At 42.7% G+C, this 1,153,433-nt stretch overlaps 14 protein-coding genes, 6 long non-coding RNA genes, 1 other non-coding gene and 4 pseudogenes across 58 annotated transcripts; 16 read left to right on the top strand and 9 right to left on the bottom strand.

Moving 5' to 3' along the window:
- Positions 1-246: 246 nt before the first annotated feature.
- SERAC1 (serine active site containing 1) lies at positions 247-51,594 on the bottom strand. 2 transcript variants are annotated; one of them, XM_038526433.1, is made up of 18 exons: positions 51,533-51,580; positions 51,037-51,320; positions 50,597-50,688; positions 48,057-48,093; positions 45,400-45,536; positions 44,125-44,214; positions 42,857-42,988; positions 40,634-40,755; positions 39,428-39,556; positions 23,349-23,462; positions 20,790-20,952; positions 9,867-10,017; positions 8,071-8,212; positions 6,550-6,644; positions 5,290-5,387; positions 4,170-4,352; positions 2,906-3,049; positions 247-1,069 (listed from the first exon to the last, which is right to left on the bottom strand). In XM_038526433.1, exons 2-18 carry the CDS (start codon positions 51,087-51,089, stop codon positions 933-935), a joined length of 2,019 nt encoding a protein of 672 aa, XP_038382361.1. In that variant the 5' UTR covers positions 51,090-51,320; positions 51,533-51,580; the 3' UTR covers positions 247-932. The 2 variants fall into 2 exon arrangements, with proteins under 2 accessions (XP_038382361.1, XP_038382362.1); XM_038526434.1 differs by lacking the exon at positions 51,037-51,320 and having other exon boundaries at positions 933-1,069; positions 51,533-51,594.
- Positions 51,595-68,673: 17,079 nt separating this feature from the next.
- On the top strand, positions 68,674-70,676 carry LOC119875963 (adenosine kinase-like). Its single transcript, XM_038526435.1, has 2 exons — positions 68,674-68,948; positions 69,160-70,676. The coding sequence occupies exons 1-2, from the start codon at positions 68,685-68,687 to the stop codon at positions 69,982-69,984; spliced, it is 1,089 nt and encodes a 362-aa protein (XP_038382363.1). The 5' UTR covers positions 68,674-68,684; the 3' UTR covers positions 69,985-70,676.
- A 967-nt stretch (positions 70,677-71,643) lies between these two features.
- On the top strand, positions 71,644-84,044 carry GTF2H5 (general transcription factor IIH subunit 5). 3 transcript variants are annotated; one of them, XM_038526436.1, is made up of 3 exons: positions 71,644-71,727; positions 72,558-72,632; positions 83,569-84,044. In XM_038526436.1, exons 2-3 carry the CDS (start codon positions 72,598-72,600, stop codon positions 83,747-83,749), a joined length of 216 nt encoding a protein of 71 aa, XP_038382364.1. In that variant the 5' UTR covers positions 71,644-71,727; positions 72,558-72,597; the 3' UTR covers positions 83,750-84,044. The 3 variants fall into 3 exon arrangements, with proteins under 3 accessions (XP_038382364.1, XP_038382365.1, XP_038382366.1); XM_038526437.1 differs by lacking the exon at positions 71,644-71,727 and adding an exon at positions 71,808-71,966; XM_038526438.1 differs by lacking the exon at positions 71,644-71,727 and adding an exon at positions 71,810-72,034.
- Positions 84,045-87,139: 3,095 nt separating this feature from the next.
- Positions 87,140-89,791, top strand: LOC102154517 (annotated as a pseudogene).
- A 39,995-nt stretch (positions 89,792-129,786) lies between these two features.
- On the top strand, positions 129,787-352,401 carry TULP4 (TUB like protein 4). Of its 5 annotated transcripts, XM_038526441.1 has the most exons (17): positions 129,816-129,860; positions 130,268-130,813; positions 189,489-191,734; positions 276,114-276,242; positions 287,312-287,473; positions 312,977-313,157; positions 315,659-315,793; positions 321,883-322,049; positions 329,741-329,965; positions 331,003-331,237; positions 335,712-335,856; positions 337,275-337,334; positions 338,493-338,637; positions 339,866-339,959; positions 343,777-343,920; positions 346,371-348,886; positions 350,856-352,401. In XM_038526441.1, exons 3-17 carry the CDS (start codon positions 191,483-191,485, stop codon positions 350,970-350,972), a joined length of 4,707 nt encoding a protein of 1,568 aa, XP_038382369.1. In that variant the 5' UTR covers positions 129,816-129,860; positions 130,268-130,813; positions 189,489-191,482; the 3' UTR covers positions 350,973-352,401. The 5 variants fall into 5 exon arrangements, with proteins under 5 accessions (XP_038382367.1, XP_038382371.1, XP_038382369.1 ...); XM_038526439.1 differs by lacking the exon at positions 130,268-130,813 and having other exon boundaries at positions 129,787-129,860; XM_038526440.1 differs by lacking the exons at positions 129,816-129,860; positions 130,268-130,813 and adding an exon at positions 152,321-152,414.
- On the top strand, positions 292,907-293,020 carry LOC119869898 (annotated as a pseudogene).
- An 815-nt stretch (positions 352,402-353,216) lies between the features above and the next one.
- On the bottom strand, positions 353,217-383,530 carry LOC106558715. 2 transcript variants are annotated; one of them, XR_005353744.1, is made up of 4 exons: positions 383,401-383,530; positions 362,001-362,199; positions 357,065-358,187; positions 353,217-355,952 (listed from the first exon to the last, which is right to left on the bottom strand). It is a non-coding gene; the product is annotated as an uncharacterized LOC106558715 (long non-coding RNA). The 2 variants fall into 2 exon arrangements; XR_005353745.1 differs by lacking the exons at positions 362,001-362,199; positions 383,401-383,530 and adding an exon at positions 358,477-359,382.
- Positions 356,403-363,938, top strand: LOC119875964. 6 transcript variants are annotated; one of them, XR_005353739.1, is made up of 3 exons: positions 356,403-357,417; positions 358,283-360,600; positions 360,796-363,938. It is a non-coding gene; the product is annotated as an uncharacterized LOC119875964 (long non-coding RNA). The 6 variants fall into 6 exon arrangements; XR_005353742.1 differs by having other exon boundaries at positions 356,413-357,417; positions 358,283-361,181; positions 361,894-363,938; XR_005353740.1 differs by having other exon boundaries at positions 356,415-357,417; positions 358,283-362,092; positions 362,277-363,938.
- On the top strand, positions 383,327-457,891 carry TMEM181 (transmembrane protein 181). Of its 4 annotated transcripts, none has more exons than XM_038526444.1 (17): positions 383,327-383,477; positions 417,304-417,407; positions 423,700-423,755; positions 425,747-425,837; positions 427,070-427,191; positions 430,347-430,457; positions 441,717-441,797; positions 444,206-444,305; positions 444,878-445,008; positions 445,235-445,326; positions 446,673-446,730; positions 448,947-449,049; positions 449,643-449,694; positions 452,160-452,242; positions 453,167-453,256; positions 454,125-454,191; positions 454,612-457,891. In XM_038526444.1, the coding sequence occupies exons 1-17, from the start codon at positions 383,347-383,349 to the stop codon at positions 454,688-454,690; spliced, it is 1,551 nt and encodes a 516-aa protein (XP_038382372.1). In that variant the 5' UTR covers positions 383,327-383,346; the 3' UTR covers positions 454,691-457,891. The 4 variants fall into 4 exon arrangements, with proteins under 4 accessions (XP_038382372.1, XP_038382373.1, XP_038382375.1 ...); XM_038526445.1 differs by lacking the exon at positions 383,327-383,477 and adding an exon at positions 405,230-405,345; XM_038526447.1 differs by lacking the exon at positions 383,327-383,477 and adding an exon at positions 405,718-406,341.
- Positions 457,892-458,487: 596 nt separating this feature from the next.
- Positions 458,488-466,127, bottom strand: DYNLT1 (dynein light chain Tctex-type 1). Its single transcript, XM_038526448.1, has 5 exons — positions 466,019-466,127; positions 462,843-462,884; positions 459,648-459,771; positions 459,175-459,252; positions 458,488-458,908 (listed from the first exon to the last, which is right to left on the bottom strand). Exons 1-5 carry the CDS (start codon positions 466,043-466,045, stop codon positions 458,838-458,840), a joined length of 342 nt encoding a protein of 113 aa, XP_038382376.1. The 5' UTR covers positions 466,046-466,127; the 3' UTR covers positions 458,488-458,837.
- Positions 466,128-466,223: 96 nt separating this feature from the next.
- Positions 466,224-559,792, top strand: SYTL3 (synaptotagmin like 3). 7 transcript variants are annotated; one of them, XM_038526454.1, is made up of 19 exons: positions 466,224-466,490; positions 467,354-467,500; positions 472,754-472,874; positions 480,317-480,499; positions 481,924-482,556; positions 484,766-484,984; positions 502,837-502,901; positions 522,321-522,372; positions 523,667-523,736; positions 525,694-525,772; positions 529,444-529,568; positions 536,941-537,072; positions 545,259-545,437; positions 550,329-550,431; positions 554,230-554,400; positions 555,773-555,878; positions 556,894-557,008; positions 557,902-558,107; positions 559,457-559,792. In XM_038526454.1, the coding sequence occupies exons 5-19, from the start codon at positions 482,447-482,449 to the stop codon at positions 559,564-559,566; spliced, it is 1,842 nt and encodes a 613-aa protein (XP_038382382.1). In that variant the 5' UTR covers positions 466,224-466,490; positions 467,354-467,500; positions 472,754-472,874; positions 480,317-480,499; positions 481,924-482,446; the 3' UTR covers positions 559,567-559,792. The 7 variants fall into 7 exon arrangements, with proteins under 7 accessions (XP_038382382.1, XP_038382377.1, XP_038382378.1 ...); XM_038526449.1 differs by having other exon boundaries at positions 466,225-466,490; positions 536,938-537,072; XM_038526450.1 differs by having other exon boundaries at positions 466,225-466,490; positions 467,377-467,500; positions 536,938-537,072.
- Positions 559,793-560,018: 226 nt separating this feature from the next.
- Positions 560,019-609,889, bottom strand: EZR (ezrin). The gene is given in 13 exon segments (NM_001286989.1): positions 560,019-561,339; positions 561,450-561,701; positions 563,268-563,360; positions 563,724-563,884; positions 564,515-564,645; positions 564,978-565,141; positions 570,095-570,191; positions 576,670-576,816; positions 577,723-577,806; positions 578,447-578,721; positions 579,637-579,732; positions 584,820-584,903; positions 609,739-609,889. Coding segments are annotated over 13 exon segments (1,761 nt in total). The 5' UTR covers positions 609,751-609,889; the 3' UTR covers positions 560,019-561,174.
- Positions 609,890-611,563: 1,674 nt separating this feature from the next.
- LOC102155395 lies at positions 611,564-626,028 on the top strand. Of its 2 annotated transcripts, none has more exons than XR_005353747.1 (3): positions 611,564-611,643; positions 617,438-617,541; positions 625,157-626,028. It is a non-coding gene; the product is annotated as an uncharacterized LOC102155395 (long non-coding RNA). The 2 variants fall into 2 exon arrangements; XR_005353748.1 differs by having other exon boundaries at positions 611,575-612,082.
- Positions 626,029-639,013: 12,985 nt separating this feature from the next.
- LOC111090681 lies at positions 639,014-652,029 on the top strand. 2 transcript variants are annotated; one of them, XR_005353749.1, is made up of 3 exons: positions 639,014-639,282; positions 643,590-643,710; positions 651,977-652,029. It is a non-coding gene; the product is annotated as an uncharacterized LOC111090681 (long non-coding RNA). The 2 variants fall into 2 exon arrangements; XR_005353750.1 differs by lacking the exon at positions 651,977-652,029 and adding an exon at positions 644,109-644,855.
- A 2,122-nt stretch (positions 652,030-654,151) lies between these two features.
- On the top strand, positions 654,152-664,557 carry LOC111095873. The gene is made up of 3 exons (XR_005353751.1): positions 654,152-654,202; positions 662,007-662,110; positions 663,200-664,557. It is a non-coding gene; the product is annotated as an uncharacterized LOC111095873 (long non-coding RNA).
- Positions 664,558-720,750: 56,193 nt separating this feature from the next.
- Positions 720,751-721,253, bottom strand: LOC119875942 (annotated as a pseudogene).
- A 5,188-nt stretch (positions 721,254-726,441) lies between these two features.
- On the bottom strand, positions 726,442-746,734 carry RSPH3 (radial spoke head 3; the record flags this gene model as incomplete). The annotated part of the gene is made up of 8 exons (XM_038526458.1): positions 726,442-726,939; positions 727,722-727,808; positions 729,876-730,038; positions 731,623-731,826; positions 732,804-732,949; positions 734,631-734,772; positions 741,533-741,620; positions 746,016-746,734. Coding segments are annotated over 8 exons (1,857 nt in total), but the record flags the coding sequence as incomplete, so codon positions are not given.
- Positions 746,418-806,188, top strand: LOC111095876. Of its 11 annotated transcripts, none has more exons than XM_038526461.1 (10): positions 746,443-746,495; positions 747,152-747,215; positions 753,548-753,628; positions 754,540-754,638; positions 768,870-769,001; positions 776,750-776,888; positions 778,086-778,137; positions 802,314-802,547; positions 803,476-803,562; positions 805,908-806,188. In XM_038526461.1, exons 6-10 carry the CDS (start codon positions 776,769-776,771, stop codon positions 806,024-806,026), a joined length of 612 nt encoding a protein of 203 aa, XP_038382389.1. In that variant the 5' UTR covers positions 746,443-746,495; positions 747,152-747,215; positions 753,548-753,628; positions 754,540-754,638; positions 768,870-769,001; positions 776,750-776,768; the 3' UTR covers positions 806,027-806,188. The 11 variants fall into 11 exon arrangements, with proteins under 11 accessions (XP_038382394.1, XP_038382390.1, XP_038382395.1 ...); XM_038526460.1 differs by lacking the exon at positions 746,443-746,495 and adding an exon at positions 746,502-747,014 and having other exon boundaries at positions 754,537-754,638; XM_038526459.1 differs by lacking the exon at positions 746,443-746,495 and adding an exon at positions 746,502-747,014.
- On the top strand, positions 761,170-767,573 carry LOC119870147 (RNA-binding protein 3-like). Its single transcript, XM_038525486.1, has 2 exons — positions 761,170-761,251; positions 767,197-767,573. The coding sequence occupies exons 1-2, from the start codon at positions 761,170-761,172 to the stop codon at positions 767,571-767,573; spliced, it is 459 nt and encodes a 152-aa protein (XP_038381414.1).
- On the bottom strand, positions 780,357-790,656 carry TAGAP (T cell activation RhoGTPase activating protein). Of its 2 annotated transcripts, XM_038526456.1 has the most exons (11): positions 790,512-790,656; positions 789,795-789,923; positions 789,111-789,194; positions 788,970-789,023; positions 788,598-788,664; positions 786,557-786,723; positions 785,764-785,925; positions 785,211-785,320; positions 783,599-783,794; positions 783,086-783,200; positions 780,357-782,463 (listed from the first exon to the last, which is right to left on the bottom strand). In XM_038526456.1, the coding sequence occupies exons 3-11, from the start codon at positions 789,135-789,137 to the stop codon at positions 781,190-781,192; spliced, it is 2,172 nt and encodes a 723-aa protein (XP_038382384.1). In that variant the 5' UTR covers positions 789,138-789,194; positions 789,795-789,923; positions 790,512-790,656; the 3' UTR covers positions 780,357-781,189. The 2 variants fall into 2 exon arrangements, with proteins under 2 accessions (XP_038382384.1, XP_038382385.1); XM_038526457.1 differs by lacking the exon at positions 790,512-790,656 and having other exon boundaries at positions 789,795-790,465.
- Positions 806,189-890,607: 84,419 nt separating the features above from the next.
- Positions 890,608-893,835, top strand: LOC102155647 (annotated as a pseudogene).
- Positions 893,836-899,633: 5,798 nt separating this feature from the next.
- Positions 899,634-1,000,850, top strand: FNDC1 (fibronectin type III domain containing 1). Its single transcript, XM_038526470.1, has 23 exons — positions 899,634-899,742; positions 925,690-925,884; positions 928,178-928,264; positions 928,696-928,764; positions 944,374-944,580; positions 950,026-950,124; positions 951,680-951,797; positions 953,667-953,854; positions 954,591-954,698; positions 957,479-957,667; positions 959,324-962,014; positions 963,704-963,804; positions 966,183-966,294; positions 967,229-967,645; positions 978,855-978,923; positions 980,725-980,868; positions 982,942-983,172; positions 986,393-986,501; positions 991,066-991,145; positions 994,498-994,527; positions 995,328-995,489; positions 997,052-997,174; positions 1,000,040-1,000,850. The coding sequence occupies exons 1-23, from the start codon at positions 899,634-899,636 to the stop codon at positions 1,000,153-1,000,155; spliced, it is 5,754 nt and encodes a 1,917-aa protein (XP_038382398.1). The 3' UTR covers positions 1,000,156-1,000,850.
- Positions 943,903-946,938, bottom strand: LOC111095882. Its single transcript, XR_005353754.1, has 2 exons — positions 945,223-946,938; positions 943,903-945,053 (listed from the first exon to the last, which is right to left on the bottom strand). It is a non-coding gene; the product is annotated as an uncharacterized LOC111095882 (long non-coding RNA).
- Positions 1,000,851-1,062,694: 61,844 nt separating the features above from the next.
- Positions 1,062,695-1,062,801, top strand: LOC119869955. The gene has a single exon (XR_005354913.1). It is a non-coding gene; the product is annotated as a U6 spliceosomal RNA (small nuclear RNA).
- Positions 1,062,802-1,103,833: 41,032 nt separating this feature from the next.
- On the bottom strand, positions 1,103,834-1,108,539 carry LOC119875943 (probable ATP-dependent RNA helicase vasa-like). Of its 3 annotated transcripts, none has more exons than XR_005353089.1 (2): positions 1,107,908-1,108,241; positions 1,103,834-1,106,108 (listed from the first exon to the last, which is right to left on the bottom strand). XR_005353089.1 is itself a non-coding variant. In XM_038525598.1 (2 exons), exons 1-2 carry the CDS (start codon positions 1,108,340-1,108,342, stop codon positions 1,106,055-1,106,057), a joined length of 384 nt encoding a protein of 127 aa, XP_038381526.1. In that variant the 5' UTR covers positions 1,108,343-1,108,539; the 3' UTR covers positions 1,103,834-1,106,054. The 3 variants fall into 3 exon arrangements, 2 of the variants coding, with proteins under 2 accessions (XP_038381526.1, XP_038381525.1); XM_038525598.1 differs by having other exon boundaries at positions 1,108,013-1,108,539; XM_038525597.1 differs by having other exon boundaries at positions 1,103,834-1,105,247; positions 1,108,013-1,108,469.
- Positions 1,108,540-1,153,433: the final 44,894 nt, after the last annotated feature.

Here is a 1,153,433-nt window from a genome sequence, read left to right on the forward strand (position 1 = left end):
TTTTTTTTTCTTAAAGATTTTATTTTTAAGCAATCTCTACACCCAATGTGGGGCTAGAATTCACGACCCCCAGATCAAGAGTTACACACTCTTATTAACTGAGCCAGCCAGGCATCCCACGACTTCCTATTTCTCACATGCTCAAGGTCAATTGATACAACTTTCAAATGAGCATGAAAGAAAGGTATACATTATTTAACTAAAGAGAATCAGAGAATCTTGATAGTAAGTATTGCTAGTATAATATAATGGCTTAGAATAGTTTTATTTCAGACTCTGATCAATAATGGATTAGCTACTTTATCCTTATCTGGGAAAAATTATAAGTATAGGTAGCTATAGTCTCGAAAGAATTACTATAGGCTACAATTCTTTTAAAAAGAGAAGTATTTGTTCTCAGTAGTATGAAAATAAAAACTTATAAGGAATTGACCCATGGATGACAATAGGTCTGACAAAGGTAACATGTGAGACAAAGGTTTACACAGATATATTTTTTTTAAATTTACAGCACATGGATATCCAGAACAAAAAGCCTTTATATTCTAGTTAAGTCTCCTCTCTAGTCTAGATACCCTCCAAATGGCATTTTTATGGAAGGTGATGATTGTTTTTCCTTTAGAAACCATCAGTGTTCCTCCTGCCATGAGCTGGAGACAGTGACGGATGACAAAGGCATTTTCTATCCATAGCAGTTTGTTCCTTGCACAAGGGACAACACTGCAAAACATAAGCTAGCACACATGGAATTTCTTTTAAATCAAAAGAATCCAGTGTTTGTGCTTTACAGGGCATGAAGTGAGAACAATATTCTGTTGCCTGCAACATGCTCCAGACCACATTGATGCCATAGCGCCTGTGTTTGCATGATTGCTTAGAGCTTAGCAAGAGAAAAAGAACACCAAGTTTCTTGCAAAATGGAAGAAGAGAACTCAGTTTTCAAGGTCTTTGGCTAAAGTTTCACAGATGAATTGTAAGGTACGCTGGTATAAAAAAGCATCCTTTTTCTTTGGCTTACAAATGTTCAAATGGTCAACGTCCACAGGAATTAGATCTCCAATGCCTAAATCTGAAGAAAACAAAAATGTCAATAAAATCTATGTAAAAATATACCCTTCCCCTGTCAATATTGAAAGATAAATAGGTAGTTCCAAATGGTGATTTGGTTGTGATAAGGGATTCAAAAAAGATACAGACCTGGAAGTTTGACCATAGCTAAGCTACATGTGACTACTCTCACAAGAACAGATTCTCAGTAGGTATAAATTTATGCTTTTCATAAATTCTTTATATGTGTTCTGGGCTATTTCTAATTTATTTTTTTTTAAGATTGATTGATTGATTGATTGATTGATTGATTTATTTATTTATTTATTTATTTATTTATTTATTTAATGATAGACACAGAGAGAGAGAGAGAAAGTCAGAGACACAGGAGGAGGGAGAAGCAGGCTCCATGCCAGGAGCCCGACGTGGGACCCAATCCCGGGACTCTAGGATCCTGGGCCAAAGGCAGACGCTAAACCACTGAGCCACCCAGCAATCCCTATTTCTAATTTAATAACAGAATCTGAACAGTATCATCTTCAAAACCTTTATATACATGCATGACATTACTAAATTATTTCAAGCTTCTTTTAACCACCTTTTCTCCTAGTATTTATGTTATTATACTTCATAATGAGCTCCCTTATCCTGATGACAAGAGTGGGAATGTCTCATATAGGATCTATTCTTTACTCTGCCGGGCGGTGGGGGTGGGGGAGATGATTTAGTGCTTGAGGGACTGAGTGGAGGTTCTGCAGTTTCAGCCTAACAAAGTCCACCTGGATGAAAGTGACACGAGGTCCTGGTGAGGACAGCCAGGTAAGGAATACAGGTCATGGTTATGAAGGAAGACAAGCCTCCTCGTGACCCCAAATAAAGGGCAGACAGAATTACAAGGCTCTGTTGCTAGAAACAGCTGGTCCACAATATCTTTACTTTTGCTTCAAGTTTCCAGTCTTTTTTTTTTAAGTTCTTCAACTACTAAATAGTAACTCCTTACCCTACAGCATATTACTTTGTGGTGAAAGCCTATTTAAGTTATACTACAGAGTATTACATCTTTCATTTTATTTAGATAATGCATAATGGAGTTAGGAAAACTTATACAGGTTTTAGAACCAATTGGCAGGCACTCCAGATGCACTCTGTCCCTGAGAGCTCTCAGTATGGCCAAGTGCCACCAGGACAGCACCTAACATTGCCTCAGAGGTAAATGGGTTGGCCAGGTGAGAGAAAAGCATTCCAATGAAGGAAATGTGTGGGTTATCTACTACATATGGAGTAATATAGGAGGCTATAAAGAGAATTAAGATTTGGGCCCTACCTCAAAGAGCCTAATATACTACAGTAACAGGTATTGGTTATTTCCTTCAACCTCAGGTTTATAAAAGAAATTGTTGCTTGACTATTCCCCATCTAAGATTCCAATGGAAAAAAACTAATGTTAAAACAATATGATCTTCCATTTACTAAAGCTTCCAAACCTTTAGCTGCATGTAGAAAGCTTTAACAAATCAATTCTCAGTCTGTTAAATGAAATACTCCTTTCACTCTAGCTGATAGAAAAGTTGTCTATTCTTACCTTAATTCAACAGCACTTACTGTGATGGCTAAGTTAGGGGCAGCCAATTAACCTCTGCTAGCTGGCCAGTTAAATGAAGGAAGGGAGGAGTAGTGCCATGGTTGTATGTTGGCAGGGAAATTTTAATCTATAGCTGAAAAGAATAATAAAGTCTAGATCTTCATATAACTGTCTCCTAAAACTGAGAAGCTGAATATATAAGTGGGTTGTTTATAATTAAACTAGGTACCACCAACTAAGCATCTAATAGCAAACAAATTTCAAAAGAGGGAATACCTGCTGATTCCACGGGTACCACATGCAGTTTAATCATGCTACCAATGTAAGTTGGCAGTGTTTCTACAAAATTCAGCACCTGGAAATTTTTGTCTTTAGCAAACTCCAGAAAGTCATCCTGTAGTGTTTTAAGTGCAGGAGAATCTGTAAAATTAAAATTACAGAAAACAAGATTGTGACAAATTCTGTTTACCCAATTCATAATAAAATGTACTAAAGAGAAAATTAGGGTTCTGATTCAAGATAATAACTTATTTTCTCTCCTTCCTAAGAAGCCATTAAGATGAGAGTAAAAAGCTGTAGCCACATCAGAACTGATTGATAGAGGCCAGCAGGCAGAGGGAGAGGTTCCACATGTTATTGGCTGACCGGATACATGTGGGGCCATGTAGTATGTTGGACTGGGGTCCCTCAGAGTGATGGCTGTCACCATCACCCTAAAGCACAGCTTCCCATCGGCAAGGCCTGTCTATAATCACAGAGTGCCTGTCCCCCCATTCTCAACTGGATAAAGGCAACCAAGACATACTAGACATACTAGAGCCTCTAGACCCATACTAGAGGATAGCTTACAACTGAATGAGACCCAGTGGGTAATCAAAAAACCTGGGCACAGAAGACACAGAACTCAGTGAAGAGACAAAGGAACTTTAAGGAAAAACTAATCAGTATCATTAGAATGATTTCAAAAGAATCAGAGAACAAGAAAGAGTTTCTGGAAAATAAAACTTGACTGCAAAAAATAAGGTTCAAATAGAAGGTTTAGAAGATAAAAGTAACTCTCCATAAAGCAAAAGAAAGAAAATAAATACGAAAAGACAACTGGCATATTAAAGGCTCAGCCAGGGGTTCCAAATCGATTAACAGGGGTTCCAGAAACACAGAAAATGTTTATTAATCAAAATAAGTAAGTACATTATACTTAATACCCTGAAAATCTTGTTTGTTTATATTTTAATAGCTGATTTTCCAAACTCCTGGGAAAAAAGCAGTTCCTTGGTAATTTGGAATAATTCTTAAAGTTTTAAATACTTAAGACAGTATTAAAATTATTAATTTGAGCAAATAATGGCTTAAGGAAGGGTATCAAAGAAAAATCAAGCCCAAACTAAAAATTTTCTGTGATAGTCTAAACACAATTTGTATACAAATAATAAAGTGGGATAATACAGTAAAGTTAGAAACTGTCTTCTTTTTCTCCTTCTCCTGTATAATGGATATTAATATAATCCCAATTCCCTCCATGACAGAAGGTAAATATTACCCTTGCTGAGTTCTTTGACTTCCAAAGAGGGAAACAGAAGATAGCGAATATTAACAGAGTATTCAGCCAGATGGGATCCATGATGAGGGACGCTATAAAAAATAATTCCTCTGGTATTGTTTATAACAGCACTCATTTCTGGCTTCTTGGAGGCTTCCAACAGCATTTTTTTGACAAGAAGACCTAGCCATACAAAGAAAAACAATGCATAAGCTGTTTTTCTTCCATCCATTAATCTAAAACAAGGGGGTTGGGAAATGCATACAAATGCAAACGAGATGCATACAAATAGGTAAGATTCTAGAAACTCAGCTGAAAGACAGATCTCATATCACAGGATATACTGTCCCACAGAATATTAAGTAATGCTATGTTGGGTGTCCACCAATGAAGTAAATCTGCAGCACCCAGGCTCTCCCATCTTGCCCCCACACCATTAGGACAGTACTAATTATTCAAAAAAGAGTACCATGAAGCTTATCCACCATGGAAAACAAAGCTTCTGTAGGAAAATGCATCTAGGAAGACATCAATCTCTTCCATCCCCCCCCACCCTGGGCTTGAAGCTGATAATGCAACACAAAGGTCACTTAGATGGTAACAGTGGATCTCTGTGGACCCAGAGGGCTGCAACTACCTCTCCCTCAGCAAAAAGCCCCAAGGCAGAATCTGCAATCCTGAGCATTTCATCAGATAGAAGAGGCCAGAGGCTGTAGCAAGGCCCTCTCCACGGCAGATGGTGACCACTCTCGCGAGGAGTGGGCTGGGAGAAGCAGATGACACCTAGCAAGTGCATGACAGAACCAAAGAGCAGATATCTGCCATCACACCTCCCCCTTAGCAGGCACCGCTTCTGATGTTTACTGATTATTGCTACATGCAAGTATTACACATTGTCAAACGCATGTTCCTTCGACATGGTTTGTTACTAGTGGTCCCCTTGTGGAAAAATAATTGGCATAGAAGCAAAGTAGTAATCTAAAATCTCTTCACTGTATCCAAAAACATTAATTTAGAGGGAAAGGGGGCCAGAATTAAGTGAACCAGGGAGCTGCGGTAACAGGTTAGCCCCACTAGCTGAATAACCTCACAGTGCTGGCTTCACAAAAATGAGACATACCTCCCATGCTATGTGATACCCAAATGACTGGCCTATCTCCAACACCGGCAGCTCTGAGCTTCCTTAGAAGTTCGTTGCTCCTGAATGCGATGGACTTTCTAAACAAAATGAAAACAGCAGACATGATAGGAAGTTATTGATTCTGCATCCTGCTTCCTGCCCTAATTTTACTATCCAAGTTTTTGAGGCAAGAGCTTTTATTGGGCCAATACCACATATAACATTTTGGGGTCAGGATCATCCCTACTCTGTCTGATTTCTACAGCTGCTCATTCCCCATTTCTAACTTAGTCACACTGGCAAAACGGAATACGTAGGTCCAGGACAAGCCATTCATTTACTATACAAGCAGGGTTTGGGTGGCTCAGCAGTTTAGGGCTGCCTTCAGCCCAGGGCCTGATCCTGCCGCAAGTCTCACATCAGGCCCCCTGCATGGAGCCTGCTTCTCCCTCTGCCTGTGTCTCTGCCTCTCTCTCTTTCTGTGTTTCTCATGAATAAATAAATAAAAATCTTTATAAATTAAAAAGTAATTTTCAAGCTAAAAGGGAACTTCAAAACTATCTAGTCTGATAATTTCAAACTGTTTATCTATAAAATCCTCTCCTTGCAGTAACAGTTTGTCAAAGCTCCTTTTGGCTGCAATAAGGAAAGACCCCGGAGAACACTTCCTCCAGCACCTACATGGGGGCCATTCGCAGACAGCACTCAGCTTCCTAACAGTGATTCAGACCAATGCTCTCAATTTGCAGACCAAGCTTCCCAGACAAGTGAGATGACTTGTCTAAGATGACACAGTGGGTCAAAAGTAGAATCAGTTACTCTAGGTCCCAGAGCTCTTCTTCCTATATATACAATTGACACATAAGATATACAAGTGACACAGGCAGCCTGCATTACACAGCATCTTTTCCTTTGCTTCCTATAGCCAATATATACTTGTGAACACAAAAGCAAAAAGCCTCACATTTACTTCTGGGAGTAAAGGAGATTTTGCTATAGAATCCACAGTCCTTATTACTAGAATAGTTATAAATGAACCACTTTAGGAGGCCAACACTGACACTACATCTAATCTAAACCTTATACTATTTCATTGTTTACATGTTATTAAGTCCTTATAGAAGAGAAAAAAAGGTTAGGCTTTTCATAATAAAATTCTGTTTGTCGTATCAAAAGATAAAGCTCCCCTCCACCCCTGAGGGTCCACTTGTGGCCTGGACCCTGGGCCTTGCTCTGAGTCCACAGCATCCTCTCTGTTACCTTTCCATAGGACACCTCGTTCTCCAGTCGCTAAGGCTGGTATCATACTCCACAGATATAATTCGGAGAGCAGGACAGTCTCTTGCCAACCATGTCTACACAAAATAAAAGGTACAAAACAACACATGTGAATTTCCACTGCTCCTGTTGTTTCCTAGTGATTGACACCTATAACTAAAGGCCACTGTGATACTGATGACTATTAAACATTACATTGGAATAAAGTTAAAAGGTGACTAGAAAATCAGTTCCAGCATTTTATCTTTTTATGTTTCTGGTCATAACGAGGCATCAATATTTATAGCATAAAGCCAATGAGAGGTTCAAGAGAATATTTTCAGTTTTAATGTGCTATAGCCAAAAGCAAGGAGTTTTTGGACTCCAGATCAAATTGGCTTTTAGAAAGCATTTCATAGAAAGTTATGACCTAGGACAGACCGTACAGCCTGATGGTTGGAGATTCGAGCTGAGAACTCAGATACTTAGTCACAGTTCCATCTCTGGACCTTAGGCCAATCATACTTTCCACAATTAAGTGTTGTCAGAGACAAAATGTAAACCATTCTCTCTGTGGGATAAGCCTCCATGAAGGTGAAAAAGCTATGGTGGTACAAAGCCCTGGAAACTACACACATATCCATTTTCACTGAGCTTTAGGTACACTGTATTCAATGTGTTGATCCCAGAGTTAAGGCTCTTAGAAGAAATATCACTAAGGAAATCCAAAGTAGAATTATTTCTTCAAAGTATTCCTATTGTTATAATTATTAAAATCACAGAACGAGCTAACTATTATGAATGTATTATTTGTTACATTTTTAATAGGAGTGAACTAAAAATGGGTCCTTGCCCATTTTTTACTCAATGAAATATTCTTTTAAAGTTATAGTCCAGGGATGCCTGAGTGGCTCAGCGGTTGAGCATCTGCCTTTGGCTCAGGGCATGATCCTGGGGTCTTGGGATCGAGTCCCACATCGGGCTCCCTGCGTGGAGCCTGCTTCTCCCTCTGCCTGTGTCTCTGCCTCTCTCTCCGTGTCTCTCATGAATAAACAAAACCTTTAAAAAAAATAAATAAAAATAAATATAGCCCAGGGACACCTGGGTGGCTCAGTGGTTGGGCGTCTGCCTTCGGCTCAGGTCGTGATCCCAGAGACCTGGGATCATGTCCCACATCGGGCTCCCTGCATTGAGCCTGTTTCTCCCTCTGCCTATGTCTCTGATTCTCTCACTCTCTGTGTCTTTCATGAGTAAATGAATAAAATCTTAAAAAAAAAATGTTCTAAGGTTTAAAAAAAATAAAAATAAAGTTATAGCCCACATCCTAACAAGAAATTACACAACAGAAGGCAGGATGACAAGCCCAGCTGCTCATGAACATACTACAATTGTCCTTAAGGACAGGAAAACTGCATGGAGGAGAAATCCCATAAAAAGAGAAAAATAAGCAAATCAAAATCAACAGCCAGAGATGGTAGAGTGTGTCATGAAGAAGGTGGCCTAGCAAAGTTAGGACTTCCTTACCTTGGGCCAACATGTTGTATACCTGCCTTCATCCTCTAAAATCTTCTCAGTTAAAACCTGTTCAGTGTCCTGCTGGCGCCATGTTTTGAATGCTGCTCCCATAAGGCCATGAATAAAAAGGACATCTGCTTTAATGGGCTGACTGATAGGGGAGAGAGTTTTAAAAAGAAGCAGAATAAATGCATTACTGCTTTGTTAAGAATCTACATGGTATTCTGTGGATGGTACTTAGCAAGTTCACATGACAGAAAAATAAAACCATGAAAGCAAGCCTATAAGCACAGGGTACTTTGGAACCCTGTGAGGAGTTTTGGCAAAGACATATATGAAGTGTGCACTCTCTGTAAAAATGGAGCTAGATCTAGCCCTAGCCAAGCAGACCAACCAAAATCAACTGTAACGAGTTTAATGACCAATGAAGTAACATATGTCATAGACTGCCCTCCAAAGAATTTCATGAGAATATTCCACAAATCAATAAAAGTATTTAAGAAACTAATTAGGAATATCCTAGAGTAGTTTCAAAACTGAGTATACACAGAGATTTTTAAAAACTTATCAGGGAAATGTTTATCAGAAATGAGATTTAGGGGCACCTGGGTAGCTCAGTCAGGTAAGGATCCGACTCTTGATTTTGGCTCCGATCATGTTAGGATTGAGGAATTGAGCCCCATGTACAGCTCCATGCTCAGCAGGAATCCTGCTTGAGATTGTCCCTATCTCTCTCTCCCCCTCCCCCTGCTAGCACACACACACTCTTTCTCAAATAAATCTTAAAAAAAAAAAAAAAAAAGATGTGAGATTTTAAAGTAATTCATAGTCTTTAGATATGACTTTTTGTTTTAGTTGGAGGCAGGGGCAGAGGTTAAGAGAGAGAGAATCTTAAGCAGACTCCATGCCCAACGTAAAATCTGATATAAGGCTCAATCTGATGACCCTTGAGATCATAACCCGAACCAAAATGAAGACTCAAACACTTAAACCACTGAGCCACCCAAATGTTCCTAGATAACAACATTTTTACAAACTGTAGATGCATACGACTTGTAAGCTATTTTAGTACACAATTATGCAACACATATAAAAAACATTTCCATGTCATTTTATCTATAAAATTGGAATTAACCACACAATCCATTTCTCAATTAAATGTTTTTGCTATTTTCTGAAGTATTACTTTAAAGTGCCTGAGAAAAATCCAAGAAATAGGTAATTTTTCATTGTGGTCCTTTCTATATTTATTTATCTCAGCAATGATACAGCTGGAAATGGTGAGCAGAAATAATCTTAAAAAGGAACAGGAGTCAAATTTATTACAACTTACTTCTTCCAGTGAACGATTTTATACTTTGCATAAACTTTGTCCAGTCCTTCTGAGTTCTAGAACCAGGCTAATATAACATGGTTGTCTGCATAGAATGTCCTATCTTCTCCCATGCAGACCAACCTCTACAATCCAAATCAGCTATTAACTCAGATCTACAGGAAACAAGTAGTCAAACAAAGAACTACATGTTACAAAGTTTAAGGGGGGACCACATTACAAGAGGTGAGCGCCATCTTCCTGAAGAATAGCCCTTGGTGTAAAATCACGCCGATTGATTTAGCTAGTTCCATACTTCCACAATAGCCCGAAATTCTTCTGAGGTTGTTATGGACAAACTGTATCAGTAAATAAGGTTATCGGGATTATTTGTAAGGTATTTACAGCTGAATTATGTAGACATAAAGTAAAATGATAAGCCCTGTAGGCTTTATGTCCCCACAGGAGACAAAGTGACTGCGTGCTTTCTTACCTTGTGCGATACTGGGGGTGTAGCACGTACACGCCATCCTGGTATTTTTCTTGCATAGTCTCTCGGTCTAGATTAGCCAGGGTTCTGGCAGCATGTGAGGCCTCCATAATGCGTTGAGACTTCATTGCCTCTGCCAGTATTGAAACCCAACCTGGTAAAGAGAGCAAACCCCCTCAATACCCACACTACTCCATCTGGGACTGTGAGCGGTTTCTGACTAAAAGTGTCAGGAGAAACACAGACTCTGGTGTCTGTCTCACAGAAAATAAAGAATACTCCAACTCCATTCTGCCCTAAAGTCCTCTGGCTTTCACAGCACATGATGTCCCAAGCCAGGTACCTGTAGGTGGAGGGTGGGGGGAGGGGGGGTCTCAAAGAAGGTGTGAGGGGTTTAAGAGCCATTTTCTTTTTTTAGAAAATCTAACAAAAGTTGCAATTACTAGAGATGTCATCAATAATGATATTCTGCTTTTAGTGAGAATTACTAAACTCAGTTTTAATTCTAGTTATTTCATCCTCATTGTCAGACATATTAGCAGCCTTTAATGCACATAAGAAATGATTTCTTAATAATGAGCTTACTTAGAATTAACAAGTGTTGGCGAGGATGTGGGAAAAAAAGGAATGTAAGCTGGTACAATCCACTATGGAAAACAGTATGGAGGTTCTTCAAAAAATAAAAACAGAATTACCATGTGATCTAGTAATTCCTCTACTGGGAGAAAATGAAAGAAAGAAAACAAAAACACTAATTCAAGGGATATATGCACCCCTATGTTTACTGCAGCATTATTTACAATATGGAAGAGTAAGATGTGGAAACAATCCAAGTGTCCATCCACAGATGAATGGGATAAGGTTGTGGTATATATATATATGCAGTTGAATAGTGCCCAGCCTTAAAAAAGAATGCAACTTTGCCATTTCTAACAACACGGATGGATCCAGACAATATTATGCTAAGTGAAATAAGTCAAAGACCAATACCACAGGATTTCACTCATATGTGAAATTTAAGAAATGAAAGAAACAAAGAGACAAACATAAAACAGACTCTTACAGAGAACAAACTGCTGGTTGCCAGAAGGGAGGATGTTATGGGATAGGGGAAATAGGTGATGGGGATTAAGAGGACACTTGTCACAATGAGCACCGAGTAATATAGAATGTATGAATCATTATACACCTGAAACTAAAATAACAGTATATATTGATTAGATTTAAATTTTAAAAAGAATATTACAAAAATAATGAGCTTGCTTGATATATGAAAGTCTGTAAAATACGAGGTTCAGGAAGGAAACATATTTTTTTTCTCACCTCAGAGATTCACAGTATTTGACAGCTATTTGATTTCTCAATGACTTTTTAAGTAAGCTCCACCCCCTCTGTAGGGCTCTAATTTAAGACCCAGAGATCAAGAGTTGCATGCTCCACAGACTCAGCCAGCCAGGTTCCCCTAACATATACATACTGTATACCTTGTATGTACTTTTTCTCTTCAACAGCATGGGATTATACTGTACAGTATGGATTGTTTTTAAAGTTTATTCAAGTAATCTCTACACCCAATGGGGCTTGAACTCACAACCCAGAGATCAAGAGTCACATGCTCTACCTACTAAGCCAGACAAGCACCCTGGAATCATTATTTTTATAAAGACAAAGTCATACCATGTGCAGTATGACTTCATTTATTTTTTATGTTTTTGTTACTTAAAACCACTTAAATATGTATCAAAACACATGCATGCATGTGTGTGTGTGTGTGCGCGCATCTGTAAAGAGGCACCAAATTAATAGTTATAATCTTAGAAAGGAGTTGGATTTGGAGAGGGCTCTGTAAAAACATGGGTTTAACTTTTTTTGCCGTTTCTATGTTCTCTGAAGTACTTACCACTGGATCTATTCCCATATTATATAATTTACAATAACACAACACGGGCCTTGAGGGCAGAGATGTAGACTCAAAATTTCTGTCTCCTACTTACTTATTGTGGAACCTAGTCAAATTACTTGGCTCCGTGGGCTGGAAGAAGGTCCTAATAAATTAATCCATATAAAAACTGCCCTTACCAAAGCCAGTGGCATTCAGTACAAAGCAATTATCCCTATGTCCTCCTCTTATGCTCTGTGGCCAAAGTGCTGAATATCAGTGTGATGATAATCCAAAAGAAATTTCAGGCCCAATCATTCTTTAACAATATTCAAATTTGTAATATCAAAAAATGCCCCTTCCAAATGTGTTAAAGTAAGCTTTATAATAACAATATAAGAAAGTTGTAAAAATCTATCTGTAGAGATTTACAGGCATATCACTGGTATACATACAAAAATATGACTTTATTTTTAATGGAATCCCAAGAAAGGAAACACGAGAGAAATCATGGCATAAGCCATTTCTATGGCTTTTTCTGGTTGACAAAGTATTTTCACAATGCCTGAGATGCTTCACCTTTTACAAAACATCAAAAACACCTTGGAAAACTTGTGTCTTTAAGATTCAGTGTTTTTAAATTCTGTAATATCTGAATCATAATTATAAAAATAATTTTCAAAAACCAGCATTTAGCACTCCCTACTTTGGCACTCCCATCATTTCCCAATTCCATTTATAACCTCAAAAGTAACTAAAGTTTGGTGGTGACCTTTCAAAACCTTTTTAAAAATTCGGTCATATACCTATAACTTCTATATATATACACTATAGCTCTATATACTTTTTTTTTCTTTCTTTTTTTTTTTTTTGCCTAAACAGAATTTTACTATTCCTACTATTCTGTGACTGGATCTGATACTTCAGCATTGTGTCTTGGAATGCTCTTCACATTCCTCGACTTTCCAACTATTGAATTTAACATAATTTGAGTATACCATTGTTTACTTAACCATTATTCCTACTGGCAGACATTTAGGTTGTTTCCATTTTTCCATACCACAAACAAGAGTCCAATAAATATTTTTATCCTCAAATCTTTTTTTTTTTTTCAAGATCTTATTTATTCATGAGAGACACACAGAGACATAGCAGAGGGAGAAGCAGGCTCCCCGGATGGAGCTGATACAGGACTTGATCCCAGTACCCTGGGATCACGACCTGAACCAAAGGCAGACACTCAACCACTAAGCCACCCGGGTGCCCCATACACAAATCTTTAAGAACATCCATGAGTATTTAGGTAGGAGAGACTACTAGTAGTATTATTACTAGGTCAAATGCTATATACATTCTTTTAATAGTGCTAAGTGCCTATCAAAAAACTCAATCAATTTATTTTTTAAAAGATTTTATTTATTCATAGAGACAGAGAGAGAGGAGCAGAGACCCAGGCAGAGGGAGAAGCAGGCTCCACACAGGAAACCCGACGTGGGATTCAATCCTGGGTCTCCAGGTTCACACCCCAGGCTGCAGGCGGTGCCAAACTGCTACGCCACAGGGGCTGCCCAAAACTGAATCAATTTAAAGCCTCACTAACAATATATGAGAGGAACAGTTTTCACACACCCTCACCAGCAGTGAATATTACCAATCTTTTTAACTTTTGTAAATCTGAATGGTAAAAAGTTACGGATCTGATACTATTAAGATCTATATCTTAATAGGTATGTGTGTGTGTGTGTGTGTGTGTGTGTGTGTGTGTATATATATATATATATATATAAAGATGCAAGATCTCTAAAGAAAAAATACAACAAGGTAAGGCAGCAGAATTTGAACAAATGTTCAGAAATAATGAGAACTGAGCAAAAAGAAGTATAGGTTACTCTTTGAAAAGTTTAGACATAAATGGAAAAGCAGAAGAGAGGGTGAAAAACTGGGGTGATACGGTGTCAAGAACTTAGGTTGTTTTTCACATTGTCCCCTAACCTGTATTTTTTTTTTTTTTTTTTTATGATAGTCACAGAGAGAGAGAGAGAGAGGCAGAGACACAGGCAGAGGGAGAAGCAGGCTCCATGCACCGGGAGCCTGACGTGGGATTCAATCCCGGGTCTCCAGGATCGCGCCCTGGGCCAAAGGCAGGCGCTAAACCACTGCGCCACCCAGGGATCCCTCCCCTAACCTGTATTGATCAGAGTCCCATTGAGAGGGAGCTGCTGACTACACAGATTAGAAGACCAGCAATTCCCGAGCCAGTGAAAGGAGCCAGGAGCCAGGCATAGCTGGAGGTCTCACAAGAGATGTCCCTTTTCCTATCATCAGGAGCAGAAAAGGAGAAGACTGGTTTGGTTTTGGTAGTGGGAAACTAGGGAAATTCCTTTCAGGGTTTCAGCTGTCTCATTAAAGGAGGAGAGGTCATCTGCTGAGAGGACAGAATCTGTGGAAGGTCTGAGGAAGGTGGAGGAGGTTTAAATCATCATTGCTAGGACTAAGACATGCTGACTGGAGAAACAGGACTGTTGTGTGACATTGAAGGTGACGACTGACCTGCAATGATCCTGTGCTCAGCCACAGCAGCAGACGGCAGGTTTTCCCTAGTGCTGGGGTCTTGACCAAGGGAATGCTCAAAGGATGGAAGGGAGAGGGAGTACTTGGACACTAAGGGGAACATTAGTGAAATGATGCAGCTTGGACATATAGCTGAAGTGGAGAACAAAAGGGACTGAGAAGTTGGGAGAAAACAAAAGGGTCCACAGATAGATTCCTGGAGAGAATGAAACTGGTTCCCTGGGAGAGCAGATGCAAAGACAAGCTTGAATGAGAGGAGGATGTGCGCTGAGAGATGAAGTACTGACTTTATAGGTGAGGTGGTTTCAGGCAGTGACTAGGTCCAGGTATGGCACGGGAATGGAGTACTAGACAATCAGGAATGGAGAAGGAAGCAAATGAAGATGAGAAGGCCAAGGAACTGAGAGACCAAGACATTCAATGGGCTGGATGGAAGAGAATGGAAGGCTTGGGATAGAGCCAGGATCCAGTTAAGGGAAGTATTTTGTGTGTTGTTGTTGTTGTTTTAAAATAAAATACTGATTTGATCAAGGTGCTATTCCATTAAAGAAACTGAAGATAAGTCAACAGAAATTATCCAAAGTAAAACACAGAAAGAAAAAAAAATTTTTTGAAAAGAAATGAAGAGATTCTCAACAACTTGTGGAACAGAATCAAGAGATCGAATATCCATGACTGAGATCCCAAAAGGAAAAAAAGAGCAGAAAGGAAATAAGAAAAAGTATTTTAAGATGGCTAGAAATTTTCCAAATTTGATCAAAAACATCAACCCACTGATTCAGTCAGCTTGGCTCCCTGAGCGGCATAATACAAAAAAGGAACCAAACACTTCACAAACTGCTAAAAACCAAACATAAAAAACTCAAGCCAGAGAGAAAACGACAAGGTACATAAAGGAGAACCAAAGTGGCAGTAAGAGACTTCTCATCAGACAGCAGTGATTAGGAGAGAATGGAATGAGTTTTAAAGTGCTACCAGAGGGATCCCTGGGTGGCGCAGCGGTTTGGCGCCTGCCTTTGGCCCAGGGCGCGATCCTGGAGACCCGGGATCGAATCCCACATCGGGCTCCCGGTGCATGGAGCCTGCTTCTCCCTCTGCCTATGTCTCTGCCTCTCTCTCTCTCTCTGTGACTATCATAAATAAATAAAAATTTAAAAAAAATAAATAAATAAAAAATAAAGTGCTACCAGAAAAAAATAGCACACTGTCAACACAATTCTTTATCCATGGAAAATCTTTCCTGGGATAATCAAAGGCAAAGTTAAGACTTCCAGAAAATGAAAGGTGAGAGGATTTGTCCAGCAGACCCAGGTCTTTAGGCTGAAGGGAGATGGTATCAGATGTACATGTAGATAAATAGAACAGAAGGAAGAACACTGGATATTATAAATGTGCAAATAAAAAAGACTTTTCGGGGTACCTGGGTGGCTCAGTGGTTGAGTGTCTGCCTTAGCTCAGGTCATGATCCCAGGGTCCTGGGACTGAGTCCCACACTGGGCTCCCCACAGGGAGCCTACTTCTCCCTCCACCTATGTCTCTGCCTCTCTCTGTGTGTCTCTCATAAATAAAATCTTTCAAAAAAATATTTTTCCTTATAGTCTTTAAAAATATCATTTGACTGTTAAAAATAACAACAATGTATCACAAAGTCTATAACATATGTAGGAGTAAAATACATTATGACAATACCACAGAGGATGGCAAGGGGCAGAAAGTGAATTACACTGTTGTAAGAATCTCACACTATATATAAGATAGCATAATAATAATTCAAGATAGACTGTCATAAGGATACCATCAATAAAAAAATACATAAATAATGCTATATAAAAACCCAAAGGAGGAGACAAAGCAATGTAAAAGACACTCAAATAACCAAAAAAAGTCAGTAAAGGAGGGGAAAAAAGGAAACAATATTCATAACTACATTAGAGGTAAAGAAACAAACCATTCCAATTAAAAGGATCAAACTAGATTTTTTAAAAAGATGTACCTATCTGCTGTCTATAAAACATGGCACTTATTTTTAAAGTCATAGAAAAGGGATCCCTGGGTGGCGCAGCAGTTTGGCGCCTGCCTTTGGCCCAGGGCGCGATCCTGGAGACCCGGGATCGAATCCCACATCGGGCTTCCGGTGCATGGAGCCTGCTTCTCCCTCTGCCTATGTCTCTGCCTCTCTCTCTTTCTCTCTCTGTGACTATCATAAATAAATAAAAATTAAAAAAAAAATTAAAAAAAAAAAAGTCATAGAAAAATGAAAGCAAAAGAAAGGGCAAAGATAAAAGACTGGTAATGCAAATAGCAAACAGAAGAAAAAGCCAGTGTGATCATTAGGGAAATGAAAATCAAAACCATGGGACTCCTGGATGGCTTTGCGGTTGGGTGTCTGACTGGCTCAGGGCGGGATCAAGTCCTACATCAGGCTCCCTGAGAGGAACCTGCTTCTCCCTCTATGTCTCTGCCTCTCTCTCTCTCTCTGTCTCTCATGAATAAATAAAATCTTAAAATAAAACAAAACAAAACCACAAGGAGGGGCGCCTAGGTGGCTCAGTTGGTTAAGCCTCTGCCTTCGGCTCAGGTTATGATTTCACCATCTGGGGATCAAGTTCCACATCAGGCTCCCTGATCAGCAGGGAGTCTGCTTCTCCCTCCCCACGCTCTTGTGCTCTTCCTCTCTAATAAATAAAAACTTAAAAAAAAAAAACAAAAATAAAACACCAAACCAAAACAAAAAACCCCAAACCATGATGAGATTATCTCTTCACACCAGTCAGAATGGCTAGAATCAAAAAGACAAGAAATAACAAGTGTTAGTGAGGATGTAGAGAAAAAGGAGCCCCTGCATGCTAGTGGTGGGAATATAAATTGATACAGTCACTGTTGAAAACAGAATAGAGTTCCTCAAAAACTTAAAAATCGAAATACCATACAATCCTGGAATTCCACTACTAGGTATTTATCCAAAGAAAATGAAAAAACAGGATCCCTGGGTGGCTCAGCAGTTTAGCACCTGCCTTTGGCCCAGGGCATGATCCTGGAGTCCTGGGATCGAGTTCCACGTCAGGCTCCCTGCATGGAGCCTGCTTCTCCCTCTGCCTGTGTCTCTCATGAATAAATAAATAAATAAAATCTTAAAAAAAAAAAAAAAAAAAAGAGCAAAGAAAATGAAAAAACTAATTCAAAAAGAAATAAGCACCCCTATGCCTACTGTAGCATTTTCTATAAGAGCCAAGAGATGGAAACAACCTGTATACATCAATGGATAAAGGGGTGTGTGTGTGTGTGTGTAATGGACTATCACTCAGCCATAAAAAAGAATGAGTTCTTTCCATTTATGACAAACAGAAATTTGGATAGACATAATACAGTATTATGAGTGAAATAATAATCAGTGAAATAATCAGAAAGTGAAATAATTGTGAAATAATCAGAAAGAAAACCACAAATACCATATGTTTCACTTCTACCTGGAATCCAAAAAACAAAACAAAACACTCCCATAGAAACAGACTCATACAGGGATCCCTGGGTGGCTCAGCAGTTTAGCACCTGCCTTTGGCCCAGGGCGTGATCCCGGAGTGCCGGGATCAAGTCCCTGCGTCGGGCTCCCAGCATGGAGCCCGCTTCTCCCTCTGCCTGTGTCTCTGCCTCTCTCTCCTCTCTCTATGACTATCATGAATAAATAATAAAAAAAAAAATTAAAAAAAAAAAAGAAATAGACTCCTACAGAGAATAAACTAGTGGTTGCCATATGGGAGGGGAGGGGGGGCTGAATAAAATAGGTAAAGGGGGTTAAGAGGTACAGACTTCTAGGTATAAAATAAATAAGTCAGGATCCCTGAAGGTTTGGCGCCTGCCTTTGGCCCAGGGCGCGATCCTGGAGACCCGGGATCGAATCCCACGTCGGGCTCCCGGTGCATGGAGCCTGCTTCTCCCTCTGCCTGTGTCTCTGCCTCTCTCTCTGTGTGTGTGTGTGACTATCATAAAAAAAATAAAATAAAATAAAAATAAATAAATAAATAAGTCAGTCATAGAGATCAAAAGTACAGCAATGGGAATATGACCAATAATATTATAATAATGTTGTACAGTGATGCATGATAACTACACTTATGGTGAGCATTTCATAATGTATAGAATTGTCAAATCACTATGTTATATACCTGAAACTAACAGCATTTTATGTCAATTATACTTCAATAATTAAAATGTTTTCAAAAGAAAAACAAAAAGGTAGTTGGCTATTTTAACACCAGATGAAGTACACTTACAGAAAAGGAGTGTCCCCAGTGGTAGAGACATCACTTAAAAAACGAATAATTTACCAGGAAGAAAACCTGGCAGAACTAAAGGGAAAAACAGATAAACTCATAATCACAGTTTAAAAATTTAACATATCTCTCAGTAGTTCATAGAACTAGACAAAACTCAATAAAGACCTATAGAAGATTTGAGCAATACCATCAGTCAATGTGGTTTCTTATGTGTAACACTTCACCCAACAACTAGAGAGCACTCATTCTTTTCAAGGGCACACAGAACATTCACCATGACAGACCAACCATACCACAAGCCATCAAGTAAGTCTCAATAAACTTCCAAAGACTAAAATCTTATAAGGTACATTCTCTGAACACATAAAATATTAAATTAGAAATCAGAGACATAGGATATCTAGAAAACCCTTAATATTTATAAACTATGCAGCACACTTTTAAGTAATCGTGAGACAAAGAAAAATTCACAAATAGAAAACATGTCAAACTGAATAACGATGAAAATATAATATTATCCAAAATGTGAGGGATGTATCTAAAGCAGGTTAGAGGAAATTTACCATTTTAAATACTAAATTGTAGTGACCTGAAAACATGTCTTCAAATTCTTTGACACTATTTTCCATCAAGAGGTGATGAGTCAAACCCCTTCCAAAACTCCTCCCTTTGAATATGAGCCAGCCTTAATGACTAGCTTCTAATCAATAGATCATGGCAGAAATGACTTCCAATGCTTGATTATAAAAAGAAAAGAGCTTATATCTGGTGCTCTCTCGGGATGTTTGCCCCGAAACCTAGCCATTACGCTTTAAGGAAAGCCCAAGCTGCATGGAGAGGTGCACGTGGAAAGGAGTCAATGTTCCCAGTCCCAGCTGGTAAACAGTACCAGTTTGCGAGCCAGGTAATTAAGCAAGAAATCTTGAAAGTCTATCTTCCACTACCAAATCCTGCCCGAGTTTCAGATTCATGAGAAAAATATATGACTACTATTTTAACCAATGAATTTTGTCTTTGATACACAGCAACAGATAACTGAAACAAGAAGTTAAAATCAGTGATCTAAGTTTCTACCTTAAGAATCTAAAAAGATGGAACAAATAAAACCCACAGTAAGTAGTACTTTATAGAGAAAGTTTGATCCCTGAATGAGACTTCATTAAAAACTCCTACTGATCAAAATTCTCTTAAATGTAAAAAAAAAAAAAAACAGAGAAACATAAGAAAAATGTAAATTAGTTTCTAATAAATACGAACATATACAAGGTCTATGTGCACGTATGTATGCATATTTGTGTTTCTGTGTATTTGTATATATCATCTTGCTTTCTCTACTGAAAGACACTCCAGAACCAATAAGCACACCAAGCATCCAGATCCTGGTCTCTATTAATCTATCTGCACTAAAATCTATCTGCATTTCTCCTCAGAGATGAGCCTGGAACATCTCATTCGAATTCCTCCCAAAGTGAGGTTGGCATATTGCAAGGACATGGGGAGCCAGTTTGTTGGGCTCCCACTAACCAAAACAGAGACAATCTGGCATCAAATGTTAACTACAGATATAAACCATTAAAAAAAAAAAAAAACAAAGCAGGAATCTCTGTGCTCATACTGATGGGAGAGGGTAGGAGAGAGAGACAGGAAGGAAGAAAGGAAGGAGACAGATGGAAGGAGAGAGAAGGGCTCCTGCTTACAAAAAAAATGCCAGATACTGAAAAAGCACACAGGGAAGGCATGCTGCAGTAAAAAAAAAAAAAAAAAAAAAAAATTATCATTTTGCAACCATCATGCTAAAGACTAGATAAGGCAGGAAATAAATGAGGAACAGGATATATGCATGGTCTTAATGATCTTCCTACCAGCAATTTATAAGGTGCAAGGGGGAAAATCACTAATTATACTCTGAGTATACCTCCTGGTTAACCACGCTATAGCAAAAATGATATAAACAATTAGATGGTCATCATGGCAAAAACTGTTCTCCTGTGACTGATTGTCCATATACCGATTATATTAGGTGTGGATGATGCACATGTCTCAAACAATTCTGTACCCCTATTAAAATGACATGCTCTAAGGATCCTTAAGTAACCCTAAGCAAAGTCTTAAGTCTATAAAAAAATTAACATATCATGAGGGGTGGGGGTGGAAGAAGAATAAAGGACCAGACCCAAAATACTCACTATATAAAGGCATTACCTGAGCGAACTATAGTAGAATGAAGATGTTCATTCAAAGCCATATTTCCAATGATACGCATTATATTTCTTTGTACTTTAGGACAATCCTTGTGCAGCTGGTACAGCCTCTGAAGTAGCTGTAAGCCTCCATTTGCTTCAATTTTATCACAATGTGTAGATATCTAGTACAATAAATTAATGAAAGCTCACTTTATGTTGCACAAATTCACTAGCCAGGTGACACAGCATGCTGACGGCACCGCCTGGGGACTCTTTCCTGCTCAAGGACAGAGGCCCACCTACAACTCCCATCTCAGCTTACTTGAATAAATAAGCAAATCCCCATCTATGTGAGAGGTGCTTAAAAATTACTGAAACTTGGGATGCCTGGGTGGCTCAGCAGTTTAGCGCCTAACTTCAGCCCAGGGCGTGATCCTGGAGTTCCAGGATCGAGTCCCACATCAGGCTCCTTGCATGGAGCCTGCTTCTCCCTCTGTCTGTGTCCCTGCCTCTCTCTGTCTCTCTGTGTCTCTCATGAATAAATAAAAAAAATCTTTTAAAAAAAAATCACTGAAGCAACTAAGGCATATCTCACCAGGACTTCTGAAATTTTTATTCTTAAAGTTACTCTGCTTATCTATTGGTGGGATGTGTAACCTGACAATGTCATTATTATACAAATGTTTCAATTTATAGTGATACTTTGGATAGCTTGAAGCTAACTTAAAAAGGTTCTCTATGCTTGAAAAACTTGCCACGTGTTAACAGGAAGAAAAACCCCATGCAAGTAGCAGATTTTGCTTCTGCATATAAGAACTCCCAGAGATAAGTACCATCTGCAGTCGGCACACCACCCCACACAAGCCCACAGCTATGGGGCTCTCCTAAAACTCAGAGGAGTCAGAAAAATATTTAAAGAGAAAGATCTTTTAAGATGTTTAAAGTGGTAAAACAAAAAAGAAATAAAACGGGATATGGATTTTTAATGGAGAAAAGAAATAAAAGAAAGCCAAAGGAAATATGTAATATTATGGAAAGTCTTCACAGTGTGCCAAGGTCATTGGCACGGCCTTGGCCTCTTCCCATCACTAATTGTACTCACTGACATGATACCATGTCACATATATGTAACAATCCCTATTCTCTAAATTTTTATTGAATTTTATCATATTTTTAGTACATTGAAAAGTATGCCTTTTAGACATATGTCAGTGAAATATGTAATGACTTTAGAAGTTTCTGGAAAGGTATTCTATGCACTTTCCACTGAAGATGCATCTATTGCTTCAGAAACTAGTCTTAAGTTGCAAAAACTCAAGCTTGTTTTCCCACGTGCCCTTTTGAACTACAATGCTAATACCTCTGCTTTGTACTCGATTCCTAACTCCACTGGTGGAAACTGGAAATGACCAAAATGCTGGGCTTTTTAAAAAAAAGATTTTATTTATTTGTTCATGAGAGAGACACAGAGAAGCAGAGACATAGGCAGAGAGAGAAGCAGGCTCCCTGCAGGGAGCCTGATGCGGGACTCGATCCCAGGACCCCAGGATCACAACCTGAGCCAAAGACAGACAACCACTGAGCCAGCCAGGTACCCCAACCAAAAATGCTTCAGCCATGTCTAATGGATTGCAAAATTAAACTGGAGAGTTTAAATTCTCTAGGATGGGGTTTCTCATGATGTGGGATGAACCACTTCCAACAGCCTCACCAAGAATGCCTATTACAAATGCAAATTTCTGGACAAAAGCCCACATCTACTAAATTAAAACTGTTAGAGGTGATCAGGAAATATGTACTTTAAAGTATACTTCCTGAGTGATTTTTATACATTCATGTTTGAGCACCAAAAAGTTTGTTGCTTTTTTCTTTTTAAAATCAAAAAGTCACCAGGGGGCACCTGGATGGCTCAGCTGGTTGGGCATCTGACTCTCGATTTCAGTTCAGGTCAGGATCTCAGGGTCATGAGTTCGAGCCTTGTGTCAAGCTCTGCTCTTACCATGGAGTCTGCTTGAGAGTCTTTCTCTCCCTCTGCCCCATCTCCCCACCTCTCTCTCTCTCAAATAAAATCTTAAACAAATAAATAAAATCAAACTATGATCATGAAAGGAAAGTTGTCATAAGTGCCAAAAAAATTAAAAACCACTAATACTTGTGCTGGTTAAAATTCAAGAGTATGGTCACCGAATTTACTTCTTTTCTATATTGCTACATTTCTGGCAGATGTTTTACTGAAAATTAACTACTTGGTAATATTTGTAAAAATGATCTGAGAAGGGCAGTAAAAGTATAATTCAAAGGTCAATGCCATATTGAGACAATGGATTGCTTTTTTATGTCCAAGTAAGATTAAATACATTTTTAGAAATACTTGGCAAAATTATCAAATATGTATTGTGCTATATCATGACTATCAATTCTAATAATTAAATGGGGGAAAAAGCAGAAATTTTAAAACAAGCAAAAAGCTTTTTTTCTTTTACAAAAAATGAGGATTACTTCCCTTGAATGAACCAACATGTACAATTTTTTCATTATGATCATAAAAACTAAACTACATTCTGAAAACGTAAGTTACCTCAGAATGTTTTACCAAAGCTTCTAAGCAGAACATTTCCACTGTAGCTGAAGGAACTTCTCCAAAACTTTCAGCATAAGGAAGTCCATTTCCTCCAAAACACCATAAGCCACCCTGAAAGATAATTAAAATGTTTACTGAAAAGAGTGACTCTTATTTTTTGTTTGACAAAAAAAAAAAAAAAAATCCTTGAGCTATATACACAACATATTTTGGAAGCTGAAAGAGAACTAGTTATGCAAATTGTTGCTTACTAGAACAGAAAACATAAGGAATCATTTCTAGAAGAGGCTATCTTTATGTCTTTCTTACTTCTTTCCTCTGTATCCTCTTCTCTGAAAGTATGAAGACTAACACACAATTCTTTATCAAGTAAGAAAAGCCCAGTGTTGACCATAATGTTCTACTGTCAGATGATACTAGTGGAGTCTATTTGAAGTCTATTAATCAAAATAATAAAGAGAAAAGGCATTAATGGAAAAATTTTAAATGAAGATAACTGATAACAATGATCAGAGAGCTTTTAATTCTTCCTAACCCTGAAATTCAAGTTCATATGGAAGAATAAACAGAAGAGCTAAGAACAGCATGAGACAGTATGGCAATGTGAACTAGCTATAATAGTAAAATATAAGAATAAACTGGGAAAAGAAAATTTCAACTCTTAATCACAGATCAAATGGTAATGTCACTAAGTATACAAAAATCCCCTACAAATCATTGACAAAAATACCAACGATGCTATGGAAAAAAGAACAACAGTCATAAATAGAAAGTTCCTAGAAAAGGGAATCTATGACACAATGCTCAACAGTATTCCTAATGAGAGGCATGCACAGTAAACTATATGAGAAAACACAGCTCTCATCTATCAGAAGGGTACGGAAGCAGGCACTCCTATTGCTCTGCTACTTCTGTGAAGGACAAATCAGGGACACTGCAAGCCTCCGTGCCCTTCAACAATCCATAGAGACACGCACAGGCAAAGTGATACAGGTTCAGCTTTGTTCATTGCAGCATTGTTGTTAAGCACAAAAGACTGAAACTACCTACTGCCATCAACAGGAGGCTGGTTAAGTAATGATGGGACCACTGTACAATGGAATGCTCTATGAACATAAAATCTTTGAGTCTCCTCATATTTTGATATACATGAATCTCCAAGATGAACCCTTAAGTGAGAAAAAGGGGCAGAAGAATGTATTGTATGCTACCATTTGTGTAAGAATATGAAAAATTACATGAGTGTGTATGTGTGTATGTGTGCCCGCGCGTGCTGGGTGGGGGACATGAAAGGGATGGAGGGAAGACTTATTATTGTATCTACTTTAAAGCACTTCGTATTTAAATGAGGGGCACAACTGTGTGTATACAGGCCACCTGCTGGCAAAACAGCTCAACTACAAAGTAATGTTTTTCAAAAATGTGTCTAGAAAGCCCACTGTTTCCTATAGGAAATACAATCCAAAAGTTTCTGCATTTTGAGTTAACTTACAGGACCCACTGTTCAATGAACCTAGTAAACATTCAAAATGTTTGGCCATTCTGTAATATTTACTCATACTATCCTCTCTGATGTAACATTCTGTTTATCCAAGTTTAAGCATGCTTAGATCTTAAACATTTACGCCCTTTAAATAGAGGGCTGGGAAGGGCCTAACTCATTGAGAGTCACGCTCTCCTCTAGTAGGGAATAAGGGCAAACAGTGAACTGGTGGGCTCTGGGGGATGGGGAACTTTTCTTAAAGATCTCCCACCACAACCTACCTTCCCCAAATCCCTCTTACTTTACACCCTCAAATCATCTGACCTATTTCTAAGCTAAATGCTCCAAGAAAATAAAAGGAAGGAGGAAAAAAATTACCTAGGATTTTGTGTTTTTCTTGATAATTTCCTAAGTAGGATATAAGAATACAGTTCCAAATCCAACCTCATTGGCAAAGCTTCTAAGCTATTTATGAACTGGCAAATTGTGTGGTAGTAAAAAGCACAAGCAAAAAGGAATGAATAAAAGGTATGAACTCATGGTGTAGTCATATAGATCATATTCTAATTTGTAACATGAAAATAAACATACATAGCTTACTGTTTTATCACTAGATTAAGATAGAGCAAGGTTACATAAATTTGTAAAAATTTAAGAAACGCCACGCATCAAATTCCATATGTGCAACTAAAAAACAATTTCTTAAGGCTTAGAGAAATGCAGAGGAAAAGGAAGAAAGAATGATAATGTTAAAAACAGTAATAAAGGTAAGGTATAAAAATTAAAAGGCAATAATAATAATAATGCATAAAATAAAAAATCAACTAATAAAGTTACTGAAGAATTTATATCCATATTATATACTAATCATATGTGTAACAAAGCATTTTATGTAAAAATTTTTTATTATGATACCCAATGAGACATAACATTACTGTGGATTTATGTGATATTTTTCAAATGCATCTCAACAAGTTTATAACAGTCAAATTACTTAGTACCTAATGGATATTTTCCTACCATATAACCTAGACTCCAATTAAATAATATCTGTAGAGTTACTTCCATTTTTGTCTGTGATACAAAAATACTTTAATTCATAATAGAAATATGCCAGTTATTACTTAGTATGTGTAAGTTTGTGCGCAGCTGGTTCTTGTAACAATGTCATAATTCATTCATTCATTATTCCATAAATATTTATTGAGAACATATTGTGTGGGAGGCTGTATTTGGTACTGTGGAGATTATTATAGACTACTGAAGAGAGAAGATTAAGTAATCAAACAAATAAATACATAGCATAATTACACAATGGGATAAATGCCATAAAGGGCAATAAATGCAATAAACATTTGAGATAAAGAGGAAGGTCTCTATGAGGAGTTGACAAACTGAGAGATGAAGGATGAAGAGGCAGCTATATGACAAGTTAGTAGCAGAGAATCCCAGGCAGAGAGAACATGAGTAGATAAATACTTAGCAAGTTCAAGGAATGGAGAACATGAGTAGATAAATACTTAGCAAGTTCACTATGGCTGGAGCATAGTGAGCATGAGGGAGGGGATACTCAGAAAAGCAGCGAAGATACAGATTCAGGTAAGCTGAAGCCAAGGGCTGCTAAGGAATGTGACATCTGAAAATTATTATCTGCTCTTCTAGAAACACTTAGAAATAAGCTGTTTGCTTTCTCTGTTACTTACACTGATGAGCAGATTTATTCACAACCAAAGTTGAGGGGAGGGTAGGTGTGGGGAGTTTGCAGATGACAATAATGGGTTCATTCCAACAAAGAATCAATGCACAGCTGTGCATCATGGAGAACTGCAGGAGCATGGAAACCTGTCCAACCATGTGAAAGCAAGCTTCACAGTTTCCTGTTTTGTGTAAACATCTTTGTAGTTTTCCAAACCCTCTGTCATTAAAAAAATCTCCCATCCTTAAACCAAGTCAGTGTCTTTCTCTCAATCATAATCATTGCTATGCTTATCCAGATCAGTGTTAGAAGTGTCTTGATGCAAGGACTTCAGACCCTAATGGTTAAAGCGATTTCAGAGACTCTGAAACTACAGGGGCAAATGATAATACTAAAATGGCAGAATTTTAGCTGGACTGTCCTTAAGCCAAGACCACAAAAGCTTTGTGATGGGAAATCATTTCAATGCACTATATCAACTGTTTCCTTGACTCCAGGCAGCTTGTCATGTTAGATGAAAAATAAAGCACAATCTAAAATTTTCAAATGTTCTGCAGGGTCACAGACACCTGAGGTCCTCTAAGAAAGGTAGAAACTAGGGACAAGCTGACTGATTGGAAGCATCTAGATGGTAATAGAGACTGAAAGCTGGATCCTGACACCAAAGAAGGAATGATCTTGATGGTAACATCTGGGATGGTGGCAGGCCAAGGGTCACTCACAAAGCTAGAAAGTGATTTTGCTCTTTCTAACCCAGTTATCCCAATGACAGAAGGAACAAGAGGAGGGAAGGCAGATCATGCCAGGGTGGGTGGGGAGCAGGGGGTACAGAGAGTTTTGATACTGCTTTTTTTTTTTTTTTTTAAGATTTTATTTATTTTTTCATGAGACAGAGAGAGAGAGAGAGAGAGGGGCAGAGACACAGGCAGAGGGAGAAGCAGGCTCCATGCAGGGAGCTCGACATGGGACTTGATACCTGGTCTCCTGGATCACATGCCCTGGGCTGAAGGTGGTGCTAAACTGCTGAGCCACCCGGGCTGCCCAATACTGCTTCTAATTGCAGGTCCCTTTGTTTTAAAATTTGTGTAAATCTCTGGTATTTCTATATGAAAAACTTACAACCTCAGAACTCTGCAATTTGTGCAAACCAACTGGGCTCAGAAACAGTGTTCATTCTAAAACAGGAATTGCCAATCCAGGGTCATCTTTAAATGCCTGAAGTAGACAGAATTCAGGTTACAGAGGGCATATACTTGATGAGAAAATGTTACGTCTTTATCTTCCTGACATCTAACAGAAATTCTGCATTGCTTTCAATTATAAACACAGACAATAAACCATAGTAACAGTAGCAATCTATGTAACTCTATCAGTATAGATGTGGGACCCAGGAAATTTAACAAAAATCCCCTACCCCTGGACAAGCAGAGCAGGACTAACTCCATTTTGTGCTACACCTGCCACCTCCTGTATGACCCCCACATGACCTGCTTATTGCTTAAGGCGCTGCCCCACCCTAGTCAAACTGCTGGGCACACCCTAATTGGAAATCGGCTCATAACAACGTAACCCTGCTTTGTGCCCACCAAAACTGCTTGCCAATTCTGACCAAAGTAATAGGCCAGCTCAAATGGATACTATAGAGTAAAATGTAATTCAATTGGCCACCTGCGTGTGGACCGACATGACTGTGCAACTTTCTGTGTATCCCATGGGCCACTGGCCCCTATAAAGCTGCTACGCCTCTTAGTCTCGGGGTCCAAGTCCCTGCTCCACTGTGTCAGGTATACTTGGACCCAAGCTCGAGCTTGTAAATAAACCCTCGTGTGTTTGCATCGGTGTTGGCTCCTTGGTGGTTTCTCGGATTCGCAATCTTGGGCACAACAATAGAAAGTGCAGATATTTTCCTATCACATCTCATTTGCTGCAGCTTTTTGAAAATAACATTAGGATCATTATTCCTTTGAAGACCTACTGCTGGTGGTCCTGGTACTGGTGGCCCAGAATTGACACTGCTATCCAGTGTCCACTCACCAGCAGTTATTTGAGACCCATACATGGACAGACTAGTCATCAGTTTAGCACTCTTATTCAGCCAAGCCACAACAGCATGCACACTGATTTCTTTAAAAAGCCTAATTTACACTTTGAATTGATCCGTACAAAACTGAAAATTTCCCCAACTGTCCACTGAAAAGGTCTAAGAGCAACACCAGTAGCAAAGAGCAAGCTTATACCCAAAAGTTGGTTTCTAACAACCACTGGTCCTAGGAGGAACCAGGGCTTCCTAAAGATTCAGCTGACACCAGAGCTGGAGCAGAGAAAGTTTAAGATGAGCATGGAACATTTTCTAATGCCAGAAAATAAGGAGGTACTCAAAAAATAATGGAGACAACTCCAAAACACATGAGAGGCAACCTGAAGGGGTTCCCACACCAAATCTGAAGACACTATGAATAACAGTAGTACTGGTTATAATCTAGGGAATAAAACAATAATCCATGAGCCCCTAGTCCATGGATCAGGTAGGAAGGAAGGAAGGAAGGAAGAAGGAAAGTTTTTCCTTAACAGTATATAGAAGTAAAGAGGGAGTATCAGAGTTGAGGGTGAGAGATCACCATTTTGCAACCATCCAAGAATAACCATTATCAGGCACAATTCATTTGAAGGATACTGAAACTATTGGCTGACAGTTTGAAGAGGACAGCCTAACAGTCTCAAACATCCCCTCCTCCCTCAGATCCTATAATCATTACAAACAAAACATATTAACGTTAAAGCAGAGAAAAGGGGGCACCTGGGTGGCTTCGTGGGTTAAGCATCTGCCTTCAGCACAGGTCATGATCCTGGGGTCCTGGGATCAAGTCCCACATTGGGCTCCCTGGTCTGAGGGGCCTACTTCTCCCTCTCCCTCTGCCTGCTGCTCCCCCTCCTTGGGCGTGCTCTCTGTCAAATAAATAAATAAAATCTTTAAAAAACAAAACAAAACAGAGAAACCTGGCAAGTTAGCATCAGCAATAAGGGGACCAACTGGCATCATGTGCTTCTGGATGCAGCACACTGGGAAGGACATAAATCACCTACTTTGTGTTCATGTGATAAATGCGAAAGCTGAATCTAATCCTGAGGACACATGAGATAAACTAAACTAAAGACATTCTGCAAACTGCTACTCTGTATTCTTCAAAAATGTTAATGACATGAAGGTTGAGAAAAGCTGAAGCATTGTTCTAGATAAAACCAAATGCAATGACCACCAAATCCAAGGGTTTCTTCCTAGACCTGGATCAGATTTACAAAAAAACAAAAAACCCCACAAAAAAAAACAAGCGGGGCAGCCCAGATGGTTCCGCAGTTTAGCGCTGCCTTCAGCCCAAGGTGTAATCTTGGGGTCCCTGATTGAGTCCTGCATCGGGCTCCCTGCATGGAGTCTGCTTCTCCCTTTGCCTGTGTCTCTTGTGAATAAACAAATAAAATCTTAAAAAAAAAAAAAATAAACAAACAAAAACAAAACAATAAGCTGCCATAAAAGAATTACTGGAATACTTGGCAAAATTCAAACATGGAGTCTATATTAGATAACAGTAGTCTACCAATGTTAATTTTCTGAGTTTGATACCTGTACTGTGGTCATAGCTCAGAATGTCCATGTTGTCAGGAAATACACACTTAAGTCTTTAGAGTTAATAAGATGTCATTTCTACATCCGACTCTGAAATGGTTCATGGAGGAAAATAGTAAATGTGTGTAAGAGACATATAAAATATATCTATAGAGACGGGGAGTAAGTGGGAGATCAGAAAACAATGGGACAAAATTTTAATAACTGGTGAATCTTAGGGAAGTGTATTACTTCTGCAATTCTTGAAGTTTAAAATTATTTCAAAATAAGTTAAAATATTTTAAAAGAAACTCTAACTTTCCTTTTTAAATGTATTATTTAATGCATTAATAAGAACCGTATGTATTATACCACAAAAATTATTTTTGATAACAGTATTTCACTATAATTGGTTTCCTTTGTAATCCTATGTATTGTGTTTTATGCATCTAGAAATGAGTTCACAGACTTTACTAAACATCAAAGGGGGTCCATGGTATACAAAGGTTAAGAAGCCCTGCTCTAAAACCAAACAGCTGTGTAGATTATCTGCTGAGGCTAAGTAACCTCCTGAGCAGGTAGTTTTGTAAAGAAGCAGCATATTGCCTCTTGAATGGTGCCCAGAGACTGTCACAAGGCAGCTTTGGCAGATCTCTAAAAACCAGAAGGACACCCCTCCTATCTCTTCACTCCCAACTTCTTGGTAAGTAAAAAATCTGAGAAGCCTGACTAAATAGCAGGAGAGGGGAAAAGAGGTGAGGGTGGGGAGATGAGAACAAGAACAACTAAGATGGAGTTGCTTATTGTCTGATGAGATGGGGCCTCAGAACTGAAACTAAATGTTTTTTTTCTTTAATGTTAAAGATGTGCTACTTTTTGTTTTATTCTGTTTTTTTTTTTTTTTTTTTTTTAGATTTTATCTATGTATTCATGAAAGACACAGAGAGAGAGGCAGAGACATAGGTAGAAGGAGAAGCAGGCTCTATGCAGGAAGCCCAATGTGGGACTCAATCCTGGGACTCCAGGATCACGCCCTGGGCCAAAGGCAGACACTCAACCACTGAAACACCCAGGCATCCCCTTTTTGTTTGTTTGTTTTTTAAAGCATTCATCTCCTTGGTTAGGTTTATTCCCAGGTATCTTACTGGTTTTAGTATTACTGTAAATGGGATTGACTCTTTAATTTCTCTTTCTTCTACTTCATTATTGTGAATAGAAATGCAACAGATTTTTCTATGCATTGATTTTGCATCCTGCAACTTTAATGAATTCATGTATCAGTTCTAGCAATTTTTTTGGTGGAGAATTTTGGGTTTTCCATATAGAATATCAATGTCATTTGCAAATAGTGAAAGTTCTACTTCTTCCTTGCTGAATAAACCTAACTAAAGAGGTGAAAGACCTATACTCTGAAAACTATAAAACACTAATGAAAGAAACTGTGAAGAGGACATAAAGAAATGAAAAGACATTCCATGCCTAAGGATTAGAAGAACAAATGTTGTTAAAATGTCTATATTACCCAAAGTGATCTACACACTTACTGCAATCCCTATCAAAATACCAACAGCATTTCTCACAGAGCTAGAACAAACAATCCTAAAATTTGTATGGAATGACAAAAGACCTTCAAGTAGCCAAAGCAACCTTGAAAAAAGAAAAGCAAAGCCAAAGGGAATACAATTCTGGATTTCAAGTTATATTATAAAGCTGTACAGTGATCTAGACAGTATGGTACTGGCACAAAAAATAAATACATAGATCAATGGATCAGAATAGAAAACCCAAAAATGAACCCACAACTATATAATCATTAATCTTCAATAAAGCAAAAAAGAATATCCAACGGGAAAGAGTCTCTTCAACAAATGGTGTTGGGGAGAGCAACATGCAAAAGAATGAAACTAGGCTACTTTCTTATACCACAAACAAAAATAAATTCAAAATAGGTTAAAAGAACTAGATGTAAGACATGAAACCATTAAGATTCTAAAGCAGAACACAGGCAGTAACTCTGACACTGGCCATAACAACTTCTTACTATATGTCTGCTGAGGCAAGGCAAACAAAAGCAAAAATAAACTATTGGGACTTCATCAAAATAAAAACCTTCTGCACAGCAAAGGAAACAATCAACAAAACTAAAAGGCAACCTACAAAACAGGAGAAGATATTTGCAAATGATATATCTGATAAAGGGCTACTATCCAAAATATAAAGACTTATGAAACTCAACACCTAAAAAAGAAATAATCCAATTAAAATGGGCAAAAAACATGAATAGACATTTTCCCAAAGAATACATACAAATGGCCAACAGATTCATGAAAACATGCTCAATATCACTCATCAGGGAAATGTAACTCAAAACTACAATGAGGTATCACCTCACACCTGTCAAAGGGGCCAAAATCAACAACACAAGAAACAGGTGTTGGAGAGGATGGAGAGAAAGGGGAACCCTCCTGCACTGTTACTGGGAATGCAAACTGGTGCAGCTACTCTGGAGAACAGTATATAGGCGGCTCCTCAAAAAGTTAAAGCTAGAACTATTCTATGATCTAGCAATTGCACTAGGCATTTACCCAAAGAATACAAAATACTAATTCAAAGGGATATATGTACCTCAATGTTTACAGCAGCCTTAACTACAATAGCCAAACTATGGAACAGCTCACGTGTCCATCAACTGATGAATAAAAAAAATGTGGGCTGTAGACACGAATATTATTCAGCCTTCCAAAAGGATGAGATCTCGGGGCACCTGGGTGGCTCAGTGGTTGAGCATCTGCCTTTAGCTCAGGTTGTGATCACAGGGTCCTGGGATTGAGTCCTGCATCGGGCTCCCCAAAGGCAGCCTGCTTCTGCCTATGTCTCTGCTTCTCTCTGTGTCTTTCGTGAATAAATAAAATCTTTAAAAAAATATGAGATCTTGCCATTTGCAACTATGTAAATGGAGCTAGAGAGTATAATGCTAAGCAAAATAAGTCAGAGAAAGACAAATAGTATATGATCTCACTCATAAATAGAATTTAAGAAACAAAATAAACAAAGGGAAAGAAAAAAAGAGAGGTAAACTAAGAAATAGACTCTTAATTCTAGAGCACACACTGATGGTTACCATAGGGAAGGTGGGAGGTGGGGTTGCAGGAAATAGGTGATGGGGATTAAGGAGTGCACTCATAATGAGCACTGGGTGATGCATGGAAGTGCTGAATCACTATATTTTACACCTGAAACTAATATTATACTGTATAATAACTAACTGGAATTTAAATAAAAACTTTTTTAAAAGTGTTCAGGGGATCCCTGGGTGGCTCAGCAGTTTAGCACCTGCCTTTGGCCCAGGGCATGGTCCTGGAGTTCCAGGATCGAGTCCCACGTCAGGCTCCCTGCATGGAGCCTGCTTCTCCCTCTGCCTGTGTCTCTCTCTCTCTCTCTTTTCTCATGAATAAATAAAATCTTTTTTTTAAAAAGTGTTCATCTAAGAGATTATTTTGAACAGTATGGGAAAATTGAAGTGATTGAGATCATGACTGACCGAGGCAGTGGCAAAAAGAGAGGTTTCGCTTTTGTGACCTTTGATGACCACGACTCTGTAGACAAGATTGTCATTCAAAAATACCATACTGTGAATGGCCACAACTGTGAAGTAAGGAAAGCCCTATCGAAGTAAGAGATGGCTAGTGCTTCGTCCAGCCAAAGAGGCCGAAGTGGTTCTGGAAACTTTGGTGGTGGTCGTGGAGGTGGTTTTGGTGGGAATGACAACTTTGGTCGTGGAGGGAACTTCAGTGGTCGAGGTGGCTTCGGTGGCAGTCGAGGTGGTGGTGGATACGGTGGCAGTGGGGATGGCTATAACGGATTTGGTAATGACGGAAGCAACTTTGGAGGTGGTGGAAGCTATAACGATTTTGGCAATTACAACAATCAATCCTCAAATTTTGGACCCATGAAAGGAGAAAATTTTGGAGGCAGAAGCTCTGGCCCCTATGGTGGTGGAGGCCAATACTTTGCCAAACCATGAAACCAAGGTGATTATGGCGGTTCCAGCAGCAGCAGCAGCTATGGCAGTGGCAGAAGGTTTTAATTACTGCCAGGAAACAAAGCTTAGCAGGAGAGGAGAGCCAGAGAAGTGACAGGGAAGCTACAGGTTACAACAGATTTGTGAACTCAGCCAAGCACAGTGGTGGCAGGGCCTAGCTACTACAAAGAAGACATGTTTTAGACAATACTCATGTGTATGGGCAAAAAACTCGAGGACTGTATTTGTGTCTAATTGTATAACAGGTTATTTTAGTTTCTGTTCTGTGGAAAGTGTAAAGCATTCCAACAAAGGGTTTTAATGTAGATTTTTTTTTGCACCCATGCTGTTGATTGCTAAATGTAATAGTCTGATCATGACGCTGAATAAATGTGTCTTTTTTTAAATGTGCTGTGTAAAGTTAGTCTACTCTGAAGCCATCTTGGTAAACTACCCCAACAGTGTGAAGTTAGAATTCCTTCAGGGTGATGCCAGGTTCCACTCGAAATTTATTTGCAACCTGCTTGGGCACAGAAGCCATTGTCTCCACAAACCTTGGTATGGTTGAACTGACAGTTAATGTGTTGTGACCTGGAGTTCACCATTAAAAGGGTCACCCAAGCAAAGTCCTGGAGTTTATTTGGTTATTATGATTGTTGGTACATCCTATGCAATATATCTAAATTGAACTATGGTATCAGATAAAATTATAGATGGGATTAAAGCTTGTGTATTGTCCATTATCATGTGTAATCAATAAACGATTTACTATTCTCTTGAAAAAATAAAAATAAAAAAATTAAAAAAAGTGTTCAGAGGACAGGGAGTCAAGTCATGGTGAAAAAAGAATCTTCCAACTGAAAAATCAAAAGTACTTCATTAAAGCCAAAGCATTCATTTTTTTTTAAGTACCAGAAACAATTTCCTTCTGAAATTTCTGCTTAAAGGATAGATCTATGTGTGTATGTGGTCTGCCCAGTAGAATGGAGATGTTTTGAGTCAGAATCAGTTTCATCATTTCCACCATGATCTATGATACCTAAATATACTGAATTGGAATAATGTCAAGTCAATGCAATTAAAAGGTCATATGAATTACTTTTTCAGACATCACTATGTTTAGGAGAATAAGCCAACTGAGGGCACCTGGGTGGTCCAAGTCAGTTAAGCATCTGCCTTTGGCTCAGGTCATGCATGATCTCAGGGTCCTGGGATGGAGTTCTGAGCTGAGCTTCCTGCTCAGTGGGGAGTCTGCTTCTTCTCCCTCTGCTCCTCCCCCTGCTCCCTTTCCCTCTCTCTCAAATAAATAAAATCTTAAAAAATAAATAAAAATAAGCCAACTGAGATGTGTGGGACATCTCAGGTGGCAGGAAACCCACAGCCTCTCCAAGGTAGTAAATGTTAAAACATGCACACATAGTATATGTTAATTATGAACACACATACATGTACACACACACACACACAACCCCCAGGGTCCATGCAGACTAAGATATTCTTTAAGCTGCTGAGGCCATGACTTCTCGGCAGAAAAGAGGTAGCATAGTCTATTAAACCACTTTCTCTCGCTTGACTTAGCAAAATGTTTAAAAATGCTGTAGATGATATAACACTATAAAAGTTAGGGGGATGACAACTAAATAGTAATAAGCAAAAGAAAATCGATTGTACTGAAAAAGAAAAACATCAGGCCAGGTGCCAGGAGCTCTGGCATTGGAACAAGGAGAGAAGTAAGTGAGTGACAGCAGGGGGTACAGAAGTCAGTGGGATGCCTATGGCAGAGAACAGGGAGGCATTTCCATCCCACTGTGCCCACTGCTCTGTTGATAAACAATCTGGTCCTGGCCAAGATGAAACTATCAGAAGTTGGACAAGACCTGCTGAAAGTAAGGCTATACTCTCTGGCTCCCAGGTGAAAAGGGAAGGATATAGATAAATTACTCAGAATGACAGGTGCATGGTCTTCAGGACACCAGCAGGACAAGCAACAAAAGAAAAAAATGCATACACTGGACTTCACAATTAAAAATGTTTGTGCTACAAAAGACACTATCCAAAAAGTGAAAAAACTTGCAGAATAGGAGAAATATTTGCAAATAATCTATCTGATAAGGAATTTATATCCAAAATATATAAAAATTTTTACAATAATAATAAGACAAGTAACCCAATTAAAAAATGGGCAAAGGATTTGAAGACACTTCTCAAAGAGGGTAAATAAATAACTAATAAGCACACAGAAGAGTGTTCAACATCATTAGTCATTAGGAAAAATGCAAATCAAAACCAGAATGAAGATGTTACTTCATACATAATGAGGTGGCTCATAATAAAAAAGATGGGTAACAAGTGTTGGCAAGTATGTGGAGAAATTGAAACCCTCATATGTTGCTAGTAGGAATGTGAAATGGTGCAGCTGCTGTGGAAAATATTTTGGAAGCCCTTCAAAAAGTTAAACACAGAGTTACCATATGACCCACTCCTAGGTACATATCCAAAAGAATTAAAACCATATACCCACACAAAAACTTGTACTCAGATATTCACAGCGGTATTATTCATAATAGCCAAGAAGTAGAAACAACCTAAATATCCATCAACTGATGAATGGATAAACAAAATGGCATCTATCCATACACTGGAATATTACTGGCCATAAAAAGGAAAGAAGTACCAATACATGCTACAACATGGATGAACCTTCAAAAGTCAGACACAAAAGGTAACATATTACTAACATATTAGATGGTACCCTTTATGTGAAATATCCAGAACAGGCTAATTCATAGAGAATGGGAATATAATAGTGGCACCAGTACTGGGGCAGGGGGAATAAAGAGCGACTGCTAATGGGTTCAAATTTCTTTTGGGGATGACAAAAATGTTCTGGAATTAATGGTGATGGTTGCACAAGTCTCTGAGTATATAAAAACCCAATAAATTATACATATTTATTTTTTAATTTTTTTAAGATTTTATTTATTTGAAAGAGAGAGTATGAGTGAGGAGATGGGTAGAGGGAGAAGTAGACTCCCTGCTAAACAGGGAACCCAATATGGGACTGAATACCAGGGCCCTAGGATCATGACCTGAGCCGAAGGCAGATGCTTAACCGAATGAGCCACCCAGGTGCCCAAATTATGCATTTTTAAATGGCAAATTTTATAAAATGTGAATTGTAGCTCAATAAAGCTGTTACTCTAAAAAAAGAAAACAGTTTAACTGGAAATATCATGATTTTTAAGAACATTTAAGAAACACAATTGCTCTGCTCTGTTACTTCGGTTGCTAGGGGTCTATCTTCATGTAGAACAATACAGAGTATACCCCTGAGGCCTTGGTCCTGGACTCTAATACTATTCTCCACTAAGAAGTACCAGGTCACCTTTGAGGAGCAACCAATTCATGTTGGAAGGTGGGAAGATTCAAGAAGGGCCAGAGACATCTTACCATCAGAAAACAAGGTATTTTTTGTAGCCACCTTGGGGACTGAATTAAAAGTGACAATAAGGTCAGCTGAAACAAAGAGCTCTAGTGGGCCAGGCAGTGGCATTCTGAGCATCAAAAAGAAAATTATGATGACAAGTCACTGGAGAGATTTCAAGGCATGGACCAAATGGGGAAATTATATAAAGTATAGTAGAGAAGTCATTATCTACTGATACGTTGTTAATTTGTCCCCTCCTGGCTCAAATGAGAAAAAGACAAATCATTAAATTGGCAAGAGAATATATGCTACTATAATTTGTTTTACTGATAAAATACTTTCCTCTGAGTAGATTATATGGTTGTTGTAGTAATAGTGACAGTAATTTGTTTTAATTTCTCTTAGAGACAGATATTTTATGAAGACAAAAAACTTGCTGAGATGATACTGCAAAAATAATGGATTTCAGTAACCGCCCTCGGGCAGGCTGGAGTTGGAGTAAATTTCGGATGCTGCATTCAGGATACTGTGCTCTGATTCACGTAGATGAAGCCTTCTGCTATGTATGCCAGTTATTTACATCTAGTGAATCAGCCTACAGCTAAAGCAGTGGAAGAAGGGGATGTAGGGGGAGAGAACATAAACTCCTCAATCAGGATGGTTCTCATGTGTGAAGAGAGTCTTACTGCAAAGGTGTTAAAGACCCTGAGTAGCACTTTGAGAGCTCTGACAAGATGGCACGTAAGCTGAGCATGCTGAACTGTGCCCTTCTGATCTGTGCTCAGTCTCCTTGTTTGCACACCATTTGCCACTACACAAACTTTACATCTGAATTTATACTCCCTATGTGACATAGAAATCCCAAACTAGGGAATTAATACCAAACTAGTCCAGTAAGAGTGAAACTCCTGATGTATCCAACAGAAGTAAACACAAAAACTGCTCTGCAAGGACCAATTTACAATCCAAGGTGCTCAGGACTCCCACAGAAAACAATCCATTTGGCTAAAGTCAAACTCACAGTAAAAATACTTCACCCATGTTAACCCACAATCTGAGAGTCAATGTCACCCCAAACAGTAATTAAGACCTCAATAAACTGAAATTGAAGACTCTGAAAGAGACTTTAAAATTATTTTTTAAATGACAGCAAGAACAGAGCCGAGATGAAAGAACAGGACAGCATGAGAAAGAGATGACAACAGCTGGGGAAGTGGTTACAGTGCAGATAGTGAGGCAAACAGACTCAAGCTGTATCTGAAGGGACAGCTTGCAGGAACTGTGGATTGGCTGAATGCAGAAGGAAGAAATCAACAGGAATTCCTATCCTTTAGCTTAAGAAAGTAGGTAGATGCCGTGCCATTTACTCAGATGGAAAGACTAAAGGAGAAGAACTTAGCAGAGGGAGAGGTGGGCTCAACATGCTGAGTCTGGGACAACGATTACCGATCTAAGCAGAGACACCACATCGGAGGCTGAATATTCAGATCTAGAGCTTGGGTTAGAATGTAAGATCAGAGACACTGCTTTAGGCATCAGTAGCATATAGTGATATTTAAAACCTTGTAAATTACTATCTATTCATTCTTCAAGATGTAACTTCAGAGTCACCTCCATGGTGCCTAACGTGACTTCTTAAGCAGAGTGAGGGCTCTCTATGACTCTGTTTACTTACCTCTCTCCACATAGTCCGTAACAATGCCTGGAACACAACCAAGAGTCAACATGTTTATTCTGTTCTCAGAAGGAAGACTATTCTAAGGTTCTAAGTGATAGGCCCTGGCACAATATCCTAGAAAGGGTGGGCAGGCACTCCAAAATATTTACTGAAAGAATAAATGAGCTAACCTTCTGAGCAGCTAGACTTTGACTGCTTTCACTCAGAGCCAAAGACGTAAAATACTGGATACACTCATCAAGCTCCGTTTGAGGTAAAGAAGCCAGCAACTGTCTGAGCTCTTCTTCAATGGAAGAATCCTGGAATAAAAGGAAAAGATATTATTCATAATTAAGCTCAACAAATGACTACAACAAAACCACCCAAAGAACCAAAGCCTTTAAAACAAAACAAGACAAAACAGGAGGGCAGAGATAAATTAGTACTTTTGGTCTTGAAAACTGTTGCCCACCCAGGTATATAGAGAATCACTTAATTTTGAGTTCTGTAATTGTTTCACAATTACAACTGCATTTACAATTCTTCTGTGTCTGCTACCTCATTCTGAAAGCCCTACTAAAAGTTTAGCTACTGATTCAAAATGACTACACTCTTTCTAAATAAATCTTGCTTCTAAAATCCAGAACTCATTTCTGATTTTCTCTAATAATTTATACCTAGCATATTCACTTTTCTATTTTTCAATAATTCATTGCAATTTTTCAGATTTTCATTTTCTAGGAAAGGTACCTAAGAAGCATACTCTAATACCTATTAGTGGTTAGTAATTAACATCTATGTGGAGTAATACTTTAATATCTACGTGTAGTGGTTAATAAAAACCTATGCAGAGTGACACATTAATATCTACATGTAATAGCTCTCTCAGGCCTTTCTGCATCCCAGAAAACACTCAGCAATATCTGGAGACAGTTTCGGTTGTTATGACTGAAGGGATGCTACTAGCATCCAGTGAGCAGAAATAGAGATGCTGCTAAGCACCCTATAATGTACAGAACAACCTTCAACAACAAAGAATTATCTGGCTCAACATGTCAGTAGTGTTGAGGTTGAGAAAAACTACATCAATATTAGAACAAGGGAAAAAAATATTAGAACAAGGGAGAAATTCTTCGATGTTGACTGGCTATGAAGTTACCCTCTTGTGTATAGAGACTCCCTATGCCCCAAAGGGGAAAATAACACCAGAGAAACAACATCTCCTGATAAATCAAGAAATCTTTGCATAGAAACTACAATTTCAGGTTAACATGTAGTTTACCAGATTGTGAAAAGTAACCAACAGACTGCTTTTTGAACTAAATTTACTTTACACCCAAAGTGAAGATGATATATTAATCTATTTTTCACTCACTGGATTATTTTTATTTACTTACTTCTTTTAAGGATGGCAAAGGAGGTGGTGGGAGAAAAAAGCGAAGATCACTCTCTTTGCTTCGTGCCAAACCAATAAGAGTTCTCAGATCACAGGCTTGAGCAATTATCCTATACTGGTAATCTATTGTAAAAGTATGTTGTCAGCGCCCAGATTAGCTTACAGATATCTCAAGAATTAAATGAACAATTTAATTTTTAAACCACAAGTTTGTGATTCAAAATTTCCCAAGTCTCTTTCCACAATTACAACTGCATTTACAATCCTCCTCAACATATATGTAGGCATATCTCACTCCAATTAACCTTTTTGGAGAACTGAACTTCAAATGTAAAAATTGATAGGTCAAAACCAATTTAACTTTTCCTTTTCTTTGTAATAATTCTAGTGTTTAAAAACTGTTTTGATCACTACTCAAGAAACCCGATGTCGCACTGAGATCTACTGTCCCTAGTATAGTGTAGTACTTTGCATCCCATGATGTCCATGAATAATCTAAGGTTCCAGATGCTGGTACTTTATTTTAGCCTTCACAATTTAACCATTCCAGCCTTTATGTATTGCTTTGAATGACTGTGTCTCCCTCCCACCACCAGATTCATATGTTGAAACCTAATTCTCAATGTCATGATATGTGGAGGTGGGAACCTTTGGGAGCCCCCATGACTGGGATTACTGCCCAGAGACTCAGAGGATCCCATGGCCCCTCTGCTACATGAGGACACAATGAAAAGCCAGTCATCTATGAGCCAGGAAACAGGTCCTCACAAGACACCAAGTCTGCTAGCACTATGATCTTGGATTCCTAGCCTATAGAACTATACGAAATAAATCTCTATTGTTTATAAGCCACCCAGTCTATGGTATTGTGTTATAGCAGCCCAAATAGACTAAGCTATGTATCAAAAACAAAACTGCAACCACTGAAGCAGACATCATTTTTAATAATGTCAGTTCATAACCTGAGTGAGTTCTTTAAGATAAAATGAGAGGGCAGCCCAGGTGGCTCAGCAGTTCAGCACTGCCTTCAGCCCAGGGAGTGATCCTAGAGACCTGGGATCGAGTCTCACGTCAGGCTACCTGTATGGAGCCTGCTTCTCCCTCTGCCTGTGTCTCTGCCTGTCTCTCATGAATAAACAAAATCTTTAAAAAAAAAAAAAAAAAAAAAAAAGATCAAATGGGGAACTTTGCCCAAATCTACATGCCTGGGCTCTAACTCTGATTTTTCTCATATAGTAACTCCAAAATGGAGTCCTGGAAGGCAGTTTTTTTGTTTGTTTGTTTGTTTGTTTGTTTGTTTTGAGAGAGAGTGAGTGAGCAGGTACATGAACAGGAGGAAAGTGCAGAGGGAGAAGCAGACTCTCCACTGAGCAGAGAGTCTGATGCGGGGCTCAATCCCAGGACCCTGAGATCACGACCTGGGCTGAAAGCAGACGCTTAACTGAGCCACCCAGCACCCAGAAGGTAGTTTTTTAAAATTTTTTTTCAGAAGGTAGATTTTTTTTAAGGATTTTTATTCATCTTCACTCACAGTAAGCAAGCTTAAAGGTTATATAATACATGTATGTTTTTATAATTATAGCCACCAGTCAACTTGTATGGAGACAGATCTTATTCTGATACTTTTCTCTGAAAATATTTCTTATTCACCCCTTTTTATAAGATAGTCATCTTAGTAATAAAGTATACTTTAGTCCCTGTACTATAATCAGAGTAGATCTAAATTCCTGTTCATGTACTTTTAGTGCAGAACTTGCGATTTTTAAATACAATTAAATATTTTAAATCTTCCTTTAAAAACAATATACACACAAATACTAATTATTAGTATTATATCCAAGTAGATTGTCAAAGTAAAAACAAGTCTCACTATACAGTACAGCAAGCAATTACAATATATTTTGTTAAATAGGAACCAAAAGAAAATGAAAATACAATATTAGGCTATAACTATCAGCACCAAGAGTTTATCTAAAGTAAACTCTATTCTGGTAGCAAGTTACACAAATATATCTTCCTCACTTTTGAGCCTGTTCTTACCAAACACATCTGGCTACCAGGCCAGTAGGTTTTCTACTTTCTATATCACTGGAGTTTCTTTTTAAAATTCTAATATTAAGACTTCCTGAATTATTTTCCTTCCATGACACCTCCTTTCCTTCCCTTTACATCAGAAATCAGAAGCGAGCTGGCAGTGCAGCAGATTCTTGGAGGGCCTCATTACCTTGCCAGTGATGGGTCTCTGACATTTCCTGCACAGCCTGCAATCGTGCTGCTCTATCACCCGACTGGCTCTTCCTCAGGAGCAACCACACAGCACATTCATGATCCTCTACATCAACTGTACTAAAGGTGTCTTTGCAAAAAGAAAAAAGAACAAGACATCGTAAACAGTGTGAATAGTTGAAGCAACATATTATCCTCCTACTTATTTAAGATAGTAATTTATCAGTTTCTACAATAAGAGACTGAAATCCATTTCCAGGTATTGATAATGACTGACAGGTTTGTTCTTAGTTCTGTCATATTGCTATATTTTTTATGTATGTTATTATATGCTTTTGTTTTATGTACTATGTTGCTTTCACAACATGGTCCTTTTTTTGTTGTTGCTTTTTCCCTAAAAATTTTTTTACTATGAAAAATATCGAACATATGGAAAAATTAAAAGAATAATACATTTATATGTTTATATTCTATTTAATAAATTTTATTATTTTTCCATATTTACTTAATCTGTATGTACATGTATTTTTCTAAACCACGTGAAAGGAAGTTGCAGACATAAGATTTGACCCTTTCTTAGTCATATCTGCCTCTCCTAAGAATAAGCCTGCATTCTCCTATATACTCACAATGCCATTATAACACCCAAGAATACTAATGAAAATCTCCTAATATCATCTAAAAATCAAGACTAACTTCATATTCAAATTTCTCCAAGTGTTCAAAAAATACCTTCAGAGTAGTTCTTTAAAATCAGGATTTGATTAAGTCTCTTTGGTATCTTTTAATTCTTGAAAATTTTCTCACCTTACTTTTTTATGATGTCAACTTTTTTTTTTTTATGTCAACTTTTTAAAGCGATCAAGTAAGCTCTTTCATAGCTAGCTCTACCTTGTTGATTTGTTTGATTATAAAATCTACATTATTGATGCGATATTCTCATTATGAGAAAGCATGGGAGTGATTTTCTAACAAATTTAAAATCTTAAAGCACTCATCAAGAGAAAAGGGTATACTTAGTCTCAATATTTATTCACAGCTATCTAGCAACAATACATCCATAAAGTGAGGGAAGAAAACTAAAATTGTCCAAGATATCAAAATTAAAATCACCCCAGAATTAAATATAGCCCAAGAGAATATCATTCAATTTTCATAGCTATAATAAATGGCAGTATAAGAAATGGGAAAAAAAGATCTGAAGCTGATCATGAAATGACTTTCAGATTATTGATAAAGATTCTACGTTAAATATTTGACACATACCAGCAAATGGGCCCCGCAGTATCTTGGCTGATGTTGCCAATAGGTTTCTTACTGCTTTGTGAAGCTCTTTTCTTGCCTGGTAGGTGATTCCTAAAATGATTACAAATTTAGATAAAACCAAGTATATACTCTTAATGCTATCCTCCACTACTTTAGAGAAAAAAAATGTAGAAACTCTAATTTTTTCAAAAAATATAAAATCGCATTTTTTTCTTTTAGTGTCACTATCAAAACAATTAAAACCACTATGTGAACACAGAGCTCTAGATCCCAAAGTAAGATTGCTCTCCAAGTCAGGAAAAGAGTAAAAAACTAAACGAAAACAAAAACACTAAGTTAAACTAACAAAATCCTCATATGCAACATACAATTAGCTACATTCAGGAAATTGTCCCTCAACAATAGCCCTTCTCAAACTGAAATTTGGAGATGCCCTACTATGGAGATGAAGCTTTGCCAAATGGATAAATTGTAAACTATAAAAATTATCTGTGTAATTGAAATTGTAACACATCGGGTAAGACAGTAAATATAAATAGGACAGATGGTGATATACACAGCTGTTTTTAGAAAAGGAAGAGTAGAACCTGTCCCACTGAGATAACATAATGTAGTAACAAGGGGAAGGTTATTTTGGCCAACAACGTAGGACCAGGCAGCTGTAAGTCAAAGGTAGTGACTCACCACGCTACCCATACCTTGATGAAAAGATATGCCTCTGCTCTAAAAGTTCATGTTCATCAAGCAACTGTCTGGTTACTAATTAGGTTTCCTTGTGACCTAAACACAGAGAAGAAGAATGTTCCGACTAGTAAAACCAGGTTTTCCAGCCTCTATGACAGACTTTTTCCCCTCTGTTAATAAGTTGGTATCCAGATTTATGAATCCATGTCATGATTTTAGTTGGCATGAATAAATCCCTTGAAGCAAAACTATGTCTAAGCTAAGTGACAAAATCATGTTTTTATACTCGCCAAATTGAGGGCCAGCCTCTAAATTGACCTCCACTAAAGTGTGGAATTCTAAGTTTAGACTAAAATAGTCAGCTAGTCTTCATATCACTAGGTTACAGGAGAGTCGCAAAACTGAATTAAATATGGAAGTCCAAAGTTTGGTCTTCAATGATTCTTTAGGAACTTGGTTCTCACAGGATTTGTTGACTCTTAAAATTAGCTGAACCTACCTTGTTAATATCATGTTTTAAATACTCATTTTAAAATTTAATAATTAGCTTCCATTTTTCACAGAAGTAGGATGACTTTACCATAAACTTACCATAATTCTCTCTTTTATCTAAAGAAACTGTTTGCAGATATATATAGGACTTCATTTTTTCTCTTTCTACTACTTGAGTATCTAATGTCAAAGACTTCTTCAGGGCCAGAATTTCATATGTAAGAAATAAAGAACCACTTAAAAAGAAACAAAAAAATCATCATAAATACATGATCTAACAGTAAGACAAGAGCCACTTTTTTTTTTTTTACATGACATAATAACAGAATTACATTGATTATGGAGCTCCTTAGATTACCAAGTATCACATAAACTGAATGGCTCAATCTGCACAATAGTTGAGGTCTTAAACCTATAGATTGAAATTAACATTTGCTACAAATGGTGAAAAAAGGTTAAAAGGCAGAATTTTCCAAAAAAGGATGGGAAAAATAAGTGCTTAGTAAACACTGAGTGAAATGTTTTTTGAATGGAAGTTTTATATACACTATCAATGTGCACCCCATAACAAACACAAATCTCCTCAGCATATACCCTAATGATTGAGCCAGTCTTTCTTATTAAGCTTTTTGTCATGGAATTTTTCATTCTTCTTATTGGGAAACATAATATACACACCATAATGTACATATAGCATATACCATATTTATATACATATGTATAAATGTATGCACACACTTTCCCTTTAATTAATAATAATAATTAGAATATCTAGACAAACATAGATCAGTACCCCAGAAGCCCACAGGGTGTCCCTTCTGATCCTGACCCAGTCTCTCATCTCTTTAGCTAATTATTACTTTGACTTTTATTACAATAATGTCCTTGTTTCTCTTTAGTTTGTCATCTATACATGCAACAACAGAGTTTAGTTTTGTCTGTCTCTGGACTTCATCAGAATGGAATCACAATGTAAATATTCTTTGCTCAGCCTCTTGTTTGTGAGATTCATTTACAGTGCTACACGTATCAGTGGTTCACACATTTATATTTCTATATGGTATGTGACTCAGCGATTGATGGATATATCACAACCTACCTTCTACCATAGATGGGCATTTAGGGAATTGCTAGTTTAAATCCATCATAAACAATCCTGTTACACATCTTATACAATTACACTGTACACATGTATGTTCCTCTAGGATTCTCAGCTAGAAGGAGAATTAGACTGTTGGGCAGTATACATACTATGCAACTTTATTAGATACTGCCAAACTGTTTTCTATAAAGTTTAGCCAATAGGTACTTCCATCTCCTAAAAGCTATGCCTAAAGTTAATTTTTAGATGTGAAATACAACATTCTTTGTTATGCACTCAAAGTGAAGAGGTTTTTTTCCTTGTCAGACTGACCTACATATTCCCTAAATCCAGACACAAAAGCTGCAGTGTCTGGATTCAGGGCTTAGTAACATCAGTTATACTAAGCATTCTCCTGACCTTTGACTTACACTCTAAAGTTAAAGCACGTAAGACAGAAGAGGCAGACACTGGCCAGCACCACAATAGAAGGCTCTCAAGAATCCTCTCCTTTCTCGAAGAACTAGCTGAGCACCCAAAAAGAGCAAATGCATTCAATATTTTTACTGTGCTTTCCATGAAAGGCAAAATTCTTTACTAGAAATTATGTTATTAACTTTCATTACATTCCTGACTATAATCATGAAACAGACAAAATACATTACTATATCTTTTGCCTGGAGGGCAGCCTGGGTGGCTCGGCAGTTTAGCGCCGCCTTCAGCCCAGGGCGTGATCCTGGAGACCTGGGATGGAGTCCCACGTCGGGCTCCCTGCCTGGAGCCTGCTTCTCCCTCTGCCTGTCTCTCTGCCTCTCTCTCTCTCTCTCTCTCTCTCTGTGTCTCTCATGAATAAATAAATAAAGGTCTTAAAAAAAAATCCTTTAAAAAAAAAAAACTGTATCTTTTGCCTGGAATGATTCAAAGGGAAAAGTCATCTATGTTTTGTCTACATTAGTGTCATGGAGAAGTGTATGCATCTGTATAAAATGCCAAATGCATCTCCTTTATCATTTCAGCATCTAAGAGTTACATATGTATGTGTGTGTGTGTGTATATATATATATATATATATATATATAATCATCTCATACATGTAATAGTGAAAAAGAGTAGTATTAACAAACACAGTAGAATAGTATTAGACACATATTAACATATACACTCCCCTTTAAAAATAAGGGAAGATGGTCACTCCATTCATTAAGCATGCACTTCTGAAGAGCATGAGATGGAAAACATCAATCTGCTGGTTTTCTTGGTCAGCCTCAATTTTCTTTCATGAGAGCTCTATGGTGATTTAAAGGGTTTTCAAAACTAATTTTGGCTACTGTTAATTTTTACCTTTCCGATCCACTTTAGAACCTACAAGATGTGATTTTGGGTATGTGAAAGCTAATTAGTGAGCACCTGCTCTGTATAGGTCAAGTGCTATCCTCAGACCAACAGTGCCCAGTAGATAGAATCCCTATCGCACCCTTGGATCCAAGATAAGACACTTCTCAGGCAGTAAAGTAACTGAATCAAGACAACACTGAAGTGGTAAAACCAGTGATTAACTCACTTGTCTAATTCCAAAATTTATACATATTTGCCTACCCCATGCTCGTAAAATCACTTCCATTGAGATTTCCATTAGTACAAAGAAGCCAATTAATATTTCATAGCTGACACTTACCCTAGAATAAGTGATCCAGTAAACTTTATTATATTTCCTTCAAAAAGAAAGAAAAAAGGTCAGTATGATAAGTTTTCATTTTAAAATGTGACAGGAAATACGCAACAGTGTCTCTACCTGTATTATATAATTAGATAAAAAGTTACTGATATTTTTCCATGAATATGATTAATTACTATCAACACAAGGCTTCCTATCCTTAGACACAGACAAACGAACCAATAAGCACTGGGTACAAAAATATATTCTGTATTTCACACTCATTCTCACTTCCTACTCTTCTACCCTTCTTGTATCTCTTACTCTGTCATCCCCAACAAATCAGTAGAGACTGTAGTGCTACTGCAACGCTGATGTTGACAGGCCTACAGTGCTTCCACTGAATGCAACAGTCATGAAGCTAACTTGTCTTCTGACTCCTTCTAGTTCACAACCAATTAAATAAGGGAATGGGAAGAATTCTATCACTACTAGGATGATACTGTTTGTGAAGAAGGGACACAAAATGACTCTTCCAAAGGAATTATGTTACAGTTGGTAGTTAAGCGCCATATGTATATAGTCCCATTAAAAATACTGGTTACATTCTATGAGTTTACTTATAATTTTTTTTGTTTGGAACTTAGAAAACTTTTTTTTTTTTTTAATATTAATAAAAAAAAAAAAAACCCTCCTAGTGGAAGACACAGCTAGCTGGCTGTTCAATATATGTAAGGCCCTTAATCCTTATTAACACAACCTAATTACTATCTAAAAGTATTCACAAATTCCTGACTCTTGCAGTTAGGGTTGGCTGTGCAACACAGTTGTAGCCCATCAGATATATATGAAAGCCTGTAAGTAGTAGTCCCTCCCCAAATAAAAAGACAAAACTTCGTAAGATGGCTTTTGGCCTTTCTCCCTTCTTAAAGTCTAGAGATTTAGTGACTATCTTGTGACCATGAGGACAATAAAGATAACGTAGCAAGAAGACAGAAGAATTGCTAAACTGTGGTTCCTACTTTAAACTGTCTCTATCTTGACATCCTGTTACATAAGAAAAAATGAAAATTTTACTAATTTAAACCACTGCAGTTAAATTTCTATTACACGCACTGAAGACAACCTTTATGGAATCATTACCCCATAATTGTCAGATACTGCTACCTGCCTGCAAAACCTATATAATCTTTAACTTATTGGATGTGTAGAAGTAGCCCTTTGTCAGAGTTTCGACTTAGACTACTGAGAACACATTTATCCTCCCTACAAAGGGATAAGGAACTCTCCTCGATCAACCTCTCTATATATCAGGCAAGGGAGATGAACATTCCTCCCAAACTCCAAGACCATAGTAATGGTTCCAGAACTGGGAAGGGGACAGTTCTGGGAGGTCTGCAGGGATGAGACCCTGAGAAGTCAGAGCTTCGTGACTGCAACTTCTCTGGGATGTTTTTCCTTCTAACGTGGCTTCCTAGACTTCCCTGCATCCCTGGCCCAACCCTGTGGGCCCTGGGAGCATCTTGTTTCCTTCTCTACTTGTTAGGTTTCTTTTTCACTGGGCCCTGGGAACAGAATATAGTCTCACAGCCTTCTGTCCTATCCTAAATTCACATTTTTGTTCTTTACAAATGATGAGAGAAGAAAAGCTCCTTTCTTTGTTCCAACCCTTCTTTTATATTTAAAATACAAAATCACAGAATTTTCTATATGAAAAGGATCTATCCTAAAAAAAAGATCTTAAAGACAAACAGAAACTCCATGAAAACAGGGACTCTGTCGTAATCCATATTGTATCCTCAGGGCCTAGAATAGTACCTGGCATATAGTAGATAGTGAATAAATAATTTGCCAAATGAATGAAAGATGATTGTCTTCTCTTTTACAAATTAAGGTGAGGAATAAATAAGGCAAATATTTACAAGTAAAGATAGTAGATCAGCACTAGATCCTAACCTCCCACAGGACAAGCACAACATCTTCTTTGCCCATTGGTGAATTCCCAGAACCTAATACACGTGCCTGGCACCTTGTTGCCTGGCACCTTGTTTCACAGAAGCTTAATAATGAATGAGAATGTAATGATATTTGAGTTTGAAAGGATGAGCCTCAGGGCACCTGGGTGGCTCAGTTGGTAAGTGTCGGCCTTCTGCCTTCAGCTCAGGTCCTGATCCCGGGGTCTTGGGATCAAGCCCCACATCTGGCTCCCTGCTCAGTGGGAGCAAGTTGAGCTCCCTCCCCCTCTCCTTCTCCTTCTCCCTGCTGCTCCCCCTGCTTGTGCACACACTCTCTCTATTCTCTCAAATAAATAAAATCTTAAAAAAAAAAAAGAAGAAAAAAAGGATGAGCCTGAATCTGACAGGAAACATATAGAAGACAAGATTCCCAAAAACAGGGGTATGCATGGCTCTGGGCCTACAAATTTGGGGTGCACTATTAGTACAAAAAGACAGAAACAATTCTGAAATTTATCATGGATTAAGTTTTTGTGGGCCATGTGGGAAACTCGGCCATAATTCTATCAATGTTTCTTTAAGAAATACTGTTTAAACTGTACTCACTGATATCTCTCCAGTATGTGATACTTTTGAGTGGAGGAATTGAGGTTCCTATTCTTCTGCAGCAGATGAGACAATAAGCGGCCAGGGACATTCTATGTATTTAGAACAATTGTAACAAATTTAACTTGACAGCTAATTAAAAACATTTGACTATAAGAACATGCCACAATCACAGTAGATTATCTAGAGAGTTAGATTTTTCAAGACCAGGAAAAAACTTTTCCATTAAAAAATTTCATCCTTAAAAAAAACATATTAGAATAGTATCTTGTTAGAATAGTATCTTGTTATTCTTCTCCAAACTAAGTGCAACTGTGAACAATTATTAGGAACCAAGAAGACATCGATTATTAACCAGAATGTCAATATATGAATTTAAAAAAATTTAGTATCTTTAAAAATATATATATACATAGAGATAAATAGATATTTATATTTACCTTTGATGACTGAAGGCCCTACAGAAATGAAAAGCGCTCAAAATGAAAGACATACTTAGAACCCATGGAGGTATTTAGCTCTCCTCTAGCTCCTTCAGGATGATAACCAACAAAGTTTCAAATCTTTGTTAACTGTTGGCATCCTACCAGAGAAGAACTGTCGCTCAACTACTTCATTGACTGAGTAAAGATGATCGAAATATGATGCAATGGTTTCTAGAACAACTCAGTATTCTAGAATCATCAGATTATCTTTGGATAAGACTTATTTTCTTTTGTTTTTGCTACAAAGGAAAAGAAGAAAAGTGTATTGAGGGATTCATGTGAGAAAAGATCTTTTGGTTCAACATATATAAAGTCCTAGCAGCTTTACACAGATAAAGGGGAAATTACTTGGGTGTGTATGTGTGTGTGTGTGTGTGTGTGTATGTATACACAATAAATGAGATATATATATATTAAAAAATATGTTGGAGAAAACACAAAATAGGGGCACCTGGATGGCTCAGTCAGTTAAGCACCCGACTCTTGATCTCAGCTCAGGTCTTGATCTCAGGGTTGAGTTCAAGTTCCACGTTGGGCTCCACATGGGGCGTGGTGCCTACTTAAAAGAAGAGAGGAAAAAAAAAAAAGAGAGAGAGAGATAACACAAAATAAAAAGCTTTTATGTTTTTTCTTGTAATTCCAGCGCATCAATTGGTGACTAAACAAACCGGTTTCAGCAAGAGGTAAACTTATAAAGGTCACTGTTTTAAAGGTCATTGTTTCTTCATTTCTCACTTGTTTAATAGGTATCCATGAGACATAAGAATACTGGTGAGGACTGCAATGAAGTAGATGTTCATGTAACCAGGATAGAATCCAATGTAAACTACTTTGAATTTGTTTATAGATTTGCATTTTACTACAGGACAACTTAAGGAAAACAAAAGTACCTATTGCTTCTTTCAATCCTGACACCACAAAAGCAATTAACTATATAAAACATTATACAAACACTCTTTGCTATTACTTCTCTGGCCTAAAAAGCTTCATATTGTTAACTTAAACATCCCTCACTCGCCACCACCATAGTATGCTTCCTTCCTACTAAATCCTGAAAATAAATCTAAATCTACTGGAAATAGGTCCTCAACTAATTTCCTTCTGGGTTTCCTAGATGACATCACCTTTGCAGCTCTCTCCAGAATAAAAGGCTCCATTTCTTTCTTTTTTTCTTTTTTTTTTTTAAGTATGTCTTGAAGCCAGCTCTTAACTAGCTTCATTCTTACTGGAGTTCAATTTGCCAACATATAGTATAACACCCGGTGCTCATCCTGCCAAGTACCCCGCTCAGTGCCCATCAGCCAGTCACCCCACCCCATCCCCACCCACCTCTCTTTCCACTACCCCTTCTTCGTTTCCCAGAGTTAGGTGTCTTTCATGTTTTGTCACCCTCACTGATATTTTCACTCATTTTCTCTCCTTTCCCCTTTATTCCCATTCACTAAATTTTATATTCCCCAAATGAATGAGACCATATAATGTTTATCCTTCTCCGATTGACCTATTTCACTCAGCATAATACCCTCCAGTTCCATCCACGGTGAAGCAAATGGTGGGTATTTGTCGTTTCTAATGGCTGAGTAATATTCCATTGTATACATAAACCACATCTTCTTTATCCATTCATCTTTCAATGGCTACCGAAGGCTCCTTCCACAGTTTGGCTATCGTGGACATTGCTGCTATAAACATCGGGGTGCAGGTGTTCTGGTGTTTCACTGCATCTGTATCTTTGGGTTAAATCCCCAGCAGTGCAATTGCTGGGTCATAGGGCAGTTCGATTTTTAACTCTTTGAGGAACCTCCACACAGTTTTCCAGAGTGGCTGCACCAGTTCACATTCCCACCAACAGTGCAAGAGGGTTCCTCTTTCTCTACATCCTCTCCAACATTTGTTGTTTGCTGTCTTGTTTATTTTCACCATTCTCACTGGTATGGGGAACCCCGGGTGGCTCAGTGGTTTAGAGCTGCTTTCGGCCCAGGGCATGATCCTGGAGTCCCAGGATCGAGTCCCACATCAGGCTCCCTGCATGGAGCCTGCTTCTTCCTCTGCCTGTGTCTCTGCCACTTTCTCTCTCTCTCTCTCTCTCTCTCATAAATAAGTAAATAAAAATCTTTTAAAAAATTAAAAAATAAATTTTCAAAAAAAAAAAAAAAAGGCTCTATTTCTTACTCTCTATTTCCTCAGAGTTCTTAATGACTTCTCAGCTCTCCAGCCCCAAATAACCTTCCATCCCTCACTTGTCTGGGAGTGAGAATTAAAATAAGTATTTTTTAAGATTTTATTTATTTATTCATGAGAGAGACACACACAGAGAGAAAGAGAGAGAGAGAGGCGCACAGACACAGACAGAGGGAGAAGCAGGCTCCCCACAAGGAGCCTGATTCAGGACCCGATCCCAGATCCCAGGATCACACCCTAAGCCAAAGGCAGATGCCCAACCACCGAGTCACCCAGGCATCCCTAAAATAAGTATCCTTAAAATAAGTCTTAGGCTTCTAGAGTGAGCATTCCCATCCCATTCTATTTAGGATTATCTCGGTTACCGGATTTTGATTGGAACTGAATTGAATTTACTGATTCATTTGGGAAGAACTGATTTTATATGGAGTCCCTCCATTCATGAAAAGTTACATCTTTAATTTTTTTTTAGGTCTTTTGTAATTTTCTTCACAAGGGTCAAACATTTTTCCTTTCTGTTTTTTCCTTTCATGGGAAATACATACACAAATGTATAAAATGTAGAGAGAGAAATCAAGAGAATCCCATCAGCTTCAAAAATCAACACGTGGCCAATTTTGTTTCATCTATACCCGCTCTGTCCAAATAAATTTCTATATGATAGATATTTCCTATATCTGTACTACCAGTGAGAAAATACAGAGTGTGATTAAGGAACTAAAATTTTTATCTTATTTTTTTAAAGATGTTTATTTATTTATTCATGAGAGACACAGAGAGACGCAGAGACATAGGCAGAGGGAGAAGCAGGCTCCATACAGGAGCCCGATGCGGGACGCGATCCTGGAACTTCTGAGCCAAAGGCTCAACCGCTTGAGCTCAACCACTTGAGCCACTCAGGTGTCCTTATCTTATTTATTTTTAATTTAAATAGCTACATGTGGCTACTGGATTGAACAGGGAAAGCTATACCAAAAACCACATTCATTTTCCATCACCACCCCACCCCTTTATCTTGAAGCAAATCCAAAATATCTAATAACTTAACCTTGTATTTCCTTAAAAAATTAACTACCATATGTCAAAACAAATATCATCCAATATCCAATGAGTGTTTCAATTGTTTAATAAACTTTTATTTTACTTAGCATTGGTTTATGACTGTTTTATTTGGATTTTCCTCTTTTTGAATTTGTCTTGATAATATCCATTTTTCAAGAAAATAGGTACTCAAGTTTTTGAAATCATTAGCATAAAATTGTTTATGCTATTTTAGTTTTTCATGCCTAAAATTGCCTACTTTTTGTGTTCTTGGCATTGCTTATTTGTGCTTTTTTTTAACTTTTGAGCAATCTTGTAGAAATTTATTAATTGAAACATGTATTTTTTATTATCTATTGGTTTTGCGAATCATCTCTATTTTATTTTCTATTTCTACTCTTCATTATTTCTTTCTTTCGGTTCATTCTGTCCTTTTCTTAACTTCTTTAAAATAATGCATAACAAATATATTAGGAACATTTCTTAATCTTTCATAAATGAATTTAAGATGATAAATTCACCTTTAAATTTTGCTTTACCTAAATTTCACAAGTCCTGATATTGCCACCATGACTGCCTCCAATCCATGGGTTGTTTAGGGTTGTTTTTAGTTTCCAAACATATGAAATTTCTAAAGATTTATTATTATTATTATTATTATGGTATTAGGTAGCTCATATTCTTTGGAATTGCGGAGACTTGTTTTGCTACCTGGTAATAATCAACAGCTATAAATGTATCACACAAACTTATTCTTACTTATGGCAGAATTTAGTTATATTCATTATAACAAGTTTGTTAATTGTGTTGTTAAGTTTCCATAGTCTTACTAATCTTTGTCTCTATGATCTACACAGCACCTGAGAGAGGTTTTTAACAACCTTCATAGTGGCTTGTGCATTTGTCAACTTCCCCTTGTAGGTATCCATTATTTCTTTAAATTATATATTCATTCAACAACTATTTCTCTAAGTCCCTATGAACCAGGAGTGTTCTAGGCACTAGAGACGTAGCAATAAGCATGAAAACTATGTCCTTGCCTTCATATATCTTACACTCTATTGCAGAACTCCCCAATCGGTGAGTCAAATGAATACTATCATTTGTCATGATGTGAAAAGATGTCATTATGTATGTGCAAATTCATGATTAGGACCATACCACCCAATTCATCATCATATATGCATCCTTGTTATTAATATTTATTGCCTTAAATTCTATTTCATATAATAACAGTATTTCCTTAACAAGTATTTAACTATCATATTTTTCCCGATCATGCTTATAATCTTTTGGTATCATTTATATTGAATTTCAAAACTGTCTTTTAATAGATTAACCCATTTACATTTATTGTGCATTGGATAGATCAAGTTTTACTATCCTTTAACTGGTTTAAAGCTATACTATTTTTTAAGAAAATAACTGCATTTTAAACATGCTATATAAAGTGTAACCTTAAGCAATGCTGTATCCTTCCGAATGAGTTGTTTTTAAAAGCAGTCTAAGTATCTACCAACATTTTTGCCAATTTCTTTCCTTACCATTGGTTTTTACCTCTACAACTTCCTTCTGGGTTCAAATCTCTCATGATGAAGTTATATCTTTTGGTAGTTCTTTCATAAAGACCTACATGTAGTTAGCACTCTCAATCTTAGCATGTCTGAATATATTTCTTTTTTTTAAATAAATTTATTTTTTATTGGTGTTCAATTTACCAACATACAGAATAACACCCAGTGCTTGAATATGTTATATTTCAATCTCTTTCTTAAAACATAGTTAGCTGGGTTTAGAATTCTAGATTAACAGGTGGTTTCCTCCAGCACATTAATAATATTTCCACTGATATTTCATCTCGTATTTCTTGTTGCTCATGAGAAATCCATTGCAAGCCTAATTTTTGTTTCTTCATAGGCAAAAATAATAAAGAGGTTAAGAATGTTCTCCGTAGAACCATACTCCCTAGTGTCAAATTCAGCTCCCCTAACAACCTGTACTGACTGTATGTTTTACAATAACTTTGACATTTTGACGTCCTCAGTACCCAGGTGACTACCTCTTCCAGATTTGGCTAATTTCTAGAAATTTTAAACTTGCTTATAGTACATCTTTCATATGCAAGCCAACCAATCTATTATAGTCTACTCTCAAACACCTCCCTATCACACACCAAGTCAATATTCTCTCTGCCCTGTATCAATGCAGGACCAAGTATCAAATAACTAGGGACCACCTTTATAGCCTAGAACCTATCAAAATTATTCAAACTATCCAATCCTAAACTTGTTCAGTTTGCCTATTATCTCATCCATTCCTTCCCACAAATACCATAACAAAGGCTCTGGCCCATGGTTTCCCCTAAATTTTACCCCTGACCAATCCTGACCCTTCTCCATGTGGTCCTATATAGTGTAGTGTAGCCCCTCCTCTTGGGGACTATAAATAATAATAAGCTCTTCTCTTAATGCAGTCACCTCTGCCATCTTAAAATACATGATTAAAACAAAATCCTGGGTATATTTTAAAATACAACCAGGCATAGGATTATGGGCTAATTAACCTCTGTGTCTCACTTTCGTTTAGGACCAGTTTAAAAGGTTATTATCAATATTATATGAGCTAAAACACGTAAAGCACATAGAACAGTACCTATTTCAAGTTAAGCGCTTAATAAATGTTATTTATTGTGATCATGATTATTATATTCCACCTGGCAAGGGTTTTTAAAATTTTTTAAGAAGATTTTCTTTATTCATTTGAGAGAAAGAGAGCACACACCTAAGTGGAGGAGAGGCAGAAGAGGAGGGAGAGACAAACTCCCCACTAAGCTGGGAGCCTGATGTGGGGCTCAATCCCAGGACCCAGAGATCACGACCTGAGCTGAAAGCAGACACTTAACTGACTGAGCCACCCAGGCACCCCCATCTGGTAGTTTTAAAATCTGTTTTTGATATTCTTAAACTTTTCTACTTTTATGTCTGGGTATGCGTTTGTTTTTATACATCCTGCTCAAGATCTGGTGTGTTCCTTCAATCTTAAGAACTTGTAATTTTCTTCATTTCTGCAATATTCAGGACAATTATCACTTTGTCCTTCATTCAATTTTTTCCTTCTGATCTCCTATTAAATGTATGTTAGACTTTCTTATTCTGTTTTATAAACTTCAATTTCTTCCATACTTTCTTCCTTTTTCTCTCTGACATGGAGTAAGAAAGAGCCCCAAATCTATCTTCCAATTCATGAATTGTGTTTTTTAGCTGTAGTTAGCCTGCCATTCACTCTATTCACTATTTCACTAACTTTTTTAATTTCTAAAATTTCTAGTTGGCTCACCTTCATACTTGTCTGCTCTTTTGACACACTATTCTGTTTTTGTCTTCCAGTATGGCAGAGTTGCTTAAGTGGCCACAAGTTATTCCTTTTCCTATTTCCATGTTTTTTGGTAGTAAACTCCTATACTGACTCTGGACTGGCCTTATACCTGACTTTGGCCATAAGATCGTAGAAAAATGATGCAGGCAGAGACCTGAGATGCACTTGCATTGAGGCTTCCGTTATTGCTGCTCTTGGGAACCCATGACCACCATGTGAAGGTGCCCACATTAGTCTGCTGGATGATAAGAGAAATGTTGCCCAATATCCCGATTAGTCCAACAACCAATTACTAACTGAAAGCACCAACTGCCAGGCATGTGAGGCCATCCCAGACTAATTCACTCCTAGCTGACCCTACAAACCTCATTTCTAACCTTTAGACTGGGAAGCAATAATAAAAAGATTGTTTTAGCTATTTGGCTTTGGGGTAGTTTAAAATGCAACAAATAGCTAACTGATACATATGGTTTCTAAACCTTCCTTTACACTTTAAACATAGTATAAAGTTTGTCTGTTGGAACTACTATTTCTAATAATTAGGGCTGGTTATCCTTTTTGGTAATCTGTTTGCTTAAATTTTTTGTAATCTTTGATTAAGAGGTCATCTTCAAGTGGGAATATTTTCTACAGGAGTCCTATATGCTCTGAGCCATAGCAGACTTCAAATTTTCTCAAAATATAAAAGGTATTACTAATTTACAGATTTCTCAACTTGGATTCCCAGCATTATAAGGACAGTGTCAATTCAAACCCCACAAACATAAGTGGTGTATACTTAGAGTTCCAATTTCCACTCTTTCATGTTCCTGGTAAAGTTTCCAATGCTATTTCTATAGTCTAATGGGAAGAAATCTTCTAATCCCTATCTCCTTGAAGGTATATGCCTTTCGGTATCATCTTTAACTCTACATGTGTGGTAAGTCCAAGTAATTAAGTTCTCCATCAGTTTCTAATAATCCTGTAAATTCTTCAACCTTCCCTCAGTGCTATGACTTTCTTCTGAGTTTCTTTTTCTCCTCCTTCTCACAATTCCAAGTTCTATTACATTTTAACTAAAGTTTTCATGTATGTGAAAGAAGCAGAGGGTTACTGCCTGGAAGTAAAAGTAATTTTTTAAATCTAAGCACATTTTTCCTTGCTTCAAATCTTTCAATAATTCCTCATTGTCTAAATCAGTATCTCTTAAAAATTGTTCTCAGTTTCAGAGGAAAAGTAACAATTTTGTTCATACACATTGTTTTTCATTTTAAGGTGATTTAGATATGATAATACCCTGTTAAATGTTCAGTTCCAAAGCTTTGACAAATGCAATCAAACCAAAATATAAAAACACTCTTACCAATCCAAACATTTTTGTGCCCTTTTGTTATCAAATCTCTTTGATACCAGTTTTGGAAACCACTGATTTGTTTTCCTGACCCTAGTTTTACCTTTGCAAGAATGTCATATAAATGGAAACATACAGAATGTAGCCTATAAGTCTGATTTCCTTTACTTAGCAAAAAGCAATTGAGAATTATCTGTGTTGTTATATCAGTAATTCATTCTTTTTACTGGCTAGTATTATTCCATACATGGATATTACTGGTTTGTTTATACATTCCCCAGCTGAGGGATATTTGGGTTGTTTCAGCTATAAACATTTGCATACAGTTTTTTTTTTGTATGAACATAAAATTTCATTTCACTTGGGTAATAATCTAGATGTGAGTCAAACATAAATCTATTTTAACTTTATAAGAAACTGCCAAACTTTTCCAAACCGGATGTACCATTCTGTATTCCACCAATAAATTATTGGAGTTCCAGATGTTCTGTAACTTCATTCATACTTGATATGGTCAGTTGCTTTTATTTTATTCATTCTAACAGGTGTGTAGTAATAGCTCATTATAGATTTAACTTGCATCTCATCAATGATCAATGATATTGAACACCTTTTCATGTGTTTATCTGTCACCTCTATTTTTTCCCTTTTTACTTTTTTTAAAAAAAATTATTTAAATTGAATTTAGTTAACATTTAGTGTATTATTCAGTTTCAGGGGTAGAATTTAGTGATTCATAGTTGTATATTACATCAAGAGCTCTCCTTAATGCCCATCATCCAATTACCCCATCTTCTCATCCAACTTCCCTCCAGCAACCCTCAGTTTGTTTCCTATAGTTAAGTCTCTTATGGTTTGCCTCCCTTCCTGTTTTTATCTCATTTTACTTTTCCTTCCCTTCGCCTATGTTCATTTGTTTTGTTTCTCAAATTCCACAATTAGTGAAATCATTTGGTATGTCTTTCTCTGACTTATTTCACTGGCATAATACCCTCTAGTTCTATCCACCTCGTTACAAATGGCAAGATTTCATTCTTTTTTGATGGTTGAGTGATATTTCATTGTGTGTGTGTATACATATATATGTATGTATACATACATATACATATATACATACATATGTACATACATATACATACATACGTACATACATATACATACATATACATATATATGTATATACATATACATATATATATACACATATATATGTGTGTACACACACACACGGGCAGCCCCGGTGGCGCAGCGGTTTGGCACCTCCTGCAGCCTGGGGTGTGATCCTGGAGACCAGGATCGAGTCCCACATCAGGCTTCCTGCATGGAGCCTGCTTCTGCCTCTGCCTGTGTCTCTGCCTTTCTCTCTCTCTCTCTGAATAAATAAATCTTAAAAAAAAATTTATATATATATATATATATTATAAAATCACATCATCTTTATCCATCCATCAATGGACACCTGGGCTCTTTCCATATTTTGTATCTGCCATCTCTATTCTTTAGTGAAGAGTATATCAAAATCTTTTGCCCGTTTTTAATAAGATTGTTTGTTGAGGATCCCTGGGTGGCTCAGCGGTTTAGCACATGCCTTTGGTCCGGGGCGCGATCCTGGAGTCCCAGGATCAAGTCCCACGTCAGGCTCCTGGCATGGAGCCTGCTTCTCCCTCCCCCTGTGTCTTTGCCTCTCTCTCCCTCTCTCTATGTCTATCATAAATAAATAAATAAATAAACGAACAAACAAACAAATAAATCTTTTTAAAAAAAGATTAAAAAAAAGATTGTTTTCTTACTGAGTTTTGGGAATACTGTATATATTCTGGATAAAAGATCTTTGTTAAAAAAAAAAAAAAAAAGATCTTTGTTAGATATACAATTTGCAAATATTTTCTTCCAGTCTATGGCTTGTCCTTTCATTCTCTTAACTGTGTTTTTAGAAAGCAAAAATTCTCAATTTTGACAAAGTCAAATTAATCCATCTTTACTTTATGAATGCTTTTGCTGTTGCATAAAAGAAATCCTTGCCTAACTCAAGGTCACCAAGATAGTCCCCTATAGCTTTCCTTACAAGATTTACAGTTTTAGGTTTTTACATTTAGATTTATATAATCCATTCTAAGTGAATTTTTGTATAGGGTGAAAAGTATTGGCCAGAGTTGTTCTTTTTACAAATAAATATGCAATTTTTTTTACAAATAAATATGCAATTTTTTTCAGAATCATTTGTTGAAAAGACTAGCATTTCCTCATTAATTGCCTTTGCATCCTTGCTAAAAAATAATTGTGTCATGGCCATGTGTATACATGTCTACTACTACATATTGTTTCATTAATCTGTATGTTGACCCAATTATTATATTGACTTCCTTTTTGACCCACAGAATATTTAGAAGTGTGCTAATTTCCAAATATTTGGTTACTTCCAGGTATCTCTGATTTTTAGCTTAATTCCACTGTGGCTGGAGAAAAGGCTTTTTATATTTTCAATTTTTTAAAAATTTGGTTTGTTCTATGGCACAGAATATGGTCTCTCTTGGTGAATGTTTCATATGGACTTGAATGTACATTCAGTTGTTTTGGGGCAGAGGGTACAAATGTCTACTAAATCAAGTTGGTTGGTAGTGTTTTTCAGGTCTTCTCCTTTCTGACTTTATGTCAGCTCATTCTGTTGATTACTAACATAGCAGTAAACCATTAAAGTCCCTTATAGCTAAATTAAGGAGTCTGAAGTTTACCTTGAATTATAGGAAGCTGTTGGGGGATTAACCTTAAGAAATGGAGTAACATGGTAAAAAAATTTTTTTAAACTTGACAAGACTGCGAATAGTCTGGAGAAAAGCCAAAGCAGCAGTGGCGAAAACTAATAGAGACGCCTTTAATGATAATCAAGGAGAAACGTGTACTTGATTTAAAGCAGCCGCTCTGGGATCCCTGGGTGGCTCAGCGGTTTAGCGCCTACCTTTGGCCCAGGGCCCGATCCTGGAGTCCTGGGATCGAGTCCCACGTCGGGCTCCCAGCATGGAGCCTGCTTCTCCCTCCTCCTGTGTCTCTGCCTCTCTCTTTCTCTCTCTATCATAAATAAATAAATAAATCTTAAAAAATAATAAAATAAAATAAAATAAAATAAAATAAAATAAAATAAAATAAAATAAAGCAGCCGCTCTGGGATGCCTGGGTGGCTCAGTGGTTGAGCATCTACCTTTGGGCTCAGGTCATGATCCTGGGGTCCTGGGATCAAGTCCCATATCGGGCTCCCCATGAGAAGCCTGCTTTTCCCTCTGCCTATGTCTCTGCCTCTCTCTCTTTCTCATGAATGAATAAAATCTTAAAAAAAAAAAATAAAGCAGCAGCTCTGAGAAAAATGACCTAACAGATTTAGAAACTATTAAGAAAACAGATTCTAATAACCACTTGAAAAAGGTGGAGAATAATGAATAACAGGGAGATGGTTATAGTTCTCAGTTTCTGGTTTGGAATACTGGGGTATACAGGGGTTATACAGGTAACATTTACCAATATAGGGAAATACAGGAACAGAAATTAATTTGGGAAGGATAAATCCCAATTTCATATGCTAAGAGTAAGGTTCCTTTAAAATATTCACAGAAGATGTCCATTACATTATATGGGTTCAGCAGACAGGTCTAAGCTATACAGATTTGAGTCAGTAGCACATATCATTAATTGAAACTATTTGTTGAGGTGAATTTATTGAAGAATAGTGTATAAAAAAGTCCTTCTAAAAATGCATTTTAGGATTATCAGATTATGAAAATGCAGATTCTAAGGCACTATTTTATTTTTATTTTTTGAAAAGCACTTGTTAGCATTTAATGAACTTCCCCCTATGTGGCTTCAAGCTACTAGAACACAGGCGCCCCCCCCCCCCCACACACACACCCTTTATCTTCCCCTCAGCTTTTCTACTGAAGAATTTGGCTTTAGGCACTATTTTAGATTGAATTTCTGTTTTTAGTCTCATAAGGCTGCAACCAAGATGTTAGCAGGGCTGCATTACTTATTGAAAGCTCTGAGTGAGAACTCAATTCCAGGCTCTTTCAGGGTGTTAGCAGAATTCAGTTCCATGCAGCTGTCAGAGTGAGGTCCTGGTTTCCTTGCTAGTTGTTTTCTGGGTGCCACCCTCTGGTCTTTGCAGGTAGCCTTCTACAGCTCAGAACCAGCAACAGTTCATCCTTTTCACATTGCCTTTTATTCTGGCTCTTCTGCTCTCCTATTCTACTTTAAGGATCCATGTGATTATATTAGGCTCTTTCAGATAATCTAAAATAATCTCCCTAGCTTAAGTTCTAAAACTTTAATGCTATCCGCAAAGTCCTTTCTTGCCACATAACATAACATATCCATAGGTCCCAGGGATTTGGGCATGGACAACTTCAGGCAGTGGTCAGTATTCCGCCTACCGTAAGCTACTATGAGAATTCTGATACGACACTTTTTATAGAGGTTTTCGTTTTTCATTTATTTTGGGTAAGTACCTAGGAGTGGAGCTGCTGGGTCATAGGGCAGATATATGTTTAACTTTGTAAGACACTGCCAGATATTTTTCCAACATGATTGTACCATTTCACACTGCAACCAATAAGGAGGGAGTATGAGAGTTCCAGTTGTTCCACATCCTCACCAATACTTGATGATGTCAGCCTTTTTGGTTTTAGCCATTTTAGTGAGTACATGGTAGTATCTCCTTGTGTTTTTAATTTGGAATTCCCGGAAAATGATGTCAAGCACTTTTTCATATTCATGTCAGCCATTTACATTTTTTTTAATGTTTTTTATTTATGATAGTCACAGAGAGAGAGAGAGACATAGGCAGAGGGAGAAGCAGGCTCCATGCACCAGGAGCCTGATGTGGGATTTGATCCCGGGTCTCCAGGATCGCGCCCTGGGCCAAAGGCAGGCGCCAAACCACTGCGCCACCCAGGGATCCCTACATTTATTTTTGTATGAAGTGTCTGTTCAAGTCTTTTCAGCCATTTTTAATTTGGACCGTTGGTGTTTTAAATGAGTTATCGGGGCACCTGGGTGGCTAAGTGGTTGAGCAGATTGCCTTTGACACAGGGCATGATCCTAGGGTCCTGGGATCGAGTCCCACATCAGGCTGCCCACAGCGAGCCTGCTTCTCCCTCTGCCTGTACCTCTGCCTCTCTCATGAATAAATAAAATCTTTTTAAAAAATATAAATGAGCTATCAGCTCTTTATTCACTCTGGAAACAAATTCTTTATCAGATAAATGTACATATACACTACAAATATCTTCTCCTAGTCTGTCACTTGTCTATTCACTTTCTTAAAGATACCTTTTGATGAAAGTTTTATATTCATGTCTCTTTTATCAAACTTTTCTTCTACTTCTACTGCATTCTGTGTCCTGTCTTAGATATTGCTGCCTACCTCAAAGTCACAGAAATTCTCCTAGAAGTTTGTTTTACCTTTTACTTCTAGGTCTTTGATCCATCTCAAATTAATTTTTGTGTACTGGGTTAAAAAGGTTTGGTTCCCCCCCCCCCACCATGATATTCAATAGTTTCAGAATTATTTGTTGAAAACATTTTACTTTCCTCACTCAACTGACTTGTGCCTTGTTTGAAAATCAACTGTCAGGACACCTGGGTGGCTTAGCAGTTGGGTGTCTGCCTTCGGCCCAGAGTGTGATCCTGGGATCCAGGATTGAGTTCCACATCGAGCTTCCTGCATGGAGTCTACTTCTCTCTCTGCCTGTGTCTCTGCTGTGTGTGTGTGTGTGTGTGTGTGTGTGTGTGTTTCTTATGAATAAATAAATAAAATCTTTAAAAAACAAAAAAAATGAAAATCAACTGTCTCTAAGTATGGGCATGTCTCTGGACTCTATTCCATTTCATTCATCTCTGTTTACCCTTATGTAAATACCATACCATCTTGATTAGAGTTCTATAATAAATCTTTACGCTAGATAGTACAAATTCTCTGGTTTTGTTCTTCCTTTTCAAGACTGATTATTCTAGGTCTTTGGTACTTTCATATAATTTTAAAGTCAGCTTGTCAATTTCTAATTTTAAAAAGCCTTTGGGGGATCTCTGGGTGGCTCAGCGGTTTAGCGCCTGCCTTTGGCCCAGGGCACGATCCTGGAGTCCCGGGATCAAGTCCCACATTGGGCTCCCGGCATGGAGCCTGCTTCTCCCTCCTCCTGTGTCTCTGCCTCTCTCTCTAGGTCTATCATAAATAAATAAATAAATAAATAAATAAATAAATAAATAAATAAATAAATCTAAAAAAATTTAAAAATAAAAAATAAAAAGCCTTTGGGATTATGACTGTGATTGCATTAAATGTGAAATACTCATTTTAAGTGGAAAACAGAGGAGAAATTCTGAGGACACAGAAAGTAAGAAAGGGGAGATTATGAATACCAAATGAAACAAATACTCAAAAACTCCATTAAATTTAACAACAGGGAAGTCACCAGAGCTTTCACAATGGTAGCTTCATTGCCCTGGTTGCAGAAAAAAACAAACTATAACAAAACATCCAATTTCCTCTTCATTCTTATTACTAAAACACCTGAATTGTAGCTGGGCATATAGATAGCTGAATAAAGACTATATTAACTATTTTTCTCTCTAGTGAAGTGTGATCACTGATCAAAAACCAGTTAACGGGCTATATGTGGATATGTCACATGCAACTTCTTCGAAGTATCCTTAAAAGAGTACCTTTTCCTTTTCCTTCTTGCTATGTGCAGGAGGCAGTTTGAATTCAAGCAGCCATTTCAACCACGAGGTAGCATTCTACACTGGCAGAACAGCAAGCAAAGAAGAGCCCAAGTCCCTGGTGATCATGGAGCTGCTGCCACACCAGCTATGGCCTGCCTACCTATTAGGGCACCTGGGTAGCTCAGTCGGTTAAGCGCCTGCCTTCAGCTCAGGTCATGATCCCAGGGTCCTGTCCAAACCATGCACAATCCCTGCTCTCTGCCATCTAACTACATCCTCAATCCATCTACCTTTCTTCATCTTTACGGTTACCCCTCTAGTTCAAATCACCATCATCTCTCATTTGAAATAATTCAATAGCACCCTCAGTGTGCTTTTTGTAACTTATGAAATCCTTCCCAGAGAGATGAAAAAGTTCTGGAAATAGACAGTAGTGACAGTTACACAAGAACATAAATGCCACCAAACTATACACCTAAAAGTGGCTAAAATGGTAAATTCTATGTGAAAAAAACCTTTTCTGTAAACTATAGCCTCCCATATATTTTTCTAAATATTATATAGATGTCCTTTGCACTGAAGTCCTTAATCCATCTGGAAATTTCTGTTTGGACAGAAACAGGACTCTAATTTAGTCTTCATTCTATATGGATACCATGTATTTCAACATTTAGTGAACATTTGGTGCGTCCCCCCGTTTTAGAATACCACTTAATGGTATACTAAGCTCCCATATTTATCTGGGTGTGTTTCTAGGCTTTCTATTCTATTCCATCTGACCACTTTTCTATCCCTGAACCAACACTATAGTAATTAATACTTAAGTAGTCTTAATTATTATGGCTTCATATTAAGTTTTGATATCTGGGAAGAAGGGACTTCATTTAATCTTTTTTATAAAATTGATTTAGCCATTCTTAGTCCTTTGGCTTTCCATATATTTTAGGTTCAGCATGTCAAGTTCCATGAAAAATTATGTGCTATTTTAATTGGAATTCCGATGAATTTGTAGAATGGAGGAAAACTGACACCTTTATATATTGAGTCTTTCAACCCATGAATAAGGTGTATCTCTTCATTTACTTGGGTCTTCTGTTATATGTTTCAATAGAACACTGTAATTCCTTCCCTAGAGGACTATACAATTTTAGTTTGATCTATTTCTAGATACCTTTAGTTTTGAATACTATTACAAATACCTTTTTAAATTAAAATTCCTAGTTATTGCTGGTACGGAGATGTTATTTTTTAATTCAGAAATCTTCCTGGGGGCGCGTGAGTGGCTTAGTGGTTGAGGGTCTGCCTTTGGCTTGGGTTGTGATCCCAAGATCCTGGGATCCAGTCCCACATCCGGCTCCCTGAAGGGAGCCTGCTTCTCCCTCTGCCTGTGTCTCTGCCTCTCTGTGTCTCTCATGAATAAATAAAATAAAATTTAAAAAAAGAACAATGAACTCTTCCTTAAGGTCATTTTTCTCACCATTGAGTAATATTTCCCTTTCCTATGATTTGTGCTCTTTCCCCTTACTTTACCAATTCATGTATATGTATGCCTACACATATACACACATATTTTTGTTATGTTTCTGGGATGTTTATTCTATTACATTGTTCTGTCTCATACTACTATCACACTGTTTTGAATGCTGTAGTTTTATATTTTGATACAGTATGTCTAAACTTTTCTTAGCTATTTATGTTAGTTTACTTTTCCAGATAAATACTGCACCTATTTTGCATGTTCCTCCCCAGAGCCTACCTAAGTTATATAATTTGGGGGCTCTGAAGGCCATTCTGACACCCTTTAAACAAAGTAGCCTTTCTAATCACTCTTTATTACATCACCATCTACCTTCTTGTTAACTGATTTTGGGATCTTCCTCCCCCTACTATAATTACTTGTTCATCACTGTATTCCCAGTGTCTAGAACAGTGTCTGGCACATACCAGGTGCACAAAAATGTTTGCTGAATAAATGGATGAGGATTTTAAATCTCGATAATTCAGAGAAACACAGGAAGGCAGGTTCTGAAGTCATGGTGAAAGAACTAGCTCAGTTTAAGAGGAAGTGCTTAGATTACTCACAGGTGATTAATGTGTAGGCCTCAGGACAGCACCGGGGCACAAGAGTGACAAGTTACTGAGACGGTCAAGGAGGAGAGCGCATGAAAGAAAGAAAAGGAAGAAAGAGATACTTGGAAATAACAAGTGCTGACAAGGATGTGGGAAAAAAGAAACCCTTGTGCACTGTTGGTGGGAATGAAAGCTGGTGCAGCCACGGTGGAAACCAGTATAGAAGTTCCTCAAAAAATTAAAGAATTACCACACAATCTAGTAATTCCTCTACTGGGTATTTACCCAAAGTAAATGAAAACATTAATTCAAAAAGATACAAGCACCCCTTATGTTTATTGCAGCGTTATTTACAATAGCCAAGATACAGAAGCAGCCCAAGTGTGTATCCATGGATGAATGGAAAAGCAAGCACGATCTACATATGCAATGGACTATCACTCAGCCTTAAATAGGAATGGAATCTTGCCATTTTAAATACAGACGGATCTAAAGATTGTAATGTTAAGTGAAATAAGTCAGTCAAAGATAAATACTCTAAGATTTCCCTCCTGTGTGGGGATTTAAGAAACAAGGAAAAAGGGCAGGCCGGGTGGCTCAGCGGTTTAGCGCCCGCCTTCAGCCCAGGGCGTGATCCTGGAGACCCGGGATCGAGTCCCACGTCGGGCTCCCTGCATGGAGCCTGCTTCTCCCTCTGCCTGTGTCTCTGCCTCTCTCTCTTTCTGTCTCATAAATAAATAAAATAAAAAAAAGGGTACACTTACAGTGAGGAGCAATAGGTAATGCATGGAATTGCTGAATCTTTATATCACACACCTGAAACTAACATTACATTCTATGTCGATCATACTAGAAAAATTTTAAAAATAAAAAAAATTCTAGGGGTGGGCGCGTGAAGATGGCTGCGGCCGACGAGGAGCCGAAGCCCAAAAAGCTGAAGGTAGAGGCGCCCCGAGCGCTGAGTGAAAATATTCTCTTTGGAATGGGAAATCCTCTTCTTGACATCACTGCTGTAGTGGATAAGGATTTCCTTGATAAGTATTCTCTTAAACCAAATGACCAAATCTTGGCTGAAGACAAACACAAGGAATTGTTTGATGAACTTGTAAAAAAATTCAAAGTCGAATATCATGCTGGTGGCTCTACCCAGAATTCAATTAAAGTGGCACAGTGGGGGATCCCTGGGTGGCGCAGCGGTTTGGCGCCTGCCTTTGGCCCAGGGCGCGATCCTGGAGACCCGGGATCGAATCCCACGTCGGGCTCCCGGTGCATGGAGCCTGCTTCTCCCTCTGCCTGTGTCTCTGCCTCTCTCTCTCTCTGTGACTATCATAAATAAATAAAAATTTAAAAAAATTTAAAAAAAAAAAAAAAAAGTGGCACAGTGGATGATTCAGCAGCCATACAAAGCAGCAACATTTTTTGGATGCCTTGGGACAGATACATTTGGAGAGATCTTGAAGAAAAAAGCTGCTGAAGCCCACATGGATGCTCATTACTATGAGCAAAACGAGCAAACAACGGGAACTTGTGCTGTGTGCATCACTGGTAGCAACAGGTCACTTGTAGCCAATCTCGCTGCTGCCAATTGTTATAAAAAGGAAAAACATCTTGATATGGATAAAAACTGGACACTGGTAGAAAAAGCAAGAGTTTATTATATAGCAGGCTTTTTTCTTACAGTTTCCCCAGAATCGGTATTAAAAGTGGCTAACCATGCTTCTGAAAACAACAGAATTTTCACTTTGAATTTGTCTGCACCATTTATTAGTCAGTTCTACAAGGAATCATTGATGAAAGTTATGCCTTATATTGACATACTTTTTGGAAATGAGACGGAAGCTGCCACTTTTGCTAGAGAGCAAGGCTTTGAGACTGAAGACATTAAAGAGATAGCCAGAAAGACACAAGCTCTGCCAAAGGTGAACCAGAAGAGGCAACGAATCGTGATTTTCACCCAAGGGAGAGAAGATACTATAATGGCTACAGAAAGTGAAGTCACCGCTTTTGCTGTCTTGGATCAAGACCAGAAAGAAATTGTTGATACCAACGGAGCAGGAGATGCATTTGTTGGAGGTTTTCTGTCTCAACTGGTCTCTGACAAGCCCCTGACTGAATGCATCCGTGCTGGTCACTATGCAGCAAGCGTCATAATTAGGCGGACTGGCTGTACTTTTCCTGAGAAGCCAGACTTCCACTGACAGAAAAGCAGGAAACCCAAGCCCAGGAGTACAGATAGTGCTCTGATTGCTTCCTGAGAATTCCCATATTAATAAAGAAGAAAATTATCTGCCATCTTTTCCTACTATAATAATATTCATTCTTAATTTAGGGAGTATAGTAATGCTCAGTAGAATCTTTATTCTCTCAACAACCTAAAAAAATAATGTCTATTTCCGTAGTTTGATAGTGCTACTTAAATGTTGATTAAACAGGAATACAGCATTTCAATGGAAATTTTTATTTCATTTTCAATTACTTTGTAAATTCATGTGTATTTAGCAAATTGATCAGTTTTTTTACATTTCTGCTTTGAATGCAGATGCAATTTAATATAATAGATTTTTAAACAGGAATTAATGCTAACACATCAATCTTTAGCTTTTTATACAAGTATATTTAATTTAGAATTGTGTGTATGTATATATGTATGTGTGTATATGTATACATACATATATGTATACCACATATATAAATAATAAATGGTCAAATAAGGTACGGAAATATATATCTTGCCAAGTTATGCCAAATAATCTCTTTAGCACATACTCAAACATGTAATAAACTTTGGATAATTAAATAGTTTGCCAAATTATGATATTCAAATTATAATCTTATATTTACCTATGATACTCTGTGATTTGATACAAATAAAAAACTTGTCATATGGGAATTTTTTTCTGTCTTTGCCCTGTGCTCAATAAACTAAAGAAATAAGATTAAAAAAAAAATTCTAAAAAAAAAAAAACAAAAAAACACTTTGTATGAATCATACCTAGGGCGAGCGCAGAACCAATAATACGGAAACCAAAGGGGGGGGGGGGGGAATGAGGGCTAGAAAACGGGAAATGAATGTAAGAGCTGGGTTCATAAATCGCAGAAGCACCAGAAGCGCTAATCTGCAGCGTTAGCTTAATTGGGTAAGTACAATTTAACCTAAGGAACCTAAGCAATAACCTCATACCTCCAGTAGCAACAAATAATTAAACAGAGAGCCCTATTAGACTACACATCAAAATCTGAGGAAAGGACTAATTTTGGAACCCTCTGGGGTCTTAACGTGACCGTTCGCGGCTTAAAAACCCGTCAGCACCCGATCTATGCATCCTTTCGGGTCGGAGCTGCACGCCGTGGTCGGGCAGGCTCCCCTCTGAATGAGACTGCTGCCTGCTCCTTATCACCTTTCCGCGACCGGGCAGTCGGGGCTCACGGCCCCGCAGGTGATTTCCGGGCCTCACACAGAAACCAGAGCTGGGCAGCGGCCGAGGAGGAGCCGGGCGGCCGGCGCTCCGAGAGGCCCTCCGCCCGGCGGCAGGTGGCGAGCCGCTCGGGTCAGCGGGGCCGCCGGGGGCCGCGCCCCCGCGCCGCCCTCCTCGCTCCCCGCCGGGCCCGCCTCGCCCACGCCCTCGCCCGCCCCCGCGAGCCCGGACTCCGCTTCCTACCTGCCGGCACGCGGCCTCGGCCAGCCCTCGGCGGCTCACCGCCGCGCCAGTCGGCAGGGAGCCCACCCTCCGCCGCCGCTCCAGCCTGAGCCCCCGGGCCGGCGACCGACGGCACGTGATCCCGCCCCCGTCGCGTCGCGCCCCGCCCCCTCGGCCCGACTGGCGCCCCGCCTCCCGCCGGCGCGCCCCGCCCACAAGCGCGTCGCTGGCCGATGACGTAGCCGGCGCAGGGACTCCTGACGGGGCCGACGTGCTGCAGCTTCGGCGGGGAGAGAGAGCGAGGTATGTGGTGTCGGCTCTCCCCGCGAGCGGGGAAGTGGGGTGCGGGGGAAGCCGAGGGCTCCGGAGGAAAGTGGGGAGGGGAGGAGGAGACCCGGGGGCCTCCTGCGGGTGCTGGGGTGCAGGGCGGCATCCCGCACCGTCTCGGGGCCCTTCCTGCGGAGGCCGCGGGCCGTCCCGCAGTGCTTCGCGCATCTCCTTACTGGAGGCCCGGGCTCGGGCCGGGTGTGGAAGTTCAAGGGGTAAGCTGCGCCCGCTGCGAGGGAGATTTTCCTCCTAGGGCATGCCACTGGGGAGCCTGGTTTACGAGGTAAAAAGCACAAGAGCTGGAGACGTGGATTCTCTCTCTCTCTTTTTTTTTTTTTTTTAATTTCTTGCCCCGAAGCGATGGCTTGGTCTCTTCGCTCTATCGTATCAGTGAGATGACAGTGTTCGGCCTCGCCATACCTTTCACGGCTGCCATTACGTGACTTCTGCCTCCCGGAATCTTATCTTTTATCATTATCCTGGGTGGGAATGGAAATCTCGTGACTCCTGTTCTAAAGCTGGATTGGGTACGCGGGCGTGGAGATATAGGCTGCTTGCTTTTATTATTTTTAGTATTTTTTTTTTTAATGGGTGGCCTTTGGAGGGAAGATTTCTCCATTGACATCCCGATAGTTTCATTTTCATTTTAAAAATCAGAATATCTATGTTTACCTCATGTTAGCCCGATGTTTTTCACAGACTTAAACGTTTAATCTGACATTTAACAACTTTGCCTCCTTTCAGAGGCAAATCTCCAAAGTATAAGGGTGTTTTTTAATTTATTGTCACCTTACCTCTTTTATTAGCCGTTTAAAGGTCAGCTGCACCTTCTAGACTGGGGAAAAGATGGTCAACGTCTTGAAAGGAGTGCTGATAGAATGGTTAGTAGTTTTTGATACTTAATGCAATTTAAATCTCCATATTGAATCTTGATGTATGTGTACCTCATCTAAAATCCATATTTTTGTTTCAAGACCTAAATAAATCCAGTCTTTTAGCTTTCTTAACTTTATTTTTCTTATGTAGTATGTGGGAGAGATTTTGTTGCTACCTTTTTTCCTGGTACCAGATTTCAAGGTCTCAGTCCAGTTAATATAATTGACGCATTTCCAACACGTGTTGGTCCAGAGCAGTGTATTTTTTAGATCAGTGCTCTTTAGGGGAGCAGCCCTGGTATTGTCCTCCAATCAGTGACTTAAAATTTAGAGTCTGCCTATGTCTTCATCATCACAACCTAGTCTTGAAAGAGTAAGCAAATCAAGAGCTAATGGAAGGTTTACACTAGGCACACATTTAATGGAAGCTAGAAACCTTAATGGGCAGCATTGAATTTCTCAAAGCAAGCTATGTAGGACTTTGTGTTAGACAGTCTGAAAACCTGAAGCTATTGGACCAGTCCTTGCTCAGTCTCTACTTCTTGTTGATAGCAGGGCTGCGGGAGGAGCAAAACCAAACTGTAGGATACTTCTGGCATTTAGAGCAGCATTGTCCTGTGGGGTATCTGGGTGGCTCAGTGGTTGAGTGTCTGCCTTCAGCTCACGTCGTGATCCCTGGGTCCTGAGATCGAGTCCCACATCAGGTTCCCCACGGGGAGCCTACTTCTCTCCCTCTACCTCTCTGTGTCTGTCATGAATAAATAAATAAAGTCTTTAAAAAAAAAAATAGAACAGGGACGACTGGGTGGCTCTATGGTTGAGCGTCTGCCTTCAACTCAGAGCATGATCCCAGGATCCTGGATCAAGTCCCACATCAGGCTCCTGCAGGGAGCCTGCTTCTCCCTCTGCCTATGTCCGTCTCTCATGAATAAATAAAATCTTTAAAGAAAAAAATAGAATAGCATTGTCCTATAGAAATATAATGTAAGCCACATATGTAGGCTTAAGTCTTCTAGTAGCCACATTAAGACTTAATTGAAGCACCTGATATTAATGTTTTATTTAACCCAGTGTGTCCAAGATATTTCAACATGTTCTAAATCTTCAAAGTTTGTACTAAGATTTCAAAATTCTGCTAAGTTTTTTTTCATACCACAGCTTCAAAATCCAGTGTGGAGTTCACTTTTACAGCCCATCCCACAGGCCGGCCACATTTCAAGTGCCCAGTAGTGAGCAGTGCAGATTTAATGTTTGGATAGAGACACAACAAAGACAAGAAAAGAGCCAGTGATATAGGAGGGAAGCTAAGAGGGAAGGTTTCGTGAAGGTAAGTGGGCCATGTCCAGTGATGATGAGAAGTGGAATAGGATGAAAAACTGGAAGTCAATGATTTTCCTTCCTTCCTTTGAAGAGCTGTTCAGCTATGAGAGCTGTTTTAGTGGAGAGGCAGGATAAACAGATTGGAGTACTTTGGAAAGGGAAAAGAAGGTGAGGAAGTGGAGACTCTTTGGAGAAGTTTTGTTGTAATAATTGAGCAATGGAGTGGAGAAATTGGTTGATAACTGAGGAAGGATGTAATAAGGGTCTCTGATTCTTGTTATTTTGGTTTTAGTGTGAGAGACTAGAATGTATGTTGATAAGACTAAACTGCTTAGAGGTAAACATTTGGGAAAGTGAGGGGACAGGATCCGGATCCCACCCATTAAGTTCGAAACACATGTGCTGTTTTCTTTTGAAAAACTTGTAGGCTAATTTTTTATTTTATTTTTCCTAAAACTTTGTTGTAACTAATAGAAACGTTTTCCTCACTGGTCTTTGAATGCTTTTTTGGTTTTGTTTTGTTTTTAAGATTTTATTTATTTATGAGAGACAGACAGAAAGGCAGAGACACAGGCAGAGGGAGAAGCAGGCTCCATGCAGGGAGCCCGATACAGGACTCGATCCTGGGACCCTGGAATCACACCCTGGGCCAAAGACAGGCACTAAACCGCTGAGCCACCCAGGCGTCCCCATTTTGTTTTGTTTTGTTTTAAAGATTTTTATTTATTTTGTTCTGTTTTTTAAACACAAAGGATACATAATGTCAGCTATCAGTTTTCCCCCTTTTGTTTCTTCTGACTCTTTGATCTTCACCTCTGGATTTAATAAATCTCTCTTGTAACAAGATTTTTGTATTTTAGTTTTTGTTGACGTTACATTTCATTTATCTAGACTCTATTGGGAGGAGGGGCATATTTGGTAAAGATCTGAATTCGCTTTTATTGGTTGAACAATTGTTTCACACCATTTATTCCCTTCTCTAATGATAGATGATACCTCTTTTATCTTTGCTTCACTCTCCTTCTACTTTGATTAATCCTGTCCCATATGCATTCTTTGTCATTGTTGCCTATTCAAGAATAAACTTAGAATAATTTAGTCTGTCTGAATCCTTTTGGCATGATGATTGGGATTGTGTTAAGTCTGTAATTTGAAAAATTATCGTGGGTGGACTGCATTTTAAAGAGCGGAACTGTAGGAGACTCATTAAAATCTCAGCGGTAGGCTTTCAGTGTAGCCTTGAGGACAGAGTACAGATTTGTAAGAGGAGCTGAGGTGTTAGTTTCTTGATTTGCTGAGCTGCCTGCCTGGTTTGCTATCATGTAATCAAACCTCTGAATTCTACCTGGGTTCTAACGGCCCACTATCACTTTGCTTTTCTATGTAATCCCCAGACTAGCAGCACCAGTATCATCTGGAACTTGTTAGAAATGTAAATTTTCAGACTTCACCCTAAATCTCCTAATTAGAATTGTGTATGCGAAGGAACTTATTAAGAAACATTTTAAGTTTGAGAAGCACTTAATTGGCTTAAGTGTGATCATCAGTTTTCCTCTGGAGAATTGTTTTGCACTAGAACCACTAAAATTTTATTTTGCAGATGTACACTATCCTTGTGAAACTTTAATTTTTTCCTTCAAGGTGAATTCTAAAGTGTAGCCTGCACAATTTTTCAAAAGGATAACTGTCTTCCCAAAGATTATATCTTCCAAAAAGAGTTGAGCCCTAAGAAATAACAGATTCATGAAGGACATGGTCAGGGCTGTTGGGTACTCCACAATCAGATGTACATGTTGGGGTGGTAATTGGAAAAGTCCTTCAGCTTCCTTCATGTCTGTATTTGATGCCAAAGAGAAGATTCCTTAGTAATATAGTATCTGTTTATTCATAATCCCCATAGATTATGTGGAGCGAGCCTTTAGGTGTACTGGAGTATGAATTTGACACGTCTGGAGTTTATAGGCAAAACACTCAATCTCCTAAAACTACTTCCATTATTCCAGTGATTCTTTCCAAATTCCAGCCTTTTTACCATCGAAGGTCATCTATAATAGCATAGATAGTGCTGTTCCACTTACTCTGTTCAGGCAGCCAGCAAAATACTGCTCAGGTGTGTATGGCCTCATTCAAGAGGGGAGTCTTAATTTGACACCTGCCTTAGAATGCCTTCACCTATTGCCATATTTAAATTTCGTGTCTGTCCATTCCTTTTAACTGGTTAGGAGTCTATAAGAAAGAAGCAAATCATATTAATGGCCATTAAGGCCCAACTATTGGTGAATTGGAAAAAAGGTACTGGGATAGGAGAGGATGCTTTCCTCAAAGGCTTATTTTATCAAATACCAAAATCTAAAGCTAAATTGAAGTTCTTTTGTTTATAAATTTGTGTTTTTATATCAAAATGAGATTGGTGAAAACTTCCTCTTTGTTGGGATCCACCACTATCAACTGCCAGCCTCACACTAAGCCTTTTCCCGAATTTAGCCAAGCGCAGCAATATCAAAGCAAGTAGCATATCCCAACAAATCGCAGGTGCTAGAGCAGACCCCAGGTGTGACAGTTATTACACCTGGTTTGGCAAGTGCTTCCATAAGGAAGATTTGTTGCAGAGGTGCAAATTCCAACTAGTTTACAGCATAATAGCAAAGAATCTGGAGAAATAGGTGGTATTAGACCAGCTTACCCTTTTAGGCTTGGCATCTAAACCTGTATTGTATATGAGAAGCAAATAACTAAGGCAAAACCAGTCTTAATCATTATTCTGTTCTTTCACAGCATTTATATTATCTCTTGTGAGCCTCTGCTTCTCAGAAGGGCCATATTCACTGAAGTTTCCTGGCTACTCAGAACAGTGCCTAAAATATATACCGGAGATATTTAGTAAATATTTGTTTACTAGATGAATTTTGTCAACAGAATTGAGTCAAGGAATGTAATCTCAGTCTAAATCCTATGTTACTAATGTTCCTTTTAGAGCTTCTCTTGTTACCACAGTGATAATAGTGGATATAAGAGTAGATTCTGATAACTTGGATTCAAGTTTCAGTATGAAAACGGTTTGTCCACCAAACTTCCTTTTTGGCTAGTTACATCAAAATAGCTTTTAAATGAAGTGACTATTGGCTTCCAGTCTTAGTTGTTGTTTTTAAGATTTTATTTATTTATTTGGCACAGCACAAGCACGGAGAGTGGCAGGCAGAGGGAGAGGGAGATGCAGACTCCCTGCTGAGCAAAGATCCCAATGATGGCCTCGACTCCAGGACCCTGGGATCATAGCCTGAGCCACCCAGGTGCCCAGTCTTAGTTTTTAAAGAGCGGGCTCTCACCGAGCTATCGATATGAATAATAGAAGTACTGTCTTCAGCAGCTGATCTAGAAAGCAATTTGTAATAGGTTTTTTGAACTTTTATATGGTTTGACACAATAATTCCATTTCTAGAAGTTTATCCTAAAGAAATGACCCTAAGGAAATATCAGAACTGTGGATAAAAATGTAGGAGATTGAGGAGCATCTGGGTGGCTCAGTTGGTTAATCATTTGACTCTTGATATCAGCTCAGGTTGTCATCTCAGGGTTGAGAGATCTAGCCCCGCTTTGTTGGGGTTCCCTGCTCAGCATGGAGTCTGCTTGAGATTCTCTGATTCTCTCTCTCTGTCCCTCCCTGCTGCATGTGCTAGCATGCATGTACACTCTCTCAAATCTTAAATAAATGTTGGTAATTGAATGTGTTAATAAAGTATAGAAGCTGGAGCTAGAGGCTATAATGCTAAGCAAAATAATTCAGTCAGAGAAAGATAAATACTGTATGACTTCATTCGTGAAATTTAAGAAATAAGCAAAGTGGAAAAAAGCAAGATGAATCAGGAAAAAGACCCTTAATTATAGAGAACAAACTGATGGTGATGGAGAGTAGGAAGTACACTTGTGATAAGCACCAGCCATTAAATGGAAATGTTGAATCACTATAATGTTCGTCTGAAACTATTATACTATATGTTAACTGGAATTAAAATAACTTTAAAAGCCAAAAAATAAAGCATTGATTGTGATATTTTATAATCAAATAATGTAGCAATTAAAATACTTGAAAACATTTTAAGTATTATAGGGCAATGATACTGTGTAATACAATATTAAATAAAAAAGGCTGAATGCCTTCCTGAAATGACACTGAGCATTTATTGGATACTATACTAAGCACTTGGTAATATTCGGTTCTCACAACAATCCTATGAGATACAGGTATTATTATCCCAATTTTATAGATACAGAAATTAAGGCACAGAAATTAATTGCTCAGGATTACAAAGCTGCTAAGATGGGATTCTAAACCATAGTATTCTGGCTTCAGAGCCCAAGCTACTAAGCCTGATGTAGACTAACACAAAACTAAGCATAATATTGTATTAAGTTTTTTAAAAAGTATGTATGTATATGCTTAGAATATCATATACACAGGTTAGCAATAACAAATATTTTTGTAACAGCAAATCCTTTAATGGGGATAGAAGTAGGTAATATAGGGATCCCTGGGTGGCGCAGCGGTTTAGCGCCTGCCTTTGGCCCAGGGCGCGATCCTGGAGACCCAGGATCGAATCCCACGTCGGGCTCCCGGTGCATGGAGCCTGCTTCTCCCTCTGCCTATGTCTCTGCCTCTCTCTCTCTCTCTCTCTCTCTCTCTCTCTGTGACTATCATAAATAAATAAAAATTTAAAAAAAAAAAAAAAAAGAAGTAGGTAATATACATATTTAAGTTGACTGAGCTGGGGCTTGGGGGTTAGGCTGAGTCTAGTACGTTAGCATCATGTTTTGTTTTGTTTTGTTTTTAACAATAAACCTATGGTAGGTCATATTGGGAACTTGGGACTGTTATTCTGGTTAGCTCAGTGTCCCCTGTGGTGGCCCTTTCTTTCTCTTAAGACCCTACCCATTTCAAATATTTATTGAGCACCTACAGTATGCTGGACCCTATTAAAGGTACCTATATCTCAAGCTGGACAATACCCTTATTCCAAAAACACTTTGGAAAATGCTTATAAGAAGGTAATAAACTTAAAGCCATTTCATGTTCAGTAACAATTTTCTAAAACATTCTGTTCTTAGGACATACAGAATTTGGAGAATTTAAGATTTTTTAGGTAATTGTACCTCTTAGCTAATTATTATCAGGAAGGATATTTACTGTTGACAGAGCCAAGATTATCATTCTGACAGAACGGATAATGCAGGTGACCAGTGAAGTCCATGATCTGTTTTACAGCTAACTACATCATCTTAGTAGAGCCTTTGTGGTATAATAATTTTTTAGAATTATGTTTTACAGGAGTTATACTCAGGTTATGTAGGAAGGAGCTGATTGCTATCTACCCTTCATATCTCCAGGTCAAAGACACGTTTTTCCTACTCATTAGCCCTGATCTCAGAACTTCAAGTATGTCTATGGGTACCTGGTTTTGTTTTTCTTTTCTTGCCAGCAGGTTCTCTTTCCATAGACTCTCTACATGAGGAAGTAGAATAAATAGCCCTGTATTCAGGCAAAATACTCTAGTTCCCTTAATATTTCATAACAAAAGTCTCTTAAATTTTGTCCTTTTGAATCATTACAAATTATATTTCAGATACATGCTAGAGAATTCAGTCTCAAAATGATTTCTGTTTTCTTTCAAAAAATGTCATTGAGGTGATTAATAATGGAAGGAGTAAATTCAGTCTCTCACCGACCACTTACTTTTTAAGTATCTCATTTGTCCATTAGTAGTGTTTCCCCAGATATGGGGAATGCCACTGATGTTCAAGCTGATTTGTAGTAGAACACAAAAGAGAGGGGGAAGACAAAAATTGTTTTTATATGACCAGTTTATTTGAGGAAAAAAAACATGTCTGGATGACTAGTGATTCATACCAGGTTAAGCTTAAAAAGTTGATTTAAAGGCAATTTTTTTTTAAGATTTTATTTATTCATGAGAGACAGAGAGATAGAGAGAGAGAGGCAGAGACACAGGCAGAGGGAGAAGCAGGCTTCATGCGGGGAGCCCAATGCAGGACTTGATCCTGGGACTACAGGACCATGCCCTGGGCTGAAGGCAGGCGCTAAACTGCTGAGCCACCCAGGGATCCCCAAGATTTAAAGGCAATTTAAAGAAAAATAATATGTTGTACAGTTGTTACAAGAGATGGTTAAATTAGCAAGGATAGTAGGCAAATGGCAAAAAATTTAAAAACCCCAACATGCTAATTTAAAGCACATAAGTGAGTCCCCTTGGCACTTAAATCTCAATCCTTATCTTACTATACCTGTTCCCAGTACCTGACACAGTGGATTGCTTCCTCTTCCTGAATGTCCTTTGTTCACTTACCTTCCAGGACTCAGGGTTTTCTTTCTACCTCAGTGGTCACTGCTTTATAATCTACTTTGTTGATTTGTCCTTTTCTTCTTAACCTTTTGATATTGTTGAGACTGGTGCTTGGTCCTTGGTCTCTTCTCTGTAGCTATGTTCACTCCCTTGTCGGGGCTTGAGGACTGATTTTTTCTCTTCAGTCTGGACTTAGCTAATGAAATCCAGAATTGTATATCCACCTTCCTACTCACTTTCTTCACTTGGGTGCCAGTACGCATCTCAACTGTAACATGCCTAAAACCCAACTCTTGATCTTCCCAGCAATCCTGTTCTTACTTCCTTTTCATTTGCTCTGACTGAAAATGTTGGGAGTCTCCTTAATTATTCTCTTTCAAGCTGGAGTCTAGTCTCAGCAAATTATGTTGGCTTTGTATTCTTTGTATATCTAGAATCCATTTCACTCTCATCATTTCACTGTTATACCACATAGGTCCAAACTATTATCGTCTCTTACCTGGGTTACTTTAGTCATCTTCTGATCTGTCTCCCTGTTTTTACCCCTGCCTTCAATACCTACAGTCTTCTCTTAACCCTGCAGGCAGTATGATCTTTATATTTAAAATTGAAGTCAATTTATAAGTTAAATCATGTCATTCAGTAAAAACCAAACTTGCTAAAATCACCTCCGAGGCCCTATGTGATCTGATCTAGCCGTACTAACTTTCTGACCTCATCTCCCACTTCTATGCCCTCTAGTCACCGCCCCCCCCCCCCCCACGGCCTTGCCATTCACTCTGCCTAAAATGTTCTTGCCTGAGTCTACCCGCCTTGCTTACTACCTCCTCCTGTTTGTTCAGATGTCACTCACTGCTCAGTAAGGCTTTCCCTGTTCAGACTTACAAGATCCTATCACTCTCACCACTGCCATTTTTCATCCTACTTCCCTGCTGTGTGTGTGTGTGTGTGTGTGTGTGTGTGTGTGTGTGTGTACACTACCAGTAGAATGCAAGCTCTGTAACAGGATTCTGAGTTACTTTGTTCACTGCTGGATACCTAGGACCAGAGTAAGTGCCTAGCATATGACAGGTGCTCAGTAAATATTTATTGAATGAATGAATAAAGCTTTAAGTATCAAATTTACTTCTGAACCAATCAATTCTGTACATTAGAATAGTCATTCTAATACTGCAAGCCATAGACTATGACTGAATTTTGCCCAACCTAAGTGGACAAGCATAACCTAAGTGTTCTGAACTTAAGTGTAAGATGACAAACTAAATTTTAAAATGTGTCAGTTCTGATGTGGGCAGGCTTATTTATTTATTCACATCATTTTATAGTGTAGTAAATTGTTTAAAAATCATTGTAATGATAAGTTACTGAAAATAATTAAAATCATCTTTTCAGAAAGACTTGACTTTATTAACAGTTAATATGCCATGAACCATACTCATTTACTGATTGAAATAAATCCTTTACCTTTGTTAGCTTCACTTATACCTAGTTTGTACTTGAAAGAAGTAAAACTTGTTTTTATGTTTTTAGGTAATTACACTGACCTCTTTTGAATTCAGTCATCTTTGTAATGGATGTTGTCATTCCTTAAGAAACCATAAGATTTTATGAAGTTACATTTTCTCTAAGATTTAAAAAAAACTGCAACTTGACATTTTTATATTCATCTTTTGCTAAACACATTATTGTACATTAGGTCTAAAGAGTGTTCTTTGTTGTGATTCAGGGTTTTTACAGCAGAGATATGTTTCTGTAAGGTCTATAAATTTGGGGTTTGTTTGGGTTTTTTTTAGGTTTATGTGCTTATTTGAGAGAGCAAGAGCATGTGCACATTCTCTGGGGGGAGGGGCAGAGGAAAAAGAGAGAATCCTTAAGCAGACTCTACACTGAGCACAAAGCCCAACACGGGGCTTGGTTCCAGGACCCTGAGATCATGACCTGACCTGAAATTAAGAGTTGGACACTTAACCAACTGACCCACCCAGGCATCCCATGTAAATCCTAGAATTTGGATCTCTCTTTTCCTTGTGACTTATTCTATTCATTCCAAACTAAAAATCACAAATAAATAGAATTTGTATCTGTTCTTTGAGCTCAGTATCCTGAAGAAGATTTTGGTAGGATTTCCTTTAAAGATTCTGAGTGAGGGGATCCTTGGGTGGCTCAGTGGTTTAGCACCTGCCTTCGGCCCAAGGCATGATCCTGGAGTCCCGGGATTGAGTCCTGCATCAGGCTCTCTGCATGGAGCCTGCTTCTCCCTCTACCTGTGTCTCTGCCTCTCTCTCTCTCTCTCTCTCTCTCTCTCTCATGAATAAATATTTTTTTTAAAAAAAGATTCTAAGTGAGTTCAAATTTAGGAAGTTCAGAATTTTAAGGAAGGAAGAAAAACTGAGAACCTACTGCAAGCCAAACACCGTCTTTGGAATTACTCTCTTTTAATTTAAAGGAGAATAACTTAATTATTCTCTTTTAATTAATAAACTGTTAATAACAGTTCTGTTATGTGGGCTCATTTTGAGGCTTTAGAGATTAAGTACATAGTAAGGTCACACAAGTGATAAAGCTGGGATTGAATTCAGATCTGACTTTTGCAGGATCCCTGGGTGGCGCAGCGGTTTGACGCCTGCCTTTGGCCCAGGGCGTGATCCTGGAGACCTGGGATTGAATCCCACGTCGGGTTCCCGGTGCATGGAGACTGCTTCTACCTCTGCCTGTGTCTCTGCCTCTCTCTCTCTCTCTCTGTGTGTGTGACTATCATAAATTTAAAAAAAAAAAAAAAAAAAAGATCTGACTTTTGCTGTACACCCTACTTTATCACAGTGACTGCTAAACTGGTTTTGTAAATTAAATTTTTCACTGGCAAGATAGTGAAAAATCTATTGTCTTCTTAAGTGTAATGGTCATGGGCAAGTAAGGAAATTCATTTTTTAAATCAGTTAAGGGAGCTGTGGTTTCTAGGCCCTATTAACTACAAACCTCTGAACATTATTTGTTCACTTGTCAGTGACAAATTACTCTTTTAAAATCTTCTCATTGGCCTCTTTCTCTAAAACTTAAAGGAACAGTTCTAAAATGAAGTCATGAAAAAAATAAAAAATAAAATGAAGTTATGTCTACAAATCATTAATGCTTGAGACAGAGGGAATGACGGATTGAGTTAACAGTTTAGAACTTTTTGAGTTATCCTAAAAATTCTGCATGCCCAATTCTAATTGCTTAGGTATAATTTGATAACACAATGTGTCATTATCATGTGTTTGTCTCTGCAGTGACCCTGCCATGAAGCAGTTTCTGCTGTACTTGGATGAATCAAATGCCTTAGGGAAGAAGTTCATCATTCAAGACATTGATGACACTCATGTCTTTGTTATAGCAGAGTTGGTTAATGTCCTCCAGGAGCGAGTAGGTGAATTAATGGACCAAAATGCTTTTTCTCTTACCCAGAAGTGAAAGTACTCAATATTGACCACTTAGGAATTACAAGTAGCAAATGTGAGAGACTGTCACTATTCAGTGTCCTACATGACAGATTAGACTTAGCTGCTTAGTCGCATATTATGGGAAAAACTGTGATGTCATTTGTTCAGAAAAAAGTCCTTGAAATGATTTTCTTGTTGTTTTTTCGGTACATGTACCCTAGAATTTAAAAAAAAAAAAAGAAAAAAAACTTTAATGATTGTCTGTAATTTGACTTTTACTATCCTACATTAAAATATAAATATAAATGGTTTTCCTACCTTTTTAATACCAATTTAATGCATTAAGAATTTAATGGAATATGCATTTTTCAGTTTAATCTAGGTGTTTGTTTGCTTGTTCCTGCTAATAATTATAGAATTTTATAATCTGGGTGGTGTTCTGTTCTAATTAGAAACTTCACATCAATTATTTAGGTAAGTATACCAAGGTGGGACCTTTGGTAATATTTATGTCTTTATAAATAATATCTGGATACTGGCCAGCTTTATTGATGAAGAAGGAAGGTAGGAAAGAGAACCATGGAACATTAATGTAAGCTACACTTTGCATTTCCCTAAAAATACAGTTTTAAAAGTACAGAGGGCTTGGGCTGCCTGGGCAGCTCATTTAAGCGTCCGACTCTTGTCTCAGGATCATGAGTTCAAGCCCCTTATTGGGCTCCACACTGGGCATGGAGCCTACTTAAAAAAAAAAAAAAAAAAAAAGAAGTGTGGAAGAAATAACCAAATGGTAAAGGGACATGGTGCCTTGCAAGCTTTAGCTTTTCCTTGTTCAAACTTTTTTAGTCACATTTTCCTTTCCCATCAGGGCAAGTGTTTTTTTGTTTAAAAAAAAAAAAATCAGTTTTAAAGAAAGGGAAGAAGGAGTAGATAGAAATAAATTGAGTCTTATGGGAAGTGGCATGATTAGGATAAGATCTATTGCATATGGTTTTATGATTGATTGGAGGCAGAAATAATAACTCCAATAGGAGCTTTGCTTCCCTTCCTGAAGATAGTGTTAACTAGGATAGGTTCCCAGGGATGAGATTTTCTTCTAAGAAAGAAGAGGACTTCTGTGATGCTATGTGGAATTCTATCAAACCCAGTTTTTTTCCCCTCCCATGGTGTACTTACTCAAAGCCCCTGTGTACCATTTTCACTCACTCAAGCTGGACATTTCCACTGCTTGGTACAGTAGGTCCTCCCTTATCTGCAATTTTGCTCTCCACAGTCAGCCAAGGTCTAGAAGCAGATGACTCTCCTCACTGTTGTCAGAAGGTCAATAGTAACCTGATACTATCACAATGCCTACATCATTAATATCGCTTCATCGCATCATGTGGGCATTTTATCATCTCATGAGGATCCTATAAGAGGAAAGAGGGTGGGCAGCCCCGGTGGCTCAGCAGTTTAGTGCCACCTTCAGCCCAGGGCATGATCCTGGAGACCTGGGATCGAGTCCCATGTCAGGCTCCCTGCATGGAGTCTGCTTCTCCCTCTGCCTGTGTCTCTCATGAATAAATAAATAAAATATTAAAAAAAAAAAAAAAAGGAAAGAGGGTAATGACAGTACAATAAAATAATTTGAGAGACCATATTCACATAACCTTTATTACAGTTTATTAATACTAATAATAATTGTTCTTAATCTCTTACTGTGTCTAATTTATAAATTAAACTTTGTCATAGGCATGTGCATATAGGAAAAAACACAATGTATACAGGGCTCAATACTTCCTGTGGTTTTAAGCATCCACCAGGGATCTTGGAATATAATATAATTCCCCATCTATCATGATTCCCACCAATATAAATCAATTCGCAGAATTTTGATTCTCATTTAACAATGCAAACAATTTTGTTATATTATTGGTAAATTTGGTATTAAAATTTGTTGAGTAGAAAATACATTTCTTTAGAATTTCCAACTGTATTAAAATGTTATTGCATCTCGTATTTCAGGCATATCTAAATCAATTTCAAATAAATCTCCAGTATCTATCATCTTATACCTTTATTAACATGAAACCTTGGGCAGCCCGGGTAGCTAAGCGGTTTAGTGCCACCTTCAGCCCAGGGCGTGATCCTGGAGATCTAGGATCGAGTCCCGAGTCTGGTTCCCTGCGTGGAGCCTGCTTCTCCCTTTGCCTGTGTCTCTGCTTCTCTCTCTCTCTCTCCCCCCCCCCTTCTCTGTCTCTCATGAATAAATAAAATCTTTAAAAAAAATAACATGAAACCTTAAATTTTTCTTAGAATCCTTGTTTAAAAGGTATGGAGAAAAAAATATTTTACAGTGAATGCGAAGAGTCTTATGTGAAGGAAAATTTTTCATCAACTCTCATTTCTCTCATTTTTTATTTATTTTTTTCCAAAGATTTTATTTATGAGAGAGAGAGAGAGAGCATGCACGCAGAAGTGGGGGGAGAGGCAAAGGAAGAGGGAGAGAAAAACCGATTCCTCACTGAGCCTGAGATGATGACCTGAGCTGAAAGGCTGAAAGCTAAACTGACTGAACCACCCAGGTGGCCCTCTCAGCTCTCATTTTTTAAGAAGTCATACTGAAGCAAATGTAAAATATCTCTCTGGACACCGCATTAAGAAAGATGGGACATTGTGACACTAGGAAGCCCACTTGGAGCTGTTTAGTTAATGTGTCCCAACTACCAGAGAATAGGACATAACCGAGTGACATTTTATCTAGACTCTCCTTGGAATCTGATTGACATTATTTGATTTGGCACACTAAGATGTTGAGAACAAGAACTGCAGGCTGTTTGGTAGTGGAGAAATTGACTGCTGTCTTTTAAAAATAAGGTCCTGAATATTGTGTAAAGGTAGTATTAAATTGTTTTAACTCCAAAAAATCGTTTTAATTAATGGAAATTTGGTGACCAATCACAGACAATCCTTGAACTAAAATCGTGATACTCAGTTATAACAACTTCCAACTTCTTTTTTTTTTTTATTTATTTATTCATGAGATGCACAGAGAGGGGCAGAGACAGAGGGACAAGCAGGCTCCCCAAGGGGAGCCTGATGTGGGACTCAATCCCAGGACCCCAGGATCATAGCCTGAGCCAAAGGCAGACATTCAACCACTGAATCACCCAGGCACCCCCAACTTCCAACTTCTTGATTAAGGTGGTTTTTTTGTTTTCATTTTTCTTAAATAACTGTTTCAGGTGAAAAATTCTTAATTCCTTAAACCTTGATTTTCTTATGAAATTTAATGTGATTATTTTAAAATTCCAGGCAGGCATCCTAAGTATGCATCACAGTTAATGTAAAAATGTGTATTGAGGAGTCAGTTTTGGCGGACAGTAGCTGAACGCTTCTGATAATAGGCAACAAAGGCTACTACTCCCCTTTATTGCTGATAGACATAGGTGGGTAATCAAAATTATTAATTGTATTGTTGAACATTAGCTGTAACAAGTGGCTTGACATAACTTTATTATTTTCTGAAAAGTGGTAGTGTATTTAGTTTGTAGTTATACAGTAGACCTCATTTCTAAAGAAACTAAAAATTCTGACATGATTTAAGTAGAATACTGAGTTCATTCTCTTAACATTCTCCTATCTTAACAGATAGGAAGAGGATATATTTTAAAGATGAAAAAATGATGCCGTTTGCAAATGTAGTCAATAAACATTCTCACATGTATGTAGCTCTTCTTCATTTGCAGAGAAGATAGCACTGCAAGATCTATTGGTAAGGTTACTAAGCTTTTTTAAGGACACAGTTCTCACTTAGGAAAGGATTAAGAGACCACCTGCATCCAGATGTCTGCTCCCTGCTTGCTAGCTCTGGGATCTTGGACAGGTCATTAAATTTCTCTAAAAACAGAAATACCTGTCCTCAAAGATGGTTTGGATGATTGTAAGTTAACGTGTAAAGCAGATGGTTCTGAAGTTTAGTTACTTTGAATCTAGAGAAGCACAGTGAAGTGGTGATAGGGGGTACATTTCAGCACCTGCCCACCCCACACGCACTTTTTTTTTTTTTTTTTACATTTCTGTGTAATCAATGCAGTGAGAATGAGCACATGGTGGAGGTGGTAATTCTTAGAAAATGAGCATTGAGTAGACAACATACTGAGGGCCCACTACCTTTACTGACCTTGTAGCTGTCTCTTGAGCAACTTAAACCTTGTTGGGAAATATCCAAATAGTTGATTTTTCCAAGACTACGCAGGGCCCAAGGGTGCAAGAGTCCCTGGTTCTGGGGGTTCCTAACTAGATACTGGCTGTTGACAAAGTCCAAAGGCAGAGAGACAGTGGTGAAACAAGAAAGGAATTAATTTCAGTGAGGCCAACACTGGGAAAGACGGCAGACTGACATCTCAAGGAGTGTCTGTAAAGTGTTGAAAATACTTCTGGGTTCATAGAAGGAGAATGTGGGACAAAGGTCACTGGGTTTGTGCAGGTGAGCGGCACAGGTCAGGTTGATCATTGCCTTGGGGTCTTGCCTCCTGGCAGTCCCTGTTCTTCAGGGGGGCAGTTTCATTTCCCACCACAGGATGCTCTGCTGGCCAGGTCTTTCACCCAAGCTAAGAGATAAGCTGGAAATAAGAATTTAATTAGAAAGTATAGACTGGCCTATAGGAGCCGCCGGGTTGAGAGGAATGTGGCCCTCTCCTCTCCCTGCGATGGCGTGTACTCATCTGTTAATATCTGTGTACTCCGAAAAGAGGGAATCATCTGGCAAAAATGTTAGTTTGCCTGCTGTGTTTAAGGCTCCCATTCAACCCAATATCATGAACTCTGTTCACACCAACTTGTGCCAAAAACAACAGCCAGCCATATGCTGTCAGTAAATTAGCAGGTCATCAAACCAATGCTGAGTCTTGGGGTACTGGCAGAGCTGTGGGTCGAATTCCCAGAGTTCGAGACGGTGGGACTCACCATTCTGGCCAGGGTGCTTTTGGAAATATGTGTCGTGGAGGCTGCATGTTTGCACCAACCAAAACCTGGTGCCATTGGCACTGCCGAGTAAACACAACACAAAAGCGATATGCCATCTGCTCTGGCCTGGCTGCCTCAGCCTTACCAGCACTGGTCATGTCTAAAGGTCATCATATTAAGGAAGTTCCTGAACTTCTATTTGGTGGTTGAAGATAAAGTTGAAGGCTACAAGAAGACCAAGGAGGCTGTTTTGCTTCTTAACTTAAAGCCTGGAATGATATCAAAAAGATCTATGCCTCTCAGTGAATGAGAGCTGGCAAGGGCAAAATGAGAAACCAGCGTCATATCCAGCCCAGGGGACCCTGCATCATCTACAGTGAAGACAGTGGTATCATCAAGGCCTTCAGAAACATCCCTGGAATTACTTTACTTAACGTAAGCAGACTGAGCGTTCTGAAACTTGCTCCTGGTGGGCTTGTGGGACATTTCTGCATTCAGACTGAAAGTGCTTTCCTCAAGTTAGGTGATCCTTATGGTACTTGGCGTAAGGCTGCCTCCCTCAAGAGTAACTACAACCTTCCGATGCATAAGATGCTTAATACAGACCTTAGCAGAATCTTGAAAAGCCCAGAGATCCAAAAGCCCTCCAAGCACCATGCAAGAAGATTCATCGTAGAGTCCTGAAGAAGAATCCACTGAAAAACCTAAGAATCATGTTGAAGCTAAACCCGTATGCAAAGACCATGCGCCAGAACACCATTCTTCACCAGGCCAAGAATCAAACTCCAGATGGATAAGGTGGCAGCAGCCTTAAAAGCCAAATCAGATGAGAAGGGGGTTCCAGGCAAGAAGCCCATGGTAGGGAAGAAAGGAAAGAAGGCTGTTGGTGTGAAAAAGCCGAAGAAATCTTTGGTAGGAAAAAAGGCTGCAGCTACCAAGAAACCAGCAGCTGACAAGAAACCTGCAGAAAAGAAACCCACCACGGAAGAGAAGAAACCTGCTGCCTAAAAATTTATATTTGTTTATTCCATAAAAATCAAATAATTTTAGACAGCTAATTTTTTTTTAAAAGATTTTGTTTATTCATGAGAGACACAGAGAGAGAGAGAGGCAGAGACACAGGCAGAGGGAGAAGCAGGCTCCATACAGGGAGCCCAACACAGGGCTCAATCCCAGGTCTCCAGGATCAGGCCCTGGGCTGAAGGTGGCGCTAAACCGCTGAGCCACCCGGGCTGCCCTGGACAGCTAATTTTAAATAAAGACCTGATCAAAGAAACAAAAACAAAAAAAGTATAGACTGAGGTCAAAGTGGAGATGGTTGGAGTCCTCTTTCCAGACCATTCTTCTCTTTGCCTTCTTGCTTGAAAGATGTTTAGTCTTGTCTAGAATTCCTGGATCATAATCCATTTTCATCAAAACTGGACCGTTTTTCTCATTGACCTCAGACATTTACTGAATCCAGTTTGGATTTTATTCTTCTGAGTGACTTTTTCTACTTTAAACTTGTGGATTTCTCCCAACTCCTTTCTCTTGCTTTCTTTACCCTGTTCTTTTTCTAACTGGCTCTCAATCACTCCCTTTTTTGTTGTTGTTAGTTTGTTCTTCTGTATCGTTTATTTCTTTACAATTTTAAAACTGGACCATGGTGTCTATCCCTGGTTAATTTTGCCTGGCATATGTGAATCTTCTGATCTCAATCAACATGCTTCGTTTATTTTGCTTTGGGGAGGGTTCTTGAATAAATGAATTTCGGTGACAGTTTTCTTGCTTCTGTTTGTTTTCTTTAGAAACAGCTACTCATTAGCTAATTCTTTGTGATTAACGCTTCTATGTTTTGTCATTTCATTGCTTTTTTAGTTCTCTGTTCCAGGAATGCCTTTCAAATTTGTCACTAAACTTGATTTCACTTTAATGAAAAGCTGCTTCCTACTGCTTCCAACTTGGACTTTATCGTGGCTGCTGTGCTTTTGCTCTCTTTAATCTTGTCACAGCCTTTTGTTTAATTGAGGTTATCTTTTTCCCCCGAGCAATACACACTCATTGCGGGTAGGTTGGAAAGGGAAGCAAAGGAAAGAAAATATAACTCATCCAAAATCCCGCTACTCAGGAATGCCCCAATTAAAATTTGATGACAGGGCAGCCTGGGTAGCTCAGCAGTTTAGCACCGCCTTCGGCCCAGGGCATGATCCTGGAGACCCAGGATCGAGTCTCACATCAGGCTCCCTGCATGGAGCCTGCTTCTCCCTCTGCCTGTGTCTCTGCCTCTCTCTCTCTCTCTCTGTCTCTGTCTCTCATGAATAAATAATATTTTTAAAAAAAAATAAAATTTGATGACAATCTTCAACCATTTTCTAAGAGTGTAAGAACAGTCCCCTATCCCAGTGAGATCACACTGCTTTGACACTTTTTCATTTTCATGATCTTTCATGAAAAATATGAAGTAGCATTGAGGAGGACACATGATGTGATGAACACTGGGTATTATATGCAACTGATGAATTATTGAACATTACATTTAAAATTGATGTACTATATATTGGCTAATTGAATTTAAATAAATAAAAATATGAAGTAGCATTTCTGTTTCAGAGGAGTTTTCTTCGAATTTCTCGAGCACATTAGAATTACATGGGAGCATATTAAAAACTTTGGATACCTGTCCTTAGCCCCCCAGTTTTCAGATTTAATTTTTCTGGGATGGGACCCAAACATCACCATTTTTTAAAGGTTTCCCTGATGTTTCTTTTTTTTTTTTTTTTTAATTTTTATTTATTTTTGATAGTCACAGAGAGAAAGAGAGAGGCAGAGACACAGACAGAGGGAGAAGCAGGCTCCATGCACCGGGAGCCCGATGTGGGACTCGATCCCGGGTCTCCAGGATCGCGCCCCGGGCCAAAGGCAGGCGCCAAACCACTGCGCCACCCAGGGATCCCTTCCCTGATGTTTCTAACGTACAGAGCTGAGAACCCTTAGCGTGTGTGTGCAATGGAGGCTTTGAGTAGGTTTTGTTTTGGGGTCCTGTTTGGTTTTCAGAAGGCTAATCTACCAGCATAGCTGTTCCCTTATACTGCCAAGGAAATGGCTGAACCTATCCAGCAAGGAAGCAGCTTTTGTTAAAATCGAGTAATTAAATAACTGATTCCCTGGGACGCCTGAGTGGCTCAGTAGTTTAGCGCCTGCCTTTGGCCCAGGGCATGATCCTGGAGTCCCTGGATCGAGTCCCACTTCAAGCTCCCTACATGGAACCTGCTTCTCCCTCTGCCTATGTCTCTGCCTCTCTCTCTCTCTCTCTCTAATGAATAAATAAATAAAATCTAAAAAAAAAAAAAAATTCCCCAAATAGTTGGAGTATCTTACTACTGAGAGTGGTTAGCTATGTTTAGATCCTTTGGTTGAGGAAAGTAATGGTAGCAATAAATTCACTGCAAGATACTTTAGTCTTTTGTTTATTTACTATTTACCATGTAGCAGAATTTTTTTAATGAAATATTAAGCTATGTCAATATATCAATTCTTTTTTTTTTTTTTAGATTTTATTTATTTATTCATGAGAAACACAGAGAGAGGCAGAGACATAGGCAGAGAAAGAAGCAGACTCCATGCAGGGAGCCCGATGTGGGATTTGATCCTGGATCCCAGGATCACGCCCTGGGCTGAAGGCAGGCACTTAACCTCTGAGCCACCCAGGTGTCCCAATATATCAGTCCTTAAGCAGAGTCTTTCTGAAAGGATGTCTAATGTTCAGTGTTAACTTGTTTACATAATTATAATAGTCACTGCTCTGTCTTCCCAAAACCATCAGAAACACTTGCTCTCACCCAAGGTCTCTGGACATCTGTGATTTTGTTAAATCAAGAGAAATCTAAAAAAAAAAAAAAAAAAAAAAGAGAGAGAGAAATCTGGGTGCCTGCATGGCTTAGTTGGCTAAGCGTCCAACTCTTGATTTAGGCTCAGGTCGTGATCTTGGAGTGGTGAGATTGAGCCCCATATGAGGCTCTGCATTCTCTGGGGAGTCTGTTTGTCCCTCTGCTCTGTTCCTTGTGCATATGCTCTCTTTCTCTCAAATAATAAAATCTTTTTTAAAAAAGATTTATTTACTTATTTATGATAGAGAGAGGCAGAGACACAGGAGGAGGGAGAAGCAGGCTTCATGCCGGGAGCCTGACGTGGAGGACTCGATCCCGGGACTTCAGGATTGCACCCTGGGCCAAAGGCAGGCACCAAAACGCTGAGACACCCAAGGATCCCCTAATAAAATCTTTTTTTAAAAAAAGTTTAGTTTCTCAGAAAAATAGCAAAGGCAGGACTATGAAAGGTGTAAACAAAATCCATATAGTGTTACAAAGAATTCACAGAAATTTTGATGAACTTCCCATAGGACATGGAATGGAGGAGCTAGTCTTTTGTCTTAAAAACATGAAAGTCATATGATGTTTGCAGCTATAATTTGCAATTAATGCATCTTGCAAATTTTAGTAGAAGTTCTCTTGTCTAAAAAGCAAATGTTCATTATGTGTTTAAAACATTTAACTAAAAAAAAAACAAAAATCTTAACTGTGGGGGATCCCTGGGTGGCTCAGCGGTTTAGAGCCTGCCTTTGGCCCAGGGCGCAATCCTGGAGTCCCGGGATTGAGTCCCGCATCGGGCTCCCTGCATGGACCCTGCTTCTCCCTCTGCCTGTGTCTCTGCCTCACGCTGTCTATCATGAATGAATAAATAAAATCTTTAAAAAAAAAAAAAAAAAAAACTTTAACTGTGGCTATATTGAGTTGATTGGTCTAAAAGCTGCTCTGGAAAATTTCCAGAATAAAATCATTTTTGTCATGATCTGGGCAGATAGGCTAGTGAATGCTGCTTCTGTATTTAGGCTTGTCACACTTCAGGGTGCCATTTCTCCCTCTTGCTAAAATGCAAATTCTCCTTGAGCACATCTGTGCTGGGGCCTGACATTCTGCATTTCTAGCAAGCTCCCAGGTGATGTCAGTGCTGCTGTTCCTGCGGCAGGTCATACTTGAGTACCAAAGTCTTTTACCCAGTCATTGACTGAGAATGGGGGGTACCCTCAGTACTTAGCAAGAGCAAATATGCATTCTTCCTGTTATATTTTGTTTTTTAATCTTGTGGACACTGCTAAGGAATGAATTAGTTTACTGCCCTTAGAAACTGTGTAGGTCCTAAAATACACGCATGTAGTGTGTTATTTTAGCTGTGGTTTTTAATTTCTTATCTTGACTTTTCCTTCCAAATTTCTCATTTCTTTTATCCTTTGTGTGAAAGCATTCAAGCAGACATAAACAGACTAAATCACATAACATCTGTACCACTCAATGTTAAGATCCATATTTAATTGAGTATTTAAAAGAAATAAAAGTCACAGAATTGAAGTCCCATTTGTGTTCTTCCTCGATCACAATCTTTTTTTTTTTTTAAGATTTTATTTATTCATTCATGAGAGAGACAGAGAGATAGGCAGAAATGTAGGCAGAGAAGAGAAGCAGGCTCCCTGGTAGGAAGCTGATGTGGGACCCGATCCCAAATCCCGGGATAATGCCCTGAGCCAAAGGCAGACGCTCAACACTGAGGCACCCAGGCATCCCACAGTCTTCATTTTTTTATAAACATACATCAAATTTTGCCACTATGAAGTAGTCATACTAACATTTTTTTTTCCTCCAGTGTCAGAATTTTGGGGCAACTTTGAGAGTTGTCAGACACAGTTATAATAAAGATGGATGAGGCACCATGGATCAGTTAGAAATGTTTTTTGACTTCAAGTAACAAAACACCAACTAAGAGTGACTTAAGCAATAAAGAAGTTTAATTGTCCTATATAATAAGCCTGGAGGCAGTTCCAGGGGGTTTCAACCTTCTACTCTGCCATCCTAATGTCGGCTTTTCATTCCTGGCTTATTGCCTCATGGTTGCAAGATGGTGGCCGTTGCCCCAAGGGTTATATATGTTCACAGCAGCCCAAACAGAAAGGAAGGCTCCACTTGTCTGCAGACAAAATAAGGAAAAACTTCCTTCTGGTGTAACTGTTTCTTTTTATAAGGGAGAAAGTTCTTTCCTAGAATCTTCCCACATGTTCTTCCCTAGACCACTGACTGGCAAAGAATGGAATAATTATAACTGGCTTAGATCCATGATTCTCAGCTTTTAAAATCATGGGGATGGGGGAAGAATTCCACATAATTAATATAGATGCTTTCCAGTCCATGTGGAGCTTAATCCCCTATCATGAGTGTGGGCTGCACTTAGTGACTTGCTTCCAGAGAACAGATTTGGGCAGAATTAGAAAGTAACTGGACAGAGAAGCAACCTGTAAGTATTCAGGATTAACATTAGCCAAGTAATCAGGATTAACATCGGACACAAGTCAGGTGGAGAGTATGTACCCCTAAAATGATGTGATAAGAAGGGTACTTCACCTCTGTAGTCTTCTTCCTTAAAAAAAAAAAAAATGAGAAGGTAAGAATAAGAAGTTACAGACGGCAAGACACTAAGGAGACATGAGTAAATGTGAAAATGGGATCTGGAATAGGAGAGGGGTATTAGGTAAAAACTAAGAAAATCTGTGTAAAGTACAATTCAGGTAATAATTACCAAAGCTGTTTTTTCAGTTGTGATAAAGTGGACCATAATAACATAAGATTGTATGATTTTAACTATGGTGGGGTGGGGATGGGGCTCGGTGAACCAAGACAGGTGACAACATGTCCAAGCTGAGTGACGGCTCACTAAGGCCATCACGATGTCCTGTCTGCTTTTGTATATCCTTGAAGGTTTTCATTAAAGTTTTAAAATGTGAGTATTTTCTTTTAGTGCATAATATGCCTACATATGTTTCAATAAATTATACAGGGTAATGGTTAATAGCATGGATATTGATATCAAGAATTCTGTATTTGAATCTCAGTTTTGACATTTAATAGTTGGTGAGAAAATGAGAAATGTAGGTAATAATATATAAGCACTAAACAGTTTGAAGGTTTCCTCACCAGCTTGGAAACTTACCTCTCAGTTCTAATTAACTGAAGTTAATCTTCAGTTAGATTAAACCAAAATAAAGAGGAATTTATTATGAGGTGTGTCTGATAACAGGATGCAGTTGAGCTTCATGTGTGAGCTAAAATCAAAGATCTGGCCCCTCTCTAAGCACACCTTCCTTCTTCCAGCTGAGGATCAACTTTCTCTGCTTCTCACTCTTGAATTCAAGAGCGAACATGGTGGCCCATATCTGTTAGGTTCATATCTGTCCATTCAAAATTCCTGCCAGACTGATGCTAAGACTTCTTGGTCCAGCGCCTCATTTCCTAGGAAGGAAGGGCCTGTTGGCCCAGCCAGCTGCGGCCAGGAAAACAGTTGCATTGTATAGGTCTAACAGGTAACTACGTGGATGGAGTGGACAGCGCATGGAGGTGTTCACCAAAACCAGCTAATTTACAATCATGAGGTACAATACCTTCACCAAATTCTCTAAAACCATTAGAATACAATAAAATCCAATTAATAACCATGCTTTGGGACGCGTGGGTGGCTCAGCAGTTGAGCATCTGCTTTCAGCTCAGGATGTGATCCCAGGGTCCGGGATGGAGTCCCATATTGGACTCCCTGCGGGGAACCTGCTTCTCCCTCTGCCTGTGTCTCTGTCTCTCTCTCTGTGTCTCTCGTGAATAAATAAATAAAATCTTTTTTTAAAAAAAAATCCATGCTTTTTTCATTCATTCAACAAATATTTATTGCACACCCACTGAATGCCAGATACCATATAACAAACTCAGGATATATAAAACAAGATAGGTTTAGTCCTCATTTAGCAACATGGAGAGCAGAATTCAGTTATTTGCTTGCATGTGCCTGTAACTAAAATACAAACATTCAAAACTCTTCCAAACTTTTGAGAAAGATTGATGTTCTGAGACAGATGTGGTATGTTTATCCTGTGACATACATGTATTCTCTAGCACCTTACAGTGTACTTCCCAAGAGGGCACATACCCTAATTTCAGAGGCATAAGGGTCTGGTTATGTAGATAAAAATAAAATGAGAGCCATCCTGTTGCTATGTCTCTCTGCAGATCTTCCTTGGGAGCATTCACTACTTTGTTTTAATCCCATCCTGGGGGCACCTGAGTGGCTCAGTGGTTGAGCGTCTCTGCCTTTGGCTCAGGTTGTGATCCCAGGGTCCTGGGATTGAGTCCCACATCAGCCTGCCTGCAGGGAGCCTGCTTCTCCCTCTGCCTATGTCTCTGCCTCTTTCTATGTGTCTCTCATGAATAAATAAATAAAATCTTTAAAAAAAAAATCCCATTCTGATCAGGCCACCCTCTGACCTGACATTTGGTCACCAGAAGACAGTGGTCAAAGCATAGGATTGTCATGGTTGTTCGTGGTTGTCCTCTTGTTCAGCTCTATTCTAGAACCAGAGACAACATGCTTGGTCATTGTGGGTACATAATGAAAAAGAATAATCTTAAATTGTGAAGATTTCTATGTAAATTTATAAATTTCTAATTTCTGGAGAAAGTAGGTAGTACAGCCTCAAACCTTTTTTTTTTAGAAAGGATTTATTTATTTATTTGAGAGAGAGAAAGAGTGAGGGGGAGGGAGAGGGACATGCGGACTCTACACTGAGTGCAGCATCCCATGCGGGGGTGGATCTCACAACACTGAGTTCCTGACTTGAGCTGAAACCAAGATTCAGATGCTCAACAGACTGAGCCACCCAGGCGTCCCTGCCTCAATTTTTTTTTTATTTAAGATTTTATTTATTTATTCATGAGAGACAGAGAGAGAGAGAGACAGGCAGAGGGAGAAGCAGGTTCCATGGAAGGAGCCCGACGTGAGACTCGATCCCGGGTCTCCAGGATCACACCCTGGGCTGAAGGCAGCGCTAAACTGCCGAGCCACCCAGGCTGCCCATGAAAATATATCACAAAGTGAAAAATACCATTCCATTATCATACCCTGTTTCATTCTTCATATCATAGCTGACATTATTCACCTTTCCTTTTGTGACAGAAGCCCATGGAAGCATTTGGTGCGACCAGCATCTGTGGCAGTGTTCTAGTACAGAACATGCTTAAATTTCATTAAAATGTCAAATATTGGGGATCCCTGGGTGGCGCAGCGGTTTAGCGCTTGCCTTTGGCCCAGGGCGCGATCCTGGAGACCCGGGATCGAATCCCACATCGGGCTCCCGGTGCATGGAGCCTGCTTCTCCCTCTGCCTATGTCTCTGCCTCTCTCTCTCTCTCTGTGACTATCATAAATAAATTTTTAAAAAATGTCAAATGTTAAGAGGTATGTAATCCATTAATCTTGAAAAAATGTTGAGACGTTCACTTTTCTTTCTCAAAAGTCTGATTTCCCCTTCAGTGTCAGATTCACCTGACAAAACTACATAATCATAATCAGTTTCCAATTATCAGAGTGTTAACATTTCATTGAGAGAAATACTTTTGACTCAGACCATTTATTTGAGTGTATGTGTTTATGCAAAGAAAGGAGTGTGAAATTATAAACACAGCTCCACCTGGATGAAAGTACAGGTGATTGTTTATCTGTATTTCCTACAATTAGCATAGGTAACAATAAAAGTGAAAGAAAAAATTTTAATGGAGTAAAGACTATGGCCATGTGGATGGGTTACGAACATCATATATGTGTTATATGTATTTGTCTTCCAACATTTAAATGCAACAAAACTTCAGTCTCCCTTTCAAAGATAAGGGTTCATTATTAATATCCCATACTTTATCATTATGAAGTATTTAATTCTCATGTTTCTAGAACTGATTGCTTTATGACATATATACTCCCCTCCCTGCAAAGCTAAACCCAAACTTGTTTTGTTTTGTATTACAGGCTATGCACAAATACACCAATTGACCTATCAATGGATCATTTGATTGGTGTATAGTTAGGAAGAAAAAATATATATATGAAATTCTCTTGGCATCCCTGTTCCTGACATAGGTCTAGTAAGTATTAAATCTTAAAGTCACCGAAACTTCAATATCCAAGTTCAAACCCAAGAATTTGGCAAAGGTAACCATTCTTAAGAACAAATTAAAAAAATTTAAAAGAAGAACAAATATTCATGCAACATATTTTAGGACTTTAATTAATCTAACATTTTACAAGTAGTAAAATGTTATGAGCAATACCCTTCCTCTCTGTTAAGTGGCTGTTTTGATTTATATATCAGTGTTGGAAATTCTAAAATGAAAATAAGGGGATCCCTGGGTGGTGCAGCGGTTTAGCGCCTGCCTTTGGCCCAAGGCGCGATCCTCGAGACTGGGGATCGAATCCCACGACAGGGCTCCCGGTGCATGGAGCCTGCTTCTCCCTCTGCCTGTGCCTCTGCCTCTCTCTCTCTGTGTGACTATCATAAATAAATACAAAAAAATTAAAAATAATAATAATAAATAAATAAATAAATAAATAAATAAATAAATAAATAAAATGAAAATAAAAGCCTTGCAGATGCCAGAAAGGAACAACACTCAGTGATAATTAAGCAGAACCAGCCAAAAATACTAACACAGCAAGGTAAACAGGCTTGGTATTCTAATTCTGATGAAGTTAACCAGTTATGTCTTCTAAATTGTATTCTTAGGAAGGATTAATGTAGAGTGATAATATGAGGAAGGGATAATGTGGAAAAGTATGAGTCCTTTGTAGATCTTAATGATTTTTGTTTTCTTAAAACCCAGATGAAGTCCAATAAAGTATTTAGTAAAGCTCATAAGAAGAAGAGGAGTTTATTCTGTCTCGTGATTCCTACCATCTCATTTACTCCCATGACATTTATCTTTGGGAAGAAAAAAGGCAATTTGGCACATTTGCTCTTCAAGTTTTTTTTAATATTAGTTCTAACAGCTGATCGTGAGATCCACACATGGCCAGGTGGCAAAACCCTATAGAAGAGCTTCCAAATTCCAAATGCATGAGAAGCCAGTTGAGGTCATTTTAAAATAATTATACCTCAGGGACAGGAAGTGCCTGGTTTTTTCTTACCCGATAGTCTCCAGGCAAGCAACCCTTCAGAACCCTCGGCACTCCCACAGCCCCCTGACTCCATGACCTCAACTTAACAAAATGCTTCCTCTCCCTCTTCCCCTGCACCTGCTCTCCTTGCGAAGGGAGAGCCTCAGATTGACCACGCTCGTGGCCTCTTTCCCCCCTGAAAGCCGAATTTGGGTGGCTGCTAAGCTAGTGCTCTAGGATACCCCAATGAGTCCACAATCTGTTCTGAGAAGCAGAGACCCACACTGGAGGAAGTACCCTGAGAGCTCCCAGTTCCTTCTCAGCCTCTGTCTTAGGGATCTGGAAGGCCGTGAACAAGGGCTCCAACCTCACCTTGGAGCCTACTCCAAACTTAATCAGAATCTCATCTTCATAGTTTCCCAGATGATTCTTACACATATCAAAGTTGGAGAACTGGCAGGATGGAGCCACTCTGGGTCAAGGGAGAAGATTTAAAAACTGACTAGGGGAACCACCCAAAGAGCAGATTAGGGGGTCAGTGAGGGTCTTCCCAGCACTCATCATGTGGCTGTTGATCGCTCTAGAGCTGGTCATGCATGTGACCTGAAACTGCCCCTTCTGCTACCACCCCAATCTGGGGAGAAACACCAGGATTAAAGACACGTGATATGGGGATGGTGAAGAAGCTTTATAATGTCACCCAGTCCACAGAGGAGCAAATACACCTTCACCAAAACAAAGCCAGACTCATTACTCCACGAGAAATAGGGCCAAAGGTATGTTAGTAAAAGAAATTCAGGGATCCCTGGCTGGCACAGCGGTTTGGCGCCTGCCTTTGGCCCAGGGCACAATCCTGGAGACCCGGATCGAATCCCGTGTCGGGCTCCCGGTGCATGGAGCCTGCTTCTCCCTCTGCCTGTGTCTCTGCCTCTCTCTCTCTGTGTGACTATCATAAATAAATAAAAAAATTAAAATAAAATTAAAAAAAAAAGAAAGAAATTCAAAAGGAATTCTGAGATGCCTCACTTTGCAGATGAGAAGGACGGAGCTGCCTTGTCCAGTGCCTTTGGGGGACTTGGCAAGAGGTGGTAGGTGCCAGGCTTTGCTACTGGTCAATGCCTTTGGGTGAAGAAAGAGGTGCCCCTTCTTCCCTAGGACTTCACAACTGTAAGTAGTGACCTGGAAACCCTCAGCACAGAAGGAAATGACAATGTGTGACAGGACATTCAGGTGACTGTCTACCAGATCACTCAAGTTCCCTCCAGCCAAGCCAGACAAGTAAAGCACTTAATTTCCTAATCATACACAAATTCTATAGCAGAATTTACCATTATTGCATCTAGATTCATTAGATGTTTGCTTCTTACTTTTAGATGTTCATTTTCCCCTTTTAAAGGCAGTATACCATGGGGCACCTAGATGGCTCAGTCAGTTGAGCGTCTGAGTTGGGCTCCGGTCATGATCTCAGGGTCCTGGGATCGAGCCCCGCATCGAGCCCCAGGTTGGGCTCCAGGCTGAGGGAAGTCTGTCCCTTTATCTCTCCTTTTGCCCCTCCCCCTCCCCCGTTTGTGCATGCATGCACACACTCTCTCAAATAAATTAAATTTTTAAAATTTTATTTAAAAAGCAATAAGTAACATGAAAATAAAAAAATATGTGCCAAAACCTCACCATCCTAATCCAGCCAAAATAAGCACTTTAATGGATTTCCTGGAGATCTGGAGTGTGCTCTACAGCTCTGTGGACATCCTCAGGCCCACTGACACATCCCAGGCCATGCATTTAGGGAAGATGGACCACATTCTAGAAACTAGAGTCCAAACTGGCCTTAAGATAACCTGCACTTTAGTGTGGGCTCTGCCCAACTCATTCACACACTTTCTACATGTGGGTGTCTTCTCACTGTCCCTGCTTTTTAAATTTAGTGATATGTAAACAAACAACTTAGGCCCCTGTCCCAGCTTGTAACACCCCTGCCCCTCACCACACCTCCTGGATGCCACCCCACTTTCTCCCCCAAGTCCATCTGCAGGCTGCTGACTTGGAAACATTTCCCTTTCAGCTCAATCCCAAACCCATCTCACCTAAACTCTACTTTCACCAAATGGTATAATCCAGAACAATTTCCTCTCTGCCTTCACCTGGAGGGTGGAATTTGGGTCCTTTGTCCATTATGCATATGTCACCTTGATTACGGTGTGCCGTCACCCTGTGCTGTAAGTCATCTCAACTTCAAGGCCTCACAAGACCAACAGCGTTCACTGCAAGTGCCTGAACTCTCCTTTCTGATATTACCCATGCTGCCTTCATGACAGCCACTGATCCTCCCTTTGCCCTTTGTTTTTAAGTATTTTATTTTTAAGTAATCTCTGTACCCAACGTGGGGCTCAAATTTATAACCCAGAGATCAAGAGTCACATACTCTACCAACTGAGCCAGCCAGGTGCCCCACTGATCCCACTTTTTAAGATTACATTGACGGGATGCCTGGGTGGCTCAGAGGTTGGACGTCTGCCTTCGGCTCAGGATCCGGAGGTCCTGGAATCTAGTACCACATCAGGCTCCTTGCATGGAGCCTGCTTCTCCCTCTGCCTGTTTCTCTGCCTCTCTGTGTCTCTCATGAATAAATAAATAAAATATTAAAAAAAAATAAGATTGCCTTGTGACTTTCCAAACTAGGCAATTGTACCTTCTGGCTTCTGACTTTGTTTTCCTTAAAGGATATTAGTTTGCACTCAAGTTAAGTTGCTAGCTTTGCCTGTCCCAGACAATTTTAGCAGCAGATCTACTCTTAGGGCAACCCAATTTCTAGTCCTGGAGCAGCCCTTGGGGAACCATTGTAACTGTAGCATGTATACAAATGTGTATCCAGTGGTATTATAAACAATTCTCTATGCCCAATATTCCCTTTAAAAAGAATAGATTTGGGCAGCCCAGGTGGCTCAGAGGTTTAGTGCCGCCTTCAGCCCAGGGTGGAATCCTGGAGACCCAGGATCAAGTCCCACGTTGGGCTCCCTGCATGGAGCCTGGTTTTCCCTCTGCCTGTGTGTCTCTGCCCCTCTCTCTCTATGTCTCTCATGAATAAATAAATAAATCTTTTTTAAAAAGCTTTAAAAAGAATAGATTTTATTGACTGCAGTGTATCTTCATATGCCCTAATTTATTGGCCATTTAGCTATGGTTAGATTTTAGGTGGTTTCCAGTATTTCAAGTGTCTAAATAATACAATGATGAATAAATTATAAAAAAAGTAGTATTATTTCCTTAAGAAATATTCTTAGATGTACAGTCACTGGGTTTAAATATTAATATTTTTGATATGTCTTGATACATGTTTCTAAACTGCTTTCCAAAATGATGTTACCCTCTGATAGTGCCACCAGCAGCTTCTAAGCATACTAGTTTCACAGTACACCAACCAGAATATCTTCATTTCATCATATGACAAACAGCCAGTGTATTAGGGACTGATGAGGGCTTGGAGAGATAAAAACAAAATCCTTGCTGCCACAGAGCTTAGACTCCAGTGCAAGAAAGAGATGACAACACGATAAATACCATAAACTTATATCATGCTGTATGAGAGATGGGAACATCTCATTCTTTTTTCTTTTATAATAAAAGATTTATCCAGGGGCACCTGGGTGGCTCAGTCAGTTGGGCATCTGTCTTCTGCTCAGATCATGGTCTCAGAGTCCTGGGATCAAGCCCCATGTCACTCCCTGCTCAGTGGCAAATCTGCTTTTCCCTCTTCCTCTCCCTCTGTAATCTCTCTTGCTCTCTCTCTCTCAAATAAATAAATAAAATATTTTAAAAAAATTTTAAAGTTTTATCCATTTATTTAAAAGAGAAAGAGCACTCGTGCGAGACCAAGCAAGGGGAGGAGCAGAGATAGAGGGAGAGAATCCTCAAACTGACTGCCCACTAAGCACAGAACCCAATGTGGGTCTCAACCCCAGGACCCTGAAATCATATGTGAGCCAAAATCACAAGTCAGACACTTAACCTACTGAGCCACCCAGGTGCCCTGGGAATGTCTAATTTTGCCTGAAACTTCACAGAAGAGTGGCACTCATGCTGAAACTTTTAAGACGAGTAGTTGGGATCCCTGGGTGGCGCAGCGGTTTGGCGCCTGCCTTTGGCCGGGGGCTGATCCTGGAGACCCGGGATCGAATCCCACATCGGGCTCCCGGTGCATGGAGCCTGCTTCTCCCTCTGCCTGTGTCTCTGCCTCTCTGTCTCTCTCTGTGTGACTATCATGAATAAATAAATAAAATCTTTAAAAAAAAAAAAAGACGAGTAGTTTTATCAGGCAACAGGATGGGAGAGAGGTTTCAAGCATAAAGAACAATATAGGCAAAATGATGAGGTGCTCAGAAGTGTGTCATGTTCAAAGAACTACAGGCTATTTAGTAAGATTAGGGACAGGTAAGCTGTATTTAGGAGAATGAGGGGGAGGGGGAGATCTGGCAGGATGTTGTATTTTTACAACATAGAATGTCTGAATTCCATTCAGTAGGCGATGGAAGCCACAGAAATTTTTAAGTGAAATATTTTCATTTATGCTGTTTGTTTCTGATACCTATTAAAAAGGGCCCAAGGGGCCATTGGTAGGAATATGGAAAATGGACTGGAGTGGTGTAGACTGGAGACAGACGATCTGGTTGAGAAGTTGTCTCAGCAGACCAAGTGGAAAATCTCAGCTACCAAGGTTGCAATGGAGCAAAGGTACCAGGAAGTTGAGTTGACAGTAATTGCATTTGGGGGCGCCTGGGTGGTTCAAATGGTTAAGTATCCAACTCTTGATTTCAGCTAAGGTCATGACCTTAGGGTTGTTAGAATACCTGCTGAGGGCAAGTCTGAGATTCTATCCCCTCGCCCCCGCCAGCTCATGTTCTCTCTCTCAAATAAATAAATCCTTTAAAAAATAAAATGCAAGTGGTCTTTGGTCCTATGTCTTCATTGTCTAAAGCTTCCATATCATTAGAGCCCACTGGAGCAACAAACAAAGACACCACTGGAGGAGGGAAGTAAAAATGAGGCAAATGTCCAAGTAGCATTGCTATGTGAAGACAAGGACACCATGAAAGAAAGATTAGGCTCCAGGGAGCAAGTTGTAGTTTGTTGTGTTACTGTGTACGACTCCGGCTACTCCATAAACTCCTATCTTCATTATATGCTACCTACCCCTTGATTGAGAACACATGATTCAACTTGATGAACAACAGCTATGATTCTATGCCTTGTACTGGTGCCATTCTATGTTGCTTTGTTCTGTGGCTGAGTGTAAGATGTGTACCATAAATCTTCATCTCTCCTGCTTTTTTGGCTAAAATATGTTAGTAGCTATTTCCTATCTCGTTCTCCATATTTGCAGCTCATATAACTTATTGTCTCCATAGACAACACTAATTATTAAGCCTTTGTTTTCCTCAACATGAAAGTATTGAGATAGAAAGTATAGGTTTAAAGGGACATCTGATTTTTGGCTAATATGACAGACAGTAATATAAAGTAAACTCACCCAAGCTTGTAAGAAAAATATTAAGACCACCAGAATTAAATAGGCAAAGTCATATCCAGATAAAACTCAGGAGGAAATAGTCAAAACTATAGCTACCTCCCTTGTACTAAATTCCAAATGCATATAGCTGCCCTCGTTTTTGTTTCTTCTGAAGTGAACCATATGTCCTTGTGCTACTGAGTTTTTTCATCTGTGTGGATTCAGCTTATACATTCCAAAATCAAACCCATCTTCTTCCCTAATTCTTCCCTTGCTTGTCTTAGTGAATAAGTTAATCAATCCTCTTTCCTCCCAAATGCAATTACCACTTTTTTTTTTTTTTTAATTCATGAGAGACACACAGAGAGAGAGGCAGAGACACAGGCAGAGGGAGAAGCAGGCTCCATGCAGGGAGCCCGACGTGGAACTTGATTCCGGGACTCCAGGATCACACCACTGGCCGAAGGGGGCGCTAAACCGCTAAGCCACTGGGACTGCCCCCACTTTTTTTTTTTTTTTTTTTTTTTTTAAGAGAAAGAGACTGAGTGTATAAGTACACATGAGCAGGGGTGAGAGAGGGCAGAGAGAGTTTCTTGAGCAAGCTCCATGCTCAGCAAGCCCAACTCAGGGCTCAATTGCAAGACCGAAGCGCCTGGGTGGCTCAGTCAGTTGAGTGGTAGCCTTGGACTTGGATCAGGATCTTGGAGTCCCGAGATCAAGTGGGATTCGGGTTCCCTGCTCAAGGGAAGTCTGCTTCTCCCTCTCCTTCTGCTTCTCCCCCCTGCTTGTTTGTGCATGAGCTCTATCTCTCTCAAATAAATAAATAAAATCTTACTTTAAAAATAGCAGTCAGAGGAACAAAATACTCATTACATACATCATCAGAAAAAATGGAGGCCAGAAGACAATAGAAATACATCTTTAAATTGTGGAAAGTGGGGATCCCTGAGTGGCTCAGCAGTTTAGCGCCTGCCTTTGGCCTGGGGTGTGATCCTGGAGTCCTGGGATCAAGTCCCACGTTGGGCTCCCTGCACGGACCCTGCTTCTCCCTCTGCCTGTCTCTGCCTCTCTCTCTCTCTCTCTTTCTGTGTGTGTGTGTGTGTGTGTGTGTGTGTGTGTGTCATGAATAAGTAAATAAAATCTTTAAAAAATAAAAAAAAATAAATTGTGGAAAGTGAAAGAACAGTCAAATTGGAATTCTAAAAATATCTTTCAAAATTGAAATCAAGGGGTGCCTGGGTGGCTCAGTCAGTTAAGCCTCTGACTCTTGATTTCAGCTCAGGTCATGATCTCAGGTTTGTGAGACTGAGCCCCACATCAGACTGCACTGGGCGTGGAGCCTGCTTAAGATTCTCTCCCTCTGCTCCTCCTCCTCTTCCCTTTCTCTTAAAAAAAAAAAATCAATTAAGTCAAAATAAAGACATTTTCAGACAGACAAAAGCTGGGAGAATTGTCATCAGCAGACCTGTATTTCAAGAAATCTTAAGATATATTCTTCAGGTTGAGGAAAAATGATACCAAAGGAAAGCCCAGATCTACTGGAAAGAATGAAAAACACTAGAGAAAGTCAATACATGGACAAATATGAAAAACCTTACAATTTTCTTTCTTTTCTTTTTTCCTTTCCCATCCTCTTTTTCCCTTCCCTCCTGGCACAGAAACTTTGGCATTGGAGGAAGTGAGGCAACGAGAGCGAGGGAGCACCACATGGAGCCCAGAGCGCAGAATTCCCCTGAGTTCCAGAGGAAGTGTCATGGTAGAGGAATCAGAAGTCATACAGAGACAGTAACTGATGCCCTGATGGCTGAGGACATGGGGGAACAAGGAAAGAAGGTCATGCAGAGGCTTTGGTGGAAGAGTAAACTGAGCAGTAGAGGGAGGATGCAGAGGTAGTTAGGGGGAGATACTGGAGAGAGTGGTGGGGAGATTGGCTACATTGAGCAAATAAACTAACTGGTTGAGCAAAGAACAGGATAGCATCTGAAACCAACATCTGGTGCTTTGGCTACAGACTGTCATTGCTTCCTGGGCCCTTTCTGGAGACAGAGATAGGAAATTTTGTAAATACATCTACAGCTGGGCAGCCCGGGTGGCTCAGCGGTTTAGCACTGCCTTCAGCCCAGGGTGTGATCCTGGAGACCCGGGATTGAGTCCCATGTCAGGTTCCCTGCATGGAGCCTGCTTCTCCCTCTGCCTGTGTCTCTGCCTCTCTCTCTCTCTCTCTCAGTGTGTGTGTGTCTCTCATGAATAAATAAAATCTTTTAAAAAAATACCTCTACAGCTATTTTTAGGACTATCTGGTTATAAAATTTGTATTATGAAATTTAGAAATAAATATATGTGTGTAGGTTGTATATATATTCATGAATTTTTATCTTATTTTTTATTCATTTATTTGACAGAGAGTGTGTGGACAGAGGGTGCAAGGGGGGCAAGGGAAAGGAGGAGAGAGCGAGAGAATCTCAAGCAGACTTCCCACTGAGCATGGAGCCCAATGCAGGCTTTGATCCTCTGATCCTTAGATCAGGACCTGAGCCGAAACCAAGAGTCTGTCGTTTAACCACCCAGGTACCCTGAATTTATAACATTTCTAATTCCAGTTCAACATTCCTATGTTCTTTCTACTTTCTCCCTTTCTGTGTTTGTAAATCCCTTCTCAGATGGCAAGAAACCTGGGTCCTAATATTTTCTATATATTTACTTCTTTGCTCAACCAGTTAATCTTTTTTTTTTAAGAACTCTGCTTCTTTGGATAAATGGCCGATTGAAGTCAGAGCACAGAAAGTTTAAGATGAATAAGGATATAGAAGATTTGAATGACACTCTTAACCTATTTGGTATTTATAGAATACTTCACCTGACAAATGCAGAGTACAGGTATACCTTAGAGATAGGGCAGCTTCAGTTCCAGACCACCACAGTAAAGCAAATATTGCAAGAAAGTAAGTCAAGTGAACTTCTTGGTTTCACAAGACATACAGAAGCTATGTTTACCCTATATTGTAGTCTATTAAGAAAGCAATACAAAAAAAAAGAATGCAATATCATTTTGTCTTTAAAAAGTCATTAATTTAAAAATAGTATATTGTTAAAAACATGTTAACTATCATCTGAGCTTTTGTGAGTCATGATTTTTTTATTGGTGGAGGGCCTTTCTTCCATATTGATGGTGGCTGACTGATCAGGGTGGTGGTTGCTGAAGGGTGGGGTGGCTGTGGCAATTTCTTAAAATAAGACAACAATGACGCTTGCTGCATTTATTGACTCTTCCTTTCACAAACTATTTCTCTGTGGCATGTGATGCTGTTTGGTAGCATTTTACCCACAGTAGAATATCATTTAAAATTGGAACCCTGCTATTCCTTTATTAACTAAGTTTATATCATACTCCAAATCCTTTGTTGTCATTTCAACAATCGTCAAAGCATCTTTACCAGGCAGATTCCATCTCCAGAAAGCATTTTCTTTGCTCATCCGTCAGAAGCAACTCATCTGTCTAAATGTCATCGTGAGATTGCTGCGATTCAATCACATATTCAGGCTCCACTTCTAATTCTAGTTCTCTTGCTATTTCCACCACATCTGCAGTGAGGTTGTGAACACTTCAAAGTCATCCATGAAGATGGGAATTAACTTCTTCCAAACTCCTATTAATGTTGGTATTTTGAACCTCTTTCCATGAATCACCAATGTTCTGAGTAGCATCTAGGATGATAAAGCCTTTCTAGAAGGTTTTCAATTTGCTTCGCCCAAATCCATCATTACTATCTGTGGCAGCTATAGGTTTATAAAATGGATTTCTTCAATAATAAGGCTTGAAAGTAAAAATTACTCTTCGATGCATGAGCTACAGAGTGAATGTTGTATTAAGAGGCATAAAAGCAACAGTAATCTCATTGTACATCTCCATTGGACCTCTTGGGTGACCAGGTGCATTGTCAATGAACAACAGTATTTTGAAAAGAATCTTTTTTCTGAGCAGAAGGTCTCAGCAGTGAGCTTAAAATATTCAGTAAACCATGTTGTGAGCAGATGTGCAGTCATCTAGGCTTTGTCATTCCATTTATAGAGTATGGGCAAAATGGATTTAGTGTAATTATTAAGGGCCCTTTAGAATTTTTGGAAAAGTTGGTGAGCATTGGCTTCACCAGCTGCATTAGCCCCTAGAATCAGCCTGTTCTTTAAAACGTTGAAGCCAAAAATGGAAGGAGAGATAAAGAGCTTCCAAGACAGGCAGGAACTGAAAGAATATGTGACCTCCAAACCAGCTCTGCAAGAAATTTTAAGGGGGACTCTTAAAATTCCCTTTTAAGAAGAAGTTCAGTGCAACAATCCACAAAAACAAGGACTGAATAGATATTATGATGACACTAAACTCATATCTGTCAATAGTAACTCTGAACGTGAACGGGCTTAATGACCCCATCAAAAGGCACAGGGTTTCAGACTGGATAAAAAAGCAGGACCCATCTATTTGCTGTCTACAAAAGACTCATTTTAGACAGAAGGACACCTACAACCTGAAAACAAAAGGTTGGAGAACCATTTACCATTCAAATGGTCCTCAAAAGAAAGCAGGGGTAGCCATCCTTATACCAGATAAACTAAAATTTACCCCGAAGACTGTAGTGAGAGATGAAGAGGGACACTATCTCATACTTAAAGGATCTATCCAACAAGAGGACTTAACAATCCTCAATATATATGCCCCGAATGTGGGAGCTGCCAAATATTTAAACCAATTAATAACCAAAGTGAAGAAATACTTAGATAATAATACACTTATACTTGGTGACTTCAATCTAGCTCTTTCTACCCTCAATAGGTCTTCTAAGCACAACATCTCCAAAGAAACGAGAGCTTTAAATGATACACTGGACCAGATGGATTTCACAGATATCTACAGAACTTTACATCCAAACTCAACTGAATACACATTCTTCTCAAGTGCACATGGAACTTTCTCCAGAATAGACCACATACTGGGTCACAAATCGGGTCTGAACCAATACCAAAAGATTGGGATCGTCCCCTGCATATTCTCAGACCATAATGCCTTGAAATTAGAACTAAATTGCAACAAGAAGTTTGGAAGGACCTCAAACACGTGGAGGTTAAGGACCCTCCTGCTAAAAGATGAAAGGGTCAACCAGGAAATTAAGGAAGAATTAAAAAGATTCATGGAAACTAATGAGAATGAAGATACAACTGTTCAAAATCTTTGGGATGCAGCAAAAGCAGTCCTAAGGGGGAAATACTTCGCAATACAAGCATCCATTCAAAAACTGGAAAGAACTCAAATACAAAAGCTAACCTTACACATAAAGGAGCTAGAGAAAAAACAGCAAATGGACCCCACGCCCAGCAGAAGAAGAGAGTTAATTAAAATCCGAGCAGAACTCAATGAAAACGAGACCAGAAGAACTGTGGAACAGATCAACAGAACCAGGAGTTGGTTCTTTGAAAGAATTAATAAGATAGATAAACCATTAGCCAACCTTATTAAAAAGAAGAGAGAGGAGACTCAAATTAATAAAATCATGAATGAGAAAGGAGAGATCACTACCAACACCAAGGAAATACAAACGATTTTAAAAACATATTATGAACAGCTATACGCCAATAAATTAGCCAATCTAGAAGAAATGGACGCATTCCTGGAAAGCCACAAACTGGATTTATGTTCCAAAACTGGAACAGGAAAAAATAGAAAACCTGAACAGGCCAATAACCAGGGAGGAAATTGAAGCAGTCATCAAAAACCTCCCAAGACACGAGAGTCCAGGGCCAGATGGCTTCCCAGGGGAATTCTATCAAACGTTTAAAGAAGAAATCATACCTATTCTACTAAAGCTGTTTGGAAAGATAGAAAGAGATGGAGTACTTCCAAATTCATTCTATGAGGCCAGCATCACCTTAATTCCAAAACCAGACAAAGACCCCACCAAAAAGGAGAATTACAGACCAATATCCCTGATGAACATGGATGCAAAAATTCTCAACAAGATACTAGCCAATAGGATCCAACAACACATTAAGAAAATTATTTACCATGACCAAGTAGGATTTATCCCCGGGACACAAGGCTGGTTCAACACTCGTAAAACAATCAATGTGATTCATCATATCAGCAAGAGAAAAACCAAGAACCATATGATCCTCTCATTAGATGCAGAGAAAGCATTTGACAAAATACAGCGTCCATTCCTGATCAAAACTCTTCAGAGTGTAGGGATAGAGGGAACTTTCCTCGACATCTTAAAAGCCATCTACGAAAAGCCCACAGCAAATATCATTCTCAATGGGGAAGCACTGGGAGCCTTTCCCCTAAGATCAGGAACAAGACAGGGATGTCCACTCTCACCACTGCTATTCAACATAGTATTGGAAGTCCTAGCCTCAGCAATCAGACAACAAAAAGACATTAAAGGCATTCGAATTGGCAAAGAAGAAGTCAAACTCTCCCTCTTCGCCGATGACATGATACTCTACATAGAAAACCCAAAAGCCTCCACCCCAAGATTGCTAGAACTCATACAGCAATTTGGTAGCGTGGCAGGATACAAAATCAATGCCCAGAAATCAATGGCATTTCTATACACTAACAATGAGACTGAAGAAAGAGAAATTAAGGAGTCAATCCCATTTACAATTGCACCCAAAAGCATAAGATACCTAGGAATAAACCTAACCAAAGAGGTAAAGGATCTATACCCTAAAAACTATAGAACACTTCTGAAAGAAATTGAGGAAGACACAAAGAGATGGAAAAATACTCCATGCTCATGGATTGGAAGGATTAATATTGTGAAAATGTCAATGTTACCCAGGGCAATTTACACGTTTAATGCAATCCCTATCAAAATACCATGGACTTTCTTCAGAGAGTTAGAACAAATTATTTTAAGATTTGTGTGGAATCTGGGATCCCTGGGTAGCGCAGCGGTTTGGCGCCTGCCTTTGGCCCAGGGTGCGATCCTGGAGACCGGGGATCGAATCCCACGTCGGGCTCCCGGTGCATGGAGCCTGCTTCTCCCTCTGCTTGTGTCTCTGCCTCTGTCTCTCTCTCTGTGTGACTATCATAAATAAATTAAAAAAATTTTTTTTTTAATTTTAAGATTTGTGTGGAATCTGAAAAGACCCCGAATAGCCAGGGGAATTTTAAAAAAGAAAACCATAGTTGGGGGCATCACAATGCCAGATTTCAGGTTGTACTACAAAGCTGTGGTCATCAAGACAGTGTGGTACTGGCACAAAAACAGACACATAGATCAATGGAACAGAATAGAGAACCCAGAAGTGGACCCTGAACTTTATGGTCAACTAATATTCGATAAAGGAGGAAGGACTATCCATTGGAAGAAAGACAGTCTCTTCAATAAATGGTGCTGGGAAAATTGGACATCCACATGCAGAAGAATGAAACTAGACCACTCTCTTTCACCATACACAAAGATAAACTCAAAATGGATGAAAGATCTAAATGTGAGACAAGATTCCATCCAAATCCTAGAGGAGAACACAGGCAACACCCTTTTTGAACTTGGCCACAGTAACTTCTTGCAAGATACATCCAGGAAGGCAAAAGAAACAAAAGCAAAAATGAACTATTGGGACTTCATCAAGATAAGAAGCTTTTGCACAGCAAAGGATACAGTCAACAAAACTAAAAGACAACCTACAGAATGGGAGAAGATATTTGCAAATGACGTATCAGATAAAGGGCTAGTTTCCAAGATCTATAAAGAACTTCTTAAACTCAACACCAAAGAAACAAACAATCCAATCATGAAATGGGCAAAAGACATGAAGAGAAATCTCACAGAGGAAGACATAGACATGGCCAACATGCACATGAGAAAATGCTCTGCATCACTTGCCATCAGGGAAATACAAATCAAAACCACAATGAGATACCACCTCACACCAATGAGAATGGGGAAAATTAACAAGGCAGGAAACCACAAATGTTGGAGAGGATGCGGAGAAAAGGGAACCCTCTTACACTGTTGGTGGGAATGTGAACTGGTGCAGCCAGTCTGGAAAACTGTGTGGAGGTTCCTCAAAGAGTTAAAAATAGACCTGCCCTATGACCCAGCAATTGCACTGCTGGGGATTTACCCCAAAGATTCAGATGCAATGAAATGCTGGGACACCTGCACCCCGATGTTTCTAGCAGCAATGTCCACAATAGCCAAACTGTGGAAGGAGCCTCGGTGTCCATCGAAAGATGAATGGATAAAGAAGATGTGGTCTATGTATACAATGGAATATTACTCAGCCATTAGAAATAACAAATACCCACCATTTGCTTCAACGTGGATGGAACTGGAGGGTATTATGCTGAGTGAAGTAAGTCAATCGGAGAAGGACAAACATTATATGTTCTCATTCATTTGGGGAATATAAATAATAGTGAAAGGGAATATAAGGGAAGGGAGAAGAAATGTGTGAGAAATATCAGAAAGGGAGACAGAACATAAAGACTCCTAACTCTGGAAAACAAACTAGGGGTGGTGGAAGGGGAGGAGGGCGGGGGGTAGGGGTGAGTGGGTGACGGGCACTGAGGGGGACACTTGACAGGATGAGCACTGGGTGTTATTCTGTATGTTGGTAAATTGAACACCAATAAAAAATTATTTTATTAAAAAAAAAAGAAATACTTCCAGGACTACTTTACTAAAGAAAAAAGGTATCAAAAATAAAAATTATTTTCAACATAAAAAAATACTGTTCTTTAATTAAATGATAGGGAATAAATATTTTTTGTCTCTGCAATAAATAAATAAATAAATAAATAAATAAATAAATAAATAAATAAAACGTTGAGGCCAGGCATTGACTTCTCTACCTATGAAAGTCCTGGATGGCTTCTTCTTCCAATAGAAGGCTGTTTTGTCTACACTGAAAATCAGTTGTTTAGTGGAGCCACCTTCATGATCTATCTTAGCTAGATCTTCTGGATAACTTGCTGCAGCTTCTACATTAGCACTTGCTGCTTCAGTCTGCACTATATCATGGACACAGCTTCCTTCCTTAAACCTGGTGAACTCACCTCTGCCAGCTTCAGACTTTTCTTCTGCAGCTTATTCACCCCTCTCAGCCTTCACAGAAGTGAAGAGAGTCAGGTCCTCGCTCTGGATCAACTTTTGGCTTAAGGGAATGTGGCTGGTTTGATCGTCTACCCAGACCATTACACCTTTTTCCATATCAGCAATAAGGCTGTTTCACTTTCTTCTTTTTTTTTTTAAGTTTTTTTATTTTTTATTTATTTATGATAGTCACACAGAGAGAGAGAGGCAGAGACATAGGCAGAGGGAGAAGCAGGCTCCATTCCCCGGGAGCCCGACGTGGGATTCGATCCCGGGTCTCCAGGATCGCGCCCTGGGCCAAAGGCAGGCGCTAAACCGCTGCACCACCCAGGGATCCCTTCACTTTCTTCTTATTCAGAAAAATAGCCCTGAAGCAGGGCTTTTTATTTCCTTCAAGAACTTTTCCTTTGCACTCACTACTTGGCTAAGTGTTCATCACAAGAAGCCTAGCTTTAAGCCCATCTCTGCTTTCCACATGCCTTCATTACTAGCTTTTGATTTATTTTTTTTATTTTTTTTTAAATTTATTTTTTTATTGGTGTTCAATTTACTAACATACAGAATAACACCCAGTGCCCGTCACCCATTCACTCCCACCCCCCGCCCTCCTCCCCTTCCACCACCCCTAGTTTGTTTTCCAGAGTTAGGAGTCTTTACGTTCTGTCTCCCTTTCTGATATTTCCCACACATTTCTTCTCCCTTCCCTTATTTTCCCTTTCACTATTATTTATATTCCCCAAATGAATGAGAACATATAATGTTTGTCCTTCTCCGACTGACTTACTTCACTCAGCATAATACCCTCCAGTTCCATCCACGTTGAAGCAAATGGTGGGTATTTGTCATTTCTAATTAGCTTTTGATTTAAAGTGAGTGCAACTCTTCCTGTCACTTGAACATGTAGAGAACACTGCAAGGTCAGTAAGTGATCTGATTTCAATGATATTGTGTCCCAGAAAATAGAGAGGCCCGAGCAGAGGAAAGAAGATGGGGGACGGGGCAGCCCAGGTGGCTCAGCGGTTTAGCGCCAACTTCAGTCCAGGGTGTGATCCTGGAGACCCGGGATCAAGTCCCACATTGGGCTCCCTGCATGGAGCCAGCTTCTCTCTCTGCCTGTGTCTCTGCCTCTCTCTCTCTCTCTCTGTCTCTCATGAGTAAATAAATAAAATCCTAAAAAAAAAAAAAAAGAAAAAAAAAAGGATCACATTATACCTTCTTTAAAAAAAAAAAAGATGGGGGATGGCCTATCAATGGAGAAATCAGAACACACACATTTATTAATTAAGTTTGCTATCTTATATGTGCATGATTTGTAGTGCCCCAAAGCAATCACAGGAGCAACATCACAGACTACCATAATAGTTATAATAATAATGCAAAAGTTTGAAATATTGCAAGAATTACTGAAATGTGACACAGAGATACACTGTGAGTAAATGCTGTTGTAAAAATGGTGCTGATGCAGGGCTGTCATAAACATTCAGTTTGTAAAAAATGCAACATCTGCAAAGCACAATAAATGAATAAAGCAAAGTGCAATAAAATGAAGGGTGGGCACACACATACTTTTTTAAGTACACATGCAACAGCCACCAAGATAAAGCATACGCAGGCTCATAAAACAAGTCTCACACATTTCAAATGAGAGAAAAAAATGTAAATTAGAAATATCAGGAATAGCAGGGGGTCTGGGTGCTTCTGTTGGTTAAGCATCTACCTTCTGCTCAGGTCATGATCTCAGGGTCCTGGGCTCGAGCCCCCAGCAGGCTCTCTGCTCAGGTGGGGAGCCTGCTTCGCTCTCTCCTGCTCCCCCTGCTTGTGTGCTTGCAGGAGTGCTCTATCAAATAAATAAATAAAATCTTAAAAAAAAAAAAAAGAAATATCAAGAATGAAAGAGCAAATGGATCTTACAGATATTAAAAGCTTAATAAGGAAAATTACAAGAACTTTATGCCAATCAATTTGAAAACTTAGATGCGGGCAGCCTGGGTGGCTCAGTGGTTTAGCGCCACCTTCAGCCCAGGGTCTGATCTTGGAGACCTGGGATCAAGTCCCACGTCAGGCTCCCTGCATGGAGCCTGCTTCTCCCTCTGCCTGTGTCTCTGCCCCTCTCTTTCTGTGTCTCTCATGAATAAATACATAAAAATCTTTTTTAAAAAACTGTTTAAAAAAAATAAAAACTTAGATGCCACCCAGGCATTCCCAATACTCCCTTTACTATTTAAAACAACAACAACAACAAATTCCTTGAAAAAAATACAATTTAAAAAAAAAAAAAAGAAAAGAAAAAAATACAATTTATCAAAACTTACACAAGATAAGATAGGAAAGCTGAACGCCTTATACTATTCCTGCCACTAGAACATTTAAAGGACACTGTAATGAATTGAATGTTTAATCAAAGATCTTCCCACAAATAAAACTCCAGGTCCAACTGAAATTCTATCACACATTTAAAGAAAAAATGATACCTTTGTTAAGCACTTTGAGAAAATAGTATAGGAGAGAATACCTCCCAATTCATTTCATGAGGCCAACATAACCTGGAAGCAAATCTGAACTAATATTATAAGAAAAATTATCAACCAAACTCTCTCATGAAAAGAGATACTTACAAAATTATTATTCAGTGGAATCTAACTATATATAGTAAGGTAAGATAGATATAGATATATATAGATATACAGGTATAAAATCTGGACTATGTAATAAGGATAATACCTCATGACCAATTGACCAAGGTTAGTTTAATATTCAAAAGTCAATCGGTGTAACTCATAACTCACTATATTAACAGAATAGAGGAGAAAAACCATATGATCACCAAATATATGCTGAAAAAGTGACAAAGTTTAACACTCATTCGTGATAAAAACTCTCCACAAATTAGAAAACCATGGGACCTTCCTCAATCTGATAATTGCATCTATCGGAATAACTACAATTAACATACAATGGCGAAAGACTGTGTGTTTCTGCCTTAAAATTGGAAACAAGGTAAGGACATTAGTTTTACTATTTCTATTCAACATTGTGCTGGAAGTCCTAGCTGGTGCTGTAAGTCAAGAAAAAGAACTGACAGGTACACAGATTGCAAAGGAGGAAGTAAAAGTGTTGTATTCACAGACAACATGATTGTGTATGTTGAAAACTTCATGAAATCTTTAAAAAAGGCAACTGACAATTGAATTTAGCAAATTCCTAGGATACTAGATCAATAAACAAAAATCAATTATATATATAAATTAGCAGCATATATTATATAGAAGCAATAAAAATTGAAAATGAAATTTTAGAAATGCCTTTACAATAGCATTAAAAATATCAAATACCTAGAAAATAGACCTATACATGTTCTCCGTTTCCTCAGCCATGACAGCAAGGGGAGAGCAATCCCTCTCTCATATAGTGGTTGTGAGGGTTAAATGAATAAACACTTAGAATTCTCCAAGGCAGGTCTTAAGTTCTATGTAACCAAAATCTCAGTGTACATATCAGTTGTAAGGTAAATGGAAGTTGTGATATGGATTTTTACAAATCACAATGGGAAATGTTTCGCCTGCCATAAAGAAGGAATATGTGATGTGATTTATAGGCTATGTAACACTGTGTTATAGCCGTGAAAACTGTGACTCTTGACCAGGAGTCCGACAGGATGGTACTAAATTATTCCAGTAGGAGGAGCTCTGACCAAGCATTTTAAAAGTGCAGACACCTGTTTCTGTCTCTGCTTTGGGGATCCAGACCTTCCATACCCTAGAATTTGTCTTCCCTTTGCTTCTTGTGTCATGTTAGTGAAATAAAATGCTGGTACAAAATATATTGTTTCTTCTTAGAAGCAGTATATTGGAATAAGTGAACTTGATTTGGATTTCAGACTTAATTTCTACCAGAAAAGTAATGCATTTACCTTGTGTTGCAAAAAAAGTATAATTTTCTACTTCATAAACACCCACATTGGGGGGTTACAAATGGTATCCTTGCATATTTTTTCTTTCTTTGGAAACCACCACATAGAAGGTTTTACAAAGGTTGGCCTGAGACCTCATATTTACTCTTTTGTTTCTATACTTCCTTTACTATTTTTTTGAAAGATTTTAAATTTATTTATTCACAAGAGACACACAGAGAGAGGCAGAGACAGGCAGAGGGAGGAGAAGCAGGCTCCATTAAGTGAGCCCGATGTGGGACTTAATTCCGGGATTCTGGGATCACGCCCTGAGCCAATGGTAGACGCTCAACCACTGAGCCACCCAAGCATCCCAATACTATTTAAAACAACAACAACAACAACAACAACAACAAATAAACCCTACACAGAGACTGGAGAGCCATGTCTTCATCAGCAAGAGTCATTTTTTGTTATTGTGTTTTAATTTTGTTAAATTCAAAACATTTTCCCTAATTTCTTTTGACTTGGTCTTTACCTGTGTAGTCTTTAGAAGGCAGGGTTGTTTTTTTTTTAATTGAAGTATATTTGACAATTAAGAATCATATATAAGGTGTACAATTCAATGGCTATACATGTACAATTTTTAAAAGATTTTATTTATTTTTTTCATGAGAGGTACAGCGGGAAGGCAAGAGATATAGGCAGAGGGAAAAGCAGGCTCCCTGCTACGAGCCCAATGTGGGACTGGATCCTAGGACTCCGGAATCACACCCTGAGCTGAAAGCAACACTCAAATGCTGAGCTACCCAGGCGTCCCATGTACGTACAATTTGATGATTATATATGTATACAGTAATCACCACATTTGAAGCTAATTAATATATCCATTTCTTCAAATAGTTACTACTTTAGAAGCAGCCATTTTATTATTTATTTATTCATTTATTTTTAAATTTTGGCTTTTTTTAGTAACCTCTATACCCAACGTAAGACTCCAACCTATGATTGAGATCAAGAGTTGCACGCTCTTCCAACTGAGCCATTTAGATTCCCCAGTAGGAGCCATTTTAGGTAAGTTTAATCTTCACCAGGAAAAGATAGAATATTCCAAACTAAAATTAATATTTTCCAAACCAACCTCAATATCCTACTATATGGAGTACATATAGAGCTTTGTTCCTAAAATCCATTGCATGGTGCTAGCATTATGAGTTTTATATTTTTGTCATTCATCTCAATAGTTCCCCTTGAAGAGCTTGATTTAAAATCAAGTCAATGAAAGGGGACATGTCTCACTAATTTTGGGTTGCTAGGCAACTAGTCTACTCCATAGCATCTCTTCTATTGCTCAGGAGATTGGGGAAAGTTAGCAGAAAATATTTAACATTTAACCATTTAACACAAATACATATATATATATTTATTTACATGCCACAAATGTGTTTTTGGTTTTTGTTTTTGTTTTGTTTTTTTTTAGTGTGAGAGAGTGCGAGTAGGAAGGGGCAGAGGGAGAAGGAAAGAGAATCTCAAGCAGGCTCCATGCTCCACACAGAGCCTGACACTGGTCTCCATCCTACAACCCTGAGATCGTGACCTGAGGCAAAATCAAGAGTCAGACGCTTAACTGACTGAACCACTCCGGTGCCCCATATTTGTATATTTTAAAAAGAATCACCTCTAGGAAAACTATTTAAAGATGTCTGTGTGGCTCAGCAGTTGAGCGTCTGCCTTCGGCTCAGGGCATTATCCCAGAGTCTCATGATCGAGTCCCAGATCAGGCTCCCTGTGCAGAGCCTGCTTTTCCCTCTGCCTGTGTCTCTGCCTCTCTCTCTCATGAGTAAGTAAATAAAATCTTAAAAAAAAAAAAATCCAAAACATTTAACCTGCAGACTTTGTGTTGTCTTATTTTTCTAGGCCAACTTCCTACTCCATCTTCTGGTTTTATTAACACAAATAAAATTAATATTTAGAGTTCTACTTTAGGGGCGCCTGGGTGACTCAGCTGCTTCAATGTCTGCCTTTAGTTCTGGTCACTATCTCCTGGTCCTGAGATGAAGCCCCATGTCATCAGCAGGGAGCCTGCTTCTCCCTCTCCCTCTCCCTCTGCCTCTGCCTCTCCTTCACTGACACTTTCTTTTTTTTTTTTTTTAAAGATTTATTTATTTATTTATGATAGAGAGAGAAAAAGAGAGAGAGAGGCAGAGACACAGGAGGAGGGAGAAGCAGGCTCCATGCGGGGAGCCCGAGTGGGACTCGATCCCAGGACTCCAGGATCGCGCCCCGGGCCAAAGGCAGGCGCTAAACCGCTGAGCCACCCAGGGTTCCCCCACTCACAGTTTCTACTTCTCTGTCTCAAATGAGTAAATGAAATCTTAGGGGAAAAAAAGAATTCTACTTTAGTGAAATGAATGAATATCAACCATATATTTTCTCTCTCACCCCCTGAAATTTCTCATATAGTATCACAGTTTTTCTTAAAACTAATATCAAAAACAAATATTTTTCTTACTGTCTTACCAACTGATATTCATTATTATCACAATATGTGCTTAGGGTTGTAAGGTCAGAATTCCATAAACTTATAATTTCTTGGAGGATACCTTGCCTATAATTATATGTACTTGATTTAGAATGACTACTTTGGTATGTAATTTGAAAACCATTTAGAGATATGGATTTCTTATGTCATCTATTTTCACTTCTTAAAATAAGAATTCAAAAATCTAAAAATATACTCATTATTAAAATAGCTAAATATAGAACCCTTAATTAGTAGATATAATCACTTTCATAAATCAGAGAATATCAAGACAAAACTAGTCCAATTACCTTTCCAAGCTAAACTTTCTCTATCATATGTTATATTCTCACCAATAATTGACAGAAATAAATACTAGTTAAAATAATGAGCCTTTCCCACAAATATCTGGGAAAAAGATTTCCTCCAAAAATTTAATGTTATTTTATTCTAAACTATAAGTTTTCTGGGACGCCTGGGTGGCTCAGCAGTTGAGCATCTGCCTTAGGTTCAGGGTGTGACCCTGGAGTCCCAGGATTGAGTCCCACATCGGGCTCCTTTCAGGGAGCCTGCTTCTCCCTCTGCCTGTGTCTCTGACTCTGTCTCTCTTTCTCTCTCTCTATCATGAATAAATAAATAAAATCTTTAAAAAAAGTCTTTAAAAGAATAAAAATAAACTATAAGTTTTCACATAAATACCTAATTTGTGTATCTATTACTCATCCATCCATCTATTCAATTATTTATTCATTCATTCAAGTAGTCACTGAAAATTAAGCATTACCTAGCACTATTCTAGGCGCTAGAGATGGAGATACAATAGTAAACACAAGATTGTTCTTTTTTCTCCTAAGGTCAAAAACTTTTCTGATGCCTACTTAGAGCTTCAGTGCTTTAAAATAGCTTAGAATCTATGTTAACATTGGCTGGATTTTTCAGAGGCTTAACAAAATGAAACTTGTTTTGTACTCCTTTAGCAATCTTTTGTAGGCATTTCTTGTTGGCAGTCAGCTCGCCATTAGGACTGATTCAGAAATCCAGGCTGTTTACATCTAGTGGCTTTGTTTCCTGAGGCCTCAAGCTCTTTGCATGTAGCTGGCAGCCAGGGGAAGACACAGGATGGAGAAGTGCACTCATTTAACTGCCTTGACCAGAAGCAACACCCATGATTTCTTCTCATATTCCACTGGCATGCATTAGTCATAGGGCCCCACCTAGGATGGAGCAAGGAGGGCAGGAAGCTAGGAAATGTCATCCTGAGCTGAAGTCCCTAGAGGCTGCCTGCCTAGTTAAAACTGTCCAATGGAAGGGTTTTGGGCAGAGGATTAGCCATCTCTGCTATAACATCCCAAACTCTTGTATTATTTTGCAGCCGTAAGGTAGATAAAGTGCAGGTAAATCATTGCTGGTACTGACCTCTTCTGTAATCCAATTCTTAAATACTTAAGTCTTTCAGAGATGTTCTTCCTCTCTGAGGAACAAACAAAAAGTTTTTTTTTTTTTTTTAATGTAACAAAAGTTACTGAGTTTCTAATAAGTGATTCTCTTTGGAGCCATGTTTAATTATATAGGTATAACTTGGTATTTGTTGCTACTAGTTCTATTGGTAAACATCACTTTTATCATAGTATGAATCTCAGAATTTGCAGTTAAAAAATCTAAGCTTTTGGGGCACCTGGGTGGCTTAGTTGGTTGGGCGACTGCCTTTGCCTTGGGTCCTGGGATCGAGCCCCGCCTCCAGCTCCCTGCTTAGCAGGGAGTCTGCTTCTCTCTCTCCTTCTGCCTGCTGCTCCCCTGATTGTGCTCTCTCTTTCTCTCTCTCTGTCAAATAAATAAAAACTTTTTTAAAAAGATAAAAATTGAAAAATAAAATTTAAGCTTTTTATTGAGTTAGACTGAAAATGGCTAGCATTAACATTAACATAAAATTGACATAAGTACAAAATTGGAATTACAGGGGCACATGGGTGGCTGGGTTGGTGGAGCATTCAACTCTTGATTTCCCTCAGGTCATGATCTCATGGTTGTGAAATCGAGCCACAGCCCTGTGAGGCTCTGTGCTCAGTGAGGAGTCTGCTTGAGTTTCTCTCTCTCCCTCTCCCTCTGCTCCCCACTCTCGTGCTCGCTCTCTCACAATGAAATACAGTGAATAAAATCTTTTTTAAAAATAGGAATTCCAAAGTTTTAAGCATATAGTCTTAATCAAAAGGTCTACTTTCCTAAGTGTGTAAGGGTTCTATTATATCTTCATTGTATTTTGCTTGGTTTTTGCATATGCTTTTAGAGAACTATTGATTTCTGTTAACATCATATGTTTATGGCGTGAATATTGTTTATGACAGCATAAATGAAATGGATATAAAAAGCCATGGAGGTCCTCAGAGCTAAATGTAAATTACAATGGTTAGAAAGAGATTGGTAGGGATTTTTCAGTCTGTAAAAGGAAACTGGACCTAAAGCTGCTTAAGCAATAAAAGGATTTATCATCTCAGAGAATAAGAAGTTTCAAGATAGTGAAGGTGTGTAGGATACACACCAGGGTTGGGTCTTCAGAGGGTCAAGTGGACCTCATGAACCAGTTCTCTGGGCCCCACCCTCCTCGCCTTGTGGGCGGGTGCCTCTCATGGTCACAAGATGGCAGCAACAGCCCCAGCCACCCACAACCTTGTGGGGAGAAGCTGCTCTCAGACTTCCTCAGGTCTTCTTTCCTTTACACTCAAGAATTAAGGACCTCAGACAAATTTTGTTGTTGTTTTTTTAATGTAGGTTATGTCTATTGATGTTTACCATTTTATAAATTAAAATTGAGAAAATGTAAAAATATTTATTAATGTATTTATAATACTAATAAACCTTTATGTGTTAATGTAAATCACACATTTTTATGAAAAAGAAAACCACTGTTTTCCAAAACAAATGTAGTGACTGGCATTGTTTTACATTTTTTACAAGGCTCGGTTATGTCTAGCTTAATAGAGAACAGGTTAATAGAATAGGTTCTCATATCTGCTTCTGCACTGTCTGCGTGAGATCACACATCATGTAACCTCTGGAAAAGACCAGTGTACATTAATGAGACAATGTGAGTATAAATGCAAATGATATCTTGGTAGTATTATGAAAACAGACTCCACAGACCCCCTGAAAAGGGGGGTCCTTATGTTTCTTTTTAAGAGCTAAAAAGCTGTTTCCAAAAGGCTTCCCCTAGCAGACTACCCCTGTGCTTAATTGACCAGAACTGGATCACTTACTGATTTCTAAGGAAAGAAGATTGAATTGGCAGGATTGGCTTATGCCAATGATTTTTTGTATGCATCAGAATCATATACAACAGAATCTATTAAAGTTGCTAAGCCCCCAACTCCAGTGTTTCTGATTCAAGAAGTTTGGGGTGGATCCTGAGAATGTGCATTTGTAACAATTCCCTTGCAATGGTGGCACTGCTGCTTGTCACAGTCCGGGGGACCCACTGTGAGAACCACTGACTTAGACTAGCAAGGGAATGGGGCCAGGGTGAGGGTGGTGGCCAAGCTTCCTTGAACACCCTGGGATGGGGAGCAAGAATAGCTTAATAAATTGCATTTCAGTAACACTCAAGAGGGGAGATGGCTGTTGTTACAGCCAACGGTGTTTGCTATACTTATATTCTCAGAAAATTCATGGAAGGTTCCTCCCAAAATAGAGAAATCCCTGAACATTGGTCCCATTAGTGACTTTTTACTGGTTATCAAGTATGTATTTGATTCATGGTCAAGGGAAGAAAAAGGAAGGCAAAGGAGAAGGGATGGAAAAAGGAAAGGATTGGAACACCTGAGTGGCTCAGCAGTTGAGCATCTGTCTTCGGCTCAGGTCGAGATCCTGGGGGTCTTGGGATCAAGTCCCTCATCAGGCTCCCTGTGGGGAGCCTGCTTCTCCCTCTGCCTATGTCTTGCCTCTCTCTCTGTGTTTCTTATGAATAAATAAAAATCTTTTTAAAAAAGGAAAGGTTTGTGTAGAGATAAAAATGTAATTTTGAAATGCCCTGTCTTTCTTCTTCTACAGTCTTCCTAGCTTGGGAAGTATAAATTGAATGAATCAGAAGTAGAGAAAGTAAATGTAGCTGGGCATGTCTACCAGCTACAGGGAGAAGTGTAGAAAACTCACTTTCCTATTTACATTTTAAGAAGTCTACTGAGGTCTAAAACTGTGTGTGCCCAAGCCCTAGACTGCCTTGCAGGTAACCTCATTCTTCACTTCCACAGGGCTTAGTAAAATGAAATACTCCTCATAAGAGGATTGGTATGAATAATCCAGACTATAGAGAAGCCACAGGATAGGAAAGAGCCCTTTAAATTTCTATTAGTGAATTTCATCCAAAGAGCTAAGAAAACTTTGGAATTGGAAAGGACAATGAGAGACAAGATCCCCTCCACACCCCGCAGCCTGAGGAATGGAGGCCAGAGATGGAGGGATGTGCCCAAGCTCCCCTGGTCACCAAGTCATGATACAAAGATAACCTAGGCCCTGTGAGCACACCTATTTCAGAAGCTGACTGTGTCAGCTGACTGCGTCTTCTATGTGATAGTTAAAACAAACAAATCAAAACCAAAATATAAGGAACAGGTTATGTGTAACAGAATAACAAATAAGACCAACACGTTTCAGGAGTTTGATATTTGAGTGAAGTCAGTTCTACTACATTCTGCTTTAGCTAACTGTCTTTAGTCCCAAACATCACAGCCCTCAGCTGCCAGCTCCGTGGCTCTCACTCCCGGCAGCTTCCCAGAGGGCAGTCAGCCTCCTGAGGTTTAGGTCAAAACTGGTCTGGCGCAGCCATGGATGTCCATGCCAGCTTCCCAGTGGGCAGCCCCAGGAGCAGGCTGGGGGTGCCATCGGCTCTGCTCTCCCTATCAGAGCCTTCATATCAGAGGCCTCCCAGCTTGGGGCCAACTAGTTAGGCCTTACCGTTGAGCCTCATGGAGGAAGGTTATAGGTCACTTTTACAGGTCACTCCTCCTTTCCAGAGACTAATGCTGCACATCCAAAGTTGAGGCACTTTTAGGAGATTGCCAGTTTGCAAGGTCACCACTTCCCCGATGGTTCCAGATCGGAACCAAATCCCACTCCTGGAAACCCACACACACTGGCTCTTGATTCAGAATGTGCTCAGTCCAAAGTAAGGTGCTTAATAAATAATTAAAAAGGAATTTAAGAACATATAAAGTTCACCAGCATCGTCTTCTGGCTTTTTTTTTTCAGGTTAAACATTCCTATTTTCTTCCGCAGCTATATATAAAACCGTACAACATTGAAATATAGCTTCTAGAGTCCTCACCATACTCATCACCCTTCATGAGTTTACTGCAACTTATCAATAAACATCTAGATTTTTAAAAAGTGATTTTATTTATTCATGAAAGGCAGAGACATGGGTAGAGGGAGTAGCAGGCTCCCTGCAGGGAGCCCGATGTGGGACTGTATCCTGGGACTCCAGGATCACACCCTGAGCCAAAGGCAGACACTCAACTGCTGAGCCACCCAGGCGTCCCCAATGTCCTTCTTAAAATGTGACTGTGTTAGTACCCAGAACCATGGGAAGCAGTCTGGAGGTGGCTGGGACCACGGGCATTTCCTTCCTTATTCTGATGCTGAATCTCCACAATGAAGCCTAAGCTGGCACTGGCATTTTTGGTTCTCAGGACACATTAACAGACAGAAGGCTTGATCTTATTCTCCAAAAGCTCTAGCTTCTTTGTCATGGACACCTTCTGGCTCTCTGTATCTAGGATCCAGTTTCCTGATCCTCGTGCCAATGTCTTGGTGGTTGAAGAGCTTGAACGAGCAGAAACTTTGCACTCAGAATGATGTTGTGGCCAGGAGAGAGGGAAGATGTGACCAGAGATGCTGGGTGAGAAGGAGGCAGGAGAGTGGTTGAAGGAGAGGAGTTTTGGATTGTCAGTATTTACATGTCTTTCAGTGGTGTGATGGGCAAGGGGCAAGCCCAGAAATTGGAGAGAGAAGGGCAGAGACCAATTCAGGCACCTGGTTGTGACTTTTAATCCCTTGTGCCTTCAGGCTCAGCCGTAGAGTAGCACAGGGGTGTGCAGCCAAATATTGAATGTAAAATATTTATGTCACAACCAAGTTATTATACTGTTACCAAGATGCTTATCAGATCCAGTTTGAGCTTGGACCTCATAGCGTGACCCAAGGCAGAAGTAAGGATTGCATAACTTTAAAGAAGGTCACATATTTCTCAGAACTTTTGGGAGCTTGGGCAGGGTAGGAAGAAGGTTTTTCCAAACTGGAACCTAGAGCAGAAGGACAGTCAGTCAATAGAGTGAGGTCATGAATGCCATACGAGAGACACTTTCTTTTAATAATTATCATTTAACAATTATTGTGGACTGGTTTAATTCTTCAAAGGTGTTGCGAGATCTTCTAATATTGAAACATGACAGATACAAACAAAATAAAACACACAACACAACAAAATGACCCAACAAGCACCACAAAATGGAAATTGTTGACCTAACAGGACCTCAAAGGGTGCTTATCACCACATCTCCTTCCAAAAGATTCCTTGTTGCCTCAGATTTCTAAACTAGAGGCAATCATTTTCATTTTATAGTTAGAAGCTTTTTTAAAAAGCTCAAAATGCAGATTCACAACAGATTGACAAGGCAGAGAGAGTAATAGACTGCTAATTGCATGATGGTGGGGTTTGGCGGGGGGGGGGGGGTATGGAGGGCTTCCATGAAGAGTAACAGGGAACAGAGACAATAAGTAAAAATAAGACCAACAAGGTACTGTGTTTGTCCTGCGGTGAGCATGTAATAAATCTGAGGATTTTTGATTAACTATTATGCATCAAGCACTATGCTAAGTACTTTGCATAAATTATTTCATTTAATTCTTTCAACAGCCCTGTGAGGTAGATATTGTTTGAATGTATGGTTAAAGAAACAGCGTTAGGCATGCTGTTCTCGTAATCACTTGTTCAAAAGTGGTAGAAGCAGGACTGCGATGAAGACGGTTGCTCCGAAGACCATTCATGTGAGCACAGACGCTGTGGGAATCCACAGAGGCAGAAAATAAACTCGAGGACCTTTATAGTTTTGCAGAGAGTTGGCTGTATGTGTGCCCAGAAGTGCTTGGATAAAAGAGTCTATACACATGGGTCCCTGGGGAAAACTTTGTTATGGGGAGGGTGGTTTCAAGGTTAATGCTTTTTCATTTTGCAGAGGAGAGAATTGCTTCGTCCTGATGGGTATTTGTTAAATCTTTCTCATGCTGTTTTACAGATTGCATTTGTTAGGTCAAGGAAGTTCTTCAAGTGCATGTTTCATCTCTGATCCCTTCTGCTGCTGACGTTTACCAGTCTGACAGTAAGGACCAGACTTTTCCTGATTTGTTCCAGACCCTGCTTGCTGATCCCAGTTTCTGTCTGCGTGTGAAAAAGACAGACGCTTAAAAATATGTCATGTATATATTTTAAAGTAGTTCTATTTAGAGGTTGTACATGTTGTGGTAAGGACCACATACTGAACGACTCCTTTAGTTTCCTCACCTTAGGTGTAATACTGACTCGATAGTTGAAGCATAAGGACTATAATGAATAGTCACTATTATGAATGACTATTACCTTGAATTGAGTGAAGACTATCTTCTATGTTTATAGTACTCTAAGACCTAAATATAGCTTTATTTCTTAAAGGTCTCAAAATTAACTTCAGGGATGCTTATAAAATATTATCAAATAATGCTGATATAAATACTTAATGTATTATATTATGCGCACACATGCAGGAGGCAAATACTGTCATTTAAAAATCACCTTTTATAAAATTAAAAAGAACTCTAGGTAGCACTTTCTAAAATTCGTGAAATCATAGGCATGGAATTTCAGAAATGAAGGACACGTTGTCCAACCTGCCCCCCCCCTTTTTTCCTGACAACCAGAAATTCACAGAAGCAAGAATTCTTAAATCTGAAGCCGATTTAAAAATTTGGCAAATAGGCAAAATAGAAAAAAGTGCAGAATCTACGCCAAGAGTGTCTACTACACTTAACTACATAGGACTTTGATGCCTTATGGAAGAAAGAATGCTGATTTATTATTTTTTTTTAAATTAGTTAATTTTTACAAGTAGGCTCCACGCCCAGCCCAGCCCTGTGCCGAGCCCGACAGGGGGCTTGAACTCGGGACCCTGAGATCAAGACCTGAGCTGAGATCCAGTGTCCCAGATTAACGGACTGAGCCGAGCCCTCCAGGGCATCCCAATCTTGTCTGCTTGGACTTTTAAAAAAAATTTTTTTAAGTACACATATAGGAACAATCACACAATCAGTGATGCTATTTCTTTGTCCACGACGGAAAACGCAGGATGGATGCACAAAGTTTCCGTTCCTAGCACGACATCAATGCGGTGGCGAAGAAGAGCAGTGAATTCTCTCTCTGTTGAAACGACGCCGTCTGGTCTCTTCCCTGTAAGACCAACCGAACAGCAGACACTGAGGTCCAAGATCACCGCCGGAGACACTGGGACGACGGTCGCCTCGGCGCTTCCCGGTGGCTCCAACTTGGGACGCGGTGGGACGCCCGCCCGCTGCGGGCTCAGGGCGGGCCCAGGGCGGGCCCAGGGCGGGCCGGGGCAGGGCGCCCGCCGTCGCGTTGCGGGGTGGGCAGGATTTCTCAGGTCGGGGGGGCGCAGAGCCGACTACTTTGTTTTCCTCGTGGGAGCAGGCTGGGAAGCAGCCCTGCACGGCGAGGACGGCGAGCTGCGCGTGTGCACGCGCGTGAGCGCCGGTGTGTGCACGCGTGAGTGTGCGCTCGGGCGAGCGCAGCGGGGCGGAGGCGAGCGCGAGCAGGTGGCGGCGGGCGGGCGGCGGGCGGCGGGGGGCCGGGCGGGGCCGGGCGGGGCCGGGCGGGGCGGGGCGGGGCGGGCGTCCACCGGCGGGGCGCGGGTCCCCAGCGCGCGAGGGCGCGAGGCCGGCCGGGGAGGCGCCTGCCAGCCGCGCCGGGTCACGTGGCGCGGTCACGTGGCGCGGAGCCGGGCCCAGCGGCGGCGGCGGCGGCCGAGGGAGGCGGAGACTCGGTCGAGACGCGGGGCGGGGGGAGGCGGCGGCGGCGGCGGCGGCGGCGGCGGCGCGGGGCTGCTGGAGGCGGAGGCGGAGAGGCGCGGAGGAGCGCGGGGCCGCCGCCACGGGGCGCTAGGAGGTGAGGCGGGCGCGGGGCCGCTGTCACGGGCGCCGGGCCGCGCGCTGCCGCCCTCCGCGGCGAGGAGGCGGCGGGCCCCGGCGCCGCCGGCAGCGCCCTCCCGAGCCCGGCCGGGCGCCCGCCCCTCGAGGTGGGCTCGCGGCCCCCGGCGCCGGCCAGGCCCGTGTGCGCGCGCGGGCGGGGGGCGCGCGGGCGGCGGCGGCGGCGGCGGCGGCGGCGGCGGCGGGCGGGGAGGGCGGCGGCGGCCCGGCCCGGGGCGGGAGGCCGGTCCTCGGGCGGGGGGCGGGGGGCGGCGGCGGCGGCGGCGGCGGCGGGCGGGCCGCCTCGGGTGGGCTCTCCCGGGGGCGCGGACGGCGGGCTCCGGGCGGCGCTGCCTGCTGTTGAGCCGTGTTCGCCTTTTGTTTCAGCGTACAGGAAAATGGGGCGAAATAGAGCTTGGTGTGCGTGTGTGTGTAAATCAGGAGGCGTTTGGCTCGGAGCCATTTTTTCTTCTTCTTCTTAATTGTGGAGAGAGAAGATCCCTTAAAACGGTTTCCCGGGGAGACGGGGCTGTGCTCCTCCTCTTCCTCCCACCCCCACCCGCAGCGTGCGGACGGAGTGGATTTCCCCCCTGCCCCTGCCCCTGCCCCTGCCCCTGCCCACCTTCCGTCCTCCAGGCTGTGCCCTCCCTTCCCGCCCCACCTCGGCGAAGCCCCGAGCGTGCGGGGCGTCTGCAGAGCGGCCCGGTCACCTGTCGTGGCAGCTGCATGGAAACGCTGGCGCTTCTGCTGTCTGGTCTGTACGGTTTCCTCTGGCAAATCAACGGAGATTCCGCTCAGAATACCAACCCTTCCTCTTTTCCCTGCGCTTAAAAACAAAGTGCATGATGCTGGCTCTGAAGTTGGACCCGCTTGGGCCAGCAGCAGGGAGAGGTGTCTGACTTTTCCTCGCCACATCACTTCAAGGTTGGAAAGGTGAGGGCCACCTGGCTTTGTGGAAGGAAATGAGGGTGACACGGTCCTCCCGGGGATGGATGCGACTTACCTGCTAAATACCTGCTAAATCGCTAATTGCTGATCAGAAAGTCTTCCGACACACTTCTCTTCCTGGGGACAGTCAGCTTCCCTTGCAGGGAACTGTTTCCTGGATTTCTGTATTTAGTTGGGGGCTCTTCTCTTTCTATTTGGCACTCCAGGACTCCCAGTAGACAGGTTTTTGAAAAAGCACAGAGAAAGAACATTCATTTCTAAGGTTTTGAGGAATGCAAAAATCTTATCTTTGCGGGGGTCCCTTTATTTCTGCTTCTTTGTGTCTTGGGTTTCCATTTGTTAGTAACTGGAATTTAGTTTTGGCCCTCGGGGCCCGTGGGAATGGTGCTGTGGTCCCGGAGAGGGCTCATCACCAGGCCCGGCAGCACCAGATAGCTGGGATTTGAGGTCGTGATGGATGTGAAGTGACAGGGCACCTTGCACAGAGCCACACTGCAATCCAGAGAGCAGCTAGCTGCCCAGACTCCTGGCCGTCTGGTGGGGCATATTGGGAGCTGATCCCAACATTTTGCAATGATAGCCACATTAAGACCTGGAGGACCTCAGGCGACCCCCCCCCCCCTTCTTTTCTTGATAGTTTACTATCGTGGAAATGAATATATGAATAAATTGTGAAAAGCCAAATCTAGTGTTTAGTTCCTCAGTTTAAAGAATAGTACTTAATTTGTAGGAAAGAGTTATTTGAAGACGTGAATTTTCTTTAAGAATTTTAAGTGCTCTATTTTAGTAAGGGCTGTGAAAGTAGCAGGATCTTCATGTGATGGGGGAAGGTGGTTGACCTCTAGAGTTAGAAGTATGTAGACCTGAGTTAGAGGAAATCATATGGGGAAAATTTCTAATACAGTGGAGCTCTCAGGATACAAGAGTAGGAAGCCAGCATTGCTTCCTGTGCCTGAGAAATAATAATAATGTATTTTCTACTGTATACTTTAAAATTGACTTCATTTAGAAAAGATGTGTGTGTCATGTTGGACTGACTTTCTGTTTTCATATGGAGCTATAAGAGTGGTAGTTTGGTTATTCACGCGTTTTTCCCACCCAAACTCTTGAGTTAAAAAAAAAAAAAATTCTTTGACCTATATAAGGATACATGGTAATGGAAGTAATGGAAGAAGTAGAGAGACAGTGGCCTTCCTTTGAGTGGAATGTCTGCCTTCTCACTAGCTAGTGTCTGGGACAGAAAGTGAAGCCCAGGTTTTCTCTTGGTTTTACTGAGTATCCGAAATCAGGCATGTTTATTGAGTGCCTACCATGTGCATGGTGAAGCTAAGACATTATTCTTCATCTGTTCCACTGCACTTGCAATATCAATTGCAGTCTCCCTCCTGTTCTTTTCCGTATGTGGAGAAAGATTGAAGATAGATTGAGTGGGCCAGCTATGCATGTGATTCACAAAAACTCATTAAAAATTGAGTTAAACTTCTGTCAGGAAATACTTTGGTTTAGTTATTGCATTGGCTCCTCTTTAGGAATCTGTGAAGTATTTTCAGTATTACCTTCCTGAAATTGTTCATTTGCCCAGGGAGACTGCTGACACAGCAGGGAATATGTAATTAAAATGTAAAATTTCTTTTAATTTGGCTGGGATAATGTTCAGTTACTCAATTTTAACATACCAAACATACTGTTGTTTGTGTGGCAAAATATACATATAACATTTATCATCTTAACAGTTCCATGGCATTAGTACATTCACATTGTTGTGTAGCCATCACCACTGTTCATGGCCAGAACTTTCATCTTCCTGCACTGAAGCGTTGTACCTGTTAAACAATAACTTCTCATTCCCTTCTCCCTGGACCCCTGGCAATCAACCTTCCACTTTCTCTCTCTGAGTTTGACTACTTTGAGCCCCTCACATAAGTGCAGTCATACAGTATTCGTCCTTTTGTGACTGGCTTACTTCACTTAGCATGTCTTCAAGGTTCATCCACGTTGTAGCATGTGTCAGAATTTCTGTCCCTTTTAAGGCTGATTAATAAATGCCCCATTAGTATACAAATGTGTCACATACATACGTGTATGGACCACATTTTGTTCATGAATATTCTAAATTTTATACAGAATGTTAACAATCATGATAATTTCATGATGCTCAGGAACACTTAATCACTGGAGATCGTATATACCTATGTTAAAACAGGGAAATGAGTTATTTAGTGCACAGTACCTTTAAAAAATATAGGGTCCAGAGGGGATAAAGGTAATATATATGTTATATCCTTGCTGGGTCATTTCCCTTGCATGTGGATTGTGATGTAGGGTACACCTTTTTGAAATTTGCGGATGATGCAGATGATGTTTTTATTTCCCAGATAATGTTACAATGGTGGTATATTTTGCTGTATGAAAGAATATATAGGGCTCACTCTGAGGTATAGATTATACAGGAAGGGTGGGGAAGTTGTCTATTTTCCCCTTTGTTTGCCACTTTACAAAATCATGAGTTATTATTTCCCTAGCATCTTGCATTGGTGACAGCTGAGGTTTTTTTCTCTCTCTTTTTGAGTATCTTTATGAACACCTCTATTTTATCATTTATGGTGTATTTCAGTCCATTTCAGTTAGTTTCCTTTTGATGCTCAAATTGTCCTATCTTTGTGACTAAGGCTTAGTCAGGTTGGCTCCAAGTCCTTATGACATGCCTCTAATAACATATAGTAGCTTCTTTGCTTTTTGCTATGACGAAATGTTCCAGGCTCATCTTGTACCCTTCCTATTCCAGATTTGGAATCAGAACAGACCATTTTTAAAAGGAAAAATCAATGACCAATAAACATTAAAATTTGCAATTTCACTAGTAATTAATGAAATGAAATGAAAAACAGTGATAAGATGCCATTTGTTATGAACTGAAGGTGTCTTTCCCAAATTCATGTGTTGAAGCCCTAACCTGCAGTGTAATGGTGTTTGGAGATGGAGACTTTGAGAGGTAATTAGGGTTAGGTGAGATCATGAGGGTGGAGCTCTCAGGATAGGATTAGTGCCCTTGTAAGAAGAGACACCGGAGACCTTGGTGATCCCTGGCCCAGTTATGCCCAAAGAAGAGGTCATATGAGCACATGGCCAGATGGCAACCATCTACAAACTAAAGGAGAGGCCTCAGAATGAAACCTACCTTGCTGGCATTTCAGTCTTGGACTTCCAGCTTTCAGAACTGTGTGAAATAAATTTTTGCTGTTTATGCCAATCAGTCTATGCTATTTTGTTATGACCACCTGAGCCAACTAAGACACCATTTTTAATGTATTGGCAATATTATTCAGACTCAATTTACACCTTATTAGATGTGACTTGATTTGGTAAAGCATAGTATATGTAAAGTATTATATTATTATGATTCTTCTGTAACTTCTCTTGGTAGTCTTAATATTTGGGCATTTCTCGGTTTGAAAGAGGAATAAGGCAGATAGTAATTTCCAGTGCTGGTGAAGATGAAGGGAAATGTGTACTCTCTGTTCTAGTGGAGATGTAAATTGATGCCTCATTCTAAATAGCTGCTATTATGTATCAAAATGTAAAACTTACATAGCATTTAATCTAACAAATTCATATTTAGGAATTTATCCTAAAGAAATACATAATAGGAAAAGTTAGAAAATATATATGTATGTAATAAAAAAGTGGCACCTGAGTGGCTCAGTAGTTGAGTGTCTGCCTTCAGCTCAGGTCATGATCCCCGGGTCCTGGGATCAAGTCCCTCATCAGGTTCCCCACAGGGAGCCTGCTTCTCCCTCTACTTGTATCTCTGCCTCTCTGTCTCATGAATAAATAAATAAGTAAAATATTTAAATAATAATAAAGAACTACTTACTATATATAATTATATAGTAAATAATTTTGAGGAAGGAATTGATTAAATAGATTATGGTACTTCCATTCCATGAAACCACTGAAAATAATGATATGAATCTATACTGTTTCCAGTCTGGAAAGATGCCTACGACATATTATTGATTTAAAAAGGTAGGTTACAGAACTGTAGGTGTAGCACTTCCATAAAATATAGGCATAGAAAACGCTGTACAACTAGGCTTCGGATGCCAAGAACCAGCCCTCTGAGGATCTCTAGGCTTTGGTTGGTCTGTTTTGGTTGCCATGTCTCAAAGACTGCACCAACTGGTTTCATTCTTGTGTAATAAGATTCAGTTTTCCTGGAGAGGGGGAATATAATTGGCCAAATTTGGGTAGTTTGCTGTGAGTGTGTGTGTTTGTGTGTATGTGTCTGATTGCTGTTAGTTTCACAAAAACCTATGGAATGCAGGAGTCAGAAGCAAAGTTGGGGTGCTTTTAGCTAAAGAAAGGGGAATAACTTTCTAAGAAGACAGATAAATGCCACTACATACTTAGCTAACATTAAATAAATTCTTTGCTCAAAAATGTTGAATTAATTACCACGTGTCCATAAATGACTGCAAACTCTGATAAGCTTGGTCTTTCTTTTCCCCTAACCATTCCATTTTGGCATGATAGGACCTATACCAGTGGGTCAGTTCTATCTGGTTTCTTGCTTTCATAGAAAACATTGGGTTGAAATTAATATTTTGGGGTTACTTATGGATTTTAAGAGTTATGCTATTTTCCCTTTAATGTGGTTAATTCAGGATCAAATATATTTCTCTGATTTCAGTGAACAGGAATAGAAAAGTCTTGTGCTTGTGTGGTGTCAATGATACCCACCCTTGAAAGAGAATTTTAAGAATAGAATTGAAAAGTAATGTTTATGGACATCCTCCAGTAGTAATGGTGTAGTAGGTTGCAGTGAGTTGTGAATTAATCTCTAGGTGTGCAGAGGTGCTCTGCAGGTAATATAGACTTATTTGAACAGCTTTCTCCCTGTTGGTTATTTTTAGTCAAAAGCACAATTAGAGTCAGTATGGGTGTGAAAGAATCTGAGAGGGGCACCTGGGTGGCTCACAGGTTGAACATCTGTCTTCGGCTTAGGTCGTGATCCTGGGGTCCTGGGATCAAGTCCTGCATCAGGCCCCCCACAGGGAACCTGCTTCTCCCTCTGCCTATGTCTCTGCCTCTCTCTGTGTGTCTCTCATGAATAAATAAATAAAATCTTAAAAAAAAAAAAAAAGGAAGAGCTCTGAGAAAGATAGCACACACTACAATTTATTTTCTTTGAAATATGAAAGACTCAATTTTAGATCTTAATGGATGTGAAAGGGTTTGGAAAGGCATAGTATAAGGTGTTAGTTATGTTGTTACAGTTATTTCTGGGTTCTTTTTGTAGTCTTGACATGTGGGTATCTCCTCCCAGCTTGGAATGGCCACAGTAGAGCCACAGGGTTAAAGTTTTTGTCGTATTGGCTTTTTTATGTATGACGTGGAGCTCGATCCTGGGACCCTGGGATCATGACCTGAGCTGAAGGCAGATGCTTAACTAACTGACTGAGCACCCAGACGTCCCAGAAGTTGGCCTTTTTAACTTTTTTTTTTTTTTTTTTTTTTAGATTTTTAAGTAACCTCTGCATCCTGGGGCTCGAACTCATAACCCTGAGATCAAGAGTTGCATGCTCTACTGACTGAGCCAGCCAAGTGTCCCGACTTTGACCTTTTGAATGAATAATTTTTATGACAAAAGTCTCAACCTTTTAAGTCTCTGCTGTTGATCCAGCTAGTTAATGGTTGGAACATTGGGTTCTAAAGGCTCTTGTATCTACTTTCAACAACCTTTTCTCAATGTTTTCAAATTCCACTTAAATGTTACAGACAGATGTCACTGAGTTCTTTCATCTTACCGAATGTTTCCTTTACCAGTTTCTTGGAAATGACAAAAGGAAGATTAAACTTCTGAGGCATTTACTCCTGATTTGTGTGTGTATGTAATTTTCAGTGTCTGGCAAGGGAAATCAGGAGTCTTTTGTAGAAAACTCTTTTTCAGTACACATTTGTTGTCTTCTACATTATTTTCCTTTATTTTGGGCTATTAAGAATATATGTCCCTGGGAAACCACATGGCATTGTTATTGAGCATGGTGACTAAATAGTAGTGTCAGAGGTCCAGGCTGAGCAGTCAGTCCTGGGATGACTTTCTTATTCCTGAAAAGTTGATCAGTGGTTGATGTTACCATATGCTGAGAATATGTAGGATTATCTTTGTACATAATCAACTTTTTAAGCTTCAGACAACCCGCTTAGCCGTAAAACCAGATGGACAGATTCAGCCCCAGTGGTTGGAATATCAAAACATGCATCATAAGAAGTTGGGCATATGCTGTGAATGAAAACCCTGGTCAACCAAAGCTGACATTTTAGGCAGCTAGAGTTACTGTGCGAACTGTTAACCAGAAAATTTAACTATTTGTCGACATTTGTCAAATGAGTGGGGAATGTCTTCAAAAAATGATACCTGTGTTTAACTTAGAGAAAGGCATAGCCAGGTAGACGAATGTTGTTTGCGCTCAAGTCACTGAGTTTTTCCAGCCCTTACAAATAGTTTGAACCTTTTTCATTTTTCTTGTCTTTTCCTTGTGAAATGAGAAACCCTGTCTTGTGTTTTCTCTGTAAAAGTGAACTTTTCTGGGCTAATTTTCTGATAACTGAATAATAAATTCTGTAATAATTTGAAATGCTTGGATAAAAACATAGCTCTTAGCAGAAGATAGCTAGCTCTGTTTGCGTATCTTATTCCATTAGTAATAATTTTAAATACTGTGACAGAAATGAGAAGGAGAGTGGCATGCGTATTATTTTGTCTCCTTACCCAGCTTTGATTCTAAGGGACTTGGGAATAAATTAAGTAGTATAGGATTGGGGTGCTGCCCAGAATCTATCCGTTACAGCTTACTAGAGCATCAATTCCCAGCCCTTTTGGATTTATGGCGCCCTTATTGTGTTTGATTTTGCATCTCCCTGCTCCTCACCATTGTAATGACTGTGACAGTCAGGACTGTGTTACCAGTGGAGAGTGAAGTACTGATAGATGGAGTCCACAAACTCATAATTCAGTTTTATCTAATTATGTCAGCTTTTAATTTTAACTAATTAACATTAACAATGTTAATTGTTAACATTAACAAGCCACATAATTTCATTGCTCTATGAAATATTTGTTTTTCATCAATTAAAATTAATGTTTTGAAAAATTTTGTGAAAAAGTGTACTGAATAGTACTTACATCTTATGTGTATTTATGTGCTAGAAATGCTAGAGAAGCATTAAGTACCATTGTAGGTCCCTCCTAGGCTAAAAATGCTTTCCCTTACAGAGGCATATATAGAAGCAGTAGTGTTTATGAGATGTTTTGAAATCAGTTTTCTGTGAATATAATGTAAGTTTATTGTGAATAAATAAAGAAGTCTCAAGGTTGAGCTTATGGTTCAGAAATGGTCTTTTTTAATTCTGAGAGAACAGAGATGTCACACTGTTTTCCTTCTCCTAGTGTTTTGTATGTTGCATGTAACTATGGTCTCCTTGACCTACTAATGATTTTACAAATGCCTTATCTTTGGCTTTCCTTCCCCTCTGTTTAGATGGTAAAGTTCTTTGTTTTTCACGCAACACAGAAAGGTGGCTTGTGCTTGATTTTGGGGAATCAATTTGTTTCCTGGCAGAATAAGACATATATTATATAATAAGACAGCCAGAACTTTTTGTGGGAGATTGAATAAGCACTGCCATGTGAAAGATGCTAATAATCTGTGAGGTTAATTTAAGCCAGTTACTTCAACTTTTTAATTTTATTCTGTTAGTATCAAACCTTTTCCTGCATTGTTAACTAGCAAAATTGGTTTGAAGTTGAACCTTCTTTGATGCTAATGAGTGATAAAGTGGACCCAGGGTGAAATGTCTGGAGAGGGAGGCATGCTGGGGAGTCTGGACTTATTCACAAATTAGATCATGAATGAGCTTCCAGAAGCTAGGATTTGGTTTAAACCGTTTCTCTTCATTTTGTGTCTAACTGGCCTTAAGTATTGTTACCACATCCTATGATTTTGAGAAGTAAACTATCTTATAGTGTGGGAAACTCCATGGAAACAAGGTAATAGAGATCTGCCTGGGGATTTTGGGAGAAGACAATCAACGGGGATGCAAACTTTGAACTACTGAATTTTTAGTCCAGTAGTTTTAATCACGGTCACACTTTTTTCTGTGTGAAAAACATTTTGTTTCTTGGCTTCTATATTTTATATGTGGAACTTCAGTGTTGCATGAGACTTACAGCTTTCTGCTTACTTAATTTTTAATATAATAATATGGCTAATATTAATCCTTAATATTTTAACTCTGACTTAATATGAATGATATGTATATTGGCATATCAAAAGAAGTATAGTAGTTCTGGGGTGCCTGGGTGGCTCAGTCAGTTAAAGCATTTGCCTTTGGCTCAGGTTGTGATCCCAGGGTCCTGGGATTGAGTCCCACATTGGGAACCCTGCTCAGTGGGGAGTCTGCTTAGTTCCTCCTACCGCTCTTGTGTACATAATAAAATCTTTAAAAAAAAAAAAAGACAGTAGTCCTCCCTTATCCACAGTTTTGCTTTCTGTGGTTTCAGTTACCCACTGTCACCTGCAGTGTGGAAATAGATGATCCTTCTGATGTAACACCAGAACATCAGTGGTAGCCTAAGGCTCCATCACAGTGCCTGAGTCATTCACGTCATCATGTAGCATTGTAGCATCTCACATCATCAGAACAAGTAGGGTGAAACTAGTACAAGATCTTTCCAGAGAGAAGGAAAGAGATCACATTTACATAACCTTTGTTTAGAGTATATTGTTATAATTGTTCTATTTCACTATTATTGTTTATTTCTTACTGTGCCAGATTTATTTTTTTAAAGATTTATCTATCTATCTATCTATCTATCTATCTATTTATTTATTTATTTATTTATGATAGACATAGAGAGAGAGAGAGGCAGAGACACAGGTAGAAGGCAAAGCAAGCTCCATGCCGGGAGCCTGATGTGGGACTTGATCCCGGGACTCCAGAATCGCACCCTGGGCCAAAGGCAGGTGCTAAACTGCTGAGCCACCCAGGGATCCCCTGTGCCTGATTTATAAATCAGACTTTATCACAGGTAAGTACATGCAGGAAAGAAAAATACGAATAGGGTTCAGAACCATTTGCAATTTGAGGCATCCATTGGAGTGTTGGAATGTGTCCCTTGAGGATGGATGAGGGAAGACTCCTCTCTTCTCTCTTTGAATTCTCAGTCCATTCTAAATTTAAAAACAGAAAAAAACCCCCATAAATTACTAAGATAGATTGGTTTGAATATAAGCTTCTGAGTTAGATGTAACTGGATTTTGTTTTTTTTTTTTTTTTTTTTTTAAGAGAGGAATGGGAGTGGGTGGGGAAGGGCAGAGGGAGAGAGGGAGAGAATCCTAAATGGGCTCCATGCCCAGCATGGAATCCGATGTGGGGCTCAGTCTCACGACCCTGAGATCATGACCTGAGCTGAAATCAAGAGTCAGACACTCAACCTACTGAGCCATCCACGTGCCCCTAGATGTAACTGCATTTTATTTAAAAAGATGCTTTTTCTTTGTGAGTCTCTAGAAGTTCAATTATAATGGGGCTCTAAGTAGAAGGTGTCTGCTCACCTGTGGCAAAGGCTTTTCTGTTTTCTTTTTTCTGTATACCTGATTGGCTGGTACAGGAGTTTTGAGTCTGGTTTGCCCTGTTGTAAGATCTTTGCACACTTTTTTTTGTTTGTTTTGTTTTGTTTTTTTGCTCAGCAATTTAGTACCTGCCTTTGGCCCAGGACGTGATTCTGGAAGTCCTGGGATCAAGTCCCACATGGGGCTCCCTGCTTGGAGCCTGCTTCTCCCTCTGCCTGTGTCTCTGCCTCTCTCTCTCTCTCTCTCTGTGTCTCTCATGAATAAATAAATAAAATCTTAAAAAAAAAAAGCTTCCCATTCTTCATTGCAGCTCAGGTCATGATCTCCATGTAGGATGGAGCCCTGGGGCTCCATGCTCAGTGTGGAGTCTCCTTGAGATTTTCTCCCTCAGTCCCCCTCTGGTACTCCCCTTCCCCTCCACTCCTCTCCTCCTTGTCCAGGTGTGCATGCACAAGCTCTCTCTCTAAAATAACTCTTTAAAAAAAATTTACTGTGTTATGGATACTAACCCTTTTTCTTTTGTGTGTGTTATATTTTCCCAGTTTGTTGGTTGCCTTTCAGCTCTTAATCTGTTCATGATATATTTTGATGTATAAAAGTTTTAAGTTTTCTATGTATTCAAGTCTACCAATCTTTTTTCCACGTTTTGACTTTGATGGTTTGCTTAGAAAGTTTTCCATGGAGCATTTTTTTTTCCCTCTCATTTTTAAGCAGACAGGTATTGAAAACTTTTTAAAATAAGCTTTTTATTTTGGAATAATTTTGGATTTACAGACAAGGTACAAGAATAGTACAGAGAGTTCCTGTATGCCCTTCACCCAGCTTCCTCTAATGTAAAATGCTATGTAACTACAGAACATTTGTCAAAACTAGTATGCCGGTACATCATTATTAACTAAACTGTCAACTTCTTTTAGATTTCATCAGTGTTTTCACCAATGTCCTTCTTTGGGCCCTTATGTTGTATTACCTGGGGTGGGTTTTAAAGAGGCAGGCTCCAAATGGCAACACGCGTCTTAGCATAGTTGTACTTACAGCACGTTTGTGAGGAACGTTTACAGTCATTTCACACGTATGTGGGATTTGGCTGGAGGATAGTCTTGATTACTGGTCTTGTAAGACACATCTGCCCCTGGGGAGCAGACGGCCTGGCCAGGGCTTGGTGGTGCACATGTGGGCCATGTGCAACTCTGGGCCTGGCTTTGCTTCTCACCGTGTCTACACTGACAGTGCTGCTTCCCTTCTCTCTTCCTGCTAACTCCCTCGTGTGTCTTTGCTCCCACGCTCTTACCTCATTCTTCTTTCCCTGGACCAGAGTGGAAAGTCATGGTATATCGTGGATTTTTAACTCTGGGAGAGAAAGGACCCTTCCTGTGAGGAAGTTTTTTATGTTCTAGACATCAAGGTAAACCCAGAATATCACTACTTTCAGCCTTCAGAATGTTGGTGTGAGGCACGACCGGCCTTCTGACTTTCTGCCCACATGATGTGTGTTGTAGCTAAAGGGGGAAAATGTGGTTGGCACAGAAGATTGTGTGTCTTACTCTATAGAAAGGTCTGAAAATCTCCGTGGTTTCTGTGCCCGTCTCTACCCTGGTCTTAAGTGGAGACAGATGAACAGAGTTAAAAGGTGGAGAGGGACAGGCTGGGGATCATGGCTTCATGCCTCCACTGCTTGACAAAAACAGCATTAGCAGGGAGGCCTTAGATGCCCTTGCACTCATTGTCTGTTAGGCTCAAGTATGTTAGTGCGAGTTAGGCTGAGCTTTCTCATGGCTAATGTGGAGCTTCTGCTTGTGCGTTCAAATCAGTCTTCCTTCTCCTAGCTTAAATTTTCTTAATCTTTTCTGGCTTGGAAAACAACCCTACCCTGCCTTTCCATCTAGAAAGCAGTGAGAACATGAGATCTCGCTTAAGGAGGAGAGATCAGTGAAGGAGCAGAGAGGAGGACATTGCCTTTGGTTTTCTATAGGCCTGGGAGACAGTTTCTGTAGTGTTGCTCTAATCCATCCCAACTGTTAGAATCAGTTGATGGTATTGGAAAGTCTCTAACCAAGCCACGGGTAAATCAGTAGGTATATAATTTTTAAAGCAGAGCGTCCTTTAGTAGATTGTACCCTCTTGTGTTTGGCCAGATAAGAGTCAGCCGCCTTTTTTTTTTTTCCAGAGTTCTTCTCAGTGACTTGTGACTTTCCATTGCAAATAATAATTGCTTACATATGCATAGCACATAGTTTACAAAGTATTTGTCCATATGTCCGTATGCCATTTTATTTGCTCTTTACAACAACCTTGTACATTATATTAAGCACATATTTTCTTATTTTATGAGGAAACTGAGGCCAACGGACTTGCCTGTAATCATATAATTTAAGCAGAAGTCTTGGGGCTTGAGTCTGTACCAGCTGAAAGTCCCCTGTGTCCTTTCTTTTACCCCCTTGCTACTCTGTGGCCTCCCCTCCAAGCCAGTCTTCTCAGTTATATAGATGCACTGCAGGTGAGGCTGGTGGAGGTTTTCTGTTGGCAGTCTTGCATGATGTTGGTGACCAGAGCGTATATCCCAGATTGGTAATTAGCAGACCTGCTGAGTGCTTGTCTGCCATCTTTTCTTCCCTTCTTCCTTAGTAATGGGGTTGGGTTTTGTATAGACCCCTGTCCCCATGTAACTGCAGAGAAAGTGATCCATTCTCAGTGCAGGGGTAAATCCTGATGTGTTCAGCCCCTCATGCTGGTCCCATTTGCTGTAGGTAATTGCTGGAGGGTAAGGAAGAGACCTGCTCCTGGCCAATGAAATGTGAGGGAGGTCTGCCAGGAGATTCTGGAAAACATGTCAACCTTAAAATGGCTACACTAGATAGCCCTTTTCCTCTGAAAACTGTTATTTGGTTGTGATGCCTACAACTGTGACAGTTATTTTACTACAATCTGAACGTGAAGCTAGTGCATGAGAGGAGTCAGAGCCAAGAAAACACAGAAAACTCTTCAGAGCCTACCACCATCATTGCTTTTGACTTGTTATGTAAAATAAGTTTTCTCATTGATTGGGCAATTTGAGTTGGGATGGTTGGTTACTTGTACCTAATGACATGCTAATTTATGCAGTAGTTATCAGATCCATGGATTGCTTGCTCTCTTGATTGATACATTCATACCAGGAAGGAGAAATACAGGATATAAAGGTAGAACTTGATCTAGTCAGAGGGTCAGAGATGGCTTCCCTGAGGAAATGGCAGAGGCCTTGGTGGGAGAGATTCCTGTTCATGCTGGGCCTTGTATCCGATGTTTAAGGATTTTGGTTTATTTGCAAGAGCAGAGCCATTGAAGGATTTAAATACATTGAAAGGTGAGGCAGGAAGGCATTGAGCTGCTCCTGCTGAAGAAAATCTTGGTTTAACATTCCAAAGAGTGAAGTTTGACTTGAGCAGGCAAGGAGTAGTCAGTGGCTAAAGGCCCTGCTGATTAGCAGGTACATCCAGAAAGTACAGAAGAGCATCTCTGCTAGGAATCTCATGAAGTAAATAATCCAGATTCTTTTCTTCCTCCTTGCCAGTACACACACACACACACATACATGCGCACACACACACAGAGGCAAGAACACACACAGGCAGCTTTCATGTGTTTTAATTTAGGCATAATTTGTGAATGAATGTCTGTCATTCTCTTAGGGTTTGAATCATTTAAGTTAAAAAATTGCAGCCAAGAAATCTGTGTTGGGGTTACAAAAGCAGTATAGATGGTTTCATTGTAAATAAAATTTTAGGAATGCATTAATGTATCTGAAATTGAACTTTTAGCATCTCCAAAGGTTTTTCTCCAGGTTCGTTATAATAAGATCTGCTCTGATTCTCATACATATGGATATATTAGCAAAACTGGATTACATCCCAGTGTAAGCAGGCGGGGAACCTGCCTGAACCATAGAGTGGAAGTGCAATGAAAGCTGCAGTGTTCCTGTAATTATATTAGGATGTGATGTAGTCCCTCCCTATGTTTATTAATTAGTGGAGTTGTAATGAGACTTCCCCCCCATGCTTTTAAGGATGCTGATCAGTGGGCATCCGGGCAGGATTTTAGTTGTGTTTGGGAACCTTCTGTGTACAAGTGGGAGGGATCCATGTTTCAGGTAGTGGCAGGTGAGCCTCCCGCCAAGTTGGCATAATGGGAACAGGACTCTTCTGGGTTGCCATCTGTTTGTGGCTGATAGGAAACCAGCAGTGGCTTCTGAGGAGTTTATGTTGAAATACTTAGGAATTAGTAATGTTAAGACCATGCTGTTCATGTGTTAGGAGGTGGGGGGAAATAAGACTGTATGTAGTGATTTTTCATTATTACTTATTTCAGGAGATGGCTGCTTAGGTTCAACAGTCTCCACCCCCACCCTCTGAAAAACCACAGCTCTCTTCTGCCCACCCGGACTGACCATTCAAATCAGTTTCAGTTCTGTACTGAGTTTCCCATGGCAAGGAAATATATTACTCACATGACTCACGTGTGATACTGTGCATAGTGTTTGCCCCTGAAGGGGTTCAGTCTGTCTCTGTAACTCTTTAAATGTGTCATGGTTTTGTTTTGTTTTTTTTTTTCCCAAAAATTTTAAGTTGTAAGATATAATTAATAACATTTATAATTTTAATCATTTTAAAGTGTACAGTTCAGTGGCTTTAAGTACATTGATACTGTTGTATAACCATCATGATGTTTTTTAGCAAGTACTTTGACATATTTAAAAAACAGTGGAAAAAAACAGTGAATGCTTTTTTTCTGTGTATCAAATATATTTATAAAATCATCAGCATGCTCTGCCTAATGTGATGTCCCTTTGGACTTTAAGCTGGACTATACTTCCTTTCTTTCTTTCTTTCTTTCTTTTTTTTTTTTTAATATTTTATTTATTCATGAGAGAGAGACAGAGACAGAGACACAGGGAGAGGGAGAAGCAGGTTTCCTGTAAGGAGCCCAATGTGGGACTCCATCCTGGATCTCGGAATCAGGCCCTGAGCCGAAGGTAGATGCTCAACCACTGCCCTATATTTCCTTTCCAGATGGGAGCTGGGTAGGTGGAATGGAGGTGCTGTGCCCCCATTTCTTTGGGTTTGGTTTGCTCCTCTTGCTCTGGGAGGCTCTTCTGTCTAGGCACAGTGGTTTTCAGTGGTGTCCTAAAAGCAGCTGTCTCCTGATTTATATTTTAAAGCAAAGGTGTGGAATAGAGAACAACTCACTACTCCTTTAACCTAGCATAACTTGCCGTGTTAACTACAGGAACTGAACTGTGGTGGCCTGGTGAGGTGGTGTGAGGTTGGAGTTATCCCTTTTAACCCCTGCCAGAGAAGCAAGGTCCAGGGTGGCACCTGCTGTCTCCTGGCTTTGGACCCTGCTGGGTTCAGTCTGTCACTTGTAAGTTTCTGTCTTGCTTTTTTCAGAACAGTCAACAGAAAGGACTGGAGAGCCCTCTATTAGTTTGAGGTTTGTTGGTTACAAGTCAAAGGGACCTAAGTGAACTTAAAAAAAAGGGAACTTAGTGGAAACTTTCTGAGTTGCATACTGCAATCTTGGCAGGGAAGCAACTGGGTCTCAGATCAGGATCCAGAGATTGGGACACTCCATGAATGGTCCTGTTGATTCTTTCCTTCCCTCTATCCCCCCCCCTCTCTTAGCTTCCCTCCATGGTTCTGAGTTACTCTCTTCTGTCAAAGACCAACATTCTCTATTCCTTCTCTATTCTTTGGTCACTGTGGCAGACATGGCCACCAACACTCATGTTTTCCATATTAATCCAAATATCTAGAGAGAGACTATTTTCTCTATGTTCCAGAATTTCTTAGGAAGAACTGAGAGTGGTCACGGAAAATGGTGACACTCATGATAAGTTGTGGGAGGACATGGGGCAGTTGATGAGGCATTGAGGTTTAGCAGAAAGGACTTCCCTGCTACAGTTTACAAGAAGTATTAATAGTTATGAAATGACCCAGGCTGTGAAACCACCTAAACTATGTGTTAAAATTTAAAGCAAAATGAAACAATAAAGCCCAAAACTAAACCAAAATGATGCTACCATCAAAACGCTGCTACCAGGGTACCTGAGTGGCTCAGTGGTTGAGTGTCTGCCTTTGGCTCAGGTTGTGATCCCGGGGTCCTGGGATCGAGTCCCACATCAGGCTCCCTGCATTGAGCCTACTTTTCCCTCTGCCTATGTCTTTGCCTCTCTCTCTCCATCTCTAATGAATAAATAAAATTAAAAAAAAAAAAAAAGCTGCTTCCATTACCAACAAAAAAACCTGTAAGTTGAGGAGATGAACCTGCTAAATAAATTCCAAAATTACTTTTTCTAAAATTAAATGTCTTTTTAGTAGAATGCATTATAGCTCATTTTCATATCCACATTGGTTGAACTCAGAGAAATTGTGATCAAAGTTTAATCAAGCAGGGTAGCTTGATGCGGGAGACATATTTCTGAAAACTTGAGTATAAATAAAATATTTTAAATGCATAGGGAGAGCTTATTATCAGAAGAAATCCTTCTGTAATTTTTTTCTAAAATTCACTAGTTTAACTTTGTGAATTTGAATCTTCCTGCATCACATTCACTTAAATCAAGATGTATGAGGGTGATCTTTAGAAGTGTCGAATCCCTATATTGTACACCTGAAACTAATATAACACTGTATATTAACTACACTGGAATTAAAAAAAAGTATCAGTGGATTGTTCATCCTTACAGTCATTATATTGTTGGGGTCTCCAGGTCATTGGAAGGTCATGCACTCCACTGATTTCTGAGGTTGTCCTATTTTTAGTTGTTCTGGTTACATAGATTCCATATACGAATTCGAGAACCCTCTGTGAGTTGGAATTGAATTAGGATTCAGTATTCTTCTTCTTCTTTTTTTTTCTAAAGATTTTATTTATTTACTCATGAAAGACACACACACACACACACACACAGGCACAGACACAGGCAGAAGGAGAAACAGGCTCCACACAGAGAGTCTGACGCGGGACTGGATCCATAGATCCTAGGCTGAAGGCAGCGCTAAACCGCTAAGCCACCCAGGCTGCTTGGGATTCAGTATTCTGTGTGAGTTGTGAACCTATGTGTAATAATCCAAAGAGATTTGACAGTATCACTTAGTGATTGCAAAGTAAAGAAGAGTGGCCTGATAGTTTTGGAAATTAGTGTCATTTGAGAATTTGGTAATTTATAAACCTGTTGGTTTATCATCTTCCCAAATGTGCACGATCTACTTTGTTTGCACATCGTTGTAAAAGTGATTTTTTTAACCCATTTGGGTTATAGTATACATCAGATTAAAACTCAGCTTTCTCTCCCCAGAACATGTGGGGTGTGTGTATGCCATGTTACTGAAGTTGAGGGAGGAGGGCATGATTAGCACTGAATAAACATGGCTACAATGGAAGACCACCCTCTGGATGGCTGCTCTTACATGCCTCTTCCTCTGCTGAATTTCCTACCTTCAAAAGGGTAGGAAACATTTATTACTGCTTTAAAGGATTTAAAAGCCAAGTGCTATTCTAAAATAGTCGTGGAAGAGCCCTGCTATTGAATGAAAATTGAGAGTGTTACATATAGGTCGTGGGAAGCCCTTTATCTCACCTGACCTTTCTGCTCTTCTGTGGGCTTCTTTCCACACGCTATGGGGGATGCCCCTGAAATGTCAGATCTTAAATAGAAAGCCTTGAGCTGTACTTCTCTCATCAAAAATGCAGAGCCAGGGAACTCTGAGGGCTAGGGAGACTCGGTGTCTTCAAAATGACAAGTTAGAAGTAATAATGTAAAAACAGAAAAGACTATGAAAAGACTAATTTCATGTAGTACCTGGCAGCACAGAAGATCAAGTTAATATGGTGAATTTGACAAGGCATCACCTTTTAGTTGACAAAGCATGTTACATTCTTCAGAGCATTTTTATGAATGTCACTTTTGATCCGTATTTGTTGATGAAGCGTGGAGCAATAGTCTGCGTGTATACAGATGGGACACTTGAGTTTGGAGAAGTTGTGCACCACTTGAGGCCTCCCAGCCACTAGCCAACGGAGCCGACCAGATCCTCTCTTCTGATTGCTTGATTCCTGGCCTGGTTCTTTTCCATCTCATGTCCTTGCCTGTCCAGCTTACAAGAGATTTTACTTGATGAGAACGTAATTTACTTTTTTAGACTCGACTTCTCCCACAAAAGAGTTGAGATAGCTTAAAAGTAACGACTAAGAAGGAAGTTATGTTGATAGAAAATTTTGGCTCAAGAAAGGCAAATACTGGCTTTTTTCTTAAACTTTAAAATGAAAATAAGAAGGAAACTGACGAAAATTAAATCCTTTCTGTGCACCCAGAGCTACCTACCAGTTCTTAGGTCATTGCCCATCCCCTAGGTATTAAGCACTATATAAAACCTTTTTGTTTTGTCCTGAATTTAGGATTGGGTGAATGGAAAAGGAGTAAACGGATGAGGGAACTTTGTGGTTACAGACACTGTGGCTTTGCTCTCTTGGTATTCTATCTACTATGCTGGTTTTTGATGTTTTTAGAAGTTTAAGCATAAAAAAAACCCCAGTAAAATATTATAGTACAATGGAGGAAAATCCCCTACTCTCCACCAGTATTACAGCTCTTCACCAGAGCTTACTTTTGAATCCTATTCTCATATATATATTTTTTTCATATTTTTAATCAAGACTACAGATACCTTTGGGGTTCCTGGGTGGTGCATTCAGTTGAGCAACTGATGCTTGGTTTCTGTTCAGGTTGTGATCTCAGGGTCTTGAGATCAAGCCCTGTGTTGGGCTCCATGCTCAGCAGGGAGTCTGCTTGAGAGTCTCTCACCTCTCCCTCTATCTTTCCTGCCTTTGTGTGCTCCCTCTCTCAAATAAATCTTTTAAAAAAAAATTGTTTTGTGTGCTTTTTAAAATTTAACATGGCTTAAGTATTTTTCATGTTTCTATGTTCTTCATAATTATACTGTTTTATTGTGATATATATAAAATGAAATGTATCATTTTAACTGTTTTAAAGCATACAGTTCATTGGCTGTAAGGACATTCACATTGTTTTGCAACTGCCATCATCACCATCCATCTCCCAGAACTCTTTTTGTCTTTCAGAGCTGAAGCTCTGTGCCTGTTAAACAATAATTCCCCCTTCCCCTCCCACTCCCGCCCCTGGCAGCCACCATTGTACTTTCTGTGTCTATGAGCTCGATTACTCTAGATGCCTCATATAAATGGAATTGCACACCAAATGTCTTTTTTTTTATGACTGGCTTATTTCACTTAGGTCTTCAAAGTTCATCCATGTTGGAGCATGTGTCAGAGTTTCCTTCCTTTTTAAGGCTGATATTTCATTGCATGTATATGGCACACTTTGTTTATTCATTCATCTGTTGATGGACACTTGGGTAATTATACTTTTTTGAAGACTGATACTCTGTCAAGCATATAAATGATACTTCAGTGTTTGGCTATTACGGAGTGTTTGTATTGTTTCTAATTTGGGACTGGTTTAAAATAAAGATGTGGGGCACCTGGGTGGCTCAGTGGGTTAAGTGTCTGCCTTCGACATGGACCATGATCTCAGGGTTCTGAGACCAAGCCCCGCATTTCCCTCTCCCTCTGACCCCCTTCCCACTTGTGCTCTCTCTCTCCCCCTCTGTCTTAAAAATAAATAAATAAATAAATAAATAAATAAATAAATAAAATCTTTAAAAAATAAAGATGTGATAAATATTGTCTATTTTTTTAATCCTTCCGGGTTTTTTCTTTTGAATGGATTATACTAACACTCATGCTCATGTTCGCTCTTTACTCAGTTCAAATTTAGGCTGAACTTTTAGATGACGAGAATTTAGATGTGTGCTAAATAGAATGCATTATTCTGCATTTTACATAAATATGCCTTAGTTTGTTTAGTGAGGAAGGACCATCTAAAGAATTCTTAACTCAGTGTTGCCTCAGTGGGAGCAGAATGCAGTGGTTTACAGATGCCAGCAACGACTGATGTTTCACTAGTAGAACTGATTTCTAGACAGTATTCACAAAGGGTCTGGGCTGATGAACGATCATACCAGTCTTCAAGAACGATACAGTTACAATGCTGAGAGTATAATTGTTACAAGATCTAGTGGTTCCTCCAGGGAAAAATTGGTATCTCTTCCTGTTTTCATTGTTATCGATCACTGGCATGTCTGTGAACACAGAACTATGATGAGAGGTGGGAGTCTTGCCCTCAAAAATCTTGCGTCCAGGTTGGCATGTCAAACAGAAAACCAAAGCCACGGAGTGATAGGAGAAGCCATCCTAGCTTCACACAGAGGAAAGGGCAGGCTTCTCTGCTTCTTAGCCTGTTGTTAGTTAGACTGAGGGGGAGTGTAGACCCTAAGAGGCCAGAAGAGGGTTCTTCATTTTGAGTTCTTGCTTCTGCAGTGCTAGGCCTTGCAGGCCAGCCCGCTGCTGTAGGGGTCCAGGGTTACCCTAAGTGTTGTGCCCCTGCTGTGGAGGCTGTACAGGCCGGCCTGCCCAGTCAAATTCCCATTTCCCTCACTGGCCTGGGGTGGATGGCTGTTCCCTAAATCCCTTCAGTGGGAAGAGGTGTGTTTGCCTTTGCCCAGCCTGCGTAAGGCCCTTTGGTACTTTTCTAGGAGTCTGACCTTTTAGAAATTCCTCAGTTTACTACAGATGGTTTTTTGTGTCACTTATTCTTGTGTGTGTGTGTGTTTTTTCCCATTGTACTGAATTCTCTTAATAGTACTAATTTCATTCAATTCTGTTGGGTTTTCCAGATGGAAAAATATTTACAAATAAGGATGACTTTGGCTCTTTGCTTTTTTATGTGACTTCTTTCTTTTTTCCTGTCATAATGCACTTCCTGGAATATCTAGAGTTATGTCAAGTAGTACTGTTGGTGAACATCTTTGGCTTACTCCTCTCCTTAGCCAGTGCCTTTAGCACTGTGGGCTTTACTTACTTTTTGCCTATTACCAAACTGCTTTTTGGAAAGATGGGCTAGAATTGGAGTGTGTGCCTTCTCCATATCCTCACCAGTGTTGAGTAACTAGAATATTGGGAAGTCTCTTCCTAATCTATGGTTCTGTCATTTTAACATTAAATCTGGGTTTGGTCATTTATTATTTCCTCTAGAAATTCTAGAGTCCATGAGAACGGGCAGAGTTGGCCTAGCTTCATACATTGTGTAGTTCTCATCAAATAATTATACACAACTTGCCCTCTGTATTGCAAAGCAACACGGCTGTAGAATGGAAATTACTGTTGTTAATCTAGCAGCACAGTTTGGTGGAAAAAGATGGGCTTGGAGTCAGATATCAGATCTTAACTCTGTCATTAACAGCCTGGGGAATTTTGATAAGCTTCACTTAAACTCTTTGAGCCTTGGTTTAGTTATTTGTAAAATGGGCATTTTCCTGTCTCACAGGGAGAAGGTGAATGTGGAGAAAGATGAAAAGTGGGTCCTTAGTAGCGTAGAAGTCACCAGTTAGTTGCCCGACGCGTCCTCCCTCCACAGCGGTTCATCAGCATGTTAAGGCCATTCTGTAGGAATTGTCAAAAAGATTTCGGTAGACTTTAATTTTAATTAGAGATAAATTTACCTCCCCTCCATAATATTTTGTCTCTTAATTTTTAAGTTGAATCAGGGTGAATGATGATTGTTTTAACATATTATTTTAATAGTTTACTTCAGATTTTAAAAGTTGCTTAATGGATAGAATAGAAATAAAATTGTAACAGGAGTGTCTAACATTTATCAGTTATAATTACGTGCCAGATAGGTATTTCAAGTTCTTTCCATATATTTACTTAATCCTCCCAACTATCCTGCTTCATAGGAAACTTGCACGAAAAGTCACCAGCTCAGGAGTTTGACCCAGCCTGCACACCCTGACAGCCTGACCGCTGCCACCAAACTACCATCATGGTCTTGAAGGGTTTGTCTTCTTTATTCTGTATTCCTAAAGCCTATTCTCTTGTTTATATGTGGAAAGACATAGGTTGAAAAAGAAAAATCTGGGATTTTGAAAAGGCTAATAATTATGAAGTTAGATAGCAAGTCTCAAATACAGAGCATTGATATTGATTGAATACTCTAATTCTAATGCACACCATTAAGGCCTTTTCCTTACCTTGGCAGTATAATTTCATTTATTTTCTCTTGAAATTGCCACCCAGATCTGAGCCTTCTATTCTATCTGCAGAATCCTGATTTAACTTTGTTTTAGATTATTATAATGTCTTCATTATTGGAATATTAAAATTTTTTGTAAAATATACATAACATGGAATTTATCATCTTAATCATATTTAAATGTACAGGTCAGTGGCATTAAATACATTCATAAGGTTGTGCAACCATCATATCATCCATCTTCATCACGGTTTTCATTTTGTAAAACTGAAATTCTATACCAATTAAAGAGTTATCACCCTCAACGCCCGCCAAACCTCGGTCAGCCATCACTCTTATGATTTTGACTACACTAAGTATCTCAGTTAAGTGGAATCATACGGTATTTGTCTTTTTGTGACTGGCCTATTTCACTTAGCACAATGCCCTTCCGGGGTGTATCTGTATTGTAACACAGGTCAGAATTTCATTCTTTTTTAAGGCTGAATAATATTCCTGTGTGTGTGTGTGTGTGTGTGTGTGTGTGTGTATAGACACTTGGGTTGCTTCCATGTCATTGTTGGGACATTGTTGTCAGTATAGTTTTTGTCAGTAAATTTGTGTGGGTTTTGCCGAAGTTTGAGCTCTGTTTTTTGCTTTGCTGTTGCACAGTCTTCATAAGATCTTTCACTGGCTTTGTGTTGTCAAGGGCCAGTCATTTAATCAAGATTCTGTTAGCTCTGCCCAAGAGCACTCTGTTGGCCATTGATGAGAGAATTTATCTGATAGTACTGAAGTTTATGTTTCTTCCGTCTTCTCCCACCCTGCAAGGAGCTCCAAAACGCTAGTCTGCAGCCCTGTGCCTGAGCCTGTGCTGGGCACTCAGTGGACATTTCTTGCACGAGTGACCCTTGGCTGTTTTCCTCATTTCACACTTCACTTTGGTCTCCTGCAGCTAAAATTAGCATATATCATCTATTGATTTGATGCTTGCCTTTTTTTTTTTTTTTTTTTTTAATGTCTTCCTAAGCTTTCAGAATTTCTTCCTGAAAATCTGGGTCCTCCACTGATGAAATGTCTCATGAATTAGAGCTAATTTACCCCAGCCTTCATGGTGCTTACATATGGCAGCTTTTGGAGCTACCTTCACTTTTATCTCAGTTTATATACCTTCTGGTAAACACAAAATGTAATAGGTTTATTTAATATAAGCAGTTTTTCGGTAGTCTCTCCTCTGTCCTGTTTTGTTTTGTTATCAATTGTTGCTTATCATGTGGTAATCAAGAAAACATTTGAAATCTAGTCAGATGGGTAGCTATTTTGGTCCTGTTTCCTCAGGATTGTGTCACGAGTCATTTAAGAGGAGGAAAGGCACTGAAATGTTTCATATATGCTTTGTCTTTTGTAGTTCAGAGTTTGTGGGTTTTTTGTTTTGGTTTGGTTTTTTTGCTCTTTAGAAATTTTGAAAGCTTTGATTCAGGTATGATTATCTTCCCAAAGTAAAGTAAAATGTTCTGAAAATTTGGGTTTTATTTATTTATTTTTAAAGATTATTTATTTATTTATTCATTCATTCATTCATTCATTCATTCATTCATTCATGAGAGACAGAGAGAGAGGCAGAGACACAGGCAGAGGGAGAAGCAGGCTCCATACAGGGAGCCCAATGTGGGACTTTGATCCCAGGACTCCAGGATCATGCCCTGGGCCGAAGTCAGGCGCTAAACCGCTGAGCCACCCAGGGATCTCAGAAGTTGGGTTTTAAAGTTAGAAAGCACTGAGAATGAATCTGTGCCAGAGAAACTTTTTAGAAAGCTCCATGTGAAAATCTGTAGAATTTGGCTTGAGGTGAAACAAAGGGTTGGGGGGGGGGGGGAAAGCAGGTGGTGTAGGATCTTAGAAGCACTTGCAGGGCACTCATGCAGGGGAACCTTTTTTTTTTTTTTTTTTTTAAGATTTTATTTATTTATTCATGAGAGACAGAGAGACAGAGAGAGTGAGAGGCAGAGGCACAGGCAGAGGGAGAAGCAGGCTCCATGCAGGGAGCCCAACGTGGGACTCAGTCCCGGGACTCCAGGATCACGCCCTGGGCCGAAGGCAGGCGCTAAACTGCTGAGCCACCCAGGGATCCTGTGCAAGGGAACCTTTAAAAGTGTTTACAAAAAAATTTTAGAATCTTTAATTTCCAAATTAGAAATTCAGGAATGGAATTTAGGAGTTCGGGGGTAAGTGTAAGTACCAAGGGACTTGTTCACCAGTCACTGATCATATGCTGTCAGTAAATCAGATGTGTAATGCTGACCTCATGGAAGTTATATTGTCTAGTAGGGAGTAAAGCCTTACCTGCTAGATTTTAATTGAGGTGCCGAGTTTCCTGCAATAGGATGGCAAATGGGTCTCAGGCATCTATAAGAAGAATTTTTGAGTCTGGAGTTACCAATGATCACCCACATTTTCACCATCATATTCTTTTTATTATTTTTCTTCATTGCCCCCAGAAATGTGATCTTATTAAAAGCTAATATCTTTTGTTTAGTATAGGATAATGGCATTAACAATTCCTGTTTGTTCAGTGCTTAATTGTATGTTTCATGATGAGCCCAGCGAGGGAGAGGATGGAGATGGAGAAGAGGATCTGGTGGTGGTGAGCCCTATGGAGCCCCCACATTCCAGGTTAGGCTAGGGTGGAGGAGCCAGCAGAGGAGATTAACAAAGAACAGTCAAGAGGGAGGAGGGCCAGCAGAGAGTTCCTGCTGAGATGTTTCATGGACTAATGAATTAAAACCTTCCTCTACTCTATGAGATAGGCACTGTTACAATCCCCATTTCACAGAGGGGGAAACTGAGACCTTGTGTTGTTAAACAGCATACAGGCAGTGAGTTGTAAGTGATGGAGCGAGCATTTGAAGTCAGGCATTCAGACTCCAGAGTCTCCCTTCTTAACCATGACTACTTCCCAGCTTTACAAGTGTTACTACACTTAGTTATAATTTCAACCAGGAACAGAAGTGTGCCAGTTTTTTGTTTGTGTGACTTTACCTGAGGTGAATGTGTAGTTCTCAGCACATTTTACACTTGATCTTAGCTAAAAGGTTAAGCAACGATCAGTACATGTTTTAAATATTGAAAAAATAGCTATGGGCATTGATTATTGGGTTTTAGACACATAGGGAGCCCGTGACCTGTGTTTGGGAACCTGGTCGAACCTTGTCATTTTACCTGTGGAGGAATGAATGAATGCCCTTTCTGTTGAGGGACTTACCCACGACCTCACTGGAGCACGGACTTTGGTCTCTTGACTGGCAGGTCAGAGTTTCCCCCACTGCACATCGCTCTTGAAGCACATGTTCTTTCGTAGTGTTGTAAACGAAAGTTAGGTAAAGCTGAAGTGAATATGTAAGACGTTTAAGATGCTCTTGTTAAGATCCATGTGGCTACTTCCAGTGTGATCATCCTTTAGGAAGGTAGTATTCTTAGGAGCCCACTCCCTATTGGCTTTTCTCCTCCTCTGCACTGTTCTTTGTCAGTGTCCTCTGCTGCCTCCTTTACCTTCACCTGACTTGGGATGTTGGGAATGCCATAGGATTCACCGCTAGACTCTGTCTCCTCACCTTAATTTTCTCCCTCACCAAGCTCATCATTTTCTGTAAACTCCTCTTCGTGTGAATCACTCTTGGGTTAGTATCTCTAGTCCAGACTTGCCCTCTGAGGTTAAGATTCAGATGTCCAGCTTGCTTGACCTCGATATTTGGATGCCTCATGGACACTGCAGACTTAAAAGCACACCAAACACAACCTCTTCCATAGGCCCTCTGGACCTTTTCTGAGCAGCCCCCTCCCCGTTCTGTTCTTCGCCTCAATCATTGCCACCACCAATTGGGAATCATTTGTGATGATAGCAATAAGGGCTGACATTTATTGAGAGTATTATGGGCCAGGCACTTCCTTAAAGGCATTACATGAATTGACTCAGTCTATTTAGTTCTAATAACAGTGCTGTGAGGTAGATGATGGTAATGGTAAGAATAGATTATATAGCTCCTAGTGTCTACCAGGCACTGTAGTAAGTATGTTCTAAATACCACCTCATTGAATTCTCACAGCAAATCCTAGGTAGATTCTGTTACTCTCCCTGATTAATAGTGTCAGAAACTGAAGCAGAGACAGAGTTACTGCCCACAGCACTCAGGGTCCCTTGGCCAGGAAGTGGTGGAGCTGGGAATACAATCTCGGTAGAGACTGCATTTTAGCGTCATCACACATGGTGCACACACTGTGCACACACACTGTGCACACATGAGGTGGCCACTCCTCTGTTTCCTCCCCTGCATCTGGTTCCTCAGAAGTTCTGTCGATTTTGACTCCACAACACAGTGCCAGGATGATCTCTTCTCCTCTGATGAGAGGGCAGTTTCGCTCAGGTCCTTCACCTCGGCCCTGGATCACTGCAGCCTCCTGCTTCTCCTTCCACTTCCCCTCTGGCCCCATCCAGCAGTGCCAGTCCTGACATGGAAATCAGAACATTCCAGTCCACTGCTTAGCACTGTTCAGACACTTCCCACTGCAGTCAGAGATGAGATCCCTTCTGGGGCCGACGAGGCCTCCCCAAACTTTATCCTGTCCCCTCGCTTTCTGCTCTGTGGTCACCTGGTCTTTTTTCATGTCCTTGTGTGTGCCAGTCTTCCCTGCCTCTTCACCCTGGCACACCCTGGCTGTGTCACTTCTTTGGTCTGTGTTGCTGTCCCTCCTCAGAGGACCTTCTGTACCACCCCTTGTAAGGCTCTGCTTTCTCCTTTGTGCAGCCCTCACCACCCAGGCGAGAACTTTATGTGTCTCTTCCCTCTTGCTGTTAGACTACAAGTTCCTGGATAACTAGAGCTCAATAAATACTTGTTGAAAGAAGTAAATATGGGTTAAATTTTAGGCCACAATAGAAAGCTAATTTTTCCCTAACTTTTTCAGAAAATGTGTTCTAATTTTCAAAAGGGTAGGGATCCCTGGGTGGTGCAGCGGTTTGGTGCCTGCCTTTGGCCCAGGGCGTGATCCTGGAGACCCAGGATCGAATCCCATGTCAGGCTCCCGGTGCATGGAGCCTGCTTCTCCCTCTGCCTATGTCTCTGCCTCTCTCTCTCTCTCTCTCTCTCTCTCTCTCTCTCTGTGTGTGACTATCATAAATAAATAAAAATTTAAAAAAAATCAAAAGGGTTGAATCCTCTGTAGAATCCTCGTAGAATGCTTGTGCAGTTCTACCTCTTCTGGGGCACCCAATCTGCAAGAGTCCCAGGACATTTACATCTGCAATTTCTGTTACTTCACTCTTACTGTTACCCATCTTCTTCATGCACCGCAGAACTTGGCCCTTGGGAGACCACTGCTGCCAAGCTTGATGGCGCTGGCATTTTTGTGGGCAGGGGTGCTCTCACCCATATTGAAGAGCCTCCCACTGTTTGGCCATGTCCCTACCAATGGACACCATTGGATAAGGTGACCTTTGAGATCCCAATCTGTCACCAGCTCTGTTTCTCCTGATATTGATTTACAAATCGAGCGCCAAGTCAAGACATTTGGATAGTCACAGTCACAATGTTCTGTAGCTCTTTTTTAAAAGAAGGTTTTATTTATTTATTCGAGAGAGAGGCAGAGACACAGGCAGAGAGAGAAGCAGGCTGTGGAGAGCCCGATGTGGGATTTGATCCCGCAGGGAGCCCGAAGTGGGACTCGATCCGGGGTCTCCAGGATCACGCTCTGGGCTGAAGGCAGGTGCCAAACTGCTCTAAGCTGCTGAGCCACCCAGGCGTCCCTCTGTAGCTCTCTGTCTCTCTCTCTCTTTTTTTTTTTTTTTTAGAAGGGATGAACTTTTTTTTTTTAAGATTTCTATTTATTATTTATTCATGAGAGACAGAGAGAATGGCAGAGACACAGGCAGAGAGAGAAGCAGGCTCCATGTAGGGAGCCTGACACGGGACTTGATCCTGGGGCTCCAGGATCATGCCCTAGGCCGAAGGCAGGTGCTCAGTCGCTGAGCCATCCAGGCATCCCTGTATCTTTCTCTTTATGCCCTTCCCCCGTCCTCACCCACCCACCACCGTGCCGCATCCCTCTGTGCTCTGTGTCACTGTCCCTAGTGTTCTTCGGGAACCACCTTAGCTATACAAGTACTTTAATGGCAAGTTTTACTTTTACTTTTCTCAGTACTAATTCTCTCAGAATGAAGTTCAAGGAAATGTGCCTTATGCACATCCCTGGAGTAAGCAAAAAAGATGGGATTTGGGCTAATTTTAATAAACAGGCAATAACTGTTAGGAAATTAACATCTTGTTTGTAGTTCTGTTGTGGAGGACAATAAATTGTCAGCTTATTTAAGACCCTGTGACTTCCAAAGAACTGTCATTCTGTGTCTGTGAAAGTATTGAATGCGGATGGGCCCCTGCTAGGAGATGTAGGAGTGTGGCATTCGCACATACTTTTCCAATTGAAGCACATTATCTCTTACTGAGCAGAAATAATGACTGTAATGAACTAGGGAGACCTTTCTTCTAAAGCAACAGAAACAGTATGTTCTTAGTTGACAATGGAAGGGTAAACATGACCCTAGTTAATGACTGCTTCAACTGTTCTCTGGTCCCAAGCTCATGATTTAGACAGGTAACAGCAAGCCAGCACAGATGGTCCCATCTTGGCAGTACTCCTGCCCTAGGATACCCTTCCCAAGTGTTTACTCTTCTTAAATTTGGAATAACTGGAAAACAATGGGTGTTAAGCAGCACTTTTGTTTGCCTGGCATTTCCTGGTTCCGAATGTCACCTTTAACAACCCCTCAGTCGGGGAGGTCAGAGAAATGAGATTCTTCATAGACTATAAAGAGTATATTATTGGAAAAAAAAAAAGAGTATATTGTTGGAGAAAGTACTGGTGGTGTTATGACTCCAGTACATTGTGGGTTCAAATGCATTTATGGACTAACCTGTGTAGCAGTGATAGTACTTAAGGCATTGCCTCTTTTAGAACTTCTTAAAGTTCTGAACAGTCCACTGACAAACAGATTTTAACCATGTAGTGTATGGATTAATTGGGGAAGTTTGTGCTAGGGCCCCCAGAAGCAAGGACTGGCCTTGGCTACTGTGGCAGGAACAACAGCTGGCCTCCACCTGTCCTCTGTGGGACAGCTCAGTGTGGGTTGCATAGGATCTCACTTCTAGTGTCACACTAGGCCTGGTTACTCTTTCTGGTGGCCTGCAGAGTGGTTTTGGCTTTTTTGTGAAAGCTGTCACTTTGTACCCTGAACATCAGACCTTATGCCAGGATACCTTAGAATGATTCCCAGGCTGTGGAGAGTATATATCAGCAATGCAGAGATCCTGAAAGCACTCGCTTCTTCATGTGGGCACCAGGAATATCCTTTCTTTTCTTTTTCTGGAAGCAGTAATCTTGGCGGTCTTTCTGGGCAATTTCAAGCTTGAGTTCTGCTTTCCTCACTCAGACCATCCTGTCACCTCTGTCACCTGATTCCTGCATCTCTCTCCGCTTCCTTTGAAACGGGGGCCCTTCTTGCTGTTGGGTCTTCTCAGCAAGATGTAGAGGCAGGTTTGGGCTCCCTTCCTTTAGTGCTAAATTTATCATTCCTGGCATGGAGTGACAGAGCTTTAAAGGATCTTAAATCTGTTGATTGTCAGTCAGGTGGGCTGCACTATATTTATTTTAGATGCAGTGTTGGGGAACGGTAGGGTCTGTTTTCACAGTTCCTTTGAGACAGCTCCTTTGAGACTCCTTAAAGTGTCCCATCTTGGTGTATAATACAGTGAGCTATATTGACAGTACCGCTTTGTGAAGAAAGAACCAAGTTCAGCACCTCACCTTTTCTTTTGGTTGTTTTCATATAGTATATTTTGGAGTGTGTAGTGGGGAAATGAAAAGTAAAATAGATTTTTTGGCCCCTTACTTTGAATGTAAATGATCCAGTACTTTCCAAAAGGTGTTTTTATTATTAGAACTAAAAGATGGTTTTTTGCTTTTGTTGATTGAATTGATTGAAGTGCTTAATTTTAAAGATCTATGCTTAGGTCTCTCCTAGGAAAAAGTGAGATGTTACTTTGATAACACTTTTTGCCTGGCCTCATTTGAGAAAATTTTTATATCATAGGTTTAGAAGAACAGTTGTTCTGACAGAGTTTTTTCTTCTTGATCACTTTACCTGTTTTACTACTCTATTTTGTTTGTAATAGATGCAACCAGTATTTATTTGGTCCTGATTTTTTTCCCCTTTTAAACATCTAATTGCACTCTTATGGAAGCCCCACTTTCTGTGGGGGCACTGTTAGAAGATTCAGACATCAATCACAGATCTGTATTAGGGAGTTGTGTGGGTGAGTTCACCCTTCCTTTACACAAGACTCTGGGGTAGTCTGAGGGAAATGGCATACAGAGGACTGGACATGATTTTTGATAATGTAAAATAATTAATGTTAAGAATTTAAATCTTAGATATATTTCTACTGTCATTGAAACTTTTAGAAGATACCATTAAATTTACGTGTAAGTTGCTTTAATATTTTTCCATGATTTAGCTCAGGTCTGATAGAAAGATGCATTCTTTTCCCTTCTCTGGTATATTATGATATTAATGTCATGGGAAGATAATAATACAGAGTTTGGTAGTAATATTCTAAGTGAATGATACCTTTTCTATGTGTGTGAGGAATCTTTGAACACATGTTTTATTTAAACTGTGCAAACAATTAGTCTCAAATGACTTCATCGATGTTTAACTTCAGATAATTGTAATAAAAAAGAAAAGAAAATGGGTAATCTCCCTCTCCCAGCCCAGTCATTTGACACTAGTATAACTGGGGCAGTATCCTTTGCCTGTCTCCTTCCCCTGCCCTTAGAATGATGTGGACCTTCCTGTGTTCTTCCTGAGACATACTGCATTTTCTTCCAAGAGCTTCTCAGGTAGCTGTGAACACTTGATTCTTGGCTTGGCTTGGAATTTAGCATGTGAACTCTCCACCTGAAAAGTCATTCAGGTAAAAAAAAAAAAAAGTAAGAGACTATGGCTGTTATTTTAGAATCATGTTAGGTAATGCCTCTTTATGACCAAGCTAATTGTGTGGTATTAACTACATGGATGGCAGGAGATGCATCATGGTAGGTGTAAGAGTTTGACTTTCTCAGTTAACCAAGGAGTCAAAATGGGCAATTCTGTAAGTAAGAGAATGGCATATTTTTCTTACATATTCTTTTTTCTTTTCCTTCCTTATTTATCAGTTTGGATGTTTGTTGTTGAAAGGCAAGCCTCAGTGTGAATTTTAATTAGAACCGTAGTATAACATTAGTCTCATGGTGGCAAGACTAATATGAATACATTTAAAGGAAGGAAACCTGAGACGTTATGAAATAGACTAATTGAATGAATATGCTTTTTATGCCATTGTATTTTCGGGGGAGGATATTGCTTTTTTTTTTTTTTAAGACATATTTGAGAGAGAGGTGGTGTGTGAGCATGCATATGGGGACGAGGGAGAGGGAGGGAGGGAATCCCAAGCAGACTCCCTGCTGGGCATGGAGCCCCATATGGGGCTCGATCTCACGACCCTGAGATCCTGACCTGAGCTGAAACCAAGAGGTGAATGCTCAACCAGCTGAGCCATCCTGGTGCCCTACTTTTTTATTTTTGTTAAACACTGGTCATTTATTACCTTATCCTCTCTGGTTATTTAAAGTCATCTTTTCTTTGTTTTCTTCACCAGGAGTCCCATTTTCTTAACATTTTGGAATGAGAGACTGCCTGAATGTAAATTTTATTTTTATTATAAAGACTGAGTTCTAATAGAAATTCTTCAGTGGATTAAAAACCACTTCACACCAAAGGAGAAAACCATAGAAGAACCCCCTGGACAATTTGATTTCCCACTTAGGTGGTGGCCCTCACTGCCTCTGTAGCTGTGAAAGCTATTGGCTCAATCTCTGCTGGCTTTGGGACAGAGTTGAAAGCCCAGCTGTCCTTATGAAAGTAGCCAGAGTCAGGTGATTAATTGAAGATATGATTTTGTATTTGAAGCCCTGAGCCATCTTCAGGTTTGCAGAGACATTCTTACATTCTAATGGTATTTGAAAGGTACATTCTTATCGTGCAGTACACATTTTAACTGTTGAAATTGGGAGAAACACTGTCATTTGTCATCTAAATTAGAAAGTCAGGGCTGTGTTATATTCATAGTTTCTCCACTGTTTAGCACAGAGACTAGGATGTAGGGCAGTCAAGTGTTTGTTCAGTGAATGAGTAGATGGACAAATGTATGGGTAAATGGGTTTAACTAATTTTTATTTAAAAAATACTTTATTTGGGATCCCTGGGTGGCGCAGCAGTTTAGCGCCTGCCTTTGGCCCAGGGCGTGATCCTGGAGACCCGGGATCGAATCCCACATCGGACTCCCGGTGCATGGAGCCTGCTTCTCCCTCTGCCTATGTCTCTGCCTCTCTCTCTCTCTCTCTCTACTATCATAAATAAATAAAAATTAAAAAAAACTTTATTTAAAAAGAAGCAGCAACAAATATCTTCTGTTAAATCTGAGAAAAAATAGCCACTTTGAATCCTTCATGCTCCCAATTCTTTGGGTAAAGTAACTGGGAGTGAAGTGGATCATCATATGGGGCCAGGTTGAGCTGCCTCAGCTTGGGAATGTTCTGTGAAGGATATTACAAAAGACAAAAGAGAAAGAAACAATCTTATTTGTTTCCTTGCATTTTACTAGTATCTGAGAGAGGTAATTCAGAATTTGGACTACTAGATTGAAGTCCCTGCCTTAATTTACTTATTTATAGAACCAGTTTAAATGGGTCTTTTTTTTTCCCATCCTGATTTTTATTCTTTCATCAGCCCAAAGGGATGACAGGGACAGGTGGCAACATTTCATAGGTAAACAGTGGGAGGCAGGGAGATGGAGTACATACCTGTACCTCATACATAGAGCCATTAATTTTGTGCATTAACTAGTTTGATTGAGAGTCTTCCTTTTTAGGAACAATGGGAAGGGCATGTTCTCTGTTCTATCTATAGTACATTTTGGACCATATTATCCTAGCCCTCAAACAATTGCTTTTCCAGAATTACCCATTAATGTTAAAATTTTATTCATGCTTGCTCTTGGAAATAATTATAAATCCTGTTCTGCATTTGTGTGAGGTTGTTGTAGACGTTATCTTTTCCATCATCCAGAGGCTCTCCTGTAGTGCTTTAATGTTGACACTTTTTCAGCATTGAGTACTAGGGAAAGTTGTCTTTCCTGGGTAACTAGACAGGTTCTTCATTTCTAATAATAAGATTTATGTAAGCTATCATGAGTGTCCTGTAGCCTTGATTGAAGGCCAAGTTTTTTGTGCTTAGTGTTAACATTTTTACTGTCTCCGATTTCTTAACTGTTTCTCCTTGTAAAATTGTTTTATAAGATGGTAAATAATCTTACTTATTTTGTATGTGCTTTTTATAATGTGCTTTTTTTTCTGGAGAGAGTCATATTTTTAATAGATTCATTAATACAAAGTACATATTCATTAGTCATTAAGTACTTGTTTTGAGTTTATGCCTGTTGGTACTACAAGCTTTTTTTCCTGCTAATTCTGGTCAATTTTTCTTTTCTTTCTTTTTTTAAGTAGGCTTCCCGGGGGCCTGAATGCAGGGCTTGAAATCATAACCCTGAGATCAAGATTTGAGCCCTGAGCTGAGATCAAGAGTTGGATGCCTGACTGACTGAGCTACCTGGGCACCCCAATTTTTCTTTCTTATTTCATCCTGGTCTTGCTGAGTATCTCCAAATTTATGTGGATACATACTACTTTATTTAAGATCTTAAGATTGTGGAGTAAGAACTTGAAGGAAATAGAGCTGATCTCTTTCTTCTAAAAGCCAAGCTTTTGATAAATGATTATGAATCCTTTCTGAGAACCTGGGTGACATAAATCATTGCCTGAACCCAAGACTCATATTCATTATCTCCAGCGATGATTACAGGCCTTAATTGAAATGTAGTTTAAGGGAAGATTTGGATCATTATCCTTTTTCCTGCTACCCAGTATCTGTCTACTCTTTTATTTGAAGTAGTACAGTTTTCTGAGGAAGTGTTACTCTACTGATCAGATACAAGAACAGTGGAGATTTAAATTCCTGATATATTTTCTCATGTTTTATTTGTACACTTATTCAGCAGTACTACAAATTTACTGAATTTTCCCTTCCATTTTTCATTCTTGGTAGTATTATTGCAACCACACCTGTGGGAAGCAAGTATCTAGAACTTTCAGGGACACAGATACCTTTCTTGATGAATCCCATTACATATCAGCCATTTCTCAGAATTCAAAATTGAGAAACTGTTTTGAGAAACTGTTTTTAACTGTTTCATATGTAGAATGTTATATTACATGAAAATCTATGAAGGTATGGATCTATAAGTGCTAAGATGTAGTGGTGTAACTGTGGGTCCTTATTCAGCTTCCTTGAACTTTATTTTACCGACTAGTAACTATTTCCCACTTGTGGTTATTGTTACAATAAAAGGAAATAATAAAAAAATCTTGAAGCAGTTTGCCTGGCTACATTCAATAATCATTGAATCGAAGTAAAAAGAGTTTCCAAGTCTTTGGTGATACTCCACTTATTCCCCAATGTGAATAACCAAATTCCTGTGTAAAATAGCTCCTTGATGTAGAATGTGACAGGATTTGGCCTGTGCTCTGAATCTTCCAGTAGCATAGCACAACTGGTAACTTGTTTCCAATAATGGAACGTCCGCTTCATCTCATTTCCTGTACTTCATTTCCACTGTCATATCTCCTGCTTTTCTCCTATTCTCTGCCATACCTCCTACCTGAATTGGATCTAAGTTTGGATCTGTGGACTTGTCATGAATTTTTTTTGTAAATTCATGAGAGAGTACTATGTTCCTGAACTGTCCTCTTTAATTGGTGGCAGTCTAGTAAATATAACCATTGTATTCTCTGCCGTCCAGTTATCCTTCAGAACTTCTTTCCTAAGTTCAGGTTGGTTTCTTTATTATTATGAAGTCAGCTGCTTTTGTCTACTGTCCCTGCCGGTCTTTCCTTGCCACACCAAAGGTTGGCCTCCGTTCTAGCTAATCCTAGCTCTCCTGTTGGCTTCTGTGTTTCCCTCACCCATGCTGGCCATCTCCTACTTTGACTGCTCACCTGGTTTCAGCCCTTGCTCACCGTGGGGATGATGTCTAAACCTACACCTGAAGGTGGTAGGTGGTAGACTATCCTTGGCCCCCTGTTCCTGGAAATGAGGCTGACCGGGTATTCTGGAAAGCCTTCCTGCTTTGAACTCTTCCAGTAGAAATACTGGAGAAGATAAAATAAACATCCTTTTATCATTTTTTTTTTGCAAGAAAGTGAGAAACTCACAAGTGGGGAAAAAGAGAATGAAGAGTGAGCATTCCTGAGAGAAAGAGGAAGAGTGGGAGGGGACATGGAGGGGAGCTCTGCTGATACCAGGTACCTGGAGTTCAGGGATATGGAGTTTCATTAGAACCTCTTTGAAGAGCGAGGCTAGGGCTGAAGGTGGGGAGAGAACACCCATTAGCAAAGGGAGGAAGCTTTTTTTTTTTTTTTTTAAAGCATTTTATGAACCAGTTTGGTTTAGGATTTGAATTTATGTTACCTACATGGTCTAGACAACTGCAGACTAGAAACTCTTCTCAATACTTCTGGGCTGGAAGCACCCAAGGGCTTAGAAGGACTAAACACAAATCTGCTTTGAAAGAATGACACACTCAGGGATGCCTGGGTGGCTTAGTGGTGGAGTGTCTGCCTTTGGCTCAGCGAGTGAACCCAGGGTCTGGGGATTGAGTCCCACATCAGGTTTCCTGCAGAGAGCCTGCTTCTCCCTCTGCCTGTGTTTCTGCCTCTCTCTCCGTGTATGTCATGAATAAATAAAATTTTAAAAAACAAACTCAAAAAATGATGCAGTCAACCCACTGATTAAGAGCTCCGGAATATGAACAAACAACAGAACATTACTAAACATATAAGGAAATGAGCCACCATGAATGAGAGTCACGTTAGAGTTGATTGTGGGGTGCCATTTGTCCCATCTATTCATCCATTCATTCCTCAAGTTTTTATGTATCACTCAATATATAGTAGGTACTATTCTTAGTGCTGGGGTTATGACAGCAAAATATTTCCCATGGGGAATGGGAGTTGGCTTTTGACCAGAGGATTTGGTACATCTGGCTCAGGGCTATGCCCACTTGAGGGCTCTGAGTCACTGCCAGAAAACTTTGGTGCTTGGTTAGTCCCAGTTTGAAAGCGATTGATTTATGTTCTTTTATTTTACAATGAAAAAACGGAGACCACAGTAGGCAAGTAATCTGCCTAAGATATGAATTTCAGTTTCCTTGTCTGTAGAATGGGGGTAATACCTACCTCATAGGGGAGCTTTGACATCTACCACAAATGGTCCTGTTCTTCCTTCTCCATCCCTCAGATAGTCACAAATAGTACAGAGACTCAGTCCTCCTGATTTTCAGCTCAAATGCTTTTCTTCTGCTGGTTTGACTCCATGAGATCTTTGATTGTCCAAGCCCATACAGGCTCCCACATTTTCACTATTAATTGTTCTATGATCATTTCATGTTTACTAGTTTTGCTTCCATGGCTAGATTGTGAACTGTTTAATAAGTCCAGGGACCAGATTTTGTGGGTTTTTTTTTTTAATTTTTATTTATTTATGATAGTCACACAGAGAGAGAGAGAGAGAGAGAGAGAGGCAGAGACATAGGCAGAGGGAGAAGCAGGCTCCATGCACCGGGAGCCCGACGTGGGATTCGATCCCGGGTCTCCAGGATCGCGCCCTGGGGCAAAGGTAGGCGCTAAACCGCTGCGCCACCAAGGGATCCCAGATTTTGTGTTTTTATATTAACTTTATATTATCTAGTCTTTGGTTGGTTACTTGATAGGTGTTTTATAGTATTCATTTACTGTGGCTTGATTAAATGTGTAATGCCATTGTTATGAGTTTTTTTATTGTTATAAAAATATTTCTGTTCAGAAAAGTCATTATGATCCTTATGAGAGTTTTGACAAAGCAAAAATAAAATACGTTTGCTGGCCATTTATGAAATAGATGTGTGTATTTTGCTCTCTGTGTGCCTGATGGCTGAGATGATTCCTACCTGGTTTTCTGGAGCAGTTTTCTTTACAGTCCAGGACTGCTCATTCATTCGGTGCCAGGCATGTTTATATGTGCTGTTCACTAAGCTGAGGCTCTCTCTCGTGCTGGAAATTACTGACACCCCGCAACGGCTTCTGTAGCCCCAGGCACATGTTTACAACTGCAGATGTGTCCATTTGTAAGGGCAGGCACTGGGTCATCAGTTAGCTCTGGTCCCTGGCCTCTCTGCCCTCTGCCCCGCCCTCTGCCCCACTGCAAAGCCTCCAAGAACAGTCGCGCCCACTTTCTGTGTCTGCGCTGTCCATCTGTTGGCTGAGGGTCAGGCACTCCCGCTTACCATTGGAACCAGGGAGGAATCACTTGGAAGTTATCCCTCCCATAGAACCCATCTGAGGCTGGGCCAGAGCCAGGACTCTTCTCTGTGCAGTTGCTGGCTGCATTTCAGCCATCCATTTGAGCCCTTTCTATATGAAAAACATGAAAGTGCCAGGGGATTATTTTTGCAAGCAAAAAAGATGGCAGCAGATGTGAAAACAGATTTACTCATCATGATGTAAATTGGTGCTTTGTTTTCATTTTTGTTTAACAATAAATAGGTATTCATGAAAATATTTGGCTGTAAAAATTAAGAAAAATAACAAATTGCTATTATCTATTATAATCCAATTCAGTTTCTTTGGAAAGAACTTCAAGTTGCAAGTTAAAAATTTTACTGAAATTTATGTTAGTATTGCAATAAGCTTAGTAAGCTTTAAGAATCCAAAAGACATATTAATATTCAGATTTACTAAAATAATTTGTATCTGTTTTATACACATAAAATAATTTCCAGGAATAAGGAATGTGGTAGTGGAACTAATGTACAGTTGTTTTGCCACATACTTTATTTTTCCCTGGCAGTTATTTTTATTTTTCTTCTTTTTTATGAAGGAAAGTATTTATATTTTGTGTTTCCTCTGTAGCCATGACCAGGAGGGTAATTTCTTCACTGCACCTAAATCTGTTTATTCTTGATAATGTGCTAGACCATAACTGGTTTGAGTGTGCTGCGTTGACATTCATCTGTGAAAAAGATCCTGTATTACTGGTATTCATGGTAAACTTCACTGTGGTGATACCTGCCTGAACACTGCAAGTGGTCACTGATAGGAGCTTGGGGACATTTTTAGCTACTTTGAAGCCCACATTGTAATGGTATTTATTAAGGGTGCCTAAGTGGCCCAGTCAGTTGAGCATCTGACTCTTGATTGCTTTCTTTCTTTTTTTTTTCAAAGATTTTATTCATTCACGAGAGACACAGAGAGAAAGGCAGAGACATAGGCAGAGGGAGAAGCAGGCTCCCTCTAGGGAGACTAATGCAGGATTCCATTCTGGGCCTCTGGGATCACGACCTGAGCGAAAGGCAGACGCTCAACCACTGAGCCACCCAGACTTCCCTAACTCTTGGATTTCTTGATTTCAGCTCAGGTCATGATCTCAGGGTCATGAGTTTGAGCTTTGAGTGGAGTTCCCCGCTCAATGGGGAGTCTGCTTGAGATTCTTTCCCTGTGCCCCTCAGCCCCATATGCATGCATGCCCCCCAAATAAATAAATAAGTAAATAAATAAATAAATAAATAAATAAATAAATAAGTATATTAGTAGGTCAAGACAAATTTTATTTCAAATATAATTATATTTGACATATTTACTATTATGACTATATCAGTGCTGTATCAAGACTAATGTTTAGGTGACTGGAACTTACTAGCCTTTTAAGAGCCTCCAAATTTGCAGTTTTTTAATGGAAAGATTTCCAAAACAAGCAGTTCCCTTTTTAATCAGAGGATAGTGAATATAATAGAACCTGTGATTTACCATTTAGGGTCTTCAGTTTATTTTGTGAGTTTGTGAGTGCACAGACTTACTCTTGGAAGGTTTTGTATGTTGGGCTTCTTCCTACATTTAATTGTCATTCCCTTAGCAAATATTGAGTTGTTATGTAGGTCTGGAGATTCAGTGAGAAGGCATATTTCCCTCTCTCAGAAGATTCACAGCATGATAAGAAAGATAGATCAGGGCAAAAGTTTTAGGAAGGCAGACTGGAGGTATACAGGTTTGGGATCCAGACAGATCTGGATTCAAATTACAGGGTGAATGAAGTGTATTAAACTGTGTAGCATTACTGTGACCAGAGTTGTGTGTGCATGAATCTGTTTATCTCTGCCCATGGCAGTGAAAGACTTCCTGTACTTAACTGGCCTATTTAAAAAAAAAAAAAATTATAATATCATTGAGAAAGCATTTTTATTGCTATACAGGATCATAGCTCCTAAGGGAAAACATTTAACACCATATACAAATAAAAGGACTTTTATTAAATTGAACATACATTTGTTGATGTATACACTGTAAACAAATACCTTGGCATCTAAAAGTCCTTACCCTTAAGTAACGCCCAAGCTAATGAGGAATATAGGGACTCAGATACCTACAGTAGGGTGAACATTTTCTTTAACTTATTTTATTGTAAGGATACAGTATGTAATATATATAACATACAAAATATATGTCCAGTTATAATAATATAATATGTTTATATTATCAATAAATCTTCCAGTTAATAGTAGGCTATTAGTAGTTAAGTTTTTGGGGAGTCAAAAGTTACATGTGGGTTTTTGACTGCATTGGGAGGTTTACTGTATTTTTTCTTTGGGTAATCTGATACTTTTAACTGTGAAGGATAGATTTTTAAATCATTGATATGTTGTGATTACTGATATATTTGCATTTCTATCATCTCTTTTATTTTATTCTGTCTTTTCTTTTTCTTCTTATCAGGGGATTGATTTGAGATGTAGTGTCTTCCCTCAACCTCTTCTCACCTTTGTTCCTGGTCTTTTAGTGATTTCCCTTTAAATTTCACCATGCTCACCTAAACTAATCAAGTGTGGATCTTCCATCAATTCTGGCAAATCTGTGATTATGTTATCAGATCTTTTCCATTTTCTCTTTTCTTACCTTTTCGGAATTCCAATTAAATTGTCCTCCATTTCTCTTATTTTCTCCTTTTTTTTTTTTTTTTTTTTAAGATGTTATTTACTTATTCGAGAGGGAGAGAGCATGAGTGGGAGTAGGGTGAAGAGCAGAGGGAGAAGGAGAAGCAGACTTCCTGCTGAACAGGGAGCCAGATGTGAGACTCTATTACAGGAGACCGGGATCACGACCTGAGCCAAAGTCAGCTGTTTAACCGACTTAGCTATCCAGGTGCCCCTAATTTCTCCTTTATATCTCCATGTCTCTCTCTGCTTCAAAATGTTTCACAGAGTTCTTGAGCTATTAGATCCAGTTCATTTAATGCCCAAGCTGGTGGGAAATACAGGGATTCAGATACCTATAGTATGGCGGAGAATTGAATGAATAACTTAAGAAAGATAGGAAAGTATACTGCCAAGATTAAAGAAGTCCACACCCAGTAGGGAGAGGCTGGCAGGGATGTATGGAGTGGGTGTTTTTGAAGAGGCATCTGGAAAGATGGCCAAAATTGGGGGGATTTGGAATGAGCTTTGTAATCAGCAGGATAAGTTTAGGGCTTGGTGTACAAGCAGAAAGGATACTTTGAAAGGAGCATAAGTTTTAGAGCTCAAAGGTGGAAGATGGGCTGAAAAGATAGGGATGGAGTCATTCTGTGAAGAGCCCTAAGTGACAGGCTGGGGAGGGTGTTCTTAGGCAGAGATGAGTTCAGGTGCTGTGATGCATGCTATTCCTTCAATGAACCCAATTTGATCACAATTTTCTTTATATGTCTTTTGATTTAATGCTCAGTTTAGGAATTTTGTATCTTACTAATGAGTGATAATTGCCTTTAATTTTCCATTCTTCCACTCTCCATATTTGATTTGATATCAAAGTATAGTAGCCTCATAGAATTAGTTGTGGGTATTACAACTTCTGTTCTCTGGAGGAGTTTCTGTCATACTGCTGTGGTCTGTTCCTTGAATGTTGGTAGAACTTATCTGTAGAATATCTGGACCTGCTGTTTTCTTTGTGGGCTGATTTTAAACTGAGTCATTTTCTGCAATGATTATGGAGTAGTTTAAACTTTCTTTCTTCTTGAGTTAGTTTTGTTGAATTATGTTGCCAGGAGTTTGCTTCATATGTTATCAAATTTTTTCACATCAAATTGTTCATGATATTGTTTTATCTTTTTAATCTTCACTATAGGGGATCCCTGGGTGGCTCAGCGGTTTCGCGTCTGCCTTTGGCCCAGGGCGCGATCCTGGAGTCCCGGGATCGAGTCCCGCGTCAGGCTCCTGGCATGGAGCCTGCTTCTCCCTCTGCCTGTGTCTCTGCCTCTCTCTCTCTCTCTCTCTCTCTCTCTCTATGTCTATTATAAATAAATAAAAAATAAATCTTTAAAAAAAATCTTCACTATATCTACAGTTACATCCCTTTTCTGTTTACACTATTATTTGTGCTTCTTCTCTTTTATCTTGCCAAAGGTTTGTGTCTGATTACTTTTTTTTTTGAAGAGTCAACATTTGGCTTGGTTTAGCCCCTCTAATGTTACTTTTTTTCCATTTTATGAGTTTCTGTTTTTATCTTTATCATCTCCTTCCTGCACTATCTTTTGCTTTATGCTGTAGTTTTTTTTTTTTAAGATTTTATTTATTCATTCCTGAGAGACACACGAGAGAGAGAGAGAGAGAGAGAGGCAGAGACACAGGCAGAGGGAGAAGCAGGCTCCATACAGGGAGCCTGACATGGGACTCGATCCTGGGACTCCAGGATCTCATACCCTGGGCCGAAGGCTAAACCCCTGAGCCACTTGGGCTGCCCCTATGCTGTAGTTTTTAATTGAACATTTAGCTCCTTAATTTACAACATTTCTTTTTGTTTTTTTTCTGTCATAAGCACTTAAGGAAATAAATTTCCTACAAAGTATACTTTCTGGTCATGTTTTGGTGTATATTAATTAATATTCAGTATTATAAACTTTCCACTATGATTTTTTCTTTTGTTTCAGAAGTTATTTAAAAATGTGTTTCTTAACTTTGTTAAAAAATTTCTAGCATATGGTTTTATAGTTTATATTTTTGTAATCACTATAACTTAATGGTTTTTTGGGGCACTTAATAGCTTTAAGTCATATAATAAGTCTCTGTGATACTTATTCTTTGAAATACGTTGAGACTGACTTTATGTAGTAAATTTTTGTTAATGTTTTCTGTGCTTGGAAAGAATATGCATCCTCTGAATTGGATAGAAGTTTCTATATATGTTCATTTTGACCAAGTTTGTTTGTTTAAAGATTTTATTTATTTTAGAGAGAGCATGCGTGTGAGCAGGGGGAGGGGCAGAAAGAGTGAGAGGCAGTCTCCCCACTGAGTTCACAAGCCCAAAAGATATGGGGCTTGATCTCACCACTCTGATCATTACCTGAGCTGGAACCAAGAGTCTGACACCCAGCCAACTGGGCCACCCAGGTGCCCTTTGTCTGAGTTTGTTAATTGTGATGTTCACATCTTCTGAATGTTTACCTTTTTTTTTTTTCAGCTTGGAATTGAGAGGGCAGATGAAAATATGGATTTTTTTTTATAAATATAGTATGGTACTGCATGTGGTGTTGTATATAGTACTGTACTGTATATACTGTGCAGTACTATATATATACATTTTTGTATATATGTATATATACATTTATATATATACACACACAGACATACACACACACACACACATTTCTACCATCTCTTTTATTTTATTCTGCCTTTTCTTTTTCTTCTTATTAGGGGACTGATTTGAGATGTAGTATCTTCCACTGACCCCTTCCCACTTTTGTTTCTGGTCTTTTAGTGATTACCCTTTAAATTTCACCATGCTTACCTAAACTAATCAAGTGTGAAGTTAATCAGCATTTTAACCACTCTCTTGAACAGTATAAGGGTCTTGGAGTACTTGATAGCTCTAGATAGAATGAGTTAGGAAGTATTCTCTTTGCTTCTATCACCTGATGAAAGAGGTTACAGAAACTGATATAATGAACCCACCTGGGCCTGGTGCTTTCTCTTTTGCAATGTTCTTAATTACTAATTCCATTTCTTAAATAGGTATAGAACTAGTCAGATTGTTTCTTTTCCTTTTTTTTTTTTTTTAAAGATTTATTTATTTACTTTATGAGAGACACAGAGAGAGAGAGGCAGAGACACAGGCAGAGAGAGAAGCAGGCTCTAAACCACTGAGCCACCCAGGTGTCCCAGATTGTTTCTTTTTTTGTATAAGTTTTCACAGATTGTGTCTTTCAAGGAATTAGTTTATATCATCTAGATTATCAAATTTGTGGGCATGGAGTTGTTCATAGTAATCCTTGATTATCGTTTTAATGTCCGTGGGACCTGTAGTGATGTCCCCTCTTTTACTTCTAATATTAGTAATTTGTGTCTTCTCTCTTTCTCTCTCTCTTTTTTTTATTAGCCAGGCTAGAGGCATCAAATTTTTTTTAAGGATTTTATTTTTTTATTAGAGAGAGAGAGAGCGCACATAAGTGGGTAGGGGCAGAGGGAGAGGGAGAAGTAGACTCCTTGCTGAGCAGGGCGCCTGACTTGGGGCTCAAACTCAGGATCCAGGAGATCATGATCTGAGCTGAAGGCAGATGCTTAACTGACTGAGCCACCCAGGTGCTCCTAGAGGCATTCAATTTTATTGATCTTTTTAAAAAAACAAGTTTTTAGTTTTGTTGAGTTTTCTCCATTGATTTACTATTGTTGGTATTCACTAATTTCTGCTCTAATTCATATTATTTCTTTTCTTGTGTTTCCTGTGGATTTAATTTCCTTTTCTTTTTCTAGTTTCCTAAGGTAGAAGCCTAGATGATTGATTTTAGATCATTAATATATGCATCCGATGCTATAAGTTTCCACGTAAGCACTATTTTCACTGCATTTCATAAATTTTAAGTTGTGTTTTCATTTTCATTTAGTTCAGAATATTTTCAAATTTCTTTTTTTTTTTTTTTCAAATTCTATTGAGATGTCTTCTATGATCCATGTGTCACTAGAAATGTATTGTTTAATTTCCAGGTATTTTGAGACTTTCCAGCTTTCTTTTGTTATTTTCTAGTTTAATTTCATTGTAGATTGAGAGCAGAAATTATATGATTTCTATTCTTTGAAATTTGTTGTGATGTGTTTTATGGCCCAGAAAGTGGTATATATCATTGAGTGTTCCATGTGAACTTGAGAAGAATGTGTATTCTGGTTTGCTGGGTAAAATAGTCTATAGATGTTTATTATATCTATTTGGTTGATGGTAATGTTGAATTCCAACTGTATCCTTGCTGATTCTCTGCCTGCTGGATGTGTCTATTTCTGATAGAGGGTTTTGAAGTCTGCAGTATAATAGTGGATTCATCACTTTATCTTTGCAATGTTACCATTTTTGCCTCATGTAATTTGATGCTCTGTTGTTAGGTACATAACACATGATGTCTTTTGGGGGATTTGATGCTTTATCATTACATTACATAATACCCTTATTTAATGTCCTGGTACCTTCCCTTATTTTGAAGTCTGCTTTGTCTGAGCAGGTACTCTCACTTTCTTTTTATTAGTGTTGGCATGAAATGTTTTTATCCATGTATTTTTAATTTATATGTGTCTAATATATTTAAAATAAGTTTCTTGTTTGCTTGCTCCACTCTGACAACTGTGTCTTTTAATTGGTACATTTAGACCGTTGATGTTCACAGTGATTATTGATAGTTGCATTAATATTTTCCTATTTCAAAAAAAAAATATTTTCCTATTTCTTACTGTTTTGTATTTGTTGCCCTTGTCCTTTGACCTTGTTTTTTTGGTCTTCCAATCTTTTTCTGTCTTTTATGGTTTTGAGCATTTTATATGATTCTTTTTCCTTTTAGCATATCAGTTATACCTGTCTTTACTTTTTTTTTAGTGGTTTCCTTAGAGTTTGCTATGTATGTTTATAAGTAACCTAAGTCCACTTTCAAATAACATTATACTACTTCATGAGTAGTTTTAATACTTTATAATGACAAAGTAATCCTAATTCCTTCCCCATGTCCCTTGTATCACTGCTGTCATTCATTTCCCTTTTAAGTAAGCATATATATTTTTTCACACATACGTAATTGAATGCATTTTTGGTATTAACTATGAACAAACATCTGTTAGATCAGTTAAGAGTATGAAAACTTAAAGTTTTAATTTTACCTTTACTTCTTCTTTCTTTGATTCTCTTTCTTTATGTAGGTTTGAGTTTCTGACCTGTATCACTTTCCTTCTCTGTAAGGAACTTCTTTTAATATTTCTTGTAAGGTATGTCTACTGGTGACAGATTTCCTCAATTTTATTTGTCCGAGAAGTCTTTGTCTTTCACTTTTGGGGGTAAGTTCACAGGGTACAGAATTCTAGGTTAGTGGGTCTTAAGACATTAAATATTTCACTTCACTCTCTTCACTCTCACTTATGTGAGAGAAGTATAGATTTTTCTCTGAGGAGAAGTATAGATTTTATCTTACTTTATGGGTGAGGTGTTTTTTCCCTTCAGGTTTCCTTCAGGATTTTTTTCCTTTATATTTGAATTTATGAAGTTTGAAAGTGATGCCTAGGTATGGCTTTGGGGGCATTTTCCCTCCTTGGTGTTCTCTGAGCTTCCCAAATCTCTGCTTTGGTGTCTGACATTAATTTGGCATATAATCTTGGCTTTATTGTTTCAGATATTCCTTCTGTTCCCTTCTCTCTTTCTTCTTCTAGTATTCCTGTATGTGTATGGTATGCCTTTTGTAGCTGTCCCACTATTTTCGGATATGCTGTTTTCTTTCAGTCTTTTTTGTTTGCTTTTGAGTTTTGGTGGTTTCTATCTACTGAGATAGTCTTAAGTAAAGCGATTCCTTCCTCTGCTGTGTCCAGTTCTACAAATAAGCCCATCAAGGGCTTCATTTCTTCATTTCTGTTACAGTGTTTGTTTCCTCAGTGTTTTTGATTGTGGTGTCTCTTTTTTGTTGCTTTTTCTTTTTTCTTTTTTCTTTAATTTCCAGGTCTTTGCGTATATTGCTTATCTGTTCTTTTATGCTATTTTATCTGTTAGAGCCTTTAGTGTATTAATCATTGTTATTTTAACTTTCTGGTCTGATAATTCCAGTCTCTCTGCCATTTCTGAGTCTGGTTATGATGCTCTGCCTCTTCAATTTTGTTTTTTGTTATTTAATATGTCTTGTAATTTTCTCTTGATAATGGGAATGTGATATACTAGTTAAAAGGGATGATTGTAAATAGGTGGTAAGGTATGGGTGGGGCGAAGCATTCTGTAGTGATATGATTACATCTGAGTCTGTGTGTGGGTGTGTGAACATATACTTTTTTTAATTGTGAAAAATGCATAACAAAATATGCCATCTTAACCATGTCTAAGGTGTATAGTTCAGTAGCGTTAAATATATTCACATTGTTGTGCAGCCAGTCTCTAGAATTATTTCATCTTGTAAAATCGAAACTGTACCCAGTAGACAACAACCTCCCTTTCCTCCCTCCGCCTAGCTCCTGGCAGTCACCATTGTACTTTCTGTTTCTGTGAGTTTGACTACTCTAGGTACCTTATATAAATGGGATAATTTGTCTTTTTGTGAGTAGTTTGTTTTACTTAGCATAATGCCCTCAAGGTTCATCATATGTCAGAATTTCCTTCCTTTTTAAGGCCAAATAGTATGCCTTTATATGTATACGCCTTTATATGTATATGCCATGTTTTATTTATCCATTCATCTGATGGGCCACTGGGGTTCCTTCTTACCTCTTGGCTATTATACATAATGTTTCTGTGAACATGGATGTAGAAATCTCTCTTCAAGGTACTGCTTTCAGTTTTTTGGGGAATATACCTAGAAGTAGAATTGCTGGATCTTATGGTACTCTTCTGAGGAACCTCCATACTATTTTCCATAGCACTTCTACCATTTTGCAGTCCTACCAATAGTACAATTTCTTCACATCCTTGCTGACACTTTTTTTGGGATACTAACCATCCTAATTACTGTGAAGTGATAACTCATTGTAGATATGTGTGTGACCAGATGTCATAATAATGTTCTTTTTGAGTTTTTTCAAAATACTGTTTTCTTTTCTGCCATGGTCTTTGTACATGCTATCTCACTTGCATGGATATCTGCCCTTGCTGCTTCCATCCTTTCTTCACATATTTAACATCTGTTTTTCCATCAGATTACAGTTTCAGAACATTATAGTTCTCTTCCTTATGGCATTTTTCATAGCCATAATTATATGGTTAATGCCTAATCTTTACCATTGGACTGCAGGATCCTTGAAGGTGGGACCAGATCTATACTTATAATTGTCTTTAAGGCACCCATCCTAATGCCTGGTATATAACAGCAGCAATGCTAATAATCACTAGTAATGTGTAGCATTTACAGTGTACCGAATACTATTTTTAAAAATATGCAAAGTACTCAGGGTGCGTGAGTGGCTCAGTCATTTGAGCATGTGACTCTTGATTGCAGCTCAGGTATGATCTCAGGGTCCTGGGATCAAGCCCTGTGTTGGGCTCTGTGCTCAGCATGGAGTTTCCTTGAGTCTCTCTCTCTTCTCCTCTGCCCCTCCCTTTGCTTGTGTGCTCTCTCTCTCAAATCTTTAAAAAAATATGTAAAGTACCCTTTTTAGTGTATAGTTCTATGCTTTCTTTTTTAAAAGTAGGCTGCACACCCAGTGTGGGGCTTGAACTCATGACCCCGAGATCTTCTGCCTGAAGCCAGCTAGGCACTCCCACAGTTATGTCCGTTTTGACAAATGTAAACAGTTGTGTAACCACCCCCATATCAAAACATGGAACAGTTCTATCACTCCCCAAAATTTCTCTGTTTCTTTCTCCCCTTTTCTTCTGAGTTTCTTTTTTTTTCTCAATGTGTTAAGATATGTTTGATATACAACATTGTATAAGTTTAAGGTGCATAACACAATATACACTTATATATCACAAAATGATCACCACAGTGGGGTTAACACCTGCATCACCTCACATAATTAACCATTTATTCTTCATGGCGAAAAGATTTACTTTCAACAGTTGTCAAGTATATAACACAGTGTTAAATACACTTACTGTGCTGTGTATTACATCCCCAGAATTTTGACTCTCAATCTTTTAGTGGGCCTTTGCCTCTGGATTGGCTTCACATATTTTTCTGTTTCCCTTATCCCTCTTAGGTGGGATGGGATGGCTGGAATGGGCTGGAGTTGGGTGTTTCTCTCCCCCTAGATCAGTTGGGTTCTGATAAAATCCTGATTGGTTATACCTTGGTTAAGTAGTTTTTCCTAAAAGCAGACCTTGTTAAGAACAGAATGCTGTAGTATATTTCAAAATGATTCCTTTTTCCTTTCCTTTGCTGGAAACACAGAGGATTTTCCTCTGAAATTTACTGTGAGGTTCTAGTGAGTTCCTGGAGGTAAAACTTGTAAGAGTCTAGGGCCCTGATGGCTGGGTCCTCCTGAAGTTTTTATCTCTCAAACTTGACCACAGTGAACTTCCAGCAGTCTGTCAGTTACAGTTCAGATTTCCCTACCTTGGGGCTGGTTTCCATAGAGGTTGTAGCTTACCCATTTCTGCTCTAATAAATGTAATTCTTCACATTAGCCTTTTGGACTTTACAGTTTTCGGCAATGTGGTTTGCCCCATGAATCACTTTTCTTACAGATCTAAGAAGAGTTGATTTTTCTGTTTGTTTAGCTTTTTACTTGTTATTAGGACAGAGTGATGATTTCTAGGCTTCTTTTATGGCAAACCGGAACCCAGAAATTCAAACCTAAAGTCTAAACTTGAATTATTTTAAATTCTGTTTATGTTCATTTCACTTGCTGAAGTCCAAGAGATCTTAATTTGTTGTTTCTACAGACAACTTATGATGACTTCTTTTCTTTTTTATGTTTGGTAATTTTTGATGGTAACTGATTTTTGGTTGAATCTCATCTGTGGGAATCCTTAGGTCCTAAATTGGGAATGTTTTCGTGCAGGCAGATTTGCATTTGCTCCAGCCCAGAATCATAGAGTACTAGAAGTCTGAGACAGCATTAGCCTCCTTTGTGGGCTCTGCAGAATGTGTGTGATTTGGTTTCTCCACCTTGAGGTTGGACCAAAGTTTGGGTATCTCATAGGATGACGTCTGGTTTGCCCAGGACAGAGGGATTTCCTGGGACATGGGACTTTGAATGTAAAACTAGAACAGTTCTGGGCAAACTGGGATGATGAGAAATCCTAATTCTGATTCCAGTGTTTATATTTGCATTATAATGACATATAATGACATACCAGCATTTAATGATAATTCTGGACATTTATGTGTCTTATATGTACGTTTGCCAGATAACCCTGGCTTTCTTATAGTTTGTATGTATGTGCCTTCCTTGGAGATTTCTCATACTTTCCTACAAGCCCAACAAAAAATTTTGTCTGTTGTAATTTACCCAAGATCTAGTAATATAGTTGTGGGCAGGCCCTTCAGAGGATCCTGGAAGTATAACCTGTAATTTTACTTTTACTTATGTTATTGAGAACGTGTTTCCATGCCATTCCATGGTTCTACAATATGATTACTAGTGGTTGCATAGTATTTTGTTTTATGTCTGTACCAGCACACTTACTGAATCAATATATATGAAAATGCTGTGTTGGAAATCCTTATAGATAAGTCTTTGCACGATTTAACATTATTTTCTTATGAGAAATTTGCAGAAGTAGAATTGCTGAATTAAAAGGCTTGCAACATTTTAAGTCTTTTGTATTATATCGCCAAATTGGTTTCCCATTTCTTTACACCTTATGTGGCACTGGGAATTATCATTTCTTTCAGTCTTTATCATTTTGAGAAATGAAATACTCACCATTTTTAAGTAAGGCATATGACTTTTGATACTAATAAGCACTATATATGGTACCACAATATTTCGACAACAAGGTTTCAGGTATAGATTCACTCTTAGAAGTATCTGGGTCCCATTCTCATTTGAAACTGGTCATCAAGTGGTTTGTCTTACAGCCTTCATATCCTCCTCTATTAGATGTTCATGTTTTTAGAACTGGCTGTTGGGATGCTTGGGTGGCTCAGCTGTTTCAGCGTCTGCCTTTGGCTCGGGGCGTGGTCCCGGAGTCCCAGGATCGAGTCCCACATCGGCCTCCCTGTGTGGAGTCTGTTTCTCGTTTCTCCCTCTGCCTGTGTCTCTGCCTCTCTCTTTCTGTGTCTCTCATGAATAAATAAATAAGATCTTAAAAAAAAAAAAAAAAAGAATTGGCTGTTGAAATCAGGTACAGAAAGTAAATAGGGAGTAGTTTTCCCTGAAAATGTACCTCTTTGCTGTTCTCTGAATACAAACCCCTAGCTTCCTCCCCTGAACTTTTAACTCACATGTGCTTCAGTGCTTGTCAGCCTCAGGCTTTCAAGACACCCAGGTTCTGAGTGACTGGTGTTGACCCAGAGTCAGTACAGAGAACCTCGCCAGGCAGCATTTATTTCCCTGTTTCTTAGAAGACGGGGCTCTGTAGCATGCTTGGTGCCTTGTTGGACACTACTTACTTAAATGCAGTACTGATGGGTACTGTAGGTGAGATAAAAATTGGAGTGTAGGAGTTTGTTTTTTAGTAGGTATGATGAATTAAGTAGAAAGATAGCTCTACCTCAGGCAGAGAAGACCCTTGCCATGTGAGTTTGCACAGTGCTTTGGTGTATTACATCTAGAGGAACCAGTGCCGTTTTGAACAAGACAGAAGTTTTTTGAGGATTGCATCTCTCAAATTTATGGTTCAAGTCAATGGAAAAATGACTGGATATGAATACACTTGTAATAAGCATGCATCTTTTGAATAAGCCTGAGCATAACCAGCACACACGTCTTCATGATCTGACTGGCATGTTTTGAGAAGTCAGGGCTGGAAAATGACAACACGATAAATATATTAGATCATGATTGAACTTCATTATCTTTGCATTGGTGTTGGGAGGTTTTCACGTATGTAGTTGTTCATATGTAGGTAGCCATGTGACAAGTCACTTCTGAGAGTATCCCTGCCTTAGAAGGCAGTCTTAGAAGGCAAATTTGAACTAGCTTCTAGGCAGCTAATGAAACTAATTAGGAACCAGTTAGAACTGCCTTGGGCTAGGTGGATATTTGTGGGTTCTGGAAGATTCCCCAGGGAATGGAGTGACTGTAATTAGAGGTAGGTCATTGTAGTTACTTTAGTTCAGAAGAAATGTAGAGTTCAGGGTCTGCTACCAGCTGTGGAAAGGGGGCAGCCAGGGAAAAGCATGGGGAGAGCCACCCGGGCAGTAGACCTGAGTCTGAGACGTTTGACAAGGAGGACGCCAGAGCTGCTGCCCTTCAAGTAGAAATTGGGATGGGTTTAATTTCATCATTACTTAGGAATACTCATTTTCCTTTCTTTTTCTTCCATCCCCAAACAACTCTGTAATCAAAAACTTAAGCTTTGGAACATTTTATTCAAAAATTTTTACTGGGTTTTTCTCTCTGCTTTGTATTCATCTAACATCTATATATTTTGCCTACTGAAATTGACCTTTGCTTCTCATCTCAATCTTCTGTTTAACCACTCTTTTAAATTTTTATCCTTTAGAATGAAATAGAACGTTGTTCTGAAATTTTATCTCTATTTGTTACTCTTCATATGCGTTTTCTTTGCCAAAGCCCCCTTAGTTTGAGAACTAAATCAGTGTCTTTGGTATTTTATTGGGATTTTCTAGATTGGGAGAGTACTCATTAAGGTGGTATATAATAATTTTTAAAAATTCTTACTGATTTAATTTTTTTCTAAAAATCCCAAAGGATTGGTGCCTAATATAGTTCATAGCTTATTAAACCTTATTGTGAGATATCATCATACATGTAGAATGTGTCTGACATATAGGTCAGAGTAATTACAGAGTGAGCACCCTGTAACCACCACCCCAATCAGAATGTGGACTATTGCCAGCACCCCAGCAACACCCCTGTGTGCGTGCCTCTTCCCATTCACAGTCAGCTCCTGGAGGTCACCACTGTGCTGCTTTATGTTGTATTTTCCTGGCTTTTAAAATTTTAGCTATACTGTCTGTATATGCAGTCTTAGCTGATAAAATTAGTTTCACTTGTTTTGGACTTTATATCAGTGGATTTATATTGTAGGTATTTTTTCATGGGATCTCTTTGCTTAACATTATGTTTGTGAAATTCACCCATTGTTCTATGGTGTGTTCATTGACATTGCTATATATAGGATTCTCTTGTTTGAATCTGACATATTCTGTCCATTCGGGTTGGTTTCATTATTTTGGCTAATGTAAGAGTTGCTGCTACTACAGCTGTGAATGTCTGTGTGTCTTTCTCAGGGAGTACTGGTGAGGAATGTGTCTAGTGCACACATTCAAGAGTGGAATCCCTGTTTGCAGAGTACTCATGTCTTCAGTAGTCCTAATACTCTGGACTGCTTGCATTCTTATAACTTTTAGTGAATACATTTCTTTTTTTAAGATTTATTTATTTATCTATTCACGAGAGACAGAACGAGAGAGAGAGAGAGAGAGAAAAAGAGAGAGAGAGAGGCAGAGGGAAAAGCAGACTCCCCACAAGGAGCCTCATGCGGAACTTGATCCCAGACCCTGGGATCATGCCCTGAGCCAAAGGCAGATGCTAAACGACTGAGCCACCCAGGCATCCCTAGTGAATATATTTCTGTTAAAATTGTGGCAATGGAAAATATCTTTCCTAATTTATTTTATCTCTGATCTCTAACATTAATGCAAATGATCAAGAAATAAAAGATTTGTTTTTCTCCTTACCTCTCCCTCTAGTGAATTTTATCCATGTTGGTAAAAAGTAGAAATCAGAACAAAATAAACTAGAGTGAAAATAACTCTATCTGGAAAATAAAGTATCTAATTACAAACAGGGGAGGCAGAGAATGCAGTACAGGGGACTTTTGCATAAAATATTCAGTTAAGGTTTGTTGATTGATTAATCTGGGAGTGTCTTATTCCTGCAAGATTTCCTTTCCTAGAGAATGTACCATTCTGTCCCTCAATTGTACTTTTCCGAATTCTGGGACTTGTAATTTGTCATTAAGAACTGGATAGTATGGAAAGTTAGAGTGGGAATCTTATTTAAGTTTACAGACTCTGGTGCCACTGTCAGTTAGTAATTCAGTCAGACACACATATTATTTAAAATTGTAATCTCCAAAAAAGCAGGGATGGATTTTTCAGTGATTTATAGGACTAGTCTGAAAATAAGCTGTAATTACCAGAAGCAGGTCTGGGTCTGTATTACAGTGTTTAGGGTAAAAAACATAAAGCCAAATTTAGGAGTATTTACTTTCAATCTGTTATTGAAAGACTTTGAGTATTTGCTTTTCTTAATTTACTTGATTTTAAAATGAAGGTAAAATATACGTAGCAAAACTTACCATTTTAGTCACTTTAAAGTATACAACTCAGTGGCCTTAAGGACAGTCACATTATTTGCAGCCATCGCCACTGGCCATCTCTAAAAATTTTTTCATCATCCCAGACTGGAATGCTGTACCCATGAGATAACAGCTCTCCAGCCCTCTCACCCTCAACCCCTGGTGGCTGCCATTCTACTTTTGATCTCTATAAACTTGACTCTTCTAGGTACTTCATAAAAGTGTATTTAGAAGATTTGTCCTTATGTGACTGCCTTGTTATTTCATTGAGCATAATGTCTTCAGGGTTCATCCATGTTGTGGCGTGTCCAACAGAAAGTTCGTTCTCTTTCTTTCTTTGTTTCTTTCTTTGTTTCTTTCTTTGTTTCTTTCTTTCTTTCTTTCTTTCTTTCTTTCTTTCTTTCTTTCTTTCTTTCTTTCTTGTTTTGAGAGCATGTGCTTATGTGAGGGGTGGGGAGGGTTGGGGAAGGTTGGGGAGGGGTGGAGGGAGAGGGAGAAAGAGAATCTTCTGAGGAGCTCAGTCTCAACGACCATATGAGATCATGACCTGAGCCTAAATAAAAAGTCAGACACTTAACCGACTGAGCCACCCAGGTGCCCAAGAAAGTTCTTCCTTCTTAAGCCTGAGTCATATTCTATTGTAGGTACAGACCACATTTGGTTTATCTGTTCATCTGTCTGTTGACAGTGGGGTGGCTTCCACTTTGGGATCTTGTGAACATGGTGGTAAAATACTGTTGGAGTCCCTGGTTTCAGTTGAATAGTTGCTTTTTATTCTTTCTATTTATCTTTCTGTTAATCTATACCAGACCCCTTTTACTTAGGAGTGTAAAAGTAAGAAGCTGATCCTCTCAGAAGCTGATCAGTTATAGCTTCATTTTCTCACCCTCGTGAGTAAACAAGACTAAAAGAAGGGAAGTGTGCAACACTGTTGATTTCTGTCAGTGTAGTACTATAATTGGTGCTAGCCTTTCAGTAATTAAGACATTACAATTGTGATGCTATTTTGTTAGATTTTTGTATCCATTATTCATTGGGGTCATCATAAAGTAATATGACATTTTTTATATATGTGGCTATGGTTCTTAACTTTTATAATTTTAATGAAACACTTATGTCTGTGCTTTTACTACAGAAATTTATCCTACATACTTAAGTATAATAGTTATTTAAGGCTTACATTTTGGAGAGCTAGCGTATATTGGTGGTTTTCAAACTTTCTAGTCTCAGGGCCTCTTCATAGTCTTAAAAATTGTTGGAGACCCACAAGTGCTTTTGTTTATATGTGTGTTAGCTATTGATATTTACACTAGAAATTAAAACTGAGAAATTTTTAAAAATTACTAATTCATTTAAAAATAAACTACTAAATGTTTTAAATAATATGTTTCAAATGAAAAAACTGTATTTTTTAACTAAAAACATTTACTAAGAAGAGTGGCATTATTTTACATTTTGGCAAAATATCTTTAATGTCTTAGTAAAAGATAGCTGGCTTCTCCTATCTCTTTCTGCATTCAATCTGTTGCAATATGCTGTTTTTGTTAAAATATATGAAGAAAATCTGACCATACAGATATGTAGTTGGAAAAGGAAGAAATATTTTAATAATCTTTTCAGATAATCTTGGATTTTTTTGCTGCTATATTAAAACTTAACAAGTGGTAATTTTTTAAAGGCTAGTAGTAATGTGGAATTTTAAGTGTAATTGGTGAATTTTTTGTACTTGGTTAGATTAAAATCCTTTTGTCTTTCTTGCACCTCAATGGCTTTTTTTGCTCTAGCATAATTTGTGTCATCATGAATTGGTCATTTGGAAAATAGTGGTTCACCAAGTTATGTGAATCTTCCAAATACTGACACACTATGAAATATGAAATACAATATAAAAATACACATTTGTTAATGTTACTTCCAGTCGCATCCAGAATATCTTTAAATCTTGGGGAACTATCAAGCTTATAGTGATAGACAGTGGTTTTCAAACCCAAAATTCTGATTTTAACTTGAGTGCTCAACTTTTCTTTATAGGCAGCAAAAACTGTCAGTTTTCTTAAAGTGACATGCTCCCTTTGTGTTTGAGATAATGTCTGCCAAAAAGACCCACGCCTGAATTACCATAATTTGTCATTCATTCTTTCCAGTAAACATGGTATTCCATGCAAAAAAACATCATTTCAGTTTGTAGTTTAAACTATAGCACAAGTGCTTTTTCCAAGGTCACCCTTGAACTTCAGTAATCAGTAGGGATGCTTTCTGTGTACTTGAGACACAGAATATTAACCAACCATGTACTAATGGTTGAGACTTAATACAATTAATAATTTGTCCTACATCAAGAGTATCCTCTCTTGGGGCATTTGGGTGGCTCACTCGGTTAGACGTCTGCCTTTGGCTCAGGTCATGATCCCAGGGTTCTGGAATCGAGCCCCAGGTCCCTCTTTGGCCAGGAGTCTGCTTTTCCTGCTCCCTCTGCTGCTCCTCCCCCTCCTTGTATTCTCTCTCTTTTAAATAAATAAAATCTTAAGAAAAAAGCATGTTCTTTTCTTAAAAAGATTTACTGGGGCACCTGGGTGGCTCAGTAGTTGAGCATCTGCCTTTGGCTCAATGAGATCCCAGGGTTTAGGGATTGAGTCCTACATTGGGCTCCCCGCAGGGAACCTGCTTCTCCCTCTGCCTGTGTCTCTGCCTCTCTCTCTCTCTGTGTCTCATGAATAAATAAATAATCTTTTAAAAAAAGATTTATTATTTTCTTTATTAGTTAAAGATTTCTTATTTATTTTTAAAAAATTGAAAAAAAAAACAAAAAAAATAAAAAAAAATTTTGAGAGAGAGAGAGAAAAAAAAAAAAAAAAAAAAAACAAGCCAGGGGGAAGGGCAGAGGGGAGAGGGAAAAACAGACTTCCCCTCGAGCAGGAAGCCTGATATAGGGCTTGATCCTGGGACCCTGTGATCATGACCTGAGCTGAAGGCAGATGCTCCCCCTTATTTATTTATTTTAGAGAGAGAGAAAGCACGAATGGGAGGAGCAGAGGGAGTGGGAGAGAGACTGTCAAGCAGACTCCATGCTGAGACCAGAGCCCTAGGGGGTGCTCAGTCTCACCACCCTGAAGTCTCAATTTGAGCTGAAACCAAGAGTTGGATGCTTAACCACCTGTGCCACCGAGGCACCTCATATTTATTATTTAAGGAGAGAAAGAGACGGGGGTGAAGGACAGGGAGAAGGAGAGAATCTCAAGCAGACTCCCCGTTGAGTGCAACAGGGCTTGATTGCATAACCCTGAGATCATGACTAGAGCCAGAATCAAGATTTGGGATGCTCAACTGACTGAGCCACCCAGGCACCCTTGCATCAAGGATATTCTTAATTGAAGCTGGCATTTAAAAAAAAACCCTAATGAGTACTGGTACATTTGGGTACCAGTGCCTTCACTGGTGCTAATGAGCTGAGTTTGACATACTGTTGCTTTGGCACCATTGATACAATTTTCAATATAGTAAATAATGTCTTAGTGTTATTATGAAAACAATTTTGACCTTATAGATCCCCTAGGAGGATTTCAGGGGTTTGACAGCTTACACAGTCATATATAGTGTGGATGCTTTAATAATCATAGATTATGCTGTTAAATAGTTTAAAACCTATGTCTATATAGCTGGGTCTTGAGAAGTTGTGTCTGCTTTTCCCATCTGTGGCTGCCAAGTCAGAACATGGACTAAGGCTATATTATACAATGGTATTAGCATTTTAGGAGGAAGAATGTGGTGTTAATTTGAATTTTATAGCATTTGTTTTTACTTTACCCCCCTCAGGTACAGGTGCTTCCTTGAAAGAATTCCTGAGGGAATTTAGTGGCTTTAATTTATAGGTTCATACAAAATATGTATAATGACTCATCTGAATTAGAATATCTCAAGGAAATTGTGTAGCTGCTGCTCTGCTCCTGCCTGCCTCCTGTAAACTTTTCCTTGAATACCTAGTTTGTACTGAACTCTCTGCCAGGATTGAGAAAGATGGGTTCCCAGCCTCTATGAACATAGAAAAAGAGTGTTTGAATGCAGTGTGATGAGTGCTGTAACAGAAGTTAGTGCAAGGTGCTCTGGGAGGCTTCACAGGACAGGTGCTATTGTAGGTGGGGTTTAAAAGGAGTGTGTTGGGGCTTGGAAAGGAGTGGAGACATGAAGGAGAGGAAGGACACAGTACTTTGGGGGGGCAGGGAGTGGCCAGATTCAACAATGTAACACAGGCAAGGCCAGACTTGGAGGCCAGAAAAGAGAAGGGTCTTTTTGGGTCTGATCTTATAGACCAGATGTTCTCAAAGCAGCATTAATATCTATCTTTGTGGAACTGGTTAGAAATGCAAATACTGGCCCTACTTTTTCAGTGGCAGGTGTTTTGGGTGGAGCTAAGCTGTTGAACTAGCCCTCTAGGGTATTGCCGAGGCCAGGGGAGAGCAGCCTAGGTTCTCCAAGTAGCCTTGAAAATTTAGAAAAGGTCACCGTGAGGGCCCTCTGGAAGGTGGGATGGTGTGGGGAAGTTAGGGACTGCGTCGTCCAGTGTTTTTGTGGATGTGATTCAGGCCTGGACTATTGGCAGTAGGAAGGAAGAGAGGGCAGATTTGCTGGAGTTAGATTCTCTAGGACTGTATCACTAGTAGACAGCTTAAAAACTATGAAAACAGCTATTCTTTGCTCTGGACCTGCCAGCAATCCCGGATAGAGACCATTTTAAAGGCCCTTGCTTCTTTTGTCTTTAGGCAACAGCATTTAGCATAGTGAAAAAAACCAATTCAGGTAACTTGCCTGAGCCTCTGGAGTTTCCTTTTGGAGGTTGCCCACTTAAGTAGGGTGATGGTCCCTGGAAGGATAGAGTTGCACATGCAGAACCCAGAGTCTTAGATAGATAGCACAGTGTGGGAGAATGGAGGGGATGATTTCATTCAGGTATGTCCAGCTACTGGCAGATTGAATAATCACTGCATGGCATTCGAACTCCTTATGTTGTATGTTGTCAATGAGCTGCCTAGGTGTACCCTTTTATTGTTTGAATTTGAGCAATCAGTAGCTCTCTTGGGGGTGTGTGTGTATGTGTGTGTATGCATATGTATGTATGTGTGTGTGTATGTATGTATGTAAGTGAGTGTAAAGATGGGGTCTCCCAGTTTCAGTTATGGCAGTTACTCAGTTAGAACCTCTCTTCTTCAGTGTGTTAGTTTTTTTTTTTTTTTTTTTAATATCCTGTTTTGTTTTACAGATTTGTAAGACTCCAGGGCCTTCAAGCTGTGATTCATCAGATGGTTTCTGAAATGACTGGGAAGACGGACGCTTTGGTGCCCATCGAAGAGCATATGTCTGTGTATATCTAAGACCTTCTTTGTACACATACACGTTTACACGAGAAGACAGGCTCATTCTCGTGCACACTTGAAGAGTTTTACAACTGATGAAAATTAATTTAAGAATCAGATGGAGCAACTTGATACTACTGGGCTCAGGAGCCCGGGGAGAAAAATATGTCACTAATGGTCAGTTTTCCACATGGTCTTCACGGGTAAAGAAAGTTTGCAAAAAGAAGAAAAAAAAAACTTGCACAGTTCAAGCCTCAAAAATACCTCTCCAGTTTAAAGAAGAAACTAAGTGAGAAGGTGGCCAGGGGAGAAGTGTGGTTTCAAGCAGCACAGGCAGGATCATGCAGTGGGTTTTGCACTTTATTTTCCAGTGGTTTTGGTGATTTGGACAGACTTCAAACCCCTAGACTGAAAAGTAACTCTGGCTGTATATATGACTTCAGGAATGCAAGGTCAGGTGTGTTGGGACAAATTTGAACAATGAACTGGTTCCTTTGCCTTTTTCAGTTAACTGTATTAACTGTATTCTTGAAATTTTAATTTATGATTTCCCTTTTCCTTTCCCGTATCTATAGGATAATATTTTAAAGTAGTAGTTGAAACCAATATTTACAAAATAAATATCAAGGAACATCCAAGCAAAGCTTCTTTTCCCTTGGACTGTACATGTGGCATTTGGAAGCAGTCTCTGAATGTGAGCAGGAGAGCGCCCATCAGCAGAACATGCTGACTCTTTAAGGAAACAGTGTGGAAGAACCCGACTCTTGCCTGTATTTTTATTTTAAGGGATTCTCTTCCCTTTTGAGGCCAAGAAGACTTGCATATAGGAGGAAGAGTACTTGTTGGACTTAATTCTGCGATTAGTCTTTTTATTAAAGATGGAAAAAATATGTGATCCTTAGGAGCAGAAAGGGGAGAAGCCAATAGAGGAGGTTAGGAAAGAGACGGGTAAAAGAGACAAAATCCTGTAGTGAGGCTTGGTTTTGTCAGCAAGAGGATTTAGGATTCACCCAAGGCAAACACTTTTGCCACTTAAAGAGCTTTAGAACCTTCTGGTTCTGCAAGTGAAGGGGTTTTCTCTCTCTGCCTCTATGGCACCAAGGAGTGCATCGGTCTGTGGAGGGCCAGTCAGATGGAGCCCCACTCTCCCTCAGGACACAGTAGCCTGCCTGCTGGGAAGCCAGGACAGGCCCTGAGGTGGGAAGTTTCTGGTTCTGAACAGTGGGGAGAGTCTTTTTTTCTTCCTGAACTTGGACTGCTGTCTGCACAAACTCTGGTCTGTTTTGCACGGTTTGTGTGCCTTTTTTTCCCTTTATGCAATCTTTTTCAGCTTCAGCAGCAGAAATTTGTCTAGTTGAGAAAACATGCCAGAGGGTGGTTTCAGAAGGAAGATGATCCCACGTGTTCAGTCTCTGCATCTGAACTTTTGAAGAGGAAATTCCAGCTCGAGGGATTCTTTAAAGCCTTAAGTTACTTGAAATCTATGTATTTGCAACCCTTTGTCTCTGGAATCATATTACACTAAACTGGAATCTCAGGCTGAATGAGAATAACCAAGTTGAGTGAAAAGAAGAAAACCCCGTTTCTTGGTCAGCAAGTGTTAATGACGTTCTTCCTCTAAGGACTTGAAAATAAAAATGGACGCATGTTGTTTTTAAAGCATTCCCTTTTCCTAGCAGACTGCCATCATCTTTTCTAGAGGAATTTTTTCACTATGCATTTGGTGGATCTTTATACAATACTGACCTTGTAATTAGGGGTCAGTCTTAATTAAAAGGGGTCTGGGAAGACGACACAAGCCAACCACAAAAATTAAATCAGTCAAGTTGGTCAGTGAAAAGAATTGGTTTCTCGGCATTCAGCATTACTTTTTAAATAAAACAGTTAACTGAAAAAAAGTATGTATGCAGCGGTGGAACATGGGCCTGTCCTTTGTAGTGACTCCAATATCCTCTGCCTGTCCTGGAAGGGGCGCGTGCCCAAGAGCGAGAAGGAGAAGCCCGTGTGCCGCAGGCGCTACTATGAGGAGGGCTGGCTGGCCACAGGCAATGGCCGGGGCGTTGTTGGGGTGACCTTCACCTCCAGCCACTGCCGCCGGGACCGGAACACTCCACAGCGGATAAACTTCAATCTGCGGGGTCACAATAGCGAGGTGAGCTGGGCTTTTGCCACGCTTCTTGTCTGATCGCTGCTGGGGGTATTCTTGAAGCCTCTCCCTGTGGGTTCAAAATTTGCTTTGCTTCGTTTTCTCAACTTGCTGTCAAGGAGACTTTTCAAACCATGAATTCCGTCTTCTCTGTCCCAGTGGGAACGTGGCTGTGTCCCTCTCTGAGCGTGTCTGTCCTCTTGGACACCCTCACTCTCCTTTCCCAGCAGTGGGCAGCCCACTGGCAGGGAACACCAGCGTGACTTGAGGTTAGATAATCTCCACCAACGTGTCATGCGCTCAGCGTTTTTTGGTCACCCTGTATGCAGAGCAAAGAGTCACTGCCCCTGTGTGAGATTGGGACTGTAAACAATGAAAGTGGTGTTGTCTCCACCTTACATGGTGAATATCCACCTCGCTCTGGGTGGTAATTTAATTCCTACCATGTATTTCTTGTACATGGAGGTGCAGAACAAAGGAATTAAACAGAGGTGACAGAGATGATTAACTGGTGAAGAGCCATGGTTTTTCATATCTGTTGGGTGTGTTGTATTGAGGATATTATGCTGTCTATGCAAATATATGGGTTCCCCTGGGCTTCTAAAACCTAAACAGTATTATTACTACCTGTGAAATTCATTCAACTGGTATTTATTAAGCAGTGTTGAAGAGTTAGGTACTGTGTTTAAAATAAGAGATGTACTTGCATAGCATGTTAATAGTATTCATGTTTCCCTGTCAGCTACCTTATTTGTGTGTTTTCTTAGGAGGAATCCATTATAAAATGTCCATGCATAGTTACTAAGTAGTTGTAAAAGAGGGAGAATATTCTTGAAGTATATATACAATAAATGTATTAATCTTAGGCTTACCTCTCAATGATTATTCACATGTGCATTCACCCATGTAATCTCCAACCAGATGAAGATGTAGAACATTTCCATCACCCCTCACAAGTACCTGCTGCCCCTTCGCAGGCTGTCCACCCTGCTGAGAGGTCACCCACATAAGTTGTGCTTGTGCTTGAACTTAATATAAATTCATCATATACCCTTTGTGTCTGGCTTTTCTCACTCATTGTTGTATTTGTGAGATTTGTCCCTGTTGTGTGTGCTGTTAACTTGTTCTTTTTGATTGATGTTAGTTTTCCATTCAAGGAAGAAACCATAGTTTTTCCATTCCTGTATTGATGGGCATTTGGGTTGCTTCCAGTCTTTGGCTGTTATGGCTAAACCTTTTATAACGTTTGTGTCTTTTTATGGATCTGTGCATGCACAGTGGAATTTCCAAGTCCCAGTACAGGCATAGGGTTAGTAGAAATCACCAATTTCCCAAAGTGATAATGCCATTTTATGCCCCCCCCCCCATAATTAGGAAAGTTATGGCTGTATAAAAAACTTCGTTTGAATTTGATTTTTTCATATGAAAAAAATGGTTTTATTCAAGGAATTATGTTTTATAAATACCTCTATACTTACTGCACACACACAAATGTACACTACACAGCAGTCAATTGGGGAAAGCCCTCTTTAGAATCACCCTGCAGGTGCAAATGGGGACAGAAGCATCTTAGGGCTACCTTATGGAATTTGGGGCCTTGGTGGCATGCACAAGAGATCTGAAAGTTTAATTATATGTATATAATTAAAGATATGAATTGCAAAACTTCAGTCCCTCAGCCTTTCTTACATTGTTTCAGATAAACTTGTACTATAATAATAATGAAACAAACAATGTGTATTTACCTAATTTTATATGCTGGAAGGGAATTTAAAACAATAAAGTTTACCTACTAGTGTTTGGTTATTAATCCATTTTTATCTTCCAGCATTAGTATTAAAGATTTTCTGGAAGGGGGAAAAATGGGATAAGGATCTTCAGTGAGACTGGGAGATGGAGCAATATATGAATGAAGTAAATGTGTATTTAAAAATATAGTAGCTGATTGTAGCCATAGTTAACTTAATTTTCTTGATGAGAAATGTATCTTCTTTTTTTAGAGTAGACTTGGAAACCTGGGTGGTGTATGTGCTGGGGTACAGAGTGTTGCACTAGAGCAGAGGGTGATGCCTTGGGCCACAAGTGACTGGTGAGTGGCTGGTGATGCTTTCTGGGGCGTAAGCTGGATCTCGGAGCCCCTTTGGGCTCTGTACACACTTGAGAGTCCACTGTCAACTGGCTACTGCTGAGGTTTGGCTCCAAAACCACCAAGGAGCAGTTCCTGCCCAGGTGACCCGTGTGTCAGAGGATGGATATGGTTTGCATGGAAATAATGTTGGTGACAGTTGCCATGTGTTCTTTGGCCAAATTTTCTATGTGTTTGCTATCTGTTATTTTGTTTATGCCTTGTAACAAACAGTTCTTTGCAGCTCTGTTTTATTCCTCTACCCAATTGAAGAATCTGAGGCTCAGAGATGTTTTGGAAATTGTCCAAGGTGGAGAGATAGATGATGATGGCATACCTTGTAAAAGATTCCTATCTGTTTTTCCTTCTGTAAGCTACTGCTTCAAAAGAGGTGAACTCTAGTGATCAGAGAAACAGAGTTATATAAATGACTGTGTGTTGGATGGTGAAGGGGTTGGTGAGGTATTAGAGCTGTGTGGGCTGGGAAGACTGGACCCTGAGTAGGCATAATGAAAAAGCAATAGGGATGAATGCTTGTGGGATGAAAGGGGCGCTGCTTTTGGTTTGGGTTACATCCCCAAACCATTAGAAGACTGTTGTATTCAAAAAGAAGTTTTGAGGGACACCTGGGTGGCTCAGCGGTTGAGCGTCTACCTTTGGCTCAGGGGGTAATCCTGGAATCCTGGGATCAAGTCCCACATTGGGCTCCCTGCATGGAGCCTGCTTCTCCCTCTGCCTGTGTCTCTGTCTCTCTCATGAATAAATAAAAAAAAAAAAAAAAAAAAGTTTGAAAAAATCAAATGTGAGTATAAAAATAATCATTCAGTTCAGTGCATTTATCCACCAATGTGGAAAACTGAGTTGACAGCATTGCCTTAATTTATTATGGAATTTATTTGATTATTTTAATGTTTATTAATATATTTATAACATATACTATTGTGTTTATTTATAATTTTAATAAAATTTATTATGGAAATAATAGTCTTCAAGAACTAGTGTCTAATAAACATGTCACTGTGATACCATGATAGTGTGTGAATGGCTCTAGTAACAGTCTTGTGATAAGAATGTAACCAGTTATTATAGATGTAAGGTGTATTTGAGAAACAGCTCTGTTAAATTTGTCTTACGAATTGTTATTTTGAACAGGAACTATTCTAGCAAAGTGGCAGAAATAGGACTATTTTTGTATATTAAGTTTAGAGTTTTGTTTCACCTAAACTGGCTTATCTATTTTTACAGGAGAGCTCAGTAGTGCGAGTTCATCTTTATTGCAGTAACACTTCCAAGTTGGTAAATGCTAATCATGAAAAATAGCTCTGTTCTAACTTCTTTCCCCTTCCCCTGCTTCCTCTCCTGGCTATTCACCAAAGGCTTATATTATTACCTATTGGATTAATCAGTTTTGGGAATTTGTCTGTTGGCTTCTTTCCTATCTTGGCCGGTGGAGATTTAGCTCTCCCTTCCTTGACTACTCAGCCCGACCTTGCCCTGCAAGGTAATCATCACATTTTGCTCTATCATTATTGGTTAACTCATTATTCAGTGTTGAGATTATTTAAACTGTGTCAGTATTGTGCCCAGGCAAATCAGGTAGGATACTATGATTATATTTCCTTTACTGTTCAGCATTTTTTTCCTTTGTGATATAAAAATAGTCTTATTTTTCTTAGTGGTTTGGTTTCTTTACCTACTGTGAATCTTCCAGTGTCGTATGTTTCTATATGTTCAAACCAATAAGACAATTAATCAGTTCATTTTGTTTTTGTTTTTTTTCCTGGAGACCTCCATCTGGGAGTCCTTTGTCCTCCTGCTCCTCTTGGGTTGGTAGCTCTATGGGCCTCCTGCCCAGGTGACTTCCTGAACTTCCCTTTTATCATCACCTTGAGAATTTCCTTTGCCTCTTCTGCTTTATCTCTTGTTTCTTTGACCTTGTATCTTTTCTTTCTTGGTTTAATTCATTCTTTTGTTGGAGCATAATCACCAGTATCTTCCTAAGAAAGAATTTGCAAGTCATGAATTTCAAGACTTGTACATGTAAAAGTGTCTTAATTCTTCATTCACTGTTGACTGATTGTCTAGGTATAGATTTCTAGGTTAGTACCTCCTGAATTTTGAAGGTATTTTTCCATAGTTTTAGAGTTGGAGAGTTATTATTTAGAAACAAAATAGTAGTTAAGGCCCTGAAGCTAGACTCTGAATCCTAGCTTTAAGTATATTATTTAATTTCTCTCTTCTGTTTATCTTCTCATTTGTGAAATGAAACCTACTCCTGTAGGTTTGTTTTAAGGTTTGAATGATTATATGTAAAGCATTTAGAGTAGTGCCTGGTATATCATGAGGGCTTTATAAATTGGCTATTATTATTCTAAGTCCTCTATATGTGATCTGTTAAAAAAAATCTGGAAGTTTTGGCATCTGCTCTTTATCATAGATATTCTGAAATTTCACAATGATGTTTAAAAGTAATGTACTGTAAAGCTGTTTGGCACCTCTGTGTATATGTACATGGGAGGTTCTTTCAGCTGGTGGATTTTACTGTGGAATAATCTGGGGAGAACTGACTGTTTTTTTGCTAACTGCCAGATGTCAACATCCAAGCATACTTCTCTGGGATTACTCAGTTTCTTTAGATAAGGCCCTTCCAGTCACATGCCTGTGAATTTACTTTTGCTGCTGGCATTCCAAAAGCTAAGGATGTGTGTGTATGTGTGTGTATGTATGTATATATGTGTGTGTATGCACACATGTGTGCTGGGGAAGAGGGAGTGATAGGAGGGGGAGTATTTTAGTGCTTGCTGTGTGTGAGACGCCATTCTAAGAGCTTTAGCTCATTTAATCTTGACATCAACTCTCTGATTTTGAAACTGTTATTATCCCATTTTATAACTGAAGGAACTGATATACAGAGTGGTTAAAGACCTTGCCCAGGTGACACATCTAATTGACAGAGTTGAGACTGAACCAGGAGCCCCTCAGATTCCATACTCCTAACCTTTGGGAAAATCACCAGAGGTTTAGTCCCTGTCACCATCTTCACTGTGTCAGGTCCCCAGGGGTACTCTCTGTGGCTAGGAGGACGAGCTCTCACTGTCTGACACTGTGAGGGAGAGGTCTGCCTGTAAACCTCTGGAGTGCTCTGAGGGCAGGAGCATCTCCTGATGGCCTGCCTGTGCTGCAGTGACTTGTGTGTGGCTTTTCTCTCAGCACCTGCGCTCGTGCCTGAATCGTTCTGGGTTTTCTGCTTCTGGACATCTCTCTGCAGACACTCAGTTTGGCCTTGCTCTGTTTTAGAAATTCATTTACCACTCCTTATCCATTTTCTGTCTTCATATGCTGTGATTCGGGCATTGTGGAAGATGGCCTTTGTGTTTGTTTTCATGCTCCTTGTTGTGAAATGATTTCTTTCTTTATTTTCTTTTTTCTTTTTTTTTTTTTTAATTTTTATTTATTTATGATAGTCACACAGAGAGAGAGAGAGAGGCAGAGACACAGGCAGAGGGAGAAGCAGGCTCCATGCACCGGGAGCCCGACGTGGGATTCGATCCCGGGTCTCCAGGATCGCGCCCTGGGCCAAAGGCAGGCGCCAAACCGCTGCGCCACCCAGGGATCCCCTCTTTCTTTATTTTCTTGTGAAGTGATTTCTTTCTTTTTTTTTCTTAAAGATTTATTTATTTATTTATTTATTTATTTATTTATTTATTTGAGAAAGAGAAGAAAATTCAGGGACAGGGGCAGAGGGGAAGCAGACCCCCACTGAGCTGTGCAGATCTCTAGATTAAGAGATCATGACCTGAGCCAAAAACAAGTCTGTCATCACTTAACCCATTTAGCCACCCAGGCACCCCTATAAAGTAATTTCTAAGACAAAGATTAGGATCATCTTTAGTTTGACATCTTAAATTGGAAATCTCCTGTTAAGATATTTTTGAAGGTTCTTAAAAGCATTAAATACAGTTTCTATCCCCCCAAACAAAACCCAGAATATAATGGAGTTATATTTTATTAAGAAAATAGAATTTGTCAGGGCACCTGGGTGGCTCAGTCATTAAGTGTCTGCCTTCAGCTCAGGTCCTGATCCCAGGGTCCTGAGATCAAGCCCTCCATGGGCTCCCTGCTCAGCGGGGAGCCTGCTTCTTCCTCTGCCCCTCCCAACCATCCCCTCGCACCCTGTTTGTGCCCTCTCTTTCTCTCTCTCTCCTCTGTGTCTCAAATAAATAAATAAAATTAAAATAGAATTTGTCAAACTGATGGCATTATTTTTTTCCTTTAGCAATTTGTTTTAATTTTTTTCTCCTAATAGAAATAATCATGTCTGCAAGTAACTTAGACACATGGAAAACACAGTCTTTTGGGTGTATTTTTGCTAGAGAGAGAGAGGGAGGGATGTGGATACAAGGCAATAATTTTTTTGGTAATAGCCTCTTAGGGAAGCAGCTTCGAGCTACATCATGTCACAATGAGAGTGAATGAGATTACTACTGAAATTCTGAACAAATAAATATTTCCCCAACTATAGATTCTGTGTTCATGATTTATGAATAAGTGAACCTATGGATTCTTTAGCCAGACTGTCTCTGTGCTGTGGTTGCATTCTGTCTGGAAGGGAACAGTGACACCTGCTTCCTAAAGTGGTGACCGAAGTTCGAATCCACAGTGTACGTGAAAGAGCTCATTAAGTCTTTATTCTTACTTAATTATAATTAGACTCACTGTCATCCCTGGGTGTTGTACCCATCTGCATTTCCTTCCAAGGCTAAAACAGTGGAGCCGTGGCCTCTCTGCTGAGAAGTGGCCTAGTGATTGCAAAATATGGGAATGGAATGTGAGGTGGGAGGCAGGTGAAGGATTAGGAGCAGGGTGGGACTTCTTGCTAGGAGGGAGGCTGGGCTCATGTCAGTAGTTTTATTATAGGTTTGGGATTCTGGAACATTGGTCACCTCATCTGTATTGTATCCTTATCTGTGAGGCATTCTTGACTTTAAGCAGAGCTCACTCATCCTTGCCTACTTCCATCTGAGTTCACAGAACCTGCCTCATGGCCTCAGGTGTCATGAAGCCACCTATTGGTCCTTCGGCAGGGAGAATGTAGGTGTGATGCAGGAATGGATCCATAGTGCACTGGGCAGTTGGTATCATATTCTAATAGGTTTGTGTCTAAAGTTGAGTAAAGTCATCTCTCTGGGATATGGTCTGGGCTGGGCCTAGAGGGTGTGGGAGGGGAGAGAGAATACGAGAATCTGTGCTGTGCCGCAGTTTGGTATTTGTAATTGGGTCCACCCACATGCTTGACTCTGAACTTCCAAAACAAACATGCCTGTGCGTTTTGCCCAAGATTATACTGCTGGGTGTTTTTGTTGTACCTTCTGGCAACTTACATTTGGTTTCTCTTCCTCATTGTTGCTGTTTTATGGAATCTTTACTGGCATTTGTTGTTTTTTCCACTTGGCCTACTTAGATTTGGTCTACTAAATACAGAGGAAATGGTCTCCATCCCAGGGGCCTTTCTTTGTCCTGGAGTAACCCTCCTGTCGAAGCTCACCTCCAACCCCTTCCTGCTGCATGTGACCCCATAACAGTGCTCAAGACAAGAACCAGTTTTGTCTGTCTTCCTGTTCTCTTTCTTTGCTTAGGTTTTAGAGTTTAAGGGCATGTTCGTTCATCAGAGCCTTAAAATAGAAAAATAAATAACCTTGGAAATAATATGGTTGTCAGTAAGGTCTCTTGAGAACTTCTTGGTAACAGAAATAAATGTTTAATGGCTTTGTTGATAAGATGCTATAAGTTAATGCTTAGGACTCAGGAAGTCGATTTTATTCATTTTACTCAGAGTTTGAAGATGGAAATATAAAAAATCAGCTATTGTCTATTTCCCTTGATATTTTCATGGTTTTAGATTTTATTTTACCCCTCTTCAAGAATTTGCTCTAGATGCATTTGTGACTAATTAGAGAATTACCTAAATAACACAACCAAAGAGCTCTTTCCTGTCTTCTAGGTCTTGAAATTTTCTTTTGCCTTAATTATGCCTTTAAAAAGCCTAATTATCTGCCTTACTTCCAAGATTGAAATTATATTAAGGTAGTTAGGATCTGTCACGTAAATTGACATTTTCCCCTAGTAATGACATACTAAGGGAAAGAGAGGCCGGTACCTCTTTATTTATTTATTTTTTAAAAGTTTTATTTATTTCTTTGAGAAAGAGAGCACATATGCATGAGCAGGAGGGAGGGGCAGAAGGAGAGGAAGAAGCAGGCTCCCCACCAAGCAGGGAGCTCAACATGGGGCTCAATCCCATTACCCTGAGATCATGGTTTGAGCTGAAGGCAGATGCTTAGCTGACAGCTGCGCATGCACCTGAGAATATACCTCTTTAAAAAAGTATATTATTATTAGATCAGCAGTGTGCAATAGAATTATGATATGAGCCATATATGTAATTTTAAATTTTTAGTAGCTACATTAAAATAAAAAACAGATGAAATTAATAATGTTTTATATAAATCAATATATCTAAGGTGTTGTTTCAACCTGTAATCAGTATAAAAACTATTAATGAGATAACTTTACATTCTTTTTTTCACATGAAATCTTTGAAATCTGATACATCTCAGTTTGAATTAGCCACATCTCAAGTGCTCATTTGCCACATGTGGCTGGCTAGTGGCTACTATTTGGATTATGTAGTTTTGGACAACAATGTTTTGAGTATTGTGGCAGTGCTGCATGCTTACTCCAGAGAAGTTTTTAATGTATGTCTTAGAATCTTAGTTAAAAGACATTCTAAAATCTTTTTACAGGGAAATAATTTCGAACTTACATCAAAGTTGCAAGAAAGTAAAAAGAACACTCAGTCTGTACTGAAAATCACCTATTGTTAACCTGTACTCATTTCTCATTTGTGCTCCTTCCTTCCCTTTAGCCCTCCGTTCCGTCCCATGACGTGTGTGTCCCTCCCAAATAATTTGAGAATATATACCTTGATCTTTTATCCTGAAATATTTCAGTGTATATATTTACTAATAATAAGAACATTCTGGCATATAACCGTAGTAGTACAGTTACCAACTTAAGGAAATTTAACATTAGTTCAGTACTTTAACGTACTGTCCATGTTCCACTTGTCATTTTTTCCCCCTAGTACGGTATCCAGTTTAGGATCATATATGGCATTCACTTATTACCTACATGTCTTTAAGCCCCTTTGATCTGGAACAGTTCTTCGGTTTTTGTTTTTGTTTTTGTTTTTTGTCTTTTATGACATTGACATTTTGGAAGAACACTCCTCCTCCTCTTTAATAGAATGTTCTGCATTTGGAGTTTGCCTGATTTTTATTATTATTAAATTCAGGTTAATAATCCCCAACTGAATCCTCCATAAGTGATATTGGATGTTGTGTCCTTCTCAGAGTGTCACAGTGTCTGTCTGCCCTTCATTGCTGATATTAATTTTGACCAGATCTTCTTGCTGTGCAGTTACTGTGTTTTCCCCTTGCATTTACAGGCAGTCAGTAGGAGGATACTTTAAAGCAATACACATATCCTCTTCCTTACTGGAATTTCCTACATGGGTTGATTATCCATTGCTTCTTGCTTGAACCAGTCTTTACTGTGATGGTTGCAAAATGGTGATTTTTAACTCTAGTCCTCCCTGCATATACAGATATCCTGTGTGTAAGTACATCCATCCATCTACCCATCCTGTCTGTTACCAGTGTGAGCTCATGGATTTTTCTTGAACTCCATTTTCTGAACTCAGTTTTTTTCTTCAATGCTTATTAAACTTAATTATACCCAGTTTTGCTCAGATCATTCCAGATTTAGTCTTGGAGGCTCCTTCAGGCTGCTGTGTTGTTTTGATACACTCCAACCACTGGGGATGCCTTTCTACTTTGGTACATAACAAGATATTCCAGCCTTATCTTGTACTTACCCTGCTCCAGGTCTGGAAACAGTCATTTCTCTGAAAAGAAATTCTGCTTTGGTAGAGTCAGGGAGTATGGTATTAGAAGCCAAGATCTGGCCTCTAGATTTGATCATTGCTGCTGGGGTTTTGTTGCCACTGGGCCCTTTTCAGTGGATGCATACCTACAAATATAAGTACTGTAGAGGTCTGAATCAGCCAGGAGACAGAGACCACCCGGTAGATTAAACAGGGAAAGTTTAACATAAACATTACTAACTGATAAAAGAGTTACAGTAGATTCAAAGAAACTCTATGGGACCCTAGGACTGAGAGTGAGGACCCAAGGAAAGACAAGCTTGCTTCAGATCTCACTGGCAAAGGTGTGGTTCATCCCAGCAGATAGCAGAGAAGTTTGTTGCCTTAGCCAGACTGGAGCAGGTCTGAAGGCAAGCAATAAACAACCCTTTGGAGAGTGGTCAGAGGAACAGCTGATGGTGTGTTCTGCAGGAGGAGTCTGGAGGCAGAAGGCTCTCAAAGTGAATAGGCCACATGGGAGCTTGGAGGAAGGGGCTTTCAGAAGGAATAGCCATGAAGTGTGTGACCTTTCAGGCCATGGACAACTCGGAGAACAGGTGGCAGAGGCTCTGGTTTCTGTGTTGAGGGGACTACAGAAATGTTACTAGCCAAAGGCCAGGAGGTCACAAGAGGGACTGTGTTCTGAGCCAGTGGCTGTGGTAGTTTCTATAGATTTCCTTAGCCCCACCCTCAAGGCCCTTGGGAATTTTCTTCCTCCTATGATGGCCCTTAAGTGCCCTCTACTAAAAAAGCTTAACATCACGATGACATTAAAGGAGAAAATGCCTGATGTGAGCAGAGATTGAAGGGTGCATTTGGAACTGAGAGGTGATATACTGACACACACATACATACACATGCATATATGCACACATAAAGGCACATATATATATTTAGAAGTCATGACTTTATACCAATATTTCCAGTTCCAAACCACCCCCAGTGGCTTCCTCCATTTCATATTGGTATTTTTCTTCCATAGTTTGCTCAGTCTCATAATACATCTGAAATAGTTTAAGGATTTCTTCACCTGTACTAATACAAAAACACACCTACTTAAAAGATGTTATGGACTGAATGTGTCTCCCCAAAATTCATATATTGAAGCTTTAACTGCCATGGGATATAGTATTTGGAGATGGAGACTTAGGGAGGTGATTAGGGTTAGGTGAGGCTGTGGAGTGAGGCTCTCATGATGGAATTAGTGCCCTTGTAAGACGAGACACCAGAGAGCTTGTGCTCCCTTTAGCACACAGAGATCAAGTGAACACACAGTGAAATGTTGACTATCTACAAGCCAACAGAAGATGCCTCCTTATGAGACCTACCTTGCTGGGCACTTTGAACTTGGATTTTCAGCCTCTAGAATTGTGAGAGAGAAAATTTTGGTTGTTTAAGCCATTCAGCTCATGGTTTTATGTTATGGCCACCAAGCCGACTAAGAGAAGAGCTCAGAATCTGCTTGCAGGGCTTCCCTGCATGCCACCTACCCCCATACTAGGGGCAAATAGGCAACTATTCATGTTCTTAAATTGTTTGAATTTATTCCTCTCTACTTTTTCTTCAGTTTAGTTAAGTAATTCATCTGAAATACAGTTGGGTTTATTTGTTTCAGTTTTGTTTTCATTTTTGGGTTTTCCCTCTTTCTGTTCTTGTTGACTTTATTTCATTTTGCATATGTAGAACATTAACCTGCATTGAAAAGGAAAAACATGTAAAGAAGTATTATCAGAGAACTGACACTCATTCCCTTATCTCTTCCATTCTCTCTACCCACCTTATAAATACTTTGTTACCTTCTGATTTTTGTTAGCCTTCTATAAAAAGAAGGGTCTCTGTATTTATAATGTTTTCTTCTTTCCTCTTTTTTCTTTGACAAAAGAGCATAATATATATGCATTTTTTACCTGCTTTATTGAGATATAATTGACATCATTAGTTTTAGGGGTATATGTGTATATATATGTGTGTGTGTGTATATATATGTGTATATATACGTGTCTGTGTGTGTATATATATATACATGTGTATATGTGTTGTATATATGTGTGTATATATGTGTGTACAGTTCCAAACCACCCCCAGTGTATACACACACACACATAATATACACATGTGCTTTTTTATATTTTGCTTTTTCATTTAACATCTGGAGGTGACTTCATGTCCACTCATGCAGATAGTCCACAGCCCCTTTTACAGCCCACGGTTCTCCACTGTGTGTATGTGCCAGTTTATTCCAACAGCCTTATATATGCCAACGAATATTTAGGGAATTTCCTGTAGTTTATAATTATAAATAATGCTGCAGTGAATCACTTGTGCATATGTATTTTCATATTATTGGAGATGTATCTTCAGGAGAAGTTCTTAGATGTAGGATTGCTGAGATGAAATGTGAAAACATATGTAGTTTTGTTATATATTGCCAAACTCCCTTCCATAATGGTAGAACTATTTTGCATTCCTACCAGCAATGTATGAAAATACCTTTTCTCCCACAGCTTCACCAACAGAGTGTATTATCTTTTAAACTTTTGCCAATCTGCTAGATAAGAAATGGTACCTCAGTATACTTCTAATTTGAATATCTTTTATTATAATAAGTGTAGTTGAACATGTTTTCAAATATTTAAAGACCATTTTTATATCTTATGAGTTGTGTAGTCACATCTTTTGTCTATTTTTCTATAGGATTTTAAATCATTTTGCCTTCTTCAAATTTTAAAAGTTCTTTGTTGGGGACATTAGTCTTTTATTTGTGATATGCATGTTTTCTCTCTTGTCTTTTGACTTTGCTAATTTTTTTATTTTTAATTTTTTATATTTTTTTGCTGTACAAATTTCTAAAAACTTTATCTTATTAAATTTATCAGTCTTTTATTGCATCTGGATTTTGAGTCATAATTAGAAAGCCTTTTTCTATACCTCAGTTATAGATGAATTTACTCATATTTTCTTTAGGTTCAGGTAAAAACTCATAACAGATTATTACTAGTAAGAAAATCAATACATATTTTGTACTTGTTATGGAATCTCTTCATTCATGGCTTTCTTATGATAGGACAAATGGTAATTAAACACTCTTAGACCTGCCAGGCAGTTTGGTTTTAAACTCCAGCAAATGGGCAAACTAAAGAACAAGATTACCATCCAGGTAAAGTTAGAATTTCAGTCAGTTACAGTGGTGAGAGTATAATTCATTTTTTAAAAACTGTTTGATTTGTCTATTTTGAGTTATCCATAAGAGGAGTCTCCTTTGCCTGAGATTCTTGTCTGTTTATTGGTCATTTTGTTTTTTGGGTGGTTTCTCCATGATTCTATGGTGCATTTTGCCCAGGTTTCTCAGCCTCTCAGAGCTTTCTCTGACCTGAGGGCCTAGGTTACCTTGAGAGAGGTTTTACAGGCCATATTTCTTAGCTTGTTCTCTGATCCTCACTGAGGAGAGACTTGGGATGCTGATTACCTTTGTGTGGGGGACAGGCAGAGGATTTAAGAAATAGGTCCTCATGTCCTTTCTCTGTAGAGAGTTCTGTTCTGTGAAAGGCCCCCCTCTCCTAATGAGCTCACAGCAGTCCAAAGGCTAGGAGGGAGCAGATTCCCTTCTCTTACTGAGTAATTGAAAATAATGTTGTGAATCATTTTCATACAGGGAAAAAAGAAGACAGTGCCAGGGAGCAGTCAGTTGATGCTGAGCCATCATCATTTCTCTAAAACTCCCCATGTGATGATGGACCAGAATAAGCAGGAGGTAGCTGGGGTTCTGGTACAGTTCAAATAGTCTCTGCATGTGTGTCTTCTGGGCCAACTACTTTCTGACCTTTAATTTTCTTCGCCCTTAAAAATCAGGTGATCTTTAAGAACTTTTCCAGCTCCCAGGTTCCAAAAAATTCCAGTTTTCTTTTTTTTCCTACTTTTAATATATTTAATGGTTACATCTACAAACTTGAGTTTACATCTAAGCAATTGAGTCTTTGCTGCCCCCCACCCCCTTTTTAACCAAATATCCACCTTCTTCTGAAAATTTTTGGTCTTAAGAGCACTGTTCAGATAAGTTGATTGGTACTTGACATTTTGTCATTTTGTGAGTAAACTCCACTGGAGCTGGGACTTGCCTTTGGCACCTTAAAATAAATGGGAAATAGTGTGTTTCTTCTTGATATGGCTTAGTTCTAGAAGGGAAAATCAGTTCTAGGGGCTGAGGGACATTGAGGTAGGCCTTAAATTAATTTCAAGTTTATTACCACATAGACCAGTTACTTGACTTTGTTTCATGGCCCTAAATTATATCCATCCATAACTATCACCAGAGGTCATGAAAATGCATTGTTGGGTGCAGAAAGAATTAGGTGAAAGTGTAGCTTGATCCTTACAGACCTATCCAAGCAACTTGAAAAACAATTCAAAATATGGTAATGAATTCATATTGAAACCCCAGCCTCCCCACCCCCAGCTTATGTTTTGCTGTTTCATTTATATCATGGGATTTCCTTCATGTCTGAAGAATGGAGTATTTAATTATTAAAAGAGAATCCATTCTTAGCTGGTATGACATTTATAAGGAACATTTGGCCCTGTTGTTGAGCAGCTATCTTATTTTTCTTACGTGGAAAAAAAGCCAATTAAATTTTCAAAGATGTGACCCAGAGCCAGATGTTCTCTTGAAGTAGCCCACATCTCTTTTTTAATGATCAAAAGTACAAAATAATTTATGTTGCCACATAACAGCCAACGATTGTCATAGATTTAGCTTAATATAGAAGAAAAGGCCAAGACTTTCATGTACTATGAAATTTATTTAAGTTCTGTGGGTTTATAATAACCGTGTAAATGGAAAGCTTCTTTTCTAGAACAGATTTATACCTGGAAAGTCAACTTGTCATATTTGTTTCCTAGAGACAATGAATTGTAGCAATTGATTTACTGTTGACATTTAAAAAAAATACCTATATAAAATACTTTGACTAAGTTTTCATTCAACTCATCTGAAAAACACTAAGCCTCGTCTGTGTGCTACCATGCTAAGTGCTATGATTTTAGGGATAAATAAGACTAACACAAATTTTATTAACTATGATGTATTTGGTTGCAAGTACAGGAAACTCACTGTTAATATTGATTTAAGCAGTTAGTAAAAGGAATGTATTTGGGTTATGGAACTAAAAACACTAAAAGGATATCAGCTTTGAGTCATGGCTTGGTCCCTTGGGATCTGGTGTCTTTCTGTCTCTCCACTCTGTGCTGGCTTCACAGGCAGGCTTATTCCTCAGGCTAATAATCTCCCAGTTCTTATGCCAGTGAGAAAGAGAGACTGCTCTTCCCCAATAAAAGTGCTGGGCTTGACTCTTACTATGTGGACCTGATCATAGGCCTAAACCTGAATGAGACATTGGGGGCAAAGAGAGACAGTGCTCTGATTGACAAGGCCTGAGCCAGGGGTGGATGGAGTCATCCCTTTTCTAGTAAGTAGACTAACAGTAGGACATGGTGGTCCCAGGGGAAGATCAAGCCTTTACCCGAGGAGCAGAGAATGAATGGAGTTAGCAGTAACCACTATCTGCCTCCAGCCTCTGTGGTGGTGGCTGTGGTGGTTGGTGGTGGCAGTGGAAGCAGCGGTGGTGGTGGTTGTGGTGGTGCCGTTATGATAGAGAAAATCCATGCAGTTGTAGGAGCACCTGGCAGGAGATTTCAATACAAATCTTATTATTAAGGGTGATGAACAATAAAAATGGACACTTAAGATTACATGTTTAAAGGAAACATAATTTGGTGAAGAACCATGGTAATTCACCTTATTTTGGACATTTTTGGGCAGCAGACCCATTGACTCTGCCTGTGAGCTCTCTCTGGTCCAGGTCAGGGCCACAAGAGAGCTGCTGAACTATAACTACCCCAAGGCATTGATGCTGAGCTCCAGGTCCCCTGGGGGTGTTGAGTGTTCTGCATCTCCATATAATAGGAGTGCTGTGATACTGTGACATTGAGTTGGCCATTTTCTGTTGTACTTTCTGTGGGGGAGAGAGGAGTCCAGTGGTCTGCAAGGTAAGGTTTGCTTTGGGACTCGAATCACTGCCCTGAGGGAGAGTCAGGACCATGGAAGGACCAGAGATGGAAAAAGAGGGGACTTTGGAGGTGGAGGGATGATCATAGAACATCTCCAACATGACTTTTGAGATAGGCCTTGACTGTGACAGTTTCCTCCTGACTGTGGGAGCATTGCCTTACTTTGTGATCTCCCCTGTGAGGATTATCCTAAGAGGGATCATGGAACTCAGGGAACATTAATCCAGTGGCTAAGTGAGCTCGGTTGAGGTCGATCTGCCCCTGGATGATGAATGACGCTCACTGTGAGGACAGAAGCAGGAGTGTAGTGTGACCTGGACCATGAGGACAACTGCTTACCCTCTGGTGAACCCTCCAACATGCTGTGGAAACTATAGTAGCCACTAGTAGGCATACTCAAGAGATCTTCATTTTATTTGGTGGAGTACACTGCAACCTTGGTAATTTGGTGACTAGTGAAAATGCGTTTTTCTGGGAAAGTTGATCAGAATTGTTTTATATTTACTCAGCCGCTAGATTCAGCAACCTCAAACAGTAGTGTTGACATTCAGTTTATGGCCACTGGGAACCATTGAGTACAGATCATGTTTACTGAGTAGATCCCATTAATTTAGTTTTATTCTCTTAAGTTTGTCCCTGAGTCACTGAGTATCTTCTCCACTACCTTCTTCAGTGCGTGCATTCGTCCTGTGTGTGTGTCTCGGGTGTGGGTAGTGAGGGCAGGGAAGGGCACTCACATGCATGCACACGTGTAAAGATTGGGTGTTGGGCCGCCTGGGTGGCTCAGCAGTTTAGCGCCTGCCTTCGGCCCAGGACGTGATCCTGGAGTCCCAGGATTGAGTTCCACATCGGGCTCCTTGCATGGAGTCTGCTTCTCCCTCTGCCTGTGTCTCTGCCTCTCTCTCTCCATCTCTCATGAATAAATCAATAAAATCTTAAAAAAAAAAAAAAAAAAAGGATTGGGTGCAAATGGCTTCCTCTTGGAGGAAGGAAGAGGGTCCATAGAGTAGCCTGGCCTCATTCCCAGAATCTTTCACCACAAGCATATGGCCCAGTGCTTTCTGTGACTGTGCTGTCTCATTCCCACCTCTGACCTTCCTGTGGTGAGTTCCCTTCTCTCTTCCATCACTGGGAAGGACGGTTCAGGTTTCAGGATTCCACTTGGTCCTACCTTTTCCTAAAGCATCCCACTGTTTGGACCTGTTTTCCCCAAGGGCCCTCTCACTCCAGTACTCGGTGACTCTGCCGCACTCACGGCTCGTGTTTTGTACTGCTTGCCACACAGAGAACCCTTTGCCTGCTGTGAGGTATGGGGATATGCACATCATCTGGTTTATGCTCCCTGAGTTAGAGCCTTTGAAGGACAGCTGAGTTGCTAGAAATGGCACAGATAAAGTAAGACTGAACAATTCATGAATTTTAAAGCTATCCCTATTTTGGAAGTTTGCTGAAGAAACTACTTCACTTAAAAAGATTAATTTACATAAGCATGTATTATTTATCGACGTGAGTCACATCTTAACTTTGTTGTTCATTTACACACACGTTAGACCTAAATCCTGAAAACTAGTGTTTTGTTTATATAGCCCAGGTTGTTTGTGGAGGGAAAATATCTCCATATGGCTGATTCATTTGGGGAAGTAATTATATAGCTAGCTTGGGTCCTAGCATACTGGGTTCCTAGAATAATGACAGAACTAATTATATGTGTTTTATTTTATTTTTTAAAATATCTTTATTTTATTTTATTTTTAAAGATTTTTATTTATTTATTCATGAGAGACACACAGAGAAGCAGAGACACAGGCAGAGGGAGAAGCAGGCTCCACGTAAGGAGTCTGTTACGGGACTCGATCCTGGGACTCCAGGATCACGCCCTGGGCCGAAGGCAGGCGCTAAACCACTGAGCCACCCAGGGATCCCTATAATATGTGTATTAAATTTTATATTTGATACCTTCAAATAAAAGTGTTAAGACCACCTGTGCATTGTCCATATTACTGATTTTCTGAAAGAGTAGATTACAGACACCATGGTATAAAGGATGTAGGATTTGGAGTTAGACTGACCTTGTAGCAAATCTGGGTTTCATTACTTAGTGATTGTATCATCTTCAACATGGTGTTTTAGCTATGAGGCAAGGATTATAAAATCATGTAGGGCTATCATGAGGATTAAATGGGATAATGTATGTTTATTTCCTACAGAAAATATCTAGTATAGTGTTTGACCCTGAGAAGATACTCAGTAAATAACTCCTAGGCTTTCTATAGTGAACAGTGAGATTAAAACTAAACAGTATGCTTGGGCCCAAACCATTAAATTTAGGAATACTCTTTCACAATTATCATCCAATACAATAATCACAACGGTGGTTTACTGTGATTTATCTGTAGAACTGCTGCCAGGCCCACTTCCTCCAGGGCTGCCCCACCAGGACCAGCCCATGGGGGTTGGGGAAAGTGGACCCTCTGGAGCAGCAGAAGCAAAGCGAGATGGGTTCTGAGGTCGTGGTGTGTTAAGGTTGTCCAAAGCTCATAGTTGACTTCAGGAGGGGTGGGAGTTGTGCACAGATTGTGTGCCATAGGTGTGCTTACCTGGGAGCTGCTTGTGAGTGAGTTTGGACTTTGTCTGTGCTCTATGAGTGTTGCTCCAGTTCTTTTCCAAGGGTGAAGTGAGAACAGAGCTCATGCAAACGGGTCCTAAACAGTGTTGTGATTTAGCTTCACCACTTTGGCTGGTTGGATTATTGTTCTTACACTTTTACTTTTTTGTGTTTCTAACCAAGTAAAACATGAGTTAATGCTGGGAGGGGCCATGATGAAAAAAACTAAAGGTTTTTCATTGGCTTTTTGTTTTGTTTTGATCGGTCAGGACAAGTAGTTTCACTTAAAAATAAAAATACTAATGAAATGCATAGAGAAAATACCAATAAAGTGAAGTGTATGAACTATTTTTATCACTCTGTCTAGCTTATCAGAAAGGTAAAGGATCTGTGTGGGCTTCTTTTAGTCCTAAAAGGTCCACTATTTTGGGTTCTAAAGACTTACTTAGGCCCAGCATTTACTTTAGTGATTTAAGACTGGTCCAGACTTTTAGCTTTGGCTGGAGCAAAATCTCTTCAGCTACTCCTTTCCTTTCTTTCTAAAATACAAATAAGCTTACATTTTTGCCCTTTCTTTATGACAGGAATAATTTGATTCCGTAATTCTTTGCTCTTTGCTACCAGCTAATTTGGCATTGGACTTTAAGTTTAATGTATGTCCACATTTTTTGTTCAAAGTTTGGATGTAAAATGTAATCACATTTGTAGCAAACATGCAAGATAAAGTTCAGTTATAAAATCCCAGAATGTAGAAATGTCATGTAGAGTATTTTTTCCTTAGCAAGTAGTTATTTGTTGCACTTTTTCCCTAAAATAAACCATTACAGTAAAATATGGTTAAATAGCTTTAAGCAAATTGAAAATCCTTATTGTCCTGCACTGCAAGGGTAATTGGCATGAATAATATGATCCCTGGCCCTTCCATATTCCAAAGTGCCATCTTAATCATTACAACAGGCTTATTTTGAGTGTAATTTGTTAGTTCATTAGATATTATTGCATATAACTAATTGAAAAGTATAGATCTCCATATTTCATATACATTAGAATTTTATTTATTTGAGAGAGCGTGCATGTGTGGTGTCGGGGGGCAGAGAGAGAATCTCTAGCAGACTCCCTGTTGAGCTCAGTGCCCAATGCAGGGCTTGATCCCCTAACCCTGAGATCATAACCTGAGCTGAAACCAAGACATTGATGCTTAACTGACTGAGCCACCCAGGCGTCCCGAGAACTTTATTTAAAGAGTAATATAGATCCATAAACATGCATAATTATACATATATATGTATATAGGTATATACACATATATAAGACTGTATAATAATAAATATATAAAATATACGCATACATTCTTAATCCAATTACTACTTCTCATTCTATGGCTAACCCTGGTCTGAGCCACTGTGGTCTTTGGTTTGGATTATTGCACTGACCTAACTGGTCATCTGCTTCTACTCTGGACTTTCCTATAGTCCACACAGTGAACAGAATATCGTTTCCAAGCATTAGGAGATTCTTTTACCCTTCTGACTAGAGTAGCTCCTGACCTGCCCTTTCCTCTGACTTCCTCCTGTCCTCCCTGGAGTAGTCTGTGAACTGACCTCGTTCTACGCCTCCTTCTATGTCCTGAGGGCCAGGGCCTGAGTCCCACAGCCCCTCAGTCCAGTGGGTGCCTTTTTTCGAATAGAATGCCCTGTTATTGAAGGTTGATTCCTCCGAGGGGCTTCCCTGACCAAGCCACAAGTTATCTCTTCTCCAGCTTTCTTGCCTACCACAATTAACTTTTTTTCCTTGAAATAACATTTGGATTGTATTACCACTGTGATTAAGAATCTAGAAGGTTTTCTAAATTGATATAAAATGCAAACTCTTCTAGCTGGATTTCTTTCTTGATTTACTCTGTCATGTGAACATTTATGTTTTATACAGTACACTTAAGAGTCCCTCCCCTTGCTGAGATGCTTTTAACAGTTGGGTCACTTAATAATGGCATAATTAACCTAAATAATGTTGTGAATCCCAAAACCTGACTGTATGCATGATCTTATGTTACAGTCTTTTTTCATGTTTGTGTCTGCTTTCACAAAGCTTGGTGGGTGTGCACCTGCCCTTTTGGTACTTTGCACTTGTGTTTTTATGTACATCACATGGTCCTGAGTTGTGTGGTACTGAGCCACACATGCTCACACTTAGGCTCCTTGATGAAAAACCAGAATAGGGGCAAAGATTGGATGCTTGGTCAAGCTGGTTCTCTCAGTCAGGACCTGTTCTGCCTCGCTCAGCCTGTGGACCAGGGTGAGTGGTTCTTGTGGTGGTGTTTGTGTTTTGCTCCTCTAGCTCTACATCAGGTCTGTTCTCCAGTTCTTGAGGCAGAGGCTGTGCAAGATTTAATTTCACTTCCTGAGCGGAGGAGACTCAGCCACCTGCTTACACAAATTAGCAACAGTGAGAGTAGGCCTTGCTATTAACTTCAAATGGTACTGTTTCATTTACAATGTATGGTTACATGGGTTGTGTTCTTAAGAGATGGTGGCATTTCTGGAAGAAGTCTTAGGGGGCAAGCTCCTTTTTATAACTGTGAGCCAGTGTCATATTTTTGAACTCACAGATGAGCTACCTCATGCAAATCAGGATTGTCTGCATTAGTAAAACTTAATTTGTTGTTTGTAATGATTCAGTAGCATCTTTTCATAGAGCTATACCATTCTTTATATAAACATTCATTCACTGAGGGCATTTAAAAAGTATTTCCAAGTTTTTTTTTTAGTGTAAATAGTGTCAAAATAGTGTTACTGTCTTTGTATAAATTCTATCAAGATTGTTTTTTGGAGCTCCAGTCTCAAAAGTGAGATTTAGCAGGATTACCAGTTTGAGTAATCTAAATGTTTGTTGTATATTTCCAGAAGGGTTGGCAAAATGATGAACACCAGATACTTTGAAGACTTGTGGAGTCTAGAAATTCTAGATCATATGGAGTGTTAATTTTGTTGCAGCTAATTAAGGGGTTTAAAGTAGGATATTGTGGCTTCAGTTTTTATTTCTTCATTAATTTGGTTGAAAATTTTTAAGATAATGTTTTGTCATCTGTGTTGACTGATATTGATTGTTTATTATGGGGACATACCAGTATTTATATGTTATATTTAAAATTGTTTTCTCCACCCATTAAAAATATTGAGTACTGAAAAAAAATAACCTGTTCTATCTTTAATTATACCCTCTGTATCTCTAACAATCATATTTAGCTTCAATTTTGCAGGTAAAACAAGTACATAAACCTCTCTGTTCTAAATTTTTATTGCTTAAACAACAAAGGAAAGACAGATAAGATTTTTTCCTTTCAGAATATCCTTTGGTATTTATGTCTACTTATTTTTTCTGATAAATTTTACTATCTTTTTTTTTTTTATTCCTAATAGGGCTGCAGGGAGCAGGTTCTAGCTATGAAAAAAGACATTTTGGCCCCAAATAAGGGTGAGCCAGCTAAGAAATTGATGTTGATCTGTGGTGTGTGGTCCATCTGCCTCCCAGACTGCCTGGCTCCAGTCATGCGTCTGCATCTCCCATCCCCACCTCCTGTGGCTTTGCCAATAGTCTTCCACTGAGAGTTTGATAATGCTTCAGACCTGCATATTAACTGGGCACATGTCTCCATTGCTATATTTAGTATTCCAGATAGAATCCTCATGTATCTCTCCATTTGTCTGTCTTTATCTGTCATTAGGGCTTTATAATTTTCTTTAAATAGATTGCTTATATCCTACTTTAATTTAATTCCCCCAAATTACTCTTACTGTGAATGTGATTGCTTTACAATTTTATTTCCAAATCCTATAGCTCTGGATAATTTCTTAAAATTTTGGAGCCATGGAACAATAAACATATTCAGTATGTATATATATTACAGTCCTCTTTGTAACTTGAAATTAGTGTGCTTAGTAAAATGTGCGATGTGTTCTTTTCTACTCTACCTGAAAATACCTTTTTACCTTGCAGATATAAGTTTACAGCTTCTCTAATTAATTCAGGCATCTCTTTATGGAATGCTGTTGGTGGAGAGACAGATAAGGAGGAGTGTTAAGACATGTTCAAATATAGTGGTATGAGCATTTTCTGTTTTTATTACAGATCCCTGAGAATAGATCATTCTTTCTATTTAAAATATTTATTTGTTTGTTTGCTTTAGAGGGAGAGCTAGAGCAGGGGGAGGGGCAGAGGGGGAAAGAGAATCCTCAAGTAGACTCCCTGCTGAGTGTGAAGCCTGAAGTGGGGCTCGATTTTATTTATTTATTTATTTATTTTTATTGGAGTTCAATTTGCCAACATATAGCATAACACCCAGTGCTTATCCCATCAAGTGCCCCCCTCAGTGCCCATCACCCAGTTACCCCCACCTCCCACCCACCTCCCTTTCCAGGAGTTCAATTTTATGACCCTGAGATCATGACCTGAGCCAAAACCAGGAGTCGGATGTTCAATCAACTGAGCCAACCAGGCACCCTGAGAATAGATCATTCTTAAAGTCCCCAGAAGTGCTAAAAATTTAGGGTTTTTTGGAGATTGAAACAATGTGAATTCTTGAACAATAAACTCTTCTAAATGAAGCCTTTGACTTTGAGATTCTCTGAAGTGGTTTTATGTGGGCACTTGTTAAGAATGTCAGAGAACAACATCCTCTCTGAATTAGCCACAGTAGTTGCTGTTGAAGCTGACTCTAGAATCTTCAGGGGTATCTTCCTGCTGACCCAGGAGATGTTGTGTCCTTGGCCCTGAAGGCCCATTGGGGTTCTTCACCACTGTGTTTTTTTCAGAGCACCTCTGGAATTTTGGAGTTATTTTTTAACCTCTCTACCTTAAGGATTTTACTAGAGGATTATTGTCTTTATTTTCCCCAGTATTTCCACTTCTTCTTAGAGAAAGGTATTTAATAATTGTTAGTTGACAGAATGAGTGGACTAGCGAGGATAGAAGCAAAAGTGTGTGTAGCTTTTCTGTGTTTTAACTTTTTAGTTTGTCTCTAAGGCATTTGGAGAGTATCCAACTGCATGATGTCATTACTAAGCAAGTGAAGTGCACATTCTGGTGTACTAATAGGCCAGCATTTTCCATTCTGTGTTAGCACATTTGCACAATGGTATCACCATGAACAAGTACAAAACTCTGTCTTCTAGGACAGACTTGGAATGTGTGTAATAGGCAAACTTAGCCTTAGAGTGTCAATTTTCTCTTACTTCATCACTGGAAACAAACAAACACCAAAATACTAGTTGGGGTGACTTGGTGACAAATATGAATAAAGGACGCTTGTTGTCAGGTATAAGTATAATCGCCATACGGTGAGATAGTAGTTGGATAGAAGTGTGTGTATGTGGTGTTTTGGCAGCAGTGAAGAGAATGTGACTGAATTCTTCAGGGGATGGTTCAGAGTGGCTGGATTATAAGTGGTTTTGAAGGGTAAATAGAAGTTTGTGAGGAGACTTGTTTGCTCAAGAGTGAGCATATTGTAGAGTGAGTGGGGCCGTGTGTACCAAGGAAGGGATAATGTTATTCCTTTGATGGAATAATATTATCTCATGGGAACAGCTGAAGGCATTTTTGTAAAACACATTTACAGAAGCTCTGTGTGTGTAGTATAGGTTCTGACTTGCAGAAGAAGAGGGACGGAGGGCCAGACTTCAGGCTTTTGCCGACTCTAGGCACAAGTTTGCTCTGGCTGTAGTGATGGGAATAAAGAGGGCAAATTATGGGAATACTGACAGGTTTGATGTGGATGGCAAGCAATGAGGAGCTCAGAATTTATGAACAGATGTGACTAAGATAAATAATGTCAACTTCATTTTGAGACTTGTTGCATTTGAGGATCAGGTAGGATGTCTGTTAAAAGTTCAGGCAAATTTCTATACAAAGCAACATGGATAAATCTCAAGAACATTATCCTGAGTGAAGAAGACACAGATGATTACATATAAATGTATGATTACATATAAGTGCATGATTCCATTTAAATGAAACTCTCGAAGAGACAAATCTAATTTTTAGTGTCTAAAAGCAGATCAGTGGTTGTCTGGAGGGATTGAGTGGGTTGGGGTACATTAGGATATTTGGGGTGATGGAATCTTGATTGTGGCCAAAATTCATTGAAAGATACTTTAATGTGTGTATTTTATTGTATGTAAATAATACCTCAATAAAACTGATTTTTAAAAATTCAGGATCAAGAGGGAGGCCTGGGCCAAAGATAAGTAACCATCGGGGTAAAGTTAGTAGGGTTTAGGTTGTGGTTGAAATTCCAGGGGTGGATAAGATTGTCTATGCCAAGTATGAAGAGTCGCCAGAGAAAGAGATCTGGGGACACCAACTTTGAAGGACAGGGGAAGGAAGAGGAACCTTGGGGGAGAGAGAATACTAGTGGTTAGGGGTGGAGATGAACCAGAGGACAGTGACATGAATCCCAGAAAGAGGATTCCATGGCGCCAAGGTGGCTGAAGTTTTACTTGCTGCAAAGGTGTCAACGATGGGAACATAGGGGTTAGCAGCTTTGAGGATATTGTTTTTCACTGACATCACAGTTGTCTGGGGGTGTTGAAGTGAGATGGCTGACAGGGTGCAGGAGAAAAAGGCAGGATGTCCTTGCCAGGAACTTTGGCTGTGATGGGCCCAGAGAAACGGCAGGAGGTTGGGGGAGTCAGGGTCTAAATCTTAACAACTTCAAGGGCCTTTTATCTTTTTTTTTTTTTTTTTTTTTTTTTTTTTGTAGGTTGAGGGGCTCTGGTGGCAAAGGCCAGGTTTTAGGTAGAGGCAATGGGTGGGCAAGTCCTCTGAGACCGGTGGGTCAGACTTTGACACAAGGAGAAAACCTGTCTCTCATTTCTTTAAAAGCAGAGCATTGAAGTGTCAGGTTGGATGCACAAGTATCTGTGTGGGGATAGAAGGCAGGGGGACAAGTAGACTAGCCGGCGTAGAGAGCATGGTGAAGCCTTGAGATGGCTCCTCGGAAGCAGGAAAGGGACCGGGCCAAAGCTGAATGAAGGGCAGCTGGGTGGAGTTAAGCCTTGAGAGCAGAAAGCCCACGGCAGTGCTGACCGCAGGCTGTGGTCTCTAGCATGCCCAGTGTTTCAGAAAGGCGGGTTTCTATCACTAATGTACACAATAGTTACATAATCAGATTAACATATTCTTTAATCCGGTTACTAAGAGGCATCACTTTGCAAGCTGTGGGATATGGCATCCATCTGTAGTCCTGGTTCCCAGAGAGCACAGAGCATCATCATCTAGTGGGCGTGATGGGCCCTGTGTGCTCTGGGACCCATACACACTGGAGCTCAGATTGGTAGGAGTTGTATTTGTGATTGACTTTGTGACTCCCCGAATCAAGATTTGTTTGGCTAGAAATTAGAGCCTTTTGTTTGAAGAGAATATGTTTTCTTTTTCTTTTCTTTTTTTTATTCCCAGCTTTATTGAGATGTAATTAACAAGTTGTGTAAGTTTAGGGTATAGAATGTATGATTTCATATGTGGATATGTTGCAAAATGATTAGTACCCATAATAAGATTAATGAACATAACTGTCACCTTACAGAGTTAACAGATTTTTTTTTTTTTTGGTGGTGAGAACTTTTAAGATCTACTCTCTTAGAACTTTCAACTGTGTGATGTAGTATTGACTATGCCACCATGCTGCCTTTTACATTCCCAGAACTTACTCATTTGATGACTGAAGTTTGTTCCCTTTGGCCCCTTTTATCCATCTTCTCCTGAGAATATGCTTTCTATAATGAAAATACATGGAAGGATTAGCAGTTGGTGTTGCCCAGCAGAACTGGGCATAGGGTTTATGTCGGACTTAAATCTGAGCCATTAGGCCAGAGTCATTTGTTTGTGGTCTGTCTTTTAACAGGCATTTGAAATGTAAATCTTAGCTTCTGATCTGAGGACCTCCCTGAGAACATCGTCTTTCCCAGGAATCCGTATTGGCATCTAAAGCACATCTGCTGATCTACATTAACTGTGACCACAGGAAGCTCATAGGACCCCAGATACCAGCAATTCTAACAGATTAGTGGATAAAGATGTGGTTTTTGCTGTTGTTTTTACTGGCCAGGAGAGTTGCACCTTTTGCTGTGATCCTGTGCCCAGAAAAAGAAATGTCTCCTGGAACCTAAAATGTTTCTCTGGTTTGAGGCCTGGCCCTGCTCTGCAGTGAGCACTGCATAACCCCGTTGTACCAGGAATTCCTGCATGCCTGGCCTTTTCCAATTGCTGGGTTGTTGGGCTAAGCCAGGCAGAAAGCTTTTATGTCCATCCTTGCTGCTTACTGGACTCTCTGACCTCTTCATTTTTTTCTCTGTAAAACTTAGGACCTCATTTACATGCTGTATTCAGACAGCATGGGTTTCCTGGATCCTTTAAGGTTGAAGTCCCAGTTATACCACTTAGTTAAGTAATGAGGTGAACTTGGTTGTATCACTTACCCTTCTGCCCCTAGTGCTCACTTCTGGGAGCTAGATTATGATTATGCCTGTCCTGCCAACAACATTGGAATGCCCTAGGCATTAAGTAGGAGGACCTAACCAAAACAGTTTAAAATTTTTAAAGCACCACACAAATGTCACTTGTTTTTATGATTGTTATAAGTCTAGCAAATACCTGGATTTTCAACCAGGTATCTAGCAATACAGTCTTTTCAACCTTTCCCATGCCGCCCAGAGAGGTATTTCTCGAGATCTTCTTTGTGAAACCATATCGGGGGTGCGTGTGTGAGGGACGGTGATTGAACCCACGAAACTTTGATAAGTTGTTTTAAACTAGACTTTGTTAAATTAAGATAACAATACAGATGTATGAACTGTACTTAGAGGCAAAAATGATTTTGTGTGTGTGTTTTAAGTGTGTTTTTTATTTATGGTGCTCAGAATGCTCTCCCCTCGCTCTGCTAAGGTATTTTATTTATGTAAACAAACCTGTCAGTCCTTATGGTAGTATGTGTTGTTTATGAGAGAGGGAGGGGCAAAGGAAAACTTTATTTAATTGAATTGGTCCACTTGGGAAAAATTGACTCATGCGGATTTATGCCTTGCCTAGGCAGTTAGCACCTGTTTTACGGAGAACTTCAGGGCGAAGCATTTCTCAGTATCCTTAGGGGTAACGAGAGATAACAAGTGACTTTATTGGTTCTTGCAGTAAAAGAAGTACCTTCTATAGGCTAGTCATATCTCCTTAGCATGGGGTAGAAAAAGATCTATGGAGAAATGGTTCTGTACTCACAGGGCTCTTACTTGAGGGTGGGTGACACATATGTAAACCAGTAATCTACAACTCATGAAAAATTTTAGAGTAATGAAAGACTGAAAGCACTGTGATAACTTCAATATCATCTCTGACTTCGATATCATGTCAGAGAACACTTCAAAAGCAGTATGTTTGAATTGGATCTTGATAGGTGGTAGTTTCCTAACTGAAGAATAGAAACCAAGTCATGCCAACCTAGATACTGGTAGGGGATGTGAGAAGACAAGCAGCTGGTGTTGGATGGGGGCCTGGGGAGAGCTGGGCCAGTTCCAGAAGCAAGTGCTAGTCCAAGCCATAGGATCTTTACACGGTAGGCAAGGGTCATTCATTATATGCACGTTTCTCTTTAGTACAGATTCTTTGGTAAGAGTAAGGAGTAAAATGTGATCTGTTGTAAGATAGCTTTTCATAGGAAGATAGGTAGGTATTGGTTTATTTCTTCCTAGGTGTATATATCAAAGGCAGATGATATGTCTAACTTATAAACTAATTATTTTTTAAACTAAATGTCTTAAACACCCAGAATTTATGCTCTCTTCTTAGTTAAATAGATTTTGGCACAAAAGATTTACATTTTTGTCTAATTATGTGATGAGCTGCTCTGTGGGCTTGGGCCCTACAGATTATCTTTTGGTTTGTTCAACTTTTGCCCTTTTTGCTTGTTCATTTCATCTGGCCTCGGGGACCTGGTGATTGTTAGGCACCATTGGACCTAGGGTCAAAACTAATGTTTTGATTTTGTTAAAAGAATTGAAGTCTTTGTGTATTTCCCCTATCCTTCCCCTTTCACTCTGAAAATGTGAGGCCAGTGTAGCCATACATGACGGGGATTATAGATTTCATGCTGATGCAAGGTGCCTATGGGCTAAGGAGCAGCACTGTTTGTTGCAGTAAAAGAAGTACCTTCTATAGGCTAGTCAAGATGAAAGACAACAAGCACTGTTTGTTGCTTCTGCACAGCTTTGCTCCTGTTACCCTACTCTGCATTCTCGATGTCCTTCTTTCTATCTAGGAGTGAGTGTTTGGTAGGGTTCAGTGGAACCAGAGACCTCCAAGAAATGACAGACCCGCAACTCACCTTCTCAACAGTCTCTCGTGATGGGAGTATCGGTGTCTGCCCAAGAGGATGTAATTATTATGTATCATGTGCCTTCGGAGTCATTTCCAGGTTGATAGCTATCTTTCTGAGTGACGTAGAAGATTAAATTAAAAGAAATATTGTTGGCATGCAACAGCAGCAGCTGGGATGTTGCATTTATGAAGAATTGGGTTGTGTTACAGAATGAGTGGGTAGCAATAACTAGCAAATTGGGTAGAAGGGGAAGAAAGAAATCATTAATATTTATTTGGCAGATTTTGTTGCTCATATGTTTAATGAATGCTGGAAGACATGGAAGATTATAAGAATAATATCTCACAGGCTCTGAGCAGGTAAAATAGACTTTAGTAAGTGAAACCCTATTCAATAAAGAAGTCTAGCAAGAAGTTTAGCTATGTTGTCATCTCCCTCCTTCCCCCCCAACTCCCACAGAAATCAGCCTGTTACCGCATTTATTTTACTGTTGGCAGAATTACACATAATTACTGATGTGGTTGGACTTAGGGCTGCCATTTTGCTGTTTTCTATTTGTCTTACCCCCTTTTTTGGTTCCTTTGAACCTCCTGCTTTTTGTGTTAACCAGAATTTTTATTTCATACATCTGTTTAACCTTTCTGTTGGTTTTCAGTTCTATTTCTTTGATGTATTTTTTTAGTTATTGTTCTCAGGATTATACATTCATCTTGAACTTATCACAATATACTTTAACAGTGAATCACTTCTGGTCAAATACAGGAGCCCTACAACAGTACTGTTCGATTTAGTTCCCCTCCCCCACCTTGTCGCTGTGGCCATGAATTGTGCCTTTTACTCTGAGAATAGAACTGTTGGAGGTTTTGTTTGTTTTTTTTGTTACTGTTGTTTTTGGACTGTTGGAGGTTTTTAAGCAGAGGATCAAGAGTAACTTGCCCATTGCTATTAACAGTATATCTATTAATTATTTGAGTAGCGTTGTATTTAATTATAGTTTTCATAAAACTAAAAAAAAATTTTCACTCTTTGAAAGTGGTGTGTTGCCCTTTAGCATTGAACGAGATGAACCTTAGATCCTTGAAAGAGAATCTCAAAAGCCCATTTTGTCAGTGTGTTCCAGATTATCAGGCATTTCATTAGTTTTTCCATAATTGATGAATTAGTATTAATATTTCATTTAATCAAAAGTGAATCCCTATCTTATAGCTTGTTCCTCAAATCAGTTAGCATTTTAAATGTTTTCCTCTTTTAGAGATGCAAGCTGCTTAGTATCTTTTATTTTTTTATTTTTTATTTTTTTTTTGCGTTAACATGTGTACATTCTCCTCATAAAGACCTGAACTCTAGGGACGCCTGGGTGGCTCAGCATTGGGCACCTGCTTTTGGCTCAGGTCCTGATCCCAGGATCCAGGATCGAGTCCCGCCTTGGGCTCCGTGCGAGAAGCCTGCTTTTCCCTCTATGTCTCTTTCTCTCTCTCCCAGTCTGTGTCTCTCATGAATAAATAAATAAATCTTAAAAAAAAAAAGACCTGAACTCTGTAGAAATGTATGGAATAAAATGTGAGTTCTTGGCACCTGAGGAATCTGCTGTCTGTTGTGACTTTTATGTGTATTGCATTTTTTCTAATAGAGCACGTACTCCTCCAAGTTCTACCAACTTCCTCCTGATTTTTGAGGTTTAACTTAGAGATGAGTCTCTGCCTGTTCCATCTAGTTTTCCTTATGGCTTAGAACATTTTACAGTAATCATAAAAATTTTAGGGGGCTTATTCATTTTGCCTCAAGAATATTCAAGCTCTGCAGCTTTGAAAATTTCTCTGATAGTTGAAAAAGTGGTTTAGATTACTTTTATTGGATTCTACACAGAAGGTCCCATAGCATCATTGAAATAGCTCTGTTGCATAACTGTCCTGTGTCTAAAAATAACAGTTGAGTAGCATCAGCTCTTGCCCAGGGATATGAACCCGCACTCTTGGTAATTTGTACTGACTCTGACCACAGACTGGCTTCCAGTATGTCCTGCCAAGTGATCCTTTATAGAAAACACCAAGCTTGTTCCAGTGAAGTCTGATATTGTTGTAGTTCCTGACAGTACAATAGACAGACTGCGTTTGGTGTCTGTCCAGATCTGGACTGTCAGCATTGGGGGATTTTCAGAATTGTATATATACTTCTCTCAAGTCTTTGGTGCCTGGGGTGGTAGATTGTCTAAATCTGCATTTCACACATACACAAAAAGTGTTGTGTAGTAAATATTTGTCTTGAGGGAAGTCAGCTACAAAGTCACAGTCTCTGCATGAGGGTCAGGGTGTGTTTTCCAGCTATTTGCTGTTTGAAATTAGTATTCCTTTTATTGCCTGTTTTATCATGGAAAACTGTAGCCCTGCTGGCTAAATGTACAAGGTTACAGAGAATTTACCAAGCCCGAAAATAGGAGGATTGCCCTTGGATCCAGATGTGGAGATTCTGAGATAACTTTTTTAGGGAACATGTTAATGTAAATTAGCTTGTGCAAAAGAACCAATATTTGTATATGAGTTGCTGTTACATCTTTGGAGTCACCTGTATTTTTTATTCACTAGAGTGCTAGCTAGATTTTCATCTATTCTTATTTCAGTCTCTATTTCCATTTGAATTAAAGATAAAATAGTCACATGTGTTTTTGTTTTTAAGTCAGTACCCAATTGGTATTTGCAAAATTTTACTTTAATGAAGAATGCATATTAAAATAGTGAAATAACGTCACATTAAAAGAAAATTGCAGCTTTGTTTATTTTTACTTATTTTTTTAAAGATTTTATTTATTTATTCATGAAAGAGAGAGAGAGAGAGAGGCAGAGACATAGGCAGGGGGAGAAGCAGGCTCCATGCAGGATTCCAGGATCACGCCCTGAGCCAAAGGCAGACACTCAACCGCTGAGCCACCCAGGCGTCCTGCAGCTTTGTTTAGAGATACACAGTTTCTCTTCATTTAGGTGCAAATCAAAGACAATTAGGAATTACTTATAACTTCACCTTTTAAAACAGGTGATAAAGGGGCACCTGGATGGCTCAGCAGTTGAGAGTCTACCTGAGACTCAGGGCGTGATCCTGGGGTCCTGGGATCGAGTCCCGTATCACACTCCCCACCAGGAGCCTGCTTCTTCCTCTGCCTATGTCTCTGCCTCTCTTTCCATGTCTCTTTCATGAATAAATAAATAAAATCCTTTTTAAATAATAAATAGGTGGGAAAAAAATCATGAATCTGTGTTAAATATGGAAGAAATGGAACATACTGCTGAGGACCAGGTAATTGACGATGAAATGCACAGTAAGTGAAATGACCAGTAAATAACTTCTCTTGGTGTTCTTCATTGTAATCACATTGCAGGGGAGCTTTTAAATTTAGAAAGGAGAGATAAAGAATCTGAATGTTGTGAAAAATAATAATAGGAGCTGTCAACGTGTGATTTTATATCTGACTGGAAGTTAGAAATAACAATGTAAAATTGAAAAATTCAGAGGCACAGAGTTAGTTTAGAGGAAAGAATACTGAATTGAAGTCTGTTTCAGCCACTACTAACGAAATCCGAGAAAAGTCTTTCATTCTCCCTGTTAGTGTCTTGTACTCCTTTCCTTCTCTTTGGGTTTTTAAAATTACTTTTGTTGAACTCTGCAACCTTTAGCCCTTCTTCTGGTAACTGCCTGTGGAAGGTAGACCCCATTTTTATGTTTCAGGAAATACCGTTTTTCATCTTTATTCATGCTAGATTCACAGAGCTTTTCCCTCAGAACTGGGAGTATATGATTTCATCGCCTTCTGGTATTCCTTGTTGCTGTTGAGAAGTCTGCTGCCAGCTTTATTATCATCCTCTTTTAACTCTTTTTTTTTTTTTTTTTTTTTCACTTTTGCTCCATCTTTTCTTCAACACTTTCTCCTTGCTGTTTCCCAGCCTTACTGCAGCCCACCTAGGAGCAGATTTATTTTTGTCTGGTCTGCATGGCACTTGCCGTGAGCTTTCAGCATCAAGATTCATGTCTTCAGTTCTGGAAATGTTTAGCATTAGTTCTAATATTGTTACCTACCATTCCTTCTAGCATTGTTTCCAGAAATGCTGTTAGAGGGATGTGTATTCTTTATCTACCTGTTTTGTTCCTTCCCTCGTCTGTGGGTGCCTTAGCTCTTTTTTCCTGCTCTGAGTAGGATTTAGTTTACTGGTTTTCTCTTTGTGCCTGGTGTGAAGTTCCTCCTATCTCCTGAATTTTTAATCAGTGACCACATTTTTCATTTCTAGGATTTCAAGTGGACTTTTCTTTTCAAATCTACCTCTTGATTCACTATCAGACTGGTTTTGTTTTAAAAAATGGGGTGCAGGGTATTTTTCTTTAGTACCTCTGAAGGTTTTACCACATTTATATCATAGTCCCCTTCAGCTGGCCACATTTTCATTTGGTCTGGAGTGAGTCCATCTGACTGTCAAGCCTGTACCAATCTTTCTTGAAGTGAGTACCCCCCACTATGTTACGTGGGAGGCGTGGTCCCTCTCTGCCCTTACCTCTCCCTGTGTTGTGGGTCTGCTGTTATCTCCAGCTCACCCAGGCCCTTCACTTAGCACGTCTTAATTGGAGGTTCAGGCTCCTGCCTCTTTTGATGAGGGTGAGGCAAATCTAGGTCCGGCCAGATTTTGGTGGCAAGCTCTCTGCTCCCTGCGGCCATTCCAGATGTTGGCTTTACCTCAGCTGTAGTCTTCAGCATTGGTCACAGAAGCCTTTTCCATTTCTGTCAACAGGGAAAGGGCTCTTCATCCAGCCCCTGGGGTTCATTCGTGCAGTGAGGTGAGTCTTGATCTGAACCATTTACCTCCACCTACACTGTCCGGAACTGTAGGCACCCATGAGCCTTTGGCTGCTGGTTCTGCTCCAGGCTTCTTCCTGTTTCTGAACAGTATAGCTGTGACTTCAGTCTCTGTTGCCAGCTGTTTCTGTTCATGTTTCTTGTTTCTCTTGTTTGTAAACATGAATATCTTCCTTCCTCCACCCACCCCACTTCCTTTCTTCCTAAAGATATTTTATTTATTATTGCTGTCATTTGTAGTAGTGAGTAATATTTAAAGCCTGAATTCACAAGGCATCCTGCCTGGAAATTCTGTGTCTTAGTTTCTTCACTTTTACTAAATCATCCTGAAGGTCCCTCACAGCTCCAAAAATTCGAACTTCCCCATAGGTTCTAGGCAACAAGAGAGGTTACCTGTGGAGTCATGTGTTTGGCGCAGCACAGTCATCCCAATCACTTTCCAGTCCCTACAGATCTGGGCAAGACAAGCTCATGAATTATTGACCTCAAAGAGGGTCCAAAGTGGTGTGGCCTCTGCAGAAGCTTTTCCAATTGTTATTTGCCTTTCCAGTTATTATTTTTTTCACACTGGACTTTTTTTTGAAGGAAAGAAAACTAAAACCTTTCTAAACCATAAGAGAGTTTGGTCTTGGTTCTCATTGGCCCAGAGATCACATAGCTGTAGGAATGGAGCTGGTTGCTATCTCCAGTCTCTCCCCACATACATTTCCTTGCCTCTGGCATGACTTCAGAGATCTGGGTGCTTCCAGAAACAGCTTAAGAACTGGGATTTGTTGGGGCACTTGGGTGACTCAGTTGGAGAGTGTCTGCCTTTGGCTCAGGGAGTGATCCCGGGGTCCTGGGATTGGGTTCTGCATTGGACTACCCATAGGGAGCCTGCTTCTCCTTCTGCCTGTGTCTCTGCCTCTCTGTGTCTCTCATGAATAAATAAATAAAATCTAAAAAAAAAAAAAAAAAAACCAAAACTGTGACATGTTTTCATTTTCAACTAGGAATCAGTAACAGGTTTCTAGCAGTCTGACTATTCTAGCACAGCCTAAAGGGGACTTGAGCAGGAACAGAAGAGAGGTAATTGTTAGAAGGAGGTGGAATTTACTTTTCTACAAGCTTCTGAGGTCTGTTCATGGATGATCACTAAAGCTGTTTGTTTATGTTTTACAAATAATGTTTAATGTAGAGCTGCCAAAATTGCAGTTAACATTTTTTAAAAAATAAACAACTTAGGAAGTAGCCGTGGGGTATCTGTTTAAAACTGGAGGTGCAGAATCTGTTTTAAAAAATAGACCTGTAAGGTTGAACATAAACTGAAGAGCTCCCTCCACTTTAATAAGAATGATATTTAACCATTCCTGACTAAATTTGGTGGGCAGAAATTCTGAGGAAGGGACGCCTGGGTGGCTCAGTGGTTGAGGATCTGCCTTCAGCTCAGGGAGTGATCCCAGATCCAGGGATCAAGTCCCGCATCTGGCTCTCTGTGAGGAGCCTGCTTCTCCCTCTGCCTGTGTCTGTGTCTCTGTCTCTCATGAATAAATAAAATCTTAAGAATTAAATTCTGAAGAAATAGGAATTTGATTCCACTCTGATGGTTCTCAGCGATTCTCTTGTTGTTAAGCTCAGTAGAGAAGGAGTTGTAGATGACTGCAGTTGTAGGGAATGAGATGCTATTAGAGAAAAGGGAGTGAGGGCCTGACATTAGGGGGGAAGGCAAGACGGAGGTGATCATGGCGGAAGAGGACGGGCTCCTTAGTGAACCTGCGCGGAGAAGGTGGTGCTGCTGGGACCAGAGGCCTGTGCCTGCCCTCTCTTACCCCCGAAGTCGCTGGCATACACAGGTTGCTTTCAGATCTTTAGAACATCAGGCCCTCAAAGTGGCCCCCAAAAAGTGATGTATCAAATCTCACAGGGTTTGAGCTGTCCATGGATTTGCTTTTGATGATTCTATTGCCTCTATATTGGTTTGTCTTTAAAATAAAAGACTACTTATGAATGATTAGAATTTTAACATGAAGAATTATGATTGTTAATGATGAAATGATTTGTAACAGGATTGAGTTGTCTCCTTCAATTTGCTTGAATTCAGTGTAATATTTGCCCTTTTGAACAGTGTCTCCTATGCCGTCTGTCTTATGTTTAAAGCATATCAGGAACCCATCTCTAATAGTCTTTGATGGCATTTGTAAATTGGGCTAATTGGCCCAGTTGGTTAAAACACTCTGTTGGAGAGAGGAGAGTATTGCTGTAGCCTCTGGGTTGGCCAATTAATTGCTTTCAGTTTTCTGAACGCAGAGCTTTCGTTCCAGAAGAGGAAGGGATCCTCATATTGCCACTGCAGAAACAGCTTCAGGATGCATGACTTGGGCATGGTGTGTGTCAGTATCTTTGTCATTAAAAGACACACACACATACTCTTTTTCAAAACATATAAAAAGTATTTAGTTGTCTCTGGTGTGGGACAAAGAGTTCAATTTTATTTTTTTTAATTTTATTATTTTTTAAAAATATTTTATTTATTTACTCATGAGATACACACACACACACATAGAGAGAGAGGCAGAGACACAGGCAGAGGGAGAAGCAGGCTCCATGCAGGGAGCCCGACATGGGACTCGATCCCGGGTCCCCAGGATCACGCCCTGGGCCAAAGGCAGGCACCGAACCGCTGAGCCACCCAGGGATCCCCTACAGTTCAATTTTAAATAAGTTTTTGTCTTTGCAGGATTTGTATGGTGTTTAGGAGATTTTTCTTCATTCACTGTAGTACAAAGAATGCTTGTTATGGTGTTGTGTGTCTCTCCATGACTGTAACCTTGCAAGAAAATGTGCTATGATGTAGTTTTATCTCTTTCAAAGGTACTTGTTATTTTATAGTGCCAGAGAACCATGGTAGAAAATATGGTGCTGCATTTCAAGAAGCATCTCCCTTCATATGTTACTTGAATCAATTTTAAAAATTCAAATCGATTTTCATTGAAAGGCCATGATTTTAATCTTAAGATAGTTCTTATTTTTGTGCAGCTTCTTATTTTGTTATAATGGCTTTGTGATGATTGTCATTTTACAAGAGAGGAAAATTGAGTGTTGAGAGGCTGTGAATTAGCCTTGGCCATGGGAGGAGGCCAAGAGGCAAGAATGGGATCCTGAGACTTCGAGTGTCTATCTTGGTGAATAACTTCATTATATCTTATATCAGGACATCTTCACTTGAGACTTTTAAAGGTGGGAGCTGATGGAGTTTCTAGTATGTTTTTAAAAGCAAGGTGCAGAGCAGATGACGCTGTCATCTGGTGTTGGTAAACCATAAATGTATACTTCTGTATGCATAGACTGCCTCCTGGAGGATATACGAGCAGCTGGTAACCATTATTTGCCTCTGATTGTGGTAAATGATGCAGTGGTAACAAGATGTTGGTAGAGTCAGATAGTAGCTCTGGCTTTAGGCAATTTATTTAAAGTCTCTAAGTCTTGTTTTTTTTTCTTTCAGGAAATGAGGAACAGGGGTAGACATTGGATGTGTGGGACATCCAGTATCCTGCCAGGCACACCTTTTCTGCCAGAGTTCCTACTCAGGTTCCAGGGTGGCCACGGGTGGTCTGATGACCTAGGCCTATGCTTTGGAGTTCTCTAGTCAGCAGTGATTGGTTCAGGAATGGGGTGTTCTGACTTCTGGTAGCGTTTCTAAGAACAAAATTCTTTTTCTTTCCCATTGAAAGAACATGTGAGGTTTGGAGCTGGAGATGAAGCCAGCATGGAGGAAGCATGGAACCGGCAACCTCTGAAGCTCCTCTGTCCTGGCCCCTGGCTAGGCTCCTTGCTGTGTGAGCCAAGAAATGTACTTTTTGGCTTTCGTTAGTCTCTTGTCACATATGTCAGATGACAAAATCGCAATTGGTACAGGGTAATAACATTCAAATTTCAGAGTTACTGGATGATTAAATGGCATTTATCTAAAAAATATAGTGCCTGGCACATAGCAAGCACTCAGTAGTAATTTTTAGGTTATTTATTAGTTAGAGGTCCATCTCACATTTTACTAACTTGCTCTAAGGTAGAGGCTATAAGAAAAATGACAACAGAGTGTTTACTTAGTTCCTTAGCCTGGCACAAATATACTCTACCTCTATTTAAGGCTAAATACTTTGTTAAAATAAAAGTCCCTTTGATAAATTATAGCCAGGAGCACTAGCTCTGCTCAGTTTCCAGAGTTGATTTGAATCCCCTATTGTTTTCTAATTTCAAAAATAGAAAGTAAAAAAAAAAAAAAAACCCACACACTCCACAATTCCATTCTATCTGCTAATTAAAAAAAAAAAAAAAGAAAGCTGTGTTGGGTGACTTAAATAAAAAAACAAATTCCACAGTCATAAAACAGGCAGGGACTGATCAAACATTCAGAAGAACCACACTGCCTGAGGATTTTGACTCTCTTCTTCTCTGTCTCCACCAAGGCAGAAGAATTACAACAGGCAACTATAGATATGGAACTTTTTTTTTAAAGCTGTTAACATTGAACCCCAGAACCCATTGGATTACATAATAGCAGAAATACTATTGTTGGTTTTTCTGACATTGCAATACTCTGCTAAAAGTGCAGTGTGGCATACTTTTTAAAGATTCAGTTGAATTAAGCATTTGTTTGTATTTTGAAAATCTTAGTAGTGTGAGATAATTGGGAAGGTCCTGGAGTGCTTCAGTAATGTTTGAGCATTATTGTTCCTAATAATAGAAATGAACTCTCAAAGACGAACATCTTATACACTCTAGCTAACCTTATTTTTAAGATAAAAATGTTTCTAATGCATATGGAACTTGGCCCCCATCTGCAATAATCTTGACATTTCTTTTCCCTTTAGGACTTTGAGTATCTCATCCCAGGCACCATATTTCTACAGTGTCTTTTTTATTACCAATAAATATAATATGTACTGTATGGCTTCATTTTTGTTTTTGCTGCTTCATTACATTCTGAAAAAGGAGCTCACACTGTAGTAAATTAGAAAACATTAGACACAAATATCAAAGAACTAGGAAATCAAGCTGATATTTAGATTATTTTCATATAGTAATAATGGAAACTGGGTAGCATTTGGCATCAGGATGCATTACTGATAATGAACAAGGTCTACCAGCTTGATGCTGCTTAGACAGGAAGAACCTGAAGATTAAAACAGGTAATGAACAGAGTACAGAGCTTACCTGTAAATAAATGCTAAGTCCGTGCTTACAGAGAAAGTTCTTTAATGGAAAATGTAGTCTAATGTGGTAAGAGGAATTGCAACAATAATAATTTACACTTAACATAGCTATAGCATAGTTCTCACTGCCTTCCAGGCACTGTGCTGAGCACTATACCTGTACTACTGAACCCTCTCAGCAGCTCTTGGAGGGATGTACTGTGCCCACTCTGTCCCATGGGGAACTGAGACATGGGCTACTAAGCAGACTTGTTCAGGCATCCAGTGTGGAGTGAGGGAACAAATGCTCTTCATGTCCAGCTGTCCTGGCTCCCAAGTGGAGCTTTTCTTGGGGGAGCCTCGGGATAAGAAGGCCAAGGCTAGCTGCGGCCACAGAGACTGCATCAGTTGCAGGAGTGTAGAGCGCACCATATCTTCATCGTCTCTGATGGCTTTGCACTTGGATCATGCTGGAATGCCATTACTGGGCTTGACAGTTTGGGAAATTCTTGAAAAACAGTTTGTTCAGTTCCACTTAAATTTCACAGTTGATCCCTACATGGTAATACTGTCTGAGTGACTTTAATGCTTTTCAAGGAAAGGATGTTTGGATTAAGCAGGTTGCAACAACCCAGGTGTACCTTACAAAATAAAGGAAATAGGACAGGTTCTGGTCACAGCCCTCTTCCAGGTCACAGACTACTGACTTTTCATTGTCACCTCACATGGCAGAAAGGAAAAACTTTTTTCCTTATTTCTCAGGTTTCTATGGCTTATATCTGAATGCTTTCTAATTGAGATAGTATATGATATTATGTAATATGGGATAGGTGAGATGGTAGGATTTTTTGAAATTATTACTACATGAGAGTAGTTGAAATGTTAATGGGTGGTAGGAAGCCATTTGAGCTTCTTGTGTAAAGCGTGAAATCAGTTTATTAATGAAGTATTTATCACATGTCTACTACATGCCCAGTACTATGTTACTATGTATAAGCAGAGTGGTTCTTCTGGTTTTGTCTAGACCCACTCATCTATCTGTGGTCAGCTGCAGGCGGCAAGGCAGCTCTACTCTGTGGCCTGGTGGGCTATCATTTGGTATGATAGAGGCAGCCAGTCCACATGTCCTTCATCCAGCAGGCTGGTCTGGACTTGTTTTCATGACAACATGCAGGATTCTGAGAGAGGCAGAAGTGTTCAGGATCTCTTGAGGCCAAGGCTTGGGATTGACTCTTCCTCTTTTGCACAGTGTTCTGTTGGCCACAGTTTCAGGGCAAGACCAGATTCAAGGAAGAGGTAAATAGGCTTTCCCTCCTGATGGGAGTGACTGTGCAGAGTTACACTGCAAAGATGAACTGTGGCCATTTTGCATCTGCCTCAAGTAGTACAGTAGAAATATGTGCCAAGTGCACTGGGACTTAAAGGAGTAACTCCAGGGTTTCTATTTGGGAAGTCTGGTGATATCATGTACAAAGCTGGAGGGACTAGGATGGTGGGCCGTTTTAGAGGGAAGGTAATTTCAGTTTGGAAATGCCAAGTTAGAGGTGTCTAGGTTATCCAAGTGGAAGTGAATTTGTATTTAATTGGAAATTTGGACCTGGAGAAATCAGGGCCCGAGAGAGAGTGGTAAGTGGAACCATGAGTAATTTCACTCTCTGAGGGAGGAGATCAGAAACTCTTACCACTCTTGGCAAATAAACTGGCCTCTGGGGGACCAAGGTGGACCACGGAGACCAGTTGGGGGCTCTGGAGTTATCTAGGCGAGAGACCAAGCTGGTGGCATATGTGATGACAGTGGGAGTGGCTACATTTGGGACATATTTTGAAGGTAGGGGGCTCCTGGGTGGCTTACTTGGTTGGGCGTCTGACTCTTGGTTTCGGCTCAGTCATGTTATTAGAGTCAGGAGATTGAGCCCTGTGTCGGGCTCTGTGCTCAACTCCGGGTCTGCTTTGGATTCTCTCTCCCTCTCCCTCCAGTGTGAGTTCCCTTCCCTTCCCTTCCCTTCCCTTCCCTTCCCTTCCCTTCCCTTCCCTTCCCTCCTTCCCTTCCCTCTCTTCTCTACCTCTCTCTCTCTCCCCCCCCCCCCCCCGAATAAAAAGAAATGAAGGCACAAATGACAGAATTTACTGAGATGTGAGAGAGAAAGAGAGAACTTAGAGCTTCTGGGATGACAGCTGCAAGGATGTTTACTGAGGCAGGAAAGATGAGTGCCATGTTTGGGGCATTGACAAAGAAGTCTAGAGTTCAGAGAGGACATTGAGACTGGAGATGAAAATTTGGAGTAATCTGTATATAAGTAATATTTAAAACCACTTGAGAAAAAGCCACTAGATTGGATGAGATCACCTAGGGGTGCTAAAAGGATGGGATCAGGGGCTAGATTGAGGTGGTGGCAATAGGAATAGAGAGTGGGAAATGCAAGTATTATTTAAAAGAAAAATGAACAGGACTTGGTGATGGATATGATTTAAGATCTTAAGGAAAAGGAGGTTTTAAAAAGGTATCTTCTAGATCTTAAGGAGTTTGAAGATAAAAATGGAGAAGCTTCTTGGTTTAATTTACTTTAAGGTCTTATCAGCAGACGTTTTACTACTTTAATCTTTGGTCTGTGTTGCAACTGTGGTCAGTTGAGATTGGAAGATCCCTTGGGGCTCCACCGGAGTTTGTCAGGCTCCCGGCATAGCCCCTTCCCAGCACCCGAAGCGTACCGGTCTGGCAGTGCCACGGAGCTAGGAAGCAGTTATGCTGAACAAATATTTCTCGGCCCTAAGATGGCCTTTCTATGTTTAGCAGCCAGGCCTTAAATAGCTCACTTGGTTCTGTCTTACAACTTCCAAGCAAAACAGAATTCTAGAAGAAATGCTCCTGACCAGGTTTTAGTCAGTATTGCTCTGAAGGAAAAAGCAGTTGGGTAAGGTGGTTTGTATGAGAAGTTGGAATGACTCAGAATTTGGGAGCCACACAAATGATTTTTTTAAAGATTTTATTTATTTATTTGAGATAAATAACAGAGATAGCAAGAGTATGAGCAGGAAGGAGATGGAGAAGCAGACTCCCCGCTGAGCAGGGAGCCTGACATGGGGCTTAATCCCAGTACCCCAGGATCATGACTTAAGCTGAAGGTAGACACTTAACTGACTGAGCCACCCAGGTTCCCCTAATTTTTTATTTGATAAGAACCCAGGCTCCAGACCGAAAAATGGAGGCAACAATGTGCTTGCTCTGAGGCTCTTGTGTGGTGAGGAAATTAGACATGGCTTGGCTAGCAGCAAGTTGGGTAGGCCAGGTGAAGGGCCACTCAGAACCCTGTGATGACACAGGGAATTAGAGTCAGAGATGGCTTCCTGCAGGTACACCCTGGAACTCATTCTTGGTGATTTGGGGCAAGGACTGCAGACAGGAAGGTAGGCACATGTTTTTACTTGACAGTGAGTTTTCTCTTTTAGAGTAGTGTCTCCCTGATTTCTGACTTCCTCCATGCCTCCAGAAAGCAAACACAGCACCATCATTTTATCTGAGACTCTGTTCTTGAATTCTGATGTTTTGGATTTTTGAAGGTGTATGATGAACATACCATTTAGGGTGTGAAAGACTCCTTATGTGACTGGAACATCACCTTGTAATCAAATAGCATTTTGGGAAAGTTCACTAAATGGTATAAATAAAGGCTTCATAGAGCCTTGTGCCAGTTCAAGACGAATTTTGTAGCCAAATAAGTCAGCTCAGGTTTTGTCATTAAATGAGTTAGTGAAAAGCAATAGATTTTCAGAGATGAGTTCAGAATTATGGGTAATTGATGGTGGACTTATATTCCAAATGTAGGACTCTGCTTTTTATTTTCCTCTTCTTTTCTGGGCTTGATGATTGAATGTTGTGGGGCACATTTTAGAACGTGAGGATGAAGTAACTGAATCTTTGGCTTCCTGTGCAGGATGAACTCTGTATCCTGAGCTGCAGGAGCCGCCACTTGTTACCAGGAAGACTCAGGTGTATTTGTTCTTAAAGATAATAGTATAGTTCCATCTATCTTTCTAAAAGCTCAAATTATAAATATTTAAATTCTCTTTGTGAGGTTTCAGGTAGAACGAATTGCAATGCAATTATTTGTTTGCGTGTAGATGTCCCTTACTAGACAGGAAGCTCTTCTGAGGTAGGTAACCCATGCTGTTTGCTTTTCTATCTCTGGCATCTGGCACAGTAGACACGCATGTCTGCGCATGTCTGTAGGAAACGCAGGAATAGAAGGAGGAGGTGGGGACGTGGCTGCAGCTTGAGGCTTAGACACCAAGGTCTCTGGTGTTCATCAGAAGCTTCCAGAGGTGGCATTGTGCTCTCTTGTATTAAACTGCCATGGGAAGACTTTAAGAAACAGATTTCTAGGAATTCATCTGACTGAGTGACTGCTCTGGGGTTGGGAAAATTTATATATACCTATATCTGTTTAGTTTTGGGCTCTGCCCACGGTCTCTTGTACCTGCTAATCCTTGAGAATTGGAGCACAGGAAATTGGTTTCAGTGCCCTGTGAAGTTACGGGGACTTTCCCTTGTGGTTAAATGGGAAGACAAACGTTCCAATACTATAGATCTGCCCATATAAGAGGATAATGGAATGCCCCCCCCCCCCCACTCTTCTCCATTTGCCAAATTCCTCTAGGCAGCCGAGTGGGCAAGAAAGAGCTTTGGAGTCCAGCAGACTAGGGTTTGAATCTTTGTTCTCCCATTCCTTACTAGTTTCTTTTTGGTAAAACTACATTCAATCTCTGAGCTAGGTTCTCATCTCTGAAGTGATGATTAATAGATAAGTTCTACCTCATGGGTCTGCAACAGAGATGAAATGAGATACTTTCAATAATGTGATGTAGGACATGCAGCTCAGTAAGCCTGGAATAATAACAGTCCCCTTTCATCACTCACTATCTCTTTGCATGCCAGGAGACTTGTGGATAGCTAAGTCTGGCATTTATTTGGGAAGTTGAGATGTCAGTACAGCAAGGGTTGACATATTAATTAGAGCAATGTCCTTTTCACGTAAGTGAGTCAAATACCATAATATCATTAATCTTGGGAAGTTGAAAAGGAAGCTCCAAGAGGCAAAGGAAGCAGTGCTGAAAATGGAGTGAGAACTTAGAGTCAAGGATCAAGGTCACAGCCAATTTAGCTACTAGTGGGTCATAAGAAGCATTTGCTGGAGCAGTTTGGCAGATTTTGTTGAATCTGGGACTAAATGCCACCCATCCTGTCTGCTCAGCACCTGCCTCAAAGTTCTATCATCATTAATTTGTAGAAACTAAATTCAAACCCAGTCTTGTAACCTCTGATCTGGAGTGCTTCCTGCCACCTTACTCTAGCATAGAATACAATACCACTACCTACCCAGTGTACATTTGATAAGTGTCAGTGATGTTGAAATTTTATTTTGTGAGTTCTATTACATGGTGTGTCCTGTTTCCCTGCATGTAACATGGGGATATTTGTATCTACTTTTATAGTACTACTGTGAGGATTATAATGGAATGATTCAAGTAAAAGTGGCACACACAACAATTTAGCCATATTTTAGGTCTTATTATCAAGGTGTGGATTTAACATTATTTCGGTTAGAGTAGTGCCTATTTTTAAGGTCATGGAGAACTAACTCAGAGATAAAGCTTTTAGAAAGATGAATAAGGATTATAGGAGGAACAGATAACTAACCCACACCTGAGCTGGGGCTGATAGGGGAGGTCACAGCTCCTGGGAACTATGCTTTGAGCTGTACTTGAAAGGTCTGAGGGATGAGGAGGGCAGAGGCAGGCCTCTCGGAGTGTGTGGGTCCAGCCGGGGTAGAAACCAGAGGATGGCTTCTCAAGGCACATAGTGCAGAGATATAATGCAGGAGTGGTGTGCTTACTACAGACCATCAATGGGAATCGGCGGTATGTGATCTTCGAGATTAAATGATAACTTTGAGCAGGGCTGATTGCACACTTGGTGAACTCCTTGTTAAAGAGTTCCAAAGTGGGTGACTCAGACTTTCTTCTAGGAGTTACTTTTTTTAATAAAGATTTTACTTGAGAGAGAGAGAGTGTACGAGTGGGGGGAGGGGCAGAGGAAGAGGGAGAAGCAGGCTCCCCACTGAGCAGGGAGCCCAACTCGACTTGGGAGCTCAATTCCAGAACCCCAGGATCATGACCTGAGCCAAAGGCAGACACTTAACTAAGCCACCCACGCGCTTCTCTTTTAGGAGTTAAATGTGGCTTGGAAAAGGCTTTGGAAGAAAATGAGAATAAAAGAATAGCTGGATTTGGCAGGGAGTAAGTGGGTGAGGATCCATGCTGCAGAACGAGATACTATCACAAAACTGTAGGGTAGAAGAGGTGGGTCCAGCAGAGGTTGCTTAGACTGTAATATTCTGTTTCTTTAAAACATACCATCTCAGATTCTGAACACAGTGTTTTCTAACTTCTAAAACCAATTCTTTTATTCAGTGAGTGCAGTACACATTATGACAAGGTAATTTAATTTTGAAGTTTGACTTTTAGTATAAGAACTATATGCTTGTTTAACATTAACTTTCCTGTGGAGTGGGAGAGGGGTTAGAGGAAGAGGGGGAGAGAGAATCCTAAGCAGGCTTTACATCCAGCGCTGAGATCATGACCTGAGCCAAAATCAAGAGTCGGATGCTCAGCAACTGAGCACCCAGACACTCCTCCTTTCTTTTTAAAACACTTCCCTATTGGGGATACTTGGGTGGCTCAGCGGTTTAGCGCCTGCCTGTGGCCCAGGGTGTGATCCTGGAGTCCCGGGATCCAGTCCCATATTAGGCTCCCTGCATGGAGTCTGCTTCTCCCTCTGCCTGTGTCTCTGCCTCTCTCCCTCTCTCTCTCTCTCTCTCTCTCTCTCTCTCTCATAAATAAAATCTTAAAAACAAATAAAATAAATAAAAAAATAAAAAACTTTCTTATCTTCTTAATAGTTGGCAGTGGTTGGTCCTTTCTTCAGTCCAAGCATTTTAATTTACTTGACAGGTCATTAGACAGCTGTCTGAATCAGGTCAAGGCAACATTATCGCCCTAACCGGGATGAGCAGTTGGATATGCCTCTGTCTGAGGTGTCAGACCTGAATGTGTCCTTGTTAGTTGTGGCTAATGGATTCTCGCAGCAAGACATTTTGGGGCTTGTGCACTGAGGGGCTTGTTGGTTTAGAACACAGGCCAAGGAAGGGCTCACCTCACAAATGTTTGGAGCATTTAACATGAAGCGACTGCAGAAAAACTATCTGCTTGGTAAACTTCCCACAGGTGGCTTTAGAAATTCTGAAATTAATTCTAGATTGTATCTCTCAGTACCCAGCACCAAAGTCAGGCTTTTATTTGGGTTAAGAGTTGGTTGGCTAAAATAGAGAGATGCTTTGATCTGGAAAGTGGTTGCTCTCATCTGCCTCAGTGGGTTGCTGATGTGAATATAGGTTCTGAGTTTAGCACTCTAATTACCAAGAAAAAAAACCAGAAACAGTGCCTCATCACCTGCTGGCCTCCAGCACCCCCACCCCCACCCCCACCTCTAGTTATCATCTTGGTAAAGATATCAGGGGCTTAGGATGACAGTTCATTACATGCAGAACATTCTAAGACTCTTACTTTCTGTTGCATCTGGCTACCATTATATATCACCTCTCTCCAGTCAGGGCTTCCAGCTCTGTGCCCCCTTTAATTAGGTTTTCGATAGATGATAGCTGACCAGGTGGTTTTGTTCAAAACAAGGAACACATTGGGGCAGAAAGTGCATGGCTTCTAGAGTCAGCAGACTCTGGCTTCAAATCCTGCCTTTTAGTTTAGTAATAATGTGTCACCTTGGGCAGGCTACTCTTGGAACCTTAGATTTTTCCATGAAATGGTAATATCACCTGCCTCAAAGAGCTGTGAGGATTAAATATACATCTATGGAATAAGACATATATACACACATAAAATTATATACACATGGTATGTCAACATACATTATATAATTATGTATTATATATATCATTTCGTATAGTGCTTGGTTACATAAAGTTCCTTATTTAGGGTTAGTTTTTATTCTCCCTTCTTCACCACATAAGTCTTGCCATCAGATATGGTACCATATGGCTTGGCTTATGTCAGTCAGGAGAAGTTCGCAAATATGTTATATAATATCTTGATTATAAGATTGTAGTTATCTAGCTGAAATATTCAACCCATATCATTTTATTTAAGCTTACCCACAACTTTCAGATCACTATCCCTATTAATAGTTACATTAGAAATTACAAACCAGATAAGCTTGGTTTCTGAATTAGAATAATAAATTTGGAATTTCAGAGCTCAAACCTTAATAAAGCAGTGACTTCTTCAAATTTAACAACAACAACAAAAAAACCCTTTTTAATTAGAAATAATTTGGAAGATATCCAATCTTTCATGGTAACAAAATGACATTTACTAGAGTACTAATAGATATGTACTCTGGTCCTGTTTCAGAAGAGTAACCTTTGCATAAAATGTTCATAGGTACTAATAGAAAGAATGTAGTAAATTTTCTTTTTACTACTTTATGTTAAAAATTCATTTTTCAAACAAAACAATGTAATTATAAATGTAATTTATTTCATGTATAAGAAGGAACCCTTAATTCCTTGACTGTAGTTTGATATAGCTACAAAGTTCAGATGGGACATTCCTTATTCAGAAAGTAAATAGTATACTGTAATGGTTAAGTACTAGATGTAAGTCAGACCACCTGGGTTAGAAATCTGGGTTAGCCATTTATTAGCTGAATGATCTTGGGCAAGTTCCTAAACTTCTCTCTTTTCTGTATTCTTGTTCAAAGTAGTTGCTGTCTCATAGAGCTGTTGAGAGGACTAAATGAGTTAATACCTGAAAAGTGCTTAGGATTATATGTAGCACACAATGTTAGTTGTCCTAAAACTTTGACAATTGAGGAAGAATTTGCTTATTTTCTGGTTCTTTCATCTCAAAATGATTACAGAAATATGCAGATTTGGGGGCAAAGTCAAATGGAAAAATGTTAATGCAGAGGATAAAATCTCTGCATGCAGTGCAATTGGCAGAGTGGGCTGAGCATGTAGGGGCTAAAGCAGAGAAGAAATCATGTTACCATTATATTAAATATGGAGATATTTTTATTGTTCTGTCAATTAAAGCTTTTGTGAGAGTTCATTGTATTACACCAAAGAACAATTCAAAATTTGAAGACCATGTTTTGTCTAGAGTATTAGAATTGCTATATGCTTTATGTATAAATGATCACCTGTGTGTCATACATATGTCTTAAGTACTTACTGGATAGATCAAGTACTTGCCCAATAGATGTCCTTATTGAAGGGATTGGACTGGTAGGTAGTTGATTAATCCAAAAAAAAGGAGAAAAGTTGCCTCAAATAGGGAATCATTAAAAAATGATAAAAACCTTAAATATTTTACTTAAAGCATATAATTTCTTAGTAGCATGTTAACCACTGAATAGTTTTCCCATATATTCACTACGTGGATACTGTGATGTTTTTCCATTACACAGAGTATGTGCTACTTACTGTGAAACCCAGCACTGCCAATATTTTACTCAAGAGGTTTTGATGGGATTGCAGCTTGTCTTTCTTACACACATAAGCATACATATGCACAGACATGTTTGTTGTTATTTTCTAGGTTTAACTGAGATATAGTTCACATATCGTAAAATTCACCTACTTGATGTTTTCGTGTACTTAATGGTTACAACCACTTATTATGAGAAGGGCTCTAAAGCCATCAGGAAAGGAAAGCTAACAGTGTGCTTATTCTCTCTAAATAATTTTCTCTGGTTTTTGGTGGTTGTATCACCCTTATTAATTCAACTGAAATCTTTTTTAGTGCCTTGCCTTTTTAAATCTTTGCAACTTTAACTTAGTTTTCATAGTCAAATTCATATTCATGAATGTACATGTGAACACCTCAAACTCACTCCCTCAACTAATGAATTCTATAGTTAATTGCACTGTCTTATTTAGTACTTATTCACAGTTACTTGGGGAGAATTACTGCTTTAAGAGATTCAAGTATCTAAAATGGTTAAATAATGATATCTTTTCTGTTTTCTGCTTCTCATAGCAAATTGCCAAATTCCATCTATTCATACAGTACAGGACTTCGTAATTTCTGGGCTTAACTAGCAAATAATTAGCCTTGAAATTTTATTTGTATAGAAGAGTGGTGATAAAATTGGTCTTATCCATCATATAAGATGCTTAGAGAAAAATAATGACCTCATTTTCTAATGAATCAAACAAAGTCCTCATCACAGGTATGGTTTCTGCACAAGCATAAATGGTTTTTGTTTAATAAATAGTCACCCCAAAAATAAATTTTGTGTTTAAAAAAATAGGTTTCTGAAGTCATCAAAGTAAATCAACTCTAAATTATGGTCAGTATTATAATTGATATCTTACTGTGAACTACACAGCACAGACTTGACTGAGTTTTGTGGTGACAGCGAAAGTGATACTTCCTGCCCTAGGCAGTTCACCATGGTGGACACCAAGACTTCCTATGGAGAACTGAGGCCTGTGGAGAACTGTCCAGTATCTCTAATCCCTTATCTGAGCTTTCAAAAAGAATGTCTCAGCTCAAGATGATGGGCTTACTGATTTATATTTCAGAGATATATGAGCCAAAGTAAGAAATTTTATAATTTTGCCAGCTGTATGTTTTTGTTGAAAATAATTTACTGGGATACCTGGGTGGCTGAGTGGTTTAGCACCTGCCTTCGGCCTAGGGTGTGATCCTGGAATCCTGGGATCGAGTCTCATTTCAGGCTCCCTGTGTGGAGCCTGCTTCTCCCTCTGCCTATGTCTCTGCCTCTCTGTATGTGCATGTGTCTTTCATGAATAAATAAATAAAATCTTAAAAAAAAAGGAAAGCAATTTAATAGGCAAAGGATTTAATTTTCTCATTAAATCCTGCAACTAAAACCAATTAAAAATTTTTTGCCTGAGATAAAAGTGAGACAGCATATTTTTTCCTTGTACTTCTTTATGTATGTATATAATATATATATAATATATATAACACAAGTTTTTATGTGGAGATCAATAAAAGTGGATTTAAGGATTTTATTATACAAATTATCTCTTAGGCTTTAATTAAAATAATTAATTGCAAAATACCGTAAAGGGGTGTATGATTCATATGATATGGTTCTTTCCTTGGAGCTGGCAAACATTGCTTTTGATAAGATTTCTGTTTATCAGTATGGATTTGTAGATTTCTAGAGCCCAATGGTAACCCTCACCCTTCATGTGTGGAAAGACCCTTTGGTTTAAGGTTAGAGTATTTGGGGAGAAGATAGCCTGGCTCAGGTTTGTTGAACAAAAACTGTGCATGTGCACTAGCAATTAGACAAGGTAGTTTTATTTAGTTTTAATAGTGTCAAAGCATGTTTAATCATGTAAGTCATTCCTGTGCATAATAAGAAATAAAGAAATATATGAAGTGAGATGTCCTCTCCAGTATCTGGAGAAGCAACCATTGCTAGCAGTGGGGTATTCATCATGAACTTTTCTGTGCACACAGGAACAGGAAAAAAGACACGTACCATGCATATAAATGAACATGGCTTTTTGTAACACAGAATTGAATCATGTATACCTGATGAGCAGCTTGCTTTTTTTCATGTACATTAACTATATGTGAACTTCTTTTCTTGTCAGTACACTAAAGAGAGAGGAGAAAAAAGAGAAAAAGATTGTTATTCAAATGAATGCATGTACCATCATTTAATTATTTAGCCACATACTGGTGAATGTTTGTTTTATCTGTATTGATTTGTTAGCATCTTCAAAAAAAAGTAACAACCTGAATTCCAATTTGTTTTATCAGAATTTTGTCGGTTCCACAGTATGTCAGTGTACTCCTAGCTAGGCAGCAGTATCTACAAATAGCTGTGTTATTTGCACTGTTGACTTCTTCCAAATGCTGACTTTATGTAGCAAAGTGTTTATGCCTCGTTTAAACAAGGTTGGCCGTAGGGTACATTGGGCCTGTCAGTCTTTATACTTCATTTCATCAAATACATTTGTAAGTGGAAGTGTCTTCAGAGACCATACATAGGACGGGGTTTATATGACAGTTTCCTAGATAAGGAAAAGTCATTACTATGCCCAGCAGATGGAAAATCAGATCACAGCAGGAAAAGGAGCTAACAGCATGCTAAGATCACAGCCTGTATACCAAGTAATTGGAAAGTCAGATGATCGAGAGGAGAAAAGCACACCATTTACGGTTTTGTGGAAATTGAAAACTCAAGACTGTAGAATTTCATTCAGCAAAGTATATTTATTTTATTTTGCATGGGTACTATGTTTAATATAGGAATAAAAGAGAAATATTTATAATAAATAGGGTGGACACAACTTTAATGTTATAAAGATTTCTTTCCTTGTGTAGTATTTGTGTGTATATTGATGATTAGGAGGCAGGTAGGGGATAAGAGTACTGCTTATTTGTTTCTTTCTGTAAAATTTAAAACGAAAACTATAAAGAAGTATTTTATTATGAAATGGGGTACTATGGATATATCTTGAAAAACTTAATTAACAAGTACAGCCTGTGTACAGCAAGGTCATTATATCCATCATTCTGTTTCCTTTTAGTAATTGCACGTATAAAGAACCTCATGCCCCCAGACAAGGATTAAGGAGTTGTGATTTAAGCCAAGTAATCAGTAGCAATTGTTTAGAATCATCTGTAATTTCTGAGGGCTCTGTTAGGAAATTTAAACATACAAAGGCAAATTTGGTGAATACTTTTCAATGTATTTTTCTCTTATCAACACTGTGTTTCTCCTTAAGATAATATTTAAAATAGACTAGAAATACTGGATGGCAGTGGCTTCCAGATGTATTTCCACACATGGTGTAGAGGACCTGGAATTCCTGGGTTAGGGACACTGAGGGGTGGGAATAGACATCGTTGATGCACGCAGCCTGCTCACTTTCCAGTATGAATTGCTGTTTGAGGGTAGCAGTGTCTTTGCCAGGGCTGGATATGGATCTTACAATTACCTTTTGTTGTTATTGTTGCTTGTGAATAAACACTTTGTATTACCTGTCCTGCTTTCCTTTGTGGTGTAGGAAGCTCCACAAGGGCAGGCTTTCTCTGTTGTGTTCACTCTGTACTCCTAGAGCCTAGACTAGTGCCTGGAATGTGGCAGGCACTCAGTAATACCTGTTGGATGAAATAACAGTATCTACCTAACTGTAACTTACATAAATTAGGAATTTGAATCACATTATAGGAAGCCGCAAGGCAAGTGGCTGCTGTCATTTTTCAGAATCCGAGGAAAATCTGTAGTTTTCTTGGCCTTTTCCTCCTGGTCACAAGCTGGCTGCTGCTCACTCCACCACATGAAGGGTAAAGGCAGGAGAAGGCGGGATGAGGTGGTTTCAGCAGATTTCTGATTCCATCTTGTTGGCCAGTCCTGACTAAGGGAACACGATGGGATGGGCAAACCAGTCACTATCCCATACTGCCACCCAACCGATCTGTTTAAATTTGTATTTCTTTGCTTACTAGGAAAATTAGCATTTCCCCTAATTTATTTATGTGCCATTTTCTCTTCTTTGTTATATTTGATAGACACATTTTTTTCTTGTTTAACTTTTAAATTTACTAATTTAGCAGTTTCAGTCAGCATTAGTTATATTTCTTTTGGTTGCGAGTTGGATAAATCTCACCTTAACCAAAAATAGAAGATTATTACCCCTCGTAACTGAAATGCCCTGGGTCTGCACACTTAGGTGGTTTCTTCAGCCCTGCTTTCTCTATGTGTTGATTATATTCTGTTCCACAGTTTCTTCCACAGTATATGGGGTTTTTTTCATTGCAATCCCCCTTTTTTGTTATTTCTTGCTGCTCTTTTAAGTTCTTATTTTAATTTCAGTTAGTTAACATACAGTGTTATATTAGTTTCAGTGTAAAATTCCATACAACAACCTATGCTCATTACAGCAAGTCCCCTCCTGAGTCCCCATCACCTGTTTCCTGCAGCTCCCTAACCTCCTCCCCTCTGGTGACCAGGAGGGTCTTTTCTGTAGTTGAGTCTGTTTCTTGCTTTTTATGTGTGTGTGTGTGTCTCTTAATTTTTGCCCTTGTTTGTTTTATTTCTTAAATTCCACCTATGAGTGAAATCATATAGTATTTGTCTTTTTCTGACTGATTTGTTTCGCTTAGAATAATAATAATGAAAAAAAAAAAAAGGGCAGCCCGGGTGGCTCAGAGGTTTAGTGCCACCTTCAGCCCAGGGCCTGATCCTGGAGACCTGGATCAAGTCCCACGTCGGGCTCCCCGCATGGAGCCTGCTTCTCCCTCTGCCTGTGTCTTTGCCTCTCTCTCTCTCTCTCTCTCTCTCTGTCTCTCATGAATGAATAAATAAAATCTTTTTAAAAAAGAAAAAGTAATAATGTGTCTTTTAGCTATCATATGTCTTCTTTGGAGAAATGTCTGTTCGTGTCTTCTCATTTTTTTTAAAAAGATATATTTATTTATTTATTCATGATAGACATAGAGGGAGAGAGGCAGAGACACAGGAGGAGGGAGAAGCAGGCTCCATGCACCGGGAGCCCGACATGGGACTCGATTCGGGGATTCCAGGATCGCGCCCTGGACCAAAGGCAGGCGCTAAACCGCTGAGCCACCCAGGGATCCCTCTTTTCATTTTTTAATCGGGTTATTTGGTTTTTTGGTGTTGAGTTTTTAAGTTCTTTATATTTTTTGGATACTAGCCCTTTATCAGCTATGTCATTTGCACATATCTTTTATTCCAAGGTTGCCTTTTAGTTTTGTTGATTATTTCCTTTGCTGTGCAGAAGTTTTTAATTTTGATATAGCCCCAGTAGTTTATTTTTGCTTTTGTTTCTCTTGCCTCAGAAGACATATATTGAAGAAGTTGCTATGGCCAATGTCAAAGAAGTTACTGCCAATGTTCTTTTAGGATTTTAATGGTTTCATGTCTTATATTTAGATCTTTAAAACATTTTGAATTTATTTTTGTGTGTGCTGTAAGAAAGTGGTCTAGTTTTATTCTTTTGCATATAGCTGTCCAGTTTTCTCAACACCACTTGTTTTTTGTTGTTTTTATTTATTTATTTATTTAAAGATTTTATTTATTCATGAGAGGCACAGAAAAGGAGAGAGAGAGGCAGACACACAGGCAGAGGGAGAAGCAGGCTCCATGTGGGGAGTCCGATGTGGGACTTGATCCCAGGGCTCCAGGATAAAGCCCTGGGCCGAAGGCAGGCGCCAAACCACTGAGCCACCCAGGGATCCCCTGTTGTTGTTTTTATTTAAAGATTTTATTTATTTATTCGAGAGACAGAGAGAGAGAGAGAGAGAACGCGCGCGCACAAGTTGGGTGGTAGGGGAGGGCAGAGAGAGAGGGAGAAGTAGACTTCCCACTGAGCAGGAAGCCCAATGTGAGTCTCAATCCCAGGACCTGGAGCTCATGATCTGAGCTGAAGGCAGTTGCTTGACCAACTGAGCAGCCAACCAGGTGCCTCCAGCACCACTTGTTGAAGAGACACAGTAAGTACACAGTAAGTGTTTTTTGATAGCCCCGGGCTTCTATGACACCAACAACTCACAGAGCCAGGTGGAAGATAGACACTCTGTCCCCCAGGGCTGCCATGTCACATTCTCCTAGGAGCAGTCACCTTGAGCATTTGTGTGGAAGGCCTGGTTGGGCAGCCTGTGTGAGGATCCTTCCTGTAGCCAGCTGGCAGGGAGGCACAGTGATGTGGCACACTGGCACAAGCTCATGAGTGGGTGAGGAGTCACTCCCTCCCTTGTGGAATACAGGAGAGCTATACACAGAGAAGCTGGGGTGTCCATTGCGAATCTGAACAGGAGCATGCATATGTCTCTATAGTAGGTTTGCTGTTTTTCTTTGATTTTCTACTGTTGCCTCGAAGCTTGGAAAATTGTCAGTGTTTAAAGATGTTATACCTGTACAACTCTGTAGTACAATGGATATGCTGTGGTTTGATATTTCTCTACTTTGCTCAGTCCTCCTGGAGTTGACCCGAAATGTGATATGGGTGAGGTATACAGATTGCTGGTTTCGCATCATGGCTCTGGCCCATGGCAGCTGTGAGGCCTTGGGCAGATTGTGACATCTTCCTCTGCTCCATATTCTCATTGCTAAAAGTAAGGGTAATAATGGTTCTTCTAGTAGAGTGATCCTCCAATGTAAATGAGAAAATGCATGCGATATGGTTAGCCAAGAGCCCAGACAGAGTGCTGACCTGGTGCCCTCAGCTGCTGCCGTTGTTACTACTATTAGTGGCATCTCCTCTCCTTCCTCTAGCCCATCCTGTCACATCTGTCATGGAAAGAGCGGAGCCTGCTTCTCTCTTCCCTTTTGTCTCGTTCTCATGCCGACTTCATCACTTGTATATTCTTGCCAAGAATCATCCTTGCTTTTAGGCAGTTCAGTCAGATGATTAAGAAACATTTGCAGAAAGCTTAATTCTGTGTGCCTCTTTTGAGACAGGTTCATTTTTACAAATCAAATGGGTACTGTGGTAATCAACTTTTGCTTTCTTTATATCAGGTACAACACTTTAAAAAGAGTTGAAGAGGTAACACAGCTAAACCTTGAACAACATGGGTTTGAACTGTGTGGGTCACTTAGATGCAGACTTTTTTCTTTTTTTTATAAATACAGTGCAGTACTGTAAATGTATTTTCACTTACAATTTTCTTAATGTTTTCTTTATTGTAAGAATACAGTATATAATACATATATAAAATATGTGTTAATCAAATATGTTATCAGTAAGTGTTCTGATCAACAATAGGCTATTAGTAGTTAAGCTTTAAGTGACTCAAAAGTTACACGTGGGGGGATCCTTGGTTTAGTGCCTGACTTCGGCCCAGGGCGTGACCCTGGAGTCCTGGGATTGAGTCCCACATCAGGCTTTCTGCATGGAGCCTGCTTCTCCCTCTGCCTGTGTCTCTGCCTATCTCTGTCTCTATCTCTATCTCTATCTCTATCTCTATCTCTATCTCTATCTCTATCTCTGTCAAAAAAATAAATATAATCTTTAAAAAAAAAGTTACACGTGGGTTTTTGACTGCACAGGAGGTTAGTACTCCTAACCCCCATGTTGTTCAAGGGTCAACTCAATATAGAAAAGGAATTCATAATTATGAACTAGATCCTTTGAAACTACACTAAAGGAGCCAAATTTAATAGTTTTTCTAATTTTTATGTAATCATATGTATGAAATTTAAAAATCTTTTTATTTTGTAAAAAATGCATACCAGGAAGAATATGGAGACCTTTTGTAATCCCATCTCCTAGAGATAACCATTGCTTACACTGGGCTATCTCCTTGCAGACTGCCTTTGTGTATAAACATACACATACATGGTGATGTAATTTAAGATAGTTCACTTAAGTATATTTGTCACAAGTAAGAGAGGTTTTTTTTTTCCTTAAAAAAACTTAATTGTTTTAACTTCCCTACAAGAAACGTACACATATTTTTCTTAAGCACAGACATTCAGAATCCTGGAAAAATTGGTTGAGCCTGCTTTGTGTCTGTAATCTGATGGGAGCACAGTTGGAGGTGGTATGGTGTCAGGCTGCTTTGTTTTTACATTACATTGACTAGGTATTGAAGAAAGTGGTTCATGATAGGATTGAATAGCTGATGTAATTAGGAAAAGTGAGAATGTGTTGGCTCAGCAGGGGCAGTATTTTCAACAATAAGATGAATTTTAGGTGGACACTGACAACCAAGTGGAGACCAACCAGAAGGAGTCCATGGGAAATAGTACTTGAAGAATCCTGGAGCAAGGGTGCTGTTCATTTTGACAGACAATGGAGACTGCCCTGAGTGTGGACATATGTGTCTCAGCGTAACCCTGAGAGGCATGGGTCAGCCCAGGCTGGAGTCCAAAGTGCCTTCTGGGATCTGGGCAAGAGCGGTAACTACTGCGCTGGCACATAACACCTCAGTTCTCCGTCCAGGGACACAGCAGGATCGCCCTTCCCCTTTCTCCTCAAGTTAAATGTTTTCAGTTAAGCTCGCCTTGTCCAGTGGAGTATGTGCAGAACCTGAGAAGCTCTGCCTGATTTCCCACTCCCCCTTCCCACTTCCCCTGGAGTTGGTGATGACACAGGTCCTAGAGGCTGTGCCAGCCCAGCTATGTGAAGACAGTGTGGATATGAAGCCTGATCAAGAAATAAACCTGTGCTATTTTAGGCCTGCTTTTAGACAGGGATTTGCAGTGGTGTTACTGCAGTAAACACTGGTGGCCCCTGTTTTTTTCATTTATTGTGAAAATTTGAAAGTCAATATTCTGAAAGTCCAAAATATATAGATGTTATGCAGGGCATTGGTAGGCAGATCTAGCCCCAGAATACAATCAGGTATTTGTGCTGGGCCTTATACCCTCAGGCCCTAGCAGCCCAGTGGATGGTATGGAAGATAAATAGTTGTCTTCTACCCATCTTAAATTCCCAGCTGGATCTCTTAACAAGGACAGATTAATAAGAGAAGAGCATATAGGTTTTATTTAATGTAAGTTTTACATGACAGAAGAGTCTTTCTAAGGAAATAAGCCCTAAAGAAGTGATTAAACCTATGTTTTGAAAGCTAAGTTTGATGAAGAGTGGAAAGCAGTGGGCCTTGAGCTCAGTGTAGTTAACTGGAGGAAATTTAGCCTATGTGTTCAGATTCCTCTCACATTCTTCCATCTTCAGAGATAAGGATGCTTCTGTCCTGTGGGCATAGGGAGGGCACCTCTCCCATGACCGCCTTCATGGGGAGAAGGTCAGAAGGTCTTTTCTGCACCCGCCATTTTTCAGATGCCTTCAATTTAAAATTTTCATATGGGGGCACCTGGGTAAGTCAGTGGTTGAGCAGCTGCCTTCACCTAGAGCTCATGATCCCGGGGTCCTGGGATTGAGTCCCGCATCAGGCTCCCTGCAGGGAGCCTGCTTCTCCCTCTGCCTATGTCTCTGCCTTTCTATGTCTCTCATGAATAAAAGAAATAATATCTTTTAAAAAAATAAATTCAGTATGTTAATGTGCCATATTTGGGAGTAGTATGACCTGAACCCCATCAGAGTTGTGACTTTACAGGTACCTAGTGCCCCCAACACAATAGTCAAAGTCCTTCTACCTTCTTCAGCAGATACTAGGGCTGATGCTTTTGGAACTTGCAGTCTTTAATCAGTCAGTGCAAGATCAACACACAGATTACCTAGAGACCACGTGTAGGAAGGCTTTCACCATTTCTCCAGCCTAAGCTGTAGCACACAGGCTCCTGGTTTGCAAGCTCACTTTCTGCCTCCCAAACACCCATTGTGACCACTGAGTAGTGCCAGACTTCATGTAGCTCCCTCTGGGTCACTGGCTTAGTACCTATCCACTGAGGTTTTTGAGGGCTATCCTTATATGAGGAGGCCAGAGGGCACATTAGTATAAATGCTTCTTCTTCTCCTAGAAAAAGAGTGCCTTTCACAGAGGGGTAACCATAGCAGACAGCAACTTATATGGGTACTCAGCTGATGCTTACCCTCCTGCCAGAGCAAGACAAAACACTTCTCATTTGTGAAACCACCTGAACAGACTCAATGAAAGTTTTCCATTAGGACACTTCTCATATTGAATTTTCTTATTTTAAGTAGCTTAACAAAATTACAAAGCCAGCATGTCCTCTCAGTGAACTGACATTTGTTTTGGTAACAAACAAACAAAAAGATATGTTGACCTGGCTACTCCCTCATTGGCAAGCCAGTGTATTAGTCTGAGGCTCAGGCAATTTCTGCCTTCCCACTGTCAGGCAGAGAGTAGGAAACATCCTAGACAAGTGTGTGCAGGTGCGCATGTGGGTGTGTGAGCCTAGCTATGTCCCTGCTGCCTCCTTCCTCTTATGGGCATTGATGTTTGCTTTGGAAATAGCAGTTTTCCTCTGCCGCGGTTTTGTTGTTGTCTAGAGTGATCCCTAATTTTTTGAGAATCTGAGCAGCTGGCAGTTTGTCCCAGGACTTTTGAAGTAACGAGAAAGGGCTAAAGAGAAGATGGGCTGATACTTGGCAAGGAATGGCCCCATGAGCTTAAATGTGCCCTTAGCAGCCTTCATCTGGGACCTTTTTACTGATGCTGAGTAGGTACTGCGGCGACCTGCAGAAGGATGCACCTGCCTTTGCTCCTCGGTGAACTGCTCTACCGTTTCATGTGACATGACAGCCGCTGATGTGGACTTTGAGTTCTCCTGTAGTACACTGCCTCACACTTACATGCACATGTAGGAAATACCTGTGACATGTGGATTCTAATTCCCTGGGTCAGAGTTCAGCTGGTACTCTGCATTCTACAGGCTCTCAGGCGATGCCCATGGTGCTGGACGAGGACCACATGCAGTCACCTAGGGTTTGCCAGGCAAAGTGTGCGAACTCATGGCGGTGGATGCTGGCCTCAGAGCACACTGCCCGAGAGCGCCTGGCACGTCCTGCCCTGGGGAGGTCTGGCGCTCTGTGGGTGTTCCTGTAAGAGATCATAAACACATTCATTCAGATCATTCTGTGTGTCAGGTACTTAAATTTCTTCCTCATCATCTCTCTCTGTGGATAGGGCTTATTCAAAGCCACAAGTTAGTATATTCTTGCAAATTTGTTTGACTTTAGCATCTGAACTTGAAACCCTTACATTATACTCAGAGCTCTTTAACTTTTATGTGGATTTTGATGAAAGGATAGTCCAAAAGGAGTTGAAAGTGAGAGTTTTTATCTTCTCTCTCTGGCTTGCTTGTCAGCCTTGTCACTGTGGGTAATTCTAACCAGGTTTCTCAGATTCTAGGACTGGAGAAGGATGGCCCTAGCATTTTACAGATGTTGCCGAACAGTCTGGCAGCCTCAGGTGTACACTATGGATTATGTTCAACAGATACAGTAGTTACTAATCAGCATTTAACTGTGTTAATTTATTAAGAAATGCCATTTTGATAAAGTTTACCAGATTAAAGAATTTTATTTATAAGCTTTTCTAAGGTTAGTGAAGTAAATTAATGGGGAGATTTTTTTATTGAGGTATAACTGACATACTAGTTTCATATATACAACATGATGATTCAGTACCTGTATATATCGTGAAATGATCACCACGATAAGCCTAGTTAACATCCATTGCTGTGTATAGTACAAAAAACCCTTTTTGTGTGTCTCGGGACTTTTAATATCTGTTCTCTTACCCACTTTCAAATAGGCAACACAGTATTATTAACTATAGTCACAGGCTGTACATTACATCCCTATGACTTTGTAATTGGAAGTTGGTGTACCTTTTGACCCTCTCCATCTATTTTGCCCACCGAGCAGTCCCATGGCCAACACTCATCTGTTCTCTGTTTCTGTAGTGCTTCTGTATTATTGCTGTTGTTTTAATTCCACATGTAGGTGAGGTCATACGATATTTGTCTTTCTCCAACTGACTTATTTCACATAATACCCTCAAGGTCTATCCCTGTTGTCAAAAATGGCAAGGCTTTATTCTTGGGGGCTAGGGGACTGAATAGTATTCCATTGTATATGTACAGTATCGTCTTTGTTCATTCATCCATCAATGGACACTTAGCCTTATTTCCATATCTTGGCTGCTACAAATAGTGCTACAGTAAAAACATAGAAGTGTAGTTTTTCTTTTTGAATTAGTGTTTTCTTTTTCTTCAAATAACTACTCAGAAGGACAGTTGCTGGATTATATGATAATTCTATTTTTAATTTTTTGAAGAACCACTATACTATTTCCCATCATGTCTGCACCAGTTGGCATTCCCACCAACAGCGCCCAAGGGTTCCCTTTTCTCCACATCCTTGTCAGTACTTGTTATTTCTTGTCATTCTGAGTCTAGCCATTATAACAGGTATAAGGTGACATCTCAGTGTGGTTTTGATTTGCATTTCTCTGATGAGTAGCGATGTGGAGCACCTTTTCATGTGTCCATTGGCCATCTGTGGCTCTTTGGAAAAAATATCTATTCAGATCTTCTGCTTGTTTTTTAATTAGATATCCTTTTTCTAAAATTTTAATTTTAATTTTTTATTATTTTTTTTTTGCTGTTGAGTTGTAGGAGTTTATATATTTTGGATATTAACCCCTTGTTAGGTACATGATTTGCAGATATTTCTCCCATTCAACAGGTTGCCTTTCATTGTATTAATGACCTCCTCTGCTGTGCAAAATCTTTTTAGTTTGATGTCCTATTTACTTGTTCTTACTTTTGTTGCCCTGGTTTTTAAAATCAAATCCAAAAAATCATCACCAAGGCTGCTGTAAAAAAGCTTACTGCCCATGTTCTGTTCTAGGAGTTCTATGGTTTCAGGTCATAAATTCAAGTCTTGAATCCATTTTGAGTTAATTTTTGTATGTAGCATGGGTTTTGGAGTCTGACCGACCGGTGTCCTCCCTGGCTCTGTACCCACTTGCAGAGATTTGGGGCAAATTAATGAGCACTTCTAACCACTGTTCTCTCAGTTTTACAACCGGGGTAGTCCTAATGACCCCCTAGCAGTTTTGCATGAGGATTAAATGAAATGTGCTGTACACCCAGTTCTGGTGAATCCAGAAGGAATGATGATTATTATTCTCTATAGCAGTTTTACTCTTTGCAGCTATCTCTCAGGTGCTGGTCTTCCTGTTTTACAGATGAAGGAATTGAGGCTCAGGGAGGTTAGTCGCATGTCCCTCTTGATTATTAGTACTTGTGATGGAATACAGTTGACTCCCTGTTTTTGGTTTAGAGGTGGCTGAATTCTTTGACCATCCGAGCTGGCTTTGATAATTTCCTTCAAAAAGAATTGATGTTGGACAGCCCAGGTAGCTCAGCGGTTTAGCGCCGCCTTCAGCCCAGGGCCTGATCCTGGAGACCCGGGATCGAGTCCCACGTCTGGCTCCCTGCATGGAGCCTGCTTCTCCCTCTGCCTGTGTCTCTGCTTCTCTCTCTGTCTCTGTGCCTCTCATGAATAAATAAATAAAATCTTTTTAAAAAATTGAAGCAAAAAGAATTGATGTTTGCATCTATCAACAGGCTACAGATATGTATGAAATAATGGGAAAAAAGTGAAGCTTTAATAAATGGTAACATAGGACTAAATGCAATTACATAGTTGCTAAAATGGAATTTAGGTTAAGAAAGAATTCAGGTAACTCAGATTATTGACTGGAAGCCAGTATTAAGTTACACTGTAGAAGCACAGAAACAGAACAGAAAATTAAACACTAAGATATATTTTAAGTGGGGAACCCTGAGTGTTAAATACGTCCGAGAATGTGTAAAAATGTTCTCTTTGCGGCTATTAGCAAGCCCACCCCAATTCTCACTCTAAAAAGGAGCACTGGGCAGGAGGGAAGTCTCTTGCCTGTTGAAGGAAGTCTAGACAATTCGGGTTTTAGCACAGAGTGCTGAAGTCCTCCTGGCTCTCCGTGGTTGGAGACAGCTAAAAATGCCTTTCTTGAAGAGACATGTGACTAAGGAAGCTTCCCACATTTTCTATGTGCTGCTCCCAGAGCTCTCTGTGTATATTTATCCTAGCATCTCGTGCAGAGCTCACTGTTGAGTATTTACCTGCTAGTCTCCCTGTCCAGAGCACTTCTGGGTATGTGAGCCAAGTGCCGTACTTAGCTCTCTCTCTGGCTCCAGCGTGGTGTCTAGCATAGAGTAAATGCTCCATAAATGTAAGAAGTACTTTGGGCTCCTCCAGTACCTCTTATACATTTTTAAAAAGATTTATATATTTATATGAGAGAAAGAGAGAAAATGCAAGGGGAGGGGATGAAGAATCCTCAAGCAGACTCGCTGCTGAGCATGGAACCTGACTTGGGGCTGGATCCCAGGACCTTGAGATCATGACCTGAGCCAAAATCAAGTCAATTGATTAACCGACTGAGTCACCCAGGCATCCCTCTCTTATACATTTTAATTAAGACATAGCCAGTATCACTTGCATATTAATTCTGTGGTCTCACCAACCCAGTACTTGGAAAGAATTGAATTGGAAATGACTTATATCATCCTGATAATAGTTTTGGTAATTCAGAATTTCATTCCTAGCCTTTCGAAGTATGAAAGACTCATACTTGAATTTGATAAGAAGCACAACTGGGGTTTTTTCCCTTAAGACTCATATTTATCTTGTGTACTTCTCTGTATTGTATAACTTAAAAAGAATGATGACATTTCAGTTCTTCGCACAGAAACATGATGGAACAATATGGTGTTCTCAGCTGTGAATTGAAGTAAGCAGAAACTAAGGCCTCTGGATTGAAAAAAGCTATAGGTAGTTGCTGTTTTTCCCTGGAAATGAACAAGTACTGCATAAAACATAGCGAGTGTGTGTGTCTGCACTATTTACTTTTATCTGTTGACCTTGTTCTGGGCTGTAAGTTTGAAGTATCTCACAACCCCCAAAATAAAAAGCAAATGTCAGACAGTGGTGAGTGACAAGAGGCGGAGCTATGGGGGGCCTCTTTCATTGGGAAGTGCCCCTGTGGCCTGAAGCCCTGCTCTAGGGTGCAGGCGAGAATGTAGAGGGGCAGCTCTCATTGCCTTAATGACTCATCCTCTGATCTGTAGGTGGCCTGAGCCAGGCCTTCTCAGGTATTTCATTTCAAGTGCTCATCTTCAAACTTTCACTGTACGTGGAAATGCCCTAGGACATGGGGACTGTACCTCCACACTCTCGTCTTCTATTTGTTTCATTTTTTTCAAATGTACATGACTCCTTTATAATTCTGAGTGACCATCTGATTTTTGTAAAAGTGCCTCAATCTCAATCTGTATCTCATTGTGGTTGAAACTAATCACTCAAAAGCAGTGTCGTGTTCTGGACTGTTACTTAGAAGCCTGAATCTCAGTGCCAGCTCTGCAGAAATCACGGAAAGGCCTTCGATAAAACTTTTGAGTATTTTGTCTTATATGCAAAATGTTCACTGACTTACGAGAAAGTTTTGAAGACCATGGATATCATGAGGACAAGTTAAATAAAATTCTTTTGAGCTACCAGGAGCTTCAGAAGCACAGATATCACTTAAAACCTAGTTCTGAGTTGACCTCCTGTAGATGATTTGTCTTCCTTTTTTTTTTTTTAAGATTTTATTTTTTTATTTGACAGACCACAAGCAGAGGGAACAGCACAGGGAGAAGGAGAAGCACAGGGAGAGGGAGAAGCAGGCTCTCCACTGAGCAGGGAACCTGATGAAGGGCTCGATCCCAGGACCCTGGGACCATGACCTGAGCCAAAAGCAGATGCCTAACTGACTGATCCACCCAGGCGCTCCTGATTCATGTCTAGCATATGGCATTTTCTTCTTAATAACCATGCCTTTAAAAAACTGAAATGCTGTTTTCAAGGCATCAAGGAGATTCCAACAATAATATTTAAAATGGTGAAGTCTTCCCCCACCCCCCACTTTTTAAACTGGGAAGTGAAAGAAATTTCAATTCATTTTGATGACCATGACTTCCTGTACAGAAGGACCCCATCTTAACTCCTGTTTTCTCACACATAACCATTCTTTATTATCCACAATGTTTGTGCTACAGTTTTGTAACAGTAAGCATGGTCAACAATATTTACCGACTGAATAAAAGGAAAACAAAAACAAAAACAAACGACCCGTGACTCTGTCATGCACTATCTTTTCCACTTCAATACTGTTGACATTGCTGAACATTGCCCCTGGGGTAGGGACGGCCTAGCATGGTATACCCCAGGGGAACTTGGCTGGGTTGGAGGGTAGCTGAGAGATGGAGCACCAGGCACGTGGGCAAGGGAAGCTTCCTGTGGGAGGTCAGCTCAGCTACAGCTTACCCATGGAAGTTGGTCCTCTGTGTATGCTGTTACCGATGTGCTCCCAGATGGCAATCAGTAACAGCTGGCTCGTGCCTTCATGCTGCTGCCAGTTGAGAATGCTGGGAAACCCTGCCCTCCCTTACGGGCTCTCATCTAATCAAAAGCCATGCCAGCTCCAGGAGCCCCGAGGAGCTCTCAGTTGGGACAGCCCTTTAGGAAAACTATCCAAGGATCTACTGAAAACTATCCAAGGATCTAGCCGCCCTTAGTGATATCACGCAGTGGTATCACTAAGGGCGGCTCCTGTCAGTTTCCTCCAGGATGCCCGAGTTGGTTAATTAGGAACTTTTACTAAGGAGGCTACCTAGTACTGGGGGTAGGGTGGGGTGGGGGGGCTCTGATGTGGGGAGAGATTGGGGAAGAGTGTGCTTTCTGCCCCTGAGTGTGTGGGTTATCTTAAATACAAAATACAGAAATGGGAAATCATTTGAAAACATATTCATGTGTGCAGAGATGTTGACAGGGAATGCAGTCCCTGGGAGGGGATGTGAGGAACCTAGCCAGCACTTAGGGGAGGATGACTGCACATTTATTTGTATTAAAGTATCATGTACATCTGTCTGTTCAACAAGGAACAGAAAATATGAATCTGGAGGAATGTGCCTAATAGTTAAGACAGTCATTTTGGAAGTACTGAATTTCAAGGCATTTTCTGTTAGTTTTTTCTGTAATGTCTGAATTTTGCTTTGTGTATATTTACTACTTTCATAGTTAGAAAAAAAAGATTAAAGGGGGGAAATTATAATAAATATTTGACAAAAATTTTAAGGTATTTTAACTTAAAGCATAAATATTGAGCCAGATGGGGAGCAGTCAGAAATTTAGAACAAAGTGTGTTTGTGATTCTGACATTAGGCAGTGTATTAGTCATGGTTCTGCCGAGCCAGAACCAATAGGACATCCTCCTCCTCCCCTTCACCCTTCCACTGTGTAGCAGCTCACTTCCCCCTGGTAGTGAGGACCAGTCACCCAGCTGGCACAAGAACTCCCTTCTGTCCCTGTCGATTCCTAGGCATAAGGAGCCCAAGACTGGCTGGGTGGCCATCTTCACTTCCAGTTTAGTGGGATTGTTGTGTTTCCTAGTGGCAGCATTCTTGTCTTTGGAAGCAGCAGAACATGAGGTTGTGGAAATAGAAAGCAGTATTTTGCTGGTGCTTCACTAGAGGTAACAGTGTATGGTGCCACTATCATTTCTACTCCTCGATTCCTGGACTGTGAATCCTGGCTCTGGGGGTGAAACAGCACCATATGTTGGACACTCATTCAGAGCATCCATAACCTCTTAAAGAACCTTGTCCCAGCCCTGTGAGGTATTGCCACCTCTCTGGCACTGTAACTGAGCCCTCAAAAGTCCATTTCACTTTTTGTCGAACTGGTTACTTTAGGATGATGTGGAACATGGTAAGACCAGTGAATTTCATGATTATGGGCCCTCTGTAAAGTGAGTTTCTTCATCAGAATAGTGCAATGTGGAATACCATGGTGGTGGATAAGGCATTCTACAAATCCGTGGTTGGTAGTTTTTACTCAAACACTGTGTTCAGGGAAGGCAAATCCATATCCAGAATGTCTGTTTCAGTAAGACCAAAATACTTCCCCTTCCACGATGGCAGCAGTCCAGTGTAATCAACTTGCCACCAGGTAGCTGGCAGATCTCCCTGGGGTAATGGCACAATATTGGGGCTCAGTGTTAGTCTCTGTTGCTGGCAGATTGGGCACTCAGCAGTGGCCATGGCCAGGTCAGCCTTGGTGAGCGGAGTGTATGTTGCTGAGCCCACGCATAACCTCCATCCCTGCCACCATGGCACTTTGTTCATGAACCCACCGGGATGTGACTGGGGAGGCTGGAGAGAGAGACTGACTGGTCTCCACAGAATGAATCTCCTATCCACTTGATTATTAAAATCCTCTTCTGCCGAGGTCTCCCTTTGGTGGGCATTTATGGGACACAAATATCTTCACTTTTTTGAGGACGGGTCTATCCACATTCCACTTCCCCAGATTTCTCTCTCACTAATAGTCCAGTTGATTTCAGGTATCTGACCATCCAGCCAAACTGTGGCCACAGCCCAAGAATGGATAGATCATCACCCCCGAGGCCATTTCTCTTCCCAAGCGAAGTGAACAGCCTGCACAGTGCACTGCTCGATGTTCTGCCCACTGGGAGGATTTCCCTTCACCATGTCCTTTAGGGATTCCTGGGGAGGGGCTGTGGTGCTGGGGCTGTCTGCTTCAGGTGGTGTCTGAAGACCTTGCAGAATCATCTATAAACCGGGCCCGAGTCTTCTCTCCCTCTGTCAGCTGATCTTTGAGAACTCTCCACGCAGCCACAGGTCAGGCTACGAGAGAGAGAGAAGATGGTGTAGCAGTAGTGGGGACCGTGGGCATTTGGGTAACTTCTTTGTGCCCATAGGGCCTGCTCAGGCCTGATCATATATGTACCACTTCCGTTTGATGGTGGAGTGCTGCCATGTGTGCCCAACTTCATGGCCCGATGGGTCAGATAATACCCAGTTTTACAATGGGCAGCTCGGGTGTCACCACCTAACTTGGGGGCCCACGGGTAAGCATTTAGGCTTCACTAAGGCCAAGAGCTGTTTCTCACAGGAGAGTAGTTATCTGGAGGGGGGGTGGCAAGGCTTTGCTCCAGAATCCTAAGAGCCTGCTTTATTCCTCACCTCTAGGGCCCTGCCAAAGGCTCCAGACGGGATCCCTGTCTGCTGTGACATTTCAGGTGCCATTGAATGTGCTGGAACCTATGGCCCCTGCCTGAGAGCAGAGCAGCTTGCACAGCAGCCTGGACCTGTTGTGTAGTCTCTTGTTCTGGGTCCCACTCCAGACTAGCAGCTTTTTGGGTCACTAGGTAAATAGTCCAGAGTATCACATCCAAATGAAGAATATGTTGCTTCCAGAATCCAGAGGGGCCCCATCAACTTGACACAGAAAGATAACCATCACAGGCAATGTGATATGATGCATAGAAACTTAATTTATATGTAACTCTTGAATTAATTATTAACAAATAGCATACCAACTTTCAGTTGAAATCTTACTCCAATATCCATTGACTTCTCCCCTCTCCCATCATCTCCCCACCCACCTCCTGCCCCACCCATATACATCCCATGATGTATGTGCTAGATTTTTTTCTTAGGTGGCAAATATTTAGGAGTTGGCAGGATATTGCAGTCAGAAACAGGCATGTTATATGTGTTTAGTACTTGACCAGATAGAACCTAACATACTAGATCTTTTCCTAACATACTAGATCTAAAAGATTCCTTAGAAATCACTAGGCCGTCTTGATATTTCAAACAAAATGAAGAAGCAGAATGCTAAAGTTCAGATTAGCACTCAGATTTTCTGTTGTCAGCTGAGAACAGGTTCTCTCTTCTGGCTTTGCTCTGCTCACTTGGAGTTGAGAGGCATGCTTGGGGCTGCGTTGATAGTTGGGCTGTCAGATGATGAGCTAAAGTTCTATCTTCAGCTGCTAGCCAAGCAAATTTGGCTACGGATCAAAGGTGGCAGCAGTGTGTTTGTTTGGAGCAGTGCCATTTCCTGACCAAATGCTAGATGTGCTGGGCTAAAAGGGAGGGATTTTAAAGATCAGGATGTTGAAAATCCTGCTGTCTTAACTGCTCTGAGAATTGAACATCTTGAAAATTAATATAGTAGATTAAATGTAAACGATGACTATAGTACACACCTGGTTGACAAGATTATTATGTTTAAAATATAAATTTTTAATCGAAGTAGCCAAGTTAATTGAATTTAACTTTAATAATTGAATTTCCCAGGGCACCTGAGTGGCTCAGTCAGTTAAGTGTCTGCCTTCGGCTCAGGTCATGATCTCAGAGGTCCTGAAATCAAGCCTGACATTTTTGGGCTCTCTGCTCAGTGAAGAGCCTGCTTTCTCCCTCACGAGCGTGTGTGCACGCATGCACACACTCTCTGTCAGATTAATAAATAATCTTTTTTGAAAAATTGGATTTCCCTTGAGGTGCCTGAGTGGCTCAGTCTGTTACGTGTCTGCCTTCTGCTTAGGTCATGATCCCAGGGTCCTGAGATCAAGCCCCATGTCAGACTTCCTGCAGTGGGAAGCCTGCTTCTCTCTCTCTCAAATAGATAAATAAAAAATATTTTTTAAATAATTGAATATCCCTTTGGCAAATGTAGTAGAAGTTGAGCATGCTTATGAGCTTAAGATTGGCTTTTTTTGTTGTTCTTGAGGCCATATCATCACTGATGTCAGGAGCACAGTTAATGTTGATTTGCAGTCTTGGAGTTGGGTGGTGACATGCGAATCCTTTCATTCTAACCCAGCAAACCTCCCCCAGGTAGGTGCACTACCTACAGGTCACCTTGGCAGTGCTGTCAGGCCTCTGCTTCAGCCCTATTCGGTGTGCCCTGGCTCTTGTTGGAGATAGCCCCTTTCATTAATGGACAGCACTCCTTGTTAGGAGGTTCTCTTTCTTTAGTAAACACCAGGCTGCTTTAATTTGTGCTGATGTCTCCTAGTTCTGCCCTGAGGTTTTTTCTATTTTGTTTGTTTGTTTGTTTGTTTTTTCAGAACATTTTTGTATAGCTCATTTTGGATGATCAAAAGTTCTATACCAGAAATTTCAGTTTTCTAATTCAAACAATTTAAGCATTCCTCACAAATACAGTAGTTTTCCTAGGATGAGTAGTTGTTCCCAAATAACAGAATTGTCAAGTGATTCTGCCTTCCTTTATTTTTAGAGAAGGGAAACAATCCCGGGCCAGAAATGGAAATACCTGGCTCCTAGCCCCTGCTCTGCCCCTTGCTGATTGGGTACTTTAGGCCAATTCATCCCTCTGAATCTGTTTCCTTTTTTGGCAAAGTGAAGATGATAGTGCCTGCTGCAGGTACTATGTTCCATGGGGTCCTTTTGAGAATCAGATCCTTTTGTAATCTATCCACTTCCTTCCAAGCGTAGGACGTTCACTCCCTTGTTTTAGAATGGAACATTTTGAATCCTAAATATGATTTAGCAGGAGCTTAGATAACACAAGGTATGATGAAAAGAACAGATGATGCTTTCTGGCATGTCTTGAAATTCCGTGAATATGGTGGGTTGACAATTTAGTTTATGCTTTTCTGTATTTATTATAGAGACTGAGAAGAGTTTTAAAGAATTCAAGAGTAAATAAAATGTATGAGTTATATTGTGGAAACTAACAGATCTGTCGGTTTAAATTAACACTACCTACGTCTAGTCCAGGTTTGTGTGAAGATCTTCATTTGAGTTGGAATCCCTGCTACAACTTAGAATCAAATCTAAATGTAAGGAGTGGGGAGTATCATTTGCTAGTAGACAATAATGACTTTAAGAAAGCAATGACTTGCTAATTTTTATGGGATTAATGCTTTTTATTCAGAATACTAACTTGAAATCACGTGAGATGCTACACCTGTTAGAATTTATTTTAGCACACTCTTTTCCATTTTCAATTTTTTTCAGATACTGTGTCTGTCTTACCAACTGATATGTGTGTTATTTATTGAGGAATTAATTTGAAGGTATGCAGTGAGATAGTTTCACAATTGTTTTTTGGGGAAGTGATAAATATGAGTACAAGAAAATAGTAGTAAAATGTTTTAATTGAAATTGATGCATGTGACACTAGTTTTGAGCTGTGTATGCATGTAAATTACCATTTTACAAGTAACGTTTAGTTCCATGTGATAGCCAGCGTTTCTTAAAACTCATGTCTTTTTTAAAAGTAAAGCTCTTACGTCTTCCTTTAATATTAATTTGAACTTTAAAAGGAGATGACTTGGGCAGCCCAGGTGGTGCAGCGGTTTAGTGCGGCCTTCGGCCCAGGGCGTGATCCTGGAGACCCGGGATTGAATCCCACGTTGGGCTCCCTGCATGGAGCCCGATTCTCCCTCTGCCTGTGTCTCTGCCTCTCTCTCTGTGTCTCTCATGAATAAATGAATAAGATCTTTAAAAAATAATAAAAGGAAATGACTAAAAATCTATTAAAGCATGTTACTATATTTCTTTTTTTTCTATATTTCAATAATACATTTTTAAAAGCAAATTAAAGCAATTATACTTAATATGTTTTTTCAAATCTCATCTATCCCCTCAGCCCCTAAACCTTATAATTCTGGTATATTCGTCATTCCCTTTCTGAGATGCACTGTCTGGCACATTATTGTAGGATTAAATGGATATTAACTAAAATACAGCCTTAAGCCTCAAAAAGAATACTCTTAGTACTTTGTGTATAATATGTATCACAATTATCTGATATCTATATAAAGTATACGTATTTTAAAAACAATAACAGCCTGAAGTGGCTTTCTGTCACCACCAGGAGAAAGTCAAGACCATTAGTGTTTCTATTGGAAGACACTCTTGGACCTGACTTAATACTGAACGAAATTTACACTGGAGATGGGTGGGGTGGCTCAGTTGGTTGAACATCTAATCTAACTTGGTTTTGGCTCAGGTCATGATCTTGGTCCACGGATGAAGCTCTGCACAGAGTCTGCTTGTCCCTTCCCCGTCCCCCATTCCTCCCCACTTGCCTGCTCTCTCTTACTCTCAAATAAATAAATAAAACCTTAAAAAAAAAAAAAAACTTACACCAGAAGAACAGGTATTATATTTCCTTTATTTATATCAGTAGAGTACAAGGATGAACTTAAAAAAGCTGGGATTTGAACACAGAAGTGCAAAGTATTCTCAGAAGTTAATGTTAGTCATTTTAGTAGGTATCAAGTTGTCTTACTGTGCTTATAGTTAGCATTTCCTAGAGACTAATGATATTGAGCATCTTTTAATGTTCATTTTCCATTTGTATATTTTCTTTGGTAAAAAGTCTGTTCAACTCTTGTACCTTTTTTTCATTTTTTCGTTTAAGGAGGCTCCTCACCTAGTATGGAGCTCAACATGGGGCTTGAACTCATGACCCTGGATTAAGACCTGAACTGAGATCAAGAGTCGCATACTTAACTGACTGAGCCACACAGACATCCCAACTCTTTTACCTTTTAGAAAAGATTGGGTTGTTCTTGTTTTTGACTTGTAAGAGTCAGATCCGGACAATGTCCATTACATGCATTAGGTTAATATGCTTTTTAAAAATCTTTTAATCTATAGATTCCTCATCTCTTTATTGTTTTCCTCGCATCAGGAAAATCCAAAACATGAGAAATTCTATGAGGTAAATAGATTTTCCTAATGACAACCCCTCAGGAGGTTGTTTGATATGTTTTTCTGTGTTTTGTACTTTTTTATACTAGTTGTACAGGTCTAGGAACTTATAGTTTGAGGGGTTTTCTTGTACTAATTTATGGGGAATGTCGTGTATGCCATCAGGAGGTATATATGATTTTCTGCCTTTTTGTGATGTTAAAATTGATCAATTTGTTAAGGGTCTTTATTTGGATATTCATACTATAGTCTCATCAGTCTTCTACCTAATGATTTTAGTGACATTAACAATCATTGCCTAGAGGCATTGTTTCAGTAGTACTTGCAAAATGCTGATATCCTAATTTTGTCATTTCTTCTTTATTAACTAGAATACTCGTACCAAGAAAAATTTGCCTTGTTAACTAGTTGTTATGGGGTATTGTTTGCAAGTAATGGCAGGCTAAGTGTAGGTTTGTTTTTTTTCCCTTTGCTTACCCATTTTCAGAGTAATATGTTCTTATACCATTCTTCAGAGGTTAACAGTGAGGATTATTTTGTTTTGTTTTGTTTTTTGAGATCATGAACTAATGGATTTTAGCATACATGAATTTTAGCATAATTGTCTTGATGCCTTGTATTAATTTTTTTTTTATTCTCAAAATGTCCCATCCTTGGTCAGTAGAAACCCTTCAGAGACGTTTAGCCTTTTAGGGAGTGGGGGAAGGAGCAGGAGAGGGAGAGAGAGAATCTTAAGCAGGCTTCACACCCACCATGGAGCTTGATGCAGGGCTTGATCCCACAACCCTGAGATCAAGACTTGAGCTGAAATGAAGAGTTGGATTCTTACCTGATCAAGCCACCAAGGCACCCCAAGTTCTAGGCCTTTTAATATTTGCCTTGCCTTCTGGAATAACTAGATGTTCTAGGCTTGTAACATGTTGATTTTTTTTATATCAAAAGCTGTTTACCCATTCTAGCAATAATGAGCACATCTAGATCTTGGTTTAGCACTCACATCTTGGTTTCTCATACCATTTTCTAATAAAAGGAACCATACTCCATGAAGAAATATGTAGTTCAAGAACTGGAACAGGAAGTATAAACTATGAATCTAGAGCATTATGCAGTGTAAGAAAGTAAGGTGTGATACTCAAAAAAAAAAGCAAATATATACAATGATGGTAGTATGTCAAAGGGATACAAGAGCCAACTGAAATAGTTCCCAGTGGACAAAGCTGGAAAAATTTGAGCAACAAAATAAATGAATAGTAACAGATTATAACCCAAACTATAAAGTAATTATCCATGTGTCCATACTGATAAAATAACTAAATAAATGGAGAAGAATAGGCAGATCTCCCAGGCAGGGAAGTTATAAATAATTTATGTAGATACCCCTCCCTCAAGGAGGTGGAGCATAATTCACTACTCCTTAAGTGTAGGCTGCCTATGGTCACTTCCTTCCAAAGAGTACAGTGTGGAAAGAGGGAGGAAAGAGTAACTTGACAGTGAAGAAACCTGACAAATGCTACTTCAGCCAGGTGAATAAAGCTAATACCAACATTTGCAAGTCATATTGAGAGTATAAACCAATGATGTGATGGGAATGGCACTTCACCTCCATGGTCATCCTTCCCAAACCCTTAACTGTACCCTAGAATGGGAAAACATCAGAGAAATCTCAATTGAGGGGTATTCAACAAAATACCTCATGAGTCCTCCTTAAAACTGTCACCGTCACCAAAAACAAGGAAAGCCAGAAAAACTGTCATAGTCAAGAGGAGCCTAAGGAGACATGACAATGAAATACAGTATTCTGGATGGGATCCAAGAACAGATAAAGGACACTAGGTTAAAATTAATGAAAGTTGAATAAAGTCTGGATTTTAGTCCATAATTATAGATATTGGTCAGCTGATAGTGACAAATACACTAATGCAAGATTTAGTAATTGGGGCCTAGCTGTGGAGCATGTGGGACCTCTGTTATCTTTGTGATTATTCCATAAATCTAAAACTCATCTAAAATTTAAAGTTTATTTAGAGATCAATCAAATTGTTTACCCTTTGGCAATAACTTTAAGAACTAATATTTATATATTGCATCAGTGTCTTCAAATGCATTTATAATTCCTTCCTTTGAGTTTCTATAGTTTCTAGTTAGGCAAGGGAATTCTTTTTTATGAGTGTTAAAGTCATATCTAAAAAACATATTGTACTACCACTGTTAGAACTGGGGAGGTAAAGATCAAGCTGAGAGTGATCTTACACTGACTGTTTTTCTTCAGTTTACTATTTCGCCACAACAGAGGGGACATGAGCACCATGTGAAGCCTGGCCTTAGCTTGGGGATCAGCACTATGTCTCTGCCCCACACAGTTTATGACCCTGAGGGGCAGGGAAGGGAGTCTGCTTGGCTGTTTATGATTCACGCAGCAGATGGGGTCATTCATGTGAGTGAAGAGCACTAAGGAGAAGCAGCCTTACAGGAAGATCAGTCCAGAGAACCATTAGGGAGATACTAAGTTTGTGTTGTCTGTTAGGCATCCAAGTAGAGATCTTGGATAGGATGCGGAGTAAGGGATTGAAAGTAAGAATTGGAGGTCCTTGATGCTTGGATTTAAAGATGAGACTAGAGGGATCCCTGGGTGGCGCAGCGGTATAGCGCCTGCCTTTGGCCCAGGGCGCGATCCTGGAGACCCAGGATTGAATCCCACGTCGGGCTCCCGGTGCATGGAGCCTGCTTCTCCCTCTGACTATGTCTCTGCCCCTCTCTCTCTCTCTCTCTCTCTGACTATCATAAATAAATAAAAATTAAAAAGAAAAAAAGAATCTATAAAGATGAGACTAGATTACTAGGAAATCATGTAGGGTGAAGAGAGAAGGGTCATGACCCAGCCCTGGCACTCCCCAGCAGAGGATGGAGAGGGAAGAACAGCCAAGGCTGGCACCCATGGGAACACAGAGGCTGCCCCCTGCCTCAAAGTGGGACCACCTATGGTGCAGTTCATGCCTTAGAGCCCTCCTGGGATCAGGACAAGTCAGCGGGTCCCCAACCAACACCCCTTCCTTCAAGCACTCAGGAAACACCCTAGTAAACCATTAAGTGCAGAGAATCCTTTTCTCAGGCTCTGACTCTAAATGCCAAGTTATAGAGGGTTTCTTGAGGAGTGAGAAGAGCACCCTATTTAGTGGTAGCTAGCTATCATTCGTCCTTTTCCCACAACAAAACCTCCCCTTTCCAGACAGTATGGGCCTGCCTCACAGTAGCAGCTGTCCCCACAGCAGGAGTGCTCTTGCTGTCCCCTGCCCCATCTGACGGGCACTGAGTCTGTGTGCTGTGTCAGACAGGAAGTGGCTGCCTCCCCTGCCCAGGCTCAGGGAAGTGATGAGCACACCAGGGGTGGAGGAGGAGACCCACTGGCAGCAGCCCGGGAGAGAGCCCTTAGTTTTGCCGTCCAGCCGCCTCAGGGCTTACCTGCAGGTCCATGTGGGAGAGGCCCCTTTGTGGCCCCATTGGGGTCAGCTGTTTGGATTTTACAGCCTCTTTCCAGATCAGTCCATCTAAAGCCACAGCTGCCCCTTGGCAACCTCAAGGTGGCCTCCGTCTCAGGGCCTCTGCAGGCATGTGAGCCCTGCAGAATTCACTTTTCAAGCCAGAGCACGTTGCAAACAAGGAATGAAGAGGAAGACACAGGAATTACCTGAATTTACCCTCAGTGGCTCACGTCTTTTGGCCAGCCAGAATCAGCCACCTTCCTAGCCTGTCCCAGTCTCCCAGGGGCTTCAGTATATGCTTCTCAAGGGCACTGGCTATGCCTGCCCTGCTCTCAGCCCTCACAGGGCCTTGTGTAGGTGGTGGTGCAGATGCCTCGTAGTAACTACGGGATCCACAAGACCACTTGCTCCTTGGAGGAAATCACAAAGGCAGGTAGAGTTGGTGGGGAAATGGCATGGCATGGAGTAGTTATTTCACCCGAGCCCAGTGGAGGAGACCGGAGAGAAGGAAACAACCATGGTGTGTCTTATCAGAGCAAGAAACTAAGAAGTCCCAAGCTGGAGAGACTAAGTCTGTGGAGATTGATAAAATCCAGAAGCGAGATACATCATTTTACACCTGTTGGATTGGAAAGAATTGAAGGGGCTGGCATTATCAATGGTAGTGAGTATATAAGGTGAAGGTGAAGAGCTGATAGGTCATAAACCATTCTGGGCTCTGTGGAAGTTAACCTGGGAGCTCTGGAAAGGTGGAGGTGCATGTGACCTTTAATCCACTTACCCCAACTGCCCTTGCTCACAGGGGGGCTGGCAGCAGAGTGTCTAGAAGCAGCATCGCTAGCAAAAGCAGGAAGGAAAAAGGAAGACAGCCTAAATGTTTATCAGCTAGAGAATGAATAAATAAATTGTGTATTCACACAGTGAATATAAATGAGTTAGAGCTGTCCTCCAGGGGTGAACCTCACAACATGACACTGAGTTAAAAAACAGTTTTTTTAAAGCTTAAAAACATGCATAAATGTTCATTTTGAAGCTGGATGGTGGCATATGGAAGGTTATCATCCCAGTTGCATTTCTGTGGTATATGCTAAAATTTTTCTGAAATATTTAAAATTTAAAAAGAAAGTATGTGAAGATACATTTATATAATATATAAATATAACAATGCTTGTGAATTAAAAACATGAATTACCCAAGAAAGCAGTTTTTTCTTAGAGGAGGAAGGGCTGAGGTGTGGGAAAAACACACAGGGTTATTCAAATAGTCCTGCTAGTATTTTCCTAAGCTGAATGAGGAGAATACTTTGAGGTGAATTTTAAAAAAAACTTTTATATATATTATAAATACTGCCCAGTAAAAAAAAAAAAAAAAAGAAGAAGAAGTCTGGAGAATTTTCCACCTTCTCTCACTCTTTAATCTGTAAAATGGAGAGGTTATATTAATGGTAATACCTTCTTCTAAGATACTTGCAAAGATAAAATAAGCTAATGTATAGGGAAAGGATGCAAAGTATTGATTATTATTACTGCTAAAAGAAATGGTTCAAATTTCCCATCAAGGGAGAATGAGAAGCTGGAATTTGTTCATTGTGGCAAAATGTGGGGGAAGATGTAATCCCCCAATGCTAACATTTTAGTTTATTGCTTCTTAGTATGGTTTTCGTTTTCTTCTATCAGAACTAGAACTTTTTATAAAAGTTGTTTTTCAGAAATGTATGCATCTCAGAGGTGTGAAAGCAAGAGTACATGCTTATTAAGAAAGAAAAAATGAGATGGCTTCTCTGAGCAGTACCTCATGTGCTCCTTGAGGGCAGGGCATCTCTTCCATCTGTGTGTGTTCCGGTGAGCAGCACTCAGGTGGTCCCGAGTGTTAGATGACTACGGGCCAGTTTGCTTGACCTTGGGAATGGAGACAAGTGCCCAGAATAGGCAAGGAGACTGCAGCTCTGCCTGGACCCTTACCTATCTTGAACATGCTATGTGATCTCAGGGAGGCTGCTTCACCGCATTAACCTCCCTTTCTTCGTTGTGAAACTGAATCATTGTGTTAGCACTAAATTGGCTAAAGCCAATAACTCCCGTCTTCACCAAGATTTACGTGAGGTAAGTGGGACATGATGCTGGAAAAAAACATGCTAGTTCCTCATGGTAAGGGCTTTGAAACCTCAGTCAGTAGTGTTTGTGATTGAACATCCTTTCCAGTAAAATTTCTGCTCAGAAATTGGCAGCTGAGATTGAATGGGAAAGGATGGAAGTTAGAGCCATCCAGAGTATTCTTGCCACTGAATTTTGAGGTATGTACAAATCGGTGCCTGAAAGTGGTCAGGAGATGAAGGGGCTACATGTTGGATTTCCTATAGATTGCTTTAATATATCACTTTTATGGAAGACTGCTACGGCCACTGAGTGGATGAGAAGGCCGAGATGGTGTTTTGCATTTCTATCAGGAGACCTGGTAGAGTCATTTTTCATAATGCAGCCCTGCCTGAAAAATATAAATGCTATCTAATGAAAAGATGTGTTATTTCCTAACAAGAAGATTTGGAAAACATCAGGAAGAAAGGTGTAGCTATGAGTTTCCTGGGGAGTGTCTTAGAGAGGCTGGACCTGAGAAAGTCATCCCCTAACACATTCCCGTTCAGAACCGTGTGGAGGCCCCATGGTCCCTGGATTCCAGGCTCTGACCTCAGCCCTGTGTTCTCTGAATTCCTTTATTGTCTTTGCTACATTTCCTTCTGGAGTTCTTTGTTGACAAACTGAATGAATGCATGAATGAGGACTGGATTGTGGACATTTAAGTGAGAGAGGTAAGATTATGTAGAAATAAAAGTTGAAGTTTTTTAAAAATACTGTCGGTGTTTCAGTGGATTTAATGAGAAAAACTTCCCCTGCTCAATAAGAAAAAAAGACAACTGAATAAAAAAGGGCCAACAATCTGAATAGACGTTTCTTCAGAAAAGATACATAAATGCCCAATAAGCACTTGAAAAGATGCTCAACGTCATTAGCCATCAGAAAAATGCAAATCACAACCACTTCATATTCACTAGGATGGCTATACTAAAAAAGACACGATAGCAGTGTTGAAAAGAATATGGAGAAATTGGAATCTTCACCACCCTAGTGGTGCTGGGAATGTAAGTTAGTGTGGCCACTTTGGAAAACTGTTCCTCAAGAAGGTAAACATAGAATTATCATTTGCCCCAGCAACTCCACTCCCAGGCATATACCCCAAAAGAGGAAAACACGTGTCCATACAAAGACTTGTATAGAAATATTCATAGAAATATTCATAATACCCAAATGATGGGAACAACCCAGATGTTTATCAGCTGAGTGAGTATATGGATACAGTGTGATGTGTCCACACAATGGAATATTATTTGGCCATATAAATGAAGTAAATACTGTTGTATGTTTACAGCATGGATAAACCTTGAAAACATGATGAGTGAAAGAAGCCAGGCACAGAAGGCTGCATATTGTATGATTCCATTTATATGAAATGTCCAGATAGACAAATCAGTAAAGACGGAGGGAAAATTAGTGATTGTCTAGGGCTGGAGGTCCTATTGGGGGTCAGTGAAGATGTTCTAAAACTTATTGTGATCATGGTTGCACAGCTCTATAGATAGAGTAAAACCATGGAATTGTACATTTTAAGTGGATGAATTGTATGAATTTTGTGAATTTTTGTCACAAGCCGTTACCAAAGCAGTCTCATTTGAATTAGCCTTAACTTGATTTTTTTAAAGATCTTATTTATTTATTTGAGAGCAAGAGAGAACATGAGCATAGGGCAGGATGGAGAAGCAGACTCCCTACTGAGCATGGAGCCTGAAGTGGGGCTCAATCCCAGGACCCTGGGATCATGACCTAAGCCCCCCAGTTCCCCTCATTTGAACTAATCTTAACATCTTATTGTTGAGAGAGAATATAATTAAATCTACAGAAATATGGCTGATCACCATTCAGGAATAGTTTAGTTTAGAAAGATTTGTAGAATGCCTACTGTGTGCCTGGCTCAGTGCTGGGCTCCAGGAACATGAAAGCAAAGAAATTCTCAGCCGATGAGGAACTGAGATGTTTGAGGGAGTAAATGCAGAGCGTGAGCAGTGTAGAAGGTACTGCAGTAGTGGCAAGAGGGAGCTGTTGGAGGGACGCCTGAGTGGCTCAGCGGTTGAGTGTCTGCCTTTGGCTCAGGGCGTGATCCTGGGATCCGGGATCGAGTCCCACATCAGGCCCCTTGTGGGGAGCCTGCTTCTCCCCTGCCTGTGTCTCTGCCTCTCTCTGTGTGTGTCTCATGAATAAATAAATAAAATCTTTTTTTTTCTTTTTTTTTTTAAGAGAGAACTGTTGGAATGAAGGCATTCCCATCAGTGTCAAAGGGCAGAGGGTTATTTTACGCCAAAGGTGCCAGAAAGTGTGTGGTGGTAGTTATTTGTTAGGTACAGAATTAGGTGGGGCAAGCCGCAGGAGGTAGGTCTGGGAAGAGGGACTGACTTTCCAACCATTTATCGTCTGTCAAAGAAGAGGAAACTATACACATAAATACTGTGCTGAACTAGTCTCTATATTCTGAAAGTTTTAGCTCACACTTGAATAACCTGGAGCTCTCACTGAGCAGGTGTTTGCCCTGTGTCTGGCACCACGCTAACGTCCTTTCTCAACATACTCCTCACACACATTAGAAGGATGTGCTGCTGTTACCCCATGGGCAGAAGAGGACCCCAAGCCAGTCAGCAGGTTGCCCTGGTGAGCGGCAAGGCCAGAACTCGGATCCAGAGTCTGCGCTCCCACCAGAGCCATTCAAGGATCTTTGTGCTGGTGGACATCAGGCTGGAAAACCACTGTGCCTGTTGAGTTTTTTCCAGCTTCTGTTTTAAGAAGCTTTTGGTTCTTTGTTAGAATGACTAAATGTATCTAAAGTTTATATCGTTTCTAAAACTCGCTTTGTTTTACTAAATGTATTTAAACATAAACTGGCACAATTGAACTTATTTCTGTTTCCCTTAACAAAAATTACGGAATAAGAAGAACTGAATGGTGATAATCACAGGGATTTATTACTTGATCTATTTATATTTAGCTTTCATCAAATTACATTCTGTTTAGGTTGAGGGAAATATTTCCAAACATTGGTGGTACTGGTCATTCATTGAGGTGATTTCCTGTATATTTCTATAAAATATAATTATACATATCTCCCAACATCATTTGAAGGGTTTCTGCCTGAAAAGATGAACATCCTTGAGATGGGTTAACTAACACTTGTGTATTCTCCCTAAAAATAGATGAGGTGTAGGAAATGAAGTGACTTATTTAGAACATTAGATTATATCCCAAATAGACCATCATCAGACCTGCCATATTTTTAATGTAGATTTTTGTACCTTTAATAGTCCTCAAGAAATATTTATTAATAGCAATAGCAATTAATAGCTATGAAATGAGAGAGCAACAGGCTTGCATTTTCTTGAATAATCAAAAACCTGCGTTAATATTTAGCTTATCTTCTGACTTTTTAGTAGAACACACCCTTCAGCTAGTGCCCTTAACACCCTACCTCTTTTGTGCCCAGAGTAAACTGGAGCCCCATTTCCTTTAAAAGAGAAGGGGAGCTCTGCCTCAGAATGCCTGGGCAGAGGCTGAGCACCCCGCCACATAATGTGGGTGACTGGACCCCTGGTTGGTAGTTTCTCAGTGCTCTGGTATGTCCTGACATTGCCAACCAGACTGGAAGGATTTGGAGAACAGGAAATAAGCTGCTGGGAGATAAGGCGAGCTGCTATGAATTGTAGACGAGAAAGGAAATGAGAATTCTAATCCAGGCAAACAACATTAGTGGTTTGACTTTATTTTTAAACCAAGAATCACTGGAAAGATTTCTATTCTCTAATTTAGGGGCGCTACTCACCTATTTAGCTACACTGGTTAGAATTCACAGCAAAGGTGTGTGAGTGGGGACTACGTTTTCGTCTCCTGCTGCATCTGCACTGATCAAGAATTACAAAAAGATGAAATTGAATCTGTAAACCCTTTCTTTTATTCAACAACTACTACTGTGTTGTCATAAGACCAAGGAATCTGTAAAGTAAAAAATAACTAAAATATTTTTTTGCTTTTGCTCTTTTGTGTCTGTGTCATGCTATGACTCCGCAGGCTGTTTTCATGAAGAAGAAGGGTTTTGTTATTGATGCTAACTTAATATTAAATCATATCTGGCAATGGATGTTAAAGGCAGAAAGGCAGAAGTATAGAAAATGTGGCCAATATTTATTTTGTACAATAAGATATCTTGTCATCAAATGTTATCTCTAGGGAGGTCATAGCAGATGAATGGGCTCTGTGTTAACCTAAGGAAATAATTTAAAAACTGCACTTATTTGTCATATTCCCTCCTGTGGTGGCCATTCTGAAGTACATTAGTGATTGTGGGCTTAAACAATGAATGTATGTCTTTAAGAACCAAATTGTAGCCACACACATGTTTGTGGATTGCTGTGCTTGGGACAAATCATCATTGGATCTGAAAGAAGTGTATGAAGTTGGCCTTTACTGACTGTTTGGAAATTATAAATTTTATGACACATTCAGTGTCATCTAGAGACTCTTATTGTTGATGATATTACTGGGCTTTTTTTAAAACTTCTATCAGTAATTTGGATAAAGAATTTATTTTTATTTATTTTTTAAATAGAGAATATAAGAAACTGGACTTTAAAAAATCAATCTGGATTTGTCCCCCTTCCCTAATCCACCTGTATTAAGACCCCCTCCTTTGTATGTTCACAACTCTGTAACTGCATTTAGAGCGCTATATTATGTCTGTTTAGTGAACTGAACTCCCTGAGTGCAGAAAAGTCTTAATCTCCTCAGCACCTACACTTCATAATAGGGAGGGAGGCAGGCAGTGCTGGCTGTTGGACCTTGAAAATAACCTTCTGGACATAGTTTTTAATAATCTTTTATAATTCAAAGATATAAAAAAAATTCAAAGATATAATTGAGTAAGGATCATAACTTCTAATTATATATCACTCTTTGACATAATACATTCAGAATGACTGTGTGTCAGGATTCAAAGATGGGCTCACCTCTGTCCCTTTCCAGGGGCATAGCTCAGTGGGGAGGCGTGCGTGTAAGCCAGTAGTTCTGGAGGAGATGGAGGACATGCTGTGCTTGTGGAGTTGTGAGCAGAGTGAGGCAGCAGGGCCAGCAAAGAGAAAATGGGATTGGGGCCGCTGAGGGTGTGGTTGGCACCCGCACCCATGAAAGCTGACTCTGGCAGGGGAAGCCATCAACTAGGTGAGATTTGTCTGGTGATCACCGGGTCTCAAAGGATTGCAACCTTACAACCATCTTTGATTTTTTGCAGAGGTTTCAAAAAGAGCTACAATATCCTTTCAGGGGGGTAATAATTTCCTCTTGAATTTTATTACACATCTTGCAACAAGTGCTGATGCCACCAAGTGTGGCCAACCAAAGCTGGAGGCCTCTCCAGCTCTCTGGTACCTGAAAATCAACTGAAAGACTTAAAATCTGGTGTGCCCATGACACACATTTGAGAGGCAAAAGCACTTTTGTGTTAGCCTGTAGTTTGGACACAGGACACATGGAGACCATTTATACAGGTGCTGCATGTTCACCAGGGTTGTTTTACTGGACGTGAAGTCTTGGAGGGAGATGGGAGATTCAGATCTTTTTTACAAATAGCAGCTGTGCTCTTGCTGGTTAATGACAGTGCTCATTTGGCTGACACTCATTAGTATATGTCTGTGCATCAGTGGATATTCTGACTCCCAGATGGACTTTAAACTTCCCCAGCATGGGGTCTAGTGTTCCCCGCCTGGGCATTGGTCATAGAGTGTCACACAGTGTGAACCTAGGAATTACAAACTGAATGTCTGACTGAATGAATTCCTCATGATCACCAGCATAGGCCGGTGAACACTTGGGGAATGTTTACCACAGTGAAGGCAGGGTGTTGGTTTTGTGGTTCATGGGCTTCCAGGACCACTTCACAGTCAGTCCTGTGTATGTACTTACAGGTTTTACTGGGCTCTGTGAGCCCTGCCTTCAGGCTCCTTGGGCATTTACCTAATCCCACAAACCACCTACAGAAGGTCCACCTTTTGAATGAGGGAGTGATAGTTGAGAAAGATGAAAGTGATTTATCCAGGATCATTTTTCAAATTAAAAAATTAAGTTGTTATACTCACAAATTTTGAAGCTTATAATTTCTTTGTATTTCCTCTGTGATAAGTAGTAAATAGCTTAGACATTTCAACTGTATTTTTTCTGAATTGTTTAAATGCTGAACTATTATTCTTGGACTTGTGAGAGGCAGGACTGGGTCTGGATGGGCTCTGGGTCTTTTCTGTTTTTTGGGCAATGGGCATTTTTGTGCCACAGTTTATTGTTTGCTCAGGTGTCTGCCATATGTCAGGAAGCTTTGTCATGGGAGGGTCTGGTTCCCTGTAATTCCACCACCTGTGGACTGTGTCCTCTCCCCTCTGCTAATCCCCACACCTGCCTTCAGCCATTCATTCCCCTTGACAATGACTTCCCTTTAGTTCTGAAGTCTGTCTCCTTAGAGACATAGTCCTGGCCCACTGCTTCATTCCCTGTGGTAAATATCTTCTTGGTTATTTTCTAGGTTGTGCTGGTGAGGTGGAATGAGCCATACCAGAAGCTGGCCACGTGTGATGCAGATGGAGGGATATTTGTGTGGATTCAGTACGAAGGGAGGTGGTCTGTGGAATTGGTCAACGACCGAGGGGCTCAGGTGAGTGGGCAGGAGCCTCTTCCAGTGAGACATTGCTGGAGAGAGAATGCCGAGCACGTATTCCTGGGCAAGTGGAAGCTTTTTCTAGAAATAGGTGGAGTGGAAATAAATAAAACTAGAATCGTGCTTTTCATTCCTCTTGAGTATATCACTTTATAAAAAGAGAAAGATCATACTTCTCTATTCAACTATTCTGCTGTTATGAGAACTCTCCCAAGTTTTAAGCTTTAATTAAATCTGTGAAATCATTTTTTACCATTCATTGTTGTGATGACATGTTAAATTTGGATCTTCTGAAGTGCTTATGGCATATCACTTTTTTGCTCCCTTTGAAAGGTATCTTCCCTGTGTTGTAATCTTCATAGTTCTCTAGCAGGGAGCTCCACAAGAACTGTTCTCACAACCTACTCGTCAAGCTGAGTTTTTAACACTCTCTTCTGTCAGGTTTCAATTAGCGTGGCCACCTGTTGTCATCCCTCAGCTCTTCCTTTCTGATACAAATTTGTTTCTGCTCTGAGGAGAACAGGCGCTCCAGGGACTCCCTGCTGAGCTGTGCTATTTTTAAAGCTGCTCCAGAGATTCTTCTGGTTTATGGTACAGATCTGGCTCTTCTCTCTTCCCCCTGTGATGATGGGCCACATGGAGCTCCTCGTCTCGTCTCGTGAAATTAAGGACACATGTCGCATCCTGAGGATTTAACAGAACTGTGGCTTCAGAACAAAGTCCTCAGGGGACCTTTCTCCATGAGGGCTTTCTTAGACTGTTTTACCACTCCAGGAATGGTTTCTCTGTGACTGCCTTTCTTATACATTTCTCAGGAAGTGGATTCTCACTCTCTTTGCTCCCATCTGTTGTTTAAATAAGCTATGAGCTTCCCAGTTTTAAAGATATGCCTAGTGAACTGACACAGAATTACAAGGAACAAAGATACTATTAGCAGTTACTGTTACGCGAAGGGTCTTTGTAAGTTATCCTCACAGAAGACAAATCTACCTCTGGGTAAAATAGAACATTCTCTTTTGTGTGAGTCTATTTGGTAGAGGAAATGTAATAATTTTGACTGACTATGAAAAGGCCTTACCTGTTCCCTGTATACCTCCATGGAGTGAAAGGAAGTAGATCCTACCCTGTTACTCTAACAGGCCATCTTGAAATAGAGCCACAGAGGTGGAAATCCCTATGACCATGAGAAGTTCATGCTTCGCGGAGGGTAGACATTGTGGGTCAAGAGCAAGAGCTCCAGAGTCAGACCACACAGACCAAGAGTCTCACTCTGTGACTTCTTAGTAGGAGATACTTAGGTTCTGTGTCTCAGTCTTTTCATTTGTAGCATAGGGACTCTAATGCTGCCTGTCTTAGAGGATCACTGGAGGGATTAAATAAGATTAAATATAGTAAATACTTCTGACACTGTCTGTACTTGGTATTTGTCATCACATATTGCTGTAGTGCCTATAGTGTAATGAGGGACTACGACCTCGTAGCCCCTGACCACAGAATGTACCTGCCCTTAAATAGCAGCCATAATGTTGGGGCACCTGGGTGGCTCACTTGGTTGAGCATCTGACTCTTGGTTTTGGCTCAGGTCGTGATGTGAGGTTGAGAGGTCGGGGCCCTGTGTTGGGCTCTCAGTAGGGAGTCTGCTTGAGATTCTCTCCCTCTGCCCCTCCTCCTCTGCTCCTCCCCCAACTTAAGTGTGCCCTCTCTCTTAAATAAATGAATAAATAAACAAATAAACTCTTTAAAAAAAATAGTCACTGGGTATTTATCCCAAAGATACAGATGTAGTGAAATGAAGGGACACCTGCACTCCAGTTTTCAATTCATAGCAGCATTGTCTACAGTAGCCAAGCTGTGGAAGCAGCCATAATGTCCTTTGACAGATGAATGGATAAAGATGTGGTATATATACACAATGGAATATTACTCAGCCATCAGAAAGGGTGAATACTTATCATTTACATTGACATGGATGGAACTGGAGAGTATTATGCTGAGTGAAATAAGTTAGTTGGAGAAAGACAATTATATGGTTTCACTCATATGTGGAATATAAGAAATAGTGAAAGGGACCATAAGGGAAGGGGGGAACTGAGTGGGGAATATTCGAGAGGAAGACAAACCATGAAAGACTCCTAACTCTAGGAAACAAAGGGTTGCAGAAGAGAGGGTGGGTGGGGGAATGGGGCAACTGGGTGATGGATATTAAGGAGGACACACAATGAGATGAACACTAGATGTTAATACTATATGTTGGCAAATTGAACTTAAAACAAAAAAATTTTTTTTAATTACTGATATAGCTCTTAAAAATTAAATATATAAATAGATAGTTGTCATGATGTCTTCACCAAGACTGCTTTCGGCCTTGAGGCAGCAGCACTTTGTGGTTTTCTGCAAAGTGGGGACTTCTCTGAATTCTCCTGTAAGGGTCTCTAAAATGCTCTAATTCTCCTGTCACCAGAGTGGGAACTCTTTTTCCTCAGTGATCGAGTCAGACTTGCCTTCAGACTTTGGACGACTGAAAGTCTCTAAAGCATTGCACTGAGAAAGACTATGAAGAAGAGCTAGGACAAACTCTAAGTTCCTGTCGTTTTCATATGTTGTCACTCAGTCTCCACAGGAACCCTACTGGGCAGATGCCAGTCTCAGGTCAGGGAAGTTGAGTAAGTTGCCCAATGAAGTTCATGGGTAGTAAAGCAGAATTTGAGCCTAGGTTTGAGTTCAGATAATCTCTGTCACACTGTCTCCTTCCCAGACATGAAGCTTTTTTCTCTGTAGCAGAAATGCGTATATTCATAGTATATCCAAAAGAACTCAGACTTCATTACCATTAAAGAGTCCAGCCCCACCAGCCAAGCATCGCTACCACCACACTGTTTTCTCCTGACGGCAATCTCTGAGGACGGAACCTTCTGTCATTTCCATATAGCAGCTGTGTGATTTCCACTACCACCATATTCCTCAGCTTTTCCTTTCATTGAGAACTTGGGACAAAACATTTTAGAAATAAGAAAGGAAGGACGAATTTGGACCTGCAGGTGAATGAACTTACAGGAACCATAGAACACTTGGAAGCTCCTAGAATTTTACAAATGCCTGTCTCTGCCATGTTTGAAAAGTAATCACTATATGTAATCTGATGTGGATTTTTATTTAATTGTGCCGCTTGGAACTCTGATTCTGCAAACCTTGAAACCCACTGAGCAGTTATCAGCAGTAAATGCTTCTATCTGAGGAAGGTTTGGTTGCTTTGAATTGTGTTGCATCAGAACTTACCTGAGTGAAGAAACATCGTGCCTTGGTGACAATGAATCACTGGTTAAAGTAGTGGCTGTCTGTGTACCTGAAACAGTACCTGGCAGGAGGAAGGACAGTTATGTGGCTTGGGAGAGGAGGATCCTTGAAATCTACTCAGAGAAAAATAATACTTTGAGAGGAACTGACACCATGTTGCACAGTTTGACTTGCACTGTCACAAAGGAATCAAACATTTGGCAAAAGCTAAGTGATGCTTTAACAATTTCCTTTTCGGGAAATGATTATGAATCCTTTATTTCAAAAGTGAGTCTGGAACAGTGCATGCGTTATTGTATAGGATTAGTCACCAAGGATGGCTGTGCCCCACACAGCCATTGGCCGTTGTGATGAAAACTGCCTCGGGCTGAGATCTGACCAGGCTGGTGCTCAGACGCAGTTAATCCATGTCTGATGACGTGCTTAGTGAGGCAAGAGCACATAGCCCTCTGCCATCCAAAGGCAACCAGAAGGAGGAGGGCTTCCTGCTTATTTTCTTTACAGCACTAGGTATCAGTTCCCTTGTCTCTCTTTTTCCAATTGTGGCATATTCTTATCACTCTATGTTGACCTAATTTAATAAACCCAATGAGTTCATGGTAACATCCTTTGTTATCATTTTCTCTGACAGCATGACTGGTGATGTCTTGGGGAAGCTTCTTTTCACTGGCCATACCCTTCCACCCTCTAGTAAGATAATTTCTAAAAAGAAATCTTTTTAAAAAGAGTATAAATCTCTCCCAAGATAAATTAGTGAGAGTACATATAAATAAATGGCATTACTTTTGCAAAATGCAAAGACTTTAAATTTTATAGCAGAATTAGTGTGTTATCTCTAAAAAATGTGTTTAAGTTTCTTAAGAAAAACTAGTGTAGTTAATTGAAACACAGGGTCAGTGAAACCAAGGTTTTGAGTTTACCCTAAGCAAACAACTTTTTTCAGTAACCTCAGACCAGCTGTTCAAGAACTGTCTCACAAATCCATGCCATTGTCATGGTGGAGACATGCTAACCACTGAACACAAACTATAACACCTGCTGGGAAAACAGTAGATGTTCATGTCCTTTTGTCTTTTAGTGTTTGTCCATTTATTTTTATCTGAAATATCATATATCCAGTAATGTCAACAATTTTAAAGAAAGTTAAACATTTCCAAGTAAAAGCAACTTAAAACAGTTTTATGAATGGAAAGGTAGGCATAACTATAGATATTACCAGGTAATCAAAGGTACTTAAAAGATAATTCAGTGGGGGCAACAATAGTCATATTTTTTTTAATTGAAATGTAACTGACATATAACAATTTTTGTTTCAGGTATACAGAATAACAATTTGATATTTATACATGTAGTTGACCCTTAAACAACTGCAGTTTGAACTGCACAGGGCCAGTTATACATGGGGTTTTTTTCAATAAATACAGTAGTGATGGGGTGGAGCTAAGATAGTAGTGTAGTAGGAGGACCCTAGGCTTGCCTCATCCCTCGAACACAGCTAAATCACTATCAATCAAATCATTTTGAATACCCAAGAAATCAGCCTGAGGACTGACAGAATAAACTACACAATTAGAAGAGGCCACATCAAGAAAGATAGGAAGTGTGGAGACATGGTTTGGAGTAGAAACAGATTGCTGGTGCTGCAGAGGTGAGAGAGACTGGTTGTAGTGAAAAATGGGAAAGAGGAGAGTGGACCATACAAAGAGAACACTTCTCCTAAGCCATTGGCTGGGAAAATGGGAGGGGCTGGTTTTCATGATTTTCTGCAACCAGGGGGCTCAAAGACTGAAGTTTTAGAGGTTGTGGCATGGCTGGATAGAGCCCTGAGGGTGCTGCCCTCCTCCTGCAGAGCAGGCAGGCAGGTAGCCCAGGACAGATGGCAGGATCTGAGGCTCACCTAAGAGGCACAGAGAGAGACTATCCCTTCTTCTTGCAGCGTATTGGTGAGAGCTGGCATTGCCTCTCCAGGGACAAAAAAGCTGACAGGTCCCATTTCCCTCCCCACCCCTCAGCATAAGCTCAGAGACACCTGCTGAGGGTGGCTAACCCGGACACTGGCTCTGTAGCCTGCTTTGCTCCAAATCCCATACCCTTGTGCTCTGGCATGACTGCCCTTCTGGGTCAAACCTGCATCATCCCAGCACAGTCAGGCCCTCCCCCAGGAGACCCATGCAGGTTTCCCTCACCAGGTCCCTAAAGTTTAGAGTTTGAAAAGTCAGCTGGTTTGGCTGGGATAGAGCCCAAAGTGCACTGCACTGCTCCAGGCAGTCAAGCAATCTGGAGACAGACCATGTGAAAACAGAGATATGAAAAATGCCTAGGACACATGATAGGAAATGATGTGCTCTTCTGGCAGGGCTTCCCTGAGAGCAGCAAGCACAGACTCCCCCTCCCAGGACAAAGATGCTGGCTGATGCCCATTCCCCCTCCCCTGCTTCTCTGTATAAACCAACCTCAGTAAATAGCATAGTGCCAACACTGCTTGACTAACCTCTTTACACCAAGTCCTGCCCCCTGTGCTGTGTTGGTACTGGTTTTTTTGGGCAAATGTCCCTAATGGCCAGCAAACTGGGCCCTTTCCCCAGAAGATCAGCAGAAACCCACACACACACCGTGTCTACCCACCATAGAGTTCTACAAGGCCTCTTTTCTAGTGGAAGTAGCATCTGGTCTCATTAACAAGCACGTTAGAGTACACCTACTTAAAACTCACCACACTCTGGCCAAGATCCAAACACTGTCCATTGTAAGCAAGGCGAGCCTCTGTAGAAGGACCTGAGGGATAGAGCAGCCAAATCACAGCAGCCGAGTGCATACAGCATACAGTGAGACAAAAGAAGTCCCTAACTGAAAAGGAAAAGACCCATAAGGTTAGTAGCAGATCTCTCCACAGAAACTTTGCAAGCCAGAAGAAAGTGACATGATATGTTCAACATGCTGAATGAGAAAAATCTGCTGTCAAGAATACTCAATCCAACAAGACTATCATTCAGAATAGAAGGCAGATAGAGCTTCCCAGACAAACAAAAACTAGAAGAGTTTGTAACCACTAAACCAGTCTTGTAAGAAATATGAAAGGAGATTCTCTAAATGGGGAGGAAGCATCAAAAGTGACAGAGACTAGAAAAGACAAGAGAAAATCTTCAGAAACAACAAAACAAGTAATAGAATGGCACTAAGTACCTATCTATCAATAATTACACTGAATGTGAGTGGATTAAATGCTCCAATCAGGGACACCTGGATGCCTCAGCGGTTGAGTGTCTGCCTTTGGCTCAGGGGGTGATCCCAGGATCCAGGATCGAGTCCCACATTGGGCTCCTTGCAAGGAGCCTGCTTCTCCCTCTGCCTGTGTCTGCACCTCTCTCTCTCTCTCTCTGTGTCTCTCATGAATAAATGAATAAAATCTTTTTTAAAAATGCTCCAGGGCAGCCCCGGTGGCCCAGCAGTTTGGTGCCGCCATCAACCCAGGGTGTGATCCTGGAGACCGAGGATCGAGTCCTGCATCGGGCTCCCTGCATAGAGCCTGCTTCTCCCTCTGCCTGTGTCTCTGCCTCTCTCTCTCTCTGTCATAAGTAAATAAATAAAATACTTAAAAAGAAAATGCTCCAATCAGAAAACCTAGGGTATCAAAATGCATGAAAAATAAGACCCATCTATATGTTGCCTACAAGAGATTAATTTTAGACCTAAAGATACTTGCAGGTTGAAAGTGAGGGAACAGAGAAGATTTATGATGCGAATGATGTCAAAGCCAGAGTAGCAATGCTTATATCAAACAAACTAGATTTTAAACCAAAGACCATAACAAGAGTTGAAGTAGGGCACTATATCATAATAAAAAGAGGCTATCCAACAAGACGATGTAACAATTGTAAATATTTATGCACCCAACTTGGAAGCATCCAAATATATAAAACAATAGCAAACATAAAGGAACTCATTGATAATAATACAGTAATAGTAGGGGACTTTAACAACCACTTACATCAATGAACAGATCATTTAAGCAGAAAATCAACAAGGAAACAATGGCTTGGAATGACACACTGGACCAGATGGGATTAACAGATATATTCAGAACATTTCATCCTAAAGCAGCAGAATACACATTCTTTTCAAGTGCACATGGGACATTCTCCAGAGTAGATCACATACTAGATGACAAATCAGGCCTCGATAGGTACAAAAAAATTGAGATCATGCAACACATATATTTTGACCATAACACTATGAAACTTGAAGTCAGGTATAAGAAAAAATTTGGAAAGACCACAAATACATGGAGGTTGAATAACATGCTACTAAAGAATGAATGTGTCAACCAGGAAATTAAAGAAGAAATTAAAAAATACATAGAAATAAATGAAAATGAAAACATGATGATCCAGAACCTTTGAGTTTGCAGCCAAAGAAGTCCTAAGAGGGCACTATATAGCAATACAGGCCAAGTAAGAAAAATCTCAAACAACCGTACACCTGAAGGACCTGGAAAAAGAACAGCTATTGAAGCCTAAAGCGAGCAGAAGGGAAATAATAAAGATTAGAGCAGAAATAAATGATACCATTTGAAAAGCAAGTGTCATGCATTGCTAAGTGCTTCACACATGTGAACTTCACACATGTGAAAACAAAAAACAATGGAACAAAGCAAGGAAACCAGGAGCTTGTTCTTTGAAAAAATATTGTTAAACACCTAGCCAGACTTCCCAAAAAGAAAAGAGAAAGGGCTTGGTAGAGTAAATAAAATTACAATGAGAGAAGACAAAAACTAACACCATAGAAATATAAACAATTAGAAGATTATGAAAAACTTGGACAATCTGGAAGAAACGGACAAATTTCTAGAAACATAAACTACCAAAACTGAAACAGGAAGAAATAGAAAATTTAAAGTCTGATAACCAGCAAAGAAATTGAATCCATAATAAAAAATACTCCAACAAACAAAAACCCAGGGCCGGTTGGCTTCACAGAGGAATTCTATCAAGCATTTAAAGACGAGTTTTAATACTCTTCTTTAAATATTTTTATCAGGGATCCCTGGGTGGCGCAGCGGTTTGGCGCCTACCTTTGGCCCAGGGCGCGATCCTGGAGACCTGGGATTGAATCCCACATCGGGCTCCCGGTGCATGGAGCCTGCTTCTCCCTCTGCCTATGTCTCTCTCTCTCTCTCTCTCTCTCTCTCTCTCATAAATAAATAAATTTAAAAAAAATAAATATTTTTATCAAACTATCCCAGAAAATAGAAATGAAGGAAAACTTCCAAACTCAGACTTTTACTTTTTGAAAGCTGCTGTTAAGAAAAAGAAAAGCAGGGGCAGCCCCGGTGGCACAGCGGTTTAGCGCCGCCTGCAGCCTGGGGTGTGATCCTGGAGACCCAGGATCGAGTCCCACGTCGGGCTTGTTGCATGGAGCCTGCTTCTCCCTCTGCCTGTGTCTCTGCCTCTCTCTCTCTCTCTCTCTCTCTGTGTCTCTATGAATAAATAAATAAAATCTTTAAAAAAAAAAAAAAAAGAAAAAGAAAAGAGAAAGAAAAGCAGGTGGCATCTGGGTGGTGGAGTGTCTGCTTTTGGCCCAGGTCGTGATCCTGGGGTCCTGGGATCGAGTCCCACATCAGGCTCCCCTGCAGAGAATCTGCTTCTCCCTCTGCCTATGTCTCTGCCTCTCTCTCCTGTGTCTCTCATGAATAAATAAATAAAAATCTTTAAAAAAGAAAAGAAGAGCCCCAGAGTAAGAGAAATTATTTGCAGCATACATATCTGATAAAGGATTATATCAATAATAAGGTTGAAAACTTACATTCATATGTATGTAGACCTAGTATATACATCTATATATTTATACACACACATAAAACACATATATATGAGTGAATAAGGGAATAGATACACATAGCAAGGGATTTGAAGAGACATGTCCCAAGTGATGATATGCAAATGATCAATAAGCATGTGAAATGATGCTCAACCTGACTACATTGAAGAAATGCAAATTAAGAGCACAGTGTTCTATCGCTACATACAACTAGAATAGCTAAAATAAAAGACCGACAACACCAAGGGTTAGTGAGGAGTGGACCTGCTGGTATTCTCATACACTGCTGGGAGTTTAAAAAGGCATTACCACTTTGGAAAACAGTTTGATAATTTCTTATGCAGTTAAACACACACTTACCAAATGATCCAGCGGTTAATTCCACTCTTGCATATTTACCTACTCAAGAGAAATGAAACCATGTTTCTACAAAAAGTCTTGAACATGAATGCTCATAGCAATTTTATAATAGCCAAATACTGGAAACAACCTAAATGCCTGGCAATTTGGGTAGCTAAATAAGTTGTAATATATTTATACAATGAAATACTACTCATGTGAAAAGGAGTGAGCTGCTGATGCACACAAGAATTTAGAATACTCTCAAACCATTGTGCTGAGTAAAAGCAGCCATACGCAAAAGTGAACATAGTATATATAGTTCCATTCATGTAAAATTCAAGAATAAGCAGCTAGTGAGAGAAATTAAATCACTGGTTGCCTTGGACCAAGGGTGAGGGTAGGGGATTGACTTCTCAGGGGAACTTTGTTTATTATATGTAAATTATACCTCAGTAAAGTTGATTTTTAAAAAGATAATACGATCAGCAACTACTTGCGAACAGTTTGGAAAACTTACATAAACTGGAAAAAAATTTTAAATAATTTAATAGAACTGACTCAAGAAGAAATAAAAAGCTTAAATGCTTGACTAGTACTAAAACTATTAAGTAAACTGAAGCAGTAGTTAAAAATCTTCCCACAAAAAAATTGAGACAGATGGTTTTATAGCCATGTTATACCAAACTTTCAAGCAACAGGCAGTCCCAGTTTATACAAATTCCTTCAGGCAGTGGAACAAGAGGAAGTACTCTCCAGCTCATTCTGAGAAATCAACATAACCTTGATAAATCCAGACAAAGACATTACAAAAAAAGCCAATCATAATTTTATTTCACTCATGAATACAATTGTAGAAATTCTAAACTCATTAGTAAACCAACTTCCACTGTGTCTATAAAAGACAGTATTTCACCTCCAAGTTGAGCTGCTTCTAGGCATGCAAGAGTAGTATAATTTAAGGAAATCCATAGAAGTAATTCACTACAATAGTAGATTAAAAGATTTTTAAAATGTGGTTACTTGCATAAATGCAATAAAAACGCATTTGGTAAGTATGTGTAATTTTTCCAGTTAGGTTTTTTTTTTTTTTTTTCATTTTGATTAAGGGAATATTGTTAGGAAGATTGAGAAAGTTAGATAATCAGAAACTGAGAACTTTACCATTTTGATAAGTGACCCAGAGACACTAATGGAGACTCTGTTACTGTAGGTGGGAGGCCATAGAACAATGGCAAAAAGCAAGGACATTGGATCCATAAAACCCTGGGTCATTCTTGATGCAGCCTTTCACCAGCTGTGTGTAATCAAGGAGAAGTTATTTATCCTCTCTGTGTCTGTTTTCTCCATAAAATGGACATGATAACACCTCCCACGAACAAGGCTTAAAGAACTAACATGTGTGAAGCACTTACCACTGCATTGACACTTGCTTTTCAAATGGTATCTTTTATATTATATATTTGTGTTAAAATATAAAATGTATTTTATATATTGTTCTCTTTGAAGCCGGCTGACTCATAGCCAAAGGCTAAGTTAATGACTATAGTCTTTAATAAAAGTGCTTTCCCTTTCAGATTACAAATTGACACCTTTTGTCTCTGTGTGTCTCAAAGGTGAGTGATTTCACGTGGAGCCATGATGGGACTCAAGCACTTATTTCATATCGAGATGGGTTTGTCCTGGTTGGTTCTGTCAGCGGACAAAGACACTGGTCATCTGAAATCAACTTGGAAAGTCAAATCACATGTGGCATATGGACTCCTGATGACCAACAGGTAAAGCCTCTTGAATACAGGTGTATAATTTTAAAACTGTGTGAGCAGAGGATGAAATGAATTGCATATAGATCCACAGGGAAGGGTTGGGGCTAGGGGAAGCTGGCTCAGAAGCCTCTTAAAGAATCACAAAGGTGAAGAACAAAGAACATGTCCAGGTCAAAATTAAAATAACAACTATAATTGAACCATAGGTTGGAGAAATCATATTTCCTGTCGATATGGTAAACATTGAGTTAACGTTTTAATTATAGAAAATATTCATACAAATATGCTTTTAAATCTACATAAATCACCAGTTGGTAAAGGCATAGTAGACATAATGATTCACCAAAGTAATTCAACTAGTCAGTATTCATATGGTAGAAAAGTGTGCATTTTCAGGAGAAAAATGCAAAATAATATGGTGAGGGTATAGTTTCACTTATTTGCAAAAAATAATAAAATTATACAGATGATACACTGGTTAATGATAAGAGTTCAATCCAAGGATTCTTATTCATTACTGGTAATAATGTGTATTAGACCTTTGGGTAAGCAATTTGGGAGAATATTTCAAAAGTCCTAAAAATTGCCCACCTTGGTCTAGTGATAGACTTTAGGAACTTATTTAAAAGAAACAAAAGGGAAGAAAATAGAAGTTATAGTTCTTAGAGCATTATTTATGATAGTAAAAATTTGGCAACAGCCTATTTGTCTAAAAATAAAATGGTTGAGTAAATTGTGGTATTACCACCAAAAGGATTATAGAGAAAGTTGTAGGTTGTAGTTATGAAGACAGTGGTATAATCTGGAAGAGCTCTTATGATATAATGTTGAGGAAAAAAAATCAGGATATGAAATAGGGTATGTGATATGATTACTATGTAATAAAACAACCAAAAGAAACCCATCCACATGCTAGAAAGACCTGGAAGGAGACAAAATGCCATGAGTAGGTTGTTTTACAGTGATGAACTTTTGGTTCATTTTCTAAACCCAGTTTTAAATTTTTCTTTAATGTATCTGTTCTACTTTCATGATAAAATAATATATAATAACCTAATAAAGTTATGTGTTGGTAATTCATTTTTTAAATTAAAAAGTTGGGGCAGCCCGGGTGGCTTAGCGGTTTAGCTCCGCCTTCACCCCAGGGCCTGATCCTGGAGACCTGGGATCTAGTCCTGTGTAGGGCTCCCTGCATGGAGCCTGCTTCTCCCTCTGCCTGTGTCTGTGCCTCTCTCTCTCCCTGTCTGTGTCTCTCATGAATAAATAAAATCTTTAAAAAATAAAATAAAATAAAAAGTTGACCAGGTAAAACTTTTGTAAGTATAAAGCTTGTGTTTTCCAGGGACAACAAAATCCATAAAATGCCAGGACGTTTCATAGCAGAGATTTTAGCTTAATATTGGTAAAAGTAAGTGGTATAATAAGGAACCATAACTTTTTTCCATTTTTTGAATTTCCTTCTTTCTTTTTTGAATTGCTTTCCACCAATCATAAACATTCCATGTTTCCATTTTTTTTTTTCCCAATGGTCAATACTTTCTCTTCTCAAAATTTCTGTTATGAGAGCTACAAAGAAACAGTCACAACTCGAAGTTTCTTCAATGGCTCTGAGGCTCCTAAGTATCTAGGAGCATATATGTGTAACTATACGAAGCATTTGCATTCATTGTGACGTTGTGGTTTTGTAGATGTTTACTGTCCCTAGAGTCTGCTCTGAGAAGTCTGCTGCAGCCTTGCACAGACACCTCTCCCTGCAGGTTTCCTCCTCTGTGATGAGAGGTGTGAATGATTTCCTGCCTGTTTCCTGGGGTTTTTGTAATAATCAAATGAGGGAACACTTGTGAAAGCACTTAAAAATGTCTAAGTGGAAGTTTTGGCTTCCCATTCTTCCCTTGCATTGAGGGATGGAATCTGGGAGGCTTATGTCACAAGCCCCTGATGAGCCATGCCTGCCAATGTTCCCAAGAGATAGCATACCTGGAGTAACATGCTGGGGCCACAGTAGGGAGGACTTGGCACCTGTCCTTGAGATGCTGGGGGCCAGATGAGGAGACAGACGCACAAATATCCTGTGCTGTGTCCCAGGAGAGCTGCTGGGTGTCATGGGCGTGACGGAGTGCAGATGGGCTGCAGCTCCTTGTCTCTGTAGACCTGTCTGCAGGACCAGAATGTAGCTTTAGCTGATGATTGGTCTCCCAGCCCACAACCTCTTTCTGAAGGTCTGCTTTTACTGGTCCTGTATTTGGGGCTAATGGGTAGCTCTCATTCAAGGAAAGTGCTTCATTCACTGCCTTTGAGAAAGGTTACAGACCCCTGAAGCAATGAGGGTCCTTCTAAGAATTTAAAGTACAGAAAAGATGTATGGGATACTCATCATATTTGAGCTGAGACATGAAAAATAAAATTCCTTCCTCTATGTCACTCTTTCATATCTCTTGCTTGGTTTGAAAATTATTAATGAGGAAAGAGTATGAAGACAATTTGAAATGTAGTGTCTTGAGCTCTTACATTGGGAGCTGGTGTTTAAAGCTATGCCTCCTCCATCTCAGTCTGTCTCTTCCCTTCTCCTGGAGAACCTCCTGCGCTTGACCTGGAGTAAAACCATCATCCAGGACAAAGCCTCTGCCTCATATCTTGAGAGAGTCCTGAGCATATAGGATTTTAGATTGCTTCCTAACTTTTAAAAATATAAGCAGTATTATTTTACAAGTGAGTTTGAGAGTCTAGCTATTTTCCTACCTGTATATTTTCTTCGGTTTAGAGTGGCATTTCTATACCCTTTCGGGGATTGTAGACTACTTCAAATATCAGATGGAAATTGGGAACCCTTTTCCTGGAAAAATGTGTGTATGTACATGTGTGATTGTATTTATCACTTTGCATAGAATGTTGGGAGCTCATAGGATTCCATGCATGAACTCTTCCTTCGTCCTTCAGATTCTTCATCTAGACAGTCTAGAAGTGACATTTGGTATAATCATCCCCAACATTACAGAAAAGAAACCTGCCTTATATACATACCTGCCTTAAATTCAGCGCCTAGTGTTTTGCTATATGTGCGCACTCTCCTCCTCTTCCCCACCTCCCCCCCTTCCTCCTCTTTCTCTCCCTACATCCATACAGTTTTTGCAGTACTATTTTTGAAAATAAGTTGTAGACATTGTGCACGTCACTGAAATATTTTCAACATGCTTGTTGTAAGAATAAAATCATTCTCCTACATTATCACCCCCAACAAAGTAGCAGGTATCCAGGCTACTTCACACCTCCCCAATTGTTACAAGAATGTGTTTTGTAGGTCTTGTCTTTTTTCTTTTCTTTTCTTTTCTTTTCTTTTCTTTTCTTTTCTTTTCTTTTCTTTTCTTTCTTCTCTTCTTTTCTTTTCTTTTCTTTCTTTCTTTCTTTCTTTCTTTCTTTCTTTCTTTCTTTCTCTTCCTTCCTTCCTTCCTTCCTTCCTTCCTTCCTTCCTTCCTTCCTTCCTTCCTTCCTTCCCTTTCTCTCTCTCTCTCTCTCTTTCTTTTTCTTTTTTTTTTCTTTTTTCTTTTTTTTTTTGTATTTGGAACTGGGATCCAGGTTATGTACAGCAATTGTTTATGTCTTCAGTCTAGAAAAAAAAAATTTTTTTTAAATGATGTTGCCTTTCTAACCAGTTTAGCGTGGATACTTTGTAGAATATTCACACTCTAGACTTGTAGCATTGTTTACCCATACCCATAGTATTATTTAACTTCTATTAGCCTCTGTTATTTTCTGTCACCTGGAAGTGAGGTTGAGATTAGATTTGGATTAAACAGTTTGGGTAACAATAGTTAATAGGTGATACCCTGTCATTCACACTGAGCCACGTTAAAAGACATATAATGTCTCATTATCCCAATAGGAGGGGAGCTGAGTCTGATGGAACCTTTGTAAAAACAACTTTTTCATAGCATGCTTTTAATTTCTTCTATACTTCTGGTGAATTTTTTCAGGTGATATGTTTCATTTCAGATGAGGAAACTTATCTTCCAGTAAATTGCAAGAAGGGAATGTGGTCCTACCTGGAGTTTATATAGTAGGTGAAGACTGTCTTAGTCTCCTCAGGCTGCCATACAGAATTCTACAGGCTGGAGATCTTAAACATCAGGCATTTATCTCTCACAGTTCTAGTAGATGGAAGTCAAGATCAGGTGTTGGCAGGCTTGGTTGCTCTTTTTTTTTTTAGGCTTGGTTGCTCTTGAAGACTCTCTCCTTGGCTTGCAGGTGGCTACCATCTTCCTGTGTCCTCACATGGCCTTTCCTCTGTGTGCTCATCCCCAGTAACTCTTCCTCTTTATATAAGAACACCAGTTCTCTTAGTTTAGGGCCCTATCTTTATGACCTCATTTAACTTTACCTCTTTACAGGCTCTATCTCCAAATACTGTCACATTAGGGGTTAGGGCTACTGCACATGAATTTCAAGTGGGATACAAACATTCAGTCTATAACAGCCTCATAAAAAATAAAGAGTCTTCAAAAAGTATTTTGAAGAATAGGAAATTCACAGAAAGACACTTCTATAAATTCAGCTTGATAAACTTGAGATGTATTTATAAATAGAACAGTCTTTGTGGGGCTTGGAAGAAAAAGCAAATGATATAAATAGAAAATGTCAGAGAAATAAATATAAATATGACTGGGGAAAAAATTTCTATGGGTCCTAAGATGATTAAGAGTAATGCAGAAATGAAGCTCTTGCCATTACTAGGAAACACCCAGCATCACAGCAGTGTGTAGGAGGAGAATGCTTAGTTCCCTCTGCGCTCTCCAGGAGTCTGGGAGAACGCTATGCCTCTTGGTATAGGAAAGTGCTTTGAGACATTCACATTTCCACATGTCCATCCAGCATTCTCTGAGTCTTAGGTGAACATCAGTTCACTTGGAGAGCCTTTGAACCAGAGAAGGTTGTTGAGAAGTTGAGGTGCATTTCCATCAGGAAAGGTAGAGATGCCAGCACATGACCCAGTGTGTTTAGACATGTTCTCCTGGAACAGTGAAGAGTAGTGGATCTGTGTCCATGGAAGATGGGACAGAGGAACAAGCCTCAGACTCACATCTGAGGAATTTAGGTTAGAAAAGGAAGAGCACACCTAAACCAGTACAGGAAGAAAACTCTAGTTCCCACCCTTCTTGAGGGAACATCTTGCAAGAAGAAAGCTCCCAGGAACACCCTCCTGCTGAAGACTCAAGGAGGTCTGCAGAGAATGGCTTCTCAGGGTGGCAGTTTGTCTTTTCCTCTTCCTGGTTACCCCTTATCCACTACAGCCCCTGGACTGCGGCACATGCATAGCTTGGGTGTCTAAACCACCTGGATTTATTTTAAGGGGATCCCAAGGCATCAAGCTGTGTATACTTGAGGGAAGTCAGCAACACCCATTGTCACTCATAGCGCTGACCCCAGATCAGATGATGTGCGGTTCACCCAGTGCTCACTTTGGCAGCACAGCGTATACTAATAACATTGGAATGATGCAGAGAGGATTAGCATGGCGTATGCGCAAGGATGATGTGCAAATGCCATGTGGTTCATCCAGGCCTTGCAGCTTCCTCCCTGACTCAGTGGGTCTTTTCAGGGATCTCAGTCCTCACTGTTGGCTTTTCTTTGCAGCTGCTCCTGCTTTCTACTCTGGCAGACCTGTTCTCTCCCCAGGCCCCCAGAGCTGCAGAGCTCTTTCCTTGAGTGAAGCCTCTTTTCCAAGCAGCATAGGGTTTCACATTGCCTTACCCGCTGCTCCCCACAACTCCAGCTGAGGTGTCTGTGACCCCAGTCCGCAGATCTAGGCCTCATGGTTTCTGCACAGTGCTCTCCCCCCAGCTGGCAGCGAGGCCTTAGGTTGCCAGATCCAGTCCCTGTTCCAGCCTTGTCTTGCCTCTTCCCAGTATGGTCCTTCATACCCTGCTCTTGGAAGCCTTCTCAGCCACTGCCTTTGCCGACACATCCACCTTGGGCTCCTGTGTTCATTCCTTCTTCTCACCTGGTTCACTTGTCTAGGGCTCCAATGTTGGCTGTTTCCCCTTTTTCCTCTCCTTGGGGCGATTTCTCCCACTGCCACAGCCTATCAGCTTCCACCTGAGTACGTAGGCTTCCCCAGTTGTGAGCGACATGCACCATCCGCCCTCCTGTCCCTCATGCTAAGCACTGGCTTCCTGGACCCTACTCAAATCCACATGATTCCAACCTAGCCTGTCAGTGTTCCTCCCTGCCCCATCCTCTGTTGCTGACCATGTACAACCAACCCGGGAATTATCCTGGACTTGGCGTCTTCCTTACCTTCACCCTCCACTTAGTCACCAAGGCCTTGTGATTCCACTTCTTTTTTTCTTTTTTGTGTAAGATTTTATTTATTTGTTCATGAGAGACACAGAGAAGCAGAGACATAAGCAGAGGGAGAAGCAGGTTCCCGCAGGCAGCCCAATGTAGGTCTCAATCCCACGACCCAGGGATCACGACGTGAGCCAAAGGCAGATGCTTAACCACTGAGTCACCCAGGTGTCCTTATTCCATTTTTTTTTTCTTATTCCACTTTTTAAATCCTTGGTGTCAGGAATTATTTATTTATATTTAGATGCTAACGGTGGTTCATTCAGCTTACATGAAAGTATTTAAACTCAGACACCTTGCATTCTGTAATATGTAATAGGGCTGCTGGATTTAGTGACTTGCAGGCTCTTGCCATCACTACTCTTCCTCAGCTTAGTTCTCTGGCTGATTTCTTCCATCTGTCAGTGGCTGCTTCTGCCACACTGGGCTGCCTCTTTCCTGGCTTCTCAGGAGCAAAAGAATGAGTGACTTCAAATCTTTGAAGTTACTTAGAGATCTCCTTTGGGACGCCTGGGTGGCTCAGTGGTTGAGCATCTGCCTTTGACTCAGGGCATGATCCCGGAGTCTTGGGATCAAGTCCTGCATCAGGCTCCCTGCAAGGAGCCTGCATCTCCCTCTGCCTGTGTCTCTGCCTCTCTCTCTCTCTGTGACTATCATAAATAAATAAAAATTTTTTAAAAAATCCCTTTGCCTGCAGCACTGGCTTGTAGACTGTGTTCCTCACAGACTTCTGTGGAGCTGCCTCCCTGGGGCAGGAGATGGAGAGAGCTTCAGGGAGGAGGGGTCCAGGAACACCCAGACCATATCCCAGGGCAAGTCTGCCTCTGTCTGTTTTAGATATGAAACTGGGATGATGTTTTACATTTCGTTTTTTAGGGAAAATCTGTCATATAAATGTAGGAGTCTGGTCCCTCTCTAACATTCTATTTATTTTTACTAAGGTTTATTAAATTAAAAAGCTGCAGTTCTTAAAAGTCAAATAGTACTACTTGGTTTATCATGAAAAATTTAAAAAACAAACAAAACACCAGCACCTTTTAGTTCCTGGTGCTGTCCCTCCTGCTCCCTGATTCCCAGCCCCTGTGGCAGCCACTTGTAACTCTCTGTGTTTGTCTCCCTATTTCTGAATTATGGGCTTGTTCAGTCAGATCTTGATGTCTTGGACTCAGGTGTTCTTTACTGACTTCCCCCCTGGGAAGCGAGAAGCTGGCTCTTTTGGTGTGCCCCTTGCCTCCTCAGCGTCCCCTGCCCGCACCCCACCTCCCAGTGAGCCCCTGCCGCCCCAGGCCATCCGTCTTCTGCGCTTATGGTGTGATTCACAGGTGACTGGTGCACAGAACCAGGGTTGCATTTCCTGCCTCATGTGCTGTTAGATTGGCCCATGGTTAGTAACGTCGCCTTACTTATTGCTTAGTTGTCTGTGTACCAGTCACAGATTAGTTCCTACACACCCTTCCCCTCCCCCTACAAAAATACTAGAAATCTTCTCTGAACGTATTCCACCCCTCGGGAGGTGGTTTTCTGGCACTGTCCCTCCTGGGGTGCTCGGCCCTCTGCCCCAGCAGCACAGCTGGCACCCTGTGTGTAGGTTCCCTTCTCTCCTCTGGTAAGGGAGCCCCTATTTCTGGGGTCACACGCCTTTATTTGTATCTTAATGGAGCATATCTTCCAGTTGAAAATTTCCAGACGATTATATAGCTGGGACACAGCAACCCTTTTGCAGCCTGTCCTTTCAGCTCTTTGCTATTTTCTTTTCTACCCTTCTGGAAATCTTATTACTCAGATGTTGTCCTCCTAGACTGATGATTTGGTTTTAATTTCTTTGCCTGCTTATCCTTTGCCTTTCCAGAGGCTATCCTCAGCTGTATCTTCCAAGTTTTCTTTGACTATTAAAAAATTAATGTTATTTTCAATTTTTAGGAGCTCTTTTTTTCTTTTCTGATCTTTTTTATAACAGCATCACTGTATTTTGGCTAACTGAATTTAAATTAAAAAATAAAATTTAAAATTTAAAAAACTAGCATCATATTATTTCATGGAGGATGAAACAACACAAAGATATTAATTGGAGGTTTTGAAGTATCTTTCTGTATTCTTCATTGTCTTTTTCCTTCAGGTTCTTTTTGGCATTGTTTTGGCTTCTCGTTTTCATATCAGATGCTTTTCTCAAATGTCTAGTTGTCATTGCTCATCTACTCATATTTAAAAAGGTGGAGACTAAAACATGATCTGGATACTAGTTGTGGGGGGTCTGCTCTTAACTAACGGGCTTTGCTGTGGGGCTGTGACTGGATCTGTCCTTCTATGTGTTCCTCACCTGGTGACCCGGGTGGGCTCATTTCTGGCCCTGAGTTGCTGAGCTTTTACTGTGGGCCTCAGCGCTGTGTCTGTGTCACCCCCACCCTGGACTTCTGTTCAGCCCCTCCAGAGGGCCAGACAGGCGCGCCACTTCTGTCTTTGCATAAGAGAGGATGTGTGGGGGGTTGCCTGTTCTTCAGGACTTCCACCCAATCCTCCTGTCTTCTCCCCACCCTCACCTCCACTCTCAGAAAGGCCTTTGGCTTCTCTGGCACAAACCAGCTTACTCCTTGTCTTCTTCTTTGCTGTACATTTGGGCTTCAGCTTGCCCGGGTCTGTTTGGTCACTTACCATCCATCTGCTCTCCAGTGGCTAGAAGTTGGCTTCTCTATCCACTGACCTCCTGTCTCCAGTTCTCTGTTAAAGTTTCACACACATTACTGGTATTCGAGGGTTTGGGAAGGTGTCCAGGTCATCAGGTGACCCCACATAACTTAGTAGCCACCTCTCTGGCCCCTGTTCCCCTACACACTAGCCACAGGGGACTATTATGATTTCCTAAATTCAGATGCTTTCCTGACTTTGCTTATGCTGTTCCTCCTTCTCTTGCCCCTTGTCTGTCCAGGGAAGTTCCACCTGTCCTTGAAGACCTAACACAGACGTCACCTCTGTATAGGTCGCTGCCTTCCTCTCTTCCCCAGCCAGGCAGAGGTTCAGTCATTTCTGGCTCCCTGGCTCTGGTGTTGCAGGAGCTCCTTCTCTGTACTGAGAGGGCATTTTGTAACATTTTCCACATCTTGTAACTGTTGGTGTTTTTTCCTTACAGTGTGTGAGGGCAGGGACCACGCCTCATTCTTCCCTGTAGCCAGGACTCCTTAGGGCAGTAATGTAGGCATGCAGTGAGTAAGGGAAGAATGTTTTCCCTGAAGTTGCAGCTTCCCTCCTCTTTCTGCCTGGAGATGATTAAGTCCATGGCCTTGCCTAAGGAGTTGCCATATTCGCTACCCATCCATCCCCAAGTACCACACACACAGGAGGAATTCCTGGTTTAGCCCGCATACCCTGCCCTGGGAGGACTCAGCACTAGGTTTTCTTTTATTCACTTTTTTTTTCTTTTCTTTTATTCACTTTTATACAGAAAATAAACTATTTTATACAGAAAAGTCTTAAATTTGAGGGGGTTTTCACATCTACCAGTGGATGGTAGATGGAAGATGGAAGATTTCCATTTGGTGTGGAGATTTCATTAGTTATGACTGATTAGATTCAGGTATCTTTTGTTTGTTTTTTATTTTTCAGGCTATACGGTTATCCTTCCTTTAGAAAGCAGTTTGAATGGGGATCCTAATGTCTGAATTCTCCTTCCTACTCAAATCCAAAAGCAGTTTCTGAATGTGAATCATTGTCAGTTTAATCCCAACCCATGGTGTAGAAAACCCAGCTCAGAATTATTAGATATTAGGATACCCTGCCAAGAAAATACACGTGATGTCTTTGGATGAAAGCCTTTGCAAGATGACATGTTCCTGTTTCCTGGCATGCTGCCCGTGCCGTGCTACCTAAGGACAGCAGGATAGAATCGATGACATCTTCACAGACCACCTGACCTCAGACTTGTTTTCACCTTTTCTTCCTGTGTCATATCTGTCCCCTCTTTACCTCTCTCCATCTTTTCTTTACTCTGTAGTAATGACAATTTTTTAATTTATCCTGAGCCAATAGACTTTTTCTGTGTTACAATTCTGAAATTCTCTCCTTATCCAGTGTGCCTCTGACACATATTCATGATGAACATCCTAGAATTACATTAGGAAGTTTACAGCCCAAGAAGGAAACTTTAAGCCTCATTGCCTTTAATGAGGACACAAGTCAGTATTTTTTTAAATCATAAAAACAAATGCTTATTGTTTATCAATTTTAGAAATACCTATAATTACTTCATAAAGTTTATACAGGTGATGAAAGATGCAAACCATGATTAAATTATACAGCAGAGGGCAGCCCAGGTGACTCAGCGGTTTAGCGCCACCTTCAGCCCAGGGCCTGATCCTGAAGACCTGGGATCAAGTCCCACCTCCCACCTCCCACCTCGGGCTTCCTGCATGGAGCCTGCTTCTCCCTCTGCTGCTCTCTCGCGTGCGCTCTCTCTGTCTCTCTCTCTCTTTTTCTCTATGTCTCTCATGAATAAATAAATAAAATCTTTTTTTTTCAATTTTTTTAATGTATTTATGATAGTCACAGAGAGAGAGAGAGAGGCAGAGACACAGGCAGAGGGAGAAGCAGGCTCCATGCACCGGGAGCCCGATGTGGGATTCGATCCCGGGTCTCCAGAATCGCGCCCTGGGCCAAAGGCAGGCGCCAAACCGCTGTGCCACCCAGGGATCCCAATAAAATCTTTTAAAAATAAATAATACAGCAGAGATATATGTGATTATCATGAACTTAGAAAATACATCAAGAGCACAATTTCCCATATGATAAAGGAAAGAGAACTAGAGCTTTAAAAATACACTTTCTTCTCCAGAGTATGTATAGATGGTCCCCAACTTACGATGGTTTGACTTGATACTTTGACATTATAATGGTGCAAAGGCAATATACATTTAGTAGAAACCATACTTCAAATTTTGAATTTTAAATTTTAATTTGGTGTGAAATGAGAATTTTTTACTCAATATATCTTTTTGCTAAATGTCTAGACATAATTCTCCATGATTAGAGGGTAATGTTTGTTTATAAACACTAAAACTTTTATTTAAAAGTAGGAGGTCTTGGGACACCTGGGTGGCTCAGTGGTTGAGCGTATGCCTTCAGCTCAGGGCATGATCCCGGTTCAGGGATTAAGTCCTGCATCAGGCTCCCTGCGAGGAGCCTCCTTCTCCCTCTGTCTCTGCCTCTCTCTCTACAGAATAAATAAATTAAATCTTTAAAGTAAATAAATAAATCAAAGAAGGAGGTCCTGGGGCACCTGGGTGACATAGTCATTTAAGCATCGGACTCTTGGTTTCAGCTCAGGTCATCATCTCGGGTTTGTGAGATAGAGCACTCCACACTTGGCGGGGAGTCTGCTGGAGATTCTTTCCCTCTGTCCCTGCCCTGGCTCAGGTTTGCACACCTGCTCTCTCTCAATTAAGTAAATAAATATTTTAAAAAACAAAAAAGGTCTTAAGTAATAAAATAGACCTAATACTTAGGCAGTTTCAACCATGATTTAAAATAAAGTAGAAGTCTGGATCAGTCCTAACCCCACGGTAAGAGCTTCTTTTTTTTTTTTTTTTTTTTTCAGATTTAGCACCTGCAGGTATAAGTGGGGTGACATCATCTCCTCTAGCCTCTGTTCTGATGTTACTGTTTTGGTTTTGTGTTCTTTGACCTAAGAAGAGAGAAAGTATATTCTTTTTGCTTTTGGATTCAAAGTCTAGATCCCAAGTCTCTTCTCAGCAGCTGAAAGGAGTTTTTTCACAAAATGTAGTCCCTCCACATCTGCTAATGTGATTGGTGATCCCAAATCCAGCAGTGTTTTTCCACCACCTTTAAATCCTGCTGGTGCCATGATGGGGACAACAATGAGAAAAATCACTAAAAGTACCCGTCAGAACTCGGTAGTATCTATCAAATGAAAGCTGTTTTTATGACCTACATTGAAAAAATATTAACACATTAATCAATTGAAAACAGTAATTATTCATTTACTTTTTATGTATAAGGTTATGATTGAAGTACCAACATAGGACTCAAGATTTGCTAACTCTCCAGAAGTGTTCTAAGTGATAAATAATTCTGGAGGGTTTTTAAGCTAGGTAATCTTTAAATTTTGATTATTAAAAAATCAGTAGCACATCAAAAATAAATAGAACAAAGAACCCACATATTTTGCCACATTTGCCTTTTATCCTTTTATTCTTTTTTTGAATTTGCTGTCCTTAAGGTAAATCCCCAATAGCTTGACTTACTTCATTATAAACCCTTTTAGAACATGGCATTTCCTTCGGTAACCACAGAGCCGTGCTCACACGGCCTGTTTACTTTGAAGAAGGCTCTTGTCAGATTGAAGTAAATCACTTGTCTGGTACTTAGATTAGCCTGTGGCTTTAAAGAAGGACATGTGTTGCACAGAGGAGAGGGGTATTCATTGTGAAGTTTTTCTGTGTCTTGCACTATAACATAGGAAACAATTTCTAAAGGAAGCTTTAAAAAGTCATGTAGGTCTTTGTTTCTCAGCTAAAAAAGTGGTGTTATCACAGTTTTATAAGTGAAAAGTAAATGGCTGATATCTGACATACAAGTAATGACTACCTCATAGTTGAGGACAGCTCTTTGACAGAATAAAAGTCAAACTTAACAAAACCAAATTAAAAAGAACCACAATATATTATCTGCAAGGAGTTTTTTATTCACCCTGAGGAAATATTTCCCTTTCCTGGGCCCGTTAAGTGCTGGTGTTTGAAGTGACTCCATTGACTGCCCCTGGTCCTCCTCCTGGTCTTTTAAGGTAGTCATTATAGGTACTATATCAGTTTTAGCTTCACTGGGAAGACTTGAAAGCTCAACACAATAAGAAAGAAACATGGAGCTCTCTCTGACATAAGCTCTTGTACTCAAATTATTTATCATTTTTAATATCCACCAACTCACTAGAATAATGCCTTAGTGATTCATTCCTATGCTGAAGACCCTTAATCATGAGTGAACTGTAAGTAAGTAAAGGACCTATGCAGTAGAGCTCCTACCTAGCAGTTTCTGGAAACAGCTTTGAAATTAGATTTAATCTAAAGGGTGATTGGAAAGGGTGGAAAAGGTGATTTTTTTTTCCTCGCCTCCCCATTAGATTTTCCCATGACTTTTCAGTAGTGTGTGTACTGCAAAAGGGAAGCCCATTTTATTTTAAGCCCTAAAGGGGACATATATAGGAATGATTTTTGCCAAACTAGACAGGGAGGATATGAATAACAAAGAAAATAATAGAAACATACTTAGGAAGGGAAGTCAGGAGATGCCTCTTACCCTTCATGGCTATCTTTATGCAACTGTTGATACTGTTTAGTTTTTTAGATTTTTCCATTTTGTTATTCTGGAAGTTCTGTTGAACTCTTCATAAGAGAAAATAGATTTCTTTAGCAAACAGGTGCAGCTACTATGTTTATACTTTTTTGTCAATGCTATTTTGGTTAACTGACAATGGTAATTAAGATGTGTAAAAAAAAAGATGTGTAAAAATTAAATTGCTCTTTGTTATATCTGGATTCAGATAATTGATGAATCACTGTATAGAACACTCAGTATAAATAAATTATAAAATACATTAAATGAAAAAAACCTTTCTTGAAATTTGCATTGAACAACTTAATTTAAGAATGAAATGGGGGATGCCTCAGGAAGGAAAGGAAAGGAAAGAACTGAACCATATGTTCAGCATTCTGATTTTTTCTGGCTTCTGTCTCACTGATCTCAAAGGGCTAGCAGGATGCCTGGGTGCCACTGAGAACTAACATAGTGGTTTGAATTAGGGTGGCAGTACTCACAACAGTCCCTTCCCCTGGCCCAATGCAGAGTGAGCAAGAGAGGAAAAGAAGGAAAAAAGGACTGTAAGACTGGCATAAAACAATTAACAAGATGGCAATAGTAAGTTCTAGCCTTTCAATTATTACTTTAAATGTAAACGAATTAAACTACCCAGTAAAAAGACGTGGAATAGTTGAATGGATTAAAAAACAAAAATCAAAAAAACGAAGCCCAACTGTATGTTTCCTACAAGATACTCTCTTTAGATTTAAGATATGTATCCCCAAAATAAATGAATGGGAAAAGATAGCTCCCTGCATCCCTTAGCCAAAAGAGAGCAGGGATGACTGTATTTATGTCAGACAAAATAGACTTTAAGTCAGAAACTGTCACAAGAGACAAAGACAGACATTATATAATGGAAAAAGGGTTAATTCGCCTGGAAGATCGAACAATTATAAATATATATGCATGTAACATCAAAGAACCTAAATATATAAAACACTAAATATATAAAGTAAACATTGGTAGAACTGAAAAGAGAAACAAGCAGCAATATATATAGTAATGGTAGGAGACTTCACTACTCCACTTTCAATACAGGATAGTATATCCAGACAGAAAATCGGTAAAGAAGCAGTGGATTTTAACAACACTATAAACCAAGTGGACCTAACAGATATATACAGAATATTTCACCCAAAGGAAGCAGAATATACAGTCTTTTGAAGCACACAAGAAACATTCTCTAAGGTAGATCATGTGTTGGGTCACAAAATGAATCTTAACTAATTTAAGAAAATTGAAATTACATCAGGTATCCTTTTCAATCACAATGGAAGGAAACTAGAAATGAATATTAGAAGTAATGCTGGAAAATTAAAAAATATGTATAAATTTAAGAACGCACCCTTGATTAACCAAATGGGCCAATGAAGAAATAAAGGAAAATTAGAAAATACCTAAAACTAATGAAAATGAAAACACAACATGCCAAAACTTATGGGATGTAGCAAAAGTTATACTAAAAGGGAAATATATATAAGTAATAAATACTGACCATGCAAAAAGAAGAAAGATTTCAAACAATCTAACTTTATATCTCAAGGAACTAGAAAAAGAAGAAACTTAGCCTAAGTTAGCAGAAGGAAAGAAATACTAAGACTTAGAGCAAAAATAAAATGAAATGGAAAATAAAAAAACAATAGAAAAAAAAACCTAAGAGTTGATTTTTTTTAAAAAAGATCAACAAAATTGTTAAAACCCTAAGTAAAGGAGATGATTCAAGTAAAATCAGATATGAAAGAGGAAGGGTTGCCTGGCTGTCTCAGTCAGTAGAACATGCAACTCTTGATCTCTGGGTTATAAGTTCGAGTTCCACATTGGGTGCAGAGATTGCTTAAAAATCTTAAATAAATAAAAAAAAATGAAAGAGGAGATATTGTAACTAATGTCACATAATTAGTGATAGAAAGTAATAGAAAGGATCATTAGAGATTATTATAAACAATTCCATGCCAACAAATTGGATAACCTAGAAGAAACGTATAAATTCCTAGAAACATATAACTTACCAAGATTGAATCATGAAGAAAAAGAAAATCTGAGCAGACCTATAACTAGCAACTAGATTGAATCAGTAATCAAAAATCTCACAAGAAAGAACATGCCAGGGCCAGATGGCTTAATTGGTAAATTCTGCCAAACATTTAAAGAATTAACACCATTCTTTCTCTCTCTCTTCCAAAAACTTGAAGAGCAGGGAACACTTCCAAACTTATTTTAAGAGGCTAGCATTACCCTGATACCAAAGCTTGACAAAGGCACTGTAAGAAAAGAAAATTATAGACCAATATCCCTGATGAATATAAATGCAAAAATCCTCAACAGAATACTAGTAAACTGAATTAAGCAGCAAGTAAAAAGGATCATATACAGTAATCAAGTGGGATTTATTTCTGGTAGGCAAGGATGTTCAACATATGAAAATCAACTAATGTGATACCCCACATTAACAATATAGGATAAGAACCGCATGATCCCTCTCAAAGACATAGAAAAAAACATTTGACAAAATTAAAAAAAAAATCTAAACTAATATTAGAAAGGAATTACTTCAACATAAAAAAGGCCACATATGAAGATCCCATGGCTAATATCATGCTTAATGGTGAAAAACTGAAAGTTTTGCTCTGGGATCAGGAACAAGACAAAGACGAACACTCTATCCATTTCTATTCAATATAGTACTGCAAATTTTAGAGCAACTAGGCAAGAAAAGGAAAAGACATTCAAATAGGAAAGGAAAATGTAAAAATATCTGTTAACAAATGATACGATCTTAAAGGTAGAAAACCCTAAAGGGTACACACACACACACACACACACATACACATACACATACACATACAAACACAAACCTGTTAGAATAAACAAATTCAGTAAAGTTGCAAGATACAAAATCAGTATACAAAAATCAGTTGCATTTTTATATACTAGCAATGAACTATCTGAAAAGGAAATGAAGAAAACAATCCATATGTGCAATAGCATCAAAAATATGAATAAATTTAACCAAGGAGGTGGAAGACTTACAGGGAAAACTACTAAACAGTAATGAAAGAAATTAAAGACCACACAAATAAATGGGAAATATATCATGTTCATGGACTTAAAGAAGACTTAATATTGTTAAAATATCCATACTACACAAAGCAATCTACAGATTTAGCACAATCCATATCAAAATCCCAGTGGCATTTTTTACAGAGATGAAAAAAACAATCCTAAAATTCAAATGGAACCACAAAGGACCTGAAATAGCCAAAACTGTTTTGAGAAGAACAAAGCTGTACGAATCACACTTCCTGATTTCAAAATACATTACAGAGTTACATTAAATAAAACAGTGTGGTACTGGGATAAATACAAGCATAGAAACCAGTGAAACAGAATAGAGAGCCCAGAAATTAACCAATGCATATGTGGTCAACTGTCTTCCAACAAGGCTGGCAAGAATATACAGTGAGGAAAGGATAATCTCATCAACATATGGCTCTAAGATAAATACATTCATATACAAAAGAATGAAATTGGACTCTTGTCTTACAGCGTATACAAAACTCAGACTGGATTCAAGATTTAAACTCAAGACCTGAAACTGTAAAACTCCAAGAGGAAAACATTGGGAAACTTCATGTTATTGGTGTTGGCAATGATTTTTTTGGTTATGACACCAAAAGCATAGGCAGCAAAAGTAAAATTAGTCAAGTGGGATACATGAAACTAAAAAGTTTCTGCACGGCATAGAAAACAACAGAATGAAAAGGCAACCTTGAGAATGGGAGAAAATATTTGCAAACTGTATGTGATAAGCAGTTAATATCCAAAATATAAAAGGCGCCCCTTCAATTAAATAACAACAACAAAAAAAATTTAAATAGCCAGATTAAGAATACACAAAGGACTTGAATACACATTTCTCCAACAAGTAAATGAAAGATGCTTAACATTCCTAATCATCAGAGAAATGGAAATCAAAACCACAATTAGATACCACCTGTTAAGAGTACTATTGTAAAAAAAAAAAAAAAAAAAGACAAATGTTGGCTAGGATGTGGAGAAATTGGAACTCTTTATGCTTTTAATGGGATTGTAAAATGTTGTAGCTATGGAAAACAGCATGGAGGTTCCTCAAAAAAATAAAAAATTGAACTACCCATGCAATGCAGTTATCCCAAAGTTCTTTCAGGTATTTATCTAAAAGAGTTGAAACCAGGGTCTTGAAGAGATATTTGCACAACTATGTTCACTGCAGCATTATTCACAGTAGCCAAGATGGGGAAACAACATAAATGTCCATCAGTGAGTGAAAGGGTAAACAAAATGTGTTTTGTTCATATACACAGTGGAATATTATCCTTAAAAAGGAGGACTGGATAAAACATGGATAATCCTTAAGAATATTATCCTAAGTGAAATATTCTGGTCACTGAAGGCCAAATACCACATGATCTCACTTAAGTGAGGTATCTAAAATAGTCAAACTCATAGAAGGAGATAATGGAATGATGGTTGTCCAGGGCTGGAGGGAGGGGAAAACAAGAAGTTGCTGTTCAATGAGTATTAAAGTTTGTTATGCGAGATGATTAAACTCTAGAAATCTGCTGGATAACATTGAGCCTGTACTTAACAAGACTGTATTGTACACTTAAAAACTTGATGGTGTAGAACTCACTTGATGGTGTTAAGTTTTTTTTACCACCTTAATGTATTGAAGGTCTAAATTTATTTGGAAATCTGTTTCTTGTTCAATGTTCTGTTTTCTTCATAGGCCTTTATCAATACCACAGCACAGTGGTGGCTGTGGTTTGATGCAGAATCCTTGTATGAATGCCAATGTTTGTTCATATGGCTGAACTATAAAATTAAGCTTCTCAGCTTTCCCTGTAGCATTCCTGAATCCCAAATGCATTGCTGCTCTTGACAGCCCTGCCCTTGGCATTAAATATATCCTTGTGTCATATTGAGGAGAGGTGACATATATGCTGCTACCAATGACACTCTCTTGATTAACTTCTGAGCCCTCTTCTTGACTAGGCCTCAATCTTGGCCTGTAAAACTGAGTTCTCATCACAAATGATTTCATACACATGTGTGCACACACACACACAGTCTAAGAGACTTGAACAAACACTAGCATAGTTTCTGTCAACTCAAGGCTGTGTTGCTAGAGATGACAACTCCAGCCCCCTTAACTTCTTGCCTGGGAGAGGTCAAGGTTTCCAAAAGAATCTATTGTTTGTTCCTGACAGTAGTGCCCCTATAACCTAGTCTCTGGGTATGTAGGACCCCAACTTCAGTAAGCATCAGTTAGCAAGTCCAGGTAGCCCAGTCACACTGAGAAACCTCGCCTTCCACTTTTGTATATTTCTACTTCTTACTCTGCTCAACAGCACCCCCTGCCCACCCCCATTGAAATGCTCAGTCACCTCTGAACAGATGGAAGTTGAGTTCAGTTCATGCTGAAACTGGTTAAAGTCTGTTCTTACCTCCTTAAATAGTTTCTAGTTTTGTTTATTTTTGACATCAGTCACAGGTGCCATTAGGTCAGCCCCCATTACTGTGTATCCCAACAGCTACTGCCAAGTCAGAGACTTTTACTCTCCTCAGTGTCATTTCAGAAGTCATTTTGTCTTAGGCCTTTCTTTTTTTTTTAAGATTTTTTAAAAATGTATTTATTCATGAGAGACACAGGGAGAGAGAGGCAAGAGACACAGGCAGAGGGAGAAGCAGGCTCCATGCAGGGAGCCCGATGCGGGACTCGATTCCAGGTCTCCAGGATCACAACCCAGGCTGAAGACAGTGCTAAACCGCTGAGCCACCTGGGCTGTCTTAGTCCTTTTGTTGGAGAAGTTTGTTAGTAGCCACAGGAAGAAATTACTATTTTCAAATATTAAGAAATATATTTGGATATATTTTTAAAACTTAGAGCATTTTAAAACAGAAAAGGATCTGAGAGCTCATTTAATAAACTTTTTCAGCTGACAGAGGAGACCAACATTCAGGAAAGTAAATGATGAATTTAAAATTACATAAGTAGTTAAGAACTAAAATAGAGCCAGATAACCTGGCCAAAGGAAAAGGTGTCCTTTGCAAAGGAAAAGGCGTTTCCCCCAACAGATTCAGGCAGTCTTACCAAACAGGCTAAGCAGATTCCAGTGTCACTTAGCATCCCCTTCCCAAATTAAAATTACATATTTACCCCCAAGGACCATGTGGTGGTGAGTGGTTGCACTAGGCATTTTCACCCTATTCCAAAGATCTGCTACAAAGCTGTATTTTTCTCTACCTCATTCAGAACATACTTAAATATATTTTAAATAGTATATTCACATAGTTTGAAATTTTTAATGTTAAAAGTGGTATATGATGAAAAATCCCCTTTCCTCTGCTATGCCTAGGCTACCCACTTCTGTTCCCCAGAGGTAATTGGTATTTCCAGTTACTATATATCCTTCTGGAGATAGCCAAGTTAAATGTGTGTTTTAATTAATCTTACACTCAGACCATTCCCCTCCTTGCCCCGAAACCATGTGTGTTCATCTTATAAGGGTGAGTAAACTTAAAAATGGAGCCTGAAAGGCTTAGGGAAGAATGTTCTAGTAACAAGAACTCTTTAACATTAAAAATGATGCCTGAGGCAGATAGAATATTTCCTTCTCTGAAACTCTTTAAACAGGATAGTGTGTCATCTTTATGAGTTAGTTTATAAGTGGTTATTCTGCAGTAAAGCAATGAAATGATCAAAATTACATGTTTAGCCAAAAGATAGTTTTTTATTGTATATATTTTTGGTGAGATTTCTTTCCCATATTTATCAGAATAAGTCTCAAATGTCTGTTCTAGAAATGATTGTTGGGGCACCTGGGTGGCTCAGTCAGTTTAGCATCTGATTCTTGATTTCGGCCCAGATGATGATTTCAGGGTTGTGAGATCGAGCCCAGCATTGGGCTCTACACTGGGCGTGGAGCCTGCTTAAGATTCTCTCTCCCTCTCCATCTGCCCTTCTCCCTCTAAAAAAAGAGAGAGAGAGAGAGAAATGATTGTTATAGTCAACTGTGAAATTACATTTCATCCTTTTTTCAAAGAACCAGGAAATAATCTGTTAATCAGTTGAGGAATTGTCATTTACAATGGTCTGATTTCAGTGACTCTCTTTAGTTGTAAAATATTCAAATCTGGCCTTGAAGCATTTGAAAACTAGTGCTCTGAACCTCCAACTGAGAGGTCCTTCAAAAATAAAATTTTACTTCAGTGACGTCTCTGAACAGAAGATTCCTTCTAAATGCAAAGGGACATCATATTTTTTCCCTTCCTTCCTCTCTCTGCAGTGGCACATTTAGACATTTGCCACCAGTAGGGCTGACGTTACTAGGAGGAGCATGTAATCACTTTGTTATCTGCTCCCTTAGCTTAAATCACAAAGGAAAAATAAATGGACAAAAAGGTCAGCTTCTTCTGGAACTAGTTAAATTGGTTGCTAGTTAAACTCTACTACAAAAGAGGTGAACATTTATAGAAGCTTGTATTTTTATAGTTGAAATTTCCTAATATGGTTTTTATTCAAAAATGTAGATGAATACCAGTTTCCAAAAATAAAAGTACTTACGAGATATTATCGCTGGCTCCAAATGTAAATCTTCTGACTGATTTTACATCTTCGAACCACCTTTGGCTCGTGGCTTGGTTCGTTTTAAATTGCTGGTCATAATTGTGTAATATTTTTAAATAATTACATCTAAAAATAATTTAGAATGGAGAACACTGATATTAAACACTGCCTGCAATGAGGGGGAGCCATTGAATGGGTATGACCTGAGGGCCCCAGGTTTCTACCAGCTTGTCTCATTCTTGGTACATATGACAAAGGGAGTATCGTCCAGGCCCCTACATGAAGCCTGCAATGCAACAGAGAAAACAAAAAAAATATGAGACAGAAATTTATTTCATCCATTACTGAAAGTATTTTATAGGCCAGTTTTATGGAAGATTTGAGTATTGGTTTATAGTTTAAAAAAGAAAGGAAAAAGGTTTTTGTTTCATTTATTTTTTTTTAAAGATTTTAATTTATTTATGATAGTCACACAGAGAGAGAGAGACAGAGACATAGGCAGAGGGAGAAGCAGGCTCCATACACCGGGAGCCCGACGTGGGATTTGATCCCAGGTCTCCAGGATCGCGCCCTGGGCCAAAGGCAGGCGCCAAACCACTGCGCCACCCAGGGATCCCAGTTTTTGTTTCATTTATAGGTAGACTGGGCAAATACCAAACAAAGCTTTGGGCAGAAATACATTTGCTAATAGTCTCTGAGTGTCTGCTCATGACAGGCAGCGTTTGAGAACCTGGGGTGCAGACCTGTCCTGCAGAAACTCATGGTTCAATTCGAAAGACAGGCATGCGAAAACAGCCAAATTGAGGGATACTGGGGGGGCCATGGTTAGAATTAGATTAATTCCATTCCATGTAGTGGGTCCCCAGAGCCTTCACACGTGATATCTCAATGCCTGTTCCATACCAGACACTATACTAGATATGGGAGATAAAAAGCCATAGTCTTTGCTGTAAGACAATCTGACTCTGTGTGTGTGTGTGTGTGTGTGTGTGTGTGTGTGTGTATGTGTGTGTGTAGGTTGGGGAAAGGATGAAGTTATGCTTTTCATCTGGGACATGTTGGTTCTGAAGGGCCTTTGGCACATCCAGGGGTAGGGGTCAGGTAGGAAATATCCGATGCAGGAGTCTGGAACATAGGGGAGAGGCCTGAGCAGAGAGACAGCCCTGAATAGGGCCTTTGAGGCCATGGACACAACTGTGATCTCCTAGAGAGGGAAGATAGCCTGAAGCCATGCTTAGAAGAGGAGACAGATCTGGGAAGAAGGAGCCAGCACCAGCCTATCTTGAGCACCAGCATGAAGGAGTGGAAACAGAGATGGGTGCATGTACCTACTGTGTATTCATTATTATTAGACTTTTCTGCCTTGTTCTCTTAAAGTCCTTCACTCACATAAGCTTTGTCTCATTGGAAGTGATTAGGCATGAAAAGAACTTGAAATAGAGATTTTTAAAAATCTGATTTCATGTTGTATCAGTGTTCTCCAGTTATCTGTGACAGGCTTGTTCCCAAACAGAGTAACTTCCTCCATCACTGCTTGACAACTAGGCTGTTAGCACTGCTTTTCCCCTTCCCTCTGATCTTAATAGTGTGTTATCTTCCCAGGAGAGCTGTAGTTGGGAGTGATTCATGGTGGAGAATTTGGGGGCTGGCATTAGTGTAATGTTGCACACTGATGCCTCACTAAATCACCCATCCTCTTCTATTCAGAAATTAGATGTCTGTTCTATTGTCTGATATCTGTTCTTCTCCAAAATGGAAAAATGTGAACATTACTCAAAAGATACTTCAAAGCAGAGGCCTTTCCTCCCTTCCTTCATAAGCACTTCCTGTCATGTGTCATCTACTCTGACAGGCCCTGGGGAGATAGGAGTGAGCAGAGCGCACATCGGCCATGCCCTGAAAAGCTTATAAGCATGCAAGCCAGACAGAAATCAAACAATGGTGCAATAAGTGAAAGTAGTGATGAGTGTGCGCCAGTGGAAGATGATAGGGTAATGTGAACCTATAATGGGGGATGGAGGGTGGGAACTGGTTTGGGATTGATGCATAGTACTTGTGAGTACTTGTGAGGAAGAACGGTTGGCTGTGGCCTGCTAACAAGCTATCTTTATTAGAAACAAAAGTCATTAGTGATAAATTAACTCCTTCATGCAGCACCAAGATTCATAGCCGTTCTTCAAAACATACATGAGCAAATGAAGGAGGATATGGGAACCCTAGTCCTGCATCTCCGAGCCTGTATCACTGAGGTCTTGGCAGACAGGCCAGCCGATACTCCTTTCTCCATTGGCAGCCAAAAATTCAACTTATACAATGTTTCATCGTATTCCTAGTAGTTTGTTTTTTCTTTAAGCCAAGTGCAGTAATAGATTCCTCACTGCCCCGATTTAGCCCCTTTTTTCCCCAGTCATTAAAATGTAGACATGTTTAAAGGAGTATTTGATGGACAGTCAGTTCATTCAAAAACAGATCTATAAATTCTGTGAGCTTTTTACTACTTAAATGAAATATATCATCCCTTTGCAATTCACCTGTCTTAATCATCAGGATTTATGTCCTAAAAATGCCTTTTGATGGTCTCTGACTTTCCTTCATTTAACAGTAAATACTATTAAGTGCCCTCTGTACCCAAAGCTGTTAGGTACAAGAGGAACAGCTGTGGATAGTCTTTGCTCCCAAGGAGTTTAATGTCCAAATCTTAGCAAAAAGAGGCAAGGACCTAATAAGCTCTAAATAACTTTACCTTTGTGTAAATCCTAGTCTTTCCAGTAAGATAGCCCAGTGGCCTGATCACTTAATGGGCTTATCAACTGACCTGACTTCTCAAGTTGTTTTTACATCTATAAAATGGAAAGAATCTGCATGCTTGTTACAATCATTGCTGATGGATGCACAGATCTCAGTAAACATAAAAGAAAAAGTTTTAAATGTCAACAGATGTGGGATGCCTGGGTGGTTGAGCATCTACCTTCGGCTCAGGGCATGATCCCAGGGTCCAGGATCAAGTCCCACATCGGGTTCCCCACAGCGAGCCTGCTTCTCCCTCTGCCTGTGTCCCTGACTCTATCTCTCATGAATGAATAAATAAATAAAAATCCTTTAAAAATTAAAAAATATGCCAACAGATGGAGAAAGTACAGAGCCACACACACAGAGCAGAAGAGAACATGTTATATTCTTGGGGAGCTCCTCCTTTCCATGGCCCCAAGGTTCCCCTTGGTTCACCCCCTTGGTGTCATTCATGAATGAACCAGCTAGAATGCACAACTCATGCCAGGGACTTCTAGCGGCTGTGAGATGCTTCTCTGTTGCACTGATGGATGGGGGTTAACCCTTTCTTTGCCCTCTCCATGCTTTAACTCTGACCGTGTGTTTGCCCACACCCGCAGCATGTTCCTGCGTGTGTGCTCCAGGGCCAGGTGAAGTGAGGGGGACTCCTTGGGGCAGCCCTTCCTCCACACACCAAGGTGTCAGGCCCATCTGAGCTCCATTATCGACAATGCTGGTACTTACCTCCCAGGATTATTTTGGCAACACATGAGGTAAAGCTCTTAGTATAGTGCTTAGCACAAAGTAAACGCTCAATGAATGTGTTAATACTGTTAATACATTAGAACCTTAATGATTAATTAATACATTAATACCAGTATTATTCTTAGTTAAATAAAACATTAGACAAACTATTTCAAGAGCCTCTTCTTTCCAAACGTGGTTAGATAACCTGCTTATATAACCAAATATATTTTCTCTTTTGTCAGACACACAGCTGAAGTTTTTCTTCTAAATTTGAGCAATTCTTACTGAACCTTTGCTACTGTTGCTTTTTTTTTTTTCAAGAAAAATACATATCATCTTCTTAACCCTCCTTCTCCAACCAAAAAACCCAAACATACAAACAAAACCCACAAAAAGTAAGGCAGTGATTTTGCTGATATCATTTGTAAATATCCATACAACCTAACAAATATGTTTATTTTACCATTAGTCACATTTTGATATTAGAGGACTAAAATTCTTGCAATAATAGCCAGCTAAGTTTCTGGTGCTTAATGCTTTGTGTATCGCCTCAGTTACTTAACTGCTCTGTTTTTTTAGTCCTAAATACGTTTTATCCTTCTAAGCAAGTTGAGATGACAGGGTTTGCCAGAAACTGCAGCCCTTTCTCCTCGTCCATCAAGGGTCCCGATCCTTGCTTGCAGGTGCTGTTTGGCACGGCTGATGGGCAGGTGATCGTCATGGACTGTCATGGCAGGATGCTGGCCCACGTCCTCCTGCACGAGTCTGATGGCATCCTCAGCATGTCCTGGAACTACCCTGCCTTCCTGGTGGAGGACAGCAGTGAGAGCGACACCGACTCGGACGACTACTCCCCGCCCCAAGGTAGCCAGCAGGAGGAGGAGGGAGGGCGAAGGTGCACCATACTGCATGGCACCCTGACATACCAGGAGGGCCTTGGAGATGCGCAAGGCAGGATGGCGGAACGTCTGGGTCTTGATTCGGCTATCTTCCCTCTGCCTTCCCTTTTCTCAGAATCACCGCGCAGGTTGATGAAGCTCCATTGGCTTAGGTTTCACTAGACATGAAATGACCCTTTCTGTGTCCCTGGGGTGTTGTGGGTCTTAGCTGCTTAATGAGAATAAAGAGAGCTGGAGATGAGAAATGCTGTGCTATTACTATAACTTAATCTGTGGTGTTCGAAATCCCTAATGTCATTAAAGCCTGTAGCTTTAGTTATGTGAGAAAAGGATTAGTTCTGCCCGTAATGCAGGCCAGTATGCTGGGCTGCCATCCGTGCTCCGTCGTCTTTATTTCAGACGAAAACTTTCTTTTCTCAGTTCAGGAGAACCTGTCTCCTGCCCCCATAAGCCTCAAATGGTTAGATTAGATCCATTGCCAAACAATTCTTTAAGATCTGGAGCAGCAAGGAAAAGTTTCAGGCTCTCAATGGGGGTAATTTCAGATTCCAGCCTCCTTCACCTTCGCAGTATGTTTTATCCCTCAACTGTATGAGAGACCTCCCCCATACACACACACACACACACACTCATCCTCATCCACACACTGGCAGAAGCCTTTGATGGTCACGCTGCCCATCACCAACAGCAGCATTCAGCGCTGGTCTGCTCAGGGTTTGGGCTCGTCCCCAATACTCCATACCTCTTTTTTTAAAGGAAAATGTGTTATGAAATCGTGGCAGATTAGACGTGGTTATACAGCTGCAGTATTTCTGTTCTCAGCATGCACAGCTGTGTTCGCGCTGCTCACTGAGCGCCCTCGACAGGCTAGACGGTTTCTCCCTTCCTTGTGCCTGTGAGCATGTTCATCCTATGAAGGGCTGGTCTAAAGAATATTCTTTAATTTTGTCCCCCCCCGCCCAACAGCATCTATCTCCATTGGTGCTTGGAGTGCTCTCATTTTGTCGTCTTCTGTCCCAGACATGATATAATACATGATGCTTCCCAGAGACAGCACATATTCATTTAGTCATTTGTTGGAGGAGAAGACAGTGTTTGCACATGAAGGAAACTTCAGATGCTTGGTACTGTTTCAGGATGGGTGGAGCTTGGGGGAAGAGAGAGTACTTCCATTTGAGAAATAACTGTACCTTTTCCTAGTAGGACCCTAGCCCTGAGTGAGGTGTTGATCATTTCTCCAGCCTCGTAGTAATAAAGTCAGTGTCTTACAACATTGGGTACTTTTCAGCATACTTTTAAAACAGAGCTTTATTGAATGCAAGTTTACTTAGCCCCATGTATATATAATAGGAAGAAACAAATAGGAAGATCCAGAGACCCAAGTTTATAAAGCGGGTTCAGAATAAGTCCAAGAATAGAATTTAGTTCCTGGCTGCCTCTCTAACCTATTTCCCTTCTTAGAGCCATGGGGCAATTTGGAGGAAGATTGGGATTTGCCTTTCACATAACAGGGTTTTTCTTGATGGCCTAGGGAATTTGCACATAGAGGTAGGTACCTACAGCATCTTAAAGTGAAGCAAAGGAAAGTCACAACTGGGAATGCTCCACAAGTGAGGCTGAGTGGGGGCTGAGTGTGTGGATGTCAGGCCGGCCCAATCTGCATGACTGCCAGAGATGAACTCAGCATGGGTGTGAGGCCTCTGGGATTCTTCAGAAAGAACCCTGATTTATCCTGGCCTGTGGAAAGGACTGACTTTTACTTTTGAAACATGTGGAGAATTCCAGAACATGACCCATCACAGCATCCTTAGCATCCACAAGTACTCCTTGAACTTACAAAGCAGAATTTTCTTCATACTGGCTGTGTATGGTAGGTATAGCAGAATTCTTTATGAGACACATCCCACCTTGGCCTTCTCTCCAGATTTGGGGGTGTCTCATGATAAACACTTAACAAAGAACTCATGGTGGCTGCTGTGGCTCCTCATTTCCTATAATGTTCAATGAAAGAGAAATAGCATTGAAAAGCAACTTTTCTCTGTACATTGGACCAGGATTAAGATACCATTTTCATCCCTCTTACCATCCTTACACGTTATGACATTAAAATTATTTATGGTTACACATTAGTAGAAACATGACACATTAATACACAAGTTAATAATCTTTTCACATATATTCTCACCACCATACAACAGAGCCCAAGGGACCCCAGTTGGTACCTCCAGGGCTCACTGTCCCCACCCTGCTTCTCATTCCAGAGTTCTCTGGGAAGCATCCCTCTGATGGCCTTGTGTCGTTCCTGAGTCATAGCAAATGTTGCCTTACTCAGTGACATCCCAGTCCAGAGTCTGATCTGCAATATCAGGCAGTTTCTCAGACTGGCTACAAGACTGCAGTAGCATGCTCTGGATGTGGGTCACGTGTGCATCGCCTTCTCTTCACTCAGCCCTTTTGTCCCGGCAGATGGTCCAGCAGCATATCCCATCCCGGTGCAGAACATCAAGCCTCTGCTCACTGTCAGCTTCACCTCGGGGGACATCAGCTTGATGAACAACTATGATGACTTGTCTCCTACTGTCATCCGCTCGGGGCTGAAAGGTACAGAAGGCCGCATGTGACCCCAGGCCCACACATCTGCCCTGTGTGCATTTGCCTTCCAGTGGGCATCCTACACCCATTACTTATCCGTGCCCGTCCCTCTGCAGTGACCTCTTCCAGGCTTAATGGAGTCTGTGAATGAAAGCCATTTCCTTTCGCTTCTCTGCTTATCTGACAAGCCGATACCCAGGGACTCCTGATGGTCTTCGTCTTTCTGTTCTTTTCCTACCACGACAAGAATTATCCTTTTTCAGGTGTGTGGTGTTTGCCTCTGGCTGACATTATACCTGTACAGTATCTGCAGCAGCAGATCACACACAGCACAGCCTCACAAGGGCCCCGGTTATTTTGAGACTCATTAAGGAACTGATCGTTGTGTGGTAAAGTTACCTCAGCAAACTACGGAGGTTCTACAGTTGCCAGACTGAGACACTGATGCAAACATCAGCCTCCAAGTGCTGACACTTTCCTGACAGATGTTAAGACATCTGTTATCTCAAGAAAATCGCTGTCTGTAGGCATTTGGTGCGTTCTGAATTTTGCAGTTTGAGGATATTTACTTATGTTGTGACCCTGATGAGTTCTTTGGAAAAACGGTTCTGTCTCTTCAGGATTAAATGGTGCGATGTAGGAATTTCTGGACTGCCTCTGGTCTCAAAGTTAAAGGGACCCACTGGGCAGCACGGGTGGCTCAGCGGTTTAGTGCCGCCTTCAGCCCAGGGCCTGATCCTGGAGACCCGGGATCGAGTCCCATGTTGGGCTCCCTGCATGGAGCCTGCCTCTCCCTCTGCCTGTGTCTCTGCCTTTCTCTCTCTCTCCCTCTCTGTGTCTCTCATGAGTAAATAAATAAAATCTTTGGGAAAAAAAAAGGAAAAGAAAATATTTTTTTAAATAAATAAATAAAAATAAAGGGACCCACTATACTCTAAATGGAAGGTCAAGGGCAAACCCAAAACTGCAGTTCAGCTTGCCCCTGTCATTCAGAACTGACCCTCAAACCAGAGAGTTGGAGCAGGTGCTTCTTGCCTGAATGATTCAAGACTCACAGGCCTGTAGAGACCACAAGTCCATATACTTAACTGTTGATTGCCTGTAATGTGTTATACCTGTCTGCACACCCCCAAGTATGTATTCTATTTTAAAATTGTATATTTTTAGAAGTTCTGCTCCCTTTTATGAATGTCCCATTTTGTCTCAAAACTATAATTGTAAGGAATTACTTCGTCTTTAAATTCCTGAGGGACATGGACTTTGCAGAAGTCTGTGTTTATACACATACACAAATGGGCTCCTTTAAAAGCTGAGTATTATGTGTGTGTGTGTGTGTGTGTGCGTATGTGTGTAGTGATGGTGAACTTAAATTCCTTGGGCTTCTCTGTGTTCTTTTCTGAAGGTTTTGACCTTTGTGGAGCCAAACTGCAGGATAGTCATCATAAATTCTCACATATAGTTAGTAATCCAAGCTCTTCTTTAGAAATTCTATTTTTAGGGACTCCTGGGTGGCTCAGTCAGTTAAACATCTACCTTTGGCTGCGGTCATGATCTCAGAGTCCTGGATCCAGCCCCGCATTGGACTCCTCGCCCAGCGGGGAGTCCTTTGCCCCTCCCTATCACTTGTGCACACGCGCTCGCTCTCTCTCTCTCTCTCTCCCTCTCTCTCAAATAAAATCTTAAAAGAGAAAACTTTTTTTAAACCTTTAACCAAGTTGATTAATTTCATCAGAACTTGCCTCTAGTCCTGGAGTCCTGAACTTTGTTCCCTACTGTGTATCTGAGCAGGACTGAAAATAGCATGCTTATACTCCTTCCATTGTATTCTTTATATAGCAAATTTTTCAAATTCTTTGCTATCTTGCTTACCTGTGGAAACTGAGGAAATTCTACCTTAAAGAAAAAATCTACATAGTATCCCAACTTTGAGGACTTCTATTTATCACACAGTGAACCATAAATTAGCTCACCTTATCTGGGGATTTTATCCTTTGTTGTTACTATCTCTTCCTTGATAATGTAGGGGAGGAAAGACTTTTCCCTCTAGAAATCTTTGGTTCTCTGACTGTGACCCTGTAAATTAGACTGACAAAAGACAGATTAACAGGTGAAAAAGAAACAAGTTTAAAAAAAAAACAACAAGTTTATTAGCACGTGCATTGTACTTACCTGTGAAAATGTTCAGAGATGAGTAACTCAAAGGGGTGGGTAGAACTTGGGCTTATAAAGCATGTTAACAAAAGAATAATCTGTTTATGGAGAAGTGACAAAACAAAGGGAAAGGACTTAAAGTTTCTAGGACAGCAAACTGTAGGAAGGTAAACATATAGAGGTCTAGTGGAAGATAGGGCTCCTTCCTGAAATTTGTCATATAGATTCTCCTGGTCCTATCTGTGGGCTGATAAGGATCTAGAGATATCTCCAGTATTAACTTCTGTCCTTCCTGGTCAGAGGGCGAGGTGGGGGGAGGGGGGGAGGGGGGGCCTTCCCAAATTTACATCCTGCTTTTTAGCAGAGGGGAGGAGAGAGCTTTTTTTGTATCTGCTGCTGCTTAGCTCAAAATAGTTTTTATGCCAGTATGGCATATTTCAAAGTGGCATATTCTGCTACCCTTCAAGGAAAAACAGTAGAATGATAAGCTCAGAAATTCTCTGACCTAGCCAGTTCCTCTCTTGTATATAGTAAAGTAAAGCTCTCAAAGGCACTGGTCGTTTCACCACACATTTGTTTTAAAATCAAAGAATTTAAACTCCTAGGTTTTATTTCCTTTGCTATACAGAATTTCCTCCTTTTGTCACTGCGTAGAATATACTAAGAAAGTCAAGAGGGGATTTTGATTTTGAAGTAGAATGGTTTTGGTCAGTGGTCCTGTCTCCTCTGGTAGTTCTGACTGATAGAGGTTGTACCCATCATCCTCATTGAGTATGTGCCAATGTTGTTCTGTCCTTAGTACACTCACCAGAAGCACTGTTATTAAAGAAAAAAAAAAGTACGTGTTATTTTACCATCACACACTTTCCTACTTTGTTCATGTGCTCATCACTTTCGCCTTCTCAGTGCACAATCCATGTACACAAATGCAAGTACACATATATCTAGTGACTAATAAAAAGGTGACTCATCAACATAGATATCCAAGGAACAAAGGCCCCTGTGAACCCCAGACTTCTAGCTAGCAGGTCAAATACATGTGGTGTTTAATAAGAGCACTGTTCTTTCTCCAGGAATACTTGGCTGCCTCTTTTTGACCCAGCACTAATCCCACACAAGGGACTCTTGTTAACACAAAAGCACCAAATTTTCTCATTGCTTACTGTATGTAAAATTTTGACCCTCCAGGCATAAAAGATCTGTAAGACAGTCTGACTAAAGTAAAATAGTGTGCCTATGTTAATTTTTGTGTGTGTAAAATGTTTAAGAGACTAAAAATCGACAAACACCTCAAAATCATCAGTAAAGGGATGCTTGGCTGGTTCAGCCAGTAGAGCATATGACATAATTTTGGGGTTGTGAGTTTGAGCCCTGAGCATAGAGTGGGCATAGAGATTACCTTAAAAAAAAGTCACCAAGAAAAATTGGTACTTTACGAAGATGAGCCTCTTTTGTGCCTTGTAACTTCACACACATGCCCAGAGACCCACTGCTAAGAGCCTTAGGAAAAGTGAAAAGAGGATTACTAAATAAAGCATTAGTTTGTTCTTTCTGGCTTGTATTTTAAAGTGAATTTTTAGAGGTTTAAAAATTGTAAAATCATTACTGAAAGATTGGGCAACGGTATTGGGGATTATTTTATATTCTAACATAAGATGGACATAGCTTCAAAAACTTTCTGGGACAGAAAAGATTCTGACCACATCTAGGCTTCTGTATCCTTCTTTATCATAATGAAATCTAGAAAGTGAATATTTCTTTCATTCTGTAGTAATTTATGAGAATTTTAAACTCCTGCCCTAGGAATTCAGTCCCTCTGGAAGTACTCACACACCCCTGGCTGACACTGAACAAATCCAGTTTTTCTTTCTTAATTTCACTCCTGAATTCTTTGTGTCAGGGTTTTCTGGAAAGATTATTTCCCCTGGTGACTGTGTGCCCATTGTATATACATCAGGAGTGGCTTATGCTGCATGTCACAGGGCTATACATGTTGCTGCAGCACTTGATGCTATTGGTTGTGTAATGAACAGAACAAGAAATGGAGTTATTCCCATGGAACTTGTTCTTTTTTTTTAAAGAACAGCTTCCCCACAGCGACCATAGCTGCCTCACTATAACTTGGTAACTGCGCTAAAGAAATCCCCAGTCATCTGCATGGGGATATGTGGACTCAGGCTTACCTGGGACCAAGGGCGCCAGCATTGGGGGCAGAGCCTTTAGTCTTTGAGCAGTGTCTGAATGGACTATGTGTCCGGGCCAGCCCTGCAGGGGCAGCAGCCCACTTTTCTGTTGGGAAAAACTACTGAGTAGCAGGATTCAAAGAATCTTATTAAAATAAGTAAATAGCACAAAGAGTGGTACAGGTATGTCACTCATTCATTCCCTGACTGAAGCAGGCTGGTGGAGGAGCCTTGGGAGTTGGGTGCTGGCCTCTTCACCTGTGCAGAGCCACAGTGCTGCTTGTGTCCTGAACGACGACAGGCTCTGTGCTTTTGTCTTCTGTATGTGTCAGTGTTAGCTGCTCCTCTTTTTGACATCTTTGTGCTGCCAAAAACTATAACCTGGAGAAGGTCATTTCAGTTTCATGATCACAGCCGACTTCTTAGTGGAACCCCTGAGCCTTTTCGGTTTCTATTGCATACTGAAGTATGTGCACACATCCTCAAGCTTCCCCCTCTTGTCTCGTTTTAGATCTTACACACCAGGATATTTAATTGATTCTTTTAAGTTATTTTTCATTTCCTGGTTTGTATGTAACCTTCTTCATATCCTTTTAAAAGGAAAAGAAAAAAACTCCTTTTACCAATGTTTTCACTATCTCAGATTGTAGAGTGTTTTTCAGTTTGTGGTTATCTGTAACTGCCTTCACTCAGTCCTCTGCTGCCTCCGTCTCCAGCTTTCAGTGGCTCACTTGATACACAAGCTCTCACTTCCAGGGATGTGGGAGCCATCCTGTCCCCCGACTGCTGTCTGGTTTTCAGAGGAGGTCAGGAACACTGGAGACCTCGGAATGTGCTGTTATTAGTGTCAAAATTGGCATTGCATGTGACTAAGAGAACGCTGTGGGGGTCGCATGTGACCTAATGAGGCGCAGGCACTGCTGGCTTCTAAACCTGGCTCTGAAGTTCGTCCTTTCGTGACAGAGCACCTTTAGGCTCCGGCCAGCCTTTCTCAGAGAGACCTCTGACTTCTGGATTTCAGCAGACTCTGTAAGAGCCAGATAGGGTTCTCAAGTCTTGATGGGGAAGAACTATGCTATAATCCTATTAGTACGAATAGCTTGTTTTACCAGCCAGAATAAGTAAATTGCTTATGTTGGGATTAGACTATTTCATAGACATTTTTTATAGGTACTGAAATGGCTTATAGGTTCTCCAGAGTGAACATTTCTGACAACACTCCCATCCAACAGAAGTGTTTATCTTCTTTTCTAAGCCCCCACAACATCCCAATGTGGAATAAAAGTCAAGGCCTTCATATGCAGTTATGTCCTTTATCTGAACCTTATCTGCCCAAGAGTGCACAGAAATCAAATGAATAGAATCTTAGACTTTACTCTTGACTTTTTGCATCTGTAAACCCCGGAGTCTGCTCTAGGGATGGAGGCACAAGCAGGAGAGAGAGAGCCATAGATTTAGTCATCTTACCTGTGCTCTCACACTCTAAAGGTCTAAAGGAGTTAGACCTTTAACATGCTGGCTTCATCATATGTGGTCTTACCTGGTAGAGTTGTGTTTCAGAGGAGCTGCGCTCGCCATCCCGTAACAGACACCTGTTTAAGCAGAGTCTGTATTATCTTCAGAGAAATGAGTAGCTGTTGTCTTCATGAGAAAAAGCAGAAGAACCACCTCGTATTTGCTAAGCAGCTCTGTTTTCTAAACCACTTATATGACAGTTCAGGGAGGGTCATGTCATCGTGCTGACCATTTTCTTTGTGATTTCAGAGGTGGTGACCCAGTGGTGCACACAGGGAGACCTCTTGGCCGTCGCTGGTATGGAACGGCAAACTCAGCTTGGTGACCTCCCCAATGGCCCACTTCTGAAGAATGCTATGGTCAAGTTCTACAATGTCCGGGGGGAACACATCTTCACTCTGGACACGCTTGTGCAAGTAAGGATGTGTGTCAAGACATTCATTGTGATGCTGAACTCCATTAAATACTGAAAGTTGGTTTTCCTTACTGTAATTATCTTCAACAGATTTTAGTCTTTCTTTGACCTTAATTAAATTATGGAGTATAAACCAGAAAAAATAAGGGAGAAAGAAGTTTTTGCCTTTAACCAGAATACTTTCTTAACATTCTCCACTCAAAAGAGTGGACAGTGAGTAAACAGTGAGCTGCTGTTTATTATCAGTCCAAAGTAGAAATTAGAAACTTAAAGAAGTGTGTGCTGAATCTTCATTTATTCTTTCTGACTTTGGTTTTTATGCCAGTAATGACTTTTACATTTGAACTAAGTTATTATTAAACAGTAGGTAAAAAGGCTTAAAGATCTGGGATGCCTGGGTGGCTCAGCAATTGAGTGTCTGCCTTTGGCTCAGGTGTGGTCCTGGAGTCCTGGGATCGAGTCCCACATCAGGCTTTCTGCATGGAGCCTGCTTCTCCCTCTGCCTGTGTCTCTGCCTCTTTCTCTCTCTGTGTCTCATGAATAAATAAATGAAAATCTTAAAAAAAAAAAAAAAAAGGCTTAAAGATCTTTAGGAAAGTATGCACAGGTAGCCGTTTCTTATTTTTATTTTCCAGAGATCTTTAGATCAGTTCACTTCTTATCTGGATCAGCTTTCATGGAGGATGAAATTCTTTTTTTTTTTTTTTTAAAGATTTTATTTATTTACTCATGAGAGACACTGAGAGAGAGAGAGAGGCAGAGACACAGGCAAAGGGAGAAGCAGGCTCCACACAAGGTGCCTGACATGGGATTCAATCCCAGGTCTCCAGGATCACACCCCGGGCTGAAGGTGGCACTAAACCGCTGAGCCACCTGGGCTGCCCCGGAGGATGAAATTCTTAGTGGGGTATAATGGAGATGGGCCTGACAGTGAGTTGAAGATTGACAGGGGTGATAACAAACTCTAGAGTCTTACATCCTAACCTTACCCAGCTCAAAGAGGCAGATATACCTGATTTGGGGAAATTTGTAATTAGTTGTAGACATTCATTATTTAAATATATTTTTTTTTATTTGTGAAAAATACACTTGACTTACAATTTACCATTTTAAATAATTTTTAAGTGTACATTTCAGTACATTAGCCAATCTCCAGAACTTTTTCATCTTACAAAACTGAAACTGCCAGTTCATTGCCTATAAGTGCTCAGTAAATATTTGCTTGGTGGATTGATTTATGAACAGTTGTGAACATATGCTTTCTTTAATTCTTTCTGTTGATAGTTTGAACCAGTAGGCTAGGTGCCTTCTCAGTCAGATATCATGCTGCCTTTTCTGACCCTAGCCTAACTAAAAATATAAGTGTAAGAGAGGGTGGGACTTTCCAGCTCTTTCTCAGTTAATAAGGCTTTTACATTTACTAGAATATTTGTGAATTGAAGTGCTGAAACAAACTCCAGGTACATTCAGAATTGTCCTCTATTCTGTCTGACTCAGGATACCCCTCCTGCTAATATTCTGTTCCTTCTCCAAGGAATGTAGAAGGAATCTCAGCATGGGGAAATCCATCATCCTTAATGCTAACCCAGTTACTTCCTTTTGTAAAGTGCCAATGACTGCTTCTCTGTGAAGCATCCCGTTGGGATGTTTGATATTTCTGATACTTAATACACTTTTTGTCTACTTATATTCTTGAAGTCAAAGACCACATTGTCTTCCATTTCTCTGATCGTCACTGTGCCTAAAATATGGTAGAGGTTGAGCGGCCTCAGCCATTGCAGACGTTCTCATCAACTGTAATGTGAAACTAGCAATAGGTGTTGAATTTTAACTGATTGGAGCTCAGAGATAAGAGGGGAGCTTAGCTTATCTTCCTTTGAGGAAAAATACCCATATAGTGTCTCAGCATTTTAGTACATTATTCTTTTTTTCATTTGGGGATCTGTTTCAACCATTGAAAAAATTGCCTCAATATTATAAAGCTAAATAATGAAGCTATTTAAAAATCAACATTAATTATATAGATAGCACCAACCTAATTTTTTTCTGTAATGATTCTAAAATCACATGTTTTCTGTGCTATGCTATTCAAGTTGTCCAAAGGCAGGGACATTTAGGAAGGAAGTTAGGAAATTTATTGGGCTGTTTATAGAAAGAACTAAATGCAATTTAGATTGGATAATTTATTTCCAAGTTAATTAGATTGTAGGTTATTGCGTACAAAGCTGTTGCTGGGCACAAACTTGCGGTAACCTCAGCTTTAAAATTGATTCTCCTGATTTACTCATAACAGCAATGCCAGTGGCTGAAGCTCTTATAAGGAAATATACTGCAATTTATTTTCCTTTCCTTTCTACCTGTTGTAATTGAAAATTCTGTAATTTACCTCATTAGCTATTTCTGTGACCAACTATATGTAATTGCGTATCTGTAAATCTGACAACGGATTTTTTAGAGTTAGCATTACTGATTGAAGTTTGCAAAACGTAGTAATTTGGGTTTGGGGTTTTGGTTGTTTGATTGGTTTTGCTTCAGCTTTATGAATTTTTTTTTGCATGAAAGGTCTGTTAGCAGAGTCAGCTTATATTTTGTAAGGTTTAGTTGTTGATATAAGATATCTGGATTAAAAACCAAGAAGGGAGAGGAAAAGGTGGTATGGAAACGAAAAATGAAATGAGAGATTGCCTTTATGGTGATCGAATCGACTCTACTCCAGGAGAGTCCATTAGCAAAGGTGTACATTGCCCCCTTTGGTTGGGGACTCACTGTGCCTATTCTTACGAAGCTGCCCCAGGAGTGCTTTCTCCTTGGTTTGCTATAAATAGATGAGAAGGCCCTTCCTGGGTTTGTCTGCTTTCAGGATACAAGAATGGTATGCTCTTTTAAAACTGAAATGTGGGTGCCTGAATGCTGAGCTAGCTTTTACTACTATACCTTAGTCAGTGGCCAACTCATTATAGCTTAACATTCACAACTGTCCATGGCTCCAGCCAACATAGTTTGATGGTAACTGGTCTCAACTTGGTCTATTTAAAAGTGAACTGTTCTAGAAAACTTTCCTTCCTTGTATACACATCAGACATTCCCTTTGTACACACCTGTACAAACATTAGACATCCCCTTCAAATATTAGATATTAGACATTTGAAGTACATTTCCTCTAAGACTGAGACCATCCCACTGTCTAGGGGAGCTGCAGAAAGAAGGGGCAGAGCTGCAGCAACTGTGGGAGACCAGGAGGGTGCTCTGACACCCATAGGACCGGATGCCTCAGTGGGCCCTATCCCTGGTTCTCAGCCCAAGGTCCTCGTCAGCCAGAAACTGTGGGTTCAGACAGCCTTGTGGTTCCTCCTTATGACAGCCAGATGCCTCCTGGCTTTGACCCTTTTGGTTTTCTGTTGTCTTTTCACTTGCTTGAGCAGCTTATCTTTAATATGGAAAGAAGATCCTGTTTTTTATTCCTCTTAAATTCTTAGAGGACTCCATGCAGCTCACTGCAGATACAAAAATAGCAGTGCAGTGAGGAAGCTTTCAATGTTTCCAAATAAATAAACTCCCACCTCAGTCAGGCCTCTGCTGAAACTACCTTGTTGGAGCGGTCTTCTGTCCTCCACACTGTCTGAAACGACCCCCTTGCTCTCTCACAAGCCCCTTCTGCCCTGCCTCACTACCTGACGTGATCAGATAGTCCATATCAGAGGATCAGATGTGCATCTTGCTCCCTGTCCCACCTCAGAGTGGCAGCTCCATGAGAGCAGGAAGCTTACTTTGTTCAGAGTTGGTCCCCAACACTTAAGAGTGTGTCTGACCCATTGTGTACATCTAACAAATCATTAACTGAATAACTGATGGCTCCACAGATGAAGAAGTGACTGGATGAGTGTGTGGTGGCTGTTGTATAGCAGCAGGAAATAAGGCTTCATGTGTCAGGGGAGCTGAAGCTGACCACTTACTAGTACAATCCTCACTCTGTAGCCAAGGAGCAGACTGACCTGCTCCCTCATGGGCTCAGTATCAGATGGTGAGACAGGGAAAGACACAACTCGACTGTGTGTTAACCACTCACCAAAGCTCCATACAAATAGCATCTCTCTCCAGCTGAGTAATGCCTCCCCTTGTTCCCTCAAACGCACTAAAGCACTAGATTCCTGCCACACCGATGCTCCCTGAAATGTAGATCATCTTCTTGTCCTTTTGCCTTGGATTTAGACATGCAAAGTATGTGAACTTCCCACACAAATTAAGATTTGAATGTTACCAACTTCACAGTTCTAGCCATCGGTTCTAAAAATTGTCATTTTGTGTGATTTGAGAGAAAGATTAAGTCCACAGATTTATGGCTGAGTTTTTCCCTAGCAGACAGCAGCTGTTCAAACAAAAGCATTCAGCTGTGGGAGTTGTGTTAGTGTGCACTCTTATCTATTCCCAGGTTTACTGGAATTAAACATTTGGTACGTTTCTCTTCTGTAGCTAATCCTGGTTGGTGGGCAGTTCTTAGGGAGGATGGTGCTCTGTGGGTGAGGGCTGTGGGCAGGCAGACAGTGGATTCATGCTCTGCTGGCGCCGCAGATCCTAGGTGTCAGAGGGCAGAAATCACTGATTGGGTGGCAGCTGAATTGAGACACCACACACCCCACCCTGTATGTCTGCAGGCATGTGCACTTGCCTTACAACAGTCCATTTGTAGGCTGGAGTCCCTGTAAGCAGTACTGAAAAGTCAGCATCAAAAGGAAAGGAGACTTTAATAATGTAAAGTGACATATAAAAACGGTGTAAAAATATTTAAAAAGATATAAGAGGATTTCATGAGTGGTTTCTCATTTGTTTATTTCCAACTCTGTTGAGTTGACACGAAGGTTGTGTAAATTTCAAGTATACAAGTGTGGATCTGATACACTTATGTATGGCAATAGGATTGCCATCATAAGGTTCACTAACACCTCTATCACAAAATGTAATTGCCGTTTCTTTTTCATGGGAAGAACATTTAAGATGCAGTCTCTTAGCAGCTTTCAAATAAATAGTTATCTAGTCTTTCTACAGGCTTACAGGACTTAAAGGTATCCTGAGGTCATGGCCCACTGTCACTCTTCTCTCCTCAGTGGGAATTACAGTAATCAATTTCCCCACATCAGGGAGACCTCAGACCTTCAGACAAGAGAATCAGCTCCCACTGTCTGTAAATTCTTCTTTATTTCTCTAATAATATCCTTAAAATTTAGTATAGAAAGGCACCAGTATTTATTTTGCTATTTTATCATCTTACAGAGAGTATATGCTATAAAAATAACTTACATGAGCATAAATCTCCCCTTTACTGAGACAGACAATTACTGATGTGGGCAAGTAAGTGAATGCTCATCCCAGATTACTGTGCTGTAAATCCCTGTTGGCATTCTCAGTACTTCCCAGTAATCTGCTCTGGATGACAGCTCCCCCGTGGAGCCCCCGAAGGGGTCGCTTCCACAGGCCGCATACCTCCTGCTCTGTGCTCTGAGTTCTGGTTTTCACCCTTTCCAGCCTTTCAGTCCTCCTTGTGGAGAAGTGTGTTTCCTCATGGATGCCATGCGCAGAGTGGTAGCACAGTCTCCTTCCCCACCTTCCAGACGGGCCGTCCTCTTGCTGTCTCATGCACCTAACAGCACCTCTGGCTAATTTATCTCCACTTGGGGTCCATGTGATCTTCGGATTCTTTTCTGCCATAATGAATCATCCTGGTCATTGTCCATTTGCTAATGATGTAGCCTGTTTCTCCTTCTATTTGCCTCTTCTACAGACATATTATCCAGCTGGTTTCTGAGTAAAATAGCCTTGACTGGATGGATTAAGGGACAATTTGGGTCTCTTACTTTATTTGTGACCAACAGTTTAATTTGTTCATGGGGCATTATACACTCTATAGGTGGTGGTGTGCTATATGGACCAGAGAAGGGAGCACCTTGTAGAGTGAGCACAAGTGGTGGGGTTGAAGGGAAGTGGGTAAGAATGATGGCTTCCCTGGATATTCACTGTAGCAAGGCACTTATCCTCTCTGAGTGTCAAGTTCCTGGTGTGGTAAATGGGAGTAGTGACCTACATGGCAGGAGTGAAAGGATGAAATGAGATGCTGTATGTGCTCATGAAGCTGTAAGAGAGAATTTTCATACACTTTGAAAGTCTGCGTAAGTGGTTTAAATTTCTTTGTACAAAGATACAAGAGACAAATACTTATCATAAAGATGATTTTATGTAAGATCCTCCCAAAACATGTATTAACTGCTAATATGAAATGCAGAAGGCGGGACAGAGGGGACAGGAAGATAAATATATAACCTGCACTTACGGAGGGTTGTGCATTATCTACTTTGTCTCTGATAGTAATTACGGCTTACTCTAAATTAACCAGCCTTCTGTGGGGTCTGCCCCACATGTGGGATCCTCTTGTATGGAGGCCCAAGTGGAAGTACTCTGGACACCCGCACACTTGAGTTCCCAGCTCCATGGTCCTCCTCCAGGGGCCATGGCTCTGGTCCCAACCCACCCTGCCCGGGCTCACAGAGTTGTAAAGAGAAGATGGAGTTATCTTCAGCCTGTGTTTTGTTTTGAAGTTGAAACCAGGATTAGCTGACCCTGGAGGCTATTTTAAGCAAGTGTCTTCATTGTCACTAAAGTGTTGTGAAAATTCTGCTCCCATCACTCCTGTAATAGACCTGACACCCCACTTCTGATCTTTGCAGTCCCTCAAGACTTCCCTAAATTAGAGCCCCATCCAGTTGGACAGGAATGAACCAATTCTCCCTTGGCTTCCTGGTCACAGCCCTCCACCTCCTCCTTTCTTCCGTGGTGGATATTACTTAGCTCATACCCCTGAGCCTTGGAGTTTGTTTAATACAACTAGTTTCTGACTTCCATATTTGGATTTCAGCTTATCCTTTCAAAGCAGTGGTAGCCACAACTCCCAGAAATGGCCACTGCTAGAACTGCATGTCCCCCCGCCACTGTCTTCTTCCCCAATAGCTTTCTGCTTTCTTCCTCTGGCCCTTAGCTCGAGGGCAGCTGAGGGTGCCTGTGATTCAGGGTCTGTGGGTGATAGCCTATGACAGGTCTCAGAAACACCTTTGACATCTCTCTCCTTTAGTCCTCACAGCTCCCATTTCACTCCTGAGAACATGGGAGATATCCTAGGGCTGTATAGCATTCCCCAGGTCACACAGCATGTGAGTCTAGCTGCAGGGTCGATTTCACTTAGAAATGCTCCTTGTTGAGACAGAAGGGAAGGGCTTCTGGTCTACCTCCTCACCACCTCCCCAAGCCACAGGAGTGACCACTGGTTTCTCAGGGATCCAGATAACCAGAGTTTCAGTAAGGAATGTGAGTTACTGTACCCCAAGGTAAGTGCATCTTCTAATAGAGACATCATTACACAGAGATAAGTTGGGTTTTATGGCACTAAATCAAATGAGACAATACGCATAAAAGAACTTTGCAAAACAATTCCAGTGTTTTGCATTCTGTCCTGGGGACCCGACTGTTTTCCAATGAGAATGCTGAATTTCTGTGATGTAGTATTTCATTGTCTATCATTTTTAAAACCAATATTCTCTGAAACTATTTGGTCAGTTTATTTTGTTTGACATATGCGTGCAAGGTCTTATGTACTTTACCACAAGAACAAAGCAAAGCCTAAGTGTAGCCTCCTTCACTTCCTGGCAGCGCCCCATCGTCTCCATCTGCTGGGGACACCGGGACTCGCGGCTGCTGATGGCTTCGGGACCAGCCCTATATGTGGTGCGCGTGGAGCACCGTGTGTCCAGCCTGCAGCTGCTGTGCCAGCAGGCCATCGCCAGCGCCCTTCGAGAAGACAAGGACGTCAGCAAGCTGACGTTGCCCCCCCGCCTTTGCTCTTACCTCTCCACCGCCTTCATCCCTACCATCAAGGTAAAGTCTGTCCACCCTCCTTCTTCACTTCCTCTTCCCCTTGGCTCCCTTCTCCCAGAGGGCTGTCCAGAAAGGCAGAGTCAGAGAAGGTGAGCAAGAATCCGAGAGCCAGCTTGCAAAAGTCATGTCTGCTTCTCCTTGGCTAAGAGTATCTGGGTGATAAATGCTCCAAGCGTGGTCTGTCCCTGGCACCACTAGTATCCACCAGAGACTCACCTTGTATGAGGGGCATAAGCTTTCTCGCAGCAAAGGCCATATTCAGAGGTTGATTGCCATGCCATTCTGATGATCAGCCTGCCTTGTTTAATCCTGCCTTCCTGGCAGATGCTTCAGAAAGATGGGAAACCCATTCCTAGAAGTTTGAGTAGCTTGTTCCATTGCTAGCTACAGAAATGGTCAGATTGAGCCCTGTCCTGAAGATTGAGCCATATGCTGACGAGGGGTGACCGCCCCCCCCCCCCCCGCCACCGCCCTCAGCACACGCTGTCACTCGTCCTTTACATGGACAGTAACTTGAGAATTAATGTGTTCATTGGTGGTGTGTGCCATAGGTCTGCCAGCTGTGGTTCAAGTGCGGGTCTTCCCACTAACCTTAGGGCCTCTGCACCTTACATTCTTTCTTGCATTCTCTTGTCTGTATTCTGTCTCTGCTTCTAAGTATCAGATTGACTTGTTCAAGGTGACTTTTTCCCCAAAGAATCAGTTGTAGACTCTGTTGTGATGTTTTTTCAAATTGCTTTACAATCTCGGTCATGTACCAATTGATTCTCAACTCCAGCTGCACATTAAAATCACACAGGGAGTTTTTGAAAAACATACCTGCCCAGCCCCCTGCCCTCAAGATTCCAGTTTCATTGTTTGAGGTGGGATCCTAGCTTAAGGACTTTTTTCAAGCTCCTAGGAGATTCTTATGTGCACCCACAGTTAAGAATTGCTGTTCCACAACACATGGTTAACCCTCCCGAAGCTACCAGCCAGTACTCTGTTGTAGTAACCACTGATGTCCATGCTCTTTCCTTTCCTTGTCCTGCCTCCAGCCCCCAATTCCAGATCCCAACAACATGAGAGACTTTGTCAGCTACCCCTCCGCGGGCAATGAGCGTCTGCACTGTACCATGAAGCGCACGGAGGATGACCCAGAGGTGGGCGGTCCGTGCTACACCCTCTACCTGGAGTACCTGGGTGGGCTCGTGCCCATCCTCAAGGGGCGGCGCATCAGCAAGCTGCGGCCAGAGTTCGTCATCATGGATCCCCGGACAGATAGCAAATCAGGTGGGCCTCCACACCAGAGAGCCTAAGACCTTGTTTTTAGGTGTGGGTGAGGAATAGTATTCCTGACAGCCAGTCAAAGACAGTGCCTACTTACGAAATGTAAGCTGCGTGGTTTCCAAAACTGTATTGAAGCTATTCTCTGTTATTCTCTACATGTACTTTCTGATGGGTTTTTACCAGCATTCTGTAAGACTTCATGTGATTGTGGCCACAGGATAGGGGAGACCTCAGCTATCCGCCAGGGGGAAGCTGGCACAGGCTTTCTGGGATCTATAGATTCCTCTTTTAGTTTCTTATCAGGTGTTACCAAGGGCCTTCATTACTGTTGAGACAAGCTCCAAATTAATAGTGAGGTACATCTCTGCCCTCCCAGAGCAAGTGATAGAATTAAAAGCTCCAGATCTTCAGCCCATTCCTCAGCCTCCTGCTAGAATCTTACTTCTGCTCCTTACTAATCCACTGTGAGCTGCTTTTTAGCTGATTACCAAGGAAGATTCCTTGCGCATCCATAAAGATTTTGACCTGATAAATCACTCTTCCCTTCTAAGAACCCTCTCCTGTACTGATCTTGGTTATTCGCTAGGTGTATTCTGGCCACTTGCTGCATGCTTGTCTCTGCCGTCCTAGACTGTGAGCCTCTGGAGAAAAGGGGCTTTGCTGTTTCCCTTTGTACCATGGATGCTTGCCCAGTGTCCTAAGCCAGTGACGGAGTGACGGCTGAGGCCATGTGCCCCCACCAGCAGTATTTGCCAGCTCAGACGTTCTGCTGCCCCCTGTGAAACCCTGCTCCTCACAGCAAGAAACACTGCCTCCTGTGTCAGTCGCCCATCACTCGGGCTGCTGCTGGTCATTGTGCCAGGCTCTGTCTGCCCCTCTGCATCCTGAGGGCCTGGACAGAGAGAACTGAGTCCTCTCTGTACCCTGGTGCCTGGCAAGCACCTGACCTTGACACAACCTGAGTTGAAAGGGATTTGTTTCCTGGATGCACACTCCTCTCCACTTCTCACTCCTCTTTCTCCCACTGGTCACACTGGTCTCTGCCCCTCATATCCCTGAAGCCATGGTGATATGCTGGTGTCACAGTGTGGTGGGTTCTTTCAACCTGGTGTGCTTGCTCACTCACATATTTCATACCGTTGCCCCACCTCTATCTGTTCTTCATTATTCCTTCAACATCTCTGGCTGCATTCTGCTGTCTGTGTTACTGTATAAAATTGAGAGCAGTAAATCTGTACTTGAACATATTGGATATTAGTCCATTTGTTTGTCTTTTGGTTCACACACTGAACTAGTACCAAGAGTGAGTAGAACTGAAGGCTAGTAAGGAGTTGGGTAGAAAGGAGGGGAGACAAGATTCAGAAGGAAGCAGGGCAAGAGAGGAGAATAGGAGAGCAGTGGGTGCCGCCCTTGAAGGGGAAGGGAGGAGGGCAGTCGGTAAGGAGCAGTGCCTGGAGAGGGTGGGGTAGGTGTACATGGGGTCGCCTTCTCCAGGAAGGAGATCGTGGTCTCTAAGGCTCCCCACCATGTGCACAAGTTTATAAAACCTGTACTCAGACTGAATGTTGAAGGGAACGGACATGAAGAGCTTGCTTCTGTCCTGGGTGCCTAAATTCCCCACTAAAAATAGGACAGAAGAAGCAGGCCAGGAGTGCTGTAGGGCGCAGAGGCTGCAGCCTCCCAGACTCCGTGCCAGCCAGGAGCCTGGCCCCGTCCCAGTGCCAGCGTCTCCTTACCGTTCACGTCCAGCTCATATAAAACGCAGACAGACTTAAGTGCTTGCAGTCCTCTGGGAAATAGGACGTTTTATTTTATTTTTTTTTTTTTTGGACGTTTTATTTTTGTAGTGAAGAGAATCAAAAAGTTATAAAGCCCAGCAGCAGATCACCAGTGTGTATTCCATGCTCCCTTGGTCTGTGGTCTCTGAGTCCCCAGTGCTTATGAGGCCACACCAGGGTGTCTCCGCTTTCCCTGCTTTCAGGGAGTTTATAAACCCTTTTGGGTGACAAGGCAACTTAACACTTGAAAAGTTCAGTAAAAATGTCAAGATTTTAATACCTCAAGACAAAAATAGAAGCCATGTCACAAGGCAAATATGAGTAATTGCCAACCAAATGGTACGTGTAAACGGGCTCAGAGGAGGACGAGTCCTGACTTCGGGTAGTCGGGAATTTCTCGTGAGCTCATTAACTGTTTCAAGCCTGCACGTCATTACTTCTCAGAATGCAGCCCAAGGGCCACCTGCCCACCGATCACCTGAGGTTTTTATCTAAATACAGGTTGCCAGGCCTGCCCTTTATCCCCATCCAGCGAGGCCTCCAAGTCTACAGCTGCCGACACCCAGCTGCCATTTGGGCTCCCAGAGCCTGTGACCTGCTGTTGTAGGTGTTCTCCAGGCAACTGAAAAGACACCCTCCTCAAAATTACCAGTCTGTATTTCTGTAACTGAGAGTGGTTTTTTTGTTTTTGTTTTTAGCAAATATCTACGATTTTCTAAAAGGAATCCTTAGAGCTTTTGTCCTCCTAGAAATTCATATGCTGGGGATGCCTGGGTGGCTCAGCAGTTGAGCACTGCCTTCCGCCCAGGGTGTGATCCTGGAGTCCCAAGATCAAGTCCTACATCAGGTTCCCTACATGGAGCCTGCTTCTCTCTCTGCCAATGTTTCTGCCTCTCTCTGTGTGTCTCTCATGAATAAATAAATAAAATCTTTAAAACAAAATTTATATGTTGAAGCCCTTTCCTGCAATGCTACTGTATTTGGAGACAGGGCTTTCAGGGAGTGATGAAGGTGCAATGAGGCTGTCAGGGTAGAGTCTTACTCCAGGGGGATTGGTGGCCTTGTAGGAAAAGAGGTAGAGATCTTTGTCTCTACAGACACACTCTTAAGGAGAGGCCATGTGAGCACACTGCGACAGGGTGGCTGACTGCAGGTCAGGACCTGATCATGCTGGCACCCTCATCTCCGACCTTAGCCTCCAGAACAGACACCTAAGTTTCTGTGGTTGGAAGTAACCCAGTCTGTAGCATTTGGTTTCAGCAGCCCAAAAGGAGTAGGACATGAGTAAAGGAAATAAGCAAATGGCCTGCCATATAGCAGCTGTGAAATTGTGGATTAGCCAGTAGGTCAGGAGCCGAGTGAACAGCACATAACTGAATTTCCTCAGGCCGGTGAATGGGCTCTGTGCTTATGAGCACACACGAGTTTTCTGTGGATTTACATGCTTTCTGGAACCATGTCCAGGAATCTTTTGACTAAGTGATTCCTCAGGTTTACATAAAGCGCTACTCAGGGCATGTGAATTAAGCCTTTTTATCTGACCAAACTCAGGTGACACCACCCTAGCTTGCTGTATTTGCAGGTCATGCCTTCTGATAGGGAAGTAGTTGAAGAAGAGGGTGATGTGGGCCTATACCAGCCTGCTTCCAGGTAGCATACCAAGCCATTCTCCTCTGCCTCCAGGGGCCTCCGATCGGTCCCTGTCACAGATGTCCACTCCATATGTTCAGAAACATATTAGCAAACTCATCCTTTCAAATGTAAACAGCTCTTTTGAATGATAAACTCAAAGTCCATGAGTTATTTCATTGCAGTTGGACAATTCAGCTTTTTTATGACCTGGCAAGATTCTTGGAGCCTTGAGGGAATGAGGGTTTTGTCAGCAAAACAAAGTGATTCTGAAGCTGAGGTACCTACAGTGAAGGCAGAACAGGGTTTGGGGAGTGAAGGGACGTGAGGAGTGGGAGGGAGGCAGCAAAGGAGAAGGTTCTCAAGGAAGTGTCAGACATGACCTTCATCTATTCTGCAGTTTCATCGTGGCCCAACCTCTGTGCACACCATCTTCAGCCTTCTGCCTGGTGGCCGATGGTGAAAATTGTCTCAAGCGACTTATGTTCAGGCACCCCCAGTAGAGCCCAGGGCTGCCACAGACAGGCCTCCTGCACAGCACTACCTTCCAGCTACTGCTCGAAGGAGGCCAGCATAAACTTCTGGGAGTCCCCACAGTGGACCCAACCTGTCAGGTCTCTAGTCCAGAGCAGGCCCAAAACCAGCAGAGGCCTTGGGAGGCCTCAGGTCAGAAACAGGTTCTTGAGGAGCCCATGAGTCAGCAAGCCCCTTGCTGGGCCTGGGTCCCCCGGCTGCCTGCAAACCCACGTGAACCCAGATGGATGCCTGGTGTGCTGGGAAGTTCCCGCTTTTGGCGCAGTAAACACTGCCAGACTATTCTGTACGTTCCAGAGGCACTGAAATTCCGTGCCTGCTTTGATAACAGTAGAAGTTATTGCCTCCTTTTGCTTAGAAAATGTTACAGCATAAAAACTTTAAAGGGAAACCATACTCTGGTGCTTTCTCTTTCAACCTCTGAACTTAACATGCTGGCCTGTAGAGTCGATCCGTCCTGGAGTTTCCAGTGATAATGATCCTCATTACTGTCTAACTGATAGCACTTTCAGACTCTGCTGGTTGTGTCTCACCAGATGAAATCTACGGAAACAGCTTGATCTCCGCCATGCTGGACAGCTGCAACTGCTCGGACTCCAGTGACGTAGAACTGAGTGACGACTGGGCTGCCAAGAAATCCCCCAAAATCTCCCGAGCTAGCAAGTCACCCAAACTCCCAAGGTAATCTCACCACCCCCATCCCCTTCCCCAGGGCTGTTCTTCTTCATCTGTGCTGCTGCAGCTGTCTGCGTCATATCTGCAGCAGAATCCCATTGACGCCGACACCAGAAGAGCCCTGCAAGAGGGCATCCCTGTGCCTTTCATCTGGAAGGTTTGCCGGTGACAATGACAACTTTCCTTTCTTCTCTCCTCTGGATAGAAAAATGCACCCCTAGGAAGTTTGCTAAGCCCTCAGAACTCCTCAGGGTCTGTACTAACAGTGGGCGGCATGGGGTGGCCATAGCCCTGGCTTGCTCGTTTGCTCTCCCAGTTTGAGAAAAGCAAGAAGGTTTTACAGTGAGTGTGATGTATGTAGGGCATTGGAAAGAATGCCAAATTAAATACCCTACAATGCTATAATTGGAAATAAATCATAAACTAAAAAAAATTCATATGCCAAAGGGTTGTCCTCAAAAATGGCAGAAAATTAAGAGCGGATAGTTAAGAGCCCCCTCCACTCCTGGCTCCACTTTCGAAGGCTCTATGACCTCAGGTATAACCTGGACGGGATCCATGACCCCGGTGCCAGTTTCTGTATCTATAGAAGGTAAAGGCTGGGCCAGATCTTCACTAAGTTCTCTTTAGCTCCAGAATTCTGTGATGCTCTGCAAAATTGAGATTTAAGTCATGTGCAGACACTACCTGCCCAGACCTCAAAGACGTGATTTACTGTGCAGTTGATAAAGCAGAGTATCTACCATCCAGTTGAAGATAACATTTCCATCACCCTGAAAAGTTCCGCGTGCCCCTTCCCATTCTATCCCCACGCCCCAGAGCAATCACTGTGGAAACTTCTGTCACCACAGGCTAGTTTTACTTTTCTTGAACTTCACATAAATGGCACCAAACAATACACACCCCTTTTTTATTTGACTTTTTTTGCTCAAGATAATGACTGAGATTCATTTGTGTTGTGTGTGTCGGTAGTTTTTCTTTCTTTGCTCGGTGATTTCCAATTTGTTTATGCTTTTTACCAATGGTTGCTCTTTGGTAGTTTCCAGTTTGGGGCTATTATAAATAAAACCATTGTAGACGTTCTTATACAAGACTTTTTGTGGACACGTGTGCCCATTTATCCATGGTATAGACCTAGGAGGGGAGATGCTGGGCCATAGCACACGTTAACTTTATTGGAAACTGCCAAACAGTATTCCCAGGTGCTTGCACTGTTTGGAGTTCCTGCCAGCAGCGCCCAGTTGTACTGTCATTGTTAGAAAATAATTTTATCCATTCTGGTGGACATGTTGGGGTATCAGCATCTCTAGTGATTGCTGATGCTAACCAATTTTTCATATGCTTATTGGCCATTTGGATCTCCTCTTTTGTGAAGTGTCTGTGAAATGTTTTGCCCATTTCTTATTGAGTTTTTCTCTCTTCAGGTTGCAAGATTCTTTATGTATTCTATCTGTGAATCTTTTGGCAGAGATACCAACTGCCACGTATGTGATCTAATACAATATGAATTTCTTCTTTTATGATTAGTGCTTTTTCTGTCCTATTTAGGAAATCTTTGTCTACCCTTAGGTCATAAAGACTTTCTTTTGTTCTTTTCCAGAAACTTTGTAGTGTTAGCTTTCATACTTCAGTCTCTGATTAATTTTTGTGTATGGTGTATTTCCCATATAGATATCCAGCCGCTCAAGCAGTTTGATTGATTTTTTCACCTTTATTCTAAGCTTATTAAAATTGCAAATAAAATTATGAACTTTCCTACACTTCTACAGTGTTTCAGCTCTCCCGTTTATTAAAGGAGAACATTTAACCTGGAAGCAATCAAATCTTTTGCCCGTAAATGTCCCTTCAAAGTTCCTGGATGTGGCGTCTCTGGGGCTGTCCTCCTTCCTTCTGTTTTTCCCTGTGTTGAATCCTCCTACACACAGCAACCAGACTGATTGTCCCTGTACAGGGCTTTAACCAGCTCGGTCCCAATGTCCACCCAGACTTTGGGAGTCTCGGTATCAAACTCTCAAGCAGTATATGTGAGGCTCCATGCTTTTCTCTCACTGACTTCCATCAACCTTAACATATGCATTTTTCTAGCATTTTTCGTGAGGTAGACCAGCATTAACACGTGTCCCTGTGTTACAGAGGAACTAAAGACCAGAGATAGAATGTAGGATCAAGAGGCAGCAGAAAAAATGTAGATACACAGATTTTATTTAAATATTGTATCTGGTAAAAGGCTAGATAAGTCTGTTGAAATCCTAACATTGTGGTAGCAATTGTAAATCGTCATAAAGTATAAAGTGAGAAATGGCTCTTCCTACCTGCTGTTTTCCCACATGCAGAAGGCATGTGGACATTACTAAATTTATCTACTAGCCAGTAGAAAGCGAACCACAGTTAATTCTCTGAGGTTCCTTATAAATGACTCACTTGGTCTAATCTCTCTGTATTTTTAATATATATTACTCAATATGCAATTCTGTTCTTTCTTCATATTCACAAGGCAAGAGCAGGCAGGAGAGGCTCGGATAAAGGGGCCTGGCCCCTGGGGACGTGGCACCCATGGTGGCTGCCAGAGCGCGGAGGAGAGGGCTGAGGCAGTGGGTGCCTCTGCCCCTGTGGGCCTGACCCTCCCGGCCTTGTGTCCACAGGATCAACATTGAGGCCCGCAAGTCTCCCAAGCTATCCCGGGCTGCTCAGGAGATGTCCCGGTCTCCCCGGTTGCCAATGCGCAAGCCCTCCATTGGCTCGCCCAGCCTGACTCGAAGAGAGTTTCCCTTTGAAGACATCACTCAGGTAGCACCTGGGGCCCGTGCCAGTTCCATGTGTCTGATGCTCCCTTGCCCTTTGTCCCCTCCTCAGTGTATGCCTGTATGGGGGCTGAGCCCTCGGTACGTCACACCTATACTCACCACCCCAGGCTCCCTGCCTGTCACTGCCATTCCAGGTCCAGAGCATAGAGAACCAGAGCTTGACTTCCTTGCCCCCACAGCCCTTTGGTCCCCCAGGACCACCCTATCACCCAGGACCTCCTTCCCACCTCAGACACCCCTCTCTTGCCACGTGAGTCTTTTCACAGGCAGCTCTGGTTGAGACATATCCACACTTCTCTCCTCTGTTCCCTCAAGCCATTTCTGACCCTTTGGTGACTCTGCCTGTCTCTCCATCCTGGTCCCCCTCGATGCCCTATAGGCACCACAGCCTTACTGTTGACTGGCCTCTTTCTGCTTTTGTGCATTTGCTGTGCCTGGGTCACCAGGGTCACCTGGCTCACCCTCTCTGTCTCCTTGTTTCTACCAGCATGCTTCCAGGTAGAACTTGGCCTCTGTTGCACAGGTTTCCTTCCCTGGCTCAGCCACAGCAATCCCAAAGCATCTTGTTTGTAATCTCCCTTATAATATTTCTCAGTGACTTCCTTATCTGCAAATAATTGTAAGCCTATATCCTCCATTGGGTTCTAAGCTCTTTGAGGAACTGTATTTTATTCATCTTTGCTATTGCTCTTATACACAAATATTCACATATGGTTTAAACATACTGATAAACTTTTAAAAAATTTTTTTAATTGATCTGAATGAGGAAACATAATTGGGTAGTTTGTGTTCAAACTGATACCAGCACAACTGGTATTTCCAGGAGAAATACCAAGGGTAAGAATGGATTCAGAGCTAGGTATACCCTCTCTAGTTCAGTGATTGCGGGGGAAAGAAGAGGTGAAGAAAAATGTGCCCAGATTCACCTTTGTGACTTCTTTCACCTATACACACGAGTACACTGGGACACATCATCCTTGCTCCCAACCTGTGAATCTCAGCTCAGTGAACCCCCATTGAGAAACACATGCCTGACATGTTCTAGTTAGCTTCTGGTCTTAAAGAGGCTAGAATGATACAGAGAAAGTATTTCTAGCAGTTCCCACCTGTGACTTTTTACAGCAAAAATGTTAGCTTTCTTAGTTCCTAAGTGATAACAGAAAATATGAAAATAGATTGTGATTTTTTTTTCCTTTTTTTTTTCCCCACAGCACAACTATCTTGCTCAGGTCACGTCTAATATCTGGGGAACCAAGTTTAAGATTGTGGGGTTGGCTGCTTTCCTGCCAACCAACCTCGGTGCAGGTAAAAACCATGTCCTCTTCTCTGCCTGTTCTCCAAACTGGAACTGAGACTAAAAAAGACCATTCAGATGAGCTGTTATGGCACCAGAAGATTAACATGTACTTTATTTACCTCTAAACTTTGACTCTACCCACTGTAATTTCACGAAAGTTAGAATTATTACTCAAATTGGTTTTTTGCCAGCAGGGCTTTCAATTTTTTTATATAAGCCCTGACTTAGGAAAAGACTGAAACCAGCTGCAATCTCTAACAAAGATTTGATAGGTTTCTGTTATTTTTATTTCTGGCCTTTCACTGCAGGCAGGTTTTGGTACCAGTATCTTTAGGTTCTGGCATCAGAAGGTTGAGGAGAAAGCATTAAAGATTGTAAGAAGCTGGCTGTTAATATGGCTCTTTGTGGTAAATCCTTATAGATTTCACCTAGAAGTCCTGGATAAATATTGTTTCCTTGAGAAGTTTGAGACACTGAAGGAAAAAAAAAATCAAGGGAGTAAAAGCTAGGCTAGAACCTGACATTCCATTCTTTTCTGTACTCCTGCTCAAATGAGTAGAACTAATGTGTCCTGTCTACTTGGGGATGGTGAAGGAATGAAATGACAGAAGGTCCTTTTCAAAGCAGCTTCATGCCAATAGGCACATCCTGGGTGGGCTGAGGTCATGTGCTGCCCACCCTTCTCCCCCAGCCTTGCTAGATGGCCTCATCATTTGGCATACACATATCCCTGTGGAAGGCTAGGCTTGACTGTGGGTGGTGGTCCCATATTGAATGGCTCTGCATAACCTGCTAAAATGGCTTTTGACAAAATCAGAATCTGCCTATTAGAGTTGTTCCAGACACGGTTAGATCCTTTCAATTAAATAATTCTTGGGGCGCCTGGGTGGCTCAGCGGTTTAGTACCTGCCTTTGGTCTGGAACATGATCCTGGAGTCCCGGGATCGAGTCCCACGTTGGGCTCCCTGCAGGGAGCCTGCTTCTCCCTCTGCCTGTGTCTCTGCCTCTCTGTGTCTCTCATGAATAAATAAATAAAATCTTTAAAATTAAATAATTAATTAATTAATTAATTCTTGCAAACCAGATGTTACGAAGACCTATGCCCTATGTGTATCTTAAGAGACTTATTAAATTGTGCTGCATTCAAGTTTTTCATTTTGAGGTTTCTCAGATCAAAGAAAAAGAGTAAAAGTAAAACATAAAACTGCCTTTAGAAGGGCAGCCCAAGTGGCCCAGCAGTTTAGCGCCACCTTCAGCCCAAGGCCTGATCCTGGAGACCTAGGATCCAGTCCCATCTCAGGCTCCCTGCATGGAGCCTGCTTGTCCTTCTGCCTGTGTCTCCGCCTCTCTCTCTCTCTCTCTCTCTCTCTCTCTCTCTCTCTCTCTCTCTGTCTCAAACGAATAAATAAATAAAATCTTAAAAAAAAAACTGGCTTAGGAAATTAACAATAGGCTGTTCCTACACATAATGCAAAGAAATCTCTTGTAATATTTTCAACAACCTGGAATGGCTCTGATGACCACAAAAGCATATTCTTCAGTAAGGCAGCCATGCCCTGCTGATGCACAAGGGGATTCTTTTTTTTTTTTTTTTTTAAGGTAAATACTTAGGTTGATTTTATGAAGCTTTCAGACATTAAGTTTGAGAAAGTTAGTGGTTTTCAGAATTTGTGTACATGATGACAATGAAAACAGTAAAATGAATCAAATAGTAAGACTTTTTTTTAACACCCTTAATAACATAGTAAGCTATGCAAACATTTATTCCTAGGTTACATTCATTTTGATCTCTTATTTTACATCTTAAACTCTGATATTTTCTTCTGAATATAGGTTACAAATAATCTTATGTATTAACTCACAGTTTTAATACCACAAAGTTACCTGTTTTACCTTGACTGTATTTTTATCATTTAGTGTAGGATATGTTTTTTAAACTAGTTACACACTTCAGTAATGTGCACCAGGGGATTCTAATCACCATGGGATGAGTATTTTCTTACTCCCATCCATATGCTGAGAACTGTAGTATACACTGAAAAGAGGAATGGAGTCTTCATACATCTTTCCCTTCTGGATGTTGAATAGATCCACATGTTAAGTCCACAAGCACCTTGAGACAGGAGAGCCTATATGTGCCTTCAAGGTACATAGTGCTCCAGTACGAGGAATTCAAATGCCCAGGATAAAATCTTTCTGTAGGACTACAGTGAAACCATTGTCCTAATCACTGACCATTTTTTAAAAAGAGCATTTTAGCTATTACTATTCATTTGTCAAGCTAAGAGAATTTTCCACTTGATCCCTATCTCTTGGATTCTAGAAGATATGTTACATGTGGCACCCTATTAAATAATCTCTGACACTCTAATGGATTCAAAAGTGAGTACTGTTGGATATATTTTATATTGGATAGTTTGTTTCCTTCAATTAGAATTATCTGGCCCATGAAATTTTGTTTTTGATTTTTTGCTCTCCCCATTTAAAAAATATAGAATAAATTCAAAATTGAAAAGATTTGAAATGCAGTATACAGTAAAACTCTCCTCTTCACCTCTGGCCACCTAATTTTCTTCCCCCTGGAGGCAACTGATGTTATTTTTTTAATCCCTCCTGAGATTTTTTTTTTAAGATTTTATTTATTTATTCATGAGAGACACAGAGAGAAAGAGAAAGAGAGGCAGAGACATAGGCAAAGAGAGAAGCAGGCTCCACGCAGGAAGCCTGACATGGGACTCAATCCCGGGTCTCCAGGATCACACCCGGGGCTGAAGGTGGTGCTAAACCGCTGAGCCACCCAGGCTGCCCCCTCCTGAGATTTTAAATTTGACTTTTTTTTTAAATCAGGCTGAACACCAAAGAATAGCATTTTAATGCATTAATTCCTTAGCTGTAGAGAACCACCCAGAATTTTAAGCCACAATTCATATTCTTTTTTGTGGGCAAGAGAGGTGAACACATAAATAAGGCCCGTGTCTTATTGGAAAAGTTGTCTGAGCCCACAGCAACCCAAGCCAGGCCTTATAGAGAGCATTGCACCAGGGAAGGCTTGCTGGGCCATGGAGTGCCAGCCAGCAGACCACTGGGCACCAGCAGAGTTTCACAAAACAGGAGAATGACAATAATTCAAGAATTTCTACTTACCACACAGGGAGTTGTATTAAACATAAAAGTCGATGGCACAGTTTCATCCTGACTCTAACCTACCACGAAACCTAAATTCAGATTCATGGTTTTTAACCGATTTTGTCTCCTCTAAATATTTGAGTTGCCATCCAGGCATTGTCTTAAATGTCCATGCTGATGAAATAAAATCTTAGCATGTAAAGAAACAGTGTGGAAGTTCCCTAAATCTCTATCCCAATCATGAAACTGAAGTTGAAAGTCAGGAAGACAAGAAACCCAGTCCCAAGTAAAGGGACTTATTCTGTCCTGACCCGTGTCACCCATCTCTTGGGTTGCTGCAGATCCCCCTGAGCTTGGCACTCTGCTCATCTCAACTGTTTTTACTAAATTACAATTCTGACTGTAAATGAGGCTTTTAAAAAATAGATATATCCTCTCCCAGCTCATTCCAGAAAAGCATGTAAGTCTAGGACAGGTTTTTGGCATTTGAAATGTGTGGTTCTGTAGATAGACCACTTGGCAAAGTGACTGGAAATCTAAAGCACGGCTGGGGTGGCCGGCAGTTTATGGGAGGGAGATGACTATCCCCTGCCTGTGCACATCTGTCTTCTGCGGGCAGGGACCCGCACCCCCACTTCTCTTCTTGTGACTCTCCCCTCATGCATGTCCCTGTTAATGTGCTTTCCTCCTTCCCACCAGTAATCTATAAAACCAGCCTCCTGCATCTCCAGCCGCGGCAGATGACCATCTATCTCCCAGAGGTCCGGAAGATTTCCATGGACTATGTTAATTTACCTGTCTTCAACCCAAATGTTTTCAGTGAAGACGAAGATGATTTACCAGGTGTGTTCTTAGGGGGTCGTGACGGGAACAGAGTGGTAAGTAGTGGAGATTACCATGTGTCAGTCTGTGCCTGCCGCCTTGGTTTAGAAAAAAAATATAGAACTTCCTCAGTTGGTGGGTGTGGTGGCACATCACGGGAAAAAGGTCATGCTGTCTCCAAGCTTTGAGGGGAGCTACCGGAGCAAGGATGACGCTGGTGGCCATGATAGCTCATGTCCACAGAACACTCTACCATCTTGTTTTATCTTCACAGTAATCCTGAGTTATGTGCCCCGTTAGAGAAGTTACCAGGACTGATGAGAATTCCACAAAATCAGAACTAACACCGGCTCTCGTTGGCCCTAGGCTAGCCCCCATCCTTTCAGCCCCTGCCTAGAGAGCAGCATCACTCAGTGGTCCTGCAGCACCCACAGAACCCAGTGTCTCAACCCTGCCCCATCTCCGGGACAGAAAGCCTTTAACGTTCACCCATCTCTCTCCCGGTGTGCAATGCACAACTCAGTGTACAGAAGCCTGATCTGAGTTAAAGGTTGAAATCCAGTACAAGCTTTTAAAGTCCCAGTATCCAAATTTTCAAATATCTGTAGCATATTAATTTAAGTGTTTTCTAGGAGGAGGGGATCCTGTTTTGATCAACAGTACAATGATTTCTAAGTAGTCTGCCAGTTATTTCTATGTAACTGTTCTCAAAAAATACCTACCTGTAATTTTATAGATAGGAAGACTTCTCTACTTAGAACCAAACAGGGTTCTGAAAGTCTCTGGTTTCTGAGCCAGAGGAATCCTACATGAGCCACTGACTTCTTTATTTGGTGGTCCTAGAACAGGACTATGGTCCTCCCCAGGAAAGGGAAGGACACACATACCAGCTCAGGCTCTGAACTTGGGGGAGCTGTTTACCTTCTCTTAGCCCAGTTGTTTACCTTCTTCACCTGTAAAATTATTTGTATAGGACTTTCTGACAATTAGCCATCTTGGTTCTCCAGTGGTATAGCCCTCATAGGTGTAGCAGGTGTTCTAGATTATCCAAGTCCTAATCAGCAAGGTTTTGCAACCATATAAACCTGCAGTTTGGTGAAGACCTTTATAGCACGTTTCCTACAATTTCAGAATCTTGGATTCAGAAGTATCTTTTATACTTTCTCTATCACGCCCTCCCTGTGCTTCCAGATGGTGACTAACACAGCTCCCCCTAATGATCAGCCCTTGTGCTGCTCCTCCTGTCTGGGCTTCCCAGGCAGAGTGGGGAGCATTTTGTCTCAGGGCTTGCACATAATGCTGGTGACAGATTCTTCTCTTTAGCAGGGAAGACACCTGCCCTCAGAACTCCTTGCAGATGAGTGAACATCTGGAGGAGGGATCTGAACAGGAATAATAAAAAACTTGAGACAGGACCTAGATTCATGTAACCAGGAGATAGTTAGATCTCACTAGAAGGCCCCAAGGAGGGGAGAATCTGTGACAGGCACCAAGGGTGGGCTTAGCTTTTGATGAACTAGCAGCCTTCATTCTGTAGTTCTGGTAAAAGATCAGACAGCCTTTGCAATTAGCTAGTTAAATCCTGCTTCCTGCTCATGTACTAGTTGCCACGGCACTTAAAAGGCCCAAATGAGCAATTCTCATTGCCAATGCCCAGTGGTACTCTGAGCACCTGCATGTGGTCTGTAGATCATTGCTCACATTCATACTTCATTAAATCCCCTCTGTATACAAATAGGATATATTTACAGTGTTTTACAGAGGGTGGCTGTACCTTACATACTGTTTGAAATGCTAAAACAGAAAAATTAGGAAATGATCCTTCCCTAATAATGCTTATTTGCCAGAAGATTTTTTCATTGGTATCTCTACTGCATTTTACATGATTCTCTTTACAAAAACTTAATTTACATATGTACTTCAGATACACATCTGCTGTGTGACATTTCCCATATTGACCAATCCATAATTGTGGATAAACCTACCCAGGACCCTAGGCATTCTGAATGCTCAATGAAGTATCATACCATACAGTAGCTCTCTTCCTGCATGAAAGAGTGGGCTATTTTATGAATTCAAGAGTAAAAATCATCTTTAAACAGTTAAGTATTTAAAAATAAAAAAATTTTAAATTAAAAAAAAAGTGGTATTTGCCAGGGTACCATTTAGGTACCAAATTCAGAAAGTTCAAAAGTTTATTCATTGAAAAGCTTTGACAGTGCCCTTAACCAATGGACAACCAAGCTGTCCTGCAGAACTCACAAATTACCTGTGTACACCTTCCAGAAACCTTAGAGAAACTTTATATATAACTTGTGTGAAAGGTCTGGCTTTCCCCAAGCAAACACATCTCTGTCTATAACAATTGCATTTTGTATGCAAAAAGGACTGGATGAGTTGAGATGTATTACTTATTATGACCCAGTTTCATGGCACTGTTTTGTAAGCAGTCCATTTTTCTTTCCTTCCAGTGACGGGAACATCTGGTGTACCTGAGAACAATCCACCCTGCACCGTGAACATCCCTATAGCACCCATCCACAGCTCAGCGCAAGCCATGTCCCCCACTCAGAGCATAGGCTTGGTACAGTCCCTGCTGGCCAATCAGAATGTGCAGCTGGATGTCCTGACCAATCAGACCACTGCAGTAGGGACATCTGAGCACGGAAGTGACAGCACTACCCAGTACCCAATCTCCAACCGCTACTCCAACCCTGGCCAGGTGATCTTCGGAGGTGTGGAGATGGGCCGCATCATCCCGAACCCTGCTCAGTTGTCCCTGCCGCCGCCGGCACAGGGGGCGATCCAGCTGTCGGTGGTGGACCATGGAGACCGAGACCATGACCACCTGCAGAAGGCTGCCAAGGCCCTGCGGCCAGTGGCTCAGCTGGCTGCCGAAGGGGACGCAGTGGTGTTCAGTGCCCCACAGGAGGTCCAGGTGGCGAAGATGAACCCTCCACCTCCCTACCCGGGAACCATCCCCGCTGCCCCAACCACAGCAGCACCCCCACCCCCGCTGCCGCCCCCGCAGCCCCCAGTGGACACGTGCCTGAAGAAGGGTGACTTTTCACTGTACCCCACAGCGGCACACTACCAGACGCCCCTGGGCTATGAGAGGATCACCACCTTTGACAGCAGCGGCAACGTGGAAGAGGTGTGCCGGCCTCGGACGCGGATGCTCTGCTCCCAGAACACCTACACTCTCCCCGGCCCTGGCAGTTCAGCCACCCTGAGGCTCACTGCCACTGAGAAGAAGGTCCCCCAACCCTGCACCAGTGCAACCCTGAACCGCTTGACAGTCCCACGCTACTCCATCCCGACAGGAGACCCACCCCCGTACCCCGAAATCGCTGGCCCGCTCATGTCCGGCCGGGGCGCTGCCCAGAGGCCTGACAGTCTCATCCACGCCACGCTGCGCAGGAACAACCGTGAGGTGGCGCTCAAGGCAGCGCAGCTGGCCGAGCCTCCGCGGGCCCCGCCGCAGCACCCGCCCAAGCCCAAGGGCGCGGCGCAGTTCCCGGCGCGGCCCCCGCCCGCCCTGTATACCTGCAGCCAGTGCAGCAGCGGTGGCAGCGCGGGGCGGCCCGAGCCGGGCGCGGGTACGGGGGGCGTGCAGCCGGGATCAGGCCTGGCACACGCCGCCAGCACCTCACCCCTGACCTCGCAGTCATCCTACAGCCTTCTGAGCCCGCCGGATGGAGGCCGCGACCGCGCCGACTACGTTAACTCGGCCTTCACTGAGGATGAGGCACTGGCCCAGCACTGTCCGGTAGAGAAGCCCTTGAGGCACCCCACGCTGAGCGAAGCTGCTGTGGCCGTGAAACGGCCACCCCCTTACCAGTGGGACCCTGTGCTGGGGGAGGACATTTGGGTCCCTCAGGAAAGGACAGCCCAGACTGCAGTGCCCCACCCCCTGAAACTGTCCCCTCTTATAGTAGGTCAGAGCCAGCACCTGGACGTGTCCCGAGTGCCCTTTGTCTCGCCGAAGTCTCCCGCCAGTCCTACTGCCACGTTCCAAACAGGCTATGGGATGGGAATGCCGTATCCAGGAAGCTATAACGCACCCCCTATGCCAGGAGTGCAGACTCCCTGCTCCCCAAAAGATGCCCTGTCCCCAACGCAGTTTGCACCACAGGAGTCCACAGTGGTCCTACAGCCAGCCTACCCACCCAGCCTCTCCTACTGCACCTTGCCCCCCATGTATCCAGGAAGCAGCACCTGCTCAAGTTTACAGCTGCCACCTATCGCCTTGCACCCCTGGAATTCCTACAGCCCTTGCCCGCCTGTGCAGAACCCCCAGGGCACTCTGCCCCCCAAGGCACACTTGGTGGTGGAGAAGCCCCTCGTGTCCCCACCGCCCACCGACCTCCAAAGCCACTTGGGTACAGAGGTGATGGTAGAGACCACAGACAACTTCCAAGAAGTCCTCTCCCTGACAGAAAGTCCAGTCCCCCAGCGGACAGAGAAGTTCGGAAAGAAGAACCGGAAACGCCTGGACAGCCGTGCCGAGGAAGGAAATGTTCAGGCCATCACTGAGGGCAAAGTGAAGAAGGAGGCAAGGACTTTGAGTGACTTTAATTCCCTGATCTCCAGCCCCCGCCTGGGGAGGGAGAAGAAGAAAGTGAAGAGTCAGAAAGACCAACTGAAGTCAAAGAAATTGAATAAGACGAATGAGTTCCAGGACAGCTCCGAGAGCGAGCCTGAGCTGTTCATCAGCGGGGATGAGCTGATGAACCAGAGCCAGGGCAGCAAGAAAGGCTGGAAGAGCAAGAGGAGCCTGAGGACGGCCAGTGAGCTAGAAGAGTTCAAGTGCCGGAAAGCCAGTGAGAAGGAAGATGGGCGGCTGGGCAGCCAGGGCTTCGTGTACGTCATGGCCAACAAGCAGCCTCTCTGGAATGAGGCCACCCAGGTGTACCAGCTGGACTTCGGGGGGCGGGTGACCCAGGAGTCGGCAAAGAACTTCCAGATTGAGCTGGAGGGGCGGCAGGTAAGAAAGCATGTCTCAGGGCCTGCCCAGAATGCCTGCTTTCTGGTCTTGACTGGTCTCTGGGGGTTTTTAAAAACCTGGTGAAGGCGGGGGGCGGGGGGAGGGGGATCCCTGGGTGGCTCAGTGGTTTGGCGCCTGCCTTTGGCCCAGGGCGTGATCCTGGGGACCCTGGGATCGGGTCCCACATCGGGCTCCCTGCATGGAGCCTGCTTCTCCCTCTGCCTGTGTCTCTGCCTCTCTCTCTCTCTCTCTTTCTCTCTCTCTCTCTCTCTCTCGTAAATAAATAAAACCTTTAAAAAATAAAAATAAAAACCTGGTGAAGGGTATCAGTGCTTTGGCCTTCTAGGAGCCAATGAGAAATACAGAAAACAACTGATACCTCTTAAGTGGGGCCAGTCATGGTTATAACTTACGGTGTGCTTATTGCTAGCTTTTATTTACTTTTCATCAAAGCCACTCACGTACTGATTTTTTAAAAGTTAAATGATTCTGCGAGATCCAGGAGGAGAACCAGTAGGCTCCTGCCCAGCCCCTGGCCCACCCCCAAACCATGCTCTCCCTGTCGTGTGCTCCCCAGCTGTTTTTTCTGGCATTTGACACTCCCTTTCTAAAGGACATGTTCTCACTTCTGTTTATTGATTTTTTGGTTTTTTACATCACATATCGACTTCTTCCTGAGGAATGTGAGGGTTTGTTTTCTTCACCCCCACCACCACACATACTCACGTGAACTTCCCCTTTTTCTTCGTTTGTGTAGAGTCATTGGTTATCTCATTATGCTAATGATTTATGATTTATAGCTGAGCCATGTATTATGGCTTAATTATATTTCCTTTTTTATTGTATAGTTTTCTTTTCCCTAGACATAATAATTAGCCAGTGTTTGCTCATTTCTTTGTCTTTATTACTAAGTCATTCCCTTGATTCTCTGGCATAATGTAAATCCCCTTGTGTTACATTACACACTGGGTGACTTGTCAGTTTTTCCTGCTGCAACCAGAAATGGTAACTTTAACCCTGCTGCATAACTGTTGTTCTGGCACTACACCTCTTCCCCACCCTGGGAATTCCCTTCACCTCTCGTATTTAAATCTCATTTTCATTAGTTCACTCAACAAATACCTATTGAGCACCTGCTACTTGTTGGCAGTCTTCTAAACCAGAAGTTGGTAAATGGTGACCCACAGACCAATCCGAACTGCTGCCTCTTTTTATAAATAAAGTTTTATTAGAACACAGTCATGCCCACTCACTTAAATATTGTCTAAGGCTGCTTTTGTCCTACAAGAGAGAGTTGTGGCAAAGACCCTGTAACCTATAAAGCCTAAAATGTTTGTCATCAGCCCTTCAGAGAGTTTGCCGGCCTTGCTCCAAATGCTGAAATAGAGCAATGAGGAAAATAGAGAAAATCACTGTCCTCGTGGAGTTTACCAAAAATGAAGAAAGACCATAAACAAACAAATATATGTATATAATATAGTGTTAGATGGTAACATGTGGTCACACTAAGTACTGAAATGACCAAGGAAGGCAGGCTCAGGAGATGGAGTGCCAGGGGAAGGTGGTGGACTGTGTTGTATTATCTCTGAGCAGTGACATTTGACCATAATGATTGATGTGTCTCTTAGCCATCTATTAGCCTATGGAGTCTTTCTTATACTTTTTCTCTTCTCTGTTTCCTTGGTAAGGAAACCATTTTATTTGACCTCGGGAGCTTTCCATGCTCTGAATTTTTGCTCAGTATTTTTCCACTGCAGGTTGAATATGTTTCCCCCCACACACACACCCTTTATTTCTGACAAACTCATAGTTAGATGAATAAGCTTGATCCAGAGTCACTTTGGTTGGCAAACTTGCCTCCTGGACTGTGCCGACTCCCTCCCTCGGGAGCCACCCTGATGTGGTTGTGTTTCCCACTTTGTTTTCTTTTCATGTCTTTGCTTCTCTGCCCGCCCCAACCCCACCCCAGGTGATGCAGTTTGGGAGGATTGATGGCAACGCGTACATTTTAGACTTCCAGTACCCCTTCTCAGCTGTGCAGGCCTTCGCAGTTGCCCTGGCCAACGTGACCCAGCGCCTGAAGTGAAAAGACTGGTGTCGGGTGAAGAGAGAAGCCTAGTCAGCGATGATGCTTGAGGAGTCACCCGGGGCCCCAGGTGATTGGGGCCAGAAGACACGGACAAAACTGGAAAAATCTGTCAGGCCCGGGAGACAGACTGACCTTTAGTTGTTGTTGTTTGTTTGGGCTTTTATAATCCTTTGTTTCTCTTCTTCTTTTTTTTTAAAAAAAAAAACAAAACAAAAAAAAAAACGAAAGAATACAGAAGTGTGGTATGTGGAAGCAAAGGGTGCAAGGCACCTGGTGTTCTTTAGGAAACGTAGTTGCTGTGGTAATGTCCCACTGTGTGTGCTTCTGTCAGATGCCAGGACAAGGGGCCCTTTGGAAGGAAGGTGGACCACCTTCCCGCCTGCTGTTCTTTGAGACTAGGGAGTGTGCATTATTTTCATTCTCCACACATCTAGCTTTATGACTCGTTCTTACCATAACCACTAGTGTGGAAAAAAAAAAAAAAAAAAACTCTTTAAAAAAAAAAAAGACAACCAAAAGTCCCAAAGGTACAGGTTCTCATAGGGGGCCATTTCATTCACGTTTGTAATGTTACTTCCCCAAAGGTGACTTGACCAATGATGGGTATTGTGGCAAATGCCCTGTGTTTAACTAGTAGGAGTAGGCTTTGTACAGGGGTGCTCTGACCAGGTATAAACAGAATTTGCTCGTGCCGATGGGGCGGGGTGGCAGATAAGGAAGGAGCTCCTGCACATGGACACGTGGGTGGTTTACACAGTGTGACTTAAAATAGTACAAGGGCTGTGCTTCCCTTTGGAGGATGTTTACATTGAAGACTCCACCCTGACAATCCTATGTCAGGATTCCATAGATTCAGTGGTGATTGCCTTCGGGAGAAGGCAAGAGACAAAATGGAAAGATCCTGGCATGTGGTGAGGTAGCGACCTTGTCACCTAGTGCCCTGGTGAGTCACTAGGTGCTCACTCTCTGAAAAGCAGCCTTGTCCCCTTCCCCTTTTATTGTTTAATCTGGAAAGTGTGGCAGAAGACCTGGTCTCTCACAGTGGGTAAGGGTATCGCCACACTTTCTCTCTCTAAAAATGCTGAGGATACTGATTTGAAAGCACGCCTTTCTTCTCAGCCAAATTAAAATTCAGTTGACCAGAAATGTTTTCTTATAGTTTAGAAATGTAACAAAATTGTAAGCATTTGCCAGGGTATTAAAACACAGAGGTATAGTCATCTCTTTGAAAAAAAGTCCCTCAATTATATCTAGGAGGAAAAAGTGTTCTTTATTAACTGTACAGACTGTTCACTGAGGAGATAAGCCACTGGGAACACATTATTAAAATTATAGTACTTTAGATAGCTGGTTGATTTAAAAAAAAAAAAAAAAAAAAACAGAAAATCCCCTGAGGTGATCTTTTCCCTCCTCCTCCTCCTCCTCCTCCTCCTCCTCCTCCTCCCTAGGGAACACCTTGGGCAGCATCCAGCCCTGATAACAAAGCCCAGCTCACTGTTGCCAGCTACCCACACCTGTGATGTTTTTAGGGCAGGAGCCCAGGAGCTGTCTACTGGCAGAGGGTCCTCAATTGGGATTGTGTTTGGAGCAGACAAATGAAAGACACTATAGAAAAGTCTTTTGAAAATATGTATTTTTACATTCCTTGTTTTGGTTTAAAAACTAGAGAAGAAACTGGCCCGTTCCTTACCCCATAGCAAGACGATATCACTCACCATTCTCTCCAAACCCTGAAGAAACACAGATGAGGACATCTCCCAGCTAACATCAGAGTTTTCCATCTTATATTTTAAAATATTGAACCTGATTCTTTGTGGGTAAATTCTTCAAGAAAGAATTTAGCAGTGTATTCAGAATTATATAATTCTTTTATAGGAGTTTCTGTAGCTTGGTAAGATGTTTCAATGCTTATTATTAGTTGTGCAATAATGGTTATGGCCTATTTCTAAAATAATTTAAATGCAGTTCCCCTGTTTTGTTGTCCAAGAGATAATTATTTATCTTGCTTTAATAGTGTTCTTAGGAATTATTTTGTTACTCTGTACTGGTGAGTTATGCCCATTTTATTTATTTAGAAAAATAGTGTGTTTGTAATGAGTTATTTGGTAGCAGCATATTTTGCTGTGAGAAATAAAGAGGATATGATAGAAGGTGTTTTTTCTGCTGGACAATTTGTAACTTTTCTAATTGGGAAAAAATTCCTATTAATCCTTTAAAAGTAGGTTTTGTTTTGGTTGGGGCTTTTTTTTTTTTTTTTTTTTTTTTTTTTGCATCCTTTGGTATTGATTATATACAGAGCAGATTTCTTTGAGATGACATATCCTAAAATAATATTGCCCCTTCTTTTGAACATTTTATTTTTAACTAAAAATAGAAGGTGCTATGAATGAAATGAAGAGGAAGGATGGCAGCAAAGGAAGGCATTATTGTCAGTAAGTGTCCGCTTTCCAAATTAAGGTTGGTTCTTAAGATACAGAGACCATGCAAAATTACATTTTAGAACTTTTCTTCCTAAGAACAAATAGAGGGTAAATCCTTGGAACAAAAACTGCACAAATATATGTGTGAAGAGAAGGTCAGTGTTTGTAGCAAATAACTGAACTCTCTAAATTCTGGGCTCACTCTCCAGAAGGCCTGTTGGGCACGTGGAGACAGAAGCCTGGTCTGAGGAGGTGTGCATACCTGAGGAGCAGCAGCCGCCCACTCTGTACTCTGGCCCGAAGGAAGAAGCTGTCTCATGCAACTCATTCTTACGTGTCTGCAGCGCCTGTGATGTGGTATCTCTTAAGGTGACAGTGATGGTTTCACTTATTTTAAAGATCGTTTTCATTCCGTCTCAATTTATTAAATACTACTAAAATCAGTACTTTTAAACAGCAGAATTCTACACACTTCATGCTTATTAATAGCAACTTACAAATATTGAGATACCTCATCGAACCGCTAAAGGCATTAGCCTAGTCAACTACATAAAGAATCCATGCCTTTTTGAGGGAAGTAGTGCATAAAAAAACATAAAACCAATATTAAATTTGTTTAAACTCTAACCTCATCAAACCAAAGGCATAGATTTGTGTACAGTATATGGACTGAATGTACCTTTCTAAGAAAAATCAGTGCCGGGGAAGCAGGAAAATGTCAAGGCCTAATGGCAGTATGAATCTGGGTTTTGCAGGTTAGCCTTTTGCCCCCATGTCCATTGCCCCCTGGTTGCATGTCCCACGAAGATATGCAAAAACACATATATGCATCCTGTAATCCTCCTGACTCTGGGGTCAGACCTGCTCCGCCAGCCTCTATTTGTCTGTGAAATGAGGGGGACGACGTAGCCTGACCAAAATTCTAAACTCCCATCCAGCTTTAATAGCCTGAGGGCTCAAAATGTGACCATTTCCTCATTCCACAAACTTGGAAGGTATGTTTCAAAATAATTGCCTTTTATAGAGAAATCTTTCTTTTCCAGCATTAATGAGCTATCTCATGAGTGTATACCCATGCATAAAATAATCTTTAGCAGGTTCACCTCTAGAAACAACTGCTTTTGGAACCCTGTTTGCATAAAATCACACAAAAGCACCTATTCCAGGTAAGACACAGGAACCTCCCCATGTGTGTGTCCTGCTCCATGGACACCCTAGAGAACAGCCTGAAAGTAAGTCACCATTTGCCCCCAAAAACTATAGAGTGGGTTGAGAAAAGAACAAAGGAGTACATGCCCAGGCTGGTTTGAATTCTTAAGTGTGTTCAACAGTGTGACACTATCTTCAAGTTGAAAAGATTGTTTTGAAAGGAACCCATCGTGTCCCTGTGTGGGCGGTCTATCCACTGGCCAAGTCAATAGTTGTGAACAAGTTCGTTAAGACAAAATGTATCAAAAATGTTTGAGTTCCTGGGATTTTGTAATAGCACACAACTCGGATCTCGTCACCATCTGTATTTCCTTCGCTCCGGCTGATGAAAATCTGAAGGGTCGTGGCTTACTTTTTTTTTCATTTCTATGGCTTTGTGCAATTTTCTTGTAACTTATACCAATATTTTCTGTTTACAAGTTCTTTTAAAGGGGAGGGGTAGGGTTCTAAGATCCTGTTGTTTGTTGTAGATAAATTTTTTTTCATATTGTAGAAAAGCATGGGTTATGCGTTTGACTGAAAAAGGCACTGTATCATTTACCAAAGGGGTATTGTTTTTGCATTTGTTTATAAATGCATTATTTTGGTACTGTAAATTTGGACATAATTTCTGAGTTTGTTACTACTGGCATTTCCTTTTTTTCCTTTTTTTTTTTTTTTTTTTAAATGTAAGTGCACGATGCAGGTGCACAGGTCCCAGACCAAACCAGACCACCAGCATGTTCTTATCCAAACCTTGGGAATAGCGCCGCTGCTTTGTGCACCTCAGTCCCTCCAGTGTTGCTTTGTTTGTTTTTCAATTTCAGCATCCTGCTTTGTTTTACTTTCCAAACAAGATCTGTTGAGATCCCCACTTGCATTCTAACAAGCTCGCCCTTATTTGCCTCTCTTCTGATGTATTTTGTGTATTAGATGGGGAGGTATTCTAGAAGGCATTAATGGTTTGCATTCAAAATGACGTGGTTTGTCCAAATTATTTTCTGTCTTTATTACTGAGATGGATTATCTCCTTATTTTTTTCTTGATGATTTGAAGTTGTAAAAGTTGTCCAGCTATTGCTTAATAAAATTTTGCAGATCAAAAAAAAAAAAAATCACTTGTGTTCGGAATTCAGGGATGAGTCTTGAGTCCCCTGAGAAGGTATCACTGCTCTCTATTGGCATGAGCCACCATCCTCCCATCCTCTCATTGATCCCTGGGGTTACTGCCAGCGTTACCTGCACACCCTGGGATCCTTACCATTGTTGCTGTTTTTTGAGAGTTCAAAGGTCATGCTGTCTTCTTGATGAGTTAGTTTTGTTTTTCTTGTGTTCTAAAGACAAAATTCAGGATGCATCTGTCATAGCACCTACAAGGTCAGAGATGTTAGATACATTGACACCTTCTCTGTTACTTTGTAGGAAATGATAAAAGCAGGTTTCGAGTGACTCTACTATCAGTGCTAATATACCTGTTCTTATTCTGGTGAGTTGTAGCGCACCTCCTTGCTCTGCTCTAGCTTTCCCTCTGACTTCCCTTTGAGCAAGACAGAGACTCGGAGGCCATCAGATGCTCATCTGAAACACTGTAGTTCATATGCCCATTCACAGAGCTACCCTTTGCATTTTTTCAGAATAAAAATAAATGTGATCACTCAGGCTTTAGGAGATAACCAAAACCACTGTCAACTCTTACGCATTGAAGTTTTAAAATAATCACAGAACTATAAATCTGCGCTTTAAATAGTAGTAGTTATACAATGCTAAAAGACCTTAATTATGTCTAAAAATCAAAATATATTGTATTATGAAAATTTGTGAACTTCAAGTTAATATTCATTCTATCTTCATTAGTTAATCCAGGTAGCAAGGACACCTGGTCAAAAACAAACTCCCTTTTTCCCTCCCCTCAAAAAACCACAAGGGACCTAAACCCCGATGGCCAGGCTGTATCTGTACCTGTGCTAAGGACCCACATGTAGGATTGTCTTCTCCACCAGCCCCATGTTAACTTTGGGACCATTTATTGTAAGTCAGTGTTTCCAGAGGTGATTTTTAAAGTTCTGGTAAGAAAATTTAGTAAATCCCTTCCATTTATTTATAAATAGGATGCTTTCTGTTTATCCTTCCACTCAGTGTTCTTTTCTGAAAGAATAAGGGATCAGTTTAGCTCTCATACTCTAGTCCCCCAAAAACTCACTGCAGAGAAATGATTGCTTCATGGAGATTACATCCCACTGTTCCGAGAATGCACAGCTAAGTCTCTACATTCCATTATAAAGTGGATGTCTTGTGCCTTCCTTTCAGAAGAAAATTGAAGCATTAAAAGGTTAAAATGACTTCTGGATTCCATAGACAAAAACCAATTATGAAATAGAATCCAAGATTTCTAGGTCACATTAATGAACAGACCTACTTTATTCCCAGCTTCTACTCTGGCGTTTCATGATGATTTGCCTGTAATGAGCTATGAGCTACTTACACTTTGTCTTCTGCAAAAACAGGCAACATAGGTGGGCTGCCCTCACCCATCAGGCGACAGATGAGCTCATCCAACAGCCGAGAGGGAATGCCCATTTCTGAGCCGGCAGTAAGTTGCACATGCAGCCCAGCCCATAGGCTCTGTCACTCACCGGGTGTCACAAAGGAGCGGGTTTGTGTGCTTTTCTCTCTCAGCATATCTTAGAAACATTTCGCTCGGTGCACTAAATATGAAACTGCCATCCACGTGGAGAATGGGGTTGCTTATTAAACCTGCCTAACATTCCTGTTACATCAGTAGCTTCGAATCATAGAGGGGTAGGAGCAGGACTCCAGCAGGAAACTAGAGGTCAGGTGAGAAAAATACTTTTCCATCCCCTCTTCTGTTTCTTCTTTCTGGATCTCCTGCTTTCACCTCACCTTGCTCTACAACGAGTGGGTTCTCTGGCGTTCAGTGATGTCAGAGCCACCCCTCCCAACACATCTCTCGAATGGGAATGGGAGCCTTCAGTGCAGTTTCAAGACTTGTTCCTAATTTAATGAATTTATTAAACATCAGCCACCTCTCAGGACACTGTCCAAGTACTTTGCAAAGCACTTTTTGCCATATGAACTCTATTATTTTCCCCAAAGTGAGGTAATTGGCAATTCAATACCCCATTTGCCATTTAGCTTCTGCCCTATTCCAGACACTCTGAGTGCAGTGGTTATGCAGCATTTTCAGTGCATGCATGATGGTAGCTCATCGCCCCCAGACAAGATGGGGGCAGTTTGGATGATAAAGTCTGGCCCCATAGCAGTATCTCAAACTAATGAGGTTGCTTTCTCAAGCGTGCCAGCCACTTTACCCACTAGGATGTGGAGAGAACTCCGTACTTTCTCTTTCCGCTTTTCTCTAAAATAGAGGATGGCCAGTCCTGCCACCATTTCCCATCATGTGCAGGGAATTGAGAGTCACTGTGTCTCCTCTAGATTTGGCCTCAAACTCATTCAAGTGGCCTGTGGTTTCTTCTTTCTCACGAATTAATTCACTATTTCCTACCTCCACAGGTGTCATCTTGAGGGTCTTCTGTGAACCAGCTATCAAACTCTTGCACTTCACCCGGGGGTGGGGGGTGCAGTCCCTGTCATTAAAAAGAGAAATGCTTTAATCTCTATTCTTTTCCTGTCCCGTATTATGGAACCAGGTCTCTACCAGTATTACATTTTCTTTCTCCAGCAAAAAAGCAAGCAGCCCAGACATCACAGCACTTGAGATGGAAACATGTCATGGACTCCTGTAAGGAGAAGGATTGTCTTTGATAACTCATTTCTTTGTGTACTTGAACCCTATGGGGTCCTCTGAGTCCTGCTTTCCTCAGTACCTGCATTAACTACAATAGTCTCTGAAGTCCTAGGATTGTGGTTGCTTACCAGTATGAAGTTGAGCTTCCTTAAGTCTTGAGAGAAAACATTCCTCTGACAGGAAGAGACTGTCTCCACTCATTCCATTGGAATGACCAACCCCAACCAAGTCTTCATGTCCAGCGGCTTGGAAGAAACAAGCACCACTTGGTTCATCTGATGACCCTGGATCCCAAGCCAGTTGGGAAGGGAATATGCCCTAAAAGCTGCATAGCATTCAATTTGCTGAACTCTCGGGGGATCTCTGCCCCATCTTAGGCATTCTTTTCCAACACCCACTCCCACAGGTGAACTCCTGAGAGACTGAGGGATAGTGGGTACGACACACTTCTGAGGGGATCAGACAAATTTCTCCACAAACCGTTCCCAGATGGCAACGTCCCTAGGAAACCATCAACCAGACCACAGCCACCTCTTGACCACACCACATTCCAACAACCCGCTCAGTTCCTGAGCTGTGTGTGGTGCACTGGGTGGGTTTTGTCCGTCAGTGGCCAGAAGCAGTGAAGGTGAAACTCCTCATCCTGCCGAGACCCCACAGCCACACTGCCGCCCTCGCAGGTTGAGATGACAGCACAGGGTACCAGCTCTGCTAACCCATCCATCTCAGCTCTTAGAGTTGTATTTTTCATGGTGTGGGTCTCTTGAGATTGTGCTTGAAAAATGTGAATAATCATTCTGGAATAAAGAACTAATAAGCTTGTATTCAAAAACATAACTTGTAAACAACAGCCAGATTGGTACAGCCAAGAGACTTTTTTCTTTTCTCAGAACACTGTAGAGATACGGCTCAAAATAATTTAATTAGCTAGAGTCCTCTATCGACATGGCACAACACAAGAGAGCATGGCTATACAGTGTTGTACCCCAAAATAAAGGTAAAAATTATACCAACAACCCAACTCCATAACAACAGTGAATTCTGCAAGCCACAGAGATAAAGTACACTCTTGTGACATCATAATTCCCTCTTCTTCAACCCTTTGTGGGAAGAAGGTTTGGTCCCAGTTAAGAGGTAGGGAAAATCCAGGTAGATGATCATAAGTGACTTTGCTCAAATCCAGGCAGGGTTGAAAGAGCAACCAGGAGCAAATCTCAGAGCAGCCAAACCACAGCTCCTCATGGAAAGGCCTCCTGTGAGCTTCATAAGTGACAGAACAAGTACTGACTCCTGGTGAGTGGAAGCCAGTACCTGGCATGGAAACCTGCCCTTCCAGGAAAACAGAGACTGCACCAAAACCCAGGGCAGGGCTGCGCACTGTCCAAGACAGCTGCTTTCAGCTCCCTTTATCCTTGTGGTCAGTCTCCCATGAGGGATACGATGCTCCAAACATCGTGTTTGTCTTGTCCAGACCCCTGCCCTTGCATATCAGGTCATCTGAAAGGCAAACTCTCCAGTTCAGCTGACTTTTCATCATGGAACGTGAGCTGTCAGCAAGAAAGACCTGCCTGGACTTGGGGGGAATGACACAGAGGACAGAAGGGCCAGCAACAGAGTGCTTGGAAAGGGGTCCAGTCAAAGAGGAGAACTAGAAAGGACAGTATCCTCAGAATTTCCCACACCAGCCATCCTCTTAAAAGAAGGAGAGAGTTGATCTCTGACCTTCCCACATGAGCAGAGCAGATGGCTTGCATGAGAGAGGGGCCCGACCCAAACCATCCTGCGCAGAGGTCTCCCGTCAGGTCTCCTTATGCTGTGAAGTGTTCCAGGCTCCCTCCTCCCCACAGAAGTGGTAAAAGTGCTCTGCGATGGGCCTGGCCGCCCAAATGCCCCAGCCTCCCTCAGCGCTGGTGCATGCCTGGCCACCTCCACCGGGAGGTCCTCCATGTTGTTTGGACCGAGTTAGCCCTATGGATAGGGGCAAACCAGCAGGATTTGGGCATCAACCCATTTTTCTTGTAATAGATTTCAATTTTATTAAAAAACTTCTAAAGTATTTATCTCCTTAACAAACAGTGCTACACACACAATCTGCCTGTGTGTGGGTGCCTTTGGAGGAGAGTTCTCGCTGAAACCAAGCTTGAGTGGAAAGCCCTCGGGAAAGGCCGGGTCACCAGTACTTGCGTCAAGTAGTGATCATACTCCACGAACCATGTGGAAAGGATTTCAGATCAATGGGAATAGCAGAATGGGTGAGTCACCGGCCGTGCGATCGTGGAGAGGCAGGATAGGGGTACTATGAAAGCCAGATCAGGGAGCATGTCCTGGGTCTGTCACCAAGAGTGTGTGACTTTGGCAGGCCACACTCAACTCTGGGTTTCATGTTGCTTAACTAAAAAATGAGTTTGGACTAAATCTTTCCCAAGACCCATGCCATATTTCCACAGTAACCTCGCACACCGATGAAGGGAAACAGGCTTCCTTAACTTCAGTATGCTAACATGCTGTGTGCCTAGTGACCACCGAGGGGAAGGAATGCAGCGCCGTGTTTTCCAAACTTCTCTGCCCTTGGAATCCTATGCTAACGGAGCAGCGTATCAGACCAATGGCCCAGGGAATAAATAGGCTTTGTGAAACTGGACTGTTGCTCTCCAAACTCTTCCCAACTTCAGAATTCTGTGCATCTGTGAACTTCATGGAAAACCTAAGGCAGATTTCTTTCCTCCCTCTTCTGCTAGAATAAAAGATCGACTTTGCTTCTGCTCAAGTAGATAAGAGAGACCAGACCCTGGCTTGAGTCTGAAGCATGTTCGCTGAACTGTAAAGGTGTCAGGTTGTGTGATTTTGTTTTTACAGTGTACTTTCTCCCAAAGCCAAACTGATTGAAACAGAAATGAACTCTTGTCCACCACAGCCAACCAAAATGCAAACGTTTGGCTAGTTCAATATGTATTTCTAATTTATGTGAATATAATCTTCTTTAAACAGCAGACTGGGGACGCCAGACTCATTCCGACCTAGCTCATTTTCTGTTCCTAATTAATACTTTGAGGTTTTGCCTCCCATTTAATTCGGGATCCTAGACATCTTTCCCTCAATTTAGAGAGGAGAACCATTGAAAGTCAAGCAGGCATTCATCTGAGTTGAAGCCTAAGGATTGCGCTGAGCACCATGCTGAGGTCTGTGCCCTCCAGGGGTTAGGAGTTCATATACAGGAATGTGGTCATATATGAAGCTCCACGTGGCCGGGTAGCTCTCTTCTGAGCTCTTGAAAAAAAAAATTGTCATTTCAGTTGCCAAAAATAGAGATCCAAGGTTTGAGAATATTCATCTGATTTAAAAGTCAGATAGCAAATAACGTCCCCTGGGAGCCCCTCAAAGCTGGCAGCCACCAAGGGACTCCTGAATGTAAGGGGGACCCGGCTTCACTGTGTTTTCCTGGGAGGCTCCCAAGGCCCTGGTGAGGGCCTCCCTGGGGATACCTGGTGGTGAGGGCCCCAAAAAGTGCCACTGGAGAGATGCTGACATCTGTACATTGGTTCCAGGGAGACAGCCCAGGGACCAGGGTTACCTGAAGATGATCCGGAGGTTCTTTCTTCACCTGTGTGGAAATAAAGACCCAACCCTACAAGGACAAGCGAAGGCTACTTACTCAGTGCTTGCTATAGCATCACATGCGTTTGAGTAGAGACTCGGAAGCAGGCAAGGTGGGAAGGCTTCTCAGGGAAAGAAGGAATGGCTCAGGTGGGTGTTGACGGAGGCTGTTGGTCAGGAAGCTAGAGCAAGCTGCCCAGGAGCAGGGCTTCCATGTGGTTGCTTAGCAGTGCGTAGCTGACTCTGCTGGGCTGCTCCTAAATTAGAAGCAGGGACAAAAATTAGAAGTGGTGTTATTAATCAAGTCCTGACGATTTGGGGCCAATTTTTACAGAGTTGTTTGTGTGACTTCCTGAGTCGTTGCTGGAGAGAGCAACCTGACTTCGACCAAGCTGGCTTTCTACAATGATTCCTGTAGATTGTACATCAGTTTTTAGCGATGGTCTGGCCATTGTCCATTTATATATTCAGTCCCTCAGTTTAAAGAAGCAAATTTCTAATTTTCTTGAATTTTATCCTCATCAGAACCTACCCCTACTGAACAACACATTAATCGACATTAGTAACATTGTCTCACCACTGCATAATTCTACTTTTAAATACACCAGGAGTAACAAATGCTGCCCAGAGTCATGCATCTTGCCCCTGTTTCTAATTTGAATTCACAAACATGGAAAAGGCGCAGTGAACTATGTGCCTTTCAGAAACAATAGTAATGGGGAAAACACGGGAGCCACTAGAGGTGATGTAAGAAAGATGATGAAGAAATAGAAACGCTATTCTAGCTACATTACCATTTTATTGCAAACCCCATTTTAGTTTTGCCGCCTGAGTTCACTCCCAAGGAACACAAAAACTGCCTACAATGCTCACAGTGAACTCTTGAAAGCTTCCAAAATTTCTGTGGCAGAAATGGAACAATGAATCTCTTTACTGATAGAGATTAGTCCAGGGAAATCCTGTTCACCCCATAACAAGGCTGTGCTGTTACCAAGCCACTTGCTTTTGAAATCTTTAAATAAGAATTTTCCCACCTCTATAGAGTAGTAGCATCTTGAGGAAGAAAACGGATTCTGAATCCCACTGGAGGAGGGAGAGATGGAGGCAACTCTGAGAGAGCGTGGCAGCACGTTACTATTAAAGGTGCCCTGTTTCCAGAAATTCATAGAGCATCTAATCCTCTACTGATCCAGTCACTGGACCTGCAAGCATCTCAGTAGAAGCTGTGTAAAACGTAAATGGCAGCTTTTTCAGAACTCTTGACTTCCGTGGGCTCCCATTTAAGTAATCCAGCCTGCCCATGTACTTGCTGCTGGGTAAACATAATTATCTCTACCTCTGCCTAAGCAGTGAGCCTGTTGTTGGGCTATTGTCTCCTGAACCCTACTGTTTTGATGAGAATGGTACTTTCAGCTAAGGGTTGAATGCAATGGCATCCTGGCAAAATGTTTAGCAACCAGCTCTCCAGAAACAAAACTCTGAATGCATGAATATACATGTTAAGCATATAAATTGTAATAAATTTTAAATGGTAAATGGCATAAAAGGTGTGTGACACAATTACAAATAATAAAATAAGCAATACTCTTCATTATGATTCCATGTAGCCAGTTGATTCTCACAGAATGCTTTTGTTGATTTTTGCCAAATGCTTGCATCCATAGCCGAATCTACAGGTGCAGTTGGCAAACAGGCGTAGTTCTGACATAAACGTTGGGTGATACTTTCATTTACATTTATGAGCAAGACAGAAGTGAAACAACAAAAGATGCATGTCCAGTGAAGTGTCAGAACCTTGACTTATCATTGGAGACATGAGCAATTCCTTTGCTAAATTGAATAATAGTTTTCAAATATTTGAAGAAAATTTCCTCAATTTTTTATGCTATTCACAATGTAATGCCAATGGACACAACACACTTTTCAATTTAAACTGAGTTATTAACATTGTCTCCATCACTTTCTAAGTCTAGAGCTTGAAACAATAAAACAAAATCAACCCTTGATTTATGGCTTTTACTGATTTCCACGGTCTAAGTATTCCCACCAGCGCCAATTTGATGCAACCAACATGTGTCACTGAATGAAGAGCTGGAAAGAGACACACAGTAAGTAGTGATCTAATATTTAATGATGACCGTTTGGCAGTTGACTCTCAAGACTTTTGAAAGTGTAACCATCTAGCAGACTCCATGTCCTCCCTGGTTGCCCATGTTGTGTTTCAGAAAGCAGAACTAGCCCAAGGTGTGGGGATTGTTACTCAGCTGACGGGTTCAGGACGTAGATGTTTCTGTTGTCTTTCCATTAATTCGGCAAATATTTAAGGGCTGCCTACTACATACCAACCACTATGACACTTGTTGAGACAGGTCGTCCCGCGGTGAATGAATGAAGTGGACACAGCCCCGCCCCACAGAGCATATGGTCCCAGCCAGTTCTCTGTCTACTGGACTCTGCGGAATCCCCTTCTCTCCCAGACCAACTCATCCTGGGGTTCTGGAGCCCCATGCAGGGCTCACGGCTGCGCCAGTGAGAAGCCAGCCTTGACGGCTCCCTTCCTTTTCCATAGCTGTATGCCACCACGTCCCACCCATTTCTCCCCTACTCTCTGCTGCTTCGCCACTGTAGTACAAGCCAGCCCCATGGCCTCTCACCTAGCCCTCTTCACGAACCTCCAAGCTGGTCTTCCTGCTCCCTAGTACCCCCAGACAACTCTCCATTCAGCAGCTAGGGTGTGCTTCATTTTTTCCCCTTTTCTTTCTTTTTTTGAAGATTTTGTTTTTTAAAGTAATCACCCCCAACTTGGGGCTCAAACCACAACCCCGAGATCAAGAGTCACATGCTCAACTGACTGAGCTAGCCAGGCACCCCTAAGGTGGTTTTCTTAATTTAAAAACAAAACAACTTGTTTTTGCATCATTCCTCAGCTTAACACCCCTTGATGGCAGTCAAGCATGGTGATGACAGGCATCTCCTCCAGCCTGCATGGCTGTGTTGCACGCTAGCTGGGTGACTTGAGGCAAGATTATGTGGCAGTTCTGCATGTGTTTCCCCAGCTGCAGAATGAGAACAATATGGCACCCATTGAATAGGACGGTTTTGAGGATGAGATGGGCATCTGTGAAGTGCTGAGAACAGTGCATCATTACCCCTCTCATCATTATCATTAGGATAAAGACCAAACCCTTTACCTGCACCTGACTGCTCTTCCAACCTCAGCTGTCCTCACTTTCCCCACGGTTTTGTGGTCTAGAACTCTACCCTTCTCTGCAAGGTCCTCATCACACTGGCCCTGTCCAAGCTTCTCTTACTGCCTGCCCTAGTTGAGCTTTAACAACTCATCCTTCAGAGCTCCTCTAGACCATGCATGGTTGCAGAAGAGCCTTCTCTAGCCCTAGTCTAGATCAAGTTTTTTGTTACATTCCTTCAGACCACATCTCCTGTTATACTCAGGCATTCATTAGGATGAATACGAATAGCAATACATGTCCTGACTGCTTTTGGACTGCATGAGAGTGCCCAGTGCCTGGAACATGGTAGGTCTCATTATATACAAAGGACACGAAATAGGGCCTATCTACGACCCATCTGACAGACCACTTGTCATGGCAATGTCTCATTCCGCAGAATTCCAGTATGAATTAGAAAGTATAGCTGTATGCCTGGATTTGATGCCAAATATTATTTGGCAAATATTATTATTTGGCTATATTATTTATCAACTCTTTCACCCTGTTACCCTCTTTCCCAAAACTGCCAAAGGCTCTGTTTAGTTCTGCCAGGTACTCAGAATGGCAGGGAAAGAACAAGGATAATATTAAGATTTTGGGGCCTTGCCAAAATATTTTATCCTACAGGGTTGCCAGCTGTTGTGAACAAGCATGACTTCCCAAGGCCACTTCTAACGATTCCAGTGGTTAAGTAGTTATCACAGACACTTACTGAGCACCCAGTAATATATAGGAAATAATAGCAAATGCTTCATACACCATGACTGTTTCTACCAGAAAAGAGTGAGCTGGGTCAGCTTCCCAAAGGAGAACCTGAAAACCATGGAGATTGAACTCACTAAGACGGTGATTCTTCACTTACAGGTGCTTAACACAGTGGCCTCAGCATATTTTGCTTTTATGTGTTAAGTCTTTGTCTAAAGAAACAAAGTATCAGAATGAAATGTTACATCTGGGATTTGCTTTAAAATATCCCAGAAACCGGCAGCCCAGGTGACTCAGCGGTTTAGCGCTGCCTTCAGCCCAGGGTGTGATCCTGGAGACCCGGGATCGAGTCCCATGTCAGGCTCCCTGCATGGAGCCTGTGTCTCCCTCTGCCTGTGTTTCTGCCTTGAATAAATAAATAAAATATTATATAATTTAGAAAAATATCCCAGAAACAAAATTGTGAACAGATGAAGCAAAAATAACAGAATGTTGATAACTGAAGCTGAGTGAGGGGTGGTGGATACTTGGACAAGGAGTGAGTAAAAATGGGTGAAAACTTCTATAATGAAGGTTTTAAACAGCCTCAAAATATATAAAGCAAAAATTAATAGAACTATAGGAATTCATTGGCAAATCCACGATTGTGGTGGGAGCTTTGAACATAACTTCTTTCAATTATAGATTGGCATAACAACCAAAAGCTAAATTCCATGGACATAAATAAAACTTGGCACTCAACAACTAGAGAATACAAAATCTTTGAAACACACATGAAACATTTATAAAAATCAATCATACATTAGGCCATAAAGCAAGTTCCAGCAAAGTTAAAAAACAATCTGTACCATGTAGACTATGTTCTTAGAACACAATGCAAGGTGCTTGGGTGGCTCAGTTGGTTGAGCAGCCGACTCTTAATCTCAGCTCAGGCCTTGGTCTCAGTGTTCTGAGTTTGGGCCCTGCATGCCCATCCTGCTGGGGATGGAGCCTACTTAAAAAAAAAAAAGAAAAAAAAGAATACAATGCAATTAAGATATAAATCAATAAATAGACAAAACTATGTAAATGTGTGAAATTTTGAAATGCATTTAAAATGATAATGAATGATAATGAATCAAAACTTGTGAAATGCCATGAAAATTGGAGATAAATTTATAGTCTTAAATGCTTATTTTTATATAAGAATAAAAACTGAAAATTAGTGGGCAAATACACATCTTCAGACATTGAGGGAAAAAGCAACAGAAAACTTTTATTAAAAGAAGGATAAGGAAGCAAAAATAATAGAATTTAATAAACATAAAAACCAAAAATATATTCAATAAGGTCCATGATTTCAAATGTTAGTTCTTAGAAAATATGGATAAGTTAGACAAATACCCAGCATGATGTATGAAGAAAAAAGAGGAAGCACAGTATAGACAGTATCAGGAATGGAAATGAGACGTGACTTCAGATAGAGATTTTCAAAAGCTAAGAGAGTACGAATACTATGAACAGTTGTATGCCATTAGATGTGAAAATTTAGAAATGTAATCATTAGTAGGAAAGCTTCCTACAAAGAAAATGTCAAGCCAAATAGTTCTACTGAGAAGTACCATCAAATTTCAAGCAACTTCTCCCTCCTCTCTCATATAAATGCTTCAAGAAATAATTTTTCTTTTGGGGGAGGATGGGCAGAGGAAGAGAGAGAATCTCAAGCACACTCCTTGATGAGCATGGAGCCCAACGTGGGGTTTGATCTCACCACCCAAGATCATGAGCTGAGTCGAAATCAGGAGTTGGATGGGTAACCGACTGAGACGCTCAGACACTGCTTGAAATATATTTTTAAGAGGAAACACTCTCCCCAAGCCCGGTAAAGCTAGTGTCCAAATAAGACAAGGACAAGATCCAAAAGGAAACTCCTAGGCCACCTGACTTAAGAAATTCCTGGCTCATTTCATTTCCTTTCCCTTCTCCTTCCCTCTAGTAAATTGGTATTTCAACCGACAAATCACATGTAACCAGCATTTAATTACTGAAGTGTGAATTTCCTTTTTTGGGGTTAACTCGGGAAAATAGGCAGGCCAGCCCAATGCTTAAGATTACTCTCAGAGTCCCATTTATTTCACCTACTTTGACAAATTATTGTTGATTTGGAATTGTTCACACTTAGTTTCAAGCAAGAGGAGAAACAAGGTAAATTACCCTAAGTTTTTCTACAGCTAGAAACAAGTTACCAATTTGGGTGTAGTCCTGCCCGAGGCTGTCAGGATGGGAGGGAGGCTCTTCCAGGAGCCCAAGTGGCTCTGAGGAGCCCTGGCTCAATTCAAGTTGGGTATCTCTTAATTAGGTAAGAAGGGCATCACTGCTTCAGAAGCCCAGTACCAACTCCCAGAACACTTTCCTGCAATTAGTGCCAGGCCCATAAGCTTCAATAAATATTTGTTGAATAAATGTAATTCAGGCAGATTTATTTCTTATGCATTCTCTCTCCTCTGGGAGAAATTGATTCAGAGGTAAAGTTTATATTTTTGTAAAATAATTAGATAATACACATCTGGGGAGAAAAAAATGCTAAGCTACATTCTCTAATAAGATACTTTGATAAATTCATAACTTAATAAAAGCCAAAGAGAGAAAGGGAAGGGAAATTTAAAACTGTTATATAAATATGCTTCTTTTTGTGTTTTAGTGATCATTTAGAAATGCATTTCCATTATATCAGAAACAAAAACTACAGGATAATAAGTATTTTGTTTCTCAGAATACTAGTGTTTAAATAACGTCAAATTAAACACCTGTACATTGATTAGTCTAAATTAAATGGTGGCCACTGTTCAATCGCTTGGGTAGAACTTTATGGATAAGATAATGAAGTGTTAAGAAGGCAGGTAAGTCTATGCTTACAAGTACAAATGCTATGGTTGGCATTTACCTACCATGGCTCCTAGTGATGAACTGACCATCTATAATATCGAGATAAAGCAAGTATGAATGAGCAGCTAAAGGAAAATGCATTTCTGGAATTAAATTTTGACGTGTCCATGTCAGCAAAGATATAGCACAAATTAATCAGTGAGCTAAGATATGCATGACTGGGAGAAAGGAAAGAGTATTTTCTACTGAATCTTAATTTCTGTGATGAAATAATTGTGAATAAGTATGCAATATAATCTGGGTATAGAGTTAATTATTAAAAATGAACCAATTCTGCTAGATTGATGTGAACCAGAGTCTTTTTTGAGGGTCAGATGATTGACTATTGGCAATTCTGTCTGGTTCAACATACAACATCCCCAGGCTATTGGCCTAAGCGTGATCCATCTGGCATTGTGAGGCTTATCCGAAAGTGGCATTTAGCTATCCCCACAGCTAGAAGAGCACTGAGCTGTGGTTGGGGAGGCACTAGGAGAAAAAAAGCTGAAGAACCAGACAACACTTAGCACAATGTGACCTGATGACCACAAAGACCTAGTTCGTGATGGCTGTAAGAACCAAACACACTGGTACAAAAGCCAAGATGTGTAACATAATTAGGAGAGAAAAAAGTGAAAAGATCTAGGGGGAAAAATTATTTTTTAATGAAGGGCAGACTAAGGCATCCCCAGCAGGAGCTGGAGAACAGCAGACGCTCTGCAGTGATAAGAAGCCTTAGCTCAGACGAAAGCAAAAGGCCAACTCCCAACAGCTCTGGGGGCTGCAGCAAGCTGTCCGCACACCCCGTGTGGGTCTTGATATCACATTAATTGCCCAACTGCTTGTAGGTTTGGGAACATGTGAGGAATAGACAAACTAAGCAAGCCTGCACCTTGAGGGGCCTCTGGAGCAGGATGTGTTTCACAAATGCCCCATAGTGACAAGTGGGGGCTAAAATGAAGCTGAGAAGAACCAGACCAAGCAGAGGACAGATCTCTAGTTGGTGATGCATTGATTCCTCTCCACCTCCAGGGAAGGCAAAGGGCAGAAGCAGAGGAATGCTGTCAATCCTACAAGAGAAAATGGACCTCCCTCCAAACCTTGAAAGTGACAACAGGAATACATCTCTCAATACAGTGTCTACTCAATCATATTATGTGTCATAAGAAAAACAGTCAAGTTGTCTTTAGACGGAGTCAACTGAAGGTGTATATTATCATGCCTTACCGTGATGAGATAATGGGACTAGAGCATCAGGCCACACTGCCTGCATTTGATCAAAGTAAGAGGACTAGAAACACAATTTCACCTCTGGTACAGCCCATGAGTTCTGCTCATCTGGGGTGCCCAAAGCCAAATTGGGCACCATCATTCCAATGACTGGCACTGCACCACCACACCCAAGCCAAATAAATGGATCTCCCCAGATATCTCCTCCTTTCCTACTCAGATTCCAGTCTTGTGAATTCCACCTTCTAAATGTCTTGACAGTGATTATCCTCTGTGTTTCACCCCCACTGGTTCTGGCCAACATCACTTTTTACCTGGGCAACTGTAAGTCTCCTACCTCATCCCCTTAACTCTCTTCTGTTCTCCTGCTCCCCAGGGACCTTCTTTCTGAAACTCACTTAATCCAGTCACTCTCAAACCCAAAGTCCTTAAGTGACTCCCACTGCATTCAGGACAATGCTCAAACTCTGTACCATAATCTAGATGTGCCCTATGGTCTGTCCTCTGCCTTCATGACCAGACTCCTCTCTTGCCACTCCAAAGCAAGCCCTCTAATCCACCCATCTCAGTTATTACTGGTTCCTTAACACATCACTCTCACATGTGCTCTGCTGTATGTACTGTCCCCCTGCTTGGAATTCCTCCTCTCCTTTTCCACTCCGCCCTTCATTCCTCATTTTTAAACACAGGCATTACCTCCTCGGTGAAGTCTTTCTCAGTTCACGTACCCTGGACTTACTCTGCTGTAGACGTCATCACATTGTTTGGATCCCTTTACGTGTGTGTTCCACACTAGTAGGCATGAACTGATTCTTACTCAACTTTTGCCTTCCAGTATCTCTTAATGTCTGGGACAAATGGGTATATAACGTTTGCTAAGATTAAAATAAAAGCAAAGTGCCCCCATTCTGCCCCTATGCTCAACAGAAAGATCAAGATCTATCTATTGTCCAATGTTACTTGTGTAGCCAGCAGTGGATTCTGATGAGTGACCTGAGCATTTCATGTGAGATGTGGAATTAGAGGGCTGGTGATGGTTGATGAGAAATGATCAGCAAACCACAAAGCCAGGGAATTTCATGTGTATTATGTGACTTATCTCTGAGCCCAGAATCTCACTTGACAAAAGTGGTGAAATCAGAGTTTGTGATCCTGCCAGTGGACATCTCAGCTGATGACACCCATGAGTCCATTTCTGAGTCTCGGCTGTGTAAGGACAGATGGGTCAATGGCACTTATATTAAACTTTGGTGGAAGTAAATTTTTACTGCTCTAGATATTTCAAAATTGTTACTTACAAGTGACCAGCCAAAACATAGCTAGACCAATGCTATTTCTTTCCTCTTTATATGCTTTCTATGAAAGCTTATCTTGGCACTACACACTGACTTCAAAATGCTGCCCTCTCCTACAAGGTAATCATGGGGCTACCCTGACAGCTGCATGGGTGGTGGCAATTCCTATATCACCTCCTTGCCCACCAGTGTCTCTCAGTGATTCCAGAGAGCTAGCCCTTCTATAAAACACAATTACGTAAAATTTCCCTGACGTAGTTCATTCACCACAAAGGACCACTACTAATTTTGGTATAAGACATGGTTCATTTTTACATGGCTTGTGGCTGAAATTATGTTAAAATAAATGTAAAAAAAATTGTGGCTTTGTGTGAGGTTTCCAGAAGCGTCTGGTGATGGCCATAGTCTCATGGGACTAGACGTGCTTCAAGATCTTTTTAGAAAAAGATAGGCAGATGACCTGCATCAGGACACAAGATGACAGTGTCTCAACTGGTCTATCCAACGGTGCTATCTTGTATTAGCTGCTTAATCATGTTGGGCCTCAACTTCCTTATCCTCCACAGTGTTGGTCTAGTATTATATTCAGTGGATCATAAGCCGTATCTTTATTTTATTTTTTGAATTTTATTATTTTTTTACATTTTTTAAATTTAAATTCAATTTGCCAACATATAGTATAACACACAGTGTTTATCCCCTCAAGTGTCCTCGTCCAATGCTCTAGCACAAACCTGTGAAAGGGGACAGTAATTCTCCCTGTTGGCTCCCAGTGCTGCCCTGGGTCAACTACCACGCTTCCCTCTCAGCTGAAGCCACTCTTGGGGCTGGGTTTTATTCTCTCATATCAACTTTCTATCCTCAAGCAGCAAACTTCATAGATTTATTGACACCAGAGGAAAATTCTGTGAGCACAGTGTGCTGGCTGTTCTCTCTTTGCCTCCCTCCCCAGATCCATGCTCTTCCCATCTCTGCTGTCTACTTTTGAGTCCCAGAAGGCTGCCATCTATTGACTGCATCACCTGGGCTCCCTTGTTCTCTGGCTTCCTGTCAGATTCAGTCAATTGGAGGCACTGGCATGAGACTGGCAGGCTGGAGGATATGAATACTACTATTTGTGAATACATATGTATGAATATTACTATCTATCAGAACTGTGACAAGACTCTAGAAGTTTTAGGTTCACTTGTCTTTAAATATAAGGAATATCTTCAATGGGTTGTCTGATGCTACATGAAATCAGGGAAACAGACTTTTTTTTTTTAATAGAGCTTTTAATTTTTTAATACCTCATTCTTCAAACACAATTGGTCTTTAAATTGGGTGCCTCAGTAGAGGCTGTACCATATTTTTTTTAGATTTTATTCATTTATTCATGAGAGACACAGGGAGAGAGGCAGAGACATAAGCAGAGGGAGAAGCAGGCTCCTCGCAGGGAGCCTGATGTGGGACTCGATCCCAAAACCCCGGAATCACGTCCTGGGCCAAAGGCAGACGCTCAACTGCTGAGCCACCCAGGCATCCCCAGGCTGTACCATATACTGAGTAAAAGTGAGTTTTCTGAATTCAGAGATCTGGGATCAAATACCATTACTATTACTTACGGTGGAATTATGAGCATATATGTAACTCCTATAAAGGAGTTGCATCAAATATTTCAAAATTCTGATGATAGTAGTAGCTATCTGTGATGGTTAATTGTTTGTGTCACATTGACTGGCCATGGGGGCACCCAAATTAAACATTATTTCTGGATGAGATTAGCATTTGAATCAGTAGGCTTAGTAAAGTACAATGCCCTTCCCAGTGTGGGTAAGCATCATCCAATCTGTTCAGAGCCTGAATAGAACAGAAGTCAGAGAAGGGAGAATTTTCCCCATTTTTCTGCCTTACTGTTTGAGCTGGGCATCTTATCTTCTCTGGCCCTCAAACTTAGACTTATACCATTGGTTTTCATGCTGCTTAAGCCTTTGGACACAGACTGGAACCACACCATCAGCTTTCCTGGGTCTCCAGCTTACAGAAGGCAAATTGTGGGACTTCTCAGCCTCCATAATTATGTGAGCCAATTCCTCATTGTCTATCTATCATCTATCATCTATCTATCTATCTATCTATCTATCTATCTATCTATCTATCATCTATCACCTATCTACCTATCAGCTCCAGTTGGTACTGATTCTCTGGAGAACATGACTAAAATACCAGCTCTTAAAACTGTTGAGATTATTGTGTATGACAATGCCATCAAGTGCTTTTTACAGTGTCTAGCCCACAGTACATGCTCAATAAAATGGGCCTGTTATTATAGCTGTTGGTAATAAAACTACCATTAGTAGCGTATCCAGGAAATATCTCAGTTAAGAACCAGAAAAAGAAGAAACATTGCATGCTTTCTTGAAGAGCAGAGAAAGAACTGCATGACTTTGATTTAGCAATAATTACTCATACCAACCACAGTCATTGCCCTCCCCACCTAATCTTCTAGTAAGATTTTCTGATGGCTTTCCTTTATTTAATCCCTCTCAAAAGATGAAAATTATCTGAAGAGTATTTTTGATTTATTCTTTGCAAAGTCCCTATGTCCTCTAAAGAAACAATGCCCTTTAAAAACTAATCAATAAATAAGCCAGTAACTACAGGAAAATCTGTACAAAATGTAAATGTGTATAACTCTGAGGTCTCTTATAATTTCATATTTCAAACAGTCAGGGATGCAAAGGATTAATTTTAAGTGGCATTTCTTCTTTTTTGCTACCAACACATTTTAAAGATGCATCAAAACCATGAAAATTTACAAGCTATCTATTCACTTAATTTTTATTTAGTTGGACAATGTATTTCACTTAGACAATGTATAAAAGTTGCTGGCCTCAAATATTATTCAAAACCTCCTTAGCATGATCTTGATTTTTAATTGAACATTGGGGCAGACAATAACAGAATAATAGTAGGTGGCTTTAACACTCCACTTATATCAATGAATAGATCATTCAGATAGAAAACCAATAAGAAAACAGTGGCTTTGAATGACATATTAGACCAGATGGACTTAACAGATGTATACAGAACAGTAGTCTATCCCAAACCAGCAGAATAGATATTCTTTTCCAGCATACATGGAACATTCTCCAAGATAGATCACATGTTAGGCCTCAAAATAAATCTCAATAACGTAAGAAGATTGAAATCAATCACATCAAGCATCTTTCCTGACCACAATGGTATAAAAACAGAAATCAATTATGAAAAAAAAAAAACCCTGTAAAAAAAATAAACATTTTGAGGCTAAGCCTCATTCTACTAAACAACCAATGAGTCAAGGAAGAAATCAAAGAAGAAATTAAAAAAATAACTGAAGACAAGTGAAAATGGAAACACAAATGTTCAAAATTTTTGGAACGCAGCAAAAGCAATTTTAAGAGGGACATTTATAGTGATACAGGCCTCCATCAAGAACAAACAAAAACTGAAGTTAGTAGAAGGAAGGAAATAATAAAGATCAGAGCAGAAATAAATGGAATAGAGACTAAAAAAAAAAAAAAAAAAAAAAAAAAAAAAGATCAATGAGGGATGCCTGGGTAGCTTAGTGGTTGAGTGTCTGCCTTTGGCTCAGAGCATGGTCCTGGAGTCCTGGGATCAAGTCCCATATAGGGCTCCCTGGGAGGAGCCTGTCTCTCCCTCTCCCTCTGCCTATGTCTCTGCCTCTTTCTCTGTGTCTCTCATGAATAAATAAATAAAATATTTTTTTAAAAAAGATAAATGAAATGTTTATCTTTGAAAAGATAAACAACATTGGTAAACCTTTAGCCAGACTTCTCAAAAAATGAAAGCATTTATATCAGAAATGAAAGAAGAAAAGTAACAACTGACACCATAGGAATATAAAGGATTGTAAGAGACTACTATGAAAAGCTATATGCCTATAATTGGACAATCTAATAGAAATGGATAAATTCCTGGATACATACGCTCTTCTAAGACTAAAACAGGAATAAATAGAAAACCGAAAAAGACTTATTACCATTAACAAAATTGAATTGGTAATCAACTCTGAACAAACAAAAATCTAGGACCAAATGGATTCTCAGAGGAATTCTATCAAACATTAAAAAAATTTTTTAAAGATTTTATTTATTTGAGAGAGAGAGAGAGAGAGAGAGATGGTGCACATGGAAGTGGGGTGGGGAGGAGGAGCAGAGGGAGGAGAAGAAAATCTCAAGCAGACTCCCCACTGAGTGCTGAGCCCACCATGGGGCTAGATCCCAAGACCCTGAGATCATGACCTGAGCTGAAATCAAGAGTCAAAGCTCAAATGACTGAGTCACTCAGGTGCCCGTCTACCAAACATTTAAAGAGAGTTAATGTCTATTCTTTTCAAACAATTCCAAAAAATAGCAAAGGAAGGATGACTTCCAAATTTATTCTATGAGGCCAGCATGACCCTGATACTAACATCAGACAAGGACACACAACAACAAAAGAAAACTACAGGCCAATATCCCTTAAGAACATAGATGCAAAAGTCCTCAACAAAATATTAGCAAACCTAATTTAACAATTAATATCAAGTGGGACTTAAACCAGGGATGCAAGTATGGTTCAATATTCATGAATAAATCAGTGTGATATGCCACATTAACAAAATAAATGATAAAAGGTAAATGATCATCTCAATACATGCAGGAAAAAGTATTTGACAAATACTTTGTAATTTGTAACATATGTTTATGATAAAAACTGTCAACAAAGTGGGTTTAGAGGGAATATACCTCAACATAATAAAGGCCATATATGACAAACATACAGCTGGCATCATACTCAAGAAGAACTGAAAGCTTTCTTTCTAAGATCAGGAACAAGACAAGGATATCTACTCTTACTACTTTTATTGAACATAGTACTGGAAGTCCTAAATACAACAATCAGGCCAAATATATATATATGTATATTTATATATAGGCATCCAAATTGGTAAGGCAGGAGTAAAACTGTCACTATTTGCAGATGACATGATACTATATATAGAAAACCCTGAAGACTCCACCAAAAAACTATTAGAACTAATAAAGGAGTTCAGTAAAGGTGCAGATACAAAATTATTATACAGAAATCTACATTTTTATGGACTAAATAATCAAGTAACAGAAAGAGAAATTGAGAAAACAATCCCACTTGCAATTACATCAAAATAATAAAATACCTGGGAATAAATTTTACCAAGCAGGTGAAAGACCTATACTCTGAACACTATAAGACACTAATGAAAGGAATGGAAGATGGAACAAACAGATGGAAACATATTCTGTGCTCATGAACTGGAAGAATTAATATTGGTAATATGTCCATACTATCCAAAGCAATCTACAGACTCAATGTAATCCATATCAAACTACCAATAAAAAAAAAACTACCAATAATATTCTTCACAGAACCAGAACAAACAATCCTAAAACTTATGTGGAATCACAAAAGACCCCTAATAACCAAAGCTATCTTGAGAAAGAAGAACAAAGCTGGAGGTATTACACTCCCAGATCTCAAGATCTACTACAAAATCTAGTAATAAAAACAGTATGGTACTGGCACAAAAATAGACACAGAAATCAGTGAAACAGAATAAGGAGCCCAGAAATAAACCCACACTTGTATGCCTAATCAATCTATGATAAAGGAGGCAAGAATATGCAATGAGGAAATAAAGAGAGTCTCTTCAATAAATGGTGCTGGGACCATTAGTCTCTCAGCTACATGCAAAAGAGTGAAAGTGGACCACTTTCTTACACCATACACAAAAATAAACTCAAATGTATTAAAGACCTAAATGTAATACCTGAAACCATATATCTCAAAAAAAAAAAAAAAAAAAAAGCAGTAATCTCCTGGACATCAGCCTTAGCAACTTTTTTTCTGGATATGTCTTCTCAGGCAAGGGAAACAAAAGCAAAGTAAACTCTTGTGATACATCAAACTAAAGAGCTTTTCCACAGTAAAGGAAACTGTCAACAAAATTTTTAAATTAAGTAAATACTAGTTCCAGCCTTCTAGGAGTTGATATTCTAGTAGAAAAGACACATGTAAATAGACCCCAAAGATGTAAGTCTTAGAGGTCTACCCTGTAAGGGTAGTGGATATTTTCATCAGATTTAACCAAATAATAAAAGAAGCCTGGTAACTTATTAAGAGTCTTCAAGACAACATTTGTAGTTGATGGTTTTATGATAACTTGTCAGCCTGCATCAGTGAGTGAGACCTACTGTTTGATTTCCCATCCTGAACATGAGGCTTGAGTGTTGTCTAGTGGAAAGAAAGCTTATGGTTTTGTACATACTCTTACATGACTTTATCTTGACTCAACTTCCTAAAGTGTATTTGAGTTCACTGTGATTTTATTAAAAATTAGATATTAATAAAATGATCGCCATCTGACTTTCCCTATGCCTCCTAGCTAATTTTCACTGCTGTTTGCATAACTCCATTTAGTCTCTCTTATTCCTGGCTGGATGTCCATCTCTAGGTAAAGTTCAAGGAGTGTTATGTTATTCAATCAATCAGCAGTATTTATTGAACACCTGCCTTGTGGCCAACACTATTTTCAAGGAAAAAGAGGCAAGCGTAGATAGAGCAAGTGGTTACCTGCTTTGTGTGATTTGAAAGACATTAACAGAAGGTCTCTGCTAGAAAAGAGTGCCTTCTTTCAAACACAGATTATACCAATAGTTGCTGCCCTAAATTTCACCATTAGACATTTATTATTTTGATTTAGCAAGCATCTTCTTTAAAATGCCAATTCCCATCTTGGAGCTGATTGATAAGTACATAGGTTTATTAACTCTTCTCCCTATATGTTTGAAATTTTGAGTGGTCAAGATGTTTTTTCTTTAACATTTATATTCTTTTTGACTCAGTAATTTCATTTCTGATTAAAAGATAGAACTTGAAATGAAAAGATTTGTGTATAAAGATGTTCATTGCAGCATTACTTACAATAGCAAAAGAACCAAAGGAACAAAATGGCCAAGAATAGGGGAATGGTTAAGTACGTCCCTGAGCTAGAACACTTCCAAAATTTTAAATGATATTTAAGAAGAGTTTGGAAAATGATGGGTCACTGTATTCATTACTGAATAAGCAGGATTCCAAATGATTTATATGATATTGTTCCAGTTTTGTAAAATGTTAAAGAATGAGGGGAAAACAGAGTTATAGGGAATAATAGAAAGCCATAGGTATGGCATTTGGAAAGTAATTTGTATCTTGCAGATGTGCTAGATTGTAAGGAAAGATGCTCCAGGACTGGGAAACAAAAGGAGTGAGGCCATTCATACACACACTGCCTTGGCTTGAAGGTGAGTTTTTGTTCTGTCTTATTCTTTTTTTTTCTTTTTGAATTGATGCTTTTATTTTCTTTTGGTAAATACCCAGTAGTGGAATTATTGGGTCATATGGTATTTCTATTTTTAATCTTTTGGGGGAATCTCCATACTGTTTCCCATAATGGCTGCACAAATTTACATTTCCACCATTAGTGCATGAAGATTCCTTTTTTTCCACATCCTTACCAACACTTCTTATTTCTTGTGTTTTTGATTTTAGCTATCCTAATGGATAGTACCTCACTGTAGTTTTGATTTGTATTTCCCTGATGATGAGTGATGTTGAGCATCTTTTCATGTGTCTGTTGGCCATCTGTATGTCCTCTTTGGAGAAATATCGGGTGTTTTTTTTTTTTGTATATTTTTTATTGGAGTTCGATTTGCCAACATATAGCATAACACCCAGTGTTCATCCTGTCAAGTGCCCCCTCAGTGCCCGTCATCCAGTGTTCTTATTCCTAAGTAAGAAGTTGAATAAGCAGAGGGGCAAGTGAGAGTTGGTGACATCTGCATAAATTAAAGGGAGATTGGATAGGAGTGGGATTAATGGATTATTTGAATAGAATTGACCAACGTCCTGGACATTTCAAAATGTCAACAATAGGGGCACCAGGGTGGCTCACTCAGTTAAGTATATGCCTTCACTTCAGGTCATGATCTCAGGGTCCTGGGATTGAACCCTTGTCAAGCTCCCTGCTCAGCTGGGAATCAGCTTCACCCTCTTCCCTGCTTCTCCCTCCCCACCTGCTCATGCTCTTATTCTCTCTCTCTCAAAGACATAAAATCTGTTTTAAAAAATGTTAACAGTGATTATTTCTCAGTAATATATATCATTCTCTTGCCTAAGCTTCTCTATGCTCTATACGTTTTTAAAATGAGAAAGTGGGGGTTGGGAGTGGCACCTGGGTGGCTCAGTGGATAAAGCATCCAACTATTGGTTTCAGCTCAGGTCATGATCTCATGGTTCTTAGATTGAACCCTGCATCATTGCCTGGCTCCTCCGCACTCAGCATTGGAGTCTGCTTGAGATTCTCATTGATCCCGCCTCTGCCTTTCCTGTTTGTGCACTCTCTCTCTTTTGAATTAACAAATAAATTTAAAAAAAGAGAGAGAGAGAGAAAGCATGGATATCAGCGGTGATGGGAGAGGAAATATGTAAATACCCCTGAAGGAGTTAACCATTAATTAGCACTTACTATAGATCAGTTGCTGTATTAAGTGCTCTACATAATCCTTCCCACAAATTCCAGGCAGCCGCTATTATCATCCTTGTTTTATGCATGAAAGGGATCAAAATTTAGAGATATTAAGTATTCAACACAAGTTCATATTGCTAAGAAAGTGTCACTTGTCTAATTTGAGCCTCTGCTCTTTGCCACAACTGAACGAACATGCTTTTTTTTCCCTCTGTTATGTAACAGCATCACAAGATAATGATCCTTTTGATGAGTTGAAAAAGTAGAAGGAATAACTTGATGGCATTCAACAAACACTTTTTAAGTGCCTATCTGAGGTGAACACCAGAATAATATTGTTAATAAGACATGGCCAAAATGAAGGTGGGGGATTGAACACATATTACTTTTATTGAAACCTCATGAAAACCCCAGAAAAGTCAGTAAAAAAGGGGGGGGGGAGATTAAAAAAACCTCATAAGCCCATAAAGACAAGGAGAATGGAAGAGGAAATAATAGCAACAAAATTTTGCAAATCATAAGGAAAAAAGGAATAGATATCAAAACCTAGATCCTTCAATGGCAGTGAGGAAAGCCCAACCCACACCATAGATGTCTCAAATGCTTCAGGAACCAGCAGCACAAGCATCTTTGGAAGTGAATGAAAAGATGGGGCAAAAATCAGGAGGATGGACCACCACAGACCATAAGGAAAAGACAGATGAAATGAAGATTAGCAAGGACATGAGCAACTGGAACTCTTGAACATTGCTGGTAGAAACATAAAATGGCACAACCATTTTGGAAAACAGTATGGCCATATATACTAAAGCCAACTCTATACCTAATCTATCACCCAGTGATTCCATTACTAAGTATAAACCCAAGTAAAATAGTGCATATACTCCCCCAAAAAACATGTACAAGAATGTTCATATTCATAATAACTAAAAACTGGCAGCAGTAGAATCAATAAATTGTTCTATATCCAAACACTGACATGCTGCATAGCAACAAAAACAAAAACAAGACCAAAAAACTACTGCTATAGGAAACAACACAAGAAATTTCACAGACATAATATTCAGCAAACAAAGCCAAACACAGAAGAATGTAAACTGTATGATTCTATCCATATAATATTTAAAAAAAAACAAGCAGAATAGTGATAGAAGCCAGAACAGCAGTTACCACTGGGAGAGAGGTGGCTGTAAAAGGACAGACGGAGCCTTCTGAGGTATCCTATATCTTCATGTTGGTGGTGGTTACATGGATGAATGCATACATAAAAATTGGGTAACCTATACACTTCAAGTTGCACGTTTTATGTATGTTGTACCATAATTTAAAGAAAAAACAAAAACAGAAGGATAGATCACAAGTCTGAGAAGCAGCTAAATCTCCCCATTTTTCTGCTCTGTGCAACTAAATTTTCATTCTCTAACACTGACAGGAAACTAGAAGTTGATTCCCTAGGACTATAAAATAGAGGGTATCTGGACTGGGACCCATTGGCCATAAACATGGGCAGGGCAGCAGGAAATAAAAGACAATCTTCAAAGAGAGCCCCGAACAAGTCCCCTCCTCTCCTTTGGGCATAATGCTGCTGCTGTAAGGGTGAATGGGCATTTTAACCCCACTGAATCTGGGCTGAACCTCTACTGCTTTGACCTATAGGATGCAGAGGAAGTGATGTCAATGGGCCTTCCAAGGACCTCCAAGACATGCACCATCAATAAAGAGAAAGACATTGGATCCAAACAGATGTGGGAAGAGGATCCCCAGGATGGTGGTGCAGTGATTGCTTAGATAGGAGCCATGTACCGAGCATAGGGCAGCCAGTCCAGAGCTGGTCAGAAGGCCAAGGAGAGATTTCACAAAGATGAAACTGATGGAATGAATGCGCCATGTGCCTGAATATCTCAAGAGGGGAGTTAGGCGATTTTGGGGGATCTGAAGTTGAATTAATGATTAGTACATAGACAACTAAGTAATAAAAAAGACCTTGCTGGGCAGCCCAGGTGGCTCAGTGGTTTAGCACCGCCTTCAGCCCAGATCAAGTCCCACATTGGGCTCCCTGCAGGGAGCCTGCTTCTCCCTCTGCCTGTGTCTCTGCCTCTCTCTCTCTCTCTCTCTCTCATGAATAAATAAATAAATAAATTTTTAAAAATAAATAAAAATGAGGATAAAAAGGTGCAAGGAAGAGTAGGTGAAATTAGAGTATAGCATGGGAATTCTAGGAATATGTAAACGTGAGTGATGATTAGATTCACCTGGGGTGCTTTGAAAAATACAGATTCCTGAGACCATTTTCTATAATTTATACTTAATAGTGTAAGGGAGGCCCCCCCAAATGTACCTTTGTAAAACATTTCTCCAATGCATGCAAGATCGACCCCGCAGGCAAACCCGTCCTGCATTCAGGTGGAAACACACTGATCTCATGAGGAACAATTGTTTCCTCATTTATTATTGTAAAAATCCACAAGAGGGATCCCTGGGTGGCGCAGCGATTTAGCGCCTGCCTTTGGCCCAGGGCGCGATCCTGGAGACCCGGGATCGAATCCCACGTCGGGCTCCCTGCGTGGAGCCTGCTTCTCCCTCTGCCTATGTCTCTGTCTCTCTCTCTCTCTCTGTGTGACTATCATGAATAAATAAATAAAAATCTTTAAAAAAAAAAAAAAATCCACAAGAGATGACACCATCACCATCTTTAGATAGATAGTCCCATGGAAGACGTGTTGATTTGTGAGTTTTAATTTCATACTCAAGTGTTGAGCTTGTAGAGGATGAGAAACTCCCTTGCCCATCCACCCTCCCCTCCTCCCCCACAGTGGTTACAGAATGTGTGGGAAGAGTTCTCTCATTTGGACCATTTGGACACATTCTTTTATCGTTAAAAACGTTTCGTATGACATAACCATGATTGGCTTAGTTTTAAATGTTTTTGCGTTAGGCCAAGTGGAACCCAAGGTGGAAGGGGGGCTGGGGCTGTCCATGGTGCTGAACGTGGGAGCCGGCTCCGGCCTTGGGCCAGTTCAGTCCTCCTCCGAGCCCCATTATTCTCTTTTCCTGTCATCTCCAGTTGCTTCCTTTTCCCAAAACGAGCAGTAGCGAGGACGGCCCTTCATATTTTTGTCCGGGCGGCAGATGACCTTGCGCTGGGTGCCCCCCGCCCCCTCCCGGCTCCTTCTTGGGCGGCGGCCGATGGGCGCGGCACGGCCCCCTCCCTAGGCCCCGCGGCTCGGGGGCGGGCCCCGTCCGCACCCCCGCAGGCCCGGCTCCCCGCGTCTCGCCGCGGCGCCCTGAGCGCGCCCGCCCCACCTTCCTCCGCGCCCCCTCCCCACTTCCCCCGCCACCTGCTCCTCCTCCTCCTCCTCCTCGGTCCCGCCCAGTGCGCTGGGGGCCCCGGTCTCGGGAGCTGGGGAGAGAGGGGCGAGGGGAGCAGTACCGAGGGCGGAGCGGCGGGAGCGCGGGCGCGGCGCGGGCATGGACGCGGAGTACCCGGCCTTCGAGCCCCCGCTCTGCAGCGAGCTCAAGCACCTGTGCAAGCGGCTCCAGGAGGCGTACCGCGAGCTCAGAGAGGACCTCACGCCGTTCAGAGATGACCGCTACTACAGGTAGGCGCGGGCGGGCGCCGGCGGGCCGGGCCGCGGGGAGGGGGCCACACCCGGGGCCTCGGGCTCCCCCCCCCACCCCGGGACCTGGGCGCGCTCCGGGCCTGGCCGGGCCCCGCCCCTGGGCCGCCCCCTCCCCGCGGCGGGTGTCGAGCCCAGGGCGGGCAGGTTGCGGGTTCCAGTCGGGGAGCTGGGCTGAAGAGCTGTTTTCATTCTCTGGAACCCTGAGCCGAGATGCTCAAAGCCGGGGCTGGGGACCCACGGGCGTTAGGCGCTGCTTTGCTCCTCCCTCTCTTCCTTCTTTCCAGTCACTCCCCCGCCCCCACCCCCACGGTCGTGTTCAGGCGTAGAGTCCTGGTTTGGGGAGAGGATCACTCCTCCTCCAGCGTCAGGCAGGGAGGGCCTTGGCCTCTCTTTTGAGGTACTCAGGCCTTGGCTTTGGGTGAAAAATCTCTGAGGCTGGGGTGCTCCTGAGCGTTGGGGGCTGATGGCCTCGGGGCTGCGCCGCACCTCGGTGAAGATGCTGTGGGAGGTCATGTTTCCGCACGCACCCCAAGGGCTTGTTGGTCTGGGCTTGTCTGTGTTCATCTCTGGCACCCTCTCCGGTGTGGCCAAGGTGAGAGCTGGGGGGGGGGGGGGGGGCGGGGGGCGCAGGCTCTTGCAGCAGGGCACCCGCCCCTACTGGTCTTGGCTGTTCTGTTGGGAGCCCGGCTCCTCTGGTCGTTGTTGGGCTTAGCTGATGTGTTGTGTCCTGAAAGGACCCTATCTGGAGTGTGGAGTCTGGGGCTGAGGTTGGTCTTGCTCCTCAGTAGCTCGTGACCCTGAGAAAGTTAGCTACTAACTCTACTTTGCAAGCTTCCTCATCTGTGAAATGGGGAGCTTGAACCGGAAGGTTTGTGGAAGGTGAGAATTCTAGTCATGATGTTCTCACTCTGCTTCAGGATGGGCAGTGATTGCACAGCTATCTCTGAAGTGGTGATACTCGTTTTTGTACAGTGTACCCTAGTAGTCATATATTCTAATACACGTCAGAAAAACGTGAATCACACTTATTGGATCTTTTCAAAAGTCCAGTGGCTTCTCAGGGACTGACCAATATATTGTTCACAAAAAATGGAAAAGCCCATTTAAAAAATACGTCATTCCAAGATCCTATGGTGTGGCTATGGATGAGCTCAATCTGCCTCATGTAGCCCCCCAGGACACCTGACAGCATGGTAAAAACAAACAAACAAAACACAGATAGTTTTAAATCTTATTTCTAATGTATAATCCAGTCTCCTTTCCCATTGATTTCTCCCCACTCTTTTTTTCTCTGTATTTTATTGTCTTGGGAACATTTATTTGGCAAAGGATCCCTTGGATAGCTAAATGGTCTTAATTCAGGTAGCAAAGAGAACAAAGCCACAGCACTGGTTAATTCACAACTGGATCATCCTTTATTCATTCACTCATTTATCCAACCAATAGTCATTGAGTACCTCCTATGTTGGAGGTACTGCTGCCATTCCAAGTGTTGGAATGCAGGAGATACAGGGCTCTTGTTGTCATGGAGCTTATAGGTAATAAACAAGTGATTACATGTCACAATGAGTGCTAGGAAGCTCATAAACCAGGTGCCGTGATAAAGACTGATAGGGGTGCTACTTCAGAGAAAGTGGTGGAAGAAGGCTCTTGGAGAAGTTGACATTTGACTAAGAATGAAAAATGACTCGCTCACTAGACAGTGACCTAGGGAAGAAAGTTCTAGAAGAGGAAGTAAGTGCAAAGGCCCCGAGGCCATAAAAACATGGTACTGTAGTCCCCCTTCATTGCAAGGGTTATGTTCTAAGACCCCCAGTGGATGCCTGAAACCACAGATAATATTGAATCTTAGGTATACTATGATTTTTCCTATCCATACCATGTCCATATGACAAAGTTTAATTTATAAATTAATCACAGTAAGAGATTAACAACTAATAATAAAATATAACAATTATAATAATATAATCAAGATTGTGTGAATGTGGTCTCTCTCAAAATATCTTACTCTACTGAACTCTTCTTTTAAAAAAAAGATATATTTATTTATTTGAGAGAGAGAGAATGTGCGCAAGTGGGGGCAGGGGCAGAGGGAGAAAATCTTCAAGCAGACTCCCTGCTGAGCATGGAGGCTGACACTGTAGGACTCGCTCTCGTGACCCATGAGATCATGACCTGAGCTGAAACCAAGAGTCAGATACTTTGACTGAGCCACCCAGGCAACCCTGTCCTCACCCTTCTTCTTGTGATAATGTGAGACAATAAAATGCCTGTGTGGTGAGATGAAGTGAGGGGAACGACATAGGCATTGTGATGTAGCATTAGGCTATTATTGACCTGCTGACCATATTTCAGAAGGAGGAGTATCTGCTTCTGGCCTGCAGGTGACTGAAGTGGCCATGTAAGGCAAACCCATGGATAAGAGGGGACTACTACATGTTCAAGGAATAGACAGAAGACCAACATGGTCAGAGAAAAGGGCAGGCCAGGTCATATAGAGCCTTGAATGCTAGACTAAGAAGTATGAATTTCATTAGAATTCCACTATGAACCCATGAGTAGTTTGGCTGCCTATACTACCTGACAGCATGGTAAAAACAAACAAAACACAGATAGTTTTAAATCTTATTTTTAATGTATAATCCAGTCTCCTTTCCCAGCAAACATCTGAACCGATGCTCTAGGAGCTACTCTGCTAGTTGATTTGGATCTTGAAGACCATGAACTTAACATTTTTGGAAGGGGAAAGTGATGAATTCTGGCACCCCCACCACCACCCACCACTCAACCCCCCACCACGAGAACAAGTCAGCTGCAGAATGCCTTATAATATTGTGTGTTGACAGAGTGGTTGGGCTGAATCACAAAAACTAGTTTATAGTGAGGAGATGTTTTAGGTCATTGAACTATTTTCCATTGCTCCATTGAATTTTTATATCAGTGGTTTGCACGTTTACAAAACTAGGTGAAATATTCTTGGGTTTCCAAGTTGGGAAGCTGATAGTTACAGCTCTTGTACCTGCTTAGCTGGAAGATGAACTTGCTACTATAATTTTTGCTCCTGCTTTTCTCACTGTCTTCGTGTCCTCATTAGTGATTTATGACTAAAAGGCACCAGTGCTTTTTCCCCTGGAGGACCAGGGCCTTGCCTCATGTGGCTGACAGTTTCCTCGGAGGAGGTGCAGCTGCTAATGCCCATTTGCAAAATGTGGTTGGTCCCTCCATTAGCTGGCATGGCTATTGGCATATTGGCTGTGTAATTTGGCATCATTGGCAAATGGCAGCTATGTGATCAAAAGACTCACAGTCACTTGCACAAACTGAGAGATGACAGTGGTACTTCCTGCTAGGAAGGGGCAGTAGGTGGAAGAGCAATAGGCTGGGTCTGAAATCCTGGCTCTAAGTCTCAGCTCTACCCTTTGCCAACTCTGTGGCCTTGGGGTAATCATTATATTTCACTGATGATCAGTTTCCACATCAGAAAAATAAAGCAAGGATGTGATAGACTCAAGTGCTTTTGAAAAAACACTGAAGATGCTTTCCAGTACAGACCACAGAATAACCAAAGCAGCTGAGAGGTAACGGATTGAGTTGTTTGGTGACCCAGCACCTCAATGATGTCATCAAGTCCTTTCTTTTTAACTTGGTGGCAATTGGCCCCAATTGACCTAATAATCATTTTGGCTATTGCTTCTCATTCACATTCATGGGGAGAATGGGCTGGCTTCCTCTAAAGGGATAATTTGAAGACTACAGCAAAACTCCCTGAATCTCATCTCTATCCCCACCCAAAATGGTAACAAGAAGAAGACAGACATGTGTTGATAAATGACATGGAACTTTCATATACTGCAGATGGGAGGGTAAATTGGTCCAGTCCCATCTGGGTCCAAATGGAAGACCATTTGACTGTATCTCTCAAAGTTGAACCTATATATTCCCTTTGACCCAGTAATCCTTCTTAGGTATTTACCCTACAGAAATGCATCTCCGTGTCCTCAACAGACAAGGACTGAAATGTTTATAGCAGCATAATTTGTAAAACTCCTAAATTGGAAACCAGCCAAATACTCATCAACAGTAGAATGGATAAATTTGGCTTATTCCACCATCAAATATACAGCAATGAAAGTAAGCAACTTACAACTATACACAATAAAAATGAGTCTCACACACACATAATGTGAGCAAAAGAAGCCAGACACAGTATATACTATTTGATTCTACTTACATAAAAAAAAGTATATAACAAGCAGAATGACCCTATTCTGTTGGAAGTCCGGTTAGTGGTTATCCTTGAAGGAACAGTGAGTGGAAGAGGGCAGAAAAGGTTTTTCTGGCTGCTGGTCATATTTTGCTTCTTGATCTGGGTGCTGGTTACACAGGTATATGCAGTTTGTGAACCTCTATCAAACTAACGTGTATAGTTTCATCACCTTTTCCATATGTGTACCACGCTTCAGTAGAAAGTTTAAAAGAAAACCAATTCCTTTGTCTCACTGATGGCATTGAGCTCCTTTTCTTGAACTCCTAGGATGGAAATAGACAGACAAATCAGAGCACCCCAGGAGCTGAGAGTGGAGCCAATTTCTCCAAGGCCTATGTCCTCAAGGGAGGAGAGGTAGAGTGTGGAGCCCAGTTGGAGTTCTGTTAGGAAGCAGACGTGGGGAATGGAAGCCAAGCATGCAGTCAACCCTGCCCATGAAATAAACTGTAAGGAGCTAAAGAAAAGTGAAGGACAAGAGATATGGTCCTTTATTGCTCCGCTCTTGGCGAATTTGTGATTGGCCATTTTGCTGACCCATACTTTGTTTCTCATGTTATTTCATTAACTAAGCCCTAGACTAATGTACAGAATCAGAATGCCAGTTTATGTAATTGGCTGATGCAGATCCATGAGAACACAGATAACGGTGGGCATGGCATCACAGCCCAGGGAATTAGTTAGATCAAGGGATTCTCAATACTAGCTGCACATCAGAATCACTTGGGAGAGCTTTTAAAAAGACAAATGCCCAGGCCCTACCCTGGAGAACTCTGATTTAATTGGCCTGGGCTGGATCTCAGCCAGGATGGAGAACCCAAGAGGGGTGAGTGGAATGTTTAAGAGCATTAAGCTGACAGAGCCTGGTGCATCCATCTCAACAGAACGGGCTTGCCATCAGGGCAGGAATACTGGATATCACCAGTTAAGGCTCCTCTCCTACACAGAGCTCGGTGGCTCTGCTCTGCTCCAATCACCTTGGCTTTTTCCACCTTTGTAGGCTGACCAACCTCCCTTTTTAGGTTAATGCATCTCTTCAGGTTAAAGGCAATTTCAAGGTCTAGGAACCAATTTTTCCATTAAAAAAAAAAACATTTTATTTATTCATGAGAGATATAAAGAGAGAGAGAGAGGGGGAGAGAGGTAGAGACAGAGGGAGAAGCAGTCTCCCCACGGAGCAGGGAGCCGGATGCAGAACTCGATCCCAGGACCCCAGAATCACGACCTCAGCCAAAGGAAGATGCTTAATTGACTGAACCACTCAGGCACCCCCATTTTTTCCATTTAAGGCAAACCTGCTTATATGTACTGGCTTTAATGTTAATAACCCATCTGCACTGATTTTAATGTTAATGTTTCAGCCGGCTAACATTTCTCCTTGTTTTCAAGTTATTGGTGACAACTCATTGTAATTAGCATACTGATCTCTGTCTTTTGTATCTTTGTTGGTGGGAGGAAATGGTAAGTATCTCTGATGAGACTGTAGTTTTATTTATTTTTTATTTTTTAATTTTTTAAAGATTTTTAATTTATTTATTCAGAGAGAGAGAGAGAGGCAGAGACACAAGCAAAGGGAGAAGCAGGCTCCATGCAGGGAGCCCGACGCGGGACTCGATCCCAGGTCTCCAGGATCACACCCCAGGTTGCAGGTGGCGCTAAACCGCTGCGTCACTGGGGCTGCCCGAAACTGTAGTTTTAGAACTAGCTTCTTTATTTTCATCACTTCAAAGGTATAAAAATAATTTCATTAAACTTGCATGCTTGAGAACTTAGAGTCATGTACAAAACTGGTTCCATGAGAAAGGCTGGTTTTCTGTTTGGGACTAGATGCAGGCCCCAGAAGGGCCCTGGTCCAAGGACTCGACAAGACAAACACATGGATGAGGGGTCAGGGGTGGGCACCAGGACAGGTCAGCTGCCCTCAGACCTACCCAGGCCTTCGTGCAGCCCTCCCAGGGCAGCACCCCTCCCCCCCACGACTCCTGACTGCTTTCCCTTCCCTTGCTCTGGGACCTTGTTCCATCAGTTATCCTCTCTGGTCATGTCTCAGCTCTCAACTCTGACACCTTCTTAAATGCTTACGGCTCTTGGACCAAATTTCCTTCAGCCCAGCCTCCTTGGGTACAACCGCACTGTCTTTGGAACACTTGGGTGGCTCAGTGGTTGAGTGTCTGCCTTAGGCTCAGGGCATGATCCCAGGGTCCCGGGATCGAGTCCCACATTGGGCTCCCCAGAGGGAGCCTGCTTCTCTCTGCCTGTGTCTCTTCCTCTCTCTGTGTGTCTCTCAAAATTAAATAAGTAAAATCTTAAAAACAACAACAGCAGCAACAAAACACAACCACACTGTCTTCTTCAACATATGTTGGTCTGCCTTCTTCCCCCTACCATATTGTCATATAAATGAATTAAGGATGGCCCCTGTATGTTGGCTCCCACGGTGTTTGTTTCTTCACTTATTTCATAGCAGGTGCCTAAACTCACTCCTATTGGTGCCTAACTCAAATTTCTAGTTGCTTTACATATAGCCTCAATATGCATATTTTGTGTATGCATATATACCCAATATGCATATTTTTGCATATACATAATGGTAAACCCAGTTGCTTTACAAATAGCCCCAATATGCATATTTTTAGCCGTTTGGAGTCTGTCTGTTTTGTATACCTGTGAAATAGCACTCAACGTCTGCTAGCCATAGATTTGCAAACCCTGTGGCTATAAAAGACCCCAAACTGTTGCTGCTCTTCAGAGTCCTCTGACCTCGAGACTCCCTCCTCCTGCTGCTGAGCAACATCATCTGTACATATAAATCCCCTCTTTGATTCTGTTCTGCCCCAAGGGCCCCCTAGCCCTCTTCTTTATGGTAAAGTCATGTCTTACCTGTCTCTATGTTATGAGCACCTGTTACAAAGTATATCACGCAATAGGTGCTCACCTAACATGCACTACATGAAAAGCATGAATGAATGAATGAGAACAGGAGAGATTTCACTAAATTACAGGCAGGCATGTTTTGTCCCAGTTTTTAATAGGTCGAAGCTATGAACTGAAGAGTTTCATGTGAGTTCCAGTAAAATTGGGAATTGCTTGCTCTGGAGCAACCCCCAGGAAAATGACTAATAGTATATAGTGGAAAAATTTTAAAGATATTAAAATTTACAATAGAAAATATTCATTTAATGCAAAAGAAAACAGTAAAGGAGGACTAGAGGAACATGAGACATATAGACATATATGGACATGAGACATATAGACGATAAAAAGTAAGATGGTAGGCATGACTCCAGCTGTATCAATGACAAAACAAAATCCATCAAGAGGGCAGAGGTTGTCAGATGAGATAATAAGCAAGATCCCATCATATCCCATCTACAGAAAATACATTTTAGATTCTAAGATACAAGTTGAAAGTAAAAGGATAGAAAAATATATGTCATGCAAACAGCAAACTTAGAAAAGCTGGTGTGACTAAACCACTATCAGGTAAAATAGCTTTTAAAACAAAACATGTTACTAGAGATAAAGAGGAATATTCTATAATGATAAAAGGATCAATCCATTAGGAAGATTAACAACTGTAAACTTATATGCAACAAACAATAGAACCCAAAATACATGAAGCAAAAGCTAACAGTTGAAGGAAGAAGTAGAAGATTAAAAAATAATAGTTGGAGTATTCAATACCTGCTTTCAATGATGGATGGAAAAACTAGCTAGGAGTTTGACAAAGAAATAGAAGGCTTGAACAACAATATTAACCAACTAGACCTAGTATAAATCCATAGACTACTGTGCCCAAGAACAGCAGAATAGGAATTCTTCTCAGGTGTACATGGAGCGCGTTCTCCAGGATAGATCATATACTCATCTGTGAGACAGGATGTAATAAATTTAAAAGGACTGAAATAAAAGGAAGTTCTCTAACTACCATGGAGTGAAATCAGACATCAATTACAGGAAGAAATTTGGGAAATCCCCCAACATGTGGAAATTAAGCAACATGCTCCGAAATAATCAATTGGTGAAAGATGAATCATAAAAGAAATTAGGATTTTGAGATGAATGAAATAAAAACACCATATATCAGAACACCTGGGATGGATCTAAAGCAGTGCTCAGAGGGAAATTTATAGCTGTAAATGTCCCCATTAAATAAGAAGAAAGAGCTCAAATCAATAGTTAACCTTCCACCTTAAAACATTGGGGAAGAAAAAAGAAAACTAAAAAAGCAAAGCAAGCAGAAGGAAAATAATAAAGATTATGGTAAAGATTAATTAAAGAAAAATATGGAAGCAATAGGGAAATGAATAAAACTAAAAGTTGGTTCTTTTTTTTTTTTTTTTTTTAAAGATTTTATTTATTCATGAGCGACACAGAGAGACAGAGACATAGAGGGAGAAGCAGGCTCCCCAAGGGGAGCCCAATACAGGATTCAATCCCAGGAACCTGGAATCATGACCTGAGTCAAAGGCAGAAGTTCAACTGAGCCACCCAAGCATCCCTAAAAGTTGGTTCTATGAAAAGATAGGCTGTTTTGACAAGCCTTTAGCTTAGCTAGACCAAGCAAGAAAAAAAGGAAGAAGATGCAAGTTACTGAAATCAGGAATAAAAGAGGGAACATGGCTATCCAACTTGCAGGAAAATGAAGGACTATAAGAGAATGCCATGAGATAAGTGTATGTACTGATGAATTTGAAGAGACACTGTTTCCCTGACACCAAGCCAAAGACATCAATAAGAACCCCACAGACCAGTATCTCTTGTGGACAGAACAGTTCTCAGACAAGACAAAACACCAGCAAACTGAAGCCAGCAACAGGATTAGAGAAGAAGGGGTTATACACCAGGCACCATCACCAAGTGGGATTTAAGCCACGAAGGAAAGATCAGTTAATATATAGTATCCGCAGGCCCATCTCGTGGTGTTTTGTTTCATTTATCATTCGCTGTTTCCAGATTGTACAAGTCTGTGCTTCAGGGACATCCCAAAGGCCTTGAATTTACCACTGGCCCACGTATGGCACCCGTGGTTTAGACAGCAGACGTGCGTATGCTTGTCCGAACTCTTACTGGTGGCTCATCGAAGCTTAGTTATTTTTACATGTGCCTTCGGGTAAGCTGAACTTTGGCCCATGCAGCAGAGTTGTTTCGTTCTTTTTTTCTTTAAAGCAAGCTACATCTTGCTCTGAATCGGGAGGAAATGATAAAGATCTTCTTTTCCTGGAGAGCAGAGCACGTCGTAACAGCCGATTGTTCTCTGGGGTCAGTCATCAGTCAGCTGCAGCAATGACTCAGCTCTTGCAGTAGAGGAGTGTCATTTGCCAGATGAGAACAGGCCTCTGAGCCGGGGCGGGACATCCGAAGCCGGATCCAGGCCTCTCTTGCAGCTTCTGGGGGCCTCAGCTATTCCTTGGCTCATATGCGGCCGCTCATCGTTTCTCAGTGTCTTCCCTCTGGGCCCGTCTGTCTCTGCATCCAAACTTCCCCTTGTCATAAGGACACCAGACGTAATGGATCAGGGCCCATCCTTGACCTCATCTTAACTTGATCATCTGCAAAGACCCTATTTCCAAATAAGGCCACAGTCACGCATGGGGTGGGGGGTGTCAAGACTTCAGCATCTCTGTGGAACACAATTGGACCCGTAACAGGCTCTCCTTGAAGAGGCCTGCCTGTGTGTTGACACAGGGCTGTGGATTTAGATCCCCCTCTGAGTATGCTCTAAACTAACAGCTGACTGTTTGATGAAGAAGAGACAGGAGGACCAAGTCTTGGCTTGTCTCTGCTGCTACCATCTTGGAAATCAGGTCTGCACATCTCAGAAAACGACCGCAGATTCCTGCTGGCTCTAAAACCAAGACCAGGCAGCCCGGGGGGCTCAGCGGTTTAGCACCACCTTCAACCCAGGGTGTGATCCTGGGGACCCTGGATCGAGTCCCATGTCAGGCTCCCTGCATGGGGCCTGCTTCTCCCTCTGCCTGTGTGTCTCTGCCTCAATCTCTCTCTCTCTCTCTGTGTCTGTCATGAATAAATAAATAAAATCTTTTAAAAAATAAATAAAATAAAACCAAGATTGCAGAGCAGGAGTGGGGCTGTGGGGCTGAAGGGGGCGCCCAGCGATGGCCTCCCCAGCAGAGGCGACTACAGTCTTCTCAGCATCACCTGAGCTGCCTGAACTTTATGAAGTTCAAGTTGGGAAAGGTGGCATGTGTGGTATATGTGTGTGTATGGTATACATACAGTGTGCATGGTATGGTGTGTGGGGTGTATGTGGAATGTGTATGGTCTGTGTGTGTATACGGTGTGCATATGAGGGAGTATGTGTATGGTGTGCATGTGTGCTGTGTGCTGTGTGTGATGTGTATGTGTATGGGATGTGTGGTGCGCGTGTGTGGTGTGTGCATGGGGTGTGATATACATGCGTGTGGATGTGTGTGCCATGGGGTGAAGGAGGGCATGGAGTGTGAGCATAGGACCTAGGCCCCGCCCAGCCCTCCGTTGTGGGAAACCAGTTTGTGAGGAGCTGTTGGGTCCGAGGGAGGGTGACCAAATTGCCCTGGCTTTAGCACTGAAAGTCCAGTGTCCTGGGAGACCTTCAGTCTCAGAAATATCAAAGTTGGTGTCCCCAGAAGTGTGACTCCCGCTGAAGCTGGCTGGGGAGGCTGAGTCTGAGGCTCTGCAGCTGCACTGTCCTTGGGAACAGGGTGTGTGCATCTAGGGGTCACCACCAGCGTCCTGGGGTCACCATCAGCATCCTGGGGAGAGGTGACGGAAGACACGCCCTTGACCTTCTCCACTCTGGAAGGCGGTTTTCCCTCCTTTGTCCAGCATTCTCCTTCCCCTGTTGTCCTTGCCTTCCCCCTAGTCCACCCTCTTCCCTGAAGAGAGCAGCCTTGTTGCCACAGGGCCCTGGTTGTCAGAGGGGAGCCCCCCAGGACAGGAGAACCTCAAGGTACTTCTACAAATTACCACTATTTTGTGGTACTTCCTTTCCTAATCTGAAATGGAGTTCCTTGGTCATACCTTACATGCTTTTATAACTTAAAACCCAAAAATACGGGGGTGCCTCAGTGGCTCTGTCGGTTAAGCAACCGCCTTCAGCTCAGATCGTGATCCTAGGGTCCTGGAATCCAGCCCCATGTCAGGCTCCCTGCTCAGTGAGGAGCCTGCTTCTCCCTCTGCCTCTCTGCCTCTCTTCCCAGTCATGCTCACACACACTCTCAATCTATCTCAAATAGAGAAATAAAACCCTTAACAAAAAACAAAACAAAACAAAACAAACTATAATCAGAAGGAAATGCACAAAGAGTATGCATTTTCTACCTGAAAATGCTCCAGCAAGTCACTAGAAGGAAGTGTGCAGGAGATGGGTTTATCTGTCTAGCATCTCTGATGGATGACCCCATGCTCTTGGGTGAAAAGAGCCCTCAGTTTTGATTCAGGGCAACAAAGATTCCCTAAGAGTCCATTTGGAAAGGGCGAGCAATTTGGAATGATCCAGAAGCTCCAGACCTGGTGTTCTTATGGCAGACCATCCTCAGCTTCCTGTAGGGTGAAATGCAAAATCAAACACCATTCCTTCAGGCTTCAGGTCGCCATAGGAATGATGACTTCACTGTATGTAGTTCTTATTGTCAAGGGCCATGCCAGGGACACCCGGAGGCATTAGTTGTCACTTTATAGAGAGATGGTACCACAGTGTTTATGACTGTTGATAGCGGGGCGCCTGGGTGGCCCAGTTGGTTAAGTGTCCATCGGTTTTGCTCAGGTCATGATCTCAAGGTTGTGGGATGGAGTCCCTGCATCAGGCTCTGTGCTCAGCATGGAGTCTGCTTGTCCCTCTCCTTCTGCCCCCCACCCCCAGTCCCCATCCACCATGCTTGCTCTATTTCTGAAAAAAATAAGTAAATCTTTTTTTTTTTAAAAAAGACTATTGCTTGCAAGTATTAATTTCAGCCCAAAAGAAGGAATTTATTACAAAGATACAGAGATAATTTACAGAATCAAAGGGCACAGACGCTACTGGATCTCAGGAAGGAGCTGGAACCGATTCAGCTTGGATTTCCAATCTCTCCCCAATGCCCCCAAACCACTGGTTGCCAAGTCTGCTGTGCACTGGAATCCTTCTGAGAGCTTTAACAACACGGAAGCCCAAGCCCTACTCCGGATTCTGATTTAATTGGTTTGGGGTTCAGCCTGGATACTGTGTTTTTTTAAAGCTCTCCCACTGATTCTGACCTCAACACACCTTGGGAGCCATTGTCCCTAAACTAATTTGTGCCTCTGCCCTTTGTCCTCGCTGCCACCGGGCCCCCGGTCTCTGCTCAGTACCAAGACTGCCTTCTCTGTGCTTGTGCTGCTCGTTTGTGGGAGGAGGTCACCCAGGCAGGCCTCAGGAGAAGTCATCATTAATGTGAGATTCGAGACGTCAGCTGGGGCTCCCACGAAGCCCCCGAGTCCTGCTAGGTTTTCCCAGGACGCTCACCTTCCCCAGCCTTTGCAACAATGATTTCAAACTCTCTACCTCTTTGTAGTGGGTCAAGCTGACAAGTCCTCAGAGCCCCTGGGCCCTGGCCATGTCTTCCCATCCTCCCCTCGGTGGCCCATGGCCCTGCTTCCCCACCTGAGCTGTCCTGAGAAAGGTTCACGGAGTTCCCATCTCCGCCACCTCTGCACCACCGCCGATGGATGGATGGACAGGGGGGCTGGTTCACCCCACATCGGCTGGACTGGTGCCCGCAGGCCCTGGCTCCCCAGCAGCTGCCTGCAGGGGCCTGGAGTATAGCCTAGATGTGTAGGTCAGATTCTGACCCACGGATAGAACCAACAGATCTTTCCAGATATGGAAGTTTCTGGCAATCTCTCCCGAGCTCTCCTGCAAGGCGGAGCAACTCGATGTGTGGATAATGAAGCCAGGGACAGCTTGCACTCCCTCGAAGCTGCTCTCCTGAGCCCATGCCTCCATTCTCTCTCCAAGCTTCTCCTAAAATTTACATGGAAATTTGTGCCTCAGATTCCAACTAAGGGAAGCCAACTAAGGTGTTCTTGAGCATGAAGACAGTTTTGCCCAGTAACTCACAGAAGAGATGCAGGCCAGGAGTAGCATGCATTCTGGCTGTCCAAGTTCACTTGGGGCTGCAGGACCCGGGGGATTGGGGCTTCCACTACTCGAACTTGCAAAGTCTCAGGAAAACCAGGATCCGTTGATCCCCTATAGAAGGAGGCGCACACTCAGCCTCCCGCCTCTGAACGACACACTCACTGCCCTGGCAACTCCTGCCCTTTCCTTCCGTGGGGACATGTCCCCCTATCCTGGAAACTCAGACAAAACACACCGGTCCACTGCCAGTCATCTAACAGCCCCACCTCTCTTTCATTCAGGACACGTGTTGGGTATCTGTCTGTCTTGGGCTTAGTGCCAGTCCCTGGAAAGGTGAGGACGAATGGAGGCCAGCAGCAGGGAAGTCCCAGGGGACAGTAGTGGAATGGTACTTGTTTCCTGAAAGGGAAGCATGTGCAAAGTGACCTCCAAAGGCTGAGGAGAAAGAAGTGGTTTGTTTAGGGCATGGACAGAAGCATACCCTGAGATCCTAAGACTGCTACCCCACCTCCCTGAAGATCTGCTGCTTCTGTAGCCCGGGAGATCAGGAGCACAGAGCTTGAGAGCAGGTGTGTGTCATGGCCAATAGCTCCAGGGCAAGTCAAGAACATTTTGCCTCAGGGTGTACTTTGGGGTGTGGTTAAGCAAAAGGAAAGCATTGGCGGTGGGGGGGTGCTATGCTCAAGGTCTCAGGTCACAGACCGGTCATCAGGTTGGATTTGTTCAAAATGGTGTTAGCCTGGTTCATGCAGTGCCGCTCAAATGCTAAGAATAAGATGAGAGACATGTTTCAGCCAAGTAAATGGAGACCAGTACTTTAAAAAATCCTAAATTCCCAAAGGCAGAGAAGGTGAAGGGTATTGGTATGCTGGCCACACTCCTGGTGAGTGGAAGCAGTGGGGCCCATGAGCAAGGACTGTGCCCTGCGAGAGTGTGTGAGGGCCAGGGGCAGGCACAGGCAAGGTGTTCCTGCTTCTACTCACTGTGCTTCATTATTGCAAGTACTAGAAACCCATGGGTACCAAGGGAAAAGAGGGCATTTGTTTCAGAGGTGCTAACCGGATAGAATGAGATCATGTGTGTAAACTCCTTAGCATAATAGTAAACTTTATGGTGACTCTGAGAGTTGCATGCAGTTATCTTACCTTTGGGGATGAAGAATAGGGAGGAAGCAAGAATTATGTCACAAGATTATGGAAACTAGTCTTCAAAGATGGTACCCCAGGGAACCACCCCTCCCAGGGTTCATGCTCATTGGTTGTCTCTTGCCCTTGGATCTGGGCTGGCTCTGGCTGTCCTTTGACCAACAGAATGTGGTGGTAGTGATGCTGAGTAATGCCTGAGGCTAGGTCACAGGAAACTCTGCAGCTTCTGCTTTGATGCCTCAGAGCCACCATTCTAGGAGAAACTAGCCACATGTTCGAGGTCTGACTTTCTGGAGACCTGTGAGGAAGCCCAAGCTAACCATGGGAGAAGCCACATGGGAAAGACTGCTTGGCTGGCCCTCTGCTTTCCAGCCTCCCCAGCTCAGGCACAAGACATACAAAAGGATGCATTTTGGATGTCCAGCACAGTGAAGCCTTCCGATGACTGCAGCCCCAGTTGCCATCTGCCTGCATTCAGGGAGGCCCCCAGCAAGAACCATTCATCTGAGCTTATCAACACCCAGGACCATGAGAGATAGTAAACTGTTTTGTTTCAAGTCACCATGGTAGGTGCCATCTAAAATGGTTCCAGGGATCCCCACCTCCTGTTATTTACATCCTTGCATGATCCCCACCTCTTGAGTGTTGGGTCGACCTGTGATTTGCTTCTAAAGAAAAGAGTAGAGTAAAAGCAATGGAATGTCACTTATGAGATTAAATGACTTCCGTCTTGCCCTCACTGTCTGGTTCTTACCACTCACTCACTCGGATGAGGCAAAGCTGCCATGTCAGAAGCTGCCCGGTGGAAAGCCCCAAATGGCAAGGAACTGAGAGTGGCCTCCACCCAATAGTCCATGAGGCACTAGATCCTGCCAACAACCACGAGCATGGGTATGGAGGTGGATCCTTCCCCAGGCTAATCTTGAGGATAACTTCAGCCCCAGATGACACAGTGCCTACAGCTTGAACGAGAGCCTGAGCCAAAGGAACCAGTTAATGGCACCTGGATTCCTGACCCGCTGTTCTGAACAAAAGATTCATTCAGAACAGCTGTGTTTCAGTTTCAAAAAGGAAAGAAAACTTTATTATTATTATAGAAACCTAATAGAAACAGAAAAAGGAAATAATCTGCATATAGATGAAGGTAATAATAGGCAATAAATGAGAATAAGGCAAAGTTACATCAAATCGGGTACTTACAACATCCAACCTCATCAGCAGGGGAAGTCCCATGGAAACAGCCAAACTGGAGTCTGAGTTGAGGGGCCTGGGTGGAGCACCCTCCCCTCAGGTGATACTTCCAACTGACCATCCCCATAAGGGACACATTTATAGGGCAAATAACTGGGTTTGAAAACAAACATTTGTGTGGTTTGGAGCGAGCTGCATTTCTGTTTCCGTGTTTCTATATTTTCAAGGAACCTGGGCTATGTGTGTCTGCCTCCCCTCTGGGATTCCATTCAAGGAGGCCAGCCCAGCCCAGAACAGGAGGGGATGTGAGGCAAGATGTATAGCTCTTGACATCCAGAACAGAAGGGCCAGTTCTGACCTGGAGGCCAGATGATATATTTCAAACAACCAGGCTCCTAAGGTTATTCACACAGCACGGGTCTCACAAATAACATTTCTTAGCCTGCCTGTGTGCATGCAGGTCCAGGTGGTCAGTTAAGACAAGTCACAAAACATCTATCCATATAGACCGCACACAGTAAACACAAGATAATACATGTTCTTGTTTCGGGGCACAAAGTTCTGAGGTAATTTGTTATGCAGCAGGACACCTGGGTGGCTCAGCGTTTGGGCGTCAGCCTTTGGCTCAGGGCGTGATCCTGGATTCCTGGGTTCGAATCCCACATCGGGCTCCCTACATGAAGCTTGCTTCTCCCTCTGCCCATGTCTCTGCCTCTCTCTCTCTCTCTCTGTTTCTCTCATGAATAAATAAAATTTAAAAAATTTGTTATGCAGCAACAGATAACTAATACAGCTGTTATGTGTTGGGGGTAGTTTGTTACACAGCAGTAAACCATGGGAACAAGTACAATGATAAGAAAGCAAAACCTACAGTCTTATATTGTCAGTAACCACCGAGCTGAATGTCTGTGTTCTGGCATTACTAAACTTGATAAGAAGATAAAGCTTTGGAACCAATAAGAGGTAGACCGTTGCTTCTACTGATCAGTTCTCAGGAGTCAAGAAGACAGTGAAAAGTCAGCTCCCACGTTTGGTGCCAACAAGTGGGCCAGAAAGGCATGAGCCCTCCTGCAAATGACAGGAGGAGGTTGTGGGGAAGGCAGTGTGGTGAGACAACCAAGCCCTGACAGAAATACCTTAGTTCTGCTCTGCTTACTGCAGAGAGGATGAGTCAGCTGGAAGTCGGTGTCCAGGAGCTGTTGAAACCCAGGCCAAGACATGTCACTAACGTCAACTGTCATCAACTACAATCAAGCTCAAGGGAGAGTCCAGACTGAGAATTTCCTGCCTTGGAACAAAGAATAGGCAATCAGAGTCCTTGGTCCTAAATTCCATATTCTCTGCACTGAGTATGTAGGTAGATTTCCTTTTTAAGAAATCTTCCATTTGGTCGTGTCAGGGATGGAATGTTTGTGACCCTACCCCCTACCCCCTCAGCTACTTTCATATTTTTCAGCTCTGACCCTCCCACTGTGGCTGAATTTGGAGTAAGGAAGTAATTAGGTTTAATGAGGTCATAAGGGTTGGGCCCTGATCCGAAGGGATTGCAATACATTCTTTTTAGAAGAGATGCCAGAGGGGTGCCTGGGTGGGTCAGTCAGTTGAGGGTCTGCCATTGGGCTCCCCACTCAGCAGGGAGCCTGCTTCTCTCTCTCTCTCTCTCTCTCTCTCTCTCTCTCTCTTTGAGCTTCACCCCCCTGCTGGTGCTCTTTTTCTCTGTCAAATAAATAAATACATTCATTAAAAAAACTAAAATTAAAGGTGTTTTTAAAGAAAAAAAAAAAGACGCCAAAGAGCTCCTGCTGTCTCTTCTTTCACACATGCATCAAGGAAAAGTCATGTGAGGACACAGCCAGAAGGTGGCTGTCTGCAAGTCAGGAAGAGAGTCCTCACCAGATGCGAAATCAACCAGAACCTTGATCTCGGACTAGTAGCCTCTAGAACTGTGAGAAAAAACTTACTGTGGAAGCGATTTAGTCTATGGTATTTTGTTACTACAGCCTGAGCAACTCACACGATGCATTAGAGAGAATCGCAGTAAGCCATTTGTTTCCTTCCTATTTAACTCCAGGCCCAACTAGAGCATGAGTATTCGATGTTAGCCACTGTTGATTATTATAAAAAGGCATAAGGGGATCACTACAGTATATCTACAATATGCTAGACAAATGTTCATTGTTAAATTAGGAAGTGAGTTTGAGTGTCCTGGAGTAGACAACTAATTTCCTAGGGTATCAAGAACATTTGCAGATAAGCCGCTTGAGCTGTTGCGTTGGCCTTGAAAAACAGCAGTGAGTGGGAGTCAGCAAAGTACAGACTGGTGGACTTGACTTTGGTCCAATTTTGGAGAAAATGATTTAAATGGATGGTTTGCAGGCCCTTAGAAAATGAAATGAACGTTAGGCATAAGTGGGTTTTTTTCTAAGAATACGTGCTATCAGACTAATCTAATTTCTGACTTTTTGATCTTTCTTGAAACAAGGCTAGGTTTCAGGTACGTATATACTCACTGACATACTGGTCCAAGTCTCCCAATTAAATGGGATTACTGGGGAATCCTGCAAAACATTGTAAAGATGGATTTTAGAAGGCTTTAAAAATAAGAACAAATAAGTTGATAAATGTGGGCTGCGTGCCTCTGAGGTTAGAGAGACTATATATACCTAATGGCTTGTTTGCTCCTGGTCTTTGGTGGTCACTCTGACCCTGTCACATTCTTCAACACTTGGGACCCCAACACTGGAAGAGCATGGACTTGGGGCCAGGTCAACCTAGGTTCTTACCAGTACCCCTGAGAAAATCACAAACTCTCTTTAAGGCCTCAGTTTCTTATTTGGAGAATGAGGATAATGACTATGGATAACTCCTCAGGTTCCTAAGAGAATTTATTTGTTCAGGCCTTCGGCTTCACAGGTGATCAGTAATTGCTGGTTCTTCTCACTGGAAGGCACGACCCCGAGCCCAGGAGGCGTCAGGAGAATGGAATAACGAGCTGAATGGGCGGAAACTGCCATAATATCAACTCATTCTCAGGCTGGTACAGACCTCATCTGAAATGTGTTCCATTCTGAGCTTAGAGGGGAAGCTTGTTGAACAGAAGGATCTCAGAGGAGGGGGCCTGGAGGTGAACTGGAGGAACTTCCTGTGAGGGACGGCTGACAGGTTAGACACACTTTCTCCAAGAAAGGGCCTGGGATGTGCTGGGTGCCTCTCCCCTCGTCATATACACTATCATTGTGCCTTTCTGTTCCTTTTCTTTCTTTCTTTCTTTCTTTCTTTCTTTCTTTCTTTCTTTCTTTCTTTCTTTCTTCTTTCTTTCAAGATTTTATTTATTTATTCATGAGAGAAAGAGAGAGAGAGGAGAGAGAGAGAGAGAGAGAGAGGCAGAGACACAGGCAGAGGGAGAAGCAGGCTCCATGCAGGGAGCCTGATGTGGGACTCGATCCTGGGTCTCCAGGATCACGCCCTGGGCCAAAGGCAGACGCTAAACCGCTGAGCCACCCAGGGATCCTTCTGTTCCTTTTCCATCACAGTTTTAACTGTGTCATTATTTGGTTATTATCTGGGGGCTGTGTCCTCCACCAGAAGATAAATTCCAGGTGGACGGGGATTGTCTCAAGTATTCGCCTTGTGTTTCCAGAGCTGAGGGGAGTGCCTAGCACACACCGGGCACTCAGTGTTGGAAGAGCACATAAATGAAAACGAGAAGGATCTAAGTGATGCTGGGCAGCAGATCAAGGGAGGACTGATGTCAAGTAGTTACCAGGAGGGGGTTTGGGTCTCAAAGATGTCAACTCTTTTTCAAACCTGGAGCCATAATGAAAACAGCAAGGGGTCTGTGGGGCGTCTCAGCAGAGGCCAGGCAGCTGGCACAGTCTCTGGAGTAGGCGTTTCTACACCAGAAAAGACTGCCCCAGATTGGAGGTGAAAACTGGCTGCCTCCGGGGAAGTGCAGACACAAATGTGTTTGGTTTAGTCCTCTTGGAGTTCAAAATATTTTTTAAAATTAGTTTCCAATACTTTAGACTTGGAAGGAGTCACATGAAAGTTGTATCTGAAGTCAGAGTCTTTCAAAGGGCTGAGTGCAGCCCCTTTAGACGATGCACGCTCTGCTGCACAGCGCCCACCTGGCCTCTGCCCTGTTACCTGCCTGACCTGCAAGCACTGATGTTTAGGTTCCCTGGCCTTGCTGCCGTGAAGACCCCTTTTCCTCCAACTGTCTACGAAAAGGATCAGAGGAATAATCTTTTGTTGTCATTTTTAAAAAGATTTTTTTTTTATTCATGAGAGACACAGAGGCAGAGACACAGCAGAGGGAGAAGCAGGCTTCCTGCAGGGAGCCCGATGTGGGATTCGATCCCAAGACCCAGGGATCACACCCTGAGCCAAAGTGGTTGACACTCAACCACTGAGCCACCCAGGCTCGCTGTTGTCATTCTTTTAAGAGTTGTTGTTTAGAATTCAGAGTGGTCATGGACTTTGTCATTATTACTCAGTATTCAGTCTGTTGTTTTGCCTGGTGTCCCCCGCTTCCCCCCAGTTTTTCCCCAATTTCTCGAGCCCCTCCCATCTCCAGATCAGCCCAGACATTGAGCATTCGCTCTCCTGTCCAGTCCAATCCCATCCCAGGTGCGTTGGGTGCTCTTCCTCCCTGCCACCGTAGCGATCTGTGCTTGTTACTTTTGGTAACTGACCTTGCCTGTAAGTTTGCTGAGGGCAGGAACCGAATCCTGTTCCTGTTGGTGTCCTCCTGCCAACACCAACAAGCTCGTTGGCAGCTTAGCACATGAACAAGGAAACATTAGGAAGAAAGCTTGAGTCGTTTATTTTCCTCATTCAGTTCGACTTTAAACCCATAGCAATAAGGGGACAGGGGACATTTTGACAAATGCTCCGGGGAATCTTGGAAATATCCAAAACCGTGGCTACCCTCTATTCTTGATTACAGAAATTTAGGACCGTGAGCGAAGATCTTAGATGGAGAAAGTGCTTTTGGTCAGCTGATCTCTTCACACTGTAGAGAAAACTTGAACAGGATTGGCCCCTGACACTTGCTCCTATTCAGCACCTTAGCAGGACCCAGGTTTGCACCATCGGCGATGTTTTCAGCTCTGTGGGATGTGGGGTGTGGGATCCACACCTGCATGCTTCCTGGGGGTCCTGTGCTTGCACCAGCGATGGAAAATCTGCATGCTCTAGTAGAGGGTTGCAGAAACGACCACAAAGAGCCTGGAAAGGTCTCCTGGCATCACTTGGGCGGTGTCAGAGGTTTGCTCTGGCTTTTAAGCTCTTTGGGTCACAAACTTAACTTTGAGAATTTGGAAAGTTATAGATCTTCTCCCCAGAAAAAGGCTGACACCTATAGTGCCTTTCACACAACTGTAGGGCGCTCCTGGACTCATGTCCTGATTAGGACCCCGGAAGCCACAGGGTGAAGGTTTTAATGTGCCGTCTCCTCGGCCAGTAAGAGTCAAGTCGTTCGTTCGTTCGTTCATTCATTCATTCATTCAACTAGTAAACCCTAGACTGAGCCCACCCACAGCTCGAGGCCCACCTCGGTGCTCTTGGGGCGCAGCCCAGGTAGAGGCGCCTCCTATGGAGCCAGTGAGCGGGAGAGTGCGCCCCCCTCCCGTACCCTGCCCCGCGCCTGGCTGCACCCCACCTGCTCCCGCCCCCACTGTCACCCTGGCCCCTGCCGCGGCCCCGCCCTCGCCCCGTGGCCCGGCCTCGGTCCTCACCCCGCCCCCACGCCCCAGCCCCGCCCCCGCCCGGGGCCCGCCCTCGCCCCGCCCCCGGGTCCCCCCGCGCCCCCCGCCGCGCCCCCGGCCGCACCCCGCCTTCGCCCCGGCCCCTGCCGCCTGCGCCCCCGTGCCCCCGGCCGCCCTCGCTCTCGCCCTCGCCCTCGCCCCGCGCCCCGGTCCCGGGTCCTCCCGCGGCCGCCCGCGCCCCAGCCCCCCTCCCCCTCCCCCCCGCCCCGCCCCGCCCCGCCCCGCCCGCAGCCGCGCGGTCGCTTCCGCGCACGTGACCGGGCGGCGCGTCGCGCTCTGACGAGATCCACGGGGCCGGGGCTCCCGGCCGCTGTCGCTCGGGCTGCGGCTGCCGCGGCTCCTGTGCGGCGCGGGGGGCTCGGGGCGCGGCGATGGAACCGTGAGTGCCGGGCGGGCTTCTCCTGGCCGCGGGGCGGGGGCGGGGGCGGGGGCGGGGGCGGGGGCGGGGGCGGGCTCGCGGCAGCCGCGGGAGTCCCGACGCCGGGCCCTCCCCGCACGTGGCGCTCGGACCCGGGGGGAGCGGCGCGGGGGCCTCGCGGGGCGGCGGGGGGCGGGGGGGGGGCGGCGGGGGCGGCCGGAGCGCACCGCGGGCGGGCCCCCGAGGCCGGCTTTGGCCCGGCTCCCCCGCAGCCCGCGCCCCGCGCGCCCGGGGTTGCTGCTGCCGGAGCGGCCTCCCGAGCCCCCCACCGCCCGCCCTGCGCACCCCGCGCGCGGCCGCTGACCTGTCCGCAGCCGTTAGGAGCCCGAGCACCCCGCTCGGCCTTTGCGCCCTAGCCCAGCTCTGGGGGAGAGACGCGCTCTCCATGGCCTTGGGATGATGCCGGCACGTCGGGAGCCCGCGCCGGCCGCGCAGATCTCCGGGACACGGAGTTTTAGGACTTTTAATTTGCTGACTTTGGGCCTTATTTCCTCTGTGAAGTTCAGGGACTTTATGTGGAAAAACCTGTCCAGGGCCCCGTAGACGCCATCCCTAAAGCCGGCCTTTGACGCAGCCGAGTCACCTGGGTGCCTCCCAGGGGACATCCGGGAAAAGAGAGAGAGAAGATCAGAAGTTGAGCGCCTGAGTTGCAAAAACGTCAGAAGTCCCAGAGGAGGATGCCTGGAGCCTGTGCGCCTGCAGGGGCGTCGTGGCAGGAGTGGCCAGCGCAGGCTCCCCCGCCGGGGGGAAGGCCTGGGGAAGGCCTGGGGGCTCTCCTGTGTGCTGGCAGCTGTAGAGGCGCCGCAGAGAAGAGCAGAGAAGAGGGGACGGGGATGCCAGGACGCAAACACATGTGACGGAGGGAAGGCCTTTTGCCTCCTGCTTCCTCAGAAGGCTTGGACTTTGGTTGATCCCTTCAGCACGGCAAGCCAGGGTGGCGCTACATGTCAGTCCTAGGTGGATGTTTTAAGGGTCTTTCTTTTCGTTAACCCCCAGGCAGCAGGGTGTTGGCTGTACCCACCCCGCGCGGCTCCAGAGGCACCATTCATTCGTGGTGGACGTCAGTAGTATGCTTGGAATGCGCGTGAGGTTGCCTTCTGGAGTTGTGCCTTGTGACCCTGGGTCACAGTGGCAACTCGCATGTTTCAGTTTCCCTCACGTAGCCGGTCTCCTTGGGTCCACGCAGCACAGCAGCCCTGGGTGGTGTAGGGTGGTGGATCTCTTACGGAGACAAGAGAGGCTGAGGGCTTGAAGGGGCGTGGGTCTCCTGGGGAAATCCGGTGCTGCTACGTGATGGGGGACTAGCCCAAGTGGGAGCTCTTAACCAAAGGAGGACTTGTAAAGCCACAGTTTGAATGAAGGATCTTAGTGGGGCATTCAGGTTTCTCCTGCTGTGGCACAGTAGGCTGCATGATGTTCTTCTAGAAGCCATGCGGGGTTCTGTTGAGCCAGGGGCCAGGGTGGTGGGATGTGGGTCTCTGTGAGGCCAGGCAGCCACCATCGTGTAGCGTTCAAGATGACATGAAAGAAGTGGAAGTCAGAAAAAGCCTTTGGCACACATAAAAATCTTAGGAGAAAACAAGCCTGAGGATCTGAGGCATGTACTGGATTCAGGCGCCTGGTGGGGCCACAGTGCTCTCATTACCAGATGTGACAGAGACCCCCATGGTGAGAAAGCTGAGAAGTAACAGGAGCGGGAAGAGAAGCCAGAGAACGAATGAGGTGGGGGAGCACAGAGGAGCAAAGAGCCCCTGGGGGAGGGCGGCTTAGGGGGTGGGGGCTGAGAGCAGGGCCTGCTTGACCTCCCTGCCCTCCCTGCGCACATGCAGCCCGGCCTATTCTTTTCAAAAGAGCAGGAGAGATTGCTATCAAAACCAGTCAGGATAAAGAGTTCCTGGTTCTTAAAGTTCTAAGCTGAGGTTTCCTGCAAACTCTGCTCCTCTTCTGATAATGCCAAGGAAGTGACAGGTGCTGGGGGTTCAGGAGGAGAGGCCGGTCTAGAGCCGAGCAGAGCAGAGCGTGTCTCAGACCTTTGCTACCGTGACTTCCTGTTTGAGCCGCAGCCCCGCACGTATTTGAGATTCCTCAGGTTCAACTGTTGCTTTGCTCTTGCATTACTCTGCAGACTCAAATATGGTGGGTGTTTTGTGTGTGTTCCTTGATATTTACAACCAGTTTTTATTTATTTTTTTAAGAATAGATTTTATTTATTTATTCATGACACACACACACACACACACACACACACACACACAGAGGCAGAGGGAGAAGCAGGCTCCATGCAGGGAGCCTGACGTGGGACTCGATCCCAGGTCTCCAGGATCACGCCCTGGGCTGAAGGCGGCGCTAAACTGCTGAGCCACCCGGGCTGCCCTACAACCAGTTTTTAAAGAGCATGTTTTATGTATGTCTCTTTCATCCTGGGTGCTTTTAAGTGTAGAAGTGTATTAAGTAGACTCCTCTTCTGTCAGCAATGAAGGGATGGCACAAATAAATCAGCACCAACCTTGTTGTGGTTCTGTGTCCCGGGCCTTCCGAGTGGCACAGTGCTTGAGGGGACACCAGGCCTGGTCAGTATCCTATTCTTGTAACTACAGAGTTTTTTATGATTGCGTCTCTTAGGGACCTTTTTTTTTTTTTTCTGAACCAAAATGATCTGTAGAGCTAATAAAAAAATAAGTACTTACCCTGTACCAGATACTCCTGTGAGTACCTTCTGTGCCCCACTTCATGTGATCCTCACAGCTATTCTCCCCATGAAGACGTTTCTCTTAGCATTCCCATTGTTACAGATGACAACACTGAGGTGCGGAGGAGTCACATGAGTCTTCCAAGGTCACAGTACACATCAGAGGGCTGAGACTGAAGCCTGAGTAGTTGGCTCCAGAGCCCATGTTCGTGACATAAACGCTGCCACCTCTCAGTAACAGGTGGCAGTGACCAAGCACTTAACAAGGGCTTTTAAGTAATAGCCCATTTAATGATCACAGCAACTTGGGCGGCGGGGCAGCTCAGTGTTCTGAATTCTATAGCTCAGAGAGCAGCAGTCCTGAGAAGAGAGTGGCCCACCCCGGGTCATCCTGCTGGTCATGGTGGAAGGCCTTCCAGCCTGGCGATCTGCCTTCGGATCCCAGCCGCTTCACCACCGGATGCGCTGCCTGGAGCTGGGCCAGGGTGCTGCTGTTGGCTGGCACCTTGCCTGAGCTGGCCAGTGTGTGGCCGGCTTCCTTGCTCTCTTTGCCCTGGGAGGGGTAATCAGTGGCCTAACTACCGTGCTCCTGGGTGCCAGTCATGGGCTTGCAGCCTGGCGAGGATACATATGAATTCATGGTTCCTTGAGGAGCGTGGAGGAGCATCTTGTTCATTAAAATCTGTATTGAGGTCGTCGGGCCTTGAGTGTTTGCCTAGTGGCTTTTTTGATTAGGGTAATGATCAATTATTTGTGATCTATTCAAGTTTGAAATTGGAATATATTCAGATATATTCAACATATTTCACCGATCGAAATGTCAGCGTTTCTTCTTCTGTTCTTCCCCTTCGAGTTCTTCTTTTCAAAACCCATTCAGTGGTAGGTTTCAAAAGGAAGGATTTTGGTGAGGGAGCCAAAGAGTGAGAGTGAGAGCATGGCGGGCCTCCTTCCTGCCTCTGACCTCGGGGGTTCAGATCCCACCTCCACCTCCTGCTGACTGGGCCTCAGCAGCGAAGACTACCCCTCCCCACCCCGGGCCTCTCTTTTCCAGTGTGTAGAAGGGCTGATAATACCCGTGCTTATGGGGATCCCTGGGTGGCGCAGCGGTTTGGCGCCTGCCTTTGGCCCAGGGCGCGATCCTGGAGACCCGGGATCGAATCCCACGTCGGGCTCCCTGCATGGAGCCTGCTTCTCTCTCTGCCTGTGTCTCTGCCCCTCTCTCTCTCTCTGTGACTATCATGAATAAATAAATAAAATCTTAAAAAAAAAAAAAATACCCGTGCTTATGGGAGGATGTCGGCCCCTTTCTTCAGTTGGTTGAGTTCTGGAGCTAGAGGAGGGAGGCACTACATTGTGGATCCTCAGGGATTGGTAGGATGAAAACAGGGTTTTTTTTGTTTTTGTTTTTAAAGAAAAAGAAGAAGGGGAAAAAAGAACTATTACTTCTGTAACGAGCCTGAGTTCTTCCTGGGTGTGTGCTGCACTGTCCTGGGCTCTTCATGCTTTTGTTTATGCCCCCCAACGGCCCTTGGGGGGTACTCTGTCTCCGATCTACAGGCGAGCGCGCTGGGGCCCTGAGAGTGCTCTAGCCTAAGTATCATTGTCGGCCTCGAAAGTCCAGGGAGGCGGGATTTGAAGCCAGGCTGACAGGCCGCAGGCCAGCGCGTTGGGCCACGGGAGAAGAGATTATTTTTATACAGATGATGAAAGAAAAACAAAATCTTTGCTTGAAACATGCGAATGCATTGAGAGATTGAAAGTCCCTTCCCACCCCCCAGATGCTAATTTTTAAATTCTAGAGTGCGAAATCTGGGAATGCATTGAACACGCAGCAAAATCTGTGATTCAGAAATATTCTCAGTTTTACCTACCTGCTGTATCGTGACTTGATGAGACCAGATAAAATCCGTATTTATAGAAGTGCTTGAGCCTCCTGGCTGCTGTTTTCTCCTGCCTTCCCCGCGGTGCTGGCCTTCACTGGGTTCTGTGACAGGCTGAGATCTTCCATCCCATCTTCATCCGCATCCCTGAAAGGGCCCTGAGGTGTTTTCTCGAATTTTCTGCTCTGCCGCTTCTGTCCATGTCCGGGTTGTTCTGCCCCAGGCCCATAAAGGGGCTCATTGAGTGTGTGCCTCCCCCATGGTTTGTCTCTAGTGCTGTTTTATCAGCTCTTATGGGGCCTGTGTGGGAGGGGAAGTGTCTAGCGGGAAAGTAATGTTGGCTGCAGCAGTTCTGGAGCGCTCGCAGCCCTAATGGGGACACTGGCTTTCCAGCCGGCCGAGCAGGGCCCTGACTGAGGGTGTGGGCCGAGGGGAAGGCACTTGCCTGGAGCTGCTCTGGCCAGTTCCCAGACCCAGAGGGCAAAGGTAAGGGCCATACAAAGCATTAAAAAAACAACAGTGGGAGAAAAAGTTGGAAGTGTGCCTGCCATTTAGTGGTCTCTACTTGATCATAGCAGGGTGAATATTAGAACATGGAAAAACCAGAGTAAAGCCAGGGACAAATGGATACAAATGGAAGGAATCAGTAGTGATTGGGCTCAGGCATCTCTAGTTCATGACCTGCCCTTTGTAAGGCTCAGCGCTGGGCATCGAGAGGCCAGAGGTGGCACTCCGGGTTGGGGGCTTGGGGGGAGCCTGTGAATAGTTGTCACCCGCAGTGAAATCTGGGAATGAGGTTAGCCCGGGTGGCTCAGCGATTTAGTGCCCTCTTCTGCCCGGGGCGTGACCCTGGAGACCCGGGATCGAGTCCCACGTTGGGCTCCCTACGGGGAGTCTGCTTCTCCCTCTGCCTGTGTCTCTGTGTCTCTCATGAATTTAAAAAAATAAATAAATAAAATCTGGAAACGGGCATGAGCCTCCTGTCCTGCACCTGAGGAGACAATGGCCTTCTCAGAGAGGTTGGGGGAAGCCTCATGGGAGGCAGGCCCCTGGCTGGGCCGGATGGGTGCCTGGGGCTGGAGGGAGGGGAGGGACTCAGTGACTGTCCATAGAAGTAGGAAGGCCAGCGTCTCTGTGACGAGGATGGGTGGTGCCCGTCTCACATTCTTTTTTTTTTTTTTTTAAGATTTTGTTTATTTATTCATGAGAGGCACAGAGAGAGAGAGAGAGAGGTGGGGTGGGGCAGAGACACTGGCAGAGGGAGAAGCAGGCTCCATGCAGGGAGCCTGACGTGGGACTTGATCCCGGGGGCCCCAGGATCAGGCCCTGAGCCGAAGGCGGCGCTAAACCGCTGAGCCACCCAGGGATCCCCACCCCCCCCACGGTCTCACATTCTGACAGGACAGTCCCAGGTGCTTTGAACTGAGAAGTTTCTATATAGCTCTGTGACTTAGGGACCTGAGTTTCATTTTTAATTGTGGTTTTTGTTTTCTTTTTTTCGGTAGGTGTATCAAAGGGGAAGCTTTTAGTTTCAGTAGAATAGTCATGAAAAGTGGCTTAAACACAGGGGTGTCCAGGGTTAATTTTGCGGCTCCGTGGCCCCGGTGGCCTGAGCAGTTTCCGTCTTTGGCTCTTGGCCCTGGCCTGCTGCAGTGTCCACCTTCTTCCGTGGGGTGTGGCCGCAGCCCCTTGGACAGCACTTACCTGCACAGCCCTGCCCATCGGAGACATGGCCAGTGGGGGAGGAGGGGGGGGCTCTTCCCTCCCAGTCTTCCCTGCATTAGGCCCGGAAACCTCTCAAAGGGCCTGGCTGGTTTCCCTCAGGCTCTGCTGTTCACTGGGGGGGGGGGCAGGGAGGGCGGCCTGGGAGAGTGAGGCTAGTCCCCCTGGTAGGGGAGCGGGGGAGGAGGGGACAGACAGCCAGGGACTTATGCCCTGCCCCAGAGAAAACCCCTTCATCTCCTTTTTTTTTTTTTTAAGATTTTATTCATTTATTCATGAGAGACACACAGAGAGAGAAGCAGAGACACAGGCAGAGAGAGAAGCAGGCTCCATGCAAGGAGCTCGATGTGGGACTTGATCTCGGGACCCCAGGATCACGCCCTGGGCTGAAGGTAGATGCCAAACCACTGAGCCACCCAGGGATTCCCCAGCTCCTGCTCCATCTTTAGAAAAGTGGGGAATTACGGTGGGAGAGTTGTCTCCAGAGAAACACACGTAAACATGTCACAGGCGTGCCAGTGACAATCGGTTGCGAAGTGTCTGGCTATCACTCGCAGTGGTAGAGAAGCCACTGGAGAGTTCTGGATTAAGAGTAAACACACCTGGCTTCCAGGGCAGCTGGGTGGAGGGAGGGGTGCAGTGCCAAGGCCAGAAGCAGGAAGGCCAGGGAAGGCTGCTGCAGTCCAGTGACACATGGCAGGCCTGACTGGAGAGCTGAGGAGGACCGAAACTCTACACTTTGAGTATCATAGACGTGGGGAGTGAGGGGAAGACACAGGTCCCAGAGGACTGCTGAGTCCTGGGCCTGAGCCGCTGGAAGGTTGGAGAGGCCACTTCCCGGGGAGGGGAACACTGCAGACAGGGTCAGCAGAAGATCCAGAGTCTGGCTTTGGACGCGTCACACTCGAGCTGCCTACTGGATATCCCAGGGTGGTGTCAAGTAGCCTTTCCTGGCAGTCTGGGGCTCAGCTGTGAGCGTGGAATTGTTCGCACATGCAGCGTCTCTAAAGCCTGACATAGGAGGAGGTCACAGGGAGCAGAGCTGAAGAGGGAAGAGAGTAAAGGGCAGTACCGTGCAGCTGTGTCCCAGCAAGACCGTGATGACGTCGGTCCGGCTGCAGAGAGCCTGTGTGTAAAAAGAGACATGGGCCTGGAGGGAAGACTGGCGTGTGGGTCCCCTTGAGAGGAGAAAGGAGGGACAGCTGTCCTGAGCTGGCAGGGTTTTGCTCGAGGCCTTCCTGCTCTGGTTATCCAGGGAGAAGGTTCCACCAGCTGCTGTGTGTGACTCAGCTGGGCTGTTTGGGGAAAGGGGGAGTCCTCTCCCTGCTCCCTAGTAGCTGACACCAGTTTGAGGGAAGGACATGAACACTTCCGAGGTAACAAATGAGAGTTGATAGGTGTTTCCGTGGGTCTGGCATCCATGCAGATAGGCCGTCGGTCTCCAGGCGCTCGGCCACGCGGGCCCTGTGTGCTGGGGAGGTCTTTAACGGGGGAGACCACGAGAGGAGGAAGGGCTTCCTGGAGGAGGTGGGACTTACAGGTGATTTCGATTTCAGTGATTTGGCGGGGAAGAGAGAGAGGTCTCCCGTCGGGAGGGCGGTGTACGCAGGGGCTGGTCTGGAGTCCAGCTCGACCATGGTGGGAAACAATGTAGGCATCGGATTCGGATGCTTGGTTTGAGTGCCCCTCAGCCTGAGCCCTCATCTGGGGGTTCTGGAAGGGGTCGGACCTTCCTCGGAAGGCAGCATGATGACCACCGCAGGTCGTGCTTCGCCAGGCTTACGTGCCGCATGGTAGGAGTCATGGGTACGGGTTTGGGGGGACCTGGGAAGCCATGAGGGGGAGTTGAGCCTTGACGGAGTGGCTGTGAGGAGCCAGAGGCCTCCTGTGTGGGGCAGCAGGGCAGCAGGTCCAGCGCCGCGGAGGACGCGTCGGGGAGGCTGGTGCGGTGACCGTTCCAGGAGTGGTGGGGGGCCCAGGCCGCTGGACTCGGCCCGGCGCCCCCTTCCTGGCCAGCTGCAGCAGCGGGGTGAGGGAGGGACCGGCATCCGCAGAGGTGACTCCAAGGTTTCAGGATGTGGAGAAAGTGTAGAGGCAGGAAATGGGGAGTGGAAACAGCTTTTTCATTTGCTGTTTTGTGCTTTAATGGGTTCAGTTTTAAACTTATTGACCGTAGAGTGGTGTGGAGTCCTAAGTGAAAGCGTCCTGGGGGACACTGCCTCAGAATGGCATCAGGGGCCAGGCAAAGGCTTGGGGACGGTTCCTGGAGGTGGGGAGGAGGAAGCGGGGGATCCCCCTGGGGCTGGAGAGTCTACCAGAAGGGGCGGGGGACAGAGGCTGCTGGGTCAGAGGCCTCCTGGTACCGGCCTGCGTGCCTTTTCTGCATCACATATCTTGCCTCTGAGCGTTTACAGAACATTCCTTCTGTTGGTGGCCTGATCCTAGGGCGTCAGGGCTGTCACGGAGACTTGCTTGGGCTGCCGGTTAATTTAGGTCAGCTGGGTTGTTAGAAACACATTGGTGTTTCAGGTGGGAGGTGAAGTGGGAAGTGGGCAGAGAAATGACTGATTTGGGCAGGAAGTGGTTGTGGGACAGCTGGGACCAGGAGATGTGAAGCTAGACCAGCTGGGGTGGTGGTGGGAGGGGGGCTCTACCCTCCGCTGCTACTGCCACTGCTCCTGTCTTCGTGTTGGCATCTTAACGGTTTTGCTACTTTGACTGAACAATACTGTAGACCTGTGATTTGTCTCGACTAGGAAGATATTCCCGAGGTTTTAGAAGTCTCTAGATTTTTGGCGAAGCGCTTCAAAGTTTTTAGATGCGAAGTTGAGAGCAGAAGGAGCCCTGGGGAGGTGGCGCAGTCATGCGGAACCGAGCTGTCTTGGCATTGGCCCTGGCCCACTGTCCCTCGTGACTGGAAGGGGTCTCTGGACCCCAGACCCCCCGGCGTGAGGACACCTGGAAAGGTCTCCTGCTCAGCAGGAACCTGCAGGCAGCAGAAAGGCGGCGCGATGCCCCGCCGATGCCCCGCAGCCTGGGGCGGGGACGGGGTTGGGGACGGGGTTGTGCCCGGGGACGTTTCCGCGGGCAGGGCACTTGCTTTGCTATCTCGGTGTCTCTCTTCCACTGAGTTGGATGAGGCCTGATTTCTAAACCAGGAAAATCTGTAATACATTGGATGTTAAGTGGCCGTTTTAAGGAAGGGGGGAACACTGGGCTTGTACTGAGCCCAGAGGGGGGTTTGCACAGCGCCCCCGGGTGGGCACGGCCGCAGGCACTCGGCCTTGCGCTTTCCGCCGCGCTGCTTCTCTGACAAGTCAGCGAGGATGTGTTTTAATTAATAGTGCGTCTTAGATATCAAGATTTAAATATAATTATTCTGTTTTTCTCTGCTTCTGAGTAACCTCTCCTGGGCTCTCACCTGTGCCGGGAGCCCTCGGCGCCCCTCAGAGCCTCAGCACGGGGTGGGGGGGCACGTCGCCCCGAGAGCGGCAGAGTGGGGTACCGTACGTGACTAGGTGTTTAATGTTTAAATGACGAGATTGACAGAAGAGTGGTAAAGATAGTAGAGTGCCTGCGTGGCCCTCCGCCAGCCTCCCCCCATGCCGGCGTCTCCGCACCGAGGCTCTGTCACACCCGAGAGAGCCATGTTGGCGTGGTCCCGTGAACCACAGACTTTCTCGGCCTTTTCCCCACAGCTAGTCCATTTAGCTTTGTGTAATGTGTTTTCAAAGTGAAAACGCCCGCGCAGCTGCACAGAAGTCTCCCTTCTGCAGGCTGTGCGGAGGGACTGCGTTATTAGCCTCCACACCTGGGGACAGCAGAGCCACGACAAAGAGGACCTTGTTCTGGTGCCGGCCCCGCTCCCACAGGGCTTTCCCCAGAAGCACAGTCGTGGAGGCGGGTCCCCTCAGCTCTTCCTGCTTGCTGAGCCTCCTTCCTGGGGACCGGCAGTTCCTGCCAAGGGACAGAGCTCTGATGTTGTCCCTGTGTGTAAGTTGAACGGGTTGGGCTTCCTCCCTGAGGTCCTTTCTGGCTCTAATATTTTAAAGCTTTCAGGCCTCTTAGAATCTTTAGGGTCCAGGGGCACCCGGGTGGCTCAGTTAAGTGTTCAACTCTGGGTTTTGCCTCAGATCCTGATCTGAGTGATGAGTTCGAGCCCTGTATCAGGCTCTACACTCAGCTGGGAGTCGGCTAGAGATTCTCTCTCTGCTGCCCCCCCTCTCCCCTCGTACTTTCTCTCACTCATTCACTCTCTAAAATAAATAAATCTTAAAAAGCCCACACAAAACTTTAGGTTCTGAAATCAGAGTTGGGGTTAGCCTTCTTAATCCACTGGCTCTAATTTCTCTTGCAGAGCAGGGTCATTTGTGGGTTGGCCTTTGGACCTGTGTCCCCAGGACAAAGACAGAGGCACTCATTCCTTCATCTCTTCACTGATGCCGTCATTCTGTGAACCACGGTGACACGGAGCCCGGGGTTCATTGGCCCAAGGCCTGATGGGTCCTGCTGGGGAGAGCCGGCTGGGGAATCAGCAAAGCCACGTCTGAGCAAAGGTGGCTTATGGGCCCCAACCTTTGCTCCCAGATATTGTCCAGCTGATTTCCTGCTCAGGAGCTGGAATCTGCAGCCGTGGAAGGAGAGATTGCGTGCACACAACACCTTAAAGCAGATAACCTTTCCTTCCGTTTCAGTTCTAAGCCCGGTTTTCCCTGTCCCTGGGTGTGTGTGTGCTGTTCCTGAGGCAGGAGAAATTCCTCCTCCTTCTCAGCTCCCAGGACCAGGGAATGCCAGAGGAATAAAAAAAAATGTAAAAAGCAAAACCAAACCTCCCCTCCCATTCTCGTCTCTTTGGATTTATGGGCCTCCTCTTTAGGTTATAAGGCGGGATCGGCTGCTTGCAGGCCAAGCCTGGCCCGCCGCCTCTCTGTGGGAGCGTTGAATCCGAGCGCAGCCACGCACACGTGTGTACATCATGTCTTGCTCTCCACACTGGTGTAAGTCATAGAAGAGTGCGGGCAGCCTGCTCAGTTGCATCCACAGCAAACCCCACAGCGAAGGTCAGGCTGAGCTGACGCAGGTGAGGGGTTGAAGGAACCCTGGACAGGAGGAACAAAGTTGTGGGCTACTGGAGAACCGGGTAGGAAAATGCGTGCTGGTGGCCCTACAGTTCCCAGTCTGGGCTTGATTGTGCCAGCTAACAGTTCAGGCTGCATGTTTGTGTGAGGGGGCCAGGGTCCTCTGCGCATTTGGTCTCCCCTCTGGCCGCTGAAGGTGGGGGCATGTAGAGGGGGCTCAGCCACCGTGTGTGTGGTGTGGTGAAACGTGCCCTTGGTGGGCCCTGAAGCCATAGCATGCTGTTGTGCCGTGAGGAGTGGGGTCTGGCTGGTCCCATACGGAAAGGGTGGCAGTCCACCCCTGATGCCCTGGAGAGTCACCCGCCCTGTAGTAGTCACCCAGGTTACTTGGGCAGTTTTGTCAGGCGGGTCACCTGGGTTTAGAGTAGGTCCGCTTCTGAGGTGGGGAGGGGGTAGCCAGACGCAGCCTGGGGATGTTGCTGGTTTGGGAAGGGGCCTCCTGTGGACTCCACCACCGCTGCCTGACCCTCACCCACTGTCTTCTCTGCAGGTTGGCACCCATGCGGCTGTACACGCTCTCCAAGCGCCACTTTGTCCTCGTGTTTGTTGTCTTCTTCGTCTGTTTTGGCCTGACTGTCTTCGTTGGGATCAGAGGTAAGTTGCAGTTCTTGGCCATTTTATCATTTATAGTTACCCTGGTGCATGTTTTTAGAGACCGGGCAAACTCTACCCACTTTCTGTCTCCTGCTAAGGGCCCTATGGTGGAGGGTGAAGCGCCGCTTCATTCTGAACCCACTGGGCAAGGGGTGACCCTAGTCTTGCCCCTCATAGCAGCCAGGGCTTGAGGTTAACTTGGCAGCACCAGGTGGCCCTGACTGCATACCTTTTATTGGACAGTCAAATGTTTCTATAGAGGCTCCTGTGCTCAGGACCCAGCCTGGGCTCTAGGGAGTCCAGGACACACTGGCTGATGTGGGCCACAGGCCATGTAAACTATCCAGGGCAGCACATTCTTGGGTTGTGGTGGGGCATGAGACAAGCCTGGGCTGACCAAGTGGGAGCCGGGAGGCTGCTCTGATGATGCCCTGAACTCTCGGTGGGAGGGAGCCTGCAGATTGGCTTTGGCCTTGTGTTCAGGGCCCCAGGTGCCTTGGGGTTTCATAGCATGTAATATGAGTGGGAGAGACACCATAATGATTTTAGCTTCAAAAATGCCTCTGCAATCATCCGGTCCAACCCTATTTCACATAGATGGAAAACCAGAACCAAAGAAGTTGGCCCGTTTTCATAAGGTTCCCAACAACCCAGTCTCTTCAGCCCTATCCGGGGGTAGGAAACCAGAACCTGTGTAGGTTGTTTCTTCTTTCCCTTTTAAATATCATATTTAGTGAGCATGGTTTCTGGCAGGTGTTTATTTAATTACAGCATTTCATATTAAAGTATGGATGACATTTTAGGCTTAGCCTGTCCCAGAGGCACTTGTGCCTCCAATGGCTAGTGTCTTAACCTCAACTGGTCCTGAGCTGACGACTGGCCCCATGAAGCTGGGGGTGAGGGTGGTAGTTTAGGTGCTGTTTGCCTGCTGATGATGAACGTCATGGTGACAATAGCAGCTGTAGCCAGCCTCCTCTTTGCCTTCCTGTGATGTCACCAAGGAATAAGTTACATTAATTCTGGCACAGGATATATCAGTCATCTTACTCGATTTTCATAACTGTCCTTTGAAGATTGGTAGGAAAAGCATTGACAGCCTCATGATTGGACTCCCATGGGACCTCAGCCAACTCTTGTTTCCCTAATCCACTGTCTGTTGCAAATGTCCGTGATTATAGTCAGCCTTTTCCATTCTTGCAAAAATGAGGTGATGCGCTCAGGTTGAGATAAAAAAAGTCAGGATTCCCACATCCCTTTCCTTCTTCCCAGCAGGTACTGGTATTAGGATTCTCCAGAGAAACACACCAATAAGAAATAAGATATGTGTAGATTCCAATAGAGAGAGATTTTTTTGTGCCCATAGGGTCTTCTCGGGCCTGACCACATATATACTGCTTCCATTTGATGATGGAATGCTGCCATGCATGCCCAACTTCATGGCCCATGGGTCAGATAACACCCAGTTCATGATGGGCGGCTCAGTTCTCACGGTAACTTGGGCTTGTGGGTAAGCGTTTAGTCTCTACTAAGGCTCAATAACAAGCCAAGAGCTGTGTCTTCTAAGAAGAATATTTATCTATGGAGAAGGGCAAGGCTGTGCTCCAAAGTCCCAAGAGCCTACATGAAGATTCATCTATAGAGCCCTGCCAAAGGCTCCAAATGACATCCCTATCTTCTGCTGACATTTTAGACACCTTATATGTGCCAGATCATATGGCCCCCACAGTAGGCAGCTTGGATGGCAGCCTGGACCTGTTGGAGAGCCTTCTCTTATTCTGGGCCCCACTCAAAGCTTGCACCTTTTTGGGTTACTAGATAAATAGGCCGGAGTATCATACAAAAAAGAACATGTTACCTCCAAAATGCAAAGAGGTGAGGCCCACTAGGCATTGTGCCTCTGTTTTGGTTGTAGTGTCAGCCAAATACAACAGTTTATCTTTCATCTTAGAAGGGATAGCTCTACATGGTGCACACCATGGGACCCCTGGAAATTTCACTGGGGTAGAAGGCCCCTGAATTTTAACCAGATTTATTTCCTATCCTCTGACATGCAGGTGTCTTAACAATGAGTTTAGAGTAGTTGCTTCTTCTTGCTCACTAAGTCCAGTCAGCATAACACCATCAATGTGATGGACCAGGATGATAGGTTGTGGAAGGGAAAGATAACCAAGGTCTGTGCAAACTAAATTATGATATAGGGCTGGAGAGTTGACATGCTGTTGAGGTAGGATAGTGTAGGTGTATTGCTGGCCCGGCTTCTAGTGGGCCTTATTCTCAAGGATGAAGAAAATAGTATTTTCCAGATCAGTAGCTGAATATCAGGTACCAGAGGATGTGTGAATTTGCTCAAGCTGATATAGTAGCTATAGTTGTAATCACCACCTGATGAAGCTTATGGTGGTCCACTGTCCTCTCCAAGATCTACCTTCCCTCCCCCCAGGCCAGGTAGGCGAGCTGAATGGAGATGTGGTGGGAATCTTTCAAGTTCTCAATAGGAACATGGATGTCTGTGGTCTAGGAATGTGCTACTGGTTTTGATTGTATTTTTGTAGGTAGAGGCTGTCCTGGTGACTTCCATTTGGCCTTTCCCACCATAATCGCCCTCACCCCATAAGTCAGGGAATCAGTGTGGAGGTTTTGCCAGCTACTGCCCATATCTATTGCAATATGCATTCTGGAACTGGGGATTGAGCCATAGGATGGGTTCAGGGACCTACTGGGGCCATTGTGACATGTACTTGAGCTAAAACCCCATTGATTACTCTGATGAGTGGACTACAGTGATGTTTTGGGTCTCTGAAAATTGGGATCAATTCAGAGCCAGTGTCTAGGGGATCCCAACATGTATTTCCTTTTCCCCAGAATGAAGTTATCTTGGTAAAAAAAAAAGGGGGGGGGCTGTAGGTTCCTTTGGGAGAATGATGAGCAATCTACATTTTTGCAGTGTATTGGGGTGCTTTCTTAAGGGGACCCAGTCTTCCTTTATTCATAGGGTTTGGATCTGTAAAGTGGCTTAAATCTGGAAACTTGATTGGCTGTGACTCTCTTTTTATGATTCAGGTTAGACTTTAATTCACTTGATTTATACTTTTCTGCTTACACAGGTCAAGTCAGACTTTAGTAGGCTTCCTGTGTATTTCACTTCTAGGAATGTCATAGCGAACCAGCACCACAGGTCTGTGCAAATCAGACTCTTCTGATTGTTGCTTTGACTGTCTTGTCCATTACAGTAACCAAACCCACCTTGCTTTTGCCGGGTGAGTGCCACTGCTAGGCCCCACCGCTCCTGGGATCCAGTTACTTCCACTGCACTTTGTTTCCCAGGTTGAGTGACTGTGGTTCCTACTGCAAGGTCTGGTCTACAGAGTGAGGCAGTTACAGAGCTCTTTAAGGATGCTGGGCCCCCTCAGAAATTTATTCCTCATAGTAGTGGTAAAAGCTCTGTGTCCTGGAATCTCCTACCCAACCTTAAATGACAAATCTGCCTCAATGTTCCGGTCTCCCTAAGCCTCTGAATTTCCATTAAATCAAGGCAGGTGTGGCATTTCTGATTTGCTTGCTGGGGACCAACTTTGGGTCCATGTTTTAACCAGCCAATCCACTGTTAGAGCCCTTCCTAACTCCTTGAGCTCCAGCATGCAATGCAGAGTCTCTGCTTAGTGAGGCCACATCCACAAACTCAGCCCAATCCAGCTTTATGTTACTTCCACGTTTTCCCACACCCTTAGTATTCATTCCCACACGTGTCTCCTGGATTTCTCTCTGTATAAATCAGAAAAATTCAAGTAGTTCCTTTGGAGTGTAGTGCATCTCCTCATGGGTCATACTTTGTACTTCACCTTTGGGGGCCTGCTGGGACTTGAGCCTAGTTATTGTTCTAGAAGCAGAGAGGGCAGGTTGCTGAGCACAATCTGCATCGTTCTTCATAGCCCTCAGACCGTCTCCTTAGGTAAAGCAGGCTTTCCACCTCAAAAGGAGTTGGAAAGGCTACTTCTGGGAATGGGGAGAACTCTTCCAGTGACCAAGAAAATGCATCAAAATTTAGTAGCTCTGTGCCCCCAACTCCGTCAGGATCTTCCCGCACGTTCGCAGGCCAGGATCATGCCACTCCCCAGCCAGTGCCGTCACTTGAATATTGAAGCAGCCTGCGAGGCTGGTGTTCAGCTTGTGTTGTCATTCAGCCAGCTGCAGGATAAGATTCTGGGCTTGACTTTCAGCACTCATCTCTGTGGCTGCAGGAGATAAGGGTCTCTGTCAGGGTGCGCAGAAGCTGTCAGGTCTTTTATACAGCATTGGATCTGAGAATTCAAACCCCTGAGCTTGCCTTTTTTTTTTTTTTAAACCACTTTGTCCAGGGACATTAGGAACAACCGGCCAACCTCATTCTTTGTTTTCTAAAAATATTCTAAAATGCCATAGTCACTTAGCTCTTCCTTAGAAGTGGTTGATTAGAAATATCCAGTGGGGATATTTTGCATGTTTTCATGAACTACCAGTGTTGTCTTTACTACTGGACATAGAGTTGTTATTATCTTTATACCTAATCAGATTAGAGAACCAATTCCAGAAACCCCAGAACCAATATTAAAGAACTCTTCCTCTGTAACCACTCTTCGTACCGAATTCTGTGTTAGTCAGAAACTGAACCAACAGGAGGTATGAATATGGAGATGGAGAGAGGGAGGGAGGAAAAGAGAGGGGCAGAGGTGGAGGGGAGAGAGAGATTTATTATTATTTTTTAAATATTTTATTTATTCATTCATGAGAGACGGAGAGAGAGAGAGAGAGAGAGAGAGAGGGGCAGAGACACAGGCAGAGGGAGAAGCAGGCTCCATGCAGGGAGCCTGACATGGGACTCAATCCTGGGTCTCCAGGATCACACCCCAGGCCGAAGGTGGAGCTAAACCGCTGAGCCACCGGGGCTGCCCTGAGAGAGAGATTTATTATAAGGAACTGGCCCACATGATTATGGAGGCTGAGAAGTTCCAAGATCTGTAGTTGGCAATCTAGAGGCACAGGAGAGCTGAATGAGGTCCAGTCTGTGTCTGGAAACATGAATAGCAGCTTGAAGACAGAGAGCAGATAATCCCCTTACTCAGCCTTTTGCTCTGTTTAGGCCTTCAACCATTTGGATGAGGCCCACCCACATTGGCCAGGGCAGTCTGCTTTCCTCTGTCTACTGCTTCAAATGTGAATCTCATCCAGAAACACCCTCACAGAAACAGAATCACCTTTAGCCAGATATCTGGGCAACCCACAGCCCAGTCAAATTGACACAAAATTACCATCCTAAGTCCTCTGGTAACCTTATGAGGATTTCGGAATGGGAGTGGACCCTTAGCAACCACTGGGTCAGTCATCCTCATTTGCAAATGTGAAAACACATTTGGAAAGCCAAGTTAGCTAAGACTACAGTCTAGACTTTTCTGACTCCTAGTTCTTGGTTCTTTCTGAGAAAGCAGACTGCCTTATTTTTGGAACAGGGGTTTGCTCATATTGTGGATCTGTTTAAAATAAGCCTCGCTGTGGGTGCAGACCTCCTTCCCACTCAGGGACAGCTTCCTCAGCATTCATGAATGCGTTCTGAACACATGTCGCTGCATTGGTTATGAACTTGTTACATACTCATGTGCATGCTCATGTATTTCCTCTAAATGGAGGCTCCTTGGTCACTGAGGCGGCCCAGCAAACTAGCATCACAGCTGAGAGTGATTTTAGAACAGATTATGTTAAATTAAAATCTGCTTCACACTGCTTTCCTTTGAAGCAGAAGCTCTGAAAAGTTACATTGTATGATTCCATGAAGCTTATATATCTATTATTTCAGGAAAAAGCTTTGGGTATACATTCATACATTTTATGCTTTTTTATATCTTGAGCTTAATAAATATTTTTGGAAGACTGGATTAACCAGATGAACAGATAAATGTGACTTCATTTTTTAGCAGAAATCTTTATACTTTACAAAATATGTAGATGACATCTGTATCATGGATAGTTTCTTGGATCTGAGTACTAGAAAGTGAACACTCATTGGAGGTGAAGGAGAGGTTTTGGCATATAGATCCCGTGTGAACCACAAACAGGGTGTGATGGTCACACTGTGTTCACCTGTGTTGGGAATGCAGCAGAGTGGGTGTGGTGTGTGTTTTGTGTGTTTCTGTCCCCTAAGGACAGACCAGGAAAATAACATCTGTACATGAGGCGTGAATCTTTCTTGACATTTGAAAAAACAATCAACAAATTAATTATAGATATAACCTGCTTTTCTCCTTCTCTGTTACACTTTTAGGGCCCAAAGTGATCCAGACTTCTGCAGCTAATTTTTCACTAAATAATAGTAAAAAGGTAAGACTGGGTCGAAGGGGTGGCTAGCAGGGCCCTATAACCTTCCGGGTCATTCAGAAATGGTCCTGCTCAGAGGGTCCCTGGGGTGCACCACCCTTGCTAAGCTTGCTGCTTGGGCAACACACGTGTCTCCTAGCACTGTCACTGCTGGCCTCTGGGCTCTTGTTTTTTTTTTTTTTTTTCCCTCCCCTCTGGGCTCTTGTTTGCCAGAAGGACCTTCTCTGCCACTGTAATAGCACAGCACTGGAGAGGATGGTGCTGTCAACCTGGGGAACAGCAGTTCTTTTCCAGATGCCCATTGACTCACCCTGATGCATCACACCCACAACTCTTACTAGACATGAAGTTCCAACACTGCTCCCGGAGGCATCTGATGATTTCTTACTATATTTACTCAAGTTAATGTGGTCTCCACTTTGGGTTTCTAACAGGAACAGGGTTTTTTAATTTTATTTTTTAATTTGAGGAAGAAAGAGCAGGCACACAAGTGGGGGGAGAGGCAGAGGCAGAGGGAGAAGTAGGCTGCCCACTGAGCAGGGAGCCTGATGTGGGGCTCCATCCCAGGACCCTGGGATTATGACCTGAGCCGAAGGCAGATGATTAACCGACTAAGCCACCCAGGTGCCTCCAGGATTGGTATGAACTCAGTTTAAATGAAAAAACCCTTTTTCTTTCTTTCTTTTTTTTCTTTTATAATGTGGTTGATTTTTCAACATCTTTAGAGAAAAACAAAGGTCCATCCAATTGGAGAATTTCAGTAATCTTTAATAAATGCTAACTTGTGAGAGCCCAAACAACTAAACCCTTTTCCTGTTCTGCATTTCAGACATCATATCTTTATTTATAAACTGAATGCAATTGTCCTATGTTCTCATGGCACCATAACATGTTTAAACCAGATTATTTGACCCCAAACATCCCTGTCTTCCTTCTCCTAGCTCTCTGGAAGATTTTTACCTTTACGATTTTCAAAAAAGCAAAAGGAGGAAAATGTCCTAAAACTTAACCTTTTAATTCTTCTTACTCTTGTTAGTTTAAAAGGGCCCTCTGGTTAGTCTGCTGACATTTACATTTCTTTATTTTCTTTACCTCTTGCCCTGAGGATATCTGATTTGAAGAGGTGCCCCATGGGGTTTCCTGACCACAGTTGGGTCTTTTAAAATTTCTTTGTCTCCAGATGTAAGTCCTTTTTCTTTTGACACTGAAAATAGCAGCTGTCCCACCAAACGGACTTGCTCCCAAAAGATCAGACTCCCTTCTGAAAGATGATAGACCATCCTCTGGTAGGTTTCAATGCTCGCGGCTTTGGGCAAGCCTTCAGTCATGGAGTTTCCACCAGCACTAAAACACAGATACTACATACTTACGTTCAAAGACTGTGCATTCAAATACTGCATTTCTTTGGCCATGGATGGGCTCTTAAACAATGTTCTCTCTCTATCCCATGGCTGCTAGAAGCCAGTAGTATAGTTCTCAGCACACATTTCAGAAGTATCATTGGCAATATGTCCCTTCTAATTTTTTTTCTCCAGAGCATTAAGACTTTCCAAAAGCTGAAAACAATACACCTCAAATAGCAACAGACCAGGCATACTAGTACTGAGGAAATGATTCTTGTGAACATGAAAATATAGGCTTGGTGTCCTTTATTATCTTATAATATGTCTCATCATGGTACTTTTAATTTTTTTCTCCAGGATGGCTTTTTTTTGCTATTAAGTAGGCCTATGGTCCCAGGGCTGTGGGTAGTGGACATTGCCTGTTTAGAGGTCTTCAAGAGACAGAGGAGATTGCAATAGAAAATTGATCTTTAATTTTTCTGGAAAGCAGAATTCTACTTATATTGTCTAAAGGAAAACTACCTGTTTCTGTTTCAAAGCTAACACAGACCTTTTTTACTAAATGTAAATTTTGTACATTAAGAGGAGGTATTTGGTAGACTTAATGAAAAGGTCAAATGGATTACTTAACTTTTTTTCTTTTTGCCTTAGCTGAAGCCAATTCAAATACTTTCAAATCCACTGTCTACATATAATCAGCAACTATGGCTGACATGTGTTGTGGAGCTGGATCAATCAAAAGGTATGAAGCCTGACATTTCAGAACCATTTTTCTTTGTACAAAGCACCATATCTTAAAGACTGAGAGAGCTTTAAAATCTTTGAACGAGTGCTCAAAGATGGATCCCAAGGATGCTCATTTTTCTTTATGATAGCAACAAATTGGAAACCCTCTAAATGTCTGCCATTGTCTTCCAGAGAAAGTTAGGATTCAATGTTCAGGGAGCGCCGGTCAGCTTAGCTCAGTGGGTGTATGGTGTAGGTGCTGCTGGGGCAGCCTTCTTCCATGGGGTTCAGGAGAGGATTAAGTTCTGATGCCCCTGTGGCAATGATTCTGTCCCCTAGGGACAGATACTTGGGCCGTTGTCACCATTGGGGTGGAGGAGTGCTACTAGTATCTAGAGGATGAAGGACCAGGGCTGCTGCTGAACATCCTGCAGTGCTTGCAACAGCCCCACAGCCAAGGATTATCTGGCTTCAAAATATCAGTGCTGCTGAGGCTGAGAAACCTGCTCTGAAGCATCCCAGTCTGTAAAGCCTCAGTTCTGCTCTTCTGGAGCAGTACTAGTTATGTGCTGTCTGGAGAGACCTGAGGAAATGGTCACCCACTTTATTTTCTGTATCATGTGATTCAGATGAGGTGCTTTGGTTTAGAAAGAATTTGGAAAGATAACCCCATGACCACAGTAAATTAAGTGAAGAAAAAATGTATTACCAAAAACTTAACCCCTTTTTGTAACATTTTTAAAAACATAAATAAATTTGGCATCATTGTATGTTTGTATGCCTAGAAAATGGTCTGGGAAGATGGACACAACATGTTAATCATATGGTTATCTCTGGGTGGTGGGATTATAAGTGTTTAATATTTAATATATCTTTGTATTTTTTTGTTCTGATTTTTTTTAAAAACAATGAACATAAAAACAAAATAATAAATTATATAATCAGAAAAATAAGAAATCTAAATTTATTTTAGTATAAAGTTAAAATCTTATGTGGGAAATTAAAAAATAAACTTTCATTAGCCATGAAATACTTACCCTTTGGTGAACCAAAACTGATGAACCTGTAAAGTCAGTTTTTACATGGGCCCCTGGGTAACACGTTGGAAGTAGAGCATATGGAATGGCTTTACTTTGCTGACAAGTGTGAGGTTTTCAAATATGCTGAGGCTGAGGCAGTTGGAGGACCCTTCTGGGTACTTAGTTTTGCAAGTGTGATGTGGTCTCTGACCCTGAATTTCTTTTGTAGAAACATCCATTCAGACGAGCTTCCTCATGACTGTTAAAGTTGACGGTGTAGCTCAAGATGGGACCACCATGTTCATTCATAACAAAGTTCACAATCGGACAAGGACCCTCACCTGTGCTGGGGTGAGTGTCTTGGAACAGTTGCCGATTATCATGCTGCCCTGTTACATATCTGCTTTCTTAAGTAAAATAATTGAATCATACTAGTGATGGCACGGAACCCTCACCTAACTTTATACAGTGATACCCTTATAAATTCTTACAGCCTTACACACGTGCACACGTTCTCACACACACATATAAGGTCTGTTTTTACTATTTGTGTACAGCCTAGTGTGTCTACACATGGCTGTTCACGGGCTGCTTGTCGCCTGTGAAGGTCTGTGGCTGCTCTGTGGTCGTTCTGAATTGCCAGGGCTTCGGGTTTCCAGCCCTGTGATTGATGCCTTGGTCTACCTCTGGAGGCCCAGGCCTCGTAGAAAGAGTGGCCTACTTGTGTGAGTGTCTCCTTCAGAGAGCAGTATGTGGTTATGGGATAGAGAAACCTGGTGATCAGAAGTGAGAAAGGAGCCCTTGCTCTTGGTTTTTTTGGCACCATATTCTGTCAGAATCCTGAGTCACTGGAACTGGGACTGTTCTGTGTACAACAGGGAGGCCCCCAAGGACTAAGCCGGTCGTGGGTGGCATAGAGGACGTGGGGAACACCAGAAAAGAGAACACGTGGATTGTAGGGTTAGGAAAGTGGTTTCCCTGACAGGCCTCTTGCCAGGCTTTCTGGACATTCAGGTGTCCTTCCATCCCTGGGGCAGGCCCACAGAGCAGGCCTTGTTATCAGACCCCCCCTTGTACACGAGAGGAAACTGAGGCCCAGAGAGATCAGAGCCCTTGCTCGAGGTGACTCACATGGTGAGATGGGGGCCAGGATTTCAGCCCATGCTATTTGATTCTTAGAGCTTGTACCCTTAGCAGCCATGCACCGCCTGGTCCAGAACAGTGAAATAGCAGGCCCGTTTGTCCTGGCAGGAAAGGATTCAGGTGGGGAAGGGTTCCTGTTGGAGGGTAACCCCTGTCTGGGGTCTCCTTCTGTCATCTGCTTGAAGATCCCGAGGCAGCAGCTCCCAGACCCAATCAGCTGCTCCACCCACTGGGTCTGCGTCGTGGGCCTGGGCAGGTGTTGCTCGGGAAGCCCCGCAAGTGACCAGACTCTCTCTGCCTCTATTGGTCACCCACAGGAAGAGGGCCGGGCCAGCCTCTGAAATGTGTTTTCCTCGTCTGCAATGTGGGGTCACGCCCTCCCTGACCATCCTTGTAAGTGGCTTAGAATCAAGTCAAATACAGTGTGTGAGAGCCTTAGGTGTTTGTGCACCGGCGGTGGCCTCCACTCCCAGGCAGACTGGAGTCCAGATTCGGCTGGTACTTCGGCCCCTGGCTTTCCTCTTTCTCTCACCGAGTGGGTGATGATGAAGGGCAGTCAGTGATGTTATTGTAAGGCTACTGCGACTGGTCCTTCTGGTTTGCGAGGACCAAAGAGTTTCCCAGGATGGGGGATTTGTGTTAAACCGGGGCAAGTCTCAGGCCAGCTAGGACAACTCAGTCACCCTGTCTGAAGCCTTTACCTCGAATAGCGCCAGGCTGCCCACAAGGCTGCCTGTCTGCAGCATAGCTCCTTGGCAGCGCCCGAACACTGCACCTTGATGGTGGCACTTTTGTGCCTTGTCTCCCCTCCCATTGGTGGCCCTACTTCCATCTCTACAGTGTCATCCTTGGAGACTTCTCTCTTCTGTTCTCTCTCTGTGCAGGCCCCTTCCCAGCCCTCCCAGGAGCACTGCCCTGACCTAAAAAAAGATGGGACTTTTATGTTATAGAGATATTGACCACCCTTAATACAACCTCTGTTTTGATCTAAAGAGAAAGTGCTGTTTGCCTCGGGTAGCAAGTGGTCCACACCAGGCAGGTGAGAATGCTGTGCTCTCACCGAGCGATTTGTAGGGGCATGTAGTGATCCATGTGCAAACCGTGGCTTGAACTGAGAACCATCCCACACACACAAACACATCGGCAGGTGGTCTCACTGTAGTTTTTTAAATTTGAAGATATATGTAGGCTGAGATATAACTGTGTTGTTATTCGAACATCCCCCGAAGAGTCCACACTTCTAAGAAGTAGTCCTCTGTACAGCATGAATACATTCACTAATGCGATCCCCTTCGTTCCTGATCATGCTCAGTACTTAGCTGCTCCTGTCTCCATGTGTCCTCCTGTGACCCGACTGTCAGGAACGGTGGTGGACTTGGTTTTGCTGAGACCAGGGGCAACACGCACACTCACCTCTTCTGACTTCTTACCTGTCCTCTAGGTCAGCACCCCTGCCTGCCAGTTGTCCTCTTATCTTTTTAAGGCTTCCTATGTATACCCAGATCTGTTTTCCTACTCTGACCTCAGACATTCCTGACTTGGGGAGCCTTTGGTCAACAGTAGGGGTGACTGGCCTGTTCACAGCCATAGCTCTCACAAGTGCCACCCAGAGACTGTTCTGTCGGACTGTGAGAGAACTTCCCAGTGGAGTGCTAGGTGGTGTCGCTGCACCTAGGTCACTGCCTGCCCAGCCGCTGAGGACACATCTGCATCCAGGTTGAGGGCTCACCGCCCTGGCCACGCTGAAGTAGAGGGGACGCAGTTCCTAACTGCACAAGACAGGAGACAGGGGCTCTTGGCAGGCAGTGAGCACACACACCTGGGTAATCATACTAGCCGTTGTTCCTGTAGTCTCTGCCTTGGGGTGGACCTGACCTCCTCACAGAGGCTGCAGGGGCTCTGCGTAGGGAAGGACAGGCACTGGGAATGACGGGGCACAGTCACTCTAGGTATCATGCAGCAGCTGTGCAAGTGAGCAGGGAGGAGAGTGAGCTCAGGTCTGATTTGTTGTGTCTTAACTCGCACTCCCCTTGCCCCCCTAGTGTATTTGTGCAAATGTCAGGTTTGTGTTGTACTGTTAACATTTTTTATGCAAGTGACATTCATTATTTTGAATCATCCAAAGTAGAAAGATTCTAATGATTGCAAATCATTTATTATTTGTTTCCAAAAATATCCATTTGGTTCTTTCTTTCTAAGAATTGTTTTTGGCTGCCATCTGAATTTTTCTGGGCTCTGGCAAGTTCCCTGGAGATGGTTAGTTCTGTTCATCTGTTGTTGAAATGTGTTACTTCATGGGTCAGTTGGTGGGGGAGCCAGTCATGCTTGCTTTAAAGACACAGCTCTTCCTTGCATCTTTGCAGAAGTGTGCAGAAATTATTGTGGCTCATCTTGGCTACTTAAATTACACTCAGTATACCGTGATTGTGGGATTTGAACACCTGAAGGTACCCATCAAGGAAATGAACTTCACGGTGAGTATACCAGCTGGCTTCGGTGTTTACAGTGCTTGTTTGTTTAGAACCCATCCTTCTATAAAATGACTGAAATTAATCTCAGCATTGAAATCATGTTGTTTTGAACAATGGAAGATGTACAGTTTTTAAAAACTATAAGGAAACCATAATTTCTTAAATATATGGAACCAAGTATAACTTCAAGAAACAGTATGAAATTGGAAACCCTTTGTGGTGTCCTGAGATTTAGAACAGAGAGGACAGAGAATTGCCTTCCAGTTGGAAGGTCAGTAAGAGTATCTGGTGAACGACCGTCCTGGTAGAAGAAGAACACAGTGGGACCCCCTTTGCCAGCCCTGGGAGCTGCTCTCAGGCCCCAGTAGGACCTCTGGTGAGGGGTGGGTGCTGCTGTCACTGTGAGATTCCACTGTTCTGCTGTCCTGCATCCTGCTGAAACCAGCCTCTTTGTTTCTTCCACTCGCTCATTCCACAGAATAACCAGCGTAGTGACCAGGAGTGCGGGTCTGCGCTGGTGTGGATCCTGGCACATCCTCTGCAACTGAGTGTTGTTGAGCCTATTTCCATATCTGTAAACAGCTGCTTCATAAAGCTGTGCCAATTGTATGAAGGTGGTCATGGGTTCCTTTTGAAAAGTTGGTGCTCTCCTGAGCTACAACTCCCATCCCCTAGGAGAAGCCTGGTAGCAGTGGCTCCCCCACCCTCCCCACTACCCCCAGGTGCTGAGAAGTCCCTCACCTTGTCTCTGTCTCTTGGATTTGCCTGTTCTGGACATTTTGTGTGAATGGATTCATCTGTATGTGGTCTTTTGTGGCAGACTTCTTTCATTACATGTAGTATTTTCAGAGTTCGTCTGTGCTTTTGAGGGTGTCAGCACCTCATGCTTTGCTGAGTATTTCACGTGTGGGTAGACTCCATTTTGTGTGTCTGCTCATCGGTTGATGGGCATTTGGGTTCTTTTCCATTTTATGCCACTGAGCATTCACCTGCAGGTTTTTATTTGGACTGATGGGTGCCCTCTACTGAGAGGTTTTGATGTGTAGGCCCTCTTCCATGTGCTTGACATGGACTGTCTCGTATGGCCTACCTCTGTGGTGGCACTGGTGGTCCCCATTTTCCGGGGGGGAGGGCTGGAGTTTGGCTGGGTTTGGGGATCATGCACCATGCCTGCTCATTGTAGGCAGGCGCTCAGCAAATGGCACCTGTTGTTAATATTCATATTACTTTTTTTTTTCCATGTTCTGTCTCCAGACTACCTAAGATGAGTTTTATTCTTTATCTACATGATAGTTCTGCAGACATTTAAAAATGTTGTCTCAGCCCCATTGAGGTTCCTCCTTTCCTTCACATGGCCCTGGGGGTGGCTTCTGGACCCCTCGGGCTCCAGATCTCCCTCTCGGGACTGCCCCAGGCAGCCTGACTGAGGAGTGGCTGCTTGTGAAGTAGAAGGAGCAGAAGGAGCAGGTGGCTTTCCAGGTGTGGCTGGAGCCAGACAGCCGGCTCCTCTGGCAGCGGCGTCACCTGTCGGCTTGTGTTCTGCCAATTGCTAAATGCCCCTCAGACTTTTTCCTCCATAACTGCTGTTAAGTCTGGTCTTTCTGATTCTCTGCTTCTGTGGTTGGTTTGTAACAATTCTCAGACACCACTCAGATGTTACACTTCACTCTTGAATTTCTTTTCACCGGTTTTGGCCTCTGGGTCCAGCCTCTTCTGAACTTTTGAATTTGAATCTGGATTGTATTCTTTGTGGTATTGAAGATTTCCTAGAGCTTTGTCCTCAGAACATCTGGCCAGCATCGTGCCTGCGTCCTCAAGTTCATGATGCAGAGGTTGAACCCTGCTAGGGTCTGAGACAGATGCTCTGAGCCCAGGCATGCTGATTCCATCCTGTGCTAACCATCTGTGTTTGAGACTTTGCTATTTTAGAATTACCCTGAATCAAGAATGCAGAGAGCAAAGAGCACCATGTTTCTCAGACAGGAGACCTCTCCTTTCCATCTTTATGGGAGCTTTGTCCCCTAAAAGCCTTTCTCAGAGTTCTCAGTAACTTTCCTCGCAGGCTCAGTCCACTGCGACCCTATTACATGGCTCTTTTTTTTTTTAAAAAGATTTTATTTATTTATTCATGAGAATACACAGAGAGGAGAGAGAGAAGCAGAGACACAGGCAGAGGGAGAAGCAGGCTCCATGCAGGGAGCCCAACGTGGGACTCGATCCCGGGTCTCCAGGATCACACCCTGGGTTGCAGGCAGTGCTAAACCGCTGAGCCACCGGGGCTGCCCAACATGGCTCGTTTTGATTGAGGTTCCCTCTTTCCTTCTTTTCTGTTTATTTCCTCTTAGAGTTATTCCTAGGTAATTTGGTCCATATTTTAGATAAACTTGGTACACGTCATTCCACTGTTGCTCAAGAAAGCAGGTGATGTGGTTTCACTGGAGGGCGCAGCAAGGAAGTTGCCATCGGAACAGCTCACCTGGAATGATGCCATCGGTCAGGGCATCATTCTTGGTAGTGCTCTTCAGCATCTAGAATGCTGATACAGGGGACCCCTGGGATCTACAGGGTTGTTACCTAAGATTTTTCTCCACTTTTGCACATTTCTCTATTCCCAGTACCCAATAGTGTGCCTGGCAACAGCGAGGCTTGTAATAAATATATATGGGTCGAATTGAAGGGTAACACCATAGCACTTCACAGATGGAGACATTCAAATGGCCAACAGGCTTGTAAAATGATGTGTATCCTTGCTATAAACCGATGAGTCAGAGAATTCAAAAAAGAATGCTTTTTTTTTTTTTTAACCTGGCAAATGGTAAAACACCTGCAAGAAAAATGACATCTAGGATTAGTAAGATGCAAGGACACAAACTCTTCCATACAGGTTAATGGGGTATAAATTGATTTCAGTGTTGGGAGCAGTTTGTTAGTGTATCAGAGCCTCTACGTGCATATTCTTTTTGACCTAGTAACTCTACTTTGAATTTATTCTAACAAAACAATTAGAAAAGTATACGAAGATTTGTATTTTTCATAGCAGGAAGTTGGGAGCAATCTATAATTCACTAGAATTCTGGTTAAATTTTTCTGCAGCTATTAAAATAATAAACTGGTCACAAAATAGAACAGATAGCACAGACTGCTATTGTTTAAAAAAAAAAAAAAGGAAAAGAAGGGGCACCTTGGTGGCTCAGTGGTTGAGTGTCTGCCTTTGGTTCACATCAGGATCCTGGGGTCCTGTGAGTCCTGCATCGGGCTCCCTGCAGGGAGCCCGCTCCTCCCTCTGCCTTGTCTCTGCCTTTCTCTCTGTGTCTCTCATGAATAAATGAAATCTTTAAATAAAGGAAAAAAACTACCTGAATTCAAAGTGCTGCTGATTAACGTTTTTTATTATAGAAAATGCTAGAAGACGCTATCTCTGGGTGGTGGGATTAATGGTTAATTTCTTCTTTGCTTCTGTTTCTTTATAGTGAGCTTTTTATTACCTTTATAATCAGAAGAGAAAATTATTTTTTCTTTTTTTTTTTAATTTTTATTTTATGATAGTCACAGAGAGAGAGAGAGAGAGAGAGAGGGGCAGAGACACAAGCAGAGGGAGAAACAGGCTTCATGCACCGGGAGCCCGACGTGGGATTCGATCCCGGATCTCCAGGATCGCACCCTGGGCCAAAGGCAGGCGCCAAACCGATGCGCTACCCTGGGATCCCTATTTTTTTTTTTTCAAAAAGGCTCCGAAGACAACTGCTATTTGAAAGGGGAAGCCTAAGATACCGTCTGGCAGTTCACTCTGAGAAGCTTAGTTATGGAAAAGCTCCCTCAGAAAATCACGGTTTAGTATTATGTCTGAAACGTGTATAGAGATGCATTAAGAAAGCAGAGAACCTTATGGAAAGTGTGTCTATATCTTTTATGAAATTGCTGTTGGAAAGTATCCATTATGTTGTGAACTCCGATTTAAACCTCCGAACAGAATTCCTTTTGACCATTTGTTATTGACTCCTTTTATGAGACCTAGATCAAGCTATTTAGCTCATCACATTTCACTTTTGGTATTAGCTGCTAGCAATTTCAGAAATAAGTTTTATGCTGAACCGTGGCAGTCACTAACATCCTGGTACAGGTTTAATTGTTTTCCCTCTTCCATTACAATTTTACCTCTTGAAAAACTTAAAAAATTGTTCCTTTCTCATTTGTCTTTTTATTACAAGCTGACTTCATTTCCGTTTTGGAAGTAAACAAAGTAGAACAAATAAAATACATTTTAAAAGTATATCACTGATAGTATTATACATCCATCAGAATGGCTGTGCTGAAAAAGCCAAGAAGATGGCAATGCTGGCAAGGCTGGGAGCAGCCGGAGCTCTTATACTCTGCTAGTGGAGGTGTGACTTCTACCGCAGAGAGGCGCATACCTCAGCCAGAAGACGTTCACTGCAATGTGCGTGTCCTGGCACCATGGTACCTGTAGCTGCAAACTGCACCATCAGTAGGAGGCACGTTCCTGCCTGTCGTGGAGTATTGCATGGTAGTGAGGAGGAGTGGTGACAGCTAGTTTCACAAGCATGATGTTGAAGGCAATAAGCCAAATATAAAATAGCACACGGTGTGTGCTTCCATTTATGTAAATTAGAAGAACAGGCAAAATGAATCTGAGCCATTAAATCAGGATTAGTGTCACTCGGGTAGTTAGTGACTCGAAGGGGCATATGGGGGGCTTTTGGGATGCAGTGATGGCATTTCTTGATCCAAACACTGTTCGCATTGGTGTGTTCCATCTGTGACGGTGTGTGGAGTCATACGCTGAGGGTACACACACAGGTTTTCGTAGGTTCGTTTCCTTTCAGTAAAAACTTCAGTGAATATGTGGCGCACTTTAAAAATCCAAACTCGTCAGGTTGCTGATCTATCCATCAGGATGTGCTGATCCACACCCATTTCTTTAGACAGTTCTTGCCTTTTTTTTTTTTTTAATTAATTTATTTATTTATGATAGTCACACACACAGAGAGAGAGGCAGAGACACAGGCAGAGGGAGAAGCAGGCTCCATGCACCGGGAGCCCGATGTGGGATTCGATCCCGGGTCTCCAGGATCGCGCCCTGGGCCAAAGGCAGGCACCAAACCGCTGCGCCACCCAGGGATGCCCCAGTTCTTGCCTCTTTAACAGAATTTGATATGTGAGGGTTTCTTTTGCTGTTGTTGGAAATCTTTGGTGTTTGCAGGCTTGCGTTTGCTGTTCTCCTCATGTGTGCTGGTGGCTGTGGCTCTTCCCTAAGGGCTGTCAGAACCACGCAGGCACCTGCCTGTGGGTGTCCCCATCGGTTTCTTTAGCCAGTTTTCTTCCTCGTTGATAGAAATCGAGTTCAGGATGAAAATTACCCTGATAGCCTCTCCAACCTAGCAGGGGAGAGCATCATCACGAGGGCATCCCTTAAGGGTTCGTCACCCTGTTTTTGGCAGACTACATCTGCCCTTAAGCAGATCCTTAGATGGTTGATGGTCCTTTTCTTTCAATTTTTTTTTTCTTGATGGTCCTTTTCTTGTCTTGCCTGCTGTGTGGACTTTATCTTCTGTCTGGCATTGTTGTTAATGCCATGTACCCTTAGTTGAGAAGTTTTCTTTTCTCATTCTCGTATTCTGAACTTCTAGTTCATTGATTTCTCCTTACATACATATCTGTCTGAAGTGGAGCGGCACTCCTTCTGTCTCTGCCTCTTCTATCAGCTCTTGTTCCTCTGAGGACATCTTGCACATATCCTCTGATGCCATGTTCAAGTCCAGGCCACCCTCCAGGTCTTGCAGGCACAGAGATACTCTTATCTCCTGTGTTTTTTAAGTTTGTTTCATTGGCCGTGCTCTGCATATGCAGTGGAATGTAGACTTTAAACATGGTGCAGGTGGCTTTTACCCATTTCCTTGTCATTTTCTCCTGTGCCTTTCAAACACCTCTACACACATCCCATCAGCTTCCGGTGTCCCCAGAGCTAAGCAGGGCATTTCCCCCCACTAAATGCCCTTTAGTTGAGTTCTTGAGTGACACTGCCATCACCTGATCACATTTCATTTCCTCCTTTTTCTTCCTAAGCCACAACCTTTCCCTGGGTGATGAGATGAAAACAACAGCACATGCTTTCTTGAGTCCTTCAGTTTTCAGTCCAGTAGATACCCTCTGGTTTCCATGTGAATTGAGAGGACTAGTAGCCAGCAGCACTTTGAGAAGGACTAACTGGATTCTTGAGTCATACTTGCTCTCTCTTGTTCTCATATGACAAATTACAGAAGCAAATGTTAAGCTTTTCCCCTCCAAATATATTTTTTAATGTTTTATTTATCCATGAGAGAGAGAGTGAGGCAGAGACCTAGGCAGAGGGAGAAGCAGGCCTCCTGCAGGGAGCCCGATGCGGAACTCGATCCCAGTACCCTGGGATCACGACCTGAGTGGAAGGCAGACACTCAATGACCGAGCCCCCCAGGCATCCCCTCTCCAAATATTTCTGTATAATGTCTTTTATATGAGTTTTCAAGTGTTGTAAACCCAGGCTGTGACTTGGAACCTGGGAACCAGTTACAGGGGGTTGCTTAGTGTGGCACAAGGTTGCTGGGAGCACCATTACCTGGAGCAGCCTGCACCCTGACATGCCCCCACCCCTGTGTGTTCCTGTGCCTTTCCTAGTCACAGGGCTGGGGGCAGGCAGAGGGTAGGGGGAATGTCACAAGGCATTTGTCTTCTGCCAAAATAGCAGTTCTGGAGGCATTGTTATGGAATTTATTTACGTTCATGGTTTCACATTTGCACAGTATTTGATATCGTATTTGCTTGCATATAGTCAAAGTAGGTGCCCAACAAATGTTGAATGGATGAATGGAGAACCAGACCGAAACTCTGTCGACTTGGATTAGGGAGCAGTGGCCTAAGCTCTAAAGCGGAGGTTTGTTCCAGAGTCAGTTTGTGGTATCGCAGGGTGTGCCCAGTCTCTGGAAGAACAAAGGTGGCTTTGTGAAGGCCAGGGGATCTTGACGCACATGCCAGAGAAGGGATTCATGACTCTTTAAGATTTCGAAGTAAATGTCTAAAGCTTGAATGTTTCCTGGGATTTAACTCTATTTCCTTTCACTTATTTTACTTTTTAATTTCAAATGTACACATTCGCACTTAAATAAAAGTAAATGCTAAAACAGCCCCCTCCCCCTGAATTCCATACAGTGAGGTCCATATGGTGGCCTCGGTCCTAATCGTGGCTCTAGCGTGTGCACTGGACACCTGTCCCATAGAATCCCCGGGGGCCCTTCTGCTAGCCCTGGCACCACCGGGGCCATTGTCTGTCGTGGAGGGGCCAGGGCCCTGTTCTCTGAGCTCCCCACAGTCTTCTTGGGCTCACTGGTGGGGAAAGAACGACTTTTCAAGCCATTGGCACAAGTGAATACCAGACCGAGCTGGGAGTCTGGTCTGGTCACAGAGGAAGCCAGAGGTGATTCCTCTTAGTTGCTGCTAGTGTAGGCAGTCTCCCGGAGAGAAACCATGTGTGGAGGTGGTTTCCTGGATCAAGACAGACAGGGGGAAGGTGCTGCAGGAACATAGGAACAGTGGATTGGGTGCAGTATGGTTTCGAGCATCTGTGGTGCACCTGCCACCAGCGCAGGGCTTGGACACAGCCGTGAAGGCCAGGATTGAGTTCCACCTCATCATCTTCCTCCTCCCTCCTGTGAAATCCTAGTTCAGAACTAAAGACATGTTTTGCGTTTAGCTATATTTATTGGAGAAAGCATTGTTTTCTTGTGTTATTTTTTTTTATTCATGAGAGAGACACACACAGAGGCAGAGACACAGGCAGAGGGAGAAGTAGGCTCCATTCAAGAAGCCCCACGCGGGACTCAATCCCAGGACTCCAGGATCACGCCCTGGGCCCAAGGCAGGTGCCAAACCACTGAGCCACCCAGGGATCCCCTTTTCTTGTGTTATTTTTTTAAAGTGAGTGAGTTGTTTTATACTGTTCTGTCAGAAGTTTTAAGACAACATCTCTCTCCTTTATAAAGGGAGTCCTTAGTTATTTTCCTTCTTAAGAATTAGACTCTCCTAAAGGTCAAATACTTTCATCACTGTCACTTTAAACATATTTTATGAAGTTTTCCTGATACTTAACACTTTTTCTTTGTCTTCTTGATTGTGCCTTGCAATCTGTTTTTTCAACTAAGATACATATTATACTTTTTTCTGTTTGATATCACATTCACACTGCTACTCCCCCATCACTGCTCATAATTGCCACCATGATTGTTTTGTAAATGATACCTTTTAAAATTTAAACAGGATAGCAATGTCGTAATAGTTACATTATGTTTCAGATTTATGACAGTGGCTGTTATCTATTGAACTTGTGCTTTATGCCAGGCACTGTGCTAACCTTTTTTTTTTACCTCATCTTACTTAAATGTTCTGATAATTCTGCAAAGTAGGTAATAGTATCCCCATTTTATGGAAGAGAAATCTTAGGGTTAGTGATATTAAGCTAGTTCCCCAACTAGAAAACAGAAGAGCTAAGATTTGATCCTGAGTCTCTGACTTCAAAATTCATGTGCCCTTAGTCACCATGATCTCTGCTTTCTCATTAACATTGATTGTTAGGGATCCCTGGGTGGCGCAGCAGTTTGGCGCCTGCCTTTGGCCCAGGGCGCGATCCTGGAGACCCAGGGATCAAATCCCACATCGGGCTCCCGGTGCATGGAGCCTGCTTCTCCCTCTGCCTGTGCCTCTGCCTCTCTCTCTCTCACTGTGTGCCTATCATAAATAAATAAAAAAAAATTAAAAAAAAAAAAAAAAAAACATTGATTGTTAATTGTTGGTTTTTGTTTGATGGCTTTATCCAAGTACAGTTGACCTACAGTGAAGTGCACTGTATTTAAGTGCACTATATTTAAAATATAAAATTTGATCCATTTTGACATATGTACACACCTGGGAAACAATCACCATAATAAGGACACTATGCATACCCCTCAGTGCCTAAAGGTTTCCTCCTGCCTCTTCCCCCTGTTACCTTCTCATCCTCCAACCACCACTGATCTACAGATTAATTTGTATTTATTTAAAATTTTATGTAAACACGGGATGCCTTGGTGGCTCGCCCAGTTAAGCATCTAACTTGTGATTGCAACTCAGTTTGTGATCCCAGGGTCATGATGTCGAGCCCCACATTGGGCTCCATGCTCAGTGCAGAGTCTGCTTGTGATTCTCTCTCCCTCTGACCCCCACCCACCTCTCATTCTCTCTCTCATAAATAAATAAATCTCTAAAAAAAATTTAGATAAACACAGTCATACAATTCTTCATACAATTCTTCACAGTCGAATTCTTTCACTCAGCATAATTATTTTGAGATTAACTGGTGCTGTTGGGTGTATTAGTTCATTCCTTTTTGTTGAGTAATATTCTGCTGTGTTGATATAGCATAAACTGTTTATCCTTTCACCTGTTGAGGGACATTTAGATGGTGACCAGTTTTGGGCTGTTTTAAAGCTATTGTGAATACCTGTGAGTAAATCTTCATGTGGACATGTGCTTTCATGTCTCTTGGGTAAATACCTAGCCTTGGAGTGGCTGGGTCATATGGTAGAGGTGTGTTTGACGGTTTAAGAAACTGACAAGACTGTCTTCCAAAGTGGTTGTAATGCTTTACATCCCCTCAGCAGTGTGTGAGAGAGCCCCAGTTGCCTCACATCCTCATCAGCACCCAGTATGGTCATGTTTTTAATCTTGGCCATCCTAGTGGGCGTATAGTGGTATTTCATGGTGACTTTTATCTACAGTACTTTGAAAATGCCTTCTGGCTGGCATTTTTCTGGCAAGAAATCTGTTGTCCTTCCTTACCATTGGCCTCTGAATAGATGCTTTTTCCCTCCCACCCCCTCTATGCCTATTTTTAAGACTTATCTTTTACTTATTTAAACAATTTGATTTACCTTCCAAAATCCTCAGTGTACTTTTTGTTTCTCTTACTTAGGACCCTTGAGTTCTTGAATTTGTGAGTTCATAGTTCTCATTAAATTTAGAAAAGTTTTGGTCATTATTTCTTCAAGTTTTTTTTTTTTTTTTTTTTTTTTTTTTAATCCTTTTGTCCATCCCCCACCACTAGAGGTCAAAGACACAACTCTTAGGCCACCTGCTGTTGTCTCACAGCTTACTGATTCTCTGTTCACTCTTGATCTGGTTCATTTAAAATCATATTTATTGTCACTTCCCCATGTTCGCTCATCTCTGTAAGGTCTGTTCCACTGTTATTCCTCTTCCAGGTCCCGACTGCATATGTTCGGACTTTCCTTGAGCTTCTTGCTGTCCTTGTCTGCTAATTCTGTGTAATCTAGGATTACTTGTTATGGTTCAGATTTTCTCGTTTTTTTTTTTTTTTTTTTTATTGTACTATGTATTTTTTTTCTTTCTTTCCTGTTCTTTCTTGAATGTAGTTGACATGCACAATGTCACTTGTCTGTATTTTTATTTTTTTTAATAAATTTTTTAAAAAATTTTTATTTATTTATGGCAGAGAGAGAGGTGGGGGGGGGGGGGGGCAGAGACACAGGCAGAGGGAGAAGCAGGCTCCATGCAGGGAGCCTGACGTGGGACTCCATCCCCGGTGTCCAGGATCACGCCCCGGACTGCAGGCGGCGCTAAACCGCTGAGCCACCCGGGCTGCCCAAATCTGTTTCCTTTCATGGAAAGCATGGCTTTTTCTAATAGGGGATTGACAGTGTTGATTTTTCTTTTTTAGAGACAGATTCTATGAGTGGAGTGGGGGTGCAGAGGAGGACGGGGAGAGAGAATCTTCGGCTCCATGTTCAGCACAGAGCCCGATACAGGGCTCGATCTCATGACCCTGAGATTATGACCCGAGCTGAAATCAAGTTAATTTAACACACTTAACTGACAGGGGCCACGCAGGCACCCCAACAGCATTGTTTTTTGATATGAGATTTAAGAGCCAAATGCTCTTGTTGTAATTACAGAATAAATTTGTCTACCAGATTTATCATTAGTATGAACCATTTAAAACTATTTTCAACTCTTGGTGATTAAAATTTTCAAAGTCTGCATTCTTTAATATAAAAATAAAATGCACTAAGTGTTAAAATTTTAGAACATGTGAGAAGGCATAAGGAAAGAACATTTAAAATTACTTACTGTATCTAGAGATCACTATTATTAATAATCTGGTGTACTTCCTTTTAGATGCATATTTTTTTCAAATTATTTTCCTACTTTACATTTTAGTGGAAGACTTATGACCCAGCATTTTCCCAGTTGGAAATTTGGTTCCGATTTTTCTTTGTGGTGCTTACCTTCATTGTCACGGTAAGTTCTGTTTGCTGAATGATCACATCAGCACCCTACCAAAGGCAGAGTTAATTTATGAATTATGATTATCAAAGTGTGAACCAGGGAAGCAAACCATAAGAGATTCTTAACTATAGAGAACAACCAGGAAGGGAGGTGGGCAGGGGGATAGGCTGAGTGGGGGACGAGGTTGAGGATGGCACTTGTTGGGATGAGCACCGGGTATTGTCTGTAAGTGATGAATCACTGAATTCTCCTGAAACCAATATTATGCTCTATGTGAACTAACCTGAATTTAAATTTTAAAAAAGTGTGAACCACATGAGAGATTTATCTGAATGCTGAAATGTTCCATCCAGTGGGCTGACCTGATATTACCAAATATGCTGTATTTCTGCTAGGATGCTGTCATGCAAAAAGAGCGGCATGGCATCTGTTAGTAAGGACCTCTGTGTAGTACTACAGTGATGACAGATCCCCAACTTTTAGATTTTATTTTATTTATTTAAAGATTTTATTTATTTTATTCATGAGAGACACAGAGGCAGAGACACAGGCAGAGGGAGAAGCAGGCTCCATGCAGGGAGCCTGACATGGGACTCAATCCCGGGTCTCCAGGATCAGGCCCTGGGCTGAAGGCGGCGCTAAACTGCTGAGCCACCCGGGCTGCCCAATCCCCAGCTTTTAAGTAAATGCTCATCAGAGTGCAATGACAATGCCATATCACCTGCCTTGTTGAAATGACCTTCTTTTTATCCAGGCAGATATAGCACATTCTTGCAGTTTTACCTTTGGAAAATTGTAACAGATCTCAGTCTTTGGGCTTTTCAGGAGGAAGGACTCAGATGAGTGGGTTTGGAAGTACAAGCTTTTGGCTCATTTGGGGTCTGAGTTCAGTGTCCACAAGCACCCTGTAACTTTGGCGGGGAATGCTTACCCTTAAAGCAAAGCAATCACACAGGGGCCCAGTCTGGTCCGTGAAGTGGGGAATTTAAAACTAGAAGAAGAAAATAAATACACACACACCTACACACCTACATACATACATCCTGGAGGAAGAGGGTGTGTGCCTTGGTACTCAGCGCCACATTCTGCCTATCAGCTGCTTGCTCCTTGCTGACATGGAGGGTGTAACATTCGGATATATCCACCCTTTGTGGTGGGGGCCACTCGAGTTGTCACCCAAGGCTCACGTTGTGCTTCACAGTCTAACTGTACACAGAAGGACGTAGGCTTGTCAGGGATAGACCTGTGAGAGAGGTGCCAGTTGGTGGTGACATGGGACCTGGGTGTGGGTGGGCTGGGAGGACACAGCATTGGGATGTGGTGCATGCATCCTTAGCTCTGGGATACAGTGGAGTCTGCGGAGAGCTGGGATGGTGGTCCCAGCCTCACCCAGGGAGTCCCTTAAAGAATTTACTAAAGATGAGTGGAGGGATCCCTGGGTGGCGCAGCGGTTTGGCGCCTGCCTTTGGCCCAGGGCGTGATCCTGAAGACCCGGGATCGAATCCTACATCGGGCTTCTGGTGCATGGAGCCTGCTTCTCCCTCTGCCTATGTCTCTGCCTCTCTCTCTTTCTCTCTCTGTGACTATCATATATAAATAAAAATTAAAAAAAAAAAAAAAAAGATGAGTGGAGAACTACAGGCAGCAGAAATCCTTGCTGTTTCTTGACGTATCTCTGTTGTCCAAAGGTCTGCTGCCACACTCTGGGGCCCAAAGAGCTGGCACCCAGGGCATGATGTTCTTAAAGAAATGAGCCTAAGCCTCACAGACTGGGAGAAATGGCCCACCAGCCTGGGAAGTCCAAATTGCTTAGAAAATCATTGACTTATGTTAGAGTACAGAAAAAAACAAAATAAATATCAAAACAAAACAACCTCCTGGTCTTTTATACAAATTGTATAGTGTTTTAAAGTACTTTAAAGAAACTCCCATGGCTCAACACAGCTTCTTCAGGCACGTGTTTGAAAACACACACATTCTCTGACCATGGTTACCAGCCTCATTCCCTCAGCTTTTGTTCGGGGAGCCCTGGTGCCATCTGCAGATGTTGCATGGCTGGGAGCATGTGGCCTGTCCCCAGGGAGGTGCCTGGGTGGCCCTGCGGGGCCGACCTGTTAGAAGTAGTCTGTCCAGGAGGAGGTGGGAGGGGTGGGTACTCTGCCCTTTGGCAGAGGAGTTATGGCCACTATATTCCCCACCCCCTCCTGCCCCTCTGAGAGCAGCTTGTGATCATCTTACCTGCAGCTCCTTGCCAGTGATTCACCATCTTATCTCCGTTGGCACTAATGCTCTCAGCTGTCGGTGCAACAAGGGGTAACTTAGAGGGAGGTTTGGCTGACCATCACTCTGGGAAGGCTTAATGTGGTACTAAGCAAGGTGTCAGCAAAAACAGTGACTTGGGTTCCTGATTTGGTTTGCAGTGCCTGTTTGCACATTCCCTCCGGAAGTTTTCCATGCGAGACTGGGGGATGGAGCAGAAGTGGATGTCCATTCTTCTGCCTCTGCTGCTGCTTTACAATGGTAGGTGCCCATTTTTATTTTGGAGCTTTCCCCTTTAAAGCTTAAAGCTGCAAGGTGTCCTAGAGCCGGTCTGGCCCCAGAGTCTCCAGAAGAGCCTGGGAGCCCCTGAAGGAACAGGTGGCCGCATCCCCCAGAGCGCGTGCGTGGTGGTGTACCGGGACGAGGCAGATGCCTGGCAGCTTGCACGAATAAGTGATTGCTTTGGTAGTTAAAACCTGGAAGGGCTACAGACACAGCCGTCTTGGAACTTGGCTGAAGGCGGCAAACACTGCCGTCTGTTCCTCCTCCCCTGCTTCAGAAGGCGTTTGCTTCCAGAGCCGCAGCCCTGGGATTCCCAGGCCTGCGGGGAGGAGCGGATGGCGGAAGCAGACGGCACTCTGTAATGATCACTGGAGCAATCTGTTCATTGGCTTTTAGGTTTTTTGGAAAACAAAACCGCCTTTAGTTCGCTACCTCCCTTTGGCTCCGACTGAGGAGAGGGTGACTGAGCTCTGCCCTCGCAGAGGACGGAGGCCCCAGGCTGGGTGGGGTGAGCCTGCCTCCACCAGGCCTTTCTGCCGGTTGCATTCCAGATCCGTTCTTCCCCCTCTCCTTCCTGGTGAACAGCTGGTTTCCAGGCATGCTGGACGATCTCTTCCAGTCTGTGTTCCTTTGTGCCTTGCTGCTCTTCTGGCTGTGTGTGTACCATGGGATACGAGTTCAGGTGAGCATCAGCCCTCAGCCCTGCCCGAGGGTGCCGGGGACCTGGTCCTTCTGGTCCACGCTCTGGTGCTGCTCCTGCAGATAAACTGCTCCTGGAGAATCTGTGTTCAGCCCCAGTCAGCAGAAGGATGTAGAAATGACTTGAGTGCCTCTGATCTAGTGTGTACTTCTAGGACTTAATGGTTTGCAGAATTACTAACTCATTTCTTACCATTTTTTATTTTAAGGGAGAAAGGAAGTGTTTGACTTTCTATTTGCCCAAATTCTTCATTGTCGGACTGTTGTGGTTGGCTTCTGTCACACTGGGAATATGGCAGACGTGAGTAATTCTATTATGTGTGGAACTTTAGGCATGGGAAGCATTTGACAAAGGAGGACAGATCTGGAGTCTTACTGTATTTTGTGAACCCAGCTGGAATCTGTCACCAGGGTTTCAGGACATGACAGTGTGACTTGAATCGAGGATTTGTTTTAGCCTGACTGGCATGTAAGGGTAGCACAGTTCTAGTCTCAAACGGACAATAAAAAAGACTATGTCATTTTAGATTTCTCCTTCAAAGTGGCAGAGACATCGTCTTCTGTAGAAATGATGCTCATGGGTCCTGGCTCGCCCCTGCCCACAGAAACGTTAGTTTCTCCTTGGGCTTGTGTCTGTGAACTCCCCATCCCTGTACCAGCTCCTGACGCTTAGCGGGATTAGTAGTTTTGTCCTTCTGTAAAATGGGACCACCGCTGAAGCCTCATGTAGTCATAGCCCCAGGCACCCAAGTAGGATTTTCTGCAGAAATGAGTTCTGTTCCAGGAGTATGGTTTTGACACTTGGCACGTCGCACTCCACGGCCCAGTGATGCAACAAGCACTCAGCCCGCCTCATCTCCCTGCCCTGTCTCTGCTTCTTCAGCTACTCAGTTACCCAGTTTCACTTTAAAATGAGTTGCATGGAAACTGGCATTTACTTCTGTATAGCTTTCTTTGTGTGCTCGTCTATTCCCAATGCCCATGCGTTCCATTGAAAAGGTGCTGGAAAATAGTTGGTAACATTGCAGGAGAGATAGTAGAGGGATTTTTTTTTTTTTTGTAACAAAATTACTGTAGCTTCACAGTAATGACAACTGCAGGCAAATAGTTTAGTAGCACTGGAGGCATTTTCAATGTGAAATTTAGGGTTTCTCAGAAATTTAGGATTACTTCTTAAAAAGTCTTTTACTGTGGGTTGGTAAGTAGTTTATGTTAATAAAGTTTTAAAAAATTTATTTTTTTAAATAAAGCCCCTATTTTTTTAAATAATAAAAGCCCCTTTGGGGCTTGAACTCACGACGCTGAGATGAAGGGTCGCATGCTCTACCCACTGAGCCAGCTAGGCACCGCTGTTAATAAGTTTCTTTAAAAGCCAAAGGAAGGGCACCTGGGTGGCTCAGTCGTTTTGGCATCTGCCTTCGGCTCAGGTCATGATCCCAGAGTCCTGGGATCAAGCCCTACAATGGGGTTCCCTGCTCAGTTGGGAGTCTGCTTTTCCCTTTCCCTCTGCCCCCATTCCTACTCTCTCTGTCTGTCAAATAAATAAAATCTTAGAAAAAATAAAAGCCAGATGAAAGCAAAAAATGCAAAGTAAGCTAGTTATTAATCTGTGTGTTTTTTTTTAATAATACAATACTATATTTTTAGAGTTAATGAATTACACGATCCAATGTACCAGTATCGAGTTGACACAGGAAATTTTCAGGTAAGGATTATTAGTGATGGCTGTGGGTTTTCCTAAATTGCTATTTTTAAAAATTACTGAATTTTGTAACTTAAATAGTACTGCTGAAATGACTTTGCTAACTGGCTAGTTAGGGGAGACTATAGAAGGTTCATGGGTACAAAATGTGGAATGTGTTTGAGTAGTATGAAAAATAAGCTTTTTAAAATGAAGTTGTCGCTTCATTCCTCGGTTTATGGTTGAAGCACAGAAAGTGTATCAGATTTTAGGAGGATTGTAGAGCAATTAAGAAATCTGTTTTGTTCATTTTGTTGGTTTAATTCTCTAAAGTAGAGAAATGTTTCCAAGAGAATAAATGGTGTGGCCAGGTTGGCTGGTGTGGGCCTGTAGGCACAGCAGCAACAGGACACAGCACCCTGGGTAATGCTCTGCTCTCACCAAAACCTAGAATTCTTTGTACTTTCAAATAGGGGGTCCAGTGTTTATTTTACACAGGGGTCAGCAAATGGTACTCAGGCCCTATATGTGGCTTTCCCTCAAATCTCTGGGTTTATTGCCATCCCAAGGCCTCTCACGGGGCAGCCCCTCCTGGGCATGGCTGGCTGCCTAGCCAGGGCATGGATGTGCGAGGGGCCCCGGGGCCAGAGGGAGCCTGTGAGGTATCTAGAAGGCATGGTCCCAGCAGGGCAATCCCAGAGGCATGACGGAGTTGAATCCTGAGCTTGGGTGATCGCCACCATTTCTCTGGATGCTTTGCAGAGCTTCCTGTAAAGTGATAAAAACTGTGGTTCTTCATGGGAATGGCCTCTGAGAAAGAGGGAGGTTTAGTGAATGATGATGATCTTGAAAGATGTGTGGCTCGTGTTGAGACCACACATGTCATAGCGAGTAGTCTGAGCACATGATTCTTAGCCAGATTTTTGCAGGGGAGCACTGGTAGTCTTTCATTCCATTATTTAGAAGTTTGAGGAGTTTTGAAGGTTGCTCAGTGTATGCCTTATGAGCCATGTGCTATGATCTTTGCCCTCAAAGAATATAGGACCTTGTGAGGGAGAAAAAACTTAGTAGTAAGTACAGACCCGTGCGCAGCGTCCCTGTGTCCTTAGGGACAGTGGGCCCAAGTTTCTAGGGGAGGAGGTGTCTATTTGTGTTTTGTCCTTTGTCTTTTAGTCTTCTAATGCTGTAATAGGTTTTTTGGGGGAAGGGGCTGAACCTGGAACTGGAGAGGAGGGGAGGCATTCTGGGCCAGGGAAGGGCGGTGCTGTTGCAGAGCTGCCTGGAGCCGTGCGCCAAGTTGGCAGGGGCCTTGGGCAGGGCTGTGGGCGGTGCTGGGTGGGGAGGAAGGCCTGCAGGAGACCCGAGGCGGGGCACCTACACCCCGGGAAGGCTTGGGGCCATGTGTGGGAGGGGGTAAGCCTCAGAGAAGCCTTCTCTAGGGGCATGACATGAAAGGAGAGGACAGGGAAGAGCTGTATTGACACATTCTCAGGGAAGATTCTGCAGACCCCAGTGACAGATCTACAGGGCTGTTGGTTGAGTGTCACTACCCAGATTGAGATAAATAGGTTCCTGCTAATCTGTCACTGGAGCTTTTGTCTGGTTCTCACGTGAAAACTGAGGAGTGGTCAGGGGTCTTAGGTCACCAGGGTGGGTACCTGGGCCAGTGCGCCAGCTTCCCAAGTGGCCTGCAGGTCAAGCCTCCCACCTCCCCAGCCCCTGCTGTCCCCGTGCTCTCCCTCTGTAGAAGGGGATGGTGGCACCGTCCCTGCTGAAGAGTTGCCGTGCAGGTTGAATGGAGCAGGAACCCAAAGCCCTTGGCCAGCACTCGGAAGGACTTGAGCGAGGCAGCTGTCACCGTGGCTGTGGTCACCTTTGTGTCCCCTTCTCAATCAGTGGCCTGTGTCTGTTACTAGAGGGAATGCTGGAAGCCTGAGGCTTGCAGAGCCAGCACTGGTGTGCTGAGCTCCCGCTGCATCCTGGGTCCCGCAGAGGGAGCTTGGACTCTGGCTCATGGGGCCAAGCAGGCCCGGGGCTGTCCCCGGGTGAGCCACGTGGCTCACAGAAGGCTGAGCAGCGAGTCTGATTGAGGAACACGCTCTTGTTCTCTGTCATGGAGAGACCCTCAGGACTGTAGGCCCCTTGTAAAGATGCTCGGTTTTCCTGCTTGCCGTGGTGTTGGAAGGAGGAGCAGGGCCGAGCGCCTGTTCTTACTCAGCTGCCATCGTGTGTCATTCTAGGGAATGAAGATTTTCTTCATGGTGGTGGCAGCCGTGTATATTTTATACCTTCTGTTCTTGATCGTGCGGGCCTGTTCTGAGCTGCGTCACATGCCTTATGTAGGTAAGTGCCCCATCACGAACTGCCCAAGGCCAGGCAAGCTGGGAGCTGGCCGCACAGCTGGCCTCTTGTTGGAGCCCACCCAGGAAGGGCCTGACCTGGATGGGACCTGGCCCACTCCCTCTTGCTGGGGAGGAGCGCCTTCGGTCCCTGAGGAGCCACAGCAGGGCTGAATGGGCGACTCTGGGCCTTTTAGACAGTGCCTTGGGGCCAGCACTGGGAGGCCTGTGAGGTGGAAGCCACCTGGGGCCCTGGGTGGATCCTCCCAGAATTGTACCTTGCAGAGGAGGTGGCCAGGGTGGTTTTCCTAGTCCCGAGTTAGGGCAAGTCATCTGCTCACATGGATCCCTTCTCTCAATCTGGAACAACCAAGTAACAATGGCCGTCGTCTCCCTGGGGCACCTCCTCGACTCTGGGCAGGTGGGACCGCGCATGTCTTCTGGGCTTCAGGTGCACACAGGCTTAAAGTTCAGACGGAGGAGGGGTTTTGTTCAGGAGGCTCGGTTCATTATTTGTCTTTTTTTTCTTAAGCTCCCTGTGGTAAGAATGGAATTTACTTCCAAAGTGGTTTAATGAGGTATTTCTTTCTTTTTCAGATCTCAGGTTAAAATTTTTGACTGCATTGACTTTTGTAGTGCTTGTTATTAGGTAAGAAGACTTTATTCCTTGAAAGAAGCAAAACAGCGTATTTGTATTTTCCTGTCATGAATATCTTTTCTCCCCTTTCACAGAATTAATTTCAGTGCTGCATTTCTAGCCAGATCTGTTCATTGGGTCAGAGGGCCTCTTGCTCAGGGCAGGCACTAAGTATCCCCAGTGGCCAAGAGAGCTCACATTGTGTTATAAATGCCCCGGGGAATGACAAGCGTAGATGAGGCCTGCGGGCCCTGGACCATGCGGGTGGAGTGGCCACAGCCCAGTGTGGGGTTGAGAACTAGAATACCTCATACTTGGTGCCTGGCGACCTTTTGATGCTCCAAGGAGAGGACTGTGTATTTGAATTCGGTACCATGGGTGTCTTTGAACCACCACGTGATGGCCCCAGGGGAAGGACACTGGGTGGGGGAAGGCTGTGGTGGGAGGCTGCAGAGGCTGAGTGAGGCCCAGGTGACCAGGTCGTTTCTGTGAATGCCTGCCAAATCATTGTTTGGCTGTTTGTGTTTGCTTCTTTCTGCTAAAATCCGAGTCCAGAGGGAAAGATTATAGTCCCTTGCCTTTCTTTTTGGCAGTTTGGGTGGCAAATAAATGGCTGCCGGCTGTTTTCCTTGGGAGCCACATGGGGCTCTGAAAGGCCAGTTTTGTAGGGCAGCTGTAGGGTGCCCCGCTGCCTGAGTTTTGGCCTCCCGTGGGCACCCATGTCCCTTCCCATCCAAGTCGCTCATTGCCCATCATACCACACGATCTCAGCGCTCTCCATTCGGCATCTGCTTTCACCTGGAAACAGCAGTGCGGGTGTCCTGTAGGCAGCCCTTCCTCAGCACATGTGCACAGGTGATCTCTGCTTCTCACACAGGCTCCCTCACACGCCCTCATGTTCTTTTACACATACACTCCTCACACACCTTCTCTCTCTCACACCCCCTCACACATTCCCTCACACTCACTCACTCTCCCACCCCCCACACACTCACACTTTCTTACATACTCCCTCTCACATTCACACCCTACCTCACAATGCTCACACCCCCTCATACACACACTTACTCTCAAACCTCTCACATACTCTCATATCCCCTCACGCATTTTCTCATATCCCTTCACACACACACACACACAAACATCCCTTCCACACTCACACTCTTATCCTCACACCCCCTCATACACTTTCTCACACTTTCCCTTTCACACACCATACACACTCTCACACACTACCTCACAATACTCTCACGTATTCACAGCCTCTCATAAACACACTTATACTTTCAAACCTCTCACACACTCTCACGTCCCCTCACGCATTTTCTCCTATCCCGTCACACCCCCCCACACACACACACCCCACATACCCCTCACATCCCCTCACATGTCTTCACCCTCATGCCAAGTCCACAGGTTTGGGAGTGAGATGCCTGTACTGACCTCTGTAGAGTCTGACTTAGAAGTCATTCTGCCTTTATGGTCTTTCTTCATAAAAGTTTCAAGGGGACTCATTTATTTGTCCAAGAAGCGTGTATGGAGTGTGTGCTCTGGTCAGCAGGCCGACAGGTTCCTCCCTATCACCGGGTTGCTATTCTAATGGAGGAAGATGGTGATAAACAAGTAGATAAATAGCATAAGCCCCCTAATAAAAACTATGTGATGATGGCAGGAGAGATTCTGCTTTAGATGGGGAGGGGACGTCTCTGCAGAAGAGACACTTGGCCTGAGGCCTGAGGGAGGAGTCATGGGGACAGCAGGTGGCTGGGTGAGTGTAAGAGGAGCAGCAGTGCCAGGGGAGGTGAGGGAGGGCGGCCCCCCGGAGAGGTGAGGTCCGGCCCTGCACGCCAGCAGGAGGAGCCCCAGTTTATTTTCGGTGATGGGAACCCTTGGGAGGGATCGAAGCCAGGAGGTGGGAGGCTCCAATTTACAGTTGGTTAGGGGTCCCTCTGGCTCTGTGTGAATGGACCACGGGGAGGGGAGATGAGCGCAGGGTGCTGGTTCAGACACTGGAGTCGCTCAGGGGAGCGCCGCTTGGCTGCGGAGCTCCGTGTCATCATTATGTCTGGACAGAGGTGCCATGCTCCCTCACCGTGGGAATCGCCGAGCCTGAGGAGGGGAATGTGACTGGGGGAAGCCGACTTTCCTCAGGGCCTTGTCATGTGGGAGGAGCTGGTCTGGGAAAGGAGACCTAAGGCAGCGCGAGAAGGGCAGGAGCCAAGCCGAGCAGGTGCTTCAGGGCACCGGTGCGGGCGGCCACCTGCTTCTGTCCCAGCAGCGGCCCTCCTGGATCTGAGACCAAACACCTGTGGCAGGGGTGGGGTGGGGTGTGTGTGTGTGTGTGTGTGTGTGTGTGTGTGCGCCCAGGTTCGGGCAGAAATTGTAGTGAATGGACCGGGGTGAATGGAATGAGTGCTGTGGAGCTGAGGCCATTTCTTCGCCTGTGTTTACTCACTGTCCTTCCTCCTCCTTTTCAGCATCGTCATCCTTTATTTAAGGTTTGGAGCACAAGTATTACAAGACAATTTTGTAGCTGAACTGTCAACTCACTACCAGAATTATATCCTTTTCACTGGAAGCTGACAGGTCTCAGGCCCACGCTGTGCCGGGAGTGGTTAGTGTGTCAGGGCCGTGCAGAAGCGGCAGGTCACTGGGGCGCCTGTGTGCCATGGGCCCCACCACGGCCCACCCCGGGCAGCGACTCCAGAGGGAGTCACTTCCCAGCTGCTCTCCCACCCCCCTGCTCCCCTGTCCCTGGATTCTTCAGGAATCCAGGCTCCATTCAGGACTCGGCATCAGTCTGTGGTGCCCACTTCTCCCCGCAGAGCACCAAGGAGAGGCTGAGCCCGTTTTGAGTGTCTCTCCCCATCACCCAGATGTGAGTGTGCCGGAGGCCAGCAGGCAGGCTCCTTGCCTCCCACTAAGCTCTTCGGCTGCTTGGCAGCTTCCAGAGCTTGCCGCTCCCCTGGCGTTGCTGGCGTCCATCAGGGGGCGCTTTAGAGTTAATCCCTTTCATGTAGGTTCTTGGGCTTCTTCCTGTCCTTAGAATTAATGCAGGATTTTTCAAATTTTACTGGCTGGATTTCACACAAACCTTTTATCGGCTTCTCAGAGGGGGGTCTGTAATGCAAGAAAGATTAAGAACGACTGGTTTGATAGACCGTTCTAGTTTTTCATTTCATTCTCGATTTACCCATATGCGTGCATTGGGCTCTGTTCTTTGTGTGTATCTTGATTACATCAGGCCCCACCACCTCCAGAGGTTTCCATGGGTAGAAAAGAACAATGTGCACCTGTTATCAACAAGTGACCTTGAAAGGTTATCGTAACCTCTGGCTGTGGGCTTGCCCTGTGGTGTCCTGCTGTCTGGGCTGTGGCACCGTGGGGTCCTCGCTGGCGGTCAGCAGTAGAAAGGACTGCTGGTGCTTAGAGGGGGCAGCCAGACACCAGTTCCGGGGCTGGTGATTTCCCTTGACGGTGTCACCAGCTGAATTCTTATCTTTCTACGGCTTGTTGAACTTTTACCTCTACACTTTGGCCTTTGTGTACTCTCCGTCGAAGAACGCCCTGTATGGTAAGCCACCCTGGGGCCGGCTGGCTGGTCAGATGGCCTCACTGCAATCCGGGACCCACCCCCCGGGTTCCCTGTCAGGGCTGGGCCCCAAAACTCAGTAGCAGAAAAAGACGAAGTAAGTCTTGGTGTAAGCCCTGAGTTGTAGTTAGAACACAGCATGTGCTGTGTCATCAGAGCCCAGCACGGAAACAGGTGTTTTGTTAGCGGATCCGAGCCCAAGCGTGTCCCTCAGCCATGCGAAGCCACATCTGTTGAACACTCATGCCATGGCTGCTCAGAAAGCCAGAGTGTACCACTCCCCCCTCCAAAGAAGAACCAGACTGTCACAGGCCGAAAGGGCAGGAACTTCCTGGAACTTGGGCAGGGGCGTAGCATTTCAGGCCCACCACCCGACTTCTGTGTTGTGTGAGTTCCCAGAGTGCCAAAATGCCTCACAGCCACTCTAACGAAGGCGCAATTACTTCCTTCTGAGATAAAGAAACTAGACAAAGTGGCTTCCTTCCCAGGGTGGCAGGGAGCAGGGCTGGCGTCTCCTGGTCTCCTGGGTATTTTCCGCCCCTGCTCCCAGGTGGACTTGGGACTTGGGAGAACATAATAGCCGATCGCAGCTCCCGATGGAGGGCCCCTCCTGGAGTCTGTCTCCTCCTGGAGCTTCCACCGCGCGCTCTGCCCACCAGCCTGCCAAGTAGTGATGCGGCCCCACCCTGTATGTGAGAAAATGCTCGAGAGGCAAGATTTGTCCAGGTCCCACAAATGATAAACGGTGGAAGCTGGGACTTGAATCCTGCCCTCTCTGACTCCTGTCCTTTTTCTGTAGCATCCTGGCTCCCCAGGCTAATAACATAAAAATGTTTTTGTGGTTTCTCAGAGTCGCAGCTGAAAGACAACCCTGCATTCTCCATGCTGAATGACTCTGACGATGATGTGATCTATGGGTAAGTCCCTGCCTCTCGGAAAGCTGTCCGATAGTGAGCATTTGGCCTGGTTTTATGCGTCTGCTGAACAGGTTGTAATCATTCTAAAATGATTTTCAAGGCATTGTGACGTTTCTTTTACCTGGGAATGCCCTGTGATCCCACAGTGTTCTATTTTTCACATTGTTCTGACTAGATTGAATGGTGTTCCGCTTTTTGAACACTTCCCATGGGTAGTGACCACAGGAGGAACAGTTCTTCCTGGTGGCGGGCCCTGGTGCCTGAGGGGGGTGAGGAGCCGGCAGGAGCAGCAGGCTATGGAAATGGGGAACGCAGAGCTGTGATGTGCGGCGTTCTTGCTAGAATGGCACATCAGTGTGCAAGAGAATAGATGAGGAGCTGTCAAAAGCCACATGGCATCCAGGGTCTCTTTCATGACAGGAGCGACTATGAAGAAATGCCCCTGCAGAACGGCCAGGCCATCCGGGCACAGTACAAAGAAGGATCTGAGAGTGACTGAGTCCCGGGCCGACGCGTTGCTGCCGCACCGCTTCCTGACCGCCTCTGCCACTGCTGGTGTTCGGCCTGGTCTCAGAAGCAGAGGATTCCTGGTCCTTCTGTGTTTACGTATTTTTGAAAGGAATACCAAAACCAAGGACAAATTTAACCATTGGGCCAAATTAATTGTTAGAGCGGCTGCCTTCATTTGAGAAGAGAGGTGCTGATAACAAGCATGAACAGCCAATTCCCTTTTCAAAGATTTCAGATGAGAAAGAGTTCATTTTTAGTAGCAGGAGGTAATTACTTCTGTTTTTAGTGAATTTTTTTTTTTTAATTGCTCATTCTGAGTCCATGGAAAACCCTTATGAATGAGGTCATAAGCATGGTGAAGGTCTCCTCTTTCCTCCTTTCTTCCTGCCCTGTACCAGTTTCCACCATTGAAACTCAAAGGAAGCCTGTTTCTGTGCCTGTCTCCTGGGGGCAGACCTTCCCCCTGGAGTGGCCGGCGCTCTGGCTAACCGAGCATCCTAAGTGACTAGGAACTCCTGTCCAAAATGCCTGTGCAATGGCTCATTAGGGAAATGGTGGGCAGGTGGGTGCTAGCCCCTCACGGCCACTGGGCAGAACTAGTGTTGTGGGGTCTGAGGAGGACTGGCTGAGGTTCATAAGGAAAGGGTAAGATGACAAGAGCCAGCTCCAGGGGAGAGGTCTTGCTGCCATAGTTTCCAAGGGCCTGTGTCCACACGCATGTGCATGTGAGCAATACATACATGAATGTGAACGGATGTGGTGCGGGGTGGGGAAGAGGGTATCCACTACAGTTCCTATAAGCTGTCATTTCTACAACTCCATTAAGAGAGAACACCCCGTGAAACTTATTTTTTAATGAAAGCTAAACAAAGGATTGATATATTATTATAAATTTTTTATCTTGAAAAATTTTTTCAGTTCCACATTTGAAACAGATGAAAGAAGTAAAACATTTTGGATGACTTGTGGAAAGCATATCTTTGGGTAGAAGGTCACTTGTTGGGAATCATGCCCGCTCCCCAGTGGCCAGGGAAGAGAAAAGTTGTCTGGAGCTGCTGAATCTGTGGCATCAGAGAAGGCCCTGGAGAGTTGCCAGTTCCTTTTTGTCAAAGACAAAGTGTAGACGGCTGGTATAGAGCTCTCCTTTCCTTTTCCTTTGACAATGCACAATAACGTCTCTCTTGAACCGTTACCGTACGGTCATGGCTAACATCCTGATTGATGGCGTCTTGGCAGATGCAGCAGCATAGGGTAGGGTTGTTCCGCTCCGCAAGCAGTACCTACGTTTCCTTCATCTATGCATTAACTCTCAAATAGCTAAAAATTGTATTCACTTTAGGTAGTGCTGGGCCCTTAGAGAGGTTCATGAGAGACTTCTCATTATGGCTTCACATCTTTCTGTTTAAACCTTAGTGATAATGTACCTTTAATATGGATTCCATTTGTTTTTAAAACCTTGTAAATATAAAAGTTTGGATTAAAACAACTGTATTACTGCAAGGGTAATTCAAGTCTACGTGGTTTTTACATTTTCAGTGGTGTGATTACTTTTTTTTTTTTTTTTGATTCCGTGTACTCCAAGGTATTGGAAGAACTTTTCTGTTACCACATTTTTCAACTTCTAACTAGAAATAATTTATGTAAATTGATGAAAAGTTACTTGTGCTGATTAATGTATTCTAGTATGTGATATAGTTTACAAGTTTTAATCATTATTAAATGTCCATAATTTGGAATGCTTTTATTTATCAGCAAATGTAAACTACTTGAGGCATTTAGCCATATACATTAGAACTTTTTAAAACTTGTCTTTGTCCTATAGTGTAATTATAAACTGATGACTGATCTCTTCATACTTGATTCTTCATGGCACCAAGTCACTGAAATGAAAATATGGGACTATTTATTTACTTTTTGTAACTAAGTTGGAAACAAAATTATAAAAGAAAGTACTTAAGGGGAAAATGGCTCTCTGTTAAATCGTGCATTCTCAGTCTTGTCTCTGGTGTATCATATATAGATCAACATATTATGCACTCCATGTAAAGATTTGCTTAACGTATATATAGCACTTAGCATGTAGTATATATGCCGTAGGTATTAGATTAAAACACTAAAGTCTGCCAGAAATTGTAGACAGTAGCAAGAAAATTGTTTTTTTCTTGGAGAGTATCAAAGTTTTGCAAACTTCAATTGTAAATTCAAAGGGCTGACTTTAGTTCTTCCATGGTAATGGCTTGAATAACATCATCTTTGGGTAATTTTTTACACTGGTCCAGTCTAGGGGAACCTGGAAGATGACCGTACGTATTTCAGCTTCCCTAGGGAGAGCATCATTATCCGTGTGGGTAATAGGTCTGCTTGATTTATTATTAAATCATTACAGCAGTGAAGTGATGCAGTTTTCTCTCTCTTCAGCCCCATTTGAAAGGCTAGAGAAGGGAATATATAAAATATATTCAAGGTTTGTAAGATTGTTCCTGTACATAATTACAGATTGCAATAAAAGTTTAGATACATTATGTAAACCCAGCCCACTAAATGGGCAGGTTACAAGACAAATGTCACCAGCCTCAAGCATTCCGTGAACTATTTACTGAAGGTACAGTTGTGTTGAATTGGTCACGGTATGGTCAGTGACTTACTTCCTGGAATCCTCCTCACAGAGGAAACCATGGAAGCTCATCGACAGGATGGTAAAAAGGGACATCTAGTGATTTCTAGTTAAGTCACTAAAGAATATTTATGTATTTTGAAGATTTTAGAAACCAGTTGCCTTAGAGGTTAGACTTTTGGGAAGAAAGCTACAAATCTTTTCCCCAGGCCCAAGGGAAGTCGCTTTAGTCTGTGACATCTTGTTACCCTGCTGTTGACTTGACATGTTTGATATACTGGTAACTATAATCCCACACAGTGAAACACAGAATTTTCTGCTACTGAAAACTGCCTTTTTACAAAATGACTGTAAATATTTGTAAAATAAAAACAACTTTAAACTTTAAGTTCAAAAGGAAAGCTAGAACTATGTAGGAGATCTTGGAACTGTGTCGAGCACAGTAACTGATCACAGAATGATCATTGTATCAGTCAAAAGTGAATAAATGTTTATTTATGGCAAACTTACACTTTGCGAATGGCTTCATTCTGAAACTTCCTTTCTGGTAAATGTTAATAAATTTTAAATATTCGATCCTTATGTGATTTATTTGTTCTTGTGGAGTTAATTTGGTCATTCAGGCATAAGTGCTTCAAGGACAAAGCACATTCTTCATTTTGGCAGGTGGACACGAGAGTGTGTCTTAATCCCTGTGTGAATGTGGCCCGTGGATGAGCAAAGGGTGAGGTCCCAGACTGGGGCAGGGGCCCATCTCCCTCCTTAGATAAAAAATATCAGTCCAATAACCTCCAAACGTGTTTGCGGATTTATAAATAGGGGCCTAATTGTGGCTGAAAAATGATCATGAGAGCATTTTGGAAGCCCCAAAGTACTAAAACATTTTTCGGAGGCTTGCCACTGACAAGTGGAGAACACTGAGGCAGGAGCCCACCCCATGGCAGCATGTGGGGCTGAGAGCTCTGGCCGGAGCAGGGACCAGCGGGCACGCTCCCAGAAGCCAGCAGGATCCGGGGCCCTCACATCAAAGCAGCAAATCCTTATATTGGAGGGGACCGACGCCAAGTTGTAACTTCCTTTTTGGTTTTGCAGTTCTATAGATTCTAAAGTCACTACTGAAAACTGAAGAATTCATTTGTGGTATTATTTAGACTATGAAGAAAAACACAAACTTTAAAGTGGAATAATTTATTATTCTAACCAAAGTACAAAGTATGGAAAATTAGTGTATCTGAGTCATTCAGAGAGAGAGAAAGCTTCAAACTAGCAGATTTCAGTTTTTAGCACCTTTGGGAAGAAATGTTCAGAGTTAAGACAAGTGGCAGCACAGGCCTGGCTGCTGGGATGACTAGCCTCTGACGGGATGCGCCGTTCACAGAACAGGGCAGTCACCTGCCTTTTCTCCACGTTGTGAGAGCGCCACAAGACACTCTGAAAGAGCACAAGAACAGCGTTCACCGGATCCGTGGCCGTCAGGAGAGGCGGTGAGCGCAGCAGAGGGGGAAGGCAGGGCCGCCGACGGTCAGATGGACAGCCCGAAGGCGCTGACAATGCAGTACATGGTCTTGTTCTCCCAGCGCACCGTGCAGCTGCCTGCGGGGAGAAGGCACAGAGCACTCAACTCAGGGAGACGGGCGCGCTAGCCTCACTTCTTGGGCTTCTGTGTGGCACAGAGATGAGGCTGCTCAGACTCTTCCCTATACAGAGTGTTAAAGGGGACTCTAATAAACATGCTTTCAAAGACCTGTAACATCCGAGCACATGTTCAGAAAATTCTAGATTTCAGCAGGGTCAAGGAGCACGTGGAGCCTGCAGGGAGGGCCCACGACAGGCCTGCAGAGGACAGTGGAGAACCGTACCGTCAGTCGAGCTGTCCCAGAAGCAGGAACTCGCTGTGTGTAACCCCGCTCCGTTCTTCTGCATAATCACACAGGTCACTTCAATTAAAACAAACTTTTATTAGATCTGCTTGGCAACACACATTTCTTTTAGCCTACTTTCAGCATATGTATGAAGAACCCGTGGCTGGTGTTTGGGCTAACAGCTATCGGGGTAGACTGGCCCTGTGACAGTGACAAGTCACACCCGTCCCTGTCCCGCACCACATGCCTGTTGTAAAAGCATCTGATCTGAAGTGCTGGGAAATGCTGTGATGTGCGCCCTGCGACTGTCTGAGCTGCTGAACAGGCCAGGAGGGTGGCAACGCACACAATACAGTGACCTGCCCCTACCGGGTGCTTTCTTTGAGGTCAGACATCACACCGCCACACTCGCCTCTCACCAGCATGTCAACAACCACCAGCAATATATACAAGAAGCAAAAATGCATTACCGATGTATTTAAATGGCTTTCCCAGCTTGGTGAGTTGGCTTAAAGTTTGTTCTACGACATTTGTGGTCCACTGATTCACTTTGCTGTGCTGATAGGCATTGCCACCAATGGCACTCTCGATAGCCTGGAACAGAAGCACAGGGTCACTGTTGGTAGAACTCAGCCAGAACCCTCCACTTAGTGCCGAGGCTCCCACCATGAGAACTGCCACAATACAGTCTGCATGAAATAGCACATCTGTAACCACGAGGACTCATCTGCAAACACACCTTTTAAGAGTGTCCTATTTCATTAAGTTACATATTCTTAAAAATCCACACTTCCATAGAGTCTGTCAAATTTTAAAAACATGTTGACTGAATTTACTGTTGACTATTGCAGTTCGTAGTTGGAGATGATAATTTTTTTTTTCCTACTGAGGCTAGAAAACATTTTCCTTTGCCCATTCCTTTCTTAAAATATAGCAGACACAGGAATCTTTATTGCTTGATTGTACAACTGACAACATACAAACCTATGCAAATAACCATGTATTCAAAAATACCTCACTTATCCAATATTTTCTGGGAACATAAAACCTAAGTGCACTTTTCAGATAATAAAAAAGGAGCCCTATATATTAGAAAAATTATTGTAAGGTTATGATGTATTTTTCTCTTTATCTGAAATTCCTAGTCTTTTTTCTGTGCTGCATCCTGGTGAAGGTTCATGCTGTGTGTCTCAGAGATTATTCGGGAACAGGTGCAGCTGCCTGCCCCTTGCTCGTCTCAAGTGTGTAGTTAGGCTGTTAGCATTTTATGATTTTTGTGGGCCATTTATTGCTGATGCCAATGCGCCTGCCTCTAAGCAGCTTCCTTCTCTACCCCTTTCTAGCTGGAAACCAGAGACCTGGGTTTTGATGACAGCAATGACCTAAAATAATTTGGTGAGGGCCCAGTTCTGTCCTCAGACATGCAGAGACACAACCCTGGGATTGGAGCTGTGCACACTGGAGATGGATTAGGGTCTACTGTCTGGGGCATAAGCCCAGTGACCTTGCTTTTGGGGAACAAAATACTATTTGTAGTCGCACCTATTTACCCTGGGACTCTGAGCAGTCACATTAAACACACCTCGTGTAGCTGCCAGCCTTCCTTCCCCTTCATCCCTCCTGTCATAGCTCCTTCTCATCCTCTGACATGTTCTGCTCTTCCCAGCTCAGCATAAAATAAGGTTGTAGGGACACAGGCACTCCTGGTTGTTAAGACATCTGGATACTGGTCAAGCTAAGCCCCTACCTTGGGCTGCTCTCTCCACGTGCACTGTGACAGGAGCTGTTTTTCGGGGAGGGAGGAAAACTGCCCTCCAATTCTGGACCCACCCAAACACATTACTACCCAATCCTTGAAACAGCTCAAGTGAATTAACCTATTCCAGAGGGAGGGAACAAAGGTTGTAGAGGCCAGTGCCCGTGGAGGGGACCACCGCAATACTATCTCCTGCTGTCACAGGGCCTGGGAGGGTCTACGTTCAACTGCACTTGCTGCCTGGCAACTGAGTCAGTGACGCCAAAAACACGGAGATCACGGGGGCCTTCACGATAAGCCAACCCCACTTTCTCAGTTCCACTCCGGCTCTGCCACCGGCCTGCCCCACCCCCACGTTCCCTAAGAAACACCGTGTGCAGGGAAACCAAAGCAAACTATTACAGATCTTGCACAACAACCAGAAAATCATGTGTGATGGTGAATGATGTATATGGTACAATATCATCTTGCTTTTTGGTGTTGATCACAAAAATGGATTGTGGTTCTTGATCACTGGCATTAGTCAAGAATTTCCATTAGAGGCCATTCCAAATTACACACATAATCTCAGCTGGTACTTTAAACTTAGGTCATCTAGGGGCACCTGGGTGGCTCAGTGGTTGAGCCTTTGGCTCAGGGCGTGATCCTGGGGTGCTGGGATTGAGTCCCCCACTGGGCTCCCCGCAGGAGGCCTGCTTCTCCCTCTGCCTATGTCTCTGCCTCTGTGTCTCTCTCATGATTAAATAAATAAAATCTTTAAAAAATAATAAAAAATAAACTTAGGTCATCTAATGGCTTTCTTCTGGCCAATGGCTTCACACCCTGTGCTCAATTTACACAGGAAGGGAAGGGGACTAAGGAAAATCTTTCTGGCCTCATTCCTGCCCCAGGCTTCCCCAGCACTCTGCACTACTCCAGGACCATCTGCATCATGTCAGTCCCTCAAACACACCATGCACAGTCCCACCACAGGGCCTTTGCACATGTGCCCTGCCTGGAATGTCTGCCCCCTCTTTTTGCTGAGTTAACACCACTGCTACTCATTCTCCAGCTTCTAGCTTTTTAAAAAAGATTTTATTTATTTATTCATGAGGGGGGGGGGGCAGAGACACAGGCAGAGGGAGTGCAGGCTCCATGCAGGAAGCCCGACTCAGGACTCGATCCTGGGTCTCCAGGATCAGGTTCTGGGCTAAAGGCGGCGCTAAACTGCTGAGCCACCAGGGCTGCCCTCCAGCTTCTAGCTCTAAACTCAGCAGGTGGGTCAGATGTCTCCTAGCACATGTGGTGGTAGTTACCACACAAAAATGCAAGTTTACATTTCCCAGTGTGATTATTTGGTAAGTGCCTGGCTGGCCCTGCCCCACACTGTAAAATCCTTGAAGGTCAGTCCCTAATGTCCCCTTGATATGTATTCTTCAAATCAATGAAGAACAAATATCCTGTTTTGCCCTCTACTGTCATCATCTATGGGATGTACCATGGTCAATAATGATTATATATGTAGTTTAAGAAAAATAAGCAGGTAAGCCCCAAATGGATCACCAGGTCTTAAATAACTGAAAGTTTTTCAATTTTTTTATATTCACTCTTTATCTGACACCAGAAACATTTACTTGGACACCATGACCATGAGTCTTTTATGTTAAAAGATCATTGAACCAAGTCTTAGTAATATTCAATAATAATGCTAGTATATAAAATTTCTTGTCTGGTTTAAAATATATAATTTACATAATATGGAAGTAATTCTTATCTACATTCTTATCTATTCACTGCAGTAAAAACTGTTATTTAAAATGCCAAAACACACAGGCTCAGCTGAAACAATTCCAAGACAGTATTTAAAACACTTATTTTCACTCATAAGGCCATTAATCAACATTTTAAAAATAAGTATTCTTCCTCTTACCTCTTTTACAATGTTGCTTACTTCATCAACAACAAAAGCAGTCTGTAAGCAAGAAAATTAGTTAGATTTGATGGCTTTAAAAGATGCATTGATTAATGCCAATTTAAGTAATGAACATAATTTATAAATGAAGACTCAGAAATAACCGAACTAAACTTCCTTTTACCAAGGAAGACACTACAGAGACTCAGAAATGCTGAGTGGCTCTTGGAGGATCACAGAGCTGGTGAGAGGCAATCAGGAATCTGAATATGTATATAATTTAAAGGTTTTTGGTTTGTTTTTACTCATGCCATGGTCACTTTAGATTCAATCTTTCTCCATTTCAGTTGGCTACTAGGATCATTAACAAATACACAAGTTTAAGGAGTTACTTTTGTGTAAATTAGCTGACACTTTTCCTAAGGTAAACTGATTAGGAGGTTTGAAACTCAAGACGTTTCTGTTTTTAATCACCATTAGTGATTAAGTATGCAATGGTTACACTATTTCCTGATAGCTGTTTCCTTCTTCATGCTGTCCTACTTCAGGACTACAAAACCAGAATAGCTGCTAGCACAGCCTCAGGATGAGCTGGGAGGGGGGCTGCCACCTGTAATCGAATGACAGGGCTTAAAAATGGTTTTCTCTTTACATAAGGTACACTCGAATGGGTACCAGTTCTGTCTGAGTCCTGTGAACAGTCCTTAGTTCTGGACATTCCTTCTAGAGCGGCCCAGGTCCTCAGTCACTGTGAATCGTGGTGGAATAAAGGCAGAGCGCCCAGCTTTTGCAGTGTTTTAGTCCCTGCTGGATGCCGACTGTGGCCTTGTCCGAGGGATGCCCCGTTCTTTCCAGGAGGATCAAGAGCAGACTGCCTGAAGCCCTCTCACTTGCTGTACTCAGAAGGCATACTTGTGGAGACAAAGCCAATCCACCGAACGAATGAAAATTTGCAGTATCTTACAGAGTAAATGATTTCTTGAGGTTTATTGGATCCTTCCAAGGGACTCCAATGATCCTTAACCAGTTGGAAAAATCCCTGTGTAATAAGCCCCGGGCTAAAATACAAAAAAAGGCTGAGGGGGGATTTCAGTAGACTTTTAGTAGAAAAGTAGAGCAGGTGTACAGAATCCACTAGGCAGTTTCAACTTCTAAAGGGAATATGACCAGTGAGTTGAGAGTGGTCTTACAAAGGTCCAGGTTTTACAGGAAGTTAGAGGATATGCAGAAAAGGCTTAGTTCAGAAGGGACTAGCGTGGGCTGGTAATTACCTAAGGCACGCCTGCTAGAAAGAAGTCTGAGTCTCCTCTTCCCAGGGGCTTAGGGCTTTATCTTGTGTAAAACAGATGCTGCTCAGCCCCTTCAATTCACAGATCTCCAAGTGAGAACTGCAATAACGAAGTCCCTTGGCCCCTCATTGCTGGGAGCCTGAATTAGAATGCCGCTACTAAGAGATTTCTCTTACAGTGTCAATTTTTTTTAAAAATTTTATGGACATTCCTATAATACAAGCCATTCTCCTACATTAGTTTATAGGGAAAACCTTTCTCCTTTGGTAGGTGCTCCTGAACCATGTCTTCTCATAATCATCCACTTGGTTGTACCAGCATTCAAACACTGCCATTTGTGTGGTACTTAGGAAATCGGATCAAAACTGAAACTCTAGTGTCAGTCCTTTAGTCTTAGATTTTTTTTTTTTGTTCCCCTCCAAACACTCCTGCTCAAACTAAGTTTCAAAAATGGTAAAATGGGACGCCTGGGTGGCTGAACGGTTGAGTCCCTGCCTTCCGCCCAGGGCGTGATCCTGGAGACCTGGGATCGAGTCCCACATCGGGCTCCCTGCATGGAGCCTGCCTCTCTCTCTCTCTCTCTCTCTCTCTCTCACTGTGTCTCTCATGAATGAATAAATGAAATCTTAAAAAAAAAAAAGACAAAAATGGTAAAATATCAAACCTTACCAAATTCATCTATAGTTTATTTTTGACAAGACTCAACTTACTTCAATTTCAACAGGAATTATTAGCAAGAAGAAAATGGGCAACTACCTTTCTATTATAGCAGCATCCATCAGCTCTAATCCCTGAGTGCACGTTAAATTGAAGGAAAGCCATTTTAACAGCACACCGTTAGACCGAATGTCTTCTGCTTGGCAAATTATGTGCTTTACCCTGCTTCCACATTGAGGCAATGGCAGATTATTTCCCCCACACACAGGGGTTCTCACACTGACATCTCAAACTCAAACTGAAAATGAAACAAGTGATGGTGGCGGCGGTGGACGGAAGCCAGGCTGAGAACGAGGTGTGGAAGGCCGGACAAAGGCAGGCTCCCCTGCGCACTCGTGCATTGTGCAGACGGCCTGCGCCTCGAATCTGCGACTGCAGCGACCTCAAAGATGTGACTGTATGTGCGCGTCCCGCGTGCAAGTCACTCTGGAGTCTTGCCTTAAAAGTCAGCAGGCGCCCTAATGACCTTCGGTTTCCCCAGCCGTGGTCGCGGAGCACCTGGTCCAGGATGGGGGTCTGCGCCGCCGCCGCCGAATACAGGGAGCCAGTGACCGCACCCTCCCAAAGCCCCGCCTGCCTGGAGCAGGGTCCGGGGGGGGGGCGGAGGGCGGGCGGGTGTGGACCGGGTCGGGGGTGGCGGGCCGGCGGGAGCCAGGTTCGGGACCCGGCGGGTGTGGACCGGGTCGGGGGCGTGGCGGGCCCGCGGGAGCCAGGTTCGGGACCCGGCGGGTGTGGACCGGGTCGGGGGCGTGGCGGGCCCGCGGGAGCCAGGTTCGGGACCCGGCGGATGTGGACCGGGTCGGAGGCGTGGCGGGCCCGCGGGAGCCAGGTTCGCGACCCAGCGGGTGTGGACCGGCCGGGGGCGCTGCGAGGCGGGGCGCGGGGGGGCAGACGGGGAGCTCCCGGCCCCGCCCAGGAAGTCCCCGGAAGCCCGCGGAGCGCCCGCCGTCGCGCGGGGAGCCCCCGCCCCGAGCCCCGCCCCCCCGGGTGGGCGCCGACGCCCCGAGGCCAGGCCAGGGGTCACCGCGAAGCGCTGGGGAGGGCGCCGGTGCCGTCAGTGTGCGCCGGGGACTGCGGCCGCCCACGCCCGGACGCGCTCCGGGAGCCCACACACGCCCTTGGCTGCCGCCGCGCGCCCGCGCCAGGGGCTCTCGGCTTCCACCCTGCCCGTCCCCGCCCGGCGGTTACCTCCTCGGCGGCCTGGTAGTCTTCCATCTTCCCTCCTGCGCGTCGCCTCCGCCCCCCGGAGTAGCGCGCACTGCGCAGGCGCGCCCAGGCCCCGCCCCTCGTGCTCGCGCCGGCCCCGCCCCTCGGGCTCGGGCCCCGCCCCCGCCCGGCCTGCCGGGCTGGGGACTCCGGCTGCGCCCCTCCTCCGCGCTCCCCGCCTTGGTTGCCGTGGGAACCCGCGCAGTCGCTGGCAGCTCCCTGGGCCGCAGCAACTAAAACAAAACCGATGTACAAAAGCCATTCTCCTGTCCGGCCCTTCCCTCCAGTTGGTGCCGTGTGGATCAATTTGAACATTAAAATGGGTTCGGAAGTGTAGTAACAAATTGTAAAGGGATTTCTGAATATGATGAGCCGTGTGAGAAATTGCTTACAGTCTTCCTGGAGATCCGGGATTAGGAAACTTTAGTTCTGAACGAAACCTTCCCTTGGGAAGGTAAATTTTCCATATAAATGAGATTTTTTTTTTCTTTGATGACCATTAAAAAAACCAACATTCTGGGTGAAAACTTTGTAAAATGCTGCACGCTTCCTGGCTGCTTTAACCAGACTGACCTAAACAGACACTTGTATACAGGGGTCATCCTGAAAATTAGTAATCGTACAGCACTTTCCAAGAAGGTCTGCACTGTAGGCACCTGTTTGCATGTATTCTGAGACTAAGGTCTTTGACTTTGAGGGCTGCTTTTTCTGGTTTTACTAATGTCCTTGAAATAACTCACTTCTTACCTCTCCAAAGCCCAGTTGCTAAAAAAAAAAATCTACTTCCCATCCCCCCCCCCAGGAAGAGCTGACCTCAAGCCCTTGAAATGAGGTAGAATTAAGCTACAAGTCTCACTTTCAATCAATCAGAAACCCTTGTTTCTACCCTGTGAATCTAAGTCCCACGCAGGCTGAAGCCACTTTACTCACTGATGTGTCCCCTACCCCATCACTTACACCTGGCACAAGTAGGTGTATCATTAAAATTGATTGAATGAATGAATGAATGGTTTCCCCACAGGCATCACTTCTGCCTCATGCCCAACTGCACAGAGCTGTGAGTGGAGAAAGATGCAATCCTCGGCCTCCTTGTGGGAAGCAGAGGGTGGGCGAGCAGAAGGCCCAGCAGTGAAGGACATAAGGCTGCTCTGCCCTGGGCACCTGATCTAAGTGACCGTTCTGAACTGCATTTTCCTTTTCAGTTTTGTTCCCTTCCTAAATGTGGCCTTGACCCACCTGTCCCAGTGTTTCAGCCTTGTGCCTCACATATGATTCTAATTCTGACATTTCTTTGTCTTGGCTTCCTGACATTCCCAGCTTCACCTGAAATCCTATTGTAGGTGTCCTTCTCCTGCCTGCCTGGTTCCAGGCCCCCCTTGACACAGCACTCCTGAGCCAAGAGGGTCTTCTCACTGTCTTCCAACTTTCTCTTGCTGCTCTGCCGTGGACCTGGAGGCCCACTAGGTAAGTGTCAGAATTATGTGCAAAGCAAGAACAAATAGGTTCTGAGTGATGATCTGCATTTGAATGTTGTGAAGTTTGAGACATCTTTTAGAAATTGTTTCACAGGGACACCTGTTTGGCTCAGATGGTTAAGCGTCTGCCTTTGGTTCAGGTCATGATCTCTGGGTCCTGGGATTGAGCCCTACATAGAGCCAGGCATCAGGCTCCTGGCTCAGCAGGGAGTCTGCTTCTCCCCTTGCTCATGTTCTCTCTCTCTCTGTATTCCTCTGTCTCAAATGAATAAAATCTTTAAAAAGAAAGAAATTGCTTTTTTAGGAATTTCCTAATTCAAGTGAGTGTCCTGAATGGCTGCTGGGATAGTGCATTAGTAACACATAGACTTTGTGTTGTAACCGAAACTCACCAGCATGTACATAAACCAATAGAAAACATGTACATGTGAATTTTCAAAAAAAACTTTATATGACTTTGGCTTCGATACATTGGGTACTGCTCTCCAATTTTAACTATCAAAGAACATTCATTAAATGGTCTTGGCATATGGCCTATTGAGTCTGCCTTAGAAATGGATACATGGTCTGTTTACCTTCAGAACTGTTTGTCCACTCTTTGAACACACACATGGAACACTCACTTTGTGTAAGCCTCTGAGCTGGAGTTGAGACTACCAAGTTTACTAAGCTACGATCTCTATGGCAAATTTTTAAAAATAAATTTTCTGTAAATGGGAGGCCTTGAAATCTCTAGGCTCAGAGACGCTGTCATGCTTGGAAAAATGCAGCGATGTGGTGTGACATTCTGGCTAATTGATGTACACTCTGCAGGGCTAAGGAATTTAAAATCACTAGGGCATTTGGCAGTCCGCTAGCTGCCATTTCCAGTACCCTCAATCCACCAAGAATGAACGTCCATCATAAGTACTGAGGTATAAACACACTGACCCACAGGTGCTCATAAGACTCTGGCCTTCAGCCGTATTTTAGAATAATGTTTAGGTTCTGTGCAGTAAGTCAGTGCAGTGAATCCCCGGATTGTTTGTCAACCTGGGGGTTAGCCGTGGGTTGGCAGATGTTGTGAGCTTTCTTCCTTCACATCAAGTCTCTGAAATACAAACCCTTTAAAATGGGGACTGGCATTGCCAGTGCCTTTATTTAACAAGTGTGGCCCTAATAATCATAGCCATGCCACCCGAGGAAAGAGTATTACCAGGCACAGCTGGGTCTCACAGTGTTGTCTATGAGCTGCAGCCCCTCACATCCAAATCCAATCTTGTGAATGTTCCAGTTTTCTTGCCTTTCTCCATGCCCATGAGCATGCTACTCAGATGTAGCACGGAGTCATGCTTAGTCAGTAATAATTTGATGGCAAAGGTGGCAGTGCCAAACCATCAGGCCTGAGGAATCTAGTGCTATAGTGGAGAAGAAAATAAACTTGTGGCTGATGCATATGTAAAGTGAGAGTCCTCTGCTAAGAAACTACATGGTAACAAGATTAGCTAAGCAATGCCAATACTTAGGTCTGCTGTCAGCTGAGAAGCACCAGCAAGTAGGACTGCAGTCCCTCTGTATCACCTGGAAATGGCTGTCACTCTGAGCTCCTTGGGTCCCTCTTCCTCTTGATCCTGGATACCTCTGCCCCATCCTTGAGACCCCTTAGCCAAGATCCAACAACTAAAGGATAACTTGTGGCATAGCAGGGGCCTCCAGCTGACAATTCTTTGGACTGGTTGATTTTCTTTTTTAAGATTTTCTTCTTTCTTTCTTTCTTTCTTTCTTTCTTTCTTTCTTTCTTTCTTTCTTTCTTTCTTTCTTTCTTTCTTTCTTTCTATTTATTTATTTTTTTTTTCCGACAGTGAGAGAGAGAAAGAGCACACATGAGCACAGAAGAGGGGGTAGGGGGTAGAGAGAGAAGCAGGGTTCCCTCTGAGCAGGGAGCCTGATGTGGGACTCCATCCCAGGACTCTGGGATCATAACCTGAGCTGAAGACAGACACTTAACCAACTGAGCCTCCTAGGTGCCCCTATTTTTAGGCTATAGTAGTTATTAAATAGTTGTTCAGTTCTATGTATATGAAAAAGTACACGTACTATATTAGTCAGCATAGGCTAGGTTAGCTGCAGAAACAAATGGTCCTCGACTCTTGGTGGGTGACAGCAACAAAGTTCTTTTTGTCACTCATATGACATGACCATCGACCTGTGCCATATCTTCTCCATACCAGAATCCTTGAGAGAGGAGGAAGGGACAGGAAACTGTGGCCTGTGTACTGGCTAGAAGGCACTGCTCATAAGAGGCAGGGATCACCTCTGCTCACATTTTGTCACCCAGAACAAGTCCCTTGACAAGCTTGAGTTTACAGGTGGGGACACTTAAGGAAGAAGAGGGCCACAGACTGCCACGCAGAGCATTCAGAAGGTTTCCCTTGGGCAATTTATCATGTTCATTCTTTTTGCCTGACTCCTTCCCACTCACCAGTTCTGGTGCTCTCCTCTTCCACTGCTAATCCCAGGTCAGCCCTAGGTCACCTCACTTTAGTTTCAGATAAGGTCTAATGGATACTTGCTCAATTTCAACACTCATCTTTTTTTTTATAAAGATTTTATTTTTAACTTATCTCTACATTAGTGTGGGGCTCGAACTCATAACCCTGAGTTCAAGAGTTGCCTACTATTAAATAAATAAGTTATTTTGTATCAGAGATGTTCTTAGACCAGGAGTCCTCAACCATGGTCACCACAACAGTGCCTGATGTACACAATAAATATCTGTGAATGAATAAAATGAACTTGAAAACTAGGAGGGAAGCCTTGTGACCCTCACCGGAAAATGGCTCTGCAAGGCCAAATGGTTTGCTCAAGGTCCCTCTGCTCTGTCTCACCCAAAAGCTTGCCCTCTTAATTCACCCTTGCGTCTTGTTACAGCCCACTAACCCCCTCCCGCCCACCCCTGTTCCTCTCTTGGTGGAATGTACCATCTCAGGTCAACATTCCCAGGCCGCAGGAGGATGAGATTTCAGAACTGAAGAGCCAGAGGGATGATCAAAGTGAACCTCATTTACAGTTGAGGAAACTCAGGCCCAGTACTATTCAGAGAGATCCGTTGACTCCCAAGGCCACACAGTGCAGCTTATTCTTGGTCATCTTCTGACTTGCCTGAATCATTCTCTCCATTAGAGTTCATGCTCGTTCATCCTCAAAAGTGATCCCAGTAAGAAAATGGAAAAACAAGTCCACAGAGTGGGAGAAGATCTATGTAATATAGATATCTGAAGAGGACTCCGATCCTGCATACCTAAAGAACTCCTATAAGTCAATGATAACCCAATAGTAAAGTAGGAAAAGACTTGAACAGGCCCTGCATCAAAGCAGATATCCAAATGAACAATACACGTGTAAAATAATGCTCAGATTGCTCAGCTACCCTAAATATCAAGGGAATGAAAATCAAACCATAATGGGATACCAACACACACCGACCAGAATGGATACAATTAGGCAAATAATAGCGAGCGTCCTGGGGAGGTGAACAACTGGAACTTGTTTCTAGGAGTGTAAGTTAGCGCGTCCACTTTGGAAGACCATTCTGCAGCATCTACTTATGTTGCAGATAGGCTAACAATTCCATTTCTAGGCGCACAGCCAACAGGGACGTGGGCGGCTATTCACCCAGACACCATATGAGATTGTCTGTAAGAGCACCACTCACGCTAGCCCAGATGATGAAGAGCACAAGTGCCCATCAATAGGAGAATAAACTTTTTAAAATCCATGCAATCTGGGACATGTGGGTGGCTCAGTGGTTGAGGGCCTGCCATCAGCTCAGGCTGCGATCCCAGGATTCTGGGATAAAGTCCCTCCTTGGGCTCCCCACAGGGAGCCTGCTTCTCCTTCTGCCTATGTCTCTACTTCTCTTTGTGTCTTTCATGAATGAATAAATAAAATATTTTAAAAATAAATAAAATCCATACAACCTAATGCCACAACAAAGATGAACAAACTATAACTACATGTGAAACTGCTTAAAAACTTCAAGTTGAACAGAAATCAAAATGGCCACACTAATGCTCGATTTTAGAGTAACCTCTTTCCTCCCTTCTGCATACCTCTCTTCCTCCCTTCTTAGCCTTTTATTTCAGGAACCCAGTGCCAGGCCAATGATAGGACAAAGGAGGCTGGCAGCAAGTCCACAACTGTTGACAAAATCAGTTAGATTCCCTGTTTCCCTATAAAACTCCCCAGGCCCTTCCTCCCAACAGGCTTGCAGGGTTTTTATGAAGGTCCTAGCCTGCTGCAGCCTCCTTTGTCTGACAAAGCAATACAACTTTTTGTACCTCTTTATCCCAACTCTGTCTTGCTGTTCTATTTTGGCTCCGAAGCACAGAGGTTGGTTTTCGACAACACACGCAATAGTGTGAGTCTCAGAAGCGTGCTGAACAAAAGAAGCCAGGTATCAAAGATATATAATATTATATATATTCATTTACACAAAGTGCCAAAACAGAACAATGGATCACCAGCATCAGAAGTCAGGGTAGCAGGTGTCTTTGCAGGGATTGTAGTCCCTGGAGGGGTGGCTGAAGTTTCATTTCTTTTTTTTTTTTTTTTTTTTTTAAGATTTCATTTATTTATTCATGAGAGACACAGAGGCAGAGGCAGAGACACAGGCAGAGGGAGAAGCAGGCTCCCTGCGGGGAGCCCCATGCGGGACTCGATTCCAGGACCCGGGGATCACGCCCTGAGCCAAAGGCAGATAGATGCTCAACCACTGAGCACTCAACCACCTGGCACCCAGGTGCCCCATATAGGTCCCTTTCTTGATAGGGGTATGTTCACCTTGGGAAAACTTATCCAGCTGGTGCTTACAATTTGCCTCCTGGTCTATGTGCCTGCTATACCTTGGCGAAATTTACCCCCTACCCCCCAAAGTTGAGGCCAGCCTGTTATTCTCAACTTCACAGCTGTTCTTCAAAATGGAGTTAGTCATTCACACCTGAGGTCGATGTGAAACCCCTTGCAAATGTGAAAACACCTGAATAGTTGATGTGTCTAGCGTCTCTTGAGGTTTCCTTGGTAGGAGCAAAACGGTTTGGGGTTTCAGGAGCGTCAGCAGGGTCAGTCCTCCAGCGAAAGACGTGAACCGTGAGGTTGCAGGAGCCCCTGTGTGTGGCTCCGGGTGGCTCTGCTCCCGGGGTCCTTGGTGATGTGGGGGCAGCTGCAGAAGCCCTGGGGCGGGTCCTGACCCTGCCTGCTTCAGCTCTAGCCCCACAGGAAGGAAGGAGAAACGCGTCAGCTGTTCCAATGTGAAGACAAATTGACTTCCTTCTCTCCAGGACAGGCGGGCGCCCCTGTTCTCTCCTCTTGCAGCCGATGCAAAGGTAGGCGAGTGTCCCAGACCAGCCATCGGGGAGGTTGATCCGAGGGCGAGGTGGGTAGAGATGACAGTGATTGTCATTTTTCCTAAATGAATGACCTTGAGAAGGCAGGGGGGAACAAAAACAGTGATAAATTAGAGGATGACTTCTCATCTATTGAGTAGCCTACATTTAAGATGTAGGGTACGAATCTAAATGGGATGGAGGAAGTCTTTGAGACTTAGGTAAAAACCAAACCAAACAAAAAAAAGAAAAAAAAAAAAGAAAAGTCACTATCTAAAAGTTATATGATGTGAATTTTTTTAAAGGTGTTTGTTTTGATTGTGCTTATATTTATGTTGGGTTTACTGCTTTTGTTTGCTTTCTTCTGTGGCTTGTAAAGTTGTGTACGTACCATTTGTTACTGTTTTGCTCTGAATCTATTCCACACAGATTCAGGTTGTTTCAATCACCCATAATTTCTAGTTTGGACATGAAACATAAATATACTTTTAAAACTAAAAGAAAGGTAGTTAGGGTCTAATCTAAATTTCTTTTAGTTAAGCTTCTTTAACCTCCAAATGTATTTCTTGGCAAGAAGAGAGATTTTGAGAGGAAAATGCGCCCTTGATGTTAAGGATCTCCTACGAAGTTAGAGTGGCTGTAAGAAAGAGATTATTCAGCCAAGACACTGGGAGATTCTAACTTCTTAGCTTTTCTGCCTAAATAAAGCATAAGGCCTTGAAGCTAAACAGCCCCGAATTCGAGTGTTGCTTTTAGGTAAATGACTTAATTGCTCCAAGCCTCGCTCTCCTCATCTGTAAAATGGACATACTGCTTCACAGTGTCGTAAGGAAGACTGAACTAATGTAGGCAGAGTCCTTGTCAGACTGGCCCAGAGTAAGTGCTAAATAAATCATTGCTTTTGGTCCAACAAAAAGTTTAACAATTATTATGAGTGGGATCTCTAACAAGGTAATAATCTTAATTCTCATTTCTTTATGTTTCCATAAGAGGAGGTCAAGTTTAAGCTGTAGAACAAGCGGAAATCTATTTCAGTGTTTAACCTGGATTCTAAGACAGCACTTCTGGGGGGTTTTGATGGCACCATGTCTACCTGATTGAAGAAGAATAAGTAGAGTCAGCAGCAAACAGCAGCGACCTCTCAGGCTCCAGTGCTCATTCCCCTTCCTCCCGTGTTGGGTAGGCTTCGGGTCTTCTAGATTTCTAGACTTCCACATACGTGCAACCTCGTGTATTAAGGACTTGAAGTTTAGACAACTCGTGGAGACTTTTTTAAGGGAGTGAAAGGACACCAGGTAGGGGGCCTAGCACAGGACTGTGCCATCGAGGGAGGCCAAAGCTTGAGCTTCACCGGCTTCCTGGAAAACCCACCTCTGGTGAAGTGACAAGAGATACAAAGAGTTGATTGACACCCCACTCCATTCGGATGTCAGATTTTCTGCTGGACACACGTGCCTGTGGCCTCACCTTGGCAGAAATGCCCCCCCCACCCGGTTTGGGTTGGAGTCACAGAGGCAAGAGCTGTTCTTTATTCAGCCCCTGTCTGATGCCCGTGGACTGGCTGTCTCTGTGGCTGCGACAGTGGAAAACACACAGGAGCAAGAGGGGACCACATTGTCACATGCAGCGTCAGGGACAGTGTCGCACCGCCCCGATCTCCCTGCCGGCGTCCGAGGCAGAGTCCCCTGGCTGTGTTCTCAAGCTGTCGCCTCTCAAGGAAACGGCTGTGGTAAAGCGCAGAGTGGTGTGGCTTGGGCCCCCCCTCAAAATGACGTGCGCCAGCAGTAGTAGCAGGGCTGTGGCTTTCGGGCTTTGAGAACATTCTGCAGTTTCCCTTGAACATCCTGGCAGTGCAGACAGTCCTGGTGACCTGTGCACACGCCCCGGCAATTTGCCACATTTCCGCTGTCCCTGTCCCTGCGTCACCAGCAGGTGGGGGGCGGGGGGCTCTCTGGCCTGTGATCTGATGACCACCTGCTCAGTGATGACAGGTGACGGGGTGAGAGGAGAGGGGATCCCTGTCTGCCAGCAAAAAACAACCCTTTTCTGTCCTCCTTGCTCTCCCTGAGTGTCACGGCTCTTGTGCTGCCCCCTGGGCAGGTCTGAGAGCCCGTCGAGCTTTGCTGTTAGGCTGGGGAAGGCAGGCAGGAGTGGCTTCAAGCCACAATTGACTGTTCTGTCCTCCTGGCAAAGTTGTCCCTGGGAAGAACCACCCCCCACCCCGCCGAGACATTTCTGCTCCTGCCGTATGGAGCATCCTGCATCCCTCCCAGCATTCTTGCGTTTTTATGTTCATCCCACCACAGTGTGGCTTACTTGTCCACATGTCATCACCTGGCTGGAGCGCGGAATGCAGGGATTGGGTCTTACTCATTGTACGAACTCAACACCTAGCATGTGCTCGGCACACAGAGGGCCTATGAACCCACATTGCTGAACCCACACCCTAAGCACCATAACCCAGTTGTGCTTGTCCAGACGCCAGCGATGCACTGGGATGGGATGCAGCAGGACCGGATACAGACAAAATGGGAATACATGGATCCCGGTACCGTGCTGCATCTAGGAGGGACCCCCACCCCTGCTGCTTTGTCCCTATCAATCCCCCCAAAATCCCCTGTTCCCCTGCTTTGGGGGCTTCCTGTGGTGGAGACAAACCGAGTCCCACTTGCTTCATTCTAGCCATTGCTCTCTGTGTCTGCCTAGGTGATTCATTTAATTTCCAAGTCAACCCTGTGAGGCAGGGACAGCTTTCTCCAGGCCATGAAGGAGGCAGAGAAGGGAAGTGAGTCTCACAGAGGTGAAGCAACTGGCCCAAGAACGCATGGCTATGCCCTGAGTTGGATCCCAGGCTGCCCGGTACCCTGACCTGTGCGGAGATGGGACGGTTTGTAGAGTGCTTCTGTAGTGGCTGCGGGAAGATTTTTCCTTCAAAATGGTGCTGTGGTATTGGTTTCCTTTTTTCATCGTTAAATGTAATTAGACCGGTGGGTGGAATGCTGCAAAGCAAAGGCAGACACCATTGCAAAAATACAAATGTGCAATGGAAAAAGGAGGTTGGGGCTCCCCGTGGGTAAGAACAGAGCCCGACTTCTTTGCTTGGGACAAAATAAATGAAATGGAAGAACCTGTCAGGTGGATGGGACAGTGAATAAGCGCATCTCAGAAAAATGGATCTGGAAGGCTTCATCCCTCCAGCTAGGAGGCTGTGACTTCCTGCATGAGATCATTAAAACAAAAACAATTTTTGGAATGCTTCTCAAATTCCAAAACAACTCATTTTCCTGCGCTTTTCAGTTTCCTGGAGGCTGAAGCTTTCAGAACTGGGTGCTTTCTTGTTCACCTTACTATCCTGACTTCCTAACTCTGCTTAAATTCATGCTTCCTGCTTTGTAAGCAAATCCGCATGTCACAACAGTCACTGCATTTCTCAACACATGCCAAACACTAAGGACCTACTTGCCGGGGGGTGAAGGATCCCTAAAACCCAATGTCACCGCTAGAAAGGACTCTGGACTACAAGCCAGAATGAAATCAGGGTCCCCATAGAGCAATATACCAAGTAGAGGGGTGTTATAAGAAAGGAGTGACTAATTTTGATTGTAAATAAGAACAAAGTTCCTGAATTAGGTAGCAATTGATCTGACCTTGAAAGATTAATATTGATGATAATGATACTATTACTGCTAACAATAATCATGGCAGCTAACATTTATCAACTGCTTATTATATGCTTGCCACCATGATCTGAGTAGTGGATATGATTCAACACAGTGCAATGCACAGGAACAAATGCACGGAGAAGGAAAAGTGCATGATGTGCTTGGGGGAATAGTCTCAAAGGAATCTACCATGAGAACACTGGAATATTCCCTGGGAAGTGAGGATGCAGAAGTAGGAAGACACTGGATCAGGGGTGTCAGGAAGGCCATGTTTGTGCTTCGGAGTTTTTGAGCAGTGGGGAAGCCGGGCTCCCGTGCTGGGGAAGGAATCCCACATCCCCACCTAGAGAGATGCCCTCTGCATTCCTCAGGCCAGCTCCTCATCCTCTCCCAGGCTCGGCAGGCCTCACCTTTGCCATGAAGACTAGCCTGTCCCCAGTGTTGTCATCTCCCTCTTCCTCGCCATCCATTTGGTCCTGTCACTACCATTCTCCTGGGTGCTCACAGCCATTGGTGGGCAAGCCAGGGGGCACCTCGGCAGTTCTCTGTTAGCCACTTTGTGAGGGTTTCAGATGTTATTATCTCATCTTACTCTTACTATCATCCTACACAATAATATGTAACAGTGCAAGGAACATGCAAACTGATTTTCATAGATTTCATGTAATTCTTTGTTTCCGTGTTCTACTTCAAAACATCAACAATCAAAACATCCATGGCAGAGGTATATTTGTTTCATCCATGTTTCAAAGAATATGAAACCTATTCCAACATGATTTCTACTAGGTGACTAGAAATGGAATCTGTAAAGGTATACCTCACCCTGCTAATGCCAGGAGGTGGTTGAAATTCTGATTTTCTTGGTGTTTACCATGGGCCTGTGCTGCTTACTGACTCCATCTGCCACCCTATTGACTAGGAAGTTCACTAAACAACAACAATAAAACCTTAAAAAATTAAAAATAAGTAAATTGTTGCGAGGAGTCTGGGGGCACTTTGTCTTGGATAACCAGACGAGGAGCTAAGAACAGTTTCAGTGAAGCATTTTTGAGTGATTTGCAAGATGGATCACACAGTGGACTCTCCCAAGTTGGCAGTTGATACAAAATGCCTAAGAATTCAAATGCCAGCCTAACTGGGATAAAGTACAAAAAGAGCCCCAGAACTTTCGTTGAAGAGGATTGAAAAAATGCAGCTGAAATAATTCAAATATTTTGCATTGGAAGGAGAACCTTGACCTCTCAATTGCAGCCTGGAAATCAGACGTGAAATTACTTATGCAGATTTGTAAACTGGAGCCCCCAAACCAAAAACACAAAAAAACAACCACCAACCCCTCTCTATTTCCCAAATCCCATTCTCCTACAAACCCAATAATGTGTTGAAACATGAACAAGAGACTTACATAGCTTAATTTGTAAGTGGTCTTACAAATTATTGGATCTTCCCTTCTAATGAAGATCTTCTATGAAAACTTTTTTTAAGTAGGCTCCATGCCCAGCAGAGTCCAACGTGGGGCTTGAACTCACAACCCTGAGATCAAGGGTTAGAAGCCTAACCGACTGAGCCACCTGGGCTCCCCTTAAAGCTATGAAACTCAGTGGTCCTTCATTATAAGCAATATATTGTATTTCACCTTTTCCTATCCAGAAACAGAATTCATGTATACTATAACTTACCTACACGCTATTACTAGTACAATACAATTACCACAATAAAAGGAAAAATAGAGGACTTTATAAATTATATACTTATAATTACCATGTAATGGGTACTTGGATATGTAAACTACATTAGAAGACCCAGTGAAGTTGTCAGATGTGTGTGTAAATAGAGTCACATCCAATATGACATTTATAAATCCAGATTGTTACCGGTATGTGGAAGGAGTCATTCAGATACTACAAACAATGGTGCTTTTGGTAATGCAACTTTCTGAAATGATAAACAGCTCTTGTTAAAGCTCTAAAAGAAACAAAGTACAGTTTTCCTTCAATCTACACAAGAGTTGCATTCTGGAAAAATCAGAGTATATTAAAATCCTGCAAAATATACCTTGTGTTGTTATAAGAGTTACATTTTATCAGGTAATTATAATTTTTTCATAATTGAATTATCTGGTAAGATAGTCAACATTTGCATGGGGATGCAAGACAGTTCTTTGTCACTGTGACAACCAAAAGCACCCCACAAATTGCTAAAGATGTAAGTGTGGTACTGCCCTCATGACAATCCTGGGCAAGTCCCAAGGAGATGAAGCAGCTGTGGCTTAAGCATGGTAAATGGAATATCCAAACCTCCAAGCCAGGTGGGATACTAGGAGAATGCTAGAAACCAAAGAGAAAACATCTGTCTGGGTTTCTGTTAAATCTTGCTGTGAAAGATCCTAAAGTGATGCCCTATGAACAGTCTCAATTTATGACCATGATGTGATGCTCTCTGCAGTACTGATGGCATCATTTCCAAAAGTCACCCCTTGTTTACAGAGGATCTGGAGACAGATCCTGCAGGTTAAAGGAAAAAGTACATTTCCATCTAACAATAGAAGGCTTTACTTGTAAATATTAACCAAGTGCTTGGATGACTGAAGGTTTACAGAAGCTAGAATCAAATTTCTGAAAGTCAAGAATAAAAAACACAGGGGAATGGATACTAAACAACTATCCTCTTGTTTTCAGTGCTTTGTGCCAGTGTTGCCTTGTAATACTAGAAAGCACCATGTTTTGATCTCTGTTTGAAATGCTTTTAATGAATTATGATTTGATGCTAGCTTCTTAGCTTTAATTTAAGATCAATTTAATAATGATACCTCAAGCACAATTTTGCTTCTTCTGCTGAACCACAGCTTGACTAATTGTTTTCTTGGTCTATACCCCTTACATCTCGAGGAGGTCCTTCTCATCTTCCTTTGATTTATCAGAATGATATACATCACCTTGATTTTTTGTTTTGTTTTGTTTCATTTTGTTTGATTTTGCCTTGGCTACTAGGACAGTCAGAAATACATCCAATGCTCAAGTACAGTGACTGTTTCGCTGCAGGTTCCTGGTAGAATGATTTCCCATTTCCACACTGACTGCTGACTTTAATTGTCCTTCATGTGCTTTTATTGTAAGCAACATTATAGTCTTGTTATACATGGGATAGAGTGTAAATCACCAATCAAGTCATGTACTCTAAGCACTTGAATAGCGCTTAGAAGGTGCTCAAAAAATGTTTACTGGATGGATGGATGGATGGATCTGAGAAACAAACTGAATTTTACTTTTCTGTAAGTAGGAGCGAATGGCCACCGAGGGGAGGATGAACTCCCTCTCATCCTTGAAAATGGCCCTTTCTACTGGAAGCCCACAGCCATGGATTTGATTTTACGTAATAATTGAATCCTGTATTTCTGTAAAACCCAGCTACCTGAATGAGTGAACATTTGCCTGTGCTGGGATTCCCCCAATGAGTCCGCTTATTAACGTCATTTCCATCATTTCCAACCTCATACTGCATGACCAGAACCAGAGGGCAGAGTGCAAAAACCACATCAAAAGAAAGCTCAGTGCATACAAATCTTGTGTTTTGAGCCAAGTGCAAAAATCTTCATTTCAAATATTTGAGAATCAGACCAACTGGATCGTTCTCGGTCCAGTAATAAATAAGAAGAAAGAAGATCCAAGGGGCAGGTTTAGAAGAAATAAGCTCATAAAGTTGATGACATGTTGGCCAATTTGCACCTTACCACTTATTACTTGATTATACGTTATTCTGTATTGCTATCCTCTTTTCCAGAGACTCAGAGCCTTGGGAACTAAGATCTGTGAGTTCCATCTGTTCATCCAGAAACTGGGGACCAAGACAAGTCAAGGCTTTGCACAAGTCATATAGTGATTATCAGCCAGCCTGGGCCAAAGGCCGGCATCCTGTTGCTTTGTGCCACCTTCTAGATAGGAAGCCTTTTGAGGGCAGGCACAGGTGAGTACTTCCCTGAAGCCTACAGGCCAAGAGTGCCCCTTTCAGAGCTCTGTGTCTTTATGTTCTTCTATTCATGCAACCTGTGCAGTTGGGTGAGCCATGCATTTTAACTTTGTCCCACAGTAGAGGAACTGACAAATCTAGAATCCCTTAAGCCTTGAATCCTTAGTTGATAGGGCTGTGAACTTGGATGGGGAAAAAGATTAGATCTTTGTCTACCTCTAACTAAAATTTAGCATTTCTTTCCATTATGAATATAGGCATCAAACCACAGTAGAACTAGCAGGACTGGTTAACTAATAGAAATCACTAATGGAAATCACACATATTTTCATACCACAATGCATGTTACAGCTATCTCAAGATGTTATTTATAATAACTACTTTGAAACTATAGTAGTTGTTAGATCACTGCTAGATCATGCTTCAGTGAACATATATATATATTACTATATTAAAACGTTTTGGTATATGATTTCCTTTGTAATTAAATGTATTTTATTTTATGCATTTAAATACACAGGCTTCACCAGACTACCAAAGATTAAGAAAAAAAAAGTTTAAGAATCTCTGCTTAATGAAAATGATCGCTTAGGGCTCTATTAACCTCTTATTTAATGATTTGTTATGGATCATAAATGAATATAATGTGGATTTCTGTTGAAGCCCAACAAAAGTTTAGCTTCTAAAGCATTGAAAGGAAAAAAAAAATAAAGCATTGAAAGGAAATCTTATTACTAAAGAATTCATGTCCATTTGATAACAAAATGGCATTACAGAAAGTATATTGCTTTGATCTACACTTTCTGTATTTCATTGATATGCATCTAGCCAGTGTTTTATAAATTCAACACCATCTTCTTGGTTGGGGGGAGGAGCAAATTGAAGGTTATGTGAGCCCAATGTCACCAATGGGGGGGGGAGGGAGGACAAAAGCAGGGAGAATGGATGAAGAACCTTTCAACCAGCATTAAACAGAAACAAGACCCCATGCAGAAGACATCCTTGAAAACCATTAAAAACCATAAATAATTGATAGATAGAGCTTGTAAGATGATCCTTCAGACATCCCCAACTGATTAAATTTCTTTTGAGTTTTGAAATGAATTGTAAAACTGATAGCTAAGCATTGAGCACATTGAGTTCTCTTAATGTGTTTTCAATTAGGACGATGGGCGTTAAACATGGAACTTTGTGCCTCTAATCACTGGAGATACTGGATTCATTTTAGAAGAGTTCAAGTTTAGAAGTTTGTGGCTTTTAGAAACATGAGAAGGCCAATTTAATAAAATTTAAAATCGTACATTATCACGATGGCAGAAGGTGCAAAGGTCCATGTGGAACATTTTGTGTGTTCTGAAGTAATGCTGCCAACATACACAAGTCAGGAAAATGATGCCATTTCATTGTTGTCTTTCCTACAGGCATTGAACTGGCTGGGCTTTTAATTACCACTGCTGCTGACCCGAAAGCACTGGAGGGGAAAGTTAGCTTCTAAATATCCTCAATACTCTTCTAACTGCCATTTGTAAATTCCCTCAGATTGGGGCCCACTTCTGCTTTGCAGAAATTATCTGCTTGGAGCCATGCCTGATTTATAACCCTCTCTGGCAAAAACCTCAGAAAAAAGATATGCTTTTGTCTTAGACAGCCATCAGAGGCAGCAGTAGGGCCCAGTGGAAAGGATCCCCTGGGTGGCATGAGACTCTGGGAGCCACAAGTCCAGCTGACGGACAGCCTCTTGGGACTTTCTTCTCCTGGGGAGTGTGACGCAGTTAAAAAGGAAAAAAAGAGCCACGAGCCAAACAGTTGCCAATGAAATAGGAGAAGGAGCGCTTTCAAGCACACAGGGCTGCTCCTGGACACTCTGAGCTCACCCATAGCACAGGGGTGCGTGGTCCAGGTCATGGAGTGACCCTCAACTCGGGTCTACACACGAGAGAAGGAATGGCTCGGGAAGTCAGTCTGAATTCCCTCCAGGAATTGGAACGTGAGGTCATCCTCCAGGTCCTGTACCGAGACCAGGCGGTTCAAAACATCGAGGAGGAAAGGATCCGGTAAGTTGTCATCCACACGGGTGCCTGGCTCTGGGGTTGGGCTTTGCCTCCTTGCAGCCCGCTGCCACCTGGCTTGCTGCCACCTGCTTGCTCACTGCTGCTTGCTGACCACTGGGTGTCCTGGCGTCCCCTCTGCAAGTGGCCCTGTGAGGGGTGGGGGCCAGGTAGCCCTGCCCTATAACTCAGCTCCCCACATTAGGGAAAAGGGAGGCTGCTTTGTCGTTCACTTAAAATAATGCCTTTTGGTGCTAAGTTTGTTGTCTGCTGCTTGTCCCTTTGCTACTTTGTGGGACTAATTCAAAGGAAGATTTTCAGGGGCACCTGGGTGGCTCAGGCTGTGATCCTGGGGTCCCGGGTTGAAGTCCCACATTGGGCTCCCTCCCAGGGAGCCTGCTTCTCCCTCTGCCTCTGTCTCTGCTTCTCTCTCTGTGTGTCTCTCATGAATAAATAAATAAAAATACTTAAAAAAAAAAAAAAGAAAGAAAAGGAAGATTTTTAGGCTTCTACTATACTTCACAAGGGAAAGACCTCCAGTGATAGGTTGCCTCAATTGTTTTTTTTTTTTTTTTTTTTTGTGGGGGGGGAGGGTCACCAAAGACCCACAGAAAAGCCAAGAAAGCAATGTAGAAATAGCAGGTCCACTGCAATCCGTTCCTGTCTTTTCCTTTGTGTGCTTTTGCTTCCAAGTTGGCTTTGAGGGCAGGGGGAGCATAAAATATGAACCTGCTCAGCCTGTTCTCTGACCGATCTGTCAATAGGAAGTTTCTTTCCTTGTCTGTCTGGAAGCCACATGCCATGCGCTATTTGATAATAGTTTACACTTAATAAAGCAGGGCTAGACCGGATCAAAACTGCTGATGTTAGCGGTCAAGTTTCACCTTTATAAATGGCGATGCCTCGTTTATAGATGTTTGAAAAATAAGTACATGGAATAGGCTTTCTGATTTTGTTTTAATGACAAAACTCTTTCAGAGTCTGTCGAGAAAAAATACATATAAAATAAAATTTGGGGCAACCAAATGCTTGAGGAATGAGAGAAATTTGTGGGTTATCTGAAAGATACAGTGATTTCTTTTCCTTTTTTTTGAGATTTTATTTATTTACTTGAGAAGAGAGTAAGCGAGCAGGAGAGAGGAGCACAAGCAGGGGAAGGAGCAGAGGGAGAGGGAGAGGAAGGCTCCCCACTGAGCAGGGCCCACAACGGGTCTCGATCTCAGGACCCCGGGATCACGACCTGAGCTGAAGGCAGATGCTTAACCAACTGAGCCCCCCCAGGCGCCCCTACAGTGTTTTTTCTGTCTTCTCCTGTCATTCCAAAGCTCTCTAAATGCACTTATACTTTCTTCCACTAAAAAAAATAATACACTGAACAAAATGGATTGTCTTTGATGATTGGAGGCCTTTCAGTGATTTAGAAGCATGATTTTGAATAGAAACAAAGTAATATGGACACTGTGGTAAGGAAATTTTTTTCCAGAGGGAACTGACTAGAACAAATCCTGTAAGTTGAATGAACATAAACTTGCATCTCAAGACTGGCTTCTCTCTTATAAAGTAGCTAGCAGAGATGTTTCAAAAAAGAGTATTCTGGTTAATAACACCTCTTTGGGGTCCAGTGTAAGGTCCCCTGGCACTTGGGGTATTGTCTCAGGGAAATAGGGACTGGAAGTGAACTGACCACCCATTAAAAAAAAAAATCCAGTAGCAAAAACGTAGCATTAGTTAAATAATTTTACTGAGACTTAACGACAGCAGCAGGTGTGCATATCATTATAGATATTTCCATGCCTTCTATATTAAAACTGATGGCATTTTCTGCATGTGTTTTGTCCTCTCTCTGTTCTTGCTAACCCTTATGATGCTCTTTGGGCATGGAGGGATGAGCCTAGAACAAAACTGGTGGCTAACTTCTCAATGCCAGACACTTTTTAGGCTTTGCCATTTAATCCTCCCAGCATCCCTGGGAGGTAGGCTTTTTTCCATCTCTGTTTCACAGTGGAGAAAAATCTCGGAGCCCCCTTCTGGAGAGATTGCATGAGATCCATAGTCACACAGCCATCCATGTTTTACCCAGGAGTGTTGGATGCCAAAGCCCCTTCTTTATTCTTATGCTATGGTGTTGGTGTTGGGGCCTTTGCCATGTAGGAGCATGTCTGGGGTCTGCCCTTCCATGTAGTCATATCTTATTATCTGACTCTTTGGGCCACAGGAAACTGAAAACACACCTGCAGCATCTCCGGTGGAAAGGAGCAAAGAGCGTGAGCCAGGAGTACAGAGAGAACTCCTGTGCACGCTGCCACCAGGAGCTGGGGCTCCTGCTGAACCGCGGGGCCGTGTGCCAGGGCTGCAGCCACCGTGTGTGTTCTGAGTGCCGAGTGTTCCTGAGGAAGACCCGTGCCTGGAAGTGTACTGTGTGCTTTGAGGACAGGTAAGATTCCTCCCATGGACTCGAGCCTCAGAGATGGTCCCCCACAAACTGCTGACAAAGAGAGCTGTCACTTCTCAAATTCGAGTGATGATTGTTGGCAGAGGGCTTAATATGAAGCTCCCTTTCTAGACTTGGAAGCTATAGTGATTTAGAAATAAATGTTAGGGCACCTGGGTGGCTCAGTTGATTAAGCATCTGCCTTCGGCTCAGGTAATGATCCCAGGGTCCTGGGATAGTGTCCCCTGTCAGGCTCTCTGCTTAGTGGGGACCCTGCTTCTCCATCTTCCTCTGCTGCTTCCCCTGCTCATGCTCTCTCTCTCTCTCTCTCTCTGTCAAGTGAATAAGTAAATATAGAACTTTTTTTTTTTTAAGATAGAACTTTAAAAAAAATAATACGTTTTGGACAGCCTGGGCAGCTCAGCAGTTTAGTACCACCTTTGGCCCAGGGTGTAATCCTGGGAACCCGAGACTGAGTCCCATGTTGGGCTCCCTGCATGGAGCCTGCTTCTCCCTCTGCCTGTGCCTCTGCCTCTCTTTCTCTCTGTGTCTCTCATGATTAAATAAATAAAATCTTTTTTAAAAAAATAATACATTTTATCACATAAAAAGTTTTTTTTAATTTAAAAAATATTTGTTTGTAATGGCTAAGGACAGGCTAACCCAGAAGTTAAGATTCATTTGGATTTCGTAACTGGTGCCTAAGTTCTCTTAGAGCTTAATTTATCTCATTCAGAGAATGTCAACATAAGGAATATTAGAGTGATCCTGTGTAGAGCTATTTACTTATTTTTAAAGATTATTTATTTATTGAGCATGAGTAGGGGGAGAGGCAGTGGAAGAGGGAGAGAGAAAGAGAGAGAGAATCCCAAGCATAGTGGAGAGTCCCATGTGGAGCTCGATCCCAGGACCCTGAGATCATGATCAGAACTGAAATTAGAAGTCAGACACTTAACTGACTCAGCCACTCAGGTGCCCTGCATTATTTATTTAAAAAATATTTCATTGAAGTATAATCGACATATGTCATTATATTGGCCTCAGGGGTACAGTATAATGACTTGATATTTGTATATATTGCAAAGTGATCAGCACATAGATCTTGTTACCATCCTCCTGATTTGTACTTCAGTTCTGAATGATAACCTTGTTGGGTAGAGTATTCTTGGTTGGCAGCTTTTTTCTGTTCAGCACTTTGGATTCATCATCCCACTCCCCTTTGGCTGCAAATTTCTGATGAAAAATCTGCTGATTATCTTATGGGGTTCCCTTGTATGTAGCAAGTTGTTTTTCTCTTGTTGCTTTTAAAATTCTCTTTTTATCTTTAGCTTTTGACATTTAATTAGAATGTGCTTGGTGTGATCTCTTTGGGTTCATCTTACTTGGAATTCTCTGGGCTTCCTGGACCTGGCTGTCTGTTTCTCTTCCTAGGTGAGGGCACTTTTCAGCCATTATTTTATTTTGTCAAATAACTTTCTGCTCCTTTCTCTCTCTCTTCTCCTCCTGGCCCTTGTAAGGTGAATGTCATTCCACTTGATGTTGTCCCATTGGCCTGTGAGGCTGTCGCCGCCGCCGTCGTCGTCGTCGTCGTCATCGTCTTCTTCTTCTTCTTCTTTCTTCTTCTTCTTCTTTTCTTCTTCTTCTTCTTCTTCTTCTTCTTCTTCTTCTTCTTCTTCTTCTTCTTCTCCTCCTCCTCCTCCTCCTCCTCCTCCTCCTCCTCCTTCTTCTTCTTCTCCTTCTCCTCCTCCTAGTCCTCCTACTCCTCCTACTCTTCCTACTCTTCCTTCTCCTCCTCTTCCTCCTTCTTCTCTTTTTTTGACTTCTTTTTTTCCTTTATGCTGCTCTGTTTGGGTGAGCTCCACTGCCCTGCCTTCCAGATGGCTGATCTGCTTTTCTTCATCTGGTCTGCTGGGGATCCCCTCCATTGTGTGCTTCAGCTCTATGACTAATGCTTGGCACTTGCTGACGTGTTCCATTTCTTTGTTGAAGTTCTCACTGTGCATTCATCTGAGCTTCTCCTGAGTCTGGTCAGCATCTTTATGACCATTACTTTGATTTCTTTATCAGCTAGATTACTTACCCTGTTAAATTAAGGTATTTTTCTGAGATTTTACCTTGTTTTTTTCATTTGGAACATACTTCTCTGTGTCTTCATTTTTGCTTGACTCTCTCTGTTTCTACATGTTAGGCCAAAAAGCGACGTCTCCCCATCTTGAAGGAGTGGCCTCGTGTGGGTGATGAACCTTGTCATTCAACCTCACCCTAGCTCTTTCCAACCTTTGCGATTGCCCAGGGAGCCTGATTTAATCTCTCTCTCTCTCTTTTAAAGATTTTATTTATTTATTCATGAAAGACACACAGAGAGAGGCAGAGACATGGGCAGAGAGAGAAGCAGGCTCCCCATAGGGAGCCTGAAGTGAGACTTGATTCCAGAACCCCAGGATCATGCCCTGAGCCAAAGGCAGATGCTCAACCACTGAGCCACCCAGGGATCCCTAGCCTGATTTATTCTTGACAGGGCTCTGCTGGGGTGCCAAGACCTGTGGATATTCCAAAGGGAAGGATCTGTTAGAATGTAGTTTAAGGCCGATAGGAAGCTAGACCCATAGGCAGCAGCTTTTAAAGTATGCAAATAAACACAGTCCTGTGGGACCACAGTCATAAACTCTGTTGGCCTCCAGACTAGGAGGTCCAGAGGTGTCCTTTGGGTGAAGGTTGCAAAATAAAGGGCTCTAGACAAATGGATAAGCTCCTTCCTGGGAGATTGAGGAGAGTTGAGGCAAGGCCAGGGCTGAGTGCGAGGATGCTGTCTCTCTGCCTGTGTTCCCTGGGAAACAGCTTCATAATCTCTGGTTTTGTGGCAAGCAGGAAGTCCGTCCCTCAGGCAAAAGCTCCAGGACAAGTAAATAAGACTTCTTCATGGTGAGATTGGGGGTGTGCTTCTGTCTACTGTCTGTGCAGCACCCTGGGGGTTGTACCCTGCCAGGAACTGTCTTTGCAATTATTATAGTCCTGTGGGGCCCAGGAACACAAGCCCCCTGGCCACCAGGGCTAGGTGATCAATGGGTGTCCACTGTTTGGGCTGCAGGCACCTGCTGGCTTTGCAATGCAGCTGGAGAGTACAGGGATGGGGCATGCCCACCAGCTTTAGAAAGGCAGTGGGTGAATGCCTTGGCTGTGCACGGCCCCTGGCTTCAGTGATGCTGCAGGAGAGTGCTGTCTCTGCATCCCGTCAGCAGCAACAAGGCGGTGGGAGAATGCTGTGACCACTTGTACCCTCCAGCCTTCCTGGGAAGGCACATGCCCACCAGCTTCAGCAAGGCAGTGGGAAAATATCATGGACCACTCACCCCACTGGCCCTAGCAAGGCAGCAGGAGGGTTCCATGTCTCTGTGTGCCTGCCCATGCCAGTAGGATAGAGGGAGACTGCAGAAATGGTGCTCATCTCTGGAGAGAGTCCCACCTGTCCCCCACCCCTCTGGCAGATGCCTTAAGATTAGCAAATGAATGTCCTTCGTGCAGAGTCTAGATGCTTTTCATCTAGGCTCAAGAGTCTAGATTGCTTTTGTCCCGGGTCTCCACGTGAGTGAGACCACATGCTCCTTGGACATAAGTCCCGTTGTTCTAAGCCAGACTTTTGGGGGGCACATCTCTCTGGTGCAGGTCCCAAGGGTTGGGGTGCCTGGCATGGGGCATAAACCCTTCACTCCTCTGGGAGAAACTGTACTTGTGAAATCCCTTCCTGTTCTGGGTCTCCATGCTGGGGGGCCAGGGGGCTTCTGGCAAGACCATGTCTCTGCCTCTCCTGCCCATCTGGGTGTGGTCTTCCATCATTCCTTGTGGAAGGGCAGTTCAGTGGTTTTCAGTTCTTCAGAGGGAGTTTCTCCATATGAGGCTGCAGATTTGGTGTCGGTGGGAGGAGGTACATTCAGGGTCCTCCTATGCCACATCATCCCATGCAGCTTTACGTAAGGCTGCTTGGAAAGAGGTAAGCTGACTTGCACTGAATACTTGGATAAAGAAATGAGTGTGCTCTCTATCAGTGCTGGACTGAATCTTCACATATTTCAATCATTTGGTGTTGTGATGTTTTTTAAAACAATTTATAACATGGAATTGATATATTGAACTACCCATTTCAAAAATGATAAACAGCATGTTTGGCTTGGGCTCCCACTTTCCAACGCAAGGATGTGCTGGTCATGGATTTCTTGAAAACACAAGAGCAGGTGTTTCTGTTTGTTGGGGACAGCGTGCACAAGGGCACTGCAGAACTTAGGGGAAGGGAGGAATGTTCGTCTGGTGTGAGTCTAGGAGAATAGTCAGAGACTTTGGGATTTGAAAACAGCTTCTTTTTTTTTTTTTTTTTTTAAATTTTTATTTATTTATGATAGTCACAGAGAGAGAGAGAGAGAGAGAGAGGCAGAGACACAGGCAGAGGGAGAAGCAGGCTCCATGCACCGGGAGCCCGATGTGGGATTCGATCCCGGGTCTCCAGGATCGCGCCCTGGGCCAAAGGCAGGCACCAAACCGCTGCGCCACCCAGGGATCCCTGAAAACAGCTTCTAAGTGTTGCTGCAGATGTCTGAGTGCCCTTGGACAGAGATCCCGAGAGCCACTCACGTGGTGCGGGTCCACTGGCTGGGCTTCCTCTCCCCCTGAATTGGGAGAGTTGTGTTTTTTGGGCTCCTGACATTAAAGTCCTCAGATTTCCTGCTCCTTTGCAAGGCCTAATTTCAATCCTTCATCCAAGGAGAAGTGAAGTTGTTCAACCAGATTTCTTTGCTCCTGAACAGCACACCTTCTATTTCCACGGCAGCATGCCAAGTCACGCTGACTTCAGAGCTAACTCACGTCCCTTTGGTTGGTTGAGGCTTTGTCCTTCAGGCTTTGCTTTTTTCTTTTTCTTTCTTTTTTTCTTTTTCTTTTTCTTTTTCTTTTTCTTTTTCTTTTTCTTTTCTTTTTCTTTTTCTTTTTCTTCTTCTTCTTCTTCTTCTTCTTCTTCTTCTTCTTCTTCTTCTTCTTCTTCTTCTTCTCTTCTCTTCTCTTCTCTTCTCTTCTCTTCTCTTCTCTTCTCTTCTCTTCTCTTCTCTTCTCTTTTCTTTTCTTTTTTCTTTTTTTTCTTCTTTAAGAGCTCCATGCTCAATCCCTTGGGAAGGAAAGACAGGGAGCTGCTAAGAGCTGCACCACGACCAGGGCTCTTGAGAGAGGAGATAACAATTCCAAATAATGTCTAGAAAGGTCTTCAGCTTTTCTTCCTTCCTTTCAATCAACTGTATTCGAACTCTAATAGTAAACATTGCCTGGTAAGGGGTTAAATGCTTGGCATTTTTTTTTTCTTCTAATAGTTTATTGTAAGCTAAAAATCACAACAGGAGGACGGGTGAGGCTGAGGCAGTCTCCCAGGAAGGCAACGCAAGAGGGCATCGTGCCCTGGCTATTGTAACTCTACCCTCCAAGTACACACAGTGTGATTTCTAAAATCCCAACTTCCTTGTTTTGAAATAAGGATGCTTTTCAAAATACCAAAGATAATTGCATTAAGGAGTAAATTGCTTCAGGAAATTGTATGGGGACAGAAGGCAATAATTTATAACAACACATATTCCCTCTCCCCTTTCTTTGCAGCCTCTGTTCCCTGTCTGGTTTGGTCCACCCTGGCCTCCCCCATCCTAGAGAAAAGGCTGGTTAAACTTTAGAATATTTGACAATCATAACTGAGTGAGTCCTGGATGAGGGGTGGGCCTCTCTGGCTTTCCTCTCTCTGTAGCTTTGTCAGCCTCAGATCCAGTCCTTGGGAAGAAGTGGATCCATCGTGGGACCAGGAAGAGGGAAGGAGGTTTTCTAAGTCAGGAAAGGGGAAGCTGTAAGATAGCAATTTTAAAAAAGCAAAACCCATTGACAGAGCAATCAGAGCAAAAGGCCTGTGGAACGTCCTGGCCTCGGGGTTGTGTCAAGGTTCCAGGAGACCTATGAGGTTTCTGCTTCAAGGCACATTTCCTCTTGGAGCTGCTAAGAGTCCTTGGGAACTCAGAGGAGGGAGGGCTGACCTGGTTCTAGGTGACTTTCAAGCATGTGTGTTTGGAGTATTTCTCGAAGAGTCAGGAAGAGAGGGAGACAGGCATCAGTTGGGGAAGGAGGATACAGCTTGGGGATCTAAACCTTAACGAAACAGTCTTATGCGGGGGGGGGGGGGGGGGGCATCTGGGTGGCTCAGTGGTTGAGCATCAGTCTTTGGCTCAGGTGGTGATCCTGGGGTCCTGGGATCGGGGCCCACATCGGGCTCTCTGTCTGTGTCTCTCATAAATAAATAAAAATCTAAAAAAATAAATAAAATAAAGTCTTATGGGGCAGCTACAATTATCATCCTAATTTTACAGGTGAGAAACAAGAGGCTAAGGCATAAAGTAGTTAGCCTGAGGCCAGCGAGTCAGTTAGACTAGAGCCCTGGTCTTCTGAATCCCACCCCTTCTAGATCTCTGCCCTCTCCCACCTGTGGGGAGAAAAGCCACTCAGAAGACCTTGGATCTCGAACTCATAGGAAACGGGGTGTGAGCATAGGTGCTTCCCCAAAAGAAAGCAGTACCAGAGTATGCCAGTGTTCCACAGGGAGGACCCAGGGGCAGGGAAGGTGAAGGCCACCTATCCCCAGGAAACTCTTTACAGTGAAGGGGGCAAGAAGTGATAAGGCTGGAGGCAAAAAGAAATTGAGAGCAAAAGAGAAGCAGCAGAAAGACCTCAGAAAACAAAGACATAAAAAAATATAAAAAAATAAAGAGTCTTTATGTTCTGTCTCCCTTTCTGATATTTCCTACCCATTTCTTCTCTCCTAACTCTGGGAAACGAACTAGGGGTGGTAGAAGGGGAGGAGGGAGGGGGGGTGGGGGTGAATGGGTGACGGGCACTGAGGGGGGCACTTGACGGGATGAGCACTGGGTGTTATTCTGTATGTTGGCAAATTGAACACCAATAAAAAATAATTATTAAAAAAAATAAAAATAAATTAAAAATTAAAAATAAATTAAAAATAAAATTAAATGAAATTAAAAATATTTTTTTAAGAAAAGGGCAACCCCGGTGGCCCAGCGGTTTAGCGCCACCTTCAGTGCCGGTGTGGTCCTAGAGACCTGGGATAGAGTCCCACGTCGGGCTCCCTGCATGGAGCCTGCTTCTCCCTCGGCCTGTGTCTCTGCCTCTCTCTCTCTCTCTCTCTCTCTCTCTCTCTCTCACTCTGTCATGAATAAATAAATAAAATTTTAAAAAGAAAAAAACTGAAAAGGACTTGGAAGAACAAAGTTGGTTGAAAGTTGCTTCCAGTCATGGGGGGCCCTATGTCGTCCTTAGCGGGAGCCATCAAAAGAGGGTGATTTGGGTGAAGGAAAGAAGACAAAGAGGTATAAATGCGTCCTTGCTTCTTTGCTTAATGCCCCCCGTCCCCCTGCAGCGTACTGACAATTTCCACGATGAAATGGCACGAGGTAACAACCATGATGAAATGTCAAAGAGACTAAACTTTATACTTGCATCTCTAGAACAGAGATTTTAGAGTTAGGGTTTCATATAGTGGGAGGCAGTACTGTTGATTTCAGGGCTGCTCACATGTCTCGGATGTACTAGGCCTGAGGCTAATGGAGAGAAACTTGAGTGGTTGCAGATTGATATACAGACCTCGGCATTTATTATCACATTCTTAGTTCTCTGGTTGGGATTTGAATTATTGCACAGAGCAGTAAAGGTTAAAATAAAATTTTGGAATTTATTAAAGGGGATTTTTTGTTATTGTTGCCCAAATAGATTTTAGATTAGGATTTAGATGCAAAGCTATTGTTACAGGAGGGTGTATCTTTCGCCTTGTGTGAAATAACTTTTGTTGAAAATCAAGTGACAGGGATCCCTGGGTGGCGCAGCGGTTTGGCGCCTGCCTTTGGCCCAGGGTGCGATCCTGGAGACGCGGGATCAAGTCCCACATTGGGATCCCGGTGCATGGAGCCTGCTTCTCCCTCTGCCTGTGTCTCTGCCTCTCTCTCTCTCTCTGACTATCATAAATAAATAAAAATTAAAAAAAAAATCAAGTGACATTATGAGACAAGTTTTATAGCAATTTTGTTTTCTCCTTAAAGTAAAACTTCCCAGAGCTTGGAAAATATAATCTTTGAAATTTCAGACTGATAGTCCCAGCATTTTCCTAATCCCATGTTTTGGTAAAATACTGAATCCCCATTTCATATCCACCAAGGCAAATAGTTAATGTATGAGAATGGAATAATTTGCAGTCATTGTTGTAAATACTTCTGCTCTTTAAATGACTAAAAGTTCTAACTCCGCGAAATGTTGAAACCCAAGTGAATGCTGGGTATGGTATAGGAGAGCTGGCGAGGAAGGATTTTAGCTTGGTGCCAAGGTCAAAGTGACGTGTCTTTGCTGCCTATCTTCTATTTCAAAACCTGACTTTTTTTCTAATCTGATTTTTTAACATTATTGATAGTGACTGTGTTCATGTGCTTCACATGAAAAAGTATACATGAGTTGACTATATTGAGTCAAATATTTCACATAGTTATGCATCTGCATGTTTTCAAGAGATTAGCCACTAAAAACCAATTTTACAAGGGAAAAGCCTTTTGGTCTTTGAAATAAAGTTTTTCTCTTCTTAGTTGTCACCTAGCGATGGCATCTGTTTTGGTCCTCACGGTATAGCTTGGCTATTTCATGAGGTATATGTACCTTGCTTTCTGTAGGAATATGAAAGATAATAATTGTATGTAGGATCATGATATTCTTTTTTAATCCATTGGCCAAATGGGAATAATGAACATTTAATATTCTTTGAAGCCTTGTGCTACTAAAACATATAGTAAAAAACTGGAGATGTATAGAACATTTTGGGAAAAAGTTTATTTTTGAAAAGGTTATTTTGTACTTACTAAAGGGAATGCTTTCACAATAATTTGAATATCATTCCTTTTGTTGAAGCTGAAATTTCTTCTGTGATGAGTACTTGATTAGTTACACAGGCCTTGGCTGTTAAAACCTTTCTCGGAGATAAATAAGCCTTCTGTAGCATTAATTCTCTTGTTCATACTTGACACTGTCACTGCACTCAGCTCAGCTGAAACTTTTGCCCTGTAGGGAAGGTCAGCACGAGGAGGCTGCTTTCCTGGGCTGGCGCCTTGTGTGAGGTGGTGAGGTCCTGCTTTGGTTAACTGTGAGCTAGAGTTAAGGGTTCTGGAAGATATAGGGATCCCAGACAGGCATGTAGTTCCTTTGAAGTCATGTTTTCATAGGAATTTCCACAATAGCATACCCATGTCCATAGAGCAGACCAAAATGCATTCTGATGACAAAGAGAAGTCATGTGTGAATTTAGGGGTTTTAGGTGATTCAACTCTGTACTGTTCCCTCACTGCAGATAGTTTAGAATCGATATTTTCATTCAAAGAAAGTTGCCCATGGATTTCTAGCTAATGTTAAAGCTGGCCTCAGTATGTTACACTCTTCTGAAATCCTGTTTTTGAGATGCTTTGGTGATGATGGAATTAGGTGTTGTGATATCTTTGTCAGATTCAAACTTAATTTCTTTAAAAAAAATCATTAAGTTTACCAAAGCTGCGACACCTGGGTGGCTCAGTGGTTGAGCATCTGTCTTCAGCTCAGGATGTGATCCCATGGTCCGGGGATCGAGTCCCACATCGGGCATGGAGCCTGCTTCTCCCTCTGCCTCTGTCCCTGCCTCTTTTTCTCTGTGTTTCTCGTGAATAAATAAATAAAATCTAAAAAAAAAAAAAAAAAAAAGAAAGAAAATAAATTAGCAAAACTGCTTCTTTAGAAGGAAAGAGATGTCTGCCTAATTTTATGTGCTTTGCTATCCGTATGAACAGTACTTTTATAACTACAGAAATGAAGTCATTGGATAAGAAATCAGTTATTCCTTCCACTTTTATAATTATAAAAACTTGCCAACAAGGCAGTGAAGCTGTTACCTTGAACAGAATCCTCAAAGACTAACCTAGATTTTGCCACCTCTGAAATGGTTACTTTGTGTGTAAACCTCCATAATCTAGGGGCATAAATTTATGTTGCCTTATGCTTGGAAAAGGAGGTATGATGCACATAACCTCCTATGTAACATATAATCTTACATGTTAAATGCATCTGGGTTAATTTTCAGTTTGCGGAAATGTGAGTATTTAAAATATGAATCTTCTTATAAATGCTGATAGAGGGACACCTGGGTGGCTCAGCAGTTGGGTGTCTGCCTTTGGTTCAGGGCATGATCCCGGAATGCCTGGATCGAGTCCTGTATTGGGCTCCCAGGGTGGAGCCTGCTTCTCCCTCTGCATATGTCTCTGCCTCTCTCTTTCTGTGTCTCGTGAATAAATAAGATCTTAAAAAAATAAATAAATAAAATAAATAATATAAAATAAAAAAATAATATAAAATAAAAATAAATGCTGATAGATCCTGGGGCCAATCAGTAGAGCATGTGACTCTCAATCTCAGGATCATGAGCTCAAGCTCCACACTGGGCCTGAAGCCTACTCAAAATTTAAAAATAGGATCTGTCAGCATTTTAAAATTTTCTTAAGAGCTAGTATATTGTAAAACCTTCTGCTACCTGAAATAACAAAATGAAAATATTAATGCTGGGTTTTTTTAAAAAAAAAAAGACTTGTTTATTTATTTTAGAGAAAGCATGAGTAGGAGAGGGAGAGAGAATCCCAAGCAGATTCCATGCTGAGCATGGAGCTAGATGTGGGACTCAGTCCCAGGACCCTGAGACTGTGGCCTGAACCAAAATCAAGAGTTGGATACTTAATTAACTGAACCACCCAGCCACCCCTTAATGTTGGTTTTGACAACAACCCTGTAGCTTTCAAATATTAAATAATAAGCCAGTGATCATAGCAGCATTATTATTCATAATAGTCACAAGGTGGAAGTAACCAGTGTCCATCAATGGATGAATGGATAAACAATGTCGTATATACGTGTTATGGAATATTATTCAACTACAAAAAAAGAATGAAATTTTAATACATGCTAAAACACAGATAAACTTTACAAATATTATGATAAGTGAAGCCAGAAGGAAAAATGTATGATTCTATTTACAGGAGGTACCCAGAGTAGAGACAGAAATTCATAGAGACAAATGTTTTATAAATGCTATTCATGTCATTTTGAAATATTTACATTATTATAAATTATTACATTTATGTCCTGTGATATCTCTCTCAATAATTATTTTTGTCACCTGCATGGTTTTATAATTATATTTACAATTATTAAGCCAACTCTAAGTTTTAACACATTCAAGCACTCATTGCTAATCTTTTGAGACCAGGATTTCCCAATTTGCAAGTTCTTTATTTTGATTCATTTTTCAATCAACTGAAGTGCCTCTTGAAGGATTTTTTGCCCTAGAAGAGCATGTGGGTGGCATATGATCTGAGTCATTGCAGATTTGAGGTTGCCCTCTGTAGCCTTCCATCATGAGCTATGACTTCACTGGGTTTTAAAATCTTAGGTCCCATCCTTTTTATCTCAAAGCTCCAGAAATGTGTTCTTATTGTCTTTTGGAATTTAATATGACAGAGACATCCGAAGCTATTTTTATTTTTATTTCTTTATTGATCATCTGGTTTTTATGTGTTACAAACATTGTGTGTTTTTTTTTCTGTGTACTTATAATTAAAACCAGTTTCTCATCCATGTCTGGGTATGAGCTCCTCTATGTTATTTTTATGGAATAAAGTTCCTTTGAGCTGCCTATCCCTTGGATTTGGTTGTTTAAAAAAACTATATATAGTTTTATAGTTTTATATTTATATATATAGTGTGTGTGTGTGTATATATATAATACACACACATATATATATAGTTAAAATATATATATATATATGTATTTTTTTAAGGGCACCTGGGTGGTACAGTTGGTTAAGTATCCAGCTTCTTCTCAGGTCATGATCTCATGGTCATGGGATTGGCCCTGTATGGGGCTCTGTGCTCAGTGTGGAGTCTGCTTGAGACTTTCTTTCTCTTTCCCTCTGCCCCTCCCCACTGAGCACCCCACGTCTCTCAAATAATAAATAAATCTTTTAAAAGATTAAAATATTTTTAATTGTGGTAAAATATATATAACATGAAACTTAATATCTTAGCTATTTTTCAATCTACAGTTTAGTGGTACTAAGTCTGTTCACATCTTTGTGCAACCATCACCACCATCCATCTCCAGAACTTTTCCATCTCACAAAACTGAAACTTTGTAACTGGGTGATGGGCATTAAGGAGGACATGGATGGAATGATCATTAGGTATTATGTAAGGACTGATGAATCACTGAACTCTACCTCTGAAACTAATAATATACTATATGTTAACTAGTTGAATTTAAATTTTTAAAAGTCCTATCAACTCTTAAAAGCAAAAAGCCGTAATCGGGTCCAGCATTGGGCTCCCTTCATGGAGCCTGCTTCTCCCTCTGCCTGTGTTTCTGCCTCTCTCTCTCTCTCTCTCTGTCTCTCATGAATAAATAAATAAAATCTTAAAAAAAAAGCAAAAAGCCCTAAAACTTTATAGCCATTAAACAAAGACTCCCTATTTCTTTCTCCTACTGGAAACCAGCATTCTATTTTCTTTCTCTATGAATTTGCAGGTTCTAGGTGCACATATAAGTAGAATCATACAGTGTTTGTCTTTTTATGACTGGCTCATTTCACTCATCGAATATCCTCAAGCTTCATCCGTGTTGTAGCTTATTGCAAGTTTCCATCCTATATAAGACTTTATATTCCAAGGATGCATATTCCATAGTGTGTATATGTCACATTTTGTTCATTTGTTGATGGACACTTGGGTTTGCTTTTACCTTTTAGCTTTTATGAATGGTGCTGCTGTGAACGCAGGTGTACAAGCATCTCTAGGAGTCTCTACTTTCATTTCTTTTGGAGATACACCCAGGAGTGGAATTACTGGTTCGTAGGGTACTTACATGTTTAATTTTTTTAATACTATTTCCCATAATAGCTGTACCATTTTATAATCCTACCAACAGTGCATAAGGGTCCTGTTTCTTCACATCTTCATCAACACTTACTATTTTTAGGTTGCTTTGTTTGGTTTTGTTTTTCATAGTAGCCACTCTAATGGGTGTGAGGTGAAGGTTTGCTTGGTTTTTGCCTCAGTAACATTTTTTTCAGTCGGGTATGATTACTCTGATCATCTCTTATGCCACTTGCCCTTGCTTCTTGGGAAGTAACTTTTATTTATTTATTTTTTTTGGGGGGGAAGTAACTTTTAATATGTAGGTTGGCTTTGTTCTCTGTTCCTCCAACATCTAATGTCTTTTTCTTTTCATGTTCTGGAAAAGCACGTCTACTGAGTCAGCATCACCAGTTCAGCTTTCCAGGCTCTCAATTCTGCTCCTGCTTGTTGGTAAACAGTTTGCTCTGCTTTTGTGTTCTTAGTTTCCTAGATTTGTCTTTGTTCTAGTCTGATGTTAAGGTACCTGGGTGGCTCAGTGGTTGAGCATCTACCTTCAGCTCAGGTTGTGATCTGGGGGTCCTGGGATCAAGTCCAGTATCGGGCTCCCTACAGGGAGCCTGCTTCTCCCTCTGCCTATGTCTCTGCTTCTCTGTGTCTCTCATGTATAAATAAATAAAATCTTTTTTTTTTTTTTTTTAAGAGAGATTGTTCTAGTCTGATGTCTCTTGGCATCAGCCTGGTTTCTCCTTCTATCTTCTGGTCTCCTTCTCCTAGAAGCAGGTCTTAAATGTTTTTGAAGCCTAAGTGCTTTCTGGAATGTGCCCTGGTTTTCCCACTGTTGTGTGCTCTGAGAAGTTGTTGGGACTCTTTCTCCTGCCGGGTGGCATTGTGTTGTCAGAAGTTCTCGGTTGTGTCTTCAGGTTGAACAATTACCAATGAGTATGTCTTCTTTGTTTCTCCCCTTCCTGTGGCTCTGTTGGTGGTGGTGGGCCCTTCTTAGATCTCTGGGGAAGATAGGGTGATACACAACATCTAACCCGATTTTTCTTGTCAAGGCCTCAAGTGCAGCTCTGTCCAGCTACAGTGGGATTTTTCTCACTCTTGTCGACTAAGTTAACTGATGTCACAAACCAAGAATCACAAACTTGTGACCAACAGGCTGCAGATAGCCCACGGGCCTTTTGTGTTTGGCCTGCATGAAGTCTAACATTGATCATTTTAATGCCTTAAAATGAGCCACAGGTTCTCCAGCTCATGACAGTCCCCACCTGACCTTATTGTCTCACACCCAGCTTGCTTCCATCATTTACGCCTGGTGCCTGAGTCTGTGGCCCCTGCCGCATGTGCTTAGAGAGGCCGACACACATTAGACCATGCACACTGCCCGCAGGATCCCAGCTTATCTCTTCGGATCTCAGGGTGTTCCCACAGAGCTGAGACTTTTTCTTCATTCACCAATCCACATGTCTTCGCTGGCCCCTACCATGTGCCCTAGGCATACTTGGGGGATGTGAATACAGGACTGAGTATGACAGGGGGCTCCTGTCTTCTCTCTGAGGTCAAGTGAGAGGGAGGGTTACTAATGTTTTGCAAGAAGTGGTGGTAGCAGCTTGATACAATCATTTCCTTATCTTCATCTTGATTCTCTGAGTCCTCCCCAAGTTACCTAGGATTTAATCACTGTAATCAGTCTTTTTTTTTTTTTCCTGTAAAAAGCAGATCAACAGAGCTAGCAGAAAAAAAACTCACTGTTTTGCTTTGTAACTAAAAACTATCTTAGACGTGAGATTACTTGAAATAAAGAAAAAAAAATTCAACTGTATGGTTGCACAAGACTACTTCAGCTGGGAATTACCAAACAGGTGGACAAGCTAGCACAAAGCAGTGAGGTTGCTCAGTTTTACAGTATTTGGCTTCTTCATATGGACTTTTTGCAGCTTATTCGTCTGATGAGCCACCAGGGCCCTCCTGAGGTGTCCTGGCCATCAGGACATTGGGTGGAGAGCAGATCTGCCCAGGGAAATGTGCTTCTGTAGACATTCCCAAAATCCTGACTCTGCAGACCAATTTTCACCTCTTCTTGTCCATTGCGTGGTGGAAAATACATTAAGCAACTCTTGGGACATCGTGCTGACTTTTTGAAGAATATTAAGCGTGGATGGGACAGTTAACCATCTGCAGATGCAAGTAATTTAGATGCAAAATAAAACTGCTTTCCAACAGGCCTGTTTGGCTCACTACTTGCTGATAGTAACAGGTCAAACGATCTTTCTGTTCGGGTCATCCATTCATTGTATCATAGAACGTTTGTATACTGGAATTTGCCAAGTGCTTTTCAACAGTTATTTCTTGTTTGCTGATGAAATGACGGTGTTAGCAGAGTTCAAGGCTATGGAAATGGACGCTGGAATCTCCAGAAGGGTAGTTAGAGCTGGCTCTGCACCATGTGCTTGGCATTTATGCCAGTGGTCCTCATGCAGAGTCAGGGGCAAGGTCAGACGCCAGGTTCAGCTCTCTTAGTACTGTGGCTTCTGTTGTCTCCACCAACCCTAGGCTTTTGCCTTTGAGATGTATTTGTCAATTGATTGAGCAAGTTTTAAAGAAGTCTTGATTCTGAGGAATGTAAAAGCATTAGCCTATTGCTGAGCTCAGAAAAATGTTCCAGGAAGCTTTCATAGCCAGATTTTGATCAAACATCTGGGAGAAATAATACACACTTCCTCTGGTTGCTGTGAGTCAGTCTACCCTGCGTTGGCCCTGACAAGGACAGAGATGTATGGGTTCGCTGTTGCAAGGTCTGCTCGCCTCTTAGACGATAAGAGCAACAAATGGTCCCCTTTTTGCATCTTGGGATTGGTGTGGACAGGGAGCATCATGAAGGGTATTTGCGAATCATTGCTTAGGCTGGCCTTGGCTGGCCATAGGGGATTGTGGTTTGACTCACTGCTGGATTCTCAGCTCTGACCTCCTTCAAGTCCGAGCCCTGCCCCATCCCCAGCCCTGTCTGATACGTGGATGCTTTTAGTCCCAAGAGTAACAGGCTGCAGAGTGTGACCGGGTAGATTGGCCGAAAAGGTCACTTACCACCAGCAGAAAAGTCCAGAAGTGGAGTTCATTTATTAGATGGAGGTCTCCTGGGGGGTGGGGGTGAATGGGTGACGGGCACTGAGGGGGACACTTGACGGGATGAGCACTGGGTGTTATTCTGTATGTTGGTAAATTGAACACCAATAAAAAATTAATTTATTAAAAAAAAAAAAGATGGAGGTCTCCTGCTTCCACTTCTGATTTGGCTCCTCAACTCTCCTCGTCTCACGGTTAGCTCTTGTCCTGCAGGTAAAGATGGAAGAGTTGCCCACAGGCAGGTGTGCAGGTGTGCTCCCTTCCAAGGAGTGTGAATTCACCGCCCGCCCCATTCATCTCTCCACGCTTGGCCTGAGCTTTCATCCCGTTTGCCTTCACATGCCAGAGGGAAGCTTCCTAGGAGCTGAGTTCCCAAAGTGTTTTGTGTTGATTTAGTAGATTAGATTTTCGATTTTATGGTGCAAAATTTCCCTGTCTCTCTACAGACATATCACAGTTGAATATTTTATATATTTTGGCTCTGAATGGCAGCGACTGGTTATCAAAATTCTGTTATCACAATATATAAATGCCCTGTGTATTTTTCCCTTGTTCTAGTCACTAAGCATTGGGAATCACAATTTATTTACTCATTGTCGAACACAGCAGTTTCTCATCAGTTGAAGGGGAGAAGCTGGTTGATGTCTTCTAACAGTTACTAGAGCTGCATAGATAAAGAGGATATTTCTCTTAAAAACGGGTAGTTGAACATATATTTGTGAATTGACTTACATTTACAGCAGTTGTAAGCATTAATTAAGAAAACTGCATTTAAGTTTATATATAGCCTAAAATAACCTCATGGAGAACTTATTTTGATGAATACTTTATAGACAAGAATTAATAAAGTTTTAGTTTTTCTTAAAGTCTCAACATCCGGGAATTGGCAAGTTTTGTGGCACATTATTTTAAGGGTGTGAATAACTTGTAACACCTGCGTGTTTATTTTTTTTTTTTTTTACGTCCTGATGGATGTCAACAATTCTACATTTCCAAGGTTTTTGAAATTGAGGGTGGTTTCTCCAGAAATTTGGGAATTGTCAAGAGCACAAGGTATTTTGGGATTTGGCTTCCAGCAATGAGCAAAGGGCCCTGTTCCTCACATGACCAAGCCTGGAGGAGATGCAGGGATGCAGATGAGCCCTAGTAGCTGCTGCATGAAGAGGTCATTTCTCAGGTGGTCCACTTTGGACCCAGGTCCCTGGATCTCCATGAAGCACACTTCAGGTCCTTTCAGGAAACTTCTCAGCTAGTCTGTTAGCTCTTAGTAAACCTTGTGGTTAACACAAACTAACCTTAACATATCCTAGGGATGATCTCCCCCTAGCTAAATAGACAGCATCAGGTTTTTTGTTGACTATCCTTCCTGCCATTATTTACTGCCATAAACATAATTAATTGATCATTTTGATGGTAATTCTGTCTATCCTTATAAATTTATTCAGAAAACACTTATGTACATACTATATGTTGGTCACACACCTATGTTAGTATGTATACATTGCATGTACCTGTTACATATAGGGTAAAATGGACCCAAGCAGAGACTCTCAGCTTTGCTGCTAACTGGTTGGATCACTTAACCTGTATAGGAGGTCTGTAAAGTAGGGGATGGGGCCAGAAATTTGAACACTGAGAACCCTTGCAAGACTAATCTTATGGGATACTATGTACCTACCTCTTATGAGCTAAATACAGCACCAACCACGTCTCTATCTGAGGCTCCCTTTCTGCTTGTTTTACAGAAATGTGAAAATAAAAACTGGAGAATGGTTCTTTGAGGAACGAGCCAAGAAATTTCCAACAGAAGGTAAATGCTCTGAAAATTTTTTCTAAAGTAAAGTGATATATTCCTAGTTGTAAAATATTTGGTGTTAAGACTTTGTATATAAAAAAACTTTACAGGTTGGGGCAGCTGGGTGGCTTGGTCAGTTAAGCGTTGGACTCTTGGTCTCAGTTCAGTTCTTAATCTCAGGGTCATGGGTTCAAGCCCCACATTGGGCTCCACACTGGGCATGGAGTTTGTTTAAACAGACCAACAAAAACTTTACAAGTCATGGTAGACAGGCCTTTCCCTTCGACCTTCTGCTCTGTTTGGTTGTTTTCCTGCACCTGCCCCCTGGCCCACACTGCTCAGCATCTTTGTTGGTGGTATTCCCCTCTATACCCCAGTTCTAACCTCTCCATGGAGTCTCCCAGACTTCCTGATTGTGGGAGTGGGGTTTTCCTCCTCTGAAACACCAGCAGCTCTGGTTTGTTCATCTTTTCCATAATTGTGCAAAGTGCCATATGTTATATTATTTGGATACTTCTCTTTCTTTCCATTAGCAGAAACTGTGCTTTTTAAATTGTGTTAGCCCCTTATAGCACGAAGCACGAAACCTTGCTCATGATATTTGATTAAAATGATTGAATAACTGAAGGTTACAGGCAGTGAATGGTATTAGGATTTAGCAGATATTGATGATTAGGAAGTGAGGTCCTGTCATGATTCAACAAGTGCAAGCACGCACATGGTCTGGGCACCTCGATTATCTTATAAAGTGTTTGCAAAGCTGATGTAACTGTGTAATTGGTAGCTAGGACTGGAAACCATGAGGGAAACTAGTTGTGCTTTGGTAACAGCAGTGCCACATCAGGATGTGAGCTGCACAGACAAGAGAGTAATGTATCTGACAAAGGTGCACACATGTGTCCTCAAGATAAAGTGGAGTCCACATGCTCTGTGAATCACATTCGTTCACAGTGGTAACACACATCCTCTGCGATGTGGGACAGCAGGGACCGCACACAAGAGGCCAAGACTGACCTAGAGGGAACAGGGTGACTTGAAACCCTCTTTTTTTTTTTTTTCTGGAAAAAGTGATCATTTGAGATAAAGGAAGAAGCTATTTAGCCACAACCCAAAATGTGTTGGCAAGGAAAGGAAGCCATTTGTCTGAGCGTTGACGTTCAGCTCTTATAAAAGGCACTGTTAACTAAGGTTGATATTCAGTCGGCATTAAATTCTCTCTGGATTATAGTCCTGATTCTTCTTACTCAAGAAAGGATGATGTCTCTGCAGAGCTTATTACAAATCTGGAAGAAAGTAAGGTGCTAATGGGCATGCTCAAGCAAAAGAGTGAGCAAGTGTGTATGGTCTCACCTAGGACAGTGCTTCTCAATGCTTTTCCTTACTTCCCTCTCTCCTGTCCCTAGCCTTGTTAACACTTTTTCCTAAATGCTACCTGTCCATGAAAGTGGACTATCCCAGGTATTTTTCTGTTCATGTACTGAGGCCTTTTGGAGCACGCTAGGATTTGTTTCCTCCACTAATCACCTTTTTTCCCTCCCTGGGGCTGTCGTCCCCATTTAGGGCATAATCTAGGCAAGCATGGCAGCATGAGGTCTAAGTTTTATTGCTTTGCTTTGGGTTTTTAAAATACTTTTTTGTTGGGGTGCCTGACTGGCTCAGTCTGTAGACATGTGGCTCTAGATCATGGGGTTGTGAGTTCGAGCCCCATGTTGGGGAGTAGATTGTACTTAAAACTTTTTTTGTCGGGGGCTGAGGTTTTCTTCAGGTGGTAGTGTCTCCTTTTTCACCTGGTTCAGGTAAGACTGTAGGGAGTGAAATTTCTAGAATTCCTCAATAACAACTCCACTCCCAGGGACCTGTCCTGGAAACTTTTTAATACACTGTTGAAAGTTTTAGTATCACTGTTTTGATTAGGGAAATTAATTTGCAGGCCAGAACATGGCTGTGTGTGCATGCATGTGCACACGTGTGCGTGCATGTATCTGCATGCTCCTTACCTTCTCATCATCTTTCTGGCACTCTTCCTTTTTTTTTTTTAATAAGATTTTTATTTATTTACTCATGAGACACACAGAGAGAGAGAGGCAGAGGGAGAAGCAGGATCCCTGCTCAGTCCCAGGGCCCTGGGATCACCACCTGAGCCAAAGGCAGATGCTCAACCACTGAGCCACCCAGGTGCCCCTGGTTGCTCTTCTGGTGAGTAGAAGTGAGTGGAAGCAGTAGGCTGGCATGGTGGCCACCTGACATAAGAGGAATAGGCTAGGAATGAACCTGAACTCCCAGGTTTTTCTTATTTTGTCCAGTGACTTTCCACCAGAATGAAAATATCAAGAAAAAAAAAAAAGCAGACAATGAAAGTCAACCTGAGAATAAATTATCCTTTTATTGTTTCTCCCAAGGTATAAAAGAAACAACCAGCACAAAAGAAAACACCAAATTCTTGACCCTTCTACAATTGCTTCCTCAAATGCTGAGGTGTCTCATTTTCTTACTGTCTGATTGTAGGCGAGGTGGGCTCAGAAGGCATGGGGAAACCAAGAAAAGTACTGTGCTGGGCCCAGTACTCAAGCAGTCTCGTGAGCACAGGTGGGTGGAGGTTGGGAGGCGACAAGTAGGGAAAGGCCATGAGGGTGAGATGATGGCTCATGCGGACAGGTGGCTCTGCACCTTACTGACATCTGTGCTCTACAGACAAGGTGGCACAGAACTGAGTTGACTCGAGTCCATGCGCTATATCTGCCGAGGGCCAGTTAGGAAAATAGAAACCACGTGGGGATTTGAGCAGGGAGGATCTAATTTAGGGAATCGGTGAAGCAGGTGTTACTGGAGGAAAGAAGGCAAAAAAGGAAGCCTGTGGGCCCCCAGCGGTGGTTTAACTGCAGGAAGCTGACCCTGGTCACGGGGCGATGCACTGGGTCACTGCCGCCCTCCCGCTCTCTGGCACCTCTGGTGGGGAGCCCACTGCAACCCCTGCTCTCCCATGTGTTTGAGACCGAGATTCTGCGTATTACCTAGTGTTTGCTCTAACAGTGTGAACGCCGCTCTTTCCACCTTCAATATCCTGATTGGAAGTTGGAAAACGAGATGGTCGTTCGAGACACAAAAGGGTGCAAGGCGGCCCAAATCTGTGCCTCTTTCCATTGCTGGACCACAAATTTGCCCAAAATGTGGTGGGTTAAAATAATCAGTATTATTCTATAGGGTCTTTATATGGCCTTCAGCTGAAGACAGAAACTGGAGCTGGAGGATCTGCTTTCTCCAGGGTTCATGCACATACCAGGTGTGCTGGTGCTGCTGATGGCAGGAGGCCTGGGGTCCTCCACCCCTGGGGCCTCTGGGCAGGGCTGCTTGGGTGTGTTCACCGTGGTGGCCGGCTTCCCCCAGGGCAGGAGGGCCAGAGAGACAAAGACAGAGCCCGACCTTTTTATATTGAATTATTTTTAATTATGGTCAAATATATACAACATAAAATTTACCATCTTAACCATTTTTAACCATACAGTTCAATGGCATCTGCTGCATTTACTTTGTTGTATAACCATCAGCACCATTCATCCTCGGGACTTCTTCCTCCTCCCATATCTCCCCTTTCCTTACCTCTGCAGAACTCCTAGGAACTTCTGTTTTTTTTTGGATTAAAATACTTTACTTGGGAGAGAGAGCACAAGCAGATGGATGGGCAGAGGGAGGGAGAGAAGCAAACTCCCCACTGAGAGGGAGCCCTCCACGGGACTTGATCCCAGGACCCCGGATCATGACCTGAGCCAAACATCGACACTTAACAGACTGAGCCACCCAGGTGCCCCTCTATTCTACTTTCTACTTTCTGTCCCTGTCAATCTCTTTTATGGCCTTGCTTCAGAAAGCACATGCTGTCATTTCTGCTGTGTCCTGTGGTGACATAGGTCTGCTCTGTTCAGGGTGGGAGGGATGGCATAGGATACATCAGGAGACCAGGGGCCCTGCAGCCCACCAGGAAGCTGGCCACCCTAGCCTGTATGCCGTATCCTAATCCACACACCTAAGACTCATACCCGATTCCCTCCCCCAACCAGTCAGCAGATCCTGACATTTCTGCCTCCCCAGTTTCTTGAATCTTTGCCCCACTCTTCATCCCCACTTCTAACGCAGTAGCTCCTACCTGGTCCCCAAGACTCCACCTGCCCTGTCCGCATTCCAGCCTCCACTTTGTAAAGAGGGAGCTTTCTTTTCCCTTTTAAAATAAATTGTTCATTATCCAATTATAGAAGTAATGTACTTCAGAATATTTCAGAAATTCAGAACGGTATACAGAAGTCAATAAAAATCCACTACTCAACAAACTACTGTTAATTACACACACACTCTCTCTCTCTCTGTCTTCCTGACTTCTTTCTAGGTGATGTTGTGCATGTGTGTGTGCACATACAGACTTAAATTTTTTTTAATTATTTATTTATTCATGAGAGAGAGAGAGAGAGAAGAGAGAGGCAGAGACACAGGCAGAGGGAGAAGCAGGCTCCATGCAGGGTGCCCAATGTGGGACTCGATCCTGGGTCTCCAGGATCACGCCCTGGGCTGAAGGCAGGTGCTAAACCGCTGAGCCACTCGGGGTTCCCCCAGACTTAAATTTTTTAAATGAAGATTTTCTTTTTAAATAATCTCTACTCCCAAAACATGGGGCTCAAAGTCATAACCCTAAGATCAAGGGTTGCATGCTCCACCGACTGAGCCAACCAAGCACCCTTAGACTTACAAATCTTTTAAACAGATTTATGATCAGGCCATATGTAGATTTTAATCTTCCTTTTAACATTCAATATAGCACAAACATTTTCTTATGCTACTAAGAGCTGTCCCAATGCATATTTAAAATATATCAGATGGATGCACTATCTTGTCAGTGAGTTTATCATTGTATTCAAAATTTTGTATCACAGATAACTCTGTGATGAACATCCTGTACAGGTATCTTGGTATCTCTGTTTATTTCGTTTGGGTAGATTCTAAGAAAAAGAATGACTGGTCAAATGTGTGAACACTTGAAAGGCTTAACTATGTTCTGCCAAATTGCCTTCCGGGAAGTGTGTGCTCATTTACACCACCCTGGGAGGGTACATGAGCTGTCCTGCCACGCTCTGGCCACCACAAACTCCTATCCCTTGAAACAGGAATTCCAAATTACATTGACTCTGAATGTAAAAGTAACATATATTCATTTAAAAAATTTGAGAAGTAAAGAAAAGCATAACAAATAATGTTAAAAATACAATGACTTCACCCTGAAAACGTTTGTTAACATTTTGGTGTACATCATTTCTGTTCTTTGGTGAACATCTATGAATATCTATGTCTGTGAGGGTTTATGCATGTGTGTGAATATATATACAAATATACACATATATACACATGCACACACATTTTTAAAAGTATTGAGATTAAACTATTAAAAATTGATGTTTTTAGGTAAAAATGATTGAATAAAGGCAATTTTATATGAACCAAGCTAATAGATTTATATAATTGGGACCCAATTGTATATATAGTTTTATACTATTTCTTTACATAATTTATGAAGAACATTATTCCATATCCTATCCATCATCAACAATATAATTTCAGATGACTACATCTTACCCCAATGTTGGAATATGACTTTATTATTCATTCATTCATTCATTCATTCATTCATTCATGAGAGACAGAGAGAAAGGCAGAGACACAGGCAGAGGGAGAAGCAGGCTCCACGCAAGGAGCCGCATGCAGGACTGGATCCTGGGACTCCAGGACCATGCCCTGGGCCGAAGGCAGGTGCTAAACCGCTGAGCCACCCAGGGATCCCCATGACTTCATTTATTGAACCAAATCACTATTGTTGTACAGTGAGGAATCTTCCAGTTTTGAATTATGTTTTTGGGAGTTTATAATATCAAAATAATAAATAAAAGTGCAATGGACATCTTTGTAGGTAAATCTTTGGTACATCTCTGAACATTTCTAGAAAAAGAAGGATAAAATGAGAGGTTAGGAACATTGCCTCTGAGAAGGGTGTACCCTCCTTACCTGTAGGGATTATTCTTAAAACAATCCAAACCTTATCAGTTTGATTTAAAAAAAAAAAACAACAACATTAGGGTAGTCTGAAACAATTAACTGTTGTTTTCATTTGGATTAATCTAATTACTAGTGGAGTTGAATATTTCCTACTTGTTTGAACTTCTGGCATTCTTTATATGTTAAGGCTCTTAGCTCTCTATCCTGTTAGCTGCACCTAATCATTACGTTTTTTGACATAAGTTTTTTCTTAGATGTATTCAGTCAACTCTAACTTTTCTGCTATAATCATTTGAGGGTTGGAGCTATGAGTAAATAAGTGAGTGAGTGAATGAATGAAGTAAGGATGGAGCTACTTGCAGACCCCAGGCGATGTTCTCTGTAATAGTACCCAATACTAGAACTTAGCCGGGAGAAGATACCTATGGCTACAGAGAGCTCTGTTCCTCTTTAGCATCCAGAAACTTAGAGCCAAATTTCATGTCCCATCAAAGGAATTCTAGGAATCATTATGCCCTCTGTCACCCCGCTTCCTTTTTATATGCCTATTTTAAGGGTTCTATTGGATATGTGCCTTTTAAGGTAAATGCTCCCCAAATTTCCTTGAAAGTAGACAAAGGATAAGTAATAATCCAACAAAGAATAACTGATATTAATTGTAGCAGTTTGTTGTGTTACTTTTCCAATCCTTAAAAAGATTTAAAAGCAAGAAAAGATGAACTCCAATTTTTCATTTTGCAGCTAGATGGTACAAAAAATATTTTAAATATTTAAAAATATTTTAAAAATATAGATGCTTTTCTTAATTTTTTTTTCTGATTATAGACTGGCTTTTTCCCTCCTCTAAGATTTTAGAATTTGATATTTGGTTTCATTGTCTTAAAATAATTCCTTGTATACCGTATTTGCAGTTCATCTGGGGTGCATCAGAATGATCAGAACATAGAGACCTTTGTAGGGTCTGAGTGTTGCGTAGGCAGCTAGCTACCCAGCCATCTGGTATCATCACCTCCTGCCTCTCCACCCTCAGGCAGTTGGCCATCTCTGCACTGAGGGTTTTTACTGTGGCTTCTGGGAACCCTGCTTCAGGATCAGCAGCAAGCTGTTTCAAATTCAAAGTTCCTGATCCCATGGGACCAGGTGTGACTCAAGAATGTGTATTTAACAAGTCCCCAAATAAGTTTTTATGCATGTTAAGTTTGAGAGCCACTGGTAAAGTAGCAAATATAGTAAACAATTATGATGACACTTTTCTAGATCACTAATAACAGAACCGAAACTGAAAACTGATCTTATTTTGGGGGGCATCTGCTAAACTTATAAAGACAGCGCCCTCTTCTGGCTCCTTGCTGTGAATGTGTGTTTTACTTTCTTTGGGTTTCTTTGGTTTTGTTTTTTAACAACCGTGACATTTTATTACTTGATCTTTGAGTTTAAGGGCAGAAAGATGACAATACTATTTTTTTTTCAAGTTTCTATATTTTTTCGAGTTACTATATTTTTCAAGTTTCAGAATGGTTAAATATTATATATAAACAATTTGTTGTGACTTACACTTCATTGTTAGTATTTGGGAAATAAAATAGTTTGGGAAGGCCGTACCTTGATATAGCCTCTCATAATGGTCTCAATGATCCATTATCTAGCTAACCAGGGACATATTGTGTCTCATAACCATGAAGAAGAAGAAGTTTTATCACCCCCTCCCAGTAGTAAATGTGATTTAATTCTTCATGTAACTTTTTAGAGTATTATACTTCTAGTGGGCAGCTTGGATATGGCCCATCTGATTGTAGGACTATGAGAACAGCTAGCAGGACTGGCTGTGTGGGGGCTGGAGCACTCGGGCTCACGAATTAAAAGAAGTAGGTATGAGTAAATAGGGGTGACCATACCATAAGGCCCTGCCTTCATTGCCTCTCTGCTTGCTGGCTCAGTAAAGACCTCCCACCCATGCAATTCAACAGGTGGATTTTGCCAAGATGATTAAGTAAAGCTTTCTGGAGGTTACAGATCAAGTGCCTAGTTGTGTACTTACATTCATGAGAGGGTGTCTTTATGAAATCATGTTTATTTCCTGTATACATAATTTTGAATATACCTTTGTCTTATTTTAAAGAAACTGGCATCTTATCTCCTGAATATTTCCTTCTCACTACTCTCCTTCAGGGGAAAGACAAAATGAACACATACTCACAGGAAGGGAGTGTGGGCCCTAGAAGTGATTTTTCTCAACTGATTGGATTGCTGCTCATATTCCTGACAGATTTGCAGAGTGGTCCATTTAAATCAGTTAGAACAGAGACTGTCAAGTCAGATTTTATGATTACCGTGTGAAGTAAGACCTTGACCTTCAAACCATTCGTTCTCATCCAGTGTTTCTAGGTAAGAATATTCTGAAAGCAAGTTCTTGAGTTTAGCCATCTTTGATTTCATGATGTCTTTGGCTTTGTTCATAGTAGCAACTCAAAACTTGAATTGCTTAGATTGTCCAAGGTGCTTTGAATACATCAACTCAACCCAGATTTTTGCCCCCTGTATTCAAATATCTCAAATACCTCCCCAAGCCTTTAGAATATCCTTGCTGCTTTCTGAGCACCAGCATTCCCTACCAGGACCATTTCTGTGTCTCTGCCTCCACCACTGTCCCCCACCTCTTGATGATGAGGCCACCCTCAGCAGTTTACATTTTTGGTCTTGACTTGTCATGACTACCTCCCTATCTGCTGTTGGATTTTGATCCGTTGCTTCTAACATGGAGGGAAAGCATGATTACATGGGCTAGTTATTGGGCTAGTCAGTATTTTATTTTACTTACTACTACTTGCTCTGTTGGGGGTTAGCAAGCTAACACACACAAGCCACATGTGGCCCATTGGCTGTTTATGTAAAGTTTTATTGGAACACAACCATGCTCGATCCTTTCTATTTGTGGCTGGCTTTGCAATACAATGTGGTTGAGTGGTTGCAGCAGAGATTGTATGCTGGCAAAGCCTACACTTTTTTAAACCTGACTCTGTGCAGAAAGTGTGCTGCCCTCAGCTCTATGTGATAGGCTGGTAATGGAACCACATTTTAGTGACCATCATTATTTCCCTGTTTATGAACAGAATGGGCAACCAAGATGAAATCATCTCTAGTTAAGAATTCATGTGTTCATAGGTTGAGATCAGATTATTGATTAGGGTAGTTTCTAGAGAATATCTTGACCTATTGGACATTAGGTTATCTCCTTATGTGAATATGTTTTTTTGGAAGACCAGACACATACATACTTAAATGAGAAATCATTTTGTGTTTAAGAACTCCATGCTTATTGTTTTATTGCAGTAGAATAGACATAACATAAAATTTCCCATTTTAACTGTTTTTAAGTGTAGAGTTCAGTGGCATCAAGCACATTCACAACATTGTGCAACCATCACCACCATCCATCTCCAGGACTTTGTCATCTTGCAAAACCAACACTCTCTTTCCCATTAAACACATACTATCTGGGCTTCCTCCTAGCCAGCCCCTGGTGACCACATTCTGCTCTCTGACTCTATGAGTTTGACTACAGCAGGTCCTCATGTAAGTAGAAGCATAGTATATTTGTCCTTTGTGTCTTTCTTATTTCACTTATGATGTCTTCAAGGTCAATCTGTGTTGTAGCATGTGCCAGAATTTTCTTCCTTTTAAGACTAAATGAAATTCCATTGTGTGTATATACTGCATTTTGTTTATCCATTCATCTGAAGCGTACTGGGGTAGCTCCCACATTTTGGCTATCGTGAACAGTGTTGCTATGAACATGGGTGTGCAAATGCCTGTTCAACTTCTTGCTTTCAGTTCTTTTGTGTTTATACCCAGAAGTGGCATTGCTGGATCAAATGGCAATTCTACATTTAATTTTTTGAGTGACCACCATACTATTCCCTACAGTGGCTGCCCATTTTATGTTCCCACTAGCAATGCATAGGGTTCCAGTTTCTCTGTATCCATGTGGATACTTGTTATTTTCTGTTTTTTTTTTTAATAGCCATTACAATGGGTATGAAGTAGTATTTCATTGTGTTTGTGGGTTTTAAAAAATATTTTATTTATTTATTCATGAGAGACACACAGAGAGAGGCAGAGACACAGGCAGAGGGAGAAGCAGGCTCCATGAAGGGAGCCTGATGTGGGACTTGGTCCTGGGACTCCAGGATCACACCCTGAGCCAAAGGCAGATGCTCAACTGCTGAGCCACCCAGGCATCCTGATGTGTTTGTGTTTTTGTAACTCATTCCCTCAGTATTTATTAGGTATCTACTAACCTGACACTTATTTTATTCTCTGTATGAATTTTGTTTTGATGATTTGATACATATAGATATTTCAAAAAATTTACCACATAAGGTTTGTTAACACATCCTTCACATCACACAATTATAATTTTGCCATCATTATGGTGAGAACACTCTGCTCTCATAGCAACTTACAGTATTGTTAACTGTGATCACCATGGTGACTATATATTAGATTCCCAGAACTTATTCATATTAGAGAAGAGAGAGTGCAATGGGGGAGGGGCAGAGGGAGAGAGAGAGGGAGAGAAGCCCAAGCAGACTCCACACCAAGCGTGGAGCCCCACACAAGGCTCGATCTCACGACCCTGAGATCATGACCTGAGATGAAACCAAGAGTTAGACACTCGACCGACTGTGCCACCCAGGTGCCCCAGTATTCCATTTTAATATATACCACATTTTTTTTAACCATTCATCAGTTAAAGGACACTTAATTTGTTTCCATATCTTGGCTAGTGTGAACAGAGTTGTAATGAACATGGGAGTACAACTATCTCTTTGAGATAGTGATTGCACCTTCAGATATATGCCCTGTGTGGGATTGCTAGATCATATAATAGTTCCATTCTTAATTTTTTTGAAGGAATCTCCACACTGTTTTTTTTTTTTCAGATTTATTCATTTATTCATGAGACACACACAGAAAGAGGCAGATACATAGACAGAGGGAGAAGCGGGTTCCCCGCAGGGAGCCTGATGTGGGGACTCGATCCAGCATCCTGGGATCACACTCTGAGCAGAAGGCAGACGCTCAACCACTGAGCACCTAAATGTCCCTCCACACTGTTTTCCATATGGTTGTATCATTAGTGTTTTGATTTGCATTTCCCTAATGATTAGTGTTGTCGAACATCTTTTCATGTGCTGATTGGCCACTTCTATATTGTCTATTGAACGAAGTCCCATGCCCTTGTATAAAATTGGGTTATTTGGTCTGTTTCTTGAAAAAGAAAAAGTGTGCTGTAGGGATCCATACCAACCACACTTCCCAATTTCAAAACTTACTATGAAGGTACAGTAATCCAAATAGTGTGGCCCTGGCATAAGGGCAGGCAAAGAGACCAATGGAAATATCTAGAGCACCCCTAAGAAACTCTTGAATATGTAACCAAATGACTCTAAACGTATCATTCAAGATGGAAAGATCAGCCTTGTTAGTAAATGGTGCTGGGAAAACTGGAGATTCACATGTGAAAGAATGAAGTTGGACCCCTACCTAACACCCTACAAAAATTAACTCAAGATGGACAACAGACCTAAAACTATAAAGCTCTTAGAAGAAAAACTCAGAGGGAAGGAAGACATTGGCTTTGGCGGTGATTTCAAGATGTGATGCCAAAGCCACAGGCAACAGAAAGTAAATGGACAAATGAGGCTACAGCAAAATGAAAAGCTTGTATATCAAAGGATGCTGTCAATAGAGTATAAAGGTGACCCATGGAATGGAAGGAAATAATTGCAAATCACATATCTGATAAGGGATTAAGATCTAAATTCTTTAGCTTAGAGGACTCCTAAAATCTACATTCAATTTTCGGAGAAAATCAAAGAACACCAGAAAGCAATCTGTTGTCCCCAGGTCCTCAACAAACCTGCGCCAGTTGCTATAACTAGCAGCCTTAAGCTTGTCTTCGTGGAAGAGTTACTGCTCAGCTCCTGGTGATTGTTATTAACATGGAAGCCATCCAGAATTTCTGTTGATAGAATATAGGAAGCTTAATTAAGAGAAAAAATTATTTTTTCTCTCTTGTGACTAAGCAGAAGAGTAATGTCTAATAGCAAAAGGACACCGGATGAGAGATGTTTTCTGCCAGCAGGATTATAAATCTACTATTATTAATTTTTGTTCTCCTGGAAGGCATTAGTTGCTGATTCATGGTTGTGCACTTTGTCTTCTTTCATCCTGGGGTAGTGGCTTGGCTCCAGTGCTGTTTCAGCTCAAAGCTTCTCTAAGGACTAAAATATATTTAAAAATGGCTCTGGAGTCCAGCTCCAAAACCATCTATGATGGGATATCATGATTCTTCATATATTGAGGGATTTCTAGGTCAAAATTTTTTAAGACATTTTCCATTTTGCACATGTGAGCCAAAAATTAGTTTGAAACTTTGTTGTTTTAGGGACTTTTTGTTTCCTATTAAGGAAAATGTCCTAAAACACACTGTAATTGTCTAACACCACTCTGAAACCCTGCTTTTATTTGCCTCTCCTAGAATTTAAAATACTCAAGCTCTAGTGTGGACCAACTATCAGAACTGCCATATACAGTTGTACATAATCACATTGTGTTAAGGAGCCACATCTAAGTGGGAGTACAGTTCACATCATAGACATCTGAGATTTGTGTGCTTAATGTGATGATTTTTCTGGAAGAATCAGCAAAATAAGTTGTTTTAACAAAATCCATAGGTTGCAACCAACTCCTAGGGGTCAGACAAAAGTATTTTGAGGGAGGGGCACATTTGCATTGTTTCCAGGGAGGCTCCATGTAGAGTAGCCCCACCTGTCTTTTGCTTTGGGTCACACCTGGAATTCCAGGGTGTGGTTTCCTACCTAGGATGCTATTGCCCCTGCATAGGCAGCAGCAAAGAGGTGGTTATGGGCCAGGCCACCCTTCTGTGTGATGGTCTGTTAGCTCCACAGCTGGATCCCACACGACTGTATGGTCATGTATGATTTTTCTAACAAAGGGTTGCTGTGGGGGTCCTTCGGTGTAGCAGGGGAAGTTCATGGTAATGTCTTGGAAGAAGAAGAACCCACACAGATCCCACAGTTCAGAACATGAGGCCACTTGGCCACTGGACATGATTTGCTGGGTTGGCTGAGTTTCCCTGGATCGTTCCACAAAGTCTATTCTGTGCCTTCTTCCCCATGAACCATGTCACCTAAGTGCCAAATATTAGGGTAGCAGGGCATGGCAGCTGCTGCAGGGCCAGTGGTCCAGGGCACCAGCAGCTTGGCAGTTAGTGTGCTTGACCAGCATGACAATGAAGTCCAGCTGAGATGGGCATCCATTCTATAAGAGTTTTCATGAGCAATTGATATAAGGTGCCTTATCTCTATTTTTTTTTTTTTAGATCAAGAAGTAGTGCATAGGTAGATAATGACTTGTCACAGACATGCTTGTGCCAGCTGCAGGACTGGCATTAGATCTAGAAACCACAGGTGCTCTGTGGTTGGTATGGATCCCTACAGCACTGTGAGCTCCTGTGTGTGAGCAGAGCTTGTGTCTTCCTTACCTCTGTAAAGTGCTCCTGTGTTTTCTACTCAGTGAATGTGAGTGAATGGGTGAGGCACATGTAAGCCAAGTTGTGAAAAAAAAAATGATGGCTGCCTCTTTTTTAAAAAAAGATTTATTTATTTATTGGAGAGAGAGCACATGCAAACTCAAGTTGGGGGGAGGGGCAGATGGAGAGAGAGAGAGAGAGAGAGAGAGAACATCTCAAGCAGACTCCATGCTGAGCTCAGAACCAACCTGGGACTTTGTCTCACAGCCCTGAGATCATGACCTGAGCTGAAATCAATCAAGAGTCGGATGCTTAATCAACTGAACCACCCACCAAGCGCCCCGGTGACCTTCTTTTCATACGTGTTTGGTCATATGGCTCAAATGAGGAGCTGACGCTTATTGTTAAGATAGTTCTGGTTGCTGCTGTTGTATTTGTAACCACCACCCCACACAACAAACCCTCTGCTGGTGCTGGCGACACCAAGATATGTAAGACGAGACCTGTATCCTCAAAGTGTTCACTGTCCAGTCGGGGAGACCAACACAGATGCTCATAATCACAGTACAGTCAGAGGAATGTTAGTGAAGTGTGCGTGGCAACCGTGAAGGGGCCAGCCGGGTAAGGACAGGCTCAGGATCCCGGAGAGGAAAAGCACCAGCTGAGGTGGGAAGGCACGTGAGCGAGGAGCATGGAAGAACAGTCTAGTGGACACCAGGCATCTTCTCCATGACCTACGGATGGGACAGGTGATACATACTCTAAATAGTGGAGGGTGACCCTGGAGAGGCAGGGAGGGACTCAATCACAAAGGACCTCTATAGGTCTTTTCCTCTGGCTATTAGAACAAGCATTGGTGGCTTCAAACAGCAGAAATGTGTTGTCTCACTATTCTGGGGGCTGGAAGGCCAAAACTCAGATGTCAAGGGGCCACTCCCTTGGCCAGCTCCAGGGTAGGGTCTCTCCCTGCCTCTCATAGCTCCAGCTGCCTCCTGCCTGTCCTTGACAACCATTGGCTGGTAGACACATGACTCCAGTCTCTGCTTCTGTTGTCACATGGCTGTTTTCACATTGTCTTCCCTGTGTGCCCATCCACCTCTGTGTCCATGTTTTCCCTTTTTATAAGAGCATTAGTCATATTGGATTAGGGCCTATCCTAATGACCTCCCCTTAGCTTGCTCTGCAAAGACTATCTCCAAATAAGGTCATGGTCACAGGTACTAAAGATTAAGACTTTGGGGAGCCTGGGTGGCTCCGTCTGTTAAGCATCCAGCTCTTGATTCCAACTCAGATCATGATCTCAGGGTTGTGGAATGGAGCCCTGTGTCTGGGTCCCCACTGAGCGGGGAGTCTGATCGAGATTCTCTCTCTCTCCTTCTCCCTCTGCCCCTCTCCCACCTCAAAAATAAATCAATAAACCTTAAAAAAAAAAAAAAAAAAGGTGAGGACTTCAACATGTCTTTTCAAGTGATACAACTCAACCCATAGCAGCCTTGGCTGCTGGTCGAGGATGTTCATTCATTATCTGTTGTATTCACCTAGACAGTGAGCTGTAAGCAAAGGACAGCACTTCCTGTGCTCTGGAGTGGGGTTGGAGGGGGAAGGGGGCAGGGCTAGGAGAGACGTGGGAGCCTGAGGGGGAGCGGGTAGGCACTGCTGGCACCCTCCCAGCCTGGCCCCTCTGTCCCCGAGGGCCCTCACACCCCAGGCTGGATGCCCCAACCCAGGGACACAGGCTTCATTTCTTGGTTTAAGCAGGGTGAGATACCTGTGACAAATAGAAAGCATTTCTCAATTAAGAAATCTCAGAAAAAAAAAAAAAAAAAAAGAAATCTCAGAGTTTCCAAGGAGTTGGCCATTGGTTTATAAGTGGTTGTTTCCCCCCTCGCTTTTTTTTAAAGATGTTATTTATTCATGAGAGACACACACAGAGAGGCAGAGACACAGGCAGAGGGAGAAGCAGGCTCCCTGCAGGGAGCCCGACGTGGGACTCAATCCCTGGTCTCCAGGATCGCGCCCCAGGCTGAAGGAGGCACTAAACTGCTGAGCCGGGATCCCTGGGTGGCTCGGCGGTTTGGTGCCTACCTTTGGCCCAGGGCACAATCCTGGAGTCCTGGGATCGAGTCCCGCGTTCGGCTCCCGGCATGGAGCCTGCTTCTCCCTCTGCCTGTGTCTCTGCCTCTCTCTCTCTCTCTCTATGTCTAATAAATAAAAAAATCTAATTCTTTAAAAACAAAAACAAAACAAAAAAAAAAAACTGCTGAGCCACCTGGGCTGCCCTCCTCTTTGCTTTTTATCATGAAAATCTTCACACTTGAGAAAAGTGGAGAGAATGGTAACCGCACCCCCACCCCCACCCCATGTACCAGTCACTGGTCTGCTCTTCCCTAACTTGTTTGTATCCCCCTCAGTAGGCAAGTTATGGTGCAAAAGGCAGTTTTGTCATTTGTAGACGGTGACTTTGGGCCTGTTGCAGAATGTCCCTAAGGCTTAGTTTTCACTGATGACATTGAAATGACACCCAGTGACCACTCAAGAAGCACATGCATGTGGAGCGTGGCACACAGCACAGGGCACACATCAGCTGCTAGAGGATGGCAGCTGTGCCTTCGAGAATGTGCCCTGGAAGCCTAGGCTCCCCACCCTGACCCACAGCTGCTCCTTTGCAAAGCCTCTGGCCTAATGAGGCAGCCTGAGCAGCACAGCAGGGCCGCTGCTTCCAGGCACCTCACCTCTCAGGACACCTTAGAGGGCACCCTTTTATCAGCATTTTCTCCCTGAAGTTATGTGTGTTGTTATTTTATTACTTTTTTTTTTTTGAGAGAGAGAAATCCTGTGCAAGAGAGAGAGCAGGGGGAGGAGGGACAGAGGGAGAGAGAGAATCTCAAGCAGACTCCTTGCTGAGTGTGGAGCCCAGTGTGGGACTCAGTCCCTCAACCCTGAGATCATGACCTGAGCTGAAACCAAGAGTTGGACACCAATGGGCTGAGCCACCCAGGCGCCTCTGTTAGGTGCATTTTTATATTAACAGAAAGTAAATAGTGCTTTTTAAGGAAGCCTCTGGTAAGAAACAACTGAGGGAATAGAGGAGAAAATTACCATGGAAATAAACAGGGAACCAGACCCAGCCACAGAGCAGCGCTTCCCAAACTTCAGTGAACAGACTGTGGTTGTGCACAGTGCACCTGGGCCTCTGCATCACTGACGGGCACCACGGGTGTGCGGTGGGACCTAAGGGCCAAACCTGTCCCTCTGCCTGTCTTTGTATGTCCTGTGAGTTAAGAATGGGTCTTACATTTTTGAATGGCCAAAAGAATAATGTTTGTAACCCATTAAAAAGCCATGAAATTCAAATTTCAATGTCCACCAAGTTTAACTGGGGCACAGACGCTCTGTATTTTTAAAAATTTATTTTTAAATTTTATTTAAATTCAAGTAATTAACGTGTAGTGTCTTATATTAGCGTCAGGGGTAGACTTCAGTGATTCATCAGTTGCACATCACACCGTGTGCTCATCACATCGTGTGCCCTTCTTCATGCCCATCCCCCAGTTACCCCATCCCCCCCGGCCTCGTCCCCTCCAACAACCCTAATATTGTGTACGCCTGCTGTCCCAGGGGCAGAGGACAGAGACTGCAGAGAGCCTAGAATACTTACTTGGTCTTTACAGAGAGAGGTCGCAGAGCCCAGTGTGGCCGGCCAGGCCCGATGCAGCCAGCAGGGGACAGCAGAGAGCCGTCTGTGGCCAGGCCTGCCCTGGGCCCTGGGGTGAGGGGTATTTGGCAATGGGGTGTAGGGGACTAGGCTTAAGTCCAGGACGGAGACAGGGGTCTCAGGTAGAAATGCCCAGGCAATGGGCACCAGGAGATGAAAGGGGGGTAAGTGGGAGTAAGTAGACAATGTCTGGGGAGGGGCTGTGGGAAGAGGTGCTGCTGGAGCCTGCAGGGAGGGAAGCCAGCAGGAGAGCTGGGCCCACAGGGGGTGTGGAGGCCCAGGGACACTGTGTGGGGCTTGGACTTTGGGCAGTGACAGGGGGAGTCACTGAAGGGCTTTAGGCAGTAGATCCATAGCATCGATGGGGGTGGGAGGGGTTGTGGCTGGTGGCTGTGCCTTGGGGACACTGGCACCACAACCCAGGGACAGATGATGAGGGTCTGCAGAAGGCAGGCAGTGGGAAGGGAGCCAGCCGCCACAGTGAGCGAGCCGGCCAACCCACAACAGGGCTCGGAACTCCCCATCCCTTGGGTGTTCTGTGTTTTCACCCGGGACACGGTGGATAAACAGTGTCACTAATTTTTCTTTTTCTTTGCCTTGTTTTGCTCTGCTTTCATGACAACCACCCGGCCGCGATGCAGTTAGGGTGGTTCTCTTTTTCTTCTGGCCTGGATGTTTTCTTCCCAGTGGCTCCTGCGGATGTGGGCTCTCATCCACTACCAGCTGATTCTACTGGGGCAGCTCTCGGCCTTTGGGGCGACCTCTCTGATCTGCCTTAGAGAAAGCATTTCTTCACGGGGGAGGGCTCACAGGCTCCTTTGAGAATCTGGTGAACACCATCATGAACCCCCTCCCCACCGCAAGGCACACAGACAGGTAGACTCAGACTTTGACTTATGAGTTCAGAGCTCACGCACTCCCCGAGGCCAGTTCCAGTTAAGAACCCCCGCCCTGGGGCCTGCACCACTTAGGGATCAGCTGGGGGTCAGCTCCTCCTGGTTTTAAGATTTGGCCTTGATGTCAAAGACCCTTGCCTTCCCCCTTCCAAAGCCCTCCCCTGCTCTTCTTCATGACTTATGGAGATACGAATGTATATGTAAGTTTTTCTTTGGAATGGATTAAAACCTTCAAACACACAATACAGGAGCTAGAGGGACCTCTTAGGATGGCAGGTCTGGTGGTTCTCAGCTCTGTGTTGGGCAGTGTGGGGCCCGGTGGGAAACTCCCCTGGGCAAGGCAGTCTGCCTTCCAGCTTCCCAGCTTGGCTGAAGAACCTCTTCCTAAGCGCTGGGCCAGGAAACATTGTGTTCACAGGACTATGGACATGTAGAGTTCTATTTTGGGGCTCTTAGTACATCATAAAATCCCCTTTCCTTGAAACAAAAAGAGTACTATATGAGACATAGTCTTCTTTAGGAAATTATTAGCCTCTATAACTAGAAATAAGTAGATTACATTCTTTAACAGATTAATTTAATCTCCATAACAAGGACTGTTCAAAGGAATATAGTCATTCAATTACTAAATGTTTCCAAAGGACAGATGGAAGCTTGGAAGCTTCGACTACTTTTCAAATTTTCCAGATTTAGAAAATCTAGCCCAACGTCAACTTCTAATAAAAGGAGTCATTCCCAGAATTTATGGTCTCTCCGCCTGTGTGTATGCAGGCGTTTTTAACAGCCGCTTTCGTGGGATGTAGTTTAGAACATAAACTTCATCCATTCTTTAAGTATATAATTTAATTATTTTTAGCAAATTTACAGAGTTGTGCGACCACCATCACAATCGAACCTCAGAGCATTTCGATCACCTCAAAATGGTCTTTTACTTTTTAACTGCAAGAAGTGATGTTAGACGCTGAATCGCTGAGCCACTCAGGTGGGCGCAATCCTGGAGTCCTGGGGTCGAGTCCCACATGGGGCTCCCTGCATGGATCCTGCTTCTCCCTCTGCCTGTGCCTCAGCTGCTCTGTGTCTCTCATGAATAAATAAATAAATAAAATCTTAAAAGAAGAAGAAGAAGTAGTGACGTTAGAAAAAGCTGCTAATTTTAATTGATTGCTTCCTGTGTTTGCACCACCAAGGTTGTCTTCTTACTAATGAATGACCTTTACTGGTATCTCTTCCAGGCAAACATGGGACAGCCGGAGCAAAGCTCTTGCAATCTTATCAGGAGCTGAGGTGAGTGCTGTACTAGGGCAGACTGTCCTGGTCCCTCCAGGGCTGAAGAACAAAAGACCCTGAAAGAACTTCTAGATCTCTTGACTTTCAGACGTGGCTGCTTTGGAATGTGACTTTTTTTTTTCTTTTTTTTTTTTTTTTTTAATGATAAAGTGCCTGGAAAAGATTGAAACAGAAATATTTCCAGATTCTTAGGAAGAGCCTTCTTGGGAGCTAGCAGAGCATTTTCTCACTAAAGGTTTTATTTCTTAAATTCTCCTGAAATATGGTTAAGAAAATGAGATATTATTTTTGATGGCATTTTAAGTGAAATTCTAAACCAATCATTTGCTTTTAAGAGTCATTCATATCTCCAACATCATGCCCGGTGCCTGACATCTCAGACATCCATGGAATAAAATTGGCAGCAGTGAGGAATGGTCTGCAAGATGCTAACTTCTTGATACAAAATCCTAAACACCTAGCGCTCTGGAAGCTGGCAACAATGCACACACCTGATTGCACCAAGTATATTAAAGTATTACTGAAAGCTCCCCATCCAGTTCTTTTTTCTTGGCCCAGAATGAGACTTTGCAGTCTTGGGACTTCTCCTCCTCCTCCTCCTCCTCCTCCTCCTCCTCCTCCTCCTCCTCCTTCTCCTCCTCCTCCTTCTCCTCCTCCTCCTCCTCCTCCTCCTCTCCTCCTTCTTCTCCTCCTTCTCCTCCTCCTCCTCCTCCTCCTCCTCCTCCTCCTCCTTCTCCTCCTCCTTCCCCTCCTTTTCCTCCTCCTTCTCCTCCATCACCAACTGCCACAGGGGACGACGCAGGGAATCTCGGCTCCAGAGCAGCCAGGCTGCCTTAGACAACACAGGTGGAGCACCAGGGCTGGAGCAGGGGCAGCTCAGTGCTCATTTGCCACATTCTGATACCAGGAATGCCCTGCCCAGAGGAGCAGATCCAGGCAGGGCTGCCAGGATCCTCTTCTAAAATGTGAAGAAGTAAAAAAACAAAACAAAACAAAAAGACAGGGATCCCTGGGTGGCGCAGCGGTTTAGCGCCTGCATTTGGCCCAGGGTGCGATCCTGGAGACCCGGGATCAAATCCCACATCGGGCTCCCTGTGTGGAGCCTGCTTCTGCCTCTGACTGTGTCTCTGCCTCTCTCTCTCTCTCTCTGTGACTATCATAAAAAAAAAAAAAAAGAAAAAGAAAAAGACAGAACTTGAACTATGGGATAATGGCGAGTCCTGTGTGTTTGCAAGACTAATGGTTGGATCATTCATAACCCATTTCTTATTCCTGTATTTTTCCTTGGCAGCAAAATTTCTGTGGTTCCTCCCACCCCACCTCCTCTGAGCGAGAGCCAGTGCAGTGGCAGCTCTCACAGGGTAATGTGTCTGTTCTGTGTGCTTCCCTGGGGAAGGGGAAGTGGGAGAGAAGTGGAAGAAGAAGGGGGTCTGAAGGTTGGACAGAGACCTTCAGAGCAAAGGGATCCACCTGTGCCTGAAGCAGGCCATGGAGGGAGCAGAGAATGGAGGCCGGAAGTGCTGGGTCCTGCCTGGTATCTGTGCTTCTGGCATACTTTGGGGGTCATGTGATCATCTGCATTAACAATGACTCACCTCTGCACCCCACTTCCTCTCCTGCACCCCAACATCCCTACTTGCATCCCACATCCTGACCCTACCCCACATTACGCACCTGTACCCCACATCTCCACCTGTACCCCATGTCCCCACCTGTATCCCACACCACCTGTACCCCACTTCCCCACTTATACCCCACACCCTCACCTGCACCCCACTTCCCCACCTGCACCCCACATCCTCACCTATGCCCCACATCCCCACCTGCATCCCATATCCTTACCTGTATCCACATCTTCACCTGTATCCCATGTCCTCATCTGTGCCTGCATCCCTACCTGTACCCCATATCTTCACCTGCATCCCACATCCTTGCCATACCCCACATTCCTACCATTTTATTTTTGTCATTTTGTTGGCTGTCTTCCCTATCTGTGCCCTTTGCCCTTGAGTGTGGGGTTCTGAATAAGCTGCAGTGTGTCAGGGGTCTCTGGGGATATAAGAGAAGTAAATACAGGTTGATCCACAGGTGTATGATTCATAGGTGTGGGAGTGCCTGGGGAGTGTGTTTGTGTATATCTTTTGAGTATTTATAGATTCTAACATAAAATAGACCAGGACCATTTCTGTCCACAGAAATTAGCGATGTCGTCTTAGGGGAGTTATCTGGGTTCCCACTTGGGAGGTAGAAATAATTATACTCCTCTGGCTTGCTTCCCATGGCTGGTGTGAGAAATTAATGAAATAATGTCTGTGCTGGTACTTGGAAACTATAAAGTGCCATGAAAATACATGGTCTTGATTATTTTCATTATCGTTAGTCTGTGAATTAAAGAGAGTAACTATATCTGTACATAGAAGAGCATATTCATATGCTAGTGAGGGAGAGGGTATATTTATTCTTTTTCCAGTTTCAAACTGAGACCCTGGAATGATCTTCAAAATTCTGTTCCACTTTCTCCTTGAGATTCTGAATCCTCCAAAGTTCCAGCATGGATGTGCTCAAGACATATTTCCTGGATGGATGGGTGGAGGGATGGAGGGAAGGAGGCATTGAAGGTGGGAGGAGTGGGAAGAGGGAGGGAGGGATGGAGGGAAGGATGAATAGATGGATGGAGGGATGGATAGAGAGGTGGTTGGAGGAAGGATGGATGGATGGACAGGTAAATGGAGGGATGGATGGATGAATGGATGGTTGGAAGGATGGAGGAATGGGACTTGAAGGGGAAAGTGACCCCCTTGCTGTCATTTTAGCTTCGTTTCTCTTCTTTCTCCTGCTTAGAGGGGTGGAACGAACTCCTTGGCTCCAGGCTGGTGCCCTGAGCCTGGTACCACCCATGGCCACCATGTCATGTGCCTTCTGCTGTGGTGGATCCTCTCTGTGTGGAGTTGGGGTGGGGTCATGCAAGAGCAGGTTAAAGGAGCAGGAGTCTAGCTGAGTACAGTGTGAGCCAGTGAAATGTTGCTCATTATTCCCGAGGTGATAGTTGTCATGTCAACACCCCCTGCTGACGCCCCTTCCTTAAACCCAGGTGTCAGACCTCAGAGGAAAGCAGCTGAGTAAGACAGTCCCTACCTCTTGAGAGGACAGTGCCCTCTCCTCTGCAGACATGCATGCACACACACCTGTGCACACCCTGAGCCCCCGCACTCCGCCTCACACCTGCCCGTGGTTGGGGGTTGGCAGCCTGAAGGCTGCTGGGGCAGACACGCATCTTCAAATATAACTCTCATCCTCTCTCCTCTGTCTCTGTTTTAGTTACAGGAACTTGGTCAGTTTAAAGGATTTAATAAGTCCGTGGAAAATTTGTTTCTGTCTGTTACCACGCACATGAAAAGTAAGTGGATGCCTTTCCATGTGTTCTTCCCACCGCCAGCCGGGCCAGCCAAGCCCACGGGCGGGGCCTGGCCCCGGACCTCGGTCTCCAGCTCCTGGGGGGACCACAGCCCCGGCCCTTCACCCCTCCTCCCGCAGAGCAGACCTCTGGTTTCCTGGGGGAAGAGGAGACCCTCAGCCCCCCGTTTAGCCCAACGGTGGCCCGAACCTGCCAGAGCTCAGTGCTACTGGGGAGGAGCTGGCACGGACCTGGCGGCCCATCCGGGCACCCCCACAGCCTCTCCCCAGGACTGAGGAAAACAGTGGGGTGGGATGGCTCCAGGGAATGAAGTCCGGGGGCTTTCCTGGCCAGGCAGGGCCCAGAGCCTGTCATTCGCATGGAACCACCTGTCCGTTCTTTTGGCCTTGGTCAATTTATCTTCTTCAATGAGCCGCAATCATGTGATTTGCAGATGCCCCGAACCCAAACCTGTCACTGCTTAGAATCTTGCCTCTTTCAATGTTCTTTCTGCTCGGATATTCTTTCCTGTTTATCTTAAGCTGCAAACCCCAGAGAAGAGCCCCCCCACTCAGGCCTGCGAAGGTGCCTGGAGCAGGCTGGGCACTAGGAGGGATTGGGGGTTATCAGGCATCCACTCCCTTTCTCGGTGCTTCTGATTGGCTTCTACCCATGCTGGTGCATTTGGATGGGCTCAGCGTTGTCGCTTGGCCTTGAGACGGTCTCATTATTGGATTTGAATTAGTCCTCTGTGTTCCACTCGAGCCCTTCCGAGCTGCGTCATGACAACTGAAATCAAAGCACCACTTTTCAGACAAGCAAAAGGTGACCATCCCACCAGACAGTCTGTCTCGAATTTCGTGCCACTTGCTTGCTAATAGAGCTGGGAGGGTCCAAGTCACCCCGCTAGGCTGCCGGGCGTTCGGACGACGCCTGCCCTCTGTGTGCACCAGCCCAGGACGCAGGTTTCCAACTGTTAACAGCTGCCCGAACTCTGAGCAGCTGGCTCTGTTCCTGTTGCCACTCTTCTTGTCGAAACTTCTCAGCGTCTCTTTCTAGAAGCACAGCCTTCCCCAAATCCACGCGGCTTATGTGAATTCCCTCCCACCACTGTATTCCGGAATCCTGCCTCAGCATTAACTCTGACCTGGTAATCCCTCTGCCAGACACCCAGCGAGGCAGGACACAGGTTTCATCTTGTCCCATGTCACGCTCGCCCTCTTGCACATGCTGGGACCCACACGTGGGAACGCTTGGGTGTGCTTACGTACCCAGAGCCTCACCTGGACACAGGCTCACATGTTTGAGACTCGCCAGTTTAATACTTTGAGTGGTATGATGATGCCATCAGTATAAATCAGCAGACCCAGGTGGACAGCCGGGCTAGTCCCCGGGGGGTGGGAGATTCAAAAGATTCAAAAGAGCAGAGCAGTCTCTGCCATAGGGTATGGATTGAACCCCTTAACCTGCATCCCCTTCCCGCTTGCTCAGGCTCTGGTGTTTCATGGGATGCCGAGACCTCAGCCCAGAGGCAGGGATGAAAAGACACAGCTTTCTGGGCCCCCGGGTGGGGGGAGTGGTCTGCCCACCACCTCTTCCAGGTGCTCCCGCCGCTTCCACGGGGAAGGGCACAGGCTGCATGCGCTGCACCCCGCCTCTGCCTCTGGGCACGTAGCGGGGCTGGGGCTGATTCCTGTTTCTTCAGGTCCCGAGCTATTGTGCACCTGTCCCTCTTGATCCCTTCTGCTGCCTGTTTCTTACAGAAGTGGTACAGCAGACAGCCTCTTTCTGGTGTCACCTGGGATCTGTGGGGGACGGCTGGAGGGGACCTTGCCCTAAAGAGTTTGGGAAGCTGCCCCAGAGCTACGACCTCTGGTAGCTGATGTTGCCCGGTGGAGCCAATCCGATTGGAATAAATGAACAATTCCAGCCCTTTTTATCATGGCTGCATTTCTAGAAGATTCCAGCACTCTAGCCCCCCTTAGAAGGGGAAGAGGAAATAAGAATGTTGATTTTCACTTCAGGATCATTCTGGGCTGTTACCTTTCCTTTTCACCTGATTCCAGGCCTACTTGTTAGAAGCAGAATTGCTTAGGAGGCACCCCCACCTGCCTTGTCTGTGAACATAAATGGACCAGATAAAGGCATAGGCTTTGGGGTGAGTGCCCAACAGAGGGCAGGGGGATGACCCCGTCCCCCAAGGTGGGGGGTCTTCACCTCCTGGGGGCTCTCACACCCTTCATAGCTGGGCTGGAATTTGGCCATTCGAGTTCAGGTCCACTGTCAACATTGAGGGCCTGGTGTGTGCTGGGACCCTGCTAGCTTCTGGGCACAGAAAGATGCCCCACGGTTCCCAGATGCTAGACTTGAGGACAGTGTGGACAGCAGTGCTCTCAGAGAGGAGAGGTTGCACACATCCTGGTGGGAAAGAAGATGCCCCAGGGCTTTGGGGGGCAGGTGAGGTTCTCCTCTAGAGAAGAGAGATGCTCTGCAGACATATGCCCGGGAGCACATGTGGGGGATGCCTAATAAATAGCATCTCGAGGAGCGGATCAGAGGACAGGATGCTCTGGGGCCAGGCTGTCCAATATGCTAACTGCAGATGGCTCTGGAAATGTGGCCTGCCTGAATAAAGGGTAAAATACACACCAGATTCCAGAAATTTACTGCTTAAAAAAAGAATTTAAAAATCAGTTGTACTGCACAGTAATGTTGAAACAGTCTTACATGGTGGTGGGTGGTAACTAGATGTAGGGTGGTGATCATCTCGTAAGGTACCCCAGAAACTAGTATTATGTGTCAGTTGCCGATTAAACATTTTGTTAATTTTGATATTGATTATATATTTTAACAGTATTTTGGATATATTGTGTTAAGTGAAAGATAGTGTTAAAATTAATTTTTACCTCTTTTTAAAATGTGGCTACTGGAAAATTTGAAATGGCATATATAAGCCACATTATATCCATCAGCGGGCTCTGCTCTAAAGATAGTTTCAGGGTCATCTTTGAGAGAGACAAGGACCCCATGGAAGAGGAAAGACATTTTTGGAGGACAAAATCATTTTTGAGGTGATTGTTTGCTTCTGTGTGTGGATTCCTTCCTTCTCACTTTATTCACCTTTATTCTCAACCGGTATTACATTACAAGAAAAGTTGTATTTTCAGGGTTTGCTTATTAAAATAATTATAAGGGTACCCTGAATTTGCCTCCACCTCTCCTCAAAAGGTCCCAAGCAATGGTATTTATTTGTAAATCTTTATAAGAAACCCCTAAGACGTTGGCTGATTTGTTAGGCTGCCTTTTTGGTGCTTGGACAACTGGGTACTCACGGCATGTGCCCAGGATACAGAGTAACCCGGCTGGATGACCTCCCCTGCACTCCCACCCTGATGGTGGCTGTCTGCTCACAGAGGCAAGTGGCCACACCATCACCCCTGAGAATCCAGCTCATCTGTGCTGTGCATGGCAGTGTGCTCCGTGTCCAGCACACGGTGTCTGGGGACACATCCCTGGACCCCAGAGCTCAGGGTCCTCCTCCCCATGCTGTAAGCCTAGCCTACAGAGACCTTGGGGTTTCTCAGAGTGTGGTTGCAGGGAGTCCCAGAGGAGGGCCCTAGGAGTCTGTCAAAGCTGTGTGCTCCCACCTGTTATCCCTTGTATTTGTTTTCTAGAGCTTTCCAAGTCCCAGAATGACATGACCTCTGACAAGCAACTCCTAGCCACGGGTCCCAGGCAATGTGCTAGCCGGACGGAGAGAAGGAGCCAGTCTGACACTGCCATCAACGTCACCACCAGGGTATTCCCCAAGGCCACCAGGCCACCACGAGAGCTACTTCTAGCCCATTTCTCTATAGATTTAGTTTGCCTTTTATCTTAAGCAGTCCGAAAAATGTAATTATGAACCCCTCTCTCTTGGGAAGGCCTGGCCAAATGATGGTCAAATTTCAGGGTCTATTTGGAAAATGGTTGAGAGCAGGGAAAAGCTTCTGCCTAATGGCCAAGCCCCCAGGGCTTCCAGGTGTCCACTGGGACTCCTTGCCGGCTTCAAGTCTGCGCCAAAGGCAAAGGGCCCACCTGCAGGGCCAAAATGTGCCAGGTGGTTCCTGAGGTTGAAGACCCTCATGGAGAGTCAAGAGGCTTTCCTACTCCCAACACCCTCCAGTTAGAATCTCTCCTGGTCTCTGCTAGAAACCACTAAAAACGCAACTGCTGCATGACCACGGGCAATCACGAGGGAGGCTCTCTCCAGGTATCTAAACCACAAGAGAGCGCACCTAATAAAGGCTTTTAAGTAAATAATTAGTCTGGCTTTCCACCAGGATTAACCAAGTCTGAAGCAGATGCTCTGGCCCAGGACAGCGCCTTTAGAATCATAACACCTGGGTTGTAGTCCAGCTGAGGTGACCTGGCTAGAGCAGGTGTCCTATATGGGTCAATATGGGGTCAATATGACTGCTCTGGTGGGCTGAACAGGACAGGTGCCCCTTCCCTGCAGCTGCGGGCTCTACTCAGGATGTCCCCAGACTACTTGAGCCAAGTGGATTAGATTAGCCCCACCTCCTGCTGGAACTTCCACACACAAGCTCAAGGTTTCAAATTCTGCCTCCGTTGGGGACCCCTCTACCTTGGGTGTGTCACATGAACTCCCTGAGCATCAATATGCTCTTGGTGAAATGAGAATGATAATACTCGTTCTGCCCAAGGCCACAGGCCGCTTGTAAAGATCCCCAGAGATAATACAGCATCTAAATTGCTACCTAAGCCATCTAAATATACTATCTAAATTGCCAGTCTTTCTTACTGTGTGCCAGACTCCACTCAAGGCTTTCCTCGGATCATCTCGTTTTATCCTCACACTACCCCACACTATTGCGTTTACCCTTGTTTTACATTTAGGGAAACTGAGGCTTACGGAGATCAAGTCACATGGCCTTGGTTACACAACCAGAAAGTGGTGGGCGGTCTTGGTTTGGAGGCTGAACTCTGGAGCAGCTATTCACAAGTTGAATGCCTGTGTGAGTCACTCGGAAATGTTGAAATGCGGAGTCTGAATCAGTAGATCTGGGGCAGGTGTGAGATGCAGAGTCTCCGATGAGTCTCTGAGGAGCTGCTGGGTGAGCAGGTGAGGCTGCTGCTGCCCTTGGGACCTAGATTTAGGAGAAGGCATCTAGAGTGTGTGAGATGTATTTGGAAGGCCTTTGAAATGCCGAAGTGCAAACAAGTGTTCACTCCTCTCGGCTCCCATGGTCTGCACAGACACCATCGCGGCCACCGTCTCTGGGTCAACAGGTCGAGGAGATGTCAGCACACATTTAGGAGACACTATGTTCTGGGCATGATGGCAGTGTTACATACTAGTCACACTTAATTCTTACAAAAGTACTGGGATAGATATTGTTAGTCCCGTGATAAAGATCTAGAACCTGAGGGACACCTGGGTGGCTCAGTGGTTGAGTGTCTGCCTACCACTCAAGGTGTGATCCCGGGATCCAGGATCGAGTCCCACGTCAGGCTCCCTGCAAGGAGCCTGCTTCTCCCTCTGCCTGTGTCTCTGCCTCTCTCTCTCTCTCTCTGTCTCTCATGAATAAATAAATAAATCTTTTAAAAAATAAAAGATCTAGAACCTGAGCTTTAGCGAAAGGGTAACCGTATTGTCTAATATATATACAGCTAATAAAATGTAGAGCCAGGAGTAGAGTCCAGGTTTTTTTTTTTTTTTAAGATTTTATTTATTTATTCATGAGACACACACACAGAGAGAGAGAGAGAGAGAGAGAGAGAGGTAGAGACGCAGGCAGAGGGAGAAGCAGGCTCCACACAGGGATCCCGATGTGGGACTTGATCCCAGGATACGGATCACACCCTGGGCCGAAGGCAGGAGCTCAGCCACTGAGCCACCCAGGCGTCCCTAGAGTCCAGGCTTGTATGGTTCTAAATTCTATCCTCATAACCTCCTCTTTATATGCCACATCAGGAGGACAAATGAGGGCCCAAAGAATTGGGATGAAGCCCCTCTGATGCTAACACTCATAAGGTTACCAGGCACTGTTTTTGATGTAAACCCCTTTAGATATTTGACTTTTTAAATCCTTAAAACAACCCTGTGCGGCCTGTGCCATTGCTTTTGCTATGAAAGATGAGGGCATAGGAGCAAAGAGATGACCAAGGGGGGTGGTCAGCCAGAGCCTGCTCCAGATACCACTCCTGTGATGCCTGCAGGAAGAGGTGCCCACAAAATTTGTGGACAGCACGTTTCCTGTTTCTGATGTCATGTGCCATGTGATGTGGCTTAGCTTTTGGCATTTAGAAGCTGACCTGTAACATGACATCCGCAGCATTCGGCCTCCCCCACTGTATGTCCACGTGGAACCAGCCTGCTGGGCAATTGCCAGCTTGTCTGATGAAACAAGGGAGCTCCAGGGTAGAGGTGAGGAAGACTATGAGGGCCAAGACTAAGGACCCCCATCATGTAGACACTCTGTCATGTGTATCCAGTTCACTGCCAGGCTCTTGGCAGGACGTGCTTCCTCCCTTTTACAGGCCTTCTCTCTCCCCACCTTTCTTTAGGATATGGCTGTTTTAAAGGAGCAATTTAGCCAAATGTTTATAAAGTACTCAGCAATCATGGCATGCTCTATAAATGCTAAATAATTACGGGGTTGAAATATAAAGAGTACATCTTTAAATAGGACATTTGTCAGACTGCAATTACACATGCCCTAGCTGGTGAGCTCATAAAAGTCACACTCACATTTCCATTGGGGCACTTTGGAACGTTTTGCCAACATCAAGCACCCAATGCGGTGCCCTTCGGGAGTAGGGGTTGTCAGTGCCCACTTTGCAGGTGGCTACACTGAGGCACAGAAATAGTAGATAGCTTTCTTGAGACCACATGGTGACTCTGGGATGGTCATTGAAAAAGGAGCTCAGGATCGCTTCCCACGCTGCTGCTTTGCCCATTAAGTGTGAGCAGTGTGTTCTGAAAATGCTCCCTCGCTGCAGCATCTGGGCCAGGACTCTTTTAAAACAAAACAAAACAAAACAAAACAAAAAAAAAAAACTGATTTATTCATGAGAGACACACAGAGAGAGGCAGAGACATAGGCAGAGGGAGAAGCAGGCTCCTTGCAGGGAGCCCAATGTGGGACTCGATCCCAGGACCTGAGCGGAAGGCAGATGCTGGACCACTGAGCGATCCAGGTGCCCTGGGCCAGGACTCTTTGAGAGGTGTCGTCTCTCCCCTGTCCTCTGAGAGCTCTGCGCATCCCGGTGGGGTTTTAGTGTGCATCTCATTAACGTGCGTGGCTCTCTATTGGCCGTAAGGACATGCACCTGTTAACCAGGAAGGAAACACAAGAAGGTGTTGGGAGGAGCTACCTCTGAGGAGAGGGAACAGGATGCAGGTGGGGAAGAAACCTCTCTTTCATTCTGCGCCCCTTATGTGAAGTTTTCCCACGTAGGTCTGAAATCTGAAGAAAGCACCTGCCCCGGGGCGTGGCGCTCCCCGCATACTTCTCTCTCCCTCCCTGCTGCCCACACCAAGGCTGAGCAGCCAGAGGGGAAGGGAGGCAGAGGCCTTGGGTTCAACTGTGAAAACCCTGGATCCTCAGACTGGAGGGCCCTTGACCCCCCAGAGTGGTCCCAGGAGAGGGGGCCTGACTTTCAGCTGGGATTTTTCCTGGCTCGGAGCGTGTCCTGTTGGCTGAGCACAACCCCGGTGATTTTCTGATACCTCAGATGCTGTCTCAGCATGGCCATGGCTCTTCCCCCTTCTCTTATTTAAGATCAGGAAGAAAAAAGAAAGGGAGAAAAAGATGAAAGAAAGAATCCCAAATGCACAGACTGTGTGGTTTCAAGGAGTCCATAATTTGATCCAATCAAGCCTAATGTGTGTTGATCTTTCAGGATAGAATATTAAGATTACTAATTCTGTCTGGAGTAGAATTTGGGGCGATCTCATTTGGGGCGATCATTTTTCTCTGTAACCTGGCCCAAACTAGATGGTTATTGAAGTACATTAAAAATTACAGGGGCGGGGGGCGGAAACATGCCTGGACAAGGTCGATAAGTTGCTCTTTGAATCTTGATGCCCTTTAACGGGGCACAGAACATGACAAAGTCATCCAGGTCCTTCCCAATTTACCAGGGAGGAGTTGAACACAATATTTCAGGTTAATTCCTTAGTCAAAACAGGCATGCTCTTCAGAAGAGTGCTGACTTTTCTAATAATTTCAAAATATTTATATTTGCACTTAAGCTTCACTAAAGGTTTTCCAGAATCCTAACATATTTAGAAGCACAGTCTTCTCTGGCTATGAATTTGACATGCCATGTGATCGCTAACATAAAGATAATTCTCTTCATTCCTTTTCAGAACTTTCTGTCATCAATTTTTTTTAACAATTTGAGAACTATGTTGCTACAGAATATGGAATTAAGTGGTGATGTATTAAGCACCTAAGTGTCCCAAAGATTTATATTAATATTTAGCCTCTATTATTCTTTGTATCCTGCTCTGATGGCTGCCTTGTGTGCTATTTCAGATGGGATTCTCCACATCCACCAAGGCCATTGCCTGATGCGCTCAGAGGGTGGAGGCCTTGTGGAGGGAGAGCCCTCTGACCACTTCCTCCCACTCAGAGTTTCTCCGGATCATTAGCCATCCTGTCCTTCTGCCTCAGAGATGGACATTCCTTCCTAAGGCGGAGCCCTCCCAGGCACTGGGCCCATCCTCCTCGCTTACTTCTGGGACCTTGCTTGCTCAGCTCGATGCTTTTCCTATCTTTGTTTCTCTTCAACCTGCAAATATGGCCCGATCTTCCCCACCTTAAAAAAAGTAAAAGGAGCATCTTTTGAAGGATTCCCTTCAAGCTGTTCTTCCATTTCTTCATCATGGCCAAAACCCATGAACACATCCTCCACTCTTGCTATATCCCTGCCCTTGCCCTGCTTTGGCCTCCTTCCTGTTCACTCTTAGCTTCCGTGCAGTGCATTCCCCCTGCCAATATGACACTGTTCCCCAGGGTGCCCTTGGGCACCCCTGATTGAAGAGTGAGATGGCCAATTTGAACATCATCTCATCAATGACTTTGTCCCCTTTGACACAGTTGACCAGAATTCCATTCTTTAATTATAAGAATGACTTTATTCCTTTTATCTATATTAAACCCATGCCTACACACTAATGAGAGTTTAGAAAACAGACGAAGGAGAGGAGGAGGAGGAGGGAAGAAAAAGCAAACACAGCGTTGATCCAGGATGATCCCTTGGAGTACATATGTACACTCGTTTACAAAAATGGCATCATGGGGCATCTGGGTGGCTCAGATGGTTAAGCAGCTGACTCTTGGTTTCAGCCCAGGTCATGATCTCAAGGTTGTCAGATGGAGCCCTGTGTCAGTCTCCACGCTCAGCAGGGAGTTGCTTGGGATCCTCTCCCTCTGCCCCTCCCCCTGCTCACAGGGGGGATCTTTAAATCTTTAAATCTTTTTTTAAAAAATGGCATCGTGCCACACATCCTTTTTCGTAATTTGCTTTAAAAATGTCTAACATTCTAATTCCTTCCATATCAATACATATCATTTTTCACAGCTACTTTTTTTAGGGCTTATAATTCATTCTGCCAAACTGCCCTTCTGGGTTTATTCAGTTTACCCGACCACTAAAAGTGGAGTAGCCCGCTTTTTAGCTCCCCTGTTGGCACTAAGTGTTATGCCTTCTATTTTAATATTTGTTAATCTGATAGGCAATTTTTAAAAATCTGCATTTAATTTTAGGTGAGTCTTTTCTCGTATTCTTTTCTCTTTGAACATCTTTCATCCCTGAAATCTTCCCCTTGGTTCTACGACTCTCCTGGCCGTCTGTCTCCTCTCTTGGGCCTGCTCTTTCGTGTCCCCAAGATGTCTGTTCTCTGGACAACCTGACATGTCAGGAATCTGGCCTCTTGAGTCACTGTGGTTGCATGGGTCGCTGGCAGGTATAGGAACATGCTGCATATTTAACCGTCATGATGGGGCTTCCACTCATGATGCCCCATCTTTGAGTCTCTCCCCAGCCTTCCACTCAGGTCATACTTCCCCTGAAGATCATCCTGACGCTCCCTCTGCATAAACTCTCCCCCTCCTCTTTCCTGTTGACTTGGCCTGTGCCTCCATTTCAATGGAGTATCTATTTCTGACCATCTAGGTGAGCCCCTGGAGGCTGGACAATGTGTCTTCTCCTCCTTCCCCTTCTCCTTTGTCCATCTTTCCACCCCAGGACTTAGAACAGTGGGTCAAGAGATAGCATTGCTAAACAAATGTCTGATGGAACCGAGCTGGCGTTCTGGGGATCAAGAGCATAATGAGTATGAGTAATCTGGAACTAATCACTTCTTTCACTTGTTTACTAATATTCTCTGTCTTTCCTTCCTGAAAATTGCAACTATTTTGCAAATGTTATATTTCCAAGTTCCACTTCCAACCTGGCATCAAAACCTAAAGTCTGGATTCACAAACTTCCTATTTTCAACCAGGAAGAGGTTTCCGACCTGGTGCATTATGTTTATGGCTCTCTGCTAACACCGTGCAAGAGAAGTTTCTAACCACTGCCATGTGTTACTGAGCACTTGAAATGTGTCGAGTACAATGGAGGAGCTAAATTTATTAATTGTATTTGCTTTTAATTAATGGGAACTTAAATAGCCACATGTAGCTGGTGACTGCCACATTGGAAAGCACAGCTGTATACATTATAGAAGAGGTACTGACTATTAAAGTATTTTGATAAAATTGAGAAGCATTAATTTCCCCCTTTTTTATAAGTGCATTAGAGCTACAATTGATAGGCTAAATATTGTGTTTCATGTGATTTAATGCAGGGATCATTATTAAGGTCAAAATGTGGACTTCCTTAAGACTTATTACTTCATAAGTGATCCGCCCACCGCTGTTCATGAATATCCCAGTGCTTGCTGGGGCCTGCTGGGGCCCCATGGGTGTGTGTGTGTGTGTGTGTGTATGCATTTATCCAAACAGAAGTGTGTGCTCTCTTACTCAGCACCCAGAAGTTTGCATATGAGTTCCATCAGGTCATAGATGCAGGCTCTGCTTAGTGTAGTTACCACACTTGAACAAAATCACACTGGGATGCAAACTCCATCATTAATTCTGTGTTTCCTTTTCCAGAAGGCAAGTGCACCAGATATTCTAAAATCCCTCAATCAAGAGAGTCCCAAACGCCATACTAACCCTGTTTTGAAGCAAGAGGATCTCTCATCCCGGCCAACGCCCAGCGCTGTATTCTCAGGAGGCTTGAGACACGTGAGTGTCATCTAATTCCCTGAACACGTGATGCATGGCTGTCACCATGATGCCGCATTGGGTTGGCAGGAACAGGTAGATGGGGACTGTTGTCTTGTGAGATGAACTGCAACTGGACAATAGAACTTAGAGGTAATATTTTACTTACACTGGGAGCTGGGGAAACCTGGCTATACTTCGATGGTTTTTCTTTTATACACACAGATAGTAATTAATAATAAATAATGGTATCTTCAGATGAGAAGTTTTTACTTTTAATGACGTCTAATTTATCAAATATTTCTCTTACGATTATTTCTGGGTCGTGTCTACACACAAGTCATGAAGACCTCCTCCTGTTTTCTTCTAGAAGCTTTCTGAAAGTTTACTTTTTATGAGTAGGTCTGTGCTTTAACTCATTAATGTTGTGAATGGTGTAGGTTGAGGCTCCTTTTCTGGCACGAATACCCATTTGCCTAAAAAAAAGACTGTCGTTTCCCCATGGACTTTGGTATCTTTGTTGAAAATCAAGTAACCGTGTGACTGTGGGTCTTTTTCTGGGCTCTCTGTTCTGCTCTGCTGATCTTTCCACTGTGTCGTGGCAAGACCACTCCGGCTTGATTACTGAAGGAAGTCAGAAGTCAAGTAGCATAGGTCCTCCAACTGTGCTCTTCTTTTTCAAGATATTTCAAAGGTTGGGCCTGTTGAGAGGCGGGCCTTTTAGTCATTCATTTGTTTATTCAAAAACATTGAAGGAAGGCTGACTTTATGCCCAAGACTGTGATACATGCTATGACAGAGCCTTGGATGATGGGTCAAGTCACTGTCATAGCTCTTTAACATATTAAATAATCTTAGACAATCACAAAGACTCTCTAAACTTCAGAATCCTCATCAAGGAAAGGACATCAGGCTTGTTCTTTTTATTTCACTGGGTTGTTTGGAGAATCAAAATGTACTAATTTTGTGGTGTATTAGAGTGGTTAAGAACTCAGCTTCTAGGGGCACCTGGATGGCTCAGTGGTTGAGCATCTGCCTTTGGCTCAGGGCATGATCCAGGGGTACTGGGATTGAATCCTGCCTCAAGCTCCCTGCAGGGAGCCTGCTTCTCCCTCTGCCTATGTCTCTGCCTCTCTCTCTGCCTCTCTCTGTGTGTCTCTCATGAATTAAAAAAACAAAATACAAAAAACTTGTGGGACCGTGACATGACTCCTTACCAGAGCTGCTGTTGATTGAAAGCCTACTGTGTGTGAACCACTGAGCCAGATGCTCCCCCATCAGTCATTTGCACAACGATCTTGCCGGGTGGAGATTATTACCCATTTCACAAATGGGAAGACAGGTTCACAGAGGTCGACGTAGCTTGCAGAGCCCTTACAGTAACGTGGAGCTCTGAATCAACACCCGGGAGCCCCGTGAGTCAAAGCCCGGGCCTTCTGTGCTGTCCCACAGATTTGGTGACTCTCCAAGGGAGTGGGTTCCCTGACCACACCCATGGTTCGGCCACCCCCTGGTTCTGCAAAACTTGCCTGGGGCGGACCCACACCTAGACAACCTTTAGGACTGCTGGGAAATGATTCTGGGGTGAGGAGAAGCGGGTGAGTGTGTTCCTCTTGCCCTGTTATTTCTTCAAACTACACTGCAAATCAACAAGGCTCCCTCCTCCTCCTAGGGTGCTCTGACTTGTGCCCTTCAGGTTAGCCTCACGAGGTAGACTTTTTATGTGATTAATCCTCACCTGTTCCCTTTAGCTGAAGCAGTGTTTGTTTGGGGAAACCAAACTCCCACAAAGCAAACACTGATTATTGCTTCTAGCCCAGAGATGGTGCCTGTTCTGACAGACATTGACATCCTCTAGAAACAGGAAGTCGGAGCCGGAAGCAGCTTTCTAAATCTCTACTTATTACAAAAGAAGCAATACAAAGGGACAATAAATTGGGGAAAAGCTTCAACCTCCCAGGTAGTTGAATCAGTGCAAAAGTGAAAGCAAGTGGTGTTTGGAGGTCATTTTAGCAAATTTTATATTTTAAAAATCTTTTAAAGATTTTATTTATTTATTCATGAGAGACACACAGAGAGAGGCATAGACACAGGCAGAGGGAGAAGTAGGCTCCATGCAGGGAGCCCAATGTGGGACTCGATTCTGGGACTCCAGGACCATGCCCTGAGCCAAAGGCAGGTGCTAAACCATTGTGCCACCCAGGTGTCCCCATTTTAGCAAATTTTAGAAGTGATACAGGACAGAATTGGCAAGGCTGTGGGGCTGCAGGCGTTCTTATAAACTGCTGGGGGGTCTGCTGGAGGGCAATTCACTATACCTATCAAAAATCTTTAAAATGCATGTTCATGGCATCTGGGTGGCTCAGTGGTTGAACCTCTGCATGGAGCCTCCTTCTCCTTCTGCCTATGTCTCTGCCTCTTTCTGTCTCTCATGAATAAATAGATAAAATCTTTTTAAAAAAATGTTTCCTTCAATTATGCAATTTCAGTTATAGGAAATATCCTTTTAAAAAAAAAAGTATTATTATTTTTTAAGTAGGCTCCATGACCAACGTGGGGCCTGAACCCATGTCCCTGAGATCAAGAGCCACATGCTCCACCGACTGAGCCAGCCAGGTGCCCTGGAAATGTTCTTAAATTATCATAAATGTTGCCCCAAAAATGTGTACCTGGATGTCCAGGGAACATTGCTTATAACTGTTTCCATTTTGAAAAATTAGAAGCAAGTAAAATGTTCAAAATAGGGCAATAGTTAAATAAGTTATGGTGCATTTATCCAGAGGAATATCTTGTAGCTATTAAAAATGTTGAAGAATATTAATGTAGAAAATACACATTGGTAAATGAAGATATAAGGTTATAAGATAGTATTACAGTAGCATATGTTTATAAAAACAAAATGGTTATACTATAGACATTGCAAAACAAATGAAAGGAATACACCAAAATTTGACTCTTGATGATGGGATTTTTTTTTCTTAATTTTTTTTTCTGGGGTCTCATCTGTATTTTCTGTATTTTTTCCCATAAAAATGTAATGTTTGGGAAGGGAAAAAACAATTTTCTTTAAAAATAAAAAGTAAAAGTCCAATCATCAGAAGGAGTGGAACTTAGTGAAGACATACATTCATTTTTTAGACTTCCTCCAGGAGAAAACTTCCTATCAGAGTTCCTGTCTGGTTTTTAATTTTGTTTATACTTCTGTTTTAAAAAAATCTAAAAAGGAATGTATTCATATCAGTGTTTTCATGAAGTTTACATTTTTCCTGCCAGAAGGTGTTGTGATGCCGGAGTGAGCACATGAAGTAGACATTGGAACTCCTCAGATATGGAGGTTGGCATAAGTTTGAGGGAGAGCAGATTTTTAATCAAAGAAGTAAAAACTCCAACCTCCCATACATTTTCTTTAAACATAAATTTGAGACGTGGGATATCACCATGGCATTTGGGTTACTCCTAAGTAGAGACTGGCTCAAAATGCTCACTCTGCCCATCACACAGAGGTGCATGTGGGAATCCTTCATTTTCTGTCAATATTTCTGAACTTGTCTGGCTCCACTGATTTTTTTTTTTTTTTTTTACTTGAGAGAGAGAGAGGGAGAGAGAGTAAGAACAAGAGATAAGGAGCACAAACGAGGTGAGGGACAGAGGAGAGCTCTGTCCTGGGATCATGACTTGAGCCAAAGGCAGATGAGAGATGCTTAACCAACTGAGTCACACAGGCGCCCCTGGCTCCGTTGATTTTTTTTTTTTAAAGAGTATTATGTTTAGCTACCTACCCATATTAATGTATTTTTATTTAAAAAAAAAACCAAAAAGGATGAATATGACCTATTCATCCAATGGCATAGTGTTTGGGAGTGACAACAAATGAACTCAAACCACATCTGATGACATGGATGAATTTAAAATATAGAACATCAGAGAGCCTGGGTGGCTCAGTGGTTGAGCATCTCCCTTTGGCTTAGGTCATGATCCCAGGGTCCTGGGATCAAGTCCCACATCAGGCTCCCTGGAGGGAGCCTGCTTCTCTCTCTATGTCTCTGCCTCTCTCTGTGTGTCCCTCATGAATAAATAAATTAAAATCTTAAAAAACAATATCAAGAGAAAGTCAATTGTAGAGGAATATATATACAGTAGGAATTCTAATTATATAAATTCCAAGACCAGGTGAAGCTAACCAATATACTGTTTAGGGGATATATATGTATGTACTAAAACCACAAAACTGAGCCTCATCCCAATCTTATGATGTAGAACCCCATTTTACAGGTAAGGAAACTGAGTCTACAGTGGGTAAGAATATTGCTCAAGATCACACAACCACTAGGTGTCGGGACCTAGAGCTGAATGAAAGCCTCTGGCTCCATTGCCACCATCTTGACCACTCTACAACCGTGCTCTCAGTGTGCTTCTGGATCAGGATTTTTTTTTTCTTTTTAAAGAATGCAGTTAACCCTTGAACAACGTGATGGGCAGGGGCACTGACCCGCTGTGCCATCAAAAATTTGTGTATAACTTTCAACTCCCCCAAAACTTAACTCATAGCCTACTGTTGGCTGGAAGCCTTGCCAATACCGTATATAGTTAATTAACACATATGTTCAATGTTATATGTATAATGTACTGTATTCTTACAATAAAGTAAGCTAGAGAAAAGAAAATGTTAAGAAAATCATAAGGAAGGGGAAACACATCTGCAGAACTGGACTGTGCTTCCTGGGAAAATCTGCATGGTTCAAACCCATGTTGTTCAAGGGTGAACTGTGGCTGTGGTTTCGGTTGACCCCTCCTTCCTGCCTTTGTGAAAGAAAAGGGCATCGAGCCTTGCTTGCAGCTACAGAAGCCAACTTGTGCCCTTTGGAGAAAGTCACTGAATGCTCTCTGCCTGCCTTCACTTTTGTGAAGGTCAATCTCCTTCACTTTTGCTCAGATTTATTTCTCCTTCAAACCCCACCAACACCAATGGTTCAAATCAAAGTCAGACTGAGTTCTTAATTGCTCTTCTGGACCAGGACCTTTTGGTTGACTCCATGGGCTGCTGCTCAATGTTTCAACTTGTTCCAAGATCCTGTTCTGGCTACAAGGAAAATAGAACTAGAAAACCCTCCCAAGGCAACAGTGGTAGAGACATAAATGATCTCAGGAATGCGGTTGACCAAAGGATGTGCTCTGCTGTCCTTTCATTATCTGAGGCTATACTTTCCCTGGCTCAGCGGGCACAGTAGCTGCATGACTCAGAGATGCTAGTGTAAGCTGATAGCCCAAGGACTTAGGCACCTTGGTTCCCTTCCAGTTCCGCTTCTGATTTACTGTGCAACTTTTGGGTGGATCCCAACCTACTTTGACGTCCGCTAATGTACTTATGAAATGAGAGATGAGTAATTCTAATGCTTTCTGGATGCATTATAATTCTTGCAGCAAGCTGGCTGCGCCAGGGGCAACCTTCTCCACCCCAGAACAGCTGTACACTCAGTAGGGAGGACCTCACCCCCCAGTGTGAGTGTGTGGGGATCAGATCTGCCCCGTTTTGTCACCTATAGGCCAGCCGTCCCAGGCCTGATGCGTTTCTCTGGGCAGCTCAGTTTCCTGCTCTCAGATCATTTCACACCTTTTCCAGTTCTTTCAAAACTCACTCAGATCTTTTACCCCGCTCCTCTTGCTCATTTTCAACAAATATCCCTTTTCACTCCCCCCTCCCCCAAAAAAGGAATCAGGTCAGAATTGTCTAATCTTCCTAATACCAAAATTAACCTCACTGTGCCTGTACCTCACCTACTCCACCTTCCCTCCCGCATGCAGCCAGTGGCCCCGGTGATACACCCCAGTGCTGGGGACACATCCTCTCCTACCCTTTCTGTTTCCCCCATGAAAGATAGCATAGCTTTTCTTTCTGTGCCTTTACGGTTTTTTGTCTTTGATTTTCAGCAATTTTATTTTATTGTTATTGTAGTTCATTAAACTACTGCCTGCCTGTAGTTTTATTGAAAAATAGTTTCCATCTGGATTCCACAGTTAAATGACTTAGGAAGTTGTCTAAGATGAGGACGACCACCCGAGTGAGTCTTCTTACTTCATTCTGTAGCTCCTTGAGACCCAAGACCGCGTACCCCATCAGGCCATGATATTTACACAGAGCCCTGCTAAATCAGAGTACTTCAAGTGCTTTCTCTACTCCCTTCATAAATATTTACCGGGGATCTACCATGAGCCAGGCACGGAGCTGGGTGCTGGAGATACAGAGGACGGCAAGACCCAACAGAGCCCTGTGCTCTTTCAGCTTCCAGTGGCACGGGGAGGTGGGTGTGACCCTCTTTCAGAGAGAATGTTCTTTTGCTTTGAGCAGACAGCTAGAGTGAAGGTGAACAGTCTTCTCCCACCTGGTGTTGATTGAGCTCACTCCAAGCTCAAAGATGGGTGTGATGGGTGTCCATCTTTGTGAGGACCCCATTTGCAGTTGACTCTGACTCCTGGGAAGTAAGCTGGGGGGTGAGGGTAAGGGTCCCCAGTGAAAGTCTGGAAGTCACTAAGCCCCTCCTCTGTAGTGGGCTTTCCCAGGAAGATGAACCTTGAAAGCATTTTTCAGCTGCTCAGTGAGAGCTTCCGAATCAGCAAATCCCTTGAATGGAAAAGAAGCACCTAGTGTGTCTCCCACTGGTGCGTTTCTACTTTCTCTGTGAACTTAGCTCCTGAAGCTCAGCATGCCTTCAGGACCCTGGGACACTGGTTTTTGAGTCCCAGCTCTTGGCTTCTGAGCCCCATGGCCTGACTTCTCCATCCTCCAGGCCTGTCTGCTTGCCCAGGGACAGATGCCTCAGAGGAAGACACAACTCAGAGCATCAGGCTCATGGCACTTCTCTCACTTGGGCCCTGTGTCCTGCCTGTCTTGGTAGCTCTATAATGCCTTGAAACTGCCTGTGATTTAATTCAGTTTTCTGTTCGTTCTAGGCAGAAACATTGCTGTAATACAACTTAGTCTGACATGGCCCAAAGGGCGGGGGTGTCCTGGGACAAATGCCATGTTAATGATTGGAACTGTTTGTTTCACCCCTGCATTCATCACCCCTGTTATGCTTGCAAAAAGTGCACACACCTTTTGCAAGCATCTCTTGCCATCCCCTCTTCCCTGCATGTCAGGGATTCCTGCTGTCTTACCACTCCTTGCCCTCTTGAGTGGAAAATGTAAAGTAAAGATTGTTTTCCATTCTAACAGTTGCATGGGTGTTGGCAGATGACATTTATCAGAGCCCGTGACTGGATGCGGTGGAATTGGTTGTGTTCTTGGTGTTAGTTAATTCAGGTTCAGGTCCTCTGATGAGTTGTTAGTTTGGTTTGGTTTGGCTCTCTCTCTAATGAGAGAGAAAGCCTGAGACTTTCTTCTTAGTTTCTTCCCACAATGTTTTGCAGCGTGGAGGAACTCACTGGAAATTAGAAGTGGAAATCATTCTGGCTTCCCTATTTTTATAGAATCAGCCCTGAGATTTTTGCCTGGGAATGGGACAAATATTTAAGCAAATTTAATAGTGTTATAGGGGTTTGGTTGTGTTTTAGGCACGGGCATTCCACGCTACTTATCTACATCACCGAAGCTCACAGCATCCTAACTTATGGTGGCAGTTTTATTTTTTGTTTAAGCACCCATGAAAATTTAAACAGAATTTATTGTTGTCTTTGACTACATACTTTACACATTTTATTCATTTACTTCTTACCATAACCCTATGAGGCTGGTATTAATTTTTCCATTTAGACCTTGACACAGCTAATGAGTAGCAGAACAAAAATGGAATCCAACTGTATCTGATTCCCAATCATGGTACTTAGCACCCCTGCTCTGCTGCTTTCCACACGGCTGTTCCTGCCACGAGTATTATCTGCCCTCCTGAGACTTATCTTTGCAGAATTGCACAGGAGATAATCCACTTCATCCCAACTGATTTATGTTAAAGAATGAGATTGTGTAACCTTTATTGCTAGGCAAACACCGTATCTGGGCAAGACCAGACTTTCTGAGGAATTCCCATCTCCTTAGGACAGAATATGTGGCAACTTATTTTGGCAAATACAAGCTGATGTATTATTAACTTACTATGAGTCAGGATGTATGGTTTGTGTGAATTTTGATTAATTTGATATCTTGAAACCAGAACTGCAACAAATAAATTAACTGTGAAGTAATTTATTATATCTCTTATTCTTGATTTCAGGCAAGTCTAATTAGCATTAACAGCACTTGTACAGAGATGGGCAATTTTGACAATGCTAATGTTAGCGGAGAAATAGAGTTTGCCATTCGCTATTGCTTCAAAACCTGTTCTTTAGAAATATGCATCAAGGCCTGTAAGAATCTTGCCTATGGAGAGGAAAAGAAGAAAAAGTGCAATCCGTAAGTTTCTTTTTCTAAGTTTTGACATTAGATGAAAAGCATACTGGGTCTAAAGTTTATACGGAAAGTTAGAGTCCCAAAATAACCAAGACAATTGTTTAAAAGAACAGAACTAAAAAGACCTATTGAGAATTATTTTGAAGCTGTTGTAATTCAAACAATGGGTTATTGATGCAAGGATAGATAAGGAGGTCAGTCGAGCAGAATCAGGAGTCCAGATGCAGACCATAGCCTACTTGGGCACTTCTAGGATCAAGGGACTATTAGAAATCAGTGCAGAAAAAGATGAACTTCAATGAATGGTGTTGGGAAATTTGACTTCTCATAGAGGAAAAATCAAGCCAAAAATCTATCTCACATAATCCTGAACAGATTAAAAATTTTTTCCAATTGATATGAACTGATACCTCCTCATTTTAGCTTGCATTTCCCTGATTACTAACAGAGATAAGCAACATCTTATAGATGCATTAGACACATAGGGTTCTCCTTCTGTGAACTTCCCATTTGTTTCTTTTGGCATTTTTCTATTGGGTTGTTTGTTGTTTTTGTGTTTATTTACAAGAATGTGGGGGTTTTTAAAAACCCATTTTGAATATGACTCTTCATTGATTATATGTATTATATATATATTCTAGTTTTTACTTGTTTTCTAACATTGTTTATGATGGCTTTTCTTGAAGAGAATCTGATGTCAAATTTATCCGTCTTTTCCTTTAAAATGTCTATATTTTGAGTCTATAGAAAAATCCTACCTGAAGGTTATAAAGACATCCTTCTTTATTTTTGTCTATTAGAGTTTTTTTCATACTTAGATCCTTTCACATTAGAACTGGAATTGGTTTTCTGTGTATGGTTTCAAGTGAGGATCACATCTTTGCCTTTCTTTTTTCCTACACAGAAAACTTTGAGCGCACTGTTTTTAATTACTAGCTAGGGAAAGGAAATGGATTGTTGGTCTCACCAAACTCTCCTCTGCTCTGAAACCTTCAGTAGCTCCTCAATGCAGTATGGATGACATGTATTGCTGTAGCACTATGGTTCTCCGTAACAGGGTCCTTCTAGTCCTAGAAGTTTCTTAACTTCTTTTATTCCCCCAACTTATACCTTTTGCTCCAGAAAAATTGGAATAGTCATTATTCCAAAGCTATCCCCTGACTTTTTCCAAAGAGAGGCTTTCCTCATTTTTGTGTTGTGATTACTTTCCCTACACGACTCCCACAAGTAGCAACCATAATTCTGTCCATTCTTCAGACTCCTGACCAGTCCTATCAGAGACACTTATTCTGACTGTCACTGTTCACACATGCTGAGCCTTTCTTATAATTCTCTTTTAAAAAAATTATTTATTCATTCAGTAAGACAAATGGAAAGAGGCAGAGACGTAGGCAGAGGGAGAAGCAGGCTCTCTGTGGGGACCCTGATGCGGTACTCAATCCCAGGACCCCTGGGTCAAGCCCTGAGCCCAAGGCAGATACTCAACCACTGAGCCACCCAGGTGCCCCTCTTGTAATTCTCAAAAGGACTATAGTGAGGAAGTTGAGAGTATGGACATTGAACCCTGGTCCACCATTTATGTGGTTTGACTTTGTTAGGCAGGTCATTCAATCTCCTAATACCTCACAGTAACACGGGATGATAATAGAACCTACTTCAAAGGATTGCTGTGGTGTTTCCTTGAATTTGCCCATGGTGAGCCTTCAGAACAGTGTCTAGAACATGATAAACATTCAACAAATATTAAGCAGATGAGTCACGAAGTAGACCTGTAAATCCACATGGGGACCCTCCTGGAGCTTTGGCCAAATACTCAGAGCTCATATGCAGGACAAGATGTCATGAAGTCTATCACAGCCTGGTTACTGGGGGTGGTGAGCCACTGGGTGTGGCACAGTGCTGAGGGAGATGGGAGCTCTAACCAGCCAGAGTGGGGACTGCTGGACCGCCAGGCATTCAGTGGGCTGCAGTGGTACGGCTGCTTGACCCCAGAGTGGGGGCTACTTCAACTCACCCTACCTAAGCAACACCAAGCCTTGACAGGGTCAGATTGAGTTTCCTGTCAGTGAAATGCCTCCTAGAACAAAACTCAATACTTTTTAAAGGAAAAACAGCCCAGAGAGGATTCTGGGAAGGTGGCAGGTGGGAAGTGCCAGGAAGCTGTCTCCCCTTGTAAGACATCAACTGCACTGGTAGAAGGTGTCTGATGGCACTGTTTTGGAACTGCAGTCTATTGAAGGCTTGTAACTTCCAGTGGAAGGCTTGGATGGCACATTGGGTTAATTTCAGTTAATTTCAGCTCTTAGCATAATAGCAGCTCTCCATCTCCCCGCTCCCAGCCACATGGCAGGCAACCATGCCAGTGTTCCCAGAGCAGCTTACACACAGCTTACAGGAGTCAGCATGGGCAAAAAGAGGCTTTTGTCCTCCAAATATCAGAGATGTGTGCTCTGACAGCAGACTGCTGCTTCTAATCCCAGACATGCAGACCCAGAGGCAGGTGGCCATTGTGGCATCTCCGGTTGTTGGGATCCCTTCCCATCCAGGGATCCCTGCTGCTTCTAATCCCAGACATGCAGACCCAGAGGCAGGTGGCCATTGTGGCATCTCCGGTTGTTGGGATCCCTTCCCATCCAGGGATCCCTGCTGCTTCTAATCCCAGACATGCAGACCCAGAGGCAGGTGGCCATTGTGGCATCTCTGGTTGTTGGGATCCCTTCCCATCCAAGCCCTCAGGAGGACTTGCAGCAGATTTCTCATCAGATACTTTGCAGCCAGAGGGCAGTCAGTAGATATATTTAAAGTGCTAAAGGGGAAAAAAAACCCCATGTCAACCAAGAATCCTATATCCAGCAAAACTATGCTTCAAAAGCAAGGGAGAAACTAAGACATTCTCAGATAATCAAAAGGTGAAGGACTTTGTTGTGTGAGAAATAAATGCTTGAGGGAGCCCTGCAGGGTGAATGAAGTTAGTATAGGTGAAGCTAGTATTATTTAACAGTGCTATGTACTTCCACCTTTGTTTTCCATGTGACTTAAGAGATTAATATATTTTTTAAAACTATTTGTCTCTTATTATTGCTGTTACTTTGGTTTGTAATGCCACACTCTGTTTATTTTTTAAGATTTTATTTATTTATTCATGACAGACACACAGAGAGGGAGAGAGAGGCAGAGACACAGGCAGAGGGAGAAGCAGGCTCCATGCAGGGAGCCAGACATGGGACTTGATCCCGGGTCTCCAGGATCAGGCCCTGGGCTGAAGACAGCACCAAACCGCTGAGCCACCCGGGCTGCCCACCACACTCTGTTTTTGACCTAATTTTAAAAGACTATTGCATTTAAAAGAATGACTAGTTTGTGATTTTGGTCACACCAGTGTAGAAAGGTGTAATTCTGCAAACTTGGCATTGCAAAGAGGTGAGGCTGGCACTATGAAGGAGCAGAAGTTTTGTTTGCTGTTGAAGTTAAGATGATATAAATTCAAATTAGAGTGCTATACCTCTAGGATATGAAATTTAATCCCCCTGGTAAGCACAAAGAAAACAGCAGAATATATACAAAAAGAAATGAGAATCAAAATTTAACATTTCATCACAAAATTCAGCTAAATACAAAAGAATTGGACACCTGGGTGACTCAGTTGGTTTAACAGCTGACTCTTGATTTTGGCTCAGATCATGATCTCAAGGTGTGGGATCAAGCCCTGCCTAGGGCTCTGTGCTCAGTGGGGAGTCTGCTTGAAATTCTCTCCCTCTCCTTCTGCTCCTTCCCCCTATTCATGAGAATGCTCAAGGTCAGTGTCTCTCTCAAATAAATAAATAAATCTTTCAAAAGTGAATAAATACAGAAGAATGAATACAGTACTGAAGTAAATGAGAGACACCAAACCTAGAAGGTGTACAGAAACAAATAACAAATGACGGAAGCAAATCCTTCTTTATCAATAATTACTTCCAATGTAAATGATCTAGACTCTCCAGTTAAGAGGCAGACATTGTCAGAATGGATAAAAACACAGGATACAACGGTTACCAGAATCAGTAATCACTGCCATCACTAAAGCTGCCGGAGGAGGGGTGCTTGGGTGGCTCAGTGGTTGAGCCTCTGCCTTCGGCTCAGGGTGTGATCCTGGAGTCCCAGGATTGAGTCCCACATTGGACTCCCTGCATGGAGCCTGCTTCTCCCTGTGCCTGTGTCTCTGCCTCTCTCTCTGTGTGTCTCTCATGAATGAATGAATGAATTAATGAATGAATGAATAAATAAATATTTATTTATTTATTTATTTATTTATTTATTTATTTATTTATTTATTTTATTTAATTTATTTTTTTTTAAAGCTGCCAGAGGTGCCAGAAAGGGCAGTGTCAGGACCTCACTGGAGGGCTCAGTCTAGAACAGGATTTCAGGGGATAAGCAGAATGCATGTAGAGAGTCCCCACAAGGGAACAGTAAAAGGTGAAGCATATACTTTCTAGTTCCACTTTTTTTTTTTTTTTTGGTGGGTTGGAGGAGGTGATAAGTGTAGGGAAGACAAGCTGGCCCAGGACCTCCGCATCCAGGCAGATTAGAGAATCTGCCACCTGTGGAACCTCAACAACGCAGCCTCTGGTTCACCAAATGGCAGGTCATGAGCGATGTGGATGCTAGGCGTAGGGCATGAAGAAAGCAAGGGAGCTTCACACCCCCAGCAACATTCCAGAGACCATGTAAACCAGAAGCTGGCATTGTTCTCTGTCAGGGGAGGCCACCAAGCCCTTTCTGTCAACCCCAAATCTAGTGGGAAGCAGGGTAAAGAAAATGCTGATATATGATCCTCCTCCTGAGCCCCTGTCTCCTTCCCCTCACCCCCTTCCTGAGCTATCACTTTGTTCCGTCTGTGTTTGGCCACTAGGTACGTAAAGACCTATCTGCTGCCTGACAGATCCTCCCAGGGAAAACGCAAGACTGGAATCCAAAAGAACACAGTGGACCCAACCTTTCAGGAGACCTTGAAGGTACTTGCTGGACAAATACCCATGTGCTAAGTCTCTCCATCCCAGGCTGGGCACGTGGGGCCAGAGTTCAGCACAATGTTCTTCCAAAGTCTTGAGTCAGTTAAATATAAGTACAGACACTTATACGTTTCTGTAAGGCTCTGTCAATCAGTGGCAAGTTGGTGGAAAATAAATGTCAGCCTTTGTACAGGAAAAGTGCAGAGTCTGCCAGACTTGAGAATGGTTTTTGGTTAATGATTTCTGAGAAAATGGTGAAAAAGGACCTGGCTGCCTCTCAATCTCTAAAATTGGTTTGTCCTGTTCAATTTTTACGACCCTCAGAGAGGTACTCTCAAGCAGACCACCCTGAACTACTGAGTTACTACTTTCATGAAAGTGCTGCTTTATTGTAATCATCTGGCACACCTAGGTTTCTTCTTATTTTATGAGAAAAGTAGTCCTCTTTATTTTGTAAAGATTTTATTTGTTTGAGATGAGAGGGCACGAGCGTGCGCATGAACAGGGGGAGGGGCAGAGGCAGAGGGAGAAGCAAGCTCCCTGCTGAGCAGGGGACCCCATGCTGGTCTTGGGATCACAGGACCCTGGGATCACAACCTGAGCTAAAGGCAGATGCCTAACTGACTGAGCCACCCTGGCACCCCTGAAAGAAAAGTAGTCATCTTATGAAAAACATTTTGTAGAGGAATTGTTTGGTTTTTCACTTTCTTTGGTGCTAAGACATATGATTTGTGATATAGGGAGCGACTATGGCAATTTAGGGTGGACAGTTGGAGACAATGTCTGGCAGAGATGTAGGAGGCTGTAAGCTGGAAGAACAGTCCAGATGCACAGGGACGTACCCAGTCAAGGCTGGTTAGCCCAGGGATTCCATGTATCAAGTCTGTACAAGGAGAGGGCTTGGTTTGCCTTCCTTGGCAAGTAGGGGTATTTCTGAACTCCCAGCCAGGGACTGTCTGGCCATCTGGCAGGAGTCCCATTGGTTAATAATAAAAGCCATTGTTTTCTGTGTCTCTGCTGTGGCCAAGTGCTTTAAATACCCCTGAGCTAGGTATTAGAATCTTTGCTTACCAACGAGAAAACTGAGGCTTATGGTGCAATCAGAATTACAGGTCTAACTCACGGTGGACTAGCGGTCCTTCACCAGATTTATGGTCATAGGACTTCCCTCAAAGGATTTTTCAAAAAAAAAATATGCTATGATTCAGCAGGTATGGGTGGGGCCCAGGGCATCGCTGTCAGAGACCCCTCTGGTAGCAAGTCAGTAGACCCTGGTCTTGGTGTGGTTTTGCTCACGTACCTGCTGAAAGAGCTTTAAAAAGCTATGTGTCCCCTCTCACATTTTAAGTTATATCTAAAATCACCCGTTGTAAGTTGAATGAAGGTGTTGTGTACTAAACAGGTAAACAAATAGTTCACATTTTATGAAATGAGATGAAGGAGAGGATTGAGTTTGTTTTAGATATTATTTGGTTTGATTTTTAAACTTTTAACCACTTTATTTAAAATACATGCAGAATCTCAAGGAAATCTCCTAAACTTTTAATTCATTGATTTTACCCAATATCTTGTGGATTTTTAGGTTGTCCTGGGAAACTCTCCAGGTACATTGAAGAGAATCCATGTCTGTCATTTATTCTAAAGTCTAGAAACCAATCCTCAAGATTTTCTAAGCAGAGCACTCCATGGGCAGCCTTCCTGCACTCCAAGGGGTGCTGGTACCCCCCTCGAAGGCCCCTTAGGAGGCCTTGGAAGGAGGAAACGCAACACTTGACCTGGAGACTTTGGGTGCTTCCATATAGCTGTTGTCTGTGTTCCTGGGGCTGGGTAGTGAGCCCACCGCCTGCACGGACTGCCTTGTGGGCGTAACAGGGTGATGGGGGAAAGGTCTGCTTAAAAGGCAGTTCACTCAATCAAAAGGAATAGCCCTGTTTGTCAGAGGAGGGCCACTTGTGTGTGAGGACCCCTGAGAAGCAGGGCTGCCCCGTGCATGGGGTGCATGGAGATCACGCAACTGCCCCAGGAGGGCGGGCGTGGGGGCCAGGCAGCTGCCCTCCCAGGGACAGCTCTTTCTCCGAGGGAGCAGGTGCAGTGCCAGGAGCTGTCAGCCTGGGCAACAGGGTGGAGGGAACAACCGGGTGAGTTTTGAGTTTAAAGACAGACTAAGGAATGCAGGGCAGAGTCAGAAAGGGCCACGGATGCCTGGCTGGCTCAGGGGGTAGAGCGCAGAAATTTGATCTCAGGGTTGTGAGTTTGAGCTCCATGTTGGGTATAGAGATTACTTAAAAAAAATCTTTTTAAGAAAAAGATTAGGGATACCTGGGTGGCTCAGTGGTTGAGCATCTGCCTTTGGTTCAGGAAGTGATCCCAGGGTCCTGGGATCGAGTCCCGCATCGGGCCCTCTGCAGGGAGCCTGCTTCTCCCTCTGCCTATGTCTCTGCCTCTCTCTCTGTGTCTCTTATGAATAAATAAATAAAAATTTTTAAAAAAAGAAAAAGACTGAAAAAAAAAAAAGAAATGGGCAATGGACTTCAGGGAAACCCACTAAAAATCAGCCCAAGGTGATAGAGGGATGTGGTTTCTGAGCACAATGGGTACAGATAATCCCAGAGGGAAGAAGAGGAGGGGCAGGTGGGGAAGGCAGCCTGGCCACCCAGGGTTTGCTGGCCTGGGTGGGGGGGGGGGATGTAGCAGGGCAGACAGGGCTATTTGGGAGGCCGAGGGAGACAGGTTACAGCTTCTCCACACACCTGTCTCTTCCCTGTCGTTCATCAGCTGGAAGGGCACTAACCTAACAGTGCTCAGTGAGGCTCACGGAAACCAATGCAGCCGCTCTGAGTGGGTGCGAAGGTCTCGGCCTGCAGTGTGACAGGCAGGTACCTGGAGGAGCCAGGATGCGGTGCCCCAGGAGAGCTACAAGCTCTGAGCCTGGTGTTTCCCCTGCAAACTGGTGATTGCTCGCACTGCCCTCTGGAGATGCTTCTGGAAGCTAAGGAGCAATGTAACTAAAAGCCTGGTACAAAGGCTCAGTAAACTGTAACTTCTGTTCATTGTTGAGAAAATCCAAGGAACAACTTGGAACAGGCTCTTGGGAAGCCTGGCTGAGACGCTGGCCTTTGGGGTGGGGAGCACTCTCACTTGGGGCCTTTGGCCTCTAGTCCTCCTTACCTGGAGGGAGAAGGGGACCAGCTTTCTTGTTCTCTGGCTATGCTGAGGCTCCTGGGGCGGGGGGGGGGGGGGGGGGGGGGGGGGGGGTGTCCTGCGGGGATGGTGAAGAAACAGCTCCCTGTGACCCTGAGCGCAGGCCCAGGCCCCGCATGCCCTCCAAGGGCCTTGTCCTTCTAGGCAAATAAATGCCCACACTAATAACTCATGTTTTACATTAAACAAAACAAAAAAAATCCTAGCTTTCAGTATTTTTGAACAACCCTGGCCAGGCAAGTTCAGATCCTGAGCAGGAACAGATCTTGACCTCAGCTGGTTGAGGACTTTCATCCTTGCCTTGGGGACAGATCTTGACTGTGGGAGGGGACTTTGCCCCTGCCCAGCCTTTCCCCCTAGCCAGGCTGGTGGAGAGGTTGTTCTGAGTTGGAGAAAGCAGGGACCGCCCACCCACCCCTCCAATTGGCTCAGCTCACCCTGACCACACCAAGACTGTCACCAGCCTACAGGAGGAAGGCTCTAGTGGGCCCGGCGGGGAGGGGGCTGTGGGTTCCCAGAGGCTGTGGGTGCAGGGGGCTGTGGGTGCAGGGTGCCGTGGGCCAGGGACCCAGACTCACTGGCGCTGCTCTGACTTTGCAGTACGAGGTGGAGCCTGCCCAGCTGGCGACACGGTGGCTGCAGGTCTCTGTATGGCACCTGGGCACTCTCACCCGGAGGGTGTTTCTTGGAGAGGTGACCATCCCTCTGGCCACATGGGACTTTGAAGATAGCACGACACAGTGTTTCTGCTGGTATCCGCTGAGGGCCAAGGTGACTGCGCTACCCCACCCCCACCGTGAAAACAAAACTCACTTTTCAAAGGGATTGGAGCCAAGACAACCTACCAGGGGAGCCTTGGCCCCGGGACACAGCGTGCTTGCCTGGCTGGGACTCCCCAGTGGGCAGGCTGGGCCAGGGGCTAGGGGGGGGCAGGCGCTGGGAGGCCAGGAGCGAGGAGCTGATTGAGGGCCTGCTCACAGGCGCAGGGGAGGGGAGAGCCTGGGGGGAAAGTTCGCATTTCTTGGGGCAAAGTGCTTTGTGCTTTCTGTGCCAAGATCCAAGATTGGGAGAGAGGACATGTGCGGTAGTGGGGGAGGAGGAAGCGTGGGCTCCGTCATCCCCTAGAAATGACAAATGTCTCTGATCTCCCGCTACTGTCTCCTCCTGGAAGCCCTCCTGGCCCCCCTCTCCTGCCACCTTCCCTCTAGGTTCCTCTGCACGGCCTCCGCATCCATACCCCGCACCCTGTGCTCCCCCTTCTCAGAGCCTAGTCTGTCCTCACTCGTCACTTGGGATGTCGGCTGCGAACACTTTCTTCTATCCAAGGTCCCCCCCAAGACTTAGTGGAGACCCCGCCTCCTCCATGAGGGCTTTTCTGATTTTCCTTCTTCATGATTTTCCCTGACAGATGTACTTTCCCCCAGGATCCTGTACTTGGGTGCCCTGCCCGTCTTCTCCCTGTAGGACCCCCTGCAGTTCAAGACTAGCTGCCGACGAGGCTGGTGGCAAGAGGAAGAGCAGAGGTGCCAGGCTATAAGATGTCTTCCTAACACCAGCTAGTAGACAGTGACCACCCCTCCCACCAACACCCGGATGGGAGCCTCCTGCTTACAGGCCTGCCCTTTTGGTGACAGGAGGGGCCCAGGGGGTTAGCACAGGTTTTCCAGAAGCTGAGGGTAGAGGCAGCTTTATCTCCTCTGAGTGCCAGCTTCCTTCCTGGGAGGCAGCAGGGAGACCAAGAAGAGACACGATGGTGTAGACAGGGGCCAGCCGCACCCTCTTCTGGGACTTCTTGCTGAGTCCACTGACCTGGAGGGGCTCAATTTTATTTTATTTTCTTCAGACTCGGGCTGTGTGCAGGTTTTCTTAGGACCATCCTATGGGAATGTGCCAGGGCCTTTGAGCCCCCACACTGGCCCAAGCAGCCAAGTGGGCGGCTGGGGTGGGAATGGAGTCACCACAAATGGAAGACAAGCCAGTCCTACCATGGGCATGTCCACTCTACCCCAGGCTACTCCCCAGCCTGCAGAGGCTTTGTAGGGGTGAATGGGTGGGTTGGGTTGGGAAATGGGGCAATCAGAGGAGCCCAGAAGGTTCTGGAGGCGGAGGAATCTTGCCTCTGAGTTCTGTCTCTTGCCCCCAGGCAGAGAAAGTTGATGACAGCATTCTTCCGAATAATGGAGAACTAGCAGTCCGGGCCAAACTGGTCTTCCCTGCAGGGCCCAGAAAGTTCCAGGAGGCCCTAGAAGGTAGGTGGCCTCCAGTCCTGAGAATGTGCATCTGTTATTATGTCACTGTCTCCAAAGCCTGGAGCAGCAGGTGGGCTGAGCATTCCCTTTCTGCAACCCACTAATGCTGCAACACTCCAGCAACTTTCCAAGATGTGTTGACACTCAGCCTGGACAGTGGGTTCGTAGAACAGATGGTCTATAAGGGATATGAGGGACCCAAGCAGGCCAGGCCTTTGGTGCCCACTTTGCAGGGCTCTTAGGACACCAGTTCTGGGGCTTTCCTCCTGGGTGGGTGGGGGGAGGGGGCGCAGCTTGGACTGCCTCTCTGGAGCAAACCCTTCCGCTGCCACCCCTCTGGAAGAGGGTGCTCCCATGGCCACCAGTGTTAGTTGGGAGTGTGGCTCAAGAGTGCACCTCATAGCCCTGGGGCCTGCAGGGCTCTGAGTGAGTGCATCTTTGATCCCAGGTTACATGAGCTGTTGCCCAGCAAGAGAAGGGATCAAGGACAGGCTCTCAGCGACTTTATAGAACATTTCATAAGGTTAAATACAGTGGAGTGTATGGAGGAGATGAAGGTGAAGAAAGCACACACAATTCCATGATGTAAACACATCACTAAACAGTGATCTCGTTTGCTTGGAAAAGGAAAAGTTTGCTGCCAGAGCTCACGGGGCCACCAGCGGGCCAGCAGCCTCTGTGGTCACTGCCACCCCCTAATAGAGGTCTTTGGGCCCCTACTTTGCCAAAAAACCATCCCTGCACTAGACTAGAACCTCTATCCTTCCTCTTCTTGGATCCCTTATTATCTCTGCAGCTTCCCAGAATTCTAGTGACCCCTCCATTCTGTCACCACACTGGCCTTGTTGGACAGCACGTGAGCAGGGCCAGCAGAGCCTCCCCACAGCAGATACATTCCTCTTCCTCTCTGTCCTACAGCTCAGAGCTGTACCACACCCTCTCTGAGCTCTCACTTTTAGGGTGGTGGCATTGCATGCATGCCATGTGCAGATGTAGAGCTCACAGCAAATGCCAGCTTTCCTTCCAGGGACTGATTGGCCATCCCCCAACGGTCAGCTTTGTTTGGTCGTGCTGGGAGCCAAGAATTTGCCTGTGCGGTCAGATGGTACCCTCAACTCCTTTGTTAAGGGGTAAGTATTCTATTCAATCAACTATTTACTGATAAACTGTATATATATGCAGCATTCCACTTTCTATATAAAGTATAGCGAGCATAAGCCATTTTAAACTTGTATTTTAGCTTTCCTATGAAAATCCCACATAATGGGTTAAAGACTCCAATTTTCAAGAATTCATGGGAGTTGGACCTGCCAAGGCTAGATTTGGAACACTGCATTTTAACCCGAAACCCAGATCTTATCGGTCCTTGTTATTACATCAGCATTTTCTGACTCAGAGCTCAGACAGAGCAGCGTGGTTGGTACATATGCCCTTGCCTTAGCATCTCCTCCTGGATTAACAGGAAGACGGACTCCACTTATTCCATTCTTATTGGCTACATGTGTGTTCACCTCTAGACGTAAAGCAAGTATCATTAATTATTACACAGAATTGCCGCGTCCTCCGTCAGTGACATGATGGGAAATGATGGCTTACTATGCCAAGCTCTGAGTTCCTGTCCTCATGCCGCCACTTATCAGAGGGCCTTGGGCAAGTCCTGTGGCCCTTCTGAACTTATTTCCTGAGAACAGAGTTAAAATGAGAGATGTGTGTTCAGAGTCCTGGTCCCCGGGTAGCAGGTGTAAGCTATGCGTTGCCTGGTGGTCGGCATCCCAAGGAGGGATTAAGACAAGAACATTGTCCCGACCACCATGATCTAGAATCCCAAATGACCCTTAACATCTGGGGCAGAATCCGAAACATCCTTGCAAGAGGTCACATGGCCAATATGGCAATTTGCATTCTCCCTCCTGGCTCGGGATTTTTCTTTTGAATGTAGCCTTGGGTCTCACGATGGCAAGCGCTGCCAGGGGAGGGTGCTGGGCTGGGCACTCGAAGACTGTGGTCTGTCTCCCTCCTGCAGCTGTCTCACTCTGCCAGACCAACACAAACTGAAGCTAAAGTCCCCCGTGGCGAAGAAGCAGGCTTGTCCCCGGTGGCAGCACTCCTTCGTGTTCAATGGCGTGAGCCCTTCCCAGCTGAGACAGTCAAGCCTGGAATTAACCGTCTGGGACCAGGCCATCTTTGGTGTGAGCGACCGCCTGCTGGGGGAAGCCAGGCTGGGTTCTAGTAAGTCTGAGATACTTCGTGGGCCCAAGTAGCATGGTTTATACTCCACGAGTATCTTTCGTGGTGGTGGACACAGAAAGGACTTAATAAGGCTTCCGCGACGGCTGGTGATTTAACTGGCGTGGAAATGGCCTAACTTGCTGTAAATGGAGATTGCCACATCTAGCTCTTGCTCTACAATTGAGCAGTAATACGGCCAAGTATTTAAACAATTTAGATCAGATTTAGATCTGCTAAAGAAACAAAAACTACAGGCCTCAGAATGGGCCAGGTACAGTATTTGCTTTTGTTTCTGGTGTCAATCATAAAAGGATTAATTTCTTAAAGGAAAATAGCTTCTTAATCCAAACACATGGCAATTCAGAAAGTATTTCAGTAAGAGTGGGACAGAGGGACACTGCCTTTTCAGCACTGCTCAACTGGGTGCTGCAGGCCTTGTGTGGGGGACAGCCTTCTGTGGGGAGGGCCTGCCCACTAGGGGTGCCCCTCAAACACTGTGCTAACCAGAAAGACCCACACACATCTCCAGGACCTCCAACTGTGAGAACCTCTGAACAGTGTCCAGGGGCACCTGGGAGGGCTCATGTGCTTGAGCATCCAACTCGTGATTTCAGCTCAGGTCATGATGTCAGGCTCTCTGCTCAGCAGGGAGTCTGCTTGTTGCCCTCTCCCTCTGCCCTCCCTTCATTCTCAAATAGAAGAAATACTGTCCAAGGCACAACACAACCCCCCTTTCTATAACGGATGTCTGCAAACCTGGCCCCAGGTCTCAGACCACCCCACCAATCCGTAGCCATTGTAATGTGTTAAGATCGTCCAGTCCCCTTGAAGAGCCAACCCACAGGATAGGTCTTCTCCTTTCAAACTATATGAAAGGCAGCAGCTTTGGACTCTTGAGGCTACACAGTATTTAGGAATGAATGCCTGCTGTGTACTGTTCTGAGCATGGCGTTGGGGTGGAAGGTCTTGCTCATCCTCATCAGTGGTTGGCATTTTCGAATGGTCCTAAGTCGAGGTTAAAAACACTTTTAAACAGTTGGTCATTTTAAAAAGAAGAGGTAAATAAAAATTAAAAAAAAAAAAAAAAAGGGATCCCTGGGTGGCGCAGCGGTTTGGCGCCTGCCTTTGGCCCAGGGCGCGATCCTGGAGACCTGGGATCGAATCCCACGTCGGGCTCCCGGTGCATGGAGCCTGCTTCTCCCTCTGCCTGTGTCTCTGCGCCTCTCTCTCTCTGTGTAACTATCATAAATAAATAAAAATTAAAAAAAAAAAAAAAAAAAAAAAGAGGGTGGGTAAGGTGGCCCGCACATCACCCATCACACTAATTTGTCACTTCACTCCCATCACAGAGGAAAACGTAGCTGGTGGCAGGGACATGTGCTCACAGTCCGAGCTCCAGTGGCAGAAAGTTCTTTCTAGCCCCAATCTGTGGACAGACATGACACTCGTCCTGCACTGAAGCCAGAGTTCCAGTCTGCAGCAGGAAGGTTGGCTGGAGGCATGGGTGTGGACACATGGCTGGCACAGTCCCTGTGGAGCATGGACACTGTCTGCAGCTCTGGCACGGGGCACGGACCCTCTTCCATAGCCCTGTCTGTATTTATGTTCAACACAGCACTTGCTGATATTACATAAATAAGACTGTCTGGTTTCTGTGCTTTGAATAAAGGTTTGTTACCTCTGTCCTCCTGTTCTTAATCAAATAGTGGAAATTATGGCCTTGTTCTATGCATTTGAAGGAGAACTACTGGTAGGTATTCGGTCCCTCTTGTTCTGCTTGCTGGAGGGACTCCCATTTTGGGTTGGTCAGCACCCAGGATCCCACGGAGCACTGCCTCCCCCACCCCCCGGCTGTATAGAGAGGAGGGGCCCTCCTGCCCCAATACGCAAGGACACACCCACTGCCACCTCTTGCCTTGCACATCTTTTATTTCTCAAATCTGTGGTGTGGGGTTCATCTGAACACAGCTCTTACCCAAAAAGGAAGAGGACACAGCCGAGCATGAAAAGTGAGCGAGAGCTGATGTTTCAGCAGGTTCGCAGGGATGAGGGAGACAACTGGCTAGGTCAGAATGGGTTCTTCTTGTGGAGACAACACCAGGTTGGAAGAGTCCCTTCATAGCTGGAGTCTGAATTATCCACACAGCATGTGTATATTTTGCAAATAAGCTCAGATAGGAAACTGAAATGTGCACAATTACATGCACACAGAACACTCAAAGACAAGTCATTTTTACAGATGTGATTACAGCAGTTAATCCCCCTCATTACCACTTCAGGTCACATCAGATCAAGTGCCATGGTTACATGGTTTTTAATATGTAATTCTTTTATTCTGTAAAAGGTAACAAAATATACAGAATGAAACTTTCCCTTTTTTAAACTAATGTTACAAACCCATATTGTCACATATATAAATACTATCCTCTACAGCTGATCATTAATTAGGTGTGAGTCCAACAATGTAGCCCTCTAACTGTTAAGCAAATGAACAAAAAACCCAAAAAGCCAACAAGTTTGTCCAAGGCTGAAGTGTCCTCTGTGTACAAAGGAACACAAGAAAAATCACCGCGTGTGCATGTGTGTGAGTGCTTTAGTCTGTTTTCAAAATTTTCACCTCTCAAAAAACAAATATACAAAGGAATTCTTCCTAGAAATCAAAAAAATCAATTTGAGCCAATTCCAAACAAAGTAATATGGCACGGAGTCTAAGCCATGGTGTGGTTTAAACACACTGCATATCTCGCGTCGCACATGTCAGCATGGGGTTTGTTAACTCAGACTTGACAGCATCTTCCCTACTTCAGTCCATCCTGCTGCAAGCACAGAACAGGAAGTGATTGACAAGTGATAATAAAATCAGGCCTGTTTGGCACTATGATACAATTGGGAAAAAGAAACCATGGAAGCGCCCATCGATCCCAGCGCCAGAACATTCCCACTGAAACAACTACTGTCTTGTTAAAGGACCTGGAACACGACGGGGGAGGAGGGGGGGGGTTCCCTAGATTTACAAAACTACCCACACCGGCTCCAGAGCCTGACAGCGAGCCCCTGCACCCTGGCCTTACAGGGCCTCGAACTCATCAATCCGCTGCTTGGTGTTGCCCTGACGGATCTGCCGCAGCGTCTTGTACTTGTCCCGACCTTGCCTCATATTCTCATTGTGGATGATGTCATTGTGGGTCCTCTTGTTCTCATCTCTGGCCTGGGACAGCTCACTGGTCAGGGTCTGCAAGCGGAGGTGGCACAGTTCAGGGGGACCCAGGAGCAGCGGGAACTGGGGGAAATGGTTTCCCCCCACCCCACCCCACCCTGTCTACACCCCCACCGCCCCCTCACCATCAGCTGCCGTTGCACCCGCTCATTCTTCTCAGCCTCGGTGATCCGCTTCTCCTCGTTGCGGTCATCCATGATGCCCTCGCTGGACAGCTCAGCGCTGTAGCCCGTGTACTCCGTGCCCTCCTCCTGCAGGTTATCCTGCACGTGGTAGCTCACTGGCTCATAGACGGGGGGCGGTGGGGGTGGAGGGGCAGTCATCACCAGGTGCAGCTCCTCCTTGGTCTTTACCAGGTCATCCTGGGCTTCCTTGGCCTTGGAAAGCAACCAGTACAGAGGTGACAACTTGTCACACAGAGCAAAGCACATAAACCATTTTTGGAAGAATCCCCTTTTCTGTAAATGAAGGCTTCTGCACCTTCTCTCACCACTCCTCTCACCTCCCCTGGTGGGCTGGGTACTAGGGTCTTAACAGCCCAGAGCGGAGGCCAGTGGTGGGGACGGAAGATGGGGGAGGGCATGGTTGGGGACAAGCATTCCAGTGCAGGGCCTGCCCAGCCTCTTCCAAGTCTGGGGCTCTGGATCCTGGGAGTGGTTCTCAATCGTGCCCATGGCACCAAGAGAAAAACTCATGCCAGGCTTGACTTTTTTTTTTTTTTTTTAAGAACCAGAATTAATTTCTTTCGGTCTCAAATTCTAATATATATTCATTGTATTAATTTTGAAACAAACCAAAATCCTCCAGCCACTAGAAAATGCCACCATCACATTGCAGAGTGCAGTTTTATCCTCTTCCCTTGTGTGGCCACTATTTATGACGCTCCTCACTGCCTGTGGGCACTGTGCTCAAGCACCCTCCTACCTGCTGTTACCCCTAAATCTTCCAGTAACCTCTCCTAGGTACACATCCCCAATCATGCCCACCTCATTACCACTCCGTCCCTGGAGGTGAGCTTAGTTTGAACCTCTTCTGCAACCAGCTTTTTCTCACTCCGTACTTTATAATGAACACTTTCTCCAAAAACCTAAGGATCCAACTTGCATGGGGGTGGGGTGGGGGGATGGAGCTTAAGAGGAGATGTGAGGGAGGAACCAGGTGTCCCCAGAAGGAGCCACTACAGATGGGGAAGCACAGGTAAGGACAGTGGGGTGGGGCAGGCGGCTGCCACAGCTTGGTAGATGTCTACACTGAATATATCCAAAGCTCCCCTGGGGACCATTTTTCCCAGCAGGCATGGGGGGCTCAGCTGGAGAGGCAGGCTCTCTGGACACTGCAGTGGAATGTGGTTCTTCCTATTACAGCTGCAATTTATTAAACCTCTCTGCAGCATGGTCCTCGGAGCAACCTTACAGGCTGGCTATTACTCCCTACCTGCAGTAAGGAAACGGAGGCATGGAGAGGTCAGGCCACGTGCCCCATCACGCTGCATAAGAGCAGAGCTGCGACCCTCGCCCTGTTTTGGGACCTCCAAGTCCAAATCTTTCCATGGTGACATGGTGTATGCACCAGCGGTCAGAAGAGGCAGGAGGTCTAGTTTCAGGCCCTGTGGCCTGTTGCTAGGGGCACCCACATGACCAGATTTAGAGCTAGTCCTGATGGAGCTCTGGGGTTTGTTAACTCTGCTCCAGAGCAGAGGGGTGGAGACGGCCAGAGCAGAGGGGTAGAAGTGAACAAGAGGCTCCTTGTTCCCTGCTAATCCAACAGCGGCCTCCCCAGCGCACAGGGCAAGCCCATTCCTACAGGGATTCTGGCCTAAGAAGCCCAACTGGGACTGGTAAAGCATCGCAAAACATCCCGAGGCTCGCTACGCCACCCAACAGCCTGGCCCTGGCCGCCTTCTGGCCGTGTGCCCCCACAAGGTCTCTGGCCTGCAGACTCACCCGGTGCTGCCACTCCTCGACCTCGTCCTCCTTGCGCCGCCGCGCCTCCTCCAAGAGGGCGATCTTCGCTGTGTACTCTGCTAGTTCTGCGGCCTAGTAAAGCACACGAAGCTCAAATTATTTCTGGGGCTTTTTGGGAGAGCCCTTTTGCAAATGGACAGCCACACAGTTTGGTGACTGGCCTCATTCCCCTGCTCCTCCCCAGCCGGCAGTGCCCCCTGCTGCCCACCGTGTCCTCAAGGCCATGCCTCACCCAGACCACCACGTCCAGCTCCCGGGATGCCTGCAGCAGGGCCACCGAGGCCCAAACAGCAGCACAGCCCCTCCCACCAGGCTTTACTCTCTCAAGCAGATCGTTTTACAGCCCCAGACACAATCATAAGGCAGGCGTCACTTCTGCATCCCCAGAGGCAGCCTCTCCATAATTCAGCATCATGAAACTCAGGGAGCTCCTACCAGCTGCTCCTGGCTCTTTATCTGATCTGCTGCCTGCCTCTCCAGCTCCTCCTTGGCCCTCAGGGCGGCCACGCGGTCAGCCTCCAGACGCTCTGCCTCCTCCTGGGCACGCTTCCTCTCCTCCTCTAGCTGCAGGGCTCTCTGAATCTGGTCTGACAGTTCTGGAGAGAACACAAGGAGAAAAAGAAACCATGGAAGCGCCCATTGATCCCAGTGCCAGAACATTCCCAGTGAAACAACTACGGTCTTGTTAAAGGACCTGGAACACGATGGGGAGGAGGGGGGGGTTCCCTAGATTTACACAACTACCCACACTGGCTCCAGAGCCTGACAGCAATGCCCCAGCCTTGCAGGGCCTAGAACTCGTCGATCCCTTGCTTGGTGTTGGCGGACACGCAGAAACTGCACCACTCGCCAAGTTTTTGGTTTGTAAGACGGGGCAATGTACCATGGTTTGGGCACTCACTAGCCACGTGACCTGGGGCAAATTACTTTACCTGCTAGCCCTTAATATTGTCATCAGGAAAATGGGGAGGACTCAGTATTAGCCTCAAAGGAGTAAGGGAAAATAAAAAAAAAAAGATAATGTGCATAAAAGCAGTTAGCAGAGCATCTAAAGTACAGGAATATCTTTAACACAAAGACCCATCATCGTGTTCTCTCAGCCACGAGTCTCTGCTGTGGGTCTTGTTTTAACCTGCGAAGTTCCTGGCTGTGGGCAAGCTGACGGTCCATCTGCCCCTTGCTGTGGAATGCACCCCTGCGAACACAACCACTGGGCACAAACCCACCTTTCTCTGCTTTCTTGGTTTTCTCCTCATAGTCCTGCAGCCTGAGCATCAGCTCCTCCTTCTCCCGCATCATCTGCTCCTTCTCTCTCTCCACGGTTTCTCGCCTCTTCTTCTCAGTTTCCAGCTGCTGCCTGTTACAGGGTGAGGGACAACACAGCAATGTCTAGATGCTGGCAGGCACTTGCCATGTCAACACACATCACCAGTGCCCAGTCCAGGCCCCAGGCCCATCCTCTGGATGGTACCGACTTAGGAGGTGGCAGAGTCAACACTGAGCACACCCCTCCCGGGCTGATCCTTGGGACCCACACGGTAACTTCCAAAGGCCATCACCCCCCGAAGCTCCGTTTTGTTTGCTAGGTGATGTCACCCTGGCTCCTCCCCTGGGGAATGGTGCGGGCCCTACGAGGCTGCCCATTCTGGGAGAACACCACCCCGTCCTGCTGGCCTCCACCCTGCTTACCGCTCCAGCTGCTTCTGGTGCTTCTCCTCCCGGGCCTGGGCCTTCATCTGCTGTACCTCAATGGTGTCGGGCTTCCTGCGGCGCATGTACAGCTCGTGATTCCCCATGCAGAGCTGCAGGATCCGCTTGTTAATTCGAAGGCGGGGGGCATAGAACACGAAGTCCTACAGAATAGAACAGGATGGACTATAAGGAGGAGGAACTCCTTCCTTTGGCTTTCTTCTTCCAAACCAACTTCACAAAGCTCTAGACAAACTTCTCCAAAAGAACGAATAAAAAAAAAAAAAAGAATAAACGAAACAGAGTATGGGGTCAGAAAGAGACCTCGAGGAGAAGTCATGGACTCCAGGTGACCAGTCAGAAAGTTCCTGCTGCCATGGGATTTGGATTCCCTGGGACAGAGCAACTGCATGTCTTTGTGGGTGTGCATGCACACGGGCACAGGAACCTCCTCTGGCTGGACTGCAAAGCCTCTCCTGGTCAAGAGGTCTTGCGGCCTTGAGAAACCCCCAGCCCTAGAACCACTGCCCCCTGGTCTTGCCTGGGGTGCAGCAACTTCTATTTGAGCTTCTGGTCTCCTGTACCTCAAACTTTGCCTCCCACACGGCTACTAGTGCATCTACTGAGTCACTACTGGACGCCTGACACCAGCCTGTTTAGCTCCAGGACCAGGTACAAACACCGTGGCCAGGCACGTGTACATCCAGAGCTTCTGGCCCAGCAGCCCCAGCCTACCCCTTGTTCACCTAAATTGCACTTTATGCCCACAAACCTATTTGCTCAAATAGGTTTTGAGCCCCCTGCTACTTGGGATGTCATGTCCAACCTCACAGACCCAAGGACCGCAGCACTTCAGAAGGCAGCATTAAGGCATCGTCTCCTGTCTTCATGACCTCTCCTTCTCCCGTGGGTAACTGGCACACCTCCTATGCCCCCTGCACTCGATGGGGGTGCCAGCACTTTCCTTGACTTGTTTTGGTCTCTATCTTCCACTGAATGGGCAGCAATCTTGACAGCAAGGCTGCGTTTGTTAGTCTGTATCCCTGGGACCCAACTAATACCCTATATTTACTGTGTGCTAGAGATTACACAGCACTGCCATGTCTGAGCCTGTGACCTTGAGTGAGTCACTTCCTCTCTGAGTCTGAACACCGTAAGCTGCACAGTGGGGAGAACAGTAATCTAACAGGACTGTTGAGAGGATTAACTCAGATACTGTCTGTCAGGACTTAAAATGGTGTCTGTCAGGACAGGAGTTGCCTGGAACACGGATACTCACTCACGGATTGCTGGCTGTTTTATGAAACTGCTAGTTTAAGAGCTTTCTGGAACAGAAGAGATGAAGGCACCCAAAAACATTATGACTAGGAGTGCAGAAGTCTGTAGTGTGGGGCAAGGACGACACACAACCTTGCCTCCTAGCTCTTGCTACTGCTGCCATTAATGTAGGGAATGGGTGGGGAGAGAGGGCTTAGAAACCTTTTGTTATTTTAAAACACCAGTCTGCGGGTAGCGCTGCCTTCAGCCCAGGGCCTGATCCTGGAGATCCTGGGATCAAGTCCCACATAGGGCTGCTGGCATGGGGCCTGCTTCTCCCCTCTCCCTCTCTCTCTCTGTCGGGCTCCCTGTATGGGGCCCTTCTCTCTCTCTCTCTCTCTTGAATAAATAAATAAAATCTTAAAAAAAAAAAAAAAAACCCATACCAGTCTGCTTCCTCTTCTTTTTCCCCTTTCCCTTCCCAACTTGAGACTTCTAGCATTTAGATTCTGACCTCTGTCACAGGGGGAGGATGGCTCAAACAAAGAAACAGTGTGATGTGTTCCACAGTGACTTCTGAAACCAGAAGGACATGCCAGTGAGCTAATCGACACGCCCCAGAAAGCCCTATGTAGCTTCTCAGTATTTTCATCAGTTCCAGAAATGCTGGAAAGACAGCACTGTCGAACCCAAAGCCCACGGAATTCCTGGGTGGAGCTTTCGCACACTTATTATTAAGTCATCGGGTTTCCCAGGGAGTGTCTGCGGAGCTGGGAGAAACACCATCTCTATTACACAAGAGAAAAAACAATAGTTATGGCCACACAGGCATGCTACCCAAGTAGGTGTTGACTGTGGTTCCTAAGCATTGCAAAGGAACTCTGTTGAGCACCAACTTCTCCTTAGAACAAGGTCAGTTTAAGAAACATCAAAGGGCTGAAACTGCAAGTGACACCACTGCAGCCAGTGGCCCCAAGACAAGCCCTGTCCCGAGCTGGGGACAGAAGAGGAAGAGGCAGGAGCAGAGGAAATTTCCTGTGCTGCCTTTGAATGAGGCTTTCTGACTGCAACTTAAAAAGAAAAACTGAAACCAATATTTATTCAAGGATTTCCAAATCCAAGGACCTAGCCCATGCTTCCTAATGCAAAACCCCAACAGCAATGAGATCTGGGGAGGCTTTCTAAACTCTGGCAGAGAACAGACTTCCTAAAAACTGAAACTCTAAAGCTCAAGGAAATGAACCCAAGTCCCTAATACAAGAGAAAAGGAGATCTAAAAGCAGCCATGAAGTTGTCAAACAAGGGGCCTCAAGAGACTCTAGGACGGCCCCCACTAGGCCCCACCCCGGGGCTCCCCACAGCTGAGGGCAAAGCTGCTCCCAGGCAAATAATAGTTTTCATAAGCCGTTCAACAGGTAGCTAGTTGCCCAAGGGCCTTTTCTCTCTTCCATGAGGCCATAGGAACAAAAGGCTCTTTTCTGAAGGAGCTGGTTTTAACCCCACATAGGACTGTGGGGCAGCCTTTGAGCATTCCCGGTGTTACAGATCCCATCCCCACAGTATCCAAGCTGGCAGGAGGAGAAGCTGGCCTTTACACGGGAAATGCCTGGTCATGGAGAACATGACAGGACAATGGTTCATTTGTGAGCTTGCCATGGAAACTGCCCAGGGTCAGGGGTGCCCTCCCCAAGCCTGCCTCACTAGTGAGCCAACTTGGACCTTTGGAGTTTCCTTGTCTATCTTCTGAGGAAAGTTTAAACTTGGAAATGTGATTTTCTGTTGCCCCAAGAGCAAAGCCTGAAGCTAGGCAATGCCGTAGAGGAAGGAAGGAGCAGAGCAAGGCTGGCGAGGCACACAGGAACTCCCTCCCTCCAACCAGCTCCTCCTGTGAAACCCCCACAGCCATCACAGGAGTCTGACAACCTCTGCCTCCTTGGTTAGGCCTTCCCGTTCCAACCATCTGAACTGGCCACAGTGGCCCCACTTCTCATCTCTTCATGAGATGACCTGTTACTAACAACAGCTGCACCGAGTGTTCACACATATCTTCCACTATCATGTGGACTCTGTGAGAGCGGGAACCTCGCTCTGTTCACTCTGTGTACATAGTCCTAGGAAAGAGCCTGACTCGCAGTATGTAACAAATGCTTCTCTCTTCTCTGATTTTCTCTTTAATCTGTGGTTCCATGTAAAACTAGTATATAATAAATGTATGCTCAACTAATTCACCCAGAAGCACTACAATTGCTTTTGCTTAGAATTTTAAGATTAAGAAATATTCTGCAGCTTTTCAAAAGCTAAATTTATGCCAACACACGCAACCTAATCCTTCAATAGTCCAGTCCAATCCAGTCTTGCTGCTTATGACAGTCACACATCTAAAGCCAGTTCTGAAAACTCAGCACCACCCTATAAGGAGATGACAGCCTAGCCAAGCCTTCAGAATCTTCTTGCTCTCCTGACTGCCCTCATCTCACAGCCCACGTTAACATGGGCACACTGTGACCCCCGGGCTGTGGGGCTGACTGTTAATGTGGTCTGTTTCCATGGAGCTTGAGAGTCTGTACTAAAGGCTGCTTTAATTGTAAATAACTGGGCAACTACCCACGGAGTAGGAGTCAAGAATTTACAAACAGCAGGAAGCGATTTCAATAAAGGAGAAAATAATCTTGAGAAGAGTGTTAAGACCTCTGATTTCACTTATCCTGAACTAACCAATCTGTGGGGAGGAGCCGCTGGATAATAGTGCCACTTGCTCTTCCACGTGGGTTACCCACCGCCCTGTGGGGGCCCCAGTCCCAGAAGGCCCCGGGCTGGACCACAGCCTATGCTGGCCTAAGCCCTACACCGTAACCAAGACACAAAGTTCCTTCCAATCTATAATTCTGGTGAAAACCAGAGCAGGCTCTAAGGAAAAAGAATTTTTTTTTTAAAATCAGATTTCTGATTAGAAAACAAAATCCTCACCCATTTCATCACACTACAGTATGTTTGTACATATGTCTCAAATTTTCTAAGCAAACAGTTGAAAACTTAAATGTTAGAATCAGCAATAGAACAGAAATGAATTTCTGTAACATATCAGTCTTTGCAGTTCCTAGTTCACAGTCAATATTCTTCAAACTCCAGAAATTGAAGTCCCTTTCCTAGCGAAGTCCTCCCTAGAGGACTGCCCCATCAGCCTCATCTTTATGAGAAGTCACATTCCTCATTAGTACCAACGAGAAAGCATCAGCAGAAAGAGTGCCAGAGGTCCCAGAAGGGGGTCAGAAAAAAGCAGAGATGCCCATTCACATAGGAAAAGGTGAGGCAGTGAGGGACCCTGGGGACCGGTGATGTCTGGACACAGGTCTGACTTTTCCTAACTCAGGTAAGCTGCAGAGACCATTCTGAAAGTCCATGCTGGCCCGAGGCTTGTAGCAATCCTGTCTGTGCCACAGCTGGTGTTCAGGGAGGTACAGGGTGGGTACCCCGGGAACACCCTCTGAGGTAGGATGGTTTTCCACAAGAACAGGAACATTTCACAAGCCCAGAAATGCAACATTTTGTGAGATGCTCATCATTTGGCAAAGGTCAGTGACTCAGAACTGCCCCTCTCTTCCCAAGGAAGGGAGACCACTTGAAAGCCAAGGGACACAGCGAGCTGTTGAGGACACCTCGGTCCCCGTGTACCTCTACTTCAAGGCTTAATCACACAGCCCAAGGGGTCCTTGACCTTCAACATAACCTGCTAGCAGGTTCCCAACCCCAACCCCTCCCATGGAAGTGCTTATCTTAGAGAGAAATTTGTTATCCTGAAGACATGTTTGGCTGTAAGAATGAAAAACTGCAATTCTTTCCTGGAATCCACAGAAACTTACGGGTGCCTTCTTGTCGATGGGCTTAATGACAAACTTTTTGTCATTGAAAGAGATGTTCCTGATTTCACTCCATGGAAAGCCAATCTTTGGGGTCAACCTGAGGGTTAAAAAAAAGGGGGGGGAAGAGTTAGATGTATGCTTGCATCACAAATCTATTCTTAATTTTTTTTTTAAACCTCCAGTTGAGACAATATAAAGCTAACCCAGGAAGCATAGTACATGATATACTGTGACATATGATATAACTGTCTGAGTGTGGTCAGGTCCAAGCTCTAGGAAACCTCAACAAGCTCCGGGTTAAATTAGTCTTCTCGACTGTGGGCATCTCCCTGGGCCTGGTCCACCCCAACCAGTAATCTCAAAGTCTCCAATGCCTGACACAGCACACTCCTGCACCCTGTGACAGCTCACATGCCATCTCCCATAGGCTCACCGGGTTCTTATCCCTAGAACCCGAACCCTACTTCTAGTCATTGGTTTCTCTGCCTTGTAGGCAATCCATTCTCCTTTTCCCAACTGCTAACACCAGGTTCCATAGGCTGGAACACAGGGGCCGACTTAGCATCTAAGACCTTCTAGTCCAGCCTTAGCATCCTGAGGGACACCTAGGCTCCCCCAAGCCCACCTTGCCTGAGGTGCTCATTCTCCTCCCTCCCCACCACGAGCCTGCAGCCTTCGGAACAGCTCAACCTCCTCTAACACCCTTGCCCCTCACCTGAGGGCTCTTGTGACTATGTGAACTGGTCTTTGAAGACCAGGCAGGTAAGCTTTTTGATGGCAAAGATCATGTCTTAGATTTTCTATGCTACGGTCAGAGCAGCTGCTCACTGATGGGGATAGAAACTCCCCTGGTGTGGTTCCAGTCCAGCACTGCCATGCTCATTTTCTGTTGGGATGTCTGCCCACTGCTGGAAGAGGGGTAAATGAAGTCCCCTCCTCTTATCTCTCCTGGTCTATTTCCCTTTCACATCTGTTAGATCTGCTTATGATACTTAGGTGCTCTGATGTTGGGTGGCATATATTTTACAACTGTTCGATGTCCTTGATGAGCTACCAACATATTTAGTTAAAAAGTGGTGGGCAACATAAGTCTTGCTATGACAACCTAAGCCAGGTCAAGTTGGTGGGGTGGCTTTGGAAGGCTAAGAAAGGACACCCAAGACCCACAGATGGCTCTTCTGGGACATAGTGGTTAGGCACACCTGGAGGAATGATGTCAGGGCACTGGTCAGGCTGTGGTTTTAAATCTCAATCCTTTTTGGCACACACCTTTTATAGCTCTGTCCTACAGGATCACCAATGACTGCCGAGACACATCCGGCCAACATGCTTCACAGCCAAACATGCAAGGAGCTTGCTTTGCTACTTATCAAAGAGGTCATTATGTTTGCAGGCCTCTGAGCACTGGAAACTCAGGATACCACCTAGTCCCATTATCGACTTTAACTTGCATCCTTATGTGGGATGGCTATCAGAGTGACAGCAGGTAGGCATCTATCTGCTGCTTCAGGGCACCTGTCTCCCTAACACAGGAGCACTTTGCTGCTCATTTCTCAGCTGTGTGGTCACCATTGCAGCCAGATTCCCAACTCTCAAAATGCCCAAGAGACAAATATCTAGTCTTGGGCTCCTTGCTTTATATGGGGTTCTCAAAATACTGCTGATCCTAGAAAACCTGGACCTTCAGGCTAGACAGGCATCTTTCTTTCAAGGGTTGGGCATCCTATCGCCATAGCCTCCAGCCCTCTGCTTCATGGAGTGCCTGTAAAGTTTGCCTTTTTTAAGACTCTGGAAACTCATAGCAATTTACAGCCATTCAGAAGCATGAATGCAGGATCAGAGATGAGGCCACGCATTTTTTTTTAAGTCCAGAACTCTTTGGAGAAATTGCAGATTCCAGAGCTGGAGCAAGGAAAGTGCAAGATGATCCTCAAACATCTTCAGGTACCAGAAAGTAAAGAAGCACTCAAAAACTAATTAATGGGGTCATAGGAAAAGGGCACAGGAGCCAACCTGAAAGGGATCCACAAGGTAAATCTCAACAATTTGAACAACAGAATAATAATAGTAATAGATTATAACCCATAGAATAAAATATCCATGAGTCCATATTAATATAAATAACTGAATAAATGAAGAGAAACTGGCTGTGTTTAGTAGACGGGTATGTGTGAAATAAAGTTAAAAAAAAAACAGGTTTTTAAAAACCATAGTAGCAACTGTTTCATGCAAAGCTCCTGAATGGATACTAGAATAGATGAAGTAGAAGAAACAGAACTATTTCCATAGCTTCAAAGCGTCTCCTTGAAATAGATTTATTGACTACAGGGGAAGGATAGTTAACTCCAGAGCAGTCTGGCATAGATCGTGCCTTGACCAGTAACCAAAGTCACCACCAGCAGTAGTAGATATTCTGACAGAACATGCTGCCTCACGAGAGGCCCCAGGAGCCTGTGGCAGACTGCTGTGGGATTCGTGCCCCGAGCGCACAACTCCTATCTAACCATGAGAAAACATGACACAGATCCAACCAAGTTCAAGGACCGCCTAGAGAGTTAATGGCCGGTATGTCCTTCTAAAGGGTCAAGGTACATGACAGACAGACTGGGGAGGAGGTGTCTAAGTCCAGGTATGAGTCTGGGCGGGATCCTGGGGCAGGAAAAGGTCATCAGCGACAAATAGTTAAAATGGAAACTGGGTCTGGATATTTTTTTTAGGATTATTTATTCATGAGGGACACACATAGAGAGGCAGAGACATAAGTAGAGGGAGGAGCAGGCCCACTTTGGAGAGCCCGACTCAGAACTTGATCCCAGGACTCCAGGATCACCACCTGAGCCAAAGACAGACGCTCAACCACTGAACCACCAAGGTGCCCCAGGTCTGTATATTGTTAAGAGGGTTGTATTAACGTTACCTTCCCAACTGATACATGGACTGTGGTTCTCTAAGATGCTATCACATGGGGAAGCTGGGCAAAGGACATCTAGGCATTCTAGAACATTTTTAAAGTCTGAAATGGTTTCAAAATGAAAGGATAAATGGCTAAAAAAATTTAAATTCAAAGTATGATGCTGGGGTTGATGATAATGTTCTTCAATCTCGACAGGATTCTAGATTTTACAGGCACGTGTCTGTCACTTAAGAACTGTCCATTTCACTGTACTTAAATTTTATATCAAAAGATATATTGAGCTCTAGTAAATAATATGCATTTTGGGGACAGTACACAGATGTCTGTGATATACTTTGAAACAGGCCTGAAAAAGAGAGGGCCAGAGGGTAGTGGCATGCAGCTGGGCAGAGACAAAAAAAAAAGTAGTGAAATGCCAAGGATAGAATCTTTGTAGGCATGCGGGCAGTGATGATAAAAATCCTCTCCATTTTGTAGTCTGAAATTTTTCATTTAAAAAGTTTAGAAAAGGTCTGGGGTGGTGGGATGGGCTGAAGCACACTGCAGGCTAGCCTCCATTTTTATAATGAAAGCAAAGTGACGACTCAGTCTTGGCAGGGGGCAATCCAAGGCCTGCCCCCCACCCCTCTGCAGGGCAGGCACGTCAAGGGACTCTGCCCGCGCACCCCCAGGAGGCGCCTGCTGCCGGCCATGCATAACCACACCACACCTCTCCCCACCCTTGCACACATCCAAGCACATGGAAGCCAAACTCTCCTCTGCCAGTCTGGAGGGAACTTTTAAATTGCTACTTTCAATGAAATAACCGCAGTCCTTGTAACAGTCTCTGTAAGAGACTAGGCTTTTTTGAAAATTCTGGGTACCAAAGACCAGAAAGGAGAGGAGGAGCTGACAACCGTGATCTTGGTATAGTTGATAAAAGAAAATTCACACAAATTAAAAGAACTACATTTTGCTCTCCTCTCTTAGATAGGTAACCAACCCACTGCCACTATGGCAGAGATGTCACATGAGTACGAGAAGAGGGTGAAATTAACATTCTGCCTAGGAGCATAACTTGAGAAAGTGGAAACTATTTCACATGATTAGATTATATTAAAACATAGAATATATCTAATAACTATACATCATATAGTTTACTATGTTGTACTATATATTACAGTACGCACATGCTACATACATACTATGCTAATATGTACACCATACTATAATAACCACTGTAACAACTGCCTTATTACATACGTAGTAAGGCTAATAAGACAACTATAAATCAAAAGTAGGTGATTTACAACTCTGCATGAGAAATTTAAGGGAAAGAGACACTGGTCCTTGTTTCGGCTCCAGCTTGTCTGTAGTCTCTCCAGCATTCTTTCCCTTACCGGGCCTACTGATGTGCCGGCTCTGGGAGGACCAGGAAGACTGTGGAAGGGGTGGGCCCGAGGAGGGCAGGAGTGTTCTCGCAGGACTGCAGAACTTGACGGCAGGGGCGCATGCTTCTGTTTTGTCTTTGTAGGTTTGGGTTTTGGACTGACGATGCCACCTAACACAGCTGATCTGAACTTTTTGTTTCTAAGCTGACTACGTCTTTCAGGGAAGGGGTCTGCCTATTACTTCCTCCTCTCATCTATGGGTTTATAGAAAGAAAAAGACAAATGCTTTCAGGCCCACATACTCTCAAACTTAGTTATTATGTATACAGTAAAAAGGGACCTCAGGAGATATTTCCCAACCAGGATATATTTAATTGTAAGATAGAATAATAAAGGTATATTTGTTTATTTGCAGGTGCACTAAGTCTTTTATCGCCCAACTGACATACGCAACGGATCTGATTTCTCACTTGAGCAATGCTCCACGAACACCAAATCGTCCATTGTTAGCTCTACTGCTGAGGGTAGTGATCCAATACTTAACACAGCTAAGAGTCATCTCAGCATTCCTCAGGCTTGAGTCAGCCTCCTGTTCACACTGGTAACCAAGCTGTCAATATTTGCTTAAAAGGAGAACAACTTAGGCCTGCTGATTGATTAAATGTCTGGTTAGGTCTTTCTTCCTAACTGAAAAGGAGGCTGCCTTCACGGGCAGGGAGAAGGCAGGAAGTGAGGATTGCCCAACACCCCACTGTTTTCTTGGGGAGAAGACCCCTTTGAGAGGACTACCAGTTTCAGTGGTAAACGGGGGGAATGGGAGAAGAACAGGAAGAGACTGAATGACACTGCTCAAATTTGCACTTGGAAAAAATTAGCAATTTACGTGGGCTGGAGAGGTAGTTATAAGCTGACATCATCAAGTTCCTGCCTATGGCTATTTCCTGCAGCTAGAAAAACCTGTTGGGACAGCCCTGGCTATGGCTGTTACAAAATCTGGTCATTCAAGAAATGAGTTCAGAGACAAAGGTGGTTTCCCACATCTCTTCCAACGAGGGTACTGCATTCTCACTATGGGTACCGCCTGCTGACCAGCCACCATCCTCCAACTGCGGGGCCATCAGAAGGACCAGACACTGGTTTCTTGAGTCTCCCAAGACTACTCATGTTTGTCTACAACTGGGTCCAGCACACATGGGGAGGCAGCAAACCAAGCAAGAGTCCTCCATAACTCACTCCTAGGTTCTCGGAGGAGTTCCCATGATTCTCTGTACTGTAACCAGTCTTTCCCAACTGGAACCATGACTTCCAGCAGAGAGTGATTCTCCTCCATCCGATTCTGGAACTAGGTGAAGGGTCTAGGAAGGCCTGACACAGGGCCCCGTCCCACCCAACTGAAAGATATCTGTACCCTGGATTCTGGCAAGAAGACACACGGCTAAGACTGAAGGCAGAGTCTTCATGTGACATCATCTGTCACCAAGGAGTGGCCCACCCTTCAGGAAGTCCAGAGCAAGGGTTCTGGGGGTGGTCTGAGAGCATTACCATCTGAGGGGAGGTTCAATGAGAGGAAATGTGGGAGAGGCATTACTCAAAGGCACAGGGAACCACCATGGAAAAAGCCTGCCCTCACTGAAGGAGAACAATCCTTTCTCTGTATCTAGCTGCCTGGCAGAAAATAGGCACATTTGCAGTGTTTGTAACCACAGGGACTGGCAAGAGAAGCCAGCAAGGCCTGGCTTGCTCTCCACTGCTCTTGCTCTTGCAGACCTTACTCAACCCACACATACAAACATGTGGCAATTAAATACTTCTCGCAGGTTCAGAGGATTTAGCTAAATTGTCTGTACATAAGCCACTGTTTACAGAATCTTAAGGTCCTCTGATAGCAATGTAACTATCCTTGGTTGGATGAGCAGAACCTCTAAGCCACCAGCACCGTGAGGGCTGCCTGGGTGGTCCCTGCAGGTGTGCTGGGCCCTCAGGCAGTGGGTGGCAGGGCCTCGGTGGAAGGGCAGGGCAGGCCTCCAGCTCCAGGCTGAGGGGTCATGGGTCAACAAAAGGCCCCATGCTGGCGGACAGGTTGTGGTGACAGGAGAGAAGCAGTGCACACCTCAGGCCAACCTCTGACACAATGTGGCCACATCACAGTTGCAAAGCCCTTGGATATTCACATGCTGGGCCAGTAAGCCACTAGATAAATACTTCAAAATAAACCACATGCATGGTGGACATTTTTCTGTTTCCAACCCCAGCACCCCACCAACTGAGGAGAATTACAAAGTTCAACTCACTTATCGTCTTTCTCATAAATGTTTAGTCCAAGGGCATCAACCCCGAGCCAGAGGTCTGTTCCTTTCTTATTTTTTATCTCAAAATAGTTGATTCCGTACATTTCCAGGTCCTGAGCAATCTTCAGATACTCCAACATGGCGCTGTCTCTAGCAGGGAGAACAAGAGCATGGTCATTAGTGCGCGTTGAGTCCTGAACTGAGTATTGTTAATCTCAGGCACATCCGGCAGGACAGGCTGATGGCTGTGGCTTTGCTGCTGTCCCTCTGCTGGCCATTCACGCCTGTGCCCTAGCTGTCCTGCACGCTGACCACTGATGTCCTTCAGACATTCTGGAAGAACTGAACTGACTCATGCTGGTTTCTCCAGACACAGAAGATTTTCCTTCTAATTATTATTAGTAGGCACCATCTTTGTCTTGCCCACATGCTGCTGCAAGGGACTCCCACTGTCTGCTTTACCAGGAGCCACCATTTAGGCTCTGGGTGATTTCCCTCCACAAAAGATGCTCAGGACAGACGAAGCTGCAGGACACAATGTCTGTGAGGCCCAATCTGTAAATGAACTTTGAGGCTGGGGGATCATAGAGAATTGTTGCTAATGCTGCACATGAGAATTTAGGGCAATAGAGAATCTGGCCATTTCTTACGTCTAACAGCCTCATGTCACATCATGTTCCTCCTTCATGACTCCTTTGTGCTTAATATTAATAGCAAGGGTTTCTCACTTGGGATCAGTTTTCCTCATACTGAACGATGCTTCTGCCCCCTTGACTAAAAAACAAAGTGTTTTAGACACAAGACCTTCTCTCCTCTAAAACAAACGAGGGAGAAGGCTTTGGGGCCTGAGGCTTAAACTAAACTGCTTCTTACCTCCAGGCATGAACACCTGCCTTTATGTAAGAAAAACCTCCCGTGCATGTTACCTTTCACTGCTCTGCCCCACTGGGGCTGAAGGCCCATGAGGCAGCTCCTGAAACTAATCACCTCAAGGGCCCTATCTGGAGTCAATGAGAAGGAGACAAGTTTGAGAGGCAGGAGCTGCCCAGCACTCACTTGAGCATCCCGCGATGCTCCGCATGCCACACCTGGATCCGGTCCTCCCACTGGTCCCTGGTGAGCTTGTGCTGGTCCATGACTCTGGATTGCAAAGGAAGAAGACAGAGGACTGTCACCACAAAGAGCCATGAGAGGAAGCAGCGGGCCATTGCCCATCTGCAGACCTTAAGTTTTCTTTCAAATAAAACCACCACAAAAAGTGTTACTACTTCCTAATATGTAGCATTTCAGACAGTTAACAACCCAAAAGGTTTAGAATCTAGAAAGAGACAAATCCAGTCTTGAGGGAAAAATTTTAAAAAGGTATTTTATATCTTTAAAGGGACCCTTCTTCCAAAAGGGGTAAATTATTTAACCATTAATGAATAAAGATTTATTTAACGGAGCCAAATCATTATACCCTAGGGAAAGCTAAGAAGTGTGATTATGTATATAACACAGCTGCTTTTCCATTCCATGAAGAATGGTCCCCTCCTCCTGCTACATTTGTCACAGAGCCTGCAGAAGTGGATCAGCACCTAGGGGAAGGTGATGGTGGGTCAGTCTCCACTGCAGTCCAGAGCAGTGCTGCAACACACACACAGATTAGGAAGTGCTGAATCCCAGCCTCACAAAGGGCTTAACCCTTGTGTTCACTGACTGCTTCTGCTAACATACATCACTCACACCCTTTATGGACGCAACCACTGCTCTCATCCGGGGCCGGCCACCCCTTGCTCACCTTTGTGGGATCAGCCGCTCAGAGCTGAGGTACCCAGACTTATGCGTTTCCTTATTATAGTCTCCAAACTTGGCCTGCACTGCATACGAGCCCAGGAGCACTGCCGTCTCAGGAGGGCAGTAAATCTCATCGCTGAGAATTCCCTCCTTCACTTGGAGGAAGAAAAGCTTCTGCGTGATGTCCTGGATGAGCTCCTCAGACACATCTTCAGGGTAGAACTTGGCCCGGAACTTAAACTGGAGAGGATTCTCCTTTCTGACCTCCTGTGCTGACACCTGGACAATAGAAACCAAATGCCCTTCGCAAGCCTGACGGACAAGACCTACCGCCCAAACATGGTGCCTAATCATTGGCTCAAGAGGGTCGTGCAGGCCAGTTTTCAGAAGATAACATTTACTCTGAAAGTTATCTTTTAGACGTAAGACCAAAAAAGGCCACTTAAAGTCCTATTACCCTGACACGTAGCCGGAAGCCTAGCAGCAGCCAGTTAGAGCCCCACCAAGCCACTAGCGCTGGCTGCTACCCTCTGGGGAGATGCTGCCCATTCCAGAGAACTCAAATCTAGAAGCAGGCAGCCTAGAGACCTACCTGCGAACCTGGTGTCTGTCCTTGTGGCCGGTCAAGCCGTGGGCCATGGCCCTTCCGTTTAAAAACTACTTCTGTGCCCTCCCTTCCCATCGCTAATTAACCCTCAGACTTGCTACTGTAACATGGGAGGAGGGCTCAGGGTCGGGAAAGGGAACATTTTCAAATTGTGTGGAGAAAACACATTTAAAGTTTTTGCTTTGCTTTTACAGTTGTTAATAGCATTATTCAGTCTTTGGGGCTGGAAGATAATCTACCACAGGTTCAAACAAAACAATAACAGGTTCTTACAAAACAGTGAATGATTCATGGTTTAGAAGATTAACAATCTCATCAGGGGGAAAAAAACACTAAGGTCAACTAAAAGCTAAGCAATTAACCATCATATGCCTCAATGAGTGAGCAGTAAGGAGAAATGCCAGGATCTAATTTCCCACCAATATCCCCCATTTACTGGAAACCTGCAACCTTTTTTTGTCTATAAAAACTTTTACACAAATAACAAGAACAAAAAACAAAAGACAGAGTGAGGTACTCTGGTTTCAAAGTTAACAGAGCAGACCAACAACCAAGCAACAGCCTGTAAATAGTTAACTCTGACTTACCTTTTTATCAAGTTTCAGCCAGGTAGGAAATCCTTTATTATCCACATACTGGAGGCCAAAGTACCACACTTCCCTAAGGCCGATGGTCTTCACCACCTGTGTGAGACAGACGGGGAGGGGCTGAAGCAGCCGGGAGAGCATGCCTCTCCTACGCTGCCCCAACAGGAGCCTGCTCCTAACAGATGCTACTCTCCCCAGAGCCACGGACAATTTATTGTTAACAGACAATTTGAGCAGATTCAGAATTAACCTTAAATCTCACAAAATCTTAAGATCTTAAAAATTCTCATCCCTCCTCCTCTGTGCTCCGTCACGCTTTCCCAAGTAAAGATAACCAGCTGAGTAAGCACACTACCAGCCACCATCACCCAGGTGTGAAGGTCTCCTGTCAGGTGTGCCTATGGGAAAAAGGGGGTGAAAGTCACCAAAGTGAAGCATGGCAACGCTGGGGTCTCCTCTGGTTGCCTACCCCTGCTTTCCAGTGAGACCATTCTCAAATGAATAAATCTTTAAAATAAATAATAAAATTCTAAAGCAGCCCAGGTGGCTTAGCAGTTTGGCGCTGCCTTCGGCCCAGGGCCTGATCCTGGAGAGCCGGGATTGAGTCCCACCATCAGGCTCCATGCAGGAGCCTGTGCCTGTGTGTCTGCGCCTCTCTCTCTCATAAATTAAAAAAGAAAAATCTTCCAAAAAAAAAAAAAAAGAAAGAAATAAAATAAATAATAAAATTCTCCATAGTACCAAATAAAGTCTCCTGTGGTCCGTTATACACAGAATCCCACACTGATTATTCTTGTGTCTTAGAAACAGAAAAGCAACTTGCTGGGGACACTTATTAGACATCATCACAACTGAATCCCAGAGCTTTGCTGCATTGCTTAAATCCCATGACATGCAATGCTATGCCTTTATAAAAAGGTTGTCATTCTTCAAATATATAGTTTCTATCACATTTAAAGGGCAAGAGGTCTGAACACATGAGAAATGACAAATCTGGGGCACCTGGGTGGCTCAGTGGTTGAGCATCTGCCTTTGGCTCAGGGCATGATCCCAGAGTTCTGGGATCAAGTCCCACATCGGGCTCCTGCATGGAGCCTGCTTCACCCTCTGCCTGAGTCTCTGCCTGTGTATCTCTCATAAATAAATAAATAGATAGATGATAGATAGATAGATAGATAGATAGATAGATAGATAAAACCTTTTAAAAAATGACAAATCAGGTATCGAACACTTGCTTAAAATAAAATCTGAAATTCCAAATAAACTCCTGCTCTGAACCTATGTTCTCATCTGCTTGGGGAGCAATGCTTGTTGGAACTTCAGGAGTCTGTTCACCATACACCAGGGAAGGACCACCCTCCCCATTTACTGCCCCACCCCACCCCAAAGAGGGGAGACAGGGCTCCATCATGCAACAATATGAAGAACTTGGACTGTGTGGTGCAAGCTCCCAAGTCTCCTGTGAACTCTGCCTAGGTCTTGTTAGGGTAGCTGATGGCAAGACCAGGTTTTCTAGAACCAATCCTAATTTCTCACTCCCTGGAAACCTCCATTTCAACATTTGGATATAAAACCCTGCCTTGCCTTCCTCCTTGGGGTGTTTCACAATTGTACAGGCAAGCCCCCCGTGCATAAGCAATCTAGTCTTTGTACTCCATCCACCAACCTTAGCCTAAGCCTGGCTCCTAACCAGTTTGAAACGACTTCCCGTCTGTTTGATTCCTTCCCATCCCAGTCGGACCTTCGCTGATTTCCATGGCCACAGCTCAGATTCCTCCTTTCCCTCTGCTATGATGTGGCCAGCCCCCTTCAAGCAGCGGATCACAGACTCTGGAACTATGCCATGGACATAATCCAGGACCTTCACTCACTCAGTGAAAAGCCTGTCCCTGCATGCCCCAATCTGCCAAATGTCTCCGTGGAATCTTCCACCTAATTATTCCAGGGTAACTGTCTCCAGCATGTTTCAAAGCCTTACTTCTCTTCCTATGTCTTCCTCAAAATGACACAATCGAATTAACCTAATCTGCTTTCCTTCAGTCCGTTCTAAAAATCAAACTGTAAGTCCTTACAAGGGAAATCCAATATTCCTGGGAAAACACACCTCTAACGTCCTTAGCTTACCCAAAAGCTGATAAACATCATGGAAGCAGAATGTGAACAGGTGTACAGTCTGTTCCTTTATCTCTGCCTCAGCGGTGTTTTAAATGGTAGTTTTAGAAAAAAATGCAGGGACAGGTCCACTTAACTCAATCTCAAGTGACAGGTGGAACGTATGCTTTGATGATGGAAAACAATGGGCACGCCAAGTCATACTTTTCTCATCACCTCAGGAACTTTGGTAGCAGAATTGCATTGTTCGGCTGTCAGGAAGGCTGCCTATGTGGCAGCTGGCCTGTGAGGCCCTCTGTCAGGTCAGATCCCTGGACTAGAATCTAGGCATAGATAAAGCAAGCGTACTGGGGTGGGGTCGGGCCACTTTGTGCAGAAGAGACTGAAGGAACTCATAGGGTAGGAGATTCGAACTAACCTCTAAAGTCTCTTTCAACCTATTCCATTCAAGGACCATATTCTAGCGACTGGTAGTTTGGCCGAAGAACCACCTTTGCAGACCTCAAAGGTCATCAAGTGAGCAAAAGAGAAAGGACATACTCTAAAGACGTTAAGAAGAAAACATGCTCAACCTGGTTGGGGTGTGGGGAAGGAGCCCCAGGAAACACCTAGGGCTCCTCTGAGGAACCATCCTGACCACCTACCCACAGGAAGGTAGGATGTTCTGTGTTACATGCTACCTTGGAAGGCTATGGAAGGATCGACAAATGATCTTCAAAAAGACAAGAAGGGTTAAGACACCATGGAGCCAACCTCTGCCCCAGCAACCAAGCATGCTATAGGACCTTGGGCAATTCTCTTCTCTCTGGGCCTTCATGTCCTCACTTATACAGCCTTAGCGCTCTCAGGTTATGTGGTATTTTTCATGACAGATACACCAAAGTGTATCTTTGTATACACCAAGTGTATTTTTCATGACAGATACACCAAAGTGTAAAGAAATTAAATGTGAACTCTGTCAGAGAACTTTGTGTTCCAGTTGTTGTTGCTGAAGACGAAGTTCAGGATCCATCTCCCATTACTTCTCTTTCTGGTAATTGATCGGTAGTGGAATCTCATTACCTGTCATAGGGGTTGGTGGAGATTCAGGCAGGAAACATGGCTTGGGAACAGAGGTCAAAATGGGAAGTGGCCTTGCTTTTTGTTTAGCACATGGATTCAGGGGCTTGACTTTCTGGGATAGGAAATAGCAACAGGTGCTTGAACAGGATGGTTGATGGGCTAATGAGCTTTGGAATAATTTAGATACAGAGCTTATCAAAACTTGGCATGTTGACTGGATTTATGTGGTTAGCACTTTTTAAATAACCCATATCTACTGATTGAGTTCAGGGTCCATTTCTTGTATGCGTGCCTGTTAATCCACAGCTCCATGCTACTGGTAAGCAGATCATCTAATATTAGAAAAATGCCTGGCTTAAAACCAATCTGAAGGCCAAACTAGATGTAATTATTCAGCATTTAGGCACATGCAGAGTTCTGTCAACATGGCACCCTGGATCAAGAAGTGGAAATAATCCTATGCAGTATGAAGCTCCGTGCCCAGCACATGAGTGTGCAATTAAAACTGAATCACTGAATGAAGTATTTGAAGGAACAGGGCAGGCCTCTCCTACTCTCTCCACTCCCTCCCCTTCCAAAGGACTGCAAGGAGACAAGGATCTTCTAATAAACAGCAGTAGTTCTATCTTGCAGAAGGACCAGACTCTTTTAATGGCCTCTTCACAAAGTTTCTGAGAAGCAACACGTGAATGGAAGCAAGTGCAGCTAAATGGCTGAGACACACCCAATCCAACCTAGAGTTTCTATCTCTGCTCTAAAAATTGCTTGAGGACAACCCAGCACTCATTTACAGACAAGGACTCTGGGGTGACTGAGGGCCTCCTACCCATTTCTGTTCTAACCACTGACCCATATGGCACTCAGCTGGCTCTATTTAACTTACTTCTGGTTATCTTTCAGGAGAAACCTTTAGATTTTTGCCCCAAGTCCAGCCTCACCCAGAACAGTAAATGCCTTTATCCTTATCGGGTAAGGCGGGGCCAGGGATGACCTCATCAGAGCAGCACAGGGCGAGTCGAGGTGTCTCTGTCCACCCGGGGGAAGCCTGGCGTGCACACCCCAGCACTGCTGCTGGCTCCTGCGGCTGCTCTAGAGCTGGCTCACACATGAGGGGCCGAGGCGGCAGGGAATATATTAACCTACTGGGTGCTCACTTTTGGGGGTAAGAAGGTACAATGAAGCATGGGAAGGAGTCACTGATACCTTCTAAATGTGCTAGAATTCTATCTCCCATATTTCCCAATCAGCACCCAATCCAATTTCCAGGTTTGGTGCTAGGGTATAGAACATCACTTCTATCAGTGGGGCCTCTCAGGGAGGCAGGCTATCGCTCAAGGGAATGCAAACTCATGTCTGCTCCTGTTGCCCTCTTGGATCCTTGGCCCCAGAGCAGAATTTACTCAGCTCAGAGAAGCAGATTGTGTTCTCAAACTTGGAACTGTTCCATGGAAGAGTTGTCACAGCTTTCTAGCTCGCTCACGATTATCAAAACTCTGCATTCACCTCAGGTCTCAAGAAGAAATACACAAGTATATACATGTGATCTATTGCCCTAGCTCAAGCTAGGGAGGATCATCTGCTGACTCCCGAGTGTGCTCACAGATGCCACACTTGGAGACGAACCTGTGGCCTCCTTGATTCCAGGCAGTGTCTGGCCCTCACTGCACCCTGACCTGCTGACCAGATGGCAGGACATCAACATCGCTCGGTGACCGTGAACGCCCCTGGGGGTGGGTGGATGGGAGCTAGAGCTTTTGAATGTGGCACTGTGCTGGAGAAGACTTCAGAGCATTCCGTATGTTTCTTTTCACAAGGGTGTGAACAGGAACTCCTGCAGAGTGTTTAGGATGGGTGAACCCCCTGGATGGAGGGGAAATGTCCTCCTCCACAAAAAGAAGCAAGCTAACCAATACATTCTGCAAATGTACAGATTAGCAAAAAAAACAAAAAAAAAAAACAAAAAAACATTTTTTCCTAAATGGGAATTCTCTAAGCTCATAGAGACCAACCTGATCAAAAAGCTGTTTTCCTGTTGTATTTGGCTGGATGGCGAACTCCAGCTCCGCATCCATGGTGGTAACTCGGACGTTGATCTAAAAACAAAAAACAGAACAAAATGAATTACACTTAACTAAGTGTTCCTTCCTCCTAATAAGTCTTCTGGACCTTCCACAAAAACTCAAAGCTTCTTAGCAACACAGCAAGAGTAAATTCCCCCTGCTGACATCCATTTTCATGCTGTCACGACATGCACACACTTACACACATTCATGCACACACACTGTAGTCGGCGATAGATGGGTGAGGAGTCTCCGCACATTCACAGCTTGGACTCAAGGGTATACCCAATTTACTTTAATAAAAACACACTCACACTTTGGTCTAAGCTGTTTTTCTACAAAAATACATTGATAACCATTAATGTAGTTTTCTGTGTACCAGCTCGTATTTTTTTTTTTTAACCAGCTCGTATTGACCCTCATGACAGCCAAGGAAGGCACCGTGGGGTGGTATGCCGCCTTGAGGATTCAGAGAAGGAGCGATATATACCAGCATGTTCAGAAACACCGGCAACTAAATAGTGAAAAAGGAAATGGTCAGACGACTAAAGACCCATCAGAGAGAACGTCCCGCCACAATTTAAAATGCCAGTTATGAAGATGGTAAAAACATGGAAAATTGCTTCAGAAATGAAAGACATGACAAGCAAAATGGTACACACCCCCTCGCTGCAAACCTACAAGCCTCTAGGCAGAGGACAGAAGTAAAATGTGGGGATGGATGTATCATGGGATGGACAGGTCACAAGGTGACCACACTGAGACGTGGGTGAGGAGGGAGCAGCCTTAAAGAAGTCTCTAACTCGCAGTGAGTTTAAAAAATTCACTTCAAGGTAATTTTCAAATTATCACTTGAGAAAACTCAAAACTGACAAATCTTTGTATCACTGTCCCAAAGGAAAACACCACAGCCACACAGCAACGGTAATGCTCAAGATTAAGAAACGTTTTTCAAGAGAAATATGTAAGTAGCTGGATACACATATACCCTAAATTCTTCCTGACTTGGAGGTAAACATCATGAGGACATCATGATTACATAGTAACAGGGCCAAGACTTTGCTGACAGAGGTCCACAGGTCCAGCTGGTGTGCGACACACATTCAGCACACACTGCTCCTATGCTAGGAACAAAATCCATCTTCAAAAAAAAAAAAATCCATCTTCATGGATTGTTTCTTCTAACCCTCAAGACTGATAAGAAATATTCTGACACAAATCCACTGTATTTTAAAGGTTCTCTGACAGCAAAGACAAATGAGGCATAATTTTCCAGGATTTCAAGAAAAGTCTCCCCTCCAATATCAAGTCTACAAATTAAAGAATTCAAGCTTACACAGAAGATGAGCCATATTTTAAATTCTCCGATTAAGATATAAAAACTTAAGTTTCTTTCTTTTCCTGCTGGCAATAATTTTTTTTAAAATCACAAAATGGCTGTTATGAAGTATAAAAGGTATTTCTTAATTATGGTCCTATGGTCATATTAGAGATGAAAAAACAGCCCCAAAGTCAAATATTCCAGGAGACAAATGCAGCTCCAATTACACATTCATAAGCCTACAAAAATATATCACACCCAAAACCGGGTTGGTTGGGTGGGGGTTGCTCACAAATACAGACCTTAGATTCACTTTGCTGATTAACTGACTGCAAACTAATTAACAGGAATATAGAAAAAGACTATTTCTAAGGTTTGGATCAGGTTCACATTTGACTCAAAGTTGATACAACTCCTTAAAAAACCAAAGAGGATGGATGTAACAAGCCAGTAGTAAGTAAACCTCTTGAAAATTAAGCATGATGAGACGGTTTCCCTAACCTCTATAAACCACACCTGCCACCACGAAGACCCCATCTGCCATCTGCTGCTCCAACATGGCAATGCTGCCAAGTTCTGGTTGGTCTGGCCTTCCCAGAGAATCCTTTCTGTGAGCTCCAACACCCACAGGCTACCATGAAGCCTGGTACATAGCTTCAAATGGAGATGGGAAGCCTGACGATCAGGTTAAATTTTTCTGGCATTGCAATAATAAACACAATTCAGACAAATAGGAAATAGGTTTTTCTCCATTGTTTGGTCCCTTGGCCTTGTCAAAAGGAGTAATTCCCAGATCTGATCTGGGGACACATCAGGACTTTCCTTATTTGCAAAAATGCCCCTAAAATTAAAAGTCTAGTCAATTTTATTGATGTATATGTATACTCACATAGAGTGCATGCTCTACCACTCCGAGCTAAAAGGCTGAGAGGACTCATGAACCTACACAACACGTGAGGAACAATGTGTTGGCAGCCTGTGGCGCAGCTGCTCCGCATCATGGGTACACATGTACCTGCACTAGTCCCGATGTCCTAGTCTCAAGTGAGACTAGACCCTGCACAGAGGGTGTGACTGGCACGCTGGGCGCAGGCGTTCCTTCTACAAGACTATCGAGGGCATCCATGACCCCGCCTCCTCCTAAACACAGGTGTCCCCAGTCGCTGGGGGAATCTAAAAGTGCCCCCCCCACACACACCATTTCCACATGCTGAGGAGAGGGGAGGATGCTACCCAGACTAAGGACCACAACAGGGCACTGCCTTCATCAGGTCAAGGAGTTCTGAGTTTACAAAGCCTGCTAAGATTATTTTCAACTTTAAAGATCTTTAAAAATGAAATACTGAAATACAGCATAAACCTCTATCAGTGTTTAAAATGAAGCATTCACAAGGGGCACCTAGGTGGTTCCACCAGTTAAGCATCTGCCTTCAGCTCAGGTCATGATCCCAGGGTCCTAGGATCAAGCCCCAGGTCAGGATCCTCACTCAATGGAGAGAGTGCTTCTCCCCCTGCTCGTGCTCACTCTCTCACAAATAAATACATAAAATCTTTAAAAAAAATAAAATCAAATGAAGCATTTACTCAGATGGACCATTTATATACATTTTGATCCACTTATCCAGGAGCTTTCAAAGAAATCAGACCTTTAGCAACTAAGAAAATGTATCTAAAACCCAACTCTCCTTTTCTGAGAGAGAGAGGGATCACACACACAAACATACAAGCTCTCACACGAGCAAACAGGTGGCAGGGGCAGGAGAGGGAAGGGAGATCACAAACAGGCTCCATGCCCAGCAGAGGTTGACAGGACACTGGGCTTGATCTCAGGACCCAAATCATGACCTGAGCCAAAATGAAGAGTCGGGTATTTAACTGACTGAGCCACCCAGGCGCCCCCCAACTCTCCTTTTTAATTATCTTTGTCTTAAATTTCCATAGTAAGTGGGACGCCTGGGTGGCTCAGGGGTTGAGCTGTCTGCCTTCGGTCCAGGGCATGATCCTGGGGTCCTAGGATTGAGTCCCGCATTGGGCTCCCAGTGGGGAGCCTGCTTCTCCCTCTGCCTGCCTCTTATGAATAAATAAAATCTCTCTTAAAATAAAGTTAAATTTCCATAGTAAGCAATCTTTTTAGAACTTGGATGGAAGCTGACGCCCATTATCTGCAATGCTGCCACAGAAATCAAGTGGGTTTGTAGGGTCCTGCATGATGAATCTGAGGATGGTCCCACAAAAACCCCAGAGGTCCACAGGCTTAAAATATACCACACCACACACATCCAAACCACATGCAAAGGTGGGGGAAAGAATGTGTGGTTTGCAATTTTTATCGTCTTGGTAATTACCCCACTTCTTATCAAAGGCAACATCTGCTGAAGACAACAAAATCCCGTAGTAAAATGTAATATGAGTGTGTGTATATAGAGTACGCAGTTAGTCACTGAAAATGTAACCCCAAAAGGCAGTGTTTCTCTCAGGCCCAACAAAATATTGAAAACCAGTTAAACACTCTGCTTTGTTTGGGGATGATGATGGTTAAAGTTTAGTTTTGTTCACATACCTCCACTGAATACACAGGCATTCACATACACAAGCGTGCATGCATGCATACACACACACACACACACACACATCATGCAGATGACAGTGTAGTTTAATAATTCAGGTTTCTTCCACATGCTGAGACAAAGCCATGCTGAAAGTTCTACTAAAAGTTCTAAAATGTTAGAACACAGAAGGAACCAGACTTAACTGCATCATGCTGTGTGTAATGGGAATTCATCAATAAGTTTAGATAATGGTGTTAACGATAGGTTTTTAAACTCCACAGATTAAAAATAATGAGGTCTTCCTCTGGCTATATACTGTGTCAGAATTTTAGAGTAAGAGGACTTGTCTTAGACCCAAGTCAAGAAAACACACTAATGAAGATACCTGAACCATCCAGGGCAATGAGGTTCTAATGAATCTAATGCCTATTTTCCACACTGGCCATATTTCGCAAAAAAAAAAAAAAAAAAAAATCTTTCTTCTTTTTGCCCCAGTAGCCTCACTTAGTAGGGAAATTGTGTTTTCATTTCAGTAAGACAGGTGAGTTTTTGATTATCAGAATGTCAGTAAATCTGCTAGGATCTGAAAGAAATGTTTTAGAAACAAAAATCGAAATGAACTTAAGCTCATTTCTAAAATATAAATAAAACTACCAGCAAAAACTCTTAGAACTAAGCAAAATGCCATGTGTGCTTTCTTTGCATGACTGTAACTACTGTCCCCCAGGTATATGCACTGCACCTCTAGAGAATGCACAGGATATGCAATGCAGGAATTTAACACATAAACCTACCTTTGCCTTAGTTAATGAAGTTAATGCAAATCTAATTGTAGTGTTGTCTCTGTCCTCCCTCTGCTTAATAATCTACTCTAAAAAATTCTATTTGCTGTTCTTAAGGGTTATTAGCTCAAGACTGTGACACCATACGCCGACGAATTTCACTGTTCCCAGCCAGCCCTAGCTAGCAGGCACCTGGCATGCCCTTGGAGCTCACTCACTCCACAAGGACCAAATACCTACTGGGTGCCCCGGGCACCTTGATGGCCCTGGGACAGAGGGAGTCAGACTTCCTCTGACCTTCAGTCACTTACAACACAAGAGAGAGAGACATGCTTTGAATAGCTCTCATTCACCATAGTTTTTTTCCAAATGGGCCCAAGTACTAGAATCCCCAGAGCAGCCTTTCAAACACCCAAAAGTTTCTGGGCCTTAGCCCAAGAACCTATATTTTTTAAAGCCAAACAAAAGATTCTGAGGACCCACTGCACTCAGGGATCACTGCAACAGTGAAGAGAATGCAGCCAAAGGGACCTGGGTTTGAGAGCTGGTGCTGCAGCCTGAGGACTTCCTCCCACTGGGCCTCACCCCCTGAACTACAAGCCAAGGGTCTGGACTAGAAGTCCTGAGGTCCTTCTGCCTCTGAAATGCTTGGTCTAAAGTCCAACAGCACAAGGGGACATGTCGGGGTGCAACCAAATGTAGCACTGTGAGAATAGGTGGGTCGACTCCTTCTTAAGGAAGGTGTGTGGATGGACTGGGAAGATTCATAAGAAAAATAGCTGTGTGATACTACTAAAAGCTGGCTAGGAGAGTGTTTTCATAGGTAAAAAGAAAAGCTCACACCTATTTTCACATTTCCAGGAGGCAAAATGCAGGACACAGGGTAGTACAGGTTTTATTGCTCCAATGCAACTGACATCTTTTTTTCCAATAAGAGAATGTAAAGGTGTTAAACTACAATCCGGTTTTTAAAAACTCAGTAACAATTTACACTTTTATTCATTTATTTTTTTTTAAATATCTTTTTTTTTTTTTAATTTATTTATGATAGTCACAGAGAGAGAGAGAGAGAGGCAGAGACACAGGCAGAGGGAGAAGCAGGCTCCATGCACCGGGAGCCTGATGTGGGATTCGATCCCGGGTCTCCAGGATCGCGCCCTGGGCCAAAGGCAGGCGCCAAACCGCTGCGCCACCCAGGGATCCCCAACAATTTACACTTTTAAAACAAATCAACTGTCCCCTCTGCTAACTCCCCCCCATAACTGAGCTATCATGAGCACAGGCCTGAGCACAGGTAGGCGGCCAGGACCTACCTCCCTAGGCAATCCCTGCCCAGTGGGCCACATCTGGAAGAAAGCACTTCCCCTCATTTGTAAAATGAAGTACTGTAACTAAAAATGTTTTATCTGTAAGGATTCTCCCAACTGTAACATTCTGGAACTTAAAAATCATCTGAGTGGCTTCTCACACCATCCAAGTTCATGGCTGTGCTGGTCTCTGGAATGTCATCTGACCTTCAGAGAAGAGAGGGGGCAAAGAGGTAACACAAAGGGGGCTATTTTGAGGTCACACAAGTTAAGGCTGGTTCTGTTTCCTTAACAGAAAGAATTTTGAGTGTCTTTGCTATGTTAATATCTTTGTCACAAAATCCCTGGATGGCGGCCTCTTCAGGATCCTCCAAACTAGTCTACCCACAGAATATCCCAAAGGACCAGGAGGGTTTAGAATACAGTTTGGAAAACATGATTTCTGAATCTTCCCAGTTTATCAAAATAGTACCTAAATTGCATTCTAAGAGTCTGAGAGATGTAAAAAAGAGCTGACGATGAAATACTGTTTCACTTTCTAACCTATGTATGACTGCTGGATTTGGTGCTGCCAAAGGACCTCCTGGTTCTTTCCCTTGTTTGAGTAAATAGATCCAGTCTTAGGAAGTGCCCATTTCCTTCTGAAATACTTTAAAGAAAGTTGATTTAAAATTACCTCTCTAATCACACTTTTTGCAGAATAAACTCATACCATACTAAAGACCAAGACAAGAAGGAAACATTCAAAAGACCAATTCCTCCACAAACTTTATAGGCCAACAAGCAAGTATGTCTGCTTGGACAAGGCAATCAGATCTCATTTTAGGAGCCAGAATGCTACAGGGGGAAAAGAAAGTTTACAGAGATTTTCCTATATACTTAAGAATCAGGAAAACCATTTAAAATAGAAAGGGAAATACAAATGATTGCATTCTAATGTTTGAATTTCAGGCAGTGGATTCAGTGATAACAGATTAGTCTCAATACTATCGCACCTGCATTTACTAAAAAATTAGTCTGAGTAGAACTATCCAAGCACCACCAAGATTACACTGAGAGCTTGACCTTTCATAATCACTTCAAAATGTCAACACTGTTTTCCAACATTCCAGCCCTCTCCCAAAGGTGCCCCTTCAGCAATTTCCAACAGCTTTCAAATATTTGGATAAGAGCTTTCAAATACTTAGAAATGCTCTGATAGGAAGTAGATAGAGTAAACATTCTCCTACAAATGGGGGAAGCAGGGGAGTGGGTCAAGGAGAAATTCTCACAACAGATAATGAGTTATAACAGTTTTCTGAGATACTATTTTGGTTCACGTAACTGAATAGAGACTATTGTATTTTGATTTTCATGTTGAGTCATTATGTGCTTTTTTTTAATAACAGCTTTGTTGAAATATACCTTACACATAATTCACCCATTTAAAACGTGCAATTCAGTGGTTTTCAGTAGAGTTATGCAACCAGCACCACTATCTAATTTTAGAGCATTTCATTTCCCTCAAAGAAACCTGGTGCCCATTAGCAGTCACCCCTCCCAATACTCTTCCTCCCTCGCCCTGAGAACCACCCATCTACGGTTTGTCTCCATGGATTACCCTGTTCTTGACACTACTCATAAACATGTGGCCTTTTGCCACTGCCTTCCATCACTTATCCTGTTTTCCAGATTCATTCATACTATTTAGGCTGTACTAGTGCTCCATTCCTTTTTTATTGCCAAATAATATTCCACTGCACAGATACATCACTTTTATTTATCCATTCATCAGCTGATGGACATTCAGGTTGAGTAGCTTAGTAACTAGCTCATGTTGCTTCAGTGATGTAAAATATGAAACAGCTGGAAAACAAGGTGTTTGACATAATGTGGTATTCAAATTGATATGAATAAAAATTCTTTGGTGGGAAACAAAGATAAAAGAAAATGAATTTATTTAAAAAGTTTTATTTTTATTTTTTGGTAAAGATTTTATTTATTCATGAGAGACCCACACTGAGAGAGAGACAGAGACACAGGCAGAGGAAGAAGCAGGCTCCATGCAGGTAGCCTGATGTGGGACTCGATCCCAGGTCACCAGGATCATCAGGCCCTGGGCTGAAGGCAGCACTGAACTGCTGAGCCACCTGGGCTGCCCTAAAAGGTTTTATTTTTAAGTAATTTCCACAGACCCAATGTGAGGCTTGAACCCACAACCAAGATCAAGAGTCCCATGCTCCAGTGACTGAGTCAGGCAACTCAGGAAAACTAATTTTAAAAAATATTTAAATTTAAATTTACTGTTTTTAGTTGTAAATGAAACTACTGTCTTCAGGAAGAAGATCCCAGTTGCCAAACAAACTAATGTGAACACAGTAGAAAACACTCTGAATCCTTTCCCAGGCTTATTTTCCTGAAGCCAGCAGTCTTTCTAGCCATCACGAATTCTAGGTGATTACTTCACCCCACAAATGAGGAAAGGGCACTGAGAGCTGTCCCACCGAGGAGCAGAGGTAAGAACCCAGGCTCTTGCTCAGGGTTCTCCCAAGTAAATCATGTTCTTTTCCTAATTTTAAGCAGGGGCTGAGTCTTCCGTTCCACACTGAACTTCAATGGTGCCAAGCATGCTACAGGTAGCTACTCAATTTAGGTACCAATATATATGATATTAAATGATTTTATGACTTTAAATGAACATTACTTTTATATTTTAGACTTTCCTGGATTAACAAATGCCTCCAGAGCCCTGTCCATTGCTACACCGAGAGACGTGGCAATAGCAGACATGTTTTACAAAGTCTTGTGTCTCTTAGTAATGGTTTGGGGAAATACAGCCAGCTGCCCCTTATAAACTATTCCCTGGGCCCTCAGTGCTCCTTGGAGGCAGTGGTTCTCAAACCTGAACATGCAGAAGAATCACCTGAAGAGCTTGTTGACTCAGTTTTCTGGGCCCCAGGCCCAGAGAGTCTCTGACTCAGTAAGTTGGGATGGAGCCCGTAAGTCTACAGCTCTACCAAGCTCACAGGTGAGGCCACCCCGGGAGAGCCACTGCTCTCATCAGGGAAAGAGATTACTATCCCAAACATACAAAAAGCCACAGCACCTTTTGGCAAAATTAATGCATTTACGGTTACTATTTATATATAATCATATGAAAATCTGTTAAATTTTCATTCACTAAAACTGGAGTACAGTTACAGACCTGTGCCTGCATATCCCACAGACTCCATATCCCAGAAGTACCCTATTTGGTGGTCTCTCTGGATCTTAATCTTATCTTTAAGATAAAAATCAGGTCATTATGAACAATACTCCAACTCAATAAATCCTAATATCAGCTATGACACGCGGCGGTTCTCTCTCACATTTGCTGGCTAACAAATAGCTTCTGTAAAACATTACCATTAAGCTTAGCAAACCTGCATCAGCTTAGTGCAGAAATGCAGACACATGAATTCAGCCAAAGAAAGCAAAGTCGGAAAGCCATTAGGGCAAGTGGATTTTATTTTTTAGTTTTTCTCTCTCCATATCACCAGCCCTTTTTAGGAGGTCAAAGTAAAGGCTACTATTTGAAAAGGTAACTTTGTTTCCTCCTATGATGTAAAATGTTTCTCTTAGTTAAAATGGGCATTGCTGCTCCCAGTAACAATGTTTATATGAACAACAAAACTATACAGAACTAGCTGCCCCTGAAAATTCATTGACCATATTTTACATTGTTATAGTTTCTAATAAGCATAATTAGACCCCAACTTTTATTCAAGAAAGGCAGTCCAGAAACAACCCTGTTGTACACCATTCTTTTTTTTTTTTTTTTTTTTTTTTTTTTGTACACCATTCCTTTAAGAATAGAGAGGCCAAAGGAAAACCAACAGGTTGCTATGGGGAGGTATTTACCAAAATAGCAAAACACTGCAGTACAGAGAGAGGACAAGTAAAATAGAAGTGAGGTCTTTAAAATATGATTTTGCATTAAATGAAGTAAAGGCCATAGTGACCTGACACTGCATTGGCAAAAGCACCACCACCATCATCCTGGGTTCCCTCCTCTCCTTCAACATTCCCACTACCAGAGGGAGCCACAGGTCACCACATGCCCAGAGCAGGCTGGACTCAAAGTTTAAAATTCCAGAGATAGATGTTTAAGTGCTAGCTCCTAATACCAGACTTCTTGAGGTTTACTGACCTTTAGATAATGTGAAAATAACAGTAAAAATACACCTCACTAATAAATACTGCTAATGGCAAATCTGTAAATCAATGGATAATAACTTACAATATTGCTGTTTTCTTTCAAGCGCCTCTGTTTCTTACACCTAAACTGTACCAAACTGCATCATTTTATAATCTCTTTCAAGATGAAAGAGACAGAGTAGCAGTGAACAAACTGGCTTGATTGTTAGGCGTTGGAAAATTTTCAGATGCCAAAGAAAACTGGTCACCTAGCTTTGCAAATGCAAAAAGTCTGGAACTAATGAGAACAAAAATGGTCAGGCAGTTCAGTAAAAATTCTATGCATCGTAGTTTTATCTGTAGCACAGCAACCATTGAAGACAGATGGGTAGAACAGATCTAAAGCTCACCTTTTTTTTTTTTAAAGCTCACCTTTCGATAAAAGTTTTCAAATAGTTATACAAAACTAGGACAATATACTAGCCTTTTATTGCCTAGTAATAATAAAATCATCAAATGTTAGGGCTGACAAGAGTACACTTGTGACAACTCTAATAACCACTATCTAGTACTTCCACAGAGGTCAAAGTGCTGGCCCACAGTTCACAGTAATTCCTATAACCTTCCTAGGAATCACGGATGGGTGGTCCCACTATTCCTGGAAATATGAACCACTAAGTCACAGAGAAAGACTGGGTGACATGGCTGGTGCCCAGCACAGGACTCCAGATACTCTATCCTGCTGATGGTGGTCACCTCCCCAGCAGGACAATTCAAAATTGGCTGATGCTAACAGTTAATGGAAGACTGAGAAATGGGGGGGGGGGGGGGGGGGGGGGGTGGAGAGTGAGGGAATCTATCAAGAAACCAAATTAACTGCCACAATCTAGTGCCTCAGGCTGGGTCATTACACTCTGGATTAAAGCAAACCACTGCCCTCCTCTCCTATTCCTTCCAGATAGGGTGTAAAAAAGCAGTAACTGGTCAGCATTTGCCTGGGTGCTAATTACTAATGAAAAGTATGGTCATAATCACAGAGTTAAATGACAAAAGAGTAAGCTCAACTCCATTACAAACCAAGTGGCTGTAAGTCGACTTTCTCAGTTCAGTTAACCAGTCCTTAGTTTTAGGAAATTTAAGCTTAAATTTTAACATGAAAATATGGGGGAGGCCCCTGTCTCCCACCCCAAGAGCGTCGTAACACCATGAGGTGGGCACCTACCTCATTTTAACAAAGAACTCAGTACCACTTTAAGGAATTTTGCGGGTAACTTAATCATAAAAGTGCCACATATCTATCCCTCACCTCCTTTCTTAACTTTCCTAAAAGTTACATTCATCTACATGTTATATTTGATATATTTTTGTTTTATAAACGTACATGTTGTTAAGGACAACTAAACTAGTGACAAGGTCCAACTATTTTGTGGGCTGATTCTAAGTGGCTACTTGGTGAGGGGAAAAATTATCCTCGTCCAACCTCTTTTCTCCCCTCTTTTAAAAATTTAAATTCAATTGGCCAACATAAAGTACATGGTTTCTGATGTAGCGTGCAATGATTTATCAGTTGCATATAAAACCCAGTGCTCATCACATCACTTTCTTTTAAAGGCTGAGGAAACAGGCCCAGAAAGGTGTATGCAACTGCCTCAACTTCTGATAATCAGCTACTAAAAACATTTGTTTATATGTATATGGCTTTTTTTTTTTTTTAATTTTATTTATTTATGATAGTCATACAGAGAGAGAGAGAGAGGCAGAGACACAGGCAGAGGGAGAAGCAGGCTCCATGCACCGGGAGCCGGACGTGGGATTCGATCCCGGGTATCCAGGATCGCGCCCTGGGCCAAAGGCAGGCGCCAAACCGCTGCGCCACCCAGGGATCCCTGTATATGGCTCTTAAATGTTATCCCTGAAACGTTGCGTCTTTCAATACAAGTCAATGGTTTTTAATTCTGAAAAGTTTGTTCCAAATTCCAGGATGAAAATTATATAAAAGTATAGATACACAGGGAAGAGCCCAGATCAACTGATATCCATCACATAATTTTAGGAGCAGGTAATGAAACCCCAGGTCTTTCTAAATGGCTCCTTCTGCCTTGGAAAGTGAGCCACTTCCTGCCCCCAGACCCACTTCCTGTCTCACAGTGCAGCAGACAAAAAGCAGACAAACCAGTCCTGTTTGTACTCATTATAACTAGAGAAAAATCACAACCTCAGTTAGAAAGGAACTCTCTGAGCAGCCCCATTAAAAAGGTCAGTTCCCTCTAACTTGAAAACTGGGCTGGGAACATTTCGTGCTGAGTCCTCGCCACCGTCCGTGGACTCAGGCTTTGACAAGTTGAAGGGTCCTCACTATCACCCAAGCTCCACTCACCTGTGGTGCAGATGACTACTGGGGCTTCCTCCTATGGGCTAAGGGCTTTTAAATCCTATTCCTCGAAACTACTAGCTCTCTAGTGAGAGTCTAAAAGCAGGAACCACCCTGACACCAGGAAAGACATGCACTCTCTGTGCAGATTCAATATGGGCACTGGACTGGCCGTCAGGCTTCGACACCTAGCCTAGGAAAGGGGAAGAAACAATTTCTTTCCAAGACACAGATTACATCCTTCTTTTCTCCCTACTCCAAGGTCACTTTCTCTTGAGCTAATAGGCGTGTGAAGTCTTGATTCTGTAACATGTGATTTCAGTTTTGCCTGATGTGTCATACATACTTCACCAGTTTAGTTCACTGAAAACGGAGGTTAATTATATCCACCAATTTAGGATCCCATAAAAGACAAAAGGGACAGGACCAACATGGCTATCACCTACTGCAATGATGTTTCATTCTAGGCTCATAAAATACAGGAAATTAAAGGCCTATAGATTAGACTTCACTACCCACTTGGAATGTACTGTTTTCTTTGTAAAGTTAGAAGTCTCTCAAGGGTTTTACCTTTCTAACCTGGATGGGAGTAACTATCAAAAAATGGTAATGTCCGAGCAGTGGAATTCCTTCACTAACCTGTTGTTTTAGTGAAGGACACGTAAGCTAAATCATACTTAAATCTTGTGCCATTTCCTTTATAAATCTTTGCCCCTGGTTAAGATTACATATGCAATAGGAGCACCTGACTGGCTCAGTCTGTAAAGCATGCAACTCAATCTCGGGGTTGTGAGTTCAAGCCCATGCTGGGTATAGAGATTATTTTAAAATACAAAATCTTTTTAAAAAAATCCCATGTGCAGTAATATTTTGTTACAGAACATTTGTCCTGTAAGAAGCTTAGGCAAAATATATTTAAACCTGACCAAGAAGGCTTTACTTTGGCCATCTTTGAAAATACAGAGCAAGACTCCAATAGCTTTTTAAAAAAAATCCTACTAAATCAGTAAGTTTACAAAATTCACACAGAAACAAATTTCAACAAAACTTATTTAAACCGCCCAGTGTTGCTGAAATTATACTAAAACAAAAACAAAAACAAAATTCTCAGTTTATACTTGGTTGAGATCCAGTACGTCAGGTCCAAGACAGATCACAACTACACACAATTAATTAATGGGAGTAAGGGCCAGAGGCCCACTCAAGAGCTCCCCCCCCCACACACACAAAAGCTCAGGTCTGCTGTGCTTGTGGCCATATCCCTCCCACCTGCCTGAGGCCCCGTGGGGATGGCAAGCCAGCCTCTAAAGCCAGCCTTCAAATTGGCTGCACAAAACCCTGTTCCAGAATGCCCCAAACTTTGCTATGCTCACTTCCAATTTTCATCTCTGCAAAAGCTGCCATTGAGGCGATGACCTATTTCCAGTCGGGGCATGAAGGGCACTGCACAACCTCCTCCCGCCAAGATCGTGGGAAACAGTGGAACTAGCTAGGAATAAACAGCTCTGTGTTTTCAAATGAACTGCAATTGTGACTGGAGGTTCCCTCGAGTAAAATATGTATGTGGGAGGTGAGACAGTCCAGATGGGGTAAAATCAGGCACTCATCTAATCAGAACACCAAAGCTCTCCCAAGAAAAGGGGCGTCAAGAAAAAAAAAGGGGGGAGTCTACTCAAGGATCCTCCTAGAGCAGCTCAGCAGGAGCTCGAAGGGTTCTCAGGCTCCCTCCAGGGGACTCCAGATCCCAAAGCAGAGATGTCCCTTCCCACTTGCCCTCCCACCACACTCAAACGTTTGTCCTTTTGGAAAAGTGACATCTTTTCACCCCTATAATGTGCCTTTATAAAACAAACTTTACTTTGTAAAATTTGGAACATTCACAAAAGTAGAGAGAATGGACACCATCCCCTCTTCACGTACTTTCACGCAGCTGGACACCATTAACTTCCTAACATTCTTGATTCATCAATTCTTCCCACCAGTTTAAAATAATTTTTGCTGGCTTATTTTAGGCTGCCACAGGACCATTTCAATTGCAAAAACTTCAATACATAGCCCTAAAGAACTGAGTACGTAAGTTACACACTCACCGTACTTCTATCATTTTAATATTTAAAAATCAATCAATATTTAATTATCCCCCATTGTCTCAAAAAATCTTTTTAGGAACACCTGGGTGGCTCCAGTGGTTGAGCGTCTGCCTTTGGTTCTGGGGACCCAATCCCACATCGGGCCCCCTTCAAGGAGCCTGCTTCTCCCTCTGCCTATGTCTCTGCCTCTCATGAATAAATAAAATCTTTAAAAAAATATATTTTTACAGTTGAATTGTTCAAATTGTCTTATGCCCTCTGCAGCCTTGTCATCACACTGTATTTCCAAACTGCCCTGTTTGGCCAGTTTCTTAACAAACATCAAGTTTTCCCCACCCTATCTCCCCATCTAAGTCCCACTTAAAAGTCTCACCCAAATAGCAATGTATTATGTAAGCAGATACTTGAACAACAAGAAGCAATATCCATAATTATTTAACCAAGACAATGAGACACCTCAACAAGAATACTTTACTATTATACATGATGCCTTTCATAAATAAGAGGTGGTTCCAATATAATATTTACGTTCTAAGTTTTTACCCAGTGGTTTGTGGTTCAATTTTCTCTTTAAAAACATAATAAACATGGCTGGATCTCCTTCTAAGAAGTATTTTTCATGAAATCTATACATGCAGTAATGATCCAAGACCCATAATATCATTCAAAAAATTAATTTCCTTGAATCTCTATCTGAGAAATGATGACAGAATCTATGTGGGTATGACAAAGGATGACATGCTTATCATCAAACCTACTTGAAAACAAGTTCTTAGAGAAGTATCCTGGCTCACTGTCCAGTGCATGAGTGATTTACCAAACAACAACAAACAGACAAAAGTAAACCACACTCTGTCCAGTCACAAGGTCAGTCTGTCCAGTGGTTTTAACTCTTCACTCAACAAAGAGTGAGAATTAAAAGCCTCTCTACCTTTTGGCAAAGCCTGGATGAAAAAAACCAACAACAGTGTTGCTATCACTCCCTGACTTTATGTTAAGGATTTGGAAGCAGAGGTTTCCCCCTTTTTGTCAACAAGTGTACCTCCGGGAACTAAGAACCTGGCACACAGCAGGTACTCTAATTGTTAATGAACAAGTGAACATTAGGGATGGGGCTGATGCTCATTGAGGGAGTAAAGGGACAAAAATGCAAGGTAAATTCTATTGCAATACCAGGCTACGTGAGAAAAAAGAATCCCCATCATGAAATACAAAGTTTTTAATTAGATAAGAATTTAGTAGTGACAAGTTGAGTTCCTCTCCATATACTGTCCTCGGCACTAGGCACAGGGCCAGGAGCTTCCAGTGCCGGGATGTCCTGCCTGGCCTCAGCATAACCTCTGTGCTAGATCCCCTGGACAGTGTTTCACAGGTAAGGGGGACGGGCACAGGGACATGAGAAGCTCACCCAGAATAGCTTCTAAGAGGCAGGCATGTTTACATACCAATAAGCAATAATTTAATAAGGCCAATAAAGCAAGAACTCAAAGTTTGTTCCTGAAGCCGGTAATGATGGTTTTCTTTTTTAACCACTTTGCATCTTGCTTTGTGGCCAGCAAAGAAAATCACAAAAAACAAAACATAAACAACCCACACAAACACACACACCCAACAAAACCAAACCCAAGTATCTAACACTGTTATAGATAGAACTAAGTTCTAGTAAGTAAAATAAAACTTACTAAAGGGTGGACAGTTGAAAGGGGTTCTATTTTAGATAGAGCTAACGAATGAATTATAAAACTATGTACAGTCAGAAATTCATACATAGACTATAGTGCGTCAAAAGTTAATTTCAAATTGTCAGTAATTAAAAAAACAACTCATTTATATAATCTTCTCCTTTCAACTCAGATATCAGATACAAATTGCTTCCTTTTGCTGTCCGCCAGAAGTCTGTCATCATACAACGGCTTAGCCAGTGTGACACAAGATACTACCACTTTGTCTATACAACAAAGATCTGCTGGAGCACCAGCCTTGTTTAAAATATTCCCTCAACACCACCCGTGCCTGCTCCTAGGTGACAGCAGCCTTCTCAATACCTGCCAGGCTCACAGCCTGTGATGCACCTAATATTGGCTAACAGATTATTTGCTCTTTGATTAGAAATTTTTAAAAATTGGAACAGCTGGTGTCGATCTGCTTGGAAATATTATTAGCTTTGTCATAAAATATATACAAGAATATATTTAAGTAATTATTTTTATCCTAAAGCAGAGGTTACCAAATTTTTCTGTGAAGGGCCAGATAAGTATTTTAGGCTTTGGGGGGCCATTGCAGTGTCTGTCACATGTTACTGTACTTTTGTTCTAAACAACTCTTTAAAAGTGTAAAAACCACGGGATCCCTGGGTGGCACAGCGGTTTAGCGCCTGCCTTTGGCCCAGGGCGCGATCCTGGAGACCCGGGATCGAATCCCACGTCGGGCTCCCGGTGCATGGAGCCTGCTTCTCCCTCTGCCTGTGTCTCTGCCTCTCTCTCTCTATCATAAATAAATAAAAATTAAAATAAATAAATAAATAAAAGTGTAAAAACCACGGGATCCCTGGGTGGCTCAGTGGTTGGGCGTCTGCCTTCAGCTCAGGTCGTGATCCCGGAATCCGGGATCCAGTCCCACATCAGGCTCCCTGCATGGAGCCTGCTTCTCCCTCTACCTGTGTCTCAGCCTCTCTCTCTCTGTGTGCCTCTCATGAATAAATAAATATTTTTTTAAAATGTGAAAACCGTTCCTAGTGTGTGGCCCCTATAAAAACCAGTCACAGTCATATTTAGTCTTGACCTATACTATCCTAAAGTAAAAACAATTATTTATGATAATATCTGATTACAATTTTTTGACATAGGAACTGACTTTCAGGCAAATATAGAAAAAAATAGGATGTGGAAAGTATCTTTAAAGTTAACAAAAAGGTAAGCATAATCTGCTATACTTGCTATTACAGTTTGATCCTCACGTCCAATTGATCCCCACGATCCAATAAAAGTTGGGTCAAGGTCATTTTGCTTTTAAGGTTTGATTTTATCAAATATATTACACATTAAAAATATAATTAATGCAGTCTTCCATGTTCTTTGAACCAGTATTACCATTTATCTATAGGTATTAAGAAGAGCCTAGAGGGAAGCCTGGGTGGCTCAGTGGTTGAATGTCTGCCTTTGGCTCTGGTTGTGATCCCAGGGTCCTGGGATTGAGTCCCACACTGGGTTCCCTGCAGGGAGCCTGCGTCTTTCTCTGCCTCTCCTCTCTGTGTCATTCATGAATAAATGAAATCTTAAAAAAAAAAAAAAAGAGAGAGAGAGAGAGAAAGAAGAGCCTAGAGAATGGACTGTGACTCACAACACAAGATAGAACCACCACTGACTGTTGCTGCCTTAAATGCCCTTCTGCTCTGATGCACTGGTGAGCTCCTATGCACCCCTCAACACCCACCTAAGCATCTCACTGGCTGGGAAGCTTTCCCTAGCTCTCCAAGGCACACTTCATCTTCTTCCCTATGTAGCTCCATTATCATACTTATTATACTGCATTTTAATTCTTTGCTTACATATCTGACTCCCCTATTAGACTAAAAATCCCTTAATGGTAACAATCTACCTTAATTTTATACGACCACCTAGGATGTAATGGCATAAAACAGGACTTCAATGAATAAGGAAGGAGCCCATATGACCTCCCAGGGAATTCTGACAACTAGAAGACATAGAGGATGAGAAAGAGAGGTAAGAGTGTTCCCTTTCACTAAATAACCCATACATTTCACATTGCTGTTTTTCTTAGAAAGGCCTACTGACAAACTTTACCTGGCTAATAGCAACTAGGAAACTAAAACCCTTAGTTTTGGCTATGCCTTCCATTAAAAAATTTGTGACGTTTTCAGAAAAAAACGTACACAAGACATACACAGAGCAGATGGCATCTGGAGACATATTATTTGGATTTCATAGACACGAGCTTTGTATATTTTATGTAGAATTCTTTTCATTTAAAAATGTTACTCCCCAAAAAAATAAAAAAATAAAAAAAAAAATAAAAATGTTACTCCCATTTTACAGATGATAAAATGGAGGTTCCTAGAAGCTAGATAGCTTGCCAAAGTACAGGTTAAATACTAAATTATGAAACTATTCTTTATATGGCTTTGCATTTTTATTTGGAAAAATTATGTTCATTAACTATATATTAAGCTTTTTTAAAAAAAGATTTTATTTATTTATGAAAGACAGAGAAAGAGACAGAGACACACGCAGAGGGAGAAGCAGGCTCCATGCAGGGAGCCCAACGTGGGACCCGATCCCGGGTCTCCAGGATCACACCCCCGGCTGAAGGTGGCGCTAAACTGCTGGGCCATGGGGGCTGCTGGGCCACGGGGGCTAAGCATTTTTAGCCAAAAGTTTCTAAGTCGGACACACCGGTGGCTTAGGATCACCCTCGTCAGGCTCCCTGCATGGGGCCTGCTTCTCCCTCTGCCTCTCTCTGTTGTCGTCTCTAATAAATAAATAAAAATCTTAAAAAAAAAAAAAAAGTCTCTAAGTCATATTATAGCATCATTTCTTTTCTAAAAGAGAACAAAACAACTAGGAGTGCCTGGCTGGCTTAGTTGAAGAGTACATGACTCCTGATCTCAGGGTCCTCAGTTTGAGCCCCTCATCAGATGTAGAGATTACTAAATAAACTACTGAAGTCTACAATAAGATCTTCATTCTTTATGCCACAGACATGAATGGTAAGACTCTTAGAAGGAAAATAATGCAATCTTTTAGTCTCTTCAGTAAATATTCTCTAATTAGTAGTGGCAACCATACATTTAGTGCTTAACTTAAAAACTAATTGGAGCTGGGGTGCCTGGCTGGCTCTTGGTTTTGGCTCAAGTTGTGATCTTAGGGTCGTGAGACAGAGTCCCAGGTTGGGCTCCACCCTGGGCATGGAGCCTACTTAAAACACAACAACAAAAAAAGCAAAGCAAAACAAAACAAAACCAACTGGAGTAACTGGGGATTCCCCTAAGTGTAGCTACCACTGAAATGAAATAAAATATTAGGAATAACTCAAAATGCATTCACCGATTTTAAAAGCAGGCTGTGAATTTTATTGCTTCAGATCAGAGGTGAAGCAGGCATATACTGAATCAGCCTAAGAATCTTCAAAATGTCAAAGAAGCCCAGAAGTTTAAGTAAAATAGAGTAATCATAATTCAGTAAGAATAGCAATATTGTTTTCCTTTCCCAAACTGTAAGTATTCATAAACTGATTAAAGTTTTCGTTAGAAATCACATTACTACTTAGGACAGTGACTAACCAGAGAAGCCAGTGTGGAAGACCAGAAGAGAAAAAGAGGAATGAGGAATGGGATCTCTCTTCCCTGCTATTTAATGAACAATGGCTGCCTCTATTTCCCCTTTAAAAACAAGAAAACCAAAATTTGAGAGAGCCCACTGGTCACTGCCAAATTAAGCTCTGCAACTGGACTCCTGCAGAGATAAGTTTGAATCAGAGAGATCCAATTAGACATCTTAGCTCCTGTCTTTCTGGAGTTTGAGATCCATCCAGTTATCTTCTTCATCCCCACCCCAGCCACATTCCAAATACCAGTGATGGCACCCATGGCATTTAAGTTGCAACTAACTTCAAGAAGGCGACTCAATATCCACTCCCAAGCCTGCATGAACATTTGCCTGAATGGATGCTTTGGAATCACACTGGGTTTTGCTGTCCCCCTAAACATACCATGGGTTCTGGTCTCTGCTCACACACAACCATCGGCATCAACCCCACCCATCAAGAGGGCCTCCCTGCATCGCAGAGATTCCGAGGGAATGAATATATAAACTACCTTTTCCTTATGAAATCAGCAGTTCCCAAAGTCCATCAGATCCATCTGGGGAGAGCTTACTGAAAGCACCTGGCCCTAAAGATGGGGATTCAGTAGTACTGTGAGGGACCCGGGAATCTTCAGGTGTCCAGAGAATTACATATGCCAAAGTTTGAGAATAAAGCATGAAAACCTAACTTTTAACTTTATGTGTGTGCAGTATACACGTGTGATGAAGCTGGATTACTTTTAGTCTATGTGAATTTAAAACACACTGTAGTTTAAGAAAAATACTGACATTTGTATGTATTTTAGGAGGTTGCAATTATAAACATGGAAGAAGGCAAGGACTCCTTTCATTGATCACAGTCACAAATTTGTCAGCAAGTACAAACCAAACTCTCAACCCTCCCTTCCACACCTGGTCTTCTTCCAGGTTCCTTATCTCGGTGAATGGCACTACCATCCAACCAGTTATGCAAGCCAGACTCCAGAAGTCAGCTACACTCTGCCCTCTGCACCCAATTTACCCACCAAGTCCTATCAAAGAGCTCCCAAACACATCCACTTCTCTCCATTTGCATCACACTCCCATGGTCCACGCTATTCCAAGAGTCTACCCTTGCACCTTCACCTCCTCCCTCCTACTGATTCTCTTAGTGCAGCTGAAATGACCTTTCAAAAGCCAAATTCCTTCCAATCAAAACCCTTCAGTGTTTCCCCCTGAATTAAGTCCTGAAAATGCCCTCTTATGGCCTGCTAGGCTCTGCACAGCTGGCCTGATATTCCTCTCTAGCCATACACATTCTCATCTAGAACCCTGAACTCATCCTACTCCCCTCCCACCACAGGACCTTTGTACAAGTTGTTCCCTCTAGCTGTTTTGCTCTGGCTTCCCTCCTTCACCTAGTAAAGACCCCTCCATTCCTCACATTGCTTGAACAGTCATCACCTCCTGGGGTGCCTTCCTGTCTTCCCTAACACTTCTGCCAATAACCACCACAGAAACGCCATTATATGCACTCAAGTTATTCTAGGATTACTGTCTGTTCCAATCACCAGACTGTAAATCCACGACGCCAGGGAATATTTCTGTGTCTGCTCATCTTGGTAGCCTCAACTTCTAGCAGAATAATGCATAAATGCCTGCTGAACTAATGGATGAATGTACAAATAGACTCACTGTGCCTTACAAACAGTGTGATGATAAATGACTAATCCTAGCCAGCACTTCTCACCACATGGGAAAATCTTAGCTATCTAATTCACCATCTGCCCGCGGTGAAGGAGGGATACACAGAAAACACATCCCATGTGTCCTCCTCAATTGATTGGGGCGGGGGGGGGGGGGGGGGGGGGGGGGGGTTTGCTGGAAAATGAACCAGTAGATTCAGTAAATCCTGTCTGTTAAAATATTTAATGGACATTAACTGTCTCATGTACCATTATGAATTAGGTACTGCCAGCAGCCCCATTTTATAGACCAGGAACCTGCAACATGAAGCTAAGAAACAAGGACTTATTCCACAGTGGGTACAGAAAAAAAATTTAGTGGAAAAGGCTATATATTCCCAGAGAGGCAAAGTAATCTCAGAAATTATCTTAACATTTTGGCACAGGGTGGAATTTTGAACATGCTTTCAGTTTTCCTACGGAAAGGAAAAATCTTTTATATTAAAAACTTTCACATCAAAACTTTAGAAATGAAGTTACAGCATCTGCCAGTACCCCTTAAGCTCAGAAAAGATTTAAGAGAGCTTGGCTTGCATCATTCCTAAACTTGACTGCTGTGGTTTTCCTTTCTACCGCCCTATGCCTCCTTCCTATCACAATGAAGAAAGCAAGTGTGGTAGTTAAGAAGTAAAGAGGAAGGAGGACCCCAGGTCACCCTTGGCTGAACCACTGGCACAAGGCCTGCTTCCTGAGCCAGATCCTTGGACACAAACCCCCCGCGCCTCTCCCCAGATGAGAGGGGCCCACAAGGTCAAACAATCAGCTGAGCAGAGGGTGTGGTGTCTTCTGGACCTCAAACCCTCCTCCTTGGAAGTCTACATGAGTAGAGCCCCAAAACAGTTGTGGGAAAAGCAAAACCAGATAATAGTGCCTCCCGTGGAGTACCCACGCTGATCAAATCCTACCCACAGCCCTCGAGCAAGACTTAGCTGAAGGGTAACTTCTCAGCTGAAGGATAACTTCAATAAAGTCTACGCATTTCCCCATGGGATGGTTTTCCTCCCAACGGTGTTGCACTTGACCTAAGCCTCTCCCCCTCTTTGGTGGTACTCAGTATTCCAGCTTCTACTTCAGCATTCGTGCGTGTTCTGGCTTGGGTCCTAGACTATAAGCTCCCCGGAGACAAGCTTGGTCTCACCTATCCACGCCTTGTGCACACAGCTTGCAGGACAGATGCTTGCTAAATGAGTGAACACCCAATCTAACAAGTGGTGATTCGAGAAGTAATACTGAGAAAAAACAGCAAATAAATATTTCATTCACACTGTTTTAGTTGTCTACTGACAGTTTAGATATCAATCAAAATTACTGTGCCTGCTGAATTCAAGGATTCAGGTAGAAGCCCAAAACCCCAACCATTCAAATGTATCTATCTTTATACAATTAAAATATACCTGCCGTAAGTAGTAAAAAAAAAAAAAAAAAAGAGCCTTAAAAAAGTGAGGAAATTCTAACACATGCTACGACATGGATGAACCTTGAAGACAGTATACTAGTGATGTGAGTCAGTCTCAAAAGGACCATATTGTGTGATTCCACTTATATGAGGACCTTAAGAGTAGTCAAAGTGGTAGAGACAGGAAGTATAAGGGTGGGTACCAAGGGCTGGGGGAGAGGATGGGGAGTTAGTATTTAATGGTTAGAGTTTCAGTTTCAAAAGATAAAAAATTGTAGAGATGGATGGTGGTGGTGAATATACCTATGCCACTGAACTATACACTTAAGAATGATTAAGATGGGGATCCCTGGGTGGCGCAGCGGTTTGGCGCCTGCCTTTGGCCCAGGGCGCGATCCTGGAGACCCGGGATCGAATCCCACATGTCGGGCTCCCTGGTGCATGGAGCCTGCTTCTCCCTCTTCCTATGTCTCTGCCTCTCTCTCTCTCTCTGTGACTATCATAAATAAATAAAATAAAATAAAAAAAAGAATGATTAAGATAACAAATTGTATTTTTACGTATATTTACTGCAATAAAAAGAATAAAAGAAATCACAGATCATTTTGAGAAATGAGAAAGAAAAGCAGTGACAGGAAACTGGTTTACTGCCTTTTTTCAGAGTGATATCTTAAAAGCTAAACTCTGCCTGTTTTCAGTGAAATAAAGAAAACCAATACCTACGGTAACGTCTTGACGGCTGCTCAGCAAAAGGCTGCATGGGGCTGTGCCCTGAGTAACTGGTTGAGTTTACATCAGTTTTACATCACAGGCATTGTAAAGCCTGGGTGCCATGTGCCAAGTGTGAAACAAAAAGAAGAGTTTTGCGTAGGAAAAAACATTTTCTGCAGCACGAATCAATCATCTTAATTATGTAATCTAGACAAAAACTATATTGGTTTCTGAAGCTGATAGCATATTAACATAGTAATTTATTTAATCTAACAGTAAACCCTTGATTAATAAAGAACTCCTTTTAGAGACTCTACGACTTGCTGCTGGAAAATGCATTAGCATGGACTACAGAACGAACTCGTTTGAAAAACTAGAATTCTATATCTTTAAGTGCAATTTGTAATGAATGCACGTATCTTCTTCCATCCTGAGTCAAAACCTTTAAAAAAATGTCAAATCCTCTCCCCAACATCTAGCCACAGTTCCCCTGTGTTAAAGCAGGTAGATACAGACAGCTTTCCAAGAAATGCTGGTCACAAAGAACCTGCGTTGCTCCCCCCACTAAATGAACGTCCCCCCTCCCCCCCCAGCCTGGGCGGGGATCTAACCCTGGGAGCAACACAATCAGATTCAGGGGACCAGGGTGCGGACGTTTACGAGGCGGCCCCGGGGCGCACGACCGGAGAGCAGGGCCGCCCTCCTTCATCGGCGACTCAGGTCACTACCCAACCTCTGTCAGGGACAGGGATCCTGCAGCCACCAGCACCCCCGGGGGCGCGGAGCGCGGCTGGCAGGCAGCTGCAGCCAGAAAGACGGAGCCCGAGCCCGGCCGCTCAGGCCCCAGAGCAGGGCGTGGGCGGGTCCGGTCCCGACCCACCCAAGGACTCGAGCCGACGGGCGTCGTCGGAAGCCAGCGGCCCCTCCGTCACCTGGACAACTTCTTATTGAGAAACTTCCGAGCGACGTTAGAATAGAGTTTTCAAGCAGGCCGAACTTTCTTTTACAAAAGAGCATAAACTCCTGGGGCGGGGGGGGGGGGGGGGGCTCCCGAACAGAAGGACCGCAGGGCGCGCGGCCCCCGCGAGCTCCCTCCCCGACCCACGAAGCCCGCCCCCGCCCCGGGGTCCCGGCCGCTTACTGGCTTCGGCATCTTGGGTTCCTCGCGGGCTTTCCTCACTCCGCTGGAAACTCGACTCGGCCGCAGCAGCTGAGACCGCTCCCGGGACCTGCAGCAGACGGACGCCCTTCAGCGCGCGCAGCCGCCGCCTCGCCCGACTCTCCGCGCCCGCCCCGCGCTGCCGCTTAAGAACCGGCCGGGCGGGCGCCCGCCTGAGTCACCGCCCAACCTGCAATTACGGCGGGCCGGGCGGGCCCCGCGGGGGAGGGGACCGGGGGAAGGGGGAGGGGGCCCGGCGCGGGTGGGGACTTGGTGGGGAGGAGGCCCGCGCAGGGGGCGTGGGTGGGGTGGGGACCTAGAGGGGAGGGGGCCCGGGGGGGTGGGGACCCAGAGGGGAGGGGGCCCGGGTGGAGGGGACCTAGTGGGGAGGGGGCCCCGGGGCAGGGGACCTAGTGGGGAGGGGACCTCGGGGGGTGGGGGCCCGGGGGGGTGGGGACCTAGTGGGGAGGGGGCCCGGGTGGAGGGGACCTAGTGGGGAAGGGGCCCGGGTGGAGGGGACCTAGTGGGGAGGGGGCCCGGGGGGTGAGGACCTAGTGGGGAGGGGGCCCGGGGGTGGGGACCTAGTGGGGAGGGGGCCCGGAGGAGGGGACCTAGTGGGGAGGAGGCCCCGGCGGAGGGGCCCCGGGGCAGGGGACCTAGTGGGGAGGGGACCTCGGGGGGTGGGGGCCCGGGGGGGTGGGGACCTACTGGGGAGGGAGCCCGGGGGTGGGGACTTAGTGGGGAGGAGACCCCGAGGGAGGTGGCCCGGGTGGAGGGGACCTAGTGGGGAGGGGGCCCGGCGGAGGGGGCCCCACTCGGGGACGCGCAAGCGGGCGGGGCGTCCTCCGAGGTGCTCCCCGGACTTCCAGGAAGCCAGCCCCGAGCCCAGCAGACACCAAGTTTCACTTTGTGAAGCAACCGTTTGCCCCACGGCTGAAACCGCAACCGTCAAGCCTTTGAGAAACACTTTTTAAAAATGGTCCCCGCCCCGGAGGGGCCGGAGGGCCGCGGGCCGGGCGCGGCGGGAGGGGCCGGGCAGGACGCGCGCCCACGCGGCCCGGGCTCGGCGGGCACTTGGGGGACGGAGCCGACGGCGGACGGGCCGGAGCGGCGGGGGCGGCCACACCTGCAGGCTCAGCTCCACCTGCCGCTTGCTTGCGCCCGGAGACAGAGCCGAGGGGACCCCGAGCCCGGCAGGCGGCGGGGCGAGCGCGGCTCTTCCCAGGACCACCGGCTCCGGGCCCGCGCACCCCCCCGGCCGGCCGCGCCACACCTGCCCCCCTCGGGGCGCGAACCCCGCCGCCCGCCGCCCGCCGCCCCCCGCCCGGGCCACGCGCCCGCTCACCCGCGGCGCCTGCAGAGGACCGCGCGCTCCCCGCTGCCGGTGTGTCCGCGCTGTGCGCCCGCCGCGCGAGCTCCCGAGAGTCCTCGGCGGGGCGGGGTCCCGGGGCCGCGCCCCTAACCGCCCCGCCCGCCCCGCCAGGCGCTCCCGGCGCGCAACATGGCTGCGGCCCGGCCCCGGGGCGCCCCTCGCCGCCGGCTTCCCCCAGGGCGGCGGGGACCCGGGTGGGCGCGCCCGCTCGCCGAGAGCGTGGCCGAGTCTGACCCCACTGCGGTGTCTCTGGCTGCAGACGCCTAAGGCGTGAGACCGTTCGCTCCACGGAGGGCCAAGGGACACCAAAATAACGTCAAAAAAGCTGGGCGCGCGGGCGGCCGCGGTGGGGTGCCCGGGCAGGCCGCTGGGGGCGCGGGCGGGGCCGCTGCGTCGGGGCGCACGTGGGCCGCGCCCCTGCCTTCGGGTTCGGCGGGAGAAGGCGCCCCGCGGCCGAGCGCTCGGCGTCGGGGACACGGTGCGGTCTCGTCTGACTTGACTCACCGCGGACTATGGTAAAATCTCCGCGGGCAGAGATTCTGGGAATCATTTTCAATAATTTTTGCACACGCTCCCCAAGAGGAACTTTTAAAAACACGTGTACTTCGGTGGCCCCTGGGATTTGTTGCACAGTGACTAAGGCAGCGGACTCTAGGGCTGTGTCCTCAGACCAGCAGCTCCGACCTCACCTGTGAACCTGCAGAAGCGGAAATTCACAGGGGCCGCCCCCGGAGTCCGAAACTGGGGCTGGGGCCCAGCAGTCTGCGCCTTCCTGCGTCCAGGTGGTTGTGATGCCGGCTCAGGCTTGAGACCAGAGCCTCTCCTGGATTCCCTTCCTGGGCTCACCACTAACTTCTTGGGCTGAGAGAGTTATTTAAATAAGTTAGTGCTTTCGCATCTGCAAAATGGCATAATTATGGCACCCTTTTCATGGAGTCCTTATGGGGATTAGAGGTAATATATGTAAGATGCCTAGAACAGGGCTTAAATCTGCCCTGGTACAAAGAGTAGCCGGTCACTTTGGCAAAGCACCAAATAAGACTCCGTTTCCTGCTGTGTAGAATGGAGATACTCTGTGGGCTTTAGGGATTAAATGAGATCATGCATGCTAAGTACCTAACACAGTGAGGGCTTCCTCCTAATGCCTAACCTGCCACAGGGACAGACCACTGATGGGGTAACCCTTGTCAGTAGGCACCTGTGACCCTCTCTCAGCTGCAGGTCCACAGCAGGGCAGAGGCCCCGGTGAGGCCCGAGGCCTTTGTCCTGTATTCTGACAAGTGCGTTTATTCTGAGAGACTTTAATATTAAAATGGAGATGGAAGGGTAAGTGCAGTAGGAAAAAACTATGAAAAGATATTAAATAACCTACCGTGACAATGGTTCCGATTGGACATGTCCTCCTCGCACACCCTCTCTCCCTCCTTATCACTGCCTGGAGCCTTGGGAGCCATTTTTGGTTCCAACTCTCCTGACACTGTGCTTCTGATCTATTGTTTTTTGTGTTTTGTTTTTTTTTACCCAGTTTATAGCACATAGGTTTTTTTTCATTTATTCTTTTAAAGATTTTATTTTTTTATTTATGAGAGACACAGAGAGATAAGCAGAGACATAGGCAGAGACAGGCTTCCCGCGGGGAGCCTGATATGGGACTCCATCCCAGGACCCCGGGATCATGCCCAGAGCCAAAGGCAGATGCTCAACCACTGAGCCACCCAGCTGCCCCTAGCATATTGTCTTTTAAATTAGATGTTTAAAAGAGCAGTGGCCCAAGACCTTCTGAAGCATTTCTGAACTTTACCCTTCAGGGGAATGCTTAAAAATGAACTGGCCCTTGGGGCATCTGGGTGGTTTAGTGGGTTAAGAGTCTGCTCAGTTCATAATCCCGGGGTCCTGAGATTGAGTCCCACATTGAGCTCCCTGCTCAGTGGAGAGCCTGCTTCTCCCTCTGCCCCTTCCCCACCTCCGACTTGTGCACTCTCACTCTCTATCTCAAAGTCTTTAAAAAAAAAAAAAAAAAGAACTGGCCTCTGGCAGTGTGATCAAAATGAAAAGATTGCATTCTTACAACATGTGAATCTACAGTTATCTCAAAAAGTTTAATGAAAAGAGCAAACAGAACTAAGTCTGAATCTTGGTTCCATTACTGACATGCCAATCATTTCGGGCAAATCTCTTTAAAGTGACTGAGCTCCCACTTCTTCATCCGTAAAATGGACTTTATAATATATATTTCATGGTGTTTTTGTGTCACTAAGTCATAAAATGGAGCATTTAATTTTGCTTTTTTTTTTTTTTTGAGCATTTTGACTTCTAGGCATACTTTTCTCCTGTAAGTTAGAATAGTATAAAGATATAGTTTGCATACGCATTCCTCATGTGTCTTACTGTAAGCATTATCCTTACGTGCTGCTCTACAGGGTTTTCTTCCTCTGCAAAAACATTCCTGCTGTATCTTATGAGTGTTTTAAGAGGATTTACCAGGGGTAATTTATTTTCATCTGACATTGGGACCTAAACTCCTTCCCTGCCCCCGCCCTCCCCAACACACACAGAAGAACCAATTCCAAGGCATCTATGAGAATTGCTTAGGACAGGGGCACCTGGGTGGCTCAGTGATTGAGCATCTGCCTTTGGCTCAGGTTATGATCCCCAGGTGGCTGGGATGAGTCCCACTTCGGGCTCCCCGCAGGGAGCTTGCTTCTCCCTCTACCAATGTCTCTGCTTCTCTCTGTCTCTCATGAATAAATAAATAATATTAAAAAGAGAGAGAGAGAGAGAGAGAATTGCTTAGGACAGTGGCCCTGAAGCTTCAGTTGCCTTGGAATCATTCAAGGAGCCCCCTCCAGGAATCACAAGCCAGTAAGGCTCAGGTAAACCCTGGGCTCTATGGTTTTAGCAAGCCCCCAGGTGAATCTGATGCATACCAAAATTTCAGAACAGCTGACTTAAGATGTATCAGGATCCTGACAATATTATTTATTGTCTCTCTCTTCACAATTCTTCTGTGAAATTATACCTCTGTCTTTTCTAAGCCATGGTTTTTGTTCACGTTTATTAATCAATATCATGGGAGGAAGTAAGAAAACCCGGAGCCAACAGTCTTAGATACCATTCCCTGATCTAGCCGAGGGCAGCTTTCCTATGAGATCACCCCCGAGCCAGTCTCCACACTGGTGCCAGGTTATCTCAACCAAAAAAAAAAAAAAAGTTCACAAATAGTATGACCATCTCTAGCTCCTTTCACTTCAACAGAGCGGTCAATAGGCAATAGGGAAATACGTAGGGTACCCTTGGCCAAACAACGATTGAGGTTATTTTTCAGGACTCAGTAACCTTGTGTGAAAATTCAGGAGCAAAGTTTGAGTAAGAACCCTGACGGTCTGACAGGTGGCTGCTGCCTTGTGTCTAGAAATAATGTTTAAGGGTCTTCACAGGGCAATATACTAGGAGTCTCTTGGTACTATCTTGATGGCACAGCTTCCATCATTTGGGTCCACTGAGAAATCTGGCCACTCGGTGTTCTATTTGAAAGTTTCCTTGGCTTATTTAAAAATTTACATAAATAACCCTACAAGTTTTATGTAGGAGAGTATTAGTGACCACACAACTTTTTGACTAATAAACTCTCTAAAAGCATAGCTTCTTTTATAATTTTTCTTATCTCTGACCATTTTGAGATTTTTAAAAAAGATTTTACTTATTTGTCGGAGAGAGAGAGCATGAGGGGGGACAGAGAGGGAGAAGCAGACTCTCCGCTGAGCAGGGAGCCTGCAATTTGGAGCTTAATCCCAGGACCTTGGCTGAGATTATGACCTAAACTGAAGGCAGATGCTCTTTTTTTGTTTTTGTTTTTGTTTTTTTAAAGATCTTATTTATTTGAGAAAGAGAAAGCACAAGCAGGAGGAGGGGCAGAGGGAGAGGTAGACTCCCTGCTGAGAAGGGAGCCCAATGTGGGGGCTCAATCCCAGGCCCCTGGGATCATGACCTGAGCCCAAGGCAGATGCTTAGCCAACTGAGGCACCAAGACGCCCCATTTTATGAGGATCTAAAAAAAAAAAATCCGGTTTAAAAATTGTACAGTATGTAACGGACAAGACCTCAAATATCATCTCTTCCATCATCCACATTTCACAGAGGAAGCAGCTCCACAGAAATTAAATTAATTGTCTGCACTCCTGCACCCAGACTTTTCTTGTCAGGATGCCAGTGACTTTCAACTTGCTAAATCCTGGAGCCAAACTTCTATGCCTCATCTTCTCCTCCTAAGCAGCCTTCCACGCGTGAATCAGTCCCTGGGAGCATTCTGTTGTTAGGGTTTGTTTTTCCCCTCTGTCCTCTCCAGTGCCCTCTCCCCAACCTCCTACCTCAGGCTTAGCCCAGAGCCCATTCTTGGGCGCTTACCTGTGCGCAGTCACTTCCTAGGTCGTGTCAGCTGATCCCAAGGCTTACATAACATTTCCAGCCCTGACCTCTCCCCTGAGCAACAATTTTATACTTGGATATCTCCAGGACTCTTGATTTGTCGAAAACTGCCCTTCTCCCAACCTTCCCCTTCTCAGCAAACAGCAGGAGCAGCCAAACTCTGTTGCTTGGTCCCAAACCTAGAAGCCAGCCGGAATTCCTCTTTGTCCCTTGACCCCGCTTCATCCCTATCCCTCTGCGTCCAGTGTAGCAGAGGTACCAGACCCTTTGCAGAATATATCAAATCGTGTCATACCCTAGCCAGTGGATTTTAGCATGACATTCACACCGTTTCCTTGGCCTTGTGAGATCCCCTCCTGCCTGCTTCTCCACCTGCATCTGAGGTCCATCTCCCTGGTGCTGTGCTCACCTTGTTCCAGCTGCCTGGCATTTCTGTTCTGTGAGTGCATCAACCCCATTCCTGCTTTAGGGACCTCACATGTGATACTCTCTCTGCCTGGGATGCCACTCTCTCATCTCTGCCAGCCTGGCCTTTATCCAAATACTGCCTTCCTTGAGGGCACATCTCAACTTTCTCACGTGAAGTGCCATCCCCAGGTCCCTTCTTGCTGCTTCACCTGGTTTGCTGTGTTCAGAGCACTTCACACTCTCTGCTCTGTCTTGCTTGTTTAGGCCTTTGTTTTCTGTCGCCCTCCCCTACAAGGACTGAAGCTCCTGTCTGTTCATCACTATGCCCTCAGTAGCTAGAACAGTGCCTGGCACCTAGTAGATGTTCAGTGCATATTTGTTGAATAAACAAATGAATGAACACAGCTGATTGGTACCAAAGCCGGTGTAGTCAGGTTAGTTTTCTTTCCAAGAAATAACCTTACTGCTATGCCCTGGATGGATAACCATGGAAACACATTACTTACCTAGATCCCAGGTGCCCAAAACACCATCAGAAAACAGATGATGGTAGGGGAAAGAAATGTTTAAAAACTTCATCTATTTAGAGGCACCTGGGTGGCTCAGTGGTTGAGCCTCTGTCTTTGGCTCAGGTCATGATCCCAGGTCCTGGGATTGAATCCCACATCAGGTTCTCTGCAGAGAGCCTGCTTCTCCCTCTGTGTATCTCTCTGATGTCTCTGCTCTCTCTGTATATCTCTCATAAATAAATAAAATCTTTTAAAAAAAATTTCATCTATTTAGAATCTGTGTTTCCTTTAATTCCATTTTACTGGGGATTCTAACAAGTTTGATTAGCTCTTGCCCCAGGACACAGCAGATTAGAAGGCAGGGTGCAAGGTACAAGCAGATATTCTGACAGCGGTACAGCCCAGCCGTAAGACACAGTGCTTGATGGCAAAGAGGCAGAAATAATACACAGAACAGACAATGACACAAGTATAGCCAACTGGGGTCACGTAGCTCAGAGACAGACCCATCTACACTCCTCAGGGGCCCTGAGGCCTTGGGTTCATAATGATAGTTTTCTCAGGAAAGGGGCTTATTATGTCTGTTCTGCGTGTCATTTTATAATTTGTAAAAATTATAAAATAGTGTAATCTTCAGAAAACAATTCAGTATACAACTACGTACCCACTGTCCAGATTTAACATGATAATATTTTATCACATTGTCTTCAGATTTAAAAAAAAAAAAAGAAAGCAGGAAAGCCCACTGAGCCCTCCCCTGGAGAAGCCCGTGCTCTGAAGTTGATCTGTCTCCTCTCTGCATGGTTTAATGTTTTATATGGAAAAAAAATCCACATAATATGAAAACTGACTAGCTCCCAAATAAATTAGTTATTAGTAATCAGGTGTTTGGTTGCAGAATATATAAACCATAAATATTTTTACATCATCATGAAATTCTTTTTCTTTCTTTTCAATTTTTCAAAAGCTAGCTTAACAAAGCGGTTAATGTGCTATAAATACCCAGCATGATGGAGGTGATTTTAGCATCTTCTTGGAATGTTGTCTACTCAAACTGTGAGCTCCTTGAAGGTAAGGCCAATGTCTGCTGTTTTACTACCTCAAGTACTTGGAATGGAACTTTGCACATAATAGGAGCTCAGTTAATACTTACTGGGCTGAATCAAACACAGAGCTCTGTGTGTTTGTAGTGACTACATTCTCTCATTGAGCATTGAAATGTCTGGATCCTAGAGAGTTGACATGTACACTGAAGATTTGGCACTTAAAATGAAAGTTAAAAAAAAGCTGGGGCACCTGGGGGGCTCAGTCGGCTGAGAGCCTGCCTTTGTCTCTGTGCTCTCTCTCGCTATCTCTGTTTCCCTCTCTCTTAAATAAATAAAATCTGGGGATCCCTGGGTGGCGCAGCGGTTTGGCGCCTGCCTTTGGCCCGGGGCGTGATCCTGGAGACCCGGGATCGAATCCCACATCGGGCTCCCTGCATGGAGCCTGCTTCTCCCTCTGTCTGTGTCTCTGCCTCTCTGTCTCTCTCTCTGTGTGACTATCATGAATAAATAAATAAAATCTTTAAAAAAAATAAAAAATAAAAAATTAAAAAAAAAATAAATAAATAAATAAAATCTGGGAAAAAAAAAAAAAAAAGACCATTCGCTAACAGGGCAAATTTTTGTGGCAAGTGATGAATGTTACCTGAACTGGCTGGATCTTACTGAATATCTAAAGGACTGAGTCCAGAATGAACTCATCTTTACAACATCTTGAACAATGCTTTAGGATGAAACATGGATCACGTATGTCATTCGAGAAATATTTATCGAGATCCTGCTTCTTGTCGTGCAGTGGGTTACAGTGGAGAGCAAGACAGATGAAACCCCTAAAGTTCACACTTAATAAAACTTGGCCTTTGGCTGTTCAGGGCTTACCAGACTTCCCATGAATTTCCATGAACTTGGCATTGTCACTTGGCCAATCTGCAATTCCAAGCTGCCTCCGGGACTAGGTCCTCAACTGACCCCAACGATTTGATTCAGGAATGCGTGGATGGCTGGGTAGTAGAGTCCAAAGACAACTGTAAGACCTGGAGCTGGTCCCAACTCTGCCATGATCTGGGATTGTCAGCACACCATTTCAGACCATGCCATGGGCAAAAATGCTAGCAGGGCAGGCATCCCAGCTAAAGGGGAAGCAGCCAGACTCACAGGAGGAGCAGGAGGGTCTGAAGGACCTAGCCACCACCCCTCAGTTTCTGCCTGTGGCTGTTGGCAAGCTGGAATGTGGGCCTATCCCACGTCTAACTTTCAAGAAAAGCTTGAAATCCTGATTTTAACACAAGTTTTCCCAATTTTTAAATGTTGGCAGTTAGTTAAAAAATTTTTTTCCAAACACTCTGCAAGCCAAACAACACACGTCTGTAGGCTGGGTGGGTATGTCCACTGCCTTGGGCTCCATAGACTGGCTTTATTATCTGTGGAACATATGGGTTCAACCCGGTGCCGTGTAAGATCCCACTCAGCTCCAGAGTGCTGTCACTGCAGACATGCTCTTGCCCTGCAGGCGACGTTGCTGGCAGGGGCTGGTCTCTGTGTGTCTGGATGTGGTAGGAAACAAGCTGTCCCCAGGCCTTGCCACCCAATCTTTCCATTCCGCACATTCATAAAGACAGTTCTTGTGGTTATGCTTTCTGTTTTGGGGATTGTCTGTCACAGCTAATAACTTAAGGGATGTTCAGGGAAGGGGTCCCCTCCTTTGTGTGCACGTTGTCCCTGGCAGGCCCTCCCTGTGTAGATGGCTGTGGCGCCGACTGAGCTGTCTGCCCAGCCCCAGCTCTGTCCTTTCTTCTTATATATACCCACTTAACAAAAAGGAGGAGCTTCTGGTTTTCTGCGTATTTCCTTGCCACAACAGTCTGTCTTGCATCTGGACTGGCACTGTCCCACCACTTTGTCATTGGCCAGCTCCTCTGATCTGTCATCGCTGTCGCCACAAAACCTGCTCCGAGAGGCCACAGAATCAACCTAGCACACCATGTGGGTATTGGGTGCAGATCTGCCACCATTCCAAGCAGCTTTCTTCTTCTAAAGATGTCTGACCATCCTAGAACATGTTTCTCCTCCTGGACCCACCTATCACAAAGCTGGTATGTCAGAGAGGCCTCTCCTGAGACTTGCATTTATTTTGAAATTGTTTTTACAAAAGAAAGCAAAACAGCCCAACCACAATCAAAAAGATATGTTAAGTCTTAGAGCAGAGTTCATTGAGGTTGTCAACCTGTCATCCCGTGTTTTGTAGACTTTAGGGTGGGCACTATCTAGCAGATAGGGATCAAACAGATTGTAATGCTGACAAACTAGGTATTGTGACTGTCCCAAAGCTCAGAATTCTGGTCTTATCTGTCCTCTTCCCTTTATCCCAAGGGTTGGCCGTAACCTTCTAGAACTTGCAACTGAGAGGATCTCATAACTGAGGAAGACCTCACTTTCAAATGGGAGGTAGACTACTTCTTCCCCTCTGAGGGAACTCCATGAGGGTAATGCATCTGCCTCCCTGGTTGCCTCAGTAGAGGAGGCCTGATGCATTCTGACTGGTGCACTTGGAAGAGGAATTTGGTCATGTGCTGGCTGTCCCTTAGTCTCTCTATCTCTTGGGAGATAGCCTGCCTGCAAAGAGGACTGCTCTGCCCCTTCAGGCCACACTTGTGGTAGATGTGGTGGTACAGAGCCACCTCCAGCAGGGCAGACACTCATCTGATTCTGTGGTTCAGTTTTAAGATGTCTGCCTGCCCTTGGATCTAGGCTGCATTCCCAATAGTGGCTTTATTACAATAACGCTCTCCATTGTTTCAAAACCAGGGTGGGAAAGAAGAGCACCTTCAAACTAATGGGTACCACCTGCCCCCCCCAAACCAGGCTGCTCCACACAAGCTGAAAACCATAGTCAACCCTCAAGTGCTGTTTCAGCACCGTGAACTTCCTGCTTGGATTCTCCCAAGATTTCCTGAAACAATGAAACCTCTTTTCATTAAAGATTTCAAGATGCTCAGCTAGTAGGGCTCCTTATCTGTCTCTTTCTGATCCCTGCAATATCAGAGTCTGGCCTCTTCCATCCCACCACTCCTCCAATATCGTCTCCAATGTCTCCCACGGCCCTCAAGACACCTGTTCCCTCCTCTTCTGGCTCCTCTCTCTTCTCCATCGAGAATACCCATTTCCAGCCACTATATCTCTCCCGTTTTATTGTTTTTCTCCCCTGTTTTAAAACACTACTCAGGGGGGGATCCCTGGGTGGCGCAGCGGTTTGGCGCCTGCCTTTGGCCCAGGGCGCGATCCTGGAGACCCGGGATCGAATCCCACATCGGGCTCCCGGTGCATGGAGCCTGCTTCTCCCTCTGCCTGTGTCTCTCTCTCTCTCTCACTGTGTGCCTATCATAAATAAATAAAAAAAAAATTAAAAAAAAAAATAAAACACTACTGAGGAATCAAGTCTCCCCTAAATAGTGAATCGGACTCCATTCTAAGTACTATGCGAACTCTCAAAGCATTTAAGACTAGACTTACTTGGTCCAAATATTTATGTTTATGGTTAATTACATCAAAAGGAATTTTTTATTAGTCAAAATATTTTTTTAAAGATTTTATTTATTTACTGGCGAGAGAGAAAGAAAGAGAGAGAAGCAACCACGTGCACAGCAGGGGATAGGGGCAGAGGGAGAAGCAGACTCCCTGCTGAGCAGAGAGCCTGATGCAGAGCTGGATCCCAGGACCCCGGGGTCACGACCTGAGCTGAAGGCAGATGCTTAACCAACTCAGCCACCTAGGTGCCACTAGTGGAAATGTTTTAATTTAAGTTAGGAACTTGGTTATGGCTCCTTGAAGACATTTTGTCCTTATTTCCTGGTATCCACTTCAGTGACTGACACAGGGCAGAACTCAATCAATGTTTTTATTCTATCAATGTGTTTGGATGAATCGAAATGTTTTCCTTTCAACTCCAGGTAGCACTAAGAGTTCTTAGCAAACAGTAGCAACTAAGATGTATCTATGGGTGACTCACTGAATATTTAACCTCAGAGATCTTTCACAGAAGATTCTACCTATTGGAATTGAATCCAGCTCTTAATGTTATAATTACCCCCTTTTTATTCCTATTTTCTGTTCCCTTATCATCCTAATGTGTTTAGTGCATATCTTTGTTTATATATATATTCTGCGAAATGTATATTGTTTTGTGTACACATACTTTTAGTTTATATAAATGATATGAGTTTGGGGCACCTGGCTGGCTCAGTCAGTAGAGCATGCAACTCTTGACTCCATGTTGGGTATGGAGATTACTTAAAAATAAAATCTTCTTTAAAAATGATATAGATTTTATATCTCCTTCTGATGTGTTTTTGTTATTATTATTATTATTATTATTATTATTATTGTCCACCTGTGCTGCTATGGGTTTCCTCACACTTACATCATCCTTCTGGTGAGTATCCACCATGTTACCTGCCCGGTCTCCCGGATTAGACATTCAAGTTACGCCCACACCATAAATATTGCATCCAGATTTCTATGAACTGGAGTGTTTCACTGGTATGTACAATCACCGGTGAAATTGTTGGGTCCTAGGAAAGTGGTCATGTCATTTATGATTTGAACAAGGACAATTTATTTTTTATTTTTTAAAGATTTTATTTATTTATTCATGAGAGACACAGAGAGAGAGAGAGAGAGAGAAAGTGAGAGACAGAGACACAGGCAGAGGGAGAAGCAGGCTCTATGCAGGGAGCCCGACGTGGGACTTGATTCCAGGTCTCCAGGATCATGCCCTGGGCTGAAGGTGGTGCCAAACCGCTGAGCCACCCAGGCTGCCCGAACAAGGACAATGTAGAGAATGAAAGGGGGCACTATTGATAATTATACCAGGACAAGAGGCATAAACCAAGATTGTCCAAAGTTAAGCAAGATGAGTGGTCCCCCCAGTCAAATGTCTAAGTATGTAGGGACACCTGGGTGGCTCAGTTGGTTAAATGTTCCACTCTAGGTTTCAGCCCAGGTCGTGAGATGGAGCCCGGAGAGGGCAAATCTGCACTCATTGGGGAATCTGCTTGAGATCGTCTCTCTCCCTTTGCCCCTCCCACTCGTGTCGGCTTGCTTTCTCCAAATAAATAAATAAATTAATTAATAAATCTTTAGAAAAAAAGTCTGAATATGTATAAATTGACTAGGGAATGACAGAATGGCTCTCACACATGCACTCCCCAACAGGGCATGGGTGGGAGGGTCTCACATCTTCATCCGACCACACTTACTTGGTGCCATGATGATAACTTCAAAATACCTTATTATTGCTTTAATCTGCATTCCTCTGATTACTAACATATTTGAGTGGTTCCACTATGCCTTGGCCTTTTGGATTTCCTTATTCGGAAATTATTCCTTTCTTTTGCCTGTTTTTTTAGGGGTTTCCTTGTCATTTGCAAGAGTTTCCTACGTTTTCCGGCTATTAATCCCCTGCCAGTTTTAGACCGTGCAAATACATTCGCCATCAGCTAAACTAATTTTGCTCATGGTGTTCTTTGTTTTTGAATTCATTAATGTCTTGCCTGATAGTTTTATGTCCTTAACATTTGATTTTAGAAGTATTTTCTTTCCTTATTTTGGAAAAACATTGTCTTCATTTTCTTTCATTAACTTTTTTAGTTTCACCCTTCCACATGTAGGTCTCTACCCGCCTCGGAAACATGGTCCATCCCTACGGACAGTTAAGTAGGGACATGGTCTTATTTTTTTGCACACAGAGGGGCAGTTTCCCCAGCTTATTCACTTTAAGGCCCATCCTTTCCCCATTGAATGGTGGCATCACCTCTATCCTGCCTGAAGTTCCCATGTGTACTGGGTCTGACTGCCAGGTGGTCTGTGTGTTCTGGCATCTCTGGGGATTTGTGATCAGCATAACTTCACATCTGATAGGGCAGATTTCTCTCCGGTAGTCCTCTTTGTTAATGTGGATCTTTATGAGGTCTCATTATAAATAAATGGATCTCATAAAGATCTCTGCTGGGATATGTCCAGAACAGGCTGAGCTACTCCATTTGGATTTTTAAAAAATATTTATTTATTTGAGAGAGAAAAAAAGAGAGCAAGCAGGGAGAGGGGCAGATGGAGAGTGAGAATCTTAAGCCGACTCCAGCTGGGCATAGAGCCCGACTCAGGGCTCCGTCTCATAACTCTGAGATCAGGACCTGAGCCAAAATCAAGAGTTGGACACTTAACTGAGCCACTGGGGCATCCCGGATATATATTTTCTTAATTTTGTTTTATTCTTTAAGTAATCTCTACACCCAATGTGGGGTTCAAACTCACAACCCCGAGATCAAGGGGTACGGGCTGAGTCAGCGAGGCACCCCTCCACCTGGGTATTTTATCCTAACTTTTGTCTCTAGCATGCACATTGATCACTAAATGTGATGGGTTCTTTACAAATTCAAAAGTTCCGTTGTAGAATTCAGAGTGGTGGTTCACTTCTACTCAATTATAGTTGTGGCGAACCTTTGCAGCACAGACCTCTGAACAACGGAAAACAGCGCGCTGTGTCATCTGAGAAGGTCCCTTTGCTGCTAAGAGACGTAGGCATGTGGCTGGGGCGGTGCGTGTCTGTTGTGCGGATAACTGGGAGAACATCCTGGCCCCCTCCACCCCAGGGGACTCTGGGAGTGAACAGGAAAAGAAGCCTTGCTTCCACTCCAAGGCTCTGCCAGCCAGGCCCCAGCTCAGATTACCCCTGAAGGCACTCCGGGCGGCTTGACAGTCAGACTGCTTGTAAACATCTTCATCATCCACAGCTCCTTTTCTCCTTCCCATCCACACCCTCTGGATTTATCCTGGACAGTTCCACTCAGATCTGCCTCTTCTTTTCTGGCCTGACTCCCCCTGCTGTTTTCCAGCCTGGTTTCCAGCCCATTTCTCCCCCAGCTAGAGCCACTCGGACCACACTAGCCCTCTGCCAGCCCCAAGGGTCCGTGCTGACCCTGGGTCTTGGCACTACAACATGTGTCAGGGCAGCCCTGCTGGCTTTGGGCTTGTACTTTTCGTTTTCATGTCACACCCAGATCTGGTCATTTGTGTAATTGGTCTGTGTTTTCCCAACTATCTTAGTAAGTGCCAATCCTCTGCAAGGCACTAGACTGGCCCTCATTTTATTTTCTGAGTCTGCATGCCTGCCAGGTAACCCCCTCTCCAGGTGTCCCAGACCTTTAAGAACCTGAGTGATGCCTCAATTCTTTGATTTTTCCTTCAAGTAATTAGAGTCTGGCTGAGAGGGTCCACCACCCACTGACCCATTTCCCCATGTGCAGGCCACTGTGAACTTTAACTGTCCTGCACCCACATTCAGTCTCCCTAGTCGCTCTGAGAGGTGGGTGTGCACAGGTGAGTGCCATGGGGAGGAAGCTGAGGCATGGAGGTGAAGTCACTTCTCCAAAGCAGGTGGCCAGAAGGCACAGGAGCTCCAGGACTGAAGCCAGACTATTGAACGGGAAAGCCTTCCCTCTCCCCTCTGCATCACACAGCCCATGACCTGCTGTCCTGCTGTCATCTGCACCTAAAACAGGGCAAGACCACTTTGAGGTGCTCTGTACCTCTGTCCTGGATAATCATAATAATCTTCATATTGTTGCCTTTTTTATCTGTTCATTTAGCCTACAGATACTCATCAAGCACCCCGTTCCTGCCAGACACAGCTTCCACGTGGTCTGTTTTTCAGTTCAGCACTGACACAGCAGCTAGAGCTATGGCTTGGATCATGTCACACTCCTGCTCCCAGACCTTCAGGGCTCCAGCTCAAGGCAGGAAGAACTGGGACCTGGAATGAAGCCAGCTGTGGGGCCAGAGAGGCTGGCTCAGCTGGGCAGAGGACACAGCCAGGCAGCTCCGTGGGACTGATCATAGGTGGAAGGTCTTGGAAGGAGTCACCACACTCAGGGAAGATTCAAGACCTAGAGGTCAGAGGGAGGACTCAGTCCCCAGGGAGGGGCCCGCAAATGAATGGAGGGCCCTGCCCAGAAGACCTGACTCCTAGCCTGAGCAGGGCAAGTTGACCGGGAGCAGGGCAGGGCGGGGTCCTTATGTAAGCAAGCAGAAAAGGGGGTGCACCAGGGCTGGCTTGCTGTCGTGTCCAGCAGAGTAAATGTGCTTAGGGGCAAGAGGGGTCCTGAGCCCAGAAGAGACACCTTGGACCTCTTCTGAAGGGGGCCCCCGGGCAAGGCTGGGGGCAGACGGCCTGACAATCTCTGCAGCCCTTGCCGCACCTACACAGGGCCTTTACCCCGCCCAAGGCTGGCCGGAGGCTCCTCTGTGCCCCGGGCTGCTGCCTTTCCAGGGCCTGGGCGTGCTCCTCAGCCCGTCTGCCCCACCTCTTCACTGCCTGAAGCCTACTTAACCTTCAAGACTAAGTGCAAAGGCAGCATGCTTTTTTCTCTTCCCCTTTCTAGGCCTTCCCAGTCTGCTTTTCTATACAGCAGACTAAGTCTTGTGATACTTGCTGCATGCCTCTATTAAAACACTTCGTTTTACCTGGTGTATTAGTTTCCTGGAACTGCCATAACAAAGCATCACATGCTTGGTGGCTTCAAACAACAGAAATTTATTATCTCACAGTTCTGGAGGCCGGAAGGCTGAAATCAAGGCTCCCTTGGAAATCCTCTGGAGAAGATCCTTCCTCACCTTCTCTGGCTTCTGGCAAGCCCGGGCACTCCTTGGCCTGTGGCCACATCATCCAGGCCCTTCCTGCTCATCACATGGCTGCTTTCTCTCTGTGTCTCTTTTCTTCTTATAGGAACACCAGTTATGTTGGATTAAGGGTTCACCCTACTTCGAACTGACCTTATTTTACCTTAATTATATCTGTAATTACCCTATTTCCAAATAAGCTCAAATTCTGAGGTACTGGGGATTAGGACTTCATTTTTTTTTTTTTTTTAAGATTTTATCCTTTTATTTGAGAGAGAGAAAGAAATCACACATGAGCAGGGGGAGGCAGAGGGAGAGGGAGAAGTAGACTCCTTGCTGAGCAAGGAGCCTGGTGCGGGGCTCGGTCCTGGGACCCTGGGATCATAACCTGAGCTGAAGTCAGACATTCAACCAACTTAGCCACCCAGGGAGCAAGAGATTAGGACTTCAACATGTCTTTTTGGGGGACACAATTCAACCCATCACACCTGGAATGAGAGCTATATACAGGCCACCATCCTTCACAATATCCCCAGCTCCTTGCCTACAGCTTGGCAATTCTGGAATGAAACAGACCTGGGTTTGTCACTCACCCTCTCATAAAACCTGAGCAAGGTCCTTAAGCCATATGTCTTTTCTCGTCCGTAAAATAACCACTACCCCTAGAGCTACTGTGATGTTTATTAGAGTCCGTTCACAGACCTAGTGAGTGCCCAGGAAATTGTAATTATTATTAGTAGTATTGCACATTGAATAGAGTAGATGCTCAGTAAATACATGTTAGTCACTTCCTCTAACAAATATTTACTAAATTGGCAGGCCTGCAGAACCCCTGAACTGATGAGCTTTTCCAGAGGGAGGGAGAAGCGGTGGCCACTAAGCCCCGAGACTCTATCCTGTCCCCTGGCACCGTGGGAATTGCTGAGGTGATGATGGCAGCTGCCCATCCCTGCTTGGATGGCAGGGGATTCTGGCCTCCATCCTCACAGCACGGAATCCTGACTGGCTCTGTGGGAATGTGAAGGTGGGGCAGGCAGGGACACCACACCCTGTTCTTTGTTCTCTAGACGGGGTGTGTGTACACGTGGGTGTGTGCTGAGGGACAGTGGTCTGGAAGCCAGAAGCCAGGGTGCCCAAGCCTCTTCCCGAGAGATTGTATTCAGGCTGGAATGAAAAACAGTAACCAGAGCCTGACCTCCAGCTCTCGGCTTCTTCCCGATTTCTGTGAGGAACCAGATTCTTCTCCTGAGCGAGAGTGGGTAGTGGGCATCACGCAAGAGATGGAATCAGAGACTTGGGTCTGAAATAGAACTCTACCTTGGAGTAGCTGGGATGACCTCGATGACTGCAGTTTTCTCTGGTATCCAGTGGAACTGATAAAATCTGCCCTATCAAATAAGAACATGATTCAAATGCCAGCTGTTAATATTTATGTCCCATTGTTGCCAACCCTTGAAGATACATTTCCAGAGCACATCAAAATTTACAGAGTAAAGCTTTGCTTTGTTTTGATTTTCATTTTTACAACAAGAAGTGAAAAATCTATTACGTACTATTAGAAATAGGAAAATATGTCTAAGGCTCAGTGTCCATCTGCCATAGGATGAAATTTGGCATCCCTTATCTTCTCTAATTTCATTAACAACCAAAGTTGTATGCTTCTGTTTCAAGGAATTTCCTTTTCTCTTTCTCTTTCTTTCTTTCTTTCTTTCTTTCTTTCTTTCTTTCTTTCTTTCTTTCTTTCTTTCTTCCTTTCTTTCTTTCTTTCTTTCTTCTCTTTCTTTCTTTCTTTTTCTTTTTTTTTTTTTAAAGATCTTATTTATTTCTCTGAAGGGGGTGGGGGGAGCGAGTGAGCAAGTAAAAGCAGGGGGAGGAGCAGAGGGAAAAGGAGCAGCAAAGGGAGAGGAAATAGCAGAGGGAGAAGGAGAAGCAGGCTCTCCACTGAACAGAGAGCCTTATGTAGGGCTCGATCCCAGGACTCTGGGATCATGACCTGAGCTGAAGGCAGATGCTTAACCAACTAAGCCACCCAGGTGTCCCAGGGATTTTCTTAAGAAAAAACGCTGACCTGGCATATGGCCTCCTTAGATATTTTTTTAAAAAATATTTTATTTATTTATGATAGACATAGAGAGAGAGGCAGAGACACAGGCAGAGGGAGAGACAGGCTCCATGCCGGGAGCCCGATGTGGTACTCGATCCCAGGGCTCTAGGATCCCGCCCTGGGCCAAAGACAGGCGCTAAACTCCTGAGCCACCCAGGGATCCCCGGCCTCCTTAGATATTAAACAAGACGAATATTTCCACTGTGGAAACAAATCACCAGCTCCTTGAAATTTATACAAAACTTTCTTCAAGAAGATATATACCAAAGTGGGATGCACATTTTCAAGAAAGAAGATAATGATGGAATTTTATCCAGGAACCAGACATTGAAGAGTCAGACGTCATTGCATCAGACAACACGTGTGCTGCACAACACTGAGACACACTGCAAACATAAGAAGTTTTATGATGACATGTACAGCTCTCAGCCTAGCCAGTGAGGGCAAGGATAGGATGTGCATAGATAACCAGAACACCACACAGATCTAGGGAACCACCGTGAGAGTTACAAAGTGTGATGAGGTCAAAGAATAAAGAGGTCACATTCTTTGGGGGCAATAAGAAAGGTACCCAATGTCTTTTTTTTTTTTTCTTATGTGAGAGAGATCAGGGCCAGATAAAGGGAAGGGAGAAAATCTGTAGGAAGCAGGTGAGCCAGGGATAGAAAAGCCAGCTCTAAAAAGTGTGGCCTGGATCCCAAATCATGTCGATTGCCACATTCAGTTTCCATTCCAGTTCTGTATTTATTTATTGCATTTGCATTTACCCAGGTAAGGCAACTGTACAATACACAGAATGTGGTTGTCTTGTCTTGTGAAATCTGCTGTCTTAACAGAATGTTGTAAAAGTGCTGGATTCTAAGCTGAGAAGCCTAGACAATTATTAGCGAAAGCTGCTTGATAATTTCACCAATAAACCATATGACAAATGCAGAGGTTATTGGGAGAGCATTTAATTTGCAGTAAAAAGTACCTAAATGTTCACTGGGTGGTATCCAGGAAACTGATATTGCTTTTGGCACATGCCCATACCTATACACTTCACAACACCATAATGAAACAATAAACATGGCAACTCCTTTCAGAAAAATACTCCAGTGTCCATAAGATATTTTCAGCATCAAGCCTCTATATTTGTTATTTATAACTCTGTGGTGTGCAATAAACTAAAAAAAAAAAAAAAAAAAAAAAACAAACAAAAACAAAAATACCACAGCTCAAATTGTGTAAATCCATAATTGTTTGAATAACATAACTGCCTGAGACTTAGAGAAAGTTGGGTTTCCCATTTGAGTTCCACATGGTGCATTAATGAGAGACTGTCCTGCCAGGAATCTTTTGAGGAAGTGATGTTGTAAAGCTTCTTTGCAGAAAATTTCCAGGGCTCGAGGAGCTCTGCTTTCCAAAATAGGACGTGCCACCGCAAGGTACCCCACTGGGCATAGTCCTGCCAAATGCTCACCATGAACGTGTCTTGGAGGATGTTATATTTTGATGGGGTTCTGTGCCATGCAATCAACAAGAGACATGCACTGAGGAGAAAACAATTTATTTGAGACCCTTTGCTGTTAGGTCTTTCTAAGACATAAAGATTGGGATTTACCTCTGCTAAATTCTTCCAGAAAAAAAATCCAAGAGACTAAAAGCACCCTGAAATGATTCAAGCTAAAAAGAAAAGATAGCAATTATTTAAAAAAAAAAAAAAAAAAAAAAAGCCATGGGGTACCTGAGTGGCTCAGTCAGTTAAGTGCCTGACTCTTGACTTCAGCTGAGGTCTTAATCTCAGGGTTATGAGTTTGAGCTCCACGTTGAGTTCCATGCTGAAACTTACTTTAAAAAAAAAAATTTGTTTACAGCCATGAGAAAGAACAAAAACAAACCCAGAGGTTCTGAAATACCAGGACTCGGCCAGATTGAAATATATATATTATATATTTATATACATATACACATTTTCCTCTTAAAATGAATGATTTGTACAGCAACACAAAGTCATATGAAAGTATAATGTTCTCTGATTAGGGTAAATACATAGACAAATATAGAATCCCATAATATTTAAAGGTGGTGCATAAATCATTTTTAATTCTGGTGTGGGATTTAAAGGCTGAAAGCCTGAACTATAAACAACACAATCATGTTAATGGATTAAAAATATAACAAGATGTCATTTGAGACATCAATAATGAAATTAGTGTGTGTGGGGAGGTGTAAAAGAGTAGAGTTTCTGTATGTGATCTTGGACATTTCCTGATTTTATTTCCCCAACATCCTTTCCACCTTATTCTAGTAACAGAACCAGTGCTTGCCTTAGAGACCTGTTCACTCCCCATCCTCGGTCCATGTGGTTTGGTGGCTGCCTCAAGACCCCACCCTGAGCCTGGGCCTGTGCCTCAGAATGGCCAATGAAGAGATAGGGTCTCCCTGTCTGCACTCATTGGTTTCAGCAAACATCTTCAATTCCTCCAGTGGGACTCAATCCTGGGTTTGGTTTGGTTTGGTTTTAACTCTTGAGAGACCTCCAGAGGGACTTCCAGCTATTTGGATATCTGCTTGGCTCAGCTGAAAATGAAGGAAAAAATGGGAGAAAGCGTTACCAAGAGAAGAAAGAGAAGTTGTGGTCCAGATGATGTTATTTGAACTCCTAGGTCAATAAACATGGCAACTCCTTTCAGAAAAATACTCCAGTGTCCATAAGATATTTTCAGCATCAAGCCTCTATATTTGTTATTTATAACTCTGTGGTGTGCAATAAACTAAAAAAAACCCTTGACCAACCCCTTGAAGTTTTCACTTAGGCAAAGTAGGAGATTCCTTTTTTTTCCTACACCTGTTTGGGTTGGGTTTTTTGTCCCTCACAACCAAGAACTCTGAGTAGTATGGCTTTAAAATGCAGCTAATTGCAGATCATTGTGACTGGTCTTAACCTGGATGTGCATTTGGATTATCACATAGTCACTGAAACGTCAGGACATACAGAACATTTCTACAGCCCTCATTTTAAATTCTAAACATTGGGGGCACCTGAGTGGCTCAGTGGTTGAGCATCTGCGTTCAGCTCCGGTCATGATCCTGAGGTCCTAGGATCGAGTCCTGCATCGGGCTCCCCAGAGGGAGCCTGCTTCTCTCTCTGCCTGTATCTCTGCCTCTCTCATGAAGAAATAAATAAAATCTTAAAAAGATAAAAAAATAAATTCCAAACTGTGACATGTCAGTAACAGGTCCCTTATATCAGCTCTCATCAGCTCTGACCCCTTCCTCTATGTTAATTTCTTCATACCAACTCATGCTACCAGACATTAGAATATATAGTTGCTTGTTTACATATTTATGGTCTGTTTCACTTGCTAGAACATAAACTCCTGCTGTGTTCTCTGCTGTTTCCCCATGGGCCTAGAACAGTGCCTGGCTGCCAGAGGGCAGTCAATAGATATTGGCTGAATAAATGAATGACTATTTGGCTTATCAAATCACTCTCCCTGTATGACTGGCTGAGGAATCATTCCTGGGGTCCAAGGAAACAGTGACCCAGAGAGCAAAAGAGGCTACTGTCCACCTTTATACCACCCACATAGCCACCCCTCCTCTCAGGACATGGTGTCTCTTGTTGATTAATTACATAACAAGAAACTCTACTTTCTATAAATTATGACTGCCGATACTGTATAATAGCTTTACTTGCTAATATTATCAGAACTTAATCGGACCTGACAGGTTAAAAATATGTATCAGTGGAAGATATTTGGACTAACCTGAGCCATTTCACCCAATGGTGTCAGAAGAGAAGCAGTTAGTAATAAATTATGTTGACAGCTAAAAGAAAGTTTAACAGTTCTAATTTGTATCCCAATTTCCATGCTGTTTAGATAGCTGCGTCATATAGCCTCCAAACTAATTGACAGATTGAACTTGTATTTTAGGATTCGGACTTCCCCATCTATTCTGAGTTCTTAAATATTTAGATAGGGAATTGGTTTATTTGTATTTTTAAGAAAACCAGGAATCAAGAAGGATATACTGCAAAGTCGGGTGATTTAGGGACTAGGAGTTCCTGTCCTTAGGGAACTCAGTGCCAAAAGACCAACTACAAAGTAAAAACAAAATTATACCCTGGGGGAAAGGCACTAGCTGCGGGGAGGAAGCTAGGGGGGAATACAAGAAATGACAGGAGCGGAAGGGGCATTCACAGGAAAGTGACAAAGCAAGGAAGCAGTTAGCTTACTTTTTCTAAAAGGTGAGGAAGGATGAATGCCAACTATTTGTTCTGCTTACAGGCAAGCTGTAATCAAGTCTTATTTTATTCAGCATGTTTCCTTTTCCAATCATAATTCTTATTAAAATGTAAAGAGTTCGGGAACCTGCATGGTTCAGTGGGTTAAACAACCAACTCTTGATTTCAGCACAGGTCCTGATCTTGGGGTCCTGAGATAGAGCCCCTAATCAGCGCTGAGCAGGGAGTCTGTTTAAGGATTTTCTCCTTCTACCCCTTCCTTCTCTGCCTTGCCTCCCCTCCTACCCCCTTGCTCTCTCTCTCTCAAAATAAATAAATCTTTAACAAAAAAAATTTTTTTTTAAATGTAGAGAGCTTAGGTGATTATGTCAAGTCCTACATTTTCCATCTGCCTCATGGGGTTGATAGCATTTTGAACTCCCTCTGGTAGCCCTTATCTTGCTGCACTGTAATATTTGTTTAAATCCACATGCTCACAGTAGATCACCAACTCCTCCAGGGCTGGGCTGCCGGGCTCAGCGTAATGCTTTTACACCAGCACAAGCCAACGAACATTTGGTAGATCAGCGCTGGAGCAGATGCACCTTTGCCTTACAGTCCTTCAAACTCATTCTGTATTCAATTAATTTAAATTTATTCAGAAGGCCTGGGAAAATCTTACGTCTGGCAGTGAAATCGATTAACTTGTCACCAGTCAACTGCTATCTGACTGTTTCAAAAAGAGGGGATTAGAATTACTTAAAATTTCTCTGACACATAGGAGAAATTTGGTAGTGAATATAGAATATAGGTAGTGAATATAGAATATAGAATAAGTAAATGTTCAGAAAATGTATTCAAAATGGAATAGGAAAAAATTGATTTTCAGAGCAAAGGACCTTCTTGACAATAAATAACTTGACAAAAAGTTTGTTTCTACAATAATGCTCATATGTGTACTGACTTTGTTCATATTCACTAATTCTTGACTATTTTTCAAATACTATATCTTGCTTCCCGTATTGGAAATTCTAGGCATCAGTACTCACTCATTGATACATTCAAACGATATTTATTGAGCCCCAACTATGTGTCCAAGCACTGAAGATATTATGGTGAGTGGATATAGATATGCCTTCATAGAGCTTAGAATTGCACAAATAAATAAAAAATATCAACTATGATGAGGAGGTAGATGTAGATGGTGCTAGCGAGGACCATAGGAGATTTGCCCTAAGTTGGGTGTTCAAGGAAAGCTGTCTAAGAGAAATGATGAATAAGCAAGATCTGGAAGGAGGTAGATTGACCAGGTCAAGAGAGGAGGGAAGGGGGATTCAGGCAGGAACAGCAAGTCCAGATTCTTGTGGGGGAGGAAGGTCAGCATGGCTGGCCCAGGATGCCACGTCAGGGTGTGGGCGTGTGCCATTTTAGGGAGTTACACTTATGACTAGAAAATGGGAAATCACTGAAATGCTTTAAGCCAGAGAGGAGTGGGATGGTTTGAGCTGTGGCAAGACCTGATTTGCCTTTCCAAAGACTGATTCTGTGTTGGGGGAGGATTAGGGGGTGGCTGGGTCAGAGGCGGAGTTAGATGTGTAGGGCAGCAGGCAGGATACTGAAGGAGGCCTATGTTCCCTCCCCCCCACCACACACACACACACACACACACACACAGAGAATGACTCCTCCTTTGCAAAAATGAGTGTTTTGACACCAAATTAGAATAAAAACTGCAAACCTATTTCCTGGCCAACAAGGAAATGGAACACTAGCCACATTAAACCCAAATGATTAAAGTTTGTGTTTGTTTTTTTTTTTAAGCAAATTCTACCCCTGACAGGGGGCTCAAAGTCACAACCCCTCACAACCCCGACTCATGAAGAGTCACATGCTCTACCCAGTAAGCCAGCACCAGCCAAACACCCCTGATTTTTTTATTTTTTATTTTTAAAGTAGACTCCACACTCAATGTGGGGTTTGACTCACAACCCCTGATGACCCCGAGATCAAGAGTCAAACGCTCTACAGACTGAGCCAGCCAGGTGCCCCAACCAAAATGATTTTTTAATGTGATTGTTTCCCCCTCCAAAGCCTGCAAGTTTCTTAATGGTGGGAAATGTACATTATTCATCATGTATCTGAAGCCCTGGCACACCATAGAAACTGATTAGATAGCTGTCAGGCAAATGAAGGAAGTATGGTATGTTGAGTTGCTGGGGCTGCCATCACCAAGTATCTGCTTAACCACCTATTTTCCCACGATTCTGGAGGCTAGAAATCTTAGCTCGAGGTGTCAGTGGGATTGGTTTCTTCAGAGGACTGCAGGAGGGACCTGTTCTAGGCCTTCCTCACAGCTTGTAAATGTGCCTTTATACCATCCTCGTGTGTGTCTTTGGGCCCAAATCTCCCCCTTTTACAACATAGTGGTATCGGGTTAGAGCCCACCCTAAACACCTCATTTTAAACCTGATTACTTCTGTAAGGACCATATCAACTAAGGTAACATTTGGGAAAACATAATTCAACTGCTAACATGTGGGGCTGTGGATTTTGGTAGCTGGTTGGTGTTAGAGGACTCCATTTATCAAGGCGGGTTTCGCTTCTTCCTTTTATAGCTCTGACTCCTTCACCCGCTAGGCTTGGGAAAGCAGACCTCAGAGCAGGTAGAGCAGAGCAGAAAGATTTCCTTTTCCTGATCTCTTCAAAGCTTATGTCATTTCCCTGAAAAAGCTCAACCAAACTAGATAGACTTTCCAAAGTGTTATTTTTTAAAAATTTTTATTTATTTATGATAGTCACACAGAGAGAGAGAGAGAGAGAGGCAGAGACATAGGCAGAGGGAGAAGCAGGCTCCATGCACCGGGAGGCCGTCGTGGGATTCGATCCCGGATCTCCAGGATCGCGCCCTGGGCCAAAGGCAGGCGCTAATCCGCTGCACCACCCAGGGATCCCCCAAAGTGTTATCAATTTACTTGTGCCCCCACCACCTCAAATTCATATATTAAAGTCCTAACCTCCAGGACCTCAGAATATAACTGTATTTGGAGATAGGGTCTTTGGAGAGGTAAGTTATAATGAGGTCATTAGGGTGGGCTCTTATCCAATGTGACCTGTGTCCTTACAAGAAGAGGAAATTTGGATGCAAATACATACAGGACAACCATGTAAGACACAGGGAGAAGGTGGCCATCTGCAAGCCAGGAAGAGAAGCATCAGAAGAAACCAGCACTGCTGGCACTTTTATTTGGGGTTTCCATCCTCCAGAATGGTGAGAAAATACATTTCTGTTATTTAAGCCAGCTAGTTTGTGGTATTTTGTTACGGCAGCCCTAGCAACTAGCGCACACACACCACCAAATTGGTCAACACTCCTATTCTCAAAACCCAGTTTCACTTGATAATGGCTTACCATGGTTCACTTCTTATTAAGAACAAGTACTGTTTCCTGAGCACTTACCTGATGTGTCAGGCACTAGGCTACAACACTATCAATGTTATCTTATTTAATCTCTACAAACCCTTATATTATGATCTTAATTTGTATGGAAAAGAAACCTGAGCATAAAAGAAGTGAAGTAACTTGCCTGAGGTTTATCCAGCAGGAAGGGTACAGATCAGAGGTCCTCAAGACTGTGCCCTCAGCCTCTGAGCTCCCTGTGCCAGCCTCAGGATCATTCTGGAAGGTGGAGCTTCATGATACCTTCATGGAGTTTACAGACACAGCTGACACATCTGGGTGTTTAGCTGATGAAGATCGTGAATTATCCTTTACAACTATTTTCCCTCATCCATAATAAATAAACAACCTTATTTAAAAATCGGCCAAAACCTTTATAAGACATTTCACCAGAGAGGATATTAATATGTGAAAAGATACCCTACATTATATGGCATCAGGAAAATGCAGATTAAAATAGCAATGAGAACCACTACACACCTATTAGAATGGCCCAAATCCAAAACAGTGACCACACCAGTGAAGGTGTGGGGCAACAGGAACTCTCATTCATTGCTGGTGGGCATGAAATATAGTACAAACCACTTTGGAAGACAGTTTGGCGGTTTCTTACCAAACTAAACATACCTTTACCATATGGTTCAGCAATTATACTTCATGGTATTTATCCAAATGAGTTGAAAACTTATGTCTATGCAAAGCCCTATACATGAACATTTCTAGCAGCTTTACTTAGAGTTGCCAACATTTGGAAGCAACCAAGATGTCCTTCAGTAGGTAAATGGATAAGGTGTGGTACAACCAGACAGTGGAATATTATTCAGCACTAAAAAGAAACGGGCCATCAAACCATGAAAAGATGAGGAAAAGTGTTAAAGCAGATCACTAAGTGAAAGTAGATAATCTGAAAGGGCTCTACTTTGTAATTCCAACCCTATGACATTCTGAAAAAGGCAAAACTATGGAGGCAGTAAAAAGATTAGTGGTTCCCTCGGGTGGGAGGGAGGGAGTGAGGGAGGGAGGGATGAATAAGTAGAGCATAGAGGATTTTTAGGGAGTGAACCTACTCTATATGATTCTATAATGGTGGATACATATCATTGTACACTTGTCCAAACCCATAAAATGTACACCACCAAGAATGAACCCGAATATAAACTATGGACTTTGGATGATGATGATGTGTCCATGTAGGTTTGTCTGTTACAACAAATGTTCTACTCTGGTAGGGGGTGCTGATAATCAGGAAGGCTGTGCATGTGTGTGGGCAAAGGGTATATGGGAAATCTCTGCATGTTCATCTCAATCTTTCTGTGAGCCTAAAATGCTCTAATGTCTTTAAAAAAAAAGATTTTATTTATTTGAGAGAGAGAGACAGAGATAGTGAGAAAAAGCAATCTCATGGAGGGAAGGGAGAAGCAAGCTCATGAGTGGGAGAAGCACACTCCCCACTGAGCAGGGAACCCAATGCGGGGCTTGATCCCAGGACCCTGAGATCATGGCCTGAGCTGAACGCAAACACTTAACCAACTGAGCCTAGTGGCTCAGCCTACTGTCATAAAAGATGATTGTCATAAAAGAGACATAAAAGTATTTCTCCAGTCTCTTGGGTCATCTCGGGACTCTAGATTCTTCTTCATTCTTGCAGAAATTATCAACCCTCCATCAACAGTATTAAGACTCTATCAACACTTCAAAACCTGGATTGAATATTTTGCCTTTGCGATTATCACAAGACGTTGAACTCCTGTTATGGATCTTAAGCACAGAAAAGAAGATTGGAAGAAAATGACAAGTCAGTTAATCACAAACAAATTGGGAGAATATGTCCTTAATGACTGAGGCTGCATGCATTCATACTGATGCCACAATAGTGTCACTGTTTGTTTACACTAGAGAACACTTACAATTAGGTGGGAGCATAAACAGAGTAAGGAATGCAGACCTCTCCCTTCTAGTCAGGCCTTCAGCTGGCATTAGAAATTTAAGACCTTGGATGCTGAGGAGAAAAATACATGTTAAATGTCTTTCAGAAAAGGTAATAAGTGGGATGGGGGTGGCAAGTCAAAGAATATCGAACTTTTCTTGATTGTAAAATTGCCAATGTCGCTAGATATGAGTTACTCCTGTTTTTGCATCTAATTGCTGAACTGCTGGAATTTGCATTTTCCCATAACCAGTGCCCCTGCTGATAGCGGAAACAGATATTGAGAGACAAGTCATCATGCTCTGAGATGAGGTAGCTCTTGTGAACCCATCATGGCTTCCCAACAGTGTCTGCCACCATTTATAGGCATTAGACGTCATGGGGGGAAGAAGGCAAGTGGGATTTCTCCATACCTGGAAGGGTTAAGCCCTGAGTCAATCTGCAGCAAATGGCACACCCAGTTTGAGGTTCATGAGGGTGAAGTAATTTATCTATGAGTCATATCACTGAATACACTCTGTTCTATAGAATGTTGGTTAGCAACTGGCTCCCAAACATCGTGTCCAATGGTTCTGTTATACATGGCATTTGAAAAGAGGAGAGTTGCTCATTTGACTTAGCATTTGGCAATGAAATGAAGCTGGTATTGCAAAGGACATGGATTTTCACTGACGGATTTAGGGTCTGAAGTGAAGTGCTGTGTTGCATGACTCCATTTTCATACTAAGCCTAAAGGCTGGAGGAGGACCACCCTGGTGCCCCTGGCTCAGGCCTGAGAAACTGTCATTATTGGAAACAAAACAGAAAAGAAAAAGAACCCAGCAGAATGGGCCTCTTGTTTTATTGTATGTGGCTTTTGCAAATGCTCTGACTCTATGATTAAATTCTTAGCAATTTTCAAAACTTCCATACTGATTGGTGCTTTTAAACTAGAACCTTAAAACCCAGTCCTCCCAACTCCAGATCCTATCAAAAGAGCCCTGTACTCGTTAGTCAGGAGGAATGAGCAGGCAAGAGGGTGAGGCTGTGTGTGTCCATGGCTGGAAGGAAGGTGTGATGAGTTGCTGTTTTGTTGCTAGGCAACAGGTTTTATGTGACAACAATTCCTTTTCTCTGAAGAATCAGAGAGCTCTTTTTTGTTTCATGAAAGCAGTGTATTTTCTTGATACAAGTACATGTGGAGTTTACACTAATTTGTCATATGATAGTAGAAGTGTTTATAGAAGGGAATGCTAATCTATTTTTTAATTCTTTGATTTGCTTTCCATTGCCACCTGAGAAATTATTTGCTTAAGGGAGACATGGTTTCTTCCTTTTCTCAGCAGATGACCCTGGTTTGGTTTGTCTGGCTGTGGTTTTTGTGACTGCCACTCTCTCCAAGCCTCTAAACTCCCCCAGGTAAGTAGTGAATGTGCCTTTGAGCTTCTCAAAAGAGAACATGTTTACATTTGGAAATGTTATTCGATTTGATGTTATAATTCCCAACTAGTTAGCTAATCCTGATGTAAACATGTCATGGTGTCTTCAATATTTCTTCTTCTTTTATTGATTCTGTCCTAATATAGTACATATATGTTGGGTGCTAGTTAGTCTTCCCTAAATAGGACCCTAGATCTCTTGCATCCTTATAACCTTCAGAGCATCTAACATAGAAGTTGGCATGTAGTAGATGCTTAATAAATGCCCATTGACTAGAAAGATAAATAGACACACAAAGATTAATATGGAGCTGTGCTTTCTAATTACATGGATTTTATTTATTTATTATTTTTTTAAAAAAAGCTTTTATTTATTTATTCATGAGAGACACAGAGAAAGAGGCAGAGACATAGGCAGAGGGAGAAGCAGGCTTCCTGTGAGGAGCCCGATGCTGAGACCCCGGGAGCATGACCTGAGCCAAAGGCAGACACTCAACCATGGAGCCACCCAGGTGCCCCTAATTACATGGATTTTAAAGAGATTGAAGCGGGCTCTGAAAATGAGGTGAGGATTGGCTTCACAGGTATCATAAAAAGAGACAAACATCTAAATGCACTTAATTTTTTTTAAAGATTTTATTTATTTATTCATAGACATACACACAGAGAGGCAGAGACACAGGGAGAGGAAGAAGCAGGCTCCATGCAGGGAGCCTGACGTGGGACTCGATCCTGGGTCTCCAGGATCACACCCCAGGCTGCAGGCAGTGCCAAACCGCTGCTCCACCAGGGCTGCCCTAAATGCACTTAATTTAGAGATCTGTCCTTCCTTTAAACGTAAAAATCATATATTTAATGTGGAAAAAGCAATCAGAAACTCCTGGGTATAGATTCAGAATGCTGATACTCTCTTAATCTTAGGAACCCATCAAGTTACTTCGAAAAATGGAAAGTATGTAGGCTTGAGAACCAGCCTACAGATTTACTGTTTTTTCCTAAGATAATGTATTCTAGAGTGGAGTTAGGATTTTTGCTACCACACTACAACATCTTCTGAAAATGCTTCCCTGCTGATGGGAGGCAATGTGTCCCGGTCATTCTTTTCTTTTTGATTGTGTAGAAAAATCGTTGGATGAACTTTGTCTCCTAGGTTGAGAAGATTAAAATGTTTGCCCTACTCCATCCCTGCCACCCTCTGGGACATTGATTTTTGTTCCCAAAGAATAATGGTTAATATTCATCGGGTACTTATTATGCGCTGGCCACTGCTCTAAGCTCTTTACGTGAATTAATCCCTTAATCCTCACAACAATCCTATGAAGTGGATGCTGTTATTGTCTCTTTTCTAGAGGAAGAAACTGAGATACAGAGAGGTTAAGTAGCTTGCCTGAGGACTCTGCATCCAGCATGTGACAGAACTAAGTTTGGAACCAGACAGGCTAGCTCCAGTCTCTACTCTCCTGACCCTTCCATGGCACCACCTCTGAAACAGAGAAGGGGAAAAGCAAGTCCTAACACTCGAATTGTCACCACGCCAGGTGTACACTCCCCAGCCAACTGCTGCCTCCCACACTGTACTCTCCTTAGCCTTGTTCTGGGCTGGGCTGGGGCTGATGGTTCACTCACACCGAGGCTCTCAAGGATCTTTGCAAATGCGGGTGAATGCAGGTGCGGCTTACCCCCAGAGCTCCCTTGTCCTTACCCTAGGCCTAGGCCTATCTATGCTGCGGTTGAGCCCAGCCTCCCTGGGCTTGCCTTAGAGCTTCCCCTGCCTGATCTGCACCCTGAAAACCTAGGACTGGCCTTCGTGGGGAGCCAGGAAGGCACTCAGACTACAAATGTATCTTCCAAGAGGAGGTTCATTTCCCACAAGGGCAAGCCTGGGGCTGCACCCAAGGAGAGGCATTGGCTCTCATGATGGAGAGAACATTCTGGTGCTCTGGCCTTGCCAAAGGCTGTCAGGACACAGGCTGCCATACACACACACACACACACACACACACACACTCTCTAGTGCTTTTATATAACAAGTTTGCCTTCCACATCGCTCCTTCATCAGCAAACACTTCAGAAAGTACAGCCCTACCTGCATTCCAAAGACTACACAAATCACTTCCCTCCCTGCTGAAAGGCCCTCACTCCCAGAGTGAATCATAGCAACTGCTGAAGAGCAGCGGTAGGGCCCCACCCTTCCCACAGGAAGTGAGAAAGAGTAAATATATAGTTTTTCTCTAAGGGCTAGGACACATTAAATAGGTGATTTTAAAAAGCGAGAGCTGTTTAAGAGGTAGTGACAGCTCTGGAGAAGAACAATGAGTCAGGGGACATGGCTGTAGCCAGGCAGAGACCACAGGATTCCTGTAAACTCTTTTATAAACAGGGCTCTGAAATTCCAGAGCCCGCAGGAGGTGGCTCCTTCTTTGACTAAGCGCTGCTATGCCACCAAGAATGCATCCAGGATTGGGGCACTTGGGACACCTGAGATGTGGGGTCTGAGCCCTAGGGCAGAATATTCTTTTAGCATTAAAAGAAAAACCAAAGTGTCGATTCTTTCATGAAGCGCCTGGCAGGGCCCTATAAGCCCCTCTGTACATGAGTGCTTGTTTTTGCACCCCTAGGACCCCAACAAAGGTCAGGGGCAGGTGGGGTTTGAGAGGCCACTGGAGTCCTTGGGATAATACTGATGTCAGGCTGCCATTCAGCAGGGCTTATAAGGCGATCACTCTGGGGGCAAGGACCCCAGGTTACCAGTTGTATTCCCAGTATGCAGTTTGGACAGTCTGCAGTGATTGGGGCAAACCAACATTCCACTTCTAGTTTCTCCAAAATGACAAAGGGGCCACCAACAAAGAAAACCAGAACCACTCAAAGCTATTGCTAATTGAGGAAGACCTAAATTGCAAAGAGCCTGGGAGCACGGAGTCACCCGGAGCCTTGTTTAAATGTGAATTTGGGGGAAGATCTGAGAGTCTACATTTTTCTTGGTCGGATCACACTTCAAGCATTGGGGTGCTAGAGAACAAGCGGGAAGGGTGGTCAGTAGAGATCAGCCCTGCCGGAGTTGGAGAGAGGCTTCCTGGGGTCTGGGGGTTTGAGACAGCTCTTAGTGTTGAGACTGGATGGGCAGGAGAGTAAAGACACCCCAGATCCACCTTGTAAGGCGGTGGGTGACCTGACGGATTCCACGGTGAATGGCAACTACCCCTTGTACAAGGACCAGGATCAGCTGGCCGGGTACCCTTGGGGAAAAGTTGAGGGTTGGAGCAGTTAGGAGCTTGGAAACTGGACTCTGCCATTCAGTAGCTGGGACACTGGGGGGCAGGTCTTAGAAATGGGGAGAGTAGTACCAGTCTGTTAGGATTGGTGTGAAGATGAAATAAGATGATACATGAAGTGCTTAGTTCAGGACCGGGCATGGCATAAGCAACCACAAATAGAATACTTGTTGATATTTATTATTATTATTATTATTATTATTATTATTATTATCAGTCAACAGCTGAAGTGAAGCAGTGGTGTGTCTCCTATTTATCTCTGAGCCTTGGGCCAACATATCCCTGAACAGATGGCTCCTGGTTGAGGCAGGCACTCCCTTCTCTCCATTTGTATCCCAAGGTGCAGGTTGGCTCATGATGGATGGGCATGGCTCCCAATGGATGGGGGAAGTGAACAGCTTGACTGGAGGCAGAAAGACCTCATGCCCAGGGCCTAGGAAGGATGGAGACTCTCCCTGCTCCCAGGAGAAAGGATTCAGGGCACCTAAGACTAATTGATTGGTGGAAAGAAGTTTCTTGAAAGCTTGCCATGACATTGAAATGTCGCTACAGGGAAGATTCTATTTTAGCCACGGTCCAGCGGGACATGTTCTAATCTGAGGTGCACTAGATTCAGGCTGGGGATTCATTAGCTTCAAGTTTCCTGACACTGGGTACCCCAAAGGCCCACTATGCCACCTTCCCTGGCCGTCTATGACCAGCCAAGAGCTGTGCTGGAGACAGTCATTAAGGTTCTTTTCACAGAGGGTGGAGTTCCAAATATTTGTCCCAAATATTTCCCTTTGAGAGCTAATCCAAGAGATAAAGGAGAGGTACCAGCAATGCCACACCCAAGCTAGGCCAGACCTCTGGAAGAGCAACTGGGAACAGCGATGAAAATGGGCAGAGTCTAAACAGCAATGATTTATCTTCCAAAGTCTGGCAGTTTTTTTATTCTAATTTTTCTTCTCCTCCCCTTTAACAGGGAAGGACAATCTTAAGGCCAATTGACCATGCTCTGTGTTTTCCTCAGATGATTTGCATGTGAACCCATGAAGTTTTTGCATGGCCATTGGTGCCTCCTGCTACTCCAGCTCTTCCTCTGCTCTTTCGAGGACTGAGCCGACATGCAAAGATGTTGCCCAGTTTTAGAGGTAAAGAGATACAAGGCCTCCCGTCCTCACTAACCTGTATGTCCCCTCTCCTGCCTGGTACTAGGGCTGGCTCTCCTTGCCCCACCCTCCTGTGGTTCCCCACCCCCACCCCGCCTCATCACGCCCCCATCCCCACCCCTACTCAGCCCCCAGCCCATCCCCACTCCCACTCCCACTCCCACCCAGAGAGGCTCCCACGTTGGAGCCTTTGGTTGACCAAAGTTTACCAGCTGGGAGCCCCTCCCGCCCCTGGACTTCCTCTTGCCAGGTCTTGGTCCAAGATGACAATTTAATTATCTCACATTTACTGGAGGGAGGAAGTCTCCCAGAAGCCACCCCCCCCACCCCCCCTTGGATCATCTATGCATTTTAGCAGCTGCTTTTATTGGTTCATTTAGGAAAGAACCTGGGAGAGCATCCACAGTCAGTAAGTAGACCTTGTCAGAGTTTTGTTATTGTTAATAGCTGAGGCTTATTGAAACAATTTAGTGCCAACCCTGTGCTGGGCACAGTGTAAGGGCCCATAGAGAATGTGGCCCCTGCCTCTGGCTGTTTCCAGGCCACTGAAGATGATTGACAAACTGAAGGCCATGGGCACTTGACAAACTGAAGGCCATGAAGGTAGAAGAGAGAACACAGTGCTCAGTGCCCCACACCATGTGAGGGACTGGCTGAGTCTACCTCTGAGAGGTGAGAAAACCTCACAGAGGAGGTGGCATTCGGGCTGTGCTGTGGTCTGAATGGGGCCCCCAATTCCTATGCTAAAATCTCAAACCCCAAAGATAATGGTACTAGGAGGTGGGGCCTGTGAGCTGTGATTAATTAGGTCTCGAGGGCAGAGCCTGATGAAGGCGACTAGTGGCCTTATAAAAGAGGCCCCAGAAAACTCTGTCACTCCTTCCACCACGTGAGGACACAGCGAGAAGGCACCAGCTGTGAACCCGGAAGTGCGCTCTCACCAGAACATGACGGCACGGGTGCTGGCGCCCTGACCTTGGACCTCCAGCCTCCAGAACTGTGAGAAATAGATGTTTGCTGTTGGCAAGCCACCCAATCTGTGGTATATTTTTGTTACAGCAGCCCGAATGGACGAAGGCAGGCGGTTTCTTCAGGGCTGAGTGGAAGTTTACCAGAGGGAGAGGAGGGAAGAGGACATGCCAGGCAGTGATAGAAGAGTATGGAGGCAAACAGGTGGCCGTGAAGAAGGCCTGTGTCTTCTTCCAGGACAGCAGTCCAGTTTGGCTAGAGTGGAGGAGGGAACAGGGCTGAGGGGAGGAGAGGCTGGAGTGGATCTAAATGGAGAGTGACCTTTTGAGGACCATGGTGGTTCCACTGATGGGAGCCAGAGACTTGATGGGAGGTGGGTGGTGCTGTGGAGGATCCCGTGGAGAGGAGGCTTAGGGGTCCCCTATTGGGAAGATCTGCAGTATCTAGTGAAGTACTTGCATATACGCCAACACTCAGTAGACTATATGTTGGTGGTGCTTCTTTCAGGGTATAGGTGAGGAAACGATTGTGGTGAGTGGATACTAGGCTTAGCAAGCTTGTACCATCTTCCAGAGGGCCTAAACAAATCGCACTGTGGAGTCCCCATTGTTGTTCGGTAGGCCTCACTGTATGATCTTCGTATATGAAGCGTGGCCACAAATAAATGGGGATGCTTGGCTAATCTAACCACTGGCATTCTGGCATCCTACAGAGCACATTCTCCTTCAAAAATAGAGGTACAGTCATTCTGTCGATACCAAGGGGGTGCCTAAAGGGATAGCCAAAATACAGCTTCAATTTATCTTGAGAGAAATCCTTCGATGGGAAGAATGAGTGGATTGCATTCACTGTGCTGTAGATTTTGACTTTGATAGACTCTTGATCTCAAAAGTAAATTTTTGCTGCCAGGCCCAACTCTGCAGAATCCTTTTCTTCAGGGGAGCAGAGACCAGATGAGTAAGAGTGACTGGATATATGGTGTATCGCTCCTAGTGCCTAGTAGGTGCCTACTATAGGCTTAATGAATGAATGGTAGAATTTGCAGTAAAAACTTAATACACGCTTAAAGTCCTTGGGTTTTCATATATTTTAAATAATTTCAAAAATACAAATATGTTGCAAGACTAATTCAAAGAACTTTTTGGTTCTTGAACAAGTTTAGAGTAAGTTGCAGGCCTGATTTCCCCTTACTCCAAAAAATTATAGTACATATTGCCTACACATAAGAATGGTTTTCTATGCAACCACAACCTAACCATCAACACCAGGAGATCAGCTCTGGGACATCACAACATCCACCAACACCACTCAGGCTTCACCAACTGAATAATGTTCTTTACAGCCAAATGGTCAATGCCAGGAGTAGACGTTTCTCTTAGCTATCAAGTTTCTTTCATCTCCTTCAATCTGGAATGGTTGCTCAGTCTTTCCTTATCTCTCAAAACACTGACATTTTGAAGATTGCAGGCCAATTAATTTGTAGAATGTTCCTCAATTTGGGTGTGTCTAATGTTTTCTCAGATTTAGGTTAGGCTATTTTGATAGGGATTTTACAAAAATGATTCATATTCTCAGTGCATCCTATCAGGTGGGCACATAGTTTTATCTGCCCCATTATCAATGATATTAATTATCTTTTGACAGCTCCTGCTTCAGGTTATTTGTACAAATAGCACAGGAGGATAGCAGCCCAGGATGACACCAGGTCTTCTTTCTTCACACTGGTGCATGGAAGCATCTACTGCAGGGCCTTTTTTGGATGGGGGAGGTGGAAGTGGGAGGGTAGACACCTTTAGAGAGCCAGAGCTAGAGCCAGAGGTGGAGCTGTAAGCCTGGTTTGAACCTTGGCCTTGGCCTTGGCCTTGGCCTTGGTCTCTCTTCAGCAGAGGTTGAGATCCTAGGTGCTATGGGCACCAGCATGCTTCCTGAGCTTAGGGTGGGCAGTATAGACAAGTTAGCTGAACTTTCAGCTGATGCCTTTTGGGATCTTGGGCTTGACCTCCTTGGGCTTTACAAAGACCTCAATAGCCTTGGCATGAACACTCATGGCCTTGGCATTGTTGGCCTGCATTTTCCTCAAGCCTTTTTCGTGCTTCTTGGCAAAGAATTTGGGGTCCACCCCACTAACAGATTCATTAGCTTTCTAGACTCTTTATGCCATCTCTGTGCTATTTTGGAGACTACCTGTGTGTGATGAGGTTCTTGGACTTAGCTAGTCTGCACTATAGCCCATCACATGAGGTTAACTTTGATGACTTGATTCTGGTATCTGTCAGATATTTCTACTATTAATGGAACTTGTTTTTAATAAGAATTTATTTGAGACTATGCAAATATCTCATTTCTCATCAAACTCTCTTTCACTTGGTTTAGCAACATTGAAGTTTCTTGCTAAAATTATTATATGATGGTTACCAGAATCATACCAGAATTTTATCATTCCATCTACATTTGTTTGTTGGCATGCTACTATAATTTTGAACTGTCTCTTTCTTCCTATCTGTTTATCTATCTCAGAATAGAATCATGGCTTCCTATTTTATTCAGTGGATTTATAATTCTCTTACTACCATTACATATTTTGATACTTGAATTGTTCCAGATTCAGTAGTGGGGCTAGTGGGGCCCTATTCAAGTTAGCTTCTGTGTCTTTTTTTTTTTTTTTTTTTTTTACTTATATCCATCCTACTCTGAGTGCTTCTTTACTTTCTAGGTCAACAAAATGTTCCAGGTTCATCTTATACTTTTCCCTGACTCAACACTGGAATTAGGGAAACCTGATTGCTTTTAGTGGTGAGTGGGCTTTAGAAATCAAGCTTTTTGGTGTTAGGGATGCTCATTGCTATTGGGGTCTCACTGCTTTAAGCTTTCTCCATCATCAGAGGTAGGAAATATCTGTATAATCTCTCTCTCTCTCTCTCTCTCTCTCTCTCACACACACACACACACACAAACACACACACTATATATTGAAAACCACCAGTACATATTAATACTTCCAGTTCCAATGAAATACTATGTGGTTCATTCTAGCTTCTCCTCTTTCCACATCTGTAACTCCTCAACAGTGAGAAACTTGACTCCCTTTATCCTTAATACATTTGCAGCCAATCTCCTGACTCTGCCAGGCCACTGCTCTTCTTGACACACCTTTTGTGTGGGAAACCAATCCCATGGGCTTTGGCACTGAGTTATTAAGGAAGGAGTGCTTTGCTTTGCTTTTATAATGGGAATATGATGTATTGTATATATTTTACATTTGAGAATAAGCAACATCAACAACAGGGATCAGCTTAAGAAGGTAACTTCAGAAATTCTGATTTTATGTCTTTCTTTCACTCTTTACAGATAAACTTCATAACAAACTATCTATAGGGATGAAGTAGGACTTCCTAAAATTCCCACGCCCTACGTTAACTGAGATGATTATGTCCTGTTAGTTTAGCTATGTACCTAAACAGAAGTTTGTTTTATCTTATTCAGTATTTTTAGGTATTTTGTGGTGAAAGTATTTTCAAATTAGTTGTCCAATTTACTACCAGAAACTTCAGTCCTGAATAGCTAACTCGAAATTACTTTGAGTCATTACTCTGAAGGGTACCCTTCTACTGGCAAGTAAGTTGTCATGTGACCAGGTCTAGAATGTCTGTTACTGGCTCCCTCCTTGGAAACCTCCAGTTCTTGGAGAATGCCTAGGAAAACTCTAGACAACAGCCAGACATCAAGCTTTTTCAAAGTCTGCCCATCTCAAAAACCTGTTTCTAGTGGTGTGAACTAGTTCCTTTTTTTTTTTTTTTTGTGAACTAGTTCCTTAAAAGGCCTTTCATGTACCTGATGAAGCTGTCCTGTTTTTCATCTGTCTATCCTCTATCTATCTATCATCTATCTATCAATCTATCTTCTTTTAGCCAAGAGTCCCATGGCAATCACCACAGTGTCTCAGCCATTGAAGTGAGCTTTGGAGAAGGAACTTGCAACCAAAGATTATGTGAATATATCTAATGATTGCCAACTTTAGCCAGAGAAGGGATTATCTTGCTAGGTTCTAGGTATTTTTAGGATTCCTGCTATAAAATGCTATTGTCATGAACCATCTTGCCCAGCTCTGCTCAGTGTAGTATAATTCCTTAGTTTTGCCATCAAGAGAATAATCAATACTCCCCAATGCAAAGCTCAGCAAATGACCAGGAATATTTCTATACTTCATTCTGCTGGATTTTGAGTTACATGGTCTTTGGACACAGCCATTCTTGTAGATCAGTAACCAGCACCTTTCCTAGCTCACACGTGCCTCTGAGCTGATGTCAGCTGTTCATTCCATGGTGTGCATTTCTTGTGCTCTACTGATTCTTTTGGCAGGAACACTTGGCCTTCATCTTACCAATGGTGTTTACATTAGAATGTGTCCTCTTAGTGACTGTTGCATTTTGTAGTACAGCCTTGCTGCCTAAGGCCTTGAATGAGGCCATTTTAAACTCCCAAGTATGTGCCAGCGGAAAGCATCACCATGTAATTCACAGTAAAGTGAGCAACGTCACTGAGAAAGCCTCAAACTTGTAGTTTTTAAACAAAAGGCCACATCTAAATATATTATAATACTGCATGTAGGAAATGTGATAATTATCTCCCAGGCTACCGGAACCACTTTTTCACTATCAGAGGACAATAACTGAAGTCTGGCAAAACAATTTCCTTAATGACCTCAAAAGTTGCCCTGAAGTTGTAATCCTAGGTAAAACAGAGATAGTAAAATACCTTATGACAGCAGATATTAGGGGGAAGAGAACCATACATCAGATCTGAGTCCTCCATTTTTCTATCTTTAGTACAGCATGGAAAGCCAGTCAGCAGACTCTACGAGCCAGCTTTTCTGATATCTTAACTTCCTTTAGGTCACACTACCTGCAAAATGGTAGTCAGATGCTTTTGTGTGGCTCTCAGGCTGTTGTATTTTGACTTCCTTCATCTCTCAACGCCCCCACATCCTGAGCCCTTGTGCTTGGTGTTACTTACAATCTCCATCTCTACGCCCTTGCACACATACTTAAATTCCTCCATTGTAATTAGTTCTCAGCTGTTTATTCATCTCTCATCCCTTCTAGACTGCAAGCCAGTCAGAACGGGTACTATGACCTATTCAGATTTATTTGTATGCTTGGGATACATACAGAGATCAAGAATTATTTGTTGAATGAATAAATGAATGAATGACTGAATGCACACATGCTTCAAACGTGCCACTTGAAATGTAGATTCTCATGAGCTCAGGTTCCAGGGTGGAGGTTGTAATCACTTGTTTCACAATAGTAGAGAGCACTTTCATTGCCTGCCACTCTTTGGTTCCTTGGTTTTGTCAACAGAAGATGTTGTATTGGGGCAACAGTAAGAGTCAAGGGATAGACAGTTTTTCAAACACAGCCCTTTATTGAACCAAAAAACAATCTGAGTGAATCACACCTTAAATCACTCTTGTTGGCAATGAAAGGAGTTAAAATAAAGAAGCAGAACTATTATATTGAGGTACATTAGCATCCAGCATTTATCACATCACATGCTCAGTTCATATGACTATTTTTGTAACTAATAACATCAGTTTTTTGCCATAACCAACTTTGTATATTACATGTTATATATTAATTTCTCATATATTACATATAATTGTACATCAATTTCTCATCATCAGAAAATACAAGCTCTATTAAAGACCTTCTTAGGGATCCCTGGGTGGCGCAGCGGTTTGGCGCCTGCCTTTGGCCCAGGGCGCGATCCTGGAGACCCGGGATCGAATCCCACGTCAGGCTCCCGGTGCATGGAGCCTGCTTCTCCCTCTGCCTATGTCTCTGCCTCTCTCTCTCTCTCTCTCTCTGTGTGTGTGACTATCATAAATAAACAAAAATTTAAAAAAAAATAAATAAAGACCTTCTTAAAGTATAAAATAATGTAGTCTAACAAAGTGGGTTTGTCTAATTAGTTTTCTATTAAATTGGTTGTTCATTTGATCGAATCAAATAATCCAATGTCAAGTACATGCTGCTTACTTAAGTCACATACTTTTTGAGTTAGATGAAAATAGCTCCACTTAAACTCAAATCATGTAGTTAGATTTAATGCTTTGCAAGGCTCTAGGAACTCAGTTCACTTAAAACACCTAGGATGTGTAGTGGTTTGCAAAGTTTGCATTTTTGAGATAATACCCACTGCTTTCTCATTGTGTAGCACACAATATGCACACACACACTCAGTACATTTTATAACCTTATACTTGAGAAGAGGATGTAAAAGTATTTCTTTCACTGGCAGTGATGAAAGTGATTATGCAAGATCAATTAACAAAATGAATGACTTTAAAAGGGAACAATATCCTTTCTATATTTTAAAAACTCTAATTTTTGTTAATGCCTATTTCTGTTCTTAGTTTTTTTGTGTTTGTTTTCCTTTTCTCTTTGGTGTTGCCAGACCAAATCATTTTCATTAAAAATTATAGTCAGAATTGGAGCTTGGGACCAGTTAGAAAGAACAGGTCTTACCATAAAAGTATGTATGCCTAATGCCTATTTGTGAACCAGGCTATTTTGCTGAAATGTTTCAGAAGCTCTACTAAATAATAATTGATGTCTTTTACTTAACAGATTTCAGTAACTGTTAAATGAATGTCAAGCACAACTAAAGTTGAAGCTGATATTTGTTTTTTGTTTTTGAGAGAGTGTGTGCATGTGTGCACATGGTCACGAGGCGGGAGAGGTAGAGGGAGAGAAAGAGGGAATCCTAAGCAGAGTCCCTACTGATCGTGGAGCCTGACACGGGGTCAGTCTCATGACCTGAGCCGAAATCAAGAGACCGATGCTTAACTGACCAAGCCACCCACGTACTCCTGAAGCTAATATTTGGAAATGATGTTACTGAAGTTTCAATAAGGGTGTTTAAAGTTATAAATGGTAAGATTGGTCTTAATGTAAATTACTACCTGACTATAAAATTCAGTGTGGTAAATGTAGCTCTCTAAAAGGAACAATAAAGACATAATCATCACAGCTATGTGCTTTCCTTCTTAAACATTCAGAGAAAGGGCCAGAAAGAACTAATATTTTTGAATATCTATATCCACCACAAAAGGATCTCAGGGTTGTCAGGTTCTGTGGTTAGTACTTTTGGCTTGGATTCTCTCTCTCCCTCTGGCCCTCCTGCTCATGCTCTCTCTCATAAATAAACTCTTTTTAAACAGTTCATATACACCACAAAATAATACAGGAACTTCACATATCTAACTTAATCCTTGCAGCAAAGTCAGCTACAGATAAGGAAAATGTGGTTCAGAGAAATCTGGGGGACGCCTGGGTGGCTCAGCAGTTGAGCGTCTGCCTTCGGCTAAGAGTGTGATCGAGTGCCACATCGAGCTTCCTGCATGGAGGAACCTGCTTCTCCCTCTCCCTGCCTCTCTGCCTCACTCTCTCTGTCTCTCATGAATTAATAAATAAAACCTTAAAAAAAAAAAAAAAAGAAATTTGGAAACTCACATAGCATTAGGCATAGAGGGAGAGTGGTAGGCTGGGGATTACTCCTAGCAGTCAGCTGTCCTTAGGACTTCCATCAGGTAGTTCTGGTAGCTTTGGGTAAAGTGTAGAAAAATATCTGAAAGTCATTATTTAAAGATTTTTTAAAAAAATATTTTATTTATTTGAGTGAGAGAGAGCAAAGAGGGAGAGAGAGAAGCAGGCTCCCCACTGAGCAGGGAGACCGATGTGGGTCTCCCTCCCAGGACTCTGAGATCATGACCTGAGCTGAAGGCAGATACTTAACTGACTGAGCCACCCAGGTGTCCCTGAAAGTCATTCTTCTAACCAGTTTGTTTCTTGGTTCCTAACCAAGTGGATCTAAGTGAGCCACTTTGTGAATAGTCCAGTCTCCATATTGACAAGCACAGTAGAATCCAGAACCTTTTCAAAAACTTTGTACTGCATGTTTCATACAATCTGAGGAAGTGGAGATTTTTAAGACATCTGGCACCATTATTTTCCCTCAGTATTAATCCTTTTCTGAAGCCAGCAACAGGACAAACATCTCACTGAGGATTTGTAACAATTACTCACTGATCTCAATTCAATTTTGTGTCAGCCTAAGACTGAATTTCCAATTAGGTAAGACAAAGTGAAAAGAACCGCAGAACTTAGTAATGAAGGGCACCAACACTGGAGTGGGACAACCTTGTGTAAAAATCCCGGCACTGCCATCCTACTGCCATGTGACTTAGGTCAAGCTAGTCTAGCACTCTGGGCCTTAAGTTTCCTTTTCTGTAAAATGGGTACAAGAATGGTATCTAAGTCATAGGTGAGGATTTCATGAGGATTAAAGGAAAACACCTCTTGGGGGGCTTGGATGGCTCAGGGTATGATCCCTGGGGTCCTGGGATCGAGTCCCACATCAGGATCCCCCCCAGGGAGCCTGCTTTTTCCTCTGCCTATGTCTCTGCCTCTCTGTATCTCATGAATAAATCAATAAAATCTTTTCTTTTAAAGCAAACATCTGTTAAGCACTTGCAATGCCCAGCACACTGAAATTAATGATAGTTATTAGTGATGTTCGTGTTCAATCCTATGTTAGGTTCTTTCTACACCAACTACAAATGATAATGCAGGCTGTGAGCTACGGAAATCACAGAGGCCTTTATGGCCTTTGCAGCCAGAGGCGACAGGACGGGACTGGAAGGAGGCCCAGAACTCAGGAGCAGAACCCCTTTCAAGCTCAGTCACCGTCCGACGGGAGCAATAGCTCCCCCAAGGTCCTCTTTGCTCTGGGAGGATTAAAAGGGTTTTCCGTGAACCGCCCTTGGCGTTTATTCAGTAACTTTCACCCACGACGCAGCGAACCAGTCACCAAAAAGAAAACTGAAAAACCCCGAGACTCAGAAAAGTAATGCAGCGCGACAGGGCGGGCAGCCAGACAGCAGGACAGGACAGGACAGACGTGGCTGCGTGCTCAGCATGTGGGACGAGGGCACGGGAGCTCTGGCTTGGAGCCGGGCAGGACGCACCGCGGGGGCTCGGAGGTCGGCGGTGCAGAGCCGGACGCAGGGGCGCCGACAGGCGGGGCCGGGCACCAGACCGCACCCGAGCAGCGCGGCCGCTCGCAGCACGTGCTTCGTAAGACGCCGAACGCCGCCCGGCAGCTCCGTCCCCGAAGCACGAGTCAGTTCGGCTCTCAGGCTCCTTCCCTGAGCCCTACCGTAACCGACAGACCACGGAGCGGGCTTGGAGGTCCGGGGGGAGCGCCCCCGAGTCCCCCCGCAGCCTCGGCGCCGCGGAGCCCGCTCACACGCAGCCCCCTCCGCGCTCCCCAGTCCCGCCGGAAACGCCCCTCCCCCCGTCTCGGCTCCGCCCCGCGGCGCGCGAGCGTGTCGTCACCCGCAACCCGCCAATCAGGCCGCGAGACCAAAATAGCGCCGTATAAAAGCGTGCGGGCCGGCGCCGCGGTCTCCGGGCCGCGCGCTGGGGCGGGGCTGCGCGCGCAGGTGAGCGGGGCGGGGCGGGGCCGGGGGCGCGGTCGGGGGCGCGGTCGGGGGCGCGGTCGGGGGCGCGGTCGGGGGCGCGGTCGGGGGCGCGGTCGGGGGCCGGGGGCTGTGTCCCAGCGAGCGGCTGGGCTCTAGGTCGTGGAAGTGGCCGCTCCTCTCCTAACTGGTTCCCAACTCGAAAGGAGCGCCGGCCGCCACGCGCGGCGTGCGCAGTCACGGGGCGTGCGTGAGGAGCGGACCGCGACCGCGTGTGCGGCCGGCGCGCCTCGTCCCGCCTGGTCCCGCCTGGTCCCGCCTCGTCCCGCCTCGTCCCGCCCGGGAAAGTGCCCGTGGGGGAGGGGCGCGGCCCTGCCCTGGGGCCGGCTCCCGGCCTAGGCGGGGGTGGGAGGTCGACCTCCTTCCCGGACGGGGAGAAGGTTTCTCGAGGTCATCTTTCCGGGAGGAGGTGACTCTGAGCTGTTAGGTGGTTTGGAAAAAAGACTCTGACGTCGTACCCTCCGGGATCCAAGCCTCTGCCCGGTCCCGGCTGCTCTGGGAACCTGAGAGCGTCCCCATCTTTAAGACGCAACGCAGGTGGCAGTAGAGCTGTGGTCTCGTTCTTTGAGGCGCCCCTGGGTGATGGTGTTCCTTTCTGCCTTTGTCCCTTCCCTCCCTTCTTTTCCCAATCTCTTCCTTTCATTCTCTCCATTCTCTTTCTTCTCTCCTTCATCCTTTCGTCTTTCTTCCCTTTTTGCCAATTGAGGTGTAACCTGCATACCACCAGGTATAACCAGCTGCGCACCTGAACAGTTAAGAGGACAGGGAGGTGAACGCTCATGTGTGTATGTGCACACCTTAACCAGCTCCCAGGGCAAGATGTAGGACCTTTCAGTTACCCCAGATGCCCAACTGACTGAGCCCTTGAGGTACCCCCTCATCATGGTTTTATTTTGTTTTTTATTTTATTCTTTTTTTAAAGATTCTATTTATTTACCCATGAGGGAGGTAGAGACACAGGCAGAGGGAGAAGCAGGCTCCCTGCAGGGAGCCGGATGTGGGACTCGATCCTGGACCCTGGGATCAGGCCCTGGGCAAAGGCAGTCTCGTAACCACTGAGCCACCCAGGCGACCCTCATCATGGTTTTAGTGTGCAATTTTATAAAGGCTTAATGATGTTGAACATCATTTTATGGGCTTCTTTGTGATAAATATTGACAAAAGATCTGGTCAAGCCTTTTTTCCCCATTAAAAGAAAAAACAGGCTGGGGGCACCTGGGTGGCTTAGTTGGTTAAGCAGCTGACCCTTGATTTTGGTTTGGGTTGTGATCTCAGGGTTGTGGAATCGCTCCGGCCTTCAGGCCCCACTCTCCGCAGGGAGTCTTCTTGGGATTCTCTCCCGCTTCCTACTCAAATAAAGAAATAAAATATTTTTCAAAAAAAGTTTATTATCTTACTGTTGAATTTTGAGAGTTCTTTATATATTCTGAAAGACTTTCTTCCACGGAATTAACTTTGCATCTTTGTGAAAGATGATTGGCCATATGGTGTGCTTATTGCTATTGTTCTTACATGTCTACTTTTTCCTTATAGACTTTAAAAATTCCCTGTGTGATAGTTCCAAACTCTGTGTCATTTCTGAGTCAGGTTCTGATGCTTTGTCTTTTCATACTGTAATTTTTCTTGTCTTTTAACATGCCTAGTAATTTTTTTTTGTTAAAAGCCAGACATAATGTATCAGGTAAGAGGAACTGGGGTAATCAGGCTTTTAGGGTAAAATTATGTTCATCGGGCCAGGAGTTGCCAGTGTTTAATCTTTCCTATAGCTGCAAGTACCAGAAATTTCCTCTAGTTTCCTCAATTTTTAATGCTTTCCTGTTGTCTTTAGGCTTTCCTAAGAATTTCTTAGAGTCTTGTGTTTTGCAGCCAGCACTCTCCATTGTAATCCCTGTTACTGTATACCAGAGCCCTGTCGATATGGTGGTAAGGTGTGAGGGGAGGGAGATATTCTGTAATCATATCATTAAATTTGTTTTTAGTGGGCTTGAGTCCTGGGGCAGTGACCTTCAGAAGCAGTGTTTGGATTTTTTTTCCCCTCTCCTTACCCGAGACAAGGCTTGAGGGGGGGTTGAATTGGCTAATTGCCATTCCTTCAAATCAGATAAGACTCCCTTAGAGGGAAGCCCTTTGTTATGGAGATCTCTTTGGGTGTTTTTCAAAATGGTTAATTTTCCTCTTCCCCTGCCTGAAAGCATGGTGGGGCTTCCAGAGCTAAAGCCCATGAAAATGTGGGTCTCTCCAAGCCTGGAGAGTTGAAACTAGAAGTATTGTTGAGTAATTTTTAAGTTTGGAGATTTTCCAGCTCTCTTTCTCTTATTGATTTCTGATTTATTTCCATTGTGGTCACAGATCAAATTTTGTATTCTTTCAGTTCTTTTAACTTTATCAAGGCTTGTTTTATGACCTTGGATATGGTCTACTTTGGTGAGTGTTTCTCAGGATGAACGTTATTAAGTGATCTATTCACAAGTATCAATTATATTAATTGGTTGATAGTGTTTTTCAGTTTTGTGTCCTTGCTAATTTTCTACTTGTTCCATCGATCACAGAGAGGAGTAATGAACTCCCCACCTGTCATTTTGGATTTGTCCATTTCCCCTTCGTTTTATCATTTTTTGCTACAGGTATTTTGAAGCTCTGTTGTCACATTTAGAATGGCTGTGCCATCTTGGCAACCCTTTTATCCTTTGCAAGCACAGTAAAGGGTATGAGGTTTTACCCCACTTGCAAGCTTGTTAGCCTGCCACGGTTTCATAGATGCTGGCAGAAGACACAGGATGTTAGTAGCCACAAAAGCAGTAGCCACACTGTCAGCCTCTTCACCACTTCCTTGAACCCCATTGCTCAGTGGCTGATGCAACCAGGGCCAGATGGCACCTGCCTGTGCAGTGGGCTGTAGCACAGCAGATGATCCCTGGGATTAGGGAACCCCAAATCTTTGATCATGGGCGGGAAATCTTCCTGACCTTTGCAGTTATTATACTGGACTGAAAGCAAACCAGCCGCTGTCTTACGCGGGAGGGGAGTGGTTTCTGTGTCCAGTGCTGTTACTGCACAAACATCTTTGAAAAAATACTCAAGATCCAAGATAGTCATTTGCCTCTGCTCACAAGATGTTCAGAGACGTGAGGGCTTTTAGAGAATTGTCTTTCAGCCATTATGTCCCTCTTTATCCTGGGTCATTTTTTTGCTCTGAAGTCTCCTTTGGTATTAACCTAACCACCCAGCTTTCCCTTGGTTAGTGTTTGCGTGGCACATTGGTTTCCATCTTTTTGTTTGTAAGCTACTTCTATCGTTATACTTAAGATGAGTGTGTGTGTGTGTGTGAATGTGTGTGTGTATTTTGCAGACAGCATATAGTCTGGTTTTGTATTTTCATCTATTCTGAAACTCGTCTCTTAATTTGCATGTTGAGATCATGGCCTGCGACTATGCCTGTGGGTTAGATCTGGTTAGTGGCCTGTTTTGGTTACTGAAGTTTTATTAAAACGTAGCCATGCTCATTCATTAATCTCTTTTCTTTGGCAGCTTTTCCCTTACAAAAGCAGACTTGAGTAGTTGCAACACAGATCATATGACTGAGAAATCTCCAAATGTTTACTATCTGGTACTTTATAGAAAAAATTTGCAGACACTGGTTTAGATTATTTATATTTGGGCAGCCCCGGGGGCTCAGCGGTTTAGCGCTGCCTTGAGCCCAGGGTGTGATCCTGGAGACCTGGGATCAAGTCCCATGTCAGGCTCCCTGCATAGAGCCTGCTTCTCCCTCTGCCTGTGTCTCTGCCTCTCTCTCTCTCTCTCTCTCTCTCTGTCTCTCATGAATAAATAAATAAAATCTTAAAAAAAAAAGATTATTTGTATTTAATGCAGTTATTGACATGTCTGGATTTAGGTTAGTTAAAAAAATTATTTCTTTTTTGCTTCTTCCGTTTTTCACCATTTACTTTTTCTGTCCTATCTTATTTTGGATTATCTGAATTTTTTTAATGTTTTTATTTATTTATTTTTAAAGATTTTATTTATTTATTCATGAGAGACACAAAGAGAGAGGCAGAGACACAGGCAGAGAGAGAAGCAGGTTCCATGCAGGGAGCATGACATGGGACTTGACCCTGGGTTGCCAGCATCAGGCCCTGGGCTGAAGGTGACGCTAAACCACTGAGCCACCTGGGCTGCCCCTGTTTTTCTTTTTTTTAAAAAAGATTTATTTATTTATGAGAGAGAGAGAAAGCAGGGGGAGGGGAAGAGGGAAAGAATCCAAAGCAGACTACCTGCAGAGCTTAGAGCCAGTGTGGGGCTCTATCCCACCACCCTGAGATCATGACTTGAAATCAAGAGTTGGACACTCAACCAACTGAGCCACTCAGGCAACCACTTCATTTTTATTATCTATTGAATTTTTCATTGTATCTCTTTGTATGTTTTTAATGGTTGTTCTAGGGATTATAATGTACAGACTTAACATTTCATAGTCTAATTAAAACTAATATATATATATATATTTTATTCGTGAGCAACAGAGAGAGAGAGAGGCAGAGACACAGTCAGAGGGAGAAGCAGGCTCCATCCAGGGAGCCCGACGTGGGACTCGACGTGGGACTCGATCTGGGTCTCCAGGATCAGGCCCTGGGCCAAAGGTGAAGGTGGCGCTAAACCACTGAGCCACCCAGGCTGCCCAACTAATATATTTTTAAAAGATTTTATTTATTCATGAGAGACAGAGAGAGAGACAGAAACATAGGCAGAGGGAGAAGCAGGCTCCACACAAGGAGCCCGATGCGAGACTCAATCCCAGAACCCAGGATCACGCCCTGAGCGGAAGGCAGAGGCTTACCCACAGAGCCACCCAGGTGTCCCTAGAACTAATACTTTATCACTTCAAGTCAAATGTAGATACATTACCACTACATGGATCTCTTCCTTCTTCATATTAGAATATCTATTTGGGTTTTCTTTAATTTCTTTTAGAAATGTTTTGCAGTTATCAGCATAGAGATCTGGCACTTGTTATTAGATTTAGCCCTAGGTATTTATGTTTTTGATGCTATTATAAATGATATTCAATTTTTTTAATTTCCAAATTTTGGGTTGTAAATATATGGAAATATGACTGATTTTTGAGTATTGCCTTATAGACAGTGACTTTGATAAATTTATTTCTTCTATGCTTATAATCATGTTATCTACAAATAAATATGATTTTACTTCTCCCTGTTCACTTTTTATGCTTTTTATTTCTTTTTCTTGCCTTATTGCATTATCTGAGATGAATAGAAGTGGTGGCAATGGACAATTTTCAAGACACTTGGAGGCATGAGGGAAATTACTCTCCAATGTGTTCTTTTAAATTCAGTACTGTGTTTTGTTTGGCATGGTCTTGACATCGGCCCTGAGAGGGACTGAAGTTACCTTACTTATTTACAAAGACATCAGTTTAGTCTTCTGTAGTCTCCAGGGAGGCAAGAGATAGATAGATAGATAGATAGTTATGCCTTTGTTCAAATTAGAAACAGACACTTCTTTAGTTAGATCACTAAAAAAAAAGGTACTCTTTACTCTGGACTGGTGTAGACCTGGTCATGACGTAGGGCTTGGTGAGCTGAGCCTGAGCTGAATTTCAGCCTTTCTGTCCCCTTGGCTGGTCCTTGGTGCAGCAGAAACATTGTACTGTTTGGAGAGGAAATCAGGCCAGAGGCCTGGAGAACACAGTAAATCTGCCCTAGGAGGTGGGTCCTAGCTCATCAGTGTCAGCACTGGGAAGATAGGGCCCATCTTTTGATGCTTCCTGGGGTTTCTGACCCTACATCATTGATCTAAATCTCTGATATGCAACTGACATTACATACCTTACTTTGCTTATGAAATTATTTCAAATCCCAATATTAGGGAAGAGGAATAGAGGATTATATCATTCCCGTCTTGTTTCTATGGTGTCCTCTTACCTTCATGACTGTTATCTCCCACCTGCCCTTGCTCCTGATTAGATCATACATCCATCGGCTTGGTCCATGTGAGAAGAATTTGAATGTATTAGGTTAGCTGCATTCATAGAAAGCCAAGGAGGCAGCAAACTGGGTTTGGAAGGTGAAATTGGGGAAGCTCTCTCTCTCTCTTTTGCAGATAGCCCCCTTACCCTCTTATGCTCCTATCTTATGCTCCTCCTATCCTTATGATTCTATCCATCTAGGGGCATACGTTTTTTACTTGGCTTCATTGTTGTTAAGAGTATTGGAGAACTTTGTTATAAAATATATATGACCCTAGAAGGAAAAACACATTAAGTCATTACCAGCTCATAACACCACTCTATGATTTATTAACACATTATTGTGTATTCATCACTTATCTTGCTAATGACCCAGAATAGTTAAGTTTGGTTGGTGAAAGCAAGGAGAGAGAGGTATGAAGAACACGGAACATTGCCAGGGGAGTTTCTTCATCTACAAAATAAGGTTGTGTATATTAATTTTTTTTTTCCAACTCCAACATCCAGAATTCTCAGCAGTATCTTTAGGATAGTGGGAGAAACGTACGTGAGAAGCTAAGCAGGGATCTAACCAAATGTGTAGCGACCTGGTATGGTTGGGATCAGGAAAAGAAGGCAGGTTTCTCGACCTCCTTCCTCTTTACAGTGCTCTCCTTCACACAAGACCCCACCTCCAGCCCCTTGGGAATTTTCACCTTTTGCTTCCATCTAAAGCCATGGGTGGCTCAGCGGTTCAGCACCACCTTCAGCCTGGGATGTGATCCTGGAGTCGCGGGATCGAGTCCCACATCAGGATCCCTGCATGACGCCTGCTAATCCCTCTGCCTGTGTCTCTGCCTCTCTCTCTCTGAGTCTGTCATGAGTAATTAAATAAAATCTTAATAAAAGAAAATTAAACAAATAAATAAATAAAATCTTAAAAAAAAAAAAAAAAAGCCATGGCAAAGTGAGCCAATGTGGGAGGGAGGTGTTAATGTTGATGGTCCCCTATGTGTCATGAGGGATTAAAGACCCTCCTGCCTGGGCCAACCGCCCATCCTGCATCTCCACATCATTTTTATAACTGCAGATTCTATCTTTTCTTGCACTAGGCTATGAACTTCATGGCATGGTCTCTCTTATCCATCTTTTTCATCTTTAGCTCTTGCATAGGGCCTGCCACACAGTAAATGTTCAATTGATGAGCAGTGAATGAATTAATGGGAAAGGCGCAGGGAAGTGAATCAAATTTCCCCAGGTTTATATGTCAGCACTGACTTTGGTCCTTTCCTACTGTGGACCCTTCACATCTAATTAGGCACTAAAATCCAGTGATTCTTATTTTGTAAGGTCTGTTTTTGTGGCTGCCTCCCTAAGGCTTCTCTCTGCTGGGGAGTAGCCTACAGCCCAGCTTCCTCATCACCAGCTCTCCCTTCCTTATCTGTCCTGCACAGATCCATCTCCCTAAAGTACGTTTTCAGCTTATCACTGGGCTGCTCAGAGTATTTATTTGGCTCATTATCACTTACAACATAAAATCCACATTAATCAGCCGCTCTTCCATATCCTACCATCCCATCCATCCTATCAGGAAATGCATCTTGAGCTTCTATCTAGCCTCTGGGCAGAAGGAACTCCACCTAAATTCTCTGCTCCAGCCAGATGGGTTTCATCATAGTCCTGCCTCCAAGCCCTTGCATCTCCTTGCCTCCCAACTACATGCAACTTTCCAGCGCTCAGTAGGCCCACTTCCTGCAGAGAAGCCCCTTGGGCATCCCAGGTCACCTCAGACTTTCTTTTCAGAAGCATGTGATCACCAAACTGAGTATAGAATGGGGCGGAATCAACAATGATACGATTTTACATTGTGGCAACAACTACGAGCCGTCCAGGTCAGGAACAGTGAGGTAAGAACAGTAAGTGGGAAATAGGTCAGGGTTATAGTGGCTGAGTGGGTGGGAGAGGCTGCTTGTCCCATCATTAAAACACCCATGTGGCAGCTGACTTTTTTGCAGAAATCTACAACCAGAGAATCTCTCCTTGGATTCTGAGCCTCTTGAGGGCTCTGTTCTCTAAGTTCCCCCACTCAAGATTTTATTTACTTATTGAGAGAGAAAAAGTGTGAGCACAAGTCTGGGAAGGTACAGAGGGAGAGAGAGAACCAGACTCCCCAGTGAGCAGGGAGCCCAACTCAGGGCTTGATCCCTGGACCCTGTGATCATGACCTGAGCCGAAGGCAGACACCCAACCAACTGAGCCATCCAGGTGCCCCTCTAAGTGCTTTTAAGTTCAGTAGGAAAGTGTCTATAGAGCCCTTCCTAGGAACAAGTGTTTAAAGGGAGGAAGAGCATGGAAAGTGAAGGCCTGGGGGTGTGAGGTAACCACTCCCTCCTTCACAGCTCTGTGCTCAGGACCCACCTTGTGTGTAATGCTGGAGAGAATCCAGCACATCTGCTCATGAATGCCAGAGCACCTTTTTTTTCTTGGCTCCATCTTCAGTAATTTGTTATCAAGAAAAAGACTCCCAGTAAAATCACATTTCTTGCACAATCCTAAAGGTTATACATTCCCCAAGATTATCACAGACCAGATTGGGTTGACCTGAGATAATCTACGACCAGGGCAGATGGACAGAAGATCAAAATTGAAAAGGACCTGTTGGGAACTGATACATGTTGTGCACTTCTTACTGTAACATGTTAAGTACCATAAAGCACAAACACCCTCTTTTTCTTATTCCAGGAATAATACACATTTGTTGAAAAAAAGAAAAAAGAAAAAGAAAAGAAAGAAAGAAAATGCATCCATAACTCTATTATATTTTATTGCACATCTTTGAAGTCTTTTATGCTCCTGCTCGCCTGCCTGCCTGCTTCTTCCTTCCTTTCTTTCTTTCTTTACAATGGGAGATATTTGACCACTGTCCCTGCTTAGTAATTCCTTGAAATAGATCCTTTCAATGTCTTTTTTTTTTCTCTTTTATTTATTTATGATAGTCACAGAGAGAGAGAGAGGCAGAGACACAGGCAGAGGGAGAAGCAGGCTCCATGCACCGGGAGCCCGACGTGGGACTCGATCCGGTGTCTCCAGGATCGCGCCCTGGGCCAAAGGCAGGCGCCAAACCGCTACGCCACCCAGGGATCCCCCTTTCAATGTCTTGCTCCCCATTTCTCACCTCCATCCTCCTCCTCTCCTGGGGCACACCCTCCTTCTCTTTGCCTTTTTCTTGCCCTAGGATGGTTTCAGATGGGGCCATCCATAGAGGTAGGGGCAGAGACCAAGGCAAACCTCAGTGTGAAGGTGGACATATCCAATGGCTAAGGAATTTCCTTCCTGAACTCTGCAGGCAGGGCAGCTGGTACAGCCCTAGGATGGATCAGCCCAGAGGAGAACGTGGGCTGAAAGAAGCTGCTGCCACATAGGCTAGCTCTTTGTCACACCTCTCTCCAGACAACCAGCATGTGACTAACCATCTGCTCCAGTATGAGGGCAGGGCACAGGACACACCGGCAGAATGATTTACTTTTTCGTTCAATTTTAACACACAGACAATAAGGTGCTTGAAGAATACTCATCTTCAGTGCATAGCTCAATAAAGTTGTATATTTGTGGATACCTGTATGACCACATTTGAGCTCAAGATATAAAATGTTTCCAGTAACCAGAAGTTTTCCTATGCTCCTTCCCAATCAATATCCATTTTCCCTGAATCCTCTCCACCCCACACACATCAAGGCAAACATGATTTTGGCTTCTTTTAAAGTGAGGTGTTTTATCTCTGGCTTCTTTGCTCAAAATAATGTTTGTCAGATGCTTATTATTTGCTAATATTTTGAAAATATTGTTTCATTAGCTTCTTATTTTACTAAAAACGAGATCATCTTGTGCATGCTGTTTGCCACTGGTTTTTCCATTTAACATTAGCAACAGTTTCCCTTGTCTTTAGCATTCTTGTACTACAGATTTTTCAAAGTTTGGATTATGTTCTCTATTATGTATGTGCTGTAATTTATTTGACCAGCCCTCAATTGTTCAACATGAGATAATTTCCTTTTTAAAAAACTACCAAAAAAAGAAAACTACAGACAATGATTCATTGAATATTCTTGCAATTAAATCTTTGTGCACATACTTGATTATTCCTCTAGGTTAAACTATAAGAAGTAGAATCACCAGGTCAAAGGTTGTATACACTTTTAAAGCTTTGTTATCCAGAAAAGTTGTATTAATCTTCTTATGAGAGTGTCTCTGTTTCCTCAAATCTTGACCATCACTGGACATCATATTTTGAATATTTGCCAATGTAATAGGTAAAATGTATCTTTTTGAAAAAAAATTAAAAAAATTAAAAACATATCCTTTTAATTTGCATTTCTCCAATTACAAATATGGCCAAACCCTTTTATGTTTATTAATCACTTCTGTCTTGAGACTCTTGCTGTCTGTGCTAGGCAGGGTTCAGTCATAGATAAAAGAAACCACTCTTTCTATTTTAAGGAGAAAGAGCTATGACAAAGGGAATTAGATTCTTACAAAATCACTGGGAGATCTGGAGGAGCAAGATCTGTGCTGGGCTTCCAGGAATGACTCTGAGAACACTACCCCAACCTCATGCCTCCGGAGAGCTGCTGCTTTTGCCCTAATCAGCTTCACTCTACATGCTGGGCAACCGCCACCAGAACTGCTGGCCCTTGAGCTGTGCCAGGTTTGTTAGAGCTTCACCAGCAAAAATAGTGCCCTGTGCTCAGCTTCCAAGACACACTGTGTTGTTAACTAGGCTGGAACCTCTGCTAACTCATCAGAACAAACAACAACAAAGTGAAAACAGGGTAACCCAAATACAAAATACCTAGAAATGCTAAGTTAAATGTAACGAATATCCTTTTCAGTGTGTTTGAGGTCAGAAGAAGGCCAAGGAAACTCCCAGGAGCCACACATGGAATGGGAGCTTGAAACTGCAGTTGTAAGCAATGCTGGGGGTACTTAGTCTGGTGACCTAGATGCTTCCATGGTCATGTAGGCCTGGTAGACAATGCCTTAGTAGAGGGGGGACTCATGCACATTAGGGAGATGAACCTGAGCATTCTAAGACCCCTCCCCACCAAGGGCTATGGCTTCCAGGAAAGAATGGACTGAATAATATATTAAAAAAAAAAAAAATCAGACTTTTACCAAAGAGAAGTATAAGGTAATTTGTCTTTGCCCATGCTCTGGGTGGGGAAGAAAAGTAGCTTCCAGGAATTTGTGACCATATATCAGGTTTGCAGTTTGAGGTTTGAATCTACACTGAGTGGTTTGAGAAGTTAATTTTATGAGCCTGAATTGGTAACAGTTCTGGGCATCTGACAAAAGCAGTGCAGATCCTTCTGGGGAGACATAGTCTCAATCTAGGCCTTATAGGATTCCTACAGATAAATGCCAGAATATAAGCTCCCACTCCAAAATTAAAAAACATGAAGAAAGAAGCCACCATAAATTAGAATTAACAAAAACTCCTAAGAACTTATGATACTGGATTTATCAAATACAGCATAAAAAAATGCCTCAAATGTTTGGTTAAATTTAAAAATATACACAAGAAAGGAACAAGAGTACAAGGAACAAGAATATAATCATATTAATATACATACCCAAAAGTACACAAATTATAAGTGGATAGCTTGATGAAATTTTGAAATCTGAACACAACTGTGTAATTAGCACCATAATAAGAAACAGAACATTACCGGCACCCCAAACCCACTGTCCCTCATATTTCCTTCCAGTCATTACCCATATCTCTCCTAAGGGTAACTACTATCCTAACTTCTAATAGCACTGATCAGCTTTAGGCTGATTTGGAAAAGCACTAAATAGAACATCTAAGAGCTTAAAAGTATATTCAATAAAATTGAAAAAAAAAAACAACCACCAAATAGGTTAAATAGATTTGACATATCTAAAGAAAGAATCAAATTAGAGCTGAAGAATTTCCCAGAACACAGCACAGAGAGACAAAATGATGGAGAAAAAGCAGAGGTGAAGAGACAGGGAGAATAAACCAGGAGGATCTAATATGCTTCTCCTAAAACTTCCATGAGTGATGGAGAGAACAGGTAAAAAGTGCTTTTCAACAAGAGAATGTCTAACAATTTTTTATAATTGCTCAAAGTGATGAATCCTTAGAATCTGGAATAATGGTGAGTCCTAAACAGAATAAATAAAACAAAGGCCTTCACTCAGCATAGAGGTACTGAGATCACTGAAGAAAAACAACTACATGCAGCTACAGAAAGACAGGTGCCTTAAGAAGGTGTGACAGTGAGATCAACAGCGGATTTCTCAAAGATAAGAGTGCAAGTGGAGGCAGGTAAGAGGTGGTACCTTCAAAATGCTGAGACACAGTGAGTGGTAAAATAGAAAAATTATATGTCTAGCTAACCTATCCTTCAAGAGTGTGAGTACAAAAAAGATGTTTTCATACCCTTTCCCCCAAATACTCCCACAAACAAAATGGACAAATTCAAAAATAACAAACAGTAACAGCAAAAAAATTTGAGCATTTACTGCCAGCAGACCCTCAGTGAGAGAACTAAAGCGTGCAATTCACAAGAAGAAAATAATTCCAGGAGGAAGTTCTGAAATCTCAAGAATGAGATCTGAGCAAACAAAACTGGTCAGCATATGTGAAGGTCTTCATAACCTCAACCTGAAAACAATAATGGGATCTGATTTGGGAGTTAAAAGACAAGGTCAAATTAAAATCCTGGAGCACAGGATCCCTAGGTGGCACAGTGGTTTAGCACCTGCATTTGGCCCAGGGTGCAGTCCTGGTAGACCCGGGATCGAGTCCCACGTCAGGCTCCTGGTGCATGGAGCCTGCTTCTCCCTCTGCCTGTGTCTCTGCCTCTCTTTCTCTCTCTGTGTGACTATCATAAATAAATAAAAATTAAAAAAAAATCCTGGTTCACAGAAACGTGTGACACAAGAGAGGAAAATTAGAGTTCAAATATTTAAAGTCCTCATATTTTTAGGAAGAATAGCAAAGATACTTATTAATTTTATGCTTTGTTAACTATGGATGTTAAAAAGCAAAGGCTGAGTATTAAGAGAATAGAATTTAAACAGTGTTTCTCAAAGTGGGCTCCTGGACCACCATTATCAGCACCACCTGGAAATTTTTAAGAAATGCAAGTTATTGGGCTCTGTACCAGAAATCTAAATCAGGACGCTGGTCTGGAGACAAGCAATCTGTGTTTTAACAAGCTCTCCAGGTGATTCTGATGCCAGTAGCAATTGAGGACCATGGAATGAAGTATGTACATTTGAATCCAGTGGAGGGGGTGGGCAACTAAGTCAAACTTCTTAAAATGAAATAAGGCAGAGAAGCAGAAAAAAGGTAGTAGCATAAAATGAGCACGGAAAAGAAAGAGCAAAATAGAAATAATTCTAAATTTAGCAATACTAATACTGCTAGCAAAAAGTATTGATAGATCAAATGCCTCTTAAGACAGATTTTTAGGTTGATGGGGTCCAGACAACTGGTTAATCAGATGGGAAAAAGTAAGAATAAATCTTCAGGGGCACCTGGCTGGCTCATTCAGAACGTGGGATTCTAGACCTCAGGGTTGTGAGTTCGAACCCCATGTTGGGTGTAGAAATTACTTAAAAATAAAATCTTAGGGGTGCCTGGGTGGCTCGGTCAATTAAGCATTCAGTTCTTGATTTTGGCTCAGGTCATGATCTCAGGGTTGTAAGACTGAGTCTGAGTGAGGCTCCATGCTCAGCGCAGTGTCTGCTCAAGATTCTCTCTTCCTCTACCTATCCCCTCCCCCGCTCTCTAAAATAAATAAATAAAATCTTTAAAAAATATGTGAAGTTTACATATATTTAAAAAGATTGAATCTTCATATTATAAACAAAAATCAGTTCCAGGATAGATTAAAGATCTAAATAGAAAAGATTAAAATTTTCACGTTTTTCCACCAAAGACATGGTTAGGATCCCATGTTAAGAAAAGACTTCTTACAAATCACAAAAAAAAGCATAAATAACAAGACTAAAATATTAAATTTTAAAACACCATCAGAAGACAAAATTAAGGTATAATTTGACTCCAAGTCATTGACTGGGAGAAGGTATGTGCCCTCTATTTTACCCACAAATACTAGCAGCAGAAGATTGCTATATAAAATACAGGAAGAAAGAATGTTACTCACAAAGATGAACAACCCAATGGAAGAGACAGGCAATTTCTCAAGACAGAAACAGGTGGAAAATTAATGGGAAAAGTTCCCAACAATCAGGCAAAAGAATATTAAAACCACAAAAAAGGGGTACCTGTGTGGTTGAGTGTCAGCCTTCAGCTCAGGTCATGATCCTGGGGTCCTGGGATCGAGTGCGGCATCAGGCTCCCCACAGGGAATCTGCTTCTCCCTCTGCCTGTGTCTCTGCCTCTCTGTGTGTCTCTCATGAATAAATCAATAAAATATTTTTAAAAAACCCAAATATTTTATACTCTTAAGATTGATGAAAATTCAAACTCATGATAGCGACTACTGGCATGGATAAGGAGCAAACCTTCAGAGTATACTTGAGTAACTGCTTGGTAGAATAATTTGGAAATATCTACCACATTGAAAAATACGGATATGATAAGATCCAGTAAGACAAGCCCTTGCTCAGGACCAGGAAACACGTATAGGAATATCTCAAGTATCATTCTTTGATACTGGAAAATTGGAAACAAATGAAATTGCCATCACCAGAAGAATGGATAAGTAAATTGTTGTATTTTCCTATAAAGGAATACCAAATAGCAATGAAAATGAATGAGCTAGAGTGATGCTAGTCAACATGGATAAATCTCAGGATACTGAGTGGAAGATGTGAACTGCAGAAGCATAGATACTGTACACCAGTACCGGGCTGAGACTGGAGCAAGTGGGGCCCCTGTCCCAGGTCCCCGTGTGTGAGAGTCCCTGCACTTTGGATCACCGTCCTTGAAATTGTTTACCTCCCCAACCAGTGCCTGGGACCAGCTGGGTGGGGCTGCTGGTCTCTGGGCAGGGTGCTCAGTGCTTGGACAGAGACTTGCAGGGCCTCCCTCTTCACAAACCCCAGCACAGCGCACCCAGGTGATCAGAAGTCCAGGGGAGCTCTGGCCTGTGCCTCTCTGCACCCAGCCAGGTTCCAGGAAGGACTATCAGCAGATTGCTTCAGCTGGCCTGCACAGAGCAAGACTTGGGCAGCCAGCGTGGTGCTGACACACCATTTGGGGCAACTCAGGTTGATTATGTAGACAGGGACCCTGCAAAATTCAGTTCAAGATAGGAGCTGCTTCTGGAAGGGAGGGAGAATCAGATTAAGGTTAGAGTTATGCTGGAAACTGGTTTTGAAATGTTTTAGGGACGCCTGGGTGACGGCTGCCTTCAGCTCAGGGCATGGTCCTGGGGTCACAGGATCAAGTCCCACATCAGGCTCCCCGCAGGGAGCCTGCATCTCCCTCTCCCTATGTCTCTGCCTCTCTGTGTGTGTCTCTTATGAATACATGAATAAAATCTTTTAAAAAATTAAATGTTTTATTCCTTATTCTGTGGGGTGGGGGAGAGTAAAAGGGGTTGGTTGCATTATTTTTTATGTCATTGTGTATGTTTGAAATAGTTCATTAAAAACAACAACAAAGAAAAAAAAAAAGGAAGAGAGAAGCCACTTAAGCCCCCCTCTGCCTTTATAGGCTCTGGCGGGTGGGACGGTGGGCTGTGGTGGTGACTGGGGTGGGACACAGCTGAGCCTTTCTGCTGCACTCCGAGCAGATGCACCCCGCTACACTTCCTTCCTTCTGCGCTGTTAGGTGTGCCTGGCCACCTTGTGTGGCTCTTCGGTGGGCTGTCAGCCTCTTCGCCTGCAAATACTCGCTAAACACTTAAATCTTGCAAATGGAAAGAAAGTTCCACCATGAGGTGAAAAGTAAGTCATCCAAAATTCTGAGTGTTAGACAAGACTGGGGAAAAATAGTTTCTCTTTCTCCCTAAATGTTATTTATTTACTGTTGAGAGACACACAGAGAGAGGCAGAGACAGGGGCTGAGGGAGAAGCAGGCTCCCTGCGGGGAGCCTGCTGCGGTACTCGATCCCAGGACCCCGGGATCATGACCTGAGCCAAAGGCAGATGCTCGACGGCTGGGCCACCCAGGCGTCTGGAAAAATAGTTTTTAGTTGAAACGTTAATAGATTAAATTCAGTCATAGGAACTTCTACTGTGTCACTATGAATCATAATGATTCAAATATAGACATTTTTATATGGTGATTCTTTCCAGTCTCCCAGGCCAGGGAAGAAGTCTCTTGGGAGGAAGCAGCCACACTGGGAGAGGGCCCCTCGCTCCGTTCCCTTCTGGAAGCGAGGCCTCCCCGTGTGGCACACATTCTCTCCTAAGTGTGGTTTCGCCTCCAAGCCAGACCAGTTCTGCAGCATGCTTCTGTACCTTTCCAGAGACCGATCTGAATCAGCTTGCCAAGGCCCTAAAACCCATTTGATTCCCTCGTTACTTAAAAGCCTCTTTCTTCTGAAGGCCTTTGAGCGAATCATAAAATTAACATCTAAAAAGACTCAGCAGCCACTGACCCCCGGGAGGAAGGCTGGGGGGCTTTGGCCCAACCTCGCCAGAGCTGACCTTCCTAAGCGCCCTTGGCTGGGGAAGGCGCCCTGCAGGGGGAAAGCCCGGCGGGCGGCCGGGAGAGGTGGAGGTGCCGCTGGCCTGAGCCCCAAACTCCTGCCCCCCCAAGTTCTCACGTGCGGCCGGTTAGCGGCCGCCTGCCCCGCTCACGTCCACCCTTTCTCGGCTCGGTTCTAGGCAGCCCTCCACCAATGTTTAAACAAAGAAGCAGAGAGGCCGATTTTAGCAACTTTCACTTCTCTACAGGTTTTATGGCTTCGGTGAGGCGTGACACAGTTTCGGATTTACATTTTCAATTCTATTTTATACCTGCTCTGTAAAATGTTAGAGGGTAGATGGTTCCTTTTTAATGAAGAAGAGAGAGTTGATTTGGGGATTCGCACTCAAAGTGATTAATCAGGGCTTGGTTTTAGCATTCAAGGACGTTGTGGTGACGCTCTCCACTTCTTTGTTTCTGCCCTAGATTTTCTCTCTCTTTTGTCTCCTGTATCTTTCCAGCTCTGTGGACTTCTTTGAGGGTTAGAGGGCTCTGAAGATGGAAGAGAGGAAAACTCTTCTTCGGTCATTTTATTAGTATCAGGACTTCTGAGTTTTGAGTTTCTTGCCTATTTAGCTCCTCAAGAAAAATCTGAACAGATTTTTACCTTTAGAACAGTTTCTACCCTTAGAAACTCATGTAACTTGGGTAGGGGGTAAAGGGGTGGGGAAAAAATAAATCCTCTATTTCCTTTCCCTGACTTTGTGATGGATCGTGGTCTCCATAATGCTCTAGCCCCAAACCTGCAGCTTGCAGTTTAGAAGTGAAGGAGGTGGAGAGGGCCTCAGGCTGGCCAACGGGGTGTGGTGGGGTGGGGTTCTAGAAGGTGGACAGCTGTCAATCTTTGTGCCTTTTGTCAGGAATGGCTGCTTTCTAAAGACTTCACGATTCAGCTCAAGGGTCTGGGAGGTGAGATTTGTACATTTGAAAGATGTTTCAAAGGCAAAAATAAAAGCATTGCTCACTTAGTATGTCTACAAAGAATGTCTTCCCTGGATAGATGGGAGTCCAGGCAACGCAGAGCGCTCGTGGCCGCACCTAGTGGCACGCTTCTGTCATCCTGTCCTATAAAAGGAACAGGACAAGTCTAGTTATGGTCTAGCTCTTTGCTCACTGTATCAAGGCACTGGGGTGAGCTCCATGCTGGGTTACCTCTGGTGGCTGGATGCCCAGGGGGATCGGAGACCGGTTCCTCTTTCAAGTCTTCCTCGAGATTCAGGGATGTTGGAAAACTCACTCCCAAGAACATCTAGGACTGTGTCATTCGGGTTAAGGGAAGAGATGGATATTGGGAGACTACCCAACAACCTTTTCATTATATGCATTCTAATATTTTTAAAAATTCTTTTGATTAAAAAAGATTTATTTATTTATTTGAGAGAGAGAAAGCGCAAGCAGGAGGAGTGGCAGACAAAGGGAGAGGGAGAAACGGGCTCCCATCATCCAGTGGATGATGCAGGGTTCAATCCCAGGACCCCGGGATCCTGACCTGAGCCAAAAGCAGACACTTCACCGACTGGGCCACCCAGGAGCCCCACACTCTAATATTTTTCTGTAACGTGTGATGCAATCTCCTGCCTTCAATTGTTGTGTTGTGATATTACACTTGTACGGGTTGCATATCCTCAGTAGATCGTGGCAGTGCCCAGTCCTTGTCCCCTGTCACTTTGAGGCTAGCTCTTCCCTTCCTGCTATGGGACAAACTATTAATGTTGGCCACTTAAAAATATATTTTTTTTTCTTTTAAGTAAACTCTACCCCAAGTTGAGGCTTAAACTCATGACTCCAAGGTCAAGAGTCACATGCTCTACTGACTGAGCCAGCCAGGCGCCCCAATGTTGGTCACTTCTAGTGCTGCCTTTCACGAACCCCACCCTGCTACTTTGGCAGTTTGCCCTGCTCTTCCCTTCCATCATGGCTCCTTGAGCTGTGGAAGAAAAAGGCTGGCATTTTAGAGACATTGCCAGCCGTTGACAGTCCTTCCCGTCTTCCAGGGAGAGGACTATCTGTGAGAGGGTGTGTGTGACGAGGACCAGACTTTAGTCTGGCTCCTCTGACTGTTTTTCAAGTAGGCCAGGTGCTTGGGCCTGCCAGCCCTACCTTAGCTTAGCCAGAACTCCCTCTCCCAGGGAGGCCACATGGTGTCCTCCACGTGTGACCACAGGCCCCGCCCACCAGCCCCCAGACAGTGGAGGGGGGGCTCACCCGGCCTGCCCTCAGCAACGGTCCTGTCCTGTTGGCTGTTTCAACCAAATCCCCCTCTTTTCTGAGGTTTGCACTTAGTTAACTTTCCATCCACTGACCCACACCGACTCCTTGGCTGCAAATCCCCACTTGTACCTACTGCCAAAGCCCATTGCAGTGATCTCTGCACCTATTGAGACAGTCCTCAAGAGAGTCCGCCTTACCATTTACACAAGTATCAGAATGATTTGTTTCTTTTTTTTTTTTTTTTAAGATTTCATTTATTTATTCATGAGAGAGACACACACACACACAGAGGCAGAGACACAGGCAGAGGGAGAAGCAGGCTCCCAGCAGGGAGCCCAATGTGGGACTGGATCCTGAGACCCAGGGATCACACCCTGGGCCTAAGGCAGGCACTAAACCACTGAGCCACCCAGGGATCCCCCGGGTTGTTGTTGTTGTGTTTTTTTTTTTTTTTTTAAGATTTTATTTATTCATGAGAGACACAGAGAGAGAGAGGCAGAGACATGGGCAGAGGGAGGAGCAGGCTCCATGCAGGAAACCCCATATGGGACTCGATCCCAGGACTCTGGGATCACACCTCGAACCAAAGGCAGACGCTCAACCACTGAGCCACCCAGGTGTCCCTGATTTTTTTCTTTAACATGTGGCTAAATTAGTTGCTGCGTGCTAAGCGTGATTGGGAAGTTTGTGGTTGCTGGCATTACGCTTCTGCTGTGCTTTGCCATGGGTCGAGTTAGATCTGAGTATGTAAATAACAGGAAAAGCTATTGAAACATTGTGTTCTCTCTTGTCTTTTTGGAAAATTTGAAAGAACTCCTTTTCTTATTCCCAAATAGGAATATGTAGTTGTTGCTTTTCCTGTTTTCAGAAAGTCAGCCAAACATTTATGTCCTAAGGCCTCCATCAAGAAGTGTAAAATCCAATTCTCACAGGTAGGTGGTGTAAGCTCGTGAAGTAGCCCCGTGCAGCACTAGGGACTGGTGGAGATTGTGGCAAAGCAGAGAACACTTGTCCCATAGAAAGCCGTTGGTCAGCTCCAACCTGGCATTTCCAGAGTGCCGGATTTTTAAATAGAATATAGGGAGCTAGATTTCTACATGAAAATTCCAGATTTTTTTAAAGTGTTGGCAAGTAACAAAAGCAAATAAACTCAGTGGGGACAAAACAACTCAAAGTTTTACCTTTGGGCATCTGGTTTGTGATATCTCCTTACCCCCTCTAGTTGAGGGAGGCCAGTCAAGAGGTGCAATTGCTCTCACACGTCCTCCACCGCAAGTACAGAGGAAGGAGGGGGCTTCTTGGACAAGAAGAGGGGCGTGACAGGGGGAGGGGGCTAGGGAGGGCTTGAGTTTAGGCCCATAGGAGTTTCTAGAACTATGCCCGGCACACCCGTAATGTCTGGGGTGGGTCCCCTGAGTCATGTGCCCTCGGACAATAGCCAGCCTGACCCGGAATGCTTGCCTTGGATTTTCACACTGGTGCTCAGCCGGGATGGGGTGTGTGCACCTGGCCCACCTGAGGCCCACGGGGCCCTTCCTCCAGTACTCGGGATCTCTTGGGGCCGGGGTGGGGCCCACACGCACCCCGGGGTCCGTAGAGAGGAGAATCCCCAAAGCACAGATCGGGCGGGATTTTATGCCAGGTTGGTGGCTCAAGACCAAGACATATTTAATTGATTTAGAAAACAGAGATGGAAATACACACCAGGGCTGTTTGCCTGCCAGTGTGTGCGCCCTTCCTGCCTCGTGTTGGTGTTCGGGACCCAGGGGGGGAGCCTGAGAGGCAGGGCTTTACTCCGCACAGATTTTCTCCTCCTTTTAAAGGACCTGCAGGGGGACCCCTGGGTGGCTCAGCGGTTTAGCGCCTGTCTTTGGCCCAGGGCGTGATCCTGGAGTCCCAGGATCGAGTCCCACATCGGGCTCCTTGCAGGGAGCCTGCTTCTCTCTCTGCCTCTCTCTCTTTCTCTCTCTGTGTTCATGAGTAAAATATTAAAAAAAAAAAAAAAAAAGGGCCTGCAGTTGGTAGAAATTCTAGGGATTGGAGTTCCACATCACTTTCTCCACGGGGGCAGCATTTAGGAAGCCGTGCAGGGTCTCTTTTCTCTGTGCAGACAGGCTGCTGGCTTCCTTGTGCCCTCTGCTATCTGAGCCCCTCCACTTCTTTTTTTTTTTTTTAAGATTTACTTATTTATTATAGACATAGAGAGAGGCAGAGACACAGGAGGAGGGAGAAGCAGGCTCCATGCAGGGAGCCCGATGTGGGACTCGATCCTGGGACCCCAGGATCACGCCCTGGGCCAAAGGCAGGCGCTAAACTGCTGAGCCACCCAGGGATCCCCAGCCCCTCCACTTCTATGGCTCTGTCATTTATCTTAATAACTTCTTCCTCCTGCACTGAGCCTCTTCTGAATTTCGCACGTCTAAAATGGCATTTGGTGATATTTTCCCACCGCTGGTCGCGTTATTTGTAAGCGGAGACTGTCTGGTGCCGAGACTTCCACCCTTCGCCTTCTCTGCGGCTCAGAACCTTTCCCGACGGAAATGTCCCCGCTGTCCCCAGTGTCAGTGGTGAGTGCGAAACACTCGATTCTCCAAAACGGCTGTTCATGCGGAGCAGAACCAAGGTCTGGAACACCGTGTCCCGTCCCCGTGTCCTGTCCATGACACAAAATGCACATTTCCTAGGAGCCCGCGGAGCTCTGATTTCCAAAGCCCGAGCGGATGGCCATTCCAGCTGTTCTGAGTTTAGGGCCCTGGAAAGTCTGCTGGAAGGGAAATCGAGGGTGTTGCCTCTTGGTGGTTGGGTTTGTTCCCTTCCGATGTAGCAATTACACAAAGGCCAAGAGTGGCCGACTGTTCTTAAGTTCTGAAGTTGCAGAGTTTTCCTCTGTGCCCTTAGGGGTGTGACTGCCTCTTAGGAACCAGGATATGCGCTTAAGGAACTGAATATGCCAGGGGTGTAATATTGTGTTAGACCTGGCCTCTGACCCTTCCCTGGGGGTCTTCCTTACACTGATCATCGCATCACAGCCTTGACCTTTCAGCTCAATTCATAACTTACTTGACACAAAACATTGTCAGTGAGTCTGATGAGACATTCCACTCCAGAAGGAAAACGCATCTGTAACAGGGAGGGGCAGCTGTTAACCAAAGTGGCATGTGCCCTCCAGCTCCCTTCTGTAAAGCCTGTAACAGGTGAATGGTGAGCACCCCGTGCTTGGTGGAGGCTACTTTTTCAGGTTTGCTGGCTTGCCCTTTGGGAACAACCTGGCCTCTCACTCGACATCTATGTTGAGTGTCATCCAAGTGAATTACTTCTTTCTTCTTTGTGTTCTTTTTTAGGGGGTGTTACCTCCTAGCAGTCCAGACGTCAGGCTGGCCGCTGAAGACAGAGGTGATGGAGTAACGTCCCAGCTCCTTTGCATGGACCCCAGGGATGACACCATTACAGGCTGGGACATAGGAGTCACATCTCGCTAAGATGCCACCTGTGGCACTGACCATGGGAGTGGGAGCTCCCACATTCTTCTTTCACCTGGTAATTGCCTACGATTTCAGCAAATTCAAGGGAGCCAGAAAAACACTAAAACACAGGGCACAGAGTATTTGTGGGATGCTCCAGGCTCTTTACTAACTGCTTTGTTACCAATTGACTTCCTTCATGCTTGTGGGGAACCGGGGCTCCTAAGGAGCAAAGGTCGGCCTGGCACCCAGGCAGCTGGTCCCATCACTGAACCTCTTTTCTTTGTAGAGCCTGTTTGCTGTCATTAGTTCACTTAAGTCACACTAAAGCTTTGTGTTTTCAAAATTGGCAATGCTCTGCACCACAAAAAATACTGGGTTGGATGGTCAGTACGTAATGGCTTTTAACCACAAACTTAGAGTGACTTTCTCATTCTGATGTTACTCATTTATTCGATAAACGTGCAATGAGTATCTCTTATGTGCCAGGCACTGTGCTAGACACTTGAAATACGGTGTATTCATAATAAACGAATACATATGGGCAAAACGTAGAAGCTAGTCCAAACTGGACGTCCTGGAGGGTGTAATTCACTGGAGTGCTGAAAGATGGAGACACGCGATCTCTCAGACTAGCAGAGAATGGGTCTTTGTGTCAGAAACCATGAGCTTTAGAGAGGCCTTCCCCAGGCCAGACCCCCGGGGAATTGCAGTGGGGCAGTTGCACTCAGTCCTTCTCCTTAATTTTTCATTGGATTCTAGTAGTTCTCTTTTTCTACCTCCTAAAGGACCAGGCTGTTTTCCCAAGTCATCATACCTCCAGATGAGACTGTCCATCCGTCCATCCATCCATCCATCCATCCACCTATCCATCCAGTGAATTTCCTTTTTTTTTTTTTTAAGTTTTATTTATTTAAGTAATCTCTACACCCAACATGGGGCGTGGACTTATGACCTCCAGACCAAGTCACATGCTCCTCTGACTGAGCCAGCCAGGCGCCCCATCCCATGCATTTCAGTCATTCAGTAACCTTTTACTAGGTTCCTCCTGGGTGCCAGGTGCTGCACTGGGCTCCAGGGACACACAGGTGAACAAGTCAGCACCAGCTTTCAGTTGAATAGGCCACATGATGTTCAAATGGCCACGCTGTGCATGTATGAAGCAGTGAAGAAAGTGGGATGACATATTCTGTATGTGGATTTAAAGGTAGACATGGAACAAATGTTGAGAATAACCTTTAAAAACAATGTCTTTGGACAGCCCGGGTGGCTCAGCGGTTTAGCGCTGCCTTCAGCCCGGGGTGTGATCCTAGAGACCTGGGATCAAGTCCCACATCGGGCTCCCTGCATGGAGCCTGCTTCTCCCTCTGCCTGTGTCTCTACCTCTCTCTCTCTCTCTGTGTCTGTCATGAATAAATAAATAAATCTTCAAAAAATAAATAACAAAAATAAAAAGAATGTCTTTGCAGAATTGTTTCCAGTACCCCCGAGTCTCTTGCCGACATCGCAGAAGGTTAGCACAGGAAGGGGATTTGGGAGGACCCTCCAGTCCACTCTGGGGCAGGGATGAGGGGTGGTGTTGTTTTATAGAAACTTGAAGATAATCTCAAACTGAGAACCTGAGAACTTCTCCTTAGATGTTTCAGACACACAATTTGCGCACACAAGGAAAAGGCTGTTGTGGTTCAGATGGGTGTTTAAAATGGGTAGGTGGGCAGCCCAGGTGGCTCAGTGGTTTAGCAGTGCCTTCAGCCCAGGGTGTGATCCTGGAGACCTGAGATCGAGTCCCACATGGGGCTCCCTGCATGGCGTCTGCTTCTTTTTCTGCCTGTGTCTCTGCCTCTCTCTCTCTCTCATTCTCTCTCTCATTCTCTGTCTCTGTCTCTCATGAATAAATAAATAAAATCTTTAAATTTTTTTTTAATTTATAAAATGGGTGGGCTATGCCATCATCCCTGACCAGTTGTTCTGTGTTCCCATCCCAATCACTTCAGTGTAGGCACAATGGTAGGAGCTCTGAAATATATACTTAGTTGGCCTTAGAATTCTTTTTCAATTAAATTCTTGGTCTAAAGAAAGAAATAGGGCTGGAACACAATGGGACGCACAGTGCAGTTCATTTGAAGCCTTTCCACCTTCCTCCCCATTCTCCCTTCTTTTCTTCCCCCTACCCCAGGACAGATCATGGCCAGGAAGTCTGGGTTGTGAGAGTGCAGGTTACTTAGCCGCTGTGTCATTGCCTGGGGCAAGGAGAATTTCCGTGGCTTGCCCACCAAACTTCTGGTAAGGAGATATATCTTACGTCAGAGGTGTTACAACAAACAGAGAGACTGCCCTCTTCCAATTGTGCTTTTTTCCTAGGAAACATGTAGGTATAGTTGATTGTGCCATCTAGGGTAAGGATCAGTGCTAGAAATAGCTTTAGAGCTCTTAGGATTACTCTTTTATTGTGGTAGACCATGAAACAGCTGCATCAAATTACTCATTTGAATTATGAATTGATTCTGGGTCCATTCCATGGGGCCCAGGAGTTATTCCATGATAGGTCATTTGAAATCAAGTATGGTCATTTTCATGTGAACTTTGCCAGCCAGACATTTCTTGATAAGAATCTCATAAAGCAAGACCTCACATTTTTGTCACATACACATACTTTTTTTTTTTTATTCGTGATATAAAGATGTTTTAGAAGACATAAAAGCTCAACTTCACAGAAGAACAGAGAAATTTGTACCTGAGCTTGGGTATCAGTGACAAATTCAAAGATAGCTCCTCTCTTCCCAGAGAATGCTCTCCTCCATGTGGGAAACCTCAGGCTGCTTGGTTCCATTTTGCTGAAGTGGGGAATCTGTAGATCTATTATGCCACACTTGACATCAGCTCTACATATTGGCATGTCTCCCACGCCACTTTCTAGATGTCGGCATTCCCCCAATACCTAAGAGGAAGTAAGTTATCATTCTCATCTTGAGTGACTCATTTAACAGAAATCAAAAGCTCACATCTCAAGTACAGGTTGGACCAGGAGGTCATAGTCCATCTGCAGGTGAACAGATAGATGAATTGAGAGGTAGCTATGTAATACACCAGTGCTCACCAAGAGAAAAATCAACTCCCACACATACAACAACATGGATGAACCCCAGCATGAATACAATGAGTAAGAGAAGCCAAACAAAGAAAAGTATATACTGTGTGGCTCACTGTCTATAAAGCTTTATTGAGACAATGCAAATACATCTACAGAGACAGAAAGCAGATCAGTGGTTGCCTTAGGATGGGGGATGTGTATGGATTAGAAGTGGTGGGAGAAACCTTTTGAGGGTGAAGGATGTGTTATCTTGATTGTGGTAATGATTCCATGGACATAGACATATGTCCAAACTCATCAAATTGTATACCTTAACTAGATACTGTTTATTGCATGTCAATTATGCTTCAATAAGGATGAATAAGCAAAAAAGGAAATCTAAACTAGGGTAATCTGCAGTAAGTTTTGATGACCTAGGAAATGACTATGAAAATCTGTTGTACCATATAGACACTTGCTAGCTCTCATAAAAGAGTTATGGAAATTCAAGATGAGTTACACAATGTTCTTAGGTAAAGAGACAGTATTCCAAATTTGCTAATGTTTACTGACATGGTGGATGTTCTCAGAGATACAATTTTTGGAGGCCATTTTTGAAAATCAAAACAAAAAATGTTTAATCTGATCCCTTATGGTTAAAGGAGATATTTTAACATTGAGTATGTCAGTAATTATGTTTTTTAATTTAATTTAAAATTTTTAAAAAAGATTTTTATTTACTTATTCATGAGAGACAGAGAGAGAGAGAAAGGCAGAGGCACAGAGCAGAGAGAGAAGCAGGCTTCATGCAGGGAGCCCGATGTGGGACTCGATCCCGGGACTCCAGGATCACACCTCGGGCCCAAGGCAGGCGCTAAACCACTGAGCCATCCAGGGATCCCCAGTAATTATGTTTTAAAAGAAAGTTAAGAGAGAGCATTTTAAAAACACATGTTCGGAACGACTTCTGTCATTATGTGATTTTGTTATTGAAAATGATGTGTGTCACTTTTTTAAATTTTCGTATTTTCCCATTTTACAAGTTGGAAACAGAAATTTCTAACCTGCTTAAAATGTTCTGAATAGGGGCAGCTCCAGTGGCTCTGTGGTTTAGCGCCGCCTTCAGCCCAGGGCGTGATCCTGGAGACCTGGGATCGAGTCCCACATCATGCTCCTTGCATGGAGCTTGCCTCTCTTCTCTCTCTAATAAATAAATAAAATCTTAAAAATAAAATGTCCTGAATGAAATTTTCAGGCTTTCAAACCATTTGCTAAAATTATTAAAGTGCAACACCAACTTATTAGTTTGCAAAAACAATTGAGGAGTATCAGAGAGGATTTACATTTAACAGCAGAATTTCAACAAAAAACCTTTATGTAATTGGTGAATGGGATTGATACATGAATATTGTAAATTGAACATTGTTAATGATATCTTCCATTTGGTTCTATTCATCTTTTTGAGATGCTTTTTAAGCTGAAGGCAACCATCCAATGCAAGTAATGAAATAAAATGAACTTAAAACCAGACCCTCAGGGACCCTGGGTGGCTCAGCGGTTTAAAGCATCCCTTCGCCCCAGGGCATGATACTGGAAACCCAGGATCGAGTCCCACGTGGGGCTCCCTGCATGGAGCCTGCTTCTCCCTCTGCCTGTGTCTCTGCCTCTCTCTCTGTGTCTCTCATGAATAAATAAATAAAATCTTAAAAAAATAAAAAAAAACCCAGACCCTTGAAGTGCTGTACCATAAAGTATTAAACCAATATTTGTGAAAATTATGAAACATTTAAAATCACAATGGTCTCTCTATAATATTATTAGTAGTATTACATATACTATTAATATTATTAATGAGGATAAAACATTTTGGTACCATTAACAAATAAAAACATTATTTTAGAAAACCCCTAATAAGGATATGAGAGAAAAAATGTGATATGATGACTTCTACCCTAGGTATGTTTCTAAAGTTGCTCTCAATCTCCTACCCCCTAGGTGCCACCCTCCTCCCACAGCTAATGACTAGGATTCATGGGAATTGGCCTGGATGACAAGTTGAACAAACCCAGTTTGTTCTATAGATAGTTACAAGCTTTCTAATATACAAATTCAACATGCTGTCTTGGTTCCACTGGAGCAGTCTTGAGTCTAAAGAATTTCCAAAGCAATTAGTAATTATATGCTGATGTTGTGTTAAAACATGTAGCTATGGTATAGTCTATTTTTCTTTTTTTTTTTAAGATTATTTATTTATTTATTCATGAGAGACACAGAGATCAGCAGAGACACAGGCAAGGGAGAAGAAGCAGGCTCCCTGTGGGGAGCCTGTTGTGGGACTTGAACCCAGGACCCTGGGATCATGACCTGAGCTGAAGGCATGCGCTCAACACACTCATCCAGGTGTCCCTCTATGGTATAGTTTAAACAAGTGACCTTCCAAAACAGAGTAACAGTCTTAATGATTGTCAATTATTAATCAGGTCAACATGGACTGGGAAGCATAGTTCCCAGAAGCTGCTGACCAAGCAAGTCTTATTATAAAGCATAGTCCCTAGTTGTCCTTGTCCCATAGAAAGGAGCTGTCAAAAAACTCTCTGTGGGCTTATTCAAGGAAACCAGAGTGTTTGAGGGGATTACTTGCATTAAGTAAGGACAAGAAGTCCACCACTTATGAAAGTGAGAAGCCAAAGTAAAAACACTGTGATGTGCTTTAGACTGCTTCTTAACCTTGTCTACATCCTCAGGTCATCTAGAGAGCTTGTAAAAAGTCCTCTGGGGCCCTAGGATTAAAAAACAAAAATCAGGATGCCTGGCTGATTTAATTGGTAGAGCATGCAACTCTTAATCTTGAGGTGATAAGCCCCACATTGGTTATAGAGATTATTTTTTACAACAGAAAAATCATTAGGATATTCTGGTATGTAGCCATGGTTGAGAACCACTGTTTTTGAATCATAATCTTCATATCTGCTGAATTTCTACCTCTGGCCATTGAAGAGAAACTCTCAATAGGCTTGTTCTTCTGCCGAAAACAACTATAAATAATAAACAGAATACATGAGTCAACTGTTTCGAGGCATTGAAAAACAGACTGTGCAGGACTGCAATATTGAGATAAGGGAAATACACAACATGAATTTCACAGTGAACCTGGTTTTCTGCCTGCAGCTATATAGGGAGGTGGAACCCAAGCTGAGCAGTGACCTTACTGAGATGAGGAGGCAGAGATTGGTGTTCTGGGCTGCTGAAGCAACTAAAGTTTACAGAACAGGGTAGTAGAGAAGAGGAAGCTATGTAAGATACTTGGGACAGAAGTTTGTGTGGGGATTTGTTGTGTGAATCCTTAAACAAGAATTAGGCTGTGGCTATCCAAGGCAAGACTCCACAGGGCTTTAGAGAGATTGCCTGTTATGGAGCTGAGAGCAGAATAGTAATACTTGGATTGTACATTATAGGAGATGTTGGAGGTCTAGCCTGGCCTGAATGGAGGAAACTTACCAAACCAAACCCCTTGGCCATTCAAATGAGGCCTAGAAAGTCTATGCCTAGGGAGTGAGAACTATGTCATAGAGTAAGAGTGATACCTCAGGACTAAGTTCAAATACAAATTAGATTCTTCTCTAACAGACAATAATACTAGCCTATGCTGATAAAAGATACAGTAGTAATTTAAATTCCTATCAGAATAAAACTCAAACATCTTATAAAAGAAGATGATATAACTCAAACTCCCTATGACAAATCATTTACAATGTCTACCATACAATAAAAATATTAGTTGACATACAAAGAAGCAGAAAAATGTGACCCATGTTTAAGAAAGAAAAAAAAAACAGTCTATAAAAACAGACGCCAAATTGATGTAGATGTTGATATTGGATGCTGATATTAGATGCTGCAGATAAGGACTTTGAGTAGCTGATACAAAACTAGCTTGACTCAGAGGTAAAAGTGATTCTGGGTGAGCATACATGGAAACTCTGCAGAAAAAATGGGACTATTCTAAAGCACCAAATGGTAATCCTAGCACTAAAAGATATAATATATAAAATGAAACATTGACTACTCAACAGAAGACTGCAGAAGAGTTAGTGAATCTGAAAATAGATCAATAGAAATGATAAAATACAAAGGATAAATAGAAAACAGATTAAAGAAAAATAAGCAGAGCCTTAGTGACATGTAGGGCAATTTCAAGTGGCCTAAAATACAAGTAGTCAGAATGCCAGTGGAAAAGAAAAAGCAAAATGGCAGAAAAATTATACAAAGATATAATGGCCTCAGTCCTCTACATTTGGAGATAAACATGTATCTATAGATCCAGGTAGCTCAGGAAACCCCAAATAGGATTTCAATAAAAACAGAACTACACCTAGGCCTATCAGAGTCAAACTGTTGGAAACTAGAGATAAAGAGAAACCTTTATAAGCAGCCCCAGTGAAAAGATGTATGGCATGTGGAGAAATAACAATGTAGATGATAGTCATCTTCTCCCGTGAAATAGTAGAGGTCGAAAATAATGAACTGACATGATGGAAAAAAAAACTTATTATCCCAGAATTCCATATCTAGTAAAAACACTCTTCAGAAATGAAAGTGAGATAGAAAAAGGCATTTTCAGAAGGATGAAAGATGAAAGATGTCACCAGCAGCCCTACAGTATGAGAAATGCTAAAGGATGTTCTTTAGGTTAAAGGGAAAGACAGCAGATGGAAATGGTATAGTATAGTATATTTATTGTAATCTCAGAATAATGACTAAATAAAGAGGTATAGCTAAAGAGACAAGAAAGGAATTAAAAGGGAATATTAAAAAAGATTTGATTTTTCCCAAAAGAAGGCTTGAAAGGAGTAACCCAAACAAACCAAACCAAACCAACAAACCAAACAAAGCAGATGGTACAACTAGATAACAAATAGGAAGATGGTGGACTTTAATCCAATTATAGCAACAAATAGGCATACCCAACTGCACGATATTTACATTAGATATAAGTGGATAAAAACTTCCATTAAAATCTGTAGATTGTCAGGTTGGAAAAAAGGAAAAAGACTCAACTATATGCTATGTGTAAGAGACATACTTTCTTTTTTTTTTATTTAAAACTTTTTTTGAAAGATTTTATTTATTTATTTGAGAGAGAGAGAGAGAGAGCAGCAGAGGGAGAGGGAGAAGCAGACAGGGAGTCTGATGTGGGGCTCAATCCGAGAACCCTGGGATCATGACTTGCACTGAAGGCAGATGCTTAACCAACTGAGCCACCCAGGTGCCCAAGGGACACACTTTAAATACAAAGAGACTGGTCAAGGGACCCCTGGGTGGCTCAGAGGTTTAGCACCTGCCTTTGGCCCAGGGCGTGATCCTGGAGTCCCGGGATCGAGTCCCACATCGGGCTCCCTGCATGGAGCCTGCTTCTCCCTCTGCCTGTGTCTCTGCTTCTCTCTTCTCTCTCTCTCTCTCTCTCTGTCTCTCATGAATATATAAATAAATAAAATCTTAAAAAAAAAACAAAGAGACTAGTCAAAAGTTGAAGGATGGAAAAGCTGTACTATATAATCAGTAAGTGTAAGAAAGCGGATATGATTACATTAGTATCACACAAAGAAGACTTCAAGATGAGGACTATTACCAAAGAAAAAGTTGGAAATTTTATAATGATGAAGGATCAATTAAACAAAGGGGTCCTACAAACCTAAATGTGCATATCCCTGATGAAAAAGTTTCAAAATGAATGAAGCAAAAATTGACAAGTCAAGAGAGAAATAGAAAAATCTGCAGTTATAACTGGAGATTTCTAAGACTCCCTCTCAGTAATTGATAGAACTTATAAACAGTATATTATAGAAATTTTAAGGGACACCTGGGTGGCTCAGCGGTTGAGCATCTGCCTTTGGCTCGGGGCATGATCCTGGTGTTCAGGATCAAGTCCCACATCAGGTTCCCTGCATGGAACAAAAAAAAAAAAAAAAAAGAAAAAGAAATTTTGATCAACAGTATCAACCAGCTTGATCTGATACTTGTAGAACACATCACCCAATTGCTGCAAAATCAAAGATGTGGACAGCAATGACAACAGAGAAGGAATAGAGCCATGGTCATGTCCCACTTTCCTGAGGAGAACAATCACTCTGATAGTTGTTAAAGTCTGGGCTCCACCCCAAACCCATAAAAGTCAGAATCACCTGGGGAGCTGTGTGGTTCACAAGATAAATCTCTCTATGGGGAAGTTTGGAAAGTGCTGGATTTCTCTTTACTGAAGACTAGCCCACTTGTGCTTGTCCTAGAACATAAGAAAGGTAGTATTTTCTCAATGTGACAAATTTAAACATGTCATGTTAAATGGCACTTATGCCATACATGGCATTTACTTTATTTTTTTAATGTTTCAGAACTTGATGTGGCTGAATTAGGCAGAAGATGGATATAGCATGAACTTTATTTAGTAGGTGGGGACACATAAAGTAAAAATCACTTAGCTATGGTTTGTGAAAATCGGATGTACTAAAATTAGTATATTTTGGATGACATGTTCTAGTTCATACTCCTTATCCGGTCAATACAACTAAGCCTTTTAATAGTGTGTAAACTCTAATTTTGTCAGAAGTGGAGAGAGGCACATAGCATGATGTTGTGACCAACTGAACAATACAACAAGGGCTATATCTTCCTGTTATGTATGTGAAACTGTAGGAGCCAGACTATTGTTACTAAAAAACAATTTCTTTAAGAAATATAATCAGGGCACCTGGGTGGCTCGGTCAGTTAAACATCAGATTCTTGATTTCTACTTGGACCATGATCTCAGGGTCATGACATGGAGCCCCACATTGGGCTCCATGCTCGCACAGGGTCTGCTTAAGATCCTCTCTCTCTCCCTCCCTCTCTGCCCCTCCCCCTTTGCACACACTCTAAAAATAATATAAAATAAATAAAATAAAAAATATGGGGTCCCTGGGTGGCTCAGTCATTTGAGTGTCTGACTTCTGTGCAGATCATGATCTCAGGGTCCTGGGATTGAGCCCCACATCAGGCTCCCCACTTGGTGGGGAGTCTGCTTTCCCCTCTGCCTTTGCCCCTCCCCCTGCTCCTGTTTTCTCTCAAATGAAGAAATAAAATCTTAAAAAAAAAAAATCAGATTGTGTTAGCACACAAACAGTGAAAGGATGACCAGTGTTGGAGAATACATGTGAGCCAACTTTGGGGTACTCCTTCAACCCTCCAAAGGGGGTTAGAAAAATCATTTATGTTTGAGAAGATAATGTCAGAAGGTAGAGAGTTGATCATTAAATGACTTCTTTTTTTATTAAATGACTTTTTAAACGATTATTCCAACCATCCAAGATGTCACTCACCCCCAGTAATTTCTGCATTCACCGCATTTCACGTTTTTAAGCTTTGGAGTAATCTACTTGTAATTGCTGAGCTTGTTTGGGTTTCCAGTGTCAGAAACCGACTCTGTAATTACTTTGAATGAAAGGGAATTCACTAGAAGGAGGCCAGGAGATTTTAGGGAATTTGAACAATTATACTTTGAAAAGGGCAGGACCAGAGGAGGCTCTGGAGACCTGGATAAGCGGAGGCCTCTCTTAGTGCACTGCCTTTAATGTCACTGATACTAGCAATCACCAGGCTCTGCTTCTTTCTATCTCTTCTTCAAATTTCAGCTTGCTATGTGACAGTGTGTGATTAGTCTACTTTGGGTCATCTGTCTTCTTATGGACCAGTCAACAAAGTGGGGATAATGGAGGGGACACAGGAGCACATAGTGGCAACATGGCTGATGGAGATGCCTCATCTCTGTCCCCTGCACTTGCATCCCATTGTAGGCTCATACGACAGGAAAAGGGGCTTGTTGAAGGAAACTCTCAACTCTTACAGATTGTTCTTACCCTTTTCTGCCTGGACACCTGGGAGGAATTGTGTCCTCTGGGCAATCTTCTTTCTTAAGGAGTTGGCAATGCTGAAACGCCATTGAAATAAATTAATAATTCTTATTCTCAAAATATTGCCATAACTCTGCATTTCACTCAGAGGAAAGCCAATGGAATCCTGCAAACAACCCTCCAGGCTGAACCAGATTCGGTCCTCTTATGGCTTCAAACCCCTCTCTTCCTATTTTTCTGGCTCACTCCCATTTTGGTCTCACTGCCTTGCTATTTCTGGAATGCCTGATTCTTTACTTGATAGAGGTCTATTCAGATCTTAAAATTTCTTCTTGTGTTTGGTAAGGTGTATCTTTCCAGGAATTTTTTCATTCCATCTAGTTTCTTAAATTAGTTGACATAAACTTTTCATAATATTTCCTTATTATACTTTTAAGTTGTTCATTAATATTCTTCTTTGATGATCTGTTTAGTGGTGGCCTTCCCCTTCATTTCTTGTTGTGTCTTGTTTTATTCTTGATCTATCAGTTTTGGGGCACTTGGGGGGCTCAGTCAGTGGCTGACTAAGCATCTGCCTGTGGCTCACATCATAATCTCAGGGTTCTGGGATGGAGCCTCCAATCTAACGGGGCTCCCTGCTCAGTGGGGAGTCTGCATCTCCTGCCGCCCCTCCCCCCACTCATGTGTGTACATTTTCTCTCTCTTAAATAAATAATTACAAAATTTTTTAAAAAGATCTATCAATTTTCTTTTTTTTCAAAGAACCAATTTTTGTTTTCATCGACCTTTCCCTTTTTTCTCTTCTGTTGTTTTTCTATTTTCTTTTTCATTAATCGCAGCCCAGATCTTTATTATTTCCTTTCTGTTGCTTTGAGTTAAATTTGCTCCTCTTTTTCTATTATCTTAAGGTCAAAGCTTAGATCATTGATTTTAGGCATTTATTTTTCTATTCTAAGCCTTTAAAGCTGTAAATGTTTCCATAACCTTTAGTGGAATGTCCAACTTTTGATGTGTTGTATGTTCATTTTAGCTCAGTTTGAGAGATTTTCTAATATCCCCTATGATTTATTCTTTGATCCATGAGTTATTTTAAAGTGTTATTTAATTTGCACTGGTTGGGACAGCCCGGGTGGCTCAGCCGTTTATCACCACCTTCCGCCCAGGACGTGATCTTGGAGACTCGGGATCGAGTCCCACGTCGGGTTCCCTGAATGGAGCCTGCTTCTCCCTCTGCCTGTGTCTCTGCCTCTCTCTCTCTCATTCTCTCTCTCTCTGTGTCTCTCATAAATAAATGAAATCTTAAAAAAGTAATTTGCACTGTTTGTTATATACTTTAAAATTTTTATGTTGAAAAATTCTAAGTCTGCTGGGAACTTGCAAGAAGAATACAGAGAATAAAACCTTCACCTAATTTTGCTGTTAACATTTTACCACTTGTCTTGTTGTTGGTACTGGTTGTATTACACCCATAGTTTTCGTATGTTTGAGAATATTTTGCAGGCATCGTAACCTTCCCCCAGTCACTACTTCAGCACATGTGTCTTAAGACCAAAGCCATTCTTACATAACTACAACACAAAACTCAAGCTGGAGAACTCTAGTATTGATATTATACTTTTATCTTTTTTTAATTTAAATTCAATTTGCCAACATATAGTATAACATCCAGTGCTCATCCCATCAAGTGCCCTCCTTTATGTCCATCATCCAGTTACCCCATCCTCTGACCTACCTCTCCTTCTGCAACCCTTTGTTTCCGAGAGTTAGGAGGCTCTCATAGTTTTATCTAAAATACAATCTAGGGGCACCTAGGTGGCTTAGTCGGTTGGGCATCTGCCTTTGGCTAAGGTCATGATCCTTGAGTCCCAGGTAGGCCTCCCTGCTCAGCAGGGAGTCTGCTTATCCCTCTCCCTCTCCCTCTGTGACATCTCTCACTCTCACACTCTCTCTCAAATAAATAAAAATAAAATCTTAAAAAATAGAATACAATCTATATTTGAATTTCACCCATTTTCCCATTATGTACTTTGTTGCAGTCTTTTCTAATTTTTCCTCATCCCAGACCCATCCAAGTTTGCCTTTTGCATTTAGCTGTCGTGTTTCTTTAATTTTTGTGTGTGTGTTTCTTTAATTTTTTTAAAAGATTTTATTTATTCATGAGAGACACAGAGAGAGAGACACACAGAGACACAGGCAGAGGGAGATGCAGGCTCCATGCAGGGAGCCCGACGTGGGACTCAATCCTGGGTCTCCAGGATCAGGCCCTGGGCTAAAGGTGGCGCTAAACCGCTGAGCCACCAGGACTGTCCGTCTCTTTAATTTTTTTTAATGTGAAATATTCCCTCAGCCATTCTTTGTTTTTGTAACATTGACAGTTTTGGTGAGGCCGGGTCAGTTGTTCCAATGGAAGGTTTCTCTATCTGGGTTTGATTGTTTGACTAGAACCAGGTTCTGCTCATTTGGCAGAGATACTAAGGGACTGTTGTTGTGTCCCTTTCAGTGCATCATTAAGGCCACCCAGGAGCGCAGACAGGCTCATTTTTAGTGATGTCCGTTTTGATCACGTGGTTCAGGAATTTGCCCAATTTCTCCTCTGCCCTGGTAGTTTTGAATGACTGCCAGGTGTCACGTATAAAGTTTTTAGTGACCATCTGAGAGGCTGCATGAAGTTCTCTCCCCTCAGAGAAGATTTGCTCTTGCTGCTGGTCTAGAAAGACCCTGACTTTGTCAGAGATTTGCAATTGGGCCTTTGCAATCTCTGAGGTGATTTGCAATTGGGCTCTAGTCTTTTTAGGACTTGTCTATTTTTGGTTTATCCTTCCTCTAAGCATCTGGCCATTGGGGTTCCCTATGGAAAACCAAGAGGGCTGACAGAGGCCCTTCCCCGGGGCTAGACTCAGAAGTGCAAGTTATATTCCGTAAGCCCCTGAAGTGGTCAAAAGCTCTGCCCGGCTTCTTCACCTGTCAGCCACTGCTTTTGCTTTCTGAATTGACTATTGCCTGATGGTGAGTGGCTCCAGAGGTTGGGCTTCTCTTGGCTCCCCACTGCTTCTGAGCTCAGCTCAGAAGACACTCAGTGCTGGGGAGAGCTCTGATACCTTCCAACCCGTTTTTGTTATATTCTGTCTGGGTCTCTTAATCCTTCCTGGTAGGAGTGTTGCAAAAACAACTCAGTTTTGCCAGAAGTGGTAATCTGATTACCATTTTTATTTTATCTTATTATTTTATTTATTTTTATTTTTTTAAAGATTTTATTTATTTATTCATGAGAATACACAGAGAGGAGAGAGAGAGAGCCAGAGGCACAGGCAGAGGGAGAAGCAGGCCCCATGCAGGGAGCCCGACGTGGGACTCCATCCAGGGTCTTCAAGATCACACCCTGGGCTGCAGGCGGCGCTAAACCACTGAGCCACCAAGGCTGCCCCCATTTTTATTTATTTTTTAAAGATTTTGTTTATGAGAGAGAACGGGTGCACAAGCAGGAGGAGAAGCAGACTCCCCACTGAGTCAGGAGCCTGACTCAGGGCTCGATCCCAGAACCCTGGGATCAGGACCTGAGCCAAGGCAGGCACTTAACTGACTGAGCCACCCGGTGTCCCTTGACCACCATTTTAAAAATAACTATTGATCTCACCTCAGTTGCTTTGGCTGCATGGGAAATCCAAGCTAAGTTCACCTTGTATAACAAGGGCAGTGAGAAAAGTAACAGTCCATACAAAACAATGAAAACTGTATATATATGAAAACCGAGCTGTCGAAACTTAAAATTCAAGTGAAATCTTTTTCAGGGGTAGCAAGCTCATGTTACTCGACTACTGCCACCTACGTGATGAAATGTATTGAAATCAGTGGTTTTGTCTGCATGCTAGAATTATATTTCACAAGTGTGGGCTGTTCTTTTACTTTTCTCAAAAGCAGAAAAGCCACAATGACTTTGTTATCAGATAAGAGTGTTTTCTTCTTCTACAGCTTTGGTAGCATTAAATGAATTGTGAGTAGGGAGAGACAAAAAATACAGTTTGGTGTGTTCTTTTAGAAGTACAGTGCCTCTACGGTGCAAAATGCATACATGCCTAATTCATATGTATAGTAAAGCTGTTGGATTTTCCAGGAAAATCCTTGTTTAAAATAGTTGCCTGTATTGTCTGGTCACACAATGGAGAATGTGATCATGGAACGTACATAATCCTTTTGTTAGTTTTCCTTCTTATGTGATAGCGGATTATAGTCAATAGCATTTTGCACTAACAATTCAGGATGACCAAATGAGATTTCCAATTAAGCATTCAGAGTCCTCTGGCATTGCCCTTACAGCATCCACGAAGAATGTGTGTTGCCACTAATCGCAGAGGAGGGACAGAAGGCGGGCAGTGTTCAGCCTCAAGCCCTAAGAAGAGACTGAAAGGCTCATTTGTATTTTTGCAAGTTACTTTGGTTTCAGTTAAGAATGCTAGACCAAGAACCTTCTTTATCAAAATATACTATTTTTATTCAGTACCAGAAACAGTAAGAACTCAAAAATATTTTTTAAATGATACATTTTCAAAATTGCTGTAAAAGTATAGATTACACTGTCTTGTGGGTAAGTCAATAAAATTGATTCTATTATTTTTAAATCGGTAGGGACTCATGTATTTATCAGAGCATTATTGCATAGTTGCAGAATCTTTGGTCCCAAGGGATTAGATGGCAGCAGAAAGCTCAGTTATCTGTGTTCCCCACATGTCAGGGCCCTGGAACCCTTTGGCTCACATCCTGGGTCCTCTGTCCGTGTTCTCTGTGATGAAGCAGGTAACTTATACTGATCTTTTGTTAAACTTGCACTATCGATGAAACTGAATTCAACTGAATGAATTGTGTGAAGCTTTTTCCCAGAATCTCAGGGGCCCCGAAAAATGGTTTAGGGTTGAGTGGCTTCCAGCGGCGGCCTAATCGCTCTGCTTCCAGATCCTGTGGGGCGGACCTGATGCAGCTTCGTTGGTCCAAAACAGCCAAAGTGCTGACCAAGTGTTCTGTTCCTGGGGGGTGTCTGGTGCAGTCTGAAGTTAGGATCAGAATAGTTTAAGGGGTGGGGTATTGTGTCTTGTGACATCAATTCTTCAGTCAGAGAATTAACTGAAGCCAAAGGAATATGGGTGAAACGCAACACTCCCTCACCCTGGGCTCTGGGGAGGATCAGGTTTGGGGGTTATGCAGTCAACATCCACGATAGTTCTAAACACCGTAAAGAATGTCTTCCTAGACCTGCTTAGATACTAAACAGCATTGTGCTTCAAAGAATTAATTCTCCTTCTTAAGTGCTGTTGTTAATGCTAGTTTTAGATATTTAAACAGTATAATGTGAATTTTACACAAGTCTTTCCACTTTTTACCTCCAGATGGTCAGACTTTAGGATTACTAGGAAATCTAAATTCTCCACCATTGCTAATTCAGTTCTCGATGCCTGATAGTGGCTAATCCTCTTCGTGTTTATGGTGTTTGGATACACCCCAGTTTGTTTTGCAGGAAAGCAAACTGAATTCTGAGGGACCATGTTCCACTGCAGTAGTGTGAGCTCTGCAGAGGCAGGGACCCTGTTTGTCTTGTTCCTCCTTGTGTCTTGAAGTCCCAGGAGCCAGATAAATGTTTGCAGAAGGAACGAAGGAATGAATGCATGGAGAAAAGGAATTTATTAGTGGTCTCTGACAAATTCCAAACAGATTATAGGGGCATAAATGATTTTTATCAAGACTTATACCCTTTCCTTTGTTCTCCTAGACAGCAATCGAAAATACTTAGTTTTGCTTAATTCAGAAGCTCTTGAAGTATAGGGAGGGATTCTGTCTCTAAAAGTCCTATATTCTGGGTACCTGAGTGGTTCAGTTGGCAAAGTGTCTGCCTTTGGCTCAGGTTGTGATCCCGGGGTCCTGGGACTGAGCCCCATGTCTTGCTTGCTGCTCAGAGGGGAGTCTGCTTTTCCCTCTGCCTCTCCCCCTGTTCACGCTCTCTCTCTCTCAAATAAGTAAACATAATCTTAAAAAAAAATAAAAGTGCTATATTCTGCATTGAGTATTTATGAAATAGTTTTAAAATGACATGATACGAGGTTACTAATCAATAAGGTAAATGTCAGGATTGTTCAGGCCATACTTACTATACATGCTGTGAGGCTTTTCTATGCTGTCAGATTCATCACAATTTATGGTATATTATCAACTTAGAAGCTCATAAACTACCTCTGGTTAAAATTACATTTTCAAACAAAGCAAGTATGAGACATAAAAAGCATTGTAGGAATAATATATATGTATGTGTGTGTGTATATATATATTTATCACTCTAAAAACTAATCAATTAAAACAGATAACATTTAAACTCAAAGCTTTCATACTTCATTTTTATTATATAACACTATTTTACCATTGTGATATTGCTTAAAGCAATAAATCCACGACTGAAAATAAATCCGTGGCTGTCTTCTTAAAATCTAGATGTCCTAAATTTCTGAATAAAAATTGACATATTTTTTAAAGATTTTATTTATTTATTCATGAGAGACACAGAGACACAGGCAGAGGGAGAAGCAGGCTCCCTGCAGGGAGCCTGACCATGACCTGAGCAGAAGGCAGACACTCAACCCCTGAACCACCCAGATGCCTCCCCCAAATGGATATTTTTATATAACTTTATAAAATTGTTTTTACCATTACCAAAGTGAGTAAGATACAAATTGGTTTTAGTCATTTTAATTATAAAGAAGACACATTTTTGGCATTTCCCCCCAACAGGCGCAAATTCTCATTCATGCATATTCTAACCACTTTCTGTAGCAGATGGCTAGAGAAGGCAGGTGGGGTTTGCTGTAATCGTATTCTCCCCAGGATTGTACGTATGGGTATGAACCCCCTCCAGCTTCTGTCCTGGAGGGGTTGAGAGATTGGCAAGGATTGCTAAGGTCTACTGGTCTACTCTCATTCACTGGGTCCAATTCCATTGTAGGAATTTTAATTTCTACATTGGGAGGTATATTCTCACTCAGAAGAGAGTAAAGAAACCACCATTCAGGAAAGAGCTCAGAGAAGAAACAACACTCAGAGGTTTTCAGCTTTCCAACTGTGTGCATATCTGTGCATTTTCAGTACCTTGAGGAGCTTTTAAAAATATGATCCCCCACCCCACTCCAGACTAGCTGAAACACAGTACGTATTCACTGAAGAAAGTGTTGTTTCAAAAAGTACTTTCAGGTGTATCTCATAATGATCATACTGCAGCTGACGGTGTTTGCTCATTGAGAAGGGCTGGATTTTATTTATTTGTTTCCAGGAAATGCAAAAGTCAGGGCAGCAACTTTATGTGTTTTGTTCACCATCGTGTTCCTAGCCACAAAAACAGAGCCTGATACATGATAGGTACTAAATAAATATTCATGGAAGAAATAAATGAGCAAAATATAAAGACCAGATACTGTTTTCTCCCCACAACATAGATGTGATGTATGCTCTGGGCTCTTCCTTCAAATGCAGAAGCCACCCCATCTGCCTTTACAAGATGCACTGAGTATGATCAGCAAGATCTTAAGCCTTTTCTTATTGAACGCCATCTTTTTATTTTTTAAAGATGCTATTTATTTGAGAGAGACAGAGAGACAGAGATAGTGACAGCGAGTACAAGCAGGGAGGAGAGGGAGAAGTGGGCTCCCCTTCAGTAGGGAGCCGGATGTGGGGCTTGATCCCAGGACCCCGGGATCATGACCTGAGCTGAAGGCAGATGCCCAACCCACCGAGCCACCAGGGCGCCACAGATACTATCTTCTTATAATGTGTTTTCTTTTTGTTTTTTAAATTTTTTATGGGAGTTCAATTTGCCAACATATAGCATAACACCCAGTGCTGGTCCCACCAAGTGCCCCCCTCAGTGCCTATCACCCAGTCACCCCAACCCCCCGACCACCTCCCCTTCCACTACCCCTTGTTCATTTCTTTATTTTAAAAAGAGTGGATGGTGGTTTATGTTTTTTCTGACTCACAAATGAAAACAATAGTATTAAGAAGAGGGTTTTGTGAATAATCTATAGATTGACTAGAAAATTCAGCCACAAAACACATTTTCATGTTTTTGTTTGACTCTTCTTCTCTCATCCAAAAAGAAACAGATCATTCAGACTGTTGTGGTCAAAATCCTCTTGATGCAAAGGATAAAGAATGATCTTGAATAAAGTAGGTCTCCTGTGAAGATATATACCATAGGTAAAAAATCATATTTAACATGAGACAGTGATCTCATTGAAAAAATCTAGAATGCAGACCAAACAGAAAATCCAAGGAGATACGCTGCTGAGCACAGAGCTGGATCCCAGGCCCCTGAGATCATGACCTGAGTTGAAACCAAGAGTCGGACACCTAACTGAGCCACTCAGGTGCCCTGGGAATCTGAAATTTAAGAATATTTTAAATTATAAGTTTTTCTTGGAATTAGGGGTATATTTGTTTATAAATATCTGTAGGAAAGACCCAAGCAAAGCAACTTATTGGATACTAATGTGAAAAAAGAGAGAGAGAAAGAAAAGGAACTTGTGCATTGCATACATGTAAACCAAACTGTTCTTTTGACATTCTGGGAAGACTATATATAATATTTCAGTATCCTGTGAACTATTTTCCCACTTTATTTATATTGAACTAGCTCTATAATTAATGAAATCCTGTCTGAAGTATGTGAATGCAGTCACTATTTTAAAGTGATACAAACTTTCTGAGATTCTGTACAGTCTAAATATGACCGGAAAAGTAGCACCAGCGAGTGACAGCGAGTGACCCCTGAACCACCCAGATGCCTCCCCCAAATGGATATTTTCCATTTGACAAATTAATCTTGAGAACCCAACTTTTTTCTCAGTGCAGTGTCAAGTCTCTTGGAAATTAGCTTGTAAACATAATTTCTGGAGGTAAGCTTCCTATTCCCTAATTCGCTTAGCCTTGTCACTGCCCAATAGCTTAATAGGAGGCAGCCTCTGGAGCCGCCTGCTGGGTGTGAATCCTGTGTCCCTAACTTTGGGACCCATTACTTAACCTCAGCAGTCTGAGTTCCCCATGTACCAAGCGGAATGAAGATGGTGCTCACTAAATCTGGGGCATTTGGGAGGCTGCATCCCATGTGTAGAGAGCTTAGCTATCACTTTCCACACTTGACAAAGCCTCACACACTCTTGGCTTTATGTTTCTTTGGGCACTTGGCACTGTTAAGTGTCTGTTACAGATGTCTGTCATGGCAGCAGCAAAATCCCATCTCATTTGCTGCTGTGGCTGGAGCCCCATGGCATTGCCTGTTTGAGCCCTGCAAGTAAGGCTCCTTGCAGGGCATTCAGGAGGCGAGGCAAATGACATTTATATTGACTTAAAAAGTAGGCATTTGGGGTACCTGGGTGGCTCAGTGGTTGAGCGTCTACTTTTGGCTCAGGTCATGATCCCGGAGTCCTGCAGGGAGCCTGCTTCTTCCTCTGCCTATGTCTCTGCCTCTCTCTTATAAATAAATAAAATATTTTTAAAAAGTGGGCATTTGTGAGAGGATCACAGATGACAGTGGTGGAGGATTTTTGACACCATCTTTTACGTCCATCTCTGACTGTGAGAAGTAGACCAGAGACAGCATGATACTGTCAGCCACAGTACTCAGACACTGGGGGAGACTTCAAGCAGATGCTCTTGTTAAGACCCTCAGTGGACAAATTGCAGACAGGGGAGTGAGAGAACTGATGGACCTTCCCCTTCTGTAGCCACACTGCCACGAGCGGCTGCACCTCACACTGCTCATTTATTGAACAGAGAGTTACTGAGCACCCACTGCTTGCAAGGCTGTGCTGATGGCTTGGGGTGGTGCAGAGAGCAATCATTGACCTGATGTGCACAGCCAGTGTTTTCTATTTATAATGGGTCAGGTTCTTGCATAATACTTGAACTTGGAAGAAGAAAAGGTATCGTATGAATCTGAACAAATGCCAACACCCAGGAGTTTCTAAGGCCACACGTGCACAAAATTCTCCTGGAGTCAACTTGGTGGTGGCAATCACCCTGCCATCAATAGCAACGTGACAGTAGGCGTGTCAATTATTAGTGTACTCCAGAGAACAGGTTTGCTTCTTGTTATTTGTTTTTGTTTCTGATGGTCTGTGCAAATAATCCCTGAGATTTTAGAAATATTGACAATTTACTCATCTGATTTTAAAGGTATCTTGGGCAGCCCGGGTGGCTCAGCGGTTTAGCGCCGCCTTCAGCCCGGGCGATGATCCTGGAGACCCGGGATCGAGTTCCGCATTGGGCTCCCTGCATGGGGCCTGCTTCTCCCTCTGCCTCTCTCTGTGTCTCTCATGAATAAATAAAAATTAAAAAAATCTTAAATAATAAAAAATAAAGGTATCTCTTCCTCTAAATTTTTTTTTTAAGATTTTATTTATTTGAGAGCAAGAGTGCAAGAGAGAGCATGAGCAGGGGGAGGGGCGGAGGGAGAAGCAGGCTCTCCACTGAGCAGGGAGCCCCACACTGGGCTCGATCCTGGGACTCTGGGATCATGACCTGAGCTGAAGGCAAATGGCTAACTGACTGAGCCACCCAGGCACCATTCTAAAAATGTTTCTTGAGTGTATTAGTTTCCTACTGCTGCTCTTATGAATGACCACACACTTTGTGACTCTGGAGCAACATGTAGTCATTATCTTACTATTCTGGAGGTCAGACGCCAAAAATTAGTTTCCACTGGCTAATATTAAGGTGTCATCAGGGTTGGTTCCTTCTGGAGGCTCTTGAGGAGACTATATTTCCCTGCCTTTTCAGCTTTCAGAGGCTGCCTGCATTCCTTGGCTTGTGGCCACATATCACTATGACCTCTGCTTCCACTGTCGCATGGCCTTCTCGTACTCTAGCCCTCCTGTTTCTCTCTTATAAGGGCCCTTGTGATGACATTGCTCCCACCTGGATAACCTAGGATACTCTCCTTAACTCAAGATCCTTCCTTTAATCACAGCTACAAAGTCCCTTTTCCTGTGAAAGCAAACATCTTTACAAGCTCTGGGGATTAGAGTGTGGACGTGTTTGGGGAACCACTGTGCAGCTGACCGCTGGGCAGTCTTTCCTGTGTGGGAGGTGTGGTAGTCAGATTCTCCTAGAGGACTATGCCCTGAATTGGGAAATGTAGCACCATGTTAATTAACTAAATCATAGAACTGCTGACAACTTTTTTCAGAAACCAATTAGTTAGGTTTTGATATTCATTTTAGAGAGTGATATTCCTTGACTATTCTATTATGGATGAATATTATATTTTGATCTAAAAATGTGAAAAATTCAGGTTTTTTTTAAAAAAGATTTTATATATTTATTTGAGAGCGAGAGAGAGAGTGTGACAGGGGGAGAACACAGAGAGAGGGAGCAGCAGCCTCTCCACTGAGCAGGGAACTCAACATGAGGCTCGATCCCAGGATTTGGGGATCATGACCTGAGCTGAAGGCAGATGCTCAACCATCTGAGCCACCCAGGCACCCCTCAGATGAAGTTTATGTGTATCTAGAGTCTGTATAAAGTTCGATTTTTGTAAGTTTAATTAATTTTAAAGTAAGATGAAAGGCTGGCTGCCTAACAGAATCTTACAATGATCTCTAAAAAAATAAGTCCAAGCCTCCATTCTTCCTTCTTATTTCTTCCTCCGGTTTTTCCCCATATCCCTTCACTGACTCCTCCCTCCCTCCTGTGCATTCACTGCACTCTGCAGCTCCTGTCCTGTGGATTTCTCTACTTCAATCCCCAATGCCCCATTCAGTTTTTCATTTTCAGTTCTTACCTTTATGACATGATGCCTCCAAACCAGTCCAGTTTCTCTGGCCCATGCTCTTCTCTGTCCCACCATAGCTTATCACATGCATCCACAGGAATGTTTCCCCACAGCCCCACTGGATGGGCTCCACACCCACAGTGGCCGTGTGCCCCCAGCAAACCAGCAGCTCCTATTCCTGCCCTGTTTCTGTCCCAGGCACCACCTTCCAAGCCTCCCACTGTCAGAAGCAGGGTTTGCTCCCCAAAGGCTGTTCCTATGACTCTTGATAGAAGAGCAGGAGCTTTGTGAGGTCAGGGCTCTTCCATACAGCTATAATGTCAGGTCTAGAACAGCAGTGCCTGGCAGGTAGCAAACACATGGCACCCGCATATTTACTGCACAAATGACCATCAACTCCATCTGTTGGTGACATACTTTTGCTTTGGCACATGGATTTAAAAAAAAATCAATTAAGAAAATAATAACCACTCTTTGTAGGTTACTTCTGAAACTACAAAGCCTTTGAGACCTATTTTGTTTCTTTTTTTTTTTTTTTAAGTTTTATTTATTTTAGAGAGGGAGAGAAGGAGCGAGGGAGGGAGGAGCGAATCCTCAAGACCTATTCTATTTCTTACCAAATCCTTGTGATGAGCCTATGGGAAGATATTGTTACATTCCCATTTTAGAAATGTAAAAACGGAAATGTAGAGAACAATTAATTAGTCCAATTTCTTCACCTGAATTTGAGTTCATCTTCTTTCAACTTCTTAACCTGCAGACTTTGCCTTGTCTATAATCTCTCAGCGCTGTCTCTCCCGACCGTTTCTTATTTTCAACCCTCACCCTCTCATGCCTTCCCATCTCTTATCTAGGCAACTGAAATTATAACCCCCTCTTTTCAATCTTACTGCTAATTTGTTTTAAAGCTCTGCTAGAATTATCTTCAAAAAATACAAATCTTAGATCATTCTTTTCTTAAAAATTACTTCTTTCTCCTCCCTCCCAGATTTCATCCTTGCTCAGACATGAATACAGAAGTCAGAATAAAAGCATTTCTACAATCCAGACAAAAGAGCAAAGAAACAATAAATTAATACACACAATTTTTCTATTAGCCAACGTGGAACAAGTAGTATGATTTCAATATCTTTTGAAAGTACTGTGTTATTTCTCAGCATAATTATTTGGGAGAGGCTGACTTCAAATGGCATTCCCTTATATGTGTATAGAGGTGGTAATGCAGCAACAGCAAATACATCTAGCCATAAGTTATAGTTAACTCAGTTCTGGTGTCTAGTCAAAGGCAGGAGGTTTTTGGTTTTATGTTTTTAAGATTTCTTTATTTTAAAGAAGTGAGGGAGAGGCAGAGGAAGAAGGAGAGAGAGAATCCAAGGAGACTCCCTGCTGAGTGTGTTGCTGGGAGCAAGAGGCAGGCTTGATCCCATGACTCCTAGATCACAATGAGATCTGAAACCAAAAGTCAGACACTTAACTGCTTAACAAACGTGCCCCAAGGCAGTAGTTCTTATTCAGTATTATTCTCACATTAAAAATTGACATTTATCAGACACACACTATGTGCTACCATGGTCTTGGATGACCCATCAGGCTGAGCTAGTCTACTCAACTACTCAATAATACTGCCGAATTTGCAGACCTCGTGGAAATAAAGCCCCATTTTTTTTTTTTTTACTTTGGTGCATGGAATTAAACAAATTCAAGAGTAGCAGGTGATGATAGACCAGAGCCATTAACATTGCCTGATGAACTGTCAGCACACTGATTGATGCTTTTTCGTGGTGTTACCACCGAAGCAGGCGCCGTGCTGGCCTGCCCTGCATCTCCTCTGAACTCGTCTGCCTTTAATGTGATTCTTTTAGGTCCAGCTGTCAAAGGGCTTGAGCTTTATATGGGAAAGCCTTTTTAGTTTTACTAGTTTATATTTCAAAACTCCCTTCTCATTTTCTGATAGATTTTTATTTACTTAAATTTTTAAATTTTTAATTTTTTAAAAAAGATTTTATTTATTTGAGAGAGAGAGAAAGCATGGGCAGGGGCAAGGGCAGAGGGAGAAGCAGACTCCTCACCGAGCAGGGAGCTGGACCCCAGGACCCCAGGACCCCAGGACCCCAGGATCCTGACCTGAGCCAAAGGTAGCCACTTAATCAACTGAGCCACCCAGGCACCCCTCTGATAGATTTTTAAAAACAAAATAACTAGATAGAGCTCTTTGAAGATAAATAGTGAGAATTCTCTCAATTAAATTGATTTATTTTAGCATTGTGCAAAATGTGGTGGATTCCTGTCATTGGGGAAAACTTTTAAACCTCAAAGGACCTACAAAGAATCAGGATGAAAGATGTGAAGTCAATATCTTATATTTTCTATTGATTAATAGTAGTTTTTTTACTCATAATTCAGAGACCCTGCTGGCTGGTGAAGCACTAAGATTTATCCTGGCGAGATGGCAACTGGGTGGTATGTCTGTTTAGAAACTCAATGCTCTATAAACATGTTATGTTTGCATTTTCTTCAGATTATGTTGAGAGAAAGATAAACAGTTGTGAAATGAAACAAAAGAAGCTAGAAGGTGTGGCAATGTCTGAGAAGCACCCCACCTTCCTAGCATCTAATGAACGCATTTCCCTCTCCTCTGGGTCACCGGAGCGGGGAGGTAGATGACAGGTGTATGCTTCCCCCACTGGCTTGTTAAGCCCACTCTCTGGAACTGTTTCTCCTTGCTTCTTTTTTTTTTTTTTTTTTTTTAATGATAGTCACACAGAGAGAGAGAGAGAGGCAGAGACACAGGCAGAGGGAGAAGCAGGCTCCATGCACCGGGAGCCCGACATGGGACTCGATCCTGGGTCTCCAGGATCGCGCCCCGGGCCAAAGGCAGGCGCCAAACCGCTGCGCCACCCAGGGATCCCTCTCCTTGCTTCTTTGGATGAAATCTTGGGCAGATTCTATGGCTTTTCTGGTTACTTTTTTTTTTTTTTTTAATTTATTTATTTGAGAGAGCCGAGCAAGCATGAACTGAAGTGCAGGGCCGGGGCAGGGGACAGAGGGGCAGAGAGAGAGTCTCAAGCAAACTCCCTACTGAGCATGGAGCCCCACAAGGAGCTCGATCTCTCGACCCTGAGATTATGACTTGAACTGAAATCGAGTCAGATGCTTAACTGACTGAGCCACCCAGGTGCCCTTTTGGGGTCACTCTTAGGTACTTAGACCTCTTATCTAATATCAAGTGAGTCTAATGCAGTGCCATAGTCAAAACTCCAGACTCTCATCCAGCTAGAAGCTTCTGCCCTTCTGTGGCGCCTCCAGCTTCAGGTTTAGTGGTCTGCAGCGGGGTGTCTGAGGGCCAGAGGTGGTGCGACTGGCTCTTCCTCTTTTCTCTCAATCTCCTCAACTTGCTGCCAACACCTATTTCTGACTCCTTGGAGGCTTGAGGGGTGGGAAAGGGAACCTGCCAGGGCACGTGGCTGTGGTCTGCTGTCAGGGCGCCTGGGATGTGGGTGTATGATCTGGGCTTTTCCTCTCCAGAACTTTTGGGAGTTCCTCAAAGATCCCATGAGGTAGCTGGCTATGGTTCTTTTGAAGACACTCATTAAAAGAAGTGTGCTCTGAATGGCGCTCAGGGCTGGTGAGAGAAGGACAGCTGACCCTTGAACAACGTGTTTCAACTGTGCAGGTCCATTAATACATGGATTGTTTTCCAGCACAATACAATAAAATGTATTTTCCTTATGATTTTAATATTTTTTCTTCTTTCACTTACTTTATTGCAAGAATACAGTATTTAATACATAACACAAACGAAGTACATGTTAACTATTTCTGTTTTCAGGAAGGCTATGGGTTAACAGTAGACTATTAGTAATTAAGTTTTTAGTCAAAGTTATACATAGATTTTTGACTGGGAGGGGGTTGGCATCTCTAAAATCCCCACATTGCTCAAGGGTCAACTGTACTGGGTGCTTGCTGCTGCAGGTTGCCTGGTGTACCAACCAGCTGAGCCATGGCTGGCACTTTGGCCCATGAGATGTCCCCAGTCAGCAGGCTGTTGGTCAGTGGGGCTGATGGGAACATGGGAAGCGGTGGGTCCTGCCCTAGAACGTTCCAAGGTCTCTGCATGCTCTCATTACAGGGGCTTGTCACTTGTAACATGGTGTATAAACCCATTCTTATTGTTTGGTGATATTTTTTTTCAAGTTTGCAATAAACCCTTCAGGAGCAATAACTCCAGCTCCAAGGAACACAGGTCAACTCCTGAGTGGCCTGCAGGAAGCCCCTTTCCTGTCTCAACCCTGCACAGCACGCCAGGAACTCCCAAACAAGCCTCCCCTAGGAGACTTGACTCTGACAGCCTCAGAGGCCAAAGGCTGGCAGCCTCTCCTTGGGCCTTCATGTGGGTGTCTTTCCACCCAAGGAAGCAGTCTCCACCTACTGAGTTCTTCTGGGCCTTTAGGTCTGTGCCTAACCTCTGAGAACAGAGTCCTGTTTGCCCTCCTGCTGCATGACTGTATTATGCAGGGAACACAGACTAAACCAAGTGGCATTTTATGTTTGCCTGTAAAGCTTGGAATGACTTACTTTTATTTAACTGAAAAAAAGAAAGCATTGGTTAACTGCACTGATAAAATTATTTTTGGAAGAAATTTTTTTAGGTGATGTTAGTAACAGCATCTGACATAATATATCTTTTCGATTCATCTTATAAGAACACATGGCTGAACATTAGAAACTAGGGAAAACGAAAGCCATGGGAAAGGCATGAAAAACAGGTTGACACAAAAATATCCCCAGTTGGTAAGACAAAAATGAACAAGGTGTGGTCATTCGGGCAACCACTATTCACTAAAAATGTGACGTACGAGTCGAGGTGAATTATAAGCATGGATATCTGCAAATTAAGGCTCCACGGAAAACAATGAAATGAAGTGAGCTTGATGTAGTAGCTTGGTTAATCTTTAAGCAGTTCTGGCACTATCTGGCCAAGCCAGCCTCCATTTATTTATGCAGTGGACATTTGCTAGTGCCTGCTGTGTGGATACTGGGCATTCGAATGCAAAGCACATCTTGGTCTTCACGGTCCAAGACTAGTGGTAGAAACAGGCTAATTAACAGCATTAACACCATGTGATAGGGGCTAAAACTGGGGTAAGACCAACGGCCAGCAATGGACTTTCGGCCCTGGAGCCAAGCAGGCCATCCTCATCCTGCCAGGATGACGAGAAATGCCATCTGAGGATGTTGAGAGCAATGCTGCAGACCCCAGTCAGCCTGTTCTTAGGGGATCACGGTGCCTGTGGCTGTCGAGTCCTTGTGGTAATACATGGCACTCTCCAGGCAGCCGTTCTCTGACCCCAGTGTGAGTGAGCAACGTTCCTGCAGTGGTGGATTATTCTGGTGGAATTTAGGAGGTACTACAGTTTCTTAAGTGGCTTTATTCTTGGATGGGGGTCATGATGCTGACAGTAATATCAATCTGTTAGCCATGCTGGGCAAAAGAGCAGGTGAGACTTCCCATGCCCTGGAGATCCGGCAGACTGTCCTGCCTCCCTGGCTAGAGTGGTTCTAGATAACAGGATCACTCCAGACTTTCTATGGACAGCTAAGGGTATGGCTGCCTGCTGGCCAACACATCATGTTGAATATGGATCAACACCAGTGGTGAGGTAGAAAAATCAGTCTTCTACATATAGAATGAGAAGGATGGTTGTTTATGATACCTCAGTGGACACCCTGGACAGGCCTGGCTACATTAATTTGTGGGCCTATGCAAAATGAAAATGTGGAGCCTTGTTAAAAACTTACTAAAAATTTCAAGACAGTGACTGCAGAGCATTGCATCAAGTTCGGAGCCCCTCTAAAGCAGTGGGTTCTGTGCTGCTGCTCCCAGTTAGCCAGATCTGACCCTGGGACCTCTTTTCTTAGCTGGATCTAGATCTGATGGCCTCTGGTCTGTTCTGCAAACCTCTTTAGAGTGGAGTCAAGACTGGACTCTCAGTCCTTGTGGTAGAAATGGTGTGAAATACGGATGAGATGAGGTGCCCTTTGAATTTAGGAAGGTAAGAGGCACCTGGTTGGCTCAGGTGGTTAAGCATCTGCCTTTGGCTCCCATCATGATCTCAGGGTGCTGGGATTGAGCCCCACATGGGGCTTCCTGATCAGCGGGGACCCTGTTTTTCCCTCTCCCTCTCCCTTCCTGCTCCCCCTGCATGTGCTTTCTCTCTTTCTGTCAAATAAATAAATAAAATCTTTTGGTGCCTGGGTGGCTCAGAGGTTGAGCATTTGCCTTTGGCTCAGGTCATGATCCTAGGGTCCTGGGATCGAGTTCCACATCAGGCTCCGTGCAGGGAGTCTGCTTCTCCCTCTGTCTATGTCTCTGCCTCTCTCATGAATAAATAAAATCTTAAAAAAAAGAACCACAATTCAAGAAAATAAGATTAAAAAAAAAAAAAAGAATTTAAGAAGGTGAACTGAGAGGGTAAGGGTCAACATGTCCAGGACTTATCCTCAAAGACTGGCCTTCCAGAGATGGAGTTGGCCTTGTGTGGAACAGGACCACTGGAATCTGGACTCTACTCCATAGCATTTGGCTACAGCTGAATGCTTAAGGAGGTATCGTCAGCCCTGATAGAATGCTGAGGGGCAGATCAGGGCTCCAGCCACTGATCCACCTGTCACATAGCTGCAACTGCAAGGTGTGGGCCCCAGATTCAGATCTTGCCAGGGGAGGACGTGGCACTTACCTTACTATGTAGCTGCTCATATGCATGAAATAATGCAGGGCTGAGCTTCTCCTTTTAGTGGTTGATGCCAACTCTGCTTGGTTCCTGTAAGCCCTCCAGATCGTGATGAAGAATGGGGAAGCTCTGCCCTGTTGCTGCTCCTGTCTCTAAGTTTTCCTATCCAGGTCTTCTTTTATTATTATTATTTAAAAAAGATTTTATTTATTCATGAGAAACAGAGACAGAGAGGTAGAGACACAGGCAGAGGGAAAAGCAGGCTCCATGCAGGGAGCCTGATGTGGGACTTGATCCTGGGTCTCCAGGATCACACCCTGGGCTGAAGGCGGTGCTAAACCTCTGAGCCACCTGGGCTGCCCCCCAGGTGTTCTTTAGGTGTGGTCTTCATACTACCAGAATGCTGGAGCCCCAAGGAAGGGACATTCAAACTGAGCATTTAAGGATCAGAAGTCTGCTAAGTAGGTAAATGGCACACTTGTGAAGAGGTGGTGGTGGAGGGGATGACTATGAGCAAGAGAAATGACAGGTGCAAAAGTAGGGAAGTAAAGCAGAGCAACAAAGACTCAGGAAACTGTTAGTCATTGTTTGGTAAGAACAGAGGGTTTATGTGGTCTAGTCATGGGCAACGAGGCTGGAAAGACAGGAAGGGGCCAGATCAAAGAGCCTCTATGTTCTATTAAGGAGTTTGAACTTTATACTTTGTACATAATGAATGGTAAGACAATGAAGGATTTTAAGGGGTAAAGTGACACAATCAGATATGAGTTTTGATAGATTGCTGTAGTAGAAATGACAGGATGAAAGACTGGCAGCAGGTAGTTACAACATTCCAGAGAAAGATGGTAAGACAGGGGACCTTGTTGGGTTGAATGACTGCTCATGGGATTAGGCCAAAGAGTCTCTGAAGCCACAAAATGGTAAAAGTCACAAGACAGAAGGAACCTGGATACTTCATTGATTTTTTGGCAAGGAGCTGCTCAGGAGAGTCACTTTCCAAGAAACATCTGAACTGGGTCTTACATAAGGGTAATATGAAGTTTTATTGTGTTTAAGCCATTGAGACATTTGGATTTATTTTCTAAGTACTTTTTTTTTTTTTTGGCTTTTAGCTTATACTGATGTATAGAAGTAAGGAAATCATTGGTAATACCATTAATCCAATATGGTGAAGTCTGAAAGACACAGATTCAGAAGATGATGATGAATTTGGTTTAACTCTGTGTTGAATTTAAGAGACCAGTGGGGTAGCAAAATGGAACTTGTTGACAATCCATTTTCCCTAGGTCTCTTGAGTTTCTGTACATCTTGAGAGCAAGGAAGGCATTGACTGCTCTTTGTTTCAGACTGTCTTTTCAGGGATGTTTTTATAGCAAACAACCTGAAAAATCTTGAACAACTTTTGAAGAAAAAGATAGTGTCTTGCTCTGCGGTGAAGAGGCTTGCTGCCCATGGGAAAAATGTGCATTCTCCAAACTCAGAGCTCTTCTCCTATAAGGCAATCCATCGCTTGTGTGAGTCTCACCTGGCCTTCATTTGCTGGTGGGAACCGGGGCTTTATGCTGGTGTTCTGGGTACTGCTATTGCTGTGAGTAATGTGCTGCCCTTTAACTTTATGTCTTTTACCAGCATCCACGTAACTGGTAGGAAGCAGATAAAAATCTCAGCTTCTTCACAGTTCTGGAAAGATCCGTCCAGAGGTGGTTAGATATCCAGATTGGGAACTCAGAACTGGGTCTCATCAGAGTCTGGGTGGGTTGAAGTCCTGGGTGCTGATGGTGGAGGTAGGGCTGGCAGGGCAGGAATGCTACGTGAGAGATAAGAAAGATGAGAACCTCCAAGGACAGCAACTAGTAAGAGAAAGGAAGTAGAGCGCATGAAGCAGGCCACACAGATCTGAGAAGCAGGAACTTCCACTTCAGACAGGAGTGGTTAGGAACTTTCATTACTGTGGAAGTCAGTGAGATGATTGTTCTGGATTTGAAACTTGAGAGACCACTGGAAACTATAGTATGGCTAGTTTTAGGGGGTGACAAAGACAAAATCCAGATTTCCATGGATTGAGGAACCAGCAGGTGGAGGGAGTAGGAGGGCCTGTGCAGCCTGTGCATCAGAAGGGGATGTGAAGGAAAGGGGAGGAGGTTACAAGGAATGAGGTGTCTGGGGTTTCGCAAAGGGCTTCTGTTGTGAGATACACATGCATGCACTGAGCACACATGTCACATATATGTGGCTGTACCTTACCTTTTATCCCGAGTTTCCTAGACTGGCTTCAGTTGACTTTTCTAAACCAATTTCACACCTGTTTCCAGCATGAAATATAGTGGAAGCCATACTCCCTCCCCAGAACGATCTGTGTATTCCTACTTTAATACCAACAGGGACCCTAACCACTGTTCAAGGCCTATTAAAAATCTCCCTTTCTTCACGAGGGGTTTCCCTCCTTCTCTGCAATGTCTCCTCCCACTAACATTGCGGGCTCTTCTTTGTATCTCTTTCCTGGCACTTCATAAGGCATTTCCAGGTGTGTCTCAAATCTTCTAGACCAGATAGGTTGGTTTTTCCAGAGGCAGGAGAGTGTAAGTAGTTGAGAGCCAGAGCTTGAGGATTGGATAGAACTGGAATCAGGTACCGGCTCTGCTATGCAAGAGCAGGGCAGCCATCGGCAAGTCACCTGTGTCCTCACACACTCCATTTCCTCTCCCGTAAAAAGGGGATTTTTATTTTTTAGGACTCTGGTGGCAAATGAAACTAGTGCATGCAAAAGGCTTGATATGGTGCCTGGCTTATAGTAGGTATGTACCTGTGTCCACATAGAGTTGAGAAAGTTTATTTTAGTTTCAGTTTATTTACTCAGGTTTGCTGAGTAAATAAACTAACTTTTTATTTTATTTATTTATTCATCAGAGAGAGAGAGAGAGAGAGAGAGAGAGAGGCAGAGACACAGGCAGAGGGAGAAGCAGGCTCCATGCAGGGATCCGGATGTGGGACTTGATCCCGGATCCCCGGGATCAGGCCCAGGGCTGAAGGCAGTGCTAAACCGCTGAGCCACCTGGGCTGCCCTATAAACTAACTTTTTAAAAAGGTTTTTTACTTATTTATTTGAGAGGGAGAGAGAGAGCACAAATGGGGAGGTGAAGCAGAGGGAGAGGGAGAAGCCTGAGCAAGGAGCCTGATGTGGGACTTGATCCCATGACCCTGAGATCATGACCTGAGCCCAAGGCAGACGCTTAACCAACTGAGCCACCCAGGCGCCCTAACCATTTAACTTTTGATTATCAAGGACAAAATTATTTTGATAATTTTTGCTTAAAACAATTCTATGACTTCTAAGAATTTAAAAGGGGAAAAAGTGTAGAGAAGAAAGCCATCTTTTGCCTGTCTCCAGATCTTTATCCTTTCTCATCCTCCTTATTTTTTTGAGGACCCAACTTTCTACCTGGTATCATTTCCTTTCAGCCTAAAACATTAGCATTTCCGGTAATGTAGGTTTCTGGCTGATGAATTCTTCATTGTCTTTCATCTGAAACTGTCTTTGTTTCATTTTCATTCTTGGAGCATATAGCATCTAGGTTGATTGCTATCTTCACACTTTAAAAATGTTGGTCCATACTCTTCTGGCCTGGATAGTTTCTGAGCTGAATTCATTTGTTAATTAGACCGTTGCTCCCCAGGATGTAATGTGGTTTTTTTCTTTTAACAGCTTTCAAGACTTGTTATTTATTTTTGGCCTTCAAAAGCTGGACTATTGATGCATCCTCTAAACATATTTTTCCTGTTTATGCTGCTCGGTGTTTATTTATCATCTTATATTTTTCTTTCTTTTCCTCTATTCTTCACACTGACCACTTTTTATTGATCTCTTTTCAAGGATGCTTACTTTTTCTTCTGTCATCTCCATTTATCTAATAAGTCAATCCAATAATTTTAAAATTTCAGATATTATTTCTCAGTTCTAGAATTTCATCTGGTTCTTTCTTTAATCACCTTTCTCTGCTGAGATTTCTTATTTTTTACTCACTGAAAGCATGTTTTACTTGACTTCACTGAGGAGAGGTCTCATAGCTGTTTAGAATCATTGTCCGTTACTCCCAGCGTCTGGAACATCCTGGCATTGCTTTTCTTCTCTTTTTGAGAATGTGTTCCATATTCTCGGTTGTTCATATGATTGGGTAGTTTTTTATTGTAGCCTGGACATTATAGATGTTACACTGGAAATTCTGGATTCTGTTATTTTTCTCTCACAATCATTGCTTTTTTGTTTGTTTGTTTTTGTTTGTTTCAGCAGGCAATGATCTTGTCTGCTTGAATTGCAAAATCAATTGTTTTGTCTGACAGCTCCAGTCTCAGTTCAGATTATTTTGTCTTTATATGCTGCTGAGTTTGATTCACACATACATGGTTCAGTGGTCACTCAGACACATGGGGGAGGCACTTTGGTGAAACCCTCTTGTGCTTTGTCCCACCCAAGATTCCTCCATTCTCTTCGGTGGCCATGATTTTATAGTTTCAGGCTTTTCTGGGTAAAGAGACTGCTGTTTTCAATTAGTGGCCCCTCCAAGACTATGTACTCTGCATAGACTACACTGAACCCCGGAAGAGAAGCCATGAGCACAGGGAACTTACTTGGTGCAGCTCCCCTCATCTCCTCCTCTGAGCTTTGCTGCATCAGCTTCTGTCTGCTTTGCTCACTCACCAATTCACTGAGGCATTTGCTTTTTATATCATGTCCAGGGCTTATACTTGTTTTCTGTGGGAAGTCCTCCAGTCAACTAGATTTTCTCATGTTATAAGAAAGTTTTCTAATTTTGCATCTTACATTTGAGTCTGGATCCATATTAAGTTGAAGAGTATAACATTTGTGTCTAGATTCATTTTTGGTAGTTGGCCAGTTGTTCCAGCACCATTTGCTAAAAAGGCTTTCTTTTCTCCATTATATTGCTCTTGCTCTTTGTCAGGGTCAGTTGGCTATACTTATGTGGGTTTATTCTGGGTTCTCTATTCTGCTCCATTGACCTATTAATTATTCTGTTGACAATACCACATTATTTTGATTACTATAGCAAATTTTGAAGGTGGGTAGTACCAGCTTCGTTCTCATCCTTTAATATCATGTTGGCCCTATGGGTCTTTTCCCTTTCCATATAAACTTGAGAACATTTCGTTGATATCCACAGAATAATTTGCTGAGATTTTGATTGGGATTGCGTTAAATCTGTAGATCAAGTTGGGAAGAATGGACATCTTAACAATATTGAGCCTTCCTATCCATCAACATAGAATGTCTCTCCATTTATTTAGTTCTTCTTTGATTTTATTTGTCAGACTTTTATGGTTTTCCTCATATAGAACTTATATTTTGTTAAATTTTTACCCAAGTATTTCATTTTTGAGGTCTTCACTTCACTTCTTCTTTATCCTTTTATCTATTGATAGACACATGGGCTGTTCCATAATTTGGGTATTATAAATAATGGTTCAATAAACATAAGGGTTTGTATTTTTGTATTCTTTAAGTAAAAACCTAGCAGTGGAATTACTGGGTCATATCACTTTTTTCCATAGTGGATGCATCATTTTGCATTCCCAGAAACAGTGTGTGAGGGTCTTTTTTTCTCCAATCTTTGCTAACACTTGGTTCTTGTGTCTTTGGTTTTAGCCATTCTGACAGGTGTAAGGTGATATCTCATTGTAGTTTTCATTTGCATTTCCCTGATGATGAGTGAAGTTGAGCATCTTTTCATGTGTTTGTGGGCCACCTGTATGTCTTTTTTTGGAAAAATGTCTATTCATGTCTTTTGCCCATTTTTAAATTGGATTATTTGTTTTTGGGGTGTTGAGTTGTAGAAGTTCTTTATATATTTTGGATACTAAGCCTTTATTAGATATGTCATTTGCACATATCTTCTCCCATTCAGTAGGTTCCCTTTTAGTTTTGTTGATTGTTTTTTTTTTTTTTTAATTTTTATTTATTTATGATAGTCACACACACACACACACACACACACAGAGAGAGAGAGAGAGAGAGAGGCAGAGGGAGAAGCAGGCTCCATGCACCGGGAGCCCGATGTGGGATTCGATCCCAGGTCTCCAGGCAGGCGCTAAACCGCTGCACCACCCGGGGATCCCTGTTGATTGTTTTCTTCACCATGCAGAAACTTTTTTATTTTGATGTAGTCCCAATAGTTTGTTTTTATTTTTCTTGCCTCAGGAAACATACCTGGAAAAATGTTGCTATAGCTGATGCAGAGATTACTGCCTGTGCTCTCATCTAGGATCCTTATGGTTTCAGGTCTCTTATCTAGCTATTCAATCTATTTTTTAGTTTATCTTTATGTATGGTGTAAGAAAATGGTCCAGTTTCATGCTTTTGCATGGGACTGTCCAGTTTTGTCAAAACTATCTTATTCCCATTGTATATTCTTGCCTCTTTTGTCAAAGATTAATTGGCTATATAATCACAGGTTTGTTTCTGGGCTTTCTATACTGTTCCAGTGATCTATGAATCTATTTTTGTGCCAGTACCACACTGTTTGGTTATTCCAGCTTTGTAGTATAATCTGAAATCTGGAATTGTGATACCAAGCTTTGTTTTTTCTTATTCAATATTGTTTTGGCTATTCAGGGACTTTTGTGGTTCCATACAAATTTTAGGATTATTGGTTCTAGTTCTGTGAAAAATGCTGTTGGTGTTTAGATAGGGATTGCATTAAATTTTTTTTAAAAGATTTTTTAAAAATTTATTCATGAGACCCACAGATTGAGGGAGAAAGGGAGGCAGAAACACAGGCAGAGGGAGAAGCAGGCCCCAAGCAGGGATCCTGACGTGGGACTCGATCCCGGGTCTCCAGGATCAGGCTCTGGGCTGAAGGCAGCGCTAAACCTGCCTGAGCAGCCCGGGCTGCCCGGGATTGCATCTAATTTATAGATTACTTTGAGCAGTATGAACATTTTAATAATATTTATTCTTCCAATCCATGAGCATGGAATATCTTTTCATTTGTTTATGTCATCTTTAATTTCTTTCATCAGTGTTTTATAGTTTTCTGATTACAGTTTTTTCACCTCCTTGGTTAAGATTATTCCAAGGTATTTTATTATTTTTTGTGCAATTTTAAATGGGATTACTTTCCTAATTTCTCTTTCTGTTGCTTTATTAGTGGTATATAGAAAGGCATGGATTTATATACATTGATTTTGTACCCTGTGAATTGTTCTGAATTTGTTTATCAGTTCTAGTTTTTTGGTGGCATCTTTATAGAGTTTTGTATATATAGTATTGGGTCATCTGCAAATAGTGAAAGTTTTACTTCTTCCTTACCAATTTGGATGCCTTTCATTCCTTTTTCTTAGTGCCTAGGACTTTCAGTCATATGTTAAATAAAAGTGGTGAGAGTGGATATCTTTGTCTTATTCCTGATCTTAAGGGGAAATGTTCAGTTTTTTTAGCATTGAGTATGATGTTACCTGTAGGGTTTTAACATATGGCCTTTATTATGTTGAAGTATGTTTCCTCTAAACCTATTTTGTTGAGGGTTTTAACCATGAATGGATGTACTTTGTCAAATGTTTTTGCATTTACTGAAATGATCATATGGTTTTTATCCTTTTTCTTATCAATGTGATGTATCACATTGATTCATTTGCAAGTATTGAAACATCCTTGCATTCCAGTGATAAATCCCACTTAATCATGGTGAGTGATTTTTAAAAATGTATTGTTGGATTTAGTCTGCTAGTGTTTTGTTGAGAATTTTTGCATCTGTGTTTATCAGATATTGACCTGTAGTTCTTGTAGTTCTCTCTCTCTCTCTCTTTTTTAAATAGGCCCCATGCCCACCGTGGAGTCCAATGAGGAGCTTGAATTCACAAGACCTGAGCTGAGATGAAGAGATAAACCACTCAGGCACCCCTGCAGCATCTTTATACGGTTTTGGTATCAGGGTGATACAGGCCTCAAAGAATGAACTTGGAAATTTTCCTTTCTTTTTTGTTGGAATGGTTTGAGAATAGGTATTAACTCTTCTTTAAATGTTTGGTACAATTTGCCTATGAAGTCATCTTGTCCTGGACTTTTGTTTGTTGGGAGTTTTTTAAAAAAATTATTATTTTAATTTCATTGCTGGTAATTGTTCAAATTTTATTTCTTCCTGATTTAATTTTGGAAAGTTATATGTTGCTAGAAATTAATCCATTTATTTTAAGTTGTCCAATTTGTGGCATATAATTTTTCATCTCTATTCTTTTTTGTATTTCTGTGACGTTGGTTATTTCTCCTCTTTCTGATTTTCTTTCTTTTTTTTTTTTTTTTTTGTTCATTTTATTTATTTTTATTTATTTATGACAGTCACACACAGAGAGAGAGAGAAAGAGAGAGAGAGAGGCAGAGACACAGGCAGAGGGAGAAGCAGGCCCCATGCACCGGGAGCCCGACGTGGGATTCGATCCCGGGTCTCCAGGATCGCGCCCTGGGCCAAAGGCAGGCGCCAAACCACTGCGCCACCCAGGGATCCCCCTGATTTTCTTATTTGAGTCATCTCTCTCTCTCTCTTTTTGACAAGTTTGGTTAAATATCAATTTTGTTGATCTTTTCAAATAACCAGCTTCTGGTTTCATTGATCTATTTGTTTTCCATTTCTATTTTACTTTTGCTTTAATCTTTATTATTTTCTTTCTTCTGCTGGTTTATGAGTTTTGTTTGTTCTTCTTTTTCTAGCTCCTTTAGGTGTAAAGTTAGGTTGTTTGAGATTTTCCTTGCTTTTTTTTTTTTATGATAGTCACAGAGAGAGAGAGAGAGAGGCAGAGACACAGGCAGAGGGAGAAGCAGGCTCCATGCACTGGGAGCCCGATGCGGGATTCGATCCCGGGTCTCCAGGATCGCGCCCTGGGCCAAAGGCAGGCGCCAGACTGCTGCGCCACCCATCCCCTTTCCTTGCTTTTTGAAGTAGGCCTGTATTGTTATAAAGTTTTCTCTTAGATCAGCTTTTGCTGTTTCCCAAAGTTTTTGGACTATTGTGTTTTCACTTTAATTTGTCTCCATGGGCTGCCTGGGTGGCTCAGCGGTTAAGCGTCTGCCTTCAGTGCAAGGTGTGATCCTTGAGACCCGGGATCGAGTCCTGCATCAGCCTCCCTGCATGGAGCCTGCTTCTTTGCCTGCCTCTGCCTGTGTCTCTGCCTCTCTCTGTGTGTCTCTCTTGAATAAATAAATAAAATCTTTAAAAAAATAATTTGTCTCTGTGTATTTTTTTATTTCTTTGTTGATTTCTTGGTTGACCCATTCGTTGTTAAGTAGCATATTACTTACCCTCCATGTATTTGTGTTCTTTCTAGATATTTTTCTTGTGATTGACTTCTAATTTCATAATGTTGTGGTCAGAAGAGATGCATATAATGACTTTGATTCTTTGATCTTCAACCCTGAGATCATGACCTGAGCCAGAATCAAGAGTCAGATGCTCAACTGACTGAACCTCCAGGTGCCCCCTATTTACTGGTTTTTGATTTAGAGTTACCATTTGGTTTATATATCACATCTTCTGTGTATAGCAGTTTATATTAAGTTGATGGTCACTTATGTTTGAACCCATTCTTTACTCCTCTCCTTCCCATGTTTTAGGCATATAGTGTTATACTTTATATCCTTTTGTGAGTTCCTTGACTGATTTTTACAGATATAAGATTATTTTTTATTGATTTTGTGCTTCCTACTTGCCTTACTCTTACTTATGGTCTTTCCTTTCCACTCAAAAAAATCGCTTTGAATATTTCTTATAGGATTGGTTTAGTGATCATGAACTCCTTTAACTCTTTGTCTAGGAAATTATTTCTCCTTCTATTCTGAATGATGGTCTTGCTAGTTAGAGTATTCTTGCCTGCTTTTTTTTTTTTTTTTTTTTTTTCCTTTCAGTACTTTGAATATATCATGCCACTTCTTTCTGGCCTGTAAAGTTTTTGCTGAAAAGTCAGGCGATAGCCTTATGAGGTTTCCCTTATATGTAATCTTTTTCTTTCTTCTTCTTTCTTTTTCTTTCTTCTTTCTTTCTTTCTTTCTTTCTTTCTTTCTTTCTTTCTTTCTTTCTTTCTTTTTCTTTCTTTCTTTCTTCTGCTTTTAAGATTCTCTATCACTACTTTTTGCCATTTTTAATTACTATGTGTCTGGGTGTGGACCTTCTTGGGTCAATTTTGTTGGTGAATCTCTTTGCCTCCTGGATCTAGATTTCTGTTTCCTTCCCTAGATTTGGGAATTTTTCAGCTATTATTTTTTCAAATAAATTTTCTGTCCTCCTTTCTTTCTCTTCTCTTTCTGAGATCCCTATAATGTGAATGTTATTATGCTTGATGGTATCACTAAGTTTCCTAAGTCTTTTCTCATCTTGCATAGTTATTTCTCTTTCACCTGCTCAGCTTGGTTACTTTCCATTGTTCTATTCCCCAGGCCACTGATTTATTCTGCTTTGTCTACTGTACTATTTATTTCATGTAGTGTATTTTAAATTTCATTTATTGTGTTCTTCATCCCTGATTGGTTCTTTTTTATTTTATTGTTAAGGGCCTCGCTGATGCCCTCCCCTCTTTTTTATCGTGCAATGAGTATCTTTATGACCATTACTTTAAATTCTCTAACAGGCATATTACTTATCTCCATTTTGCTTAGGTCTTTTATTGTGATTTTTGCCCTCTTCTTTCATTTGGAACACATTCCTCTGTCTCCTCATTTTGTCTGTTTCTCTGTGTTAGGAAATACAGCTATGTTCAGGGCTGTGTTTAGTCCCTGTGGTGTTAATTGGCCAGTCTGGGCCCCTTGGGCTTGAGTGGAGTCAGATTGGGCATTTGCCAGAGATGCAGTATCACCAAACTCCAGAGTTATTTTCCCTCTGTTGTCACCCAAGAAGCTTTTCTTGGCAGGCAGGGCCTTCAGTCAGACCAGTGGTCTGCATCCCGCCCACTACTGGGGGCTCCATCTGACTGGTGGGCATGGTTATCCTTCCTTCACCCCAGGGCAGGAGTCACTTCAGAGTGGTGCTGGCCACTGTGGGGGCTGCTTGTGTACTGCCAGTCCTGTGGCACTGCCCTGTATGGGCTCTGGCTAAGAGTGCTTTGGAGAGGGCAGATCTGAGAAAGCATAGTTGGGGAGGTATGGTGGGGTTCTTGTGCTAGCAAGCTTTGCTTGCCACTATTCTTCTGTGGGCAGGGCTATGCCATGCAGGGACTGAGATTGGTCATCTGGAGGGATGGATTGGTGGAAGAACTGCATGGGGAGAATAGGCAGCAGTGCTAGCCAGTTAGGTAGCAGTTCCTGCAAGTGGTTGTGCGTTTACACTGGGAGACAGGGTTGGGAAATGGTGACTGCCAGTTCCTTCATTCCTGGAGTTCCCCAGAGATTTCTGTCCTTCTGGGACACACTCTGACATTAGTAAATAGCTCTCCTTCCTGTATGGCTTTTCAAACTGCTGCTTCTATGCTGTATCTCCATGGGCTGCTTGTAGTGTTGTCTCTTTGAGGGCAGGGACTCACTCAGTTTCCTCTGCCTATTGGCTCTTGCAGAGCCAAGCCTGCTGATTTTTTTTTTTTTAATTCCTGGTTTTAAGTCCCACTGGTTATAAGAACTAATGAAATTCAGTCCCTCTGGTTTTCAAATCCAAATGTTATAGAGATTCATCTTCCCCATTTAGGCTTCCCAGTGGAGGGATCTATTTCTCTCCCCTTTCCATGCCCATGGCATCCCTCCCTCCCATGGACAGTCCCGTGAGTCCATTTAGTTTCTGACCACTTCTTTGCCTTTCCAGGCATTTTTTTCCAGGCATTTTCAATGTGTCCTCTTCTCTACATTTAGGTATAGAGTTATTCCACCTGTCTTCAGGTCATTTGGGGGGTTATTTATACTTATGTGAGTGTTATCTAGTTGTATGCATAGGACGAGGTGAGCCTAGAGTCCTCCTACTGTGCCATCTTCCCCAGAAGTCCAGACCCAGATTTTCTACATAGACAATCCTCACCATGAAGAAAGACAGTTTTATTTCTTCCTCCCCAATCTGTATCTTTCCTTTTCTTGTCTTATTGCATTAGTTAGAGGACTCTCAGTATGATGTTGAAAAAGAATGGTGATAGGGGATGTCATTGCTTTGTGACTGATCTCACTGAGAAAGGTTACAGTTTCTCACTTTGATGTTAACTTATGGTTTTTTATTCCTCAAGTTGAGGGTTTCTTCTCTGCTCCTAGTTTACTGAGAGTTGTATGTAGTTTTTTTTTTTTTTTAAATCATGACTGGGTTTAAATTTTATCAAAACCTTTTCCTGCATCTATTGATATATTCATGTGACTTCTTTTTGACTGCTGATGTGATAGATTAGTTGATATTAAAATGTTAAACTAACTTTGCATTCTTGGGTAAATCTCACTAAGTCATAGTAAATAATTCTTTTTACACATTGTTGGACTCAATTTGCTAATATTTGTTGTGGATTTTGGCAACTAGGTTTATAAGAGATACTGGTCTATAGTTTTCTTGTAAGGTCTGGGTGGTTTTGCTGTTAAGAATAATGTTGGTCCCATAGAATGAGTTAGGAAGTATGCCCCTTCCACTGGTATCTGAAGAAATCATAGAGAATGGATATAATTTCTTTGTTACATATTTAGTAGAATTCACCAGTGATCCTATGTGGACCTATGTGGATCCATTTCTTTGATATAGGCCTATACAGACTATTTCCTCCTTTATTTTTAATAATAGTTTTGTAAGCCTTCTTGAATGGCAACCTCTTTCTTTTAATTCTTTGAATATACCCATTGTCTTCTGCTCTCCATTGTGTCTGGTAAGAAGTGATCTGTTAATCTTGAGGAGTACTTGCACCATACGTTATTTTTGCCTTATTGCTCTCAAGATTCTCTCTGCTTCTGTCTCCTGACATTTCGACTATGATGTGTATAATTATGGATCTCTTGAGTTTATCCCATATGGAATTCATTGAATTTCTTGGACATAAATATTGTAAATATTAACACTTTTCATCAAATTGAGGACATTCTCAGCCATGGTTTCATTGAACGTTCTTTCTACACTTTTTCTTCTCCTGGGATTCCCATGATGTGTCTGCTAGTATATTTATTGTGTCCCACATTTCTCTGAGGCTCTGCTCATTTCTCTTCATTCTTTTGTTTGTTTGTTCCTCAGAGTAGGTTTTTCTAGTTGATTTAACTTCAATTTCACTGACTCTTTCTTCTGCCAGCTCAATTCTGTTGAAGCTGTAGTGAATTTTTCATTTCTGTTATTGAACTTTTCAACACCAGAATTTCTATTTGGCTATCTCTCTCTCTCTCTCTCTCTCTCTCTGTCTCTCTCTTAAATGATTTCTAACCTGTGGATATTCACTATCTGGTGAGACATCATTCTCATACTTTAATTCTTTAGAGATGATTTCCTTTGCTTCTTTGAACATATTTTTGCTAGCCAGTTAATGTCTTTGTCCAGTAAGTTCAAAATAAGCACTTTCTCAAGAATAGTTTCTATTGAGTGTTTTTTAAAATTTTGCAGGGGCCATACTTTCCTGTTTTTTTTTTATATGTCTTCTTTTTTCTGATTGAAATTTGGACAATTTAAAGGATGAAAATATGGTAATTCTGGATATCAGATTCTTGTTCCACCTCTCCAACCTGTTTTTATTGTTGTTGCTGTTTGTTGTAGTTGCTGTTTGCCTGTTTAATGGCCTTCCTGAATAAATTCTGTGAAGTCTGGATTTTTTTTGCTGTGTGCTACCTCTGAAGTCTCAGCTCAGTTAGCTTACTTGGTCAGCTAATGATTAGACAGAGATTTCCTTAAATGCCCTGGACTGGTAAGTCTTTTTTGCCCTTTGCTAAGGGACTTCTATGTAGGTTGAGACATGCCTTCAATATTTCGTCAGTTTATACCCTTGATTTAGCTTTTAACTCCTTTTTGTGCAGATCCTCAAGATCAGCCAAAGATGAGAAATTAGAGCCTTCTCAGGTCTCTCCTGGGCAGACACACAGCCCTACAATGCACCCTACACACATATATTATACTCAGTAATACATTGAACCTTTTCAAATCTCCCTATGGTCATTTCATTCCCCGGGGTTTCCAAGAGTGCTGTTTGCTCCAATAGGTACTTCCGCCTCAGGCAGCTGCAATGATAAACAATTACTGATTTTTTTTTTTTTAACACAATGTCCTGGTGTTAGGACTTCCCTCACTGAGCAAGCTCTCTCAAATAAAGATAAGCCCTATTAATGGACTTTTCTAGGTAGCTGCCAGACTGACAATTTTCTGGGGATGTGGCTTTTTGGGGGAGCTCTAAGCCTGTATTGCTTCTTTTTAATGGCTGATGGGCTGCTAGTTTTCTCTGTAACTGGTTCTGAGTCTGTTGGTTTTTGTGGTTATCATGGAGCTGGGAAGAAGGAGATGGGAATAGGGCAAGTTAAATGTCACAAGGCTTACTGTTCTTATTGAGATCCAGCCATTTTCTTGAATACATGTTCTTCATTAAGTTTTTGGTTAATTTCCAGGGTTCTGAAAATGTTGATTTTTGACAATTTTTGCCTATGTTCTCATTGATCCTACAGAGGAGCAGATTTTCAGAGGTCCTTCCTCCACCATTCCAGAATTGTTTCCTCCATAAACAGTAATCTCTGTACTGTGTTGTAATATAATGATGCATTCAGGGCATGCTGAGGAACATTCAATTTTTTTTAACGTTCTTAGTTTTTTAATCCTCTCATGAAAAATCTGCACAATCACCACAGATAAAGCCACTGCAGAATCTTTACTCCTTCTGTTGTCCAGTCTCCAGCTCACTTCTTTTTGCCAGCACCAACATTGGCTTTTGCAGTCCCCCTGACTTTCTTCATTCTGTTTTTGTGTTCTTTGCACTTTTTCTTGGTGTCTTTTTCTTCTCATACAGGCCATGTCTTGCAAGTCTATGTTTGGGTTCATTTTTCTTTGCGTATTCCAAGGAATCATAAATCATGCCACAGCCAGTTGTCTTGCCACCACCAAAATGGGTTCTGAATCCCAATACAAATATGACATCTGGTGTGGTCTTGTACATTTTGGCTAGTTTTTCCCGAATTTCTGTCTTATGTACTGTTGCCTTCCTGGGGTGGAGAACATCAATGACTATCTGTTTCCGCTGAAATTGTCAGTTGGTCATGAACTTCCTGGTCCAGATAGTTACTGTGTCGTTCATGATGGTGGCCGAGCTTAAAGCAGCCGGGGAGGAAAAGACGGAACATTCAATTTTGGCTGCAGACTGCTGTGCTTTTGGAGTTATCTCTTCTTTTCCTGCCTTTTTCTTAAAATGTTAACCTCTGGGTCCCCCACAGCAGACCCTTTCTCCTTGTTAATATATTACTCCCAATATGCTGTGGAGTTAATAATCAAATAGCCAAATAGGTTAGCATTATGTTAAAATAGCTTTGGATGGTCCATTGCGAAGTGTGTGGACTTTGTGACACATAGTGACTGCTTACAAATCATTTTGGATTTTTCTCTCCTATGTTTTAAAAATGAGGTTTCTAGATATATGAATTTGGAAGCAAATTGGTGATGTCTAAAATATGGGAGAGACTAGTCCCACAGTACTCCCTGCTGAGGATTATAATCAATTATATATGATTACATCTATAATAGTATACCTAATTGGAAACGTGTTTAAGATAACGTTGAACAAACAGAGGGGTTTTGAGGTAACAGTAACCAGGATGGAAAGTGAGGAAGCTCTGAAACTATGCCATATGAGGAATAATTGGGAAGACAGGTGACATTGCATTCAGAGAAAGAAAAACTTGGATGAAAGGAAAAACTTACTGGAGAGTAGGATAGGGCTGATACAGCAATAAAATTATTCTGTTTCCATGCATCATACTCATACCAAATGACATGATTATGACCAAAAAGCACAAGCTCTAATGGGACAGATTCTGACTCAGTGGAAGAGAAATTTCAAATAATGAGAAATACTCAATAATGTAATTGACTAAGCCTGAGGCTGGGAAACAAAAGTAAATAAGATAGAATCACTATTCTAGAGCCATTCATAAAGTGGAAGCTCCATTCTTAGTGATTAAATCAGGACTAAATGATCCTCTATTAAAACATACTGTATTGGGGCAGCCCGGGTAGCTCAGCGGTTTAGCGCCTGCCTGCAGCCCAGGGCCTGGTCCTGGAGACCCGAGATTGAGTCCCATGTCGGGCTCCCTGCGTGGAGCCTGCTTCTCCCTCTGCCTGTGTCTCTGCCTCTCTCTCTCTCTCTCTCTCTGTGTGTCTCATGAATAAATAAACAAAATCTTAAAAAAAAAAATACTGTATTGGATAGAAGACTAGGGTATATGACAGATAAGGCCAGTTCTACCATTTTCAGGGTCTGAGATACAGCTTGGAGTCCACTGGCATGCCTACAGAACTGGAAGATGAGCTTAGGCCAAGATAAAATATTCAGTGTGAGTCTAGAGTCTCCAAGGAATACATTATATTTTTGAACTCTTTGTCTACCAGATGGTCATCATGTATGAAGCTAGAGGCAAGTTAACTTTAGAGTTTTACTGGCACCTAGTGGTAAAGATGGATATCGATATAATCAAAAGACCATCTCTAAGTACCATAAACATACTTAATATTTACAAAAATTATAAATGCATATAGTGATAAAAACTTATTCATTCTTTGAACTCTCCTCAAAAAAGATTTAAAATTATTTAAATGTTATCTTCAAGATATTTTTATCCTGAAGCTTCTTTTTTTTTCCTCTTTTGAAGATTTTATTTATTTGTTCATGAGAGACAGAGAGAGAGAGAGGCAGAGACACAGGCAGAGAGAGAAGCAGGTTCCACACAAGGAAAGGAGCCTGATGTGGGATTTGATCCCAGGACTTGGAATCATGCCCTGAGCTGAAGGCAGATGCTCAACTGCAGAGCCACCTAGGCATCCCTATCCTGAAGTTTCAAACTCTTTAGTATCTTCATAGATTTTATTTATGAGCAAACTTGTAGTGTTATTACAGTCTCTTCTAATTCACATATTCCAGGTACATTATTTTCATGGTTTATGAAAAACACACAAACATCATCTAAACTATCAATGTATTAAATTTTAATTACAAATTAAAGTTGGTATCACTAGACCACAAAGGTAAATATCCTCCAATTCAAAGAGAGAATTACAGGTACCAATCTAATATCATTAACAGTATTTTTCACTATAGTGACAACTGATTTATAACATATTTGACAGGCCAGGAGGTTGGTTCTGGTTATATTTGGGAACTAATGCTGAGAAACAATATGTGCTAATTGGTCTGTGGGGAAATTAAACCCATTTGGGCCTCTCCAGAATGTCTTTATGCTAAATAAATTGAGATAAATGGCTATGGCTATTGAACTATAGAATATATATATAAACTTTCTGTAACTCACCTATACACAAAATAGAAAAGCAGAATGTGCCAAATTTTTCATAGTAAGTGAAGCATAAGAGTATTAAGCTTACAGATAAAAATAAATATAGCTGTTGTGGTTGATATGCTTTAACAACATGATAAGAAAATGACACTCTTGGGGCACCGAGTGACTCAGTAATTGAGCGTCTGCCTTTGGTTCAGGTCGTGATCCCCGGGGTCCTGGGATGAGTCCTGCATTAGGCTCCCCACAGGGAACCTGCTTCTCCCTCTGCCTGTGTCTCTGCTTCTTTCTGTCTCTCATGAATAAATAAATAAAATCTTAAAAAGAAAAGAAAAGAAAAGGACAGTCTTCTGGAAAAGAAGAAGTGGGTATTGTTAACATTTTGATGGTTATGGTACCATTACATTTTGATATGATATGAAAATGCCACTTGTCTCATCCCCATTATAACTTTCAAAGGAATTATAATCTCCAAATACCTTTTCTTTCTGTAGGTCTTCCACCCTCCTATATTTCAAAAATAAAACAGGACTGATAAGGCAGTTCTTTTTCTTAATTACAAAGGCAAGCCTCTCTGTGTGGGGTGAAAACTATATCCTTGCAGGTGAGAAAGCAAGCCCAGGTGTCCATGCTTCCAGGCACCCCCTGAGCTGTTCTGAGTGACTTTCCAGGTTGTGCCAATATCCCTCAGCTCAACAGAAGTCAGAATGGCTTGGAAGTGATGATGGAGAAAATTACTTTGACCTCCCTGACCTATTTTAGTGATATGGGAATTCATCACTACGAGGGATGACAGTCTCTATACATTTATTATATAACATGCATTTTATTACTATTTAGCTTCTGTTAGCCTAGTGTTAGTAGAAGCAATGGAAAGGAATAGAACTTACAGGAACAGTATTAGCAAATGTCAAAGCCAGTTTGAAGTTTCCATTCAATATTTTTTCTCCAGATAATATATAACCTGTTTCTCTACGTTTTCTCACAGGGACAGTGACCTAATCTCTATTTTTTTTTAAAAAAAGATTTATTTATTTGAGAAAGAGAGAGAGAGAGAGAGAACATAAGTGGGAGAGAGGCTGTGGGAGGAAGAGAATCTGAAGCAGATTCCTTGCTGAGTGGGGAGTGGGAAGGACTTGGGGCTTGAGAAGGACTTGGGGCAGGACCCTGAGATTGTGACCTCAGCCAAAACCATGACTCGGATGCTTAACTGACTGTGCCACCCAGGCGCCCCAGACCTAATCTTTTAATCATTTTTATTTCTCTCTAGCATTGAATAGGATGGCAGTTAAGCTTAACCAATTTCAGTGTGGAGTCTACAGATTTTCACGTATTACTAAATTGAATTAATTCATGGAATTATAGACCACAGGTCTGGATGTTTAGTGGAACATCTGCAAAGTGTTTAATGGGTTAGGGTACTGTAGAAGAGGATTAGAATTGTAGAAGATAATCAACCTCTAATCCATTTTGAAAGCATTCTTCAAATTGTAGGTATTTTAAAATCAATAACAATAATGATTCACAGTGACCTCAATTAAAAAAATGTCTTGCTCTTCCTGCCAAAATTAAAATCTTATATATTTCAGGTTGCTCATAAAGACTTTAACAACATGGAATAACCTAGCAATAGTAACAGGTGGGATTCCAATTTTTAAAGTGCTACTAATGCAATAATTTATTTAAAGTTATTCTTTGTACCTCACAAGGGCTCAAGGTTGTTTACAAGAAAGTACAGTAGATTAGAAGGAAGAAGATTTGGGTCAGCTTCCATATCATTACTTAACTAGATTCTTGACTTATAGTAAATCACTTAATATCCTTGAGCTGCTGTTTCCTTGTGTAGACCCCTACCTCATTTAGCTCATCTGTTAGGCTGGCTTCCTGCAACAGTGCCCAACACACTGCAAGCATGCAGCTAATATTTGCCGGCTGACCTAACAACATTGGTTGGACACAAAAATAAAATATTGTCATGCATACCTCAGATGTGTTGCCAGGAGGTTAAAATGATAAACTGGTATAATATGTGGAAAAATGGTTTGAGAACCATATAAGGCTATATAGACACACAGTGCGTTTCTTTTTACAAATGGAGGAAGATGTTCTTTTTCCATTTTTCAAGTGTGGATACATTTTTGGTACCTCACTTGAAATTAAGATAAATGTGTTAATAACTGCAAGTTATTTCAAATCATAAAGCTTATAAATCTACACATATGCTGAGAAAAATAAGCCATATATACCTAAAGCTTCAGAGAACTTCAATGATTGCTTAAGATTAATGGGACTTTAGAGATAAAATACCTGTGATTTTCAATAGTGCGGTAAACTCTTCAGACAAGTTCAGATTAAAAAGTCAAAGGTGAACTCCCTATAACAGTCATAATCTATAATAGCTTTACTGTATTTTAAAGAGAGATTTACAGGTACTAACACTTAAGGTCTAAGATACAGTTAGGTGAAAAATGCAAACTAGACATTTATATTTTCATAAAGAGAAACGAACCTGTATTATCTTCCGATGTTCAAATATATGTGTATGAATATCTTGAAAAAGGCTGAGAAGGTACATACCTAATTATAATAATGATAACAGTGAGGATGGGAGTGGAACTGCAGAAGGGCGGGAAGGGACTTTGGCTTTATTGGTATTGTCTGGAATGTGATAATATCAGGAATGTGAAAAAACAGACAAGAGCATATGACCAAGTCACAGAATCTCTGGAGCCTTATTTAAATATTGAAGATGGAAGGTGTTCTTTCATGGAGTAGGTGAAATAGTTTTCCTACAGAGCAGAAAGGCTCAGTGGCTGACTGCAAACCGATACCTAACATTAAATATGATACAAAAAACAAAAAACAAAAAACCCTAACCCACAAAATTTAAGGGAAAATACATTGGTTAATTATATTCGTGGTAAGGGACAGCTTGTCATTAGACACGTACAACATAGCTTCTAGATATTCTGCCATTAAATAAATGAATTTTAATTTTAATTAGTTTTATTATTTCAACATATTTGATTTGCCCAGTCCATTAGACAAAAAAACATGTTGGGTAAATACAACATAATTTCCATGGGCTGAGGGGACCTACACATCGTTACCTGATTGCTGGCACTGCTGCCTGGCCGCTGAGTGGTCGTGGCTCGAGAGTTCCCCTTAGTTATAATAGTTCTCTCCCTGAGATATTCCTTTCTGTTTGTTCATCATCTTCTTCTTCCGTAAGCTTCCTTTCTTGGGATGACACATTCTCCATATACCTTCTGTTGCTTGGTGTTCTTTGCAGGGAGTCTCTGGCCTGAAGTACCCTCTGTGACTGTGATGCACTTTGTTCATGGAATTCATCACCCATCAGGGATTCTCTCATTGCTCTGGGGCCACTGAACCCATCCTCAGACTGCACAAATGGAGGCTGGTCCTCCTTATGCTCATACATAGCCAGTCTCTTCTCGACCACCTCACGAATCAACACTGAAAAATTAGACGTGCAAAATCACTGTGATTGTTCATATTTGACTAGTTATAATGCTGACTTACATATGCATATAAAGCACTCCCTAGGCCTCAGCCCTTCCCTGTATCATTTTTATGCAAAGTCAGCACATTTAACTTCTCTGCCACTTAATGCATTTAGTATGTATTATAGTCAATGCCTGTTTTAACAGAATATTATTTATAAAGTAATAACAAAAGGTATTAATTCTGAGCAAATTATATAAGAATCAAAAGTATTCTTGAGGGTAAAAATTTGTGCCTTTGTTAATATAATTGACAAAGAAATTTTAAAAATGAAACTGTAAAACTTAACATCTTTCTTCTATTTATTCTTCCTGCTGAAAAATTTCAGAAATGGCTTTTTTTAAAGAATTTATTTTAAAAAAAGGATTTTATTTTTTTAAGTAGCCTCTACATGCAGTGTGGAGCTTGAACTTACAACCCCAAGATCAAGAGTCCAATGCTCTACTGACTGAGCCAGCCAGGAACTCTAGAAGTGATTTTTCTTCTTTTTCTTTTTGAGAGAGAGGGAGTGAGAATGAGACAGACAGAGAGCAAGCACACTTGTGAGCACAAGTACAGGGGTAGGCAGAGGGAGAGGGAGAGAGAGAGAATATTAAGCAGGCTCTACACCCAGCATGGAGGCCGACATGGGCTCAATCTCATGATCAGAGCCGAAATCAAGAGTCAGATGCTTAACCAAATGAGCCACCCAGGGACCCCCAGAAGTGACTTTTAATTAGAATAAAAGAGCTTACTGTCAAGCACTGTTCTTCCCACCATATTGTATTCCATGGTTTTGTCAACTTCATTCATTAGCCATGGAAGGAATCCTATCTCAATATCTGTAATAAAAAAAGTTAATTTCATTATAATCATTATAATGATTTTTATGGATCATTATAGATAGGAAGAATCTGTGCTTTCTCCCTAAATGTTGAAGATTCCTCAACACTGTTTTCTCTCTCTCTTTTTTTTTTTTAAGGTTTTATTTATTTATTCACAAGAGACACACAGAGAGAGGCAGAGATGTAGGAAGAGGGGGAAGCAGGCTCCATGCAGGGAACCTGATGCAGGAATTGATTCCGGGACGCCAGGATCATACCCTGAGCCAAAGGCAGATGCTCAACCACTGAGCCACCCAGGCGTCCCAACACTGTTTTCTTAATACAAAATGTCACATAGACTTATATAGCATTACTTTTGCTACATTCTCTAGGTATATTCTGGTCCACTTTCTTTCTATTGCAATAGAAATAGTATTTTCCAAACTATGAGGTTTTCCTTGAAGTCCAGGCCTTTGGCGCCAACTACACAATCTGAGGTGTGTGAAGAAGGTAGGTAGGTAGGTAGGCTGGGGAGTGGGGAGGAAGATGTGGGTCTGGGAGCAGGACTCCAATCCAAATCTGGAATTGAACCAGGCTGATAGAAGAAATGCCCCCCAACTGAAGCCCAGGGCCTAGGATAAGCTGACCAAGTGTCAGGGACAAGGGTCAGAGTATCTGAGAAGGCTAGAAATGAGTCAAAAACTAGGTGCTCCCATTAGTGGTAAGTTTGTTCAAACTGAAATGGAAATCTACTCCATTACAGGAGCGTTTAAAAATTATGGTCCATTATAATATACATTTTAATGTTTCAAAACAGCTTTTTTTTTGGGGGGGGGTGGCATCTGTTACTTTTCAGTGGAGTGTCAGTAGAGAGTGTAATAGAATATTATACTCACGACTAGAAATAATTTCTTCTGAGGCATGAATCTCATTTCCAAGCTTCTAAATGATCTGTAGTTGACTTTTTCAGCATTTCATGCGAGAAGAAAACAGCCTCTGTGTCTAACAACAGCCTCTGTGTCTAACAACAGAGGTCTAGCTAGACCCCGGTGGGGTGGCAGGGCAACACGGAAAGAATACTGGATCTGGGCTCAGGGTCTGAGGCCTAATGGCTTCCCTGGCTGTTTGGGAGAAGGCATTTTACTTTTCTGAGTTTCAGTTTCTACTTCTGCAAAATGGGAATTAATCTTCCCTATCTACTCCCAAGGGTTACTGGGAGGATCAAATGCTATCATGCATGGAAAATACTACATAAATGGTAAAGTACAATATAAATGTGAACTAATAATATTTGTGTGTAATCTGACCTCTATGTATGTGTACTGAACTGAATATGTAGTCAGGGAAAATTAACATCCCTAAACTCTGCCCCATAATACTATTAGCCATTTGAAATAGGACCTGTATACAAAAGCAATGTGGATTTAAGTGCTTTTGAACTTGAGGAAGGAGGGTGAGGAACAGCAAGACTTACCCTTCATATGGTGGGACTAGCTGAGGGGGGTTCTGGGCAGGTGCTCTGATAGGGCTGACCGGTATGAGTTCTCTAAAGGCAGAGACCAGGTCTCCTTATTTTTATCTCCACACCTAATACAGTGCCTGAGACAGTAGGAACACCTAATTAAATGAATACATGACTTTCATTGCTGCCCCCAAAGGGTTTTTGAGTGGAAAAGGAAGTCAGCTGAGAAAAAAATTAACAACCACTTACGCACATCTTATACATATCATGTTCCATACGTATTACGACATTTAGCTCCTAAATAATCCTCATTTCAGCCTGAGGAAATTGAAGGTGATATGGCTGGTTGATGATGAAACTGGGACCCAAATTCAAATTTTTGACATCAAGTCTATATTTCTTCCTACTATCCGTCCAATAGTAAAGACAAACTGACATCTAAAATCAAGATCTTTACAGTATGCCTACCTCTCATTAGTAATAGTTCTTACTTAAAACAACTTAATTGACTTTAAATATTTAAGGATAGTTTCCAACTCAGAATAAAAATGGGCATGGGATTACTTGGAAGAATTCAGAGGATGCTTATTGTACACAGGGATCTAACAAACACCTCCACGAACCTCGTTCGATGGGATCAAAGAAGTAGCCACCGTCCCTGAGACTGCCAAACACGGACGGGAGGAGGTCTGCCAGGTAACGCTGTGCGAACACCCGAGCCGCAACCTTCTGCGAGGTCTCGTTGTGCTTGTACACCACCTCCCACTGCTGTTGCTTCCGACGCTCCTGCACACAGAAAACACCACCGCATACGGTTACATAGCTGTGAAGTCCTCCCCAAACTCTGAATCTAGTGAGTGGGAGACTCTGGACACATATTTGTATCAAAAAATGGACAGCAAGGAATCTATTAATGGTTCATATTCTTTATCAGGATTTTAATGAATTTCAGCAGCTCCTGGGTATCGAATTCAAAAAAAGAGGTGGAGCTTAGGTAAGATTCATCTTCTGGTCCATTTTTAAGTAAAATAATTTCAAGATATATATATTTGTATGGGTAATAGCAAAGAATAATAACACTTATGTGTATTTGTAATTAGTATTATCATAAATTATAATTAATATGAAAATTACAGTTGCTCAGACATCTTCAGTTAAAGAACTTGGGTGAGTTGTTTCATTTGTAATGCTTCTTTGAATTCATTGAGCTCTGAAACTTAAAAACCTCTCTTTTGTTGTTGTTGCTTCTTGTAGACCACAGTACATCTATAAAGCTAATGAACCATCTTCTCTTCTCCCATGTGGAAGTGGGAGCATTAATATAGTTTCATATGAAGTCTGTTTTCAGAGTTTAAGCAAATATAAATTTAGATGATTTGCATTCATTATTTTCATAGTATATTTCCTAATAGTAAATAAACAAGTTTGCTTTGATAAAGATTTCCCTGATTTTTTCAACAAAGCTAATTTTTCCACTTTTCACATTTGTAAACAAATAGTCTTGCATTTACATTATCTCTACCATAAGCCCTATACCCTATATCCTTTACACAATTAATTATTCATTTTGGAGAAAAATTGAAAATTTCATTAGGTATTGAGTAGAACATCCCAACAACTAACCTATTCTGTGCTCGAGTCTAGTAAGTTAGACTCTGTGGGACATTATTTGAACTCTTTTACATATTTAGGCACTCCTACATAATTTATCCATTCGGTGTCCAATATAGGGCAACAATTATTTCCAGACCCAGAAAGACCTTTAAAAAACCTTTAGAGATTACTGAGCCTCGTATTTCCTAACTGAAGGTTACTGGCATATTTTAAAAACTAGATTCTAAAACTTTTCTTATTAAAAGTTCTAAAAACCTGGAATATAAGATTATATTCTATAATGAAGTTCTGGAGGATCCGTAGGGTATAGAGAGGGGCCTGGCCACTGAGAAAAAGATCCAGAATTCAGAATTCTATCCAGATCCTTTGCTTTCTCATGCCACCTATTCCCAATATACTCCTCCCCTTTTCCCTTACACTGTTTTTTTTTTTTTTTCCACCAATTTATGGCAAACCAATAGATTTCCTTCACTAGAAATCTTGGTATTGAAGAATGTCTTTCAGTTGGGACATATGTAATTTATTACATTTAGAAACTTTTGGAAACTCTATTTAGGTTCATTTATGTAAGCTGGTATTTAAAGAATGTGATTCTGTGCATGAAAGATCTGTGATCTACAGAAGAGGAGATAACTGAGCTATAAGCTTGTTTCTAATGTATCTGCAAAGATTAGCTCTATGACATACCACATGTAATTCAGAAAATAATCTGTTAAAAATAGTCAAAGACTAAGAAAGAAAACTCAAATTCTATACTTTTTCTTCTCTGTGTCGTCTCTCTTGCTCTTCAAGTCGCTGAACTTCAGCTAGTTCAACATTGCGTAACTCTTCATATGCATACTGAGTGGCCCTCAGGTTAGCCAACTCTTCTTCTTCCATTACTTCCAGAAGAGACTGCTCAATGGTCTTCCCCACCAGAACTTCTAACATTGGTTTTACTTCCAGATCAAAGTCAAAGAGCTTAAACACACAAAACAAAGCAAATGTAAAGTTTTAATCATGAACCAAAAGCTCAAAGAAAAAATATCCAGAAAAGCAGTAATGACAGGGTACTATTTATTGAGGAACTTCTGTGTGCTAGACACCATGATGGTGCTTTACTTATAGTTTCCAAAACTCAAAATAGCCCTGCAGGGCACACAGAATAGCAGTCAAAATTATAAAAAGACCTATGTAGTCATCAAAATGAACCTGATACTCAATTTTAAGATCAAACTCTGAAACCCAAAGGAAATATTCTTATATTTCTTATTTTTTTGCCCTTTCTACTCAATTTTTTACTGGTTGTTTTTGCTAACAGTTTGAAGAATAAGGAATAAGAATGAATAATGGGAATTTTGGTGATTTCTCTTTAGGATTTGGAGGCAAATATACCCTTCTATGTAGTCTGTGAAGACTTATTTTATTTCCCAATTTCAATAGCAGTTCTTTCAAGTTCCTTCAGATAAGTCTTAAATCTCAATTACATCATTATGCACATAAGCATTGCCTTCTCTTCAGTTTCATAGACTGGCCTATTTATGTATTCTATATTGACATGAAAAATGTAGTTATTTTAGGATTTTTTTTCTAATACAGAGAAATTATCTACATGAAAACTATATAATTTAAAAGCAACTAATAGTGGAATTTCTACCAGAGATACTATTTTTCTTTATTTGATACAAATTTACCTTGTATTGATATATTAATCAATATATCAATAAAAAAAATCAAAGTACAGATATTCTAAAAATATTTCTAATGATTTTTATCTCTGATCAGCAAAGGGGAAATCAGAACATGGTATTTCAGTATAAAACTATGATAGGTATATTTGGAAAGAAATCCAGTAAGTAGAATCTTTCTGATTATGAAATGGTTTGTAAGCTTTTAGCTAAACCTAACTTTACCTATTTATAAAGAAGATAGAAGGAAGTCCAAATAATGTACTATACCTCTCCTTCTAGTATTTGGGTGGCCACATCTTTGCCAGTTTTGGCAGGAATAAAGAGTGGTGTTGGTGGTCTATCCAAAAATGCATCTGTTTGGCATTCCATATCAACTTCTATTATGCGGTCAGCAATTTCTTCAAGGTATATTTCTAAGAGAATACCATATACATTGAGTTTGAAATTCTGGTCTATTTCAGGCATATATGTGCATTGAAACTTTAGCTCCTTCAAAACAAAACTAAATGGATCAGAAAAGGAAGTGCTGAAGTGTGGGATTAAATTCATTCTTAGTACCTGTTGTACTAAGCATTTTTATATATTTGGAAGACTAGAGTCAGTCGGACTAGGACATTGAAGGAAGGTTGAGAAAGCACTGAGCTTTGTACTTGAACATGGAACTAAAGAAGAATATGAAGCCTAGATGTGTGTAAGATGCAAAGTATAATTGGGGATGGAAAGTTAATAATCCATCTATATAACTGACTCCTAAGATAGTGAATGTATAAAGATTTGAAAATTTCTGGATGTTTAAAAATTAGGCATCATATCACTGTGCTACTTGATTATATCTAGGCTATAGATTATAAACAGATACATGACAACAAATTTCACCTTAGGAATAATTTATGTGAGGCAAGGGCAGTGTGGTATCATGCAAAGAACATCAGAACTGGAGTCAGATGTTGAACATAGGACCTAGTCAAGTTACATCTTCTTAGAGCCTTAGTTTCTTTATCTGTAAAAGGAATCATAATTATCTGTCACAAGGGTCTTTAATAATAAAGGAGATACCCAGGTAGAGGACTAGAATAGTCTCTGAGATATAGGAAAACTCAATACAAGGTGGCTGTTACTTTATCACTTACTATTCTGATGGTATAAAGAAACAGTAAAATTTAGCTCTTGCAGAATTATGGCTACATTGGCTAATTACAGACAGATGCATTCTAGACATGGCCTCAAGGTAGGGGTGGGTGGGAAAGGCATGGAATGGTTCGCTTCCTTTTGCCCTAACCACCCAGAAATAACTGTTGCAGCCACTCACCATCTTGGCAAAGTGCAAGGTGATTCCTGAATAGTTACATCAGCCTAAGGAAAACACTAAGTGTTATCTGATTATCAAGATTCGGACAACACAGGTAGACCCTGTAGGTCCAGGAAAGCCTCCCTAGCTGAGAACAGCCAGATAAGTAGGAAAGTCTGTGGGGCCTTGGGAGTATGTGCAGTGGAAGAAGAATAAAAAGAAGAAGAAAAGAGACTCTGGGGAAAGAGGTAGAGGACTCAGATCTGGATGAGTTCATGCCTCTTAAAAGAGAAATAAAATGCCAAAAGAGAACTTGCTCTCTTCTACTCTAGGTCCAGCAGTGATTGATGTTGGTGTATAAAAGAAAAAGTGAGAAATAATCCCAATTTGAGAAAAAAGTATGTGAAAAGGGCTAAGAGAGAATTAATGTGGCCAATCATTTAAATAAATAAATAAATAAATAACAAAAATTTATTTATTTATTTATTTATTTATTTATTTATTTATTTATTTATTTATTTATAAATAATTAGAGAGAGAGAGAGAGAGAGAAGGAGAGAGGCAGAGACACAGGCAGAGGGAGAAGCAGGCTCCATGCAGGGAGCCTGACTTGGGACTCAATCCCAGGTCTCCAGGATCACACCCTGGGCCGAAGGTGGTGCTAAACCGCTGAGCCACCTGGGCTGCCCCATAAAATTCATGGCATAACAGATACATAAGTAATAAAAAAGCCAAATGAAAAATGAACAGACTTAGAAAACTGAGCAAACCCAGGAGCCATGATGCCAGTGGCATGGTCACATTACCTGTTTGCACATCCACATGCTTTCTGCCTTCCACAGGTTCGGGGGTTCGTGGTCTGAGCTGTTCTTGGGCTCGTTTTCTTGCAAGAGCCCTCCTCTTAGCCTGCTGCTGTCTCTGAATCTCTATAGGATCAGGCTGCCCAGGCTGAGTGAGAGAAAAGGCTTCTAAAATTTAGAAAATATTTTCAAAACTTTTGGAGCTGCCATTCCAGAAGTGATTCTTCGATAGCATAAAGGCATCTGTCATAAAATGCTTCCTGATTATCAGTGATTTCATGATTAAAATTCTATTTGAACTTTGTCAGGTAATTATAAATTTATCTGATGAAGCACATACATAACTTGAAAGTATGACTATTAGCTGGAATAAACAGCTGCAGAATCCTAATAAATTGTTTTTTTCTCAGTCAAGCATTTTTACCATGAATTCCTTGGATGCCTACTAACCTAGTATACTATATAATTACTCAGTTACATTACATATTAATGTGTTGTTTAATGAATTGAAAAGCACTAGGATTTTTTAAAAATTTGAATTTCATTTAAACAAAATTCCTGAAAAAATATATTAGCTCACAAAAAATATTGTCAGTCCAAATAAAGACCTGTCCCAGTGCACAAAACAATAGCTGATTAAGGACTAAAAATATAATTATTTATAGTAGTTCTGCAAAGTTTGGATGTCCTTAATGTCATATCTTTATTTCATCCTGTGGTCACTCTCTGCAGCTAACCTGTCTTATCTCAAGGTAAATATGAAAAGAGGGGAAATATGAAAGTATTTTGCATGAAAAAAATTTAATATTTAAAATTAGAATTGTAAAAACATTTTGATTGAAATGACAATGTAATAACATTAAATCTTACTTTAATCCCATTTCCCTAATACAATGGCTATTGTCATTTAAATGCATACAGTTTTTCTGAAGTTGTGATATCATACATTTATTTTATTTATTTTTTTGAGAGAGAGAAGCACATGAGTGGAGTGTGGAGGGGTAGAGGGAGAGAGATTCTTAAGCAGACTTCCCACTGAGTGTGGAATCTGTGCTGGATTCTATTTGCTAATATTTTATTGAGGATTTTTGCATCTACATTCATGATAGCTATTGGTCTATAGTTTTTAGTATCTTTGTCTGGTTTGGATATCAGGTTAATACTGATTACCTGAAGTGTTCCTCTTTTGTTTTCTGGAAGGGATTTTGTAAAATTGTGTAAATTGTATAAAATCAATGAGAATTTTTAAAAAATGGTAGAATTTTCCAGTGAAACTATCTGGCCTGGATATTTATTTTAAATTAGAAATCCAATTTCTTTAGTATTATAGGATAATTCAGAATATCTTTTTCATGTTAGGTGAATTTTGGTAGTTTATAGTTTAAAGAATTAGTCCATTTCATTTAGTTTGTTGAATTTATATGTATGTTTGTAGTGTTCCATTATGATCCTTTTATTCTTTTAATAGATGCATAATCCCTGGCATTTGCTTATTTATTTCTTCTCTTTTACTTTCTTTGTTAGTCTTGGTAGAGGTTTATCAATTTTATTGATCTTTTCAAAGATAAAAAAAATGGCCTTTAAACTTTCATGGTGGCAGGATTTATGGTTATATCCCTTGACAGTCATTCTAGTATTTGCCATTTGTGTCTTCTTTCTCTCTCTCTTTTTTTTTTTTTGATAGTCTTGCTAGAGGTTTATCAATTTTATTTATTTATTCTGAGAACCAGCTTTTGGTTTCATTGATTTTCTCTATTGTTTTTGTATACATCTTTAAAAAATATTTATTTGAGAGAGAGTGTGCATGTGTGGGGTGGGAGGGGGCAAGGGGAGAGAATCTTCAACCAGACTCCCCACTAAGTGTGCAGGCTGAAGCAAGGCTCAAGTCTCAGGACCCATGAGATCATGACCTGAGCCAAAACTAAGAGTCTGACACTTAACCAACTGAGCCATTCAGGTGCCCCTATTTTTTTATTTTTTTTATTTTTATTTTTTGAGAGAGATAGGGAGAGAAAGAGAGCAAGTGGGGATAGGGAGGAGGAGCAGTGGGAGGAGGGGGAGAGAATCTTAATCATGGAGCCAGTTGCTAGGCTTGATCTCATAACCCTGAGATGATGTGAGCTGAAATCAAGAATCCAACACTGAGCTGATTGAGACACCCAGGTGCCCCTCTTTTTGTTTTCAATGTAAGTGATTTCTGCTTTTATCTTTATTATTTTCTTCCTTCTGCTTGCTTTGGGTTTATTTTTCTCATCTTTTCCCTGTTCATTGAGGTAGGAGCTTAGATGATTGATTTGAGGTCTTTTATTCCATCTCAGCACTGTTTTGGCATGAAACACAAATTTTGATTCGTTGTATCTTCATTCAGTCCTAGGTAGTCTTTCAAAATTCCCTTTAATACTTCCTCTCTGGATTATTTGGAAGCATGCTGCTTAATATTCAAGTGTTTGAAGATTTTCCAGTTATCATCTATTATTGATTTCTATTTGAAATTTTGAGAGACATTATTCCATTATGGTCAGAGAGCCATACTCTGTATAATTTCAAATATCTTAAATATATTGAGATGTTTTGTAACCCAGGATTTTTTTCTCTTGGTCAATATTCCATAGGTGCTTCAAAACCGTATGTATTCTGGGGTGCCTGGGGTGGTGCAGTCAGTTAAGCATCTGACTTTGGTTTTGGCTCAGGTTGTGATCTCAGAGTCATGAAATGAAACCCTCCACTGGGCTCTGCACTCAGTGGGGAGTCTGCTTGAGGTTGTCTCTCCCTCTGTACCCCTACCCCTACTCACGCTCTCTAAAATAAATAAATAAATCTCTCTTTTTAAAAGATTTATGTATTCTGTTGTCAGGTGAAGTGTTGTATAGATATTAATTACAACCTATTGGTTGATGGTATTGTGTAGTTCTTCTATACCCTTGCTGATTTTCTAAGAGAAGGATGTTGAAGTTCCCAACTAAAATTGTGGACTTGTCTATTTCTCCTTTCAGTTTTAGCTTCATGTATTTTGAACTCTGTTGTTTGGTGCATATACACTAAAGACTGCCATATCTTCTTGGTATATTGTGACCTTTTTACCATTATGTAATGTCCTTCTTTGTCCCTGATAATACTGTTTTCCTTGGGTCTACTTTAACTGTTATTTATATATCTACAACTACTTCTTAAAAGTTTGTATATTTTTTCCCATCCTTTTACTTTTGCCCTGCCTACATCACTGTAATTGAAATGAATTTCTTGTAGACAGAATACAGTTGGGTTATGTTTTTTATCTACTCTGCTTATCTGTCTTCTAACTGGCTTATTTTAGACCATTTACTTTTAAAGCAACTATTGTTATGTTAGGGCTGTCTGCCAATTTACTTTTGCTTTGTTTTTCATTTTTTTTTCTTTCCTTCTGTGAATTAGTTGTAACATTTTTTAGAATTCATTTTTGATTTATCTGTAATACCTTGACTATATCTCTTTGCATAGGTTTAAAAATATAAAAAGGTTTACAGTATACTATGTACCTGGATCACAGTTAACATTTAATATCAACATTTTACCACTTCATGTGAAAGGCAGAAATTTTACTTCCATTTAGATACTCTCATTTTCCTTAAAAATATAATCATCTTAAATATTAATGTATATTAATATACATACATTAAGCACTACATCAGGTGATGATATAATTTTACTTCAACCATCAAACACAATTCCTTCAACTGAGAATGACTTGATTTCCCCTTTATTCATGAACAATATGTTTACTGGATTAGAATTAGGGCTTGATAGTCCTTTTCTTTCAGGACTTGAAAAATACTGTGCCACTTTTTTCTGGCCTCCATTGTTTCAAATGAGGAACCCACTGTTATTCAAATGATTGTTCCTCTTCCGGTAATGTGTCGTGTCTTTGGCTGCTTTCAAGATTTTTTTTATCTTAGTTTCATTTTTTTTTAAGCTTTTTATTTCACAGAGAGAATGAGAAAGACAGAGAGAGAGAGAGAGAGAGCGCGCAAAAGCGGGGGGAGGGGGGAGCAGCTGAGGGAGAGGGAGAAGCAGACTCCCTACTGAGCAGGGAGCCCGACTTGGGGCTATATCCCAGGACCCTGGGATCATGATCTGAGCCAATGGCAGACACCAGTTGAGCCATTCAGGTGCCCCTTGATTTTAGTTTTGAAGTTTGATCTTGATGTGTCTTTGTGTGAATTTCTTTAGATTTTTCCTGCTTGGGGTTCAATTGACTTTTCAAATCTGTAGGTTTTTACCTTTTGCCTAATTTATGGAATTTTCGAGCACTATTTCTTCCAATATTTTTTCAGTCCTATGCCTTTTCTCCAGAGACTTAGATAACATGAATGTTAGATATTTTGTTATTGCTCCTTAGCTATGAGGCTTGTGTGTGTGGTCTATTTTCTGTTGTTCCAACTGGGTAATTTCCATTCATTTAACTTTGAATTCACTGATTGTTCCCTATGTTACTTTTGATGAGTCTGTCCTGTGACTTTTTAATTTTGGTTATTGTATATTTTGGTTCTATATTTTCCATTTGATTCGTTTGTATATCTTCTATTTCTTTGCTAATATTGTTTTTCCATTTTAGAATGTTCATAACTATTCACTTTTGATTGAAACATTTTTTTATGATTACTGCTTTAAAATCCTTGTCAGGTAATTCCTACATCTGAGTCATCTTGGTGTGGTCATCTCTTGATTGATTTTTCTCATTGAAGTTGTGACTGCCTTGATTCTTGGAATGATGAGTGATTTCTTTTTTTTTGTTGTATCCTGGAAATTTGGGGTATTATGATGTGAAACTCTGGATCTTATTTAATCTTTTTAGCAGGAGTCACCCCTTTTTGTTTTAGCATGCAGGTATGGGTGGAAATGGAAGTTCAGCATCCTGCTAGGCCCCATGTGAAAGCAGAGGATCAACTGGTAACACCTTATTGGTGCCTAGTGGGGATAGTATTTCAGCTCCTTGCTGTGATCTACTGATACCAGTGTTGGGTATAGAAGAGTGGAACTCTGACTAGCACTGCCTTATCCCACCTGTTTCTCTTTGTTGCTGCTAGATACAAATAAAAATTCAGCTCCCTCCTGACTCTGCTGCCATCACCCTAGGAAAACTCAGTGAGTGACTCAATGTTGTTGCTGCCACTTGAGAATAGAAGTCCAGTTCCCCGGCTCAGTCTTGCTGACTCCACTGGGAGGGGCAGGATAGTTTTTCCACTGGGGTTTGGATGAAGAGGGGTCATTAAAAAGTTTTCTGTTCTGCTAGGTTACCCTTTTGCAGTCTTTTTTTTTTTTTTTTTTTTAAGGATTTTATTTATGGATTTGAGAGAGATAGAGATAGTGAGAGAGAGCATGAGCAGGAGGACAGGGAGAAACAGACTCCCCACTGAACAGGGAGCTCTATGTAGGGCTCGATCTCAGGACCTTGAGGATTATGACCTTAGCTGAAGGCAGATGCTCAACCTTCTGAGCCACCCACCCAGGCATCCCTGCAGTCTTTTGGATAGAGAGAGCAGGCTTGTGCCTGTTGGTTATTCTGGGTTGCAGGCTTCTCCAGTGCTCTGAATGGGATATGTGAGAGATAAAAAGAAGACTTAGGGAACTCATCACTATGTCACTTAAATCCTGAGGTCCCTAGCCAGTCCACATCCTTTTTTACACCTCCAGAATCTTCCAGTCTTTGCTTGGGCTATTGGCAAATTCCTGCTTGTCTGGAACTGGAAGTCTCAGCAAAGAGTTTTTAGATAAGTTGTTGAATAATTGACTAGAGAACTAAAAAAGAAAAAAAATCAAATCGTCACAATATTAATTTAAAAAAACAAAATATGGTGATTTTCATTTTTCCTTTAGTTTTAGGTGTGCCAGAACTCACTGCTACTGCCAGAAGATGATGCTTAAAAATATATTTCTATTGCATGTTTCAGCTGTTGTTTTCAAATGTTGGTCCCTGAACTGGCTGTACCAGAGCTGCCTGGAGAAGTTTCTAACGATGAACATTCCTGTATCCAACCCTTGAAGGTTCTAATGCAGTAGTTCCAGGTTTGGGCTGAAACATACATATTTTCAGTGAGTTTTCTAGATAGCTTTGATGTACATGTTTCAGAATATCTAATATTCCATATATCACCGTGTGGTGTTAGGCATGAATATATCATACAGTATTTATAGATGAACTGAACTATATTTCTATTTCTGTGCCAAGAATTCATCACTCTTAATGTCATGTCACATCTTAATCATCTCTGTTTCCCAGGTTCTCAACACAGGACCTAAAACTCAATAAATATGTTTAGTGGATTAAATAATTTTTGATTAAACAATGAAAATAGTATTATAGTATGAAATAATTTAAAGAATCCTAAATATGTTATACCAGTGCTACTTAGAGTATTGTCTGTGAACTGTTTGAACTGGTCTGTAAAAATCTGATTATAGAAATTGAGAGTAAAAGTTTACAAACATTTAGAGCAGTTTTACAAAGCTCTGTTAATCTAATAAAATATTGGGGCTTCTGTATTTTTTAATTATTTTTAAAAATTGTGGTAAAGTCACATAAAATTTATCATCTTAGCCATTTTTAAGTGTAGAATTCAGTGGCATTAAGCACGTTCACAGTGTTGTACAACTATTACCACCAGCTATCTCCAGACTCTTCATTTTGCAAAGCTGAACCTCTGTACTCATTAAACACTAATTCTCTATTCCCCCACTGCCCATGCCCCAGCACCCACCATCAGCCTTGTATTTGGCATGTCTTTTTTTTTTAATTTCATTTTTCTAGTAATTTGTATTTTATTTTGTAACTGTTTTAGTCTGCAGCAAATTGGAAATTTAAACAAACAAACTGGTCCTTTAGCACAAATAGTTTGAAAAACTCTGTGTTAGAATATTCAAATTATACTTACCAATGGTCCTGTCTGTACAGCATAAGTATTGCCTCGGATCACCCTTCTGTCATACATTATGTTTCCATAATGTATAGGTTCTTCAGCTCTGTAAAATAGCAAATTCTAAATAACTATTGTTACAGTGTTGGCTGTGCAGTCAACTCATTTTGAATTGGATTTAGACTAAGACACAAATATTAAGAAAACAGATTTTTGTTTCTGCACCGTCCATGACAAAGGATGATCATTTATGGAATGCTTGTATGCCAGGCCCTCTATGTATTTTATTTATTGCTCACAATGAGCTGCAAGTTGGGAACCATGATTCCCATCTGACAGAAGAAGAAAGAAATTCAGAAAGGAATGTGCCCTAGGTTACCTGGCTAGTAAGTGGCAGAGCTGGATTTAGGGCTGTAAATCTGTTAGACTACTTGATAAGTGTGAAAATAGACAGTTGGAAAGGGGCCTGCCTAAAAGTACTGACAGTAATTGTATTCAAGGAATGAAAGGATTCACAGAATCAGGCTTAAAAAGTAAGTCAAATTTCTCATTGCTCTTTAACCTCAAAGATATATTTTAAAAATGATATTTTTACATTTTAATAGAATTTTTATTGTGGGGGATCAGAATATCAATAGTGAAAACCATATAGTTGATGTTTTCATTTGAGGTTCTTTACATGACACCTGTGTATGGCTATAAACCAAATAGTGACCTATACCAATAACAGTACTCTACCAGAAATGACTTTGAGAGGGGTAGTAAGTTACCTTTTTTTTTTTTTTTAAGATTTTATTTATTTCTTTGACAGAGAGAGCAAGAGAGCACAAGCAGGGGGAGCAGCAGCAGAGGGAGAGGGAAAAGCAGGCTCCAGCAGGGAGCCCAATGTGGGGGCTTGATTCTGGGACCCTGGGATCATGACCTGAGCTGAAGGCAGAGGTTTAACCAATTGAGGCACCCAGGTGCCCAGTAAGTTGTTGTGTTTTTTTTTTTTTTTCTAGTAAGTTGTTTTTTTTTTTTTTTTTATCATATATTAAAACCACTGTTGGATAGCCTGTCTTTGTATTACTTAAAAACCAGGTATGTAACACTGCCCATCTTACTGGACTGCTGGGCAGTGTTCGGCTCAGCTGGCCACTCCTTCACTGAAGCATTCTCTTTCCTAGCTGCCATGATGCCATCATAGTCTTCTGTTTTTTTAGGACTTCTGACTGTTCTTTCTCAGCGTGTTTTTACTGACTCCTCCAGTACCAGAGGATTTCCTCAGGGCCAGGCCGTCTCTTGCCCTTCATTGAACTCATTCATTCTCAAGGCTTTACTCATAATCCATATAACTAAAACTCCCAATTTTATTTTACCTTTAGCTCAGAACTCTTCTTTGAGCTCCAGGAATGTAAATCCAATTGATATACTCAATGACATCTCACTGAGATGTCTAAAAAGCAACCTCAAAATTGAACTAATTATCACTCCAACTTGTTGTTACTTCTTTAGTGCTCCCTATTTCATTAAATGGTACCATTAAACCAGCTGGCTTAATCTAGAAGCCTGGGAGTCATCTATGATCCTTCTCTCTTCCTCACTGCCCGTGTCCAGCAAGTCTTATTGATTCTCCTCCCCAAATCTTTTTCATATCTATCTGTTGTTCATTGCTACCACTATATTTTAACTGGACTAGGAAAAGTAATAGTCTCTTAACTGTCTGAAACAACATTTTTCTCTTAATCTGCTCTATACATTGTACTCAGTGATTTTTTAAAATAGAAAAAATCTAAAGGATGCTTACTTGATTAAAACCTCCTAGTGCTATTTTTTTTAAAGATTTTATTTATTCATGAGAGACACAGAGAGAGGCAGAGACACAGGCAGAGGGAGAAGCAGGCTCCCTGTAGAGAGCCCAATGCGGGACTCGATCCCAGGATCCCAGGATCAGGATCTGAGCCAAACGCAGATGCTCAAATGCTGAGCCACCCTGGTGCCCCTTCCTAGTGCTAATTAACATAATAAGGAGGAAAAAATTTGGTTTTGATTTCACAGTATCAAAAGCCAAAAAGAAAAAAAAATCCGTAACACATATTGCTGATGAGGATGGAGGAAAAAAAAGTTCCATCTGTGCATGTTAAAAATATACCTAACAATCCCATCCCGGGAAGCTACTTCATAGAAATAAAAAAGTGAGCACATAAAGTTGTTTATTGAAACCTTCCTCTTTGTGGTTAAGCACTTGAAGCAAACTGAATTTCTATCAATAGTGGAAAATTCTAATAATGCATAGTACATTCATACCAGGGGATATCATGCTATTAAAAATAATTGGAGTTCTACAAAGAATTAAGTGAGAAAAGGAAGATGTTGTGAATTGTGTATAGTATGTTAGCATTGCTATGAAGTAGACAAAAATCTCTGTGTGTACCTGTATGTATAGATTTGTACATAAACATGTGAGTGTGGAGAAAAGTCCAGAGACATTCATTCAAGGGCATTAACATGGTTTACCTTGGGGGCAGGAGGGAAAAAGCAAATTTACAAGGGAAGGGGTTGAGTATTAAGAATGTACCCAAGCATGAGCCACAGGAGTCTATGTATATAGATTTAAATATATATGTGTATGTATATGTAAAAAAATTAGAAAAAAAGAATTAGAGGTTATAAAAAAGGGGGCAAACCTAATTGCAGATTAAAATGTGTAGTATGATTCAATTTTGGAAATAAACTTCCTCTATAAATATACATATGCTCAATAATGGAGGTGTAAAAGAATAATAGAAGATTGTTAAGGCAGCTGGGAATAAAGGTGGGAGGGAGATAATTTGCCTTTTTCATCTTTTTTTTTTTTTTTTTTTTGTACTTTTCATTTGCTCTGGCAGGCATATATTACTTTTATAAACAGAAAATCACCACTACATATAATTTACAGATAATTTTAAACTGAAAAGTCAAATACACACATACTCCTTCCAATGACCTTACAATAGATGGCTTCAATATAAGCAAGGTCCTGCAACTTATCAACCAGCTATGTATATATATATATAAAAAAAATCATTCCTAATGAACCACCATTGATATTTTATTTCATTTGTTGGTGTAATTTAATAGTAATGATTTGTAAGCAGCCACTTAAAGCCACCAGAAAGTGTTTCTGGAAGTGGTTTTTAAATTCTTTCTTAAAAATTTAGATTCAATTAGCCAAAGTATAGTACATAATTAGTTTCAGATGCAGAATTCAATAATTTATCAGTTGCATATAGCATCCGTTACCCCCCCACCTCCCCTCCAGCAACCCTCAATTTATTTCCTATAGTTAAGAGTTTCTCATGGTTTGTCTACCTCTGATAATTTCCCATTGAGCCACCAGAAAGTGTTTTTGAAGGTAAGATGTTTAATGGCCTTAAAAGGATTAAAAAGGATTTTAATGCTTTTTTTTAAAAATTTTTTTCTTTTTAAATTTATTTATTCATGATAGTCACACGGAGAGAGAGAGAGAGGCAGAGAGAGACACAGGCAGAGGGAGAAGCAGGCTCCATGCACCGGGAGCCCGATGTGGGACTCGATCCCGGGTCTCCAGGATCGCGCCCTGGGCCAAAGGCAGGCGCCAAACCGCTGCGCCACCCAGGGATCCCGATTTTAATGCTTTTATAATATAAATAATCCCTGTATACATTAAAATTTTCCGTTTTGGTTTTCTTAAAGTGATGGGCATTTATTTTAAAAAAATTGTTATAATGAGATAATTATGAACTTGGACTCAATGTTTGACAGGAGCATCAAGAGTTACTTGGCTGATGTGTTCAATCATTAATTCAACAATTTGCGTTGAGTGCTTCCTATGTGCCAGGCACAATCCCAGGTGGACAAAAGACACGAAGATTCCAGCTTCCATGGAGCCTGCATTCTTGGGAAGTTCTGCTGGTTCCAAAATTTGAGTCTTATAGAAAGAACTATAAGCTTTAGAGAGGCCCATAAACATTACTTCGAATAGTGAAATGTGGATATTTGAATATTTGCAAATACATACTCATTAATGTAAAGCTACAATTTGGGGTCCAGCATGGAAGGATAACCTGATTCCTGGCCAAAGACGGGATGTGGAGAGAGCTTTGCTTGGCTCTCTCATCCCGGACATGCCATCGTGTTCTGACACCTTTGTAGCCTGTGTCTTCATTTGCATAATGGGAGTTATTAAACCCACTTCGCAGTCCCGTGGGCGCAGGGAGGAGATGTGCATGGATGCCCCTAGTAAGGAGCTTACAGTTGGACAAGGGACTCAACCGTGGTGAAAGCAGGGGGTTTCTCGTACACGTTAATCGATCACGCCCGCAGCTCACTACCACTGAGCTATCCGCCGGAGGCCACCCGCGCCCCCTTGGCTTCGCGCCTCCACGCCACGGGGCAGTTCTTTAGGGAAGATCTTTCATTTCTGCAGGGTGGTGGGGAGGGCCCGGGCAGCAGCGCAGGCCCGCACCCCGCGGCGCCGCGATGGGGGCAGGTGCTCACTCACGGCTGCGTCAGGCTGTCCCTGTAGCGGCGGCGCTGGCAGGGCAGGGCCCGGGGCCGGCTGGTGTAGGTGTAGGTGCCCATGGCGGGGGAGGTGCGGCCCGAGAGCCTGGACGCCACGCGGGGGGCCGGGTCGCTCCGCTTCGGCTGGAAACTGGCTTTCAAGCAGGTGGGCGCGACGTGGTGGTGGGAGCCGGAGACGTGTCCGTGGTGCCAAGGGCAAGGATTCCGCGACGCTAGAAGAGGCGGCAAGAAGGACGGCGGGCGGGGCGGGAGGTTGCCGGGACAAGAGGTGGGAGCTAGGCTCGGCTTGCTCCAGGGAGCCCTGAGCCAGCCGAAGGCGCCCACTTCGGTTGCCCGGCAACCCACACTTCCGCCGGTGGGCGGGACCTCGTGGCAGTTCCGGCCGGCGGTTTTCGCGGGAAGGCCCGCCCTCCGGGGCACTTCCGGCTCCTGTTTCCGGCGGCCGGCGTTTCCGCGGCAGGTGTGCGTGCGGGTTAGGGGCTGTCTCCGGAGCGCGTCGGGCCTGGCGGCTTCGGGGACCTCGACGAGCTCCGCGGCGGCCCACGTTCCCGCTGCAGAGTCTGGCTTTGCGGGGCTGGTGTCAGCGCCATTCTCCCGGGCACACGTGCTCCTGTGGTTCAGGGGCGCGCTCCGCCGCGCCGCTCCCCGGGGCTGCTCCCCAGTGTTGGCGCGGACGCGGCAGCCGGGCTCGCCGCTCTGTTACGTGCCAGGGCGGGGCGAGGGCCGCCTGGCGTCTCCCAGCGCAGAGCTGGAGCCGGGCTCGCCGCGCCCCGCGGCCCTCCCCCGCCTACGGCTCTGTGGTGGCGCCCGGGAGGACCTTTGGGCTTGCGGAGCCACAGGGGCCGCCCCGCAGACCTCTGAGTTCGCAAAGGGTTGGGTGTTTTGCAGAGCCCTTCGGGGCTCCTGTACCTTGATCTGTCAGGCCCCCAGACTCTGTAGAGCGAAGCATCATGAGGCTGGTCTGTGCCTAGAATTGCAGGTGCTTTAGTTTTAGTATTAGCGATGTTTAAAAGAAATACAGTTTGTGTCTGCGAAGTGTATGTATCCCCGAATGATCGGTTACTTGCACTCGCATTCTCTCCAGTTCGGCTAACTTCTGTCTGAATTTGAATCCAGGTTCTGCCGGTGTGTCAGCCCCACCACCTCTGGCAAGTTAATGCTTCCGTGCTTCATTTTCCTGGTGTGTAAAATGGGGGGGGGGGGGGGGTAGTAGAATTTATCTGTTAAGGCTTGTGATGAGGATTAAAAGTATTAATAAGCATAGAATGGAACTGTGTCTGGTAAATGATGAGCCATTATATTAAGATCTAGATTCCTCCTGCCCTTTGAGGATTAAGATTTAAAGCCGGCGTGCAGGTAATTGTATAAATAATCCTGACTTAAAGGTGTGTAGTAAGTGCTAGGGGTAAACGCTGCATGAAAATTTTAGGCCTGATCACTTAATTTTGAAAGGACTGCAGGAGAAAGTGACATCATAATTGTGTTTGGTGGGTGATAGAGTTTTTTTGCTCGGCGAGAGTCCCGGGGATGCATATTCAGAAGTGGCTTGTTCAAAGGCTCAAAAGCCCCAGGTCCTTGGAGAACTCTGAGTAGAGTCTATATGTTAGATAATTCTAAGAGCTAAGTATAAAATGCAGGCTAGGAAGTGTCAGAGGTGTGGCGGCCTAGAGATTTTAGATTGGTCAGGGAAGCCTTCACTGAGAAGGTGGCACTTGAGTAAAGATGTGAAGGAGGTGGAGCAGAGAAACTTGAGACTAAGATTCCAAGAAGGAGTTAGTGCAAAGTTCTAAGGCAGGTACAAACCGGGTGTGTTCAAGGTAAGAAAGGAGGAGGCTAGGGTGGACGGGGCAGAGGAGAGCATTAGAAGATTAAGTTAGAGTTCATGAATTCAGATCCTTGTGACTTGTAGGTCAGCATAAAGATGAACTTTTACTCTGAGGTTAAAAACCCCAGAGGAGGCGACCCAGGTGGCTCAGTGGTTTAGCACTGCCTTCAGCCCAGGGCACAATCTTGGAGTCCCGGGACCGAGTTCCGTGTCAGGCTGCTGCATGGAGCCTGCTTCTCCCTCTGCCTGTGTCTCTGCCTCTCTCTCTCTCTCTCTTTTTTTTTTTCTCTCTCTCTCTCCCTCTGTCTCTCATGAATAAATAAAAAAAATCTTAAAAAAAAAAAAACCCAGAGGGTTTTGAATAGGACCTTGACATAAATATAATTTTTTAAAGAAGCATTTATATTCTAGTTGCTGGGTTGAGAATAGACTGAAGCAGGGGCAAGGGCAGAAGCAGACCGAATTGAACAGTTAGCCTGGCTAAGAAAGTGGTTTGGATTGGGGACCAGGCAGTGGAGGGTTGAGATGCAGTCAGAGAGATCCCCAAACCTATTTTGAAGGTAGAAACAGATGAATTAGAAATGGGACACTTGAGAAAGAAAGGAGCTAAAGATCACTCTAAAGTTCTTGAGTACATGTTGAATACTGTGTAGAAAAAATTGCAGAGAGGCTCTGGCTGATGTTCTGTCTTCCTGGAGGATTTAATTTTATCCTGGCTGGCAATTAGAGTGGGAGCAGAGGAACTAATCAAGGATTCAAGTTTTGGGAGGGCTGATTGCTTTCTGGTTTGTTCTGATCCCAGAACATAGGCCTTTAGGAACCTGGGGTGTTCAGCAGGTTCTCATCTTTAGGGGACCTTGAGCTCCCATTTTTGTATTCCCAAGCCTGTGAGGTTAATGAAAGCGCTGCCTACCTTCTTAGCCACTTTGCAATGTGTCGGTTTCTTGATTTCTAGTGTCCTTGGAGCTTAAAATTCAACAAATGCCTTAAGGATAAAGGCCAAACGAAGTTGTCCGGCTTACTTCCCTGTGATCCCCCTTTGTCTGAGATCTTGTCCCTTCGACTTCTGTCTTCTGTTCTCAACTATAATTTTTATTTCCCCAGATCCAAAAGACTCCTGACAACTCTAGACCATTGCTTTCTGCTTGCCCCGAAATGCCCTGTTCTGAAACTCAACAAATACCCCAGGAGAAAAGCAATGGAGGAGTTCTGTATTCCCATGTATTTTCTTTCTCACTGGGATCCCAGTCCCTCATGTCCTGACTGCCTTGGTATTCTCCAGTGCCTTCAAACAGTCTATGTGGTTTTTATTTTAGTTTTCGCTTCAGTTTTTACAGTTATTCCTGTAAGAGGGTTGTCTGATTCAAGCTACCACTCAGTCCTGGCTAGAAGCTATGCCAAGAATGGAGTTTCCATTTACTTCTATAGGGAACACTGGAGAGTAGCAGGTTTTGGAGAGAGCATTAGAAGTTCATAGGTACATTGAGCTTGAAAGGCATGTTAGTCATCCTAGTGAAGATGTTGAGGAGACAGTTTGACATGGGAATCTGGGGCTTTGGGGGATGGGTCCAGAGAAGAGATACGAGTTTTTGGGCTAATGATGTAAAGAGGCAATTTAAAGCCATGAGATTTGATGAGATTGCTAAGGAGTGTAGAGAGAAGACATGAGCCCTTGAGCATGGAGGCTGGAAAGATGAAAAATAACCAACAAAGTGGTTATTTTTTGATGATGAAGATGGCCAGAGAAACAGAAGAAATTGCAGACAGTCTGGTCACTGGAAATCGAGTGATGAAAGTGTTTCATCATATTTTTTGAAGATGAAGAGTGGCCAGAGAAACAGAAGAAATTGCAGACAGTCTGGTCACTGGAAATCGAGTGATGAAAGTGTTTCAAGGAGAAGGGAGTAAGGATGGCTAATGCAATTCATGGGTCAAGCAAGCTGTGAACATTGAATCTAGCAACGTAGAGATCGTTGGTGATGGAGCAAAGGGTGCTTGCAGTGGAGTGGAGAGGACAAAGTTCAGTTATAGATTTAGAAGAGAATGGGAAGAAAGAACTTTGTGACTCAGGGAGGTTTGGTGCAAAGGAATAGAAAGAAACAGGATGGCAGCCAGAGGGAAATGGGGCCAAGAGAAAGTTATATTTTTTAAGGAGAGATTTCATTGTAAATGGGTATGCTCATAGGAATGAGTAGAGAGAGAGAGCAGAATGGACATTATATTGGGGAGAGCCAGGATTGATGGTATAATGTAAGCAAGAAGGCATGGGTCCTCATGCACAATTGCTTGTCTGGAAGCGTGCATGGTGATAGAAAAGGTAGACGATGCCAGTCCAGGTGGGTAGATAATAATTTTCAAATTTCTTAGTAATTAATGGGTGTTTCTGATACAGCAGACATTATATGCCAAGCACTTTATACACATGATTTCCCTTAGTTTTTACAATGACACTGTGAGGTAGGTTCTTATAAGGGAACTGCAGCTTTAAAGAAGTTAAAGTCACTTACCAAGGTTGTACAGCAAGTGAGTGACAACACTGAGATATAAAGCCATATCTGCCTGAGTCTAGAACCGATGCACTGAAGTATCAGCTTATGCTCTTTATCTTCCCATCCCTAAACGTCTCTTGCTATGTTTCTCCCTCTCTCTCTCTCTCTCTCTCTCTCATTCTCATTCTCTGTATCCCCAGTAATCACCAAGTTACACCCATTTTATCTCCTAAATTTGTTTTGATTTCTGAGACCTCTTTTTTGGATCCCTACCTACTATTCTTACCCGCCTCTAACCAGATCCAGACAGCCTGAGTGTCTTTTCTGCGCAACCACAGAATGGTCTAAATGCATTGCTGCTCTGATCATGCTAGGTCCCTCCTCAGACGTTTCTGTAACCTCTTTGCTCTGTAGTTCAAGCTCCTTGCGTGTGCTATATGTAAGCCCTTTACTACCTGGTGCTGCCTATTTTTCCGATCTCATTGTGCTAATTTCTCCTTGTCCTCTCCCTGCCCCCCAAGAGTAGCTGAACCTTAGCAGTCCCACTGTGCAGATTACTGTGCTTTCTGCCTCTGATTTATTTCCTTTTATTCCTTCTAGCCAATTTTCTGCTCATTCTTTAAGCCACAGCCCCTGTTTTCTCCAGAAGCACATTTCTGATGCCTTCAACTGGGGCTCAATAGTCCTTGATCATATTTCCATCTTTTATTTACCACATGGCATTTATAATAACTTGCTGATGTGTTTGCCTCCACAACTAGGCCAGGAGTTTCTTGAGCATAAGAATTGGATCCTATTCATGTTTTTGGCCCTCCGACATGGCTTAGTGTTTGTCTTTCATAGTTTATTGAATGAATGATTGAATGACACAGGTATACAGTTTATCCAAGAAAAGAAGGAGGAGCTTCTTTTCGAGTATGAAAATGACTGAATGGCTCTAGTTTCTGAAATATTTCTTTTTTTTTTAAAGATTTTATTATTTTTTAAGTAATCTGTGAGGCTTGAACTCACAACCCTGAGATCAAGAGTCGCACACTCTTCTGACTGAGCCAGCCAGGTGCCCATGAAATATTTCTAAGCATGGTAAGAGAAAGTAAGAAAGAACCTATGACAGTTATTATCCAATAAACATCAAGCACCTTCCTTGTTCCAGGCACTTAGTAAGAACTAGGAATAGATGGGACTCTCATTTTAGTGAAGGGAGACAGATGATAGGCAAATGAATTGAAAAAAGCAAGAAAACAATTTCATGGAATCATAAAAACTGATGAACATACAACAGGGTGTTAGGATAGGAAGTGCTGCCTTAGCCACTGCTTTAGAAAAGGCTGCGAAGGGAGTATTTAACATGAGACCTGTATGCCCTAGGAAGGAGCCAGTCACATCAAATTGTTGGGGAGCAGCACAGGCAGAGGAGAGTAGCTGGTGCACTGTCCTGAAGGCAGCAGCAAAGTTGTCATGTTTAAGTAACAGAAGTGTTAACTTCTGTTGGTCAGAAAATGGAGAGCAAGGGGGAGAATGGTTGGAAGTTTTTAGAGGTGGCTAGGAGTCCAGTCAGGTGAGGCCTTGTAGAATGGGGATGATGGGATTATTGGGAGCCATTCAAGGGTTCTAAGGTGGGAAGATGATCCTCTCTGAGTTCTCTTACAAAGATCACCGATTATCACATGAAGAACAGATTGTAGGAGGTGGAGAGTAAAACTAGTTTAGGAAGGTGGTGTGGCTAAGAGAGGGGATATGGCTTGAGTTAGGGTGAACATAGGGGAAATGGAGAGGAGTGCCTTGGGGACATTTTGGAGAAGGAATCCAGATAACTTACTGATTGATTAGATAGAGGGGAGGAGTAGAGGAAGAAAAGATGACCTCTAAGGTTTTGACTAGAGCAAATAAACATGAAAATCCTATTGTTTACTGAGATTGAAGAAGCAGGAAGTCAAGAGGCCCAAGATTTTGAGATGCTATTAGATATCAAATGGAGGTGTAAAGTTGGAAGGTTGGAGATGTTTCTGGAGTTCAGTGGAAAGGTTGGGGCCGGGGATATAAGTTTGGTACTCATGAGCACTGGAAGGGCTTGGAGGGCTTTAGAGGTAGGAGGGAAGCAGTGTAGCATCGCTGAAACCCAGGGTTTCAGGAGCAGTGGGCTCAACCTGGTCTATTTGTACAAGGGCTTAAGTAAGATCAAAACGGAGAAGTAACCATTGATTCTACTCACATGGATGGTGTCTGTGAACTTGACCATAACAGCGGTTTTGGGGAAGTGGGGCCTAAAGCCCAAGTAGAGTAATTCAAAGAGAGATCTAGTTATGAGGAGAATCTGTAACCTTAGATTCTTTCCATAATTTTTGCTGTTGGCTTAACGACTTAATAAGGCCTTTGGACAAGTCTGTCAGGTGAAAATGGGTGATAGTAGCACAGGAATGAATTGATATGTTTTTGCCACAAGGTGTCACTAATTCTTTATTAGTTTTGAGTAAGTAAACTAGTAGCTGCACAAATGTACCTTGCAATAAAGAGATGCTGTTTTACAAAATCATGTTTATAAAATAGACCAGTTAGAAAGTAGATATTTACATCGTGGAGAGGTTTCCTTCCTAGAGCCAGTCTCTGTAGCATATTTGCTGTGTGTGCGTGTTTAGGTGTGGGGGTGAGGAGCAGCAGGCTAGGATTCAGCAGACCAGGGGAGTGGGTGTAGAGCCCTGGGTGTAGTGTTGGAAGACTTGAGCTCATTTCCAGTTTTGCACCTGCTGTATGGCCTCAGGCAAAATTTAAATGATTCTTTGTCTTAATGAAAGACAACATTTTTTGTGTGTGTGTGGTTGCTGTTTAAAATAGTATCTCTATCTCTATGGTAGATGCTGCCTTACCCATTTCACCCAATGATTTTTACATATCAGAAGAGAATGTGTATAGCAGTGTTTAGATGCTTTTGAAGAGCTGTGTAAATATAAGATTAAAAATTACAAAAATTGTTTATGCCCAACTTTATAGCAATATAGATGTTACATAAAGCAGTTGTATTAGTGAAGACTCTTGGTTGCATATGGTAGAAAGCCAGTTGGGACTTGCCTGCCAAGAAGGGAGTGTTTTAAGTGGCTTCAGGAATGGTGGTGCTATGGGGGAGGAGGGCTTTGAATGTGTGCACCCCTACTCTTCTCTTTGCTTCTATCTGATGTCTTTCTTCTCTTTGGCCCCAACTAGCTTCCTCTGCCTAATAAAGAACATTTTGATGCTATGAAGGTTGTAGGATATGCACATGACAACATCCTGTAGGTTGAGAAGGTAAGAAGGCAGAGCTGGAGAAGTAGATGCCATAGAATTACCTTGATTTTGGTGAAGGGAATATGAATTTCAAATTTATGAAAGCCAATATCAGTTAATACTAACCTTCAAAGTTAAAAAAATAAAATCCAAATGTTCTGAAGCAGTCTGATACCCTAGGGTCTGCATGTCTTTCATTTTTAAAATTAGTTCTGAAGCAGTCTGATACCCTAGGGTCTGCATGTCTTTCATTTTTAAAATTAGACCCTATGACATTATTATCTTTTTTTTTTTGATAAATTGACACTATAAAGAGTTAACGTAAAGGGATAGATGCACCTAATTTAAAGAAATGAAAGATTAAAAAAAAATTACCAAAAATTAAAATACAGTTATAATTTTTCTTTTTTTTTTTTTTAATTCTATTTATTTATTCGTGAGAGACCAGAGAGAGAGGCAGAGACACAGGCAGAGGGAGAAGCAGGCTCCACACAGGCAGCCTGACGTGGGACTCGATCCCAGGTCTCTGGGATCACGCCCTGGGCCAAAGGCAGGCGCTAAACTGCTGAGCCACCCAGGGATCCCCCAGTTATAATTTTTCAAAAGAAATCTTCACTTATAAAATTTCATGATGTAATTTTTCTAAAAGGAAATGTCCCTTGAAATATATGTTAACCTAAAAACCTCTTTTTACATAAATTTTCAGGAACATACATACCAATGTTAAGAGGCATACTTGCTAGATATGATATATATATTAACTTCTTCTCAATCCAAGCAAATATGCTAGTTGCTTTTAACAAAAAAAATGTAACTAGAACCATTAGTATATGTTTTTGCTACATCATATGCATTAATGAATCACAAGTCACTTAGTTATCTGTGAGATTTTACTGGAAAATAAATTCTCATGACCTGAATTCCCTCAGCAGGAAGCAGAAGCAAGTTTTCATACAAGTTCGTATATTGAACGATTGGAATCTCTCAGCCCTGAGATTCTGTTGAAATCCAGGAGATGGAGACACTAGAAGGTAAGTCCCACACCTGCCAAAAGGAAGACATCTCGAAAGTGGAGACCATTCTCTTTCCTGGGAGGCTAGTGTCTCCCTCCTCACCATACAGTTTACCTAATGTCTGAAAATACTGAAAATACATTACCTAATGTCTGATAACATTGGTGGAATTGTGCTTTATTGTACATGTGCCTCAGCTGTCTGTGCATATTCTTATGTATTTAGGTCCCTTCAGTAAGAATCTCTAATGTAATAATATATGGATACAACGAAGGCTTCTAACGTATGTTCAAGGATAAACTTCTTGAAATTAGTAGTTCCTAAGATTTGTTTAAAAAGACAGAGTCAGGGACTCCTAGTTTAAAACGGCATTAACTGAAGGGGGAACGTCTTCCAACTTTGAACTACAACACCCAAGGCAGCAGGGATAGGGTATGTCCCATTTCTGTCTGGCAGTGGATGTGGATGAGGAGGGTGGGGGATGAGAGTTGTGTATAGCGGCTGGGTTGTAGCTTGAGAGGGAGATCAGATGCACTCTGGTAGGTAGAGGGAGGCCAAGGGCAATGATGATGCTGTGTCTGCTGACAAACACCAAGTGTGGATTTATTTCCCTTCTTGGAAGGTGAGGGCAGGGAGGAAGCAGAAGAGGAAGAAGAGAAATGTGAAGTTTGCCAAGTGCAAGGACAGGGAAGTGTTCTGGGGGAAAGAGTATGATACGTGAAGCCCTCGAGGTGAGAGAATGCCTAGAATTTTGGGGAATTGCAAACCCAGCATGTCTGAATCAGAGCACTAGGCAGAGTCTCAAAAAATATGGGATTAAAGGAAGATTAAAGACGCAGTAACAGTTCAAATCTAAATACTAGAGGATGTTGTCAAATGTGGAATCAGTGATTTAAAGAACCATACTGAGGAAGGTTCTCAGAATCTAGAGGAAAAGACTAAAAAAATTGACCCAGCATGGGAGGTGATATTTGGAGAAGGGAAAACAAGTCAACCTATGATTCCTGTTGCTACAGAAAACAGAAGCAACAACTAAAAACTTAATTTAACACGTGTTTTCTAAATACATAGACAGAGAGGATTCAGTATATTCCAACAAAAACAAATGGCAACATTTTTATATTACAAGGATATAAGAAATAGATCTTATGAGCACTTAGGCAAAAAGAAGCAAGTTAGCTATGCAAAAATCAAAATCCCATTTGCCTTAGGGTTTTCTGCAGTACTCCTGATCAGAAGACAATGGAAAGCCATCTAATAGTCTTCAGGGGAAAGTGCTGGGAACACCTCATTTCTAGCTAAGTCTTTTGTCTTTCAAGGCAATAGCATTTGCTTTCAGATTTTCAAGGCACCATGGATCATCCTGTCCCTTCCTTAAAAAATGCTTGAACACTTCTGCTATCCAAAAGAGCAGTCAAGCTCAGTAATGAACAACTCAGTAGTGAGGAAATTATGATCCACAGGATTTATAAGACCAGTCTTACTCACTTTGGACCAAAACACAGATATTCGATTGGTATGCACGTGGTTTGATTGGTCATGCATCTAGAGGATGAAGCTGATCTTCGGAGCCTCCCTGTACTGTTCCCCCTGAGGCTCCCCCAATTTCCAGGAAGTGTCTTTCTTGCACCTCATGGTTTACCCCATTTTTCAGGAGAATTATCATTTGATGACCACTTAAACTGATGTGGTTCTGGTGTGTGTTAATGTTGGCATACCTGTTTATCTTGTTGAGATACTAACACTCTCCCTTTCTTAAAACGAGGGCTGAGTAATGTGGCACATTTTTGTTTCCAAGAGCCTCACATGTTTTCTGCATCTGTAAGACTCTGATGTTTATCTGACTTGTACTTTTAATTGGTACAAGTACTGGTAAACCCCACGTTAGCATCTGTTGAATTAGTAGGCTTCACTTGGTCTCTTCCTCCACCTGAGACTTGAGGATGTCCCTTTGTTCCTTATGGATGGAGTCGTTTTATTTATTATATACAATGCTAATGTTTAGAAATGTAGTTTAGGTGTTTTTCTATTTCTTAAAGAAAATCTAAGAATCAGATAAATAATTTATCATTTCCTTTTGATCTATGAAGTCAATGACTCACTCTAGGGAGATATATTTTTAAAGGCACATTAAAAAAAAAAAAAAAAAAACCTAAGAACCATAACATTTCTAGGTACTATTTTTGTGTAACTAGCTTCCCCCAGAAATGGATGGCTTAAGCAACCGTTTTCTTGTGCTCCCAGGTTCTGTTGGTTGGGAATTGGGACAGGATGAGTAGGGGTAGTTTGTTTTTACTCAGTGAGGTCTGGGACCTCAGGTGGTAAGACTCCCAGCTGTGGATTACTTGACAGTTGGGGCTGGAAACATCTAGAAACTCTTTCACTCCCTGTCTAGTACCTGGGCTCCGATGATTTGAATATGAACTGGCATCACTGAGTAGAGCTGTCATCGCCTTGCCCAGACTCTTAGGAAAGGGGACACGGATCCCACTTGCCATGGTAAAATAATCTGTGGCCATACTTTAAAAAATTATCCAATGATAAATTGCCAACACAGGTTTTCCTTCTCTTTTAGGTTTTGGGATGATGTGATGGGTTGAATTGTGTCCCCTTAAAATTTGCACATCAAATCTCTAGCCCTCGGCTGATATGACATTTTTTTTGGAAACAAGATATTTGCAGATATAATGAGTTAAATCAGAATGAGGTCATATTGAAGTAGGGTGGGACCCTAATAAAATATGCCTGGTGCTCTTTGATGCTTCTAAAGCCATGGGATGCCACAGATTGCCAGTGACCCACCAGAAGCTTAAAGAGAGGTATGGAACTGATTCTCTCTGACAGCCCTCAGAGGGAAGCAGCCTCACTAACAGTTTGTTGCTGGACTTCTAGCATTCACAAGGATGAGACCATTACATTTCTGTTGCTTAAGCCACCCATTTTGCTGGATTTTGGGATAGCAGCCCCAGAAAACTAATACAGATGGTTTTTAGTGTCTTCAAGATTTTTCATATTTTTGACAAGGAACTTGTGTTTCTTTAAAAATGAGGAAAAATGGGTTTATTTAATGTAATAATTTCAATTTCTGTTTTCCATAAAATGTAGAAATGCCAAAATCTTACTAAGGTTGTATCTAGGTAATAGGACTCTAAGTCACTTTTTTTTTTTTATTCCTTCTTCATATCTATACTTAAAATGTTTTCTGTTCTGGGGAAAAAAAGACTGTAGGAAGCAGCTATTGAATGTAGTAAGGGCTTCTGGGAGTTTGCTCTGGGTTCTGCTCTGCTCCCTGGTGACTTCGAGCCTGTTTCCTGTCTGCACGTGGGGGTAGCACTCCTCAGTGTTGCTGTAAGAAATAAATGAACAAGTATATGCAATTATGGAGGGGCTGGTGGAAGATGAGTTCTTGAGCTCATGCATGTTTTTTCAGTTGATTACTAGTGGCAGATGGAGGGCCTGAAAAGCCAGGGAACCCAGAGAGGTGGCTTTTACTGTGTGTAAAGGCAGCTTGAGCCACATAGGGCCTATCACTTCCCGAGGTCCCTCCTAAGGCTTTGGAAAGGGTCAGGATAAAAAATGGTCATGTGATGGTGTAGTTTATAAAATTTGCAAAACATATTTTAACTACAATCAGTTGAGACTCCTCTTTCCACTCTGACCCACCTCCTTTGGAGAGGCCATGGGGATTTTGGGATTGGGCCCAGGGAAAGTTGACTTATGGATACTTTTAATTTGAGATTTACTTATGTGGTTTGCAGTCACTTCCCTGAAGAGGTAAGCTATGGGTAGTTGTCCTTGGGTAGGAACGGCTTCCAGAGATATTCTTGCTGGCTACAGTGCCTACTCACTCAGCTTTTAACACATACAAGAACACATAACGAGAATGCTTTTTACAGAACCTAGTACAGAAAGCATGTGGGTGGTGAAAGAGAAACAAGATCTAAAATCTATGGAGCCAGTAGGTAGTCTGTGAGAAAATTTCCCAGATTTTACTGTTCCTGTATGAAACTTGATAAAGGTTTCTCCAAATCTGACAGTCTTAAAAATTTATATTAAAAAACAAATAAATAATAAATAATAAATAAATAAATAAATAAAATAAAAAAATAAAAAAATTTATATTAACATGACTTGAGAAGCTAACATTTATTCTTGAGCTATTAATGTTGAAAAGAATCCCAAATTTTAATCAAGCTAAAAAAAAAAAAAACTCTCCAGGATTAACTTTTATTCTCTCTACAAAAATAATACAAAATATTTACAGGAAGAAGTGATTAAAAAGGGTATGCAGCCAAAAAAAAAAAAAAAAAAAAAGGGTATGCAGCTAAAAAATTGTAGAAAAAGAAGCACTACTGAAATGTATCAGGGGGTGGTTAATAAAAATATCATAATTTTGGGGGGGTAGGTTTTGCCTGTTGTTAGATAAACCACAGCTTTGTTTATAATTTATAATTTATTCAATGTCACTTTTTCTCATGGGGAGGGCCCTCCAAAATTGTGTGAGTGGCAGGACCCTTGAAACCTGGGTCTGACTTGAAAGAGCCCATTTCCAGATCAGTTCTTGTTCTTCTGTGGAGATGTTATTTGAACCTGATGCTAACATTCAGGATTACTGCTTCTCTGTATTTTCCATTTGCCACAGAAGAACCCAGACTCAAAGTGTTTACCAGTCATTTCCTTTTTTTTTTTTTTTTTAAATCATTTCCTTTTGATCTAAAAGGTTTCAGTGGTTCTCTCTAGTAAGAGTTTTCAGGATGCATGCTGTTTACCTCATCAGAGCAAAACCCTGACTCAGAGTGTGAGAAATGGCTCTCTGCTTCCTAGGAAGTTTTCAATATAGAAATATGCTGTGCTTTTGAATGAAAAGTAAAATGAAAAGGCAACGGATGGAAATTTCTTGTAAGGAGATATAAAAAACCCCCCAACTCTTCCTGTTCTCAAAAAACCTTTGTTTTTGTCAAAGGGTCTGAGACCTGAATGACACTTTTTGAAGCACCTTTGGCAGATTGTGAAAGGCCCATGAGTCTATGATCCTTCCTTGGGGAAGCCCCTCCACTGCCTTCCTTCTGCACCCACTATGCTTGGGTGTCTTACAGCCAAAGACAGAGTAAAAATGGTCTTGAGTAACACAATAACCTTTGCATACATGTGGTTTTAACTCAAAGCCAGGAGCTTCTTTGCTTTTATCTCTTGTCAAAGATAAGCTTTACCCATTTTGATGGGAAATACTCTGTGGCTTTAAAAATGTTTCAAGTCTTTGAAATACAATAGACGTATTATAGGAAGGACATAAAACCAGTAACCAGCCTAGAATATTTGTCCCTTGTCCCCCATGCTGGAATGGAGAAAAAGAATGTGTCTTCAGAATATGGGCAGTTGGAGTTCCTGGGTGGCTCAGTGGTTGAGCATATGCCTTTGGCTCAGGTCGTGGTCCTGGGGTCCTGGGATTGGATCCTGCATCAGGCTCCCCACGGGGAGCCTGCTTCTCCTATTGCCTGTGTCTCTGCCTCTCTCTCTGTGTCATAAATAAATAAATAAATAAATAAATAAATAAATAAATAAATCTTAAAAAAAAAAACACCAGAAAATGGTTAATCTATGTGCAAATGATACCTTTATCTCTTATTACCTATGTGACCTTGGGAAAGTTACTTAATTTTCTCATCCGTAAAAACATGTGTATTAATATTCACCTCACAGAGTTGTTGTGAGAATTAAATGAGGTAATCTCCCTGCCCCCCAAACTCCCCATCTAGTTATAGGACCTGGTACAAAGAAGGAGCGCAGTAAATGTTTGCATTACAGAAAGGTAATGCCTTCAATATCCTCCCAAGGAGTTTGGGATCTAGAATATAGTAGGGAATAAGAATCAAAGTGAAAAGTTGATTCCCAGAGCCTTTGAAGTTGATGAATATGGAAGTGGAGAAAGATGAGTGGTTGTGGTTTGGAGAAATTCTACTTCAGAGGAAGTTTTGTGTAAAGCTGAGACATAAGCAGGTGAATTATGTATAGGGAACCATTGTCATATCTCCCTGGTTGCAATGAAGAGTACATGTTTATGTATCTGTTCTTTCATCAGCTACATTTAACATATGGAACAGTGATGTGAGATGTAACATTTAACATGTATGAGGATGATTTTTATGGCTGAGGAATACAAAGAGAAATGTGATCCATTTCTGCCCTCAAACAAGTTATATTCTACTAGAGGGAGAGAAACATGAAAACATAAGGACATTAAAATGTGGAGTACAGAAGAGGAAGGGTCAGTTTTACATGGGGAAGGAAGAAATGAGATCTGCATGGCAGCAGAGGTAGGGTGGGGTGTGGACTGTGCAGATTGTCCAGGTAGAGGAATTTGGAATGGACAAAGGTGCAGGTGTGGCTTTGCGTGCTTTGCACATGTGTGGGAGCTGCATGCAGGGCAGGGGTAGGTGGTGCAAGGGACACCTGGAGCTGTGGGCTGGGAAGATAGGCAGTCAGATGTTGGGAGGGCCTAGCCTGCCATGCTTCTGGCAAGGCTACATGGGACCCCATCCAGGAGTAATGATGGTGACCATAGAAGGGGACTCCAAGTGCAAACAGACATCTTCTTATAGGGCAGGCAAGAGGGTGGAATTTGAAGGTTTTGGTAAACAGCGAAGTGGAATTTGGAAGATGAGGCTTCCAATCATTGGATGCTGTATATGTTGGATGAGGAAGACACCTGAGGCAAGGGTGTGAAGTAAGAAGACATCTTTTAAGCCTGAGAATTATATATGAGCTGGGACTAGTAGATTGGAATTAAAATTTTGCTCTTCTGTTTTCTAACTCTGTAATCCCTAGGAATGGCTGGAAATGTAGAACAATTACTATCTCTGCTATGGGAATGGGTAGTCAGACACCAGTGTTCACAAATTAGATTTGAAATCCGACTCAACTTGTTGAAAAACTTACATAACCAAGAGGAATCCTACACATGCAAATGAACACCTGTGAAAATTCTTAGGCAAGAACTGCTAGATTTAGCAACTCCAGTTTATAAACGCAGTTTGAGAGGGGACCAATTTTACAGATTGTTTTGCTGCTTGGATCTGCCATGTTTGTTGAATAGACAATTCCTGTGTTTAATGGAGTTATTGAACTTTCTTTATAAATTAAAGATCCTGAACAGAATGAATCTCTGTGTACTCTGAGGCATGTGGATGTTTGTTGTCTTTTCAAACTTTAGATTTAGACATCAAAGTCTTGCTGTATACAGTTTTTTTTAGGAACTAAGTGTATGCAATTTAAGTGTCATACCACCTACAGATTTGCCAGGAACCGAGCCACACTTTTTCTCATTTCCAATCGCGGTGAAAACCTTATCACTTTCTGCTATAGAGTCATGGATAAAAATGATTGAGGTCATGAGTAAAATGACCAGATGGCCTCCCCATCACCCTACAGTGAGCATCTCCCCTCACCTATGTTTCTGGCTCCTTAAGACTTCAGTATATTTTTCTTAACATTTGTTTGGGCCATATTTACATCTTTGGGAACTGGTCAATTTCTACATATGACTAAATGCTTCCTTTTACTTGACAGTACATTTAACATGCCAAAAGAATTTCCCAAGATATGATCACATTTTATCTCTTAATAAGTTTATTGGGTATCAGGGACACCAGTCATGTTATGTTGAGAGCTTCTCACTGGGTAATGCATACGCAGTATTAAAAAAGAAACATACCCAGTGTTACAGTGGAGCAGGCTCCTAACAGACTGTTTCAGAAACTGCAATTATAAACTCTAGACAAACTATAATCAATAGCTACCGGGGGCTCTGGAGAGTCAACAAAAGCAGACAGGGAGGAATTGAAACTTGGGGGAGGAGAGTTTCCTGGTGTTTAGCTTTGGCCAGAGAATGGGTCATGGTTGCAAAGATCGTGTGGGTGACTAAAATTCTGGTAGAAAGCCTGTCATGTTTCTGGCCTGAAGAATCAAAGAGTGGAACACAACCAGGAGAGAGTGAGGGATCACCCAGAGAAGGAGTGACCTAGAATCTGTGTTTGAACTCTGTCCAAGTCTCTAGCTGACCCTCACACTACTCATGCACAAGGCAGCTCAAAGCAGCTTGCAGCTAAGGTGTAGAGTAGTGAACTGAGATTTAATTGCTACGTAGCCATCATAGGTGAGGCAAGCTTTGCAGTTTGAGTCTAACCAAGTCAATTGCCTATTAAAAAATAACAATGATGGGATCAGTATCACAGAAGTCAGTTTTGATGATAATAACATTCACAGTGTCCAGGATATAATCCAAAACTATTCAAAATATGAAGAAGCAGGAAAATGTGACCTGTTTTATTGTTTTGATTTGCATTTCTCTTAAAATTTGCATTTCTCTTTTTTCATTTTTTTAATTTAAATTCAGTTTGCCAGCATATAACATCCAGTACTCATCACATCACATGCCCTCCTTAATGCCTGTCACCCAGTTACTCCATTCCTCCACCCACTTCCCCCCAGTAACCTTCAATTTGTTTCCCAGAGTTCACAGTCTCTCATGGTTTGTCTTCCTCTCTAATTTTTCCCTATTTGGTTTCCTTTCCTTCCCTTAGGGTCCCTTTCACTGTTTCTTGTATTCCACATATGAGTGAAACCATATGATAATAGTCTTTCTCTGATTGACTTATTTCACTTAGCAAAATAATGTGACCTATTTTCAAGAGAGAAGAAAATCAAGAATTTTAAAGCAGCTGTTATAATTCTGTTCAGTGGGGTTAAAAAAAAAAAACGCTCCTAATAAATGAGAAGGTAGGAAATCTCATAAGAGAAACTGAAAGTGTATAAAGTAAAAGTTTTAGAAGTAAAAATATAACATTAAATGAAAAACACATAAAGACGGGGTTTTGGGGTGGCTCAGTCGATTAAGCATCTAACTCTTGATCTCGGATCCCTGGGTGGCGCAGCAGTTTGGCGCCTGCCTTTGGCCCAGGGCGCGATCCTGGAGACCCGGGATCGAATCCCACGTCGGACTCCCGGTGCATGGAGCCTGCTTCTCTCTCTGCCTGTGTCTCTGCCTCTCTCTCTCTGTGACTATCATAAATAAATAAAAATTTAAAAAAAAAAAAAACAAAACAAACAAACAAAAAAACTCTTGATCTCAGCTCAGATCTTAAGCTCAGGGGCATGAGTTCAACATGGAGCCAACTTAAAAAACAAATGAAAGAACACACATAAAGACTCAAAAAGGCTGAAAATAAAACGGATGGAAGAAACCTATCCTGCAAAAAAAATATAAGAAGATTGAAGTGGCTATATTAATATCAGACAAAATAGACTTCCAAAGAGAAATAAATAGAAATAAATAGGAACATTACATAATGAAAGAAAACCTCTATTAGGATGATACAACAATCATAAACATGTATGCTTCTAAAACAGACTCTAAATAAAAAAAAACAAAAATTGATGAAAAAATATTGTAATCATAGTGGGAAACTTTAACATCTTTTACAGAGCAATTGATACAATAACTAGACAAAAGTATCAAAGATCTAGATATGTAGATCAATCATCTTTACCTGATTTTTAAAATTAATTATTTTTATTGAGACATTATTTTTTTAGAGCAGTTTAGGGTTTACAGAAAAATTGAGAGACCCAGAGATTTCCACATATCTTCTGCCTCCATACATACACAGCCTCTCCATCATCAATATCCCTAAGCAGAGTGGTACATTTGTTACAATTGATGAACCTACACATCACTAAAAGTCCATAGTTTACATTATGGTTCACTCTTGCTGTTGTACATTCTGTGAATTTGGATAAATGTATAATAATATGTATCCATCGTTAGGTATCAAACAGAGTATTCTCACTGTCTTAGAAATTCTCTGTGTTTTGTGTATTCATTTTCCCCTAGCTCCAACCTTCCACCCTCTGGCAATCACTGATCCTTTCAGTTTCCATAGTTTTGTCTTTTCCAGGTCACATAGTTGGAGTTGTATAGTATGTAGTCTTTTTAGATTGGCTTCTTTCACTTAGCAATGTACATGTGAAGTTCTCTATGTCATTTCAGCTTTTCATAGGTCGTTTCTTTTTAGTACTAATAATATTCCACAGTTTATTCACTCAAGGACATCTTGGTGTTTCCACATTTTAGCTTCAAGATTCTCTCCCTCTGCCCCTCCCCCCTCAAATAAATGAATAAATCTTAAAAAAAAAAAAAGCTCAGGAAGGAAGAACAAAGCAAACTAAACAAATTAGAAGGAAAGAAAGATCAGAACAAAAATCAATTAAATAAAACATGTTAACCAATAGAGGAAATTAACAGAACTGGAAGCTTATTTGTTGAAAAGTTCAACATAACTGATAAACTGAGTTAGGTTGATTAAAAAAAAAGAACACCAGTTACTAATATCATGATTGAAAGAAGGGTTATCACTATAATTCCTAAATATAATAGAAAGACCATAAGAGCAACTTGATTATGAAAAATTTGATTCCAACAAAAAGTAATTTTGATGAATTGAGCAATTTTGAAAAATACAACTTAACCAAATTGACCCAACATGGAACAGAAAACCTGAATAGCTCTATAACCACCAAAAATCTCATAGAGAAAACTTCAGGCCCGATGATGGCACATTTTTTTTTTTTTTTTAAAGAAGATAGAAGACAAGTGAACACTTTACAACTCTCTTTTGTCTTCAAGCTGGGCTGCTGGGTCTTGCTGGGAATGGTGACAGGAGTAATGTGAAGATACACTTCAGTGTATCTTTTCTTTGTAAAGATATTTTTATGCAAGGAGAGTTGTGCTAAGTAATATTTCTGTGAGGGTATGAGTGCTGAAAACTATTCCACCATCTTGTTGATGTCACTCTTAAAGTTGTCTTAACATAGAAAATCAATATTTTGCCATATTAATAGAATAAAGGAGAAAACCATATGATCATTTTAATACATGGAGGAAAAATATGACAAAATTCAACATCCATTCACAAGAACAATTATCACCAAACAAAGAATATAAGGTACTTTTTCAACTTATAAAGAACACCTATGAAAAACCTCCAGTTAACATACATTCATGTTGAAATATTAAATTATTTTCTACCAGAATAAAGAATAAGGCTTTTGTCACGTTTACTCAACATTGAATTGGAGGTCCTAGCCACTGCAATAGAGGAAGAAAAAGAAATGAAATGATAAAGATTGGAAAAGAGGAAGCAAAATTGTCCTCATTTTCAGTGTGAAATAATAGGAAAAAATATATATTGGTTTCTGTCCCCAATTCTTGGCACAGAGCTTCTAAAACCCTTGCAATTTCCTGAGTGGTATTAGAACTAAGAGCATCTTTGGTCTTTGAATCTGGTTCCTGACATAGGGCTTTTAAAACCCTCATAATTTCCTGAGTGATAGGAATGTTTTTTGTTTTAATGAGGTGACTCTGGCTGGGCTCCATGATAAGGACTGACCACAGGAAATAGTCAAGCCATGTTTGGAAACTTAAAATTTTCAGCCATTCCCAACCCCATGCCCATTCACTTGAGAAAGAAGGAGGCCTAAAAATAGAATTAATGATTGATTAAACAAACCTAGATGAGGAATTCTCCATAAAAATTCCCAAAATACGGGATTCAGAGACCTTCCAGGTTGGTGAATATATCTGCATACCAGGATAGTAATCCAGCCCAACTACATGGGCACAAAAGTTCTGTACTTGGCACCTTCCCATACCTCACCTTAAGTACCTCTTTACCAGGCTGTTCATCTATATCCCTTATCACATCCTTCAATAAACTGGTTAACCTAAGTAAGTGTTTCCCTGAGTTCTGTGAGCCACTCCAGCAAATTACTAGAATCCAAAGGGGGAAGAGGTCATGGAAACCATGATCTGTAGCAAGGTAGGCAGAACTGCAGGCAACCTGGGGACCTACTAGGGTTTGCAATTGGCATCTTGAAGTAGGGGGCAGTTTTGTGGGACTGAGCCCTAAACCTGCAGGATCTGATGCTGTCTCCAGGTAGACAGTGTCAGAATCGAGTTAAAATGTAGGAAACCCTGCTGGTATCACAGAATTGCTTGTTGTGGGGAAAACCATCATGTGGTGTTGAAAGCTTTGTGAGGGTGGTAGTGTGAGAGCAAAGGAGACACACAAGAGGAGGACTGGGTTTTTCTTAAACAGCAACTAATATAATTGTTTACACAGAAAACCCTGCAGATCTGTAAAACAATTAGAAGTAATAAGTGAATATGCAAAGTCATAGTATATAAAGCTAAAATTTACAAAATCAATTCTATTATTATGCTCTAACAGGAAAAAAAATTGTGAAATGAAATGGAAAAGCAATTCTGTTTATAATAGGTCCCCAAATCAGATTATTTAGAAATAAATGTAAACAGGTGTACACTGAAAACCACAGGACGTGGCAGAGAGAAATTTTAAAAGATTTAAATGAGTGGAAAGATACCTTATCTTCATGGATTGGAACACTCAATTTTAAGATATCAATTCTTCTGAAATTAATCTATACATTTAATTCAATTTTACGCAGTCTCTCTGCTTCTCGGCGGTTGCTGTTGTTCTGGGCTTTTTGCTTAATTTGCAGTACTCAAATTCATTGCCATGTCTTCTGAAGAAGGGAAGCTTTTCGTGGGAGGGCTGAACTTCATCACCAATGAGCAGGCTCTGGAAGACCACTTCAGCAGCTTTGGTCCTATCTCTGAGGTGGTTGTTGTCAAGGACCGGGAGACTCAGCGATCCCGGGGTTTTGGTTTCATCACCTTCAGCAATCCAGAGTATGCCTCAGATACCATGAGAGCCATGAATGGAGAGTCTCTGGATGGTCGCCAGATCTGTGTGGATCACGTGGGCAAGTCAGCCAGGGGAACTAGAGGAGGTGCCTTTGGGGCCCATGGGCGTGGTCGCAGCTACTCTATAGGTGGAGGGGACCAGGGCTATGGGAGTGGTAGATATGACAGTTGATCTGGAGGATATGGATATGGATATGGAAGGTCCAGAGACTATGGTGGCAGAAGCCAGGGTGGTTATGACCGCTACTCAGGAGGAAATTACAGAGACAATTATGACAACTGAAATGAGGCATGTGCACCTAAAGTAGGTACACAAGGAATAAAACTTTGATCCAGGATCATCCTTCCAAATAGCTGTATTTATAAAGATTTTTGGAGCTGCACTGACACATCTGTTCTAGTACATCAAGTTCTATTTTTTAACTGAGCTCCCAAGGTAGCTTGTTACAGAGACCTTTTAGAAAGCTCCATGTGATTTCTAAAATTTTCTCCCATTTAAATACTAATCCTGGGACATTGCAAATGTGGGTATTTTTCCTCTTACCAGTTTTTTAGTTTGGGCTCTCAGGATTACAGATTGTGACCAAAAAATGTTGGCTTAGACTGCTTTAAAAACAAGTAATGTGTGTTTAGGGACATTTAAAAGTCTATCTACAATGTTTATCACGATTAGGAAGCAATTTCCAAATGCAAATACAAGAAACCATTGACACGATTAGAGGTTTAGAGGTGGTTTTTCTTTTTTTAATTCAAGGTTACCACCCTGAGTATAGAGAAGTTTCTTAAAAATATTTGTGAATGTATTTTTTAGTACTGGAAGAAAAAATATTCTGTTGTGTCTCATTTAGCATTTTAAGATGTCCTTCACGGAGCTGATTAAAAAGTGGAAACATGAAAAAAAAATTCAATCTCAATAAAAATCCCTAGAAGTTTACATACTGATTTTAAAATTTATGTGGATACAAAGGACTTTGAATTGCCCAAATAATTTTTAAAAAGAAGAACAAAGTTGCAGGACTTACTATGAAGTTCCAATAATCAAGACTATAGTATAAACAAAAGGATAGATATATTAATAAATCAGCAAAACATCAGAGAATACAAAAGTATCTCTATACCTGTATAGTGATTTTTTTTTATAAAGGCACAAGGCAATTCAATGGGGAAAGGAAGTATTTGAAAGTTCCTAAGAGTGTAGATCTTAAAAGTTCTCATAACAAAAAAATTTTGTGATTATATGTGGTGATGGATGTTAATATAATGGTGGAAATCATTTCACAATATATGCAAATAATGACTCATTATGTTATGTACCTGAAACTAATATAATGTTATATGCCAATAAAAAAGTGGTCTTTCCATATGGGAAAAAAATGCATTGACTCTTACCTCATGTCACACATAGTAATTAATGTGTAAACGGTCATTAACCTAAATGTTAAATCTCAAACTACAAAACTTCTCACAGAAAAAAGGAACAAAATTTTGTGACACTGGATACGGAAAAGATTTGTGAAACAGAAGATGAAAAGCACAAAGGAAAGATGAATTAGAATGGACTTCATTAAAATGAAAAGCATTTGCTCCCCAAAAGACATAGGTAAGAAAACAAAACCAAAAGAAAGGCCGTGGATTGGGAGAAAATATTTGCAAAACATGTATCTGTCAAAGGGTTTATATCTAGATTATGTAAAATACTCTTAGAACTCAATTCCTAAAAGAAAGACAACACAAAAAAAAAGAAAAAGAAAAAAGAAAGACAACAGTTTTTTTTTTTTTTTTTTTTTTTTTTAATGGGCATGGGGTACCTGGGTGGTTCAGTCATTTAAGCGTCTGCCTTTAGCTCATGTCATGATCTCAGGGTCCTGGGATCCAGCCCCATGTCATGCTCCCCGCTCAGTGTGGAGCCTGCTTCTCCCTCTCCTTCTGCCTGCTACTCCCCCTGCCTGTGCTCTCTTTCTGTGTCAAATAAGTAAAAATCTTTTTAAAAAATGGGCATAGGATTGGATATTTCACAAATGACCAGTGGATACATGAAAAGATGCTCAACATCACCAGCCAGTGGAAGATGCAAATTAAAACCACAGTGAGATACTACTATAACTACTACTACTACTACCCTACTACCCACTGGGATGAATTAAACCAAAAAAAATCTGACAATACCAAGTAGTATCAACAATGTGTTCCATATTTTGACAGTGGTGATGTTTTCATGAATTTATATATAAGCAAAATTAATCAAAGTGTTCATTTTTAATGGATATAGCTTATTGTAAAGTTGTATTTTAATGAAGTTGACTTAAAAAATATAAGTCTATAAGAATAACAATTTATTATCCCAGTGGACCAAGATACAAAGATGCTTGTGCACTTGCTAAAGTAGCAAGTGTAGCTGGGGTCAGACTTTAGTTCTCAACCCAACTCTTTTCCCTTCCAATTAGTTCATGCTCCTGAACATAGAATACAGGATTGAAGGAAGGAAGAAGCAAGAAGGGAAGCAAGTGTCCTAAGAATGGATCGGCTGTAATCCAGATCCTTAGTCTTGTCTTAATCAGTGATGTCAAAACACTTCCCCTACTGAAGACATGCCTTGTTTTTAACTTAAAATTTTTTCATTTTTAAAAATAGCTTCCTCATTTTTTCTTTCTCTTCCCTAATCATAACGGTCAATTTGAATTGTATAGACATATGGAAACAGAATCCAAGTGACTTACGCTATATACCATGAATAAAGAACTTTGGACACAGCTCTTCCTGCCGGTTTATGAGTGAGTGCTCTTCGGAACCTGTTTCAACTATGTAGATGGGTTAGAAGAAGTACATAAACAATTTAGAGATTGGGGTGCCTGGGTGGCTCAGTGGTTGAGCATCTGCCTTTGGCTCAGGGCATGATCTTGGGGCCCTGGGATTGAGTCCTGCATCAGACTTCCTGTGGGGAGCCTGCTTCTCCCTCTGCCTATGTCCCTGCCTCTGTCTCTCTGTCTCTAATGAATAAATAAATAAAATCTTTTTTTAAAAAAAGAAAATGCAGAGAATGTGTTGAGTTAATGCCTTTAAGAATTAACATTGTAAATTTGTCAAATTTCTTTACAGCTTGTTATTTTTTTAACATTTTAATATCCTATTATTTTACATGTACTTTTCTCTGTTTTTCTTGGGCTTAAAAACAGGTTCAATGAAATTTGATATTTTTTTCTCTAAGACATTTTATCATCTTGAAATTACTGATATACTAAGCTGTGTCACATTGTATTTGATGTTAGTGTGCAGATTCCACTGTGAGAAAAAAATGGAAGATAATTCAGTGGAGGACCACTTACTTAAATAGGAGTTCACTAGCCTTTGTTATCTAACAAGTGAAATCATGTCCTCTTGCAGGATTTCCCATACAGAACTCTGTACATTAAGGGCTTGAACTGCCTAGGTTGCACTTCTGAAAAGCTCCTGTGTTCAAAGAGCAAAAATATCACATTGAGAAATTCAAAAAATTTTCTTTGTGAATCTGAATTTATACAGCATACTTTACTTGAATTTATGGGAAACAATGTAACAAACGAGTTCCTGGAAAATAACCACAATTTTATGTTCCAGAGAAAGCTGGCATTTTTTGAACACCAGCAGTGCTTGGGGTCCTATAAAATATTTTGTGCATACTGTAATCACTACTTTGCAGATGGGAAAATGCAGGCACAAAGAGATGGTAAGTTTCAAGATTTTAACCTGGCCGCCAGTCTGTGGAGCCTGCACCCTCTCACCCTTGGTCATACTTGCAGGAGCAGGTCTCCACTTTTTCCTGCGCATACCCTGTTCCTTCCCACCTTCATTCATCTTGTTTGTCCTCCCAGAGAGCCCAGCCTCCCCTCCACTGGTCACATCCTGTCCACCCTTCATTGTCTGGGCACTTAGACCTTCTGTATTCTAGCAGCAGCTACTCTGCCTAATTTCCTATTGACCAAACATAATTGCTCCCTTAACGCTCGGGGAATAACCTCAGAAGTGGCTGTCCTGCCTCACATCGCTCTTCCTCCAAACCATCCTATGTAATACCCCCCCCTCTTTTTTTAAAGTTTTGATTTATTTATTCATGAGAGACACACAGAAAGAGGCAGAGACCTAGGCAGAGGGAGAAACAGGCTCCCTGTGGGGAGCCTGGATGCAGGACTCAATCCCAGGACCCTGGATCACAATCATCACAATGTGAGTCAAAGGCAGATGCTCAACCACTGAGCCACCCAGGTGCCCCTTCTGTAATCTTCTTAAATACACATTCTTAAAGCCTTGGGCAGCCCCCACTGTTCTACTTTGAATCCTGGTTTGGAGAATGTTCAAGGCCCTCCAAAATCTTTGACCCACTTTCCAGCTCTATCCAGATATGGAGACGTCAACCCCAGACAGGTATTTCTCAGGTCATTTTCAATGTGGTTGGCATATGATAAATACTTAATGTGAGTTATCATTGTTTTATATTTAATATTTAAATATAATAGTCATATAATTCAAACACAAAAATATAGAAATGTATAGTTGAAATATTTTCTACTGATTCTTGGTCCCATTTTCCCACTTCCCATTCCCCATCCCCACACATTAAACTAGAATTAATTTCTTTTTTTAAGATAAATGGTAGCATACTATACACATTGACCTACATGTTGTTTTTTTCTACTTAATATATCTTGGACACTTTTTGTATCAGTGAGCTTGCCCATTTCTTTTTACAGCTGCATAGACAATTTTATGGCTACATGAACATGTCATAATTTAATTAACCATAGTTTATTCCCTGATGATACGCATTTATATCATTTTCAGTCTTTTACTGCAAATATCCTCATACACACTGTATGCATGAAAACTTATTTGTAAAGTACATTCCTAGAGGGAGAAGTAGAAGAATGATTTAGGCATTTGTAATTTTAAAGATACTGGTAGAATATATATTTTGGCATAGGGGACATATTGATTTCTACTTTCAACAGAAATCAATAGTTTCCCCACAGCCTTGCCAACACACTGTGGTATTAAATTTTTCATTTTTGCCTATCGATGGGAGAAATGGTGTTTTAGTGGAGTTTTAGTTTGCCTTTTAAAAAATGAGTGGGTTTGAGCATTTTTCAAATGTGTAAGAGCCGTTTGTTTTTCACTTTCTGTTTATAACCTTTACACATTTTAGAATTGTTCTGCGTTTTCCCTTATCAATTTATAGATATTGTATATGTTACAGAAATTAGCCCTTTTTTTGTTATATGAGATGCAGACGTTTTCCCCAAGTTTGTCATTTGTCTCTTGTTTGTGGTGTTTTTATTCTTGCAGGTGTTTTTTTTTTTTTTTTTTTTTTTTTTATTGGTGTTCAATTTACTAACATACAGAATAACACCCAGTGCCCGTCACCCATTCACTCCCACCCCCCGCCCTCCTCCCCTTCTACCACCCCTAGTTCGTTTCCCAGAGTTAGCAGTCTTTATGTTCTGTCTCCCTTTCTGATATTTCCCACACATTTCTTCTCCCTTCCCTTATTTTCCCTTTCACTATTATTTATATTCCCCAAATGAATGAGAACATATAATGTTTGTCCTTCTCCGACTGACTTACTTCACTCAGCATAATACCCTCCAGTTCCAACCACGTTGAAGCAAATGGTGGGTATTTGTCATTTCTAATAGCTGAGTAATATTCCATTGTATACATAAACCACATCTTCTTTATCCATTCATCTTTCGTTGGACACCGAGGCTCCTTCCACAGTTTGGCTATCGTGGCCATTGCTGCTAGAAACATCGGGGTGCAGGTGTCCCAGCGTTTCATTCTTGCAGGTGTTTTTGATGTTAACCTTGTTAACTTGTCATTTTCTTTCATGCTGTCAGGACTTTAAGTCATGTTATAAATGCCTTTCCCTGTCTGAGATGATAGAAATTTTCCCTTATTTCTCCTAGAAGTTTGGTTCTTTCACTTCCTATATTTAAATCTTTGAGCCATCTAGAATTTATTCTGGCGTGTATTATGAGATGACATTCCCCTTTTTCCCAGATGGCTGCTGATTTATACTGACACCATTTATTAAATTATCCTTATATTCCCCACTGCTTTGAAATTATGTGCTAAAGTCCTGTATGCACCTGCCTCTATCCTTGGGCTTTCTATTCTGTCTGGTTGGTTGGCTGTCTGTTCATGTGCCAGGACCACATACTGAGCATAGCTGAAATCAAACAGGGCTGGCTGCACAGATCCTTCTTTCCAGAGTTCTCTTTCCTATCAGCATTAATGATTCATTAGAGGTGGTTTTCAGTGACAACAACAAGAACCAATGACAAACATCCTTTCTCTTGGATTTTTTTTTTCTTGTGATCATAGTAAGTTTATAAATTAACTTAGGAAAACTTGATTTTGAATCTTACTCTCTAAGAATGTAGTCCATCCTTCTATTTTTGTTCCATTCTATTTCGTTGCCCTGCAAGAACATTTAAAATTTGTTTTCAAATTGTTTTTGTGCTGTTTTCTTCCTAGATATTTTATCCAGTTGTTGCTCATAGGCTTGGAGCCTTTTCTTTCATTATATTTTCTGTTAGTATGTATGGAGACTTTTGGTTTCTGTATATTAATTTCATAGCTTGCTAGCTTAATGTGTTTTCTTATTTCTAGTGATTTTTGTTTTTAATTGATTCTCTTGATTTTCCAAATAATCATATAATCTACAAATAGGAAAGCCTTGCCTCCTCTTTTACAATATTCCTCTGGTTTCTTTCTTGCCTGGTTGCTTTATTTTTAAATATTTATTTATTTTTGAGGGAGAGAGCAAGAGAGAGCATGAGCGCAGTGGGGAGGGGCAGAGGGAGAGAGAATCTTCACTCAGACTTCCTACTGAGCCGAGGACTCTGTATCAGGCTTGATCTCAATACTCTGAAGACAGGACCTGAGCGGAAACCAGGAGTCAGCCACTTAACCAAGTGTGCCACCCAAACACTCCATATCTGGTTGCTTTAGATAGTACCTTCAGAACAGTGTTAGTTAATGGAAATAGTACCAACTTGACTTTTTTCTGGTTTCAGTGGGAGTTTCTAGTGTTTCCTCATTAAGCCCATGCAGCCTTTTGGTTTAAGACTGACATCTTAAGAAAACATCTTAAGTTCATCAATTTGTATTTCATTAAGAATCTTTTAAAAATTCAGTGCTGGTGATCAATTTTTGACGGGTGATTTTTCATTATGGAGCTGGTTATATTTTACCCCTAAGTGTCCAAAAGGATGAATTATGTTAATAACTTTCACATTGAATTACACTTGCATTCCCGTTCTAACTCCACTTGGTCTTCATACATTCCATCTACTATATTTTATTTAGGATTTTTTGCAATGATATTCATAAGATTGATCTATAATTTTCTCTGTTTCATGTATAAATACATCTGTTTAGATCCTCTCTTCTGGAGTTAGATTGGTAAATTATATTTTTCTTTTCTCTTCTAAAGATTTATTTATTTGAGAGATTGAAAGAGCACAAGTGGGAGGGAAAGAAGGAGAGGGAGAGAGGGAATCTCAAGCAGACTCCCCGCTGAGCATGGAGCCCGAGGTGGGACTTGATCCGAAGGCCCTGAGATAATGACCTGAGCCGAAATCAAGAGTCGGCACTTAACCGACTAAGCCACCTAGGAGCCTTGGTAAATTATGTTTTTCTAGACTTGGATAGTCTCATTCACATTTTCAAATGCACTGGCATGGAGCTCAGTAAAGGAGTCCTTTGATTCTTTTAATTTTCAGTCTCTGTTGTTATGTCCCATCATCATTTCTCTTGTTTTGTACTTTTAATGTATCTTTTGCTGCCTAGATTTGGCAGGAGTGTGTTTTCAGAGAGCCAGCTTTGTTTTTATTTATCAGTTCTCTGAAATTTTATTTATCAGCTTTGGTTTTACTTATCAGGTTTTATCTATCAATTTTGCTCTGAAATGACCAGTTTCAACTTTATAGAAATTCATTGGATGGTTAAGGAAAGAACTAAGTTTGGGCCCCCAGGATGGGGCTAGGTAAAGGTCGGCCTTGAGTGGTAGGTAGGCGGCAGACTTTAGACTTGTGGAAATGTTATTAAGAAGCCATTGGAGGGATGCCTGGGTGGCTCAGTTGGTTAGGCATCTGACTCTTGGTTTCGGCTCAGGTCATCATCTCATGGGTCGTGGGATCAAGCCCTGAGTCGGGCTCCGTGATCAGTGAGCAGTCTCCCTGAAGATTCTCTTCCTCTACCCCTTTCCCCACTCGCATATGCGCGCTCTCTCTCTCTAAAATAAATAAATCTTTAAAAAAAAAAAAAAAAGGAAGCCGTTGGAGAGCTCTGGTTAGGAAGGTAACAAGATTGGAAGTGTTGTTTTGAAAAGATGAACATTCACATATCAGCAGTTATCTTACATAGTACTTTGTCTTTTCCAAAACCATTTTGGATAAGAAATGCCTTTTTCAACAACAATAGAAAAAAATAAATCATCTATTTCCTTCTAAACAGTGAATGATTTGCTCCAATCACATAAATGAACACCTTCCAGGAACTTCTCATGATTTATTTTTTAAAAGATTTTATTTATTTGAGAGAGAAAGCACAAGCCAGGGGGGGTACAAAGGGAGAGAGAGAAGCAGACTTTCCACTGAGCCCAACTTGGGGCTTGATCCTAGGGCTCCAAGATCACGACTTGAGCTGAAATCAGATGCTTAACTGACTGAACTCCTCATGATTATTTTAAATGTTGTACAGTTGGCTGAAATCTTCTGTTAGTTGTTCTGGAATTTCACACTGAAAGCACCTTTAAATTTGAAGTATATCTTAAAATTAATTGGATTGTGAAGCAATCATTCATTTCTACTATAGCACTTTATGTTATTCCTCATTTGGAATGTAGCTTTGCCTTCAAGGCTGTATTATTTCTCTACTAGATTGTGAATTCCTTACATAAAAATAGTACATGTTAAGTTTTATGAAGGTCAATTCATGTTTGTTAGTAATTTGTTTTACTTAAAACTACTCATATAATAGAATTCTCACAGTGTGCATATAAATGATTGAAATACTCCAAAATTACTATCTGCCTTGTTTGTGTATTATCCCTAATCATATAAAACATTTTCAGTTGTCTCATTATACTAAATAATCTGTGTTTTATCCTGCTTTCTATTATTAGAGAAACTAAATTAGTATGTGTTATACCATATCCATGATCTCTTTTACTTGATTTTTGTGTCAAGGGCTAATAGTTCCCACTCCTACTGATTTTGTTGAGGAAGGCGATGTGCCTACAAGAAACTATTTCCTAGACTCCTCGGTGGGTAAGAGTAGCCATGGGAATAACTTCTGGCTGCTGGGATGTAGGTTGACGATACTGAGCAGAATGTTCCTGCCTGGAATTTGGAGGTCAAGGCTGGAAGAGGAGGTTCTTGCCAAAAGAAATGATGGAAGACCACAAAGTGTGATGAGCTACTCAATTTGCAGGAGGCAGCACAAAATGGAAGTAAGGGGCCTTTGTTCAATAGTTACTAATAACAAGAAATGCCAATGGCAGAGCATTAACCTCAGTGCTGGGCCCTTCTCAGCATGGGGCTCAATGAGAGCACAGGTTCCATGCCCGTGAAACTGGCTCTTGTGAATGAGTTGAGGGCCCTGGGATGTCCTGGAGCTGCCATGCCAGCCCTGGACTGCCTGTCTTCCCCTACCCCGCTCCTCCTCCTCCTCCTTCTTCTTTCTTCTTTTCTTCTTCAAGATTTCATTTATTTATTTGAGAGACAGAGTGAGCAAGCATAAGCAGGGGGGAGGAGCAGAGGGAGAGGGAGAAAGAGACTCCCTGCTGAACAGGGATCCCAATGTGGGACTTGGTCCCAGGACCCTGAGATCATGACTTGAGCCAAAAGCAGATGTTTAGCCAACTGAACCACCCAGTTGCCCTGCTCTTTGGTAATGGAGAGCACAACCCTCTTCTTGTTTAAGACTCTGTTATCTTGATTTTCTATTACATGCATCCCATAACTGATGTGTTGTGATTACTCTCATTTTACAGATGAAGAAACTGAGGCTCAGACAAGTTTAGTACCTGATCTTGGTAGGCCATTTGGGGTGTGGACTCAGGCCCTGTGAACTGGGTCATGTACCCTTGTGCCAACACAGTGTCTTTCCTTTCCTACAGAGATGGTATCATTCTGCATTTCCTTTTTCTGGCAAGACTTTGCACTCTGCAGGTTTGCTGTCTCCCAGGGGCTCCTTTTTGTAGTCTACAGTAGAGGAGGGCAGCACTTCATCCCACCAATTTTTCCGCCTTCACATTTACTTTGTACTCTGGAGTAGATGATATGTAGAATCTCAGTCTAGATTTAAAATATGGCCCAAAAAAGTGATTCACTTCTATCTCTAGCAAAATGTTTATAGTTTATTCCCCAGTGCTTCTCCCTTTGCAGATAAAGAGTTAAGATCTTACATAATTCAATTAAAAAAGAAACTCAAAATATGTGAGATCCCATCTGATGTGGGTTTCTGTCTACTTGACCCTTCAAGAGGAAGGGCATGGCAGTCCTTCCAGTGAGATCACAATCAGGAAAATGCAGCTAGAATTTATTGCTTAATAGTGCATTAGGATAAATAGTGTTTATTGCTCTCGGCATTCTCATCTATGGTCATGGGAAGCACTGTGGCCACTAACTATTATTTCTTTTATTAGCACACAGGCCGTGGCTGCCACTTCACCTGCTTGGGGGCCCCGTGTAACACAGGTATTGTATTTGCTAGATTCTGAAAGTGATTGCAATTTGGCTGAACTCTAGCATAAGCACCCAACCTTGGTTAATATCCACAAGACAACATTCTGGACCACATCCTGAGTGGTGTTGGGGTGGGGGTGGACACAGCACATCTTCACAGGTAATCACAGGGTATCATGTGGGAGGTGGCAGTGGCCATTTCTCTCCCTCTTTATAGGAGAGAAAATTCCCTATCTTTCCTAAGAGGAAGAAATTCTAGTCTGTTCAGTCAGATTCCAGGGCAGTGAATGCTGGGTTTTTACCAGTGGGCACATTGACTGAATGTGCTTTCTCATCTTTCATTCGGGAAGAGGGCCAGGGTCCCTTTTAAACTTGGCTCAGGAAGTAATGCATGGATGCTGGGGAGTCCTAGTGGCTCAGAGGCTAGAGATTGGACATGGATTTAGGTTGAAGACCCTACTTAGCCTTTGACTTCCAAACTGATGTTACCATACACCTTGCATTGGGGTGTCAGGCATATTTGTGATATGTGGTCCTTAGGAAGTCCATGGAGGATAAGAACTCTGGTGTTCCTGGGTCCTTCACTAGAGCATCATTTTAATATCCAAATCTTACCATAAGCTTTGGCCCTCTGGTTATGGTGAAGTATTAAAAATTGTTGGCATTATGAAGGTCTCATGAAGTACTATTCTGTGAAACTTGGTATAAGGGTTGAATTGTGTCCTTCCCCAGCCCCCATTCACTTGTTGTAGTCCTAACTCATAGTATCTCAGAATGTGACTATAGGGAGGTAAAATGGATCATTAGAGCCCTCATCCAATATAACTGGTGGTGTCCCTCAAGAAAGGGAATTTTAGGGATGGATATACATAGAGGGAAGACAATGTAGAGACCCAGAGTGATGCCTGTGTATGAGCAAGGACAGAAGCCTGGAACAGATGCTTCCCTTGCAGCCCTCATAAAGAACCAACTTGCTGATAGCTTGATTTCAGTTCTAGCCTCCAGAACTGTGAGACAATACATTTCTATAGATTAAGTTACTTGTTTGTGATATTTTGTTATGGTAGTCCTAGCCAACTGATGGGCTTGGCAACCAGGGCAATCCTAAAAGCCAATGTACTCCATGGAGAGATGTGGGAAGACCACTCAGCAATATTTGAAATAGTCACCATAACTTTTCTTCCGCTATTCAAATACAGCAACATTAATGACATTTGCTTGACTGCAAGAAGCTCATAAATGTTTGCCAGCAACTACTTATATGCAATAGGTCGAAGACTTTCAGACTTCCTTAAAATAAGGAAATCTAGGACAGGTTATCATGATCTGAGTTGGGTCCCACAGAGGTCAGGTCAGTGGTAAAGTAGAATAGATTGGAGGCTTCTAAGTCTTAGTTATTTATTGATGAGAATTCTGACTCTCAATAGGAAGTCGCTATGCTTATTTTAGTCCTGAAATACTTAGAACAGTGGTTGGCACGCGGTAGATGCTAAAAATTGTAACAATTACTATTTTGTGTCCAACTCTGGAAAAGGATTTCTTTTTTTGAAGTTAGTGGTCAGAGGGGAGTGTCTACCCCTTGAAATCTTCACACTTTTGGTGTGCTTAATAAACTATTTCTAATGACATGAGGTCTGAGCATGCTGCCTTGAAGAATCTGGGTTATATTTTAACTTTGTACCACATTACCAATAAATCTCTTTTGAAAAGAACAATAGGCCTTTGCCATCCAGTGGTTGGCCAATGCAAAAATATTTCTTGAACAAATAAAAAACAGAGTGTTTTATGAAAGAAGTTGATAAAATAAGGAAAATAGAAGTCTAGTATCTCTAAGGTCCTAGTTAAATATCTTAGTCATTAAACATTAAAGTTCAAATATATGACAAATATTTTACCATTGTGTTTATGAATAAGCAACCTGAACATCATAAAAATTAGGTTTGTAAAGGTACTGAAGTTTAATTCATAAAGAAACAAGAAATATTGCCTATATTACCCTGTCTTTGCATACTATTTTTTAACCATTTTTAAAGGTTTTATTTGTTTGAGAGAGAGAGAGAGAGCATGCACGCGTGCATGAGTGGGGGGGGATGGGCAGAGGGAGCGGGAGAAGTCCCACTGAGCAGGAAGCTTGATGTGGGACTCAGTCCCAGGACCCTGGGATCATGAATGAAGCAATGTGTGAGTGCTTTTCTTGGGTTTCTATTAATCAAGGGAGAAAAGGCAACATATCAGTAAAGAATGAACATTTTTTACTTTGAAACAAGGAAGGCAATTTATTGTAGTGAGATTACATTGAAATTCTATATATGATCCCCAATGCATATAAAGTAATTTACACTGTTGGAGAAGACATACTGAGCCACGAAGAAACTCAAAGTGCTATAAATCAGTTAATATTGATGTAATGCATTTTTGCTAATCTATCCAAATTGAAAATGAGATGGTTGAAAGGACATATTTGTTTAAGTATTTTTCATAAATTTTAACGGTGGCCTTTTCAATTACTGGAGTCTGTAATGCCTTTGATAACTCCAAACACTGAAGTCTGTTCCTTGCAGTCTGCTCCTTTTTCTTACCATGGTAAGTAGTTATCACAAAGCTGCTTATGAACATAAAGTTCTAACAGAGATTTAAACATTTTCCTCTAAATGGGGTTTGTGGAAAATATGAAAAATGGCATGAGATTTGAGGCAACATAAAAGTAGAAGAAAAATTATTTTTGAACACTAACCATAGAAAAGTGCCCAGGAGGCAGAGAACAGCAATGCTGTTGACCACAAGTTCACAAACAAATATACACATACTCATGTAGACATCTTTGCACCTGATACCTTGCCTCTAGTACATTTTATACACTTGCTACATGTTGCACAAATTTAGGCAGGCACAGACACTGCCTGGGTGCCCTTGTGCGGCTAGCCCCCTGGAGGAGGGCTCTACACAACCTCTTGAAAGGAGCTTATTCATGACTTTTTAGAAAACAAATTCTAAAGCAGTTCTTTATACAGTCCTACATTTACAGAGATACCACAAGCCATGTCATGGTGTCTAGTCTGCTTTCCTAAATGTAGGATTCTTTAGCATACTGGAGTTGGTCAGCCTCAAAGACCGGCTGACTACATTGCTGCACTAGGTGGTCCAGCCTACTCTTCTGTTTTGATTCAGATAGAGTTCTTAGGCGGTACAGCTCTGGTCTCCTTGTAACAGTCACTTGTCCTATTGTTTCTGCAGAAGCATGGACAGTCCTGCTCTGTTCCCAACTCTCAGTCCTGGGAGATAGTCTGTGCCCATCAAGTGGCTCTTCACTGCCTATATTTCTTGAATTCCCTCCATGACGAAAAGGTAGGAGAGGTGGTAGTTCAGTGTCCTGGCTGAGCATTCTAGCTCTCATGCTGCCAACTGTTTGGCCCCCATAGGCCGAGAGGTCCAATGCCTGGCACCTAATGGCCTCTTCATAAGATGGCGGACTTCCAGGGCTTCTCTGATCCACTTGCTGGAACACATCCTCGACTGAGAGGGCATAGGATCTGGAGCTAAAGTCTAGAGCAGTTTGGCCCTGGATTTCAGACAAGTTTTCCTGAATGATTCGCCCAGCAAGCTGGCTTTCTTTTTTAAAACCTTTCTTTACTTGGTCTCTGGTAAAGCCTTTGGATTTCACAGACACGCAACTAGGGGTTTTGGTAAGCACTCTTTTGTGAGAGGCAAAGGAGAATGACATGGAGTGTTTTTTGATTTCTCTGTTGGGCTTACTTTTCTCTGTCTTTGTGAAAGACTGATGTCTTGTGAAGAAATTTCTTTTAGGACTGGAAGGAGAAGCCATGGGTGAGCTGTCAGAGGAAGCATCCAGAGAGCCACTGGAGATGGCTTTGGGCATTAGTCCCCATAGTGACACCAAACCCTGAGTTGAGTTCTTCACCTTCAGGTCCTGTGGACTTTGGATTTTGCCTTCAACTGCAGGAAACACCTCCTCTGGAAATGGGTCTTCAGCCTCCTCACTTTCCAAATGAGCCCCTGCCTGAGCCATGGTGAAGTCATCCTCACTCCGTGTTAGTTTTTGGTGTGTTTTCTGGCTCTCCAGGCTCTCTTGTGAGGAAGACATGCTGGGCTCTGAGTAGCTCCTGTCTGGTTCACTGAGGGAGTTTTTCAGCCCGGCTATGGTGCTGACAATGGGCTCCGGGCTCAACTCCCAAGCAAGCTGTGGGCCTCTGGACTCCCAGCTGGCAGCCGTCTCCAAGGGCACCTGGGGCCTCCTGTTTGGGGAGCTGGTGGCACCGCTGGATTCCACGTCAGGATCATTGCTGTCATAGGCTGAGTCATTCTGCAGCATTGACAGGTCTAGAGGAAGTGAAGGGATAGTTGAGTTTCTGATTCAGTTTCTTTGAAAAATAAACTATATATAGTACAATTCACCCCACTTGTATCAAGTATAGTGCTAGGGAATCTGGTGAAGCTACTCTGGGACTTGATGTGAAAGAAATTTGTCACATTAAAATTTTGTTTCTTTCTTAGTTTGAGAGAAGGTGTGGAAGAGAAGTAGGAAAAGGAAACATGAGCGAGAGAATGAGAACGAGAAAAGAGAACAATGTTTCACTGAACATTTATTGATCTTAAATTTAAAAATTCATCTTTCGGATGGCTCTTTTGTTGGATCCATTCCATTATAATGGACCCATATCCCACTGTGTGGAAACAACCCTCTAACTAAAGCTAACTTAGTAAAATTGGCAGTTCTTCCTGATTCAGAAGGAAGCTGAATGAGTGTCAGCAGAATGAGGAGACTGTGGGAAAATTTGAGAGCAAGTTTCCATGTTAATGGTGTCCTGTGGATTTGGTTTGGTGACTTGTGCAGGTGACTTCTGCTTCAAATACCAGAGATACTTTATGTTACTGGCATGGACTGGCAGACTGGCATGAACTTCCCCCCATGATCATAATCAGTCGAGAGCACATTTTGTACCTGAACTGTCGGTGTGTTCCAGAGAGTCATCAGAAGCAGTACTGGGGTGTGTGGGAATGTTCTCCCCAAATATTTCCAAGCAGTTATCAATGAGGAACTCCACCAGTGACTTAACCTGTGAGGAAGAATAAGCAAGTCATCAGCCTAAAGGCATTTTGAGTTTTCTTTAAAGGAAGAGGGAAGAGAATGGGGATATAATGAGGATCTGCTGTTAGGGATGTGCCAAACGAGAGATCTTTATGTGTTTGGAAAGGGCATACAGAAAATGGGTAAAAGTCATATATATTAAAGTTATTTTTGAGACATACATTTTTAGAGAACTAAAAAAAAAAAAAAAAAAGACCTCTAAAGTAACTAAAATTTTCATGTAAATAAGCAGTTTCCCAAACTACTGACACAGTGCAATGCATAAATGAAAAAAAAAAAAAAAAAAACAAACACACAACAAAACCCAACCAAACCAAAGGGCTTTTCTATACATTCGGAGTTTCTCAGAAGTAGACTGGAACAAACCTTGTTGTTCAAGTCTTTCTGGGCTTCGAAAGACAGGTGTTGGTCATTCTCTCGGGTCAGCATGTTGGGTCCGATGCAGATAGCTAAATTGCTGGCATCCATCTTATTGATCTCCGAGTTTTTGCTGATCAGATAGAGCACGGAGATCAAGTGCTTGAGCAGCAGGAGGTTGGGCCGCGGGAGCTTCTCTGCAACCCTGGAATGAGGTTCAGGGAAGCTGATTTTAGAGGAGGCTAATGGTTTTAGTGGAGCAAGTTGAAAATTTTTGCCTAACGCAGACTGCCTTCAAAATGAGGAAGGTACATTCTTATTGGTAAGATGGTGAAATGTTCATTCAGACACTTCCAGTGGCAATTGATGTGGAATGAAACTGGTTAACCATGAGATCTTAAAGACCTAAGACACTGGTCTTTATAATTAGGACAACAATACAGGGCCTGTTGTTTGTATAGATCTTAAATTAGGAATCCTTAACTTCTGTAACAAACTCCATTGTGGAATACATTTTGAAAACTGTTTTGTAGAGTAACTCGTGTAGCCACACAGAATGTCTTTCTAAAATTGCAAGACTGATATCTTGGGAGCACAATCATTTGCCTTTCTTGATCTGTGATCATCCCACAAAAATGACCCATTTTTATACCATTCTGTGAAATCTTTATGGAGAAGAAATCAGTTTCTAAGGGCATATTCGTAAATATGGTCAAGTCAGCACTTGATCGGGAGCATTGGTACTAATGATAAAAAAAAGATGTGTGAAGCCTCACTTTTTCAAAATATGCAATGGTGATCTAATGTAGCGGCCATTTTCACTTCTCATAAGAAGTTGGTATTATGAAAGAACTTTATGTCTTTAAGAAGAAACTTGCAGTAATCTTAGGATTTTCAATTTGGGACAGACACTCTAATGCCTTAATTCAATAACCTGTTCATTGTAAGTATTTAGCCATGTAGAACAATCCTAATAGACTTTCATTGTATCCAGCAAAAATGCTGATATGTTGAAGTCAGGTGTTTGAGATTGTCTAGTTGCTGAAAGGTTGCAGGTCATTTACAAATGTAATTGGTTTTTGTTGTCTTTGGAATTTGTTTTTATATAGTTTTCATTTTGATTAATTTTTTTTCATTTTGATTAATTTTAAGACATGAAATATGCTGTGGAATTTTATGATGAAAACAATCCTTTCCAGATTGTTCCACGATGCTTTAAGGGATGTTTTATGAGGGAGTTTTTGCCTTGCAGAACACACATCTATTAGGTTAACCTCAAATTCCTACACTTGGCAATTTAGCCTGTTTTGAGGCTTTCATCTATGGTTTTTGTCTCATATCTTCTTGAACTACTTATGTTTTTAGACTCCTTTACCTCTTGGAATTTGTGACTATTGAAATTTACTTTCTACTCTGAAAAAGTGTTTCCTTTCATTTGGCTAAAACTACTTTAAAAGGAATGTCCAGGGTACCTCATGATTTTTATTCTGGGAGTAGATAAATAATTCCACTCTGATTCTCTAAACACTTCAATTTTCCTGAAACACTCAGGGAATTGTGTGAAGATCAAAAGATGGAAACCACGGGGGCCTGGGCCCTGGCAATGACTCTGGCCACTTACTGTTTCAGGGCCTCAATTCTATCCTCTTCATTCTGCCTCTCCAGGGCGTCCATCCATTCTTCAAACAGGTCACATGAAAGTAGCTTCAGTGGGATACTTCTGAGGAAGTCCTGGAGGATGAAAAGTGAATGGTTTGGCCTGGTTACATTATATAATGTGCTGGCATCTTTGTCTTCCCCTTGTCTGGTCCAGCTCAGGGGCCCTCTGATCATCCTACCATAGGCTGCACCCCCTTCCTTCCTGCATTTGACTGCTCTAGGGAAATCTCTCTCAGCAACTTGCTAACAACGGACAGAGTAAGGCCATCATCTGAGATGCTACCAGCTTAATAGGCATGGACTTGGCATTTCCTCATCAGAATTTAATGTATCATTTTCTGTTGGAATCTGAGATCAGAGACACAGAAGTGTTTATATAAGAAGATAAAAGGCTTAACTAAAAAAACTTAAACTCCAAGATCAGTTTACTTTGATTTGTTGGGAGAAGAGCCATTTCTTATTTTCTGAGACTTAACATCACTGGAGATTATTTGGTAGCAATACTATCAACTCACCTTAAAGATTGCAGCCAGGAGGTGCACGGGGAGACTTTTCAGATCTACCATGCCTCCCGAGTTGAGATCTTCCTTTAGCTCTTTGCGGGCTTTCTCATTGGCTGCTTTCCTGAATATCCCTTCGGTGGAAGGTCCTTTAAGGCACAAAATAGTGAGAATATCCTGTTGGAAAGAGAGGTAGGAATAGGAAAAGGTTACCCTTACATTGAATATGAAACCATGTGCTGCTACTACTACATGAAAAATCTATGCTTAGGTATTAAAACGGTGCATAAGAATAGTGGCAAACTTCATCCATCATAGAGCATCCTCTCCATAAAAGTTCTCCATGATACCAACATGGTCTTAACAAGACATCATGAATGCCATTTTTTATAGCTCCATTTCTATCAACTGTGTCCCTCAACTCTGCTGTTTTTCTAAGAGGAGGTAACTTGGGAAAGTTCTAATTTTGTACATTCTAAAATTATTTCAGGCCTCTCTCCTTTCAAGTCATTCCATATAAACACTGGATTTCTGATCGTGACTTTTCAGAAGCTACACATTTTTAGCACTCTTAGCTCCATGAAATCAGGAGGATGGAGGAATGGAGGGAAAGCATAATTAATTTCTAGACTGTCAGCAGCCAAGTAGTCTCCTGACTGCACTCATATGTGGAAACACCATTTCCAAAAGTGGAAAAAAACTGGATTGGCCCCAGCGAGTTTAGCATGAGAATGATATTTAGAGCTCCCAGGGATTTTTCACATCTGACAAAAACCTGAAGCAGGTTTTGGAGTACACGCACACCTACCTGAATGGGTCTGGGGAGTGTGTCGTCCTCACCACAGATGATTGACAAGGGCTGATCAAATAGTGGCACTTTCAATTCTGGTTCTGAAGCCCCGGGAAAATCTGACACAGTAGAAAGCCTTCTCATGAGAAATGGCCAAGACAGCACCTTCTTTCTCTTCTTAATTTCTACAGCCAAGAAAATAAGGCAAGAGAAAAATTAGATTAACTTATTAATAAAGATCCATATATGACAATGGATGCATCACCCACATAATGTCACCCATGGTATGCCATGGGGGTGGGGAGACAGATGATTTTAAAAAACTGAAAAACTGAGAAAGCAAAGGGTGTGAATTTTAATCTACAAAAATGAACCCAAAAAGCAACCACATGGTTACCAGAGCAACAACCAGCCCCTAAATATCAACACCAAGGTTCCTCAAAGTCTCCACCTTTCCTGTTTTTACTCTTTAGTGGCTGTTTGCAGAAAATCAGCAAAACCTAGCTGAGCCGATCACAAACAACCATCTCAATATACTGACCTTAATAACTGTGGTAGGTATTTCTGATGCAAAATAGATTATTTTAATTTTCTCCTTTGACTGATGGAGAAAACAAAACTTAAAAGGAGAGGAAGTAACTTGCTCAAGATCTTTTTTTTTTAAACTGAAGTATAGTTGACATAGAATGTTACATTAGTTTCAGTGACGATAGGAAACAGTATGGGGTTTCCTCAAAAAATAAAAATAGAAATATTATATGATCCAGTAATTTTACTGCTAGGTTTTAGCCAAAGAAAAAGGAAACAATTCAAAAATTTATATGCACCACTATGATTATTGCAGCATTATTTACAATAGCCAAGATTTGGAAGCAATCGAAGAGTCCATTGGTAGATGAATGAATAAAGAAGATGTCTATAAACACAGCAGAATATTATTGAGCCACAGAAGAGAATAGAATCTTGCTCAGGATCATCCTGGAGGTCCTTAGCCGGGCCAACCAGTACGCCTTTGCAGCCGCACTAGCACCAAGCAGCCACTAGAGGGAGCTACACCGGTCAGTCTGCAGCCCCCTTCAGGATTTCCCCGGTGGCTGCTGGAGGACAAGGCTGACACAAATTCCTGCGTGAAGGCTTGCAGCGAGACCAGGCAGTTGGGAATTATCAGTAAAACATGAGCAAGAGGTTCTATCTTTGCAAAACCCTGAACAAGTGTGTGCAAGGGGCATCGCATCTCACATGTGTCCTTATTTTTTTAATTCTCCCTTTATTTGCCTTATTTCCCCCTAAATATCAAAGCTGCATTTTCTTTTTTCTTTTTTTTTTTTAAGAATTTATTTATTCACGAGAGACACAGAGAGAGAGAGAGAGAGAGAGAGAGAGAGAGGCAGAGACACAGGCAGAGGGAGAAGCAAGTTCCACGTAGGGAGCCTGATGTGGGACTTGATCCCGGGACTCTAGGATCACACCCTGGGCCAGAGGCAGGCGCTAAACCGCTGAGCCACCCAGGGATCCCCCAAAGCTGTATTATCTAAGTGCATTGCTGTGTGTTTCTACCCTAGCAAGTGGAAGAGGATGCAGAGAGACCTGGCTTGTCCTTAAAGTTTGGGAGAACTGGGTCGCGGTTATGTAATAAGACATACATTATGGAAACAGTGAAGAGCGAACAGTAGGATTCTTGGGAATTTGGGATCAGGAACAATTGCCTCATGGGTTCCTACATTCATTCTTCATGAGAGAGAAGGAAGAAAGGGAGAAGGAACTCTTTCATATGTATGCCTGCTTTAATGGACAAAACAGAAGTGGCTCAGACATCTGACCCCACCAAAAACTCCTCAGAGAACTGGAGGGTTGGCTGTAGAGAGGATCTGTTCTGTCAGAGAGACCTGGTGCCCACAGAGCTAGAGTCTGCCTGCCATTTAAGTGTTAATGTTCTGCGGTCTTTAAAAGAACACTTAAAAAAAAGAATTCCTAGTAAAGTAAAGTACTGTGGTTTTGTAAACCAAGAACATTTGCTGTTATCATTTACATAAAAGACCAGTATGTTTTCAAAACTCACCAATTAGCTGGCAAATGTTATCTTCACTCTCACATGATGCCAACAGAGGATGTTCCTTGATATCACCCTAAAAAAATATTTATTTTAGTTAAAAACGATTGAAGAGATCTACCCAGTCTTTCCTCACAAAATACACTTAGAACATTTTACTCATATTAAAAATTAGTCAAATCCAATGATTTTTTCTAGCTTCTAGAATCAATAATAAAGTCTTGATTATCATCATATAAGGTCCCAATTAATGTTTTTAATGAGCTACACTTAGGATGTTAATTTTCTACTCTGATAATTACATAATTGAAAATATTCCATGAAAACAAAGTTTTCCATGTTCTTATAGTGCAGATGAAAAGTTTTTAAAATCGCTCTCACCTCTGACTGACATTCAATCAATGTCTCCATATTATTGGCATTTAGTGTTTTTGACTGAAAGAGAAAAAATTAAATTAGGTAAAGATCGTTTGACTCTTACCCTGGAAACTATGAATTATGTTATATAAGAGGGGTACGTACAACATTGCAGCTGCTTATCAACTTCATTAGAGTTGAGCTGACTGTCCAGGGATGAATTTTGCTCCCGTGGGGCCTTGGCTCTGCCTGCGAGAAGTCGTATGGGAGAGAGGGAGGAGGGAGACACATGATAAATTGGCCAATTTCAGTACCAAAACACAAAGTCTGAAACTATTAGAAAAATTTTCACTTAAAGTCTGTGATATGTTACCAGATGTCTTCGGCTATTAAGAACAGCACCTGAACACACTTATTTCTAAATTATTTAAACCTGATATCTTCACCATGCCGAACTTTGTTATTCATCTAGTGCCGTCCGATCAAGAGATAATCTAACAATCACACAATAACTAATATTTTCGGGGTTGGGCGGGGGGGAAGCTTACTATGTGTCAGGTACTGTATTATGTGTTCTGCAGGATTAGCTCCTCTTACCCCCAGAGGAAAAAAAAACTTATACTCAGGATGCTACTTGCAGTAAACATAAAACAAAGTTAACATTGACAGAATTCCTTTACCGAAAGAGTGCAGGCTTCACACTGAAGGAGAGCTTTCGGGGCTCAGAGTCTTTATAACCTTATTTGCTGCATGTTTAGGGGTACAGCTGTTTTCTCTTGGAGGTGCTCTCAAAGACCAGTGATTTGCTAGCTAGCTAATTTCCCAGTTGTGTTATTTTATGGTACTTACCCTCGGGGAGCCTCCAGCCAGCGTTCTCTTATCTCCAGGGAACCGTGCAAAATGGGAGAAACAGTGAAACACTCTGCTCCTACTAATCCACCGGTAGAGGAAGACTGAACTGCTCTAACTTCACGTGTTCTGCATTATAAGCGAGAGGGGGCGGGCAGGTGGAAATTCAGAATATTACTGAGACCGGAAAGAACATCATGGGTTGTCACCCAGACATAGCCAGCCAGACACTGGGGAGCTCTCACTTCCTCATTCCTTTTAGGGCAGCTCTGGTTCTTTTTCTTTTTCTAACACTTCAAAGTAAAAAAAAAAAAAAATCTATAAACTACTAAGGGTGGAAAAGATGACATATGGCCCATAGGTGAAGGCTCTGATTAATGTCACAGGTGGGATGTATGAATAAGAAATTGTGTTATTCTGTAATAAACATAATTTTATTTTGTAAAGTGGTGATTTCAGGTGTGCTTGTTTTGTATCCTGTTTGGGTGCTGTCTCCCTTTCCACCCACCATCTACTCTGTTCATCAGTCACCAGACATTGACTGGCACCCTTTGGGTGTGGGATGCTGTTCCTATAAGAAGCCCAGACATGCTGTCTTATTTGAGAAATGTCCCCATCTCTTTCCTTTGAAATTAGGAAGAATCCACTAAAGCCAACTGCCAACATATTAACCACCCCCTTCTCCTTTCCCTAACTCTTAGTCAAAATTGTTAATACTTAATTTGTGGTTAGACCATCTCTAATCCTGACACGGAAGGAAGACCAAAAATTCCTTTGATCAGACCAATTTCAGGTAGAAAGGAGATGGTGAATTTCGTATGTGGATCCTTCTGGATATGAGAAAATCTTTGGTCTTTTCTGTATCTAAAAGGCTATATATAAAATGACTCAAAAACCTCAGGAGCAGAATGTGACACCCATTGTGACATGTTCACACAGTGGAGTGTTCCATAGCCCTGAGAATGCATAGTCTTTAGCTACATCCAACAGTGTGGTTGGGTCTCACAATGTAATGTGCTGAAGAAGCCAGACACAAGAGAGTATATCTTGTATTTGTTTTTTTTTTATTTTTATTTATTTATGATAGTCACAGAGAGAGAGAGAGAGAGAGACAGAGACACAGGCAGAGGGAGAAGCAGGCTCCATGCCCCAGGAGCCCGACGTGGGATTCGATCCCGAGTCTCCAGGATCGCGCCCTGGGCCAAAGGCAGGCGCCAAACCACTGCGCCACCCAGGGATCCCAAGAGAGTATATCTTGCATGCAAAGTCATCTAAGCTGATAGGAGCCAATCTGTGCCATGATAGATAGCAGCATCCCCTGGGGTGGGTAGTAACCACTGGGGGCCAGAGAAGGTTTTGTAGTGATCTAACTCTTGATCTGGACACTGATAATCTTATGTTCACATTTCTGTATGTATGTTTTCTTCAACAAAAAAATTAAAACTACATTGTCTTAATTCATCATCAGAAGGCTTTAATTCCAAGACTTTTTCCATATTGATAGCTGTATTGTTCTTTATACCAAAAGAGAGTCATAATTAGGCATTCATCGGGAAACTGAAGCACAGAACAGTTAAAATTTGTCCCCTCAGTTTCGGTGAGTGGCATTCAGGCTTCCAGCTGGAGGCTCCCTCTCTGAAAACTGCCACAGAACCGAGTTTACAACAGTGCTCCTGCAGAGTCTGTGCACATTACTACCTTTCATCCTCCCTCCTGCCTTTACAAACCTTCAAAATGACTCATTGACTTTTTTTTATTATCAAAAAGGGCATATATGCTGTACCTAGCCTAGAGAAGGCATGTAGTAGATACTCAGTAAATAGTTTCTGAATAAATACATTTACATATAGTCATTCTTTGTGCTAATACATATTTCATGAACTTTTTTTCATTTGGCATACTTTTTGGGTTTTTCTAAGAAACTTAATGTATGTACTGCTCTGACAACTAATGCATTGATCCTTAATCTCAATATTTCAAATGAAGACCATATTTTTTTCTTCTATTATGCACTATACCCCACAATGTATGTTCTACTAGTGGTTTAAAAACTGTTTTTGTTTTGCCATACAATTATATATTCAAAAGAAGCTGAACCTAGAATCCTCATATATAAAATGTAAAAAAAATTTTTTTAAGGTTGTCTGGGTGACTCGGTTAAGTGTCCGACTCTTGATTTTGGTTCTGGTCATGATCTTAGGGTCTTGGAACAAGCTCTCCTTGGGCTCTGTGCTCAGTGAGGGGTCTGCTTGGGATTCTTTCTCTCTCTCTGCTCCAACACCTTCCCTAAATAAATAAATAAATAAATAAATAAATCTTAATTTCTTTTTTTTTTTTTTTTAACTATTTGCATCTAGTGGGAGAAAGAGGAGGAAGGCATAGGCATAGGCCATTTTACCTCTTTTCCTGATGAGCCCGAGCTGGGGAGCCTTTAGGAGACTTGAAAGCTCACAGGTTTGGTCTGTATCAAGCAATTCTCAAAGTATATGCAGGGAGCCCAGGGGGTGCTTGAGACCCTTTCAAGAGGGTCCATGAAATTAGAACTATTTTATAATAATATTTGCCTTTTTGACTCTATTCTCTCAAGAGTATACAGTGGGGTTTTCCAGAAGCTACATGATGAGAGATATCCTGATACAACAGGAATGCAAGCTTGCATTTCTTTTGTTTTAAATTTTTCTCAGCTTTAATTTCTCCCAAGGTGCATATTGGTAAATATAGCTGGCATAAATTAAATCTCTTTAAACTTGTCAATGATTATGAGAAGGGTTCCTGAGACCAAAGAGTTTGAGAACTGCTGATCTACATCACATCTGTGCACATGAGAAAGTTTCTCTTTTTTTTTTGTATATTTTTTATTGGAGTTTGATTTGCCAATATATAGTATAACACCCAGTATTCATCCCGTCAAGTGCCCCCCTCAGTGCCCGTCTCCCAGTCACCCATCCCCCCACTCACCTCCCCTTCCACTACCCCTTATTCGTTTCCCAGAGTTAGGAGTCTCTCCATGAGAAAGTTTCTGATACTTGTGGTGCATCATTACCTCTCCTCATGGATGCAGCCATTTTTGAGGAACCTGAAATTACTCTATTTTCCATTTTAACCAACTGAGCCACTCAGGTGTTCCAGTATGGAAGAGCATTTCTAAAGCCCCAAGCGTTGGTACCTTTTTCTTTGATTCTGTATACTTTTTTTTTTTAGATTTATTTATTTAAGAGAGAGAGGAGAGAGTGCACAAACAGGTGGAGGGGCAAAGGAAGAGAGAGAGAGAGAGAGAGAATGAATCTCAGGCCAACTCCCCACTGTGTGCAAAGGCTGGTGGGGCTTGATACCATGACCCTGAGATCATGACCAGAACCAAAATTAAGAGTCAGATGCTCAACTGACTGAGCCACACAAGCGCTCCTCTGAGTCCTTCTAATGATACCAATGTCCCTCACTATAAACTCAGCCATCAAAATATGACAGTGGAAAAAAATGAAGTTAGTTGGATATAAGAAAAGTACTATTTCCCCTTGGATATGTAATCCCAAAATTTTTTGTATTAAAAAAAATCTTTATTCAGCTTTTAACCATCAATGGGCCCTAACAAACATTTTTAAAACATTTTTAAAACTCATGATCCCAAAATCAAAAGTTGAGTTCTCCACCAACTGAGCCAGCCAAGTACCCCCACCAAAGCTTTTTGAATTTTTAAGATTTGATTGTTGTTGGCATACTGGTTTTTTATTATGTAGAGAATCATATATTTAAATTTATTATGAAATAGACTAAGAATTAGACCTAAATAAACATGCTTATTTCAGTAACAACTCTTGAAAAAAGGTAGTAACAGTTTATATTATCTGTTAATGATATTGTGATGACTCTGGACATTTTATAAAGAAGAAATGTTTAAAATGCAAATGCTATAAATTATATTGGTTGTAACATTTTCTGTAATCTAGTTTAATTTTTCTCTTCCTCTCTCCTCCTCCTCTTCGATTTTATTTATTTATTCATAGAGACAGACAGAGAGAGAGAGGCAGAGACACAGGCAGAGGGAGAAGCAGGCTCCATGCAGGGAGCCTGACGTGGGACTCGATTCCGGGTCTCCAGGATCACACCCCGGGCTGCAAGCGGTGCTAAACCACTAAGCCACCAGGGTTGCCTTCCTCCTCCTCTTCTTTTTCCTTTTCTTATCCTGGGACTGTATTATGGGACTAGGTGTGGACATTTGTTGACGTTGAATTTCAGGGCTGAATAGGTTTTAAGTGAGCAACTAGTTTAATGTCCTGTCCCTCTTCTGTTGATGCAGCATCCCTGCCAAGTTGTCTCTTTATGATTGTTCTCAAAGTCATCCCAGGCTAAGGGCGTGGTCCTTCCTGAGTAAGCCCTTCTCTATCCAGCAGAAGGCTCTGGTTATGTCAAAGGGGAACCCACCTACCAAAAACTCTCATGTCTTAAGTGCCATCCCATTCTGGGGGATAGAGTTTTCAGCTTCCTTTACTCAGGCCGTGTGGCCCCCAAACCCCTGCCCCAAGCAAACAAACAAGCATCTCTTTTTGAAATGAAAAGACCTCTGAGCCTTCATCATCCCAGTAGGAAATGTTCTTTTAAACGTCACCTTGGGTTTTGGCATCCATCCATTAGCTCTGTATTCTAGGGTGTGAGACCTATTTACTTAACACCTACTATGTGCCATATACTGTAGGGCATTAAATTTATTTTATTTTCAAATACCTTATCTCACATAATTGCTAAAACAATGTTCTGAGTATGTCATTCTTTGAGGCTTGTAGATGTGACAGCTGGGCCTCCATGGGTCAGGTAGCTCTCCCAAGGTCACACCACTGGGTTTGAACTTTGCTCTTTCCAGTTTCTCAAGGATAATCCTTCAAGGGATATTCATTTATAAATGGAAACAAGATGTCTAGACCTATTCTATCCATTCAATGCCAGATGAGTCCTGGTGAATCCTTCTAGGGAACTCTTACCTAGCAGAGAGAGTCAGATTTAGGGCATTGTCCTGAAACTTCAAATCTCCTCTGTCACTTTCTTTAATAATCATAGAGAGAATACAATTTACATCATCTTTAAAAATATATAGCACCGAAGGTTCAGTGATGTGCAGAAACCATTACATTGACAAATTAGAATTTTCCATTTGTTTCTAGTTCTTGCATCAACATACCATATCCTACTTTGGTGGGGAAGGGAAGTGCTGAGCTCTCTGGCATGGAGATTTTTCTTAGAATTTTCTTAGAAAAGAATTTTCTTAGAAAAGCAAGCTCTTGTCTGATGTGACAAGAGTTTTCAGAACAGGGAAAGGGACCTAAGTGGCTTTTACTAGCAAGCAGAAATAGACAAGACGGATGCTTCTTATGCCAGGACTCTTATTAGCTCCTGATCACAGTCAAGATGTTTTGTATGCCAGGACTTTTATTAGCTCCTGATCACAAATGGATTTTTCTCCTAGAACTGGCTTTGTTTTTACTGTGGTTACTGTCTAGACGAGGAACCCTGTTGTCAGTCCCTGTGATTTCTCTGTTGAGTGAGCTCAGTTACTACTCCAGTCCTGACTGCTGTGTGTGTAGTGTTACCCATCTTGCCTGTAGGACATCAACTCCAGAACCAGTCTCTTCATTCCAAGCCTGCTCTTCCCTTCTCCGTCTTGACTGCCCAGTGCCCCACCTTCTATAACTAGAGTGAGAGCAACTATTTCGGGCAAAGAGGATGGTTTTTCCAAAGAGGTCACAGTTTCCTAGAGGACTTCTACATCAGCCACTGCCTGGATACCTAATGATTAATACAAGTTACTACAAAATAAGAAAAAATTCAAGTTACCGCACACAAAAAAATTAAGAAGATCTCCAGCCTTTTCTTTGATTATGCCTCCTCTCTCCATGACTTGTCATGTGTCAGTCACAGAGTCTCTCATCATTCCCTAAAAGTGCACTCTTACATCTCCAGGCCTAGGAGGAAGCTGTTGCCTGCTTAGGATGCTGTTCACCACATATTTGTCTATCAGAGCAGCTACCTTTTCCTCCTACAGAGTCCTCTTCATGTCCCATCTTCTCTAAGAGAACCCCACAGACTCTTCCCGAAGGAATTAAACTCCCTTTTCCGGTTCTGCAACAGCAGCTCACCCAGTGCCTCCAGAAAGCAGGGGCCGGTTTTCACCTTTGTCCTTACGAGTGCCTTCACAGTACTCTGCACAGGGCTGGTATGCATTATCTACTATCCTTTGATTCTTTTCCACATTAAAATTGTGTTATTCAGTGAAGTGTTAAAATCTCACTGCACATTTACTGGTATTGCAGTGAGACTTGGCCTCTGTGACTACTTGCCTCTCTGAGAGAGACCTTTTCTCTTTGTCAGAATGGCACAGTGACCGTCCACGAGGGCTGTGATTAATGAGGACCTGTTCCATGCAAGCCTTGCCCTGGTGACTGGTAGTCTAATGTGATGCAGCACTTTGGAATGGGCCCATGGACTTCTTACACAAGAGAGGTCTGAGATAAGAGGTCTCAGCGCCGGGCCCCCAGGATGGTGACTTATGTTGATGACCTTGGAAGGCAGTCACAACTGTCTGTCTCTCTGTCCCTGCAAGCACCAAAGCCTCATCCTCACAGAGGAGGAATGCCCCATGCCCCAGGTGGGCCCATCCGAGATCTTTTAGCTCCATCTGCTGCAAATGCGTGGACTTGTGACCATCCCAGGGCTGTGCTCCATACCGCATGCAGCCTGTGGGGGCCTGGGAACCGGGACTTAGAATAAAGAACTGAGGGACAGTGGCTCTCACCATCGAATGAGGGCATGGGATTCAGTAATTTGCAAAGTCCCCAGCTCTGCTAAGTTCCATCAATACAGTGACTGGTTACAGTCGATTAGCAGTAAAACTCCTTGCTTGCATCTCCTCTAAGAAACTCGGAGAAAGGTTTATGGGTGTGGGATAGGGCTGGAAGAGACATTCTGACCCTTCCCAGGCTGGGACAAAGGGCAGGTGAGGCCTCAAGGTGGCCTAGACTAAATCCAGTCTATGTCCTCAAAGAGCTGGAAAAGAGCTGTCCTCCAGTCAAATTTTAACTCATGCTGTTGCACAAGGGTTATCTGAATGTCTCTGAGGTTTGCTGGGACCCCAGCATCCCTGAAATATCGCAGAATGTCATTGTGTCTTGCAGAATTTTTTGCTGTACCTGCAGATGCCAGAATTTCTGCAGTGGATGCACATGTTTTAAATTTGCCTCTGAGGTCTTTATGATAGCTAATTTATCTCTGTATTGGAAGACAAAATATAGCCTCAGCATAAAATAATGTTTGAAGAACTCTGTGTTTTCAGAAAGCTGGCTTGAAAAAATAAGAGAGGCTAGAGCAAAATGTTCTTCTTAAACTGCCTTCCTCACTTATTGAGATAAAGATGAAGAATTATAAATAAAATATTCTGAGATTAGGAGATTATAATCTGTGAATTGCTGATGATACAAATGCCACAGTGCCGTGGGCAAAGCTCCAACTTGCTTGCATATATTACTTTGAGAACTAAAGAGTCCTCCCTTTCTGATGACATTTTGGCTCAAAAAATTACAGAGAGAAAACACATTGTCAAAAAGGATATGTCAGCAACCCTGAGCACCACCAAACTACATCATAATCCAGCAGATTAGCTATTGAAGAGAAAAAGAGAAACTTAAGAAAAGTGAGGTTTCTTTGTTAGCAGTCCACAAAATTCACATGCAGCCTTTGTAAAAAATCTGAACAAGAAAAGTAGAAATGATGGGAAATGTTTAGTTAGCCTCATGCTTTCAAATACATTTTTTTTTAAAGATTTTATTTATTCATGAGAGACACACAGAGAGAGAGAGAGGCAGAGACACAGGCAGAGGGAGAAGCAGGCTCCATGCAGGGAGCCTGACATGGGACTCGATCCCGGGTCTCCAGGATCACACCCTGGGCTGAAGGCAGCGCTAAACTGCTGAGCCACCCAGGCTGCCCTCAAATACCTTTTAAAGAGATGCTTTCTTTCTTTCTTTCTTTTTTTTTTTTAAACTTAGTTCCTTTTTCATTTGTCATAGAAAAAAAAATTACCCAGGGCTTTTACCTCCCAGTTTAAATTTTAAAAAAGACGATTATTTGTCACTTTGAGTATGTGTGGCCCTTTTCTTAGATACTGTGCCTTATTTGGCATCTCCTGAGAAAATCTCCCAATAATGGCCTCCGAAGGCGGCTCTGGCTCCTGGGCCTGGGGTTCAGGGTGGGGTGGCCAGCATCCATGCAGCTCCTGCCTGGGGAGATGGGGTAAGGAGACTCCACTGAAGCCACAACCTGGCCTGATTGGAATTGTACAGATTGGTTCTGAATTCCAGTCTAGGACCGGTCCCAGGGTGTCGTGTAAAACACGTGTGATCCAGGTGAAAAGACTTTGCACAGAGGAGGCAAGGTGAAGCCCGATGATTCTGGTGATCCTGGTACAGCCTCCCTTAGAGAAAGGCAGATGAGTGAAAATGAACAGTCTTATAGAGCGAAGACACATTTATTCTAGGCCATGGAAGGCAGTCTTGTCATCTATGTACATAGGTGATGTTCATAACTGCATGGCCCTCTTCTTCAGGGGTTGGATAGAAAGGACCAGGATCCTGCAGTGTTCTTTCTAATGACTTCTGGGCTCTTGCAACAGAAAGAAGAATCACAAGACTTTTCCTTCTGTCTTTGGGTCATAAAACATTATACAAAATGCTAGGAAATTGCAAGACATATTTTCAAACATTCTTGTATCTTTCTTAAATGTTATCCATGTAGACTGCGAAACTGAACCCCAGTGCCCTTTCTGAGACATGGCTTTTGTGAAATCTTTAGCAGATCTTTAAGGGTGATCCTTTTTCATATGTGCCATACGGGGGTGCTCAAACTTGAGCACACTTCAGCGTCACCTGAGGGCTCATGGAAACACAGGCCGTGGGCCTCATCCCAGAGATTGGATTCAGCAGGCCTGAGAGAGGCCTGCGGGTTACGTTCCTGATGAGGTCCAGGGCCATGCTGCTGCAGCTGGTCTGGCCAAGGCTTCTGCTGAAGCCTCATGATGGAGTAAACAGTGAACAGATTGGAGTCTTGCTGTACTGGTGTACATGACTGCATGGCGTTTTTGTAATCACTGAGTTATTCTAATATTCTGGCACTTTGCTGGCTTTCACTCACTCCTACGTCTTGGCCTTGACATTAGCCTGTAGGCCCTTACAATGGAGAAATTCACGCTGACACCCTCAGACAAGCTCCGGAGCACAGTAGGAAGTGCACAAATGTTCATTTTTAAGAATGAATAAAATGGCGGGTTCCCCAGAAGAAGTTATACTTCTGCTTTTATCAGATATTTCAACACATTTCTACTCCAATTGCTATACTCAAGGCTGGTTTTTATTTTATTTTTTTAAGATTTTGTTTGTAAGTAATCTCTACACTGAACATAGGCCTCCAATTCACAAGCTGAGACTGGATTACATGCTCTAGGGAGTGAGCCAACGAGGTACCCCTCAATGCTGTTTTTTATCAGATAAGAAGTTGGGGACTGTTCCAAAGGAATGGTGCAAACTTTTGCATTCAGATAATTCCAAGCACCTTTACTAGGTAGCCAAAGACAGATAAGGCATCCACAGCTTGACTCAGTTAGAGTCCCAAGACCTGACTATATAGAGGCTTTGTTAGTTTTATTTTATTTTTTCAGATAATTGTGGTATTCCCCTGTTGGTGACTCACTTCCAGTGGCCCTGGGTTAAGGAAACCAAATGGACCACAAGACACTCTAGCTTGTTCTCAAACTTAGATTCGGCTGTTTGCCCACAGGGTGTCTTATTCCTCATTAAGAGCTCAGTTCTCCACAGAATACCCATTGCAAATCCTTAAACACTTGAAAGCAAGCTTCCTATATCACTGTCTACCAGAACGTGCTGTGCTGTGTGTATGTGTGTATATAACATCATTTTTCCACTTCCACATCACAAATGACCAGGTAGATAGAATCAATAAGTTGAATCTTTCTTGCCAATTGAGAAAAGGCAGTTTCAAGTTTAAACACTGGTCCTTCACACATTTTGCTGCACATTAGAACCCCCTAGGGAGCTTTTAAAAATACCCAATACCCAGGCCACATTCTATACCAGTGAAATTGTAATTTCTGGAGATGGAACCCAGACAGACATCAGTATTTTTAAAAACTCTCTGGAGAATTCCAATGTGCAGCCAGTTGTGAGAACCAGTGATGTCAACTACTTTCAGACTTTCTGGGTAAATAAATGATCTATTGATTCTATAATGGGATCTGTTTCTGCAACTGTGGGCACCAAGGCCATCTTGGAAGCAGCAGGTTCATTCTTGGCTAGGAAGGAAGGCTGGGCCTCAGTTTCCCTCCACAGACGAGCATCAGCTCAGGAGAACTGTTTCCCTGACTCACCCCTTTTGGCTCATCAAGTGAGAAAGTGGAGTGACTTTGAATCTGCTGCAGTCTTGTGGTTGATTAAATGTGGCTATAAATTCTCTGCAGCTGCTCCCACGAAGAGATGGAGTCTACTTCCCCACTCCTCGAAACTGGGCTGGTGTCATGACTTGCTTTGACTAGTCAATTGTAGCAAAAGTTCTGGAGCCTGGACCCCTCCTGAACTGGAAGCTTCCACCTTGCTTCATGGGAAACCAGTGTAGTCTCCTAGAGGAGGAGAGGCCAGGCCTCTCAGCCCACAGCTGACGCCCACCCATAGACCTGAGTGACACTCCAGCAGAATGCTGTCATCTGAGTGAGCCCCGTGAAACCAGTAGAGGAGCGGCCTAGCTATCCACAGGATCAGGGGAAATTGGAAATTGCTGTTGTTTTGAGAGACTGAGTTTTGGCGTGGTGTATATCCAGGAATAGAGGCCTGAAACAAATCATGACTCCGTCAGTTGTTCTCATGGTTTTTGTACTCATGTCATGAGGACAACTTTGCATTGCGCTGAAAGTACTGATTTTAAAAAGCACTGATTTAATCTCTTGCTTGTGCGAGTTTTTATTTTAAAGCAGCTCCGTGATGATATGGTATTTCTCACCAAGAGCCCCTGATGCATTTTTCAGTGTGTTCATGATGATACAATTTAAAATAGATGGTAGAGGGGCACCTAGGTGGCTCAGTGGTTGGGCGTTCTGCCTTCGGCTCAGGTTATGATCCCAGAGTCCTGGGATTGACTGCTGCATCAGGCTCCATGTGGGGAACCTGCTTCTCCCTCTGCCTATGTCTCTGCCTCTCTCTCTGTGTCTCTCATGAATAAATAAATAAAATCTTAAAAAAAAAATAGACTGTAGAGATGTAAAATAAAAATCATTTGGTTGTAGGTGTTAAAAAAAAAGTCAGTACTTAGGGTTACACATTATATACAAGGGAATTTTCAGGATGCAAAGTTGAAGGGTGGAATGTATAAAACTTTGAGTAGGATGTTTACTAATTCCAGAAAAGAATGACTTTCTCTGTGGACTAGAGGGGTGGAACTGGGTACTGCTGTAAATTTAGTCCTGATATTATTTGTATTCACTCCGTCTGTCTGTGTGTCTGTCTGTCTCTGTCTGTCTCTCTTTACATATACATATCAAAAAAAGATGCTGTTCTCAAACTCAGGAAGTGTGTATCACAATCCTATCCCATCATTTTGGTTTCCCCAGTTATTAGCTACTGACAGTATGTATATCTTGGTTCTAACAGTTGGAATTCAAATCTAACTCTTCCAGAAACTGTCTCTGGTTCTTCAGTGTTAATGAGGGGAGCTAATGTTCCTGTCAGAACTCCATGGATTGACAAATGGATCAGGAAAGATGGGACTTTTCACTCAACATCCTTGTCAGAGGGCTTCCCCTGAGCGACATAATCACTGACTCAGTCGTCTAGAATTAACTCAATGAGAAGGCTTTGCCTTGCAACTAACCACTCATTTTTATCACCTCCTCACATTGTGCTGGTACATACATGCACACATGCACACGCACACACACTCACACACACTCTCCTAGGGCTATCACAGCAAAATACCACCAACTGGTGGGGGGAGGGAGGGCTTAAGCAACACAAATGTATTTTTCATAGTTTTGGAGGCTGAAAGTCCATGATCAAGGTGTCTGCAGGGTTGGTTTGTCCTGAGGGCTTCTCCCCTTAGCTTTCGGATGGCTGCCTTCTCCCTGTGTCCTCACTTGGTCTTTTCTCTGTGTGGGAGCATTCCTGGTGTCTCTTTATGCATCTAACCTCTTATAAGGACATCACTCATATTGGCTCAGAGCCCATCCGAATGGCTGCGTTTTTCAGTTAATCACTTTATAAAAGTCGTGTATGGTTACATTCTATGGTACTGTGAGTTAGGGTTTCATCAGATGAATTTGGTGGGGGACATAATTCAGCCCAGAACGATAGATATATGGAGATATATGTTACATCTCTCTCTCTCTCTCTCTCTGCATTGACAGAAAGTATGCTTGCATTTGTTTCTTTGTCAAGGGATTACTATCAGCTCTCCCCCTTATGTTAAAATCTACAGATAAAGACGAAGGGAAGAGAATGGCAGGTTTTTTGAAGCAGCAGATTCTCAAGACTGAATCACTGGAGGTGAATACCAGGAAAGCTGCAGGAAGCCTGGTGGGCTTGGGGTGGGCAGCAAAGCACTCTATACACAACAGTGGACTGCCCTGCGCCCACCTACGCACCATCAGGGTGGGCATCTGTTTATGCACCCCTGAGCAAGTTCACTGGGACAAAACTCTGAATTTCTTGGGTAAGATTGCTCAAGTTCCTATTCAGAAATAATTGTCAAGGAGGAAATTACTTTTTTTTGGCGGTTCTTTTCTTCCTTCTCATTTTTAAACTCTCCTTAATATGATAGGCAGATGGAACTTCCTTAAATGAAAGTCACTTAGTTCCCATTTTCTCTAATTGGAGACACTTCAAATAAAAAGCCAGGTCTTCAGATAGGCACACATACACTGATGCGTTAAGATGTTTCTTAACTCAAGGGGATTTCTGCAGATAACTAGGAAATCTGAGAGCAGGGTGGAGGGTGTTTGCTTAAGCCTGACAACACATAACAGACTGTGTTATAGAATCCATCCCATACTCAAGCCTGAGGAACCTCTTCCCAAACGAGTGTAACAGACCTTTGTTCAATGTCCATGAAGCTATCCAGAAAGAGGCCAGACTTCCCACAGCCTTCCCCAAAAATGGCTGGAGCCATCTGGGCAGGAGGTTCTGACCTTTTGCTGGCCATGGGAGGAGACAAGACATGGTTTCAAAAAGGAAATATGAACAGCCTGTACAGGGACAGTGAGACAATGTTACATTGCAATCCTAAAATTGGAATTGTCAACAAAATGGCCCGAGGAAATCATCAGCTCTTGCAGACATCAGATTCTTGCAGAATCCCACAGCCAGACCTCAACAAGAGGACCTTGGGGAGATGCTGGCCATGTCCCACAGGAGTCCCAGACAGGACATCTTCTCCCCTTTTAGTTTTGTAGTTTGTTTGCCTTCCTGCATACTTCGTTCTGTGTTAATCATGGTCAGGTTGAAAATATAAAGAAGGCCGACTCTGAGAGTTCACATGGCATTTCAGCAGTGAGCCCTATAATACAGATTATCGACTTTACTCAGAGCTCATTAAATGAGTAAAATATGTACACATTTTCTGTACTGCTTTTTTTCAATAGAGAAACTACTTTCCCCCAGAAAAGGAGACATCTGTGGGACATACATCACACAGGAGCCCTGTCTGGGGCTGTCCTGCGACAGTGAAGGTAACTGTGTAGTGTGGATGTGACCATCAAAGAGCTGAGAGGCTCCTAATGTCTTCCCAGGGAGCCTCCTGGTGTTCCTCAACTGCTCTCCAGTGTTCTGTGGCTAAACAGAAGAAAGGCAGGGCATCAGGGTGGCTCAGTGGCATGACCCTCAGTCCTGGGATTGAGTCCCACATGGGGCTTCCCTGCAGGGAGCCTGCTTCTCCTTCTGCCTGTGTCTCTGCCTCTCTCTGTGTCTCTCATGAATAAATAAAACCTTTAAAAAAAATAAACAGGGATCCCTGGGTGGCGCAGCGGTTTGGCGCCTGCCTTTGGCCCAGGGCGCGATCCTGGAGACCCCGGATCGAATCCCACGTCGGGCTCCCGGTGCATGGAGCCTGCTTCTCCCTCTGCCTGTGTCTCTGCCTCTCTCTCTCTCTCTCTCTGTGTGACTATCATAAATAAATAAAATTTAAAAAAAAAAAGAAAAAAAAATAAACAGAAGAAAGGTGGTCTTTTCTTGATTCACGGACAAATTTAAGTTGAGAGATAGAACTTTCTTCATTTTAAGCCCCACCCTTCATATTTATTATTAATTTGTCACTGACATAGGGGCACCTGGTGGCTCAGTGGTTGAGCGTCTGCCTTAGGCTCAGGTCGTGACCCGGGGTCCTGGGATTGAGTCCTGCATCAGGCTCCCCACAGGGAGCCTGCTTCTCCCTCTGCCTCTGCCTTTGCCTCTCTCTCACTCTCTCTGTGCCTCTCATGAATAAGTAAATAAGATCTTTAAAAGAAAAAAATTTGTCACTGGCATTTGTCTCTGTTGAAATCTACTCTGTGATGCCATTTGATTTGGTACAAAATCATGCAGCTGTTTTACAGTCAACATATTAACATTTCCTAGAGATCAAGACACTTTCTTAGGACTTTCAGGTGCCCTGATGCTCAAACAAGGCTGATAACCAGGCCCCGGGGATGTCTCCTGCAGTGGTTTGCTTCTCTCTCTATGAGGGCAGTGGCTGTGGCTTATTAAAATTGGTATTCTCGGGCATTTGGTTGAGCATCTACCTTTGGCTCAGGTCGTGATCCTCGGGTCCTGGGATTGAGTCCCACATTGGGCTTCCCACAGGGAGCTGGCTTCTCCCTCTGCCTGTCTCTGCCTCTCTCTGTGTGTGTCTCTTATTAATCAATCAATAAAAAATCTTGTAAAGAAAATAAATAAAGTCAGTATTCCCTCCACATTGGCCAGCTTGTCGGGGACAGCCAGTCAAGGCTGGTTGAATCCATGAATTTCCATCTGTGATCATGAAGCAGGCATGGTTTGCTGGTGGTTTGACTTTGCAGCTAATGGCAACAGGGTGTCATCAGATGGCAGCAGCTTCACTAGTTGGGCCCATCCAGGTGTTAGCCCAGAATCAGGAGGGAGGAGAAGGCAGAGTCATGTTCCAGTTTGGGGACTTCACCAGAAGGGAGAAGACATTTCTGACGTGGCACTGGGTCTGGTCTTCTCTGTGGTGTATCTTGGCATTCACCTTCTTAGTGTGACCAGAGAAAAGACTATCCCAGGGACCCCCATAGAGGAGCCATTTAGAAGACTTTTACAAGAGTTCAGGAAAAGACTTGATGATGAGAGAAGGTGGCCACAGAGCAGGGAAAACAGCTGGTCCTCTAGAGTCTCTCAATCTTTGATGCCCACACACATGAATGTCTGAGGCTGGGGGGTGGGGGGGATGGCAGTGGGATGGAGGAAGATTCCTCTTAAATGTTAGTGAGGAGAATGAGTCTCTACCAGAGCAACAGGAGTGATGTGTCCTGATACTAGTGATCCTTGACCAGTTGTGTGTGTGGAGGGGAGAGGGCGGGGGAGGATTTGAAGGGTTTCTGGTTACATTTCCTTCAAGTCTTTCTCAGAGTTGTATGGTTTACTCAGTAGTAAGTATAACTATTTTTCTTTCAACCGGAAGAACTACTCCCAGTAAGAGTTGATTTTTCCCTTCTGAAATCTCCAAACCACTGTATCCTTTTCCAAGTTTGGAGATTGGGGTGGTAGTGTCCTAGGACAGTAGTGCTCAGAGCTACTGGCAGCTTTTGATGATTCCAGAGCCTTACTTGGACCCAGACCAATTTCTCTGGAGTCTTTGGACTCAGACATCTGTATTTTTTTTTCTAAAAGACTATTAAAAATTTTTTTAAAGTAATCCCTACATCTAACCCTTATTAAAAAAAAGATTTTATTTTTAAGTAGTCTCTATACCCAACTTTATTTTTAAAAAAAGATTTTATGTTTAAGTAATTGCTACAGCCAATTTTAAGTAATTTCTACACCCAAATAAAGACTTTATTTTTTAAAAAATTGTTATTTTTAGGTAATCTCTACACCAATCTCTTGTGGGGCTTGAACCCACAAGAGTCATACGCTCCAGTGACTGAGCCAGCCAGACACCTCGGGCATCAACATTTTTTAAAGCCCCTCGAGGAGTTTTAACATGGAGCCAATGCTGAGAACAACTGCTAAGAGTCTACTCCAGTCCTCAAATGCAAAAGTTTTTATTAAAAAGAAAAATAAGGCCAAAGATTTCTTTTAATTGGAAAAAGTATATTTTTTTCATATTCTCGTATCTCAAAAGCTACCAAAGGGATTTTTCCCCCCCTGAACTTTCCATGAATAAAAAACAAAACAAATTTATACTGAAAACAATGATGAGAAAATTCTGTCAAAAGTAGAATTTTCCAGAAAGCTATGGGCAAGTGAAAAAAAAAAAAAAAAAAAACAAAGACTATGATTGAAAAAATGCTTTTACAGGAATTTCCTTTTAAGTCTGCTTGCAATCAATGTCTCATTTCAAAGATGGATAAACAGTATTTGCCAAAAAGTCCCACCTCTGGCTATTGCTAAGAAGCTCAGTGTCAAGTGATGGAAATGCCCACGGCAGAGTTCACTCAGTCTGACTCAAATGTGGGTTTTAAAGAAGAAATTAACAAATTTTTAACAGTAAGAGCACAAGTAGGTAACAAAATGACTGGCAGCTATATGACTAGTTGAAAAGAATTATCTTAGCCACTAGGAGTGATGGCTCATCTTGCAAACACAACTTTCTAAAGACTGTATCAACCCTATCTTTTGGTGGTAAAAGAAATGTGTGTCTCCAATTGGTAGACACAACTGCTTTCTCTATGGCTTTGAAATGCTCTGAAGGAGGAGAAAAAGGAGCATACAACATGAGGTATGGACCCTGCCCAAGTGTGTCAAGTACTTGTTCATCTTTTGCATTACGTTAATCTGGAACAAATTGACCTTCCTGATTTTTAAGGCAAGAGCTTCTCACTCGCTCTAGGATAAAGTAGAAATCCGTCAGGCTGACATGCAAGTCACACTGTGCCTTCCCATCACGGCCAGTGGACCAGTGCTCCTAGAACCTTTCTAATGAAGATACTCAGTGACACATGAGAGCCCAAGACGGTCTCCCCAACTCCTCTAGGTTTTGCTTGTCTACTGTGGCCAGCCTTATCCTGTAGGCTGAGCTCTCTAAGCATTGTCTAGGCTTTATCAAATAAGCTCCTTACCACAAACCCAAGAGGCAGGAATGAGTACCACCACCCCCAATGCCCAGCCTCACCTTACCTTAAAATTTCAAGGTAGTCTCCCCCTTCAAATGCCAGGGTTTGTTTTCTTAATTAAAATAGTACTTTTTCACTCTTAAAGCACCTGGTCAAGCTGAGGTGTAGGGAGGTGCTTTGGATACATTTCACTGAGCACGTTTGTAAGGGAGTCAGAGCAGAGCAACTCAAGACTTGGGCAAGCTGGAATTGCACTGAAGGAATGGGGGGGCTGCCTTGTTCTAGATCTCTGTCACATGGCTGAACTCAGGGCTGGGTCATGTCAGGGGCAACTTAAAGGATCGCAAGGAAGGGACGGTCAGATACAAAGTCTCCTTCAGTCCTCTTGTGACACAGCTGGTGTCCTCTGGATGTGAAGGGTGCTCTCTTGCCTCTAAAACTTTGCTCCTCCTGCCCCTGTGCTGGAATGTTCTTTCCGCACCTCTCCAAAGGCCCAATCCTGCATCTTCCTGCTAGGCCAGCTCCGATGCTACCCACTTCCCACCCCCAAATCCCCCCTTATTTCTTCCAGCTTGAGGTAAACTGCTGCTCATGAGTTGAATTGTGTCCCCTCAAAAAGATATGTCTAGGTTCTAACTCCCAGTACCTGTGAACGTGTCCTCATCTGGAAGTGGTCTTTGCAAATGTAATGAAGGGGAGGATTTTGGGATGAGCTCACCCTGGATTAGGGTAGACCCTCAGTCCAGTGAAGGGGTTCCTTATAAGAGATAGAAGACACATGGAGACACAGAGGGGAGGCCATGTGAAGATGAGGCAGGGATTGAATTGATGCATCTGCAGAGCTAGGAATGCTAAGGATTGCCTGTTCCACCAGAAGGTTCTCGCTTAGAGCCTCCAGAGGGAGTCAACCTGCCGACACTTTGGTCTTGCCCTTCTGGCCTCTAGAATGGTGACAGAATAAATATCTGTTGTTTCAAGCCTCTAGGATTGTGGTGATTTGTTACCTCAGCCTCAGGGAACTAATACACCACCTCTTTCAGAACTCTCCTATCATCCCATCTGATCTTCTTGTGAGACCATCAATTTTGACACCATGTTTTGTCTTCTCAGATATACATTGCCTTCTCCTACCAGATCTAGCTGGATTCCCCTTTGGGTCTCCTGTGATGCTTTCTGCAGGCTTAGTGCCCTGACAATATTTGCAAGGTACTCCGGGGGGTTTAGGGCACAGACCAGTTCATGTTCCTATAGTGACTGGATCAGTTCAGGGGAAGGCTTGGACTCAGGCTGCTCTTCCCTCCAGGTGGGGGCTAACCCAATTCTGGCCCAGCCCTGAGGCATCTCTGGCATTTCAGGACTTTGGGGTACCCCCCCACCACTACAACCTTACTAGTACACTCCAGGCAGCACTGGGTGAGGGGCTCCTGCCTCTGTGTTTCCCATTAAAATTATTATTGTTATTATTATTATTATTATTTCCATTATTCAAGTGCACGCCTGGCCCGCTATTTGAATGACCTCTTCAAGACCTGTCTTCACCAGACTGGCAGCCCATTAAGATCAGAGGTCATACCTTATTGCCCTTCGAATTTCCTCAGTCCAGTATTGATGATACATTGATGTGCAGTGAATATCACTTAAAGGATTTGGTCTCCAGCTAGCTTTTCAGGATCATTTTGTCTTACCTGTTCATTCTGACTGCCCCTCCACCTGCCCCCAACCCTCCCAGTACAATCCAGTGAAACCAATTCCTTGGTTAAGCATTGAATTGCTCCCCCACACCTGCCGCCTCTAATTCATATGTTGGGGCACTCCTAACCCCCGGGACCTCAGATTGTGTCCGTTTTTGGAGATAATACATTTACAGGGGTAATCAAGTCAAAGTGATATCGTTAGGATGGGCCCTAATCCAATACGACTGGTGTCCTTTAAAAGGGGGGAATTCAGGCAAAGAGATATATGTAGAGGGAAGACAGCCATCCACAAATCAAGGTCCGCTGCCTTCTGAAGGAACCAACTCTGCTGACACTTTGATTATAGACTTGGAGCCTCCAGAACTGTGAGGCATCACTGTCTCTGTGGTTTGAGCCATGGAGTCTGTGGTCCTTTGTTAAGGCAGCCCCAGCAAACTAGTGTACCCTTGTTCTCAGGTCACCCAGCCTGTCCCTTTGCCTTTGCACGTGCTGCTCCTTTTGACAGGAATGTCCTGGTGCAGAGCTCTCAGTTTCCATTCTCTGTGGCAGGCTCTGCGCTAGCAGGCTTACACGTATTACTTCATTTCATTCCCAGAGCAACACAGTGACACAGTGTTTGGAAGTTCCTTTTTTTTTTTTTTTGACTTTATTCATTTATTCATGAGAGACACACAGAGAGGCAGAGACATAGGCAGAAGGAGAAGCAGGCTCCATGCGGGGAACCTGATCTGGGACTGGATCCTAGGACCCTAGGATAATGCCCCGAGCCAAAGGCAGATGCTCAACCACTGAGCCACCCAGGTGCCCCTCCTTCTTTTTTTAAAGATTTTATTCATTTATTTATGGGAGACACAGAGAGTGAGGCAGAGACATAGGCAGAGGGAGAAGCAGGCTCCCTGTGGGGAGCCTGATGTGGACTTGATCCCAGGATCCCGGGATCATGACCTGAGCCAAAGGCAGATGCTCAACTGCTGAGCTACCCAGGTGCCCCTGCAAGTTCCTTTTTATAAAAAGAAGCGCTGCATATGCTGGTTGGCTGGTAGTGACATGATAGCTGGAATTCATCCCAGTGAACCAACCAGCAGCTGGTTACATGATCTCACAGGATCCCAGTGCCATGCTGAAGGAACTGGTCCAGGGTGCAGCCATCCTTGGGCGCAGTACCTTGGGCCCCACATGACACTGGGGCATCTCTTGGTCACCTGATACTGGATGTGGTGGGACTTCTGACATTACTCAGACGAATCATTTTTTTTTGTGACTTAGAGGAAGCCTTTCTGGAAAAAGAAAATCTGTGACGCCTCGTTTGAAAGACTCTTACCTCACGTGAGACGAGGGCAGGTATCTGTGTCAGAAGGGAAGTGGATGATGTGTTGTGTGTCAAGTGCTCAGTGTAGTGTTGGGCATATAGCAAGCGCTGTGGACCTACACTGCTGCCTGTTAGTAATAGTCTACAACTTCTCTGCCAGAGGAGTAGGATGCAAATGTTAACTTTGGCTCCTACCTTGTGGGTGTGAGCTGATCCTACCAAGTTTATGGGATCACCATTACCTACCACAAGGATAAAATAGAAACTGTTTATCTAGAATATTGCAGCAAGTGAAGGGAGGTGATGCAATACCAGCCCTTTCCTGCCAAGCCCCAAATCTGTGGCTACCAGCCTCATAGGACCTACTTCTCATGTAACGGTGCTCATTGAATGTCTCAGTCGTGCTGCCCAGCTCCATGCCTTTCAGGTATAAATTGAACCTCTGTGTGGCTGCAAAGGGAGCCCTCTTCGCAGATGTGTGCATCTGCTCTACAGCACAAAACTCTCCTCCACACTTTGCTACTAAGTGGTTTGCCAGAACAATTTAGAGCAAGTAGGGAGGTTGTTGGAAAATTTCCAGTCACCCCTAAGAGACTGAGATTAGAGACTGTGAGGAATGGTTCTAATCTGACCCATCATCTTGGCAGGGAAGCCCATCTTTACTGACCTGGCTTTTCCCTCCATGAAAAAAAAAATTAGCAGCCAGCATTTGTATCACGCACCTGCTAAGTGCTCGGAATTTTACTTAAGCTGCTTTTTTCCCCCTCAATCCTCAAAACTGTCTGTGGTAGCAACTCATTTATTTCTTCTCAAAATCCTTTACTTTGTATAATATTACTTCCTTAACAGTTGAGAAAATTAAAGCTCAGAAATGTGGGGGAATTTGCCCCTGGAAAATAAGCAAGTACATGCTAGAATTCTAATGTAGGTCTTCTTGGCTTCATATTCTAGACCATTTCCAAATCCCTATAGAGCTTCTCAGCCTGGGAGAACCGGAGTCAGGGTGCACTGTCTAGACAGGGAAAGACGGGGCTGATGAAATGCACGGAGAGGACCCCCCTCTACCAGGGCTCTCCAGAGATTCCTTAGAGTCTCTGTTGCCAGCTAAGGCATGTTTACAGAGGGTGACTGTCTGCCTTTAAGTACCTGATGTGGGGGGCAGCCCAGGAGCACTGCCCCTGTGGGTCTCTCACTCATGTGGCTCCTAGCGGTCAGCTGAGAGCACAGGTGAGTATGGATGGTAGGGGGAGGTGAAGAAGGCTTCACAGAAATCACCAAAAAGATTCAATTAGACTCAACATGTATTTTATGAGTGTTACTATGTGCCAGTCTCTGGGCCAGTAGGGAGTTGCGGGTTGGAGCTACGAGTTTCTGTGGGGGATGGAGATGGAAGGAGACCTGGCACTGTGTGTGAATTGTGAGGTCACTGGCACAAAGAATGATGATGTTGAGGACAAAATGGACCTATATTTACGTTACCTTCTGTTCCATGTTGAAGGAAGAAAACTGCCCCTTCTGAGGTTATTGTCCCTTTGATGTAGCTGACATGGACAACCATTCCCAAAGCAAAGAGGGAATAATTATAGTAATGCCTATGGGCATATGTGCATATAACAGTGCAGACCCTTCCTTATTGATTCTCAGGAGGACGCTTTCACATTTTAACGTCTTGTAGCATTCATGAGTTACTTAAAGGACCAGATCCTTCCTGAGGATCTTTGTGTTGTACACCTGCCATGGAACTTGGCGGCACTCACGGAAACTCGATGATACAAGGGTTAGAGGCCAGGATGAAGAAGAGAGCATTTCTTCCACTGATAAGGAGGTCACCAACTTTGTTCTCATCCTGCTCTTCCTCTTTGTCCCAGGAGACCACACCCAAGGCAGAGAGATGCAGCTTCTGTTTGAATCTGCAGCTCCTGGAAAACCTGGATAAGAGACAATGAGAGTTTGGTTTGTATTCTCTGTTCAACTCTGAAGTACAGCAGAAATGCTCCAAGTGGAGCCAGCCACCTCATGAGACCCCTGAGCAGACCCAATTTAGAAGCTTAGTCCTTTTGTCTTCTTTTATATCCATAGCTGTCATTTGATTAACCATCTATTCAGACTGTTTGGAAAGAAAGCATAAGTGCTAGCAAACATTTCTGGATCTGCAGATGGGAGGCATGTGAGGAAGGAGCCATCACTGGGTTTGATCTTACATGACACCCACTGACACAATGACTTGAGATTTCCACCAGATCCCCAGTTCCAAGTGGAGAATGGACTTGTATTTTAGATTTGGCATAGCACCAGGGCTATGGCATCCTTAATAGAGCTGAGTGAGGACTGTCCCCACCCAGCTCCCCTCTTATGCAGTGACCTACTCAGTGGCCAAGGGTTTTGATAATAAAAGCAATAATAATAGATGAAGGTTATTGTCTTCTCCATTACTTTTTTTTGAAAGCACCAAGAGTCAGCAGAAGGACATTTCCTCTCAGATCATACTTGGGCGATTCCCAGCTTTGTTGTATATACAAATAAAAAGCATAGTATGATAGATCGAAAGAAAAGCATAAGGCCAGGCAGACAGTAGGCACGTAATAATGAAAAGCAAAACTTATGAAAAAATCGGAACTTCCCAGGCACTTTAAAGAATGAAAAAAGACTCATAAGTACACAGGATGATTGAAACATTCCTTCCTGACAAGGACAAACTTGAAAGCTTCCCCTTCAATCTTAGTGGCCGACAAAATGTACCATAACATAATTTTTGTGAAGCAAGGAAGAAACAAATTCTGTGCAGGACCCTAGAAGCAAAATATTTCTTGGCTTCTGGACTCTTCTCAAGCTCTTTTCCTATGAAGATCCTAACCTGGATTCAGCAGAACTGTGGGAAGGAGACAATGGTGGCTTTGGTGGGGAGTGAAAGAGTGCAGTGCCAAGAGTGGCGGTGGTCCTCCCTGCCTCTGATTTAGGAGAAGAGGATCGTTCTATCTAGACAAGAAGATCTGAGCAGAATAAGGAGAATGGAATAAATAGTGAGGGCAAAACAAGGGACCCATAAATATCATTTAGCCTCTGCATGTTTTCAAAATATTTCAAACATCCCAGAAGCATATGGCAGCTCTCATACATAACAACGAACTTTGATGATGCCAGGGCATTGGGAGGACTGCTGATTGGCGGAGAGGGAGGGGCCGAGGGCAAAAGAGAGGGTAGGGGCAGGTCATCGTAGCAATTCTTTCATGTTTCTGAAGATTAACAAAAGAGATTCTACTGACCATCTGCAGAAAGTCTGGTTACTTTGCAGGGCAGGCTGACCTGCCATCTGAAATATATAGATCTGCAACAACACTTTTCTGCTTGAAATAATAAATAAGAACTAAGATTGCATTTGTTTTTCCCCTCTTACGTTGCCACCAGGGCACCTCAGGTTATTGGGACAGCAGAGATCCAGGGCAAATGGCCAGTGGTATCCCCATTTTGGCAACAAGGATAAAGTTGCCCTACACTTATCTATGGTTCTTACCGTTTGGAAATTTGTTTTCTTTAAAGAATGGCACTCATGCCATAGGATCACATACTGTTTCTTTGGAAGTAAACAGACATCTAAGTCTTCCTCCACAACTTATACTTATTTTTGTGAGAGCTGGAGTGCATCAAGGACCCAGACTTTGCTAGAACTTGGTCTTTGGTGCCTAACCTCCAGCACATTTATGGTTTTTTTTTCTTAATTTATTTATTAATGAGAGAGAGAGAGAGAGAGGCAGAGACGCAGGCAGAGGGAGAAGCAGGCTCTATGCAGGGATCCCGACGTGGGACTCGATCCCAGATCTCCAGGATCAGGCCCTGGGCTGAAGTTGGCGCTAAACCACTGAGCCATCCGGGCTGCCCACATTTATGTTTTCCAAGAAGTTATGTTTTGTCACATGTGACCTGTCAAGAGCAGTAAGAGATGCTGAGTGTTTTGTTTTATTTTTTATAACTCAAACTCTTGAGACAATGCCATCCTTCTACAATTTGAAATTTAAAAAATATGCTCGTGGTTTTCAACAGTTGCCCTCCCCTCTCCTATATCCTCTTGCCCCCACCTGGCACCACATACCAGCCTACTGTGTTTTGTAATCTTTGGGACAAGTTTTTACCCACCACTTCTCCAGGGAGCAGCAGCCTGGGGGTACTTTTGTTTGTGTTATTTTGGTTTGTCTCTAGGTGGCTGTGCAGACTTCAAGCCAAATACATGGTTCTCCCTTTTTTTACAAACTCAGTCAATGGCAAGATGAAAGGTCACTTCCCTCAGCACGATGTCATGCTTTTTTGTTCTTATGAAGGAAAAAGGAAATTGAGAAATGGTTAATGCTTTCTCTCCTGGGAGATGAGCTGGGGTGTTTATCCCCCCAGATCAGCTCTTGGCTTTTTTGAGAAGTCTGTTTTTATATTTGTTAAGATACAAGATGAAACCTTTAGCTGTGAAATATGGTTATAAAGTAGTGATGTGGTGCCAGAAACAACACAACAGACTGTCTTCTTGTTCTCTAGCTACACTTCACATGTGGTCGTTAAAGCATGGATTCCAGTGAAAGGAACTTGATGTGCTGGGCAGGGGAAGGCACAGAATCGGGCTTTTCCTGGGAACAGGGTTCCATGTGATGGGTGGTTGGTGAAGCTGTCTGGAGTGCCTGACATCTTGCCTCACTCAGGGGTTATGAAACAGAGTTGACTCAATATGATGTGTTGTTTTCAACTGATACACAGCTCAGGGGACCAGGAAGGATGCTTTCACATGCTCATGGAAAGTACTACATTGCTATTCTGGGGAGACATTCCTTTGTGCAAAGGAGATGTCCTTTCGCTGCTGAGAGAAGATGGCAATTGGATGGCTGTGCTGTCGGGGAATAGGTTAAGAAATCCAAGAGGCCAAGACTGGCAGTCCCTCAGGCTGGGGAGGTATAATTAAAAAGTTGGATTATCTGCAAGCTTTCCCTAGGTGGGTTGATTAAACAACTGTGGGATGCCTATGCAGCTGGGGAGAAAAATAGGTCAAAGGGAATTGGATTCACTTTCCCTAGTTAATGAATGTGATCTTGCTAGTTCATTGAGTGACATCAAACAGTGATGAAAAAATAGAATTCTGCCTTAGACAGTATTCATGGGTCAGGAATCCCACAATTATACCTCATAACACACTTCTAGAATTTTTGCTTTCTGTTGCCCCAAATTTAAGCTCTTGTAGGTTTTATTTTTTAAGGGAAAGATGCTTTCCTAGGGGACCCAACAGTGGTTCCTTTGAATTAGCAGTTGAGACTGCCGTCTGACCTGCCGGGGCTCCTCATGCCACTGAATCAAAATGAAAAGAAGGGGATTACCTGTGAAATAAGAGAAACCAGGTGTTTTGGTCTTTGTCCCCAGTTCCCAGCACAGAGCTCCTAAAATGTTTATATAATTTCCTAAGTGATAAGAGCATTTAGGAGCATCTTTTGTTCTAACATTTGGTTTTTGAACCTAGTTCCTGGCACAGAGCTCCTAAATCCCTTGGGATTTCTTGGGTGATTGGGAGTGTCTTTTATCTTTATAAAGTGATTTTTGGTGGGCTCCCTTCTCAAGATGGAGGCTGGTCACCAGAAGGACCAAGTCATGATTAGAAACATGCAACTTTCAACCCCACCTCTCATCCTATGGAAAGAGGAAAGGGACTAGGAATGAAGTGAATGATTGATCATGCTCATGTGATGGAGCCTCCATAAAAGCAGGGGGTTTGGAGAGTTCACAGGTTGGTGAACACATCCACATGCTGGGAGGTGGTGCACCCCAATGCCACAGAGATAGGAGCTCCTGTGCTCTGTACCTTTCCGGACTTTGCCCTATATATTTCTCTATCTGGCTATTCACTTGTGTCCTTTATCATATCCTTTATCATCTAATAAACCAGTAAACACAAGTAAATGTTTCCCTGAGTCCTATGAGCCGTTCTAGCAAATGATTGAACCTGAGGAGATGGACGTGTAGCTGGAACCTTGATTCCAGGTGACAATCTGATCTTGCAATTTGCATATGAAGTAAGGGCAGCCTTATATGACTGAGCCCCTGACCTGTGGGGTCTTCCCTAACTCTAATTAGTGTCCAAATTGAATTGAATTGTAGGATACCCAGGTGGTGTTACAGAGAATTGCTGCATGTGTAGGAAAAATCTGGTGTCAGAAGTGTTGTGTGGTAGCAGGGTGAGAGTTAAGGAGAAACACTGAGTTTTCCTTGCCATGATCCCACAGGCTGTGATGGGTCATCAAGCCACCAAGAGGAAATTTGCTTTTTTGGGTGCTATGAGGGCAGGGGTGACAATTTCTGGAAACCAGAGGATTTTCTGGCTTGTCCCTTAGTACTTTCATGCCTGGGGGAAAAACTATAGCAGGAGAGGTTGAGTCACTGGGTCAGAGAAGTTCATAAAGCTGAAGTCTTGGTTGAAGACAAAGGAAGGACAGAATGGATCACAGAGGAAAGGAGTTGCACATATTAACCAGTTAGAGAGGAAGACTATAAAAACCAGACATATTTCCCCTCATGCTCTGTGTGTGTGTATGAGTGTACACACATATATTCATATATCTCTTCCTCTCTTTCTTCCTTCTCTTTATGTCTTTGAACACATCTTGTTGGAGGCTAACTTACAATTTCATCTTTTGATAATGCAACATTTGGCTGGGAATGTGAATTTGAGGAGTGGTTACCCATCTCTTGCCTCCATCTTTAAGCTTTGCTTCTTTTTTCCCCTCCCTTCCTGCCTTGTGTTGAATTCATTGACTTTTCTTTTACCTCCTCATTTCCCCCTCCAAGTATTTGGAAAGCATACATTCTATTTTTATTATTATTGAGGCTGTCCACTGATTTTTTAAAAAAGATTTTGTTTATTTATTCATGAGACCAGATACAGACACACACACACACACACACACACAGAGGCAGAGACATAAGCAGAGGGAGAAGCAGGCTCCCTCTGGGGAGCCTGAAGTGGGACTTGATCCCAGGACCCCGGGATCATGACCTGAGCCAAAGGCAGACGCTCAACCACTGAGCCACCCAGGGGCCCCCATTCACTGATTTTTAACATGCGTACTTGACCTGATATTTTCCAGAGGTGTTTTCTGTTTCTGTCTTCTTAAACAAGAATGGTTTAGCTTCTTTCTGAATTCTTCCATCTTTTGTGATGTTGGCAGCTATTATATGAGCTCCCCCTCCAGATTTTAAGCAACACACAATTAGGTATTATCGATATCTGTACCAGTCAGTAAAGACTCAGATTCTGCAGGGCATTTTACCAATTTTTTCGGCTGTCATTGTTTTGGGGGTCTTCATCTTTCTTTTTGGATTCAATTTCCTTCCTGCCGAAGTATAACTCCTAGTAATTTTTTTCAGCAAGATTCTATGGGCACTCAACGCTCTTCATCTATGTATGTCTAAAATTGTCTTCATTTAGCTTTTAAATTTTAACTTTGAATGATAATTTAGCTAGAATTTAGATTTCTGTAATGACAATGTTTCCCCCTGAGTATCCAAAATATATTATTCATGGTCTCCAGCATCTACTTTGGCTTCTCAGAATTTCACTGGTAGTTTAATTATTATTCCTTTGTAGCTCATCTGTTTTGTTTTCCTTCACATAACATTAAGATTTTCCTCTTTATCATGGCTATTCTGCAAGTTTATTACCATGTGCCTACAGGCTTTTATTTCTACTGGTCTAGATGCAGCCTACTTACACAATTTGAAGACATGTCTTTCCTCCTTTTGTAAGAAACTCAACTGTTATCTCTTGAATATTACCTCCCCATCTTTCTCTTTTATCTTCTTGTTCTAGAACTCTCATTAGACATAGGCCCTTTGATTCTACCCTGTGCCTTTTATACCTCACACTTTATATCTTTCTGAACTACATTTTAGGTGATTTCCTTAGTGCTATATTCTAATTTGCTACTCTTCTCTTCAACTGTATATAGCTTACTATTAAATCCACCTATTGAGTCTTAATTTCCATGCTTTTTGTTTAATTTGTATACTTTCTGTTTGAGTTTTTGGGGAGAGATTAATGTATCTTTTTTTTTCCCCTGCACTATTTTGGTACAGTATATATTTCTCTTTTTTTTTCCCTAAATGTTTTAAATATATTTAGAATCTCTTTGGGTTGTTGTATTGTCACCAGTTTCGATGTGCAAACATTCCCATTTACTGTGTTTGCCAGTTGCCCCTTTTCGTAATTTCCTAATGTGATTTGGATTGCTAACTCACTTTTAGAAAGGGTTGTTTTCCGTGGGATGCTATTGCTTATGGGGATGTTCCTATGGAGCAATTCGGTATTTCACAGAAGCCTTTAGTAAAGCATCTACAGGCATCTTTAACCAGATGTCTCATCTGGCTTCTCATTAACCAGAATGGAGTCATGTGTTGTATGTCTATCCCTGAGCCAGTCAATTACAAGGAGGGGAGACCAATCAAGTTCACCTCAAATCCAGATGAGGGTTGTTGAGCTTCATCTTAGGACACAAGCTGCTGAGGAGGAGAGGATACCTAAGCAAAATCAGGGTTCTATTAGAAACCCAGAAATAGGATATATACATTCAAACTGTAACACTCCCAGAGATTTCAAATTTGGCAGAATCACTTAACAGTTAATTCAGTAGAGAAATCTTCAATGGTTACAGAGGGAGAGAGGAGAAAAAGAATTAAAAACAAAAACAAATATTGGTAGGACATATTTTGGTGGAGTATCATTTACTATCTTCTCCAGAAACGCCTCACATTTTTGTGAAAGGCAACCTTGGTTTTCGTTGCCAGGCATGGAGAAGCACTATAAATTCCCCTGTGTGCCTTTCTTTTGTCTTTTTCCCTCCATTTACAGGAGAAGAGTATACAAAGAAAATGTAAATAAAATGATCTATAAATCTCAGATCTGACAAACCAAAAATTTAGTATTAACAATATTTGGAATTAATCTGTGAGTACACTGTGTTCCTTTGAAGGGTTCAAAGTTATTTGAAGAAAGGAAACACCATATTCACAATTTGATGCAGAGCTCTGCTTGGCCCTTGGTCACACACATAGTAGTTAAGTAACATAATAGGAAACAGAGTGTCTGGCTCCTGATTCTAGCACTCTGATGACTTTGGCACTAGTTCTTCTGTGACTTGGCAGCCAAAGTCAGAATAGCAGTAATGGAAGCAACCAAAAGGTGAGACCAAAAGGTGAAGTTTTGTCAAGACTGGTCCATTTTCCTCTGTTCAGTTGATATTTGATGAGTGCCTACCATGTGTCAGGAATTATGCTAGGTGTTGATATGTTAAGGAATAAACAAAATCTCTGCCTTCATTGGAGCTGACTAGAGGTAAAAACATTATGTCAGACTTTATGTATTTTTAAATCTATGGATATTTGAAGTCTTCATAACTTATGGAGTATGTACCACCTTATTAAAAAGTAAATCAGTACTCATCATCACAGTAGGGGCTTAAATACCCAAATTCAACATTGTAAATACCCAGATTCTCCATTTGCTTGTGCAACTTCTTCCTGCCATTCCACTTATTCTTTTATTCAACAGATATTAGATACAGTGGCAGAGAAGACCTCTCTGGAAAGAGGGATCTGAAACTAAGTGGAAGAATGGTGGTATTGGTAGGAGTAGGGGTGGGGTTGGCTGAGGCAAGGAGAATGTCCCAGAGGAGGGAAGTAGCATATGCAATGAACCTGAGATGAAAAAGTATATTCCTCTCTTTTTTTTTTTTCTTTCTTCCCGGAGTAGCTCGCTTATGTATGTATGTATGTATGTATGTATGTATGTATGTATTTATTTATTTATTTATTTATTTATTTATTTATTTATTATTTTTAAAGATTTATTTATTATTTATTTGAGAGAGAGAGCATGAACAGGAGGGGCAGAGGGAGAAGGAGAGAGAATCCCAAGCAGACTTTTTGCTGAGCATGGAGCCTGATATTGGGCTTGATCCCACAACTCTGAGATCACAACCTGAGCAGAAACCAAGAGTTGGATGCTTAACCAACTGTGCCACCCAGATACCCATTTTTATTTATTTATTTATTTACTTGTATTTTTCTTCAAATTTTAAGTTAAATTCCAGTTAGTTAACATACAGTGCAATTCTAACATAGAGTAGATTTTGTGGTTCACCAGTTACATACAACACCCAGTGCTCATAACAGCAAGTGCCCTCCTTCATCCCCATCACCCCTCTAGCCCATCCCCCTACCCTGCTCCCTCCATCAACCCTCAATTTTTTCTCTGTTGTGAAGAGTCTCTTATGGTTTGTTTCCCTCTCTTCTCCCTCCATCCCCTATATGTTCATCTGTTTTGTTTCTCAAATTCCACATATGGGTGAAATCATGGTATTTGTTTTTCTCTGACTTATTTCACTTAGTATAATACCCTCTAGCTCTATCAATGTCCTTGCAAATGGCAAGATTTCTTTTTTTTTTCATGGCTGAGGAATATTCCATTATATATTTATACACATCTTCCTTATCCATTCATCACTCGATGGACATTTTAGCTCTCTCCATAGTTTAGCTATTGTTGATGCATATTCCCTTCTTGTATGAAAGCCACTAGAAAGCCCAGCCCCCATGCCCCCCAGCCTCCTCTAGTGTTCCCATCTTCCTCTTGAGCAGGTGGGTTTTCTTTTAGTCTTCCTCTTCTCTGTGCCCTCTTTTTATTACTTTCTCCTCTCATCCTTTCTTGTGTTCCCTCACTTCATATCTTTCCTATCTTCTTATCATTTCATCCTTGAACTTTAAATCTGTCTGGAATCTAGTTATTTTCTGGCCATAATGTAATTGTTTTTCTTTTTTTCATAATGTAATTGTTTGAACCAAAATCTATTGAGTTTGTGAACTTGCTTGGAATGGTTGCTGGTTTTCCTGTAAAGCCACGTTTAGATGCCATTAAATATAAACTTGTAACAATCTCACAGATGAACTTGTGAAGGAATCAGTATTTGTTCATCATGTTGGAGTTTGCATGGTGACTTTGCACATGTTACCTCATTTAATCCCAGCCCTAACTTGCCAAGGAGGTGTCCTCACGGGAGATCAAGGCTGCAAGGACTTTGCTGAAATCTAAAAGCTAATAAGTAGTGGAGGTGGATCTGAAACCCAGGCTTTCTGACTCCAAATCACCTCTGCCTTTTCCATAGACAATACCATTGCCCTGCATAAAGATTGCAGATTTAATTTTAGTAACTACAAGGCCCCTTGCACAAGGCTTACACTGAATAGGATTTAGGGTCTCAATTGATTTTTAAGATTGAGACTCTAATTTAGATCAACTACCCTTCAAGATGACATGGATAGAATGAATTAAACAACTCATTTTTATCTCCTTCCTCCCCATAAAACTTGGGTTGTATCTATTTGTTCAAGTGGCTTTTTATTCACTTGATTTTCTGAATTTTCTAAATCAGGAGCTGATAAACTTTTTCTGTAAAGGGCCAGATAGTAAATGTTTTTGGCTTTGTGCAACTGCTCAACTCCTCCAGTGTAGTGTAAAAGCAGCCATAGACAGTGTGTGAATAAATGAATGGGGCTGTGTTTCAATAAAAGTTTATTTATAAAAACAAGCAGCTGACTGAATTTGGCACCGAGGCAGTCATCTGCTGACCCTTGTTTAAGATAAATGATCTAGATATTTATTTCTCATAGTACTTAGGATTTTCTTCAACTATGAGTAACAGAGACCCTCAAATAGCAGTGACCTAAACAAGAGGGATGTTTATTTCTTTCTAATAAAATGCCCAGGGATGGGTAGTCCTGTGTTGGTATGGTAGCTCTGTTCTGGGAAATCCTCATGGATCCAGTGGCCTTCCAGCTCACTATCCCTCAGTCTTAGATCTGAGATGACAACATCCAGTTCCAGGTAGTAGGATGGGAGAAAGACGTGAGAGAAGGCTACATCTGAACTGACTCTTAAGGGAAGTTCCCAGAAGCTATTGCATGACACTTCCTCTCTCATTCTATTGGCTAGAGCTAATGGCCACTGGTTTCATTGCAAGAAAGTCTGGGAAATAGATTTTATTCTGGGTGGTCATGTGCCTGACTTAAAATCTGTTATGTGAAAGTAAGTGGAACTAGGTATTGGGAGAATCTGTTCCGCCACATGCCTCTTACTTTGTTCTGTAGCTGAATTTCATTTGTGCTATTGCTAATATAATATTGAATAGTGAGCCCCATTTCCTGTTTGTCTCTAATAGGAATGCTGCTAATGTTTCACTTTTAAGTATGATTGTAGCAGATTTCTGGTAGAGACCCTATATCAATTTAAATAAATTTTATTTTTGGTTTGTTGATTATTTTTTTCAGGACTGAATAAGCCTGGTGATCTTCTGATGAGACAGACCTGGCTATCCCCCTCTTTATGTGGTTCATAAGAATGACTTTAAGATCATCTGAACTGAAAAGTATAGGATTCCTCATGTGGATGAGCCAGGCTTTCTCAGTTCTCCAAGGATGTCTGGCTATGCTGCCAGTGCTTCAATCTCTGATCCCACCCTGAGGAAAATCAAAGATGCCCACATATGAAATCACCTTTCTGGTTCTCTGCAGAGAACCAGAGCCCCTGCTCTGTCAGACTTGTTCGTGGCTGGTATATTATGATGATTTTCTATCCTTCTGTGGTATAAACTGTAAAATAGTTCAGTGAGCATTTGCATTGGGCATCTCTTCCCTGTTTGTATAGGCTTGTCTCAGCAGATGTTGGGAGAATTTATTGCTTGCTATCAGGATAAAGGCTAATCCTGTATTCCTTATTGAAATCACAGTCCCCAGCCTCTATGTTTAAATTCCCTATAGACAGTCTACTGGAGACACCCACTGAAAAAACTTCTTCCTCTCTACTTAGTCATCCTTTTGGGTGTCCATATTTGGCTTGCCCCTATTTCACCTGCCTTCTCCTCATTGCTTTGGAGAGATCTTGACTTGTTTTTTTCTGGACTGATGGTACCTACTTGCCCCTTCCTAAAGAAACTACTACTATGGTCTGTTTTCATACCAGGTCCTCCCTGTGGGAAGGAGTCCTATGTCTGGCATGCCCAACCAGCTCTATCACATCCCTTTGTCCCTAGGCTGCCACAGAGCACCGTATCACCATTAGTTCAAGTCATGCGAGCCACACCATAGGTGTGCTCACCATATCTCTTCTCCCTTAACATGGAGGCCAGCCATGTTTGCAATCAAGCATGTTCCATGAGCCTGTGTCCAATAGCTGAGTCACAGTGGGCATGTCCCATGAGTAAGAAATACCCTTTGCTGGTCCACAGAGGTATTTGAGCTGTTTGTTTCCTGCAGCATAACCTAGCCCATCCTGACTGATACATAGTGAAACAGATTCTTTATGGTGGGATTTCTCAGGTCCTCTAAAACCCTGCTGTGCTGTGCTCCCAGATGGAGATGAGGCATACTGCCTTCTCAGTCTTTATGCCCAGCACATTCTTAAGTGAAGCATCTATTGAGGCTTGGACTGTTGTTCCAAAGAAGACAAATGATGCATAGTTGTTCATGTTTCTCCAATTAGGTTGAAAGCCCCACAGTGTGTGCCCAGGGACTAGGACATGTCTGGCACAGGGTTATCAACAAAAACATATTGATAATATAAAAAATTGACAACCATTCCTGTCACCACTCTATGGCCACTCACGTGAACAATTTATTTATTTATTTGTTTTGGGAAATTGAGTTAAGTATTTTGTGCCTCCTGCTTGAGTCAAATGAGGTCCTGTCTAGCGGATGGAAGGACCACTGACCTCTACAGGTGCTTCTTGGGGGGGGGGGGGAGCGCTTGGGGGAGCAGAGAGCTGTGTGAGAAGCTGATTTCCAGAAGAGATGAGGAAGGTAAATGAGTAGGATTCTAATGCTAGAAACTGGGCAGGAATCACTGTGCAGCAGAGATGTGGTTTTAAGGCCTGTACTAAACTGTCTATAGCTATTAGAACACTTTTTGAAGCTCTTCCCAATAGGATAATAGCAATTGCTTCTTAACAGATGTGGTTGTTAGGGGAAGAGGATGCTGCCCTTTTTTTCACAAAACAAAACAAAACCCAAACAAACCAAAAATGGGCCATCTTTTCTTAAAAGAAATTATGAGAAAGATTCCTGCATCCAGGAGTGAAGGGAGCAGTGTTAGCAGAAGACATTTTGGCCTCCAGTTAAGGCCAAGGCCAGGAGCTCCAGGGAGCAGTGAGAGGCTGCGGGGGCCTGTGATTTCCGCCCCTTCTGAGCTCTGACAGCAGCGGCACCTGAGTAATAGCAGCGCGGCCCACTCTGCGGCAAGTGGGAGGACAGGAAAAGTCAAACCACAGAGTGGGCTTCTTAGCTGCTGGAGCAGTGGCCTCTGTCCTTACCTTTGAGGGGGCTTGGGAGGCCCCCGGGGGAGGAAGGAAGGTTGGGTGTTAATTTGAAGGTCCTGTCATGGTTTCTGTGGTAAACCATGGTTTTTCCAGGCCCTCAGATTTTGGGGCCCACCACACGGTGGCCGCCCACCCTCCAGCCCTGCTGACCCAGCACAGCTTTCTCTCCCCCAGGCCTTGTCTCACCGAGGAAGTGGGCATTTGGCCCTTCTCACTGAAAAGAGAAAGCACTTCTCAAGTTGGATTGTGATTTGTGAGAGATGAAGGAAAAATAAAATAAAACTAGGGACAGTTTGGGTGGCTCAGTGGTTGAGCGTCTGCCTTTGGCTAAGGGCGTGATCCTGGGGTCCTAGGATCAAGTCTCACGTTGGGCTTCCCACAGGGCGTCTGCTTCTCCCTTTTCCTATATCTCTGCCTCTCTCTGTGTGTCTCTCATAAATAAATAAATAAATAAACAAATAAATAAATAAACTAAAAAAAAAAAAAAAGAAAACTAGAACTTCATGGATCCAGGCATTTTTTTTCTAGGTTGGTATTTATTGGGCACTTTTATTGTGCCTGGCATGGTGATAAACATTTTCCAGTCATTACCCCTGCAAGCCTTCCCACCAGGGCCACGTGGCGCTTCTGCTGTGGTTCACATTCTGCGCAGGACAAGACTGGCATCCTCTGAGGCAGGGATGGGGCTCGATTCAGGGCCAGCTGAGCCCTCAGCTTCAGGTCTTTACCACGCTGCTGCCCTGTGTGGTGTGGCCATTCTGAAATGTCCCAGCTGAAGCAGTAACTTGATGGGAACTCCATCCCCTAACCAGGTCAGCAACTCTCTAATGATCCATAGAAAGTTTATCAAGTGCCTGCTCTGTGGGAGTCCAAGGTGAATGAGGTCTGCCCCATTCAGGAGATGCCTGGGTCTCGTGCAATTGTAGGGGGACGAGGGAATTCATGGTGGAGGAGTGGGTCAGGGTGAGGCCCAGAAATGGGAGCACACAGGGTGTTTCGGAAGCTGTAAGTGTTCCTGTGCATGTGTTAGGGGTAGGAAGGAGGCAGGAGATGTGTGTCAGGCTGGAGAGGAAGGGGTTCTCTGTGCCGTACAGCCCTGGGGGGCCTCACGCAGAAGCTGGGGTTTGACACTGAGAACTGGAAGTGATGAGAGAAAGGTGAGGTGGGCTGTTTGGCAGAATCATAGTCTTAGAGCAAAGTAGGGTCTAGAAGGTGAAATGGGCAGGGAGAGCAGGACAACTGCCAGACAGGAGAGGAGGGCCTGGCAGGAGGTGCAGGGCAGGGGTGGGGTGCATAGCCTTAGGCATTGCATGGATTTGGGGGAAAGAAAGGATGGAAGATGTTATGGCTTTTGTTTGGGCCACACTGTTCAGGCCCTCCCTGGAGAGGGCCATCTGTCTTGACCTTGTCCACACCCCCTGAGTGAGCTTTCAGGGCAGGTTACCTAAGTGGAGGGTGGTGGGCTGTAGGCTTCTATATTTCATTTGCTCACTTCTATTCTCTGTCTCCCTGGCATCATTTGCGAGAAGACTGCCCCCCCACCTTCCCCCTGCCTTAAAAACACCTGGAGAAAGTCAGAAGTCATTGAAGACACAGTGGGATTTGGCCAGTAAAGGGGCATCACCCTTCCCTTTGGTCTTCCCTAGCTTTGCTCTGGGTCTCCCTGGGTTCCAGAGAACAGCATTCTGGGACTCAGAGTTTGCAGAAAATGAAAACACTTGACAATTAGTAAAACTGAACAGAGACGTGCTGTGAGGAAATATTAACACCAGACCATTTAAGGATAAAGTCTCTTGTAGGACATCTGAATCGCCGAGACATAAATGATACTTTCAGAGAACACATGGCTCTACAAGGGGAGGAGGAGGGGAAGGCAAATTCATATGAATCTGTTAGTTGGTGTCTTTAGTAAAACTGGGTTATGGCATCTTGGGACCCATTGTTTATCATTTTTACTTAAGTTTTGTTTTGCAGTCTTCATTAGCTATATCAAAAGAGTCTAGCCCAAACTAACTACTGACACTTGGGCCCAGACCCATGAGGCCCTGTGTAGAGTCCAAAACTTAGGCTGTCCTTTTGGGGGACAGAGATGGGCAGCCAGTGTTCATTGTGTTAACAGAACAAGAGACTGGACCAAGTTCTATGCAGCATGGAACCAATACCCAGTGGGTCCATTTCTGGTCAGGCTTTAACAGTACATGACAGGAGACACGGAGCCTCCAAGAAATTTAAGAATAGCCCACAACCCTCACCCATGTCCCACTCCATCTAAACTCTGGGCCTGTCCCACCTTGGGCACCGCAGCAAGAGGTGGTCCCTTTGTTGATGCTGGGCTCGTTGTTGCCTACATCACAGAGTGACCCGGAGTGCCTGGCCGAGGGGGGGGGGTGGGTCGTGGGCTTCTCTTCTGTAGAAAGGGCCACATGCTGAGCTTCTGGGAAAGGAGAAGTCCCTTATTCCCTCCGACCTTGCTCTAAGTTAGTGTAATGGTGTTCACTGGATGGAAGAAATCATCTCAATAATTCTTTTTGTTTGTTTTTTAAACCTAACCCTCATCCCTGGCAGTGCTTCCTAAGGCAGTCCTCCCTAAGAGCGGAGAGGAAGGGAAAGAGGAAGAGGGGCTGCCCTCAGTGCTGCCTGGTCCCTAGCCCCTCTCCTGGCCCACACTTTGTGACCAGAACGTACGCCCTCTAATCAACTTTCCCTCCTCCTTACATTTAGGAGTCCCTCTAAAAAGCAGACATGGAACAAGAGAATCTGTGACTGAAAGAATAAAAAAGAAAAAAAGACCTTATGGGAATTTTGAATTACTTACAGTCCCCCCCACCCCATACTATTCTGAAAATTTATTCACTTTTAGTTTTTAAGCACCAAGAGCTTGACACACTGACCTTTACTCACACCTCCGAGGGAGCTCAATGACTTCAACTTGTGGGTATGTGCACAAAATCCAGAAGCAACAGGAGAGGGACTTAGACCATCTATCTGTTGTCTGTCTCCAAAGCTCACATTCACTTCAAAACTCTGCTTGCACACCACAAACTCTGATAGCCTCAATGACGGGAGACAATCTAGGAACTAGATTGGTCTAGATTGACCTAGAAAGGTCAGCACCAATCTCCCGAGAAAAGCAGAGAAAGTAAATTGCTTTTGATAAAGAACTGGTTGTCTTGAGCTGGGCAGGAAAATGATGGTGCCTGGGCAGGAGCTAGCAGCCAGGGAGGCGGGGGCAAAGTGGCAGAAAAGAAAATATCCTGTTTTTATGGCACTAGTTCTATGCTTTACAAAAAGGACTCTGACATTCGAATTAACATCCAAAAACAACATTTGAGAAGGATTGACTTCTTAGTCAAGGGGATTGCATTTGCATTTATGATAACCAACAAGATTTAGCAACATTTTGTTTGTGTGAAAATGTAAAGTTGGGATCTCCTGATAGGAAAAGTCTGCATCTATCTCCACATCTGGCAATGTAGTGTGTGATGGTGCAAACATTACTAGGTAACTTGCAGAAGTGTGACCTTGGGCTTAGATAGAGAATCACATCTTCAGCTTGCTGAATCATATCCTAGCTCGGCCACCTGTCAGCTGTGCCAATGTTTCTAAGTGTGTTTGAAAATCACCTCAGTTGTCCCCCAGGTCCTCTCCTACCTCTGCTTGTCCCTGCAGGACCTAGATATGTTTATTTTATACAGCTGACCCAAGAACAATGCAGGGGTTAGGGGCAGTGACCCGCCCAAAGCCAAAAAATCCATGTATCTAACTTCTGATTCCCTCAGAACTTAACTACCAATAGCGTACTGCTGACCAGAAGCTCTACCAATAATATAAACAGCCGACTAACGCATATTATTGAATATGTACTATATACTGTATTCTTGCAATAAAGTAAGCTGAGAAAAGAAAACGTTAAGAAAATCATAAGAAAGAGAAAGCACATTTACAGTACTGTACTGTGAGAGACCCCTGTCTAAGTAGACCCACATAGTCAAAACCAGTGTTAGTCGAAGATCAGCTGTACATTTTCTTTTCAGAAGAGGGTGACTTTTAAAATACAAGAACAACACAGCAATCATTTACAACCCTGCCATCCGAAGACATCCATTCTATTTTCTGTGGGTTCATGGTTTGTTTTGGTAGACAGTAGATGGTAGAGCCTGTCTTCCCTCTTTGCTTTTCTTCACAAACTTGTCTTAAATTCTTAAGAATTTAAGGAGTTCTAGTTAAGAAACCCCCTGGGGATTTCGATCAGCCTAACAATTAACAGTGACTTGGGGTGGAAAGGAAAGCTTCAAGATTGAGTCTTCCCATCCATGAATAAGATAGAACTCCCCAGAACTGAAGTCTTCCTTTATTTCCTATCGAATCAAAAACATTCTCTATAAAGGTCTTGAGCATTTTTCTCAGGCATAGTCCTGTATTCTAATGATGCTGTTTGCTATCCAAACTAGATCTTTTCTTGTTGCTGTTTTCACATTCTAAAACTTTTACTTCCAGTTTTAAATTTTCTTTTTCTTTTTTCTACTCAGCAGGGTGCATTTTAATTTTGCTTTTCTAAATTTCTGAGTTAAATGGTATGCAACTCTCTCTTACTTTCTAATAATTGCATATAAGATATAAAGTATATAACAGGCTAGTTTTAAAGTTCTATACCCAATAGTCAAACAAGAGATCCCATTTTTAGACAATAAATTTATTTTAACAATAGGGTCGGAAGTTTGACCACAGTTCTATTTCAAGATTTTGGAAATCAAAGATAAAAATTGGTGTATACAGTTATCTGCAGTTGAAAAGAAATGAGTTTCACAGGCAACCAGGGTGGAGAGATCAATTGTGCAATGACATCAGTCATAAGAATTCTTTTTGTTTCTATGAAAGTACCAATGTTGCATCACCTATGTATTAAGTAATTACAAATGGATCTATTCTGGGATTAAAACAAGATTGTCATTTCTCCTTTGATGGTATTTTCTTTGAATTGTTCTTTCATAATCCATTAGCCTATTATGATTTGGTTTGGTCAGCAGTAAGAAACTGGCTGATAGAAGAAGACTGATTGTATTTCACTGAAATTTTAAGAAATATTGCCTAAATTGGAACCGTTTGGTGTAATAGAAAAATCAAAATATTAACATTTTAAAAGTAAAAACCTCTCCTCATCAGTCTGAACGCTTCCTACCTTATTTTTTATTATAAACATTTATTTAATGTAGTCATTAGCTAAAAAATAACATATCAGTTTTATTACATTTTTATCTATTGTACACAAAATTGGTTACCCAATATGTAGCAAATAGTTTTTGAAGCACTTGAAATGTATTCTTGTCTTAGACGTGCAAATGGAGTGGATTTTTAGGTCCTAATAAAACTCCCAAAGCAATATTTGTGGAGGGAAAAACCTTTGGAATTTTGTGAACTACAAATATATTTAAACATGTTCTAATCATAACAGAAAAACTTCCCATGAATCAATTCTCAAATAGTGGGAAAAAACTACACTTATATTCTAAAACTTTATATATTTCTTTATTTAAAGTTGTACTTTTGTTTTACTCATTGCAGACAACTTGAAACAACAAAAAAATATGAAAAGAATAAACTTTTGGGTAACTGATGGAATTTTGAAAAGATTGTAGGACTGATTCCCTGTTTGGGGGTGTAAATTTGCCAATTTATAGGCAAGAGCAGGAACACTCTATAAACCTGTGGATAAATGATCTGAGGAGATGTGGGATCAGCATGGGCAGGGTTCCTTTTGGCTGATTCTGGCCTGCTCCTTCCCCTGGCCTTTTTTCCACGCTGTGTCTGATCTTTCATGTGTCTTTCCTGGCCTGTAGGAGCTTTTGCTTGGTTCCTGTTGAGATACCCTGCATAAGAACTTGGGGTCTGGAGCTCATCTGCTTGGGTTTAAAGGTTAGAGTCTCCACTAAGTGGGACTCTGGGCAAGTCTTCTAAACCCTCCTGGTGTCCTCATCTTTAAGATGAAGATAATGATAGCACCTGTGCTGGATTTAGTTCTTAGTCCCAGGTTTCACGCCCCTGTAGTAGTAGTATCACACATGCACACTTCTGACATGGTCTCCTGATGCGCAGAATGTACATCCTTGACTCTTGACTTTGGGCTTGGCCATTGGACTTGTTTGGACAAGAGGATGTTAGTGTATGTGAGACAAGCAAAGATCCTAAACGTGCTCATGAGGCTGAATGTGCTGTCTCACACTTCTGCCATCACCGTTAGAAGCACGTGCTGTGAGTGTTTTGCAGGTCCCAGAAGAATAAGAGACACTGGGTAACACCTGAATTTACCGTGTTATAGGCGTCCAAACCCAGCTGAGCCCAGCTGTATCAGCCAAATGCTCGATGACCTCCCCATGCATGAGCAAGTAAATGCTTGTTTTTGTAAGCTACTGTGTCTTGAGATGATCTGTTCCATGTTACTTTTGTGACATTAGCAGACTAATACAGTACCAGATATACAGGGTGTTGTAAAGATAAAATTAGGTACTGGTCTAGGTAAACTGCTTCAGAGTTTACAGCAACCACTTAGTAAGTGTTGGATTTCTGGTCTGTTTCCAACCCTCTGTGTCATGCCCTGGCTCCCTAGCTGTCTTTTCCCAGTGGGCTGATTTTCCAGCATGGCACTCTCTTATGAACAGTACCCAACTGCACCTATAGTGTTCATGTGGTCATGACCCCTAGCTGACTCTTCAGATAGAGTCCCACAATCAGAGGACTGATACCTATAAGGCAGGATCCTCCATGGATACAATCATTTCATAGCTTCTGAAGTTAAAATGAGAACACTACTCAGATAAAAAAAATACTTAGATTTTATAAAAAATCTTGGGATGTCTGTTTCTATTTTATCTACTTAGATCACATTGAAGATGGTTCTTTGCCAGATTGTCAAATTATTTTGTTTCTACAAGAAAGTCTATCTGTTCTGTAGTTTTGCAATAGTCATAACTTTTTCAAGATTGCTAATTCATAAAGTGAGTTTGCAGTAAAGCTGTACTCAGACTTCAGTGTCATCTGTGATTATATCAAGTAGTGATTGAGAAGAGTTAAAATTTAGTGAACTAATTGCCTTTGTGATTTATCAAATCTTATTTCAATTTGGTGTGTTATTGCATGCTATATTTAGCTAATATTAGCTAATATTTTACATAACTTTAATAACTTTTAATAGGAAAAGTATTTTGGATGAAAAGGATGCTGATACATGTATCACAGTAAATCACTAATTAGATGATCCCCTTCTGGTTACATTGCCTCATCCAATTCCCAAATCTTGGTGCTCATGCTACTTTACTTGAGTATGGGATGTCCATATGGGACATACTCCCATACTCAATAATTCATTGTCAGACTGGGCTGCATTTCAAGGTGAAAAGGGGCCTTCTTAGCAACAATACTAGGACAAAACCAGAGTGAGCTGGGATGGCCCTGGGCAAGCCAAGATACATGGTGACCCTGCTTAATGGCAACATCTGACAGAGTAGACTACTCTCTCTTCTCTGATGCACCTTTTCCCCTCAGTTTTAAAACATCACACTCTCTTGGTTTTCTTCCTACTTGACAAACCTCTCATTCTGAATCTTCTTTGATAGCTCTTCATCTTCTCCCCAACCTTTTAAGGTTGAAAGCTCCTGGGACTCTATCCTTGGTCCTCTTCTCTCTCTCTCTCTCTCTCTCTTTTTTTTTTTTTTTTTTTTCATACTCACTCTTCTGGTAAGCTTATCTGGTCTCATGGCTTTAAATATAATCTGTATTCAGATGTGATGGCTTTAAAAATATGCCCAGGAATCCTTTAGTATATCTGTCCTTAAGAGGTGAAGCTTAATTTCACCAGCCTTGAGTGTGAACTGGACTTGTTGATTGGCTTCTACTGAAGAGATTATGGCAGAAGTAATTGAAGGTCATTACCAAGGTTGGGTTATAAAAAGACTTTGGCTTCCATTTTAAGTAATTCTTCACTGTCTCTTGGATCACTCATCTTGAGGTAAGCCAGATGCCATGTTGTGAGAAGCCCATGTGGCAAGGATCCAAAGCTACCAACATATATATATGTTATACCAATAGCCACATGGGCAAACATGGAAGTGGATCTTCTGAGGTCTGCCAACAGCTATGCAAATGAACTTAGAAGCTGATCTTTCTCCCAACTAGCCTTCAAATGAGACTGCAGCCTCATCAACACCTTGATTGCAGTCTTTAAGCCAGAACTATCCAGCTAAGTGGCTCCCAGTCTTCTGAACCACAGACACCTTAGGGTATAAATGATTGTTGTTGGAAACTGCTACATTTTGAGTAATTTGTTACCTGGCAGTAGATAATGCAGTCAACTCCCATATCTGTTTCCCTACGTCTAACAAGCATGTCAAACTCAACAGGTACACAACAGGACTGCTGGTCTCACATGTCCAGAATGCATTACATCTCAGTCTTTCCCATTGCAGTGGAAGACCACTCCATCCTTCTGGTTACCCTGACCAAGAAATTTTAGTCCTTTTAAATTTCTCTTTCTCTGTTTCCTGAGAGAGAGAGAGAAAGAGAGAGAGAGAGAGAGAGAGAGAGAGAGAGGAACAAACCATAAGACACTCTTGGTGATAGAGAAAAAACTGAGGGGTAATGGAGGGGGAGTAAGTGGGGGATGAACTAGATGGGTGATGAGAATTAAGGAGGGCATTTGTTGTGATGAGTACTGGGTGTTGTATGTAAGTGATGAGTCACTGAATTCTACTTCTGAAACCAATATTGCACTGTATGTTAACTAACTAAAATTTAAATAAAAATTTAAAAAAATCTCTCTTTCTCTAACACTCTACCTCAAATTTGGCAGATTGGCCTAACTTCCAAGGTTTGTTCAGAGTCCAGGCACCTCTGACCATATTGACTGCACCTTCTCTGAGCTGAGCCACCATTGTCTCTTGCCTAGATTACTACAGTATTCTGCTAACAGGTCTCCTTTCTGCCTTTGGCATCTCCCCTGACGTAGGCTATTTGCAGCAAACCAGCCAGTGTGCTTCCTTTCAAACATAAGTTACATCAGAGGTGCCTGGGTGGCTCAGTCAGTTGGGCGTCTGACTCTTGGTTTCAACTCAGGTCATGATCTTGGGGTCATGGGATCAAGCCCCGCATGGGGCTCCATGCTCAGTGGAGAGTCTGCTTTGAGATTCTCTTTCCTTGTCTCTTTCTGCTCCTCTCCCTGCTCCTCTTCCCTCAACCCCATGCATGTGCTCTCTTGCTCTCTCTCTCAAATGAATAAATCTTTTTAAAAAAAAAAAAAAAAACAAAAGAAAAGAAAACAAAACAAAATAAGTGAGATCATATTACTGCTCTGCTACAATCTTTTCAATGGCTTCCCATTTCCCTCAGTCAGAAAAGATGAGCCGGAGTCCTCCTAAGGGCCCACAAGGCCCTGCTTGACCTGGCACCTGTTACCTGCTGACTGTATCTCAGCCCCCACTCTCACTCCCTCCCCTCCTGCCCCACTGCCCACCATGCTGCTCCTTTACCATGCAAGACACACTCTAGCCTTCGGGGCTTTACTCTTGCTGTTTTCTCTGCCAGGAATGCTCTTCCCCTTGATATCTTGGCTAAGTTTTTCATTTCCTTCATATGTTTGCTCAGAACTGCCTTTTGCAATGAGACCTATACTGTCCATTCCATTCACTATTGCAACTGACCCCCCTCTTGCTATGAATTGCCAATTCTTTTTACCCAATTCTATGTTTCCCCTATTGCACTTTCGAACATAACTAGATCATTTATTAGGTTTCTTATCTATATTATATTGCCCCTTGCCAGACTATAAGCCCCATAAGAGCAGGATTCTTTGTCTATTTTATCCCAAGTTCACAGAATTGTGCCTGACATACAGAGATGCTCAACCAAAATTTGTTGAATAAATGAACAAATGGTTATATACCTACCTTGCACCATCATCCAGGGGGAGAAACATTGAGGCCAAGAACCCAAAAAGAAATAGTTTTCATGGATCTTACACACCAGACCAGATGGCAACTATCAGTTTATATACTCCCATTAGTCTGCTTATTCACTGAATGTGGGCCTTAGTGGTTTCCGTCAGAGCAGCAGAGCAATGAAGCACATAGGCTCTGAAACCTGACTGTCTAGGTCTTGGGTCCAGGTTCACCCCTTGCTGACTTGGTGACCTTGGGAAATTGCATAACTCCCATGCCACATTTGCCTATCTAGAAAACAGAAAATTAACCTTTTAACGTTGAAGTTGAAGCCTCCGAAGGCTCACTTTTTGGTCTTCCTTGCTTTTTGATTTCACTCTTTTGGTGATCTTATCTGGCCTCCTTTGGTTTTATTTTATTTTATTTTTTTAATATTTTTTTCTTTATTTATTTATGATAGTCACACACAGAGAGAGAGAGAGAGGCAGAGAGAGAGGCAGAGACACAGGCAGAGGGAAAAGCAGGCTCCATGCAGGGAGCCCGACATGGGATTCGATCCCGGGTCTCCAGGATCGCGCCCTGGGCCAAAGGCAGGCGCCAAACCACTGCGCCACCCAGGGATCCCCAGGCCTCCTTTGGTTTTAAATATAATCTGTATGTCAATGAGATGCTTCTAAAAGTATGTTGATGATTCCCTTGGTATATTGCCCTCAGAATGTGAAGCTTAATTTTCCTCCTTTTGAGTATGGCTGGATTTGTTGATTTGTTTTGAAGACTCGATTATGGCACAAGTAATGGGATGTCATTTCTTAACCGAAGGGAATTTTTTTGAGAACTAAATAAGTTACTATCAGTGAAGGGCTTCAAACAGTGCCTGGTACAAAGTCAGCATACACTGTTGTGTTTGCAATATTCAGCAGCTTTGCTCTTGGGGTGGCCCTAAAATTTCTTTCCAAATGTGCTGCTTTGGGTAAGTCTTGATGAGTAAGTTTTGGCAAAGTGTGGGACATAAATAGGTATCTGTTATTTCAGTCAATAGGAACAAGCAATCTAAATTCTTCCCAGTCCTGTTGTTTGATAGTGTAGCCTTTGTAAAAGAGAGCCAGGATGGGCCGTGTCAACATGTGAATGAGGGCCCATAGTGAAATCCACACTGAAGTCACATTTGCAGCCTAAAGCAATTACCTTTATTTAAGTTTAGAGAAAACATGAGAAATGCATTTATATAGTTGTTTTTTTAAAAAAAAAAGTAGATGTATCTATTTTATTCTAAAATATTTTTTTTTGAAAAGAAATAAATCTTTTGTGAAGCTAAGGGAATGTTGTTAAATGTTGGTAAATATGTGAAGCAAAAGTGTTAAACTTTAAAGTTCTTTGGGACACCTGGGTGGCTCAGTGGTTGAGCATCTGCCTTCGGCTCAGGTCGTGATCCTGGGGTCTTGGGATTGAGTGCTGCATCAGGCTCTCCACAAGGAGCTTGTTTCTCCCTCGGCCTAGGTCTTTGTGTCTCTCATGAATAAATAAATAAATAAAATATATATTTTTAAAAAGTTCCTTAAATGTGTCATTACATTAGTGTTAATATTAAAATACATTAAAGCAGTAAGAGGGGGCAACTGAGCCAGCCTCATGGACACATGACCCATGCAGTCACAGGGGTCCCCATGCTCAGAGGCATTTATACTTCGTTTTACATTCTGTTCTTTGAACAAGGCACCCCATATTCTCATTTCACCCTGGATTCTGCGAATTATATAAGCCAGTCTTGGGAAGGGTAGTAATTATCACTTGTGAACTTCTCTTGCCTCTGGGGTAAAAGGAGATTTCAAAACCATCGGGTCATGTTATGAAATACACTTAACTTCTTTGTGTCTCATACTATTTATAGTAAAACGCAACCAAAAGCATTTTTCCTTTGGAGGCAAAGGGCATGTTCTTGTCAATAAATTTCTGTGGCAAACAAACAAACAAACATACAAATTTCTGTGGCTGTTGGAGATCTTCACTCACTGATGCTAATAATACACATCTAGGTGGCGCATAGTTCCATAATACTTTAAAAATCAGATATCAAGTCCTATAAAAATTGAATAAAACTTCTTTAAAATAGCTCCTCATTATACATATTTGAATATGGTACTAAGTACATACTAAAAACATATAGAACATTCTACTCTAAACTAATTTAGATAAGTTGGATACATTTCCCAAACACATAGGAGTTTCACTCTTCAAATTAAAAAAAAAAAAACAACAAAAGGGGGTGCCTGGGGGGTTCAGTGGTTGAGCATCTGCCTTTGGCTCAGGTCAAGATCCCAGGGTCCTAGGATCAGGTCCCGTATTGGGCTCCCCATGGGGAGCCTACTTCTCCCTCTGCTGAAGTCTCTGCCTCTCTCTGTCTCTCATGAATAAATAAATAAAATATTTTAAAAATTAATTAAAAAATGAACAAAAATTAAAGAGTTACTCATCATCCCTTCCCTTTTTGTCCATCAGGGCTGGTGAAACACAAACTTTCCTGCTACATTATAAGCTCCTTGAGAGCGTGGGCTCTCTGCGTTACCCTGCCAGGACGCAGCAGAATGCCTTCTTGGGGAGCCTAGACCCTCAACTCATGCTAGTACTGATTAGCTAATCAATTATTAACAATTAACGTTTAAACCGGTTAGTGGAGGAGATTGAGATCTCATCTCTTTTTGGGCGGAGGCTGTGGCCCCAGAACCCTTCCTGGGAAGCTCTTGAAAAAGGACACAGCCAGCACAGAACCTGTGTGCCAGCCCTGTTCTAACCTCCTCCATGTCATTCTTCTCATCCTCATCCCAAGCCACCCTATGAGGTAGGTACCATTTTTATCCCCATTTGACGGACAAGGAAACCAAGGCACACAGCACTTTGGTCACGGTTAGTCAACGGCAGAGCTGGGATTCAGTCCCAGCAGCGCGGTTCTGGAGTGTGTGCTCTGGGCATCCAGCTACAGCCCCAAGCAACGGCGAGCGCGAGCCATGGGGGGGTGGGGGGGTGGGGGGCAGCCCCCGAGGAGGCCAGGGCAGCGGGGCAGGGGCCGGAGGAGCAGGATCCAGTGGAGAGGGTGCAGGCGGGTCACAGGGCCAGGCCGTGGAGCCACGGAGAACGCGTGGGCATCTATCTAGTGTGTCTCCTTCCCAAGCGCGGTCGCCCCGATTCTCCTCCGGGAAGTGCACGAGCAGGATTCCTGTCTTCCCACCCTCTTAAAGCCCGCGGGTGCAGGCTCGGGCCCGGCGCTGAGGGGGGCGGCGGCGGCCCGCGGCCAGGAGGGGGCACGGGGCGGGGCCCTGCGAGGCCTCGGGGCAGCGCACCGCGTGCCTCCGGGGGGCCCACAGCGCCCCTGGGTGCGCGGCGGGGTGCTCGCAGCCGGGACCACGAACACCCCGCGCTCCTTCCCGCGCTCTCGCTCTCGCTCTCGGGACGGGACCGCGGGCCGGCCGCAGCCCGAAGGGGAGGCGGGGGCGGCGGGGCGGGGCGGGGCGGGGCGGGGCTCGGCGCGCGCCTGCGCAGCAGCTCCGCGGCCCGGGGCGGGGAGAGGCCGCTTCCCTTTCTCGGGAAGCGCCGCGCTGAGACCGAGAGAGGGTTAGGATTTCCCCGACGCTGTTTGTGCCCCCGGGGGATTTCTCGGGGCTCCGAAAAACATTTTTATCCCAGGCCGGGAGGGACACGGGGTAGGAGGGGAAGTGGGGGAGAGGGAGGATGCCAGATGTTTTGAATTCTTTGAAATCTCTAAGCATCTAGAAAAAATAATCCTGGTGGGTAGAGGTGAGCAGCTCTTTACAAGGTGGCAGTTCCCCCCCCCAAGCTAAAAATAGAACTTTTCAAGGAAATCAAATGAAAGTATCAAAAGATGCTCTTCTTGCTATAAACCAGAAGCACAGTGCTACAGCCTCCTCCAGCCCCCAGCGTGGCTCCAGTCATCGTCATCCTTGCAAAATAGGTCCTTTCCTCCATTGATACAGCAGCCACCCAGGTCTGTCCCATGGCTCTGGGCCATGCTTTGTGTGAAGACCATGCTGCTGACCCTGGGCATCAGAGCTTTCTTCGCTCAGGGGTCCCCACTGCTTCCCTGAGGAATCCCACAACCCTAAAGTCCGTATCCCCCTTCCGTCCCGATGGCTCTGTGCCAGTGTGGTTTCTGGAAGGCTGTCAGACATTCCCTGTGCCTGTTTCTAAAAACCACACAGAATCCCCTGTGATGTGCACATGCCACTGGGGAGCATGGCTCACGTCAGAGGGATCTGACATGGGTGCGGGGAGAGGGGCCTTTGGCAGAGTGGTGCACTTGGAAGGAAGTGGTGCAATTGAAGGCCTGTTTCTGCCATTTCCACCTGGGGAACTTGGGCAAGCAGCACTCAGCCTCTATGAGCCTCACTGCCCTCATCTGTGAAATGGGCGTGATGATTAAGCAAGCTGATGTGTGTGAGGTTCTGGGCAGGTGCTCATTCCTGAAAGTGCGCAGGGAGGGTGGGTGTTCCCCAGCACCCGTGCTCTGTGATATGCTGTAGTGTAGTGCTGTCTGGATTGTGGTGTGATAAGGACTCAGAAGCTGGCAGGCAGATTCATTTCCAGAGGTCGAACCCTGACCAGCTCCCAAGGTGACCTTCTTCCATATAGTCATTGCTCCGAGATTCTAATTGCAGCTTGGGTTTGTTTGTGGTCAGGGAGGTCACACCCCCTGGCTCCTCATGTGTGTTCTTAGGGCCACTGTATCCCTCACTCAGGCTCAAAACATTCTTTCACCCCCAAAGCCTGCTGGTGGTCTACCAGGTGGCTCCTGCCACCACTCCTTTGAGCTGCTGCCTTGGAAACTGCCTGAGGCCAGGGGCTCTCCTCCTGAGGAGAGGATGCTTTTCATTGCTTTTAAGCTTCCTGGTCTTCTGGAAGAGGAGAGGAATCCCCCAAGCCAAGGGGAGAGGAGTGCCAGTCAGAGAGAGATGAGGGGTGGGGTACTGCCCACTGGGTTGGCCCCATGGTCATCTTTCTCACTTTGCTGCTTCCACAGTGAGTATTCTTTACATGCCATCAGTGTCTTTGGCCCTCTCCCTCCCCACTTCCCAGAGGAAATGTAGGAGTTACCTAGTTGGTGGGTGACTCTTGTTTCCATTTTGAGTTTGGGTAGAGGGAACATATCATATTTTAAGAGGGGAGTGGAGGAGGGAGAAGGTGCAAAGTGGGGAGTGGAGTTGAGGCCACTAGGTCTTTCTCCTTCCCTCTCTCCCAGAGCAGTTCAAGGCAGCTACCTGGGGAAGGGTGTTTGCTTTACAGGCTCAATCTTCTCTGGGGGTGGGTTAATAACTTGGATTCCTGGGAATAAGGCCTTGTTGGGGCCCCATCAATGAGGTTAACTAGTAAACCTGTCAGGACGGTTGTAAAGATCTGTTGGGGGACTCCTGTTTCAGAGATCCACTATGAGCTCGATTGGTTAAGTATCCTGAACACCCATACATTTTACACAGATACATACATGCACATCTATGTTTTGGGGAGTGGGAGAGAAATCAAGGAGGAGACCCGGCAAGGATACAGTTGTCCTCCAGGCAAGAAAATTAATATTGCACCTCTGGTGACATAGCCTCCCCTAAGCTAATGCAAATATTGAAAAAGTATAATTGCATATTTTCCCAAAGAGAAAAATGATTATCGTGGTAATTAATGTTAACTCAGTTAATGAATTTCTAAATTTCTGAGTTCAAATTTGTTGCTGAGAAAACACTATACTCCTATAAGTCAACCCAAAGGTCAAGTTCATGTAGGATTTCATTGTAGATGACGGATTTCCTATGCACCTCTTGTGTAGTCTTCTCCCCACTAGGTATGTGATGTCCCTGGAGGGATGCGGCCTCTCAACCTCACTTGCCAGGTGAGGGGCATCTCCATGCAGTGCTGTGAGGCAGTGCACACCTGGAAGGAATGAACTTTGAACCCAGAGGAATAGAGTGATGGTCTTTCAACCTACCTCCCTTTGGCGATGACCAGCCAGTCCCGGAAAGGGAGGAGGTGCCTCTCATGGGTCTCAGGGCTCCAGGTCAGCATCTCAGGGCTGTGGAAGGTGGGCTGACATGCTGGTGGGACAGCTCCAGCTGTTGGAGCGTCGCTGGGGACACCAGGCTTTTCCTGGGAGGAATCAATGTGAGGAAAGCCTGGCGGATTGATTGGCAGGGAGTAAGTGAGGAGCCTGCTCTCAAAGCAAGTCACCCCTAGTTTGGCTTCATTGGAGGTGGAAATTAGCAGGGAAAACAGTGAAGAGGCGAATGACAGATTGTTCTTTTAAAACCTGAACTTTAGGGGATCCCTGGGTGGCGCAGCGGTTTGGCGCCTGCCTTTGGCCCAGGGCGCGATCCTGGAGACCCGGGATCGAATCCCACATCGGGCTCCCGGTGCATGGAGCCTGCTTCTTCCTCTGCCTGTGTCTCTGCCTCTCTCTCTCTCTCTCTCTCTCTCTGTGACTATCATAAATAAATAAAAAATTAAAAAAAAATAAATAAAACCTGAACTTTAGGGGGATCCCTGGGTGGCTCAGAAGTTTGGCGCCTGCCTTTGGCCCGGGGCATGACCCTGGAGCCCCGGGATCGAGTCCCGCGTCGGGCTCCCGGCATGGAGCCTGCTTCTCCTTCCGCCTGTGTCTCTGCCCCTCTCTCTCTTTCTATGTCTATCATAAATGAATAAATAAAATCTTAAAAAAAAGAGAGAGAGAAAAAATAAAACCTGAACTTTAAAATAGGGATTTACAACAAAGCACAGTAAATCGGGTTGAACTGTAGTTTGGCCCTGCTTCAGTGAATAAACTAGCAACCACGTGTAATGAAAATGTGAAGGATTTCTGTGACAGTTTAAACGTCAAGCAATAGTTCCCAAACTTTTTCATGCCACAGCACCCCAACACACAGTAACTTTACGTCCCAATAGTAGGTGAGCGGAGGCAGGGGAGTGGAGGCAGGGGAGGCTGGCCCACCCAGACCGCGTGTGGCCTCCCCCAGGGCAGAGGCGAGCAGTGTAGTGGCATAACTCATTTGTGGCACATGGGTGGGAAGCTCTGACTTATTTGTTTACTTAGGAAAAGTTTTCTCTGAAGGTTGAAAAGGTCAGGTTTAGTGTGCTGCCAAATCGAGACAAATGAATCTAAATGAATGGCTTCCTTCCATATAGTGATTTAGCAGCAGAGCAGAACAAACCTGATCAGGGAGGCTCAGGTAGTTGTAATTCATGACTTGACTCCAATATATTCTCCTTGCGATGCTCAGTTCCTGCTGCTTGTTCATAATTTGTTCACGTCCTGGTCATTTACCCTGGGTGACCTCAGGTGGCATGTGTGCAAGTCTGTGTGTGTATACGTGTATATACGTGTGTGTGTGTGTATGTAAGGAGGGAAGAAAAGGTAGGTGACCCTTCTCAGCAGCTCTGAAATTATGCCATACAGATGGTCACCTGCTACTTAGCCTTCTTGTCTTGTTAATTTAACTCCTGCTCCCATTCACCTTCTTCATTCAGCAGACAGCAGTAGTAACTCTGGAAAGTAAATATTTTATTCATGGGAACTTCTCTTTAATTCAAACGTGATGGTTTTTTAAAATATTTATTTACTCATCAGAGACACAGAGACACAGAGAGAGAGAGAGGCAGAAACACAGGCAGAGGGAAAAGCAGGCTCTATGCAGGGAGCTGGATGTGGGACTCGATCAAGGAACTCCGGGACCACGCCCTGAGCCGAAGGCAGATGTTCAACTGCTGAGCCACCCAGGCATCCCTCAAACGTGATGTTTGAATAAAGCTGTGCTGGGGCTTAAGGACCCATTTCTGTAATTTATTTATTTAAAGATTTTATTTATTTATTCATGAGAGACACAGGGAGAGAGAGAGAGAGAGAGAAAGAGAGAGAGAGAGAGAGAGGCAGAGGGAGAAGCAGGCTCTCTCCAGATTGCTGATGTGGGACTGGATTCTGGGACTCTGGGATCAGGCCCCCTGAGCTGAAGGTAGATGCTCCATCACTGAGCCACCCAGGCGTCCCCCATTTCTGTAATTTAAAGCAAATACAAAAAAATGTCATTATTCAATATTTTCTGGAAATCTGTGATGTGGCATGAGTCTCAGGTTGAGCTCCGATGAAAAGGTGTGACTTGTTAGAATCACTCTGTTCTCTGACCTTCCCACCCACCACACACCTCCCACTGCCCCTGCCCACTTTCAACATGAGCTGGTGTCCAGAAATGATACACGCCCAGCGCAGTGGTTGGTGGGGGGCGTGGATCACGAAGCAGGAGGTTTTCAACCCTTGGTGATGGCTAAGAATCTATGTAGGTAGGAGAGGTCAGGATAGCGGAACTGAGACTCAAACCATAGGAGCTGGGAACTAGAACCCCCTGCTCTGTTTATAAACGTCTTTGGTTTCCTCTGAGCTCATTGGGAAAGATGCCTGATTATTTCTATATATTTGAGGGATAATAACTCACTAGTATGGAGCACAACTTCGTCTGTCTGGTTACAGCCATCAGAGCCTGCCTCACTGCCTAACTCAGAGGTTGTGTTTTCAAATGCCTGGGAGGCCAGTCAGGGAAAACAGAGGGGTGAGCTGGGTGATCGGAGCAGTGGGGAATGACAGAAATCATGCTGTGTCCAAAAAGACACCCACTGATGCCATGTAGGAAGTGTGCCTGTGTTCCTGCCAATTATTTAAAGGGCCAGCAAGCCAAAATTCTGTTAACTATTTCTAAACCATTTATTTAAAGCATTATTTAAATTTATTTATTTAAGCACCATGCTCTGACCTCTGACCCACTTCCTCCTAGTTACCTGCAGATTTAGAGCACAGGAAAACATTCAAATGATACTTACTAAGAACCTCTGGCAATTTGGGGGGAGTATTTGACATTTTTAATATGATGTTATAAACCATATTGAGAGCAACAGACCTAAATCTGTCAGATAATCATTTGAGCTCGAAAAAAACAAGGGAGATAACATGACAAGTAAAAGGAAGTAGGTAAAGTTCCTTTAGAGGTCTGCTCAGCTGGGTGCTCTTTCACATATAATCTCCATGGAGATTTTTTTTTTCTCCTTCTCCTTTCAATCCTGTTCCTCTAACTGCTCCCCATTTTTTTTTTTTTTTTTTTTTTTTTTGCATTTCTTTGAGATCCCAGTAAAACGGGCCTTCACTGGGGCTTTAGTTTCCCTACACACACACACACACACACTCAAACTGACGTCATGAAAAATAAAAGCAGCTCGAGCTAACCATATTTCACAACACGGGTGCCTCCACACTCACACCCTAGGGGAAATTTTTAAAATGCACTGAAATAGGAAACGAGTGATGTAGCAAATACCTGGTGAAGGGAAATAACCTTGCCCTTTATCTTTCCACTGGTGGTGAATTTCCGGCTAGTGGCTCCCCATGGTGACACAGTGAAAGTGCTGGCCTGGCGGCCTCTCTGTGCTCCCCCAGCACCTGACCTGGGTAAGGAGCCGGGGTACCCAGCACCCCGCAGACTCCCCAGCCAGCTCCTGGCATCAACACTTTTCCCAGGAAGGGAAGAACATCATCGGGGTGTCCTGAGAGTGTGGTCAACAGGCTCGCACGTGTGATCGTGCGATTCACCGGAAGGGAGCCAGGAAACACTTAACTCTAGTCCTCCTTCCTTAGTGAGAACTCTTTCCTTCGTCTGTGGGTTTGGCAGAAGGGGAAGGAGGACGGTGAAGTGTGGCTCGGCAGGGAGGTAGTCTCTGAGTTACTGGTGGCTTTGCAAAAGGGAAGGAGTACTGTTGAATTGACCTGAGTGGTAGCAAACCCAAGCTCTCCTAGGGGCTGGGGTTTGGAGGCAGTGGAGAAGCAGATCCTCTGGACCCCATGACCTGGGGTCACCTGCATTTGAAGTCACTCTGAGAGGAGTCACGGGGCACACAGCTCTGTCTCCAGGCACACGTTTTAATGTGGATTCCCCCTGAAGTCCATGGGCCAGCCTCATTGCCCAACAGGATGGTTCCATCGTGGCTCTACCCTGGGCATTCCCCTTTCCTTGCTATTTATGTTCAAGCTTGACCCCAAATTTGGCATGAGCTACCATGTCCTTCAGAGGGGCTGACATTTCTTGAGTGCCTACCCTGTGCCAGGTTCATCTCTTTACTCATTCTTTTTACTCCTCATTCCACTCCTGTACCATTAAGCCCATAATATAATCTGCAGATCACATAGCTACCAAGTGGCAGAGCTGTGAGCTGGGGTCGGGACTTTCTGTCTCCAAATGTCCGACTTCTCCCCACTAAGTATTTCTCATTTACCCTTTTCCTTGTCAGCTGAAGTTTAGACTCATGTGGCACGTTGCCTGCATTATGTCAATAGTATCTGATCATTTCCCTGCCCTAGAGCCCTGCCCTCAATTCTCTGTTCCCCTCCATCCTCTGCATAACTAGCTGGGGGATGTTTAAAAATGCATGAACTTAAATCACTCTCAGGCTTAAAATCCTGTAGTGTTCCCAGAGCCTTTGAGATTCTCAGGGCTCTCTGTGGCCACCCTGGCGCCTCTCCTGCTGTTTGCTGGGATGCCCTTTCCTCAACCAGGGACTGCTTGCTGAGTGGACTGGTGGTCTCTCTGCAAACCTCTGTCACCTTATTGCCTGTTTGTCAGTCTGTATTTGCTACTGCATTGCAGACTCGTTTCTACACCCCTGGTAGTGTGTGCGTGGAAAATGCATGAGGAACAGCAAATGAATGAAGCATTCAAAAATGTGCTGAACCACTTTTGAATTTTTTTTAAAAAAATATTTTATTTATTTATTCATGAGAGACACAGAGAGAGAGGCAGAGACAAACGCAGAGGGAGAAGCAGGCTCCCCGCAGGGAGCCCGATGTGGGACTCGATCCCAGGACCCTGGGATCACACCCTGAGCAGAAGGCAGAAGCTCAACCACTGAGCCACCCAGGCGCCCCACATTTGAACTTTTATGTGCCTTGCTTAATTTGCTTTCGACTGAGGTCCTTTGGATTTGTCTTGTTCTTTACTGGCTTATCCCCCACAGCCAGTTTGAAGCCAGGGGGCAGAGTTGTGATGGGAAAAAGCAGCAGCTGGTGGAACCCCGGGGGAGCTGGAACCACCCCAGACCCTGCTCTAGAGCAGACACAGTGGGGTGAAGAGGGAAGTGTGCCAGCCAGTGTTCTGGGGGTACCCGATCCAACCTGGAATTAGACTGAGAGTCGTTCTCCATCCTTGTCCTTTCTAAAATTGTGTACTGAATAAATAAAAGCATGTATGATACCTTAAAACAAATGACAGACACTATTCTCTCTCTACTGGATATCTCGCTTTTTTTTTTTTCAGTTCAAATTTTGTTTTGGGGTTCTAGTAAAAGGCCAGTTGTTTTTTCTGTGATGTTATCAGTTCTCCAGTAATTTCTACAGTAGTAATGCATGGCCTTTCAGAAGGTTTTGAGTTCAGAGTACTTTCACCTACATTACCTCACTTGGTTTTAATTCTCGTCTACCTTGTGAATCAGGCAGCCCTACTTACAGATGGGAACCCAAGGCCCGGGAGTTGGGGAACAGCAGGGGTGAATGGCTCCGGTAGAGGCCCTAAGTCTTACTTGTGAACCTGGGCTTTGTTGGTTGTGTTTGTTTATTTTGTCGCTCTTTTCATAGATCATCATCTAGAGAGCCTCCCACTTGCATAAAGGCCGTGGATGGAATGTTCTGTTGGTAGACACTTAGCTGAAGGGCTGACTGTGGACTCAGGGGAAACACCCAGCCAGAGCAGAGCCGGAGAGCCGCCCACAGGCGGGTGAGCAGCAGGAAGCAGGACTGTGCCACCCCCGGCCTGGCTGAGCTCCTGAGCTCCTGGGTCCTGGCCGGGCTGCTCTGGGCCGGGCTGGCTTTGCTGGTGGTTTCACCACGCAGCGCTTCTCCTGGTGTTGGGTCCGAGAGACTTGGGTGATCCCAAACAGGCAGAGGCCGGGAGATCAGGCCAGGTGCACCTGTGCCTGTGGTGGCAGGTCCCAGTAGGTTCAGCTGGCTTGGAAAGCACTTCAGTTTCCAGGAGCTAGCCATGACAGAAGGAAAGAAGGGAAAGAAAAGAAAAGAACCCAGGAAAAGAACAAGAAAGGAACGGAAACGGGGAGGGGGAGGGGGGGAGGGGGAGGGGCGGGAGGGAGTGCGGGAGGTGGGGAGGGGAGGGGAGGGAGGGGGTGCGGGAGGGTGAAGGGGAAGGGAAGGGCAGGAGTGAGGGGAGGGAGGGGGGGAGGGGAGGGGGGGGAGTAGGGATGGGGGTAGTCGGGGCCGGAGGGAAGTGAAGGACGGCAGGCAGAAAGCATGCCTTCGTCCCCTCCTTCCTCCTGTCTTTCTTTCCTATTTCTTTTAGTTTTCGTGTGTGTAGTTTGCTTTCTTTCGTTCTTTTCTTTCTTTCTTTCTTTCTTTCTTTCTTTCTTTCTTTCTTTCTTTCTTTCTTTCTTTCAGATTTTATTTATTTGTTTGAGAAAGCGAGAGATCACACAAGCAGAGGGAGGGGCAGAGGCAGAGGAAGAGGGAGAAGCAGACTCCCCACTGAGCAGGTAGCCTGATGTGGAACTCAATCCCAGTACCCTGGGATCATGACCTGAGCCAAAGGCAGACACTTAAGGACTGAGCTGCTCAGGTGCCCCTCCAGAAGTGTTTCTTAAGGAGGGGCTCCAGAATGGCTGCATGGGGGGAAGACGGCATAGTTTTATTTTGTTTTAAATCAGATTCTCAAGGGGCTCCATGTCTGCCCCCAAATGTTTAAGATCCACTCTTCTATAGGAATTGCACGAATATACAAATAACATCCTACCTCGAAAGTGGAGGTGTTCTATATCATCCCCAGTTTGTGGTGATAGGAAATCTTGCTCTGTGATGTCAGACAGTGTGTCCTGCTGCCCCTCAGACGTGCCGTGGTGGTCAGTGCACTGCCCACTGGGAAGTCTGTTCGCTGCTTGCAGTGGCCCCCACTCTGTCTGGCAAACGCCCACTGGTTTGTCTGCTGGAAGCTGGTGAAGATTTCATCTCCACACTCAAGGCTTCTTTGACTTCCTGGAGCACACTTGGGCAGCTTGCTCGGGCCCTCTCAGCACCTCTCTCTCTCTCTAACACCCATCTTGCTGTCCTGTGGTCAGTTGTCCAGCACCACTGCATTGGGAACGCTTGGAGAGCAGGGCCACTGTTGCATCATCTTTGCCTCTTGGGGCCTAGCTTTGTGCCAGGTACCCAGAAGGTGCTCAGTAAATCTGATTGATAGCCGGAAGCCAGGCTATTGAGGGCTGACGTGAAACCAATTCTGAGCCAAATCGGGTCAGGCTTTCAAAATGTGGTTAGCCTGAGTCACACAGGACTCTTTAAATGTCATATGAAAACTGTCATTTGCATTTTGATGGTGTGGTCACCATGACAAACAGAACAGAAAATGTAGCCACTAATTGAGCACCCTTTGTATGCAGAGCACTCAGTGGAATCCCTTCCTAAGAGAATGTGTAAATTCTGGATGATTTGGACTCATCCAGAATTTAAGGTCTTGAGCCTTGGTCCCATGACCAGACCAACCAGTATGGGTCTGATATGTTTCGTGCTTCCATGCTCTTACAGATACACTGCATATCCTAACACTAAACATCTGAGAACAAAACCATTGGCAAGGTAACCATGTTTCTTTTATCTGTCTTTGGAAGGAGAACAATTTGGTCACATAAATCACATCATTTGTTGATTACAGATAGTAGCATTTGAAAATACTGGGTGCTCATATGGAGCAAGGGTATGAAATCCATCTATGTTACTGAAAGTCAGACTCATCTTTAATTTCACTTACCTTCTTGAATATTGCTAACCACGCAGCAGTCTTACTCCAGATCAACCATCATGTGGCTCTTCTCTAAACCAGGCTCCCATTCACAATTTTTCTCATCCTTCCTTCCTGTGAAGATAACTTATACTAGATCATTAGTGTCCATAGAAACAATGAAACATTTATTTGAAGTTTTAACCATTAAAGTTGATTGTAAAAATCATGGTATGTGGATATTTGGTTCCCAGACAGTAAATTTACACCATCTCCAGCCACACCTCTCGAAGGGCTTCTGCTGACACCTCACTCTCCTGTGATGTATGGGTGTCTTTTCCCGAGTGGCCTGCACAGGTAACAAATACTGTGTGGGGATGCCGCAGTCCCTGCCAAGCATGCTGGCTCTTCTGTAGGGCCAGATGCATTCCTTAGGCTTTCCATCAAGTTTCCCTTATATTTGGAGAGCTAGGGAAAGTGGTCTTCATCTGCCTATCAAAGAGAATAAGCTCCCATCACTTTCCCATCACTTTCTGCCACCTTTTAACTCCCCACAACTTGTGCCCAGACTCCTGTGACTGAGGGTCACTGACCACAGTTAAGGTCCCAGTTCAGTGTTGCTCCAGCAAGCCCCTTGGATATAGTACAATGCTCTGCTCTGCTCCTGGCCCTGTCGGCCCTCTCTTCCTCCCTCTTCTCCTTGGCTCCTGAGCACCCCATATACCCAGCTCAGTGACCAGCACAGCCTGCTGAGTACTAGCACTACTTCTGGGTGATGATGCCTTGGGGGAGCCTGAGGCTTTGTCTGTGATGGTGCCCCGGAGCCTTTCCTGCTCTGCCATTTCTCATCCATCCTCTAACAAAAGTCATGACGTCAAACCTGTGACTCTAAGGCACCCATCAGGGTAATGGCTGTATTATGTTTATTTTCAAATATATTCCCAAATAGTGAGGGAAAAACCTATCTGCCATCAACAGCTGTGACTTCCTCTGAAATGTTCTCAGCAGATGTGCAAAAGCAGAAATGGCTTGTCTAAACAACCGCCAGGCTTTTTCACATTCAGGAAGCAGGAGAGAGAACACTCTGCGGGGAGCCTGTGGGCTCTGCAAGCAGCAGCTGGGCCTTCTGCAAGAGTTGGTGATACTCTTATACTTGTGCCTGAGAGGATATGAGTTCTATGTGTCCCTGGCAGCCTGGTATGCGGGCTTTGTGCCCGAGCGTGGGACCTGGGGTTAGAAGACAAACCACAATATAATCACAGAGATGGCTTTGCCAGATGCCACCCATGGCTGGAGTGGCCTCTGTTTGGTCATTCTCCCAGGATGCTTGGCCATGCTGTCTTGGGTTCCTCTAATCCCACTCCATGCCAAGAGTTTTAGGGAAGACCTGAGACTGGCATCACCCAGATCTGAGCTGGGATCCCAGTTCTTGTGATAGGTGTGGCAAGTTACCCCACCTCCCAGAATCTCACTGGGATAATAATAGTACCCACTTCCACAAGTGAGTTTGAGGGTAAATGATGCGATGTGGTGAGGACAGGCAGCATCTGGCCCCTGGGAAATGCCAATAACTGGTAGCTCTTCAGAGCTCTTGTTCTGACCCAGTTCCTCCAGGGGAGTGAGAGTGTTAAGGGACAGGAATATATTTTTTTAATATTTTATTTATTTATTCATGAGACACACACACACACACACACACACACACACACACACACAGAGGCAGAGACACAGGCAGAGGGAGAAGCAGGCTCCATCCAGGGAGCCCAGCATGGGACTCAATCCCGGGTCTCCAGGATCAGGCCCTGGGCTGAAGGCGGTGCTAAACCGCTGAGCCACCAGGGCTGTCCCAAGGGACAGGAATATTGATGCTCATCCACTTGGGGCCAATTCAGTAAAGAAAAGATTTACTTTAAACAACATTTTAGATAGACTACATTTTCCCTGTGAACTGGTTTTTTTTCCTCTCCTCTTCAGTTCTTTTTGGAGTATACCCACATCACGCGGACAACACCTGGGTGATTCGGGCAGCAACCTGACGCTTTGGCCCACTGCTTTCGAATAGCAGGGAATAAGCTGGATGGTGCATCCTTGTGGCACAATCACAATGGGAAGTGCCCTAGAGGGAAAGACCGTGGAGCAGGTGTGAAATGAGAAGAGAAGCAGGCAGTGCCTCTGCTTAGAGAGCTCACTGTTCTTACAGGGTCCCTGGCGGCAGTTGGCTTGGAGGGTTTCACCTAGCTGGTGGGTGGCCATGCCTTCCCTAAAGTCTTCTGCAGTCTGACAGCTGGTGCCAAGGAGCAATGCTGAGCCACAGACTCCTGAGCTGTCAGAACAAAGCAGAGTGGGCTGCGTTTGGTTCTTGGCAGGGACTAACATGCTCATGAAATACAAGCTCCCTTTTGAGTCAGGTAGGCATCAAGGAGGCATGCATCTCCATGCATGGACCATTGGGTCGAGCTAGCCAAGTGCCCTGTCATTTGGCAGAGCAGAGACAGTAATGCTCCCCTCACCCTGACCCCAATGCAGCCCGTCAGATCCCTGAATCCCTGACTAGGGCTCATTCAGTGATGCTACAATTCATGGGCCTCTCGATGTGAGGCTAGGGAACCACTACTATTTGAAAATTATCAGTTCTCCTTCCACTCACCCCAAAGGCCCCTACATGGATCTGGTCAGCTTTTCCATGAGGGACAGTGGGGAAGAGTAGAGGAGTGAGGCTTTAAGCAAGCCACTGGCTTCTCCACCATCTGCAGGCTGACAGCTGTCCAAGGTGACAGCTAGACCCTTCTCAGCATGAAGGTAACATGCCTGGAGCTTGCATGGGCGTTTCCTTTCTCGTAGTCCAGAAGGAATTTTGATAGCAAATTCACTGATGTTTTGTAACATGGCATATCCGATTCTCTCATTTAATAATTCAACAGATATTTGTATAACTATGTACCCTGGGACTGAATACAAGGAGTGGTGATCACAGAGATGAGCAAGACACCATCTTGCCTTGTAAAGCTTATATTCTACTGAGGGGCACAGATAAAAACAACTGACTGCACCATGATCTCATCACAACTAAGTTAAGTGCTGCAGAGGAGAAGTGAGAGGCTGGGAAACATGAGGTGCAGGGACCTGCCCCTATCTTGGTGGTCAGGGAGGGATTTTGTGAGGAAGTGACACTTGAGCTGAACTCTGAAGAAGGAGTTGAAGTGAAGGTGAGTAGAAAAGCAGGGGTAGAGGGAATAGCATATGCAAAGGCCCTGGGGTGGGAGCTAGGGAATAGGACAGAGGAACCAAGAGAAGGCCAATTTGGCTGGGGCACAAGGGAGGCAGAGGAGACATAGTATAAAATGAGGAGATCTAGTGAAGTATCAAGGTCACATTAATTGTCTGGTTTTTATCCTATGAGCCATGGGAAGAAACAATGGAAGGTTTTAAATAGAATAGTGGCATGACCAGATTGAACTCAGCTGAGCAGCAGAGTAGAGGGTATGTTGGGAATCCCAAGAGGGGGTGCCCTAAGACCATTATGAGCTACTGCACTTGTTCAGGGGAGACAGTTGTTGAGGTTCCAACAGGTGAGCCAAGTGCTCTGTCATCTAGTAGGGCAAGTCATTAACGTGAAGTCTGTTTCTCAATAAAACCTATAAAACCAAACTAGATTCTTGTCTTCTTCTACGCTGCACCATTGCCTAGAAGGAGTTACATGTAAATTCAAAGTAAATGCACCACCAGCGAGGTCCTAACCCTCATACCAATAGTCAGTGGCCAGGGTGACTGGCTAGGTGGTATGTCCCACCATCGCAGTCAAATGGGGTAGGGCTGGACGCTCTGCAGATCCCAGTGGTTGAACTGTAGTTAGCCTAGAAAGTGAGCCATTTTGCACCAAATGAAAGCAGGGGTTGTGAATCAGTTCCTTACACTGGCTGAGGAGCCAGGGGACCAGAGGGGCCTAAGCAGGAAAGCTTGTTCTCCAGGCCTCTCTGAGTCTGTCCCCCATAATCAGGAGCCTTGGTTTCTAGGCCACCAGCGGAGAGCTGCCCTTTCCATGACTGCGGGCACCTGGGTGCAGGAGCAGAGACACTGAGTGTCTTCTCAAGTGAGGTGATTTCCATATTCATCATCTAGTTCTGAAAAGGGCCCAGTTCTTGCAGGGGTAGGATTAGATCTCACTGCTAGGAGAAATCCCTGCATATCAAACTCCCTGATGGTCCAATGCAAAAACTCATTCCAAGGTCAAGCAGAAATGAAGTCCGTTGCCCACAGTCTTGTTGCCACTGCAGGTTATAAAGGACGATGGGACCTCAGCTGAACTTAGAGGGGAATCGAGGAGTCAGGATGTATATGAACACTGGGAGGTGAATGGCCAGACTGGGCTGCAAATGAACAAACCTTTTAGAATCTCTGGAAGTAAGACAGGAAACTTATTCGAGCCAAGTCAGGACAGCTGCCCCAGAAACGTGCACTTCCCAGGGAAAAAGTGCTCCAGAGAATGAATAGTTTTTAAGGGGTTATATACTCTCTACGTCTTGTTAAAGCCAAGAGATTACAGATGAGCATATAGGCAGGAATCACGAGTTTGACTGTTAAGGAATGCAGGGAGTGGGAGCACTGATCCCTATGTCAAGGACAAGATGATTTTCCTTTAGACTGCTCATTTGCAAAGCAGTCAGACAGTGCAGGCGTGGCAGGCTGCATATCGGGCTTTAGGTTTGAACAAAGTTTAGACAACGGTCATGCTGACTTAGAGAGAAACCTAAACTGGCCTCCCTCGCCTATCAGGCCTTCAGAGAGGTTTTCTCTCATCAGAGCTGCTGGTGGTGAAGGGGGGCTGAGAGTCCAGGTCCCCCAGGGGATGTGCTGGGAGGCTGAGCCAGCTCTCCCTCTAGCACCACCGACCCTGTACATGAAGAACTCATGTGACTGAGCCAGGAAAAAAAGACAAAGGAAGGGGCTTCTAACCAGCCTGGTTATTAGGAGTGAGGAAGGAGCCTCTTTTTCCTGAGGCCCCCATCTATGTCCTGGTGACACCTTCACATGGTCTTGCTCAACAGAGTCTTTGCTTTCTTTCTTTTTTTTTTTTTTTAAGATTTTTTTTAAAAAATCTATTCATGAGAGACACAGAGAGAGAGAGAAAGAGAAAAAGAGAGAGGCAGAGACACAGGCAGAGGGAGAAGCAGGCTCCATGCAGGGAACCTGATGCGGGACTCGATCCTGGGACTCCAGGATCATGCCCTGGGATGAAGGCAGGCCCTAAACCACTGAGCCACCCAGGCTGCCCGAGTCTTTGCTTTCCAAGTCTCTCGCCCCCTGATAAGAGCCAGACAGTAGAGTGTGGCATGCTTACTTATTTGGACCTCCAGGCTAATGATCTGATTTATCCCCTTCCTGAAACCAAGTTTCTATTTGAGGGGAAAGGGGAGAGTCTGTCGATGCCACAACAGTGCTCTGATGGCTGAGAAGGTCTGGCTTCCCCTCCTTGTGTCGCCCAGCTCTGGGTTCCTCCTTTTCCTGCCACCCTTTCCAAAAGCACCAGGCAGTAGCTGAGGGAAGTGTGGCTCCTTGGGCCTGGGAAACAGCTCACGGGGGCCCCCAGGGTCTAGAGGCGGCCAGCAGCTCCCGTGCTGCCCAGACATGTTCCCGCGCCCTCTGCGGTGGGCCAGTCCTCTGAGTCATCTGAGTCACTGGCCAGATATAGATCGTGTCTTCTTCTCCACTCACACAGCTCCCCTGAAGCATGGACTGAGCTTCCGGGCTGTGGACAGTTTAATCACGCTGGTTTGGTTTCCAGCAGACCGTGTTTGTGGGAGAGCAGGTTGGTGCCGTGAATCAATCCCGGGCTGGCTGGGTCCTGGTTACAGGCAGTCCAGTCATTCACCTCATCTCTTCATCCCACAACTTCTTGCACTTAAAAAAATCCCTGGCCCTGTGCTGGCAGGTTCTGGACAGAATAATAGGGCATGGTCCCTACCTTGGGATGTATTATCTGAACGTACAGCTAAGACACGTTCAATTCAGGTCAACAGCTTAGCAGGTGTTAGAGATATAGATTCATTCAAATGTTTTTTTAAAAAAATATTTTATTTATTTGAGAGAGAGAAAGAAAGAGAGCACAAAGTGGTGGGAGAGGCAGAGGGAAAGGGAGAAGCAGACCGAGGAGCGGGGAGCCCGATGTGGGGCTTGATCCCAGGACCCCAGGATCATGACCTGAGCTGAAGGCAGACGCTTAACCAACCGAGCCGCCCGGGTCTCAAATGCTATTTTTGAGACAATAATACTTTACCTTCTAAAGAGAAGTAATCAGAATGTTTTGAGAGGGAAGAAAGGAACAGTAACCCTTCATCCCACCCCACCTTGAAATCTCCCAGTTGGTTTTGGTGTGTTCATTGCCTTTTATGAGAGAACAAAGTATTTCATTTCATAAGAGATAAGGTTTAGGAAACTGACTTAAACTAAAGTCAGATTCCCGATGCGGGCGAGAGAAAGCAGGAGAACACACAGGGCACACCCATTTTACAGATAAGGAGACTGAAACTCCATGCAAAGCTTCAGCAATTTGGCTTAGGCTCACCTGCAAATTCCCCAAGGGCAGGGGCACCTCTGTTTTCCCATATGCAGAGCCGGCAGCCAACAATCTCATGGAATACTAAATAAGTCAGGTCAACCACAATGGAAAAATGTAATGCATGCCGTTGGGAGAGTGGAAGGGACCCAAGGCTCAGACCGCACACTTCCTACCTAAGACATGACTGTATGAGCCTGTACTTGTCATATTTTGACTACAGCATTGGAGAGAATGGCTCATCAGTCAAACCCATGGGCAAGGTCAGATTTGGAGTGGGAATTTTTGTGTATGGGGTGGAGATTAAAGAACATCCATTCATTCTTGCACGCCCACCAAACTCCTGGCCCTTCTCTGGTCATTCCATGGTCAGTATCTACTGAGCTCCATGCAGGACCCTGCACTGACTCCTATATGGGGGACAAATGAGGTGTGTCCCTGTCCTTGGGAGTCACATGAAAAGTAAGTATCTGACAGGCAACATTGGAGACAGTGCCTGATTGTGGAAAGGCACTCATCCTCTGAGATGCTCAGCAGAGGAGTTTGTTGGACTAGGGAGATCAGGGAAGGCTTCCTGGAAGAGGTGGATTGTGAGCTCAACCTAGAAATATCAGCAGGACTGGGGCAGGTGGTCCATCGCATGCTCAAGTCCAGGGAATAGATTAACGATCTGGCTGGTGGAGGAAGGTGAAAGGAAAGTGATTTCATGTGGACCATATCCCCTGTTCAGGAGGTGACTACACCAGCTAGGCTAGGTGGATGCTTTTCAGCTAATCCTGGAAGAAACCATGGAATTAAAATCAACATATGCACCACCAGCTACAAACCCAGCTTCTCTTCCCATGCTCCTGGGCCTGCCCTTCTGCTCTTCCATCTGCACCGCGGCACCTTTGCCTTTTCCAAACAGGTGGTGGGGAGAGAAGGAAGCACAGTGGAACTTGCCACATGGTCTATTCCCAGCTGCGTCTGGACGGGACGTCGCCTCAGCTGTGTAGGTTGGGTGGCCCCTACTGGCGAGAGTCGGTAACGACAGCATATCAATGGTCATTTTCCAGACTTTTCCAAGGTAGGAGCAAGGTGGAAATTGGCCTTCAGGTGAGTAACTGCTGACATTTCAGGAGCACCTCCTGTGCTCCGGGCACTTTCCCAGGGGTTTATATTTCCCAGGGGCTTAAATTCCCATTTTCTCGTCTTACCAGCCCTATGAGGTTGGTACTGCTACTGCCCCATGGTACCACCCATGGTAGTGGTGAGGAGACTGAAGCCCAGCCAAGTTAAGAATGTATGCAAGTTGACAGAGCCGGCCATCGGCCAAGGTGTGCCTGCTGACATGGAGCTGACTCCTAACGTTAGGATGCAGGGCATACAAGAGTTCTTAATGATAGAAGTGAGGCTGAACATGGCTCGGAGCCTGATCCCGGATTTACAGGATCGAGTTCCACATTGGGCTCCTTGCATGGAGCCTGCTTCTCCTCCCTCTGCCTATGTCTCTGCCTCTCTTTCTGTGTCTCTCATGAATAAATAAATAAAATCTTAAAAAAAAATCAAGTTGGCAGGGACACATTTTTTGGCCCTTCTAAAGGACTTATTGTATTAGTTCAGTTAAATGGATACACAGATCTGTATGTAAACGTATTGGGGGGTAAATTAGCTAGCGTTTACGTCAGTAGGAACACTACCATAGCCTCATCCCCACATTAATGAGTGGCTCTCAGGGGGCATTTCCACCAGGAGAAGTGTTTTCTTGGGCAAGAATATGTATCAGATGCATTCTGGGCACAGCCGGGGTGGCCAGCCACCTAAATAGTGTAATATATAAGGGGCTTTCAGAAAGGCCCTGGGGGAAAATATCACTCACTCTGGCTTACAACTGTGCTTGAAAGATTTATTTCTTCTCCTAGTTACCTCAGAAGCTAACTCTTTAAGGCATGATCCCAGCTAGAGCCTTTCATGAGATCATTTTTAGTCGGGCTTCTGGCTGGGAAGGAAAAGGATTCTCTGGGGCTGCAGGGTGGCAGGGGTGCTGTTCCCAGCATGTCCCTGTCAATGGCCACCCTCCCTGACATAGGGTATAGTGATGATCTCTCAAGAACCGCACACCAAGCATAGACACTTACACAGACTCAAACAGTTGATCCACACAACGAAGAGGCAAATGGTTCTCATTGAAGAAATTTAGCATACAAAATAACAAAAACAGCAGGAAATTCAGAGAAGTCACTTGGTTTGCTTGAAGTCACACAGCTGTAAGTAGTGGGACAGCTGTAGGCAGTCATCTAGGTCTATAACTTACTGGGTTCTTCTAAATTTCCCATTTTAAATACTACATCCTATTTCCATATGCAATTCTACTCTTAAGTAATTAGTAGCCACCCTTGTCTTCGAGGGATCCTTCTAAGACCCCCATGGATGCCTGAAACCACAGAAAACCACAGACAATGTGGAACCCTGTGTATGCTATATTTTCCCTGTAGTACATACCTGTGATAATGTTAGCTTTATAAATCAGGCACATTAAGAGATAAACAACAAAGATTCATAATAAAATAGAACAATTATAACACTATACTATAATAAAGATTATGTGGAACGTGGTCTCTCCCTCACAATGTCTTATTGTACTGTGTACTCTTCTTCTTGTGCTGATGTGACATGAGAAAATACCCACATGATGAGATGAATGAGGTGGGTGACAGGCATCATGACAAAACGTTAGGCTAGTATTGACCTTCTGACAATAGGTCAGGAGGGTCAGCTGGGACTGGTAACTGGCACTGCTGATAAAGGCAAAGGAGCCAAGAGAAATGACAATATATGTCCACACAAAAATTTGCCTATGACTGTCCTCAGCAGCTTTATTCATAATAGACAAAAAATGCAACGGTCCTAATGTCCATCAACAGATGAATATATACACAAAGGGTGGTCTATCCCCACAATGGAATATTATTCAACCATAAAAGGAATGAAATACTGACACAGGCTGAACATGGATGAATCTTGAAAATAGTCTTCTAGAGGCACCTGGGTGGCTCAGCGGTTAAGCATCTGCCTTTGGCTCAGGTCGTGATTCCTGGGGTCCTGGGATGAAGTCCCACAGCAGGCTCCCCACAGGGAGCCTGCTCCTCCCTCTGCCTATATCTCTGCCTCTCTCTGTGTGTCTCTCATGAATAAATGAATAAAATCTTTAAAAATCAAAAAAGAAGATGTGCTAAATGAAAGAAACCGATCATAAAAGACCACATAGTGTATGATTCTGTTTACATGAAATGCCCAGAATAGGCCAATCTATGTCAGAAAGCAGATTTGTGGGTTGTCAGCGGGTGGGAGAAATGAGGAATTACTACTAATGGGTAAGAGGATTTTTTGGGGGGTGATAAAGTGTTCTGAGATTGGGTAGTAGTGATGATTGTACAACTTCTTGGTATGTGGATTCTATCTCATTAAAAAAAATGTGCATTTATAAATTATGTTCCTGGGACACCTGGATGACTCAGTGGTTGAGCATCTGCCTTTGGCTCAGGTCGTGATCCCAGGGTCCTGGGATTGAGTCCCACATCGGGCTCTCCACAGGGAGCCTGCTTCTCCCTCTGCCTGTGTCCCTCTCTCTCTAAGTCTCTCATGAATAAATAAACAAAATCTTTTTTAAAAAAAACAATAAAAACTATGTCCCTTGCACGACACTGAATTCTTTTTTCTCTTTAGACACATTATCTACATCGCTACCCATCAGAGAAGCATTTGATTTGAGAAACGCCTCTTTAAAAAGCCACTGGTCAGTTATGCCTTAGGTTCATTTTGATAAGATTCTGTTCCTCCCAATCTGTCCAAGACATGGTCAACACTGACAGGATGGCTGCTGGAAAAAGGAGTCAATGTGCTAGAAAGTTAGCTTTGAGGAGGTAAGCGTGGCTTTGGCTAATCTGGCAGTTTTGAGGCAGCCCCAGGTCTGTGGGCCAAGGTCTGGGCTTCGAGGTGGAATGATTGGTCCATGGAGTGGGGTCAGGTGGTCCAGTCACTCTACAGGGCATTGCCAAGCTGTTTTAAGCCAGGTTTGTTTTGCTTTACCAAGTCACAGAGTAATTCATACTAGCCAGTTCTTATTTACCAAGAAAAGAAGACCAGGAGAGCATAGCATAGCCTCTGCCTTGAGAGGGTTGTAGCCAGCTCTGCCAAAGACCAGCCATGACTTGGGAAAATTCCTTAACCTCGGTGCCCTCATTTCTTATCTGTAAGATGACAGTAGAGGCTGTACTTGCCCCACAGAGTTGTTATGGAATCAGAGTGGTTTTTTTTTTTTTTTAGATTTATTTATTTATTTATTTATGAGACAGACTGAGAGAGAGAGAGAGAGAGAGAGAGAGGCAGAGACATAGGCAGAGGGAGAAGCAGGCTCCTCACAGGGAGCCCGATGTGGGACTCGACCCCGGATCCCAGATCATGATCTGTGCCAAAGGTAGGCACTCAACTGCTGAGCCACCCAGGTGTCCCAGAATCAGGGTGTTTAGAACACTGCTGATACTATGTGCCATACACCACCCTTGCTTTTATAAACTGATTTACAAAGTTGAATTCTAAAAATAATTTTTTTAATGTGCAGTTCAGTTAATTTTTAGTTACTAACCAATTTGTCTACCATTATTCCCAAAAGGTGTGAGCATGTCCGGTGGCCCATCTCTTGCCCGCTCTGGGTAACCCATGAGCAAGCTGTGTTCATTCGTCCTATAAAACATCTCACAAAGCTCTCCCTCCCGTGGCTCCCATCTCCACCTGTCTTTCCTGCACTTCTCGTTGCATAGAATCAGGACCAGCAGGTATTCTTGTCTTTGCTCTCTACTCCTTCCAACGCACACTCTGTTGTTGCCGGACTGCCTATGAAAAACAAATCCCATGGTGTCACTTTCCTGAGGGAGAGTGGTGTGTCATCACCTGGGAGCATGGGCCCTTCATCTAGCAGCGGGCTGTTCCTGGGCACACCCTCCTCCTGTGCCCCACATCTGTGGCAGCCAGGTTCCCTGCCTGTCAGGCTCTTCTCTGCTTGTGAGACCTGGCCCAGTGTCATCTCTTCTAGGAGCTTCCCCAGTTTCCCAGGTGGGAAGCCTCCTTTTCCATGCTCCCCTTACACCTATCATCCCTCCATACTGGTGCTGCTGATTGCACTGGGATGGGTTGTGCACTGGGCTCCTCCACCAGCCGCAGGCTCCTTCATCCAGTCAGCCCAGGGTCCCGCATGCAGCATATATTTGATCCACGCATGCCTCAGGAACAAGTGTCTGAGTGGCTAGAGCAGCTGCTAAATGTAATTACAAAGAATAAAGAACCCATACAGTTCCTGTTTCTAAGAACATAAGATGGCTGAGATAGAAGGATCCCAATGTGTCCGCTTCACTTTTGGGATTGGGCTTTTGCTCTCCCTGGTGGTTATACAAACCCATTGCCTCATTGCCTCCTTAGCTCTTGCTGAGCAGCTGAGTTCTCTAAAACTGTCTGCCTTGAATCCGGGGCAAGGTCAAACGCTCCTCGGCCCCTTTAAATCTGGCTGAGGTGATCTAAATTTAACCCTGTCCTTCCTTTTCTTTCCCTTCTGCTCCAAGATATATCCATTCACAGAAAACACTACAGGCAAAACAAAAACAAAGACAAATAAATTAAAACCACTACAGGCGGGATCTCTTTATAAAGAGTTCCACTCCTTAAATGAATTGAAGTTTTTTTTTTCATTTAAGGAAGGTTAAGTTCCTGCAACATCAACGAGTATCATGGACTTGGATTGAACATTATTTGTAAATGAATTAACAAATTACAAATCATTTCACATCAACAAACACTGAGCTGTTGCTCCATATGCAGAACTGTGATTATTCTTGATCTTAAACAAAATTTGGAGACTTATCTTCTTGGAAATCTGGACTTGTTACTTCTCTTCGGTGTTGACATTTCTCTTTAGTTAAACTTTAAAAATCACTCTGAGAGCACTTAATCACAACATACTGTATGATCTACTCCCAGAGCTCAAAGGAAGATGTAAGAATAATAAACTAGAAAGGGCTCCAGGACACACTGCTTTGAAGAACGTGCACAGGTGGTTATACTCCAAGCCCCCCTCACAAAGGCAGACGGTTCTGTCCTCCCTTGCCCTAGCTAAGAGAACCTTTTTTTTTTTTTTGAAGATTTTATTTATTTATTCACAAGAGACACACAGAGAGAGGCAGAGACACAGGCAGAGGGAGAAGCAGACGCCCTGTAGAGAGCCCAATGCGGGACTTGATCCCAGGACCCTGGGATCATGACCTGAGCCAAAGGCAGATGCTCAACCGCTGAGCCACCCAGATGCCCTGCTAAGAGAACCCTCTCAGAAAGAAGAGAAGCTCTCATAAATGGCTTGCTTTTTCCCTGGAACTCGAGTGCCTTGACATTTTCAGAGTTTTTCTTAGTATCAGCTTTTTGACAGAATTGGTTTTAATTGGCAATAAACAGAAAACATGTTTCTCAAGGATTTTCTATCAGCAACTGTCACAATCACCCAGAATATCCTCCAGAATTTTAGATGTAGCTGCAACTTGGGAGATAATCTGGCCCCCAAATTTGCCATTTTCTAAATAAACTAAGATTCAAAATCAGTACTTTCTTCAAGCTCTCTAAGCAGTCTCATTTTGCATTGGCTTTCATCATTTGCCAGCAAATTACAACACAGTCTCTGCTAATGCATTTAGCATTTGCATTTCGTATAAAGATAGCAGTCTATACCAAGGCGGATGTGCTAGTTGCCTTCAGTTTGTCTATGTGCCACACACACGAGCAACACACATGTAAGCGAGAGTAGGATGGCTTTCTCTTTCGATATTTGTATAGACAACTTATTATAGTAGTTTCCAAATACAGAGAGTCTATTAAAAATGAAGCTCTTGTCCTAAGGCTGCTTGTTGAGAAAATCATGCCTTATTAATCTCTCATGTTCTTTAAATAATGTAGAAGGACAAGAATGATTTCAGTGCAGGAAAAAAGAGACTGAAGTGAACCAGGGACAAATACTTAGTTCTGAGATAAATAGTCTCTATTCCAGACCTTTTCTGCTGAAGAATATATCAATTTATCAACTTAAAGGCAAATAAATCTGAAATAAATGCAGCCTCATGCCTGTTAAGAGTCTATTCTGCTATGTTACCTGTATACTTTTCTTTGGGGTCTGTCCTTATGGTTGTGGGGAACAGCTATGTTACAACCTGGCTGCCACCACTGGCCATGGCTGGTTGGGTCTGGATGGGCCAATACTTTTTCACACCGCTGCTGGCCATAGTCAGTCCTGGCTGCAAGAATAATCACCAGACCCAAATTAGGACAGAGTTGTTTCTTGTTAATTTTGCAAGTGGAATGAGGAGAAGAAATTATTTCTTGGACATTGGGATTATGAGATGAAATGTTGAGGATCCCTCAGAAAACCACTTACCCCCCTCCATGTGTCTTGGGGAAGAGGAAGGAGCCAGTCTGCAAAGAGAGGAGCCCACATGTGAGGCTGACATGCAGAGCACTGGGACAGGAAAATTGGGGGTAACCTCATGGCAGTGCTGGGGTCCTGAAGTCTAGGTGTGTTCTGATTTTGAGTTCTGTGAGTCTCTCCAGAATCTTCATGGCAAATTTATATCTTTAATTCCTAAAAGTCAATTCATTACAGTGAAGTAAGCTTTTCTTCATATAAACAGAAAGTGGTGTGACCTACAGGTGTCATTTACTCAGAGGGTGGTTAATCATGTTTTATAACTATTTTTGTAAATGTATAGAATTTGGTAGCAAATAACAATGAAATCTTATTTTGTCTTTTCAGCCTATTTTTCAATATGTAGGACATTCACAATTAAGTTAAAATTATGTTTTTTTTTAAATAAAGATTTTATTCATTTATTCATGAGAGACACAGAAAAAAAGAGTCAAAGACACAGGCAGAGGGAGAAGCAGGCTTCCTGCAAGGAGCCCTATGTGGGACTTGATCCTGGATCCAGGGATCATGCCCTGAGCTGAAGGCAGACGCTCAACTGCTGAGCCACCCAGGTATCCCAAAATTATTATTAATTTTTTAAGATTTTATTTATTTATTTATTTATTTGAGAGAGAGAGAGAGAGAGCAAGAGAAAGAGAGGATGAACACAGGGAGGGGCAGAGGCAGAGCAGGGAGGGAGACTTAGGGCTTGATCCTAGGATCCTGAGGTCATGACCGAGCCAAAGGCAGATACTTAACTGACTGAGCTACACGGGTGCCCCCAATTTAAAACTATGTTGTGGGAAGTGACATCAGCAAGATGGCCAGATAAGAGGATCCATATCAACAATAGCCATTTGGCATTCATCTATAGACAGTAGTGGGATGTAGGACTTTGCATCATATACAAGGGAACCTGGAGAAGTCTTGCCTACAATGCCTACCCGCATTGAGTACTGGGCATACAGACCTTGGTGTTGACTGTGGACTCTGCAGTGGCCTGTGACCTGGCTTCAGCCCCTCTGGGTTATGGTCCAGAGGTCCCTGGAGAATACTGAATTAGACAATCTCACAGGCAGCCTTTGTAGAAGTCCAGGAGTCCAGCAGAGAGGTTCCAGTACAGCATTAGAGCAAAAATATCCATTGGACGCATTTGAGAAGGTAAGAGGAACAGTTTGGCTATACTTGCATCACCCGTCTCCCAAGGGGGCACACCCAAAGCCAAAAGAGTCCTTGGCCCATCATTTCTCCGGTGGGGGAAGTGAGAGGTGACCTGCCTTCTCTGGCTGTGCTGGATGCTACCAAGGAGGCTATTTTCTCTCTCACCCCATCCAGAGTACTGAGTCCTGAGCTGCATGATTGGGCAGTGGGGAGAATCTGGAATAGCAGCCAGGTCTTAGAATAGATCAAAGCAAAGGGACATGGATGCCACTAACCATGTCATGGACTCCATCAGGAAGCCTGCCCATGAGCCACTGGGAATGTCTCACTGGTAGATACCCCCGACTGTCCCACAGGCACTCCTCAACTCTATGCACCCCACCCTGTGGCCAACAACCTGTGTGCATTCCTGGTGGCAATGAGAGTGAGTTTTGGCAAATGCCTAGTGAGCATGAGCAGAAGTTAGTTCAAATCTGAGGACTAAGGGAGAGCACAAACTTGAGCTTTTGTACCACCTTTGGGAAGGCAAAGGTAGGCTCTCAGCACTTGGCTTGGTGCACTGAGGGAAAGCATACAAGCTTAAGAATTCTGCTACAGAAGGAAATGGGTGTAACCATAGAAAGCCTAGTAGGGTTGGTGGAAACTATCTCTCTTGATGTCAGTTAGTAAGATTGGAGAAGAGCACTTCTACTTCAGATATGAAGACAGCAACATGAGACTTTGAGGAATATGAAAAATCAAGGAAACATGGCACCAGTAAAGGATCACGATCATTTTCCAGGAACCCACCCCAAAGACATGGAAACCTACACTTTACCTGATGAAGAATTCCAAATTCCTGTATTAAGGAAAGTCAGAGACCTACAAGAAAACACAGAAAGACAATTCAACAAAGTAAGGCAAACATTACAAAAACAAAATGAGAAGATTGACAGATAGAAATCATAAAAAGAACCAAACAGAAATTCTGGAGCTGAAGAATATAATGAAGGAAGTGAAAATGCAAAGAGAGCATCCACATGAGAGTGGATCATGCCAAAGAAAGAATCTGTGTAGAAGAAGATAGAACATAGAAGTTATATAGTCAGAGGACAAAGAAAAATAATGAAAAAGGGTGAAGAAACCTACATGACTATGAAATATCATCAAGAGAAGAAATCTGCAAATTATTGGAGTCCTAGAAGGAGAAGGGGTTGGGACAGGAAGCTTATTTAAGAAATAATAGCTGAGAACTTCCCAAATCTGGGGAGAGATTTAGCCATCCAGGGTCATGGAAGTCATAAATCTAGAAATACAATTCAAAAAGATCTTCTCCAAGCATATTATAAAACTAAAAAATCAGAGATAAAGAGATAATTTTAAAAACAGCATGAGGAAAGAGGTTTATTACTCAGAAGGGCACCTCATAAGTCTATCAGTCTATCTGTTCAAAATGCTAAAAGAAAAAAATGTTGCCATCCAAGATATGATTTGGAAATACAATGTACCAAAACTTATGGGATGCAACCAAAGGAGTGCTGAGGGACAATGTTAGTGATAAATGCCTATGTTAAGAAAAAGGAGAGATTCAAATAAACCTGACTTCATACCTCAAGGAACTAAAAAGATGAACAAATGAAGGCCAAAGTTAGAAGAACGAGGGAAATTAAGTAGATCAGATAAAAAAATCAATAAAACAGAGGACAGAAAAACAATAGAAAACATCAATGAAGCTAAGAGCTACATTTTTTTGAAAAGATAAACAAAAGTGACAACTATTTACCTAGAGTTAGCAAGAACAAATAGAGTAAGGACTCAAATAAATAAAATTATAGGGGCACCTGGGTGGCTCAGTCGGTTAAGCATCTGCGTTTGGCTCAGGCCATGATCTTGGGATCTTGGGATTGAGCCCTACATTGGGCTCCCTGTTAGTGGGGAGTCTGCTTCTCCCTCTGCCCCTCTCCTTGATCATGCTTGTGTTCTCTTTCCATTCTGAAATAAACAATTTTTAAAAATCTTAAAAAAATAAAATTATAAATGAAAGAAGGGATATTGCAACTATAATACTACAAAACTACAAATGATCTGAAGAGATTACTATGAACAATTTTATACCAGTAAATTGGACAACCTAGAAGAAATGGAAGAGAATTCCTAGAAACATAGAACCCCACCCCCACCCCCCACCCCATGGCTGACCTCAAGATGGAGCCAGAGAGAGGCCAAAGGGCCAACCAGCCTCCAAAGCAGCAGCCAGAGTGGAGACACCTCTTGCCCTACCTAGGGGCAGTGTTGTTCCCAGCACTTTTTTTGAAGAACTGGCTGGCAGAATGGGAAAAGATATGGCCAGGCCGTTGGAACCAATAGGACAGTGCTTCTCCAGGTGAGGTTACTGGATCCACAGCATCACCTGGAGACTTACTAGGACTGCACATTCTGACACCACCCAGACCAACTGATTCAGACACTGTAAACAGACTCTCCAGATGTCTGAGAGCCACCGAACCAATCCCCCACTTTGTCACAGGAATCCTGGAAGATGGCATCTCTGCAGATGGCCCCATCCACACCTGACTGCTGGTCCCATTGGGCCCTCAACAGCATGGGAAGCCAGACCTCCCTTCCCAATGCTCAGTGGCCCAACAAGAAGTGGAAGCTGGCAATTCATTATGGATTGTTCTTTCTGTAGTTGGATTGCCTGCAATTGGCTGCAGGAAGTTCCTTTGGAAAATCTTCTTGGGTAGGATTTTCCCCCAGAATCAGAAGTCAAGCTAAGTGTGTTGATACCAGGTAAAAGAGATGAACTTCCCATTCAGGTAGGTGCATTCAATTTACCTTTATCTTTTCTGTTCTTTCTCCTCTGCATTACCTCTGCAAAAGGAAGGTCAAGAATCAGACTCTGTCCCCAGCTCTTAGGATATTCTTTGCTTCTGAGATGGGAATTTTGCTTGTGCATAATATTGCCGAGGTCAGTCATGGAGATTCAGACACCCTTTAAAAATAAATTAGTTTCATTCATTTGGGGAATATAAAAAATAGTGAAAGGGATTAAAGGGGAAAGGAGAGAAAATGAGTGGGAAATATCAGAGAGGGTGACACAACATGAGAGACTCCTAACTCTGGGAAACAAACAAGGGGTGGTGGAAGGGGAGGTGGGTGGGGAGTTGGGGTGACTGGGTGACGGGCACTGAGGGGGGCACTTGACGGGATGAGCACTGGGTGATCTGCTATATGTTGGCAAATTGAACTCCAATAAAAAATATACAAAAAACAGAAAAAATAAATTAGTTTTTAATCCTTTGGGTAAATATCTAGTAGTGCAATTGCTGCATCTTAGGGTAGCTCTATTTTTAACTTTTGAGAAACCTCCATACAGTTATAGCTTACATTCCCACTGGGTGAGCATAAGGAGGGCACGTGATGTAATGAACACTGGGTGTTATATGCAACTGATGAACCACTGAACTCTACCTCTGAAACTAATGATACATGATATGTTAACTAATTGAATTGAAATAAAATAAGATTAAAAAATTAGTTTTTAAGTCTCCCTAATAAAACAACTAGTGAGTCTTTAAATATCATAAACATGATTCACTTTTAACACAAGATAAAAAATTTTTATTATGTACCCAAAGTCATAAATCAGAAATGATATAATTCAAATACATTAGTTGTTTGTGTTAAGAAAAACCCTTAACAACAAAAACTAGTATAGATCAAAATAACCTTTACACTTCGTATTTTCTTAATTATGAATTAAGTATCTACATTCATTCAATATGTAGAAGAAGGGGATCATTTATTCAGTCTGGACAATAAGTCTGGAAGTCCCTGCCATAAACTGTGCTTTGTTGGAAGCCAAGGTCCACAGGTCAGATTGCTGCTCTATCCAGTCTTTTCCAGTTATCCATTAAATCATCTCCTGGGTGGCATCTCACTCTCCCAAGGAAAAGCACTATTTATTGGAAAAAGGGGCTTCTCATGGTTGCCATCTGCTAGGGGCTGAATCATGCCCCCCTGACCCAATCTGCACATTGAAGCCCTAACCCCAGTACCTCAGAATGTGAGTATATTTGGAGAGAGGGTCTTTGAAAAGGTGATTAAGTTAAAATGAGGTCATGGAAGGGGCCCTAAACCAATTGGACTGTGTCCTTCTAAGAAGAGGTCAGGACACAGACACATAGAGGGAAGGCCATGTGCAGACACAGGAAGGAGAAGGTGGCCATCTAGAAGCCAGGGAGAGAGGCCTCAGAAGAAACTAAGCCTGTTGACACCTTGATCTTGGACTTTCCAGACTCTGGAATCATGAGAACATAAATATCTGCTGTTTAAGCACCCATCCTGGGGTACTTTGTCATGACAGCCCAAACAGACTTATATCCAATCTGATCCTCCTCCCCAGCCATCTGTCTCCTGGAGAACCGGGGCTGTCGGCTTCTTGGTTTCCCTTCATGCTTGCTTATCCCCAGCTCTGATTTATGAGCCCTGTCTTCTTTGGTATTTATAGCAGTTACTCTTTGGCATCCTTTGCTCTTTGAATAAACATGACCTGCCCCTTCCCCTACGTGTGGAATAAAGATGCAGCAGGTTTGACCGGTAGCTCCTGGCATCCCCTTTCTCTCAATCCCTGCTAGAGCCTTCCTTGGGCACCATATGTTGTTAGTTATGACTTATTTTGTGTGTGGTCCTTCAGTCTCCTGTCTTTGAATGTTTCTTATCTGAGCCCACAGGGTGGTATCTCCATCTCTAGTGGTCTCCCAGCTGTCTTTAATCTTGCAGTATGAAATAAGAACATCCAGGACCATGAAAATGGAATGCTGAGGGTCTCTAATTGTGGTTTGTCGTATCCATACGCACATCAGCACACATGTGCAAAGCCTTTTGGTTGAATTATAATTTGTGGATGTACCTGCCTCCATTCCATGACATTCTAAGTCTTTCTTGGATCGAGACTGAACTGAATTTCTCCCTGTAGCTCCAGGCCTACCAGGAAGCCTGGTATTTTTAGGTGCATAACCATTTCTTTTTTTTTTTTTTTTTTTTTTTTTTTTTAATTTTTATTTATTTAGGATAGTCACAGAGAGAGAGAGAGAGAGAGGCAGAGACACAGGCAGAGGGAGAAGCAGGCTCCATGCACCGGGAGCCCGACGTGGGATTCGATCCAGGGTCTCCAGGATCGCGCCCTGGGCCAAAGGCAGGCGCCAAACCGCTGCGCCACCCAGGGATCCCACCATTTCTTTTTTTGAAAGGGTGGATGGGTGTATGCTCATGAGGGAATGCAAGCTTACAGAAGGGAAACTATAATTTCTGAGAATTGAAACATTACCAAACTTTTCTACCCACAGGGCAGGACTTATCTCTTTACACAAAACTTCATAAGTAAACTAGATCATTTAAAGTCATTATTTTAAAAAAGATTTTATTTATTTACTTGAGAGAGAGAAAGAGTGTGTGTGAGTAGGGAGTGGAGTGGAGAGGGAGGAAGAGGGAGGGAGAAAGAATCTCAAGCAGACTCTGGACTGTGGAGATGGATGAGGGGCTTGATCTGATGACCCTGAGATCATGACCTGAGCGGAAGCCAAAAGTCAAACCCATAACCAGTTGAGCGCCCAGGCGCCCCATAAAGTCATTCTTGGAGCAGGTTGACTCTATACACTTTGATTTTGAATGAAACACTGGTTTTGATTCTTTACCCCCGTCCCCTTTCACGGAGCCCAAACACCTGTAAAAATCAGGATCAAACCCTGGGGTCACACAGAAGAACAAGATAATGTGTGACTTCTTTCCTGCTACATGGAGCTGAGGTTTATTCTGTGGCTAGAGGAGAGGAGAAGAAGTCTGGGCATAGCACCCTGGGTGGAGGGGATGCAAGCAGCAGGAGGAGGGCTCTGCAGGCTGTTCTAGAGAGAGACGTTGCAACTACAGCTGGAGGTTCATGAGGAGCTGCTGGGGTCCTGGTGATGCTGTGTTGGGGGCCCAGATAAAAAAATACCCCAGAGACCTAGGGAGGCCACTCTCTTCCCTTCCAGGGAACCCAGAGCACATGATATGGAAGCATGAGGTGGCAGGTGGCCACGGTGAAGATGCCATCCTGTGCTTTACTAGGCAAGACGAACAGGAGGGAGTTCATCCACGGTCCACACAGCTCGAGACATGTAGGGCAAGGCTGCAAGGCAGGGCAGAGGCATGATGGCTTCTGAAGTGCAGGTCCTGATGCTCAGCAGCCTTGGTTCTTCACCCCAGCCCAGGAGGCCTCAGGGACCCTTCCCTTCCACTGAAGATTCGGTTTTGCTTTTCAAGAAAGTCAAGTAGTCATAGAGATTTGTCTGATGAGGCCGCATTACATCATTACGAGGTGTGTGCATTTCCGATATCATCTCCCCCATTCCCCTTCCCTCCCGTGCCATCCCTAGGTGTCCCCTCACTCAAGATTCACAAGGGGGTCTTCCCTTCATCTCAACCCCTATTTCATTTATTTTCCCCACCACTCAGTTTAGTACTTCTTTCTCCCATCCTCACATATTAGTTTTGCTTACTCGCCTAGGTCAGGGTGAGTTCTTTGAGGATGGGGACCTGGTCTTACATTTTTTTTTTTTTTTTCAAATTCCAGACACGTCTACCACATGCTGAGTACACAGCTGGTATTCTGGAAGTGTTTGTTAGCTGAATGAATGATTTTCGACAGAGAGGGCCTGTGAAGACGGTACATTTCCTAACAGCCTCGCACAGCTGCCCATGGTGCAGATACCTCTCCCCATGGGTCAAAGAGGGCCTGTGAAGACGGTACATTTCCTAACAGCTCCGCACAGCTGCCCATGGTGCAGATACCTCTCCCCATGGGTCCTTTGTCCTCTGACTGCAGAGTCCACATGCTCTGTGAAGATCCCAACTGGTTAATTTTGGAGACAGAACCTCTGAGCACCATCAAGTCGGCTCCAGTTAGAAGTCCTTTCAGAATTCTGTGCCCAACCAGCATCCTGGGAGCATATCTTTTTCTTGTACTGTGAGAGGGCACTCAAAGTTTGTTCAACACATACATATAAATGAAGAGAAAATAATATAAAAACTCTCTTATCTGAGTAAAAGAATGGATTTGTATTATTTGCACACTTGCCACGTGCACAGCTGGGTTGCACTGTTTTATGGGTGGGACCCACCGGGAGGGAACAAGCTCTGTTGCCACCAAGCCCAGGGCTCTGGCTGGAGAGGGAGGGGGTCTCCGTGCGCCATGGATCTCCATTTCCCTCTGGTGGCAGGTCTGTGCACTGCACCGGGTATCCCCGAGGCTCACATGCGGTTAGGTTTGAACAGAACGGGCTGCAAAACCTTAAAGGACCGACCCTAGGGGCTTTTGATCCCCCGCATTTCTCCAGTGGAAGTGTCGTGACCTGATTCTGAAAAGCCTCGGAATTCCCTCCACGACTAGAACTTTGTTGGAGTTTCGGAGATGCTCTAAAACATCAGCATACTCTGGGCCCCGGCGATGACTACTTTCTGATCATCCAGTGTCCTGCAGTTTTGTTTTCTCACTTGCATTTGTGTTTATGGTCAGGCTGGTGCCAGGTGCTACCACTTGACCTGGCAGGGGAAGCACAGAGAGGCTCGGGCTCCCGACTCCCTAGGGCCACACAGGTGCTGCAGCTGGAGGACTGCCCGCAGCACTCCGCAGGGTAAGCCAGCCTGGCACTGAGCCTGCGCGGCAGGCGGCTCGCTTGGAGGTGAGGGCCAGTGGGCTTTCAGAAACGTGACTTTTTTTTCTTTGGTTTTGCCAGCCGAGCTCTATGACTTGTGGTGTTGTTATGGCTTACTAAAAAAAAAAAAAAATTATTTTTGGAATGTGCTTTGGTGATACTTAAGAGCTGGCTGCAAGCCTGAATGGTTGACAGCTTATTTTATACTTGTGCATATTCATGTTATTACAGCAAAAAAAGAAGTAATCCAACCATGGAGGTCAAACTGTCCCTTTAAATGTGATCCAAGTGCTGCACATTTTGAGCTGATGGAATCGAGGCCAAGGTGAGTCTTCCGCAGAGTCCCAGGGGGGAAGGTGGTGGCTGAATCAGAAATGCCCTGCACGCAAGAGATCAGGCTTTCAGATGCTCGGTCCTTGTTCTCTCCCCTGTGCCTCCTGAATCATCTGGATTTAAAAACATCTGTTTTGGGCAGCCCGGGCTGCCCAGTGGTTTAGCGCCCCTTCAGCCCGGGGCGTGATCCTGGAGACCCGGGATCCAGTCCCACATCGGGCTCCCTGCATGGAGCCTGCTTCTCCCTCTGCTGTGTCTCTGCCTCTCTCTCTGTATCTTTCATAAATAAATAAATAAATAAATAAATAAATAAATAAATAAATAAAGTCTTTTAAAAACATCTATTGTGATATGGATACACTCTGTGGTTTGTTTCTGTCAGTGGCGAGCTGATCTATAATCTTTGGGGTATGGTACTCCTTTCCCTGGCGATTCAAGTCAAAATGTATTTAGCACTATTCATAGCATTTTGCCTGGCACCACAGAACACACAACATGCGATTCTTGCCCAAGAACAGTTTATAATTAAATTTGGAGGAAAGACACAGTGCATTCTTTTTTGTTGTTGTTGTTAAAGATTTTATTTATTCATGAGACAGAGAGAGAGAGAGGTTGAGAGAGGCAGAGACACAGGCAGAGGGAGAAGCAGGCTCCCTGCAGGGAGCCCGATGTGGGACTTGATCCCGGGACTCCAGGGTCATGCCCTGAACCAAAGGCAAACGTCCAACCACTGAGTCACCCAGGCATTCCTCATTCTTTAAATAATTGGAATACTACACATCACCTTTTGTCCCAATTGCCGTGTGTCTCTTAAGACCCTTTGTGTCTTTGCACCCAGCAGTAACCCTTCTGTAAAATCTCCCAGGAAGTGGAGAATGAAACCCAGTCCCCTTGGTGCTTCAAGGGCATCTGTCCACGTCCTGAGGCCTCCACTCCTATCTTCCAGAAGGGGCCCAGAGTATTCCTCAGGTCCACCCTCGGGCTGGCCTCCAGGAGGAGCTCTGCCTCTGATAAACATACTGCTTGTGCATTCTTAGCATGTGCAAGGCTCCTCAGGGAGAGCCCAGGTCCCTACGGTGGAGGCCCCCTTCCACGAGCAGCTGCTCTGCCATCGCAAGGTCCACTTTGCCCTCCTAGGAAGGCAGTGGCCTCTTTCTGGGGTTGGCCACTGACCCTGGTCACCAACAGGGCTGCATGTGCCAAGAGCGCTATTGCCACAGACGTGTGTGTTGCGTGTGACTGCAGGTGTGCACGCACATGTGGAAATGTTTGTTCATGGGAGATGTGGCCAGCTTCCGGAAGATTTGGGGTTTTTCATGCATTGAGTGGTGCATTATCTGGGGACCCCCAGAGTCATGAAGGAGCTGTTCCTGACTCAGTGTAGACTCTCAAAGGTTATGTGACTCCAGTCAAAATCCCCAAACACCAGCATGTGGTATTTCCTAATTTTGGGCTCATCAGCTACAAATCCAGTGAGTGTCTTTTAAAAGTGTGGCCTTATATCTCTAGGGCCTACAGATATAGGGCCTGTGTCTATAACATAAGGAAGCGTGTAAGCAAGGAAACAGAGTTTGTGAAAACTTAGACAATCCTCATCCCTTTCACGTGTAAATTATCCATTTTATCCTAAACAAGTTTATTTTTTCATTTCTCACCAATCTCTGGGTGGGTTAGGCCAGCTGGGCCTGGGTTGACAGTTGGATGACGTCATCCTTTGTTCTCCAGCCGCCCTGGGCTCTTTCAAGAAGCCCTGTCACCTTTGCTGGTGTCCCATTGGTCAAGACATGTCACATGACCCCTCTGCTCTGGCAGGATTTAGAGTCTGGATGGGCTGCAGAGGGAAGGACTATGTGGTCCCCATGACCCAATGGCAGAGTTGCACAAGCCCAACAGAGGCCCACAGTGGCCCCGCGTGGTGTGGGTGGGCAGGTGAAGCTGCAAGTCCAACGATCAGAGAGGCAAGGGACGGTCTGCAGCCCAGAGCAAGTGGCACAGAGCACAGGTGGTCTGGGATGGGACAGTGAGCTGGAGTGGGGCTTGGGGGGCCAGACGAGGCCACCAGCTACAGGAATTTGACATTTTTGCAGAAAGGGTGGTTCCACATGATTATTACTTTTAGCCAGGCTCACATTATTGCTCAGGTGACTAGCCATTTTACTTCTAAAATTTCAAGTTGACTGGAAAGTCATACAATTCTGTTTTTGGCATTTATTGGTGCGAGTGACAGGGCGGAATGGAAAATATGTGGGTGAGTTTATATGACTAGTCTAAGGATGATTTGTTTCATCTTTTTTCAGTTGCAGATGCGTGTTGACATTTCTGTGGGCGTTATCTTTCTCATCCCAATTATATGGTCAAAGGAAAAACACATTTAAACACTTGTAGCTCAGGCGGTTGTAACTTCTTTTTGGATGAATTTGGCACCAGGATTCTGGCAACGTCGTGAGCCGAAGTTGCTGGAGATATATTTATTATGGCCTGCAGCCACTGCAGCAGAAGTGGAATTTTGTTTGAGGTTGTAAAGAAAAATGGCTTGAGGATTTATGGAAGGACAAATTGCTTGGGTATTAAGTGTAATCAGTGCTCCAGGTGATGAGGGGTGCGAGGTGGCAGCTTTATTTTGCTCCCTGCTCCTCTGTGAAAGGTTTCTGCCCTCCTTCCCACCCCTTCTTTCTCTGCTCCTTCCACCGTCTTCAGCTCCTCTCTCTGTTCCTCTTTCTTTCTTCTGCCTTGCTTTACCCTTGAAGACAAAGTGGCCATTCTTGTGTCCTTGTAAGTCCCTAACTGCATGAGATACTGACAGGAGCCACCTTGAGGTTCAGTTGGGATGGGAAACCATGTGGGCCAGTTTTCCAGAAGGGCAGGCAGGAGTTTCCTTGGGAGATGAAGAGAAAATACAAGGAATGTTTAACCAGAGTTCCTAATACAATCTTTTTCTTGGGTGCATTCCCCTCCCACTGGAGTCTAGCATCTATTCTAGGGTTGGCACAGAGGTAGGCAGAGCCTAGATAGTTTCCTCCTCCTTGAGGAGAGGCTGAGAGAGGAGAGGAGGGTAGAGAGAGCTCGAGGGAGAGTTCAGAGGGAGAGATTGGGGGGAGGGAAGGAGGGAAGCGTCTGTTAGAAGATGCAAGAGAGGGGTAAGGAGGTGATGGCATTGTGTGCTCCAGCATGGTGGCTTACACGTGGAAGTAGGGTTATATAATTTGAGAGGGAGATCTGCAGGACATCTCCTCAGCCAAGCACACAAAGGAGTTACTACAGGGATGCTCATCACAATATTGTTTATAATAGTAAAATGTTGGAAATAATTGGCATGTTCAATGATAAGGCAGTAGTTAAAAATTGTGGTTTTCCTTCCAATGAAATACTATGCAGACATTAACATAGCATAGTAGACCTCTACTTATTGACATTAAAGAGATCTATGATCTATGATATATTTTTATTTTATTTTATTTTATTTTATTTTGAAAAAGAGAGAGCAAGCATGAGTGCAGGAGGGGAGGGGCAGAGAGAGAGAGAGGAGAGAGAGAATCTTAAGCAGGCTCTACACTCAGCATGGAGCTGGATGAGGGGCTTGATCTCAGGACCCTGAGATCATGACCTAAGCCAAAATCAAGAATCGGATGCCTAATGGACTGAGCCACCCAGATGTCCCTCTACGATCTAAATTTGAAAAGTACTTTGGAAAAATTTTTACTACTGCCTTAAAATTTACAGAACATGTCTAGTTGATCCATTTTTTTGATCATATATATATGATCCATATATATGGATATATATATAAAACTCTATGTATCTATGTATGGAATATGTATATCTATGTATATATGCATGATCCATATATATGGATATAAATCCATATCATATATATAATATATTATATGGCATATAATATGATAATATATCATATCATATATATATGATATATATACATCATATATATATATATATATATATAAAACTCTATGTATCTATGCATGGAAAAAATATGGAATAACAGACACCAAAATTTTTAACTGATTTTTTTCCCTAAGTAGTAGGATTTAAGGGCACATTCCATTCTTCAGATATATGTATGTATATATATGAAGAAATACATAATTTCTTTCTGTATTGTCTGACATTTAAAATAATAAGCATGAAAATTTTTGGAATCAGAAAATCATTAAAGGGATTGTCATTTTAAAGATAAAATCTATCCTGGGGCACCTGGATGACTCAGTCGGTTAAGTATCTGCCTTTGGTCAGTTCTGGTTCCCAGAATCGAGCCCCACATCAGGCTCCCTACTCAGCAGGGAGTCTGCTTCTCCCTCTTGCTCTGCCCCTGCCCCTGCTCATGCTCTCTCTTTCTCTCAAATAAATTTTAAAAATATTTTAAAAATTAAAATCTATCTTGTGTATTGCTTCAATGAGGTAAAGCTTTCTGAGAAACTTAATTCTAAGTAGATAATTAGAACTCTTTCCTATGTACTTTCCCCCCTTTCTCTGTCATAAGCTTAAATTCATGTAGGTGGTTTTCTTTTTTTAAGAAAAAGATTTTATTTTTATTTGCTCATGAGAGACACTGAGAGGCAGAAACACAGGCAGAGGGAGAAGCAGGCTCCCTGTGGGAAGCTCGATGCGGGACTCAATCCCAGGACCCTGGGATCACGACCTGAGCCGAAGGCAGAGGCTCAAACACTGAGCCACCCAGGTGCCCCCCAAACTTTTTAAAGGACTGACCTTGGGAGTCCTGGGGCCAGGATTTAGACTCAGTACCCAGGGCTCCCTTGGGGACAATTCTGAAGTAGTTTATTAGGATCAGGCTGCAATTGCCCTCCTTGGGGCTTTGGCCTGAGACTGAGCCTGTGCTGCCCATCCCTCGCCCCTTCATCTTGCTTTCCTTGCTTCCCAGTTGGCCTTAGGAGCACTGCTGCCAGAATCAATACATCACTTGCACAGTAATCATCGTAGGGTCCACTTTGGGGGATTTTGACTTGAGACATGAGTCCTATGTACGGTGAAAGCCACCTGACGTAGCTAATTGTATGTGGTGCACACAGGGTTATTGTCAACAGTGCACGTGTATCTTTGGGCCCGCTGCTGACCCGTGAGCACATATAGAGATGTAAGGCCCAGCTGACGTCCTGGTAGGATACACTTCTTCCTCGAGAGATGGAAACGAGTAGAACAAAGGTTAATAATATGCAGGTGCAGGATGTTATTTGAGACCTATTGGCCCACGTTTTCATCTTCAGGGCATTCTTTGCCAGCCTCTCCCTCCTACCGTGGCGTGCTGGAGCAGCCAGATGGTCCTTTTGTCCTAAGTGTGACACAGGCCACAGGGAGACCCACCATTCCGAAGGTTGGTGTGGTCAAGGACAGGAGCTGTCTCAGTGGGGAACTTGTGTGAACAGATGAACCAAGGGTCTGATGACACCTCCCCAAAGGCTCTTCACCCTCTAAACTTCCTGCACTTACATGCAACTCCAGGGAAAAGGGAGGGAGACCCTGACTGACATTGCATGAGGTTGCATGAGTTTCTCCTCACCGTGGTAGGATGAGGCATGAAATGAGAAATCCAGCTGTGATACAGAAAACAAGAGCTGAGATCCTCCAAGCACAGATGGGTGGTGCAGATGGTAGCTCCGTGACAGGGAGCATGTGCAGCTTTCCTGGATCCAGGGAGGCTCTGCCACACAGGTGTTTTCTTGCATAAAGTCTTTTAGTATCTCAGACCTTCAGGGAAGTGAAAGAGTTGCTTAAATCAATAAATGAGGAAAACCGTAGGCAAAATCACACCCTCATATGCTTTGCTTTGACTTGCTCTACTTTTAAGCTTGCCTGAGGCGAAATGATCCCCAATTCAAGGCTGGTTAGAACTAATCAGAAGAATTTTGTTTAACAAAGCAGAGGGAGGTCAACCCTTTAAAAACAAAACATTCAAAAGATTGCATTTTTATGCAGACAAATGCATTAGATTTACTGAATCCCTCATATGTTCCCCCCCACCCCTCCACCTAAGGTGGTCCCTTGACTTCTTCCAGATAAACAAAGGTGGGAGACCTGTTTGCCTGGCTAGTTACTCCTCCCTCTTTCCTCCCTCTTTCCTTCGTGGTAACTTTTGGAATGAAAAATGGGTACATCAGACACTTGTTCCTTAAGGGACTTCTGTTAATCAATTTATTTTCTTATTTGTAATATAGGGAGAATGAGATTTGCCTTTCTAGTTATTAAGTCAATAGAAAGTAAATGAATCCTTTTAAAGTCTTTGGCTCGCATAGAGTATTACCTGAGAAAACCAATGCTTTTATGATTGATAATATTGAGGATGACATTGACGATGACAATGTTGATAAGCCCCTTGTAGCAATCAGGGTTTGCTCAGAGAAGCAGGACCTCTAGGGAAGAGAACAGAATTCCCTGTCTAGCTATCCAGTTATTCATAGCAACATTCCAATGCTCCTGGGCAATTTGTATTTGGTGAATAAAGTATTTCAACATTTAGTCAAACCTTCTTTTAAAGTTCTAATTAGGGATCCCTGGGTGGCGCAGCGGTTTGGCGCCTGCCTTTGGCCCAGGGCGCGATCCTGGAGACCCGGGATCGAATCCCATGTCAGGCTCCCGGTGAATGGAGCCTGCTTCTCCCTCTGCCTGTGTCTCTGCCCCCCCCCTCCTGTGACTATCATAAATAAATAAAAAATTAAAAAAAAATAAAGTTCTAATTAAAGGTTTACAATGTTCCATATGTAGGCCTCATTAAAGTTATTCTAAGATAATTTATGACTTGATTGCTTTATAAATGGAATCCTTTATATTTTGATCGTTATTAGATTATTGCTGGTATGAATGGGAAAACCATAAATTTTTATTTACCATATATTCTTCTATTCATCACTTCACTTACTTTTTTTGGATTGTTAGGTTGCTGTTCATTTGCTTTTTTCCCTTTGATTTTTCATTTTCAACATGAAAGGAGAGAAGGCTTTGGCTTGATCAGTACAGATTTGATGGAGCTTCATAAATTTTGAGATTTTGGTTATATCAAAAAAATTCTATCAAATACCCACAAATTGTGGGAGAACTATGTTACAGACTATAGATTCAAAGATGAAAATGCTCTTCTCATCTTCAGGAATTCATACCAGTAGTCTTTCAGAGGCCCAAAGATACACATGCACTGTTGACAGTAACCCTGTGTGCACCACATACACTTAGGTATGTCAGGTGGCTTTTACCATACATAGGATTATTTGCCTTTAACTGAAATGACGTGTGTCCTGTGTGTATTTGGGACAACATGTCTCTGGGAACCTTTGAAACTGGACTCAGCAGCTCTGGCTGCTTTAATGGTGACATTGGAAGTAGGTAAAAGCAGCTTTTAGAGCACCTGACCATTCTGCTCATTATCGCACTTCCACTTTGCATTTGGAATATTTTCTTTCCTTCCTTCTTTTTTCTTTTTTTTTTTTTAAGATTTTATTTATTTATTCATGAGAGACAGAGAGAGGGGGTGGGGGGCAGAGGGAGAAGCAGGCCCCATGCAGGGAGCCCAATGTGGAACTCAATCCCGGGACTCCAGGATCATGCCCTGGACCCAAGGCAGTCACTAAACCCCTGAGTCACCCAGGGATCCCCCTGGAATATTTTCTTAAATTACATTTCTCTCTCTATCAACGGTCAATGAGTGAGTCACCGAGATTCATGGTAATTGGCATTCCTGATTATCAGATGTCTCAGAAGTGCTTCTGCATCTTTGGTGAAGTCTGGACTAATCCTGACTATACATTTTAGCCAAATTTAATCTGACCGCAATATTTCCTCTACTTTGGCTCCAAGTATCTAATTTCTTCCAGAAACCAAAGCAGATTTAAAAAATTCTCTGTCTTTATTTGTGTCCCCTGACTCTGCAAGTGCTGGTATTACCTGCTGTTTGAAGAAGCCAAAAACTGTCACACTAAGCATGAGCACCTGGGCTTCAGGCTCTGGCTCTGACCGAACCTCGGTCCTTGATTTCTTATGCACATTCGTGATTATAATTTCAGAAGCATCAGATCGGTTCCTTGCCTTTTCAGCTTCTAGAGGCTGCCTGTTCCTTGGCTTGTGGTCACGTCACTCTGATCTCTACTTCCGTGGTCACACCTTGTTCTCTGACTTTCCTGTTGCTTCCCTCCTTCACCCTTTGTTTATTTATTTTTAAGATTTTATTTATTTATTCATGAGAGACACACAGAGAGAGGCAGAGACACAGGCAGAGGGAGAAGCAAGCTCCCCATGGGGAGCCTGATGCAGGACTCGATCCCAGGACCCTAGGATCACGCCCTGAGCCAAAGGCAGATGCTCAACCACTGAGCCATCTAGGCATCCCCTCTTCCACCCTTTAAAGACCTTGGGATTTCACTGAGCCCAACCAGAAGATCCAGAATAATTTCCCCATCTCAGATTCTTTATTCATATCTGTGAGGCCTCTTTCATGCTAAGGTAACATATTCATGGGTCACAGAGATTAGGAGGCAGACAAGACATTCTTGGAGGCAGTTACTCTGCTCTTGCAAAGGGTGATTTCTAACTACTTCTTCTTTTTTTTTTTTTTTCTAACTACTTCTGTCACACTCCCGTGTGAGAACTCCGCAATTCCCTGTGCTTGACTCTGGGGATCGCTGGAGTGTACTCAGCTCAAAGCGCTAGTAAGCCTCGACTAAGTGACACAAGCTAGAGGGCATGAGTCATGAGCTAGATCTGAGCTCATTAGCTGGAAACTAATAAACTCACAGAGTAGCATCACCGATACTACACACAGCGCCATCTATGATCTAAAATCATAGAGTTGTGACTATAACTACTCCACGTATTTTTTACTTAAAAAAAAATTACAAAAAGAATACATCAAGATATGGTTGTTACAAAAAATTCAAATGCAGAATACGGAACTAGAAAGACTACAAGGTGAAAGTCAATTTTCACTTCTCTCTCCAGAGAGATAAATACTATTAGCATTCTGGAATGTGTTTCTACACAGCTTCCATTTGCCCTTCTGATCTGCACCCTACCCTTCTCTACCTGGCTTCTGGGTGGCTGACCTCTGCAGACTGCATGAATGATCCTTCGCTCTCTGGCCTCTCGCTGGACTTGGCCAAAGGGAGGCACTTGTAGGAGATGGGAATGTGGAAGGTGAAAGACATCGGGGTGTTTATTCCCTCTTGTTCCTTTCCTGTTGGTTTACCATGAGTTGGTTGCATCTCTGCCAAAAGCCAAAGTGATCTTGTCCGTAAAGCCACCTTCTCCAGGTTATGCCAGGCTTGGGAATTATAATAGTTCCTTGCTCTTAGTAGTCTTGGGCATTGTGCTAAATCTTATTCTTTCCCCAAATTCCACCTGTACTTTTATCAAATTTTTTTCAAAGTATCCAGTTTTGATGCCAGGATCCTGATAGAGACTGAGTATGTCCTTCCACATTTTGCTATTACTTTATACACACACACCTGCTCACATGCATGAGTAGTAAGATGGTAAACTGGATCAAGGGGTGTGTGGTGAAAAAGAAAGACAAAGAGAGACAGAGAAAGACAAGGCAAAGGAGTGGTATTTGATATAAATTACTATGCAGGTATTTTTAAATCAGTGGTCAAGAACTGGTTGAACTGCTCACATGAAGAGCTAGGTCACTGCGGGTGGTAGAGCTAGGTCATTGCAGATTAGAGAGTACTTGTCAGGAGGATTAGTTTGAAAAGATGTAACTCAAGTTGCTCTGAGTATCTATCCTGTCTCCTAAGGGTGGGAGCTTGGAGATGATTCTCCTTTATCTCAAGCCAATGGGGGAGCTTTAATGGGGCCCTTCTGAGTGAGGGGACCAGCCTCTGACACACAGCTAAAAATGAAGAGGTTCTCTCAGCCAGAGGCAGTGGAGTAGGGTGAACCTGGGTGCACTGTACGCATCTAGAGATGGCAGGTGGGGAGGGTGGGAGGCGGGTATATGAGTGCTTCTCAAGGACCAGATGTGGACCATATGGGAGAGAGAATGGGTCATTTTCAATAGTGTCCATGAGGGCCACCTAGAGGGGCAATAGATACCAACCACATGAATCCCTATGGCTCCAAGTCCCAAAGAAACAAGCATGAGGGAATAGCCATCTGGAGAAAAAAAAAAAAACAAACCAAAATGCAGCCAACATTTGTTGCATGTGCTTTACAGGAGGCCTGTGAGGTATTCCCAAAAGCACCCAGGAGAGAATGATGCCAGCCTACAAGATCTCCAGTTAGGCAAGAATTCTCTACTTCTGAACCTGGAGGGGTCAGAATCCTTTAGAAAGCTGAGGGTTGGAAAACCATACAGAAGGAGAACAGAAGAAGGAGCTTCAAGGTCTGCAGGCTTCCAAGTTCACCAGGCTTCAGCATGAACAGGTTGTGAGAAAATCTAATTTAAGTCAAGGTTGGGATTTTTTTAAATATATAGGACCAGACATCTCCAGTTGCTGAGTTGATGCTGTGTTTATGACTTAAAGCAATCACAGGATTTGTTTATTACCTACGAGTTTACAGAGGCCATGACACCACCTGAATTTCTCCCCTACGTAGAGAATGAACTTTTCCCATTGTATCTTTTATATATTTTTATTTTTATTTTTATTTTTTTCCATTGTATCTATTTTAAAGGACTGGTGGAAGACAAAAATAGGGATGTTTTCTCATTAGATCTTATGAGTCTTTCCTGTTCCATATACATCTTTTAAAATTTTTACATGATCATTATTATGCTTTACATCCTCTTCTGGAACTCCCTTGTTTCACTGAGGGATGTATGTTAGAGATCTTCCTGTGTCCTATAATTTCACTGACCAGTGACAACCCAGATTTCCCATCTGGACGTATGATACTTAATTTAACTACTCCCTTATTGATGAGCATTCCTATTATTTTAATTTTCTTTTTTACCATTAGTCAACATTTTTCACCACCTATGTGATGTAGACAAATAGATTTTCTGATGTGCAGGGGCTCTTGCAAAGACAATGACCTCATGTTGCCTTTATCTACCTGTTATTCTGTTTTTTGACAACAGCACTTCATTTTCCTTTGTGGAAAGGGAGATATAATAAGAAAGCATCTCAAATCGTTGTCTTCCACTGTGCTTTTTTTTTTCTTAAGGATTTTATTTATTTATTTATGAGAGACAGAGAGAGGCACAGAGACATAAGCAGAGGGAAGAAAGCAGGTTCCCTGTGGGGAGCCCAATGAGGGACTCAATCCCAGCACCCTGGGATCACGACCTGAGCTGAAAGCAGATGCTCAACCACTGAGCCACTGGTTCAACCACCCAGGTACCCCCCACTGTGCTTTTTTTAAAAGCAAATACAAAGAGGGGCCAATGCTTGCCCTTCCTGGAGAGGAAACTGCATCCTGCCTATTTGTCCTGCAATCTAAGCCAATCAGATACTCCCTCCTGGGAACTTGATTCTTGAACAGAGTGACACAAATTGGAAAAGGGTTAGGGATGATTTGTCCTAAAAGGGATGTCCTATAGAAGTTGGTCAAATGTTTCTGCCCTTAGATCTCCTGAGTCCTATTTTTCTCGAGACTTTGTTATTCAACCTTTTGTTCAATCCAGTGAATTTTGAACACTGGTTTAAATTATTACCTAATTTAGCCCGAGTGTGTCTCTATTATTTGTAGATGATATAAAGAATATAAGCCATAATATTTTGGCAAATGTCTCTAGTTGCCCTCCAATCCGAGGTAGCAGCTTAAATCTCCACAAATAGTTGGAACTCCTGGACTTCATTTTATTTCGATTTGCTTTTAGCAGTTCTGTGGTGGTATAGAAGAGGGTTTCTTTTATTCCATTTTCCTGATAAAATATGACTTAGGTTTCCTGGTGGAGTGATTTTTATCTGTTTCTAAATGAGCTAAATGATATTTGCTACAAAGGCTTGGCCAACAAATAACTCATTTATTATTGCTAGAATGCAACTGGCTTGTATTTAACTTGCCAGAGGTAAAGTTGATGAAATGGCCCAGTGTCAAATTAATTTTATTTATAAGTGGAGTGATTCACAAGGCTATGAGCCACAAACTTGGACTCCAAGTGTTCTAAAACTGAGTATTCTCGCATGATCACCTTAGCAACTGTAAATAGTGACATAATCGTCAAATACCAGCAAAAAGAACAGTCAAGCATGCTACAAAAAGTTCCTTTAATTAATATCATGTTTGCCAATTACTTTATTCTTACTGAAATATATATTAGAAAAACCAGCTGTAGAAGTAGAATAATTTGTGATTTGAAGGTACATGAAAAAAAATCAGATTCTCCAACTGGGCAATGCCACTATTAAAAGCAATACAGGTAGAGTTCATTGCTCTGTGTGAAGAGAAATGTCCAGGTTATTGAAAGACAATGGGATCCATACATAAGAATGAATGATAGTGAACAATCACCAAGAACTGTAGGTACCAGAAAGAGTATGGAGAAAAGGAATCATGCTGACCACCAACTTCTTGAAATATTTCCCACATCATGAATAAATGGGCAAAATGTACACATTTGACTTTTGTCCCCTCTTCTCACTGTAACTACCTTTGTTGAAATTTAAAGAATAGAAAATGTCCAGAGGAGAGAGAATTATAATGTGGGAACAGGGGCTTTGCAAGATTATGTATAGGAGCTGGAGATAATTAAATCAATTACCACCATGTGTCTTATAGGATCTTAGAAAGGAAGATTGCTTAAGCAAATAAAGTTGTGTTGTTTTGTTACTAAGATACATGGAAAAGATTGCCTTTCATGTGCCAAGCAGTGCAACTGACAGGCAGAGAAATTGCCAAGTGCTTGAAATAAAGGCTAGTTGCCAAGGCCTCCAGTGTAGTGGGCTGATGAGAGTGGACATTCCATGCTTCTCGTATTTCACAATTAAGAAAGGTGTTGCTGTATGCAGATTCATGGAATCTCCCTTGTGTTTTGAGTTTCTTAAGATTTTTTTTAAACCTAAAGCCATGTATCTAATACTTTTTCTGAGTCAAATGAGAAAGCCATATGGTTTTTCTCCTCTAATTTATTAATGTGGTTAGTTACATATATTCTAATGTTAAACCTCGCCTCAATTCCTGGGATTGAGCAAATCTGGAAAAGAGATATTTTCATTCTTATACTTGGCTGGATTTGATTTGTTCTGCTATTTAGATTTTTGTATTGGTGTTTACAAGTTAGATCATCTGCAATTTTCTTTCATCATACCATTGTTGTCTAGTTTTGGCATTGAGGCTCTGTTAACCTCACAGAATGTTACTGAGGCAGTACTCCCTCATTTCCATCTTCTAGAAGACTGGAATGATCTTTCTTTGGATTGACTCTTAAAATTGGCTAAACTGCTATTTTGTTTTTGGGGAGATATTTAACTACATATTAAACTTCTTTAAAAATTGTAGGACCATTTAGGCCTTCTCTTTCTTCTTGAGTCAAGTTTAGTAAGTTATAATTTTCCAGGAATTTATTTCATAGAAGTTTTCAAATATATTAACATTGTATTTATGAACAGATCAAATAATGATGAGCAAACAATTATGATAATCCATAATATTCTCTTTTCCCTTTAATATCTGCTCTTTGTATAGTTGTAGTTTCTTTTTTATTCCCATTACTCTTTATTGTGACTTCTTTCCCTTTATCTTGATAAATCTCACTAAAGATTTGGTTACAATAATATAATATAAACCCAAATGTTTTTTGATTATACTCTCTGTTGTACCTTTGTTCTTTTTCCTTAATGTCTGCTCATTTCTTTACTTTCTCCTTTACATAATTTATTCTTGGGGATACTTGGGTGGCTCAGCAGTTTAGCGCCTGCCTTTGGCGCTAAAGGTGTGCCTGGTGTGATGCTGGAGTCTCGGGATTGAGTCCCACATCAGGCTCCCTGCATGGTGCCTGCTTCTCCCTCTGTCTGTGTCTCTGCCTCTCTCTCTCTCTCTGTGTCTCTCATTAATAAATAAATTAAATCTTAAAAAAATAATTTATCCTTTTGTTCTCCTAACTTCTTAATTGGACATTCAGCTTAAGTTCAATCTTATAACTTTTTCTCTTTTTCTTTCTTTCTTTCTTTCTTTCTTTCTTTCTTTCTTTCTTTCTTTCTTTTTTTCTTTCTTTCCTTTCTTTCAAGAGCAGGGGGAGGGGCAGAGGGAGAGCAAGAGTGAGGATCTCAAGCAGACTCCATGCTCAGTGAAGAGCCCAACATAGGACTCAATCCCATGAACCTGAGATCATGACCTGAACCAAAACCAAGAGTCAGATGCTTAACTGACTGAGCCACCCAGCTGTCCCTTGTTATAATTTTAAATATAGGTGTTTAAAGCTATATATTTTTCAGTTTTGCAACATTCTACAAATTACAGTATGTGTAACATTATTGTGCAAATTCTGAACACTTAAAAATTTCTATTATTCAAATTTTCTACAGATTTACTACTTTATCAGATTTATACACCCATAATTGAAAAATCAATGTTGCAATCATTCCTATTGGTTTAGAAGTTACAAACAGAAGAAAAAGGCTACACACTTTAAGTTTTGCTTGTTACTCTTAAAACTTTGCCATACTTAATTGAAAAACTCAAAATTAATTTCCCAAATCTTTCTCTGAACAATACAAGTTTATTTTAACCCTCTGAACACAATTACCCCAACTTCATTTCATTTTTTTGTGATCCAGTATTTTAGTTGTCTTTTTTAACTCCATGATTAGACATTGTTTTGATTATATTATACAATGGGTGTCTAGTTTCCCTACATATTTCCAAATGTTTCCTTTGCTCATTATTCCTTCTTGATTCCCAGACCTTCATTCTTTCTTGCTTCCCAGACCTTCATTCTGAGGTCATGCCTTTCTTCCTGATATACTTTTGGAAGTTTCTATAGTGAGGCACCTGGTTTGATTTCGGCTAAGGTCATGATCTTGGGGTTGTGAGATCTGGCCCTGCTTTGGGCTCCATGCTTAGAGCAAAGTGTGCTTGGAACACACTTTCCTTTTCCCTCTGCAACCCCCACCCCCCTTGCTCTCTCTCTCTAAAATAAATAATTAAATAAATCTTTTTTTTTTTTTTTAAAGAAGTTTCTGTAGTAAAAGTCTGTAGGTAGTACGTATTCTCAAGTTCTATTTATCTGAAAATGGCTTTATTTTACAAATTCTTGAAAGATAATTTCTTTGGGTATGCAATTCTAAATTTATAGTTATTTTTTCTCAAAGTCTGAAGATATTATTCTACCATTTTCAACCTCCTGTTGTTGAGAAATCTGTTGTTAACTTAGCCTTTCATAGGGTCTGTGATCTCCTGTCTGATTAACCTTAGACTGTGGAAATTGTGAGAGCCTAAAATGGGGATGCTTTCATTTGAAGAGGGTTTGTGTTTGGTTCTGCAAGGGGCAGAAAATGTCTCTGACTTAGGACACTCAGTACTCCAGGCTGATATTGGGCTTGGGAGTGCTCAGATTCAGTCTCTGGCTTGTGGTAAGCCCAAAGATTAATCATGGGGCCCCTTAAAAGCCTCTTTCCATCACACATATACCATGTTCTGTTAATTCTACCTCCCAAGATCCTGTCTGTGAATGCATTTCACACATCCTTTGGTCCAGCCAACCTGAACTTCTCAAAGCTCTCTTTCTCTTTCCTCACTTCAGTATCTCTGGTTAGGTCCTGTGATCACCATTTCCACTTGCAATACCTCTATTTCAAGGTCTGGCTCAAATTTTCACTCTTTTAAGACACCTTTTATTATCTCTTCAGCTTAGCAAGCTTGTGTCTCCTGTGCATTAAGCATCACACACACACACACGTGCACACATGCACAGATGCACACACACATCTATGTGTATACACATAGATGTATACATACAAACACACAGATGCACACATACAAACACACAGGGATGCACACATACAGATGCACACACACACAGGCAGGCACACACATAGTCATATCCTTCCCTCTGGAACTAATTGATTTGGAGCTGTGTCTCAGAGTTTCTTTTCTTCTCTTTCGTACTACTCTGAACTGGCTTTTTAGGTCAGGTAATATTTCTTTCTTATCATTTTTGTAAAGATTTTATTTACTTATTCATAAGAGACACACACAGAGAGAGAGAGAGAGGCAGAGACATAGGCAGAGGGAGAAGCAGGCTCCCTATGGGGAGCCTGATGCAGAACTCAATCCCAAGACCCCGGGATCACGCCCAGAACTGAAGGCAGACACTCAACCACTGAGCAACTTGGCGCCCCTATATTTCATTTGTATCCAATCTGCTGGCTTTTCCACTCCAATCCCATCTGTAATAATTCTTCCACATAAAGGTGAAATGTGTTTATAGGCTCCCATGTGTTTTAAAGGGAGCATGGTGGAAACATCCCTGAGAAGACAGTGGTGGCTGTAACTGTATAATCATGCCCAATGGCTCCCTGAAGGCTCTCTAGGTGGAGGGTTGGACTGGAAGTGGGGTGTATTCAGTGGATGCTTTCAGGGAACTTAATTCTGAAAAGCTAAAAGGCTAAGGACTCTCTGCTGATGTGTATTTTATATGGAAAATGGAGGGGGGGGGAACCCCAGAGATACAATCTTGAATGAATGATTCAATCTTAAATAAGTGAGTGGAACTCAGGGCTAGTAGCAGAAGGACATCAGAGCAAAGCAGGAGAGTGAGGGCAGTGGGCAGAGGATCATGCTTGCCAGAGAGATTCTCCATCCTCCCTTGAGGAACTCTGGCAGTCTCTCTTCTCAAAGAAGCTCTAATTTGGTGGCTCAGCAGTTTCAAGTTTTCCTTGTGATATTTGAAACTTTACATATTTTCTTTCTTGCCGACAGTTATAATAAGACATCTTGCTTTTAAAAAATACATTCCAGTGACATTTTCATGTTAGGCTCTGCAAACCATGCAAACAAGTGCCTGAAGAGACTATCCAGCTTGATTAATTAGCCTTATTTAGGAGTTTACTAACTATTGCAATATGCAAAGTGACCACATTTGAACTGCTACATTTGAACTTCTATTTGATATAAAGTTTACTAAACCATGTAGATGAGTCACACGTTACAGTGGATGATACATGATTAAGCCTTGTGCAATTTGCCACCAAAATATCATTCTTCTGAAAGATCATTCCAGACACTGAGTCTTACTCACGCTTGTGCCTCCTATATTTGTTTGTTGAAGGTCAATTAAGATATTTAAAAATGATTTCTAAGGCCCGGTGTGTTCTCTACATCCTTCATGGTTCCATGGGATACCAAAGAGGAATAGGAGTTTGCCATCAAGCCAGGAGCAATAACACATGATTATGAATGGTGTGATGCAGGTATAGATGTTAAAGGAATTTTCAGGAAAAAATTCTTTGAGGATCTAGTCAGAGAAGACTTCCAGGAGGAGGTGGCATAAGATTGGAATACACGCTGCAAGAAAACATTTGTTGAAGCAAACTAATTAGGTGAAAAATGAAACAAAAACAAGTGGGAGCCTTCTAGATTAAGGGAGGTGTACAGAGGAGGGGTGGCCAGGCCAACAGGAGCAGTGAGGAGGGAAATTGCATCATTTCCATTCACAGGGTGCTGTCATGGGGGGCCCTGCTAAATGCAATGAGGCTGCAAGTGGAATCTGTCCTTGATGGGCCTCTGCACAGCATTTATAAGCTACAATATATGTCATATTTTATGAGCACACAAGAAGGATCCTTGCCAGAAAAGCAAACAAGGAAGTCATAACCTAGCAAAAAAACATGTTCAGCACACAGGTTAGTGGGACACACAGACAGCAGACAGCAGAGACAACAGTATAAATAAGAGAAGGCAATGGAGGGTAGGCTGTCAAGTTCTGTGACCCTGTGGAGGAGGCATTCTGGGGCCTGGGCAGGTGGTGTGCCTTTTCCAGCAGCATGGCCTCAGCTGGAAGAAAGGGCAGTGAGCTTAGAGTTAAGATTCAAAGAGAAATAAACCATTGGTCACTGAACCTGGGATTTGGCAGGAAAACGGGGACATGGCAACCATATCAACCTGTGGTGGCTGGCCCCCAGGTCAGCCCTCTATGGTCTGTGCCTCCTGGTTTTCACACCTTATGTAGTCGCCTCCTGTGCAGAATCACGGTTGGTCTGGGTTACCCATAACATGTGATGTAAGAGGAGGTAGGTGACTTCCAGGGCTCATCATAAAAGGCTGTGCTGCTTCTTCTTGGGTCTTCTGCTTTGTTTTGTGCAGGGAATGCCAACTGCCATGCTCTGAGGACACTCAGCCCAGCTGGAGAGGAACCGAGGCCATCAGCCAACAGGCAACACCAACTTCCAGCCGTGCAAGTGAATCCTCTTGAAAGTGGGTGCTCCCGCCCCAGCCAACCATCAGATGACAGCGCCCCCGAGCTGACCTTCTGACTGCATCTCAGGAGAGATCTCCAACTAGAAGTGCCTAACCTAACTGCTTGGAATTCCTGACCCACAGGAGCTGTGAGGGACAACACATGAGCACTGCTTTGAGTCGCCAGTATTTGGAATTAACTGGAATACAAACTTTCTGGAAAAAGAACAAACAAATGAAAAATCCCACACCTGACATATACTTGGGTAATTGTTGAGTCATGGACTAGAAGAGAAGGAGACCATGTGGAGAGTGTCCCTAAATCTGCCTTTCTGACAGGACAGGTTGGTCAAGATGATGATTAAATTATGTGAGTGCATGGACTCCTCCCTGGTAGCAGAGGCTAATATTGTTTATACCAAATCAGCTACATGATCTGATTGGAGAAATTATGGTGTATGCAAACCCCAAAGCCCTCAACACCCACCTGCTGAATGAATTAAAGAAACAACAAACAGGATGTGTGTCATCAATAAAGAAAACTGAATTGGTCACACAATTAATTGTTACCCATTCCTTCATCACCTTGGAAATAATAAATGAGTATCCTCTTGCAATTAATAAACTCATGGCACTGATTGTCCAAGATGGGAAATCTAGATTTTTTTTTTGAGAGAGACATAAGGTAGAGAAGGGCAGAGAGAAAGGAGAGAGAAAATCTTTTTTTTTTTTTTAAAGATTTTATTTATTCATGAGAAACACACACAGAGAGCAGCCAGAGACAGAAGCAGACTCCCCCCCCCCCCCCCAAGGAGCCTGATGCAAGACTTGATCCCCATCCTGGGATCAGGACCCGAGCCCAGGGCAGACGCTCAACCCGCGGAGCCATCCAGGCGTCCCAGGAGACAGAAAATCTTAAGCAGGTTCTACACGCAGTGCAGAGCCGGATGCAGGGCTCAGTCTCATGCCCACAACCCTGAGATCATGACGTGAGCTGAGATCAAGAGTCGGATGCTCCTCACTCGCTGCTTGCTCTCCTTGACCATGACCCCACCTCTGCCCATCGCCGTGAAGAGGAGATCGCCGCTCTCGACAGTGGCTCTGCATGTGCAGGGCGGGCTTCGCCGGGGATGGCGCCCCCGAGCTGTGTTCCCATCCATCATCGGGCGACCCCAGCCCTAGGGCATGATGGTGAGCATGGGCCAGAAGGACTCTTACGTGGGTGATGAGGCCCTGACCAAGCAGGGCATCCTGACCCTCAGGTACCCCATCGAGCATGACATCGTCACCAACTGGGATGACGTGGAAAAGACCTGGCACCACACCTTCTACAATGAGCTGCACGTGGCCTCTGAGGAGCACCCCGTGCTGCTGACCGAAGCCCCCCCGAACCCCAAGGCCAACCATGAGAAGATGACTCAGATCATGTTCGAGACGTTCAACACCTCAGCCATGTACGTGGCCATCTAGGCTGTGCTCTCCCTGTACGCCTCTGGCCGCACCACTGGTATCGTCATGGACTCTGGGGATGGCATCACCCACACTGCCCATCGACGAGGGGTACGCCTCGCCCCACGCCGTCCTGCGTCTGGACCTGGCTGGCCGCGGCCTGGCCCACCACCTCATGACAATCCTCACCGAGCGTGGCTACAGCTTCACCACCGCTGCCGAGCAGGAGATCGTGCGTGACATTAAGGAGAAGCTCTGCTGCGTTGCCCTGGACTTCGAGCAGGAGGTGGCCACGGCTGCGTCCTCGTCCTCCCTGGAGAAGAGCTAGGAGCTGCCCGAGGGGCAGGTGATCACCGTCCAGCGGTTCTGCTTCCCAGAGGTGCTCTTCCAGCTTCCTTCCCGGGTGTGGAGTCCTGCGGCATTCACGAGACCACCTTCAACTCCATCGTGAAGTGTGATGTGGCAATCTGGGAGGACCTTTATGCCAACACGGTGCTGTCTGGTGGAACCACCATGTACCCCGGCATCGCCGATGGGATGCAGAAGGGGATCACAGCCCTGGCCCCCAGCACGATGAAGATCAAGATTATTGCTCCTCCCAAACGCAAGTACTCCGCGTGGATCGGAGGCTCCAGGCTGGCCTCGCTGTCCACCTTCCAGCAGGTGTGGCTCAGAAGCAGGAGTATGATGAGTCGGGCCCCTCCATCGTCCACTGCAAATGCTTCTAAATGGACTGGGCGCAGATGTGTAGCATTTGCTGCGTGAGTGAATTCCGAAGTATAAGTTTGCCCTGGCAAGTGTATACACCTCATGCTAGCCTCGTGAAACTGGAAGAAGCCTTTGAAAAGAAATTTGTCCTTGAAGCTTGTATCTGATATCAGCACTGGATTGTAGAACTTGTTGCTGATCTTGACCTTGTATCCAACTTAACTGTTCCCTTGGTATATGTTTAATACCCTGTACATATCTTTGATTTAAACCCTTTAGCCTTAGCACATGCGGCTCAGTCACTTCATGGCTGAGGTTGAGAATGTGTTTATGGGAGAGAAATCTACTGATTTGGAGAATGTGCAAGACCATCGGGTTCTTGATCTGTGCAGGGTATTCACATGTAAGAGCCCCCTATTCCAGGATTTCTCTAGAGCCTGACAAGAGTCTGAGCCAGTTGTCATTTCTGTCTTGCCGGTCTAACAGGGTTGGGAAGGTCTGAGCCTTAGGACCCACTTTCCTGTCCGATCTGATGTTTTCCTGCCAGAACACCGTGGGTGGTTAATTGCCTTGAGTTGGAAAACGGTTTGCATTTACTACTGTAAATTTATCCATCCTTTTAATTTATGTAAGGTTTTTGTACACAATTCTCAATTCTTTAAGAGATGACAACAAATTTTGGTTTTCTACTGTCATGTGAGAACATTAGGTCCCAGCAACGCGTCATTGTGTGAGGAAAATAAAGTGCTGCAGGGAAAAAAAAAAAAAAGAGTCGATGCTTAACTGACTGAGCCACCCAGGCACCCCAGGAAACCTAGTTTTTCTAAGTTGTGCTTGCAGGAGTGTCTCTCAGACAGTGAGGACATCTGTCTGCTGATACAATGACTCTCTAGTTAGGCATGGAAGGTGTCCAGTACAGTCAGGATTTGAGCAGGAGTGGAGTGGCAGGGACAGAGGTCCAAGCTTCCACTTCCTTCCTGCAGATGCCCATTCTACCAACCTGGTGCTACTGAATTCAGGACGTCCCCCAGCTAATGTGCACTCAACTGGTGTTTACTGTGCCCTGTGTGAGTCAGGTCACATGCCAGTGCTGGGCTACAGGGGAGCGAAACCAGGCATGGCCTCTGGCCTACTGGGGCTTCCAGTCAAGCACTATGGATAAACACCCAGAGAAGTGCAAACATGCAGCTGTGAGAAGGGCTCATAAAGGAAAGTCATATGGTGCTTCGAGTGGGTAGGCAGGAGGCACTTTGCCAGCCTGCAGGGGTCTGGGGGACCTTGATAGGACCTGAAGGATAAGAAGGAAGGCAGAAAGGAGTGGGGGAAAAGGATCAGCTGGTGCAAAAGCCCTGTGGTGGGCAGCATCACAGTGACTTGGTAACTCGGGGACCAAGGGAGGGTTGGTGGCCTGGGGGCATGGTTATTGCAGCAGGAGCCCCCGGGGATGGGGGGGGGGTTCTTCCACTGAGAGAAGAGATGGAGAGCCGGAAAGGCCCTGAAAGCAAAGAAGATGGAGACTTTGTATAGGAGAGGCAGAGAAGCCAGGACAATCCTGAGTGTCGGGGGCCAAGGAAAGGATGCTTCTAGAAGGAGGAAGAGGTTGTGGGGCTGCTGCTGCTTGAAGCCAGAGCAGAGGATGGAGGTTCCTTCCTGGGATGGATATAACCCATGAAATAGCTCAACTGCACCTTTTCTTTTCAAGAACATCGTATACATAATTACTGAGTATAGCTCATGAATTATATTAGAGAAGCATGTTGATTTGAATGGTACAAAATCATGGAAAATTTCTTTTTGGGTGCCACTTCTGTGCAGATCCTCAAGGATGTAGGAAGAAATGGGCTTCCTTTGCTTCTCAAATGTGGCTGAAAGAGTTGGTGATAAAGCTGATGCAAATGGCTAATATTCCATTGTATACATAGACCACAGCTTTATCCATTCATCTTTCGATGGACACCGAGGCTCCTTCCACAGTTTGGCTATTGTGGACATTGCTGCTATAAACATCGGGGTGCAGGTGTCCCGACGTTTCATTGCATCTGTATCTTTGGGGTAAATCCCCAGAAGTGCAATTGCTGGGTCATAGGGCAGGTCTATTTTTAACTCTTTGAGGAACCTCCACACAGTTTTCTAGAGTGGCTGCACCAGTTCACATTCCCACCAACAGTGCAAGAGGGTTCCCTTTTCTCCGCATCCTCTCCAACATTTGTGGTTTCCTGCCTTGTTAATTTTCCCCATTCTCACTGGTGTGAGGTGGTATCTCATTGTGGTTTTGATTTGTATTTCCCTGATGGCAAGTGATGCGGAGCATTTTCTCATGTGCGTGTTGGCCATGTCTGTGTCTTCCTCTGTGAGATTTCTCTTCATGTCTTTTGCCCATTTCATGATTGGATTATTTGTTTCTTTGCTGTTGAGTTTCATAAGTTCTTTATAGATCTTGGATACTAGCCCTTTATCTGATATGTCATTTGCAAATACCTTCTCCCATTCTGTAGGTCGTCTTTTAGTTTTGTTGACTGTATCCTTTGCTGTGCAAAAGCTTCTTATCTTGATGAAGTCCCAATAATTCATGTTTGCTTTTGTTTCTCTTGCCTTCATGGATGTATCTTGCGAGAAGTTGCTGTGGCCAAGATCAAAAAGGGTGTTGCCTGTGTTGTCCTCTAGGATTTTGATGGAATCTTGTCTCACATTTAGATCTTTCATCCATTTTGAGTTTATCTTTGTGTATGGTATAAGAGAAGGGTCTAGTTTCATTCTTCTGCATGTGTATGTCCATTTTTCCCAGCACCATTTATTGAAGAGACTTTTTTCCAGTGGATAGTCTTTCCTGCTTTGTCGAATATTAGTTGATCATAAAGTTAAGGGTCCACTTCTGGATTCTCTATTCTGTTCCATCGGAAAAGGACAAACATTATATGGTCTCATTAATTTGGGGTATATAAAAATTAGTGAAAGGGAATAAAGGGAAAGGAGAGAAAATGAGTGAAAATATCAGCGAGGGTGACAAAACATGAGAGACACCTAACTCTGGGAAATGAACAAAGGGTAGTGGAAGGGGAGGTGGGCGGGGGGTTGGGGTGACTGGGTGATGGGCACTGAGGGGGGCACTTGGCAGGATGAGCACTGGGTGTTATGCTCTATGTTGGCAAATTGAACTCCAATAAAAAAAATAATAAGCTCCAAAAAAAATAAATAAAAATAAAAACACAAAATAATAAAAAATAAAATAAAAAAAAATAAAGCTGATGCAAAAAAAATGGTGCCTTTTCTAAAGTGTAAATAAAAGAGGCTCGGTCTGAAATGCCCCCCTTGATGTTTATTGCTGGTAACTCACAGAAGTGTTCTTTGGACTGGCCTAAAACGCAGAGAGCGCTGAGTTTACAAAGGGAGTATCACGATTTGCCCTTTGGCTCTGCCGCTTACTAACAGTATATACATGGGCTGGGGGGATAGCCTCAGTTTATACCTCTGTAAAATGGGCATAATAGTGTGTCTTCTTCCTTCATCGTTTGTGAAGGTGAACGAGATCATGCCTTGTGAGTTGAAAAGCACCACATGCTTATAGTTAAGAGTATCTGAAGCCATCTCAGTCACTTACACTTCAGCTAGAAGGAGGTACAAGAACGTCCTTGAAGACAGGTTTGGTGGTGCAGGTGTGGGGGGAGTTGGCACAGTGCCCATGGGTACTGTGTGCCGGGGTCAGCAGTATGACAGAGGGTGCCACCCAGGAGGAAAGAGGGTGGGGGTCTGTTCTTCATCACCTTCTCCAGGCCTGTCATGCAGGGTAGTATAATACTACAAGCTAGAGGTGTGTGTTCCTGGGGACAGAAGGGTCTTGCTGGGCATCTGGATCATCCTGGGCCTTTCTGTGCCTCACCCAGGGGTAGCCCGCTGGGCTGCTGATGGCAAAACCCCTGTCAGCTGTCAGCTGGTCCGTGACATTTCAGAGGTGACCTCAGGTCTGTGCCCCTGAATATAGTCCGGGTATGCAGTAGGAGCTCAGTAAAGGCTTACTGCAGAAATAGTTTTGAGCACGAGTACCTACCTACACACATGGGATCTGAGGCATGTGTGGCTGGTGTGACATGCTCTGTGCATGGCAGCTCTGCGGCCTGTGCCTCTGTAGTACCCACGGAACTGCAGCCCTGTTCTGCTCTCGACAGGAGGCCGGGCCAGGCCAGGAGTGTTTTGCTGGCCTAGTGCCTGAGCCAGCTTCTCAAACTGCCACCTGTGACTTGAAGACTGGTGCTTGAAGCTCAAGATTTTGAGCTTCTGTTGTACTCTGGCTTACTAAAGCCTTCTCCCCAAACTAGACTTATTAGTTCTGCTGGATTAGAGTGAGTGTATCCTGAGTGATGTCTGCCTACAGAAGACACAAGGAAGGTAAAAGACCTGCTTGGGAAAAGAAAGAGAATAAAGTCAGAGAAGAGATAGGCGGCATTTAGAACGATGCCTGTAGCCTTACGGCCTAAATAGCACGATGCTCCGGATTGTAATTTTTGTGTGTGTGTTTCGATCTCACTTTGACTGTAAGCTCTTTGAGGCCAGGGGCGGCCTGAGCCTCAGTCACCTTTCATCCCTAGATTCTAACACACTGCTTGATGCAAAAACAGCTGTTCAACGAAGGTCATATAAAAGAATAGATTAATGGATGATTTCTCTTGATCTAGCCCGAGTCCTCTGCCCATTGACAAGTGGTAGGTGATCAACTGGAATATCTAGCTGCTTCCATTTACAGTATCTTTGTCTAATGGCCGGGACCCTAGACAGAAACTTACGGTGAGGTCTGTGGGCTTTCCTATTCCAGCAATCAAAACATTCTCAGAATCTTCACAATTCATAGGCTAGGTCATGTATCGGACATCTTAATCCTTTTTGTTCTACTAATTCTTAGTATATTTGCACAAAAGAGAACTTGCTTTGGCACCGCTTCGCAGTGGAAACTAATCAGAACTTCTGCCCAGAGGAAGCATGTTTCAGGCAATGATGGATTTATGGACATGTAACCACCCCTCTCTCTTGCATCTTCCAAACCTCAAGAAGGTGAATGTGACATCATTGTGCAATTGTTTGCTAACAAGAATTACTCACCATTTGGATGATAAAGAGGTTGTCTCTGATAAATCTGTACTGGACCTGGGGCGTGTAAAACATACTTTTACTTGTACTGTCTGCTTCGATCCTGATGCTTTTGCTGAAAATCTCATGGGAGACATCTGGAGGTGCCATGGTGTCGTGGAAAAGATGTGCATCTAGAGTCAGATGGAGGGTGGGACTGTCGCCCTTACCTGTCACTAGCATGGGTTGGACAAGCCACACAAGCTAAGCTCTCAGAGGCTTGATTTTCTCTTTGTCAGAGCAGAGTACTGCCTCTAAGATTGTTGTGGGAATCAGAACAAAATAGATACTCCTCCAGAAAAGTTTGGTAGAGCATTATTTTATTTTATTGCTGGTTAGAAGCAATCTCCATCTTCCCTCCTCATGTCAAACTGAAGTCTAGTCGCCTACCCACCCCCCTTTTTTTTCTTTGTCCCTTCTCCTCTGTTTATGGCATCCATTCTCCAGCTGTGTTGTGCCTGGATCAGCAAAAAACCCAGTCATTGCAAGGGCTGTGGGTACTCCCTCCCTTTCATTCTGTACCATGGAGAGTCTTTTAAAAGCTATGTGCCTGGGGCACATGGGTGGCTCAGGTGTTGAGCATCTGCCTTTGGCTGAGGTCGTGATCCCGGAGTCCTGGGATTGAGTCTCACATTAGGCACCCCGCAGGGAGCCTGCTTCTTCCTCTGCCTATGTCTCTTACTCTCTCTGTGTCTCTCATGAATAAATAAATAAAATATTTTTAAAAAAGCTGTGTACCCATCACCATTGTGGAATGGGGATTGTATCATGTCCTACTCCTGTCACACCATATAGGTATATTCAAGTGTGCTGCTTAAAAAAGGAAATTAAAGAGCCATATGAGTCAAACTGAAGCTGGAACCAGATTTGATGTCAAATGGTGGTATGAGACACGCACTTTCAGAACTATACTGGGGTGTAGACTGGATGGGGATTGGAACTTGGTTTCCCCTTACCCACATGAGAAGAGCATTGTAATCTACCCGCCAGCCACATTGGAATGCCATGACAATGTGTATGGAGAGTGTTGAACTCTTTGAATGTATGGTTATTTTTAAAATAACTAGGACCAGACATAGTGATGTGGAAATGGACAGATTCATACAGCTAGAAATAAGCCAGAGAAATAACTAGGAGGCTGGCTGGGAAAGGGTCACAACCAAATAGCTGATGATCTGTTTGGCCTGAGAGTGATATCCATTCTGTTTTGTTTTGATAAACAACATAGAAGCAACAACCAGGAGTTTAAGAAATTGTGTGGAGAAAGTAGGAAAGTCTATCAGGACAATAGAAAAATAGAGGAGAAGAATACTTCAGAGAGCTTGTATTTTTGAGGTGGTCACACTGAGGATAGAGATTTATGACTTTGGGTCAGATTTTTTTTTAGGTCTTTTTTCCCCCCATTTTTTGTATTTGTGTTTTTTTTTTTCTTTTTCTTTTTTCCTTTTTCTTTTCTTTTCTTTCTTTCTTTCTTTTTCTTTTTTTTTAGATATTTTAAACCTCAAGTATGAAGTTTCCTTTTAGGACTTTAAAGTGAAACGCACTCTCAAATTTGCAATCAAATCAGCATCTGGGCTTATAAATGTCAGGGAGTTCATTTAACATCTCAGCCCCTGGCGGAGTGGAGAGGCGGGGGCATGCACGTGCATTTCACGAGGAAGGATGTACTTGCCGGTCAGGACTCAGTGGTTATATGGGATGGAAATCCCACTCCGACTGAGCACAAGGGAATTAATCTGGTCAAGTTTTGGGGTGTCCCGATGGAGACCTGAGCCAGGGGTAGGCGCTGAGCCTGAGCGGATCAGGTTTGCGCTGGCGCCCAGCGTGGGCCCCGCGGCGCAGGTGTCCTGGCGGCCTCTGGGGGCGCTCCCGGCCCGCCTGGAGGGCGGCGAGGCTTCCGAGGGCAGGGGCGGACCCGCAGGTGAGCGGCGTTAGCACCGCGGATACTGGAGGAAGCAAGGCCAGTCCAGTCCCGGGCTGGAGGCTTCCCGTTCTTCAACACGATTCCTCTGAGACGAGCTGCTGCGCTCCCTCCGCAGCCAGGGCCCGCGGTGTCCACGGCCCGCAGCGCCCCTTCCCGGGCGCGGGGGTGGGAGGCCGGGGCGAGCCGCGGGAGAGGCCGCAGCGCGCAGAGGGACGGACCCGGCTCCGGTCCCCAGCGTTGGGACCAGGGGTATCTATTGAAGGGACCCCCGGGCACTCGGGCTCCGCAGCGATCCGACGCGAGGAGCCAATTCCCGGAGGCAGCAAGTGAGACAGGTTAGACGATGCGAGGAACTTCCCAAGCCGCTTCGCCCCCGCTCCGCGATCCCCGAAGGTTCGGATCCCCCAGGCGGGGTTCCGGAGAGCTCGGGCCCCCGGAGCCGGGACGCGCCCCCGGTGCCCCGCCCGCCCGGGCCCGCCGCCTCCCGGTGCCGCCGCCGGCAGGGGGCGCCCGCTCGCGGCTAAAAGGCGCGGCGGGCGGCCCGGGGTCTCAGTCCGCAGCGCGGCGGCCGGAGCGCGGGCGGAGAGCTCCGCGCGGGGGCCAGGGCGCCGCGGGCAGGGCGCAGAGCGCGCACCCGCACTCGGACGGCGGGGCCGACGGCGGCGCCTCGCGCTCCCCACGCCCGCCCCGCGCCCACCCGCCAGCCCGCCCGCCGCGCACCCCGGGCTCCCGATGGCGCCCGAGGCCGGGGCGGCTCCGCGCGCGCGGTGCCCGCTGCCCTGGGCGGCGCTGCTGCTCCTGGCGGCGCTGCTGCCCGTCGTGTCCCCGGCGGGGGCTCCAGGTACGCGCAGCCCCGGGCGCCGCTGCCCGGCTCTCCGCGCCTCCCCGCCGCTTCCCTGCGCGCCCTCCGTGCACCCTCACCCTGCCTGTCGCTCCGGGGACCGCCGTCCCGCGCTGTGCTGTGCGCGTCGTGTCGCCAACCTGTGCGTCCTCCTCCCTCGCGGGTCGGGGCGGGGGCGGCGGGCGGCGGGCGGCGGGGGCGGGGGCCGCGGGTCTGGGAGCCCGGGAGCTCAGCGCCCTGGTTTCAACCTTGCCGTCCAACGCCCCGGAATCCGGAATCCGGACACTCGAGTCCAGCTTCCCGGAGAGATTCGGACAAAGGAACAAACATAAAGAAAAGAAAAGAAAAGAAAAGAAATAGAAAGAAATAGAGAGAAAGAAAAGAAAAGAAAAGAAAAGCCAAGCCGCCCTTGGGCGTTGCGGTGGAGGTGGGGGTGATGTATTCCTTTGCCGTCTGCATCCTTCTCCAGCTCACCTGCCCCGAGGCAGGGATGCCTGATGGAAAGTGGCAGTCGGGGGACCCGAAGGGAGGCGGGGAGGCAGGGAAGCAGGACTCTTCTAGAAGCCCTCGGGGATGGAAGGCTGCGAGCGGCCCCGGGGAGGGGGGGCGGGTACCCCGGCGCCCGAGCATCAGCGGCCAGTACCTCCCGGTGGCAACTTGGCGGCTCGGAGAGGACGTGGGTCTTGGGGGGGGGAGGTGCGTTGTGGGAGAACCCACCTGGGGTTCTCTCCCTTTCCCGAGAGACTGACTGGAGGTGGGATGGACGCTTGCTTTCGGGGCTGAAATGTGAGCAGCGCTTTTCAGAAAATGCCAGCGTGCTGGTGTCCGATTTGGTGAACGTTTCCCGCAGAGAGTTAAGTTTGCGGTGGGGTTTTTCATCCCTAAGCCTTTGGTGGCGCGGCCCCCTTGCTCCCGCCTCCTGTGCGGGCATTTTTTCACACTTGAAACGGTGTGGCTTTTATTTATGCCATCAGTTTGTAGGAATCCAAGAAGTCCACATTTTTGTTGATAGTATTCACTCCCAGCTGGGTTATAAAAATTCAGATGTGATTCCAAGGGAGGCTACTTGCTCTCTGATGCTATTTCGTGTCCTGATTGCCCTTGTATAGGAGGGAAATGAGGGCAAGTTGGAGGGAGGCCACGTTGTCTTGCAGTTCTTTTTGGTGGGTGCATCCTGCATTAACACTCGGGGCGGGTTTGTGCCCATGCTGGGGTGCCAAGGTGGTGCCACTGGTAGGTTTTGTGTTCCTCTGTTAGCAATCTCTAGGAAAGCATTCGCTGAATACTTGGGTGCAGCAGTTAACAAGAATAAAGCTTTTTAAAAGCCTTTCAACTTCCCCATCTACAATCCATGCCTTCCTCCTCCCCCCCCCCCCCGAAATTAAAATTTCTGAATGTTGAAAGAGTTTTTGTTTCAGAAAGTGGGCTGGAACTGGAAGTAATGCTAAACTGGCTTCAGGATGATTCCAGCTTCATTCCTGCTAGATTCCACTGCCACCTGCCCAATGGGTTACATCTGAGTGTGCCTGGAGTCAGGGTTCTTTGAGGTAGCTCCCGAAATGTTGCCATGTTCCCTGCTATTCCTTCTCTTGCCTTCTGCTCTGTAAATCCACTGAGCTGTGGAATGTGGGAGCTGGAATGCTTGCTGGCACTTCTCTCTACTGTGTTGACGTGGGATTTGCAGTAAAATGATGATCAGACTAGAAATGGACAAGCACATTTCGAAATGAATATCTACTGCCTTTAAATGAAATAATAGAAGGAAAGAAACAGAATCTGCAGATAGCTCCCCGGTGCTGTGAAAGAAATCATGGGGCACATAATTTATTTCATCTGTTCCCCTGGAAGGCGTCCTGCCTGTCCTGCCGTATATAGCTACAGTCACTGCTCCAGACTGTACTCTGGGTCTGACAGCAAGGCCATGGGCACAGCGCTCCTTCTCTGGCTGAATGAATGCATGGGCCCAGAAAATTGCTCAAGTCAAGCCCTCCCCTACCCTTCACCCCCAGACCTTTGGGGGCCAGAATCCCTATAATGAAAGCACCCAGAGCCACTTTAAATGGCAGGCCACCACAGCTCAGAGGGACTTGCCTTAAAACAGAGGAGATTTGCAGGGCATATTAAAGATCTAAGTAAACCCTTTACCTTGGTGGTCAATTAAAACAAAACAAAATAAGCAAGTGATGCCATCCCTACAAAAAACTACTAGGCGACCATTGAAATTATGGTGGCACTTGCCAGTCCGATAGGATACATGTCTCTAAAAATGGAAGGACACGCACACTCACATACATTTCTAGCAGTTATCTTTGGGTGGTTATGGTGGCCTTAATTTTTTTCTTTGAAACTTAAATATCCTTTCAGGGAATTTGCAAGGCCAAAACTATTTTAAAAGTAATACTAAGATGCCATTTGCCTTTTTTTTTTTTTTTTTTTTTTTTTTTTTTACAGTATTGATGTTTGCAGCAAGGGAGAAAAGTTTGGTGGGTGAAACTACTGGTGCTTAGGGTGAATTGAGGCATTGGCACCATAATGATCTAGTAGTCATTGAAGTGAAGAAAAGATATGCCAGTTTCAATTAAGAATGTCCTGATGCAACAGTAAAAGTTATTAATTGTACCAAATCTCTACCCTTGAATACACGTTGTTTTAATATTCTGTGTGAAGGAATAGGAAAGAGACATAAAATACATCTATGGGCTGCCCAAGTTCTGTGGCAATCCTAAAGAAAAATCCTGAGGGAAATCCTGATAATCCTGAGGAAAAGCTCTTGTGTGATAATTTCAGTTGTGAACCGAAGTAGCTTCTTTTCTCATGATGCACCGTATTTATCAGAAAGAATGACCATAGACAAACTTGGGTATTTGGCAGACATCTTTTCAAAAATGAACAAGGGGCCTGCCACTTTTAGTAAAACAACTGATGGTATGTCTTGCCAGTGATACAATTTGAGCCTTCAGATGAAAATTAGAATTTTGCCAAATCATCTCCAACATCATTTGAAAGCTGCCCAGTGCTTAAAAACTTTTCTAACAAATATCGGTGGTGAGACAAATGAATGTGATGTTTTAAATATTGTCATGTAAAAGTGTGTCAGCATTTAGATGACCTGCATAACCAAGTGAGCCAGTCAATTCCTTCCAAGTGACCAAGGCATAATGTTATCAAGTCTTGCCTGGCTAAAAGATCCAGCCAAAGTGCAAGATGACCCAGTGGGTTTTTCATGTAACAAGTGTGAAAAATTCTTTATGTGGTTGCAGATTCTACATCACAACTAACCTTTCAGAAGCTGCTACTTGATGAGTTTTGGTGTAGTAGCAAAGCTTTTCCAAAATTATTCCTAAGGCTGTCAAAACACTTTTCCAACTACAGACCTGTGTGAGGCTGCATTTTCTTCAGTTATTTCATTAAATCTCAGGCCGAATTCATAGATTTTCAGGATGATTTGAAGGTTATCTAGGTAATTTTGTGGGGACAGGTGATCTGGGGACCCTACTCTTCCGCCATCTTGCCGGCCAACATCCTCTTCAGTTATTTCAATCACAGCAACATATAGCAATAGACTGAAGGCATAAGCGAGAGGAGATCCTGCTGTCTCCTATTGAAGAGATGTGCCAAACACTGCCACTTTTCAATTTCTTCTTGTTTTAGGAAATGCTGATTTTTCATGTCAATGTGAAGTGACTTACTGCTGCTATTTTAAAATGGCATAACATACACATAGGAACTTGTGCCTAGTTTACATTTCTGGTCGGTAGATAACAGCAGATAAAACCCACCTAAATGTAACCTCTGTGAGCTCCTCATTCATTTAAGAGTAGGAAGGAATCCAGAGAGCAGGAAGGTTGATAACCACTGGCATAGAGGGGAAGTAGGGCCACCCTCAGGATGCCTGGCTCTGAGTCTCAGGACTGTCATTCACAAGCTGTGGGGCCAGCCTTGGGCCAGCTGGTCAGTCTCCACTAGTCTGAGTGAATGGAAAGATTCCTTCCATCTCTAGAAGTCCTCAGGGGCTTTCCTGTGGCCCAGCCTGCACCCAGCTCTGTAGGGTTTCCCTCCTACTTCTGTCCTCTTTGAGAAGAGAGGGTGACTATACCCTTACCTTTTATCTTGTGCACTGGAGCCCACCCAGATGGGAGAACTGTTTAATTCACCAACTGAGCATATAATTTGTAACCGTGGAATCAGAGGCTGTAATAGAATTACAGAGTGACAATTCCTGTCCTTGGCAAGTTATCACCAGACGGTTCCAGAGCATTATCAGTACGTCTTACCAGGGCCATTCATATCTCTAGTTAAGTCATAGAGGCCCATTCCCTGGAAAACAGGCAGGGGAGGAGGCGAGGAGTGTGGTGTGGGGCATATTAGTTTCCTATTTACTGTTGTGACAGATTACCACAAAGTTAGTGGCTTAAGACAACACAGATGTATTATCATGTAGTTCTGAAGTCAGAAGTCTGAAATGGGTCTCACTGGGCTACTATGAAGGACTGTGATTCTTGCAGGGTCTTGGGGAGAATCTGATCCTTACCTTTACCAGCTTCTAGAGGTGCCCATATTCTTCTAGCAGCCCCTGCCAGCAGTCCTTCACTCTGCTCCTACCCACACATTGCCTTCTCTGACTCTGACCTTCCTGTCTCCCTCGTTCACTGACGAGGACCCTTGTGATTATGTTGGACCCATTGGGATAATGCAGGATAATCTCCGCATCTCCAGATCCTTCACTCAATCACATCTGCAAACTCCATTTTGCCATGTGAGGTCACACATTCACAGGTCCGGGGGTTGGGGTGTGCACCTCATTGAGGGCTGTTATTCTATTACTCCGATGGGTGAGGGTGGTAGTGGGGGAGAGTCTAGAAGCAAACATTTCAGGAAGGACCCCAGCACCCTTTGCTGATTAAGGAGCAATGCTCTCTTCATTGTTCCCTAGGGGACTTGGGGGAATTTCTTAAATTATCATTAAATCTCTTATCAGGAGATCTTCTTTCAGTTTGAAAATAGAGAGGAGAGTATTTAAAGGTATAAAAATAAAAGAGAGGAGGGATCCTCCATCCTCCACCTGGGTGGCTCAGTGGTTTAGCGCCTGCCTTTGGCCCAGGGTGCGATCCTGGATTCCCGGGTTCGAGTCCCACGTCGGGCTCCCGGCATGGAGCCTGCTTCTCCCTCCTCCTATGTCTCTGCCTCTCTCTCTCTCTGTCTATCATAAATTAATAAATAAATCTTTAAAAAAATAAAAGAGAGGAAAAAATACATATATTTACTTGTTAATCCAAAGAATATTTGTCTTAAAATACATCCAAAACTGAAACTTCAGGTGCCTTTGACGAGAGCTGGGTAGCTGGGGGCAGGGACAAGTATTGCTTATTTCTTGTGCCAGTTTTAGGGAGCACATATGGGGCATTTGGATGAGGGTACTGGTTAAACATAGAAGCCCACGTCTTTTCCTACCTTCTAGAATTTAGCCTTGTCTTGTTGCAAAGAATAGGAATTTAATCCTATCTTTGGGAATTGTGTTATCATTGATTATTCATTAAGGAAATTTCTCCAGTTGGGCCAGATGGTTAGAATTTAGGAATTTTGAATAGGTGTCTTCCTTCGTGCCACTGAGCTAAGTTAGGTGACCTCATGAGGAAGACATCCGTCCCCCTTCCTTTGCCTCCGGGCCCCGCGGGCGGCCGCGCTTGCGCTCCGCGGCCCTTAGAGGGCGCTGCTGGCCTGCTGGCGACGGTTCCACCGCCCGCTGACCTCCTTGCAGGGCGCCGAGCAGCTGCGGCTTCCCGGGAGATAAGAAAATTAGGACAAATGTGCAGTTAGTAATCTGCTTTGGGTTCCCTTAGTGCCTGCCTCTTGTCAGCTTTGCTCCTCATTGAAGCTGCCTTCGGACAGTAAGTCGGGGACAGATCGTGCATTCAGGGTGGAACTGAGGCTTGTTAGTAATTTTCAGCTGATCCTTGGTGAGGAGGAGCTTGGAGCCTAAAGCTGAAGCGGGGGCGCTGGGGGACCCCCTGGCATCTCTGCCGGTCCCCCAGAGCTGCAGCAGCTGGAAGACGGGGAAGGACAAGGGAACCTGTGCGTGGGGAAAATGATTAAATTCTAACAGCATCACAATCTCTATGGTCTAACCTACACAATTCTTTTTTCATTTTTCCATGGAGTTCTCCCGGCGTGCACTTTAATTTCTTTTTAATACTAACCGGCAGTTAAAAGTGTCACGGAGTTTACCATGTCTCTGTATGTCGTGTCATCTGATTTCCGTCGCCACCTGTGCAGTTGGTAGCATCCTCCCCTCACCAGGAGGGAAGCAGGTTCACAGGACTTGGCTGGTCTTCCCCAAGTCAACCGTGTAGGCCGCGGTATCTCAGGATTCGCCCCCCAGTCTTCTGAATCCGCATCCTCTGTGCTTCCTGCAGCCTCTCCCAGCTCCTGTGTGGGTGCTCGCTTCATTCCCCCGTTTTCTTCTTTGGGCTGGCGGTGGGAGCTGGCACCAACCTTTCTGATTTGCTCAGAAGGCCCTTCCAGGGTCTATGCTCCGGTAACACTGCCGTTGGCTGTTGAGAAATGATCCCGTCACGCATGGAAGCGTGTTGAACTCCAGTAGGGGCTTAACTTCAGATGAAATTGCAGTGAACCCATTCCCTGTTACAAAATATATTTGGCAGTTGGGTATAAGCAGGATCCTCACTGGAGGCAACGTCCGTTCCTTAGTGGCTCCTGTTAGAACTTGCCCTTGAGACCGGTGCTCTGTGCTCCTGTTAATTACAGGAGCCCCTCAGTGTTCGGGGCAGTGGTTCTCTGAGGACGTCCGATCCTTGTGACGGAGCCTGTCAGCCTTGTGTTGGAACCAGAGGTTCCCAGAATTCAAGTTTGTTTAGAGGAGACCATTTAAATCCAGGAACAGTGGTGACAGCCATCAGTTGTTGATCTGTGCGGTTGGCAGATCCTCACCTCTCCTACAGGTGGCAAGACTGTAATAGCATTAGTTAAGGTGTTTGGAACGTCTCAGAAAAAAGTGTTCTCTAAAGGCTGGGATTTGGGACGCCTGGGTGGCTCAGCGGTTGAGCGTCTGCCTTCAGCTGAGGTCGTGATCCCGCGATCTGGGATCGAGTCCCACATCGGGCTCCCTGCATGGAGCCTGCTTCTCCCTCTGCCTCTGTCTCTGCCTCTCTCTGTCTTTCATGAACACATAAATAAAGTCTTTTTAAAAAGTAAAGGCTGGGATTGGCTTTTGAGAGATTATTTTATAGTGTCACGTCTCTCCGCCCATGTTCACTTTGCCTGAGCCAGCTGCTAATTTGCAGTGTGTGAACTTGGGCGGGTCATAATTCGGCTGGCCTGTTTCTCATCTGCAAAGTGAGAGGATGGGACGGGACTGTGGACGCGGCTAAGGGCCCCTCTGGCTCGAACTCTGTGTGAGTCTCCATTTAAAGGCCATCCATCCGTTCATTCATTCAATCGGCAACATCAGTGTATGTCCGGTGCAGCGACCAAGTCCAATACGTAGTCCCTCTGTCCAGATGCATAGGTGGAGGCAGGTGGAGGGGAGGTGCACACAGGATGGTGCACGTTAGGACAGTCCCTGGGTGGGGATGGGACTGGAAATCCAGGACAGCCATGTTGGAGCTGGGCTTTGAGGAGGGGACTGGGCATTAGTTAGAGAAGGAGAGCAAGAAAGGACATTTCAGGGGGAGGAACACCGTGTCGTGTGTGAGGGCACAGAGGGGCGAGGAGCCTTGTGACACATTTGAAGAAACATGAGTTCTCTGGTGGCTCTTGTAAAGTGACATCCTGGGAGAATGGTGACATTCAGGACTGGAAGGGTCAGCAGTAGGCAGCTCAGCACGGTCCTGGAGTTGGACCATAGTCCAAAGTAGCCATGGCCATTGAACGTGTGTTCATGGTGGGAGGTCGCACAGCCACTGAGTAGAGGCAGGAGTGGGGAGAGGGTTCTTTGACATCTGCTTACTTACTTGAGGCTTTGGGGGTTTCTTCATTACATTATAGGCCAAGCTGATAGCTCCTAACTACTGTCTTTACCTTCAGTCCTATCTGAAATGTTCTAGAACAGTGCCATTTTGGAATGGGTTCCAAGTTACTGGGAGACTCATGCCTTCACATGTGGGCAGAGTGGTAGACTTTCTAGTTAAGATGGGAGTACTGAACAGCTGAATACAATGGCTTGGGGGTCGAGGGTGGTTCTGTGGACAGAATTCAGTGCGGTTTCCAAGGGAAAAAAACCACGTGAGTAATTTTAGGAGTTCATGCAGGCGGTGGGTGACTTGGAAATGAGGAAATCAATGTGTATAATTTATGCAGGCTTTTAGTGTCTAAATAGTGACATTCCACTCTGAGGGCCACCTAAGCATCCACTGGTTCCAGGGTCTGACAGCTGTTATGTTGTGGACAGGTAGTAGGTTTAAGCCAGTGGACGTGGAGGAGGATGAGCCTGTAGGGTCCTTGGCAGAAGGCTGTGGCTAGACTAGGTTTCATTGCAGTGAGCCAGCCGGGTGGGGAGCCCAGTGATGGCTAATATGGGGTGACGCCACATTTATCTGCGAGTGAAATCCCACTGCCAGTCACCGCAACCAGAACCCACAGTGTGGGGCAGGTGGAGAGGCCAGGGACCCCTAGTGTCAGGGGGAGCAGCAAGCTCAGCCAGGACAGGTGAGGGTGGCCTTCTAAAGACCCCGGCCAGGGGCTGCTGCTGGGGGGCACACTGCCTTCTTAGTGGCACCATCTCAGTGGGGCAGCATTTTATAGAATAAAATCCCCTACACAGAAGGCTCAGTCTCTCCCGACCGTGATGGTGCCACGCAGGTGCTTCCACCTAGAAAGCAGAACACTTTGAGCAGGACACAGAGACCCAGGTGGTCTGTTGTGTTTGTCGTGGCTCAGTTTCTGAGCATACTTTCCGTGATCATTTATCAGGAGTCTACCTTGGTGTGCTTGTTTCCCCAAGCATACGGTCAGGGTTTTGGACTCCACTGTAGGCATAAAAGACTATTTCCTAAAAACAGCATTTTAAAATGTGTTTTCTGAGGTAGTTGGAGTCACATGCAATTGTAAGAAATGACTCAGAGATCTCACATGCCTGTCACCTGGTGTCTCCCAATGGTGACACCTTGTGTAACTATAGTGCAGTGTCCATCAGGAAGCTGACATCGATACTGACTATTCCCATCTTACCAGTTTTGTGTGCTTGTGTGGGCTTCTATGTATTTTGTCATTTCAAGAATGTCATATAAATGGAACTGTATGATATGTCACCTTCTGAGATTGGTAAAAGCATATTTTAAAAAAATATTTTTGCCCATTCTGCTTGAGATCACCACAATTAGCTTGCCAGTGTTTTTGTATGTAGTGAGATGTCATGGTAAATAATTTGGCATAGGAGGAGAGTACTGCTGCCACCCTGGTCCAGGCCACCTTACCTGCATTATTGCAAGAACCTCATCCTTGGTCTCACTGCCTCTGCCTTTTCTCCCTACCCCCTATTCTCAAAACTGCAGCCACAGTGATTCTCATCATGCATGATGTCACACAGAAGTCACAGTCACTTCCCATCTCTCTTAGATAAAAACCAAAATCCTAAAACATTTTCAAGGCCACACATGACCATCTTCTATCCCATGCCCTCCCTCACTGTCAGCTCCAATTCCTTGGCTTCCTTGCTGGTTCTCTAATGTGCTAGGGACCTTCCAGCTCCGGTGTCTTTGCACTTACTGGGGTGTTTTTTTTTTTTTTTTTTGCCTGAACAACATTGCATAAGCATCTATAGGTACCTTCCTCACTGTCTTCAGATTCTTTATGCAACATCTCAGAAGGCCTTACATGACCACTTCCTCCCCAATTTAACAGTATAATCCTACCCCTACTCCCCAGCACTTCTTATCCTGGTTTTATTTTCTCCACAACCGTTAGCCCCGTCTGATAGTTCATTTATTTTACTTTCGTATTTGAGAATTGCTTGTTCTCCATTGGACCATAAATCAGCTCCATAAGAGCAGGACATTTTGTTGGTTTTATTCACTGAAGTCTCATTGCCTAGAATGCTGCCTTTGGAACTTAGTAGATGCTTAGTAAATATTTGCTGAATGATTAAATGTGCTTTCTTTGGTGTTGATCACATGTGATATACACTAAATATATTTATGTACATGACCTGACAGCAGCCTGCTGTTGCGCCCTGCCTCTTACCATAACCCTGTGAGGCCAGCCAGTGAGTTTTGAAGAGTGTTGTATTGAAAGTCCATAAGCAGCTGGAGTGAAGAATTATATTTACATGGGATACTAGTTTCCTAGTACTGCCATATAAAGGGCTGCAAACTGGGTGGGTTTAAACAATATAAATTTATTCTCTCATAGTTTTTGAGGCTGGAAGTCTGAAATCTGCAGGGCAGGGTCATACTCTGTCTGAAGGCTCTAGAGAAGAATCCATCCTTGCCTCCTCTTAGCGACTGTTGGTTTCCAGCAATCCTTGATGTTCCCTGGCTTATAGACGTGTCACTCGATTCTCTTGTCTCCCTTGTCATATGGTTTTATCCCTGTGTGTCTTCTTATAAGGATATTGGTCAGACTGGATCATAGCCAACCCTAATCAAGCATAATGTCATCTTAACTTGATTACAACTGCAAAAACCCTACTTCCAAATCACATTCACAGGTATTGGGCATTAGCACTCCACATAGCTTTTGGGGAGACACAGTTCAACCCACAACATATGGTATGCCTACCAACACAATTCCTTTTCAGTAGGTGAAAGAATTCTAGCAGCTTCCAACAGTGGGCCATAGTTGAGCCGTAGGAAGACATGAGTCACTGCATTGTACTCTGTGCTGAACTGTCAACCTGCCAACCCAGATTTCCAAAGACCTATGCACAATCAGTAGGCCTAATTCATAGATCAAGCCTGGCTCTATCCTTCATTCATAAAGTAGATAATTAAGTAATTAACTCAGATCTTCTATGGCCAGTGACTATGCTAAGCTCTGAGGCATAGAATACAAAGACTTAATAATAAAGTGGGGATTGATGTAGCAATAAATTATGGCATTGAATGTTATGTGAGCAATACAGGATCATCTAGTACTTTCTAATCAACTTCTACTTGTCAGGTATAGAGTTAAGTCCTGAATGTTTTTACACTGACATACATAAAATTGTAAGATTAGCAAGAGAAATCAGCAAATTAGTGTGAGGACTTTGCCTGGTGGCCGCACTTTAATATTCACTCAATCTATATTTTCCCTCACACTTTAATGTTCACTCCATCTACATTTGAGACGCACCACTGTCTTTCTCTTATCTAAATGTAGTCTCTAGTCGAGACCTCTAGGTGGTGAGGTAAGGCAGCCTTCCCCTTCATAGAATATCTAATTTTTTGACATTCTTTATATTATAAAAAATGTCATGTCCTTTTCTGTTGTAACATGCACTGGCCTTGCTCTATTTTCTTTCTTTCTTTCTTTCTTTCTTTCTTTCTTTCTTTCTTTCTTTCTTTCTTTCTTTCTTTCTTTTCTTTCTTTCTTTTTCTTTCTTTTTAACATTTTTCACCTTACCTAGTGATTTCCTTCTATTATTTTCTGATAGATGGGGAGAATTGAAACCTTCTTATGATTAATAACTCTCAGAATCCACATAGGTACCTACAGATAGCTGAGCAAACCACAGTCAAGGGGAAGAGAAAAGAAGGGCAGAGAACACTATGCTCCCCAACTTCCCTGAGACCCAGGCTGATTTTATTTTATAGTCACGTAATCACCACATTTTGACCCTAATACCTAGGAAGAAAGAAATCTTGGAGGTGAGACATGGGCTATTGTCTGAGCAGATTAATCACATGTATCTCTTGGAGAACACGAGGATTTTGACTTAGGGGTCTTTGGGATGAATTCTGTGGGATCCGCTGATGCTCTGAAGTTGTAATGAGTTATCATTATAGGAAGCAATTCAGAACATTCTCAGGTGTAAAGGGTAAGCTGGGTTAAAGTTACAGAAAGGACTCAATTAAATGTCCTCTTAGAATTCAAGCTGTGGAAAGCACTGGCCTGGTCTCCCATACATGGGGGAAGGTCTCCCACAAATGAGGGAAGGTCTCCCACACATGGGTGAAGTCTCCGGCAAAGGCCCTCCCTGAATCCCACCAATGTCATACTTTGTTCTCTGCTCATCCTAACTCGAGAAAGACTTCCTTTCCTTACCCCTCTGAGCCCTGATCACGTTCATTGTTAGAGCACTAAGTTGGTATTAAATGTCGGATATGCTTCCCCTTCTTTTCATGTGCCCATACAGTGCTTCCCTCAGAAGATTGAAGACCACTGCCTTTCTTATTTATACACCCGTGAATTTATTCACTTGTATTTCCAGGGCAGCATCTGGCATGCTAACTCTGTGTCACCCAGCTGAGGAACACAGTCACAGAAATTTACCTTTGAAGATGGGGGAATGTGTGGGAAGTGAACTAGGTAGACCTGTCTGATCACTGAAACTACTGCAGACCATTGTAGGCACAGAATTGATAGGTAGATTGAAAACGGGATGTTGATTAGATTATCTAGATTTCCTTTCAACTCTTAAGATTTTAAAATTTAACTCAGAGACTATTTCCTAAGGTTGAGGAAAATGAAGACCTCAAGCCCAGTCTTGCCACATGAGGACAGAGAATTGACCAAGAGCCCCCATGCTAGGAGTCATGCTGGGTCATTTTCTATTGGGTTTGAATTGGTGACATCAGCCCCTCTATGGCTCTTCCTTCTCCCACATTAGTTGAGTGCCTTACAATTTTCTTTCACATTTTATTCTCCTATCAGTCCTTTGAGATTAGTTGTAGAAAAGGAAGTAATTACGTTTGATATTTTCTGAGAGAAACTTTGGTGGCATATTTGCTTTGAGGACTTGAGTGGGGGTGGACCTGTCCTAATTACACGTGGTGAAAAATGGACTCTTCTCAGACTTTATTGGACTTGGCACTAACAGACATTCCCTTCTTCCTATAAATCTCTCCACTTCTGTTCTCCATGATGGAACTTTTTTCCTGGTTCTCTTCTTTATAACTAGTAGTTCAAATTAGATATCATCCTTCCGACATCTATGTTCTTTGGGTCCCACTGGAGATGTCACATACACTGTTGGACACACTGGAGCTTGAAGGAAAAGCCAGGGGAACCTAGGTGGCTCAGTTGGATAAGCATCTGCCTTAGGTTCAAGTCATGATCTTGGGGTCCTGGAATTGAGGACCCCGCGATGGGCTCCCTGCTTAGTGGGGAGTCTGCTTCTCTCTCTCCCTCTGCCCTTCCCCCTGCTTATGCTGTCTTTGTCTCATTATCTCAAATAAATAAAATCTTAAAAAAAATGAAAGGCCAGGGATAGAGTTGTGAATTTGGGGGCCATCATTGCATGGATGGAATTTTCAATCAAAGAACTCGATGTGGTAAGGAGGGAGAAAAGACAGAGGGAGGGTAGTGCATGCAGAGAAGAGGAAGGGCCAGAAGCTGGACTCTGAAGCACTCTAACATTTGAATTCTGGTGGAGGAGATGTGGAAGAGAAACCAGGGAGGATGATATCCTGGAAGGCAGGTAACTGTGGGGACAGGAAAGATAGGAGAACTTCTAGGAGAAAGGCTCAGCTGCTGTTGGACATAGAATAAGTCAAGGACCAATAGATGAAGGTTTGGCAACCTGGACTCTTCGTAATATTTATAGGTGCTCACTCAGCACATGACCTCATGTATCTCCATGAATTTTGGTGCCACTGATAACTTTCAGTTGTTTTTTTTTTTTTAAACTAGGCTCCATGCCCAGCACAGAGTCCAATGCAGGCTCCAACTCACAACTGTGAGATCAAGATCTGAGCTGAGATCAAGAGTTGGACACTCAACCGACTGAGCCACCCAGGCACCTCAATAACTTTCAGTTTTATACCTTTGGTTCTGATTTTTCTTCAGGCCCACATTTATCCCTTTTAGTTATAACTGCAACTGAGAGGCAACAAAGATTAGTACAAAGAGCATGGTATTTGGTTTTGGATTGGTCTGGGTTTGACCACTGTAACTTAGTAGCTGTGTGCCCCTGGGGAGTCACTTAACTCCATGAGGCTCAGTTTCGTCATTTATAAAAATTTATAAAAATGAGGATACCAAAGTAGAGTCGATACAATTTTTATGGAGATTCAAGATTACCTTATGATAATATAGAATTCTTTTTAATCACCTCTAAGTCCCCAATGCCTAGCTCAGAATCTGACACATAGTAGATATTCGATATATGCCTTGCAGAAATAAATGAGATGTCAGGCTCTTACTAAATGGGTATATAACAAATTTTCACTTCCTTTCTTCTTTACTTCCCTCTCTGTTTTTTCTTGATCACAAATGGCCTCATTCCAAAACTTAAACTCCTTGCTCATGAGGTGTGTTGAGCATTTTTTTCTCTTCATTGATAGATTATTTGCCTATGCCCATTCATAACCATTAATGGATTATCTGAAATATTTATTTTTAAAATATTAAAGCATATCTTAAAAGATGACTATTAGCAGTCTTAGCTGTCATTGGGTCCATGTGGTCATTGGCTTCTGGTCTTGTCTGTTTCATTTTCTCTGTTTCATACCTGCCTCTCCACAACATTTGCTTGGCTTGTCTTCTAAGGGTATTTTTCAGGGAGCTTTCTGAGTAAGATGAGTGGTGATTTCAGTGACAGTAATGCCCGAGTGTTTAACATAGTTAGACAATGACTTTCACATTTTGGGAAAAGGAATGAATTTTCAGGGAGTTTTTTTTGGCTGGCATGTCAAGCAGTTTATAGTAGGCTGAGTTTAAGCTGGACCAGCAAACAATGGTAATTCTTTGAGAAACTATTTCTCAGTTGCGAACTGAATTTGAAGAATGTGCAAAAGATCCCACAAAAACCTGGAAAGTACTGGTGTCTAGTGGGATCTCCGATGCCAGTCAACAGCAGGCATGAGTCCTGTATTCCTTTCCAATCCATAGGCATTTGCCCTTTAGGGTCTCTTGCTTTCTTATTGTTATTATAAATAAATATATCTATGGAATCCCTCCAATTCCATTTTCCTAAGTCATTTTGGAAAGCTGATGGCTTAGATGGGGAAGAATTCTTGTTTTTTCTCTGAAACAGTAGCTTTTGCTTATATTAGTTCCTGAACAAAATGGCCAAGAGCCTTCAAACCCTAAATCCTAATGATCAAATTCTGCCCACACTGTGGGTTAAGTTTACTCTAATTTTTGGCTGCATCATTTTCTGGACAGATGTACTGACTCAAGTCTGTGGCAGACTGACAAATAAAGCATTGACATTGTCAAAATTAAATTCCCAGAGTGAATCCCTTAACAACAAAACAGAAATAAAGTTAAAGCAAAGCAGCTCTCATTTAGAAAATCAAGGGGAAAAGTGACTTGATTGTATGGGTCCAGAAATGATGATACCAGGTAGCAGTGTACTGGGTTACTGGAAGCACAGTATCTGATGAACAGTGGCTAAACAGGTAGGAGAATTGTTTATCTCACTGCTCAATAAACTCAGGAGCAGAGAGGCTAACCAGGAACTTTCCGTTTGTCCAGTCTGCCATCCCAGGCCAGGTCATCATACTCAGGCTTGTCACTTCAGGTTCCCAGATGGCTGCACATCAATCAGTAGGTGTCATGTTGACATCCCAGAGGGGGGAAAGGCAGGAAGGTGCAAAAGGTCAAAAGCGCACCACAGCAGATCCTGACCCCTTTCTAATGCTTCCCCAAAAGTGGTAGTAGTAACTTTCTCATCTGTGTCATTGGCTAGAATTGGTCACATGACCACCCTTAGCTACCTGGAAGGCTGAAGGGTCATGAATATTTAGCATCCCAGTTTCTATTGTGGAAGAAAACAAGGGAGGAAGAAGAAGTCAGGAATGGATCTTGTGTACCCAACCCACAGAGTCTACCATGAACACTTTCTGAATTCAGGGCAAGTTCTAAACTGTTACAAATTAGTTAGGAAACTGGACATTCTTGAAAGAGACAATAAAAATTCAACCTATAGCATCTCAGAAGACATCTTGAGAGAGAAGGTGGATTCACTTTAAGAGTATTCTTTGGGCTGGAGAATTTGACTATAGTTTTGCCACTTCCTGCTTGTCTTGAAAATATGACTTGCTCCTTCATTTTGTTGTCTCCATTTTTGTGTTTTTTCACTTTATAGATCTTTCCCAAGGTGATTGACAGAGAGGAAGGAAGATAATGAAAGGGAATACTGTGAGGTAAACTATATTAATAGACATTCTGCTGGTCTCTCTTCACTTTCTTCCCAATAAAAACAAGCTACCTAGAATCTAGAATCTTCTAGGCAGAAATTTCCAATAGGAAGCCATTAACCCTTGAGGGTAATGAGATAGCATTTGAATGGCAGCCTTTGTTGGGTGTAAGTGGCCTTGGGTGGGGGCTTGGAGGCCAACTCCTAAGGAGAAGGGGACACAGGAAAGAATTATAGTATAGCCCATGCAGCATTGCAGCTCATTCCTTGGGAAGTTCCCATACCCTGACAGGAGTGCTGGCAGCCTAGGGCATGGCCAGCTTATGTGCAGCTCGGACACTGTCCCCTCCTACCCCCCAGTGACCCAGCAGAGCAATTTTGTGAGAATGCCTCTTTCTTGACCTGTGACCACCTGAAACTCACCCCAGGTGGAGAATGCTTGCACAGAGGCAGAGGCGGGTGATGGCGGGGCTAACTGTCTGGAGAGGATAGAAACAGACCCAGACAAACTCTACTTAAGTTTAGCCAGTGGCTTGAATTTTGAGATTTGGATGGCTTCACCATTTGGCTTCTTTGAGCTGATGGAGAAAAAATGTGATTCACAATTGTATTCAGTGACCATCTAGTGCCCTTATAAGCTCATTGGCATGTACGCATGTGAATTTGACCATTTAGTCTGAATGAAATGATGCTTTGTTGTGATCAAAATACTGGAATATGCCTGAGGGTCTGGGGACAACTGTAGGGAACTCAGGTTTAGCTGAGGCTGGGGAGAGGTGAGCAGAGCACACACTGAGCCGAGTGGCCTCGCTTGTCCCTCTGATCCTTAGGAGACTGCGGGCAGTGAGGGCCAGGATGCTCCAGTCATGAACCAGAGCTGCCCCAGGCAATCTGAGTCTCTACTTGTGTACATCCTCAGCGCGAGTACGTGACAGGACACGTTGGGCATGGGGGTGTAACCCTGTAACGTGGGGAATGCGTCATGACAGGGGAAGATGGATTGGGTTTTGAGGAATGTGAGCCAGGGATAGAGTCTGGAGAGCCCTGGCTGCTCTCAATCCCCCAAAGGACCCGGGACATCTGCTTGCCTTGGTGTTTCTCTCTGACGTGAGGACAGTGCTGTGTGGCTTCCCTGTGGTGGGGTCAGAGGTTCTGTTTGCTCCATCAGAGTTCTTTCAGCTCTGTGGAGTGTTTTTTAAGTTTAAAGACTCCAAAGAGGGGCACCTGGGAGGCTCAGTGGTTGATCATCTGCCTTTGGCTCAGGTCGTGATCCTGGGGTCCCGGGACTGAGGCCCACATCGGGCTCCCCATGGGGGGCCTGCTTCTCCCTCTGCCTATGTCTCTACCTCTCTCTCTAGGTCTCTCATGAATAAATAAATAAAATCTTAAAAAAAAAAAAAAGACTCCAAAGACCTAGACTCCCAGACCTAGGTTTTATTTTTTTAAGCAGTTATCCACAGAGAGCCATGCCAACTGTGGAAAACACTTTTATTGAACCCCACTCATATTGTGAAATGTCAGAAGAGGAGCCAGGCCATTATTTTAAGACTCAGACTGTGTCAACCCAGCCCCAATCTTCCAGGTGGAAAATGCAGTCAACCAGCCATATGTAGGTTTTACTTGTATCAGTTTTACCTTACACCATTGCAAAACAACCTGTACTTGCCCTATTTTTGTTGTTGTTGTTGTTATTGTTTGTTTTTGAAGGGAGCGTCATGATTATTTGGCAAATATAATTCCATCCATTTGACAAATTATTAAAAGTTGGCTGGGCGTTCCAGTGTTTTGCCCATGTGTTGCCAACCATCTGGATATTTCTACATTTGTGATTATTCCTCTGCTGTCTGGTATCTTATAGACAATAGCTGGATTTTTCCACCTTTCCTTGGAATTACAGTCTCCACGACGTAGATCACGTTGATTCCTACCCTCTCATTTACATCCTTACCTTTTCTGGTTTATCGATTGGATTTTTGGTCAAACACTCATGGTTGCAGTGAGATCTGTGTTTTCTTCATTTCAGAGTCTGGGAAGTATTTGGCGGTTTCCAGTGGAAAGTAAAACTTGAATTTCAAACAAAGACAAAGTAGGGAGACTTACATAAACATGAAGGTTTTGTTGCATTAAAGAGCAATCCTGAGTATACTTAAGAAATAATTTTAGAATTTTGGGGATTTTAAGGGACTAGTTTATTTCAAAAGCTCTTAACATTCCTTTGGGGGGTTTCCTTCTTAACCAAGGTTGTCCGCTCTTGCTCCTCAGCATTGACTGCCAGACTGGGTGGGCTGCATGGAGCACTCAGCTAGGAATGGCAGTCATCCCTGGCTGGTATTTGCCTTAGTTTCTTTGGGTGTGTCTGCACACTGGCAGCCTGTTGTAACTTAAATGTACTGATTACTGGGGTAGCTTCAAAAAGTTATTTTTGACTTTCAGAGAAGATCTTAATTAATCAATCAAGGTTTGATGGCAATGGGCAGAAACCCAACTTTAGCTCATTTAAATCCCAGAATTCATTGCTTTGTGGAGCTGTACATTGGGCAGTGCAGGGGTTAAGCTGGCCTTAAGGGTTAAGCCCTAGAACCAGGGCTCTAACTGCCTGTGGACTTTCTCTCTGTCTCTGGTTTCTTCTCCATGTGACATGAGAGCTGTCACCAGCAATTCTAGGATGCTCCCTTCACAGCCTCATGACTGGAAAGCAGAGGCGGTGCCCAAGGTCTAGCTCCAGTTAGAATGATTCCAGTGAAGTCTCCAAGCCATCCAAGCTCACATGAACAGAAGTCTGTTGCCAAAATTGGAGGAGGCTTCATTGGATAGACAAAAATAATGTGTCCTTTATACTGCACATTTTGGATTTGCTGCTTCACAGAGACTTTAAGGTCTTGGGGCTCTTTGAGAATATAGGCAAGTGGAAGACTTTGGATTTTATTATTTTGACTTCAGGGAATTCCAAAGAATTCACACCCATTCCAGTGAAGGATGGTGGGGGCTGCAGTTGCCGAGGGAGTCCTGACTCCATCTGGGCACTTGATGAATCTCCTCTGGCCGGTGCTAGACAAAACAGGAAGCTAGAGTGGAAGGAAACTTAGACTTTAATTTCTTTAGATTGTAAGCTGTAAGACCAGGAAAGCTTCACTCTTGGACTCTGAATTTTCCTTGGGAATTTCAAAATGAGGACTTCAAATTGGAACATTTTTATAGTGCTGGTGTTGTATTATCAGAATATGTGTATGAAATCATTTCATCTCATTGCTTAAACTCTGGTGGGCTATTTTGGAGAGCATGGACCAGACAAAATATGGGATTGGGAAAGGACATGTAGGGGTGAATTTTCAGCCTAAAGGGCAGTGTGGCTTTGGAGTTGGCTAAAGAATGAGACTTCCTCATTTCAGAGCCTTTTGGGGGCTGGAGGGGTCCCCCCATCTGTAACCCCAGGAGGATAATAGTGGGACAGTGTTTAGTACTGGGGAGACCCATGAAGGTGGGCAAGTGGTCATGATCCTCACTCTGAAGAGGCAGCCACAACTTGACCTCAGGTTAATGGTCATGCCCACTGGGGCCAGGGAATAGCCTTCCAGAGATGTTCAGGGGATTTCCATTTTCTTCTTCTCATGTTTGGCTTCTGGTATCTGTCCTTATCCTGTCCTCCTTGAGGCTTGCTATATCTGAGGAGTGAGTGGTTAGAGCCCAGTCCCCATTGGTCTACTTTCCCTACTCCATGGCATTAATGGGTTAGGAGACATAGACATGTGAGTCTCCTCTTCGGGTCTGCCTTCCTGCAGGAAGGCTGCACTAGGCTCCATTCCTGCTTCCACGTGGGAAGGCACTGGGTTGTGGCTCAGGCCTGTTGCTCTCTCCCCACCTGTGAGGCAGCGACCCTGAGGGGATCTGCTCCATAGGCTCAGCTCTCCCCTCTGGGTTCACCCGAGGGCCTGGAAGTGAAGAGGACAGGGAGATAGGAAGCATGGGGATGGTCACACATTAGATCCATCCTCTCTAATGTAACCTTACCAATAATAAACCCGATACTTTGATTTTTCACCTATAGGGGGAGTAAACAGAAGTCACTATGTTATGTTTTAAAAGTAAAATGAAACAAAGAAACAAACAAAAACAACGCTATGGATCCAGATAGATCCAGTTAGTGTTTTGAGTCGTCTTCAAAGCATGATTTCTCTATATGTCCATTTTGAATTACTTTTACCATTGATTCATTTTATCAGCTGATTCTGAATCTTCCTTCCCTTTATTCTGAGAAATAGCCCTTCATGGAATTCCCTTTCTAGGAAAATATGTATTTTTAATTGTCATGGATATGCCTATACACTTAAGGATGGGCAGTGATGTCTGAACCAAGGTAGTGAGAAGTGAGACTCTGAGTTTCACCTTAAACATGTTCCATTTGGAACTCACATGAGACTATCTAATAGGCAGTAGGGACTGTTGGTCTGGGATGGTGAAGCCAGTGCTGGACATGTGGCAGTCATTGGTTTTCCTAGTAGCCAAGGGCTATGTAGCATCCCACATTCCCCTCCCCAAGGCCATCCTGGGATGGAGCTTCTTTTTTTCCTTGGAACCCAGGCCAGTTTTTTTTTTTTTTTTTCAGAGCATTTACACCTCTCAGGGGACTGAGGGAGGTTTGGCAGTGAGATATGAGTCCTTGAACTGATCTGTACCTAAAGTGAGACTAAATTGTACCTTTAGACACAGTGGACACTACTCCTTTTGCTTGATCTTCCTAGTCTTTAGAGACATTTGGATTGGAAATCCTGGTTGACCTTATGAGTCTGAAATCTAACATCTTTTTCTTCAGTCCATCAGCCATTTAAGTGAGCACCAGGTGTGTGGTCAATATCTGGTGTCAAGAAAGATGCCAGAGTGGGAAGGTGAGCAAGGGGCAGATGAGATATTATGCCTCTGTCCACTGGGAGAAATGGGCCCTGCAGATGGTGGGCAGGCCAGCCTGGTCCTGGGAACCTAGTTGTGGCATCCTGAGGGCATTTGTCAGTCCTGGAGAATCCCTTGAGGTCACTCTGCAGAAGCTGAAGACCTTCCAAGGGCAGACATCCTAGAGCCATTGGAATTTTGGTATCCATCTTTGAGCAGAAATGGATCCATACTTTGACCTTTGAACCAAACTGGCCTCCAAGAGCCCATTTGGATAAAACCTAAAGTTTGGAGCTGGACCAGAATAACAGCTCTAGGTGAGGACTCTGTCCTTGATGTCTGTTCCCACACAAGCCAGTAGAGGTCTCATAGGAGCTGTGGCTCAGAAATGTCTGGCTGGGCAGTTGCCGGGTATCTGAAAGATCACCAAAATACTACTGTCACTTGAAACCTGTCAAAATATTCTTGAATCTAGATAATCTTTACTGGCATGAACTATGGAAGTGACTTTGTCATGGTATGAAATTGCTGGAGTCATAGCATACTCTTCTAGCTTCCATCTGCTCCATTCAAAGACGCCTTGAATGGTGAGAAATGGGAAAAGACATGGACAGGAAATTCTTTTTACCTAACCTAAAATTACTTAGGCTGCAGCTTAAGCTCATTTCCTCATTTTGCATCCTGGGGAGAAGGAAAAAAACAGTTTATCAAGTCCCTAACATGTCGTGTAGGCTCCGTGAGGCTACCTCCCAGCATTCCCCCTCTTGGGCCATAGAATTCCTATTGTATTGACTTATGGGTTTGTCCTTTTTCTTTTTTAGAGAAGCAGTTCATGGGATATATAGCTTTTTTTTTTTTTAAAGATTTTATTTATTTATTTATGAGAACACACAGAGAGGAGAGAGAGAGAGAGGCAGAGACACAGGCAGAGGGAGAAGCAGTCTCCATGCAGGGAGCCCGACATGGGACTCGATCCTGGGTCTCCAGGATCACGCCCTGAGCTGTAGGCGGCACTAAACCGCTGAGCCACCGGGGCTGCCCCATGGGATATATAGCTTTAAAGGATGTACCTGGTATCATCTTTATCAGACAAGAATATGAAAAACTATTACACAAGGTTGTGTGCTGCATTTCTCTAGCAGAGAGGGCGGTCTGTTCTAAGTTTCTAAGAACAGTTAGACTAAATCAGGAATCACTCGGTCATATTTCACCCTTATGCTCCCAGAATACTGATTCCACAACACAGAACCAGAAGGCCATCTGCAGACCCAGAGACCAATTTCACAGCTTTTCTGCCTTTACTTTACATTTAAGGAATGAAATCAGGAGAACTAGAAAACAATCATCAGGAGTAGAACGTGCTGTCACATTTCTAGTCCCAAGAAGAAGCTTTCTGTCAAGTAATCCAAGTGCATGCACATTGATTTGTGCTTGCCCAGATAGATGCTGGTTTGATGAGTTTGCTCAGAGCTCAGGCATGAGGGGCTCTGGGTGGGGCCGGCAAGGCAGCAGACTGCTTTCTATCCAGGCCCCCTCTTCTTCTCTGCCTCTAGTTCTTTCTGAGTGGGACGCAGATGATATTCACTAGAAAGCATCAAAAATGACATCACTGTGAAATAGCAAAGCTGATGACAATCCAGGGAGTGGAAATATCTGCTAATCAAGCCAACATATGACCCAGTTTGCCTGTGCTGGGGAAAGGGTAGGAGGAAGCGTCCTGGTAGATTGGCCTAAGGCCTTAGGAAAACCTTAAATTCAGGACAGATCTTAAGGAGAGTAACCCTAAGGCTGCTTTGTAAGTGATTTCCGGGTCTCCCAAAGGCCTTTGTGCTAAAGAATCACCTTAGTTAGGAGACTCTCTAAGGCTTCAAATGTCACTACTAGAAAAGTCATTTGGTCATAGGTTTTGTCATAGGAATGCAAATGCCCCTGAAAGAGCACCTCGTCCACTTCTTCCATTCTTTCTGGAGAGAGGGGAGGATGAGAGAACCTAACACAAGCTGCCCTGAGTGTGTGTGGGGTGGGGGGGGCAGGAGTGCTCCCCAGGGAGGAAAGTGGTGTGGTGGAGAAGATGGTAAACACAACTATGGAGGCTTCACAGTTTGTTTCAGAAGGGTGGTGGCTTTCTAATTAATTTTCTTTTTTTTTTCTTTTTTTATTTTTTTTCCTAATTAATTTTCAATGGCAATGATCACAGGTCATGTCTGAGCAGGGGTGGGTTCTGAGGGTCCGTAAGCTGGGTTGTGGGGAGCGGCAGGGAAAGCCGGGCTTTGGAACTGGACAAAGCAGGGTTTGCATTTGGCTCCTGCCCGGGTGCAGCTGTGTGACTCTGGGTGAACCCTAACCTCCTTGCTCCCAGCCTTCTTTCCTCTTCTGTAGTATGGAGTTCGAAAATGACCCCTCCCAGGTTGTGTGTATTCTGAGCACCTCATGTCATGTAGGGTTTGGTGCTTGGATCAGTGGGCAGTGGATGGTGGGCACTCCAAAGCCCCCTCTGCCTGCCCACTGTCCTCTCCCATTTAAAGTAGTTGCACACCATATGGCCTTTCTCTCAGCAGACAAATGTTGGCTCAGGCAATTATCAAGTGAAGACACAGTGATGGTGCTTGATCATTGGCAGTGGGAGAACAAACAAATTTGTGCATGGACCCAGTTGGAAGCTCTGATCGTGTCAGCACAGTGAAATGAGAATCATTGGGTTTTGGCAACCTGGAGGTCCTTCCCTCTTGCACTTTATTTTGTGCATCTTAACTGGAGCTCCTTGGAGGTTTTGAGTGTCTCCCCATATGCGGGGCTTGTATTCAGATACAACCGTCTGAATGTGGACTCTCATGCGAGTTGGAAGTTCTTCTATGCTGCGTCCAAGGATAGATGCAAAGCAGAGCTGGGAAGAGCAATGAAGATATTTATCAACTGTTCTTCTTCTCAGATGATCAGTAATGAAAGTCCGTTGTTTTCAGGCCCAGGCAGTTGTGTACTGATGGAATCTCGAGCACCCAAGAAAAAAACATAACGGTGCGGGGGTGTCACAGGCCTCTTGTTTTAGCTGTCCATCTGGGAACTAACTTTTCTTAAGGAAGATTTGGAATCGAACTGTAAAGAAAAACGTTGTTCACGTAGTCATTCATTTATTTTCTTCCTTGGGAGCATCCCCCCAACCAGGAGCATCCCTTTGTAGTTTGAGGGGACCCTACTTTGCTCTTGCACACCTTGTCAGTGTGAAATATTGGGTTCCTGGGATTGAGTGCTGCTACTGGGGAAAGAGGGATCACAGCTAGAAAAAGCTAGTCAGATGGAAGGGAAGGAGGAGAGGTTTTTGTAGTGAAGCCTTGAGAGAAATAAAGGGAACCAAGAGAAGCGACCGACCCCCAGTCCTCTGTCTAAGTAAGTCCTGGCAGGTTTCTTGTGGGTGAGGAGGGGGTACATGAGAATTATTGTAGAGAGTAGCCACGATTGCTAGTAAGTGCCCAGAAAATCACCAACATGCTGCACGTACAGTCTCCTCAGCTCCACATTTCACATAAAGTGCTAGGTTTCTGGTCTATGATTTCTCCCATTGTGGGTTTATGGGACCCTCATTCCTGGAATTGGGGAGGGGAAGCTTTGGAGGTTTTGGTTCGTGCCCATAGTCTGACAACATGCTTTTATCTCCAAAACAGGCACCCCTTTCTTTACTGCTTTGAAATGATCAGGTTCATTCTCTTCTTTTTCATTTCTTAGATTTCTTTGAGTGGAGTTGCACGTGTTCTCTCCTCTTCTCATCCGTTTACTCCTGAGGTAGTGGGACAGTCTGGGGAGGAATGAGTGATGCATGCTAGCATCATCTGTGGTCAGAATTTTCACCTGGTATTAAGGTCACATACTAACCAATCCACGTGTTGTCACAAAACCCTCCTTCCTCTTCTTCCATGAGGTTCCAAATTCATTTTTCTTCATGCTACTCAGTTTAAAGGTTTCTGGGTTTTTAAGATTACTTTTCTCTTTCCTGAGAGTGTCTTGCATCATTGAATAAACAGTTTCAGATCCAGATTTGCCTAAAATTTGACTGTTATGTGAACGTTTAGCGTATATTTATACTATGTAATGTTGTGGGATCCATTACAATGTGAGCTGAGAGATGTTGTTTGACAAATGTTATGTTTTTTTGGGTCATTTTTGAAAGTCATGAATACTTTTATGGAACCTCATAACTGAAGATTAAAATATAATTGTGTTTCTTAATAACTTGTTTTTCTTCTTCTGGGACCAAATATGGAAACATTTAAATTAGCTATGTGCAGATAAACCAGAGGCTTATCTTCCTTTTAAGGTGTTGGTGATCTTGGCTTGTTTTCTTTGTGGAAATGAATGCTTCTGTTATCTCACCTTGGATGCAGTGGATAGTTGTCCTCATCATGACAATTTTACATTGTTCTTCTTGGAGCTATTTTAAATATTGTCTAACTGTACCATATAGAACACTAAGAGCTTATTTGATATATGAATGCCTCTGGAGAATATGTCACATTCTGAATTCGTTATTCCTGCACTAGCAAGGCAGCATAATCAAGCCAGAGAATGCCTAGAGTTTGTTTTGATTTGTTTCACTTTTGTTTTAAATTTACCACCCACAGTTATCCAAAATACATAAAAGCTTGTGGGTTTGGTATGTTTGTTTTGCTCTTATACTGTAACGATGTTCAAACATGACTGTACTTAAAGTCTTTTGGACCAGACAAAAGTCATTTGCTCTTTTGATAATAATATCAGAGAACATTGGAAAAAAAAAATTCCTTTTCTCAGTCTGCCATTCCCATAAGTTGATAGTTGCGCTGTTTGCATAGCTGACCACCCACTGAAGCCAAGGCACGTGAAACTGCTGTCCACTAAAATGGGCCTGAAAGTCACGTGGGACCCACCCAAAGATGCTACCAGTAGACCTGTGGAGCATTACAACATTGCCTATGGGAAGTCACTGAAAAGTCTTAAATACATCAAGGTGAATGCCGAGACGCACTCCTTCCTTATTGAGGATGTGGGTAAGTGACACTCTGGTCTTGTTCCCAGTCAGAACTAACTGTACACCAACATTCTCAGTCCCTTTCGTAGGTAGGATGGCTGTTTGTGAAACACAGTGTGGCCAGGCTCCAGGGACCTCATGTTTTTTTGGGGGAACAGGTAACCAAGGTCATGAGGCTGTTGCTTAACCTTTATCTTGCCTCTGGGCTTCCTCATTCTGCACTTGAACTCAGGTATTTCTGGATAGCTCTTCAAATGGATGGAGGAGGCCCTTTTTTGGTTTCTGAATGTGCTTTTGGAAGACATGTTGGTCCTTTGTTGTATAGAAACTTGACTACTTTGCAGCCTAATCTTGAGAGTTCTAATTTATAAACCAATCAGAGATTACTCAAATAATATGTCCCCTTGAGGGTGTGTGTGATATGTCATGCTTAGCCACATCTGGTTCAAAGATGTGATGTTCTCCCCATTAAATTTGATCCCGGGAGTCTGTAATACTTAAAATTTTACCTAAATATATTATAAGTGCAGGTGTAGGTGGTTTTGAATTTAGCCTTGAGCTTCCCCTATCTTTTGCTTTTTTGATCCTATGAGCCTGAAATTCCATTTATTCTACAGTCCAACCTCATAATGGATCATAAGGAAGTAACAGGTCAGCATTATGACAACGAGGTCTCCATGTGCCAGGTTAGCATTTTGCTGCCTCCCTTTAGTGGATCAAAATCAACTCACGGCTCCTCAGATTCTTGGCCATGGTCTACACACATTTCTTCTCCACCTCCTGCATTGTAACGTTAGGCTTTCTGAGGAACGGAGCAGAAAGTATATGGAAGGGACATAAAGGAAGCCAGATTTCCTTTTTCATAGTTCCAGCTAAACATACATTCCTCTGAATCTTTTCTACATTAGTATGACCCTACAAAGTCTGACAGTGAGGTTAAATGGAGATTCTGTTGGATCAAAGGCATGAGCAGGGTCATCTTTGCTAGTTCAAACCTGAGGTTGTTCCCATTGCTGCAGAGAAGAAAAACAGGCAAAAAGAGAGCCCTAGAACTCACTGAAAATCAAATAGTGTATTCCAAGTAACTCACTGATGAGTTAACGGGAATCAGAGACATGTGGATTAAATTTCTTTGAAATACGAATAGCCTCAGAATGAAGAGAGAAAGCGCCTGGCGAAGCATGATTTTGCATTCTGTCTGACTCTAGAGAGGGTTTCCCAGTTAGTCTGGCAGGCTGTGCCAAACCCTAAATGCCACCAGGCCCTGCCGCAGTAGACAGAAGTCCTACTGGCCTCGAGCACAGCAGGGTTGGTAGCTGGCATTACTATGTCCCTGTTGCTGGGCCTCTGGCCGGAGAACCGAAGTTCCATTACAGGAACACTCCTCACCTTGAGAAATGTACATGACCCGTCTTGCCTCTTATCTCTCCAACATCCATCCCATCTAATTCCTGCAAATGCTCACCTTCACTCCAAGCAATTGGCACCTTCACTCACCTTTCACAGTGATTCATTTTGAGGAAAATCAGCACTATTGGATTTTCACTTTCTGTAGCTACAAACTCAGGATGCATTCACCTGATAATGTGGCCTCTTGGCTTCCCTTCCTGTCCCACTGACTTCAGGAGCTCAGCCAAAGAGACCATGGCTGTTTGACCTTGACCCCTAGATGCAAATAAAAAAGTGAAGCCCAGTTATTTCAGAATTAGCATGTCCAAGGTTCCAACAGTTGTTTCTCTAGATTTTTGTTGAAATGGTCAAAGACAACATGGAGACCTAGTAAAGGGAGTAGTTTACTGCCAGAAGGGGAAAATTTCATGAAGCTTTATGTGTTGTGATGAGATGTCCCATGTGCTAAATTTTATAAGTTACACTGACATTTTCATACTGTTTTTTTTTTTTTTTTTTTTTGAGGTTTCTGTGTGGAACTTCCAGGGGAAGATATTATTTGCAGTTACCAATGCTATCGGCTAAAACACCTAGTTAGTGGACAGTGTGTTCCTATTTCCTACATTAATTTCACATTAAGAAGCTCAAAAGCCTTTTCTGTTGACTATGAATTCAGGTTTATTAGATATGCCATGTACTTTGTACTTTGCTAAATAAATTCCGTGTTCTCTGGGTCAGGTGTATTTTCGTTGCATGAGAGGCATGTTAGTGATATTGATTAAACAAAGCGAGAGAGCTGTAGTTACACTTGTCACTTAATTCAGAATTTTATTTTTGGTTATACATAGGGAAGACAGTTAGTGAGTCAAACTGTCATTCTTGGAGATTTGAAATGGTGGCTTGATATAAACCATATGTTTCAGAGCCGGGGGTAGTGTACTTTGTGCTGGTTACTGCAGAAAACCACAATGGAGTGAGCCGTCCAGTTTACAGAGCTGAAAGCCCTCCCGGTAAGTCTTACCTAGAATCCGAGGCTGTATTTTTGTTACTTGGATGGGGAGAAACATCCCTCCTTTCTCAGATCTGTATAAATATAGAATCTTTAAAGAGTTCCTGAGCAAGCATTTCTTTTAGACTTGTATAGCAAGCTGAAAGATTGAAAAGTAGGAGAGACTTAGCCCTTCTTTTAAAGTAATTTTAATGTAGGTTGTTGTTAGTGTTTTGTTCTAAATTTTTGAGTACTCATTCGAGTAAACCATGTGCAAAAGACCAAAAAGACGTGTTGTCCAGAAAGCTTAGGTGCCTCATTACTGATGTGGCCCAAGAGGAGCCTTTTGAGGACTGTTGAAAAGACCATTAAACGTACGTCAGAGCTGCACTGAAATGTGGAAAATCCAGTCGTCCTCGTTTCTAACTATGAAGTTGCATTTTCCTCATTTAGGAGGTGAATGGATCCAGATTGATGGTTTTCCCATTAAGGGTCCAGGACCATTTAATGAAACCGTCACAGGTACTATTTGCTCATTCGGTTCATGTCTTCACTGAAGCACCATCTTGCAAGAGGGTTGTGCTTCTGTCACACACATGTGCTCACCCACCTTCATTTAGTTCCCATCGCTAAACTAACACACATGCCACATGGTTTTTGGTCAATCTGCTCTGCACCTGATGGCCCAGACTGCAGCCAGCCGGTGTTGCTCATTTCACACTGTTCTTTCATGTTCTGGTGTGGGGTCGTGTCTGCGTCTACATCTGGGGATACTGTTGCACTGTTAACAGGCAAATATGGTGGTTGAGATGGCAGTCCTGGCCTGATGAGGATATTTACAGTTCTTATCTGTGGATGCATAAATGAATGGAATCCACCAAGAAGTGGCTTTTATTGGCTAATATGTTACATCGAGTTCTTCTCTCTTTTCTTATAAGCATGGGATATTTTGTGATATGTTAGAGCACTTGCCTTCCATCTCTGCTCCATATTTGTATACGTGTCTGTTTTACCATTGGGATGTTAATGTTGTCTAGTCATATTGTTTCACTTGTTGAGAGAAGTGTTTATATTTCTTGTATGTTTTTTTGAATATATTTAATTAATGGTGAAAAAAGAATGCAAAATGAATGCAGTTGTTTTGGAATATGGTTGGATAATATCTCTAAGGCAATATGGTGAGGACCTATATACTGTTTTCATGAACGGTGTTTTTAAGTACTTCAATCTGGTGTTGTTGTTGAGAGGAAGGTGAGTACTTTGACATCAATGACTGTCATCTGCATCTCCGGTCAGATTTGATGGGTGTAGGCAGTTTCAAAGTCCCTTTTCTGAAAAAAAGGGGTGGAAAAAATGAAACAATCAGAAAAAGAGGCTGACTTTCAAGGAAAGGTGATGTGCTTCCCTTCCAATATATTGCGCTTGTGGCAACCACGGGGTGTTGGAAGGGAGTCATCTTGGAGACTATTAGAGGTGAGGAGATGAAAGTTGGAAGAGAGAAGTAAGGGGCAGGCATGGATTCTGGGGTCAAGCTCCAGAGTGAGAGTGGAAGCAGAGAGTGTATGAGGGTGACAAGAGGGTCAAGAGCAAAAGGCCAAGGTCAAATCTGAGAGGATGATGACAATTGAGCAACCAAGATGGTAGCACAGCTAGGAAATGTGCAAAATAGGCATGGGTGTTTATTTCAAGATTGTCCACCCCTGAAGAGGCACAGGTAAATTTTTTACTGACAGATGTTCAATGCCTTATCTTGTATTTTAAATTACCATTTTATTTTTTATAATTTTTCTGATAAAGTTTTCTGAATGACAGTAGTTTTAGAACAAGTGATTTTCTTTTGCTTTTTCTTAAGTAATTTCTTATGCCTTCTTTAATAAAAACACGTGTGTGTGTATCTGTATTTGTATGTATGTCTGTAACTTTTCTGAATGAGCACAAATTACAGAAATGCTGGGACTTGGGACTCACAGACAATCCTGCTCCAACTCATTATTGGTTTTATGTACTGTGAAATCATTTGACCTCTCTTTGTAGGAGACTTTGTATGTCCTAGGTGCCAAAGAGCACTCTTCTATAATATGGAATACTGTATTTATTATACATTATGATTAAAAGACACTGGAAAAAATTGCTAGCTGTAACCATTTGCAACATATGATATAAAGCAGAATTTTTTAAAAAAAAGAATATCCGGGGATGCCTAGGTAGCTCAGTGGTTGAGCATCTGCCTTCAGCCCAGGGTGTGATCCCGGAGTTCCGGGATCGAGTCAGTCCCAAATTGGGCTCTCTGCATGGAGTCTGCTTCTCCCTCTGCCTATGTCTCTCTCTCTCTCTCTTTCTCTCAGTGTGTCTCTCATGAATAAATAAATAAATCTTTAAAAAAAGAATATCCAGAATGCACAGACTTGGTTACAGTGCTCCAGAAAAAAATTCTATTTCATTGTTAATAAAAATAATAAGAGTAATTTATGAGAAGTTATCAATAACTGATCAGCATGCACATCTATGCCTTTTCTTTTTTTTTTCTTTTTTACATCTATGCCTCTTCTGTAAGGCTTGGAAAATATGCTCTGCTGCTGTTCTGAGAAATGGTTTAATAATTGACAATCCTGTTAAACAAAATAAGTATTCTGAATCCCAGGTATCTTCATTCAAAGGGAGGGTTTGGCATTGGCTCCTGGTGGAAGGCCCCAAGGGTTTCCTTTAGTGCTTTGACTGGTAACATCTCACTTTCTTTGAGTATTTTATTTGAAACCAGAGGAAAATCCATCCTTTTGCTTTGCTGGAAATAGTTTCAGTTCAAATTCTGGAAGACCTCCTTTTGTGGCTAGGACCTAGCTTGACCTCATTGTCTTTCCTTAATCATTAGATTCATTCATTCAGTGCCATTGGCTTTCCAGGCGCAGGTCTGTATGCTACAGATCCAATAGTGGGTAAGACAGACAAGGGCTTGCCTTAACGAAGACTGGATTCTAGTGAGGAAGAAAGACAATAAACATGTAAGCAAAAAATAATGCATATAATCTGTATTAGTTTATGAGGGCCGCCATAAAAAATACCACAGAGGGTAATTATATATAATACATAATATATATATATTATATTTATATAACAAAATACCACAGTTCTAGAGCCCAGAAGTCCAAGATCAAGGTATCAGCTGGCTTGATTTCCTCTGGGGCCTCTCTTCGGCTTGTCTCCCTCCTGTGAGCGCACATTTTTGGTGTCTCTAGGTGTCTGAATGTCCTCTCCTTAAAAGGACACCAGCCAGATGGGAGTAGGGCCCATTCCAATGGCCTCATTGTAACTTAATCACCTCTTAAAAGGCCCAGTCTCCAAAGACAGTCACATCCTGGGGTAATTGAGGGTCAGGACTTCAACATATGAGTTTGAGGGGGAACATAATTCAGCCTGTCGCAGAATCATAGATTCTTTGAAAAATGAACAACACTGAGGTATAGACAAAGCCAAGTGGGGGAGCCCAGGAGGCGCTAAGATGGTGGTACCAGGCAGAGATGGAATGAGGACTGCTGGCTGGGGGGAGCGTGAGGAGGAGGAAAAACATGCCAGGCAGGCTTGAGTGATCCTCAGACGGCCACTCGTCCAAATCTGAAAGCCCTTAGGGCTCAGAAAGTAGGAGGACTAAGCAGAACTGCCAAGTTCTTGGCAGAAGTTTTGGCTTTGGCTTTGGGCAGCTCGTCTTATATCTTTTAGTTTGAAAGGTTTCTTTGTATTTCTATGTGAAATCCCTCCCGTTGAGATGCAAACCCATATCTCTTTGTTTTGTCCCCAGGGAAGAGAGGTCCCAAGTCTATTCAGATATTGGAATCTTATTATCTACCTTCCCGGCAGACTTCTTTTCTGAAGTGGTTTTAGCTCTTTTTCCTCTGTGACCGGATGTGGGGTCATCTGGTCTGTGTTGAGTCAGACACGAGGGTCAGGACAAGACCACGGCCCAGCTCTGCTTCCACCAACCCAGGGACTCAGTGTGCAGGGCATTCTGCTTTCACCAGGCTCTTCATCTGAAAAGTTTTAGTTCTCAATAGGATCATGTGTATTTTTAATAAGATGATGATTTTCTTTCCTTTTTTTAAAAAAATATTTTATTTATTCATGAGAGACACACAGGGAGAGGCAGACACCCAGGCAGAGGGAGAAGCAGGCTCCATGCAGGGAGCCCAATGTAGAACTCAATCCCGGGACCCCAGGATCACTCCCTGGGTCAAAGGCAAATGCTCAACCGCTGAGCCACCCAGGCGTCCGAAGTGATGGTTTTCTAAAAATCTAATCATCCATGCTGTCCTGAAGCAATGGTGCTCAAAATAGAGTACTGAGATAAAAGTCCAATTTATACCTTGTATTTTCTTACATTATATTTTAGTCCAGGAAATTTGCTCATTTTTTAGACAAATTATAGCTTAGACTTGAGTTCACAGTTCTCCTTGGCCATTCTCAACCAACACTGGTGTATCAGTGGCCCAACCATTCCCTGACCTCTGGTTGTTCTCAAAATACAAATAGCATGTTGGTGCTTGGCTCATGATGGCCTGTCCACACGGATGTCCTCCATGATGGTGGCCCATGCAACATCCTCTCCTCATGGTTTCCAGCTGCCTCCACCTGCTGCCTGTGGTAGAATGGCTCCTGTCCACAGTCATCCCACTTTCTCAACTCCCTAACTGTCCTGAGCTCCCTTTTGGACTTACTCAGGCTTTGAGTCCATAGACTCTTCCCATTTCCACTGTCCAGAATCATCTCCTGGCTCATTTCTTGTCTTATCCTGGTCCCACTCATGTCTGCTCAGCCAGCTCCCCTGACCATGGGACAGCCTCAGCAGCCTGCTAGTCCCCATACCAGGGCCCCTACCTCCCCGATTTTCCTCCTGCATGTGAATTGCTGAGCTTTGTGGGAAAAGCAAAGAGCTAAGCTGATCTGTACCATTGTGACTCCTTACAGCTGGTCTGTGAACTCCAACTGGGTCCTCAGTGCTGCTTGGCAATTGTTCTATGTGGCCTGACTCAGGTTATTCCCTTCTTCCATAGGTTGGCTGGTCCAGAATGTTGCCACTTGACTCAAGCTCCTTCCTCCCGTCCTCTTCTTGCTTCTAGCCTTGCTTTCTGCCTCCCTGGGAAATAAAGTTCATCAGCATGACACTGCTTCTCTTACTTCCCATGATTTCCAAACCCTCCTCCCCCTTCCTTCCTCTTGGCTCTGAGGGGAACTGCTGTCTCCATGACTTTTTAAGGATGGCTTCATCCATGTGAAGCTACTTTGCATGCATGGCCAGACCCGAAAGCAGGGCTGGGTTTGTGTTCATCATGGGAGTCTCACTATTCCCCTTAGTGCCTGCCTCAAAAGCTGATACCTGCTGTTGAAAAGTGTCCAATTATTTGACATAGAAACAATGAAATTAAGAAACCATTCAAACCAGTTTGGCACCTTTAATTCCTTCCAGGGCATTCCTTTCATAGGAAATAGCTATGGGCATATGAGAAATGGATATTTCATAATCTAGAATTACAAATTCTGCTCTTTTCTATCAATAGTTCATCAAAATGAGCACTGACCTTTAGGTATATCTTCTTGCCAACTTACTTATTTATTTATTTATTTTAAATTTTTATTTATTCATGATAGTCACGCAGAGAGAGAGAGAGAGGGGCAGAGACACAGGCAGAGGGAGAAGCGGGCTCCATGCACCGGGAGCCCGATGTGGGATTCGATCCCGGGTCTCCAGGATCACGCCCTGGGCCAAAGGCAGGCGCCAAACCGCTGCGCCACCCAGGGATCCCCTTGCCAACTTATTTAAATGTGAATGATGTGTAAGGTGGAGATTCTAACCCTAGGTGTCCTGCGATGGGCCCTTTCCTGACTTTCCATAATCACCATCTATACTCCCCACCCAGTCCACTCCTGCATGGCTGGCCCTGGGTGCAGATCCAGCACATTCTTGGATCTGTAGCTATAAAATTCAGCAGCTTTAAAATGCTGGGACTTAATGAGAAGTTTCTAGGCTCCTTTCTAAGAACTGTCTCAGGTTCTAAGTTTTATGCCATGGCTCTAGGTTCCTTTCAGCTTGGGAGATTTGGTGAATTTAAGACACTAAACAGATTGATTCTGCCACTTTTATTGGGTGATTTTAAGCTTTGTAAGCAATTGGGAACCATTTGTAGTCCTGAGAAATGGCTCCGTGCCTTTTTTTTTTCCCAACCTACTCTGACTGTTTTAGATCAGCAAACTAAAATATCATATTAGTAAAGGGAGAAACACTGAATTGCAGTTTCTGGGGGTTGGATTTGTGCCTGAGCACACAGAGGTACACAGAAGGAAGAATTGTCTCTAGTGATCCACTGGATTTACCTCTCCCAACGGCCCCCTTCTCTGTGCCACCCTCCCCTTCTCTGTGTATGACGGCAGGAGTACCACCACGTGAGCCAGGAAGAAGGCCCCATTAACTTATTTAAACTGACATATGTCGTTGTCACTCTGGGTAAAAGCTGCTAGTGTAGCCCACCAGTGGGCAAATCACACACGGAGCTGCTGCCTCTGGGGCTCTGTCAGATAATGCTGGAGCCAGGCCATGGAGCTGCTGTGTGCCAGACTTGTGCTTAAAGTGTACCCCAATTCAGAGTTTTTAAATTAATTATAATCAGATGGTCCTCTTTTCACACGCTAGTTTCAATTAACATTCTGGCCAACAGGGAATTAATAATGTCTGTGGCATGATTTTCTCAGTAGCTCTCTCATGCAATCATGAGTTTTATTAAGTGCAGTTTACAGGGCAAAAATCAGTTTCGGGTTTACAGCCCGGATGGTGAGTGCCTCAAGGGCAGGGTGCTTTGATTTTCTCATCTGTGTCTCCATGGCCTGGGGCAAGCACACAGTAGGTGCTCCATAAATGTTTGTTACACAGAAATGCATTGGGGATGCCTGGGTGGCTCAGTGGTTGAGCATCTGCCTTTGGCTCAGGGTGTGATCCCACGGTCCTGGGATCGAGTCCCACGCTGGGCTCCCTGCAGGGAGCCTGCTTCTCCCTCTGCCTGTGTCTCTGCCTCTCTCTGTGTTTCTCATGAATAAATGAAAGAAAGAAAGAAAGAAAGAAAGAAAGAAAGAAAGAAAGAAAGAAAGAAAGAAAGAGAAAGAAAGAAAGAAAGAAAGAAAGAAAGAAAGAAAGAAAGAAAGAGGAAAGGAAAGGAAAGGAAAGGAAAGGAAAGGAAAGGAAAGGAAAGGAAAGGAAAAGCATTGAAGACTGCTTCCACTCTGTGTCTGTGCCCTGGCAGAGGAGGTGAGCAGTGACCAGAGCTAGGATGCTGCGAGGTACAGACCTGTGTGACAAAAGGTCACGGTCACCCTTGTCTAGCCGAGCTGTTGCTGCTGGGGGTGGTCCTGGGCCGGCCAACGTGTTGGCCACAAAACAGTGCTGCCATTAATCAAGATCCTAACTCTTGCCTTCTGATTCTTAGAATAACACCAGGTACATTTGTGGACTGGAATGCCTCCAGGCGGCTGTCTGTGGGGGCGAGATGTGTACACAGCATGATCTGTCCGCTGTGAGGTTGCACCTTCTTCCTCAGGGACTCCCATATCCTTATCAGGGTGCCTGCTTCAAAGTCACCTCTCACATTAGAGTGTAGACTTTCCCAACCTTCGAGCCCATTCTTTTTTTTTTTATTTTTTTTATTTTTTTATTTTTTTTTCTTTTTTTTTTAAATATTTTATTTATTTATTCATGAGAGACACACACAAATAAAGATTTCATTCATTCATTCATTCATTCATTCATGAGAGACACAGAGAGAGAGAGAGTCAGAGACACAGGCAGAGGGAGGGCTCCCCTGTGGGGAGCCTGATGCAGGACTCGATCCCAGGACCCTGGGGATCATGCTCTGGCTCAACCACTGAGCCACCCAGGAGCCCCGAGCCCATTCTTCAATAAGGAAAAAGTAGGCTGTGGAGGCTGTTGGAGCTGTGTGACTTCTCCTGAAGCTGAATGTTCTTGGGTGGGAGCAAAGCCCTCAGTGGCTCCAGTCCCCACAGAAATGCCCTGGCAGGAAACCAGGAGCTGTTGCTGACTGGAGGGGCTCCCAGCGGCGTTCTGGGGTGCTTCCCCCCAGATGAATGTGAGTACGTGCTCACAGATTTTCCCGTCACCAGTGAGCTGCTTGGAAGCTGGTGACAGGAGTGAGGCCTTTTCCTCAGGTGTGGGGCAGGTGCCCACTTCAGAGCCCCGAGTGACTGCTCCACACCAGGGAGGGTGGCGAACGCTGGAGAGATGAGCCGCCCCCACATGTGTGGCCCTGAGTGAAGGCGACTCTGCCTTCACGTCCAGCGCTTGTTGATAAACCCAATGCTTCTGACGAGGTCACCATCTTGGGACCAGTGGCCACTGTCTGACTGCATCCCCATCATGAGCTTTTCTTTTCATGTCTGAGTGAAAAAGAGGGCAGGCATGGGCCTTGTGAGCTTGTGGAAGAGGGATACGGTCCTTATATGGGATCACGAATGCAGATGTTGGTCCTGAAAGCAAGCTTTCTCCCTTTTAACCCATCAGCCATTCATGTATAATAATTGGGTCTTCCATTTGCAAAGGGCATGTTGGATCATAGTAAGAAGCTGAATTACTCAGTAGCCACTCACCAGAAACAAGTCCTTCATTTCCAGAAAACCTAGTGTGTTACTTACTGTCCTGCTCTGGAATGAAAACAATGCAGAAGAGCTTTAGACTAGAACAAACAAACCAAACCAAATGAACCTTGGAACTGAGACATAATTTTCCTCAGAATATTTCCCATTCCTTCGTGTTGGCTTCCATAGTCTGCGAGGCTGTCCCTATGTTATGCTGTGAGGTGAAGAAGTGCCGGATGGCTGCATTTCAGCCGCTAAGGACATCAGGAAAGGGCTGTTGCTCCCTTTGCTTTCTGTGACTCTCATGGGTCCTCAGGAAGTGCTTCTGGAGATGACGACACCACCCCCAGAGGATGCTTCCAGTGATTGCACCTGCCCACCTCCAATGGAGGAGACCACAGCTGGAGAAGCTCCCTGATTCCCTCATGTTATGTCAGTGGGGCTGGGCCAGGGCTGGGCTCCTCCCAGGCTCCCGTCGCAGGTGGCCGAGGATATCGGTTGCTGGTACTATTCTTCTAGCTTCTAGACGAGCCACTGTCATGAAAAGGTAGCAGACCCTCCCTGTCTACACAGTAAGATTACCGGCTTAGTGCAGGGAGAAACCCCTCAAGAGGCTTAGGATCGATAAGAACTGAGGGACATGTCCCTCTGCAAGTGGTTGCTGTACCTCTTCATTCTCGTGCCTGTGGCAGGGCTTCATGGCCAACTTGTTCAGAGTCCTGTCCTGGGCGACCTGGCATTTTGCAGCCCTGGTCCTGTGTGGGTGGAATCCATTGCATGAAGTAGTTTTCACTGATGTTCACAGCACTGCTGGGGTCAGAGTCACCCCTGATTGACACTTTGGATGCCAGACTGAAGATGGTGATGTGCCAGGGCTTTAAGAGCTGGGCTTCTTAGAACCTGGGAGGACACCGTCCCTTTGATGAAGAGTTTGAGGAGCTCTGCTAAGTGATAAGGGGATTCCACAATTTTGTGAAACAGCCAGCCAAACAAAATCAAATGGCCTCCGTGGAGTGGTCCTAGGATGGCTTAAAGTATTTGCTTTGTTTCTGAGACAGTCCTCCTGGATTTTGAGTGTCACGCGTGAGGGCGAAAGTGCTGGCAGCCTTGCACCAGCCTGTGGGATTGGCCTGTGATTACTCCATCCTTTCTTGACTCCATGCAGAGTAGGATGCCCTGTGGTTCCTCATCTGGTGACACCTAGACATCACTGCGTGATCCCAGAGAGCAGGAGAGAAGAGCTATGAAGAACTGGACATGTCCGGGGGCTGGGGGCAGGAAGAAGCTTGACCAAAGGCACTCAGGTTGGCTTCTTTGTTTTAAGAGTTAGTGTTAGATATTTTAGAAAAGGGGCTCTTTGGGCTTCCACAATCCGTAACATTAGTAGTAATTGCATTGGTGAGCTTGGGGGAGATCAAGATTATTTTTCTTTCTTTTCTTTTTTTTCCTTTAAGACCATCTGTCTTCTCCCAAGCCTGAAAAGGAGAGAAGTGGGGAGAATCAGGGCTACAGATCCACCAGACCGCAGTTCTGGGCTGGCTTGTCACCCCTGCCGTCTGGCTTCAGAATTCCCCCTTAGCCATCCTGAGCCTCACTTTCTTTGTCTGTAAATGGGAAGTTACTGGGTGATGCTGAAGATGTTTGTCAAATGCCTTCTGCCTGGTAGGGACCCAATAACTTATGAAGATTGGTGATGTGGCAACAGACACTGTTCTAAAATCAAGAAATGAGATAGCCTTTCTCCTTATTGTTAAATAGCGGGGCCTCTCCAAATATCACACAAAAGCCAAGTGGTCAGAGTATTAAGGATATTCCCTGGAAAAGAAAAAACCTTCAGAGCAGCAAGTGTTACAAATGTTAGTGTGTGGAAGGAGGGTTTTGTGAAGTGTTCAGAGGTGTCTCAGGAGATTATGTGTCAGAACCCACTCAGGAAGGAGCCCGTAGTAGATGTCATCCAATGCCCAATGTCATTCATTGGGCCTATGTCACTGGCCAGGAATCCATGCTTTGAGTAGGGCTGGCAAAGCCTATGTCCTGTTCTGGCTGTCCACAGTTCATCTTCACCCCTCTAATGCTTGCTTGCTCCCTCTCCTCTTCCTGCCCTCCGTCCTCTTCCTTATCATGCTTCTTCATCAAAAGTGCACATCAGCTGTGGACTCCCATCTGCCCTGATGGAGGTGGGCACTGGGACATGTTTTCACAAGCCTTCCAGGTGACCCTGTTGGATACTGCAGTGTGAGGGCCACCTGTCTAGCCTCGAGGGCTGGACTGTTCCCTGCTGTACAAACCAGTGTCCCTGCCTGCTTTGGGGTCTGATGTGTGGGCATTGTTGCGAAGCTGCTAGAGGCAGAGGATGGGTGAATGGAAGGCCAGCAAGCACACAGGCCTGCCCTTTCAGGCCACGGGGATGGGGATAAGGGTTGTCTGTCCCTGTGAAGGTGGGAGGGTGGTAAAGTTGGGTGTCAGATTGGTCAGTGGAGCCGTGCATCAAGCGATAGCTGCTGGAAAATGAGAATGTCCTATTAGGTGAAACCAGGTGGAGGAAAATAGTCACAGGACAGCAGTGGCTATGGACTCTCTTATGCCAACAAAGAATAGGGACTTGCTCAGAGCAATTGATGATTGTTAGATGTTGATGAAGAACAGTGCTTTCAGTTTATGGTGTAGAAAAAGAGGTCTGGATGAGACCGCCTCATATTTGAGACAGTTATCAACATAAAGAGTTTTTGACAATAGTGCATCTCTTCTGCTTATGTCTGGTTCTTTGAGACACCTTTTTTTTTTTTTTTAGCATCCCTTGTGTGAAAGGCATCGAGGTAAGCTTTGTGGTGTGACCATGGCTCACGTTCTGGAGAGGGCGGCCCACCCATCCAGTGAGTCTAATACATAAGGGGTTTCATTATTATCACAACCACAAACACATCTAGCAATTAATTTGTGCTTAATGGATGCCGATACAGTTTTAAATGCTTTATGTGGATTATATTATAAAACTCAATATGCTAGAGATATTTCATAGAGGAGGAAATGGAGCTTCAGCGAAAGTTCTCAAAGTCACACAGCCAGGGAGTCCTAGACTCAGATTTGGACTTCAGTGCCTATGGAAGCCCAATGCAGAAGCAACCACGTTCAGTTAGCATTGGATTGCAGATGGGCACAGCATCATGTTGATTTTTTTTATTTCTTTTTTTTTTTTTGCGAAAAGAACCAATTTTGATTCCATTTAATTTCAGAATATTTGCCAATTTGCATAGCTGGCAGTACAGACCGGGAGAGATGTTCTAATCCTAGCTTTCTGAGGGCTGCTGTAATCCAGGTGGTGATTGTTGCACCCAGCTGACGGGCCAAGTAGGCAACGTGTAATTAACCGCTGTAGGTCTTCTGTGATCGGCCAGTTCTGAGTAAGAGCTACCTGATTATGTTGTAAAACACAGCAACGGAGGGAATGTGTCCTGCCAAGTCTAAAATACACCCTGCACTGGTCGGTGTGAATGTGATTACACATGGCAATTGTGACTTCCTGTTTTCAAGATGAAAGACTTACAGAGCTTTATCAGAAAGATTTCACAGGCCTTCCGTGAAGCTATCGCATATGACTCAGAGAAAACACTGAAATCATTTCATGGCAAGTGAATCTGCGCCATATGGATAGTTTTTCTAAAATGTGTACATCAGCTTAAAAGAAGAATACCAGATGATCCATAAAAGATCCATAAAAGGTGTTTGATGGTACGTAGTTCAGAATATTAAAGAAAGGAAATTTTCAAAATACTTGGAAAAGGTTTACGGTTGGCTTTTCTAAAACCAAGATTTGAAAGACAAGAGGGCTTTGTTGAGGGGGGCATTTTCACCTTACTCTGGTTTTCAGAGTCGGTGACCTCTGTGTAGTGTGGGAACAGTCTGGCGAGAAGCCTTCTTTTACTCATTTGCTACCTGCTATGTGTACTGTCTGGTCCATTTAAACACACATACAAACACACACACAGACACACACTTAATGCCTACTGTGCCAGGCATTATGCTCACACCCTGTAAGGGGCTCATCCAGTTCAGCACCTGCTTCACCTTCATTGGCAGAGGTGGTTGGTGGGATGGCACACGGGGTGGGGCAAGAGCAGAACTGGAAGGCATCTAGTCAGACGAAGACGGAACTCGGCCCTCAGAGCTTGAAGTCAGGTCCCCACTTAGCACCTAGTAGCTTTGTGGCCTTGGGTCAGTGACTTCATCTCTTTGAACCTCAATTTTCTGTTGGGGATTATGACATGTATCCTACTTAACCTGGAAGTTCTTGGAAGGACGATTTAACTATGTGAGGACTTGTGGCAAACTGTGAAGCTCTGTAAGGCAGGCAGTGTGGTTGGTGGCCGGGGGCTAGCCTCGGCCCTGTTCCCCCCTGAGTTTCTTGCTCAGTAGGCTTAGCTTCATTCTCCAGCCCTGGCATGTGAGTGGCAACACAGCAGCTTGGAGCCTGGGGTGAAAGCCTGGAGAGTTTGAGGGGGCAGCTACTGTCCCTGCCATTGGGGGGGCGGGCCTGGCGTGGGTCAAGACAGAGCCATGGGCTGGGGACTTCAGGCAATAAACTTGCGCCGTCTGAGACTGAACTCCTTGTCTTTGGAATCTTACTCCTTCCTGCTTCCTCAGGGACCCTGTCACTTTTCCAGTGATCTTTTCCCTTATTATGGTTTTGTCAGGACTTTACTGTTGAGTGTCAGGGGTTATTTGTGTGGAGCAGAGACCTGCCGCGTTCCCAAGGCCCAGCAGTGACGGTGCGCCCTCCAGGAACACTTTGCACTGTGGCGTGTGTGGCTGGAAGTGTCCCAGGACTGAAGCAGAGCCACAGGGCAGAGAATACCCTCTCTGTTCAAAAATTTATTTTTGATCTGACCCCTTTAAGACCTGCGTGTGTGTGTGTGTGTGTGTGTGTGTGTGTTCGGTACATTTGCCCATCTTGCTGAAGATCGTCCCAGAACTTCCATGTTGGTGTGTTGCTTTCTGCAGTGGTGAGAGTGTTGCCGTAGGCCACTCTCATCTTTAGGACAAGAGATGGGGCGAGGCGTAACACTGAGGGCAGTCAAGTTGGTAACAGCACCATAGACATGTGTCCTGTTTGTTGCTGTGCCTCAGGAAATAGACTGTGGCAGCCATGGTTGGGTGGTAACCCTGCCATTTCTGCCCAAAAAACAAGCAGTGCAAATGGCCTGTGGCAGCCTGAGCAGGCATCATTTATCAGCGAGAGGTTCCTTCAAGGAGGTATGAGCTTTTTATAGAAGAAAAAGAACATCCTATGTTGTTGGCAGAGATCATTTTCACTTTGTAAACTTTTTAAAAACATAGTACTGACCTTTGCCCAAAGCTGGGCACCCCGTGAAATCAAACCCCAACCTCAGGTGGTTCACCCTCAGAGACTCTGTGTAATGACTCATGAGAGTGTCTTCTTTTAAAACTACATTTTGTGTGTGTGGTGACAGTTTGTGTTGGAGGCACACAGAGGGAAACATGACTTGGAAGCTGTGAAGACAGAATGAAGAGAGGTTTTTGCTTCCTGTGAAATTTTCTCTTGACTTCTATGCCCTCACTCATGGCTCATGTCAAGTCTGTTTCATGACTTTCGCACAAATCTGAAAATGACACAAACACTATTCCTGAGAAAGTAAACTTGGTTATGTGTTTTGCTTTGATGAATGTCCTCTGGAAATCTGCTAACTTTAAAAACAAACTAAAATGTCATTGTTGATAAATGAGACTAAGCATGCTGCTCATTATTCAGATTTTGCTTTTCATACGTGGCTTTTATAAGACATTTTCCCCAGTATTTAAAAAAATTCTTCTCCCTCAGGCCCCACACAAGGTCTGTTCATCAGTGACCCATGCTGATGAAGGAAATTTCGTGTCCACCTGTGTGGCACAGTCACCTGTGGATAGTCCAAACACTTAATAAGTTTTGGCAGCCTGGATCTTTCTAGAACCATGGGGCATGGTATGAAGGGTATGAAGTATGAAGGGAACTCATACGGATAACCAGGTTGTAGGATTAATATAGGACCTCATACAGTTCATCGATGCTGTGCCATTAATGAGTTGGGCTAACAATACTGAACACATTTGGCAAATTATTTTCCTTTGGACTATATAAATGAGCATATTTATCATTTCTATAATCACTTGGTGGTCCCTAATTTTTATAGAGGCTAGTCCTTGAAATTGAGAGCCTACCTCTTAACCTGGAACAAAACCAAGATCAGTTTAGTAAAACCCCAGGGCAAGTGGTTACACTCACACCACCAGGTGCAAGGGCAAGTTTCATGTACTTCATCCTTTGACTGCACTATTGGATCAAAAAACCAAAAAATCTTAATAATAACTACTTTTTGTATTGGAGAAGATTCTATTGAATACCATAACATGGTATTCCTTTAGGAATAGGAGTGCCCTATAATTGAGTAGGTAACTCCAGCTGATGTACAAAAGGATATTCTTTTTGATGTGTCTGACTTTTCAGAATAACCATCTCTAATGGCGATTGATTTATTGTGTTATTGAAGCTTGTACTAACTCATGACAATAGATTTTGTTTTTATGTCTTTGCTTAGCTGGGAAGTTTCCGGTCTAAAACATTAGGTTGGAATTGATGATGGGGCCAATGTAGATGGTTGAAGAACAACACCTGGGAAGAACTTGGCTTCTGGAACTGGAGAGATGCTTATTAGCCTCCCTGTATCCCTCTTGTAGGGCTGAAGTGTGGTCCAGGCAGTGTGGTCATCATGGGGCCCTCCTGCCCTTGTTCCCAAACTTATCAGCTCTTTAACTGATATAAAAGCAAGACTTTAACCACTAAGCGTTGGCCACCAGAATGCATTGCTTTGGAAAAGTTAGCGATCGGGGCATTTCTTGAGATTATCATTTAGCAAGAAAATTTCTAGACGTTGATTTCACGAGAAGGAAAGAGCAGAGACTGGGGATGACAGCATCATTTGTCTGGAGGGGCAAAACAGCCATGTAAGAGAAATTGAGATAAAAAGCAAAAACCAGTTAGTATTTAGCTCTTAGCGATTTACTGTAAAGACAAGGAAAGCCTGTCTTTTTTGAACCTTAGAGTGGAAAGCTTCCTGGAGGACCGTTATAAAGAGCCCAGAAGTGTATTTGCTCTATTTTTACACTGACCTTTCGCTCTCACCAGAGAATATATAATTTTGGCCTTAAGAAGGCAAAATGGATGAGAAAGAATGTTATAAAACATCCAAGATTTCTGGCTGGCAGCCTCACAATGGCATGTTTTTGCTTTAAGTTCTTGAGACCCCTTGGTCTGAAATGTGGGGAGGGACACGTGCGTGGAGTGTCGATACCCTTGGGGGAGAAGTGTTCCTATTAGAATTGATTGTCAAAACCCGGCTGCTTGGGCCCAACTGCTAATTGCTGTAGCTCAGTCTTCGGACAGACTGTATATACTCAGTGGCTCACTCTGAGGGGTATACTGTTTAATAATGTCTGTGTCATGTCCTCTTTAAGAAAAGGAAGTGCCCAACAAGCCCTTGCGTGTCCGTGTCCGATCCTCAGACGACCGGCTGTCCGTTGCGTGGAAGGCACCGCGCCTGTCGGGAGCCAAGAGTCCACGCAGATCGCGGGGTTTCCTTCTGGGCTACGGGGAAAGTGGCCGCAAGATGAATTATGTCCCACTGACAAGGGATGAGCGGACACACGAAATTAAAAAGCTGGGTGAGTTTCACGTTAATTGGTATCCGATGTTTTGCTGACCTTTGCCATCATGCCAATACTTAGAAGCCCGTTCGTGACAGACAGGTGTATTTGAGGTGCTGTGTTCGTTTTCCAGGTCTGACGATTACTCACGACTGTACTCTTTGCTGTGTCCTCCATCTGTGCCTCCATCCTTTCAACCTTCGGTGGCAGGACCAGGCCTCCCTCCCAGTGCCCAGCAACTGCTGCCTGACCCGTTAGAACAGTTCCTTGAGCTGGGCCGTTTCTCTGGATGTGGGAGGGAAGCTAATGCTTTTCTCATCTTGCCTCTGCTTTCACCGTCTTGTTCTTTCAAGCTTTGTCTTAGATCCCAGGACACTGGACCTTGGGTCCTTTCAAGATGAGATGTGATGGCAGCTGCTGGAGCCTGCACATCAGGCCTGCCCTCCTCCTTTTTTGCAAACCCTTTGTGGTGAAGGAAGCATTGGCCATGTCTGCTGGGACGTGAAGAGATGATGCATATGGTTCTAGCTCAGGGCAAGGCCTGACCTTTGCTGCTCGTACTCACTGATAAGCCCGGAGAGTGGCGCAGGCCATGGTCTGAGTGAGGCGATGCTGCAAACTCCTGGTTTTCTCCCCCTCTCCTCACATCCCCTTACTTACCTGATTAGTTTGGCGGGAGGTGCTAGGTTGTCCCTCTATGGGTCCTCTTCCTGGGGGAAGCCAAGCTGCAGAGAGCACACGATCTGCTCAGCTCCTCTGGGCCTAAGTCATGTAGGGCCCAGGGCTGCTGGGCAGCAGAGTCTGCATAGTTCTGGGGCTCATACTAGAAAGCACACTTGCTGCATGTTCTCCAACATAGATCATACCAGCAATAAATATGTTGGCCACACTGCTTAGTCTTCAGTCGCTTCCAAAGTGGATCAGTATGTGGCAAGGAAGGAGGGGTGATTTATTGGGTCCTCCCAGAAGACTCAAGTAGGATCTGGTGGTCTCTTCACTTGTGTTAGCCAGGCCTCGCTCAGTTTCCAGCATCAGTGAAGTGGGCTGGAGGTGGGAAGGAGGACCGGCTCTGGGCAAAGGAGCCCAGAAGGGCACAGAGCTGAAGGTTTGTGCTGTGAACAGAGTCACCCATGACAAGACATGTGTCTTGCCTGTGGCACCTACCTAAGTCTTCTGTCAGACATGACGAGGGACAGGCAAGTGGTGGGAAATGAGACTGGGGAGACAAGATAGAGAAATGTGAGAAGTGAGGGAGAGGAGAACCCAGAGTGAGGGTTCCTGGCTCGCAGCACCAATGAACGGCAGTTCGGGGCTCAGGAGACAGCCTGGTGAGAAAGGTGGTGGTGGAAATGGGGCTGCCTGTGGGAAGAAGGCCTGCTGCCCTAGGTGCCCCAGGTGCTCCAAGAACACAATCCATTCTCTCAAGGCAGGACTACAGATTCTGGAATTTGGACAAGCAGCTCTCAGTTTCTCAGGACTCCCAAGGCTGGCCCCTTGGGCTGCATGGCAGGTGCTGATCAGGGCCGATTTGATCTGGTTGGAGACACTAGTGGAAGGCCAGGCTGGATTCCCTTTCTGGTCTAGAAGTCATCATCCTATTCTGCTGTCTGTTCAGCCAGCTGCTGAAGACCCTTGGACAAGTCTGCTGGGTGTTCTGCTGGGCATAGCATCCAAGCCATCTCAAAATTCACACTCCAGACTTCCCAAAGAAGACTAGCCACCTCTGCTCCAGTGCACTGGAAGCCACATGGGATTGCAGAAGAAAGTGGAGACATCAGAGCTGCACATGCTTTGTGAGGCTTCAGTATTAGCAGCGAGACCTAGAGCCAGAGGCCCAGTCATCTGGAGATTCCTCGGTCATTCACTCCCAAGCTTACCTCTTGCCCTGAATGTGTGTTGGAGGCTCTGTTTTGGTGACTTGGGCCAAATTCTATCCAGAATATCAGCAGAAGAGGAGAGTCACTCTTTCTGCATTCCTGATACTATAAGGGAGCATGTTTTCAGGGGGAGGTTTTCATTGTTCTGAGCGTTTCATTAGATGCCATGTGGCAAAACCTTGTTCAGAGCAGACAAGTTCCTCATCTGACTGGTTCTGCTGTCTCTTCACTGGCTCAGTAGTGACCCCTGGCTCACCTGAAGGAAGCAGGAGGATTTGTTTGCTCCTTGAAGTTGAGCCCATGTGGAAACTGAGGTCAGGGCTGGGCTCCAGTCCCAGCCTGATGGACACAGCTTCTTGTGTCTCCATGACAACATGTTGGCTTTTGAATTTTCACCAAACAAGAAAATGTTGGACTTGCCATAATGAATGATCTCCGAGCCATGAGGAGGAAAAAATATCCCTGATTCTGGCTCCATCATAGTGGGGAGGATGCAGGGAATTCTGGGGATGACATCACAGTGGGCCTGCTGTGTCATAGGAGGCCAGGGTCTTCATTTTATCCTATGTAGGATTTTAATTCCACTTCTGAGATGCCATTGAAAGCATGGTGCCCACAGAAAATGGCCAGGGAAGCTTGGAGAAAGGTGGACCCAAGGTCCTGTCAGCAAAAATCCTACTCTCTCGGTCATTCATGAAGCACATGTGATTGAACATCTTCTGTGTCAGGCCCCTTGGGGGAAACTGGAGTCCCAGCAGTCCCCCATGGAGACAAACCACAGAGTGTGTCTTGAGAGCAGAGGCAATAGAACAGGCCTGGGAGGCAGGAAGTGCTGTGGTGGGTGCCCAGGGCCGAGTCCCATCCAGGCAAGCATGGGTGGCCATAGGACCCAGAGGCCAGAGGACATGGCAAGCACTGGAGCTCGTGTGGGAGCTGAAGAGTAATAAAGAAAGAGCGCATGAGTTGGGGGACCTTCCAGAAGTTACACCAGTCTGAAGTCCAGAGTTTCTGCTGAGTCATACACTTGAATTTGGGGAAGTGAGCCAATACACTGGCAGCAAAGAGTGGCCGTGGTACCTGGGGTCTCAGGGAGCGCTGAGCTGGTGATGCCGGGCTCATTTTGGAAATATTATTTCCAGACTACCAATAATAATCAGGGGCCCAGAATGCAGTGTGTTGTTATTCCAGTGAGTCTTCATTATTTCTGTGAAAAAGAGATGGTTGCTCCACAGCCAACACTTGGCTCTGGGCCCTCCTCCCCTTTCACCCACTGTAGCAAAACCTGGGGGGTCAGACTGGCCCTGCCACCTAGTCCATGACCATGGGTAGGTCATCTCATCGCCCTGAGCCTGGTTTCTCTTCTCTGAAAAGGAGACCATAAGAGTAGCTTCCTCATGGGGCTTTTGTAGGAACTAAATGAGGAGCTGATGGGACATACTCAACATAGCCAAGAGACCAGACCCAGATATGTGAACTGTTGTGGTTTACTCTTCCTTCATGATAATCTTGGGCCAAGTTTACAGTGGAGAGCTCACAAATCAAGAATTTGGGTGTTAAAAACAATCTAGGAACTTTAAGAAATACATCAGAAATATGTAAACACCTCAATTGTGGGAAATTAGTCCTTTATTGGTGGCTCTTGATAAATGATGGGCCATTGCTTTTTAAGTTTCTTTATACATGTTCCTGGATCACAAGTTTAGAAGCAGAGTTCTTTGCTGAACTTTGGCTGCTTCCTTTGTTAATGGCACCAAGAAATTGACCTGAAGGGACTCCCTTTTTTGGAAGTTTAGTTCGATGCTCTCTGAATCCAAGTGTTACAAACTTGATTTTTCCCCTTTATAAAACATACATTTTAAAATTTGATAGTAGAATAAGACATCAGAGCCTTAGCCTAAATATTAAGTTACTCATTCACAGCATGAGTTTCACCTGGTGTGTGTGAGTGTGTGTGTGTGTGTGTGTGTGTAGAGATAGAGGATGTTCAAAGGTTGTCAGATATTATCCCCTTGCCCTGAAATGTGACTGGTCACAGCAGTTTACATAAATAAGTTTCTCCATGTGAGGTTTTTGAACACTGGTCTCCTTTTATGTTTAGTTGACATGTTGTTTGTAAAAACAAAAGGTTTATTTTCCCATTACTGTGAAGGTTTGCAATGCCTAAAGGAAGACCTCCAGTGTTGCAAGCTCTCATTACCATCTCAGTGTTACCTCTGCTCATTTGCTTAGGTATTACCTGATGGTGTTGTCATCTGCATTAGAAGTATATCATATTGGGGCACCTGGGTGGCTCAGTCAGACCCTGACTCTTGACTGAGCCCACTCAGGTCATGATCTCAGGGTAGTGAGATCGAGCCCCCTGTTGGGCTCCCTGCTGAGTGTGGACCCTGCTTAAGATTCTTTCTCTCTCCCCCTAACCCTCCCTCCTCCCTGTGCTCACTCTATCTCAAAAAAATTAATTAATTAAATAAAAATAAAGAAATATGTCATATCGCCTCATTTTTATTCTTGAACTGATTAAGGCTGCTGCAGAAAGCTCAGTCAATAGAGCCTGGAGTTAAGCATTAGCTACTCTGGATTCAGAGAAGATTATGGGTCCTTCTTAGGGCATGCCCGTGTGCAAATCAGTCAAGTTTCTCATGTCTTAATGTCCTTACCTACAAAACAAGAAGGTCAAATTGGAATTTAATCAAAGTCTTATCTGGATCCCAGATTTTAAGATTCTGTGGTAACTTGAAAGTTTCAAGTTCTATTTCATCACTGTAATTTTTTTTTCAAAATATAGTTTTCAAGTTTAGATTCATTTGGATACTAGTGGGCCCAGTGTATGATTTGGGGAGCAGAGTGGAGGGAATTAACTGAAAGAACAATCCAGAAATAAAGGACATGCTTAAACTCTTACATTTGCTCTTAGCAAATCTTTGGAGGCTCAGTTCTGAGGATTTCAGTTTCTAAGGGCCTAGGATCCTCTCTGGACTGCTAACCTATATACTCACTGTTCTTGTCTCGCTCTCTTCTTTTTGATGACAGATAAAAAACTGAGTGACCTCTCTTCTCTATTTTGGAGGTAAAAAGAAATTGGGGGAATTCTGTGGGCAAATACATTATTATTTTATTTTTTAAACATGGTTCATCTTTCTTTGATGTTGAGATAGGACCCCTTTCCTAAGAATTACAGGTAATAAGGGTGCCTGGGTGGTACAGTTAGTTGAACGGCTGACTCTTGGTTTCAGCTCAGGTCGTGATCTCAGGGTCCTGGTATCGAGCCCTGTGTCGGGCTTCACACTCAGCACAGAGTCTGCTTGAGACTCTTTCCCTCTTGCTTTGTCCCTCCCTTCCTGCTCTCTCTCTCTCTCTCTAAAATAAATAAAATCTTAAAAAAAATTATAAGTAATAATTACTTCTGCATTTTCTTACATAACAGTGAGCCTACTTTCTAATTTTCTTGGTCTCATCTTTAATTGTCCTGAAGAAGTTGGAATACCCCAGAAGGACGAGATGGGAAGGGAGGGGGTATGCAGAGAGTGAGGGTGTGCGTTCTGGAAAGCCAAGTGCAGAGCCTCATCCCTTGCCGGTTGGTCCACAGCCTCGGAGTCGGTGTATGTGGTCTCCCTGCAGTCCATGAACTCACAGGGCCAGAGTCAGCCTGTCTACAGGGCTGCCCTAACGAAACGGAAGATTTCAGGTATGTTTTCAAGGATGCATCTGCTCATGTCATGGTCTGTGTGGATGCATTGTTGTTTCCAAATGATGCTGCCTGAGTGAGAATTACATGGATTTCATTGAGTATGAAGGAAACCCCAAGGCTTGGCCACATCTTGGATACGAGTGCGTTTCTTTTTTACTCGGAGATGAGAGTGTGCTCCCGAAGAAGTATATTTCTCTTTATAATCTTGAATGGCTTTCCTTTGCAGCAGATTTGCTGCAATAGGTGCAGCCAAGCCTTGGCTCCATTTAAAATCACAGCGTAACCCACACATCAGTTGCCCTGGTGGCAGACCCTGAGCAGAGAGAAATAAGAGAAGTGTGGAGGAAGCAGTGTGCAAGTTCTACACTCATACTTCATTTTAGCTAAAATCTCCCAAACATAACCTTGAGAAGAGTGAGAAAAATGTAGTGAGGTTTGCTCATAGCCTAATCATTGGTCATTTACTAAGAGATGTTTTTTTCCTCCATCCATTCACAGATTTTTTTTTTTTATATCACTCACACCTTAATAAATTACACATACCTATTCTGGATCTTATGCCTCAATTTAAAGAGACAACCTGCAGTGTGGCTATTTTCATGAATTCACAATGTATTTGTGATTACAGTTTTATAGGACAGAGCAGGCATTAAATTATTATGTATATTTCTATATTATCATTTTACTTTTATAATGATTATAGTTGCTTACGTTGTGTGACAAAAGTCTCAAATGCATGATGCTGCATTTTCATTTTTCATTGTTCACTGCTATAGTAGAAGTGACTGTATTGCTTTTCTAACAGGCTATTTCTACACCTCGCCCCCACTTGTAGCAAAAGTCATATCCTTTTGAAACATGGTCCCTGAGGCAGGAAAAGAAAAAACACAACAAACGATATCCCCAAGAGACTAAAATGCAAAACCAAAGCCTGTAAGTCTTCATTTATGGTAGAGATTGGACAGAAACTATAGGCTTTGTGAGTACGAGGTATTCTCTTGGAAATTGGCAAACTGAGTTCTATTTTATGCCTCAATGTAACTTGCAATCTGTCTTGGAGCCACATTTTCTAAAATGTAAGGATATTGAACCCAATGTGATTTATGCATTTGTTTGAACCAGAACCTCATTTCATGCCATGATCGCTAAGGAAATGCCATGACTTGACCTTTTCTCCCCTCAAAACTTTTGCTTCCTGTAAAGATTGTATTATTTCCCAGAAACTTACAGTATGTGTTAAGAAAACACTGAGTCACTTGGAGTATCTTGGACCAAGGCAAAGCATCCCTTCTGCACTGTTCTTTATGTCCACTGAATTGGTCAGCTGTTCAAGTAAACTGCCCATTTCTTAGACTATGGGTAAGAAAAACAAGAATGGAGATTTTGGTTTTTCTGCATTGACCAATCAAACAATTGCTTAGCTTTCTATGCATTTCATTTTATCTACCTTAAGTATAAGCAATTTAAAAATTATACAGCATGAATAATGAGCTCTGGAGGCCAGAGGAACTCAGGGCAGAGTAGTCTTTAATGTGTCCCATTGTTATTTCAGAAGAGGATGAGCTAGACGTGCCTGAAGACATCAATGTCCGGGTCATGTCATCCCAATCTGTGCTTGTAGCCTGGGTGGATCCTGTTTTGGAAAAACAGAAGAAAGTTGTCGCATCAAGGTACTTTCCCTTATTTCTTTGTCTTTAAGTATGAGAGATGTGGTTTTTCTGACCCTGAAGAGACATGAGTTTATTTGAATGACTGTATCTCTTGACATATCTGAATGTTGGCCTCTTCTGTAGCTGAAGGGCAGACTATTCTATGACAAACTGGCTAATCTCAGGTGTGGTCACACATTTTCTGCAGATCAGATACTACCAGGGCCTCGTGTGTAACACACACAGCAGAACCTTGCCTCTCACTTGCTCAGAGTTTTATCTTGTGTCTGGAAATTCCCTAGATTCTGTTTCTTCAATTTGTGTTTTGTTTTGCCTCAAAACAATCTATTTGTGTGCACAAGATATGGCCTCATCTTAGAAGGAATCTTATCTTTCCTCCTGTTATCCAGGAAGGATGGCAGTAGGAAGGATTTTTATGTAGAGAGGTGGACATTTGTCGAATGCCTTCCACACCATAGTTCTTCAGACATCCTTCAAAGCCTGAATTGCTTTATATCCAGCTCAGTTGTGCACAGCAAAAGACACTATTTTGTCCTCAAGCCATGAGTTTATGCCATTCAGATTTTTATACTGATTTGCAATAACAGTAGAAGAAAAACTAATCATAAGGTTAAGATAATTTTTGCGTTTAAAAAAGCCACTGGAAAACACCATTCCTTGTTAGCAGTAGATTATTATAGCCATCAAAATTTTATGTGTTAAATGATTGAATAGTTTATATTACCAAGAGAAAGCCAAAGATTTGGTGGCCACCAGGGCACTATGTATTAACTTTTGAACCTATCTACAACCAGGAAAAGTGAATGTCCCTTAAAAAGATGAATGGAATGGAATGTTGATATTATATATGTATTTTACATATATTCCATTATTTGTATTAGATATAGTTTCTGTCACTGTCTGTTAGTAACAACAACAACAACAAAAAGACATCTCCTTCTTTTGAAAGACCTCCGGAAGCTCATAGTGATTCTCCTCCTAGCTGTTTTTTCCTGATTACCACTGGACTTTGATTCCCAACATCTTGATGAAAACAAAAGAGGGCTTGAATTTTTTTAGCAGGACTCTTGTATTAACTGGTGGGCTGGGCTGTGTCTGCAACTAAAGTCTTATCTTGACTTATTAAATATCACCTTGTTAATGCTTCAAATACTTTCTACTGCCAAGTGGCTGCAAAGAAAATTTCTAGGGAAAGGAATACAATAAATGTCATTTGCAACTCTTAGAGTGTGGTAGATGTCTTATGTCTGGGATTGTTATTACCAAGTTTGTTCCCACTGTTTCTCTCCCTGACAATCACACAGTATAGTTTCTTTGGTAAACTCCTCTATCCTGCTCTGTTTGTTACACATTTTTGCTTCTTCCAACGCTAATAAGTTTACTCAAAACCATATGTTGCCTTTCCTTCTGAACCTATAGAAAACATGCCTGCTTTGGCATGAAATTTATCTTCTTATCTTTTTTTTTCCTGAGAGCCAAGATACCTTGGGTCAACTTCAGTTATTGCTATTGCTTTTTCACACCACATACATGCACACACATACACACACATCCCTCAGAAGGCACTTGCCTGGTCAAAGCTGTCCCCCTTCTGTCCCTTCCCTTCTCAATCTCCTCTTGATCTCATGTGCAGTAAGACACAGTAAGTTCCATCTCTCCTAGCCTACTTTAAACATCTTTCCTGGAACTTGAGAATAAATTCTTTAACTTAATAACATAGTCAAAAACTTAGATTTTTCTTCTCTTTAATTTCTCTACTTACCTCCAGAATTCATTATTCATGGGAAAGAAAAAAATAGCAAGGAGCCTAGTGTTCAGTTCCAGAAAAGTGATCAACTGGGTACATTGTTGCCTTGCATTTTCTTGTAGACAGTACACTGTGCGCTATCGAGAAAAGGGGGAATTGGCAAGGTGGGATCACAAGCAGACCTCCAACAGACGTGTGCTGGTGGAGAACCTGATTCCAGACACTATGTACGAATTCGCAGTCCGTATTTCACAGGGTGAAAGAGATGGCAAATGGAGTACGTCTGTCTTCCAGAGAACACCAGAATCTGGTCTGTATTTAAAATGGCCTTTGGATTTTCAAACTGAGAATTACTCTGAAAATAAGATTTAAAGATAGTTTAAGAAGCCAATGGTGATAAAAGCCAGCAGAGAGGTTTTTTAAAGTAATGTTGACCCTAATTCTGGGACTTATTTCTACGTACTAATACAAAGAAGTTCAGGAACTATTACCTTGGGTCCATGTTTTATCCTTTGCTGGCCATATTCATTAGCATGTTATTCTGATATGTGGAGCACATTACATCCCAGGATAGCATAATCATAAATCACTGCTATATGCATGCGTGTCCCTGGGTAATGCATGGTTCTGGAGGGTAGGGGGTACTCTTCTTTCCTAAGGCTGAGCTTCTGTTTGATTCTGGGGGAGAATTTTGCTCTGTATCAATTATTTTATCTTAAACAATGTCTTTAAAAGCTTTATTAAAAAGAAGTTTGAACTAGATTTTAATCTTCTTTATGTATTTCATTATTCAACAATGAAAGAAATTTTGAATTTCTAAAAGCATTGCCCTAGATGTGTCTAAACTTGCTACGTGAGTCAGTAGCACTGACATAAATCACTATCTTGCATAAGGAGTAATGAGAGTGTAGAGCTTTCTGTCATGTGTAATAAAAATGAACACAGTAGTGCTTCAGTGGAAAATATATATGTAGGAACCATCTGTCACTTACTTTCAGAATATCCATAAAGGCATGTTTAAACCTTGGGTCCTTGTCCTTTTGCAGCTCCGACAACAGCTCCTGAAAACTTAAATGTCTGGCCAGTCAATGGCAAACCTACAGCTGTCACTGTAGCTTGGGATGCACTGCCCGAGACCGAGGGAAAAGTGAAAGGTAGGAACTTCATTATTTAAGGTGTCAGGTGCACACAAGAGTGACATACCCCAAATAGAGATGTGTATGTTGACTCTGATAAACAACGTTCTAATAGCAAGCTTGGTGACTGGAAGATCAATAGGGAAGCAACATACGTATATGGGACGCTAACCCAATGGACAAGGGTACTTCATGATGGGTTCTCATTGTCAGTAAGATCCAGGTGGTCATGAAGATGAAAAGCCATCTTTCGATGAAAGATGAAAAGTCTATCCCAGTGATTTCAGTACTGCTCTCAGGAGGGGTGTTTTTAATTGTATGGGTGTGACATCATAACCTTTACACATACAAGGAACAACGTTGTGTTGCATGCTATGGGTCTTTTCATTGTACCAATATGATCGTGGAACATGGGAATAAGCAGGAACCCTGTGGAATGACAAATGTCTTGAATGATATAATAAAAATGGGTTTGAAAAACCAAGTAATGAAATTAAAAAATTGATTTTTTTCTTGTCAGCCTTTTTAATTAATATTTTTTGGTTAGGAAAAATAATGACTTTAAAATTAAAAAAGATCAAAGATGAAAAAGAATTAGAATAAAATACAGCTATTCTTAAATTTAAAAATTGTTGAGAATATGAAATAAAAACACAGATTACTTCTTTTTAGTGTAAAAACATTCAAGAACCTTCCAGAAGTCTTTTCAGAGACATTTTAGAAGGCTATCTGGAGGATTTCACCTGACATTGACTATACAGATGTACTTTAAGGATATGTTAAAGATTTTATTTATTTATTTGAGAGAGAGAGAGAGAGAGAGAGCACCAGTAGGGGGAGAGGGAGAAACAGACTTCCTGCTGAGCAGGGAGCCCGATGTGGGGCTCGATCCCAGGACCCTGCTATCATGACCTGAGCCGAAGGCAGATGCTTAAAGGGGCTGAACCACTCAGGTGCCCTGAGAATTTCTTAACTGAAAAAACTAACAGGTTCTCTTGTATTCGACTGTAAATTATCTTTGAGGACCTGTAAGGATGTCTTTCCATAGGACAATGGAAGTTAAAGAAGGCAGTTGTAGAGTAGTAGTTTCTAAACTTAATGCTTTCTCACTTTGCAGTTTTTAAAGAATATATTGTACTGTTCTTACTCATTTTTTTTCCAGTGGAATAAATCAGAAGCAAATGAAGACAAGACATATTTAGTTGGCCCCTTTAATCATCCTTTTTTATGACAGTTTGTCGTGATGCTGGCAAGGATTCTGAAAATTGCATAAAGACATTTTTGGCTGACGACTTTTGTTAGTTATAAAAAAGTCAATTGTTCCTCCTTTTATGACTTTATTATCATGCTACTTATTTGCTTTCTTTCCCTCTCCCACATCTTAGTTTATATTTATAACTCCTTGGCGAATGAACCTCCCTGGTAGTCAATGAAATATTTTTAGAAATAATAATAGCTACTGAGTTTTTGTGTCCAAAAGAACTCATGTATCATAACCCTGCTCAGGCAGTTTTCATAAAGGGATGGTAGTGGGATTGCAAATTCATAATTGAATTCCCCACTGGGGAATTTATATATATGACAAATATAAAACATAATAGAAGAATATAGTTTGACATGGTTACATTTTTTCCAGATGAATTGAATTCATAAAAAAGTTTGTATTGCAAAATTTTATAGACAGTGGGTTCTTTTAATTCTTAGTTTTGACCATCATAAATGACTAGTTTGTTCATTTTCAAAGAGAAAAGAATGTGTTTTTTTTTTTTTTAAAGACAAATGCTGCAAAAGCATTTTTGGTTGAAGTTTTTTAATTAATGTGCTTATTAAAGATTAGATCTCAGGGAAGAGAAAAGGTCTTCTGTGCTCCTCTCCATACAACATAGACAATATGACAGTTGCTTGGCTTTTCTGTGATTCAAATTCTTTTTCATGGTTAGTTCCTACCCACATTAATTTGATAAGTTTTGTAAGTCTTGAGTTCATTGAGAGGAAAACAGACATGACGGTTTTTAGTTGAGGGTGGAAATGCTGTTTTAAAATATGGCTTCCTTAAGTTGCAGTATTTCCATAGAAACCTGGAGCTATATTAGTTCTTTGGGCTGAATTTGCTCTGATTTTCAAAGTTCAAGGGCATTACATGTTTGTAATGTAACATCACTGATTCAAGATGGAAATGTTAGACATCCCATCAATCTATGAACCAGCAACTTTTCCTCACAGTTTTAAATACTGTGAAATATCCTGACCTACGTATATTAAGCCACGATTGTAATTCCTGTGGAAGTGAAATTACACCCCAAATATGAGATCTATCTGGCTTAACGTGCAAAGAAAAATAGCCCAGATCAATACACTGAGAGTCCTAAAGGCGTTGGCAGCTCTCCAGATTCAGTTCCAACCATCATCAGTTAAATCTGCTGCAGCTTCTTCTACTTGGGCTATAGTAATGCTGACATAGTAAATTAGTAAATAAGCACAATGAAGAAAAACTCCCGACGCAGTGTAAATAGTCTTGGTATGTTGTATGAAGACTGGCCTCCTGGGCTCCATATGTTTAATTTGCTGAAAATGGAAAGTTGCCAGCAGGTTCCCTCCGTGGCCCTGTCTGGTAGCCTGAACGAATGTTAGTTCACCTTCCACCGTGTCTCTATGCTCCAGCTGCTGACTTGGCGTGCATTGCTAGAGTATTAATTTTAGTAATGCACGTTCTAATTCATCCTGCCCATACAGTCTGTCTGCTGGACACAGGACTGTGTTCACTTTCCTCCTTCCAACCGTCTGCCAAATCATTTCAGAATACATTCTTTCATACGCCCCGGCTCTCAAACCATTTGGAGCAAAGTCCCTCACCTATCCTGGAGAGACTACTTCTGCCCTAGTGGATGGTCTGCAGCCTGGGGAACGCTATCTTTTCAAAATCCGGGCGGCAAACAGGAGAGGACTGGGGCCTCACTCCAAAGCCTTCATTGTCACTATACCAACAAGTAAGCATCATGTGTTTGTGGCTCTTTCTCTGTCTCTCTTCATTACCGCTAATTGTGGTGTGTTACTTTGATCATACTCTGTTGATGATTTTTTGGGCTAAAGTTGTCTGTTGAGTTCTAAAATATTTTTGTTGTCCCATTAGAAATTAGTCTTCCTGGAGACTAAAATATTATTGATTGCTTATCACATGAATTACTATTACAGTATTACAGTAACATGAATGTATCAATTATGTGATTAATCTTATATCACTGAGTAATTTGGGGCTTATGCTGACAGGGAAAGGACATTTTTACAGGTGTAATAATACACATGACATTTTTAATTGTTAGCTCTTTTTTTAAATTTTTTAAAGATTTTATTTATTTATTCATAGACACACAGAGAGAGAGAGAGGCAGAGACACAGGCAGAGAGAGAGGGAGAAGCAGGCTCCATGCAGGGAGCCTGATGCGGGACTCGATCTCGGGCCTCCAGGATCACACCCCAGGCTGCAGGCGGCGCCAAACCGCTGTGCCACCGGGGCTGCCCTAATTGTTAGCTCTTTTCAATTTCTAGAAAGCACTTAAGATTTTTCATTTATATTCCATTATTTTGGAGTGCAGCTTTAGTCAGAACTCCAGTTACCTCATTTATAACTGGAGTTTTATATATATATATATATATATATATATAAATTATCAAGATAACTATCAAGATTGAGCAGGTTAATAAGTTCCCAAATTGGAGCATGGTATTTTTGGACTGTATTTTCTTTTCTGCTTCCCCATATTTACATCAGATATTGGTAGCTGTCTCCCTAACCGTGTGCTGTGAGGATCCACAGTATACCACAACATTATACAGTTCTGTGCTGGAAAAACTGGAATAGATGAGGTTTGCTCCTCTGGGTCCTCCACTGCCATATAAACTCCCCTCTTCTTACAGCATCCCTGGTTCAATCTTGCTCTCAGGAAAGGATAAATTATAGAGCACATGTAATATAATGCTCTGCCTACCCCAGGAGTCTTTTTAATCTTAAGCTTTATTTTGGGATTACAAATGTATACTTTATTAAAGGAATTTTAAGTAAGAAGGAGGAAACAAGTACAGACATGTTAGGGGCAAGAGAGAACTCTTTGTAATGCCCCCCAAATTATGTATTTGTTGCTCCCCTATCACTTGCAAATCACACACAACACATCCCCATTTATTTTTAAGTATAGATCATTTAACATTCATCATTTTATAGCAAACTTATGTGTATTTCTTCCCTACATGGCTAAGAGTGGCTTAAGACATCTGTAGTATCCTGACAGTTACATTAAGAAAATCCTACATAAGATTTTTGCATTTACAAAATCAATGGGTCACTTTAAAGTACTCCTTTGAAAAATTCCTGCAAATAATAAGCTGTGACATAACTTGATTACATTAATAGAAATCTAATACACATCTCCTGGGACTGTATCATTACTTAAAGCAAAAAAGATCTTTAAAAGATTGCCATAATTTGGAAAATGTATTCAATGTCTAAAGAATGAGAAGTTATTAATTATAATGACTAATTACAAATGCCTCCACACTGCCCTCTTAAATACTCACCTGATGTTGCACAGCTTTCTTTTTTTTTTTTTTTTTTTTTTTGACGGCTAAAATCTTTAAAATTTATTATAGCCAGTTCTGGTGAGTCCGATGTGCAGCAGAAGACCCATCCAGAGGATAACTGGAAATCTAAAAAGCCGGAGACTTCTCCCAAAGCTCCCACTTCCTCGAAACACACTCATTTGCCTGTTTCTCCCCGAGGCAGAAATGTCAAGAACCCTCTTCTTGACTTGAAGAACAAAATACTGGCCAACGGCGGGGTGCCCAGAAAACCCCAGCTTCACCCTAAGAAGACTGAAGGTTTGGATCTGCAGTCAACAGAAATCACTGATGAGGAGGAGCCGGATTCCCGGGGGGACCCACCAACATTGCCCTCAGAGACCCAAGACCAGAAGCCACAGCAGAGGCTGCCAAGTAGATCTGTACCCTCGGTCCTTGCTCCTGGGAGGACCCCAGTGAGGGTGCAGACACCCGGGCTGCCCCGAAAGGAGGGCATCGACAGGGGCAGCTCGTCTCTGGCTTCTTACCCTCGGCCAGGAGTGTCCCCTTCAGCCCCAGCCTCGTCTGCACCCCACATACGCATGGAAGGCAGCCCTCGCCGCCCTTCAGCGGGGCCCTCCACCAACCCGCCCCCCAGCTCCACTGACAATGACTCGGTGGGCCAAGAGGAGGAGGAGCCAGCCGCGGGCTCCCGGGACCCCAAGGACGCCGCCTCCCAGAGGCTGCCTCCCAAGAGCACCTCCCACGCCCGGCCGGCCCTGTGGCCCAGCCGCCAGGCCACCTCCAGCGCCCTGCGGGACAGAAGCCCCGTGCACCACGGCACAAAACCAGCCTTGCCCGCGCGGAGAGCACCCCATTTGGGGGACAGGGAGGACAATTCGGGTGCTTCAGTCCCACCCTCGAGACTTTCTCCGCCCCAGGGAGGGTCATCTCGGCTGCCACCCACCGAACCACACCGCGGGGCTCCACTGTCCAGGGGCTGGAAGGATGGTTACGGCGCCGCAGCCGCCAAGTCCAACGTGCCATCACAGTCCAGGTCTTCCTCGTCTTCTGGTCTCTCCTCTAGGACACAGGGCTCTGAGGGAGAGGATGCCTCTGATGGCGATGGTGACAATGATACGGAAGATAGAGGCAGGCAGGCTGAGGCCACCGCCCCCACCTCTCGGGCGCGGCTGCCGGCAGGGTCGCCTGTCTCTGGACATTTCAATTTGTTCAGAAACAAGCCCTTTGCTGCCCACACGAGATATCCAAGCCGGTTTGGCAGCGGCCGAGGACCCCGGTTGCATCCCTCTAGCTCCCCGCCATCCACTGTGTCCCCCCGAGTTCACTCGAGGGTGAATTCTCACGGGGTCGCTGCAGAGAGCGAAGCAGAAGACGAGAAGCCACTCCCTGCCACCGTGGTAAACGACCACGTGTCTTCCTCCTCCAGGCAGCCTGCCTCCCTGGCCGTGGACCACCTAAGGAAAGGCCCACAGAGAGGGGCGAGCCTTCAGCAGAAGGAGCCCTTGGCGGAGAACCCCAAATCCGCGGGGCCTGTGGCAGGTGCGCATCCTCAGGGCAAGCCCCTGCCCGCCAAGGCGCTGGACGTCCAGCAGAGCACAGAAGTGGGTGCGGAGGGCGGCTACCCTAAGGCGCACCTGGCCCCCGCTAGGCGGCCGGCGACGCGGTCCCAGCACCACCCCGGGCCCGGCGTGCCCAAGAGGATGGCCCCCGGCCAGGGCCTGGGTGCCGGGGCCGCCGCTCCCGAAGGGCAGCCTTCCCCCGCCGTCTCCGCGTCGCAGCCGCAGCCCCGCGGCCCCCAGAGCAAGGACGTGGGGCGCCCGCTGTCCAAACCCAAGCCCGAGCTGCCCCAGGCTGCGCGTCCCCACCCCCGGGCGCAGGACAGCGCCTCCTTCTCGGACCCCTACGCAGCCAGGGGCAGTGAGTCCCCCCACGCGGCGAGCTCCCGAGGGGTGCTCCCCACGTCTCCCCACAGTCGGGACGAGGACCCAGAGGCCAGATCTGTCGGAAAGCACCACGACAGCGTCGAAGCAGAGGCCCGAGGCGCCCGGGAGCCCGCACACCCGGCCCGGGCCAGGGATCCCACCCTGTCCCTTCCCAAGCACCGGCAGCCAGAGGCTCCCGCGGGGGGCGCGGGCGACAGTCACCTCCGCAGACCCCCGGGCTCCCTGCTGAGGCCCGGCGGCCCCCGCCCGCACCCCGTTGCCCGCCCCCGGGTCCCGGGCCGAGCCGGGCCCCAGGCTGCGGGCAAGAGCGAGCGCGCCTCCCAGGGCGCACCGTCCAAAAAGGAGCCCCTGACCGCCAAATCTCAGCAGTCGGTCTCGGCAGAGGAGGAGGGTGAAGGCACGATGTTTTTTAAAGGAGGAAAGGATGGGGACCCCCTGTCTTCCTCTGCTCCAAAGTGGCCCTCCTCCAGCCCCAGGGGCAGCAAATATGTGGATGGGAACATCGCTAAGGACAAGACCGACCCTGCCCTTGTGCTCGCGCCTCCCAGGGTGAGCCCCCCCCAGGAGGAGAAGCGCGCCCCTCCGCCCGCTCCTGGCAGCTCCCCGAGAGCCCCACTCGCCCCGCCCAGACACCCCCACCGCAGCCCTGCCACGCCAAGCCCCACCGTGGGCACCCCGGCCCGGGTGCGGTACACCACCCGCGCCCCTCCCGTCCATGCCTCCACCACCCCTATGCTGTCCTTGCGCCAGCGCATGATGAACTCGAGATTCCGGAACCCTCTCTCGCGCCAGCCTGCCAGATCCCCCACCAGACAAGGTAATTTCGTTTTGAACTCTCTCTGCGGTTCTCAGTAGTAGTGTTCATGGCAATTCTAGGGAGGCTTTTATTTTATGTTATGGAGTGTCTGCTGTGTCCAAGCACTGCGTGAAGAGCTTTACAGATGTAAGGGGATTTCGGCCTCTTAACCACCTCTTGCATTGTTTGTCCTGGTTTTCAGTGGAGGAGACTAGGACTCAGGGATCTGAGCGGTTCCAGAAGTCAGACAAGCTATGTGGCGGGGCTGCAGCCCTCCCGTCCTCTGCCATTCCTCCACCGCATACTGCCTCTTTAAATTCACGAACATATGCTCTTAATCTGTGAAAAGGAGTCACAGATGCCATACTAGGGTTCCTGTGTTTTAGGTTATTTTTAGTTGCTTACCTGCCAGGCTATATTCAAAGAATCCACAGTAAGGAAGTGGGTACCTGTGTAGGCTGGATTTTGTTCTTGTTGATTCTGCATGTAAAAACTCTCAACATACCCTGCGATTAAACTCACGTCTTGGGTGTGAATTACTTAGACATTGCAATCAGCGAATGTTATTTAAAGCCTCCAGAAAATGCATGTTAAAGATGATTGTCACACGGAGGAGTAAGAGGCAGATGTGTGACTTACATTGAGGACACAATGAATTAGAGACCCCAGGGATCTACAGTATCTACTCCAAGTCAGCGTTTGGTTTAGGGACACCTTGCACTCTCTTTGCATGCTATTGGTACTTAATGGAAGATTGTTGAATGAATGCATTAGTGTTTATTACTCTGTACTTTGTTATTAGTTTAGCCCAATGTAAAGACATAGAACAATGTCCTGTATAGAGGTCAGTTCTCTATTTAAAATGGACTATTTTAAGCAAACCTAAGACCCTGATAACAGATATAAAATCCACATTCCCTTGTAGATAGCAGGAATTCAATAAATATTTATTTTTTGTTAACGATTTGAGCAAGAAAAATAAGTCTCTGACCTACAAATAGTTGTCAGAAAGCCCAAATACTTTGTGCCATGGGTGGGGCTGGATCACAGTGCTTCCAGAACAGACCTCTACTAACTGAAACAGATAAGAAATGCAGAGATAAAGAGGAAGGGCAGGTGCTAGGAACAGAAAGAGCAGCAAATGAAGGCACAGCTAACTGGACCTTCTACTTTGCTCTGAGCAAACGTTTCTCAAGCAGGCCCACAGAAGTCAGCACTGAGCATTTACACTTGGTGATTGATGATTGGACCTGATTCAGCTAGAAATAGATGTTGGGTTTAGTATAAGCTGCTGGGAAGACCAGGACAGCATCTAGTCTATTTTAGAGATAGTTTTCTTGATCCTTCTAACCTTCCTTCCCTCTATCTTCCAACTGGCTAAAATAATGCTATAGCCACTACCGTCTTAAGCTTTATTGAGAAAATTTACTTATGCTGGACTCCTCTCCTCAATATTGTCAGAAAACTGTGACTTTATTGTACTTTTAATAGATGTCCGTATTTGGTATTTAGAAGTCCTGATTTAAGACTGTCATCTAATATATACCAGTTATTGGTTTAAAATTCTGTTTAGTATTTCTGTTCAAAATGACATGTTACTAGTTAGAGTGTGGTATGAAGCCAACTTTACAGGAGTGTTGAACTTACCAGATTCTGTTGGTTTTTTTTTGTTGTTGTTGTTGCTATTGTTTTGTTTTGTGTGCCATGTAGGTTATAATGGCAGTCCAAATGTAGAAGGGAAAGTGCTTCCTGGTAGTAACGGAAAACCAAGTGGACAAAGAATTATCAATGGCCCACAAGGAACAAAGTGGGTAGGGTAAACTTCTTTACACATACCAGTTGTTTTCATGCTGCTGGGAAGAGAAAAATGGTGGGCATTGTGTAGAAATAAATGAAATGGTCTTTCGTTTCTCTTCTCCAGTTTTAACCACTCATACATTAATATACTTGTATATTGTTTCTTCCAGTACTCAGAAAGATCTTTTATTTTATTCTCCTGAGGGATCCCTGGGTGGCGCAGCGGTTTGGCGCCTGCCTTTGGCCCAGGGCGCGATCCTGGAGACCCGGGATCGAATCCCACATCGGGCTCCCGGTGCATGGAGCCTGCTTCTCCCTCTGCCTGTGTCTCTGCCTCTCTCTCTCTCTCTGTGACTATCATAAATAAATAAAAATTAAAAAAAAAAAAAAAAAAAGAAAAAAAAATATTTTATTCTCCTGAGTAATTGGTTTGCTTTCTTCTCATAGCTAATAAGATAAGTGGGCCTTTATTTCTTGTTTGCTTTGACTGGTTAGGAAGATCACACAAATGTATGTTCCAACCCCACAGCAATTACATGGGCCCCAATGCTTAGCCTCTCAAATGGACTTCTTTTCCTCCACCTTTGATAGCTTTCATTTTATTTTATTTTTTTATTATTTGATTAACTAATATACACATTTTTTAAAATATTTTTTTAAAGATTTTATTTATTTATTCATAGAGACACAGCTAGAGAGAGAGAGGCAGAGACACAGGCAGAGGGAGAAGCAGGCACCATGCAGGGAGCCCGATGTGGGACTCGATCCCGGGCCCCCAGAATCACGCCCTGGCTGCAGGCGGTGCCAAATGTGTATACACATTTTTCTGTAAATTGTCCCAAATCCTTTGTAAAAGAAAGCAGGGTAAAAGCAAATGAACAAACCAGAAAACCCTGGATCAAATGGGCAGTTTTTATCAGATCACCTTTTGAATATTTCCAACAATTGTTGTTTGGCTGAAAAAAAGCTGCTAGTGTTCTATATAGTTTAAGCTAAATGACTTTCACTTCCTGGGGCTGTTTAGGGTTTGTTTGTTTGTTTGTTTTAGCAGGTTAGAGGGTAATGGGCAGAACAACTAAAATGTTCACCAGATTTAAAATATTTCTTCAGAGAATCACGACTAGGGATTCCCAGTCAAAACTTCCCGTTTATGGCAGTAAGTTTTAGGAAGACATACTGAGAGACTTCAGGAAATTTTTAGTCACTGATAAAAAGATACATTTTTGTCATTTCTCAAAGGAACAGGAATTTACAAAGGAAGAATGTATATTAAAGCAAAATGTCATTGTAAGCAATTTTCATTACACCACCAGTGTAGAGCATGAGCTTATCCCTAACAGGGATAATAATAGCTTCTCTCCCCCACCCCAAAAGTTTTATAATTCCTTAGAATATGGAATTTTTGCCTGCATTCTGTATTGGGCAATTTAATGACAAATTAAATTGTCTTTGTTATAGCAACTTCAGTTTTCAACATGAACAGCCAGACAGAAACATTTCATGTTTTTAATACACTAGCAATACATGTTCATGTCAAGAAGTTGAAACAATTCAGAAATATAGGGAAAATATTATTTCTAAGCTAATAAACACCCCAAACCACTCCCCAGAGAGAACCACTGCTAACAGTTTGGGATATGTCCATCTAGATTATTTTTCTTTGCAGTTTTAAGCTTACGTACACAAATGAATATATGTTATATACACAAATGAAAAAATATTTTTAAAGATTTTATTTATTTATTTATTTGAGAGAGAGAGTTCAGAGAGAGAGAGAACCCTAAGTAGACTCCGTGCTGAGTGCAGAGCCCAAATGGGGCTCGATCTCATGATGCCGAGATCATGACCTGAGCTAAAACCAAGAGTCATAGGCTTAATTGATTGAGCCACCCAAGCAACCCTGATTATATTTTTATTCTGCAAAATGGTCAGTCCGTAATATGAGTCCATAGCAGTGGATGTCAATATATGCAGAATTTCCAAATCCTTCTCATTGGCCCCTAGTATTCCACTGTATGGATGAGCCATATTTTATTTAATCCGTTCCCTCCACTGATGACCACTTAGTTATTTGCTGCTTTTCAGCATTACACACAGCATACTAAATGAGAGCAGTATTTTCAACATCTTTTGCATTATTTGAGAAACTTAAGACAATTTATATATTCTCAATTTATATATTCAATTTATATATTCTTTATATATTCTCTAAGCAATTATCATATGAAAGGGGACCCTTTTGCACTTTGTTCTTATTAAACCTTGTGAATGATGTGGGCAAAAATAATGTTTCTTACTCCTGTTATGGTTTCCTTCTGTGGAAGCTTCGTGCCTATGTTTGTGTAGGTGGATTCACGCTCAGAATATTCTGTAATCTGTGTCATGGGTTTAGGTCGTGGATCTCGATCGTGGGTTAGTATTGAATGCAGAAGGAAGGTACCTCCAGGATTCACAAGGAAATCCTCTTCGGATTAAACTAGGAGGAGACGGTCGCACTATTGTGGGTAAGTGAGGATGGTTTTAGGGCAACAAAAGTGTTCTGAATTAGCTGTGGAATAACAACCCCCTGCTCACTTTTAATGGGGGCCCTTGATCCAGTTACTTTTAGCCAGATGGAAAGGAGTACCCCAAAGGGGATGAGCTTAGCATTTTCCCTGATACAGCTATAGTTCTACTCTTTCTACAGACCTCACCCTACAGACTCCACCCTCCAGAAAAGGTGATGCTTGACTTCCTTCTTGAGATAGGACAGGGTAGAGCAGTAGGAGTCAGCAAATGACAGCATGAAGGCCAAACCCTGTCTGCTGCCTGTTTTTGTACTGTCTGTGAGCTCAAAATAGTTTTTGCACTTTCAAATGATTGCAAAAAAAAAAAAAAAATCAAAGAATAATAATATTTGTAACATGAAAATTCTATGAAATTCACATTTCTGTATCCATATTCCAAGTTGTATTGGAACACAGAAACACTCATTTGTTTGTATATTCTCTATGCTTTTTTTCCCCTATAATGGCAGAATTGAGAGGCTGAGACATGAAATTTAAAATATCTGGCCCTCTATCTTCTCTGGCCCTTGACAGATTAAGTTTGCCACCCTGAGTACAATGTAACACTCTTCCTCCTTAGTTGTAGGAGTCAAGAGGAGGAAAGAATTACTTTCCGGACTAGAGACTAAGAGCTGTTTCAGGGTAATGGGCATATTGATGAAATATTCACACAGTATCTAAGGTAATACAGAGTAAGGGACAATATACTAAGGCCAGAAATTTCTGGATCGCAGCAGATACTGCTACCCTTGCTGGATATGCTTTTAGTATTTCCTTTGCTTTTTACTGATTCAAATCTAAGAAGCCATAAACTTTGAGAAGATGCTTTGCAGTTGGTTTTTACTTTCTCTGGATGATTTCCAAAGATAGCTTTTGTCTGATTTTGTTTCAGATCTGGGAGGGACCCCTGTGGTGAGCCCTGATGGCCTGCCCCTCTTTGGGCAGGGGCGGCACGGCAAACCCCTGGCCAGTGCCCAGGATAAGCCTATTCTGAGTCTTGGAGGGAAGCCTCTAGTGGGCTTGGAGGTTGTCAAAACAACCAACCGTGCCCCCATCACAACCACACGACCTACCACGACGACCCCGAGGCCAACGACTGCTACCACCCGCCGCACGACCACCACTACGCGCCCAACAACCACCATTCGAACCACTACACAGACAACCACCACCACCACCACCACCACCACCACCCCTGAACCCACCACCCCCACTCCCACTTGTCCCCCTGGGACCCTAGAACGGCATGATGAAGATGGCAACCTCATAACGGGCTCCAGTGGGCTCCCAGAGTGCTACCCTGAAGAAGGTAACAGCCTTCATTGTCATGGTGGCCTGAGCAACTAGCATATAGCATTTCAGAGTAAGGTCCCAAAAGCTCCAGGAGGGGTAAGGAGGGGGCACAGTAGGATGGCAACTAGGGGCGTTTCTAGTCACCCAAGCTTCGTTCAGGGGTCCTGTGTCACAACCAGGGTGGTCAGATTTAGCAAATAAAAGTATGACAGGGGACATACTTAATATGAAAAATTATCTGCTGTTCATTTAAAATTCAGATGTAAGTGGTCATCCTGTGTTTTATCTGGCAACCCTTATCATAACCCACGTCAAAAATTTAGCTAAAATGTGAAACATTACGAGTATACACTAGCGTTTCCCCAAGTGTGCATTACTAGACATTTGTAGATTTCAACATGTCATTTTATTTTAAAAGAAGATTCTGTGATTAGTTTTAAACAAGGTTAATGATTTCTTACTGTTGGATTGTTCAGATCATTTTTTAAAATTTATTTATTCATGAGAGACACAGAGAGAGAGGCAGAGGCATAGGCAGAGGGAAAAGCAGGCTCCCTGCGGGGAGCCCAAAGTGGGACTTGATCCCGGGACCCTGGGATCATGACCTGAGCCAAAGGCAGATGGTCAGCCACTGAGCCAACCACCCAGGTGTCCCTGTTCAGATCATTGAATAAGCTCCTTGTGAGTTCCAAGAAAAGTAGAATGTTCTAAGTGCATTTGCCAGCTGAACACTTTCTCCATCAGTTCTCCCTTTGCAAAATGCTAATCCTTGCATAGGTGGCCTCTGGGGGCAGCAGGGTAGGACTGTGCTATTTCCTTTGCTGTGGGGCACCCAGTCAGGACTGTCCTCTGCCCCCGCCGGGTCTTCCTGCTGAAAATGGCCAGTACCCCCTGAAGAATGGAAGCAAGGACACTGGCCGGGTCATCGTGGAGCTGCAAAGTCATCATCTTTTAGGCTTAGTCTCTGTTCAGGCTGCTTTGGAAGAGGTCATCTTGCATCTATGTCAGGCTCGGAGGAGACAAATTCACCTTCTTTCCCTTAGGTTGAAATGAATCACAATGTAGGCTGTGAAACTTACGTCTTTTTAAGCTGATACAGAGTGAAGGTGCTTCGTTTCAGGAATCATTTTGCACGCCCAGAATTCTTTACGCAGCCCTGTTGACTGTAATAAGCTTGAACTTGAATGCTGTATTCAAAATGGGAATTCTGTTTGAAGTCAGTCTTCTCACAGAAAAGCCCCAAATAAACAGGAACATTGGACACATCTAAAAATTGACACCAAAGGACAAGGAAACATGCTGATAGGAGGGCCATCGTGAAGAAGATTCGCACACTATCATTTTCTCCAGTGAGCACGAATTGGAATTTACCTTTGGATTTCTGGTATGAAAATATTATGTGCTTCCCTTGACGTTTTACTTCTACATACATTGATGTGTTGTTTTTTTTTTTTTTTAAATCTAAGTATAATTGGAACAATTATTTATTTAATAATTGCAAACAGAAGAGTAACTATATTGGATTTGGATTGAATTATAACCATTATGAATATTTTGCATTTTCTTTGGTCTATATTTATGGAGGGCTTATGGCATCTTCTTTTCATTTACTTCGGATTTTTGGACTTTTATTTGGCATGAAAGTCCATGTTTTTATCGGTATTTTTGTTTCTTCTTTTTTTTTGAGGGGGAAATCATGATATATGGTTATGTTTTTCACTTCACTTATGTCATCCTTTCACTTCCCGAGCCCAGGCCCAATTAGTAGCCAAATGTTAATTATTAATTTGCCTCTAGGCAGCATTTTCAAAATGAGTACAAATCAATACAAAGTCTTGGGAAAAAAGTAAATTCACGGAGAGGAACATATAATCTTTATATAATGTTATGATGTACGATAATTATTATTTTAAAAAATATTCCATATGGCTGATCTCCCTTTTTTATTTATGCTGCTCCATTAACAAATTTATTTTCTTTCTTGTATTAATTCTAATCATAGTTATTTTAAAATTTTTAAATTATAGTTTTGAGATTTAATTCACATACCATAAAGTTCGCCCTTCTGAAGTGTACAGTTTAGTGGTTTTTAGTATTTTCACTGAGTTGTGCAGCCATCACCACCATCAAATTCTTGAACAATTTCATCACCCTAAAAGAAGCCCCATATCCATCAGCTGCCGTTCCTCATTCCCTCCTCCTCCTAATGCCTGGGAAACCACGAATCCACTTTCTGTCTCTATGGGTTTGTCTATTCTGGACATTTCATATAAATGGAATCCTACAAGATATCTGGCTTCTTTCACTTAGCCTGATTTGTATTCAAGTTTCATCCATGTTGTAAAACAGATCTGTACATTTTTCTTTTTACTGCTGATTAATATTCTGTTGTGTGGGTAAAGTACATTTTATCCATTTATTGGTTATCCATTTATTGATTGGACATTTGGGTTGTTTTCCCCTTTTGGCTGTAATAATAATGCTGCTATGAGAAGTGTGTACAATTTTTTAAAACACCATTTTCAATTATCTGGGGGCATATACTTGGTAAGAGAGTTTCTGTGTCCAATGGTAACTCTGTGTTTAACTTTGGGAGGAACAGCTAACCTGTTTTCCTTAGTGGCTGCACCATTATACATTCCCACCAGCAGGGTACCAGGCTATTGTAAATAATGCTGCTGTAAACATAATGGTGCATGCATCCCTTTGAATTAGTTTTGTATTCTTTGGGTAGATACCCAGTATTGCAATTGCAGGATTGTACCCAGCATTGCAATTGCAGGATTGTAGAGTCCTTCTATTTTTAACCAGCTTGCATTCCCACCAACAGTACACGAGGGTTCCTTTTTCTCCACATCCTGGCCACATCCTGTGTTTCTTGTGTTTTTTATTTTAGCCATTCTGACAGGTGTGGGGTGATATCTCATTGTGGTTTTGATTTGCATTTCCTTGATGATAAGTGATCATGAGCATCTTTTCATGGGTCTGCTAGCCATCTGGATGTCTTCTTTGGAGAAATGTCTGTTCATGTCTTCTGCCCATCTCTTGATTGGATTTCTTTTGGTGTTGAGTTGTAGAAGTTCTTTATATATCTTAGGTACTAACCCTTTATCAGATATGTCATTTGCTAATATCTTCTCCCATTCCATAGGTTGCCTTTTAGTTTTGTTGATTGTTTCCTTTGCTGTGCAGAAGCTTTTTATTTTGATGTAGTCCCAGTAGTTTATGTTTGCTTTGGTTTCCCTTACCTCAGGGGACGTTTCTAGAAAAAAAGTTACTATGACCAATGTCAGAGAAATTATTATCTATGTTCTTTCCTAGGATATTTATGCTTTCAGATCTCAAATTTAGGTCATTTATCCATTTGAATTTACTTTTTGTGTGTGGTGTAAGAAAGTGGTCCAGTTTTATTCTTTTGCATGTTGCTGTCCAGTTTTCTTAACACCATTTGTTGAAGAAACTGTCTTTTTCTCATTGGATAGTTTTTCCTGCTTTGTCAAAGATTAATTGACCATATGATTGTGGGCTTATTTCTGGATTTCCTATTCTGTTCTATTGATCTATGTATCTATTTTGTGCCAGTACCATACTGTTTTGATTAAGACAACTCTGAAGTCCAGAATACTGTTGTCTCCAGCCTTGCTTTTCTTTTTCAAGATTGCTTTAGCTATTCAGGGTATTTTGTAGTTCCATACACATTTTATTTTTATTTTATTTTTTAAAAGATTTTATTTATTTATTCATGAGAGACACACAGAGAGAGAGAGAGAGAGAGAGAGAGAGAGAGAGAGAGGCAGAGACACAGGCAGAGGGAGAAGCAGGCTCCATACAGGGAGCCTGAAGTGGGACTTCATCCAGGGTCTCCAGGATCACACGGGCTGAAGGTGGCGCTAAACCGCTGAGCCACCGGGGCTGCCCATATCCTTTCTTTTGCTGATGTGATATATCATGTTGATGGATTTACAAATATTGAACCACCCTTGCAGCCCAGGCATAAATTCCACTTGATCATGGTGAGTGATTTTTTAAAAGATGTATCATTGGATTCAGTTTACTAATATCTTGTTGAGGATTTTTGCATCTATATTCATCAGAGATATTGGCCTGTAGTTCTTTTTGTTTTTGTGCTGTCTTTATCTGGTTTTGATATCAGAATAATGCTGGCCTCATAGAATGCATTTAGAAGTTTTCCTTCCTCTTTCATTTTTTGGAATAGTTTGAGAGAATAGGTGTTAAGTATTTTGTAAATGTTTGGTAGAATTTGCCTGTGAAGCCATCTGGTTCTGGACTTTTGTTTGTTGGGAATTTTCTGATTACTTATTTAATGTCCTTGCTGGTAATTGTCTGTTCAAATTTTCTATTTCTTTCTGATTCAGTTTTGGGAAGTTATATGTTTCCAGGAATTTACTCATTTCTTCTAGGTTGTCCAATTTGTTAGCATAAAGTTTTTTATAATATTCCCTTATAATCCTTTGTATTTTTGTACCATTTGTTATTATTCCTCCTCTTTTGTGTCTGATTTTATTTATTTGAGTCCTCTTTCTCCCTTTTTTTTATGAATCTGGGTAAAAGTTTATCGATTTTGTTGATCTTTTGAAAGAACCAGTTCCTGGTTTCATTGATCTGTTTTATTATTTTTGTTTCTGTTTAATCTTTATTATTTCCTTTATCCTAATAGTTTTATGTCTTGTTTGTTCTTCTTTTTTTCTAGCTCACTTAGGTATAAGTTTATTTGAAACTTTTTTTTTTTTATGCTTCTTGAGGTAGGCCTGTATTGCTATAAACTTCCCTCTCTGAACAGCTTTGGGTGCATCCCAAAAATTTTGAACTGTTGTGTTTTCTTTTTGTGTGTATATATGCTTCATTTTCATTTGTTTCTATGTACTTTCTAAATTTCTTCTTTTATTTCCTGGTTGGTCCATTCATTGTTTAGTAGCATGTTATTTAACCTCCATGTATTTGTGGTCTTTCTAGTGGACTTCTAGTTTCATATATTGTGGTCAGAAAAAAATGTGTGGTATGATTTCAATTTTTTTTAATTTGTTGAGGCTGATTTTATGGCCTAATATATGATCTGTTTTGGAGAATATTCCATGTGCACTTGAAAATAATATGTATTCTGTTGTCTTAAGGTGGGATGTTCTAAATATGTATTTGTTAAACGCATCTGGTCTAGTGTCATTCCAAGCCATTGTTTCCTTATTGATTTTCTGTTAAGAGGATCTGGCCATTGATGTAAGTGGGATGTTAAAGTCCTTTACTTAAAAAAAAAAAAAGTCCTTTACTATTATTTTATTATTATTGAGTAGTTCCTTTGTGTTTGTTACTAACTGTTTTATGCATTTAGGTGCTCCTATGTTGAGTGCATAAATATTTACAATTATCGTATCCTCTTATTGGATTGTGCCTTTTATTATTTGTAGTGCCCTTCTTTGTCTCTTATCATAGTCTTTGTTTTAAAGTCTATATTATCTGATTTAAATTTTGCTATTCTGGCTTTCTTTTGATATCCATTTGCATGATAAATGTTTCTCCATCCCTTAACTTTCAATCTGCGGGTGTCTTTAGGTCTAAAATAAGCCTCTTGTAGGCAGCATTTAGATGGATCTTGTTTTTATCCATTCTGTCATCATTTGTCTTTTGATTGAAGCATTTGGTCCCTTTCCATTCAAAGTAATTATTGATAGCTATATGTTTATTGCCATTTTATTACTTGTTTTGTGATTGTTTCTGAAGATTTTCTCTGATCCTTTCTTGTCTTTCTTCGATGTTTACTGGGTTTCTTTAGTAATATATTTGGATTTCTTTCTCTTTATTCTTTGCATATTTATTAGGGGTTTTTGATTTGTGGTTACCATTAGGTTTATATATAACATCATCTGCATGTAGCAGTCTATGTTAAGTTGCTGGTCATTTAAGTTTGAACCCATTCTGTACTCCTCTCCCCTCCATGTTTTAGATATATGGCGTCATATTTTACATATTTTATTTTGTGAGTTCCCTGGCTTATTTTTTACAGAATTATTCCTTTTTACTGCTTTTGTGTTTCCTACCTTCATACTGTCATTCCTTTCCACTCAAAGAGGTCCCTTTAATATTTCTTGCAGTGCTGGTTTAGTGGTTATGAACTCTTTTCGTTTTTGTTTGTCTAGGAAACTCTTTATCTCTTCTATTCTGAATGATAGCCTCACTGGATACAGTATTCTTGGCTGCAGGTTTTTCCCACTCAACACTTTGAGTATATCATGCCACTCTTTTCTGGCTTGGAAAGTTTCTGCTGAAAAATCTGCTGATAGCCTTATCAGATTTCCTTTCCATGTAACTGTCTTCTTTTCCCTGCTGCTTTTAATAGTTTTTCTTTATCACTAAATTTTGCCACTTTAATTACAATATGTTTAAGTGTAGATCTGCTTTTGTTGGTTTTTGGCAGAGGAAGGGTCTCTGTGCCTCTTGGATCTGGATTTCTGTTTCCTTCCTCAGATTAGGGAAGTTTTTAGCTATTATTTCTTCAAATAAATTCTCTGCCCCCTTTTACCTCTTTTCTTCTGGGACCCCTGTAATACAAATATTATTACATTTGATGGAGCCACTGAGTTCCCTGTTTATTCTCACTTTGCATAATTCTTTTTTCCCCTCTTTTGTTCAGCTTGATTACTTTCCATTATTCTGTCTTCTAGGTTATTAACTCATCCCAATGCTTCCTCCAGCCTGCCACTCCTTCCATCAGGCATGTTTCTCATTTCATTTATTGAGCCTTTTATCTCTGCTATGTTATTTCTTATCTCCCTGTTAATGGTATCACTGATGTCTTCCACTCTTTTCTCAAGTCTGATGAGTATCCTTATGATCACTGCCTTAAATACTCCATCAAGCATGTTACTTATATCTGTTTTGTTTAGATCTCTGGCTGTGGCCTTGTTCTATTCTTTCATTTGGGACACATTCTTCTGTCTTCTCATTTTGTCTAAGTCTCTCTGCCTATTTCTGTGTATTAGGAAAGTCAGCTATGTCTCCTGCTCTCGAAGATAATGGCTTTATGAAGAAGAGGTCCTTTAGTGCCCTGCAGAGCAGTATCCCCTATTCATCAGGGCCTGGTACTTCTAAGAGTATCTCCAATATGGGCTGTATGTGCTCTACTGCTATTGTGTCCTGGCCACTTTGTCCTTCAGGCCAGCCATCTACATAAGCTCTCTTTGTCTGTTGTAGGTAATGTTTGGTCCCTAGTCTGAATTTGGCAAGTTTCGACCAGGTATGTCCTGGTCTGCTTGTGAAATGAGACCTGTCACCACCACTGCCAGAACTGAGGCGCTGCAAAACTCCTGGGTCAGAAGATGAGGTGCTGGCGGCAGTTTGGGCTGGTCTTCTAGTGGAGGGGGCCTGTCATGCTGGGAATGAGGCATCTGTGACTCAGAAGGGCAGTTCTTCCAGAGTTTGGGGGGTGGGGCTTGGTGTAAGCAAGTCTGGTAGCTAGTGTCTGTGAGCTGCTTCCTGTAGGTGGCCTTGTGCTTATGTGGATAGGCAGGGGAGGGAAATAATGCCTGACAGTTCCTTTGTTCCTGGAGTGGTCTCTCTGTGAGTGCTGACTCTCTGGGACTCACTCCGAGATGAGTAAATAACCTCTTCATTATGTGCTCCAGGTGTTCTCCAGATCATTATTTCCACGCTGTATATCCATGGCTGTTTGCTCATTCTTTTCTTCAAGGGCAGCTTCAATGTCCTCTGGGCTCTCCCAGAGCCAAACCCACTGACCTTTAAAACTCTAGGCTTTAAGCTCCACTGGTTGCTAGAAGTCACGAAATTTGGCCCTTCTCAGTTTCTAAGCCAGTTGCTATGGGGGTTCATTTTTCCCATGCATGCTAGTATGTCTCTTGCCCTTCTCTGTGACGGTGGCTCCCTCTCCACCACAGTAGCCATGATCTGTTTCTCTTCCAAGCTGAATCTATACACTTCTTACCTTCTTCAGTGTGGCCTCTTCTCTCCCTTTAGTTGTGAAGTTTTTTTCTGTCAGTCTTCAGGTTGATTTCTGGGGTATTTAGAATGATTTGATAGTTATCTAGTTGTATTCATGGGACAAGGGGAGCTTAGGGGTCCCTCCTACTCTGCCATCATCTGCTCCCCTTCATCATACTTCTTACATTTGCATTATTCTCTCCATCTCTAGGCTGGCCCTTTTGGCCCAATACTCAAATTGTTATTCTTTCTTGGGCTTCCTTCCACCAGCCTCCACTTGCCTGGGGCTACCACACAGAGTCCCTGCTTCATTCATCATTGGGATGAAACTTGTCAGGGCCAATGTTGGATAGAAGCAAAGGAGCAGGCATCTTCAGTGGGAATTAGCTTCTAAAGATGGCTTATAATATGAAAAGCAGTCACAATTACTCTGGAAAATCCTGTGCATTATCTATGAAATACGGTGGAGTTTGTCATTTCTTGGTCAAACACCTCGTAGTGGCCTTGATATTTATTTTGTAATTCCTGTAATGATACCAAAAGCAAAGAGATTAAGAGGCTCTGATGTCAGCTGAGGGACAGTCCCAAGACTCCCCCTCACACATGAACTGCAGAACTACCTGTATCCTGTCTCCATGCCTCTTAACTGTGCTTTCAAGTTTGTGTTTTCCTTATGCACTTTCTCTTTTGTTGTATTAGTGCAGTCCATTAGTGCTGGAGCTCCAGGCATACATAGCCAGCATTTAGTGAGCAACATTTTGGCCATGGCACTTTGCAGGCTAGTAGCCTGAAATGTTCATTGTCATAGTGCTTATGTTCTAGCACCTGCATTAGTGATCACTGAATGAATACCTGCCGTTTAAGACCCCCTACTCCACACCCCCCACCTAGTCACCCATTTGTTATTACATTCCCCTGGCAAAGTCCAAAATTTTTGTTTCTAGCCCTCCAATTTTAAAATAATCTTTTCAAATATCAAAGTCTTGACTCCTCTGGTTAAATCATGCACCCCTTTTCCTTTAAAGCACTACTTTAAAATAACATTCTAGGAATAACCTGGTGTCATTCAGTCATTCCAGGAATTCAAGCAGTATTTATGTACTTCCTCATTTGTTATGGATGCCATATGTTTATGTATATTCCTGGAAGCACAGATGTAAATTATATGCTTGTTTTCAGTTGTTGATTTTACACTTCCCTCTCTTCATACATACACACACACACACCTCCTTTTTGCTTGATCTGACTTCCCCATTAGATAATAAACTTCTTGCAGTAGAGACAGTGTTTTCTACTTCATCTCATATTCTTCATGATACCTAATTACTTATCTTCAGGTATCTAAGCAATATCTGAAGCTATAGGCATTCTCCATTTTTCTAATTGAGAAGTAAAAGTCAGTGATTTTTTTTTTCAGGTTCCATTTCTACAGTGGATTATCATGCATGCTTGAGCCAGCTGAACATCTTCAATAATTTGTAACATGATCTTGGAACATGTGTCAGAAAAATATCAGTCATTATGGAAAACCATTCTACCCATCTACAGCTCACTCTCAAGACAGAAAATACAAGGGGAATAATTGAAAATTCAGTGGAACTGGACCAACTGTACAGTTTACAGATAGCCTTGGTTTTCAAATGGCTTTTACCTTTTCTCTAAACTTCTACTCAGAATTTTTTAAATAGTTTTGTTAAATATCTCTTGAGCTAAGCCCTAAATATTTGGTGACATCTTACACTCATTCTTTTTCATGACCATTTGGATACACTGCTCAAGAGAATGAACCATACTACCATGTTGGTGGCTGCCATCTGTGGCTCTTTTATGTGAAGAAGTGGAAGCTTTTGACATTGACGCTGAGTTGATGTAGAAAGCATCTAGTTTTATGTAGTTCCAAATGCTTCGAAATGGCAATCAGGTGGGACAAATTCTTATGGCCAATTTTTAAAAAAATACACTTTCTTACATCTGGAAGTTACTTTTACTTGGAGCTAAGATGGTGCTATTTTAGGAAAATTATGCCTGACTTTGAGCTTAAGGGAAAAAAAGAGCACTAAATCTCTCAGTAGGATGTTTACTTTTGCCAGAAGACCTAACCGACACTCTCTGAAGAGGCAATCCCAGTTTGCAGGTAAAAGGCATCATTTCTGTGGCCTGCTGTGCATACTCCAGTATTCCAGCACCTCAGGAATTACACTCAACAGAGAGAATCCAGCAAGGAAATGTTATCATTTTCCCTTTTCTTTTTCACTCTGGGATGTAAAAAGTATTCATTTATTCAATTATTCCTTTTTGATTTGGCTAAAAATAATAATGAAAAGAAACAAATGTGAACCAAGAATGAAGAAAAACAAGATTATGTTCTTAAAAGTTAAATTGACAAGGAAAAGAAAATGGCATCCAAGGAAACAAAGGCAAGATAGCCCCAAACTGGGTGGTGTGAACTTGAAAACTGTCTGATTTGAAACAACCCAGAAGTAATTCCTCTTGGATCCAAGAATATTGACATTGGAATGACCTAAGGAAAGATTATGTCTTAATAGTTCTTGAAATGACAGGTCTGAGCCCTGAAGGGTAGATGGTAATTTACAATCTCTGTCCTGCTGACATCCTTTGGCCCCATCAGAACACACCGAGGGTCACCATCTCAATAGTGAAGCAGGTGTCAGGGCATCTCATAGGCCCTGGGCTGTGGGCTTCCTACCAGAAAGGGTGGGGGGTTAGAAGGCAAGCAGTGAATCATAGGGAACTTACATTGGTGTGATTTGCCCGAAGGTAGAATGTAGGAGAGGCAGAAAATCATCTTGCTTCCAGAACATGTGATTGTGGCAAGATTGAGTGCATAGAGAGGATGAAGGGGTGATGAACGAGGGAGCTCACAGGTTGAAGGATTTTTATCCCCACCCTGGGCAGCAGTTCCCACTCTCCTGCTTTCTGAGAATGCCTATTCTCAGGTCTGTGACCTGCTGAGCCAGCCTCCTGAGAGCTGCCTGGGCAGGTGGGTAGGTGGACACGGTGTGTGGAGGGGAGGTCAGAAGGCACTTTATACTGGGGAGTGGGCTGCTGAGAGAGGTGGCTTTCCTCTGATGCCCAGGTGGTGTTCTGAGCACCTTCTCTGAGAGTACAGGAGAGGAAGTCTTCCTTCTGAGAAAGCTGGGTGGCCCTGGCCTGGCAGCTGACCCCTGTGGAAGGATGGTAGGGGTTGAACACTGTGCCCCAGGCACAATTCCCAGCCACTGAGAAGAAGCCTTTCACCCCTCTTTGTTCACTAGATGATTTCTCCGGATTGGAGACTGACACTGCAATGCCCACAGAAGAGGCGTACGTTATCTATGACGAAGGTATGAACTGATTTTACACAGTTTCTCTCATTTTGATTACTAAGTGGATGATCTCAATTTTTGGAGTTTCCTTCAGAACTTGGGCTGCATGGCAATACTCAGGGAAGGTAGCTATAACCCAGCTTATAAGTTACCATCCCCGTTCATATTTGATCCAAAGAAAAACAGTGGGCTTCATATGTGAATGTGGCCCCCATATTGCAGCTCTCATTCTCTCCCTACCCTGGAATTCCCGGGTTGCTTGTCTGGACCTCCACTTCCACCGCCATTTGTGAACTTCTACTGTCACTGGTTGAACCCATCACTCTGCTTTCTCTCTTGGCTCCTTTCATTGTTCTCTTTTTTCTCCTTTTCTAATTAGATTTTTTCTTTTTAAAAATGCAGTGCTCTGAGGGTGCTGGGGTGCCTTAGTTGATTATGCATTTGACTCTTGATTTGGGTAAGGTCATGATCTCAGGGTCATGAGATGGAGCCCTCCGCTGGGCTCTGTGCTGGGTGTGGAGCCTGCTTGAGATTCTCTCTTTCCCTTTGCCTCTTCCTCTCCCCCCTTCCCCTGGCTTGTGAGCATGCCCATGCTCTGTCACTTTCTCTCTCTCTCTCTCTCTCAAAAAAAAAAAAAAAAAAAAAAAAAGTAATGCTATGGAAATGTTGATTTTTTTTTATCACAGAATTTTTTCAAGTAGGGGTAAGCTTATAAGATTAAGAATGCAAATTGCCTTGGGTAGAATCTGGAGCAGCCATTCAGTAAATGTAACCAGTGCAGTTATTCTATTCATGACTCTGTGGCGGTTCTGTGTGTTTTATAAGTTGTGTCTGCAGTTTTTGCTTGGGCATCTTGTCCCCACTGTAAGGCTGGCCTTTGACACTCAGGATATTCTCACTTTGGTTCTTCCTTGTCTGCTGATATATGTGGCTCCAGTGCCATCAAACCACCAATGTGAGAATAATGTCACCTTTGATGCAGTCATAGTGAAGTTTGAATTAGTGGTTTCATCTCACAGTTGTTTTTTTTAAAGATTTTATTTATTCATTCATGAAAGACACACAGAGAGAAGCAGAGACTTAGGTGGAGGGAGAAGCAGGCTCCCTGCAGGGAGCCTGATGCAGGACTCAATCCCAGGACCCCAGGATCAAGATCTGAGCCAAAGACAGATGCTCAACCACTGAGCCACCCAGGTGCCCCTCATCTCACAGTTTAAGAAAAAAACTAACTTAAAAACAACAGATGTCAGAAGAAAAAAGTTTCTTAGCACCTTTGAAAATACTGTGCTTGTTTCTTACTTTCTTATTATCTTGAGCAGTTGAAAGGGAGCAGAGTTTTCTTTTTTAAACATTAAAGGATTAGTTTTTAAAATAGAATTCATCTCACCCCCTCCCCAGCAAAGAGGCCCATAGGCAGAAGGTAAATTTTTTAAAAATCAAGTTTATTTTCTGATGTGAATCTTTTATGGCTCTGAAAGAGAAAATTATGTAGGCGGAGAATGGCCAGGGGCCAGGAACAGGAGCATGCTACACCGGTTGAATGCTAAGGTTCCAGCTCTAACTGTAAAACCTCATTTTTCTGCTCATACGTGTTTCCTTTTCCTCTTCCTTTCTTTTATCTACAGCTGCTTTTCTGAGGGGACTGAGTGGGAAGAATATTGTTTCATTAGGAACAGATTATGTTCAGGCACAGCATTTATTTTGGGGTGTATGTGTGTGCGCTTTAGTTTTGAGTTGAATGTTGAGATGGTATCTCTTGGCTGTTCATGGTGCTCCTTTTCTGGAAGGGCCCAAATGCAAAGCCTTCATATCATTTCAGATTATGAGTTTGAGACCTCCAGGCCACCGACCACCACGAGACCCTCCACCACGGCTGCGGTGCCCGAGGTCATCCCGGTGGAAGGCTCCATCAGCTCCTTTCCTGGAGAAGAGTTCGATCTGGCTGGAAAGAAACGATTTGTTGGTAAATAGAACTTCCTTAATCAGAGAAACATGGATTTTTAACTTTTTTTCTTTGAGGAAGAGCATAACTAATTTCTTGGCCTGGCTGAGGCAGCGCATTTGGAGCAGAAGCTTTCCCAGAGTGAAGTTTCCATTTGGGGTGACTCAGTGAGTCAGTCCTGCTTGAAGGCACATAAGCTTGCTTTCTGCAGGAGTCAAGGGAGGGGATTATACAGGAAAATGTTTGGTATCCAACAGAGTTGAGCTTTGAGAGGCTGCCTCGTATAGACCAAGGGGAAGGAACACTCGTAAACATCCTCAGGACCAGAACACATGACTATTTTTGTTCCAGTAACTTTCCCCAAGCTGGGGTGTCCAAGCCTTGCCTATACATTGTTAAGTTCTTCCTAAAAGATGAGCAGCTTACTGAATTGAGCTACTGATACTTCTTACGGTGCCACAGAGCCAAAGCTGGTTTTCTTCTGTTTCTGTAATTTTCATTAGCCTCGGGGACTTGGGATCTAGAAGTTTACTCTTCTTTCTCAGTTATTAAACAATTTTGAGAGAAAACTCTATTTCACTAAACTGTGCTTCACTCCCTTCGGGAGTCTTCTTTTCCCATGCCCTTAATGAACTTCACTAACGAGACAGTTAGATTAATACACTACTAAGTGGAAAAAAATATTACCAAGTGGAGACAGGCAACAGCTTAAACCAATATCACACTTTTCTGTTTCCAAAACAAATGTTCTGCCATAAGCAGAGAACTGCTCTTGCCAGCCAAGATGTAGTATTGAGTGTCTAAATTTCATGTGCTTGAAGAACAAGAATATTAATGTGAGGTAGCATTCCTGAGGCAAGCGCTAATGCTGGCCCATGGCATTAAGCAGCCTGGCTGAATTCACTGGATGTTCTGGTCTTCCTCTCTGTGGCTCCAGGACAGAAATGAAAATGCTTTCAGCGCTATCATTTGCTGTTCCACAGAACTCTACCGAAGACCAGAAGGCTTACTTTTGTCTGGCTGGTCCTATGTCTGTAGCACAGAAGATTTTAGTGGTTTCATCTAAACCCCAGAACCTCCTGATTAGATCCATTGACAGGCTCTCAAGACCTGATTGCATGCAAATTATTGGAAAATAGAAGATCTAAAAATTGCTTTTAGCCCCAGTGGCCACCAAGAATGAGAATCTGTACCAAAAGATGCAATGGAACATTTAGAAAGTACTAGAAATTGTTACTTAAAAGCACTTGAGAGTCTTGCATGTATGAAGCCCCAGCTCCCATTCCTTGACATTTCTTATATGTAAGAGGGTATATAATAAGGAGATGTGGGCTGGATGTAGTCTCCTTTTTGACCCTAACTTCGTGGGCCCTCTCAGCATCAGTAGGCTCAGCTGAAACATGGGATATCAGTCCATGTCCTGCTTTATTTCCAGGGATAGAGTGTAGAAATTGTATCCAATGAGATAATGTGTGTAGAAAACCTTGAACCTGTCCATAAATATGAATAACTTTATTGTATTTAGCAGTAATGTTATAAAGGCTGATCAGACCTGGCCTTGTGCAAATATTCCAGATGGTTATGGGTATCCCTGAAGCTCTAGGGAAGGCCACCCAGGATGGAAGGCTAGAAGCTATATATCCTGATCAAGGTTTTTGTTTGTTTGTTTGTATATTTTGTTCCAAGACAGTCTAGGGAGTGAATGGTGCCAAGAGAGCTCTAGGTAAGTCTTAGTTGGACCCAACACATACCTTCCCAAATGTCTGGGCATACAAAAGGCAGAATGCTGCAGACTTATACTACATTGAATTATAGTTTGGGGGTCTTTCAGAGTTACTTTGAACACATAGTCATTGATGCTGATGAGTTGACAGGATCTTTACAAACTACTACATTGGAAGATGTAAACGTGTGGATCAAATAAGGAGAGCTAAGGATGTGTTTCTGAGTTTAGCATCAGGGCTGATGGCACTTGGAGCCTCCGTCTAGCATGGAAAGACTGAATGGTGGATCTGCTCCATGGACCAGACATTATGATTCTGCCTCTGGAGAAAACTTCCAACAATACAGTTGGGTATCTCTCTTCTTTTCCAGCTCCTTATGTGACATACCTAAGTAAAGACCCATCAGCCCCATGTTCTCTGACGGATGCTCTGGATCACTTTCAAGTGGATAGCCTGGATGAAATCATTCCAAATGACATGAGGAAGAGTGACCTTGCTCCTCAGCATCCCCCTCGCAACATCACTGTGGTCGCTGTGGAAGGCTGCCACTCCTTTGTCATTGTGGACTGGGACAAAGCCACCCCAGGAGATGTGGTAACAGGTGTGTCCAAGGCAGATGCTCAGAGTTCCCATTGATCTATAGGTGGAAAATCAAGAATATAAGGGATGAATAGATGATGGATAAGTAGATGGCTGGCTGGCTGGCTGGCTGGCTGGATGAATGCAAATGCCTCCTTCTAAAAGGATGAAATATAGGCCACAAGGGAAGCCTTGTGAAGTAGTATAAAGAGTACTGGGTGGAAGTCAGAAGTTCTGAATCTCAGTCCCAGATTGGTTTGTATGACCTTGAACTAGCTACTTCATCTCTCTGGACTTTGGTTTCTTCCTTACAAAATATGATTGTATCTCTAACGTTCTATAATCCCACACATGGTCAGGGAGTCCACATAGCCACTTGTAAGGTCAGATCCTGCAGCACAGGTGATGAAAGACCTCATAATGTGCACCAGCTTCGTATAAGAGTCAACCCTGGGACCAAGACTGTCTCTGGACTTAATTCAGATGGGATTCCTGTATTACCCTATAGAGGGTATGTTTTGGAACCACGTGTTCTTATTAATGTGAGTCCCAAGCTGTCCAAAGCTCCCTGGAAAATTTGGTATCATATATCCTACACCTAATCTGAAACTAAACCTCAGGGCCCTAATCACAGGTACTCATGCCCCTAGCATAGATAATGTGGATGAGGTATTTACAGGGACTTGGACATTCCCAATTTAAAGCCATGCCAGCTGCTGCTAAATTGATTACCATAGAACATTTCAGCACATGACAGCCCTGCAATGCGCAGGAAAAGCAACATACCCCAAAAGGCTAAAGGAGGAAATAATGGGAGTTCTTTATCAGTAAATGAAATGAGCACCAGCCGTTGTAACGTACCGCACCACTATAAGCACACATGGCTTGACATCACTGTCATCATCAGAGGAGGAAATCCTGTGCAGAGAGCCGCAGCTCTTCACAAGTTCTCACACAGTATTTGTTTCAGAAAGAGAAGAATGAATTCCTCTGGGGAACAGTGTGGAAAGGGCTTTAGGGCCCAGGACACCTGCTTCTAGTTCCGGTGTGCCGTTGGTTAGCTGCGTGACTCCAATCCATTCTCTTTATGTCACCAAAATTGCTCTTGCGAAAGTAATCAGCAGTCACAGGTTGCTCAGTAAAGTAGCTTGCATCTTAGATGCATTCAATGCTGTTGACCTCCTCCTCCTCCTCGACCTGTGACCTTATTCTCTCAACCTCTGAGTCTCTCTCCCAGGCTTGTCTGCTTTGCCCCAACATTAAATGTTGGAACTTCTCAAGGCTTGGTCTCAACTCCTCTTTCTTTTTTGCTCCATCCTCTCTCTGTCCAGGATCTCACCCAAGGAACATGGTTTTAATTCATCCTGGAGATGAGTCATTGATTTATAGCTCAAGGCTAGGCCTGCTTTTCCTCCGAGCTTCAAACACTAAAATGGGATCGGCACTTGGTATCATCACCAGGATGTCTCCAGAGCATCTCAGACTCAGCATATCCAAAATCAAACTCATGATCCTTCTTATTCCCAAACTTGCTGATCTGGGTTTCCTGTCTCAGAGAATGACTCCACTCCCCACCCCATTTCTGTAAGCATGGGATTGTCTTTAGATCTTCTTTAATTTTCCCCACCATATTCAATTCATCACTGAATCCTATCAATTTTACCTTCCAAGTTTCTCATGAAACCATCCATTTCTCTACCTTAACTGCCAGGTTAACCTGGGCTGTTGCCACTTGTCACTTGGATATTCTAAAAGTGGCTGGCTGGCTAGACCACCCAATCCATACTCCATAGCTGATCTGTTTCACTCAGCACCAGAGGGAGGCATCCAGGACAATGTGGTTGTGCTACCCTGTAATGTCTTCCCCTTTCTTTTAGAATGAAAAGCAAAAACCTGTATGACCCAAGGGGACTGACCATTTTCTTTATTCTGCGTTTCCTTAGCTTCATCTCATGCTTGTTCCCCCACCATATCTCTCTGAGACCATCTCCTACTGGTTCCTCCCTCGTTATCCTCCTTCCTGGTATTCCCTCCACCTGGAGTCTTCCCTACCTCCTATCATGCTCCTTAAGTGCTTCCATCCTTCAGCGTTTGGCCCTATTTTCAGAACCCCTTCAGAACACCCCTCCAGGCACATGGATTACTCTTTTGTGGTTCTCATCACAGCCGTATAATTCTGCTTGTCTGTCTGCCCTGCTGCTCCTTCAGTTTCTGATAAAATGAGTTGCCATTTTATCAATTTACTCCAGCATTGAGTATAGTGCCTGACAAATAGTAAGCACATGGTAAATATCTGTTAAATGAATTCATGGATGTGAACTAAAATATTTAACATCTCTAAGACTCAGTTGTCTCTTGTGTCAAAGTGGGGATATCAATGCTTACATATTAGGAGCCAGAGAACTAATCAAAATAAAACTTGGTTGAATGTGTTTAAAATAATATTTGGCACAAAGGAAATGCCTCACAAATGTTTTCTTCCTTTGTGTATAACATGGGAGACTAATGTAGAGGAGGTGCTGAGCTGCGACATAATTTCATTCGGCCCTTCTGAGGCCTCCTTGAAGGCTGAGCATGTGTCAGGGGCCCGCTGGCGTCCATACATAGCAAAGAGGGCAGAAAGAGCTGCCTGACTGCTGTCACCAGACATTGAGGTCAGGGACAGTCACAGATATTCAACAACTAGCAACCAAAGGAGAGCCTTCACCAGATGGATGAGGAGGCCACCAAGAGTCTGGGGGTCTTTCAGTTGTACACATGTGCACACACACACACACACACAAACACACACACAGCACTCACCATCAACAATCCCTTCATTTCATGTGAAGGACAATTGTGTATATCTCTGCCAGGAAATTCTTAAATACCTGTGTGGAAGTCACCACTTTTTCTTCTGCCGCCCTTTCCTCTGTGCTGTCAAGGTCAGTCAAGGTGATTAGTTCTGAGGAAATGAAGAAGGCCAGGAAATGTAGGAGATAAAGAGAAGGAAGAGAAGTAGGGAACCAGCAGTTGTCAAGAAGTGTGTGCAATTTTGTTATCCACATCTGAATTCACCAGAAGGTACCAACTTTATACCCCATCCAGACGCAACATGCACTTGCTCCTGTTCTTCAACTGTTCTCTCAGAAGGGAATGCTTCTGTGCCATTGCCTCCTCCCCATCCTCCTCCATCACGCATGCCTCCTGGGTGATGTGGTTTCCTTGATGCTCAGCAGGCTCTTCTTTGTCTCCACTTGCAGGTTACCTGGTTTACAGTGCATCCTATGAAGACTTCATTAGGAACAAGTGGTCCACCCAAGCTTCCTCAGTAACTCATTTGCCCATTGAGAACCTGAAGCCAAACACAAGGTATGATGTATCAGTCACTAGAAAGAGACAGAGAAGGATCTGGGTGTGTGGTCACAGGTATCCTCAGGTTGAAAATGAAAAGATCGATGCAAAGGTTTTATGATTTATTTTGTAGTCTGTTTACTTCCCATGGAATATCAATGAATATGCACCATATGTCACTATATCTCTCTTAGAAGAAAATACTGTATCATTATAGTTGTTAGTCTATTGTGTTTATATCCTGTTACTGATTTTACAGAGACTAAATGCTCCCTACCATTGGGGAAAGAAAAGTTGTTCTGTGTGTTGAAAGAGAACCGATCCATGTGCAGATGGTGGCATTAGGCAGCATAGCTTTCATTGTGAAATTATGTGTATCATATGTGACATTAATGGGGCAGCGATTGCTAAACATATAAGTTAACTGGTACTCAGACTCTATGATGTGGAAGTTAAGACCATTTAGAAAGGTGAATTTTACACACTAATAAGGGCACAAACATGGCTTACTGAACTGGGTGGCGCTGGCTGGCCAGAGGTCTGTGTAGGAGCCAGAGTTCGTGGCGCTCAGTATGAAAGCTACAAGGCTTGTTTCCACCGTTACAAAGAGAGTGGGTATATTCCCTCCTTTACACTATCTGGTTTTGATAGTAATGATCATCAGGAAAGCTCTCCTGGTGGGTGAAAATGAGCAAAGCACCAAGCATGTGAGGGTCATGCATGGTGTGTGTGCAAACCAGCTCTCTGGGGAAAAAAAATCCCTGGTTTATGGTGCTTACCATTTTCTGTAGTGTAATACTTCCACCATGGTCAATTCCAGGCTTCCAGGGGGCCTGCAGTTTCTTGAATATTTAATGATTGTCTCTCTCAAGCCCAAGCAAATGAGTCCAGCATCCCATGGTCACATCCATCCCTAAATTTATGGAGCAAAGAGCTCTAAGTGATGGGTCTGTGAGCCTGAGACCTATCATTTCCTATATAGTTGTAGGAACATGGAGAAGATTGAAACAAAACACTCTCCTTCGATAGAAATGTGCCAAGGGAGATAAAAACTGGTTAATAGCCATGGGTACCGAGACACTTCCGAACTAGCTGAGAACTTTTCTCCAGGCATTGGAGGTGCCATGTGAGCTTACCTGAGCTGAACATTCACAAACTATTATGAATTTGAGGATCTGACAAATAAAAAGCAAGGACCAACACAGGAACCTGAGAAAATACTTTTCTTTATTTTTCCCTAATAGTGAGGAAAAATGGATTAATTAAAGCAAACAAAAACAACACATTTAAGACAGTGGGGTCAACACTCAATTTTCTGCATTGTGTGCAGAGTGACAGTGCTTTCCCATCACAGCCTTGGGGTAGAACTTGAATCCCCCTCTCCTGACCCCGCTACCCACCCCACCCTACCCCTCCTGCCAATGTTCTTTCTACAACTTTTGCTGCCAGGCTGATCTTGAGTTTTGAATATCAGGAGATGGTTGTGTAGTCACTATTTGAACAGGTATAGAGGAGTGCCCACCGTTCCTTCAATCCGCACTTAGAGTTTGCTCTGCACCAGGCACCAGGTTTTGCATTGAGGACAGACCCAGGGTGGGAGCAGCAGGGGGAGGGGATGGGGGAGTGCAGTAGGGTGGGAGGCGTGGGCTGTAAGATACACCATGGCCCAGGCCTCATGGAGCTCACAGTTTGGTAGACAGATAATTTAGCAACAGCATAAATACAAACTTTGACCAATCAGTATCCTAAGAGAGACTTTTTTCCTGAGCTTGTGGGGATTGGAGGGCAGTCAGGTGAGCTTCCCTGGGGAAATAGATAAGCAGCATTTAACTTAGGGAAGGTGGGTGGGGTGATGCCAAGCTTTGGGCAGAAAAGGGATGCCGAAAGCATGGTGTGTTCTAGGAAGAAAAGGAAGCCAGTATGGTGGGAGCAGGAGGAGAGGAGACTGGACAGGCTGGTCCCAGTGGGCTTGGGAGTCTCTTGTAGTTTCTGTCCTACCCTCCACCCATGTTCAGTGTCCTGATAGACAGGTTAGGAACAGCAGCTGCTACTGTAGCTTCTCCCTGGTATGCCTGCTCAATTATTCCTTCTTCTGATGGAAGGTGCTGGCCGGGGCACAGACCACACATGGCTCTTCCACAGATTTCCTCAAAACCCCTGTGAACAGCCTGATGTAAGGATGCTCATTGTTTCCCTGCATTACACTGATGCAGAACAGCTCTGGTGGGCCCATGTTAGTGATCCATGACCTTCTTCCATGCCTCCATCCAGCCTCCATGGAGGCTGCATGTGCCTGTTAGTACTGTCCTCAGGGTTTCTCAGGAACGCACCGCAGAGTCCCTATAGGAAACACAAGAAGTCAGTCCCCTCAAGATGATCTGGAATAGAAAATACCAGCTTTGGTTCTTTATAACTGAATGTTGTTTTTGACTTTACGGGGGTATTGCACACCTTGTTCACCTAATTCTGTCCCAGATCACTTTCTGAACCTGCATATTTCATCAATACTTAAAACACAAAGATTTCAACTGTGGGAGGTTATTCAAAAGAAGGTGTCAAGAGCTCATCTAAGAAGATAAGGCATGGGTTGCTCTTGTAACTTGGGTGAGGCAGAGATTATTCGGAGTGTGAGATATATATTTTGGTTTCTGGAAGAAACTAAATGTAATGTGGTTTTGAACATAGGAACCTTATTTTTCCCTCATAATTTCATGTTTTTCAGCATTGTGTATTTAAATTTGCTTTGACACATTAGGTGAGGTTCAAATGGAAATACATCTTTGAAATTGGGCCACTGTGGACTTTGTTGGAGGACAGAGTGTGTGGATGGAGAAAGTAGACGAGAAGAATGCTTGGGTTTCAGTAGGGAGACAGAATTGATACAGTCAAGGCGTCAGCCCAGTCTGGCATCCTGTGCCATCTCCAGAGTCGTCAAGCCCTGATTCCTTCTGGTGTCAGGACCACTCAAGCAACAGCTGAGGAAATGTTCAGCAGCAATATCCCATGTAGCCTCTGAGGATATGTCATCCCTTAGGTTTTAATTTCCCTTTTTAAGGAAAAAGAAAAAGTATCTGTAAAGTTTGACCAGTATCATTGACGTATGCCAAACCCACTGCCTGCAGGATTTTGCCTTAAATAACTCCATAACCGCTGAATAAAGTATGCATAATTGGGAAAACACGGACTACTGAGCAAACTGAGACTTGGAAACTCTTATGTACTTAATTGTGCATATCTTTTTTTTTTTTAATGAAATTTAAAAAGGATTCTCTTCTAAATGAGATGTGAATGACTTTCTTGAAGGGCTTAAAAGAAGGCTAAATTTACCAAATGAGCCTTTCTTGGCTCTCTTTAATCAAACCCCAAGTCAAATATCTCTGTGTAACTGTGAAGCCTGGCTCCCTTGATGATCTTAGGAGCTTTGGAGGCTTGGTGCCAGGACAGTGGGGTAACAGACAGACACCTTTGCTCTCTGATTAAATAACTCACCTTGTGAACATTTAGTGTACTTTAATTAGTGCACAGAACCCGTGTGCCAAGACTCATGGCAGAGAAAGCTTGTTAGGAGCTCTCTGAAGTGGCAGAGTGCCACCACTTGCAGGGGTTTCTTACCCTCTTACCCTCTTCTTCACCTGTGAGTAGCTTGGGACTGCGAGAGTACAGATAATATCTGGGGTCCCAGAGGTACATGAAACACGAAGATAACAGTTGGCGTAGTCAGTGGGTCACAACTGCGGTGTTGGTCTCCAGTAGTATTTCGCCACCACTTTTTGTCCTGTAGCTCCTAAGAGCACTGAGCAAGATATCTGGGGACTCCCAACCTGCCTGGCCTATCAGTCTCCTTCTAGATGATGGAGGACAGTCTCTGTTCCAAGACAAGGATTAATCCGGCAGCAAAAGCTCTCCGGGCTTTTTCCACTTCCACTTCTTGGACTTGCTTCTCTTTACTTGAGGCACAGAAGCTCAAAACTCAGTGACTTTTAAAGCTCCAGAGCCAACCATAGCACGTGGCATGCACCCAAAACATCACTGTCATGTTAGTTCCACTGAGAAGGCCAACGTTGGGACTGGCTTGCCCGACTCCCGCCAACAACGAGTTGCATCGTTACTGGGTCAAACATCCTGCTTTTTCACATGGAGTGCAGTGATAAGAATTAGGTTAAATGTGAATTTTGCTCTGTAAGTGTCTTGCTGCTCCAGCTTCTAGACTCTAAGCTGCGGAACTCAAGTGGGTTGAGAACAGGATGAGAGGGGCATTCATCCAAGGACAAGCCTGCATGGGGCCATGCAGCTTTGATGCACTAAGGAACATATGCTCTCCCAGTGGCTTATTTGCCTGATATGCTCCTCCTGCTGCTGTGAGCCACATTAGTCAATACTATTAATTGTATTATTTCAAAAAGTTATTGGGAAATGAGAAAGCTCCACCAAAAATATGAATTGCCATGATGTATACATTTGTTTAAAAAAATAACACTCAAACCCTGCCACAGAGTAAGTGCTCAATAGTTTGGGAATTTGTCTTATTACACAGAAATTAAACAAGCTTCTCTTTCAAAAAAATGTTTTCTTCTAATTTCAGGTATTATTTTAAGGTTCAAGCCAAAAATCCACATGGCTACGGACCCATCAGCCCTTCGGTCTCATTTGTTACAGAATCAGGTATCTGCGCCTTCACATTCTCATTTTTTTCTTTTTTCTCAAAGACAAATACTTTGGAATCATGACTATAATAGCACAAAAACCGAAGAAGTAAAATTCTTACTTTTCTATTTAATAAGTTCATATTGGATATCACTTTATAATAGAAACATCGTTTTCTTTGTGCTGTGTTAAAATCTGGTTAATAAAATTAAAAGTAATCTTCACTGGAGCTGCCTGGAAAGTGGAAAGGTCACATTCCAATAAAAGGGAAAAAAATCTAGTTTTCAACCATGTGGGAAAGATAAGTTTGAATCTCTCTGTGAAAGATTTAGTTGCAGAGCTAATTTTTTTTTATTACAAACAGCTGAAGAATATAAATGTCATGGGGACTGAGAGGCATTTGCTTCTTCCAATTAGTCAGGTCTCCATGATGGTTCTGTTACTAGGAGATAAAGATGTCTTTACTTAAAAAGGAAAGTTTAATTAGAATACTATCCAGTCTTATAAGCAGTGTCACTTGGAGGATGGCTCTGCCCTGGGGGATGCTAGTATACAGAAAAGCTCTCTGGCCCTTCTGTAAGATGTTCCTGAGGTCGTGGTCTGAAGCGATATGCACAGAGCTGGCCAGTCCTGGCTTAGCAGCCTTTCCACATAGGAAGTCACACTGGGAGCTGGTACCTATGCCTCTATGCCAGGCCCCCTTCAGAAGTTCGACTGAACCAGCTGTACCCTAAAGTTGCTCTAGCTTCTATTTGGTTAGATTGTTTCCCACATGTAGCTTGACCCCAGAACATTTATAATTGGAAGATATTTTTAAGTGTGATGATTTGAAATCTACCAAATCACAGTAAGTGGGAAAAAAATAAAATCTTTCCTGAGAATATGCTTCATATTGGAAATGTTGACAAAGGACCTCAAAAGTGTTCTCATTTTTTTCATTTAAGGAGTGTGTTCCTCATTAGCAATTAAGAAAGAGTCAAAGAAAACCATTTTCAAGAGTTAATTTGCTAAAGTAAGAAACGTGTCTGTGTTCATGGCTACATTTCCTTAAAAAAGAATGGATCTTTGGCAATGATCAGAATTAACATGATACAAATCTATAAGAAAAAAATAATTGAAATCTAGAAAGCTACCAAGAAATTCTGTCCCAAAATCTGAGAACAGAAATATAAATGTAATTTCTGAGACTGCAGTATAATTTGGAAAAGACCCCTCTTTTCTACTCCCCCTCTCAGAAAAGCCCCACCATACACCCACCCTATTCTTTGTGGCTTCTAAAGGGTGGGTGATGAAACCCCAGGGCCCCCCCAACCCAGACCTCTGAATAAGACTCTTTTGTAGTCAGCTCCCAGGAGATCCTCATGCACACCATTTGACAATTTGACAGTTACTTGGAATTTGACAATTATTTGCTCTGGCCATCTTCACTTTATTCAGTCAGTTTGTTCAAATTCCTCCTTCACTTTGCACAACCCTGCTGAAAGCAGTTAGGTCAACAACAGGAAAATTGCCAGGTAATTGAATTATGGCACTTGCCAAAGATAGAAATACATGAAGCGGATGTATATGTGTAGCGTAGGCTGCACCACGGGATAAACTTTCCATGTTTGTGTTGTGCTGTTGTTCTGTAAGTTCCCCTCCCCTCCACCCTGGAGCACTTGAAAATTTTTCGGCAGACTAATGAAATGTAAGAGCAGGAGAGCAAAATGAGCATTTACACTTACAGCTAATGGAAGGCCACTCTTCTGTGGGAGTGAATGAATGGTCTTTATAGAGGGACAGCCTGAAGGTTTGGGGGTGATAGAAATATTCTGGATCCTGATTATAGTAGGGTTCCATGAATCAATGCATGTGTTGAAACTCATAGGATATTTGCCTAAAAAGAGTAATTTTATTCAATGATAATTTTTTTTAAATAAAAAAGGAGAATGGCCCATGTTATTTTATAAAAATGAACTTTTTCTAAAGCAGAATTCCTTACAAACTAGTTCTATATTTTCTTTCTTTTTAAAGATTTATTTATTTATTTTTAGAGAGAGAAAGAGAGTGGAGGGCAGGGGCACAGGGAGAAAGAATCTCAAGCAGACTCCCCACTGAGCATGGAACCCAATGCAGGGCTTGATCTCACAGCCCTGAGACTGTGACCTGAGTCGGAACCAAGAGTCAGACGCTTAACCGACTGTGCCACCCAGGTGCCACTGTATTTTCTCAAGTGGCATTGCTTGGGCTAAGATATAGAGATGTTTCACATACAGCTTTATTGAAATGCAAGTGGCCTACAATCAGCTGTGCACGTGTACAGAGTACAACTCAGTGGGTTTTTTTTTTAAGATTTTTTTCATTTATTGATGAGAGACACAGAGAGAGGCAGAGACATAAGCAGAGAGAGAGGCAGGCTCCTTGTAGGGAGCCCGTAGGCAGAGAGAGAGGCAGGCTCCATGTAGGGAGCCCAATGTGGGACTCGATCCTGGGACTCCAGGATCACACCCTGGGCCAAAGGCAGACGCTCAACCACTGAGCCACCCAGGCGTCCCCAACTCAGTGGGTTTTAAAGTATGTTTTCCCCCTTGAAGCTGTCATCACAAATTAGTGAACATCGCTGTCACCCCAATATACTCACTGCTGCTATTCAGCCCGGCTCCCCTGCCCCACACCATGCACCCATCGTCTCCTCTGTTAACAGGCAACCACTCATCTGCTTTCTCTCACTTTAGTTTGCACTTTCTACAGTTTTATGTAAATGAAATAATGCAGTATGAACTTTTTTGTCTAGCTTCTTTCACTCAGCAAAATCATTTTGAGATCCATCCATATTATTTTATTACCAATAGTTCATTCTCTTTACTTAGCAGTATTTTGTCATATGGCTGTACCATAACTTACCCATGCATTTGTTCATAGGCATTTGAGCTACATCTAATTCTTGGCTATTACAAATAAAACTGCCATGAACATGCTTGTACAAGTGTTTGCATGGTCATGCGTTTTAATGCCTCTTGGACAAATACTTAGGAGTGGAATAGATAGATCCTATAGTAGGTATATGTTTACCTTTTTAAGAAACCACCAAACTGTTTTCTCAAGACAGATGCATCTTCTAAAAATGCTGAATACTGAATTATTCTGTAGTACCCTAAATCAAAATCCTACTGTATTGACTTACAACTTCTATAAAATGACAAGGCAGTTTAACTAGCAAAGGATATTTCCTAGGAAACAAAGGAAAGCATTGGCATAGTTCAAATTAACTACATTTGTAAGTATTCCAGGGAGCTCTTTGGTTAGCTCTCTCTGTCACAATAAACATTTTGACAGTTACATGGTTGTGAAATATGATAGTGAAGTCAATTATTTCTTTTTCATTCTGCAGACAATCCTCTGCTTGTTGTGAGGCCACCAGGTAAGTTTCTTTACTTGACAAACTTGATATTCTAGTAATCAAGTTGGATATTGAATATGAGATTGCTGTGACTACTCACAAGTAGAAATGCTAGACCACTTTTGCATTTTTATGATTTCGTGACAACTTCTTTGGTTTCCTTGTACCCTTTATCCTGATCTAGGGAAAAGGGTGACCTGGGAATTTTTTTATAGGACCATAGCAACCAATATCTATAAAAGAAACCACTGTGTGGTGGCCAATGGCTATAAAATCGATAACTTTATTTACATAATTTCATTGAATATTGGAATTCATATGAAATTTAATAGAAAATTCAATGAAATTGAAATTGCTGAAAAGATAGCCAAATGCATTAAATATGCAATAGAATTCTACTCTGTATTTCAAACAAACTGTGAAAGCCCTGTTGTTTAAGTTCAAGACAGATCTTAGGAGTGATGAGAACAGTAAGAGTCTATGCTGAGGGACTTCTGGAGGGAGCAGGTAGGATGGCATGTCCCAAAAGATCAAATATGTCATTATATCTTATTTTCCTTGACTTAAGGGGTTTTTATTACTTTTAAGAATCCTGTAATAGAAATTCAAATATACTAACTATGTTCAGGTAAAAGGATCTCCTTAATTGTACTTCCGGACCAAGAAAGAAGGAGAATGAGGGGAAAGAGTGCCCATTGGGAAGGTGGGAAAGCCCAGAGAGGAGGGAAGGGTCAATGAATAAGTCAAGTTTTCTGATATTTTGTGTGAGACGAAACACCGTGGAATGCTGTGACCCAGTGCGTGTGTCTTGTGTTGTCAAGGTGGTGAGCCCATCTGGATCCCATTTGCTTTCAAACATGACCCTAGCTACACTGACTGCCACGGCCGGCAGTATGTGAAGCGGACGTGGTATAGAAAATTTGTGGGAGTTGTTCTTTGTAATTCACTGCGGTATAAGATCTACCTCAGTGACAACCTGAAAGGTAGGTCTTTGAGAATGGTGTGGTATGGGAAGGTATGGAAATTTTTTATTTTATTTGGTACTAACTTGACATAACAGGTGCATCAGAACGTTTGTATTTGAGCTGTGGACCCATTATATCTCACAGTGGCTCACACATAAATTAGTTTTTCAGGCTCTACTTTGGAGTTACTTGTTTTTACTTTGACACTTAGAAATATATAAATAAATAAATATAAATATATACATTTATATACATATAATTTTTTAAAAGTCCACTATATTTTAGAAATGAGATCCAAAATTCTGTTAGAAATATAAAGGCTGGGCACCCGGGGGGCTCAGCAGTTTAGCACTGCCTTCAGCCCAGGGCCTGATCCTGGGGACCTGGGATCGAATCCCACATCGGGCTTCCTGAGTGAAGCCTGTTTCTCCCTCTGCCTGTGTCTCTGCCTCTCTCTCTCTCTCTCTCTCTCTGTCTCTCTGTCTCTCATGAATAAATAAATAAAATCTTAAAAAAAAGAAATTTAAAGGCCAATTTTCTTTGACATTAATTCAATAATAATAAATATGAGTGTAAGCTAGAAGTATCAAGGAAAAATCCACCACTCTTCCTTCCTTGCCTTCACCTTTATGAAGAAAAAATGTAAATGGTGAAACATACATCAGTGTTACTTGTTCTGTGTCTGAATAAAAATTACATTGTTTTCATTATGGAAGGGGATTAAAACAATACCATATACACCTTGAACTACTAACATTTCAAAATGCCCTTTCTACCCAGCTGGCTTTGATTCACTCACCTACACAAATTTGTTTTTTTTTTCTTAAATGTGCAACCTTTTACATTTTTAGTACATATATTTTTAAAACTTTTTCTCAGCTGCTATAGGTTTTTTTTTCTCTTGCTAGTGGTGATCTTTTAAAGACAATGTCAAAACAAAGTCTTTCCTACCACTCTCCACTTTCTCGATGTACATGCCTCTCCCAATATCTACTGCCTATATGCTTCACTCTGCTCTTTCTTTTCTCTCCCACTACTGTACTTTCCATCCCCTGCATCAGAATTCCTGGCAGCAGTTACACAGCAGCTCCAGTATCCCAGTATCAACAGAAACACCTGCCCTACTGTGCAGCAGGACATTATACCACATGGACCATGGACAGCACCATGGACAGCACCTTATGCCACAGATACACCCCCCACTTCTAGTGACGTATGAAAATAGGTTCTTCTATTTTTTTTACAGATCTTCATGCCCTTTGTAATTTATTTCATCTATCACAGTTTCATCTATTCCTTTTTTAAAACCAAGGAGTATAAAAGGCCTGCCATGTATAGGCTGAAATTGCCTATAATATTAATAGCTTCCATTTATTGAGGACTTGTTAAGTATTTAACATACGTGATCTTGCTGAATCTTTACAACACTTTGACATTGGTGCTATTATCACTGTTTTTCCAACATGGAAAATATGACACACCAAGTTTAAGTACACAGTTCAAATGTTCTCCAAAGCTCGGGAAAACTCTTAAAGTATATTTCTCAACTACTCACTAACCTATGATATTCCCTTATGCAGATACATTCTACAGCATTGGGGACAGCTGGGGAAGAGGGGAAGACCACTGCCAGTTTGTGGATTCACACCTTGATGGAAGAACAGGGCCTCAGTCCTACGTAGAAGCTCTCCCTACCATTCAAGGTAATTCAGACAAAGGCCTGATTATACTATCCTGCGGGTTGGGAGAGGTCAGCTAATATACAGGGAAAACCACCATTTTGTTTATCATTTAAAGATGGATGTTAACAGCATTTTGAATCATACAAATAAGGAACCAACAGAATACTCCAACCATGTGCTGGAACTGAGGTGAACCTAGGAGAGGCAGGGATAAAAGGAATATAAGACATTGTCCCTACTCTCAGAAAAATCTCTTTCCTGCTCCATAACTGGGAAAAGAAAATAAATATGTGAAAGGTAACTAAGAGTGAACAACTTAAAGTACAGATAATGACAGGAGTTATGTCACATAGTTGTCCCATTGTTAGGTAGTTTTGCAGATTGTAGTCACCCTCTGAATTCAAGGGAGTCAGGCTGCTTGAGGCTATCAGAAAAAAAGTAGAGTCTGGGCTGAGTCATAGAGAAAACTAGGCATGCAAAGATTAGAGTCTTGGGGGGCAGAGAATGACATGAACATGGGTACAGAGAAGGAAAGGTAAACAAACATGAAAACCAACTGTAGCTTACCATATACTTCAGTAGGTAATGTAGCAACTATTTCATTATGGTATCACAGGGTGAGAACAAATATATTAATCTCAAAGGTTAACAGCTCACAGTATTTAATGAACTCCCTCAACTGCCAAAACAAAAAAATAAAATAAACAGAACAATTGAATGAAGTCCAGCACTGTTTCCATTATGCACTCAACTCAGTGATCTGGCGATTTCCAGACATGAGATGTTCTATCAACTTTTTTAATTTGGAAAAAAATACTATAGTTTGGTAAACACAAATTACTTGTTTTCAAAGAATTAAGATAGGGTAAAATAGAACAGTAAAGTAAGTATATTAGTCAGAGTTCCCCAGAGAAACAGAACCAGAGAGAGAGAGAGAGAGAGAGAGAGAGAGACTGAGAGAGCAATGTCTTAAGGAGTTAGCTCATATGATTATGGTGGTTGGCAAGTCCAACATCTGCAGAGCAGGCCAGTAGTAGGCTGGAGACCCAAGGAAGAGTCAGTATTGCAGTGTGAACCTGAAGGCAGTCTGCTAGCAGAATACCCACTTTGTCATGGGAGGTTAATCTTTTCCCATTAGGGCCTTCAACTGATTGGATGAGGCCCACCCACATTATAGAGTAACCTACTTCACTCAAAGTCTGACGATTGAAAGGTTAATCTCATATAAAAATACTTTTACAGAAATATCTAGAATAATACTTGACCAAATATCTGGGTACTGTGGCCTAGCCCCATTGTCACATAAAATCTATCATGTTTCTTCATTTTTTTCAAGATCTTGCATTGACCTGGTTACTGAGCATTACTTGTATTTTACTGTGTTTCCATGACCGTGGTCACAGTTTTGGCCCTGAGCAGAGACGCTACTTAATCAGCATGCTGCCTGGTAGGATGGTGGGTATTTGTTCATCTGGCAAGAGTAAACAGGGCCAAAGAGGTGTTGCTCAAAAATACTCAAAAATTCTTTCCTTTGAGAGATTTACCTGAAAGATCTAAAAGCCTACCACAGACTTCAAGAACTAAACCTGGAGGCTTGAGTTCTAGGCACGTCGGGGGCCCTCCGTGCTGTGAGGACCAAGCGGGAATTTTGCCCAAAGTTGTCCGCCCTGCAGCGAGTGCTCCACAGCAAGCGGCTACAATGATCTTCCTTTATGGAGAGAGAGAAATAGGGCACTAATGAACTCTTTCCTACCTGTGTCACACATATGTGGGGACTGGATTATCCCTCCAAAACATGCCTGGTATAAGCCTCAGGGATTATTGACCCTTCCCGTAAAATGGTAGTGTTTATTTGGAAGTAGTATTTTTCATAAAAACAATTTATCAGAGGTCTTCTGTTTGAATGGAGTTTGTAAGGATGAGAATTTTTTCTGTTGGCTTGGGCACTTCTGATGCTACAATTGTGACATCAGTTCCAAGCATGGGTTTTTTTCCCCCCCACAGCAACAGCAATTCTTGGACACCAGCTGGGAGTCCTACAATTCACACAAGTTCTGATACTGTGCCCAGAGGTGGCGTCAGATCACACAGGCTAGGGGCTCAGTCCCACAAGACTGACGCCCTCCCCTGACCAACTTCAGGTGCCAGTCACAAGTCCAGAATGCCACCTGAGCTTCTGACCTACTGGCTACATATTGGAGATTCCTACTGCCCCCTTCTCGGGTTCGATTAATTTGGAAGAGCAGCTCACAGGACTCAGAAAAAATGTTTTACTTACTAGGCTTCGTACCAGTTTATTATAAAAGTGTACAATTTGGGAGCAACTGGATGGAAGAGCTGCAAAGGGCACAATGTGGGGAAAGGACGCAGAGCATCCATGTTCTCTCTGGGAGCACATGTTCACCAACCTAGAGCTTTTAGAACCTTGCGCTTTGGGGTTTCTTGTTATTATTATTTATGTAACATAATTATCTCATGTATTATAGTTATATAATTCAATTTACATAAGATAATTTATTTACTATAATTTATATAAGATAACTGTCTTATATAGGCATGATTGAAGAAATCATTGGCCGTTCATGATTGAAGGGCCTCCACAGAGGCCAGGAGGGGCCTCTCTAATCCCATGGTTGGCCTCTCTGGTGACTAGCACCATCCGAAGATGCTTTCTGAAAGTAATCCCATTAACATAAACTCAGGTGTAGTCTAAAGGGATTTGTTAGGAATATCAGGATACCTTTACCACTCTTATCACTTAGGAAATCCAAGGGCTTTAGGAGCTGTGTGCCAGGAACAGGGATGAAGACCAAATATATAGTTCTTATTATAAATCACAATATCACAGACTCCATTTTTGTTCCCTCTCTTTCTTTTACCCTCTAGGCTACTTCCGCCAGTATCGCCAGGAGCCGGTCAGCTTTGGCAACATCGGGTTTGGAACTCCCTACTACTATGTGGGCTGGTATGAGTGTGGGGTCTCCATTCCAGGGAAGTGGTAACCACGGGACAATCGTGCCAAGGGCTCGCCCGTCCAACCCGCTTGACTAACTTGCACTAGAGACTGTGAGCAGGAAAAGACAGTGTCCCCCGCCCCACTGACCCTGGGACCAGCAAGGCCATGTGACGGACACTGCACATTTCAAGCATCTTCAGCCGGGAACTCAGTCCTACTTCTTGGCCTGGACGACACACAGAATTCAGTGTTGCTGTTAACTTGGCTTCTCCATAGGTTTGGATTGTAATAGCACGTTCCAGAGACAGCAGAAACACACAGCTACAGGGGATGCCCACTGACTCAGTGCAGGCTTCCTACTTTTTAGGCCCAAAATTCAGACACATCGGTGTCTCCAGGGAACAGCATAAACTTGCTGTGCTTGCTTCGTGGAATGCTACACGCTTTCTTCTTTCTCACTGGACTCTTCCAAAATTAGCCGAATTTAAGCTTCAGATGTCTCACTATGCGGTAGAACTGAGTTACTAAAAACACCACCAAAGGAAATATATCCTAAGATTTATTCCGCGGACTTATCCACTGCTAGACCAAATGTATCAAATCATATTTGTAAATTCTCAATTTTGATATTATATATATGTATATAGGCATATACATATCCTCACTTGTCTGCAAGAACATTGATTAAAGTTGCTAAATTTGTATTTGTTCACTAGATAAATGTGTGTGGGACTTTCTGGAGCAAAGGTGCTGTTTATTAACATCTTTTAGAAGCGTCCAAAGAATCTGCACTCCATGTGATGAGAACAACGGAGCGAATGCTGCTGGACTCTGGGAGTGATGGGGAGCTGGCGGTAACAGCAGTTAACACCAGTGACCTAAATGCAAACCAAGTGCTTTCTACCTGAGGAGATGATCTTTCCAGACCCGGGTGAAAATGGCTAGTTGCCTCTATGGGGACATATCCAGTATGTTTCCAGAATAATCAAGATTTGAGGTCCCAAATGATTTAAAAATCCAGTTGAAGAAAAATCCTTTCCCCTTTCCTGCCCGAGTATCTCCTCCTTGAAATACGAGCATATTGTCCCTTTTGACTGCAACACAAGAACATTTATTTAAAGACACATTTTATTCTAATTCTTTTTAAAACATGGTGTCCTTTCCATGTGCTTGGCTCTCTTGTGTCCTCAGGCAGCTCTGTGGCATGAAGGTTTTATTTTCTTTCATAAAGCTTTCAGCATCGGAGACGCAGTGGGGGGAATGAGCTAGAAGCATATCCTTTTCTGGGGCCCCCAGACTGTACCAGTAATGCATGATTTAATAGCAGAATGCAGTCCAGCCTCCTGGGGTCACTTTCACTGCCAGTACTGTGTTGAGGTGCAACCTGGTGTATCTGGTGGGTTTGAAGGGAAAACTTCCAAGGAAACAAGTGACTTAGCAGGGTCCTTTCCATGGGGCTGTGAAAACCAATGTTCTCCTCAGATTCCACGATCCCCTTTCCACAATAAGCCACAGTAAAGAAAATGCAAGCATTCTGACAGCTTGGGAAGATACTAGAATTCCTTAGGGGGACAGATTAGATACCCAGTTCTAATGTGTTACAGTTTCGCAAACCAGGATGGGAAGCTCTAAGTAGCTTTTAGGGCTCTTGTCCATGAAAGGGGGATTATTAAAAAAAAAAAAAAAAGGCCTAAAAACCTTGTTTTTCACACAAATTAACATTCAAACAGATGTCACAATGCTTTAAATAGAAGTGAGTTTTCCTGATAAACACACAGCTTGCTTCCTTCATTTCTCCCACCCACCCCTCCGAATTTCTGTCTGCTTTCAGCCTCCACTTGCCTGCTATCGGAGACCAGAGAATAGATGCCAAAATGAGGCCCTCGTCTGGGAGAGCACCAGCAGATTGCACATTTCCTGAAAGTGCCTCCCCCGGTATAAATAATTCATTAGCATGTGCAAGAGAAGAGCCATTTGGTCTGTTCCACAAGCCTGTCTTGGTGATGGGGCCCCCTTTGGAAGACACAGAGATCCAGATCAGCACTGAAAGGCAGGCACCACCTCCTTTGTGACTCACACACTGAAGGGCGCGTTCCCTGCCTCACCCCCGAAGGGCTGTATGGTCATGTACATCCTAAAGGACATGTGTCCCTCAGAAAGGAGTTTATGCTCACCTCACAGAAATACAAAGAAATTCCCCGGCATTCACTCGTGCAATGATTTTCGAGCCCTGCCTAGATCCTTAGACTGTATTTCGTTACAGAAATCAGAACTTCTATTAAAAAAAAATGTTTGCAGTTTTTTTTTGATGGAAATGACTACAAACCCCAGATAAAAATGCAGCCAAAAAAAAAAAAAAAAAAACCCAACCACTGAATATAAGCATAGGTAGATGGTATCATTACTGATATTCGGTCCAAAGTAGGTTACATAAGCGTCCAAATGAGTGCACAGTGGCCACATCAAGTTTCCAGTTCTGTGTCCGATCTGGAGGGCACAGGTCTCAAAACCATTTCGTATCAGATTAGGAGGAAATTATTGTACTGGTTCCCTAAAGAAGGCTTCCTCTATTTCAAAGGCTCTGAGAGAGAAGAGCTTGCCAGCTCTAGAGGTCAAAAGTAGGTACAAGTGGAAATTAAAAGAATATTTGGTTCAATGTGATGAAGTTTTGGAAAAGTCCATTAGCAGATGGGCCTCGTCAAAAAATAGCGCAATGTCCATCACCAAAAAGCTTAGGTATACCTGGAAACATCTAAACTCGCCACGAGAGGCCCCCACCTGTTTTTCTCGGTCTGTGAGCTCAGAACGGTGTCTACACATTGAAAGAGTTGTAAACGGAGCAGACAGACGAGCAAAAAACCAGTAATATGTGACAGAGACCCTATTACGTAGTTTGCAAGGCCTAAAATGCTATCCTATCCTGTAAGGAAAAGTTTGTGTACCCGTTTTCTTGAGGTTGAAAGATTAAAGCATAGTCCTAATTTAAATACTAGCACATACTACTTAATAGATGCCCGTTCCATTTTCTCTTACTGGAGTTAGATTTGTTTCTGAATATCTCTAGCACCTAACGCCTGAACTCTCCAAGTGGTTGGATCCTGGGTTCCCAATTTTTCCATTTGGCAAGCCCTTTGTTTGTGCTAAGGTCTCAGGAGGTGACAAGCTCTTTGGGAGACTTCATGCATATTTATCACCATCTGGTTAAAACATAATTTCCAGTTTCTACCAAATGAGTTTTGACTTATTTTCTCCCCTTTGACTTACTCAAGCCACGTGTCCTGCTCAGTTCAGGGGGCTGGGGAATTTGGGAATGTGCTGACGAATGCAGTTACAATGGTGTTCCTCTCAGCACAGAAATCAGCTCTTAGTCTCTAGTACGAGGATTCTGCTGATAGAATCAACTAGCCCGTACTTGTGTAGCATCTTGGATGTTGTGGATGCCTTCAAATCATCTCCTTGAGGTGTAACTGTTTTGCAGTTGGAGATAAGGGAATTTAGAAAGCAAGGTATCTTCCCAACCATCCATTTCCAATCATTCTTAGATCAGACTGAGCTCAATAAAATTGTATGAAACCACAGAGCATACTTGTATGAATGAAGGTATGATTTTAAATCTTAGTTGTAAGATTATTAATGTACAAAATTTAAAAAATCATAATGAGAGCTAAGCACACAGGGTTTATGATAAAGGGGAAATAAATTTGACATAAAATTGGAAGCCAATAAATTTAACACACACATACACACACAAATCTTGGTCTAGATTGGAAAAGCAACATTCTCTCAGGCACAGACGATTTGATGGCCAAAAATAGAAATACCTCCAGAGTTAAGTCAAGGGTTTACGTAAGGTTGGACCACACAGTCTCAGAACAGGCAGTAATGTGCAGAAGATACTGTGGGGTTGCAGGGATTGACAGGTTGACGAGTAGTTGCTCTTGCCTCCTTTTCTCTCTAGTCTGTTCTCTCTCGAGCTCTATATGCCTGGCCCCATTCTCTTCCCTACAGATGGCTTTCTCTGGACTCATGAGGCTCAAATGCCACCAGACCTTAGCTTCACACAGGGCTGCCATGTACAAGTGCAGTGTCCAGCTGCTGCACTGTATGCAAAGATCTGTCTACAAGACCTTGGAACTCTGCTTCTGTCAGCTAACTCTCTAAGTCCCTCGGCATCCAGTTCTAAATATCCAGACCAGGCTCTGATTGGAGATTTGGGGCAAGGGCCCAACAGCTGCTCTAATTAGCCGTTCCTATGTGGGACTGTCACCTGGTGGAAACAAGGCTGCCTATGCCTACCCTTGCACAGGGGCTATTTGCATGTGGAAAAAGATAATGACTGATATCTTAGGACAAACATACATAGGTGAATGAGAAATCAAATAAGAAAAGTGAGTCATTTTATAAGGCAACTGAGCATTTAAAATTTCACATAGGAAATCACAAAATTTCATGATTGTTCACTAAGACTTTACATTTCATAATCTCTAGTCCTTTTAGCTGCCGTTGGGGTAGCCTTCCTTCTTAACTGAAAGAAGTTTGAGAACAATTTCAAATATTTATAATTAAATTATAGACTAGATGCACTCTACCACACCTATGTTTTTAAAGAAAAAAATGAGTACATTCCTTCTGCTGTCTGAGATGCTCCAGGAAATTTTAAAATTTTGAAGAGAGATAAGAAAGCAATACACAGTGTTTCTGAAGCTTTCTGTTACCAGGCCAATGATGAATGAACTGATGTTAACGTAGTCTTCCTGAACAAGATGCAATGAATTTACCAGTGATAGAAAGTTCTTGAGGGGCTCCTGGGTGGCGTCCAACTCTCAATTGAGCATCCAACTCTCGATTTCAGCTCAGGTCATGATCTCAGGGTCATGGGAATGAACCCTGTGTTGGGCTTTGTACTCAGCAGGGAGTCTGCTTGAGAGTCTCTCCCTCTTCCTCTGCCCCTCCCCCATGTACTCTGTCTCTCAAACAAGTAGTAAATCTTAAAAAAAAAAAGAAAAAATCTTTTTTTAAAGATTTTATTTATTTATTCATGAGAGACACACTCAGAGAGAGAGGCAGAGACATAGGCAGAGGGAGAAGCAGGCTCCATGCAGGGAGCCTGATGTGGGACTCGATCCTGGAACTCCGGAATCATGCCCTGAGCCAAAAGCAGACACTCAACCACTGAGCTACCCAGGCGTCCCAAGAAAATAAAATTCTGAAAGCCCTGGAAGTAACTGACCCAGAACACCCATGGGGGTGGGAGGTGGTTACTCCAGGCTCTGGAGAAATGAGAGGATGCACTTTGTTCAGTGATCTGAGATATCCAGCTACTTCAGGGTAAATTTCTAGGTCCTTCACATGGCCTCCAAGATGCTCCATGATCTGGGCACCCCACACCTGCCCCCAACATACCCACTGACACCAACAATCCTGCCACTACTCTGACCGCTTGCCTACCCATCTGCTGCACAGAGTGGACTCACAGTAAATATCCATCAAATGAGTAAACATATGGCTAAGATATAGATGGGAATTAAAGAGACAAAACTTTTCAGTCCAAGATTATCAATGAGCAAAACATACCCTCCAGTCTCGGATTACTTCAGCTCCCTGCAATTTTCCACAAACATTTATCAGGGTCCTGACATCTACTCCCCATCAGCACTCACCTGCATCCTCTGCTGCTTCTCGTTCAGGAGACTCCTCATCTCTCTTCACTTCTGGGAGCCATTGGTCTCCCATGAGCCTACAGCATGCCCATCCTATTGTTGAGATGCCCCCCAGGCCCAGGCTCAGTGCCCTGATCTCTATGTTGTGGTGCCTCCCTCTTGTCTTGAAAGACTCTTCCTCAACATTCAGATATGCTCTAGTCTTTCTCACCTTAGAAAAAAGTTTTAAATTTGAATTGAAAAATGTTTTCTACCACCCCAGGTGACCCCTCGGCCACTCTCACGCTGTGCTTTCCTTTGAGCTGAGTCCCTAAATTAATCACCTGCACTCCATTCCCTGGCCCTCCACCTCATTCCTAAATGTTTGTCTCAACACCACCAAACCCCAGCTTCTGTGACCCACCTCACACTCAGCTCTCCCAGGTCCTAGTCTCTCTGGTAGCTCAACCCAGTGAACACTGCTCAGTCTTTTCCAGTTTTGAGGCTTGGAACACTTGACTGCTGACCAGGGTGTCCTTCTTGAACCATTCTCTACATGGTTCTTCCTTTTGTGGATCCAAAAGACCACCCTAGTGTTCTCGGTTTTTGTTTAAGGGACTTTCGACAATACCTGAAGACAACTTTCTCCTCTGACTTTCTTTTAAAAAATACAGGCATATTAAAGAGATATGCAAGGGCAAGGATGATTGCCTTACAAGTTACAGTAGAGAAGGAGATATGTCCCCCAAGATGGTAGGTAGATGTATCTGGGCCCTGCAGGCCATTCCTACCTGCCTGCCTGGAGCTGTGGTAGATTGAGGATGACTACAGTGAGCCACTAAGACTAGAGCTGGGCTCCTGGAGGTTTCTAGCTGACCCCATCCTGAGCCTTCTTCCACTGACACACAGCAGGGAGCAAGAGGGTGTTTGCCTTCAGCTGTGCTGGCCTGGGAGTGAACACAGAGTTAGGAACAAGTCATTCCTTCTCTCATTCACCTAGCTAATGTCAGTTAAAATCAAAATAAGTGCCAAACTTTCTTCTAGATACTGTGGCTATACACCCAATCCCTGTCCTCACAGAGATTATATATTATGGAGCAGATGAAAAATATGCAAACAAGTATACCAGATGTAAGCTGATAAAAGTGAATGAACATAGAGAAGATGATTGTGTCACAGGCAACTGAGGGCTAGGGGCAGGAAATGCCCATCAAATGCTCTGTTCTGGGACAGACTTAGGATACCATTTGCCGGGAGAGAAGGAAAGTGGGATGTAGGAGGAAGCACCAGTAATTATTGGACCTAAAGAGCTTCTACTTGGGCATATGGGATCTCAGACTTGACACATAAAATAAATAAAATAATACTCATTTCCTGGTCTTTGAACGCAGTAGGATTATCCTCATTGATTATGTTGCTATAATCCTAACACCATAAGAAGGGAGTCTAGATCCCGTCCCACCCAAGAGACTGCTGACCACAGTCCAGATCCACTCACTGAACTAGTCACCCATATTCAAGCCCAGACATCGCCAGGGAAGAGGGGAGGGACAGTGAGTCTTTTTCTTTTTCTTTCTTTCTTTTTTTGTTTTAAGATTTTATTTATTTATTCATGAGAGAGAGAGAGAAAGAGAGGCAGAGACACAGGCAGAGGGAGAAGCAGGCTCCATGCAGGGAGCCCGACTTGGGACTCGATCCCGGGTCTCCAGGACCACACCCTGGGTGAAGGCAGCATTAAACCGCTGAGCCACCCAGGATGCCCGGCTTTTTCATCCAGAGATCAGAGAGCTAGACCTCATTCTCCTTTCAGATAGAGACTGGGTACTTACTCTATGTTTGGATGGCTGAAGGCCTCTTCTGTAATTTTCTCAAAACAGAGGGTATCTCCCCTTAAACAGAGAGATCAATTGATGTCCATCTTTTGGGGGAACTTGCCATATCAGTCTCCACTGACTACTGAATTATGAGCATCATAAAGGTAGAGGCTACATCTGCTCTTTCATTTACTGTCATGTCTTGGCATCACACACAGAGCCTGGCCCATAGCAGGTGTTCAATAAATAAGTCTTTGGTGAAAGAATGAATGAGCAAATGAATAGATGAATGCATTCTCTGTTGCTCTCCTCTGATTGCATTTCTTCTAGGTGTGCTGCTTTTTTCAATCTACTGGCTCTGTTCAGCTTTTTTCAAAGGGCAAAGAATATGAGGCCAGGATCATTCTCTCAAGGAAGTTTCACTAACATGGAGAAATTCTTCCAGTGTCTCCAGTTAGTAGCTTCTCTAGGTCTTCAGTTAGCTTATTCCCAGTTCTGTGATAATGTTTCTCATTTATGCAATTTTTTCCATTTGGAAATTGGAGACCTGATATAATAGTAATAGCATTATATACCATTATAACATAAAACCTGGAATATAAACACTTGGTGACTCAAGACTATTATGTTTCCTTTCTTTTTCCCAGAAAAGCAGGAGAACTTGCAGTTAAGGGCAAGAACAATTGAGCAGGAGAGGAAACCCCACGCAAATAGCAGCCCCCTAAAATCTTCTCCTAGCCTAGTCTTCCAGAAGGCCAGTTGACATTAGGTAGCAGGAGGGTCTGGGTTGAAGCTGGGTCTCAGACTGGGGAAGGCATGGCTAGAAAGGATTCTAAAGATGGGTCTTTGTACTGACTGCTTGCTTTCCTACTCCTCCCTTGGCCTGTTTTCATTCTTTTGCAGTCCACTTGTACTGGATAGGCCAGGACTCCTCAAGGCACCTGCAAGTTACACTTTCACCTGTTGTCCCTCTCTGAGAAAAGAAGCTTTGTGAAAGAGGTGTCCTATCCAAGTCTCATTGGACAAGGATGATGCTGGAACTAGAGGGTGACTGTAGGGACCCTCAAATGCATCCATCAGATTATCCCTTTAGGGAGATGATAGATGATAGATAGATAGATGATAGATGATAGATAGATGATAGATAGATGATAGATAGATGATAGATAGATAGATAGATAGATAGATAGATAGATAGATAGATAATAGGTGTACAGAGGGTGAAACCCACCATGATTTCAACAGTAACACCAAGAGTGAGGCTTAGACATTAAGAGACACATGGGAAGAGCCAAGCTTTTTGGTTCAGGATGTTTGCTCACAATTCTCTATCCTTATTCTCCACAACCTTAGTCAGACCTTTTCAAAGATGATACAACCATCCAAGCAGACACAGATCTTATACATATTTCATCAATTAAGCAAACATTTATGACTTACTAACTTGTATAAGGCACGGTGATGGTGGATCAGCATTCCAATGGTAAACAGATGTCACATTCAAATTAGAATCATTCAAGGAGGTTGAAGGAAGGGAGTAGTTATGCAGGTGTGGGTGAGGCCCCCAAGGAATACTGTGGCAGTGGGCTGTGACTGCGCCTGAGTCTGAAGGGCCAGAGGAAGAAATGACTAGCAGAATCCAGAGGGAGGGTCTATAGAAAAGGCCAGTTTTAGAGAAGCATGACCTCAGTCAAGGGGCCGCTCCTGGCTTCCTCTGTTTCCCTTCCCACTTCTTCCTATTTCCTGCCAGCTCCCCATTGCCCAAACCCATCTGGAAGCCAGGTGACAAGGAAGCTGGCTGATGAGGTTGAAGCAGGTCGGCCCTGCAGCAGAGAATAGGGTGGAGGAAGCAACCGAGCGTAACTGAAGACAGAAAATTAGAAGCATGCACCACATCTGGGAATTGATAACTCATTTTTCACAATCATTAGTTACTTTTAGCATGTTATGATATCATTAGCAAAAATGAGTTAAGGACAACTTTTAGAGCACTCGTTTAAATAGAAAGAGACTTCAAACTCCCTTCTCTTCCTGGAGCTGGTAGAGACTTCACAAGGCATCTCACCTAAATCATTATAGAGTTGAAACTGAGACCCTGAAAGCTGAAATAATGTGCCAAAGCCACCCGCTGAGTCACGGGTCCCATTCTACTCACTGGCAGGAGTGACAAATATGAGCACAGAGGCTACCACTCGGCTTCCCCTGACCCATGAAGACAGCTAATCAATCAAGGCGGTTTTACCCCAACAACCTGCATTTAACCAGGGCATCACTCTGGCCAGTTCTCTCACTGAACAGTGCCAGCAGTCAAGTTCAAACCTGTTTGCCATCTTGTGCTGTAAATGTCTCTTTGTTTGGATTTTTGGCAAGAACTAATCTACTCTCAGGGCTCCTTGATGTGTGGTCAGAATGGCGGGGGAGGGGGATGATAGTTTGAATCAAATTAGTGTTTTCTCCCCAACAGTGTTCAGTTTGGGGGTTTAGTTGACAACTCTGGCTTTCTTTAGCACTAGGTCCTCGATTAATTCAATTTATCAAGGATTTGTTCACAAGCCACTACTATGTACTTGGTATTGTGCTACTGCCGCTAAGGCCAAAGGGAGAGAGGTGTGTTTGTTGCCCTCACAGGTTTAGTCAAATTTAAGGAGAAAAGCATACATTCCACTCTCCCTGTGGCTGGGCTGACCCTGGCATTACTTTTGGCCATTTTTCCAGCCACCTTCTGTGATGTCAGATTCAGAGGAGCTTTGTGTTCCTTCTGTCCCTACCTCAGTGGGGAGCCATCACACTGTTTTCACTGCTCTCCCACTTGGCTCCACACAGGCTCCATACAGACCATCTGCCCACCCTATAAGACCCTAACAAGCCCCATCACACTACCATCTCCTTTGAAGGTTTGGAAATTTATGGACTTGGTTCAGTTGAAAAAACATGAATTTGATGATGAATTCCAAGATGGATCTTGAAAGTTCTGTATGGGAAGTAGTCCTACTCTAGTAGAGGTCTGAGGTTCATTCAGGAATAAGCATGAGTGATGCAGAGTCCCTGGCATTACACTTCACTTTGACACAGGATTTCAAGGGCTTCAACTTAAGACTTAAGTTAATGTCGGGAGAGTGGGTGCAATTTCATTTGGGCCCTCAGCACATGATGATGTTTAGAAGCAATGTGTCGACCTGTCCCTTCTTCGATTCAACAAATTTTCAACAGCAATATGTGCCAGGGGGGTTGAATGAATAACAAATACACATAGCTCATGCCTATCTCAGGGTTCATGGTCTACCCTGAAACAATACCTGAAAAACTGGACTTCTTTAAAAGATTGGGGAAAATTGCACCTATATGATAGATATTTTGTATTTATTTGTATCTCTGTGTTGTCATCTTGATTGTTCTGTTTCATGTGAAGCACAGGGGCTTTCAGACTCTAAATTCCATTTACAGCATTTTTGGGTCGCCTTGTTTTATAGGAAATATTTATTTGATGACCAGAATTCTGTTCTGTTTTTGATAGTGAATTAGAAAATGCTGTTTCCCCACTGGGAATGCTCTAGTTAATGAGAAACAAATGGTGTCCTGGGAGGTACAACACTTGTTGACCAGGCCAGAAGATTTTTTTGATGTTAATTTAGGGTTTTATCTGTAGTCAGGATATTTCTGAGTTAATTGGTAATTACTGAGTTGTAAAATAGATTGTATTTTGTATATAGATTATGTATAGATTGGTTCACAGTTCAAATACAAAGTGAATACTATTAATGCATCCATACACACATTCATACTCATCCAATTTCAGTAAGTCCTTACCAAGTGCCAAAGACTTCCAAATACAGATTCATTCCTTGTTTGTTTATTATTATTATTATTATTTGGCTTTTAAATCATTTTAAGGTAAGATGGAAAAACAAAATATTGCATATAATTAGTGTATAGAACTTGATGAGTTTGGAGATAGAATATACTTGAGAAACCATCACTATAATCCATACCATAAACATATTGATCACCTTCAGAAGTTCCCTCCACCCTCTTTATTTATTATTATTTTGCAAGTGTGTGATAAGAACATTTAACAGAAGACCTACCCTCTCAGTAACATCTTAAGTATACAACACAGTAGCAATAATTACAGGCACTGTTCTGGGCAGCATATCTCTAGGATTTATTCATCTTGCATAATTGAAACTTTATACACTTTGACTCCATTTCCTCCTCACCCAGCCTCTGGCATCCACCATTCTACTCTCTACTTCCATGGTTTTGACTCTTAGATTCCTCAAATAAGTGGTGTCATGTAGTATTTGTCCTTCTGTATCTGATTTATTTCAGTTAGCCTAATGGCCCCTGGATTCATGCATATTGTTGCTAATGGCGGAATTTCCTTCTTTCGTCAGGCTGAATAACATTCTATTGTGTGTAAGCACCATATGATTTTATTTATTTTCTTTTTTTTAAACTATAGTTACCACGATTTACATCTCTAGGACTTATTTATTCACACCTGAAAATTTATACCTTTAGACTCTTGACCCATTTCATCTACTCTCAACTACCACCAATCTGTTCTGTGTATCTCTGAGTTCAGCTTTTTGGTTTCTGTTTTGTTTTATTTTATTTAGATTCCATGTATAAATGAAATTATATGGTGTTTGTCTTTTGCTGTCAGACTTATTTCATTCTGTATAATGCTCTCAAGGTCCATTTTGTTGTCACAAATGACAGGATCTTCTTTTTATGGTTGAGTAATAGTCCACTGTGTATGTTTATCCATTCATCTATGGATGGACACTTAGATTGCTTTCAAATCTTGGCTATTGTAAATAATGCTACAATAAGCATAGGGATGCATATATCTTTTCAATTCAGTGTTTTCATTTTCTTTGGATAACTACCCAGAAGTGAAAGTACTGGGATATATGGTATTTCTATTTTAAAAAAATTTTTGAGGAACTTCCATACAGTTTTCCACAGGGTTACACTAATTTCCATTCCTAACAACAGTGCACAAGGGTCCCCTTTTCTTCACATCATCACCAATATTTGTTATATCTTGCTTTTTGGATACTAGCCATTCTAATAGCTTTGAGACAGTACCTCATTTACTTTTAATTCTCATTCCTTAACGATGAATAATGTTGAGCACCTTTTCATGTACCTGTTGGCCATTTGTATGTCTTATTTAGAAAAAATGTCAGAACGCCTGGGTGGCTCAGCGGTTGAGCATCTGTCTTCAGCCCAGGATGTGATCCTGGGATCTGAGTCCCTCATCGGGCTCCCTGCAGGGAGCCTGCTTCTCCCTCTGCTGATGTTTCTGCCTCTGTGTGTGTGTCGCTCATGAAAAACAAATCTTTTTTTTTAAATGTCTATTCAGATCCTTTGTCCACTTGTTAATTGGGTTGGAGGTTTTTTCTTTGGAGTTGTGTGAGTTCTTTATATATTTTGGATATTAGTCACCTTTCAGGTATATGACTTACAAATATTTTCTCCAATTTGGTAGGTTGCTATTCCATTATATAAGTGTCATGGTTTAATTATTCATTTATCAGGTGAAGGACATGTGATTAGTTTCTAATTTGGGGGTGATTATGAATGCATACTATAAATGCTCATGTATAGGTTTTGTGTGAACATAAGTTTTTATTTCTGTAGGAGGAGACTTCTTAGTAATGTGGTAAATATATGCATGTTTAAGTTTGTAAGAACTGTCAAACTATTTTTCCGAAGTGACAGTACCATTTGCATTCTTACCAGTAATGTATGAGAATTCCAGATTCTCTACATCTTTGCCAGCCCTGGACTTGTCAATTTATTTTTAAAACTTTAGCCATTCTAACAGGTGTGGAGTGGTATCTCACTGTGGTTTTCATTTGTACTTTTTTTTTAAAAAAAAAAAAGATTTTATTTATTTATTCATGAGAGACACGGAGAAAGAGGCAAAGACATAGGCAGAGGGAGGAGCAGGCTCCCTGAGTCAGGAGCCTGATGCAGGACTCAATACCGGAACCCCAGGATCCTCCCCTGAGTGGAGGGCAGACACTCAACCACTGAGCCACCCAGGCGTCTCTCATTTGTACTTTTTTAATGTATAATGACATTGTGCATCCTTGCATGTGCATATTTACCATACTTATATCTTCCCTGGTGAAATGTCTTTTAAAATATTTTACCCATTTCTTCTAACCAGTTTGTTGGTTTTCTTATATTGAGTCATAAAAGTGTCTCATATAGTCTGAAAACAGGTCTTTTGTCAGACATATGATTAGTGTAGATTTTCTTCCAGGGTATAGTTTGACTTTTTAATTCTCTTAACAATGTTTTCTGTATAGCAAAAGTTTTTAATCTTGCTGAAGTCTAATGCATCATGTTTTTTCTTTTACGGATTATGACTGAAGGGAAATATATAAGAAATTACAAATAGTTTCTTCTAGAAGTTTTATAATTTCTTCTGGTGGTTTCATAACTATAGCTTTAGCTTTTAGGTCTATAAAAGACCAATTTGAGTTAATTTTTATGTAAGATACAGGTATGGGTTTCTTTTTTTCTGTATATTCAATGATGTTCCCAGCACTATTTGTTGAAAAACAAAAATTTCTTCATTCAATTGCCTTTGTGTTATTATTGGTGTCTATCGAAAGGTGTATGGATAAAGAAGCTGTGGTATATGTATACAATGGAATATTACTCAGCCATTAGAAAAGACAAATACCCACCTTTTGCTTCGACATGGATGGAACTGGAGGGTATTATGCTGGGTGAAATAAGTCAGTTGGAGAAGGACAAACATTATATGGTCTCATTCATTTGATAAAAGATAGTGGAAGGGAATAAAGGGGAAAAGAGAGAAAATGAGTGGGAAATATCAGAAAGGGAGACAGAACATGAGAGACACCTAACTCTGGGAAACAAACAAGGGGTAGTGGAAGGGGAGGTGGGTGGGGGGTGGGGGTGACTGGGTGACGGGCACTGAGGGGAGCACTTTGGATGAGCACTGGGTGATATGCTATATGTTGGCAAATTGAACTCCAATAAAAAAATAATTAAAAAATGAAAAAAAAAAAGAAAACCAGTTGACCACATATGTGTAGGTCTATTTATGGACTCTATGTTCTATTTTGCTGGTCTTTTGGCCTATCATTATGCCAATACCACAGTCTTTGAAAACAAATTTTGTAGCTTTAGAATAAGTCTTGAAATCAGGTAATATGAGTTATATAACTTTGTCCTTTTGTAAAATTATTTTGGCTACTCAGAATCCTTTGCCTTTCCATATAAATTTTAGAATCAGTTTGTCAGTTTCTATAAAAAAAAATTCCTTGTAAGATTTTGTACTGCATTGAGTCCAAGATAGGGTTGAAAAGAATTTATATCCTAACAAACTGAGTCTCACAATCCATGAATTCGGTATAGCTTTTGATTTATTTAGAACTTGCTTGCTTTTTTCATCAGTGTTTTTAGTTTCCAGGATACAAATCCTCCATATATTTTATTGGACTTTATGTATTTCACATTCTGTTTGGATTTTCTACTATAAATGGTACTTTAAAACTTTTAAAACTTCCAATTGTTTATTGCTAATATGTAGGATTGCAGTGTATTTTGTATGTTGGCCTTGTGTTTTCATCCTTGCTAAACTCACTTATTAGTTTAGGAGATATTTTGGTTGACATCTTGGGACTTTCTACATAAGCAGTCATACTATCTGTGAATAGAGACAGTTTTCTTTCTTTCTTTTCAGTTTATATACATTTTATTTCCTTTTCTTGTCTATCACTCTGGCTGACCTCCAGTATGATGTTGAACAAGAATCATGAAAAAAGGCATCTTTGCCTTGTTCCTAATTTTAGGAGGAAAGCATTTAGTGTTTCACCACTAAGTATGATGCTAGCTGTAAGTTAACATTATAGATTCCCTTTCTCTTGTAGATACACCCTTGTATTTCTAGTTTCCTTTGAGTTATTATCACATTGAATATTAAATTTTTCAAAAACTTTCCTGCATCTCAGATAGTTCAATAGCTTTTCTTTATTGGTTTGTTGATATATTGAATTTTATCATCAGCTTTTTAAATATATAATCACTATCGCATTCCTGGGACAAACCCCATCTCACCGTGATGAATAATAATAATAAATATTATTATACATTATGTGATATATTATATAATATATAATATATTATTATTATTTTGATAATTTCAATTTGCTAGTATTTTTGTTAACCATTCTTGTATCTATGTTCATGAGAGATAATGAACTCTAATTTTCTTTTGATATCAGGGTAATTCTGGCCTCATAAAATAAGTTCTAAAAGTTGCATCCCCTTCTATTTTCTTGAAGAATTTACATAAAATTGTTATTATTTCTTCCTTAAGTGTTAAATAAAACTCTCCCATGAGGCCATTTAGGTCTGGAGTTTTCTTTGTTGGAAGGTTCTTAACTACATATTCAATTTCTTTAGTAGATAGAGGACACTTCAATTTAATCTGTTTTTTTTTTAACATAAAATTTGATGGTTTGTGCCTTCAAAAACTTAATTAATTTTACATAAGTTGTGAAATTCATGGCATAAAATTTTCATAGCATTCTCTTATTATTGCCTTAATATCTGCATGGTCTATACTGGTATCCTCTCATCCGTTTATAACAAGACTAATTTTTGCCTTCTCTTTCTCTTGGTTGTCTGTTTATATCTTTATTAATTTGATTGATCATTTTAAAGGAATAGCTTTTGGAGACTTCCAGGGAAGTTGGTGGAATAGGAGGATCCTAGGCTCACCTCAGCTCAAGGATATACCTATAAAACACCCACATCAATGTAAATAACCAAGAAAATAACCAGAAGATGACAGAACAGACTCCCCACACTTAAATGTAAAGAAAGAATGATCCTGAAGAGGGTAGGAAGGGTGGAGACACAGTCAACACAACTAAAAGAACACACAGCAGCACAGGCCTCTCACCTACCCAACTCCCTGCCTCTCCCAAAGACTGTCCCTTGCAGACCTTCGGTGGCTCCTGAGAAGTTCCCCACTTACATGGTGGTCCTGCCCTGAGCACCTTCTCTCCTGGATTCAGGGACTGGGGAAGACACCACACAGACCTGCCCTCACCGTCCCATCAACCTCTACCCCATCACCTCCAGCCTGGGCCATGCAGAGAAAGGCAGCTTCTAACGCCCACTGCACTGTGTAACCACCAGTGCAAGAGCCAGCTTGGTGCCTCAGCTTCCCCATTTGTAAAATGGGTACCCAGAGCTACTGGTGGGATATTTTGGGATATTGAGGGGCAGAGCACAAGTCACCCCAGAAGCTGCTTTTTATACATTTTGTACAAGGACCACTTTGGAAATGAATGTATTTCCAGTCAATTTTAGTAAATGGCAGTTTCCATATCACATGCTACACCAGTTCAGGGCGAGAATTTTCTAATAAATCGTTTCTAATATTTAAAAAAGAAAAACCACTTTTTTTTGGGGGGGGGGGGGACACTCAGCAGGTTTATTTGAAATGGATTTTTCCCAATGGTTTCAACAAAAATCCAGGGATTGACTCTTTACTGGTAGACCTGGAAAACCTAGGCCCATGTAGCCCCCCGAAGCCAGGAGATGGAATCAGCCCTAAATGAATTGCTTGGAAGAGAAGAGTTCCTCAAACTTTGGAGATATTTTCCAGCAGACAGAATGGATGTCCTCAATCTGTTATCCTCTCCTCTCCACATTATTTTATAGAACAGGATCTACCAGCTCTATTTTCCAAGGTGGGAAAGAGACTCGGCTATACCAAACAACTTTTTCAAGGCAACACTCCCAATCTTTCCAGATCATAGCACTATCCAACCATAGCACTATCTGTGGGAAGGAGGGAAGGATGGTAAGGGGAGAAGAACAGACCTCATATCAGGCAACCCAAGCATGAGGGACTGGCATTGTAAAGATGAACCCCTGTAACATTTAGCTTTGAAAACCAGAGGGGCCTAACTTCATGAGATCTTACAATCACTGGGGTTTAACACCTGGAACTTAAAAGTCAGTAGGTTCAGCTCTAGGAGAGCCAGAGGAGGATAGGAAACTGAATTCCCTCCCTTAAGGAAATAGCACAACAAATAGCCTATGGAGATACAGCATACATACAGCAGTTTGAAAAATGCAGGGGGGATACAAGAGGGAGATTTGTTTACTAATATCAGAGCATGTTCTAAAGGGGAATGGATCTTTGGGAAACTTCTCTAAGAATAAAAGAGTGGGCAGGTGCTATTCTCCTCACCCCACCCCCCAGCCTAACTACTTAGACACCTGCAGGAAACATTGCAGTGCCAACATTTCACCTAGCTTGTCTACAGTGTGCCTTGTCCCCACACTCTTCTGTGGTCCTGGCCCCTCCAACACACCCTTGGCAGGTGTCCATCCAAAAGGTCCCACAAGAATGGCAGTGTGCCAGCAGCTCCAACAGGAGTCAGCACCACTCCAAAGTGACTCCTGCCAAGGGAAGAAGGAAAGAAAATCATACATAACAGCTCAACTGTGGCTGGGTGGTGACATCTGGTCTGAGTGCAGGCTCCACCCACCAATAAAAGCTTCTCAAGGGACAACACAGGAAGAGCACCCTACAGTTTGGTGCTACCACAGCTCTAATACATGTGTGGTCTGACTCAACTCAAGCATAAAGTGGCCCTAGACTGGCCAGTTAATGACACAGGGACCAAACCCTGGCCACAACAGGCAAAGAGAGCCATTGCAGATGACTGGACAAAAGACTAAAGAGGTTCAACCACAATAATAGGGCACATGAAACACACATAGGAGACATGCCTGAAGCACCAGGTTCTGGTGAACAGGAGACGTTGCACCACATAAGAGACATGGCTGAGTTTCTTAACACATGGAAACAGACACAGAGTTAGACAAAATGGAGAGACAGAGTAATATGTTGCAAATGAAAGAAAAGGATAAAATCACAGCAAGAGACCTAAATTAAATGTAGATAAGAACTATGCCTGATAAAGATTTAAAGTAATGGTAAAAAAAGATACTCACTGGACTGGAGAAAAGAATGGAGGACTTCAGTGAGACCCTCAACAAGGAGATAGAAAATATAAAAACCAATCAGAGACAAAGAACTCAGTAACTGAAGTTAAAAATATACTAACTGGAAGAAATAGTAGAGTAGAGGAAGCAGAAGAACCCATCAATGACCTGGAGGACAGAGTAATGGAAAACAATCAAGCTGAACAGGGAGGAGCAAAAAGAAAAATAAAAAATGAAAATAGGTAAGGGAACTCAGCAACATCACCAAGCACAATAACATCAAGCATTCACATTATTGGGATACCAGAAGGAGAAGAGAGAGAAAAGGGGATAGAAAATTTATTTGAAGAAGAAATAACTAAAAATTTCCCAGATCTGGGGAAGGAAACAGAAACCCAAACCTATGAGGCACAAGGAGCCCCCATCAAAATCAATCCAAGAGGTCCACACCAAGACACATGGTAATTAAAATGGCAAAATGTAGTGATAAAGAGATAATTTTAAAAGCAGCAATAGAAAAGAAAACAGTTACATCAAAGGAAAACCCCCTAAGGCCATCACCTGATTTTTTGGCAGAATCTTTGTGGCCAGAAGATAGTGGCATGAATTATTCAAAGTGCTGAAAGAAAAAAACCCTGCAACCAAGAATACTCTATCCAGCAAAGCTATTATTCAGAATAAAATGAGAGATAAAAATTTTCTTAAACAAACAAAAGCTAAAGGAATTCTTCATCACTAAAACAGCCTTTAGTTAAATGGGACTTTTTGAGTGAAAAAGGATTATGAATAAGAAGAGTAGGAAGCACAAAAGTAGTAAAATTAGGTATATCTATAAAAATCAGTCAAAGGAGGGGCACCTGGGTGGCTCAGTTGGTTAAGCGTCTGCCTTTGGCTCAGGGCATGATCCCAGGGTCCTGGGATCAAGCTCTGCTCAGTGGGGAGCCTGCTTCTCTCTCTCCCTTTGCTTCTCCCCCAGCTTGTGCTCTCTCTCTCTCTCTCTCTCTCACTTTTGCTCACTCTTTCAGATAAATAAATAAAATCTTAAGAAAAATAAATGTAAAAAAATTAACATCTGATTATAATCAAAGTATATAAAAATTTAAGGCATTTTCATCAAATATAAATTAAATGTAAATAATTGAAAACTGAAAACTTTTTCATGTTTTCAGCAGTCATTTTTCTCTTAAATTATTCAGAACTATCTATTGAAGTTTAAGGCAAAATGTAAAACATAATTATTAATATCACAGTTTTTAAAAAATATCAGTTAAGTAGAGCCAAAATATTTTGGGATTTTAATAAAGGCAGCTTGAATATTTTAATAGAAATTTTACCATTTTGTAATTTAAGATTCAACATTTCGTTGTCAATGGAAAGAATTGGTGCAGTGCTTCATGCTTGTTAATGCATATATATACAAACTGAGGAGTCAGATGAATTACCATTGTAAAATATTCTTCAACCTCCATGTGAAACTATTGCAAACACCACAGTCATCTATGAGAACTCCAGATCAGGAATTAGAATATGAAGAGAAGAAAGAAAAATAGATATTTGACACCACTGGGAAAAGAAAAAAAATTGTTATGCAGAAATCCAGTGCATTAAAAAAAAAAAAACCCAAAAACAAAAAACTCCAGAATCTAGTGCATTCATGTTGAGGATTTGATCATTTTAATCACCTTGTCTTTTCTTTTCCCTACATGCTCAGCCTCTCTGCACTCTGATGGTGGCCAAAGTTCAGCCCAACACTGGTGCTTTGGCACACAGTTGCCTCTTGTTTCAAAGACATACAGCAAGACCTATGGAGAGGCATTGCCCTAGAGCCTGAACAGTGCTTGCTATAACGGCAGATGTTTGGGGTTATGGGTGGCACTGTGCCAGCTCTGCATACCAGATGCCCAATGACCCAGGCACCTGGGCATTGTTTCAATAGATTTATTTTGTGAGAGTGTTTGTGATGTGTAGGGCTTTCTAAAGCATGAGCCGTGGCATGTCAGTCCTGCCTTGTACTGACTGGTCCCTTTTCTGGAATAGTCTTATAGATATCTGTGAAGCTAACTCCCTCTCCTCCTTTAAGTCCTTGCTCAGATGGGTCTTCTCAGTGTGGTCTATCCCTACTATCCATTTAAAATTCCCATGTCCACCTCTGTATTCATCTAGGTGCTCCATATATTCCTTACCTTGCCCTTTTTTCTTTTTTCCACAACATCTACCATCTTGTAACACACTATGTTTATTTACTGTCAGTCTCAGATTAAAACACCAGAAATGGTGTTTTAATCAGGCTTCTCCAGGGAAACAGAAGCAATAGGATATGGATGGATGATGGATGCATGGATGGAGAGATGGATGGATGGATTTATTATAAAAATTGACTCACAATATTATGGAGGCCAAGAAGTTCCATGGTCTGTCATCTGCAGGCTGGAAAACCAAGAAAGCTAGTGGTGCAATTCAGAGTCTGAATGCCCAAGAAGTGGGAAATTCAATGCCTGAGGACAGGAGAAGATAGATGTCTTGGCTCATACAGAGAACAGCTTTGCTCTTCTTTACCCTTTTGTTCTATTTAGACCCATGAAGGATGAGGATGATACCTACTTATATTCTGAGGATCATCTGCCTTACGCAGGGAACCTACTGAAATGCTAATCTCTTCCAGAAACACCCTCACAAACATCCAGAAGTAATGTTTTACCAGATATCTGCCCCCCTCCCGGCCCCCGCAAGCTCAGTCAACGCTGCGTGTAAAAGTAGCCATCACAAATGGAAACACCAAGAGGGCAGGGAGGATCTGGGGTATCCTGAGTGCCTGGAACAATGTCTGGCACATAGTTGAATGAATCATGCCAGATTCTGTTCCAGGCCATTTGTATGTGCAAAATCCAAGGCAGAAGTGGTGAGGTAACATTCCCAAAGTGACACACGCAGTAGGAAGGAGTGAAACTGGGATAATTCCTCAGGAGACCAGGGTGAGGGCTCCGGATATAACCTGTTTACCGTACTTAGCGCTTTTCATATAGTAACTATTCGGTAAATTGCAACTACTTTTATCTGATGAACAGTCTCTACTCAGGTCTATGGTCTGTCACAGCCTGTCACATGTTCATGATTGCTGCTGTTTCCTGTCTCTTGCCATGTTATGGCAGATGAAACCCTGACATAGTTATGGGCTCATCAATCACTGAGAAATTATCATCTGCTGTGGGTTTGATTAAAACTCCAAATGCATTTGTGCACCCCTTTCTATGCTTCTGCATACCATCCACCTGTTAACAGAAACTTGATCCCTACATTGATAATCTGTTTCTATCTCATTGACTAAAATTCTATTTTCTTGGAGCCAAAAGATGGTCTTTTCCTTGTGAAAAAAATGCAAAAGTTACATTTTTGCACCTGGAGAATAACAAAAATCTTAATTCCATCTAAAACAGTGACCTCACTAATTTTACTGGTTTCTGATCTGGGCCAATATGGGCAGCCCTCAGTTTATGAAAGATTCATACTTAGTATCCTTGTTTTCTGCTGTGGTAACGAGTGCAAAGTAGATATCTCTAGCTTCGTTCTCTTCCAAAAAGCCACCAAGATCCTGGAAGATTTTTCCATGTGTTATCAAATATTGCTGATAGAACCTACTTAATTAAAGAAAATCACCTGAATTTTGCCGCCATCACAAAAGAGTTTCTTAAATTTTGTAAATATGGAAATAAAATATCATACGTAAGCTAGGAATTATGAAGCTACACTGGTCTGTTTCTACAGAAAAATCAAGTTACTTGTACAAGGTCTCAAAACCCATCCTGGGTGAATCCTACATGTATGACTTTCCTTAGCATTGTAAACCCAGCATGCAGCCAGTCCTGAACATTGGGAGAATTTTCTAGACACTTATACTTAATGATGCCTTAATGATCTATAAAAATGGTTGCACAATAGGTAGACTGAGCTGCTATAGTTATGCATGTAGCAGTGTATAGGCTGCACACCAAGCAAAAATGTGGGAAGACAGGTTTATAAAGAAGATTTTTAAGAACTCAGTCTCCACTTTATATTAGTTTCTCATATTTCAAATAATCAAAACCTGTTGCCAAATTTGAAGTAAAATTGAACTGTTAACTTTCACTTAGACTAGAATATACAAAGTACTTTTCTCATTAAATGTACCAAGTTACTCAAATGCCCCAGAACCACTGGCTGCTCTCATCTTGGCTGCTGACCAGATGTGAGAGCTAACAGAGCTAAATGGAACCTACGGCCCTTCCAAATGGAGGCATTGCAAGGAAAATCTTAAATCTCATTTCCTCCAAAGTTTCTTTGCTCTTTTGGAGTGAGGAGAAAATTCAGATATGACAAAGCATTGAGAATCCTTGTAGGAACGTGAGAGCCTGCATATTTAAGGGGGAAAGTAGGAGAGTTCTGGCCGGTGAGTTGTTTTCATTCTCTGAGTTGCATCTTTGGCTGTAGAAGTCAATTCAGGTCTGACAGTAGGATGTAAGGCTTGTGTGAACATTGCAGAAAGGTGTCCATAGTGTCCAGAGTCCTTCCCTGTTATAGACATTATGGTTTTATTAATAAGTGGACAGTGGCTATCATTGCAGCTCTTCCTAAATATTCTGGTTCTCCTCTTTCCCAGCATTTGGTAGGATTGCAATTCCTAGTCCTTTCAGCAAAAGTGATGTGTATCACCTCCAGGCAGAAGTGTTTCATCGCCCATGTGAGGCATCCCAACACTTCCTCTTCCTCTTTGGGGATTGTGAAGACAAGTGCTGTCATGGATCCTTGACCACCCAGGTTCTAGGTGACCACAGTGAACAGAGCTTCCCACCAACTTATACTGTATGTGCAGCAGGAGGAAGGATCGGCTTCTGTTGGGTTTTTCTTGTGATTTGGAGGTTATTTGTTACCCCTAGATCAGCCAGTTCTATCCTAACTTCCATCTGTTGTTTTGGCATCCACAGTATTTGTTTTTGTTTTTCAAATAAATGCTCCTCCATTTTCTCCAAGAGACCACCAAGATTCCATCCACTGCCCATCTGATCTGGAGATGTACTATCTTCTGGTTCCAGGAATGGGTGGATAAGAAGAGCCAGGTAAAAAAGAGTATATCATCCTTTACAAGTCAGGGTGTCCCTAATTCAAGTAAGCTAATGAGCCCCAAGCCCAGCACTCTTTCTGTAACATTTTTTAAAGAGATGCTCTCTCTCCACCAGGGTCATCAGGCCGATAGGACATGAGTCTAATGCTGCTAGTGGCCATCTTGCCACCAACTGGAAAAAGCCTGTTACATATCAAAGCTAACACACACACACACACACACACACACACACACACACACACAGAAAATCAGGAGATGAAGAGAAATGGATTCCTGAAGACATGGCTTGAGCACCTGGATCTAATTACGTCTGCAGGAACACACTCTGTAATGTCACAGTTAGACAAGCCAATAGCTTAGCTTTCTGTGTATATATCAGTTGGACTTTTGAGACTTGAGATTCAAGCAATCCTGACTAATAGACCCAGGAAAAACATGACTGGTGAGACATTCACAGACTCCCCTGAGTCTTAAACTTCCCTAAGACATTATTAAGTAAGTATTAAGAGAGGTTACATGGCTTGGCATGGTGGGTGCTGAGTGACGTGGAGCTCGGGTGGATGAGTCTTACAGGATGAGTTCATGAGTGAAGCAGAGGTGGTGGGGCAGCTGAGGGGAGGAGGGGATGGGAAGATTCTAGTAAATTTACTAGTAAATCTAGTAAAGATTCTAGAGTATAAAATCATGTATTTAGATCTTCTTTAATATTCTTCAGAGATACTGGAAGGGTGGAAGTCTTTTTAAATTGCATTTGGCCTCTAAACTAAGCTCCTTGAACCTGACATTACTGTGTTTATGGATCACATAGGACTTTAGGTTTATACATTTTGTGTAGCACAGTTTGTAGGGCTGCTTAAATTTGTAGAGCACAGCTTGTAAAGCAAAGAATACTTTCTTTCTACTCAATTTCAATTCCTCTATTTACAACTTTTGTTTTGACTTGAGAAATCTTCAAAACTGTCTACAAACTTCAGGGCATCTGGGTGGCTCAGTCAGTTAAGCATCTGATTCTTGATCTCTGCTCAGGTCATGATCTCAGAGTCCTGGGATTGAGCCCCATGTTAGGCTCCCTGCTCAGCAGGGAGTCTGCTTGTCTCCCTCTCTTTCTGCCCCACCCTCTGCTTGCACACTCTCTCTTTTTTGCTCTCTCTCTCTCTCAAATAAATAAATAATTTTTTTAAAAAAAGTCTACAAATTTCATTGTTGCCCAGTATTAATATCCTTAGAAGGATGATAAAGTAGAATTAGGAAAGGAATAATATGAAACTACAGAATCGTCCAAGTTTCGAGTATATTTTTATTTAAAAACAGACTAACAAAAATTTTGATTTTATCCAGAGACTTTTTGAGAAAATATAAGTGTCGCATTTCATAATGAAATCTATGCCAAACTAAGGTCTCTTGTTTTTATTGTCTTAACTGATTTGGATATATTTCTGAAGGCCAAATTTTGGGTTGCAATACAAACAGATGATGACTTACTTATGTGCTCATTGCCTCAGAAATGTGACATAGACCTGTCCAGAGCACCTTCTGTTTACCAAGCCAATACCATTATGGTGATGGGATTATGGTTGTATTATTGGCTTTTCATGTTGTTTTGAAGTCTTAAACTTTGAATGCCAGTATTTAGGAGGTTATATATTAGCAAATGAATAATAATCCAGCTAGTATAAATGTTATTTGAGATCTAGCAGATCAAGAAATGTTTGTTGCCCAAAGTTTAAAAAGGAGCAGAGAAGACAGTTAAGACCTAATGCTCTTTATTTTTGGTGAAAGCCTGTCCAAGATATTGGACCTAGTTTTGCTCTTGTCCCTGTGAAGATTTGGAAAGAATGGGAAGGGGGAGCAGTGTCTAAAGGAAAGGACAAGGAAACCTGCAAAGTTAGCTTTACAGAAATGGTAGCATGTCTGCAGAGAAGGCAGAGGGGGGTGACCTCGAGAGTGGCCTTGTGGGTGGTGATAATGGGCCACAGCCAGGTGTTCTCCATCTCCAAAGGGACAAGCAGCAACAGATGGGTTTATGATGTAACTAGAAAGATTTAGATTACAGCCAAGGAAGAATTTAATGGTGAAAGTTCTTCTAAGAAATGTCACATTCTCATCCAAGAAAATATTTTAAATACAGCTGACTTTTATCTTCCTTGTAAGGCTTTGAGGAAAAGAAATGTATCAGATGACTTCATGAGACGTGCCTTTGGTGGCATTCCAGCAGGACACTAGACTCCAGCATCTCTTCATGCCTCTGATGGTACCCACAATACCTTAAAAGAGCCCCCGTTGTGAGAATGTGGAGACCTCAGAATGGAAACAACAGAAATCACTACAGAATCAGACTATTGGAGCTGGGAGGGGCCTTGGGTCTCCTCACAATCCTCTGGACTTCTTCATTACATCTGACATATATTGTAACTATGTGTTTGTTTAACTGCTGATGTCTTCTCTAAGTTGGGAGCGAGTATCCTTGTACCCAGCCCAGTGCCTGGAGCTCTAAGTAGGCAACCAACATTTGTTGAATGAATAAAAGAAAAGTCCAACTGTCTTACTTACAAATGAGGAATCTGAGCCCCGGGAATTCACACAGCTGGTTAGCAGTAAAGGCCTTTTCATCCAATCTTTGCTACATTCACCACATTTAATACATTTACTGCAGACACAGGAGCTCAGCTGTCACTTCTATCCATTGCTTTGATGCACAGGGATTATTCTGCTCCTGGCTTGGAAACCTTGGTGAAACTTGCCCTTTCTGCCTGGATTTGCTGATCCTTTCTCAAGACCCAGCCATTTGGGCAGGACTCTTGCAGGCCCAGCACATAGATTCCCTTCTCAGATTCTTCTGATCTACCCCAGGTTTTGTTGCCTTGCCAGGAAGCAGAGTGCAGGACCACTATCCAGGGGAAAGAGAAGGAAGACCAGCCATTGTCTTCAAAGCTCCTGTCCCCAATGTCTCAGTCATGCTTGAACTCTGATTCCCAGTAAAGATGCTGGAAGCACAGAGCTAGAAAATAGCATGGGCTCCATTATTCATAGCTTAATCATTAGAACTAATATCTGTGTCAGGCACGTAGCTCAATAAGTATCTATGGAATGAGTTCATACCTGAATAAATGAGTCAATATCTGCTCTCCACACCACTACACCCTCTTGAAACAATGAACACAAAAGCACCAGCCCTGCCATTTGAGGGGAAAATAGAAGAAAGAAATCTTGGGGAGGAGAGGAGAGGATAATATTTATCCTCTTATATTAGGATTAGCTCCCAATTCACCTAAATATAAATCCTAGTCAACAGGAAACTATTTTCTAGGCGATGTCTAACTTATTTTAAAAGTGGAATCTTAAAATACAGAGATTTGTCTTTGAATTCCTTACAAACCCAGGTCAAAGTACATGTGATTGTATAATATTTTAGAAATATTATCCTCTCCTCTCCTCCCCAAGATTTCTTTCTTCTATTTTCCCCTCAAATGGCAGGGCTGGTGCTTTTGTGTTCATTGTTTCAAGAGGGTGTAGTGGTGTGGAGAGCAGATATTGACTCATTTATTCAGGTATGAACTCATTCCATAGATACTTATTGAGCTACGTGCCTGACACAGATATTAGTTCTAATGATTAAGCTATGAATAATGGAGCCCATGCTATTTTCTAGCTCTGTGCTTCCAGCATCTTTACTGGGAATCAGAGTTCAAGCATGACTGAGACATTGGGGACAGGAGCTTTGAAGACAATGGCTGGTCTTCCTTCTCTTTCCCCTGGATAGTGGTCCTGCACTCTGCTTCCTGGCAAGGCAACAAAACCTGGGGTAGATCAGAAGAATCTGAGAAGGGAATCTATGTGCTGGGCCTGCAAGAGTCCTGCCCAAATGGCTGGGTCTTGAGAAAGGATCAGCAAATCCAGGCAGAAAGGGCAAGTTTCACCAAGGTTTCCAAGCCAGGAGCAGAATAATCCCTGTGCATCAAAACAATGGATAGAAGTGACAGCTAAGCTCCTGTGTCTGCAATGGGTCAGATGAGTGGAACCTACATGAGTTGATTAACTCAGACTTGTCGGGAAGATGGTTATCTCAGCAGACACTCTTGGACAGATAACATCGAGACCAGTATGTCCTCTGCCACACTCCCACATGCATGGTGGCTTGCTTCAATGTATATCCCACAGAACTTAGCTACAACCCCTGGAGTAAGAGGAGGGGGGATCCAATTAATTAAGATTCAGTTTTTGCCACCCACTGGAATAGGGGCTGCTAGGCTCAAAACAAAAGTGATGCTTTTATTCATATACTAGACTAAGAATTATATCTATTAGCTACAAATAAGATTTCCTCCTAGAGATATTCTGTACTTGAAACCCATGTTGAAGAGCAGCAAAGCACATTTAACACATCTGTAAGCCAAAAATAAGCTTTACTGAATTTTTTCCAGTCGACTCATAGCATAGACTCATATACTACTCAGCACAGAAAGATGCTTTAGGGTGCCGGCACCACTGCAAGAAGGGGAAGGATAGGTGGTTCTCCATGGCCTCTGTGACATGGCACCCTCCCAGCTTCCCTCCCACCTCTGTGACCTCACCTCTTCTGCCCCTTTGCTGATGCGCCCTCATCAGATGAGTTGGGAAGAGCTAGACTGCCCTAAAGGTTGGCCCTAGACACCTCACCCCCATTTTTTCCATGCTGTGCAACGGATTGAATGTTTGTGTCCCTCCAGAATTCTCTAATCCAATGTGACGGTATTAGGATGTAGGGCCTTTGGGAGGTGATTGGGTCATGAGGGTGGAGCACTTGTAAGAAGAGATGCCAGAGAGCTCGTTCTCCCGTGTCATGTGAGGACACATCCAGAAAATGGCTGGCTTTAAGCCAGAAAGTGAAAATCTCACCAGAACCTGACCATGCATCTCAGACTTCCAACATCCAGAACTGTGAGAGGGAAATGTTTGTTGTTTAAGCCACCAGTCCATGGTATTTTGTTATAACAGCCCGAATTGACTCAGACACACTCTACTCTCCACTTTGCTTAGACGAAAGGAAGCTTTTGAGGAGAGATGAGAGTAAAGGTATGAGAAGGGATAATTTTCTCAAAAATAACATTACAGGGAAGAACATCCTATCCTCGTGATGCTTGCAAATCTCTGTAGAGTTGGCTTCTTTTTGTGATCTAACTCATTCCTGTTTCTAATCATTTTTTAAAAAGTGTCAGAGAATCCATTTTCCATTAATTACATCTCCATTTTTCATGACTACTGGTAATTCAGCAGCCAAGGAAAGCACAATTATAAATACATTTAATTTTGTTTGGATTTAATTTTGTTCCAAGACCCTGTGCTTTGATACCCTACAGACAAAAAAAATTTTGGAAATCATGGGCCAATTTAAATGTACTTGTTGGGAGATATTCTTAAATGAAATATAGAATGTTTTGACTTCTAAGGCTTGCTGAAAATATCTTTTTGGTCACTGAGTAGATAAATGTGCCTCCCTCACTGAGTTTTATGTTGATGTCCCTTGGAAATAAACCGTTTAATTCAATTTGATTTGATTCAGTTCAACGTGGTTCAGTTCCATCTCACTGATTTATATTTATTAGCACCTACATTTATATATAACAATTTGTTAAGAATTTCTATCATGGTCCCTAAATTTGAAAACTTGTAGTCTAATAGGGAAAGGAGAAAATTTCAAGATAATTTATAAATCAAAGAGTGGTTCTTAGGAGAGAAGGGGTGACACAGATAAGACAATCATACCACACTCCACTCCCATGTCCATGGCAGACATTGCTAATCATTGCTGCATTTTCTCTGTAATCAGCGGTATCCCCAGGATCTTTCTCAACTAGTCACTACCAATCGATCAGTGTTGGCATGTTAACTAAACCTTTATCCATCCCTGGAATAAATTATATAAATGTTCAGATGGATTCCAAATTGGAGAATTTCATCTGGGTCTGGGCCTGCAGGCTTTGTGCTTAAGAAAATAAAGTGGCTTGGTAATTACAAGATTTTGTCAGTTGAGTATGAATTAAAACAACATGAATCTTTACTGAATTTTTTCCGGACAACTCATAGCATAGATTCATACACTATTGCAAAGAAGCATTTGAGAGCTTAATCAGAGTTTTGAAATTGGAAATCGAGATCAAAATTTCAAAACCTGCAAAGTGTATTGAGACTCAGAAGAGCAGGATTCCATTGTGCTTTGCCACTAATCAATTGTATAATCATGGGCAATTCTCAACCCTTCTATATATTTGAGTTTCATGATGGGGTTAGCGAAGACAATATTTTTAAAGCATTTGTTTTCAAAATGATCCAAATTCAGCACCTTAATAAAAATGACAAACAAAAACACAATGTTTCTTGTTGGAACTGAAGCTTGGAGTCTGAGTGCTGACTCCCATCTCGCTTCCCCTCAGCCTCCACCTCAGTCTTCTGAAGGCCCCTGGAGCATCTGCAGGGCATTTTACCAATTTGAAGAACACATTTTGAAAACTCCTAGATGAGAGGATCTTTGGCTATCCTTCCAGCTCTACACATGTTAAGGAACGTAAATCAGCTAGATATGATTCATACAGTTGTGGTGGGAATTGATAAAAATAACAAACTGTGGAAATGATTTATCCTGAGGGAAAATTTGAGCAGATTGAGCACATAGTCAGCCCTTAGCACCACTCAGGGCCATTTGCTTCGTCATGTACTCACGAGGTCCTGGTTTTGGACCTTTCTGCAGCCCATCTGATTGTTTTCATATTACTTTGCTCCCATTACCATGTGACTGTGAGATCACCTCTGTATATATAAAATAAGAAGAACGAATAAACTTCTAGTGGACTTGGAGTCCAGATTGTTAACTTCAGTCCATTTTTAGTATTTTGACATTTTCTTCTTGACACCAGTTCAGTAACACATTAAAAGACTTTCCAGGGGCCATATTTATCATAATGCCATTAAACGGACTTACTGGATTCTGCACTTCATTGAACCATTAAGGTCAGAGTTAGGCCTCTGGAACTTACTGTTTGACTACATTCCTTAAATCTGGTACATGTAAGAGTAAAAAAAAATAAGAATAAAGAGAAACAGAATCTTTGTGCTATAATGGTAGCAGAACAGGTGTCTGGTAATTGGATTCTTGCCTCACAGGGTCTAGAGCTGTTTAGACCTTGACCTGGCTGTGAGAGTGCTGGAGAGCCTTTACAGGTTACTTACATCATACTATTTGTGGATTCAGTCTTGCTGGATTTGAACTTGGAATCACACAAGGAAAAAATGACAAATTAAATCATTTAACCAAATCTGCTTTTTGATTGCTCACTCATAAATATCTAAAGAGGACTCTGGACTCCCTTTCTGGGATAAGTTTTCATAACACATTTTTCAAGCACTAGGGTTCTAAAGAAACTGGCTCTCTTACATGGGATCCAGAGCCTCACACAGATACTCAACGGTAGCAACAAGAACAAAAGGATAAATAAGCTTGGCCAATATCCAACAGAACGGGAAACCAACACCAACAATGCTCACTTGAGCTAGAGGCCAAGAGCATTAGAATTTTTTTTTTTTAATGGGAATTGTCTTTAAAAGGGGAAGAGTCAAAGAGAATCAGAATATTTTGGGCTCTTCACTTAGGAAGAGGGGTCTTGTAGCTGGAGGATATATCAGGCTTATTCTAACCTGCATTACCTTCACCCGGTCTCCACATGGATGTGCTTCCAATTCTTAGGCAACATGTGTCACCTAGATGGGATGAGCCTTCATTGGTCATGGACCCTGCCCCTTGTAAAGGCTGCACAGACTGAGGCAGTCCTCCAGCATGTCTTTAGGAATACCCCACTCTGGGACCACCTCAAACCTTCTGAATTAGAATTGCTGAAGGCAGCTCCTAGAAATTAGTATGTTTTCTAAGCTGCCTCTGTTGTTCTGACACTTTGCCTAGTGAACTCCTACCTGTCCTTCAGGGTGTAGCTTCAGCATTGCTTCCTCAGCGAATCCTTCCCTGACTTTGAGGTAGAATTGACTGCAGGGCTGATTGTACCTCTGTTTTCATGGTTATTTGTTATTATTTGTCTTTGCCACTCATCCAAAAGTCTAGGAGAGTAGGAACAAGATCATCCTCACTCGCCACAGCATGCTAGTGTTGGCACAGCAGCAGGCACACCTCAGTGATTGAATAAATGTCTGCTGAATGAACACATAAGTGAATGTATAGACAGGGGATGAATAAATAAATGGCCAAAGAAATGAAAAAATGAACAGCCAAGTGTGGGGAATGCTCTTAGGGGTGAAAGTCCCATTTATGGATAGATTTTCCAATCTCTACTGATGTCAATACTCCTTATTGTGGGATGCATGCTGCTATGATGACTAGGGAAAGGGGGTAAGCATTAGGAGTGGAGGTTGCAAAGTGGAGAAAGGTACAAATTACCTTAACTTTTGTCAAGGTGACACCTCTGAGTAGGCACTGCTTGTTGTTTTATGGCTTAATAGGGGCCATAGATGTCTGCTGGAGACCAATATTGCCCAGGCTGAGAGCCTAGCTCATCATTTGTCTTACATTAGCCTGGATCTCAAAGGAGAATAGTTAATGTGGAGTTTCTGTGGTGGTAATTTTATAATGTGGCAATAGTCGTTAGATCACCAGTTCTCATTAGGTATTTTACTAAATCCTGTCATGGATGATGTTTGCATAGCGCCAAGGCAGTCAGATACCAAAATATCAGTTGGTCTGGTTATTTTACATGGTACTGAGCCCCCAGCTTAATTGTTGAACAGAACCAGATAGTTTTCAATTGGCTCTATTTAGGAGATATACACAGGGCCAAGGCAAATATATGAGATCTTGCAGGTTTTGTACAGCTTGCAAAGAACTTAATTCTGGGGCCCACAAGGTGGCAAGACAAATCAGTGTAGGACATGGGCTCGCTCCACTGGGACAGGAAAGCATGGGCAGTGGTTCAGATCAAGAGCAGTCAGGGTAGGTGAGAGGTTTGGAGGCTGCAGAGCTAGGTCAGGCCTGCCATCAGAAGTCAGAAGCAAGCTCTAGCAACTAAAGCCAGTAACCATGATGAAGACCAGAAGCCAGGATCACCAGAGGTCTGGGTTCAATGATCATGACCCATTGCAGAGGCCAGCCCAAATTCAGAGTCAATCAATACTGCAAACCACAGGCGCTAAGCACTTGCACCATATAGCAAATCTTCACCCCTATTACTGAGTAGGTGTCATCATCACTACCTGTAGCTTAGATTGGCTGATAGTTCCGGATAATTGTAGCAGCAAAAAGTAATAGAAATATGTTGAGTATTAATACTGTCTGAGCATATATTGTTTACTTGATTCTCAAAATTAAACAAATACTCACCAAATGCCACCATAGAGCATGGATTATGCTAGGTGCGAGGGATTTAAAGATAAATAAAATGTTGTTATCACCCCATGACCTTAGTGTCTAGAATGGTGATTCTCAACTGGGGTGAGTTTCCCTCTTGCGGGACATCTGTCTGACAATAGTTTTGGTTGTCACTACTAACGGAGGGGGTTCTAGTAGCATCTAGGGGGTAGAGGCTGGCAATGATGTTAAATATCCCACAATAGGGGCACCTGGGTAGCTCAGCCAGTTAGGTGTCTGACTCTTAATTTTGACTCAGGTCATGGTCCAAGGGTCATGAGATCCAGCCCCATGTCAAGCTCTGCATTCAGCATGGAGCCTGCTTAAGATTTTTTCTGTCTTTCTCCTCTCCTTCTGCCCCTACACCCCCACTTGTGACCTATCTCTCTGTCTCTTAAAAAAAGTCCCACAACACACAGGACAGCCGCCACAGCAAAGAAATGTGGCCCAGTATGTCAATAGTAGAGAGATTGAGAACCCCTGTTTGGGAAAGAGGAATGCACAGGTAGAGTTACAAGTGCAATACAGTGTTAAGTATGTGATGGTACCAGGACTGCTCAGGATGCAATGGGGATTCAACAAGCAGGGTGATCACATCTCCTCTATGCAAGAGGATGGGAGGGGCTCCAGGAAGATGTCTGGAAAATGGAGGTCTTGAAAGACAGCAGGTATTGCCTTGTCAGGTGACACACACGGGGAGGCAAGTCAAGGCCAGGGGCTGAGGAATGCTGTGACTTCCTGGGATCTGGGAGATTGTCCAGCCTTTGGTGTTAGGCTCCATTCAGTTACAAAAACTGCTTTTTGAGATGTCCACACAACAAGGTAATGACCCATCAGTTTTGCCCTTGAGGAGCTCATTTGTATAAGACCAGTAAGATGTCTAAGTCAAAATAGTTTTTTTTGCCAAGTTTTTGTTTCGGCACATTAAATGAGAAAATGTTACAACTTAAAGAAATCTCCATGATCAGTTGTGAAGTGTGTTCTAGCCACTCACTATTGTTTGATTCACTTTGAAGGGTTAAGGTCAAGACAATGAAGTCGACTTTCCCCCTTGAAAACTCTGAGTTTTCCTCTGTGAAGTGCAGAAATGTGAAGTTAAGTACACAGTAACTTCCTTTGCCACAGAGGGCATAATGCAATCAAGAATCTCTAAAGCATTTTTGGAACTTGCTAGAACTTCTTGTGTTTTTATCTAGCACTGTCTCTTTGCTAACCCTTTCTCACTTCAGTCCTATCCCATGGAATGGGTCAGCTGAAGCAAGCCAGCCCTCCCTGCTGGAGATTCAATTATGAACAAAGACTAGAAAGAAGGTTTATGGAAATGCTGCCTTGTATAGCCAGGCCTTAAATGTACTCCCATATACTAAAGAAATGGTAATGAGATGTCAGGATAAAAGGAGGTCAGTATCTGAGAATGCAAGAGAAAATGTAATTAAGAGTCCCTGAGCTTGAAAGGTGGGTTACATAAAACTCGGGTTGATGTGGCCAACAGACTTTTCTGGAACTCTGGAATTTAAACCCTCTTCTTATGGCATAGGATAGGGTTACAGGAACATAATGTGCTGGGTAATTGATCAAACCATTAAAAATAACAGCATAAAAGTTTAGAGCTTTGACAGGCTTGATTCTTTTCAGAAGGAAGCCCAGGCTTGCAAAAGTGCTGATGTGCATCTTTGCAAAGTTCTATAAAATTGTGGCGAGAAAAGGGAAATTTATATTGGCACTCCTCCACTCGTCAGCTGAATTTCCATCGCCCTGTTTGCTAGCCGGCCTCGCTGGCAGCTGGCTGACTGTGACACGAGGAAGGAAAGCCCAGAGCTCATGTTCAAAGGCAGGAGGCTGCCCCTCCACCGATAGCTGTGAAATTAACCAGAGGAGGACCAGGACGGACAGGGACACGTGTGTGGTTCAGGGGATGGGAAGGGTGGGGATGAGCCACTAAAGGAAAGAAGGCCCTTAATCACTGAATGGGCTTCCCAGCAGCAGAGATTATAGACAGTTTTGTGAGCAGAAGCCCACAAAGACAATATACCCTGTGTTTCCTTGCCCACTGATGTACTGCGCCTGAGCTGTGCTGCTTCCTGGTGCCTTATCATAACCACTGGATCAGGAGGTGCTTGTGTACAAGAGGGGGACACTATCCCGTGATCTGGATGAGAGGTGGGGGTGGATTTGGTCTGCATGCAGCCCCACTTCTCATTGATTTCAGGCTACATCCACATCTTCTCCCTTCCTTCTTCCTGTCCCACTCCCCCTCATGCTGCACCCCCATTGCCAGATGGACAATGCAGAGAGGGGTGGGGACAGCCCTCCTCTGATGCTCCAGTGAAGTGTTCTCATTGGAATGGCTGAGTAGGTCCAAGGTTCAGTGATGGAGGCTGTGGTGGCAGCTGTGGGCACGGTTGCCTGTGTGCATGTGAGTCTACGTGTGATATTGTGGGGCTGGCAGCCCTTGCATTGTGAACACCACCAGTCAAGGATTATGTAAATCATTCCAGAATTGGGAGGAATGAAAAGGGAGCAATCAGAGATGGACCAGGAAGCTGTGTGCTTGAAAGCAGGCAAAGGGGATCCCTGGGTGGCGCAGCGGTTTAGCACCTGCCTTTGGCCCAGGGCGCGATCCTGGAGACCCGGGATCGAATCCCACGTAGGGCTCCCGGTGCATGGAGCCTGCTTCTCCCTCTGCCTATGTCTCTGCCTCTCTCTCTCTCTCTCTGACTATCATAAATAAAAAAAAATAAAAATTTAAAAAAAAAAAAAAAAAGCAGGCAAAGATGTGAAATTCTGTAAACAGAATAGAAGTACAGTAGACACCAGAGAATGCACACTGAGGCTGCGAGAGGGGAGGGGGTGGGAAGCTCTCCTGTCGAGACTCACCACATTTGGAAAAAGTGGCTTAGTTGGAAAGAGCCCTGCAACTAGACGAGAGATGCAGGTTCCAACCCCAGCTCTGCCACTGAACACACTCTGTGATACCCTGGAAGTCAGCTACCCTCTCTGAGCCTTAATGTTCTGAAATGCTGCCGTTTAGAAGGAGACTGGATGGAACTGGATGGCTATTAAAAAGACATTGACTCTACAGAAATTTCCTCCACCTTGGGAACCACCACTAAAGCCCAGGGCTTTCTTCCCAGCCTGTTCTTGTGTCCACAGTCTCCAGCGGATCTCACCTGTCCTGCAAACCTCCGACACCTGGTGTTACAGGGCTGTAGAAGAAGATGGAGTTAAGTGTCAGGGTGCCCCTGCCCTTTCCAGTATCACAGGGCCCATGGGGCCAAGGTAGCAAGAAAGGGGAGAAATGATGACATATTTCAGCACAGAAATAACAAAAGTGGGTTTCCGCTTTCCTGTTAGCTGAGTTGCTTTCTCCCTGATGCTCCCCAGAGAAATAGGACAGAGCAGGTGACAGTACTAGCAGGGCCACAAGTGAGTGTTTGCCATGCCAAAGAGAGCATCCTAGGCTTTTGTGATCTGTGGCAAAAGAGTCCTATTCAATTCCTAATCCAGTGACAGTGGCTTTTTATTCCCCTTCTCCAGCCCTCGAGGACCCCCATGTGGGAGTGGGCAGCTGAGAGACAGCTGGCTGCTTTGTAGGGACAATGCAGTTGCCTTCAGCTTTCCAGCCTTTGCTGATGTGGCTTTTGCAGGCACATCTCTGGCGGACTCGGCAGCTCTCCCATGGCAGTCCAGGGAATCCCAACTGTGGCATGTGTCGCTCCCATGCAGCTCTGTGGCATATGAGCATGGGCATCCCACTCTTTCTGCTCTGGCCATGCTGAGGGGTGGGGTCCCAGTGGTGCCTGTCATGCCCATGACCCTGTGTCCCCTGCTCCAGCAGAACTCAGGTGGCTTGGGAGGTCCTCTTCCCATGGAAGGTGGTGCTGCATTAGGCATCCCCTCTACTTGCTTCCTCCTATTCTCTCTACCTAGCTTCCTTTCATTCTGCTCTCAGCCCCTCATTCTAGATTCTCTTTGTTCCTGCCCTCAGTCATCTACAACTTCTTCCTCGTTCCTTGCAAACAATGCCCAGAGAGAGAGAAAACATATTTACATATTTTTCTCCCCAACAGACCTTCTTCAGTGTGCTTCCAAAGAGATCATGTCTACAAGGGGACATTTAACTGCCAGGGAGAGTCCCTGATGCCTGAGAACTCACCTTGAGACTCGGTCAGGGTGCTGTATAGGCAAAATGGTCCAACACCATCTTGGTGGTTGAAAATGGTCTCAGTGGTTGATACAAATGGTCTGGCCATGTGCGTAGCTTTAACGTCAGCCATACACAGGTAGCCCTGGCTCCTGTCTGGAGCTCTGCAGTAAGGTTTCTTACCTGTCCACAGTGTCTAGGGCAGTTTAATAAAAACCAGCTATTTTATTAAGACCCATAAAACAAATCAACAAAAAAGCACGCTATGACTTTTTCATAACTACATATGTTCAGGCTTTTGAAAAATGGTGCTTTATGTGAAATATGTTTTCTTATTGAAATATGAGTTATTGAAGTTTAAAAAGCAAAACAAATGTCTTAACTTTTAGAAAAACATTTATATAATTGGCAAAACCCATTTCATAAGAGCAATTTATGCATAAAACTTTACAGCACTATCTGTAAAAGGGCCTAGCATTGTCTAGACAAACACAAATTTGGATCTGCTCAGGTTTGGAATAAATGGATTCCTTCTAGAAACATAATCTCCATTCTTATCTTGTCTGGAAACCAAATTGCCTAAAGAACTGGGATTCCCTTGCAATCTTTGATTTAAGAGAATGTTTTTAGGATTTTCAGGTCAAAGTCAACCAAGATAATGTGGTTAGCAAAGAGGAAAGTGTGCATCTCTAGAGAACATTTTTTTTTTTTTTGAGAGTTAACCTAGGTAAGTGGACCACTGATTACAGAAACCACAGCTAAGTGAATCCCAGAGGCTTCACTTTCTCCTATAGTTAACCTTTTAGTATCATTGATGTTGCATCAAATGGACTAGTTATCCCCAAACTCTGGGCAAAGGGCATGGGGTTCATAAAGCCATATGGACAATAAATGCATCATATAATATTTTTAAAATGTATGTAGATGTTTTTAGAATTAGCAAAATATAAATTAGTTTAAAAGTATTGCTTTTTAACATTGTCCTATTTCTGACTCAGTGGACACTAATAATACATCTGGGGGTAGAAGCAGTGATTCCCTGAAATGTATTTTATGTTGCAAAGTTCAGAATCACATGAGTAAAGCTTTTACTTTAGGTCTTTACATCAAGTTGCCCATTTTAGGTGATTATTACTAATTTTAGAACTTTTATTGTCTTTCCTTTGGCATTATTCACTACTGAGAGAACTTTTCCCAAATTGTGTCCTACTTGTCAGAGTATTTTTGAAAAGCATGCAAAACATCGACATGTCTGTTTCACCCCAAGGATGACTGCTTAGTGAGCTTTCCACTAGGTCTGATTTCACTTGATGCTGATTCATGCTTTTCCCTGCCAATCACTTCAGGCCACCTCTGGAATATTCAAAAAAACGAGTACTGAGCTGGTAGCAATGAGGACTACTAAGCACTACTAAGTAAGACACTATCACTTAGGGAGAACTGTCATGAGCAATCTCAGGGTATAGTTCCAGCTAATGAAATCCACTCAACTTCTTCATTCCAGTAAATGAGCTAAATTATTAGGCATGGCCCAGAGTTTAGTGTGAGTTCCTGAAGAGCTGCTTCTCCTGAGAGCCTTTGGGGGTGCCGTTACAGTGGTCTTGATAGGGTGGTCACTCATGGATGTAACCACTTCTACAAACCCAGTCAAAGCAGGTTGGAGGAGACCTGAGCCATGACAAAGTATGTCTGGCATTGTTTCAGAAGAGCCCAGCATAGCGCAGCCCAAGGGAATCAGCTTCACTCGCAGCGGGGATGGAGACACACGCTGCTTTTGCCAGTGGATCTTTCAAGGGATATGAAAATCAACACACTTATCTAGGAGTCTAATGCAATAGAAAATTTACCCTAAACAGTGTCTTTTTTTTATACCTGTGATTGTTTTAATATTCTAGTCACCCATGCTTTCTTTTTAGAGTCGAGAATAAAGCTTTCTTCCAAAACTGTGTTCCATACACATCTAGATCTGGCCTCTACAGCTGTCTAGTCTTAGATGCATTTTGTGGCACAGGGAAGGAAGGTTGTCTTGGATATTGATAAACAGCAGGACAACAGGAAGTGTTTTCCCTCTCAGATGAAGACCTCCCTAAGGTCCCACCCACTGTTTGATCTTTTCCCTTCTGCCTGGAGTTGGAATGAATGATTCAAAATCGGGTGGTATGAGAATCATGCCCTACAGAAGGCTAAGCTGGAGGATGGCTGGGACCTGGTGCCTCGTTAAATTAAACAAATGTTCTGAGCAGTTAAAACACCCTTAGAGACACTATGTTTACATGTCTCACTTCTAACAACAAAGGAAATTGGAGTGAGTTCGATTGATGGTCTGGGTCTCACTGCCAGCAGCATGCTCAGGCCTTCTCTGACAGCTCAGAGTCATTGCTTTCCTGTTTCCTATCGCTACTCCCAGTACAGACCCTCCTTGTTTCCAATTTCCTGGTCTCCTTCTTCTTCCTAATGCCAGACAATTTGCTCCCACTGCAAGTATCCTTCCGGCCTCTGTAAGGTTTGCTGAGTACTTATAACCTGACACCTCTCTGATTTGTCTCTGAGAGGGATCCTGCTCCCTCTTGCAGCAAGTAGCAAGGCCCGATCCCTGGGGTCCTTACAAAATCAAGAAACATTTCAATTCCTTTTTAACAGAGATAAGAGAGAACCTGCAGCAAATCTAATTTTTCCTATCCCTGCAGAAAGATTTAATTGTCCATTTTTTTTCTACATGGAGATAATCCTTAAATATAAAGAAAGTTGCCAGTAGAGTCATGTCCTCTCACTGGATGGATATTTTGGATATTTTGGATATTTGGATAGCATGGATATTTTGTTCTGTTATGAGGTATGACAGTAGTTCTACATGAAGCAGATTTTCTCCCGATTATAAGGGGAAACAGATATATCCAGGATTGATTCACATGCTTGGCCAATACCCTTGAGGTTTTATGCATCAATTTGTCTGTTGGGGTCTGTAAAAAATATATTTTTTCCCCATGATTTTAGATTTTCTTTATGTTTCACAGAAAAGGGAAATCACCGAGACAGTAAAATCTGAGATGGAAATAGCTAATAAGTAAGTGGCCAAATTCGGTTTATAAATGCTTCGGGCTTGCTTCAAAAATAATAGCACGCTGTTCTTCAAAATTGAATGGGGGGGCGCTCATCAGACTCCTTTCCTGTTCAACCTCTGCCCTCTGCGCTCAGCCTCTGCTCATCCAGAGCGGTGGGTTCTGCCCAGGTTGGTCACTTCCACCTCTAACAAGACAGGGAAACAGGGATAGACTTGCCCTCCCTCCTCAAACAATGAAAGAACTGAAAAATATATGAAACAATTGCTTTCAAGGCACTAAGCGTCAGGCAGTAAAAGACAATGATCCCTGAGAAACAGGGAACCAGCAAACTGAGGCCCATGATCGCCCTGGTGTGCGGCCCTGAGAGTCTTTGGGATGCAGGGCAGGGAGGGGAGGACTTCACAGGGAGAGAGGGCGAGCCACCCATGGAGTCTGCTCGGGTGCTCTGCAGAGAACCCATCAGCTGGTGCACACACAACCCAGAAGCTGCAGGAGAAGAAGACCCACACAGGGTAGAGGAAACAGCAGCTGGGGCTGATGCGGGACGGTCATGGTGCTGTTTCTCTTGCCAGATTAGATACACCCCTGCTGCAGCAGCGAGAAGAGTCCTCAGAAGGGTTTTGCCTCAACGAAAAGGCAGAGGCTGTCAGATGGGGTTGAACAGCAAGGCCCAACTCTCTGCTGCTTGCAAGAAACACGGTTTAAATATAAAGACACAAATATGCTGTAAATGAAAGCCTAGAAGAAGACATGCCAAGCTAACACTAATCAAAGAAAACTGGGAAGTGGGCAGGCTATATTAATATCAAGCAAAGTCCATTTTAAATGAAAAATTCTCAGAGATAAGAAGGTAATTTCATAATAGTAAAGGCTCCAATGACCAAGATGATAGAGAATCCTAAATGTTTATGCTCTTAATCACAGAGCTTCAAAGTACACGAGATTAGAGCCGGAAACAGCAGAGACTGACCTTCCCCAGGAAGAACAGTGGGAAATAACAAGGAGAGAACATCCGATTTGGGGTCCCTGGGTGGCTCAGTCGGTTGAGCCTTTGACTCTTGGTTTTGGCTCAGGTTGTGATCTCAGGGTCATGAGATTCAGCTCTGAATCTGGCTCCGCACGAGACATGGAGTCTGCTTGACATTCTCTCTCCCTCCCACTGCCCTCCTGCTCATGCTATCTCTCTCTCTCTCAAATAAATAAATAAATAAATCTGAAAGAAAGAAAGAAAGAAAGAAAGAGAAAGAAAGAAAGAAAGAAAGAAAGAAAGAAAGAAAGAAAGAAAGAAAGAAAGAAAGAAAAGAAGAAAGAAAGAAAGAAAGAAAAAGCAAACATCCAGCTTGACAATGGAAACAGATGTGGAAACCCTTCTAGCTGAGGATTCAGGGTATATTAGAACCAAACCTTCACAGGCCCTACTTTGCCGATTCTTCTTCCTCATACTCCCCAAAAGAAGCAAAGAGGTTGCTCTCCATCACCAGCACTGCTGCTCACCTGACACTTCTTGTTGGCGGCTGGCCCCTGTGGTGGTGATGGGAAGGTCACAGTCACTAATACACAATAAAAAACCTGACAAGGGTTATCCCAGCTTGGCATTGATTCTCTGGGGAGGCCTCCCCATAGCTGGGCTATGACAAAGTGGAGTCCCCGTCGGGGCCTCTGCCCACAGACATCCTGAGGCCTGGGCAAAAGGGGCTGGTGGGGCCCCTCAGGAGCTCTGCTCTTGGACACTGTTTGCAGTCTCTGTGGAGTGGAGACAAAACCAGTACTTGCCATGTGGATTGTCTCAAGAACTGGGTTAGCACTTAGAAAGTGTTGAGCGAGTGTTGGCACACAGTACGCCTCACACAGGTGTTTGTGGAGCAGAGCACATAATTTTTAGCAGCTGCCTTTCAAGTAAACATTCAGACAAAGCTTTTGTGTCATCCCGAATTGCTTCAGGATCCCCCTTCAGGTGTGACTCCTCTCCTACAGCTCCAGGAGGTGAGTGTGTCTTGTGGAAGCTGCCCCCCGCCCCCCACCTGTGGCAACAGAGCTGAGAGCCTGCCAGCTTCAGGCCCACATGGCATTGAGGTGCCCCAACGGCCTCCCTTCCACCTTCAGAGAGAAGAGTCTCTAATCAATGGCCCATCTTCATCCCCATGACAAAACTTTCAACTGGGGCTGTAGCAACGTTTGCAAAGTTTTCAGATTTGAAAATGGGTTGAGGCAACAGGCGAAACACAGGACATGAGGGACTGTTCTTTGCTGTCACTTGCTGCCCCCACCCCGCCTCCCACTGTCCTGACACACCCTGGGGACATTTCTTCCAGGGTCGTCAGCTCCCTTGATGTAGTAGCAGGGTAAGTATGGGGTGTGGAGAGGCAGCAAAGAGATCGGGGCAGGGGCATTTTGAACCTACTGTCCAGACATCACCTTAAACAAGGTAAAGTATTTCAGAATGCCAACTAGGAAAAAAAAGAAAAAAAGCTTTTTAGCATGGTAAAAGAAGACTAAAACTGTCCTGAAGTTCCCAGTAGCACACACCACAATAGGATCCACAGGCGAGAAGAACAGACGGTCTGCTTTGACGAAGGCCACAGGGCTTCAGGGCTCCACCCCTGGGGCATCCACCTCTCCTGAAACTGGCTCTGGGCCCAGGGGAGAAGGTCTGTCCTCATCGGCCACCGGTCCCTTAAGATGGTTGTGATGGGAGCAGATAAACAACCGTCTCGCCAACTCCAAGACACAAGAAGTTTCTGGGCAAATAAGAGGAAATCATGTTTCGGTGGGAGGTGAGCCTCAGAGCAACAGGCTTTGGCTCTAACTTCTGCTGCTCCGGCAGGGGTTTGGTCAGTGCAACCGCCCTTCTGCGGGTGCTGCTCTAAGCCAAGGAACACGTGTCCCGATTCCAGCTTCCAACACAAACTTCCTTAGCTTTGTCGTCTCCCAGACGAGCATTCTCGCCTCCGCAGAGGCAAGCCTTGCAGGCCTGGGGCTTCTCCTCCAGCAAAATGACTCCGAGAACATGAAGGACCAATGCTGTCTGACTTGCCGGTGAAATCAGGGTCTTACTGTCCCTACCACAGGGCTGGGGGCCACCTTGTAATCTTTTGACCCATAAAAGTCCCCTTCTGCGGCAGCCGGCCTTGGCCACTGTTGCTGCCTTGGGGGCTTTTTCTAGGATCCCCGCAGATGCTTTGAACCCCTTCTCACCACCTGCGGCTCCTGAAGCGGTAGGTTGCACCTGAGAACAGGCATAACTCAGTTTACCAAAAAGGAGAAGAGGGTAGGAGGACACCTGACCTTTTGATTTAGGATCATGATGCCAATACATTGCTTCTCTCTGCAGCCAAACAACTTTGAACTGGCTTTTATGAGTAGTGTACGAGAAAAAAAAATAGGTTGAAATGAGATGAATATTTTTAAACTTAGCAGAAATATAATAATAATAACAGGAACCAAAGAAGCCTGCCACTTCATGGGAGAAGAGAATTTTCCCTAAGTACCTCATGACTACCACTTAAGCGGTAACAATGACATCGTACACAGTATGGACAATATTTACTTTTGCCTTTTCTCGTTTACTCCTTATAATTATTTCATAAAGTTGAAAGAGCAGATATGATTATCTTTACCTTGTAAGGTGACTTGTTGGAAGCCACACGATGATGTAGTGTCAGAGCAACAAACAAAGAATGTGGTTCTCTGGAGTCCGGGTCCCAGTATTGGATCCCTGTGGGGCCAGACAGGGTCCTCCCAGCCCTGGATCTGGCCCACCCATGCCCAACATGATATTGGAGGCTTCTTCATTCTCACCTCACACTCCCAGGGAAGGCAGCCTTTTAGCAAAATACTGAATAATAGGACTGCACTCTAGCCAAGGTTGGGTACGATAAGGTAAAGATCAAATTCTAGGAAGGGACCCTCATCTCCCCGTAATGCCTGCCCTATGCAAGGATCCCATGCAGAGCTGGTGCTCTGACTGTGTCTCTGGGCCAGTCAAGCTGAGGTGGGATGGGGAAACTGGGGTCCAGCAGTCAGCCAGGTGGGAGGAGGGGTGCTGCTGGGGTCTGAAGGGGCAGTCAATCAAATTGCATCACTCGGAATCTGGCAGTTCTTAGATATGTCTTCAGCAGCAGAATGCTCCCCTTGATGGAATGGTAGTGTGGAACCATCCATATAAGTCAGCCCCCAGGAGACCTGCCTCTGGAAGCTGAAAACCCCGAGCTCCTACTTCTCCAGGTCCCAAAAGCCAAGCCCGCGCCAATGGTCACAATTTGAAAACCACTGATTTAATATGCCTCCCTGCTTTTATAGACTTGAAAGCTACGCCTGGAGCAGCTAAGTGACCTGCCAAAGTCTACAATGTGACAAGGCCAGAGCTGCCATCCTGAACCCTGGCTTCAGGCAGTGAGACTATTAAAGTTTAGACTCTGGTCCTGCAGGGTCTGGAGCTGACTCCTTGCCATGCTACTTACTAGCTGGTTTGACTTTGGACAAGATCCTTACCCCTTCTTACCTCAGTTTACCCACTGGTAAGATGTAGGTGATGACAGCTGCACACCTGCCGCAGAGAGTGGTGGGAGGCCCGGATGAGTTAGTGCGTAAGGCACTGGGAACAGAACCACACCTGGCAGGACCATGCATCACCTCAGGGTCCATCCACTGTCAGTACACAGGAGTCTGCTCCCTGAGTCAGAAGTTTGGTAACGGCAACATTTCCGGAGGTGTTTCTCTGTCACTGTGCACACTGTGGCCCTGGTCGCCTTCCCAGATGATGCAGGTAGAATTAATACAGTTAAGTATTTTCTCCTCCCTCCATATCTTATAGGTGACCATCAATATTGCTTTTGTTGTCTAGGATAAGCCACCCCGAAACGTAGGAGCCTCCAAGAGATGCCTGCCACCCTGTGCTTCAAGAACTGGATAGGACTTTAAAGCAATGCTTCATCTCCTCTCCCCCCCCCCGCCATTGGGGTCAGTAGGTGGCTCAACTTCCATTTTTCCCTGTATCTCTCACCATCCAGCGATCCAACCTGGCAGCTGGCTTCCAAGGGGCTGGCCTGAAGTCTGGGCTCTTGGGTAGGAACCTGTTGGTGAAATGAGACTCCAAGCAGCCTAAATTCAGGGGAGGAAAACTGGCTTTGCCTCTGGTTGGGAGGGGCTGCACATGGACACCCGGATGGGGTGCTCCTGGCACCCATTGGCAATGATCCCCATCCTGCAGACAACTTACCAAAGTACTCTTTTTTGCAATTTTACAACTTTTATTACAGCTGCTTATTTATTTATTACACACTGCTGGGTGCATCCTGGTGCATTTATCCGGATGCATCGTGGTGCGTTTTTCCAGGTTGCCTTGGGCACCACACACAGATTGACCTGGAGAATGTATGCTAATTGAGTTCCTGAATAAGAAAGTGAATGGTCAGTTTAGCCTTGTCAACAATAACAGACACAAACTACTTGAAACCATATTTAAGACTTTGAAAACAGACTTTTCTTTCCTTTTTTTAAAGTTTTAATCCATACTTCTCTCTCCTTTAGCCTTTGGGCCCTTCACATAGGGAAATAGCAGTTCTGAAAGGATTCCATAAAAAAAAAAAAAAAAAAAAAAAAACTGCTTCACCAAAATTGCAGACAAAGGGGTTTCTACTGGAGAATGTGTGGGAATCGGGGACTTTGGGGAAGGGATAGTCAAGCCTTGAAAAAGGATGACATGGGCTTCCTATGTGTGTACACGTTAAAAGCTGAAATTTCAAAGAAGTACATGATTTTTAAAGCAAAGCAAAGTTTAGCAATAAAAGAAATCCTTGTAACATCTCTTAGGGGATCTGCTCTTCAGCCTCAAGGCACATTCTTGCCTCAAACCCTGGTAAATAGATTTTTTCTCTTTACAGAAAGCTATAAAACAGATCCTGGGTTGGCATAACGAAGCCTTGTTTTTATCTTTGCATCCAAGCTGAACAACGTGCAGTCCTGTGTAAACGGAACTCCCCAGGAAAGAGAATGCCGGGGTCTGAAACCCTGTCAAGAGAGGCAGCCAAGTCCCCACCTCTGTGAAGTGTGTTCAGGGGTCTCCACCTTGGCTCTCACGCAGTCCTGGGCCTGTCCCCACAGCCAAATGCAAACAAGATGCCCTGTTCTGCTTGGTGGCAGGGGACTCCTGCAGCTTGTATCCTCAGCCAGGGGTTGGGAACCAAGGGAAGGGGTGGGCCTGGGAGTGGGGGTGGGGGCTTGGAACCAAATAAAATCCCTAAATTGTTGCTGCAGTTTAAATAACCCCAGCCATGTGGAAAGTCAGGGGGGCCTGAAGCCAGGACCATTTGTCAAGCATATTGGATTCCAGAAAGGAATCTTAATAGTTACTAGGAAAACCTCGCACTCTTTGGGAGAGAAACTCCCTTAATAGTTAGGCAGATGTGCCTCCCTGGAGCACTCCTGCTCCTTGGTCGGGGGTGCTTACTTATCCTTGTGAGTTGTGCTGTGGGGGCTGGCAAACTCTAGATTAGCCACGATAGTCCCCATTCGAATGGCACAGAGACAGGAGGCTGCGAGGTTAGCAGGGTAAAGGTGTGGGTGGGGTGCTGCTGGGTTCTAGCTGGGAGTAATGGCTCAAACCCAGAAGGACAGGGGTGAGGACACAAGCTTGGGTCCTGGCACTAGTTGGGGACCAAGCCCAGTGGCTGCCACTTCCCAGCTATCCCATCTTCGAGGCTTTACTCATTTCCTAGGGGCCTCTCAAATTCCTGGTGTGCAGAACAGAGGTAATAACCCCCCCCCCCCCCCGCCTTCTCACAGGGTTGTGGGGAAGACCATGGTCTTCAGCGCCATGCCAGGACTTCAGAAATAAGAGCTCTTATGAATTACTTAAGAACATGTGAATCAAAGCCATACTACATTCCTACATTCATGAAACTTGCCCAGGATTAAGAAGCTCATTAACACAAATGTCCGTTTTATGGCGATACAGAACAAAGACACCATGTGAAGTCAGAAGAAGGGCATTTGGGCTCATGTGTGTAGATCTCATGGGACTCAGACTAGCAGTTATCAAATGCCAAATTATTTGTTTCACTCGCTAAATGGAAACTTCTTAGAAGCAAGTTCTTTATTCCATGGCTGATTATATTGATGCAGAAAAACAATCTCAAGGTAAATGTAGTTTTAAAAGGCATTAACATCAGCCGCACAAGCATGTTCTTTGCATGAGCACCCCCAGAACTCGGGCAGAATGAGTCCAAAGGTGCCCAGAGGAGTAATTGAAGAGGACCTTACTGAAAACCTCGCCATTTCGCACAGCTTCACCTAGTAATTTTCAAGAGTATGAACCATCTATAATTTCTCTTTCATAGGATGATAACAATTATTGCTTCGTAATAAGAAAAATGTATATATTTTAACTGAGAGAGAAACCAGAGTTCATAATTTTGAGCGTGAAAAAGGAGAAGCATTTTATGTCTTCATTCAGATTATATCTATGCCACTTTACCAGTGGAAGGGGGGCTCAGAGCTACTTAGAAGCTCTTAGGTTGAAATAATCTGGAAGAGCTCATCATACCTGCCAGGGCCATCCCTGGGTGAGCTAGTCCACAGAGGGCAGAGCCAGGGCCATCCTGGGTGAGCTAGCCCAGAGTCTCGGAGAGGCTGATAGACCAGGAATATAAAGGCCAGCCTGGCTGACCAGCAGAGGCAGAATCAGCAAGAAGAGTCAATCTTCCAAAAATAAGTGGGCAAGAGCAAAGAGCCACCTTAAGAAAGATCTCTAACTGGGGTCAACTTTATTCTAGAGGCTTTCATCCAAGGTTCAAATCAGGGCTGTTAATCACCCGTGTCCACATGACTCTTTTAAAGGGCTGAGTTTAAGCAACACAATTTTGGATCTCCTGTGAGAAATGAGTGCTCTTTATCAGATCTTCAACTTCTGTGCTTAAAGACAGAACCATAACCTAAAGCCAGCATTGGACCTGAGCTTCTTTGTCCCTGGAGAGTTTGGGTTCCAAGCTTGGAGAAAGCCAGGTGGATTACAAGCTATCCATCATGTCTCATTCAGGAAACCTCATCCTTCTTGACTCAGTTTACCCTGAGATGATAGTAGGAGTCCATGGCCTCCCAGACCTACTTCACTGGGGGAGCAATGTCTGATTTGGCTTGATGCTTCTAGCAGAAGAATCAGGCAGTTAAAACAAACCTTCTCTGTAGGCTCTGGCCCTTTTCTCTTTACTGGTGCAAGCAGAGCCTCAACTCCAGAGTGAAACTGACCTCAAGTTCTTTATTTTGGCTTACTCAATTTGGGAATGAATCCGCTGATGAAGGATGAAAATCAGGGACAATTCTTTAAGGTATTAGAGGAGAAAATTAAATATTGGACAGATCCACAAAAAGTAAAACCTAGACACAGACTAATTCTCTGAAGGAACACAGGAATCCCAGGGAACTCTTCTACCCTTATTGGAAAGTAGGGTCAAACCAGGTCTGTTAAATCTTCTTTTGATGTTTCTTGGTGGCCTGATGGGAATCACATCACAAAGTAAGGGCAGACACAAGGATCTTAAAAACACAATCTAATAAGCAGTGTTTCTAGGGGACACTGATTGATTCCCAGGAAGTATTAAAGGAGAGCAGCTGCTCAGCAAAGAATCTCTTATTTTAGTCAAAGTCAGCCACACATTCAAAGGGGCAAAGTCAGCCACAGAAGCTCAAGTTCCATAAAAAGGACTAATCCTCTCTCCAGAGTGAATATCATTAGGAGAACCCTTTGTCTGAAATAGAAGCTTCCCAGGGTAAATTTGGTTCCAAGAGGAAAAAGAGAGGCCAAAGTTCTTTTTTCCCCTGATTTAGAGTGAATATCCTAATTTTCCATAACCCACCACCAGCAAGGTGACAAGAGAAGAGTTGATGTTCCCCAGGTCCAGCCAAAGGGGCAATTTTTTCTCTTGCAAGAATGTGAGAGGTTCATTCAAGTCCTTGCTTCCAACTGTAGCAGCTCCTGTTCCCGTTCAACTTTTGGCAAAATATACTCAAGAGGTTTTAGCTTTATCCAAGAAGTTTTTGGGACTTGGGAAAATATGTTGAGAAATAAAAGATGTCATGCAAAACTACAGATCAGCTCAATTTCCAACATAATTATTTCCATTCTCCTTTGGTACTTGTTATTATGGGAGCTGAGTACTTCACATGGAAAACAATGGTCAATTTCTAATAGCACAAGGATATATTTAGAAGTTAGATGTGTCTTTAAAAATAGTCTTGTTGAATTCTATGCTGATGTGTATTTCTAAATATAAAAGTAAATTAACATCAATTAAAAGTAAAGTTAGCAAACAGTATTGCTTTCCAAAAATCATCAATCAATTATTGTTTATATGCATATTTATGCATGCATGTAATTTTACAGAATTATCCCATATCAGAAAATTAATTCTAGAGCATACAGTCTTATTCTTTCTTGTTATCTTGTGATTCTTTCGGTCATAGGTTTAAAAATTCCTCCCACATCATTATATAATTAATAGTAACTTTGCATTATGTCTCCAAAAACACAATTTTAATGAAAACATTTCAAGTTTTAAGAATCTTCTTGGAGTTCTACTTTCACCTAGAAGGTAGGAAGCTAGAAGAGTATTGACTCACTGTAATAAGACAAATCCAGGGGGAAAAAAAGTAATATCACAGCATTTCTTGAACTTATCAGAGAGCTGACCTCACAGGGCAATCAAGGAACCCTTAATCCAAGGAAGGATAGGCTTGCCTGGAGAGTCAGGATGCACAGAGTAGCTCACATGTGAAAGCACTGGAGGAAGGGGTAGTTGCCACATAATTAGGTGAAAATAAACCATCCATAGTTTTACAGAACTTCTAAGGGCCAACAGTAGGCTAACATGACAGTACAGAATCTGTGGAGATCCCAGATATGAGTAGAGTTTGTACTAATGCACAGACCTCTGTAGACCTCTGTTGGGTGCCCACAAGAAAGCTTAGGTGCAGACTAGGAGACAAAGAGAGCGCCCCCTAGTGGCACAGGTGTTGGGAGCTAGAGCTGTTGTCCTGAGGACAAAGGCTTGAAGTTTTGTCCCTTGACTGGGAATTTTTCTCCTGGAATAAATATCTTGAGTTTCTCAGGAATGGGAAGCAAAGCGTATCATCCACAGGGCACAGATAAAGATTTGTTGTTGCTGTGGAAAAGATAGAATAACAACACACAAAAAAATCTCTTGATTCCTGGAGAGGGGAAGGAAATAATCCAGGGCCCAGGATTCTATACAAATATAGGTAGAGACCTATTCCTGGTTGAGGGTAGAAGACTCTCTTCTGATCAATGTCTGCCACAGATACGAGGCAAAGCTTGGCTGTTGGGTTCGTATCATACACAAAGGTAAAATAAATGACAACCACTGTGCCAAGCATAAAGAGAGGGATTAGAAGTATATTGTTGTGAGGTTCTTACAATGTATGTAGAGTGGTGTGTAATATTATTTGAAGGTACATAACAATAAATTAAAGATGTATAAAATCCTAGGACAATCACTAGAAAATTTTAAAAAAGAAAGCATTGCTAATAAGCATTGACTATAAAAGGGTATGAACAATTTCGGGGGATGATATATTTACTTGTTTACTTGTTGCACCAATTGTAAAAATTCCTAGAGGTGTATTCCTGAAAAGGTGAATTTTAGTGTATGCAAATTATACTTCAGTAACTCTGACCCTTCCCCTCAAAAAGAACAAAAAATAATCTCCCAAGACTGTTCTACCCTCCGTCTTTTCTATTCCCTTCTTTGTTGAAAAATTAAGTTGTAGAGTCACTCTAGTAGGCTCAGCAAAGTAGACATGCATGTTGTGTGGAGGAGCCACAATTGGTCCAAGTGGAGTCCTAGAGTCTGTGAAGCATATAGGAGGTCTGAGTTGTGGCCTTTTGTGAGATGTCACAGCTCAAGAGGATGAGGAGGGTGTTATTATATGGGAGTAGCCTGGTATGGAGAGTCAGAGCCCAAAGAGAGTGAGGGTGGCATCCACATAAGTGAGGAGTCAGATCCTATGGGTGGGAGTAAAGCTTCATAGATGATGGATGTCATCTATATCACAGGATGAGTGAGGTGAAGAGTATTTCCATAGGAGAGGAAAGCCCAGAATGAGGATACTGGAACCTAAGCAGGTGAAGGGGATATATATGCAGGGTGGGAGTGATCCAGCATGGGGACTAGGATCCAGAACAGCACGAGGAGGCTAACCACAGAGGATATGAGATAGCCCAGCATGGTGGTGGGCAGGAGTGAGGGTCAGAGCCTGAAGAGAGTGAGAAGGACGTCCACACAGAATATGGTAGAGCATGGGGGATTGGAGCTCCAGCAGAGTGAGGGGGGCTTCCTCTTCCGTCAAGCTGGAACACATGGTTTCAACTGCAACTGTGCTCACGGAAAACAACCTCCTGAAAATTTGAGTGGAGTTGGAATTTCTGCTAATATATAGCCAGATGGGTTGAATTGAAACAGAATGCTTGTTCCATTTCCATTCAGCAGCACCAGGAAGATGCGGCTTCTGCAAAATCTGGGGGAACTTCTGCAGAACCACAAAAATAGACCTGTCACCACTTGGATTCCCCTGGTCGATTTATGGCTACTGGTATCAGTGGGGCTAAGCGGACCAAGCCAGATACAGCGAAGTAGGCAGGACTACCACAGAACCCAATGACATGGCCTGGTTCATGAGATTAGGAGACAGGAGTGACATTCCCGGGGAAATGGTAGAAACAAACTTGTATCCATCTCCACCCATTGAGATCCTTCCCGTCTTTCAAATCTTTCCCATAATTATCACCTCTCCTTTGAAACCATTTTCCCAGCCTTCCATACAGATGCAAACTCTTTCTTCCATGTACCCCAGAGTATTTTGTAAAACTTTTCACTATGGAAATTATTAAGCAAAGTAAAGAGAATTGCATGATGAATGTCTTCCCCACATGCCCGTCACCCAACTTTGACAGTTATGAACACAAGGCCAACAGGCCCTCAAAGCATTCCACATAAGTCCCTTTTTGACAATTATAATCTGAACTTTGAGTTCTTTCTGTAGAAGCCTCACATATCCACTCCCCTCTCCCCTTTCCCCACAAAATATAAGATTCTATGTGGTAGGGCCTGTATCGTGTCACCAGTGTGGTCCCTACTGTACTCAGGAAGTGCTTGGCACATATACGCATAACTAGATTGAATTAATAAGCACCCAGTACTTTTGTTTTGGTATTCTTTCTCTAAATACCAGAGGCAGATTTCTTCCCAAGAACTGCTTGATTTTTAACTTGGGAATGGGAAAGCTCTGCAGAGATGACAAAGCATCAGGGGGTTGAACTAGCTTGGTCTGCATCACACTTCCAAGGGGTATAGGTTTCTTGTAGTGGGTTCCTTGACCTCTGTGAATCTCGGTTTTATCACTTGTAAAATGGCAAAGATAATATCTGATGTACATTTTGCTATAAAAGTTTTGAGATTTTACAGGTGTGTATTTACGAAATACCATGGCTGTATAACAATGTCTAGTTGTAAAATAGACTCAAGGAAGAGAGCATAACTCTTTCAAACTTTTAGTCAAGAGCTGGCCATTCCTGAAAATACTTCTGGAAGCTTTGGGCTTCAACAAAACTACTTCCCCAGTGGGAAGTGAGCTAGATTTGGGAATCCATTTGAGTGTGAGAAATGACTACCAGTTATGTTTCTTAACTTCAGGACTCAGTAGATCATACATCTAATAGCATCTGGCCAAAAATATCTTTCAGATAAAAGACAATTGCAATTCTGTTAATAATCCAGTTTCAAAATGGTATTTCCTATGGATAATATGGGAACATTATCCTCCTCTTCTTGCTAAACCACTCAAAATGCATATTAACTTTAAGTGGTCCATATATATGGCAAGCCATATTTATGTTTTCATAGTTACTAGTATATTTTGTCTAGGATATAGGCTTTGCAACTGGTAGATAAAGCCTAAAAAAATTCTTCTTAACCCAAATATCTTCTCTAACTCTGCAGAGATTGGAGCATACAGTATATCTATAGAAGCAGTCTAGTAAGGCCATCAATAGTCATTTGCTGCAAATTTTATTTGGTTTCCAATCCAATTTATGTGAACTAGATCTTCAAAGTTCATTTAACTATGTAAGACCTGTATCTCGGGTTAAAAGTGCACACATCTCACAATGATTTGTTGTAATCAGGGGAGAAAGAGAAGCTTGGACAAAGGATAGGTATGCAAGCTGCAGATCAGAAGAATTTTTTAAAATATAATTTCATGGATCCCTCACCATTTCTTAGGTTTACAGCATAAAAGGGCTCATAAGCAATAATCCTTCACAGTTTGGGAAGACAGAAAGAGATATACTTTCTTCTTAAGACTTACTTGGGAAAACACAGGCCCCAGTTAGCCATACAGGATGGTCTGTGGAACTCTTCCTCATGTCTGCTGAAGTATGGTGGGAATAAGAGAAATGGAGAAGCGTTTGTGAAAGTGCCCATTATGGTCCACAGCATAGCTTCTGGTGGAGGCTATGGCCTGGTTCTTTATAAACAGCTCAGCACAACCATCTCAGATAAGATGATACCCCAGCCCTGCCCACCTCACTACTCTACACAGGTCCTGTGTGCATGCATTTGTAGAGGACATGTGCTTGTGCTTGTAGAGGGCAATGACATGGAAAGGGAGTAAGAATGGATTCAATCATTACAAGGTGACCACAGACCACTGCTCCACTCTGACCTTCAACTAGGAGACTATCCTGGACCTGCCTCCTGATTAAAGCATTGCATATTACTTCCCTCCCCCACGCCCCAGGGGATGCATGTAACTCTAGATCTACCCTTGCAGTGGTGTTGCTGCCTATCTCCCTGGCATCCCTGCACTCCTCTCAGAGGAACAGAACACTTCCGTGTCCTTTCCAAGGTGGGGTGGATGGGAGTTGTGCGTGGGGCCCTTCTTGGGTTCCTTCTGCCTCAGCGGCCCACACAGCCATTTCTTCTCTATCAAAGCTGCTCCTTGTCATGCAGGGGCCTTTCCAGAAGGCCTGTTGCCCCTCAGCATTCAGAGACAAAGCAGTGCCCCAACTCTAGGTCCACCACGCCCAACTTTTCTGAGATTGTTTTCATTCTCCCATCATCAAGGGCTGGGCCCAAAGCAGAATGGAATGTCTTCCTCAGGAACTCACTAGCATCTGAGCCCAAACTGATGGCTGGCAGAGATTCTTCTCTTCTCTTCTGCGGAAAACTATCCTTACATCATCCCATGCTCTTCCCATGCCACGTATGTAAATTATACGTCCTCAATTCCATTTGATCTTTTTCCTCCTTATAGTCCAGGTCAAGCTTATTAATTTCTAGAGAAAACTCTCCTGCAAACTTCCAGCTCTTGTCAGAAACTGAGAGCCAAGAGTTTGAGTCTACACTTGGCTAATCCACCCTTCCCCTGAGGTTTCTGCACCAAGCACACGATTGATGTCACCAGTGGGAGGGCAAGTCATGGGTACAGGGAGTCACAGGGGAAGGAAAGTCAAGAATTACCTCAAATATGCTACACTGCCAAGTTACTTCTGCTCCTTTCCAGCAGTAACCCCAAACTTTAACCTCCAACTTGAGAGAGATGGTAGCAGGAAAGGAACTTGGTACCTCACAGTAGCACAGCCCCCCAACCATGTGGCTGCTTCCCTACCCTTTCAAATTGGCCCTGTATCCATTCACTAGAGCTGCTGTAACAAAATGCCACAGACTGGGTGGCTTACACAACAGAAATATAGAGTTCTGGGGGCCGGAAGTCTGAGATCAAAGTACGAGCAGAGTTGGTTCCTTCTGAGGGCTGTGAGGAAACTTCTGTTCTATCTTCTCTTCTAGATTCTGGTGGTTTGCTGACCAACTCTGAGGTTCCTCGCTTTGTAGCCAATGGTCTCCTTGTGCCTTCACGTTGTCTTCCCTCTGTATGTGCCATTCTGTACATGGCATTCTTTATAAAGACAAGATCATATTAGATTAAGGAACCTGTTCTGCTCCAGTATGGCTTTGTCTTAACTTAATTGCATCTGCAATGACCCTATTTCCAAATAAATAACACTCTGAGGTCCCAGGGCTTAGGATTCTAATATATGACTGAGGGGGATATGCAACTCAGCCCATAATTGATACTTTTCTCTTCCTTTAGCTGCTCTGAACAGTTTGAGAGTCAGAAGACTGGACTCAAAGTTGTCTTCTGTGACTTCTCTCATTAAAAAGATGCATTCTCTCTGTCTTAGCCTTTTAATGCAAGGGAGCCATGCTTTTTACATAGCGAGCCCTGGGATCTGAAACTCTGACTTGAGCAGTCAACATGATTTATGATGGATGATTATAAGATGGAGACAATAGAGTGGAGCAGGTCTGAGCTCGTGTTTAACTCAGATTTGATTTGATTTCATTCCAGTGCCCACAGAGGCTCTTAAACTCTTAGTCTTTTTTTTTTTTTATCAGTAATTTTCAGCTTTTATTAGTAACCTCAATTTCATGTACTCATTTAGTTTAGCTCAAAATTCAATTACTATTTATATTTAACTGCAATTCCTTTTCTTAAAATTTTTATTTTATTTTTTTTAAACTGCAATTCCAATGCTAATTAAGCCAAGCCTGTGGCATAACATCTGGCCACAGCCCATAACCTAGCATGAGGGAGCACGAAGGCCTAGAGCTAAGTAATTAGCAAACACTTTTCTTTCTCCTCTTAAAATTTCAGACAAGCCATACTTGTTGTGAGGTCTGAGTCTAAGAGTGTAGGCACTAATAAATGAATGAACCCATGTTCCTAAGACATCTGTGTTTTCATTGTTCACTCTCCTTCCAGCACCAAGGTTGTGTCGGCACAGACACAGATATCCGGGGTTGTCTTGTCCTTTGATGGAATGGCAACTTCTCCTAATGACAGAAATGGAGCATGAGTGTCTCTTCCCTCCCCTGAAGGGGACCTAAGGACAATAAATGCTCCATCATTTCTCCAGAATCATGATGAAGCAGGGAATCAGGTTTGATCCAGGGCATCAAATCCTAGAAGATGAAGAGCCAGAGTCATTATATTAAATCCTGCACAGTTTCTAAGCCCTTTCCATCTCACCCCCTGAAACTGTGCCAGGTCTCACAGCCACAGTGTCAAGTGCATTTGGGGCCTTCCTAACACATCTGGTCTCTGAGGAGATGCAGGGACCAAGAGCCAAGGGCTCTGGTCCTTGTGCCTGTGGGCTCCACTCACCCCCTGCCTTCCCTCCACTTACTTCCCTGCTGAACAGGCACCTCATTGTTAAGGAAGCTTATGTTTGCCATAGGCTAAAATTACCTCCTCCACCCCAGATTCACTGTTTTTGCCAGCTGACAGTGTAAAGATATTACCAGTATTTTCTTGCCAGGTTTGAGTTAACATTAACGTCAAACATATAGACAGTAAGGGAAATAGTCTGCCTATTTCCAAATACATCATATTATCTTTGGTATCAATTTTACTTATTTGAAAATGAAATTCTTAATGGACACGGAGCATTCAGTTTGCAACTGATACTATATGGTCATTCCCATACAGCCCCAAAAATGTATTGTCTGACAAAAGAGTTTATACTTGTTCAGAACACTTTATTTACTTTAAAGATTTATTTATTTATTTATTTATTTATTTATTTATTTATTTATTTATTTATGAAGGAGAGAGAGAACACACAAGCAGGAGGGGCAGAGGCAGAAGAAGAGAGAGAATCTCAAACAGACTCTACACTGAGTCTGGAACCCAACATGGGACTCAATCTCATGACTTCATATGAAATCATGACTGAGTGGACACCAAGAGTCGGCCCCTTAACTCATTGTGCCATCCAGGTATGCCCTTGCTGGGAACACTTTAAAAAACTGAAGTCAAGTGGAGCACAGATGACCCTTATCAGATCATACTAGTCAGTGCATACAACTAGATTATGCAACAGCATAAAAGCCCAATCAGAAAAGCAACAGTGGGAAGTCAAAGGGAGAATTTTCTATAATAGCAGAGTCAAGGGGGACAAGCAAGAATTGCTGATTGACAGGCTGTTAAAAGCAAATAGCTAAGAAAATATTAGGGATCCAGTTTGGGAATCTGCTAAGTTAAAAATTGAGACGATCAAAGAAGTAACAGGAAATCCATGCAGCCCAACTGAAATCCAGCAGAGAGGGATTCCTGGGTACGGCACTCTTCTTGATGTTTTCAAATTCTCCCATTTAGATCTAGCTACTCCTTGGTGTTTGCATATCTGAAGTATTGGATTTTGGCAACTATGGCTACATAACATTTGCCTGTTTGCTTGTTCATTTCGTTGGTCTATTATCTTTTAAAACTATGCAAAATATTATCAACAGAGAGAAATTAATCATGTTGCTTGAACTGGAATGCTTTATTTTTCCATAGTTACAGTATTTACCATGGATATGGATGGGCAGATAATCCTGGGGTAACCTGCTGACACCAGCACTGGCTTGAAGATGTTTCTAGCATGGGAAAGAATATTTGGCTGACAATGGGAAAAGATGAACTTCCACTCCTAATGCAGACTTCCAACTAGCTTTCTAACAGCTTCTCTTCTCAACCTGTACACCGTCTAGGAGTCTTCTCTGTTTTATCCTCATTGTTTATTGTCTTCCACCTACTTGGTGGTTAAGTCCTTTGGACACTGCAAGACACTAGACTTGACTAAAAACAGACAAACTGGTTTTATTGATTAGTTTCTCTCATTGCTATGTGGTAGAGAAGTAAAATGCCCTCAAGTCTGACGGGCCGTGATGAGAGATGGCCTTCCATGGCCAAAGCCTTGGGATGCTGCTCACGTATTGGTGGACTTGGAGTCAATGAGACGTATAAACAGCACATCACTAACAGAGTAATTGTTTAAGATGAAGACTTTTATTGTAAAACCAATTTATGTGAGAGAGTTGATGGAGTTCAGTTCATTAATTTATTCAATAAATATGTCATGAAAGTTGATATTCAGCTTGATAACTGCTCTGGGTGCTAGAGATTCAGCAGAGAAGGTAAGGAGGCCCACCCGTCGAGATAATATTTCAGTATCTGTGGAGAAGAGGGTAACTAGAGACAGAGGAGGAGCAAGCAAATAACTGTGCATGCTAGTAGACATATCCTTGAGAAGAAAACAAAACAAAATGGGATCACGGAGAGAGTGATGGGTGGCAGGGACAGGGCTTTGTTTCATGTGGGCGCACTCAGGACGAACCTCTGGTAAGTGGTTATTTAAGCAGGGACTTGAAGAAAGGGTGGAATTCAGCCATGGTCAGCCAACTGGTCCCTCCCTGCCCCACCGTAGGATTGCTGTATACCTCCCATACCCCGCCGGACCTCAGCCCACACAGCTCAGCCTAGGACACTCCACTGCTTTGGGGCCAGAAAACAAAAATAGTCATTCACTATTAACTTCCAATGCCACTGAGCAGGGTGTAAAACAGAAAGGATTTGAAGGGAGATATGATCTGGGGTAATTGCGTCTACTGCCTTCATTCCTGGCACCCAGATTTGATCACGATTCCTTGAGCTGGGATGGGCGTGGAGAGTTGAGGATGAGGCCAGGACAAAAGCAGGGAATACATGTCACGGAGTTTCCCAGACAGGATGAGACAAGAATCATGTCTGGATGTGTTTAGCTTTTAACTGAATGGGGCTCAGAACCAGAAATACATCTTATCATTCTAATTATGAAAAATAAAGTTCATTTTTGCCCACACCAGCTTGGGACTCTGAGAAGTAGCTGCCACACAAAACTCAACCAGTCAATCCTGTGGGGATTGGGGCACCTGGGTAGTTCAAGTGGTTGAGCTTCTGTCTTTGGCTCAGGTCATGATCCCGGGTCTGGGGATCAAGTCCCACATATGGCTTCCTGCAGGGAGCCTGCTTCTCCCTCTGTCTATGTCTCTGTCTCTCTCTCTATGTCTCTCATGAATAAATAAAGTCTTAAAAAAAAAAATCCTGTGGGGATTTACAAGACCATGTATGAATAACTAGGATGGCATCAGGCAGCCTGTAGAGCTTTCTGGAAGCTCTGCCTTGTGCACAAAGTGTGGGCTTTGGAGCAATCTTGAGCCTGGTTCAAATCCCAGATGTCCCACGCCTGACCAAATATCCCTAGGGCTGCTGCTACCTCCTATTCAGAACTGCCAGAATGATATTTGGCTTTGTTTTCTGTGAGGGTTAAGGTATTGGAAAATTTGTAAAGTGCTAGAATCGAAGTTTCCATTAGATGTTGGTACCTGCCAGGCCACATTTCCCTCCTGGGGAGAGCCCCTCCAAGCAGAGATTTTTGCTGCTGGTGGTCCTTGCAAAATGGTGCCATGTGGACATAGAGGTACACAAGCCAAAGACAATGAGGATCCGAGCAGGACATGAGACGTCTTTGGATAAAGCTGAGCAGTGGAGCCCACTCAGACTCCCTTCCTTGGTATGATTGAGGGAGATGCACACACTAGATGCTTGGCCTGCTTCTCAATATGTTTGAGCAACCATCCTGACCCTCCATGAAACCTCTTTCTCCTATAAATCCCTGTCTTGGAAGCCCTGGGACTTGGAGTGACTCATGGGGTTCTTTGTCCCCTTTGGGTCCTTGCAGTAAACCCTATAACATATAGGCCTATATGTTTTATATAACCTCAAATAGCAGATGAATATCTATTTGCATCCATCAAGCAAATATAAGGTATAAGCCAAGCAATAAAATACAAGACCACCAACAAATAAAATGCAAAGCTGCCCTTGGGTAGGTTGCCATCAAAGCAATAGGTGGTTTGGGATGGTGAAGGGGTGCTTTGTAGCTACGTGGGCTGCATTGTTTGTTAGACACTATATTTTACAACATAGTGGGTAGAAATGAACCAATCATTGACCCTGTAGACCTCTCAGCAGCCCCTTCCCAGAAACCCTCTCTCCTTAGAACCGCAAATGGAGGTCTTAGCTGGGGAGGCCTGGAAGGCCCCTGGGTCAATGGCAAGGTTGAGCTCCCTCTTGTGTCCAGGGCCTTCACCTTCCTTTCATCATGGTCACAGATGTCCTAGCCTCCCTAAGGGCCTTGGATTGATCATGGTTGCCATCTCTGAGCCAATGGCTGAGGACAGAAGTAGCTGCCTTGGAGACCCAGGGAAGGGATGGGAGCAGCAGGACCCCCCAGCAGTGGTCTTTCTTCCCAGAACCAGTGCCCCAGCGTGGAGAAAAGGCCCACACTGCTCTCTGTGTTGTACCTCCAGCTGCTGCCAAGAAGTGACAGCACCCAACACATACGTACGTTTGGAGTACATTTAGTCACCTGCAAATAATTACAAATTGTCCTGAGCTGAGAGAAGGTAGATGTTTTGGGGACCACTCTTCTAGACAGGAGAGCACTTCAGGAAGAGCCTAGAAGGAGAGTTTTAGGGGTGGAGGGAGCACTGCCAGCTCAGTTTGGAAAGGATCATGCATCCTGACCAGAGAGGGACAGAGCCCCGCCAGGCACCACCCAGTGAGCGTGGCTCATTTAATGGAGGTCAGCATCTTTCAGAAACTCTCTCTTGTTCCTGACCTAAAGCACATTTTTCTATTTTTCTTTTGTCCACGGGTCTCAGGAACTATTCACTTTTAATCAGAGCCAATCTTCTTATCAGTAAAGTAGTTGAAAAACTCCCCCACATGGAGGCCTACCAGACATTTGTGAAGAGCTGCTGCTTTGTGATGCTTAATGTTTACAAAGAGCTGTAGAGACAAGATAAGATCTTTTTCATGATCTCTTTCCTTTTCTAATGAGAAAATGTTTCTTGCAATTGATGCGCTCATCACTCAGTAATCCCACAAGCCTGGGGTTGCAATCTGTAGCTAGATAGTTCTTCAGTTTGGGTGTGTTTTGTTTTTTGGGCTTTTTTTTTTTTTTTTTTTTTTTGGTTATTCATATACAAATTCTTTCACATTTGATGGAAAAAGAGAGAGAAAGGATAGTAAAGAGGGTCAAGACTACATACATGTACATCCTTTGTGGGTTTTTTCCTTCTAAAAACAGTGGTAGGTAGACAAAAGAAGCATTTGAATGGTTGTAAAAGATTCAGGCATTCAGTAGCAGTTTGCTAATTTTCTCCTCTGAGTAGGCACTGAGTCAGGCCCTGGGAACAGAGCTGGCCATCGAGCTACAGCTTAGCAGCAGTGCAACATGGGAGATAGACACTTATCAAATACCACGCAAATGTGCGATTATGAGTTGTGCCAAATGTTAGAGAGTTCGGGAGCTGCTGTGAGCCTGTCAGGTGCAGATTGACTAACTCTGTGAGAGGGACAGGGAGTAAAGCTAGCATGAGAGAGGAGGCAGGAGTGCTCCAGACCTAGGGAAAGGCATGTGTGAATGTCCTGGGAGAGGATACAACTCTGAGAAATCCGGGAGCAGAAAGAAGGCTGGAACATATTGAGAGCAGGGAGTGAGGGACAGAGAGAGATGAGGGAAGAGGCCAGAAGGAACCAGACCACACAAGGCACCAGCATTCACAGTACAAGTTTTCATTTTTACTCTATCAGAAGTGAAAAGTGCAAAAAGGTTAAAACCATATAAATGTGAGTGGGCAGGTTGGGAGGGCAGTGGGTGGGAGAATAATTGGATTTACATTTTAAGGTCAGCCTGGCTGCAGGAGAAAGGGTTGGAGCCTGAGGAAGCTCTGGGACAGGAAGCTTGAGAGAGGCCACTGCAGCTGAGTTGGTGTCTGAGCTCCAGTCTGGAGAGGGGACAGGGAGAAAGAGAAATAAAGCAGTCAGCAGATGTAGGGGTGAAACTGGAACCACCCATTGACATTTTAACAGTATTTATTCTTCCAATCCACGAGCATGGAATGTTTTCCCATCTCTTTGAGTCTTCCTCAATTTCTTTCATAAGTTTTCTGTAGTTATTAGAGTACAGATCTGTAGTTATTAGAGTACAGACCTGTTTAGTTAGGTTTATTCCTGGGTATCTTATGGTTTGGGGTGCAATTTAAGTGGGATTGATTCCTTAATTTCTCTTCTGTCTCTTTGTTAGTGTATAGAAATGCCACTGATTTCTGTGCATTGATTTTATATCCTAGCATGTTGCTGAATTGCTGTCTGTATTTTAGCAATTTTGGGGTGGAGTCTTTGGGGTTTTCAACATATCATATCATCTGTGAAGAGTGAGAGTTTGACTTCTCTGCCAATGTGAATGTCTTTTGTTTCTCTTTGTTGTCTGATTGCTGAAGCTAGGACTTGTAGTGCTATGTTGAACAAAAGTGGTGAGAGTGGGCATCCCTATCATGTACCTGACCTTTGGGGAAAAGCTCTCAGTTTTTCCCCACTGAGAATGATATTCACTGTGGGTTTTCTGTAGATGGCTTTTATAATAGTGAGGTATGTTTCCTTTAACCTTACACTGTGGAGAGTTTTAATCAAGAAAAGATGTTGTAGTGCTCACTTCAGCAGCACATACACTAAAATTGGAATGATACAGAGAAGATTAGCATGGCCCCTGTGCAAGGATGACACGTAAATTTGTGAAGCATTCCATATTTTTCACTTGAGGGGATGAGCACTGGGTGTTATACTATCTATTGGCAAATTGAACTCCAATAAAAACATACACACACACACACACAAAGAAAAGATGCTGTATTTTGTCATATGCTTTCTCTGTATCAATTGAGAGCATCACATTTCTTTTATTAATGTGATGTATCACACTGATTGATTTGCAAATGGTGAACCAATGTAGACATTCAATGCAATCCTTATCAAAATATCATCACATTTTTCATAGATCTAGAGCAAATAATCCTAAAATTTGTATGGAACCAGGAAAGACCCTGAATAGCCAAAGGAATGTTGAAAAAGAAAACCAAAGTGGGGGCATCACAATGCCAAACTTCAAGCTATATTACAAAGCTGTAATAGTCAAGACTATATAGTACTGGCTCACACCTAGAGCAATGGAACAGATTAGAGAACCCAGAAATGGACCCTCAACTCTGTAGTCAACTAATCTTTGACAAAGCAGGAAAGAATATCCATTGGAAAAAGGACAGTCTCTTTAATACATGGTGTTGGAAAAATTGGATAGCCACATGCAGAAGAATGAAACTGGACCGTTTTCCTATACCATACACAAAGATAAACTCAAAATGGATGAAAGGGCTAAATGTGAAACAGGAATCCATCAAAATCCTAGAGGAGATCACAGAGAAACCTTTTCTACCTCGGCCACAGCTACTTCTTGCATGACACATCTATAAAGGCAAGGGAAACAAAAGCAAAAATGAACTATTGGGACTTCATCAAGATAAAAAGCTTCTGCATAGCAAAGAAAACAGTCAACAAAACTAAAGACAACCTACAGAATGGGAGAAGATATTTGCAAATGACATATCAGATAAAGGGCTAGTATCCACGATTTATAAAGAACTTATCAAACCCAATACCCCAAAAACAAACAATCTAGTCAAGAAATGGGCAGAAGACATGAACAGACAATTCTTCAAAGAAGACCTACACATGGGCAACAAGCACATGAAAAAACCACCCATGTCACTTGCTATCAGGGGAATACAAATCAAAACCACAATGAGATACCACCAGAATGGCTAAAATTAACAAGACAGAAAACAACAAATTGTTGGCAAGGTTGCAGAGAAAGGGTAACCCTCTTACATTGTTTGGTAGGAATGCAAGCTGGTGCAGCCACTCTGGAAAACAAAGTGGAGGTTCCTCAAGAAGTTAAAAATAGAGCTACCCTACAACCCAGCAATTGGTATTTACCAAATACTTGGTATTTACCCCAAATATACAAATATAGTGATCCAAAGGGGCACCTGCACCCAATGTGCATAGCAGCAATGTCCACAGACTTTGGAAGGAGCCCATAAATAACTTACCATTTATGTTGACATGGATGGAACTAGAGGGTATTATGCTGAGTGAAATAAGCTAATCAGAAAAAGCCAATGATCATACGGTTTCACACATATGTGGATAATCAGAAACATTGCAGAGGATCATAGGGGAAGGGAGGGAAAACTGAGTGGGAAGTCATCAGAGAGAGAGAAAAACCATGAGAGTCTCTTAACTCCAGGAAACAAACTGACATTTGCTGGAGGTGATGGGGATGGTGGGATGGAGCAATTGGGTGATGGGCATTAAAGAGGGCATGTGATGTGATGACCACTGGATGTTATACACAACTGATAAATTATTGAACACTACATCTGAAACCAAGTATGTACTCTATGTTGGCTAATTGAATTTAAAAAAAGAAAGAAAGAAGAAAGAGAGAAAGAAAGAAAGAAAGAAAGAGAAAGAAAGAAAGAAAGAAAGAAAGAAAGAAAGAAAGAAAGAAAGAGAAAAAAGAAAGAAGAAAGAAAGAAAGAAGAAAGAAAGAAAGAAAGAAAGAAAGAAAGAAAGAAAGAAAGAAAGAAAGAAAGAAAGAAAGAAAGAAAGAAAGAAACTGGACCTACCCAGCCATGGATTGGACATAGGGAAGTGCTAGAGAAAGACGTGCCCAGGATGACTTCTAGGTTTTTACTGTGCACAGAGTGGGAAATACCAGTTTTTTCCATTACTTTTGTTTACATTTGTATCAATTTCCTAGAGCTGCCATAATAAAATTACCACAAACTAGGTGGCTTGAAGGAAAAGACATTTATTCTCTGATGGTTCTGGAGACCAAAAGTATGAAATAAAGGTGTCAGCAGGGCCAGGCTGTCTCTGAAGCCTCTAGGGGACAGTCCTTCCCTGTCTCTTCTTGTTTCTGGAGTTGCCAGCAATCCTCTGGCTCCTTGGCTTATACCTGCTTCACTCCAACCTCTGCATCTGTGTTCATGTGGCCTTCCTACAAAGTGTGTTCTGTCTCCATGTCTAAACCTCTCTGTCCTTTTCTTATTAGGATATCAGTTATTAGATTTAGAATCCACCCTAATCCATTATGCTCTCATCTTTTTTTTTTTTTAATTTTTTTTTTAAATTTATTTATGATAGTCACAGAGACAGAGAGAGAGAGGCAGAGACACAGGCAGAGGGAGAAGCAGGCCCCATGCACCGGGAGCCTGACGTGGGATTCGATCCCGGGTCTCCAGGATCGCGCCCCAGGCCAAAGGCAGGCGCCAAACCACTGCACCACCCAGGGATCCCATGCTCTCATCTTTATTTGACAATATTTGCAGATACTCTTTCCAAATAAGATGGACATTCACAGGTACCCCAATATATCTTTTGGAGGGACACAATTCAACCTACTACATCTTAGAATAATATTGTTGTGACTATTGATGTCATATGTAAATATAAAATATGCTGACATTTGCCCTGATTCCCTCAGTTGTCCTCATTATTGTATTTTAACTTATAGATTTTATATAGCATGGTCAATTTCAACAATCCTACCAAGGAGTTCAGCATTGGTGGAATCCATTTTATGAATCCATTTTATACCTTACTGGTTTCTCTATAATTTTCCTGAAAGGTTTTTTGGTTGAAGTGTTCTATGGTTAATTTTATTGATGACTTTTATGTCTTTCCTAGGGAAATATGGTAAAAGATTGTAACTGTCTTAAATGTGGTCTCCAAAGATGATAGCCCTACAATTTTATTAAGAATATTACGTGTGTGAAGGTCTTATTGCCTGGAAAGAGAGTTTCATGGGTCCAAGACCCCAGCTTCTGGAAGAACTGACTCACTTAAGCCATACCAAATTTGTGGTGGTTCTTTTATTGAAGAATATATGCCCCCAATGCATTTCTATAAAGACACCACCCCTTGGTAAAAATGATGTCCTCAAGGCAGAACCACTGTAAGTTTTACAAAGTATTGTGGCAAACCTCAAATTGTTGCAAATAGTCATATATTTATCTGTGCTCATGCATGTTACTTTTCCCAAAATTTAGCTTGAAAAATGACCCAATTTATTTTCCTAAATCCTTAGGTAAAAATGAATGAATTATTGTAATTTCCCAGTCCTATAAACATGCATATTTTATATGTTTATATACCCAGAATATGCTTTTCAAGTTCAGGCATAGAATTCCTTAGCTTTGTTACTTGGCTTATTCCATTTATTTTAGTCCACACTGCTGTCAGGGTTATATCAACAGGCCTTCAGTTTGTTCTACCAAGGTGCATAGATTATAGTTCAACCTACAGAGAGACCTGTTCACACTCCTGTTGGCTGTGATAAGTAAACCTTCCACGCCCCACTGAGATCCCTACCTGCTAGCATTTGGGTTCCTTGACCTTCTCAACATATCTTTTGATCCCATAATCTCAGGATCTTGAATATTGCCTCCTATTTCAGCTATAGCAATAAGCATCTTAATCCCAAATTTCGTAAATGCCTCTAACCTTGACTATTAGGTGAGCTCTACACCGTTCTTTTCTTTACAGCTTTATTAAGATATAATTAATGTATAAGATTATGTAAGTTGAACATGATGATTTGATACATGTATATGTTACAAAATAATTACCACGATAAATTAATACATTATCACTTCACATAATTACCTTTTTTGTGTGATGATGGCGATGAGAACATTCAAGACTCACACTCTTAGCAACTTGCAAGTATACAGTAATGTTGTTAAGTATAATCACCATGATCCCCAGGACTTAACCAACTTATAACTGGAGGTTTGTACCAGTTTGTACCCTTTGACCACCATCCATTTCCCTCACTACAACCCCCCCCCCCCCCCCCCCACCCGCAGTACCTGACAACCACCATTCTACTGTTCCTATGAGTTTGGCTCTTTACTACTCCACATGTAAGTGATATCATACGTTACTTTTCTTTCTCTGTCTGACTTACTTTGCTTAGCACAATGCCTTCAAGGGTTATTCATGTTACTGCAAATGGCAGGATTTCCTTCTTTCTCATGGCCAAATAATACTTATTTATATTCTTATATTGTATTTATCTTCCCACTTTCATTCTTCTGCTGTGAATATCCAATTTTCCTAAACCATTTATTTAAGAGACTACCCTTTCCCCACCAAGTATTCTTGGCTTCCTTGTCAAATATTAGTTGACAGTATATGCCTGGATTTATTTCTGATTCCATGGGTCTATGAGTCTGTTTTTATGCCAGCACCATTATATTTTTATTACCATACTATACCATTTGTAAAATAGTTTGAAATCATGAAATGTAACGCCTCTAGGTTTGTTTTTCCTCAGGCTTGTTTTGGCTGTTCAGGGTCTTCTGTGGTTCTATGTGAATTTTAGGATTTTAAAAAATTCTGTGAAAAGTTCCACCATAATTTTAGAAGGGATTGCTTTGAATCTACAAATGGATTTGGAAATATGGATCTTTTAACATTAACTTCTCTGATCCATGAGCTTGGGTTATCTTTCCATTTATTTGTATCTTTTTGCATTTTTTTCATCAATGTCTTAGAATTTTCAGTATACAGATCTTTCACTTGTTGGTTAAATATATGCCTAAGAGTTACTGTTTTTGATGCCATTGTAAATGTGATTGTTTTCTTTCTTTTTCAGACAGTTCATTGTTCTTGTGTAGAAATGATTTTTATATGTTGATTTTGAATCCTGAAACTTTACTAAATTTGTTTTTTAGTTCCAACAGTTTTTTGGTGGAATCTTCAGGATTTTCTCTCTATAAGATTATATCATCTATAAGTAAAGGCAATTACTTCCTCCTTTCCAATTTGGATGTCTTTCCTTCTTTCTATGTCTAATTACTCTAGATAAGACTTCAAAAATTATGTTGAATAGAGATGATGAAAATGGGCACCCTAGTGATCTTAGAGGAAGAATTTACAGTTTTTCACCATTGAATGTGATGTTAACTGTGGGCTTGTCATATATGGCCTTGATTATGTGAGATATATTATTTCTATATCCACTCTGTTGAGATTTTTTTTTTTAAGATTTTATTTATTTATTCATTAGAGACACAGAAAGAGGCAGAGACATAGGCAGAGGGAGAAGCAGGCTCACTGCGGGGAGCCTGATTTGGGACTCAATCCCAGAATCCTGGGATCACAACCTGAGCTGAAGGAAAACACTCAACCACTGAGCCATTCAGACAACCCCTGTTGAGGGTTTTTATCATGAAAAGATGTTGAATCATCCAATGCTTTTTCTGCATCTGTTGAGATCATCATGTGATTTTTAAAAAAAGATTCTATTTATTTATTTATTTATTTATTTATTTATTTGAGAGCAATGGCATGAGCAGGGGGGGAGGGAGAGAGAGAAGCATACTCCCCACTGAGCAGGGAGCCTGATATGGTGCTCTGTCCCAGGACCCCAGGATCATGATCTGAGCTGAAGGCAGACATTTAACTGATTAACTGATTTAACTCCCCGATCATGATTTTTATCTTTCTTTCTACTAATGTAGAATATCTCATTTATTGATTTGCATATGTGAACCATCCTTGCTTCCCATGGATAAATCTCACTTGATCATAGTATGTTTTTTTTTAATGTACAGTTACATTCAGTTTGCTAGTATTTTGTTGAGGGTTTTTGCATCTATCCATATTCATCAGGGATATTGGCCTGCAGTTTTCTTTTCTTGCAGTATCATTATCTGGTTTTAATATAAGGGTAATGCTAACTTTATAAAATGAGTTTGAAAGTGGTCCCTTCTCTTCAGTTTTTTGGAAGAGTTTGAGAAGCACCAGTATTGATTCTTCCTTAAATGTTTGGGGGAATTCACCTATGAAGCCATCTGATCCTGGAGCTCTTTTTGCTGGAAGTTTTTTTTTTTTTTTTTTTTTTAAGATTTTATTCATTTATTCATGAGACAGAGAGAGAGAGAGAGAGAGGCAGAGACATAGGCAGAGGGAGAAGCAGGCTCCATGCAGGAAGTCTGATGTGGGACCTGATCCCAAAACTCTGGGATCATGCCCTGAGCCAAAGGTTCAACTGCTGAGCCATCCAGGGTCCCTGCTGGAAGTTGGTTTGTTTTTTTTTTTTTTTAAAGATTTTACTTATTTATTCATGATAGACATAGAGAGAGAGAGAGAGACAGAGACACAGGCAGAGGGAGAAGCAGGCCCCATGCCAGGAGCTTGATGCAGGTCTCAATCTCGGGACCCCAGGATCATGCCCTGGGCCAAAGGCAGGCGCCAAACCACTGAGCCACCCAGGGATCCCCTGGAAGTTTTTGATTACTAATTCAATCTCCTATTTGTTATTAGTCTGCTCAGATTTTCTCATTCTTAATGATTCATTCTTGATAGGTTGTATGCTTCTACAAATGTGTCCATTTCTTTAGGATTTCCAATTTGTTGTTGTGTAATTGGCCCATATTGGTTCCTTATGGTCCTTTGTATTTCTGTGGTATCAATTGTAATGTCTCCTCTTTACACATATAATTTTACTTAATTGAGTCCTTTCTTTTTTTCTTGAAAGGTAAAAGTCCTTTCTTTTACCTGAAAGTTAGTCAATTTGGTTTCTCTTTTCAAAAAACTCCTTGTTTTAGGCCAGGATTCTGGCCAAAATAGAGAGTTAAAAGCGTTTCAATTTAGTAGTGGCCTGGGACATTCACTTATTCAATCCACCAACATATGTTGAGCATTTGTTATATGTCAAACGCTCGGTAGTAAACTATGTACAGATGAAAAGGCAGGTGTTTCCCTCAAGGATCTCATAGTCTGGCAATCAGAAAAGAACACACAGTGGGTCATTTATCAGAGTAGCATTTGCTTTACAGTGATGCATGGGAGAGAATGTTCTGTTACTTCAGATTCTGATCAAAGTGAGCCAGATTTCCTTATTTCCCTGGTCCTCCGACTGATGAACAGCCCCATCCTGTAGAAACTGATGCTTATACTAGGCATTTGCCTTTGACTCTCTGACTGTCCAGCAGGATTCTATGGGCAGCTTGAACATCATCCCTGGCCCTCAGCTTACAGTGGCATTTATAAGCAACAATTTGGAAGATAGGAGGATTTGAGTCACAGAGTATTGGTGGCTTCCCCAAAGATAGTAGCTCCCTCCCTCAGGAATCCAGTGAGCACTTATACCTTCCCCCCTGTCACAAGGTGCTCCAGGGAGCATTTCTGTCAGGCTCAGGGGGATAACGTCTCCTTGCTATAGCTGGCTCAATTGTGCTTCATCTTTCTGTGTTCATTTCTTTTAAGTTTATTCATATTTTTGCAAATAATCACAACATTAAACTTCCCTTCATTATCACCATTTAATATGCCATCTTGTCTGCTCAGATTCCTGAAGTCTACTTTGCCTTTGAACTTGATGCTGAAAGACATTGGCTGTCAGGGTCATTTCCAGGGAATATAATAGGTTGATATTCAAATATCAAAGTTTGCAAATGACCTACTTTCTAATGTAATTTGGAATGGATTAAAATATATTCCTAGGTAGCATCACTCTCCCTGACATTATTCTACACTTTCTCATGCAAGAACAAAGGTGAAATGACAGCAGGAACTTTGTTATAAGTGGAATATCATGGAAGCACTGTCTTGTGTCCTCTCAAAGATCTCCCCCGAATGGATTCCCCAGTCTGGATCCCCTTTCTGACAGATACCCTGTGCCTTCATTCTTGGATCAATGAGCTCCTTACTCAGTTCATTTCTTGGAATGAATGACTAAATGTCTGAACACTAGTGTTGGGGCACAGTCTCTGTCCCACTCAGAGCCCCCAAGAATACCTTCCTCACCCCTGTCCTCATTACATTAGCATTGTTACTTCACCGACACATCTGACTTCCTTTTTTGCCTTTTCAGAAGACAGTGAGGGACACCAAGGACATTTACAGAAGCTCTGTAACTGAACACACTCTGGGGAATTCTTTGCAACTATTACTGGGTTGGGGTGGGTTTCCATCACAGGCTTTGCCTGGACACATCAGATTCACATTGAAGGAATTCAATAAAAGAAGCCACGTGGTGCTGTGCAGTTGGGTTTGGAACCACCAGGAAATGTTTCTATTGATTGGCAGGTAAAGAATGATGAATTATGAACTCAAATAAAAAGAAACACATAAGCAGAAGAGGAAGGAGTAGGAAAGCAGACAACTCAGCCATATAGGCAGATAAATGGTCCTGAGAAGCCCTTCTGTAGCCACCCGGGGAACGTTCCTCTGTGAATTCCACTCTCACCACAGATCACAGTAAAGTCAGAGACGGTCACAGTCTAGAGACGGAGACATAGCTTTTTATTCCATGTAAGTCATAAAAACAGAAAGCTAAGAGATCAACTTACAAACAGCTTTAGGGGAAAGGGGGTGGGTAAGCGTGGTCAGTTTGATTGGAAGGTTCAGGAGCCAATTCTTCCTTCATAGTCCATTTCCTTTTTGTGGGAATTCTGTTTCTATAAAAGACTGCTGTCCAGATTTATGTAACAGAAAATGGAGTTTATTTTAAAAGCTTATAATTGACCGTCAGATCCATAATCACTTATTAACAAGAGATTTGTGAAGATACATAGCAACTAAATAATCCCTTGAAGTTTTTAAAGCATGACTTATATTTTTAGGGGTGCCTGGGTGGCTCAGTTAGTTAAGTGTTGGACTCTTGATTTCGGCTCAGGTTATGACCTTAGGTTCATGAGATCAAGCTGGGGGTGGGACTCAGTGCTCAGTAGGGAGTCTGATTGAGATTCTCTTTCTTCCTCTCCCTCTCTCCCTCTCCCTGCTTGTGCTCAGTCTCTCTCTAAATAAATATATAAAATCTTAAAAAAAAAAAAAAGCCTCCTTCAGCATATGATGACCATGTCTGGTACCCAACTTACACTGGACCACCCAGGATAAAGGGATCCATAAAAGACATATGAAGGTAATGGGAAACACACCAAACCCTTAAACACCTAATACAGAAGAGACTATTTTATGCATTCTGGAAGATTACATCATAAAGGAGTGTTTTTCGGTAGAACTCTTTCCATAAATAAAATCTTACACACGCCACATACAAAACTGATGAAGCTTCTCCTGTTGATGCTCAGATGGGTCCCCAGTCTGGCGCTGCCACACACCATTCCACTGAGGTCCTTCCTTAGAACTGTGACACTCTAAAGAAAACAGTTCGGAAACTTCTAGAAGCATCTGCTCAGCTGTTTTCCATATACATTGAAGACGGTCCCAGAGTAAATGGACTTGAAATGTGGGAGTCAGAATGTCAGATAAAATAAAGGAATTCTGAAACATTGCACAGAAGCCTCCAAACAGAATTCCAGTGGCTTCTAACTGTGGATTAAAGGAAATACAAAAGCTCCTCCTGTAAGGCCACCCAGAGCTGAGCATTCTGCCTAACCCAGACCTCTGAGGTCAAGATCTGGCCTCAATCCCTCTCTCCAACCTAACCTCCCGTGGCTGGCCCGCCTCCTCCATGTAGCATGCTACAATCTAGCACTGTTCAGTCTCCACCTACCTGCAGCATCTGCAATGGAGTGAGTGTGAATCGAGATGTGCTGTGAGGGTCAAGGTGGGTTTTGAAGCCATAATGTGATTAAAGAATATAAATATCATATTAATAATTTTTATATTAATTGCATCCCATTATTGACATGTTGAGTTAAATAAAATACATTATTAAAATTAATTTTACCTGTTTCTCCTTTTTAAAAATGTGGCTGCTAGAAAATGTACATTACCTGTGTTGCCTGCACCTGTGACTGGCATTATATTTCTATCAGCATGGCTCTAGCTGTGGTCACCGAGTCAAATGATCACAGAGGCTGGCTGGTAGCATGTGTGGTCCCTCTGGGATGTTTACAGGCGGTCATTGGGGGGACCGTGGAGTATGTGCCTTCAGCTAGGCAGGAACATGGGCTCAATTGTCCCTAGCTCTCCTAAGTTTATTTTTTTTAATTGAAGTATAGTTGAAATATCACCTAAGTTTTTAAAGAATTATTGGAAATAGAATTGCAAATGTGTGTGTGGAGTGAGTAAACGTGAAGGTGCATGAATTTTCTGAATTTTTAAATGTTGGCAACTATCTCATAATTTTAGAAGCTAATGTAGCACAATTGTTAGGTCAAACCAAACATGTCAGGAGGAGACCTGGCCTGTGGACAGCCAGTGGCTCCCTTCCCTCTCCCCTGCTCTCCTGGAGGCTCTCCCTCCGCTACTCCAGCTGAGGACCTCCCAGACAGGCTGCCTCAGACATCCCCACTCTCAACACCTCACCAGAGACACCTGCAGATGCTCCATAGATGACTGAAATGACCGTCTCAAGTTGGTCTGGAATTTTCTTGTTTGGAGGTTCTTAAATGACAACAGTTTCCTTTGTTCCAAGATCTGTGTTGTTATCCTGCCCTGAAGGGAGAATGAATATCCAACTACTTTACCTCAAAAGACCCCCTCATTCGAACAAACAAAACATCTGTTTCTTGCTGCCAAAAGGAGTTACTGAAGGTTTTTCTTCTGTGCTGGTGCTAAAAGCTGAAGGAGGAGGGGAAGGAAGAGGAGGAGGAGGAGGAGGAGGAAGGGGAGGAGAAGACAAAGAAGAAGGAGAAAGAGGGGAAGGAGAAGAAGGAGGAGGAGGAGGAGATGAGGAGACAAGGAGGAGGAAAAGAAGAAGGAAAAGGGGAAGGAGAAGAAGAGGGGAAGGGGAGGGAGGAAGGGGGAAAAGGATAGGGTAAGGGGGGAGGAGGAAGGGGAAGGCGGAGGAGGGAAAGAAGCTGAAACTGAAATACTGGAATGTGATTTTTAAACGAGGCTTGAATTCTAACCAGGAGCCACAGAACCAGGAGGGCTTTGGATCTTCTCCCTTCCCTGCTCCTGGTCGCCCAGGAGCCATGTAGCCTACACCATGGGGGAGGTGACTTTGTGTCTCACTCTAAGCTGCCAGGCTGGGACCAGACTGTTGCCTTGCTGGCCCTGAGTCCAGGCCCCTCGGGATACCATGCAGAGCCAAGTATGCTGTTCGCCCTGCATCCTGAGTCATCAGCTAAGAGTGAGAACAGGAGGGGTTAGGAAACCATACACTGGCCAACACCCTATTTTTTAACCTGTCCAACATTTTAGAAATACTAGAAGTTTAAATTCTTCACACGGTTTTTTAATCTGGTGATTTAAAATGAACGGACTTGAGCTTTAACCCTGGGAGTAAACATCCTTCTCTGTGCGCTCCATCACCGTGGCTTTGCAGACTGTCCTGACTCCATGCCAGGAGCTGCTCATACAGAAATAAGGTGCCTGCCACCTGGCTGGCAGGTGAGATGCTGGCTCCCCGCGTTTCGGTCCTGGGTTAACCTAAACAATTACTAACTATACTTGGAAACTTTTCCCTTTTCAAATATCAATAATAAGCATTAATGACAAGCCCAAAGCACTTTATGTCACCATGTTGGAAGCCAGCTAAAGTGCCCGCTGTGAAAACAAGGAGGAAAATAAGAAAATCTGCCCCAAAGAGAAGGAATTAAAAATCAACGCTTCTTTAGGAGAAAAATGACATCCAGGAGCTCAAAACCATGACTTCTAAAAAATTAGTATATTTGGGAAGATTTGATTCTCCAGACATTGTTACATCAACCCTGGGCTCTGCATTTGCTCAGCTTCTCCTAAAACCCTGAGTGGACCCTAGCGACATGGTTGTTAGATCACATGTTTCTGGTAAAATGAGCATGTGTGGGATACTTTGGCTGTTCATGGTCGAGACTATCATCTCTCTGCACTTCTACTTGTCCTTTTCACATTTCCTCAATGTCAAGTCACACTGGAGGGTGATAAAAGAGAGACTCCTAACTCTGGGAAAGGAATACGGGATAGTGGAAGGGGAGGTTGGTGGGGGGATGGGGTGACTGGGTGACAGACACTGAGGGGGGCCCTTAATGGGATGAGCACTGGATGTTACACTATATGTTGGCCAATCAAACTCCAAAAAAATATATACAAAAAAAAAAAAAAAAGAAGTAGCACTGGATAGTCCAGGGCATTTTTGAGATTCGTCCAAAGAGCTGCTGAGTTGGAGATATGCATATATAAGATCCTCATAGTCTTTCCCATGTATGGCTAATGCAGTGTGAATGTCATCCAGTGCCTGACCTGGGATGCAGGTGGGCAGTGAAAGAGAAACAAAGCTCAACATGTACAGAATCAGAAGTTATCCCACAGTACATTTTGCAACATCGGGCTTGGAAATTGTGAGCCAAGGAGTTAGTTCTCACCAATGCCTATTCAAGATTAAAGTTTTCCCCTACTGGGAATATACTCCATAATGCAGTGTATGGAATTAGAAATGTGTTGTGGAGCTTTTTTCTTCTTTGATGGGAATCATGCAAAATAGAATTTATCAGAACTCCTGTATTTGAAAGGCACAAACTATAGTAGTACTCCAGAAAGTCGAGTGTGTCCATAGCAGCACCTATTGGAAGGAAAATTGATAGAGATTTTCTCACATTTGGTAATGAATCTAAAACTTTACACAGCACCATCAAAAAAGAGTTGAAAAGCTAAAGGAAATTTTTCTAACCTATCAGTGTTAAAACAATCATGCTCAAGACAAGACTGAAGTAGCTCTTGGTTTTCTCTAAAGAAAATATCATAAAAATTGTAGCTAAAAGATGATTGGACTATCCAGCCAAAAATGTAGGTCAAAGAGTATTACAGTAAGGCAACTAATTAATAAAAACAGTGTGATAGTTTCTAGATCTGATGTTTTATATTTGACAGCGTTTTAAAATTGATAATATATTGTGACTTCTTTCTTTTTCTCATTCCAAATTAATAATTTCACTTTTATGCACCTAATTTTGTGTTAAAATTTCATAGTCTTTTTCTTAAAGAGGACCACTCCCAAACTGTACAATCTCCAAGCTCCACAAAACCAGATCCACCCCTGCCCTTGGGTGAAAGAAGAGAATGACATTCAAAAGAAATGTGAAACACATATTTTCCTACTGGCAAGGGAGAAAAAAATGTAAAAAAAAAAAAAAATCTTACAACAATATAACTAGAAGAAGGAAAACTTGAAAATGGCTAAAATTTGGCAAAGAAAAATTAATTCTCTTGCCTACAGGTTTGCACCCTCACTGCTCAGAAGTTTCCCTTCTAGCACCGATAGCATCCCCGGGGCACAGCCTGAATGACAGGCACTAAACAGGCTTCCAGTAAATGTCAGCTACATATCTGAATTCAACACCTGCCTGCCCTCTCTGCAAGAGCTGCAAGCCAGAGTATGAAGTCCAACCTCTGCCTTGCGATCCCCAGAGAAAGCTCACTCCCCACAGGCCAATGCTATTCCCCCAGGAATGGGAGCCTGAAATGGGGAGCAACAGACCCGGGTCTGAGGGCCTTATGGTTTGTGTTTCATTTTCCCACCAAGGGGATGAAATTGTCCTGAGCCACTGCCATTCCTTTCCCTTGTTGGTTGTATAGGGACTGTCCAGGTTAAACGTATCCCTTCCAGCCCTGGTCCTATCAGTAACATACCTGATCTACCCATAAACCATGACCTGGCTGGTGTATTAATGCAAGCAGAGACTAAAACTGCTTCTTGGACCAGGCCACCTTATTCACTACAGTCCTGACTTGAACTTGGTCTGTTTTGCCAACTCTAGACTGGGGCTGTGACACCAACTTCTGGCTTCCTTTCTGTCTTGTCAACTGTCTCATTTCCATTCTTGGCTTGGGAACCCTGGTTTTGCTGCTCTGAGTTTGCCCTCACATCCCCTCTCCCCCCAGAGACAAGATCACAAGGCCCTAACAAGGCCCTGTCCCTCACAGAATCTCCTGGGGCTCTGATTTCTCTTCTCTGTGTGACTTTGTCCTCACTTATGCTGGGGTCCCGGGTGACAATCTCCCAGTCGTAACCTTTCTGCTCAGTCCCTTCTTATTATTCCTACTCTGTCTGCTTGATTCTTAAAAAAAAAAAAAAAAAAATTATCTATTTGAAAGAGAGGAGTGGGCAGAGAAAGAAGAGAGAAAGAATCCCAAGCAGACTCCCCACTGAGCACAGAGCCCGATACGGGGCCTGATCTTATGACCCCAAGATCATGACCTGAGTCAAAATCAAGAATTGGGTGCTTGACCAGCTGAACCACATGAACACCTCTCTGCCTGCTTGATTCTGAATGTAGATTTTTGGCTCCAGATCTATAGCCCCAACCCTCCTCCATGCTAGGCCAGCTCCCAGAGCCCAGGCCAAGGCCAGATCCCTGGAGACCCACTGCCAAGGAAAGAAGTTTGGGCTCACACAGTTCAGTTTTTCTTTCCCCTTTGGCCCTTTCCTCTTTCCCCTTTCTTCCTATTGCCCCAGATGAACACATCCAGTCTCTGCAGAATTTCCCTGGGCTCATCTTCCAAGGGTGGTATGAAGATAGGGTTTGCTGACTAAGTTTATCAGAAGAGAAGAGTTGAGAGTTGCCTGACCCAATACTCAGGCTAAGGCTGTGGCATCTTCAGCATCCTGCAGAACCCAGCATTTGTAACCCCTGGATCCACCCAGCTAGCCTGGTCTAGAAACCAACCAGCTTTCCAGGGCCAAAAATGCCATGTAAAAAAAACTTGGAAGAGATTATTTATTCTGCAGGCCTCACTGTCTGATTTAATCTTTGTTCCAGAACATCTGTGTGAAGGTCAAGCATGAGAAAGTGATCTTGCACGTGGATCCTTCCATCCTCACTTCTAGGTGGTGATATGGGTTTTTTTGTCTTTTAAAAGGAGGAGATACAAATGGCTAGTGCATTAAAGAAAACCTAAACAGTTAATGTTTACAACCAACTTAACCCAAGCACTTTGATATAAAACAAATCGTACAGAAAAAAATATTTTTGACAACAAAATAAGGGTGATTTCCTAGACACAGCATTTTGTTCATTATAGAAATGTTCTCCAATGTTTCATCAAACCTTAAAGGTGTCTCAGCAGAGCTTGCAACATCACAAAAGCAACTTAAAAGATAGTGCCCATCAGGCACCATAACTCAGAAATTAAGTTCAAAAGCCAGTAGAAGCATTTCAACTTCAAGAGGTAAAACATCCAAATTCTCCACTTCTACTGGATTCCAATCAAGTAAAAACACATTGAGAAATTAGCCCCTGGTCTTAATCAGACTGAGGAAAGCCCAAAAGTATGGTGCAGTAGAAGGTAGAGCTTGATGGATGGCAAAGCTCCCCTGGGCTTTCTCCAGATTCTTGTGGTGAGCCCTGCCTGGAATTGCCACCATTCATGGATGGACCCCAAAGATCCCATCTGGTAAAAGGACCACAGACCAAGGTAACATTGCCAACGTGGGTTGGCCTGTACTCCAGCCCATATTCTATCCTGAATTCCTTTTGAACCAGCAATGGCAACAAGCAGGCTGTGTGGTGCATGTCTGTCCTCCAAAGGCTTCAAATTTAAGTCATATGATACTGATCATGATATGCAATGATTTGAATATCGTCCTTTGCTCCTGTTACTAACTCATTTTAAATTGACTATACTTGGGGGAGGAGCAAGATGGCGGAAGAGTAGGGTCTCCAAATCACCTGTCTCCACCAAACTACCTAGAAAACCTTCAAATTATCCTGAAAATCTATGAATTCGGCCTGAGATTTAAAGAGAGACCAGCTGGAATGCTACAGTGAGAAGAGTTCGCGCATCTATCAAGGTAGGAAGACGGGGGAAAAAGAAATAAAGGAACAAAGGCCTCCAAGGGGGAGGGGCCCCGCGAGGAGCCGGGCTGAGGCCGGGGCGAGTGTCCCCAGGACAGGAGAGCCCCGTCCCGGAGGAGCAGGAGCTGCACCGACCTTCCCGGGCGGAAAGGGGCTCGCAGGGGGTTGGAGCAGGACCCAGGAGGGCGAGGATGCCCTCGGGCTCCCGGGGACAGTAACAGCAACTGCGCGCCCAGGAGAGTGCGCCGAGCTCCCTAAGGGCTGCAGCGCGCACAGCGGGACCCGGCGGGACCCGGAACAGCTGAAGGGGCTCGGGCGGCGGCTCCGCGGAGGGGGTTGCGCGGCCCCGGGAGCAGCTCGGAGGGGCTCGGGCAGAGGAAGAGGCTCCGTGCGGAGGGGGCTGCGCGGTTCCAGGAGCAGCTCGGGGGGGCTCGGGCGGCGGCTCCGCGGAGGGGGCTGCGCGGCCCGGGAGCGCGAATCCACCAGCGCAGGCTCCGGAGCACAGGGCGCCGGGACACAGCCCAGGATCCCGCCTCCCCCGGGACAGGCAGAGGCCGGGAGGGCCCAGGACAGCGAGGACGCTCCTGCCCCAGCTGAGCAGATCAGCGGCCCCGCCCCGGAGCCTCCAGGCCCTGCAGACGGAGAGCTCCGGAGTTCCTGCGGGGGCTGAATCCAGGTTTCCAGAGCTGCCCCGCCACTGGGGCTGTTCCTCCTGCGGCCTCACGGGGTAAACAACCCCCACTGAGCCCTGCACCAGGCAGGGGCACAGCAGCTCCCCCAACTGCTAACACCTGAAAATCAGCACAACAGGCCCCTCCCCCAGAACACCAGCTAGACGGACAACTTCCAGGAGAAGCCAAGGGACTTAAAGTACACAGAATCAGAAGATACTCCCCGGTGGTTCTTTTTTTTTGTTTGTTTGTTTTTGTTTTTGTTTTTGTTTTGTTTTGCTTTTTGATTTGTTTCCTTCCCCCACCCCCTTTTTTTCTCCTTTCTTTTTCTTTCTCTTTTTCTTCTTCTTTTTTTTTTTTTTTTTCGTTTTTTTTTTTCTTTTTCTTCCCTTTTTTTTTCTCTTTCTCTTTTCTTTCCTTCTTTCTCTCCTCTCTTTTTCTCTTTTTCCCAATACAACTTGCTTTTGGCCACTCTGCACTGAGCAAAATGACTAGAAGGAAAACCTCACCTCAAAAGAAAGAATCAGAAACAGTCCTCTCTCCCACAGAGTTACAAAATCTGGATTACAATTCAATGTCAGAAAGCCAATTCAGAAGCACTATTATACAGCTACTGGTGGCTCTAGAAAAAACTATAAAGGACTCAAGAGACTTCATGACTGCAGAATTTAGAGCTAATCAGGCAGAAATTAAAAATCAATTGAATGAGATGCAATCCAAACTAGAAGTCCTAACGACGAGGGTTAACGAGGTGGAAGAACGAGTGAGTGACCTAGAAGACAAGTTGATAGCAAAGAGGGAAACTGAGGAAAAAAGAGACAAACAATTAAAAGACCATGAAGATAGATTAAGGGAAATAAACGACAGCCTGAGGAAGAAAAACCTACGTTTAATTGGGGTTCCCGAGGGCGCCGAAAGGGACAGAGGGCCAGAATATGTATTTGAACAAATTCTAGCTGAAAACTTTCCTAATCTGGGAAGGGAAACAGGCATTCAGATCCAGGAAATAGAGAGATCCCCCCCTAAAATCAATAAAAACCGTTCAACACCTCGACATTTAATTGTGAAGCTTGCAAATTCCAAAGATAAAGAGAAGATCCTTAAAGCAGCAAGAGACAAGAAATCCCTGACTTTTATGGGGAGGAGTATTAGGGTAACAGCAGACCTCTCCACAGAGACCTGGCCGGCCAGAAAGGGCTGGCAGGATATATTCAGGGTCCTAAATGAGAAGAACATGCAACCAAGAATACTTTATCCAGCAAGGCTCTCATTCAAAATGGAAGGAGAGATAAAGAGCTTCCAAGACAGGCAGCAACTGAAAGAATATGTGACCTCCAAACCAGCTCTGCAAGAAATTTTAAGGGGGCCTCTTAAAATTCCCCTTTAAGAAGAAGTTCAGTGGAACAGTCCACAAAAACAAAGACTGAATAGATATCATGATGACACTAAACTCATATCTCTCAATAGTAACTCTGAATGTGAACGGGCTTAATGACCCCATCAAAAGGCGCAGGGTTTCAGACTGGATAAAAAAGCAGGACCCATCTATTTGCTGTCTACAAGAGACTCATTTTAGACAGAAGGACACCTACAGCCTGAAAATAAAAGGTTGGAGAACCATTTACCATTCGAATGGTCCTCAAAAGAAAGCAGGGGTAGCCATCCTTATATCAGATAAACTAAAATTTACCCCAAAGACTGTAGTGAGAGATGAAGAGGGACACTATATCATACTTAAAGGATCTATTCAACAAGAGGACTTAACAATCCTCAATATATATGCTCCGAATGTGGGAGCTGCCAAATATATAAATCAATTATTAACCAAAGTGAAGAAATACTTAGATAATAATACACTTATACTTGGTGACTTCAATCTAGCTCTTTCTATACTCGATAGGTCTTCTAAGCAAAACATCTCCAAAGAAACGAGAGCTTTAAATGATACACTGGACCAGATGGATTTCACAGATATCTACAGAACTTTACATCCAAACTCAACTGAATACACATTCTTCTCAAGCGCACATGGAACTTTCTCCAGAATAGACCACGTATTGGGTCACAAATCGGGTCTGAACCGATACCAAAAGATTGGGATTGTCCCCTGCATATTCTTGGACCATAATGCCTTGAAATTAGAACTAAATCACAACAAGAAGTTTGGAAGGACCTCAAACACATGGAGGTTAAGGACCATCCTGCTAAAAGATAAAAGGGTCAACCAGGAAATTAAGGAAGAATTAAAAAGATTCATGGAAACTAATGAGAATGAAGATACAACCGTTCAAAATCTTTGGGATGCAGCAAAAGCAGTCCTAAGGGGGAAATACATCGCAATACAAGCATCCATTCAAAAACTGGAAAGAACTCAAATACAAAAGCTAACCTTACACATAAAGGAGCTAGAGAAAAAACAGCAAATAGATCCTACACCCAAGAGAAGAAGGGAGTTAATAAAGATTCGAGCAGAACTCAACGAAATCGAGACCAGAAGAACTGTGGAACAGATCAACAGAACCAGGAGTTGGTTCTTTGAAAGAATTAATAAGATAAACCATTAGCCAGCCTTATTAAAAAGAAGAAAGAGAAGACTCAAATTAATAAAATCATGAATGAGAAAGGAGAGATCACTACCAACACCAAGGAAATACAAACGATTTTAAAAACATATTATGAACAGCTATACGCCAATAAATTAGGCAATCTAGAAGAAATGGACGCATTCCTGGAAAGCCACAAACTACCAAAACTGGAACAGGAAGAAATAGAAAACCTGAACAGGCCAATAACCAGGGAGGAAATTGAAGCAGTCATCAAAAACCTCCCAAGACACAAGAGTCCAGGGCCAGATGGCTTCCCAGGAGAATTTTATCAAACGTTTAAAGAAGAAATCATACCTATTCTCCTAAAGCTGTTTGGATAGATAGAAAGAGATGGAGTACTTCCAAATTCGTTCTATGAAGCCAGCATCACCTTAATTCCAAAGCCAGACAAAGACCCCGCCAAAAAGGAGAATTACAGACCAATATCCCTGATGAACTTGGATGCAAAAATTCTCAACAAGATACTGGCCAATAGGATCCAACAATACATTAAGAAAATTATTCACCATGACCAAGTAGGATTTATCCCTGGGACACAAGGCTGGTTCAACACCCGTAAAACAATCAATGTGATTCATCATATCAGCAAGAGAAAAACCAAGAACCATATGATCCTCTCATTGGATGCAGAGAAAGCATTTGACAAAATACAGCATCCATTCCTGATCAAAACTCTTCAGAGTGTAGGGATAGAGGGAACATTCCTCGACATCTTAAAAGCCATCTATGAAAAGCCCACAGCAAATATCATTCTCAATGGGGAAGCACTGGGAGCCTTTCCCCTAAGATCAGGAACAAGACAGGGATGTCCACTCTCACCACTGCTATTCAACATAGTACTGGAAGTCCTAGCCTCAGCAATCAGACAACAAAAAGACATTAAAGGCATTCAAATTGGCAAAGAAGAAGTCAAACTCTCCCTCTTTGCCGATGACATGATACTCTACATAGAAAACCCAAAAGTCTCCACCCCAAGATTGCTAGAACTCATACAGCAATTCGGTAGCGTGGCAGGATACAAAATCAATGCCCAGAAGTCAGTGGCATTTCTATACACAAACAATGAGACTGAAGAAAGAGAAATTAAGGAGTCAATCCCATTTACAATTGCACCCAAAAGCATAAGATACCTAGGAATAAACCTCACCAAAGATGTAAAGGATCTATACCCTCAAAACTATAGAACACTTCTGAAAGAAATTGAGGAAGACACAAAGAGATGGAAAAATATTCCATGCTCATGGATTGGCAGAATTAATATTGTGAAAATGTCAATGTTACCCAGGGCAATATACACGTTTAATGCAATCCCTATCAAAATACCATGGACTTTCTTCAGAGAGTTAGAACAAATTATTTTAAGATTTGTGTGGAATCAGAAAAGACCCCGAATAGCCAGGGGAATTTTAAAAAAGAAAACCATATCTGGGGGCATCACAATGCCAGATTTCAGGTTGTACTACAAAGCTGTGGTCATCAAGACAGTGTGGTACTGGCACAAAAACAGACACATAGATCAGTGGAACAGAATAGAGAATCCAGAAGTGGACCCTGAACTTTATGGGCAACTAATATTCGATAAAGGAGGAAAGACTATCCATTGGAAGAAAGACAGTCTCTTCAATAAATGGTGCTGGGAAAATTGGACATCCACATGCAGAAGAATGAAACTAGACCACTCTCTTTCACCATACACAAAGATAAACTCAAAATGGATGAAAGATCTAAATGTGAGACAAGATTCCATCAAAATCCTAGAGAAGAACACAGGCAACACCCTTTTTGAACTCGGCCATAGTAACTTCTTGCAAGATACATCCACGAAGGCAAAAGAAACAAAAGCAAAAATGAACTATTGGGACTTCATCAAGATAAGAAGCTTTTGCACAGCAAAGGATACAGTCAACAAAACTCAAAGACAACCTACAGAATGGGAGAAGATATTTGCAAATGACATATCAGATAAAGGGCTAGTTTCCAAGATCTATAAAGAACTTATTAAACTCAACAGCAAAGAAACAAACAATCCAATCATGAAATGGGCAAAAGACATGAACAGAAATCTCACAGAGGAAGACATAGACATGGCCAACATGCATATGAGAAAATGCTCTGCATCACTTGCCATCAGGGAAATACAAATCAAAACTACAATGAGATACCACCTCACACCAGTGAGAATGGGGAAAATTAACAAGGCAGGAAACAACAAATGTTGGAGAGGATGCGGAGAAAAGGGAACCCTCTTACACTGTTGGTGGGAATGTGAACTGGTGCAGCCACTCTGGAAAACTGTGTGGAGGTTCCTCAAACAGTTAAAAATATACCTGCCCTACGACCCAGCAATTGCACTGTTGGGGATTTACCCCAAAGATACAAATGCAATGAAACGCCGGGACACCTGCACCCCGATGTTTATAGCAGCAATGGCCACTATAGCCAAACTGTGGAAGGAGCCTCGGTGTCCAACGAAAGATGAATGGATAAAGAAGATGTGGTTTATGTATACAATGGAATATTACTCAGCTATTAGAAATGACAAATACCCACCATTTGCTTCAACGTGGATGGAGCTGGAGGGTATTATGCTGAGTGAAGTAAGTCAGTCGGAGAAGGACAAACATTATATGTTCTCATTCATTTGGGGAATATAAATAATAGTGAAAGGGAAAATAAGGGAAGGGAGAAGAAATGGGTGGGAAATATCAGAAAGGGAGACAGAACGTAAAGACTGCTAACTCTGGGAAACGAACTAGGGGTGGTGGAAGGGGAGGAGGGCGGGGGGTGGGAGTGAATGGGTGACGGGCACTGGGTGTTATTCTGTATGTTAGTAAATTGAACACCAATAAAAAAAAAAAAAATTGACTATACTTTAATTACCCCAAGTCCTTCTTGAACAGATGCAAACCATGTCTAACACCCTCCCGGACATGTGAGGGCTCTGAGGTCCTGGTGCTGCTATTTGATATACGATGTCCTCAAATCCCCATGCGGGGGATGGGAAGCAGCACTAGATCTCTAAGTGCAGTGAGAGGAGCCAATGAGAGTCAACTCTTTCTGGAGAAACTAAAGTCAAAGGCAGGAAGATGGTTCAACTGAGTCACTGATCCAACAAGGAAGGCAGGAAATCAGCTTCCAGGTAGGAGGCAATGGGAAAATAAGCAAGGAAGAGTGTTTCTAAGCAAGAGGTAAGAGACATAGTTTTGAGAAATAAGTAATTCACAACTACCTCCCAAATAACCAGTCTTTTCTAGCTTCATCGACCTGTGACTATGAAATAAATTATATTCCCTTCTAATATCATATTTTTATAGGAGTTCCCTAGTGCCTAATTGGCAGTAAAAACACTCCTGATTACATCACCCCAGTTATTTTTAGTGTGTTTTTAAGTACTACTTGCATTGGTTATCTGCTGCCATTGGCTCCTCTCACTACACATAGGGATCGGGTGCTGCTTCCCATCCCCCACAACCACTCTGTGCTCGGGGCTGGGTTTGGGGACATCATATCCCAAATAGCACCTCAGAGCCCTCACATGTCCGGGAGGGCATTAGACATGATTTGCCTCTGTTCAAGAAGGACTTAGAGTAATTAAAGTATAATCAATTTAAAATGAGTTAGTAACAGGAGCAAAGGACGATATTCAAATCATTGCATATCATGATCAGTATCATATGACTTAAATTTGAAGCCTTTGGAGGACAGACATGCACCACACAGCCTGCTTGTTGCCATTGCTGGTTCAAAAGGGATTCAGGATAGAATATGGGCTGGAGTACAGGCCAATCCACGTTGGCGATGTCACCATGGCCTGTGGTCCTTTTACCAGATGGGATCTTTGGGGTCCATCCATGAATGGTGGCAATTCCAGGCAAGGCTATCTGTTGCTACATAACAAATAATCACAAAGTAATAATAATAACTTTAAACAACACACATATTTAAATCACACACTTCCCCAGCAGAGCCCAACCCCATGCTTGGGCCACCCGGGAAAGAGAGAGCGGATACTTTCGAGATGGGATACCTAGGTTAGGGGCCACCTAATCAATCGTGGTCTCATTTCCCATCACCCAATACTTCAGAGAGCACTTAACTGATTGCCTGGTGTTGGGTTCCATGGTATATAGGTGGGGACAGGATGGTTAGGAAGATGAGAAGGAGGCACTTAGGGGGATTCCTCTCTGTGGTCAGACTTGATGGAAGAAGGCTTACAACTCTTTCAGGAAGACTCTTGCCCTGGTTTATGAAGGTTTACAGGGCAGAAAATCTTCGTGCTGAAGGGTTGAGGAATAGTGTTCCTGCTTTGGCTTGGTCTGTGAAAAATGAAACAACGCCAGATGGAAGCACTGCCAAGCACAAATTTATACACTTCAAAGAATTTTTATTTTTTCAATCAGAGAAAGACATGAGATTCCAGACTCTAGACTCTCTATTTCAGTTCCAAATTGCCAAATTGCTGATGTTGCAGTCTTTCTTAGAATTTGTTTGGTGAAAGCAGAAAACGGACGAAAAGGAAAAACTTTGTTTTACCCAAACGAGCTCCCTGAATTTGTAAAGTGTGTTATTAAGCAAAGCTGTGTTGGGACCAGAATCATTTCACATTCCTAAAGGGTGATGCTCTGAGACTCTTCAGTCTCGGGCCTGGCAAAGCTCTGGAGAGAGGACAGAGAAGGAGAATTCAAAAATAACGGAGAATCGGCAGCTTGATGTGGGAAGAAAGAAAAGCAAGCATTTTTTCAAACTGTTAGTGGGCAGGACCCTGGCTGAGTCCCCAGCGCGGGGCTCCAGCCTCTCGGCCCTGCCCTATCAGGTGACCCCAGGGCCCAGTGGGTGGCTCTGAGGCCCTGCCCCATCAGGTGCCCCCTGTCCTGTGCAGGAACCCAGCCTCAAACCGCCCCCAGGGGATCCCGCTGCACCCCTGCTTAATGCCCTCATTCATTTGGACTGAACTCATCCTGCCTCACAGGCTACCTAAGTGTTTGAAATTCATTCCTTCTACGAGCATTGAATGAGCACCTACAGTATACCCGTCAGAGAGTCCCCAAGATGCTGGTGGAGGACACAGATGCACGTACAACACTGTCATCCGTGTCACCCGCTCTCTGGGTTGCAGCCTGCAGGGGCTCCAGGTGAAAACCAGATGCAGCACAAGTAGAGGCAGAAACTCTGCTTCAGGTAACGTCTGTCCCAAAAAAGTCATTTGTGTTTAGGTTGGTCCTTTGCATGCAACACTCTTTGTAGTTTTATTCCTAAGTGGCCTTTACTGGGGGAGTGGAGAGGAATGACTTCTAGTGATTTATAATTGCTGAGTAGACATCCTGAAACCCAAACATTCAGTAATTTCATGGGTCACTTGCTGTGTGTTTGACACTGCTAAACACTGAGAAGTCCAAGAAAACAAAAAAGAAAACAAAAACTAGAGAAAGACACTGAGCCTGGCATCAGGACATTTCCTGGCTGGCAAAGAAATAGCCCTGAAATGCACTGTGCCCTGCAGTATGAGGTTGCTTCTGTGACAGCCTGGGTGCCGGAGGGTGCTGGAGAGTGCTGGCAGACAGGGTGGCTGTGGAAGTGCTGTAGAAGCCTCCAGAAGAAGGCGTGGAGCATGTAGCACACAGTGGCCTGCCCCAGCAAGAGGGAGAAGAAGTTTGGACACAGGTGGAGCCGCTGGTGGCAGGGTGGTGGCAGGGCAATGGCAGGGCTTGGAGCAGAGGCCAGGTGCTTGTGGGTGCTGGGCATGGGTGCAAGCAGCGGGCAGCCTGATGGCCGGAGGGCAGGGGCCGGGGGACCAGGAGGTAAGGTCCTTACAGGACCCCAGTCCTAGAGGCCAAGGGGCCAGGCTGGTGCATCTGCATTTTCTGCACTAGGCGTTGGACAGTCAATGAAGGACCAGTGATGGATTTTAAACTGGGGAGTAACCACAGATTTTTTAAAAATCGTGTATATTGGGGTTTATTTCCTGAGTACAACGGTATGCGTGATCATTGAAGAAACATTGGAGTGTCCAGAAACACCAAAAAGTCAAAATAAATAAAATTTATGAAAAATTAGAAGTCACAATGCGACCACCCAGAAGGAATTCTAAGCATATTCAACTGTGAGCCGTGAGCATTTCCTTGTTGTCTTTTATAGATACGCTGGTTGGTTTCTTGTCAGGAGCTGAGGAGGACAGTGACCCCAGAGAGGTCCCGTCATCAGTCAAGGGGAAAGGAAAAGAAAAGGCAGCTCTGGGGTGGGAGCCCAAGCACAGACTTTCCACAAGGGCACCAAGTAGTGGCGGCCTGCCACAAGCTCTGTTTCCCTTCCTCCAGATGAAAAGAATGACGTTCATAGGCTGTGTTATCTGAGAAATTGAAAGATATTGTGGAAATATTTTCAATAGCCAGAAGCTGTTACTCATCTTTTCATCAGTTTCCTTTTCAGACTGTCTAAGACATTAGCCTGAGGAGGGATGAGGAGACAAGGGAGAGAGAGAAGCCTCTGATGATAAGAACATCCTGAATGGCCGTTGAGGTATTACGTTGACTCTCATCCAAGGACATGGAAATTCTAAGCCATCTTCCCTGTCCTCTGTTGTAAGTGGTCTTGGTATTTTCAGTCCAGATATGCTTTGTCCCCTAGATTCCTCTTCCCGTTGTTGGGAGGAAGGATTCCTGAAGTGATCCAGAGTGAACTCTTCCTTTCCTTGAGAACACTGAGGCCAGAGATGGGTGGAGACCTGCCCCAAGTTACAGACTTGCTGGAGGAGAAGAGGGACCAGACCCTACTCCCAAAACTCCCCAGTTCATCTTACATCTCCAGAGTAACCACACCAACCACACTGCTGCCTCCTTCTGATACTTCGTAAATATGTTCTCAATAGGTAGAAACATGCCCATTCGTGTTGTTTAACTATCACAGAAATTAAAGGTGGAGTTAATACTGCAAATTATTTCAATATGCTATTGCTTGGCTTTAGAAAAGCCAAATATATTTGAAAGGTTATATATATATTTTTTTTTTTGCAAAATTTACTTTTTCAAAAAAGATTAGTTAGAATTAATTGTTCTCATTTTAAGAGAAGGAGAGAGGGAGAAAGAGAGATCCACTGCCAGAAAGACAGCTATTTATTTGCTCATTTACTTTTTTTTTGAGACATTTTTAAGCACACACCAAAATAAAATAGTATAGTGAGTCCCCGTTTATCATTTGTTCAACTTCAACCATTATCAATAGTTCGCTAATCCTGATGTCAGAGAGCTTTTAAAATACAATTTAATCCACAAAGATTGCATTTACGTCTAGCTTTTCATGACCAAATCTACTATGTAAAGAAAGATCATTTTAATTCATTTCCTGATCTAAACAGCTAGGGAAGTTCATGTTTTCCTGTTGGTTACCCACTGATTTCTCTATTCTGAAAGGACTCCTGGCACACCTTCCAGGTCCCAAGTGGAGATAGTACCTAGCCCAGCCTAGAAACCTCTACTGATTGACCAGGCCCTGACCAGCTACAACAGGAGGTCCCAGTGACTTGAATTCCTCCATCCACAGACTTTAGCTGGGTCTGATGCATATCTGAGGAGTCTGGGAGAGGTTTTCTTTCTTTTTTTTTTTTTAATTTTTATTTATTTATGATAGTCACAGAGAGAGAGAGAGAGAGAGAGGCAGAGACACAGGCAGAGGGAGAAGCAGGCTCCATGCCCCAGGAGCCCGACGTGGGATTCGATCCCGGGTCTCCAGGATTGCGCCCTGGGCCAAAGGCAGGCGCCAAACCGCTGCACCACCCAGGGATCCTTGGGAGAGGTTTTCACTGAATACTGAAAATGCTCTGCTGTGCTCAGTATGACTGTGGGCACATTTCCACCACTAGCTATGCTTGTGTTCCCACAGTTCCTATCACGAGCCTCTATATTCCTGTTCATTCCTGTCACTTTTTCATTCTGCTTTGTCTGTTGTCCATCTCCTCCTACTCAAGAGCAAATCCTTGGACATAGAAGGGTCTTCCCTGTTTACTGTTGACTCTCTGGGAAAGGTCGTCTGCACTTCACTCAGCTTGCTCTCTGGTGAGTCAGATGGGACAGTGCTTAGAGAAACATCAAGTGCAGTAACGTTCGGGCTGTTGTTTTTATGGTATAGTTTCACTGGCTCTTGACTTGCTGAGCCCTATGCTCTCCAGATATTTATTGAAAAACATAGCTGGGAGAAGAATCCAGCAATCAGCTCTCCTCTCTTTCCAGTCAGCAAGTTCTTCTAGAGTTTCCACAGAATGGTTGGGCTTTCTGATGGCTCTTGCATCCCACTGAGGATGGAGTCACTGTACCTCTCACAGGGTTCCATTAATATTGATCAGGAGCTGCTTTTGCTAATGTTGATAGAAAATCCGCAACTTCTGCAGAAAAGCCACTATACACAGAGAAGCTACCTTGATAGTTTATATTTTTCAAAGGTGGCTGAATCAATATACTTTTCAACCCATAGGTTCTTACAGTGTGATTTCACACTTCTGCAATGAGAGGTGGAGTCTGTGAACCAGAGCAGGCCTTTGTAACTGCCTTGGCCAATAGAACACAGTAGAAGTTATGCTGCATTCCTGCCAAGGTTAGGTCATAAAAGACAATGACACAGGTCTGCCTGGGTCTCTCTTTGTCTCAAGGTGGTCACATTGAGAAGCCAATCACCATGTTTTGAGGAAGCCCAGGGCATATGGGGAGTTCCCATGGGGACATTCTGGCCCATAGCCCCAGCTCAGCCCCCTTCTAACAGCCAGCATCAACTATGAGTGATGAGGCTTCAGATGATTTTCAGTCCCTCGCCTCTGAGCCTACCATCTGATGCCCCAGAAATTATGGAACAGAGACAGGACAGCCCTGCTGTGCCCTAACTGAATTCCTGATGCAAGAATCTGTGAGAAATAATAAAGAATGATTGTAGCTTAAGCTACTAAGTTTTGGGGTCTTTTGTTGTGCAGCAACAGATAACTATTGCACAGACTTCTTGAGATCACTCTGTTTTCACTGCCAGCATATGTGAATCTCTATACAGTAAATAATGGGGCTGGTGGTTGGCTGTCTGTAGAAGAAGGGTCTAAGGGACTTGTACAGAAGCTATGCTTGCATACCAAGCCCACTGTTTTTGCTTGGGGCAACTGGAGGTCAGACAGTGGTAATGCTTCTACTTGGCAACTCTATACCTATTCAAGTATCTCTGCAACTGACCGATCCTATAACTGTATTTTATAGCCCTTCTTCCAGAACTTTGTGAAGGCAATCCAAAGCCATTTTGATTTACCCATAGTAATAGTTAAATAAGCTACTTCCTTGAGAACTAGACACATTCTTAGGTCTATAATATAATTGGGGTCCCCAATGAAGTGGACTCCATCCCCACGCCCACCCCAAACACCCCAGACCTCCAATTGTATAAATGCTAGAATGGATGCCAGCTCCTTCTTTAGCAAGTCATTCCAGGGACTGGCGCTGAAAAGACAAGCAATAATGTTTTTGGAGCCCAGCGCTGTCATGACCTCCAACATTTTGTGTTAATGTTATACATCTGGAACAAAACAAGAGGAACATACATGACATCATAATAACAGTCAAGAATCCCAGAGAAGAAATGGCTTCAATACAGTATGTTCCCTAGACGCCCACAAGTCTCCATGCTGGTTGTTAAGTGACTGTGGGGGTATAGGGCCTGGTGAGGAGCAATCTATGCCTTTACCCCATTTTGGTAAACAAATGGCCCTTCCACATGTTAGCCTGGCACATGTTTAGCAGCAGGCTTTGAAAGCTTGCTCCCCTGGAGACTTTTCCTAGGAAAGTAGCAAGACTTTTCCAAAAAAGTCAAAACTTGTAAGAAAATGAATTGGAAATAAAACAGCTTTGTAGAAAGCATAGAAATCATAGAGCAGGGACTTCTCAAGCTTTATCAAGCTTTCTTCCTTGAGGGCACTTGCTTGCTCTTTGATTCTCACGCCTTCCCCTTGATAGCCCAGTGGGCCTGTCATCTCTGGTTCACCCTTGAATGAACTGCAGTAAAAAATGCCTGGGGTTGCAAACATTGAGCTGATGCACTGATGTAAGGAGAGCAGATAAATGAGAAATGCAGGGCTCCACCCTTTCGAGGGAATGTTTGAAAATTTGCCATTGTTCCTGAAAATCCGAGAACTGCTTTCAAAGTCTGAGAATAGAGAAGGAAAGTTTAGAGCTCAATAAGGGCAAATGGGGGTATTTTTAGGGATGGGAGAGTCTTTGTCTTTATATATTGAAATGACTGTCCAGATCATGTACACTAGACTTCTTTCTCTATGAGAAAGTTGTGGGTTTTGTATAGAAAGAAAGAAAAAGAAAGAAAGAAAGAAAGAAAGAAAGAAAGAAAGAAAGAAAGAAAGAAAGAAAGAAAGGAAAGAAGAAAGAAAGAAAGAAAGAAAGAAAGAAAGAAAGAAAGAAAGAAAGAAAGAAAGAAAGAAAGAAAGAAAGAAAGAAAAGGGAAGATCACTCTATCTCTACTTTGTTAGAGGCATAGCCTTTATTATAGGAATCTTTGTGATTTATCTAAAATGAATATTATGGACTGCAAAGTAGAAAGTAGGTCATTACAATGCACTGGTGTTGTATCTCAGTCAAATTTAACCTGACTTGGGTGAGATGCAAGTCTTTAGGACTGAAAGACTATCCCCCCATCAGAATCATATGTATAAGAACCATAGCTGAGGCAGGAGAAGGATACCTGTTCCCTGGGGTCCCAGAAGAGAAAGTCTCAGTGGGAAGCCAGGCAACAGATGACCACATTCTTTTCTAAACTTTTCAAGCAGTGTAAGTGTAAGTGTAGATGTGTATTTCTTATTAATTATAGATTCGAATCCAGCAAACATTTTTTGAGACTTCTTCTTTGTCAGAACCATATGTATAAGTGATATATGTATATATAGAGAGAGTTTGTATATATATATATGTATATACATGATGTGTATATGTATGTATATATCAGATACACACACAGATACAACACAGACAAGAAAATATAATTGAGGCCATAGAAGCTTGATAACAAGATAGAAGAGATTCAGTTCCACAGACAAGGAAAATCCTCATTCTTCCATCCACCTCTGGAGATCTGATCATTATTTGGGATAATATCATCATACCTCGAAAAACACCAGTCCCAATAACGGATTTAACCTAATCCTGGCAAAGTAAAGCTGTGATATATTTTACGCCACAATAGTCATTTATTGAGAACACAAATTTGTAAATAAGCACAAGTTATAGGAGCCCAAAAACAAAGTAATAGCGAGAAGTAGCTGGACCAGACTCTTCATGGCTTCCCAGAATGGTAACTCAGAAACACTGCACATCGGCAGTGGCCGGAAGGTTCGAGTCTCCTGCAACCACGACTTTACTCATCTGTGGCTCGTGACTGATGCCTGGTTGGTCCAGCTTACTGGACCCGAAGGCCAGAGTTAGGAAAACTTGATTCCTCCTGCCGGCTTCATCCCTAACTTGTTTTTCCTCCTGTTCTCTACAACCTAGAGAAAAGAGGTAGAAATATGCTTGCCGTCAGCCAAACCACAATGAAATTTGATGATTGGAAAGTTATTGGCTGTGAAGAGCTACCTAAGTCCCACAGGTTATAAAACTTCCGATTTAATGCACAGAGGAGTGGCAAGAACAGAGCTCAGAGCCCCTCCGTCTTTAGTTAAGTCCTCAGCTGGAATGAGGAGAAGAAAAGATGAGCTCTGGGAAGCACAAAGGTGAAGTAATCAAATCTGAGAAATACAGCATGAGGTTTAGGAAAAATGGGTGTTAGCCAGAAAGAGACATAATCCCTTGCAGCCTCAGTTTCCCCATTAAAAAAAAAGTCTTCTAACTTTCTAGCCATTTGAGGTTACAGATATGAAAATACTTAAATAATTCAGGAGGCATGTTATAAGTTCTCTATGGAAACACAATTATTATTTTGATTTTTTTTGTATGATAACACACACGTGTGGGACAGCTAACATAATTTGCAAGACCCAGGGCAAAATGAACACGAGAGGCCCATGTACAAAAATTACTACGTATTTCAGGCTTGGGACAACAGAGCAGTCATCTAAGCAAGAGACTCTCCCAAGTTGGGGCTGTGTGGTTGCACAGGCCACACACCCATGAAGCCCATCCTGCACAAACCAAAATCTTGAAAAAAAAAAAAAAAGATAAATGTATTAAATAGATTTACATATGGACCCTGTATCAATATATGGAGAGCGAATCACTCTATCAGAGCACTCTGGGTTTGCCATTTGACTTCAGTGGTGCTTTTCCTTGTGTTTCCACACAAACAATTCTTGGATTAGGTTGATTTTGTTTTTTCAAAGTTCTTCGAAGTTCAGACTAAAAAGTTGAGAAGCCTGATTGTTAAAGAGAAGTTCATCCAACTTAAGGAGAAATTAGGTACTGGGCATCTTTTTATTTTTATTTGTTTAAGGTTTTATTTATTTACTCATGAGAGACACAGAGAAAGAGGCAGAGACACAGGCAGAGGGAGAAGCAGGCTCCATGCCTGGAGCCCAATGCAGGACTCGATCCCAAGACCCTGGGATCATGACCTGAGCCAAAGGCAGACGCTCAACCACTGAACCACCCAGATGCCCTGGTACTGGGCATCCTTTCTCGACTTCTATTTGTGTCTCTGTCTCAGATCTCTTTTTTCCTCTGTCCTCCCTGCTTCCCTCTACCCCCTGCTCCCCACAGGCATCTTTCACTGTCTGTATAATATAACTAAATTTTGAATTCTAACTGTGGCCCTCGTGGGACATCTAAAGATGACAACCTTTATGATCAAACTCAATTATACAGGACACTGCTCCCCTTTCTCCAGAGACATCTCAGAGGCTGATACTGAGATTACTTGGGTAACATACACGAGCCTTAGCCAGAGTAAGCTTAAAAGATAATATATAAAAGCATGTGCATGAGTACATAACTGTGCTTTGATGAGTATCACTTCATTGTAGCTCAATCCTGGTGACTTCAAGTCAAAGAAATCCCCACCCTTTGGGGTTCCCAGGCTGAGTATGCATGCTATATTTTCAGAGTGGCTAGAGTGTTGACAATGTGGAGGATTCCAGATGAATTATGTACCTTTGAAATATAAGACAGTTCTTCCGGAGGGGTAAATAAATGGTAGTACTAAACTGCCACATAGAGGGGATTTGGGTCCAACTTTGAGGTCACACAGGGCGCACGCTGCCTTGCACAAGAAACCCTGTATAACCTCTCTCCTTTTGCTTCTGAGCTGCTGAGTCCACAACCCTACCTCTGAGACAGAACATGGTCCCATGATAAAAAAAATCATTTATAGAGAGAGGCAGTCCCCCCACCAAATCCTAACTAGCCTTATAGGGCTTCTCCTGGACTTCTTCCTTCCTAGGACATGTACAGTTGCCAAATAAATTACAGGATGTTCAATTAAATATGAATTTCAGATAAACACCAAGTAATTTTTTAGTAAAGTATCTTCCAAATATTTTTTATTTTATTTAAATTATACTTGCCAGCATATAACACCCAGTGCTCATCTTGTCATGTGCCATCCTTAATTCCTGTCACCTAGTTATCATATCCTCCCATCCACCTCCCCTTCTACAACCCTAGTATCTCCCAAATATTGCATGAGATATACTTATACTAAAAAATTTACTTACTGTTGATCTGAAATTCAAATTCAAATTCAAATGAGTATCCTTTTGGGGTTTTGTTTGTCTTTGTTTTCGCTAAATCTGGCATCCTGAGGAGCATGACATTTAGCATAATATGCTTTGGGTATTATTGAGGCCTTACTGCTCTCTCATTTATGTTCCCGCAGCAAACTTACCCAGAGCATAGAGGGTATGAAAAGTTGATCGCATCCCACCATGGTACCTGAAGCAGTAATACTGATCAGAAGAAATGGAAATGGTGCAGCGCTGGCAGGAGGTTGTGGGTCTGGAGGCCCTAGGCAGATGAGTCCTAGATGTGCAGACACTGCAGAAAGTTCCACGGAAACAGTGACCATACTGGGGAGGGGGCTCAAGTAGGACACCATGTTTCCTGCTTGGGGTCTCTTCCTTTTAGAAGGGGCAACAGGATATTGGCACAAGTATCTGTGTTGTCAGGTTTCATTAGGCTGTTTCTGCTTTGGCAAAATGCTTAAGTATCTGAGCCAGCAAAAAAGTTTGCATCACTGCTGGGGCAACGCAGCTTTGGGGGGGTATCCTCAAGCTAGTGTTCGGGGGGAATAAATCCTAGCTGAGGATACACAAAGTCTTCAGCTGAAGGAGGGGTATCAGAAACTGAGATCTGTTCTCCTTTGCCCTCTGGCTGAAGCTCATGGTTATTGGCAGAAAAATTGTGAAGTTTGGAGCAAATTAATTTTTTTTCATACAGGAAAGGGAGATTTAACTCACTGACTAGTTCTATTTATTTAAGAAACACCTAGTGTTGGGGCGCCTGGGTGGCTCAGTTAGCTAAGCATCCAACTCTCAGTTTTGGTTCAGCTTGTGATCCTCAGGGTGTGGGATTGAGCCCCATGCTGGGCTCCATACTCAGTGCAGAGTCTCTCTCTCTCCTTCTGCCCCTTCCCTCACCCTGTGCATGTTCTCTTTCTCTCTCTAAAATAAATCTTTAAAAAAAGAAAAGAAAAGATACATGTTACTGTCTGCCATACATTACTCTGAGTGCTTTGTAAGTTTCAATTCATTAAATTCTTTTTTTAAAAGATTTTATTTATTTATTTATTTATTTATTTATTTATTTATTTATTTATTTGACAGAGAGAGAGAGAGAGAGAACACAAGCAGGGCAAGCAGTGGGGGAGAGGGAGGAGCAGGTTCGCCGCTGAGCAGGGAGCCCAAGGGGGGGGGGTCCATTCCAGGACCCTGAAATCATGACTGGAGTGGAAGGCGGATGCTTAAATGACTGAGCACCCCTCATTAAATTCTTAAGTAAACCTAGAGGTAGGTATTAGCATTCACTCCATTTTCCAGGAGAACCTGAAGCACAGAGAAGTTAAGTACTTTGCCCAAGGCCACCCAGCTAGGAGATGGCTGAGCCAGGAATCATTCCAGGTACCTTTTTAACATCAAGGAGGATATGTGCCAGGATTCCATCAGGCATCCAGCCTGTGGTATATGATGATGATGATGTTAAGACGATGATGATAATGAAGACTCACTCACCAGCACAAAGCGAGTAACTCAGAAGGAGTCAGGTGGCTGGCACATTGTACGTACTCAAAATATCATGGCTATTGTTCTTACACCAAAAAACCTTTGTTGTGTGTGCCAGGTTTGGTACAAGGTACTGGGGACACATACAAGAAGCAGGCTGATCTCTGCCGCAGAAGGTGACAGCTACTAATGCTGCTTTCCTCTCAAACAGGACAAGAGGGTAAGAGTGACATTGTTAGCTGTGGCAAGCAATGATTTAATGGTCCTTGAAATATTCAGAGAAGACCAGACCACCAGGGAGTCAAACTACCTGCCAGTCTCCTCTCCATATTGCTCACTTAGCTGTGTATCTGTGTTTCCTGAAGACATGCCTGTTGGCTACACTGCATACCCAAACATTCACATATGGCATCCATTCAACAATGTTGGCCAAATTAACTGAATAAATCACAGCATTGTATATCCCTGGAATTTTTTTAAGCATTATTGTTAAATGGTGCTATATTTCCCAACATCTTACTAGGAGAGATTTATGGGATCATATCTGGGGTATGTGAATTTGGACATTTTGCTGAAACTTATAAAATCAGAGACTCTAGGAGTTGGCCAGGACCTTCACATTGTTCTGATTCAACAGTTCACCAAGGGTCCAGATGTCCCCTATCTTGTTCCTGCTAAGTTCTACAGAGGCCACTAAAAGCAGTGGTTGTGCTGTTTTCCATGCCAGCTGTTTACTACTGTTGCTGTGACCTTCAGCTGTTCATCCTATGCGCTACCTTGTCTAGAAAACTGAGAATGTGCAGGGAGGGGACTCCAGGTTACAAAGTGAAAGTTGATCACATTTTCTTAAAACGCATATACTTTTCTAGCTAAAGTTTGTCCATTTGTCAGTCTTTTCAAAGAAACAACTGTTGGTTTTGTTGACTTTCTTCCTTGTTTTTATATCCTATAGTTTATGAATTTCCACTCCAATCTTTATTACTTCCTTCCTTCTTTCTGCCTGCTTTAGGTTTATATTTCTGCTCTTTTTCAGTACCTGAAGCTGGAGCATTAGGTTATCAATCTGAGATCTTTTATATTATGATTGGTATTTATAGCTATACATTTCCCTCTAAGCATGGCTTTAGCTGCATCCCATACATTTTGGTATGTCATGTCTTCATTTTCATTCATCTGAAAGCATTTTTCTAATTTCCCTAATGAGTTCCTCATGACTCACTGCTTATTAAGGAGTATGTTGTTTAATTTCCACTTTTTTTTTTTTTTTTTTTAGTTTCCCAAATTTCTTTCTCTTATTGATTCCTAATTGCATTCCATTGTGGTCAGAAAACAGACTTTGCTCTACTTCAGTCATTTTAAGTGAATGAAGCCTTGTGTTGTGGTCTAGCATATGGCCAATATTTGGGAAGGTCTTTTTTATATTCTGAAAAAAAAAAGTATATCTGCTGCTATTGGGCAGAATGTTATAATTTACAGAGGTCTGTTAGGTCTAGTTGGTTCATAAGCGTTACTCAAATCTTCTATTTCACTGCTTATCTTCTGCTTAGTTCTTCTATATCCATTATTGAAGGTTGGGTATAAATGTCTCTAGTTGTTATTGTTGACTTGTCTATTTACCCCTTAAGCCTGTCAGTTTTTACTTCATGTGTTTTGGGGCTCTTTTGCTAAGTGCATGTATGTTCATAATTGTTGTATCTTCCCAATGGATTGATCTTTTTATCATTATAAAATGTTCCTTTCTATCTTTAGTAACATGTTTTTCACTTTAAAGTCAACTTTGTCTGACCAGAGTAAAGCCTCTAAGTTCTCTTATGGTTGCTGTTTGCATAGCATATCCCTTTCCATCCTTCTACTTGTAACCTATTTGTATCATTGAATCTACGGTTTTTCTCCTGCAGACAACATACACTTGGATCTTGGATCTTCATCCAATCTGATGATCTATCTCTTGATTGAATTGTCCAATGAAAATCCATTTATATTTAATGATATTATAGAGAGAGTTGTATTTATACCTGGCATTTCCTTGTTTTCTCTATGTCTCATGTCTTTTTGTTCTTCCTTTCCTCCTTCCTGCTTCCCTTTGCACTAAGCAAATATTGACTAGTATAACATTTACACTCCTTCAAAGACTTTTCACTATATTTTTTGAGTTATTTTCTTAGTGGTTATTTTAGAGTTTACGTGTCTTATCAGAATCTACCTCAGATTTATACCAACTTAGTTCCAATGAAATACAGAAACGTCTCAGGAGTAATCTTATTCCTTACCCTTCTTTGTGTTCTACAATTATCACACATACCAAATATAGACCTAGGTTGGAAATTCAATATTACATAGCAAAATTTCCTGCTTTATAGAATTTGTGTTTCTTGAAGAAGCTGAGAGATGTTGTGGCTCAAATGCCACAGACTCTCATGTTCTTACAGACTCTTGATAGATTTTCTCCAGGAAATTTTCTTCATTTGCTGCATACCCTTAGAAAAACTTCCAGAGGGGCACCTGGGTGGCTCAGTTGGTTGAGCGTCTGCCTTTGGCTGAGGTCATGATCTCAGGGTCCTGGGATTGAGTCCCACGTTGGGCTCCCTGCTCAATGGCTAGCCTGCTTCTCCCTCACCTCCCCACTCATGCTCTCTCCTACTACCTCTCTCTCTCTCGAATAAATAAATAACATCTTGTAAAAAAAAGAAAAGAAAAACTTCCAGAGATTTTAAATGGCTTTTGCTGCTCATTATCATTTTCATCAATTATCCTTGTTTTGCAGAGGAATGAGATCACACAGCCCTCACTTAGGCATTCTTGATGTAGAATGCTAAAGTACATATACAGTTCTCATTTCTTTTTAAGGTATGCTTTATATAAACAAAGAACAATTTTAACAATTGTTTAAATGGCCTATAGCAGGGGGTAAAGACTTTCCTTTATATTCAGAATGTCACTGAGCATATGTGTAATATATTTTTTGAGTCTGTTTGGTTAATCAGTTTACATTCTACCCCTTGCATCAGACATGATTAGAGATGATTTAACTGCTGTATACACTATGGCAAGAAAAGTAAAAATTAACCAAGGAAAGTAAGGCAAAGGGAAATAAGAATTTCCAATAACAGTGATGAATTTTGCTAAGTGTCTCTACTTTCTTGTTGGCTCACTAGTGTAACCAAAAGCAGATGCAGTTTTTCAAGTGCCTGGTATCCATACGGGGACTAAATCTTATCCCATGCCTGAGACTCACAACCTGAGTAACACTTGGGTTCTTTGGGCTGCATTTCCCTGTAGCACTTAACCTCTGGGATCAGCTATCCAGCAGGAGAGTTTTAGAAGTCATTTGTTTTTATGCAAATGTTCCTCCTGTCTTGTGCCAATATTTATGCCTCCACACTTGTGAATTCACAAGCCATCTTGTTCTCAGGAATATTCCACTAACATTTATCATTGCATTATCTTGAAGAATAATAACCAAAATTGAAATGTATGAGTAATTCTTTGGGATTAATTTAGAAGAGCTTGTTCATGGCTATGAATATACCGAGATATTTATAATAGACTACTGATTCCCCCTCAGTCTCATTATTGTTGGTCTATAACACCAACTCTTTGTCTTTTACTGTTATTTTAAATTCTGTAGTTAAGAAAACAATATTAAATTCCATCACAATTATCACTGGCTAAAAGATTAGTTCTGTGGGACCTACAGTTTACTTGTAGCCAAGTAAAGGTGATTGTATCTCCATTGGAATTTAAAACCTTAGAGCTGCGTTATTCAGCTGTGGTAAAATCTTCTGTCTACCAATATTTATTTCCAGCCTTCCTCCTTGCTAACAAAACCATGATTTTATTCAGGGTGGCAATTTGACCAGCTCCAGACAATGATTCATGATTGGTGTAGGCCAATTACGACAGTCATTCATCTCTGCCACGTACCCTTTTTCCCCAGACTCGTTTGCAACTATAGGTGGCTATTTGATCCAGGTCTGGTCATGAGATGGTAGCAGGGAGCTGCTGGAGGGCCCTCTAGGAAATATCTTCCTCTACTGTAAATGGAAATCCTTTTTTTCACCATGTTTTTCTCTCTTATATAAAAATGTACCTGCGCAAGGGGAGTAGTGTTCAAACTGTGACTGCTATTTTGCAACATGGACGTACGAGCCTAAGGATAAAAAGCTGATACCCCAAGGATCGGCAAGACCAGAGTCTGCATCTTTGATGACATTTTTTGAGCTTCTGTGCTAAGCTTGGATCTTTATTTTCCAATTTATTAGGTAAGAAAATTAAGCCATTTTAGGGTTTAAATCCCTCTTAGTCAGGTGTTCTGTTGTTTAGAGCTTACAGCATTCCAAATAAATACAGCAGTCCTACAAAGTTGTTACTAAAGTTTCATGGTATATAGACAGTTTTGCAAAGAATTAGAACTTAATTAGAACTTTTGCAGAATTAGAACTTAACCCCAATGTGGGATAGAACTTAAAAGAATGCTTGAGTGATTTAATCAGATAGTTATGTCCACAGTACTTTTCAGAATACAAGACCCTGCTTTGATAGTTAATTGAAAATCCAAATGGAACTAAGCCATTGGGTTTTCTCCCCACTGTTTGCACCTGAATAGATCTGCTTGGGACTCAGCAGGAGACCCCTGTCAGATTTGTAAAATACCTGCAAGAAACCCCATCCTGAATGGATCTCACCAAGTATTTATTGCTTTTAAATGTCCTGGCAAGCAAATTCCTACTTAGAGCTCATCATGAAGCATTTGCAAGCTCTTTCCTGTCTCTCCTTTGGAAGCAGAGGGCTGCCTTGTAACCCACTGCATCCTTTCACCCTCCATTCTCAACCTTTACCGTGCTATGGGCTAGGTCCACACTAAAGTAAGCAAGAACCTGTGTGTGGACTTTGCTTTTAGGGGTCTTTGTACCATCATAGTTGAGCTGTTACATGGTTTGCTTCTGTTTTTAACTTAACAACCCATCAAGGGAGGCTAACTGAATGCAACTTTGTTACTATTTATAAACCCACAGGTCTGTTCCCCATTTCCTTTTCCTAAATGCATCCACTAATTCTACTACTCTTATTTCAAAATATAAGAGCAGAGCCTTCCAGAAGTTACTGGGTTCCTGCCTCCTATCAGATTGACACCAAACTCTTATTAAGACAAATGGTTGTCTATATTTATCCTATATGCTAACTAAATTTAATGAGCATAGTCATGTATTATATTAGTATGTGACTTAGAGTTTACCAGGTCCTTTCACAATAAACTTTTTGTCATTTAATGTCTTTGCAATTTTATGTGTTGGGTATTTTATTCCTCTGTTTAAAAACAGGGAAGTTGAGACCCAGAGGTTAAGTGACTTGGGTCTTGTGGTGATTCATAGAGACATTCCTTAGGGAGATCAAGTGGCATAGGGGAGGTATTCTGAAGACCAGAACCAAAAATACCAATCAGGAAAGGACAACATTGAATCCTGAGTCCCCAGAGCCAGCACATGATGGCGAAGGAAGCAGGGCAAGAGGCTGGTGCGAAGAGGAGCAGGCTTGAAAGCAAGACAACATGTGAGCAAAATCACATGATATAGTTCTTGATATGAACCATAGCTACAGAAATGCATCTTGAGCAGTCCTGGATTCATCTACCTTGAGTTTTCAGCTTCTGGAAGGTAGGATGCTTGTTTGTTTGATGCAAAGATTTCCAGAGACAAGTATCACTTCTTACATAGGTTTTAGTATCTTGGGTAGATTGCAAAATCAAGAATGCCCCGTGAAGGTGATCGAAGATGCTTCTAAATAATTCCTCAAGCTATGGTCACAGTCTTTCTGCAGAATTGATGCTATGTGTAGCATAGGAAAATTATTTTGACTCCCATGTTACAGACTAAGAAATCTAGACTCAGATGACTAAGATTTCATGTGAGCTTGTACAACTTCCAATAGATACCTGGGCCAAATCCTAGACCCATGCTTTTCCTACTGTTCCACATGGAAGTGTATCTCAATGATGGAAAATTTCTTGTGGTTTCCTTCCCTGGCCTACACTGTGCTTTGTACATTGATGGTTTGGTAAATGCAAATATGTGTAAACCCTCATCCCATCATTTATCAGTTGCATGACTTTGAGCATATTATTTAATCACTCTGAGTCACAGCTGGCCATTTTAAAAATGTGCATATGAAGTGTTAAGTTTTTTAGTAACTAGACGGAAATGAGACCGCCAAGGCAAGCGAGGGTCCAAGAACAGATTTTATTGCAGGCACCCTCGGGGAGGTTCCACGACTCACGGGGGAAAGAGAGTGAGTCGAGGAAGTCGCGCCAAGACAAGGTGGTCGGGGGTTTACATAACGTTGTAAGGCAGAACGGTTTCCTATTGGTTGGCTCATATGCAAAGGAAGGATTGCAATCCAACCAGTCAGAGTGACCCTCACTATGCAAAGGAAGGATTGCAATTCGACCAGTCAGAGTGACCCTCACTATGCAAAGGAAGGATTGCCATTCGACCAGTCAAAGGTGACTTCCTCCTCTGGGGTTTGAAGGGCATTGGGTTCGGTTGAGGAAGTCCAAAGGAGAGGTGTAAGGGTCTGCTCAAGCTGTCGTCCCAAGTGGAGGTGGTGACAGGAACCTCAGCCATTTTGGCGTATCCGCCATCTTGAGGAGTTTCCCTTCCCGCCTGGCCCCAACATTCCGACCTTTTGTTTTATATAATGGTGTCGGGGGCGTCGACTCTGCTCTGGCTACTTCCTGCTGACGGTGGGGCGTCGTTGTAGGGATAGTCGGATGTGGGCAGGCCAGAGTATGGGTGAAGTAAAAGTTGGTTGACAGATACCCGGGTGAGTTCTTGCAGGTGTTCCTATAAACATCGAAACAAGCAAGGGGCGACAGAGATGAGAAGAAGGATTAGGCATAGGGGTCCCGCCAAAGGGAGTAGCCATGTTACCCAAGTGTGGGGGTCTAGGCCCCAGAAAGACGAGCCCTGGCACCTGGTCTGGATTCGGTCTCTGAGTTCTTTAACTTTAGAAGTAACCATACCAGTCTTGGGGTTCCGGCTGCAAGGGGATCGGTTGGTTTGAGAAAGTTTAGACATCCAAAAGGTTCCTTCGACATGTCTTGAAGTACAGGTGATGGGTGTCTTCCCTGAGTAACAAGTTCTGGGCATGTGGGTATAAGATGAAAAGTAGCGCGAGGTACCGCTGCCTTTCATGCAATCACATTCTACCGCTTGGATCGGGGGGCTCAGGAGAAGTATGAGAAGGAGCCCTAGCCAGGCGGAGTTTGGTGGGTCCCACCATCTGGGAGGTCCATTCGATACCTGTGGGTGCCCGTTTAAGGTTGTTGATGTGCACCCATGCCGTATGTCCCAGCAATTTTGCCGCGGTTGGGGTGGTGAGGATGACCGTGTGAGGTCTGGTCCATCGGGTCTGCAGGGAGCCAGGCTGCAGATTTCTGAGAAGGACCTGGTCCCCTGGGGATAAGTCTCGTGGAGAGGCTTCCTCGGAGGCATTGTCGGTCGGGGCCGGAATGACAGCATCGGCATGGGCTCTCAAGAGGGCCAGGAGGAGGGTAAGTTAAGGCAGATAGGATAAAAGAGGTGGAGGAATGGCCGGGAGGTTGTGGTTGATAAGGAAGGGCCGACCGTACAGTAACTCAAAGGGACTCAAACCTGATGGTCCTCGGGGGGATGCCCAGAGTCTGGTGAGAGCTATAGGTAACAGTGTGGGCCACAACAGGCGAGTCTCCAGGGTAAGTTTAGTGAGTTGAGCCTTAAGTAGCCCGTTGGCCCTTTCCACCTTACCCGAAGACTGAGGGTGGTAGGGGATGTGCAGCTTCCAGGTAATGTTGAGGCTCTCGGCCACCTGTTGGGTCACACTGGAGATAAATGCCGGCCCGTTGTCTGACTGTAGGGTCCGGGGTAACCCAAACCTCGGGATGATGTGCTCGATGAGGATTGTGGCCACCACATCTGCAGTCTCTCTGGCTGTGGGGTATGCCTCAATCCATCCTGTAAAAGTATCAACCAAAGTCAGTAGATAACGAAAGGCTTTATGGCGGGGCATGTGAGTGAAGTCCAGCTGCCAGTCTTCACCGGGCTGATGGCCTCAGAGCTGATGGTTAGGCCCCGGCCTGCGGATTCCTCCCTGTGCATTTACGGCCGAGCAGGTTTTACAAGCCCTATGGACAGCCTCAATCACCTTAGGTAGGGATGGATAGTAAAACAGGGGCTGGAGAAACTGGTTCAGTGCCCTTGGGCCAATATGGAGAGATTGGTGGATATCAGTAATTAGGGTATGGGCCAGGTTTTCTGGGAGGGCAATCTTCCCTCGGATGTAAATCCATCCTTTACTTTCTGCCTTTCCTCCCAGGGCCTGGAGGGCTTGAGTCTCCTTTATAGAGTAGGAAGGTCGATGAGGGGTATTAAGGAAGAGGATGGGAGATATTGGGTTACTTAAGGCCGTTTCCCTGGCCACTGAGTAGGCCTTATTATTTCCTATGGAGACCATGTCTTTAGAAGTCTGATGGCCCCTACAGTGAACGATTGCAACCTCAGTGGGCAGACTAAGGGCCTCAAGCAATTTGGCAATGAGAGGTCCATTTACTATAGGCGTCCCCTTGGTGGTTAAAAATCCCCGCTCCTGCCAGAGGACGGAATGAGTATGAACGATGAGATAGGCATATTTTGAGTCGGTGTAGATGGTGACTCGTTGTCCCTTAGATAGATGTAGAGCCCTGGTGAGAGCTATAAGTTCAGCCTTTTGGGAAGTAGTCCCAATTGGGAGGGGGACTGTCTCCACTACCGTCTCTGGGGTGACTACAGCATAGGCGGCGTGTCTCCGACCATCCGCAGCCAGGAAGGAGCTGCCATCTACAAAGAGTATACGGTCAGGGTTAGATAATGGCTGATCAGAGAGTCCAGGGTGGGGAGGGGTGAGATCCTCTATGAGCTGCGGGCAGAAGTGAGTGGGTTCAAAGGTAGGTGAAGGTGTGGGCAACAGAGTTGCAGGATTTAAGCGGGGAGAGGTAGAGAGGGAGATTTGAGGGTTTTCGATGAATAGCAGATGGAAGAGTTGGAGACGAGAGGGGGTTAGGTGGGCCAGGGATCGGTGGCTAAGAAGATCCCCAAGTTGATGGGGGGAGTAAACCACGAGGGGTTGTCCCAAAGTCAATTTGAGAGCCTTCCTTAGTTAAGGAGGCAGCAGCTGCGAGCGGTGCTGTCTAGCTGCTTAGATAGATAGGCTATAATCCGGTAAGTAGGTCCAACCGGTTGGGCCAAAAAGCCAGTAGCTGAACCCGACCACTCATCAGTGTAAAGGTGGAATGGTTTTGAAGGGTCAGGCAAAGTTAGTATCGGCCCAGCGGTGAGACAGTCTCTTAACTTGGAAAAAAGGCGGCGGACCGAAGAGGGATCAGTGAGAGGACCCTGGGGAGTGTCCTTTGCCGCTTGGTATAAGGGGCGGGCCAAAATAGAAAAGTTTGGAATCCAGTGTCTAAAGAAGCCAGCCAACCTGAGGAAGGAAAGTATTTCATCTGCCGTCTGAGGGGGTTGGAGCTCTCGTAGGAGGCGGATACGGTCTCCGGTAAGAGATTTAGAGGTGGGGGTCAGGTGGATTCCCAGATAAGTGACCGAAGGGGTGCAGAGTTGTGCCTTAGAGGGTGTGACCTGATACCCTTTGCTCCCTAGGAAGTTAAGTAGGGAGGTGGTGTCATCCTGGGAGATGGTGAGGGCAGGGCTGCAGAGGAGGTCGTCTACATATTGTAGTAAGGTACTAGCCTTAAGGAGGTATTGCTGTAAATCCGCAGCCAAGGCCTGACCAAAAATATGGGGGCTGTCCCGGAACCCCTGGGGTAGGACAGTCCAGGTTAATTGTCCAGAGGTATGTGTGTCTGGGTCTTCCCAGGTGAAGGCGAAAAGAAAGTAGGAATCGGGGTGTAGGGGAATAGTAAAAAAGGCATCCTTCAGGTCCAACACCGTAAAGTGAGTGGTGCTTGGAGGGATATGGGATAGCAGGGTATAAGGGTTAGGAACTACTGGATGGAGAGGGACTATTGCCTCATTAATGAGTCGGAGGTCCTGAACCAATCGATAAGTTCCGGAGGGTTTACGGACCGGCAGGATGGGGGAGTTACAGGGAGAGCTTATGGGAATCAGAAGTCCCTGACGCTTTAGTCGTTCTATGATCGGTTTGAGGCCGAGGCGATGGAGGAGGGAGATAGGGAACTGGGGTCTAGAGGGGAACTTGGAACCGTCCTTGAGTTTTATTTTGACGGGAGGGTGGTGGGAGGCCACTACAGGTTCCGAGGTATCCCATACTTGGGGGTTCACGGAGGGTAATTGATCAGGGGTAGGAGAAGATGGAGTGGAGAGATATAGGATGAGACGAGCTGAGGGTGAGGAGGGAGGAGAGGGGGACAAATGAATAGTTGCCCCTAGCTTTTGGAGGATATCCCTACCCAGCAAGGGCACTGGGCATGAGGGAATCACCAGGAATGAGTGAGAGAAGGGGAACCCATCCAGGCTACAAGTAAGGGGAGGTGTGGCCCTAGGAGTGGAGGAGTTCCCGTCGATCCCCATAACAGCGACTGGTGAGGGTCGAGTAGGTCCCGGGTAGGAAGGCAGAACAGAATAGGTAGCCCCCGTATCCAGCAGAAAGGAGATGGACTTACCCGCTACCTGGAGGATGGCCCTGGGCTCGGCCTGGGTGAGAGGGGCGGCCGAGGCTGGGCTCCGTCAGTCTCCTCCAGCCCGAGCAGTTGGAAGGCTGGACTCACCGTCTCGGGTCTTCCCCCGCGTTGAGGCGCCGAGGATTCCCTGAGGCTAGGGCAGTCGGATTTCCAGTGGCCCATCAAATGGCAGAGAGGGCATGGTCGGGTTGGTGCCCTCGGGGTGGGGCACTGACGGGCCCAATGGCCTTCAGCCCCGCATTTGAAGCAGGCCCCCGGAGGGGTGCGGGTGGTTCCCCCTTTCTGCTGGCTCCTGGAGCCGGCCGGCCGCAGGGCTGCTACCAAGGCCTGGGTTTGTAGCTGAACCTTCTGCTGGAGTCTGGCCTGTCGCTTCAGCTCTGCGGCTTCCTCACGGGAGTTAAAGACCTTAAATGCCATTCTCACTAGGTCAGAAATGGGGGTCTGAGGGCCTTCCTCGACTTTCTTTAATTTTTTGCGGATATCTGGGGCTGACTGAGAGATAAAATGTGTGGCTAGAACCGTGGTCCTGCCTTATCTTTCAGGGCTGTTGTGAGATTTAATACAACATACAAAAAAGAGCCTTGGGTAGTCTTTGGCACATAGGAATTGCTCACAGAATTCAATTTTAAGGTAGTAAAACCACATAAGATAACCCTCTAAAGGTAAACTTCTTTCCTATAAAAATTGCCATTCTCATATGCTGAATTATCATGTGCTAGGTAGTGAAGTGAGCCATCAACCCCACTTATAAGTGTCAATTAAACCTCTACTCTGTCTGGGGCTGTGTGTGTGTGTGTGTGTGCACGCACACATGCCTGGATGGGTATGGATGTATGCATACATGAAGGGGTTGCAGAAAGAGGGAGCAGTATGCAGCAGGTTTTAAATAAATGGGACAGTTGGGCTCAGCTTTCAAGGAGTTTCCAACTTTGCTGAAAAGGTAAAATTTGGACCTAAAAATTAGCTGACCTAAAAAAACCATGATGATAGAAAGAATAAAAGTTGTGAGGGAAGGGGCTTAGCCCCAACTAAAGTGGGCCTGGAAAGCTTAACAGAAGATGTGGATTTGCACTCACTCTGGAAAGAAGAGGAAATTCAACAGGCAGAGAAGGAACAGAGTCACAATTATGCTGTTTCAAAAAAGAGAAAAAGAATCCCAGATATCATCTTTCTTCATCAATTTGGCATGCAATAATCCAGAAGTCAAGAAGTAATGAGTGTCCCTCTCAGAGCTCTGGGGCCTGTGTTAACTCCATTCTGCTGGCAGCTCTGCTCCACAGGCAAGAAATGGATCAAGTCACAGAGAGCAAGGACTAGGGTGGGGTCCTGCAGGCAGAGGCACCAGGTTGGCTGGTGGCCAGTGACCCAATCTCTTGATGACTGGCAGGCACTTTACATAATACAGAATCCCTAAAAGCCTTAACCAGCTCCTCTTCCACAAATAGATAGCCACTCTATAGCTCTACAGGCAGTGCCCTGGCTTCAACATACAAAGGACTTTAGCAGAAAGAGAGTTCCCTCTCCAGTAGGTCTCCTCATGTCCCATTGTGTGAACAGTATGTGTGAGGGAGCAAATGAGAGGCAGATTTTCACACTTCCACAATCTGGTTTCACAGCAGTAGCAACCCGTTGATAAATTTTAGGTGACATACTCCTTCTAGCCCTCATGCTTGTTGTATCCTTTCAGTGTTCTAGAATTTGGAAATTTTGCTAGAAGTTGAACACAGGAACATGACATTTATTCCACCTTTGGGAAATAGTATTAAAAATATTATCCTGCACACCCACCTTTTTTCATGGACCCCACTGGCTCTATGCAAAGCTCAGCCAAGTATGACTATGGGGACCAGATTCTCTTGGGAATTCAAGAGTTCTGAAATGCTTTTGAAATAGATACAAAATGTGATGGTTAATTTTATGGGTCAGCTTGACTGGTCTATGGCGCCCAGGTGTTTGGTCAAATACTAGTCTAGATGTCACTGTGAAGGTATTTTGTAGATGTGGTCCACATCCATGATCAGTTGACTTTAAGTAAAGATTACTCAACATGATGTGGGTAGGCCCCACTCTGCCTGAATTTCCAGCCTTCTAGTCTACCCTACAGATTTTAGACTAGCCAGTTCCATAATCACAAGGCCATTCCTTAAAATATCATTTGCTTGTGTGTGTGTGTGTGTGTGTGTGTATACTATTAGTTCTGTTTCTCCAGAGAATCCTGACCTCCTAAATAATATTCCTGGACCCAGGAAAAGAGTAACTTGGAAAGATGAAAGGAGTTTGTGGTGGGAGAGGGGTGGCTGAGTCAGGTAGGAGAACTTCTATTCGGTCCAGACCACATGGGCCTGGTGATCTCTGAGTGTATACAGCAAGAGAGGCAGAGACACGTCTACAAATGTTACAAGTTGATGCTCTTTACAAAAGATAATTGATTTCCCATTTAATTAAGTATCCCACTCTAAGATATGACCACTATGTCTATTTATTACAACAAAGAGTATTACGTAATGGTAATGTTTATTACTTTCCATAATGACGTAGAAAATGTTGAGGTTCAAAGCCAACAGCCAAGAAAGAATTCTTGAGACATCTTCAGTGCAAAAAGATGGTTTTATTAAAGCCCTGGGACAGGACCTGTGGGCAGAAAGAGCTGCACTGGGGTCATGAGGAGAGGCCCATTAAATACTTCCAAGTTGGGAGGGGGTTAGGGACAGATTAAGTCTTTAAGGAATTTGGAAGCAAGTTTTCTGGGACCTTGAGGGGGCTAGCTACTATTGGGAAATGGTCATTTATTACTGTCTAATAAAACCTAAGTCAGGAGACCCTTCAGATGTATATCAGTGGGTCATATGCTTGGGGGATGATACCAATGTTTATCTTGGTTGGGGGGGAGGGCAGAGATAAAGAAAGTTTCTAAAGAATTTTTAAAGTAGACTTACAGGATCCTAGGGGGTCAGAATAATGTTAAGCTAGGATTGCCTTTTGCTCTTTGCAAAATATTAACATCAAGGTAGCTGAGCTCCCAGAGGAATGTCAGTCTGCCTGTTTTAGGGATTTGTCAGTGGTCTATGTGTAGTAAGGAAATATGATTTTTTTCTTTTGCCTTTCTATCCCACATCACATAACACTAAACTGGATACTCAAAAACAGCAGGAAAATAGGTCCCTTCCAAAATTCTTGCAGCTGATTCTTCCTCTTTGACAGGAACTAAGTACTACTAATCGGTACCATGACTTTCAGGTTGCCTCTTGATTTGGTTATAATCTCCTAGATCCAACTCAGGACCAACCATTTCTTCTCCTCCCTCAGATCAGCTACATGATTAATGAAAAGACTTTATCTTCCTAATTCCAACTAATAGCTCATCACTCATTTCTGTAGCCTTAAGCCAAAAGAAACTACTATTCGTTAAGGCTGCTCTGATATGCATCATCAGCCATTTCTCTTACATTTGAAATGTCTTCATTCTTGTAATAGTTTTGTGGCTGCAGCAGCTGTTGGACATTTTCTAGTTTTTGCAGAGCTTCACAGCTGTGGAAAACTCTCCACTAAAGGTTCTACAGTTTAGTTTAATGCAGATGTCTGGACCTGGTGTGGTTAGTATAAAAATTCAATAGCAGGAGTAATTATTTTTTATTATTGTAATATACGGGAAGAAGATCCTGGCTTCCAAATTGGAAAGTCCCACAGTGAGCCAATAAAGTTTCCACCTCTGACCTTCTCAAAGGCTGGGACAGGGAGCTTTGTGGTTTGGGGCTGGGGTTTGGGGGGCTCAGAGTGCATGGCCTTGTCAAGGCCGAGGCCCTGAGCCCCCGTGACCTGGGCTGGGAGAAAAAAGGGGAGCAGAGCTGAGGTCACTCTTGGCCTCCTCATTCACGGCCCCTGCGTGTCATCTGGGGCTGGCAACAGAGCCTCACACACAACCCCATGTGTGATGATGATTATGGTTTTTCCTTTGTTTTTCCAGCCCCAACAAAAACATCTTCTGATGGAGACACTTGAGAGAGCTCCTTCACTCTGGAAATTTGTGACATCACAGAGAAATTTATGGTTTGACCTCTTAAAAGGAATTTAAAATGTCCCAGGGCATTTGCACTACATGGGTCTGGATCAGGGACTTCCCATGAGTGGGCCCTCAGGGTGAACATCGAAGGGAAGCCAGATTCAGTGCTGCCTTTCCTCCTGCCTCTTATCAGAGCTTTTCCTCCACAAATTGACAGGCTCTCACTGTCCTGACTTGATCCTTGAGGACCTTTCCCTCCATAAGTGTCCAACGTGTGAAACCTGATACCAGATGAGTTTTGACTGACCAGGTGTTGTCTTTGCCTCCAAGCTCACTTCTCACCAGATCTTCAGGTGAGTAAGAAGTCATCTGGAAATTTTCTTTTTTTCTAGTTTCTAAAACACTCTGTGAAGAGCACATTTTGGTATATATGACACCATGTGATGTTCTAAAATTTTCTCATCTTTCACGCAAGATTCGGAATGTGACATGGTGATGGGTAAAGGGCCCCAAGCAGACTGAGGAACATGGTGGGCACTCAGTGGGTCCCAGTAGATACTTGGTGACTGAAGAGTGGTTTTAGATATAAAGTCAAGGACAGCATGGCTCATATCATAACAAAATGTGTCCTGAGACCCAAGGGAAGAATGAAGCAGGGTCAAGAGAACCCATGACTGGATGATCTGAGGACCCAACCTGAGGGAATAACAGGACAATTAAAGGAGGAGATGACTGAGGGTATCTAGAACTTACACAACCTTTTTTTTTTTTTTTTGCCATTTATTTATTCTTTTATTTAAATTCAGTTTGCCAACATATAACACCCAGTGCTCATCTCATCAAGTGCCTTCCTCAGTGCCCATTACCCAATTACCCCAAGCCCCACCCACCTTCCCTTCTGCAACTCTTTGTTTCCCAGAATTAGGAGTCTCTCATATTTATCTTCCTCTCCGATTTTTCCCCACCCAGTTTTCCCCCTTCCCTTATGGTCCCTTACACTATTATATTCCACATATGAGTGAAACCATATGATGATTGTCTTTCTCTGATTGACTTATTTCATTCAGCATAATACACTCTAGTTGCATCCATGTCTGTGTAAATGATAAGTATTCATCCTTTCTGATGGCTGAGTAATATTCTATTATATATATAGACCACATCTTCTTTATCCACTCATCTTTCGATGGACACCGAGGCTCCTTCCACAGTTTGGCTATTGTGGACATTGCTGCTATGAACATTGGGGTGCAGGTGTCCCACTGTTTCACTACATCTGTATCTTTAGGGTAAATACCCAGTAGTGCAATTGCTGGGTCGTGGGGTAGCTCTATTTTTAACTTTGTGAGGAAGCTCCACACTGTTTTTCAGAATGGTTATACCAGTTTACATTCCTACCAAGAGTGCCATAGGGTTACCCTTTCTCTACATCCTCTCCAACATTTATTGTTTCCTGTCTTGTTAATTTTAGCCATTCTCACCAGTGTAAAGTGCAATCTCATTGTGGTTTTGATTTGTATTTCCCTGATGGTAAGTGATGTGGGGAATTTTTTTCATGTGCTTGTTGCCCATGATTGTTTATTTTTGGGGTGTTGAGTTTGATAAGTTCTTTATAGATCATGGATACTAGCCCTTTATCTGATATGTCATTTGCAAATATCTTCTCCCATGCTGTAGGTTGCCTTTTAGTTTTGTTCACTGTTCCCTTGGCTGTGCAGACGCTTTTTATCTTGATGAAGTCCTAATAGTTCGTTACTGCTTTTGTTTCCCTTGTCTTTGGAGACATGTCTTGCAAGATGTAGCTGTGGCTGAGGTAAAACAAAACAAAACAAAACAAAACAAAAAAAAAAGGTTGCTGTCTGTATTCTCCTCTAGAGTTTTGGTGGATTCTTATCTCACGTTTAGACCTTTCATCTATTTTGAGTGTATCTTTGTGTATGGTATGAGAGAATGGTCCAGTTTCATTCTTCTGCACGTGGCTGTCCAATTTTCCCAACACCATGTATTGAAGAGACTGTCCTTTTTCCAGTGGATATTCTTTCCTGCTTTATCGAAGATTAGTTGGCCATAGAGTTGAGGATCCATTTCTGGGTTCTCTATTCCATTCCATTGATCTAAGTGTCTGTTTTTGTGCCAGTACCATACTGTCTTGATGATCACAGCTTTGTAATACAGCTTGAAATCAAGCATTGTGATGCTCCCAGCATTGGTTTTCTTTTTCAACATTCTTCTGGTTATTCAGGGATTTTTCTGGTTCCACACAAATCTTGGGATTATTTGTTCCACTCTGTAAAGGAAAGTTCATGGTATTTTGATAGAGATTGCATTGAATGTGTAAATTGTTCTGGGTATCATAGACATTTCCACAATATTAATTCTCTCAATCCATGAGCATGGAATGCTTTCCCATCTCTCTGTGTCTTCCTCAATTTCTTTCATAAGTGTTCTCTAGTAATTAGAGTACAGATCCTTTATCTCTTTGGTTAGGTTTATTCCTAGGTATCTTATGGATTTTGGTGCAATTACAAATGGGATCAATTCCTTAATTTCTCTTTCTTCAGTCTTATCAGTTGCACAAACGCAACTGACTTCTGTGCATTGATTTTATATCCTGCCACCTTGCTGAATTACTGTATTAGTTCTAGCACTTTGGGATGGAGTCTTTTGTGTTCTCCATATACAGTGTAATGTCATCTGCAAAGAATGAGAGTTTGACTTCTTTGCCAATTTGAATGCCTTTTATTTCTTTTCGTTGTCTGATTGCTGAGGCTAGGACTTCTAGTACAATGTTAAACAACAATGGTGAGAGTGGACATCCGTGTCATGTTCCTGACCTTAGGGGAAAAGCTCTGAGTTTTTCCCCGTTGAGAATGATATTTGCTGTGGGCTTTTGTAGATGGATATTGAGGTATGTTCCCTCTATCCCTATATGCTGAAGAGTTTTAACCAGGAAAGTATGCTGTATTTTGTCAAATGCTTTCTCTGCATCAATTAAGAGGATCATATGGTTCTTATCTTTTATTTAATTAATGTGATCTATCACATTGATTGATTTACAAATGTTGAACCACCCCACATCCAACGGATAGATAAATCCCACTTGGTTGTGGTGAATAATCCTTTTAATGTACTATTGGATCCTATTGACTAGTATTTTGGTGAGTATTTTGGCATCCATGTTCATCAGGGATATTGGTCTGTAATTCTCCTTTTTGATGGGGTCTTTGTCTGATTTTGGGATCAAGGTAATGCTGGCCTCCTAGAATGAGTTTGGAAGTTTTCTTTCCATTTCTATCTTTTGAAACTGCTTCAGTAGGATAGGTATTATTTCTTCTTTAGATGTTTGATAGAATTCCCCTGAGAAGCCATCTGGCCCTGGGCTTTTGTTTCTTGGGAGGCTTTTGATGACTGCTTCAATTTACTTGCTGGTTATTGGTCTTAGAACTTATACAACTTTAATGACAATTCCACCAAAGAGTAACCACAGTGTTATTTCTTTCATAGAAACACCAAGTTTGGAGCAAAAAAACTAACACAGCTGGGTTTTATGTAGTACCTCAGTATTCTATATTTTTTTTCCAGAGACCAGTAAGAAGAAGGGACCTAGATTTTCTAGGCCAGAACAGCCAGTGTATGGCTCAACCCACTCAACCCCTCCCACCATTTCTCCCCGTGAAGGGTTCCCTGGGTGCTGGAGACCATGGGGCAGACCCTTTGAGAAGCATGACACTGCACTCACATACCCACTAGGATTCAGAGGGTGGGCATTGGGGAAAAGACTGCACTCGGCCTCCACCTCCAGTTCCTGGTGAATGGCAGCTCCCTTACACAGACCTTAGGGGAGCCTAAGGTCTGTGTAAGCTCCTCCTTACAGAGGAGCCCAGGCAGCTGCAGTGGGATTGTTCAATGGCTTCCTATTCCCAACCCCACCAGTAGCATGGTGATGTCACACTTAAGGACATCAATATGGCTAGGAGTCGTGACCAGTGTGGGGTTGAGCCCAGGAAGAGATTGGGGGGCGGGGGGGTGCAGAATGGCATCTCTACTGGACTCCTTTGCCCCCCTCTATCTCTCCTTGACCCTGAATGGCCTCTTCCTGGCTCAGGGCCTCAGCCTATGGATGCAGCACTCACAGGGGTCACCCTGCACTGAAGCACATGGTATAGTTCCAGGGCCTAGAACTATGAAGCTCATTTGTGTGAATCCAAAGCCTGTGTTTCTCTGTGAGGCTGAATATAGAATGCAATTTGAAGGAACCCAAAAAGTGACCACCACCACCACACATGCTCCCTCTAAAAATCTACACCTGCCTGAGGAAGCATAGTCATTACTTTGGAGTATATCCTTCCCTTAAATTGTGAATACATTTTGTGTGGCAGGGCAGGTAATTCTTGTACTACTTATACTTCATTTATCACAGATGAGCTGCTTAAACACACAGAAAAATGCCAGAAAAGGCTGAAGGACAATTTTTTGGAAAGGGGAATAAAGAGGAACAGTCTACTATATGGAGGATGGGTGCAGGGAGATCTCAAAACCAGAGTGATCCCAGGGAAGTGAGATTATTGATCACCTTGATAGAGGGAGAATGATGGAGAAGCTGGCAATGTCCTATAAGGAGGGAGCACAAAAGAAGCCAGGACAGACACCCCATTACATTGTCTAGAACAGATCCATTGGGAAAACAGACAACAAATAAAAACAACTCTGACCAATCTATCTCCTTTGGGTCATTGTTAAGGACCTTTGAGACAACTTCCCTGAGGTCACTCCCTTCCCATTCTTCACAGTCCTGCAAAGTTGGCCAGGTGATACAACTACTTTTGTTGATTTTATATTAGTTAAATTAATTAATTAAACATTTGATGAATGGATAATAAAGTCAATATCCCTGGGGTTTATGTTTACTCATGCAAATAAATTTCAAGCATTAAAATCAGCTTTTCCCAGCCTCCCACTTTCCAGAAAGCATCCTTTGAGCATCCTTTGAGTTCACTAAAACAATTGGCCAAGGTGGTCCCCTTTTTCAGACTAACAAAGCTTTGTATTGCCCACTCAATACAAATTCCAGGATGAATCAACTGTGCTTTGCCCTTATCCTAAACAGTGTGTGCAAATGTCTGGCTAATATCACAACCAACACAAGCATTTTAAAATAACATTGACAGATCCTAACTAATCACTGTATGAATGTGAGGCTGCACAGTTACTGCAGAGATCAAAGATCTTCTGAAGGCATGGCAGTGAGGGAAAAAGGAGGGGGCAAAGGAAAAAGAACATTTGTTCATATCTAACCTATGATCCACTAGCACCTCAACAAAATGCAGAAACCATAGTGCTTGGCTTTATTTTGTTAATGATGTGCTGTCTTACTAGTGATGTGCAGACTTATAGACTGCACAGAGAAGGCATGGGACATGCATGTTCATAATAACTTCCACCATATATTGAGCATTATTATCTTCCAGATCTGTGCTCAGGAGCTTACAAACATGATCATCTCATTGAAGCATCACATGGCTTCTGAGCATCCAATGCAATTATGACCACATTCTACAGATGAGGAAACTGCTTTCAGAGAGGCCAAGTTAATTTGCCCAAAGTCAGAGTCAGGATTGTAATTTGGGTCAGTCTGATTCCAAAAGGTCAGCCTTAGCCACCACCTTTAATGATCTTTGTAAGTCACACATTCTCTCACATCCATGTTAGCCTCAGATTAAGCCCTAATAAGTCTTCACAGCCCAGGTTAGGGTCTCCTTTTGCCTACTCCCTAAATAGCCCTCAGGATTTGTTGCTATAACACATGCTGCCTGGGCTAAAAGTCTCAGCTGACTTTAATAGAAAATAATAATTTGAATTAGGCACTGAAAAAATTGAATTAACCACTAAGAGTGACACTTTCTTTCATCTATGTCAAGGATCAGACTTTCTTAAGTGTACTTGGCAACACAAGCACATCTTTTTTATTAGTCCTTTAAATATGAACTCATTTAAAGTTTCATTGCATTTATTGGGTTTTAGCTTGAAATGTTGCTGGCCCATTAGGCTGTCCCTGGAGAGTCCATATTTGACCACTGAAGCAAAGAGAACATTTAATAAAGAGCTTCCTGGAGGGGTCACGTATGACTCACAATGGTTGGATGATAGTTGTATAGTATTCTGGGATGTCAGTCACACTTTTGCCCTCATACAGTTAGAGTTGCTAAAATAAATAATTGTCTCCTCTTTGAATCACACTTCCTTTAGTATCTAAAATTTAACAGCAGTTTCATTCCCTATATGCACCTTAAACTCTCATTCTATTTAAATAATTTCTCTTAAAGTCGTTAATTTTATAACAGCCCAGCTTCGCAGGTCTGGCCAACCCATGATCTAGTGTTAGGACTAAAGGAAACATTCACCTCATCCTTGGAAACTATATCAATGGGAAAATGAAGTCCTTCCACTCATGCTAAAATCTCCAGGAGCTGTTAGCAACATAAGGATTTTCCTGCCTGCCACACCCAAGTACAACAGTCTTGGTAGATATATCTTATATTTAGATAGTTTCTCAAATCGTAACATTCACATATCATCTGCACGTACTTGCAGAGTGTTTTCAACTCAGATTGGCTTAAAATTAATAGGGCTACCTTAAAATGATTTACTTTTTGATGTTTCTCTGTATTGTAACATTTCAAATACACACATAGAAGAACTTCTATTTCTAGCCAGATTGGAGTAACGGGCCAAACTCACTGTTTCACCATAAACAGTCATAATATATGGACAAACATATGAGGAACTGAACAACAGACATTGCAGAACCAGGATCCCTGAAAGAAGGGAAATATGTGAAGTGAGCCCCACATTCACCATAGCTCTCTGACTGAGGACAGTTTCTTAACTTAAGTATCAGAAGGTAGAACTTAAACAGAGCAGGGCAGTGCTGCCTCACTGAGAAAACACAGTTTTGAGTTCAGGGTTCAGGATATCAGAGAGAAAGGAGTTGCACTGGGGGAGAGGGCAGATAGAAGCAGAAGGGACAGAAGTTGTGCGATGCTTCTCTGTGAGTCCTTCATCAAAAGCATCCTGCACTTTTCTCCAAGGACCCTAGTGGAGAGATCTGCTACAGGGTTAAGAGAGGAAGGAGATACTAAAGTTCTGGAAGACAGTGAAATTCTAGCCCCATCAGCATAGAGACCTCAATAATATCCCAGGTATTCAGCTAGGGTACCAGAAAGTCCATTTCTTAAGTATAAGTACAACTCTAGAAACTAAAGGCCCCCTGTGCTGTGTCACCCACACATTAACAAAAATTTTTAAACATGTGGGAAGCAGAAAATTTTGACCCACAATCAAGGACAAAAACAGTAAACAAAAATAGACCCTGAAATGACCCAGATGTTAGAATTAGTACATAAGAACTTTATTATTTTTTTTTTAATTTTATCTATTCACGAGAGATAGAGAGAGGGAGAGACACAGGCAGAGGGGGAAGCAGGCTTCATTCAAGGAGCCCGATGTGGGACTCGATCCCAGAATCCTGGGATCATGGCCCGAGCCAAAGGCAGATGCTCAACCACTGAGCCACCCAGGCGTCCCAGTACATAAGAACTTTAAAACAGGTGTTGTAAATATGTTCAAAGTCTCAAAGGAAAATACAGTCTTAATGAACAAGAAAATAGGGAATCTGAGCAGAGAAATTAGAGCTATAAGATGGAAACAAATGGAAATTCCAGAAATAAAAAACACAAAATCTAAAATGAAAAAAAATTTAATTGGATGACCAGACTATGTGTTGGAAGAAATAATGAGTGAACTCAAAAACATTTCCATAATTACCTGATCTGAAGAACAGAGAAATAAGATCAAATCAAAAATAGCCTCAGAGATCTGTGGGATATCAAGTGGACTGACATGCACATAATCAAGTCTCAGAAGAGAAAAGTAAAATGGGAGAGGAAAAGCATATAAAAGAAAGTGTGGTCAAAATTTCCCCAGATTTGGTGAAAATACACCAACCTACAGAACCAACAAGTCCCAACAACCAAGCCATGGCAGATCATAGTCAAAATTCTGAAAATCAGAGGTAAACAGAAAAATTTTAAATGGGGAGGAAATAAAAATGGAGCAAGAAGAAATGACATATATTCAGAGGAACAACAATTCAAATAATGGCTGACTCTTCATTAGAAATAATGGAGGCCAGAAGACAATGCGATAGAATTTTTAAAGCTCCGAAATTTAGAAGAAGGAGGAGAAAAAGGAGGAGATATTTTCAAATAAATTAGAACCGAGAAAATATATTTTCCAGAGATCTTTGTTACAATAAATATTAAAAGAAATTATTTAGTGTGATGGGAATAACACCAGATGGAAACTCAGATCTACATAAAGGACCGAAGAACACAAGAAAGCTAAATACAAGGATAAATACAAAAGACAGGTTTTTTTTTCTCTTCTTAAATTTTGTAACAGATAAATAACTATTAGACTAAAAGTACTAGAATATGCAAAGTAAAATACAGGACTTAAACCCAATCATACCAAAAATTGTTTTTTTTTTAATTTTTTTAATTTTTATTTATTTATGATAGTCACAGAGAGAGAGAGAGAGGCAGAGACATAGGCAGAGGGAGAAGCAGGCTCCATGCACCGGGAGCCCGACGTGGGATTCGATCCCGGATCTCCAGGATCGCGCCCTGGGCCAAAGGCAGGCGCTAAACCGCTGCGCCACCTAGGGATCCCCCATACCAAAAATTGTGTTGAGTAAAAAGGACTAGGCACTCCAATTAAAAGGCAGAAATTATAAAGCAAAACCCAGCTATCTTTTGTTTGTAAGAGACATATTTTAAAAATAAAGGCACAAAGATATACCAAGCAAAATGGTAGGCACACAAAAACTAGTGTGATTGCATTAATATTAGACAAAGTAGACTTTAAAACAAGGAATATTACCAAAGATAAAGAGGGACATCTCATGAAAATAAGAGTCTATTGAAAATGAGGACATACAAATATCCATAGAAGCTATCTGTATGTACATATGCATGTTTTTCTCTTTTAACTCCTGATTCCTTCTCATTTTCACCCTGCTTCAGAACACTGATCTGTGCTCTGGAGTTTGGAGATCTATAGTTCACGTTTTGCATACTCTCTTGCATCCAGGGTCTTCTGTGTGACCAAGGACAATCTGATGTTCTCAAGTGAGATCTGGAAGGTGAGAGTGAGATAGAAGCTTTCTATCTGCTGCTTCTGCTGGTGAGCACAAAGAGGCATTTGCGTTTTTTAACACCAGTGTTAGCCACACAGTTAGCAGTGTTAGCACTAGTAATTATCTTGAGTGTCCACTGAAAAGGAACAGGGCATCCTTTTTGCTACTGTGGATCATAACAAGTACTGGAGCCAGTAGACACACATATTTTCTGATTGTGGTTGCCTCTTCCTCGTGGCGGCCCTTTATCGTAGGGGCATAGTTCTGGAGCCAGTGGCTTCTAAATCACTGAAAAGTCAGTGCTAAAAAAAAAAAAAATCAGTGCTGCAATATGCCTTTGGGACACGTTCCTAAAAACTGAACATAACATCTGTTTCTTCGGCACTCCCAGTGACTCTCTAAGCTACTTGAAGACGGGTAATAAGTTCTGTCCTGTATAAACCAACTAGAGAGGGCTCTATTTTCAGCAACCTTACCCTGACAGAGGTCTGATCTTCTAGCCATAGTTATTGTGTTCATTCACTAGAATGTTCGAGTCTGTGTGCTACTATAACATACCCTGTCTTAACCTGATAAATGCTGTGACTAAGCTGGTCTTGTCACCCCTAAGTCCAAAGCCCGTCTTTTAACCACCCTCTACTGTTCACAGTTCTCTCGGAAGGGCAAGATGGATATACCATCACGAGAGGTTGTAGCATCATACAAGAAGGCAAAATGAATATGCAGGCATAAGAGATCAGATATCAATGCATGAGGACCAAATGGATATACAGCCATGAGAGACTGAAGAGCAATATAAGAAGGCAAAATGAATCATAGTCCTAAGAGATCACATGGCCACACAAGATGGGAAGGAAGGGCTCAGATGAGTAGTATGGACAGTGGGACTGTAGAAACACACATAAGCACTCACGAGGAGTGGGATTGGTGTGGAGGGATAAAGCACAGGACTGGGACTGGGATTTCACATATTGGACAGAAAGGAGAGAAGCTAGAGCTTGGGGTCCTGACCGCGTCTGATTTCCTGATTCCCTCCTTTTCCTTGCATGACAGTGAAAAAAGCCAGCTGGATTCTCCTTACAGCCACTTATTTGCAGCAGGAACCCAGAGACTGCCTGGCCTCTATAGACCAAGAGGCTTGTTGAGAGATTGAGTCAGTTAGTTCTGTGCACTCCTGTGGACATGGTACATGGTTGCTGGAGCAGTTTTGTCCATGGCTGCTTCTGGCAAATGAGCATTAATTAGCACATGTTACCCACCTGTCCCCACCTGTTCCTTGTAGCTGCTTAGTCAGACCCGTTAACATGCTAAATGAGGTGAGCCTATGAGAAGAAAGTCCAACTTAGAATTACCGGTGCTTACAAGGAAGGAGAATATACGTTCAGAATCACGCCTCTAGAGTTCTGTAGAATTGCTACTCTTGAATTTCACTGTAATTAATTCATGTTATTAGCACATGTCATAGGCTTAGAATAACATCATCTTTAACTTAAAAAAAAAAAAACAACACAACATATCATTGTTTGAAATAAGACATCAGCTTTCTGGTTCCCAGCTTCTGATGTTGGACAAGTCATTTTAACCTGTCAAAGATTCTGTTTCCTCAACAAGAACATGGGGACAATATCTGATGATAAAGCCAGCTTATATGTTTATACTATCTGCATTCATTGAGTGTTTGCCCAATATTGTGAAACCCTAATTTAAAAACCAGCCCAAAGCAAATATTCATTTATCTCAAACATTTAGCATTTTGCTTAATGGTCATAAATCTGCTCTGACACCAGGTAACCATATCTATGATGGCCATTCCCCATGGCAAGATGGGTGAAACCTGCTAAGTTAAACAAAACCCATTGCTGTGAAGCTAGTGGCAGCTGCAGACGTGATACACAGTTGGTACATGGTACGTAGTACACGTTGTACGTGGTGGCTCCTAAGGGCTTTGCATCTGCTGCAGTTCTGGTACCTGGGCTGCTCCAGGAGCCAGGAGCCTGAGTGGTGGAAATAACCCCTCCAGAGCATGCATTTAGGACCTCATCTCTTTCAGGGGAAAAAGAGGGATTCAGAGGGGAAAAGTCCTATTTTTCAAGCCCTGTGCCCTACTCTTGCTCTGTTTAAAAGATTCAAATGCGGGGCACCCGGGTGGCCCAGTTGGTTAAGAGATCAACTCCTGGTTTCAACTCTCAGGGTCCTGAGATCAAACCCCGAGACTGGCTCTGCCCTCAGTGCAGAGTCTGCTTGAGTTTCTCTCTCCCTCTCCTTCTGCCCCTCCTCTCTTAGCTCTGTCTCTCTCTCTCAAATAAATAAATCTTAAAAAAAAAAAAATCTAAATGGAAATCATTGGTAGTCTCAAACAACTGAGCTTTAAGTCCTGACAAAGACAAAACGTATTTACCCAGGAGAGGCAATAGGCGAGCAGTACAGGGAGCAACAAGATCAAATTAAATCCCGCCTCTGCCTCTCAGCCATTTTGTGATCTTAAACCATCTCACTTAACCTCAGCTTCCCCACCCATCAAATGAGGGTGATAAGAATTCTCGCCTTTTGGGCATTTTTATGAGGCTCTGGGATAAAACATGTCAAGGGCTTAGGGAGTTGCTAGTAAGCAGCAAGTGCTCAGTAAATCATTATTATTTTCATCATAAACTTTCATATAATTACCCATGTTTCACAGGACCCTCCCTTCTCAGCAAATTGCTTCATTTCTGTGCATGCTTCCTCACGCATGTGCTATTTCACTTTCTTATAACCCCGTAGATGAATTATTTTCAGACGGGTCACATGCTGTGGAGGAACCTGGCCTGTGCTTTTCTGGAAGCTGTGCTGATTCCTCCTGCCCTCCTCACTCAGAGGCTTCTTCAGCAATCCCACAGCTGTACACTGGCCCTCCTCAGGTGACTTGTTTTCCCTGGCATCTCCAGCAAACCCCACTTCTACCCCCCACTGACCATTTCAACACCAAGGGGTCCGGGAACACTTGGAGATCTCCACAGGCTTCCCACAGAGCCAGGGCTCCAAAACTGGAAACTGAGCAGGGATGGCCATGGTTCTCTCTGGCCCCTCTGATCTTATTGCTGTGTTCATCTTCAGGGAACTGAGTTCAAGGGTGGGGATTGTGACTGTGGTATCTCTTGGCTGCTGATGGAGAAGCTTCTGTTTGGAAATCCTCCCCTATCACAACAGAACTTCTAGTTCAAAATCAAAGGTGTGAGAAAACACTGCAGGCAGGGGTGATTTCCTGTGAAGTCCTAGGTTTCCAACCCTCCTTGTCCAGGTATCCAGGGCTGAGTGAGGGCTGAGGGGATAACCAGGGAGGACCTGCAGCCATGGCCCACACCTGGCACCTGGCACATACACTCCCCATGTTGCTTCCATCCAGGGAAAAGAGGGTACAAGGCACCAAAGAGTAACTTTGAGAGGGTCCAGGTAAGAATGTATGAGAGATAGGTAAGACCGTTGCCTAATGGGGTGGAGCTGCATGGGTGGGAATGTGCACAGGGTGAAGATGGTCCTGTGACCTGGGCTATTTCAGAGTCACACAGAACCACCTCCCCCTCCAGGTGCCTCCAGAGGCAGGGCTCATAGCTGGCTGCAGAACACACCTGCTAAATATGTGATGTTCCCTTTTATGGGATGAGACTGTAGGCAGGATGACCCTGGCCCTGCCCCAGGAACCCTCATAGCCTTGCTGAGACATGAATTTCCTCCTTGATGCAGCCGACTGAACACGGGGAGAGGCTAGGCTGCGGGCCGCGGCCCCACTCACCACCCCAAGGTGCACCCATGCATGTGGCTTCCTGGGGTTGTGCTTTTCCTGGTCAAAGAATTCTTCCCCCTGAATCAGTGGTCTTAGAAGATGCTCACAGCTTACCACAAAGGGCAGTGCTTCACTAACTTCTGCACAGATCAAGAGAAACTTAGAAAGAACACAGCTTTTGAACTAACCGGGCTGAGATATCACGAAAACTGGCACTGAATGTACATCAGCCCAAGCCTGGCCAAAAAGCCACCTTGAGTCCTGCACGCTCTCGTGCTGTATGAGATTCAAATGGAAACTATTGAGAGTATGTGCATTCAACAGATCTTTTAATTTCTGACTAAGACAAAGCCGGTAGGGGATCCCTGGGTAGCTCAGCAGTTCAGCGCCTGCCTTCGGCTCAGGGCGTGATCCTGGAGTCTGGGGATGGAGTCCTGCATCGGGTTCCCCACAGGGAGCCTGCTTCTCCCTCTGCATGTGTCTCTGCCCCCCCCCTTTCTGTGTCTCTCATAAATAAATAAATAAATAAATAAATAAATAAATAAATAAATCTTTTTTTTTTTTTTTTTTTTTTTTAAAGACAAAACCGTGAGTATCTAGGAGAAGAAATAAAGGGAAAAATCAAGAGCTTGGAATCTGGAAGAAGTAAGGTACACAGCCCCTCCTTGCTCCCTGCTCCCCTCTCCCCACGGACTGGGGCGTGCAGCCTGGGGTAGGGCCTGTGTTTGGAACCCTGGCTTTACATCTTTGCTATGTGGATGTTGGAATGCTTGCTACCTGACCTCACAGAGGCTGTGCGTGGATACGGTTCTCCAAAAATGGGGCCAGTCAGAGTGAAAGAAAGCATTTTGAAAAATTGATATTTCACCATATAATGTTGGAGTATTTTTGTCCTTACAATAACTAATTCCTTGAAGATAGTTTTTTATCAGTTTCAGAGATGAACCTATGTAATGTTTTTAAGTTCTAACAACAAACTTCCCAAACGACCATGGTAAAATAATATAATCTCATAAGTGGCTATTTGCCATCATCCAACTGCTAAAATAATGGGACTTGCAGCTGGCCTGAGTCTAAGTATCAACCCTTCCAGGTTGTGTGAGTGTTCCTGCTTTGGGAGAGGAGTGTGGTACCCAGAAACACAGAAGCAGCCAGGACGGAATCAGCGGGCTCCCGACAGCACCAGGAGGGGTGGCATAGGGGCACCTGCATGGAATTGCACCCTGACCCCATGATACATATATCAACTTGCCAATATTAAACACTCAACATGCACCAGGCCCTGTACTGAATCTTTTCTCGTGAAGCCTCATGACCCCTTTGGAAGCCAGCACTGTTGTGTTCGCTTCACAGATGACAAAACTGAAGCCCAGAAAGAATAAGCAACTCTCCCAACATCAGCTTCTGCTGAGAACCCAGAGAAACGTGTCTGGCTGACTGCAGCCCGTGTGCCCAACCCCTTCACCTGAGACCCACCTGCCGGGGGTAGAAGTGAGATACACCCAGACCTTGGTATGAGAAGCTGAGGATGGACACTGCCAGTGGCTTGCCTGCTCCAGCCCCTGCCTCTGGTCCCTGGCCTGACCAGAGTTCCTTGTCAGGGCCCCTTGCTTCATCCATAGCACTGACCCCAAGCCATCCTTTCAGCGCATTGAACTCAACTCTCCCTGTTCAGGTTTCCTCCACGGACAGAGAAAGTTCTTTTAGTTAAATCACGGTCATAAGTCATTGGTCTCAGAACCCAGTCGGGAACTTCAACCTTTGCCGACTAATGAGTTATTCACAGTTGCAGGTTGCACGTACCTGCATGAGTTGCCTTTGAAGGAAATCTGAGTCCCACTTGCTTTGTTTGAAAAGTGCTCACATGAGCAGTATTAACTTCTGCCCTAGGCAGCAGCTGGAAAGATCTTGATCCTAGTTTTGCTAGTGATGGTGATGAATTGTGGCCCTGGGTCTCTCGAGGCAGGTGTCAAGCTGACCTAATCCCGGGGTGGAAGTGTAGCAACCAGGGGAGCTGGCTGTGGAATTTTCTGCTGTCCTTTCCCATGTGCTTCTGTGGATACTTCTGGTTTACATTTCCAGTGGGTTTCATTCATTATGAATCTCAGTGGCCCCAGAGAATCAGCTAATGTGATCACAGCTCATTTAAGGAAAGACAAATGAAGACAGAGAGAAAGAGAGTCCACAAAGATGACCAGGGGCAGATGTGAGGGGGCAGGTGGGTCCCCACATACAGGCCCAGCCAGGGCTTTTGGTTCAGATAAGCTGTAAAGCCCCCACTCCTACAAAAGGGCTTGGGGATCACTCCAACTGTGGAGCTGTGTGACAGCCATCCTTCTGCCAAGGGCGGGTAATGCATGATGGGAGAGTCTCTGAACAAGAGATCTGCTCAGAGAATGTTTTTCCCAACAGTCAGCAGGGTCTTCAGTTTGTAGGGAGCTAGGCAGAGAAGAGGGGTGCTGGCTCAGTGGCAGGGGATACTTTCCAACCAAAAGAGTTCACAGAGTCATGATGGGCTGACTCACAATCCGCCTGGTGATCATCCGGATGCTGAGAAGTCCCACGGGAAATGAGACTGGAAAAATGAAGATAAACAAGAGCAGAGAATGAGGTCTAAAACTTGTAGCATGACCAACAAGTCACTGGGTGATTTGGTTCATATTGAAGCCTCTAAATGTGTTTGGGATTGATTTTGTGTATGGTTTGGGGTTGGGGTTGGGGTTCATTTTTTTTCCATGTTGCTAATAGTCCCAAGAGCATCTATGTATAGTCCCCCCCGCCTTTTTTTTTTAAATAATCTGCACTGTCACTTCTATCATATTTCAAATTCAGAAAAGGTGTGGAACTGGATTTTTTTGGTTCTCTATTCTGTTCCATGGATCGGTATGTCTCTCATTGACAATGAGCCAATACCTGTTTGGATAAGTTCCTCAATCTTATTTTTCTTTTTTGCTGGCATCCTGACTATTCTGGCACCCTTGTCTTCCACCCAAATTGTAGAAAAACACTGTTATCTTCCTTGAAAAACTGTTGGGTATTTGAGACAATTGACTTCTTCATTTGGGTACTCTTTTAAACTAAAAACACTTTATCTCTCCATTTATTTAGATCTTTGATCTCTGTTAATAGCATTTATATTTCCATACAGGTCTTGTACATCTTTTGTTAGAAATAATTCTAGTGCTTCATTTCTAGTAGTTAGCTTATTTTTATGATATTTTATAAATTGTTGCTGACATCTCTAAATGCAATTGATATTTTATATTGATTTTAAATCCAGTCATCTTACAAAAACATTCTTAATTTAAGTAAATTGATTTTTTGAGGTTTTTAATGTAGACAGAAGTCTGCCACTTGATAGTAATGATAGTTTGGGAGTTTTTTTCTTTTTCTGTTCTTGTGATTTGGAATTTTCAATCTCTTACTGTGCTAGTTAGGATTTCTACTATCAGAGGCATGATGGCCGTGTTATACCTGTCTTGTTTCTGAATTTAAAATTAACACCTCCAACATTTCACCATTGGGAATGATACTGGCTATCATTTTAGTAGAGACCATTTACCAATCATTAAAGAAGTTTCCTTCCACTCCTAGTTTAACCATTTTTAAAATTTTTATCAATTGCTTTGACTTCATCTAAGATTGAAAGAACAATTACCTAAGAGTATATTTTAGAACTCACCTATAAAACCATGTAGGTCTTTGAGGAAAGCCTATAATCTTTAATTCAGTCATGATTTGTATTGTATGTAATACACAATATGTTGTTATATTGTTATTTAATGATGATAGAATTACCAAAGCTTTCTGTTTCTCCTTGTGTACATTTTGATAAACTATCAAACTTTCTTAAAATTCATTCATTTTATCTATACTTTCATGTTTATGGTATAATATTGTTCACTGTACTTTCTCAATATCTCTGTTCTAATTGGGGCCTGTGGGTGGCACAGTCGGTTAAATGTCTGACTCTTAGTTTCACCTCAGATTGTGATGTCAGGGTCCTGGGATTAAGCCCTACATTGGGCTCCACACTGATTGTGGGCCCTGCCTAAGATCCTTTCTCTCCCTCTCCCTCTGCCCCTCCCCACTAAAATAAATAAAAACATCTTTAAAAAATATGTCTCTATCTGTATTTATGTTACTCTTTTACTATTAAATTTTTTTATTTGTGGCTTCTCCATATTTTTCTTGATCAATTTCAGCAAAGGTTTGTCTACTTTATTAATCTCTTTTAAGAATCTCTTCTGAGGGCAGGGCAGACCGGGTGGCTCAGTGATTTAGCCCTGCCTTCAGCCAAGGGCGTGATCCTGGAGACCCAGGATCGAGTCCCGCATCCGGCTCCCTGCATGGAGCCTGCTTCTCCTTCTGCCTGTGTCTCTGACTCTCTCTCTCTCTCTCTCTCTCTCATGAATAAATAAATAAATTATTTTTTTTTAAAAAACGAATCACTTCTGATATTGTTGATTCTAATACATCTTTACTTCCTACTTCATTTATTTTTGTTTGTTCCTTCTTTCTGATTTTTTTTTCTGGAATTACTTTTCTAACTTTTTAAGTTGGATACTCAGCTCCTCAGGTTTCGACTTTTCTTCTTCTTTTTTTTAAGATTTTATTTACTTATTCATGAGAGACAGAGAGAGAGAGAGAGAGAGGCAGAGACACAGGCAGAGGGAGAAGCAGGCTCCATGCAGGGAGCCCGACGTGGGACTCGATTCCGGGTCTCCAGGATCGCGCCCTGGGCCAAAGGCAGGCGCTAAACCTCTGAGCCACCCAGAGATCCCCTTTTCTTCTTTTCTAATACAAATTTTTAAGGCATATTTTGATAAGTATATCTCAAAATATTTCTTTGACAATATCCCATGTTTGATATAAAATTCTATTTTATTTTATTTTTTCTAAGTTTTTATTTATTTATTCATGAGAGACACAGAGAGAGGGGCAGAGACACAGGCAGAGGGAGAAACAGGCTCCATGCAAGGAGCCCGACGTGGGACTCGATCCCAGAACCCCGGGATCACGCCTGGGGCTGAAGGCAGACGCTCAATCACTGAGCCACTCAGGTGTCCCTACTTTTTAAATTTTTAAGTGTTGTTTAATTTGTATTTTTGATATTAATTTCAATTTAATTGCACATTAGTAAAAAATATGTTGTATATGATTCCAGTTCTTTTTTTTTTTTTTTTAAGATTTTATTTATTCATGAGAGACACAGAGAGAGACAGAGACACAGGCAGAGGGAGGAGCAGACTCCCTGCAAGGACCCCAATGTGAGACTCAATCCCAGGACTCCAGGATCACAACCTGAGCCAAAGGCAGACACTCAACCACCCAGGTATGCCTGATTACAATTCTTCAAAAAAGGGATCCCTGGGTGGCTCAGCGGTTGGGTGCCTGCCTTTGGCCCAGGGCACCATCCTGGAGGCCTGGGATGGAGTCCCACGTCGGGCTCCCTGCATAGAGCCTGCTTCTCTCTCAGCCTGTGTCTCTGCCTCTCTATATCTATCATAAATAAATACATTAATAAATAAAATCTTTAAAAAACAATTCTTCGAAAAATATGCTGTATACGACTCCAGTTCTTTGAATTTATTGAGATTTGCTTTATGGCTTAGCATGAAGTCTAGTTTTTTATAAATATCCCATGTGTAAAATGTAGAAATAAACGTGTATTCCTAATTTCTGATTCTGCAAGTTTCCATTAAATCTAGCAAGCTGATGGTTTCCCTCAATTTTTTCTATATTTTTATATATGTTGAGATTGAGAGTATATTAAATTCTCACACCATGATGGTGAATTTTCTATTTCTTTCTGTGAATCTATCACATTTTGAAGCTATGCTATCAAAGGCAAACAATTTAGAATTGTATATTTCTAATGAATTTTACTCTTTATGTAGTGATCCTTTCTATTGCTAATGTTTTTTGTCTTTAAGTCTATATGTTGGATATTAATTTAGCTGCATGTTTTTTGTTGTTGTTGTTGTTGTTGTTTACATTTGCCTGGTATATATTTTTCCATCTTATTTGTTTTGCTTTCCATGTCTTTAAGTTTTAATTGTGTCATTTATGAATAACAAATACTCACCTTGGTTTAAGGACTATTGTTGTTATCCTATCTGCCTATCTCTCGTTTTTTAATTGGAGAGTTTAGTCCATCTATATCAGTAATCACAAATATATTATATATATATATATATAATTTTTCACTACCTCCCTACTTTGTGCTTTCTGGTTATTTCACTTTTGTTGTGCTTTTTAAACATTTTTGCCATTTTGGAATTGAGATTTTTTTCTTCCTGTGTTTCCTAATTCCTTTTCCACCCTTTATAAGACTGAAAGTCATATACTTTATTTTCTTTGTTTTAATAGTTGCTAAATGGAAATAATATTAATAATAGTAGTAAAATGTATGTAAATAATATATGAATATATACATGGTAAACAAATGTCATATAACAGACTGTGTTTTAAGTGTTAAAATATATTAACTTATTTAAACCCCACAGCAACCTTGTGAGATAGGAAGTATTAACAAAGTCTAAAGTAAATAGCTTAACCCCTCTAAACAATACTCAGGACTTAAGAACGCTTAAGACTTAACTCCAAACATTCTTCTCCCAAATCATAGATTATTCTTCTTGTATTTCAGATATCATTTTTCATTCTGTGATCACTTTCTTTCTTCTAGAATTGTCTCTTCCAGTCTTTCTTTTAGAAAAAGACTACAAAACTCTGATTCATGTGAAATTGTCCAATTTTGTTCTCATTAAAAATTTTTTTTACTATAAAAATTTCAAACATATAGTAAAATTGAAAGTATGATGAACACCTATAAATTCACCATCTAGATTCCACCATTAAAATTTTATTATACTTGTTTTATCTATATATCGATCTGTCCCTTTATCCATCTCTCCACCCATCTTCTTTTTTGATTCATTTCAAAATAAATTGCACACATCTGTACTCTGCCCTCAAAGACTTCAACACCTATCATTTATGCCATAGATTCTGGAGTTTATAAAGAAGACCACCTCTAGCAGTCAAGCCCTCTTATTTGCATTAGTTCCAGCATGACCCTACAAAGGACACATTCCCAAAGAGGAGACCCCCAACTTAGTAAGTTGCCCTCAGTCAACAGCTTAGGTATCTGTAGAGGAGAGATATGAGTCTCCACTCTGTTACTGCCTCATTCCTTGAATTTTCACTAAGAGAATTTAATATTTTAATTAAAAGCATGTCCTGTAGCATAAAATGTCCTTGGGTTGACATCGCTAAGTCCAGCGTCTTGTTATTTACACCTCTGGTTTTTTTCTTTTTTTTTTTTTTTTTTTTTTTTTTTATGATAGTCACACACAGAGAGAGAGAGAGAGAGAGAGAGGCAGAGAGAGAAGCAGGCTCCATGCACCGGGAGCCCGACGTGGGATTCGATCCCAGGTCTCTAGGATCGCACCCTGGGCCAAAGGCAGGCGCCAAACTGCTGCGCCACCCAGGGATCCCTACACCTCTGGTTTTTTATTAGCTTTGTCCTCCCTGCCGAAAAGCTGAGTGCATAGTGAAGGAATGAGACATTGATGGGCTCAGGCGAGATAGAAAGAGAAGCACCAAGTGTGACTTAGGCCTGGGGAAAAAAAGCCTGAGGGGGGCCTGGGCAACCCCCTAACATGAGGGATAACTCTAAGGACTTATGTATGGCAGTTGCTGTTCTTAGTGCTCTGCTTGCATATAGCAGATTATCCTCACAACTCTGCAGTAAATTCTAGTACTATCCTTGTATTACAGAGGAAGAAAATGCATCCTAAATAAATAACTCACTCAAGATCACTTACTCTACAATGGCAAAGACAGAATTTAAACTCTGGCCTTGATTACTCCAGAGCCAAGACCTATGAGGCTACACTAAACTGCCAAGTCAGGGGTCTCATGGGAGAAAGCAGACAAGAGGCCACACAAACCATCAGTTTCACATTCTAGCTTCAGCCACATCTGGGGCACATGGAGGTGATGTCTATAGACCCTTAGTGCTCCCCCAAGTCATAAATCAGTCCCTTTATATAAAACCTCTATCACCCCATTAAGTTTGACTTAAATCCATGACAATTTAAGACTGAACTGAGTGTGGTTGGAGGAGTCAAGAAGGCATTCCCAGTCTTGCTTCAGCTCAGGTAAAAGGGGCTTTAGGACTCCACTCTGAACCAAACCCTTGAGGGACCCCAGCCCAGCACTGCATGTGAAGGGAGCCTGATCACTCTTTCTAAAAAAGATTTGTTCGAGGCATCTGGTAGCTCTGAAGAAACACTTGGGAAATTATAAACTATGATATTAAACAAAGGGACAAGCAGTATTCTGAGTTCTAGAACAAATGGTACCTAGTGAAAGAAAGCAAGAAGCAGACAGAGACTAGGGGAAAGATTTTTAATGTTCTATTTAAACCAAAGCAGACATAGCCTGATATGCTGGCACTGAGGTTTTGGAAGCTGGGGTGGAAGGAATGGTCAAGCAACAAGCCACTGTTGTAAGTTGCTCATTGAGGGCTGTCGGAAGTTCTAAAGGAACTTAAAGTAGAAAAGAGGACCCTGGAAATTTTATTTGAGGATCTACTGTATTGTTTTGGGGTGGGCAAGTGCCACAGGTCCCTCACCTATTGTCCCCGTGTTCCTTGAGAATAGAAACTGGGGCTTACTCCCACCTTCCCTTCACTTTCCAACAGCGTACCTTATACAAGGTGGGATTACAATAATGTATCTGACCTCAGAGCCTCAAGGAACATAAACCAAATCTATCAGGGTAGGGAGTGCAGATCAGAACCAGAGGCCAACTTCTGGATATGCAGCCCCAGAAGTAGGTAGAAATGTGTGTTGACTGGTATGCCTTACACTGACCTTGTGTGGTATGCCTCACCCTGACCAGCACCCCCATTAGCAAGTCATGCCTCTGAGTCTTGCTGCCTGAGAAATTTCTGTAGATCCCTGCAATAAAGCAGATGACTTCCACTCCCTGCCTCACTTTATTTACTGCTCAATTTATTTATTTATTTTTCGTATACTCTTATATTGGAGTTCAACTTGCCACCATATAGTATAACATCCAGTGCTTATCCCATCAAAAGCCCCCCTCAGTGCCCGTCACTCAGTCAACCCATCCCCCCTCCCACCTCCCCTTCCACTACCCCTTGTTCATTTCCCAGAGTTAAGAGTCTCTCATGTTTTGTCACCCTCTCTGATTTTTTCCACTCATTTTCTCTCCTTTCCCCTATGATCCCTTTCGCTATTTTTTATATTCCCATATGAGTGAAATCATATAATGTTTGTTCTTCTCCAATTGACTTACTTCACTCAGCATAATACCCTCCAGTTCTATCCATGTCGAAGCAAATGGTGGGTATTCGTCGTTTCTAATGGCTGAGGAATATTCCACTGTATACAGAGACCACATCTTCTTTATCCATTTATCTTTCAGTGGACACCAAGGCTCCTTCCATAGTTTGGCTATTGTGGACATTGCTGCTATAAGCATTGGGGTATAGGTGTCTCAGCTTTTCACTGCATCTGTATCTTTGGGGTAAATCCCCAGTAGTGCAATTGCTGGGTCGTAGGTTGGCTCTATTTTTAACTCTTTGAGGAACCTCTACACAGTTTTCCAGAGCGGCTGTACAATTTATTGTGGAGGGGGACAAAAGCCACAGGGAATTGGGGCTTGAAATGGCACACTTTCTCTGCATTCTGTTAAAAAAAAGAAAAGTGCAATGTGCCTGGAATGAGAACATTGAACTCCCATGATGATATTCATCTTAGTGACTGAAAAAAAAAGGCAGAAAGGAGAAAGAGACTTAAATTAATATCCTCTGGATCTTTGGGGGAAGTATTTTAAACATCGAGAAAATAACAATACCGTTTCAGTATGGGAACCTATACATAAGCATATTTTCTTTTTTGTTTTTTTTAAAGATTTTGTTTATTAATTTGAGAGAGAGTGAGAGAGAGCGCAAGGAGGGGGAGCAGTAGAGGGAGAGGGGGAAGCTGGCTCTCCACTGAGCAGGGGGCCCAACACAGGGCTCAAACCCAGGACCCCAGGATCATGACCTGAGCTGAAGGCAGGTGCTTAACCAACTGAGCCACCCAGGTGCCCTTATAGGAACATTTTCTATAATGGCTTTTTCTAAACATAAACTCCTTAGTAACTGAGATTAAGTGTAAAAGTTGTTACAAAGGAAATGTCATACATCTCTTAAGATTAGCGAGGCATTTATAATTCATTGTATTTATTTTTTGTAAGGTAAAAAAAAACTTGCAATCATTAAACAAAGTTGGATTAAAATAACCACATAAGTGGCCACTTAATCCTGAGGACAAAGAAGAATGTTCTTGTTTGTCTCATGGCTTTGGATGATTTCCCTTGTGCTGAGTTCATGGAAGCATCCCTGTACAGAGCTTGGTGAGTCAGTATGGCTGGTGTGTTCATATGAAAGAACAGAAGATATGTGGGAAGGTGAGCAGGTTTCCCGTCTTGGAGCTTTGTACATCACATTGGAATTACATCCTAAAGTCAGTGGGTGCTCAGTGAAACATATTAAGCAAAGGTGTGGGGAGGTAGGCAGTCTCTAAGATGGCTCAGTGATCCCCCCACCTCCCATTATATTCACACCCTTGTTCCATCTCTTCCCTTTGAGAATGGGTTGAATTTCGTGAGTTACTTCTAATGAAAAGAACACAACAAAAGTAAAAGAAGGTCATTTCTGAGATTAGGGTATAAAAAGACTGGCTTCCATCTCATTTTCTGTGTCTCTGTCTCTGTTTCTGTCTTTGTCTCCTGTCTCATTGAGAGAAGAGAAATAAGATACCATGCTGTGAACTCTCCTATGGAGAGACCCACATGGCAAAGGACTGATGTCTTCCACCCTGGGATGATAGTAGCCTCATGAGAGACTCAGAGCCAGAACCCCAGCTAAACTCTTTCAGGATTTCTGATCATCAGGAGCTATGAAATGATGTTTGTTGTTTACAACTGCTAGATTTGGGGGTGACTTGTTATGCATCAATAGATAAATATGTATCTATTATTTGTATGTTTTTTAAAAAATGGCCCTGTTGAACCTCTGACTCTTGATTTCAGCTCAGGTCATGATCTCAGGGTTGTGAGATTGAGCCTGCCATCAGGCTGTGCACTGGCTGTGGGGCCTGCTTAAGATTATTTCTCTCCAGGGGGATCCCTGGGTGGCTCAGCAGTTTAGCACCTGCCTTTGGCCCAGGGCGCGATCCTGGAGTCCCAGGATCGAGTCCCACATCGGGGTCCCTGCATGGAGCCTGCTTCTCCTTCTGCCTGTGTCTCTGCCTCTCTCTGTGTGTGTCTCTCATGAATAAATAAATAAAATCTTAAAAAAAAAAAAAAAGATTCTCTCTCTCCCCCTCTGTCCCTACCCCATGCATTCATGCACTCTCTTGTGCACACTTTCTCCCTCTCTAGAAAAAGTAAATAAATAAATACAAAAGAAAATGGCCCAGCACACTACTAGAAACAGTGGAAACTACCAAGATGGTGGCCTGGATTGGGCAAGAGATCATTAGCGTAGTAAGAAGGAGGCATTCTGGGGAAGGGCAAAGCAAGTGATGAATTGGTTGCTTGTGAGGGGAGAGGTAGGGAGAGGAAGCAGAGCTGGTACCCTGGTTTCTGGGAAAGCAGCAGGAGTGCAGGGAGAGATAATGTGCTCAGGCTAGGGAAGATCATTTTGAGAGTACCTTAGGACATCCAGGTGGAGGCACCTCATAGGCAGCTGGAAATGTAGGCCAAAAATTCCAAAGGGAGAACTGAGAGCTGGAGCCTTTGCAATCAGTGGCATTTTGGCAGGAGGGGAGAGGGGGTGAGAGTACAGTCTCCACAAAATTTACTTCTCTGTGCCTCCGATTCCCAGGCTGAAAACAACAAATTTGTTGAGCGTGTAAATTGGCTCTCCTGTAAGGCACCTAGAACAGGACCTGATATGTCATAAATATTCAAGAACAGCTGTTGTTAATGAACATCTTTGGATAAGAGCAAATGATTGGATGGCCCAGGAATTGAACACAAGTCAGTTTTTAGGAACAGTCATTTTGTACTTTGGTTTTCTCTTCTATGGCACAGTTACGCAGCTGTCAAGAGAAACCTGCATCAAAAAATCTCAGATGTTTATGAAAGGACCATGTGAATAAAGGATACTAGAGCTCTGGCTTCAGGTCCCAAGACAAATGCAATTCGCTAGGGGAAAAAAAATCTCACAATGCTTTCTCTGTTGGAATGAAAGGTGCATTTTTTAAAGGAGTTGTGGGTGAAGACCAGGTGGAGAAGTAACTTCCCTTGAGGCTTTCAGAACAGTGCGTTTGGGAACCTGAGAGAAGATATTCTAACACAGTCAAGTTGAGACTAGAAAATTGCCTCATACACACCAAGTCCCAGACTGAGCCTGCCTTCCTTGTGTTCTTCCTCATTAAGATGTGTCCCACCAGAGGAGGAGGGGCATGATTCACGTCTCCAGCCATTCATAAATAGCTGAAGCTGAGGCGAACAAAATCTCAATTGTGTTACTCATTTGTGATACCCTTCCTGCTTGCCCATTGTTCAGACCACCCATCCTCGTGGGGGCCTCCTGGCTAAGCTAGTGGATAACACAACAGATTAATTGCTGAACGTGTGGTTTCATCAGAAACATGTGCTTTGCTAACCACGAATGATGTCTTCAAGCTGAGACTGGCATGTGTGAATGGATAACGAAATAAAAGAAGTACTAGTGACCACGAAGAAAGCTGCCACAAGCCATCCAGACCATCCGCAAGGATCCTAAATCGGACACAAGGCAGAAGGCCCTTTGACATCATTCGCTTCCTTGTCCAGGATTCTTCTTTCTCCATACAACAAATAATGCCATGGTCCCTCATCTGTTCGTGGAGATGTTGATAGAGTGCCTTCTTTAGGTTAGGCCCTGTGTTGGGCCACAGAGGCAAAGCTGAGCATGACAATCTCTATTTTCAAGGGGCTCAGCACATTTGTCAATGGATTATTAAAAGAACAGGAAAGACGGAAACCAAAATTAAATATTAGTGCAAAGTAAAAAGAGCACATTAAGTGAATCACAAATAGAGGGGTGTGTGAGTGCTGTGGTAGCATAGAGAAAGTAGTAGTTCACTGTTTGGGACAGATTATTTTGTTTTTAAAGATTTATTTATTTACTTTAGAGAGAGAGAGAGCACAAGCAGGGGAAGGGACAGAGGAAGGGGGAGAAGGAGAATAGCAGACTCCCCACTGAAGGTGGAGTCCGACACAGGGCCTGATCCCACAGCCCTGACATCATGACTTGAGCCTAAATCAAGAGTCAGACACTAACCTTACTGAGCCCTGTTTGGGATAGTTTGAAAGAAAACCGGTCTTGGAAAAAAACAAAACAAACAAACAAAAAAAAAAAACCGGTCTTGAGGCAGGATTGCTTCTTCTAGGACCCAAGTCTTTGCTCTTAAGGCCTTCAGCTTTTTGGACAAGGCCTATCATATTACAGCGGGTAATTGGATTTACTAGAAGCCTTTTATTTTTTTTAAGATTTTATTTATTTATTCATGAGAGACACAGAGAGAGAGGCAGAGACACAGGCAGAAGAGAAGCAAGCTCCTCCTGGGGAGCTCGATCCGGGACTTGATCCCAGGACCCTGAGATCACAACCTGAGCTGAAGGCAGATGCTCAACCACTAAGCCACCCAGGCACCCCTAGAAAGTTTACTAATTACAAAACACTAATCACATCTAAGAAACACCTTTACAGCAATAGCTACACTGGTGTTTCCAACATCTGGGCACTGTGGCCCAGCCACGTACTATTCACCTCCACAGTCAGGGAAGGCTTCCCAAGAAGGCACTTGTTTATCTTTGTGTGGGTGGCTTTGAGGGAGGATCCCAGGAAACACCGACAAGGGAGGCAGAAGGTTATTCAGGAAAGGGACTAGAGGTAATCAGGTATGGTTCATGTGCAGGTTGTCACTGTGGGCAACTGGTTTCAGTCCTGGTCAGGGTCCCTTGAATTATAGCATGCTGTCCAGAGAGCTTGTGCAGCAAGACATGGTGGCCTCACCCTAAGCTGGAGCACTGAGATAGGACTCCCAGCCGTGTAAGACAGTGTGAACCTGGGCTGATGTTCCTGCCCCAGCATGTAAGTCCAGCATGGTGACATCCCCAGGCCACAGCTCCACAATGGTCCCAGTGTGACTGGCCTGTACCATATGTGGGCAAAGTCCCCAGTGGAACTGGAGGAAGCATCGGGCAAGGAAGCAGCCTCTGGAGGGAGGCAGGAAGAGCCTGCATTTACAGGGTATGCTCAGCACCCCTCACACATGGGCCAAGGAGAGTGGTCTTAAAAACTGAGGAGCTTGGGACACCTGGGTGGCTCAATGGTTGAGCATCTGCCTTGCTCAGGTTGTGATCCCAGGGTCCCGGGATCGAGTCCCACGTCAGGCTCCCTGCAGGGAGCCTGCTTCTCCCTCTGCCTATGTCTCTGCCTCTCTCTCTGTGTCCGTCATGAATAAATAAATAAAATCTTTAAAAAATTAAAATTAAAAAATTAAAAAGAAAAATTGAGGAGCTCATGCATTTCCAATGCTTAGAACAAGGCTGAACTTGCAGCCGACCTTTCCCCCGTCACCGGCCCTGAGCCAAGTTCAGCAGTCTGCATTTACTCCGTTTCCAAGACAGAGAAGCTTTGCTTTCTTTGAGTGTCTACAGGCTTTGAAGCCTTACAGCAGAGGAAGGAGGCCTGCGCCGAGGGGTCACAATGACACAGCTGTGGGTCACCAGAGCCGCCTCACACTCATGACTCACTTTCTCAAACAAGACACACCAATGATGCCAACGCTAAGGAGGAGGGTTTCTTTAATTCTCTAGAGTCAAGTGTTTTTGATGTAAATGTCTCTTAACCCATTTCCCACATGATCAACCCACACAGTCTTATCTTTGGATGACTCAGGCCGAGGGTCAAAGAGACAGGAGACGTTTTTACAGTAACCTTCTCAGAGCCTCCATATGGACTCTGTCATCCAGGGACGACACAGCTGGAAGGAAACTCCGCCCATCCACCGTGGCCGCTGGGTCCTGCGCTCCATCTCCCCCTTTGGTCATGGTTTGCACACCGATCATGGGCAGTGTCCCCTCCACAACACGGCTCACACTGTTGCCACGCCTGGCCCTGACCAGCTACCCCCTCTGGAGCCATTAGCACACCTCTCTAGGAACTGCCCTTTCCTTGGTCCAGATGGTGACAGTGGTCTCTTACGAGCTTTAACAATTCCAGCTAATATTTACTGAGTACCTACAGGTGCCAGGCACAGTATATTCAGTGGCCCATTTAATCACAGAAACTCCATGAGGTAGATGCTCCTCTGGGCCCCACCTGACAGAGGAGGAAACAGGTAGGAAGGGTTTCGTGATGTGGTAATGTATTAACGAGATGGGGTGGGGTGAAGGTCAGAATCCAGGAGGTCGGACTCTTCTCTGCCACGCTCTTTCCTCCCCCATATGTGCACATCTCGACCTCTGGCTGAAGTTCATTGAAGGTCGGCGGTGGGTCTGCCCCAGCAGGGAAAGGGTCCTCTGTCCATCTACATGCTTAGAATTAAAACACTGTGCATATGTGAGAGAGAGATACCACATGAAGAACCACACTGTGCAATGCAAACAGGGCCAAGCATGAGGAAACCCATCCATGGGGACAGTTGTGCAGACAGGCGACCCCCACAGGGCAGAGCACACACGGGAAGAAGGCCTGAGGTACTGGCTGCTGCCCCCCACCCACCCACCTGCACCGCCAGCCGCCCATCCATGGGACCCCTCTGAACCTGGGCCACGTTAACACCTGAGAGGCCCAAACCAGCGAAGACTGAGTGGGGACTCCTTGACTCAGCATAAATCATTAAAGACAAGAATCATCCTCAACAATAAGCCCAGCACAAAAAGGCCCCACAGGACCGTTATCCGTGCCGCTGACCGCTTTACTTTTGAAAAATCATGTATCAGATTTTTTAAAAATTCTATTTCTGCTTTGTTGATGCTCTAAGCACCATCTTGGAGCATCTTGGTCTGTTCTTGGAGCAACTAGCACCACTCGTATACTTATAACAAATTCTTCTGCCTCCCTGGAGGTGGTCTGTATTGGCTTCGGGCCCTGGTTCTGAATGGACTTCACCAGAGCTGCTGAAGCCATGTGGGGAGGTGCAGGCCTGGCTGCCCCCCATGCGCCCCGGAGGGCTGGGTGCTGAGCCAGCAGACACAGCAGCTGTTTGCCACGGATTATAAAGGCGTTTCAGGCTATGTTTTGGCCCCTTACTGTGAGTTATTCTTTTCGGTTGAACGTAGGTCTTTTATTATTTTTTTAAGCTTTTATTTATTTATTAGAGAGAAAGAGAAAGAGAGAGCACAAGTAGGGGGAGCAGCAGAGGGAGAGAAAGAAGCAGACTCTCTGCTGAGTGGGGAGCCCTAGGCCGGGCTCCATCCCAGGACCCTGGGATCATGACCCAAGCCGAAAGCAGATGCTTAACGGACTGAGCCACCCAGTTTTCCAAACACAGGTCTTTTACAAATGTGTTTTCCTTAAGATAAAGTAAATAGAGTTTTTAATTATATCTTCGTAGAGCCTGAGAAAAAGAATATAAACAGGAAAGCACTGTAAAACAGAGGCACCGCGGACAGAGGCCCCGTGATTTGCGTGATTTCTCACAGATATTCAGGGGAAGGAGTGGTAAATGTCACGACCATAACTGTCTCTTTTTTTTTTTTTTTTTTTTTTTTTTTAATTTTTTTTTTTTATTTATTTATGATAGTCACACAGAGAGAAAGAGAGGCAGAGACACAGGCAGAGGGAGAAGCAGGCTCCATGCACCAGGAGCCCGATGTGGGATTCGATCCCGGGTCTCCAGGATCGCGCCCTGGGCCAAAGGCAGGCGCCAAACCGCTGCGCCACCCAGGGATCCCCCATAACTGTCTCTTGAGCAAGTTTGCTGATGCTACAAAAGGTACTCAGGAGGATTTTCTCCAACGCATATGACGACACCTGCTCCTGCAGCTGCAGCAGTGTCCCCATGTCACTCGACATGCACACAGCATGAGGATAGCCCCATTTCAAAGGGATGAGCTCCACCAACATCTCCATGTTCCCTTCCCAGGAATACTGCAACGAAACACCACAGACTGGGTGGCAGAAACAATAAGAATGTATTCTCCCAGTTCTAGAGGGCTGAGAGCCAGAATCAAGGTGTCCTCAGGGCCATGTTCTCTTGAAGGCTCCAGGGGACAATCTGTCCTATGCCTCTCTCTTGGCCTCTAGTGTCGGCAGCAATCCTTGTAGACACATCACTCCAACCTGCCATCACATGGTATTGTCCCCCCGTCTCCTCACATGATCTTCCCTCTGTCTATGTCTGTCTTTGTGTCAATTCTCCTCTTAGATGGACATCAGTCACACTGGATAAAAGCCCTCACTAAGGACCTCATCTTAACTTAATTGCTTTACAAGTACAGGGGGGTTAGGAACTCAGTATATCTTTTGGGGCTACAAAATTCAACTCCTAATAATGTCCAAGCAAGCCTCACCTTGTCCCTGCCTTGCCCCCCAACTCCTAGTGGGAGCCCAAAGCCCCTCCTGCTCTGTTCCTGCTAACCCTCAGGAAGGCATGGCTTTTCCAGCTGCCCGTGCTCACCCATCTTAGCCAGTCAATGGCCATGGTCTCAGGCTCTTTCCTTCAGGCTTCCTCCCATCCCAGGCTCTACCTATCAGCCTTCAAGATGCCAAAAGGGATTCTGGAAATCTCTTAGGGCTCCATCTCATTTCTGAGTCATGCACTACCACTTTCCATACTCAAATTGTGTTGAAAGGCAGTCAGTAAGGGAGCCCTCACAGCCTGTGGGAGGCTCATCTCTTTATTTGGGAGTATCTTCCCCCGGTTCAGACCCACTCTGTATTCCTTTGTCCCGCATAGATGTGTGCCCTAGTGGCCTTCAAGCATGCCCCGATTTTCTGCATTTTAGACAGATCCACTAGAGAGGTGTTGGGTCTCCACCTGCAGCATAAGCAGGTGTGCACAGACCATGGCCCCACATCAGCTGTGGCTGGTCTTCTTGTGTCTCCTCCACATGAGTAAAGCATTATCCATCCAGGGCCGATGTGAGTCCTGCCTTTCTTGGCGACCCTGAACCACGGAGGGGGTTGACATCTGTGACTACTGTTCCTGGTGGGGTGGACTCCTCCCCTGGAGGTGTTAACAGTTGTCCCTTGCTTGATAATTTTGTCTCTTTTCTTGCCTCTGAGACCTGAAGTGCATTAAAGATACAAGATTCCTAGTGTGACCATGCAAAAGGTGTGCAGGGATATACGAAGGTTCTGAAGTATTCATTGAATCAATAAGCAAGTGAATTGTTTTTTCATGTGACATATCAATTTGATTTCATGCTTTCACTCAGTTAACTACTGGGGCATCTTAGAGCCAAGTGGTTCTACGCTTCATTTTGCAAAAGGATTCCCTCAGGATGTTGATTAAATTTCAGATTTCTGGGCTTACTTCAGAGATTCTGGAGCAACACAGAGGGGAGAGCCCAGGAAAATGCCATCAAGGAGTTCCGAGGTGACAGTGATAGATGCAGGTTCTTCTAAACACGGTGAGAGGCAGCTATGCAAGCACAGCCTCAGGGAGGGTGAGTGCATTTTGAATGTATGACTTTAAACACACGCATACACACACAAACACATGCACACACATATACACACGCCACTCATACATGCACAGATATATGCACATACACACACACAACATACATATCCACACAATTATACAGACACACACATCTCTTCCATCAGTTTTGACCAAGTTTATTGGCCACTTCTTGTTTTAAAATGTTCTGGCATATGTTACGATCATGGTTACTTTTGTCCCAGTGTTCCAATGTGTTGGGGTGTTTCATTTCCAGTATAGTATTGTGATGTGCCCATCGTGCCCACCGTCATTATTCTAATTCTGGAGGCATGGCCTTATGAGCACAGGGAATTCAGCTCGGGGGGCTTAGGAGCACCAAAAATGAGCCAGAACCCTGAGAGGATGGAGCGGGGAGGATAAGCGTTGAAGATCTGCCCTGGAGGAGGTGTCCAGACTCCAGACTCCCACAGGGTGTCTGGAGGAAGATGGTAGTGCCAGGCGCAGGGCCAGCCGCGGGAGTCAGCACAAGCCACAGCTCCACGGCCACCAGGAGGCACGACTCCCACCACAGTCCATTGAAAGTCCCCTGAAGCCAGACAGTTACTGGTTACACACATATGCACATTCAGGCCCTGGAATGGGGCTCTGCTCACTGAGTTCTTCCTGGCGTGAGTCACTTAGGGATAAAAACATTTCCACGAGCCCCCTGTCTACTGTGCACTGGATCCTCGGGCACTGGGTAGGGGGACAGGGCATGGAAAAAAACAAAGCTGGCCCAGGTGTAAGCTGTGCCTCCGTACAAGCATGCACGTCTCCAGATAGCACACCTGTGGGATTAAATTTTCCTGGGGGGACCAGTTAGGGAGCAGAGTATCCGATAATGAAAATAAGGCTGGAAAGACTGATTTTATTCACCAGCTGACTCTCACAACACCTCTATAAAGAGGGTCCTGTTGGAACCTTCATCTAATACATAAGAAAGCAGCAGCACAGAGAAGTTAAGAAACTCACCCAGGGCCCAGCGAAACATCTCAGATGCAAACACAGCCTGCAGGCCGCAAGGAGATGCAAATACCCAGAGCCACCTTGTCTACACAGAGAAAGGCCCAATGACTGAGCACAAAGCCTTCTGCTCAGCACATGCATGGTCTCCATCTGTGCTTCAGTGAACTTTTCTGTTTTTCAACTGCTGTCGTTATTTCTGTCCCTCGTATAGGGAGAGGGTATTATTATTTGAATTGCTTCTTAGCTCCGTTTCTTTTTTTTCCCCTTCTGGGAAGATTTCCTGCATAAATGATGTCTCAAAAAGTTCGTTTCCAGGGGCTTGTTTTTCTTTAAAAAAAAAAAAAAAAGCCTAGAGATTTTTCTGTGCAGACTTAACGTCTGAAACACACCCAGTTCCCTCTCCCGAATAGTTTCCTCTGTACGTTTCTCCATGTGGGTTTTATTTCCAATGGAGCCAGTGTTGCCACAGGCCAGACAGGGCCCTTTCTGAGCCTGTTCTAGAGGCCAGGGGTGTTTCTACAGGTTGCAGATGGAGGGAAAGTACATTCCCCACCCAAACCCCTGATAGAGCTCTCTCCTTTTTCAGACAAATGAGATTTTTACAGGATCCCCTTTATGCAAAAGACTGTCTTGGATTCACTGCTGCAGATATGGAAAGTTCTGTACCCACCATGCATTATCATCAGATAGAGCTCTGGGTCCCCCAGAGCCCAACCACCACAAGCCCACTGCTGAGCACTGACTTCTCTTACCTTAAGTGCTTAACTGGCAGAAAAACTGGGCACGCTCATGTCGGCAAGAAAGTGAACCTAGAGTATGGGATGTATTAAACTGAATATGGGAGCCTGGAAGGAATGAGCGCTTTATTTGCTTAAGGCAGCTTAGGGACACCTGACAGTTCTAAATGAAATCAGGGCTGAACAGTATTTTTTTTTTTCTGAATAGTATTTAAAACAACCATACAAATTGGAACATGCTCATCTAGTCAACAGAACATGAAGAAAATCCAGAAGTCGGATTATAAATAAATAAACTGGGTAAACTCAGTCAGTCATTTCAATTCTCTTTTTGTAAGATACTCATGAGAATTGGATTTTTGGAGGATCTCCATGAGGTTTCACTTTTTAAAATTCAAATTGAAGTTAGTTAATGTATAGTATATTATTAGTGTCAGGAGCAGAATTTAGTGATTCATCAGTTGCAGAGATCACCCAGTGCTCATTACATCAAGTACCCTTCTTAATGCCCATCACTCAGTTATCCCATCCCCCTACCTCCCACCCCTCCAGCAGCCCTCAGTTAAATATCCCTAGTGAAAATGGATGCAAAAATTCTCAATAAGATACTAGCTAATCGAGGGGCACCTGGGTGGCTCAGTCGGTTAAGCGTCTGCCTTAGCTCAGGTCATGATCCCAGGGTCCTGGGATTGAGCCCCCCATTGGGCTTCCTGCTCAGCAGGAAGCCTGCCTCTCCCTCTTCTCCCTCCCCCACAGGCCTGTGCTCTCTCTGGCATGTTCTCTCTCTCAAATAAATAAATAAAATCTTCTAAAAAAAAGAAAGAAAGAAAACCAAAATATTCCATCAAAAATTGCTAGAACTGATACAGGAATTCACCAAAGTTGCATGGTATAAAATCAATGCACAGAAGTCAGTTGTGGTTCTATACACTAATAGTTAAGCAGCAGAAAGAGAAATCAAGGAATTGATCCTGTTTGTAATTGCACCAAAAACCATAGGATACTGGCCGCCTATGTCAACGCCACTGAGAAGGTCTTCAAGGTCTACAATGAAGCTGGGGTGACCTTCACATAGACGGCGTGGCTGACCCCTTCACCGCCCTCTTCCCCCCTTTGTCTGCAGACCCTTCACAGGTTACATGACACCTTTCATTTAAAGGCAAAAATACCCAAATGGCTTTGTGGCACAGGTCATTTCTAGTTCCATATTCATAAGCTTGTACATGATCCCCTAACCTTAATTTCTCTTTTTCTCAAAGGGGCGGATTTGGACTGACTTGTTGAGCATGATGTCCATTATCTAGTAAGTCGAGAGAGAGCGAGAGAGATTTCTGTGGCTACATGTAAACCTGGACGAGTCTGACACCTGCGGTAGCTCTGACGCCTCTGAACAGCAGGTGTGGGGCATTTTCAGAGGGTGGCATGGTCCGCAAGTGACTTACTGGTATTTTACATCAGCAAAATAACTCAGTTTTACAGATTGCAACAAAGATAAAAGCTGTTTCTCTTTATGCATTTTATTCTCTTAGAATAAAATAAGTACATGCTGCTGTAATAAAATTGCCTTTAATCACTTACCAAGCCTAACCTTGACTCGAGCAGTGAATGCCTATAAACATAATAAAAGAAAAGAAGCTAGTATTTTTATAATATAAAACAGTATCATTTATAGCTTGTCAATCATGTATTGTTGCCCAGCAAAGAATAAGAAGTCCGATGGAGAATTAAGTTATCTTCATACCTGCCAATGGTGGAGGCTATTTTTGTTAAGACTGTCAGAATTTACTAATTGCAATTACGACATAGAGTCCAAAGAGTGCAATAACCTCCTTATCATGTTAATTAATTGTTCTCTTCTGAAGATCTACTGTGCTGTCTAATTAAACAATAATTCAAGTAGAGTGTCCCAGAAAAAAACCTCTTAGACTCCCGCTTTGGAGTCTAGCTGGCGGCTCTGAGCCCTGCCAACGGCCCTGACTCGGCCTGACTCAGTGTCCTCTTTGAGAGGCCTGAATTCTGCACACAGCTTCATTACCACTGGGCTGGAAACAACCTTGGGTTGAGTGTTTTGTTTGGGAGTTATTTCACGAGGGCCTTTTGAACAGTAGGGTCCCGATGAAGTACTAGATATTATTTATTTAAGAATGAGCTTTTTTTTAAAACAATATCCTTTCAAATTTTCTAAAAGTCTACCTTTTCAAAAAAAAACAAAAAACAAAACAAACAAACAAAAAACATAGTATACCTAGGAACAAAACTAACCAAAGAGGTAAAAGATCTGTACTCTGAAAACTACAGAACACTTATGAAAGAAATTGAGGAAAACAAAGAAATGGAAAAAGATTCCTTGCTCATAGATTGGAAGAACAAATATTGTTAAAATGCCTTGCTACCCAAAGCAGTCTACACATTCGATGCAATCCCTATTAGAATACCACCAGCATTTTTCACAGAACTGGGACAAGCAATTTTAAAATTTGTATGGAGCCAGAAAAAAAAAATGGAATAGCCAAAGTAATGTTAAAAAGGAAAATCAAAGCTGGTGGCATCACAATGCCAGACTTAAAGCTATATTACAAAGTTGTAATAATCAAGACAGTGTGGTACTGGCACAAAAACAGACACATAGGGATGTCTGGGTGATTCCATGGTTGAACATCTGCCTTCGGCTCAGGTCGTGAACCCAGCATACCTGGGATCGGAATCTCACATCACGCTCCCCACAGGGAGCCTGCTTCTCCCTCTGCCTCTGTCTCTGCCTCTCTTTGTGTGTCTCTCATGAATACATAAATAAAATCTTAAAAAAAAAAAAAAACGACACAGAGATTCGTGGAACAGAATAGAGAACCCAGAAATGGACCTTCAATTCTATGGTCAGCTAATCTTCAACAAAGTGGTTTCACTTCTTGCCTTGGATTTGTATTCCTTCTGCATTGTACCAGAAAGTTACAGAAGGACTGGCATCTCAAACACAACTGAGTCTAACACAAATTTTGCTTCCTGCTAAAAATTCTTGAGGCTCCCAAGAAGGTATGTAGAGACCACATTCACTAAAATAATGATAACTAACATTTTCTGAGTATGGGCCAGGCCCTGGGCTAAGTGCTTTCCATAAGTTATATCACCTAACCCTTATTAAACCTCATTATATAATATGATTTCCATTTTATGTGTGAGAAACCTAGACCTGGAGAAGCCCCAGAACTCTCCCAGAGTTACACACCAGGTAGCTGGTGACACAGAAGCTCAGCTCCTGGCAGTTGACCTCACAGCATGGGCTCCTGGTCCCCAAGATCATTAGGTAATCCTCAATTATCCAGAGGCAGATCACCTGGTGTCATCTTTTTTTGTTCCAGCTTTCTTGAGATATAATCGACATGTAACATTATGTCGGTCTGAGGTGTACAGCATGCTGATTTAATACACTTATATGTTATAAAATGATCACCACCATAGCATTAGCCAGCAAGGCCACCATATCATATAATTACCATGTCCTTAGTGTACTGAGAACATTAAAGATCTACTCTCTTAACATTAGCTTTCAGCTGTTATTAGCTATATTACTGAGTATTTTTTTTTTTTTTTGAGAGAGAGAGAGTACAGGTGGGAGGGAGGGGCAGAGAGAGAGAATCTTAAGCAGAATCCACTCTCAATGTGGTGCGCTACCTGGGACTTGATCTCATGACCCTGAGATCATGACCTGAGCAGAAATCAAGAGTCAGACATTTAATGGATTGAGCCCCCCAGGCGCCCCTAACAGCATTATTAACTGTAATTACTCTGCTGTACATTAGGGCCCCAGAACGTATTCTTCTTGTAAATGGAAGTTTGTACTCTTTAACCAACATCTCATTTTCCCTCCTCCCAGCTCCTGGAAACTACTACTTTACTGTTTCTACGAGTTCAGCTTATTCAGACTCTGTATAAAATCAGCATCGTACAGTATTTGTCTTCCTCTGTCTGACCTAACATAATGCCCTCAGGGTCCATTCACATTGTCATACATGTCTTCTTTTTTGTGGCTTAGCAATATCCCATTATATACTCACACACACACACACACACACACACACACACACACACTGCAGATCTTTATTCATTCATCTGCTGACGGACACTCAGATCACTTTCAAGTCTTGGTTATTATGAATAATGTCCCACTGAAAAAGAGGGTGCAACTATTTCTTTGCCATCCTGGTTTCATTTCCTTTGGATATATACCTGGTATTATCATTTATTATGTGAGTAGCATATGCCAATAGTTTACACAAGCAGAGACAGGGAAATCAGCCACATTACAATTTCCTGGGAAAGCACAAAGGTAATGTAGCACAAGGCCTCGGCTGATCAGAAATCTATAATCCATTTGTGTACAGACTAGGCATACAACTAATTAAACAAAGTTACAATTCAAGGCAGTGAATAATCTTCATTAAAATCGCAGCATATTTTATCAAAGCTCAGAATTTTGTCCTAAAAAGACCAGCATGAGGAATACCATCTTGAAATCCCAAAATCTCTCCCATGATGAAGTAGTGTGGCTACTGCATGGAAGCTTCTGTTTGAGTGTCTCAGAAACTCCAGAATTCTGGGGTGAAGATGGGGACCAGCAGAGGGCAGAGGGCACACAGACAGGAACAGGAGGGCTCAGAGGTCAGAAGGGAAGATGAAGAGCCCCCAGCTGGCCCCAGCTTCCTCTGATCTTACCCCTTACCCTGGAACGCCCTTACCACCACATCCCTGCTTCTTCTGCTTTTTTTTTTTTTTTTTTTTTTTTTGCTTCTTCTGCTTATTGAGGAAGAAGTGAGAGAGAAGAAAAATAGAAGGAAATGAAAAAAGTATTAAGGAGTAAATGAAAGGAAATTGGTGGGAAAGAAAAGTCTTTAAGTGGCCTTTTGCTCTGAAGGTGAGAAAGTGAAATCAAACCATCAAGAGAAGCCCCTTCACTCTTAGCGATTTCAAGCAACAGCTTTATGACATTTGCTTCTATGGAGTAGAGAAAACAGGCAGAAGGAAATGAATGGATAGTCCAAGGAATACAATACGATGACCTCATGTAACTAGGACTGCATGCTTTCCGATGATATGACCCATGTAAGATTATTCCATTTGGCCTCCTATTATTCCCATCAGCCATTCTCAGCATGGGATATGTGCACCTCAGATGGATCCAGAAACCTGAAAATTTTGCAAATTATTAAACCGCTGTGATTTTTTTCTGGGGAATGGTTCTGGCATTCCCTTCAGTGTCACAAGAGATTTCCCAGCCCTGCTGATGAAGGCAGATTAACAACTGCAGATCCGGCTAATATATTTTAAAAGCCTGAGCTTTAAAGTTCTCGCTTGGCAGGCGATTTTGAATCTTTTCCCCAGGGCATTTTGCTTATTAGGATAAAATGGTGACTTTATCAGACTTTCCAGAAGCCCAGATATTGTATAGAGTCTTTTCCAGGCAAACATCCATTGGCTTTAACCGTCTCTCTTAGGACAAGGTTTCAAGTTTTCTCACCAATACCCCAGTTGCTTCTATGTATGTGCTGGTCTGTCATACATATGGCATCCACAAAGCGAGCCTTGTATTCCAGGACAAGTGTGACCAGCATAGACAAAAGAGGATGACCAGCCGTATTTTGGGTGCCGTGCTTCTGCTGATACAACCTCAGATCATGGGAACTTTTCTGGTAGATAAATAACCCTCTGTCTTGCATCAAGTCTTTTTGACAAGTAAAATTTCTGCATCTTCCCATGTGCTACCTCCAGGCTCAGTCACTTTCTTGTCTCTCACACTTACACAGCTGATTTTGAGAAGACTAAAGGGCAGGATGTTATGTTTATCACTTTTAAAATTTATTGTCTTGGATTCAGTGATTGTTTAGCATATCACTATATTTTAGGATCCTGATTTCTCATCTAATATATGGAGTTGTCCCTCCCAGCTTCATGCCCCCTTGTGGGCTTGATCACCATAGCCTCTCCAAGTCCATGGTTTCACACTCAGCAGGAGGAGATCAAAGATTAGCAGCTCCTCCTACTTGACGCTATTTTAGTTTGATCAATGAATCAGTGCTTTAAAGGCAGAAAGTGTTCAGCCAGTTGGCAATCCAGTTGACTGTCATAGCAGCTAGCCCACATATCTCCATCTTGGCAGTTGGAATATCACAAAATTCTTTCCTAAGGATGTTGGCTAGGTACGGGGAGGGGGACTTGGGGGAAGGTGATCAAAAGGTACTAACTTCTAGTCATAAAACAAACAAGCACTAGGGACGTAAATTACAAGATGATGACTATTGCTAATATTATTTAATGATAATATATAAAAGCTTTTTAAGAGAATGAATCCTGGGGCCCTTGGGTGGCGCAGTTTGTTAAGCATCCAACCCCTAGTTTCGGCTCAGGTCATAATCTCAGGGTTTTAAGATCCAGCCCCACATCAGGCTCCATGCCAAGCATGACACCTGCTTAAGATTTTCTCTCTTCCTCTATACCACCCCCACTCCCTGTTCATGCATGTGTGCTCTTTCTCTCTCTGAAAAAAAAAAGAGAGAGTAAATCTTAAGAGTCCTCATCAAAGGGAAAAAAAATTTTCTTTTTTCTTTTTCTTTCTTTCCTTTTTTTTTTTTTTTTTTTTTTTTGCTTTTTCTTCTTATTGTAACTATATGAGATGATGGATGTTCCTTGAACTCAGTGTCATAATCATTTCACAATATATGTAAGTCAAACCATTATGCCGTCTATCTTAAGCTTATACAGTGATGTATGTCAATTATATCCTAATAAAACTGGAAAAATAAAAATTGAAAAAGGAACTTGCTGAGGTTTATTAGTCTTCTTACATACAGCATTCTTAGACTTCCCAGCTGGCCTCATGAAAACTGTTACAGAAAGACAGACTTGACTCCAAAGGTAGAGCTTCTTGGATGTAGAATGTCTGCTCCAAGTTAGCAGTGAGCTCTCTGCCTTTGAAGGTTTTCTAAATGTCCGACTGGTCATGGATCAGGAATAAAATAGGTCTCATGCAGAGACCTAATTTTGTAATCTGTTTGGTGACTTGCAAATATGAATTTTTTTTTTTTTACCACAGATGATTTCCAGTGATGATTTCTAGTTGAGGAGCAGCTTGATTCAGGACTCAATGATGTCACTCTGATCTCTCTGCTCTGCTTCCTTTGTGTGTTGGTTTCCCCCTCAGCCTGTGTCTCTTTGCTACCACCAGATAGCTGACAGCATCTGACTAAGCCTGTGTGCTCACATCCCCAAGCCCAGAGGAGAAGAGAAAGTTTGAGTTCCATCATTCCTGGCAAACAGCTTAATGCTTACACTGATTAGACTGGACTGGGTTACATGTCCACCCCAAAACAATCATTATGGCCAGCCAAAGAGATGAGATATACTGTTCAGGTTATCTGTTCTTATGGAACAAATCCTTCCAAAATTTAAGGACTAAAAGAATAATCATCTAAGTATTCCCATGGTTTCTGTGATTTAGGAATTTGGGTAAACTCAGCTGGGTAACGCCAGCTTGGGGCTCCCTATGGGCTTGTAGTTGGATATACTAGAAGCTAGAACACCGAGGGGCAGGGAAATTGGGAGCTGGCAGGGCATGCCTCTCTCTTCACATGGTCTTGGGGCCTCTCCTCTGAGCCAGTTTGGGGTTGCCCACATCATGGAGGTCTCGGGAAGGTCAGACTGTGGATGCATCAGTGTCCCAAGAAAATAAGATGCATTTGGCATTTCTATGGTCTGGCCTCAGAAATCACATAGTGTCAATTCACCCTATACTGGTTGAAACACAAAAACCCACTCAGGCTTAAGAGAAGGGCACACAGACCCAACCTCTCAATGGAAGGGCACAAGGTTCTAGAAAAACATGTAGAAGAACAGCCATCTTTGGAAAATAAAATTTACTACATATACTGATTAGCTTAATCTAATCAAAACCCAGTCCCAAGCTGAGAACCCCATGGTTGGCAGTCCCCAGAGTAAACCTGGTGTTATTGATAGAAAAGAAGTACATGGATAGTGGTGAGGGACAGAACAGTCCCTTCCTTCTCAGTGTTGGGGGTATTAAATGAGGGACAGGTAAGGAAGAGAAGGTGCTCATTACAAATATCT

Source organism: Canis lupus, chromosome 1 (assembly GCF_011100685.1).
Source record: "Canis lupus familiaris isolate Mischka breed German Shepherd chromosome 1, alternate assembly UU_Cfam_GSD_1.0, whole genome shotgun sequence".
Classification (NCBI taxonomy): Eukaryota; Metazoa; Chordata; class Mammalia; order Carnivora; family Canidae; genus Canis; species Canis lupus.

Bases quoted from the DNA above. Each gene is read 5' to 3' on its own strand.
- SERAC1 (XM_038526433.1), bottom strand. From the start codon at position 51,089: ATGTCTTTCATTTTGAGCGCTTTTCATTTCTGTAGGGCCTTCAGTCAT. The intron at 44,215-45,399 runs GTAAGTTTATGG...TAATCATTTTAG, and splicing joins AGATAAAAGAGAGAATTATG to GAATCACCTACCAGGCAAGA. The intron at 23,463-39,427 runs GTTAGCTCATTT...ATTATCTTTCAG, and splicing joins AAAGTCTAGCTGCTCAGAAG to GGTGGCTTATGGTGTTTTGG.
- LOC119875963 (XM_038526435.1), top strand. From the start codon at position 68,685: ATGGCTGCGGCCGACGAGGAGCCGAAGCCCAAAAAGCTGAAGGTAGAG. The intron at 68,949-69,159 runs GTGGCACAGTGG...AAAAAAAAAAAA, and splicing joins CTACCCAGAATTCAATTAAA to GTGGCACAGTGGATGATTCA.
- GTF2H5 (XM_038526436.1), top strand. From the start codon at position 72,598: ATGGTCAACGTCTTGAAAGGAGTGCTGATAGAATG. The intron at 72,633-83,568 runs GTTAGTAGTTTT...TTGTCTCTGCAG, and splicing joins AAAGGAGTGCTGATAGAATG to TGACCCTGCCATGAAGCAGT.
- TULP4 (XM_038526439.1), top strand. From the start codon at position 191,483: ATGTATGCAGCGGTGGAACATGGGCCTGTCCTTTGTAGTGACTCCAAT. The intron at 313,158-315,658 runs GTAGCCAGCAGG...TTGTCCCGGCAG, and splicing joins CGACTACTCCCCGCCCCAAG to ATGGTCCAGCAGCATATCCC. The intron at 338,638-339,865 runs GTAGCACCTGGG...TTTTCCCCACAG, and splicing joins CCTTTGAAGACATCACTCAG to CACAACTATCTTGCTCAGGT.
- TMEM181 (XM_038526444.1), top strand. From the start codon at position 383,347: ATGGACGCGGAGTACCCGGCCTTCGAGCCCCCGCTCTGCAGCGAGCTC. The intron at 430,458-441,716 runs GTGAGTATACCA...TTTACATTTTAG, and splicing joins TCAAGGAAATGAACTTCACG to TGGAAGACTTATGACCCAGC. The intron at 449,695-452,159 runs GTAAGAAGACTT...CCTCCTTTTCAG, and splicing joins TTTGTAGTGCTTGTTATTAG to CATCGTCATCCTTTATTTAA.
- DYNLT1 (XM_038526448.1), bottom strand. From the start codon at position 466,045: ATGGAAGACTACCAGGCCGCCGAGGAG. The intron at 462,885-466,018 runs GTAACCGCCGGG...TCTTGCTTACAG, and splicing joins ACTACCAGGCCGCCGAGGAG to ACTGCTTTTGTTGTTGATGA. The intron at 459,253-459,647 runs GTAATGCATTTT...TTTTAATTGAAG, and splicing joins AAAGCCATTTAAATACATCG to TGACCTGTGTGATTATGCAG.
- SYTL3 (XM_038526449.1), top strand. From the start codon at position 482,447: ATGGCTCGGGAAGTCAGTCTGAATTCCCTCCAGGAATTGGAACGTGAG. The intron at 523,737-525,693 runs GTAATGTGTCTG...TCTCTGTTTTAG, and splicing joins GCAGTGGCAGCTCTCACAGG to TTACAGGAACTTGGTCAGTT. The intron at 525,773-529,443 runs GTAAGTGGATGC...TTTGTTTTCTAG, and splicing joins TGTTACCACGCACATGAAAA to AGCTTTCCAAGTCCCAGAAT.
- LOC119870147 (XM_038525486.1), top strand. From the start codon at position 761,170: ATGGTGACCATAGAAGGGGACTCCAAGTGCAAACAGACATCTTCTTAT. The intron at 761,252-767,196 runs GTAAACAGCGAA...CTTAATTTGCAG, and splicing joins GGTGGAATTTGAAGGTTTTG to TACTCAAATTCATTGCCATG.
- LOC111095876 (XM_038526466.1), top strand. From the start codon at position 776,769: ATGTTCCTGCCTGGAATTTGGAGGTCAAGGCTGGAAGAGGAGGTTCTT. The intron at 776,889-778,085 runs GTAAGGGGCCTT...TTCTTTTATTAG, and splicing joins GGAGGCAGCACAAAATGGAA to CACACAGGCCGTGGCTGCCA. The intron at 802,548-803,475 runs GTAAGATTGCTC...TTTTTTCAATAG, and splicing joins CAAAACTCTGAATTTCTTGG to AGAAACTACTTTCCCCCAGA.
- TAGAP (XM_038526456.1), bottom strand. From the start codon at position 789,137: ATGAAGTTGATAAGCAGCTGCAATGTT. The intron at 785,321-785,763 runs GTGAGTTGATAG...TTCATCCTCCAG, and splicing joins TCCTGGCTGCAATCTTTAAG to GACTTCCTCAGAAGTATCCC. The intron at 783,201-783,598 runs GTTTGTTCCAGT...TCTTCCTCACAG, and splicing joins AGAAAGACTTGAACAACAAG to GTTAAGTCACTGGTGGAGTT.
- FNDC1 (XM_038526470.1), top strand. From the start codon at position 899,634: ATGGCGCCCGAGGCCGGGGCGGCTCCGCGCGCGCGGTGCCCGCTGCCC. The intron at 957,668-959,323 runs GTAAGCATCATG...AATTTATTATAG, and splicing joins CATTGTCACTATACCAACAA to CCAGTTCTGGTGAGTCCGAT. The intron at 997,175-1,000,039 runs GTAATTCAGACA...TTTACCCTCTAG, and splicing joins AGCTCTCCCTACCATTCAAG to GCTACTTCCGCCAGTATCGC.
- LOC119875943 (XM_038525597.1), bottom strand. From the start codon at position 1,108,342: ATGGCATTTAAGGTCTTTAACTCCCGTGAGGAAGCCGCAGAGCTGAAG. The intron at 1,105,248-1,108,012 runs GTGAGTCCAGCC...ATACTTTTACAG, and splicing joins GCGGGGGAAGACCCGAGACG to GATGGATTGAGGCATACCCC.